The sequence below is a fragment of the Podarcis vaucheri genome (assembly GCF_965113315.1).
Source record: "Podarcis vaucheri genome assembly, chromosome: 4".
In the NCBI taxonomy this organism is placed as follows: domain Eukaryota; kingdom Metazoa; phylum Chordata; class Lepidosauria; order Squamata; family Lacertidae; genus Podarcis; species Podarcis vaucheri.
Genome location: NC_138762.1, coordinates 64,035,938 through 65,189,370, shown reverse-complemented (window position 1 = coordinate 65,189,370; position 1,153,433 = coordinate 64,035,938). Strand labels below are relative to the sequence as shown.

General features: G+C 40.5%; 2 protein-coding genes and 2 long non-coding RNA genes across 10 annotated transcripts in view; 1 reads left to right on the top strand and 3 right to left on the bottom strand.

The window, feature by feature from the left end:
- The first annotated feature begins 319,329 nt into the window (after nt 1–319,329).
- On the top strand, nt 319,330–972,808 carry IL1RAPL1 (interleukin 1 receptor accessory protein like 1). 5 transcript variants are annotated; one of them, XM_082219955.1, is made up of 12 exons: nt 402,347–402,377; nt 417,839–417,911; nt 423,274–423,379; nt 655,573–655,852; nt 698,842–699,028; nt 703,179–703,332; nt 813,225–813,299; nt 935,855–935,987; nt 937,237–937,382; nt 951,828–951,971; nt 966,017–966,187; nt 969,954–972,808. In XM_082219955.1, exons 3-12 carry the CDS (start codon nt 423,298–423,300, stop codon nt 970,670–970,672), a joined length of 2,091 nt encoding a protein of 696 aa, XP_082076081.1. In that variant the 5' UTR covers nt 402,347–402,377; nt 417,839–417,911; nt 423,274–423,297; the 3' UTR covers nt 970,673–972,808. The 5 variants fall into 5 exon arrangements, with proteins under 5 accessions (XP_082076082.1, XP_082076079.1, XP_082076078.1 ...); XM_082219953.1 differs by lacking the exons at nt 402,347–402,377; nt 417,839–417,911 and adding an exon at nt 319,333–320,379; XM_082219952.1 differs by lacking the exons at nt 402,347–402,377; nt 417,839–417,911 and adding an exon at nt 319,333–320,383.
- On the bottom strand, nt 950,887–1,053,804 carry LOC309530827. Of its 3 annotated transcripts, none has more exons than XR_014218911.1 (7): nt 1,053,535–1,053,804; nt 1,043,226–1,043,362; nt 963,446–963,581; nt 963,253–963,342; nt 960,719–960,848; nt 954,244–954,359; nt 950,887–951,344 (listed from the first exon to the last, which is right to left on the bottom strand). It is a non-coding gene; the product is annotated as an uncharacterized lncRNA (long non-coding RNA). The 3 variants fall into 3 exon arrangements; XR_014218912.1 differs by lacking the exon at nt 963,253–963,342 and adding an exon at nt 1,047,429–1,047,486 and having other exon boundaries at nt 1,053,535–1,053,795; XR_014218913.1 differs by lacking the exon at nt 963,253–963,342 and having other exon boundaries at nt 1,053,535–1,053,780.
- A 7,780-nt stretch (nt 1,053,805–1,061,584) lies between these two features.
- On the bottom strand, nt 1,061,585–1,066,414 carry NR0B1 (nuclear receptor subfamily 0 group B member 1). The gene is made up of 2 exons (XM_082219986.1): nt 1,064,959–1,066,414; nt 1,061,585–1,062,783 (listed from the first exon to the last, which is right to left on the bottom strand). Exons 1-2 carry the CDS (start codon nt 1,065,689–1,065,691, stop codon nt 1,062,539–1,062,541), a joined length of 978 nt encoding a protein of 325 aa, XP_082076112.1. The 5' UTR covers nt 1,065,692–1,066,414; the 3' UTR covers nt 1,061,585–1,062,538.
- Nucleotides 1,066,415–1,142,592: 76,178 nt separating this feature from the next.
- LOC309530844 overlaps nt 1,142,593–1,153,433 on the bottom strand; it is a 20,069-nt gene continuing 9,228 nt past the window's right edge. The window contains exons 2-3 of the long non-coding RNA XR_014218943.1: nt 1,143,821–1,143,872; nt 1,142,593–1,142,689 (exon numbers count right to left, since the gene is read on the bottom strand). This is a non-coding gene — a long non-coding RNA (uncharacterized lncRNA). The remainder of the gene's footprint in view (nt 1,142,690–1,143,820; nt 1,143,873–1,153,433) is intronic.

The following is a 1,153,433-nucleotide window of genomic DNA, read 5'->3' as shown; positions in this document are numbered from 1 at the left end:
GCCCCCTTGCACCCCCCACGCTACGCCACTGCCCGCCCCCCAATTCCTATGCAGAACTAATGCCAGTAATCTAAATGTCTAAGTCCAAATTAGGATCTATTTTTCCAACACTATTGTCCACTTTTTCAGATTCCAATCTTTCAATGAAGTGTATATGCCCTGTTATTCAATTAACATTGCATGGTGAGAAAGCAGGAGAGCATGTATGGTGTAATTTGCACTTGTTTAATTGCTCGTTTTGTTCTGTTCACCACTATGATATTTCCCCCTTAATGTTGGCAGAATCTTGCAAACAAATAAACACATTTTGCCGCCGCCACTGTCACATGCTTTTGAGGTCCTGACTCCCAAGCTCCTCACATATTAGGGACATTTTTTGTAGAAGGGAAACCGGCTGAATGTGCTTCAGCCCTTAAATTCAGTAGGTTCGCTCTCTGCAGATATACTCCTGATGTGTTGACAGCATGGGGTAGGGCTAGCAGTGGATACATTAACAGGGGCAAGACCAGCACACCTGGGTGCCATAGTATGTTGACTGCATGGAGTAAATAATGCCTGGACAGACCCACAATGGCTTCAAGAGAACAGCTGGTGTCCCTACCTCTCTTGTTCCCTTTCCAGGCTTGTAACTGGCCAATTGGGATTGCCAGTCCCTCAATGACTCAGGTAGAGTGTTGTGGACTCATAGGGCCGATTTGTCAATGCTCACCTTTTTTTGCTTTCTTGCTAGTACTGCAAGTTCAGCATGACATCCTACATCAGGTCAGCCCTATCACAATCTCATTAGCAGGGTGTTCCTCAAATGTTTTAGTCAAAAATCCACAATCTGCCCCCCTCTCACTCTGTTGCCCTTATTTATTGCATGATAAAAGCAGATGCAGTAGTAAGTAAAATAAAACAGCATATTCCCTGTTAAAACTGTCACTCATGTCAAATAGCAGCAAGAAGCAGTTTATACGAGCAAGCTTGTATGGCTACTTAATTGTACAAATCAACAGTCTAAGGTCCCACCTTCACTGCATAGTTATTTCAAGGTTCTCAGATTAAGGCAGGAAAATCAGGAATCATTTCTGAATTCCGTCATGTATTCCAATGACATATTTTCATTAAAAAATTGTCCAGTAGCACCTTAGAGACCAACTATATTTGTTCTTGGTTTAAGCTTGTGTGTGCATGCACATAAAAGCTTATACAGTGGTGCCTCGCAAGACGAAATTAATCCGTTCCGCGAGTCTCTTCGTCTTGCGGTTTTGTTGTCTTGCGAAGCACGGCTATTAGCGGCTTAGCGGCTATTAACGGCTTAGTGGCTTTAAGAAAGAGGAAACAAACTCGCAAGAACTCGCAAGACATTTCGTCTTGCGAAGCAAGCCCATAGGGAAATTCGTCTTGTGGGACGACTCAAAAAACGGAAAACCCTTTCGTCTAGCGAGTTTTTCGTCTTGCGAGGCATTCATCTTGCGGGGCACCACTGTATCAGGAACAAACGTAGTTGGTCTCTAAGTTGTTGTTGTTTAGTCGTTTAGTCGTGTTGTTTAGTCGTCCGACTCTTCGTGACCCTATGGACCAGAGCACGCCAGGCACTTCCCAACATCAGGGTCTTTTCCAGGGAGTCTTCTCTTCTCATGAGGTGGCCAAAGTATTGGAGTCTCAGCTTCAGGATCTGTCCTTCCAGTGAGCACTCAGGGCTGATTTCCTTAAGAATGGATAGGTTTGATCTTCTTGCAGTCCATGGGACTTTCAAGAGTCTCCTCTCCTCCAGCACCATAATTCAAAAGCATCAGTCTAAGGTCTCTAACCCCTTCATGGATCACTGCCTTGCCGTGGCGAAGGGGCTTGAAGAACTCAGAGAAGCTATGAACTACGCCGAGCAGGGCACCCAAGATGAACAGGTCATAGTGGAGAGTTTTGACCAAACGTGATCCACCTGGAGTAGGAACCGGCAAGCCACTCCAGTATCCCTGCCAAGAAAACTCCATGGACAAAGACAACAGGCATATAAAAGTTATGACACTGGAAGATGAGCCCCTCAGGTCGGAAGGTGTCCAACATGCTACTGGGGAAGAGCGGAGGACAAGTACAAGTAGATCCAGAGCTGATGAAGCGGCTGGGCCAAAGCCGAAAGGACGCTCAGTTGTGGATATGCATGGAAGCGAAAGGAAAGTCCAATGCTGTAAAGAAAAATATTGCATAGGAACCTGGAATGTAAGAACCATGAACCTGGGTAAGTTGGATGTGGTCAAAAATGAGATGGCAAGAATAAATATTGACATCCTGGGCATCAGTGAGCTAAAATGGACGGGAATGGGCGAATTCAGTTCGGATGACTATCATATCTACTACTGTGGGCAAGAAACCCGTAAGAGAAATGGAGTGGCCCTCATAGTCAACAAAAGAGTGGCGAAAGCTGTACTGGGATGCAGTCTCAAAAATGATAGAATGATCTCGATACGAATCCAAGGCAGACCTTTTAACATCACAGTAATCCAAGTTTATGCACCAACTACTAGTGCTGAAGAAACTGAAATTGACCAGTTCTATGAAGACTTACAAGACCTTATCGAAGTGACACCAAAGAAGGATGTTCTGCTCATTATAGGGGATTGGAATGCTAAAGTAGGGAATCAAGAGATAAAAGGAACAACTGGCAAGTTTGGCCTTGGAGATCAAAATGAAGCAGGGCAAAGGCTAATAGAGTTCTGTCAAGAGAACAAGCTGGTCATCACAAACACGCTTTTCCAACAACACAAGAGACGACTCTACACATGGACATCCCCAGATGGGCAACATCGAAATCAGATTGATTATATTCTCTGCAGCCAAAGATGGAGAAGCTCTATACAGTCAGCAAAAACAAGACCTGGAGCTGACTGTGGCTCAGATCATCAGCTTCTTATAGCAAAATTCAAGCTTAAACTGAAGAAAGTAGGAAAAACCACTGGACAGGTAAGATACAATCTAAACCAAATCCCTTATGAATACACAGTGGAAGTGAGGAACAGGTTTAAGGATTTAGATTTGCTGGACAGAGTGCCTGAAGAACTATGGATGGAGGCTCGCAACATTATACAGGAGGCAGCAACTAAAACCATCCCAATGAAAAAGAAATGCAAGAAAGCAAAGTGGCTGTCCAACGAGGCCTTACAAATAGCGGGGGAGAGAAGGCAAGCAAAATGCGAGGGAGATAGTGAAAGACACAGGAAATTGAATGCAGATTTCCAAAGAACAGCAAGGAGAGACAAGAAGGCCTTCTTAAACGAGCAATGCAAAGAAATAGAGGAAAGCAACAGAATGGGAAGAACCAGAGATCTGTTCAAGAAAATCGGAAATATGAAAGGAACATTTCGTACAAAGATTACCATAATAAAGGACAAAAGTGGTAAAGATCTAACTGAAGCAGAAGACATCAAGAAGAGGTGGCAAGAATACACAGAGGAATTATACCAGAAAGATATGGATGTCTCGTACACCCCAGGTAGTGTGGTTGCTGACCTTGAGCCAGACATCCTGGAGAGTGAAGTCAAATGGGCCTTAGAAAGCACTGCAAATAACAAAGCCAGTGGAAGTGATGGTATTCCAGCTGAACTGTTTAAAATTTTAAAAGATGATGCTGTTAAGGTGCTACACTCAATATGCCAGCAAGTTTGGAAAACTCAGCAGTGGCCAGAGGATTGGAGAAGATCAGTCTACATTCCAATCCCAAAGAAAGGCAGTGCCAAAGAATGCTCCAACTACCGCACAATTTCACTCATTTCACATGCTAGCAAGGTTATGCTTAAAATTCTACAAGGAAGGCTCAAGCAGTATGTGGACCGAGAACTCCCAGAAGTGCAAGCTGGATTTAGAAGAGGCAGAGGAACCAGAGACCAAATTGCAAACATGCGCTGGATTATGGAGAAAGCTAGAGAGTTCCAGAAAGACATCTACTTCTGCTTCATTGACTATGCAAAAGCCTTTGACTGTGTTGACCACAGCAAACTATGGCAAGTTCTTAAAGAAATGGGAGTGCCTGATCACCTCATCTGTCTCCTGCGAAATCTCTATGTGGGACAAGAAGCTACAGTTAGAACTGGATATGGAACAACTGGTTGGTTCCAAATTGGGAAAGGAGTACGGCAAGGCTGTATATTGTCTCCCTGCTTATTTAACTTATATGCAGAATTCATCATGCGAAAGGCTGGGCTGGATGAATCCCAAGCCGGATTTAAGATTGCCGGAAGAAATATCAACAACCTCAGATATGCAGATGACACAACCTTGATGGCAGAAAGTGAAGAGGAATTAAAGAACCTTTTAATGAGGGTGAAAGAGGAGAGCGCAAAATATGGTCTGAAGCTCAACATCAAAAAAACGAAGATCATGGCCACTGGGCCCATCACCTCCTGGCAAATAGATGGGGAAGAAATGGAAGCAGTGAGAGATTTTACTTTCTTGGGCTCCATGATCAGTGCAGATGGTGACAGCAGTCACGAAATTAAAAGACGCCTGCTCCTTGGGAGAAAGGCGATGGCAAACCTAGACAACATCTTAAAAAGCAGAGACATCACCTTGCCAACAAAGGTCCGTATAGTAAAAGCCATGGTTTTCCCAGTAGTGATGTATGGAAGTGAGAGCTGGACCATAAAGAAGGCTGATCGCCGAAGAATTGATGCTTTTGAATTATGGTGCTGGAGGAGACTCTTGAGAGTCCCATGGACTGCAAGAAGATCAAACCTCTCCATTCTGAAGGAAATCAGCCCTGAGTGCTCACTGGAAGGACAGATCGTGAAGCTGAGGCTCCAATACTTTGGCCACCTCATGAGAAGAGAAGACTCCCTGGAAAAGACCCTGATGTTGGGAAAGATGGAGGGCACAAGGAGAAGGGGACGACAGAGAATGAGATGGTTGGATGGTGTTCTTGAAGCTACTAGCATGAGCTTGATCAAACTGCGGGAGGCAGTGGAGGACAGAAGTGCCTGGCGTGCTCTGGTCCATGGGGTCACGAAGAGTCGGACACGACTAAACGACTAAACAACAACAAGGTCTCTAAGGTGCTACTGGACAATTTTTATTTTTATTTTATTTATTTCGACTGTGTCCAACCAACACGGCTACGTACCTGAATTTATTTTCATATTAAATGCTAGATTAGGCCTGACCCTAACAGAAAGTAGTTAACTGAATCACAGCTAAATTTACATCAGATAATTCTCCTATTTCCAAGTTTCTAATGCTCCTCAGATAATAGTTGCTCATTATCAAACTTTCTCTAGTTACCGTTATTAAGTCATTTTCCTCCTCAAACAATAACCCCTTCCCTCAACTCATCACTGTTGCTCTTGCAGGAATTCCTTTTACAGTAGTGTATTATAGGAACAAAATTATTTGCCTTATACCAAGTCAGACCATTAGTTCAGTACTTTCTGCACAGATTGGCAGGGGCTGTTCAGAATTTTGTATACTGGTCTTTCCTAGCTCTATCTAGAGGTGCCAGCTGACTTTTTCCAAACTGACAACATTCTGATGCTAGCATCAAAGCTATAGACAGTTTATTATCTACCCAATTTGCTGTCTGTGCGCAAAAAAATGAAATTAAAAATTAGAAGAACTGTTTGCTAAAAAGGGGGCAGAGAGCAAGAGAGCATAATATTTAGGTCTTGTTTACACACCCTGGCTTTACAGGTGCAAATAACCTTGAGCATCCAAAGTGAAAGGAATTAAGCTTATTATAATTAATCAGTCCTAGAAAAGTGTCATGGGGATACGCAGCATTAAAATATGAATCAATTAACAAAATTGCTGATTGTTTAGTCACACAATTGCTTTCTCTCTTTTTTCAGCCACTTAGACGGGGTACTATTGACTCTCTCTCTGCACCACAATAGTTGCTGAATAAGCACCGTAATTTATGAGTGTTGCATCTGCCTGCACAGTTTGTACACAGGGTGTACATTAAGGATGCAGTAAATAATTGTGATCTGCAGATTCCGATATTTTGTTCTCAGCAAAAGAGCAGGGAGAGAGAGAGTGCACACAAAAAGAAAGCAAATGAGTGCACAAGATAATATGGAAGTTCAGAAACTTGGTCCCTAACCTCCTTCAAAGCACAACACACATGCTTTCCATTGGGAAATAGTATGCAAAATAATCAGATCCATCTATAACCCAGAATGGAAGCTTTTGCTGATTAGTGAGAATTTCAGATAGGGACCATTATTCAACTTTAAGCCAAATTGTAAAACCTATTCATTTTATTTACAGTGGTACCTCGGGTTAAGTACTTAATTCATTCTGGAGGTCCGTTCTTAACCTGAAACTGTTCTTAACCTGAAGCACCACTTTAGCTAATGGGGCCTCCTGCTGCCGCTGCACCGCCGGAGCCCGATTTCTGTTCTTATCCTGAAGCAAAGTTCTTAACCCGAGGTACTATTTCTGGGTTAGTGGAGTCTGTAACCTGAAGCGTATGTAACCTGAAGTGTCTGTAACCCAAGGTACCACTGTATTATTTTTTTTTTACTGCTTAGGGATGCCCTTTGAATGGATATGCCAAGCTACTAGAGACTACTTGCATAAGTTAAGAATCTTGCTAGATCAGACCATCATCCTCTTCTCAGTGGGGTCACCCAGGTGCCTATGGAAAGCCCCCAGAACAGGACCTAAACACAAGAGTGTTCTTCTCCACTTGTGACTCCCAGTACTTGAGAAGCATTCAGAGGCAGGCTGCCTCCAGGGTAGTAAAATATACCCATTGCGGCTAGTAGCCATTTGCCACGAACCCCTGGCCTGCCTGGCAGCAAGTCAGTATGCTAAGTCCTAAGTCCAAGGGTCAATCCACACAGGCAAAGTCCGAAGTCCAAGGTCAGAAAATGCATTCCAGGGTTAATCCAAGTAGCTGTCTGAAGTCCAGCCATCAGAATATAATCCAGAATCAAGCCTGAAGCCCCATAGAGGTCCAGGAACATTCAAGTCAAGATCCATTAACATAGGCAAGTGAGCAGACACAGCACCTCGCCTCTGCTTCCCTTTTGTACTTTGCCTGCTGATTGCAGCTTCTGGGCTTGATGTGACATGTGACCTTCACCTGTTCCAAGCCTACTCCAGGTAAAGAATCACACCCTTCCTCCCAGAGCTAGTGAGCCCCACCTGGCCAGCTAGGGAGCTGGGCTGTGGACCCTTGCCTGCCTCAGCCTCCTGGAGCGCCCTGCATGCAGCTCCCTATACCTCAGAGCCCTCTATGATTGTGGAGACAAGGGGCCCTTCTAACTATGGTGATGGGCCCTGCTGCTCTGTTTCCTGTGCACTGACCCCCATCCCTTCACCAGCCCCTGTCACCCTGTGAGTACTTCCTTTCCCCTCCCCTGCGTGCTCCGGTGTGTCCCAGTCCCCACTACATCCCTCGCCCAGGCCCTCTTCTTCCTCTTCCTCCTCCCCATCGTCCTGCCAGTTCATGACATCATTTATAGCAATATCCTCCATGAATTTATTTAATCCTCTTTTAAAGCCAACCAAGCTGGTGGCCATCACTGCGTCCGGTGGAGGTAAATGCCACAGTTTAACTATGTACTACTGTGTGGAAAAGTACTCGTTTTTGTCTGTTGTGAACCTTCCAAACTCCTGCTTCAATTTATGACTTTGAGTTCTTGCTCATCCAGTTGACTTTTAAAAAGGAAAAAGAAATGTCAACATGAAGTGGATCCATGTGATGATACAGTGCTGGGCTGATGAATGCGTCTCCTTTGCTGAAAGTGGTAGTGAAGCACATACAGTGGTACCTCAGGTTACATATGCTTCAGGTTACAGACTCCGCTAACCCAGAAATAATGCTTCAGGTTAAGAACTTTGCTTCAAGATAACAACAGTTCCGGTGGCGTGGCGGCAGCAGGAGGCCCCATTAGCTAAAGTGGTGCTTCAGGTTAAGAACAGTTTCAGGTTAAGAACAGACCTCCGGAACAAATTAAGTACTAAACCCGATGTACCACTGTAGTTGAAATTTCCATAGGAAACTGCTGTATACCAGTTCAGATCATGAGTGCATCTATCTCAGTGTTGTCTACGTTGACTGGAAGTGGGTTCATCAAATTGCAGGGTGGAATTTCTCCAAGAGATGCCAAGGATATCTGCATGGAAATCACATGCTCTACCATTCAGCTATGGTCTTTCCGTCCTTAGAAATCGCTTTGTGGATGGGGACAGGGAACGCCATGGAGTTTAGTGAGTCTTACTACATCTCCTTTTACATTTACAAAAGAAATACATTTTTCTGCAGATTTTTCTAGTTACAATTGCTCAGGATTTATAAGGAGATGCAGTCTTTTATTGGCTATATAATCTTATTTATGTGCATTTTAGCATTGCACCTTTATAAACCCTAACTGTCCAATTAAAAGAGAAGCTTAGTATAAAAAGTTAGATTATTATGGCTATGGGACAATAAGAACAGAAAAAGAAATAAGGTGATGGAAATATTCATTCATCTTTTCACGATCCAAGGAGGGGTCTTCAGTAGCTGGGACATTATGCTTCAAAACCAAAAGCTCTGCTAACTTAGAACTCATTGAATAGCTATTAGACCTGAGGCTCTGTGGTTAAATGTCATGAAGGACATAAGAAAGATCAAAGGGGGGGGATTATGCTCTCCTCTCCTCACTGAGCAGTGAGTGTCTGGATCATCACATTGCTTAATGCGTACCATGTTGAGCACTGGATGGTTGGCAAAACAGCATCCATTATGGACTTATTTTGCAGCCTAAGTTGCTGCAGCTGAAACAAGGATGTGGTGTGGGCCTTCCCCCCAAGAGGGTAATACTTTGGTGTTGAGCCAGCAGGGGCAGTACACACAATGATGTATCCACCATCAGTCTTAAGTTGCTAAGGGTTTTGCCTTTCAGGCCAAGTTTTGAAACCCATATGCAATAATGCCTGTTTGCTGTTGTTAACCACCTTGAATGGCTCGATGGATGAGAGCCTCAAAGTATTAAAACATCCAATGAGGTTAAGCACCATGTGGATACAGAAATTTTAACCACTAAGCTGCTAAAAAATATGGCACAATACATTGGATCCATTTGGTCAACACAGTAGCTGCACAACTACCCAAGTCAATGCACACTGGCAAAAGGTGGGTTCTCTAAATCCATTCTGCCTTGCACTCGGTTACCACCAAACCCTTTCCATCTGAACTACTCGATGCCCTTTTATTGCCCTTAATATCTGCAGTCCTAGCATTCTGTAGAGCTTATTGCTGTACAGAAAAAGCAGTAGTTATATTATGAATTTCATTTCATTTTGCAGACTTACATCTGTTTTTAAGATTTGCCTTACCTATATAAAAGACCATGCACTATTGCTTAGAATATAATTGCTGATGAATGAATAAATAACAGCATTTTTATTGCAGAGTCATTTTCACCTGCTTGCATTTGGATTCTAAACCCATTTCTACAAAAGGCAATCTCTCTAGTTGAAATTTCCTCTACAGCTCTGTGCAATGTATAGTGTAGAAATGAAAGCCCTGAGAAAGGGAACTTCCATGGTTCATGGGCTTGTTTATATGGGGTCTATTAATGTTCAACCAGGACATTTTGAGTAAACATACCCTTAATTTTCTTTAGGTTACATCTCACACATAAACCCTATGCAGGCATTTTGCTTGCATGTGAAAGCTACTACTTGAACAAGGAAAGATGCCACAATCCTATAATGTGGGTCTTAAATGCTGCAAACAGCCCCCCCTACAATACACTGTGCACTTCTGACTTTTGCCCTCCAAGAGTTGAAGGTGATGGGGGTAGCAAGGCTGGGTGCACTTATCTCACTCTTTTTGCTCACATTTAGTTTCTGTACACCAGCAGAACACCTGTATAGGGCTATAGATTCCAAGTGCAAGTGTGTAGGCCATTGCATAAGCAGGGAGCAATTATCAGGAGGTTTGTGGCGGGCTGTCATCAGTAGACTCAGGCCTACTACAGTGGTACCTCAGGTTACATACGCTTCAGGTTACAGACTCCGCTAACCCAGAAAGAATACCTTGGGTTAAGGACTTTGCTTCAGGATGAGAAGAGAAATCATGCTCCGGTGGTGCAGCAGCAGTAGGAGGCCCCATTAGCTAAAGTGGTGCTTCAGGTTAAGAACAGTTTCAGGTTAAGAACGGACCTCCGGAACGAATTAAGTATGTAACCCGAGGTACCACTGTATTTCATTAAATCTGAGTCATACCCATGACCATTTTGGTTGCCCTTTTCTGAACCTTTTCCAGCTTTTCACTCTGGTTTCACTAAGCTATCCTGAATATTTCTTTCTTGGCCAATCACAGCATAAATGTGAATTTCAGATTTTTGCTGCATCACTTCGTCCTTCCTTACATTGAACTGCATTTGCCATTTTACCCAGACATCCTTTTGGGGCTTCTCACAATCTCTTTTTATTCTTACTTACCTGAATTGTTGGGTGTCATCGCCAAGCTTTGCTATCTCACTGCTCATCCCGAACTCCAAATCAATTACAAACAAGTTAAAATGTACCAGCGAGAGTACTGATCATTAGGATACTGTAACTACAATCCAGACACAGGAAGAGTTAAGAAACCAACACTGGGAGATTGTTGTTTGTATTGCTGTCAAAACAATCAGTGATCATTGTAATCTTGGCTAAATTGCGCATGGCATATAAGAATTTTGTTTTTGTGCTGGACTTGATTGTTTATATGCTGCTAATTAGAAGGTGAGTGATCTCAGTCAGCTACAGCCTCCAATTTGTTCTTCTCAAACAAATCTGGAATAAAGAGCTAATGCTTTACTGCAGTGAAGTAATAACCAGATAACATTACACTCTCCTTATCATGTAGTTTCTGTGAGATAGTGGCTCGCTGTGCAACCTAGGAATTGCATAAATGGGCTGATTCATCAGTGCATGATATGCGGATAACACAGTGTCTGATAGAACTTCATAAATTCCAATTTGCTTATCGTTTGGATTATAAAGAGGTACAATGTAGACTGAGTTTCATGTATATTGGACTTTTAGCAGAAATTCTTAAGAATATTAACACAGGTGGGGTTTTTTGCTCATAAATTCAAATTAACAAAGGGTGACTACAAACAGCCATTTGCCAAGTGATGCATATAACAACTTGGTAAACTGGTCTTCTGGATAATCCTGTCAAATGGTGGGCAGCGGGGGGGGGGGGGAGAGACCACAATCCTGAGTTTGATCTGAAATCCAGCGATGCTGTGAAAAACTAATACTTTCCTCACCACTGAGCAGGGCAATACAAATGGTCAGCTTATTAAAAAAAATATACAGACTTGGCAATGGTAATCTTTATTCATCCCAAATTTCAAGTATATGGCCTCATTCAAGTTCCAGATATAGAGTGATTATCAATTATTCTGGATTGCAATTATCTAAACTAATTATAAAAATCATTTTGTTTCCTTTATATAGCCTCATAAAATAAGTCTAAAACTCAACACCCACACATAAACAAACAAATGTTCTCCAGTTGTTTTTGCTTTTTCAATATCACAGATGTGACTATAATTTTTAAAACAGATTATATCGTCCACTGTGTATGTATCACCCAGCTGCAAAGAGAGGCCGTTACAGGTAATGGGAAGTTTCTGTACCTCCATTTAACTACCCTGTATGCTCTATCAAGGGATACAAGTTGTAAGATAATGCTCAGGGCTCCCATTATCTCTAACAAGCTGGTGCAAAGTCTGCACATTAAAACCTCATCTGGTCTCATCCACATGTGCCAAGAGGGAAAACAGGACTGGAATGGCCCACACAGATCCCTCTGCAGATGAGTACATTGGTGGACTGGCTTAATTCATTTTAATTAAATTAATGCGTATTATCCAACTACAACAATATTTTTATATTGATTCTGCCTGACATTTTGGTCAAAGTTTCAATGATAGGGTAAAAATAGCAGCAGATTTCCCCCTTTTATTCCTAAAAATGCTAACAAATAAGTTTGGATAAGTGGGCAGAATTAAGTGACAACAAAGCACCCTCAAACCTCATTGGGCTTATATTAGTAGTAGCAGCAGCAGCAACAACAGTGTTTAATCACTATCTACATGTATTCTGTTAAAGACAGCACAAAAAATAAAAGCAAATGAATTGAAAAACAATAAAAAGAGACATTATCATCCGGCAAGGAAAGCTTGTCAGAACAAAAATGTCTCCACTTCTCTCTCTCACTTCCTCCCCTTGTGCTTTATCATATGCTAAAATAATATGCATAACATTAGCATGTTAAATGATCCAGAGCAATGACTACTAACCTAATATAAAAACTCTATTTCACCTGAAAACATGCAGTGAAAAAAGAGCAAATCCATCCTTTTACCTGTTCAGTAGTCACATGATTGTGCTATCCTATGACTACAACAAGGATGCAGAATACTGAAATCTACAGAAAGCTATAGCTATGAGTACAATGTGATAGCAATACTCCAATAGAGGTAATTTTTCATGTATAGTTGGGGGATTCTGAGAACTTATGCTTGTCATGATTTTGGATGCATTTGCTTACAAGTGCTTATTAATTGCTTATTTTGCTACAGCTAGTTTCCTCACCCCTTTTCCACTTTGCTATTGTTGATATACTGAGATATATTGATTTATTCCATTTAAGTAATGGAATAGTATGAGGGGCTCTGTATACGATTGAACCTACAAATTTAGATCAGGGTGATGATGAATGTTTCTCATTTTCTGCACACCCAAGTAACCAACCACAATGTGCTGTTTATCCTTTAGCAAATAAACACTCCTCAAATGAGATTTTTTTCTAAAAGTACATTATCTTCTTTTTCCCCCCCAGAGGAACATACCCGGAATTTACCGCATGATGAAACATTTGGTCAGTTATTTATTCAGTTTGTGTGCTTTGGATGGTGTATGTTGTACTCTAAAATATTCCATTAAACAGTCGGTTATATTATTGAGCTGATATTCTGATATCACAGCATTCTGTTGCCTGTACTGGTTCCAGTAGTGAATGACTCAATGCAAGCAAGTAAACAAAACCAACTAGAAGATGAGATGGAAGCTACATTTCTGCACCACTTTATGATTTATTTTTATTTTGTAAAAGTCCTCCTGAAAAATTGCCAGCATGTTAGTATCCATTTCTCTTAATGTACACATTTTTGCAACCAGTTTTCCCCAACAGAATGTATTTTCGTTTGTTACTTTTATTCATGGGTAGGCAAACTAAGGCCCATGGGCTTCTGGAAGGCCCAATTGCCTTCTGGATCTGGCCCACTGACAGTCCAGGAATCTCTGCGTGGATCGCCAGTGTGCACGTTCTTTCCCTCTTCCTCACACGGCAGCAGTGGCGGCGGCGCCTCCTCCCTGGAGAAGCTCCTCCTGGCTTCTCCACACCCTGGGGAGGAAGGGGGCTGGGCTTTGTTGGTGCCAGCAGCAGCAGTGCTCAAGCAGCCACCATTTTAGGCAGCCCCTCTCTGGAGCCCTTTCGCGCTCCACTCATTGTCCCTCCACCACCACTAGCCCCTGCCACTCAGGAGACACAGGTAAGCAGCCACTGGGGCTCTTGGTACTATTGCATCATCCCCTCCCCCCAAAAAATATAGTCCGGCCCCCTGCTGAAAACATTTGTTGACCCCTGCTTTTATTCAGGTAAAGGTAAAGGGACCCCTGACCATTAGGTCCAGTCGTGACCAACTCTGGGATTGCGACGCTCATCTCGCTTTATTGGCCGTGGGAGCCGGCGTACAGCTTCCGGGTCATGTGGCCAGCATGACTAAGCTGCTTCTGGCAAACCAGAGCAGCACACGGAAACGCCATTTACCTTCCCACAGGAGCAGTACCTATTTATCTACTTGCACTTTGAGGTGCTTTCAAACTGCTAGGTTGGCAGGAGCAAGGACTGAGCAACGGGAGCTCACCCCGTCGCGGGGATTCGAACCGCCAACCTTCTGATCAGCAAGTCCTAGGCTCAGTGGTTTAACCCACAGTGCCACCTGCATCCCTACAACCTCTGAGTAGCATGGCATAAAATTGCATTTTAAGACCCCTCTCTCTCATTCTTCATCAGCAGCTTGTCAGAGTTCATATTGTTTCCATAATTTTTGTTTGAAACCTCACTTGCTCACTAACTTTGGAGCCAGCAGTAGTTTGGTAAGCCTATTTTAAAAAAATCTTTAACATCTGTATTTTAGAGGAAGCTGCCGAATATTTGATGAAACACACTGTACATTCATTATTCCCCTCCTTGCAGTACAACAATTCTCTCAGGTTTTAATGGCTTTTGGTAATAAGGTACAAAATTTAACAGTTAGCCAAATTGCTTTTTCTGTTTTATAGAAAAAAACAAATGAAATATACCAGACTTTGCTGGAGAGAATAAATGCTGCCTGAATGTTGCCAAAAGAAAGGTGTTTTCAATTAGTTACTGCAGTGAAAAATAAAATTACTATATTTTACTTATTCTTGTCTTTGTTTGAAAAGCTACATTTCTAAGAAAAAATGGATGTGAAAATATGTGCATCTCCATAGTTTGCTAGAAATCCAGTACACATGGAAAAGGTAAAGATGGATATCAATCCATTGTAGACCAAACAGTTGCATGAGCACTATGATAACTGAGCTTTCTTCCCTTTTTGGCAAAATAGGCATGGCAAGTATGCACACATCTGTAGCCAATATGATGTTATTATCTGCTATCAGGCCCAGTTACCATAGTTGGTGGTCAGGGAAGATGGAGCAATAGAGGGAGACATACCTCAAAGTGCTAAGATAGAGCTTATTTGGAAAAAAATGACTCTAATAATTGTTTAAATGTCTGGTGTATTTTGAACAATTGTTTTTCAGAAACAACTGCACAATTAAATATAATTCTGAAAACTGTATTCCATGACTCCTGTTCATCCACAAACACCCATTGCTGTCTCCTCCCCCATCTTAACTTTTAGCAGCTCCTGTAGTGGAGGAAAGCAAATAGTGGATAGTACCAAAGCAAATGGTAAATCAAACCTGACAAAAGCATAATTATTACAACATATATTGATTTTTTTCCCAATTAAAATTGATCCATTAGCTTAATTTGACTGTAATTGACATCATTAACCAAAAAACACAAGGACATGTCCAGACTTAAGAAGAAATTAATGGATCTTCATTATTTACTGGCAATTTACTGGGGTTTTCATTGTGTATTCTCTTTATATCACTGCAAAAAATTGCTAGTTATCAACTCAAGGTTTTCTGTTTGAAAAATTAATCATAATGATTTTTATAAAGTTTTTTTTTTAAAAAAACACAAAAAACCCACACACAACCAAACCGTATGAGCAAGCCAGATTTTCTCACCAGTGATTGAAGAAAAGATTCTATTTATATGAAGTAGTACTTTGTATAAGCATAAACATCAATTTTATTAAATTTGACATACCTAATAAATACGAAAACCTGGCTGAGTTTACTTTTTTAACAAGAAATGATGAAATGTTAATAAAATAAGTGTTTCATTGCTGTTCTCATGTTCTCTATTTTTGTTTCTCAACAGAACACTTAAACCTATGAAAATTCACTAGAAAGAGCTGCATATTTCATTGTTAAATATACACCTTGAAAAATGAGAGTGTTCTGATGAAATGTATACAGAATTCTTTTCTACACATTACAAATGACTTCTATTGACAGTGATTACTTTAAAATCGACTTTCTTCCTTTTACAATGTGAACTCCTGAAGTATAGCTCAGAGATCGTGTCTTTCACATGGGGAAACGTTCCTGCAGGCTCTGAAGGATATAGAATCAATTAATCCATTGCAGCACGGTGCAAGGCAATTTGAGATCCTGGCATATGAATTGCTGGAACCCAGAATATGAAGAGGAGCAGGGAAACCAAAGCAGTTGGGAACAAAGGAAACTATCTTACACCAGGTCAGACAATGTGCCCATCTAACCCTGTACTGCATGGGCAGATGTTTTCACTGAGGGCCTCTTTCTCATCACATGCTACCATAACTAGAGATGATGGGAGATTAGATGTGGGACCTTCTGCAATGGAATGTACATATCACATCAATGTGCTATTGTCCCTCTGCATAGACATAGATTATGTAGATAAGTAAGTATGGACTTCATGGCAGCTAAAATAGTAAGTGCCAGGTGGCATCTTCGTAAGTTCACAGTCTGGCATCAACTATTGAGCTTCTACCACCAGTATTTGGGGGGGCTGGGGGCTGGTGTGCCTCTCTTAGGGAGGGAGTGCAACAGTTTTCTGGCAGATCTACAACATGCCATATGTCAGGGACAGCCAACACGGTGCCTCCCAGATGTTGTTGAACTACAACTCCCAACGAGGGGAGTTGTAGTTCAACAATACCATCCGCCTGAAAAGTAAGGTAACCACAACAGAAACCCTAGGCCTCACCCAAAAGAATTCCACAAAAGAGTTGTCTCCCCTTTAGTAATTTTTGAATGAAATTTCTTTTCTCATTAATTTCTGGGGAATTGTCGGGGGAAAATGCAGAGTAATTTTGAGCAGAGCACTAATACTTATGTTGGCTCATGATGAGCTACAGTTTGATGCAATGTGCTTCATATCCTCTGTGGGGGTGAGGGCGGAGGGGTCTATATTCTCTTAAAGTCAGAATTCCACAACTTCTCAAAAGATGCTACAGTAGAAGCAGCACAATATCTGCAAGTAATTTATTTATCTCTGTTATCGTGTCAACTTTTAGTTATTTAATAGGTAGGCATATGATTAACCTCACTGCCAATCCTTTAAACCCAGAGCCCAGTCCACAAGAACATAAAATTGTCCCTTTAGCTTTCTTTATCAAGTTTGTGAGACCTGACATTATTTCAAAAGGATTACTAAGGCACAAATCCCAGGATATGTGTTGCTGCCCATTCTTTATCAATTTTGCAAAACACTCCTGGGTAATTGTTTAAAGGGAATTCTGAGTTTAATGGAGCTTTGCATACCCAAGATAATGGCCATGCCTTTGTTTATATTGTTCACATATCCCAAGATGGTACAGAATTGAGTCAAGAGCCCCTAATTATCTTAAGGGCCTTCCTTCTTTACTTTCAATTCATTTCGACCTCTAATTAGCCAATTTACTATGTAAACAAGTCAAAGAAGAGAAGTTTGGGTAGTGGGCTTAGGATAAGCGATTAATCAAAACCTCTTGCAGCAATCTAAAACTCATACAGAATTATGCTTGCTCGAGTTGTTTGGCCTTTTTCAGTTTCATGTCATGCTCTACTGAGGAATTGTTCTTTTATGTACACTATTCTGCTCAAATATTCTGACCCACCACATCGCCTTTTTAGCAGTGGTTTGCCCTCTTCAGGTATTCAAATGAACAAATGAAAGAGTAAGTCTGGCCCTTATCAGGCGGGTGGCTGTGCGGGTGGGCCCCAGACCTTCCTGGTAAACCAGCCTATCACAGGCCAGATCGTCTTCCTATCCCCAAATGGCCCAATGGCAGCAGGAGTTAGGGGCCTTTCCCTGAGCACAGGACCAACCGACCAATTACAGCCCTTGGCACCATATCCAGGGGAAGTTTAAATACCAGGCCTACAGGGCCTTTTGGCGTCTCTCACTGCGCCGCTTCATCCACCCTCTGATTAGGGTTTTTTCACAGGTGCTATGGACAATGTGAATTGCCTAATTTTCAGGGGCTGGGCAGGAATCTTTGCCACTTGGCTAATTGGCACCACCATTTGGGTTTTTGCCTTCCTCATAGCAATCGTCACAACTTTATAAGGCAGATACGCACGAAATTAAAAGACGCCTGCTTCTTGGAAGAAAAGCAATGACAAACCTAGACAGCATATTAAAAAGCAGAGACATCACCTTGCCAACAAAGGTCCGTATAGTTAAAGCTATGCTTTTCCATACAGTATGTATGGAAGTGAGAGCTGGGCCATAAAGAAGGCTGATCGCCGAAGAATTGATGCTTTTGAATTATGGTGCTGGAGGAGACTCTTGAGAGTCCCATGGACTGCAAGAAGATCAAACCTATCCATTCTGAAGGAAATCAGCCCTGAGTGCTCACTGGAAGGACAGATCCTGAAGCTGAGACTCCAATACTTTGACCACCTCATGAGAAGAGAAGACTCCCTGGAAAAGACCCTGATTTTGGGAAAGATGGAGGGCACAAGGAGAAGGGGACGACAGAGGACGAGATGGTTGGATAGTGTTCTTGAAGCTACCAGCATATGTTTGACCAAACTGCAGGAGGCAGTGGAAGACAGGAGTGCCTGGCGTGCTCTGGTCCATGAGGTCATGAAGAGTCGAACACAACTAAACGACTAAACAACAAGTCTTGGTTGGAGGGGAGGTTGTAGTCTCTGCCTGCCCCTCCATGGGTAAGGGTATCCTGTTAAAGGGATCTGGGAGGAGTGGCTCTTGTCCAATGCCCAGATGGGGGCTAGGATCATACCACTCCTCCATTGGGGACCGCTGGGGGGCAGAACGCATCTGTAACCAATAAAGCTGTGGCCTTATTTGATCTCCAAATCAATATGCTCCACTTCTGACCTTCATGCATTCATTGTGGAAGTCTTGGGAAGGGGGATTCTAGCCAGGTTCAGATGAAGACCATTAGAATCCTCTCTGCATTCAGAGTGAAAGGAGGATTCTAAACACATTCAGCTGAACAACTGGAATCTCCTTGCAGACATCGGGAGCTGAGGGGACAGGGCAGTGCACACAGATACATTGGGGTGGGGAAATTGTGCATGCCCCAGGTTCAACCCTCATGCTTTCTTCTGAATGTCTGAAGATAGCTAAAGTTAGAGGGGAAAATAGAACCTCACAGAGTCAGGACCTGCCAAGGCTAAAACAATGAAGAAACCCGGGACACTGGTTACCTTGCTGAGATCCTCTCTTCAATGAGACGATTATCCTCATAGAGAGAAGACTAACTAAGAGATGTTGTGGGCACATTTTAAGAAACAACTAACCTTGAGCCAGGAGCAACAGCTTAAAAAAATCACTGAAATAGTGAGAAATCCCAGGACTCTTGACAGTAGTCTGGGAGAGAGGGAACAGTTCCACTACTGGAGGAAGTGATTCACAAGAGTTAGTGGAGAACTCACTGTACAGATCTTAATCAAAACATGAAGGAGAGGAAAGGAGAATGAGGTATAAAACAGAAAGACATAGATAAGATAAATGTTTGGGTTATTTAAGGCATTTGTGATTCCTCTGGCATTTTGAAGGGAACAGAACTTAGAATTCTAAAACCTCTCCAGTGAAAATTTATAATACTCTGTGTGGCCATATGGCATGTGTAAATATTTCCAGAATGCTGTGGGCTTTGAGATGGGATGAAGAGAGCAAACAGTTTTATTACCATTTTAATGAACACTGATGCTAAAGCTTTAGCTGAAGTTCAGCTATACTTGTGTGTAGACTGTGGGGTCATCCATAAAACATGTCACACTAAAAACCACAGTAGCAGCTCTTTTTACTCCTCCCTTGACCTTCTTGTCACAATTGGTCTCAAACAGATTCTTTTCCAAAAGTATTACTTATTGGGACAACCTTGGTATTTTATTGCCTCTGAACTATCATTCAATTTTTGAGTTGTAAGGAAGCTTCATTAATAGGGAATAATGAACTTGCTCACTAGAAGCCTCAACACTGCATGGAGAACAGTACTGCATGGGGAACATAAATTTCCAGCTTACCTTTGGGTGCCGGGAGACAGTAGAAGAAGTGGGGGTGCTGGTAGCTAGGGGTGTGCAGGGCCCCCTAGATTTACTTTGTCTGCATTTATGCCTTTAAAAAATTGTTTCTGAGTTGCCCTGTACTTTTTCCACTTCAGTCTGTAATTATGGGTCCAAACGGCTCTGTATAAAGTTAGGATTTGTTTTCTCCATTCACTATATAATGGGGAATCCAAAAATGTCTATAGAATTTCCCCACTTCAGCCCAAAATTTACAGGCACAAGTGCAGCTCCATGTGGATTAAGCCTACTGAATAGGTCCAGGGGCTTTATGTGGGAGAAATTGAAAGGGGTTTCTTTCCTCCATAAGAGATTTGCTTCTTGTTCTTTCTTAAAAAGGTAAAGGACCCCTGACAGTTAAGTCCAGTCGCAGACGACTCTGGGGGTGTGATGCTCATCTTGCTTTACAGGCCGAGGGAGCCTTTCTTATCTTGTAACAATTAAGAGGTTGGGCAAATGGTGTAAATTATCGCTTGCATATTTTTAAAAAGACATTTCAAGCTTCACACCAGTTCTCTTTGCGTCCGCCACAAAGTTACCAGTAGGTTGTCCAGAATGCTTTCTGTAGAGCTCTTGGTGTTTTTATTCTCTGTTCTTTTTAATGCAGATCAATATAGGGTTTCTGATTTTTTAAATGAAACTTTTGAGTTAAAAAAACCCACGACAACTCTCGGCTGGTGTGCTTTATCAATCCTTCTATCAAGCACTCTTCAGTGCTCCGCAGGTAATATTTTGGACAACCTCAGATATATATATTTGACAATACTGCACAAGAATGTGTATTTAGCAGAAATGCACATTAAAATGTATATGTGGGGAGGGGGACTGTAATTTAAGATAGGAAAAATGAGAAACTGAGAGAAACCTATATTGACAGATCCCTCTGTTCCTAAACAAAATATCCCTCAGGCTCACATGAACCACTGAATGGAAGAAGGTGCCTATCCCAGGGGCAAAGAACCTCAGGCCAGTTTAACATCTTTTAATATTATTTAAATATTAGTCACTGCCACATAATGCTGGTTGGGTGGTTTTAGCTCGAGTGAGGTGGTTTTAGTTCCGAGTGCCTCTGTGTGTATTAGGTCTCTTGTTTACTGTGTCCAACATTTACTTTTTATTATTCTTTTGTCTTGGTGTTGGATTAAATGTTGAATCAACTGTAATTTATTGCATTTTTAGCCTTGATTTAAATGTGGTTTTCTGTACATCACCTGTAGAAATTATTTTATGAGGTGACTTACACTTTCCTCATGACATTGTATTCAGCCCCATCCTGCGCCTGCTCCTTCCTTGTCATGAAGCTTCACCGTCATATGAAGGCTTTGGCAACATCAGCATTTCTCCTCAGTCTCTCACAGTGATGTAAGAGCTTTCTTATTTGGGCTGCATTGGGGTTTAGCAATTTGGTTATGTATCTGATTCTAATAGGATTGTAATGGTAACTTTGGCACCGGTTTTACATATTTACACCCCCAAAACCGGGGACACAGATAATCTTCTATGGACCTGCTACAGGTCTTCTCTATTCAGAAAGCGACATTTACCACCTGTAAGGGATATGGACTTATCGGTGGTTGCCTTCATCTTTACGAGGCAACTACACAAGAGCTGGATTCACATTCTCCCTCCTGAACATACAGGGACCTATCTCAAGCCCATTTTTTTTAGGTTGATTGCATTCTTGCACTTGTATGTGTTATTACTTTATACTTGTTTTGTATATATGCTTTCAAATAATATGAGCAATCATGGGAAGGTGGAATAAAACACTTTTCTAAAAAAGAAGCAGATAAAAATAGGTGAGTGGATGATTCAATGAAAACAGATGGAACATACCGTATATCCTATAACAAGGGGCTGTGGAACAACAAAAAAATGTAGATGTTAAGAAGTGGATAGAAGTTCAAAGAACTGGAAGAGAGCACAACCTCTTTCTTGCTAATTACAAACTATGCAGGACTTGCATAGTTACTGCAGAAGGCTTGAGGTCGTGTGCTTTTATATTGACAAATTGAATTCATTGCTTTAATATATTGTACAGATGTGAAATATTGTTCAAAAGAGCCATGCCAGAATACAATTTTGCAATCACTTAATCTGCATGTCAATATTTTATAGGCAATTTTATTTAACATCTTGTACATTTATTTATGTACATTTTCAACAGTGAAACTGGAGGTCCTCAGAAGTAAGTGTTCTAAAACAATAAGTGGGTTCCCTCCCCATTTTTGTCTGATGGAGAAACAGCCATCATTTATATTTTTGAAAAGCAGTGCTTTAAAACGTTTCATTGTATCAATCAAGGTCAACTTAATCCAAGGCAATCTTAGGGCAGTCAAGTGCACAGAAGATGCAGGTAAAGTTGCAAGAAGAATTCCACTAAAATATGATTAGATAAAATGACTAGGTGAAGTGTGCATCTCTCACTCTGAGGTTGCATAGTGTGAATTATCATGCCTACCATGTGGCACTGCAAGCAGTGAAGAAAGTGCATGTTGCAGCCTGCATTGCATCTTCAAACAACTATCTGGTGGAGTTTCTACAAGTTCTCCAGACGCTGCTGATTCCCACTATGGGGTGGGACTGTTGGAGCCCTTGAAGATTGACTGTGACCAGTTGACTGCACATTTTGGGTGGCCACTTATGTCTCTGAGATTCAGTCAACCTTCACGAGCGACCAAGCCATTAGGGCAGGCATAGGCAAACTCAGCCCTCCAGATGTTTTGGGACTACAGTTCCCATCACCCCTGACTATTGGTCCTGCTAGCTAGGGATCATGGGAGTCATAGGCCAAAAACATCTGGAAGGCCAAGTTTGCCTATGCCTGATTTAGGGAACGCTTTGCCAACTGAAGTTCAGCAGGAGTCATGTCTTTTAAAAACTGTACATTGGAACCCAGTTTTTCTTTTTTTACTATTTTATTGATGTTTTTACTCTATTTTGATGTTTCTCTGTTCTGCACCTTCGTTATATTTTCTACCAAAGGGTGGTTTATAAATATTCACATAACAACCAAATTAAAGTTGCTCGACTTTGGAGTGGTCTTGATTCTGCAGTTGCAGTCCTGACTGAAGTGTCCAATGTCATAGCATGTGAAATGCTGTGGGCTCATGCTTGAGTTTATACAGTCTGATAAAATGCTTGCCATTTTGTGGCCAACCATGTGCTCTCTGGACTTCTGTCCCTCTTGGCTTATTAAATCAAGCAGAGAAAGTTTGACTGGTTAGGTCAAGAAATCTGTTTAAGATTTCATTGCATGAGGCGGTGATCCCTGCCACCTTGAAAATGGCAGTGGTACAACCATTCCTATAAAAGCTGGACTTGGATCAATTACCTTGGACTAACTAGTTACAAACACTGGTAGTGGAAAGGATCATTGCAGGGTGGGGATGCAGGCATTCTTAGATGATACTGATTATTTAGCCCCAATTCAAACTGAATTTAGGCCTGGTCATGGAACAAGTTCAAATGCAGTGACTTTTTATGGAACCTGTAATTCATGAATTTCCACACTGTCAACCCCAGTGTCTTTAAAACAATAAAAAATAAAAACTTAATAGAATGGTTGTGATGCCACCAACCATCAATAATAGAGTTGGGGTTCCTCAAGCTATGTGCCTGTGTGTGTTAGCTCAGTGGGACAAACTTTTCAGGACTGCATCCCTTCTGACAATTATTGGCTGCATCCTTATTGAATTATTATTATTGTTTATTTTATTATTTTATCACTTGCTGCAAACATTTAAGTACTTATGCAATTATGGCTGTAACCTTTTTTTTCTGAAAAAAGGGGCTATTTGATATTCTTCTTCTAAGAGCATGGTGAAAACATCTACATATTTTCTCACCATTAAGGAGGTCTGGAAAAATAGTAGGATTTCTCCTTTTTATCGCAATGGATATACTATTCATAAATAAATGAATTTATGAAGGACCTGTTGCGTGCAGAAGAACATTATCACCATTGTAGGCAAGACCATCTAGCTATGTTCCACTGACTCATTCAAGTTTATTTTAATATAAACTTTTAAATGTATTTTTTTTCCAGAATGTGCCATCAAAAATCCGTAGGTAAGTGGTGATTGAAGACTGTCTTTGTATTGCATTGATAAAGGTGACAATTTGTTTAACTTCACTAAAATACTCACTAATTTCATTGCCCAATTCTCCATGTATAAAAAGTATTGTATTGTTTGAATGACAAAGTGATACTTTAAACAAAGGATGAATTGTGTAGATGAACAGAAATCACTTAAGTGCTTTTTAGGATCCAGATCCCAGCTTTGGGGCGGCGGAAATTCCCTTCATTTATTATCAGCAAGGTATTTGCTTTCTTGAAGTTCAGATGCTGAAAGTTGCACTGTGGAAGTTATCCTACACCTCCTTCTCTTTGTCTGCTTCAGTGTGTTACTTACTTAATGAGCCACATTGGGATTCATAAAAGCCTCACAGGTGCACTTACTTGCTCGGGGTGCCTATGTCTTCTTCTTGCCTTGTCCTTTCCAGATTCCCCTGCCTGCATTTTGACTGATCTTTAGAGCAGCTTTTGAATGCCTTGCCTTCAGAGGTTTTGACCTCCTGTAGCAGTAAACATCAGCCCCATTGAGCTTTTCTACCTTTGTTTCTTCTTCACCTTTGCTTTGCCCTAAGTCATCTATATAAATCCTGATCCTGCATTTTTGTAGTGTTCGTGCAAGCCTGTTCTGCAAAGATAGACCTACACCAAATTGTTTTTCTTTCACTGCTGTTTTTTTTATTTATCATTTCTTGATAAACTGCAACCCCAGTGAAACCAAACAAAGGTACATTTAGCATTACATATGATAGCAATTCTTATGACTATTCATTATGGCTTATTTAAGGCTTACTCAAACCATTGTTCAACCTATTTCACCACTGTCTATACTAGTCCTCCAATTTCTCAAAAGTCGTATTCTCCCACCCAATTGCCTCCTGTTTTTCTGTTTTATTTGCAGGGAACTTCAGAATTTGTTTAGAATTTTGGTGGGTGCAAGGTGAAGTTCATCTTATCACTGTGAGATGTGTGGTTTGTGTTTTCCTTTCTATAAAAAAAAATAATTCACCAACACCTGCCTGCCCAGGTGCAAAAAGGCCCATGGAAGGAGTTACCTCATAATGTCTTCCACTGAGCTTTAATTGAAACAGCTTTCCATGTTTCAATTAAAGCTCAGTGGAAGACATTATGAAGTAGCTCTTCCATAGCACGTTTTGCAGACCAGGAAGTTCCAGTGGTTCAGGAGGCTCATCCAGCATTGTATCCTGCCCAGAAGTGAGCTGTAAATGCTCCAATGCCAAAATTATCTTGTGAAATCCTTCTATTTAAACCAGACTTTGAGGCACAGCAAAACTGAAGAACGATAAACAAATGGAAGTGGGAAATTGTCTCATTCCTCAGAAGGCCCCTATGTAGGTGGGATTTTTTTAAAGGACAAAGTTGTATAATAAACTTTCACTAGCAGGTTTCGACGGACATTTGGACAATAGATTTAATAATGTGGGAACATGACAAATTATAGTTCTCATTCAGCACAAGACAATAGTTTATTGATTTCCTACACCATTTGCATAGATTTATCTTGTAATAGAAAATGTTCACATTCTTTCTAAATACTTATTGATTATGTGAATTCCCAAATAATTGCCTCATCAGTAGATTAATCTTTCTGGTACTCTAGCTTAATGTACAGTTAATTTCTTTACCATTATCAATTACACAGCTGATTTTGTTTTGCCCAATTAACAAAAAATACTCCAGGAACCACATGTGCAGATATTTACCAAGGTCATTTTAACTGAAACAAGATCAAGCGGACATTTGTAGAAGCACTTAATAGTAAAAAAACTGACAAATATTGACACATATAAGCATACTAGTAAGGGATGAATTCATTCTTAATGCATGCTTGTAAATGTCACTGCAGGCAGATAACATTGTATCATGAAATCAATTATGATATTTTATAGAAGATTGATTTATACCAGCAGATGAGGCATCAGATCTCTTTTAATGTTGCTTAAATCTTAAATGCTTAGTTTCTTAGTTTCTAATTACAGTGCTACAGCATATTTTCTGCACTGTTTTCTAAAGTAAATTATGGCTTGGATGATTATTCAGTTTACAACCACATAGGAAGAGCTCAGCTACTATGCATATTAATTAAGATCACAAATATATGGAATTCTGCCATTAAACCTTCTCCAGGGGTATAGATTTCTGCAGAATATCTGCAAGCGCCATTAGATTTCAGCTGCTTCCATTTATGCTGCCACAGTTGCTATTTTTGATGTTATGAAGACCCTGAATATTTCCATGTAGATATACTTTGATCACCGTAACACTAAATCATGGATTTTGTAGTCCACAGTAGTCTTAAAATGCATAATGAATACTGTGCAGAGACTGAAGCATGAATGTGAATAAAAATATTGGAGGTTTGCATAGTATAGCTAGCATTTGTTTAATGCATTAAACAAATCATGAAACTTGATTATTATTATTATTATTAATAATAATGTCAATCAAAGTCTGTACTGGTCTGGTCACAACAGATGCCTACAAATCAAGCCACTCTTTTGAAATAAGTCTGCAAAAGTCTGTGTTCACAAAATATAGCACTTTGAGAGGATTTTAGGGAACAGTTTTATGGTCCTTGGGAAAGGGTACCAGAAGCCATTGGACATGTAAGCAACCTCCATCAATGAATATGGGAGATACATCATCCAAGAGGTAGCTTTGACACCAGAGCCTCAATCTTTAACTGCACCAAAGCCCAGGGTGAGCTGGGCTAAAAAGAGTACATTGCAGAAGTATAGGAAGTGGCTGTGATTTAAATGATCCTAAGGTCTCCTTTCCTCTGTCCTGCCCCACACTAGGACAGAATTTAGAAATATATTTCTGAGGATGGAAAATATCACAGTAAATCTAAAATTATCAACCTGCTTCTGTCCCTCTTACCAGTTCCGAATCTCTCTCTTTGGCGATCACTCATAGCTGAGTAAGATTGTCTTCCATGAACGTGGTCTTAGCAGTGAGTCTGTAAGTGACTGTGGAAGCCATTTTTTGATCCACATGTCCTTTCACAGTAGGGACATAGGTTTCTGGGCAGGAGTTGATCATGGTGAGGGTTTGCTAAGTGTGCCTTCCTCTTAAGTTTTAAAAGTATGTCAGATCTGAATTTCATGGTTTCTTCATAACTTGATTTGACTGCAAACTGTGGTATATGCTTCCTATATATTTGAACTAAGGTGTTTGTCTCTTTTAGTTAGTGGATTGTAAAAATAAAATAAAGCTGGGTGGTATTCAGCTACTCAGAGAACACCCACTGAAATGAACAGACCTAACTTAGAAATGTTGATTAATTTAAATGTGTCTACTCTGCGTAAAATTTAATTGATACAATCCATTTAATTTGCAATGAACTGATTGCAAAAGATAGAAAGAAAAAGGAAATGAAAAACTACTTTTATGAAACACCAGCACCACTGATCTGCACTTTAGCCGTCAAGTAAATGGCTCTATACATAGTGCTTTCAGCTGTATGGCCATGCAAAATGCAGATATGTTCCAATCCTTATTTTCAAGAAAACAGAAATAATCATTCCAAGATAGCTGCAGAAACAATATTCTATGGCCATGTTTCCATATCATATCAAAACAAAACTTTTAGGAAAATTAAAACAAAATGTGAGGTCCAAATCACCATAACCAGTGGATTTCTTACATGCTAATAAGACATCAAGATTACCCTCTCATTAATACCAATCTTTGTCACAATGGCCTGATGGAACCCCAATACAGATTTGGATCAGCTCTAGTATCTCAGTCACAGACTAGTTGTTGTGATATGGTCTCCATCAGACTGCCATAAGGCACTTGGCAATCAATGCAATCCAGCCCTGATCCCTTAGCTGCAGAGTTCTATACAGCAGATGGGGGGACCACTGTGAACTCTGTGCAGGAAGGAAGGCCAGTTCAGCTGGAGACATTGATATTATAAGTACCTATTTTCAGGAAAGAGGGATTTCTCCTAGACTCCTGATTTGGCGGTAGAATGTCAAACCTGGAGCATGAGAAATGAAGCAGACCTTAATAAAGTAATGCAACATACTGAATTAAGCCAATAAATATTGACTTTCCATCAGATTTGCTTAATACAGGGAATGCCTACCAAATGTCTAGCGCCATGTTGTACCACAAATAGCCCTTGACACACCATTTAGAGGAAACATCAGCTGTCTCTTCCAAAGCCCCATGAGTGATATTTCTCCATTGACTTTTTTCCAAAAAGACAATTTGGTCTATAGCCCCATCACTTTTATGACAGAATATGCCGTGCTATGGCATGAACGATGGAACCAACCTTCCTCTCCTGTGTTATTACTCTAGCATTATTATTTAGCTGGCTTTGAGCCTGTCTGTTTTTAAGCTACTACATCGTCGATCATGTGGGTCAAGCTGTTACAGAAATGGCAGGAGAGATCTGCAGTAAATGATCATCCTAGAGGTTATACACAGACTTTTACATGACTGCAGGGGATGCTGAGAATTATTAAAAGGCTACAGCTGTCACATTAGCCCACCAAATGCACTCCTATCCTAGAAGCCACAGCCAACCCAAGGACTAATGACTGGTTGTACGACTTGACTGAGGCCTTTTCTATTATATTGACATCATACGTCCTGTATCATAAAAGCCAATCTCATGGACTTTATCATATTTTAGTGTCACATTCTAGAATGTACAAGAAATGAGAATTATGCAGCTAGAAAAAGGCTGGACTGAAAATGAAAGAAAATATGGGATGGGTGAATGACATCCAGCAAGGTTGTTAAAGGATGGCTAAAGTCTGCTTCGTCAAAGAAACTAGAGTCATGAAGGACGGTGGGCAAGTTTATCCTCTACTCAAGCATAACTCTGAAAACATCCCTTTATTTTTACATATTAGATGTAAAATGCTATCATTCATTGCTATTGGGAAAGCTAAAGAATTACACTTCCTGGCACTACCACAATATTGGGTAAACTTTCCCCTGAAATTGGATGGACAAGCCTATCCCTTACTTCAGACAATGTTTCATCCAAATCAGTCATAGTGCCTGAGGTATGGCACCACCACTGAAGTGCCCTCCCAACTCCTGTACATACTCTGTGCCTATTGCCACTGCCAATTCCAATGCTTCCCTTGCCCTCGTTGCTGCCCTGCCCCATTCCAGTCCCAGAAAGAAGCAGTGTTGCCGTAGCCGGGAAAGTGACAATTCAGTAGTGGTGTCCCACTTTGGGCAGCACTGTTGATTCAACTGATTCAAATACCTTTTAATTTTTCTGTGGTTTTATTTAAGAACCACTATCCCACTTAAAGAGGTAGGTTTCATAATCCGATCTCTCCTCAATCCTCTCCACAATGAAATCTCCATCTCCTTGCAAAGCCCAATCAGGTCTGGGTGGTGTTCAACACCAACACAAGCAGCCAGGTTTATTATTATTATTATTATTATTATTATTATTATTATTATTATTATTATTATTATTATTGGTGCTGCTGCTACTCTTACTACTTATTACTAAAATGGTTTACAGATTTAACACCTGTTACAAAAATACGACCACACCTAATTAAAATACAGTATAAGGCCACTTCGACAAAACATTAAAACAAAAACCAATAATTCAAACGTACAATCAACAAGCCCATTAAAACAACATAACAAATAAAACAGTTAAAACAGGAAGCTAATAGAAGGCAGACACAGGTACCGATTCACATGCATAGCTGTACCAATGCTATGGGATTCGAATGTTTACCATATTCTATTTATGGCCCATTCCATAAACACTTACTACACCAAAATCAGGTCAGGGCCCATGGATTCTATTAATTTATCTATTTTGCGATATTTTTCAGAGTCCAGAAATTCTAGGTGTTTGCATTTTTCCTTAGAATTTATTTATAGTGTTTACCATCCATACTAATAATCATGTCTATAATTTGTTTTCTTTGAATCTGATTGTAGGCATCAATCTGAGGAGCTCATAAATACGAGACATAGTAACACACACACACACACACACTTTAAAATCTCCTGAAATAATCTTCCTGCTTTCAGCACTGACCCATTTTTTTTTACGACACACACATCAAACCTCAAGTTGACTATTTGCTAATCAACAGGTTCCACTACATTGCACAACTGTATTGTTAAAAGTTCATTATTATTAGACTTTGTTTTCACAGTCTCCTTACTATGTTCCTAAAAGACCTATAGTTTGGACATGGTTTAATGGTTTATAAAATGGTACATCAAACAGATGACTCAACCTTTTGAAGATAATATTTTTCAGGACAGGTTTGCCTCATAGAGTTTGTTTCATCCATAAGAACAGAACAGTGTGGTCAGATCAAGGTGGTAATAAAGAGAAAGCAAAGATAGGTGCCCTTATGAAGTTTGCTTGCATGAAACAAAATAAAAAGTTACAACAGCTTTAAAAGAAAAATTCTCTGCTCAAATAAAAAAGTCCCACTAAGTTTTCAACAAGTTTCACACTACAGCTGCATATGCTTTAACTGTCTCAATTGTTTAAGCTTAGAATTAAAACAAAAAACAAAACCCTAATATAGTTATATAAAGTTAGATATAATTCGTGTCTGGAGTTGTTTTCTACTTTTCACATCATGCCCATTCCTCATAAATAGGTTTGGGCTTGAAAACGGGGGAAAGACAGAAGCAGTGGTTGATATTGCTCACACGATGGAGCCCTGCTTACCCTGTTCATGAGCATTTAATCAGGTGATTAACTTTTGCTTGTCAGAATATCCCTAGCTTGGGGTGGGGTGGGGGGCTCATTTCTGACTTAGTATGGGTTGACACCGTTTAATAAATTTCGTCTATCAATTTATGCACATTTTTGGCCTTTCACCGTTCGGTCCCAGTGTGGGTTTCATATAGTTAGAGATATTGGAGAATTCCAATGAAAACAGGAAACAAAACCTGGACTGAAAAAGCTTGAGTATGCCTGCCACCGCCACCTTGAGCATCTTCCCTAAGAAGGGAGAGCAACTAGCTAATATATGGTTTAAAACTACAGAGTTCAGGGAGGTGCACAGCCACCTCTTTAAGGGCCAATGGTACCAGTTCCCTCCCACAACAATCCATTTACAACTCACTAGACTCAACCAGTTGACCCCTTCCGGCTCACTCTTGTGAACCACTGTGAGCAAGGTTCAAGAGGACAAGTGATTAGCTGGATCCCATCAAGTGGTTTGTCCACATCAATAGGCCTTATCCATTAGAATCCCCATTATATATTTTAATTTGTCTTGTTTCCCACACGTTATGTTTAGACACTAAAACCACTGGCCAAAGCACAGGGCCCACAAAGCCCTTTAGTTGCATGTGCTGAATCCCTCACACATGGAAAAATCTCTTTTCCTTATATGAGAGAGGTAAACATTTTGTACATGCACAGGCATTTCCCAGTGGATATATTATGTGTTTCCCTGTGTAGAAGATAATTGGAAATTCTTTTGTGTATAAGACTCATTGGCTGTGATCCAGGGGCTTTAATGCATGCAATGATTCTGGTGCCCACAATAATTTCCTATTATCTTCTACACAAGGGAAACACATAGTGTATACAAAGGGAAATGACTGTGCAAGTGTACAATATTCCCCATTGGTGCTCACCTTGCCCTTCCTAAATGGTGCCTCTGGGTGTTTTTGGAAAAGGTTGCTAAGACTCCTATTATCAACAGGCATGCACAATTGAATTGATTAGCTAAAGATGGAATAAATTATTGAAGGGCTCTGTGATCCAGTGGCCCCTATGAACAGAAAGTCCTTAACTAAATTATTCTACATTTACTATATTAATTCAATTTCCTGTGTCTGTTAGTGGTTGATAATAGGAATCTGATCACTCTCCTTCAAAGATGCCCAGAGGCACCATTTAGGGAGGGCAAGGTGGGTAACAATGTTATTATTCCTAAATAGCACTTACATTTCTTTCCAAATTACTGGTATTCTACACTTGGTAAATATAAAACAATACAGTGGTATTTGTACTGGCTTTGTTCAGAAACAAGGCACAATTCCATTTACTTCAAAGAGGGGTGACGGATTATCTCATATAGTTATAATTAGACATTAAAAAATACCCAGCTAATGATTTAAAAATGAATCACACTTTCAAAACTAAATATCGAATATATTCAGGACTGCATTTCTAAACCTTTCTATAAATCTTCTCACAAATTTCCATTATTGGTATGCTAGAATTGGGAGGGAAGTCGTTTTTGCTCAAATTTTAATGAGAAACCACCTAATTTGCATGCTGTGACCAATATGTGTACCTATATACAGCTATTCTTCAAAATCTGTACTTATTTGAATTTTGCGATGCTGTCCTTTAGTCAATGTGTACAAAAATGTGCCATGTGCACTCATATGCGCACATGTGAAAATAACACAAGAAAATGCATATGAATGCTGGCAAATATATGTAATTATGCATCTATTTCAAATTTCTGTAGAAATGTGAAGAACTGATTTTAAGATTGGAAAGATGAGAAAGAGAGAAACTGTAATCAGAGGTGGTGCTGAGCTTGGGGGCACTGCAAGGCACCGCAACTATGACATAGTATAGTGACTTGAGCAGAACAGAAGACGAGGTGGAGCGAGGCACCGAATTTGGGCCTCTCACAAGGTGCTGCTAAAATTAGAAAATCTAAAGTCTGCCCTTGCTGCAACTGGGAGTTGTGTCCTTAGTTATAGTAACCTAAATATGTGATAACTGTATCTATCCTGCCAGGTAAGTATGTCTGTGCAAGTATCACATGAAAAAAAAATTGGATGCAAGACGTGGGTGGCACTGTGGGTTAAACCACAGAGCCTAAGACTTGCTGATCAGAAGGTTGGTGGTTCGAATCCCCGCAACAGGGTGAGCTCCCATTGCTCGGTCCCTGCTCCTGCCAACCTAGCATTTCAAAAGCATGTCAAAGTGCAAGTAGATAAATAGGTACCGCTCTGGCGGGAAGGTAAACAGTGTTTCCGTGTGCTGCTGTGGTTCGCCAGAAGTGGCTTAGTCATGCTGGCCACATGACCTGGAAGCTGTACGCCGGCTCCCTCGGCCAATAAAGCGAGATGAGCGCCGCAACCCCAGAGTCGGTCACGACTGGACCTAATGGTCAGGGGTCCCTTTACCTTTACTCTGGAGTTTGATCACAAAACTACATGTAAGAATATTCAAGATTGGTGTGAAAAAATAAAAGTGATTGTAAAAAAGTCTCAAAAACACTTGCCTTGAAAAGGGATAACACTTTCAAGCATCTAAAAAAAGAAGTACAAGGTGGTCTCCTAACATCTGTTTCTATATAGTTAATTGGGGGGGGGGACAGAGATCAACTCAATACTGGTTTTAAAACTTCATTCTCAAGGACACAGGTGCCAGATTTCACTGAGCTAGATACTTCTCATACATAATATAAATCCACATGCACAGTTCCCCGATACACCAAAAAAAGCAACAACCAAACATGCTGATACTAAATTTTGAGTTCTGGTATTATATAGTACTACAGTTACCAATATTTCTTCTAACCCTGGATGAGTCAGTTGTACATCACTAATATAGTAACAGAGCAGCATATATCCCAAACCACTTTTATGGGTCTTATATTCAAACAAAAACCTTTAAGACTGAAATGCATCAGTGCTGCCAGAATATCACAATATGTGAAACCATTTCTTTGCTTATACACAATGCTAGGTTTTCTGCTAACACTTATTAGATATTGGGTATTGTGGGCAGAAATGCATCAAGGTAATTCCATCTGGCTGCATGCCTAAGTCTTGCAAATTTAGTGAAAATACCACTGGCAAAAGTTTCCTCTCACCTTACACCACTTCAAGTGCATGAACATATGAAACTGTTTTATAACAAGCTGGACTGTTGGACTGTGTAGCCTGTCTGAAAGGAACTCTCCAAGGATCAAACATGGGACTTTCTAACCCCACAAGCTGAGATCCTTTCATGGGGAGCAACAGAAAACTGAGGGTTGGGACCTCTTACATGCAAAGTATGTACTGAGCTATGGTCCTTCCCCCAAAGGCAATGGTTTTTGGTAGTCATATTCAGATGCAGGTATTAATTTGGGTTGTGATCTAGCTAGTTAGTTGTAACTGAGTCCTAATGAAATCGGAGGATGTCTATCTTGTCCAACAGCTTCAGTACATCACCTGACTTTAGCTGGGTTAGGCCAAGATCATAATTCCTCCCAGTAGCTTTGTACCATCTGCTGTTGGTAGCAGTATTATGGCTGACTCAACCTGTTTCAGTAGAATGGCTTCCAAGGTCATAATCCCAGCATAATGCTACAGGTCATAGCTTTTGATTAGCATTCAGTACACCCCACTGCACATGTCTTAGGGTAGATATTTAACTTTATAATTGTGTGTCCTCAGCATTGTTTAATGCTAATGTGACATTTTGCCATGAAATATTGAACAACTATATAGATCTATTAAAGAGGATACTTGGAGAACATATATTGACATTCACAAAATCTACATTTTGGGAGAAATAGTAAGAATTGCAAAGTATATAGGAGCAGAAAGACTAAGAAATCATTCAAGCTAAACAAAATATATTAGGAGCAAATATGTTCTGTCCATATGTTCCAACAATTTGTCTGCTGTGAATTTTGCCATCAAATGATGGTGCAGTGTATTCTATATGGCATGTGTCTGCATTAAGGAAATCTTATTCCTTTTTGAGTTAGGAACCTCATGTGCCTTCTTTCCTGGAGTCCCAGTCCCCAAATCATTTTGTTGCCAGTCAGTTAAGGGACGTTCTATTTCTACTGGATGGACGTGAATCATGTTTAGGGTCTCCAGTTTGCTCACCTCCTATGAAGGCAGAGGCAAACAGATGGACTCAGTTATGTGACTGGCAAAGGTACATCTTCTTCAGAGTACAAGAAGGTCAGATAATAAATAATCATTGAACTAGATTGTTGACATTCGATTTGTGTAGATCAGATTGGAACTGGATTTTTGAAAAATGATACAGAAGCAATATTGTGTGTACTGCATACATTTTAAAATCTTGTTGTCAAGCGGTATCTTACCAGGCAATTAGACAGGTTGTTAAATCCAACTGCTTCAAGGTTTGTTTTGTATGTGCAGCTTTGCTTTCCATTAGAGGCTGAAGGAGGAGAAAAGGAAGAGAAAAGTGAGCTGTTAATAACGGTAATGGCAATAACACCAGCCATTTTATATTGCTTCACACCAGGCTTATGAGGTACATTAAGAGCAGCTGTACCAGAAAAATACTTACAAACCACAAATGTGGAGAGAACATGCTGTTACCATATTCATTAGACATAATTCTATTCTACAAGAGTACACACAGGCAACAGGGCAACAGAAGCTGCGGAAAGCTTTGAATGCATTGTTTCAACTGAGAAGCCAATATGGCCCCACATTACTTATGAACCAGGAGAACCAGCGCAACGTAAAATATTTCAGACTATCCAAAATGCTGAAGTAAATCATGGTTTGTTCTGAAAAATAGAACGTAAATATAAATTGAACATTAGAATAACCTGAGACAGGCAAGGCTGGAGAAGAAGCCTAGCATCATCAGTGAAACCTTGTCAGTAAAACAGGGGGGAAATTGGCAGATTGTGTGATGCGCTCTGTTTCCACAACTTGCTGCCCTGCTTTGCTGGAGGAGGGCTTTTAAACCAGTCCAAACCCTCAGGTTGGTTAAGGTTGTTGGGTTTCTTCCGGCTCATTGTCTTTAATTGTTTTAATTGGCGAGGGAGGGGGGAGGGTGAAGAGCGCTAACACACAAATTGGGTCCAGGTTTTTCAGTGAGGCGGGAATGCTCACCCCATCCTTGGGGCAAGTAAATAAAAGCTGTTTTCCCAAGCCATTCAAAACAACCTCCTCATTAGCCTCTCAGTCACCAAACAAACTCCCCCCTTTACTTACTGATCCAGTAGTAGGGGGGCTAGAAGCAGTGTGGAATTAGAGAAGAAAGGGGTGCCTCTTGTTCCTAAACAGCAAACCAGGAGAAAAGAACTAATGCTTCTTAGGACTTGTAGCCCTTGGTAAGTCTACCAGTCCCAAGGGCCACAACATCCCCCCCCCTTCAGAATGTACAAACAAATGAGAGATGGACATTATTTTCCCCTTCCCTGCCCCATCCTGGTAAGTAAACAGAAGAAGGCAAGGCATTTTAGGGGAAATGGTGGGAAGGATAAAGTAGTAGTTTTAATTTACAGAAGATAGGCACAAGTAGCTCTGTTGTGGTTTACGTGCAGCATTGGTGGAACTTTGGCAGCAATGTTATTTTGTACCTACAGGTGTAGGCGCAAGCCAAGAAGTGAGCCTAGGGACTGATCTACATGTAACAGCCACCACGTGATGGCTTTAAGGGTAGGTTTTTATGCAGAGGTTGGATGGCCATCTGTTATGGATGCTTTAGTTGAGTTCCTGCATTTGGACTAGAATCATAGAATCATAGAATAGAATCATAGAATCATAGAGTTGGAAGAGACCACAAGGGCCATCGAGTCCAACCCCCTGCCAAGCAGGAAACACCATCAGAGCACTCCTGACATATGGTTGTCAAGCCTCTGCTTAAAGACCTCCAAAGTAGGAGACACCACCACACTCCTTGGCAGCAAATTCCACTGTCGAACAGCTCTTACTGTCAGGAAGTTCTTCCTAATGTTTAGGTGGAATCTTCTTTCTTGTAGTTTGGATCCATTGCTCCGTGTCCGCTTCTCTGGAGCAGCAGAAAACAACCTTTCTCCCTCCTCTATATGACATCCTTTTATATATTTGAACATGGCTATCATATCACCCCTTAACCTCCTCTTCTCCAGGCTAAACATGCCCAGCTCCCTTAGCCATTCCTCATAAGGCATCGTTTCCAGGCCTTTGACAATTTTGGTTGCCCTCCTCTGGACACGTTCCAGTTTGTCAGTGTCCTTCTTGAACTGTGGTGCCCAGAACTGGACACAGTACTCCAGGTGATGTCTGACCAGAGCAGAATACAATGGCACTATTACTTCCCTTGATCTAGATGCTATACTCCTATTGATGCAGCCCAGAACTGCATTGGCTTTTTTAGCTGCCGTGTCACACTGTTGGCTCATGTCAAGTTTGTGGTCAACCAAGACTCCTATATCCTTTTCACATGTACTGCTCTCAAGCCAGGTGTCACCCATCTTGTATTTGTGCCTCTCATTTTTTTTGCCCAAGTGCAATACTTTATATTTCTCCCTGTTAAAGTTCATCTTGTTTGTTTTGGCCCAGTTCTCTAATCTGTCAAGGTCGTTTTGAAGTGTGATCCTGTCCTCTGGGGTGTTAGCCACCCCTCCCAGTTTGGTGTCATCTGCAAATTTGATCAGGATGCCCTTGAGTCCATCATCCAAGTCGTTGATAAAGATGTTGAATAAGACCGGGCCCAAGACAGAACCCTGTGGCACCCCACTAGTCACCCTCTCCAGGATGAAGAGGAACCATTGATGAGCACCCTTAGGGTTCGGTCAGTCAGCCAGTTACAAATCCACTGAGTGGTAGCATAGTCAAGACCACATTTTACCAGCTTCTTTACAAGAATATCATAGGGCACCTTGTCGAATGCCTTGTTGAAATCAAGGTAGGGTACATCCACTGTGTTTCCTTCATCTACCAGGCTTGTAATTCTGTCAAAAAACGAGATCAGGTTAGTCTGACATGACTTATTTTTCAGAAATCCATGCTGACTATTGGTGATCACAGCATTCCTTTCTAGGCGCTCACAGACTGTTTGCTTAATGATCTGCTCCAGAATCTTCCCTGGTATTGATGTCAGACTGGCTGGGCGGTAATTATTTGGGTCCTCTCTTTTCCCCTTTTTGAAAATAGGGACAACATTTGCCCTCCTCCAGTCTGCCGGGACTTCGCCTGTTCTCCAGGAATTCTCAAAGATGACTGCCAGTGGTTCTGAGATCACATCTGCCAGTTCTTTTAATACTCTTGGATGAAGTTCATCTGGCCCTGGAGACTTGAAAACATCTAAACTAGCCAAGTATTCTTGTACTATCTCCTTAGTTATTCTGGGCTGTGTTTCCTCTGCTGAATCATTTGCTCCAAATTCTTCAGGTCGGGCATTGTTTTCTTTATCGGAGAAGACTGAGGCAAAGAAGGCATTGAGGAGTTCAGCCCTTTCTGTGTCCCCTGTTTGCATTTCACCATCTTCTCCTCTGAGTGACCCCACAGTTTCTTTGTTCTTCCTTTTGCTACGAACATACCCATAAAAGCCTTTTTTGTTGCTTTTAACCTCTCTAGCAAGCCTGAGTTCATTCTGTGCTTTAGCTTTTCTGACTTTGTGTCTACATGTGCTGGCTATTTGTTTGAATTCCTCTTTGGTGGTTTCCCCCCTTTTCCATTTTTTGTACACATCCTTTTTTAATCTTAACTCAGTTAAAAGTTCTTTAGGCACCTTCCATGTTTCCGTCTCATTGGTATTGCCTGAAGTTGTGCTTTTACTATCTCCCTCTTAACAAACTCCCAGCCATCATGAACTCCCTTTGCTTTTAGCATTACTGTCCATGGGATCTCAGCCAGCACTTCCCTAAGTTTTATGAAGTCGGCTTTCTTAAAGTCAAGAAACTGAGTCCTAGTATGCTTGGCTGCTCCTTTCCGCTGTATAGTAAACTTCAGAAGAGCATGATCACTTGCGCCTAATGATCCTTCCACTTCTACCCCACTAACCAGGTCATCAACATTGGTTAGAACCAGATCTAAAATGGCTGCTCCTCTTGTTGCTTCTCCCACTTTCTGGACAATGAAGTTGTCTGCAAGGCCAGTGAGGAATCTGTTTGACCTTATGCTCTTGGCTGAGTTTGACATCCAACAAATATCTGGGTAATTGAAGTCCCTCATTACTACTATCTCCCTTCCTTTTGCATGCTTGGCCATCTGTTCCAGGAAGGCATCATCTATGTCCTCCGTTTGGCTTGGGGATCTATAGTAAACTCCCACAATGAGGTCTCTGTTATTCTTCTCTCCCTTAATTTTGACTAGATGACTCTTGGGTCCCTTTCAACTCTACAATTCTGCGATTCTATGATTCTACTTCATAGGATTGCTGTGACTATATAGTTAGAAGTCACCGCAGGCAATATCTTATTGTGTGGATAGAAGAAATTCCACAACCACATTTCTTTCAAGTGGGGAAAATTGTCAAACGAGGCTCCGAGAAATCTGAATGAGCTTTTTGTCCATGCTCATTTGTGCCTTACCAGTCCCAGATTAAAATGCGCATCTGTAGACATTTAATTTTGGCTGTATTTCTTACATGTGCGCATATACTAATTGTGTTTCAACACTCTCCAGGTGGCATACCTTTTCATGCATACTGAAGAGATGGGGTTTACAAAATTCAGATAAAGGGAAGTGGATTATACTCTAACAGATGAATAAATAATGAGCTTAATGCATAGGAGCCATTTGCTTCAAAGTTTTCCATCTTCTTTCATTAAGTGGAAACATAGTTTTAGTTCATGCATACTAAAGTAGCAGCAGAAACATTTCTCTGCAGGACAAAGGCACATAACAATCAAAGCTAACCAAAGGGCTAAACACTAATTATGCCACAGAGCTAGCAGCTGAGTGTTAGGAATTATTTAAACAAATAGTATTTTAAATAACAAATGGAAGCAATTTTTTAAAAGTTTTTTTTTTTGGGGGGGGGGTGGAATGCAGAAGTGATTGCTTTGCTAGGAAGTAAGTGTCAGATAATCAGGAGCTTATCATCTCCAGGGAACAGAATATACTGTGAAGAATCTGACTTGAATTTACCCTTTATTGGTTGTTTGATAGGAATTGAAAATTGGAAATAAATAAACTCAGCCCATCCCTAGTTAAAGTTAATTATATTTAGTACAAATCACAGCAGAAATGAAAGAAATGCTCATTGCCCCAGAAAACAGCCAGTCAGGCTACACCACATTTTATACTTACTGTTTTGATAGTTTACTAGTGGATATCCTTCAAAGGCTGGTACACCTTGAAAGATAGTGCTTTTTTAAAATAAATAAAAATCCCACAAAAATAAATCAAATCCCAGGATAAAAGAATAGAATTGTAGAAAGGGACCCCAAGGATCATCTAGTCCAAATCCCTGCAATAGAGGGATGGCACTGCTTCAGTGCTGAACAGCTCTTACTGTCAGAAAGTTCTTCCTAATGTTTAACCAGAATCGCCTTTCTTGTAAATTGAATCCATTCTGGGTAGCACAGTTGGTGAGAGCATGGTGCTGATAAGGCCAAGGTTGCAGGTTTGATCCCCATATGGAACAGCTGCATATTCCTGCATTGCGGGGGTTGGACTGAGGATGACCCTTGGGGTCCCTTCCAACTCTGCAATTCTATGATTCTACGAGTCCGACCCTCAGAGAACTCATAGAATGAATAACAGAATGATGCAATGCCAGTGTTCCTAGAGATAGCATCTTTTTTTACCTAAACAGGTTTAACAATGCCAGGACTGATGCCAGGTTTTAGGGAGGCCTGGCAAAGTACCGTCTGAGAGGCCCCCAAGTTGCTGTGACCTTGGTGGATTTACTGGGAGATGGATGACAGGAAAAACAGGAGCTGGATAGAGCACACAGAAAGGAGCACTGTATCACTGCAGTGAGGTAGGTGCTTTTGCTATCCCATTGATATCCCAGATTCAACCAGGGCAGGCTTTCTTCCAGATGCTGTTGAACTACAACAGGCATAGGTAAACTTGACCCTCCAGATGTTTTGAGACTACAATTCCCATCATCCCTGACCACTGGTCCTGTTAGCTAGGGGTGATGGGAGTTGTAGTCCCAAAACATATGGAGAGCCCAGTTTGCCTATGCCTGAACAATAACATTCATAATCTCTTACCACTGACCATACTGGCAGGGGCTGATGAAAACTGCCGATCATCATCTGGAGGGTACCACATTGGTTATCCCTGGATTAAACAAACAGATTCTTTGCTTTGTAGTCATTTGGCACTTTCTCCAGCACTGGGGAAAAAGCAATCTTAAAAGGATCTATCTAGCTGAGTATAATTGCCTTTTTTGGGTTAGACGGGCTCCTTTAAATAGGTTCAGGTGGGTAGAGTTGATGGACTTCCATTTCATGTGGCTCAATGTGGTGCCTTCCATGGTTCTAGATTCAGGTATGCTAATCATATGCATACTATCCCTTGCTTTTTCCTGTAGGACTAATTGCGGTCATTAACAGTCGTCAACAGGTTGACCATACCCATTGAGTCAATCATGCATTTCCTACTACCCTACTGAGAAAAACCTCACCCCACCCTCCCACTTTATATAAGGGTTTGGTGACTTCTGTTTCAGTGTATCTGAAGAAGTGTGCATGCACACGAAAGCTTATACCAAGAACAAACTTAGTTGGTCTCTAAGGTGCTAGTGGACAATTTTTTTGTTCCCTTTAAATAAGATTTCCCTTTCTACATCAGCCTTATGAAGACCTCTGAAAGGACACAGCAAACAGGAGAGCCATCTTCTTATTCCCTCTTTTGCTACAGAGCAAAAGACTGCATTAAACAGTGAGCTTGGTTTCCATATCATTGCCAGGGTAAGGAAATACAAAAGCTAGAAGAGAAAGTGATGTCACAAGACCAAGTCAAGGCCAAGTGCTAGCAGAGGCTGAGATGGGCTGAGATGGGTCAATATGAGGTTACAAAAATGCTTGGCCAGGACCCAGGTGAGAGGTCACTTGCCACTTGTCTGTGGAAAGATACTAAGCTGTTATCATAGTCTTATTTTGATAACAGAATGAAGTAGCACCTACTGTGAAGCACGGGACTTGCAAGTTTCAGCAATAAATTTGCTTATGCTCAGAGTTGATGTGAAACATTTCAAAGAGTGGTTTTGAACAGGGCATTGGGGGAACTATTTTAGATACGTAGAATGGAAGTGGATGTCTCAGCAGACATTTGGGCTGGCATGCCAGGATATGAATATTGGGAAAGTTAACTCAATTTCATACCCTCTGCAGAAGCTGGGCTATGTAATCTGAGATGAGTTTGTGAGAGAGTTTCTAAATGATATCATAGATATGGATTATTCAGTTGAAACCCCCACAAGTTTGGGATAATAGATAGCACTTTGAGAGTAGGTCTAAGTCAATTTTTCAAGTATAAAAGCAGGTGTTTGATACCTCACATTTTCAAAATAATTGCTGAATATCCCTTGATCATCCAATGACTAAAATACATTGAATTAACTTTATAAAGATGCTTAAACTGTTTTTCCAGAATGTCTCAATTGAGGAAAATTAGCATATATTTCAATATTTCATGAAGACTGCTGTTACATTCCAATGGAATAATAATGTAAGATATGAAGCAGCCTTCAAATTTTGGTCTCTTTTTAATGAAACACATTTTTGTTTGTATTTCTTATATAAACAACCCCAGACAGCATCATCATCATCATCATTATCATCATATCTTCCAGGTTAAGAATAACAATGGCTCTCAAAGTGAACCATTCACAGTGCGACCAGGCGTTAAACAGGGATGTGTTATCGACCCAACTCTATTATCTTCATCGTCACGGTCCTATACATTGTCAAAGGGAAACTCCCCACCGGTGTAGAAATCATATATTGAACAGACGGAATGCTCTTTAATCTAAGTAGGCTGAAAGCAAAGAGTAAGGTCATCATAACTTCCGTCATAGAGCTTCAGTATGCTGATTACAATGTAGTGTGCGCACACTCAGAGGATGACCGCCAAACATCCTAAATATCTTCGCAGAAGCTTACAAAAAGCTTGGCTTATCGCTCAATATCCAAAAAATCATGGAAGACAATCTTACTTGGCTACAAGTGACTGCCAAACAACCCCCAGACATCATCATCATCATCATCATCGTATCTTCCAGGTTATGAAATAGTTTCAGTACTTATGCAGAAATGCTGTACAGCGGACCCTCCGGATACGAACTTAAATCATCCAGGGGGTCTGTACTTACCCCAAAAAGTCCATATCCAGAGGTGCCGCTTCTGTGCACGCACACGCCAAAACCCAGAAGTATATACTTCTGGGTTTGCCATGTTCGCAACCCGAAATTTCGTTACCCAAAGGTAACGTAATCCGAGGTACCACTGTATAATGTTTCTGAATATAATATATTATTAATATTTTTAAATAGCAATGCAACTTTGACAAAATGAATAAATAGGTAACCCAAATCTTTGGCATGATATGAAAGACTTGATACTTTCAAGAAATCAATACAGAAAATCTTTCATGAAATTTAAAGTTTTTGTTTCCTCTGTGAAGTTGTGAAGCAGCATTAATACCCATGGAGAAAAGAGGCTCTGTAAAAGCCACGTGAAGATTTAAGATATTGGAGATTAGTTTACCCAATTCAATTCAGTTAATATGGGACCTTTTACTCTAACATCTTTTCAAGCTTGGGATAAGCTGAGGGCGACTGATAGGTTTTATAAATATTTCTTTTCAGAGGTACAGCTGAAAGGCATATTAAACATTTGTCTGTGGTGCCTGAATGAAAAAAAGTCAAACAGAATGATTTGATTTCTATATTACTAATGCTTTTTGAACCAATCAATTGGAATTGTAGCATGAACATGAACAAAATGTACTAGAAAGCTTGAAATATGATGCAAGGGTTTGCTTTATATCTTGCATATTTTCATGTAGGAGTAGCAACTGAAAGCTTATATGAGGTCCAAGATTTATATAAAATTTTGGCTTTGAAATAAACCATTTGCTTCCAATCTTTGTACCTTAAAACATGAATATATCAGAATTTGCTAAATTGGGCCTACACAAGATGGAAAGAAAATGCTAAACTCTCCCCCTGTCTTCTTTGGGGTATAGGGGCTAGCATGGCAAAAATTATGCTCCTAAACAGAATAATTTGGGGGCTTATGGAATCAAGCTTTTTACATGCCTCTGCAGTTAAGAGCCTAAGGTCTGATTCTGTGTCTAAGGAAGAGATGTCTTTGATAGAATCATAGAATTGTAGAGTTGGAAAGGACCATAAGGACCATCTCTGCAACTCCTTGCAAGACTGGAGTCTTTTGCCCAGTGTGGGGCTCAAACTAATGGCCCACAGATAAGAGTCTCATGCTCTACTGACTGAGCAATCTCATATGACTTTGCTTCTATTCCTGCTGAAACAGTATGGGAAATGTAAACATTTTTCTCTCCACCCAACTTACTAAAAATACTTCAGACTGAGTTACAGTTTCTTAATAGAGTACCAATATAGCTTTTTTATATATAAAAAGAAAGAAAGGAATGAGTATGGATATTGGGGACTGTCATTTTCAACCATCTCTGTCTTTCCATTGCAATTCAACAGATGTACTCTGGAGGCAAGGAGGGAACGGGAGAAGGAAGTCTTCTGTTTAATTACTGCTCTCAAACACAGATGGTGCCTGGAGCTTTCTATATGAATCCAGACAAGAGTATATATCAATTGTACTGTCCGCTCAGCTTCCACCGAAGCAAGCCCTCAGAGGATCCTGTTTGTAAACTGTGGCTGAATGCACGAAACAGAGACAAGAGGTTCAACTCTTAAAAACCGAGTTCCTCATTTCTCTTTAATCCCCTTGGGAAGCCCAGTTAATTAAAGCTGTTTATTACAACTTGATCAAAAAGTCTGAATTCTATGTGTCCTACATCTAGCTACTACAATATTCTCTGTCATTGAGCCTCATGAGGCCCCGAAGACTCTGACTTGGTAATGCAGCCATCAAAGAGAGAGGCTAACTAACTCTTTAGTTGAAGCTGTTTGTTCCAAGGTGCAGTGCAAAATATGCTCCAGGCTTTCCAAAGCTGCAGTCTGTGTGTGTCTCTCTCCCCCCCCCCGCCACCCCTCGCCTCCTGTCTTTACTTTAATCTAAAACCTCCTTGCCATACTTAATTTAACATTGGAATCAAATTAATTATTTTGTAACTAAATTGGTGTGAAGGATGTAAATTTCATATTTATCATGGCACATTAATTGATGCAGCGGAGTGTCCTCTGTGAGCAGCTGCAGTTAGTTTTCATATGAATAACGAACACATCTTACACACAAGGCATACTTGGAGGGAGGGGGGCTGTCCATAAGAAGGGCCTTTTGAAACTCACCCATTTACCATTTCCTTCATTTTATAACATTTCCCCACAATTTAAACAATAATCTGTCCTTCACTTGTTCTTGCTGTTATGACCTTAATATACAAAAATGTGACTTTTTACAGGAAAAAACTGCACCACTAGTGTACACTGCTCCCAACACCTATTCCAACACTTACCCCAACACCTAAATATTCTCTAACATTTCTCCAATGAATTTAGGTAAAAAGGTAAAGGACCCCTAACAGTTAAGTCCAGTTGTGAACAGCTCTGGGGTTGCGGCACTCATCTTGCTTTACTGGCCGAGAGAGCCTATGTTTGTCTGCAGACAGTTTTTCTGGGCAGCATGACTAAGCCGCTTCTGGTGAAACTAGAACAGCACATGGAAATGATGTTTACCTTCCCGCCAGAGTGGTACCTATTTATTTACTTGCATTTTGACGTGCTTTCTAACTGCTAGGTTGGCAGGAGCTGGGACTGAGCAATGGGAGCTCACCCCGTCGCAGGGATTTGAACCGCCAACCTTCTGATCGGCAAGCCCTAGGCTGAGTGGTTTAGACCACAGTGCCACCCACTTCCCCTGATGAATTTAGGGATGTCCTATTCCATAACAACAACAACTATAATAATTTTACTATTTATATCCCACCCATCTGACTGGGCTGCTTCCAACAAATTTAAAAACAAAATAAAACATTACACATTTATGCCAATAAACTTTTATTTTTTTATTTTAAAAAACCCTTATACAGGGCTGCCTTCAGACAGTTCAGGGTTCGGATAACTCCATACCCTCCAATATTTCTCAGAAGAAAATAGGGATGTCCTAAGGAAAAGTGGGACATTCCAGGATCAAATCAGAAACTGGGACAGCTTCTGTAAATCCGGGATAGTCCCTGGAGAATAGGGACAGTTGGAGGGTCTGCAACTACCTAGAAGGTAAGATCAGGTGGGCCATCTATTTTGTAAACAAGAACTAATTGTTGGATGGTGACAGATGAAAGATGTCGACTATTCATTCAGCATTAGCACTTCCTGGATTTCGCCTGTATAATGCAAGGCATTCTACCAGACAATTCTTAAATGTCAATTGCTGCCATTTTACATTAAAGATAAAGCTTGCAAATGAAGTCTTAATGTCTTTGTTGTTGACAGCCACTGAAAAAAGCTGAATGATTTAAGCTACCTTAAATATCTCTCATAACCATTTTCCCTCTGCAAAGGTAAATGGATTTAATTTCCCCATCATCAGAATAGCCTGACACTGCCTCGCTTACATGGGCCACTTCTTGATCATTATGCTTAATTATTTTTCAGAAACACAGGCAACAGTGTATTTGAATGCAGGTGAGCTGGGCCACATATCCTTAATATGGGGAAGGGCCATTGGTCAGCAGCAGAACATCTGTGTTGCACACAGAAGATTCAATCTCTGGCATTTCTAGGTAGGGCTTGGAATGTTCCCTGAGCTGGAGAAGAACTGGACCATATTCTTGCCTCCTCTACTAAATCACTTACAAGTTGGTATAGCCATACACCATCACTGGACAAAGTATACAGTAACTGCAAATGAGCTGCCACATGGAAAGGAAGCATCAGACCAGGGTGGAGGTGGCAAAGCACATATTAATGAGGAAGCAAAACATTATGGTCAAAAGAAGAGACGTAAATGAAGGACTAGGCCCAGAACAAGGGGCCATGAACAGAAGAAGAGAGGCTTCGGCGTGCAAAAAATGACAAGCCATTAGGGGGCTTAACCTTGAAGACAACAAGGGGGCAGGATAGAGACCTGATATGTAGTGGAGGTTTCAATATAAGGTGCCTTTAATGTTAATATATACTTAAATAAAGAGGGATGTGGGTGACGCTGTGGGTTAAACCACAGAGCCTAGGACTTGCCGATCAGAAGGTCGGTGGTTCGAATCCCCATGACAGGGTGAGCTCCCATTTCCCGGTCCCTGCTCCTGCCCACCTAGCAGTTCAAAAGCACATCAAAGTGCAAGTAGATAAATAGGTACCGCTCCGGCGAGAAGGTAAACGGCGTTTCCGTGCGCTGCTCTGATTTGCCAGAAGGGGCTTAGTCATGCTGGCCACATGACCCGGAAGCTGAACGCCGGCTCCCTCGGCGAATAAAGCGAGATGAGCGCCGCAACCCCAGAGTCGGTCACGACTGGACCTAATGGTCAGGGGTCCCTTTATACTTGAATAAAAAGGATTTGTCTGCATTTAACTGGAGACTCCTAATTTATCAAGCTTTTGGAGTCCTTTGTTTTACTTTCTCAGTCTGCACAAATGAATATAACATCCTTATCCTGAAGCTGTGCAATACAGTGGCACCTCGGGTTACAAATGCTTCGGGTTACGTGTTTTCAGGTTGTGGACTGCGGGAAACCTGGAAGTACCGGAAAGGGTTACTTCTGGGTTTTGCCGCTCGCGCATGCGCAGAAGCACCAAATCGCGACAGACACGGCACTGCAGGTTACAAACGCTGCAGGTTGCGGATGTCCCTCCGTCTGCAACCCGAGGTTCTACTGTACAAGCCCAAGCCTAGAAGTTACAAACGTCAGTGGTTTAGGGCTGTGCTTGCAGAGGTAGATTTAGGACAGCATGACCGATTCCCCCACACTGTGCCCTGAGCCAAGGCACACAAGGGACACTGCAGAATATCACAACTATGAAGTAGTGCATGTACAAAATAGAAGACAAGAGGTGGGGTGCCGAATTTTGGGCTCATGCAGGGACTGCTAAAATTGGAAATACCAAAGTCCACCCCTGGTGCAATAACTCCTTCATTCAATTTGAGCCCCAGTCCCACTAGAGATAATCCAGGGATGACCTAACCTGGATCTGGGCTCTTAAATCAATTGGGGATACACAGTTTAATTAGGAGTTAAAAACCTAATTGAGCATATGGTCAGTGGGGAAAGGAGACTGCAGGCATCTCCTTCTCCCCACCCCACCCCACCCCACCCCGCCCATGCTCAGTCAGAGTTAACACATGTGACTAGAGGTGGGCAAGAAGCAGTTGTGGTCAGCATGGTGGCACTGATGAGGAAGCATGGAGAACTGAATTTAAGATTGGAGGTGGAGAGGAAAACAGAGAGAAACCAGAACTGACAAATTTGCTCATCCCTAGCTGTGAGTGGAAAATATAGACACAGTACCCGGGCTTACATATTTTTGCCTCTGTGGTTAATAGTGAGGTAAATTATATCAGGAAATCAGCCTGGGAAAAGAGCTAAACCTCTCTCCCTTACCATCAAAATTTCAATCCAAATTATAATGACTCACTGGATGATGTCGGCAAAAGAAATTAGCCTCATCCACACATTAATTACATGAAAGGGGCTCAGCCCAAAGACTGGGGAGAAGTTTCATATCACTGGCCCTGTGTTTGGGTTTTTACATATTGATCTATGCATGTGAGAAGTTGCTTGCGTGCAAGTTCCATTCCTGTGGACATCTGTGCCAATGCATGAAGAGTTTCCTTTCTGCAATCAACACAAGAGGGCTAAAGACACTGGGCAATTCAATTACTAATCTCCCATGTCACATGCAATTGGGCCCTTATCATCATCATTCGAAAGATTTGCTGGCAAAGCTAAAACAATAGGCAGGAGGCTGTTAGGATGATTTTGAAAAGACAACATCACTCGATTAGTCTCAGTGGCATGCAAAGCTAATAGAAAGTCAAACCTCTGGAGTAAATTATTTTGCTTGGTTTTGTCATTAATTGCAAGACGCTTTGCACTTCAAATGACGGTACAAGTCAGCTTCTAAAACTCAAACCATCCAACCCAATGGACCACACTAAGTTATGCATAGGAGGATATAGGACAACAATTTGATGGTGAAGAATATATCTTTAGTCAGGCAGGCAACCCATTTTCTCCATCCTGTTTTCTTGTATAAGTATTGGAGGCTGGGCATAGAAACAAATCTGCTACCTCAGCATTTGGCTCTGAGCTCCATAATTCGGCTGTCTAGAATTATGGACTTCACTTGCTAAGGCACACTAAGTTTCCCACAGATCTCTTTCCTCAAGACAGCTACTGTGATTTGTGTCCAATGTGACTTTCCCACCACTTTCTCAATTTATTATGTTTCCCAACAGGGCCCTCCTGGCATGTTTCACCTGAGTTGATGTGGCATCATTCTGTACAAGTGCATAAAAATAACCCTTCAGACCTATGAGAGAGATTGGAAGGGGGGAGCAGTGGCTGGAGTGAATGATAACAAAGGCACTTTAATTTATGGAGGTCCCTAGATGAGCTCAAACCTATGCTGGGAAAGTCTAGCATTTGTGTCAGGTAAAGCATAGTATTTATTCTCAAATAATATAAGAATACACTTATTACATAAGTAGCTAAATGTTTTAATTACGGTACTTCTTTTGTTTATTTTTTAGGAATGGTACCAGTCTGATGCCTCGAAATCTCTAAATATCCAGCACAAAAAGCCTAAAGCAAAATTACAGAAATGAAGGGATGCTTTTTCTCCGGCAAAGTTCAGGCTGTTCTGACATTTGACACCTGTCTGGCTACATCTCCAAGTTAGAGCTATGCCTTCCAGCATTTTACTGGACATGTTGTATCCAGTCTGGGGTCTGTTCCCTTAGACCTTGCTCTAGCATTCTCCACATAAGTGATGCGCTGTTACTCCCTAAAGCTTTTCTTTTCTTTTTTGATGAAAGAAATGAGGATTTCCCTACCCAATTCTAGCTTTGTAGACTTTATTGAAAGAAAAAAATATTTTCTATTATTCTTCATGCCATGCAATATGACTACCTAGCAGCAAAGAGGAAAGTACAAAACTCTCTCATCCTCTGCAAATATAAACAAACAAACACAGTGTTTACCTCTGGCATTTGTGGACAATGCGTAGAAGGCAAGGAGTAAATATGAATGCAAATTACAAATGAATGTAAATATCCATGCAAATTACAAGGTGAGGGACTAAGAGAGAATGCAGTGTTACGACTTGGATGTCAAAAATTGGGGTGGCTAGCCCTTTTCAGTCTGAAGGCCACATTAACTCAAAGTCAACTGTCCAGAGGCCACATTTCAAAATAGCTATGGCTGAAATGCTAAAGTCAGTTTGGGACCCAGATGTGATAAAAAGCAGGGTATAATTTTGTCTAACAAGCAAGTAAGCAAGCAAGCAAGCAAGCAAAGTGTAAAACATCACACCAGAGGACCCAGTTTTTATTTTAAAAAACTGATGCCTTTTGAGAGGCTTTACACAAAGAAAGCTTTTGGGGCATTACAGTACAATAGCTGGGTACCTATGGGTGTAAGTAGCATTTTAAATAGATAGATGGTGATAGATAGATAGATAGATAGATAGATAGATAGATAGATAGATGATAGATGATAGATTGATAGAGGTTTTAATCTGACATCATTTGAGAGACCTATGAAAACAGTCAATAAACAAACAAGCAAACAAGGGAACATTTTTAAAATAAAATAAAATGGAAAAATTGATGGAGCCAGCTATCAACTCCAGCTCAGCCATCGGAGCAGCTACATAGGCAAAACTTCCTGTTCACATACCGAGGGTCTTATAATGACATAAGCATTGTTCTGCCAGCATATGTTGATTTCCATTGGCAGAGCAGCTCTTGCACTGCCAATGCCTTTCAGCCAACTTTACTTTAATGTAGGACTGCACCCTTAATCATTTAAAGATATAATTATATGGGTGCTTTTTTTTTTGGAGAAATTTAATTAAATGTGAGATGACATTAGTTAATAAATGAACATTATTGCTGGTTCAGTTTTGTTTATCAATTCAAATATCACATGACTCATGACTTTTATAGGCCAAACCATGATTTAGAGCTACTAGTACCCTTGCTGGGACACGGGTGGCGCTGTGGGTAAAACCTCAGTGCCTAGGACTTGCTGATCACATGGTCGGCGGTTCGAATCCCCGTGGCGGGGTGAATTCCCGTCTTTCGGTCCCAGCTCCTGCCCACCTAGCAGTTTGAAAGCACCCTTAAGTGCAAGTAGATAAATAGGTACTGCTTTATAGCGGGAAGGTAACCACCGTTTCTGTGTGCTGTGCTGGTGCTGGCTCACCAGAGCAGCTTCGTCACGCTGGCCACGTGACCCAGAGGTGTCTCTGGACAGCGCTGGCCTCTTAAGTGAGATGGGTGCACAACCCTAGAGTCGGACACGACTGGCCCGTACGGGCAGGGGTACCTTTACCTTTTAGTACCCTTGTGTTCAGTCTGCCCGGCACTTCTTCTGACTGCATCAAGGAGACATTGCACCAAACCATCTATTTGCATGATATCTGAATTAAGTCATAAGAAATAAGAGTCTGGTGGATCAGAACAATGAGCCATCTAGTCCAGCACCCAGTTCTCATAGCGGCCAACCAGATGCCTGTGAAAACCCCACAAGCAGGACCTTGCATGTTTCTCTCCTGCAGTTTCCAGCAACTGGTATTCAGAAACATTACTGCCTCCATTTATGGGGGCAGAGTATAGCCGTCAGGGCTAGCAGCCTCTTCAAAAGTCTCTTGCAGCAGCATCCACAGGTAAAGGCTTTATCCTTTCAGCAGCAGCAGGGGAAAACAAATCTTTATTTTAAACCATCCATCTATTTTACCAATTAAAGACAAGGTACCCTTAAATAAATGTCTTCTTTTAACTCTCTGTCTCACCAATTGATCAAGTGGAGCTACCAGCTAAACTGCGGCCTTAGAAGGAATGAGCTATCTTGGAAATTCATCAAAAAAGAAACTGATCTCTCACCTCCAGCCACCTACCAACTGATAGCGCTACATCAAGAACTAAGCCTTTTTGGAAACTATGACATTTGCAATATTTAAACATTCCCCACCCTATCATGCTCTCTTTTTAAGGGAGAAAAAGCAATGTATTTTTCAGCACCCCTGCTCTGAAGACTCATAGTGCCTTATTGGAATCACAACAGGTAGTAACGCTAGTTTTGAAGGAACCCTATTTGTTGCTAGGTATACCTTGACCCATCTCTGGATTATAAAGGAACAGTTATTTTAGTTAAAATTCAGAAACTTATTTCTTTCTGGCTCAGTATGTTTGAAGAATAAAACATGAGATGATGTTGCTGGCTAAAAAAACTGCTATCTGTGGTAAATAATTGACAGGATACAAGGAGGACACCGTTCGGATGCCTTCTGCACCCTCCACTCCTTTGCAAGTGTTTCCTGCTGCTGACCCCATTTTCCTGTCAATGGTCCTCCTTCAAGAAGAGAACTACCGTATTTTTTGCTCTATAAGACTCACTTTTTCCCTCCTAAAAAGTAAGGGGGAATGTGTGTGCGTCTTATGGAGCGAATGTAGGCTGTGCAGCTATCCCAGAAGCCAGAACAGCGAGGGATCGCTTCTTTCGCTGCGCAGTGATCCCTCTTGTTGTTCTGGCTTCTGAGATTCAGAATATTTTTTTTCTTGTTTTCCTCCTCCAAAAACTAGGTGCGTCTTATGGTCTGGTGTGTCTTATAGAGCGAAAAATACTGTAATTGGCTCCTTCTGTGACATTTTGATTTCACAATGGCTTTAGGCTAAGGAGTGTCCTGCAGCCAATTGGAAGTCACGGAAGCCACGCTGGACGTTCAGCTTCCAAAGATAGTTTGAAAACTGGAACACTCACTTCCGGGTTTCGATCATTTGGGAGCCAATTTGTTCGGGAGCCAAGGTGTTTGAGATCCAAGGTACGACTGTATAAGAGGATGCTTTATACTGGGCCAGATCATTGGTCCATCTAGCTCAGGACTGTCTACCCTGACTGGGAGCAGCTCTCTGAGATTTCAGGCAATGATTTATTTTGCAGCACTACCTGCAGATGCCAGGGATTGAACCCAAGACCTTCTAAATACAAAGCAGATGTTCCTCCACTGAGCTATGGTCCTTTCCTGTAGCTTTCCATTTTTACGTTGTGGTGTTTTGATAGGATATTTTTAATGTTATATCAATGTAATGGCTGCTACCTCTCTTGGAGCCTAATTTTGGCCTAAATGTGGGTACATAAATAAACTGAGTTTGCATGGGGCTAAGGCCCAAAGGAATCGGGCCCATAGTGTTACGTTTATCAATAAGGAAAATGAAAGCAAAGCAAAGCATAAAATGACATTCAGGACACAATAATGTAGTGCAATTGTGTTTAGGTAGCAGTGCTATGCTGGGTGCTTCAAAATATGTCAAAAAATAATTAGACATGCATATGTTGGTTCATAAAATAAATAATAATAATAAACTCCTTTCATTTCCTTTAGGCTTTGTATTTTGGAAATACTGATAGCCAAAGCCTATTTAAATAGCCGCGTGAAAATGAGATGTGCATCCTTTCAATACTGTACACAACTCTCTCCAGCCTCTTTGTATTTGGAAATCTCACTATACATATCAATTCATTTGCTGTGGGGAAAGCTATCAGCCATACCATCTCTCAGTGCAATAAATCTGCAAGTGAAATAAGGGAAGCTCTCATCTGGAAAGACATATCACATTTTGGGCTGCCTTCCTCTTTGTTATTGCTTTTCATGACAGGAAAAAATTGCTTTTCCTGATACAAATGCTTGTCTGCGGCTGTAGGTGGCATAGCTGCACAATTCACACTACACAGCCTCATGCTGTATAACACTCTAACGCTCATTGACTTCAGTTTGCTTTTTTTAAAAAACCAAACCCAAAAAACCCACAGATACCCAAGATTGAAGCATTTAAACATGCAATCGCTGAATCTGTCTCCACAAGCCTTGGACTCTGCTAACACAGGGTTCAGCTAAACACATCATTCTGGGAGCAGCCACTATACTTTATTTAGAATATGAGTCCCTGGAGAATCTGCACAATCTTAGCAGCAGCATGAAAAGAGAAGATGCTTTCTTTCCTTCCACAATACCTCCATATACGTTTGTGAAAAGCTTGAGATAAAATTGAAACGCTTGGATTAAACCTGGATCTGAAAGCAGCCTGGCATTCCAGTTCAGAATGTGCTTGGCAAATAAGTCCAGTTGGCTTCAACAGATCCCTCTGGGTGTCTGGTATCACAGGTTTAGTTCACATTGGCATAATATAAACTGCAGAACTGTGGGACAAAAGCACAAACTATTGGTTGGTCCTGTGAGGTGTCATAATATTGCCTATCAACTCCATTATGCAGGTGTCATGAGCAAAGAGCCTGCAGGTGTGCATATGTCGAGAGAGGTCACCTCTGTTGTTTACGGGGTCCCCTCTCCACCTCCCACTGAAATTGGCCTTGAAACAAGCATGCCCTTGTAGCCAACAGAATAGGTTGCAGGGTGTGCTTGTTTGTTTCCTCATGTGTCTATGGGCCCCAAAAGTCTCACAAGTCTGGCTTTAATTAAATTGTTAGTTCTGATATGCCCTTCATGTGTCAGATTCTGAACTGTTCAGTTATGTTCCTTCCACTGCTGTATTTAGTAATTATACAAGGGAAGTTTCCCATGAGATATAGCATATTCAAATTCTTAGACAATGATAAAGTTGGATGAAAAAAGGAGTGGAATCTCAGATTACAGTGATATGAGACTAGAGCCTATATCCCAACAAGCTGGACAATACTAAGATGCCAGTAACAGTCTTCAAAGACTAGAAAGCAGTGCAGTGATATACATGCTTTGAAGTAAGTCCCATAAAGTTGAATAAGACATATTCCCAGGTAAGCCTTGCAATGGTTGTCAAAGGGTGTGGTAGCAGAGGATGGCAAGTATGTTGGGAAGATTCAAGGACAATCAAAGAAACATTTAAACATTTCAGTGTAGAATAGCATAGTATGTATAAAAATATAGATTTTTTTTTTCCAAAATAAGAGCAAGAGCATCAAGTGATATTGAGGACAATCCTAGCTGTGATCTACAAGACTCATTTATAATTATATTTTTGGAATGATTCATGTTCTGATGTAGCTACTTTGCTTTATACTTTCTGATCATATTTATAAAGTAGTTATGTTCTGTGTTATAATCAAGTGTATTTCTTATCAATTATCAGTGCAGCATGAGCAAATTTTTATAAGAGGTTTATACAGTACTGTAGTCTAGTTTCCTTTAAAAAACAACAACCATGAAGATACTTTGCAAGAAAAGTAGGACAGGGTAAAATCTGAAAGGGCTGCTGCCAAGCCAGACTTTGAGTTTCTGCAAGATCCTTTACATTAGGAGAAAGCCGGCTAATCTGGGACTCCACAGGAAACTTGGAGCTTCTTCCCTTCTGAGAAATACTTTACTCCTGCCCTGGTATGGAGGCTTGGAGGGGGGGAGGATAGCAGTTTGACAGCTATCTGTTCCTTCCTTCTTATCTATCTATCTACCTAGGTCTGTGAGGCAGGTTAGTACATTTTTGGTAATTAAACACGTTAGACAACCACCATAGATGAGAACTGAGCTTGGCTTCCATTTAAAAGTGGCAGTGCCTCCCAGCCACTGCTGAAATGCCTGAGAGAGAGAGGGTGGTGAGCAACAGCCCATGGAAGTTGTCTTGTTGTGGGGAGAGGGTGGGGTGTTGGTGTAGCCAAGAGGGATGGGGCATAGGCACCTCTACAAGGGGCAGAGCATAGATGGCACTGTGATGAGGTCCCTTGAAGCCTCTTCTGCCTCAAAATTTATCAGATATATAACATTCTCACTTACAAGTGATCTGAGAAAACACGGGTTGTATTCATGAAAGTCATGCTCAGAGTAGACCATTTGAAATCAGAGAATATAGCGGTCCTTGGTTTAAGAAAGATTTAGTTTATGAACAACTTGGATTAAGAACGCTGCAAACCCGGAAGTAGGTGTTTTGGTTTGTGAACTTTGCCTTGGAAGCAGAACATGTTCTGTTTCCTGTTGAGTGTGTTCCATTTGTAAATTGAGTTTCCCGCTGATATGGGAAAGCATGCCTTAGTTTAAGAACGCTTTGGTTTAAGAACGGACTTCAGGAACAGATTAAGTTTGTAAACCAAGGTACCACTGTAAAGCAAAAATCATTCTGCATGTTTTAGGACAATCAGTGTCACAAAGCAATCTGGAAACTTAGGGAGTCCCGGTTCCGACTTGAGTTGACTCATTTATTAATGGTTCCATTCAACTCAGAAGCATACAAATCTTCCCTGAATCACCCTGATTCATTGCATAATTCAGGGCTCACATAGAGCCAAGAACACCTTAATAAATACCATGTACATTGATGACACTGCCTAACAAGTGTTTATGTTGCTTTTATTAATTCCTGTAAACTGCCAAAGAATTAAATAATTTAGATAAAACCCACCAGAAACACTGAACCACTCACTTTCTCGGAAAGCCTGAGATTATTCAGTTTGATTGAAACGTGACATTCAGGAAGTGTGCTTTCAGTATCAACTAGAAAACTGAGAAGGCATGTAGGAATCCTTCAGCAGCAATTTCCTCCTTGTAAGGCTAGAGTGACATGATCTTTGTTTGCTTTTAGATGCAAATGTGTGTTTAACAAGGCAGATCTAAGGAAATGCAAAGAACAAAAGCATCACTGCCTATGTGTTATATTAAGATAATTGCCCACATTCTTTAGCTCTGTCATTCATGCTTTGACTTGCATTGGCTCTAAGTTGTGCATTTTCCAAAACGGAATGCATCCTGTGAGGCAGGGATAGCCCTTCAAATGTTGAACTGCAACTTCCACTAACCCTGACCATTGGCCATGTTGGATGGGGCAGATGGGAGCCACAGGTTAGCCATCCTTGCTGTAAAGAATATTTGAAGCTGGATTATGTAATTCTTCATTTATTTTACCAAACAAAGCAACATATGCAGATTTGTCACATGAATGACAGAGGTGTACCTAGAGGTTCCAGAGCTTCCCAGATCTAAATTCCTAAGCAAATTTCTAAATTCTGAGACATTCTGCTCCAGCAAACAGAAACATCTGTAGTAAGTCATTTGAATGTTTTATAAATGCATTGCAATGAATTAAATATGATCATGAATAATGAATGAGTGCAGAGGCTCATGTTATTTATTTGGATAAAATAAAAGTTCAAAGTATTCGTCAATGTCCATTCATTCGTGGTTTTATATACAAATACATTTTAAAATTTACCAACTCATTATGACCGCTATCAAGTGCAATCCATGCATCAGTTATGAGAGAATGCTTGAATTAGTCCTGATTTAGTTGACTTCAATGCAACTAAGCCAAATTAAATTTCAAGTCCTCTCTTTAAGCTAGTGTTCTGCTGAAAAAAGATTCCAGCATTTACCCCCGCACAACCGTTTTCCATCAATTTATGGGAAAAGATACCGCATTCAAAAATGCTGAAAAGGAAACGTTTAGTGAAATTCTCATGGGTAGGTGCAAGGATTTTGTTGTGCTTATTTTACTTTCAAGGTACTGTCGCTAAGGAGCATTTTGTGAGTGCCCTTTGTCTCATTCTGCAAATGATCTCTTCAGTAGTCTGCACTTTGCAATATCCTTGAGTGCTCACATTTCCAGAAAAAACTCTGATATGCTTAACTGGTCTTTCCTGTAAGCTTGGGAATGTAGGGGGGCTCCCTGTTCTTTGTTTGGCCACTGTTCTTTGTCATCTTTTATGAAGTCTTTTTACTTTCAAAGAAATCAGTGAGGATTATTTTTTTAAAAAATAATAATAATAAGAGGAACAACTTCCTTAAAAATAAGATTTGCGATCAAAAAGATAAGAATAACTTCCTTAAAAATAAAATTTGTGGTCACACTGATATCAGGCGCTCAGTAGCCAACCGACCTCCTGGGTTTTCCATGCTTCAAAGAAAGCTCAGAGGAAGAGGTCAATCCATAAGACTTTTTCTTTTTCTTTTAATAGATATTTTTATTGATCAATTTTAGCAAACAAATTATCAATCAGTATAACCATATACATTTGCCCCCTCTTTCTTTCTCTCCCTCCACTCCCTCCCTCTCCCCCCCCCACCCCAAGGACTTCCCTCAGCTCACCTCTCTGGTTTCTTTGCACATATTGTTCTCTGCACCATGAGACTTTTCCAAACCATGAAGCATAAACAGATTATTGTAGAAATGTTTAATGGAAAAATATACACACATGCAACTCACCCCCACCATCACACAATAATAAAGTAAGCTCAACCTTGATGACCCATAGCTTAAGGCTTGTGGGTGCAATTAGGGTCTGGTCCGAGTGAATGCTAGACAGCAGGGCCCAGATGCACGGGTTGAGCTTCATTTACCCCAGGGGTCAGCAGCCTGCGGCCCACGGGGGTTGTTTAAATGGCCCCCGAGCTGAGGCGCCCGCTTGGCAAGTCCCTGCCCACTGCGCTAAACTGGCACAGTGCGGAGTGGGGACTTGCTTCCACAGCACCGGAAATCGCATCTACACATGCGCAGACACTGAAAATCGCATCTGCGCAAACGTGATCCGGCCCATGGAGCGATCTCCACAGGAGTGAACCGGCCCAGGCAAGGTAAACCTTGCCAACCCCTGATTTTACCCAATGCTCATTTAGCTAGGAGGGAGAATTTTCTTCCAGTCCTTGGCTAAGCCCATGCCTGTGAGGGGGATGCTTCTCCCTTTCATAACAATTGATTCTCCCTGCAGATAATTATAAGTTGTCCTGAGTCTTCTTTCGGGTGCGGAGGCAAAAGATTCAGCATAGTACTGCCATTGTACAGGGTTCCATAGGAAAGAATGTAAGAGGAGGTTCAAATTTGTTGCTGTCTGATAAGATTTGTTTTTTGCTGGCTGTTTCAGATAAATATATGACTTCTGTAAGTGCAATGTTTGCAGTAGCTGCTGGGGGAAATCTGCAAGAGCTAAGTACTGCCTATTGCTGCACTGCATTGGATTAATCAGCTTATAGAAGTATATGATGCTTGACACTTCTGCTGATGTGGTAGATGTCTTGTACCAGTAATTGGACCCTTTATGTTGTAAATTTTATATGTGCTGACCTTTGGTTTTAAGGAAATAAATGACAGAGAAATGCACACATGCTGCATGCAGTCTAGCATCCTTTGGTAGGAAATGTTACGGCATTTCAGATAGTGCAGCTTCTAGATATATCTCAATATTTCTAGGTAAACTAACGTAACTCCTCCGGCCACAGCAGATTGCTGTACAGCTAAGTTGCTTTTATAACTCCAACTGCCAGTAATTTATAATTTATTTATTTTTTAATTTTTTTTGAAACTATCAACAAATAAGTAGGCAGCTGTTAGATGTTTGGACTAATAAATTGTATTGATGAAGTCTCATCAAAGACTATGGAATAAACTGAAAGTTTACTTCAATAAGGTGGAGACATACAAAATAAATAATGATATCCCACCCAACCCCCACAAGAATAACTGAATTCATATATAATGCTAAGCCAAACTATGACTTAATGTTACAGGTTACAGGTTATGGGTAAAGAGGAGAGAGATTAACTATTATGGTTATGAAAACTTGGGTTTGGATGGCACACTAAACTAAAACTTGACTTAGCTGCTGCACCATCCTGAGAGAAATGTGCATCTGAGAAAAACATACAAGAATGCCAACAATGCTAGCAAATTTTGTTAGGGATGACATTACTGTGGAAATCATGAGTAATGGTGACTACCCAGCTGCCAATCCAAGGTTGAAAAGAATACCTTCCACAAACTGGATAAAGTTCATAGAACCGAATACAAGAGTTGCCAGAAGTTTTCACCTTGAGCAAAATATGAAATTTATTTGGAAGAGGTAGCTGTGGAAGTTTTGTAGGAAATAAAGAATATTTTATGTAGGATTTTATGTAGGATTGTCAACATTTGTGAAGATGATTCTGCACCTCTCTAAGGCTACGGTCCTACGTGTACATACGTAAGTAAGCCTTATTCAATACAGTGGGTCATTGGAACATGCATGGGATTGCATTCAATAAACTTTATTGAAGCAGAGAGTTTCAACAAGTGTTTCTCTTGTTTACAGAATATTCACAATGTAGACAATTCAAATGATAACCTTGTGATATGATAGCATGGATCTGTAAACACTCCAGTAGGGAAGCACCATGTGGGCACCAGGCCTAGCCTGACTACATCCTGCACTACCTGTTTGAATCAATGCTTATCTGCCAGTTGGTCACCAATGAAAGAAGAAGAAGAAGAAGAAGAAGAAGAAGAAGAAGAAGAAGAGATGGTGATGGTGGTGGTGGTGGAGGAGGAGTAGTTTGGACTTGATATCGTGCCTTTCACTCTCCTTAAGGAGTCTCAAAGCAGCTAATAATCGCCTTTCCCTTCCTCCCCCACAACAAACACTCTGTGAGGTGAGTGGGGCTGAGAGACTTCAAAGAAGTGTGGCTGGACCAAGGTCACCCAGCAGCTGCATGTGGAAGAGTGGGGAAGTGAACCCGGTTCTTAACCACTCTTAACCACTACACCACACTGGCTCTCACTCTCTGATAAAAGAGATTCAGGATTTTCATGACTGTGTCCATTTTATTTTCGTTTCAGGCCGTGCTCAGGTCACACTGTTCTGTTGCTACAATTTATATACCTGTATATCATTACTATTTCCATTTAATTTGTAGGTATATAATGCCTCAAATTAATGAGAATCAACAACAACTTTTTATGTTGTTGAAATGCTGTGGAACGCCCCCCTCCCCCAAAGTTGACCAAGCCCCAATCTGACTACTTTTCATATGCCAAACACAGACACAGACACACACACACACACGTTTCCTCCTGTTTCATTTGGGGTATTTCTTCCCCAGTTTGCATATATTGAATGTTGCTTTCAGGATTAAAACAGCTGTTTTATTATGCTGCTGTTAAAAATAATCTGGTTTACTATTGTTTTGTGGTAGGTGTGATTAGTTGTTTCCATCTGGTTTCTATTAAAGAAGAGCATGGTGTAACCTTTTTCAAATAAATAATTTTCAGCATTAATAAAGAGAATTGCACAGGGAAACTCAAAATCCCCATTTTAAATTCCAAAGGCTTTCTTAGTTATTGAATATATGCAAAATTGTTTTTAGCCTTCCTCCCCACATGCAAACTGTGAACAGCAGCGTCTGCATACAGCTCTTTCCCCTTCACTCGTCTTTTTTTCACAGGAAATAATAGATGATATGTCTCCTAGAAATGATGCCCCCTCCCTCCCCCCTCCCTCTCCCTTTCTAAGACTTAAAAAAAAATATATCTTCTTATATCCTTGCTCTCTGAAATGAACAAATCTTCCTACGATTGCCCCCTGGGGATCAACACAATATGCAGTAATTGAACTACACAGTAAAATCAGTAAAAGAACACAACAATTCAATTAAAGAAACTTCTAAAAAGTGGTTACATGCTGTAACTAAAGAGTTCAAATGGGTACAGGGGAAAATTGTCCATTTCCTCCGTTACACATAGACATCAATAATTTATGCAGCCTGCTTCCTTTGTAATGCAATATAAATGGTGCTCGCTGAATTGAGCAGCTCTTCATAAACTAAGCCTAACCATTTCATCAGTACAAATCTGTGGTAAGGATCAGGATTAATACTGGGAAACAGCATGCCAATTTAGAGTTATCATTTTATGTTCACCTTGATCAGTGAGGCATGTTTTTATCCTTTATCCAGTGCAGGGTGGTACATTAGAGTGAATGGGCAGGCTCAAGTTGCCACAGCCAGACTCCCCTTCCTATCTTACTTACAACCAGTGACAATGACCCTCAGTTATTCTCTCCCTACAGAGACTGGCAGGCACAGGAATAGGTACTTGGAAGGGCACTTCATGGGCAGTAGTTACCCTAGTTCATGAAGAAGCAATGAGGGAGGAGCAACATGGGGAGGAAGGAAAGAGTGACAGGCCTAGATGAGGGATTCTGGTCTAATTCATTGACCAATCAAGAACTCTCCAGGGTGGCAGGGTGTTTGCATTGGCCAGTGATAGCCCATGCCAATCAGAGCACATGATAGCTAGCATGGCGGTGTCTCTGCTGGGTTGGTTGGTGTGGGTTAGCTTTGTTGAAAGCAGAACAACAATGTTTGCAATAAGTTACCTGCACCAGTGACAGGTTGGTGACAGACAAAGGCCAGAGCCGCCACGGACACAGCAACTATGATTTAGAATGGAGTGCAAGAGGTGGAGGGGCACTGAATTTTGGCATCGCAAAGGAAACTGCTGGAATTTGAGATGCCCATCTGTTCTCTGTCCCCTCCCCCCACCCCGGCATAAGGTAGACAGGTAAAGGTCTGCAGAAGCAGTTTAGTCATGCTGGCCACATGACCCAGAAAGCTGTCTGTGGACAAAGTTTTTGGGGGGAGGGGATGGCCATTTTAAACTTTGATTCAGATCTCCATCGGCCTTCCATATGCCCATGTCACCTTTTTATCAATGATTAGCAGTGTTCCATAGAAACATTCACACTGGATAGATAAGTAGCATCTTCTGGCTTATAACATATGTTCAACGTATTTTCAGCTCCTTTTTTTTTTAGTTTCCCTAAAGAGCTGTACTTTCTTTTGACTTTTCATTTGTTACTGATTTTTTTAAAACAGTTCTGGTAGCTTATATCTAGACACCCTCCTATTAGCTGCACATCAAAAGAAGATGGTACATTAGACATTATTAAGTAAAGGAAATTTGTACTTATCTTCTAATAATAAGTAGGAAATCTGATTTGTTTCATCACTGTACAATTTTCTACATTTCTAGTTCTACAGTGGTACCTCGATTTAAGAACAGTCCAGTTAAAGAACGATTTGGTTTACAAACTCCGCACAACTAGAAATAGTGTATTGGTTTGAGAACTTTATCTTGGTCCGAGAACGGAATATGAACGGTGGAAGAGGGGTGAACACCAGTCAATATACAGTCATACCTTGGGTTACAAACACTTTGGGTTGTGCGAATTCAGGTTGTGCACTGCGCCAAACCCGGAAGTACCAGAACACGCCTCAGTTTAAGAACAGTTTTGTTTTAAGAACGGACTTCCAGAACGGATTAAGTTTGTAAACCGAGGTACAACTGTATTTGAAATTTGTGGTATCAGTAGAAACCTAGTTCTGGGTGTTGTAGGATACTGTAAGAAAAACTACTGACACTTACATTTGTATATCAGTATTGTTCAGAATATAAAACACCGGCTCTCTTGGACTGAAAAGCAAGATGAGCACCGCACCCCATAGTTGCCTTTGACTTAACCATCCAGGGGTCCTTTACCTTTTAGAAAGTATGCTTTGAGGAGGAGAGTGCTGTGTGATCTGAACAAACAGATGCCCATGCCACTATGTCCCAAACAAAACCTAATATTTCTCAACCTGTTGTGGGCGGTATGAATGGAAGATAGGAGTTGCTGTTTTCCCAGCAGAGAGTAGCCAGCAATGGCACAGAAAGGTCATGAAACAAGGTAAGAGGCTATTTTAAAATTCAATTAGACATTGAGAATTTGTATTGAAGTAGTTAAGTGTTCTTCATATTTCTGCAATTGAAAATAAAGGGACAAAATCAGAATTGTTTTTTTCCACCTGCCAGTAGATCTCACTCTGCCTACCACTGGCTTTTGCTAGATCACCATTGGCTGTTGTGGCCTAACCCATTGCAATGGGCACCAGTTACCACTGTGTTTTTCTCTTCCATCCACAACTTCACTCCCTTATGTTATCCCCCCCACTCTGTCATTATGTCTTTCCCTAGACCCTTTCTCTCCTTTCTCTTTCTTTCCTTTCTTTCTTGCTTGCATTTCTTCTTTTTAAATTTTATATCTTTTCCCTCTTAGTGTATACTCGCAACTTAATCCCATTCTTTAACTCTTATCTCCTGCTCTTATCGCCTTTATCCATCCAGCTTTGTATAAATAAACATCCCCTCTCACACCATACCTGTTGAATTGTTTTACTCCATAATGAGATGGAATTTCCCTTCTGGCTACAAAAAATAATGGTGAATAATAATTAATGTAATTTTACATTAAAAATTTTAAGATGGGTTCTAATATGAGATTATGTCCTTTTAATAGGCCAATCCAGATGTGTTATTAGCAAATACAGCTGATGTGAAACATTTGCACTTCTGTATCTTTACTAATCAACTTACATCAAAATGATTTTATCAATAATATTGTTATACTATGAATAACACAGATCAAGAGCACAATCTAAGGGAGGCTAAGTGTAATTAAAAATTAATTAAAAATTATGGGCTAGATTCAACTACATGGTTGCATTAGTGGAAACCAGCGAAACAACTCTTGCTAGTGCAAAAATGACTCCCCAGCCTCTTTCCGCTATGCCTCTCCCCAAATCTGCTCTGGAGGGGTGGGAGATCCTCCAGAGGGCCAGCAGAAATGCTTGCACTGATGGAACAATCTCCTAAATGCTACGTTGAATTCCACTGAATGAGTTCTAAGGGGTTTTTTTTGGGGTGGGGTCCACTTTGAACTTTGATTCAAACCTCTATATACCTCCCATATGCCCATGGAGATTACCGGTATGTCACCTTTTTTATCAATGATTAGTAGTGCTCCATAGAAACATCCACACTGGATTGATAAGTAGCATCTTCTGGCGTCATGAATGGAGTGCAGGAAGCTGTGTATGCGTACTAAAGTGGATGTGCTGGGCAGAATGTCTGTTGTTTTAGCACCACAAATTTGAACACATATCTGGATTTGTAGGGTACTAGAAGAAAAACTACTGAAACTTGCATTTGTATATCAGTATTTGTCAGAATATAAAACACTTTAGTATTTGTTTTAGTATTTGTTTTGTGGCCAATAGTGAGAATTTTCATAAGCTGCTATTGCACTTGTGATGTAGCTTATTGAAAATTATTTGTAGGACAATGTTGAAATCAAAATATGGTATCAGACAACTTATTTATGACAATCATTTCCAGTGGCTGGATAGTTTTGCATTGCAGGATACCATAATGGAGAGATTTGTCTATTTTGGGAGGTGATGAGAAGTTGAGGAGTGACATTTATCACTGTTAACTACCTTGAGAATTGCTCTTTTCAATTTACTCAAAGAATTGCTCTCAAAAGAATTGCCTGGTAAATGCATGGAGCCAAACTGAAAAGGAACAACCAGAGTAACAGCAGTGGTGGTTTACCTGACCTCCCTCCAGACAAGCCACTGATGCATAATGTAAGGTTACCAGACGTCCCTGTTTCCTGGGGATAGTCCCCAGATTTAAAATCTGGTAACTTTAGCATAATGGAACAGAGAGGGAGCGGGGAGGTTGAATCACCTGAAATCATTTGACGTCTGATGACTATTGGGTGGCCTTGCCTACTTATTAAAGTGGCCCATGGTGGAGTTCTGAGTCTGATCCCTGGCTGGATCCAGAGCTGGATTTAGGGGAGTGCTACCAGTTTGCCTACAATGGGTGCCAAGCTGAGAGGGCCCTGAAGGAACCTCTGCAACAATGATGGGCAATGGAGAGGTGTGGTGCTCCTGAACTCTGAGTGCAGCTTTCTCCCAATTGAAGCACAGAGTGTTTGAGGACTGGGACATTCTCAGGGAAACCAAAATGCTTGTTTACAAAGCTATTGTACTACCAACTTTACTGTACGCTTGTGAAACATGGACCACTTATTTACAAAGACTGTCTCCAACTCCTTGAAAGATTCCATCAACGGTGTTTCCAAAAAGAATTACAAATCACTTGGGAAGACAGGCAAACTAATGTCAGTGTACTAGAAGTAGCAAAGGTCACCAGTGTTGAAGCAATGATTTTTTGTTGGACTGGTCATGTTGTTCAGATGCCAGATTACCATCTTCCAAAGCAACTATATTACCAATTTAAGAATGGAAAGTGAAATGTCGGGGGACAACAAAAGAGGTTTAAAGACACTCTTAAGACAAATCTATAAAAATGCAGTTTAAGTATGGATTATTGGGAAACACTGGGCTGCGAGCAGTCCAGTTGGAGAACTAGACTTTACCAAGGGTGTCATGGACTTTGAAGAAGCATGAACTCAGGACAAAAGGGAGAAATGAGCTAAGAGGCACATTTGGCAAATCCTCACTGTGATCAACTCCTGCCCAGAAACCCATTTTCCCACTGTGGGAAGGACATGTCAATCCAGAATTGGTCTCCACAGTGACTTATGGACACACCATTATGACCATATTGATGGAAGACAATCTTACTCTACTACAAGTGATAAGAAGAAGAAGAAGAAGAAGAAGAAGAAGAAGAAGAAGAAGAAGAAGAAGAGTGTTGTATAGATAAAGTGTGTGATAGATGCCTATTGCTGTATCTGTAATACTGAATGGGTGTATATGCTGCCTAAAATTTAGAAATGCACCTAGAAGTGTGCCTGCAATTCCCAGAATCACATAATCTGCACTCAAATTTGATTGACTTCAAATGGTGGGGAAATCCCTAATATGAATTGTGGAAACATCCCTAAGTGGAGCCATTTTCACAGCAAAGGATCGAAGTGGGTTTCTCTTCAAACTCTCTACATCCATTCTCCACAAGAAGTAATCACTCAAAAGTGTTCATACTCTTTCACTAAGAGTATATACAGAAAAAAAACACCTCTCTATGCTAACAAATTGAAGTGAGAGAATTATTGTTGAATTGTTACATAAGTTGCTAACACCTTTCCTACGAGTATAAAGACATTCATCTCCAAAGGGGGATCTATTCTAACTATTCATAATTTAAACATCATCAGCACTATTGGCTATGAAAACAGACAAAATTATTAAAGGTGCTGATCAATAACTTGTTTTTTTCCTACTTAGATGCTGACACGGTAATCTTTTTAAAAAATCATACCAACAAGAATTGCATTGTAATTACTTTTTCTGGAAATCAAATGCTATTTTTGTCACCATTACAGCTTCTGCAATCACCAGCACCAGTCTTTCTTACTGCAATATCATACATCTTGGTTTATTGCTAATATTAATAACCTATTAGAATTCATACACTGAACCATAATAAAATCATGTTCATAGATGCAAGACAAGAAGAAATGTACTTCTGCCCTATTTGTGATTGATTATGTAGCACACAGTGTTACCATTCTTTTATTTGCACAATGCATTTCCAATCCATAACAACAGTGTCAATTTCAACCAGTGACATTTGCTTGGTGGTTCTCAGCGCATATGAGATGATTCTGCTCTATTATAAACCATTGAGGAGAGGGAAACATTCTTATTGTTTGATGATTCAATAAAATGATATGAAAATTTACAGGATCCATGGTACAAGGTTATCCTTTAAATGGCCCTTTAAAGAGGAAATGATCCAATCTTAATTTTTCAAGAGGGTGCTAGGACTTACACCTCCTTAGAAGTGTAGAGTGGAAAAATCACAGTAGCAAGTACCAAGACAAACAACTGGAGAATGCACATTGCTCATCCGTTGCAGAAAAGGCCACCCTGTTTGTATTTGTCATTGCAATGTGGTGTGCCTGCAGAGTTTCTTCAAAGCAAACTTCCAGCTTGAAGCAATTAACTTCTGTTTGGATGGAAGTGAGAACATGAACTTAAACTGAACACATTCAGGCATCAGATAGGTGCTGTGCCAAAAAATTCTCCCCTGTTTTTTCACCATTCTTCATCAATCAATGTGAAAAGAAATTGCAATAAAAAATTATCAATGGGGAGGTGAAATCCCCATGGGAGCTTGGGGCATCTGTTGTGATTTTGAGGAGCACTATTAAATGCCATTACATTGTACAAGTCATTTTTCAGTGGTCTGGACTTTGCAATTTTCCTGAGAGCCCACACTTCCTGAAAACCTCATGGCACCTTTGTCTAGCCTTTCCTGTATGCACAGGAAAATTGGAGATGCTTCCTACTATATAACTTGGCAGCTGTTCATTGTAAAGTGAAGTTGGGTTGTTTTTTAATGTAGAAACGCAGTAATATTTTGGCTTTTAAAAGATGAAATAATGACTTTTCTTGAAAACAAAACCAGTGAGGACACTTAGTTGCCAGCCTTCTTAGCTTCCCAGGCTTCAACAAATACCCTGGGGAAGATGTCAAGAGGCAATGCCTCCATGGGACTTTTTCATATCAGGAAGTGTGGGCAGCCAAAGCAACGGATAAGGTTTAATGAATGGGAAAACACACACACCTTGAAATGATAAGGTAAGCTCAACTCTACACCCACTGAAATTCTAATGCACCCTACAAATGAGACAGAAAAATCAAAGACTTATTTTCAGGGGGTTGTGAGCCATCCATCTCCAACAGAGATTACTTCTTTTGGAGCAGGTGGTTCACATCTTAGTGTTTGTTTTATCTACTTTAGACTAAAACTTTTTACTTAGTTATCTAAGCATTTTACTGCTTGCCACCAAATATCTAAATGCAAAGTCACTTATGTACCTCGTTTTTTTCCACCAGTAGGTAGGGATAGAGATGTGACGTTTCTGGAAATTTTAAAGCCATCTTGGAGTGGGGGGGGGGGGCAGAAAAAGAACAAAAAATTGTAGGATAATTGAAATTTTTCAAAATTACTCTTCTCATATTAAAAATCACTTTGTTGCCATAGGAACATAAAATGGATTATCTATAAATTGGTTTACCATATAGTTTATTCAGACCATAATAAAAAAATGAATTTATTTTTATTTATTTGCTACAAATGGAGCTGAACTGGAAGGAACCTTGCATCTCTTTGGTTTGCCAAGTTTATGATGAGAAGGCAAAAAACGGTTAATAAAGAAATCATTGTATTAAAATAACTTAGTATTTATTCTGCAAAAAAATATTATGCCTTCTGTAGTCTGGCACAGTTTCAAGCATACATAAAAAGAGCAGAGAGAGAAAAGGGGGGACAAAGCTCAGTGAACTAATGAAATGTAATGAGTCTCTTTCTAAGCTATCACTATCAATTTCTTTTTCTCCATATTTGTTGGCATATTTATCATAAACTTCTAAAAATGTTGCCCAGATTGAAACAAGCTTCTACCCTTCAAAATGCCAGTTTATTTCTTGATTTGGTGTACTTCCAAACATAAACCAGGTTCTTTCACATACTGAAGATGGAGGAATCTGAAGCAGGTAAGAAGGAAGAGAAGGAGCAATTGGATGCCTTGCCAGTATGTTGCAGGAGGGATATGCTTCGCAAAATCTCAGGCTGCATACCTTTGCCAAGTATCTGAAAGATGTACTTGTACTCAGCACCATTTGAAAGTATATTTCCAACATCAAGCCGTCAGAGTACTGCTTATTCTGTAATCCAGTCAGATGCAGAAGTTCTAGCATCACTTACATTGCTGCCTTTGTATCTTAGATCCAACAGATTTGCAACAGTATGAATTGGATAGTAACAAAATTATGTTGCTCTATAGTTTCTCCCACTCCCAGTCCTTTGAGGCCTAGTCATGAAGACATCCAACAAAAGTAAAGCTGCAAGAAAAAGAAATCTCAGACAAGGATGCTACGATCCTGTGTATGTCTACTCAATTGTAAGCCCCATTAAGTTCAACAAGACTCATTGTGTGTGAATAAGATAGGATGCCAGCTATGAAATTACATACATTGGTCACATTTTGCATACAAAAACGGCACAAGTATAAGAATAGACTTTTAAAGACCTTTAAATGCATTATTGAAAATATAGCCACCATTAACATAATGATTTAAATGCATTTTACAACTGTTTGGATAGTAAGAAAAGATCAAATCACAAAACACCAACCATCTGAAGGGCACGGGGGAATTTTAGTTTTAGCAAGGAATGAGAATTACAGGCTTACTTCCACACCCCTAAATTTTAATCTTGATACACATAGTCCAATATATCCATAGATTAATGCCTGTGTGTAAGGCTCCCTAGTGAATTTTACTCCTAAATTTTAAATTCATATAAATAAGCAATTCACTTACCTTTAAATAACATACTTAAGCAAATCTGTTTTCTTCAAGTTGACTGTATAGTTAATCAATGTTGTACTTAATGAAACTGTTTAATTTGAAAACCCAACAAAGAAATAGATTTACTGTTCACCAGGGCTATGCAATTTAAGAGGTCTCGGCTGTATTCACCAACCCTTCAGCATAATTCTAATACAAACTGCATTTCTCTGCTCCCTTCCAAGTATTTACTAATTAACTCGGAACATAGTGACTGACACAAACTTCAGAAGAGAATATTAAGAAGCACCTACTTTTATGAAATGGTGCAAAGTTTTAAGATTGTTGTTGCCATCCATCTCAATAGATAATGGAGTGTGTCTCGAGGGGAGAAGTCAAACCACTGCATAAGCTGCACTAAAGTGAACTCTATGGGGCAAAAGTCTGGGATGTTTGCATGGAGGTCCTGGACTTCCCAGATGACAAGACCCCGCCGCCCGGCCTTGCTTATGTGGTCCAAAGGAAAACAGAGCAATACATTTTGGGACCAGCTTGACTGCTAGAATTGCTAGGAGGCGGCATATAAGACGCCATCCAACTGCTTTAGGGACTCCACTCTGGATTTGTGTAGGGTTTCCTCCTTAGTCTTTTATTCTCCCAAAGATATTCTGCAAGAAAGATGAGGTTTAAGGTCAGAGTTTCCCTTCTCCTACCTTCCCGGGTAGAGGAGCCCATCTGCCCTTCACTTCCCTCTGTAGTATGTGCAGAAACCGCCTTCTTGACTGTTGGACCCACTATTGGTCCCATGCGCTCACAGCCTGTCTTCTCCCATTGGCTACCTGCACCTGGTTTAGCCAATCAGTCAAAACTGTTCCCAGAGTGTGGTCGCTGTCACATGCTGACAGCTTCTAGGAGCCACAGGTGAGAAATGAGTGAAGGGTGAAGACCAAAGGTGGACAGGCTATCCCAGAAGGAGCATGATATGTCCCCACCCCCACCAGAAGTACTACCCTTTTCCTAACACCCCATACACTCAAAGTTTTAAGATATATCACCAAGATCATTACAGACCACATCAACACCAGCAGAATTCCTCATTGCAGTTAATGCAGAAAAGGTAAGTTTTGCACTTCAAAATTTCTGAAAACTTTGCTTTTAAAGCAGAAACTGAGGGCAATTACTTTTCATACATATAACATTTCAGGAGCAGATTGAAATACATGTGACCCAGTATTGAAACGTTAGGAACCCCTGCATCAGATGCAACATATTTCAGGAGCTCATCTACATCCTCAGGCATGAATGCATGAAGGGGCATACAAATGACCTACCACCAACCTCTCTTTTTGTCAAAATCTTCTGCAGTGCCTATCTGGAAACTCCTCATAATTAAATCACAGCAAGGATCTCAGTTGGGCTGCAGCCCTGCAGAGTGTTATAGGATAATGACTGATCTTGTCTTGGAGGATGTGATTGTAAACCTGTGTGATAAGGTACCTACAATTATCTGAAAGTCTGCATAGCTTTTTCCCCCTTAAGCACTTTATTCCTGGTTGTTCAAATAATTCAAAGTAGAAGTTGTAAATTTGTTAATGTATTTGCTTATAGCTTTACAAAGTAATAACTAGACTGTTTAATGCATTTTTGGGGACCATTACTATGCAGGCATTCAGGTTTCTAGTTCTAGTGTTTGCCAGTTTGTTTGTTTTTACTAGATATAGGAAGCAATACTATGCCCAAAAAGTTGGTGTTAAGCAAGTTGGGTTTAAGTTCAGCCAGTGTAAAATACACCAAATCCCAATTCCAATCAGGAGAAGGGCTACTGGTGGCTGAGCTTACTTGTGAGTAGACATGTATACAATTTTTCTGTAAATATAATAGGATACAGTGTATTTTGTCAATATTCCTATCATATAGGGTTGCCATTTTTCAAAAAGTGAAAATTCAGATACAAAAGTTGAGCTCCCCCCCTCCAAAATGTAAATTAAAAAAATTAACTTTTCCAGCTAATTTTAAGGAAATTCACCAAAAATCTACACTTCTGACGTGGGTTGCCATATGTCCAGATTTTCCTGGACATTTCAGTGATTTCTGCTCAGACGCTTTTCCCGATGGCTGAATCCCAGTTATGTCCTGGAAATTCCGAACATATGGCAACCCTATTCCTATCTGACTCATTTGTTAGAATTGTGAAGTATTTGTTCTAGGAGCAGGCAATGGAGCTCAAGATATTTGACTTCATTCATAAACACAAAGACATGAGAATACATGAATGAGTCACTACTCTGAGTAACGGATGTTGTTGAAACAGAAGTAGTCCCCTGTGCCTCACTCCATAGTGTCTAAGTATTTAAAAGTGTTGTGTGGGGGGAGGGAGAGGAATAGAACTGTGATAGATAAATGTTGAAAGTCAGAATATTCTGTGAAAAAAGGCACAGAACCACTCATTGAGGCTTAATGAGTGGGTGAGGATGGTATTATTTCCTTCCGTCCTTGATCTTAGGTTTTTTTTTTAGTGTTCTGTATACATTAACAATACTTTAGCCTTCACAATTATTTATTTTGGAGTGGTGTATCTTGATGCTTAGTTTGAGAGAGCATTGGTGGTCACTATAAAGTTGGAGTTAACTATTAGCAAAAATTTCCATAGACTTGGCTGAGTGTCAGGCCTATTGAGCACAGCAGCTCATTCCCAGTGGATCTTACTCCATGAAATCAGTTGTTGAGACTAAAGGTCCTTACCTCCCTACAGCGAGCAAAGTCCCCTTCTCTCTAGTGCTTTTTTCAAGAAATCTGAGACTGCGACGGCATGCATCTAATTTCTCCTCCACCCTCTTCATGCCTCTCCTGGTTCTAGGGGACGGGGGAGGGGAGAGAGCTTGTCACAGATTGGCATTTGCTCTGATTCAGCACTAAAGAGTGGGTTTTCCTGGAAAAAGCAAAATGGCAAATAGAAAACCACCCAGACCCAGGGCAAGTGTGCTTAGAAAGCACAGGACAAGCCCTTAGTTCCATTGCAGATAATTTGTCTTAATAAAGTTGTGGTCCTGCTTTATTTAAAATACTGCCTCTTGTCTTAATTTGAGAACCAGCATGACTGGCTCTCTGGGATTTGTCTCCACAGAGATGCTGTACCTCTAGCTTGGAAATGTGACTTAATTAAAGAAATGCAAATCTTTATATAAGCACACATTAGTCTGGATTTGACATGCACCAGTTTGATTTACAGGCAATTTTACAGGTGAAAGCAGCATTTATATAAATTATGTTTACACCAATAAAAGACAACGTACTCACACAGTCACAAACTTTGGTAAACGAATGTCAGCTTAAAATCAAAGCTTTTGTTAAAACAGAGCACGTTTCTATATGCAGACCAAGCCAAAGCTCTCAAAAAAACCCCCAAAAAACATGACAAGATTTGACATTGGATAATAACACAGGGAGAAGTTTGTGGGTGGATCACACTATTTGATGAGACACGATAGAGTGGAGGGGAGAAAGGGAGGGGGAGAGAGAAAAGGCAGAAGCAAACAGTAAGGCCGAAAATCTGAGCTAGCATACTAATTTCTTCATAAGAGATCTTGATTTGAATGATAATCACAACTGCCTGCTTTGCTAACGTCTGAAAAGTGCTTTCTGAAATTAATTCTTTTGTTAAGCATAAGATGCAGCTTATAAATAAGAAGAAGAAGAAGAAAAACACATATTTGAGACAAAAGAACTGATTTCTTATTTGAAGTGCTTGTGTGTGGGGGAGAGTAACAGGAGCTAGGAGGGAAACATTCTCAATATGCTCATTCTGTGATATGGGTAACAGAATTGCAAAGGGGCTTTAGAAAGCCATACATATGAAACATTATCAGTTCAGTCAATTTCTAATCATTACATTTTCCAATCTGAGGGTGTTGTTGTTTTTAACTCACACACATTGTTTTCCAGTACCAATCTGCTGTTGGGATCCGGCGGACTTAAAGTCCTAGCTGGAATAGTTAAAGGTTGGTTTCAAAATGACATTTAAAAATATATGTTAATAGCAAGGTAAAGGACGACTGGACAGTTAAGTCCAGTCAAAGGAGACTATGGGGTTGTGGCGCTCATCTTGCTTTCAGGCTGAGGGAGCTGGCGTTTGTCCACATACAGCTTTCCAGGTCATGTGGCCAGCATGACTAAACCACTTCTGAGGCAATGGAACACCGTGACAGAAACCAGAGCACACGGAAATGCTGTTTACCTTCCTGCCGCAGCGGTATCTATTTATCTACTTGCACTGGCGTGCTTTTGAACTGCTAGGTTGTCAGGAGCTGTGACCGAACAACGGGAGCTCACTCCCTCGCAGGGATTCGAACTGCCAACCTTCTGATCGGCAAGCCCAAGAGGCTCAGTGGTTTAGACCACAGCGCCACCCGCATCCCTGTGTTATTGGTATCCCATTCCATAACCATAATCTAACACAATCTATTGCAGTAACAATCTATTGCAGTACACTGGACCTCACAATGTTGACTTAAATCCCTCATTAGGCTACCAGGAAGAAAGAAGTGAGGGGAATACTGAGCTCATAGCAGAAAACAAACCAAAACAGATTCCCCACCCCCTCACAGAAGCTAACTAAAATACTGGACTCGTATTAAACAACAGAAGGGGGTCCAATGTATCCAAATATCCTAATGAGTGCATCCCCCCTCCAAAAGAACATTACAAGTAAGAAATCAGTATTGCTAATTTTCACTATGAGAATGTCAAATCCTGTGTAAAGGGTAAAGACAGCTTGGAGCAAGATTAAGCCACTAGGGTAAAATTTACTCCTGAGGTCCAGTAGACACATGTAGTGCTTTATAATGCTGTTGGTAGTGGTGCATATTTTATACAGAGAGACATGTACAGGGATATAACAGAAACAGAAGAGGTTTGCTCCAGTGCTCTTAAATGATCCATTTCCTTCACTTCTTTTTCTTTTCATTTGACAATCCCTTCCCTGAATGCAATTAAGCAAATGTGGAAATCGAAATACACCCTTCAGTTTGCATGATACAGGTGGACCTAAAGCTGCATTGTTTATCAATATCTGCTAGTTAGGCTAAACTTTACCCATGAAGAATAATAATTTGCTACAAATAGCCAACAGGAAACCAATAGATCACAACAAATTGATAGCTCAGAAGAATAAAATAACTAATAGGAACTGGGTGTGTGAAAAGTTCATCCTGTCTAGAAAATGTAGCCCATCAAAGTTATTTTGCTCAAAGTATAGATTGCTCTGAAATTAGGGGTAGCTGTATGTGATGACCCACATGATGCTCTTGTTCCCATTATTTTTAATGCCAACCTCCATCCTAAAAAGCCAGCAAAACTTTAAGATATGTGGATTGTTTGCCTGATGAAATAATAGAAGCTTACCTCACCTCCCTTTTTATCTACTACTCAGTTAGGCTTGTGAACTACTTTGAACTGCTCTAAAGTAATGCCAGAACACCTGGCCAGGCTACCTGATCCAGAGGTGCTTATTAATTCATCCTCCATTAGTGCGAAGATGTAGGAGTGGGCAAGTCAGTCAATTTTTGGTTTATCTCAGATTCTTATTTTTCAAGTTCTGTTTGCCACATTCTTGCAATTTTGTTCTGCAAATTTGTCAACATCTTAGCACACATTCCTCTTAATATACACCTTTATGCACGCAATTCTGCTTCATATGCATTTTAAAATATTACTTTCCCTAATATGTGCATTTTCATGCACACTTTTATACTGATGAGAGTCTCATTCAACAAGGCTATAATTCTTCCTAGTTAATTTGGCTTTACCAAAAGGGCTGCATAGAGTGTGGGTGGGATGGGGGTAGTGTCATAGTCTCATTGCTGAACAACAACATGCAGAGCTCATTGGAGTGGGAGGCCAGTCAGCCAGAAGAGTCTTTGAGGTGTACTTGCCTGGGCACAGAGTCAGCAGCTGAAGTCAGGTCCAGTCCTAGGGTCAGGCAAACAGTAATCTGCATGTTCAGACTGTCCAGCAAATCCAATGATAATGGAGTCCAGAAGATCAGGAAGCACCAAGGTAGGGCCTGGAACTACAAATGTTGTTACCAGCATCTGACTTCTGCTGGAAGCTCTGCTTAACAAGACTGGAGCCAGGTGGTTCTCATCAGTGCCTTCTCCTCTGTGTCCTTAAAGGCTGATTAACTGCAGGTGGAGTCACTTTGCCTTCTCCCTCTTCATGCTGCTGTTCAGGAGATGAAGCTAATTCCTGCCCCATGGCAGATAGGAAGAATCCTTACATACCCTTCTTTGGATCAAAGTATCAGGGTGCCCCAGCAAAGGAGTCCAAGGGGGCAGATTCTGTTGGTTTGCCCAGACAACTGCGAACAAGCCATAACTGGACTTCCTAATTGGGCTCCTGGTGGGGTCACCCATATTTGATGTGCATTAAATGGGCGTCCTTAACCCAGGACTGATCCTGGTGAAGTTATCAGCCAACAACCAGATTAGCTGATCCAGGATACATACTCAGTTCCTAAGCCTAAGCCTTCTTGCATCTGTAATCAATAAAGTGGTAGCCATTTCCATCCCAAAAAGGATATCACATCAATTATTGCTTCCTATGCCCCTACCCCAGTGACCTTAGGCCAGGCATTGCCAAACTTGGTCCTCCAGAGGTTTTGGGACTACAATTCCCATCATCCCTGACCACTGGTTCTGTTAGCTAGGGATGATGGGAGTTGTAGTCCCAAAACATCTGGAGGACCAAGTTTGGCCATGCCTGCCTTAGGCTTACTGTGGCTGTGACTCTACATAAATGCAACAGAGACATAAAAGTAGAAAACTCTGGAGATAACTTAAACACATTGATGTGCTGGAAATATCTGTGCAGAAATTTAATGTGGCACAGTAGTCATAGATTATTTGCAGTTTGACCTGCTCAACCAGCATTTGTCATGAAAACAGTTACGTGATGGGAGTGGGCTGAATGATGGCATGATAAATAGAATCTGCAATTTTAGCCTGAGAAGCCAATGAGATTTAACAGTGTGATCCTCTATGTCTAATCAGAAGTTGTTTTCAGTGGGAAATTGAGTTTAGTTCAACAGGTAAATGTAGGGTTGCCATATTTCCAACAGTGAAAATCCAGACAGAAAAGTTTTTTGGTTTTTTTTGGCCAAAGTTGCTGAACTTTTTTTAGTTTTACCCAAGGTTGTTGAGGGTTTTTTTTTTTGGGGGGGGGAATATATGCACTACCACGCATCTGGATTTTCCTGGATATTTGCCTGATTTGTTCCTAGACACTGCTGCCAACTTTTGGCAACCGTGGGTAAATGTGTATGAAAGTTCCATGGAATTTATTATCAATTGCATTACAGATTTAGGATGCAATCCTAAACCCATTTAGCTGAGAGGAAGTCCTTTTGAATTCAATAGGATTTGCATTATATTGTTAGTCACTGATACGCTGTTCAGAGCTGTGCTGAGCTTCAAACTGGGCATAGGTTTGGGGGTTTGAACCCAGAATTTAAGATACCTTCATTCCTAAGGTCCATTTAAGATCAGACTTCTGAGGTGAATGTATCTTTGAAGTTTCATGAAGCAGTGACTCAGCAGAATATCACTCTAATCAGTTCCTACTTAAGAGCAATAGTTTCCGCATCTACTCCTAACAAGTAGTTGAACTGTAAAGAGAATATGATGCACAGAAATGAGCCAGAAATAGCTTAATAAATTGTGACTCTACAGAAATTAAAAACATCCTTTTTTTTTTAAACAAACTACATAAAGTAAAGGTAGCATGGAATAGGTTGTGGCACATATAATAGAAAACCACAATTCCTATGTGGCCTTTTAAAAAAACAAAAAACACCCAGAGTGTTGGCAGTTATTGCTGCAGGAATAAGTGCCTCTGCTGTGCTAACTCCTGAGCAGTTTCCCTGTGGTGTATGAAAATGGAAATGATGCAGTGCAGGTCTATGGGGAATGATTCAGCTCTGGATAAGATCTGCAGAATGTGTCATTTTATTCCTCCTCTACACATCTGTTTTTTCCTCCTGGATTAGAATTGTTGTACACTGCCAGTGAAAAGGGAAGGGTACTCCTTAATCCTTAATCAGAGTATGATTTCCATTTCCCTAAATGATATATAGTTAAAGAGAGCATACAGGGATCAGTTAGCTACCCTCCAATAAACTGGATTTTAGCATATTGGCAATTTTGGGACACAAAACTGGTGGCATTGTATAAAATTCTATTAGCTGGCTACCCCCCTGCCCCTCTTTAAAGCAGAGAGAACTTTGCTATAACCATGAAAGACCCTTTTTGATAATATCAATGGCTGTAAACTTCGAAAATAAAATAAACAGGGATGGGGTCGAGACAGCCTTCAAATTTGCCTTCAAATGTGTGCTCAAGTGTCCAGAAAGCCTTTTCACATTTTGAATTTACACCAGAGGCAGACACTTTTGAGTTTTATTTTAGTACCTAGTCAGTCCCACCCCCTCCTCAGCAAATAAACATTATCTTGATGAAGAAGGAAACCCTAATGGGCAGGAGTGGTTCACTAGACAGAGGAAAGGCCTGGCTAGCATGACCAATCTCAGCATGTTCATGAGCATGCTCTGGCAGCACAGAATTGTAGTTTTCTTCCTATCTGGATTCTGAGCATTAAAAGCTGCATGATTGCTAGCAGGAAGTAAGTACCATTTCCAGCGAATGAGAGTCTCTTTTAGGTCTCCTCATTTGTCTACTAAGCCCTCTCCACTGCTGTTTACCTGTAGTGTCTATTTCACGACACAGAGGAGCTATTTGGAAGGGTGGGAGGCAGCAGAGGAAATGGCAGAGAAAAATACATTTTATTCTTAGATACAGATGCTCTGTGCTGTCACATGTAGTTGTGCCATTTAAAAGATTATGTTAACATGTAGCTCCATTCTGTACGTACTGCTTTCTAAAGCATGGTGAACCAAATCTCAGCAGACAACTCCATTCCTGACAAGCTGGCACTCTGCCCACGTTTATACATGCAGAACAAGTGTAAATGAGAGACTGGGCTGTCATGCTTTGGTCTAAAGGTGGGTGATACTCATCCACATATAATTTCACCTAAAGCAATACATTTGTCCATGAATCTACTTCCCCTTGTCCTGTCCTCTTCCAACAAAGGGATGGCCACTCAGAGGTCTTCTTTTATCAAGATATGAGTACCAGTACCTCGCTTTTCACAAAAAGCACTGCATGTTCATTTTAACTTTTATAAGAGAACTATCCTCCTTCATAGAACGCTGCCTTGTCATGCAAAGGGGCTTGAATAGCTCAGAGAAGCTATGAGCTATGTCGTGTAGGGCCACCCAAGATGGACAGGTCATAGTGGAGAGTTTTGACTAAACATGATCCACCTGAAGCAGGAACCAGCAAGCCACTCCAATATCCTTGCCAAGAAAACTCCGTGGACAAAGACAACAGGCATATAAAAGTGATGACGCTGGAAGATGAGCCCCTCAGGTCGGAAGGCATCCAACATGCTACTGAGGAAGAGCGGAGGACAAGTACAAGTAGATTCAGAATTGATGAAGCGGCTGGGCCAAAGCCGAAAGGTTGCTCAGTTGCGGATATGCCTGGAAGCGAAAGGAAAGTCCAATGCTATAAAAAAAAATATTGCATGGGAACCTCAAATGTAAGAACCATGAACCTTGGGTAGCTGGATGTGGTCAAAAATGAGATGGCAAGAATAAATCGTACACCCCAGGTAGTGTGGTTGCTGACCTTGAGCCAGACATCCTGGAGAGTGAAGTCAAATGGGCCTTAGAAAGCACTGCTAATAACAAGGCCAGTGGAAGAGATGAGAGCACAAAATATGGTCTGAAGCTCAACATCAAAAAAACGAAGATCATGGCCACTGGTCCCATCACCTCCTGGCAAATAGAAGGGGAAGAAATGGAGGCAGTGAGAGATTTTACTTTCTTGGGTTCCATGATCACTGCAGATGGTGACAGCAGCCACGAAATTAAAAAACGCCTGCTTCTTGGGAGAAAAGCAATGTCAAACCTAGACAGCATCTTAAAAAGCAGAGACATCACCTTGCCGACAAAGGTCTGTATAGTTAAAGCTATGGTTTTCCCAGTAGTGATATAAGTGAGAGCTGGACCATAAAGAAGGTTGATCACCAAAGAATTGATGCTTTTGAATTATGGTGCTGGAGGAGACACTTGAGAGTCCCATGGACTGCAAGAAGATCAAACCTATCCCATTATTAAGGAAATCAGCCCTGAGTGCTCACTGGAAGGACAGATCCTGAAGCTGAAGCTCCAATACTTTGTCCACCTAATGAGAAGAGAAGACTCCCTGGAAAAGACCCTGATGTTGGGAAAGATTTAGGGCACAAGGAGAAGGGGACGGCAGAGGACAAGATGGTTGGACAGTGTTCTCGAAGCTACCAACATGAGTTTGACCAAACTGCGGGAGGCAGTTGAAGACAGGAGTGCCTGGTGTGCTCTGATTCATGGGGTCACAAAGAGTCGGACACGACTAAATGACTAAACAACAACAAGCGAACTATCAGTGGCTTCTCCCAACTATTCGAAGTATTGTTCCAAATTCTTCAGTCCTTCTCCCAATGAATATGATCTTGAGAAGAAATTAGTTGGTGTGTGTGCGTGTGTGTGTAACACACACTACTACTTTGGGTGGTCTGTTTAGAAACATTTGTATCACAACCAAGCAGCTATAAATTTTGTAAGATTATAAACTTTTTCTATTTTATTTTATCAACATATGTTGGCAGAAGCCAGAATACTCTATGTGAGGACGTGGAGATTGCCTGTTGTACCATCTATTCGACAATGGGTTGACAAATCATAGGAGTTGACTCTGATGGTTAAGCTAGTGTGCTTTTTTAGATCCGGGCAACAAAAATATGACAATTTTATGATAATGGATTACTTTTATTGAATATAGCAAAGTATACAGGTTAGTCTCAAATGCAAGCTATGAGTTCACAATGTTTTGATAGAAATTATGTATAAAGCTGGGCTAATTGATATCACATTTATAACTAATAATAAGTTATCTTCTTGAGTAATGTTTGGATAGGGTAGTCAGGGTACTTTGTATAGAACAGAAAGAACCCTAATTTTATTTCCTTTTTTTTTATCGCTTTGTTACATCAGATGTAAACTTTATTATGACAGATAAGTGGTAACACACACACATGCTCACACACTTCATTTTATTTAGCTCACATGTTTACTGCTTTACATTTTTCAAATATATATTTATCTATAACTAAGTGGCTTATAGCACATCTTAAATTGTGAAATACAACATTCCAAAATATCAGAATAGAACAAATGAAAATGAAAAATGAAAAAATGAAAAATGAAAATGAAAATCAAATACAAAAATGCAATATAAAGTTCCCCATTGCAAATATATGTTTCCTTCAGTTTATAAAACAATCAAAATATGTTGGGCTGCTGAAAAATGAAAGGGGAGGCAATGTTGTTTTATTATATAGCAGGATACTAACAAGGTTGAAAATTTTCAGTAGATTCCCACTGTAAACACTTGAGACTAGTATTTTGTTCTAACATTTGATTGCCCCTTATTTATTTGCCCACCCCCTTTTTTATGAATCATGGGGATAGGCTTGGATAAAATAACCATTAACTTACTGAGACAATTTCCTGGTACATGAACTTCTCTCTTCCCATTTGAAATAGGTCAGCAAAATAAACCTCTACTGGCAGCTGGCTACATGCACTCTCTCTTTCCAAATTGCTTTTTGTGACAACACAGGTAATTTGGAGAGCTGGGAGTTTTCCTCTAAGTCTATACATCTAATTGTGTCATAATTTCATTTCAATAACGTTGCTAAATGGGGGTTCCATTATACTGAAGCACACCGGGACTTACTTCCGAGTCAAATCCTTTGCTGCCTTACATTGGGACAAATCACTGGATGTTAAATGAACAGCACTTGCATTAAAAAGGAGCAGAATGCATTCCTTTTTCACCAACTCACAGATTAGGGATACAATAAACCTATGAAGAATTCTGCTTCCCAGCATCAATAAGAAAATTACAGTGTCTGAACTGCTCTAAAAAGAGATTCATTGCTCTTTGCAGAGCTGGAGCCGCGGTGCTTGTGTTTTCAAGCAATCTCTACGAGGGGGAAGGAAAAGAAACCTTAATGTGACAAAATAAGTTTTCCTTCCCATAAAGCAAACTGCACCCCAAGGGGATTATATTAGTCATTTAATTACCCCAATGAGGAAATTATTTTATGATAATAGTCTCTGCCATTTTTTCCTTTGGAACTAAAAATAAAAATGTTGCTTACAACAGCTTCTGTTCTCCAAACCAATTGCCGGGATCAGAGTACTGTGGCTGGTGTGTTTGAAGTATCTTGAGAGGATTTTTTTTATTTCTCCCCACCCCACCCCAAAGAATAGCAAGACTTGGACACTGAGGATTATTAATATTGGCCTTCTTAAGCATGGTGCACCATGAGACTCCCTAATTCTGGCTTAAAAGAAAACAGAGAGGATAGAACAGTAGATGGTGATGATGATTTTATTTCAATCCTGTCTCTTTTCCCAAATAAGCCCAGCATGGCAAACAGATCCATGACAAAATTAAAAAAAAATTAAGCATTCTAAAAATGGTTAAAAACATTCTCCCAGCCAGCGATCTAAGAGCTGGCAAGAACAGTAAGTATCCTTCAGCTATCAAATGCCCGAGTAAACAGGAATGTTTTCAAATTCCACTGAAAGTCAATAATGATGGGAACGGGCACCTCTCTGTCTGTCTATCTGTCTGTCTGTCTGATTTGGACATAGAAAAGGTGACTTCAGAAGATGTTCATTTTGTCAAGGAGCTATTTATGGAGAACTCAAAGGGCACTTTTGTCTATTTAGCAGAAACTTATTCAGTGGCTATGGAAAGGGATTGAATATGAATACATCTGTGAAAAACTTACAAATCTTAATTAGTGTGAATAACTCCAGTCATGAGAGAGACAATTTGATTTACCAACAAGAAGTAGGTATTAGTAACCGGTTTACCCATACTAGGACCAAGTTTTGTGGCCATTTCAGACAAACACAGCTACACATCACAATAATTATAAAAATCTCCAGACAATAAACTTCTCTGTAGCTCTGTATTGTTACCAGTGCTAATCCATCAGCAACAGTGTGATATTCGCCCACAAGGCATATTTGTCAGTATTTGGCATCTTTGAGCAGCTGTTGGGACTCCAGCATTTTGGCAGGACCCACGCTGATGTCCTGAGGTAATCCTTTTTTTGTAAAATATCCAGCTTGACATTGCAAGCAGCTGGGTCTAGTTGCCACTGAAATGTTCCACAGTGGCCCAGAGAGAGACCATTTAAGGGAATTGTGGGGCTTAAAATGGCAGCTAAACCTAAAAGTGTGGTGCTGCTTGGGACACTGCTATTGCTGTTCTGCTTCACTGCTTTGAGGTTACACAACCAGGGCAGGAAAGGAATGAACCCCACAGAAGGCACCTTCCACAAAGCCATTGGTGGACCTACATTTTGGGGGACCTGAAGCTTGAACTGTTATAGAGGCCCCTTCTCAACCAGCAATGAGCTCTGGGTAACCACTGTTGTCTTCTTCAATGGGTTTGTTCCACAACAGATCACCACACCTTTACAGCATCTGTGCTACTGACTGTCAAACTTTGGGACTGCTGAAATGTTGTTGTTGTTATTGTTGATTAGTCGTGTCCGACTCTTTGTGACCCCATGGACCAGAGCACGCCAGGCATGCTGAAATACGTACAACAAATAATTAATCAATTATTATTTTATTATTTGAGTCATGTGGGTCTACTAGACCCAAATTTTTAAAGCAATGTGGACTAAAGTCACTTTTGGAGCTCCTCCAGGATTAGGGGCTTGAAGTTTAAGCTTTATTAATTTCATAAACGATCCACCACTACTCAAGGCTCACTCAAACCTGGATCTCCCCCCATCCACCACTACTTAGCTCCAGAGTATAACAGCATGTCAAGATGCAGACTCTTCTGTCATCGCTTTAAAAACAACCATGAAACAAAAGCAAATTGTCAATCTAAATTAATTGAAAAGACTATTTCCCCCCATTCACTAGGCATCTAAAAACAAAGACCAAGAAGAGCTGAAGTCGTGACAAAGATGCTACTTTTCCTACTTTTCCTGAATACATACAGAATGTTTGCGTGTCGAGGTCCCCAGGGCCACCCCAATAACTCACACATCACACAGAATTTTTTGTTTAAGATTTTTAGCATACTTTTGGCCACAACTTTATTGAAATACAAATTTGTGAGTGGTTGATTAGGCATTGGTTGCGATTATCTGCCCCCACCATGGGGGACAGACTGACATTCCACACGATGCGAAAGTCAGAATAGGGGAATACACTTGGGGGTTACGCGGAGCAGGGAACCTGCCCTCACCCCAAATGCAACCAGGAGCTCATTGCTATGGCCCGAGCCCCCTTGACAGAGCGGACAAGCAATAGTTAGCCCCCAATTCCTTTAACGGAATCCCTTGCAGCAGCAGCATTAGAGGGGCAGGCACTCAACCTACCAAGGGCAGGCACTCAACCACTTCCCCTCAACCAACCAAACCATAAACCAATGCCTAACCGCAACCTTACAAGTTGTGACGATTTGCTACGCAGTAGGCAAAAACCAAATGGCTCCAGCCAATCAGCCAGATGGACAAAATTCCTACCAGGCCCCTGCCCCAAGAGCAGACGACCCCATGACAGGCATAGCAAGATCAAAGCGAAGAACCCTAATTCTAGGGAGGGGGGGCAGGCAATCCGATGCACGGTCGAAAAGAGGAAGCCCTAGCCTCGTGCAATGAGTTTTAGCATTTCTGGCTGTCAATCAACAAATGGCAACATTAACTTCTTCCCAACAACAAGGGAAGCCCCAATCGCATCAGTGGCCAACGAACAATTAGCCCGCCCCCAACTTTGGAGTGTCCTGGCGGCCCCCACCGCAACACGTGCTCTCCATGAAGGAGAACACGCTTTATCGTCATGTGAGAAGTGAAAGGTTCTGAGAAAAAGGGATTGGAATTTTGAAAGAAGAAATAGGCAAAGTAGTATGAGGCAATCTGAAAAGCTCCTCTAGTGGATTATAATTAAGACTTTTGGAGAGTTATATTTAATGCCAATCTTATGTCAAATGTTAGTTGCTGAATCCTGATTTTTCCCTCCATCTAAGGTTCTGGCCAATTAGAAAAAGAGAGACGTTAACCAGTAGGGGAGTAAAGAATTCTTTTTTATTATTCTACACTGATCGGCATTTGCAAAAAATTCACATGTCAGATTGAAAAGCGACTTAGCTCCCTGGCTAGAAAAAGGGGAGGCCTAGATTCTCACTATACTATTGAACAAAATTCTGCCTGCACATCCTATTTATAAGAGCTAACAAGAGTGCCTCCTCTTTGGAGCATGGAGTTGCATCTGTCCTTCCTGAGTAGGGCTAACATTGTTGAGTCAGTCTCATGACATACTGGTAGTGATATGTCATGTTTTTCCATGGCTGCTGCCAGCAGACTTTTTTTTTTATTAATGCATAGCCTGAGATCTAAATTAAAATAATTAAATTAAACCAATGCATCCAAAATCAAGATGTAATGTCCCAGAATTAGTAGGTGCCAGTTTTAAACTGTCTCAGCCATATTATAAATTATACCATTCATTATTATAACTATGCCATTCATTATAATTACTTGACTCTAGTATAGGCATATAAAATAGCCTAGAACTCCACTTGTCAAGGCATAATTCTTTATCAATGGCCTCTGGCCTCTTAATAAACACACTTTATCTGACAACACTAAACGTATTCTAAAGAAAAGGTTTTAGAAACTAGCAAATTTTTTTTTGAAGTTGCCGTATTTGTCTGGCAGATAATTTGACAGCACTTATTATGGCCCTAATAAAAAGAGGAGGACAGGTTGATCATGAACCAAATTTCAGTCATATCACGGGACGTTTCGTTAGGTTATTCATGTCTGAATAAGGTGAGCATGGGCTTTGTCTGTGTACCTTACTCCTGCTTCGTGATCTCTCTTTGGCTTTTGATACCATGGGGCATAGTATCAGCCTGGATCACTCTATAAGATGGGAATGGAGGGCACTATGTTATAGTGGTTCCATTCCTATCCATTTGGCCAAGTTCAGAGACAGAGCATACGGAGAGTGTGTCTTGGCCTCTTGGCTGTGGGGTGCTGCAGGGCATTCTTTTATTCCCAATACTATTTAATATCTACACAAAGCCATTGGAAGTACAATAGTCTTTAGGAGATTTGGGGGAAAGTCTCAACAGGATACTGAAGACGCAGATCTACAGTGGTACCTCGGGTTAAGTACTTAATTCATTCCGGAGGTCCGTTCTTAACCTGAAACTGTTCTTAACCTGAAGCACCACTTTAGCTAATGGGGCCTCCTGCTGCTGCCGCGCTGCCGGAGCACGATTTCTGTTCTCATCCTGAAGCAAAGTTCTTAACCTGAAGCACTATTTCTGGGTTAGCGGAGTCTGTAACCTGAAGCGTATGTAACCTGAAGCATATGTAACCCGAGGTACCACTGTATTTCTGTGTGGACCCTGGATACAGTGGTGGATACAGTACAGTGGTACCTCTGGTTATGGATTTGATTCATTTTGGGGTGCTGTGCCCACCCCGAAAAATCTGTAACTAGAGGCTCCTCTTCTGCACATGGCACAATAGAGTGCTTCTGCGCATGCGCAAGTGGCAAAACCCAGAAGTATACACTTCTGTGTTGGCCGTGGCCGTAACCCAATGATTCCATAACCTGGAGGTTATGCAACATGAGGTACAACTGTAATGGAATGGATGAATTTTGGCAAGATGGAGACACTGTGGATAAGTGGCTCCCATGTCCAATACATTGGTGAATTCCCTGCCCTGGATGGAGATAAACCCTCTTGATCCTTCACATAAGTGCTCTGGGGATGCTTCTAGATCCAGCTTTGTCATTGGAAGACCAGGTAGGCTAGTAACTAGGAGTGTCCTTTACCAGCCTTGGTTGCTACAACAGCTGTGGCTCTTCCTGGGCTGGGGGAGCTTGAGCTCAGTCATCCAGGCACTGGTGACTTCAAAGTTGGTTTACTGCTGCTAGTGTTGAATGCTGCAGCAAAACTGCTGATAGCAGTGAGACCCTGCCGGCATATTGCACTTCTGCTTAGAGATCTGAAATGGCTGCCAATTTTGCTACCGGCCCATGTTCAAGGTGTTACTATTGATATAGAGAGCCCTTAGAAGGATGGGATCAGTTTACTTGAGGGAGGGCTTCCTTAAAGTTACCAATGCCAGGATATCTGTTTTATCAACAGCACTGCCTTGTCAATTGGCAAATTTGTAGCCATTTTGCTTTCATGTAATTAACTGTCTTTTTAAATTATTTTTTTGAAGCCCATTCCCCTCTTAACTTGCTATTCTCTATTCCATTACCCGGTCGTGTGTATATACATCTGCAAACTTGGGATGACACTTCATTGATTTGATTAAGCAGATTTTGGTCCATGAAAAGTTGCACCAAAATAAGGCACAACTTTTCAATCTGTACACATTTATGTGGAGGTAAGCCATCTTGCACTGTATATGCTGTAAATTTGTTAGTCTTAAAGTTGCCTCAAGACCTTTTGTTGTTTCTGCTGCAATGAGCACATGTACCCCAGTGGAAGTTGGTGAGTAGGTGGTTCTTTAAAACACCCTAGCCAAAGAAGATGAGAAACATCAGTACTGTGACATAGTGATGTAGCCAAATACAAATAAAATCCAAGGAAATAATACATATTTTACTCTGTTATGAAAATTATTAATTTGTCACTTTAAAAAAGCCCCTATAAAACAGATTAATCTGTGCTTGTTTACCTATTCCTCCAAACATGCAAGACAAACCGCAGACATAAAAAAGCTTCTTCTATTTTGCATATTCATAATATCTCTGATTTACTAAGAATGGCAGTACTGCTGCCTGAATGTTAATGTAGATCATGCAGCCAAGCTGAAGGGCAAACCTATACTAAAAATAAGCTATATTTTCCCACCAGACTTCATCACTTAGCTTAATTGTGAACTTTCCTGTCACAGACAAATAGATTTTATACTACTGCCTGTCCATTTGTTTCCTCTTTTGAAGACAACAACAACAACAACAATTTTATTACATACACCCTACCCATCTGGTTGGGTTTCCCCAGCCACTCTGGGCAGCTTATAGCACATATAAAAAAAATGGTAAAACATCAAACATTAAAAACTTCCCAATACAGGGCTGCCTTTAGATGTCTTCTAAAAGTCAGAGATAGTTGTTTGTTTCCTTGGTGGCTACTCCCAGTCACCAGTCTAGCTGCCACATTCTAGATAAGTTGTAGTTTTCGAGTCACCTTCAAAGGTAGTCCCACATAGAGTGCATTGCAGTAGTCCAATCGGGAGATAACCAGAGCATTCACCACTCTGGCAAGACAGTCTGCGGACAGGTAGGGTCTCAGCCTGCATACCAGATGGAGCTGGTAGACAGCTGTCCTGGACACAGAATTGACCTGCACCTCCATGGACAGCTGTGAGTCCAAAATGACTCCCAGGCTGTGCACCTGGTCCTTCAGAGGCACAGTTACCCCATTCAGGACCAGGGAGTCCTCCACACCAGCCTGCCCCCACTCCCCAAACAGTACTTCTGCCTTGTCAGGATTCAACCTCAATCCGTTAACCGCCTCCAGACACTCACATAGTACATTCACTGCCTTCACTAGTTCTTATTTAAAAGAGAAGTAAAGTTGGGCATCATCCGCATACTGATGAATGCCCAGCCCAAACCCCGGGATGACCTCTCCCAGCGGCTTCATATAGATGTTAAAAAGCATGGGGGAGAGGATGGAGCCCTGAGGCACCCCACAAGAGAGAACAAGACTCATCCCCTAACACCACTTTCTGGACATGGCCCAGAAGGAAGGAGTGGAACCACTGTATAACAACTCCTCTAGATGGTCCAGAAGGATGTCATAACTATGGTATCAAAGGTCATTGTGATACCTAGATTGTTTTGTGTGCTTTTTTTTTAAAAAAAGTCTAATACACATCTCTCAATGGTAGATCCATTGCAGGGACTTATGTACAGTATATGAAGGTCAGCTTATTCTTATTTTTATAATTAATGGTAAATGTGCCACCCACTTTCACCTGCTAACAGAGACCCTCAAAGCAGCTAATAAAATGACACTGATACAATAATGTGTGTGGTGGGGTTAATCTTTATATAAATGTATGTTTATGTGTGTGTATTTGGTCTTGCTCATATGTTTTTCTCAATTTCAGACTAAAATTTCATGATGCAAAGTCAAACAGACAAGTAAATATAAACAACAACAACCAATAAAATCAAACAACACTAAAGACAGACAGACAGAAAACTACTATATCAAATTACATAAATCAGTAAAAACGAAGATTTGCTGAAAATGAAAAATCTTGAAACGTCAGCAGAACCCAAGCAAAGAGAGACAGGATCTAACCATGACGATGGGGAGGGGGACCTATTCTGGTGATGCTCCTGTGGGCAAACTGCCAGCAATATGTTCTCCACCTTGTTACTTCTGCCCCCACTTAGGCAGCCTAAGGCAGGGCAAGTGAGCTTCCCACAGTTTATGGCCTACTTAAACAGGAATTGGGGACAACCAGTTCAGCTCTCTGTCTTTTGCTAGTCAAGCAATCAGCCCAATTTCCTCTCTTTATGTCTCATCAATGTAAACTCTGAAGCATAACTCAACTTGTTTAGACAGTGTGCAGTCTGTCCATGGGTGGTATAGGAATCTCATCAAGCCCAAATTCTGAATCAATCAGGTTTTATAAAGGGAAAATTGGAGAAAAGCAGTGAGTATGCATGATAAGTAAAGACAACAGCTTCGTTATCTTCTTGAACAGTTCAGCTTAGTAAGCAGACTTACATAGAGAGCCAGAGTCATTTTGATGGTCTTGGAGCCCTTTAGATCAAGGGTGGTCAACTTGGTAATCTCCGTATGTTGGACTGTAACTCCTATCATCCATGACCTGCCTGGGACTGATGGAAGCTGGAGTCCAGTAATAACTAGAGGGCACCACGTTGGCTACTTCTGCCTTAGGTGATCAGAAAGTGACAGAAGCATAGGAGACCATATTCCATATGGTTTAGATGGTGTTATCTTAAACAGTAAAGGTATGAGAGAATCATGAGAATGAGGTGGACTTCCTGGAGAGAGGTGGTGTGTGTGTGTGTGTGTGTGTGTGTGTGTGTGTGTAGGCAAGTGCATCTGAGGAAAGGAGCTATTAATGTCGGAATTGCTCTGAGAATGTGAGATGTCAATATGGTTAAGCATGTAGACAAGCATGTAAATCTAAAAGAGGCTTGTTAATATGTGCTATGGAGGGTTTCATAACATACCTTCAAGTTATTCTGGGCAGCATATATGGGATTCCTCAAAAGACAAACCTTCTGGGCATATCACATTAACCTCTTTGTGCAGAGAGTTGCACAAATAAGCTGCTGCCACCTAGAAGGCCCTCCTGTGTTGAATCCATGGGTACATCAGAAGGCAATGGCCACATTTATCAGCTGATCTTGAAGGAAACAGTCCTTCAAGTAGCTTGGCCCTAGGCTGCTCAGGGCTTTAAAAGGTAATAAACAGGATCTTTGGGAACATAAGCTATTGTGGCCACATGGGTGAGACAAAAGCTTGGATCAGCTCAGCCACATTTATTAATTTAACAACAACAGATCTGCAGTTTGAAACAATGGAGTGGAATACAAACTGCTCACAGCAAACTGTGGGTGAGCCATCCCTGCTAATGGTAATGGCTAGCATTTCATCTGCAATTTCCCTTAGACGGCATACTTTCAATGTTTCGCTGTTATGTTGATTGATGACTCATCCTTGGGAGTCTGGGTCTCTCTCAAAAGCTGTCAGTATATTAAGGATGCAACTTGCATATCTGAATCTCTCTGGGACCAAAGAGAGACTATACTATGTTAACAAGTAATAGCAAAGACTGGGCTGCATTGCTAGCTGTTTAAGAGCAATGTGTTGATTTGTTTTCGCAATATTTTGTAAGAGGTTTGAAGACAGTTTGCAGTAAAACAATGGAATTCTCTTCTTGGTGTGGAAAGCGTATTGATTCATACTCTGCACAAGGTATCAGGTATCAGGGAATTCCACTCACATAACTCTGACAGGCCATTCTTCTTCACCTCCTCCTCGGCCCCACAATTCTGAGTGGGTGTTAAGGTTGGTCTCTGAAGTCCCCTTTAGCATGACAGTGAGTCTCACAGCCCTGAAGGCGACTCTTCACCCTTAAAGATACCTAAAAGTACTCACCATATGTTTCCTAACAGAACTACCCACAACTACCGGCAAACATAGACAAACAACCTATTTAACAGCTGCGACTCACTAAGTATACCCACCATGAAATCAATATGGAGGAGGGGTGTTTGTGTATGAACAGCCTGCAAGGCCAATCCTACTCAACATTCAATGGCGACCAGCCATGTCTGTACTGAATGAAGGATAGGAGTGTAGGTGCCAGAAAACGGAAATGGATGAAGGAGAGGAGAGGCATAAATAGCCCAGAGTGAGCCCTGTTATACCGACGTTGGTGCAGGCTGTTTGCCACCACAATCCCTTTGGGCAAGGTGGCAATAGGAAAGTTGTGCAAAATTGTTTTTGCCTTAGGTGTGATCTCAAGGTCAGAGTGATATTTGGGGATTTCTTTGCAAAGGCAAGGATAGGATACATCACAACCAAGAGAGAAGTGTGATAAATGTTGGCAAATACATAGAACAGCATGACAGAGCATTCTCTTTTCAAACTGAACAACAGCGTGACACGTTTCCGATTGGAAATCTCTTAGGTCTCCCAGACAGCACTATAGAAATTTCCCTGCATTTCCTGGCATTTCTCCTTGTCAGAATTATTTGCTGGACAAAGCATTCCCACCAGGCAGCTACTCCTTAAATCAATCACTTCTCTGCAATAGAAATAGCCTGCTCTTAATTCTCTTCAGCAAAAACATTCAGTTTAATCATAATATAAAGCAAACAGATACTCAGGGGAATTTGTTACGAAGAAAGCACAATATACTTAACTGATAAATGTGAACCTTGAAACCATGCTTGCTTTCTTTGTGGTCAGTTATAGACCACATAACCTTTTATCTCTGTCTAAACACTCGTGAAAGCATCTTAACAGTATAGATAAAAATAAATTATTTTTAAAAATTCAAAACTCTGGTATTTTAAATTTTGCAATGGGCACTTTTGGATGTTAATGTTTTTATTATAGTAAGTATCTCTGGGTGCGATCCAATGTTAGATGCAGAATAGAAACATGGAAATAACAGACTTAAGTAATGATTTATTAAGTATGATGCTAAGTCAGATACCTTCCTATATATCCTTGTTTAAAATGAAAACTGAATATGCTATCTTAAAACTGAATCATTACCACATATCAAACCCATCAGCCTTGTTTAGTCCTTAACCAGATCTAAGCGGCATGTCCAGATTTGTATTTAAAGCTAAGCTACGCTTAACTAGGTTTTATAAGCCATCAGCAAACCTTGGTTAATTAGTGTGCTTTAACTTGAGATTATATACCAGCTACAGTGGCAGTTTCAAGTGATCAACTTTAACTATGGTTTAGTGTTATACACTAACCAGGGCATCAGTTTAAATGCTAGTTTTCTATGTAAATCTAATAGCTAATCTAATTTATAAGCATAAACATTCTAAATTATGATAACATCACACTCCTCCCCCCCCCCCATCTCTAGAAAAGTAAGTCCCATTGAGTTCAGTGGGGCTTACTCACAGGAAAATATTTATGGGATGGCAACCCATAATGACATTATTTAATGGATTGTATTCCACTAAATTATACGCAGAATAGATCCACTGAAATCAACAGATTGAAGTTGGTCCATTGATTTCAAAGCTTTGAGTCTGACTTGTTTGGATACAAACCAATATATTTTAGCATGATTTTGATGGCAGAATATTATCTTGAAAGACTGTTTTAATACTACTTGTAACGGTTGGTCATGGTTTCCTCCCCCCAAAGACCTTATAAGGTTGTTTAGCTTTCTTTTTATTTTATTATGTTTGTTCTATTTTATTCTTGCGGTGCCATTTGGAGTTTTTATACTGGATCTCTTTATACTATTTGTTACATTTTACTTATAATTGTTGTATGTCACTTATAGAACATATGTAGTGACTGAAAACTGCTACCTCTACCATCACCACTAATGATAATAATAATATCGGAGGGATAAATAACCAATCTCTGCAGGAAGATGTATTTTTAATCAGATTGTTAATCTTTTTATGCTGAAAAAACGTTTCCTGGGAAGATGAAAATTTCACATTTGGGAGCTGATCAGCAAAAGGTTAATCACATTAATCTACAGTTTACTTTATTGAATTTGACAAGTCTTAAATGCTGTATCAGCAAGTATATGTGATTGACCACGGTGACTGGCAGGATATTCAAATTGGAGGTATTGCAGCAAAAAGGTCACTGCCCCTGGCAATTAGTTTTGCCTCTGAGTCACGAACTTTCCATTGTCTGTCCCCATACAGTTGGCCAAGATATTGTAGACTGGAAAGAAATCTGCTTCTACCTTTTCAAAGAATCAGAAATTTGAGGATTGTAGAGCGGATCATTTTTCTTTTTGATTGCATGATAGAGAGCATTCTTCCATCACTTCCACCAAAGCTAAATGCCAGTTTACAGGGTTGTGTTTCTGCTGAGACCCACATCCCAGGACTTCTCCTCCTCCTCCTTCCCACCTCTGCTTGCAATGACCTATAATAAGGTTACCAGATGTCCCTGTTTCCTAGGGACAGTCCCCGGATTTACACATCAGTCCCCATACAAAATCCATTGAAGTTGAAACGTGTCCCTGGATTCAATGAAAAAAATCTGGTAACCTTAACCTATAACTATCACTGAAACTATCAAAAGTAATAGTAGCATAACTGCCATTTTGAATAACAGAACCTATCCCTCTACTGACCCACCTAGAATACATTAGATATCCTATCTGTTTGTATCTCTGGTCCTATTAAGACATAGAAAGGATAATAGCAGAATACAGATGGCATACATAATCTTCCAGCTACTAAACTAGTCCACCCAAGGACAAAATAGATGAAAATTAAAAGGCTGTTGGCTACCAGGATCAGCAGGAAGACAGAGTAAGGAAGAAGAAAAGGCAGTGTGAAATATGAACATGAAATATCCCACGCTGACATTTAATGAAGACAAGTGGTTATACATCATACAAGCGAAGTGAAACACAGGTCTGATAAAATAGCAAGATTCTAGACACAGATTCATTGTCATGTTCTTCTAAATAGTGTAGTGTTTTGGTTAGTTTCCCATAGTACTAAGGGGGGGAAATCATCTACATATTTGGAAAAATAAGCACAAGCCAATAAAATAATGTATTAGATCAGCTTCTGCAATTAGTCAGCTGTGCTTGTTAACTTATTGCTCCACATAGCTAGATACTGAGATGTTGCAAATCACACAGATTTTTAAAAAATAATATTTTCCTGTTAAACTGCAGTAGCTCAGTTCAGAGTGAGTAGCAAACAGACCTGGGAAAGTGATTATGAGCTAGTTTTCAATCAGCAGGTGAGAATAATAATTTTAAGATGCAAGTTTCAATATTGACTTCACTGTTTCTAAGGTTCACAGACAGATTTTTCAGGAAATGAAGTTGTGTGTTTTTCTTTTCATATGGCATAAGAGACACACAGCTGTAGTTTTCACAGAGTAGACCTTCTATGGAGTAGACCTCCTATGGTGAATCAAGCTATGCTGAACCAAATGGTTCAATGCTCATGACTGAAACATTACCAGAATTTCAAAGGTAGAGGTGGAATTGACATCCGGGTGGAATGTTTGAAAGGCTGACATTTTCATGAGGCCAGCTGAGACAACTGGCATATCACCCAGAATGCTTTGCTCTGAGGAAAGATCCCGTTTCTAATTTCCTCTGAGTGAGGCAGGGAAGCAGAGGGGCTAACATAGCAGCAAATATTTTTTTTAAAAAAGTGGAAGACATTAATGACAGGCATCACTTGTCTCAGATGACACTATCTCTTACAATGGCCCTGCATGCATTGACTAATCTATGGCTTCCTAATGATAACTTCATAATTTTAAAAAAGGATGGTGATTAAAGAAAATATTCCTTGTGCTTGAATAAACACAAATAGCCACCCAACCAAATTCTTTGGTTATTTCCTAATAGTAATAACACGCAACACCAGCATTTTAACAATATAGGATTGTCACAAAAATCTCTCTTTAAGAAGGAGGGCATTCACACTGCATTTTGTGGCACTGTCACCCTGAATAAAACTGAGATTTCTGAGGTGCACTGTAAAACAGATGTGGGGAACCTTTGTCCCTCCAGATGTTGTTGATCAGCTTCAGGCAGCATGGCCAATGCCTAGGGATTTGGGGAGTTGTAGTACAGCAAGGTCTGAAAAAACAAACATTCTTCATACTTGCTCCAAAATGTACTGCGTTTTTTACAAATCTGCTTATGAATAAAACTTACACGAAAGGGCCTAATGTATTTTTATAACTGGGAGTTTTGATTCTTCCTCATGGCAAGGTTCTGATGATAGGACCAGTTAAATCTCTTTGAAAGCCATAGATTCCTTGGTTTATTTTAACATTTTCTATCTGAGTTTGAATCAAATCTGAGAAAGATCATTGGAGCCCAATCTTATACAGTGTTTTTTTTATTTCAAAAGCAAGAATATACACAGGATTACTAAATTTAGCAGAATGAACAGAGAGCTGTGACTTTATTCCAGAAAAGTATTTAGTTCACTATAACCCCCTTCTGTCTGACATTAAGAAAGAAAGAAATTTCTTTTCTGGCTGAAACCCCAACATTTGAGGAGATTAAGCATCCTTAAATTGATAACATTGATTAATGAAGAAATGGACAGTGTGCAATACGGTATACTGACTTCAGCAGAAAGTAAAATGCAGCCACTTTCTATTGAAATCATGATGAAGGTTGAAGGCCTGGTCAACGAAACCTGAAGGACATCAAGATGAAAATCTGTAATGATAATGTAAGACCACAGGCTATAATTATATTAAAGAAAATTATTGCAAAGCAACCTTCCACTTACTGAGCTATTAGGGAGCTTGGATGTATCTGAATACCTCTTTGACATTGGTGATGATACTAGATAAACAAGACATAAGGCAGAATATGCACTTATAACAGCTGAGGCAAACAGATTCATAGCTCACTTTTTTCACCACAGTTTCACAGAGTCTTATCACAGCTGGAAGATGCAGTGACAAGAGAAAAATGTTTTATATTCCCACAATTAAAATTAAACTATAATGCTTTTGGGAAACAGGTATACCACATACCAAGCTGTTGATACTGAAATTGAGGGAAAGTCCTTTTGGTGGTACCCCAATCAGTTTGTCATCTGCTCTGCATTGAGATAGGAAAGGTAATAGGGCCAGCAAGGAAACAAAGGGTGTGAAATCTATGCCAGACAGCATGTAGGTGGGGCCCCCTCCTTCAACTCACTGGTAGTTAAAATAAAAAAAATCCTTCCAGTAGCACCTTAAAGACCAACTAAGTTAGTTCTTGGTATGAGCTTTCGTGTGCATGCACACTTCTTCAGATACACTGGTAGTTAGAAAGACAAAGGCCAGAGTTGGGAGTGGAGTTATGTGAGCTAGAAGCTAGAAGACTGAAGCAGCAGGCTGGGAAGTCAGAGACAAAGTGATGCTTATCCAAGGCTGTGGCTATGAGAGAAGCAAGACTCTCTTGGGGTGTTAATGCTGTGAACCCATCCATCATAGACTCAGGCTGCATATATGTGTAAATTATCCATATACCAGAAAGACACTACAGTCTGCACTGTACTTCATTCCAAAAGGAAAGACAAACCCTGGGTAAGCACCTGGAACCCCTGGAAGGTTAAACCACTCAGAGTGTGTGCAACAGTGCTATAACCAAAGAGTCTCGTTTTGGTATTGTACTGCAGGTGGATTTTTTCTTTTCTTTAACTGAATTATATTTGAAACTTTCAGCCCAAACACTATCACTCTCTAACCTTCATTTTCCTGCTTACACTTCAATTTTTATTTTTTTTTTAGAGCAGGTCATAAACAAGCTTCACTGAAATACTCCTTTAAGCTGTTTAATTGTGATTTTGTATGGGTCATTGTGTTTCTAAATCAGCCATGAGTAGAGGTGGGTTAAAAAAAAACACCACTATTGAAAAGAATCTAGTTTTCTCCTCTAATTTAATCAGTGAAAGATCTCAACAGAGAAAGTGGAGGTGTATGTCTCTGAGGAGAAATGACAGACATAAAAATACTTTACTTGGCACAAACATCTCCTACAACTGAGAACACAAGGGACTTGACTTTTGGATCCATTCCCAGCTCATGAAGAAAGGTGACTCTCATTCTAACAGAAATAAGACCTTGAGGTAGACCGATCTAGAATTCAAATAGAACTCTGATGCAGAGTGTGTTCTTATACAAAAAACCAAACAGTCCCTTGGTACTCTTTAACACATCAAATCTATCAGCAACAATAGATATATTTTAAAGTCTTTAGGTGGAGTAAGTGAAGCTTACTCTTTAGAAATAATTGAGTGACAAATGCTTTCAGAACAGGGTTTACTTGTAACTTTGAATCTCCCTATCCACACCTCATTGAACTAAACCAATCTTCCTGTCACACAGAGCAATTCTAAGGTGGGGTTGATGGAAGATACTGTGGCAGACAACCTGAACTTGCTAAATCCTGGCAGTAAACAATGTCCATGGTTAAAGGGTGTGGGGAGTAGATTTCCTATTTTTCACCTTTATTTTTAAGCATCTGTCCCACTGGAACTAATAAGTGGGGAAAATACAGTTGGTAGCCCCACCCTCTTTGCCTTTATGAAGGCATGTTGCAGCAATGAGGGGGAATTGGACATGGTATATTCAAAGCCTACCCAACATCCTATGGAACACCCTGTCTCACCAAGACATGGTGCCACCCAAGGCAAGGTGTGCTACTGCTGGTCTTTCTCTCTCCCCCCCCCCCTCTTACTTTTCAGGTTAGAATAATAGAATCATAGAATCATAGAGTTGGAAGAGACCACAAGGGCCATCAAGTCCAACCCCCTGCCAAGCAGGTTCTGCCAGTGCTAATGCATTGAAGGGATCCCACCTCCTCCTACATGCCTTGCACTGAGGAAGGCATGTGGATCCTTCCTAAGAGTGATATAGTCTGGAAGAGGTGACCCAAAAGAATGCCTACACCACCATTACTTTAAACTGTTCTAAAAAGAATACCCAGCTACCCTGGAAAAGTGGTGGCAATGTAGGCATTCTTCTGGGCCACTTGCCTCAGAATGCACCACTCTAGGTAAGGACTCTGTCCCCTTCCTCAGAGGGAGACAGAGGAGGGGGCAGAGGGGGAGATGTGCTGCCACAAAGTTAGTGGTTTCAAAATATTAAAAGAACAAGGGGAAAGAGCAGTGGCAGTGAGTAAGGGAAGTGAATGGGAGCCTGGGGCAATAAAATTGCAACACTTGCCCCTGTTGCTCAAAGCAAATGTCTCATTTGCCTAATGGACGGGTCAGCACTGCATGGTGTACCTTCAGCTGTACAGTGAAGGCAACAGAATTCCCCACTAATAATAAAGAAGATCCTCAATACTGGGCCTTCCTCTCCACCATGATCCTCCCTTTCTGCTAGCAGAGGAGAAAATCTAAATCATACAACAGTCCCTCAGCTGACCTTACCAGCAAATGAGGATTGTTCCCATGGAACCAACTGTGTAGGTAATGCAGATATGTTTTAAAAAGGTAAAGGATCCCTGGGTGGTTAAGTTCAGTCAAAGGCAATTATGGGGTGTAGTGCCCGTCTTGCTTCAGGCTAATGGAGCCGGTGTTTGTCCGCAAACAGCTTTCCAGGTCATGCGGCCAGCACGACTAAGCTGCTTCTGGCGCAATGGGACACCATGACGAATGTCAGAGCGCACAGAAACACTGTTTACCTTCCACCACAGCGGTACCTATTTATCTACTCACACTGGTATGCTTTCGAACTGCTAGGTTGGCAGAAGCTGGGACAGGAGCTCACCCCATTGCAGGGATTTGAGCTGCTGACCTTCCAATCAGCAAGCCCAAGAGGCTGAGTGGTTTAGACCACAGTGCCACCCACTCCTCCCTGCAGATGTGTATATACATCTGAAACATAAATCACCAAGCACTGGTCAATTATGGACACATTAGCTGGTGTGGGTGGGTTGCAGTATATTGGGGCCCCATCTTTTTAATTTCCAATTTTTCCTCATAGGGATGTCACTGCATCCCCTTGATCATTTTGGTTTCCCTTTTATGAACCTTTTTCCAACTCTACAATCTCCTGTTTGAAGTGAGGTAACCAGAACTGTACAGTTTTTCAAATGTGGTCATGCCATAGATTTGCATAATGTCATTATGATATTGGCAGTTTTATTTTAAATTTGTTCCTAATGATCCCTAGCATTGAATTGGCTTTTTGAATTGGCTTTTTTTGTGCTGCCACACAATTGTAGCTGCTGATACTTTTTTATTGCTAGTGTGGAGTGAAATGTTACGCTATTATTGTAATATGTACTTTTACATTTTGAATTGCTTTATTTCTGAATGTTTATTTTATTTGTGAATCACTGTGGAGCTTTGCCTATATAAAAGCACTTGCGCAAATAGAAAATGTAGATATATTGATGCTCATTGTCATTATTAAGACATGTATTTGATTTTGCAAAACTATTGCTCCTAGTTATATTCCCCAACATCTTTCACATCCTGACCACTGTGGTAATACCGCCTGAGGTATAAAACTGAAAAGGGTGTGTGAGGTACACTAAACACCTGCTTTTAAAATTATCAGTGCAGATTAATATTGTGATTTCTGCTTTACACTCATTCTTTTTTGTTTGTTTGGTTCTAGTTACATATAGGCACAAACTGGCTTTCAAAGGGCTGAATCCAATTCTATAATGTATAAATATATTAGTCAAATTAAACTTCCTTTTGTTCAGTAAATTCTTAGAAATGTGCCCAGTTATTCACATGATACTTTGGAATGCTGGCAGTTAAAAGGGTGGCACCACTTAAAAAACAATATTCCATGAGTGGTGCTTAATGAGGAATATCCCGTGTAGCTGTATCCATCCTGTTCTATTTCTTCCTCCTCTTCTCACTGTGTCGATCTGTCTTGGAAATAGGGATTTGAAGAAAAGAAAAAGAAGTAAAGAGCCACAGATTCTTTTTGTTTTGTTTTATCATCAGCTCCAAAGAGCAGGTGTTTGGCAGGCATCCTGATTTTTGCATATCTGTTGATTTCCATGTTTTGTAATTTTAAAAACAACACAATCCATTACTGTGTGGACTCCTCCAAAAGATTTTTGAGGGTGTACTTCTCACCCAAAAAAGTAAAATGAAAATAAAAATGCAAGCACAACCTACTGAAGGGCTCATCATGTCGCATGATTGAGCTATATTCTGTTACATTTTGTTTTGAGTCCATTAGTGCAGTATGATATGACAGATACGGCAATAAATAACTCCATTTTAAGACAAATATGTTCCAGTGTTCCAAATTATCAGTGGCTAAGGATCAGGAAAAAACAGTTTGCATCATGTAGCTAGAAAAACCTGGCTTTGGCATTTTTTAACGTTGACCGCCAGCTGGATCCTGGATAGATATGAACAGTTGATTGGGTTCATGGGCTTCTTGGCTTATTCTGCTACCACCCACTCCTACGCAATACACTGACTAAACATTTGAATATTCATTCAGCGCCTTATTATGCAGCCTAGTTTTCATCTTAGGGAAGTTAACTTTTACCACTTACTTAAAGATATAGTACTGAGCTTATACCCACAAATAACTCCAAATGCTGGTGTGTGTGTGTGTGTGTGTGTGTGTGTGTGTGTGTGTGTGTGTTTTATATTGTAAATAGTTCTGGGATCTTCAGATTAAGATTTCTGGCTCACACTCATTTATTAAATAGTAAATAATAAGATAAATGTTGCTATGCAATACCTGCTGGAGTGCATGGTCTGGGCAATCAGCCTTATTCTTGCTTTGCTTGGTTAGAGGTCTTTCGCAATGGCACTCTGTATGATGTGTTGGGAGAAGTCAACTAGGTGAGACAAACAGACAGCTCAGGTTAATAATAATCATTAACTATTGCTTCCTCTGGCGAACCAGTCAAGAGAACAGAAAGATATGGCAGGTGGGAAGGGCTTGGGATGAATGGCAAAGGGGCAGTGGCTCAGGGCATGGGAATGGCTGGGTAGAACTTAGGCAAACTGGTCCTTGCCCTCCCTCTTCCCCCACGAGAGGTCACTCAGCCTAATAGTACAGCCACGAATCTCAGTGAAATTCTACACCAAACTTGCCTAATCTCAGCTTGTTCGATCAGTACATTTTCAAAATAATTGAACAGCATGCCTTTTAACTGCTGCCTTGTTAGAGCAGGGCCTGTGTCAAAGGGCCATTTCATTCACTTCCATGAGTTAGTTATGCATTGTATGGATGAAAAAGTGTGCCATTTTATGTAAGGGGCAGATTTAAGGCTAGATCTGAGAGGCAATTAGGCAAAAACTCAAGTTTGTGTGTGTGATTCTCTAACACAACCACACCTTTTGATTTGGAGAGTGGAGGGGAAATTTTTGGAAAATGTACTCATTATTTCCCAAATTATTATATTCTGGCAAAAGTCTGCTGGGAAAATGTCGCTGCATAACCATTCTGAATTGTGACATTGTTTAATTTTCTGCTAGGAAGATCAGGAAAAGACACTTCTGTTTGCTTCAGCAGTAATCACAGTATAAATGCACTGGGGAACTTGTCTGCAAGAGCTTTAAAAATATTTCAGACTCATCAGCAAACAAAAAAGGAAAGTAATAAGAATGCATCTCACTAGGTCAACACTCCTACAGTGAATAGCAGACAAACACCTAGGTTACCTATTGCCCAGACAATAGGTAATAGCAGACAAACACCTAGGTTACCTATTGCCCAGATGCCTCTCCAAAAGCAGTTCAAACAATAAAGAATTATAATATTGATTTAAATAAAAAGGGAAGAATTCAACGTCAGACTCTTGCTCCATCAGTCCAAGCATTTCTGCTTCATTGGTCATAGGCTCCCAATGCAGGGTGACAATTTGAAATTGGTTTCATTCATACTGAAGACATTCTTAAACACAGTGTGCATACATTTGTCATTAGCAGTGGGGTTCAAAAAGTACATATGAATCCAATCTCCTTGATATTTACAAACTGTCAAACTACCATAGTTTAGAAGTACATAATGCATTTTTAAACCAGCTCCAAACTAAATAATGGTGTTGGGGCTACACTAGACTCTTCTCAACGATGATTTTAACTTGCTGCTGTTTTATTGCTGGTGCAGATTGGAATGTTTTTATTGTTGTGATTTGTATATTTTATCTTTTGAATTCTTTATGATTTTAATTTGCAAACCATCTTGAAAGTATGTTTTGCATTGACAGGCAATAAAAATGTTTTGAGAGATAAGCACCATATTCATGTTCAAAAAATTTGTGAATTAATGTACTTGATTTTGCAGCTATTTATCCCAGCTATGTTGCATCACAAACTTTGGTGGCAGCAATTCTTTTATTGGGCTTTTATTGTCAATTCTTTTATTGTGCTTTTATTGACAGATGGGAAGGCATCAGAGAAGAAGAAGAAGAGGAGGAGGAGGAGGAGGAGGAGTTTGGATTTGATATCCCGCTTTATCACTACCCAAAGGAGTCTCAAAGCAGCTAGCATTCTCCTTTCCCTTTGTCCAGAGTGCTGGAGAAAGGCACATAAATTGTTAACAAGAAAACACACAGATCCCAGCCATTTCATACCAATAGGAAGTTCCAAAGCCCCTTTCCCCAAAATTCAGAGGATTTTTTTGCCCCTCCCTCAGTAGATCTCTCTTTCTCTCTCTCTCTCTCTCTCTCTCTCTCTCTCTCTCTCTCTCTGTGTGTGTGTAAGTAGCACTGGTATTTAATTACCTGGTTTACTACACAAATCTTTTCCCAGCCTTTGATGTTCACTTGGCTATGTTACGAATTGACTCCTGCTTTCCCCAGAAGTTCTTCCCTGGCTTGGATCTTAAGTGAGATTCATGTGTCTGAAGAATCAGAGTTCAGCAAACTTCTTTCAGTTCTTTGGTCATGTCTTCAATGAACATTCTCTCCACTCCATCTCTGTCCAATCTGTGCATTCTGTGCTGAAAATAAAAATAAAAATGGTGGCACTTAGCATGCCTCATTGTGCTAGGAAGAGAGCTGCTAGCAGTCAGTCATGAAAGGGTGGCTTCCATAGAATCATAGAATCATAGAGTTGGAAGAGACCACAAGGGCCATCGAGTCCAACCCCCTGTCTGCTGGAACTTTAATCTAATCAGACTACAATTGCCAGGGGCTAAAGTGATTATGCATATGGCACTACCAGCTTACATGTGCCACCATTACAAGCCAGGAGACAGCTCTCTGAGAGCAGAAAGCTTTCTTTGAATGATTGCTGAGAGTGCTCGTAAATACCAAGCTGATTCGGAAGCATGTCAAAGGGAGCTCATTCATCATTCAAACAAGGCAAACAATTGAGATCGAAATGGATTCCTGTGACGGTACTATGCTGAAGGTACAGGGTAGAAAGGTCATGTTATCTGTAATGCCACTCAGGAATTTAATTGTGAGGTACTGAGAAAGGCAGAAAGTAATCTCACAGTCCCAGTTTTCAAAAGGAAAGGAACATTCCAGACTGTGAAAATGACAGAGACACTGAGCTTGTAAACCAAGTTATGACGTTGAAAGAAACTCTCTCACAACAGTGACTCAGAGAGGAAATGGGATTTAGTCAGCTATTTGTTTTTGATCCAGAAAGAAATCAAACTGATGTCAATTTTTGTAAAGAGGAAATGTCATAAAATAGAAGGCTGCCATTGGTGTTATTTATTTATTTGAATTATTTATAACCCACTCTTCATTGTTCGCACACTCCAGCAGTTCAATAAAGCAACATTTCATTTAAATACAACTTAATATAAAATCAAATATTTCAACAACAATACTACATCAGTCAAGCAAGAGGTACCACTTTCGCCAAATGCTTGGGCCACGTTTTACCTGGCATTGAAACTCCATTAGTGTTGGTGCTGATCACACCTGAGAAGGTAGCAGGGGTGCCTATTTGAATAAAATATTGGAGGGGGGCAGACAAGCCCCACCCCACAGAATTGATTACAGGATGTGGTATGCACAGAGTATTTGAATGGCAATTCCCACCATCTTTAGGGGTGGGGACGACCCCCTCTAATATTTTATTAGGGGCAGCAAAGGGACCTCAGCCCCTAGAAGTTGGCTTCTATGGAAGGAAAGGCATTCTGTTATTGACCTTGACAAACCATTAACTATGAAACCAAGAAATATTTTTACAATGCTTTGGTTTTTTCTTCTTTAAAAAATTCAAATTAAAACAAATGTTACTGAACTTTTAAAGGGATATATAGAACCAATGGATACAAATAGCTCAAGAAATACCTGCACTTACCAGCTAAGACAGGGATTTGAAGCTCTACTTTAAGACTTTGAGTCCCAATGTATACTTTGAAGACACACGAGGCCATTGTCTGGCTGAAGCTAAGGAGGTCTGGGTCTGGTGAGTACCTGGATATAGATTGCATGATGGAAGAAATGTGGGATGTAAATGTAAGAATATAATTTAATAAATAAAGTCCTGCCCTTGTGTGAGACTAGTAGTGCTACTACCTGAGACAGAGCCTTTTTAAGTGATAGTACTGATATTGTGGAATATCCTCTCTGCGCATATATCCCCTCCACTTACTATATTTAAATGTCATTAAGAATATATATAACAACAAGAAAGACATAGAAAAGCGCTATGGGTACTTATCTGTTTAGTATGTAATATGGCCACATGATCAGGCATAAATGAATGGTCAATGCTTGTCTTTTCTTTCTCTCTTAAAAATACAAAGTAGAAATAAATGATACATGGAACACACCAAAAGGATAAATCTTTGTGCATGAAATTGGGAATATGAGATAGAGAGAGAGGCTTAGAAATCAAGAATGACAGAGAAGAGTCTACTTGCAAAGCTGCTGGTGCGTGATCATTATAGTGCATTATATATAATGTCACTTCTGATTCTGTGAAAGGGTTTTTAACATGCTATGCTTGACAAAAACTCAAACTCTATCTTTGCCAAACTTCTGAATAGATAAAGATTAAAGTAGTTTCCTACAAAAGACACCTTGAGACAAAGTATAGGGTATTTTACATATGTATTCCTTTAAAGGCACACATTTAAAAATATTTCTCAAAGATGTATAGTTTTGAATGAAAATGTGAAAATGTAAAGAATGTTTTGTATCAACCCAAAGGTATGGATTGATGTCATGACTCAATCAAGCAGGACTCAGGATGCTGACAGAAAGAGGCAGTGCTAGTAATAGTGACACTGGACTCCAGCCCTGATAGTGTGCTGTAACCTGGCAGTCAGACTCTCTTAGAACACAATATCTCTGACTCAGGATTTCCAGGAACAGCTGGACTCCACAGAGAACCAGAAGCTTCCCTGCTAGAACCTCAGGTTCCACAGTTTCTGCTCACCAGAATGGGAGCAGATGGAAAAGTTATCTGTGTAAGGCAATCCACTTTTTTGTCTCTGTCTCTCCCACTTGTCAAGTCAGGAACTATCAGATGCAGTTTGTGCTGAACCTCCATTAGAACAACTGATCACATTCCAATGATCTGTCCAGGGTGCTGAAAACTCAGCTTCTGATATTCTTGCTTAAGGGCTAGATCCCACACCTTTTTCTGCATTTGTACTCTGGTAGGTTTTTGGATTCTGGCAGTTTGTTCTCAGTCTGTTTAGGAGTTCTTACTGTACCATCTTGAAGGGACGCAGGTGGCGCTGTAGGTTAAACCACAGAGCCTAGGACTTGCCGATCAGAAGGTCGGCGGTTCGAATCCCCGCGATGGGGTGGGCTCCTGTTGCTCGGTTCCTGCTCCTGCCAACCTAGCAGTTTGAAAGCACGTCAAAGTGCAAGTAGTTAAATAGGTACTGCTCCAGTGGGAAGGTAAATGGTGTTTCTGTGCGCTGCTCTGGTTTGCCAGAAGTGGCTTAGTCATGCTGGCCACATGACCCGGAAGCTGTACGCCGGCTCCCTTGGCCAGTAAAGTGAGATGAGCACCACAACCCCAGAGTCTGCCACAACTGGACCTAACGGTCAGGGGTCCCTTTACCTTTACTGTACCATCTGCCTAACATGGTTTTGCTTCTGCATGATACAATTTGAATTAGCGACAGATGATGCTAAGAACACATTAAGATCCTGCTGGATCAAGCCAGTGGCCCATCTAGTCCAACATCCTAGACTCTCAGTGACCATCCTAATGTCTGTGGGAAAACTGGAAACAAGAGCACTCTTCCCCTCCTGTGATTTCCAGCAACTGGTAGTCAGAAGCTTTATTGCCTCCAACTGTGGAGGTAGAACATAGCCTTATACTCCATGGATTTCTCTAATCCTCTTTGAAAGCCATCCTAGTTGGTGAGCATCATTGCCTTCTTTGGGAGTGAGTTCCATGGTTTATGTACTGTGTGAAGAAGTGCTTTTATTTTCTCAGTCCCAAATCTTCCAATGTGAAGGCAGATGCAAAGAATTTATTCAGCTTCTCTGCAATCTCCTTATAGGCTAATCAACTGAATCAGGCCATCTCAAATATCTGATGCTCTAAGTCATTTAGAATAAGCTTATGCGAACACTCAGAAAAGGCCAGTGGTTCAGTGAAGGTGAGATTAGTCATAGCTACTCGCTGTGGCTGAAGTGATCAAATCCAGTAATATGATTAAAGTTTTTTTTTGGGGGGGGGGGTCCTAGTCTTTTTCCTATGTCATTCTCAAGAGGACAAAAACAGGTAAGCTTATATTTTTACATTGCACTGTGGTTGATGTGTACACTTAGGATGTGTATATTTAGTACCTAGTGTGTATGCCTGGCGCACGAAACAGACTCTAGCAAAGGTTCATCATCCTAATATCAACAGGACTTATATAAATTATGATTAAATTCCATTTCATGCCTTACAATGGGAATTAGTTATAACCATAATGCTTCAGTCAGAACATAACCAGACATTGACAGGCTTCACATGGTGGATGTCTTCTCCACTACATACTGAAACAAATTTGTTCTATCAGCACTTCATGAAGAGACCCACATGCACATAAGTCTGATTTGCATGAGCATTCTTCATCTTTACAAAAGTAAAAGTAAACATGTTCATGGACCTCCACATTAGGCATTTACACTGTGGGTGGTGATGCAGCAATTAGTTCACCCTCATGCAAAGGCTATTGCCAGCTGGCTGGTCTAAACTGGGCTTATTTTTGCTGGGTTGTGCCCCAGATTTCTGTAAATGTCACAATGTATTTCTACTGCTGCAGATTTCTACCAATGTTGCTGTGATCTCGGAGTAAAATTGCAAAAATTCTGCATATTTTAAAAATAAAATTCACACATTTGAAATTATGCTGAGGCTACAGTGCTATACGGAGTCATAGGCTGCAAATGACGTCTGTTTCTATTTTCCAAATATGATCTCCATTTCAAATGGAAGCTGACATATTGTTGAGAAATGGAAATTTACATAACAATTGCTTTTGGAAATTACTGGCACTGTTTTTAGGTTCAAGGATAGCTTAACAGACCGCCTTTTTATACTCAAGCTATTGTAAGAAAAATCTGAAGGGATTCAGTCCTTCTGTTTCCCTCTTAAATAAAAATCCATCTGGCTGTCTAATATTTTACTGCATCTTTCAGTACCCTGTCATTACCTTTTAAAATAAAATTTACATTCTGCCCAGCAAACTCTTAATTGCTGTCCTATCCCAAAAGCAGCTTTAAAGTGGAAGTTGGAAATCTGCAGGGAGAGTAAACAATAGCTACTTCATCATCATTATTCTATTTCTTCATCATTAATCTATTGAGAAGAATGTGACATGCTCTGAAGTGGGAAGTGGAAGCATCTGTGTAAAGAAAATAGAAGGGGATGAAAATTCCATCATCTGCTTTTCATTTTTTAAATTGACTTCATTAGGCCCACCCACCTGTTTTTCTTAATGCCTCCATTGACATTTTCTATCTAGCCTGTCCGGTAGCGCCACACAACAATATGGACTGGTTTTCATTGGAAGGAATATTTTAAATGTTCCTCTTCCTCGCTTTCTTTCTAAAGGGAGGTGTCATCATTCTAATTCCAAATTCAGGTGGTCGTGTGCATGTTCTCACTTATGCCATCTAATACAGTCAATCCCAAGTTGGTCAATTTGAATGCAAACCTGAAGGACCCCTAAATAAGGTAGGGGATTATGCAAGCTTGAAGGACTTTCAAGATATGTAGGAGTACATTCCTATATGAATTAAAGGAAGAAGAAATTGGGTCTGGTTTTTAGCACGAAACCTGAGCTTTTTAGTACAATATAGCACAAGAGGAAAAAGATTTCAAGAGGACGGAAAAGAAAAATATGTGTTTCTTTCCCTTATCCTCTCCTGAAACTTCTCACCTCCTTTAAGCGCCAGTAATATAATGGTCTTTTTTAAGGCTAGTAGAACCCTCAACAGAAGTACTGCTCTTTGAGGCTAGGGTATATCATAACATTTTATTACAGGCTCTCAACTTGTTTCTACTATTGTTGAGCTAAATGTTCCTATTGTCCTCCAAATGTGTGTGTGTGTGTGTGAGAGAGAGAGAGAGAGAGAGAACGTGTGTTTTATATTGAAAGTGGTTTTGACCCCGAAAAGGCCCTCTAACTACTAGACGAAGAACATAAAATTATAAGGTGCTATTAAACGTATTAGGTAAGAAATGGGCAATATAACTTAAATAACATTTAAAGAATGTTGAAAAGGACTGCTATTCACCATATATATCAAAATGTCAATAAGGAGCCCGACTGGCCTCCCAAGGAATGAATTCTTCAGTCTGCTAAGGAGGCCCTGATTTACATTCCCATCACATACTCCAGGCAGGTCCTTTCAAAAAAGTTCAACAAGTCTGGCTCCCCTAAAAAAAAAAAAAAAAAGCTCAACATATTTGCCCTGCACGCCTAAAAAACGAGGCTTTCCTCATCCCCTAAAAGAAGCTCAACAACTGATTCTTCCCTCTAATAATTTTTTATTGTTTATCTTTTGCTGAACCTGAGAATATTATAATAGAAAAACCTCACATTTTGGAAGTTCCAAACCTGACCTAGTATTCACTATTACACAACTATGTAAGATCCTGAAAAGTGATCAGAATAGAAAAGGTCAAAGAGAACTAACTTAATCATCACCTTTTGTTAGCCCTTGGCCTACATAAATACATAAATTCAGCCTAATTACTTTGCAGAATCCAAGAAAATGTATACAGTTAATATAAAGTGGTGGAAACAAGACCAAAATCCACACCAACATACTCCATCCAATGTACTTGGAAGACTTTTAAAGAGGCAAATTCATAGAGGAAATGGCCATCGAGAAGTTCTAGCCACGATGGCTATGTACAGCTGGTGGCAACAATGCTTGCTGGTTTCCCACAGGCATCTGCTTAGCAACTGTGAGAATAGGATGATGGACTAGATGGGCCATTGGCCTGATCCAGCAGGCTCTTCCTATGTTTTTCAATACATTGTGATTGCATCCACAGATTCTCATTTACACTCAAGTCACATTTCCCCATTCTGGCAGTGTTAAAGTGGCATTAAAGCAGGTGTTGTGTAATTAATTGTATGATCATAATTCTGGCTCTGAGCAATGTAGTGCAGTTACTGCAGTTTGAATGCTATAACAACTTTTATGTCCTCTGTTGCAATAACAGGTTGAAGATGTTTATATATGGGGTACTGTGGCACTGGGGGAAAAGACCTAGTTGCAGCAGTCTGAAAATATGACTTCTTTTGCACTAAAGCATGGAAGTGTAACCCATAGAGGCTGGCAATTAAATCTTAGACATGTTCTTCCTGGTTCAACTGTACTGAATTCAAAATAGGATAAATTAGTGATAGTGGAGAAAGGAATAGTGCAAGGATACCCTCCTCCTTTCTAGTCCTTTACGAATGAAGCGCAAACTCCACTGGAGGTCACACTCTGTAATAATCTTCCTTTAGTGGCAATCTTCCCATTTCCATTTTAGCTTCCTCCTTCCCTTTCCTTCCTAAGCATGATCACAGTCTCCAGTGTGATGGGGAACCTTTGTGGAACCTTTACTAGTCCCTCCAGAACACCCTCTATGTAAGCAACCTAAGATAAAGGGGACACAATGAGACAAAACTATGGAGTGTGCTTTAATGGACAATGAAGGAAGAGGGAGAGGAAGAGGCAGCAACATTCAAAATACCGACAGGCACACAACAGACTACATCAGTAAACAAAGCAGAGGGTGTTGCCACAGGCTTGAGCTTGCCTTGAGGGCAGCAGGTGACAATGAGCCAACAAAGCTTCCTTATAATAGCATGTAGAAAAGTTAGCAGATTGGTGTTGCTTTCTCAGTATATATGCAAGTTTCTGCTTATGATGATGATGATGATGACCAGTACTTTTTTCCTAGGAAAAATAGGTTCTGGTAGTCACCATGAAGTTGTTACAGTAAGTGCTACACTTTTACCAACAAAAAAGAGGTGCCGGTACTGTGTACCCTTGAGTACCCCCTGAAAAGAAAGCACTGACAACAACAAAAACAACAACAGCCCTACTATAATTCTGTTTCATTGAGGGGTGGATGATTGAAACTTGCTCTGAAAAGTTTTTGGGCACAAACTGACAGATAAACACTGACCTGAGCAATTTGAGGTCTCTTGTCAAAATCCCCGGACCAAGAAAGAAAAATTGGGAAGCCAGTAAAAGAGTGAGACGCAGGAAAGGCCAATTCCTAGAACCATGGGAGTTCCAGAGATGGTTATGAAATTCTCCATCACCAAATTTGTCTCCTGATTTTGAGGATGCTATAGTAGAACTCATAATGTTTGAATCTGGATTCTTCCAGAGTTGTATTTCTAGACTACCCCAAAATGACATGAAAATGTATAGTTGAATAGAGCACTGCTTTTTTCTCCCAAGAAGGGGAATAAGAGGGTTTTGTTTTCTTCCCTTTTTCTTTTTTGTGTGCATATTTGTCCATTTGCAAGCATTTTCTGTTTCCAGCAAAAGTTTGGTGTATAAGGAAAGCTGATTTCAGTTCTTTCCCCCCTCCTTGCTTTCAGTTCTTAATCAAACCCAAGATTTCCTTAGTCAGCTCCTGCAAACCTTTATAGGACTAGATGGTCAATTGGCCTGATCCAGTAGTCTCTTATAATGTCCTTATGTTCACTTCAGTATCAGATCACACTTCAGCATACAATAAAGATGGAAGCTGAGAGCTTTTAAAATTAAAACATGGCTCCAAGTGCATATCAGAGTTTCTGGCCATGCAGTCGCTTCTGGCATTTCTAGTCGCTTAATTTGGAAAAGTGAGTTGCCCTTAAATGTACAAGCAACAAATGCCTACATTTTAAATGAAGTTTCTTTGAAGCTGTAATTCATCAGCCCTTATATTGAATTATCACATGCTTGTTGCATTTATTTGTAATGCGTATATTTTATTGAACAAATGACAATGAGTTCTATAGATGAACTACACATCACTTGGGGGGGAACACTGGTTGTTTCTTTAATTGGCAGCTTTTGGAGATTTATTGGTTAAAAGGGAGGGGTACAGATATTTTATTTGATTCCATTTATGATTCACTTCCCAGAAAATTTATAGAAAATGATTCACAAAAGGAATCAAATAAACAAATCTTTACTCCCTTTCAAATGTCTATGAAACCTGTAGCTAATCTAATAAAATGTGCAGGTACTTCCTAAAATACCCATTTTTAAAAAAGAGTATGGTTGTTCTACACTAGACCCCATTAGTTCTGCTCATTGCTTTTCCATAATCAGCTGAAAATGAAATTAAAACCGAGACTTCACAAAGCAAGCAATAAAAGGGTAAAACCTGCAAGAAGGAAGCTTTGAATTAAGCCAGGAATACTAATCTGTGGTCTCCCATCTCCTTTCAGTCCAAGCCAGCATGGCCAGTGGTCAGGGATGATGGAAGGCCAAGGTTATGCGTCCCTGAATTAAATGCCCAGGAGCACTGAAAAGCCTCAATAATGCTTCCTCTGTGCACACTACACAGGATTTCACACATACCATGTTTTAAATTAGAGCAAGGTCTTGTGGAAAATTGGGGGGGGGGGGAGAAAATATTGGTGTTCAATGGAATGTATCCAACGTTTTCTGTCCACTTGTGCAAGAGTCCTTGTGCTAGCAGATGGCAGGTTGCACAAAATGGCAGGTTGTAGAAAATGGAAATTCAATGCAACAGCAGAAGCTTATTGCATAACAGCTTATTCTTGTTGTCTGCTGCACAAAAATATGTGATAAGGTAGCTGTGTCTTCCCTTATGCAACTAAGTTCTGCCAGCACAAGTATCCCATGAAATGTTTTTTAGATGCTTTAGATGGAACCCAATGATTTGTTAATGGCATTGGATTTTCCATGAAGCTTTTGGATTTAACTGTTAATGTGGATTTAACTGTTAAAGCTAAGAAGACATAGAACAGGTTTTTTTGCCTATACAGCTAGAAAACCCGGGAGACCAGATATTCAGTACAACTTGAGAATTTCTATCCAACTTAAAGTGCAGGCAGGTTTACAATGTGCAGACATGAGGAAAGACATCGTGCCTACCAACCGAGGCAAAGCTAATGTCATAATACAAGTCAAAGTTTTCCCATCTCCTTTCAATGGCAGCCCTGGCTGTTTGTAGCCTGACTGGTGCATTCCACACTTGCTGTTAATGCTTCCAAGCAATGGAAGTAGGCAGAAGAAATGCCCACGCTTGTAAGGCTATGGGATGCTTACCAATGATCAAATCTATTTACCTGTCCATACTAAATGCCAATAATAATAACGCATCTGAGCTGCATTCCTCCTTGGCTGCCCACAGCCCTTCCTCAGCCTCTGCTGAGTCTCTCCTGTCTGCTGGGAGTCAGTGGGAGGAGAAAATATCCCTGCCCCCCTTTCCAAAGTGACTGAAGTCTAACTTAAGGTTACCAGATGTCCCCATTTCCTGGGGACAGTCCCCAGATTTACAAATCAGTCCCCTGACAAAATCCATCTATTTAGTAGGAAGTTGAAATGGGTCCATTGAGGCACTGGAAAACATTCTTACCCCACCCTTCAGGAGGAAGCCTCTTGAGACTTTTTCACAAAGGGAAGGGGTGGGGGAAATTTACCACTACCCAAGGAATGGGAATAACCTTATGTTCTCACATGTACATAATTCTACAACACACACACGTACACACAAATAGCCTGTTAAATTACAGTATTTTAGCCATTTCCCTTTTGTGAGGTATCTCCTCGTACACAAGTGTGTTTTTAAATGGGAGTGAAAGATCAAACAGGCGATGCCATTAACTATTATTTGTATGCTATTCCTTCACATTTGAATTTACCCGTACAAACTATTCCTGGGTTAAGACTGAAGCGCTACAACATTAGTTTTGTAGCCTAGTCACATGGTCGCATTTACCACAGATAACTTCAATCTGTCAGCTGGATTGCTTAAATGTCTATGATCACATAATTATGATAAATTTGTCACACATTAAATCAATGTGTGTACGTTCAGCCTAGTTTAGTTAGTTACTTGGGATTTTTAGGCTTCTTCATAGGTTTAAATATTTTATGAACTTTGCATTGTATTTTTATCGTATGACGGTTTGACAGAAAATGCAGATTGTAAATAAAATATTGTATTGAGAACAACTACCTTTCTCTTAAGAGGAATGTCCTCTCACCCTGCTCTGAATTATAAAGTATGGCGAGTTGGAGTGGCTTCTTATTATCTTATTTTTCCTTAGCAAGTAGCCTCATAGATAGCTCCTGACTGCAAATGCACAAAGAGAGTCTGGAAGACTGCCATTAAAAACATCTTTTTCAAAAAAATAAAATAGGCAGAGGGGAACCCTGAAAATACAGCAAATATCCTTGGGCACAATGGTGGGAGAAGATCATCATTCACATTTGCTAATGATATCCTGGAGTGTCCCCCCCCCCTCCACCAGCTGCAAGTAATCTGTTAGACAGATCAAGTGCACACTTCCTCCTCGTATCTCCTCTTTTCGTATTTAAAGGGGTTTTCAATTATTTTTCCTTGTGCTGTAGAGTACTCAGAAGCATATCACTCTCATGGCATCTCCTCTTTCATATCCCCATACATGTTGCTTGCTGAGATTTGGCCTGCAGGGATTAACATCTGCACCTGGTGCCACGCAAAGATACCTGCAGAGGGTGTTTTGGTCTGTTATCAGGCCAGCAAATCTGTCATTTAATAACATGTTCAGTGGAAGGTCATTAAGAAGGCCAGTGAGCTCTGTTTGAACAGAGCTGTCTAAAACAGGAAAGCAGTAAGGCACTGCAGAAGCAGTTTTATCAAATGGCTCCTGAAAAAATGGACAAAGATATTTGCATGGTGAAACCAGCAAATGGCAGGTATTATTATTGACATTGCTAAGATATGAAGCTTGGGGTCGGTGTGTTTTGTATTTCATCTTGCTTGGCAAGTGAAGTGATAGTTGCTTTGTTCACCACCAATCTTCCTACATGTTCTAAACTGGGAAAGAGCAACTATTTGCACAACTGAATTTGCTGGGCAAGTGGATTCCCCTGTGAACAGAGGTTCAAAACCAGTAAGGCTATCTGTGTGCAAATCATCATTACTTGATAATTTCTCATTAAAAGCAGGGACAAATATTAGAATGTAACTTAACTGTAAGAGAAAAAGATCAGATACTTGCATATCTTTTTTTGTAGCCTGCTGATACAGTATGTTCATCAAATGAAAAAAAAATATTGACCACTCTTACACAATTTCAGCTGCCTGGCAGCTTCTATTTCTTGTCAAAATTCATTCACACATAGTTGTATGATTGCAGACCTTTTACAGAATATGTTGATGGGATAAATAAGTTATGAGAATTTAAACTTGTCACCTATTACTTTCATTGCCTTCTTTTGAACCTATTAATTCAAGGCATTTTACCCCTCTAATCCATTCTCAAACCCTGAGGAGCCACAATCAGGTTGTTAAATAATTCCACTTCTGCTCATTTCAGCTGCCCTTTTAATATATATAATGACTTAAGGTTATATTGAATGATAGTTGAAATGAGAGTCATCAGCAGAACCAGAATTCTGTGAGCAGGGATAAGGGATAAGGGGGGGGGGGTCTTCCATACTTCTCAAAAACAGTTCCTTCAGAAATTGTTTGTTGCTTCTATAAATGTGTTGGAGCTTCTCACATCTCAGACTGATGAACAGCACCAGTGGCTTCCAAGCAAATACAGTATCCCAAGTTGTCCATCAGGCAACCATAGTTCAGAGAGTCACCTTTCATCCCCCATCACCTTTCCTTAGCTCCATCTGCTTTCCTGCTCTATTTGAAAGGGAAAGCAAATACTGCAAGGAGATGATGTACCATTATTGTAATGACTCAATTATAATGTGCATTATTAGCCTAATGCTATTCCATAACATTTTGTTCATTTCTTAATTTGATTTACTCACTCAAATGAATATTAGCATGTTTCTCACCTTATATTGATTTTTGAATTTGTCTATACACAGTAGTGTTGAAATTATTATTTCAGTCCTGAAGTCATATGAACTAATTATGATTGCATCTAGTGTTTATTAGTTAATGTTATCAGCAGGTAATGTTTAGGAAAGGTTTTTCAAATGAAAATGTGTCAGTATTTCTCTGCTTAATCTACTTGTTTCTCTACTGTCTGGCTACTGACAGGATCTCTGGTTAAAAATAAGAGAATATAATGATCTCAGGGGCCAAATATAACTTTCAAAGAAACAGGGATGATTGAGGAATTCAGACTTTGCATATTTGGGCATGAATTGTTCTGATCAGCACCTTCTGCGTCCCAGACTAGTATGTGCAGATTGAAATGTAGCTGTCAATCAGATTTCACGTTTCTCCAGTTTATGCAGCTGCAGTTCTCTGCTCAAAAATATATCTTGAAGACATTTTTTAAAGATGTGTCAGAGACAATAAGTTAAAAATGTGTATTTAATTATTTTTTAAAATGTGGTTAAATGTGAGCTTTTGTGCATTTCCCCTAAATGTGGAAGAGAGACTAGAGAGTGAATACATGCCAATATAAGTGTCAGGAGTCCAGGTTCCCAGCTTGATCATACAGTAAGTGTAGATAATTAAAAAGGAGGATTTATTGCAAAAACAAACAGATAACTCCGGACGGCTCTAACAAAGCCTCCAGCATCATTACTCAAGATAACCCTTCTGAACTCTCCTTCCAGGATCCACAGAAGATATTGAACTTATGACTCTTATGTCTTTTGTTTTGCTTCCGGTCTAACAGCCCTCCCATTCACCGACTCTTCGGAGAGAGTGGATCAGCCCCACCCTCTCCCTGGTCTGAGAGGCTGCCTCTGAGACTGTTCGGGGCTTTTTGTGCTTCCCGTGAGCTTTGGCTGTGTTCTAGCCTGCTCTCAGCTACTGCCTTATCAGATTGCCTGTCAAGGCCAGGAAGAGCCGGAGCCCACAGCTGCTGGCTCTCCCCTGCCTGACTAACATCTAAGTCTCCCTGTTCCTGGCTGCTTTCTGCAGTTGGCTGTAAACATTTGCTTGGAACTGGCTCATTCCTGACAATAAGCAACAGATTTGTCCATCTCTGTCTAGAAACAGAGAAACATGCTTGTCTTTGTTAGGAAATGAAATTCCTTCTGATCTGTTGTCTAAGGTTGTTAACAGAGAACAACTTAAGGTTTATGTACAGAGGTTGCAATTGGGTTGAACCACAGGTACTACAGGTTACATGGAAAGGGGAAGGATGTTAGGATAGTTCCGTTCCACCTTAAAAGGGTCAGGCATGATTGTTGTGTATCACATGCCTGTTTACTCCCAGCACTGTTCTCGCTGGGAACTTCCGTTTTGTATATAGCTTTTGCTCCGGCTGTTTTCCTGGACACGGAGGCAAGCAGTCATGTTTTTCCTTTGTTCTGAACTACTTTGAATAAAGCTGTAAATATGCTCTCCTGTCTGAATCTTTCGTTGTGGAGACTCTGTTGAAAGGGTGTGCACGGGTCTTGGAATGTCTTTGAGGCTTGTGTCGCTAATTGACTGATGCTGTTCCACGGGAGACCAGTGATCGTCCGGAGACGACTGGGGCCTGCCTGATGCCTCCGTCTCCCTGGAAGTGTCCCAACAGTCTTCACTGCTCTATTTCTTCTGGAATTTCTTATTGAGTGTTCTTTTTCTAGTTTTCTAAAAGGGTATAGTTCTTATTCCTGTACTTTCAAAATATATTCTAATGTATTCAGCTTATTCTTCAAAAAGGTGATGATCACATGCCCTCCAATATTCAACAGCATTGAAAATACCATCACTTGTATGGATAACAGCAAAAATGAGCCCACCTCCCCACACACTTAACATGAAGGTTGTTTGTGAGCAGGATTTGCAGCAGTGCCACATAGGGAGGCAGCTTCCTTTTCTTCAGTTCTTAAAAAAAGAAAAAGAAAACAGAACAACTCCCAAGTCTGTTATTTCAATGTTTTGACAAATTGTGCGTGGCAAAAGGCTGAAGCACTGTCTTTTCAGTTATCACTTCCCTTGCCAAACCATTCCTGCCTTCTCTACAGCTTCAACCTTCTACTGCAGCTCTAGGAGAAGTGGTGTGAACTAGCAAATAAGAAGAGCATGAATGACCACTTCAGACTTTTAGGAGTAAAGTTCAGACAAGAGGGGGTGGAATACCATGTGCATTTGCAACAACACATTTTGTGTGAATTTATTTGACTGCCTCAGTTGTCTCAGTTACAGCTATGGCATCAGCATAACATGGTGTTATAAATAAATAAATAAATAAATAAAACAGCATTGTTTGTGATGCTTTCATGGGCTTTGGCTGCTCCTGGCATGCATAGTTAAGGCTTACTGTTGTTTCAATGGAAGCACAAAATAAAAGGAAACATTGCTGCAAGAGCAGAGAGCAGAGATGGGCAGAAGCAGAAGAACTGATGTGGTTCTTGATGTATTCCAGACGTTATCAACAAACAGTTCAGAATGAATGCATAGAGGGAGAAACGATGCTCCACAGCATAAAGACGTTATATGAGGCCACAAGATAAGGCAGCATCAAATACTCATATCAGGATCGTGCCATTCAGAAGGTGGGCAGCAGGAGGCTGGGATATACTGGCAGATTTCTGGGTGATTTGCAGTAGATCACAAGGGGCTTCTGAATCCCAAATTGTCAAAATGGTTTGCTCCCTTCTAAATTAGGGTGCTCAGATGGTGGTGGTTAGAAGTGTACTTTTGTATGACAAGATTGGTTGCTCGGTCCTGGTCCTAAGAACATATCACTGGGCTGTTCCCTATTTTTGCCCTTTGTGCCAATCCACTATTTTGCACCAGCTCCAGACTTCAGGGTGCTCCAAGAGAACAAACTAGATCCCCTATGCCTGAAGTCTACCCACCCCTGCTGTAATTTAGAGAGTGGTTCTGCCTGCCCAGCATAGAATAATGAAAAACATGCTTTCCTTAGCTAAAATAGACAGTAGTTGCAGGGAGTGTTAAACAAGGTACAAAACTTAATATGATTTTTACTACAGATTATCTACAATTTACATATAGAGCAATTGTATGATATACCATTCAAAAGAAGTGAGAGAGATGAAAACATTATAGAAGAGCTCAGAGGAACACCTGAGACCTTCCTACCAAAAAGAATACACATTTCTAAGAGTCAAAAAAACAATAAATTTGTTTGAGTGAAACTTCTGCATCTTTCCTATTTTCTGTGTTTGGGGCCATCTGAAAGCATCACAGAGCTGTGTAGACAGATGTTTCCTTAGCATGAAAGTACACTTTGGAAACAATATTTGGCTTTCGGAGAGCTATTAAGGCACTTGCTTCTTCTGCTCTTGAAAGAGGTAATGAAACTGCAGTTTCCTGGCAGGGAGTGCCATTGAGATCTACAGGCTTCACTCCCAAGGACTGAGATGCAAGGCTTCTTTGCATGGACTCATTGTAAAAGAAGATGGCATCAGGTGATATGAAATCCACCAAATGGTCCTTCCTATTTGACTGCTGCCTCAATAAAGAGTTAAGCCAAGGAAACTAAAATAAAAATACCATACCTTTTCACTTTATGCTTGAACTTATTTTCATCTCTTTTGGCTACTGCTAATATGGAAATTTGGAGTCCATTCATTGAGTAAAAATTACTGGGAAGTCAAAGGGACTGAAAAATTTAGTTAGGAAAAACAAATTAGCGTATTATTCCATGTATAACCCCCGCTTATTTTTGGGGACTCCAATTTCAGAATAAGGGGTAGATGGCCCAGAGTTGTTGAGCTTTTTTTTGGGAGGGGCTGCAAAAAATCACTGACCCAATTGACAAACGCTGCCAATAGCACACAAAACCAAAAGCCTCCTCAAGTCACTGCCAGCTTGCAGCTTGCAACTAGCAACTGGCCATCGCACACCCAATTGCCACAGCGGCAGCCAATTCATTGCAGCCCTTGCTGCAGCCAACAATCACCAACCCAATTGCCGCAGCAGCAGCCAATCCAAAGCAACCCTTGCCGCAGCCAACAATCACCCAGCCAATCGTTGCTGACAAGCTCCTGCTCATGGGTGCAACCAATTGCCCAGCCCCACTCTGCACTATCCATGTATAAGATGACCCCCAATTTCGGACATTATTTTAGAGTAAAAAAACACCGTCTTATACATGGAAAAGTACGGTACATTGCACATGTGGGAATTGTGTGCATTCCCACCATTGCTTATAATCTTGTTTATTTAGGCATTCACATCCCACTAGTGAAGACAAAGGACTCTAGAAAGTAGCTGACAATATAGCTATGCTAGTATAAAAACAATTTTGAAACAATATTGTTTTAAATCTTAAAAAAACCATCTATTTAAGAAAAAGCCCCTGAGGCTCTCTTATGTTTCAGTGTCCAATATATGGAGAAATAGGTTAGGGTATGGAAGGTCCCAATACAGAGCAAACATGTTGACTGGATCATTTCTGGGATTGCCTGATGAAGCTGGCCATGGGGTGGTTTGATAATGCCATAGCAGGAAATCAGTGGTATTAGTGGTGACTGGACCCAGGAATTAAGTTGTGAGACACAAGTGATGTGCTAGGCTAGGGCCACATCTTAATTTAACTATCTCTGCAGGGTGGTAGGCGTATTGTGTCTGTTGAACTTATACCTATAATACTGCTAGCAAAATGTACAAGAAATCAGTCAGGGATAAATGGTAGTGATTCTGTGGGTCAAGCCGAGTTTGAATAGACCAGGCTTATTGTGGAGTCTATTGTGTTGGTTTTACTGGTTAAAATGCTAATACTTCTGTAACAATTTCTAACACTCTTTTTACACTTGTATTAAGGAACTGTAGCTTAAAAATAATAATCAATATACCAATATGCCATGCTAAATTTTAAATGGCATGAAGGAACTGTATGCTGGTATATCTCTCCAAATTGCATCAACTCCTGCAATTTTCTGAGTTAATGGGCTTTCAAGTGGATCCCCCCCCCCGGAAACAATTAACATGGAAATGTGTGCTGGATGTGTGCTAGATTCCATAAGATTTCTAGGAGTGGCTTTTATGTTGTAGGAAAGATCACACAAAATGCAACCACGAACAGGTAAGGAAATGGAATGAAGATTAAATGAAGTGCCATTTGAATGTAGCCCTGGCAAGCAGCTCTAGGAAAATAAACATTCATTTCTACCTGTGATGGTGGGTGGGCAGGTTCCCACATCTATCCACCTGTTATACCAACCTGTGTTGAAACTAGCAAATGTGCAGAACTGAACAGAAAATAATCCTCAGCAACTCCTAAACAAATGCTGAAATGGTATTTTAAAATGATATTTATGTACTTTCACTGATCCCAGAAGCTTGGCAGTGTAGGCAATGGAAGAGGATAAGCTGTTTTAGAAAATAAATGATAACACACTTGCCATTACATCTTACACTTCAATTAAATTCATATAGCCTTCTCCCACTGGCTGAGGCGGATGAAATTTGTAGTTCAAAACTTCTGAGGGGCTTCAGGTTGGGGGAAGTCTGAGTTAAAGGTCCACAAGCATGCTGGGGTTTTAACACCTCACTTTTCAGAAGAAGGTGCTAATTCCATCACTGGCATCATTTGTCATTGTTATAAAACTGTTTTTACAAAAAGAACCCATTTTGAGCCATATGGTTTGAAGTGTTGTGGGATGTGAACTATCTAATTTCACCGTCATTCATTCACACTTGAAGCCTAGTATTCTGTTGTTGAACTGCAACATATTTTTAGAGAGACTCCCATAATGTTTTAACATGTCAAGCACTGGCATCACACCACTAAAATAAATTGCTTTGTTTTATATATAATTTCAGTGCCTTGGGCTTGGTGTGCCAGCACAAAAGTACTTGGGATACGATGCTCCTATAGCTTTGGGACTGGGAAGTGTAACATCATGAATATGTTGCTATTTTGGAAAAGCATAATTTATTTATCTCACCGCCTTCTCCCCATTTCAGCCAATAAAGACTTCCAAGGTACCTTACTAAGATCTATAAGACATTTCATACCCCCCAGGCTTACAATCTAAAAGACATGACACAAAAGGGAAATGGTGGGGGAGAAGAAGGAAAAAGCAAACTCTGGCCATAGTTACTGGTTAAAAGCTCTGTATAATGGCCAGGTGGAACAGAAAATCATTAAAGGAAAGGAAGAGCAAGTGCTGATCTCTCAGCTGAGTGACCCTTCTTTGCTTTTTCTGCTGTACAGTGACAACTGTTTCTATACTGATGTCTATGTTGAACAGTTTACAATGGTACCTCGGGTTACAGATGCTTCAGGTTACAGACTCCGCTAACCCATAAATAGCACCTTGGGTTAAGAACTTTGCTTCAGGATGAGAACAGAAATCACGCGGCGGCAGCACAGTGGTAGCGGGAGGCCCCATTAGCTAAAGTGGTACCTCAGGTTAAGAACAGTTTCAGGTTGAGAACGGACCTCCAGAACAAATTAAGTTCTTAACCCGAGGTACCACTGTATACTTGTTGTATATCATCCTGAGCTCCTTTGGGTGGAAGGGTAATTCAAATGAATAGCCATATATATTCTAGGAAATGTTGTACTGTCCATTTAAATTGCTCTAAGGAACTCTCAATTTAAGAGTTTTGCAGGCTGATTTTATGCAGCTTATTTGTGGGGGGCTGAGTCAATTGAGCTTGATAGGACTTACTCCAAATAGTTTTACACACGTCCCTACATTAGGCACTTTTTCTTTCGCTTTTATCTCTTAAGATAACCAGGGCACAGGCCAGTCCCTTTCACTCAATAAGCTTCATACTCAGCTGTTACGTCACAGTCATTTCATAGAACCATTACAATGTACAGCAATACTGTAATGCCTTTTGATATTTCCTTTTTTTTAAATGATATTTATTAGAAGTTTAAAAATTGCAGAAAAAAGGAAAAAGGAAAACAATAAAAAATTAACAGAACATACATTACAATACATAAAAAGAAAAACATAAAAAATACAACAATACAGCAAAAAGAAACAAAAACACTAAAACACACATCCAATATTCCATATCTTTACTTTTCATTTACTTGTTTCATCAACCTCCTCACACCTCCATTTTTTGTATTCTAGTTCAATTAACTATTTCAGCAAATTCTTTCCATCTTTCTCAATTTTTGTTCTATAATTTATCTTAACAGTCTTACCTTAATTTTGTTCATTTTGGCCCATTATCAATCAGCTTTTACTTAATTCTTTATTACATTTCTACTAAAACCATATAACTTCATTCCAGCATCCTTCTAACATTCATTAATTTTGCAATGTTTTTGTAAATATACTTTGAATTTTTTCCAATCTTCTTCCACCGACTCTTCTCCCTGGTCTCGGATTCTGCCAGCCATTTCCGCCAGTTCCATGTAGTCCATCAGCTTCATCTGCCATTCTTCCCTGGTAGGTAGATCTTGTGTCTTCCAATACTTTGTGATAAGTATTCTTGCTGCTGTTGTGGCATACATAAAAAAAATCCTATCTTTCCTTGGCACCAATTGGCTGACCATGCCCAGGAGAAAGGCCTCTGGTTTCTTCAGGAAGGTATATTTAAATACCTTTTTCATTTCATTATAGATCATCTCCCAGAATGCCTTAATCTTTGGGCATGTCCACCAAAGGTGAAAGAATGTACCTTCAGTTTCATTACATTTCCAACATTTGTTATCGGGCAGATGATAGATTTTTGCAAGCTTGACTGGTGTTATGTACCACCTGTAGATCATTTTCATTAAATTCTCTTTTAAGGCATTACATGCCGTAAACTTCATACCAGTGGTCCATAACTGTTCCCAGTCAGCCATCATAATATTATGTCCAACATCTTGTGCCCATTTAATCATAGCAGATTTCACCGTTTCATCTTGAGTATTCCATTTCAACAGCAAGTTATACATTCTTGACAAATTCTTAACTTTAGGGTCTAACAATTCTGTTTCCAATTTTGATTTTTCTACCTGGAAGCCTAATTTTTTGTCCAAGTTATATGCCTCCATTATTTGATAATAATGGAGCCAATCTCGTACTCTATTTTTTAATTTTTCAAAGCTCTGCAGTTTTAATCTGTCACCCTCTTGTTCCAAAATTTCCCAATACTTCGGCCATTTGGCCTCCATATTGAGTTTTTTCTGAGCCTTTGCTTCCATTGGTGACAACCATCTTGGGGTTTTATTTTCTAACAAATCCTTATATCTTATCCAAACATTAAACAGTGCTTTTCTGACAATATGGTTTTTGAACGCTTTGTGTGCTTTAACCTTATCATACCACAAATATGCATGCCAACCAAATACATTATTGAAACCTTCCAAATCCAACACATCCGTGTTTTCAAGAAGCATCCATTCTCTCAGCCAATAAAATGCGGCTGATTCATAATAAAGTTTAAGGTCTGGCAGGGCAAATCCACCTCTTTCTTTAGCATCTGTTAATATCTTAAATTTTATACGAGGCTTCTTGCCATGCCAGACAAATCTAGAGATATCTCTCTGCCACTTCTTGAAACAGTCCATTTTGTCCAAAATTTGCAGTGTTTGAAACAAAAACAGCATTCTTGGCAATACGTTCATTTTTATCACAGCAATTCGGCCTAACAATGATAGCTTCAAATTTGACCATATTTCTAAATCCTTTTTCACTTCAGTCCAACATTTTTCATAGTTATCCTTAAATAAATTCACATTCTTAGCAGTCATGTTAACCCCTAAATATTTCACTTTCTTAGCCAGTGTCAATCCTGTCTCCTTCTGAAACTTATCTCTCTCAATCTCAGTTAGATTCTTCTCTAAGACCTTAGTTTTCGTCTTATTCAACTTAAAACCTGCTACCTGACCAAATTCTTGAATTAGTTCTAATACCCTTTTAGTGCTAGATTCTGGCTCCTGTAAAGTCAATACCAAATCGTCAGCAAATGCTTTCAATTTGTGCTGTTTGGCTCCCACTTGTATACCTTTTACCAATTGGTCCCTTCTAATTATATTTAACAAAACCTCTAGGACCGATATAAAAAGCAATGGAGAGATTGGGCAACCTTGTCATGTTCCTTTCTCAGTCTTAAATTCTTCCGTCACTACATTGTTCACAATTAATTTGGCCTTCTGTTCTGAATAAACTGCACCTATACCGTTTCCAAAACCTTGACCAACCCCCATGCCTTTTGATATTTCCAAGAATAAGCCTCACATCTTGCTTACCTGATGCCATTGCAGAAGTTGTTCAGAATTGCAACCTCGCTTACATCTGCAGAGGAATGCCAAGGTGTTCCATTTACACAGACTAGGCTCTAGCTCATTGCTCTGGGTCACTGCCAGATCCCTGCGTGATCATACTAAATTCTGAATCCCAGACATCTCTATACACCCACAAGTATTGATTATGTGCTGCTTTCATATCAGGTCCTGTTAGTACTGCTATGGTATTTCTATTCCTCAGTCAGCTAGAAGCTGAATTAAAATGATGGTTCTGCAGGCAATTAATATATATCCAGCAATTCCTTTTCCCATGGCCACAATCCTTATGATGTTTATGCAGAAATCAGTCCTGTTCAGAAATTATCCTCTGAGATTTTAAGTATAAGCTCTTTCTGTGAAAACTCTGCCCCATTCACAGTTCACAGTGACAGGGAAAGTAATTAATACATCACTAGTCACCTTATTAATAAGTCAGTTTCTATTTTCTACTATAATTGCTGATCTTTCTAAGAGGGTTTTCTGCATTTTATTTTGTGGTAAAATAAAGCCAACTTTGCTGTAAAATAAAGAAAGCGAAAAGGGAGGGAAATATAAATTAAGGGCTCTCCCACTTTCTTTTTAATCATTTTTTAAAAAAAGGTTTTCAACCTAATATACCATAAAACTCAAACTAAACTAAAGTGAATAATAAAAAACAATATATCAAACAGAAAAACTAAAGATAAAAAGTAGGAAGGTGCATTAATAATAATCCTCATATGATCCTCAAAACACAAAATTATAAATATATCTATGAAGTCCTCAAGCACCATTTTATCTTAATCTTCACACATACAGAGAGTTGAATCCTCCCACCTGGGAGAATGGCTCTCCCTCTTTCTGTTTCATGAGAGAATAGAACAATAGAATCATATAACTGTAGAGTTGGAAGGGACCCCAAGGGTCATCTAGTCCAACCATCTGGAATGCAGGAATCTCAACTGGATCTGACATAAAAGATGGTCACCCAAACTCTGCCTAAAAAAACTCCAAGGAAGGAGAGTTCAGGTCAGGTCAGCCACATGGGTGCTACAACTCTCTCTCACTCTCTCTCTCTCTCTCTCTCTCACACACACACACACACACCCCTTCCCAGTCTCTCTGTGTGTATCCAGTGCACCTTAGGAGCTGCTGTAAGTGTGTGTGTTTGTCAATAATGAATTAACCATCAGCCAGTTGCCTTCCTTGGCTGGGTGGGCGCAGGCAGGTCCTATAGTTTAGTTGTCAGCAAATGCTCTCAACAAAATATCGCAGGCACAGATTTAGAAAAACAAGAACTGCAGCTGACAACCTTATCACACTCTGTGAATTTATGAAACTTGCTAGGACTCGCGATGCAAAATTATTTCTCATTTCATCTACCAACGTGCCAAGCCAACACAGATGTTATGCTCAGGCGACTGAGCATGAATGTACTTTCCAAAGAAAAGCTCTAATGTTATTTTTGTCTTAGACGGTGGGAAAGAAACATCTGTCATATCAAATGTTTGTTTCAAGAATATAGGTTGTATTCATTAAGCAGTTGAGAACAGAACGCTGGACTCGATGGGCCTGCGGTCTGATCCAGCAGGGCACTCTGAAGTTGTTGTGCCAATTTGAGATGCAAAACTGTTCCTGGCTGAAGGAAGTACATTGAATATTAACTAAAATAGGAGTCAATAGGAGTATAGCATCTAGATCAAGGAGTATAGCATCTAGATCAATAGGAGTATAGCATCTAGATCAAGGGAAGTAATAGTGCCACTGTATTCTGCTCTGGTCAGACCTCACCTGGAGTACTGTGTCCAGTTCTGGGCACCACAGTTCAAGAAGGACACTGACAAACTGGAACGTGTCCAGAGGAGGGCAACCAAAATGGTCAAAGGCCTGGAAACGATGCCTTATGAGGAACTGCTAAGGGAGCTGGGCATGTTTAGCCTGGAGAAGAGGAGGTTAAGGAGTGATATGATAGCCATGTTCAAATATATAAAAGGATGTCACATAGAGGAGGGAGAAAGGTTGTTTTCTGCTGCTCCAGAGAAGCGGACATGGAGCAATGGATCCAAACTACAAGAAAGAAGATTCCATCTAAACATTAGGAAGAACTTCCTGACAGTAAGAGCTGTTCGACAGTGGAATTTGCTGCCAAGGAGTATGGTGGAGTCTCCTTCTTTGGAGGTCTTTAAGCAGAGGCTTGACAACCATATGTCAGGAGTGCTCTGATGGTGTTTCCTGCTTGGCCCGGGGTTGGACTTGATGTCCCTTGTGGTCTCTTCCAACTCTATGATTCTATGATTCTATGATTCTATGAAAATGTTAAAGAATACTCCTAGACACCCAGCTATTGTAGATGTAGTTTCTGCCTTATTACAAGTCTTGGTGACCTTATTTAATGCTCTGTGATCCCTCTGCATTCCACAGCACTATTCCACCACCATAGTCCACACAAATTATTCATGCTATTCATACAACAGCAACAGCTTCAGTAAAACAAAGGAACTAACCTACCAATTGCTACTATTGTATGCCTCATCTTAACAGGCCTGTAACCGCATGATAAAATTTGATTGATTGATTTGATTGTACGCCTCATCTACTTCTCAATTCCATTTAAATTAGCTGCACAGGTGTCAAAGTTTGGGGAGAATGTCGTATTTGGAGCCAAGAGGAAAGTTGGTAGACTGGGCAAAGAAGGCCTTTGGTCACTGGAGAAGGACAGCTGAACAATAAAAGAAGAAGCTTGTACTGGGAGGACAGCAAAGAGCTGTTTTGGCATGTGAGAGGCTTTGGCAGTGAAATGTGGAAAAGTGGGAAGTTGCCAGCTGTAGGGGTGAAAGGAATTTGGAAAGCAAGACATGGAAGGATGGTTAACTGGGTTTGTTGATGAGGCATATTTTTAGAAGCTAGGATTTGTTGTTGGGCTGAAAAGGTGTCTCATCTATCCCAAATATTGTGTGCAACTTTTCATTTGTTGCAGTTTTAAATTAGCTCTGGTTAACAAGGACTGAATTTAAAATAAACTAAATACGTTTCTTTTTTTTAAAACAACAACAACAAGACCCCCAAGGGTGGACTTTAACCCTTGGCTGCACTATGATGAATTTTCTGACTGCACAAGCATTTAAGCTTGCCAGACAGAATGCAAACCCTCTCTTGCCCTCCACCCAAATTTTGGGAATTCTCCTGGGCTGTGTGTGGGAGGAGACCCTGTTCCAAAAGTAGGAGTCCTTGCACAGTGCTTGCTAATTACATGAAACCCGCCCTAAGAGTCAGAAAATGTGCATGCTTTTTTTTTTTAATGTGGAAAATCTGAAAGTAAGTCAGTTTGATTATTCTGACTCAGAACATGTTGAAAAGCAAATCATCCAGTTTCATCAAGTATATTCTGACTGTGTATCCAAGGTGTCCCATCAACATTTTATTCATGGTGGCAGAGTTTCTGACTTTCCAAAAGCATAGTGGCTCCTCTGCTCTTAATCCTATATCTCCTCAGGCAGTACCTTGAAAATAAATAAATATTTTCTGCTTGAATTATGAAAGTCTTTATTTTATCTTCCTATAACTAGTTGTTGTTGTTGTTCCAGTACAGTGGTACCTCGGTTTAAGAACAGCCCTGTTTACAAATGATTCGGTTTACGAACTCCACAAAACTGGAAGTAGTGTCCCGGTTTGCAAACTTTACCTCGGTCTAAGAACGGAATCCAAACGGTCGACGGGCACTGGTGGCGGGAGGCCTCATTTGGGAAAGAGCACCTCGGTTTAAGAACGGTTTGGGTTTAGGGACGGACTTCCAGAATGGATTAAGTTCGTAAACCGAGATACCACTGTAGTTTATTAATGCTTGGGCCATAGGTCACTCACATACAGTGGTACCTTGGGTTACATATACTTCAGGTTACAGACTCTGCTAACCCAGAAATAGTACCTCGAGTTAAGAACTTTGCTTCAGGATGAGAACACAAATTGTGCTCTGGCGGCGCGGCGGCAGTGGGAGGCCCCATTAGCTAAAGTGGTGCTTCAGGTTAAGAACAGTTTCAGGTTAAGAACAGACCTCCGGAACGAATTAAGTACTTAACCCGAGGTACCACTGTATAAGAAAAATAAGCACAGTACAAAATCCAGCAGTATAAAATGCTGCCTAATATCATGTCGCTGCCTAGAATCATGCAGTCTTAATCAGGTCTACTCAGAAGTCCTATTTAATTCAGTGAGGCTATCTTCCAAGGAAACGAGGCTAGTGTTTCCGCCCGAGGATGCTGAACTTCCATACAGAATAATGGCTGATCTCCACATACAGCTGACAATCATTTAAGCGTGGTTTGCACGAACACCTCCTAATAGCATGAAACCTTTCTTTGTGCCATGTTCAAACCATCTGCTGATAGGTTACAGGCCATATGTGCAAATGTTCTTGTTCATGAAACTAAATTTGACTTTGAGGAAAGCTCAGCATAATGGTGAGTTGCTCAAAATTGCTAAACACAAATAAGTGAAAGAAAATTGTATCCTTGTCAATTGCATACTTATCTTAAGATGTAATTAGCTTTAACTGCCACTTTCTATTTTGTGTATTATGCCCCTTCTAAAGCTGCTCTTATTCATCCAATGAAGCATAATTGTTTTTGCTTCTGAAAACTGTTTAATTTCTGCTTTATTTTAATTTTTTAACTAAGCGGATATAGAGATTATAAGTACTGGAGGATATACAATTCCCAATTGGACAATGCAATTTATTTTTCCAAACTAAATCTCTAAGATGGTTCGACTTCCTAGCACTTTGTACTGTATTAATGGACTCCAACGTCCCATATTAGCAGTAGCCACGAGAGACAGAAATAAATTTACTGGCTAAGAAAGCCCTGTTAATAAGATTCAGTTATTCTAACATCACCTGCCAATAGACCCATGCATGATCCTCCACCCAAATGAGAATTGTCTACAGTAGGGTAACTCCCTTACCTGGGTTTATTTGTTTTGTTTTTGGTAACTAAGGAATTTATTTTCAATTAGAGTTGACAAAAGCATGACAATAATCAGATGTACAGGGAACTGATGCATAGTTTCTTATGCGTAAAAAAAAGAGAGCTTCCAATAATCCTATTATAATGAGCCCAAAGACAACATGATCGTGTTGTAGAGCAATGATATTCAAATATGTTAGGGGAGAGAGGTGATTTTAGAAATTTAATAGAAAAATAAATGGTCCCCTTCCATGTTCTGGGAAACTAAAGAGTAGGTCTATTAGTATGGAATTTTAAGATATGGAAGCATGCACATGTATGCATGTAAAAAATGACACATTGTAAGAGACATAAGGAGTTGCCTCGTATCAAAATAGACTGTCAGCGGATCGCCAGGGTTTCACCTTCCCCACTCTGCCTAGAGATGCTAGGAATTGAACATGGCACCTTCTGCATGCAAAGCATACCTTGTATCACTGACCCATGGCTGTATCTCTCTTCCAGCATCAATACTGGTGCTCCTGACAGCAGTGGAGGAAGCCACTCAAGTGCCTGGGGCACAGCACCCAGGGGCAGAGCAAGCCGCCCATGGGGTGGAGCGGGGCGCACTGCGGGGCCTTCAGAGTCTGCCTGCCTCCTTCCACTCAGCCACCCTATAGCTGAGGGGGGGAGGCAGCGGACGGACCGTTTGGGCAGCATGGAGCCTGCGTGAGTCCAAGCCACCGCGTCTCTCCCAGGAGAGATGCATGGCCTGGGCGTGCTACAGGCCCTGTAGTGAGTGCCGCCCATCATTTTGTCACCCCCCCAGTAGTGACACCCTGGGCGAACCGCACCCACCACACGCTCCTTTCTCTGCCCCTGACTCCTACATCTTGTGCATACCACGCAACAGATTATATGCCTCATCTTTGCTCCCAACAAATATTTGGAATAGGGAACACTGAAGATACCAACCATTCATTTTCAGACCATATCCTAAAGTGCAGTGCACTGCCCATTGCTCCACTGAAGTATTTCTGGATGGGCATCGTTGCAGTTTTTGTTTGAATGCAGAAGCACAAATAGTGATGTGAAGTAGTCTTTATATTTGACAAGTTACGTGATACTGAAGCTGCAGGCTTATGCACACTAACTTGGGGTAAGAACAAAGGGGGGATTACTTCTGAGTAAATATGCACGAGGCTGTGCTGCCAGATTTCTAAAATACCTATACAGTGGTACCTCAGGTTATATACGCTTCAGGTTACATACGCTTCAGATTACAGACTCCACTAACCCAGAAATATTACCTCAGGTTAAGAACTTTACTTCAGGATGAGAACAGAAATCGTGCTTCAGCAGTGCGGTGGCAGCAGGAGGCCCCATTAGCTAAAGTGGTGCTTCAGGTTAAGAACAGTTTCAGGTTAAGAACGGACCTCCGAAACGAATTAAGTACTTAACCTGAGGTACAACTGTATCTGTTGCGTTGCAATAGGGCAGGCAGAAAAATGCTCCACATCTGGTTCCTTTTAGGGAAGGGGAAATGATTTTAATTACCCTTGGATATATAAACCTTGATATGAGGGGGAAAGTGTATCAGCATCATCAAACAACACTAAGTTTCATTGTTTGATATTATAGGATACTGCACACAAATACAAGTGTTCAAGACTATGGGCCAATCTAGATCTGATATACTTGCCCTACGTAGTTGACTTTTCTTTAACAAATAGCCTGTGAGAGAGAGGGATTGAGCTGATTAGGGTTGTGACAATGGGGTGAGCAAACCTCAACCCTTTGCTCCCACCATGGTCTCAGGTGGACCTTTCCCATTAATTGTGAATAGCAGGTAAAGGTAAAGGGACCCCTGACCATTAGGTCCAGTCGTGGCCGACTCTGGGGTTGCGGCGCTCATCTCGCTTTATTGGCCGAGGGAGCCGGCATACAGCTTCTGGGTCATGGGGCCAGCAAGACTAAGCTGCTTCTGGCGAACCAGAGCAGCGCACAGAAACGCCGTTTACCTTCCCGCTGGTGCGGTACCTATTTATCTACTTGCACTTTGACGTGTTTTCGAACTGCTAGGTTGGCAGGAGCAGGGACCGAGCAACAGGAGCTCACCCCGTCGCGGGGATTTGAACCACCGACCTTCTGATCAGCAAGTCCTCGGCTCTGTGGTTTAACCCACAGCGCCACCCATGTCCCAGGTGAATAGCAGGTAGAGGGGGCAAAGGGTTAAACCCTGCACCCCAATTCCAAGGTCCCTTGCAATTGGTCCCACCAGCCATTTTGTTAATGTAAAATCAGCGACACAGAGGCAGTTTAGTTCCTCCAGCCAGTAATTTATATACCACTTATTTACTGATGTTTAAAAATTACAGATAGCACACAGTGGATAAAATCAATTAAAATTAATTATAAAAACATAGCATCACTATGTAATAAACACAACAGCACCTCTGGGAAGCCATCAGCCAGAAACCTCCATTTGGCTTGTATTAAATTCTGGAATATCCAAGTCACACAAACTACCTTAATCTTCTTCAACCATTTCTTCCCCACTGTGGTCTCAGCTGGAACTCTTTCCGCACACCAGTTAAAGTTTGAGATAATTCCTGATATTTTTTTTTTACGGGACCTTCCAAATACCTTATTGCATGATTGCAAAAAAAAAAAGATCAGCATTCTTACAGGGAAATTTCTATTTGACAGTGAAGATCTTTATCAGCGTGTTACCATGTACTGGCAAGTTTACAATGAAATCCAAGTCAGTGTCTTTCCCCAGAGTGTAGTGCTCAATGGAAATAGTTCTGTTTGAAGCAATGTTTAGAAACAGATGAAAATGAACCACAACATGATACCTGCCACAAAATAGTTTTTGTTTTGTTTTGTTTTTTAAAAAAATGAGTTTCTTTTATTTGCTTTTCTTGATTTTCCTGCTGTGATTTTCTCTACAACTTGACAGTTCACTTGCCAACAGTGCAAACTTATGTATGTCCTCTCAGAAGTAAATCTCACTGAATTCAAAGGCACTTAGTCCAAAGTAGAAATAGGTAAATCTATTTATTTCCAATCTATATCAGTTTTGAATGTATACCTTCACAGAGCTGGTTCAAGACTTTTTGCTGCCCGAGGCGAAGGACAATATGGCATCTTCCTCCAGGGCACATACAGAAGCTGGTTAGATTGGCAGTTGAATCTTACTCCAATGCTGGTGAAAGGAAAGTATCTTCCAGTGCACTTGAAGGCAGCCAGCTAGCATAGGGGATACAGGGCAGGCCACGTGGCACTCACAGCTCTGTCTCCTCCCTGCCCCTTAGGACCTACCACCTGAGGCAGCTGCCTCACTCTGCCTCACCATAGGGTCCTGTACCTTCATAAATTTACTCTGTTTCCACATTTATTTGCACACATGAAAAAGTGTATTCAAATATGCATCCAAATTTGAATCTTGATTTTGTGTTGTATTGTATTTTAGCACACACAATATATATTTAAATATATAAAAAGCATGCATTTCTAAATATTTTTAAGTCTTAAAATTCACATATTGATACATTTTTAAAGAAGTTTAGAATTATGTTGAATAATTCAGAAAGGTGAGAAACCTGAAGGATAATTATGTTCTGTAGATTAGTCCCGAAGGTTTGGGTCGAGTCAGTTTACATGAGATTGTTTACAAGGATTGTTTTCCTACAGCTTTCCTGTTCTAAATTAAATGTGTGAATTCTAAATGATTTCATCCAGGGAACAAACTCTGGTCTTGCAAACATTTTCAATATAAGTAATGACATCTGCCATGTCATTTTAAGCCACCATTTTGATCATTCTAACCATGCTAAACTATGTTGCATTTGGTGCTGAAAGAAATATTTGGACATGGTTGAAATTTAATTATTTTCCCCAAAGTTATTATTCACATTTTAAAATTAGGAATATCTAATCAAGATAATGAATGTCTACACAAAATTGTAGTGCAATATTTTTTTGGGGGGTGGGGGTGAGGGTGACACTTCAAATGCCTTGGACTAGGTTGGCATTGTTTTAATTTTGGCATGCTTGAAATATCTTATTTCAATTTCCAATCCTGGTTGTTAGCCAAAATAGTGTTAGATAATAATAACTATGAATGTTATCAAACAAAAGCAATTAAATAATAAAAACATTACATGTGAACTATTAAATAACTGCCTAATACTGTTGTCAAATTGTGCCAAATAGTGCCGAATATAATATACCAGTAGCTTTCAATCTCTTTCCAGGGAATCTTTGGTTCATCAAGCATTTCTCAACAAAATTAACAGCTGGAAGGCAACTTCCTCATCAAAACTGATCTTCTTAAAGTCAATTTTTCAATAAATAAATAAATTGGGGGGGGGGCACACACAAAAATTGAAATGAAGCCCAACAGTGCATCAACTGAATATTGAGTCTAGAACTTACCTCAGCGTCCCGTGATTTGTTTAGGAATTTTTTTGACAGACAGACTGAAGTTCCATGGCAGACATTAATGTGAAAAATCCCCAAATATGCATTCCCCTTTCCCCGTTGTTATATATATTAACCTTTTTTCAACTGTTTTTCAGACTACTTCCAATGGTGAGCATTCAATAGTTGTTTAAAACTTATAATGCTGTCCTAATAATTCTCAGCTGTAAATTGGTTATACTAAAATATTTGCTTCTGTACCAGCATATATAAGATGGAAATGTTAGTACCATTTAGCAGAGATGCTAATCCTCACCACAATCTCCCTTTACATAAGTGATGCCAAGGAGGAAGGGAAAGGATAAGATTTTGCCCCTAGTGATTCAACTCACCAGCCAACTCAACGTATGCCAAGTAGAAGCCTGAGTTACATCTACTCTTCAAATAAATAGCAAGAGTGAAACCAGAAATGTTCTGCCTAGGGTGAACAGATGAAGTAGGCAATGGGAGCCATGAATCTCCTTTAATAGCTGTATACATAAGGAATTTCAGGAGGGTCACTTTGTGCTATATCCAAGGGCAGAAAGAATGAGAAATACAGTCTCTGCCAAAACTGTCATGGACAAGCCTCTTCCTTTGCTTCTGCTACCCCCCCTTTCCGAGTTCTGTTCTTTGCTTACAATTCATGACAAATCCTTGATTTAGCCCACAATCATTAGCTGTTGTTGCATCTACAGAAGGCGCGTGTATGTGTGTGTGTGTGGTATCCCCGCAAAGAGGCTAGCAGATGTTCTATTACTCTGAAATCACATAATTAATGCAGTTTTTCCCCTTTCTTAAAAATCATTTAATTAGGCACTGTTTTGGATTTGTGCAGTATATTAAATATTTTGTCACTCCACAAAAATTAATTCTTCATCAGAATGACTTATTAACTCATTTTCCCAACTACAAGCTGTTAAGAAATGTAAGCATTTAGAGGATAAAAGGAGAGATTAACTATTAATGTAATGTGCCTCCAACATTTGACACCCTACTTAGCATGACCATTATCTACCACAGCCTACACAATTTATTCCTCATGCTCCCACTGTATTGCTGGAACACCATATGGCCATGCTTGTTTTTCTTCAAATAATTTTCACATAAACAGCTGGTGAACTGTTTTCATTGTAACACAGCACATATTTTCTCAGACAGTTAGGAAGGATTGATGCAGCTCTGGATGCTGTCATGCGTCTCATATCAATATTGTAAGGAAATGCAAATATACAATTTCAGAGCTTCCAGATCATTTCTGCTTTGCCTTTTTGCAAAAGGAAAAAAAAATCATCCTTCTAAACTCTCTCTCTCACACACAGCTTTAAATGTGTACAGGAGAACCCTCCAACATGGGAGCCAATAGCCACAATGCTTGCTGAAGCAGGAGGTATTTTAGTTAGTTAGATTGATTAATTTCTATACCACTTAATATATTACAAATATCTCTAAGCAGTGTACAAAAAATTGAAGTAACAACAGACAACTTAAACAGAATATTACAAAAATACAGTTACATATAAAAATATTACATTAATACAAAGTTGCACACACACACACACACACACACACACACACGTCAGTGAATTTACCTTCTGACACACTCTCCCTCTCATCCTCCAGGTTTTCACCCAGGGTCCAAACAAACTCTCAGCTCAACCACAACTAGATTTCCTGAAAACAGCGGACGTCACTCTATTTTCTCACGCTAAACTTGCTTTTTATGGGCAGGCCCATGTTAGATGGTACTTCCTCAGGCTGCCCACAGCTTTGTCCCATTCAGCTGCACTCTCCGTACCTGGTTCCAGAGGCAGCAGGTTTGCCGAGTTCCCCAGGGAGTCCGGAGAATGGGGAAATGGCCGCTTCACTCACAACTCTTTCTTCACCCCCTGTCCTCTCCTGCTCCTCTTCCTCCAGTAGAGTTTAAGATGCCAGTATCCCATTCCTGTAGTTATCTGTGAAAAGCAAAAAAGTGGTTACATCATAGGATCCATGACACATTGATTAATTAAGGTCACATTTCTCCCAACCTTTCCATATTGGCAATCATCGTTTTTCCATGTTGCCATGTGGGCTTCAATAGGAAGTAGCTATGCCAACAGAAACTCTTCCAAGGACTATGAGGAATCTGTAAGAAAAACACTGGGGCCTCATTATGTTATTTTGTTAGTTTTCTTTATTATTGAAGTTTCGTTTACATTTATGTGAGCCACTTATTTTTCTCAAAGAAAAGGAGACTCTGCTGAGGAAAGGTGTGAAATGTCCTAAACTGTGTGAGTGAGGGGATATTCCCAGTTTGCCAGGAAGATTGATTTTGTTAATCACCCTTCAGCTCCACAACAGAATCTACCAGATACCATAAGCCCAAGAAGATGGAAACCATTGCTGTGGACAGGGTAAGCTCATTCCAAATATGGTGGCATTTGGATTGATTCAGAAAGAGCTTGAACAGGGATGAAATAAGTAGACTCCATTTCAAAGTCTTTCAAAGCACCATTACTATTTATAAACTGGTTATGCTGTTACTAACTGCATAGTATCACTGATACTGGATTGCCTTGCAAAATAGCCACAAGCTTATTTCTTGGGTCTTTTCCACAAGATTGTTGGTCTTCCTCCTGGCTGGGTGGGAAAGACTCATGTGATTGTCTCTACCCACTTGGTGGCCCGTTGTATCTAAGTGGTGCATATACTTTGTATTCAAAAGGTCCAAATTCAATTTCTGACATCTCTAAGTAGGGCTGGGAAACCTTTGGCAATGTCAGTTGGCATAGTCTGAGCCAGGTGGATCAATGGTCTGATTTGGGATAAGTTCCTACTATTCACACACACACACACCTAAGCCACACGGGAGAGCAACATGAAGAAATCCTAATATTCCTAATATTCACCAAATTATTTTTTCTACCTGTTAGGTCATCATTAATTCAGGTGGAACATAATCTCATGCTATTCAGCATACAGCTGGAATATCCAGTGAAGCTCTTCAGGCAGGCAATGGTGAAGAGGAGGAACAAAAACATGGTATTTTCTTTGAAGTTTATCAGCAGCTCCTACTGCAGAAGAGCCAAGTCACTTTTTAAACTGGCATGTAACTTCAAAAGTGGTAGCTGCTGCAAAAAATGGGGGCGAAATATGTAAACTCATATTTCAAGGTCCCCTTTTGATATTCAGCATCTTCACTGGTTATCAGCTTGCTATGGCATTACTAACTGGATCTTGCATTGTTCCGTTTGCATATGCAGTCCCCACCTCTGCTCCTGATTAGCTGCCTAAGAAAGGACTCACAGTTGGATAAAATTTAGATGAAATAAAGATGGCATAGGATCAACATGGAAGTTTAGCAGCCACTATATTTGCAGAATGACAAATACCACATCTGGGGGCAGCTGCTATCTCCAGCTATTCTAATGGCTCTTTTGATGTTCTGTGCCCTTCAAGTGTTGCCATATTGAAGGAAAATTTATACGACTGTATGGTGGATAAGAGCTTACTCAAATAAAAACATGAGGAAGAAATAAAAAGAACAGCTATGTGAATTATAGAACAGACGTGCTTACATAAGCCCTTCAGTTCTGAGCGGAGTGATATGTACAGAAAGAATTATTTGTGAAAGTTTACTTTTAGTATTTTCCTCTTACTCACTGACACAAGACCATTCTTGGTTGCTGTTGTTTTAATGAAACTTAAATTAGCCGGCATGCATACTTATTCAGAAAATGGATTAATGGGTGTTGTGCCAAATATTTAGCATCTCAACAGCCTACCAGGGAGAGGCTGACACAATAATTGTCAAAATGTATCTTGCTCCCTTTTAATTTCAGAACCATGAAGGAAAATCTCTCTTTAAGTTGTGATCTTAAGCACACTTACCAGGAAGTCCCATTAATTACAGTAGGACTCATGTAAATATATTTAATTAGGACCGGAAAGTCACTGTGAATGTTGAGTAACAACCTCTTAAGACAGGTTATTTTCATTTTAGCTCAGTACAATTACTGGAGATGAATCTTGGCAGAAGACCAGCAGATCTGGCCAACTATAAAAAGGTGGGACCGTTTTCCTCTTCATAGTATAACAAACCCAGATCACGGTGTGCCATGTAACTAGTATGCCAGAATTCCAGACAATCCAAATACCCAGAGTTAGTACCCAGTTGCAGTTTTTGCAGAAAATTGGTTCTTGAGCCCCCATTCCTAGGCATAACAACTCAAATACAGTGGTGCCCCGCAAGACGAATGCCTCGCAAGACGGAAAACTCGCTAGACAAAAGGGTTTTGCGGTTTTTGAGCTGCTTCGCAAGACGAATTTCCCTATGGGCTTGCTTCGCAAGACGAAAACGTCTTGCGTTTTTTGCAGGTTTGTTTCCTTTTTCTTAACACCGTTAATACAGTTGCGACTTGACTTCGAGGAGCAACTCATAGAACGCGGTGTGGTAGCCTTTTTTGAGGTTTTTGGTGATTTTTGAAGCTTTTCCAAAACTTTTCCGACACCGTGCTTCGCAAGACGAAAAATTCGCTAGACGAAAAAACTCGCAGAACGAATTAATTTCGTCTTGCGAGGCACCACTGTATATGCTCATTCCACAGTGTTAGAAATGAGAAGTCAACATGGTTTTAAGAAATAAAACCTTGTCCTATTACAGGGAAGCATGTATTTAAAAAGGGAGCATATCTGCTTTTACACTTGAAACAACTAATCGGTGAATGCATATCATGGCATAAGATGACATTTCTTTCAGAAACGATTGTAAGCTTATGCATTTGTTATCTGCAAGGCTGGTGGTTCTTCTAAAGCAAAACAAAACAATCAAGAAACTCATATTAAAATAAGAAAAAGTAATTATATCATGTCTTTTCTAAAATAACATCATATTCAATTATTTTGATTCATCTTTAAGCCTAATCAATACATTTGTTTGTGTTTTTCCAAGTTAGATAGGCTAACAAAGTGTGCCTTTCTTTCCTTTCAATTTGTGTTTGTTTTACTTTCAACAAATGCCTTGTATGTGTAAGATACTCAAATCTCAACCAAAGTTGCTATAGGGGATTAAATTCGAGTGTTTTATTTGTCAGCACAAATCTGGGTTTTACAAACTGTTTTAAAAGCTAAATTTCAAAGGTGCATTACCCACTTTATAAATTCAAATAGGCATTTCAATATAATAAACTAACAATGATGGTCAATGCTTAGTTTCTCTTTGATATTGGCCTAACTCTCTGTACCACAGCATTATTATATGCCTCATGGCACTAATTGTAACACACCACCCAATCTATTTTTAAAAAATCTTTTTTTTAATTGAGTTTATTTATAACACATACACACACACTTGTCAAACTGAACATGGAAACAGAAATTCAGAATCAAAAGAGAAACAAACAACAAGACAAAAAACAAAAAAGTACAAATAAAACATGATAACGTACAAAAACTTCTACAAAACAAATAGTCAATAATATATATTTATTTCAGTTCTTCTCTTCCAATTGACTTCCTTCATCCTCAACACGGTTCTTTTATCGTTTTTGGTAAACTGTCTCCTTTTTAATTATTCCCCCTTTTTCTTTCTGTTTTTAACTTAAGTACCATAAATTCTTTTGCAGAAATTAATCAAAACAAGTCCAAGTATTAATTTGAGGGCACTGCTTTTTAAGATGTTTTCTGTATTTTTCCCATTCTTTTTAGAATTTTTGCTTGGTTTGACCCAGCACCACCCAATCTAAGTAGTGTAGTGTTGGTGAAAAAAGCTTTTCTCTTGTTGCCAGTTGGATAAAACCAATCCTTCTCAATAGATGTGTGACCCATTGGCTGCTATCCAAATTGGGCGGCTACTGAAACAACTGGACAAAGAGGATCAGACGCAGGTGACATTGGCTTTTTAAGGCTCCTTTCTCTGCCCCTATTCCGCATTAGTAGATGTTGTATCCAGATGCAAGCACATGTATATGTCCTGTCTCAGAGTGAGGCTAACTAAGACAGTGCTTCCTCCCTTGAACCTGTCTGGGTCAGCAAGTCCAATTGGGATTCTTGGTTATGGTTCCTGTGGTTGTTGAACACCCACCCCAAAGACATGTGCCTTTGACTGCTCTGATCACTTAGAACCCAGGTAAAATGAATTTTATTTTCCCTCGTCTTTCCGTTTGCTGCTGCTTACTTTGGCCTGGTTTCTCTGCTGTTGATAGTCTTTTGTTTTACTTTATGGTGTCTGAGGTTGCCTTAACATTTTTTGAAGGTAAGTACTTTTTAATATAGGACACCTTGGACAATTAATATGAAAGGCATGATCTAAATATGGTACATAAATAAATACAATGCATTGGGGAATGAAATTACATTTCTTCCATTATAATCTGTGTACCAAAAATTATTTGGGAGAAACATATAGTTTACAAACTAAAGAAGCCTCTTCAAGTTTCTAGCCTGAAATTTCCATAATAAATTTTGGAACCTAGGGTAACTCCACAGTCCCCTAGACTCCTCTACTACAGAAGCTAAAGTTCAAGAGATTACATACTTGGGTCTTTATGAGAGACTATAGAATTTAGAAGGCAGCCAGTTTCTGCAGGTATCTTCCCAGCACCGTTGTTTGAGAAAAGACATGCAAAAAAGTCCTACAGTTCTCCGGAAATAGCTGCTTTCCTTTTATCTTTATATTGTCCACTGTGCCTAATTTATGCCACATAAAGCCAACTGAAATGTATGAGATTTAAGTGGGTGGCTGAGCATTGAGCTGACTGGTTTCAATAGGAAACAAATTTTAGGTACACTGGTTTTCTTTATATTGTTCCTGTTGTGGATCTTTATATTTTAAAGGCTGTTTAGAAGAGGATTTTCCAGCCATTTTGTAATCCCAAAATATATTGAAGGAAACAATTATAGGAGTAAGCAATGAAAATATACTGCAAGATTGGGGAATCAACTTAAGGTAGACTTTGAGTTAGGGTTGCCGTGGGTGGTTGGAGAAGATTGCTTCAAACTACACAATATGCAGAAGAGATGCCTGCAATATAAGATTACATGAAATGACAGGAAAGAAACCAAAGATGGATTAGAAAATGCAGGTGGGAGGGATGCCCAAAAGGAGAGAGTAATTTGCTGTATATATGAGTCAGGCTGAAAAATGTCCACGAGCAGTTTATAAAGAGGGAGAGTTACTGCTTGATGGCATTTGAAACAATACTTCAGGAGCAAACCTATAAATGATTTTGCATTGTCTTTCTCTTGCTGAATGGGGAATGAAGTTTAGTGCCTATAATTACAGTGGGCGGTAAAGACTTAAACAATTCTTGTAATTATAATATGAAAAAGGGAGCATGCAGAAATGATCCATCTTTCCTTGTCCCTGGCAATATTCTCCAAGGATCCATTGACTAAGTTGCTTTCTAGCGTTGATTCATGTGATGCCATGTGCAGATTGGGCATTCTGGAGTTTACAGATAGGACTGACTTGAGCACAAAGCATGTGCAAAAAAGAGCACAATTTCAACTTTAAAAAGAAGAAGTTTACCATCTAGAATGTTAATGATACCATTTTTTAAATTTATGTATTCAGGGTGTAATTTATGTAGTGATGCATAGTTCATGAACACAGGCTGTCAGTCAATAAACACTTCACCTGTCACCCATTGTTTCTGGAACAATAAGCAAGTTGAATAATGGCATTTATATACACACAACCAACTTTAGTCATCCTACAAAGCAATCTGTGTTGCATATGAATGATCTATATGTCTGGTGATCATATCAATCCCTGACCCTATGGATTCATTTAAACCACAATGCCAAAAAGGGGTTATTTGTGACATTACAGATGAAACACGTAATGCTTAACTATCCAGTATATTAGAAATGGCCAACAGATATTTGATTTGGCTGCATTCCTTCAACAGTATGAAAACCACTACATAGTTAAAGGTATTTCCTGCTCTAGTCTCAAGAAAGGTCCCACTGCCTGTTATTTCAGTGGGACCTCTCTCCTGTAGATTGTTTTGCTACACTCTGGTGGTTACTACTAGTGCTTTTCTTTTCTTAAAAAAAATGTTTAGGGCTACTCTCATTTTCCTACTCATATTGAAATACTGCCCCTCAATGAGGCCAAACTTAGATTCACATAATATTTATGTTATGCGTACCCCCAGAGAAAAAGCACTGGTTGCTACACATTATACCTCTTGCACAAATGCCCACTGGAATCTCTCTCCACGTGGTAATTGCTACATGCAGTAGTTACAACTTAGAGCAGTAGTGGTGAGTTCAGACCACACTGGCGTGCTGCATATGTTGGAGCCACCGTATAGAGCAGGGCTAGCCAAAATGCTACCATCCAGAAGTTTCAACTATGACTCCCATTAGCACCTGCCCACCTGCCCAATGGTTAGGAACAATGGGAGTTGTAGTCCAAAACATCTGGAGAGCACCACACTGAGGTGGACTGATGGGAAGATCTCAACTCTTCCTTCTCCTGAGCCAGCTGCCAGCTGCATGCTGTGACCATGCAAGCAAGGCCAAAGGAAATTCCCCCTCCCCCTCACTGTGTGCTCCGTGGGTGAGGGGGGGGGGTTCCTTGTATTTATTTACAAAGCCCTGAACAACTTAGGTCCAGGGTACCTCAGGGATCACCTGAACCCTTCTATCCCAGCTTGATCACAGATATCAACTTCAGGAGTCTCTCTGGTCATTGCCAAGCTCATTTGACAATAATGAAAAAATGAGCATTTGGTGCCATCAGCCCAATCCTGTGGAATATTCTGCCAATAGACATTCAGTGGGCGCCATCTGTGTCAGTTTCTAAATGCCTGCTGAAAACTTTTCTATTCTATTCTTCTAGGCCTATGCAGGCAACTAAGAGTAACCCCCCCCCACCCACACACAATTGGTTACTGATCTTTATTCTTAAGTTTTTTTGGTGGGGGGTGCTTTCATTGTATGATTTTTTTTCTTGTATTGTTACTGTGGTAAACCACTTTAATATGTTATATATACATTCCAGCCTAAAATCCTGGATACTCACGGGGGTAGATGGAGCGATGATCGGACTGGATATAAGGAAGTTTCCTATGCTGGTAAAACCTGTCCCTTACTAGATCAGGGTGATTGTGTTGCCTTTGCAAACAATTTCACCAGCTGTTTACAAGAATATTGCTGGTCTTTCTCTATTCCCCTCTTTGAAACCTGCCCCTCTTCATTCTGCAGTAATAATTCCCTTTATACTTCCCAGTTGTGATATGGGACACTGGTTTGTAAAGAAATAGATTTAAAAAGACCACCCCTCTCACCCCCCCCACCACACAACTGAGATTGCCAAATGATCCTTTTTAGCCATTTACAAAAACAAAATCACCATTGCACAAGACGTCAGCACTCTGGTGAATTTTAAATTGAAGTATTTGTTCCTCAATAGAACATTATGCCCTTAACTTGACAATTCAGCTGAGGAGGCCTCTTTGCAGTTCATCCATGTAATCACAGCATAGCAGGTGAGCATTAGCAGATCAAAGTTGAAATGCTCAGGAATGTACAAGCAATCTTTGGAGAAAAATAAGAGGGGAAATGCCTAGCTGAACACCAAATAAGTAATCTACTTTTTCATGATCCTGCTTGGTAAATAGAATAAACTTGAAATACCTAGTAATCTAATCTCTATTGGTGATGGTTTAATTTCAAGTTATGGAAATACAGGCAAATATAAATAGGTCAGTGTCATAGCATATGTTCTGTCTGCAGAAAGCCACAAGCCCTAGAGTTTTCAGATAGGAGTGGAAATTCTGCAGAACTGCTTCCAATCAGTATTGATAGTACTGAACCAAAGAGACCAATGATCTGACATGATAAAAGGGAACTTCCTGTGTGTACATAAGATGATCTACGCATAATATTCAGCATGTGATGGTAGATTTGCAGACATAAAACAAGAAACAGCAGCAGCAGCTGTCCCAATACAATGGAGATTGGTGTGTATGTGTGTAAAGTTATGATGGAGAAATTATTACTTCCTAAGCATTCCAGGACACGGACACGGGTCGCGCTGTAGTCTAAACCACTGAGCCTAGGGCTTGCCTATCAGAAAGTCAGTGGTTCGAATCCCCTCAACGGGGTGAGCTCCCATTGCTCGGTCCCTGCTCCTGCCAACTTAGTAGTTCAAAAGCACATCAAAGTGCAAGTAGATAAATGGGTCTACTTGCTCCGGCGGGAAGGTAAACGGCGTTTCCGTGCGCTGCTCTGGTTTTGCCAGAAGCAGCTTAGTCATGCTGGCCACATGACCAGGAAAAACTGTCTGTGGACAAATCTTGGCTCCCTTGGCCAGTAAAGCAAGATGAGCACCGCAACCCCAGAGTCATTCATGACTGGACTAAACTGTCAGGGGTCCTTTACCTTTTAAGCACTCCAGGACTCATATATAAAACAGGGCAGAAGGTGGGTGTGATTATTTCTCCGTCTCTTTGTTGGGCTTCTTTTTATTTTTAATCACCTCTCATTGGTTTCAATCAGATTTAACATAATGATGCAAGTTGCTAGGCTGGCATATTTTGTCTCCTTTGCTGGTGTTGGGAAAATGGCTCCAAAGGTCTCCCAAAACACAATCCTGTTCAGCCCCTACCACTGCCAGAGTGATAGCAGCAGAGTTTTCCTTCCCTGTGAAAGGCAGGCTGTGAAAGACTGGGAAAAATTATGGAAAGTTGATTCAAAATGTACCACTTTGAAAGAGAATTATATGAAAATGATGTACCAATGGTATTTAACTCCTGTCAAACTGGCAAAAATGTACAGAACAAGTGCTATTAAGTGCAGGAAGTGTAAAGAGAAAGAAGGTATGTTTTGTGTGTCGAGGTCCCCAAGCCACCCCAAATAACACACACTTCACACAGCAATTTTGTTTAAGGTTTTTGGCATAATTTTGGCCACAACTTTATTAAAATATAAAAAAATGTGAGTGGTTGCTTAGGCATTTGTTGTGACTATCTGCCCCACCATGGGGGACAGACTGACAATTTGCATGCCTGCGAATGTCAGAAAGGGGATTACATTTTGGGGATAGTGACGGAGAAGAGAACCTGTCCCCAAATGCAGCCAGTGGCTCTTGAGTGGCCCTAGCCCCTTGACAGGTTTCAGACAAAAACCATGGTGAGCCCCTGTATTCCTTTAACAGAATACCCTTGCAGCAGCAGCATTAGAGGGGCAGACATGGCCAATCCATGCCCCTCGACCAACCAAACCAAGAACCAACGCCTAACCGCAACCTTACAAGCTGTGACGATTTTCTACGCAGTAGGCAAAAACCAAATGGCATCAGCCAATCAGCCAAATGGACAAAATTCCTACCAGGCCCCTGCCCCAAGAGCAGATGACCCCATGACAGGCATAGCAAGGTCAACACAAACAGCCCTAAATATAGGGAGGGAGGGCGGGCAATCCAATGCACGGAGCAAAAAGAGGAAGCTCTACTCTGCGTGCAAGGAGTTTTAATGATTCTGGCTGTCATCACAAAATGGCAGCATTAACTTCTCCCCAACAACAAGGGAAGCCCAATCGCAACAGTGGCCCACAATTAATTAGCCTGCCCCACAAGTATGGGGTGTCTTGCCAGCTCCCACCGCAACACGTGCTCTCCATGAAGGAGAACACGCTTTACCACATGTGGTGGAATTGTAAAGTAATTAAAAGTTATTGGGAAATGATATATAATGAAATGAAGAAGATGTTTAAAATAACATTTGTTAAAAGCCAGAAGCTGTTCTGTTGGGTAAAATAGGACAGGAACTACCAAAAGAGCAGAAGAAATTGTTTATGTATGCTACAATGGCAGCTCGGATTCTACTAGCCCAAAAATGGAAGGATGACAAAATACTAACGAAAGAAGAATGACAAGTCAAGCTTATGGAATATGCAGAAATGGCGAAACTGATGGAAAGAACCAGAGACAATGATAAAGAAGAAATTAAAAAAGACTGGGAACCTTTTATGCTGTTTTTACAGAAATACTGTAAAGATATGAACTCATTAGCAGGGCTTGATTAAACACTTACAAGTAAGAAACAAATAAGGACAACATGGAATTAAATTAACTGTAAGATGTAATCATGAAGGAAAATTTTGTATAAAACTGATAAGAAAACAAAAGCATTAAGGTATAAGATTATAAAAATAATATAATAATTAAGCAGTAGTAGTAAATATTTAAAGAACCAAAAGGGGAAGTTGAGGGAAGTCACAGGAGGAGGGGGGTCATTTTTCTTTTATATGACACATGTTATATTGTGTTGTTTCATTGACTATAAAACTGTAAAAATCCAATAAAATATTTTAAAAACAAACAAAACAAAAACAAGGAATAGAGTGTATGTACATGCCTTGCAAGAGAATTCCACAGTATTGGAGCTGCTACAGCAAAGGTCTTGCTCCTAGTGCTATTCTCGCCTTTTCACAAGCTGGAATATGAAGCAGAGCCTTCTCATTAGAGGAGAGAATGTTGCTTGCGACAATCATGTTCTAAGCTATTTAGAGAATTAAAGGCAAAAGCCAGTGATTTGAGTTGGAGTCGGACACAAACTGGCAGCCAGCAAAGATGATTCAAAACAAATGATACATGTGCATATTAGGTGAAGGGTCAGATTCTCCACTGCCTGAATAGCCTGGAGGTCACCAATGCCTGACTTCATCATATTGTTTCTAGCTAGTAATGGACCCACAATCTTTCTGCCACAGCAGAAAACAAACCTCACTTAGCACTACAGGTTTGTGGAATAAGAGAGAGAAGATGTCAACATACAGTTCCTTCCAATCTTTTCTATGACAGCTAGGGGATAATCTATTGTAATGATGCTTCCAATTGCCTTTAGGATTGACAACTCATACTGTAGGTGTTTATTCTTGACCAGGTTTTGCTGTGTAATGTAATGGGTAGTTGCAGAAACTTGCATATCTTAGAAGTAAGGTTGACTTCTTAAAGGAGAAGTGTGGCCAGGTCTGGCAACTTAATTGCAAGACTGTCCTTGACCAATAAATAAAAATTAACGCAAAAGATAGTTCCTTCCCAATACTGTAAAATGATATGTGGTTTTTTTTTTTTGGGGGGGGGGGATTTCCATCTTCAGAACAGCTCCAGTAAGCTACATCAATAACAAACAGGGACTTAATGTCTTTCATGGCTGAAATCAATTTTTCTTGCTTCCACTGTAATCAGCCTATTGGAATTATAATTAAAGCAGCTCTACTAGTACTGCTGTAGTTAAGGCTCTGTCAGTGCTTCCATTATATGCACCTATTTCATGAGTTTACAGCTAAGCCATCAAAATTTACTTGAGCAAGAAACAGCTTGAACTTTTGTGGTGCATTTAAATGATTTTTAATTTTACGATACTATACAAAGCTTAGCACCTTGGAATCTGGCTATATTTTGAGCCAACTTGTTTGATATTAGTTTTTGTGTAATCATGCAATACTCGATGGCCAAATATGCAACTAAATTACAAAAAAACAAAAAATGGGAGAGAAAGAAAGGAGGAGGCATTACTTGGTTGTAGAAATATAAATATTCATGTTGATGTCGACATTTTGAGATATCAGAGAGGATCTGGAGAAAAACGGAACAATGGTCACTCCATAATTATAACACTAAAGACAGTAATGCCCCAGTAGCCCTACTGAAGGAGAGGCAGAAAAATTGTTTTGTGCTTACCATCCTCCCAGTTTCCCACAGGTCATAGGAACAAGGGCAGTCCCACAACACCACACATGCGAAACTACAGAGGGTTCCTGTTCCTTTGGGTATTGTTCCATTGTCTGAATGAATTGCCAGAGCAGATTGATGTGAATTGTTGACCATCAGACAAAGGCACAATAGCAATTTGGCAAGGATAGCCATATTATTCTAGACTGGCTACAGGGGTTAAAACATATTCACATCTTCATTGCAAATATAAATGAAAGGTGGGGAGCCAGGGTGGCTGGCTCTCAGTCCTATACCCTATTCTGTAGGGTACAGGACTGCATGTTTGTGGATTTTATTACTTTTAGGCTGAGTCACAAAAGCATGACCTAAAAAAACCACAAGAATCAACTTTTCAAACCATTTTCCAGTAGCATCTACTGAAATTAATTGCTTTATCTCTGGCATGAGATCCTCCAGAGAGGACTCTTCATACACTTTTCAAAGTTTAGCTCTCCAAGTTTCCTCCATACTGCATGCTATCACCCAATCCTCCAGTAATATAGAAAGAGGTATGGAAATGTCAGTAGGGGAAAGTTGGCTGAAGAGCTTATGCATGTGTTTTCTACGTGTGTACTTATACAGTGGTACCTTGGGTTAAGAACTTAATTCATTCTGGAGGTCCATTCTTAACCTGAAACTGTTCTTAACCTGAGGTACCACTTTAGTTAATGGGGCCTCCCGCTGCTGCCGTGTGATTTCTGTTCTCATCCTGAAACAAAGTTCTTAGCCCAAGGTACTATTTCTGGGTTAGCAGAGTCTGTAACCTGAAGTGTCTGTAACCCGAGGTACCACTGTAAACTGTTCAGCACAGACATCAGCATAGAAACAGTTGTCACTAAAATAATAAAAAAGCAGATCATTAAGAAATCTTCAAAACAGTAATTCATATATTTCTGCTGAGGATGGAAACCGCCACAATTAAATTTATAAATCCATAATTAAACTCCAACATAGTTCTAGTAGCTGATACACCCTGTACTACTTTTCCACATCCTTCCGCTGTCACCTGGCAGCATCCATTACCCTAAACTACAGTGGTACCTCGGGTTAAGAACTTAATTCGTTCTGGAGGTCCGTTCTTAACCTGAAACTGTTCTTAACCTGAAGTACCACTTTAGCTAATGGGGCCTCCTGCTGCCACCGTGCCGCTGCTGTGTGATTTCTGTTCTCATCCTGAAGCAAAGTTCTTAACCCAAGATACTATTTCTGGGTTAGTGGAGTCTGTAACCTGAAGTGTCTGTAACCGGAAGTGTCTGTAACCCGAGGTATCACTGTATCTCCCTAATAATAATAATAATAATAATAATAATAATAATAATATTTTTTTGTTATTTATACCCCACCCAAAATACAGAGACTTGCATTTTCCTGAAATGTGTGAGGAGAAAGACATAAGTTCTCAGCCATAACCAGTAATGTCTATTGTCCCCTCTAATAAATGCAGTACAAAGAATGCATTTTCAGAAAGCACTAACAAATATTTATGAACTCCTATAAAATGCAGGAAAGTTGCATAAAATACCTCAATTTCCTTCTTACATTCCATAACTGTATTGTTATTAATGGCTTTTTAAAGGGAAAAAAAGGAGAGTTCCTGCATTTGTTCTGAATACCAAATGTTTGGTATACTTAGTAAATTTGTCAGGTTTACAAATCAGGACACAACTCCAAGTATTTTGCACTTAGTATGTTCTTGTGCTTTATTATACTATACAACAAGCTTACCTTCAGGATTGTCATTTTTTGCAGTATTTGATTCTAACTCTGTAGCAGCAAGTTTGTGTTTGCAGTTTCTATAAACAACCTTTAACACATAAATGGTATTTCTTATCCCACAGGATCTTTTATGCTATTGATAAACTATATGCTGTGAGCATGGATTTTCTTAAAACGACCAGGTGGCTTACTAAAATGGTTTCACCCAGTAGATCTAGATCATTGTGTTTATAAAAACTTTGGGAACTAGTGATGAAACATGATTTGTTTTCTATGGGCAACCTTCAGATGTACACCAGTTCTCTCCTTATGGCACGTAATTATATAGAATCATGAGTTGAACTCCTTAGAGCCAGTGGGTTGATGATCAGAAGACTAGACATTATTTTCATCTGTCCCCTCGCAAATCTACAACTGTGATATTCTACACTGACAAAGATGTTAGTTCCATAGTCTAGCTATGAACTATGGAAAGAATTCTTATAATTTTATCCAAACAGAATGAAATGCCAAAGTAGTTATTCTGAATCCTTTGCCTGTAACAGGTAGAGAGATGCCAGCAAAATTTGTAGTTACCTGATTCAAAACACACAGTAGTGTAGCAGGTACTGGTCTGGCAAAAGTCATTTATTTCAGACACTCTTTTGCAATTCACAATTCTGCTTACTTTTACACACACAATCACTATCTAGGTGGGCCAAACTGGTTTGTGGTGTTAACGGAAAAATCCGAGGGCTCTCTTGGACAAAACAAAGACACCAACCAGGATAGCTTGGAGCAAAACAGCAGCCTGTAGGCTTGGCCTTTATTGAACTGTTGCAACAGGGTATTCCCTTCACTTGCAAGAGAGAGGAAAGACCCAGAACAATGGGCTGCAAGACCTTATAAAAACTTTTGAAATTCCCCTCCTCTAGGTCAAGCCCACCCCCAGAAACATCATGCATACATTACAGAAAGGAGGGGTTGACATCATGCATACATTACAGAAGGGGTTGACATCATGCATACATTACAGAAGGGGTTGACATCATGCATACATTACAGAAAGGAGGGGTTGAGGGAGGAGTTGTGGTGGTAACCTGAGTGTCCTGTCACCTGGCTTTCCCCCTGCCCATGAGTCACTTCCAGGAGACAAAGGAGAGTTTGCAGTTTCCTGCCCCCAGAGGGAAGATCTGATCATTGTCCTTTGTTTCAGTCTGTTCTGAATCCACTACCATATGCAAGTTCTTTGTCATTTTGATTGTCTTCTGTCTGGGATTATCAAGGCTGACATAGCAACTGGGCAGGGCTCCTGTGGATGTGCTGGTATGCTGAAGAGATTATGGCTGACCAGAAACCAAGCCACCCTCCTTTGATAGTAAAATAAAAATGGAACAGTGCAAATCCGATGTATGGTTGATTTTCTATGAATTCGTAAGAGAAATGTGGCGTATGTAGTGTGTGAGTGTGTGTGAAGTTTGTACAAACAGAATGATTGGGGTGGGGGGGTTCCTGCTACAGTTCCCCCCTTCGGAGATAAGATTGCAAGGGTGGCTACTTTGCAATCCTTTTCTCCGCACAATTTAAGGTGGTAAATAATAACCTGGTATTCTCCGTCCCAGATGTGTGTGTCCATGTGAACCTGAAAGGGACTTGGATATCATGCTACTTTAAGGATATTTGCATAGAAATATAATGGTGTAACAGTGCACATAGTTAGACATAGGATATCACGTAAATTAATATTTTGTTGTTCAGTTACTTGTGGTATTCTAGCACCTTGGAAGAAATATTTTCTCAATAGTGATCTATGCTTTACATTTAGGCAGGAAGGTCCACTAATGACTGAAAAGTGCAGTTTGCTTCCCCCCCCCGCCATTTTTGTGTTCTCAGGTGCCAAGCTAGCTCTTCTGTGGTCTCACACCGACATAGTGCTACAGCAACACATCCTGTCTGTTGAATCCCCTCAGGGCTTTCAATTAACCATGTTGCCTGGCATTCACCATAGCTGGCACAGGTTTGGGCATCTCGTGAGGGAGAGGTCTTCGCCTTGGCCTTTAGCTATGGGATTTTATTATAGGCTGTGGTCTCGCACTCATGGAAGTTGCTCACTTGCACTTAAAGGACCAAAAAGCTAATTGCAGCCTGGATACACTTGCCCAATTCAAACTCAGTCCAATTTGAATTTATGTGTCCATGGTTCTCAACCTTTCAAACCAGTCTGTTAAAGGAAAACTGTTCTTAAAAGGGCACTTTGTCCAAATAAGACAATTTAACTCTATAAGGGATCATTCCTGCTAAACCAAAGCATTTGCACCTTCATGTATCTTATCAGCTTCTCTTTGGTAAAGCGAGTTTTAGCACATTTTAAAATGGGTAGGGAAGTTTGCAGAGTGCCAGGTGGAACAACGAAATGTGGTTATAAATTTATCTAATTCTAAACATTGGACTACATAATAGCCTGACCTATTAAAAGGCATAAAATGTATGAGAATCCTCCACTGGGGTGTAAGGAATAAGACATTAAACATAAAAACAATTACACACAAAATAGCCCCCCCCAATAACACACTGTCAGACACATTTCAACATTCCTACGTAATAACACGTAATACAAAACAAACTAATTAAATATCAGTTGCATATCTTGACACAATTGTGATCTTTTACGCATGTATCTTTTGAATCCTGGAGCACAGAGGCTTGAGGTTCAAGTGAAAAGATGTTCTTGCAAGTCAACTCCACCCCCCTTTGTCAGGCCCACTCCCCCGGCAGTCTATATTTCTTGAAAGAGAAAGCTGTGGCCACTTTGAAACTTTGGTGTCTGTTGTTGCTGGCAAAGAACTGAGTTGAGGGGTTGTTGCTGCTTTTCATCATTGCACATCTGTATAGGTGATATCCTGTAAGGGGCAGGGTTTTGGGGGCTTAAAGACAGTTAGAAAAAGGAGGGGGCAAAAGGCAAAAAGGATGTCCTTCGGTTTCTGTTGGAAGCTGCAAATAATAAAAATCTTAGCGAATTAAGCGTTTCATTCATTCCAATATTATTATCACATTTTCATATAACTACTGTTATTATCTGCCAAGTTCGTTTGCTTTCCTTCACTTTGGAGAGAAAGAGAACTGTAAAAAAAATACAAGGTTAAAATAATAATGAAACACGCACACTGACTTATGAGGAACGAAAAATAAATAAATGCTAAGACACACAATTTTAAGAAATCTGAAGTAACAATGAAAATAAAAGAGTGTTTCTTGATGTGACAACATCGGCTAGAATGTTAATAGGAAAATACTGGAAAATGACTTAATACCAAGGAAAAAAATGAATGGCAATTTAAAGTTGTGCAAGTACCTTGCACTAGCCAAAATGACAGAATTAATAAGAGATGCTCAGGCGAAGGTAAACAAATACCATTCCACAAACAATGTTTGGTTGTGCTTCGATTAACTTCATAGACATCATGGAGAAACGGATTAAATAAATGAAAACAGATTATTTGTAACTTTAAAAAAGTGTCAAAGCCACAAAGAGATGGAAGTCACTAATATAGCAGGGATTCAGACTTGTTTCACAGAACAGAAAGAAAGTTGCTGTGGGAGGAAAAAGGGACAAACACTTTGTTATCGGAGTTCACATATCCTGTTAAAAGGGAAAATTATTTCATGTGAGAAGCTTGTCAGGAAATGCTGTTCCTAAAATTCCCATTGAGGGGGGGAATGCTTTGATATTTACCTGTGAAAAGAATTTGGCATGTTAAGATTTGAAACCTGGAAAGCTCTTGACTTTTGATGGGCTAGTTTTTTTTTTTGTTTGTTTGTTTTTAAAGCCTTTTGTCTTACGTAGCCTACGTAGCCCCTGGAGCAAAGAAACATTTAGGGTGATTTCCCTCAATGGTTCCAAGTTTTTGCATTTGGATAAATTTCTCTCTGCAGTTCTCGAAGAAACCTCCTCTCCCTCCTTACAGTTCCCCCCTTTCTCTCTCTCTCTTCTTTAGCTGATCTAGCCTCTGTGCATGTGCAGAGTTCATGTCTCAGCAAACGTTTTATACTATTGAAAATGTTGCATCCTTTGGCTAAATTACCATTTGAATAAGGGAAGGGAAAGGAGTAGATTTTGAAAACAGGGTTTGATTTTAAACAAAAAAGAGAAACTCAGCAATTTAAGTATTCACCAAAGCTAGCAATTTCAGCCCAAGCAAACGAGACTGCTTCCTTTATGTACAGGAAAGGGCTAATATCCCTCTGGCTATTCGCGGAACAATGCCACGCCCTTATATATGGGGAAATGGCCAGAGGGTCAGAATTCATAGGATATTTTTTTTAACATTTTCAGTCATTTCAGCCTTACCATTTGCAGACAAAAAATTATTATTATTATTAATATTATTATTTCCTGCCCTTTATTTACAGGAATGGTCAAGGCTAATTCTGCTTGATTATTCATTTGTATGTGCTTAAACTTTGAGTAGACTTTTAAGTCTGATTTTTTTAAAATAGTAGACAAAAATGATAAACACTGTAATCACTCAAATGCTTGATATTACCAGTTGGGCTTCACCTCTCACCTTTTAAAACTAAAGAGCAAAGCTAGGCTGAATTTCAACTCCATTACCACACCAGAATTTAAGAATCACCCTCCAATGCTTGCAGACACATGGTCTTCCACACAGCCACAAATTGGGAGAGTTGAAAGGGACCCTGCGGTCATCTAGTCCAACCCTCCAAAATATAGGGTTCACAGCAAGATTTCGCAGCAAGATTTGTACTACCAAAGAGGCATACACATTTAAGTACAGATTTTACAACTGGGAAAGGAAACATCTATACTCCTGAGAGGATCTCTTATAAAGCACAGTTAAAGCAGCCCTAGATTTGATTATTTTTTTTTAAAGGGAATACACAAGTGTTGCCCCCCTTCCCTCTTTGCAGTTTCCTTTAAAGGAAGCTTACTCGGGAGTAAATTTACCTGGCACAGAAGTAAGAAGGGAGAAAACAACTGAAAGAGGCAGAGTGAAACAAGGGGGAGGGGGGCATTTTCTAACAAAAGAGGCCATGAAGTCTTATAGAGACTGATATCAGGAGCCTTACAATAACTCTTCTGTCCAACCAAATCAAAGTTAAAACTGGACTCAAATATTTTTTCTTAGAATGAACACCATACTTTTATAGGCATACGCTTAATGAAATACATACACTGCATTTTAGCTTGAGAGAGCAGTTGTGCTCAACTAGGCTTTTGCAGCAGAAACATTTGGTTAACTTCTCCTTCCAGAATAGACTGGAGCAGAGGTGTACTCACGAACTCAAAAGTTACCACAAAACATCATTTACCATTAGACTTAAAATCACCCTCCTCACTTAAAACTAGAAGAAAGAGGTGGGGTAATCCCCCTTTCAGAACACAAGTAGCACGTATACAGGATTTCACCACTTGGGAGGGAAACTCTCTTTTAGAGCCTCTCTCAAATAACAAACATTTGCACACTCCATTCTCCATTTTGTTTTGTTTTAAGATTGATAAGGCGCAACATGGCTTCCTTAGATTTAAGATTTTTGAAGCAAGCTTGCAATTTAAAACTATGTGCATTTTAGAACATGGGCTGTTATTATATCTACTGCCTTCTGTGCACCATTAAGTTTACAGTTCCATGTTCCAGCTCTAGGCTACAGTTTAACAACACAAACTTGACCAATTTTTTTCCCCCGTTAACGAAGTACGCTAAAGACAGAAAGAGTGGAAACACACACACAAGGGAGGAAAGGCAATGGGAAAGAAAGGGGGGACAGAAAAAAATATCCTTTCAGTACTCAAAGTACCCTTGACTAACACAATTCCTACATATCTACAAGCTACAAACTCGTTTCAAGAAATCTTATACATGAACTCAAACTCCAGCCACGGGACTCCTTGCCCGAGAAAACTCCAGCCACGGGACTCCTTGCCCGAGAAAACTCCAGCCACGGGACTCCTTGCCCGAGAAAACTCCAGTCACGGGACTCCTTGCCCGAGAAAACTCCAGCCACGGGACTCCTTGCCCGAGAAAACTCCAGCCACGGGACTCCTTGCCCAAGAAAACTTCAGCCACAAAACTAAAATTCCTTTTCCTCAGCGCTGCTTCACAAGACTAATCCTAGTGTGGGGCCCCACTTCGTGAACCGCCCCTTCTACCCTCCACAACAGCCTCCTGCCTAGCCTTTGAGACTAAGTTTGGGCTCCCTACTGGACGCCTGCGCTGTGCAGTGCCAGATTGGGGCCCGAGAAAACAAAGTTTTGAAAGGAAGCAAATGACCTTGCGTTCTCACGTACCCGGGTCATCCCTAACAAAGGTCGCCGGGCAGGAGGGGCAGCTTCATTTGCAGAGTTAGGGTAGGTGGAGAGTAAGAGAATACTTGAAAGACTCCTCTGGACGACTCCGAGAGAGGGATGTCAGAGAAAAACAGTAAAAGAGCCACGCTTTCCCGGACTCAATTCCAAGACGGAAAACGGGGGAGAAAAGGGATAGAGAGATCAAGACGTTCTTGGACGACTCCGAAAAGTAACGTCGGAAAACAGCGAAAGGTACCACAATTTCCCCGGCCCAGCACCGCGTAAGAATTTGTGGGGAGAGAAAGGGAAACGTCAGAAATAAAAGAAGGAAAGTCTGGCTGTCGTGGGGACATTACTTTTCCACCCCCCTCCCAATGTATTTACTTCAAACCATACTCACGTTCGAAGATGTCCCCCCGCAGATCCCGGGATCCTTTTCCCTTAGCCGGCTTTGACCTCGCCTTTCCTCCCCTGGTTGAGCTTTTGGTGACGATTGATTACCGCCCGCAAAGAGGAGGCAGGGAGAGGAAGAAGGATCCCTGGGCTAAGGTTGCCCAGTGGCGCCTGATCCCCTCTATCTCCCCTCTCACCTTTACAGGAGAACCAAGTGTCCCATCTGGGGTGCCAACTGTTAACGGAAAAATCCGAGGGCTCTCTTGGACAAAACAAAGACACCAACCAGGATAGCTTGGAGCAAAACAGCAGCCTGTAGGCTTGGCCTTTATTGAACTGTTGCAACAGGGTATTCCCTTCACTTGCAAGAGAGAGGAAAGACCCAGAACAATGGGCTGCAAGACCTTATAAAAACTTTTGAAATTCCCCTCCTCTAGGTCAAGCCCACCCCCAGAAACATCATGCATACATTACAGAAAGGAGGGGTTGACATCATGCATACATTACAGAAGGGGTTGACATCATGCATACATTACAGAAAGGAGGGGTTGAGGGAGGAGTTGTGGTGGTAACCTGAGTGTCCTGTCACCTGGCTTTCCCCCTGCCCATGAGTCACTTCCAGGAGACAAAGGAGAGTTTGCAGTTTCCTGCCCCCAGAGGGAAGATCTGATCATTGTCCTTTGTTTCAGTCTGTTCTGAATCCACTACCATATGCAAGTTCTTTGTCATTTTGATTGTCTTCTGTCTGGGATTATCAAGGCTGACATAGCAACTGGGCAGGGCTCCTGTGGATGTGCTGGTATGCTGAAGAGATTATGGCTGACCAGAAACCAAGCCACCCTCCTTTGATAGTAAAATAAAAATGGAACAGTGCAAATCCGATGTATGGTTGATTTTCTATGAATTCATAAGAGAAATGTGGCGTATGTAGTGTGTGAGTGTGAGTGTGTGTGAAGTTTGTACAAACAGAATGATTGGGGTGGGGGGGTTCCTGCTACAGTGGCTATATGCACAAAATGTTAGTGCTTTATCTTAACAAAAGTTGCGTTAAAGTTGTGAAACTGTATGTTGTACAAAAACTGGGACGCGGGTGGCGCTGTGGGCTAAAGCCTCAACGCCTAGGGCTTGCCGATCGAAAGGTCGGCGGTTCGAATCCCCGCGGCGGGGTGCGCTCCCGCTGTTCGGTCCCAGCGCCTGCCCACCTAGCAGTTCGAAAGCACCTCCGGGTGCAAGTAGATAAATAGGTACCGCTTACCAGCGGGAAGGTAAACGGCGTTCCGTGTGCGGCTCTGGCTCGCCAGAGCAGCGTTGTCACGCTGGCCACGTGACCCGGAAGTGTCCCCGGACAGCGCTGGCCCCCGGCCAATAAATGTGAGATGGGCGCACAAACCCCACAGTCTGGCAAGACTGGCCCGTTCGGGCAGGGGTACCTTTACCTTTACCTTTATGTTGTACAAAGCCAGCTGCTTTTCTTTGCAGGTACAGAAGAGAATATTTTTTTAAGCTATCCTTTTTCTCTTTAAAACTTCCATTAAAGCTTTTGTTGATGTCTGTAGCACTACACGAGCTACAAAGCTAGTTGTTCTGTAAACACAGATGCAGGAGTCCTTTAATGTTAACTCTTAGATGGCACTTTTGTTGATTGCTGTAAATTACCAGTATCTGACCAAGCAGCCTTTAGTCTGACAAGTGTCTTCTCTACTTAGGTACATTCACTTAATTATTTCTTGCAAATGTCTTGTTTGCTTGCTGTTCCTCATCCAGACTTTTTCTGTGTGTGTTTTTAGTTTCAAAAGGAAGGGGCTCAAATTCCTATGAACCTTTCAGCCATGGTTCTAGTCAGAACTGCAGTTCCTAAGGGGCAATATGAGAAGCCAATTTAATGCTGCATGGAAGGTAAACAGCGTTTCCGTGCGCTTCTCTGGTTCGCCAGAAGCGGCTTAGTCATGCTGGCCACATGACCCGGAAGCTGTACGCCGGCTCCCTCGGCCAGTAAAGCGAGATGAGTGCTGCAACTCCAGAGTCGGCCACAACTGAACCTAATGGTCATGGGTTCCTTTACCTTTTACTCTCAATTTAACATGATACCCCAGGGGTAGACCAACATAGTGTCCTCAAAATGTTATGGACTACAACTCTCAACATCGCTAACTGTAGCACAGACTGGTTGGGGCTGAGGTCAGTTGTAGCCCAACAACATCTAGGGGGTACTATATTGTCTGTGATATGCCAATTTGCCTTAACTGTAAAATTGGGCATCAGCCACCCCCTCCAATAATTGTGTTTTTAAAAAATTATGATGGTTTTCCTTTCCCCACAATCCCCTATTCCAATATGTGGTTGTCTTTCCCATCAGGCTTCCTGTTTTTCTATATTCAGATAAATTCATATTTAATTACATTTTCTTGCTAGCATTATGCATACAGATTACAAATACACAGACTATTGCCTCAGGGAGCTCAAATCAAGCCAAGACAGACAAACATCATTGTACATGTGTGGCACTGAGACACCACAAGAGAGTCATTTCATCATACAGTCTGGAAAGGAAACTGATGTTGAAGTACTCCATTGTGGCAAGTTCCATTGAAGTGAATGGGGCTCCAGCCAGAAATTCTGGGCTTAAAGTTGGATTTACAAACTTAATTTGATGGCATGTGCTCTTTAGGGAATAGGTGCAGACAGCTCAACAATTAGGATGCCGTAAAAGAGAAATTGATCAACAACTAAGATGGTATGGAAGAGGCTACAAAAATTGCTTAGCATTTCATCCTAAATAGTGCAAGTGTTTGCATTTGAGAGATTAATGTGAAGACATTTTATGATCTTAAAATCTATTATGACTATAAGCCTACAGAATGAAATATGTTCTGTTCCTTGCCATTGATGGGGAAATGGATTAATGCCAGCTTCTGAAATAAACCAGTGAAAATGAATTCATGCCATATTAAATTACAGATGTGTTCACGGAGAACACCTCCTGCATTAAATGAATGCATGGGGGCAGGCATACTGTCATGCTGCAGAGCCCACACCCATTGCTGACAGACTACCAACTACAACTACATTCCCTGCTAGCCACCCGTTTAGCTACAAGAAGCATACGTGCAAAGATCTGTACATTGAGCGGGAATCCTGGACCAACCAGGAGAACCCCTCCACAAACATGGTGGAGCCCTAATTGTTTACTCTGGTACATATGTACAGTTGTCCATGTGCATTGGTATGGATAATTAGTTATCTAGGTATGAGCATAGATCAGTACGCTGAAGTTGAGACTGGAGGAGTAGGGCTGGCAGATCTATTTGCACAGGTGTACAAAATGTGGTATGGTGCCCCTGTAGTCCAACTGCATCACTTGGAGAAGTACAGTGGTACCTCTACTTACGTTCACCTCTGGTTACATACTCTTCGGGATACGTACGCAGCAAACCCGGAAGTATTTTCCCGGGTTTCGCCACGCACACATGCACAGAAGCACTGTACCGCACCATGCACATGTGCAGAAGCAGTCCCTACAGTTGCGGAAACCTTGGGATCCAACCGGAGCTTTGGAACGGATCCCATCTGCAACCGGAGGTACCACTGTACACAGCCTTTAGAGTGTTTAGAGAGTGCAAAATTAGTTTAAAACACCAAGATTTTTCAGTATTTGCAGTAAAGCAGATAATTAGGCAATTGGAAGAGTTAAAAATGGACAAATGCATCAATTGTGAGAACAGGATTCTGGACTAGATGGGCAATTGGCCTAATCTAGCAGGTTATTCTTATGTATTACATTACTTTTCAGGTATGCTATTTTATTTTATTTTATTTTATGCTACTTTATTTTAATATGTTTCTGAGCTGCCCGGAGATCAATATTTTGTGACATCCTACAATATTATGCAGTATATTTTATGAAAGATCTGTATTTTATAAAGATGTGTAAAGGAATGCCAACTGCCTGTATTTCTTTGGTTTTGTGAAACTGTCAAAAGCTTAAATATCAGGGCAACTTGGATTTCTGAAAACTTTGAAAGGTTCTCAACATACGGTACTTAATTCCCTTTAGGAACTATAGTGAATAACTTAATAGCTGTTCAGGGACCTGAACAGTCTATCTACTTGGAGCACACCACATTTATCTTGTTTAATTGAATATTGACTCATTGAGGTCCTATTATAATTCATTGCATCATGTGCCAGTCCAAAAGTCTTAACCATGCAGTCAGTCTACGTAATGAGAAGGTGCTGCTAAAAGGTATTTATTGCATGCAGAACAGCTAATCTCTGAAGTTAAATTTGATCAACTAAAAACAAAAAACACACAAAAATATGTATGTGTGTGTGTGTGTGTATAATGCTTGTATGCATCTATAGAAAAGAAAAAATCATACAAAAGTATGTATATATGTTTGTACGTATATAACGATTATATACATCTATACCAAAAAAATTGTTAGACACCAGAAAGTTCTATAATTTGAAAACAATATGAACACTATTAATCCATAAGCAATTATCACCAATCCATTTGCACCAACTGAACTTGGAGCAAAATATTATCTCCACCTAAAAAGGTAAAAGTAAAGGACCCCTGGAGGGTTAAAGTCCAGTCAAAGGTGACTATGGAGTGCAGTGCTCATCTTGCTTTCAGACCGAAGGAGCCAGCGTTTGTCCACAGACAACTTTCCGGATCATGCAGCCGCATGACTAAACCGCTTCTGGCACAACGGGACACCATGATGGAAGCCAGAGTGTACAGAAATGCTGTTTACCATCCCGTCACAGCGGTACCTATTTAACTACTCACACTGGCAAGCTTTCAAACATCTAGGTTGGCAGAACCTGGGACAGAGCAATGGGAGCTCACCCCATTTTGCGGATTCAGACCACTGACCTTCTGATTGACAAGCCCAAGAGGCTCAGTGGTTTGGACCACAGCACTACCCGTGCAACCTAGATCACCATTGATTCTATTCCAGTTTCACTCCCTCTTCTGTAATAGAGACAGCTAATAAAATTTTATTAGTTGGGGTGAAATGGGTTTAATTAAGCTGTGGGATCTGTGGGATAGCCAACAATCATTAACAGGTAAAAAATTGGCAGTCAAACTGGACAATAGGTGTATGAACTGGCTTCAACTCCATCAAGTGGAACTTTTTATAAATAGCTCACTGGGACCAAGCAACACCCAAAATCTGACATCTTTTGACAGCCACCTCTACAAATACATTTTCAATAATGTATAGAATACTTTCTGATTCTGGGACTTGGAGCAATGAGGACTAAAAATCCACTTCAATCTGTATCTGATTGAGTTAGGGGGGAAACACATTGAAAATGGTGCGCAGGTGGTATTTGACACCCCCCCCCAATAATGTATTCAGATCATTGCTCAAGCATCTTCACTGTGCTGGAGGGGTTATGAATGTATTGGGACGATGTACCATATATGGTGGATATATACCACTGTTAATACATTTTGGACTGCAGTCTTACAGGAAACAAGCTTGATCACAAAACACTGTTCAATGTATACCACAATTGGCTTTATTTTAAAAAATTAATGGTAGACAGAAGGACCTTCCACACGTAGAACTGATCACATTATCTGTGGTTGGTTGTGCTCATCTACCAGTTGCTCAGAATTGGATAATTTGCAGTTGTCTGCTTGGAAACAAAAGGTTTGGACTCTGGCTCTCATGGGGGGAAAAAAAACCCACTAAAAAGTTAAGAGCATTGAGGGAAAGGGGGTTGTTTTTATTGCATGGGGGAGTTGTGTTGTTATATTGGAAAAATATAGAAAAATATTTTTTAAATGGATTGATTCTATTTCTGTCTGAAGCATGAAGCTAAATTTCAAGCATCAGCAAGAGATGAATAATGAACACAATCTCATTTATAGGAGCAGTTACATGACTTTTACAAGACCAACAAGACTCTGAGAGTGTAATAATATCTGCAGACATATTGTATTAGTGAACACAGTTTGAGATATCATCACAATTAAGTTGAAAATATGATATTCACTCAATGAATTCCAGGGAGAACTAATCAGAGTATATCACTGAGCATAGTTTAAGCTCAGTATGATTCACAGAAATAAAAACAAAACCTGGTCCCAAATTATAAGTAGTTTTGGACAACACTGTCCATCCAGGCTTTCTTATATGTGTTGAAACTGAAAGGTATTATTTTAAATATCTGTACTGGTATTTAAGATATGGAGTTATAGATCTATAGTTAAGTATTTAACCTATATTTGTTACAGTGGTACCTCAGGTTAAGTATTTAATTTGTTCCGGAGGTCTGTTCTTAACCTGAAACTGTTCTTAGCCTGAAGCACCACTTTAGCTAATGGGGCCTCCTGCTGCTGCTGCGCCACTGGAGCACGATTTCTGTTCTCATCCTGAAGCAAAGTTCTTAACCTGAAGCACTATTTCTGGGTTAGCAGAGTATGTAACCTGAAGCGTATGTAACCCGAGGTACCACTGTATTTCACAGCAGTAATACTGATACAGGGTTGCCATACGTGTGGAATTTCCTGGACATATCCAGAATGTGGCAGTTGGAAATTGGCAAAACATCTGGGAAATTCCCATGTCAGCAGTGTCAACACATTTGTGTCCGGATTTTCACTTTTTGAAATATGGCAAACCTATACTAATATATAGTATATTTATGTTTACATCTTTTAACTGAATATGTCTTTAAAGCAATTGAGTTCGGAAAAGTAAAGTGATTTTTTCAAATCTAGTAGAAAGCAAACAGTATATGGAGGATCAATGGTCCATTGCAAAGAAATGGTTACTTCTTCAGGAAAGCATAAGTCTCCATTGTGCACCTGATCCTACTATTCTAAAACTTCCTTATTCATCCCTTTTAAACTCTTTAATTATTGGAAGGTGGGTGTTGAAAGAGGATATTCCTCACTACTTTTGAAAGAAGGATGGGGGAAAGGATAGGAAATAAGGCTCCCCCTTATTTTGCCCCAAAGGATAGTCTATCGGCTGCCCCCTGATGCAGCAGTATCAATGTACCTAAAAGTTGGGCCTTGACCTAATGCCCTAATTTGATTCCATGTGCATCTCAACTTTCTTTATGGCCTAAAATAAATGATTTATTTCTCTTTTTTAGAGTAAGTGAATGGTTTCTTGAGCAATAATAATGCCTCTTTTGTCCTAAAGGTGAGCAAAATGAGACCCAAGACCAACCATTACAAGGCCTTTCTTTTGTCAGTTATCTAAAATTATATTTTAGTATACCTTGAGCTGTCTAGCAGTGAAAAGTCTCCCAGCCAGAAAAAGTGTTCAAATCATTCTGTTGCAGTTCGGAAGAAGGGAAAAAGCCAAAATCTATGAAATGACAAAGTGCAACTGTTTCATATTGCAAAATGAAAAGAGAGGGCAGCTATTGAGTTTTTATTTTTCATAAATATAGCCTCCAAATAAAAGAAAACTGTCTATATCCATCAATGAAAGTGCTTTTAACATTTGCCCAATAAATAACCTTCATTGTAGGCATCACTGTTAAGGATTTCTGAGATCATTGCACTACTCCATAAATCCCCTAACTTGCTTAGCTGAGACAGTACATCAGAAATCAGTACAGGCGTATTATGTTTCTCTACTTACAATGGTTTTTTTCTCTTAGATTACATTTTTAGATTTTCTCAAGTCAGGAACAAAATAGTATGGCCAGAAAAAATAGTGCTTTCCTATGTAGTATATGTGAAAAAGAACATTTATCAAGCCTATAAACAGATGCGTAGATTCTCCTGAAGTCCTTGGCATCATTTAAGACCTTATGCACCTGTTTATAGCTTGCTAAGATAGCAGTAACTTCAGAGTATTGTTAGAGCTTTATATAAATCATCTCAGTAAATAACACAATAATCCAGTAAGACCAAGGAAGGGTACAGACGAAACTACATTGAGAATTCAAATATTGCAACAATTGCAACAACACTGAATATTTTATTATGTTAACTGCTTTGAACCTACTGAAAAGCTGCGTGCGTGTATTAGGTTTGGAGGTGCTTCAATAGTCAGCTTTTCCACTTGCTCAAGTGTATTATCCTATTTGTGAAACATTCCTCACAAATAGCTAATGATTTTCATCACCATTCAAACATTATATTTCTAAAATTCCCTAAGCTGCTTTTTCAATTTCTGAACTAGTGCCATAGTCTATAAAGTTTAACTAATGAGTACTCAGTTTGCACTCATTTGTAAGCTGAACCAGGTCACTGCAAACACCAGCACCATAATTAATGTGAGCATCTTTCCACATAGTTCTGATGATTTTCACCACTTGATCAGAAAATGAAAGAAGTTACTCGGTAAATGTCTGCTTAACTTTATGGACACAGACAACTATTCTCCATTTGGCTATTAAAGTCTAGGTAGACAGCTAACTGACTAGCTGTGGTGAACAAACATTTTCTCCAGGTGAATAGTTATGTTTTCAAAATCCTGGTTTATTTTTATTTGCTTCAAATGACTGGTATAGGTATGTATAGGAAGACAGGCCTATTGCAATCAGGTGAACACCAGCTATGAAATGTTTTTCTCATCATTAGAAGCCACAAATATTTATCCTGGCTTTCCAAAATCTTCCTCCTTGCAAACTTACTTTGTTGTTGTTGTTGTTTAGTCGTTTAGTCTTGTTCAACTCTTCGTGACCCCATGGACCAGAGCACGCCAGGCACTCCTGTCTTCCACTGTCTCCCGCAGTTTGGTCAAACTCATGTGCAAACTTACTTAGCGGGATGTTTTTACTGATGCCTGCAAGTTTTTCTTCTTGAGTTTTTATCATGTGAACTGCTAAGTTTTTCCTATGTAAATGAAATTATAGAACATCCCCCCCCCCAATACATACATACATACAATTGTGTTCTAGTGACTTCTTTGCATGGCTGGGCTATAAAGCATCCTGCATTTTAATTGGCTTCTATGTGCTTCATGCCTATATGAATCTCTCCAAAGAATGGGGTTAGGAAGGAATATTTTCCATTACATCAATGCTAAGAAAAAGTTTTGCCCCCTTTGTTTTTTATTCTGCTAGGATCAATAAGTAATGGGGGAAAATGTTTTAATGAATATTTAACTGCAACTCTGTAAAGATAAGAAATAGCATGAGAACTAATACTGATAGTTGTCTCCAGATTACTATGTGGATATAAATATGCGGATCTATATATATCATATGGATAAAAATATAGAAAGGGTAAGGCTTATAGTAATGTAAGTAATATAAATCTATAAAAAAGGACCACTCTTGTAGTAAGCCTCAACACAAATCCCAACTAAAAAATCTCCAGTAAATCTAAAGAGGTCACTGGAGATCTTAATGAGCTCTAGATGAGCATCTCCTTTTCTCTAGACCAAACTGAATTGCACAGATTAATTCAGGTGGGACTTACCTTGTGCCTGCATATTTCATTACGTACAAAAGAATAGCTAAGAGAGCAAACCTACATTCCTGGTTACCCTAATTGACCTTTACATTAGTAGAAAGATGACAGGCTCAAACAATGCGCTGAATTACTAAAGCAGCAGCTGAGGTTCACCGGCTCGCTTCTGTGGTTGTCTGATTTGAGCAAGCTTTCAACTATCAACCTTTCCCTCTTAATGATAAATTAACAATGATTCAGACTGTTTTATATGCATTCGTGTGCTATAATCAAATCTAACATAATAATGGTGATGAACTTTGATTAGTTTATAAATTAGTTTCCCTCCTTAACCTCACATATTAGAATGGACTCCTTAAGAAACTAATTTTAATTCTTATAATAGTCATAATAGATGCTTCTCCCCCCCCCTAAATAACCTACCATTCCTGGGTCTCTGCTGCATTATGTCTTTAGCTGTCCTGATACTGCAACACCATCTATTCTGATATTTGCAGGAAGTGTAATTAATATGTTTGTCCTTCATTTTCTTTATTGTTAAGAATGTTAAACTTGACGTTTCTAAACAAAGGTCTGTACAGTGACAGCCTGATGCACACCTCCCAATTACTTAAAGTATGCTGTATATCATTACACTTTTCTCAGCCCATCAATCAATTCTATTCATTTCAACAGGCCTTATATTCTTTGAAATTGTAAGAAACTGGGGGGAACTACAAAGAAATATGGAAGAATCTGCTTTATTAAGAGTTTGATGTTGTCTGGGAGACATATCCTCTGCTTATTTTAAAAATAACAATGATTACGCATCTTAAATTATTTCCCACATTTTGAGCTCTTTTCATTCATGCGTGTCTATTGCGGGCCAGATTGCTACGTGCTTGATTAGAAAGCAGCACAAAATCATATACAGCTCTCCCTCAATTCAAGTGAGTGCTTTTTGAAGATTCAAGGATCAAGCCCTTTATGAGAACACAGCTCTCATCCAAATGGGGTCCAGTTCCCTCAGGAATATTCCAGGGTCCATGTTTTACTGTTCAGCTTTTCCTTTCTTTTTTTTAGTAGTATCTACCTCTATGTAAAGGTGAAAAAATATGCTCTTTTCTTTTTCCTTTTCCTTTTCTAAAGAACAAACTCCAATCATTAATGAGAAAAGAAATGGCATTCAAAATGTACGAAGAGTAGTGCAGGGTTTTGTCATGCATACCTTAGTTTTGAGGTACTTTCTTTCCTTCCACAAATCATCTCACCTGTGATCTACACTTTGCAGTACTCCTGGGCACCAGTATTTCAATTAAAAACAGGAGAAAATATCATGAGTTGACTTCTGCCTTGGGGCATTTTCAGATCCAAGAGCTCCAGGGACTATGCAGAACATTAGATGAATATTTGCTGGAAACTAAACAAACAAACCCCTCACCCTAGGCCACCTCAAAATAACAAGCTCCCACACATATAGAACTTTTAAAGAAACACTGAAGTGCCCTGAGAATAAAACAGAAAACTGGAATCCTCTAGAGGAATCTGTCAATTTTAGTTTCTCTTAGTTAATCATTTTTCCATTCTTAAATTCAGTGCACATTTCCAAAGAAATCTGTGATTTTTAAATAAAAAACAACATCCTCATGAAAATTCAACAGCAGTGTGAATTTCTCCCTTTTTGGAGTTTTGTAAGCCATTTCCTATAAGATAATGTATTTGTACACATTATTTTCAGTAATGCATTTTGCTATGCATTTGTTGCTTGGAGAACTGCCTCACAAAATTCAGAGAAGTGTGAATTTTGAATGATAACTATTCAGTTAACACATTGCTTCAAGAATTGCAGTTGGAAGTTGTTCATTAAAATACAAAAAAAAAAACAACAAGCAAATTTCTCTCCTATCCCAAAGGAAAATAGCCTTTTAAGAAATTAATGAACGAATACTGCAGTTTAGACATTTTGGACTACTAGTGCTTAGATTGTGTTGCTTCTGATTGAATTTTGATCCCCCCCCACACACTCACAATAAAATGTGTGGCTATGGGTTTTCTTGTCACAAATGTTTTTTGATTCCTTGTATCATGAACTATTGTCATCATTTTCAGATGCCTTCTATTTTTTGCCTCCATCTCCATCAATAAATAATATAATAATCTGCAATTGGACATGTGAGCATTCCCCCTGAAATTTGGTAGGAATTAGACAGAATTTCCATCACACCTTTGTAAAAATAAAATAAAATAGCACAGTATATGGTTTTGTGAATTGAAATATCCAAGGAACTCAATACTTGTACCAACCTACTCAGATAAATGGGGTTTTTACTCAGTTTTTTTTTTAAAAAATGATAATGTCACAGTGTATTATTATGTAAATCATTTATTTTATTATTATTCAATTAAAAGTGAAATAAATGCACTGAACAACTAAATCCATTGTAAAATGTCTGATGCAAAGATCCGTTTTTGTAATGGCACTGTTACTGAATCTTCAAGGACAGTATTTTACTTTTCTCAGTTCTTTTCCTGATAATACTAGTAACAGTAGCCAGTCACAATAATCTGGAAATACATTTTTAAAAAAGATTTTTAAAATCCCAGTCCCATAAGCACATAGCTACATATGTTTTTATTAGTTGTAACCTTGAGCAATAACAGCTCACAAGCTTTTTGTTAACAGGAGCCTGAGAGGCCCAGTGAACAAAGATTTATTTGTTGGGATTTATTTATAACCAGCCTTTCACCAAACAGTCTCTGGGGTGGGACTATTTAGAAATATTTATGAACAGTATCAATAAGGCTAAATCATCCACAGAATATGTATTGCAGCAGATTAAAAAAGAAGATGACATTTCAGGACATCAAAAGGCCTAAGTGAAAAGATATTCATTCACCTGTTGGCAAAATGCCAACAGGGTTGCTGCATAATTCAGCTCAGAAGGAAGGCAATTCCACAGGCACAGGGCCATCACAGAAAAGACCCTCTCATAGATTCTCATTCCATGGACTTCACTCTGTGGCAGGACCACATGCAGGTCTTGCTAACCTTAAGAAGAAGAGTTTGGATTTGATATCCCGCCTTTCACTCCCTTTAAGGAGTCTCAAAGCGGCTAACATTCTCCTTTCCCTTCCTCCCCCACAACAAACACTCTGTGAGGTGAGTGGGGCTGAGAGACTTCAGAGAAGTGTGACTGCCCAAGGTCACCCAGCAGCTGCATGTGGAGGAGCGGAGACATGAACCCGGTTCCCCAGATTACGAGACTACCGCTCTTAACCACTACACCACACTGGCTCCCATGAGCCCTAAATTATTCATAGTTTTATATGTTATCATAAGCTAAGCAGGCTAACCTATAGCTTTCCAGATGTTGTTAGACTCCAACTAACAGTTCCAGTTAGCATGGCCAATGGTGGGGGGTGTTGGGAATTGAACAATCTGGAGGGCCACAGATTAGCCATCACTTGCAAATTTACTTTCTCAGGGCAATATTCTAAATCAGTGGTTCCCAATTAGGTGTCCAGGGACCCCTGGGGGTCTGTGGAACACACCCAGGGGGATCTGCGGCCCCATCCCTTTCCTCCCCCCTCAGCTATTGGCAGCTTGTAGCTGATATGGGCTAACACAAGTCACTTTACTCCTTGTGAGCTTTTAAACCACCCAACACAGATGTCTTCCTTGGCAAATGAGCTTTTCTATTAGATCTTGTTTTTACACATACACAGGTTTTCCCACTAAAAATTAATGACTTGGTTGTGTAGCACATATGAGATGAAGCAGAACACACACATCATTATACAATAGGAATCTTATGTCGACTTCTGTTTATGATGAAACAGTGCAATTGAAACAAAATGGATTCTTTGCTTCTTCTGCAGCTCCTGTTTATTATTCCCCCAAAGTAACATCATGGCTGCTCTTTATCGCAGAACCTACTCACATGTAGACAATATCTCTATGGTGTTAGGACTTGGAAGGAAGGAACCTGTTTTCCTGGCTTCTCCAACATCATTCCTTCTCCAGGAATGCAATGGAATGGAAAAGAATGCCAGGACTAGCTGCTGTGTTGAGGTTTAAAGCACAGTTTATGCATGCCTCCAGGAACTGGAAGATGTATCTATGAACAAGAATGAGCCAAAAAGCTTCTTCCCAGAGGCTCTTGTATAGATGAGTGTTTTGCCACAGCAATGTGCAGCACATATTGTGTTCAAAAGACTATGTCAAAGATTCATTTTCCTTATCTTTAAAAGAAAAAGGTAATGTGCAGTAAATCTTTCCTAAATGATACCAGAAATCCTGAAAATATCCCTTACTACTCTGTATAAAAATAGAACAATCTCCTACAGCATATAAAAGGAAGCCAAGGAATCTAAAGTCAAGTAATGGAACCTTTGGGGTTTCATTCCGCTCTGTAAGTACAATTCTGTTTTAACAATGAGCGACCCTTTCTACTCAACAGGAGTAGAAAAACATGATTTGGCTGACTGTTTCTTTCTATAACTTTATCTGAAGCAGCCAATACTGACCACCATCGAAGTCAGGACACTGCGCTAGATGGACTAATGGCCTGACCAAATGTGACAGTTTGATCTATTCTTATAAGCAGGAAGATTAGTATGTAATTCATGTGCAAAATAATTTGTCAGACTGTCATAGGGGGTTTACATTGCCCCAAAGACGCATGTTGCATGAGTGACTGATATGAATTTTCTACTTGCATATGAAGGTTAATGCTTAGGGCAGTCAGTATTTTCAGACACATACAAACACACAATTCCTTCCTGAAATATCAGGATATTGTGTCTTTCCATACTACAATGCACAGACTACCAGTGTCATTTTTTTCCCCAGTGTGGGAAGAAGCATTGGAAAAAAATGGGTTTGTACAGAAGACTTCCACCATGCATATTGAAGGAATAAATGCTAAGTACCAATAACTTATGCAATCTGTCCATTCTTTAGAAAGTGATGTTTTATTAGAGTAAAAAATAAACTCTATAGTGTCTTTTCAGGATGCCTTAATTGTTTCCCAGTTTATGTGTTGCATTCATATTTTCAAATCTGCTGTTGAATATTCAGGTTCTGACACAATCCTGTAATTTAATGTTCCATAGTAAATGTACCATCCTTTGAATGACATGAAATTCCATTCAAGTATTTTGCTGTGAGACAAGGTCACTATGTATTTCACTTGATCCATGTGGCTACATTTAGAAATTAGGCAAAAACATGGACTAGGGAGAGTCTCAAGGGCCAGATAGAGAAGACTGGAAGACCCCATTCAGTCTTCAGTCCTGAGATTCCCATGCCAGTACCAGTGCCTTAAACTTAGCCTGGTAACTAACTGGTAGCCAATGCTGTTATTTCAGCACGGACGTAACATGGTGCTGATATTTTGCCCGAGTGAGCAGTCAAGGTGCTGCATTGGGCAGTAGCTCCAGCTTCTGAGCCAACTTCAGGGGCAGCCCTGTATGGAGTGCATTGCAGAATGTGGGAAACAACCATGTGTCCTTAGGAGGAGACTTACAAAATGGGGCACCATCACAGAGAAGGCCCAGCACATATCCCCACACAATGAGCCACACCCGTTAGCAGCACCCTGGAAAGGGCCTCCTCTACTGATCTCAAAGTTTGACTCAGTAGATCTCAAGAGAGACTTATTCAGGTATTTAGGTTCTAAGTTGTTACGGCTTCATAAACCAAAGTTTACACCTTAAATTGGGCCCAATAACAAACCAACAGTCAGCACAGACTCCACAGAACTAGTGCTATAACACTCATTCTTGCAATATAGCCCAGAATGCTTACAGTTGCATTCTGCACCAGTTGTAGTCCCAAACAGAACACATTTCAGTTGTCTAAATAGAACTTTACCAGACATGAATTATCACTATCAAGTAAAAAAAGAAAAGAAAAAAAGGTAGCGGACCCCTGGAAGTCCAGTCAAAGGTGACTGTGGGGTTTTGGCGCTCATCTTGCTTTCAGGCTGAGGGACCCTGTGTTTGTCCACAGAAAGCTTTCCGGGTCATGTGGCCAGCATGATTAAACCGCTTCTGGCACAAAAGAACACTGTAACGGAAACAAGAGCACACAGAAACACTGTTTACCTTCCCACCACAGTGGGACCTATTTATCTACTCACACTGGCATGCTTTTGAACTGCTAGGTTGGCAGGAGGAGGGACAGAGCAATGGGAGCTCACCCCTTCATGGGGATTCGAAACAGCGACCTTCTGATCAGCAAGCCCAAGAGGTTCAGTGGTTTAGACCACAGTGCCACCTGCGTCAAGTATCACTGTTCAGAAAAGACTAACTGGTAAACCAGCTGGAACTGGGCATAAACACTCCTAGTCACTGGAGCTACCAAGGCCTCTGGTAACAATGTTGGATCAAGGTGCCCTTCATCAAAAAATTACATTCCGATGAATCACCCCAATTTCTGAGAGGTGCAAGATTCCAGTGATTCCAGGTACTTACCCAGGGTTCATGTTTCATTTGGAATGAGGCACAGTAGAGACTGTGGTGTCTTTATAATACATGGTTTATTTACACATATATACAACCTGACCCAGCATTAGCACCCAGCATTAGCATTAGCTCATGCTTCTCTCAAAGCCACAGTCTTGGAATGAAGCAGAAATCAGGAATGGCTCTCTCTGGCTACTGCTGTAGCTTTGCTTTTACCTTCTCACTCCCGTAACTCAACTCCCAACTCTGGACTTTGTCTTTCTAACTACCAGTGAGTTGAGGGAGGGGCCACCCATCTGTTCCTTACCCGAATGACCCATATTAAGGGCATTACATCCTCAGGAAGCTAGCCTGGCTTTTCCAGGAATCTGAATCCTGGCTTAGATTTAAACATTTTCTGGATCCAGGAGTTGGAAGGAAATTGCCATATAGCTTACCCACACACCCTTCAGGTAAATGCAGTTCCATCTAGAACAGTCTACCCAATTCCCATCCTGGGCATCAGAAGCATCCACAAACAGTAGTTCTCTCTTAACAGAATATAATTATTATGAGTTCTTACACTAAGAAAAAATCTGGTACATCACTGGACATTTATAGTTTTTTCCACCCTTACCATGGGAAGAGAAAGCACTTCTATCCATAACAATCCTTCCCAATTCCTCTCAGCTGCCTCTTTTGAAATAGTGTCATATTTACCATCTTTTCAAATGTGCTTCTCACATCAAAAGAGTCTCTTGCAATGTTGCGACTGAAGTCTTTACCCATGAAGCAGATTGTAAGTCAGTTTCTCTCAGTTTCTTCCCACCCCCAAATCCTAATTTCTATCCTTCATATTTCCACAACGGTTTGTGATTTTTTAAAAGGTACTCGTGAAAATTCACCAGCAGTTTAGTTTAGTTTAAACTTCTCCTAATATGCAAATCTTTGTATGCAGTTTTGCCATATATATATATATATATATATATATATATATATATATATATTGAAATAGATCTTCTCTAATGGTATACACATTATTGCCACTAATATTACCACAGTAAATGCATTTTTGCACATGTTACTTTGCTAGATAATAGCACTGAAAAATTCAGAGAAGCATAAATTTCTACGCATGACTGTGTTTAACTTCAAGTACTTTGGAAAAGTGGAGATTTACATTGAATTTGAAATTGCCTTTATATAGAAAAGTGTTCTAATTGTTTTTATATGTGAAATTGTTTTTAATTGTTTTTATAGATGTATTTGTGCCATTGTTTTTATTGCTGATGTATTTATTATGGAATTACTTTGATATATTTTATGGGAAGCAATTCATAAATGGGGAAAAATAAGCTACAGAGTGTATAAAAAAATGTAAATGCACCTTTTGCAGACCAAATATGCACTACACCAATTATTTTAAAGGCGGTATTATTTTGGGGAAACATAAATGTAGCTACTACCAGTGCAGAGCTATACAGAGGTGAATGTAGCTGGTACCTATATGGAATGAGCATATGTGAGAGAATTAATCCGTCCTATGTCCAAGTGTCCTTCTGATCAACATTGCTTTGGGCAAATTGTAAAGCCATCTAACTGCTTTACTGACCCTATTCAGTCAGACAAATTATGAGTCTCATGGTCAAACTGCCAGTTACGTTAATAGTAAGACTAGAAACCACATTAAGATTTTTAAACACTGTAATCCTAGGCACGAGAGAATTTTCATCAGGACCAGAAGTCATTGTGGGATGGCGATATTTAAGCCTTCCATTTCCAGCTGTGCTCTCAGTAAAAAAAAAAACCTACACAGCAAGGAGAGTAAGGGCAGAGGGGACATTTCACTGGCATCAATGAGAGGTCCCCCCCCCCCGCTCAACTAATGCTAATTGCCACATGGGGGAAATTTTAGAGATTGCAGCTGGAGAGGGAAAGTTTGAACATGCCCCCCCATGTGCTGTTTTGCTGATCACAATTACCCTATTAGCATAATGTGTAGTTAGGCCCTCTGATGCCCTAAGGGTCAGAGTGTGAGAGCTTATGAAGAGGCTGTGCTAATTCCTCTATTCCATCGCTGCATAATGTATTTAAGCTGGAGGTCTGCCAATGCCACAACCCAAATCTTTCCAGGATGTAAAATACATCTCTTTCACACCACCATATAGAGTAGAGCTCGTTTAAAAAGGAATGTGGTCATTTTTAAAATGTAGATTTATTTAACATGTTAAGTGATCTGAGTATTAGAAGTGAGATGCGCTATAGATGTAAATTCAAAATGTACAGAATAAAAGGTCAAAGATGCATACACAATGTTCTTTTCTCATGTCTGTTCAAAGGTAGCACATAGCAGCTAGAATTAAAGACCCCTGGGATTGTTATCTCAGATGTAATACTGTAGTTTCAAATTATTAAATTAGAGTGACAAGCTAATAAAACGCTGTTTTAAAAATATTTTACATTTGATAACATTCCACCTCAATTCACTTTGGAAGAAGAATTTGATCAACTATATAGTAGCCTACTTTAAAAAAAAATTCCCAAGAACTGCCTTGTATTATAATTTGTACACTTTTAGATATTATTTTAACTGGGAGTAAGAGTAATTAGAACTTATTTAGGAATTATACTTCAAGTGGGAGTTATAATGAGTATTAATTTAAAAGGAACTTTGCAAGATGAAACTGACCACCGAGTTAAGTGGTAATTTCCCACAGAGTCCATTTTACCATGTTTTCCTTTATCAGCCAAGAATCTCTGCTTCATTGTGCCTCCTTATAACAAACGGGTCGGGAAGGTGCCCTTATCTCAGACCTCCTGCTTGTCCCATCCCCTGTAAGCCATAGGATGTTGGAGAACCTGCCACTGCCAGAAATGCAACCTTGCAAACATTTAGGCCTGAGCTTCCTGTTCTTCCTCCTTAGCCGTCCTCTCCCCAGTGATCTGTTCACACTCCAGCATTGGCGGCAGCCTTTGCCAGATCATAGTCTCAGTCATCATCTTCAACTCAGTCCTATGCTGTATATGCAAGTTAGCCATACACATAAAAATAGGAGTGTATGGGATGTTAGGGGAGGGGGTAATATCTCTGGTGGGGGACATGTGCTGTTTCTGGAGTTGTTTGTCTACCTTTGGTCCCCACCCTGCATCTAGCTCCCACTTGTGGCTCCTAGAAGCTGTCAACATTCAACAGTGGCCACACTCCAGGAAACTGCTATGACTAGCCAGCATAAGCAGGTAAGGTAGCTGATGGGTCTCAAATCCTTGGTGAGCTAGGGACTTCCCCTGCATGTAAAGTTAGGCACCAGCAAATTGAGCGAACAAGACCAATAGTGGGTCCAGAGATCAAGAAGGCAATTACTGAAAGTGCTGTGGAGGGGAAAATCCATGCTCACTGTCTTGCAGGACATCTTCAGAAGAAAAGGCTAAGGAGTCAACCCTACACAAATCTGAAGTGGAGTCCCTAAGACAGTTGGATGGCATCTTGTACGCCTCCTTCCAGCAACTCCTGCAGCCAAGATGGTGCCAAATGTATTCTTCTGCTTTCCTTTGGACCTTACCAGCGATGATGGGCATCTGGGCAGCCCAGGACCGCCATACACACTGCCCAGGCTTGCACCCTGGAGAGGTCACTTTGGTGCTGCTAACACTGCAAAAGCAATACAGGAGGCAGCATTTACGAGTTACCAGCCTCTTCAGCCACAGGAGGTGCTGTGATTCTCCAGCAGTTTGACTTCACCCCAGAGGCACAGTCCATTGTCTGTCAGGACAGATGCCAACAACATAACAATAGCCATCTCTTGCAGTCTAGTGACCAGTACACTGAATATTTTGGTTCAATATGATGACTATTGACAAAACATTGCTCTTCTATCTTTATCATCCATTTATAAAATGCCCATTGCATGTCAGTACTCATCTGGATACTTCTGGATATCAGATTTTAGAGAAAGGCAAAGTGAACACAGGCATAACCTTTTCCTCCTAATAAAGTAAGCAGGGCATGCAATGTGTTATCTGGGCCAATATATTAGCCTTTATTCATTGTATGCCTCATTTTAATCAGAGCTTCCATCAAAAATGAATGGATGACTTGGGTGATCTCCTGTGCACCAAATACTATGGGACACACAAAAAAAGCTCACACAATTTCACATTCATTATCCTGAATGACTGCATCTGTTCAAAAGAGACTTATGAAATGAATAGCGAGTTAATCACTGTGGTTATGTCGCTTGCTAGCCAAACATTATAAGCCAGTTCCACAGCTGGTATACATCAACATAGTTTTACTGAAATCAATAAAGCTGTTCTTTTCTACACCTGTGCAGGATCCGCTCTCATGCAGGGAAGTGCTTTCTCATTGTTAAATGTCTGAATAGTTAATGTTAATAAGAAGAGTCACAAACAGCTGTGGTAGGTAGTTCTGAAAATAGCTGTCAGATGATTAACAGGCCAACATAGCATAAAATGCTGGCACTGCTTTAATGGGGAAGTGCAGACAGAAATGTGACGATACAGAGCTATTCTCTGTGATTATACAGAGAAATCAATTATATGAGGTCAGAGCTAACTGCCTGTTAAACTGTCATGTGCCAGATACATTTGTCCAAATGTCACACTGTTTGATCCCACAACACCATCTGAATTTCCTACAAACTAGAAAGTTTTCTTTCTTTGTCTTTCATGACACACACATGAAACAAAAAAGTCTTGCTTGCAACCAGAGAAGTTGAGTTAGTTTGCAACTAAGAACTCAACTTAAGAAGCAAGGAGTCTACAGCAACTGCAAAGAAGTCTCTTCAAGCCCAGATGTTCTGTAACTTCAATATTTGTGGCAGATCACCATTAAAGCAGCAGGGTAGGGGACCGTGTCGTGGACAAAAAATAAAATGCTAGCTAGGCAGTTAAGTCTTGTCAGTTCAGGATACTTTTAGTATTACCGTATTTTTTGCTCTATAAGATGCACCAAACCACAAGACGCACCTAGTTTTTGGAGGAGGAAAACAAGAAAAAACAAATTCTGAATCTCAGAAGCCAGAACAGCAAGAGGGATCGCTGGGCAGTGAAAGCAGCAATCCCTCTTGCTGTTCTGGCTTCTGGGATAGCTGCGCAGCCTGCATTCGGTCCATAAGACGCACACACATTTCCCCTTACTTTTTAGGAGGGAAAAAGTGAGTCTTATAGAGAAAAAAATACGGTATATCTTATAGGCTCCAGATAATTTTTTGTGCAATCTCCAAAACCCACCATAGTAGAATACAGTCATACCTCATGTTACGTTTGCTTCATGTTACATTTTTTCAGGTTGTGTCCTGCAGCGACCCAGAAGTACCAGAAAGGGTTACTTCCGGGTTTCGCCACATGTGCAGTAGCGCTAAATCGTGCTTTGCACATGCACACATGCGCCAAATCGCACCACACAGCTGCACAGATACGACGCTTCAGGTTGCAGGCTTTTCACATTGCGAACAGGCCTCCAGAACGAATCCTTTTCGCAGCCAGAGGTACCACTGTATAGGTAGTAAAGGATAAAGCATATAACACAGAACCAGAAATATTTACTGCCAGTTTTGGAACTAATAAATAACAATTCTTAAAGGAAGGATTTTTCATGAGACCACCGGATCAGGCCAATGGCCCATCTAGTCCAGCTTCCTCTTCTCACAGTGGTCTACCGGATGCCAGTGGGAAACCTACAAACAGGATCCTAGTACAAGAGCACTCACCTCTCCTGCAGTTTCAAACAACTGGCCTTAAGATGGCCTCCATCCACATAAAACAACCATATGAAACTAACAACTGAGGTAATCTCTCATGCATTTTTTTTTAAAAAAAACACCACCAGTTAACTGTTAGTTTCACTCCATTTGCTACAGTGAAGATAATATTCCATCAGGTGGATTTCTCTCACATAAAGTACCAATGGATTTTTCCCCCAAATCAAAAATAGGCTTTAAAGGAGGGTTTTTCCTCAGGGATGGGAAGAGATGGGTGGGTTAAACGCCTGCTGTAAATCTTATAATTATCAACTCTCTTGCTGATATCTGCTTTTTAAAAAAAAAAACTGCACCATAACTGCAAAGAAACACAAACTAATTTTTGTTTGACCTTGAACTACCTCACAAATTTAAGTTTAATTAGAACTTCAGGTGTTCTACAGCATTTCCTCAATTTTTTTATATACACAAGTAAGCTGAATGAAGAAGCAAATAGTATTAAATTGTTTGAAACCAGTGTTGTATTTTTCATTTGTTATATTGATGTTTCTATGGTTTTTCGAGTGAAGAGATAAACAAATTCATTCTGTGACCTGCAGGGTCATATCTACCATTTATATTTGCCTGTGGGCTTCCAAAGTTTACCTAAAGAAATTGGTGATTATTTGGGCTTACTCAGCAAGATGACAGGGCTTTAAAATAGAAATAAAGTGGTCTATGTTCATAATTAAATATTGGGGTTAGATTTGTATTGACAATATGTCAGTTATAAGCCTTCTGGAACCATCTGTTTTAGTTTGTATACACTGTCTAATGATTTAGGTGCAAACAATCATCTACCCAGGCCATGAATTGTAAGAAACAACCAAAACAAGGTTTTGCAATTTCATGAAAATTCATGCTTTGGAGTAGGCATATTATAGCTGGGATACCTCAGTTGTCAGAATCTGAGATTTTTAATCACAGGGTCCTGAGTTTGAGCCCCACATTGGGGGGGGGGTCCCTGCAATCCAGGGGGTTGGACTAGATGACCCTCATGGTCCCTTCCAACTCCACAGTTCTATGATTTTATGATTCTATATGCCACCTGACTCATTTCCTCATGCAGGGAAGTTTCACAGTTCATTATACTGGGTCAGCTGTTTGATCTGATTGTAGTGATAGCTAGGCTTGCCATATAGCAGAGGATAGTAGACACCTCAAGCCCTGGAGCCTTATAAGCCAGCATAAGCCAGCCTGCTGCTTACAGATGCAATGGAAGATGCTCAACAACTTTTGTGTCTGGATTTTCACTTTTTGAAATATGGCAGCCCTATCATAGTGCTTTACATGTATAGTGTGAATGTGGCCCTTATGAAGCTGTCAAGGTATCAGCAATTGTCTTGCAAGGTTCTCCTGAACTCTGACTGCCTACAAATGCTTCACACTGCTACTAATCCAGGCTGACTCAGTTAAAATCTCTGGGGAGGAACAAAATCTCCACAATATAGGTAAAGGTAAAGGTACCTCTGCCCGTACGGGCCAGTCTTGCCAGACTCTAGGGTTGTGCGCCCATCTCACTCAAGAGGCCGGGGGCCAGCGCTGTCCGAAGACACTTCCGGGTCACGTGGCCAGCGTGACACCGCTGCTCTGGCGAACCAGGGCCGCACACGGAAACGCCGTTTACCTTCCCGCTTGTAAGCGGTCCCTATTTATCTACTTGCACCCGGGGGTGCTTTCGAACTGCTAGGTTGGCAGGCGCTGGGACCGAACGACGGGAGCGCACCCCGCCGCAGGGATTCGAACCGCCAACCTTTCGATCGGCAAGCCCTAGGCGCTGAGGCTTTTACCCACAGTGCCACCTGCGTCCCATACGTATTTCATAGAATCATAGAATCGTAGAGTTGGAAGAGACCACAAGGGCCATCGAGTCCAACCCCCTGCCAAGCAGGAAACTCCCATCTCTTCCCACTGCCCACCCCTGACTGTTCTGTTCCTGCATTGATTTGTGACTTTTTCTTTTTTGTTCTTAAAACAATCATTACAAAAGACACATTTATAAAACATATTTAAAGTATGTGTACACACACACACACACATATTTGTGTTTCCACTCAAATATATAAGTACATCTTTTGCTATATTTAAACTGCAAAGAGCTTACAACATTTGGAGAAGTGTGAGATCTGGTGGATAGCTAAATTCTAAGCTAAATTCTAACTATTCCTTAATTTGAAAAGATAAAAACCATGCCATTCTGAACAGGAATGAACAAAGAGTTAGGCTACAATCCTAACCTCTCCCCCAGTTGGGCTGTATGGAGTGGCAGGTTCGCCAGGTCTGAAAGTGGTTAGGCAGGCCAATGGCTATGCCTGCCTCAACCTCGCACAGCAATCAGGCCTGATCCAATGAAACAAGCTCAAGATCTAACAGATCTTGGGGCAGTTCAGCCTTACTCCTTCCCTGATTCAGGAATTCCTTGTTTCCGGGCTTTCTACAGTTGGTGGGCCTCCTGCCTGCTGACACAGTTGGTGGGGAGTGGGGAAAGGTTAATGATGATGGGAGACCAGCTTAGGCCAGGCAACTAAGCACAACCTCACTCATTCCAGCCCCACCCTCTGCCCAGCATAAGATGTGCTTTGCTCTTTAAATTGCTCAGGCAGACCTACCACAAAGGATCATCTTACAAAAACATCATTAGCTGCCAGTTCTCCCCTATGCAAATTTACCTTAGATATTTCCACAATTGGGAGTCATTGTGGCTGGCACTGGAAAGCTATCATTTGACATCCTAGGATCTGGGAGGCTTGCAAGTAGGGGGGGGGAGTGTAAATAAATCAGATAATTTAAAAGTAGCTATAAACCAGTGATTTTCTCAATAATAATATTCATCTGTATCGAATGTTCTTTTCCTTTGTGACAGATTCACCATAAATTGAACAATGTACCTGTTCCTTTCTAACATTTCAAACACTTTGGGCCATAATTATTATTCATCTAATATAATTTGTTGGGTGTCACATACCATCTAGTCATCATCAGTTTCTCTATCAGATTTTACATAAAGAGAGAAAATTATTAGCATGTTTCAAAATGTATTCCCAAGTGCCAAAAGTAATTACTTCTCCAATATCTTGTGCCCATTATATCATGTAGAATTTAACCTATTCAGAATCACATTCAACTGATGGAGTGACTCCCCTATGAGGAAAGGTTATAGCATTTGAGGCTTTTTAGTTTTGAAAAAAAGTTGAGTGTGAAGACATAATAGAAATATATAGAATTATACATAGTGTGGAGGAAGTTGAAAAAGAAAGTTTTTCTCTTCTAAAAATGCTAGAAAATGGGGTCATCCAATGAAGCTGAATGGTGAGAGATTCAGGACAGGCGAAAAGAATGACTATTAGCTAAAATATGGCATTCCTGAGGACAAAGGCTATCGATGGCCATTAAGATTGATAGGGCAGAAGGTAGGGAGGAGGCCAACAGTAGGTGGTGCCAGAGCCCAAAGAGAGGCAGATCCAACTAATTCAGGCTTTGCTCCCATTCTCCTCCTTACTGAATTCTATAGTAGAACACCGGAATGGAGGAGGAGGAGCAATCTGGCAGCCAGTGCCACCCCTTGGACTGGATGTAAGTAAGAAGGCAGGCAGCTGGCTAAGGGCAGGCTGCAGTTGGTGGGCCAATGGCCCATTCACCCTAACAGAGCAGCCTCCACTGCTCATTCCCCCTCTCTCTTTGGTCTCCATCAGCCCCATTCAACGGGGACCAAGGAGTCACCTTGTCCTGCGCAGACTGAGGAAGGCCCATTCTTTCTCCACCAGTACTGAGCAGCATTCAGCCAGTTGTTCCCTGTGGAGTTGACAGCCCATTTGTACCAATCATACTCTTGTACCCTAGTAAGCTTCATGACACTTTGTTTTTCCATTTTCCCTCCTACTGAAATGGGTGGCATGAGAGTGGCAGGCCTGAAGCTACTGTAAGTGTGCTTCTCTCTGTCCTGGCCCTTGTCCTGTGCACAACTCCATCCCTTGTTCACTAATTGTTGTCATAACTTCTGGTGGTGGCGCTGCTGGCCTATTTTTTTGTGGTGTTATTTTAGCCAGCATGTCAAAAGCATAGCAGGGCTCCCCCCAAATCCTGTTGCTCCTCAGCTGTACATCATTGGTACAGGATTTTATCCTAAATGTACAGGATTTTGTTATTTGAATGTGACACTAAACAAGTTGAATTCTAAATTAAAAAATGAGCACAAGGCATATATAAAATCATATGTCTTTTTTTCCTCTAGCAAGCAATCCTCTTTTTGATTTTTTGCAAAAACGACTGCAGTTAAAATTGTTTAAGGCTGCAATCCTAACTCCACCGCTGAAATCAATAGTGTTTCCTTCTAAACGAACACGGTTTGGATTGTGCTATAAGTCTCGGATAATTCAATTATGTATTTGCTTTAATTAATACTATGGAGGAATTAAGTGGCCATTCTAACACTAAATTCATTGCACATGAATTCAGGATGGTTGTTTAACAGTTTCATGTATTTAGCTTGTATGAATTTCAGCCAAAGCTTACAAGATTGAAAATTCTCCTGTGGGTTGAAATTGCTGTCATAAATGAGTACTGTGGGGGGAAATATACAGATATGCCCATTTAGCTGTGTATCAGGTGGTCTTTATCATCATGCGATTAATGGGACTTCAGCTGCTTTTATACACACACACACTATATACACACACGCTACATTTTATACACACACACACACACACACCACACATACACACTGTGGCTTTCACTATCCTTAGGAGCTATTCAGGTATCTTCTCTTGTCTGTCACAGTATTCAGCTGAGAATATTCTCCAAAATAAAACACTTTCTTATTGCTATCCTATATTAATTCCAAACCCTTCTAGTAGTTTCAGAAGATTTGTGTTTTTAGGTTAAACAAACCCTGAAGGCATGGTAGTTGTTTGATGTAGTTTCCTTGTTTATAAGTAAGTTTAATTTTTTAATGTCACTTTAAATATAGTAGTGATTCACAGTGCAGGGACACAACGATATCTAAGGTATTCTATAAGCACATGATTTACTGCTTGCAAGTCTAATAAACATCTCTACATGTCGGGGCTTAGGTAGGCCTTGAAAGAGAGAGCCAATAAATTTGAAGTCCGTTTGGCAGAGGAGAAAACAAAGGTCAACACAATTATGGTGATCTTAGACATTGATTCAAGGAGCAAGTCAAATCTCCCACATGGCTCTTATAGAGTCATTGGCCAGGTAACCGCAGCAAAGAAGATTCATTTGTCTGTGCATTATTATAAAGGCCATTCCTGTTGTTTAATTGGTCCCTTAGAACACTGGTTCTCACAGGACACTCTCAGCTTGTTATCATAGTTATCACTGAGCACTTACGTCAGTGTTTCCCAAACTTGGGTCTCTAGCTGTTGTTTTTTTTACTACAACTTCCATCATCCCCAGATAGCAGTTTTAAAAGAACTAGAGAAGACCATGTGGTGGATAAGTGGCCAGTAAAGGAGAGAAAAATGAAAAACAGAACATCCCACCCATCACTTTTACTCTGGGAGATATGGTCTCTAATTGTGCCACTTTTAGAGCAAGAAGGGGAGATTCAGCTCGGTTCTTAAGAGCTGAGCTGCCCAACTGTGGCTGCAGAGCTCATGTCCCACTTGTGGGCTTCCTACAGGCATCTGGTTGACCATTATGAGAACAAGATGATGGGAGACGGACCTTTGGCCTGAACCAGCTGTAGGGCTGCTCTTCTTATGAGCTGTTTGCAAATTAAGTCCTTTCAGGAAGCACCATCAGTTTCTGGACATGTGAATAAGCATTTCCATAACTGGGCAGGGGAAATTATTCCTATCATGTGAGAGGAAAGACTCTGCTCAGATGTTTTTCCTCTTGACATATGGTGCCTCTGTTTATATAATCTTGCCACACACACACACCTAAGATGAGGCTATGACTTGATTTTTCAGAAATGGATTGCTAGTAAGAGCATTAGTTGTTAAGTGCAATTGGTCTATTTCCAAAGTAAACAGACAACAGTATTGATCAACTAATGTGTTTCTTTATAGAAGATTTCCTTCAACCGTCAAGAATAACCACACTGGAACAGTTGCGATTTCTAGATTTATGGAGGCTTGTCAAAAAGTATTTCAAAGTGCAGTGAAATAGGGGAACACCAAAAAGCTGTTAAGAAGTGTTAAAAGTCTTCCTGTGGCACCACATGTACCGCACAGTTCACTATCAGATCTGTTTATCAAAATGTCATCAATCTGCTAGAAAATGAAGTAGGGGGAAATAAAGTAATACTGTATACAGATAGATTACTTCCCGGTCATGAAAGGCATGACTTGGAAATGAACTACCAGGTGTATGCAGTGCGTCTGTTAAACGTAGTCTAACACCCACCTTTACAAAATATAATTGAGGTAGACCAGGCATGTCGAAAGTCTGTTTCGGGGGCCTAATCTAGCCTGCCGGTCAATTTAATCTGGTCCTGGAGTAAAATCCTTAAAAAAGCTCAACTTCAATCCCCCCAAAAAAGCTCAACAACTTTGGTCGGCCCTCACACATGTTCACTTCATCAAATCTGGCCCTCTTTGAAAAAAGGCACCCCTGAACTAGACGAACTCTTGTTGATGACAGATGCCTGCCAATGCATTATACAAGCCACCTCTTCCAGAGAGCTTAGGTGACATGTAGATTCTACAGCTAAACACAGAATTCTGATTCAGAATGTGATTGCGCCTCCAGTTCTTATTGGAGTGAGTTGGAATCTGATTGTGGTTGACAATTATACTCAGGAATATCCGAATGGAATATTAGTTTAGCATGAAGTGATTCCTCCATTGCAGGGGGTTGGACTAGATGGCCCTTCCGGCTATACCATTCTATAACTCTGATTTATATTTCTCTGAAACTGCTTATGTATCATAACAGAAATCATTTTCATAGATAGAGATCAAACCATCATTATATAGCATCCACAGTGTGCTGTTCATTTCTTCGCAAATAAACATGGTTTCAAAACAGCCCAATAGCTTCATATTTCTCCTCTATGGTTTTTCATTCAATCACACACTACTAAAAAAAAAAGGAACTGTGTTGTGTCAAAAAGTTCTCCATCTTTTCCAACCACTATGCATCAAAAAATGAAAAAAACTGGATTCAAAAATTATCAAAGGGGATAGAGAATGTTGGTGAAATCTTCATGCGTGAGTGCAGGGGTTATGTTTTGCTTACATTTCTTTTGATATGGCTGAGGCATGTTTGAGAGTGCCCTTTATTTAACTCAACAAATCATCTCACCAGTGGTCTGCATTCTGCAGCCTTCCTGGGTGCCTGCAGGTTAGTTAAAGCTCATGGGAAGACATTGTGAGGTAATTCCACCCATGAGGCTTTTTTCAGATCAGGAACCATAGGCAGCCAGAGGGACTGCAGAGTGGTGAACAAGCGTCAAATTGAAAGGGGGAAAATATGTCATTCTTGCCCACGTTAAAAACACAGAATAATCTCAAAACCCCACACCCACACAAAGATCTAAAAAAGAAAAAGATCTCAAATGCCCTGAGAATGAAGCAGAAAAATGGAAGCTTCTTTCACAGAGGAAGAAAACGTTCAAGAAAATAGGGGTCAGATTTTGGCACAGTAGCAGAGGAAACCTTATGGCTTTGAATCAGGCAACCTGATTCTTAGCTTATGAGAATCTGAATGTATTTCTTTTCAAGTACCAGGAAGTTGTAAACAAATAGAGGCTATTCTAGTTGTTCTCTGAAGTTAATTTTCTTTGCATTTTCCCCTGGTCTGTATCTGGTAGAATCTATTTCAGAAGGCTACCCCAGAGACGAAAGGAACAAACAAACATGATTTCTAAAAATACAACTTTCGAACAGAGCACTGTGGTGACTATCTATCACCTGGATAACTAGAGAACAGACTTCCCTCTCCTCCCCTTATTCTCCTCCCACTTCAGCATTGTGTGAGGTCAGAAGTTTTGCCAGGCCCCGGAGCATTTCTCATTTCAAAGAGCATCACATCTGTCTCAGTCAAACTGGGTTTGTTCAGCTGCTTTTCATCCACATAATTATCTCATCCAGGTTTTGAGACATAAGAATAATCACAGTGCCTGCCTCTGTTTGGTGAGAGCAAGATGTATAGCTGAGTATTGCCAAAGCACTGTTGTCACTGAACCAGATAGCATCTTCCTATTTCCATATCGTCTTATAGCATATGTAGAAGATGAGCCCAGGCTGTGATCATCTAGGGAAAGGAAGCAGCTGTACCCTTGACTGAGAGAAATGAGATGAAGCAGTTTATTTTGACACTCCCCTGACTGTTGCAGGAATCACATGTGTAACAGCATCCCAATATGATCACAAAGCTTTTCTATTTGAAAGAAGCAGTTTTGTTTCCAAGCAACAGTAGATATAGGTGGTTTGAATTCACCTTTGCCAGACCTTTACTGTGCTAATGTCTGGTAACTTTCCCATATGAATCCTGAACTCCTATTTATGATTTTTAGTAAATTATTAGTACCACCCACATGTAAATTTGTAACAAATTCTTACCTAATATGGTTTTATTTACCTAATTCAATCTCATCCCATTTGTGGTTTCTGAAGTGTGAGGGGGAAATACATGTTTTCTTTCTCTGTCTTCCTTGTGTTTGATGGTGGATGGAATATTGATTTTGACTTATAACAGGAGAAAATACACTGTCCCAACTACAAATCTCACTATCTCCAACCATTGTCTAGAGTAGCAGCGGTTCCTGGGGCTAGAGAACAAAATGTATGAAGGGCACCAGGTTTGGGAGGGTTGCAATATTTTAGTTACGCGTGCACTAACAAGATGTTTTAAACTTTTTTATAAAAAAAATCAGCATAAGCAGTAGTTTGGGGAGCCTGAGTTCATTTTTAGTTCAGATGTTGAAAGCAGTTCTAAAGGTCTTCAAATTTTATATTGTGGGCACCAAACTAGGGCAAGCAATCTTCATCTCACTCTCTGCTGACGATATTAGTGAGAGAGTTAGATGGTTGAAAGTATACATTGTTTAATAATGAGGCAAAGATCAAGGAGACAAACTAGGCATTTTGGACAACATATCAACATACATTGTGTTTATTTAAGGCAGGCATGGCCAAACTTGGCCCTCCAGCTGTTTTGGGACTACAACTCCCATCATCCCTAGCTAAGAGGACCAATGGTCAGGGATGATGGGAATTGTAGTCCCCAAAAGAGCTGGAGAGCCAAGTTTGGCCATGCCTGGTTTAAGCTGATGTTGTGAACACAAAAATGCTATATTACTACATCTCCTGTGGGCTGTAGAAAGATTTTCCTCAAATGGGTTACTGTTACTTGCATTGTCAAGGTATTGATAATTCCAGTGTTCAACTGCATGAATTTAATAGCTCTGCAATTGTTTATTTCCATGTTATAAGGTGCTTATCACAATCACCAATGCTAATTTAGTCAAGTATAGAACTGCAAAGTAGTCATCCAATAATATATTAACACTTCTGTTGCATCTACGTGAATAGATGCAAATCATAAATGGCAGTAATCAGTTTTCTCTTTAATAGTACTTTAATATTGGCACTCTTAACAGGACACTGTCGTGGAGAACACTGCTATAAGGTTAATTATTTACAGCAGATAATAACTTCTTTGTATGTATAATTGCCTTGATGCTTTTAAAGTGGTCTTAAGCAGAGAAGCATGTTGAGCAAAAAAAGAGTACCGGGGGTGGGTGTGGGGGCGGGTAAAGGTTTGCTGCTTATTTTAAAATGAGAATTGGATAACTGGTTTGCATCCAAATAAGCAAATTAAGAGGCAGACACATAAGCTGGGGTTGAACTGGGTGACTTTTATATAAACCACATATTATAATCAGCAGAGGAATGACTATGGGCTGGGAGCTAACTTCACTGTATAACTATAGTCATAGGGCGTGCTGCCCTTGCTTAAAGAATTAGGGCATGGCTTCTTAGCCTGCCCTGATTCCCGGGCCACCCCCGGAAGGTGACTAGGGAGGCCTTCCTTGTCACCACCCCCTGGGACAGCAGAACCCCAGGTGGATGAGGAAGTTTGGCCTCAAAGGAGGCCCTTATCTCACTCTCTGAACCGCGGAGCCTGAGAAGTAAGCCTCAGGGCTGACCCATCACCCAAAAGGTACCTGAAGGGCATCACCAGACAAAACCAAACTATTTCTTTTCCCACACCTAACTGCCAAAAGTGACCAAATCCAGAAGATTAACCTATTTAAACAACACAGCTGTCCATCTAGCACTCTGTCCCGCTATTCAGTATGAAGTAGGCAAAAAACCAATCTGCGGATACAAAATGAGGATTGGAAAAATTCCTACATGGCTCCCTAGTGGCGACCACTAAGCACACTGGGAGACAGGGAGGGCGGGCGCTGCTGCAAACGGAGAGGCTGGAGGGAAGTCAGCTTGTCTCTTAAATAGGGATCAAGCCCTGCCCCACTCCTCAGACCACCAATCAGTGTAAAGGATTTTCCCGCTCTGCCTCTCTCGCAAATGCACCCAGCCTTCCCGGCACCATCTAAGCCTTTTGGCTGAACGTTCTTAGGTTGCCTTCTCAACAACATGCTGCACACAAAAATCAAAGCCATTTAGGCTGCAATGCTCTATGCACCTCGGACTAAGTAATTTACCGTATTGGCCTGAATATAAGCCACAACCCCCCCCCCCAAAAAAAAATTCTGACCGTGAAAAGTTACAGTGCGGCTTAAATTTGCGACCTTATAAAAAATGGCTTTTGCGAAATCATTGCTGAAACAGACATACAGTAGAAGAGAACAAAAAAAAAAATGTTTTTTTGCCAATTTGTGAGCTTAAGACTGTTGTGCATTTAATTCTGTCATTCATTGCTTTCACTTGTGGGTCCTCTCTAGTACCCATATGATTTTCTTCTACATTTCCCATTTACAGGTGTGGATGCCTGCAGAATTTTAAGGGAGAGGCTTATATTCAGGTATTTCCTTGTTCCCCTCCCCTTGAATTTTAAAGGTGTGGCTTATTTGCGGGTGCAGCTTATATTCGGGCCAATACGGTAATTATTTACCTAACACATTTATAACCTGTTCAGAGGCATGAACTACACGTTTCATTAGGGTGTGCACCTATGGATTTAAAAATATAAATAAAAGAAGAAAGGAGAGTTGGGAGAAGGACAAGATAGAGAGACCACAACAAGAGTGGTCAAGAAGCCATAAGAGGAGATTTTTCCTGCAGAGAAAAAGACCCAAGCCAAACTGAACAAAGAGACAGGGCAGATATGGAGGGCTGAGGGCACAAAACAGATTTCCCACAGATCTCTCTCCACAAAAGGTAGTGAGCAAAGTTCACAGAGCCATGGAACAGAGACAGACAGAGGCAGAAGAAAAAGGCTGCAATGGATCTGCAGCTTCTGCCTGTATCTGTTCCTGGAAGTAACCTCCTCCCTTGTTATTTAGTTTTATTATTTATTGAATTTCTATACTGCCCTTCATCAGAAGATCACAGGGTGGTTTAGAATATAAAACAAATACGTAAATATTTTCAATTGCAGAAATATGAAGAACACTTACGGTAGACATTGAGAATTTGTATTGAAGTGGTTAATTGAATTTTAAAATAGCCTCTTACCTTGCTTCAAGACCTTACTAATGCTGAAAACAGCTTTACCTCAGAAGGCTTCCAATTTAACTGCATATCTATAAAAGATTGCACAAATTCCTTTTGCCAAAACAATGTTAATATTTATGAGGATTTGTACTTCATACAGCGTTGTGTGTAGTTGTGAGCATGAAAGCCAGAGGAAAAATAAAATAGGTCATATGCCAAGAATTATGTCCATTTAGTAATGTTACAGGCAAATAATACAGTGCTAGAGATGTATGTACACAGACCAAAATGGTCTAAACCACTGAGCCTCTTGCAATGGCGGAGCTGAGAGCATGCGGGGTCGGGGCTGGCACGTGTTCTGGGGGCAGGGCATGCCACTTGCAGGGGCGTGACACCCAGTGTGGGTGGGGGGCAGCTGCAATGGCACCCTACTGGGATTGTGCTGCTGGGGGTGGTGCGCTCCCCCTGCACACCTCTTCCTCTTGGGCTTGTTGATCAGAAGGTTGGTGGTTTGAATTCCCGCGACAGGGTGAGCTCCTGTTGCTCTGTCCCAGCTCCTGCCAACCTAGCAGTCTGAAAGCACACCATTGCAAGTAGATCATTGCAAGTAGATCCCACCACCGCTGTGGTGGGAAGGTAAACGGCATTTCCGTGCGCTCTGGTTTCCATCACAGTGTTGTGTTGTGCCAAAAGCCGTTTAGTCCTGCTGGCCACATGACCCGGAAAGCTGTCTGTGGACAAACACCGCTCCCTCGGCCTGAAAGTGAGATGAGCATCGCAACCCCATAGTCGCCTTTGACTGGATTTATCCATTCAGGGGTCTTTTACTTTAAAAAAATTGACCTTAGAACATCCCTCCTTACATACAGTGGTACCTCGGTTTACAGACGCTTCAGGTTACAGTCGCTTCAAGTTACAGACTCTGCTAACCCGAAAGTAGTACCTTGGTTTAAGAACTTTGCTTCAGGATGAGAACAGAAATCGCATGGCGGCAGTATGGCGGCAGCAGGAGGCCCCATTAGCTAAAGTGGTACCTCAGGTTAAGAACAGTTTCAGGTTAAGAACGGACCTCCAGAATGAATTAAGTCCTTAACCCAAGGTACTACTGTAGTGGAAGTTGACTCAGCTTGATCTTGCATTTGACGCAGTGTGTCACCTTGTCTCATTTCCCAAAGCACTGGATATCTTCCTCAATTGAATATGAAAGTAAAATCAACAAATTCCTGTAACTTTTGTTTTCCCCCACAAATTGATTAGATTTGCAGGCACAACATTTCTTGGGGGGTGAAGCCTGTCGAATTTGAGGTGAATAGGTGCAGGGATTTTAAGTTTGAGGTTTCTTTAAAAGATGTTTGAGAACATTCACTGTGGTTTGCTGTGAAATTACACGAACATGACATATGTCTTATAGATGTCCTTAGATAGGTTCCCTGCAACATTTCAGAAGGATAAATGCAGTGGCTAGGTAATGATTAATAAAACCCAGTGTTTCAATTATTTTATTCTCTGCTGAATTGGCACCAAAGTCATGGGAAGTGCAAAGCAAACCTTTCTACATCCATCTCAATAGAACTGGTTGGATGTAAAGTAAAAGTCCACAACTAGTAGCTAGTGTTGTCAGACAGTCAACTACATGCCCCTCCTCCCTGCCTGGTGTTTTCCATTTTAGGAGGACTTGGGGAAAAGGATAACAAAATGTATTGAACTAGGGAAAAGAAGGATCTTAGAAGTCCTCTAAAACAGTTCTAAAGCCATGGACACAGACTACTTCACCTCAAATCCTAGCCATCTCAGATCTGAACTCAGTCAGATTCTGAAATAGTCCAAATATCTCCATGGTGGGGATCCTCACCTCTGACTCATGTCTCATCAGAGGCGAATGCACAGCCCTAAAACAAAACAAAACAAAACAAAACAAAACCATACTAGTTAGCATTTGGAGTTCAGTGCTGTCAGAGGCTGCACTGAAACTGAATCTCTGTTGGAGCAGACTTTCCCCGCATACAATCACTCTGAGAAAATGGGTTTAAGGAAACTGAAAAGATATTAATTACTGGAGATGTAGGGTGATAGGAAGGAGCCCTAGTTCAATCTGGCTAAGGTGCAGATGCAATGAGCCATGCTTGCTCTTGCACCTCAAGGGAAGAGCCATACTAAATGTGTCTTCTCTTAAATGGGAGGCACGAAGAATAAGAGAACAAAGGGAAGTAGGAAGTGAGATTAGCAACCTTCAAAGTATCAGTCTCAACACTGCAGGAAGATCAACACAGGTCAGCGCAAGAAGGACAGTCTAGGAAGTTTGGAGGTTTCTCTCTTTCTCTACCCCTTCTCATCTGATACATCAGCCCACAGTACAAATTGAATTACACCCTCACACTTCAGAGCTCATCTGTGTCTACTCAGAAGGGACGCGGGTGGCACTGAGGGTCTAAACTACTGAGCCTCTTGGGCTTACCAGTCAGAAGGTTGGCGGTTCTAATCCACAGGGTGGGGTGAACTCTCATTGCTCTGTCTCAGCTTCTGCCAACCTAGCAGTTTGAAAGCATTCCAGTGCAGGTAGATTAATAGGTACCGCTGTGGTGGGAAGGTAAACAGCATTTCCGGGCGCTCTGGCTTCCACCATGGTGTTCCATTGCTCCAGTAGCAGTTTAGTCCTGCTGGCCACATGACAGGAAAAGCTGTCTGTGGACAAACGCAAGCTCCCTCGACCTGAAGTGAGGTGAGCGCCGCACCCCATAGTCACCTTTGGCTGGACTTAAGCATCCAGGGGTCCTTTACCTTTTACCTTTCCTCAGAAGTAAATTTTATTGAGTTGTGTGGGACATACTCCTAGATAATACCATATAGGGTTGCAATCTAAGCATGCTACTCTTTTCACACATACATAGAAATAACCCTCATGGGACACACAATGGAAATTAGTTCTGTGCTGTAAGAGTGGAACCAGGTAACTCTCACATCTGTACATTTCCCCCCTTCATTGACCTCAAAGTTTGGAAGTTTCTTCACGCAAAGGTTTGCCTAATACTTTACTTTCTTAGTTTGTAAACATCAGTAAGTTAGAAAACTGCTTGTACAGAAAGGTGTCCAGATTCATTGCAGAAACAGGACACATCCCAAAATAAAATATGTAAATAGTAGAAAGTGAAAATGTTATATTGGTGTTTTCCATTTCATGGCTGCTTTGGTAGCTGCATGTTAGACATTATCATATACGCACACATAAAGACAGACTAGGACTGTAACTCAAATAAGACATTATAATTGGTTAATCATATGAGTATTATTCAATTAGTCTGTTGAATTAAATTTGAATACATTTGCATATACAATTAGTCAATTCGGTTAAATTTTAATACATTTGCATAGGGCAAGGAGGAAGTTTTCTTTGTTTTTAGATGATACACAATGGAGAAGGCAGGAACCCACTGCCTTACCCTCCTTTCTTCCTGAGACCCATCCTTCAAGAAGCACCACACAAGATCAATGGCTCTTTTAGCAGAGGCATCTATTCTGCATGGTGCAGGGTGATGCTTTGCAAGTGGCTTCTCTACAAAGAAGCTGCTTGCAAAGGAGCACTGTGCTGGATTGGCACCTGCATGGAACAGCTGGGCAGGCACTGATCCTGTGTAGTCAGGGTTCTCATTTGCAATTGACTTCCCTGCAGAGAGGCTGATTTCAAAGGACCACCAAGCAAGATCAACCCACCCCCGCTCTCAGTCAGAGAGACACAATTTCTGCTGCACCATTTAGAGGAATAAGAATCGGCAATTGATATTTATTGTGGACATGCATGTTTACCTATATTTATAATTTTATCTGGATACCAATGGTCTTCAGTTATACTGTCGGCATTCCAAGTAAGTTGAATTCCTCCGAGGTAATCTGAAATGGTATTCAGTGATGATGAAGTGGCATCTTTGCTATTAAAGGTTTAATGGCATTTACCTAGCAACCTCTTAGCAGCAGATATCTGTGATTATGTTCGCTGTATTCTAGTTTATACAATTAAAGGAAAGCCATTTTCTCATTCCCACCTTTTTTCAGTTTCAGCGCATGATTATGAAAAGAATGGCATCTGCGCAAATATTACAAATGAGCAGCGCATACCATTAACATATTAACAAACAGGCAGCTGAAGCAGCCCTGTACCAACTGCCGGAGACGTGAGCTGCTCGCTTGAGACAGAAACCTTTTGAATCTAATCATTTAGGGCCAAACTGAAGGCTGTATGAAGCATGCCTGTGTTGCTGCCCTGGATCCCTTTGTGAGGAAGGGTGGGATAGAAATTTAATAAATAAATGGTGGAATGTATGTAATATAGAATGCAGTGTATGTGCTGAAAAAAGCAGGCCATATCAGGCTTCTCCCTAATTTCCTTATGCTATGCATCCCCCCAAGCCATCGTTTCCACACGATGGGCTGCTTTTGACAAAACAACCCTTGTCAGAGAAAGAGGGAAGTTGTGTTGTACACTATGGAGAGCTTAACATGGGGCTAGTTCTGAAGGACAGAAACCCCAAACCAAATAAATAAATTCACTGCCTTTTCAGAGGTATGTCCCCCTCCCCACCATTAATATTAGGGTCCCACCTGCACTGCTGTTGGGGTCCATATACATTCTTAGTCTCATTATAATGCATCAAGTGTCTGATGATTCAGTTATAACATTCTGAAATTTAAATCCTGGATGTCACTTGAAATCTGTTTCATAAAAACAAGTATTTCATTCCCAGTTCTTTCAAATTTTCCCACAGGTAAATGTGTCTCTGATAATTATTTTTCCATGTGGTCTCATAGGCAAATCACTTCATTTCCCTTCAGCTGAAACACAAAATAAATTAAATGTAATGATTTTGTGCTTCGTGCTGCAGCATTGCAACTAAATAGAAACTGTTGTTATAAATTATTGGGGCAGAGGGGTAGAGGTTGTGCGTAAATCTATATTTGAGAGCATTAAAGGGGGGAATATGACTGTGCCCTCTTACCAAAATTGAGAATAAATATGCAGCAATGTTGCGTTCAGCATCTGTGTTTGCATTCTTTTGTATTAGCAAGCTGGAGACAGATGGCAATGGATTCATCTGTCAGTTCCTTGCTCCATTGAAGACTGCACCATATGTATTACTCAGGGTTTATTCTCCTTCCAGAGTTTTTTACCCTCAGAATATCATTCATTATATGCTGCTGTATTGTGCTGTAGTACTTTGTGTATCTAATATGCAAAGCTAGAACACACTGGAATAAATGTGGATCAAGTTAGCCTATTATACTGCTCTACTGACAATGGTCATCCTGGTTTCTACAGAGTATCAAGGTTTAGTGCTCTGATGGGTCTAGGCCAGGCATAGGCAAACTCAGACCTCCAGATGTTTTGGAACTACAACTCCCATCATCCCTGACCACTGGTCCTGTCAGCTAGGGACGTTGGGAGCTGTAGTCCAAAAACATCTGGAGGGCTGAGTTTGCCTATGCCTGTTATAGGCTCTTTTTAAGACATGTCTCTTCTTTGGCTATGTTATTGCTATAACTCTAGCCAGAAATGTTTGACAATTCAGTACAGGTAAAAAAGGTAAAGGTAAAGGACCCCGGGACGGTTAAGCCCAGTCAAAGGCAACTATGGGATTGGGGCACTCATCTCGCTTTCAGACTGAGGGAACTGGCCTTTGCCCACAGACAGCTTTCAGGGTCATGTGGCCAGCATGACTAAACCACTTCTAGTGCAATGGAACACCGGACAGAAACCAGAGCACACACAAACACTGTTTACCTTCCTGCTACAGCGGTACCTATTTATCTACTTGCACTTGCTAACTGGTTTCGCTTCATATAGTGTATAGAATTTAAGGAGCATTATAAAGTGGCACTTTTATGTAGAATAGCTTCTTTATCTGGCATGAATCTGATGTCCAAAATAAGTGTGTACACAGTATTTTTGGAGAGCACTGAATGTGAGAAAGAAAATGCCTTCTGGTATCTAAAAACTAACTTTCTGAGTAGGTTGTGTGGTGAAATGCCTTTGTTATAGCAAAAGGATTTAAAATGCCAGAAGAGCAGAACATTGGTTCATATGGACTTTTCTTCTTCCATATGAATTGCCAAAGTGGAAGCAAACCGTTGTAATTCTTTGCACAGCTCCCACACATACACCTACACAGATGATCACTTGACTTTCAAACTAACAATAGATGTGTTTGTAAAGCTATCACCATCTGCAGAATGAAACTGCATTTTTGATGCAGAAGCATTCTTTGGCAAGGAAGGAAGCATTGAAAAATAATAATTATCCTCCACCTGAAACAAAACCTCAGTAAGTGAAGAGTATGCCTTAATGGTGGTTGATTCCCCCTGGGGGCAAGAGCTGTACACTACTATGATGGTTGATGCTTACGTTGTCATAAAAGATTCATTCTAAAAAGATATTCTTATGAAAAAGGTTTCAAAAGCAGGCTTTGAGGCACATTGTGAATCAAAGATATGAAAATATTAATTGAACAGATTAATTATATTGCCGTGGAGTATTCTACAATTCATTTAATAACCAATTAATGGCTTCATAATCAATAAATTATAGAAATGAAATTAAGTGAAGATGTTTATCGTTCACTGCTCTTCATGGGATCTGACAGCCTTCTGGGTGCTGATTCCACAATCTCCTGCCCTTCCATTTGTTTGTTGGACTTCTCAAAAGAATGCTAAATTTATTTATTGCATAGGATAGACACTGTCCTTATGCAATGTGTTCAACAAATTGGCTACCAGGAATGTGATTGCTGGCATATGATGATTCTTGAAACAATCATATTTAGATGAAAGCATCTATTGGACAGTGGCCATAGAATCAAGATCATCAAGTGAAACCAATAAATGGTTGTATATCACCTAGAGAACAAGACTAATAATTAATAGATGCAAATGAAGAACAACAACAACATATCTCATCCTACCCCACCCTCTTCCATGCAATACATGCATGCATAAATACAACCACCATTTAACTTTAAATGGCTGTTTCAAAGGTGAGTCTTCCCTCATAGCTGTTCACATGCATTTGTAACCCATTCAGAATTCCTATTTTCAAACAGAGGTGAGGTAAAAAATAAAGTAAATGACAACACAATCCTACTTGCATTTACTCCCAAGCAGGTAAAAGGTAAAGATAAAGGACCCCTGGACAGTTAAGTCCAGTCAAAGGAGACTATGGGGTTGCAGCTCTCATCTCGCTTTCAGATTGAGGGAGCCTGTGTTTGTCTACAGGCAGCTTTCCGGGTCATGTGGCCAGCAGGACTAAACCACTTCTGGTGCAATGGAACACTGTGATGGAAACCAGAGTGCACGGAAACGCCGTTTACCTTCCCACCACAGCGGTACCTATTTATCTACTTGCACTGGTGTGCTTTTGAACTGCTTGGTTGGCAGAAGCTGGGACAGAGCAACAGGAGCTCATCCCATCGTGCAGATTCGAACTGCCGACCTTCTGATCGGCAAGCCCAAGAGGCTCAGTAGTTTAGACCACAGCGCCACCCGTGTCCCAAGTAAGTCCTGGGCAAAGGACCAAGTAAGTCCTGTCACCTTTCCAGTTTCTCTTCCTTGACTCCATCCTCTAAATGCAGAGAGAGAGAAGGCAAAGTTGGTAGCTTATTCTATTATTCTATTACCACTGCTTGATCCTGTCAGGGTAGGCTGGCAGGCAGGCAGGTTGGCCAGTATCAGGTGATGCTCCTAGTGCCTCCAAAAGATGTAGGGATGGAGTTACAATGTGATATCCTGGCAGCCAAACAAGTTTATTGAATAGCGCCAACTGGCAGTAGCAGGGTGAGAAATGAGAACAGTGGTACTGATGCTACCAGCTTCTCCTCTTAGCTCTTGGCCTTTACTTACTTACTTACTTAAATGGAGTCGCACTGGTATTAGTCATGGTGGGCCATCTCAAACTCTATCACTTGCCTGCCCATGCCATGTGCTTGTTTTGGGCCTGAAAAGATGTATATGATACCCGTGTCTGCATTTTATACCCATCTACTTTCTGTGAAACAGCTATTTTTTTGCTTAATAACATAACAGGTGCATATAATGATTTGAAATAGAATAAAAAATCTTATTACCAAGCTTCTTTGATTTGACATTTGGACAATCCTTTTGCATTTCATGTAAAAGTTTCTTGGGTGAAAATCAATGTTCATAAATAATATCTTAATAATGCCAGTAGACAGTATCCCTCTTGTGGTATATTAAAAATAAATTTGCTAAATTGCAAAATATGTCTTTGGTTCTCAACTAGCCAATTCAGTTTCCAATTATGTGTCCAAGCACCGACATCAAGGACAAATTTTCCAGAAGAGCAGGGACTTTTCATAACATCAAAACTATATTTCTCTCCCTCCCCTTGTATTGTTATCCATTAGATATAATCAGTGCAATTTAATAAAGATGATGCCAGTTTACTGAAAGCTCTGTGTTATTGAAGTAGTGAGCAGAAAGCAAATGCCTAAATCGAGTGAGGAAATAAAAGAATTTATATTTTTGGCTCCCACCGTTTGCTCAAAAAATGCTTAATACAGAAGATGAAGGCATTATGTATATATTACAGAAGGAACGTTGTATCCCTTTTGTGGTAGTCTTTTATTCACCATCACCTTTCTATTAGGAAAGTTGTCCTTTTGGTAGCCAATTCACAATGATTTGAGAAAACCATCACCATCCTCTATTCATTCTTTTCTGCCAGGCTCCAAAGCTACACAAATTACCTGTAAAAGCTACCTGAAAACCACCTATCATGGTTCCTGGAACACATTGTTGTGAATTCAATTGCTGAATCACCTGTACTTATCTTAGGGAAACTGTTGCCTTTAAACGCACAATGACTGGTGAGACCTATTACTTGGAATAGAATGTCACCTGTCTATCAATGCAAAATATGCTATAGAATACAACTGCCCTGGGTGTCGCATGAAATATGGGAGAACAATTACAGAATGCCCCATACTCATTTCACGAGGCCATGTTATTGACCATAAAACACAGAAGTATACAGCACAACCAAGAGTTTCTCTCCAGAAGATCTAAGCGGTCAGGCAAGGTAAGGCATTCCTGAAGGTAATCTAGTCCCCAAGTTGCCAATAGCATTCTTTAATCTTTCCCTCAGTTTAACTCTGTTCTGTAAATCCCTCACAAACATGTACACACAAACATATTCCTAGACTAACCCCCTAGAAATCTAAGGTGGAAGTTCTATATACAAAAATAAAGGTAAAGGTAAAGGTACCCCTGCCCGAACGGGCCAGTCTTGACAGACTGTGGGGTTTGTGCGCCCATCTCACATTTATTGGCCGGGGGCCAGCGCTGTCCGGGGACACTTCCGGGTCACGTGGCCAGCGTGACATCGCTGCTCTGGCGAGCCAGAGCCGCACACGGAACGCCGTTTACCTTCCCGCTGGTAAGCGGTACCTATTTATCTACTTGCACCCGGGGGTGCTTTCGAACTGCTAGGTGGGCAGGCGCTGGGACCAACAGCGGGAGCGCACCCCGCCGCGGGGATTCGAACCGCCGACCTTTCGATCGGCAAGCCCTAGGCATTGAGGCTTTAGCCCACAGCGCCACCGCGTCCTCATATACAAAAATAAATACCGGTAAATGCTTATACTGCGTATAATCACAATATAGCTGATATGTTAAAGCCTCAACTCAAATTCCACTGTTGAATTAACCTCAGATGCCAAAAACCAGTGTAAATAAAAATATACTGCAGTGATTTTGAAAGCCAAATTGACCTTTAAAATGAAACTATTTCCAAATGTATTTTTAAACAAGGTCAAAAGCCAATTCCCAAAGGGTTTGTGTCCTCTTGGTCCTTCTTAGAATCATAGAGTTGGAATAGACCACAAGGGCCATCGAGTCCAACCCCCTGCCAAGCAGGAAACACCATCAGAGCACTCCTGACAGTTCACCAGTCATCTTCAAGCATACAGAGTAACCAGAGTTAGGATAAAGTGTTTCTGAGGATTGGGATAGGAGGGGAGGCAAGCAAAATGGCAGTAGTGGGTCAACCAGAAAAGAAGACCCAATGAGAACATCTTGCCCAAGGGCCCCTGAAACACTGAAGGGGTGGGAAGAAAGAACTATGAAAGCAATGAGCTTTAAAAATTTTAGGCATTTTATGGGAGGGTCATTGAAAAGTAACAAAGTATAGGCTGGATACTTACTGACAGCATTTTTAAAGGTGTAGGATGGGAATCTGTGGACCTTCAGATATTGTTGAGCTCCCATCAGTCCCAAGCCAGTATGGCCCACAATTAGGAATGACACCATCTGGTGGGCCACAATATCCCTGTCCTATATTGTACTTACTGATCCAGGATCCCTGCATTGTACTTACTGCAATCATGAAGCAGAGGTTATAGTTGCAGCACTGTGTAACCCTCTTTAATAGCATCAGGTTCCTGCACTCTGCAAGATGAATAGCTGGTTAAAATATCTAGGCTGCAGCTTCCGCCGTTTAAACCCAAATACAAACCCCCTTCTGTGAACTCTGTGCAATAGGTTTTGCTTTATTATTAAAATATGTGATGAATCAACTAATAATAAAATGGCCTCATAGCTCTATTGCTGCAAAACAATTCATAAAATAGAATCCAGAGTCATTATTATACAGATGGGCTATGTGACATCATGCCAATGCAATTTAAAATTGCAATGAGCCATCCTCTTGGGTGCATGACAATCGCCTACAAGCATTAAAGTATGTATCAAAACATCCTCCTTCATTGCTACCACAGCATTCTCCAAGTGCCCATATTTTGTTGTTGTTGTTGTTGTTTTGTAGATTTTCTGTTTATTTATTTATATATTTATAGACTGCACTTTCATAGCTGAAGGCAATGTGCAAGATAAAAAACATAAAGCTACAATGAGATCAATAAACACTGATGGTGCATATCTATTGGGGCGGTTTATAAAAAAAAATATTGTTTTTAAAAAATGCCCACTCCAAAGATCTTACCAGGGGTTATATAGCTATAACTGAAATTTCATGCATATCAGTTAATATCTTGACCCTGCTCCACTGAATTGAAATTTCAGCCTTCACGACATAGGAAAACGGCCAAGTAAACAGCTATTTTTGTGGAGGACGCTCAAGATATTAACTGATATGCATGAAAGTTTTTTTTTATGAACCACCCTACTGAACACCCAATGCTTTTCAGTGGAGCAGGGTCAAGATGCTCCAATGATAATCAATTCCAGTTAAGATCCAAAAGCCAGGACAATCCCCTGCCTCTTTAACCTGCAGGATTCAACCTCCTCTTTAACCTGCACCTATACTATGGTACAAACTGAATGCCACCTGGGAAGGGGCTACATAAGTGGGTGCCATCACTGAGAATGCCCCGTCCCACATCACTACTCTGCTAACCGTCCCAGCAGATGTGACTGAGAGCAGGACTGTCATAATGCACAGGTTGGATGGTACTGGAGTAAGAACTCCTTTAAGTGCATGGGTCCCAAGTTGTTCAAACATGACATTGCATACTCCTGTACAAAAGACAGATCCCTACCATCTAAACAGGCAGTAACACAAACCAATCTATATACAAAGATGAATTGTGACATTTGCTGAAAAGAATTTGTGGTTAGCAATCATAGCGTGCAATGTCTGTTACCCCTCACCCAGAAAACCTATTGCAATTAGATTTATTTAGATAAGTGAAAGGATTTCACTTTCAGTGGCAAAAGATTAGAATCATGGGCAATCCTTTTTACAGCAGATTTGTCATAAATGAGGGTGGCAGGGAGTCATATGTACTTGAGATCCCAAAATCAGTCTAGCGGCAGCAAGCTATTTCAATAAAATCCATAAGGTGCTTCTAGGAAAATTTGTCTTCTCATAATACTTTTCTTTCTTTCAGTAAAAATCTCTCTCTTGTTGTACTTCGTGAAACATAGAGATTATGTAGCATGCCTCAAATGTCAAATGCCTGTCTATTGTCATTGTAAAGCACCTCTCTAATCACATAGATCAGATCTCTGACAGTTCTCTACCTCTAGTTCTCTGAGTGCCCTGTAGCTCCTCCTTTTAATGGCTGTGCTTCTCTAGCTAAGATTCACCTGCCATTTCAGATAGAAATAAACCCATTTTGTAAGGTCTTACAGCTTGGCTACTTGTAATCATATTGCTCTGAACCTTGATGTACTACATGCACTTAAAAAACTAAGATAATGTCTGGTATCTGTTAAGCTCTTTGGAGACGTGGAATTAGAAAACTGTAATAACAGTTTTCCAAGATTTAGCTGATTCTTTTCCAATAATGCTATAATTTTTAAAAGGAACTCGTTTTACAGCAACACTAAGCCCCATTTTTGTTTCTAAGAGTTGGGAAGAAGAAATATGCCAAGTTATTTATACATTCAAGTGAATAGGTCACAGTGTACCATCAGCATCGTTATAAAACCAACCTTTCTCATGCTGTGTTATGTGACTATGCATAGGAATTTACAGTGCTTCCTGCCTTAATTATAGAAATACCACAAATAGTCTGAACAACTGAAATGTGGTGCAGTAAATGATGTCTTTAATTAAGCAATATATGTACAGTAGTTAAGTTTCACCAGTATTGATTTTAGCTGCGGTGGCACTGTAAACATTTCCGTGTACTGGGGAGCCGCAGTCCTTGGTTGGGAGCTTTCCTTAAGCTCATATGAAAGCTGACTTTTAAATTAGGCATGTGCAAATAAGTAACTTAAATGAAATTGCAGAGGTGGGAGTCACTTCAAGACATTTTGCCATCTGAAGTGGAGCCTGAATGCTTCCCTCTGCTCCACCACTTTTGAGACAGTACAGTGGTACCTCGGGTTAAGAACTTAATTCGTTCTGGAGGTCCATACTTAACCTGAAACTGTTCTTAACCTGAGGTACCACTTTAGCTAATGGGGCCTCCCGCTGCTGTTCTCATCCTGAAGTAAAGTTCTTAACCCGAGGTACTATTTCTGGGTTAGCGGAGTCTGTAACCTGAAGCGTCTGTAACCTGAGGTACCACTTTACTTTAGAAAGTCCTGCTGCACCATTAAAAAACCCACAATTTCTGCTTTCACCCATCCCTTCTGCATGGCAGAGCTGATTCAGAGTGGGAAACTGAGCCAGAACTTCGGCTCAAAACAGTAAAATACACCACCCTTCTCTGCACTTGTCTGGTTACAATGGCTTCCTGCTGGCCTCCTGCTACTTCTTTCCCACATTGGGTGGGGCAGATCCTCCCCCATCCACAAGCCACAGGTAGGGGAGCAATAATCTGTGCAATCATGGAAACTGATTTAAAATCTCATCCAGACTTTGGCAGACTTTATTATGACACTGAAGGAGACCTATTATAAATTGAAGTGGAATGTAGAACAGGAAGGAAGCAACAGATCCAAGATCATTCTCCACAGAAATTGCTAGCAAAGTGCTTGCCACTGCTAGACTTCTTGACTCAGGATCTCCCCAGGCTGGATTACCTTGTATCAGTGGATATTTTTCAAGAACCATGCCCATATTTACCCATTTGAATGTGTTTGCTTTGTTAGGGTCAGTTGCTGTTATCTTCTGCATGGGGATTTTATTTATGCTGCGAATTTACAGGCAAGTTCTTTGCAGGCATTGCATAAACACTTTGCAGCGCAAGCCTCTATGTATCTACTCAGAAGCAAGCCCCATTGAATTCAATGATACTTACTTCCCAGTAAGTGCTACAGTCTTGCAGTCTATCATTTAGCATAAACCTGTACCCCAAGGGATTGACTTCAGACAACTCTTCACTTATTTTCTTCAGCAGTGTTGCTTTAGGTACTTCAAATGTGCCCTAATCCTGTGCCAGGCTATATAAATATCTATCCAGTGGCTTCCTAGTGGCACAGTTTAATTTGACTTTTCCATTTGTCATATTATTCTTGTACAGTTTCAGTTAGAATTGGAATTGCCTTGAGGAATGTTCAGGTCCTTAAAGCCCTGTCCCCCCTATCCCCCCCAAAAAAGTATGGATTCATATAATAAAGGACATGTTGTTCACCAATTTAAAAAATGCATTATATGTGTTTTGTGCTCTTATTGTTCAATTTTGAAACATTCTGATCTCTTTTTATATGCCTATTTCTGTTATATGTCTCCTCTGCACCTTACAAGTGCATTACATAGTTTAGCTATTCTGTGAGCAAGTGAGCTACTCTCATTTACATGTTAATTAAGTTCTTTAAAAATGGAAGCTGTCCGTTTTGCATATGAATGTGCTAATGAACCATCTATCCTGGAAGGTGTAGTATGTTCCTTACTAACAATAGGAACAGCATGGCACAACAATTGAAATACAGGCCAAAATTGTTTTCAGCTGTCCAGAAAACCCTCACAGAAAGAATCTATAAGCCATCAGCCAGAAAATGCGCATTAATTAAAATGTTCATTACAACAAAAGCAAAGCAAAGTCTTAATGCAAACATAATGTCAAGAATTCAGCAAATTGGAATTTCTGTTTTCTTTTTAATGAGTGATTAAATTGCAAATCCATCAGTACCTGTGCTCCCCTTTAGGTATGACTTTTAATTAATAATGTTAGATTACATGCCTGCTTTGGGTTTAAGGTAAAGGTAAAGGTAAAGGTACCCCTGCCCGAACGGGCCAGTCTTGACAGACTCTGGGGTTTGTGCGCCCATCTCACATCTATTGGCCGGGGGCCAGCGCTGTCCAAAGACACTTCCGGGTCACGTGGCCAGCGTGACAACGCTGCTCTGGCGAGCCAGAGCCGCACACGGAACGCCGTTTACCTTCCCGCTGGTAAGCGGTACCTATTTATCTACTTGCCCCCGGGGGTGCTTTCGAACTGCTAGGTGGGCAGGCGCTGGGACCGAGCAGCGGGAGCGCACCCCGCCGCGGGGATTCGAACCGCCGACCTTTCGATCGGCAAGCCCTAGGCGCTGAGGCTTTAGCCCACAGCGCCACCCGCGTCCCCATGGGTTTAAGGTATGTGTCCCCAAAAGCTCCTGTTCTGCTTACAAGCTTGTATCCCAGTAAGTAATATACAGCGTAGGTACACAGACTCATGCAGGTCTCTGGTACTGCCCAACTGACTAACGGCTTATGTCAACAAATTGGGGAGGTGCAATGTTCAGTGATTCCTCCTTGTTGTTGTTGTTTAGTCATTTAGTTGTGTCCGACTCTTCGTGACCCCATGGACCAGAGCACGCCAGGCACTCCTGTCTTCCACTGCCTCCCCCAGTTTGGTCTAACTCATGTTGGTAGCTTCGAGAACACTGTCCAACCATCTCTTCCTCTGTCATCCCCTTCTCCTTGTGCCCTCAATCTTTCCCAACATCAGGGTCTTTTCTATGGAGTCGTCTCTTCTCATGAGGTGGCCAAAGTATTGGAGCCTCTGCTTCAGGATCTGTCCTTCCAGTGAGCACTCAGGGCTGATTTCCTTAAGAACGGATAGGTTTGATCTTCTTGCAGTCCATGGGACTCTCAAGAGTCTTCTCCAGCACCATAACTCCTTATACTTGTCCCCTAAGTCTGCTCTGGAGGATTTCGAGGTATTTCTGAGAATTGTTTAACTCCCTAAGTCACCATTCCATTGAGCATAACCCATTGGACATACCCCATTGATTCCAAGGGGTCTACTCGGAGCATTACTTAGTTCAAAAGAATTCAGATCCAGATTCAACTAACTTGGCAAGCCAGCAGTAGCCAGTGCAAGGGTTCCTGTTAGCATGAAAATGGGGATTTCCCCACCCTCCTCTTCCCATAGCTCTCCCAAATCCACTCTGGAGAGTCAGAAGAAGTCCCAGAACATACAGGAAAGGGGGGGGGGGGTATTTCATCTGGCAAGCTCAGAAGAGCACGGTTGAATTCCTCCTATGCAGTTCATTTAACGTTGATAACTCCAACTTGTATCATTTCTTCAAAAAATAATAAATGTTTTTATTTGCACTGCTACTTTACAAAAATTTGGAAAAGTATTACACTGGAGCTTCCATTGCAGATGCCATACAGTCACACACCTACAGAATTACTGCTTGCGTCTAACATTTGCAGGGCTGTCTCTCCCCAGTTCCACCTGGTCCAAAGGCTACCCTTCTTCCTATCTGTTGAGGGCATGGTCATTGTCGTTATGTCCGTTGCTTCAAGGTAAGACAGGTAGATAAATAAAGAAATGGCATCACAAAAAGGTCTTACCTGATAATTCATGTTGGTTATTTTAGACATGCACTGAACAACCAAGAGGAAAATATTTGCAAATGTAGTCATCACATCCACTTTTAGGTTGCCATAATGCATGTCGCTAACAAATTCCCACAACAGTTCTGAGATAAAGACAATGCAATCAGTTAAATCAATACTGGTTGGGTACCAGGCATTATGGCCAGATGCATTATTTATAAGCATTCGAATCTCATCATCTTGGTGCTCCTGGGTTGTGTGTGTAGTCACCTTGACATTCCTGCCTAAAAAGAGGTTATGACAAAAGAGCAAGTTGGCATCAGTTGTGCCATTCAGTCAGATAACTTGTGTATTAGATGTGGCGAGTGGAATGCCAAGATAAATCTCAATAGAATTTGCTTTGTGGGGGGATTTTGACTTTAGCCCATCTGCTTCAGAATGTATGCTAGTGAGGAAATGTTATTAGATAATCCGAGAGAAGTTGCCTTGTATGTGGTGTTCTCTTGTTTTGATGAAGTGGCAGATTGCTTCTAGAGAAACAGGGAAAGCTTTTGAATAGTAATGGCTTCAATCATGGAAAACTGATAGTGAGGACATTTGGCAAATCTCAAGAATACAAACAAAGCAGTCTTTAAGGAGAAGCAATAAAGAGACATTCTGTTTCGATTAAATGGAAATGATGGATGTTAGTACAGTCTTGGGTTTTATCCATTTACGTGCTTAAGTTCAGCATACTGAAGTTCAGTAAAGGTAAAGGTTTATTTTAGAAGTCGAGAGTAGTTCTGTGACAAACATTTCTTCCACTTCCTTTACCATTCTTGATCAATTAATGAAAAACATGGCATTCAAAATTATCAAAGGGATGAGAAAATTGAATTGACATTCTCATGATTTTTCTTTTTCAATAATTGGGAGGTTTTGTTTTTTCTCTCACTATGCATATTTCTGGTGGTCTATAGCTTCCATTTTTGCAACATGTTATATATGGGGCTGCTTCTGAAGATGCCTAGGAAACTGCAGCTGGTGCAGATGTCACGGGTGAAATCCCGGAGAGTTCACTACTTTCTGGGTGAGACAATCATTTGAGAGAGGATTCTACATTTTCTTCTCTCTTTTTCTCCCTGTTTTTGTTTTTATTTAGATTAGTTTCCTTTATCTTATTGTATTATGAAAAAGCTTTAATAGTGTGTTGATCGAGGGAAGGAATAGTCCCTCTCTGTTCTGCCTTGGTCAGACCACACCTGGAGTACCGTGTTCAGTTCTGGGCATCACAATTTAAGAAGGATATTGACAAGCTGAAATGTGTTCAGAGCAGGGTAACCAAAACGATAAACAGTCTGGAAACCAAGCTTTATAAGGAACAGTTGAGGGAATTTGGTATGTTTAGCCTGGTAAAGAGGAGACTAAGATGATAGTCACCTTCAAATATCTAAGGGAAGATGGAGCAAGCTTGTTTTCTTCCGCTCCGGAGGCTACGACCTGAACCAATGGCTTCAAGCTACGTGAAAGGAGATTCTGACTAAACATCATGAAGACCTGTCTGAAAGCAAGAGCTGTTTGACAGTGGAACAGACTCCCATGAAAGGTGGTGGACTCTCATTCCTTCTGTGGAGGTTTTTAAGCAAAGGCTGAATGGTCATCCGTAATGTATGATATAACTGAGATTCTGGTATTGCAGGGGTAGGATCCCTTCCTACTCTACAGTTCTCTGATTCCTGGGTGCTGGCAGTTCCTGAACTCCATTGTGCCTTTGCCTAGGCTTTCCTGCCAATGCAAGAATCTGGGAAGGCTGTCTGCTGTGCTCATGACAGTCCCCCTCCCCAAGCGAAGTCTTTTTGCTTTAAAAAAATCACTCTGGACACACACACACACTAGTGAACCGGTTTCCATGGCTTCCTGTGCTTCAATTAAATATGTACTGAGCCAACTTCTCCCATGGGGCTTTTTTGGCTCAGAAAGTGTGGGCAGCCAGGGAGGCTGCAAAGCTTTGGAAAGAAGAAACATACAAATGATTTCAGCCTTCTAGCAACAATAAGGTAAGCTCAGTTCCAAGCCCACTGAAATTCTAAAAGAAGAAGTAGAAGTAAAGTTTCCTGCAAAGGTGGCAGAAAAACTAATGCCTTTTAACAGCAAAGGAAACTTTCAAGACATTTGAGGACAGGTTTCAATTTGAGAGACCTTTCAGCTGATGTGCCTGAATTCCATATTCAGAACCAAAAGTTCTGGACATGGAAGAAACAGCACTCAAGCCAATATTATGGTGACAGGGGCATTTAACTGAATACTTTGGAATATTCGCCTACATTTTATGGTCATACTTCTTACTTCTTGTATAACACTGGGAGGATTAGGACTGAGTACCCAGGGATACTTGCCTATATCTTATAGCCACATATCTTACTTTCTGAGGAAGTCTTGAAATTTGTAGTGTACTTCTCTTTAAACAGAATCACACCCCACACCCTCCAGCAATATATGAAGTCACCTCTGCAACCAAGAGCTGCTCATGCAAAAGTTTTTTTCATCTGTATGAAGCACCCACAACCTTGCTGGTAGCTCCACATGCTACTGAAGGAGTTTGCACAAGGTAGCTAGATGTATGAATGCAAACCTCTTCTTGATGTATTTCCCTTCTCTCCTTTTCTTATGGGGCAGGTGGATGTGTAAATAAAGGAGCGATCACATGCTGACTTCTTTTGAGTAGCATGAGGAATAAATAGTAGGCTAACTACACTGCTTCCATGCCCCAAACCTACCATTTCATCTGATTAGTGTGAGCATTTGTTGCATATGTATTAATTCCTTTCAGAATTTCAGGTGGGTTGATAATGCAGACTAATTAAAGGATAACACAAGAGAGCTGATTGAAAGATGTCTCTTCTTCCTTTTGTTCTAAATGATATTCCATTTAAGAGGCAATGCTGCTGAGCAGTTTTCTAAAGAAGATCATCTCCTTAAAGCATTGTCTTCTCTGATATGAGGTTGTGGGAAGCGACCTTTTCTCTCTCTGGAAAGCATTTAAATGCTTATTTAATGCAGCAACATACCCCAAATCTACTGAAAAACAGTTTACAGTGCATTTTTCCAAATTTCACCTTCTCTTTGTTTTTTGGGTAGATGTGGAGGAGTATACATTTTAAATGCATTTCAACTGTTTCTCATCAGGATTTCCCCCCTTCCTTTATTTGCTTCTCTTTGATTTCCTCTTCCTATCTTTTGACTGCTTATGTGTTCAGCAGAAGAATGGGGAATATCTGAGACTTTGCAAAATCACCATATGAGCATATATGATTAATGGCCAATCCAAAGACTGCCAAGCTAGAAAGCATTTGTGTAGCCCATTGCAGCAGAACTTTGCAAACCTTGAGGTTGATGTTCATATTTGAGGCAGGTAATAATGTGTGCACTTACACTGCACTCTTTATTACTTATTACATTTCATATCGCACTCCTAAGCATGTTCATTCAGAAGTTCAATGGGAGTGATTGCCTCCTGAATTGGTTTAGGGCAGTGATGGCCAAAGCTGGCCCTCCAGCTGTTTTGGGACTACAAGTCCCATCATCCCTGACCACTGGTCCTGTTAGCTGGGGATGATGGGAGCTGTAGTCCAAAAACAGCTGAAGGGCTGAGTTTGGCCATCACTGGTTTAGGGTTTTAGCCACAGGATTCAGTCTGTTTAGGATGCAATGCACAATGTGCTCCTATCCTGTTGCCTGTCTCCATTGCCCTTGGTCACTGTCTCTGTTGCCCTTGGTACCCTGCAGTACAATACCTAAGGATGAAATATTCAAATTATTTGGGTTAAAGGATTGTCATAGCAGTCAATAAGCTGCACTGGCTGCACAGGGAAACTGCACTGGCTGTCTTGTGTGTTGTTGTTTTTAATTTGCCTCAGATTTGTGATCCTCGTATTGCTTTGCTCATTGAAAGCCCATTCACCCTTCTGAGAGTTGTTCTTCCAGGTGTTAGATTCCAACTCCCACCAACCCCAGGCTGCATGACCAATGAACAGGGATGTCAGGAGTTGTAGTCCCAACAACATGGGGGAGGGGCACAGGTTAGCACCACCGTCCTAAGGAATAGCTAGCACAAAAATTAAGCCATAAGAGAAACATCAGTGACTGGATGTACAAGCATATGTGCATATATCTTACAGTAAACAGAATAAAATACAAAGGATCTTAATTTCAGTTGTAATCCTGTACATACCTACCTACCTACCTGGTAGCAAATTCCATTGCTGTCACAGAGGTTTACTTCAGAATTAGCAAGTATAAAAGTGCACCATCTCCGTGCAACCATATACACCAAATAGTTCTCCAATACAGTGTTTTCCAGTCCCTTTCTTTTCTTTTTCAATTTACAAAGAAAATAAGATTTTTTTAAAAATCATGTCCTCTCTAAGGCTGTATATATATGAAATCTTTAAAACCCATCCAAATAACTTTTTCTTCCCTCATAGAATTCTGAGCCCTGTAGTTTACCCTTCACAGAGTTAAAATTCCCAGCAGCCCCCCGCAAATTATAGTGCCCAGAATTCTTTGAGGAAATAACTTCTTGAACCTGGTCCGTTATTATCTGAATTTGCTAGTTAGAATAGAAACTGTTGTTTTTCACATTTAGCTTCTTGGTGAATGGGAGAATCTCAAAGAATTTCTGAAAATGTAACTGAGATTTAAAGAGGATATATTTCTTGCCAGAGAGTAAGTCCCATTGGATGAAATTCGACTTACTAATGAGTAGACTTGCAGAGGGTAGCACCTTGAGAAACTGGCTTGGATATTTTCCCCAATGTGTCTCCAAATTACCCACGCTGATGCATTTCCACTTGCTGTCTTGCTTGTATTTTTCTTCTTCTTTTTTTGGCAAAGGATACTTTCAAACATTTCAGCATATCAGTGACAATTATCTCCGGAAGAGGACATGTGATTTATATTCGGGGGGTGGATATTTGACCCATCACTGTCAATTACTTTGTGGCTGCTGCATCTACCACGTTCTCATAAGACTCCAGAAGTCTCGTTGTGGAAATGTGTATGACTGGCAGCTAATACATAGGAATGTGGGAAGTTACCTCACATCAATCAGGGCAGATTATTTTTCTTCCTTGCTGAGCAGCAGAGTCTGCAGCAGTGAGCTTTCTTGTCAACTGCTATCTGATCTTTTTAACTGCAGAGACCACGACTGAACTTGGTACCTTCTACATGCAAAGTGTGTGTGTCCTGTCACTGGACTATGATGCCTTGCAAAGCTTGATTTAGTAAACTCCCTCCCCCTTTTCTCTTTGCTGTCTGTCATGGGTGAGATTTGCTTTTTCCAAGACCAATCCTGGATTTAGAATCCCATCATACTGATGGCCAGTGCTGGATTTATGTATAAGCTAAACAAACTATAGCTTAGGGCCCCACTCTCTTGCCCTCCCCCCAAATAATTAAAGGGGGGAAACTGGATCTACATTTCCAAAATATACGATAAAAAAAAATAAAATAAAACCTACATACAGCAATAATGTTTTGTGTTGTGTAGGCTCCTATGATGTAAGTAATGTCCCCCCAATCTTTTAAGTTAGAGCATCATAATTATTTCACAGTTAATATACTTCTTAACTGTTTTTCACTATTAATATACTTCTTAATTGTATTTCAGTTCAACAATTACTTTGATAAAATACATATTTTGTTATGTGCAAATGACTTTAGATACCTATTAGGTCCATAAATTACCATATGGCATATATTCAACACAAAAAACCAGCAACAATTTGTTGTTGACAAAGGACAGCTGGACATATAAAGGGCCCCATTACCTTCTGTAGCTTAGGGCCTGATCAAACCCAAATCCGGCCTTGCTGATGGCACTTCTGAATGCCCCTGTGACCCCGAACGTATTCCTGGCCACCTCTTCACCTTTCACTTATCTAACCTGTCCTGGCTGCTGCAAAAAGTGAGTAGCAGCATAGTGCAAGATTTATAGAACTGAGAGACAGAACATTTCAAGTCTGGAAAGGCTGAGTTCAGATATATTGTTGGGAAGTGTGGGAAGGTGAGTTGACAAGGGGAAATTCATACATGTGAATGTACAGCATGGAGATCCATACATTATTTCTAGTATAGGAATCAGTATCTACTTTCTAATGCCCAAATCACAAGGCAACACCCAACTAATTTTGCATCAGTGGCTGGAAACCTGTGGCTCTCCAGATGTTGGGGTATAAATCCCTTCACCCCTGACCATTGGACATGTTGGCTGGGATTCATGGAAGTTAGAATCCAAGGGCCACAGGTTTTTCCACCACTGATGCACATGCACAACGTAACTGGAAGACATAATTATCCACAGCACTTTACCCATTACCACTGTCTATATTTTACTTTCTTGGGCTCCATGATCACTGCAGATGGTGACAGCAGTCACGAAATTAAAAGACGCCTGCTTCTTGGGAGAAAAGCAATGATAAACCTAGACAGCATCTTAAAAAGCAGAGACATCACCTTGCCAACAGAGGTCCGTATAGTTAAAGCCATGGTTTTCCCAGTAGATTTGATGCTTTTGAATTATGGTGCTGGAGGAGACACTTGAGAGTCCCATGGACTGCAAGAAGATCAAACCTATCCTATTCCTATCTTAAGGAAATCAGCCTGGAGTGCTCACTGGAAGGTCAGATCCTGAAGCTGAGGCTCCAATACTTTGACCACCTCACGAGAAGAGAAGTCTCCCTGGAAAAGACCCTGATGTTGGGAAAGATTGAGGGCACAAGGAGAAGGGGACGACAGAGGATGAGATGGTTGGACAGTGTTCTTGAAGCTATGAACATGAGTTTGACCAAACTGCGGGAGGCAGTGGAAGACAGGAGTGCCTGGCATGCTCTGGTCCATGGGGTCACGAAGACTCGGACATGACTAAACGACTAAACAAAAACAACATTTCCACTATGGCTTTCAGTTTTCCAGAGGCTTTGTGAGTTAGTGGATATTTGGTTCCTCTGAGAAAAGTTTTGAGTAATTAGTTTATATCTAGATAGCTCAGTAGGTAGCCACATGAGACTAGAGCATGAGACTCTTGATCTCAGGGTTGTGGGTTTGAGCTCCACATTGGGCAAAAGATTCCTGCATTGCAGGGGTTGGTCTAGATGACCCTCATGGTTCCTTCCAAGTCTACAAGTCTATGATTCTATTAACTGCCTTTGAAAATGAAGGAGTAACACAACACAATAATCTTTGTGATAACCATTGAATCTGTCATCTCTCTTTCTCCTGGGATGTGCATCAGGCAAATACCGAGGCAAATAGGAGATATTTGGGTTAACAAGTAAGATAAGTCTATTCACAAGTCCTCCCGATAAACTTAATTCTCCCACTATTATGAATATTTTCTGTTTCATTTTGTTTAACAGCAAGGAAGAGAAGTAGGTAAAAAACAGTCATAATACTAAAAAAACAAACTCCTGCAAACAACAGATGTTTAAACAAAATCCAGAGTGACTTTCTATCTTCTGCTAATTTGTAACATTTCAAGTACTCTTTTTCTCTCAAATACATAAGAAAATAAAAGAAGGCTATCTTAATGTAAGAAAAATGGGTCAGGGAAACTTCCATATCCTCCTATGAACTGGAAATACAAGAAAATTCCAGGAATCTGCAATTTTATGCACACTTGTCTGGGGATAAGGTTCATTGAACTCAATGGGACTTACTTATGAGTAATGTATCATTAATAACTGGCTTGACTTAAATATCCTGTTCAATATTACTCAATAGACTTTGTCCACATGAGCAGACCCGTATATATTTTACACCAAAAATGTTAAATTTTTTATCTTAAGCCACACAAGGATGTTCTTTCAGACACTGTAATTAGAAAACTAAAATGGTCTCAGAAGCAAAGGAAAGGTCAGTGGAAAACAATACTGCAGCTGCTTTCAAGATTTGAGGTTTGTCACATTGACTGTCTGGAAAAAAAGGTGTTGGTGTTTTCCTTTTAAAGCAAAATGCCAGATTTTGACTATTTAAGGTTGCAAAAACTATGTGAGAGTAAACCCTATTAAACTCAAAGGGGCTTGCTTCTGATGAGATGTGGAAAGGACTGTGCTGTTAGTCAGCTAAAGGAAGAAGTGGTGCAATGGAACTCGGTGAACCACAAGACAGATGGCAACCACAAAGGAAATTATTACCATATACTGAAGCCTCGTCTGGATAGTACAAATTGATCAAATATATGCTGCAAAAGCACTCTCAGGGACAGCAATGCTACAGGCGAAATGGCATAACTCAAAGAAATCTGCTTTCCAACAGATGACATTATTAGCAAAAGATGGGAGAGGTCGCTATCAGGATAATTCATCTGAAAGTAGCCCTGATGTTGAAATGAATAGATCAAATCTCAATTGTTGTAAAAGCCCTTTTGAAAAGCTTTATAGACTGCCTCACAGTAACAAATTATCTTGGCAATCTGTAGAAACACACCCTTTCCAATCAGAGATATGCATGAGGTAGACCTGTGGAGCGAGAGCCTCCATTCTTAGTACTTGGAATCAAATTGTCAAGTTAATTAACCTGAATTTGGAAAGATTATTTCCTTAAAAGGATTGGAGGGGGGCGTTACTGATAAAACTTAATTAACTTGTATGAACTAATTTGGCTCAGACTTGACTGACATTTCTTTGACCTTGGTGTGCAAATACTTTTAAGGTTATAAACTCTCAGTTTGTATCATTCAGGTACTCAGATTCATTTCATATTAACAGTGGCATATCTGGAGGGCTGGGGAGACAAACAGAGCTATGAACTATGCATTGAACAAATAAACAAAAAACTTTGTCTTAATTCTTCTTCGCATTTTGCCAATGAAGAACTCTTTGTCTTCATATATTGTATATGTACAAAAATATTGTAAACAAGTAGAAACATTGGCCGGCTTTGCCTAAACACTTGCAAGTAGTTAAAATGATAAAGTTTATGGAAGGAAATTTGAACTGAAACAATAAAAACTGATGGTATGTAATTAGGATAAAATAATAAGGATAAGAAAAAAGAGGTTCAAGTATAATCATGCAGAATATATATATATTTAATGAACCAGGAAAAGAAATGGAGGGAAGTCAGGAGGTTAAAGAGAACCTCTGAAAAGACTTTGTTTTTTAAATTTTAGTTCTTATACTTCATGTTGGATATTATGTATTTCTCATTCTTCTTTTTTGATGGAAAATAATTGTTGAAGTTGAAATTGTAAAACCAATAAAATTTAATTACAAAAGAAGAACTCTTTGTCTTACTCCAAATGAGAGTGAAGAGTTTGACATTCATCAATATGGAACCCATGTTCTTCTGATGATAGAGGTGGGCTGTGGGTAGCAAAACCGTAAACACTTGGGAACATTTTAGTCTTTAGGTTACTCATATTCTATTTTGTAAGCATGCAAGTACTATTAGTTCCAGAACCTCCATCATAGCTGGCCATATTATGCATACATTATTGGTCCATCGCTAAACTACTGAAAGTGAATATATATGACTATATGTCTATATCAGGGGTCAGCAAACTTTTGCAGCAGGGGGCCGGTCCACAGTTCCTCAGACCTTGTGGGGGGGCAGACTTTTTTTGGGGGGGGATTAACGAATTCCTATGGCCGACAAATAACCCAGAGATGCATTTTAAATCGCACATTCTACTCATGTGAAAACACACTGATTCCCAGACCGTCCGCAGACTGGATTTAGAAGGCAATTGGGCCAGATCCGGCCCCCAGTTTGCCTACCCATGGTCTATATCCATCTCCTTATCTATAATTTTTATTTTTTTTTTAAACCACAGCATCTGTCACAAAATAAACAAGTAAAGTGAATATAGGAAGATTAAGTCTGAGACGTTCTGTAAGCAAGGCAGTAAGCATTTTCACTCATCCACCAAGTCTTTGCTACAACCTGCCTTATGCCTCTGCCCAAACAGCTATGTCAGCTGAACTGTTTCCTGTACCTTCCTTATTCTGATTGGACATCTTTGCGACTACATCAAATAGATGCCTCTCCAACTTTGTACCTACATTCAGTGGCGTAGCGTGGGGGGTGCAGGGGGGGCCGGCCGCACCGGGCGCAACATCTGGGGGTTAGGGGCGCAAATCCACGGGTTAGGGGGCGCAAATCCACGGGTTAGGGGGCGCAAATCCATGGGTTAGGGGGCACAAATTACTTGCCTTGCCCCGGGTGCTGACAACCCACGCTACACCACTGCCTACATTGTTTCCCTTCCATCTGCCAGAGTCCTAAATGATGTGGGAAACTTACAGATAGACAAGACTCAGGTTCCAAAGTTATCCTTTGGCGTGTGAGAGTCTGGGAGGATCCATATGCCATTGGCTAAATGCATGGTTCGTAACCTCTTTGTGTGAGTAGTGCATGGAAGGGCTTGTGCCAGGCCTTATCAAGGCACCTAGAGGACAGCTGACCACCACACACATTGGCACTCTGAGGAGAGATCTATGCATACTACAAGAAATCTGAGCTGAAGAGCATCATATATAATTAAAACAACAAAAAGCAACAAGAATAACAACAGAAAACATTTCTTCTAACGCAGTCAGAACAAAACAATTAGCAGCTAAATTAAAAGCCTGCTGAAAGAGAAAAAACATAAGTTTTATTTAAAAGCACAGTAAAGCAGCAAAGGCCCTATTAGGTGTTTTCAGTTGTTAGCCATATGGAGTATCTTGAGATACAAAGACAGGTTACAAATGTCTGAAAATAAATACAAATAAAATTGGGAATGTCCAGTCAAAAAAGATAGCCCCAAAATAAATCCACACAGTCAGCATAATCTGTAATCTTCCGCAACCTTCTATAACTGGAAATTTGAAAGGGCTGGCTTTTTTGGAGCAAACAAGAAATATGAAATACACACACACACACACACACACGTCAGTTTTCTTTTGATTGACAAGTGAGACAGATTCTTGTCAAACTGAAATATGTCTGCTTCTCCAGATGGATGTGGGAAAAAGAAAGAAGGAAGAAGGGGGAGTGGAAGAAGGCGTTCCAAGGACAAATGTAGGAAGCAGTGTGGGAAGCTGCTTTTATTTTTATCCAGCACACAAAAGTACATGAACGTGCACTGTGCCGGGGGGAGATTAAATTATGTTCGGAAATGTATGAATCTGGAGGGCCACACCAAATAATAATAATAATAATAATAATAATTTATTATTTATACCCCGCCCATCTGGCTGGGCCTCCCCAGCCACTCTGGGCGGCTTCCATAAAAACCAAAAATACAATAAAATATCACACGTTAAAAACTTCCCTGAACAGGGCTGCCTTAAGATGTCTTCTGAATGTCAGGTAGTTGTTTATCGCTTTGACATCTGCGGGAAGGGTGTTCCACAGGGCGGGCGCCACTACCGAGAAGGCCCTCTGCCTGGTTCCCTGTAGCTTTGCTTCTCGCAGTGAGGGAACCGCCAGAAGGCCCTCGGCGCTGGACCTCAGCGTCCGGGCAGAATGATGGGGGTGGAGACGCTCCTTCAGGTATACTGGACCGAGGCCGTTTAGGGCTTTAAAGGTCAGCACCAACACTTTGAATTGTGCTCGGAAACGTACTGGGAGCCAATGCAGGTCTTTCAAGACCGGTGTTATATGGTCTCGGCGGCCGCTCCCAGTCACCAGTCTAGCTGCCGCATTCTGGATTAGTTGTAGTTTCCGAGTCACCTTCAAAGGTAGCCCCACGTAGAGCGCATTGCAGTAGTCCAAGCGGGAGATAACCAGAGCATGCACCACTCTGGCGAGACAGTCCGCAGGCAGATAGGGTCTCAGCCTACGTACCAGATGGAGCTGGTAAACAGCTGCCCTGGACACAGATTTGACCTGTGCCTCCATGGACAGCTGTGAGTCCAAAATGACTCCCAGGCTGCGCACCTGGTCCTTCAGGGGCACAGTTACCCCATTCAGGACCAGGGAATCCTCCACACCTGCCCGCCTCCTGTCCCCCAAAAACAGTACTTCTGTCTTGTCAGGATTCAACCTCAATCTGTTAGCCGCCATCCATCCTCCAACCGCCTCCAGACACTCACACATGACCTTCACCGCCTTCACTGGTTCTGATTTAAACAAGAGGTAGAGCTGGGTATCATCCACATACTGATGAACACCCAGCCCAAACCTCCTGATGATCTCTCCCAGCGGCCGCATGTAGATGTTGAAAAGCATGGGGGAGAGGACAGAACCCTGAGGCACCCCACAAGTGAGAGCCCAGGGGTCTGAACACTCATCCCCCACCACCACTTTCTGAACACGGCCCAGGAGGAAGGAGCGGAACCACTGTATAACAGTGCCCCCAGCTCCCAGCCCCTCAAGATGGTCCAGAAGGATGCTATGGTCGATGGTATCGAACGCCGCTGAGAGATCCAGCAGAACTAGGAAACAGCTCTCACCTTTGTCCCTAGCCCGCCGGAGATCATCAACCAGTGCGACCAAGGCAGTTTCAGTCCCATGATGAGGCCTGAATCCCGACTGGAAGGGATCCAAATGGTCCGCTTCTTCCAGGCGTGCCTGGAGTTGTTCGGCAACCGCTCGCTCAATCACCTTGCCCAGGAATGGAAGATTTGAGACTGGGCGATAGTTGGCCATCGTGGCCGCATCTAAAGATGGTTTTTTAAGAAGCGGTTTAATAACCGCCTCTTTCAGCGGGTCTGGGAAGGCTCCCTCACGGAGGGAAGCGTTCACCACCCCACGAAGCCCATCGCCCAGCCCTTCCCGGCTTGCTTTTATTAGCCAGGATGGGCAAGGATCCAGGAGACAGGTGGTTGGTTTCACTCGTCCAAGCAGCCTGTCCACATCCTCGGAGGTAACAGATTGGAATTGATCCCACTCAACTTGACCAGACAGAACTCTTGCACTCTCCCGCCCCGGCCCTGCTCCCACGGTGGAGTCTACTTCTTCCCGAATCTGAGCGATTTTATCTGCAAAAAACTTTGCAAAATCATTGCAGGAGAACATGTGGCCCGTACTGGGCCCCGATGTTGCAGGTGGTTCCGCTAAATTGTGAACCACCTGAAAAAGTCTCCTGCTGCTGTTTTCTGCAGATGCAATAGAGGCGGTGAAGAAATTCTTCTTCGCCGTCGCTATCGCCACTTGGTAGGCTCGACGTTGAGCTCTAACCTGTGTCCGGTCAGATTCGGAATGAGTTATCCGCCACCGGCGCTCTAGCCGTCTCAACGATTGTTTCATTGCCCTCAGATCCGTGGAAAACCACGGGGCTGTCCGGGCTCCATGCAATCGGAGAGGGCGCTTCGGAGCCAAACAGTCAATAGCCCTGGTTAACTCCACATTCCAGCGGGCCACCAGGGAATCAGCTGAAAGGCCATCAACATGGGATAAAGCATCCCCTACCACTCTCTGGAAACCATTTGGATCCATTAAGTGGCGGGGGCGGACCATCCGAATTGGTCCCACCTCCCTGCAGAGGGGATGGGTCGCAGAGAAGTCCAGTTGCACCAGGAAGTGATCTGACCATGGCACTTCTTTCATTTCGCTTTTACTTAGTGTCAGATCACCAACATCCATAGAGGTAAACACCAGGTCCAAGGCATGTCCACGGCTATGGGTTGGGCCAGACTTATTCAGGGACAGCCCCATGGAGGCCATGCTTTCCACGAAGTCCCGAGCGGCCCCTTGTAAGGTCGTGTCGGCATGGATGTTAAAATCCCCTAGTACGACCAAGCTAGGTGTCTCCATGAGAACATCCGCCACGACCTGAAGCAGCTCGGGCAGGGAATCCTTGGCGCAGCGGGGAGGTCGGTACACCAAAAGGAATCCTGTACTGCCCCTATTGCCCAACTTCCAGAACATGCACTCAGAAAACTGGGTCTTCCCAATAGGACGCCTGGTGCAAACTAATGACTTCCTAAAAATCACTGCAACCCCCCCTCCCCGCCCACATGACCTGGGTTGCTGTGCGTAAGAGAAACCTGGTGGACAAGCAGCGGCAAGAACAGGCCCATCTGCTTCACCCAACCAAGTCTCTGTTACACAAGCCAGGTCAAATCCTCCATCCATGATCAAGTCATGGATGGCAGTGGTCTTATGAATCATTGGCCTGGCATTGCACAGCAGGACCTTCAGGCTATGTGGGTATCCCTTGCTGATTCTAGTATCCGTCTGGACAGGACCAGACCCGGAGGCAGGGATAGTCCTCAGACAACGACTAAACCTGCCTCCTCTGTAATGACATGATCTGGTCTTAGCGTAACTCCTCCTCCTACCCGTGATCACTGAGATCGGTTGTCCCAGTGCATCCCCCCCTGTGGAACATGCCCCAGCCATTTTGTGGGCTGGGGCCCACTCCCCGGCAGCCCTGACCCCTCCCCCTAAAAACAAAATAATACCTTAAACAAACAAACAAAACCAATAAAACAATACAAACAAAAAATATAAGACCAAAGGGTCTCTCCCCCCCCCCCAATATATTCAGCTGCCTTTCTGAACACATACATTCACCATGACTTGCCAGACATCACAACTAAATTTATATATGGTTATGTTGGCTGATGGGTGACATCTTTTGGATAGGAAAAGGCTTTTACAGAGTATGCTAATTAGATATGGGAGGATGTCTTTCCATCAGCAATACAATTTGTATGCTAAGGCAAACAGGCATGTTGAACTTCAGGCACTTGGTGAAGGCTTTAATTCAGCAGGCATTTTAAATAAGCTTTACTGATTTTATAGTTAATTTTAACTGATTTTATCTTCTGTATCTCTTTTGCAACCTCATTGTACAACACTAAGTGGTATAGAAAGGGTTGATATGAACAAAATGAACAATAATGAAATAATATTTAAGGTAGAAATGCTTTAGATACTGTATACCACCATTCAGATGGAAATTCTGTAAAAGAAACCACAAAGAGTTTAGTTTTTGTTATTGCTTTATTATATTGGAAAGCAAATGTTCTTGGAATATGATCCAATTTGGTTACATGTCTTATGAGCAAAGGCCCTTAGACGCTCTTGTTACAGGCAGTGAAACAAAGCATGTCGGTGTCAGAACGAATATAGAATTATAATATTTACAGCTGGAGTCAATTGGTTCATTGTTTTATATGAAGGAAGAATGGAACCGATGAAGAGAAAAATATCCCCGTAGTTGACAAAATTGCTCGTGAGATAGATTATTTTAACAATTCTTCTGAGCTCAATGGTGCTATAGAGCATTAAACATTTTTAAAGTGTTTCAAGGTCCAGTGTGGTATAAAATATTCAACATCCTTCCAATTCGCCAAAAATATTCCACTAAAATTAGAGTTCTATATATCTCTAAAATAATTGGCAAGATCAGCTTTTTAGTGGAAAGCAAAAGGGCTAGGAGATTTAATAATGCCATCATTGATCTTTGCATATGTGAGTAATCCTCCTTGGAAATGAGGCTGTTAATGCAGAAATGAGTTCCTTTTCCTGGGTATATGTAGATTAATGACAAAATGCTTTCTCACAAAGAATTTCCTGTAACACAGAAACTAATCCATTTAATATAAAAGGATTAATAATAAGTTGAGAACTGGTTCGAGATTAATTTGGCTACATTTGACTGTTAAGTAATCACCAACCTGCCAATGATGCTTTTATTTTTTCTATACAGTATGTGTAGGTACAAAGTTATCTTTTTGTCACTGTGTCAAAACTGCTTGCACGGGAATTTTTAATTGTGTAGTGTAGTCATTTCTATCATTATTTACTCCCTCTTTAAGTTATTTTGACGGTAATTATTTTTACTTATTTCATGCTTGCGTGACCATTTTGGGTCTTATTTTATATCCTACTCTGCTGTCGAATTGAACTCCTAATGTATTTTAATAAACAATAAATGACTGCTAAGATTATGAGAGTTCTCCCACTATTAAGCATTTTTGTCAGGTGATCTGTATTGCATTACATTTTTTTTTATGCAATCTAGAACTATTTTTTTAAACATCAGTTTTTATGTTACCATGGAGGAATAAAACAAAAAATAACCCTTTGTCCTAACAAAATTATTTCCATGTAGGTCAGGGATGAGAAACCTGAAGCTCTCCAGATGTTCCAGGATCCAAGTCCCAAGAGTCCCAGCCAGGATGGCCAATGGTCAGGTATGGTGGGAGTTGTAGTTCAGCAGCATCTGGAGGACCCAAATATTTCCACCTCTTATGCAGGTGGACTCCACAGTGTTGCACCGACACGCAGGCCTGTTTCCACCTATGGTAAGCTGCCCTTTAGTGTATTAGTGGGTCCTGTGGCAGGCTTGGCAGGCACCAGTGCCAATGAAGGACAGCAACAGTTCTTCAGTGGCTGGGCCTAGGAGTCGCTGTTTTAATTCCTCAAAATGCCCCTATAGCATTATTCCAGGGTATTCTGGAACATTAAAATAGTAGCACCCAGACCCCTTATGTGTCCTTGAGTGAGGCTACATTGGATGCATTTTGGTGAATTAACATGGCATGTTCCAGACTCAGAGCCTGATCACAGGACAACATTGTTTAAATGGTGGTGGCTCAGAGGTGGGCGCTGTCAGGAGCTCATCCTACACTCGAGTAGGACCCTGGCAGAGACACATGCCCGATTGGCATGTTCTCTCCCTCCTGGTTGATCGTTTGGGAGCTTCAAAAGCTTTCTTCAGTCCGAACATCACAGCAACCGATGCCAACAGACATCGGCACACTTAGGGATCCGCAGAGTCTTTGCAGTTTGCATAACAGACCTCAGCAACTCAGCATTTTGGCTAATCTACTTTATTTACATATAAACACACATGGAGCACTGCAACATGGCTCCCTCTCTTTCTAGCATCAGACAGCAAAGAGAAAAAAACCAAAGGACAACAGTCCCATTTCACGGAACACAGTAACACAAACATCCTGTCTCCGTCACTTCCCACTTTGTGGAGTCAAAACATACACCATCATGTGATAGACAAAAATCCCATGACTGCAATCACGGAGCAGGAATTCTAACAGGCCCTGCCAGGACTGCATGGTTCAGGTAGATGTCTAAAATTGTCAAATATTGGTACTAGGTCTGCTGGCTAGCAGCTCTACCAGGATTTTATCCCCTGTCTTTATTCCCAACTTCTGCCACACCGCCCTGGTTGCCTTCCTCTATTTACTAGGCATTTGTTACCTCTTCCCTTCCTTCCCTCAACCCGAAAGAAAGAAAGAAAGAGAAATAAAGAGAAAGAAAGAAAGAAAGAAAGAAAGAAAGAAAGAAAGAAAGAAAGCCCCGTTTGTTTCTTCCTCTTCCTTCCTGGTTACCAGATAGAAAGAGAATAAAGTCATCCCATGTGAGCACAGAGGCACTCTGTAAATGAATATGTGTGTGCAACTGTCCAGAGTTTCACACAGCAACATACACACTCTGTTAAAAAAAAGACTTTAAAAAGGAAAATAGACAAAATGAAATGCTGTTCACCTACTATTATCATTTAGGGGCCTCCTGGGGTGTGGGGTTTCAGGCCTGGGCCCCATAGCCCAACCCTAGTGGCACCACTGCCGCTGGCACTTGTGGGGAAAATATCATTTGGGCCAGGACAATTACATTGTTCTACTGTGTGACTGTAGACATCCAATGCAAATGTTGAATGAGAAATGTCAGATTCAAAATTTGATTGTGAAAGGTTTACATTATAGCTTTGTATGTAAAAGCTTTAAATGGTCTTAAGGAGGAAAGATGGCTTAAAAATAAACTATTCCACAAAAAAAGTTGTTGACATCTCTCATGAGTTTTGATCTTGGTAAGCTTCAAATATGAAATTTCATGAGCTATCAGTTATCAAATTGGAATTGTCATTACAGTGGTACCTCGCAAGACGAATGCCTCGTAAGACAAAAAACTCGCTAGACGAAAGGTTTTTCCGTTTTCGATTTGCCTCGCAAGACGAATTTCACCTATGGGCTTGCTTCGCAAGACGAAAACGTCTCGCGACTTTGTTTCCTTTGTCTAAAAACAAAGACATGTTTTGTTTATAAAGTTAATTTATTTTCCCTTCAATTTTTGAACTGCTCTTTACAGTATGTGAGACTTTAAAGAGCAGTTAATAAACTGTTGTTGTACCAAATTTGGCTTTGTTTGGACTTTTTTTGACCATAGGAACACATTAATTTATTTTCAATGCATTCCTATGGGATTTCGTGATTCGCAAGACGAAAAATTCGCTAGACGACAAAACTTGCGGAACGAATTAATTTCGTCTTGCGGGGCACCACTGTACATGTCATCTGTCAGAATACCAACAGATCCTAGAAATGCCATCATGTAAGTGAAAATTCAGTGATTGTGTGTGCACCCAGAGAATGTTCAGACAAAAAATACCCCAAATCAAAATTTGGAGATAACTTTTAGAGGAGAACTTGAGGGAAATGGTTTTGAGGGGAACTGTCCTTCCCACATGGGAAAATTAGTTTCAGCTCCTGTTGAGTTGAAATGAATGCACTTCTCATGGTATTGATCCAGAGATGTCCTTCTGCTCACCATTAACCTTCTAGTGCTTTAAAAATCATGACCACTAAGTCCTTCTCCCCATGCTGTTCTGGAAGGACCTTCTCATTTTTAGGCATAGAGAAGTTTACAGGTAAGAGAGAAGATGTGCAAAAAAAAAAAAATCCTCCCCTTCTTGTGAGGCCCTTTCCATGAGCCAAACACTACTTATGTGATCTCTGGATCCAACCCACTGATTGTGCTTAAATTCAAAACCTCAAAGCTGAACATTGCTTTGTTTATCCATTGAAGTGAATGTGGAGTCCTCTGTGTACCAGCAGATCAAAGTATATGCAAGAGGCAATTTCCCCCTAGCATCAAGCTGATCTTTCTGTAGATATTATTTAATTTTATTATTCTGGTGGCATTAGGCAATCTGAGATGATATATGCATCTCACCACTGCATTCTGAAGGACTGCTTTGTTAGTTTCTTTGTTCAATTTTTATGGAGGCCGTAGATTAGTTCCTGCTGAAGTAAAATATGAAATATGAAAAGAAGCATGAGAAGCATTTCTAAACATTACAAATTTGATGAAATTATATACATGATTCTTCCGCCAAGGTCTTTGTGGCATTTGTTCTAATATTTCCTCAAAAACATTTAATTGCAGTCTTTTATGTATTTGTGTGCGTGTAAAAATAATAGGATGTGTTGTTGCCAACATTTCTTTTTTGAAGCTCACCTCTAAACTATATACCCGCTTTGCTTTCCAATTTGGTAAGTGGCCTGTTTTGTAAATGAAAGATGCACAGTTCATGACGTATTTTCATTCTGCAGTATAAATATCTAAGTGGGAAATGCTCTTTTTAAAAACAAAACAAAACAAAAAAACACCTAAATTAATAATCTATCTTTATCATGGAAATAGGTAGCTTATTAGAAGCACATACTCAATAGAAAATACAATTTCTGTGCTTGAGTTATATGTGTAAACCTGTCTCTCTATTTTTAAAGGAAGACCAAAACAAGACCAAGGGAGACTGACAAAATAAAGTGTCTTACCATAGAGATGGAAACCAAATAGTCTCTCTCATAGCATCAAACGACCTGCGGCATCTGTCTAACAAACATCATGGGCTGCGAAGTCCAGAGCTACAGCAGGAAGAGGAATCACCTGAAATTGGGCGCTGGATTCTTTTGCCAACCAAGAACAAGATTTCTCCGCCAAAGATTTAGTTTTTCTTCTTTTGCTATTGTTTCCCAGAAAGATGATTTATGAAAGCCATGAACAAAGTTTGAAGATGTATTACAAGAAGCAAAAATCCAAATGAGAAAAGACCAAATAGCGATATAGCCTGGGGTTGCTTAGTAGAACTGAGCTGAATTTGAGGTTTAATATTCCGAAATAGTTGTGAAGCAGAAGCAAAGGTGAGATAAACTAAGCCCCACTGGATAATAAAGTAGTTTAGGAGATAGAAGAGTTAGGAAACATTAAGGTTATAATCATAAATAATGAAGGAGATTAAGGAAAAATATAATTATAGCATACGATTCCCCTACAGAGTGTACTGGATCAGAAAAGAGTCCGCATATTGCATTTAAATGCAACAGGTTCGAAAGTACACGATGTGATAACATGAATGGAGGTTTAGGAAGGCATCATGCCCTGGAGAGACACATTATTTCAGACTGGAGGCCTTTTCCCAGTCTCAGATGCTTAAATTAATTGAATTATGCCAGATTAAATGATTTAATGGGCTATACTGCAGTGGTAGAGAACCTTCTTTGTATGCAGAAGGTATCGTGTTCTATCCCTGATATCAGCAGCTATTGCTGGCAAAGATTCCTGCCTAAAACCCTGTAGAGTTATTGCTAGTTAGCATAGACAATGCTTAGCTTGATGGACCTAAGCATCTGACTCCATATAAGACACTTTTCTGTGGGCCTTTATCTTGTCAAAGGATGGATGCATGAACTAATTTTCAAAGAAGTGGTTCAGGTAATGTTTAAGAACCAGATATGAGTTGGAAACACTGGCGGATGAATGGGAGTGTGGAGAGGGCGGATCACCTCCCGGAACCACTATTCCGGTAGGGTGCCATCACGGTGGCCCCCCTGGATATGCACTGCACACACTCCTACGCGCCGGGTGCCATGTCCCCACAGGCAATGTGTCATGCCCCCAGAATGCATGCCACGCCTTCGCAGGCAGTGTACCATGCCCCCAGGATGCACGCCACGCCCCTGAGGTGCCAGTCACACCCCTGCCTGCTCTCCGCCCCCATTAGCGGAGCATGCAGCTTCGCCACTGGTTAGAAATATACAGTTATGTATTCATTGGAGTCAGTAGCAGTTGGCAATGATCCTGACACCCTGGCCACAACATGCTGAGTTCCCTGCTCCCTCATCCCTTCCCTTTCCCCTCTCAGTAGCTGGCAGAGAAATGCAGTGTTGGGAAACCAGGAGAGTAACACAGGCTCACCTCTGTTGCCCCATCAGTCACCACTGACTGGGCCTGCTTTGAAGAATATTTTTCCACCCCGGCTACAGTGTGGAAGGACGTGTGGATCCAGAATTGGCCTCTACAGTCACTTACGGACTCATTGTTAAAACCATGTTTATGGAAGACAATCTTACTCGGCAATGAGTGATTGCCAAAGAAGAAGACAGTGGTAATAATACTGCTATTGTTAGGATATTTGTTAACCAATATCATTAATAAGCCATAAACAAATAATCTATCGGTATCACAAATCATCATGATCACAAATGTATATAAAAATCCTTTGACTAACAAAGAAAGGTTTTAAAATGGAGTCCAATGCATGTTTACATGGAAATAAATGCCTGAGTTCAATGCACTTTGCTCTCTATTAAATGTGTTTTAGGCTACAGCCTTACAGTTAAAAAAAAAACACCCAGCCACAAAATGTCAGCATGATCAATGATAACTAATTTGTATGAAGTCAGATAATTATATCTAGTTACCTTGGGCAATCAAAATTTCCTTTAATAGTTGTGTTGGAACCTGTTTTTAAGCAATTAGAACTCAATTTGCCTGAAAACATCTTAGATTAAAAGAAGCAGGATTTTAAAATTACATAAAAATTATATTAAAATTAGAAATGAGGTTGTCTAAGAGGCAGAAGGAACAAGCACTTCCAGATTTTCAGGACACGATTAACCAATTGCTTGATCACCAGTTGGCTTTGAATCACTGAGAAACCTATAGATAAATAGCAATGGCCTAATCATATCAGGATCAATTTATTTTCAAAATGATATTGTTGAAAATTACTGCATGTGTCCCTGGACCTTGATAATTTAAAGAGGGGTTTCACAGGTGAAGGAATACCTGCAGTGAGCACTGCTGCCTCTACTACAGAGCTTCCATAACTTGGCCTAATAATAATAATAATAATAATAATAATAATAATAATAATAATAATAATTTTATTATTTATACCCCACCCATCTGGCTGGGTTTCCCCAGTCACTCTAGGTGGCTCCCAACAAAACACTAAAAACAGAATAAAACTTTAAAGATTAAAAACTTCCCTAAACAGGGCTGCCTTTAGATGTCTTCTAAAAGTCAGATAGTTGTTTATTTCCTTGACATCTGATGGGAGGGCGTTCCACAGGGAAGGGGAAGTGGGAAGTGGGAATACCCCTAAACATTTTGTGAATCTAAATTTGACCTCATTGAGGGGCAGTATTTCAGTATGAGTAGGGAAATGAGAGTAACCCTAAACATTTTTTTTTCTTAGAAAAAAGCACTGCATGAACCCCTAGGTGTGTGATGGGAGGAACCAGGAGAAAGTCAGACTTAAATGAAACCCCATTTGGGTACAGTGCTGCATCTACACTCAAAGCCGGATTAAAGCAAGGGCAAACTGAGTGGCACCCTAAGATCCATTGCCTATGGGGGAGGGGGGCTAGCGTTCTAGCCCCCCCCCCAAATCTTCCATATGAATAACCCCTAATGTTTTATGGGCAATTTGTATGAAAAGAATATATATGAGAGAGGTACCATAGGTAAGAATTCTGCCAAATTAGTTGAACAGAACAAGAGCTTTTAGTTTAGTTACCTTTAAGATTGATTTTGGTTTGTAGGGGGCTAAAAATGATTTCCTTCTGTCCCTGTGGTTTTGTGGGTGATTATTTTATTATGAAAATGTCACACACTGTGGATGTGCTCCAAGGAAAGCAGCCTGCATAATTTCAGAAAGTCAGGTATGGAGGCTAGAGAGTTATGATAAATGGGGCAAAAAAAGAGAGCTTCAGGCTTATATACTGCTCAGTTGGCACCAAGAGTCACAGAAACTAAACTCTACTCAGAGTAGACTCTAAAATTAATGGGCCTAACTTAGTCATGCCCATTAATTTCATTGGGTCTACTATGAGCATGACTAATGTAGAATACAACCCGATGTTCTAGCTGATTTGACAGGAGTGGATGTGTGGAAAATTGGCACAGAACCACAAGGACTTGAATGCCCAGTGTTTTCCAAGCAAGCCCTGCTAGCAGAACTAGCAATGAGTACAGAAGAGACAATAACAGGGTGATAGCATTACGTCAACATCCCTTTCCCAAAGCACTGCGATTGAAACGCCTGGCGAAATAACTTCTTCTTATTAAAAGTTATACCTGTCTGTCACAAAAGATCTTTCCCTGCCTCTCCTCGCCATCCTGGCATTTTCCTCATATGGCAAGCTTGTGGACAAATGTTTCCATTTTTGCAGACTCACTATCTGCAGCACTATTTTTTTAAAAAAAGCATGCAAATCACCAAAGAGCCCCAAACCACTTCAGAGGTCCTCATTCAGTGTGCTTGTTTTGTTTTGGGGAAATTTAGAATCTACCCAAAGTAGCCCAACTTCAGTTCCTTATTCGGAATTTATCTGAATCTTTTGTTGTTTAAATAAAAAAAATCCTTCCAATAGCACCTTAAAGACCAACTAAGTTAGTTCTTGGTATGAGCTTTCGTGTGCATGCACACTTCTTCAGATACACTGTTTAGTCGTTTAGTCATGTCCGAGTCTTCGTGACCCCATGGACCAGAGCATGCCAGGCACTCCTGTCTTCCACTGCCTCCCGCAGTTTGGTCAAACTCATGTTCATAGCTTCAAGAACACTGTCCAACCATCTCGTCCTCTGTCGTCCCCTTCTCCTTGTGCTCTCCATCTTTCCCAACATCAGGGTCTTTTCCAGGGAGTCTTCTCTTCTCATGAGGTGGCCAAAGTATAGGAGCCTCAGCTTCATGATCTGTCCTTCCAGTGAGCACTCAGGGCTGATTTCCTTAAGAATGGATAGGTTTGATCTTCTTGCAGTCCATGGGACTCTCAAGTGTCTCCTCCAGCACCATAATTCAAAAACATCAATTCTTTGGCAATCAGCCTTCTTTATGGTCCAGCTCTCACTTCCATACATCACTACTGGGAAAACCATGGCTTTAACTATACAGACCTTTGTTGGTAAGGTGATGTCTCTACTTTTTAAGATGCTGTCTAGATTTGCCATCGCCTTTCTCCCAAGGAGCAGGCATCTTTTAATTTCGTGACTGCTGTCACCATCTGCATTGATCATGGAGCCCAAGAAAGTGAAATCTCTCACTGCCTCCATTTCTTCCCCTTCTATTTGCCAGGAGGTGATGGGACCAGTGGCTGACCCCAAATTGAACTTGTATGAGCTGCTGTGTATGCTGATGTATATCTTTGGGCACATGACAAATGGCAAGGTTCCTGAATTGCAGACGGTTGGACTAGATGAGCTTCAGGATCCTTTCCAACTCTAAAATTCAGCCTCATAAAACTTTTCTTATCTTTCTTATTTCTGATATTTCTTATTAAAAACCTGCATGGGTTGTTAGCTGTAAACTAGGCTTATGGGTGTTGATATTAAATCTGACAGCTGATACTTGAAGCCTCAGGTAGTATGTTAACTGCTCTGTTCCACTGTGTGCTTTGAGTATTTCCCTTAGTATTTCAGTACTACAGGTGAGGAGTGATTAAAAACAATCAAAATTTGATAGTTTTTTAAAAATCCCATTGGGCACTTGAAAAAATAATAATGGTGGTGTTGTCTGAGAGATGCTGGATGCCTTGTGGGTTGTGTGAAGGGATAGAATGATGGATGTACATAAATTCCTTGCCTGCTTCAGTGATGGTAGAGCCTGATGCTGTACTAGCAGCATAACATAATCTGGACTTCCGTGGCCAATAATGTTCAAGAAAATGATGGAAAGCAATTCATGGCTCAGTGAATGTTCAGACTAAGGCCTACAGCTTTTTCCTGCAATCCAATATGCATTTTCCTATGAATAGTCCCCATACAATTCAATGGAACTCCCTTCTGCATTGACACTTATAGATTCACACCATAAGTAATATTATTTTTGAGCTTTTTTAAAAAAAAAGCCTAGTTAATCAATATTTTATCCTATGAAAATTATTGAATAAGGTCACCTGCAGTTTTTAATTGTTGTATGCTATCCAAGTTATGCAAGTTATACAAGTTTTTGAAATAAATAAAATATGGATGATCATGTGCTTAATGATGATGTACTATATGATGAGTAAAATATGAAAGAAAAATATACCTTATGTCCAATTGTACAGATGTCTATGATCAAATAATTTCTGATAATTTTGATGAAAGCTAAAATGTGTATTTGCAAATAGACATTTTTTAAATAATAACTTTTTAGACAGCATAATTTGAAATCCAGATGCTTTAAACTTGTTGGAGTCTCATGATAGTTTTGATTTTGGCAAGCTTCAAATATGAAATATAAAATGCCATATGCTGTCAATTGTCAAATTACCATTGTATGTTGTCTTCCAACTGCTTTCAGATACTAGTAACTTTATAAGTTTTCAAAATGTGATAAGATAAAATACTATTTAATGCCAAGTCTCAAATAAATTGTATTATTATTGCATGCCAACAATCAGATATAGTATGCCAAGGGCTTTCAATCTATATTCTGAGGATCCCTGGGTTTTTTCAGAAGCTCACCAGGGGACTCTTAATGAGAATAACAGCTGAACTAGAGCTTAGTTCCCATTACTGATTTACCTCTACAATGCACAACTGAAGAATATGGGGTGTTTTCCAGGTCATAGTCTCAGTGCATAATGAGAAACACTGAATGCATAGCCTATCCAACCCAGTTGTCAGTAAGTGATGTCTCCATTTGAACGTGGACATGATTTCTGACTTTGGCTTCTATTCCTTGCTCATCTGTTTTCCATTTCTTTTTTTGCGCTTCACTAATTGCTGTTCAGCAAGTCAACATCGCCCAGGCAGTTCTGTGGCCCCACAAGAGTGAGATAACTGTGACAGGGCATTGGTGTTCAGTGAAATCAGGCCATATCTTTATCGACTACAGCAGGTAATTCCACTCAGCCCATGCTGAGGGAATGCCATTTCACTGGAGTCCGGAAGTGCCCCAAACCCACTACATGGCAGTCATCTAGTGCTGAATTCTGGTGTGGTGCAAGTCAGGCATCCAGGGTCTCACTGGGCAACTGAGGTGAAAGATTCCAGCCAGGCAGAGGCCCTAACCTGAGCCTGGAGATTGCCTCAGACAATCTGCCCCTCAGGCCCTTTACGGGGCCTCCTTTTACTATGCCATTTCTGCCCACAATTCTCTCAACTTCTAACATATCCAAGTCTTATTTCACTGAGGGGGGGAACCAAATCGATGTCCAATTGAGGTTGGCAGGAAAGTAGTGCTTTCTGACCTGTCAACCAGCGGTCTAAGCTCAGTACCAAGGGGAAGAAGGTGGGAAGCGTGCAGGACAAATGCCCCCCAACCTTTGGCCTCTGTCCCTTCTCCCACACTTGAGTTCCCATTTATCCTGTTTAAAACCAGGAAAACTCCAATATGCACAGGAGACACAAAGCATATGCAAAATGCACAAGTACTGCTATCCTCACTGTCTCACGCCTCTTCCTTCAGGTAAGCCACAGTGATACCAGTGCCAGGAGATGTGGCAAGCTCTTTCTCCAGTCACTGACTTGTGTTTTCTTTCTGCTGCTTCGAAGGCAATTTTGTATTTTGCTTTTCTTATCTTCATTGGATTTTAACCCTATTTGGCCAGGGCCTGTTTTCTCATTTATTAGTAGGCCGCTCACAAATTGTACCTATGGTTGTTATGTTATGATACGGCCAACACTCCTTGAGAGAACATTCAAAGAATCATTGACATCAGGAAGGCATCAGTATCCACCAACACTATCTGTAAAGCAGAATTTTAAGGGGAATTATTGAGAGTACTTTTACTTCATCCCTACTTTGGACAATGGCTTCCTTTTGCTCAAATGTTATTGATAACTTATTGGCTGTGAATGCTAACAAACCAGCTCCTCGCATTCCCTCTGTGCACAGCTTGGTATCAGCATATGAAAGGAGCTTTTCCATCACAGTCATGTTTGTTGTTTCCTTTCTGCACCTAAAAGATAACATTTCATATTAAGAACTCCAGGCTTTGATTGCTAGATATGCACAGGGAGCTCTGGGAAGGAAGGGACAGATTTTTCTGAATGAGTCATGTTAATTAATGAGATGGTGATGGTTCTATAAACAAGAAGGAGGGAAAGTGATTACTAATGCACAATGTAGTATACGGCAAGGGATCACGACTAGTATCATACACATGATACAAAAGGTTAAACAGGATGAACCGAAACAAAACGCTGGACTGCATCTTAATTTAGAATAAAATATATCAGATGCATTGTTTCATCAAAAATTGTTATGCTTGAATAAATGACTATGAAATACCGGATGCAAATAGTATTTATCAATGATATAATTCCCACAATATGATTCATACAATAGTATCTGACTTTCAACAGCATCTAGCCAAAAATCTGCGTTCATCACTAAAGTGTGAATTTCAGAGCATTGCTCCACAAATGAAGCAACAATATTTGTACCCCATAACAATACTGAAATCATGACAAAAAGAATATTGATAATCAGTATCTATGCAAAATTTCCACAGTCCTCGATATGCTAGTCTTAAATAATGGCCTGGGTGAGGGTAAATAAACTGAAGCTAAATCCTGACAGAATGGAGGCACTGTGGGGCTGTCCTTGTATCTGAGATTTTGTCTCTTTGCCACTTCTGAGGGAGAAGGTGTGCAGCTACATGGTCCAGCCTTGAACCAATACCTTCCCCCCAATTTCAGTTGAATTCTCAGCTGTGGCCTTTTCTGAATAGGGAAAGCTGAGCCACAGTAGTCCAAGTTCTGGCAATTTCCAGACTGGAATAATGTTATTACTTATTCATGGGGCTGCCCCCAAAGTTGGTTCAGGAAACATGCTGGTGAAGCAGCTGAAAAAGATTTGAACTTTCTGCTTATGGGTGGTGAGGTTTTGATCCTGCTCTCTGCAGGGATCTGTTTCACCAGTGTGTTCACCACAGGGAATGCTCTGCCAAGCAGCATCCAGTGATGTCACCTGATTGGCAGGTGGTTTTAGGGAATGGCGGATGCAGTGCTGAGGCCCGAAAACCTGGCTTCTCCCCAAGGCTTAATGGCTTCAGACTGTCATGCTTAAAAGGCTCCCTTGACACAAAAAGAGATGTATTGGCAGTGAAAAAGAGTCAAGACCATTTGATACTCAACACAATAATTGTAAGGGTTGGGATCACCAATTCAAGCGAAGAGGTGTGGAAATGATTGCTCCTGATATCTTCAACTTGGAAAATGGCATACGCATACTGGAGCTGATAGTTGTGTTAAACAAAGTTCCTGCTGGTTATAGTTTTATTTTGGAGTTTGGGGACAAATACATTTCAGATAATGGAATGATTGCTTGTGCTTAATTGAGACGCAGGGTAACTTGCAACTTACATATTTCACTTCAGCTTTACGCACTTGGACAAACAAACAAACAAACAAACAAGGAGCAACTGTCCAGGGGAGAAAAGGCTTTGACAATCCCACCCACCATTGAACCCAACGTGTCTTGACTATACACAATTTTGGTTTTATGCCCTATCCCCAGTGTAAGTCGAATATTGCCTCTATAAGAAATTAATTATATTGCTATGCGTCTTAGTTTAAATCATTATTCTTCAAATAACACCAAAAAACAATGTTTAGAGTGGTCTCTCTCACATGCAGCATACCTGGTTGATTATGTCTTAAAAGAGGGTATTTCTTTGAGTGTGGCATGGAAAGGAAAGAGATAAACATGAGTATGTCTATATGAATCATAAACATTTTGTGAAATGCCAAGAAAGGTATATTTGTAAGAACTCTGACATATTTATGTAGTCCTTTACTTGGTTAAGAAGGGATTACAGAACAGAGAGAGATGGAAAAAACACATCCTTTTATAGATAAGCACTGTGTGCATATGCTGTAATCTAGTTTCATGGTGTTTTACCCATTACTAAAAAAATATATTTAAGCTCACTTTTAGACACACTTGGTAATGTTAATGTTAATATCAAAGTATAATATAATATAATATCAAAGTATGCAACAACTTATAAAACACATCTGACAATTGCTTTTAATCACAACCCTTTGGAACATATGAAGATATTAATTTTTCAAACAAAGGTGACAAAATGGAATTCAAGATTGTTGATTGTTCAAACACAGAAACACATTGCAGACAAAGACAAAAGAGGTTTTGGACAGTCATATTTGTAACACTGATGCATATTCTTTGTTACAGATGTCTAGTTTATTTCAAAGAGGCAGAATGTATCTTTTCCTTATTAAAATAGTAGAATATATATTGTGCTTTAACATGTCTCATAAAATATATTGAATGAAATAGGCTTGCTTTAGATATATAATGTAAAAAATTGATAGTGTACAGCAGGGGTGGGCATCAGAGGCAATTATGGGGGCCAAATTCCCGCAACCTGGGACCAGGCTGACTGGCCTTTATCTTCTCTGAGGCCAGGGGCGGCCCCGGCCCCCAGGAGACCCGCCTCTCCTGGCCTTAAGGCGAGCACTCCTCCTGGGAGAAACCAGTTCCCTCCACCTCTCTGCCCTGAGCCTCAGGAGAGGCTGAAGGGTTACTGGACCCAGGGGGAGACTCACCTGTAGGCACTGAGTCCTCAACCATCTCCGGAGCCAGAGTGGATTCACCTGGTGCCTGCTCCTGAGGATCCAGCACAGGTGTAGGTGTTTCAGAATCAAGGCCCTGCCCCAGTTCAGCCGGCTCTGTGGAGGCAGGGACTCCTGTGCAGACTGGGATTCCTCTGGTTCAGCCTCTGAATCAGATTCCCAGGCCATCACAATACCTCAAGGTAGCCCATCTTACGATCTTGTGCCCACATCAGCCACCAGGTGTGACCAAGGAAAGCTCCTGAACAATATGGAGTAGGTGAAAAAAGGCAGCTCTTCTTGCCAGTTGCGGAATCTCCCCCAAACAAAGACCACACACAGCTCCCAAACAAGTTACTGGTGAATCCCATAAGATGGGCACGCTGCTCCTGAAAAGTCTGGATTTGGGGGTGGTGTCACCTTAAATAAGCATGCTCTGTCCCTCCCCCTTTGTAGACACATGCTGGATGTTCATGACTTGGGGATGATCTTGCCTTCATTTCACAGTAGGGCGGGGAGGGACAAAATGTCCTCCTTCCTTGTCAATGAGTCAGGGCATTCTTTCTCAAGGTAGCTCCCATCTTGTGCTCAAATGACTTTTGCAAAGTTTTTTGCAGATAAAGTCGCTCAGATTCAGAAGGAGGTAGACGCCACCGTGGGAGCAGGGCAGGGGCGGGAGAGTGCTAGAGTCCTGTCTAGTCAAGTTGCGTGAGATCAATTTCAATCTGTTACCTCTGAGGATGTGGACAGGCTGCTTGGACGAATGAAACCAACCACCTGTCTCCTTGATCCTTGCCCATCCTCGTTTATAAAAGCTAGTTGGGAAGGGCTGGGCAATGAGCTTCATGGGGTGGTGAATGCTTCTCTCTGTGAGGGAGCCTTCCCAGACCCGCTGAAAGAGGTGGTTATTAAACCGCTTCTTAAAAAAACATCTTTAGATGCTGCCAATATGGCCAACTATCTCCCAATCTCAAATCTTCCATTCTTGGGCAAGGTGATTAAGCAAGTGGTTGCTGAACAACTCCAGGCACGCCTGGAAGAAGCGGACTATTTGGATCCCTTCCAGTCGGGATTCAGGCCTTATCATGGGATTGAAACTGCCTTGGTCGCACTGGTCGATGATCTCCGGCGATGATCTCCTCACAAAGGTGAGAGCTGTTTCCTAGTTCTGCTGGATCTCTCAGCGGCATTTGATACTAAGAGCTGGGGGCACTGTCATACAATGGTTCCACTCCTTCCACTCCTTCCTCCTGGGCCATGTACAGAAAGTGGTTGTGGAGGATGAGTGTTCAGACCCCTGGGGTCTCACTTGTGGGATGCCTCAGGGTTCGGTTCTCTCCCCCATGCTTTTCAACATCTACATGCAGCTGCTGGGAGAGATCATCAGGGGGTTTGGGCTGGGTATTCATCAGTATGCGGATGATACCCAGTTCTACCTCTCTTTCAAATCAGAACCAGTGAAGGCGGTGACAGTCCTGTGTGAGTGTCTGGAGGCAGTTGGAGGATGGATGGCGGCAAACAGATTGAGATTGAATCCTGACAAGACAGAAGTACTGTTTCTGGGAGACAGGGTGCAGGTAAGTGTGGAGGACTCTGAGTCCAAAATGACTGCCAGGCCGCACACCTGCTCCTTCAGGGGCACAGTTACCCCATTCAGGACCAGGGAGTCCTCCACAAGACAGTCCGTGGGCAGATGGAGTACCAGATGGAGCTGATACAGCTGTCTATGGAGGCGCAGGTCAATTCTGGGTCCAGGGCAGCTGTTTATCAGCTCCATCTGGTACTCCATCTGCCCACGGACTGTCTTGCCAGAGTGGTGCATGCTCTACTTATTTCTCGCTTGGACTACTGCAATGCGCTCTATGTGGGGCTAACTTTGAAGGTGACCCGGAAACTACAACTAATCCAGAATGCGGCAGTTAGACTGGTGACTGGGATTAGCCACCGAGACCACATAACACCGGTCTTGAAAGACCTACATTGGCTCCCAGTATGTTTCTGAGCACAATTCAAAATGCTGGTGCTGACCTTTAAAGCCCTAAACATCCTCGGCCCAGTATACCTGAAGGAGCATATCCACCCCCATCGTTCTGCCCGGACACTGAGGTTAAAGGTTAAAGGGAACCAGCCAGAGGGCCTTCTCAGTAGTGGCACCCACCCTGTGGAACGCCCTCCCACCAGATGTTAAAGAGAAAAACAACCACCAGACTTTTAGAAGACATCTGAAGGCAGCCCTGTTTAGGGAAGCTTTTAATGTTTAACAGACTACTGTATTTTAATATTTTGTTGGAAGCCGCCCAAAGTGGCTGGGGAAACCCAGCCAGATAGGCGGGGTATAAATAATAAATTATTATTATTATTTATTTTTTCAAAACTTAGATTGGGTGAGAATTGTGATCCTATCGAGCCAGACCTTCAAAAGCATGTTTTTAAATGTTATGGGATTGTTTCCTTTTTCCAATTTTTTAAATTTCATTTTAACAAATAGAACATATAAAACAACCAAAAGAAAATGCCCTACAGGGATTGTTTCCAAAGACATTCCTCCTTAGCTTTCTCCTGCTGCTGCCCCCCCCCCTTCTCAGGGCTCCTCCACCCACTACAGGTTTGAAAAGAACAGATGAACCTGTATAGGAAAGTGGATGTGCAATGTGTGAAGTACTGTGCAAGTGTGATTCATTCAATCACACTTACACAGTCCAGCCAACAGTTGTACGCAGTGATTCAGCTGCCATCATTCTTGTTACAGTGGTAATTGGTCTCCATAAGGAAAGGGAGCCAGGCTAATCAAAGTGTGCACTGGAACTTTGCAGATTTGCTTTGTTTTCTTGTTCTTCCTCTTCCATTCTCCCTTTTGTATCCTGTCCTTTCAGATCAGCTACTGAGTCAGGGACTTGCCTATTTTATTCTTTGTAAAGCATTAGTACAATTTCCAGCCCTTAATAAATACTAACAATAACTTCCACATGAAGGTTATCTCCATGAAGGAAAATTGTAATGTATGGCAGAGCTTTTATTTCTTATTTTCTTCTCAGATCTTGTCCCTATTTCCCCCTGCTTTTATGTCTGTCAGCCTTATGCCTTTATTTTCCTTTTATTGGTTGGAACTGTCTGTAAGCCGCTCTTGAATACTGTAACACACACAGGAGATTTTCTCGCATTCAAGCTCTCTCTCTCCAAAACAACAACAACCAACTACAAAAAACACCTCCAAAACACCTTGTCTCATATTTCACTGTACAATTCCAGAAATCTTAAAATGTCACTTATTTATAAGATGCTAGTACTTGAGTATTGATTGCTTATCCAAAGACTATGTAACCGTATTTTCAATATGTTTGAAGTTTTATTCTGTTTTTAGTGTTCTGTTGGAAGCCACCCAGAGTGGCTGGGGAAATCCACCCAGATGGGCTGGGTACAAATAATAATTGTTATTATTAATATGATAAACACACTGTACAGCATATTTGCCTTCCACTGAATGCATATTTAAGGTGCATTTTCATTCACATTTCTTTTCCAATAAGCATTCTCCAAATCCCAGATTTACCATTCCAAGGCAGGCACCTCAGTGCCCTGCTCATCTTGTGTTTGTTTTGCATATTGTGCCTCCAGTCCAGTCAGCAGGCTATATGCTCTCCTTACTTTGCCTTGGCTGCCCTTGTGCCCTGCCTGGCGCCATGGAGAGACAGGCACCGCTTGCATCTTTTGCTTTTCACCACTGGTGATATTTTGATAAAGGCTACTGTATGATATCCAGCTCAGCAGTGGCTTTGATGATATGCTATCCGTCTCCTCTCCTCTTTGCCACTGCTGCTTTTCTTGGTGAAGTTCACTTTCTCTCCCACTGAGTGCCTTTTTTGGTTTTAGGCTATCAGAAGGTTCTCTGCCACTGACCATCCTTTCCCTTCTTTTCCGTTCTGCTCATTATTAATGTGAAGGATGCCCTCGGAGCAACTAAGACCTTAGATGCTTGACCTTTAGTCCTGCAGTCCTCCCAGCTACTTGTAGCAGTGTTTGACTGCAGGAGAACCTTTGGTTCTTCGCACATGCAGCAAATTAGGATCACTCCACCTGCCGCACCTGTTTTAAAATTCAGCTGTCTAGAAACGTGAAGTACCCAAGGAAAGATTCTTTTTTCATGAAGATAAAGCTAATAACAAAGAAGATGCACCTTTCTTCCGCTTCAGTCCTTTATCAGGCACCTCACAGCTGACCGTAAGGCGGTGGTGGGGAGGCTTCCCAGCCAAAGTAATGCACATGGCAGATAGTTAAGCATCCACTTCTACAGCACTGGATACCTGTGCACACCAGTCTAATGGCTAGGCAGCTATTCCCAGGTCCACGCTCTATAGATCAGTTGCAGCATCAGGGAACAACCCCCTCTCCACCAGCTTATCCACCTTTTTCCAACAGGCTGCATGCACATAGCCAGAGACTGCCCCTGTGCGGAAATTCTTTTTTTACTCATCCTGGCCCTGGGAGACAGTGGTGCAGGAGAGGGTGGGGAAGCACCTGGCCCTTCACTTGCCTGACCTGCCTCTTCCTCCTCGTCTTCTGATCCCTCCTCTGCTCCACCCTCCAGCTCCGGAGCTCCCCCTGATTCTTGCCTCCTGGCTTGTACATGTATCCACAAACCCCTGCCCCCCTCTCCCAAGTCAGACTCCAGCCCCCCTCCCACTCCCCAGATGCACATTCTTCAGTGCCCTGCCATTCCCTGACACATGCAGGGTAAAGTAGGCCCGGGCAGGCCACCGTCCCACTGTGACCACAAACTACCGCTCCCCAAGATTTCTAGGTAAGCAGCCATAGCAGATGGTCATTCGGCCCAGAAACCCTTCCTGGTATAATCAGATAGTCAAATGATTGTACCAGAAAGAGCCCTGCACCACTGCAAGCAAATGTGGAGATTTCCCCCTTTTTTCCTTTTTCTTTTCTTCATTGTTAAAAGATGGACCAGACCCCCCCCCCGTCCACCTCATTAACATGATAAGGGAAATGCACTACTCCCACCCCCACCCTTTGATTATTATTTATTTACACAATTATCTTGTTCCCTGTGAAAGAGGCAGACATACCTCTTTTGCAAGAAGCACATATTTTAAAGGTCCAGGGGGTAGAGGAGGACTGGGATTGGCACAACACTGGTTTATTTATTGGACAATATTTAGCCTGTACTTTTCTGCTAACAAATCATAGCACAGGGCCATAGTTTTTTCATGGTGCCATGCGTGTGCACGTACATATTCATAATACGTGTGTAAGTAAGATGAATGAAGTAAAGAAACTGAAAGCTGACAGTGCATGCAAAATTCCGTGCTGGTGGTGGAGAAGGAGTCGCATAACCAATGTGTGATTCCTAATACTGTATATCAGTTCCACTTTAAAAACAAGGCAAGGTCATTTTTAAAAATCTGATGATATATTCAGATAAGGACAACTTGGAAACATTCCCTACCCAATTGGAAATCTGTCCAGTGTATGTTTAACTCTTCGGTATTGTAGGATTCTACTCACAGGGCAGCCTGATTAATTCAAATTGCAATACTATGCACACATAGCTGGCAATACACTGGATTTGCCATGCTGACTTGGCCTGATGGGAGTTGTAGTTCAAAGCACCTAGAGGCACCAAGTTGGGAAAGGCTCAGTTAGCCTATTGTATTTCACAGGATTATTGTGAAGGTGAAATATGCCAACTATAATGTGGTGGGAAGAGGATATAAAAATGAGAAATCAATAAAGGTGTGTTCTGGAATTCTGCTTTCTATCTGAATACCAAGAATACTTTAAAAAAATGTTTTTGTAAAGCAACCTCCTGCAATTTGTAGTCAATAGAGATTACAGCAGTCACAGTTCAATCAATAGCATGTTATTTTGTCTTTCCAGATGATATCCCAATTTAAGATGCTGTGCCTGTACTTTAAAAATATATTTCTGACAATATGAAATAATATGCCTTTGTCAAATAAATCTCTACAGGCTTTTTGAACTTTTCATTTTTGCCTAATATTGATTGCGCCATATAATGATGCCACAAGATAACTAAGGAGTCCCTGTGCCAACATGAGAATCTAAACATGGCCATGGAATGTGAAACCAGCATCAAGTTCATTCGTTCCAATTTGACCACAATACATATTTGGTAGCTATGTTGGTAGCTTGGAACCTTTCCTGTACCTGAGATTGTGTTGTGTGTAATAAGCGTTCACATACCATGAAGAAGCCTTTGCGCAGATTATTCTGTGAAAATAAACTGCAGCATTTCCAGTGCTCCCAATTCCAGCACGAGGCTGGAGAGGGCTGAAACCACCATCTTATATTATGTACAGTAGAATCTGTGCAAAATAATGGAGACTGCTTCAGCCCCACCCCCCTTGGGTGCTGAGGTGGCTTAAAATGCTGTGTTTTGCTCCCAAAGAGCTGTGCTGCTGCTTAGTGTTATGGCTGAAAATAAAATATTCCTCTGCCCTGCTCTCTAGAGAGGATGTCTAGAGAGCTGGCAGAGTGCTTTAGTTCCCAGATAGATGTGGAGCCTGGTGGGCCACTTTGTGTGGCTCAACAGGACAGATTCTGCTGTTCAGTGACTCAACTGTGCCTAGGGGCTACCTTCCCCCTTCCCCCAAAGATGCCTCTCAAACTGCACTAGGCACTATCCCAGCTGTTATTGAAAAATATCTGGTCACTGAATGTCACAACTCTTTGCCACTTGAAGTATGGATGGGGCCACTTAATACAGTGGTACCTCAGGTTACATACGCTTCAGGTTACATACGCTTCAGGTTACAGACTCTGCTAACCCAGAAATAGTGCTTCAGGTTAAGAACTTTGCTTCAGGATGAGAACAGAAAATGTGCTCCAGCAGCGCAGCAGCAGCAGGAGGCCCCATTAGCTAAAGTGGTGCTTCAGGTTAAGAACAGTTTCAGGTTAAGAATGGACCTCTGGAACGAATTAAGTACTTAACCTGAGGTACCACTGTAATAGGATCCCTATGCTTAAAACATCTCACTTTTCTTCTCCACTTTTGCTCATTCTCAGCATCTCAGAATTGGCTGGGAAAGTCTCCAAAGAGACCTTCAAGTCAACATCAACATCATCAACAACAACAACAACAATTCTTCCATATAGTACAACTTTGAGGAATGTGGTTTATAATAGCTCAGGAGTAAAGAATAAATTAAACAATCCCACCCCACATACCATACCTGAAAAAATAAGCTGAATTTAGTTTTTTGTGGTTTTGGAAAATGGAGATCAGTCACGTTTTTCCTGCTGCAATTTTTCCGTTGGAAACCGCAGCTCCTGCTTGTGGGCTTTACCAGAGACATCTGGTTGGCCACTGTGAGAGCAGAATGCTGGTCTAGGCTGACCTTTTGCCTGATGCAGTAGGCTCTTCTCATAGTCCTAACATGTCACTTGATGCAAGGAGACAGCATATCTGCATTGCATCGGAACAACAGAGAGAAGCAGGAGAAGCACCAGAGAACTTGCAAATGTCTGAGAAATTGTGTCTTTTATATAGCTCTCCCCGCCAAGTCTATTATGAAATATTGTTGAGATATTCTGTAGCACATTTCTTGGATTTTTCAGAGGTTATAAAGAGACGCAGAGCTAATTACTGTAACATAAAATCTATCACCTCTGTCACATATAAGAATCTAGCACCTGCCACCCTGCTTTCCTTGCTTCGTTTGAATGAGATAGACAAAGAGTAAAGTGGCAAACAGCTTAAGCAATAGTAGCGCCTCCAAAAGGTTATTGTAAAGCTAAAAAAAGGTCAGAAAGCAAGTACCAAAATGATCAAAGATTGGAGCCGCTCCATCATGAGAAAAGGTTGCAACGTTTGTGGCTTTTAGTTTACACAAAAAGACAAATAAGTGGGGAACATGATAAGGTGTAATAGATCATGCATGGTTTAAATACATGCATGAGGATAAGTTTTCCTCGCATAAGACAACCCGACAGCTTCTATGAAGCTGAATGTTGGAATATTCAAGCAAAACCAAGTACTTCTCCACACATCTCATTACAACAATGGGATTTGCTTCCACAAGATGAAGTAACTGCCACCCATTTAGGATCGCTTCAGAGAGGATTGGACAAATTCATGGAGGATAGGACTATCAATGGCTACTAGCCCTGTGTTTTACCTCCATGGCTGGAAGCAGTTTCCTGGAATCATAAATGGGAACAGAATGGGCCTTTAGTGAGATCCAACAGGACTTTTCTAACATTCTTATGACGTATGGTGTGTATTATAATAGTCAAACCTAAAACAAGCCTAAAGTTTTTTGCTGGTCTAATGTGGAAATATGAATGGAGTTGAGAAGTCTAGGTTCAGCCTTAGCTCGGTGGTGGCGGCAGCTGCCTAATGGCTGGTGGCAGCTGCCTAGGCTACACTTATATGTGGGAAAAGTGAACTATCATAAGTTGGCAAGTGCAAGTTCAAGGAGAATGAAGCTATAGCAAGTTGGGGGAGGAATCTTTTAATAATTCTTTTCCAACAGCATGAGGCTAGAGGGGATAGGGACATGAGTGCCACTTAGAAGTTACCTGTCTCACCCACACAAAGCTACAGATAGGTAGCCGTGTTGGTCTGCCATAGTCAAAATAAAAAAATTCCTTCCAGTAGCACCTTAAAGACCAACTAAGTTAGTTCTTGGTATGAGCTTTCGTGTGCATTGTGTGTATCTGAAGAAGTGTGCATGCACACGAAAGCTCATACCAAGAACTAACTTAGTTGGTCTTTAAGGTGCTACTGGAAGGAATTTTTTTATTTTCACACAAAGCTGTGAAGACTGGAGGACAGCAATACTTGCAGACACTTCTCATTACAGCAGTGTGAAGAGCCATGATGTCAGAGGAAGTTTAGCCACAGGCCTCAAGATAGAGATACTTGCCTATAAAATGTTGAGGAAGAGGAGAGGGCTGTTGGTCAATGTGAGAACAGGATGTTAGACTAGATGAGCAACTAGCCAGATCTAACAGGGCTTTTCATCTGTTGTTAAGGAAAAGTCTTCTAACATCGGCTGATAGAACACCTTTAATGGATGAAGAGTATTTATTAGGTTGATACATCAACCTGTCGTTAATCCTTTTGTAAACTTCATAAATATATGAATCTGATCTCTTTATTTCAGGGGTGTGGGTGCAATGACTGATGATGACTAGGCAAGCTGTTATCTTCCAAGCGCGGTGTTCTCTCTCCATGACTATGGCAATAATTATGCCAGCCTATGTGACAGGGTTCTTGCAACAATTATGGAGATAATATATGCGAAAGAGGAAAGCAACAAGCAACCATAGTTTTTTGTTTTTATTTTCCCGAAGTGAAAATTGCATGTTTGGAGAAGTGGTTAAGTGCCTTGAATATTGACTCAGGGCTTCTGTATGTTGTAGATCCATGAAAAAAGGACGGAGAAATGGTGAGTCCTTGGTCAAGACATTTCATAGTTCATGCATGAATGGTGAAGTCTACACTGTTAGCTAGCTTCCTTAAGAAATCATTTACTATGCATGATAACAAGCTGGTCTGCAACTTAAATGGAAGAAGATGATGAGAAATGGCCCTGCACCTGTACAAAAGTTATTAAGCAGAAGGTCCATATGTGACCCTTTGTAAAGAAAACATTTTTAAAAATAATAATAACACAAGGCTATTCACTACTATCTCCAATTGAATTAATAAACAATTAAGACCAGAATCTTTGTGTTTCAGCTGGAAGCCAGTTCTGTCTTTATACCACTAAATAGGAAACTATATGTAATAGTGTGAAGTGAAACAAATTTGGAAAATATATAATGAAAAACTGCATATCTGCCTTTTGCAGATTAGGGATACCAAAGTAAAATGGCCGTGAAAAATATGACACTGTCTGCTAACTTTATCCTAATAGACAAACTCGACATTCATGTGTTAGATCCAGAAATGCCTTTATGCAAACCTACTTCTTGGCCATACCATTTGTGAACATGATAAAATTATGCAGTTGAAAGAGAATACATGAGATCCATCCATTATTGGTGATACCTAGGTGGTCACACAGTACAATACAATTCCAATAACATCAACAATAAACACTGAAATACAATAACATGCCCAGGTTTAGTAGTGACAACACAAAAATGCCTAGATGAATAGGCAAGTCTTTAGCAATTGCGAAAAGCACACCAAAGTCAATGCTCGCCTGGTTTCAGAGAGGCACTCCCATCATCCAGTGCCATAATAGAAGTCGTTGTTGTCCATGTTGAACCTCAGGCAAGGACTTTTAAATTCCATTGCTTAAAATGGGTGAGTTTGGTATAAACAAATAAATATATTTTATTAGTATCCTTGTACTGAAGCGGGGTGTATGGGGTTTTAGGAGGGGTAGTACCTCTGGTGGGGGACACGCCATGCTCCTTCTGCGGCAGTTTTTTCACCTTTGCTCCCTACCCTGCACTCAGCTCTCACCTGTGGTTCCCGGAAGCTGTCATCATGTGACAGCAGCCACACCCCAGGAATGGCTTCAACTGATTGGCTAAAACAGGTGGGGTTAGCCGATGTGTCTCAAACCCTTTGTGAGTTAGGGACATCTGATGGATGCCAACAGCAACTCTACAGGAGTGAATGGTATTTTAAAAGGTTAACTTTGATTTGATCATGCTATAATAGACCCTTGTTGAGTACACTTAAATGTTCATTCTTTATGTAAAAGAATGGTCACTCACTGCTTCCATGGGGGGCAACAGTTGTGGCCCCTCATACTCTGCCTTTTTCGCAGACAGTCAGAGCACACATTTGTACCATTACACCTCACATAGTATTAGGCCGGGGAGGGGAGGCACTGCGACGGGGACTGCAAGCTCTTTCCTGTATTTTCTTTCCTGCAATTCATTGGTTCCTGTATGTTCTGCTATATTTCAACCATTTCTCTGTAGGCTGTTTTTACTTCTCTTGTTAACATGTTTTTCCTCTTTCAATATTGACACTTTAAAAACTAATCTTTGATGTTACTACTGTATCTTTCAGTGTACTATTATTTACCCGCTGTACGTCAAAGTCAATTTCTTCCTTGATCACAGCTTTACTTCCCATCAATATTATTTTATTACAAACTACAATTTCATTATGTTTCCCCATGGTTTCTGCATCTTTCTCTTTAGAACATACAACCGTACCCATTTCCTTTCATTTTATTTTGCGATATTTCTGCCTTTGCTTGTATCGAACCCCTTTTCTTTGTTTAGTCCCATTCACTTGATAGTTGATCTTTTTTAAAAAATAAATAAATAGAACTACTCTCTACTTTAAACACATCTATTGGCCAATTTCCATGCCTCCTCTTCTTAATTTGTGATCCCAGAAAAGCACAGGGAAATTCCCTCTCCATTACACACACACACACACCCCGCCCCATGTGGTGATCAATGGGGGATAGGAGAAGTTCAATTGAAACAGTGGATGTTTGCTGCATGAGAACAGCACTGGAGCCAGTGTGGTGTAGCAGTTAGAGCTCTAGTCCAGGGCTCTAGTCCCTCTCGGCCATGAAATTCACTAGGTGACCTTGGGCTGGTCACACTCTCTCAACCTCACCTACTTCACAGAGCTGTAGAGAATTTAAAATGGGGAGGAAGAGAACCATGTGAGAACCACTTTGAGTTCCTCAGAGGAAAAATGAGATTAAAATGTTAACAAATAAATAAATGCATATTCTTATGAATCCTGATCTATTCTTCGCAATTGAATTTGAATACAACTGGGTCCTCCCCCTCAAAAAACAACAACAGCCAAATGAAATTGAATCATTGCCAAGGGCTGAAAATCCATTCATTCTGCCTAGTCAGAGCCCGAAGCCACAACTTTAGCTGGATCCTCCTCAGCCAATTCAATGGATAGCCTTTTTGTTGCTATAGAATATAGGAATTCTCTATAATGTCCCTGGCTACTCACTATCACATTTTGGAATAGTTTGGAAATGCTTCACCCCTATCTTCCTGCCATCTATGTGATAGACACATATGATATGGTTACGAGATTCTTTTCAATGAATCTGGGGAATCTTTTTTTTTCTCTTTCTTTCTTTCTTTCTTTCTTTCTTTCTTTTTGAAGCTGATTAGCAACATGTAGTCAGTAGTGGGGATGGTGACGCAAAAGACCCTAGGCCTCAGCACACATGCATATTGTATAAAGGTGCAAAGCCCTTCTTTCACACCCTGTGAAACATAAATGTGCAGAGTTTTTTTAAAACTGGGCAACGCCCCCCCCCACCCGCAACTCCCGAGCCTCCCCTGATCAGTCAAAACAAAGGGGGAAGGGGGCAGGAGATCTGTACCGCCGGACGTCCCCGGTTCCCCTTTGGCAGTGGTAGCGGCAGCAGCAGTCCACACCCTGGAGCCTGCCTGGTAGTGCGGTTGGCTCTAGCTGGCTTCAGGAGCTGCTCGCTGCCGTGGCGCCCACCATTTTTCCTCACTGGAAGTCCCCATATGATGTGTTGTGCACGAGACACATCATATGGGGACTTCCATCGAGGAAAAATGGCAGGCGCCACAGCGGGGACAGATTTGAAAATCCGGGGACATCTGGTAACCCTAGCATATGAGAGATGGGGAAAAGTTTTCAGCCCAAGGGCCATATTCTCTTCTGGACAACCTTCTGGAAGCCACTTGCCAGCGGAGGGCAGGCCCAGAGGCCAAACAGGCAGAGCAGCAAATACAGTAGACTGATTTCTACACACTCACCCATGGGTCTCCATCTTCCATCCAGGCAAGAAAGAAGTTTATCAGCGTTCAAGGGCAAAAACACTCAAGAGGGTGCAATGTAGAGCTGGTGAGGGGTGCAACACAGGAAGCTGTATGGTCAGGGTAGAATCTTAAGGGACTTAGAGACTTAGAGGGTCGTATTTGCACCCCAGACTTGAGGAATCCTCACCCCTGCTCTCTATAGTGAAATGCACACCTATTAAAGGAGGGCATTTTGCTGTTGCGTTCTTGCCAAGCTACAAGCAAGACGAGCTTCCGTTTCTTCTTAAAAGTGTTCATGATGGAGAAGCATTTATTTTGTTTACAGTCAATACACTGAATGAACTGATCTGACCCTTCATCCTTTGCAGGTTTGTATGTGACCCCTGTAGCAATGCTTTCCTTCTTTCCTTTGATTCTATTTGATTCTATTATCACTGCAATTTAAGAAATGGGGCTGCTATTGAAAAGAATAAGCAGGTAGTTTCTCCATACATATGTAGCCCTGTGCACATCCACAAAATATACTTTTATCCATTAGATATATTTATTGACTTGCATTTTGCACTCAACAGTATTCTATAGCCCCATTTTTAAGTCCACAAAGGCATGCAGGTAGATATGGAAAATCATACCTACCAATGATTTTCATGAAGAGGCTATTCTAAGAAGTACATGAGCACTTCATGAACATTCTTATGGATTCAAATCCCCCCCCCCCGTCATTTTCCTTTTCTTAAGAAGAAAGTGATAAGCATCAGAACACTATCCTTAGCTAATGTCTCTCTTCACACTGATTTTAGGTTCATTTTCTTTGCAGCATTACCAGGATGTGACTCTATGAAATCATTTCAATTTCATAATGGGAAATACGTTCTGAATTGTTTGAAAAGCTGACAACTTGCCATATCCCTTTCATGTGTATTTGGTCCAGGCAACCACATTGCTATGGGCCAAAACGATGTGGGAGTCTGGAAACAATAACAAGCTTGTCACATTTTGTAAAAGTGAGCCTGGAACACACCCCCAGTTATACATCTGCCTATCTCTCTCACCGATACACTAAAGGATTCAACTGCCTACATATTTTCATTAAGAGAGAATTGACTGATCTCCATTGTTCCGTTTTGCCTTCTCTCGGAAACATCTGTGGGTGATTTCTTCAAAAATCTCTCTACTGTTTGGGAAAGAGCTACAATACCTTTGTGGCACATAAGCACAGCTGTATACTTTGTGTGCTGCTGCAGATACATTTGCCAAGCATGCCACATGACAGCTGCCTCATGCTAAGGGCTAATTCTTTCAGTGTTCACTTAACTTCTGGCACCACTGATGTTCCTCAGACTATTAGGGAAGCAGCACTCTAGCAGGAAAAAGACTGGGTTAATCCTCAAACTCTGGTCCACTAGAAATCAATAGGGTCTGTTTCTGGCATGTGGAATTCATTTAAGTCCACGTGCCAGAAAAGAGGAGCACAATTCTGTTTTGTTTTCTTAAAGCAAAATACCTTGATTTTAGGGCTTGATTTTAGTCTCCTTTTGCATGCCTTGTATTCTATGGGAGTGAAAAATAACAAAAGTGGAGACACTTGTCTGCATCCAGCGAACCCTTACAGCAGGAATTGGGGGAAAACGTCAGGTGTTGTGGGAATCCAACTCTCATCAATCCCAGCCAGGCTAGCCAATGGATAATGAGAGTTATGGTCCTAACTAGAGGGCTATAGATTCCCCATCCTTGCCTGATAGGTATAGATGTTCTAGTGCACAGCTTTGTTAGGGGCAGCTCTCTAGAAACAATCTACGTGCTTTGTTAATGGGAGCATCAATACCTAATTATCAAAGTTATTTAATAATAATAATAATAATAAATTTTATTTATATCCCGCCCTCCCCAGCTGAGCCGGGCTCAGGGCGGCTAACAACAATCAAATAAACAATCAAATAATCATACATTCTAAAAATATTTCATTATAAAAATTAGTTAAAATCAAATTGATGGGATGGCAACCGATTAAGCAAAATTCTGTGCAGGTTGCCAGAGGAGGGAGTCAGGCTGCGCCCTGACCAAAGGCCTGGCGGAACAACTCTGTCTTGCAGGCCCTGTGGAAAGATGTCAGGTCCCGCAGGGCCCTAGTCTCTTGTGACAGAGCATTCCACCAGGTTGGAGCCGCAGCCAAGAAGGCCCTGGCTCTAGTTGAGGCCAGCCTAACCTCTCTGAGGCCTGGGACCTTGAGGATGTTATTATTTGCAGACCGTAGGTTTCTCTGTGGGGCATACCAGGAGAGGCGGTCCCGTAGGTACGAGGGTCCTAGGCCGTATAGGGCTTTAAAGGTTAAAACCAGCACCTTAAACCTGATCCTGTACTCCACCGGGAGCCAGTGCAGCTGGTACAGCACCGGATGAATGTGATCTCGCAGCGAAGACCCCATAAGGAGTCTCGCTGCGGCATTCTGCACCCGCTGGAGTTTCTGGGTCAGTCTCAAGGGCAGCCCCACGTAGAGCGAGTTACAATAATCCAGTCTGGAGGTGACCGTCGCATGGATCACAGTGGCTAGGTCAGGGCGAGAGAGATAAGGGGCCAACTGCTTAGCTTGGCGGAGATGGAAAAATGCCGCCTTTGTTATAGCTGTAATCTGCGCCTCCATAGAGAGGGAGGTATCGAAGATTACACCCAAACTCTTAACGGACGGTGCTGGCACTAATTGCACCCCCGCAAGAGATGGGAGTTGCCCCCTCGATCCCATATCGTCCCGCCCCAGCCAGAGGACCTCTGTCTTCGAAGGATTTAACTTCAACCGGCTCCCACGTAACCATCCAGCCACAGCTTCCAGACATCTGGTCAGTGTGTCTGGGGCCAAGTTAGGATGGCCATCCATCAACAGATAGAGTTGGGTGTCATCAGCATACTGATGGCAACCCAGCCCAAAACTCCGGACAAGCTGGGCGAGGGGGCGCATAAAGATGTTAAAAAGCATCGGGGAGAGAATCGCACCCTGAGGCACTCCACACACCAAGGAGTGACGCGATGACAATTCCCCCCCAAGCGCCACCCTCTGTCCCCGATCAGAGAGAAACGAGCGCAGCCATTGAAGAACTGTGCCCTGGATCCCCACGTCGGCAAGGCGGTGGTCCAGGAGTTCGTGATCGACCATGTCAAAGGCTGCTGACAGATCTAGAAGAATCAGCAGCCCCGACCCGCCTCGATCCAGCTGCCTGCGGAGATCATCTGTTAGGGCGACCAGAGCCGTCTCGGTCCCATGACCAGCACGGAAGCCGGACTGGAATGGATCCAAAGCAGATGTTTCATCCAGAAACCTACCAAGCTGTTCAGCAACCGCTCTCTCAATCACCTTACCCATGAATGGAAGATTCGAGACCGGGCGGTAATTGGATAGATCTAAGGGATCTAGTGATGTTTTCTTTAAGAGCGGACGCACCACCGCCTCCTTCAGTTCCCCTGGGAATATCCCGGTGCCAAGGGACAAATTGATGATATCCCCCAGGGGGCCCCGCACCTCGTCTGGACACGCTCTAATCAGCCATGATGGGCACGGGTCAAGAGGACAGGTGGTGGGCTTTCCAGCTTGGAGGAATCTGTCCACATCGGCTGGAGATATCCGGTCAAAGTGGTCCAATACTGGACCCGAGGACAGTCGAGGGGCCTCCAGTTCCTTTATTGTATCCAAATTGGCAGGGAGGTCATGGCGGAGCAACAGGACCTTCTCCGCAAAAAAGCTCGCAAATGCCTCACAGCTGTGTGTCAGATTGTTATTTAAATTTGGCTGTCCTTCAAGGGACGTTAAAGACCAAATTATACTAAATAATTGCGCCGGGCGAGAGCTAGCGGATGCAATGGTGGCCGAGAAGTAAGACTTCTTAGCGGCCTTCACTGCCATCTCATAGGTTTTCATAAAAACCCTATAAGATGTTCTTGAAGCTCCGTCACGGGCACCCCGCCATACTCGCTCTAGCCGTCTGAGGTCCCGCTTCATTTTCCGAAGGTCCTCGGTAAACCAGGGAGCCCGGTTTCTGCGGGGTCGCAGAGGGCGCTTAGGTGCGATCTCATCGATGGCTGCCAGGAGCTGGGTATTCCAGCCCTCAACAAGCTCAGTCAATGAGTCGCCAGGGGGAGCAAGGCTTGACAGAATCTATCAGGGTCCATCAGCCTCCGCGGGCGAGCCCAAATCGACTCGCCACCTAAGCAGGGTGGGGGTGGAAAGTCAATCCTGGCTTTCAGAGCGTAGTGATCAGACCATGGCACCTTCATCGAAGGAAACATGATCACATCTATACCGGCGCCAAAGATCAAATCCAGCGTGTGGCCTGCTTGATATGTGCATTGCAGCACATATGCAGCTGATACATTTTTAGAAGTGAAGACTAGAGCAGCATTCTGTATTCTGGAGCATTGTTCAATCTTGTTTGTAGTAGATTTTGTTTTCACATTCAACAGCACGTTTATTGATGAGCAAGAGATCACAATGCTCCCTAGAGATTGCATTCATATGGTGTCACAAGTAAGATGTCATGTGACTGCAATAATATTCTTCCATTAAAAATAAAACAACATATTAAAGATTCTGTCTCTGGAGTTTATACCACTGATGTGATAAATAAGATAATTTTTCCATTTTTAAAACCCCCTAACTGCAATATATATGACATGATTTATTCACCGTAGCTTTCAGAGTTCTGATTTATATACGGTAACTTTCAGATTCAGGTACATTGGCCTGATTTATATATGCTGCATAGAAAAGTTCTTATTAATGAACCTAACATTTTTAAAGTTCAGATTTAGTGTGTTAGTTTATAAATCTTTGTTAAACTTCCAATTTAGTTTTCTGATTAATGTATCCAGGTTTCATGCTATTTATGAATCATAATATTAAGTATCTGATTTAATAAAACTGTTACTGTAAGAAGCATTAGCACAATAAAATATTCAATACCTAAGAGACTGACATAACACTGATCAATGATTTTTACATACCTAATGGACACTTTAGGCTGGATTCCTAAATTGGCATCTATAGGTGAAGCTATATCTCATATACATATAATAAGCTAAAAATAGGCTGTCAAGTGAGAGCCACCATGATGTCATGGAATGTTCAGCCCCATTTAACTGCTGAAGTGAAAGCTGTCAATAAACAGTGCAGTCTCTGTGGGAGAACTGAACTATCAATTTCCTCAAGTCCATAGACCAGCAGGGAAAATGGTGTTGTGCTGTTGTAGAATGGTCCAGAGCAGGGGTCAGCAACCTTTTTCAGCTGTGGGCCAGTCCACCGTCCCTCAGACTATGTGGTGGGCCAGACTATATTTTTTTTTTTGGGGGGGGGAATGAACGAATTCCTATGCCCCACAAATAACCCAGAGATGCATTTGAAATAAAAGCACACATTCTACTCATGTAATTTGAGAAGGCGATTGGGCCACATCCAGCCCACGGGCCTTAGGCTGCCTACCCCTGGTCCAGAGATAGGGGAATGGTGTGGCAGATTGTGAGGCTAAGAAGATTTGTTTCAAAGACAGTCCAGAGAGGCAAACTGGCAAAGGAAAGCTGCATGAAGCAGCATCAAAGATGTAAAGGAAGGGTGGGAGGGAAGCGAAGGATTGAAGGAAAAGAGAAGCAGAAAAAGAGACCTGATGAAAGGAAAGACAAACAAGAAAGAAAGACAAGAGAAAGCCATACACTGTAACTGTGTGCTAATGCCAGAAGTAGGGGAGGATGCTTTAGGCAACACAACAGTTCGACCTGGTGTAAAGGGAGAAGGAGGTGAACAGAGCAAGGCGAGACTCATGTAAGATTCAATTCAGTGGTAACAGCCCCTTAACTTTGGAACAAGCAGTAGGGTGGGGTGGGGAAAGCTTTTGGGCCCATGCTTAGAAAACAGTCAAAAATAAGAATAATTAGAGAACCCCTTTTGGATTTTTTTGTGTAAAAAGGAAAATGAATTACGTAATTTTTTGGGTCAGAAGAATTGGAAAATATTGCCTAACAGAAAGTAGATAAGTTAGGAAACCCCAAAACAGATTTTTGGGGAAAGTCCTGTTGTGCAAGCAGAGATCCTTGTGCTGACAGCACAGCTACTTAGCATTACATTGGATACAAGTCACAGTATGCAACTGCACATCAGTAGATAGTGGGAATACAGGCAACATGATCACACACACTGCATCTTGGGCCTCTTTTCCAACATGGCATCCACTTGCTCCACCCTAGGCTGCAATATAGGCTTCGATTAGTCGCTTTAGGGATGAGTAGGAATTTTTTGCTTCTCCATAAAAAATTGACCTGATAGACAGGGTTTGGTTTTGGGTTTGTTTGTTTTTTGCCTACTCTGCCCTGTATGCTTTGGAGGATGTTCATAGAATAAGAGAATTGTAGAGTTGCTAAGGGCCATGAGGGTCTTCCAGTCCATCCCTCTGCAGTGCAGGAATCTTTTGCCCAACATGGGACTTGAACCCACAATCTTGGGATTAAGAGTCTCATGTTCTGCCGACTGAGCCATCAAAAAGACTGGAGTTAGGAAATGGGTATGGTCTAAAAGGTTAATCTGGTCACACTGGCAGGTAGGTGCTGGGATGGAATGAAGGTGAGATGATTCAGTGAGAATGCACAAGCAGCTTTCTGGGTGATGGGCATTTTGAGAGGCCAGCTCTTCCGGACTGTGTGACATGCAGACTGACTACAAAGAGCATCTCTGAGGCAGCTTAGTCTCACCCATTCAGAATTGTGTGGGGAAGTTTCCTTATATACCTTAAGGGTGCAGCTCAGGTAGAGTGTATGATGACAGGTCTCCTATCCTGGACAAGGTGGGTTGCCCAAGGCAGTTATCATTTAGATATGCCCCACACTAGTATTGCCCTCTGCTGAGATCTGTAACAATCCTTGTTCAATCCCTATTTCTGTGTCTCACCACCTTGGGTTCATGTGCACTATACATTTAATGGCTTCCCCTTACAGTAGCAGAGTTCCCAGAGCTGTTAAGCAATCAATTCCACATCCTAGGGAACTCTGGGGATTGTAGCTCTGTGAAGTGAATAGGGGGTCTCCCAACAACTCTCAGCACCTTTACAAACTGCAATTTCCAGGATTCTTTGAGGGGAGCCATTTAAAAAGGTTTTAAAATGGTATGATGCTGCTTTAAATGTATAGTGCAGATGGATCCTTTATTACTGACTCTAGCTGCAAATTAATCGGCATGTGGTAACATGAATTGATAAGAATTGGTAAGTTGCTTTTAATATTATGTTTTAATGTGTTGACCTGACTCTGGGACTTTGGGTGGGTAATAAATAAATAATAAAAAGTATAAGGACTAAAACATAACTGGTACATTCCTAGTCATACAGTTTAGGGAAAAAATGCACTAAATGCATAATTGTGAGGAGAAAACTAGCAGGTCCTTCTGCTTCATCTCTCCCTCCCATCTTGGTCATCATGAATACAGCAGGCAATGAAAGAGCCACCACAGCAGAGGTGAGCCCAGTTGCTTTGACAATGGTTGTGCATTACTTCTCTTGCTGGAAGGATTTCAGTTGGCCTCGATGATTTCATCATTTGGCCATATCAGATAGGTAGCACTGTAGCATAATCATGTTCACTGCAACTACCCTGAGATCATGAGTGAAAAAGTTTTGCAAAGTCAACAGAAACTGGTGCTGGAGAAACAGCAGATCATGGAAACAATGGCTGAAACAAAGGGCATAAAAATCCACAAGAAAGTGAATGAAGGATGGTTTCCTTATTTTTATTTTTTTAAGGGATGGGTTATTTATTTGGTAGCTTTTATTATCATAAAAATAAAACTCAATTCTCCTTACAGCAGATATGGAATATCAATGCTGTGTACATCACATTTTAAATGAGAAGTTAGAGGATTATATCTCTCTCCTCTTTCCCCCCTGAAATGATAGCAGTTTGCTTTGAATATTAAATTTCAGAAAAGCGTGGAAGCAACATAAGGAAGGAGGAGGAGGGAAAACACTGAAGGATTATTCTGTATAGTGCTACTAAAAGAAAAGCAGAGAACCTGCAACAAGTCATTTGAATGGCATAAATTATACACAGGCTTACATTTATATATTGTTGGAAAGGTTTTCCTATACTGTATTAAAATATGTGGCTTTTATACACAGTTTAGTGCATTCCACACTGAACTCTGAATTCTATATAATTAATGAAACACCAAACCCACTGTCATGTGCAGTATGATAATAGCGCTTAGCCCAGTAACTTGGCTAACAGTAGTACACAACACATGTTTTAAACAGTCTTTTCAGGACTTGTCAGAGAAGATTCCAAGGCCAATAATTTGCCTGTCATCTAAAGCTTTAATTAATGTAAGAAAAAAGCAACAAACATATATGGTTGAAACCTTTGCTTTGTAACCAGGCACTGCTAAGTGCCACCTACTAATATGAGTAGTGACTCAAGTGTAAAGTGTGACCTTTCCACAATGCTCATACTCTAAGTTCTACAGTTCAACACAGATGGGGGAATATTCAATGCCTCTAGAACAGTACAAGGAGGGACCCCAAAGACTTAAAAACTCATTTGCCCCAAATAAGGCAGAAGCACCTTGAGTACATTCCAGGAGGAAGTGCCAGGTGGTGCCTCCAAAATGAGTGAGTCCAAGCTGTAAGAGCAGAAATCATTATCGTGAGCCTTTGCAATAGTCTAACACATGTGACCAACAAGAACTGAACATATTGCACTTTTTAAACTCAATAAGTTAATTGAAATCTGAAGCCCAAATTCCACAGCCTGTGTAAACACCCACCACCGTATATACGATGTAAATATATTTGTTTATCTCATTTCAAATAGTCCAATATTTAATTTTCAACAATGGGGCATGATTGCACTGCACCCCAACTAAATTCCATGGATAGATGCAATCTACATAAGTTCAGTGGGAATTTTAAAATTGACTTCAAACGTGTAGGTAGGTAGGTAGATATGAGAGATGCATGCCTAACCTTTTCCACTTTCCTTTAGCCAATTCTTCAAAATGTATTTGAATATTAATTTAAGGTAGCATTTTTTCCCTTTTTTTAATAATAAAAAAGTAGTGGTAAGAGAACCAACACAGCCAAATAGTATTTTGCCATTCCTCACTTTGCTCTAAACTAAGATCATTGCCATTTCACCCCATGCTCACTTACCTGTAGTGGGACACATTTCCAAGAAAACTTGGTTAGGATCAAGCTTTGTTAAACTCAAGCTGCATCTATGCTACCTTTTCAGCAGACTAGGGCTGCTCCCAATGTGCTCTGCAGCGGATTCATTAATCCACAAGTAGGCTTTGCATTGTGCCATGCACCCACTCAGCATCTGTCAGCAATTCCGGAATGGCTTTTTGAGGTCAGCATGGTGTCAGCACAATTAGGAACTATATCAGCACAACACTGTTATGCTCCTCATTGTTACTATTTAAATAAGAACACTTTGCTTGCTCCCCACCCCCCATCCCGCTTGTGTTGGCGCAAGAGTGAGCGGCAGGCCCAGTGGCAACATAACATAGCTTATATTTATGACACTCATGTCATTATTTAAATCTAAGTCCCCCTCCTCTACATTAAAAAAGAAGCACACACTTGCAGAAGACGTGTATTATTAACAGCATATTTATGAACACTGAACACAATAACAACTGTGCTTTGTAATGCAAATTGGTTCCTCTAGCCCTTTAGAAGGCTCACTGGATAATCGGAATGCTTCCTCCATAGAAGCAATTTTATGATGATGTTTGGTAAACACACAAATGCATCAAGCCCGAGAGAACAAAGCAGTACAATGTTGCTCGGTAATTAGAGATGAACTGGAATATGGTGTCATCTAAATCTGCATATATTTCGATAGTGTTGATTCATCATTTGGACGTCGGACCAATGTTGTCAGCTATGGACAGCTGAGATCTCATACAGTTGCACAGGACAAAACTCTCAGAAGTTGTAAATGTTTGGTTCAATCCTAGGAAATATTTTAAGAGGCACCCAGATAGGCCAGCACTCATTTTTGGTCCCTGTCAGTCAGCTATACTGTTATAGGTCAGTCCTAGATAACAGAGAGAAATACCTGTATATGCATCAATGAAGTGCTTGCCTCAAAGTTCCCACTTTCCTCAAGCCTGCTTGAGGATCAATTGAAAGAATAATCAGAAGGCTGTCTTGAGAGAGGGATGCCAGCAGGGGGAATTATTTTTGAGTCAGTCCTCAAGGCCAGTTTCTTCGACTTCTCAAAGAAGACGCTTGGGAATCTTCTTTTGTGTGCAGGGGAATGAGGAAGTGTGACCACAGTTCTTGAATTAAACCAAAATAATATTAAAGGATTTGCAATGAATAGCAGCTTGAACTTAATTATATATTTTACCCAACTCCTTTTGCATCTATTGATTGATCAGGGTTATATATTGTATAGATTTGGTTTTAAACATTGGTTTTAAACATTTCCGATCTATGTACCCAAAACCCCAACACAGGCATTGTACTCAGCTAATTAAAAAAGGCTTTCACCTTGCAGATTTACTATTCTGGGGCAATGTAGTGTCTCAGGGCTAAATAAAGGTCAGGCTGAGCCATCTCTGCTTAGCTCAAAGTTTCTACAAAGGCTTAAAAGAACCTGTTTCTGTGACAAACACGTACACACAATTTTTACAGCCTTTGCTTGATGCAGAAGTCATGCACTTCATGAATCTAGTAAACTACCATTTACTGAGCAAAGTAAATAAGAGAAAATCAGCAAAATGAATCATATCAGAAATCCAGTACAGAAAAATTGTTTCTGTATATTGCATTTGCAAAAGCGTCAATCATACGATATCTTATTCACTGCTAGAACAAAGCATAAATCAACACTTGTAAGATTGCATTGAGATACACAACTGGATACTGGTATGTGTTAATACAACTAAACAAGAAACTGGATTTAATATTATATTATCTTACAAACTTATATCATACAATCACTTCCAATAATTAAACATCCATAGTGAGTTTAATAACATTTATTCTCGGGTGTAAGAATCTCTAGTTGAACTGAATTATACAGTGTTTGAAAAATGCATTTACATTTAATGTGTGGCATAGCACTGCCTGGTTTTTCCTAATCAGATCTGTAATTTATTCTAGAGTTTACACCATATAGATTGCTAGGCACTGTAAATACATTCATCACCATTAATTTTGATAGAGCTTTACTGACATCAGCAGAGTACTTTGGACCTCTGCTTGGAAATCTCTTATAAAACACAAGCCAGAGAAAAACAGGACCAGTTCACCAATCATATATAGCACAAATTCAAGATGAGTTGCAACTGCCAAATTCCTCAGTGCAACTGTTTATCTATGCAAGTGTGTGGAGAAATATGCTGTACAAATGCTGGTATAGGAAGCTGACAATGGAAGTCTCCTCCCCACCCAAGAGTACTTACATTTTGTCACATAGCTATATATCTGCACACTTCAATATAGTTTTATAATTTTATTTTCCATAAAAATTCCATGCATTGATTTTAGAGGTTTCTTGACCTGTATAATACCTGCCTAGCAGGGTGTGTAATGAACACACTGAAGCAGGAGCTTAGCTTAGGTCAGCCACCTACCTACCCCACATTATACCCTTCAGATATTTTGGACTACAACTCCCATCAGCCTCAGTCAACATGGCCATGCTTTTGCAAGTTGATGGGACTTGTTTTTGTTGTTTAGTCATCTAGTCGTGTCTGAGTCTTCTTGTCCCCATGGACCAGGGCATGCCAGGCACTCCTGTCTTCCACTGCCTCCCGCAGTTTGGTAAAACTCATGCTGGTAGCTTCGAGAACACCGTCCAACCATCTCGTCCTCTGTCATCCCCTTCTCCTTGTGCCCTCCATCTTTCCCAACATCAGGGTCTTTTCCAGGGAGTCTTCTCTTCTCATGAGGTGGCCAAAGTATTGGAGCCTCATCTTCAGGATCTGTCCTTTCAGTGAGCACTCAGGGCTGATTTCCTTCAGAATGGATAGGTTTGATCTTGCAGTCCATGGGACTCTCAAGAGTCTCCTCCAGCACCATAATTCAAAAGCACCAATTCTTCGGCAATCAGCCTTCTTTATGGTCCAGCTCTCACTTCCATACATCACTACTGGGAAAAACACAACCTGGAAGATTTGGAACCATCAGGCTGAAGAAGGCTGGCTTAGGTTATACTACTTGTGTGTTTCATTAAAAAAGCCTTTCTAAGGCATTTTAATTAAAATTCAGGATGCTGTAGTACTTTGTATCAAGTTGGGGAAGCATTAAAATGCTTTCCCTTATTTATTGCCCTCAAAATAACCCCACATGCTGGTGTTTTCAAGGGAGGTAACATCTCTGAATCCTTCCTCAACCAAGCTTGACTCTACAGTCACTTGGGCACCTGGCCAGAATGTCATTTGACAGAATCCCCATGGCCATCCTTTATGGGGAGTTAAAAGCAGGTCACTGCTCAAGGGGAAGGCAGTTCAAGTGTTATAAGAACAACTTGGAATCAAACTTAAAAGCTTGCATTTTAGATCTTGCAACCTGAGCTGTCAGACGAAAACTTTCTGGTAAATATGCTATTTTCCGAGAACAAAGTTTGAGGCAAAGCTCATCAAAATGCCTAATGAAAGCAATCAGAAGGAAAATTAAGGACTGTTGGCATCTGGCTTCAGATTCTTCTCTGTTTGTAGCAAAACATGTTTGTTTCTTATTAGCAGAACTAAAATCACAGAACTTCACATCACAGTATATACCCATGACATGCACATTGCATGCCCAGGCAGAGACCCCCTGACCCCAGGCAACACCCAGGTGGAATAATGACTCGTGACAATGTGTTATGGAATTAAAATTGGCCACAACTTTATTAAACTTTCAGATGTAGGAAGACCTTGGCTTAAGCATTGGCCGTTTATCCCTCCCAGTCCCCGGCCAGGGATCTGGGGCACATCAGGGTTAACCAATCTGTCTGGGGATTCGGCTGGCTCTGGAAGACATATGTTTAAGCAGAGAGCCCGCCCCCCCCCCATTTCACCGCAACACAGGGGAGTGCACTGGCAACCTTTCAGTATATTGCCAGTGACTCCCCTCAACACAACCCCTTTAACGGGGAACCTGGGATCATCGCAGCGGGGGGGGGGGGAGCGTGTGTCACCGCTTAACAACAACCACCACCCCCATTTAGGGAAGATAGACTAAAGGATTCCACCCAAGGCCTAAAACAGCCAAAGTTGTGACGTTTTGCTACAGGGGAGGCAAAACCTGCCAAGGGAAAATTGCTTCCCGGGCCTTTAACAGCAACCATCATGATGATATATCGTTTTTGAGATTTTGAGCAATATTACCTACATTTGAGTTTAAGGAATTGAGGAGGAAATTCACAGTGAGAGGGGCTGACCCATGCAACAGAGAAATTATGTTGCTACTAGAATATTAAAATATTACTATTTTTATTGTATTGCAGGTATTCAGAACAGCTAGCTATGACAAAACCAATACTGTTTCTAGTGTAGCAACAAAGTCTTAGCCTCCAAGCTGCAGATCTGAGAGATTTGTGGTTGCATATCTTTTTCAATTTGCATATTGAATATCTTTATCAGAGCCCCCCTAAGCATGCTTTAGTTTCCTTTCCATTCATTTTTTAAAAAATAAATCAGTTTTCACTGGTTGATTCCCCCCCCCATTTCTCCATCTCACAGAGCTCTGTTTTTTCCACTTTCAGCATAACCTTTACACCTCACTTAGTTAATTAAGCTGTTTTCCAAGCAATCTAGCAACCCACCCTTGCAAATTAATATCAATGCCCAATATATTTACAGCCAGCTGCACAGTGGAAGTTGTTTTATCATGGGTGACATTTTTTTCCTCATGAATGTGGATTTAATGCATTTTTATTCCATGGTGGTGGTCAGCATGAGGTGTGTCCAGGCCATTTCTCACATTTTGAAGACGAACAAGATGATTTAATAGCTGTTGCCAGCTGTTCCTTTTCCCCTTGAATTATGTACCATGCAGTGTACAGCGAGCTGACAGAAGCCTTTACTGAAGAGAAAATGATTGCATCAAGAAAATACTTCAGAGAAGGGCAAATTGTCCCTCTAGAAGAACTGAGAAAACCAATACAAATGAAGAGTGCCGTGTTGGTTTCATACTTCAGGGTGAACTGAGAAAAAATCATCTAGAGCTTGCCTTTCATAGCTTGTTTCTTCCATCTATGGAATGATTTTGATCCAGTCAAGAGTTCCTACTGGAGAAATGAGAAGTGACTCAATGGTTGCTCTTCCTTAAGCATTCTAAAAGGTTGCAACTGTCTGGAACAGTGGGGAGGTGGTCCTAGGGGCTGCAGAGGGAGGGAGAATTGGAAAATATCATTCCCACCACCACCACCACTAGTGGGAGTACGCCCTGAATGGAACTTAGAGGATGCTTCTGCTGGTGGGAGCAAAGTCTGGATCCAACCCAATATATTCTGCATATAAAACAGTAGTTATTCCTCAACGGAAATAAGCTCATATAAACATTAACAAACATTAACTACTTAAACACAGCGTTGAAGAGGGCTTGTTCTTTCCTAGTCCTCTTAAAAATGGGTACAGGAGCAGTTCTTGAGCTTGAAATGTATAATAGATAGTGCACACCTATGTACAACAGGCACCCTGATAGTCTTCAATGACTTGTTGCTTTGAATTACACTAAAAATAGGTGTGGGATCTCAGCCTGGGTTTTCCTGCAGAATACATAAAGTTGTCCTAAATGTGCACAAGGTACTGTAAAAGTTTTAGGTGAGGGATAATCTTCCCTTTTTCAGGACTTCCTGAACTCACCTTGGTGTACAGGCAACTCCAATTTATGTGGAAATTACATTCCGAGGCACCACAAATTTACGTACTTTTTTTTTACATTTGAAACACAATTTGCAAAGCCTGCAAACACCCTATAAACCTCTGGAAACCCTTGGGAAAAATCCTTTTAAAAACCAGAAGTACTTACCAGACACCAAACTCTGCTAAACTCCACCACTATCACACCCTCCAAACCTTCTTCCTCAAGCTCCAATTGTCCGCAGGCCACAATGATCGGTACAAGGGCTCCTGGGGCTACACTTGCAAAGAGAGCCAGTGTGGTGTAGTGGTTAAGAGCGGTAGTCACGTAATCTGGGTAACCGGGTTCGTGTCTCCGCTCCTCCACATGCAGCTGCTGGGTGACCTTGGGCCAGTCACACTTCTTTGAAGTCTCTCAGCCCCACTCACCTCACAGAGTGTTTGTTGTAGCTTTGACTACATTGTCTAAGATGGGTTACTTGGGATTGGCTTCATACCACTCTGCAGTGTTGCCTTACTCCAAATGACAACTTCATGTCCACAAAAAGTTTATGCTGTGATAAATCTGCTAGTCCTTAAAGTGCCACAAGACCTTTTGCTCTAAAAGACTCGCTACTGTAATTCTATTATCCTGGTGTCTCTCTTGGTATATTTCCTCTTCAGCAGTTACATGCAAATGTAGCAAGTTTGGGTTTCAGTCTTGATATTAAAGTGTTACAATTGAAATAGCAAAAGTGCAATGAGAAGACTTAAAATAAGATCAGGGGCCTCCTAGTTCAGGGGACAGCAGAGTATTTCTTCAAAGAGCCTGCCTCATCAGAGGAGAGATCACCCAGGTTCTGGACCAAGGGAAGTGACAAATATGTAAAATCATCAATTTTGATAAAATATGGCAGAGCATAATTTGAAAGGCAAGATTGGGAGTGATGTGAAATATTAGAAAAATGATAAATGACTCACCTAAGGCAGAAATTGGCCAAAATAAGGTGGAAAATAACATGCTAGAATAGCAGGGAAAGATAGTATACAGATAGAGATAAGGAACCTAGAGTATGACGATCTTAATTATCCACTGGATATCCACTGCAGTCATTATAGCAGATAATGTTTGAATTATATCTTTTTGATTTGCTCTGTGGAGCGATCAATATGCAGATAACAACCTGCTCACATTTGATCCCAAGGAGTGTGGATATCCTAGATGGCTGTTAGCTGTGAAAGACTGAATGGGAGAGAACAAGTTGAAGCTTAATCTTGTGTGGATGGAAGCACTGTTGATAGGTGGACAATCTGTACATTGGATTGGGTGTCCAGCCTATCTTGAATGAGATAGTACTTCTCATAAACCTTCAAGTTTGTACCTTAGGAGTGCTCCTTGACCTGATACTATTGTTAGATGCAAAGGTAGCACCAGTAGCATGAGGTGACTTTTTCAGCTTTGGCTGATATACCTTCCTAACAAAAATCTTGTCACAGTCATTGATGCGTAATGGCTACCAGATTAGGCAGGTGTAATGTGCTCTACACAGAAAAGCATTCAAAAGCTAAATTGCTAGGAATACTGAGATTAACAACAACAACAACAAAAACATTCCTACCAGGCTGTTATCAGGGCCTGGGTATTGAGAACATATTTCATCAATTCTGTTTGATTTACATTGGTTATCAGCTTGTTTCTGGGTTCAGTTAAAGCTATTGGTTTTAACCTTTAAACTCCTAAATAACCTGGGACTTGGGACACCTTCTTCCTTATATTCTTTTCTGTATGCTTTGTTCGACACCTGAGGCCTTGTGAAAGTGCTCTGTATTTCTCTTAGCTCACTTCCTCAATAAGCAGGGTCAGGGCACTCAAAATAATTGCCAGAAGCCCTTTGAATTTCAAAGCACACTGTATTTGTGTGTGTGTGTGAGAGAGAGAGAGAGAGAGAGAGAGAAAGAGAGAGAGAGAGAGGGAGCGCACATGTGATAATAATCTTGATTACTTGGCATATTTAGAAGGTAAAATCAAATGCAAAGAACACAAGAAAAAAATACTGCAGACATCATGCTGCAAAAATATGTGAAGAAATCAGCATGTGCTAATATAAATGTTATAAAATAAAACATTTTTAAAAAGAATTTTCTGGCATTTTTTTGAGATTTTTCTTTGAAGCTGCTCCTGCCTTGTTGGACCATTTCAGTCTCCCCCTAGAGAATATCCATCAGCCTTTCTAATTTATGTTATTCCTAGTTACATTATCCATGAATTTAGGAGCAACTATGGATGCAACCTTAATACTGTTTAATGTTATTTGAATATCATTTTTTAAAGCAATGATCTTGACCCTTATTCTTTCCAGTGCTCTGCTCTTAATGTTTTGTTTCCTTTATGCATGAATATGATTTAAATAACAAGAGGGTTTCATTCCATGTCAAGGAAACCAAAATTTCTCAGAAGAGAGTTTTCTGGGGAAAGCTGCTGGCGAAGTTCATCTCATTTATCCACAACTGGAATAGTTGGCAAAATGCCTCCTCACCACCAACAAAAACATGGATAATTTGGGGAGGCCACTTTTATCAGTCCTGGAACACAGGCAGGAGCCATTTGTAAATTTCCTTTCCTAGCTAATGTTCTTAACCTACCACATTCTACCATCAAACTTGTACCAGTGGCAGGAAATCCAACGTATTTCTCCAGTTACTGCCTGCTTGATGAGGCTTAATGAAATACACGTATGTCTGCTTATCAAGCATGAAACATTGATCAGGACAGTTCAGATGCAAAGAGAGAGGCAAGCATTTCTTGTTGCAAACATTTAAATTTGTTATATCACTATGTTTTGTGAAGAGAAGGCCAATCTAATTTGTTGAGAAATATTTTTGCATCCCAGTATATTCACCTGAGTAAGATGGAAGGGGGAGGGATGAATCAGACCGAACCTGTTTGCAATGTAATTCATGGAATTATACTGATTGCAGTGTACTTTGTAATCGTTGCACTTTGCAACCTGTAATTGTTTATTCAATTTAGACACATATTTCTATATGCAGTTGGGAATATGCATCCACAGTTGATGAGTCATGCAGGATGAATATTTAGCAAACATCAGTATAACCTGCGATGTCTTGGATGTTTCTAATCATGATTGAAGAGAATGTCTTCAGCAACAACCCAGAGAAGAAGGGAAGGAATCTTAAATTGCTATGGATTCATCAGACCACTTTTCACAGAACACTGCAAAATAAACTGTGGCTGATACCAACACTCCAGGACCCACACCATGCTATGAATACACAGAGACTTCTAATTTTTCACATGAAACTCATTGCCTTATATTGAGCTCCAGAGTGAATATTGTTCAGTCCAGTTCAGTATTACTCCAGTGATCTGGAGCTGTCCAAGGTCTCAAGAAATACTTTTTAATGACCACACTACAGAGCAACCATTTTCTTTATAATCTCTGTCTACAAAAGTCCCCATGTTCACTCTGTGGTATCTCCATTATTATAAGGCATGTGCTCTGCCATTGAGCCACAGGGTTGAGTACATCGAAGGCATTCCTTTTGACAACTGAGGGAAATTCAGCTGTACTTTGGGATGCAACATGAAGTCAAATGCTTCTTTGCACAACCTAAGGTGATTCTCTGAATCATGGCCTAGATCTTTGAATAGCATGTAGGGTTTGCCAAACATCCATTCTGACTATCCCAGCAGGCTTCAGGACAACTATCTAGCTGTCAGGTGAAGGAGAAATCAAACAGCGTCAGGTTCTTTCTACATTCAATATATATTTTGCATGAAGGTATTGTGCATACAGCTACCTTATCCTGCCCAGATCTTGTGAGCTGCAGTGACAAGGAGTCTTGATGGTTAGTTCAGCTACTTGCTTGCTCTTTTGCTGTGATTTGATAGCTACTAGAAGAGATTGAGTGGCGTGGGGAGAGGCATGCAAAACAACATGGCAAATGTGGGACACACTCTATAGTGGTGACACTAAATTCAGAAGCATTAACAGCAGGGTTGGTTAGCAGTAACCTCAGACACTTGGCAGCCAGGCAAGTGATGGCCAGCCAGTCCTTGGAGCTTCCTCTCTCTCTTTCAGCTAGTTTCCAACAATGTCTAGTCTTTTTGTTGGTATTGACTGCTTTAAGACAGTGGTGGCTAACTTTTTTTGGGGAGTGGGAATGACTACTACTTTGACCCAGTCAAGCATCCAAGAACCACTTTGGGCATGGCCCAAGTTTATAATTGCTCTAGATGGCTACACAGTTGGACTCCCATGAGTCAGGCTGCTCTGGAAAGTTGCTCCAATATAGGAATATGGTGGGAATGTGTATAGATGTCAGCTGGATGAGTTCACTGACATTTTTTCCCCTTTCCCGGGACCAAAGCCTGAAGGCTAAAAGGGTCCCTGGTGCCAGCTAAGAGGCCCATAGGCAGGATGGAGGCAGTACCACTAAGTGGTTAGCATGGTGAGAAGAGTTGTATTACCTCCTAGAGTGGGTGTGATCAGAGAGCGCTTGTGACAGAGGTAAATCTTTTTCAGCTCAGGGAGCTTAGGCAGCCAGGGAAATTTTTTGAGTGCTGGAGAAATGTTTACTGGAAAGAGAAACATACTCCTGATGTGGCCACTTCACAACAGTAATGTCAGCTCAAAACCCACAGAAATTATAAAGAAATTATAAAATGCCCTAAGAATGAGGAAAGGAAATTGGAATCGCTTCAGCAGTGGATGACAACTTGAGAAACGAGAGGACAGATGTCAGTACAGCACTGATATATTCAGGTGGAATAAAAATATATTATGTTGAAACCATCATTTAACCTATCAGGCAAATGCCTTATGCTGTGTTCTCTGAAACTTTGACATAAATGCATAAAGGGAATGTTTAAATTGCAATAATGAAATATATGAGAAAACCATACAGCAAACTAAATGTTCAACCAGTGAATTGATAATTTAATACATCATACAATACCAATTACCATGTAAATAGATGTGAAGTGAAGTAATGTATTATTTACGTGTTCAGCATTTTGCAAAGCAAACAAGACAAAAGAAGGAGAGAAAGATGGACGGATAGACAGACAGAGACTTGTCCTAGACTTTGTTCTGGAGAAAATTTGGCCACTATTTCTTTAACTATAATCTTTATAGTAACTTCTATTTTTTTACTTCTCTGTTTGTGATTTTCAAGTTATTTAGCCAGAGCACATCATGTCTTAGCCATTATGATCCATAGCTCACTCGAAATTGTTGGGAACATTCCCATTGATTTAAAAATGGATTTGGATGAAGCCATAAAATAAAAGTTTATAGATCTGTGGTGTTTCCTCAAGAGGGATCTCCATTCACGCTACCAGTTGATTTCCAGTGAACAATATCAGTTATCCTTCCATTTTGATTGCTAATTGATTGCATTGTTGACCCATTACCAATGAGCCCTCAACAAAACTCTGGAAAGCTCACACAAGAGGTCTAGTAGTTGGATTGATAAACAGACATAAAGTTTTAGGAGGTTGTAAATAAAATAAAATGATTTGTTTTCTTGGTTCACATAACTGAAGAATTCAAACACTTCAAAAGAATCCTCAGCATTCAGCTGAATATTTTACAATTTAAGTATCTCCTCTCACAGTCTAAAAGATGTCCCATTCTATCATCTTGATTCATTGTTTCAATCTTGTCTGCCTACCCTTTTGTCTTCCTGGAAACCCAACTTTTAGGTACCACCCTGACTTTTCTTTTACCAAGACTTAGACTTCTGAGCTCTTTGATAATCTTTGTTTGGAATAGCTCCTGCTGGCCCACGTATTCCTATGACTTCCTGCTCAGCCAAGCCATCCCCTGCCTTTCAAACTTTTGCACATTTTTGAAGAGCGCCTCCCACCCAATCTAATCCTAGGCGCCCTGGTTTAGGTATTTACTATCTGCTCTCTTCACTGTGCAGCGGAAGTGCTTGTCACAAGACAATGTTTACATTCCACAGTCAGAGCACTGTTGGGTTTTCCCACGGGAATGGGAATGGGAAGCTGGATGTGACGTACACTGGTTTCCTGTTTCTCTCTGTTCTCTCGGTGTTCGAGGAGAAGGACGTGTTGCTTCTCTGCTCCAGCAGAGGCAAGATGCATGTTTGTAAATTCTCTACAATGAACTGAAAAATAAAGCAACAAAAAGCATGTGGCACGTACTATTCATCATTCCGTTGTGCAAACGGACTCTGCTATATCAACATTTTGGTTCCGGGCCCAGAAAGACGTAAATCAAACTGAGGATCAAAGACTCCAGCAATCGAGTCGGAATGCCGGCAGAGGTACAGAGGAACGGATCGCGTTATCTGCTCTGCGCGTCAAGTTTGATTGATGAAGGTATGTGCTCATGCTGCCCGGAGCAGCCTGGCAGCCTGCCAGCTCCTAGTTTATGGTTTTATTGCTGGACTTTGAACTTTTAAAGCCGTTTTGCCGTGTTACAGGCAAGGCTCCAAAAGGCACAAGCTAACAGGCTTGGATGGCTGGGGAAATCGAAAGTACTTTTACAAGTGCTTTTGGCTGAAGCTGCAGGACTGTGACGCAGCTTGTTTTAAGCAGCAGAAAATGGCAAACGCAAAGCTGGTTGATGCTTTTGGGATTCCTAAGCTCAAAAAGAATAATTACACAGAGTGGGTGTTATATGCAGAGGCAATTCTGCGGAAAGAAGGTCTGTTTAATGTTATTACAGACAACCCCCCAGCTCCAATTACAGCTGATTGGAATGCTAAGGATTCCAAAGCACGGGGAACGCTTACGTTGATAGTATCCCCAGAAGAGCTCTGTCTGTTGCGTGGAAAGACCACAGCCAGAGAAATTTGGAACACTTTAAGACAGGCTCACTTGAGGACAGAAGCTGGTTCCTCAATGTACTACTATGCCAAGCTGCATGATATGGCTCTTGCTGAAGGTGGAGATGTGCGTAAACACCTGATGGAGATGCAAAATCTGAGACATGAGTTGCAACAGAGAGGACTCAACTTTCCAGAGGCTGTGTATTCCTTCATGATACTACATTCTTTGGGTCCAAGTTGGGAGTCCGTTGCCACTCAGATTGCTGTTCAACCAACTGCTCAGCTCACAGTAAACTATGTAACTGCCGTGATCCAGAATGAAGCAGATCGCCGGGGTGCTAGCTGCATGGATAAGGGGGAGTCTTCACAGACGTCATCCCAGAGTGCAGTGGAACCACCAGAGGGCGCCAAAGCTTTGAAGGCAGTGAAATGCTACTCGTGTGGACGTCTAGGCCATATGAAGAGGGAATGCAGATATCCCAGGGCCAAGACAGAGCAGCGCAGCGGAAGTTCATCGCGTGGAAAAGGCCAAAGCAAAGGCAAAGGTCCGGTGTCCAGGACAACGCAGCACAAGGCAATGGTCTCACGCTTCACTCCAAAGGTTGCAAAGGTCCAGAAGGCGTCTAGATCTTTCTTCGTTGTTGATTCAGCAGCTACCCACCACATGTGCAACGATAAGAGACTGTTCGTGTCTTTTACACCGCAGGAAGGTGCGATTCACCAGGCGGATGACCACACGATTCCCAGTCAAGGCTACGGAACTGTTGTTCTTCACAGTTTGGACTTAGAGATACATGATGTACTTTATGTTCCAGATGCCACACACAATCTTCTCAGTGTGATGCAGCTGAATGAACGGAACATTGACGTTTCATTCAAGAACAAGAAATGCACCATCACAAAGAAAGACGATTATGTGTTGCATGCTGAATGTGTTGATCGTTTGTTTGTTTTGTATTATGATGATGTTGTGCAGAATGAGACTTGTTGCATTGCAGGTTCTAACAAAAGTTTGCATGCAGAATGTATTCATGATTTTCATCGAAAATTTGGTCATTTACATTTTGAGGCGGTTTCTAAAATGCCTACCTTGGTTGAAGGTATGACTATAAAACCCTGCAGGTACCACATGAAGTGCAAAGCATGCGCAGCAAACAAGGTGAAAATGGCAGCGAAAGGTAAGGTGTCTAGTAGGCAAGCTACAGAACCATACCAGGTTGTTCATGCTGATTTAGTTGGTCCACTATCGCCCTCTTTGGGTGGCAATAGGTTCTTCATGGTTCTCATTGATGCATTTTCTAGGTATATTTATGTGTACAATCTCAAGCAGAAATCAGAGGCTTTTCCAAGGTTCAAGGAATTCTGTGCTTGGTTGGAAAATGTGCATGGTAAGAAGATAAAAATTCTTTTCACAGATCGCGGGGGAGAATTCACTTCTCAGCAGTTTGAAGCTTTTCTGACTGAGAAAGGAATTCAACACGATTTGTCCAGTCCTCGCTCGCCATGGCAGAATGGGCTTTGCGAAAGGGCAAATCAAACATTGCTTCAAGGGTTAAAGACCTTGCTGCATGATGCAAATCTTCCAGAGAGTTATTGGGCCGAAGCTCTCTCATGTTTTCTTTACAGTTACAATCGCAGGTTATCTTCAGCGATTGGTTGTACCCCCTATGAGAAGATGTTTGGCAAGAAACCATACATCAAACACATGAGAATATTTGGTTCGGACATGTGGATTCATTCACCACAAAGCTCCAAATTAGGCAAACGTGGATTACATGGTATCTTTCTAGGTTATCAGAAAGGTTCTTACAGAATAATGATGACTGACTCTAAGACAATTAGGCTCACAAGAAGTGTTGAGTACAATGCCAAGTGGGGGGAGAACGTGGGAATTTTCCAATGTTATCCTGATGACAGTGATGAGACTGAGGATAAGCAACAACAACCCACACCCACTGATGAAGGTTCTGATTCTGAGTCTGAAACTGAATCGGATACTTCAGAGGATTTCAAGAGTGCGAAAGCCTCTATGCGACCCTCTGAAAGCTCTGATCAGGAATTGGAAGAACCATTGTTCACAATAGGTCACTTTTCTCCTAAGAAGGAAGAGGAGAGTGTTGAAGACCAAAGGCTGATTCGCAGGTCACAAAGAGCCACAAAAGGCAGACCTCCAAAGAGATTTGCTGATGAATTTGCTAAGACAGCAGTAGCAGCTGTTAAAAGCTCCAAGAAGGTATTTGAACCTTCAAGTTTCCAAGAAATCCAGGATTTGGATTCTAAGGAAGCTGAGCCTTGGTTAAATGCCATGAAGGCTGAGCTTGATTCCTTAGAGAGGAACAAAACTTGGGAGCTAGTTCCAGTAGTTCCAGGAATGAAACTGCTTGGAAGCAAATGGGTCTTCAAAGCGAAGACTGATCAAAATGGCAAGATAGTCAGACACAAAGCCAGATTGGTAGCCAGAGGTTTTGCACAGGTACCAGGTGAAGACTATCACGAGACCTACTCACCCACGGTGAGATATGAGAGCATAAGGCTTATGCTCAAGCTAGCTGCAGAGGAGAATCTACACATTAGTCACCACGATGTGAATACAGCGTTTTTGTACGGATCTCTAGGTGAATCACTTTATATGCTTCCACCTGATGGCGTACAGGTAAAACAGGGATTTGTTTGTGCTCTAAAGAAGTCCCTTTATGGTCTCAAACAAAGTGCACGGTGTTGGCACACTAAACTCACTGAAGCATTGTTTTCTCTAGGTTTTAAGCAAGGGAAAGCTGATCCATGTGTGTTTGTCAAAGAGGAGGGGCAAAAGAAGCTGTATTGTTTGTTTTATGTTGATGATATTTTATTCTTTTGGAAAGATGTCACAATGTACAATAATGCCCTAGCTCAACTGAAAGAGCACTTTGACATGAAAGATCTTGGTGAGGTGAACAACTACCTATCTCTGGAAATAGAGAAAGATCAAAGTGGTAACATTCTAGTACACCAGTCACGGAAAATTGCTGATGTGTTAAGCAAACTAAACCTGATGGATGCTAACCCTGTAGACACACCGATGACAACAGGTTATCAGGTAGAAGACACTGAAGAAGCATTTTCTGACACTACACTGTACAGAAGTGTGCTAGGCAAGTTAAACTTCATTGCCAGATGTTCAAGACCTGACATTGCTGTTAGCTGTAATTTGCTAAGCAGACAAGTTAACAATCCTACTGTTAAGGATTGGAAAGCTCTGAAACGCATAGCACGCTATTTGAAAGGCACTATGCATTACAGACTGAGATTTAACAATCAGAAGTCTGGTGGTCTTGAGATTTTTGCAGATGCAAGTTTTGGAAGTGACACTACAGACAGGAAAAGTACGTCTGGAGTTTGCTACATGTACAATCAGGGTCTATTTGATTGGTCATGCAAGAAGCAAACAACAATTAGCTTAAGTACTTGTGAAGCTGAACTGAATGCACTGTCTTATTCACTTAAGGATTGTGAATGGTTGTTACAATTGTGCAAAGACATGAAAATTCCTGTCAAATGTCCAATCCAGGTTTACCAGGACAACAAAGCATGTTTGGTTTTGCTGAATTCAGAAGGTTGTAAGCAAAGCACGAAGCACTTGCAATTAAAGTTGCAACATGCTAGGGAACATATTCAGAAGGGACTCGTAACGGTGTCCTATATGCCAGGTAATGAAATTCCTGCTGATGTATTGTCCAAGATTGTATCAAAGGATCAACACTGTACCTATGTACAGAAGTTGGGTTTGTACTGATATTGTACGAACACGCTGCCCAGTGATGTTCACAGAAAGGGGGAGGATGTTGGTTTCTGCTCTCTTCACTGTGCAGCGGAAGTGCTTGTCACAAGACAATGTTTACATTCCACAGTCAGAGCACTGTTGGGTTTTCCCACGGGAATGGGAAGCTGGATGTGACGTACACTGGTTTCCTGTTTCTCTCTGTTCTCTCGGTGTTCGAGGAGAAGGACGTGTTGCTTCTCTGCTCCAGCAGAGGCAAGATGCATGTTTGTAAATTCTCTACAATGAACTGAAAAATAAAGCAACAAAAAGCATGTGGCACGTACTATTCATCATTCCGTTGTGCAAACGGACTCTGCTATATCAACACGCCTCCCACCCAATCTAATCCTAGGCGCCCTGGTTTAGGTATTTACTATCTGCATCCTTACAACAAATGGCCTTGCCATTCAATTAGAGGCATGGGAAAAATTATGGAAGGAAGACCTAAAATTTACAGCTTGCTGTTCGCTAAAAGAAAATTATATGAAAATGATGTATAGGTGGTATTTAACACCAGTGAAGTTGGCAAAAATGTACAGAACCGCTTCCAATGTTTGCTGGAAATATAAGGTGGGAAGTCAAAGGATTCAGAGAATCCTATATGTAAAGCTGAATGATGTGATTTGATGGAAATTTTACTTGTAAAACTTAATAAAAAATATTTACAAAAACAAGAACAATTCATGAAATACCAGATCACTTTGAATTTACCCTCATGCTAAGGATTTCTGCTCCCTACCCTCTGATGTGTTTCAGGTAGATCATAAAGGAAGGCTAAGTATAACATTGCAATCTCCCCCCCCCCCATTCCTCTGGTTTCTTCTCTTATGTGCTTTTCCAGCTTCTTCTACCACTTTCCTATTTAACAGAAGTTTTATCAGGGTTTTATCAGGATCAGTTCCTCTCTTTACACCATGCTCATGCCTTTTAATCCTAATAATATCCAAAGTCAACATGCAATTATATTTTGAAGGGCTCTGCAAACTTCACCTGCAGATTACATGCTACCTCAACATTATTTGGATTTGCTAATTTTGAAGAAGACAGCTGTCTTCTTCATCACAAGAGCCTTTGGGTCACATTGCATGAACTGCAATGCTATTAGTTGCAATCCCTAAACAATTAATGTATATATTTTATTCAGCAATTTTGCTAACCCTAATGAGCATAAGGCATATAGTGTAACATAAAGCCTACTGTTCCTTACTGTGTCTCAGAATAAGCAATTTGTTATAGACACATCTGTAAGGGTCAGAGACATCAACAGTCAACAAACAACCTTCTTTGTTTGCCTCCACCATGAGAGTTCTGGAGGGTGGACACATGAGAATGGGTCTTTTCTGCAGTAGCTGCCCATGTCCTCTTTCTTGCTCTTCAAAATATGGCAACCCTAGCATCATTTTGAAAAGTAATCAGGAAATATTTTGCAGACATAAAATTCTTGAGACTATTTTCAGTCTTTGAATGTGTTTTCAATGCCTGGTCTCATTCTTTGAACCAGAAGTAAGAAAATCCGTCTTAACACAATCCAAAGTGATCTAAAAAAAACCCATAAGGGGCCTGTGTGGAAGTCCATGGCCTTCCCTCCAAAATGTGCAGGAAGCCATCACAGGAGGAAGCTCTGTGGAGGCTTCCTCCTTCACACAGTTTGCTTTCAATGCCTTGAGAGCAGTGGAGTTAGCACTAGAGGGCTAAAGTTCTAACCAACTGCAGACTGTGCTACTGAGTATGTACCATGAGCCACTTCCTTCTGGGACAACCAATGATTTCAATAAAACAAGAGGACACAGATTATTATTATTTTTACAGCCCTTTCCAGCGTGGTGTAGTGGTTAAGAGCAGTGGACTCGTAATCTGGTGAACCTGGTTGGCATCCCTGCTCTTCCACATGCAGCCACTGGGTGACCTTGGGCTAGTCACACTTTTCTGAAGTCTCTCAGCCTCACAGAGTGTTTCTTGTGGGGGAGGAAGGGAGAGGAGATTGTTAGCTGCTTTGAGACTCCTTAGGGTAGTGAAAGGCAGGGTATCAAGTCCAAACTCCTCCTCCATCTTCTTCTTCTTCTTTCCAATGTTCCTCATCATTTGGCACAGCTCAGGTTAAGTGCATGGCACTTTCCATGCACAACACTTTGTTTTAGTGATACAAGTAAGGGCAGCCTCTTGTTTTAGGCATGAAGTGTGTAAAATGATGCATAGAAATGGCAGCAAATTTGGAGAGCTGCTGGTTATTCAAATGTTCACTGCTGTGACGAATGACACTTTCAAAATGGCTTTGAATTTGACAGATTTGAATAGGTATATTAACACTGTCTTGTATGCATCACTAACCTCCATCAAAAGCTTTTTGGTGTCCATAAGTCTTGAGTGCAGCTATGTCTATGCAGTTATTGTACCACACATACAATGGCACCACCCCCTCCCACCCACTGCCTTTCTCCCAGAAAAGCAATAGATGTAGTTCATATTGCATGTGGATAGGTAAGCAAGCAGTTGTACACAGTTGTGTGGAGTTAGGGCAGGAAAGGTATGTAGATGGCCTTGGTATAAGAAAACCACCACTCCACCAATAATTATAAATATTTTTTGCTTCCTTAAACCCTTTTCAAAAATGTTTATAGAAACAATTCCCACAAAATAGAGGATTTCAACCTCTGACACATAAAGGGTGGCAAGCTAATTATTACAATATCAAGGTTTTCATGTATCACAGGTGTTCCAAAGCAATGAAGTGCCTACTTTGCTAAAATAAGCAGAAAGGTCATGTTATGTATAAAAGGTTTCCCAAGACATTTGTGCATGATTATTATTATTATGAAGCGACAAGTTAATGAGGATCTTCTATTAAGATAGATAGATGGGTAGATGAGAATAAAGCAAAAGAAACCAAAGAAAGCCAGTTCCCAGAACAGAAGAAAACGTTAATCACATTCAAAGACTCAGAAGTATCACTCAGTCTAGGGACAACTATAAGTGTGTTTCCATGTAATGATAGAGAAGGGTCCAGAGTTTGGGGTGGGGGGTTGGAATCCAGTTTGGAAGCCCAGATTTTTCCAAATTCAGTCATAGCTTGTCGTGAGATTCATGCTCATTTGTTCCCCGCTTCCCAAGAAAACTTCCCTTTTGGAATGCAGAGGAGGGAGACTTCCGGGTCAGCGCCATCGGTGAATGGCAGAGTTCCTCCATTCAGAGGAACGGGCTCCGTGGAAACTGGGTCTTCCCACCGCGGCGAAGGTGGGGACCCGCTAGAAATCCCAGGTGGAGGAAGCCTGGGAACATGGGGTTTGGCAGGGCACCAGGAGCGCCCCCCTACTCGCAGGGAATCCCATTTAGGGGCTCCGGAGCGAAGTGGGGTGAGAAGCACGGTGCTGCGAACTGACTGCTACTTTCACGGAGTGAAGCCGCACAGCCATTGCCAGAGAGCGCTGACTTTTTCCTGTGGACAATTGGATTTAAAACAAGTACCCGTGAGTAGAAACGGAAAATTGGATCAAGAAATTTTTCTTAATTTGGTAACGAAGCGGGAAGGTTCAAAACAGGAAGTCTGCCTTCCACTTTTTGTATATAGACTAAAGCAAAAATTTTGTAAGCTAAAGCCTGGAAAGCTGTCAAAAAAGTCTAAATTTCCTTCATTTAGAATTACTGAAACCCCCTTGGAAGCAGGAGAAAAGGGGGGGGGGACTTTGTTCAACCCTAGCAGGAGAGGGAGTGAAGAAGGATAAGTTTCCACCGTCTCTAACCAGGGAACAGGGTGTCAGAGACAGAAATTGTTGGAGAGGTTCATTGACTGTCAATGGAATATTTTGACAGATAGCTAAAGAAGAGAAACAAGCTGATTTCAATGTTGCCTTTTGCATCTTAAAGAAACAAAATATCTGAAAAATATCTGAAAAACGAAAGTAATTTTCCTTTGTTGGACTTGCCTAAAAAAATGGATACAAATAGAAATTGCCTCCTCTAGAGGGAGCTTGTCAAATTGTTGCTGCAGTACATTTGAGGGCTCAACAGATGTGAGATTAAGACCGTGGGAACAGGCTTTTCTGACCTTGACTAAAGATGAGTTGGAAAGAAGAATGGGTGCTTGCCTTATGCAAGACAAGTGCCCTGCTGGAACAGATGCATGAGAAGATGGACTTGATGAATGAGAAAATGGATTTGACTGTTGCAGTTAATAACAAATAGGGAATATTGATACAGATATTATCCAGGGACCAACTCATGAATCTGTACTGACTGGGCAAGTGCAGAAGATAATGGAGGAGGATGCGGTTGCACCCCAAATAATACAAATGGAGAGTCCCGAGGCTCTACAGGAGTATGAGCCGTTGTCATTGAAGATTGAAGTTGGAGTGGGCCGGGGGCGTCTGGAGTTGAGGAGGTTCCCAACGTTGGAGAGACCTTGGAATATGCTTTTAAATACTTTTTGGACTATATTGAGGATTGTGGGGAGTGGGAATGTGGGGAATGGGCGGGTTTGATGAAGGGAGATGGAGACAATTTTGGCTTGAAATCCCCCAGAGGCCTATCCCTCAATGAGAAAGGAAAGAAACTAAGAAAGAGACCAACAAAAGACAAGGAAAGGGGCAAGTATAAACCAGAAGAAGAATTGCAGAAGGGACATGGAAGAGACTTAAGGGCCTCGGACATAAGGCTTCCAGGTTGATGGACTAGATGGAATGGACAGTAAGGACTGACACGATCCGAAACCAGGAAGAAGGGACGTTGGATGAAGATTGGAAGAAAATCTATAAAGAAAATTTTCTATTTGGGGAATTGGCTAAAAATTAATGAATATTAGGGAAAATGTTGGAATGAACTATATGACTTTAGCAGAAATGATATCAGGAGTAATGTATATTTGATAACTAAGATTCAAGCTTTAAGGTGTTTTAGGGTAAGATACGGTTAAATTAATTAAGGTAATGTGAATAACAGAATATGGGGAAAGACGGAAAGGATTGGTTAAGTTAATTATTAGATTAAATTAGGTTAGGATAATTTTTTTTAAAAAAATTGAGAAAGATGGAAAGAATTTGCTGAAATAACTAATTAAACTAGAATACAAAAAGGGAGGTATGAGGAAGTCAATGAAACAAGCAAATGGAAGTTTTAGATATGTAATCTGGGATTTGTGTTGTTTTCTTTTTTTCTTTTTGTTGTATTGTTGTATTGGTTTTTGTGTTGTTGTTTTTTTGCCTATTATAGTGCTGTTTTTTAATGTTTTTTCTTCTTCTTATAATTCTGAAAACTATTAATAAATATTATTTTTTTTAAAAAAAAAGAATGCAGAGGAGGTACTGATGACAGACCCTATAAATTCTTGCCTTACTTTAGATTTTCAGCTATGACTCAGATAAAAAGCTTGGCACATGAGGCTTGTGGGACAGAAAAGAAAATGAAACAGAAAAAAAGTGAGGGTAGTCGACTAATTTCCCCACACCCTGCCTTCCTCTGCCCCTGCAAATATTCTCTAATCCAGTTTTTCATTTCTCTTCTGCTCTAGTGTGTTGTGTGTGTTTTTATATTTTAAATCAATATATTTGAGACGACTGTTGGTTGCAAGCATTTCACTAACCAAATCTTTCTTCACACACATTCATCATGCTGTCTACACCATTGTACATGCTATTCGTGGTGCTGAATTCTTCAATTTGAGATATATATATATATATATATATATATATATATATATATATATATATATAATGAAGTATGCTAACAATGTGTCAATCAGAGAAAGAGTTTCAGTATAGAAATTATGTTCTTCCTTAGCTTACTTATTAATAATATAAATCGGATCCTCCTAATTGAGGGTCCGCATTGCGCGCGGACCGAAGCACCCCCCCCCACTATCCTGGGTGGGTGGGTGGGAGGTTGAGCCTGGCCCACAAGATGGCCCCACAATCACACCAAGGCCTATTGGCCAATCAGAGATCGGTGGTGTGATCGTGGAGGCATATAAAACAGTGAGAGAGATTGCTGCAATTCTGTTAAAACAGCTCCTTGAGCACCAGGAACCCATGGTTACAATATCTTAGGAAGTGTACAAGTGCATAAGTGAACAGACAAATTATATAGTAGAGAGAAGAAAATTTTAATTCTTGTACTCTAGAATAAGGAAGAGCAGGTAACAAATGTTTTTATTAAATAAAAAATGAAATAAAGCTTACTTTTCTCCACCAATGTGCCTCTTTTGATGTCATAATTGGACCTCACTTTCACATCCATCACTTTCCATCTTGTTCACAGATCTGAATTTGCCATCACACATAGTTTGAGCCTGAAAGGGGAAAAATAAATCCAAGATTTTGGGAAGCCCAGTATCAATGGCTTTGGGATCTTAAAGGCAGCTTTTAAATCTTCGGTCTGGAGGTTTGGTTTGCTTGCTTTTACTGAGTTGGCTCTGCACTGGTTAATGAGCTCAGACCTCTCAGTCCTGGACAACTACCATCCCAGCTGTAGGTGAATCATTAATCTTGGGAATTAAGTATAAATGGTCTGGGAAGTATATATCTCCCTAAGTATAGGCTAGAGGAAAAAGCTGCTGATTGGAGTCAGCTGGAGCTGGAGGGCAGGCAACTGACGTAAGTTAGCACAAAAGAATGCATAGGCTCATTTGAACAGAGTGTTTTTTCTCTTACGAAACCAATGAATTTCAACTGCTGGCGACATACATATTATCATATTAAAAGCAATATCTTCTTTAAAGCCACAAGAAGGTATTAATTAGCCTATTTTGTGTGGCTGATCTTCTGGGATGCAATGTGAGAGCAGATATTATTATTATTAATAATAATAATAATAATAATAATAATACCCTGCCCACTCTGAGCTACTCCCAACAGAATATCAAATAAGGACAGAAGATAACTCATGCTGGAGAAGAGTGTGCCATGCCCTCTGGTATGAGACCTCCAGGTATAGGGCAGTATATAAATTCAGTTAATAATAACGGTGATGATGATAGTTACAGATGGGTAGCCGTGTTGGTCTGCCATAGTCAAAATAAAAAAATCTGAAGAAGTGTGCATGCACACGAAAGCTCATACCAAGAACTAACTTAGTTGGTCTTTAAGGTGCCACTGGAAGGATTTTTTTTATTTTGATGATGATGATGATGATGGAAGCGGTGCTAGCATGATCACACTGTTGCACAGAATGTAAGTTTTGCATTGTAGAGTGTTCAAAAACATTCAAGGCCGTTCACATTTCTTCTGTCACAAAGAAGAGGAAAAGGAAGCCTGTGCATGAGCATCTAAAATTTTCACAAGGCACAAGCAGAAGCTGGGCTGAAAGATGTGGTAGAAAAGGTACAAGAGGGCAGAGCCCTGATGAAGAACAGGGTTATTCAAAATTCTGCCAAAACTTAGGAGAAAGAGAGCTATGTTGCCCATGGCCAAACCACACATTGTGTTTCCTTCTGTGTTTCTTTTCTCCACCTAGTGTGGGGTCATGACACCCAATCCATGTTAGGAGTGACTTCCCAGCCCAGGGTTGACCCCAAGAGGTTCCCATCACACAGCAGGACGGCCCAATGCCTTAGCCAAACCTACTCTTACCGGTAATCAATAAAAGTTGTGGCCTAATTCAACCCAATACCAGTCTCCTGTGTTCATTCTCTTGGTCTTCCCTGCACTGGCCATGGACAATATGTGCCTGTGGCGGAAGTCCAAAAGAGGAGGAAACTACTCACCTATGTCCCACAGCATATTAGTGCTGGCATCAGAAAAGCAACCTCCTAATCTATAAGATGTTAGAAGGATTCCATATGAGCTGGGTTCGCCACAACACATTTAAATGATGCCCAAAGCTCTACTATGGTTGTAATTATTTACATTGTCCAGAGTTTATTGCCTGTGCCTGATATCCCTAAGATCTACCCTTCCTTCCCAGAACCTTCTGTCTACTCATTCTCAATAACTTATGTCTCCTTAGCTGGCTACATTCTCACTGCCAAACAGTATTTTCCTGCTCATACATATGCATATTCAGCAGCTAGTAGCCACCAGTTATTTTTTAAAAAATAAAACCCATCAATACTAGCTTAAACAAGCACACAAACTTGTAGCCACCAGTCATCAAAATCCACTTCACATCTTCTAGGCATGAGTGTAAACTTAAGAATGGTCTTTATATCTTAAAAAGAGACTAGAGGAAAGATAATCTCCCCACCAGATGGCCTGAATATTACGAATTACTGGGGAATGGTTTCTGTTCAAGTAACTTTAAGTCCACACCGTAATCTCCCAGATCTCCAAGAATCTAGGCTTTGCTAAAAATTCAGAACTCAGGCCAACATTTACCCAGAAAAACTAGTTATCTGATATATTGAACATATATTGACTGGGGAAACTGATTTCCTAATGGCCACTAGCATCATCTAGTTTTATGTTGACTAGGAATATAGGAATCCCTCTTGTACCAAGTCTGGTCTTGCTCAATATTGTCTGCACTTACTGGAGAGAGATCTACCTGGAAATGCTAGGGACTCAGCCTAGGACCTATGTTCAAAGCAGATACACTATCACTGAGCTATAGCCCTTCCCTGCCATTTTGTCATTACTCCTTATTTTTTCTAATGTTTGGTGGTACAGAAATACTTGGAAATAATGAAATAGTGCAAATGAAATTTGTACCCTTTCAATGGTGTCTTCCAGAAGAAATCTGCTAAAGAACAAGGTAATTATACCTAACTTTAAGATGCTGAACTCTTGGCATTGGACAAATACCCCTGCTGCTTCCAATCATTTGAATAAATTAATTGAAAATTATGCCCTCTAAATGCTTTATGTTATGAGACTTTAATAAATCTTTTTTTGTTGTTCAGGTTCCTCACCTTCAAATGACTTTCCTTTTTTTTTAGTATTCAGTATGTATCCCTATATTAAGATGAGTTTCAAGCTGTTCCAGCTTGTAAAGCATTAATTTTTATGTGAAGTATTTAGAAGATCTTACAGAAGGAAGGGTAAAACCTACTGCATAATAAACTGCACTGACATAGATCTGCTCAAACTGTTGTCATTTGCAATTATCTCATATGGGACTGATTCCTTTCTTTAAATGTTTACTTTTTACCATGCATGTTAATGACTCAGTAAATGCCATCTTCTTTCAAGTGTCCCTGATTATTAAGGACATCCCTCTTTGATCATGAATTTCAAAGCAGTTCAGAGTTAACATTCTGTTACCTAACTTCTGTTCACTGAAGCAACTATAGGATCCAAATATTGGATACCAAGTCAATATTAAAGCACCTACTTGACTCATCTACACTGAAACTTCTGGTAATGTTTTTTTTTTCCTTTGAAGCAGCAGGCCACAAACAGCTTTCAACAAAATCCTTTCAGCTTCAAAAACAGCTTGCCATGTGGCATAGGAAACTGCTATTTGAGAAAGTCCAAAAGCACCTTCGGCACATGCAATTCTTGACATGGTTGTTTGGATCCTGGCCTATAGCACTAAGCACACCATCTGTTGCCATGGGATTACTTGGAGAGAGAAAAGTGTCAAGTCTGCATGTGTGAACCAGTCCTTAGTATACCATATGGACTAGTGGCATCACATTATTATGAATCACAAACTGTCTTTGCCAAATGGAGGTTTCATTCCTCTGCCCTCTTTGCCTTGAGCACACAAATAGTTGGTTTCCCATTTGTGGTGTTTAAGTGTCCCTGAGATGTGTAGTAGAGCTATCTCTGGCTGCCAGCTTACCTATCAGGGCATATTATGCTCCTGTTTTTTGGTGGGAGAGGGGTTACTGTGTGTTTTAAGCATCATAACATGATTATCCTAGAAAGTTATGTCAGTTCTTATTTAAACATTACAGAAGCCGTTATATTATTTCCTTTTATATAGGGCTAAAAAAGTCCCTAGAGAACGCGACAAAGGCTATGCACCTTGGTTGAGGAAACCCTTTAAGCCTTAAGAGGACCACATCCTTTCATGGACAACCAAGGGCCACATAGCAATGGTGGGTGTGGCAAAGGTGAGTGTGGCATTGAGGCAAGCAGCAGGCACTATTGCAGTCCAAGGGCACATTCCAAACGGGGAAAATCACTTGAGGGAGGTGCAGTGGAGAGTGTGACCTGGTCAGAGTCACAAGGGCCAGATAGAAAAGGATGGAGGCCAATATTTGGCCCCCAGGACTGAGGTTTTTCCACCTGAGGTGATACACACAAAGGCACAGATAGCAGTACATTGGGTTTCAAGTCTTCTGTTCACCCAAATCCATGGGCCCTATACCTCAAACCTGGATGCATGTACACAGCCCTATTATGGTAAAATTAAGATAGCCAAGGTTGCATCTTCCAGCTGCTATTGGACTACAACTCTGTTGTTGGACTGCCAACTCCCATCAACCGCAACCAGCATGGCTAATTGTCAGAGATGATGGGATTTATAGTCCAACACCAACTGGAGACTGCCATATTGGCTACTTCTACTAATAGGGACTTCTAAACATTAGGTGGAGCACAGATGAGGGACCTGTGGTCTTCCTGGTGTTGCTGGACTCAAGTTTCCATCAGGTCTAACCTACATGGCAATGGTTAGGAATGATGGAAGTTGCAGTCCAGCAACATCTGAAAGACTGCAAGTTTCCCACTTCTCTTAAGTTCCATGAATTCACATGGAGTGAACAACTAACAAGACTATATTTCCTAACATAAGCATTTGATATGCAACAGAATCACAGCACAGCTGGCGCTGCACTTATAACACACGTAAGTTATGTTTTGCATCTTCTCCCTTTTAGGTGCAGACAAACACACGTTTGAAGAGCCTATTCATACTCTTGAAGTAAGATTTGAATGAAAAGCAGACATTCCTTGAGTGGTAGACAAAATAATAAATAATAGAGACCAAATAACAGCCACTCTGTGAATGATTGGGAGCAGGATCCAACCATACTCAAAATTCCAGACTTTGAGATAATAAATGTGTCTGAAGTTGCCCTTGATACATTGATTTCGTGTGGAGAGGTATGAATAAAATATCTCTCTCTCTCTCTCTCTCTCTCTCTCTCTCTCTCTCTCTCTCTCTCAAGTGTGTGTACATTAAATCCATATTGGTGCATCAATGTAACTAAGCTGTATCAACTAAATTAATTTTAACAAATTAAAACACCAATTCAATGAGTAAGTATATTAGAATGAATTCATTAACTTAAAGAACAATCCTTTGTAAGTATATTCAGAATTAAGTTACGTAAAACTTGTGTGCATCATTTACTCATTCATTCATTTATTCATTAGCTTTATTAGTCACTTGTTACCAAATTAAACTTTCTGTCTCTGCAGCAGGGATGGCCAATCTGTTGTAGCTGTTGTTGCTGCTGCTTCTGGCCGCATTTCCTTTGGAGAAATTTATTGGGGGCACATACTGGTGGCTAGTGAGTCAGTGTCAAAAGTGACAGGGCTATCCCCTTTCTTTGTCTTTCTGCCATCCCAGTTTCCTGTCCTTGCCACCAACATGAAATTAAGCCAAGGGTCATAGGTGTAAGTCAACTTGCTTTGCAGGATGCAGATATAATATGGTTAAACAGTGGTGTAATATGAAAAAAATGGCAAACACTATTGCTATATTCCTTTCACCGGGCAGAACATCTCTGCTATGACACAGGAGATATGAGCATCACAAGCAATATAACAACAATATAAAGCATCAGGAGTGCTTTACATGAACAGGTCCCAAGCATGGTAAATTTAATTAGCTGAGGTGTTAATTACCTCAAGTGTTAAGAGACTTGAAGGAGTCGGAGAAAATGAGTGAGCGGAAATTTGTCAGGCTAACAGGGAAAGGTATGACACCTTTAACAGCAGAAAGCCAAGGTTGAATATTCCTCACAATGGGGAAAAGCTGTGATACAAAGTTTTATTTGTATTCGTCAGAGGAAGTGCATAAAGTTTACCTTACATACTTGATATTATCTCAGAAAAAACATTTTGAGAGTTAGCAAAAGAGCTTTATAGTATGAGTGCTGGGGCTTGAAAGGATATATCTTGATCTTTAGATCCCAGCCTATCTGCTATAGTAATGATGTTCAGCAACAGCCATCTCATACAAGCACTAGCTATGGACAGCAAGATTCACTGATTTGACTTAAAGGTCATTTAACGTACCAGACACCTTTACAACATCATTTAATTTATGGAACACATAGTTTTCTTGGGAAACTTGACATACACTCATGGTTGGTGTTAAAAGTGTTAATTTTGTGCTGGCTGTGGCTGCATTCACACAACACTGCATTCCATTGCCGAAATGTTTCCTTACCAGATAATTTTCACGTTTTATATTATCTTTCACACAATATAAGAACCAATTCTGGTAATCCAGGAGAAAGTACAGTGGTACCTCGGGTTAAGGACTTAATTCATTCTGGAAGTCCGTTCTTAACCTGAAACTGTTCTTAACCTGAGGTACCACTTTAGCTAATGGGGCCTCCTGCTGCCACCGCTGCCATGAGATTTCTGTTCTCATCCTGAAGCAAAGTTCTTAACCTGAGGTACTATTTCTGGGTTAGCGGAGTCTGTAACCTGAAGTGTCTTTGACCTGATGCGTCTGTAACCTGAAGTACCACTGTAGTGGAAGTTTAGCATACATTTCTGGGTTAATTGCTTCCAGAAAAAAATCCATTTGCAACCCTGTTAACCTTGAAAGTCGCAGGACGAAAAGTGGGGTGGTTTCCCTACACCCAGTTATTTCCCACTATTTCCATGGGGGAGCAGAAGTACACATGTGGCCACATGTCTGATAATGTCTGCTGTTGCACCATGCCCACTGGTGTGAATGAAATTTAGCATGACATGGCAGTATATCATTCGAAAACCACAGTTCCATAACACAACAGGTAATACAGTGGTACCTTGGTTCTTGAACAGCTTCGCTCCTGAACGGCTTGGCTCCCGAATGCTGCAGACCCAGAAGTAAATGTTTCGGTTTGTGAATGTTTTTCAGAAGCTGAATGTCTGCCGTGGCTTCCGCTTGAGTGCAGGAAGCTCATGCAGCCAATCAGAAGCCATGCCTTGGTTTTTTGAGTTGAACAGACTCCCAGAATGAACCTCTTCCAACATAAAAGTTGTTTGACACCCAGTCTCCTCCTCTTCTCACTGCGCGGGAGTCTTCTGCGCAGGGAAGGCGTGGGTAGCGGAGGACCTGAGCTCTCCTCACTGATGTCCAGTGAAGAGTCCTGGAGCCCTCTCTCCAATTCCCCCGTCTGCCCGCCTTTATCCCTGGTGTTGCGCTGATTGGCTTCCCCCTCTACTGAGCTGTTTCTCCCCCTGCTGCTGGGTCCTTCGCCAGCATCATCTGGGAGCCTCCCCTTCGCCTTTCCCTCCAATGTCAGTTCCCTGACACCACTGTACCGTGTAAAACGAACACTAGAAACTAGGACAGAAGAACTGGTATTATTATGCAGTAATCCCCATGTCAGGATGTGCTTTGTGTTAAAAGCTGGTTCCTGATGCTTAAGAGAGACAGCCTGGCTTTCTGTGTTTGGAATTCTACACAGAATTGGAGCTACTTTGTAATTTTTGTGTTCATATGTGTCATTATTGAGGAAAAGCCATGGCTCCATAATACAGCACATGTTTTTGCATGCAAAAGGTTGCAAGGTCTCCAGGTCAGACTGAGAGAGATCTTTGGCTGAAACCCTGGACAGTCATTGCCAGTCAGACAAGACTGAGTTACACGATGGACCCATAGCCTGGCTCAGCATAAAACAGATTCTGTGTATTATTATTTCTCAATCTGTGCTTCTGTAAATGCACCGCTATTGAAGAAAGACCATGACTCAGCGATCAAGCATCTGCTTTGCATACAAAAGGTCCCAGGTTCAGTCGCTGGCATCTCCAGCAAGGTTTGGAAGAGACTGCTGTCGGAAACCATGGAGAGCCACTGGCAATCATTGTAAACAATTCTGAGCCAGATGGATTGATGGTGTGACTCAATACAAGGCTGCTTCCTGTGTTTCTATGTATTATTCCTTGTCTATATCTGTTTCTGTAAATAGGCTTTACCAAACATTTCTCCAAAAAAGAATCACCAAAAATATTCTATGTCTTACAAAGGAGATCTAAGCTTTTCCATCCACAAGAAAGCCACATGCATCCTCTTGAAATGAACAGGACCTTCAAATCATGCTCAGACACATTGCATTTTTTGAATCACATCTCTCTCCCTCAAGTTTCTCGTTCCTTTCTGCTCATATCATTCACCCTTTTGCCTGGTATGCACGGTAACGTTTAACAGCACTGGCAGCGCAGCGTCTCTGTTCCAGGCTTGCTGTAACAGTGCTCCACTCTTGTCAACTATTATTCCTGTTGCTCTCATCAGCTCTGTAATGTTTGAGGCCTGAAATCCTCCGTCCTCCAGGCAATTGCTTGAAAGAGCACCTTCTTGCCGCACACATTCAAACTCAAAAGATCACTGAAACTGGTTATGACTCTTGACTGGACTGATAATGCTGGGAATTAATCTACTGCCTTCCAAGGGCACTAGGCCCAATGTGCTAACTTTGACTGAGGTAATCTTCTCTGATTTCTGTTGGTTCATTTAAGATTCTCAGCAGAGTGTAGCAGCAGACAGTAAAACCTCCTTTCAGCAGCTTTTTATTTTGGGAGATGCATTAACTCTTAAGAGTGAACTTGGCAACTGCATCTAATGTAAAATGATTAAATTTAACTATTATACAGAGAGCTGCTGATGTCTTTGAAGCTTTTGAGTTCATTTTGGATCAGGGATGATTCCAAGCATGAAAAGCAGAGACAGAGTAGTCTGGAAAGAGGAAAAGGAGACCCGTTAAGCCTGTGTTTCTAGCACAGGCAGAGTGCTGCTGAAGAATGGGTGGAGGTCAATGGTAGGAGGAAAGCCCACATGCCCAAACAGAGGATAGATAATATCACTGACTTCCAGTAACTCAGGCTGTAATCCTTACCGTGTCTACTCTGACATAAATTGCACTGAATTCAGTGTGTCTTATCCCAGGTAAGTGGGATTAGGATTGCAGCCTAAGTCAATTATTACTATTATTAATGAGTGTTTGGTTAGAATGAGGCTCAACTGAGCAAACAAGACAGCTCATTAGGGCACATAGTTATCAGTAGTTGGCATCTGTCTGTCTCATGAATGCTTTATATCTTAATTCTTAAATTTATTTTCTTGGGGAAATTTTAGAACTCACAGGAGCCTATTTTAAAGATCTAACACAATATATTTCCATGCTTTACTTTGCTGCACATTTTGTGATTTTAAATCTCGGCTGGCGTTCTCTCACCAAAAAGTACTTGTCCCAAACCTGGATCTTGGCATCCAGAAAATTCTTCTTTTATACCTATTTTCCCCCCTGCCACCAACAGGGGGGAGGTTGGGCTGGGGCCAGCACACCAGCAGGACACCAGAATGACTCTGCCAGAAATATATTTAAGACTTATTGGTGTTCGTTATGGTATAATTGATGGTTTATGTGCTATACAACCTGCACATTTCCTATCTTGAGACTGCATAGTGAAGGCGAGAGGGCTACAAATGCGTATAAATAAAGAAATGAATAAAGCATTAGACAGGATTTTAACATTTAAAGTGTACGGACCCAGATCATCACAAGTTCCAGTATGGTAAAAAGACTGAGGGTCAGTGAAGTGAGTGACAATTCTCCTTTCTCTTTGTCACTTAATGACACTATAACTCTTTGGCCCTTCCTCAAGCTGCCAAAGAATCCTAATTTGTTTAATGACTTTCTGTTACATTACGGAGGTGCATCTAAATAAGAGAATGATGTTCAATAGGAGCCACCAAAGCAATACAGAATATTATTAGCCCTTTTGTCTATGACCTTCGGAGTATGTTTTCAAAGTGCTTGAAGTAGGCCTTCTTTGTGAATTCCATATATGCTGCTATGGGCCAGGATCCAGCTTTGCCTGTTGAACAGCAGCTTGAAGGGGGAGAAGGCAAAGTGACTCCACCCACAGCTGATCTGCCTTCAAGGACACAGAGGAGAAGGCACTGTTGAGAACCAGCTGGTTTCAGCCTACTTAAGCAGAGCTTCCAGCAGCAGTCAGGTGCTAGAAACAACATTTGTAGTTCCTGGTCCTACCTTGCTGCTTCTGGCTCATCTTGAACCTTACTCATCAGATTCCCTGATCCCTGGACCATCTGACCAGGTGGATTGCTGTTTGTCCGACTCTAGGACTGGACCTGACTTTGGACACTGACTCTGCCTCCAGGCAAATCCACCTCAGAGACTCTTCTGGTTGGCTGGTCTCCCACTCCACTGAGCTCTGCACGTTGTGGCTCAGCAATGATATATTCGGCATACAATCAGTTGTTATTCACATACAGCTATATTTGTTATTCACATACAGCTATATTCTTGGGAGGGAGTGATATATTCAGTCAGAAAGCAAGCAATGAAGAACATTAAAAACATGTTTCTCTGTAAGGAAAAAGAATGCATTGTGAATTTGTTAAATAAGTTTAAATAGCTCTTGGATTTGTATGTCCCTCACTAAATTTTGCAACATTTGTTGTTTGGCAGCTGTTATGACTCCAGAGTCCAGCAGTGACCAGGATACTGATTCAGTGACTATAGCATTACCAGCTAAGGAGCCAGACCAGGTTAATGTTTCTGAGCCTGATGCTAGTGATTGGCAGATTGTTAATCTGAGGCTTACTAGACCTGAATACTAGGCAGTTATGGATACGTTTAATTTACACGGTAGAGAAGCCATGATCTATTAAGCACTATGTCATGTCTGTGTTATTTCTGTGCAAGGACACAGAGGACACAGCAACTATAAGCAGCATCTATGGGAAATTATGTTCTTGCATCTCCCACATCAATCATTTTGTGCTCTATTTTATATGAATGTTCCTGTGGTATATGTATGCATGTGTTTATCATGTGTCTGTGTGTGAATGACTTTGGATGGACGGATTCTTTTAACAAATCAGCTATGGAGGGGAATAAGGCAGTCACTACATTCACCCACAGTATTCTCCAGTTCTGAAGCAAGTAATTTTCCCTGCCCTTTCTTTTAAACAACCAATAACTGGATAATAAAATATTTGTTACCCATACATCTCACTTTGGACTCTGAGGGCTCATCCATATTTCCACTTTTCCTGTGCTTTCTTAGCATGAGTCTGAACAGTTTTGCCTTTGACTCACTGCTTTCCCCAGGAAAACCTACTCTTTAGTGCTAAATTGGAACAAATGGCAATCCACAGAAAACCCGACTACTGTTTGTTCCAATTCAGCACTAAACCTCAGGTTTTCCCAGGGGAAAGCAGCAGGGCAAAAGGAGGTATGGATGAGCCCTGAATTCATTAGCCCCCAGACAGAGGATATCAGGTTTTCTATAAATGGCTATATGGAGGTCTGTGAATTTTGTTCGGTTTTCAGGAGCACTACTGGTAAGAATAAGGGTGTTTCACATGATAGAAAAGAGTAGCACATACTTCCAAGTTTCCTGCTCCTAGCAGATGGGACTCATAAATCTAACTCCCCACTGACAAAGATATGTGCAAATACCAAATCTGGGCACTCTCTTAGCATGCTAAGTCCAAACTAACTGATTGGATCTAACCTAAAAAGCAACATCTGCAGCCCCAAATCGAATCAGTGGCAACTCTAGCGACTTTGCAAATTTCCCTTGAAGAATGTTGCAGTCTTCCATTAATTCCTTTATCTTCCCTCAGAATTCCTACTGAGTCATTGCCTAGTACATGGCTCCAGATTTGCCTCCAGATTTCCTATTAAGTGATTTTCCCTTTCTCCTTTGGAATTTTTGACTGTGTGTGTATGTATCTGGTGTTACTGTTCTGTTTATAGTTTTTTAGGTTGATTGCTTTTAAATTTTTGATGTGTGGTCACTTAAGTGTCTTCTGTAATGCAATGGAAAGGCAAGATTGAATTTTTAATACCATTAATACTAATACTAATAATGATGTTGTATTAAAAATCAATAAGCAGACAGCAAACCATAACAGGACATGGGATTTGAAAATGTGATTGTTTTTCAAGGGGCTGTTTTCATTTTCTCTTTAATTCAGACCCAATAAATCATGCAAATAAGCACATCTCTGCATTTTCTGCTTTATTGTACATTGTTATGGTAGATAAAAGCACTTGAGATGCTTTCATGATTTACTTTAAGTCTACACTTTATACTGCAGCTTTGTACTAATAGTAGTTAAGAAACACTAATTAAGAAAATAGATCAGAAAGGGCAAGTCTTCATTAGCTTTCTGTTGTGAACAATTTCCTTTACCATGGATGCTACTGAAGACATTCAGCTCTGTGTCTATGGGGATACACAAGAGTTTCCTAACATATACACCACAATAATATTTGACATGTGAATAGACAGTCAGAGAGCTAAGCTGTTTGTTAAGTGAATGAAACTCAGATAAAATACTTCATTTCTTTAAGGTTTTTCCTCCTGGGAAATTAAAGTGACAAAAAAGACACAAGGCAGATGGTCATTTGATATCTTGCCTCATCACCAGCTGAACTGCTTATTCCTTCTATATATAATACATATATGAAAAGCACTTTAGGTGATCTATGCTGTTTTTTGAATCCTTAGGCTTTATTTGTACACTCAAGGTGGCTAACAATAATTTCTCTCAAGATTTCTCACAAATACCAAATCTTCCTCTGTGGAATAATTCATTCCAGTTCATGGAAACAAAGCTGAATACCTAGTCATTTAGAGACTATAGGAATTGCGGTTCATCTGTCCTTTGGAAGTCATCTGCTACAGAGAGTAGGTAGGGGTTGTGAATACACTGACATCTCAAGGACCACACAATGCTCAATGTATAATGATCAGACCCATTTACAGAAGTCAAGCTGATACATTTTTGGAGGCATGGTTTGGGAGGCCTTGTAATTTATACCTCCATTCCCCACAAAATTGATTCCGCCTGATCCAGCTGTTTATTCATCATTAGTAATAGAAGCTGTGCACAACCAGCGAGAAGCACCAACACAGCAAGCCAAAGGATGTCCCATTTAATCCAAGTTTATTTGAAGCAATGTACATCTGTTTCAAAATCAGTAGAAAATGCAGCCGCTATTCTGTGGAAATCCACAGTAGATAGATGTCTTATGGATTTTTGTATGGGGAATTCATCAAACCTCTGTGATGTACTTCTGTGGAATATGCTTTGAACATGCAGAAAAGAAACCTACTGCAATCATCACTAATGGAACCCTCACGTATCCTTGAAATATTATAGGAATTGTGTTCCCACCTGCCTTTACAGAGCCTACTGGGTCCTGTAACCCACCCACCCACTTCCCAAGACTATCATTGTATAGGCGTAACTGGCAGCTAGTAATATGAACAAATGCATAGTTGGTGAACTATCTGTATTCAGATTTCATGTGCCTTAAAAAGCACATTAAGCCAAAGTAGTCAAAGATATCTTGGGATCTTACTAAACAGAAGCTGAGAATGGAAGTCTGTTTCTGAATTTAAGCAAGTGGATGACTTTCCAGAGGAAAGAGGAAAGCTCCTGCTGGCTCAGCTGAAAGAACTGGAGAGGAAGATTGTTAAGCATCAGAAGGAGCCCGGCACAATTTTTTATGATGAGATTGTCTCTCTCAGTGCTTTAATCAGTGAGGTAGAAGAAAAGCACTTTCTGCAGGTCTGAGGAGCCATTTCAGCCACCTGAGGAGATGCCACTCACAATGGGAAACAGAATAGGTGAATTATTTTAGAAGGGGTTTTTGTTTGTTTGCTTTTGGGGTGTTTTTTTTTGGGGGGGGGTTGGTTAAACATTAGGCAAAATTTCCTGACAGTGGAGCTGTCTACCAAAGAAGATATCAGTCTCTCCCTTTGTTAGAGATTTATAAGCCAAGACTAGAATCGATGGTGACTTATCAGGGAAAATGTAGTCGTAGATTTCCTGAACCAACAGAAGGCTGACTGAGCTTTGAGGTCCCTTCCAACACTGTGATTGCCGGATTCAATGGTTATCAGCAGCTCTCCAAAATTTCAGACAGCCATTTTCCCCACACTACCTAGAGATGCCATTCTGGATCTAAAGCTTATGTTCCGTTACTAACCTACAGCCCATCCTGCCCCTGAATTCCTGACAAGGAGATCATCTACATGCCTCTTCACTGGAATCAGTAGAGACATGCTGCTAGTGAATCGGATTATAGTGCTGGCCAAAAGAAGACTAAAATCCAGGTGGTGGTGGTGGTTGTCATTTCAGTTGGGTTAGTTGTTATGATAACAGGGATGACAAAAACATTTCAGCCTGAGACTGCCTTCCTTCTGGACAACCTTCCTGGAGTCACATGCCAGTGACTGACTGTGGCAGAAGCAAAAGTGGACAGAGCAACAAATAGTTTCTACACACACACACCCCTACCTCTCTATGCAAGAAGCATCATCACAGTTCAGGAACATATTCCAGCTAGGCAAAAACACTCAAGGAGGGTGCAAAGCAGGGCTGGTAAAGAAAGTGGCTAGGGAGACAGTGTGGTGTGGGCAGAGATGGAGACTTGGAGAACTATATTGCAGCTCCAGGCCTTGTTTAACAGTTTAACCATAGACTGTAGAATCTTCAGTTCTGCCATTTATTGTGCAGATGCCTTTATAAGCAGTATTTAATCAATTGCTCCAGTGCTTCTTTAAAAGGAGTACAAATGATCACTGAAAGGGTGTACCATACTGTTTCTTTCTTGGCCTTTGAAATTATTTTATTTATTTATTTTGCTGCTTATTAATTTTAGATTTCTAGAGTTGTCCTGGGTGAGGACTTGTTAAATTCAGCTTTGACTTGGAAGCATGCAAAGTAGTACACTCAAAACACATCAATGGGATTTTTTAGTGTGTAGTGTGTGTGTGTGTGTGTGTGTGTATAAAATGAAGCTATTAACATGTAGCATACATAAGGAAAATTGATTTCCTTCTATAAATTCACTTTAGGTTAAAAAAAACCCTTATGGTATCCCATCATGTTTTATACCATATAATAACTATTTTATTTGCAACATATGGCACACGCTAATGAGCATTTCCCCCCCAACAGGAATTACTGCCTCCACTAGTTCAACTATAGGCCCAGATTCCACAGGAACTGATCATTTTATGGTGCCATCCTAGGAGCTCAACATGTGCTCGGGGATTTCCCCACACAGAAGCTGTTTCAGAACTGGTGCCATCAGATCTGGCCTTACTAAAAAGGCTGAGCCACTCTGATTCCCTCAGCACATTCAGATACGATCTGAAATGCCAATTACATATTTAAATAGAGACATTCATTCACCTAAACCAATTAAGAGGAAACAAGGTTGCTACTCACTACATCATCTTGTCGCTAGATAGCATAAAAAGTGAGTAGAAAAGCAGCACAATGATTAAGTAAAGGCAGAACCTAAAAACAAACAAAAACACGTATAAGGGATTTCATGGCATGGACACTTGCATCCAAAACAGCATTTGCAAAACAGTAACCAGACAGCCTTCAGATTCATCATGTAAAAGTGGTCTGGCGAATGAAGAGTTGGCCTAAGATATGGAAGCCCTACGTACAAATACTTCCATATGCATAAACCCATTAGGTGAGCCTTAGGCCCCCCTATCTCCCTAGTGTTTCCTCTGCAAATGGAAATGAAAAAAATTACCTATCTGAAATATCCCTAATAGAAAACACAATAAAAATCTATAGAAAATATTGATATCTATGCTAAAAATAATGATAAAATCATTTATTTGTGCAATGATCTAGAATAAGTAAAGTAAGTTTTTGATCTCCCATTTCCCCTACTAATATTTTGCTATAGATGTGCTGTAGGATATTTCTGGCCCTTATTTATCCTCTTTGATTAATTATTGGAAACCTTATCTAAGGGCAAAACCTTCTAGAAATCAGTATATATAGACTAGAATGGGGACTAAGATCCAGAAAGCAGGCTGGATTCTGGCAACCTCCGACCTTCCATGGACCACTTTAGTAGGTAGGCAGGATTGCCTGCCTGTCACCTGTCAGTCACCTGATATCATCACAACAATAGGTAGCTGAATGTCAAAGGAAAACGAAGAGAAAGGTGCTTGCAATTCTTTCCTATCTTTCCCTGATTTTCAAGCTGGACTGTGAAGGGAAAATGTTCTCTTTCAGGAGTGGCTTGAATCTGGGCCATGCCTGCAAAGGAAGCTTTACCAGTGGGCAAGTATTCAGCACAGAATATGAACTGAGCACTACTTGCAACAGGTATTAGCTCTATTCAGGAGCTCCCATCTGCAAACTCCAGAGTGGAACCCAATGCTTGTTGGACACACATAGGAGCACACTCTTATGCTCCCAGTTGTTCCTTTGCAGCCATGGCTTTACCTGCCCCACACGGTAATGTCAGGTGTGTCACCAGGGTGAAGCAGGTACCATAGATTGCCCAAGCTAGCCTTACTGTCCACATTTGGACTGCTAGTGGGCCTAATTTGACCTCTGGCTTGGAATTCTCCATACCTGATATCAACATTTACCTGGATATCTGATTTGCAATGAATCAACCTTAACATGATTCTTTAGTTATGTCAGGAAACAAAAGTCTGCTTTTCTATTTAAAAAGAGGGGGGGGGGACGATTTAAAAATAGTTATTTTCAAAATAGTTGATTGACACTGCATTACTCCTAGCGTACACATGAATAGGGATTAGGTGGTAAAAGTTGCATGGGACATGAGTGCCACAATTCTTCTTCAGAACAGTTTCTGCCTTTCCATTCCCAATGATGCTGGGGAACACAGTGGAATACTGGGAGCTGCAGAAAAATAGGAAATCTCTTTATTTGTCACCCCACACTTTTAGAGCACAGCCAACTTGAAAATTACAGATCCTGAAAAGTTCAGTCTTATATATTGTTCCCCAGATGTCCATCCTTGCAGTTCAATGCCACCTTCCATTATGGTGAGAAACCAATTCAGAGTGAAGAGTGCCACCTACTGATCCAATGGCAGATCAATATTCGAGGTTGTCACATTTCGCCTGAAGTCTTCCTTCTTCCCACAGGTCCAAGACTTAAGGAGGATTCTAAGATGGTTGGGTGATTTCACAGTTACTTATATTTACAATTTACCATGTGCAAAATGCCTGCATTTTAAAAAGCAAAATGAAGACTTGAGACCAGCTTCCAATTTAGACTTTTAACTACAAACAAGCTTGAAGGAGGCTCTGGCTGCCTTTGAAGGGCTGCAGCAGCCAGACATGTATCAAGGGGGAAATGGCAATTCGAAAAGAACCTTGTTTGCTTTACTAAATTTATGGACAGCAAGAGAGGGATAGTCAAAGAACTAACTGAAGTAGTGGTGGGAGTTGCAAAGAATTCATTTTAAAGAGTGAGTTGAAAAAGCACATTGGAAAATAAAAGGAACAGGTGCTTTATTTCCCCACTATCACAGCACTGGGAATTTCCCGCAAGAGAAGAAAGATTATTTAATGGATATCTGCTTTGCTTAAAATATGAGCTCAGAGAATTTATTTTAACAGTGGTTCCATGCTTAGAGATATGCTAGTCTGTATCTGATTCAAATGATCTTGAGTGTCTTAATACTGCTTCGGGTGTTTGAAAGTACGGTAAATTTGATTTTTATCTTCCTCACTGACCAAAGAATCTTGTTATTCAGCCTGTAAAACACAACACTTCCATAGCCAAATCATTAAGGAATCTTCAAGTCTAATCCTGGCACTAGAGTGTTTCCTGTGTCAGAGCCAAATGAAGATCTGCAGGGCAAATAGATTTTGTTGGCCTAGTCCAATTATTTTGATGGAAAATAACCTCTCGGAGGAAATCACCCTGCTCTTTGTTCATCACTAAAGCGTAGTGATGGTATCTCCTACTCAAGGTGGTCAAATAATAAGTTCCCTTTTGCTTTTTTTTTTTTTTTGAAGTTCATTATCTCATCTGGATTTGAGTAATTTATACAATCAGTGATACATCAACATATCTAAATAAAATGTTGAACATTTCTGCCTACTCTTAGCAGCAGCAGATTTAAGAGAAAGGGAAAAGTCCCATGTAAAAAGCACAGTAAATACAGTGACAAAAACTACCTTCGTCACAAGAAATAAGTGCCATCAGAAAACGCCACACACAAAATATGCTTAAGCTCACAAACATATAATAGGGAATAAGTCACACATTTAATTAACTATACCTAATGAGGAAGGTGAAATAGATTCTGCTTATAATTTGTTGTTGTGAATGGACTGTTTTGATTTCCTAGGTGATACATTTTTGACCAGACTTCTTGCTGAAAACGTTGGTTCTGCTAAAGCCTTTCTGGTAGGTTTCAGGTTGGGGACATGTAAAAGCTAATGCTGTCCTAACAGTACTAAGTGCTTTTGAAAAGTTGTTTTGTGATAGCTCCATTAGACACAGCTATTCCCCAAACTGTTTATCTGCCCACTGGCATTTTCCAAGTTTCAAGGACAGCAGAACTTACCCAGTGTACTGTAGAAGCCTGATATAGTGAACAAACTCAGCATCACCAGTTTGACTCTGTGTGACATACACAAGAAACCTAAAAGTGAAAAAGCAGGGTGGACCACCAGCTGATTTTTCTTTTTTTCTTTTTACTGAATATTAATCAGCCTTTCGATCTATTAATTACTTAAGTAAATTTGCATATTACCAAAACCTCAATATTGTTGTGCGTATGCCTGATGATTGTCCTCCAAAGCAACTACTCTATTCTGAACCTAAAAATGAAAAGTGTAATGCTGGTGGTCAACAAAAGAGGTTTAAAGACTGTCTCAAGGCAAATCTAAAAAAATGTAGTATAAACACTGACAACTGGGAAACACTGGCCTCCAGTTGAGGAACAGCCTTTACCAAAGGTGTCATAGGCTTTGAAGACACTCGAACTCAGGATGCAGGGGAGAAACACGCTAGGAGGAAGGCATGCTTGGCAAATCCACACCGTGATCAACTCCCGCCAGGAAACCAATGTCCCCACTGTGGAAGGACGTGTGGATCCAGAATAGGCCTCCACAGTCACTTATGGACTCATTGTTAAAACCGTGTTTATGGAAGACAATCTTACGTGGCTACAAGTGATCTCCAAAGAAGAAGATGGCTGACAGTTTGAAGAAAGGGTGAGGAGCTATGGACAAAGCTGCCAGTCAATCCTATAACTAAAGGTTATCTATAGCATTTCTTTTTTAAGTATAGTAGTATACTGTAGTCTTAAATAATAACTTCAATGATCAGCTTTACTAATTAAAATTTGCCCAACAAATTAATCAGCCTAGAGTCAAATGACATGTTACGCAAAATACCTGCAATTTTGTGTGGTTAAAAAAACAACAAATGAAATAAAATGCAGCCACTAAAAAAAGTAGCAATTGTACGGAACAGTTGTTCTATATGGGACAATGACAATAAAGATTATCCTATCATATCATATTGTATTGTATCTTAAAGGCTGTTTAAATATTTCTGCTGTGTCATTTCCTAAATCACAATCAGTCCCAAGCAGCTAGGTGGGGGATTTTGATCAGGAAAATGTTCGCCTTCCCCAGTTCTATGATACTCTACCTATGACTGCATAGGAGCTTACTTTAAAATAAATACTGTACATAAAATCAATTTATCAGCCATTGATTTCCAGTATAAACTGATTAAAGTTCCAGTCCAAAAATAGATAGTGTGGCAGCAGAGCTTGCACAAGATACTTTTGTGCCTCAGGCAAACCCCTAAATGCCCCCCCCCACTGCCAGGGAAAAAGAGCTGAGTGAAGATCTACATCAGGAACAAGGGGTGGGGATGGAGATGGGCATTGAGATCTACTGCCTCTGTGGATCCTGCAGCCTGAAATGGTTACCTCACCTTGCTTCATAGCCCTGTGTGACAGTTTCTGATGTTGTGGAGTTCCCTTCTAGTGGAAATATGGCTGTCCACCATGCTATTATCTATCAAACAACAACTTAAAAGAGACTTGATTGTTCAAAGCTTTTGGTAGATTGCTAGAGTGAAGTTCTAAACTCCAAGCATCACTCTCTCCTGTAATGTATTTAAGGATGGGGATAACTTTGGTTCAGTTTACAGTTTCATGGGAAGCCACCTATTCTTACTTCCCAAAACTATACATGAAACAAAATGCAGAAGCCTTTGGAATTCATGCTTTTCCAAATCATGTGATGCAGTTCTTCAGCCAAATGATGTGCTCAGAAATGTCCATAGTAGCAGAAAGTGTGCATAAAAATGCATATAGCCGTTGAAATAACACAGAGTAACTGCATTATATGGTGGGAAATGGCTTGCAAAAATGTCTGTATTAGGTAGAATTGCACACAAGCACGAATATATTAAGAGGAATGAGCACCTAACATGCTGATGATTTTCCGTGACAACTTCAAAATAGTAGTAATAAATAAAATGAATTAGATAAACTAATGTGAAAAAGTTGATTAGAAAAAATGAAAAACTTGGAGAAACTCAAAGGAACAAATATATCTATCACTATTTATATTTCATTGTTAATATTGGTCCTAAATGTTTTCTGGGGGCTTTATTTTGACGGTTATTGCTAGCCACCCCAGGCTCCTACAACAAGGGAAGGTTACACGAATAACAACTCATAGTAATAGTAACAAGATAATAACCTTTCCTATGGCAGAATGAATCCAAAATGGGTAGAACAAGGTCACACAGCAGCCTTGGCACTTCAAATTCTTTCAGCTTAATGTTGTATTTATTCAGAAGACTACAATGGATTTGATTACCATCAATCATATTTATCTGTCTGCGGCTCACATGCTCCACGTCCCTATGCTCGGGATCTAGAGAGAAATTTTAATTAACAAGAGTTGTTAATCATATGCACAAAACTTCATTTGCAAACTGTCCCTGAATGGATGGCCTCTATAATTCAATAATTTTAAATAGGCCTAACAGTTGCAGGGTGTCTGCATTCTGGTTGTCTGCAGTACAGTAGGCAGGCTGCGGAATCTGGTATTTAGAACATCATTTGAGGAGGACACACTTTTTGAAAAGATCATTTTCTGATTATCTCTTTACACTCGACAAAAGCCCAAGTCCACAGCAGATCTTGAACCAGGACTATTGAGGTTCATAGTCAGACACTCCCCCCTCAAAAAAGAAAATGATATTTGTTCTCACACATTCCTCCTTGGCAGGCATGGGAAAGAGAGACTTCCCATTTCCACCTTGTATTCAATACATCTAATAAGGATTGTTGGATGTGCTGCCCCAAGATCACCCAGCAAGCTCTAAAAGAAGTTTTGAATAAAGATTAGGAAGTGTCTACCAGCATGCCTGGAACACTTTATTGTCCTCCAGCTTACCAGCCAATTGATAGCAGCAGCAATATATTTTCATTTTGAGTTTCTTTCTTTGTTTCTTTCATATATATATATGGAGTGTAGTTCCTACAGAATTAATGAGCATGTCTGGTATGAGAAGAAAAGTGCCATGGGAACTGCTGTTGTGACATCATTTGGGGGCCCTCCAGGAACTATAGGCCCTTGGGCCTGTGAGTGACAGTCTAGCCCTACAAAACCTGGGCTAGAGAAATTGCACTCAACCCTGAGTTTGGAAGAAGGTAGGGCAAAACTCGATGCAACAACTCATATTGATCCAGAGCAGAACTCCAACGTATAGTTAGCAGAGTAAAAAATTTAAACACATTGCAGGAATCCCCCAAAATAGACCAGAGGCCATTAATATTTCATCCAGCAGAGCTGAAGGCAAATAAGCATAATGGTCACAAATCCAATACATTCAGGATTGGCACTGTCCATAAGACATCCAGTTGCAGCAGACTTAACTTAAACTTAAAATAACTTATAATGAGTCTAAACCTTAACACTAAGCATATTATGTACAGAACACCACACCAGAAGGAAGAGAGGTAGAAAGAGAAAGAGAAACCATGGCTCCTTCTGGCCTTACTTTTATAGTCAGCATGACCTTGACAGAAAAAGATAACAGAACCAGTTTAAGCCAAACATCATGACCTTTCTGCTTGCTTCTTTCACACAGAGAAGCTTCCAGAACCCTCTTGAATTAATTAGAATAGAAAAGATATCTATACATCAGATCAATACTTTCTGTACCAAGAAATGCAAACTGACACCTTCAAGGCGTCTAATGCCCCCTAAGCTGCTCATGGTCAGTGGCTGAGGAGGAGTAGATCAGGATGTTGGCAAGGTAAACAATGACAAAGCAGTCGAGGAGGTCATGGAACACATCATTCATGAAATGTTGGAAGACAGTGGACATGTTGGTCAAGCCAAAGGGCATTACGATGTACTCACAGTGCCCATATTGTGTCTGAAACACTGTCTTCCATTCATCACCCTCACACATGCGCACCAGGTTATAGGCCCTCCACAAGTCCAGTTTGGGGAATAGTGTGGCCCCCTGCAGCCTCTCCAGAATCTTGGCAATGAGGGGCAGTGGGTAACGATTCCAGACGGTGACCTGGTTTAACCACAGGTAATCATTGCAAAGCTACAACTTTTCTGACTTCTTTTTCACAAATAGTACAGGAGTAGTGGCTGGTGAGGAAGAGGGTCATACAAAATCCCTCTGCAGGTTCTTGGTGATGAACGCGCGTAACATGGTCAATTCAGTTTCCGAATTTGAGTCCCGGAATTTGAGTCCTGGGAAACAGGTTAATAGGGCAGTCATATGATGAGGTGGCAAGAGGTCTGTTTCACTGAACACATCAGCAAACTTGGCAGGCAGATTGGCAAGTCCGTCCGTTCTCCGTTCCTGCTGCCAGGACTGCTGGTGCCAGACAGACATGGCCCATGCAGTCCAGGGCACTGAAGCTGATTGTGCTCTGGGATCAACTGCTGTGAGGATCATGGGCCTCCAACTACTCCAGGCCCAACACAATGGGGATATGGGGTGTAGAAGCCAAATAGAACTCTGCCTCTTCTATATGAGTCCCCACCTGCAACCACAGCTTGTCCGTAGCCCAAGTCACTGGTCCTGAGGCCAAAAGCCTGTCATCAGTGGTTTCCACCACAAGAGGTGGTTGGATGGGATGTCTGGGGATTCCCTGCCATGTCCATGAAGTTGGCTGTAGCCCCTGAAGCTATCAAGGCCCAGGTCTGCAAGGCTGGTCTCCCTGGAAGTGTCAGGGCAACGGATACCACCAGTCGCTTGGAGGGTATGAGGCAAGGCATCTTGGCACTAGCAGTACACGCCAGACCCCGACTTAGTAGCCCATCTAAACCAGGGGGTTTCCATTTCCTGGACAGGGAGCAGACCCCCTCTTTGACATGCATGTGGCTGCCATAAGTCCCCAGCCACAGTAGAGACACAGTCCCTCTCTGCATCTTCATTCATTCTCAGCCGCTGTCAAATAAGGGTGGATTCCCCCTATCTTCATTGGCTTCTCCTCAGATTGAGGCATGGAACCCCATGGAGAAGGTGCCACCAGGCAAGTCCTACCCTGGGCTTTGCATTGTTGTAGGTGTCCCTCAATTCTGAAGCACGGGTGAATCAGCCTTTAAAGGTCCGCTGGGCACTCTGTGTGGGCCAGTTCATCTAGAACTGGGTCTGAAAGCCCTTCTTGAAACTGGTTCACTAGAGCTGCCTGATTCCAGGCTAAGTCCTGTGCCAGCAGCTGAAATTCACAAGCATATTCCCCCACTGACCGATTTCTCTGTTTCAGCTCCTGGATCAGGCTGTCAGCGGTCTGGGTCCTGATGGGGCCCATGTACATGGCCTGGAACTGTTGGCTAAAGGTGTCAAAATCGGCCAGAAGGGGGCTCTGTTGTTGCAGCAAGGGTGTTGAGTTCTCGAAATTGTAAGGACAGAGTCTTGCAAGATCAATCAATCATCCCATGAAATGCATCTTAAACATTTTTATGCACCATCCTTGAATATATTTCTCAACCTGGAGCGGGAAGTAAAATCCATCTGCAGTACTTAAGGCCATGACCTTGGACTTTCTGTTCCTCATCAAGGTGAGATTCCCATTGTCTTCAAAAAAAAGTCTCGCCTTTGTGAAAGGAGGAGGATCAGATGCTGTGTGGGGTTTTTAAAGCTATTCATCTTGAAGACTCACTTCTTTTTATAAGTATCTGACTTATCAGTTCTAATTTCTAATGTTGTGTTTGGCCTGGAACACTTTCTTTCATTCCTGCTAAATCTGAACGGTTTCTTACCTCGAGGCACTTCAGAGGTGAGTCTGCACTTTAAAACTTCATGAAGCTGAGGTCAAACAAAAGTCAGTGCAACTGCTTTTCAGAGGTCCCTTTGTCACTGTTTATTTGCCCTCCTTTTACTTGACACAAAACAGAAGATGTGTTAAGCAACCCACAGTGTGACCCTATACATTTCTGCTCAAAAATAAGTCCCATTAACGAGGCTTAGGGTCAGTTAAGTATGTATAAGATTGCAGCCCTAAATACATTCCTAAAATAGACAAACTTTCTCACACTGAAGAAAACCAGTTCATTGCTTCCAACCTGAAGAGCATTGAATGATTCATACCATAAGTGCACAGGAACTGTTCATATAACCCAGCATGCCATCTCCAGCTAGGCACCTCTGGAATCTCCCTATCAGGGCATGAAGTTCATCAGATGCTTAGAAGTATGCTGTCTCTGAACATAGGAATCTAATTTAATTTCCGTGACTAATCAGCCTTCAGAGATCTATCCCATGTGAGTTGTGTGATCCTTTGTTTTTAAAATCCATCAATATGTGGTCATGAAAGTTTATCATAGGGTGCGTAGAGAACTGTGCACTTGGCACTTTCCACAGTGTCAAAGAGATTCAAGGACAGCACTTCAGCTACCTTTGGAAGGATCTAGAATCACAAAATTGTAGAGTTGGAAGGGATCCTGAGGATCATCTAGTTCAATCCTCTGCAGTGTAGGAATTTGCAGCTGTCCTGTATGGGGATCGAACCTGCAACCTTGGCATTGTCAGCACCACACTCTAACCAACTGAGCTATCCAGTGGCCTTTTCTGTAATACTAGATGTATTTGTAAATAGATAAATAGAGCATGAGGGGGAAATCCTGCCCATCTAGATGTTACAGGAGTACAACTATCATCAACCCTAAGCATGGGCTGTGCTGAATACATTTGATGAAGTCCAGTATCTAGAGAGTCACAGTTTACTCAACCCTTGAATCAGAACATTGGCTGATATGGAAACAGCTATAATAATAATAATAATAATAATAATAATAATAATAATAATAATAATATAATAATAATAATAATAATAATAATAATAATATAATAATAATAATAATAATAATAATAATAATAATAATAATAATAATAATAATAATAATAATTTATTATTTATACCCCGCCCATCTGGCTGGGTTTCCCCAGCCACTCTGGGTGACTATTAGCATTCCTATAAACCAGGGGTCAGCAAACTTTTTCACCTGTGGGCTGGTCCACTGTCCCTTAGACCTTGTGGGGGACCGGATTATATTTTGTGGGGGGAAATGAACGAATTCCTAGGCCCCACAAATAACCCAGAGATGCATTTTAAATAAAAACACACATTCTACTCATGTAAAAACACACTGATTCTAGGACATCCGCGGGCCGGATTGAGAAGGCGATTGGGCTGCATCCAGCCCCCAGGCCTTAGGTTGCCTACCCCTGCTATAAACTGCAAATCTACTGCTCCTCATCAGATCCTCAGAGGGGCATTATAACATCTCAAAATGCCTTCCAGATTTTAGCTAGCTCTCTGCCAATCCCTCTATCTCTCAGTACTGCAGTTCTTTCTCATTGACCCAAAACTTGTTAATGTTATAAATTTCTCTCATACTCACAGACCTTCATCAGCTCCTCCCCTCAGTTAGTGGGGGTCAAAGAATGCATGTCACGTTCCCCAAACTGCTGGTGCCCTTTCCCCCCATTTGGAACATTCCAGAGAAATCACCAACTGTTTTATGCCCCTATTAATATTGTATTCTTTTGCCCAATCATCTGTTAATATTATATTCCTTTGCCTGACAAAGGATATGACCAGGCATGCAGTCGTGACAGTATAACAATACTTTATTTAGTCTGCTTATTTTTGCTTATTACCACTCCATTTCACTGGACAACTTCAAATTCAAGGATTGTGCATGACCAGGGGATGGGGGTGGGGAACTCTCTTTATTAAGGTAAAGGTAAAGGGACCCCAGACCATTAGGTCCAGTCGTGACCGACTCTGGGGTTGGGCGCTCATCTCGCTTTATTGGCCGAGGGAGCCGGTGTACAGCTTCCGGGTCATGTGGCCAGCATGACTAAGCTGCTTCTGGCAAACCAGAGCAGTGCATGGAAACGTCATTTACCTTCCCGCCGGAGTGGGACCTATTTATCTACTCGCCCTTTGATGTGCTTTTGAACTACTAGGTTGGCAGGAGCAGGGACCGAGCAATGGGAGCTCACCCCGTTGCGGGGATTTGAACCGCTGACCTTCTGATCAGCAAGTCCTAGGCTCTGTGGTTTAACCCACAGCGCCACCCACGTTCCTCCTTTACATGGTTTGCAATTTGCATTGGCATAACCAATGGGGGCAGGAACCTTAAATTTGTAGTAATGATATTTAGGTTAAAGACACCTGCTTTAATTGTTTTAGGCTGTCTCTGTGTGTGTATCTATCTATCATCTATCTATCTATCTATCTATTATCTATCTATCTATCTATCTATCTATCTATCTATCTATCTATCTATCATCTATCATCTATCTATCTATCATCTATCTCTATCTATCTATCATCTATCTATCTATCATCTATCTATCTATCTATCTATCTATCTATCTATCTGTCAGGGGATGATTAGCTGCTTGTGCTTAAAATTGTGCCCCCTCAGAGTTTGTGCGGCTCCACAAACCTCTGTGTGTGACAGAGCTCCTCAGACATGTCTGCTCTAGTCACTAGTAGAGTCTGACAGTGGCTGCCTGCGGAAGCGTTTCCAGCAAAGAAGCTCCTTAACGGAAACGCGTCTCCTGGACTCACGACGTGGCAGCTTCCGGCGAAGTATGGGTCTCCCTACAGTTGCTTCTGACACCTCCCCGCTATTTTCGCTGGACGTGTCTCTCACCCCTTTCTCTCCCCTGCTGTTTCCTGCCTGGGCTGCTGCGTCTCTCTCAGCATTACTGAGATCCTCCTCCAGAGACCCCTCGCTCCCCCTGCTGGTCCCTGCTTTGGCTGCTGACTCTCTCCCAGTCTCTGGGAGCCCTACCAACTCCCTTTCCTCTGATGTCAGTTCCCTGACACTATCTATCATCTATCTATCTATCTATCTATCTATCTATCTATCTATCTATCTATCTATCTATCTATCATCTATCTATCATCTATCTATATTTATCTATCTCTCTTATCTATCTGTCTGTATGTCTGTCTATCTATCTATCTATCTATCTATCTATCTATCATCTATCTATCTATCTATCATCTATCTATCATCTGTCTATCAACTATACAGGATGAAAAAGAAAATATGAAAGGCTTTCTATAATAATGAATGTAAGTTATCTTGCACTTTTCACAAACAGCCCTACATTGAAGTTCTGGTAAAACATGCAAGTTTATTTTAAAATATTCAATTAATTAATTGATAAATAGATTAAAATACAGGTGATAAATCAGCTCCTATCAATATATATATCCATTCTTAAGTAACTTTGGTGCATTTCTAATAGGTCTTAATATGCATGTGCTATAATATTAGAGGCTCTGATTCTAGCTCCATGTGCCCAAGTGCAGTATATAAAATGGCATGGAGACCTGATATTCAGGCAGTTTCTTGTAATTCAACTGGACAGGGCAAAGCATTTGGTATACTTGAAATAGATTCCTGTTAGAATCCATAAGATGTGGCCTTCCTGACTGTTTGCTCAGAGTTCATTCTCTGTTTTAGAGTTCTGTGATAACCATAATTTGTTCTTCCGTTAGTTTTTGTTTTTAACTGGCAGACAGCTTAGTAGGGAAAAGAGGCAAGGTTGGTCTTAGAAATATGGAGCTGGTCATGTTAAGTCTATTCCCATCGCAAATGCCTTAAGAACCCCTTGAACCAGGTGCCTTATTTCCACTGCATGATAAGGATGTATCTGCACATTCAGTGGTCCAGGTAATGTCACTAGAGCAAGAGGCCTTTACTTTGCTAGCAGATGGATGACATCCCTTGGGTTTTATATACAATCTACTCACTGGCGGAGGAAAGGGGGTGCAGTGGGTGTGGTCTGCTCCGGGTGTCATCCCTGAGGGGGTGGCATCGCTGTGCCTCCCCCCTGGGTCGCTCGTGCTTGCCGCAGGCGGCACCCCCCCCCAAGGATGCTCACCACTCAGTTCAGGCAGCACACCTCCCCGGGATGCTCACTGCGGGCAGCCCCCCCCCCGGGATGCTTGCTGCGGGCAGCTACACCCCCCCCCGGGTGCACAGCTAGCTCCACCTCTGAATCTACTTACTCCTCGAACGCAGTCACCTTTAGCTAAGAACTTGTTGCTTCAAAGTATGCAATATGGTGAGGCTAGGTTTCACAACAGCATGGAAGAAAACTTGAAAAAAAATCCAAACCAAAGTAGAACTCTTCAAAAACAGTCATCACTCCCCATGCCCCCTTTTGGGACTTTATTATGCTTTATGGTCATGGCAATGTGACTCCAACTAGGCTGAGATCAGGGAACCTGAGGCCCTGTAGGAGATGTTCAAGGCTGATGTGGATTGTAATCCAACATTGGCCATTCTGATTGACACTGATCAAAGTTGGAGTTTGGGTGGGGGGAGGTTGTTAGTTTACCCATCCCTGAAGTAGGCCTTGAAGTTATTTAATATTTGATTTTACGTTGATGAAATGTATGCACTGCCCCCATCACAGAGTAAGTCAGGGTGAAAAATAGCATGCAGATGCCTGCAAATCTTATCTCCCTGTGAAGAGAAAATAGTAGTAGAAGCAGGGAGCAGCTGCTTAGCCTTTCTCCCAGGCCTGGATCTGTCAGTAGCGCCATGCTGTCAATGCTGATCATGAGTCCCATTTGTCCAGTGTTGTGTTGTAAAAGAAGAACAAGTGTGTCTCAACAGGGCAGATTTTACCCACTGAAAATGAGAGGGAGGGAGGGGGAGAAAGAGAGAGAGAGATCTTTCATCTTGTCTGTGCCTCTTCATCAAAATTCTAATCACATTACCTTCATTTCAGACTCTTCCATTCTTCTCTGCTTTTATTATCCCTTTTCCCTTCCTCCCCTTGTCCCGATTCATCTATCTCTACCGCTCTCAAAACAAAACCTTCTCCTTTGCATTGCCAACCAGCTCTCTTCATTCAAGAAGCGCTTGTGCTTTCCCAGTTGTCTCCCCTCCCCCCACCCTTGCTGGAAGAAAGAAATCTGACATTTGGGGGGAAACAACATTTTAGGATGAAGTGAGGCAAAAGCTCTACACTCCAAATTGGAGCTACTTTTCTTCCAGGTCTGTAGACCAAAGTTACAGGAGTGTTCTGTCAGCTCTCCAGAGCCGCTGACCTTCATTCTTCATTGTTTAAAGCTTGTTCTCTCTGTGTGGTGTGTGGATTATGTTTGCTGCTACTGGATATGCTAAAACGGCAGTGTTTCTTCATAGAGACATTTCTTCTAAGAGAATAATTAACGTGAAGCATACAAGGTGGGGGGCAGGAAATGTATTTGGGATAATTTGAATTTCTACATGAAACTGACAAAAGTTTGTTTCAAAATGTTTATAGATTCCTGACAGGGAATGGCTGGAATCCTTATTAAGCTGCATGAGGCCTCATAATTGGTTTATTCTGTTAAACTGTATGTTGCTCAAAAGCTATGTGGCTGTAGGACAATACCCTCCCACTAAGTCTCTCATGTTTCTTTAAAGGCCTGGGGAAGCATTCAGAACCCCACACAACAGTACTTAAGAACTGTTTTTGTGCAAACCCTATTGATGTCTATGTCGGACCAGTTCTTTTGTTCCACAGGCATCTGGGCACATTTCATCGCAAATGAGGGAATAATCAGTCTACCTGGTACTGCCACAGAATGTTTAATGTGCCCAGTTCAGTTGGCAGTTGTATTAGAGGTGGTTTAAACATCATGGCAGGTAAGTGTGGGGTGGAAGAAGCAGACACCCATGGGAGAAATGTACATCTGCTTGCAGTTGGAAGTTAAGAGCTGATTCCTACAAGTATGTTTAATGCTTTAACTGCAACTGCCGTGTGCAACAAATTCCACAGAAAGATGACACTTTTCACAAAAGCACTATGCTACCCACATTAACTTGTACAAGCTAGGCACTGCTTTTGAAGTAAACTGATAGGCTCCTTTTAGAGCAATGGTGGGGAATTTGCGAGCCAATTTCATGCAGCCCCCTCAGATACTATGGAGCACCCTCTTCTTATTCTGTGGGAGGGGCAATCCTACAAACTCTGCCCAATTTTGTCTGTTGCACCACCCACTTTTGTCTCTGATGCCATCCAACACCAACTGACTGATATGACGCCCCCCCCCAAAGAAAAGCCAGCTTCTCTCATTTAGAAGCTGATACTACAGGAAGGCATGGCTGGAGAGATCGGAAGTGTGGGCTTTGTCCCAGTCCTTCCTGCATTTTGCACCAGTATCAGGTTCACCCCTGACTGGGCAGCTGCTGTTAAGCGGAAGGGGAAAGGTGCTCACTGAGTTTCTCATTCCTTCCATTATATCTTCAGTGGCAGAATATTATTTCATATTATGGGTACGGCCTACAAAGACTCTCCTCTTCAGAGTTTCTGGAAACTCTGTGTATTGGCAGGGACACAGTGCAGACATGATGGGTCAGTAATCAGTGGCGGAGCTTCATGCTCCAGCACTGGGGGGCGGAGAGCAGGTGGGGGTGGGTTCTGGGGGCATGGCATGCCGCCCACAGGGATGTGGTGCACGTCCTAGGGTATGGCTTGTATCCTGAGGGCATGGCACACCGGCTACAGGGGTGTGAGACCCAGCGTGGGTGGGGGGACAGCCCCCCCACTCCTCTTCCTCCGCCAGTGTCAGTAATAAATCTCCATGTGATTAACCTTGTTTAAGCTGGACATTTCAACAGGGCTTAAACCTGCTCTGCAACGGAATAACCAAGTACCCTGAAATCTTGGGAGCAGGGTAGACAGGGTTACTCTTGTATCAGAAATTTATGTGGTCATATTGGGAGCCAAATGCTTAGAATAGGGGCTACTGCAGAAGAAAGCAAGGCTATAAAGCCTTAAACAGCTCAGGACTGCAATATCTCAAGGATCGCCTCTTTCCATATGAACCTACATGGATCCTGAGATTTTCATATGAACCTACATGGATCCTGAGAATCAAGGCCCTCCTTCATGTACCTCCTCCTTAAGAGGTCCAGAGGGTGGCAACGCGAGAACAGACCTTCTCTGCAGTGGCTCCCTGTCTATGGAATGCTCTCCCCAGGGAAGTTCATGTGGCGCCTTCATTATACACCTTTAGGCACCAGGCAAAAACATTCCTTTTTAACCAGGCCGTTGATCTTATTGACATCCAACACCCTTTTAGAATGTGGCTTTGGGGGGGCGGTATTGCTTTTGGTTTGATTTTATATGTTGTGGTCTTGTTGTGAAGTGTCCTGAGTCCTCTGGGTATAGGGTAGTGTATAAGTTGAATAAATAATAAATAAATGATAATAATATGTACATATGGGAATTATGATTGTTTCTTCACACAATAGTCAAAGAGGCCTTTAACTTGTCTCTAGGGATGAAATTGTTGAAGTACTGGTTGATTATGTTTATCAGGACTCTGCCATTTCTACTTGGCTGCTGAAAAAAGCAGTGAGACTACGGTCGTGTCCACACTGTACATTTAAAATGCTTTCATACCACTTGAACAACCATGACTTTTGTTGTATTTACTCTTTTTAATGATATTGTTAGTTGTCATCTGCCCTGAAGATCCCATTTCAGGATAAATTGTATGGGATAGAAATCCTTTTGTAAATAAACAAACTTTCATTAATAACAATTTTATTTTTTCAAATATACATTTATTTCCATCAGAAAATTTTATTCATGCCATTATTCACACTCCATTGAATTCCCCTGGTTATCCTACATTGAAAGACCTACATTGGCTCCCAGTACCTTTCTGAGGACAATTCAAAGTGTTGGTGCTGACCTTTAAAGCCCTAAACGGCCTCAGTCCAGTATATCTGAAGGAGCGTCTCCACCCCCATCGTTCTACCCAGACACTGAGGTCCCGCACCGAGGGCCTTCTGGCGGTTCCCTCACTGCGAAAAGCCAAGTTACAGGGAACCTGGCAGAGGGCCTTCTCGGTAGTGGCACCCTCCCTGTGGAACGCCCTCCCACCAGATATCAAAGAGAACAAAAACTACCAGACTTTTAGAAGACATCTGAAGGCAGCCCTGTTTAGGGAAGCTTTTAATGTTTGATGTATTACAGTATTTTAATATTTTTTTGGAAGCTGTCCAGAGTGGCTGGGGAAGCCCAGCCAGATGGGCGGGGTATAAATAATAAATTATTATTATTATTATTATTATTATTATTATTATTATTATTATTATTATCCTTTTCAGGATAGATTTGGTGGTAATTTATAGCCTGACATGTGCATGTTTGCTCAAAAGGATTCCTACTTAGCTCAGTAGACATTATTCCCAAGTAAGAATGTATAGTACTGTGACCTCAAGCACACACCTCCCCCACCAAAAATTAGGTCAAATGATCAGTTTATTAAAAGCACAGCAAATATACAAATTCAATTGTCTTTCCTTTATGTGTTGGCACCCAGACAAAATCTAGAAATGTAGAGCAAAGGCAAAGTGAAGAATCAAGACATGCTTGTTGAAAAGACAATGTGGGCTTGTTATAACACTCAACTGGGCAACTTGAGTTCAAACTGTGAAAACTCATGTAGAATTAGTTTTTAATTGCTGATATTGACCAAAGGGGAATTATTCTTACTAGCTTACCATTATGTTCTTGATGTAATCAAGCATCCAAATAGATTCTGAAATGGGAATCGAAAACTAAAGTAAAACGAGTCTGACAGATACCAAATGAAGGAAATTAGGATTCACTGGGTGAAATAGTTTGGGGGTTACTGCTTTAAAATGTCAGCAGGCATCTTCTATTAAAAGAATCTGCTTTGAAGCTAATGCGTCTGTGGGCAGAAGTCTAACTTGTGAGGGAGAAATGGAGTTCCCTAGTCAGGTTCTTAACACTTTCCACACCTCACACATCCACTTCTGGATCTAAATTATTTTCACCAGGCCAGACTTCAAGGCCAGAAGCCCAGCTATGGGAAAGGGAATGGTAGCGACCTGCATTTGAAAAGAGATTTGGTGGGTATAAATTCTGTCCTCTAGTCCTTTTGAAACAAACATATTATTTCTGCTCTACCTCTGTTAAACTGCAGAGCTCCAGTAAGAACATACCCTCCTTGCCCACCCTCATCTGTACCAGCTCCTTCCAAAAACATTTCACTGGAGTGAGGGGCAGAGTATGAGGCTGCAATCCTATGCTCCCTTACAGGGGAGCAAGTCCCATTGGATTGAGTAGAAATTTTATTTTGATTAGATATGTATAGGATTGCACTTTGTGAGAAGAAAAGCAGGACTCAATAAGAACAGGAGGTGGAAAAGGCACTATTACAATGCTAAACTATTTGCTTATTTATTTATTTATTTATTTATTTATTTAATGGCTAGCCCACAGCATCCTTTAAGATCAGGAACAGGAAAAAGGTGGCTCTTGTATCTCTTCAATATTTCTTGTTCAGTCTCAACAGAATATGAAGTGGATGAACTAGAGAGGGCCTTCTCAGTACTGGTGCCTGCTCTGTGGAATGCCTTCCTATCAAAGACATAAACAATTATATAACCTTCAGTAGACATCTGGAGGCAGCTCTCTATCTGGAAGTTTTTAATGTCTGATGTATCATGTATTTTTTTTGTACTCTGTTGGAAGCTGCCCACAGTGGCTGGGGCAACCTAGTCAGAAGGGCAGGGCACAAGTAATAAATTGTCGTTGTTGTTTCACAACTACCCATGCAGGTGTTAGAGTCTACCATATCTTTTCTTCATTGAGGGGGACATAAGCTCTGCCTCCTAGCTCTTAGCTTGGTAGTTTTTATACTAAACTGTTCTGGTTATACAAACACTCATAATTTCTTTTAGCCTGGCACTCCAAAGAGGCACGGCCACTTTGGAGTGAGATTCTGTTCCAGAGTTTGAAATTAGCTGTTTCAAATTGCTTTCCTATTAGCAGTTCTGCTGGACCACATCCAAAACCTATCTGTGGTGTTGACCTGTAGATTAAAATGCTGGCTGACAATGGTCAAAGGTTCCTTCCATTGTGTTGATCTACTTGTTCTGCAGTAGTCGCAAGATAAGATTTTGTTCCTGATGTTATTTCCAGCACCAGGACTCCATATTGTCCATTTGGCTCTCTTTCATTTCCTGTGCTGCTTCCACAAAGGAGCCCAAGAGCCCAAGACAGCTGCCTCAGCACCAAGGACAGCTCTGGAACTGAAATGGAGCCTTTTGACCCTCTGCCTCCAGTTCACATCCTCTACTTTTGCTTTCTTTGGAGAACCTGCTAAAGGGCAAATCCTCTAACTTGGAGATGGGCAGTTTTGCACTCCCATAGACTCCCATATCACCTTTTGCTTGTGTTTTAGATATCCTTGCTGATTCAGATAATTATTATTTAATTAGGGTTTCTCAACAATGCATCAACATGTTAGATTTGCAATGCTAGCTTGCATTTAATAATGTTTCCAACCCTGCTTATCTCTTCTTCTGCAATGCTTAATTAAGTTCTACTAAGTGAAAGAAATATATTTGCTCAACTTATGTGCTTAAGACCCGTCTTTAAATCCTAAATTTCCTGTGTGCTGACATGGAGGGGGACTAATGCCCCCTTAGCCTGGCAGCTGTTGCAGAGGGAACTGAGGTGAAAAGCCTAACTGAGACTCAGTGTTTGCTACATAGAGATCAGGCTTAGATCTCCCCTATGAACAAAACAAATTTGTCACACCTCCATGAATTTGTCTAATCATCTTTTAAAGGCAACCACGTTGGTGGCTATCCCTGCCTCTTGTGGGAGCAAATGCCATAGTTTTGTCATGCAGTGTGTTTTATTGTTTCTGTGCTGAATCTTCCAACACAGCCCTTCATTAGGTGGCCTTGAGTTCCAGTATTATGAAAAACGGAGGAAAACATATTGCTTTGCATTTTCTCTATGCCATTTACAGTTTTATGCACCTTTATCATGCCTTTTCTCTAAACTAAAAAGCCTTAAATGTTGATATACAAGATCCAACATATTACAAAATGGGGAATCCAGTGGATCCAGTAGGGTGCATTCATCATGTATCACTTAAATTTCTTTTTTATTATACGATCATTATCATTTTTGGTGGTTTTTTAAAATGTAGATTTATGAAAAACAAGTTCTTACTAAATTGTCTCCTGCCAAATGCATTTTTTATTCCAAATTATTTGATTTTCTTTTACCAGAGCAACACTGACAATGCTGGACTCTGTAGTTCTATTGGGATTTTCCTTTAGTCATTTGTATGCATTCAAAGGAATAGCATTTTTTTTCTTTCCTGGGAAAACCCTGGTGTGTGGGGGGTGGGGAGTTGGTCAGTTTGTAGGATGTAGGGAGTTTATGGGAAGGAGTGGGTTTTTGACACATAATATTATATCAAGAAAATGTCATTACTTTAGGGTAAAATGGAGAAAGAGGAAGAATATTGGAGGACATTTTGCATTTGTTTTTCTGTAAATGCCTAATATCCTTTCTAATATGTTAACAACAACAAATACTTGATGGGACACTGATCTCTGTACAGGATTTTTCTACTTCTTCTGGAAAAGTAGAGTAACACAGACACACATTTCATCAACATTTTATTTTATTTTGCCAGAAGATAATCAGAGCAGAGCCCAAAGCATAACAGAATGGTGGAACGATAACTAAGTGGATCTGGGGGGATCCCACTCATCCTTAATTGAAAGCCCAATCAAAAAAGATAGAACAGGCTTGAACAGAAGGCCTAAGATCAAGCGTTTTGTTGCCATATAACTTACACACACATCAAAGAAAATGACATTACATTACATATTATTTTAGTATCAAACACAGCAACATTTTTAAAGGGGATAGAACAAACTGCTTCTTCTGTAAAGACTTCAGAGCAATGAATCTTCAAAGGGGGCTGAAATATAGGACCATAATTTTGGGGTGATTTGATTGACATTCATCAGCTGCAATATGGAATAGATGGTAAAGGGACCCCTGACCATTAGGTCCAATCACAGATGACTCTGGGGTTGTGGCGCTCATCTCACTTAACTGGCTGAGGGAGCTGGCATACAGCTTCCAGGTCATGTGGCCAGCATGACTAAGCCGCTTCTGGTGAACCAGAGCAGCACACAGAAACACCATTTACCTTCCCACTGGAGCGGTACCTATTTATCTACTTGCACTTTGACGTGCTTTCGAACTGCTAGGTTAGCAGGAGCTGGGACCGAGCAATGGGAGCCCACCCCGTCGCGGGGATTCAAATCCCCAACCTTTTGATCAGCAAGCCCTATGCTCTGTGGTTTTACCCACAGTGCCACCCACATCCCGGGAATAGATGGTAATAACAGGAAATTTTGCTGCCTGAAGACCTCCCCCTCCTCTCCTGCCCCTTAGGTCAACGTGCATAGTATTTAAGTTTTGAGTTATTCCATCTGTGGTGGCCAATTGTAATATAGCTAGCTAGCTAGCTAGCTAGCTAGATAGATAGATAGATAGATATAACTGTTATACATGCATGCATTTTGGTCCCATACAGTGGCAGAGTCTGTTGGAATGAAATGAACACTGTCCCACCGTGCTCAGTTTGCCCTCATCCAGCCCCCAAATGCCTGTCTTCACATTTACAACCAGTCCAGGGAAAGGCACTGCCTGCCAGCTTACCCCTTGTCAGCACCAGTGTTGTCCTTGTGAAACGCATAATAGAAAAGGATGGGAGCAAGACTAGAATTAGTTGGCCCCACATGTTATTGGTTGTGGCTCCACCTACTGTTGGCCTCCCTGCCCAACAACTCCCATAGTTGCTTAAGTGAAAATTCCTCTCAGATTCTGCAGTAGATGGGGAACCAAGTTTATTAGAAAGTTAAGCATGATAATTAATAATTATGGGATAATAGCCATCATTATTCTTCCTCAGAGTAGACCCATTAGAGCCAGTTAACTGAAGCCCATAGATTTCATGGTTTCACCATGGTTCTAATTCTATAACTAATATCCAGGGAGAAGGTGGTTCTGTTACAGATACTGGCAATTCTTTTATCTCCTACTCTGTTCTCTTACATTTCTATTTGGGGCTTCCAGTTATGGAGAGCCCCACAAAGGACAGTGCTGGCTGCTCTTTGAAATAAGTGGAGCTGCTTTTTGAAAGAAGTGAAGCAATATTATTTATTGCATTTATACCCCACTTTTTCTTCAAGCAGCTTTAAGATGGCATAAGTGGGTTCTCCTTCTCCTCCATTGGTTGATGTTAATCCCCCACAACAGCCCTGGGAGGCAGGCTGAGAGGCCTGAGGTCACCAGTGAGCTTCATGGTTGGCTAGGGATTTTAACCCTGGTCTGACATTCTAACCACTATGCCATAGTGCACACAAACATCTAAAGGAAGGGGCCATAAGATCATGATGTTCAGAGTCTAAAAGTTCCTAACTATAGCTCTGCTTCTTTGTGCAAGGCATATATGCTATGCCACTGAGTTACAGCCCGTCAATAAAATTTTGCTCTGCCCTGGGAGCTCATAGTGTAGTAGCAGTAGTGCAATCTGGATTTTTTGTCAGAACGTTCTCAGAGGGTTAGAGTAGGGTCACATGTGTCCACAGCCCTTAGCCTTAACACCGGCTCACCACAGGGTTGCGTGTTGAGTCCCCTGCTCTATGCTCTCTATACATATGACTGTACAGCCATCTACTCCAGCAACAAAATCATCAAGTTTGCTGATGATACTACGGTGGTGGGGCTCATTTCAGGAGGGGATGAGTCTGCCTATCGGGATGAGGTGGAGCAGCTCTGTGTTTGGTGTGGAGAGAACAGTCTGGCTCTCAATACGGCTAAGACCAAGGAACTGGTGGTGGATTACAGGGAAAAAAAGGCGGACATTCAGCCCTTGTATATCAACGGGGAACGGGTGGAGAGGGTGGCGGAATTCAGGTTTTTGGGAGTGACTATGGATCAGGGCATGACTTGGAGCGCAAATACCACTGCTCTGGTGAAGAAGGCCCAGCAGAGAATTTATTTCCTCAGACTTTTAAAAAAGAACAATCTGAGTGAGAGACTGCTGGTGTCCTTCTACCGAGGCTCCATAGAGAGCATACTTACATACTGTATTTGTGCTTGGTTCTCCAGTTGTACAGCTAGGGAGAGGAAGGTGCTCCAGAAGGTCATAACCACAGCCCAAAGGATTATTGGTCACCCTCTCCCACCTTTGGAAGAACTGTACGGTTCCCGTTGCCTTAGGAAAGCAAACAACATCCTGCAGGATCCATCTCACCCGGGATACAGTCTGTTTGCACTACTGCCTTCTGGCAGGAGGTATAGAAACATCAAGTCTAGGACAAATAGACTGAAAAACAGTTTCTATCCAAGAGCTGTGGCCTTTTTGAATGCTGTAACTCGATAGTGAGACCTGGGAGTTTGATGGGTGTGGGTGTGGGTGTGGTTGGAAGGTGGTTTGTTTGGTTGTTGCTGTTGTTTTGCTTTTGTTGTTTTTAAGGGTTGGCATCCAATTTCGTTGCACTTGTGCAATGTTGCACTAGTGTAATGACAATAAAGAATCTATCTATCTATCTATCTGTGTATCCTCATTGGTCTGTTGCGCATTTACATGCTCGCACAAGGCAGGGCTGGTACATCAAATGCTGCATGCCAGCTGAACAGTCAATTGGTAGAGCTTTTCTTACCATAGCAATGATGAAAAAAGCTTGCCTTATTGCAGCTGCTACATACTGTATCATGGCAGCCATTTCACAGCTGCTTTCTTCATTGGAGCCTCCATATATCAAGAAGAGCTTCACCTGTTGAATTTCTGCCTGTTAGATACAGGAGCCCTGCTACCAAAATGGAGGCAAGCCTAGCCCTTTTACAGAATATTACCAATGTAGCGTAATATGAATCACTTAGGCATTCTTATAGCTTGTGCCTATGTTTACTCAGAAGTCCCATTGATTTTTATGATCCCTCCCACCCCCAGGCTTGCAAGAGTTCGCCTTCCGGCTTCCCTCTCTTCCCCACCTCCCACACACATTTACTCATGTAGAAGGCCTCACTGCCTTCTCTATCTATATCTAGATTTAGGGGGGTGAGGAATAAAGGAGGTGGATGAAAAAAATGAAGTGTAAAATTTAGCAGAGCAGTTGTTTGATGCTCCAGACATCTGCAACTGAACCTTTCTGTTTTTGGTGAAGTAATTAAAATTCCTAATTAGATACACCTTGCAGCTCCTGTTAGTCTTAATTGGCAACAATGCAGCAAGATTCTTTTTACCTATTTTCAGAATTTTTAAAGGGGTGGTAGAGAGAAAGAGAGTTTATAAAAAGAGTTTTTTAAAAAAAAAAAATTACATCAGCCCCCCCCCCCAACCAGCACTATTCCCACACAGTTCGGAGAGTTTGTACAAAGAAGATCCCATGGCAACAGCAAGACCCACAGTTTGCTTTATAGACACACACACACACACAAATCCAACCAAGAATAGATAATGCATCATCGCTTTTAAAACAACCCTTCACTTGGGAAATTTCATGGAGGGAGGGAGAGAAGAGAACACAGCCACCGATCAGTGTAGGACTTGGTATACAAGCTTTTTGGCTTAGCTTGTGCTGGGTCTCCAGCCTCCCAAGCCCCATGGAAAAGTGGGCAGAGGAGCTGTGGGTGATAATGTGTGTCCTTGGCACCGGTAGTAGGCAGAAATGACTTCTTTCTCTCCTGTCCCTCACCCGCCCGCCGCCCCCCTTCAAATCAGTCTCCTCTCTAATGCTTTGCAGAGAGGCAGTTGACTGTGGATTGGCTAGTACTAAAGTATCCATTGGGTGGCAGTAACAGTACCTTCTTTATGACTTGCAGCAAAGCAGAGAATGCATTCAATCAAATGAGCCGATCTTGTAGAAACACTGGAATCGTTTATGCATTGCAGTTTCTATCTCTCTCTCTCTCTCTCTCTCTCTCTCTCTCTCTCTCGCTCACACACAAACACACACGCTCCCTCTCTGCCTTCGTCCCTCCCTCCCTCCCTTTCTCTTCCTTAGGATATTTGGGCTGGATTGCCTTTAATTCATCACGACCTGCTCCTTGGGGTTGGTGCACTTGTCATTTGCACAGAAGATTAGCATCATTCAGGGCAAACCGACAATTGTGGGATTTCCCTCCCCCCACCCTCTCCCTCTTTTCCTTCCAATACATTTTTTAAGGGGGGAAAAATCCCCTCTGTGCCGATTTGAGAGTTTTAGGACCCAGGAGACTACCTCTCCAACAGCAGGAGCCGTGTGTGCTTTCCACATAGCGGTACAGTACCAGGAAAACCCCGTCGGATCGGTGATTGTAGGATACTTGTGAAATCTCCCTCGGATTCCTGCTTCCCGGGGACTGCATGGTGGCGTTGGGATTTCTTCAGGTGCATCGAGGGGCTTTGAGAAGGCTCCATGCTCACAAGCCAGGACTCCTTTCCTTGTCCAAGAGCTCGCGGACTTCTGGGGTTATCCGTCTCTCCCTCTGGCTTTCCCCCCTTCTGAGCCAGCTCCTTCTCCTTCTCCCTCTCGCTCTTCTTCCCGTCTTCTAATTTTAATTTCTGCTTCCCACCTGGATTGTACCATCCGCGCGAGCAACCTGGCCACTTTGAGAACTCGCAGGAGGCGAATCTGGCCACGGATCTTGAGCTCTATATGGAATTATCTGCTTGGATGGTGAACTTGGCACTCGTGAATGGGCATCTTCTCCCTCGTCTTAATTGCTAGCAGCGAAAAGGGAAAAGAACCCGGAGGAGTTTTGGGTTTTTCTGGGTTTTTTCCTGTTGTTGTTGTTTTTTTAATCCTGGATTCCTTGACTACGCATTGTGATGACCAGCAATTACCTTACTGACTGATACAAGGAGACGACTATTTTGCAAGACTGTGGTGGGTAAGCTCATTTTTCTTCCTCTTCGTATATATGCATAGAAAGCTATATTAAAATAAAAGCCCCTCGGAGGCGTTGCTAAACTTGGTAGCTTGCAACTGAAAAGACTACTTTTCCCGATTGCTGCATTACACTGATGAGGGGGGTGGGGGATTTTTATATATATCTATAGGGGGAGGGGGGAAATATCTCCTCGTTATTGGCAGTTCAGAGGAACAACTGCAGTAGGTATTTCTGAGAGTGCATTTTGCGATAAATCAAAGCCCGAGCAAGGTCTCTCTCTCTCCCCCACCAACCATGCCGCCTTGATGTGGGAGATCGGCCTGAATGCAGTCTGAGCAAACAGGCTTCCTCCTTGCTCCCACCCCACCACCACCCCGGTTTCCCCCTATTTCTGGCTCAAAGGGATCTACAGCAGTCACAGGACCCCGGGTGATGGAACCTATTCAACATGAAATGGGTTCCCATCTCTCGGTTCAAAGATGAGGCCATTTATGTATATATATATATTCCCCAAACTCTGTGCAGCATTCGGTTGGAGCTGCAACGGAGACAGAGAGCCCTCATTTATTTTATTTATTTTATTATTTTGGTTCAAGTTGCTGAACTTTAAAGCGCCAATGTGGATTTATTTTGGCACGGTGGGGCTTTAGTTCTGGAGGGTTCATGTGTTTGCTCGTGGATTTGGCATCGGGGGCGTCAGGAGCTAACCAGGATGCTCAAATTGTTTCAGGTTGTCCTCGGTGGCTTTTCTCCCCCCGCCCCCCCCACCTGCTTTTGGGAGAGGCGTTTTCCTTTTTCGCCCGGTAACTTGATGTCTTCTTGACACCTTAAGACCCAGCCACGTGCAAAGGCGCTGGCGATCTGGGAAAGGAGAGATCGGATCTCGCCACAGCCTTACCTGCAGCTGGCTGGGGGCAAGATGGGCACAGGGCACTTAACTGTGGAGCGGAGATGAAATAAACTGGAATTCCCTCCACACCGAGCGATGCCCACTGTTAAACCTTTCCCTGCAAAATGCATTTGGATCAGAGGGAGGGGGGAGTGACTGTGGGAATCAATAGTGATGACGTGGTACAATGCAAGGCACTGCAATGCTAAAGTTCTATAGTGTGTGCTGGAATATAGACTCCCATGTGCAGCTGATGATGGTTCATGCATTATGGATGGGAGGGGAGGTTGCAGCTGGATTTGGAGGAAGATAGATGTAGCTGTGCATAATCGATGATTATGTAACTTGATTGCATCTAATAACATAATCATACAGTGTATCAATCACTTGAGTTAACTTTGGATGGCTACCGTCGACGGAATGGAGAAAGAGAGTCATTTTTTGCTATTGTGGAAGAGCTGAGACACCCCCCCCCCCAGCCTTCCTCAGCACAGTTCTCTCCGGGACAGTAGCATCAGAGAATCACCGTGATTAACTCAGCCACACCTGTTCCGAGGGACGCATTATTTTTATTTATTTTTTAAAATCCCATCTCTGTTGCAGAAGTTCTCCTTGAAAAGGTTAAAGAGGAATGAGTTCTAAATTAAATGGGGGGGGAGTTGAATGGAAGGGCAGCCACACCCAGGTGAAAGCTCCTTTAGAGAATGGGAACACAGCAACAGAAGCTTCCCTTTCGATTTCCAAAACGTGTCTAATGTTAGACTCCCTCTGATTGTTGAAGGTGTTAGGTCACCACTTGTCTTGGTGGCAGGAAATGTGCCATGAAGCTTTAGCTGGTTATTAACTTTGAAAACTGTAAGCAGCAGCTTGGAGAATTAAGGGAAGGTATCTGCTGGTCCAGCATCCTCCTAGCCTCCCTTTTCAGTTTCAAAATAGAACCAAGAGTATTGCCTAGGCATGACTGACAGCTGTCTCCTTTGAAAGGCAGGATGGTAGCGAGGTAATTGTGAGCACAGAGAAGTGTGATTACATAAAACTCAAGGCAAGATCAAAGGTGGATGATTCCATAGGTTTAAATGAGGGCAGCATGGCATTGTTCTGATATATCCTTTACAAAAGGGGCTACCTTTCAATGAGGAAAAGTTACCAGCACAACTACTACTGTCATCCAAATAGAACTGACATTGGGCAAACCCTGCATAGAATCTATCCCCAGAAGAAAGCACACACACAACTGTATAGAGCCTTATTCCTCCATTTAGGAATCTGTGAAATAAATTATCTAACCAAGACATAAGCCATGTTCTTGCACCATGTAGGTTCAATGTGTCAAAAAAAGTGGGGGGTACGGTGTAGAATAGATAGGTTAGAGAGAAGTGAGAAAACGGGATCTGCAGTGTTTGAGATGCATCAACCACCTCTTCTTAGTCAAGCAGAAGGCATAGCCAGTTCTCAAGAACTTTGCAAAAGGTACACACAGCTTATTAACAGATGGGGACCTTGGTCTTCCAGCAACCCACTTTACACATCTCTATTTTAAACTGGTTCATCATTTTGTGTCTTCTCTCTCGGGAGAGGGGGGGCAGTGAGAGGCAGACACTAATAGATTGCACTAATGCAGGGTAGGGCTTGGCATTCATGGAATATATTAAGTGATTGGAAAATACAGATAGGAAATTAACTCCTGTTTCCATCCTTCAGGGGTCAGAATAGCACTATGGCAACTCCCTTGCATTAGGATCTCTCTTGTAATTTTCAGAAATGTTCCTAATGCTGGAAATTCTCTCTGACACTTCTCTCTTTTCCCCTTCCGATTCACTGTGTACACTCTCATTCTTTAATTACTTATAGGGTTTCCTGTGCTGCTTACATCAGAGCAACAATTCTCAAGAGGACCTGTAACAAACCAAGTATTTTGTGAGAGCAATTATTCAAGGAAGCAGTATTGGAGGGTGTGAGACAAGGAAGGCTTTATAATTAAGAATATATTCATAAATCATAAGAATATTTGCAAGGATATTAACTCATTGATTTCCATTGGCCTATTAACTCATTGATTTCCATAATTTAGGTGCACCAGCTGTGCACTGAATTGAACTGACATTCAATTTGACCCTTGCTTTCATGATCTTTAATGTATATTTGGCATAATGTAATTCTTCTGATATGCAGGAAACTGCTTCTCAACTTTACAAAAAGAAATATTATTTAACCTTGCCTACCCAGGATACAATTCAAGGGCCGGTAAAGTCAATACTAATTTTGTCATCAATGTCAGCCTGAAAAAGAATTAGGCCTTCAGGTTTCTGCAGTGATAGATAGAAACTCTGATTCTAAAAACAAGGGCATAAAGAAAATTGCAGTGACTCCTTTTTGATAAGAAAGATTTAAGAATTTGTTTCCCTGTTGTTTAGCAGACTTGATCTATGGGTGATAGTAAATCACAGCCAATTGATTTGAATAAAATTCCTCAGGCAAATTTCTGATTAAACTTGCATGGAATAATCTGTTGGTAGATACTGGGGTAATGTGCATCTCGAGTATAACGTGAAATTACTTAACTCTGTGTTCTGCTGTTGAAACAAAACATAGCTAATTACCAAAGTACTTTTCTGTATTTTGATCTGCTTTGTTTGCAGTAAAGTGTATTCATCTATTTTTATATTTTATAACCGATATAATTTTTAGTGCTTGGCCAACCTCCCGTTTCTACAGAGTAGACTCCTCTCTTTTATAATTTATGGCAATTGAAACATCCAAGTCCTGATTAATATGATTAAAAAGTAGCAACTTATCAAGTGTTGCTTAAGTTATAAAGTGTAATTATAGCACCACCACCATTTGCACAGCTCTAGATAAGATTGTGTCAGCATTTTCATTTGTAAGCCTCTATCTTGTGACCATCCATCATGCATAGGGGATATGGAACGAAACATTTACACTGAAGACCCTGAAACAAAAATTGCAGTTTGTTGGGTTAGTTATATTTGTATGTGTATACTCTCTCTCTCTCTCTCTCTCTCTCTCTCTCTGTGTATGTATGTCTTTCAATGGGAGTCTGAAGCAAGGGAGAGAGGAGGAGGAAGGAGGAGGCACTCTAATTCACCAATTCAATTATGTGTGCATTTGACTTCTGCAGTGTAAATAAATATAGATTAGAGAGAGGCCACAGGAGGTATGAAGTTATAATGAATGCTTTTATTGATTTGATATGCTTTTTATAAACAGTGTTTAGGGAAAAGATGAATATTGCTTCCACATATGACATTTCAGTCGTAGCAGCTAATAAATGAATAGTCTTTGTGCCTGGACAGTCTAGGAATGCAACTTTTTCTCTTCCATGAAAGATATCTACTCATACTGTTGCATACAGTTTTAGACACTGGATGCTTTTGTTCTGCTTCATTGTCCTATTGCCAGTTGACTACAATGCAACTACAAAACAAGGCTGGTCAGTGTTGTGGAACATGCTGCCATTTGTAGCACGTGCATATTGTTGCATGAGCTGAACACATGCACTATTAGCCTATGATCTACAGCTGGTGGGAAAGGTCTAGTACCCCACCCATAACAGTTTTACTACCCAGTTGACTAGGCAGGGGTGATCTGCAGATGCCTTCTGTTGTGTTTACTGACTATCTCCTTCCACCAAAATAAAAGTGAGTGATCCAAAAGGCATATGTATTCCTTAGACTGTTTTGTGTACTCAGACAATCCTTATCAATGGGAAGCTAGCAATACTGTGACTGTCGTATTGTGAAAAACATTGTTTCCATTGAGTTATGTATGTGTTTTTGCACACACACATGCATTTGTACAATCCATACATGTGCCAACTGTTTGAATAGTTAAGACTTAAACTATCCCCTACTATTCCTTCAGTTAAATGGTAGCTTCACAGTTCTTAGTGTGGCACAACTGTGTTAAATTGGAAGCATGGCAAAACCTGCCAAAAAAAAAAAAAAGGCTTTCCTTTTATTCATTCATTTTGAACTATTATACTATTGTATAGGCCAAACATACTTGCAAAACTTCTGTGCTTTGGGGAGCAACAATAGTTGAGTGAAATACCACATGCAAAATATCCAGGGTTCAAACCCTGGTATAGCTAGTTTAGCAAACAAAGAAGGATCAAAGTGTTGGTGTTGACCTTTAAAGCCCTAAACGGCCTCGGCCCAATATACCTGAAGGAGCGTCTCCATCCCCATCATTCAGCCCGGACACTGAGGTCCAGCTCTGACGGCCTTCTGGCAGTTCCCTCATTGCGAGAAGCAAAGCTACAGGGAACCAGGCAGAGGGCCTTCTCGGTAATGGCGCCCGCCCTGTGGAACGCTCTCCCATCAGATGTCAAAGCGATAAACAACTACCTGACATTCAGAAGACATCTTAAGGGAGCCCTGTTCAGGGAAGTTTTTAATGTGTGGCATTTTAGTGTATTTTTGGTCTCTGTGGAAGCCGCCCAGAGTGGCTGGGGAAACCCAGCCAGATGAGTGGGGTTCAAATAATAAATTATTATTATTATTATTATTATTATTATTATTATTATTATTAAGAACCAGTGGCTGTGGAAGATCTTTGCTTAAGACCAGAAGACTTGCTGCTTACTTAGTACAGTCTGCTATGGTCTGACCTGGTATGGCTCAGTTTCCTTTGTTACCTGCCGAAGTCTGTATAATGGTTGAGGCAGGCAGGTTGAGACAGTGCATCTGCCCAATCTCTGAGGGACAGGTACGGACTGAAATATTTGCTCAAGGTTACTATAAGGACATACCCTCAGTGAGCACTAGGAAGCAACCATCTCTCATGACAACTTGGATCACAGTCTCTCATGAGGACACAATTTGTTTTCCATGTTTTATGGCTTCTTAAAAAATAGAAAATCGTCCTTACTTTGGATAGCTGACACCTCCTATCATTTGAACCAATAAGTACATGGTCTATTAAAATCTAATGTGTGTAGCTCAGTCTAATTTGCTATGGGAAAATATGTAATTAGAAATTTCAAAGTTTTCAGCCTACAGACTACAGAAACTTCTAGGAATGACTCATCCACTCTGGTAATGTATTGAGATGGATTGTAATAGGTCCCTAAGATAAAAGCTCTTTCCAAAGAAGATGTGGGGGAGGGAATCAGTAACAAACTAACCAACTTTTTTTTCTAGATAGAAAAATAGTAATAAATGAGTCAGTAAATGGGAGTATTGCAAAAGTTAACACACAAGAGAACAGGGGTTGTAGATGAAGATATAACAATCGATTTATTGTAAATGTGGCATATTTAAAATGAGCCTTAAAAATATAGATGATGACACTGCAATACATTTGTATAAATCAAGGCCCAAAACAGTTACTTGTGGTAATGTTAGTCTGCATGTGAAAAAAGCAAAACTATTCAATGCCATTTGGGTTATTGAGAGTGCAATTCTAGCTCTGACCCATGCAATGCTGATGGCTATAAAGATTAACATGGTATGCACTGGTTCTCCACCATGGTAGGGGAACCCTGGTGGTGGCAGGCTGTGCTGAGGCCCCCGATGTCCCCAGATGGAAAGCTACCACTGGCCATTCTTCTGCTTGTAGTAGTAAGCAGAAACAGGGCATTTCTGGGGTGGGGCACTGCATCCCAAACCCTGCAGATCATCAAGGGGTCCAATCTTACTTCCAGTCAGCTACATCAGCCTGCAGCTGGCATTGTGAAAATGAAGAAAGAACCAGCTTACATCTTCATCTGATTGTCACAAGTCAGCAAGACTAGATTCCCCACTTAGCTGTTCCACGACCCCACTTAGGATTACACTGTGAGTTGTTTGGATACTTTCTGTTTGTACTTCCTAGTTTTTAATATGTCTTCCTATTACTTTCATTTTCTACTCTCATTACTAAGTTGGGAACAAGCCTGGTTTATTCATGTACATTTTCCTTCCCTCTTCTTTTTCCCAGAGACCCAGTTCAGTTCCTTTATATATTCTTTATATTGTAAAAATTACTATGTGGAATTTCAAGTAAATTGCTATTTTCATTGCTCTTCTTTGAACCTTACTCAGTCTGTAGAGCCAAAAGTGTGAATGCAGAAGACTAGATAATGCCAGTACTGTTTTACTGTTATGAAGTCCAGTACTCTTTTGCATTTCTTGGCAGAGAATCATCTGCGAGTTAAACTGAAAATGGCTTATTTTATACACACACTGTAGCATTGCATTGTAGTTCACAGTTGGAGTAGTAGTGGGGTAGGAGAGCTGAAAATAATGCCAATATAGTTCACATCTGGAAACCAATGTGACACTTGAGAGTCAGATAGCCCATGGGTGAACATTACTTCTGGTAAAGGAGCCACCATCACTTTTTAGACTCATCTACCTGGGACGCGGGTGGCACTGTGGGTTAAACCACTGAGCTTGCCGATCAGAAGGTTGGCAGTTCGAATCCCCGTGACGGGGTGAGCTCCCGTTGCTCGGTCCCTGCTCCTGCCCACCTAGCAGTTCAAAAGCATGTCAAAGTGCAAGTAGATCAATAGGTGCCGCTCCAGTGGGAAGGTAAACAGCGTTTCCGTGCGCTGCTCTGGTTCACCAGAAGCGTCTTAGTCATGCTGGCCACATGACCTGGAAGCTGTACGCCGGCTCCCTCGGCCAATAAAGCGAGATGAGCGCCACAACCCCAGAGTCGGTCACAACTGGACCTAATGGTCTGGGGTCCCTTTACCTTTACTTTACCTGTGTACTTACCCTCCAACTTCTCAAAGGTTTTCTTCCACTGTAAAAGAGGTTTCCATTTTTCTGTCTCTTTTTGGAAGCACTTTAAAGTTTTGGTGGGTGTGGGATTGAGTTTATGCTATACTTGCTAGGTGGCTGTGGATGGCATGGACATTTTCTTTCTTTCTATTAAACATGACTCTATCACTTTGCAGCCTCCCCAACTGCCTGTGCTTCAGAATCTGAAAATGTCACATATGATAAGTTACATCCCCTGAGTTGTAAATGAAGGTTGGATCCTGGGCAACTAGGATTAGTGGGGTTGCTGGTTTGTTTTTAAGGAAAGTCCTTTTGTTTACTGAAACAAAACAAAACCAAAATGAGTTTTGTACTGATTTCTTTAGAAGTATAAGTCATCAAGTGTTTGTTTGTTTGTTTGTTTGTTTTTAAGGGCAGCTGTTAGGTATACTGTAGGTAGCCTTCCCATGGTTATAGGAAAATCCAGCTGAGGACATTATAGGGATTTCAGGAAAGATGGGCATAATGGAAAACTGCAGAAGGCAGACCACTGGTTTGTAGAATGAGAGGACAATCACAAACTAAAAGTAGCAGTACAATGGAATTTCACTGAAATTTTCTCTCCCCACTGATAGTTTTAGAATGCACATTCTTTTTTCATAAATTGATGGGGAACAGTTCGCAGAGAAATCGTAGAGTTATAGAGTTGGAAGGGACCACAAAGGTCATCTAGTCCAACTCACGCAACGTGGGGCTGAAACCCACAACCCTGAGATTAAGTGTCTCATGCTCTACCGACTGAGCTAGGTGAAATTTTGGGCACAATATTATTATTCTTTTCTTCTTTCTTATCTTGTATAACCTGAATGTCCTGGTTCTTACATAATTTAAAATTGCAGCAGATACTTTGAATGTTACTACATTGTACGGAATATGCAACACTACCCAGCTTGATGTCTTCTGCAAATTTGATCAATTTACTATCCATAGCTTTAATTGTTGACTATGCAAGTCTGTAAGAAAAACCTAGTTACTATTTCTTATTTCTATGTGTGACAGCGCTAGCTGTGTGATTCTGAATAGTTATTAACTGTGCAGTTTTGCAGTGGATTTCAGTAGCACGTATTCCTTTTCTTAAATCCAAAGGCATTTGCTGGAATTTTTGAAGACAGTGAAAGCTTTCCATGCATATATTCCAAATGAGCTAGGATAGGGCTTGGCAACAACAGGCTATTGGCCACATATCTATGCCAGCAATGTTTTCCCTGCTTTTTCAGTTTCTCAACCATGCGTCTTTGGATAATTGATGGTCCAGAGTAAGTAAAGAGAGTTATCAGCTAATGATGCCATTTTGGAAAAGGTCAAAAATAAGATGTGCTTCAAAAACATCAGCTTGAATATATGACATATATAGTTGTAATGTGCAAGCAAGTCTAAAAGATTATATTATTTATGCTTTTGTGTTTTTAGTTTGTGAAAGCCACTTTATTGTCTATGAGCCTAGAAGCTCATTGGCATCAACCAGTGATATGGCAAACTCTGTTGGGGCATGTGCAGAGTGCCCATCCTAAGACCAGTGGAGTGTACAAAAAGATGAGTGAAACACCAAACAGTTCTAGGAAAAGTCAGTTGCTTTTGTTGTTGTTGTTTAGTCGATTAGTTGTGTCCGACTCTTCGTGACCCCATGGACCAGAGCACGCCAGGCACTCCTGTCTTCCACTGCCTCCCAGAGTTTTGTCAAATTCATGTTGGTTGCTTCTATAACATTGTCCAACCATCTTGTCCTCTGTCATCCTTTTCTCCTTGTGCCCTCAATCTTACCCAACACCAGAGGGTTTTTTCCCAGAGAGTCTTCTCTTCTCATGAGGTAGCCAAAGTATTTGAGCCTCAGCTTCAGAATCTGTCCTTCCAGTGAGCACTCAGGGTTGATTTCCTTCAGAATGGATAGGTTTGATCTTTTTGCAGTCCATGGGACTCTGAAGAGTTGCTTTATTGACAATATAATTCAGTTTCAGTTACATAAAGTTGTAGATACAGTCTCCTTACAGCATACAGACTATGCTCTGGCCAAGAGCAGGGGCCTGGGTGCTGGCAACCCTTGCTATGCCACTGCCTGCCACTACTGTGTTGATCATGTTTTTGCTCCAACTCGCATGGCATGATGTACTGCTGGCTGGCTCCTGACAGGAGGGTACATAAGCCCAGGGCGGGCATGGTCCCACTGTTGCTTCAGCTGCTTCGCCAGGCATGAACCTGGGAAAGTCAATGCCAGCAACATAGGTGCCAGAAGTGGGTGGGTAATGCACCTTAAGAGCTACTTTAAGTGCATGTTTTTGTCAATAATTACCAGCTGTTTGTCCTTCTAGGACAACAAGTGTGTACATTGCCACCTTCCAGAAGGAAAAAAACTTGAAAAATAGCCAAATGAGGGCTGAACATGCTCACTGGGCATGGAATGCTGACTGCTGGGTGGAGGAAAGGAATATTGAAGGGAGGAGCTATGTGTCTAAAAAGGTGTGATGCTCAAAAGTTCTGGTGGAATGTGTGCTTTTCTTTATGTGTTAATATTCATCATACAACTCTACCTTTGAGGAACGGAGACAGAGAGCATTGTATATTGTATCAGTCAGGCTCCCACAGCAGGTGGTAGGTGAAGTGTTGCTGGCACCAGAGGTGAAATTGTAGCTTTAGGCTTCCATTTTAATTGTAATCAAAGTTTATTTAACAAGGTTTGCACTGGGCTTTGTAATTTCCTTTCATATTAATGTTGCTTAGGTTTTTAATATGATAATATCTGATTAGAAAGGAACACATCATCTTGTATGAATTTTTCTAAGCCAAACCTTTAAGAATGCTGTTGAGGCTTGAATAGTCTTCAGGTATTTGTCCTCATACAGTCTTATAACACAGAGAGAAAGGAATGGGGACGGGAACCCACATACTAGACCCTACCTGGCAGTGTCCCTGCGGGCTCCAACTCAGGAAGGGATTGAAGTGGTGTTCTTGGCATGTTCAGCTGAATGAGCTTAAATTTCCATACCCTCCAACACTTTTCCAATGACAATAGGGGCATCTTAAGGAAAAACGGGACATTCTGGGATCAAATTGGAAACCAGTTGCAGAGTTCTAAGCACACACAATTTTATTTGCTTCTACCTTCTTCAAATTGTCATGCTAATTTCACAAAGGTTTAAAAAGCATCCAGTATGCCCAGGAATGTTAGGGTCAGGGTTTGTGTGCACCCTCTGTGCCCTCTTCCCAGTTTTATCACTCTCATGTTAAGTCCAACACCTGAGCATGGTTAAGAGCAGGAAGCATAACAGAAATGCAAAGATTGGATTCTTGATAGTTGTGATGCGAGACACGAATGCAAAATTGTCTACTTTTGTGGAACGCCAAATGATGCCTGTCATACAGTATTCGTAATACCAAAGGGAGGTCTGGCAATTATTTTTGGGGTGTGGTGTGCTAAGCAAAATCATGGGGAAATGTTGTTCATGACTTCCAGTTCTGCAACATATTGTTACAATAGTCCTTGGCATTTTTAAACTTAATGTTAATTCAGTCAAAATGAGGTCATATATGCTAGTGAAACATGCAAACACCCTGGCTCCTAGTTCCTCATTTTCATCTTTCACATGCTTCACAAACCAGCACAGTTAAGCATGTTTAAGCAACATTGATTTCTGTGGGACGTAAAGGCAATGAAATATGACTATAATGTCTATTTCCAATACAGTCTAATGGTCTCATATACATTCAAGTATCCTACGGACTTGATCATTTCCTTTCTTTTACTTAAGGATAAAGACCTCAAGGTCAGGTGAAATGTCTATAGGGGATGAAATGTCAGCTCAGCAGTTTCTGTATCTTCCTTTTTTCTTTTTCTTCCAGTCCATTCATTCTTGTTCATAGGGAATACCCTGTGTGGCTAATGTAAATAGCCGAAAGGCACTGTTGATAGAAGATGGTGTACATGACACTGGGGGATATACATGAGCACTTTGATTCTACTTAGCATTCAGTCTAAACTCTATGGCACACTAATCTTGTTATAGTTAAGACGAGCAATGGGCATTTGGCAGGATAAAAGAAGTTGCTTGAATATGCATGGTAGCAGCTTCAGCAATATGCCTAATTACATGTTGAATTGATTTTTAAAAATTGTTGCAGCAACAAAACACATAGGCTGGTAGTTAATGTACCAACATAGTGTTATAAGCCAAGACCTTCCCTCCTGTGTTACTGAATCTGCTTGGGCCTTCTTCAGGCCTTAATGTAGAGGGAGGCATTGGAGACAAGTGCATTAGCACAACCCTGTGTTGCCATTTCTATTGCCTTCCAGCCAGGGCCAGATTTAGGTTTGATGAGGCCCTAAGCTACTGAAGGTAATGGGGCCCTTTATATGTCCAGCTGTCCTTTGTCAACAACAAATTGTCGCTGTTTTTTTGTGTTGAATATATGCTATATGGTAATTTATGGACCTAATAGGTATCTAAAGCCATTTGCACGTAACAAAATATGTATTTTATCAAAGCAATTGTTGAACTGAAATACAATTAAGAAGAAGTATAATAATAGTGAAATACAATTAAGAAGAAGTATATTGGAGGGGAGCAAGAGAGTGGGGCCCTAAGCCATAGCTCATACATGAATCCAGCACTGCTTCCAACTCATGGAAGGTGACAATTTTTTACTGGGGGGATCCTTCTATATCTGTGGGAGCTCTCCATGCTTTTGAGAATCCTTGGGATGGAGCAGAATTTCAGCAATAGAGTTATTGACTATAAAGAGTACTTGTATTGAAGTAAGCCACAAGGCAGGCTAGTTTGCTCCCCTTTACTCCCAGAGACTATCTGTAGTGTTGCACAGTCTCATTTCTGTTCTGTTTCTACATCCTTAGCTACTTGTAATTATCATTCCCATCCCAACTTTAGGGTCACAGACTCTGTGGTGATGTTCATGTTTTGCCTTCTTTTACAAGGCTCTGCGTGTCTGATAAGGGATCTATCAAATTGGAAGAGATCAAAAAGCCATCCCTTCCCCCCTCTCACTCCCCAAGCCAAATGGAAAATGCTTCCCTTATGCAATCCCAAACCCAATGTGCGGTAGCAGGCTGCGATATTGTTCTATAGTGCTTTCTTTTCTCAGATAAGAAAGTTCCTATTTTCATATATTATTTCATATACTTAGGTATATGAATGCTAAATGCACCACAATATATGAGTTAAACTGAGGCTTCGGTCACATTTGTCTTGACCTTTACAATACTGACATACATAGCTAAGATTATAAACACACTACTGCAGTAAGCACATTCATTCAGCAACAACCTCCTCAGGCTACTGGTCTTGTATTTCACATATGGAAACTGTTTGATATCTTTCACGCACAGTCAACGCCTCCAAAGAAAAAATTAATAGTAATGCTGACAATTTCTCTTGAGGGTTTCTGCCAGACTGACTGCCACATAGTTGGGCTAATTTCAGAAGACTGCTTCAGTGCAAGGGCAGTCAAAAAGCTTTGTGACAATGCCAGAAGCAGTCCTTTCTGTTGGACAGAAATGCAGAAGTCTGATAAATTCAGACGCTGCATGCATGTCGGCGTATGTGTGCAAATGCTCACCCATGGATAGACGTATCCCTGGAGGATAAGTCAAAGCATCTAGCAGGCTTGGAGGGGCTCATTTACCAGAGATTTTGTGAAATTCTAAAAAAAACCCAAAAAAACACCCAAGCTCTGCAGCTGTCTGTAGTACTGGACCCTTGCTCCAGATTTATTAACCTTATTGGAAGGGAAATGGTATCAGCTGACCCATTGCTAACCAATTTTCATCTAAAACTTCCTGATAAAGTTCTTAGCTCCAGCAGGGATGAGTCTAGTGACTGAGCCATAGTGAATTTTGTTCATTTTGCCTACCAAGCAGAGGCACAGAGTCCTCAGTGCTGTTTCTGGTGAGATGTTAATACAATAGGTTTAATGAATAAAGATCACAGACATATCTGATTGAATTAATGCACCAAATATCATTGACAGCAAATGGGGAAAGACAGTGGCACAGACATGGCATAGTACAATAGGAAGGTTTTTGATTCTCATGCCTAGCAGTATTTACTGGTTTTTATTTAATTTATTTGCATATTGTCCTTCATGAACAATATTCTAGAGTAGTTTACAATACAATTTAATATCTAAAAGCATTAAATTTAATTTTTAATAAGGCTTGCAAAATGTAAGACTGTCCCTGTTCTCCCGTTTCAGCCTGTAATGGGAGCATTTTGCAAAAGCACTCTTTGAAGCATCTTGCCCCCTCTTCTCTTTAAATGAAAGGAGTTGGATCCTTCAAATAACACCTCTGAGGAGTGATTTAATTCCTGCTCATCATCAGTGATGTTAGCTGATGGGCAAGTCGGTGTGGTTTAGGGAAAATGGCTTCCTGGTGTATAGGGTGAAAAACCCAATATTTTGCCCATTTTCATAAAAGACGAATTACTCACTTCCCTCAACATCACTATAAATAGCATCAAGAGTTAATTGTATCTGACAGTTTTAAAAATTCAGGTTTATAAAGGACTTTTTAAAAACTTGGGTATTTTCATAAAAAAAGAGCCATCCTTGCAACCCACTGTAATTTTCTCTTCTTAGTTATCATTTTGCACAAAACACAGACACAAAAATCTGATCCCAACTGGATCTGCAAATGTTAAAGCAACCAACAATCTCACTTCAGGTGGTGGTGAGACTTAACGGCAACTCTGACCAAGCGACCTTGAAAGGACACAGTTTCTCTTTTCTTGGAAAGATCTTTGCAGAATGTTTTGCTGAGGGATGCCCTCAGCCCAGTTGAGGGCACAGTGCCTCTAGCCTCCTTTAAAGGAAGCAACAAAGTCCTCAGATTTGATGACCAGCTTCAGTCCTGACTGCCAGCATTAGAGGCTTGCCCTGTGAGAAACCTGTGGAGTATGTTTACCAACACTCTTGCATGATGCTTCTTGCCGTATGAGAACATAATAATTGACAAACAATTAGTGCCATTCAAAGGAAGTTGTTCAGTGAGGCAGGATGCCATTCAAGCCAGCTAAATATGACATAAAATTCTGGCTGTGATGTGATTCCAAAGTACCATTTATTTATGATGCAGAAACGTTGTATGGGAAGCATGAAAGGAGCAAGGCCACAGGGGTTGAGAAACTAAAAACACATTTACAAGGTTCTGGGCAGAATATAATGACTGATAACTTATTCACCATGGTGGCACTTTGCAGTGTAATGCTGTTGTTGTTTTTTTAAAAGTTTGGTTCCGGTTGGAACATTTAAATAACAAAGCAGGAAACCTGCCCCCTCCAGTTCCTTGTCCACAAATGTCGAAGTATCACAGTATTTCTGATTTTCAAGGAGATTTGACAGTTGTAAGTTATGTTTCACAGAAAGGAAGAAAAGTCATTCTCCATTCTTCCATGGATAATGAGCCAACAATCTCTGACCTTCATTCCAAACCAGAAATAATCTTTAACATAATAAAAATTAAGGTGGCGTGGACAGACCCAGTCAGTGTAGACAGTACAAAGCAAGATGGATCAATGGTCTGACTCAATATGAAGCAATTTCCGATGTTCCTGTAATGTCTTAGGTGCAACCATATTGCTTTCCCGGAAAAGGCCTCAGTAATGGCATGTTTTATTTTACTTGTACATGATATTGTGCGTGGGGAATTCTAAAGGATATTTTATTTGTATAACTTTGTTTGGGGTACATTTGATACTGGATTGGCATAGTCATTTTAATTGATTTCTAATTCTATTTTTTTCCTGTAACGAAGGCTCCCAAAGGTCAGTAACAAATGAGATGGTTTCTGCTCTCAACCTTACACTCTAAAAGTCAAGACACAAAAGGATAAGGGGACAGGGAGGGAAGAAGCAGGGGGTGCCTATATAATTTAGGGGTTCCAGGAAATCCATTGTCAGTCTAGGAGCTCTGAAATGATGCATGCCCATAAAATATTGACCAGGTGACAACCTAGCCCTTTGAGATCTCAGTGGCCTTTAAACTACAGGCAGATGCAAATACACAAAGCATCATGGTATTAGAAGTGAAAAGTACTCAGTGCCTCATTCAACATTGCTGTTCCTTGTTTTGAGCTCAATGCCTGTCTACATTTATTGTTACACCAGGGAAACAGCAAAACAATCATTAGTTAATATGAAATACCCTGGCATCTAGTGATGAAGTAAGTTGTTCAAACAGAATGGGGTACATTTATTCAATGGCCCATAAAAATGTAAATAGTTTTAAACTCTTTAAAGCCATGTTTAGTGCAAACCTATAGCAGTTAATACAGATGTAAACCTCACTTGGTCCAGTGGATCTCCTCGCAAATAAATTTGTATAGGATTACAGCCTCAGTGAGTTTTACACTTAAGGCTGCAATCATACCTTATTAAAATAGGGAAATGTTAAAGCTGTTTTGAATGGTAACCCTTGACAAATTTCCTCTGAAGCAATGTTAAAGTGCAATGTGAGATCTCCTGTTTTGCTCAAAAGGGATTTTTTAATTGAAAACATTTCCATACTTCTCTCCCCCAAAACTAAAATTTCTAGAGTACTCTCTGAACTATTATAAAATGGCCCAAGTCTTAACCAAAAGAGCAAGAAGTGATGCAGGAAAGTGGTTTATTTTTTGAGAAATAAAGTTTATTTATTCATTGTTGGAATAGCAAACTTTATGATGCAGTTCAACCCCATATTATTCTGGGAACAATTTGGATGACAGATAAGATATAGTGCCCAAATAGTTTGACTTACATTAATTTAATTTAATAGCTTACCATTTAATAGCTTACCAATGCTATTAAATCTAGTTAGTATTTTGCTTGATGCCATTTTAAAAATTGTTATGGTTTAAGATGTACTATGGAGTGTTTAATGTAGAAAATACTACATTTTGTATGTGTGGAAAATGACTAGGCTACATTTTGTATGTGTGGAACATGACATATTTTACCCACCACTCCCGCAAAGTCATTCCATTATACAGTAGACATTTTAAGGTTTTGTTTTGCAGCATTTGTATTATTATTATTATTTATTATTTGTTGAATTTATATACCACCCTATACCTGCAGGTCTCAGGGTGGTTCACTGGAAAAAATTGGAACATAAAACCACAAAGAACATAATCAAAATAAAAACAAGAACAATCCAATACCCCCCAACACATTTTAAAAGGGCATAGGAGGTAGGTTGAAAACAGTTAAAACACTAAAATGCAATTTTAAAAATATTTTTGAAAAACAAATTAAAAGCAATTTAACAGAAGAAGTAGTACTCTTTGCTGGGCAGCAGCAGCAGCCCTTATCAGCCTGTCAGGCCTCACTCTGGACCAGTTGGAGAGAGGCAAAAGCAGGCCTTCAGGCTCTCCACAGGGTGGTAAGCTTTTAGAATATCTATGTGAATAGATATTTGGACATTAGAAGAGTCCCACTGGATCATCTAGTCCAGCATCATGTCCTCACAGTAGCCAGCAGTAGCACTCTTCCCACCAGCAAATGGTATTCAGAAGGCAACTGCCTCTGACACTGGAGGCAGAGCAATAGCCATCAAGGGAGAGTAGCCAGAAGGTCAAGCATGTTTAACTTCTGTTTATGTGATAGATTTCAGATTACTCCTGGTGACTGAAAAAGCTGAAGTTATTTGTTATATATAGATGTTATATTTATCCTCAAACAAGGCATGCTAAGTTCAACCCAACATTGGGAGGAGGGGGACTGCCACGCATGTGTGATGAGGCTGCAAGGCCCACTGAGACCTGCTGCCATTGTGGCAAGGCCCGACAAGGCCCAGTGAGGTGTAGTGAAGCCCACAACTGCCATAGGGAGGCCCAACGATGCCTCCCAATGCTGCAGCAAGGCCCAGCAACACCCCGTGCCACAGCAGGGAGGCCCGGCGTGGTCCACCACTGTTGCAGGGAGGCTTGGAGAGGCCTGGCCCCTCAAGACTGAGGCGCTCAGCCCTGTCCCAACTTACTTGGGAGGGGGCTGAGGTGTCCTCAGCTCTGTGAGTTGGTGCCTATGTTGCAAACTATATATGCAACATTATAATTTTGCAGGGCCATCCTGTGAGCTAGGGTAGAAATCCTAGAAATCCAGGGGCTGAATGTGAATCTGCAAGCCTCTTCCTCAAACATATCGCTGGCCTTGTTCCACACTCTGTTGCTTGGCTGGAATGTGCCTTTGAACTGTGATGATGTCTCTTGGTTGCTTGGATGGAGAGAGATTTACTTGGGTGCATATGCAGACTTGCAGAGCTGGCAAGAGTCATTCCCTTTGTGCCACACATTTTGCCTTGGCTGTACCAACCACTGGCATGTAACTTCTCACAGGTTACCCACAAGCGGCTGCAGTCCTTGAGCTGGAAAAGGATCCCTACTCTTGCTATTAATTTAAACACAAGCAATTTGGGTTGTGAGTTAACTAAATTGGGGGGGGGACCCAACAAAAGTAGAGATCCCATCCATCCACAGCACTGGTGCAGAACTAGCTATTAAGCACTAACACACTTGCATTATTTCTTGCCTTTGTGTGGCACAGCATGAGACTTATTAGGCTCATGGCAGAATTGCATGACCTCTTTCCGCATAGTGGCTATTTTTAGTAGCATCTCTAATTGTGTGGGAGGCTGTTCATTTGTAGCTTTCTGACATATGTGCATGAATCTTTGCTACACTCCCACAACTGCTAGGAAATGGAGGGAAGAGAGTAACCTTTGCAGCTACAAATGGTACGGTTGTATCTCTACAGAGATAATTACAAAGAAGTTGTTACCATTGGGTAAGCGGTTCTACCCTAGGAGTTACAGTGGTACCTCGGGTTAAGTACTTAATTCGTTCCGGAGGTTCATTCTTAACCTGAAACTGTTCTTAACCTGAAGTACCACTTTAGCTAATGGGGCCCTCCTGCTGCTACCGCGCCATCGGAGCATGATTTCTGTTCTCATCCTGAAGCAAAGTTCTTAACCTGAAGCACTATTTCTGGGTTAGCGGAGTCTGTAACCTGAAGCGTATGTAACCCGAGGTACCACTGTACTAATGTAATACTCTCCTCCCTGACCCACGATCAGCAATGAACAAGTTGTAGACCAAATTATCTGGAGCGCACCTTATTGGAACCTCTTAGTCTAATCTGACTATGGCAACAGGTGAAAAGTGGGTGGGGAGATGGGAATTTGCAGAATCCTGAAATGTTTTTCATAGTCCTAGATTTGTTTCATAGATCCATATTTCTATTTCAAGTGCAGATCTGTAGTTTCTTTCAAGACTTATGGTGAAATGTTAAACATGTCTACTCACCCGTAAGTCTTGCTCAGTTCAGCGGGGCTTACTTCTAGGAAGTTAATATAGTGTTGTACCAACAGAGAGTCTTTTAGTGTCAGAGCAAATGAGTTGGATGGAGCCAGTGCTTTTTTTCAGGCAGTACTCAATAGTATGTAGTACTGGCACCTCCTTTTTGTTGTTGTTAAAAAGTGTGGCACTTACTTTAACAACTTTATGGTGAGTACTAGCACCTGTTTTTCTAGGGGGCGGGGAACACTGGACAGAGCTGTGCAGTTTTCCACCACCACCACCACCTTTTGCTATGTTTAGGGCCAAGGTAGCCAACTTGTTGCCATCCAGCGGGTTGTCTACTACAACTCCCATCAGGCGTGAGCTGGAGCAGAGCCTGAAAGTGGAGATGGACTGGGCCCAGCCTTCGGCTCAGATCAAAAAGCTTGGCAGCAGGGTGAAAAAGAAGTCACATTTAAAAACTATGAAAGATGTTATTGCCTGGGGGGGGGTGCTCCCTGCTGTATTGAGCAAATAAGCCCCTTCCCAGAGAGAGAATGTCACCTGGCGCACAGCTGGTGCTCAACAGCTCTTTCTGACATTTTGAGTTATTGTGATTTTACTGAATTGCATTAATTGCTTTGATGAATTTATTGTTATTTGCTTTATTTATATGTTACTGTGTTTGATATCATGGTTGTTTACATTGGTCCCCCATTCTAATGCTACTGTGATAACTGTGAGCCAGTTTTAGCTCAACATTTGTTGTCAGAAAAGTGGAATACAAATATCAAATCAAACTTTTGATCATTGGACATGCTGGCTGGGGCTGATGGGAGTTGTAGTTCAACAACAGCTGGAGGGCATCAAGTTGGCTAAGATATCACATTACCTACTGCTGTGTTATAAATGCGCCCTTATGCCTGGGCTAGCCAGTTCAAGAAAACTATTAAAATAATACTGAGATTATATATTTTTAAGTAACAGTTTAAGGAATTTGTTGTTGGGGTTGTCATCCAGTACTGCTACCATATTGTTGAGATACCAAGCACTCAGTGCTTAAGCCACTATGAGCATAAATCTTGTATGCTCTGGAAAAGAACTTCCTGAAAGAGAGGAGGGATGGGGAGGACAGAAGCTCTCTTGCCTCTGTCCACCCATAGCGTATTGTTGGTGTTTTAGAAGCTGGAAACAACAAATTCTACAATAAGCAGGAGACAGGGCCATGACTCAGTGTGAGAGCATCTGCTTTGCCTACACTTCGTTCCCTGATGGCATTTCTAGGTAGGGCTAGGAAAGACTTGTTGTCGGACAGCCTGACAATTCACAACCAGTCATAGATAATACTGAGGTAGATCGACCACTGGCCTGAGTCAGCATAAGGCAGCTTACTGCGTAATTGCCTCTGGAAACTAAAAGAAAGCCAGTGCATCATTTGCTAAATATGTTCTTATCTGAAAGTGCCGGTGAGGAGGTAAATTTTGGGCTGGCACAATCCTCTGGCTCTTTGAGAGTATTCCCACAAAGTGTATACAACATTAGCTGAATCATTGAGTTGGTGGTTTAAGATTGTAAGTCATTTAAAACTAAATACAGATCCTTCCGAAGTGTGTGATTTGATCTTCCTGCTCCTATGGCAATATCCAAACTCTCAGCCAGCCATCTCATTGTTCATACATTTGGCTGTTGTGGTATCTCCTATTGTTTCATATTGACTGCTATATTGTAATACTTTTTACTGTTCTTATTGTATACCACTCTGACCTCCTTGGGAAAGAACAGCAGGATATAAATAATTTCAAGTAAATAAGGGGTGAGAAAGTGAGGACTGACCTCCAGTCTTGTGAGGTTTCAGCAGGATTAGAACTTAGCTGTCATAACACTAATGGTAGACATGTTAATTCAGAACCACATTTAATTCAGCGGGGCTTACTCCCAGCTAAGTGGGTACAAAACTGAAATTAGATTTATCTGGCAATGACTTGTTTTGGAAAAACCCATGCTGGGTCTTAGTAAACACAGCATCCTTTTTCTAAGTGTTCACAGACCAACTGTTTAATTATCTGTTGTGGGACCTTTTCTGGTATCAACATCAAGCTTACTGGTCAATAGTTACCAGGGTATTCTCTCTCTCCCCCCCCCCGTCTTTTGAAGATGAGGACAACATTTGCTCACCTCCAGTCTGCAGGGGCCTCACCTGTTCTCCAAGAATTCTCAGAGATTATAGACAGAAGCTCTGAGATGACATCTGGAAGCTATTTAGTAGCCTTGAGTGCAGCACACCAGGCCCTGGAGATTTAATTTAAAGTAGCTAGATGTTGCCTTATCACCTCTTTTCCTATCTTGGGCTGTAACTCTCTTCTTGCATCATTTATTCATTATAAACCAGATTGGGCACTGTTTTCCTTTTAGAAATGTAGGCGTTGAACACTTCTGCCTTTTCTCTGTCACCCAATGGTATTCCTCTGTCTTCGTGTGGAGTCGGAGCCTTGGATAACCCCCAGTGGCTTACAATGTATGACTAATGTTGAATATCAACCTACTTCCAAAGAAGTGGAATGATTTGGTTAGTAAAGCAGTGAGAGTTTTTCCAAAGTGTTCTGTCAGCTGGGGAGAGGGGATGGAAAATGACACTTAAAGTGCTAAAACAACTGTGAAGGATTAAGTTATCCCATTGTTTGTTTATTAAATTATGTCTACTGTGTAGAACTAGCAAGCTGTGGTATTGAACTTACTGGTTTCTGTGTAATTTTTTTTGCAAGCCGTTGGGAAAACACAATGAAATTTCCAACTCTCTCAATGCTAATTTGGAAACATGAGAAGGATTTCAGTCTAAGTCTTGAGACTTTTGCACAAGTACTTGCAAGTAAAGATGGATGGATCAGCATTTTTCAGTTCCATGTCAGTTTCAGATGTATTAAATCTTGATGTCTTCTGCCCCATTTTATTCAGACTTTAAAACATACACATAAAGTTTGTATGGATTTTTGCATGCACTTTCACCTAAGATACAGGTTCTGTACCTAAAATATGCATTTATTCATGATTTCAATGCATTACCTCCCTCCAGACACACACTGCTCTATACATTTCTCCATAAAATGCACTTTTTTGTATTGTGGTTGCATAGTGTTGAACCAAATGTGCATTGCAACATTTGGGGAAAGTGCACAATCCACTTGACAACTATCATGTGATCTGCATATAACATTGGAAACTGCAAATTAGGCGAATGCCTTAAAAATGCCATTGGCTAGGTTCTGTTGTGCAATAATGCAGCACAAGGGATTCTCCATTGTGACACCTCCATTGTGGAAATCCTTTCCTTCGGAGATATGCTTGTCTAACTTGGTGTTAACATTTAGCAGTCAGCTGTTTTGTTATAACATCACCCTGAGCTCCTTTGGGAAGAAAAGCAATATATAAATATGATAAATATATAAATCTGCTTGAAGTATTTCCCATATCACGGATAACCAAGCAGTAGCATTAGAAGCACGCTAAAAGCATTAGTAAAATGATCAGTGAAAAGTACGTAAATCATATTTGGGGTATGTGGTGGAATTCTAAATGTGCAAGGCACTATTGTGGAAGATGCCAAGCATTATCTAAGCAAAATATCTTTTTGAATGTAATCTTTGGTATATGTTACTAACAACTGTTTGTGATATTACTTGGGAAATGTGTACAACCTTATAAAATTTACAAATATATAAAAATATATTTAAAAAATTGTCCAGTAGCACCTTAGAGACCAACTAAGTTTGTTCTTGGTATGAGCTTTCGTGTGCATGCACACTTCTTCAGATACAAAAGCTCATACGAAGAACAAACTTAGTTGGTCTCTAAGGTGCTACTGGACATTTTTAAATATTATATATATATATATTTCTACTGTGTCAGACCAACACGGCTACCTACCTGAATCTTATAAAATTTGTTATACTCTCAATAATATATTAAGATGATTAATGGTCAACCTTTTGTATATCCCTTGTATAAAAATGTGTGAAGGGATTCTACAAGAAAAAATAGCAGTACGCGTCTTATATTATTAACTAAGCAACTCCCACCCTCAAGTGACTCATGACATAGCATGCACCATTAATCCATAAAAACAGGATTTTGAAAATAATGATTTCCCCATCTAGTTCTTTTTTTTCTGACACTGCTTCAGAATAACCCATTGTTTGTTCAGTCTTGCATTATTTAGCAAAATCCTCAGATATTGAACAGCTGTTTTCTGTTTTCTGACCTGCAACATTAGAATAACAGCAGCACAAAGACTACAGATTTAGGCAGCTTTAGACTATGTACAGCTGAACTATGATGTTTGCAATTAATTATGTAGGTAGCAAAATTGCATCTGCTTGTTTTCATTTCCCATTATCTCTCCACTAGTGCAACTTAGTATAATCTATAAATGCTTCAAGAAAGGTGGGAAAGGTGGCAAATAATTAAAAAATAAGCTTTTCTATATAAAAAGAAAGAAAATGTTGACACTGCTTATCCTGCAGGATACTATAAGCAAAGTCAAATGAACAAAGTCAGCTTCATCTTGTATATAAATATAAGCAACAGGGAATATTATTAAGCGGTAATTCCATTAATGCAGGATTTTCCCCCTCTGTATCTAATTAAAGAAACTTGAATTACATTGCATTTAATGGGATGTAAATATGCAAAACTGAGCAGTAGTTTAGGTGATGGTGGCCAATTGGTGACACCTATGAAGCACCTTTATCTGTTCCATGGCAGCCCTACAGAGGTATGGTAAAAAGATTTGCCCACAAAGTGCTCAGATGGGAGAAATGAGCTCATATTGTAAGTAATACTTTATTATATACATTTTTTATTATATACTGTTCATGGAATATTAGAGAAACTTCATTCCTGCCTATTTCTTTCTCCAAAGGGTTTACAATCTAACTATTGTTTGGATACTTTAGGGGAATTAAGGCAGATAAATAAGAAATAGCAAATTCTTTTAACTAACTGTAGGTTGTGCACAATTGTTCCTTTCCTCCATTTTCTTACCTCTGTGACTACCCTATGCCAAAATACAGCTCTTACAGCAAAAGCTGTCTTACATCTCCCTTCCTCCCATCCACAAACAAACAACTAAGAGGAAATAAAGTAACTATTAACAACAACAACAACCAGTCTCTGAATTTTCTACCATGCATTTTGAAATATGTGGTCTTGATATAGCCAGAGTTCAGAGAAGGTAGCAAGCATGGTGCTAGCTTGTCTTACTGGTACCATGTTCACAGAGCACTTGGTTCTAACAGCCTCTGTAAGTGGAGGAGAGCCCATGCCCCAGCTGGTAAAATAGCAGCAGCTGAAGATGGCAATGATGACAGGGCATTTCAGTCACCCCTTCTGCTGCTAGCTCAGTTGGTTCTTTGATTAATAGATATTTCACACTGTAATCTGTATTTACAACAAGACTAGTGTGTGGAACAATATGGCCTAGCTGTTGCTGGGTCAGGAATCTAAAAGGACACAACACAAAAGGAAAATGGATTGGGAGGGAGAATGAAATAAGCAAACCCATGTACAATACAGTATCTTAGATACAAGTTCTTTTAATGACCAGCTAGGGTGGGAAAGGAACCAGAGGGGAAGCACCCAGAGTTGCTATACCAGCAGAGTAGGCTTCATTCCCTTCTCTTCCCTTTTCTGCTGCAGTCTGGTGTAATATTGGCTACTCCCAGGTGACAAGATCCAAAATATACATGTAAACAGACCAGGAATGGGCTGATCTTCTGGTGTTGGTCCAAATTTTGTCAAAACAAAAGGGAATGACATTTCCTTACATCTTTTGCATTTCCGTGGTGGTGTGAATTTCAAGGGCAGGGGACAAACCTCATTCTCACATGCATACCTAGCAACCCCACTGAAACTGCCTAATGCTTTCATGACATAGCATCAATTCTAGGCGATGCAGAAAAACACATCTACGAGGAAAGGTTACAGCATTTGGGGCTTTTAGTTTAGAGAAAAGGCAAGAGATGAGTATATAAAATTATGCATGGCATGGAGAAAGTGGGTAGAGAAAAGTTTTGTTTTTGTTATCCCTCTCTCATAACATTATAGCGTCTCCACCCCCATCGTTCTACCCGGACACTGAGGTCCAGCATCGAGGGCCTTCTGGTGGTTCCCTCACTGCGAGAAGCCAAGTTACAGGGAACCAGGCAGAGGGCCTTCTCGGTAGTGGCGCCTTCCCTGTGGAACACCCTCCCACCAGATGTCAAAGAGAACAACTACCAGGCTTTTAGAAGACATCTGAAGGCAGCCCTGTTTCGGGAAGCTTTTAATGTTTGATGTATTATAGTATTTTAATATTCTTTTGGAAGCCGCCCAGAGTGGCTGGGGAAGCCACTCTGGGCAGGGTATAAATAAATTATTATTATTATTATTATTATTATTATTATTATTATTATTATTATTAGAACTTGTAGAGATCCACTGAAGTTGAATGTTGGAAGATTTGGGACAGACAAATAAATGCAGTGCAGAGTTAAACTATGGAATTAGCTCTCACAAGAGGCAGCGATGGCCACCTGATTGGCTTTCAACGGAGGATAATATTTTTTATTTATACCCCGCCCTCCCCAGCCAAGACCTGGCTCAGGGTGGCTAACAACCAATAATAAAAACAAGTTGAATGAATACAACTTAAAAACAAGATTAAAATACAACATTAAAATATTGAAACATATATTAAAATGCAGCTTCATCACAGGAGCAGAAAGGAAAAAGAAAGAGGGGGAGGGGGAAAGGAATCAAATTGGTTCCAGACCAAAGGCCAGGTGGAACAACTCTGTCTTACAGGCGCTGCGGAAAGAAATCAGATCCTGCATAGCCCTGGTCTCATGAGGCAGAGCGTTCCACCAAGCCGGAGCCAGAGTTGAAAAGGCCCTGGCTCTGGTTGAAGCTAATCTAACTTCCTTAGGGCCCGGGACCACTAGGGTGCTGTTATTTATGGAAGGCTGTCAGTGGCTACTAACCATGATGGCTGGGCTCCACAATTGGAGGCTTTATGCCTCTGAATACCAGCTGCTGGAAACGGCAGAAGGAGAGAGTGCTCTTTCAGTCAGGTCCTGCTTGTTGGCATCCCATGGGCAACTGGTTGACCACTTTGAAAACAGGATGCTGATTCTAGACGGGCCACTGGCCTGATCCATTAGAGCTGTTTTTATGTTCTTAAGAGACATTATGGGGAAAATAGCAACCCTTCCCATTTCTTTTGAAACAACAATATCAACAGTGATATCTACCGCTTGGTGATGGATAATGTCCATTATCATCCCCTAAAAGTGTGTGCAATTTTCCACTGCCTCTAAAAAAGAATCTTATTATGTGCTGTGCTGTTATATATTCAATCTTCCATAGTTTCAACTGCTTTGGAGGCCTCCTGCCAGGCAGAAAGGCAGATATAAATATTTTAAATAACTAAAATGAGTCAGAAAGTAAGTGGCATATTTGCCTGTGCAGATTCCAGTCATATGAACTGTACATTTATATGTTGGGCAGAGAGTTCAAAATGTTTAGAATAAGCCACTGAAATCAGTAAGATTTGGTTAGACATTACTAACTTAAGTTCAATTGATTTTGATGGGTTTGCTCTAAGCTTAACTAGATCTGGATCTAACTCTGTAAAAACAAATACTTATATATGCACACACCAAAATTATTATCTTTTAAGATTTGGAATATGGGCTATAATAAATCCCCTTCTTTCCTATCCACATGCAAGATTGCAAATTACAGCACAATGAAAAATATTTCTTATCATGGTAATTTATAAATAGCTGCAACCAATTTGATTTCATATTCAGTTTGACCTTTAATATGCAGTCCTGTTGCTCATAGCAGGGTTATTTCCAGGTCATCTCAAATACTAAAGGGAAGTGGTGGAGAGAGAATTTTGGAGGATGGCAACTTGAAGAGATTTCACCAGCTGCAGTGTCAAAACAAGGCTTACTTTATTATTGCCTTAATAAAGGCTATTGAGTCCTGAGGACATAGTATTTGCCTGGAGCCTCAGACTGTGTGCATGGAACATCCGATTTCCTCTTTGAAAGATCTGTTTGGCTACACTTGCCAAATCACTGGCCCATTTTTCTTGTTTCTTGTTTTTGTTGCCGGGACTTTCTGATCACTGCATATTCAACAAAATTGCTAATTCCCTTAAGTAACAGAAAACAGCACCAGGACACTACAAGAGTCTATAAGGGACCAAAAGGGCTTGATTATTACTATGCCTGTGAAGATGAGCCTATAAAGCGAGCCCAGCACCGTTCTGTACCACTGGAATAATGGGCATGGGAGCTCTTTACCAATATAAAATTGTATTTTGGTCTTTCTCAAAACAGAAGTACTCTTTCCCTGAAAATATTTTCTCAGGTGGACAGACACCTATAGACTTTTTGTTTCTGCTGCTTTCTCTCTCTCTCTCTCTCTTTTACTATTTATGTTGTCCTTCTTAAATACATTTTACAAACCATCATATGTGTGAACATAGCTGCTGCTTTCCTGGCATGTGAAGCAGCCGCTGACCGGAGTCCAAAGGTTTTGATCTAAGACAGCCAGAAAGGCTTGGATTTGTTCTCATTTTTATCACTAGATTTCATAATGTTCTGCAGCTTATGCTGGCAGACTAATCTATTCTGTTTTAGCATTATCTCTCCTTGAAAGCCAGGAGGCCAAGACCATACCTTTGTCAGAAAATAGGCATGTGAGTAACTTGAAGCCTATAAGCATGTAAATACATGTGTCTTCAGGTGTCAAAAGAATATATAAAAGTCAGCTTTAAAAATGCAATCCCTACCAATCAGCATCTGGAAAGTTTCAAATGTAATAGAGGTAGGCTATGGATTAAAATTCAGAGACAGGCTAATAGCAAATCTTGAAGTATTAACCCTGGGCGAAACTATTAAATTACCCTGGAATTATAACAAATGTGTGTTTGTTAATTCACTGTAATGCCTGTGTGTGTTATAATTTCAGACTTATTGTCTGCTTTATCTCTCAGCAGTAACATGATTATCGGAAAATTAAAAATTGTATTTGAAAAGTTGCAAGGACTGCTGCTTTGCAGCAAAGAAATATTAACTGGCAAAAGACCAAAAGCTGGTCCGTCAAGCACATGTCTTTGCAGTAAAACAGATGCTTGTAGCCATTCTTAAGATAGATTTCCTTGCATTTATCAAGGTCTTAAGGATGCATGCATAAATAATGTAATACCAGAATTAGTCTGCATTGTGTCAGCGAAGAAAAGTGAATAATCTCTTTTTCCATAGACCTGGTTGAAGTATGTGCATTTCAACCTGAACTAGTGAATGGGCCAGCTTGTTTGCTCTTTTCCAGCAGTAGGCTTATTTGCTTGTTGCTTTGGAAGACTTCCTGATTCATAATTGATACTGTTTTTTTAAAAAAAATGGTAATGGAGAACATAAAATTGTCCAGATCTACAATACTCACCTGATAAGAAAAGCAACTTACTTAATTAGCTGTTGCCTTTTCATTTAGATCCATCTGCTGTTGTTGGATATTTGTGCTAGAATAGAAAATGTCTCTTGGCAGAAATGTTGCAATGCATATTATCTCAGAGGTTTTGCTCTTCTTTTGTGTAGGTAATAGACAATGAAATTTATTGCCCTTGAAAATCTGTTGGCGGATTAGTGGTAGCTTACATTGTGCAGCACTATGGCAGTCTATTTTAAACTTTTGTTTCCAGCATGGAAGGTGATAAGTTTGACTTTCTAGACTTCTAGATATTGATTTTTTCTCTCCATGCTTTAAAACTGAATGAGGTATCTGTGATGAAAAGGGACATTATAAAAAAGAAGCAGCAGCTAATTTTAGAGCTTGAGAATGAACTGAGCTGGAAGAGAGATCAATTCAGAATGGAAGTTCTCTCTCAAGATAGATCACGAGGGAAATTTCAACCCGAGAGAACCGACAAAAGCTCACCTAGTTTGAGGTCACTATGAAAGTTCACAATTAAGGGGTGGATTTGTAACAATAAAGCCACGTTGTTGTTGTTTCAAACATTTCTTGATCAGAAAAGCTTGTACCTGACCTGAGTTGTTGCTTGAATAAGTATGACTCTGTTGGGACTGTTGCCAAATGACAAAGAGTAAGATGGATTTCCAGATAGAGAGAACAATGTTCAGCTAATGCATGAGCACTCTGGACATGATTCAGCAATACAGAAAACACAACTCTCCCATTGTCTGCAATGACAGGGCAAGTACCTTATTTGATGCTGAAGCTGGGTCTTCTATAAAGATAGTGTCATATACGAACAGGGGTAGTCAACCTTTTTATACCTACCACCCACTAATGCATCTTTCTTGATGGTAAGATTTCCTTACCGCCCACCAGTGCTCAATGGAGGGAGGATTCAGCTTGTGCCATAGAACCCCCTACCGCCCACCTAGAATCCTGAAATGCCCATTAGTGGGCAGTAGGGACCAGGTTGACAACCCCTGGTCTAAACACAAGTCCTTGTATACATTAAGGGAAATGTAAGTCAAGTGGCTAATGTGTATAACAACCAACCACAGTGCACATTCACTAAGTCTCATGAATAATGCACACGTCATCCTTCCATGAAGAAGGATTATGACTTTGGGGGATATTTCTTGGCTGAATTTTGTCCATTTTCTTGCCAATGTGGGAAATCCCCAAGAGGCATTTGGGCATATAAATATCTCAACTGCATTTTGTACATGCTCCAGGTCATATGCACATTCTGAGGTCAGTATGTGTAGACTCCAATAAAGATGCCTTTTTTGGTTTGTTGTTCAGAAGTCTCCAGTCTGGACCCTCTGGGCTACTTCTGGTCTGCTGCCTAATCTTACATGGCTCACAGCATATCCTCCCACCAGTCAGCCAAGCAGGGGGAAGGAGGAGGAGCTCCAGATAAAGATGAACTTTTCACTGCAATCTAGGTTTCTTTTCATATGTTCCCCAGTCAACTGATCAGCGCAAGAGAGATTTCAGGGAGATGAGAGTTTTATTCCCTCCCATTAGCACAATCCTGATTGATATTCAGTCATTATATGCAGATTTCCCAAGTCTTCTTGAAGGTTATATATATTGACCAGGAAATGTGTCCAGTTTCCTCTTTAAGGCCTGGTGAATGTGCACAATGGCCAGTGTTAAGCACATTAACCACTCATCCACCCTTAATATATACGTTCAGTGGATTCAGTCACTTTTAACTGTACTTGGTGAAAAAAAATCCACTGCTCTTTCACCACATATAACCCAGGCAGACAACAGTCTAGGTGGTGTGCTGGTATCTCCTTTCAAATAATGAATGTAATATGTATTTGTGTGAAGGGCAAAATAAAATTTTAAAAAGTCTACGCACAGCTGGTGAGATGAAATAGTTGAAGGGGTGGCATATTTATAGACTGGGAATAGATGTGTGCAGAATTGCAAAGAAATACATAAGAACAAAAGGTTTTCTTCATGCCACAGTGGTTCTGTAAATGTTTTTTATATCCTTTCACCATTAGGCAATAAGGTAGAAATGATATCTTTCTGTATACACAAAGGACACCTTCAGTGGCTAAGACTGACAGAGAAGAAGACTGAACTAGCAAGAGATCCCTTTTGAAGAGTAATTGCTATGAATTGTACATTCTGGTCCACTTTTAAGGGCCATTGAAGTCATAGAGCATCCTTCAATTGACCTCAGTAGACATAGGATCAATTGCTGTGTGTTCCAGCTTCACTTCTCCTTTAGAAATAAGTTTAAATCTAGAACTGATATCCTGTGTAGGACATAACTACCTTCTGTCCTCTGTCTTGTGTGACCTCTGGCCAGTCTTGTGCTCAGGCTGGAGGTGATCCAAGGAGCAGATACTGCCCCTACTGTTGTTGTTGTTGCTTTGGAAATGTTCAGGCAAAAAGAAGAAGTGGTGCTCTGTGGCCTGGCAGGACACTGGCCAGACAGCTACTGATGATAGGATCTAGGCACTGTGGTAGTGCTGTGCTGAAATTTGTTCCCTAATTTCTTGAAGGTTGTCCTTCACTGAAAAAGAGGGTCCTGTGTTTCTTCCTCTTTCAGTGGGTGTCAGTTTGAGCTTAATTTATTGTTGCAAATTGTCTAAGGGTGGTGTCTGTGATTTTTTCCCTTTATATTGAACAGCCTCTCCAGCTGCTTGCAGCTACTGATCTGTGGGGGGAAATGCAATAATTTACCTCATGTCATGACACCTTCCCCTGAGCTTTAATTGAGGCATGGGAAACCAGAGAGTCAGCACTTCATATTTTGTTTAAAGGAATTCTTACCTCTTACCATTTTACACATTTTGCCTTTAAGAAACACATCTTTAAAAGTAAAAAAAAAAGGAAAAACCTTCACTTTAAAAATCAAACAAACCACGAAGAGCTGTGAAGCATGTGGTAAGCAACCTCTTTTCCTTCCTGTGCTCATAGCGCAGCCCAGCTCAAGATGACATGGGCTTTTTCAGAAATTGTGGGCAGCCAGGAAGACTGCAGACCACTGGAGAAATGATTTGAAGAATGAAAGGGAAGATCCTCATGTATACACTTTGGCACCTTATAAGCAGGGCCAGCACACACACACACACACACACACACACACACGCTCCAAATTTTTTAAAATGCAATTTCTTATCTAAGACTGATTGAAGAATGCTTGAAAAGTGCAGGAGACGTTTTCAGCACAGCCATAGATTCAGGAGGTGTGCCATTGTGTGGGTTTGGGGCGGATAGGCAGAAGAGGTTCCAGGCCAGGCTGTGGCTACTCGTTGTACAGTGCGATGGAGATGCGTAGTACAGGGGGGTGCCACAGTTTTTGAGGTGTAACTTGATGCCAAATCTCAGGGCACATGCAGGCATTCTGCTGCCCTTCCCATGTCTGCTTACCACTGGCCACTGTGAGAATAGGCTGGGTCATTGGTTTGATCCAGCAGGCTCATTTTATGTTCCCAATTTGCCACCTGAGACAATGAGTCTTTATAGTAGTGAGTAGATTATGATTTATTGTTTTGCCCCATCTTTGTTTAATTCTGTGTCTTCTCAGGGCTTTGTATAATCCTTAAAAAGACATATCTGGTGATAATGGCAATTTCTATTCATCTAGTTTGTGCTAAAATGATCTTGTCACAGAAATTCAGACTCTGATATTATCTAAGTATGGTGGTCTCTGTGGCTTATCCTGACCAGTTATTTCATTCTTGTCACAATGAGCCATAAGAACAGACATTTAAGAAACAAATTGTGTGTTTACAGGCTGTAACAGTAACAGCACTCACCTATGGAATAATTTATTCGACAACCAAAAGACGTGCAAGGAACTGGTACTGAATTTTCATACAACAGTTTTTTGCCTACAGCACAGGTTTACAATTGTTATCAATAGGGATTTACAGCGGAACTGCTGAAAGGGTCAAGGGAGCTATGTTATAGCTCATGAATTATAGCAGTGTGAGGTGTACTGCTATAGTGATGAATCATGATACTCTATTGGCTTCATCTTTATTATTATTCTGCTTAGTGAAGTATTTCCTTTCCAGGAATAAAGGAGAAATCCTGGCTCTGTTCAGGTCATTAAAGTTTCTGCTCTATTTTCTTAGCTATCTGCACATTCTTAGCTATCATATACAGTGGTACCTCTGGTTACAAACTTAATTCGTTCCAGAGGTCCGTTCTTAACCTGTAAGTGTTCTTAGCCTGAGGTACCACTTTAGCTAATGGGGCCTCCTGCTGCTGCTGTGCCACCACCACACAATTTCTGTTCTCATCCTGAGTTAAAGTTCTTAACTCGAGGTACTACTTCCGGGTTAGCAGAGTCTGTAACCCGAAGGTGTTTGTAACCCGAGGTACCACTGTAATTTCTTATTAAAATATTTGTTGATTTTTGCATTTGTCTATGGATGCTTTGTGGGCAAATATTTTACATATTTTTACATAATTTCCTAAAAGGTTTTTTCTTCTAAGGTTTACAGACAGGACACATTATGGGGATAAAAAATATAGGTGTTAGGAGTCATCAACTCTTTGGAGAAGCAGCATGTTCCATAGAGAAGGGTTCTTCCAGTACATGATCTATAGTAATAATAATAAGTTAAATTTATTGATGACTTACTTTGGTAAAAAAGTAACTCACAATATCATCTATCAGCTATTTATCTACTGTGGATTCACCTTTCCTTATCTGTATAGCACCACATATGAAAATTGAGGTAAGATTTGGCATTACAGTGTACTTAAGAGAAGTAAAGCTACATATTGTGTTTGGGAGAGGCAACTCTACTAGGAAAGCTGGAAGCTGAAATTTCCAGGGCATGTTTTAATTACTGCCCGACTTGGCCCATTCTCTTCTATTATGTGATAGCCTCACCTCATTTGATTTAGTGTGATTTCCTCAGAGATAAAAATTTCAAAGGCATTGAATGAAAATGCAATTTTCATCTAGCTGCCGGGAACAAAGGCCCCACACCCCATGCAATGTTTACCTTCCTTGTTTCCACACCACAGATTTAGTGGAAGTGCTTTTTTTCTTCTCAATCAAATTTTGCCCACTTTATTTTTTATATTTGGAAAGCTTGGGCTGGTTGAGACAGAACAAAAAACAGTTTTCACCCATGATTCCCTGGTGTTGTCAAAATCACTGTTTGAAGAGGCCTGCTTAGCTTCAGCTGTGATTTACTGTGATTAGTGTCCAGCATTTAGACAGAAAATACTTAAGCTGAAAGCACACTCTACACTTTACATTCCAGGCTATAAAATAACTTCTCAGGGAAATGATGATCAATTTTGCAAGGCACTCAAGCATCATGGGCTGGGAAATTTTCTATTTTGAATCTGGACCAGGCGATTACAAACTTCAGCAACATCATTTCTTTCAATCACATCTGCTGTTGTAAATGCAGTAGTGAATCTAGTGGACTGTTTTAGGCTTACCAAGAGCTAAGGCATATCCAGTAGATGTTTTGTAGTTTCATAGTTGACAACTCCCCAGTTGTTTGACAGAATGCTTTTGAAATTGCTGTTAATCACCTTCAGAAATAGCTTTCCATAGATTATGGGTGATTTGCTCATAGAAACAACCAAGTCTAAAATCTCTTTTGGCACTCTAGCCATCTAGTCCTTTGAATATAGACTATTGGTTGGCTCAATTGCAGAGGTGACTCTGATTTAGCAAAGGCTGCTCATGGAAGAAGAGGGAGCCACCCATGCCCACCTCCTATACTGTCCTGCAGGGGTTCCCCAATCCTCCAATACATCTTTTTGAGTAAACATAGGCAGTTGTGTGGTTAAGGAGGAACTGTGAAACATCAATTGGACCATCTGAGAAGCAAAAATCTGATCATGGGAATTCTCTTTCCAATCCACTGTGTTTCATTTGGATGCTATTTGGTTTTCAAGGGTGGAATAATTGTTCTATTGTGCACACTGAAATACCATGCAAATCTCGCATACACATCTCTTCTCTGCACTATTCATGCCCATTTGTTTAGAACGGAGAAGTAAATGGATCTTGACTCTAATAATAACAAATACAAGAACTGACAGCTGACAAGATTGCAACCAAAATGGGGAGCTGAGAACAGGTGAACCACAACCCCACAAGAAAAGGACTAAACACTAAGTGCCTGTTGTGGAGAAAACCATAAAAATAGGTGTGTATGGAACAGAAATGACTGCCCTGGAGGTAGGCATCTCTGGCTGGCTGGCTGGCTGGCTGGCTGGCTAGCTGAAATCCTAAACAGTAGCATTCTGCTCTGTGTTAATATTAGCCCAAATTTAACTAAGTAGGTGTGCTAGCAGGAGCCAGTGTGAGGGTTCCTTCTAGCACAATGGGACTTGCCCCTGCATGTCCCTCATGCCCCCAGATCTGCTCTGGGCAGTCTGGAGACTCCCCAGAGCACTGTGGAAGGGGACGAGATCATTCCATTGAGCAAGCTAAGGTTATTGGAAATACATTATGTTGAATTCCATTTTGCTGTAGGTTCCACTTGTATCTATCAATTAAAAAATGTCAATATCCAATGAAATGTCATTCAGAAGTATCCCTTACTTATTGCACTAATGGAAAAAAGTAAAATCTGTAGAGAAATTTATGTTCAAGCAAAATAACAACCAATGTGTTCCTATGCCTCAAAACGCACCAGCAGTTGGGATTCAAGTGTGTGTGTTTAAAACGATTGAGTAAACAGACATTCATGAAAGGCATGGCTGGTAAAACAGTATTATGGACATCCTTGGATGAAAAGTGGTTTTGCTCATAATGCATCAAGATTTGTAGTCTTTGGTTAATTTTTTTGATTCCTGCTATTTGGATCTCTGTTGTCATTCAGCATAAGTGGGATCACTCTCTTTGGCTTTGCTGTAATGAGTAACAACTTGAGAACTCTGGTGAAACAGAAAAGGTGAAAATATCTATGATTATTGGATATTGACAGTAGAGTATCATCACTCCTAGGACATTAATTTAGCAGCAAGCATGTTCTTGGCACCGTGCAGTAACAATCCATGCCCAGATTACTTATAATGTGATATATCATTCTGGTCTGTGATTTTGACAGGTTGATTTGGTAACATACAAACCAACTTTTATCAGATCATTTATGCACACTACAATTCATAGAAGTGTTTCTTGTAGACAAATAATCTATCTCCTCTAAAAAATAGTATTGCAACTGATTTTGCATGTAGAAGTATGACAGAGAACAAACTGATCACATGTTTTAAAATTTAAGTCAATACAGCACTCAGTAGGATATTTTATTTTCACTTGTCAGCGGGTCAGTCTCCCAAACAAATTGGTAGCTCCCCCTATCCCTGTTTATTTATTCAATTTATAAGCCATCCTATAACAATAGTCAGCATACAAAGTAAAATAGTGATATATATTTTTTTTAAAAAAAATCACAACTACATAACATTCAGAGCAAGAAAACATAACCATAAAATCAAGACAAACACTTTAAATCCCTATGTTAGTCATTTGTGGCACATCAGCAGCCTTAATTAAGTTTAATTAAGCCTTTCTGCTCATTCATTTGGTGATGATTCTTACTGCAGGTGACCAGGCAAATAGCTATTTGCAAGCTACAATAGGAGTTTTATAGGCTTTTATGCTTTCTACCCAGAAGTGGATACCAATTTCACTATAATTTGGAAAATAAATGCTCTTACAGTTTCAAACTACTTCTTGATAAAAGACCTTGATAAAAGTAGTTAATTTTAATTTTATTTTATTGCAAACTATAGGGAAAAGATATGAAAAAAATTAAATACAAAAATTTGCATCACTGAAAATCTCAGTCAGCTTTAATAACAATTCACTTGCCTATAACATAGCCAATATTTGTTCTGTGACATTATGATTCCTGGACCACTTTCATTCAATAATAGAGAAAAGGGGCTTTAAAAAAAATAATAGATAAATCACTTGATATTTGTACGTGTGCTCAATTTACAGGGTATACTCTCAATTCTTGAGAAACAAGCAATGAATGGTAATAATGATTTAAACTCAGCATATGGACACAAAAGCATGAACAACACACACTATGCCACAAAAGAGAATACACTGAATCCTTAGAAGACCATGGAACTCTGAATTATATGAGTAAATACCATCTAGTCTAGTTCTCCGCAATATTGGGGTTTCAAAAGCCCATAGGAAATATACCGGTCTGTATGGAGGCCATTCTGTTCTGACACCATTGTCAATACATTTCACAGTTTAATCAAGGCGCATCACTATATTAACTATAGTGCTTGATGCTATTCCTGCTTGCCCTCTGAACCAAGAACATCTTTAAAAATCATGTGTTGCATGAAGCATGAATTCAATAATAAAAGTTCAGCAGAGACATATGGTGTCAGTGTGCAACAAATGTGTTTCCTGTGGATTTTTGAAACTAGAAATATCATAGAGAATTGCAGTAGATGGGAGTAGAAATGGATTAATCAGCTTTGGGTTGGATCAGACCTGAAAAAAGAGGTCTACAGTGCACCCTAAAGGCTGATCATTTTGTAATATCCATTAATCCAAATGATAGGGATATCTTTAGACCTATCTTGGTAGAAAGATTGCTGGATCAGACAAGAAAATTATTATAATATAAAGTTTATATTATATTAGGCCTCCTGTAGTCAAAGAGAAATGTCTCATACACAGAAAGCTTTCATAGAAATTAAGTGTAAGAAATTACCTACATTGTGCAAAGCTGCCTGAATTCAATAATTTAGGTTCAGCAGAATAGATAATGTATTATTTTAAACAGGGTCTTATATAACACTCTTGTAGGGCTCTGTATGCGCTGTGGGTTAAACCATAGAGCCTAGGACTTGCCAATCAGAAGGTCAGCGGTTCAAATCCCTGCGACGGGGTGAGCTACCATTGCTCGGTCCCTGCTCCTGCCAACCTAGCAGTTTGAAAGCACGTCAAAGTGCAAGTAGATAAATAGGTACCACTCCGGGGGGAAGGTAAACGGTGTTTCCGTGTGCTGCTCTGGTTTGGCAGAAGCGGCTTAGTCATGCTGGCTACATGACCCGGAAGCTGTATGCCAGCTCCCTTGGCCAATAAAGCGAGTTGAGAGCCGCAACCCCAGAGTTGGCCACGACTGGACCTAATGGTCAGGGGTCCCTTTACCTTTACCATGCCACACTAGACCAAGGAATAGGAAGGAGAGCTCCGGAGACTGGGTTGTACTTAAGGTGAACAGTTAATACACCTACTTTTGAAGCCAGTTTTTTAGGTACTTCAAAATACATAAAACAAGAATGTCTTTATTAAAACACTCCAATTTAGTTTTTCTTTAAAAAATGCCTACCCAATAATAGAATGCAATGGGCAACACTGTCAACTTTAAAGGCATAGAATAATGCTTTGATTCAAATTGTGTTTGGTTCTCCCTGTCAGGATCTAAGGGGGCTTTCTCCAGTGTATCGGTTGAACATGGCATATACTTTGCTTCAGGGTTTTCCATTGTTTGTCTTATGAATCCACACTGAAATCAATCAAATGTTAATTAAGTTCTTTTTACCTTCCATCCAAGTTCCTACAGGTGTTTTCACTTGAGCAGAAATCTCCATTGCATGGATTTGCACCAGGAAAAATCTGGGAGAGGGCTGTTGTTTTTTCTACCTTTCTTTTTAATCACCAGCATTTTGACATATAAGATTGTCTTTTCAAAGACACCGTTCTGTTCTTGCGTTCCTCTTTATGATCTGAACTTCCTTTAAAAGGCAGATTTGGCGTCTGGCTGCTAGATGTCCCTTTCAAAGTTTAACAACAAGGATATTATTTTCGTTTTTATTTGGCATCATTTATATGCTCTGCGAAGATACCTGTGGGTGATGCAGCTTCTGTGGTTTTTCACATTTCCATGAGAATTAGATTTTCTGAAATACAATATCTACAGAGCCTTAAGTGACCAAGGGAGGAAAAAAGAGAGCCTTTTATAAAATATCTGGACAAATGTATATTGAGCTAAATTAAGGCTCTGTGAAACCATGGGGAGCTGCAGGCTGCTGCACCTGCAGAATCCAGGAAGTAGAGAGAAGCATTATGCCTGGAAAGAATATAATCATGCCTCCAGGGTTGCTGGAGGAGCCAGCCACTGAGCGGTAGCTATTGCATGCTTCCCAGCGTAACCCTGTCAGCCTCTAGCCTGTCCTTAACACACCTCAATGTCTCTATTGAGAATGATGAGCACTGGAAGACCTTCCTATGCCAATTACCTAGGCTGCTCAATTTCTTGCTAGCAGCTATGTTTTGACTGTGACTACTGCCAGAGGGAGAAGGGCCTCATTATTCCCTCTCCCCATTCTCCCACTATAGGGTTAGCCTAACAGAATTAGCCTATTAAAATGCATTCATGGTCTGTAAAGGTTTGTCCAAAACTCTTCCATGCATTTATTTTCAGTCTTATCTTCTCAGACATTGGAGTCAGCATTATTTTTGCATTTAGCTCCCTCAAATCCTGCCGAGCCAACACAATGAAATGAGTGTGAGCCAGCTTCTTGTGCATAATGAACATTAAGGTTACTGTGTTTCAAGTGAAAGATTTAATTTCTACTCCCAACTTTTAATTTGCAGGGTGCTTTAGCATCCTCATTGGTTTGCCGACACTACAGCCTTGTAAGATGTAGGTTATTATTCTAATCATACATATAGGGAAATGACGGTGGGAAGTAATGATTTGCCCAAGGCCTTGCCACGATAACCAATTCTTACTCTCTGCCTACTGGATCGTTTTTGCTCTCATCTTATCTCTTTATACAGTGTGATCCATTGGATCTGGAATAGCGGTAATAAGAGCAAAATCAGTAGTGGTGACCATGATCCATGGAGCTGCTCTGAAGTTCCCTTTTCAGATTGTTCAGTTCTAATGAAACTAAATAGCAGATGGGATTGGTTTAGAAATGGGAGTAACTGTTGGTGTTCACTCTGCTAAATGCTGGTGGAGGTAGAAATTATTTTGTTTTAATAAGAGCAAAGGAAGAGCCCTGCTGAATCCACAGTCCTGTCCTCACAGTCCTAGTCCACAATCCTGTCCTCACAGTGGCCAACCAGATGCCATGGGGAAGCCTGCAAGCTTCCCAAATGCAACACTCTCTGCACTTGTGATTCCTACCAATTGGCACTCAGAGGCATACGTGCTTGACACTGGAGGTGGTATATAGCCATCATAACAAATAGGCATTGATAACCTGAAATGCTCTGCCATTGTGGAATAGGATGACTCAAATCCAATCTAGGGGAGGGGATGATTATTAAGTGTCCATCTCCACTTCAATGACTTTTGGGATATGAAGTCAAGAGCCAAAATCAGTTGCAACTATCTGAGCCACTGAGAAAACAAATATTTGCCATGTCAGATTAGATGTCTTCTTTTCTTCATAGAAATCAGTAGGTCCTGTCTGAGAAAGCTTTGTTTCTGACTTGGATTACAGTGGATCCAGAACTACAGTCCATTCTTTTAATGGCTGCGGTAACATGGCATGTGTGATTTTCACAATTTTAGCCATAGAATAGAATATGTAACATGGAAACAGGGAACCTTCATCAGAACCATGGCTGCAAGCAACTGTTCAATTTATCCTGGCCCTTCCTGTTTCACCATCCTATTTAGAGTAGTGAAATTATGAGGCATTTTAGCTTGATGAGAAATCAAATAATATTTTTTGGGAGAGGCAGTGTTTAGGGGTACTCTCATTTTCCTACTCATATTGAAATACTGCCCCTCAATGAGGCCAAACTTAGATTCACAAAATGTTTACGGGTATGTGTACCCCTGCGTCCCCCCAGAAGAAAGCACTGAAGAGAGGGATAGATGGAGAAGGCAATGGGAGTAGTACTATACACCACTACCAGTGCCTTTTTGGGAAATTGTGGATGGCAAGCAGCTCTTGCACTCCCTCTCAGGGAGGAAATAAGCAACATAGTTTCCAACCCACCTACTTGCCCCCTCATTATTCACAAATTCCACCTCCTGAGAGCTTTCTCCCAATTTTGGTGGCCAAGACTGAAATCAAACTGGGTTTGAACTAGGCCCTATTCCAATTGTAGATATCATTTCAGGAGTAGTGGCATGTTGATGAAATTGTTGAGGAATCACTGTGCCAATGAGGAAAGAGCAGAGGGAAAGTGGGGAAAGAAAAACCTCAATGCCAAAGCCAAGAATACAATCTAGAATTGGGAGGGAGTTTCAGGAGAGAAGTTAACACCACTTAGGTTGAGAAGAAACTGAAAGAGAGACTATAAGAAGACAATGCAAGTTTGTACAAAGGAGCTAGCCTCAAGTTAGTGCTGAAAATGGGAATGGCAACAGTGTTAGAAGTACAGTGGTACCTTGGGTTAAGTACTTAATTCATTTCGGAGATCCGTTCTTAAACTGAAACTGTTCTTAACCTGAAGCACCACTTTAGCTAATGGGGCCTCCTGCTGCTGCCACACCGCTGGAGCATGATTTCTGTTCTTATCCTGAAGCAAAGTTCTTAACCTGAAGCACTATTTCTGGGTTAGTGGAGTCTGTAACCTGAAGCGTATGTAACCTGAGGTACCACTGTACAGCCTCCCTGATCAAGCCCAGGCAAAATGCCTGGCTCCTGGCATAGATCCCTGGCTTGACCAGTAAATCCTATACACTCCCTCCTAAGGTAGATTCCACCTACCATTTATTCATAGTGGGTTTCTTTTTTTAAGGAAAAAAAAATAGGACAAGCAAGACATTCATTTTGAATTTCTGTCCTAAATTGGACAACCCCCTTTCCTTCATGCTACTCAAGAACATAGTTTTGCCAGCTCATGAGACATTCTACAGGAGCATTCAGGGACTGAGGTGGCAGAAGGTATTTGGTTTGGCCTATAGCACCATTAATGGATTGCTCCTAATTTCCATCTGTTTATTTCAGAAGGTAATTCACACAGGGAATTCCTGCCTTACTTTGTGTAAGGGCTGGATGTTTGAAGCAGAATTTATTAAGTGGAATGTATTACTTCAGTAAGAAAATGCTGAATGCATTGCTCAGTTTGTCTTTGAAGAATATAGTTTGTCTGGAGTAATACGTAGCATCCTTAATTGTACACCATTGTCAAATCAATGCAACCCCTAATATTTCCATGGTACTCACCAACTGTTTTGTTAAATGGCTGTAATTTTAGTCATATGGAAGGGTGTCTTAAATGGTTGTGAGAGTTTTATAAGCTGCCTGCTCAAACTGGCTAACAATTCAGTGGTCCTATCTTTCTTTATTGCAGACCTTATTTGAAATGTATGCATCCTAGTATCATTCAGTGTTCCCTCTGCATATCTTTTTATGTGATGATGTTGAGGAATGTAAAATGGGAACACTTTGTGTTCCCATAAAATGAGCAGATAAAATTAAACACTGAAAATGAGATGTCCCAAGATAAGTTACTAAGATATCTGTAAAAGATAATGGCTACAAAGCATATTCGTTTCATTAAGCTCATGCTAACAATGGAAGAAAGCACAGTCATAAGGGCTGCCTCCAATGCATATTTTCCATTCCATTCCTCAAATGCTTGTAGATAGATTGCTAGAAGATGGTTGAAGAAGCTCATCACTGAGTCATATGAGATCCAATTTTCACACTATGATTTGTAAAAGAAATGGGAGGTACTCCCCACCCCGGAATAATTCATGTTCCCCATTTCACAAGCAGTGTGAGATTCACACTAGCTTTACCCTGATTTACATTAGGAGGAGTACTATGTATTTACAAATGTACCGGTTTAGAAGGTACCATGGGGATGTGTAAATAAGTTTATTGCTATGCAGTACTAGTCTAATTCCTGAATCTTTAAACCAGTTCCCCAACCAAATGCAGAAAGACTTCATTGCAGCTTTCCTTGAGCACCTGTGGCTTGGGTAGCCCAGTTTTAGCCCACTTATCAAGGCAGGTTTTGAATTACTTGGTGTACTAGGTGGCTAGACACAATTTTAAAACCTTGTTTACCCAGGTCATTGCTGGTTGAAGGATACTGTGATTTGGCAATTGTGAAACTAGTAGCTGTGAGAATCTTATGCTTTGTATTTCAATTATTATTCCATTTTTTATTTTTTTTAAAAATCTGTATTTTTATTGTTTTGTTATATGCTGAGGATTATGCTGCCTGGGGCTGATGGGAGTTAAGAGTCCAACAACATCTGGAGGACCATAACACACACACCCATCCCTGTTGTAAATGCACGCATTGGAGGCAGGGCATGTAATTCAACCCACTGAGCACTTTGTATGTTATATGGAGGCAGTCCACAAACCTTGCCTTGCTCTTTTACATCAGTGTGTTCTGGATATTGTATTAGTACATCAGTTTGTGTGTCTGTGACATCAGTCTGCATATTACATTTTGCTAGATCAGCAAATGTAAATGTGATCCCAAAATTTGGAAAGCATATACAAAGAATAATGTGTGAATTGGCTCTTGGAAGTTTGAGGAATCATGGGTTTTAATCTTTTGCATATTATAAAGCTGCCACTTCTCGACTGCATCTCCTCATTTCCCCCTTTATCAGCAGTAGCATTTGAAGTGCTCTGGAGACCTGGTATTTCATTAAAATAAGTGCTTAGTATGGGAAAGTCAACTGTAGTGCTGCAGTAGCATTACACACCATAATTTTAAACCAGTGTGACAGGCAAGATACGCTTGGACAAATATTGAGGATCAGGTATAAGTTAGGGAAAGAAATAATAATTCTGAACATGCAAGCAAAAATTGAAAAACGTATCTATTGAAGAGTTACTTCATAGCTGCTGCTTATTTTTTTAATGATATTTATTGAAAAAAGATTTTTTTAAAAAATTACAAGAAAAACCCCCGAAAAAACCCATCATTTTCAAATTCTCCACTTTCATTACCTTCTTTCCATGACCTCCTCCTCCTCCCATCTCTTGTATCTTAATTAATAATTATCACAGCAAATCTTTTCCATAATTCATAATATTCTGTCATTACATTACCTTACTCTATTTTCATCTTATCTTATAAAAAACCTTAAAATTTAAAACTTAAATCTTATTTTTGCCAACTTCTCATAACCATTACCTTTTTACCTAATTCTTTAAACATTTTTACAAGAGCCAAGTAATTTCATTTCAACATTTTTCCAACGTTCATCAATTTTATAAAAAAAATCCTAATGATAGAAAAAGGAAATAAAAACAATCCAATCTTCTTCCAGCGTCCCCTCCCCCCGGTCCCGGGATTGTCAGTCCTTTTTATCCCATTAGTCTGGCACATTATCCTTGTGATCTTATATCCGAGACCTTCAAATCTCTTCCATGTCTCTTCCGCAGCTCTTCTTCATATTTTCCTTTCACTCATGGGAACTCCAGCTTGGTAGTGTTTTTGACCCTTTTCAACAAAGCCCCTTTCCCATAGTCCAGACTAGACTCCATGTGGTATTTTTTCAAATTCCCTCCAAAATTGGAAGCCCCAACAACTCCAAACCTCTGACGGCCCAGTGCCAGACTCGGAAAGTCCAAACATACCTGCATAGGGGGGTCAGTCCAACCCCCCATTTCCAAATCAATCCAAACTTTGTCTTTCCAAATCTGGTTTTTTCCAAGTTCATTTGTCAAAGCTCATTTTCATCCAAAAGCTCATTTTCCTGCTGGGCCAAAAGTCCCTCCATCTCTGGCGCCCAAGATTCTGCAACATCCTCTTCTCTCATCTGCTCTGTCAGGACACACTCCTGTTTAAGTTCCTGGGTGGGCTCCAAATAGTTTCCCACTACCTGTTCAAATGTTCTGGCCGCATTAGTCATCAAATCCGTCTTCTGACTTAACTGATCCAATAGGGCATTTATTTTACAGAAAGCACCCAACAGTGCTTCTGAAAACATTGTCCTGCAAGGTCACAAGTCCTTTCCCATGGTTGTAATCTGTGGCAGCTGTAAGCTCCCTAGAACTTGTTACAGTTTCACAGTCCCCCTCTAGAGAGAAAACTTCTGGTTGTTCTTTCTTTTAAGGACAATAGCAACACAGTTTCTTTTTAGATATTTTGTCAATATTTGTTCCTTTAAAATGCGAAAGGAAACAGTGGAATCACAATGTTACTCTTCTTTTAACTATCTGTCAAAAACATTTGTCTCTGGTCAATGAGCTTCAAAACGTCAATTCTGACACCCCGTTCCAGGGTCAGGACGGTGGAAAGTTACTTTACTTTAAACTCACTTCTGCAGGTTTAAACAGTCCAAAAAAGATCCCCCTTCTTCTCCTGCTACCGAAGGGGGGGTTCAACGATTTTAAATGGTGAAAACTGATCCTTTAAAAGTGATTTTCTAAGCTCTAGTGTACGTTATCTTTGCTTTCTTCTGACTACAAGGAAACGGAAGGCTGACTTCCTGTTTAGACCTTCCCGTTTCAGTACCAAATTAAGGTGAATTTCTAAGTCCAATTCCTTTCTAATCGCCAGTTCTTATTTGAAGTCCAATTGTTCAATGTTTAAGTACTCACGGGTGATTATTTTAGATGCCAAGTTGTCCCAGGAAAAAGGCAGTGCTATCCGGCAACGGTTATGCGGCTTCACTCCATGGAAAAAGCAGTTGACTCAAAGCACCGCGCCACTTCCCCCTCTTCGCTTCGGAGCCCGTTAGTGGGTTCCTTTGCGGGTTGGGGGGGGCGCTAAGGTTGCCCGCCAAATCCCACGGTCACAGGCTTCATCCGCCTGTGATTTCTAAAAGGGTCCCCACTTCGCCGCAGCGGAAAGGACCTGTTTCACGCGGAGCTGGTCCCTCCGGTTCAGAGGGAGTCCGCCATTGCCGATTGCGCCACCCCGGAAGTCCCATGGCGCCACCCCGGAAGTCCCATAGCTGCTGCTTAAAGCACATAAGAGCAAAATATACATACAATTCTAACACAAAACATTATTATAATCAGATAGCAAGAAAAACTTTAATCACTGAGCAAAATACGCTAAAAATGCTTACACATCAAACTGCCAATTTTTCAGAGATATGTGATAAAGGGCTGCCATATGACCTCTTTTTCCAGAATGTGTCTTCTTTTTTATGTGTATGTAAAATGAGAGTAGCCATAGCAATCCATAGTTAAAAGAAGTCAGCAAATGTGTCCTCTTTTTTGCTCTTCAAAATATGGCAACCCTAAATAGCAGCCTCTTCGGATTCTAACTCTAATTTAAATTGTTTGAAAAGATGCACGTTGAATAGTGTATATGACCTGGATGCTCTGTGTGTCCTTCATGTTTCACCCCTGCTTTAAAAATCAAGTTATTGAAGTCCAATAGCCAAAGCATTTTTACGGCATTCAACATGTTTTCCTACAATGAAAGAAATGGAGAAACACGTGAAATACAAATACCAAGTTGTATTTACCCTGACTAACCGAAGCACAACTGACATTATATTGCCTACAAAAATCTGCATATGCATCTCTACCCCCATCCCTCAATCGAATCAAACTTCTGTAGAGGAAATATCTTCACAGTAAAAGCATAATGAGTTAGAACTTTTTAAGATGCTCCCTCAGGCTCTGAAAGAATGTGCAACGGGTTTTGATGAGACATTTTCAATCTCAGACTCTTTAAAATGCACTAACTCTGATAGCATTTTATGCAGCCAAACCCAACCTAACAATTTTCAGGGATTTTTCTTTTACTTGATCTCATCAAAATTCTCTCTTTCCAGCCTTAAAGGCAAGAAGGGGTTTTTTAAAATAAGTCTCACACATTCAAAATATAAACCATAAATGTAATGCTATTGCAAACTATCGAAACCATCAGAGAGTGTCCTGCTCAAGAGCTCTCTGTTTATGTGTTGTTGTCTGTAGCACACACACTCCTGCAAAAGAGACCCACTTATTTTGCCTCATTCTCAGAGTATTTTAGAATTTCAGTGGCTATGGGCATTTGAGCCTATTTATTGTTGGGATGGAGCTGAGGGTGGTGTTAATGTTTTTCCTTCCAGTAAATCAGGTGCGGAGAACTTTTGGCTTTTGAGATGTTCCTGAACTACAACTCTCATTCTGTTTTCAATATCACTGTGTGATTAGACATTCACGCTGTTTTTATTTATGCAGAAGCATTTTATATCTTGTGACCCTCAAGGCAGTTTTAATGTAGTCAGCAAAATGGGTTTACTTCAAGTATCCATATATTCTAAGTAATTGTTCTACATTCTGCGTCCATCTTGGTAATAGGTGTTCTGTGAAGAATTGCAGAGGAAGTCTGTATCTGAGACACAAATAAAGATTGAGTAGGTGACAGTTCTTAAAGCTTTCTTTAAAGAGTTGTTGTAAACCACAATCTATCAAACTCAGCCCTTGTCTAAAATATGAAAAGTGTAATACAGGGGGAGGGTGGTGTTATATCTCTTATCCCAGTTTAAAATATTTGGATATTAACATTGGAGAGTATTCTGTCATAGGGTTGTCACAAGTCTCTCAGCTCCTGCTTTCCCAACCTGCAACATAAGGTAATTACATCAGGGTTATACTACAGGGTAGGGACGCGGGTGGTACTGTGGGTTAAACCACAGAGCCTAGAACTTGCCGAACAGAAGGTCAGCGGTTCGAATCCCCGCGACGGGGTGAGTTTCTGTTGCTTGGTCCCCGGTCCTGCCAACCTAGCAGTTTGAAAGCACGTCAAAGTGCAAGTAGATAAATAGGTACCGCTCTAGTGGGAAGGCAAATGGCGTTTCCGTGCACTGCTCTGGTTTGCCAGAAGCGGCTTAGTCATGCTGGCCACATGACCCGGAAGCTGTACGCCGGCTCCCTCGGCCAATAAAGTGAGATGAGTGCCGCAACCCCAGTCACGACTGGACCTAATGGTCAGGGGTCCTTTTACCTTTATACTATAGGGTCGTTACAAATAGGGATAAAAAAATCTCAACATCTCTAGTACCTGAACAAAGGGGGTGGGGGTTGTGTGTGCTTTTTGCTGGGTGGAAGGAGAAAGAAGAGCTGGAGGCAGTGGGGGCATTTTAAGGATGCCAGCAGAATTGACAGCAAAAACTGCATCCACTTCTCTTTCATCATCAGCCTTCAAGCCCCAGCATTATAAGAATGTGCTTTAGCCTCACCCTTTTTTCTATCCTCAGGATGGAACATTTTGTTTATTTCTTTGTATTGCAGAATGCTTTTACTGGCATTAAGAAAATTAAACATGTTCTAAATCATTTCTTCCCCCACTTTCATATGCCCGAGTTTGAAAAACATGAATTTCTTCTGGCTTTGCTTCTATTATTCTATGGGGAAGAGGGGACATTTTGCTACCCAATTAGTGTAATTGTCCAGAATGGGGAAAGGTGATGGAAGGTGAGAGAGGAATGACTGGTAGCCCAGAGACATTTGGATTATTCTACCCGCTGGTGTGGATGACAAGTAGTAATTAAAAGCCATGAGGGTGAATGTGAGAAGCTGATGCCCCCAGAAAAATCTGATATTTTTGTCCCGTTTCAATGCAAGGCCCCTATCTGGAAGAACCCAAACAGTGTTGCAAGTGCCCAGTTCCTTTTAAACTCATGTTAAATGCATACATGGGAATGTGGTCAGTGAGCACAAAATACGAAGAGGGGGGCTGGGTGTTAAATGTATACACATTTCCTGTTACCACTCTAATGGGAGAAAGCTGTGTCATTTTATTTATTATTTATTTTCAGTATGTAAAAGCTTCCTTTCAGGGTTACCAGCTCACTATGGTCCTCAACATGTTGAAAGCCATCTATAACTTACAACAAAAATATATAGTAAAAATACAGCAGAAGCTGGCATTGAAATAGCAATTACCAAAAAATAACCAGTAAAACTGGTCTACATTCAAAGGAACTGTCTGTCTAGAATTTAAATATGTCTACAGTTACTGCACTTGTTCAAGTTCTAGGTAAGACAGCTTTAGGCTTCCCAAAGCACGCCTGAGGTGGTTTAATGATGTTCCTGTATTGCAGGGATCCATGCATTACATGGGGTTGGACTACAATTCCCTGATTCTATGTGGTGCACAGGGAGTAGAGTTTGGGTTTGGGGGCTCACTGCTTGATGTCTATAGCCATAATTGCTTTTTGCCTAGGGATGGATGAATCAGTGCATTTCTGGTCTGTGCCACTTTTGTGTATGTTCACTTACAAGACAATTCTGTCCCATATATACATTAATCTATTATTTAATCTATTATAAAAAGTTGTATTTAAATATGTGTTTAAACACATTTTGTTATGTGTCTTGAGCAGAGAACTGCACCACAATATTTGAGAAAGTGTGAAATCCAATGTACAGCTATGTTCCAATTCTCTCATTGGTCTAGGATGCATGGATCAGGTCAGCTGCACTGAGATTTACAAAAGGGGGGAGGGGGGAGAATCTCTCAAGCAAATACAGTGGTACCTCGGGTTAAGTACTTAATTCGTTCCGGAGGTCCGTTCTTAACCTGAAACTGTTCTTAACCTGAAGCACCACTTTAGCTAATGGGGCCTCCTGCTACTGCGGTGCCACCGGAGCACGATTTCTGTTCTCATCCTGAAGCAAAGTTCTTAACCCTATTTGTGGGTTAGCAGAGTCTGTAACCTGAAGCGTATGTAACCTGAAGCGTATGTAACCCGAAGTACCACTGTACCTACTCCGGCTCTTATCTTGAAGCACCAGTTTTTGAGGAAAGCATTATGTATACTTGTGTATGCACAGTCCACTTCAGTGGGCAAATTATTTCTTTTCCACTTAGCGATCACTTGGAATGCCATTGATTCAGAAGCAGTGGTGACAACAAAACTACAAAGCATATGAAGAGAAGTCTTAGGGGAAGCAAGCTACTGATGGCAATAGTAAACGTGTATAGATTGGGCTGCATCTAAAAACCTTCCTAGAGCAGGTTCCGATAAGACAGACTGAAGACTATGTGCACAGTACTATTGCAATTTCAACATTCAATTATTCGGTTGATCATTGTCATTATTTATGAAGTTGCCATGGTTACAGAGAAAAGCACAAAAGCATGATTTCCACTGGTTGTAAACCAATGAGATGTTATATTTTGGGAAGGGGGATAAAACAAACACAACTAATATCATAATGTCCAAAGAATATATATTGGGAATTTGACTCTTTGATTTGGGCATTTACAGATTATACTCTAGTGAGACTATAACAGCAGGTAGAAAGTTTACACCTGTATATATACAACTACACTTAAGTTCATGTAACCTTACCAAATAAAGTGGCCCCTGCATAAACTAAACTATATACTATACTGAATAACAGCTTTGTGATTCCTGAAATGAGTAAACATTTCATCACATTATAAACACTGTCCTTTTTTAAAACTATGATGTTCAGCTTCTCATTAACAAATGCCATAGTTTAAGATTCAGGTAGGTAGCTGTGTTGGTCTGATGCAGTCAAAATAAAAAATAAAATAAAATAATGTCCAGTAGCACCTTAGAGACCACCTAAGTTTGTTCTGGGTATAAGCTTTCATGTGCATGGTATCTGAAGAAGTGTGCATGCACACAAAAGCTTAGGCCTGGAACAAACTTTCTAAAGTTGCTTTCTAAAGTGCTTTTGGACAATTTTTTATTTTATTTTTTATTTTGCCATAGTTTAAAACAGGGATGGGGAACTTCTTGTCTGTGGGCCAGTTTTGGCCTGCCAGAGAGTTGGATTTAACCCACAAGGCCATATCCATTTGGCAGTTTCACAATTGGGCTTTTCCTCCTCTCCTTCCTCCATGTATCCCTTGTGCTTCTGAAATTGGCTTGAGGGGGGTTGAGAGAACCCTCAAAGCAGCCCATGAGGGAGTAGAGGGAGGGTTGTTCCATCTGGCAAGCTACAATACTTCCACAGATGGAACGCTCAAAAAAGCACAAATTTGAATTACACCCAGTATGTTTTGAATAGTTTGTGGATTTGAGGAGAAGAAGTTTTCACTGGTTGTAAGTCACATTGGGTTGCCTTGGGTAAAGATAAAGTGACTAGCAAAATCAATAATGAGTATGATTTATAATACCATGAATGATAGGCATATTTTTAAATAACATGTCTGGGTCTGGCCTGACAATTTGCTCATCAGTTAGAATAAAGGCACATAGGTAATACAGGTTGAAAATACACCTCACATCTGGACTGTGGGAATGAAAATGGCTGAACAAGCACTTTTCATTCCTAAAATTAAAATCATCTATATATACGGTACATCAAACAGCAAAATATTACAATTCTAGTATACTTCCAGGCTGATCAATCAAGTTAACTGTGGAGCTCTGTGCATTTGTTTCTTTTGGAGGCCTCATTGCCTCTTTCAGTCAAGAGCTTATTTAAAGCAACTTCTAAATGCTCCCCAAGCTTCTTTCTAACCTAACATTTGCTCTAACATACAGCATGCAATCAATAAATTTGTGTTTGGGTAGCACTGATATTTCTGCTTTGAAACAATTACAAGCTTGTCTGTCAATGTGTTTAAGATGGTGTGTTAATTATGGACATTGATAGAGTTAGAGACTGGAACACAATGTCCTTCTGTTGCCACCAGAGCACCCCAATGAGAAAATTCTAATATATTTGGTGTTGTCAATTAATGGATAAATACATTGCAACAAAAGAAACTAGTGAATGCAGGCTACTTCAATGTAGCTTGTGCCCTAAAGAACAGCCAAATAATTGCAGTATAAAAGCACAGAGATCATGTACAGCAATTAGACTGAATGAAAATAAACTGTTCTGAAATGCAAAACATATAATCAAAGTGGAAGACAGCATGGAAAACTGAAAGCAAATAAGTTTAATATGAGACATCCATTATGTTAGGGGGAGGGAGGGTAATAGTTCATGTGGTCATAAAGTTAGCCTGCTGGTATTTCCATCTTCTCACAAGGCACTCTACTGGGGGGGGGATATCGGAAACTCAAAAGTTGGCTGATACTAGGTTATTAATAAGGTAGATGGGAGCAATACAGGATAGTAGAGCAAATTTTTTTTCATCCTTAACAGCCAAAGTTTGGGACCCAAAGTTTCTGTATAAGCTGGGCTTTAAATTTTGAAGTTGCACAACCCTAAATTCCATTGGGTTTCTATGTTCAGATATCTCACTGCTGAGTAGATGTTATAAGGAGAGCTTAAACATACATTTGATTCATCCTGTTGTGATGTCTGCAATGTTCTGTGTGCATTCACAGACTCCAGGAAACTTGTAGACTAAACCACCTTTCCAAAATTGAGGAAGATGAAGGCCTTGTTGCTGCACGTTTTGTGTATGGGGGAAAATTGTGCTCAGTTGGAAAAAGTAGGTTGCCAGATTTATTTATTTATTTTCTCATGAGTTTGTCCTGATCTTAGTCAACATTTTGCAAATGGTAAAATGGGGCAGAATGGCGGGTGGAGCACAATTCTGGTACTTTTTTCACATCAGGAACAATGGGATCATATTCAAAATAAAAAAAAATTCCTTCCAGTAGCACCTTAAAGACCAACTAAGTTAGTTCTTGGTATGAGCTTTCGTGTGCATGCACACTTCTTCAGATACAATGGGATCATATGATAGAGTTGTGCTTGCCAGTGGACTAAGCTTGGGAGGTTGGAGGACAAGTCTTCACTTGCACATTTGCTTCATGGCTGATCAGTGATATAAACCAGTCTAACATAATGACCACTACACTATCCTTTGCCAGCTCACTATTCAGTGACAGCTAATACAAATGATATTATAGTATATACTGTTGCTGTTCGGGATATATAATAGATGAACACAGCTTTTTTTGGACTCATCTTGCCTAAAGACGTTCTTGGGGGTGGGGTGCAACCATAGAGACCATCAAGTTGAGCGCCTGTGTCTCAGAATTTACTTCTACAGTACTGTTCATTTGCCAGCCACAGAGAAATGCATCATGCAAACTTCAGTCTTCTAGTCTAGACAAATATCAATTATGAAAGGTCATTTATGGAGCTCAGCAAAAATGCCATAGTGTATGTGATCAATGTCTCCCTTTGTGCACTTATAAACTAGATAAATTGTAAATGTGTGCTTTCAGACAGTTTGAGAAACATTGTATTGTTCTTCTTACAGCAGCATAATATTGGATTGCCTGATTCGTTACAATTTGTTTAAAAAAATGTTTGTGTGTAGCACTTGAGAAGTGTTAAACAATTTTATCAGTAACATGACTGAATAGTTGAAATCATGATACAGAGGCTGTTGGTTGGATGGATAGGTAACTGGATAATAATTTAGGGTAACTGATTTGATGCAACCGTGCCCATTTGCCTTCTACTCTGTGGGAACAGAAGTCAAAATCTGTGTTCCAAAATGGGGATAATATTGCAACAGATGGTTGTTGTGAAGGCATACAAAATGAATGTTATGTGCACTTTGCACATAAAAGTACTGTGTACACAATAAATGACAGCAATATCTGCTTATGATGCTGCTATCAGTTCCCTGAAGGGCCTTTGTGACATCTTGTTTTGTGATCATATCCCAGTGCTTTGTGTGCTTCATTGTAATACGAGCGAGTTTTGTGGGTTTGATTAATAAAGGCTTGAGACATTATTATTTTTACGAGAATGGATACAAATACCATATTGTTTATCAAAGTCTCCCTGCAAACACTAGAACTTATGTGTGGAATATACATCAGGGTTTGGTTTTTCTGTGTTTTTTCCCCCCCTTACTTACCTAACTATTTCTATAAATCTAAAGGTCCTTCCATGAATGCCCTCTGAAAAGTAGTAAGAGAATGTCATAAATATTGAATGTAACCAGCTAGGTCTAGTGATTTTATTGTGCTAGTTAAAAGACAATTTAAAGGACTATTGGTGGACAAGCTAGGGTCTCTGTGAACCAGAAAAGATATTTTCCGTGTGTAGAATGTTAGAGCTAACGCTGCTGTGTGAAAAGATTGTCATTGTGCAACAAGCCATTTTAAGTAGGGCTTGTCCCATCCATCCATCCAGCTGGTTCTTCCATCTGGAGCATATTGCAAGCAAATAAATTTAACTGACGTTCTGTTTCCATGTACTCTGTGAGCTAGAGTTTGGGTGCCAAAGATATGTTGTAAGTAGGTAGGTACAGTAGGTAGGTAGATGATAGATGATAGATGATAGATGATAGATAGATAGATAGATAGATAGATAGAAGATAGATAGACAGACAGACAGACAGACAGACATATAGATGTTTTGAGCATTGCTCAGGTCAGTAAATTCCCATGAAAAAATGACAGACAATGTCTATTTTTTGTTAATTTATCCACCATGCTTGATCCTCTCAGCACCAAACCCCTCACAAACTTCCAAGAATCCCCATTGTTTTCAATAACATCATTGAAAAAATGCTACTGTACCTTGTAAAGCAGGGGTTAGCAAACCTTTTCAGCTGGGGGCCGGTCCACTGTCCCTCAGACCTTGTGGGGGGCCGGACTATATTTTGAAGGGAAAAAGTGAACGAATTCCTATGCCCCACAAATAACTCAGAGATGCATTTTAAATAAAAGCACACATTCTACTCATGTAAAAACACGCTGATTCCCAGACCATCCACAGGCCGGATTTAGAAGGTGATTGGGCCGCATCCACAGGCCTTAGTTTGCCTACCCATGTTGTAAAGGGTACAGTGTTGGGAATTGCTCTTGAGAGTCAACTACAGCCTTTTAATGAGTTTTTGCAAGAAAAGGATGGGCGTTCTTGATAACAAACCAGTCTCCCTGCTGTATTTGTGAGAACGAAAGGTAATGAATGATGCAGTTATAGAGCAATGAAAGCACACAAGTGGGGGTGTCTGCATTGTATATCGTGTAGTAGTATAGTTAGAAGGGGAGAAAGAAGACTGTTTCATACTGTGACTGTCAGAAGTTGCTTCGTGGTTCTTTTGCTAGATAATATAGCAGAAAGTATTGCTCTCAAAACCTTTCATTATCATTTTTTGGGGAATAATGAGGTGAAAGGGTTAAACCTTCTTTCCCCAGATTTGCCGCTGTGATCACGGTAAGAGCCTTCTATAGCTGCTTTAAAAGGTTGGGGGGAACCAGATCTCCTGTGTCTCATTTGATTTGGCCCTATTACTCTACATGAGGGAAAAACCAAAGCACTGTCATCTTTGAAGGAGGACAGAGAAATCAAATGTAAATACATCTTGTTCCAATCCTTCTGTAAAACTAGTGATGATACCCACGTTCTTTAGCTATAGCATAAGTGATGTGCATAAAAGACTATGCAGGAATGCATTTTGCTAACTAGCTCCATTTCTTAGAAAAGACAACCGTATTTCAAGATTAGATTGTCCTAGGCATAGTTTCATGCTCCCACATCATGCATATGGGAGAAGAGATCCAACAAATCATTTCCAGTATAGGTTGAATATTCAAATATGCAAATATGACATTGGTGGTTTAAAAAAAACACATGCATTTTTAAAAGTCCTTGACAAATAGCTCAAAAAATGCTTCATGTCAAAATAGTCATTCTAATCCAGGGTATGAGAAAATCCTACCCAAAGAAAGCGAGAGGGAGAAGGGTTTGACTGTCATCTTATTACTGATATTTTCATCAATAATTGCTCCAATTTTGTTTATGAAAGGCTAAAAAATACTTCAGAAAGACAAGGAAAGTTTGAAGTCAAACCAATGCTAACAGGAATTCTTGGCCATGCCACCTGATTGACTTTAAAATATGACACAGATTTGCATAAAATTCGGATTTGCTTTGTGCCGTGGGCAAATTTGTGTCCTGTTTGTATAGGTGCAGTAGAGTATAAATATGTGGATAAATTTGTAATATGTAATAAAATGTGAGAGACAGGGTGTGAAAAGTGGAGCTTCCCTAGTATTTTCATGCTAGAAAAGGCTTAACCTGTTGAATTTCTGCCTTGACCCACCTGTTGAAGGCAGAAGAACCCTGCCCCTGCATGCTAACCCTAAACTGAAGCCTAGGCTGCAATCCTATACCCACTTACCTGGGAGAAAGCCCCAATGAACAGAAAAAGACTTGCTTCTTAATTGGTATGCATAACATGGTACTGTAGGTTCACATCCACATGATACATTTAAAGCATATGGCTTGCCCCAGAGAATGCTGGGAACTGTAGGGCATCCCTCAAAAAACTATGATTCCCAGCACCTTTAAACTACAGTTCCCATTTTTTTTATTGGTCGCCATGCATTTTAAATGTGATTTGCATGTACTTCATCTCCTGCATAGCAGGAGACATGCGTAAGCCTCTTTGCAAAGTTTTTACATTTTCTATTTGCCATGGGTCGATGTTAAACAAACCCTCCCACAACTATTGCGTAGTAGTATTAACCTAAAAGAACTTCTGCAAAGTACCTGATCATAGATGAACCCATCATGAGAAAGATACATTCTAGTTGCTGGGGGGGGGGAGAGAGAAAGACAAACTATGGAAATTCCAAGAACTAGAAAATGAAACAGAAGCAGGGAAAGAGCAGTAAAACAGAGAGGGAAACGACCGCTCTTTAAGATCCCAGGGATTCCTAACGCCTGGCAACCAAACAGTGAACTTGTCAATCACAACTCTAACTTCATTCATTGACTAAAACCCCTGAAAGGTGGGCAGGGCAGGCTAATCTCACATAAATCACATAGAAGGTACCTGCACGTTTAGCTTCATAATGTTCCTTCTAGAAGGGCTTATAAGCATTCTTTCAAAAATGAAAGCTCAGAGTTCCAGGCCTCTGATGGCTGTGAGCCCAGTACATCATTGCACCCTGCACTGGTGGTACTGAGTCAAACCAGGTAAGCAGACCATTATAATGAACAAGAGTTTCAAATCAAGGTTTATCCTGTTGATAAAGTACTAAATCACTTGCTTCAGTGTTCAGAAAGTTGGGTGACAAGTGACAGCTGCTAAAAACTGAAATCTATGACTCAAAGAGAATATGAAGAAATAATTATGATAATAGTGCTTGCAGGAAAAAAAACAGGTGATCAGGAATGTGTCTTATGACTGACAAAGACAGATGGGATATTATTTAGAATTCTAAAGTTAATCTAAGGAAAAGAAATTTGTGCTTCTAGAATAGTTACAGGGATTTGACAGGGTGACTTTAGGTCAGGCTTCCTCAACTTCGGCCTTCCAGATGTTTTTGGCCTACAACTCCCATGACCCCTAGCTAGCAGGACCAGTGGTGAGGGATGGTGGGAACTGTGATCTCAAAACACCTGGAGGGCCGAGGTTGAGGAAGCCTGCTTTAGGTTAATGTCAGGCCAAGGGCAGAAAATAAGAAGCAAATAAATGATGCTAGGATATAATGAAAGTGAATCATTAGAAACCTCTCTCTCTCTCTCTCTCTCTCTCTCTCTCTCTCACACACACACACACACACACACACACACTTCTAGAGGAATCTGCTGATAGATTCCAAGTATTACAGGGAGATTCAAAGCAAGTTTTCATCTAGAAGGGCAACACTGTACTTGCATTTTCCAAGAACTGCAATTGAGGCATGTCGTCTCTGATACTGGAATACACAATCATCCTGACTACTAGCCATTGGTAGCAATAGGCTCCACATCCCTTTTAAAGCCCCTATTACATTTTGCAGTAATCATGTTGGAAAGTCCTTGGTCCAGACCCATCCTCCCTGAATTGTGGTTCCCCTGAGCAGTGGCAGAGCTTCAAGCTCTGGCGGTGGGGGGAGCAGGCAGGGGCATGGCTGGCATGCATCCCGGGGGCGTGACGCATGCGCTGGGGGCATGGCACATTTCCCAGGGGCCTGGTGCATCATCCGCAGGGGTGTGGTGGGCATCCTGGGGGCGTGGGTACAGCCATGATGGCACCTCACAGGGATCGCGCTGCCTGGGGTGGTGTGTTCCCCCAGCACCCCTGTTCCTCCACCAGTGCCCCTGAGAATGTGCAAATGAGACCTCCCCCTCCATAGACCCTGGGGGAGTTGGGACAACCCCAGAACAACACATAGGGGAGTAGAATCATTCCTGTTGACAGGCTGCTATGCTTGTGTAGATGGAAGATTTATAATAGTGTGACATTGAATTTCACCCTAAGTATTTATGTCCCAAAAAGCACTTTGCCATCTAGGGAGAACTATAATAGTGTTTAAGTGAGTGGGTTTGGGGGAATTATGTTTTGTGTATATTGTATTGCCTGAGAAGGGGTATGTGGGATGTAAACACAGGAGCAGTCAATGACAACATTCCTAGGGTGTACATGTTAGAACATGAGGAGGGATGTCTGTCCAGCAAGCAGGTAAACTTCCTGGGGACAGACTTCCTCCGCATGTGACCAGAGGTGGGTGTGGCCTCACCTGTGCAGGTAAATGATAAAAGCACAGGGCAGGCAGCCATCTCGCTCTCTCTGCCATCTTCCTTCCATGAGGAAACATCTAAGGATGCTCTCTTGGCTCCCAGCCAAGAGAGGAGATAAGGACTATCTTGCTACAAGATAGATTCTGAATGTATGTAACCTTTTTTAAGCTGTCTGCCTTCTGGGATCATATTGTGAACAGAACTTGAGTAAACTCTTTTATACTTTTATAAAGACTGTGTCGTGTCTTGTATTTTAAGAGGGAACAAAAGGGGAAATTACCAGAGTAATTATTATAGAGGTTCTAGCGAACCTGTGCAGACGTTACCGTTGCAAACTAAAAGGGGAATGTCATAAACTCTGCTGATACTTTGGGAACTTGTTAGCACAAGTTGGATAAGGATATAATTAGTCAATATATCCTCTCCTGCACCCCAGAACATTCCCACAAAGGGTTAGTGGCCCCAGTATTGCATATTTCTGCGTATTTTTGAAGGATTGCATTGGATTGTGATTTTAAGTTGAGTAGTATTTTTCTGAGTTAACTTCCTGGTAAGCACATGGTCCTTTGTTCCATTGTGCAGTGGGGATTAAGCAACCCCCCCCTTCCCTCAGAGTTCACAGTGACCAAAGGCAGTGAAGAATTGTTTTGTATTTTGAGATTTTTGAGATTTTGATTTTAAAATTTTGAGAAATTTTGAAATTTTGAAGAATTTTCAAATTCTGGATTTTAAGATGGCTAGAGCTTTTGATAGTGATGCAAAGCTAGGAATGCCTGTGCTGAATGAACACAATTTCATACACTGGAAGCAGCGCTTGATAGCATGTTTAGATTATAAGCACATTTTGGAAGCTTTAGACCCTCAACCTACGGGATCGTCTGAGGGAGATTTAGCCAAGATAAGTGCTTGGAAACGCATGAACAGCGAAGCTAGACACATAATTTTGAGTGGACTTCGTGATGAGCAGCTATCATTAATAATGACCACTCCATGCTTAAAATGGGGGGCGCCCTTTGCATGGACGCGCGCAGCCCCTAGATCTGGAGCAGCTCCAACAGCATAGGCTTGGTTTGCCTTCCCTCAGGTGGGATACCTGGAGGTCCTCACCTACCTCAGTCAGTTGTCCAATCCCACCTGGGGGAAGCGTTGCCAAGGAGACCACGCCAGGTAGGGGAGGGATTACCTGCCCACACAATAGGGGGAGGATCTTACCTGGGAATCCTCACTTGGCTCCAGAGCTTCTCCCACCCTACCCACCCTCAGTTAATGTCTTATTTGCAGGTTAACTTTTCTTCACAGGTTTTGCAGGTTAACTTTTCTTCACAGGTATGCGGGTGCTGCTACGTTAAGGTCGCTGTTAAAGGGCCGGAAAGAAATTTCCCTGCATTGGCAGGTTTTGCCTTTCCCGTAGCAAAACGTCACAACTTTGGCGGTATCAGGCCTTGGGCAGAATCCGTTAGTCCATCTTCCTCTTTGCGGCGGCGATACCAGGGTTCCCCGTTAAAGGGGTTTCTGAAGGGAGGCTTTGACCGTACGCCGAAAGGTCGTCATTGCTCTCCAGAGCCGGCCCATCCCCCCCACACACATTGGATAACCCTGATGCTCCCTAGGTCCCTGGCTGGGGACTGGGGAGGGAGAACGCCCAATGCCTGAGCCAAGGTCTACCCACATTTGAAAGTTAATAAAGTTGTGGCCAATTTAATCCCATAGCACGTTGTCATGAGTCGTTATTTCACATGACGGGGGGGGCGTGCGGGATCTGGGGACTCCGCCTGCCCACGCAAATAGTACAGATGATGCATCTCAAATCTTAAGAGATATTGAGCGTGTGTATGGAGAATCTAGCATAAACTGCTTCAGAAACTTGGTGTGTAAATTAACCAGATTGAGGATGAATTCAAAAGAGGAATTCACAGAGCACATCAACAAGTTTACTGAGATTATTCAAAGAATTGATCTGACTCCCAAAGCTTTTGATGAGGATACAAAGATAGCTTTTTTGTTATCATCACTTGGACCACGCTTTAGCGCATTTGTAAGTTTGATGGATCATAGACAAGGTCTGACTTTTAAAGACTTGATTGGTTATTTAAAAGAAGAATGCAGAGATAGAGCTGAATCTCCAGTGAGAAAGGAATTTAACTGTCCAGAATCGTGTAAATAAACATAATAAATGGATTTTGGATTCAGGTGCGTCCTCCCACTTTTGTCATAAAAAGGACTATTTTAATGAAATAAATGATGAAGAAGGATCTGAAATTGAGATTGCAGATGGCAACATTGTTAAAGCAAAAGGTGCAGGTTCCATGAGTCTGAAATGCAATATAAACAATGAATGCATTGAGAACACAATCTCTAGAGTTTTGTACGTTCCAGAGCTGAGCTGCAATTTAATCAGCGTGTCCACTTTGGACAAGAAAGGTTTCCAGATCACATTTGGAAATGGAGAATGTAAAGTGACTAGAAATGGCAAAGTGTTTGCTCAAGCAAAGCTAATAAATGCTGTATATGAGCTTGATCTTTCAGAGAACCAGTCTGCAAAAGTGGCACATTCCAGCCAGAACGATGAAGCAAATCTGGACCTATGGCACAGAAGGCTTGGACATAGGGATACCAGCGTCATTCTGGATCTACAGAAAAGAGATCTTGTAAGAGGTTTGCAGGTAAAGCAGAGCAACAAAGCTCCAGCAAAGTGCATAAGCTGTATTACTGAGAAGGCTGTAAAACCTTCATTTCCACGTTGTGCAGAACAAAGAAGCAACAAAGTGCTTGACATAGTGCACACTGACATATGTGGACCCATGAATGTTCCCTCACTAGGAAAGAATAGATATATTTTAACATTTCTGGATGACTTTTCAAGATTTTGTGTTGTATATTTCCTCAAAGAGAAGAGTGAGACAGTGGACAAGCTCCAGGAGTACATTGCCATGGTCAAGAATAAATTCCAAAGAGCTCCAGCTGTGTTAATGAGCGACAATGGAGGTGAGTACTGCTCAAATGAAATGCAGGCTCTCCTGGCCAAGGAAGGAATTGCACACGTAACCACAATTCCTTACACACCACCACAGAATGCCATAGCTGAGAGAAAGTTTAGGTCCATTATGGACATGACAAGGTGCATGCTAAAGGATGCATGTTTGCCACAGAAGCTGTGGGCCGAAGGAGTGTACACGTCGGTCTATTTGCAGAATAGACTGCCAACCAAAGGGGCAGAACACACACCATTTGAACTTTGGCATGGGAAAGCTCCCAATCTGTCGCACATACGTGTGTTTGGAAGTCCGTGTTACTTCCACGTGCCCAAGGAACACAGACACAAGCTTGACTCCAGGGCAAAAGCAGGTATCCTTGTGGGATATGCTTCTGGAGGCAAAGGATACAGAATTATGGACTTACAAACTGGTAAGACAAATGCATACCATGCGGTTTATTTTGATGAATATGGAAAAGTAGACACTAAGAACACTGTTGTGGACTCTTCCGATGAGTCAGAAAGGACTCAAGAGTTTGTATATTTCCCTTTTGAGACCCCACAAAGTAATAATCTGCCTTCGAGTGTTACAGCGTCCTCTACAGGCGACGCACCAGAAGACGCAGAAGACCAGAACCCTGGCGGCACCAGAGATGAAGATGAGGACTCAGATGGGGACATGCCTGCGTTGGAGGAGGATGAGGAAGCTGATGCGGTCGCACAACCAGAGGTCGGGATCTCATCCAGAACCAACAAAGGTGTCCCACCATTATGGTTGTCCTACTTTGCAGGGTCGGCGTTTCCACAGGAACCTTCGACTTGGGAAGAGATACAGGAGATGCCAGCTGCAGAAGCCAGTCTCTGGAGGAAGGCCGCGCAGGAGGAGATGGATGCACTGCATCAGAACAAGACCTGGACACTCACTGAGCTGCCTCCCGGTAAGAAGGCCATTGGCAGTAAATGGGTTTTCAAGGTTAAGAAGGGGTCAGAAGGAGAAGTGCAGCGCTACAAAGCTAGACTTGTAGCACAGGGATTTTCACAGCATTTTGGTGAAGACTATGATGAAGTTTTTGCACCAACGGTGAGGTACAGCAGCGTAAGAATGCTTTTGAGCATTGCAGCCTCCAAGAAAATGAGAGTGAAACACATAGACATTGCTACCGCTTTTCTACATGGGCAGATTTAAGAAGAAATTTACATGAAACAGCCCAAGGGTTTTGTGAAACCACATGAGGCACATTTAGTGTGCAAACTCCAGAAAGGACTTTATGGACTTAAACAGGCTGCTAGAGCCTGGAACCAGAAGTTGCATAAAATGCTGACGCAACTTGGGTACAAGCAAGGCGATGCTGACAAGTGCTTGTACAGTAAGTCAAATAATGGACAATTCTCATATATCTTAGCTTTTGTTGATGACCTGATTATTGCCACAGCAAGTGAGAAAGACTATACACAGATAGTAAAACACCTTAGCAAAGAGGTGGAGGTCAAGGAGCTAGGAGATGCCCAGTACTACCTCGGGATCCAGGTGGAAAGAGAAGAGGACGGATAATTTCTTCACAGCCAAAGACAGAAGATCCACGAGCTAATTGAGCACATGCAGATGCAAGACGCACATCCAGTTGCTACACCGATGGCTACTGACTTCCTGAAGAATCAGCAGGATTCGAAGCAGTTGCCAGACAACAATGACTACAGGTCGGCAATCGGTAAACTTTTGTATTTAGTTACCACATGCAGACCTGACTTAGCTAATGCTGTGGGGATTCTTAGCAGAAAAGTGAATTCTCCCACTGAGCATGATTGGGCAGGTGTAAAGAGGGTGGTGCGATATTTGAAGGGTACCATGAATTGTAAATTAAGGTTACCAGCTGTCAGAGACCCTAAGTTGGTTGGGTATACTGATGCGGATTGGGCTGGGGATAATGCTGACTATAAATCAACAAGTGGTCATGTTTTTATGTTTGGGAATGGACCTGTCACATGGGGCAGTTATAAACAGAGCTGTGTAGCATTATCTTCCACAGAATCAGAATACGTTGCAGCAACAGAAGCCTGCAGAGAGATCGCCTGGCTTGATCAACTCATAAAGGACTTTGAGTTGGTGAGAAAGGGGCCTGTCAGCTTGCTAGAGGACAATCAAAGTTGCCTGAAGCTGACGCAGAGTGAGAAGTTCCTGGCCAGAACAAAACACATTGGGGTTAAATACCACTACATACACCAGATGATCCAGGATGGACTTGTGGAACTATCCTACTGCAGCACCCAAGAGATGACTGCTGACATCCTGACGAAACCCCTACCAAGAGAGAGTTTCCAGAATCTACATGTCAAGCTGGGACTCTGGGTGGTTGAATAAAGTTGTTTATGTTTTGTGTATGTTGTATTGCCTGAGAAGGGGTATGTGGGATGTAAACACAGGAGCAGTCAATGACAACATTACTAGAGTGTACATGTTAGAACATGGGGAGGGATGTCTGTCCAGCAAGCAGGTAAACTTCCTGCTTGCTGGACAGAGTTTTTTTATGTGAATGTCTTCATAGCAGAATGACACAGAAACAAAATCCTAAGAAGCATAAGTAGTTGCTAAATATAAATCAGGAGAAGAATTCATGGAATATATATATGGAATACCTGGCTGCTCTAGTTAAATCATTATGAAACAGCATTAGTGCTGTCATGGAGGCAAGCACAATATTCGTATTCTAAGAATTTTTGTTATTCAGGGCAGGAATCTCAGCTGTAATTTTTGTAATGAGAAAATGCATAACAGATCCTTATAACTAGGGTTGCACAAAAGATATTTATTTATTTTCATCAAGTTTTTGACCTTTTTTCTTGGGCACTTGACTTTTAGTATTCCGTATATCTTTTCTTATAGGAAGAAAAAAAGTAACTGCCCATCCATATACTGAGAATGTCCAGATGCTCCTTTGCTTTCAGTGAAAAGGATATCTGAATGCATATTCCATAATTATTCAAATGTCCCTCAATTAATTTTCTCAAGAAGCTGCCTGAACTCTTGGATTTCTCAGAATTATTCCAGGTTGCAATCTGGCATCAACATAAAAGCAATGGAGGAATCATCCTCAAGAGCCTACAATAAATGTACTGTCAATGAGCAGTAATGTTTCACAGTTTTGGAGCATAGGCAAAATCCAAAAAAAATACAATGCTAGATTTTGAGCTATATGTTATACCTTGAAAATATTGTTTGCCCCATTGCATTTGTCAGCCAACATTTTACCATTCATGATAAGAATTTGGAAGGATCAGGAGCCAGACTGAATTACTTTAAGGACCAGGTTTGCTTAAATCACTCCTGATTTAGCACTGTCAAATTTATAAATGTCTGTCTAAATTAAAAAAAAAAAGTTTGCAAGGAAATCTGAACATGCATTGCAGCTGGAACAGCTCAACCAATTAGCAAGCCATTCCATTTAGGCAACATATTAACAGGTTCATTATTTTTTCCTCTCAAAAAGGCTGTGACTATTAGTCTCTTAATTACTTCATTTTCACTTTCTCTGTGTTAACAGGAACACTTTAACACAACAACTGCAAAAATGATTAACGAACCTGAGAATTAAACTGCATAATGGTTAAAAATACTAATGTATAAGATCATGGGGGAAAAGTCTGCTCTCCCTCTCCCCACATATTCCAACAAGTATTACACTTTCCTGGGAAACATTTTCTAGTATATTAAGTACCTGATCATTTGTGAATTAATTATGAATTAATTTAGCCTCCTTTACCATTTTATTTTTTTGTATCAGTTGAACAAAGTAGATGTGCAGCTCTAAACTGCAGAAAACCATTCAAAAAAGAATTCCAGGAGATTATTCTGGCACACATGCTTTGCTCATTGGCTAGGTCATATATGGCTGCAGCAAGACTTTCATGGTTCACACTACATTGGTGCTTTGTGGACCATGTTAGGAATGCTTAATCTTTGTAAATATCTGTACAAAATCTCCCAATTCATACCACTTGAATGAATGTGTGGATCAGAACTTAATTATCTTAATGCTGCTCTCCAGGAGTGTGGCATGTGGGATTGCGGAGGGGGGCTGTAGCCCCTGGTGCACAATTTTGAGGGAGCGATAGCCAGGTGCCCCCATGCAGGGATACCTTTCCCACCCTGCCTGCTACTTGGATTTTGTGGGCTGGGCTGGTGCGACAGGTTCAGTTCACCCTACATGCCCTGCCTGGTGCACACCCCAGCTGCCGGCAAACACTGCAATACCGCTGCTATTCTCCAGATGTTGTGATGCAGTTCTTGGTAGGTTAAACGTAGGTCAGATCTAATAATGCTTCCATAAACTCCTCCTTTGGACCTCTAAATGACATGAACAGAGGACCCTAGGTTCTCTCACATTAGCCCAGTAGCCTAGTGATGAGTGAAGCTCTGTTCCAGGTGCCCAGGAGCCTATAAAGGTCAGGTTAAGAGAAATACTGGCCTGGGCATACCAGGACTACTAGCTGAAGTTGACAGAAGGCACTCTGTGCTACTGAGGCCAGCTGGGCTTCAAGCGGCAACAAAGGAACCAGGAGCACCCCCAAGCTATGTATCTGCTCCTTTTGAGGTACTATAATCCCCTCAAGAACAGTCAGTCTCTCATCAACCCATCCTAACAGTGAAAGCAAGTTCAAAAGTCGGAACAAATGTTATTATTTTATTTTAACTGACTGCAATTCCATATCCTTTAAACTTTATTAACAAATTCAGTTGTTTGAGTACAACTGCTGTGTTTTGAGCCAAAGGAATTCTGAATAACATGCTGTATCACACCCTACAGTTTCGGGCCCCTTAAGCAAGCTGCAGTATAGTCCTACTTCTGAATTTAGTTGATGTTGACAGCTAACAATCATATAATTCCAATAGCCTTTTAAAAAATAAAATATAATCCTTTCAAAAATAAAACTTAGAGTAGGGTAGCATTTAGCCATTTCTTCCATTTTTGAACCATGACTATATAATATTCCTTGGGGAATCTATAGAAATGCAGATATCTATTGTGTGGACATGTACAAGTCTCCAAATAGATGTCTAACAGATCACTCACTAATGTGTTATAATCATCTGGAGTCTTTCAATTAGTGTAACACATTCCCTCTATAAATCAATTGGGGAATCTTACAGTGAGCTTGCTTTCCAGTTTCATTTCCCAAACTCACAAATTAAGTAATACAGCTGGGCAGATGTTTCAAAAGCTTTTAAATGTGGACTGTGGAGGGTAGAAAAGAGTGGATGGGATGGAAGAGTGGGGGGGAGAGATTTATCATCATCATCATTTATTAAATTTCTATATCGCCCTTCATCCATAGGTCTCAGGGCAGTTCACAACATAAAAATACAAGATAAAAAACACAAGATTAAAAAAAAAACAATTTGCGGGAGGGGAATTTAAAACAAAAACAAAGTGTGTGTGCGCAGCTGTCTTCATGCATGCCCTACGCTAATCGAAGTAATAGAATCAACAAATTAGACATTAGGAGAGGCACCAAAGGGAATGTCTGTTGGCATGAATGGGAAAGACCAAAGTTGCTCCTCATATACAAATTCAAATATGTGTCGTTGTGGACTACACTGGTCTCATTTGAAAGGGGGGAGGGTAGATTGCCAGCAAAATAATTCTCAGATGTGGACAACCCTGCAATTTCTCACTGGATTTATTTCCATATACTGAACCAGTCTCTTGAAGCCATTAATCTTGAAGCTTTATCTTTTAACACTTTTAAAGTAACATTTTGATTAAAATCAGGATAGCCAGCTACTAGGAAACTTTTTTGGTGTCATTTTATGGTGTTCACACTATGTCCTTCCCACATCTCAAAGCTGGAAAAGGTTTTGCTCATCTAGCAGTGATCTACAAACATCCAGCTGAAGATCTGTCATCTTCACATGGCTCTTTCCTATGGGTATCTGTGTCATGTTTCTGTTCCAATACTTCAAATGAGTGAAGTGGACATGCACAGGTGCTTCAGACTATGCTAGTCTGGGTTGTTCTCACATATCTAATGGAAACCTGGCACAGCTGGTTTTCCATAATGAGCATAACTGTGTCTACAATGTGAATTACAAGCAATATCCAAAAGAGTAAAGTCCCACCCTCTTGGTTGTGCAAAGAAATAGTGTGAGACGACAAGCGGAAGGAGAGGAAATATGTTATTTGTTCCTAGGCCTACTTTGATCCTGTCAAGCCTCATCTGGTTTTAGCAGCTGTGCAACAGGCAGCAGTTCAATGAAACATTATCAAACCATGCTCATGCTGGGCAAAACTTTTTCTTGTGGAATTTTGATACATCATGCAGCTTATAAAGACTAGAGGTGGCAGTTCTGTCTTCCCCATCTGCCAATGTCATACAACACTGAACAACCACAAGCAACACGTGGCTAATAATGTGCTAACAAAGTATTTACACACAATTCATAAACAGAAAATATGTAAGAGTCACAAATAATAGGAGTTCAAAGAAACGTTCCATGAACAAAAATAGAAGGCATAGTCAGTCAGTATCAAAGACCACTGAGATGGAGGCAAAATGCCTTTGAACATTCAAAATGCTGTAGATATGTGGTGATAGGTGCTCCGAACGTAGAACAATTTTTCTGGATAACAATCTGTTTCAATAATGAATCTTCATCAGCAAATAAATTGTCCCTAGGGGTACATCAAGTAGCAATGGATCAGCAATCACTTGATAGTGTAGTTATTGAAACAGTTCGTTATCCTGTTGAAAGGCATTTTGCCTCCCTCTCAGTGGTCTTTGATACTGACTGACTACGCCTTCTATTTTTGTCCATGAAACATTTATTTGGCACCCATTATTTGTGACTCTTACATATTTTCTGTTTATGAATTGTGTGTAAATACTTTGTGTTAAGTTGTGGGTGAACATATCTGATGACACAGCGATTCTTCAAACAGCTCTTGTTTATTCACAGGCCAGAACAGAACTGAACTGAGGAGCTCAGTCAGCCTGCTTATATAGAGCTCCAGTACAACGTAACTGTAACAATTTTCTAAAACTATCCAATCACTGAACGTCACTTTCAATTCCTTATTTGCATAACTATCTACAGTATCCCCCTGCTGGCCCAGGGTGAGAACTTCAATACATAACACCTTGTTAGCATATTATTAGCCACGTGCTGCTTGTGGTTGTTCAGAGTTTTCTGCTTTGCAACACGGGATTTCCTTTGTTTTATAATGCCATACAACAGCCTTTCCTAGCCTGCTGCCCTCCACGTCTTTGGACTACAATTCTCATCATTCCTGACTATAGGCCAAGCTGGTTGGGGCTGATGAGAGTTGGGATCCTATAACAGCTCGAGGACACTAGGTTGGGGAAGGCTAGTATGTATATTTATTCTTAATCGATTTCAAGGTTTGAATCAAAATGTAACTTAAGATCATGCCCTGACCATTTTCAGTTATCTCATTTCTTGGTTCACAACATTTTTTGAGAGATTCCTGTCTGCAAGCAATCTTTTCAAGCATGTCTTCCTGGAATAGTTATTATGCCGCATTGTAGCGCTGCTTGAATAAATTGAATATATGCCCTTACTACCTACTGGTTGGGAATGGCGAAATTGTGTAGAGCTGTTGATTTGTGCTGCATACCTGGGGATAAAAGGGGAACTTGTAACTGTTGGCAAAGCACTTGACAAGATAAATCAAAGAGTATGACTGAATTAGTTACTGTTTGCCATGACCTTGGATAGCTTGTATATATATTCGAGAAACCAGCAAGTAGGAAGCTCTGCTTGAGCTACTGAAGAATATGGCTGAATTTCTACTTCTGTATATTTGGTTTCTTCATGTTGGAAATAGGTTGCACAAATATATGGAGTAAAAAGACTCTAGAAATAGCTTGCATCAGTGTATTCCTATAAAATAAAATACATTGAAATAAGAGTTATTCAGACTGAAGATCTTGGCTATCTGTTTTGTTGATGGACTGCAGCGTCCTTACTTGTTCATAAACACTCCATATAGAGGTATAGTTTTTAGTGAGGGACACTTAACTTCTTCATTTTTCTGTCTCGTTACACCTCAGAATTTCTTTCTGGTCAGTGGAGAATACATACATTTGTCATATGTCTCTCAATCTTATGCACTGTTGAGATCAGAAGATGACCTTATTTGTAAAAAGTGGGAAATAACCATTTTATCCAGAGGATCTATGAGCAATGTGGATCTAGTTGGCATGCAGATACCTTTGCAGTTCCTCCCCACCACCTGAGCAGAAGCATCAAAATTCACATCAAAATTTGCTTTAGGAGGAATTCAGGGTCAGATCTATAAAAGAGGGCTCTCAGTCTCTGAAAGCCATTTATCATTACATTTGGCACCTATCATTTTTCTATAAACTTTGGAGATTACTCCAGCACCGAGTTCCTTTTTCAGCTTAAATTGCAAAGAATTTAGATGGGTAGCATATAATTACCCAATTATAATTAATTGGTTGGATTGCTAAAATTAATCGCTGCTATTATTGCAAAAAAGAAAAAGAACTATGAAATACTAGATGGTGGTGGTAGGTACTATGGGTCTTTTAAGTTCTGTATGCCAGTTGCAAGATTTTCCCTGGGCTACTTTGGAAATAGAGATATATAGAAGTTTATAAAATAGTCCAAGAAATATATATATATATAATAAACTCTGAAGTTCTAGTCACCTAGAGAAAAATAGGTTTCTAGCACACGAGCATTGCCAATTTTTGTATTTTAAAGTGTGTGTGTGTGTGTGTTTAATTGTCTTTTTTGCTCTGAGAAACCAGAGACACTTATGGAGCACCAGCACTGTAAAGGTCATTGCTTTGACCTGCATCTGTTTCACCCATCTCCTAATCACGCAGCAGTAAATTAATCAACACAGAGTCTTCTTCGTAAACAGAATAAAATTTTTACTTGAGAAAATAAAGTTGTTCATAAACAGCATAGTTAAAGAGCATACACAGAGCGCTCATAGCAGCTATCTGAATCTTCACAGAGGCACAGTCTTAGTGAGGCCCATAGAGAGGCTGGCTACTTTTATAGGGGAGAATGAGTCATCACCCAAGATAAATCATGAGTCATAGTGACTTTGCAGTTTGCTGTTAACAGTTACAGGCAGCAGACTTGAATGATTGTATAGGCCTTGTAGGCCTTTGCCTTCCTTCTTCTGCTCTGCTTCTGCTCTCAAGAAACTTTGTCTCACAACACTCTTGTGGTGGGCAGTGGCGGAGCTTCATGCTCCAGCACCAGGGGCAGAGAGCAGACGGGGCGGGGCTGGCACACATCCGGGGCATGGGGCGTGCCATCTGTGGGGGCGGGGTGCCCAGTGCAGGCGGGGGGCAGCCGTGATGGCATCCTGGGGATCGCGCTGCTGGGGGCAGTGCGCTCCCCCCCCCCGCACTCCTCTTCCTCCGCCAGTGGTTCTGGGCACACCAAAAAGAGTCCCTGCTCACATGAAAATCTCACTTTCCAGGCAAGTTCTTGTGGGGGCAAATAGTCTGAAGTTTGCCTGTCACAAATGGACAAGAAACTACAGTGGTACCTCTTGTTACATACGTAATTGTCAGGGGCTCAGGAACAGAGGCACAGGGGGGAGAGGAGATGGAGAGCGAAGGGGAAGGATCTGAGGGCAGCGTAGGGGAGTATGGCAGTGACCCGAGAGATTCCATGAGCGTCTCCAGCGAATCAGAAGATTCCCAGAAGGAGGCGCCGATGGTCAGGGCAAGGGGGGCCAGCGGGGACTCCCAAAGCAGCAGCTGGAGATCAGGGCCAGCTTCCCCACCAGAGCGTAGTGGGGGGGAGGAGTCCCAGGTGTCAGGGCCAGCGTCTCCTCCAGCAGGGAGAGAAGATGAGTCGAGACTGACCACACCTCCAGCGGAGAGTGGGGGAACGGAGGGGAGGTCAAGTACAGCTAGCCTCCCCGAAGGGGGAAGCAGTGACAGGAGCAGTGTAACGGTCAGGAGGAAGGTTACCGGCTGGGCGCGCACGCCAAGTTCAAATGTACAGGCGCGCGGGACAGCAGAAAGCCCGGATCGGGAACCAGGTCCTAAAGCCCGCCGGAGGCAGGGGGAAGACTCAGGGGACTCAGCGTCAGAAGAGTCTAGGAAGGGCGAGACCCCAGCTGACAGGCGGACCCAGAGGAGGAAAGAGCAGAGGAAGAGGTGGAGCAAGGCTAGAGTCTTAAACTGGTGTCTGGGGGGAGGAGACTCAGACGGAGCTTCAGCGGTCTAGAGTTTAAGACATAGAGCTGCGCGCTGCGGCTGTGAAAGCAAAACTGAACTTCAATAAAGACTTTTGTATATAACAACGAACCAGCGTTGGTCCTTTGTGAGCTGGGACCTCGGGCAGCTCTGACAGTAATTCATTCCAGAGGTCCGTTCTTAACCTGAAACTGTTCTTAACCTGAGATAACACTTTAGCTAATGGGGCCTCCTGCTACGGCTGCACCACTGCTGCACGATTTCTGTTCTCATCCTGAAGCAAAGTTCTTAACCTGAGGTAATATTTCTGGGTTAGTGGAGTCTGTAACCTGAAGCATCTGTAACCTGAGGTACCACTGTATACTGTCACCTGATGCGTGTATCTCTGACAATTTTGTTGAAGTGTCACTCCAGAATCTGAATGGCACAAAACCTCTCCTCATGTTACTCAAGTGTAGAGAGGAAGCATGATGAAAAGGGGCTCAGAGATGTCCCCAGATTTTCCCTGCTCCTCCTGACCTCCCAGTTCCTGTCACCATGTTGTGGATAATAGCAGCAGCAGGAAACCTTCTGAATGTGTAGAGGTTCGCATCACAATTTAGAACTCTGGGCCACTAGAGTTTTAAAACATGGAGAGGGTCTCCATGCTTAAAGATAGTACCTACTGCCAATATCACCCTCGACTCATTGATGTGAATGGTGGAGGCAGGAGCATCAGCATGATTTAGGAATGAGGCTTCAAGCCCCTTTCAACTTACTTGCCCTGTACATAGGCAAAACACATGAATTGGGACTGTTTTCATATAAGGAAGTTGCCTGTAAAACTAGAGCTGCAGTGTTATGCATACTTTCCTGGGAGTGAACCCTATTAGACTGTGACTTACTTCTGGGTATAAGATTGCATTGTAAATGTGTAATTGGATTAGTATATCAAAATTTGTAAATGATATACAGCAGGGCACAGACCCCTCATTGTCCAGAGTGTCTTGTATGTCTCCAGTTTACTGTATTTGTTACATGTAACTTCTAATGTTCTGCTGACTGTCATAAGCAAGAGTTGGAGAATGGTTACACATGTTTCCTGCCAAGCCTCTAGAGGGCTTGTGTGTGTGTGTGTGTGTGTGTGTGTGTGTGTGTGTGGTGGGTGAGAGAGAGAGAAATAAGCAGAAAATGCAGACAAACAAACAATATCTGTATAATAAACTGACAGGTACCTCAGAACTCTGTGTTCAGAATCCATAAGATAGAACTGTCACTTAGCACTATTGAAATAAAACATTTCATCTTGCACCTGATTTTCAGCACATTTGTTTCCAGTGTCCTAGGCATTATTCCTCCTGCACTGTGACCTAAGCAAATCAGACAGCCACTTTAATTTCAAGGGGATTCCAAAGGTGTGAGCTTAGCCTTGCTACTTTAATTAAGGACTCAGGACAGGGGTTTTTGTTTTTGTTTGTTTCATTTTCAGCATCTTGAGTGGTCAATCCCAGTTAAGATGAATAGCAAACATTGAACAATGGCCTGTGGGGACATCTTCATATTTGCCTATGGTACCCTCATGGGCCTATACCGTTAGGGCCTATACACACACTGTTTATACCTGCTTCTTTCTGGACAGGAAATGCAGTAGAATCATGCAGTTTCTGAATCTGTGAAATAAATTCAGATGTTGGTATGTAACAAATAGAACTGGTCTGGGAACCGGCATATGCATTTGCACATATTTATGCTTACACGAGTAATATCAAAGTCTTATAACTGGTCTACATTAAAGCACAACTTGTAGTTTTAATGAGACACTACTGTATTAAAATGTTTTCCTCACATAAAGATTGCATATGAATGTAAAACCACAGTTCAAACTATTTATGAAAGAGTTCACCCTTCCATTTTAATGGGAGTTTCTAAAAGACAGTGAAACTATTTTAATACTTTCAGATTTATGGGACTTTATCCAATTGCATTATTGGAAGGAAACTCGCTGTCTGTACTTTGTACTATGAAAATTCACTTTAGAAGTTTCAGCTTTGTGAATATATTAGCCAACAAATTTAAGCATATGACAAAGAGAGTCCATTTGAAATTGGTAAATTATTTGTAAAGGATTGTTAGCTAACGATACTTTGGGGTTTTGTTTTCATTTTTTTATACTGCATTTACTTTTTGTGTTATGATTTGGAACTTCTCTGTTAACTTCTGTTTACAGTTTCTGTTCTCATGAAAGAGCTGGCTAATTAACTGAAATTATACGATTTCTTGCTGGTATGAGAAGAAAGAAGTGAGAAAATCTGAGCATCGTTACCAGTAGTCCTGACAATGTCTGTCTTTGTTGAGGATGGAATTGATGTCATGTTTGGCAGCCAACCAAGATTGTACTGCAAGTAACACAACGATATTTTGGACAAGCTTTGCAGGAATTTCCTTTCCAAAATCTTTTTGCAAAGCTTCAGAGTCAGGACCATTTTTCCTCTCTTCACAAAGAATTAATATCAAGACACGGCTTGTGCTTTTCACTTTTTAAGCAGAGATAATGGAATAATCACTAACAGTCATGAAGAAGAACTCAAGCCAAACCCACCTAGCTTTGATAAATGTATTGGCTTAAATCAACTGCAGTCCTCTTGTCTAACATCTAACCTTCAGTAACATAAGTCACACATGGTATTTTTGTAGCAAAACATGAGCTGGGGTCTAGCAGGAATTGGTGTGCAATCAATATACATATGCTTGCACGGCCACGAACGTAGCAAACAAATCAACAACTTGGGCAATTCTACCCAGCTGTATTCTGAGATGTCTGAGTTGATTCTATGGCTGTCACCAAGAGTGCCAATTTGGCCCCATGACCATGGGTACCATGCAGTGTGCATGACACTGGCACTGAAATTTGTGGGTGCCCAGCCCCTCATGTGGAATTTTGTGGGTACTTGGGCACCCAGGGTCCCAGGGAGTTGGCATTTATGGCTGTAACAACTCTTTACTAAGGACCTGACTTCAGCTTTGTAATATGCTTGTCTCTACAAGAATCAACTCCTTGACTGTAGTAACAAATAAGTAACATATTCAACTTTCCTACACTAGCATTTTCAGCCCCTGTGTGGACTGTCACTCCAATTTAAATGTGGACAACCAGCTTCTATTGATCACTGCAGATTCACCAAGTTCCTGTTTTACTCCCACTTGTACCATTGTCCTTATTTTTTCAAAATCTTCTAAATACTGTCACCACACAGTTATATTATGCTGTTTAAACAAAACTTTAATCTATAATCCAGTAGCTGTGGTACTTTAGACGTGATGTAAAACCAGCCAGGCACACTTTATAAATAAAGAAAATAACATTTAAAAACTTCCCTGTTTTGTTTTTTTAATATAATATTTTATTAGGTTTTGACAGTAGAAAAGTTTAGAAAACACAAAAGGCAAATGCAAAACAAATACAAAAACACAAAAATACAAAATACAAAAATACAAACATTAAACACAAAAAGAAAAAAAACACATATAGAAGAAAAACAAAATTTCTCTCTTTCTTAATCTCTCCACTTTAAATTGACTTATTTTCCTGACTTCCTCGTGTCTCCCATTATTGTATCCCTTTTAAATTTATTTAAAAAGCTTCCCTGTACAGGGCTGCCTTCAGATGTCTTCTAAAGGTTGTATAGTTACTTATCTCTGACATCTGATGGGAGAGCATTCCACAGGGTGGGCACCACCACTGAGAAGGCCCTCTGCCTGATTCCCTGAAACACTTCTCACAGTGAGGGAACTGCCAGAAGAGCCATGGAGCTAGATCTTAGTGCCGGGGTTGAATGACGGGGAGGATGGTCCTTAAGGTATACTGGGCTGAGGCTATTTAGGACTTCAAATGCCAGCACCAACACTTTGAATTCTGCTTGGAAATGTACTAGTAGCCAATGTAGGTATTTCAGAACCGGTGTTATATGTTCCCGGCAGCTGCTCCAGGTCAACCGTCTAGCTGCCACCACCCTGAACACAGAATTAACCTGCATGTCCATAACTTCTGGTCCTGCGCACCTGGTCCTTCAGGGGCATTGTTACTTCATTCAGGCCCAGAGGGTCCCCCACACCTGCCTGCCCCCTGTCCCCCAGAAACAGTACTTCTGTCTTGTAGGAATTCAGCCTCAATGCTCAAAGGTAAATACTTAAATTGGTTACTGTTTCTTTAAATGGCAGTTGTGCATAATACAGAAGCATATACGGGACTGACTTGTAAAAGCATAGCTCCTAACCCTTTATATGTTAGTTACTCTTGTCCTTCTGCTTCAGCTGGTCAGTCTCACCACTACCAGGTACTTCTGCTGGTTTGCTATGCACCAGGCTTGCAGGCAGTTCTCTCTCTCTGGCCAGCTGCAGAAGCTGCTTGCTGAACTTCCCCATGTTGCTCACTGCACTTTAATAGCCTTTTTGCCAGTCTTCGCCTTTAGGTGCAGTATTCATGGAGTTCATGCTAGTAGGAAAGACCAGATTTCATCATGTGTAGACAAAGTCTAGCTCTACTGAAGTTGATGAAGCAATGCCACTTTCCCTCAATTGAGATAAGTTTCCAAACTTTTGATTAAGCTATTATTTATTGCTTTTAGCTAGATATGTTGCATTCCAACTACCTGACAGCAGTCACTCTTTTTATTTTTATTATTATGTTTAGAAATTTAACAGGGTGATTTTCGAAGTAGGATGTGGTATTTTGGGTCTGCCAATGTGGCATTTTGCTTGCTTTTCATTTAAAAGGCCTACCTCAGCTGTGTGATCATTGTCATCTTTGACTTGTGTTACCCAGGAAACAAGGGAACCTTTTTTATATTGCTGTGGTTCATTTTTTTTCTCATTCCCTATTTATTCATTCTTTGCTAGCCTGTTTTGTTTAAGGGTGTATGCTGTAGTGTTTTGTTCTGTTAAATCACCACCAGTAAGCTTTCATTCTCTCTTTCATAAATACTTCACATTACAGTCCTTTAACATATGGTGATTGTGACTCAGGGCTTATATTTACTTCGGTAAAACAGGGCTCTAGCTAATGTATGTGCCATAATCATGCTGTATAAAAAAACAACCCTGTGCTTTTAAGTACTGTAAAAATTCACATGCATGCTAAGTACATGAGAACCGACATCTCTAAAGGAACAAAAAATTGCAGTTTTGTAATTTATATTAAAATGACTAATGTTTTTGGAGCCGTGGTTCTGAAATAATGCTGTGCCAAATTTTTGCTTTTTTATTGCTAAATAGCTGTTTCAGGGAGTGAAGGTGAGGTTTTGGGTCCCCCCCCCCCGTGGGGAGCTTACCTTTAATCAATCAATTGCCATCTACTACTGCCTTCTCTTTTTTTAATGATTGTGTGCTCTACCATCCTAGCGCTTCTTTGATGTCATTTTTCACCATAGGATTACGGGAATCACATCCTGAATATGTTTATTTCACAGTACATAGGAACATAAATTGTTGCCTTACACAGTCATACTGCTGGGTCCCTCTAGCTCAGTGCTGTCTACATTCACTAGTAGAGACTCTGTAATCCCAGCCTTACTTGAAAATGCTTGTCTTTACTTGAGATAGTTTTGTATGCTAAGCATCTGCTGTACCATTAGGCAAAGGGGAAACCACACCACCGATCAGGTTTGCCAACATGACAATATCATCAAGGCCAATCAGAGTCTTCGTATTTGCCTTGGTCTGAATGCAATGGCGAGAAAGTATGATGCTATTGTTCAGAAAGCCAGACTGATGTTCTCTGTCTTACAACACAGCACTAGTCATTTCATTGTCTGCAACTGCTCTGTTCATCAGCCAGTTTCAGTCTGCCAGCAGAAACTTGAACCTCAGGTCTTAGCCAAGATCAAGAGAAGGAAACAAAAAAGCAGTTTCATGAAAGAAAATCATTTTTCTCCCTCCAAGGTAGAGCGGCCTTTATTGGGTGTCAATTGCATAAAATAATGAGATGAAATAACCAATTGAATAAAATTAAGAAAATACAGGTCAAGGTAACAGAGGGGAACTGTTACCAGAGAATTCTAGAAACTTCTTGTTTACAACTCATCCCCCAAAAGGTAGAGAGTTGATCAACCCTTTCTTCTAAATATGATTGTTTAAATTGGTTAGTTTTTCTGTACCCTGTTTCAGTAAATCCAGCTTTATAGTTTAAAGCTGCATAACCGTGCTTTTATGCTTTAATTACTGCTCCAAAAAAAGCAAGCTGCATGGCTGGGATTTTGCTTGGCATGTAATGTGGGACTAGTTACAGAATATGGATGGTTTTGCATACAAATGTGTATGTCGGTACAATGCATTAATTGTTTCCAGGAGGAAATACATTTGGATGTACATCTGAATGTATAACCACATGGTAGGTATACAAATACATGCAACAGGATCTGAGTGAGGAGGTGGAAACATGGTTGTCATAGCAACCAGGATGCTCATTTCTTCCACCTGGCTCCCATCCTCTTGTGAAGAGTTCCATGTTCTTTCAAAAATAGATGAAACCTAGCATTGAAAAGTGAGAGGGCACATCTATTTAGATCTGTGATGAGTGTTCATGAAAATTATGCCACTGTTTCAGTTCAGAACAATTTAAAACTTGGTTCTACCATTAACCATGTGGTTTGTAAGAGACATGTTTCCAGGAACTTGCTTTCTTCGTTGAAAATATATCATAAATCACAACAATTTATGAAATAGTGAATGGTTTGTGCTTATTCAGGGACCATGTTTTAAGGAGTCTCAATTCCTTTGCCTCTTGTTTTCTGGGGACTGAAAGTGCCAGCGTGGTGTAGTGGTTAAGAGCGGTGGACTTGTAATCTGGTGAACTGGGTTCACTTCCCCACTTTTCCACATGCACCTGCTGGGTGACCTTGAGCTAGTCACACTTCTCTGAAGTCTCTCAGCCCCACTCACCTCACAGAGTGTTTGTTGTGGGGGAGGAAGGGAAGGGCGATTGTTAGCCGCTTTGAGACTCCTTAAGGGGAGTGAAAGGCACACTATCAAGTCCAAACCCCTCCCCCTTCTCCTCCTCCTCCTCCTCCTCCTCCTCTTCTTCTTCTTCTTCTGGCTCAGATGTGAGTCAGCTGAATAGGAAATCCTTGGCCACCCCTAAGGCATTTTCTTGAAAAACACTGTAGTTTCCCTCTAAGATCACACAGGAAACAACCTCAGACAGAGATGGTGTTAGGCAGTAGGGGTGGGCTTCAACTCAACAGTATCCCTAATCAAGATAGAATCAAAGAGCTGGAAGGTCCACAAGCGTCATCTAGTTCAGCCTCCTGCAATTCAGGGAACTTTTGCCCAACGTGTAACTCAAACCCACAACCATGAGAGAGTAAGCATCTCATGCTCTACTGACTCAACTATTCAGGCATTCATGACCGTATGCTAGAAGGCCCCATGCAAGCCCTCAAATCAAGCTCCTAAATGGAGGTTTCCTGGTGAAGGAGTCCTATGGACTATGACAGCCCCTCCCTTATTAATAACAGCGCCACCAGACTATCAAGCATGATGGATTAATCTCCAGTGATACGTCTGAGGGGAGGGATATCATAGTAGTTAAGAGATGGCAAGCATTTGGAAACCCCTCTCTGACCCACCCCTCCAGCCACACCTACTTCCCCCCACCAACCACCAGACTGGCTGATATCGGTAGATGATCCTCACAATGTCACCCTGCTAAACACATCTTTCAAGAACTCCCACCCTGCCAGGCACTCACTGAAACCAGAGCTGGTATATTATGGAAAACTTTCCACTGACATTACTGGTAAGGGAGATCCCCTGCTATGTGTGTGGATTACCGCCATTTGTCGACTCACAGTTGTCATTGTGTCTGACACTGTGCCACTGCCTGCTGATAGAAGATTCATTCTACATTTCTTTGGTTCCATAACCAAGAAATCTTACTCCACTTTCCTCAGACCAGCGTTACATATGTGTGTGTGTGTACCAATAGTTACAGACATCTAAGCCTCTTTTTGGAACAAAAGGGAATGAGCACAACAAGGTTGCTTTAGAAGCTGTATTGTTTGAAATGAGCACCCATTGTTGGTGCTGCCATGGAAATTATAATTTGAAAGCTCAAATTTTCCCCAGAGTATTGTATGTTGTTATAAGCCTGTGCAAGCCTGAACATTCTGAATGTCCATGGATTCCCCCCCCCCCATTCAGACCACTCTCCCTTGTTCAGCCTGTTAGATTGGATTTCTCAATTCCCATATCCCACTGCTAGAGCCTTCACAACAGAGAAGCCTGTATACATAAGCTGATGAATCTTTGCTTTTGCTTATCCTTTCTTTTATGTGAAAAGGAAAAAAAAAAATTTCCAAACACCATCAAACAACTCTGCATCCTTGCCAAACACACGTCAGAGCAGGTACACAAAGGTTGGCAGTCGAGTGGTTCCATAATAATATAAAGCATTCAACAAAGTGCAAAAGAGGGGAGGGAGGGACTCAAGCTATCTGTATGTTAAAAAACAAAGGAATGGCTTTTAAGGGCTTTTAAAGGGGCAAATCTAAATGTTTGGACTGCTTTGGAAGAACATAAGAAACTGCCAGGCTAGAGAATTTGCCAGTCTAGCTTGGTATCGTCTACCTAACTGACAGTGGCTTTCCAGGATCTAAGGCAATATCCTTAGGATCTTTCCTATCACCACCTAGCTGATCCTTTTCAACTCAAAATGCTAGGGATTAAAATTGGGGCTTCTCAATAGGAAACACACACACTGTCACTGAGTTACAATTTCAGTTGGAGAGAGGCAGTTATAACCTTTTTGCTCCTGTTCTATAGTCTTCATCCAGATTGCCTCCAAAATTGCTAAGGAGAAGACTTATGGGCATAATTTGTACTCTTACCTCTCCCCTCCCCTTCTTAACTAATATCATTTTAGGAATAGAGAGGATTTTTATCTTGACCCATGGCTGCTTCTTACAAAGAAAAAATATATGAGGCGCTCAAGGCAGAGAGTACATAATGATTAAAAACTACTATCCTTTCCATCCCTATAACTCTGGGATTCCTTGAAAGCTTATCAGGGATCTTCACTGAGGAGATACATCTGTATTCCTGAAAGACATCTTACTTTCTTCCTGAACACAGACACAATTGAATATGACTTGGATTGAATGGATAGTATAGGAAAGATTGGCATGCTATTTTTTGCAGAATAGAAAGAATACTACTTCACGTAGAATAGTTAGTGGTACAGCAAATTCAATTCAGCACTGTTGCTCAATTAGTTCTTGTAGTTCACATGTTCTCCGGTGCTATACCAGCTGCACTGGCTCCCGGTGGAGTACAGGATCAGGTTTAAGGTGCTGGTTTTAACCTTCAAAGCCCTACATGGCCTAGGACCCTCGTATCTACGGGACCGCCTCTCCTGGTATGCCCCACAGAGGAACTTACGGTCCTCAAATAAAAACATCTTGAAGGTCCCAGGCCACAGAGAGGTTAGGCTGGCCTCAACTAGAGCCAGGGCTTTTTCGGCTGCGGCCCCAACCTGGTGGAACGCTCTGTCACAAGAGACAAGGGCCCTGCAGGACTTGACATCTTTCCGCAGGGCCTGCAAGACAGAGCTGTTCCACCAGGCCTATGGTTAGGGCACAGCCTGACTCCCTCCTTTGGCAATCTTTACAATACTTTAGTTTATGGTTGCCATCAATTTTGATTTTAATTAATTCTTATGATGTTTTTATAATGTTGCACTATTTTAGTGTTGTTTCCAGGATCGGCTTCGGCTGGGGAGGGCGGGATATAAATAAAATTTATTATTATTATTATTATTATTATTATTATTATTATTATTATTATTAACCTATACATATTATCATGACTCAGTGCAGTTCAGGATGCCTCCCCTCACACCTGGAATTTAAAAGGGTGGAATGTGTTGTATTTTACTACTAATAGTATGATTATTGAAAAATGCCATTAATCTTAAAGATGCATATATAATGGTGAAGTTGTAACTGGTGTATATGTCCTACCTAAGAATGAACTTGGTTGCCCAGATGCCTCTTACTTTGCAGGTGTAACAGGGCCACCTAAAAATAAGCTCCAGAGAATTGCGCACATACACAAAAGTATATATAGGCTTGCTTGTTTTTGTAATCCTCTAGAACTCCCAAATAGACTGGCAATGAAATTCCCAAAAGTACAGAATGCTGAGATGTCGGCTAGAAAAAGTGAAAAATTGGAGGTGAGGAGATAATTGAGGAAATGAGTGTGCACAAACCCCGTAAACCTGAACCTCAGGATTCTCCCCTGGAACTGCTGTTTCTTCAGACCACACCACTTCTCCATAGGCCATAGCCATTAATAGGCCTGCTCCATGCCTTCCTTGAGTCATTTGCCTGACTGCATTATATCCTTGAACTTGGTTGCCTTAATAGTAAGAGGTATGTGTGAAAAATTGTGATTTTGGCATGGTTTGAACATAGCCTACTGTAAGGGATGTATGAACATATGTACCTCAGTCTGTTCTGATATTGATTGGCACTTCCAACTGGTATTTTCCACGCCACTTCTTGTTGTTTAGTCGTTTAGTCGTGTCCGACTCTTCGTGACCCCATGGACCAGAGAACGCCAGGCACTCCTGTCTTCCACTGCCTCCCCCAGTTTGGTCAAACTCATGTTGGTAGCTTCGAGAACACTGTCCAACCATCTCTTCCTCTGTCGTCCATTCTTGTGCCCTCAATCTTTCCCAACATCACAGTTAGTTTATTTTGCAGAAGTCAATGTTCTGTTTTGTCAGTTGCTGATGAAGAAATGTACATATTATTAACCCCCCCCACATAGCACACAATAGACATGCATACATCAGCCATCAACAGATATTTACAAATCAGTTACCTTCCTTGCATGTTCCTTTCAGAGTTAATGAATTTCCACAGGTGTTGCCCTGTTAGTCTTCTGAAGCAAAAACAACAAAGAATGTTGTGACACCTTAAAAGCAAAGTTAATGAAGTAGCTAATGACCCATCACAAAGCTATCTACACCCACAATCTCTCCACCCACCCAACTGTCTAAGCAAGAGGCATTATGACAGTGCAATGACACATTTCTGCCAAGCCAAAGCAGATGAGGATGTGCAGCAGGTCCAGAGAGAGGTGTGGCTTGAGGAAGGGCATGGCCTAGGGTAAGTCACTATAACTAGAGATTATGCCCATCAGCTGGAAATTCTTCACCTCTGGTTTATTTGATAGTGCCATTTAAAACATCTGAGTAGGTAGCATCGCTTTATACATGACATAAGGCTTTTGTTATGATCAGCATAAGTGTGAGTACTCTCTTTCCCCCTCATTTTAATTCTGTGAACATAGATATGCTTAGAAAGAGTACCTGCTTATGCACCGAGACATGATTGAAGATGCAAGGAACAGGCAAGTAAATAGACATATTAAAAGAATCAACAAATCCAATGAGTTCACACAGTGTTTCATTAAAACACATCTGAGGTAACAAGAAAATTAACCTAGCAATTAAGTTCCTCCTGTGTTCATAATCATAACATCAAGTCAAAATTTCTTTCATACTCCTTGATTAAAGTAACATTCCATTTTTCATGCTTATTTAACTAATTTTGGAAAACAAGGAGTCACTATACCCTTTAAGAAACCTCTGATACCTTTTCCTTTAAACCTTCATTTAAGATATGATTATGCCTTAGTGTTCATAATATTATCTGTTTGAAAGTATAGTAATAGAAGGTAAGGAAGAGGAGATGATAAGTTTTTACAGGCGTGAATTTGCTGGGCAAAGAGGATCCAAAGGCATTTATATTCTGAGCCACCTTTGTTTGAGGTTTGAGGACAACTCCCCCCCCCCCCCAGTACTCCTGGACTAGAAAGCCCCTGTACAAATCTGTAGACATTCCTTCAGTCAGATGTTTTTGGTGGTGAATCAACAGTTTGCCATCACTCTTAGTGTTCTGTGAAATGATCTTGTGCAGGGATATTTTTTAATGAAAGGGGGCACTTTGGTGTAGAGTGAAATCTTTCCCCAAACTTCCCCTTTTCCATATCATTTGAATGCCTATTCATGATGCTAGTTTCCCAAAACTCTCCTTTAGTTCAGTTGAGGAGTCCCTAGATGAGGCAGCATGCTATTCGCTCTGCTTTGGTGGCTTGCTGAAGGGAGACAAAGTTTCTGTTGCCTGACTTGGAACCCCCATTTGATCATGGCACTTGATAGCCACCTCTAGGACCATTGAAAGCCTCTGTAGGGTGTGTCTGGCTGGACTTGGCTGGTGGTCCGATGATCTTTTGCTGAGGCTGGATTGGTATGTCCTCTGGATGCCTTCTTTCCAAGCAATGCTGGCTGCATCATGACTTTGCCTTGCTGCTGACAGGAGCTCTGAGTCTTTCTATTGGTGTTGGGAGGAGAAAGGAGGTGAGATGGTATGAGCACCCTCATTCGCTTTTTTTTTTTTAGCAGAAACTCTTGAATTTCCTAATTGGAACTTACCAATGTAAATTGTAAGCAGAGTGCTCAGCTTATAGGATCCTACTCCTTGCTGATCACCCTTTTCAGAAGCTGATCATATTTATAGCCGTATAAGTAGTAGTAAAAGGGACATGAGTGGCGCTGTGGTCTAAACCACTGAGCCTTGGGCTTGCCAATCAAAAGGTCAGCGGTTTGAATCCCCGTGATGGGGTGAGCTCCCGTTGCTCAGTCCCAGCTCCTGCCCACCTAGTAGTTCGAAAGCACGCCAAAAAGTGCAAGTAGATTAATAGGTACCGCTCCGGCGGGAAAGTAAACGGTGTTTCCGTGCGCTGCTCTGGTTTCCCCAGAAGCGGCTTAGTCATGCTGGCCACATGACCCAGAAAAACTATCTGTGGACAAACGCCTGCTCTCTCGGCCTGTAAAGCAAGATGAGTGCCGCAACCCCAGAGTCATTTGCGACTGGACTTAACTGTCATGGGTTCCTTTACCTTTAAGTAGTAGTAAAGAGCTAATGTGTTGTACCAGCAACACTGGTGCCAACTGTGAAGGAAGGCACACAAAGTTAGGCCTTGCTACAGTTTCCTGAGGCACTCAAGCCTCACTGCCTTCAGCCAGGCCACCAATGGGTTGTTAGGCCAGGTATAATGTCCGCATTGCACAGAGCGTTGCTGGTGAACAGCTTCACTGTTGGGTAAGTGGGGCAATTCCTGGTCAGCACCACTCAAACTGGAGTGAATGAGTGCCCTCTGGGGCTGCTTTCTGCTTTGTATAGAGAGTGACCAGCTGCTAATATCTCTTCACCATGCAGCTTCCCCCTCAGTACTTTCAGCCCTTGTATTCTTTCAACTTTTTTGCTGCTCTTCACACACCCTACTTGCCATTCAGGTGGCCAGTCGGTCAGCTCCTCACTCGCCAATTCTTCTTCCATTGGTTGTTTTGCCTCACTCTGTCATATCTTCAGCTTATTCCTCAAGCTTGCCAATGCTACCTCTCCGAGATCTCCTGAGGGTTGTGCTGCTTGCAAGCTCTGGGAGTCCATATGTGCTTCCAGAGTAGACCTGGAAGGTGAAGTCTTTAAGCAGGTACACTCTGGAGCCCAGTGCATCCAGTGACTAGCTCTGAGGCTATCATGGGATTTCCCAGAACATGAACTCCCCACCCCCACCCCTCCACAATATAAAGTGCTGGAAACACTGGTTGCTCCTCTTCTTGCCACCACATTGGGTTGCAAAGGCCAATCCTGGTGAATCAGGGAATGGGGAATATCACACTGGATGTAAGATATGTTACCTTTCAATGTAGCTTGAAGAAAAGATTGAAAAACAACTGTGTAATTGATGTATTTTTTATAACAACTTTCAAAGTTGATATCATAATTTTTGAATAGCAAATAATTTCTTCCCAGTAGCAAAGTCACCTTACTCTTGATATTCCTGAAGGTTATCCATGTCGATTGATGGAATTCATATTGACTGTGCATCATTACTTCAGATAATGCTACCTGGTTTATTGTCAAGTGTCACTAAGATAGTGGGGGAGAAGGAGAAGGAGGAGAAGGAGAAGGACTGGAAGAGGAAGCAGATAGATTTGGACAAATGCTATGACCCTTCCTCTTGATTCTAAAATACCTCAGAACAGTTGTTAGGCAGTATTGCTCTATTCCCGTCACCCATATGTGCTGCTTATTTTAAGAAGACATTGCTCTCTGTGATCTGTCATCTTGAGAAGTATAAAATGTCAGCTAGACAAGCACAGAAGAATTAGTATATGATCTGATGGGAATCAAGGACAGTAATATAATTCAAAATGCTATTCCTTACTAAATCCATCTGATTAGCGTTCATGAATTTTAGGAATCCCTAGCTTTGTTGAAAGAAAGAAATCAATACTAATACTCATTGCATCATGCCAGTACATTTTCTTTATGCAAAGCACTTTAATGATCTTCCCATTTATTGCTTTAGCAATCTGTGGGATAAAGCAATTCTTGAAGGTTTGGCGACAGAATCCGAAACTGGATCTCAGTAGAGTTTGGTGACACTGATCCTGAGCTTTTGAAAGAAAATAACAATTTAGTATACCAGAGTAACACTTCCAGCTCTTGAACCACTAAATGTGTGGTGTCAATGGTGCATACACCCTGGAATGCCCATATTAAAGTTCAGTTTTACCCATCACTTGGTCAGAGGATTAAGGGCTTCTGAGATGTATGTGCATCTATATTGAAAGGTTTGTAACTAATAATAATTTATTTGTTATACCTTGCCAATTTGACTAGGTTGCCCCAGCCATTCTGGGCAGCTTCTAACATGGAAGCTTGCCTCTCTAGGTCAGGTTATTGGGGTTTTCTTTTCTTTTCTTGCTGTTGCTTTGCTTTGCTTTGGGTTTTTTGGCTTCCACCATCAAAATAAGTGGAATCTTAGGGGGCAAAAAGTTTTCCTTAGGTAGCTGCATCAGGTCCCAAACAGGGGATAAACCACTACTTTCAACGCAGTGCAATTACAACACTGTAGATTCTGTCCCTCATTGGAGTTTGTTGAATCAAAGCCAGCTTCATCTGGATATAGAATTGGAGAAACCGTGGAACAGCAAGTTCCTTTTCACAAAGTCCTGCTTGCTAAGGATTATTCTTCACAGTGTATTCTCCAGTGCTTTGTCTACTTTAGTAATACAAGCCTACTTTGTTTTTACATGTCAGGAGAAGATGTAAGCAGAGTGTAAATGTTTAATGAATTTTCTCTGTAAAGTTCAGGTGCTAAGCAAATATTTTTTGGCGGGGAAAACACAGCAGAACAAGTCAAGAGGAAGATTAAAAGGAATAAATAATGCTGCAAAAAAATGAAGGCATTGGATAGAAAACTAGATCTAGTGGTCTGAGGACAGAACTTGTAAAATTTCTTACCACTTTCACTTTGGCCATGATTTTTTGTTCTTTAGATTGTATCTTTTCCATAAAGTAACCCATAAGAAACCCTAATGGAAGTGAGATGGATATGACGAGGATAGGGTTAATATATCTACAGGAATATATATACAGGAAGGGGTTATGGGGTGTATTCCTCCTTCAGGCAACTCCTGAAGCCAAGCTAGCACCAAATGTATTGCTCTGCTTTCCTTTGGACCATATTTAAATGATTATGTAGACTAGCACCTCTAAGTGGGGACATGTGATCTAGTTGGTATAACGGCTAAGTGGCTGAAGTGCTTAAAATTCTGTTTCAGCCATGGACTTTCTGGGATACCATAAGTAAGCCACAATCTTTGAAGCTCAGCTGCACACACACACCCCACACACACTGTGGCAATAGTAATCTGCTTTACAAGATTGATGTAAAGCAGGGATTAGGGGTGCTGTGCTACACCCATGAACCCTAACACTTGGCCATGTTAGGAGCTGGAGTTCAGTAACATCTGAATGCCCGAAGGTTCCCCATCCCTGATGTAAGAATTTCTGTTGCAGAGCAGAGAGAAACACACTGAACATTGTAATGATGTACGAACACTAAGTTTCATCATTTGCATAATCATGGCAGCTTTTCTTTCTTTTCTTTTTTACCGCAAATGGATGATCAGCAGTGACCCCTGTAACTATGTCGTGGAGCTGATGGTTCTGAATGTTTGGGGTCATGAGGCAATTAGATGGTGAATGCTTGCTATATTAACCAGCACTCAGTTGTGAAACGTGGAATGGACTGTGTTTGATGAACAAGGCCTTGTCTTTTCCATAGAAAGCTCCTTTCCCATCTTTTTCCACTGCCTTTTGCATGTTATGTTTCTGAAACCATAGAAAGAAGTTTAGTTACATTGGTTTAAGTGATGCTTTGTAGTTACTGATGAATTCTGATTACTATTAGCCAAAGTTCATTGTGTGATTATATATAGTCAAAGAATCATAGTCACAAATGAGTCTGATTTGAAGTGTTATGTATATTTTCCATAATTTCTGGGATGATTACTATAGCAGTGGTAGAATGGTCCTAAGGTATTCATATGTGACAAGTCTGTAAATGTGTAACAGGCACCTGTGAACTCATGTTGTTTAAGTTTCATCATCATAATTAAAAGGCTACTATTTCACAGGAAGTAGTATCGTTTAAAATATTCAGTTTCCATTTAGAAGGACATATGCTTCTGCCATTACTTCCCTGGCTTCGACATTATGAAGTTGTTAAATGTACTTCCAGGTAAATGTAGATGTTGTTAGACTCTAGGACCTCAAGAATTTGATTTCGGTATGGGTTGCTCTTGTGACCTTGATTAACCCTTTCCTGCAGATTGCTGCACAATAATTTTCAGCTTATCCTAGGAGGTCTTTCATTGACTTTTGGTAGACTTGATTGTAATCAATGTGCTGTTTACGTTTTGGTTGTATTGGGGGGAACAAGATTTACAGCAAAGTTGAAAATGGTCTGTCTTGCATTTATTAAAGATTGTATTGAATGTATTGTGATTACCGTACTTTTCTAAATCAAAAGATAAAGGTGCTCCTGGGGTATAATGGTCTTAAGTGGGCGGAGGGAGAGGACTTGTCCCTGCCTTCCTAAGTCAATCCCTGATTGTAATGAGTTTGTGACACCTTGTAACACCTGGCAGGTATTCAATGCATTCCTGACTTAACACTTTCAGACAGTGGTAGTAGTGAACTGCCTGGCCGCCAACCTGGGTAGCCTCTATAATATACATTTTAGGCCAGAAACAAGTGTAATCAGTTGTGAGTGCTCAAAAATACTACCTTGAAGACTGATTACAAATTGAAGTCTGAAAAATAAACATCTCATTTCAATTGTCCAACACTAGCTCTTTCAATAGATTCATAGATAAAATCAGACATTTTTATATCAAATGTTGTATTTGCTAAGAACAACTTGCCTTGGGCTCAAAAACCTTTGCAGCGCAATAACATAGAGTAGCAAGGGCCTTCCCTTGTGTTTGCATTTTCTGCCTCCGAAAGTAGCAGATTGTTAACAAAATAGCAATGCATAATTGTATTATATATGTGGTGATTGAATTTCAGTTTACCAACTGATGTATAAAAGAGAAACAAAATCTTCAGTAGTAATTGTTTATGCATTTAATATATATGACACCTGAGGGTTACTTGTATCTATGCATTACTTGACTCATTGTATCTGCACTCACTAACAGGTCTGCTTAAGGATTCTCTTATTACAGTTAATATAGTTTCTCTGAAAATGCTTACAAAATATGCACATTACACATAAAATAAACTTACAAAGCAAGTGAAAAGGGGAGCCCTGCAGCTCCTTAACTCAATTCCATTGTGTTTAATGATTGCCGCTATTAAGGCAAGGCAAAGTAGAGAGTATAAGATTGCCCAGAGACTAGTAGATCATGTTCTTCATGCGGCAGTGGGCAAAAGCATCCTGCATTAAGTCTGCTGAGAAGTATATTTTTGAAATTATCTACCTTTAGGGACATACAGCTCCTACCCCCCTCCCCTTCTAAATCTAAAATGTGCATTGAGGTCTATTCATGTTACTTATTCTAGAATTCTGCAGGACGTTGTATGCAGCGGAACGAAACAGTAATTATATGTAAATGATTCATAAAGGTTAAGCCAAAGAGGCTTGGATCTTATGATTTGATAGTCTTAAAGTGTCACAAGATTCTTTGGTGTGTTTTTTTATAGAATTTAATTTGGAATTAAGCTGTTTAATTAGAAGACAACTGAGAGATCACACCCAAACTGCCTGGTATCTTATGGAGCTGGGGAGGGGCTAGTGAGATTCTAGAAGAAAAATGCCAGTGTTGACCTGTTCTGTGGACTTTTGTGTGGACTCTGCTCAGAAATAATGCAAGATGGTCTTAGTCCCATCTCCATGCAAAACTAGGACAGTTCAGACTTTAATGAGTCCATCCATCCCTAGTTTTAGGTCTGGCTTCTGGTTTAATGACTTTCTTTCTTTCTTTCTTTCTTTCTTTCTTTCTTTCTTTCTTTCTTGTTATTTATTATGTTTATATTCCACCCTTCCACCAAAAGGAGTCAAGGCTAAATTTGGGTTTGTATTCTTAGTATTCATTATGGTGTGGATTTTCAGTGCAAAGACTTGAATATTGTTCCATTGAGCTCACAACTGCATATTAGATAGACAGTTAGAGAAATAGTGATGTATTCAAAGCCAGCTAATGAATGTCCAACATTATTTTTTTTGACATTGTCAAACATGATGCTTTGTCCATTGCATCATTGCAGCTGTGCAATTTGCGTGACTCATCAAACAGACCATGACTCATTAGGCATGCATTGTGATTTTGTCAGGTTCTCAACAGCCCCCATCCTGGTGTTGGAGCTCCAAATAAGAAGTAGGAACAGGCGGGTTAGCAAGTCTCTTAGTGTAGTGCTTGATGAGTTGAAGCTGTGCAGGCCTGATATACAGTGGTATCTTGGGTTACAAACACTTCAGGTTACAGACTCCGCTAACCCAGAAATAGTACCTCGGGTTAAGAACTTTGCTTCATGATGAGAACAGAAATTGGGCGGCAGCAGGAGGCCCCATTAGCTAAAGTGGTACCTCAGGTGAAGAACAGTTTCAAGTTAAGAATGGACCTCCAGAACAAATTAAGTTCTTAACCTGAGGCACCACTGTACAACAATACCAAGGAAAAAATGGATACCTAACTAGTTAGTATACTATAGAACTTATATGTGAAAATAACATGTGTTTCTAGATTCCCCATTCAAGTAGATAAACATATCTGCCGAAGCTTCATATATAGTTTCCATGAACATAAAAATTATCTCGGTTATGACATTTTATAGAAAGAGAAAGTGACTTGAAGTTGATAGCAACTTCCCTGAGTTCTGTTTGATTCTTTGGTGTAATTCTTTGAAATGATAAAGAATTAGAGAAATAATAAATGCCAATAAGCAAAATTATGGAATTTGAGACATTCCTTGACCTGCATCAAATGTTTGTGTCTGGTTTTTCCCCTCATCTGTCAATGCAATAATCAGATGCCATTTAAGTGAAGGGTTAGAACCTATCTAGCTTCTTTTCCACTTGTTGCCTTCACATATTTTGAGGCCGGGGGAATATTGTATTAAAAGTTGAAGTGGCTGAAGCTTAAAGACATGAAATAAATATGTAATAAATAGGGGAGAAACTCCCACCTTCAAAACACTATTCCACAGCACCAAAAAGTGACCTCTCAGCACTTAGCAATATTGATTTTCAAAATCACATCTAATTTTCCAGCCATTTCTCTACACAATTTCAGTGAACTTCACAGGATGATTATTAGGCATTGTAAATCACCGATGCTTGAAACATTTACAAATTAATTAAATGATGGCAATCCGTGTAGAAATTGTTCTGCTCTGAATTATTACACAGAAGCTCCTATGTGTAAATGGTATGGTTGATTTGCCCTTCTACCAACTAATTCTTTGGGGGGTCTATAGATGCTTAGCTAGTGCTCTTGTATGATGTCTTTCTGAAAATGAATTCTGCAATCAATATCTCCCACAGACTGTTAGTCTTCTAAAACATAGATAGCCAACAAGGGATACCCCAGATGTTGCCGAACTACAACTGTATAGTACATTTCTTTGGCACATTTTAGAGGCCCCAAAGCAGTTTAAGTCATTAAATATATTAGTATGGTAAAAAAACAGGAGCACTTCAAAATGCCAAAATAAAAAACAGATAGAAAACAATAAAAGTGAGGCAAATTAGAAACATCTTGACTGCCCACCTGAAAAAAATAAAAGGGGCTAGGTTATTCTCTCTTTAGAGATGTGGTCATAATGTGCCACCAAAAAGTCCTATCTTGAGAAGATCAATAAATGCTGAGAGTGTGCTGTTAAGAGTATTGTGTAAAAATTCATTTTTAATTATTATTTTTTCTGTATTTCTTATTGAGTTAAGTGGCATGGTAGGTTATGAAAAGCTGGAAGCTTTAAACTGTGATTTGCAGTATTCTGTTTGAGGTGTTTTATTAAAGCACACTTTGTTGTTAATTTAGCACTAATTAGAGGTGGACATTTCTTTATAAATTACTCTTGAAGCATTGGACTCTTTCCCCTTAGCATCAGCCATAAACTATGATGATCTACATTAGGCCTTCTTCAGTTTCCTCAGTTTCCTCACTGCCAAGTTTGCAAAGGACTTGCTGAATAAGAGCGAAAGTGTTTAGGATCAAAGCACTAAGGAAAGGGAAAAGATGGATGAAATGCATTAACACAGCGATAAGTGTCAAGTCCACTGAGAGCATTACAGTTTTCACTAAGATCCAGCATAAACTGTCACCACTGAAACATAAATTAACCAGGGCATGTCTAAATTACTTCACCATGACAGAGAACGGCAGAGTGGTTTGGTTTGAAGAGCACATTGACACTAATTAGTTTAGCTGTTGTGAACGACAGCTGACTAAGACTAATGACAGTATATTTTTCTCAGTCATTCCCATGACACTCTGTTTAAAAAAAAAAGCATTAAAAACTGATCCATTGAAAAATGGTGGGATTTGTGAGGAGAAGACCTGGCAAATCTAGACTAACAATTCAGAAATCAGCAGCATCAGTAATTTTGTATTATGAAATATTTTTTTTCTAACAATGTATAGAATTTAATCAAAAATTTAGCATACTTAACAGTGAGAAAAACTACACGCCTAGCTAAATGAATTATAACATTACTCATATAGAAAATCACTTGAAGAACTTTTCTCGTGAAAGTATTCTGTCAAATGTCCCCTCATATATTTCTGAAGTAGGCCTGAAACCCAGCAAATATTAAAAAGTACTTGCTTGGTCAGCACTGCTTATGCCTATTTTCCCTTTGGAAGTCAATGGAAGCCATCGTTATACACTTTAAGGTGCTAGGCGAAAAAGCTCCTCTTCAACCAGGCCTTTGGCTCATTAACATCCTATATCCTTTTAAATGTGTTTGTGGGAGGGAATGGGGTTATTGGTCCTTGTGTGTGAGGGGATGTTCTTGTTTTAATATGCATTTTGTGTTTTTATCTTGTATTTTTATGTTGTTAACCACCCTGAGATCTATAGATGAATGGCGGTATACAAATTTAATAAATAATACTAATAATAAAGTACTTAAGGGGATTTAAGAGCCCTGCTGGAACAGACCAAAGGCTATCTAGTCCAGCATTCTGCTCTCACGGTGGCCAGCCAGATGCCAGCAGCACATGAAAACAATAGCACTCTCTTGTTCCTGATCCCGAGCAACTGGTATTCAGAGGCATTGTTCCTCCAATTCTTGAGGTAATACCGTCATCTTCAGTAGTAGTCATTGATAGCCTTTGTTGTTGTTTTTAGTCTTGTCCTACTCTTCGTGACCCCATGGACCAGAGCATGCCAGGCACTTCTGTCTTCCACTGCCTCCCGCAGTTTGGTCAAACTCATGCTGGTAGCTTCGAGAACACTGTCCAACCATCTCGCCCTCTGTCGTCCCCTTCTCCTTGCGCCCTCCATCTTTCCCAACATCAGGGTCTTTTCCAGGGAGTCTTCTCTTCTCATGAGGTGGCCAAAGTATTGGAGCCTCAGCTTCACGATCTGTCCTTCCAGTGAGAACTCAGGGCTGGTTTCCTTCCATTAATTTATTTAATTCCTTTTTAAAGTTATCCAAGTTGGTAGCCATCAATATATCTTGTGGCGGCAAATTCCATATTTTACCTATGCACTATTTGAAGATGTGGTTCCTTTTGTCTGTCCTGAATCTCTTCAACATCCAGCTTAATTGGATGGCTCCTGATTCTATTGTTATTAGAGAGGAAGAAAAAATCTGTCTAACCACTGTCGCTAAACCATGACATACTTTTATGCATGTCTGTCATGTCACCCATTTCTCCACACCCCCGTCTTCTCCACCCCAAACTTAAAAGCCTCAAACGTTATAACCCTTAATCATTTCGGTTGCTTCTTCCTGCACCATTTCCAGCTCTACAATATCACTTTTGAGATGTGAAGAGAAGAGCTGTACACGGCATTCCAATCTGGGGAATGTTAAGAGAATTCTGATTTCACTTCACTTTCATGGCAACTCTGGATATGAACCACTGTATCCCAAGTTCACTTGTTTTCCATGTCATAGGGCAGATAATTGCACATCAAGACGTCGGTGCACCCTTAAGGATGAATAAAGACACACGGACACAGAATTTTTAGTTTAAGGTTAATGGGCAAAAATGTAGGCCACAACTTTATTGATTACAGCAATGTGAATGGTATTGGCTTGGGCGTTGGCAATAACTATATCTGACTCCTGCCTGCCTTGCAGGAAGTCTGGAAGGGTAAAAAACCAAACGGGGGAGCTCCATCGATAGTAACCAACTGAAGCTCACTCCGGAGTTCCTGCTGGGTCCTAGCCCCTCAAGCGGACTTTGGACGAGATCCAGACCCGCAGGTTCCTTTACTGGAATACCCTTGTACCTGGAGGGGCAGATGATGGCCACACCTCCCCTCCCCCACATCACAATAATCCAGTGCCTAACCGCCAAACCTTACAAAAGTTGTGACAACCAAATGGCCTGTGCCAATTTGCTGAATGGAAAAAAATCCTCTCCAGCCCCTGTTCCAAAACAGGCAACCAACCAAAGTCCAGAGGAAGGCCAAAGCAGACACCTAAAATACAGGGCAGACGGCTGAGTGTTCGGCGCTGCGAAGCCAAGTGAATTCCCAGAAATGCATCGCCACCTTTTATATGCCCCCACAATCACACCACCGATCTTTGATTGGCCAATAGGCCATGGTGTGATCATGGGACCATCGCAGGGACCGGGTTCAATCCCCCATCCTCTGAAGTATGGGGGGGGCTTGGGCCCGCGCACAACATGGACCCTCAATTAGGAGGATCTGATTTGCTAGCAGAATAGTCTAGGTTTCAGATAGCACTGTTAAATCCAGCATTCAACATTTTCCAGCAACTAAGTGTTTATCAAAGAGCAGAGTAAGTAGTGGTAATCTAAACTTGCCGTGTGCACAACATATCACTGTTTTAATGCAAAAGTGAAATTGACATAATTGTCTAGTATATTGAATGTAAAACTGAGAAAAGAAGTGCTGAGGAAGCACCATAATCTTCTGACTCAATGGGCTGTCTGAAATTGTACGATGATGAGCTATTTGAAATTATAAAAATGCTGAACGTTTTCTTTCAATGCAGCAGTTTAGAATGGAAGGTGACACCCTGCTGTAGACAAATCATTTGTTCCACATAATAGAAACAGGTCTTGTTGTCACATATGTGTGTGGCAAGGAGAACATGCAATACCTCAACTGGAGCACAGATAAATACATACTGAACTGTTCTCCTTTTGCAGTTGTGAAGATGTAATTTGAAATGACTAATTCACACTGAAGGTTTTTACCACTTTTGCCATTTTATTGTGAGTCCCAAAATCTCTCCTTCTACTCTACACATGCAAGATGAGACTTGCTTTGGTACTGGCCTGTGCTAGGGCAATAATCAAATGCACTTACTTGGAAGTAAGACCCATTTTATTCTCTTTGACTGGCCTTTGAATAAACAGGCATGGAATACATGAAATCAACAACATTTAGAAGGTCATGGGTTCTCCAACCTTGCTTTAAATCATGAGTGGGTAACCTTTGGTACCCCAATTCATCTCAATAGACCTCCTAATTTGGCCAGTAATTCTAACTTGTCCAGATCATGCCCACCTGTCACTCACCTGGTCTCATGTGATATCAAGTGTAGGAGAGATATAATCTGGAATCTTAAAGTTCAGTGCTGGTTGCTTCACAGTGTGTGTGGCTTGTGCATGACACTGTTTAAATTTTGCACCAAATGTGGGTGGGGTCCAGTGTCTGCTGAAAGCAAGTTGGCTTGCACACATCACCAAATACAAGTCAGTGGCAAAGGAACAATTGATGTTTAATCTTTGTTGCTTTTACTATCTTCAGATAGAAAAGCATGGTACAAATGTTTACAAATAAAAGTAAATGAATTAATTATTGTGATATTATCAATGGACATTTATAGATGTGTAATTTTAAAACTAGTGGTAGTTTAAAGGAAATTTCTTGTATTTTGTTTATTCTTATTGGGTGTTTTTATTTTGCTATCTTTTTCATAGATAGATAGTTCATTACAGGCTACATTTAAGAACTGAGATTCTGATGTATTCTTTGGGGAAGCATCTGATAAAATCAACAAACTAAAAGCAAAAACCTCATAAAATTTAAAAAAGAGAGAGATAAAATGAACCAAATTTTAAAAACAAGGTTACTAATAGATTTTCATTTCTTTATAGGCTGCTTGGGGAAGAACATTTTTAGCAGGCATCAAAAGCAGTACAAAAAAGGTGCTTGCCTGATGTCATTAGACATGAAGATTTGCATCTGGGTCCTTAGGATTTAAAAATATGGAAATTGAAATTTTCAAGCAGACAGATTTAATGCAGATCAAACTTACTGGAAAAGGGATTCTTGCTATCTTTTCCACAAATGGTAGTCTTCTAGGGGACTACCAAAAAGCTGTCATATCCAAACTGTCTCTTGCTGAAACAGCATTGTACTGGCCCTTTTATGATTGCATTATGCTGTAGTAAATTCACCAAAGCAAATTCGAGTATGAAATCCGCAAGCTATCAGCAGTCAGAAAAAATATATATACTGTATATAGCTGCCATTAGCCCATGTTTCCCAAGGGCAGAAAATTGAACTTTTAGGATTTTCCTCATCTCTGCTTCTCTAAATCATGTTGCATTATAATAAAGTCCAATGGAATTTGTACTCGGTTATTGTAGTCTGTGTCTCCTTTGTAACCTTAATTCAATATGTAAACATAAACTCAATTCATACAAATATTTGATTGCCCAAATGAAATAAGTTGCTAGTTGCTTTGTTTGTATGTTTGTCTGTTTATTGTGTGTTTAGAATTTAATGATTTCTATATAGGAACTTAATAATAATAACAATAATAATAATAATAAAGCAGTGGTACCTTGGTTTACAAACTTAATCTGTTCCGGATGTCCATTTTTAAACCAAAACTGTTCTTAAACCAAGGTGTGCTTTCCCTAATGAGGCCTACCACTGCAGGTGCCCTTTCAACATTTAGGTTCCATTCTTAGACCGAGGTAAAGTTCTCAAACCGGGACACTATTTCCAGTTTTGTGGAGTTTGTAAACCAAATAGTTCTTAAACCGAGGTACCAATGTAATAATAATAATAAAATTTATATACTATCCTTCATCTGAAGATCACAGGGCAGTTTACAGTATAAAGTTGTTGGATGTCCAAATCCCATCAGCCCCAGCCAGAATGGCAAGTGGTCTAGAATAATGGGAGTTGTAGTCCAGAAACAGAAACTAGCCTGAAGCTCATCTGCTATGAAATGATTTGACATAATTTGGGTTTAGTCTTAGATTTACAAATGGCCAGAAGTCTCTAAGTAATCTATATTGTGTCTTTGTAATGCTCTCAAATGAGGACATTTGTGGCATATCAGTTGCGACGGTTTCTGGTTCCTATTGGCTATACCAATTGGGAACTGTGTGAGATTGGAAAGCTCAGTGGGAAGAGCTCCCAGGAGCAAATAAAGTTAAAGCGAAACTCATTTATCCCTTCTGTGCAGCTTTTAAGAATACAGAGGTTCTCTCAGGGCCTGGCTCTAGAAATCTCAAGGAGCCAGAGAGTTAGGGTCAAACTGAACTCCATAAATGAAGCTATGTAATCAGCCATGGCAGAAGACGAATGGAGAGGGAAGACAAAAGTAGACTGGATTGTTCTATTTGGGCCCTTTAACACTGCAAGATGAATTAAAATGGAAGCCGTTGGGCAGATAGCCAAGAGACAGCAAAATTAGAGAACTGGATCTGCTTCACTGCCTATAAAAGTAACCTGACATACTGAAATTGATTACTTGAGATGCTTTTTTCCCCTCTACCATTTTCATATTGCTTTGTATTCAGGTACTGTGAATCAAATGCACAGCACAGCTTCAACATTCCCCATTTCGTCTCCTCCCTTAGCCCAGGCCGAATCCTGCTGTAGGTGTGCATTAGGGATCCTGCCAATGAATTACCAGTATATAGAGACTTGTTACATAAGCCAGTTACTAATACGTGTGTGGAGGCTCAATTTAGCCACCCAGGTTTAATAGAAAAGAATATGTCAGGAAAAGCTTCGTTTTCTCTTGAAAATTTCAGATTGCTGAGCAGGGCCGATAAAAAAAAGGGACTGGTGGGAATGAAAGACAAACCAAGATATTAAGTGAAAAGGGTAAGTGCAAGAGATAAAGAATAGAAAAGAAGAGGGTCATTGGTGATGAGGATTTAAGAACAGGATGGAGAAGGGGATGCAAAGGAGAAGCTGTTGAAAGCATGCACAGGGGGGGAAAGCATGTGAGGGGAAGTGTGTGTATGCTGGTGTCAGGAAAGTGTGTGATGAAATGGGAATGCTGACCCTGAGGGTGATTGCCTGAGAGTACATCCAGCTAAAGGAGATGAGATAGGAGAAGGACACTTTACTCTTGAACTGCTGGGACGTAAGGAAACACTGTGTAGTGCTACCTCAGAGTTGAAAAAAGTGAGTGACTGAGGGAGGAGAGCAATATGAAAGCCCAAGATGCAGTGTTGGTGGTTAGGAAGCAGAGAGACAAAGACAAGACAGAACCCCCATCCAAAAGGTTCCTGCACCTTTAAGAGTTTTATGAAAGAGCATTGCCTCCCTGGCCTGACAGCCCTATGACGGGAAAATCTACACATGGTTGAATTTTATATTCTCTTCAGTAACTAGAGGTGCAGAGGCTCTTGACCTAGAAATCCTAAGAGAACAGGGGGAATGATTTTTTACAAGCTGAGTCATGGGAATAGCAGAAACTAGTGATGCTTCTCTCATGGAAACATGCAAGGAAAAAATTGGTCCCAGTTGTGGAACTGGCTTCATTTCTTTCCCACAGGCCACTGTGCATTATCCCCCCCCCCCAGGAAAGACCATACTAAGCTTCAGCGCTGACTTTCAGAGCTAAGTATGAACTGCAGTTTGGTTGCTGTGTTACTATGTTTCAGTCTAAGTTCAGTCTGACTAAATTTCAAAAGGTTTTTTAAAAAAATCTTTCTAAACTAGAATGATGTGGCTTAGTGACTTAGTTCCCATGTCCAGCAAAACTGACTAACGCATTGGTTTCCAAGCCTCCACCCCCGCCCCCAGACTACAGTGGTACCTCAGGTTACATATGCTTCAGGTTACAGACTCCGCTAACCCAGAAATATTACCTCAGGTTAAGAACTTTGCTTCAGAATGAGAACAGAAATCGTGCCTGAGGTACCACTGTATTTAAAAATTGCTGCGAGCCATGGCAGACCACTTAGTGAATTATCTGCCTGTTGTAAAAATTGCAGTTCTATATAATTCAAACTGTAATAAGTGGTACCTCGGGTTAAGTACTTAATTCGTTCCAGAGCTCGGGTTAAGTACTTAATTCGTTCCAGAGCTCCGTTCTTAACCTGAAATAGTTCTTAACCTGAAGCACCACTTTAGCTAATGGGGCCTGCTGCTGCTGCTGCTGCTGCTGCGCCGCTGGAGCACGATTTCTGTTCTCATCCTGAAGCAAAGTTCTTAATCCGAAGTAATATTTCTGGGTTAGCGGAGTCTTTAACCTGAAGTGTATGTAACCTGAAGTACCACTGTGTGTGTGTGTGTGTGTGTGTGTGTGTATAAATATATATATAATGCAATGGATGTGCCATCTCCCATCTTCAACCACAAATCCATACACCAACTGAATGAAGCTTGGAGACAACTAGGGGTCCACACACAACTGTTTGGGAATTCATGGACTAACTGTTGCAACTTTTAGGCAGTTTATATGGCAGTGTTTTACTGTCAACAACTGCATGTCCGAATTAAGTTATTGCATTAGACAGTTTATCATTAGCTTCAGTGTGCCTTACGTTTTCCTTTTCAAAGGAACTGTCCTATTGAAAGGTATCCAACATGAGGCAGAAGTCTGGTCTGGCTGTTCATTACCTTGTGTGTAAACAGTCACAAGAAAGTAGGGCAGGGGTACACAGCCAAGCCCTCCTCCCTTTGGTATGTCATCCTTATCTTTTGTAGAGTTTGAGGGTGAAGGTTTGAAGTAGGAGTCTCCTCTGCTCCTGCTTCCCATCTCACCGTATTATGATCTGTAAAGTGCTCATGATATTGTACTACTTTTTAATATTCAAAGTGTTTGTAGGGTGGCCACGTGTACCACTTTACAGGCAGTTTTCCATTTGAAGGAATCTTCCTTTAGAAGGGCATACCTTCCGGGTTCCCCAGAAAAAAAAGAGACATCCTGTTTTTTCTACAAGATCTTGACAGCCATTTTGGGTGCCATGCTCTCAAATGCTCTCACCCCCCCCCCGCAAAAAATTGTGCTTTTGGGGGGCAAGAGCCAAGCACGGGTCATGTGATTCATCTGGAAGCACATCCCAGAATATGTGTGTCCTGAGTTTGCACTGGGAAAAGTTGGAAGGTATAAAAGGGCTGTTTCTGTCCAAGTCTGATTTAAAGACAAAAAAGGGAGAGCAGAGGCCTTGAAAATGCCTGCCAGCTGCTCCTGGACTGGGAGATGGAATAGGGACACAGAACACCTATTCACAGTCTCCCTTATTATGTAAATGTATGAATTTATATTTAAAGAATAGAAATCAGCTCTAAATTTGTATCTATGCATAAACATCAACACTTGCAGAGTTTATACAAATTGGTGCCCTCCCCCTAGTTTTGTGAAGTTCTTTTTTTCTTCTCACATGCGTAAGTGGCCCTCATAAATGTTAGTGGCTACAGAGATGATGAATAGGAATTTTATCTGCCAAAGGCCTTTCTTGTGTGCTCTTTGTTGCCTTCTCTGACACCAGGCTTTGTCTTCAGTTTTTATTATGGCAAGGCTTTATAGTTTTATATTTCCTTTTTCAATAGGAGATGTTCTCTTCAGCAGGCTGACCGTAATGAGCATGCTCGGCTCTGTTTTGCAATCGCACTATATCCGTTGATCTTAAAGTGCTATGTAAAAGTCACTCATTCTTTTGGACGGTATTTGTTAGGCTCATGCTGAGCAAGGAGCTGACTCTCTCTAGTATCATGAAGACTGAAGATATCAGCATCAGGATTTCCTGCAGCATCACTTAGTGCACTGACTGAAAAATGGAATTTTGGTTACAGAAGCGTACAATTCAGGCCTGCAGTATCACACAGCAATATAGTTTGACATAGCTTAAGTTGCATCTGTTCTGCTTCACCTCTGCATAAGTAGCTTTTATTTATACTCTTAAAATTGTATAGAAATGCTTAATAATAATAATAATAATAATTTATTATTTATACCCCGCCCATCTGCCTGGGCTTCCCCAGCCACTCTGGGCAGCTTCCAACAAAATATTAAAATACAGTAATGCATCAAACATTAAAAGCTTCCCTAAACAGGGCTGCCTTCAGATGTCTTCCAAAAGTCTGGTAATTGTTGTTCTCTTTGACATCTGGTGGGAGGGCGTTCCACAGGGCAGGTGCCACTACTGAGAAGGCCCTCTGCCTGGTTCCCTGTAATACCAATATCTGGGGCTGAGTATTGACATGGAACAGATTTTTTCTTTCTTTAATCACCTTGCATTTCCCTCCTACCATCTAGGTCTGTAACACTGACATTTTTGGTTTAAAAGGGGGGAGTAGAATTTTATTACCCCAAGGATTCTGTCTCCTTTTGCCCCCTACAGGGGGGTCTAGTGGTATTGCCTCTAATCTTGTATCAATCAATCAATCAATCAATCAATCAATCAAATACCTTTATTGGCATCACAGTATAAAACACTTCAAGTAACTGGAATAATTAAAAAGACAAGGGTGAAGCTATCAAGGGTTATAAGGTCACACTATGCCATGTCTATATCCTGAAAGGATAGTTCGTTGAGAACCCTTTCGGGTAAAATTGCGGCTAAAAAGGAAGCTACTAAAGCAGTAATACCTTTCTCCTGATCTGCCAGGAGAAACCTTATTTGGCTTCTTCTCGGAATTGTGGTCCGGATGTCCAACATTTTGCTCAGCATCAGTTGGCGAGGTCTGGTGTGTAAAGGGCAATCTAAGAGAATGTGGTCCATTGAATCAGGTACTTCTTGATGGCAGGCACCCAAACAGGCTTGAAATTGAATGTGTGAGCATCTGCCTTTGGTCACGGAGGAAGGGGAAGCATTTAGTCTTGCAAGTATAAAGGCTCTTTGATGGGAAGGGAGGAGTAGATCTTTTAGATAGTTGGCACAGGTTCCGTAGGATGTTGTGATACCTAACAAGATATTGGAGTATGAGGTAACAAGCGCTGTCTTTCGTGGTCATAGAGCCACTGCTTGATTAATTGGAATGTGTTACTTTTACATACTTTGAGGTTCTCGAGGGCAGTGCCCAAACTACTCATCTTGTAGACGTGAAAGTATTATGTTTCTAAACTGGTAGAAAAAGTGACTGTCAAGCCACATTTTCCAGCTTTCTCATCTTCTTTAAGGCTATAATAATGTTTTTTAGAAGTTTGATGTTCTTAGTTCTTAAAAAAATAAAATAAATGAAAGCTGCATTAGAAAAACTGACAGTTCTCCCCCATCCCTCTGTTTGTTATCTTTTTCTTTCAAAATAGGCATAATAGTGTATGTGGACTTTTCATCTTTCTCTGTAGCATGACTCTCCAATTCTTTCTCACTGTGTTTGTTACACTTCAATCTGAATAATGTAAGATTTGTTGTATGAATTAATTTAAAGCCCTATGCAGGTGTAGAAACTGGCATCATGCCCACTAGCCCACACCCCACTTCTAAGTGTTCAATGTCTCACTTGTACAGGGACCTATACAATCTATGATTGCAAGTAGGGAGCCTATAGACATAGGTTTGGGACCTTGAATACCCAGTTATCAAGTGAAGCCCACAGGTGTGATCCCACTCCCCCTTATTTGTTTGCAGGTGTTAATTTCTGCAGTTCATGAATGCTCCATACGCTGTCTAAGTGTGTTCCAGTCTCAGTGCAAGAGAGCAGCCTTGGCTTCAGGAGGGCAATATTAGCCTTCAGGCTCTCAATAGCTCTATAATTCTAATAGCTAATTGCATAGGAGCACATTTTTCTTCCAATATAGGGAACTATCTAAAAAATAAACCAATATTTTGCCTCTAGGAGGCTACAGATGGATGATGTATTGAAGGCTTAAGGAATCAGATTTGCAGACTGATTTTGGAATAGAGTTTAATTTCCACATTGCAGAAGATTGCTCAATAAAATATTCATGCTAAGCATAAAGTTGTAAGCCGTAATCCAGCACAGAGCTAAAGGCACTAAAGCCCATTGATTTCAATGTGCTAAAGCACATGTGACTGTATATTGTAATGTGGTTGCAATTTTTCTTCCTTTTAACAAGAGCAGTTATCACTGAAATAGGAATTTTGTATTTCTGAACAATAATAAATTTCATTCTGATTTCCGGAACTTTCCTCAATAGTAGGTAGAAAATTACCACATGAGATGAACTGATACAATCTATTGAAGTTTCCTTTGTTTAATGTCAAAAATTATATTTCAGCGAAAACGAAGCAAACATAACAAAATGTATCTTTTCCTTCTGCTTCAGGGAACAGCCTTGGAGAGCTGGAAGATGAAAGCTCCTATTCCTCACTTAATTCTCTTGTATGCTACTCTTGTTCAGAGTTTGAAGGTTGTGACCAAAAGGGGCTCAGGTAAGAAGACATTCTCTTTTCCATTAATTTGGGCAATGCATTTGTAGAGACATTTGTAAAGTGCTGTTTGGATTTGGAAATGTATGAATTGGTCATATAATGTTCTGTGCAGAGATCAGGCCATATGATAGCATCTAGAAACATATGCTATATCTATACACAGACTATATCGAGCTCTGTAGTTTATATAGGCACTTGCAACCATTCTTCCCCTTTCTATGGTTATGTATAGCTTCTACATGAATGTTTTTGACTCAGTTTCTAAAACAACTTCATAGTTAGCACTCTGCTACTTTGGCAAATTAATGAAATTGATTTGGAGTTGGGAATGGTCTGAAAGGAATAGGTTTGTGGTCAATCAGTGCTGCACTGAATTGTTGCATTTGAACTATTTCAAGGTGGCTTCTAGGTGTCAGAAAGCCCTTAAAAATTGTATCCAGTCTTTCACATTGGTTTTTCCATCTTCATCTTTTCCCAGGCTTGATCTGAAGTTGCTTTGGTGCCATTTTTAGGGCTGCATCTTAAGTTCATTATACCAACTGTGCTACCACCTTCCAGCATCATCCATTGAGCTAGATCCACCACTCATTTCTGCACATCAGGCACAAGTGTCTGAAGAGCAGAGCCCTTACACATAACAGCTGCTCATGTGCAGAGGGATCCTCTTCAGGCATTCATGCTGAAAAGATGGAAGATGTGAGGGAGCAGGCTTAGTGCTGCTGCACAGTCCTGCCACTGATGTCCTTCATATTTATAACAGATGAAGGGGAGTTACTTGTGAATGTGATTTCTTGGTGTCAAATTCGACTACCTGAAGACATTGCTGAAGACATAGCCTTTAAATAGTTTTGTAGTCAAAAGGGTATGTTACTGAGGTCATTCCTACTGCATTAGAAGTTCCATGGCTACCAGCATTGCTTCGCAGGACTTTCATTCCTATCTGGTGCTGATTGTGTGTTGTTGTACATGGCTAGTTGTGGTGCAAAAGCTAGTTTCTATGCATTTCTGTTTTACCTAGTAAGCTACACACAACTACATGCTCAGAAGCATTAGAAAAGTTATGTTGGCCATGGGAATGCCTTGCCCTTCTCTGTACACCCATCCTTTATTAATGTGTTTGCTACTTTCCCAAAGGGTTGTGGGGCAAAACGATCTCAAGAGGGGAGTTCTTTTCACAGGTAAAAGGGATTCCTACAAAGTTGCAGCCATTTATAATCAATATGCTGACTCTGTTAAAAAAACAAAAACAAACCTGAAGTTAGAATGCTTAAAAGAATATTATGTGGGTATCTCTTTGTGGTCAATTCAATATGTTTGACTATATTTTCTGAATCTGTGTGCTTGAATCTTCCTTGAGCTCCCCTAGGACAGCTTTGTGGTCCATTGGACACTAAGTATTGATCATTTTATTTAAGGATACCATATATGTGACAACAATGTTTTTTGTAAGCTATATTGAATGTTGTGTCTTAACCACATCCTTTTAATGATGGCTTGGCATGAATTCAGACTTATTTCTGAAGGTATAACAGTTTTCAGCATTGTCTTTGATTGAACTTACAGGTGTTGAACTTTATACAATAAAATGATATGTTTTCCTTGTTTCATATGAGAATAAGTTTATGATGTTGAATGCCATTTCATACCATGCCTCAGTATCTTTGAAACACTAGAATGCATTTAATAAAAATCTCCAGAATCTATGCCCCTGAATCAAATCAAATAAACTTTGGATAAAATAGTGTATCTTTTAAGCAAAGATCTCTCTAAACAGCTGGTTAAGATGGTGGTACTGATTTGCTACAAACACGACTGATATTTTAATTCAGTTATTCACATTCTCCATGGTTTCTTAAATTTTTTATTTGCTTTTTGCTACCCAATTTATGGGAGATGGTTCAACAGACCTGTCTTGTCAGGCACACCCCTGTTTCTCCCAGTAGTTCACCAGTGTTGATGCTCAGTTCTTTGCCTAAACAACAGTCCATCTGCACCTGCAATTAAATGCCTCCCAGACTATGTTCCCAACCTGTCTGGAAAGATGATTACTATGTTATAAATTATATTTTATCTGCATTAATGAGTGTGATTCTGAAACTCACTTCCCACAAACTCTTGAAGAGGAAAAGAAGTTCTAACAAACCATTTCTTATATACATGTTAATTGTTATAATGCTTAGAATTCTGCTTTTATTTTGTTAATGAAATACCGGTTTGATATTAAAATGGTTTCCAACTTGTTCCTGAAATCTGTATCTGTGGTGAACTCATAAGACAAAACAAAAGTTGTTTACTCAGTTCTTGATTCCTGCACCTAGTGATTAATGCTGATTTCTTCAGAAGATCAGACAACAAGTTGTGAAAAATGTAGGGCGATGAGATGTTTCGATGTGTGTTTTTCACCTCTTTAATAAAAAGTGATAGTCTTTTAAGCAATTCAAAGCACACACTTTGTTTATGCAAAGACACAAGCTTTGTTTTTTGCTTCTCTGTTGGCATAAGGAACTCTTTCTAAAAAAAGATAGACAAAGAGATAGACAAATTTCTGTAGATTATTCAATACTCAGCTTGATGGCATTTTTACAAAACAGATTATTGAGCCTGCTTTCTCCCCTATTCTGTGAAATCATTAAGCAAAATAGATAAATAGATAAGGGTATGTGTGCAACATATACATGGCTTCATCGTAACTTCTTCTTTTTTAAAATATATATTTAACATTTTACATAGTGCAGTTATAAACCCAGTAATAGATTTGAGGCTTTTAAAAATTAAAATTGAATGTGTTTCCTGAGAAAACAACTTGGATTCCCTTTGAGGTGCACACACAACTCCTGCTCCCAAGCTATCCCATTCATTTTAATGGAAACAACTATTCAACACACTGAAAGAAATACTGTGCCTTTGAGCTTTTACCTCCTTTCAGATAAGTGTTGCAGCCTCCATGTTCTGCTGTTATGTATGTGTCTCAGACACTCCAAATTTAATAAAATCCACCAGATTAAGGTAACAAAGGTTGTGTAACTTTTCATATTGGGTTCTTCCCCATTGCTTAATTGAAGAAACAGCTTAAAATAGAAAGCCCAGTTGTGACTTTGTTCATGAGAAATTCAACATTCTCTTTCAAAGGCAAAGTTTTACAGCTGTGCTGAGTAAATTTGTCTTTATGAAGAGTGGTTCTTAGCACTGAAATTGAAAGCATGAAACTTGTGTTGGGAGTATCTATTTCATTTTTTTTTTAAGGCAAACCTTTAAAGTCATATGAAGATGTATCTTTTGAAAAATATTTCTTGATACCAGAATTGAGCAGATTTCCTCACCCCCAGGACATTTCACTTCTTTCTCAGAAGTTTTTTTTAAAAAAAAACTGCAAAAGAAGGATCCAATGTAATAGTAACATCATGAATATCTTCAAGGAAGAGCTCTAACCTCAGCACAGAAACTTCTGCATGGTTATTTTAATTGCTAAAGTTTGTGAGGACTCTGTTCTAATCCACAGCCTTCTGAGTCAATGTGTATCAAAGTTATAGGTTGGGAAGAAACACTGTTTGGGATTGAACTCCCTATATTACAGTATACTGGAAAGAAACAACCTGTATTTGCATCTCTTACATCAGTGATGGCCAAACTTGGCCCTCCAGCTGTTTTGGGACTACAACTCCCATCATCCCTAGCTAACAGTACCAGTAATCAGGGATGATTGGAACTGTAGTCCCAAAACAGCTGGAGGGCCAAGTTTGGCCATCACTGTCTTACATACAAACCCTATGCATATTTACTCAAAATCATGCCCAGTAGAACTTATTCTTAAGCATAAACAGTGGGATTCTGTACATGTCTATTGAAATGTAAAACCTCTGATACTAAGTGCAGCATGCTGCCTACTAAGTGTGTATAGGATTGTAAACGTCACCTTCTGTTAGGTATGAAGCAGGGTCTGCTAAACCCCCGCCTAAAAGTACTTTTTCAAAATGAAATGTAACTTCCTCTTGTTGTCTATATAACACAGGTGCATCCCAAACTACTCAAAATGTTTCACATTTTTTGAAAGAAACAGCACTGGTCAGCAAAAAGATAGTAGCACTGGGGAGTCTTGAAGCACAGGGAGCCATCATTCCAGAGGACAAATATTTCAGGTTGAAAATGCTTAGAGACAGGTAGTCAGGTAAAGACTGAATCCTTTTATGCAAGCAATGAATAGGCATATCAAGATAGATTGGTGCTCTTGGAATTTTCCATCTCCATGACCTGCATCTCCTACATTTTTTCTTTCGTTCTCAGTTCTTCTGCCTTTACTATTTGTGGGATTGATGAAATGATTTTTGGAGTCTCATTTCAGGTTGTGGTTGATTGGCTGCTTATAGGACTTGGAAGCTTTCTTATCATTGGGCAGCAATGAATTGTGGGCACTAGTACATTGTCTTCCTTATCTGTGGTTATGCTTGTATTAGGATATAGTGCTAGAAATTCATAATAAAGCAAAAACAAAAAACTCTAGTTGAACCAGTACATTTGTAGTCACCATTAGTGGTGCTTGTTTTTGTTTGTTTGTTGCTTCCAGGTTGGTCACTGGAGACAATGTAGGAGTATAAGCTTCTAGGTCAGAGCCAAGTATTTTCTTGACCAACACTCTACTCAAGCCCATTGTCTCCTGTTCTTTGGTTTCCATTGACAACCCAGTTGTCAATGGGTCCGCTCTGAGCATAATGCTGTTCAATGCCTGTAGAACCAGATGTGTCATGGTCCTTGTAGATCAAGGATGATGTACCTGTGACCCTCGAGACTGTTGGAGTCCAACTCCCATAATCCCTGACCACTGGACGTGCTTGCTGGGGCTGATGGCAGTTGGCAGTACAACAACATCTGGTTGATGCTGAGGCTGTGGGTGATTATTCCTGAACCTGTGCCTGAAATATACCTCAGAACAGATACTAAAGCTTGGATTCTTTTGTGCCGTACTCATAAAGTACTTTTCTTGTTCTCAAAGCAAGGGGTGAATGCTAGATTTCTAGTATCCATTATAGGTCTAGTCAATCCAGACATTTCACAATATCCACTAAGTACTGAGACTGATATTGCACACTCCTCTTCTCTCTGTGAAGAGGCTCTGAAGCCCTTTCTTGTGGGCATGGTTCCAGGTTCCAAATTCTGTCCATGAGTTCCCAGTTCAAGGCCTGGTGTCATGTCCATTCTTAGTGACCTTTTTGTGCTTTGCACCACTGTTATTAGGCACATATTGCTAAATTGCTCTCTCTGAGGGGGTCTGAAAGGAAAGGGCCAATTGGGTATTTTTGTGGAACATCACATTGACACATGATTGGCTCTGGCTCTGATTTGCCAGGCACTCTAGCTGTCCAAGGGTTTTGTTGGGCAGGTAGAGTTAGGATATATATACAGTGCAATCTACTGCTTCAGTGCAGCATGATTATTTTTTGTGCTCCCCACCACTCCTTCCCTCAGACATGACCTGTTGGGCTTTAGCTAGTTCCTGCTTTTATCTTTTCTTTTCTTTTCTTTTCTTTTCTTTTCTTTTTGCAGGGATAGAAATGTGTTGGTTTTCCCCCCTGTCAGTCACAATGGATGATGTGATTATTTTCTAATTTGTAAATAGATAATATTGCATAGCTGTCTTCAGAGGTCATGCTTAATTCTGAATTTTACCTGCACATTTTTTTTTTTAGCTTTGACAAGGCATCCTAGTGATATTATAGTGGATAACATATTTGATAGCTTCCATTTGTTTCCTTAATATACAGTGTATGTGACACAAAAAGTGTGAAATGAATTCATTTAAATGTGTTTCCCAGTGTGACATATGAGAATGTTTTGTTTTGTATTTTGTACATTTTGGGTGGATGCTGGAACTCCATATCAGATACATATTGTGATATGCCAAATCTATATATACCAAATTTCCTAAATAACAACATAAAAAGACAGCATACTGATGTGTGTTCCTGTTTTGAAGCTGAATAAGGTCTTTCAAGTTCAAAGTATGTACCCTGCCCCACAGACAACTTTGCCAGTTTGTTGGGTGGTTTTTAAAGAGAGCTTGGAAGTGAAAGAACCTATTTCTAAAACAGAAAAGAAACCTGTGGTGGTTCCATTAGCAACTAGCTATGCCTCTTATTTATGTTTAGCCAACTTTATTGAAGTGTGTTCTAAATAGCTTGGCTCCCATGGTTTCTCTGAAGGTATCTTATTGTGCAACTCAAATTAAAGTCTAAGCCAAAATAAAAACAATTGTGCTTCTTGGTAGGCACATGTTTTACATCCCTGGTAATTTGCAAGAATTTTGTTTAACTCCAGCATGGTTGCTATAATTTCCTCTGCATACATTCCAGAAAGAAGTGATGTTTATTAAATTTTATTATATTCCTCCTCCTGATTGAGCCACTAGGCACCTATTAAAGAGAATTGAGATTTGTTGCTAATGGAGAGTTGAAATACTAATCAAATGGGAAGTAGACCAGAAAAGGAAGATTCAAATGGTTTCTATCAATTCTTTGTATAAGGAATGCCTAATAAAATAATTGAGCACTGCAATGCCATCTGGTGGTTTTGCAAAGATATTAAATAAACAAAACTAAAAACAAGGGATGTAATACAGATGGGGAAATAAAACAATATGGGGGATTAATAAAAACAAATCTTAGATATGGTTTAAGCTGATATGCACTCCTCAGAAGCTCTTTTAAGACGCAACTGGAGCTCCATGCTTTCAAATGAATTTAAAGTATACACGATGCTTGTCTTGTGAATAATTCTTAGTCTTCTGTGTTTCTCATTACTTAATTGGCAATGGTGTTATGGACAGTCTGCTATGGACAATTCATAAATTGGCACTAGCCTAGCAGTCTTAACTCTAGCTAAATAAGGACTGCTTTACACTCCTCCCTCCTCCCATTGTATCTGATGACAATTTCTATATAGGAAACTCCACATATACTGTGTTTGAGGGCTGTCTAGTCCAGTCTAGTTTAAAGATAAGGAACCATAAAATTGGAGACCAGGAGCCTTGAAAACCCCCACCCAGTGTTAGCAGCACCTGGTTAGCAGATTGGGCAGGGATACAGGTCACACGGCTTCTTCCCAGCTATGATGAAATGTATTTCTATTTAAATTACAGTAATCATTCCCAAATGTGTATTCCACATGCACATTTTATGCAGATTGGTGCTCTTTTTGGTGACACAATTCCTTATTTTTGATAATTCATACCTGACTACTCTAGGTGAGTTGCAAGTAGCAAGCAGAAACTTTGAGAAAGTTTTTCTTATTGCTATGCTATCACAGAGCATTGCCCCTCATGTCTAAACTCAGGGCAAATGTTTCCATAGCAACTGGGAAGCACACTTGCACTGGTTCTTTGCATAATGGGTTTTCCTTCTCTCAATATTTGGAATACAACATTATTTTATTTTACTTTATTTTTTATTATTTTATTATTTTATTATATTTTATTATTTTATTTTATTTTTTATTTTATTTTATTTTATTTTTTATTTTATTTTATTTTATTTTATTTATTCAAGGTGCTACTTATTGGTGTGCACAGTGTATGTGCTGCTTTCTTTTCTGTGTGGTGGAAGGATGATGTTGTCAAAGGTGTTCATATCATATTGTCAGCATTTATCAAAGGGGCAAGGTAAGACAAATATGAATAAAACTCTCTGGGTTCTAGCCAGCTAAGGCATATTCAGAAGAGACCCACTGAAATAAGTAGACGAGTAAGTACATGGACACCAATCAGAAGGTCGGCAGTTCGAATCCCCATGACGGGGTGAGCTCCTGTTTTTCAGTCCCAGCTCCTGCCAACCTAGCAGTTCGAAAGCACGTCAAAGTGCAAGTAGATAAATAAGTACTGCTCTGGCGGGTAGGTAAACGGCGTTTCCGTGCGCTGCTTTGGTTTGCCAGAAGAAGCTTTGTCATGCTGGCCACATGACCCGAAAGCTGTCTGTGGACAAACGCTGGCTCCCTCGGCCTATAGAGCGAGATGAGCGCGCAACCCCAGAGTCGTCCGCGACTGGACCTAACAGTCAGGGGTACCTTTACCTTTACTTTTAATCTGATTTTTTTTTTCAATTTCATTGTTCTGCATGGGACAGTGACAATAAAGACATCGTATATCGTATTGTATATTGTATTTAGACAGATACAATCCCATTTTCACATGGTTTACTGCTATAAGGCTGTTTTGTCAACAAAAACAAAATATCCTGCCTGTTATATCCTTTCCTATTCTTTTTTCTGCCATGCTAATTCATGTAATATAATGTACCTTTCTTTAACTATTTTTGTAGCATTGTTGCTTCTCCCACATCCTTACCTTCTTTAGCCTTAGCCCTACTCTCATTTCCCTAACTTTATTCTGACTTGTTTTCTTTTAAAAAATAACCAGTTCCTCTTGTTCATTCTTCTTCACTATGTCCACCACTGCCTTCTTTTAGGCAATTCATAGACAATAGTTCCATGACAGGTAACTGGAGACAAAGAGGCATATGAATTAAGAAGGACACATCTACATGCACACAGAGTCACTGTTCCAAGTGATTCCATTTTCTCACAGTCTCACAGTAGTATGATCTATATCTTACTGTTCTGGTTTCATATATACTTTTGCGAACAAGAAAAGAAACAAACTGAAAGCAGCAGATATACCTCTGCCACGTAGAGTTTTCTGCCATGATTGCAACTTTTGAAAATCGTTCCCAGATTAAATATGAAACACTTGAGGGCTCTCCCGCTCTCAAATATAATGGAGGGGGAAAAGCAGCATTGTGTTCACAAAGCCATGTAAGAAGCAGCTTAGCATATAAGGAAAAGGTCATGCTTTAAATTGCAATACTGGAATTGCTGACACTTCTGCTTACGGTTCTTTTTGCTGCTATCACCTTTATGTAAAACGCACATCTTCTGTAGTTGTTTTGCAAAAGTATTTTTATCTCCTTATTGAAAAGCCCACTTTTACCTATAGCTACTAAGACAATCATTGGGGGAATTCCTCCTCAGGAAGTTTAGCAGTCATGGAATAAGAAGAGAGGTCCTTTTGTAGATTTGGAATTGGTTAAGTAGCAGGTAGTAGAGAGTAAGAATAAATGGACAGTTCCGTGATAGTTTGGAACTGAAATTATTGCTATTTTTTCTAGAAAAAGAGGTTCCGGAACTTACTATGAACATGTCCCTTGTTCTCTTAGAATAGCAATGGTACCCACGTGAGAGGTGCCAGAACTGACTTCTGGCAAGTTGCAGCAGAAAAATAACCCCGAATAGAACTGCTAATATCATAATGCCACTATACAAATCTATGGTGCAAGTGCATTTGGAATACTGTGTACTGCTGTGGTCTTCTTGCCTCTAAAGGGCTTGAACAGGTTCAGATAAGCATGAACAGGTTCAGAAAAGGGCAACCAAAATGATCACGAAAATGGAGCAACTCTTCTATGAGGAAAAGTTGCAGCACTTGGGACTTTGTGGTTTCGAAAAAAGGCAAGTGATCATATGACAGAACTGTGTAAAATTATGCATGACATGGAGTAGCTGGAGAAAAGTTTTTTTTCTCTCCCTTTCCCATGACACTAGAACCTGAAAGAATCAGGATAGATCAAATAAAGCACTTCTTCACACAGCTCATACCGTAGTTAAACTCTAGAACTCATTCCCACAGGAAGCAGTGATGGCCACTCACTTGGGTGGCTTTAAAATACGATTAAGCAAATTCATAGAGGATAAAGCTATGGCTATTAGCCATGGTGCCTATGATTTTCTGCCTCCCTGGCTGGAGACAGTTTGTTTCTGAATACCAGTTGCTGAAAATTATAGGAAGGGGGAATATTCTTCTGCTCTGGTCCTGCTTGCAGTTTTCCCATCGGTATCTGTTTGGCCACTGTGAGAACTGGATGTTGGACTAGGTGGGCCACTGGCATGATCCAGCAGGACTGCTCTTATGTTCAAAGTTGACTTTACTGTATGCAGACCCCTTGGACGAGGCAACACAAATTCTCAAAAAGAAAATACAGACATACACAGGTCATAGAATGCTTTGTAGACTGGGGAGGGCAGTTGTAGCCCCCAATGAGGGGAGCCATGGGGTTAGTCTAGTAGAAAATAAATGAATTGTTAATGTATTGGCTCAAAGGAATGAGATACCCAGAAAGCCCCAATTTCTTCATGGCCGGTTGAAATTTTAGATAGGAGATGTGATCTTCCTTAATATCTTATTCATCTTAATTAAGATTAGCTACTTCTGTTATGCAGCTTCCCTCAGATACAAGGACAGCTAGGGTTGTTTGTCTGTTCATTATGATTTAGAGTGTGATGTAATCTGCATATTGATTGCATTGTAACCTTGTAGACTGCAGTTTGTCCCATCTCAATCTCTCCTAGCAGACTTTCACAAGCAATGAATCACTGAGATGAGATAACAGTTTTAGTACTAATCCACAGGTGAGAATCCTTATATGAAGAAATATTTCTGAAAATTCTATAGTAATAAATGAATCAGCTTTATTGTTACTTTTCTATCTAACTATAGCTCAGCCTAATAACCTTCATAGCATAAAATAATTAGTGTGAGGAAAGAGTCACAAAATCACATTTGCTTTTGCTATTATTCCACAAAGCCTGGGACACAGTTTTACTTAAAGTCAGAACATATGCTAAATCATTCAGAAAAGCACCATAAAAGGCAATTGTTCAGTCTGTGAAGAAGTGGAAAGAAAAATCAAAAGAAATAGTTGAGAATAGATACTTAGTATAAATAATAAAAAAGCTATTGCCAAATTCTAGGGGAGTATGGGATGTGAATGTGTTATTCTTCCATAAGTGTGTTGTGTTGCTGTATGGGAAATTTTAGTATTTGCTTTTAAGTGCCACTTTAAAAAAAAAAAAACAACTCCACGTGTGGTTTTTAACCTCAAATCATCCAGAGAAAGAGAATGTAGCATTCCTTCTCCCTTGTCTAAGAGACTGGAGATAAAAGGAAATGGTAAGTTTTTTTTTGCAGCAACACAATTATTTTAAACAACTGAAAGAAGAAATGCATTGCAACATTTATTACATTTTTAATGTTGTAGCACATACAATAATAATTTATCTGAAGAATTTTGTGCATATTTGGGCAGCACAACTTGACTGGCATGCCAAGTGGCATCAGAATTGTGGGAAGTGACACAGAACTGCTATGTGGTTTTAAAATCCTTGGTAAAGATTTAAATGGAATGTATTAAATGGCCAAATTTTCAATCAAAATTGGGTTGCATATGTACTGTTAATCTGAACAATCCTGTATGATTGGCATCTTGTTACTTTAGATTGTGCATAGAATATTAATGCATCTATTGTCTTGGAGACACAACATCTTACCAAAGTTGACTTTTGCTAACTGTTGTTGACACTGGTACTTGTGCTGTCAGTGACAATTCATTGCCTGTAATACAGTTCAGCTTATCCTTTTTGAAATGATGTCTGTCATATTCAGTTTTATATTTTGTATTTAGATGCTATAGGGTGAAAAGTAAAGTTGTTGTGTGTGTATACTAAAGAAAGTCAGAGTCATCAGTCTTATGGTGCTGTAATCTGAGCTGATAGATAAGATAGGACTTATTTCTGAGAAGACGTGGTTAGGATTGTGCCATCAATGTCTTTGATCTTTGAACTGCTCTGTAATGCAACACCAGTTTATACAAACTGTTATTTTTGGTACAATAAGAAGATGTGGTAAAAGTCATAACAAAACCCACTACTCTCATTTTCCAAAATTCCAGTACTGTAATGGGAATGATTTTGCTTCTCTTATTGCCCTATGCAGAATGGGAACTGAAGTTTTGTGAGAGTGTTGCTTTCATATTACAAATGCCAACCCATCTTATGGAACTGAGCATAGGTTTCCACAGTTTACTGTGCTTAGGCCACATTACTTATCTAGAAGAGGACTGTGTCCACAATTAAGAGATGCTAGGGGAGAAAGGCAAGTGGCAATTATTTCCATCCAAAGTGATAGAGAAGTCTGTCTTGTTTCACCTCTCCCTCTGCTGCAGCAAGATAAAATTACTAATAATAGATGACAGTTGTGGGATAAGAGAATCCAAATGGCACTTGTGCCCTGTCGATCTTATGGAGTGGGATATACTATCTCACCTCTTCTTTCTCTCTTTCTGTGCTGTGTTTCCCCCTCCATTTCCACTTCAGTGAAAAGGTACAGAGAGATGCAAAGCTATAAACTTCCACCATCAGCCACTTGAACTCATCTCCATCTTTTTCAACAGTGCATATTCATGTAATTGAAATCTGTTTTCCGTTACCATTCTGTCAGATATTTTAAGCAGAAATTGGTTATGTTAAATGTCTATTTTTGCAAAGTTTTCTGTTCTGTGGTTTCAAACACCAGTGGAAATATCATGATATCCTTGCTTTTTAGTAATTACTGGAATAAGTTAGAATAACTTTAAGAATGTAGATTGGAATGCATATCCTTAAAGCAGTTCTTCATAGCTACACCATTTCACATTACAAAATGATTCCCAACTAGCACAAGAGTTTCTGTACCCAGCCACTGGTTTTTTCCTCCTTCCTACTCCTCCTGCCTACTACTACTACTACTAATATTATTCATAATAATAGCCTTTAAGGGTATTAGTATTAGTATTAGTATTAGTATTAGTATATCTGAAGGAGCGTCTCCACCCCCATCGTTCTGCCTGGACACTGAGGTCCAGCGCCAAGGGCCTTCTGGTGGTTCCCTCACTGCGAGAAGCCAAGTTACAGGGAACCAGGCAGAGGGCCTTCTCGGTAGTAGCGCCTTCCCTGTGGAATGCCCTCCCACCAGATGTCAAAGAGAACAACAACTACCAGACTTTTAGAAGACATCTGAAGGCAGCCCTGTTTAGGGAAGCTTTTAATGTTTGATGTATTACTGTATTTTAATATTTTTTTGGAAGCTGCCCATCTGGCTGGGGAGGCCCAGCCAGATGGGCGGGGTATAAATATTAAATTATTATTACTATTATTACTACTACTACTATTATTATTATTTATTTATTTATTTATTTATTTATTTATTATATATCCTGGAGAGCGGTAACAAAGAGGCTTCCCAGCTCTGGTGGACATCATTATGGGGAGAAGGGTTCAGAGTGCAGTTTGGCAAATCCGTCTCTGTAAAACACCTCTACCCTCTTGGTCAAACCTCATTGGAGCCGCATTGAATGAGGAAACAAACCACTCTCTGAAGCTCCTCTCCCTCTATGTGGCACACAACTTCAGTGGTCTTTTACAGCGGGCGACACTACAGAGAACAGTTCTGCAATCTGCTTTCTGAAGCCCCTACCACCCTCATATAAAAGGGGGTGCAGATGGGGCAAGCTGTGACGGAAGGAGAAGAGCTGGGTTGTGAGGGGCAGGAATGGGGTGAGGCATGAGGGGATAGGCAAATGGTTGGCTGAGGTATAAATGTAGGCGAGTTTAGTCAAGTGTAAAAGGAGGAGGGATTGGTCAAGTTTGGAGGAAGGGGGCTGTCAAGGTAGTTAGCAGGTAGGCAGGGTTGGTGAATGGGGTGAATTGGAAGTGGTGAGTGGAATATGTTAGAAGATGCATATCAAATATGTATTTTATGGATGACTACACTCAAAAATCTGTGCTTAATTTTTTTTTAAGTGTGTACAAAGCGTGTACAATATGAATGCAAACTTTCGGTGGTCTTTCAAAAAACCTGTGCAAAATAAGAAAGAACAGATTGATGATTTCGTGTCATCAAGACTGAAATAGGATGGAATTAGCCCATCCCTATACATGATATTTGTGAACAGGAACCCTCACGTGTGCATTGTGTGTGTGTGTTAAACAGCTTAGTGATGGGGGATTTGGATTCAAATCACAGCTCTGCAAGGCAGAGTGGTATACCCTTTCCCCAATATCCTTTTCTTATGTGGAAAAAATGGAGGCAAAACCTGTTTTAACTCTGCTAAGCATCTGGTGATTGTGAATGCATGTGTATTTTATTTGATTTCTAATTTGACCTGTCAGTTGTTATGTTGTTTTCTTTATTCTTTCTCAAATTAGTTTTAATTTTGTATTTATATTTATGCTGTAATACACTTTCAAAAATCTAAAAGGGCTGAAATGCAGCATATAATTACTGTTAGCAGGATTAAGACATCCAAAGCACATAGCACCTTTCAGGATGATGTGGACGAGTTACTGTTCCAGTAAATCTGGTAAACGAACAAATAAACAAAATATTTTTTTAAGTGTATTTATTTTTGTAAGTCACTTCTAAAGTGGCCTATACCTCTGTGAATATAGAACAGATTCGTAAAAACACCTTTACATGATGTTCATTTTTGTCCATGGCTAATTAAAATTTACAACATAACAGTTAGGAATACAACACTTAAGGCATAAGAATGCTCTGAGCATTTTATCATTTAATTTGTTTTCCTTCATGTTTTTATTTTGTTGGTACATTCATGGAAGTCTGAAGAGACTATTTTCATGGAACTTTGTTTTCAAGAAAAAAAAGAGGCTCTTGATATAGGATTTCAGCATTTAACTCACATCCATTATGCAGAAGCTGTTTCTTAGTTTTTGCAAGTTTCTACTAGGCAAAGTAATACCTGTATTTGATATTTAGCAGAATTGGCGCTATTCTACTAGAGAAAAAGAGTTCTGTCCTCTATACGTTTCTTTAAGTCTGTCCTTACAGATCAGGAGCATTGTAATAAATAACTATTTAAATGAGTGCATTTTCTTTGCCTTTCCTTCTACACATATGAGGGGGAATGAGGTAGAAAACAAGAATGTCTAGACGATAAAATGATTAGTTTCTATATTTTATTTATATTATAAGCTCATATTTATTCCATAGAAGAATAGAAAATAGTGCTGTCTATTAATCCAGGAACTTTGGGTAGGAAAAAAAATGTCATCCATATTGGTTGGAATCATAGGAGCCAACTCGTAGGGGTCGAAGTCCTTTGATTCCCCCAGGCCCTCCCAAAACTGATGGGCATTGGCATTCAAATGGTGTGTGTGTGTGTGTGTGAGAGAGAGAGAGAGAGAGAGAGAGAGACATCTTGTGATCGATTATGAGGAGCAGAGCTTACGTGCCCCCCCCCATTATTTTATTCAAGTTGGCATGCCTGATCGGAATCATATACATTGTTAAAAAGAGCCAGTGTGGTGTAGTGGTTAAGAGCGGTAGTCACGTAATCTGGGAAACCAGGTTCGCGTCTCCGCTCCTCCACATGCAGCTGCTGGGTGACCTTGGGCCAGTCACACTTCTGTGAAGTCTCTCAGCCCCACTCACCTCACAGAGTGTTTGTTGTGGGGGAGGAAGGGAAAGGAGAATGTTAGCCGCTTTGAGACTCCTGAAGGGGAGTGAAAGGCGGGATATCAAATCCAAACTCTTCTTCTTCTTCTTCTTAAAAATGCATCAATATTTTGTACTGCCAGTAGAGAAGACATCGGATATTTGTTGAAGGCACTTCAAAGTTCCCAAAATTTGAAAGTAAATAGGAGAACTGATTAGCGAGTAACAGGTCTATAGTAAGGTGCAATCCATTAACCATTGTGTAGTTAAACATTCAAAAAGCATTTGATACAGTTTCCACCCAAGACTCCTGAGTAAGTTTAGCAGTTAAGGGGAAGTAAACAGGTTGTCTTGTGGATCAGTAACTGGTAAAGAAAGAGAGAGAAAACAGATAGTGAGGATAAATGGGCAGTTGTCACAATGGTGGAATACAAAAAGTAGATTTTCCCAGAGAAATGTCTATTAATAGGGCATTAGGCCTGGGGAAGCTATGCCTCCCATTCTTATGGGGCTTTTAGGACCAGATGTTTCAGATGTCACTTGGAGGAGAGTGGTAGGGCACACCACTTACCCCGAACATTGGTAAAAGAATGCAGGCAGTTTTTGCCAACGCTGAGTATAACATTGTTACATGTCTGTGCATATGTGTGTTCTTATACGCATCTGAATTGCTGATACTTTGAGCCTATTAATATATGGCCTGGTCAGATAGATTATGTTTAATACACATTTAAATCACTCCGTAAGACATTTATGGTGGTTTACATACCTCATTATAAAGAGACTGCTGTTTGCTGTGGAAATGTTTGTAATATATAACTGCTTTTTGACATTTGTTGTATGTGTCTGTGGTTGTTTCTGATTTGGTAGCAACCATGTAATCAATATACTTCCCTGACCATCTCACTGGTATGGGCTAGTGGTATTAAACTGTATCTGCTGTAGGCAATTCTGTTTAATTTGGGAAGCAGGAGTCACTTAATCTCCATAACTGTAAACACTATATAGCAAGAACCCTATACTGCTGTGTGACTAGCATTAATCTTAAGAGATCCCATTAGCCGGAGCAAGTATAAATGCTGGCACCATCCTAGAGAAGCAGAGAGTTCCTTACATAATTTAAAAGGAACTGGTGATAACATGTTCATGCAGTACTGCTCCAAATCCTGTGTGGGTCAATTTTTTATTTGTTTTTAAATGTTGCAGCTGCTGAACCTGCTATCATTTCATTAGGGTCTCATCTTCTTCACACTTTCTCCCTTTCCCCCACTGTTTTCTGATATTATAGATGGATCTATGAAGTTGTTGGGGGGAGCGTTTCTGCTACATAAATACACATTTCAGCCCCTGGCTAAAACAGGGAACATCACTGTTTTAAAGGGGAAATGATATCCAATTCTGTCCTGCAGAGCCTCAAACACAACCAATAACAACTTCCTTTTATCCTATTTACATAATAGCTAAGCACATTTGGAACAAGAAAAACAAATATTTTAGAGTATTTTAAAGGATTGAGTTCTGCCTATAAACAATGAACAAACCTTATAACTTCTGCTTCATGTTGTTGTTCTTATTGTTGTTAATGATAATAATAACAATAATCTTGCTTAAGATCTGAACTCAGTTAAGTCTATATCCTACTGTCTAGATAAAGTGAGTATACTTCCTTGTACTTGACTTTTATTTCAGTTCTGAGTGTGCCTGAATACATAACTAATACTGCCAAACTTTCAGCACTGTACGTTCTATGTAAGTACCTGCGAACAGCTCATACATGTTTTGATAATATGCTAAATGGTATGATCAGATAGTAATGACTTTCAGAACCCGATCCAAAGAGTTGGAGTCTTCCCATTGATTAGAGCAGTCTTTAGTTTTATCACATTCATCTTCAGTGTTGTAGAAAGAGGGGAGTTGTATCCAATGTGTCCACTTCAGTAGAACTTATTTGAATATTACCTAAAAATTCGCTGGCGATAGCCCTTCAATGGAATTCTCAAAAAAAGTGTTCCCTCCTTGAACAGTTTTAAGCCACGTAAGTTTCCAGTTTGTATTAATTTGTTTTCACTGAAATTTTAATTCTTTGTAAAGCCAAATATATCAAAACAACATAATTTCAAATAGTAGCATCAATGCAGTCAACAGAAATGCATGTAAAACTATATTTAAATAATCTTCATGCTGATAACACCTCACCCCAAACTCTTAGATGATCTCCAGGTCATCACTTCTTACATAATATACATTGACTCAAATGATCAGATACAAGACCAAACATTTATTTCAGTGTGTAATTAGTTATTACATTTGGGTTAAACACAGAATCATCTCAAAACGTAATCATGTAGCCAGATTCATTTATTTGTCTCTTATCTTCAAAAGCCAAAGAGACACTAGAAATGTCTGAGCTTGCTTCCCAATATTTAGCAATTGAATGTATTTTTCTGTTGCTAATAAAAAGAACATGATATCTCTATTTTCTTTTTCAATTTGATTTAACACACAATGGAATTACCATTGGGAAAATACTTGCCAGTTTACTAATACATCTACATATTTGCTGCCAAAGGTGCAATATACCAGGGCATGTTCACTAAACATTATGCCTCTGTTCATTTGCATTTAGAAGAATTACACTACTGGATTGTGATTTTAACATGATTTTAAAATAATAATTGCATCTCAACTAGTTTTTGCTACTCTTTTACATATCCCTTTTCACTGATTATGTGATAACTTTGTCATATTCATTACCCTTTACCTTTTCACACATGCAGTGCTGATTTTTGTAATCCCTATTTTCAAAAAGAACAGTTCAAAACATATGGATGGAAAGCAAACCAGCTGGTGAATAGAAATTTTAGACTGTATGGCAAATTTGCTTCAACATTTTGCTTTAGGAGGAACTTAGCAACCCTGTCAATGAACAATCCTTTTCATTTTAATAAAATCCATGTTTCCACAGAACAAACCAAAGAAACAACTTCGGCTTTCAATAGGGCAATGGAGAGAATTGCTTTTTCCTTAGTGTGTGGTGATTGCTAACTCAGTATAATAGCACTCAAGATGTTCCCCACTCTGTTCAGTAATATAATACCACACAGTCTGCCCTAAAGCATTATTAATTTGGCTGCTCAATCTGTGTCAGAATCTACCTCCTTCACTCTCTGTCAAATACCCAGCAGTATTTAATAGTATTTTATATTCGTGCACAATGGTAGGCTTCCAATATTCAGCATGCAAACCCAAATTGGTGTGTATTCTACACTACATATTTAGTATCTGATTGTTTTATTATATATCCAGTATCTGATTCTATAATAAATTGTCATGGAAACCACTGAATAACAAAACTCAGAAATTTTATCCCTATCACAATTAAAAGGAAACATAGTCTACGTGAATCTGGGATCTGATCACCTTATGGATGGGATGACACATTCTTAGTGATTTCTTGTGACAGTAGTCAGTGGTACAGACTCACCACACCTTCCTGCCTCCCAACGCCCATGACTGTCGCTTTGCGCTGCTCCCATGGTACTTCTATTGTTCTATGAGTACCAGCACAATTCCCATCATCCCTGACCACGGGTCCTGCTAGCTAGGAATGATGGGAGTTGTAGTCCAAAAACAGCTGGAGATCCAGGTTTGTGAAACCCTGATGTGGATCTTTCAGTTCTTTCAGTTACCCCTTCTTCTCTGGGGGTGGAAAGCCATCATTTTGTGGTTCACCTCAGAAGCCAAACTCTGACTCTAGGGATCTTGTTTTTACTTGAAATTTGGCAATATATGTATATCTTGTAATACCATTAACTTAACACTCATAAAAGGGAGACAGAGGGACTTATGGATATGCCAAACAATTTGTATCTGGAGAATGGACTTGTTCAGGATCAAGAAGAGAATAGGTTTAGGGCAAGGTGGGGAGCACGACATATGTGAGCACCCTTACTTGATTTTTTTTCATTCATTTTCATTTTAGTTATCCATTACTACTGCATATTCGAATTACTCCATTTCCCCCCTATACTGCTGAATTTACTCTAACACTCTTCCTTACTTGATTTCTTGATTATTTGTAAATGAAATGGCAGAAGTCATAAGAGCAGCATTTGTTATGTTTGCAGTCCTACTCAAATTCCTTGCCCCACCCTGCCCCTTCTCTTTCCAGAGGATGCTGGTGCAGTGTGGCATGGATCACCTGACCTCCCAGTGGCTGAATTTCTGCTGCTTTCTAGGAGAGGGGGAGAGAAAGGGTAAAGTCAGTGTGGCAGAAACACGTCTGCAGAAGCACTAGATGGTTTGATATAAGGATTTGTATATCATACATCAATTATATTCCCAGGTGGTTTGAGAAAGAATAGAATGTGAAAGCAGCAGCTGTGAAGTCCTCATATGTCCTAGGAATCACTTTTTTGAATTGATAGAGCAGTCAGGCCAGAGCACAGTTGATGCAGCATAACATTGAATCCCAGGAAAGCTCACACTGTCAAATTCTAATTTTTGTGACTTCAAAGGCATTTATTTAATGCTGCTCCTGAAATAGGTGACAAGAATCATCCTATCAAGTGAGTGATCCCTTCCAAATTAGAAACACTCATAGAATCATAGAATCATAGAACTGTAGAGTATTTCACTATATTCTGTATTCCGTGTTCATTTATGCTGTTCAAACCCTAGGGTTTGACATTTCAACAGAGTTCATTTCATCTCTCTTTTTGAAGGTCTACTTTTAAGACAAGTGTTATGAGAATTGTGGCTCTTTGCTTATGCCTGACTGTGAAAACAGGCATTGAAAGACAACAGTTTTATCTGAATGCATGTTTGATTATATGAAAGTAGCTATGAATTTTAAAACACGGTGTGATTTGTACAAAGCTAAGATGTTGAAAATGAAACAGATGCTGACCCTTTCCTTTTTATCGGACTCTTCCTTTTTCAATATACTTTTATCCCATCCTTGCATGCTGTGATTTTCCACTAACCTATGATACATCTTTCTCCGAGGTTCTCAGGCAGCCAGTGTTCACAGTGAGAGTTCTCACTGTTGTTAGCTTCTCTGTAATCCACAGGGTACATGACATGCTGTGTTTCTAAAAGCAGAAGGTAGCCTTCACTTTGAAGGAAGTCAAGTAAGGTGTAGTTATGATCACTGTTTCCTTTCATTGGTTTCTATAATTGGTCTGGCTAGCCATGCATTTGTTTTAATCTGAATGATTTAATATATTGTGCAGTGCAACATCACTTAAAGGTAATTTAAGTTATTCTTCCTTTAACAATGGTAATCATTATGGTATGATTATTATAGTAATTGAAGAAAATAGTAATGCACATATTCATTCATTTAAGGGACACAGTAACATAATCCAAATATAATAAAAATGATTTCATATTAATCTATGAGAAAAGCATCTGTTAGAATTGTGAAGTAGTCTCCATGCAATCAAAAAAGATTTATTACTATTTCTGCTTGCAACTGGAAAACCAGGCAAATGAAAGGACAGGCCACACACAGAGATAGCTGGGTGCAAACTAGCCACAATGTTATTGATAAATCTTATGCTATATATTTGGTAGAACGCAGTCATTATACTGCTCTAGCACCCCAGTTGCTGACAAATCAGCTGTCCTGCTAACTGTACAGGGGGAAATTATCCCATCAACCTGGCTTGAAATAGCTCCATCAAATAAATTCTATGTAGGGCTGCCCTTGGACCTATCCTAGGGTTGCCATATTTCAAGAAGTAAAACTCCAGACAAAAAAAAATTGGGCTTTTTGGGAAAATTGTCCAGAAAAAGTTGTTTTGGGAGGGGAATTAGGAAAATCTGGACGTATGGCAACAGAATGTAGTAGAGCAAAAGACTGATAGCATATTACAGTCAGTTAACAGTCAGTCAGTTTGGTTTATTGTATTTAGCAAGTGGCAATTACACACATAAAAAATAACAGGAATACTGCCGCTTGACCCCATATATCACTGAGATCAACTGGAGAAGCACTTTTAAGTCGCTGTCCATGGTACAAAGGCCTGACAGGCCTCAACTAGAAGTCAAGCATTTAGTGTTGCCAGTCTCATGTTGTGGAACACTTTTCCAGCAGAGATTTATGGATATCCAATGAACCTGAATATTGAAAGATTTAAAAGAAAAAAGTAAAAGAAAGTGCTTCTTCATGCATAGTTTAACTATGGAACTCACTACCACAGAAGGCAGTGATGACCCTCAACTTGAAAGGGGGAAAAAAAGATTAGACCACTACATTGAGTAGAGGGCTATCAGAGGCTAATAGCCATGACTGCTATGTTCTACCTGCAGAGTTGGAGGCAGCAAAGTTTTCAAATGCCAGTTGCTAGAAAACGCAGGAGGGGATAGTGCTCTTGTGCTCATGGTTCTGTTTGCTGGTTTCCCACTGGCAACTGTTTGGCCACAGTGAGAACAAGATGCTGGGTTAAATAGGTAATTGCTCTGATCCAGCAGGCTCCTCTTATATGTTCTTATTCAGCAGCCACCCTCACTTCCAGGTGTTTCTTGAATACTTTTTTATGGCAACAGGCTTTTGCAGTTGTTTAAAGTTTTTTTGATGATTGTTCTGGGTGGCATTCTAAGTTTTACTCACAGTAAACCTGATGAAATTAATGGACCTAAGTCATGTTCAATAATTTCAGTGGGTCTACTCTGAGTAAAACCTAGTTGAATACCACCCTCTGTACTGCTTTTAATCATTTTTTTATGATTTTATATTGCTCTGCAGCTCCGTGATATTTTGTGGATGTATATAATATCAGTATATAATAAACTTTGTATGTTTATTTATTTGTTTGTTTTAGAAATCTCCACATTTCTCATTTCCTCCATTGTTTCACTTTTTGTATGCAGTTTTTCTTCTGTGCCTTTGCTCAAATTAAGAGGGAAATGGATTCATATATTTTCTATTCTGCTACTCTTTTCTACTCTGCTACAGTTGTTTGAAGATGTAGCAGTTTCAGGGATGTTACAGATCCTCTCTTGAAATAGACTTCAGTGACTTTCTCTGTGTTTTGCCCTGTCCTCAGACCTTTTCTAAACAGGAAGGCAGTGAAGTGAAAACTGTAAACTCAAATGGATTAATCTAAAACTGGCAAGATAACTGGCTGTTCATTTAGATTTTCATTACCACTGGAGAATCTCCATGTGCCATTTGGATATATTCTTTTTTGTATCTAGCTTTCTAAATCACACCAGATTAAGAACCAATTCTTCACATGTTCAACTTTGGCACCAGACCATGTTCATTGGCTTGGTGCCATCATCAGGGTATCTTAGAAAAATACATAATCTGTTGCCAATAGGAATTTTCAATGCAAATACACCATGTTATTTCTTTCATTTCTATAACAATAGCCATGGGATTAATATTGTCCATTTCCCACTAACCTGCTTTGTCCCATTCTGTCTTTAAATTATTCTGCTTAGTTGGTAAAAAGGAGAATGTTGATTATTGCTCATGCAGCCCAAGTGAAATGACTTCCTATTTTCCTCAGCTTAGGCTGTTAATTATATTTGCCATTTGTTATTTATATTGCCTTCTTGGAAAGCTTGTGGAGATCATTTATCTCTTTCACAATATTATCCTTTCACATACTGCAAACACTGAGCTTTTTCCTCTTGCCTTTCAGAGAAAGACTTGAATCAACAATTGCATTGGACTGCTTTCCCCCTTGTTTATGCATTAATAGTGTTGTTGTCATCTTCCTACTTCAAGCAGAGATGAATATCTGAGAAGAACTGGTATCTTTTTGGTTACCAAACCAGTTGTGGGGAGTGGAGTTGCCTTTGAGCTCTCCTAAAAGCCTGCAAACATCCCTTCCCACAAATCACTATGAATAGAGTGTCCTGGGAAAATAATTCACTGCAATTAAAACCTGGACCTGTCCACCTGGACCTCTCCCATCTCTCCCTTTCTCTCTCCCAATGAGTTCAGAATATTGCCATAGTCAGCTTAGCTACTGTTTTAAAAAATGGAGTGGTAATTTTTCATTGTTTGTGGGCACCAGTATCCTCTGAGTGATTTGGGAGTGATTTAAAACAAGATGCCTTCTCTATGACACAATCCAACTCTGGCAGGTGAATTCACCTCACCTGAATTACCCTTGTTTTCCTCATAATTCTGGCTGCACAGAGCTGGTGTGCACCTTTGTTACATACCTATTTACTATCATTACTCACCTTTTTACTAGCCTTACTCAAGGCTATCCATATACTGCAGTTAACGGAATATAAACATTAGTAATGCAACAAAATTTTAGAGGGAGAGAGCTTGAAAAACAAACCTTTCATTCAGAAAAAGGAGGAAACCCAGACCATTCAAAATTTGGGCTTACTGTAAATGAAGTTAATCTACTACCCCTGATGTTACTAGCCATCATCTCCAAGAACAGTAACCATCAACAGGTAGGACACAACCTGGGCCTGCTTGGCTCTGCCTTGGCCTTGAAATAATGGTCCTCAGCATGGGAGAATCGCTGGAATATTTGCAAACATTGAATTCTTGAAAAATTCACCTTTGGTTCTTTGATGTTTGGCAGAAATGCTTACAAAGCCCAGATGATTTTTCCCCCAGTAGGCAAGAGGGATGGGCTTTTCCTGTAGTGGGCAGTATGTGTGGGCAGTAGTACACACTTGACCTCTGGTCAGGTGTATGGCTGCTACGTGCTGAGAGATGGAGGAATACACAAGTTTAGCACAGTGCATATTCACTGGCAAGAACCTCAGAATGGCTCTGCCAGTGTGTTTGCACCACACCAGCCCCACTGCCAACTTATGCCACCCCAGCCAAAATTCTGGTAAGCAGCAGTGATATGACCAAAAACAGATGAGGTGAGCCCCACTGCTTTGTACATTACTAATCGGCACAAAAATATATTGGGTACAGAATTCAGCAGTGTGAAAAACTGAAGTATTCACTTTAAAGCAAACTTCTGGTGCTAAATATTGTGAATATAATCTTGAAAGGTATGTGAGCATTGCCTGGTGAAGCATCAGAAGTGATGTGGTGGGGGTAGGCTGAACATATTTTGAATAGACAGGTCATAGTATGGACACTGAGTGACCTTCATGTGTCATTGCCCCAGCTTGTGACAAGTAAAAGCAGGATTTATCATACAAATAACTGCTACATTCACATACTGTCCATTGATTGCAGAATTTTGCTTTTCTTGCTATGTTATGCATTTTTAATCTATTTATTTTTTGTTTATCATATATGAAAAGCCATGGCTGAGCATTAACAGATTAATCAGGAGGGGCGTTGTTGTTTGAAAAAACTTGATCTAATGCTAGTTTCCTAATTAAGAGTTGTGTATTGATTAATTTCTCATTTATTTATTTTTTGTATCAGTGTACTTCTGCATAGAACTTACACTGACACATCCCCATCTTCTGCCAAAACCTTTTGTTGTTAAATCAATTATAACTACTGATCAGCTTGTCAGCTTTTTAAACCGAGCTCTTTAGAACAATCAATCAATTTCCTGAGAAATAGAATTTAATCACTGAAAACATAAATGCTTCTATAGCTAAACATATGATTACTGCTAAGTCTAATTTAATTGTTTCTTTAAGGAAACAGGCGTGGTGCTTCTAGTTCTGAACTGGCTCTTTGTACTTGCTATTTAAGATAGGTATAAAGTTACCCATTGGGCCCATTCCACCTCTGATTCTTCTTTCTCATAATACTAAAATTTATCAATGCCCAAAGGTTGCTTCCTTAGAATATATACAATATATATTCCACATTATTAGCCTTTTTCTTGGCCTCTCACCTTGGATTTCCATAGATAAGACTTATGTGCAGAAGTGTGTAGATACCATAATTTGATTTTTCAGCATAAAAACATCCTAAAATAGAGCTAACTACAGCCTAATTACAAATGCCCTGCCTGAAGGAAAGGAGGATAGGAAAAGGGAGTAGCAGGCCTTGACTCAGGCCTTACCTTTTTCGGACCCAGGACCCACTTTTATCCCAAACATGAATTTGGGAAACCATTTCTTAATCTTTTGCTGTATATTTTCATGGTGGTAGTGCTCCTGTTGCAACCAACCTTGAATCAGGCCGTGACCCTCTATTGGCTCTTCACTCACCAGTTGAAGACCAGTGGCTTAGAGTAAGCTGTGCAAGTATTGTAAGTGGTGGTAATAGAATTGGAGCTCAAAAGAACTTTGTGCACCACAATACTATGTACCCAATTGGTTTTGGATAGCTGTCAATGATGTGAAGAACAAATAGAATCCATTTAGAGCACGGCAGCACATTCTATACAGATCAAATTGTTAATACTAGCCAATCAGAGAAGATTAAATGAACACTTCTATAGTCCCTTCACGAGGATCTTCCCAAAAAATTGCCAGGGATGTTTTCCAAATCGGAGAACAATTTTCTTGAAAGAAGTTCCTGCTCCCTTTCAGCTCTGCCTATAAATAAAATATTAAAGCCATTATAACGGCTTTCAACTCTAATCCTTATCAGTTGAATTATGTCTGTAGAAAAATTAGCAAAGTGTCCACCTAATGAAGAATATGACAAATTCTGTACAATTAAAAATAAATTCTACATACACCCAAGCATGCACTTTGACATACTGCCATGTTGCCATAGATTTGCAAGGAAACATGTTTGAGCACCAATTATGAAACACTGCTATGGTTGAGCTTGCTGCCAAATATATTTATTTATTTTTAATTTGCCAGTTTTCATTCCACTATATGGTATTTGAGGTGAAGATAAATGTTTCTTTGCTGTTATATTTTCATACTGTAGCAGCACGCATAAACCCCTTTCATTTGGGGATCTGTGAAAAGTGCTAATAGCCTCTTCAGCACGTGGGTTCTATTTTAATGATGACAATAGGGAGCATAGACCAGCCCCTTTCTGAGTTTAATGAATGCAGGGTTGCATCACTGTGCACATGCTTTCCACACACTTGCATGTGAGAAAGGGTCCTAGATGAATACCAGTATCCACACATTTGATTCCCATTAGAAGGGGTTTACATGCCTATTGATGCACATGCATAAAGCTTATCCACACAAGAGCGGACCTGATTGGCTTGAACAGGGCTCTTCTGATGTGTGCTGAATGTGTAGTCAGCTGTGATAGGCTGACATCAATTGTAGGGGGCCACTAGACACAAACTATTATCTGTCACTTTATGGGCTGTGTGCTTCTGAACATCCCAAAACTGACCCCAGAATCCAGTCTGACAGAAGTGGCAATTTTGCCAAGTACAGTTTGACATGCAGAAATGAGAACAAAAGCCAAAAACCTACACCACTGAAATCCCCTCTTCTAAAGTGGGGAAGGACTGTCGGCTCAAGGAAAACTCCAAAGTCTGCATGCAAAAATTCCAAATTCAGTCCCAGGCATCGTCAGGTACAGCTGCAATGAATCTTTTCTGAAATGAGGACATTATGTTGCCTGCCAGTCATTACAGATAAGTACTTTGGCTTGACCCAGAATAAGGCAATTTCCCAAAGTATATAAACAACCATTAAAGATCCCAGATCCCTGAATTTATCTTATGTATTACATTTCTTACCTCTTTCTGTTGATCTTTTTGTTGTAGCTCAACACTGGAATTCTTGATGGTTTTAGAGCAAAGTTTCTGGGTGAAGGGTTTACTCTGAGGCTTACTCTCTGGGCCCTGGGGCAGGATAGGGGTCACCTTTCAGGCTAAACTGCTTCATCAGCAGAAGCGATAAAAGCCTCAGGCAGGGAAGTGCAGCAGCACAAGCCTTCCTACTCACCTTCATGGGAATGGGAGGCAGGCTAGAAAGACATGTCTCCAGTTCCTCTAGGCAGGGGTTTTAGTCTCCTTAGAAACTACATCGGTTCAGGTTTGCTCCCACACCAATGGTGCTTTCCCTCCACAGGGATTTTACTCTTAAATAACATGACCTTAGTTTAATCCAGCCTCACTGTCCATCTCTTTATCTGACCATCAGATCACAAAACGTCCCGGGGCCCTAAGTTCACCATATACGTTACATTTCCTACCTCCTTGCTTCAGTCTTGTTCCTCAACCCTGGAATTCTTTTAGAACAGAGTAAAAATTTGTGTACATAATTAAAGCATACATTTGGATACAGGGATGCTGAAATTATCCATAATTTCCTGGTTCCGAAGTGAAAATTGCATATTCATAGCTGGAAATACATAAGTGTCCTGAACAGGCAGCAGGTTTATGAGTATTATTATTGGATACCCCCCCACACACACAGAGAGAGCGAGCAAGAAACCTTAATTGTACAAGCTGTTGCATATGTCATTCACAAAAAATATTCAGATCTGTGTTTGTTTATATTGCCATCTTTCATTCTGAATAGTGAACAAGATGTACATTTAAGCCAACTGCACATACCTATGGTGGATCACAATGATTCGGATCTGTACTGTTGTCTGTGCTTTTGAAATGGGAGCATGATATGTAGTTGCCATATACGTATTTAATGTATAGCAGTGTCTTATTTCCCATGTGCAAGAAGGCAAAAACAACTCATCCATAATTGTAATCATCTCTTGCATGTAACACCCCTGATCCAGACACAAAAAGCAAAACTTTCCATCCATTTCAGTGCCAAGGAAGACTCCACATCTGACCCAGCACTTGAGTGGATGACAGCATTCCTGTCACACTTTTACTCTTTGTGATTCTCTACTCCATGCATGCCATAGCTGATAATTAGAGCTTAATGTGTGTATTTATAATAGTCCTCTAAAAACATTGCACAACATATGTTACAAAACCATGTTCATTCAAAAGATTAATTAGCTTCATACAGTTCTGAAGCTGAACTAGAACTGACTATTTGAGGAGACGGTAACATGCTTAACTGAAAATAGCTTGCATCAGAATCACAAGTGCCAGGATGACAACAGCGGGGCTGTATGTACATATGTTTCAGAGAGATTTCCCTTCCACAAGGCATTTAGCTGTCTTGCAACTATTAATCAGCTCAGGTCCTAAAGCATCTGCTTTCAGATTAATTAGAGAGAATCCAGGAAATAATTCAACTAAATGTAACTCTTGTGTAAGTGTGTTGAAGGCAATTAAGAGTAAGTATAGTCATTACTGAGAATGCCAGGAAGTGTGCCAAAGGACTGGAAAGTTATAAAACTCTCTGCTGATTCTCTGGTTAGAACAATATATCCATAATTGTGATCAGGAACATGCAGAGTTCAAATTCTCAAAACATGGCAGAAACGAGGATTTAGAATGAAGAGAAGAATGGGAAAATAGGAACTGTCTCCTCTTTGAAGGATCTTTTTATCCTGTGGTTACTGTTGACTAAGGTTACCAGAATTTTTTCAGTTACAGATAGGTAGCCGTGTTGGTCTGCCATAGTCAAAATAAAAAAATTCCTTCCAGTAGCACCTTAAAGACCAACTAAGTTAGTTCTTGGTATGAGCTTTCGTGTGCATGCACACTTCTTCAGATACACTGAAACAGAAGTTGCCAGATCCTTCTATATAGTGAGAAGTTGGGGAGGGGTATTACTCAGAAGGGTGGTGGGAATGGGAGATTGGCAGATAGCTGAGATGAGCCTGTTGACGACTCTTAACGACTGCAAGAGGTCTTACAGGAAAAGGCAGGGGGTGAGAAGGTGAAAAATGGCTTAGTCATGTATAATGAGATAAGAATCCAATGTCTTTGTTCAAACCAGGTCTCTCCATGGTTTTAAGTTTGGTAATGAGTTGCAATTCAGCAGCTTCTCTTTTTTTTCAGTGAATCTGGGGACACTTTGCAACTTCAGTAGGAATGAATGGATTTTGTCAGGGAACTGATTTGTAAATCCGAGGACTGACCCCAGGAAACGGGGACGCCTGGTAATCTTACTGTTGACAGCTCTCCAGCTCTCAAGTGAAGGGGTATCCTTGGCCTATATTAGTATCCTTCTTCATTTTGAGGCATTGGTGGTAAGTATGGAAGGGAAGTGTTTCTTACCAAGCCACTAGATAGCCTGGTTGAGACACATTGCTAAAGCTCTCAATTCCAGCCTAGAGCACTGGTCTGAATAGGGAAGCTCTTCAAATCCTTAAATGAAAAGTCTTGCTTGTTCTTTTTCTTTTCAATAGTGAAACCTATTAAAGCTCCTTGCAAAAACTTATTGAAAAGATGACACAGGAAGAGTATCAGCCTGTATTTTATTTCAGTACACTAGGACATTTGGCAAGGAGGAAAGAGTCCAAACTGCATTTTTTTTTCAACTCCCCACCACCACCAACTAATAATCTGCCATTATCTTGGACTTGCTATGCAGAAGTTATTCTGACTGCCCCCCCCCTCAGTGTCCTTACACACATTTTAAGAACACAAGACCAGGGAAGAAACAGAAATGTTGTTTGTTAGTTTGTTTCATTAAAACAGTAAGATATAGCAAGATGATACACAACGTACTTAATAAAATCAGCGAATGTATCCATAAAACAAAACTTAAAACATCACTATAAAATGAATACAGTCATACCTTGAGTTAAAATCGCTTCAGGTTGAACATTTTCAGGTTGCGTTCCACAGTGACCCAGAAGTAACAGAACGGGTTACTTCTGGGTTTCGCCACTCGCGCATGCACAGACGCTCAAAACAAAGTCATGTGCATGCGCAGAAGCAGCGAATCATGACCCGTGAACATGTGCAGATGCGCAGATGCGGGTTGCGTTCAGCTCAGGATCCCGGAACGGATCCCGTTCGCATCCAGAGGTACCACTGTATATTGGTTGGTGAACAAAAGAAATGCATATTGTGAAGGCTTGTCTAAACAAGACAGTTTTCAGAGGACATCTTAAAGAAGATGGGGATGGTTTCTGCTGAACCTCTACAGGTAGGGAGTTCCACAGAGCAGATCCTGCCACACTAATGACTTGGTCCTAGTGAAGGCCAACTGAACCTCAGGGGTATGAGGTACCACTAGAAGTGCCCCATTATAGGTCATCCATCAGGGCAGCCAAGGCTGATTTGGTCCCAAACTGAGGCCTGATCCCGATAATCAGTCTCTCTCAGGAATGTCTCCTGTTGTTTTGCCATGACCCTCTTGATCATCTTTCCCAGAAAATATTTGTGACCAGGTGATAGTTGTTACATTCCACTGGGTCCAGGGCTGGCCTTTTCAATAGTGTCCACACTATCATCTCATTTAAGGCAGTAGGTACCACTCTCACAAAAGGAAGCATTCACTCCTTGGACCCACCTCGATTCTCCCTGGATTGATTTCACCAACCGCGATGGGCAGGAATCAAGAGGGAGTTTAGTTAGATGTACTTGTGATGGCCTGGGAATCCGATTCAGAGGCTGAACCAGAGGAATCCCAGCCTGCACAGGAGTCCCCGCCTCCAGGGCCGGCTGAACTGGGGCAGGGCCTTGATTCTGAAGCGCCTGCACCTGTGCCGGATCCTCAGGGGCAGGCACCAGGTGAATCCACTCTGGCTCCGGAGGTGGTTGAGGACTCAGTGCCTACAAGTGAGATTCACCCTGGGTCCAGTAACCCTTCAGCCTCTCCTGAACTGCAGAAGCTCAGGGCAGAGAGGCGGAGGGAACTGGTTTCTCCCAGGAGGAGTGCTCGCCTTAAGGCCAGGAGAGGCGGGTCTCCTGGGGGCTGGGGCCGCCCCTGGCCTCAGAGAAGATAAAGGCCACTCAGCCCGGTCCCAGGTTGCGGGAGCAACGTCGTTAAAGAGCTGTTTCAGCCAGCACCCAGTCTGGTTCCCCCAGAGTTCCTGTCTTTGCCCGGCTCCTCGCTGTGGACCCCGCTTCGCCCGTGGAGGACTGTCTGCCGACCCTCGACTCAGGTCCTGGACCTCGCCCCACGGTAACCTCCCCCCTGGACCAGCACAGTACTCCTGCAAATTACCTTGGTTCTTCTTATCCTTACTGAAGTCTAGATATCACTGAGGAACTAAAATTGTCTGGCCTATATCATTTCAAGCAACAGGGGAAAGGCCACATACAAAACTACATGTCAAGGAGCACATGAGAAGTATCTTTATGGTTCACCAAAGACCTATGTATTCCAGAATCATCTAGATGCCTCTGGGAAACTCGCAAGCTAAACATAAGAACAACACTTTCCCACCTACTCCCACACTTTGTACATATAGCAACCATGACTTGTCGATACTGACAGACTTAACCTGCTTGGGTTGGATGACTTCTAGCCTGGCACTCCCTCAGACTTGATGATTTTCTATAGCTCTTTACAGGTGTTCAGAGTCTCCATTGCATGTTCAGTGAATATGGGAAGGGGGACCATTGCATCAGCACACCATTGGGACTGGTAGTGTGGAAGGCAGAGAAGCCAACAAAAAGCGGAGCCAGAGTCAGTGACAGGCAGAGCCAACTAATTCTGTCCCCATTGGTGAAGCAGTATTGAGCCTCTACATCAAATTCCCTGCTCTTTTAGGGTTTCCAATTTCAAATCATTTCAAAGGCATCCCTACATGAGATGGATTTTTTAAATATTACTATGCCATGTATGATAATGGTTGGAGCTGCCTTTTCCAGGAAGAAACTCCTAGAAACAGACAGGCTTAATTAAGCAAACTTAAGTGGCCATATGTCACCCATACACACAAATCACCTCATGATTTGGCAGTGGTCAAGTGATAAACTGTCCTCAGTTGCTCCAAAACCGTTGTGTCCTACTACGTTCTTGACATGAGCAGCACAGATGTAGATGAGACCTCAGAACGTCAACAAGCAACAAATGGTCCTTTGCGCAGTCTGCTTAGAACCATTATATTGGCATGATATTTTTTGTGTGGGCATAATCTCTGTACTCAGCTGAATGACAATAAGGAAGTTTTAACAGCTAAGGAGAAGAACTGCATTGCTTAAATATCTGAGTGTACCACTGTATTAAAGTAATCCCTTAAGATGTAATCACTTTTTCTAAAAAAAAGTGTTTTCTCCAGTCTGGTCCCATTTTATTAAACTTGAAACATTGACATCAGATTTTTTCAAAGCATGTATGTAGTTTAAAATTCTTTCTTTGCTTTATTTATATTATGTTCAGCAGGGGAAGTTCACTTTATTTCTTAATCAAGTGTTTCTAATTCTTCCATAATAATGATGGAATTCATTTAAATATATTAAAATCTGCAATAGATTTCAGTAGTACTTAAGAACTGACTTTCATCTTTGACATAAATCTATCTGATTTTCTGGATCCCATTAGGCACCTCATGATCATATGAGAGCCCCTTATTCAAAAGTCGATCCCACATGGGTAGGGCTACATCTGAATCACACAGCTATGGGGATGGTGCTTGCACCACAGATTTTCAATGGAGCTGGCACCCAGGCATTCAGATTTATATAATGTGTTGGTAAAACAAGCAGAATAGTGGAACAGGCATGATCTCACAATACATATATTAATTCTGTGGTGATACTTGTTGCATATTCAGTTGAATGGCCATCTGTTTGGATACTTTAGTCGAGATTCCTGCATTGCAGGGGGTTGGTCTAGATTTCCCTTGGGATTGATTCCAATTCTATGATTCAGTGCTTGACATCTTGAAACCTGCATAACAATCTTTTATCTTTGAGCCTAATCTGGACTAACTGCTTGAGGTTTTCACCTTCTTCATATGCAAAACACCACTAACAACTGAGGCATATTTACGTATGAAATGACTATACATTAATTGGTGCAATTATTCAAGTAACTTATCAACCAAGTATTAAAACCTTCCTCGTTATTAATCACTGGGAATGGCAACAATTTGGAACACCTCAATGCCCTCTTCCAGTTTTGCAGCCTCACGTTACCAAATCCTTAGCAGGGCTGTAGTTTAGCATAAAGTAGTTTTTTATACCTTTCATGGATGTGCTTTATGCATGGAGAGATATAAGTATATTCACAGTTGCTACATTTTTAAAAACATCTGTTCGTAGGCATGCTCAGAAAAATTGAAAAGAGCAAGTATAAGAAATGGCCTGCTGTATCAGACTAATGATTCATCTAGTCCAGGATCCGGTTTTCCACAGTGGTCAACCGGAATCTTTAACAAGTTTATCTGGAAGTCAAATGATACAAAATGGGGAAAGTCCAGTAACTCACCTTTGGGGTTGTGTGCAGTGGGATTTATCCTAGGTAAATGTGCATTTATAGCTTCCTTTTTTACCTTAAATCTGGCTAGTGCACCACTTAGCATTGCAGCTGTTGAAAAAGTCTGTTGTGAAAGAAATGAACAGACTAATTTAAAATGAAGAAGGCTTAAGGTCATTTCATAAACAGAAAACTCAAAGTGGAAAGTGGCTGTCCTTTATATATGAATATATTTCTGAAGTGAAATGCATACTAGGATGCTAAAGGAGCACTTCATAAATGGTACATTCACATCAAGCACTTATCTAGGGGAAAATGCTATTATTAAAAGGAATATTGATGAGCTAGATAAAAGTTTGAGTGCATATGCAAACAAATGTGATTTTCTTTCCCTTTTATTTTTGATTACACATTATATTAATACAGTTTATATGAGATGCTGGTATATTTCAGATCTCTTGCCTTGACAGATCCCCTCCCATGATCACATTTTAATTTATTTTCTCCTTGTGTGATAAGTCGTACACTGCATATGGGATACCAGAAAATTACCAGAGGTATATAGAGGAGGAACATATTCTAAATATGATGGAATGGTGCAGTTGCAGTTTTAGTCAGTGCGTCTATCTGAATATCTTTAATGCCTTAAGCTTCTGAGCAGATGCACTATAAATCTTTTTCAAAATGTCTTTCCTGATATCTATTGTATCAGTCAGCTGAGTTATTTAATATTCTACTAGTCTACACAGCAGACACATTTACAATTATTGTATTCGCCCTAGAGCATTTTATGAAGTTGGAGATCATGAAAGATTATATAACTACTTTATTATACTGTAGGACTTAAATACTAAGTATATTTTACCTTTAAAGCAAATATATACCACTTGTCGGGATGCTGTCAAATTGCTTTGTTTTAAACGATGTCTGTGTAACAGAGAACATTGCTTCCTGTAGTCTGGGAGGGAAAATGGCTAAGCCAGTGGTGACCAAACTTGGCCCTCCAGCTGTTTTGGGACTACAACTCCCATCACTCCTAGATAACAGGACCAGTGGTCAGGGATGATGGGAATTGTAGTCCCAAAACAGCGGGAGGGTCAAGTTTGGCCACCACTGGGCTAGGCCATTGGCAAAGTGACAGGTTGTCATTTTGACTCCTGTGTACACATGAGATACTGTGGAAGCCTCCTCTTGAAAGCTTCCAACTATTTGCTTGCTATTTCTTTGCCTCGCCATAATTCCATTGTGTTCTTCTGCAAGGGATCTGTTACTTGCACTGGCTTATGGTCTGTCTCTTTAAGAAACATTAAATTTTGAAGTAACATTCAGCTTCGCCTGTTTTTAATAACATGCTACAATGATGAAATCATTGTGACTTTTGTTCTATTATTGTCTCAAAATTAATGCTGTGCATGCATATGCAACTAAAGATTCAAACTTCTATATGCATATTTATATTGGATGTGCTAAATTTCATTGTCAACCAATGGCTTGCTAGCTGAGTTTCTCATGGGAAGAAACTGGTGGCTTTGCACAGGTGGCTTCTTCATATGCACATTTGTGGAGCAACATACAGTTTCCATCATGGGGAAATGGGTCCTGCTAAGGATACATCTGGAAGACAGTAGGGATTGTTGGAACAATAATATCCCCAGAGTGTAGATTGCACCACAGAGCAGGAATTCCGTATTTACGCAAATATAATGCGCCATTGAATCTAATGCACACCTTGAAACCAAAAAAAGTATTTGCTATGTTAGCGGTGTTTTTCAAGCTTGCAATCGAATCTTATGCACCATCAAATCTAATGCACGCTCTAATTTTGTGACATAATTTGACCAAAAAAGTTGTGCCTTGCATTTGAGTAGATCTGGTAGTATCTTGACAAGGAAGCATTAATTCACCAAATTCAGAATAAAATACATAGTGAGTAAGTAGGCTTCAAAATCAAGTAGATAAGTATACCTAAATTATAGCCCAATCTGGTTAACTTCTATCATAAAAAATGTATTTGGCACTTTTCATATATTTACAAGAAATACAGTAGGAAAATGGTGATATTTTATTCCATGTATATTTCAAATAAAAGATGAAATTTTATGAATTTCAAATACATACATTTTCAATACTCTGTTAGTAATGTAACACCAGACTGAATATGCATGGTGATATATTCAGCCCCTTGGCACGTTTAATGTTGACTATATTTTATTTTAGTATATGAATTCTTCCATAAATGTGCTGACTAAAATAATTTTAAAATGAATGAAGTGCAAAGATCAAGTAAATTATCTTTGCTGCACATAGTGATAAGCTGCATTGGCAATGTAAACCAAATTGATTAATGCAAAATATAGATTTCTGTGGCCTTGAAATATCTCTGATTCAGGAATGCTTCTAAGAGTTTTTCCATACAGATTTACAGCCTATGATTTGCCCACCAGAGTTGATTCATCTTTTATTATGCTTGCAAACCAGAAGAAGAATTTTAAAGAGTCAGCTATCTTAAAAGTTTTATCCCTTTTTTGGTATCACCATCTTACTACTCATTTATTCATTGTTTTAAATGAGAACTATATGAATCAGACTTATCCCCATGTAATGACTGCCCAAACGCTCTCCCATGATGTGCTGACATTATACAGTTCAATTTATTATGGATATTATTTCCTTGCCAGCGCCACAGCATGCAACCATATCTCCCAACTCATAGCTGAATAGGGCAGTTACTTGTGCATTGCCAAAAATGGAAATTCAACACCCCAAAAGAGGACAAAATAAGAATCAATTTGCACAAAATGTGTATACGCTAATTTGTAGGTGTAAGCGCAATTTAGATTTATTTTAAAAAAATCATATATTTTAAATTGAAATACATTGCATCTCACCATAATGAGGAAGCCTAAATAAGTGAACACTATTCCAGTTCAGTCCGCTGTGCAGGAACTAAGTGTTGATAGGAAAATTCAAGACACTTGACCTACCATAGGGTTCTTTATCTTTAAACTCCTTGTGGACTGAGCACCCCTTCAAATAGAGGACTGCCCTATAACTGGAACAGTGTGATATTTAAATTGTGTTCTAGGTAACCACAAAATTCCTAGGAAGCTTTACAGTATTATCAAGGTCAGTAATGATGGACATATTTTGCTAGAAAGTAGGGCTGGGATCTAACTAAACAAGATGCTAAATGTATTGCCAATCACTTGTTTTTTTGCTACTGTGTAATATTAAGCATGGAGGTGATCTTTATAAGAACCACAGTGTGTGGAAGGGTGAAAGCTTTGAATTAATTAATATATCAATTAAGGCTAGAGTATACTGCTAAGTTGCTTATAAAAAATTCAAAATCAAGGTGCGCAATCCAACTTAAATATAAATATCCATAGTTAAAATACACAATAAAACAGTGTCATTAAAACAATGTAAGTCAAAAGACCAAAGCAATAAAAATAATGCCTGTATAAAGAGGTGTGGGCTTATACCTATATATAAGTTGGCAGGGCTGTCTTATATTTCAACAGGGAGAGCTTTCCATGACACTGGCACACCAGTGAAACAGTCTGCCTCCATTACCAAAAGCCCATAATCATCAGGCCATAGCATGATTTATTAGTTTTCATTTCTTTATCTCCATACCCTCCACAGGCAGTGGAGGGGAAGTCAATCTTTCAAGTAACCTGCTCCAGAGTTGTTTAGGCCTTTGTATGTAACAAGACCTTCAAACGGGCTTGGTAGCTAATAGGTAGACTGTGATAATTCCTTGATACTGATGTGCTAAGTGCTTGGTAAAGGCCACTACTCCTCACATGGGATGTGGCATTCTATACCAGCTACAGCCTCTGGAGCAGCCATAAGGGAAGCCATAAACAGAGCTCAATAGAGTGGTCTAAATGTCAGCTTACCAGTGCACAAGTCATAGGGCCCAAGCTCAGAAATGCACCAGCTGAAGCTGGTGATAGGTGGTCTTGTCCACAAAGCCCACTGACTCTGGGCATCCATGGAGAAATATAAAAGCACCTCTACACTGTACACCTGTTTGGGGAGTACAACTCCATATGTGTAGAACAGGCAAATCCCCCATTTCCCAGACCTGGAGCCATTCACCCAAAGTGAGTCTCATAGCATTATTCAGTGTATTGGTCCTCATCCAGCCCACCACTGTGTACATATCTGCCCTTCCCTCCCTAGCCAAGATCTCCATTACAATTCTAAACACCCACACCCACACTGCAGATAGCAATAAGAGAACGGCTTTTGTCACTGTGATTTAGCTTCATTCTTTTGCCACTAAGAATTGGGAAAGGTGCCTCTTTGAGGCCCATCTCATTTTTTGTGTATTTTCAGCTATATTTCTGTTTCCACATTAGTATCACAAATTCCACGTTAAAATTTTACATCTCCCAAAATACATCTATATTTACATGTATACTATTATATGTCAATTTACAGACTGAATTGGGCATTTTGATATTGGTTAAGCTGCAGAAAACTGGTTCACAACATTCAAAAAAGTGCAAAATGTGGTGGGTTGTTATGGTCCAATCCATATTAGTTCTGAGAGTTGTGGGTCAGGTAGTTTCATACAAGGATTCACGCAGATCAAATTAAATCAGGCATTCCTATTTTCCACAGTGCAAAACTGAGACCTGAAAGCATAAGTATGGTGTCACCACTGCTAAAAAGACACTAGCATACACATTTACTGAGATATTGGTAGAAAACCTTTCCTATATTTTGATTCAAGCTGACAGTTTAAAACTATTAGAACTGTCAGTGGAAGGTACCAAGGGATCCTTCTAGCAACACTATGTCCTAGAATAGTTCTCCCTAAGCCATCCTCCCTCCTACAAACGCCTTTAAGTTCCTGTGTAGGTGTCTCTTCTCTCTCCCCACCCCACTTTTGACTTCTTTTAAAGCTGGCAACCAGATATATTGTAACTCAATAAGGGTGTTGTTGTTGTTGTTTCCAAAATAAGCATTGCTTATGGAATGCTAGTGCTGGTAAAATAATAAAAATAAAAATATATTCAGGTGTTAGATTTTCCTTGTTAGGTATAGAAAAGGCAGTACATAATTTGAAGCTTGCATCTTTGGTTGTTGTGATGCATGGTTCCTTGCAGGTGATATTTTTGTTTCTGTCTTTTTTTCTTGAGGAAGAATATGATTTTTTAAAAATAATAATAATAACATATTCAAGTAACTCAGCCTGAAGAAACAGCCATAACACTTCAGTGTCAGCAACAAAAAATGTAGCTGGAATGTTGGTTTAACTAGAGGTAGCTTCACTGTGTTCTTGATTCCTTATGCTATCTTCTGCTATGACTGCCTTGGGGTGTTAAAAATATCCAAAGCCATCTTCACAAGTGTGAGAGGGTAGAGAGATTATAGATTCCAGTTTGTACAGAAACTGTGATGACATTATTGAGTTCACAGCTTGACTCAAGGCCCTAAATGCAGCATGAAGGAGACTTGCTTAAAATCAGAATCTTAGTGAACATGCCCTTCAAAGTCACCTTTCTCTTGTAGGCCACATAAGACGATTGAAAGGTTTGGTTGTGTGAATAAAATGGAATCACTAAAGTATATTTTATCTAGATTCTATTCTTGATCATCTTGTACAAAATACTCCAAAATAAAAATAAAAAAAATCAGACCACAGCAGGTATGTGGTTGGGAGGAAGTTAATAAAGTAGTTATTTAGACTGCTTCCAAGATATAAATGAACTGGTAACCAGCTAAGGCTGTGGCAAGAATCAATCTAGAGTAAGTCGGTAAACTGAGCAGAAGAAAACAAACAACCACCTTCCTCGCCCATTCACCCCATTCAAGAAGCAGAAATCCCAGTTTGCCCACCCTCATTTTTTGGCTTTGTTTTATTTTGCATGTGCTAGACAGGGGCAGCTGAAATCATTTAGCATGTATGACACTGGATTTTACGTACCTGGTCTCCCCATTGGAGCAGCACCACAAAGAAGTTAGCTATAGATGGCAGCTTCAGTCATTGGATCGGGGGCTTCAGCACAGCACAGGTGAAAGAAAAGATAACATGAGGAATCCTGCTGGTTGGTCAACTGGCTTGGTTCTCTATTTAGAGCCTAGGTAAAGGTAAAGGTACCTCTGACTGTTAGGTCCAGTCGTGGACAACTCTGGGGTTGCACGCTCATGTAGCTCTGTAGTTCGAGGGAGCCAGCGTTTGTTCACAGACAGCTTCCGGGTCATGTGGCCAGCATGACTATGCCACTTCTAGCAAACCAGAGCAGCACACGGAAACACCATTTACCTTCCCACTGGACCTATTTATCTACTTGCACTTTGACATGCTTTCGAACTGCTAGGTGGGCAGGAGCTGGGACCAAGCAACGGGAGCTCACCCCGTCACGGGGATTCGAATCGCCAACCTTCTGACCAGCAAGCCCTAGGCTCTGTGGTTTAGACCATAGCGCCACCCGCGTCCCGGTACATTTAGCACCTCTATTTAGAGTCTCCCTCATCGGTATGCCCACACTGCCCTTGCATGAGAACGTATACCTTCTAGTCACATTACTTATGCATACAGTTTGTAAGCTGGTAGATGACTGTACCACACATATTGGCCAGTTGCCAACAGACAGGGGACCAGGGAGTGGTTGCTTGGCTCCACTCTCTCTGTCTGTGTGTGCATTGAGTTCTCTGCAATAAATTCACTCCTTTGGTCAGCTTTTGAAGACTAGTCAGCTTCAATGCTATCCATCTTTCAATGGGCACATGTTTTCTAGATGTTTAATTCCATTATATAAACTCACCTGTTACCTGCTTGTCATCTCAGCATGTTCACACATGGAACACTCACTTTACTAACAGGGGGAAAATGGTATGAAGCACCTTTCAGGGAAGTCTTCTAGACACTCAAGAATCCCAGCTCTCAAAGGGAAAAAGCCCTTACAATGGCAGAGAGGTTTTCGAGAATATGATAGGAAAGTTTTCTGAAGCACCAGACATAAGAAAACAAAGGAAGGCATGTAATTATTACACTTTTCAACTTTACCGATTTGTAAGTATATGTTTTGGAGACTAGCTGTATTTATCGGTCTGTCTGTCTGTCTGTCTGTCTGTCTGTCTATCTATCATCATCATCATCATCATCTTTTTATTTTTTTATTTATTTTAGCACAAGTTCAAAATATTGCAGAGTATGTACAACACAGTCATCAACACTTTATCTTATGTCCCACTTGTGAAAATAGCTTGTAGATTATAGTACAGTAATGCCAGAAGTACTTAAGGTGGAGGGACGGATCTTTAAAAAGTAGAATACTTCTTAATTAACATCAGTGGAAGCATCAGATTTCAACACGCACTTCTCTGCAAAATATTCCACATTATTGTCATACTATTTAATACAATTTAACAAAATGTCATACAATTTAACAAAAAACTGGATTTCTGTAGTGAAATTGCTGATATAACATTCTCTATTTCCTGCTCTGGGAACTTCCATTCCCATATATGTGAGTTCAATGAGTTGGGAACCATAGCATAATTAGAGCATTCAAACCTTTGTTGCCCCTTCCAGCCATTTTGTGACAACCCCTGTAGTTCTGTAGTTGGAAATAGAGGAGGGTGAAAGGGTCTGATGACTATTCTGCATGCTGTCTTCTTCCATATAGGTCATGGCATGCTGTGATGTGGGACCTTTGCTCAAAGTAAATTATCTAAATTAGTGACTAGTTGGTGTTATTCTCTAAGGAAAATTAGAGAAATCCAAGCAGAATGTAAGTTGGCTATTTCTAAATTATCTTATTGTCGTAAAGCATGCTGTGTTTTTAATAATGTTATAATTTCATATTAGAAAACTCAGATTAAGTTTTTAAAAAATAAATAAATGTTTTATTTAGCTTTGATACTAAAAATGTCAAACTAAATAAAAAATAAATTGGCAGAATAATTTGGTGAGGTGACACAGCCACACTGGCTTGACTCTGTACATTAAGTTTACAAATTAGCTGCTTGTAAACTTTTTATACGTGTCTGACATTGAATATAGCCAGTGGCATCTATTTAACACTTAATGTAGAAATTAACATTAAACTTCAACTTTTCCTTTGGATATTAGCTGAAAATATTATAAGAAACTCTAATTATATTCTTATGGACAGACTAATTGGTACATCTTTGGATGTTGCCATTCTGAGATAGAAAGGAAGCATGAGTCACTTGGGGAAATGAAGTGAAGGAGGAGAGGAGACATGTGTTTAATGTCATACTTTGCAGAATTACCTGCTTATACCACACACGTTGGACCAATCTTGGTAAGGTTGGTTGCACCTAAGTCCCATTGAAAGCAATGAGCAATAAGCAATCAGTTTCTGCTAATTTTAAGCCTCATTAATTTCAATTGGATTTAAGCATGACTAATTTTCCTTGGATCAAGTCCCATGTCTTCCCACCTGAATAGTAAATCCTTAATTTCTCCCTCACCCTCGTTTTGTATCTGTTGCAATTTATAAGGCTGATTCAAAACACTATCCTTGTTTTGGGGCTATATAAGTATATTTTATCCATGTTTTGGGGATATCATTGAAAATGGAAGAGCAAAATGACTGCTTCCCCTTCCTGCCAACACAATCTGGTGATATTCTCTCTCTTTGAATGCCACAAAGCCCTAGCAGAAATGAATTAAATGTTTTTCATGCTCTACCCAACTGATTTCACTCCAAACTAGTTGTTGATAGTTCAACATAGCATTTGACTGTAAATACATTGAGCCCTTCTGAATTCTCCTGACCACTATGAACTAAGCTAGCACTTTATAGCTGTTAAATACCAGTTACAACAAAATCAAAGGCATGTTTTACTGGGGATGTTTGGAAAGAGTTTGAAAGGTGGCAGTGAGATCAGGTTCCTAGAAACTGCATCCATCAACAGATGCAAGGCAAAATGCAGGCCTCTTTTCTCTCCTCTATTGCACTCAACCTCCTTTATTCCAAAATACAGATATCATGATGGCAGTCAATGTTATTGAAAAATCATTGTCATGCACTGCTCAGGGATACAGCCGGAGTAAATAAATGATCAACTAATATCCACAGAAAATGTAATTCCAGGTTGAGGTTTCTGAGCAGTTAAGAAATTAAAGATGACTTCTACGACAATGGAAATCAATGCAACACTCATGCATGCTGCATAAATTTATACTCTTGCTTGTAGAACAGGGAGGGTGTTGCATTTTAAACTCTTCCTGCATTTAAAGCACAGCTTGTAATGCAACACGCAAAGACTATGCACTGGCAGAGGAAGAGGAGTGGAGGGGAGCGCACCGCCCCCGGCAGCTCGATCCCCAGGGTGCCATTGCGGCTGCTCCCCCGCTCACGCTGGACAGTGCGCCCACGCAGGGGGCGCGCCACTCTATGCAGGTGGCCCGCCCCGCCCCTGGGACGCGTGCCCCACCCCTGGGCATGGGGTGCGCATCATCCCCGCCCCCGCCTGCTCTCCACCCCCCGGTGCCAGAGCATGAAGCTCTGCCACTGAGACTATGCACACCCATTTATGTACATACGGCTCTATGAACTGTGGCTATTGGGATGAAGTCATATGGCAATTTTATCACACTGAAATAAATTTTCACAGTCATTTCTGATGTAGAGAAGGATCAGACCCCAGTAGCAGTGACTGGCTTTGGGCTTTCAAATTTCTGTGCGAGGCCAAAACCCCCACCCTCGCCTTCCATTCTAAGTCATTGTTGTAGGGGGCCCTGTGGTGACTCTTGGCACCCAGTGTGGGCACACTGGTTGTGCTACCCAAAATCTGCCTCTGCCAGTTGTGGGGCACTCCAGGGTTTAATGGGGATTATTATTTAAGAATTTATTATGTGAAAAACCTCTGCCTAAGATCCTGGTGAGCCACAATCATTCAGAATAGACAACATAAAATTAAACAAATACACTGTCCTTGTATGATGCAGCTCCCTTTGTTCCTAGAAGTCAAAACTCAAAGGAGTGGATCGGGTGCTTGGGACAATTAAAAAACAAGTCACTATGAAGTCTCTACTGAAAAATTATTTCAAGCCTGTAGAATCTTCAAGATTACCTTTTGGAATTGGAATTTTTTGAAAGACATTAGGCAATATGACTGGCTAAGGAAATAAGCAGCAGCAAGTGACAGAAATAACATTGGCAGAGGCAAAGAAAAAGGCAGCACAGTATCTCTAGAACAATGTGTCGGTTTCAGTTCTGTTACTGTTTTCTTCCAGTCAGTAATGTAGTTCTCCACGTTTCTGCAGCAGTTAAAGCTGGTTAGCATTCAAGCCTGAAATTTTCTTAATAAATTCATTTTTGTATGCTGTTCTGACAAATGTACAATTTTTTTTGCAAATTACTTTCTCTGATATAATGCATTTTATAAGTTCTCCTTAAAAATAAATATATTAATGAAAACATTTCCTCCTAATAAACATATTTTTGTAAACGTTGCTTGGAGAACTGCACCACAAAATTCAAAGAAGCATGGATTTTGAAGGATAGCTGTGTTTTCTTAGAATTGCAGAGTTTGAAGGGACGACAAGAGTCATCTAGTCGTCATCCTGCAGTGCAAGAATCTTGTGCCCAACATGGGGCTCAACCCCATGGTCCTAAGGTTAAGGGTCTAATGCTTTACCAACTGAGTTTTGTTTCTTGTGTTGTTTTGGAGAGTGTGAATTAAATAGTTTCACTTTTTAATGAGAACTAGATTGAATTCCTTCTCCAGAGGGAGCAGGGATAATAATTCCTCCCCCCCTCCCCTTTAATATGTCGTTCTCTCATGTACAGAGAAACTGATACAGATGAGAGATTCCTCCACATTCCTGGTCTTATTCTGCTTCTCTCCTTTCACAGCAAGGATTGGTAGCCAAGAATGGGGCATTGGATTAGTCATGAATTTAATATGCTTCCATTTAATATGCATAGTACATGTGTCGGAGCTGGAGATCAGCTGAGAGTTCAGCTCGGCTGCTCCCTGTACCCCTAGGCATTAGGGCTGGACTGTAGGGAAGGAATTCAGGTGCAGTCCCTCTACCTAGTCCGAGGGAGACCTGTTTACCTTGATGGAGAGGACAACATTGCAGGCATTTTATGCCGCTATCACCCAAGCCAGCACTGGGTAAAGCACATGTGGGCCTTTGATTTAGGGAGTGTTGGTTCAACTGCAGAGCTCTTCCTCTCTTAACAACCCCCTCAGTTTCCATTCATTATTGACTGCCTCTGTATATGCCGAGTTAAACCTAGGAGGTAGGTATTAGACACAGATACACAATGACAGTATAAAAGGAGCAGTTATGCACAAAATGCTATTCTATGAAGGTTTGTACTCTAAAATAAAAATCCTTAGGAACACTGAGTTACAAGAAACAACAAAAGCATTTTTGCGACTCAGATCTCCAGCCTCCTTAAAGACAATGTATCTGTTAACTTTCATTTGGCAATTTATTCCATCTCCCAGCACCATACCTTCAGGCATTATGCAGCAGAGCCCTCTGCATGCCTTAAATCTGTAAGTCTCCTACGTTTTTTCACCAACAGTTTGGAGGCAGTCATGCTTCTGTCTGAGATATTACACTGGATTGGCACCCCTCCCCCCGGCAACATATCTCTAACTGCATAGTCAAAAGAGGTAAAATCTTGGGCCATGATGAAAAGCATGGCAGCTTGCTGCTATGATGATTGAATTGAGTACTGTTCTGGCAGCTGAGCAATCCAACAGTGGTCATTATAACTTTAATATAGAGAATTGCTGCCTTGGTCCCAGAAAATGAGATGGAATATCCCTAAGGAAGTCCATTTTATTAGGCTCCTCCTGTTGTTGAAATTGTGCAGCATTTTGAGTTTGGACTCAACTCTTTGTCAAACATAAAAGCTCTATAATGCAATTTTTGAGACTACGGTGCTTTCATTTGGTCTAATAGTTTAGTTATCCATTGTATTCTGATGTGGCACACTGCCACATGGAGTTCTGAAGGCATTAATGTCCTAAGCAGCATTTAAGAATGAGCACGGGGAGTGTTGTTCTTTCCTTTAAAGGTTACTTTTTTATTCTTGTGTGAATTTTGAGATGATTTTAGGCATTTACAGCTGCACAACACATTGGAATTTCTGCTTCTGAATACGAATTGAATATGATCATGCTCCGCTTTGAACATGATCACAGATAAGGATAATTAACAGAGGTCCTCTTGTATGTCCCAAACTTGCATTTGGCAGCTGCACCCAAATTCTGGAATTCCCAGCCTTGCACCCTCCTTGATGGCATGAAGCTCTTCCTGTTTCTCTTCCCTGAAGCTTACATCCTTTTCTCTATTTAACACTCCAGAGCATGGGTAGGCAACCTAAGGCCCGGAGTCTGGATCTGGCCCAATCGCCTTCTAAATCCGGCCCATGGACGGTCTGGGAATCAGCATGTTTTTACATGAGTGGAATGTGTCCTTTTATTTAAAATGTATCTCTGGGTTATTTGTGGGGTATAGGAGTTCGTTCATCCCCCCCCCATATAGTCCCCCCCACAAGGTCTGAGGAACAGTGGACTGACCGCCTGCTGAAAAAGTTTGCTGACCCCTGCTCCAGAGGGTTGTCTGAAGGGTTAGTTGTGAATGAGGAAACTGAATTAATTTCTTTGGATAATGTTTATAGCTGCTGTTCTTAATTGTTTTGTTCCCCAATGGTGTTTTGCTCTTTGTCAAAAAAAATTATTGTACCTTTTAACAAATTTGAACTTTTAGGAAAACCAGGATTTCCATTTCTCTTACCCAGATAATAGTTTTTGTTCCATGGCTACTGAGTCATCATTTGGCTGCTACTGTTCTTTTGTGTAGTTTGGTTCTCTAAAAGAAATTGTATGCCCCACACAAACTTCTTACTTCTTCCATGTCCTCCGTCATTCAGCAACGTCATACATTCAAAGCACTATTATACCACTGTTAATAGTCATGTTAAATCCTGGGATCAAAACTGTAGTTTGTTAAGGGAGGTTGACCTATGAAGTCAGCACCCTTAACAAAGCACAGTTCCCAGGATTATTGCAGGGAAGAAATTACTATTACAGTGGGATAAGAATCCTTTAAATGTATGGTGTGGAAGGGACCTTGCATACATGGAAGCAGCAAAGCAGTTGCATATTGAATTATTGTGGTGGGTTTTACAATTAAACAAAGCAAGACTGAAGAATGTTGAACAGATTTCAAAATATACCATATACTCTTGGGTCAACTTTTGTTTTTACCCCAAGGCTGGGACATTTGAAGAAACAATGACTAATGGAAGAGGGACTGTATAAATAGCTTCTGCCTTTTTCTGTACTTTAGTTTTATGTCATGCTCCATTCCATTCCATTGACTCATGTGGTAAAAGCAGATTCTTTTGTGCAGGCTTGTGTGAGGAGTGATCTATAGCGTGCAGGGGTGGTATTAACAGGCAGACAGAATCATATGCCATCTAGTTCTGTTATAATAAGAATGCAAAGTCTGAGTACAGTCCAAGTACTAAGTAACATATATTTTAAAAATTAATAGGATCTACATTTCTGAGGGAGAGATACTAAAGTTCAAAAACTTCCATTGGGGTAGCTGTGTTAGTTGGCTTAAACAAAAGTATTACTGGAATAAGATGGAAGTGGCAGAGGAATATGAAAAGGCCAAAGCTTAAGCAGGGAATATGAGAGAACTGTGCTCTATCAGGCATGAAAGCACAACAAAATTGATTTCTAAAATGTGTTTAAAATGAATTTAGAACAAGCATCCTTTTCAAAATACAAAATTATAAACAAACTTTAAAAAGAGAGCAAAGATCATGTTTAAAATTACTCAGCATGCTCAGTAAATAATTGTAAAACACATTTGTACAAATGGAAGACTTCTCAGTGTATTACCAATAGGATTGTGACAGGATTTGTGACAAACTCTTACCTTTGTCTCTGATTTTGATGTTAATTTGTTAGTACATAAAATTTTAAAAGCATGCAAAATTTTTAAAATACTTAACAAATATGATAAATAAAGTAGTGGCAGTATGTACTAGCATAGTAGCATAGCACAGCAGCAAAAACAAAGCACCTTTATCAAGCCCTCTCTAAAACCAGCTATCCAGACCAGTAGAATAATATTCTACTCACACACACATTTTTATGTATCATGTGTTTGTATCTAATCTATATTCTTTATGTTTCTGTAATACTTGTTTTGGCTTTTGCATCATCTGCATTCTTTTGCATGACCCCCTAAAACATAGGTAGCTTCTCACATTTTGAAAAGCTTGCAACACAGTTGTTTCCTGCCCTCTTATGCCAGACTATCCTTCAGCTCCTGTTTTTCTTTACTTTATGGACATGGATTTTGGTCTCCTTTTTTTGCTTTGCTCTGCTCTGCTCTGCACCTTTAGCTTATTATCAGTAATCAGCTTCTGGAGCTAACATACTGTGCCTTTGCCTTGGCTGCTATAGCCACACCAGTGCAGTTTTTGATAGCTGAGAGACTACAATACGTTTCTCCTAGAGAGTGAAGCTTTTATTGGGGCACTGTCACTCAGTAGTTGCATCCTTGAGCCCACTTATGTCCTCAACCCTTCACACCTTTTTACCACAAAAGCAGACTCAAGTAATATATCTCAACAGAAATCTTCCTCCTGTCTACAGCCGTCAGATCCTGGCATGCCTTTTATCGCCAAAGTGCAGTTATATTCACAACTAGCCCAGTGCTAAAATAACACTATTACTAGTTTTAGCCAACTGAACAATCCTCAAACCTCATTAGTATGTAAAAGCACCGGAGAGCAGAGGTGGATTAAAAAACAATTAAAAAGATGACACAGGGAGACTGGGGAGAGAAGTTAATCTCTTAATTGTGCTTCCTCTGGGCACCCCCTGCAGACTCACCATGCCTTCCGGGGGCACTGCAGTCACTAGAATTTGAATTATATTGTCAGTGAGACAGGAGAACGACTCAGTAGCAGTACAAGCAGCATGGAAGAAAAGGAGTATCAGCTTTAGATAACAGATAAAAACAAAATCCCAATAGTTTTGCCTGCTAAAATATCAGATAAGATCATCCACAGTGAGAGTTTTTAGTCACACTGAGAGTTAGGAGACCCATTTATCTTTGTGCAGCACATGCTATTCTGTACTGTTAGGCAAATGACATTTTCTGTATTCAAAAATACTTCAGACAATATCATTTGTTAGATTGGAGACAGTATCAGTTTTCTACTCTCTTTTTTTCCTACTCTAGCCTTACGGCTTCTTAAAAGGAATAATTTTTATTATCCAGTGAAATGGTGTTCATACTAATTCTGATCTGTGTATCATTTAATTCTGCGGTAAGGGTTTTCAAAATTAATTGACTAAAATATGGAACCTCAGCTTCTCCAGAAACTATTGGTCTACAACACCCATCCATGCTGACTAGGGCTGATTGGAGTATTGAGCCACAGGTTCCACACATCATTCACCATAGCTCAAAACATGCTTTTCACTGGAGACTAGTTTGACCAGTGAATTAGTTTGTATGAGAACCAAGGAAGGTAGCGAACAAGCTTCTCATGCCAAGTATCCTAGGTGAAAGGTAAATGACCCCTGGATGGTTAAGTCCAGTCAGATTTGACCATGGTGTGGCACTCATCTCTGCTTTCATGCCAAGGGAGCTAGCATTTGTCTGCAGACATCTTTTCTGGGTCATGTGGCCAGCTTCTGATGCAACAAGAAATGATGGCAGAAGCCAGAGTGCATGGAAACACCGTTCACCTTCCCACCGCAGTGGTACCTATTTATCTACTTACACTGGTATACTTTTGAACTGCTAGATTGGCAGGAGCTGGGACAAAGCAACAGGAACTCACCCCATCACACTGATTCAGACTGCTGACCTTATGATCGGCAAGCCCAAGGGGCTTGGTGGTTTAGACCACAGCACCACCTACAGTCCCAAGTGGCCTAGCAGTAACTCTGCTTACCATTTCCTCCCTTTTGCAGTGTGTGAAATGGCTGAGCCAGTGAAAGTGTCCACCAGTGAGCAGAAGGAGGGACCTTCTTCTTGGTTATTCATACATGCTACCAATTTCTAGCTGTTTCCTACTGGAGAAAAGAGGGTATCGTAACTCAGTGACAAACACATGCTTTGCATACAGAGCATGCCATGTTTGCCTATTGAATGCCTGGCATCTCCAGTTGTTTTATTTACTCATTTCATTCTATGTAAAATATTTCTAATCCACTTATCACTGCTAGAAGCAATCAGACTACCCCAAAGCCTACTACTTAGTAAAACAATCAAATAACACCAACAGTAACAATAATGTCTAATGACAATAGACTTTTAAGAACATAAGAAGAGCCCTGCTGGAACAGGCTATGCGCTCACCTAGTCCATGATTCTGCTCTTAGAGTGCCCAACCAGATGCCTTTGAAAATCCTGCCAGGAGCCAACAATTCACCCCAATGCCTGAACTAATGGATAGGCATTTAGCTGGTGCTAAAAACTCATCATAATTGATGCCAGGCTTATTTGGGAAGGGGTAGAATTCCACAGGTGGAGTACTGGTACCAAGAATGCCCTGCCACACATCACCACATATTGAATTTCAAGTTAAAGAATTCCAGCTTGATGGAATGGAAACACTCCTATGAGTCAGAAAGACAAGACGGAAGTGAAACAGAGGGGCACACATGGAGGAAGAATCAACTTCCTCTTGCCTCTATCTGTCTCCTTTCCCTTCTTATCTTGGCAGGATGATTGTGCACTTGGTTTCTATAACCCTTCAGTTTGTCCCATTTGGCTGTCACAGTCCAAAGCTAAAATTAAGTGTAAACAGTAAAAGTCTTAGAGGCAGCATTTCTATTTTCATCTGGGCCTCTGGACCAGTTTATATATGATGCAGGGAAGGAAGCAATAGTGACTCATGCTTTTTCGCTCCCTCCTGCAAATTGCAGGTCTCATTTCATATATTAGAGCATGCATGAAAAGAGAAACCTCAATCCTTCTGTTCTTTCTTCCCCTCCCACTGACCTATTTGTAAGTAACATATTAAGGTTGTAATTCTAAACTCACTTTCCTGGGAGTAAGCCCCATTGAATTGAGTTGAACAGAGATGATCAGGAATGCAACATCTAGCCTGTCGTGACTACAGAAATTCATGAGAAATACGTTTCCTGAGACCACAAAATTCTAATACTTAGGATTGAGCAGCCATAAAAATTATCTAAAGCAAATTGTAATCTAAAGCAGTTTAGCGGAGTGTGATCTTGCACAGCGCCCCAAATGGCCACCAGGATCTCGCATGAAGAAATGGGATGTTCCTCCCCCCCCCCCCCGAATTGTTGGTGGTATGAAATTTGAATAGACATTTGCAGTACTTCTGTCACTGCTAAAGATATTTGGCCATCTCAGTGTTGCCAAAAGCTTGATGATATTCACCAACATTAAACAAATCCAAGGAGACACAAAGGGGTGGGAGCAAGGATGTATTTCAGTTTCTATCATTCCCAATTCTTCATTTCATTATACTGTAATGGTGCTTGTAAATTATTCATTCTAATCATGTGCTATCGTTTTCCTGGCTGCATCAGAGATTAACACATCATCCAGTCAGAGTTGATTTGCTTATGCTGTTGATTATTCATGGGTTACTCAAATGAACTGAAGGCATCATTATTGATTATTTATTTATTTATTTTCGGCAGAAGCTTTCAGACTCAAACAATGCATTTCTGATTGAGAGTGAGGCTTCTGTCATCTGTAATGAAATGTTTGAGTCTGTGGCTATTCAAGAGTGAAAAATGTGACATAGCATCTTAATTTGTGTGCCCCTATTGTAAAAAGAGAACAATAATAGGGAATATAATCCTAAAACCAAGAAAAAGCAATTGCTCCAAGTGACCTTTACACTCTGTGCTTACGAATATAAATGACCATGAATATTCTCCCTAATTTTTATTTTTACATTAGTCAATTTTCACTTTTGGCTCTGTTAACCTAGTCTTAGGCATTGAGGTAAAGTTAATTAATAGTAAAGCTGGACCTATTTTAGGAGGGGACATCACCCATTTTATGAAACTGAGAAGTGTGAATTGAGTAATTTTTTGGTCTTTCTTCTGTAGATATAAATTTGGCACCAGCCAATAGATCTATCATTACAGAAGACTCTAAAATTTCTATTTCCATGTTTCATCAAACACTCAATAATACAAGAGAGCTTTAATCAATACATAATGAAATACATACTGCACCATTACTAGCTCAGATTTTGCATCATTTCCCCCTAAACAGCAGGTTAGAATTGTCCATGGCAATATTGCTCTGATTTTGTTTAACTATGAATAGTCCAGCATAGTTACATTTCCCCTTTAAAATGTAGACATTTGTATGTTTTGGTTTCCAATATAGATTGTATGCAAAGCAGAAGCAGCTGCATCAAGGCACCACTAATGTTGATCAATTTTATTACAACTGATGTAGATGTATATGACATTTACTGTTCTAATAGCCTATGGCTTCACATGGTATATGTTAAAATATGTGATGCAGCAATTTTATATTAGAATTTAATTGTTTTACTGATTTGCCTGCAGCAACTTTAAAAGAGGTTTGCACTTGCATCAGAGTTATTACAATTCACTAATATTCTTCTCTCTGTGAGATGCATCTATATGCAAATGAGCATTCCACTTAAGCATATTCACAGTCTATAAAAATGCAGCCATTATCTTGGAATAAAAAGGGAACTGTAATATAACTTGACATTCTGTTTGTTTTCATATATATATATATATATATATATATATATATATATATAGAAAGAGAGAGAGAGAGAGAATGCATTTATTTTTCTGTTAAGATATACTTTTTCACTTAATAACCCCAAATCTTAAGACTTTTGGGATCCATGGCATAAAACATTGAGAATAGTACCTTTTCAATCCATTGCTGGTGTTTACCTGTTGTGGTTGATGATATAATAATAATAATAATAATAATAATAATAATAATAATAATAATAAATTATTTTTGACCACTGACCATACTGCAGGAGGCAGTGGAAGACAGGAGTGCCTGGCGTGCTCTGGTCCATGGGGTCACGAAGAGTCGGGCATGACTAAACAACTAAACAACAACAACAATAAATTATTTGTACCCCTCCTTTCTGGCTGGGTTTCCCCAGCCACTCTGGGCGGCTTCCACAAAGACCAAAAATACACTTATATGTCATACATTAAAAACTTCCCTGAACAGGGCTGCCTTAAGATGTCTTCTGAATGTCAGGTAGTTGTTTATCTCTTTGACATCTGATGGGAGGGCGTTCCACAGGGCGGGTGCCACTACCGAGAAGGCCCTCTGCCTGGTTCCCTGTAGCTTTGCTTCTCGCAATGAGGGAACCGCCAGAAGGCCCTCGGCACTGGACCTCAGTGTCCGGGCAGAATGATAGGGGTGGAGACGCTCCTTCAGGTGTACTGATATGTCTTCTGCCTAAGTTTTTAGAGGACATTAGTTGGGTCGATCCCTCAAGACACCTTCTTTGGTATCTCTTCCCTCTCCCTTCCTATTGAGTGTACTACCATTATTTTGCTGCCAAAGGTAAAAATCTATTATCATAGTAAGACATTTCAGGAGACAGCACAAGCCCTACACTGCTGTTGTCTAGCCATCATTTTAACTGCTTCAGTCTGGTTGTTGTGGGAAATATTCACAAGCAGAAATGTAAGTCATGCCCTTTCCTTGAAGCAAGAGAAGGGGCCTATGGAAATGAGCTCATGTCACAGTCTGCTTTTAACTTCATTTTTGTGGTCTTTTTCATGGCGCACCATGAATGGTAACTGTAGATGCCTTTACATCACTGGAAGCCAATACAATGGCATTGTTTTCATCTAAACAGCCTATAAATAATCACTTTAACAACATGTAGACAGGTAATTCGGCTGGATCAAGCAAGTCATTCTTTTGGACATAACCACAACACGTCAAATATATATAGAACTCTGAGAACAGCAGGATATGTACCCCAAGGCGAGCTTGCTGTGTCTCAAAATGAGAGAAAATAGGAAAAGATTAGTTCTTTATATGTTCTTAACAAAATGTCTTTTCTGTTGCAAAATGCAATGCAATTTTAATAAGAAAATTAATATGATCAGAATATATCTGCTGTAGTCCATTTCAAACAATACTTCAAGTGTAATATAGAGAACTGCCTTACGTTTATAAAAAAGTCATGTAAACTCTGAAAAAGAGAAGTATGGAGAATGTATAAATAGCTCAGCATTGAAAGCTCCTCTCCTTTAACTTTATACTGAAAAACTAGGTCAAATCATTGTTTTTCAGTGAAAGTAGGCAGATGCAGTAGGCTTACAGAGCGTGGAATCTTCCCATAGCCATAAATTTATTATTGCTCAATACTGTGCATAATTCAAATTCATCTGTCCTTTATATCTCACTGGTATAGGCATTTTGATTAGATAATGGAAGCTCTAATCACAAGCAATTTTTAAAGGTGTGTGGGCAATACTAAGTACAAAACTATAATATTTCTCAGAAAGAGGAACAAAGTAATGCCATGGAAGTTAATCTTCAGTCTTTGGGAACATCAAAGCTATAGATCCTGGGAAGTTATTCAGATAAAAGATTTAGAAAGATGTCAATTATTGCTAATTTGAATGTCTTATGGTCATGTTGCTTAAGCTGTAGTTAACATTTCAGTAACTTATACCATTAGGAATTAAACATTGGAGCTTTTTCAGCTAAGCCATGGCATTGCTGAGCATTATGTATGAACCTGAGCTCATAGGGTTTATCTTTTTGTTTTTGTTTTTTAACCAAATAAACCATGATCTGTAACCAAGATTTAGTCTTGGCTTACTGTATGTGGTCTGGTAGGGTGAGATAGTCCAAGTTCACACATAATGCTAAACCAAACCATGCTTCAGCTTTATGTAGAGCGGCAGCAACAGGAGGAGAGGAGAAGTGAATTTCACCTTGTACCTGCACACGTACCATGATATTGCTCAGTGTACCGTGCTTGCTTGTTCCTGCAAACCTGGACGTGAGGAAGGACTGCTTGGTGTCCCAAGTGTCCTCAGATATCCAGCATGCAAAGAGCAGCTGGGGAAGTTCTTCATGCTTGTATGCCCCTAGCTCTTATCATCACAGAACACACACTGCCTAATTCATTCAGTCCTTTCTCTGGCCCACTACTGAGATGTCTAAACTCATAAATTCTCAGAAAACCTTCCTGACCCACTTCTTTTTCTTATGCTGAGGGAGAACTGGCCAGTTAACTCCAAGCAAGGTTAAATTATCCACAGGCCACTATCTCCCATTTACCCTCTTTCAGGGGCTCCTTGCTCCTCTAATGCCCTCTTGTCTCTTTCCCTTCCCCCGAGATATTTATCAGTCCCTGTCTTTGCTCTGCCTTCTTCTCATGTAGCCTGATCTCACTACCCTCAGTCAGACTTTCAATTCTACCTCCTTCCAGCTAGCTTTCCTTCCCTTACTTTCAAAGTCACAGCTATCTTCACTCTCAGCTCCCTATCTGCCTCTTTCTCAGTGTGTAACAGGACCAACATTTTCTTCTTCTGCAGTCCTTTTTTTCTGCTCTTGATTCAGGAATTTCTCTGGCATTGCTGTTTCCTGCCTCCTCCCACCTTGTGGTGTGCCTTGCTCCTAGCCACGTCCAAGTGCTGCTACTGCTGTTTCATCTCCCACTCCTCACACTGAGTCATAGTTTAGCTTAGCATTATGTGAAATCAGACCACTGATGGGGAAATATCTGCACTCATTGCTTGCTTACATATGAGCAGGACCAGGAGAGTGATTTTCGTTTTGTGTATGTGGACACGTGCTACTAATTCATGCTTGGCCATGGTTTGGCTTAGCATTACATGCAAACTAGAGCAGTGTAATATGATTCCATCTGGCTGAATTAGTCAGTGTTCCACTATATATAAAACAAATTCATGCAAGTCAAGCTTTTATTTTGTGACACTGAATTGTTTATTTTTCTTTCATGATAACGGTGAACAAAGTATGGTTTATTTTTCTAGTTCCATGGCTACATTTATGTTTCAGTTCACTTTATTTTTAGGACTTGAGGACAAAAGTGCTAATTATGTTTCAGTTCATTTCACCATTATTTGATTGAAATAGTGCAACTGAAAGTTTCCTGGACTACAGTGGCAGAAGCTAATTACTTTGAAAGCCAGATATCTTTTTTTTCTGGGGGAAATGACACAAGCAATGTGTTCTAAATTGTTTTTGCAGATGAATCAGAGGCTAAAATTGTAGCATGTGTATAGTAACTGACATTGTGGTTACCACAGTGGGTGGCAATTTCTACCCTTGGAATAGTTTTCCCCACTGTAGGTTATTTTAAAATCAGAGTTGTTGTTTAGTCGTTTAGTCGTGTCCGACTCTTCGTGACCCTATGGACCAGAGCACACCAGGCACTCCAGTCTTCCACTGCCTCCCACAGTTTGGTCAAACTCATGCTGGTAGCTTCGAGAACACTGTCCAACCATCTCATCCTCTGTCGTCCCCTTCTCCTTGTGCCCTCCAACTTTCCCAACATCAGGGTCTTTTCCAGGGAGTCTTCTCTTCTCATGAGGTGGCCAAAGTATTGGAGCCTCAGCTTCATGATCTGTCCTTCCAGTAAGCACTCAGGGTTGATTTCCTTCAGAATGGATAGGCTTGATCTTCTTGCAGTCCATGGGACTCTCAAGAGTCTCCTCCAGCACCATAATTCAAACGCATCAATTCTTTGGTGATCAGCCTTCTTTATGGTCCAGCTCTCAGTTCCATACATCACTACTGGGAAAACCATAGCTTTAACAATACGGACCTTTGTTGGCAAGGTGATGTCTCTGCTTTTTAAGATGCTGTCCAGGTTTGTCACTGCTTTTCTCCCAAGAAGCAGACATCTTTTAATTTTGTGACTGCTGTCACCATCTGCAGTGATCATGGAACCCAAGAAAGTAATATATCTCACTGCCTCCATTTCTTCCCCTTCTATTTGCCAGGAGGTAATGGGCCCAGTGGCCATGATCTTCGTTTTTTTGATGTTGCGCTTCAGACCATATTTTGCGCTCTCCTCTTTCACCCTCATTAAAAGGTTATTGACTTCCTCCTCACTTTCTGCCATCAAGGTTGTGTCATCTGCATATCTGAGGTTGTTGATATTTCTTCCGGCGATCTTAATTCCGGCTTGGGATTCATTCAGCCCAGCCTTTTGCATGATGAATTCTGCATATAAGTTAAATAAACGGGGAGACAAAATACAGCCTTGCCGTACTCCTTTCCCAATTTTGAACCAATCAGTTGTTCCATATCCAGTTCTAACTGTAGCTTCTTGTCCCACATAGAGATTTCTCAGGAGACAGATGAGGTGATCAGGCACTCCCATTTCTTTAAGGACTTGCCATAGTCAATGAAGCAGAAGTAGATGTCTTTCTGGAACTCTCTAGCTTTCTCCATAATCCAGTGCATGTTTGCAATTTGGTCTCTGGTTCCTCTACCCCTTCGAAATCCAGCTTGCACTTCTGGGAGTTCTCGGTCCACATACTGCTTAAGCCTGCCTTGTAGAATTTTAAGCATAACCTTGCTAGCGTGTGAAATGAGTGCAATTGTGCGGTAGTTGGAGCATTCTTTGGCACTGCCCTTCTTTGGGATTGGGATGTAGACTGATCTTCTCCAATCCTCTGGCCACTGCTGAGTTTTCCAAATTTGCTGGCATATTGAATGTAGCACCTTAACAGCATCATCTTTTAAAATTTTAAATAGTTCAGCTGGAATACCATCACTTCTACTGGCCTTGTTATTAGCAGTGCTTTCTAAGGCCCATTTGACTTCACTCTCCAGGCTGTCTGGCTCAAGATCAGCAACCACACTACTTGGGGTGTATGAGACATCCATATCTTTCTGGTATAATTCCTCTGTATATTCTTGCTACCTCTTCTTGATGTCTTCTGCTTCTGTTAGGTCCTTACCACTTTTGTCCTTTATTATGGTAATATTTGTATGAAATGTTCCTTTCATATCTCCAATTTTCTTGAACAGATCTCTAGTTCTTCCCATTCTGTTGTTTTCCTCTATTTCTTTGCATTGCTTGTTTAAGAAGGCCCTCTTGTCTCTCCTTGATATTTTTTGGAAATCTGCATTCATTTTCCTGTATCTTTCACTATCTCCCTCGCATTTTGCTTGCCTTCTCTCCCCCGCTTTTTTAAGGCCTCATTGGACAGCCACTTTGCTTTCTTGCATTTCCTTTTCATTGGGATGGTTTTCATTGCTGCCTCCGGTATAATGTTACGAGCCTCCATCCATAGTTCTTCAGGCACTCTGTCCACCAAATCTAAATCCTTAAACCTGTTCCTCACTTCCACTGTGTATTCATAAGGGATTTGATTTAGATTGTATCTTACCGGCCCAGTGGTTTTTCCTACTTTCTTCAGTTTAAGCTTTAATTTTGCTATAAGAAGCTGATTATCTGAGCCACAGTCAGCTCCAGGTCTTGTTTTTGCTGACTGTATAGGCTTCTCCATCTTTGGCTGCAGAGAATATAATCAATCTGATTTCAATGCTTCCCATCTGGTGATGTCCATGTGTAGAGTCGTCTCTTGTGTTGTTGGAAAAGAGTGTTTGTGATGACCAGCTTGTTCTCTTGGCAGAACTCTATTAGCCTTTGCCCTGCTTTGTTTTGAACTCTAAGACCAAACTTGCCAGTTGTTCCTTTTATCTCTTGTTTCCTTACTTTAGCATTCCAATCCCCTATAATGAGAACATCCTTCTTTGGTGTCATTTCTAGAAGGTGTTGTAAGTCTTCATAGAATTGGTCAATTTCAATTTCTTCAGCACCAGTAGTTGGTGCATAAACTTGGATTACTGTGATGTTAAAAGGTCTGCCTTGGATTTGTATCAAGATCATTCTATCATTTTTGAGATTGCATCCCAGTACCGCTTTCGCCACTCTTTTGTTGACTATGAGGACCACTCCATTTCCTTTACGGGATTCTTGCCCACAGGGGTAGATATGATGGTCATCCGAACTGAATTCGCCCATTCCCGTCCATTTTAGTTCACTGATGCCCAGGATGTCAATATGTATTCTTGCCATCTCATTTTTGACCACATCCAACTTACCAAGGTTCATGGTTCTTATATTCCAGGTTCCTGTGCAATATTTTTCTTTACAGCATTGGACTTTCCTTTCGCTTCCAGGCATATCCGCAACTGAGCGACCTTTCAGCTTTGCCCCAGCCGCTTCATCAGCTCTGAATCTACTTGTACTTGTCCTCTGCTCTTTCTCAGTAGCATGTTGGATGCCGTCCGACCTGAGGGGCTCATCTTCCAGCGTCATCACTTTTCTATGCCTGTTGTCTTTGTCCATGGAGTTTTCTTGGCAGGGATAGTGGAGTGGCTTGCCGGTTCCTGCTCCAGGTGGATCACGTTTGGTCAAAACTCTCCACTCTGACCTGTCCATCTTGGGCGGCCCGACATGGCATAGCTCATAGCTTCTATGAGTTATTCAAGCCCCTTCGCCACGGCAAGGCAGTGATCCATGAAGGGGGTACAGAGTACAACTTTCAAAAAAAGCTTTTAAAAATGCAAGTCAATATCTAAAATCTACTTAAGTCAGCCTAGATTTCTTCAAACTTTTATGGGGTTGGATCTAGACATGTCTATCAGCCTAGTTTTATGGGATCCTCACTTTCCTCTGCCATCCTGCACCACAGTTGACCCCATTCAGCATTGCCTCAAGATACATTTTATTACTAAAAGCCTGCCAGTGGAAGCCAGCCCCCTTTGACATGCTTAGCTCTAAATCTAACACATGGTACTTAGATAATTTTAGAGTTGTGGTCATTAATCCATTTTTTCCAGAATAGCTCTATTTATTTATATACGCCCAGGTCTAGAGAAATCTTGTTTAGGAGGGGCTTCACTCTCAACTTTTTCAGTACATCTGGCACCACCTTGGCACAAGGAGGCATTCCTGGACCTCTCTTGTCAATCTCTTCCAATCAGCCATGATGAGCAATGAGTGAGGTTACATGTGCTCAGAGAGACTGATTCAAGTGTCTCATTCACTTTCTTGGGTCATCAAAACTGAAAAATCTGACTAAGCAGGTGCTCTGGATGCCTCCCCTGGGACTGCATCAGTTTTCAAGTTGCTTAATATCTTCAATTATTTCAAAGCCTTGTTTCAAACAGACTGGAAACCTTGCTTAATTAGAGGTTTGCTGGTTGGCTCAAACTGTGATTGAATGAGTGAAGATGCTGCATGTATGAGCAAAGGGTTTGTTCATTTCTCAGCCTGCTAAGCCTGAATACAGTGGATGCTCGGGTTGTGGACATGATCCGTGTGGGAAGCTTGTTTGCAAACTGCAGCATTTGCAACCTGCAGTGCCGCGTCTGTGCACGCACGGGTTGTGATTCGGTGCTTCTGCGCATGTGCAAATTGCGATTTAGCACTTCTGCGCACGCACAAGCAATGGAACCCAGAAGTAACCCGTTCCGGTACTTCTGGGTTCGGCGCGGTGCGTAACCCGAATTCGCGCAACCCGAAGCGTCTGTAACCCGAGGTAACTGTACCTGCTTTGTCTCTACCATGTCCTTACCTGAGATTTCATGATACACTCCCACTAGTCTCTCTCTGTGTTTCTTTCAACACAGTGAGACAGCAAAGGTTTTATCCATTTTCTTTCAACATTGTGAAATAATTAGTTGCCATTTCTGGGGCTTGGAGCTTGAGGGAATGTAGGTATGCAGAAGTGATATAAATCACTTCTCTGATGAAAAGCTAATCATATTAATAAGCAAAGTCATAAAAATCTGGACATGTTCGTATATCAGCTAAAACATATTATGACCATTCTGCATTAATAAATTCCTTGAAGATATCAACTAACTCTCTCCTCATCGTTCAGAAATGTGGATTTTAAAAACCACATTTGTTTCGGCAATGAAGAAGAAGAAGAAGAGTTTGGATTTGATATCCCGCCTTTCACTCCCCTTCAGGAGTCTCAAAGCGGCTAACATTCTCCTTTCCCTTCCTCCCCCACAACAAACACTCTGTGAGGTGAGTGGGGCTGAGAGACTTCACAGAAGTGTGACTAGCCCAAGGTCACCCAGCAGCTGCGTGTGGAGGAGCGGAGACACGAACCCGGTTTCCCAGATTACGTGACTACCGCTCTTAACCACTACACCACACTGGCTCTCAATGCTATTCGGTTTTCCTCTCAGTTCTTCTTGATACTTTATTCTTTCTTCCCGTTTTCTTAGAGTGAACATTTTGAAAGTTATTGTGTTATGAATTTGCAGGGTGGGGAATCACCCCAAATAATCTCTAGAGTCAGTGAAGGGTTAGACTTTCAGCAAACTCATAAATTCATTAATTTAGCAAGGGCTGGAAATAATACCATCTAGCTTCCTCATGATAGTGGTAAGTCATTGGCAGAGCATAAGACTTTCTGACCAGTAGCTTTTGGGGTAGGATTACATTTACGTGATGTAAGCAAGTGGAAAAAAGTGTCTTTTGCAATGAACTTGAGAAACAGAGGTTGATAGGACGTCTCAGTTGGGGGGGCGGAGACTGGAAGTGGAAGGGTAGGAGCTGTTTTCTGCAAACTCTGCTGGGAAGGAAAGGGAGGAAGTGGGCAGAACTCCATGTGGGGACTTAAGGGCTGCATCACAACCTATTACAGAGAGACACAGGCACTTAGGATGGCTCTGCGCTGCTGGGAAGGCAAGCCTCTCTTGAGTTGTAAATGCTGCGAACTCTCCATAAATACTCAGGTGTAAATATGTGCAAATAAACCATATTTCATAAAAATACTAATCTCTGCCATGCCTTATTCCAAAGGAACACAAACCCTGGTTAAGTGCCAAGACACCTGGAATCTTGCATTGCTCGGTAGAGATTGGGGTGATGTGTAACAATACTTTCCCACTTGTGTCTTAGATCAATTTCTGTACGTCATTCCTTTGCTTTCTTTTTATTTTTCAATCCTTTTATTATAGATTTTCCCATATATTTGATATTATACTGCAATGGGTCCAGTAGGATATGTTCAACAGAAAAAGGATCTGTGTGCACAACTGATGCTACAAACTAGATATCCCAAAAATGAAATACTGAATCCTATTGTATCATGTGATATATGACTGAACCGAGTGTTCAGGTTAAAGAATGAGTATAGGCACATCAAAAATAAATCCATTCATGATTTTTACATTATTTCACATTATTAAAAAAATGTGTATGCTATTTTCTAAATCAAAGAGGGAGGGTGGTATTAAAATCAGTGGTGTAGCGTGGGGGGTGCAGGGGGGCGGCCACACTGGGCGCAACATCTGGGGGTTAGGGAGCACAAATCCACGGGTTAGGGGGCGCAAATCCACGGGTTAGGGGGCGCAAATTACTTGCCTTGCCCCGGGTGCTGACAACCCACGCTACGCCACTGATTAAAATTAAAACAAATTTACAGAAAGTACATAAAAAACAAAATGGATCAGCAAAAGATGCTCCCATATGATCAGTACAGAGGACTCTGCTAAGAGTGACACATCCACACATGGTTCAACCTGTGAATACCTGAAACAGTCTTCTCTGTCCCTGTAGCACAGTCACATATGCATCATTCAGTAGTTCCTATCATTCTCCATCCTATAAGGAATTTGAGGGACTCTATACTTTCCTTTATACATGATTTGCTATTCTCTTAGGTTACTGCCAGCTAATAATTGATATCCAGTAAAGTGTGCAAAGCTAAAGTAATTTCATTTTTGAGAGGGAATAAACTTGTGTTACCATTCATAGCTATGCTGTTCATTCTGCATTGCTAACATCAGCCTTTCCATAAATGCTAGAGATATATGAGGAACTTCAATGCTGACAGCAGTACTTAAGAAGCATGCTTGGTGAAATAATTGTGCAGAAGGAGCATCATAATAATTTTGTTCCCTTTGATTAAAATGCCATTTTATTTCAGATAGCTTAGGGCAATTAAGACGTCTGCTTGTATATTTTTGGAACCACAATTAACTTTCCATATCCATGATAACACTCCCCATCTCTCATCTCTTCATTGCAATAATAGTTCAAATTTACAATGAGAATCAAAATTGTAATGCATCAATGCATCTCTCTATTTATTTTTCACATACATTTAGAAAATATAATAAGCCAACAACTTGAAAATAAGGTTTATAAGACTTTCATAACAAGGGATCTAATTTCACACAATACTTTGTGTTTTCTATTTTCTTAATCACTAGGCTTAATGTAGACAGTATATTGCCTTAAGACAGGGGATTCTTTTATTTAGAGTTTATTCTTTGTTGGACATGTAATACCTGTAGCTGACCTATATAAAGCAAATATACCTCTTTGGTGATCTTCTACATGGTGGCCATTATTTCCCTTCCCTACTCTGAGGTCTCCTCCTCTTCCTCCAGGAATTTCCAGAACAGTGTCCTGTAAATTATATGGGGATTCTGTTTTTGAAGATGTTTGACTCCTCCCTTGCTGTGTTAGAAAATGAGCTTCTGCCTCACACATGGTGTAGCTTGACTTCATCCCTCTGTTCTTTTGAAACATGATAATAGGTAATACACATCAGTTCAAATAGGGCTTCAAGCAAGTCCATATGAATGTACTTTTCATTTGCCCTGGTTTACCCTGGTATTATGGACAAGATTGCTGTTATCATGTTCAATAGCAAAATGAACAAAATTATTAGGTAGTTACACAGGTTGAATATGAATACGGAACATTTAGAAGCCAATGGGCCTTTACATGGAGTCAGTCATTGTTCAGTGTGAAGAAAGGTGGCAAAATTGGGCTTTAATGAGAATGGTTGTAACTGTATAAACTAAATTAAAGCACATTGAAAATTGCATATATTAAAAAATGAGCTCTGCCCTACATAGTGTAATGGAAAATGCATCATTTAACTCTAATTTTCTTATCCTTTTTTCCCTTGGAATTGTTTCTTGAACTTTGTTCATTTTTCAGAAGATATTGCTCTAAATCAGTGTAATTGCTTGAGCAATGCTTCTTGATTGAGAGAGTACTTACTTTGGAAATAGTTTTATAAAGCATGCCCTAGATAATGAAATTATAGAAATTTATAAATCCAGAAAATACTAATAATAGTAGTCCAACAAATTAGAATAGTAAGATATTTTTCAGTGAAATGTTCTCAAGTTCTTAAGTAGCTGACACATCCATTTCTTCTTAAAGATGAAAAGTGAATATGATTTCATAGGGATAAAAATCACTTATTTTGGAAACCACGGTACACAGCTCTCAGGAAGTTATCACTATAATACATCTAAACTATAGTTTGTTAGACGGTGTGTTGATAGTTTATTTAATACACATTTAATGGGAATGTAGGAGTTTTGGAAGAACATAGTTGTTGATAGTGCCAATAATTTCTCCACCTTAGAGATCTTAGGTAACTCCTAAGCTTGGGTGGGAAAACCTCAGCCTGTGGGCCTGATCTTACCCAGCTAGCAATTATCCTGGCCTCCCAAAACCCCATTAATTTTGATGCTAACACAGGAAAAAAATATAAGTAGACGTAGTGCTAGGCTGGGCAGAGGCTGAAATCTATCCATCCAGCCCATGACAGTGCCTAAAATGGAGATTAAAATTGCTCCCCTACCCATTAGATGATCAGTAAGGTGAAGGGGAAAAATCTGAACCTCCAGCACTTTCTAGACTGGACAGAGAGGTTCAAACCTCTCCATTCAGCCCAGTCCCATGTCTACTTTATTTTATTTTATTAGTTGTTTCCTTGCTAGTACCAACACAAAAATTGTCCCTAACTGCAGTTAGTTTTTCAGTGTACAGCCTTTTGCTCCGTCATCTTCACTCTGCACTCTATATAAAATTCAGAAATTAAAAATGGATCAATTGAGAATTCTGAATGGTTTGGTTCCACTTCTGAAATATATGGAACTTCAATTATCATAGGGGAATTTCAGAAACCTCCATCGTCTGTTTGGCTCATTCTGGTATGGCTTTTGAAGTAAGACTTGAGCAATTTCCCCCTTGATAATACTTTCTGTGCAAAAGATTCCACGTTGATATCCAGATGGGGAAAGACTCCTCCATGAAACCCTTGAGAGCTGGTGATAATTCAGAAAGTTAAAAATGCCAAACCATGTAGACCCAACAGGCTTTTTCAGTATAAAGCAGCTTTTTTGTCCCCCACTGCTCCAAAAGTCATTTGCATAGCTTAGCTTACTTAAACACCATCTTATGCAGGAATTCAAGAAAAACTGTGACACTGTCTGTGTTAGATGATAGTACCAGTGCATGGGGTGAATTGTCCTTTTATCCCTAGTCCAGAGTTTATTCTTAGTCTTGTGGGTTGCTGCTCTACCATTAGTCTTCAGTGATACATAGCTTGTGAATGAACAATAGCTCAAAAAGGTTAAAGTTGCCATGTTCTAATCAAGAATTATTTTAGAGTCCATTTTGTTGCTAAATGAAGCCCAGTGAAAGAATAAGAAAAGTTGAGAACTGCAGAATGGAAAAAATTGGAGTATTAGGATCAAAGTATATGAACTATTTAAAAAAAAAGAACTGCTGAATGATTCAGGAAGACAGAGATTTTATGAGTTATTGTTTATAGTTTAAGTTCAAGATGTTCCATTGTCAGAAAAACTTAGTAAATTGGTACTGGGAATTTCTGAGTAAATCATTTTGATAGAATTGTACAGATACAGCAAAGCCTACCTAAATAAGTGATGACTAAAAGGATGAATGTGTAAATCATACACATAAATCCTTCTACATTCCATTTTTATAGATCCTGTGTGCAGACTAACTCTATATATCAGAATTATCTGCAACTGCCAAAAAGAAAAAAGAAAAGCAAAGAGAATTTGGCTTGCATGGAAGGCAATCTATTAGTTTATGGGCCCAAAATAAGCAAAACTACTTTACACAATTGTTTCAGTATTTTTGGCATTCTTCACAAATGATTTACATTTTGATGATGTCACAAAGTCCAAGTCAATGGTAAACAAATGTTGGTATTAAGTTGTTTGAGAGACAGCATTTTTGTAAATTCTGTTAGGAACAGACGTGATCCACATATCCCAGATTAATGGGTTGAATGGAATGGAACTACTCACTGGATTTTCCATGATCTTCTAATGCTGAGGCACAGTTCCTGGCTAAACAAAACTAAAACATACCAAATACCTTTTAAAATGTATGCTTTGAGAGAAGCAACATTTAGAAATGTGTAATTTAAGAGAAAGTATGTTTAGCAGTGCATAATTTGTAAACTGCTTTGAGGGTCCCCCCCCCAACAATCAAGTGTATATAAATTTTATAAATTAAAATAAATAAATATTTTGAGAGAAAAGTCATTTAAAAATCAATATTTAAATTCTAAATGGAAATTTTCAATGTATTTTTTAAAGTACATTAATGTGGAAATGGGATACATGTTCTGGTCTGTAACTCAAGTAATTTGTCCCTGCCTAGCTAACATGGGAACTGGGTTTGTTCACTTCCTCTCCTTTAACAACTTGATCTATTCACACCCCATTGCAGTTTGTAGATACAGAGAGCTGTGACCTGCCTAGACAGTTTAGTAAGCAGCAGAGCCACTGTATTCTGTTAAAATGAAAATGTTGCAGCTTGGCTAGAACCTCTTCTTTTACCAACTCAAAATAATGAAGGTTATTTCCTTGGGGCCCTTATTCGCAGAAAGGTAATTTATAAATACTATAAATAAATGAATAATATTATGTGAACTGAAAATGCATATATATAATAAATCTGGTATCCCTTTTAAAAAAAGCTGAATTATTCTCTGTTGGAGATATGGGAATGTTTTATATGATCCGTGGCCTCAAACAAAATAACCTTTAGTACCTAAGTTATAGCTCCATGTATAGTTCCTGGTACATGCAATCATAATTTAACTTAAACAGCATACCCAGAGTAACTGAAGCCTAAGCCTAATCTGCAAGCCATTTGGCTAATGGGCAAAACTGCATTGCGTGCTGAGGTCCCCCCAAACACCCTTCCCAAATAACTCACACATTACACATTATTTTTGTTTAAGGTTTTTGGCATGATTTTGGCCACAACTTTATTGTATACAAATTGTGAATGGTTGCTTAGGCATTGGTTATGACTATCTATCCCCCCCCGCCTTGGGGGATAGCACTGACTCCCGGATTCCAGCGGAAGTCAGTGTGGAGGAACAAGATCAGGGCAACTGGGGCTGCGTCACAGACCCTTCAGTTCCTCCCCGCATGCTCCTTGGGGTCTTACACGGCCCGCACCCGATTCCAGGGGTTTGGACAAGGGGATGGTAAGCCCCAGAATTCCTTTAACGGAATTCCCATGCAGCATCATCATTGGAGGGGCAGGCCCAGCCTATCCATACCCCTCCACCAACCAATTTAACCAATGCCTAACCGCCAACCTTACAAGTTGTGACGATTTGCTACGCAGTAGGCAAAACCCAATTGGCACGCACTAATCAGCCAAAAGGAAAAATTCCTACCAGGCCCCCGCACCAATGCGAACGACCCCATGACAGGCATAGCAAGGTCAAAGCGAAAGCCCAATCAAGGGAGGGCGGGCGGGTGATCCGGTGTCCACAGCAAAAGAGAAAGGAACATTCTACGGGCTTAGCTTAAATAACCTCTGGTCCCACCCCTAAATTGGCAACATCGCTTTTACCCCAGCAACACCAGCCACCAATCTGAACCAAGTCCCTTTGGATCAAGTGGCTGGCAACTAAAGGGTGCTTAGGCTGGCCCCATCCGCAACACGTGCTCTCTTTTAGTGAGAACACGCTTTGCGTGCTGAGGTCCCCCCAAACACCCTTCCCAAATAACTCACACATTACACATTATTTTTGTTTAAGGTTTTTGGCATGATTTTGGCCACAACTTTATTGTATACAAATTGTGAATGGTTGCTTAGGCATTGGTTATGACTATCTATCCCCCCCCCGCCTTGGGGGATAGCACTGACTCCCGGATTCCAGCGGAAGTCAGTGTGGAGGAACAAGATCAGGGCAACTGGGGCTGCGTCACAGACCCTTCAGTTCCTCCCCGCATGCTCCTTGGGGTCTTACACGGCCCGCACCCGATTCCAGGGGTTTGGACAAGGGGATGGTAAGCCCCAGAATTCCTTTAACGGAATTCCCATGCAGCATCATCATTGGAGGGGCAGGCCCAGCCTATCCATACCCCTCCACCAACCAATTTAACCAATGCCTAACCGCCACCCGAGCCCTTATGCTCGCCGCCAACCATTCACAAATCAAACCACACCCTCAACTTGGCTACTACTGAATCCAGCCACACATCATTCCCAACTGAGGAAAGATGGACCCCATCGGCCCTATAGAATTCTGCAGCCCTGAATGAAATTAGAGGATGAGGAATGACGAATCCGCCCAAGCCCACCACTAGCTTGCCTGCCGCGGAATTAATCCGCTTCCTTGAGCGTTCGGCAGTCTGAGGGCTGGGACTACCACGCCAAATGCGGCGTTGCAGCAACTGTGACCAAATCAATGTGGAATTGGGAACCATAGCCGCCAGATCCTTAAGATCTTGTACAATAGCAGTACGCAGCCCATAGCAAGAAGAGGAAACCAGATCATTTTCCCCAAGCTGCACCATGATCGCCGCAGGTGGACCAACCAAGAGGACACGCCTTTGCATGAGTGGTAAGAATTCCTTCCACAGCATCCCCCTTCTGGAGATCCAAGACACCTGTACGTGCTGCGGTAGGCCCAGGCCATCTCCCAATCCAGACTGGCGAGCTCTGACAGCAGCCCAGTGCACAATACTGTGCCCCACTATCCAGATATGGATAGTGCCCGGACCTAGGGTTAAAACAGAAATGTAAGTACACAAACCACATCACTTCCGCACATACGCTTTGAACGCATCCGACCTCCACCTGCCCATGTCCTTTATCTGTTTTGCAGATAAACCCCAATGCGCAGCTGTCGTTGCGGCACCAATCCGGAAGGAATGAGGAGCAAACTCCGCTGCCACAAGGCCACATGCTGCCACAGATTTACGCAACACTTTAGCGAATTGGTGCCGCACCAGTGGGTGCCCATTTTCATGTATGAACAGGGCCCCCTCACCCACAGGCCGCACGGCCAGGTACTTCCTGAGGTCCCTTACCGGACAAGGCCCGGCTTCCCCAGTTGCTGATAACCTAATGACTGCTCCCCTGCCCAGCTGATCCGTCTTTGAATTCCTAACATGAATCTGCAGGTCGGTCGAAGACACGCTCACGTCCTGCAACAGCAAGCCCCTGGAACCTCCATCCCGCATGGGCTCAAGGACCAGCTCACCCACTCTCAGGGCCCCAAAGAAAGCTAATGAGAAGGCTGCGGAAAATAGTCGAGCCTCAAACCTGGACCAACAGATGCCACGTAATTTTTTATGCATCTGACCCAGCAACTCAAATGTGATGGGCCGTCTGGGCACAGCCCGCGAAGGGGTGAGTCGCCCCCACCCCTCCAAAGCTCTGCGCACTACAAACTTTCCACATGGATCCTTGTTAAAATAGGCCCTGCTAAAAAAGGAGATCGCTGCCGAATGGAGCCGCAGCGTCCTAACGGCCCGTCGCATTTGGAATAGATGCGCCAAGTACTTGAGCACCTGAGAAGTGGAAGGGGGGGCAGTAACCTCCCCAACCAACTGACCATTAAATAACAAAAAGTCAGTCCAGGCCTTCTTGTAGGACCTAAGAGTAGAGGGGGCAACAGATGCAGCTACTCCCTGTAAAACTAAGTGCTGCCAAGGTTCCAGAGATGATCCGGGAAAATTTCCGGACGTTCTCGAGCCACTGGCGCCAGGGATCTGAATCGCTCCATCTGAAAACGGGACAGAGCATCGGCAATCTCGTTAGATACACCCGGCACAAAGCGAGCAGAAAAAACAATGTTAAAACGCAAGCAATGTAGAACGAAAGCCCGAAGCAGGGCTGATACCCTAGGCGATCGTGAAGACTGCTTGGCTAGTATATTCACCACTGCCTGGTTATCAGACCAGAAACAAACTCGATGGTCTTTGAAATGCTCAACCCACAAGTGCACGGCCACTACAATAGGAAAAAACTCAAGAAAAGTTAGGTCCCGAGTTATGGCCTCCCCACGCCAAGCAGGAGGCCACCGTTCAGCGCACCATCTCCCGTCCCAAAACAAGCCGAACCCGAGGGAACCCGCTGCATCAGAGTGTACCTGGAAATCATTGTGGAGGTTCAAGGTATCCTGCCACAAGGACACTCCGTTAAAATCCTCAAGAAATTCCAACCAGACACGAAGGTCAGTTTGCACCTGAGAGGAAAGGCGCACCCTGTGCTGCGGAGCCCTCAATCCTGAGGTGAGCCTAGCCAAGCGGGAGCAGAACGGCCTCCCGGGGGCAACAACTCTGCACGCAAAATTCAAATGACCTAACAACGACTGCAGCTGCCGCAATGTGACCTTCTTCAAGGGGAGGAGTTCCCCAATGACCCTCTTCAAGGCGGTAATCTTGTCTGCCGGCAGGCTGGAGGTTTGAGCCACGGTATCCAACCAGATACCCAAATAAGTCAGCTGAGTGGAGGGGCCTTCCGTCTTCTCAGCTGCCAGTGGCACGCCCAGCTCTTCCGTCAAGGAGGCAAAGGACTGCAGCAATGCTACGCAGTCCCCTGTATCATTCGCGGAAGCCAATAAAAAATCATCAAGATAATGAGTGACCCCGCCCATTCCAGTCCTATAACGCAAGGCCCATTCCAAGAATGAGCTAAAACGCTCAAATGCTGCACAGGCCACAGAGCAGCCCATGGGCATGGCCTTATCAACATAGAAACCACCTTCAAACTGAAAACCAAGCAGCCAGAAATCATCGGGATGGATCGGAAGCAGCCGAAATGCCGACTCAATGTCGCACTTGGCCAAAAGGGCACCAGTCCCAAACTTCCGAATCATCTTGATCGCGTGATCAAGAGAAGCGTATTTCACCGAACAAAGCTCCGGGGGAATCACGTCATTTACTGACGTGCCTCTAGGATGAGAGAGATTATGAATGAGGCGAAATTCCCCCGGGGCTTTTTTAGGAACTATACCCAAAGGTGAAACATGCAAGTTGGGGAAAGGGGGAACAGAAAAGGGGCCGGCCATACGATGTAAAGCCAGTTCCTTTTTTATCTTCTTACGCGCCACTTCCGGCATATCCTTAATGGATTTCTGGTTAACAGGAATGCCCGCTACAGGGTTCGATGCTACTGGGATCCTAAAACCTAAAGAAAAACCATCCCGCAAATAAGACGCTGATTCCTTGTCCGGGTACAATTCTAATAAAGACAGCAACGGCTGAAGCCGCACCGGGGTATATGCCAATGTAGATAGGGCACTATTTCCCGGCTCCCGGAGCTGGAACCTGGGGAGCAACTTTTGGGGGCTGCTGGGAGCCCCCTCCTTTACGAAAGGGACGCCGCCCCGAAGAACACCCTGACGCTGAATGATTCCCAGAGCACTTGTCGCACAAATGCAAGTACCTACAGGGTTGGCGCTGACACGCACCCTTATTGAAGTCCCAACAGAACGACTTGCGACCCGCCCTTTGGGGGAGGATCTTAAACTTCTGCGGCTCAGGGACTTTTTTCTCAATACGTGGGGCCACATAAGTGGTCCAAACATCCAAGTCTTTCCGATCCCAGCGAGCCGTGGGAATCTTGGCCGCTCTACGTCTAAAATTCTGATCATAGGACAGCGCAGCCGATTCTCCGGCCATCGTGAAGGCCGAACGGACTATAGAGAGATACACCCATAAGTGCAAAGACCTTCTAGGGTAGGCAGCTGAAACGACGCCGGCAAAGACTTGAAAACTATCTAGCCAACGCTCAAAAGTCCTATCAGCCTTAGCAACCACCACCCGCTTTTTTGAGGCAGCAAAGCCTTTATCCAAAGGCTCCTGACCATCGATTGGAGGAGCTAGGCTGAATATATCTACGTATCTACCGTTTAAAATTCTGGAGCGCAATTTGGTCGACAAGTGGGCACCGGGAATAAGGTCCCTAGCTGAGTTGGTGGAGACTTTTACGTCAGGCACCAAGACCCCTTCGCGACACTCCTGCACCGCCCCATATTTTGCCCTGTGGGAATTTGCCCTCCGCTCCCAAACCCACTTAGGGAGCCCCGAGGTCTCGCCAAAGCCCCAATAAAGCTTCAAGGAAGCTTCCTCATCACTGCTGGAACTCTGCGAGGTAGTACCTGAAGAGGAAGACGAAGTATCCTTCCGTCTCCTTTTAACGCGTTTCTTGGAGCTCTTTTTGCGGCGGCGGTGCCCGCCTGAAGAGGACCTCGGCGGTGGCAGAAGGCTGTCCTCCACTGAAGATTCCGATAAATCATCTTGCTGAACAGTGCCTGCAACAGACTGGAAAGAAACAACCTGTGAGGGACCCGGAATCGGACTGCCAGCTAGGAGGGGCCGAGCGGGTGAACCCCGCACCGCCCGACCTCGCACCGGTGCCCTCCTCCTGGCCCCTCCCCTGGCAAGGCCCCGACCCCTTGGCGCAGCAACCTGCGACACTGGTAAGACCGGGGACTGCGCCGGTTGCGAGGCAGGTAAGAAGGACCCAGACGCTAAAGGTTCTCCCTCTGCCTCACTAGCCGAAGACACTGAAGAAGAATCGACCCCTGGAGGCGTTGGTTGCGCAGAGGAGGTTGAAGGCGACGCGTAGCGTTGCACCAAGCCTTCCATCTCAGCTTCGACCCGCGCCATTGCGACTGGGTCACCCACCAAACCAGTGACCATGGATTGTAAACGGCTCAGTGTCTGGCTGGGTTCAGGTGAACGTAAAGCCTGAGATGGGCCTTTAATAGGGCGCTTTGAAGTACGTGCGAGTCCAGGTCTCGCCGTCGCTTTCTTTGGAGCCATTCCTGATATTGGCAAAACAAAGAAATATCCAATCAACAGGCAATATATATATAGCCGCAATTAAAGCTAAATAACAATAAATAAATAAATAAAATTAGATAAAGTAAGATAAAATTAAATTAGAATAAATATATACGGCTGCAAGTACTGTGAATTCAAACGCTAATTATTATATTAAAGTAAAACCAAACAAGTGGCTAAATAAACAGCCACACCATCAACAATAAACAGGTAGTTAAAGAACCCTGCGATTACCAGAACGGCCACTAGAGGCCACCACCTGAGTTTAAATTGAGCCTACACTAGGCCAGCTCAGCCCCAGAGGCTCCCACTCAAGCAGGCCAGGCCTGCTCTTGCACGTCCTGGCCACCAGAGGCCGCCACGTGGCCCGAGAAGGGAAGGCAAAATGGCGCTCCCGCCAATTTTGCCACCAAATGGGAGGCCACCGGCCGACCAAAGCACCAGCACCCCAGGCCCAGCAGCGGACGGGGCTGGAATTATCACTCCAGGCGCTGAAAGCGCCACAGGCCCGCTGAGGAGGCGGGCGCGCCGAGCCTCCGGCCCGCCAAAGGGGATCGCGGCGGCAGCGCACCCCAGGGGAGTGAAAGGCGCCACCAACCACCGCGCCGGCAAAAGGAGCCCGGGAGGCCCACCCCGTTGAAGGTAGGCCACCCGCCCTCGGTCCCCCGACCCAAGCGCGCCCGGTAGGGCGGGAATCGGCACCCGATGGCGGCTCCGCCGCCGCGCCGCGATCCGAGGCCGGTACCCCGGCCGGGAGCCTGCAGGCGGGCGAGCGGGCGGGCGGGAACGGAACCCCCGCTCCCCAGGCGGAGAGGGCCCGGAGGAGCCCGCTTCCCCCGAGGATCCCCGGCGGCACCCGAAGAGGGGCGGGAGAATAGGGGGGAATGCAAAAAATTTACGGGCCCCCACCAGGCCCGGCGAGGCCGCCAAACCACTGGGCCCTAGGGCCTATGCAGAGGGCGGGCCGGGAGGGAGGCCTAGCCCCTGGCCCGTGAAAGGCTCGGCCGAGAATCGGGCCGTACGCTGCCTGGGACCAGGAGACCACCCCCCCCCAAGTCAAACAAAGACACAGGGAAGAAAATAAATTAAAATTAAATAATAACAGTAATGATAGATTTATAGAAAGCAATGAGCTGAGGCAGAATAAGAACAGTAACTGATAAGGGAAGGAAGAGGAAAAAAGGAGAAATTACGAGGAAAAGGGGGGAGAGTATACAACCAATCTCCTGCTGCAATCACTCCGGTACTGATCCGGTGTCCACAGCAAAAGAGAAAGGAACATTCTACGGGCTTAGCTTAAATAACCTCTGGTCCCACCCCTAAATTGGCAACATCGCTTTTACCCCAGCAACACCAGCCACCAATCTGAACCAAGTCCCTTTGGATCAAGTGGCTGGCAACTAAAGGGTGCTTAGGCTGGCCCCATCCGCAACACGTGCTCTCTTTTAGTGAGAACACGCTTTCTCTAAATTTCTTTCTGGCTTTTCCAGAAAGGAGAAAGGAGAAGGCATGGCTGACCTGATTATACTCAGTAAATTTAAACATTTGAAGGGATGTGTGGAAATAAGTGAATATTATAGATGTGGCATCTAAGCAATCATGCAAGCATGTTCTATGTTAAACAGGATCTATTTGCAGGTTGCCCAGCCACTACACTCACTAGTTCCTGCCAATTTCCCGTCATGAATCTGATTATCCAGCACACCAGGGAGAAAAGTCAAAACAATCAAAAGTGGATAAAATGATTGTATTTATTAAATACAACATTTTAAGGATCCGCAAAACCAATTAATTAGTCAGCAAGATTCAACCATTGTAACCAAATCAACTAAAGTCCGGGCAGGTGTTCATTAATAGATGGGGGTAATTTCTACCCCCATCACCTGGGCAAGTTAACTGCTGCACTCTGTGTGATGCAGCAAGGTTTCCTAAGATCCTCCCTCCCCGATGTGTCTACCAGGTCAAAAGGAATCCTCTAGCACCCGAAGGCCATGCCTGACAACAGTGACTAAGGGATGCCCACAACCCAACACTGCCTCAGGTAAGAGTTCCGTTATTTGTGAAATCTCCTCACCTTCCCAGACCACATGCCACAGGAAGCGATCAGCTTCTGCTTGTTCGCTTCCACCCACAAGCACAAGGCCTTTGGGCCAAGTTGACAGGTTACCCTTAAGGGTAGGGACAACTGGCCAATTCAACAGCAGCCCCCAAACCCTTTTAGTTATTATTAGACTGTTGCATACATATCTGCACCTCCCACGGGGTGATCATAATGTCTCTATATAGCACCACTCTGGCAGAGACACATACTGTCTGGACACCATTAATTAAAGATAATTTAGAATCTGACATACTGCTGAATATGTGAAAAAACATAGCAAAGGTTTCTAGATGCTATTCAAATATCATTATTTAGTAAGCAAAGTAGTTCACAGACTACTTCTAATAAAACATTTCATGAAATAGATCCCTCCATCTGTCAGTGAGGCTACTATTACCCAATATATCCATGTCTAAGTCAATAAAGTTTGTAAATGCATATAACTTTACCAGAAAATCTGTAGTTCCCACATACATATTGTCAGTTGTGTGCTGTTGTCATGTTTCCATATATCAGCTTAATCAGTAGTGGCCAGTGGGGCAGTGCAGGTGGAAAACAGTTGCTCTGCTAGGTTCCCAACACAGCTGGTGGCTGTTGCTTACAGGGAGGGAGCAGGGAGGGGAGGGGTGAGGCACAGGGAGATTGGTGCTGTGTGGCATATGGCAGTGGACCCAATCCACTGCTACTTCTGTGAGGTGCTACACAGTGTCAAGCTCCCCGTGCTTCACACACACCCTATCCCTATTGGTAAACTCTAGCAACTTGCTATGTGGGGAAGCTTGGAGAACAATGATGACCCACACTTGGCACCTCAGCAGCTGCTGCTGAGCTTAATGATCTGGGCTTTAATAAGTGAATTTCTAAACTTCTATATCAGCAGTCATGTTACTGATTTGGTGTCATCTAATGTCATCTCAATGTTTTTAAACAATCAAATAGTATTGTGGCACCTTAAAGACTAACACGTTTCTTATGGCAAAAGCTTTCATGGGCTCAAGCCCACTCTGTCAGATGAGTGGAATGAAATCTTAGTTGGCATAAGGAGAAATTTGTTGAAAGATAATGAGATGCAAATTTTAAAGTCTGTGATAATTAGAGCTTAAGCATATGCTAATTAAGCACACCTTTAACCTTTTAAAACAGTAGCAGATTGATGGCAATTGCTGATATATTACCACCTGTAATGGGGGAAAGAACCATTTATAGGAAACAGTCATAGATAGCACAGATATTTAGAGACTGGTAAACTAATTAACACATATAGTGTGATAAAAAAAATCATTCTCTTGATTTAACCCACATGTGATGACGTTGAATTTATTTTAGAATTCTAATTCAGCTGTTTCACTCCATATTGTTCCTTTGAAGTTCCAGAATGATGACTTTAAAGTTAGTTACAGAATATACTGGGAGGTTGAAATGTGGTGCCACTGGTTTATGGATAATGACATTTCTGGTGTCAGGTTTGTATCCATTTGTTCATTTGCATAAAGACTGATTTAGATACCTTTCTGTCTTAGGTAGAATGAAAAGGCTTATTGCTGGTACATGATCACATAATGGCCATTCACTGAGTCTCCAGGGGTGGGTGAGGTTTGCAGTCTGGCACACGGCTCCTCCATCCTCCCAAAGCCACCTTGGACCGATGGCCGTTGCTCAGCCCCTAGGGTTGCTGTGGAGGCCTCTGGGTTCCTGCCAAATCCCCATTTTTGAATTGGCCAATCTGTGCAGTTGCAGGCTTCACTCTGGCCCAGTTTCCTGTTTTTTTAAAAGAAAACAGCAACAAAAAAATCAGTGTTTTAGCTTCCCTGCACCAATGAAGAAGAAGAAGAAGAAGAAGAAGAAGAAGAAGAAGAAGAAGAAGAAAGTACAATTTTTCTTCTTCTTCTGATAAACTGTTAACACACAGTTGTAGTCAGGAAATCTAAGCCTATGCCTGGTGTAAGTCAACTGCCTAGGTTTCTTTCAGGGCGAAGTGGAAAATGGCCTCTCAGAAATTCTCCATCCTATTTGCGCGTGGTGAAATGTGGACGGGAGAGGAGTGGAATTCTTCAACAGTTTTGAGGTGCCCCCCCCCCCCCAAAGAGAGTTCTCAACTGATAAAATTTTGACTCTGCTAACATGGAATTAAGCTCAGTTGTTGGTTCATACTCATGCAGTGTTGACTGGGGCCTCTTGAGAATGGTAGGCTGGACAGCAGGGAGACCAACAGTAGGTGGCGCCAGAGTCAATAATAGGGCAGAGCTGACTAATTCTAGTCTTCTTCCCATCGTCCTCCCTGCTCAGTTCTACAAGGGTTCGCTTCCACAATATTAAAACTAAATATAATTAAGGCAGGATGAACAACTGTGCTACTGGTAGATGAAGGGAACGCAGTGGATGTAGCCTACCTTGATTTCAGCAAGGCATTTGACAAGGTGCCCCATGATATTCTTGTAAAGAAGCTGGTAAAATGCCGTCTTGACTATGCTACCACTCAGTGGATTTGTAACTGGCTGACTGACCGAACCCAAAGGGTGCTCATCAATGGTTCCTCTTCATCCTGGAGAAGAGTGACTAGTGGGGTGCCACAGGGTTCTGTCTTGGGCCCGGTCTTATTCAACATCTTTATCAACGACTTGGATGATGGACTCAAGGGCATCCTGATCAAATTTGCAGATGACACCAAACTGGGAGGGGTGGCTAACACCCCAGAGGACAGGATCACACTTCAAAACGACCTTGACACAGATTAGAGAACTGGGCAAAAATAAACAAGATGAATTTTAACAGGGAGAAATGTAAAGTATTGCACTTGGGCAAAAAAAATGAGAGGCACAAATACAAGATGGGTGACACCTGGCTTGAGAGCAGTACATGTGAAAAGGATCTAGGAGTCTTGGTTGACCACAAACTTGACATGAGCCAACAGTGTGACGCGGCAGCTAAAAAAGCCAATGCAATTCTGGGCTGCATCAATAGGAGTATAGCATCTAGATCAAGGGAAGTAATAGTGCCACTGTATTCTGCTCTGGTCAGACCACACCTGGAGTACTGTGTCCAGTTCTGGGCACCACAATTCAAGAAGGACACTGACAAACTGGAACGTGTCCAGAGGAGGGCAACCAAAATGGTCAAAGGCCTGGAAACAATGCCTTATGAGGAACGGCTAAGGGAGCTGGGCATGTTTAGCCTGGAGAAGAGGAGGTTAAGGGGTGATATGATAGCCATGTTCAAATATATAAAAGGATGTCACATAGAGGAGGGAGAAAGGTTGTTTTCTGCTGCTCCAGAGAAGTGGACACGGAGCAATGGATCCAAACTACAAGAAAGAAGATTCCACCTAAACATTAGGAAGAACTTCCTGACAGTAAGAGCTGTTCGACAGTGGAATTTGCTGCCAAGGAGTGTGGTGGAGTCTCCTACTTTGGAGGTCTTTAAGCAGAGGCTTGACAACCATATGTCAGGAGTGCTCTGATGGTGTTTCCTGCTTGGCAGGGGGTTGGACTCGATGGCCCTTGTGGTCTCTTCCAACTCTATGATTCTATGATTCTATATGTGAGGAATAGCGGGGGTGAGAAAACTCAGTATAATCCAATGATATATCATTGTATGAGGAGTTTGTTTTAATCTAATTAGTGGGCATTCAACTGTGATTACTAAACAATAATTAATTACACACTTGAGACCTGCTGTAGGAAAAAAGTGATGAATCTAGATTTTAAGTGCTGTATAATTAAAGTTCACATAGTCTTTAGAATTGTTTAAAGGTAAATACTTAGTAATGTGAGACATGTACGAAATCTGATATTATAGTTCATAATATGCTGACATCTTATTCATTATGGATTGTTAAACAAGCTGTTAACTGGAAAAAAATCTTTTAAATCCTCCTCTGTGAATTCAAATTGCTTACTGATTTTATTACTAGAATTAGTAGACTTTATTGACAGAGTGATGAATTTCCATGAGGATATTTTTTTTCTAAATGTACAAACTGATGTGGAAATGTGGAGAACTAAACTTAAAGTTGGAGAGATGAGAAACCGAGAAAAACTGAAAGTGACAGATGTGCCCATCACTACTCTATACAGAATATTTTTATTGGGAGTGTGTGTGCATAGGGACTAATGATAGAGCAGAGGAAAGTGAAGCCCTACTGTTTGAGCATAACTCCGCTCATGTAATGTTGGATTTCACCATACAGTTGAAATGCATAAACAGTAGAGGAATCATTTTGTTGGAACAAATGCATTTATATGTGCAACAATCTTGAGGCATATGACTCAGTTTCCTCTTGACAGCAGCAACCTTATGTGTGAATGACTGATGCAGGAATCCTATGTGCAGCAAATATTTCCACCAGTATTCTCATTTTGCTGTGTTGAAATTCTTTTATAAATGAAACTTGTATAAGGTTTCATTTGTATGAAATTTCATTCATCTGTGGTGTACAATCAGTTCTTCAAACCTCTGTTTGCTGGAGACCTGTATATGAACATGAAGTGAGGCATGTTTTTACTCCATTTTTAACCACCAAGCTTAGAATGACATGCTGGGATATACTTTTAACTATAAACATGATTAAGTTTGCACTGTTAAACATGTAAGAGAATTAATATGCTGCGAATCACTGTAGGAAGGGGATAGGAGACCTAAAACCCTCTGGATATTTTAGAGTCCAAAACCTATGAGCCAGAGCCAACATAGCCTGATGATCATAGATGTATTTCAGCAACATCTGGAGGGCCAAAGGTACCCTTAGCCCTTCTTTAAAATAATAAATAAGTAAGAAAATAAATAAAATAAATAAATTTCCCTACACTTAGTAGGGCAACTAAAATAATACATGGCAATATATTTAGAGGTGGGCATTTTGCAAGTTATTCATCTTTATTGCATTTTTACTCTACCTGTTTTTGTCTTCAAATGGACTATTTTGTTAATATTTCATGCTTACCAAAAAAGAAAAAGTGTAATAGTGTTGCTATATGTCTTTTCTTGTTTGTATTTACTAGTCTATGGAGATGAGTAAAGGCCATACATTATAACCATATCCATTTATTACCAGTGTAATTCACTTTATGTGTCTCCGGTGATCTCTCAGTAAGGAAATGTATGTGTTCAGTAAATGCTTCACAGAGATAAACACGTCAACATTATCATTTTGTAGGATTATTTTTCAAAATAAATATTACATAATCCATATGATAATTTTTTTAAGAAAAGCTAATATGGTTCTGATTTATTCCCTTGCTAGGCAGTTTTAATGTGCTAGGTAATAATCATTTTTAATGCTGTTGTACTCCTGTCATTCAGTGGGGAAAGTATGTCATTAACTCAACATTTCTTGTGATTATTTAAATTGTTTACATTACCATAATTGAAGCTATAGTGCTCTTCATCCCTGTGCTAAAATTAAGTAGAATGGAGTGATCACCTTTTAAATAACACAAAATTAACTGCCATTAATGAGAGCTAAATTACGATGTTTCACATTAGATAGAATTAGTTAGCTAATGATCTATAAATTTATATCAAACACAACTTAACTATATTACTTGCATAATAAAAAATCTAATCCGAAAGTCTAAAAACTCATTAAGATGTCACTTTGTAAGCTGTATTTCATTGTCCATTATAACAGTAATTGATAGTAAAACAACAGGTATAAAGAACATACTCTCTAGCAGAAAGCCCATTTTACTGTTCTTTGTACTAGCCAAAGCCATCTTGATCTGGTGAATGTGCTAAAAGTCCAAAAGAGACTTCTCCCCAGTAACCTTAATTCAGTATGTGGCCAATTAGGTAATGGGTAACTTTTGGCTCAGAGTAGACCCATTGAAATTAATGGATCTATGTTAGTCATATCCATTAATTTCAGTGTATATGGCAGCTGAATATAATTCAATGTAGGGATCTTTTGGTATCTATTCAGGCATTTTGGGTAAAGCCAGGATAAAGCTTTGTTACAATAGCTACAACTCAAATCATACACATAAAAGCATCAAGTATGAATGTGACAAATATATGTTTTAAAACACATGTATCATATAGATACACTCAGCAAAAATCCAGAATTGGCTTGGTTGGTTGGTTGGTTGGTTGGTTGGTTGTATACTTGGGGATCACCCGCAGATTTGTAGTTCTTGTTAAGGTTATAATGTTATATAACAAAAAGATGTAACCAAAATACAGCAATAGGCACACACACACCCATAGCCATATAATTAAAACAGAAATATATGGATGGTGACTCATGGAGGAGAGGGCTATCAAAGATTACTAGCCATGATGACTTTGGTCTGCTGCCGCAGCTGGAGACAGTAATGCTTCTGAACACCAGTTGCTGGAAGCCACAGAAAGGGGCATTTATTTTGCACAAATCCTGTTTATGGGTTTCCTACAGCATCTGGTTGACCACTGTGAGAACAAGATGCTGGACTAGGCGGGCCCTGGGCCTGTTCCAGCAAACTTTCCTTGCATTCTTAATCTAAACACCAGCAAATTGTTTGCTATGATTTCTTTTTGTGTGTGAATAAATGCATTGCCAGCTACATAATGTAATACAAATCCATTTGTAAACAATGGCCAAAAACAATTGCTTTGCATCTTTCTTTGATGACATACTGTGCAGTTTTTCTCACAGCCATCCCTGATACCTCTTATGGATTTTATGGATTTGCCAAGCATAAAACTTGCTATGGTTAGTAGGTTTTCAAATCCTTAAAAATGACTTTCTGATGAACTTAGAAACTTGTGTGGGTTTCAAATGACAGTGAGTTCATTTTTTGTGTGTCATATGCATGGCAGCTGGATTGAATGCAATAATGAAATTGCTTTAGTGAATTCCCCAAAGGGAAAACCTCACTTGCTTTAATTGTGCCAGAGAGCAAAATGTGTTATATTAAGATGAAAATTACGCAGTGATTGCAAAACAATAAAGCTTCAGTTAAACAATGAGGAGCTGAAATTTATTCTGACTTACTATGCTGTCATGTTTAGAAATAACTATGCTGTAGCATAAGCAGAATGGCTTTTGTGTGTGTTTTTAAAGGACTCTATGGGAAAGTATTTAACTTTTGAGTTTATACATTGGCCCAGTTCAGACATAAGGGTAAACCATAGTTTTCTCCTATGCACACTAACTTACACAAACCTCTGAGCATGTGCACTCCCTCCAGAGGAGAAGATTGGAACTATCTAACTCCAGTTTGAAGCAAACCAGTTTGCTGTGATGCCCAAATTGTGTGTGTTCTTTATGTCTCACTTGCAACCTCACCTGCAAACTGACATTTTTCCTTTGCCAAGAAAATCCAAATTGCCTGTATATGGACTTCAAAGGGGCTCACCTATCAGTTGTTCAGTAGTTATAGTGGGCCCCTTTAAAGGTGTGCTCTTCATGTCAATCAGGTGAAATTGTCCCTCCTATTGAAGTTGGCATGTTTGGGTGGAGGAGGTAAAGTCTGACCTGCTAGACACTAGTTCCCCACTCCTGGTTTAAGGTTTCAGAACAAGCCAAATCTGAAGGCATAGTGTGATCTCACTTAACCATGGCTGAAACAAGCAGTTCTTTGAGTTCAAACATCATAGGAAGCTGTTACTAGTTTAACGCTAGAAATTGGCATTTCTGATTTCCAAATCTGGCATGCAACAGAAGAAGAGAAAGGAGTGAAAGTTTGCAAGCCTGAGGCTTTCTGTGACTCAGTCACATGGCAAGAAATCATGGTTTCACATTAATTTAAATGTAGTTTGTCACCGACTGCACACTGAGCAGGAAAAGATGATTAAGTCCTTCTGGAAGACCAATATAATACATGTGCACATTTCTACAATATATGTGCAAGTAGATGTGGGGTTTAAGATGGGAAAGACAAGCCACTCTGATTCTAACACTACCAATCTAAATGTTAATTAAAAGTTTTTCCAGATTCAACTCGTTATGTACTATAGCAGGTATTACATAGCATTTAAAGTTAGTGTGGCACTACTGAATGTTGGGAAATAATTTTTTCTAAAGGATTAGAAGTAGAGTTTTAAATTTAGATGTGCAGTTCCCAGAAACAGTGCTCCCCCCAACAATAGGATGCAAATCATTCCTTTGATTCTGACGATGTGTTTCTCCATTAAAGTGAAGAAAAAGATAAATATCTTCACCAAATGCAAAGAAAATTACATTCAGATAAACACCTCTTATTAAACCCTTTTCTTCAGGAAAAAAAATGAAAGCAGTAAGAACATTCATTTTATGTGGCTCTCAAGGAACAGTTTTCATAAAAGTAAAATGAGAAACAGTAAATTATGGGGAAGTCTAGCAATAAGAACAAAGAAAGCATATATTTAGCAAAGGGAAAAACAATGAAGAGTAGGATTTTGTCCTTTAATCTCAAAGCTCATTTAACTGGATTTGCTATTCTCTCTTAAAATGTAAGAATGAAAGGACTTCACAGCAAACGAAAACAAAACTTCAAGAAGATCCTTAGTACAAATTTATTAATAATTTTTACAAGGTGGCCTTGATTGTGAAATGCTTTCTATCTTATTAAAGGCGTATATCTCCCTGTAGTTGAATTCTCAAACACTGGTGTTTTAGTGTTCATACCAGTGGCCTAAAGTGTAGTACAATGGTTCTCTGCGAGCAAAGGCCACCCACTAGGGATACCTGCTATGTATCAACCTCACTGGGTGTCTTGACCCATGTCTCCAACTCCACATCATAGAAGAGACCATAGACACAGAAGATGTTTTTGACTGGGAAGCGTATTTGCCCTCAGAACAAGCCTTCAGCATCCATGGCTTATTGGATGTTCCAGCACTGGAGGAGGCTGTGATACCTTTCCAACCTAAAGAGATTGTATAATAGAATCTTTCCAGTGCCTGTGAAGTCAATGGTGGAATCTACACACATATTTTTAAAGTCCTGAAAATGCTTTTTTAAAAAGCGTTTCAGAAATTACATTGAATTTTCCTTAAGGCTCCACCACCACCACCTAGTGTCACATTGTATATTGCACTTAAAACACACTTAAAATGTTTTATTTGCAGTTGTATAGCTGAGTCCTTTGACTCCGAAAACAGGATGTGCCCCTTTAAGCGTAGAGGCTCTATACATCAGGGTTCTTGATTGATTTGGTATATTGTATTTCTATACCACTTTTCATTTGAATGAATCCCCAGGTGGCTTACAAACAATAAATAGCAATAAAATGATAGAACGTAACAGAACATCATAAATATAGAATAAATCATATAAAATAATTAACAAATCATCAGTGAAACAATTGCAATCTATAAAACACTTTTAACAAAGCAGCAGCTTAAAAATAAGCTAAACATCCAAATTAAAGCAAAAGTCATATTACATGACTTATATAGGCATGGAGCTATCTGCTCAGAGGAAGCTGCAGTCCTATTTAAATCTCTGTCTGGGCTGTCTTTTCAGCATAGGCTGTATCCAGACCTTTTCCATGGTGCTACCTGCCTTTTCATCCTAACTTTGTTTACAGGATCCTGACATGGAAACAGCAGAATGTGATATGGGGTCTCTAGAATCTGTGCCTAACACACCTATTTGGGCTTGAATCTTGTCCCCTAGCTGGGACCACTTGTCTGAGACAGAACACTGTGCCCAGCATAATGATGGACATTCTGTTATTGTTTGAAGCAGATTTTTCCTATAGATGTGGTTTATGTTTAACATACAGTGTTATGCCCCTGTTTGGAGACCAAAGCCGGATTGGGTGGGTGAAAATGTATACAGTGGATATCTAGAGACACTACTGAATATTTTAGCTGACAAAAATAAATAAGTTCTTGACAGTGAACATTAAAATGAAATACCCTTGCCATCTTTGAGAAGAAGAAATAATAAGGTATTTAAATAAAAGCATTTTTTAAAATAAACTGCTGGGTTGAAGATGCTCCCTGTCCTGTTGGTAATGAGAATATTATTTCTAGCTCTAGCAGCCGATACCTGCTGGTAAACACCCTTTCTTTGAACTTGAGATGGAAAGTACACAGGCGGTATTATTATGCTAGGTAATGTCTGTTTTCATGTATATTTTGCAAAATGGTTTTTTTTTAAAAAAAAAATCTGCTTAGGCATTTTTCATTATCATATTTAATTAAAGAACTGCAACTTCTCCCACAGACAATTACAAACAGATATTTCATGACTAAAAGCAATGACAACACAGAGCAACTGGAAATACGGCAGATTTAACTTGTTGCTACATACCACCCCAATCTCTAAGTAGGCACTTACTCAGGGTTTGGTTTCTTTGGAGTGAAGGACTGTGGTGTCTTTATGATATATAGTTTATTTACAGATGCAACCTGATCCTAAGATGGAGGGACTCATAGCATTAACACACCAGTACTTATTGCTTCACCAATAGTGGCAGCCTTTACATCAAGCAGAAATCATGCATGGGCCTATCTAACAGTTTCTGCCTGCAACCTGCTTCCATCTTGCACACCAGTCTGATTCAGCAATAAACCATCTTGCACACCATCTTGCACACCAGTCCTGGCTAACTTTCAATCTAACTACCAGTCTGGTGACGGTGGAAAGGCCCATCCATTTGCCCTCTGGCACAGAGTAAGTTATTTTGTTATACAGTGGTACCTCGGGTTAAGAACTTAATTCGTTCTGGAGGTCCGTTCTTAACCTGAAACTGTTCTTAACCTGAGGTACCACTTTAGCTAATGGGCCCTTCCGCTGCTGCCATGCCACTACGGTGCGATTTCTATTCTCATCCTGAAGCAAACTTCTTAACCCGAGATACTATTTCTGGGTTAGCGGAGTCTGTAACCTGAAGCGTCTGTAACCTGAAGCATCTGTAACCCGAGGTATCACTGTACTAATGACGGTACTTAGGTGACAATTATGGCCATTATCTTGCAATTGCTCAGTTAGCAACAGAATCTTCCATCAGCTTTAAACCCTTACTGAGCCCAGGACTCCAAGAATTAGAAGGGCTCAGAACATCATGCAGACTGACCCCCAAACTCACAACAATATACAGTGGTACCTCGGGTTACATACGCTTCAGGTTACATACGCTTCAGGTTACAGACTCTGCTAACCCAGAAATAGTACCTCGGATTAAGAACTTTGCTTCAGGATGAGAACAGAAATCATGCTCCGGCGGTGCGGTGGCAGTAGGAGACCCCATTAGCTAAAATGATGCTTCAGGTTAAGAACAGACCTCCAGAACGAATTAAGTTCTTAACCTGAGGTACCACTGTAGTCTATAATTTGGACACATCAATTGAACTGTCACAAACCTATAGTGTCTGATTTTTAGTCATCCCTTCTCTGGTGGGGAGTGTGACAGCATTTTGTTGGATTCAGGTACCAAAATGTCTTGGCCTAGTCCTGGCCTCAGGTGTGTCAACCTTTTCTGGTGACCTTGGACATGTAAATGTAGTTTGATCACATTAGGGCAAACATAAGCAAACTTGGCCCTTTAGATGTTTTGAGACTACAATTCCCATCATACCTGACCACTGGTCCTGTTAGCTAGGGATGATGGGAGTTGTAGTCCCAAAACATCTGGAGGGCCAAGTTTGCCTATGCCTGCATTAGGGGCTCATCCACACTTCCCATGAGTTCTAGACATGGGCTCAAGAGGATTTTCTTGCCGCTTTCCCTGATAAAACCCACTGTTTATTGCTGAATCAGAAAATGTCAGTTGGGTTTTCTGTGGACTGACGTTTATTACGGTTCAGCAGTAAACAGCGGATTTTCCTGATGAAAGCAGCAGGACAAAAGAAAAACTTCTCAGACCCACAAATGGAAGTGTGGATGACCCCTAGGACTAGGAGCAGATCCTGTGCTCCTAGCATGAACGGATTAGTCAGGAGACAAATATCCTATGATTCTTGCTCTCTGCTCCTGTGTCTGAGTGGCTAGTTAACCGCAACATGGTTCAAAGACTATGAGTTTTCTGTCTTGACTCTGACACCTATTAGAACATGAAAGGTGAGTTGGTGGGCATTCCTCCTTCCCCCTGTTCATAAGGTTTTTCTGCACATCCTCTAGCTCTTCGGTAACCTGCCTCAAAAATCTGAGCCAAGCAGTATTGTGTCAATACTGAAGGGTAAAGAGGAAGTGAGACTAAATGCCCATTTCATCAACATCTGCCCTCTTGCTGGTTACTCGGAAGGCTCCGGTTTCAGTATCTTCTCTGCACCTCTAACACCCACCTTCCCCCTTCTCTGCTCACTTTACTTAGAATAGACTCACTCTTTTATTTACCTCATTGGCTACTGGATTTAGTTACACATGATGCAGAGTTGTATGCATTTTCCTGAGGTGGTGGTTTGCTGCTACTTTAGTTGATTCGTAAAAACAAATAAAATATTGGAAGAGAAATTACCTGTAACTCTGTATCATGTGCTGCTTCTGCTTCATTAAATGATGTCTCTTGATTCCAATTACAACATGTGATCTGTCTGTATGTTGGTGAGCTGTGCTAGGCTGCTTCTTCTGTACTACAGAACAAACTGATGGGTTCTTTTCTTTTATACATGCAACATGGAAATGTATTGCCTAAGATATTTCAGCTTAGCATTATAAACTAGTTATGTAAATATTTATGCACATTGTGACCTTTTCCTCCTTTTGTCCCTAATGCCCAACTGTGATTTAAGCCCTTCAGTGATAGTATCAATCTTTAATTATGTATAGTGATGACAATGGGGTGCTGCGTCTCTGTTGGTGGCATATGAATTTTAGAAAGAGGATCAACTTATTCTTCCCCTAAACTAATGTTAATAGCTATCTGAATATGGCAGATTAAGCAGATGGGTATTCCTTCACATCTTGTTTTATGCCACTTTATCTTCAACAAGAGGTCCTACTCATCTCCATTCTATCTGCCCTTGAGATTGTGTGATTTGACAAATGTCCTATCATTTCCCCTGTTGCATTAGTAGACATTTGCTTAGACTCTTCAATCGTGAAGATAACACACAAGAGTTAATAATCAGCCATGGAATAAGATGGTCTTTTTAGACTTCTTATTGTTACCTTGTGTTTGGATAATAAAATTCCCACCACTAGTGGGGAAAACATTTGTTGCAGTTCCCAACTCAAGTTGATCTCTTCTAGAGGGAGGGATGACCTTGTTTATGAGGGATGAGGGACAAATGAGGAACAGCTCTCCATCCTTCTCTCCCTCCTATTGCATCACAGCATTGGAGAGTGAAATTTGCACTGTCTGTGCTGCTGTGGCCCACTTTGCAAACTGCTCAATGTGCAGGAGGTTGATTGACAGGAAGCGGATGGAATCCTTCCATGTGGCAGCAGAGATTGAAAGCCATACTGCAGAGATCCATGATTGCTGGCCTGATATTCAGCCAGCTTCCAAGACATGGTGGGCAGATTGAGAGGCAGCAATTTGAGCTCTTTGGAGTAGGGGCAGCTTGGAACAGCAACTCCGAGGCCCATGATCCCACCAGAGTGGTGGTGGCAAATACAATTGTGGGTTGTATTCCCTGCCTTCAGTGGGAGATGGGATTGGGGGTTATTGGGGAAGGCCATCAAAGGGGCCATCAAAGGCATGGCTTTTCTGGCAGCATGATCTTTGCCTATTAAGAACCATGGGCTTAAACTCATAGCTAGTAGACTTTTAATCTGACTCTTAGGCCTTGTGCTCTTTTATCTGCCTATTTAGGTCCCATGGTTTAAACACTTTGGGCACCTGAGGCGTAATATGCTACCAGTGCTACTCTCCCCAGGTATAGACCCATGTCCCAGTAGGGTAAGAAGAACATGCAGTCCGAGGCAGGTTGCTTCATGTCACTTCACTGGTGCACTAGACATGCTAGGGCAGGAAGCTAACTTAGAACTGCAGGGCAGACCACATGGTGCACCTTTCAAGCCACTTTCCACTTCTCAGAATTTGCCACCCAAGGCAGCTGCCTCAATCTACTTCATAGTAGGACTGGCTCTGAGTAGGCCATTTCCAGACCTGATCCTTGGCTGTGCAGGCCGTCCCACAAGGCCCATTTCAGGGGATGAAGGCTTCATTGTCCAACCTACCTGATCAAAAGGGTTTGGACCAGGTGCTATGCAAGCTTGCTTGGGTTAGATAGTTCCATCCCAAGTATCTCTGGAGGACCCCTGGTGGACTTGCTGCTTGGCTAGGTGAACCCCAACTCTTTAAAAATTTTGTACTAGGAGTAGAGCTTTTCACAATTTCTACTGCAGCATCAACCCCTCTACTCCCCCTCCCCCTGGCTTGCATGGGGGGTGGGTCTATAGGAATAGAATCGGGAATCATCCTTTCTTTGGGCAGCGGCAATACTGCTACCTGTAATTTATTGCTTTCTCTGTTGCCCGGGCAGCCTCTCTGGTGGTTTTTGAGTGTTGCTCTGATTTTGGTGTTGATTTCTTTTTTAGGTTTTGTCCTACCTTCCTCTTTTCATTGTGACTCTGAGATATGTCGTAAGAAGGCACCACACAAATGTGGGGCAAAGTTTATGTGCCAAAACAGCTAAGCAGGAAATAATAGATCATCTAATAAGGGAGAGAACATGGTCCAGGCATTAGCTGCCCAGGTTGAGGCTTTGGAACAGGAGTAAGTCATGCATGCTAATATCACCCCTGCATTGAGATATACAGTACTATATTAAAACCATAACTACACCATTCTGCAGGTCAGTGGTTTTTTTCTGGGGGGATGCAGGGGTACGCATACCCCTAAACCAGGCATGGCCAAACTTGGCCTCCAGCTGTTTGGGGACTACAATTCCCATCATCCCTGACCTCTGGTCCTGTTAGCTAGGGATGATGGGAGTTGTAGTCCCAAAACAGCTGGAGGGCCAAGTTTGGCCATGCCTGCCCTAAACAATTTGTGAATCTAAGTTTGGCTTAATTGAGGGGCAGAATTTCAGTATGTGTAGGAAAATGAGAGTACCCCTAAACATTTTTTTTAAGAAAAAAAAGCGCTGCTGCGTGTTAACAATGAAATGCACACTGCATATGTATTGGGTGCATATTGGGATTAACAGTTTTCTGGTAAAAAAAACTGTTAACCTGTTAACCTGAAATGTCAATGGACGTTAGGTTGTGGATATCACCAAATTGTCACAATTCAGATTTTTAAGTTTCATTAATTTCAGCAGTAGAGATTTCAGCATGTTTTAAACTAAATGGGACTTAACAGTGGTTACATTAGCAGGATCATATCACATGGATATATTTAAATATATTGTTTGTGTTCTCTTTTGCATATTGTGGTACTTCTGTTCCCTTTTAATAGAAAGTAACAGTACATTGTTAAGCAGTAGCAGGGTTTTGCCACATTGTTATCATGTAATAACTTTCTGAATGAAATGCTCTAGTAGTTGCTGGTAAACCATTTTCCTGCTATCAGTTTTTTCTTTTTTCTTTTAAAAAAGAAAGAAATTCCAAGTAAAGGGATTTTAAGGATTTGTTTGTGAATGTCTACCTAAGACTTTGGCCTACGTTTTTTGCCTTTTTAGCTCTGCTAATAATAGCTGCAGAGGAACTTGGATCAGCCCACTTGATGAAGAAGCTTGTTTAAAACCACATTCTCCAATTATTCAGGCTTTTGATCTTGTATGAGATAGAGTGAATATAATGGATTTTGAAAAGCTCTTATGAGCACTACAACATTTTGGGAGGAGATCCTAAACCTTAAATAAGCCTCACTATGGAATATTAAGTTCTTACTGAGCCTTCTTCACAAAACTGATTCACAAACCGGACTCCATAGGCAGCTGCTTTCCCTCCCCCTCCCCTCCATTATCAATATGCTCTTACTGAAGGTGGAAAATGTGGGTACTGCATTTCACTCTTACCACATTTTGACCACTCAGATTCTGTAGATTCCCTGATACTTCATGTAAATATTATAAATGTGGCACTTGGTTGAGATAAGACTAATTCATCCCTTGCGAAAAGGTGACATATTAATTAAAGTCTACTCTTAAGTATTGTCCTCACCAGCCAAATTGTATTCTAATCAGAAATGAAGTCTAGTTGGTTATTTGGGATCCCTACCACTGTTTGAAATCCAATCTGTTTGGTTGGGTATTTCAAGTCTTTGGGGTACTGTCCTAGCTGCACAGTTCATCTTGCTGTTAATCCACTAGCTGTTTCAGGTTCCTTGGCAGCTAGATGGGCAGGAAGCATCACTGTATGTCTGTCTGTCTTTCACTCACCTTTCATCTTTTCTTCCAATCTTGACAGCCTACCTTTAGAGTTGGAGACACCTCTCCTTTTGGTGTACCTCCAGTGGGAAGGCAGCACTAGTCATGCTAAACTGGGCCTGCCATTCCTCAATAGTTTACCATGCACAGAGTTTATACCTGGCCAGCTTCTGGTTTCTAAGACGACAAAGCAAAAAACCCCACTATTTTCAAATAGCCAGCTAAGTAGAAGGGGATAACTAGGGCCCATGTGATCAGGGTCTGAAAGTGCCAGAACTAAAAATTTATATAATAATGGATACCTGCCCATTCGACATCCAGCTACCTTCCAGTGCCACCATGGCAGGCTCTTTTACTACTTACTCTTCCTCCTCGCTACTTAAAATAACACATGTTCATGTATCTCTCAAGTATGTATTTTTAGTAGTGTTTTTATGTAACTTTCCTGTGACAAGTACTCTTAAGGCAGCTTAAAATCAAAACTAGAATTATAAAAACGCAATCATAATCATAACACACAAACATGACATTAGCAATATAAGACATCTCAGTCCATGGGAACATGGGAGGTGTAGTTCCCCACTGCTGTAATTTCAGTTCCTGTGATCCCCATGGCTTTTCATTTTTATACTGTTTGCCAGCAGAGAGGGAAGGAGGGTAGAAGAACTTACTTTCGGTCTTCTTGCATGCTTCTTCTGCTACTGATCCTGCTACCTTTGGTGTTTGTAACATAGGGAAAGGGGAATATGATTCTAGAGCTAACTGGTTGACTGGGAGGGGTTTGTGGGACTTCAGAGTTGGTAAAGATGAGTAAGTATTTCCCCAAGTCCTATGACACCATTCAAGTTCTTTCATTTTATATTTTTGGGGTAATGATTTGAGTTAAAATACCAGGTGAGGTCATATCTATCTGTTTCATTCACTTGTTCTGAATATTGTTTTTTTATAAGTCCCTTGTGTATATTTCGGGATGCAGGTGGCATTGTGGGTTAAACCACTGTGCTGCTTGGGCTTGCCGATTGAAAGGTCGGTGGTTCGAATCCCTGCAACGGGGTGAGCTCCCTTTGCTCGGTCCCAGCTCCTGCCAACCTAGCAGTTCAAAAGCATGTCAAAGTGCGAGTAGATAAATAGGTATCATTCTGGAGGGGAGGTAAACAGCATTTCCGTGTGCTGCTCTGGCTTTGCCAGAAGCAGCTTAGTCATGCTGGCCACATGACCCAGAAACATTGTCTGCAGAAGCGGACAAACGCCAGCTCCATCGGCCTGTAAAGCGAGATGAGCACCGCAACCCCAGAGTCGTTCACAGCTGAACTTAATTGTCAGGGGTCCCTTTACCTTTACCTTTTTGTGTGGGTTTCAGAATTTGAGCTATTCACAAACAGGCTTGCTGGGCAATAGAGGTAGCACCATTGCTGAGGCAGATGTTGAAGCTTTGTTTGACTGATGAGTTAATATTTTTGATTTCCCTCTATGAAATTAGGTTAGGTTCTGACTTGTTTTTAGAAGTCAAACACCAAGTGAATAATATACTGTAAGGTAACCAACAGTCCCTCAGTGGTCATGGTAGGTGTTCGGTTCCTTTTTAAAAAGCTATTAAAAAGGAATTAACATGAGTCTTCTCAAGGGGGTGATATGCATTAAACTGATGCAAGCCTTCCTGAAGAAATTGTTATGTGCTGATTGTTTAGCCTGAAATGAGTTACCATTCAGTGTTATTAACTTTGCAGAGCAGTGCATCTAGATCTTTCTATACACAAAACATGAAGATCATGAGAAAAGTATGCAGTTATACAGTTGTAAATATGTATAGGGCCCACACTGAGTTAGCAATGAATACCAAAGCAAATTAAGTATTTACTCAAACAGTTTTCTTGCTAGCATTGAGGCATGAGTCTTTTGTACAAACAGTGTGGTTTTAGATGTTCAGGAACAAATGAAAATGATATATATTTATTTGGTAATGTAGTTATATGATGCATAAAATATATGTTGTCTTAGTTATTAAATAGGTGATGTACTCCCCCCCCTTTTTTTTTAGAGGAAGCCAACTGTTCTAAAAAGTTTCCTTGAACTTGATTAAAATTCATCAATGTATTTGAGCAATCTGCAGTGGTTTGGCAGACCTTCAAAAGAACTATAATGCAGCACAATAAGGGTGATAAAGGACACAATGCTCCCATTACTCAGGAATCAAGAAGAAAGTTATTTCTTGAGGCAGTTCACCTAGTTCAGGTTTCCTCACAGACCTACCACTCACCTAGCAGACCTTCCTGTGGTGAGAAGGTGCCCAAGCAGTTTTCAAAGAAATGCGGAAAGAAGCCCTTGGATACTCAAAAGTGTCAAGAAAACAACGACTTGTGCCCTGCCCTTTTGTATTTGGGCTTTTTCTGCAGCTTCTTTTGATCCTCCTTTGTTTACTGTTCAATAGGTAAGCAGTAAGCATGCCTGAGTAATTAGAAAGCCTAGTTTGTTTTTTGTGGGACTGCACAGGACATGGAGGGGGGCAATTAAAAGGCAAACAATTCTGCTTTCCCTCCAGGAAAACTAATGCAAGACTTTGCTTTGTGGACTAGTATAGAACAATCCACTCATTTTTTCCTGTGATCTGCTTGTCTCTGTATCTAGGAAGAGTGTCACCCATCAAATTGTTGTCCTTGATGAAAAATATCCACAATATAATATATTTCAAATTCTAAAGAAGGATTTGTTCTTGTCATCTAAAAAACTGACACTGTAATGGAGCAGAAAGGGAAGGGAAATCTCCACTCCAGTGCTGCATTGTGCATGGTATTCTCATTAGGAATTCTCATTAGCTTTGTACTGCAATATGTAGCACTTGTCTCCTGGTATTCTGTTTGCTTTCTTAGCAAACTCTATAGTGACAATCAATCTAACCTAAAGATTTTTCCTCTTTGAAACTGAAGCTGTTGGAACCGCTATGCCATTCCTTATATTAGAAGACAGAGTAATTTGACAAACACAGCAACAGCTCTTTACATTACTTCTAAGAAACCAAACTTCAGCAAACAAACACATTTTTCAAAAGAGACAAAAAGAGGACGGAATAACAATAACAAAAATGAAAGAAAACAAAACTGGTATGTTGTCACTTACAATCAATACTACTGGGCAGATCATATGTAATAAGCATCTTTAAAATTATTATCTTTAAAATTCTGTGTTCAGATGCAGACACATTTGTAAAATGTATATTGTTAAGTCATCTCCTCTGGGCTACTTCCACCTATAAGAGTTGGTTTTTTTTTCCCTCAAGCCTACCACAAAACCCTGTAACCAATTCCAGAAATTCAAGGGCTGAGTATTAATATTTGCAAATGGGTTCAGGCATTTCTGCTGCAGCTCAAATTAAGACATGCCTTCAGTATGTGATCCTTCACAACTTAAGCAGGGCCTGCGCATTGGGTATAGTTAAGTAATGCCCAATATTAAATTGTTTAGGAGAGCAGAAAAAAATAGGCAAGACACAAGTGTGGGGCAAACTAGGGATACTTTATTAACTAAGTTTAAGAATCTAAGAACAATACAGTCGTACCTTGGATCCCGAATGCCCTGGAACTCGGACATTTTGGCTCCCGAGTTTTGCGAACGTTCTTTTGGAACCTGAACATCCGACGGGGCTTCCGCGGCTTCTGATTGATTGCAGGAGCTTCCTGCAGCCAATCAGAAGCCGCCATTTGGTTTTTGAATGTTTTGGAAGCCAAAGAGACTTCCGGAATGGATTCCGTTCGACTTCCAAGGTACAACTGTACAACCCAGTAACTTAAAAATTTCTAAGCTGCATAAGGGAAATAAGACCACATGCTGGGAACCAGCCCAATGTTCCATTAGGCTACTAAGCCTGTTGGAACTGGTGAGTCCACCCTGCAAGGAGTCAAACTAGTACTACTCCCAACCCTTATTCCCCACTGCCACACCTTTAATTTGAGGAGGCAGGTACTGCTGATTCATGCTCCTTCCAGCCACTAGACTCTGAAGTAACACAGATTAACCTGCCCACTGGTCACTTGAAAAGCTCCTCAGGGTACTCACCAATTTTCTGTCCCCAATTAAACCTGTCAACCTAATTACAGAGCACCACCACTAACTGTCATACAGTATGAAATATGCAAAAACAAAAAACAAAACCCTACCCCAGGAACAAACCAAACACTGTTGGAGCCAAAAATAATAATTCATAGGCCCCAAATATGGTGATCAGCTAATCTCATATTGTAAGCAGGGTGGTCAAGTTGGGTGCCTCAAAGACTTCAGAGGAAGTAGGGGGAGAGGGTGCATTATCCCTTTTATCTTCCACCTTCCTCCTCCTCCCCACTGCTAACAAATGACAGAAATCCACCATGGGACATGGCTTCTTGCCTCACTTCTGCTGCCTTTGTAAATTTACTCCTGCCCAGACTCCTTCTGCAGCCAGGGTGTGATATTATATTCTTTCTTGTGACCTGATCCTGTTTCATTACCAGACAAGTAGTGTAAAGTGATCTGAAGTGAAGAGACTCATATCCCGCAAGATTGCCAACATCCTGTTTGCTGGAAAAGATGTTGGACTAGTTATGTTTGGATCTCACTCCACTCTTAAAAGCATTTGGAGTAATTACTGAATGGAGTTGTACACAAAGGGCTATGTTACACTTTTCAACAGCAACACAAATAGAGAGCGATACACAACAATGCATGCTTGATCAGACATGACTGTTTTTCAGCACCCACACAGGCAACGAAGCCTTGGCAAGACACCAGCCTCACAAATTCCTTATAACTTGCCCGATGTTGTATGCACCTACCACTAGAGCTGCTGAGATTAGTCACAGCAGCTCCTAACTGTAGTAATATGTGCTCATGCCAAGGCACTTTGTGTTTGCAACTTCCAGCTTGGAACCAACCAACTAGAGGTTACAGAAAAGTTTGAAGATAGGAGTCAAAACATGGGAAGCTGACCAAATGCAACTTCTCCCCTTTTTAGATTGCTATTTTGGATGCTCAGTTGGTTTATGAATTACTGCAGCTGACACTTACATTGGTTGAATGAAGGGGGGGCATTCTCATAACAGGTGCCTCAGTTGTGAAATTCCTTCTTAAATGTGACTAGTGCTGTTTCTGGAGCCAGATGCGGGCTTTATTATTCACGGAGGCCTTTGTACAAGTTTATTATTGGTTAAGGGTCCTGGCTTATAAAACTGGAAGGAAGAAGAATTGTGGCCTTTCTTTCACTTGCTAAAGTCCCGTTCAAAGCCAAAATGCCCTATAGAAGTTGATATAGTTACTTGAATGGCCCTTAGTGTTATCAATCTGCACAGTAAATGATACATTTAATTCTTCAACTTGTAATATTAAATTGTAATAGCAAAAATTGAATTTGACACATCATACACTTATAGAATCTAATACATTTTTACCAGGAAGTTTACAAAGACTGTACAGATTGTGCCTATGAAAATACACAGCAATTCTTGAGACTTCCCCTGTACAGACAAATGTGCAATTAATTTTTCAAATAGAATAAAATCAACCTGGCTTCTGCTGAAGCACAATAGTAACAAGACCTGTGGATAAGAATAAATTCAGGATTCATTTTTAATAGGCCTTTATCCAAAGTCCATTGAAATCCATGTGGAGTTTCCATTGATGGATTTCAATAGACTTTTTATCTTGCCTTTAGATGTTGCTTATATTCAGCAATGCAGGTTGTCTTCATTCAGTGTCATATTGATCCAAGTGTATGCTGCATTAACATTGGAGTCAGCTTATCAAAATAAATGTCACTCCACGAATGTACATAAGCAATTTAAAAATCAATTGTACAAGCTTCTCAAGTGAGACTTATTTGCTATGTGAAAATGTGGGGCCTCCCTCACTATAGCTTGAAGTGTGCAAATATGTATTGTTGCTTAACCTGTTAAAGTATTAGAGCTGAGTACTTGGAATTCACAAACATGGAACATGGCTACAGTGGCTCCCAATTCACTTCTAGACAAGACTGAAAATGTGTTTAACCTCTAAAGACATGTGCAGTTGAAACCTGTGTGCTTTAAGGACGGCCTTCTCTATCCAGAACTGACTTGGATATTACTATTTCCTTGGTTTGGTAGCTCCACTTCTGATCTCCCTTCCTTCGGAGGATAAGTGTTTGGTACCCTTGGAAACTAGGATGGCACCCCTTAGGGAGTGGAGCACAGCTTTGGAATGCCCTCCCCCGGGATGCAGGGCTGGTGCTGATTCTGATGTTTTTTCCACAATCAGATGAAAACACTTTTATCATCCATACCTTTTAGTCTTCCTAGCAAGTGTTTTTAATCTATTAAGAGGCCAACTTAAAAAAGAAGAAGAAGATTGTGTAGCGCTGTATTATTTTGTTGTGAGATGTTTTATATGTTGCTGTATTGTTTGGGCTATTCTGACAGCCCCTGAGATGAAGAATGGAGTGCAAATGTTCTAAATAAATAAATATGACAGCCTCAAGAATAAACACAGCAGGCATAAACTAATATAATCATTTCTTATGTTTAGAAATAGAAAAGTACTGTTTAAGTCTTTTGGAAGCTTGGTCTTCTAGTAATGTTAATCCAAATCCTAATATAAATTGATATCATACTTAACCAAAGACAGGACTACAGAATATATTCTTCTGCTTTGAAAGGGTGTGTACTGAAGGTCCCAGAACATGGTCTGAGAGCACATGTATTAGCCACCTTATTGAAAGTAAGCAGGTCTGCCTGGGTCTGATTAGATATATTAAATAAATAAAATAAGGATTGCCTGTCTGCAATCACCCTACACATCTGTATATCTGTTAATGTACGAAAGCAATACAAGCACAATGTTGGAACTGGGCCTTAAGTTTGGCAGCACGTAACCTTAGAAACCCTTTCCTGTTGCCTAACAGACAAGAGCTATTGTAGGGTTGCCATATTTCGAAGAGCAAAAAATATAATTGCCATTCAAAACAAATAAATGCAATTTGTCCGAAATTTTAACCCTGGAAAGGAGGACATGTCCTGGAAAAAGAGGACACATGGCAACCCTAAATTTTGCTATTGCCTTCTTGGCATCTGTTGAAGACTTTTCTCTTTCAACAACCCTTCCGAGTGATGCTGTTTATCCCAGTTGGTTATATTGGACTTGGAACAGTTTATATTGTTAGGATTCTTGCTCCGTGCTTGCAGTCATGGGATTGTTTTCTATCACATGACGGTGTATGTTTTCATTCCACATTGTGGGAAGTGATGGAGACAGGATGTTTTGTATTGCTGTGTTCTGTTGTGTGTGACTATTGTCCTCTGTTCTTTCTCTTTCCTGTCTGATGAGAAAGAGGAAAGAGCTGAGGCAGAATGCTCTGAGTGTACTATATGTAAATAAAGTACTTTAGCCCAAATGCTGTGCTACTGAGTTTGTTACGCAAACAGCCAACACTCTGCTGTTCCTAAGCACTGACGTCTCTTGATATCAGTCACTGTGATGTTCGGGCTGGCGAAAGCTTTTGAAGCTCCCGAACAATCGACCAGGAGGGAGAGAAGATGCCAGTCGGGCAATTGTTTTAGCTTTTTTCATACATGTAATATCTTTAAATTGTGTTTATATATCCAGTTGTTGTACATGTGTGTTTATGGCATTTTGAAATCACTTTGAGATTTTTCCTAAGAAGCATTTCATAAATGAAATAAATAAATAGACAGGTAAAACACTGCATAAAATGTAGAAATGGATTAAATGTGATCCACTTCTACATTTCAAAGTGATCCCCCACTTTCACTTGAGAGAGAGAGAGAGAGATTTTGTTCAGGTTGTTTGGTATTCTGATCTTTCCCTATTTTAATTACTCTCTTTATAGTTTCTAAGCTGTGCAGTTGTAAAATGCCCAGATTTATTGCGACAAGAGAAATATTTATCTGAACAGGTGCATTACTATTACTGTAAAGAATGGTCCTATTTTACTTTATCAGCAACGAAGGGGGAAGGTTAATGGCTATGATGTATCTTTTATGTTGCTGTGAAACATGGAGTGTTCTGCACTGTTAAGATTTACTATGGGAGAAGCAAAACATATGTTATCCCAGGCATTTCTTTAACAATGGACTTTAAGTTTAAGGAGGAACTTCAGTTTACTAGATATATGCTATATTAGTAAGGTGCACAGAAATCTATCCTCTTCTTCCTTTAGCATGCTCATTATTTTTATATTTATTATTTATTAAATCTCTTTACCACCCTTTTCTGAGGATCACAGGACAGTTTACAATCTAAATACACAATAATACGTAACAAAACAACAACAAAAACCCATAGTTTAAAAGGCCATAGATTGTTTAATTAGAGGGAGAGGAGAAATGTTTTTGTGAAGGCGCCAGGCGAACCTCCCTGGCAAGAGCATTTAACAAACAGGGAGTCACTGCAGAAAAGGCCCATTTTCGTGTTGCTACCCTCTGGACCTCTGTTGGAGGAGGCACATGAAGAAAAGCATCAGATGATGATAGCAGGGTCCGGGTAGCTTCATATGGAGAGAGGCAGTCCTTGAGGTATTGCAATCCTGAGCTGTTTAAGGTTTTATAGGTCAAAACCAGCACTTTGAAGTGGGCCCAGAAACTAACTGTCAGCCGGTTCAGTATCAGTGAAATATGCTCAAACTGTCTTGCTCCAGTGAGCAAATTGGCTGCTGAATTCTACACCAGCTGAAGTTTCTGCATCATCTTCAGAGGCAGCCCTACATATATCGCATTGCAGTAGTCTAACCTAGAGGTTACCAGAGCACAGACAACAGAGACTGAGATATCCCCATCTAGACAGGGGTGTAGCTGGGTCATCAGCTGATGGAAGGCACTCTGCACCACTGCAGCCACTTCAGCCTCAAGCGATAGCAAAGGATGCAGAAGGACCCCAAGCTACATACAGTGGTGCCCCGCAAGACAAATGCCCCGCAAGACGGAAAACCCGCTAGACGAAAGGTTTTTCCGTTTTTGAGCTGCTTCGCAAGACGAATTTCCCTATGGGCTTGCTTCGCAAGACGAAAACCGCTAGACGAAGAGACTCGCAGAACGGATTCTTTTCGTCTTGCGAGGCACCACTGTGTACCTGCTCCTTCAGAGGGAGTATAACTCTATCAATAGCAAATAATAAAGAAACAGTTGCTATGTCAGTGGTGAAATGTAGTCTTTTTTATTATTATTCTAGTCTTGTGGGATAAGATGTGCAAGTATCTTTTAGGAAGGACAATTTCTTACATCACTTCTTTTTCATAGTAGTTGTCTCCATGTGGTTGTACGACCTCTAGGATATGTAGCTGTGGGGCAGAGGATTACTTGCCTGAAAGAACATCAAACACAAATCTAAATTTTTTCTCATTTGCTAGACATGTTAGTTGTTCTCTGTGTGCTGCCTTGACATGTATAGGGAGATATAGATTTAAATGGTGCTTTCAAACAGGTTCTTTCATGTGCATTCTAGAAATGGTACATAAAGTCTTATGAATAATGTACTATGAATCCGCTTTAATGCTTGAATTGGCTCTTAAAGCTGTTACCATGCAGTTAGGTTACTTGGTCCAGCATCATATTTCCCACAAATATTGAAAAAGTTTTATCATTTTAAACTAATGTCATCTAATTCCTATTGAATTACCATCTTTATTATACTGGGAACTTTATAGAAGAAGCTCATATAGGCCATATACTTAATAGCTAGGAAGGTATTTAAACACCCCTCCAGTGAATTCCAAGCAGAGCACTCCAAAAGGAAGGGGGGTCACTATTGTTCTCCCTTTTCCTTTTTAAGATCTGTAGCCTTGCAAGCTAAGGGAAAGTTTAATTAAAATCAATAGAAAAATCTCTGAGAAAACAAATTAAGGACTATAAAAGGCTGCTCTTTTTGTGAGGTAATAACAAAGCTCCTTATTTTGATTTTGCTCTCAGGTTAACACCAAGCAACACAAACACAAATCTGTGTCCCCCTACTATAAAAAGAAATACTGGCAGCATTTGGGTTGCTTTGACTTTTCTAAAGCTGATGATAAATGGAGCTAAGCAGTGTGAGATTTTGAAAGTGCATCTAACTAAGGAAGCCTTGTTCACCAGAATGTGATTTTTTTGGGGGGGGAAATAGTTAACAACTAGGACTGAAGAACTACAAGACATCCGATGTTCATTCTAATGCCCTTTGTCCAAAATCTGTATTATGTTCACAAGCAATACTACATCCCAAAAAATGGCTTTTTCATGGGTACTACTTGTTAAATTCAGATTTCTTAGCAAATTTGTGCAATGAAACCACCACAGAAAAATTACCATGTTGGCACCATGCTTTCTACTACCTTTCTCTAAAGTTCATAGCACTAGGGTCACATCTAGGGCTGCCATGCGTCTAGATTTTCCCAGACATTACTGGGATTTCAAGGGTGAATTGATGTCTGGGGGGATTTCCAAAAGGCGGTGCTTTGTCCTGGATCTTAGGCAAGTCAATCGAAAAATTGCATTTTCTTGGCATTTTCCTTAAAAAACAACTTTCAAAGTGTCCTGGTTTTTACTTTTTGAAATATGGCAACCAGACAATTTTCTTTCAGTTATATAATTGTATAAAACTATATATGGATAAATTTAATTGTGATAATATTCCTCTTTTTAAATCCTTTTGCTAGTGCTGTGCAAATGTTTTTATCATCCTCTATCAATTAATGAGAAAAGAAACTGCATTTGGAAATGATAAAAGGGGAGCAACAATGTTGCTGAAATTCTTTTGGGTGGGATGCAGGCTTTTTGTTGTACTTACCGTACTTTTTAGGTACTAAGGCATGCATTGCTAATATGTTCTGCTGTTCTGTAATGTGCCCTGGCTCAAATGAAACAATCAGTTTTCCTCTATTGGCTGGAATAACTTGTTATTCTAATTTAGAGGGGGGAAGTGTTTTTGGAGAATGAATAGTTAAATAAATTTTCTGGAAGAAGAAGACTGCATACAACTAGTAGTAAGTTTTCTTCACATTTAAAAAGTTTTTGTATTTTTAACTTTTTGGCAATGGATCTGGAGGTGTAAACAATACATGAAGTCAAAAACTTATCATCATTAACATCATCATTTTATTTGTATGCTGCCTTTCCACAGTCAAAACAATGCTCAAGGCGACTTACAATATGAAAATATTTACATCCTTACAAACATAGCAAAGTAGTCATAAAAATAAATAAAACACATCAAAAATGACATAACCAAACTGAACAATTTCCACATAAAAATAAAGATACAAAAATTAATACCAATAACAGCAAAGACTCCCAACAAAACTTTCCCCAAAGTACCCCCGTCCTTGCTGGGCAGCAGCAGTTCTCATGAAGACTGTCAGGCCAGGTGGAGAGAGGCAGGAACAGGGCCCTCAGGCTCCCAGCCGGTCAGACTTATCTTGTGTGGTATGGCTTCATTTCAGAATAAGTGGTATAGAATAAAACTTGTCTAAAAATCATACTATTTCCAGGTTGATAGATGTGGAGATTATGATGGTAGCGATGATTTAGAGTAGAGGAGACCATAGCACTCCACACAGGCATACTGGAACATTTCCCTAAAGAAGTACAAGCCCTATTGCAATGAAAGCAGCAAGGTCAAAATCTGCAGCTTCATCAGATCCAAATGTTACCAGTGACCACTGAGCAAAATGGAACCCTATGTATTCAGATAGCATAGGCGTCATGGGGTTGAGCATAAATCCCCCAGAACCCATCTTTTGGACTGTGACCCAATTCAGCCACGTGGGAGGATATCATGGTGAATGGTGCTGAAAGACAAATATATATATATATATGAGAAAAAAACAGATTGCCACCTCCAATCCACACTCGTCTACCTCCAAGTCCATGCCATTTATGCAGGGGTAGGCAACCTAAGACCCAGGGGCCGGATGCGGCCCAATCACCTTCTCTTTTTTTTTTTTAATTTTTATTGGTTTTACAAGAGTTTTTATAACAAACAAACATAAAAGAAAAACAGACAAACAAACAAATATAATTTCAAAATGTCCTTTCATAAACTTCTTTCCTCGGACTTCCCCATACCTCCCCTTTCTGCATCCTCATGTCCAAGTTTTATAGCAACATATAAATGTTTTTTCCCATCCTAATTCATCATAGTCTTTTCTTAATCTAATCTTATATTACTGCAACCCTTTCTCTCTGTAAAATCTCGACATTCTAAACTTCATCAAGTTTATAATAGTTCTTAAGATAAATCTTAAATTTCTTCCAGTCTTCTTCCGCAGTCTCCTTTCCCTGGTCACGAATTCTGCTCGTCATTTCCGCCAATGTCATATAGTCAATCACTTTCATCTGCCATTCTTCCAAGGTGGGTAAATCTTGTGTCTTCCAATACTTTGCGATCAGTATTCTTGCTGCTGTTGTTGCATACATGAAAAAAGTTCTATCCTTTTTTGGCACCAGTTGGCCGACAATGCCCAAGAGAAAGGCCTCTGGTTTCTTAAGGAAGGTATATTTAAATACCTTTTTCATTTCATTATATATCATCTCCCAGAAAACCTTAATCTTCGGGCATGTCCACCAAAGATGATAAAAAGTACCCTCAGTTTCCTTACATTTCCAACATTTGTTATCAGGCAAATGGTAAATTTTTGCTAGCTTAACTGGGGTCATGTACCACCTATAGACCATTTTCATCACATTTTCCTTTAAAGCACTACATGCCGTAAATTTAATACCAGTGTTCCACAACCTTTCCCAGTCAGCAGACATAATATTATGACCAATGTCCTGTGCCCACTTAATCATAACTGATTTAACTGTTTCGTCTTGTGTATTCCATTTCAACAGCAAGTTATACATTCTTGACAAATTCTTAATATTGGGTTCTAACAATTCTGTCTCAAGTTTTGATTTTTCCACCTGGAAGCCAATTTTCCTGTCTTGTTTAAAAACCTCCATTATTTGATAGTAGTGGAGCCAATCTTGTACTTTGGGTTTTAATTTTTCATGGCTCTTTAATTTCAGTTTCTCTCCATCCTGTTCTAAGATCTCACAATACTTTGGCCATCCGACCTCCATATTAACTTTCTTGTGGGCCTTAGCCTCTAAGGGTGACAACCATCTAGGGGTTTTGTTTTCCAACAGATCTTTGTATCTCATCCAAACATTAAACAACGCTTTCCTTACAATATGATTTTTAAAGGCACTATGCACTTTGATTTTGTCATACCATAGATATGCATGCCAGCCAAATGCATTATTGAAACCTTCTAAGTCCAAGATATCTGTATTCTCGAGGAGCATCCACTCTTTCAGCCAGCAGAATGCTGCTGCTTCATAATACAATTTTAAGTCCGGCAGGGCAAATCCCCCTCTTTCTTTTGCATCTGTTAAAATTTTATATTTTATTCTGGGCTTTTTGCCCTGCCAGACAAATTTCGCAATGTCTTTCTGCCACCTCTTGAAACAGTCCATCTTGTCAATAATCTGCAAAGTTTGAAATAAAAATAACATTCTAGGCAGTACATTCATCTTAATCACTGCAATTCGGCCTAACATTGACAATCTCAAATTTGACCATATTTCTAAATCTTTTTTAATTTCTAACCAACATTTTTCATAATTGTCCTTATACAGATTCAAGTTTTTAGATGTTAAATTAACCCCTAGATATTTCACCTTCTTAACCACCGTCAGACCTGTCTCTTCTTGAAACTTATTCTTTTCCATATCTGTTAGGTTTTTCCCTAAGACTTTAGTTTTTTGTTTATTCAATTTAAATCCAGCTACCTGTCCAAATTGTTGGATTATTTCCAACACTCTTTTTGTACTAGTGTTTGGCTCCTGCAAGGTCAAAACCAGGTCATCTGCGAACGCTCTTAACTTATAGTGTTTGGTTCCGACCTTTACACCTTTAACCTGCTGGTCGTCTCTAATCATGTTCAGCAACACCTCCAGGACCGAAATAAAAAGCAATGGGGAAATTGGGCACCCCTGTCGTGTTCCTTTTTCTATCTTAAGTTCCTCAGTTATTACATTGTTTACAATCAACTTAGCTTTTTGTTCGGAATATATTGCACCCATACCATTCTCAAATCCTTGTCCTACCCCCATCCCATGAAGATTCTTTTTCATAAAACTCCACGAAATATTGTCAAAGGCTTTCTCCGCATCCACAAATATCAAAACTGCTTTAGTATTTATGTTCACCTCTAACTTTTCCAAAATGTCTATTATATTCCTAACATTGTCTGAGAGGTGTCTTTTTGGGAGAAAGCCTGCTTGGTCTCTGTGAATCTTCTCCATCAGTACTCTTTTAAATTTTTTTGCTAAAATGTCTGCAAAAATTTTGTAATCCACATTCAGTAACGAAATTGGGCGGTAGTTCTTCAGTTGAGTCTTTTCAGTCTCTGTCTTTGGTATGAGTGAGATATATGCTTCTTTCCACGATTCGGGTGCCTTTTTTCCCTCTAAGATCTCGTTACAAACTTCCTTTAACGGTTGTATCAGCCATTCCTTTAAAGATTTATAATATCTGGAAGTCAGTCCGTCTGGCCCTGGAGATTTGCCCAATTGCATGTCCTGAATGGCACCCTCTATCTCTTGTTCTGTTATTCTCTGGTTTAGATCCACCTTGCTATGATGAGAGATTTTTTGTAATCCATATTTATTAAGGAATTTATCTATGTCCTCTTCATTTTGTAATCCTTGGGAATAAAGTTTTTTAAAGTAACTCACAAAACAATTTCTTATCTCGTTGGGTTTAAATATATTTTTTCCATCCACTTCTAGACTTGTGACTGTATTTAATTTCTGTCTTTTCTTAAGTTGCCATGCCAGAAGTTTACCACATTTGTCTGCCGACTCAAATGTCTTTTGTTTCATTTGCTTTATTTTCCATTCTATCTCTTGGTTCATCAATTCCATATATTGTGTTTGATACAACTTAATCTCCCTCAAAATCTCCTGGGACTTTGGTTTTGATCTTAATTTTTTCTCTCCTTCTTTTATCTTTTCCAAATTTTTTTCCTTTTTCTCATTCTGTTTTCTCTTCTTTATTGAATTTTGTTGAATCAAAAATCCTCGCATCACAGCTTTACTTGCGTCCCAGATCACTCTTTTTTCCACCTCGCCCTTTAGATTGATTTCAAAATAGTCCTTTAGAGTTTTTTGGGCCTTCATGTGGATCTCTCTATCTCGAAATAGGGTGTCATTCATTCTCCATCTAAACTGACCAGTTGTTGTAAATTTCATTTCCATCTTCACGGCGTTATGGTCGGAACAGGTTTTTGGGCAGATTTCTACCTTCTTAATCTTCGGAGCCATTCCACTAGTAACCCATATTTGGTCGATTCTGGTCCAGGTCATCTTTGCATGGGAGAAAAAGGTTCCCTCTCTTTCAAGAGGGTTCCTTGTTCTCCAAATGTCTATTAAGTCCATATTTTCAGTCATTTCGAAGAAAGTCTTCGGGAGTCTCCCTTCTTTAGTAAGTGTCAGTCTTTGTGTCTTGTCCATGTTTGTAGAGACTACACCATTCATATCTCCCATGATTATCATATTGTATTCCAAATAATCCGTCAAAGTTTCATGGAGTTTTTTGAAGAATTCTGCTTTACCTTCATTTGGTGCATAGATCCCAATTATCAAAAATTTTTCTCCTTGTACCTGAATCTCCACCGCTAAATATCTTCCTTGTTCATCTTTGAACATCATTTTTGGAGCCCACTTCTCTTTTACATAAATCACAACTCCTCTTTTTTTCACTTTGTCCGACGAAATAAATTCTTGTCCCAATTTTTTATTCATAAGCAGTCTCCTGTGTGCTCTAGTTATATGGGTTTCCTGTAAGCAAATCAAGTCCAGTTGTTCTCTGTACAAAATATGGAATACTTGTCGTCTCTTCAAAGGACTGTTCATCCCATTACAATTCCAGCTAAGGAATTGCAGGGCCATCTTGTTATTTTTCTGGTATTCCTCCAACAGCTCCCAATTGTTGTTCCTCCTCTGTTGGTGGTGGAAGATTCTGTCCAAACGAAAGGTTCAGGATGTCTATTACACTCTTTTGCTCAGCAATTGGGTCTACAGTTCCTTTCTGTAAATCTTCTTGATTTCTTTGCAGGAACCTGTCTTTATCCTGTATCGTCTTTATTTTCACCTTCTTCCCCCTATAGTCAAAAGACAGTCCCTGTGGAAATTCCCACCTGAAGAGAATGGTGTTCTTCTTCAACAGGTAGACCAAATCCTTATAAGAAGCTCTCAAGTCCAAAATATGTTTAGGAATGTCTTTAAAGATCTGTATCGGTGAGTTCCCAATTTGTAAGGCCTTTTCAAAGTGCAGTCTTAGAATTTTGTCTCTTTCCTCCTTCGATCTCAAGGTAATCAGACAGTCTCTCGGCGCCTTTCTGTTCTGTCTTCTGCCCAGTCTAAATGCTGTTGTAATTTTAAATTCGTCTTCCTCTAGATCTTCCCAGGAATCAGCAAACTCTTTCGTTAAAAAGTCCGTAAGATTGTCTCCTTCGTCCTCTGGAATTGATCGTAGTTTCAAATTCCTTTCTTTTCTTTGTAGTTCCCACAATGCCAGAGTTGCGTCGTGGTCATAGACCTTCCTGGCAATCGGTTCTAATTTTTCCTGGGTCTCTCCAGCAATAGTTCTGGCTTCCTCCGCAATTTGACGTGTGGCAGAATTTTCTTGCGTAAGCCTGTTTATAGATTCTGTATTCAGGTCAAGTCTTGTTGTTAAATCTGTCAATTTCTGTGAATTCTCTGTCAATTTCTTGGTATTTTCTGCCGTCTGCTTTGTTAGATTCTCCAGAGACTGGTTTATCTTAAGAAGGGCTTGCGACACTGCATCCATGGAGACTGCTGTACCTTTTTCTTGTCCTGTTGTCACTCGGCCCAATCACCTTCTCAATCCAGCCCACAGACTGTTTTCACATGGGTAGAATGTGTCTTTTATTTAAAATGCATCTGGGTTATTTGTGGGGCCTGCCTGGTGTTTTTACATAAATAGAATGTGTTCTTTTATTTAAAATGTATCTCTGGGTTATTTGTGGGGCATAGGAATTCGTTCATTTTTTTTTTAAAAAAAAGTATAGTCCAGCCCACCACATGGTCTGAGGGATGGTGGATGGGCCCATGGCTGAAAAAGGTAGCTGACACCTGGACAAAGGCATGGTTTCCACAGGGTTAAGCAGAAGTCCCTTAGCACCACCTTCTAGAATTGGCATACCATACCTACTGTAACATAGTGCATGTGAAGAGAAGAAAACACAACCAGCTATATGAAACAGGGCACACACTGAAATGTATTGTCCATCACTGGTTTGGAAGAGAACAATAACACAGCTGATAATATTTCTTTAAAAAAAGAAAGAAAGAAATGGGGAGAGATAGCTGGACACAGTAGAAATGGTGGTTGAAATGGATAATCATCATTATTTTTATATTAAAGCCAAAGGGTAGAAGCCTAACATTTCAATTACTACAAAGAATGAAAAGTGTAGGGGATAAAATCCTATGAATTTAAACAAAACTAATAATGCTATACTTTCAGGATGGGGTGTGTGTAATGCAAGCCCCCCCCCAAAAAAAAAACAGATTTGGAGATAGAGCTTATCGCTGAATGGGGCAAAAACCTATCAAGTTTACACAAAAGAAAAGAAACTTTATCTTCAAATAGATATTCATTCACCCTTCAAAAGTACAGCCAAGATTATTCGATGGCTACTGTTACCTCTGAGAGAATTTCTTTCGTGTTTAGAAAGCCACAGCACTCATTTTAGTCTTTCATTGTTGGGAAAAGAAATAAAAGCTGCTTTCTTATAAGGGAAAAAAATAACTTGAAATACAAATGTATTATTCTTACCTTTCGAAGTCTGCCAGATAATAGGAAAGAATATAATGGCTATTTCTTCTTTTTAATAAAGAATCACATAGCTTTCTTTTTTAAAAAAAGCCATTCCATCTTTTAATGTTTGATTAAATATGAACAGAAATAGTGCTCATGGTAATATTTATAGCATAGACAATTTGAATATATAATGGACACATTTCATCCAACCCTTTTAGACACACTGAAGTGTTTCTGTGTCCCCTGCTGTACTGTACTTCTCTCATCTCCCACCCCAGTCACTGCATTGCAGATTCCCATAGCCTTGACACTGAAAAGAAGCTTTAATTGTTATTGTAGAAAGAAGAAGAAATAACAGTGGCACTGGTAAAGCACAGCAAATTTATTGGGTTAATGATGTTGGCAAGGATACAATTTGTATAAAGAGCTGATATACATTGCACAGTTTCCCAAGTGTAATACAACATGGTTTGGAACAGATTTAATTTCTGAAGGTTTTCTGTAAACGGGGCTCTGTATTCAGTTCATTGACGTTTTGAGTTCAGGATCCCTCTCCTTTGTCCCACTTCTACAACTTTGTGTTGAAATAATGGCCTGGTTTGGATGTAATTCTAAAGTATGGTTCGGCATTAAATGATAACCAGGTTTATGCATTTCTTCCCCCTTTTTCTTGGGTATGGCCATAAATAAGATATCAGAAGCTTTTGTTTTCAGTTAATCACATGTTAGAGTTGCACCTGAACACTCAACTGTGGTGAATCTTAACTAATATTTATTGGACCATAACCCATGGATTCTGTTAGCTTGTTCAATAAATGATAATTAATACTAACCACAATTTACCTGCTTTCAACCATAACACTAAACCACATTTAGTTCAAAATGCAAGCAAAAGCTGCTGATCTCATCCTTGTTGTCTAACTAGAGGAGAATAAAGAGGGGGAAGCCCATAAGTGAGTTTCATTTGGGTAGCACTAAACTACATAATGCTAAACCATGGACTGAACTCAGATGATGTCTTGGTTTTGTAATTTTGGCCTGTTTATGATATCTAGCATATCTAGCATACAACAAGGCATCTTAAACTAACACATCCCCCCCCCGCCCCCCAGCATGAGTTTTCATAAGAAAAAACATTATACAGTGGTACCTCGGGTTAAGTACTTAATTCGTTCTGGAGGCCCGTTCTTAACCTGAAACTGTTCTTAACCTGAAGCACCACTTTAGCTAATAGGGCCTCCTGCTGCCGCCGCACCGCCGGAGCGCAAATTCTGTTATCACCCTGAAGCAAAGTTCTTAACCCGAGGTACTATTTCTGGGTTAGCGGAGTATGTAACCTGAAGCGTATGTAACCCAAAGTACCACTGTAATGTGATAGCATCTGAAAGATTTGCAGGGTATATCATGTCTTGCTTTGATCTAGCATAGTAGTCCATGAGGTAAGGCAGGTTGGTTGTTTCAGCATCAAGAAGAGGTCCTAGTGAGCACCTTGCTCTGACAAGAGGACTTTTGAGCCTCATGTTCTAGCTCAGGCATAGGCAAACTTGGCCCTCCAGCTGTTTTGGGACTGAAACTCCCATCATCCCTAGCTAACAGGACCAGTGGTCTGGGATGATGGGAGTTGTAGTCCCAAAACATCTGGAGCGCTGAGTTTGCATATGCCTGTTCTAGCCTATTTCTATGCTTTGTCCCCTTTTGGAGAACTAGAAGGCCTGCAGAAGGGCACTTCTTTGCTGCACAGCCTCTCACCTGCTGTGCTCCCTGTGCTGGTTCCTTGGGCCCAGGGAATGGAAGTAATAAAAGTCCTGGCTCTGGTTCTGCAGGTCTTTGGGCTTGGGAGCTGGTTTATCAGGCTCCTGTCTGCCAGCTATATCTTCAGTGGTCCACTGATCACTCAGAGTTAAGAGCCCGGTCAAGCTCATTAGCTTGCAAATTGGTGCCTTGGTCAATGGTGGACTCTGGGGTCCTGACATAATATAGCTGACAGCATAACTGATCGATATATGTGACTTATAAACCATGTTAGTACACTGGAATACAGCATAACCTAATTATTGGAGCAATAAATATTGGGAGTCTGAATTAGGTTTATTTTTAATAAATAACAAACAATGTAAAGTGTTTAATTAGCCTCATGAATTTATCAAGATAATTTCATAAATGTTATAGCAACAATTCTATGAAAAGGAACTTTCACAGTCAGAGAAGAAGGCTTATGTAAGCTTTTTAAAAGCATGTCTTATGCTAGGAAAGAATTGACAGCACTGTCTGACTCCTTAATCATTTTGTCAACATACATTACGACCCTGCCAATATTAAGAGGTAAACATTATCTCAAAGTTGTGACTGATCAAAGAAGGGTGCATTCAAGTACCCTGTGCTTAATTGAAATGATATTTCCTTCCTTCCTTCCTTTATTTTTTTATGCTTGTTTGTGAAATGTGCAATTATAATAACATAATGGTCCCAAGAATGAAATATGTTCCAAGGGGGGCTTTGTGTTCTTTCCCTTTTGTCAGCCAATGCAGAATTTGCTGAGAAGTAGGTGCAGCATTCACAGCATAGTTATGCTGAGCCAGCACAGATTAGACTAAATGAGAACACAAGAGCTATAAATTTAACAAAGTGTTCATTTTCTAAAGTGACTGCTTTATGCAGCTGCAAATAGAAGGAAACAGCATCTAACTCCGCACCCCCAACCTACACAAATAAAAACTTTAGTGGTGAAAGGCTTCATTTAGTGCCTTTGAGCTCTTAGTCTAATAGGAGCTCTTAGCCCAAATACATTATGCAAAAATGGGTAGAGGTTTATTTTGGAATATAGCACTTTAAGTACAAATACCTGTTAATTTTTTAAAGACCCAAATTTGAAAGTGGTTTTATTACCCTATCTTGTATTTCTACACTAATGATTTAAGGGTGCTCAAAATAGCATTAAATTTTAGTACAGCAGGAGATTTTGTTTGTTTTAACACTTTAATTGTGTCCACGAGTTGTTTCCAGATCATGCAATTTATACTGAATTTGGAGCAAAAAGATTCTAAAAAACATCTTTATTCTCCTTCCCTAGTATATTTGTGTACCATAATAACCATGTATTGCTATGAACCTTGAATTATTACTTCTTTATAGAAACATAGAAGCTTATTTGAATGAATTTCATTGCATAGAGGATAATTTGCACAACACTGCTTTTTAGCTTTTGTATTTTCACTTTGGAAAAAATTAAGAAATTTTACTAGTTTCTTTTACATGATATAGAGAACACATGGCTTCTAACAGCTCATCCTCATTTCTTCCTTCTTCCTATCGTAGTAAGGTAAAGGTAAAGGTACCCCTGCCCGAATGGGCCAGTCTTGACAGACTGTGGGGTTTGTGCGCCCATCTCACATTTATTGGCCGGGGGCCAGCGCTGTCCGGGGACACTTCCGGGTCACGTGGCCAGCGTGACATCGCTGCTCTGGCGAGCCAGAGCCGCACACGGAACGCCGTTTACCTTCCCGCTGGTAAGCGGTACCTATTTATCTACTTGCACCCAGGGGTGCTTTCGAACTGCTAGGTGGGCAGGCGCTGGGACCGAACAACGGGAGCGCACCCCGCCGCGGGGATTCGAACCGCCGACCTTTCGATCGGCAAGCCCTAGGCGTTGAGGCTTTAGCCCACAGCGCCACCCGCGTCCCCTTCCTATCGTAGTAACATCTAGTAAATATCAATGAGTAATGCAATGTCATGACATCGAGAGTTTCTCCACTCCACTTCTGTAGCAAGATGCATTTTTTCCATAACTGGGGATATTTTATTTTCTTGCTAATTGTGCTGTTTTAAATGTGCATTTTATATTTGACTTCCTTTAGAAATGTTTTTTTTAATGTTAAGATAATTTTTTGTTAACTTTGCTGTGTTAAATGTGCATTCTGTACTTGATCACCTTAATGTTTTATTTGCAAATCTTTAAGATAATATTTAGCTTCCTGTTAATTACGTTGCTTTGAATGTATATTTGGCTTTCTTCTGTAACGTTTTACTCTGGGTTGTTTCATCTGACATTTTAATGTAGGTTGTAAACCACTTTGAGATTTTTATCTTAAAAATACAAAGTGGTATGGAAATGAATAATAATAATAATAATAATAATAATAATAATAATAATAATGTATTTGTGAAGCAGACTTGTGAAGGCAGTAAGCTGGCAGGCCTCCAGCATCACAGGTGCTTTCTGTGTAGATCTTAATTCATACTCAACTTTCTTCAAATGAGTTAATTCCTATATATGTGCTTTGCATGAATAAATCTATCACTGATTCTTGGTGGTGTTAGGCACTGGCTGGGGTACTGGTATTTATTTGTTTATTTAACTAATGTATTATTTATATTCTACTTTTCTATTAAAACAATAACAAAAGCAACATAAAGTAAATATAACCTAGTAAAATAGAACAATAAAACAACATTTCTAATAAAATGAACAAGTAAGACATCAAAAAGCAGAAGTTCTCAAATTTCAGCAAAAACATCAAAACAGCATGTCACTAATTAAAAGCTAGCTGTAATATTGTGAACCATGGTATTTTCCTGGAGCAGTTCTAAAGGGGGTTGGAAGTTGGAAGCACTCTACTGCTTCTTTTCCTACCTGCAGGGTCATTTCCAGAGAGTATTAGGAGCAGAGGTGGCAACAATATTTTCTGGGCCCAGGTCACAGTATATGCATTGGGCACTCACAAAAGAAGGCAAATTTGCATAAATATTCCCATCCTTTAGCCCCATTGTGCTTTCCCTTTACTATTTCCCATCCCTTCTCCTATTTCAGTATTGATTTGTGCTCATTTCCCCCATTAATGCATTTAATAGCTTCTATTCCATTCTCCCCTATTCCTCATTAATTTCCACATCATTCCACTGGAAATTATTATTTTTTTAAGCCACTTGCTTTCTTCCTATACTGTATATTATTCAGGAACCTCTCACTTCTCTTATCTAGATCATGTGATCAGAGGCCAAATACACAAAAACATTTTAGGAGCTTCGTTAAGATTTAAGTTTAAAGTTTAAGGTAATTCAAACAGAAAACACTCATGAATTTATTATGAAAATGAACAATCAGTAATCAAGATCTAGGGCCACGAAAGAAGTATAAAGCTATTCAAAATATTTCAAGATTGCAAGCTAGTCACAGAGATGATGTAAGTGTTGACCAGTTAATTTATTTAAATTCATTGAAAGGCCATAATCAAAAGGAAGATTTTACGTAATTGCCATGACAGTATTTAGCAGCAGTGGTAACAGAATATCTCAGTAAGTAAATTCTTACATTACACAGAACTGTGACATGATACAGCCAGCTGTCATACATATGCAAATTGCACAGTTATAACCAATCCCTTTGAAATAGCTGAATCATTGACATGTTTATTATTGTGGGAGGAATTCAACACTTTACTAAAACAAGCATTCCATCAGTACAAGCATTTTTGCTTGCCTAGCAGGAAGACATGTCCTCTCCTTCTCCTGTACAGTGTTCTGGGGGTCTTTCTGACCCTCCAGAGCTGACTTGGAGGGCACAGGAGGTGTGCAGGGAGAGGAGAAGGGGGATGCTGTTGCACTAGCAGGAGTTATTGTGCTGGCTTCCACTAGTGGAACAAAGTGGAATCCAGTCCACTGTTTCCGGGGGGGGGGGGGGAATGAGTTACATTGGTAGTTGGTGTTACTGCCAGAACACTATAGTTCTCTGCACAAATATGTCCCTGGGGACAGTTGGTACACCATTTTTAATCCAGTCATATGCAAATAGGTTGTCAAACTACAAAGATTCTGGAAGCTTTTGCACAGATTCTGAAACTTTAGTTGGGCTGTTTTGTATTACAAGGATGCGCATCTTTCTGCTTCTCTACATACATTTTCATAATGGAAGCAAGAAAAACAGCTTAGGAAAATTTACGAGGAATATATTCACCACAGACATAGATTGGCTTAGTAGTCATGAAGCTACCTCTGTAGGAAATCCATGGCACTGTTGTTCTGTGAGGAGGGTTCCTCAACAAGCAGTGATTACCGTGATACTAGTGTGTGCACAAATGCACATCTGTGTGTAGACCCATGGCATTTAAACTGGTATAAAGCCAGTTTAGGTGTATGGCATGGCTATGCCTTTATAAAGTGTCTTTATTGAAATCAGTATGGATTAGTGTGCCTTCTGATGCTGATTTTCCACAATGAAAGTATGTATCCAGAAGTAGATTGCCAATAGCCATGGTTGGCCCTGTCATGAGGCAGAGTGAGGCAGCTGGCTCAGGTGATAGGTGCTGAGGGACAGGGAAAAGACAGAGCTATGAGTACTGCGTGGCCCGCCCTGTACCTCCGATGCCAGTTGACTGCTTTCAAGTGCAGTGGATGATACTTTCCTTTCATTAGTATTCTGGGAAAATGAAGCCTTATTGGAATAGTATGTGGTTCTATACACCTAGGGGTGGGAGTTGACTCTAGTGGTAGGCAAAATTCACAAAGCATAATATGAAACAGTAAGAAATTATAACTGAGATTTAGGTACAAGAAACACTGTGAAAGGCCCTGAAATGACAAAAAGACTTTAAACACTGTAAGGAATTAGACAGGAAGCTTCTGGGTTGAGTCAAGACAGGGTGTGATCAGAGTGGCACAGGTAAGGAAGATAGCTTCCGATACAGCTCATTAAATAGGCAGGGATCAGAGGGATATAGTAATCCATGGAAATGCTAATAGACCTATTTTTGCAGACAGGAACAGAGAGGAAAGAACACCTTTGAAAGGGGATGGAGAGGAGAAAGTGACAGGGTTTTCGTGAGAACATAGATAAGTTTAAAATAATCCTATAGTTAGAATTTTGAGGGCCTGTGGGACACTATACAGATGTCATTTGAAAAAAGAAAAATGGAATAAATATTCTAAATTTAGGCTGCATCCATCTTGCTAAAGGGTATGACACAATGGCCTGAGGGCATATAGCAGGATGTTGCCGGGTGAAGCAGATATTTTCAGGTCAGTTGTAACTGGCTGTGAACTGCGTCAGGCCTGCCATTCTCTAATTAGGTTATTTGGCACACAGAGTAAATTGCATATTATTGGCTGTGGCTAAGGATAAACATTGAGGTCACCAACCTTTTTGAATTCACAGGCAAATCTGGAGATCTGCAAAACCGTGTTGGGCACCACAACAAAATGGCTGCCATTGGGGCTTGGAGTACAAGGCAGAGTTTGGGGTCTGAGGCCTTGAACACAAAACCACACCTTTGAGTTTATAGTTTTCTCTTGCAAACTAAAAACCACTTCAAAAATGGCAAAACCTGCCAAACAATCTGAATCACTAGAGTCTTAAGTCCCAGAACACAAAATCACACATTTTAATACTGAGATAGAATGAAGCTTTTAAATGCCTCCAGGGCCATATCATCCCTCCTTATGGTCATCCTTTCCTCGAAGAGTGGAAGGCCTTAGAAGGAGAAGCCTTTGGCTTCAACCTTAGTCCTTCTCCCCTTGGATCAGACCTCCAAGGTTCATTGCCTATCTTGTCAGACTGCTGTGGGGGTGTTGCCCCTAACATGGAAGGGGCTGGTTCCTCAGGGTGCAGGTTCCAAAAGTACATATTCTGAAGTTGGTGCATCAGGGTCCATCGTGCAGACCCAGTTATGACCCAGAACCCCTGCCTCTGGTCAAATGTATCAAACTGGCATTTATCTGAGTTGGAGCTCTACTGGGGGTGAGGAGCCTTGCATTTTCAGTTATAACATTTTAAAGTTAGAATTATGTGTTTTATTGCATCACGGTTAGCTTTCACATAACTGCCAGTGTCACTAATTAATGCAATTGATAGGTTTTGAGATAAGCCCCAGTATGACTTGCACCTGAGGCAAAAATTAATGTTAATTATCCTTGTAGCACTAGAGTAAAGATCACACACTGTCAAGAACTGTTCAAAAGGGGAAATCTTGTTAGCGGGGAAAAATCTGAGCTCTGCTGATTCAGAAGGGGTGGGGATATCCACCAAATTATGCATCCTGTTTCTCACAGTAGGTAACCAAATACTTCCAAGAAGACCAGGAAGGGTTTAAACACAATTGGCCTTCCCACTATTGTCTCATTCCTCCCCAGGTACATTTCTTAGTTGTAGTTGTTGGAATAAACACCAAATTTAAGAGAGTAGAATGCCATCTAAGATTACATGTTGAGCAGGCAGGGGAAGAATGTAGAGGGAGGGGAAAGAGAAAATGAAATAGTCTCAACCTGTTCAGTGAACCTAACTCATTTCAGTATGTCTTGAACATATGCAGGAGAGCTTCTGATACATAACATGGCAATTACCAGTATGCATTTCAAAAATTTAATAAAATACCAGTTAACTGTTTTGAGCACCTTCAGGAGCTACACAGAGATGGAATCACACAGCCATTTACTGTGTGGTAGCTGCTTAAAACAGCATGGGTGGTGCAATTGTGTAGCGTGAATGTTAGCAGGCTTAAAATGCCCAAAGAGTAAAAACACATTGTACGCTACAGAAACAGGAAATTTGAAAACAGGAAATTTAAAAACAATAGATTTAAAAGCAATAGGTTTAATGTTATTTTAGCAGGAACAGGATGGAATATTTGCGTGTGGAGACCCCCAAACCCCCTCCAAAATATATCACACAGGAAACAGAATATTTGTTTAAGATTTTTGGTATTAATTTGGCCACAACTTTATTGATTGCAGCATGTGAGTGGTTGCTTAGTCATTGGTTCGGACTACCTGAACCTTCACCGGCAGGAACAGGACTGACAACTGGAAGGACTTCCGGGTTAGCGCCTCTGGCAATGGCGGATTTCCTCTGATCGGGAGGAATCCGCTCCGTGGAAATTAGGGTCTGGACCGCCACGGCGAGGCAGAGACCCATTAAAAACCACAGGCGGGAGAAGCCTGTGGACGTGGGATTCGGCTAGCACCTTTTGGGCCTCCCCTACTCGTGGGGAAACCCGGTTTTGGGGATCCGGAGCGACGTGGGGTGAGTGGCGCGGTGCTTCGAATCGACTGCTTCTTTCACGGAGTGAAGCCGCATTGCTGTTGCCAGAGAGCGCTGACTTTTTCCTGTGGACAATTGGACTCTAAACAACTACCCGTGAGTAGAACGGAAAATTGGATCTCTAAACATCTTAATTTGGCATCGAAACGGGAAGGTTTCAAACAGGAAGTCCGCCTTCCTCTTTTGTAAATAGATTGAAGCAAAGACGTTGCAAGCTAAAGCCTGGAAAGTCTTTTGTAAAGGATTAATTCTCCATCGGTTAAAATTATTAAACCCCCCTTGGAAGCAGGAGAAGAGGGGGGAGATTTTAGATCGTTTAAGCCTGCAGGAGAGAGAGTGAAGAAAGATAAATTACCACCGTTTTGAACTTGGGAACGGGCTGCCAGTAAGATTGACGTTTTGGGAAAGTTCATTGACTGTGAATAAAACGTATGTTGACAGATAGTTAAATAAGAGAAATATATTGTTTCCATTGTTTCCTTTTGCACTTAAAAAGGAGCAAAAAAGTAACTGAAAATCAAAACTAACTCTGTCGCCGGATCTGTGTTTGAAAGGATGGATACAAATAGAAATTGTTTCCCCTAGAGGGAGCTTTTGAAACTGCTGCAGGAGTGGAGCTGGGGAATTTTTCAGCTGCAGAGATTAAAGACCGTGAGAATCAGAGATTGACCTTGGACAAGAATGTTGACAGAAGAAGCCTTAGTGATTGGATTTTGCAAGACAAGTGCTTTATTGGAACAGCTTCATGAGAAGACGGATGTGATGATTATTAAAATTGACAATTTGGGACAAAAAAATGACTGATTTGGGACAAAAAGTGAATACCTATAAAGAAACTACTCAGGAATTGATTCAGGAATCTGTTTTGACATGGCAAGCTGTGGAGAAGACGAAGGAGAAAGTTGTTGTTGAACCTCAAGTAATTCAAGTGGAGAGAGCCCCGGCCTTACAGAGGCAATTTGATGAACATAAGCTGTTGCCTTTTATGATTGAATCTAGAGAAAGCCAGATTTGGTGGGATGGAGGCCCGCTTGGATTGGAGAAGGAAAGTTGGATAGATCCCCTTATGCAGGGATGCTCTGGCCTTTGGGATCTGGATTTGGGTCAGGGGGAGATTGGAGTTGTGGGGGCCTTTAGCCTCGGAGGGACTCTGAAACACACTCTGAAATATCTTTGGACTTTAGTTCTGACTATGGAGAATGGGCTGACCTGTCGAGAAGGAATAAAGACAATATTAGGTTGGAGTTTCCCCGAGATCTACTCCTCAGTGCCAAAGGAAGGAAATTAAGAACAAGATCAGCAGAAGATAAAGTAAAGTGCATGTATAAATATGAAGAAGATCTGCAGAAGGGACATGGAAAAGAGTTAAGAGCCTCGGACAGAAGGTCACCAGGTTGATGGACCATATGGAATTGATAGAAAGGACTGACAGAACCCGAGACCAGGGAGAAGAGATGGTGGAAGAAGATTGGAAAAATAGTTTAATTTTAAAAAAAATAATTAGAGAAATGTTGCAAAATTAATGAGTGTTAGAAAAATGTTGGAATGAAATTATATGGCTTTAGTAGAAATGTTATAAGGAGTTAAGTATAAATAAGTTTTAGGGTTTTAATGGTAAGATAAGGTTAAAATAAATTAAGATAATTAAATGACAGAAAACAGTGAAAGATGGAAAGGATTTGCTGAAATAATTAATAACTAGAACACAAAAAGGGAGGTGTGAGGAGGTCGATGAAACAAGTTAATGAAAGATAAAGATATGGAAATATTGGATGTGTTTTTAATTGTTTTTGCTTTTGTTTTTGTTTTGATGTATTGTGTCTTTTGATTTTTTTATATGTACTGTACTGTAATGTATTGATTTGTATTGTTTATTTTTTCTTTTTCTCTTTTACTTCTTTCTTTAATTCTTAAACTTTTAATAAATATTTTTTTTTTTTTAAAAAAGGACTGACAACTGGAACCTCCAGAGGTCAGTAAGGGAAAACATACTGGGGGAGCACACAGGCGGATTTCCACCTCTTAGTTCACCCCAGATGCTCCCAGGAACTCTGGCATGGCCCTACGCCTGAGAGGGGATCAGACAGAGCAAATCAAACCCCTCGATTCCTTTAACGGAATTCCCAACAGCAGCAACAAAAATGAGGGGCAGGCACAGCCAATCCATAATCCCCTCCACCAAAGAATGAACCAATGCCTAACTGCCAACCTTACAATTTGCTACACAGTAGGCAAAAACCAAATGGCACCAGCCAATCAGCCAAGTGGCAAAATTCCTACCGGGCCCCTGCTCCAAAAACAGATGACCCCTAGACAGGCATAGCAAACACAACATTAAATTATAGGGAGGGAGGGCGTGAGATCCGCTGCACAATGTGAAAGAGAAAGTACTTCACCTTGTGCAGCCCCTTAAATAGCCCCTTAGTTGCCAGTCAAACCCCGACCGACAGAAAATTTTCCCAGTAACAAAGAGGTTGCCAGTAACAAAGAGGTGCGGAGGTCATCCAAACGGGCCCGCCCCAGCAACAGGAAGGCAGTTTGGTGATTGCACCGCAACACGTGGCTCTCCATGATTTGGAGGACACGATTTATAAAAATTATTTCTAAAAGCCTGGCTCCTGTCAATCATATATGATGTATGTTAGTGAAGGGGGGTTTGTCCTCTGCCAAAGTCAAAGATAAAGGGATGCTAAGCCTTTATGCTATGTAAGTTGGTTCCTCGTGAGTGAATCTATGCTGTTGCTTGCTGTTAAAATATTCTATTCATCACTGGCTCTGCCCCTCCACCCAGCCAATCAAGCAATAGAACTCCAATAGTCAGCTCCAATAGAACAAGAGTCCTGGCTTAGATGACTTTGTGAATCTGAGTAACAGATCTGTGGAGATATACTATATCGTAGCAAGTGATAATTTATTGTGTGTTTAGTATAGCATCAACATTTTACTTTGCATGAAAACAATACGGGCACTCTACATTGAAAATAATTGCTACTACTCTGGGAACCAGGTGGATAAATAAGCTTATTGATGTCTAAGAAATATATTAATAAGCAGGTGCTTCTATCAACTAGAAGCATTAAATCTCACTCTGTTAGATTTAGATCTACAGCTTGGGTAAATGAGAAATAAATCTTCCATACAGTTGTACTGGGCATCTGCTTTAGTCATCAGTTTACCAAGTCACCAGACAACATTAGTCATGTGTGTCAGCATCTTTAGAGGTTGTCTGAAATAGTCAATTTATAGAAATCTTTTCTTAGACCTATTCAAAGGATTAGCTTGCATGCAACTATTAGAAGTGGTGATGGCAGGTTATTATGTGGGCACCAAATTCAATTTCATTGCTAGGTTGTGTATTTCAGTCCACTTCTTATGTGCCTTGACCCCAAAGTGAAGCATATGGGTGCTTTAAGAATGAATCTGACATTGGAATATGCTTTATTATAGGCACATTCCTGCCAAATTTCAAGTGTTTTCAGTCAGAGACAATTTGCAGATTTCAGTAAGAAACAAGTATGTGCTTAACTTTCTCAGTGAAATCAGTGGGACTTAAAACTACTCAAATTTGGTTCGATTTTACTGACTTGAATCTATAGTAGATATTGCTTGAGGTACTGCATATTTATAATTACCCTTAACTAATTATGCTAGTATATGCAGTTAAATTACTTATAGGCTATACTCACCTATTTGTTTCTGCGTGTATGCTTATTCTTATTTATCTTAATGAATGAATTAGATTAGATTCATTATCCACCCTTCACCATTTTAAAAATACAAGATTCTATTTAAAATATGGCTTTCTGTCCACACATAGCTGGGAGTAAGTCCCGTTGAACTTCTGCATTGCACTGTAAAAAGTAGAAATATAGCCCTTATTCCTTTTACACTTTTTTGTCTCTTGTAAATCAAGCAGCTGATAATGAACTCTCTCCTCTTTCATGATCTTCTGTTCTTGCTGTGCATGAGAAACTTGTGTCACAGAGCAGCAGAAATACCTTTTTCTTCAAAAGCCAATGCAAAGAGTAATTTAGAAAACCTGATTGTGATCCAGCTATTATGACCATTGTGGTCAATGCCTATACTAATAATGGAAATATTTGTGCACAGATAGTTGTAGGATTGCAGTGTGTGTAGGCTGCACATTAGTAAATGGAGTAGAAGTAGTTTACTTTTTAGTGTACAGTAGATAAACTTAAGAAGAATATTTCAATGAGGACTTCTAAATAAAAGTGTGGTCATCTGTAGATTATCTTATTTATTGCCACAACTAAACTACAGGACAAATCTTCAAGTTCAGGTTTTACCATATATATATATATATATATATATATGCAGGTTTTGGTGTCTTCGGGTGTCTTCCCGTGTAAGAGTCGGGGTGTCTGTGCGACGTTTCGACGAGGTCTCACTCGTCATCTTCAGGCTGGTGCTTTCGGCTTCTTGTTACTGGAACAGAGCAGAGTCTGGTGTTTGAGTTCCTATAAATACTGTTGAGGGGTGTGGTGTATAGCCTCCAACGTTCTGGGCAGAGAGGAAGTTCCTAGATCCCTACACAGATCTGGCTGGCACAAGGCACAAAACCATAGCTCGCCCCTATACACGAAGCCAAGCCAGAGCACAACTAAATGCAGCACAGCCATCTTCTCAGAAAAACTCTTCACAAGCTCAAGAGATCAAGACACGAAAGCTTTAGCAACTAATCTACACTTAATGACCCACCCAGTGATATTCAGAATATCACTCATGAAATCACCCAAGATATCCCTCAAGTAATTAAGGAACAAAAGAAGAAAAGGCACACTAATCTAGGAACTTCCTCTCTGCCCAGAACGTTGGAGGCTATACACCACACCCCTCAACAGTATTTATAGGAACTCAAACACCAGACTCTGCTCTGTTCCAGTAACAAGAAGCCGAAAGCACCAGCCTGAAGATGACGAGTGAGACCTCGTCGAAACGTCGCACAGACACCCCGACTCTTACACGGGAAGACACCCGAAGACACCAAAACCTGCATTCCTGTACCCGTGAAAATCTACGAAAGCATATATATATATATATATATATATTTAAAAAGATGTTTATTGAGAATTTTAAATACAAAGAAGGAAGAAAGAAAAGACAAGAGAAGGAGAAAAAGAGAGAAAGAAGTAGATAAACATAACAATTAAACAATACAGATCAATAAAAACCAAAGTCAAAAAAAGTAACAAAACACACAATACATCTAAATCAAAAAACAAAAATAAACAAACACTTAAAAAACAAGTCTAATATTCCCAAATCCTTAACTTTCATTAACTTATTTCAACGACCTCCTCACACCTCCCTTTTTTGTATTCTAGTTGTTAATTATCTCAGCAAATCCTTTCCATCTTTCACAATATTCTGTCATTTAAATTACCTTAATCTATTTTAACCTTATCTTACCTAAAAAACTCTAAAACTTAAAACTTATATATACCAAATTCTTTTAACCATAACACATTCTTTCATAATTCTTTTTGACATTTCTGCGAAGGCCAAATAATTTCATTCCAACATTTTTCTAATACTCATTAATTTTACAATACTTTTCTAAATAAATTTTGAAACTTTCTTCCAATCTTCATCCATCGTCTCTTCTTCCTGGTCTCGGGTTTTGTCAGTCCTTTCTCGTCTATCTAGTCCATCAACCTGGTGCTCTTATGTCCGAGGCTCTTAAATCTTTTCCATGTCCCTTCTGCAGGTCTTCTTCTTGTTTATACCTGCCCTTTACTTTATCTTTTGTTGATCTTTTTCCTGTTCTCTTTCCTTTCCCATTGGGGGGTAGGTCTCGGGAGGACTCCAATCCAAAAGTGTCTCCATCTCTCCTCAGCAGATCAGCCCATTCCCCACAGTCCCATTCCCCACAGTCAACACTGTAATCCAAAAAATATTTAAAAGCATGTTTCAAAGTCTTTCCAAAATTAAGGGCCCTCACAGCTCCAGACCCACCCTGGTCCACTCCAGATTCGAACTTCAAGAACAGCGGCCTACACTCCTGCAAGGCCTCGGATCTCTCCATTTGTGTTATTTGAGGTTCAACAACAACCTCCTCCATTTTCTTCTGCCCTTGCGCTTGCCCTATCAAAACAAATTCCTGAGCTGGTTCCTGAATGGTTTCTATATGGGTATTTGCCGTTTGTCCAAGGTTTTTAACTGCTACAGTCATCAAATCCATCTTCTCATGCATCTGCTCCAGCAAAGCACTTGTCTTCCAAAAAGCAAGCACCAAGACTTCTTGTAAACACATTTTGCCCCCCAAGGTTAGAGTCTGGTCTCACGATCCTAATCATACAGCTGTGAGGTCCCCAGATCAGTTCTGGCAACAAATTAACAAGCTCCCTCTAGAGGAGACAATTTCTATTTGTATCCATCTTTTAAAAGCAGGACCAACAAGCAGGACCAATCACTTTTCAAATACTTTGTTTCTTTTGATTGCAAGAAGCAACATTGGAATCAGTATATTTCTCTCTTTTTTTACTATCTGTCAAAAGACGTTCCGTTCACAGTCGATGAACTTTCCCCATAAATTTCTGTCTCTGACACCCCGTTCCCAGGTTTGAGACGGTGGAAAATTTATCTTTCTTTACTCTCTCTCCTGCAGGCTTAAACAGTCAAAAATCCCCCTCTTTTCTCCTGCTTCCAAGAGGGGTTTTGGTGGTGATGAATGAAGGAAATTTAGAACTTTATATATGACTTTCCACACTTTAGCTTACAAAGTTTTTGCTTCAATCTGTTTACAAAAAACGGGAGGCCGACTTCCTGTTTAGAACCTTCCCGTTTCGGTGCCAAATTGAAATATTTCTTAATACTTAATCCAATTTTCCGTTCTACTCACGGGTACTTGTTTAGAGTCCAATTGTCCACAGGAAAAAGTCAGCGCTCTCCGGCAACGGCTGTGCGGCTTCACTCCGTAAAAGTAGCGGTTGATTCAAAACACCGTGCCACTCACCCCACGTCACTTCGGACCCCACAAAAAAGGGGTTCCCTGCGAGTAGGGGAGGCGCTCCTAGTGTCAGTCGAATCCCATGTTCCCAGGCTTCCTCCGCCTGGGATTTTTAAAGGGTCTCCGCCTTCGCCGCGGCAGCAAGACCCGATTTTCACGGAGCGGGTTCCTCTCTGTCAGAGGAACTCCGCCATTGCCGATGGCGCTGTCCCGGAAGTCTTCTACCTTTAAAAAATATTAACTTAGCATATGTTTGAATTTTGATTATTAACATCTTCAGCATAATTCCTGAACTCCAAATTCATTATTTTTCCAGTCTTTTGAAATCGGAAAGATTTTTTTAAAACAGCTCTTTGCAGGATGTGGACTTTCTGATGAAATATGGGCATCTAGCTGGGAGCTTGAAGAGAGAGTGTGCAGTGTGGATGCTGGTAAGGCCATGCAGCCTAGTGGTCCAAAAGCCACTTTTAGAAAATGAGATATACCTCTTTTAGATAAGGCACGAACAGCAAGGGTGCCTACTAATGGATTTTGGTTTTTGGGGGTTGGGAAAACAACAGGACTGCAGATACCAAGGCTACACTTTGCACAGTGGGTAATAGTCATTTGGTGTGTGCTTTGTGTGCCAAGTCAGTCAGAAAAGCAGTTGAGGTTCTCATTATTGCAGTGTTTCTTTGTGTGAGGATGCAGCAAATTGGCTTAACACATTCAGGAGTCCCTTTAACCATGTTTAGGCATGCAGGAGTTAAACTGGGGAATAGGGGCAGGGGCATGCACACAACTGCTGCCCAACACCCCCAGGTACACCAGCCACTCTTTAGGTTTTTTTAGTCACACAAATGTCTGAAAGGGTTCTTAAACTGTTCACATGAGTGGGAACCTTTGACTTATTAGGGTTTCAGTTGAACACACTTAAAAACAACAACAACAACTTCTGACCTTTATGTCAATTGCACAAAGATCTAAAAAGCAGCCATCTTGTCTTGGAATGTTTCGGCCAGCATTCCCATGTTGGGTTCTACACTTTGTACGTTTAGGCAAATGCTTGAACACTGCTGTACCACAGATGGCATTCAGATGTTGGGGCTCTTTCCACTTAATTTCAATGGAAGCTGGTCCTGATAGCCTGCCCCTTTTGCCTTTGCCAGCTGGAAGCAGACAAAATGGAGGTATGAGGACAAAACTGAAGTGGCCTGGCATCACTTCAGTTATCCCCACAAATCTAATTTGTATCAGTGAGGGTCTTCTGCCAGAGTGCATTAAACTCATCCAGCTCCTGGATCATTGTATGGAAATCACTACCACTTTTAAGATCCTATCTCCTCCTGAACACAAATGAAGAACTCCTGCCCTACTGTGACTTACTCTGAAAATAAGATTCCCATTTTTCCCTTACACTTTCAGTACTAGAATAAATATGTGATCAAGCCACACAGTATGAGGTCAGTGTGTGTTGGAATTAAGCTTACTGTCACGTTCACTGTGCCTCTGGGTCAATCCACCACTGGCCCATGGCAGGTTGCCTATGAGAGAGTACAACCCTATACACACACACACGTGTGTGTGTGTGTTTTCCAGCTTTGATACATATCATTGGGTGAAGGGGACAGAAGAACATGATTAGTAGCAATAGCTTTGTCAGAACACTAATTTGTAGTTATATTCAGAGTGCCACGGTGGCACATGCCTGTAATCCAGCCACTCTTGGAGGCTGAAGCTGGAAGATTGCTTGAGCTCAGAAGTTCGGGGCTGCTGTGGGCTATGCTGATTAGGTGTCTGCACTAAGTTCAACATCACATATATATACCAGCTACTCTAGACCTGAGTGGTATAACTTGTGACCTACCAAGTTGAATGCAAATCTTAAAACACATTTACCAGTCCACTGTGACACAACTTGAGTCACTCAGGAGACCTGGAACTTCAGAAGCAGGTGAGCTCTGGCCCATAACCATATATATTTCCTAAGTTATGTTCATCTTGTTGGGCCACAAATTACGTAGGTCTGCTTAAAATGTTACTATTAGGACCTATAGCAATGTATTTACTTTGAATAATGCATTAATGTGGTGTGTTTTTATTGAAAAGGAGATCACTAACGGTTTTCTAATTAGCATTATGAATTCGTATTTATATGCTTGTTACATTTTACAGCTCACTTCATTTGCATGAAGTAATGAATATCATTAAAATATTTTTGAGATAGAATTACACTGCACTTCAAGTACGAGAGAGCAGGAATGTGAAGAAAGATAACAGAACACTTAGTGAATTTAAAGGCATATTGTGTTGCAGTGACTAGTTTTTTGTTTGTTTTTTATTATCAGTCTTCAATATATTTTCTCAATTAAGCTGAAAAATAGCACACACTCCTTAATGTTAAATTTTATATGAAGAGTTGAAGGATGTCAGTACCATCATTCTACCAGGCATAGTATTCAGTACAAATGTCTGTACAATTTTTTCTTTATATTGTATTTTATTTAAATATTTCTAGGCCACACTTTGAATGACAAGAAACCAAGGGATACCCACTGGATAGTTACACAGGAAGTTTTGTTCAGTTGGAACCTGCAAGTGTGTCCTCAATTTACCCCAGTAACTAGAATTTAAGCACCATAGGTTTATACAATTATCCAAGGACGTGCTTTCTTTCCTCTGTATTTTTAGGATTAATACATTGTGGATTTTTTTGCATGAGCAGGAGGAGATCTGTCCATATACATAAGGAAATTTGGTGGGAAGGTACCAGAGAGATTCATTGTCTCAGCTTTCAGGTGTACAGTCATACCTCGGGTTGAATATGCTTTGGGTTGAGCGCATTCGAGTTGCACTCCACAGCAACCTGGAAGTAACGGAGCACGTTACTTCCGGGTTTCACCACTTGCGCGTGAGCAGACGCTCAAAATGATGTCACGCGCATGTGCGGAAATGGCAAAACGCAACCCACGCACACGCAGACGTGCTTGCGTTCAGGATGCGAATGGGGCTTTGGAATGGATCCCGTTAGCATCCCGAGGTACCACTGTACTTTATATGCACTGCATATACCAGGCAGAGCACCTTCTCAGTAGTGGTGCCCGCCCTGTGGAACGCCTGCCCATCAAATGTCAAGGAAATAAACAACTATTTGACTTTTAGAAGACATGTGAAGGCAGCCCTTTTTAGGGGAGTTTTTAATGTTTGATGTTTTATCGTGTTTTTAAAAAACTGTTGGGAGCTGCCCTGAGTGGCTAGGACAATCCAGTCAGATGGGTGGCATACAAATAATAAATATTTTATTATGATGATGTTTACAAACCTAAACATCACCTGCACATTTCTAAATTTAGCAAGCACTAGTATAAGAAAGTTATACAGATTTTTCAAAATAATAGTATAGAGAGTTAGTGTGGTTTAGTGGTTAAGGTGTTGAACTATGACCTGGGAGAACAGAGTTCAAATACTCACTCAGCCATGAAGCTCACTGGGTGACCTTGGTCCAATCACCATCTCTTGGCGTAACCTACCTTGATGGGTTTTTATGAGGGTAATATGGAGAAGGGGAACAATGAATGTCACTTTGACCTCCTTCAAGGAAAGATGGGATATAATAAATATTGTCTCAAAATACCAGAAAATAAATATTGTCTCAAAATACCAGCATCTAATTTATCTTGGCTGAATTTGTCAATTTTAGTTCTCTCAGTTTTTCATTTTTCTAGTCTTAAATTCAGTTCTCCACATTCTACATGAGTCTATAATATAATATTTCTCCTAATATAGACATGCTTGCATCCAATTTGCATATTGCTTCAGAAAGTGCAAATTAGGTAGATGCCCCTTTTGATTCAAACTGATTTGAATTTCTCCCCTATCTTTTCATAAGCAGACACAAGTTACAATTTTCATCATGGGAATGTCTTTTTCGTGAGCAAACATATTAATCTGAGGAGTGGGCGTGAGGCTCCTTATTAAGGAGCGAAGGCAAAATCTCCTCCTTTGACCTCCCTCTTATAAACCCTGGAAGCAAGGCTGGTCCAGCATACACAAAATAAGGAGTAATACTCCAAAGCTTTGATTCTGTCTCAAAGTAGAAAAGAGCCATTATTTTGTGTTACTCTAAGCCCTAGCATTGCCCTTACCTGCAAAACCACCAGGTGCATTGGTGTTTGCCACCAATCTCCATTTTGATCTTCCCTTTCTGCAGGTGTGTTGACGTTAGGCCAAGGCTAGTTCAAGATGCACCTGATCTTTCAGCAAAAGCAAATTTAGCAGGAGAGCTGAATTTGCCTGGGATTCAGATTGCATCATACCTGAAAGTAATTTTTGTGAACTCTTCTTCAAGGCAAGTACCAAATATAAACATTCTTTTTATTGGGAAACTATAAAATCTTGACTGAATAGCAGGTGAACAGCTGGATCCATGTTAAGTTTTGCTTAACGATTATGTACCAGCTCTGCCAACAGGACATTCTTGGTATAATCGCCGAGCCAATGGCCACTTTACCATTGCACTTTCTATGTTTAAATATTTAGTGTTGGAGGAAAATGATTCATAGCAAACATAACTCAGAAGACTATTAACATTTATCCTTGAGGTATTGCAGGTGTTGCAGGCTGTCCCATTTATTTGAGCATTTTGTATTTATCTCCGGAGTGTCTTCATTCAAAAGGGATTTCTGCTGAATTGGTGCATCATATCCAGCATCAATCACTTTGATTAGGGTCTCACTCGACAAACCCAGGCGCTTTTCTTCCGTGGCAGCTCCATATGTTTAGTACAGCTGTTCCCATTTTTAGATGGAAAGTGATTGCAGTCTGCTCATAGTTTGTGTCCCTGTCAGAATCCAGCAGATTAGTCCTTTATGCTTAGATTTGCCTAGGAAGCGAATGGCCTGAAATACTGCTTCATTCTAGCTGTAAAGTAGCCTACAGGAAATGGTGTCTGTGTAACTTTTGATAGCTAAGAGATTAGGAAGCAAACATTATCACTGCAAAAGAAAAAGGGGGAAAGCAGGAGTTGAAGACTGTAAGGTCTGCAAGAGAGTTGATGTAAAGGATTACTTCAGGAAAATGTCAACATCACAAACACAAAATGAAAAGTTTATCAACTGGTCACTTTTTTTGCTAATGGCAGCCAAATTGAATTGAACATATAGGTTGCATATACATATCTCTATGCTAAGTATATTATATATATAGCTTTCTGGTAAATACATATAGCTTTCTGATAAATCGTGTCCTCCAAAAAAGAGGGCATGTGTTGCGATGAGACCTGGAGACTGACCTCCTGGTTGTGGGTGGGTATATAGGATAGCCACAACACCCAGTTGGTAGGTCCCTCGTTGCTGGGTTTAATCTGGCCGATGGGGTGCAATCTAAACAAATCGAGGGACCTATATAAACCCAATCACATGTCCCAGAGCTTCCTCTTTTGGCTCGTGCATTGGAACACCTGCCCACCTCTCCCTAATTTTAGGGCATTTTGCGAATGACCTTGCTATGCCGTCGTGTGTCGTCTGTCGTTGGGACAGGCACACAGCAGGAATTTTCCCCACTTGGCTGTAGCCATTTTCGCCTGCTGCGTAGCAATTTGTCACAACTTGTAAGGTTGCAGATAGGCACTGGTTCATGTGATCGGGATGGGAAAATAGTCTCGCCATCCCTATGTGAAAGGTATTCCGTTAAATAGTAAATTCCTGTGACTTTCAGTTATAAAAGAAATAGTCTTTATGACCGAAAAAGATTAAGAATTAATGTTCCATATAATAAAGTTATGTGAACTCAAACACTAATCCAAAAATGTCATTTAAACAAAAATTATTCGGTATTAACATAGCTAATACTGGAGAATTCTCTACAAAAAATTTTTACAGTACATTGTTTTGAATACTATTAAATATGTGCAATGCCAATATTTGCATGTTCAGACCCAGAGACCCCCCCCTAAATTAAGACACATTTGACTCAAATTTTAGTTTTGGTTTTTGGCAGAATTTAGGCCACAACTTTATTGATTACAGAAAAGTGAGTGGTTGCATAGGCTCGGGTTCGACTAGCTCCTTACACCCTTGCAGATAGCGCTGACCCAGAGCTCTACCATAGGTCAGCCAAGGGTGAACATTTGAGGCAGATAAAAAGCCTGGGAACAGACTCTGTTCACTCCCCAGGTGCTCCCCTGGACTCAGGCATGGGCACAACCCCCTCTCGGGGGTTGACCAAACCAAGCTGAGTCCCTGGATTCCTTTTCAGAGGAATCTGACTAGCTGGTACTGGAGACTGAACGCTGAACTGGGTGGACTTTGGCAACATACTTTTTATATTCTTCTTATGCATATTTTGTAAACTGCTTTGAATGTGTGGGGTATTTTTTATTATTTATTTATTTATTTATTTATAGTATCAAGCAGCCTATATAAAATCAGAAAGGTTACTGACTGAAAGGAGACCTAAGAAAGTATATACAAATATTGTGTGTGTGTATGTGCGCGCGCACCATGCTGCTTTGACAGAAATACTTTCTTCGCTTTCCTTTCTGTCAGTAACCTTTTTGATTTTGCCTGCTTCACTGGACTATTGGACCAGAGCATAATAAAACACCCTAATAGAAAACCTGTGCTTAGATTAAAGCAAACCGTAAATAGATTTACAGAGCAACTCTACGTATGTTTACCCAGAAATAACAAGTGCAAGTTACTCCCAAAGTCATAGGATTGCTACCAAAATCAGTATACGCACCAGAATTTTCATACAAGTCGAAATTGCAAGCTGCCTGCCCTGCACTAGTATATATCCATCTCATCACCATATTTTAAGATAGAATATGTGTTTATTTATCCAGGGAGACTGGTATCTGGACAGGTATGTCACAATATAGTAAGGCTAAAAGTAAATCAAGCAGCTCAGAACAAAAAGAAAAGAAGAAGAATAGTGAATACTGATGGGATATGATATGGTCCTCAAGCTCCAAATGGCTTGAATTTTAGGCAGAGCCTTTTCCATTTACTACAGCTTAGCCATCTGTTGGACATAATGTGAAGAGCTAATATAATTTTCTGATCCCAGAGGAAGATAAACGCTTGGAGAAATGTTTATCTATAGGCCTGTTCAGTGTTCCAGTGCCAGCATCCAAATTCCACTGTAGCTGAAATGCGCTTCATGATGTAACTGGAATCCCAGTGCCACCAGAAGATCACATTTCAAGGTTCAACATATGCATATGAACATCAGGTGCTAACTCAATATTACATTATTGCAGAGCCAATCATTTGCCCAAAATATTGATAGCAAATAAATAAATATGGAAGCAAATAAAGAACTGTGACTAGCATGTTTGTGATGACCTATGTGTAGGTTGTCATTCGTTTTTTATTTTTAGGTACATTTGTATTGCTGTGTTTCACTGTAATTTTAATTTATACATATTGTTCTGCCCGTTACTTTGAAGCAGTAGCAGTATGAAATCATGAATATAGGATTAGATGGATATGCTCCTTATAGAGTCAAGTGAAATTTCCCTGTTGCAATGCTCGGCTGGGATGAGAAGTTTAAACCACATCATATTGTAGCATTAGACTTTGTAGATTTAAACCTATCCGACAAGTCCAATGCTGTGATGGGAATGTGAGTGTGTATACGGCCTTCGTGGTCAGGCCATGTCTGCACTGTTTGAGTGGCATGTATGAGTGCATGTGTATGTGCACACAGGAAAGAGCCAGTGGTGCAGCTATGACAACTTTGACTATGTCGACATTTAATTTGCCCATACTCTCCACTAATGTGGCTATCAGAGGACTGACCAACACCTAGGGTTCCCATTTGTCCCCTTTTCCATGGGTATGTAAAATGAGAGTTGTCACGGCAATCCATAGTTAAAAAGTAGAAGCCATCATAGATGTCCTCTTTTTCGCTCTTCAAGCTATGGCAACCCTCAGGCAGAATAGGGTTGGCTAAAGGGAAAGGGACCCCTGACCATTAGGTCCAGTTGTGGCCGACTCTGGGGTTGCAGTGCTCATCTCGCTTTATTGGCCAAGGGAGCCGGAATACATGTGGCCAGCATGACTAAGCCGCTTCTGGCAAACCAGAGCAGCACACGGAAACGCTGTTTACCTTCCCACCGGAGCGGTACCTATTTATCTACTTGCACTTTGATGTGCTTTCGAACTGCTAGGTTGGCAGGAGCAGGGACCGAGCAACGGGAGCTCACCCCGTCACGGGGATTCAAACCACCGACCTTCTGATCGGCAAGTCCTAGGCTCTGTGGTTTAACCCACAGAAGCCAGCATAGGTGTCCTCTTTTTCGCTCTTCAAGCTATGGCAACCCTCAGGCAGAAAAGGGATGGCTAGCCCTTACCTAATGAATTGATTTCTTAGCATATCTACATCCAGAACCATAAACATACAGGCATTGTTCTCTGGATACATTTTGCTGTCTGAAGCGGAACCCAAAAGACAAATCTCCCCCCACCTCCAATTCTGCCAGAGTCAATGCATTTTAAAAGTCTTGCTGCACCAATTTCCGCCTTCATCTGTATCCTTTTATTGTGTTGCCTGACGTAGATTGTTTTACCCCGCTGCGTGGCAGAACTAGCCTGAGGTTTAGGCTCAATATTCAGACTACTAAAGTGACTTTCTGAGTTCAGCCTGTTATAATGCTGTAATGAATCTTATTTCAAGGCAGAAAAAAATATGATTGATCTTGAATATAAAAATCAATTCTTTAGGTGGTAGAGTACCTTGCAAAAAGACAGGAAATATAGTTAATGGGAAAAATTGCCCTATGCTAAGAGGGCAGGTAGTAGCGAAATTGTATTTGCAGGGGAATGGTCGATCTATATGAATGAAAAGGCCAGAAAGTTTTGGCAATGATGAAAATTCAGCTTCCTTAATCCCCACCACCACCATGTACCTTGCCTTAATGATTGCATTTTTGTTTCAGGGTTTCCCCCCATTATTATTACGGGGTTTGATATTTCATTAGAGCTTTTTATTTAAACTTGACATGTAAAAGCTCACAGAGAACAACAATGTCTGATAAAATATTCAGAAAGCATTAATAGTTCCCATAAGTAACAAGTTTTCCCTGTTTCCCGGAATCTGGTTGCATGCATCACATTTCATTGGTATACTGAACTGCACTAAAAGGGAGTGTGTCCATGCCCACTGCGCCTCTATTGGCTGTGTATTCAATGAGTCACCAGCACAGTGACCATGGGCACATATGAGCCTGCAAAGGTTTTCCTGGGCACACACAGCTATGACCCTCCCTGCCAAAAACACCTCCACCTGCACTGCAACTGAGCTTCAACTATAAACCTTCTACAATAATAAAATAATAATAAAATAATAAAAGGCTTCTTTTACCCTTTCCTGCCCAGCTATGAACCACCTGTCCTCGATAGTAACCCTGTGCTAAAGTTAGGCTTGAAATAAGCCAAGAAAAGACATGTTTTACTCTCAAATCTAATTGAGAGGGGGCCATTGTTGTTTTTTTTTTGTTGTTGTTGTTCTTATTTTTATCCTGCATTTTGTTCTACTATATTGTATTTTTATGTTGTAAACAGTGTTATACAAATGTAAAAAAAAATGAATAAATAAAAATAAATAAATTGCGGGAGGCTGAACCTCCTGGAAATAGACGGTAGGGAGGTTAGAATCCCTCCCCAGCTCATGCTCCAAGAAGAGAACCCAGCTTTAAGTAGAAAGGAAAGGAAAGTGTCAGGAAACTGACATCAGAGCAACAGGAGAAGGAGAGGCTCTCCGATTCTGCAGGAGAAGGTACTAGCACCAGGGGGAGACGCAGCTTGATGGAGGGGGAAGGAAATCAGCATAACACCAAGGATCCAGGAGAGCAAATGGGGGAAGAGGGGCAAGGGCTCCGGGATTCTTCCCTGGACATCAGTGAGGAGAGCACTGGTCTTCCACTACCCACGCCCTCCCTGCGCAGAAGACTCCCGCACAATGAGAGGTGGAGACGACTGGGTGTCAAACAGCTTTTATGCTGGAAAAGGTTTAAGAAACGCCCACTGATGGATTCTGCTAGCGACTGAGGCAGCCACGCTGAGATGGGTGTGCAGTCAAGACGGTTTAACCCAGGCAGTTAAGCTCCCAAACGGGGACAGTTTACGCACGAGTAACTCCAATCCACTACAGAAAGGAAAAACACTTCTTTCAAATCTAATTACTACCAGGAGAAGAGTGCTTGTGGGGCATGTGGCCATGCCCACAATAGTTTCTCTAATATCTTCTCACCTGTACTATAGTAAAGATGGATCAGTGTGGCTCCCCCCCCCAGCAGCTGCAGTAGCATCCTAAATAGAGATGTGACTTTCCCTTAATGCATCCTTATCTTCAAGGTAAATCCCCATTCCAGTTTTCTTTAGCTATTGTAGAACTAGCTTGCATCTGTTCTGTCAAGTACTTAGCATACTGAAATGTCAGTCTCGCTGGTCTATCCAACTATATACAATATCAGTCTTTATTGTATAGCAAGAAATTGCCTTCATACATATTACTTTGGGGGCCTACGTTATTTTTGTGATTGTAAGTTTAAACTGTTTTTATTATTTTCATTTTATGTTGTAACTTGCTTTGGGACCTTAAGATTAAGGGTGGGTAGTGAATAATAATAAAATACATCAAGCTGATGCATTCCATACTGTTTCCTTCTAGAATTCATGGACTCATAGAATGGTCTGCGTTTACAGGGGTTTACTATCATATTCTGTGGTCAGAATTATGTTTGTCTCCCCTAACATTCTCTTTCACTGCCTCCTGAGTATCCTGAAGTGCAAACACATTGCTCATTATACTGAAATCCTCCTCTCCCTTTCTGTTCCTTGCGTTGTTTGCTTAATATAACTTTTCTGGCTACCAGCTGTCTCACATATATATTTTGTGCAGCAACTGATGTGCGTTCAATGTAGTCATTCTTTGTAACAGCAGTATTCAACATGCTACTGATTTGTCAAACAATGTTTTATTACAATTAGACACAGTGAATAAACATTTTAAAGGAGTTCATTTAATCTGAACTCCTAAGACTGCATTTATTTGATACATTCTTAGTCTGGTTAATTCAGAGGGGGGGAGGAGACACAAAACAAAATAAGGGAAATTCGTTGACCCAGATTTTGAAGCAAATTGTTAACAAATATTGATTTTGTAAAAAATAAATAATGCTCATTAAATTGCCTGTGTTCTAGGATATGTCTAGCTGTCTTGCTCAGAGCAGGTTTTCTTGAATAGCTCTTGTGACACTGTCCATCGATTTTAAACAATAGCAACAAGAAGTTCACTGATATTGGTGGTATTGATAGTGGATAATACCAATGCTGATGTTTTTTTTCTGAAAAGCAATGGTGTGGGAAAGCATTCCTTTTAAAAACATTAACAGACAACTGCTGTTTTTATAATTGCCATACCTCTAAATATTTATTAAATATGGTAGGAACATACTTTGTTATTATTATTGTTTTTTAGATCTCTGGAAATATTTTTAGATCATTGGCCCTAAACATTTCCCCTCATCTATGACAATTATTAATGTCATTGCTGCAAATTAGAGACAGCAAAGAGTAGTGATAGCTTTGTTTGTGTGAATGCTGTTTATAGCTACAATATATCTTGATTCCAGTTTCTGTAGAAATATGCAAATCCTGAAGTTTATTTCCTTGGAGCTATACTTTGTAGCTTGTGTGTGGTTCATTGCAGTGCTGGGGGAGGGGAAATTGTGTGTGTGTGTGTGTGTGTGCATTTTTAATCCAGCATTTCCAGTATGAGAACATTGCCTCTGGCCTTGTATGTGTTGTCATGCTTCTCAGCCCGTCAGAACCTAAACAGACAGTGACCCAAAAAATGAGGGCAAATCTAACAGCTCTGAAACACTTGGCCAACAGGTGGTACTTTGCAAAATTAATTAGTGAAAGCCTGACAGCTTTAACGTAATGGACCAAAACTGAGCAATCCACCCTTTGTTTTCTGTTGAGGAAGGAAAAGATCAAACTCTATGCAGGTATATAAAGCAGTTAACTCAAATCAGACATTGGAATCACACAGTCATTATACATGTTGCAAATATCTACCCAATACAGTGGAGTGTGGAACTATATTCAGCTGCTTTTTTAAAGCTTATGAATGCTAACTTGACAGTTTTGTGCAGAGATACTACTACACAAAGGGACGCGGGTGGTGCTGTGGGTTAAACCACATAGCCTAGGACTTGCCGATCAGAAGGTCGGCAGTTTGAATCCGCACGACTGGGTGAGCTCCCGTTTTTCGGTCCCTGCTCCTGCCAACCTAGCAGTTTGAAAGCATGTCAAAGTGCAAGTAGATAAATAGGTACCACTCCGGCAGGAAGGTAAACGGCGTTTCCGTGTGCTGCTCTGGTTCACCAGAAGCGGCTTAGTCATGCTGGCCACATGACCCGGAAGCTGTCTGCGGACAAACGCCAGCTCCCTCGGCCTATAGAGCGAGATGAGCGTGCAACCCAAGTCAGTCACGACTGGACCTAATGGTCAGGGGTCCCTTTACTTTACTACTACACAACAAAGTATGTCTCTCAGATTATTTTCGAGAAAATAGTCAAAACTGTTGGGAGAAATTTATTGTTGTTTAATTCATAGTTATGCTGTTAATGTTTATGTATATTTTATGCTGCCTCCAACTCTGTGGTCATGAACTAATGAAAAGCAGGATATTAAATGGAAAAAAATAAAGACATTTAATTGTTGAAGGTAAAGCAGTAGTAACATGCCATTTTAATGCTACTTTGTCCTCACAATTTAATGCTACTTTGGCCTCACAGTTCTCAAAACAGCTGTGTTCTTATTTGATTTAAATCTAGACAGATTTAGGCAAGCGGCCACTTAAAGCAGTGCTCTCCAGAAGGACAGCATCCTCATGCGGCAAACTATGATTCCCTTCCTTTCCAAATTCCAGCAGTCTGCCAGGGTGCAGTGATGTTGCTATAAAGGCCAATACCCAGCTTGCTACTCCCCAGTGGTCCAGCAGCAACCAGCACAAATGCTGGGGGTGTTGAGATAGTGCTAGTTCAGCCTCTCAGAATTAGATTCTGACAAAAGCCACTTATCTTTAGTATGTTGCACATTGTACACATTCAACATGTTCTTCTAGTGCAGTGTTGCAAATTCCTTGGTGGATCTGTAGAGGATGAGGATAGAAATTGTCTGGTCTGATGATAATAGAACAGCAGTAAAAGATCCTTATGAATGAAACTTTTCAACACAGCAAAGAGGCACTGGTTCCCTCCGTCTTCTAAAACTCTCCATCTTACTGAATTTACTGAATTTACTGTTCAGGACAACATATAGGCAGTGAGAAGTACTTAAATGCCACAGTGCTGTGTGTTAACTATGAAAAGATTTGTGACCAAAGCTAACCTACAAAGAGTTATCAGGAATGTACAGCATTTCTTTCATTAGTGCATCAGGCAGAGATCGGTTTCCTAGCAATGGAACTACTGTGCTGTGACACATCCATGCCTTTATGGAAAAGGATTAGTTTTTAAGCCTGTTGAGAGACAGAGACTTCTAACAACATTCATGTGCAGTTGTTTTGCAAATGATAAGTTTAGTGCCAATATACCCTTTCCCGATATCAATATAACTGGAGAGTTTGCTCTAATTACAATCTTAAAGTTTAGAGAGTAGAGCATCTTGAGCTTGTTTTCATCCTGTTAAAAGCTACCATTGCAAAATGTGAAAACATTCCTTTTCATTTATTTCACCACATATTGTAAGGTGCTATATTGATTTGTTTGAGGTGAAATGCTAACAAATGACCTGCCATCACCATTCTGTTTGGAATGATCAAAGCTGTCTTCAGGTGTTTTCCTGGAACCAACAAAGCTACTCTCAGGAATGCATGGAGTTAACTTCACTCCTTGGGTGATGTGCATGCCTGCAATGCTCCTAAGTTAACATGTGATTGACTGAGTCTAAAAGGGGTTGCGTTCATCACACAAGGTATTTCTAACATGGAGTGGAAACCCCACTAATCAGAGTTCCCATCCTCACATCCTCATGTTGGAAACCCTTTGAAATATTAACCATCCCCCTTTACACTCAGTTAAATATGCATCAGTTCAGAAGTGTTGCTGGTGCACATGACATCCAGATGTGGCCTCAAATGTTCCCACAGGCACCTTAACATGTTCTGATAGGGCTAAAGGAAATATTCTGTACAAGCCTGTGATATATTAAGAAAGTAAATTGTTTCTCTCAATTCTTACATTGTTAATTCACATTTTCAGCTGGCACATTGGGGGTTACTATTCTGTCTGTGGTTTGACACTAAGACAACTTTAAGGGTTAGAATTGCAGCAGATGGTAACCTTTAGTTTTATTTGAATTTCTCCCTTTCCTCCATCCTGTTGACTCCTCTTTAAAGCCACTAATTTTGGTGGTGCAGCACCATCAAAGTTCCAGCTGTCTGTCTTGCTCAGCTCAGAGCATGTATTCTCTTCTGAATTCAGGCTAACTCCTAAATTAAACTTAAAGACAACAAAACATCCTTAATCTCTAGGCATTAAGATGAGGGCCATCCATACTGGACCTAATGACACCTGCAGAAGCTTTCTGCAAAACTTCCAAAGCAAGCACTCTATATGGTGTCCACCTTCCACAATGAGAATCATTTTTATTCCCATTTTACAGATGGGTGTCAGACACTGAAACAAAATTATTGCCTTAAAACCAAATTAGGAACAACAGTACAATGAGTCTAATCGGAAGTCAAATTTATTTTTCTCTTGATTTTTTCTTCTCTTTTTTGTTTCTTTTCATTTTCTTTTTCTTTTCTTTCTCCCCTCCCCCCTTTCTCTTTTCCTTTTTTGTCTTTTTTGTGGTGTAAAGCAGATGGATAAAGGACTATGGAATGCAGATTTAGTTGTTGCGATGTTTTGTAATGTTATGTATTGCTGAAGATGGTTGACGGTAGTGAATGGTGAATGGTTGTGTTAGTTATTTTTGATTGTTATTGTTGATTGCTAATAAAAAAATAAAAAGGAAAGGGGGAAAAACCAAATTAAGGAGGTTTCTAGGCAAATAGGTCATTGTGTGGGAAAGCAGTTCCTGGGCTACACCGCTGTAGGCAAGGGCTACATGTATATCAGGAATATTTATATTTGTTATGTGCAGGAACATTATATTTCCCATATAATAGATCACCATAGCTGCCCTTCACCCTAAGGTCCCAGGGCAGGCTACAGCATTAACATACAATCCTAAAAACTGTATAAATCAATTACAAATACTCTAATCTTTGAGAATTCTTGGAAAACAGGTTGAGGTCCCTGTGCATTGTAGGCAGGTAAATGTCCCATCTTCAAAGAGGGGAAATAAAGAAATTCCAGGTAACTTCCAACCGGTCATCAATACAAGAGAAGATCCTAGTATAGCAGGCATAGGCAAACTCGGCCCTCCAGATGTTTTGGAACTACAACTCCCATCATCCCTGACCACTGGTCCTGTTAGCTAGGGATGATGGGAGTTGTAGTCCCAAAAAATCTGGAGGGCCCAGTTTGCCTATGCCTGTAGTATAGATAAAAAGTTGGTTTGTGAGCACCTAGAAAAGGATACAGTCATACCTCAGGTTACAGACGCTTCGGGTTGCACGTTTTCCAGTTGCACACCACACCGAACCCGGAAGTACCGGAACAGGTTTCAGCTCTCGCGCATGCGCAGAAGTGCCGAATCAAATGTGGGTTGTGAACGCTGCGGGTTGCGAACGTACCTCCCGCACAGATCACGTTCACAACCTGAGGTTCCACTGTACTGTGATTACTAAGACCCATAATGGGTTTCTCAAAAACAAGTCATGCCAGGTGAATCTCATTCATTTTTTTTATAGAGGTACAAGCTCGGTTGATCAGGGGAATGTTGTAGACATAGTGTACATTGATTCCAGTAAGGCTATTGATAAAGTCCCCCATGCTGTTATTGCAGACAAGCTGGTAAAATGTGGGTTGGATGACATTTCTTTTAGGTGGATTCGTGGTTGGTTGGTTGACTGACTGAAGCCAAAGAGTGCTCACTAATGGTTCCTCATCATCCTGAAAAAAAGTGACAAGTGGGCTGCTGCAGGGTTCTGTCCTGGACCTGTTGCTGTTCAGTGTCTTTATGACATTTGGATGAAGGAATTGAGGGTGTGCTCATTCAACTTGCAGGTGACACAAAGCTGGGAGAGGTAGCTAATCTGGCAAAAGACAGAATCAGAATTCAAAATGAGCTTAACAGATTGGAGAACTGGGTCCAAACTAACAAAATGAATTTCAATAGGGGCAAATGCAAGGTTCTGCACTCAAGTTGCAATAAAGGAAATTCTGACTAAACATCAGAAAGAACTTTCTGACCGTAAGAGCTGTTTGACAAGGGAACAGGCTCCCTCAGAAGGTGGTGGAGGTTTTTAAGCAAAGGTTGGATGGCCATCTATAATTTTATTTGATATTTCTGCATTGCATGGGGATGGACTCGTGTCAAATGCCAAGCTAAAGAGTAATGATTTCAGGTAATGAACTCAGGTAGATTTCTGGGTAGGATTTAAAAACAACAAAATACTTTAAATAACTATTAAATTAGGAGGCATGTTTTCTTATATGTCTTTACTGATTCCCTCAACCCCAAAAAATGAACATATAGAAATGAAACTAAAACCATTGCCTACCCTCCTTTGCAAAATCTCTTTAAAGAAGGCAACTTCAGAAATGCAAATAACAGCTTTAAAAACCCTGTGATAATGTGAGAGGTCTTGTAGTCAGAAGTGTGAAAACTAGAAAAGGTTAGAGTTTTAATTACTGAGCTTTTCATTGCCTATAAATAAATGGTGTAAAAGTGGCATTATTAACTGTTATCATTTTGCTAATCTGTCTGTGACCAATTCTCCACTCAGTTGTAAGACACTGCTCCCCTATTGATCTCAATCATACTGCTTAATTTACATACCTCTTGGAACCATGATGAAAAAGTCAATTGGGAAAAGAGAAGAATTTAAGACTAATGGAAGCAGACATTCAAAAGGTTCATTTTTGTATGCTATAAGCAGCAATGAAGACCAATTTACACTGGTCACACATGGACCTATTGGGAAATCCATCTCCCCTGCCCCCCATCCAAACACACTAGAAATAGTGCTAAATAGTTACATAGCATCATTTCTAGACACATCAGTCCAGCTGCAGTTATAACCATACAGCAGGAGCTGTCCTTTCCAACCAACTGGTTTATTTAATTTCATTTTTAGCATTTTATTTCATTCTGCCCCAGCCACTCTGGGTGACTTCCAACATAATAAAAGCACAGCAAACATCAAATGTCCCAATACAGGGCTGCCTTCAGATGTCTTTGGAGAGTTGTGTAGCTGTTTATCTGTTAGGCTCCTGGTGGGAGGGTGTTCCACAGGGCAGGTGCCACTACTGAGAAGATCCTGAAACTTCAATTCTCACAGTGAGGGAACCACCAGAAGGTCCTGCAGATCTTCTTTCAGGTATGCAGGGCTGAGGGGTTTTACAGCTTTAAAGGTCAGCATCAATAGTTTGAATTGTGCTCAGAATCATACTGGGAACCAAAGTACAGTGGTACCTCGGGTTACAGATGCTTCAGGTTACAGAAGCTTCAGGTTACAGACTCCACTAACCCAGAAACAGTACCTCGGGTTAAGAACTTTGCTTCAGGATGAGAACAGAAATTGTGTGGCAGCGGCGGCACGGCAGTAGTGGGAGGCCCCATTAGCTAAAGTGGTACCTCAGGTTAAGAACAGTTTCAGGTTAAGAATTGACCTCCAGAACAAATTAAGTTCTTAACCTGAGGCACCACTGTAGATCTTTTAGGACTGGTGAGAGCCAGTGTGGTGTAGTGGTTAAGAGCGGTAGTCCCGTAATCTAGGGAACCGGGTTCGTGTCTCCGCTCCTCCACATGCAGCTGCTGGGTGACCTTGGGCCAGTCACACTTCTTTTAAGTCTCTCAGCCCCACTCACCTCACAGAGTGTTTGTTGTGGGGGAGGAAGCGAAAGGAGAATGTTAGCCGCTTTGAGACTCCTGAAGGGGAGTGAAAGGCGGGATATCAAATCCAAACTCTTCTTCTTCTTTTTCTTGGTGTTATATGGTCCCGGCAGCCACTCCCAGATACTAGTCTAAGCAACCACATTTTGGATCAGTTGTCTGGTAAGCAATAATAAAGGCATGGTTTTCCTCGTGCTTGAATTCATTGCACCATAGCTTGGATCATATGCTGTAGTCCTATAACATGGATTATGTTGTTGTTTGGTTCATAGGTGAAAGTGCCAGCCAGATTTTCCTCTCCTTGGCTGATCCTTTCCCGTGACGTATATATAACTTTCCAGGTCTTTTGCCATCTTTCTACCACAATGATGGAACACATGCTTTAGATGCAGAAGATCCCAAGTTCAATCCCTGGTATCTCTTATTAAAATAATGGGGTATCAGGTGACAAGAAAAGCCCTCTGCCTGAGACTCTGTAGTCACCAGTCAGAGTAGAAAATACTGGGCTAGATGGACAGTCTAATCTAAGGCAGTTTCCTATGTTCCTATTATCCCTGATATACAGTAATGCAGCTTCCTATATCATTCCCATTATTCTGGTATCTACAAAGTGTATAGTCAGTACATCAAAGATTCTTAAACTATGTTCTAGTGAACTATATTAAGTCTTGGATAAAAAGTGATGTAGACTATCATCCAAGAACAAACACAAAGTTACCCCTTTTCTACTTTTTGGGGACCAATTTCTAAACCAGTAGACTAATGGCCAGGATCCATTTTCCATCTATACCATCCCTGAGCTATAAGTAGAATAGGCCATACAGAGCCAACTTTTAATGGCTTATAAGAAGAAAAACTTGCCAGATGAAGAGCTGCTTTCTGACAAGTTGTCTGTCAAATCCATTTCTAATGCTATATATATTTTTAAAAACTTCAGTACTATTCAAACCAGGAGAACTAGTTAACCTCTGCTACATTATCTCTCAAATTTATTTATGCATTTAAATAGCACTATTTTTATATTTTAATGCTCAATTTCTTATCATATATGCAATTTTTGAAATGGTTTAAAATCTTGTTACTTGAAATCATGTTAAGGGTATTCTTATCTTTGTTTTGGTGACCTTTATGATTTGTTCCCTATGCTGTTTTTGTGTGAGAGCACGAGACCAAAAAAAATGCTAGTAAGAAAATTCATGAGAACTGAAGGCTTTAATGTGCACGGATTTCTTCCCTGCTCACAATAAGTAAATATAATTTATCTAGATAGATCACTTTTAGTGTGCAGGTTAGAAATGGCCACAATGTTACTGATTTCAGATGTAGGTAGACTTTGGTTCAGGCATTGAGTGTATATTTATTCTAGCCTTCTTCTGGAGGGCTGAAACTTCGATAGGGTCGTGCCAAGGTTTATGGTCTCCCCAGACTGCTGCTGAAAACTCTAATGCCCATCTACCCTGTACTTGGTTTCTGGACAGAGACTTCCACCTAAACCCCTATAATGTGGTTCCCTCAGTATGTATTTGGTTACAGTGAAACACCAATTCAACTGTGACCTTGATGAGTAGGATTCCACCCAATGCCCTGCCTGCTGAAAGTTGCGACATTTTGCTATAGGGAAGGCAAAACCTCCAAACAGGCCCAATCTGTTTGCAGGCAAATTCCTTCCCAGCTCTGAATATGGCAACGTTGGTAACCATAGCAAGGTCAGGTAGTACAGGGAGGCAAACATTGTTAAAACAAGCAACCTAAAATGAAATTATGGTTAAACAAGACATGATTAAACAAGCAAGCTAGAATGCAAAATAAGGTTAAACAAGACACATTACAGTAGCATGACACGAGGGGAGGGAGGGTTTTGTTCTTCTGCTGACTGCTCTGAAGGTGCCAGGCACAATAGGCTTTTAAGCATCTACTTCCTGGTCCACCAGTGAGGCTCTGCCTTTTCAGATGCCCAGGATTGGGCAGTTTGAAATGGAGGATTTAGCAGACAATCCCAGACATGCCTGCGAAACCTGGCTGCTGAGAATGGTGGTCAGCTTGCAAGGAGCTGCAACCACTGCCCACCTGAAATAGGGTAAGTGGCCATTGTAATGCAGCACTGATCATAATACATGGGATACTGTGATGGAACTTTGCTTGTTTGAATGGGGTGGAAGAAGCTCTTTCTGTTTATCAAGGGAAAAGCTACACATCCAAACAGTTATTTGTATACTGTTACGTCTGATTTACTAGGGAAGGGGAAGAAATGGTTACTGTGTGGGTTATTTCTATTACCCAAACAGAACACCCAAGTGGTCTGTCTGAGTGATTAGCACAGATAGTTTGCTTACCAATAACGTCAGTTCTCCAAGGTTCATTTTTAGTTTCTAGGACTGTTCAGGGATCCATTCACATGCAACATTTACAGGTATTTTCAGTGATGAAATTGCCAGTAGAATTTACTGCATACCTGGGGAATGTCCTACAGCAATTTGATGATCTTTGGTAGTAAATAGTAATATTTATTAAAACCAGTATGATCCTGGTCACAATTCTCTTCTCAGTCTATTTCTTTTTGTCTTGTTTCTGTCATGACTTAATGCAGAAGTCCAATAAATTTCTTTCAGCAGATGCTCCTAGTGATACATAAAACACTTATTTTAAAAAATGTGGAATTTTGCTACATGTTTTTGATGTAGATGTCCAAACAGATTTTCCTTTCCAGTTTGATTAAGATCAAAAGTATGGAACCATTTATTTTCAAAACAAGACAATTCTTTCCTTTGTTTGCAGCAGCTTTATTAGTTTGGGCACATGTCACTGAATAATTTAATGAAAGTTTATACTTAATTAACAAGAAGTTCAACATTCTAAGTGAGGGAAAGAAAGGGCACACCGCAAAAGTCCAAAGCAATAATTAAACATGACTATAACTAAAGATTATATTATACAGTTGTTGTTGGCATTATACCGTAAATACCATGCGCTGTTGAAACTGCAGGAGCAATGCTGAGCTCCAGCGGCCACAAGGGCACAAAAGGCCAGTCTACCACCATTAATTTCAAAGTATTGCTCTTCTCTTGTCAGCAAACTGATCAGCAGAGACTTGTACTTTGGCAGAAAAGGCTTCAGAAAGGAGTTAGGCTTTGTCTCCTCACTCAGCTCTAATAATGATACACTTGTGAAAAGTTAGGAACAAAATTGTTGTAATACATTTCAATATGTCATGGATTCCACTCATAAGAAGGCATGCAGATCCGGCTGGAATTCTTAAAGTTTTATCTGCAAAACTTGCTTGCTTTTTCTGTTGCTTTCTAGTAGATTATTCATTATACTGGATAATACATGCAGTTATACAATTCAGTGCAGTTTTCTTCCACTTTGTTGTTGTGAGATCATAAGAGAAACAGTTTTGTTAAATCAGACCCGCCCAGCATCCTGTTCCCACTTTGGAAACCCTCATACTGAGTTTGAAATCAGAACAGTTTGGACCTTTCATGCTAAAGTTTGGGTGAAGTGTCAAAATAATATTTCAGACTGCCATCTTGATTCAAAAATGGCAGCCATCCCAGTATTGATTAAAACTGCTACCCTCCCTTTGGGAATCTCATGCTGACTTCAAAGTCTACATAGTTTGGTTTGGCCTTTCACACAAAAAATAATATAAAGCCACATCATACCAAAATCACATTTTGGACTGCCTTCTCTATTCAAAATGGCAGCCGATTGCCCATCATTGACTAAAACCACTGCCTCTCCCTTGGAAATCCTCGTGCCAAGGATGACAGTATCTCAGGAGGCAGCCCAACCTATTGAGAAGAAACAGACAAACTATTTTCAAAATCTATAGTAGATACAGAAAGACAACTGATTTCTTTTTCTGTATATTTCCTCCTTTTTCCCCTGTTGTAATAATTGGATTTGCAATTGTACTGTACATGATGTGAGCTTCTCATCTGGCTTCCAAAATAAGTATGCTATTGTGCAAGTGTTAAGCATTTGCATTGCTACCTATTTTATGGAAATATTGGTCTTCATCACAGACTTCCCCACAGTTCCAGTCATTTTCTGAAATATTCAGTAATCGTGCCCGCCCTGTGGAATGCCACCCCAACAGATGTCAAACAGATAAACAGCTATGTGACTTTTAAAAGACATCTGAAGGCAGCCTTGTTTAGGGAAGTTTTTAGTGTGTGATGTCGTATTGTGCTTTTACTGTTTTTTGTTGGGAGCCACTCAGAGTCGCTGGGGCAACCCAGACATATGGGTGGCATCATCATCATTTGCACAGTCATAGATTTTTTAAAAAAATTATTTCAGTTTACTGTGTAATCTTTTTGTATTTTACCTTATAGTACACTGCTTTAATATCCTTAGTGGCTGGGGAAACTCAGCCAGATGGGCGGGGTATAAATAATAAATTGTTATTGTTATTGTTATCTTTTAGTTGTGAAGTGGTTTATAAATCTGCAAACAAATAAACAGGAAACTAGAGATAATTATTTTAGTACATTATCTTGGTAAAATATTGCTCTTGTCCCTTAATGCCAAAAACATTACTGAAAGAAGTAGTTTTTGTGTACAGAAAGATTAATATTAAAATTCAAATCCCTTAGTTTTATAAAGAAATAAACTGGACTTTTGTTGTTAGCATAGTGCATATGCACATACACAAAGAAAATCCAGTTGTATATCATAGTATTTAATTTTACAGAAACTATGAAGATGTTTTGAAGAGTCATATAGAACAGACTGCTCTGTTTTTCTTCATTCATTACAAGAGAACTGAAGACTATGAGAAATCCACAGTTCCATTCACTATAATTTCTTTGTGGGAGGATAATGAATCTTGATTTATGATCCACTAGTGAAGCACTTATTGATAGGGGCTGCTTATTAGCAAGAGATACTGGAAAAGGATACTGGAAAAAGAATAGTTTGGGAATTGACACAATTAACTATAACAGCTCCTTGGAGCTATTGTGGTGTGTGTCAGTCTATAATTAGAGGATTTAAAAAATACATTATTCATTCCAGTCTCTAATGATTCTGTCATGAGCCAGGGCCCTGCAAAAGTGCTCTTAAATGTAAAAGTGTTTCCTTCTGACAAAATATATGAACAGAATATTATTAGTACATAGTTTAAGCCTATCTTTTCTCTGGTTTCAGTAATCCTATGGGTATTGAGATAAAAATACATTGTAATGGGCATATTTATTATTATTTATTACATTTCTATACATGGATCACAGGGAGGTTTACAATATAAAAACACAAAAATGCACTACATACAAAACAATAACCCCCTGCAGATGGTCTAATTAGCCAAAGGCCTGGGATAAGAGGAATGTTTTTGTTTGGTACCTAAAGATAGGTGCCAGGTGAGCTGGGCCTAAGACCAACTCTGTCCTGCTGCTCACCCACCCAAGTCCCAGTGTAAACAGACCTGATCAGCCTCCTCATCCACAATCAGATCATAGATGAGAGACAGTCTTACTCAGAGCTGACTTGGTATTCAACAGCAGCGGCTGTAGGCCCAAAAGCTGGACAACCACAGATCACCAGGTTGGATGAAGTGTTGGCATATGTTACAGTCGCTAACTGCCTGTGCTGTGTGTACCTTACTTGGCCTGCCCCACTAGGGTGCATCATTAACAACAACAACAATTTATTATTTGTACCCAACTGGCTGGATTTCCCAAACCACTCTGGGTGGCTCCCAACAGAATATCAAAAACATGATAAAACATCAAACATTAAACACTTCCCTAAAGGGGTGCAACTGCAACAGATGAAAACAGCTTAAAACTTCATTTCAGCTCCCTGCTATCAGGCCCTACCAATAAACCTTTTCCACACCTCACTGTCAGCCCTATTAGTATATCAACCTAAAAGAAACTGTGTTTTGCTCATTTTGCATGTTGTAAACTGTAGCATGTGTACAAACATGATTTTCCCTGTCTCTAGTCTGCTGTGTGGACTGTCAGAAATCAAGGCAGCTGCTTGTTAGTTGATGCTGCTTGATGCAAGCACATCCTCACATAAGATGCTCTTAATATTTACTAGTGAAGGTTTCAGGAACTACAGTGGTACCTCAGGTTACATACGCTTCAGGTTACATATGCTTCAGGTTACAGACTCCGCTAACCCAGAAATAGTGCTTCAGGTTAAGAACTTTGCTTCAGGATAAGAATAGAAATTGTGCTCTGGCAGCAGCAGGAGGCCCCATTAGCTAAAGTGCTGCTTCAGGATAAGAACAGCTTCAGGTTAAGAACAGACCTCCGGAACAAATTAAGTACTTAACCCGAGGTACCACTGTACCTGTCTTTAGTATGATTTGTATGCAAACTATTTGTTCAAGGACAAGTATATTAAGATGATCAACATGAAATAGTCATTGATCTTAGTGTTATAACGTTCTACTAAGTCCTTCCTTTTGCCGTAGCACTAGTCACATTAGTCTGCTGCACCAACAAAAACATCATGAAGAGGACTGCGGACACCGTAATAGAAATGTTTTAGGACTCAGTGGTTCGAGTCCTTACAAGATTCATACATAGAAGTCTGAGAGCAGAAGTGCTCAGGGAATATTCAGGATAAATGATGTCTTATAATAGTCATTTTTCACCAGACATTTTAGTTGGGGTGTTTGTAAAATTGACTCTTTTCCCATCTGCTGCATGTTTTTGAGGGATAAGATATGTACCACTCAGTCCCTAATGCACTTGAGTGAAGTCTTCAGCTATTAAAGGCACTCAGATTCTGGGCTTCACTGAAAATTCATTGTGGTTCATTTAAAATAAATGTCATGATTCCTGTGATGACATTTTGATACAAATGCCTTGGCTAGACCTGTGTAAGTTAGAAAAATCCACATATTTCATGAGAAAAGTATCCTTGATAATAATGTTGCAGCTTTGGAGGAGCTTTCCACTTTGTCTGGGCCAGCTGGGTTGTAAATTATTTTTGTTCTTTCTATGCTCTTTCCTGATTTTCTGGAAGGGATCAAATGTGATTTCCCCCTCCTCTCTTCTTGATCAGATTGCTCCTCCAGTTTTATAGGGCCAGGTCTTCAGTCTCCATTTGTAGCATTTGAATGTCTGCCTGGTTGTTTAGGGCTGAGGTTTTTTGCTTCTTCATTACTTTTATTAGTCAAATCTGCAATTTGCTCAGATAGAATCTCTAACTTCTGTTCAAAAGGGTCCAAGGCTGCTGCCCAATCAGAAACTAGAGCTTTGCTTATCTTGTTACTTAGCCGTTTGATTATCTGTCTTGCTCCATTTCAATAACATTTTGGCATCTTTTTCTCCTCTTGTTCCTCCCTTGGCCATCTCTTAATCTGAGGCCTTCTCTGAGTCCTAAACGAAGGCTCCATCAATTTCTTCTTGAATATCAAGTTTTGCTAGCTAGTTCTTTGAACCCTGATGTCCATGCCAGAGCACAGATAGAACTTTAAAATCTTATGTGCTTAGAGTCTACTATGTATCAAAGTAGTCTTGTGGCGATTAGAGACACTAAACTACACTGTCACTTAGCTCCTTGGCTACCCACACACCCCTACAATCCGAATGTTGACAGCAGGTAGATAGCCATCAATGGAAGAAAAAAGGAAAGCATAATGAAGAAGAATATATACAAACGTTGTTATGCATACTTAGGATTGGTTTCATCTAGGTAGGCTATTGGGGATAAACCAAAGGAAGAGAGCTTTAGAGAAAGATTTGAAAGAAAAGAGAGGTTTCACTACATAAACATGAATTCATAAAGATGAAGAAGATTGATCAGAATGCAAAATCCATCTCAGTTTTGTTTTCTAACGTGGCATTTTTCACATCCATATTTTTTTTTTACATTCATTCATCCATAGAATAAATACATTATGATATAAATGATTATAAATAAAAGGTTGTATTCACCCATTCTCAGAGGGGAGAAAGGACAGTATTCATTGCATTAAGAAGTGTGAATACAAAATGACAGATGACTTTGGTTGTAATAGGCGGTATTTTACTTTGCATAGGAGCCAACTCCTAGGGGATGAGGTCCCTTTAGCCTTCCCAATAAAATATTTGAGGGAGCTGCCCCCCAAGTTGATGGGCACTGCCATTCAAATGGTGTGTGCACACTGCGTCTTGTGATCAGTTATGTGGGGCAGGGATTACCTAGGTCTCTGCAATATATTGGTTAAAGTTGGCACTCCTGTTTGCATGGTATATATACAGTTTTCTGTATGAGCAAAAGAACAAACCATTTTTTATTATGTATGTAGCATTATTTCATTGTAATGTGTGAAGTGTCCTGGTAACAACTCTGACAGAGGATCCATACCAAGGACTTAAGTATTCCATAATTACAGCTAAATCTCTAAATCAAGAGAGATATAACTATTACTTTTTATTAAGGATCATTTGTGACAGCAATTGCGTGTGTGCGTGTGTAACGTGCATTGCACTTGTCATGTTAGGAATAACTGAGATTTGTTTTTTTTTAAGCCAAGCAAAGACAGAGAAACCACAATCCTCACTTATTATACAACCATTTGGCAGTTCCTGATGTCTTTAGCGAGACTGACAGACATGACAATATGCAGCAAAGCAGCAACTTGGCAAGCCACCAAAGGGAATCTTGTTCAAAGGAATAGAAGCATCACAAAGATAATCCCTGATTTAGGTTTTGACAGGTTGGCATCTCAGCATTCTCCACTGTAGGAGCTTTTATTTGCTGACTTCAGCATAGGAGCACTGGAAATTGGGGCATGACTACATATTGCAACAGTGTCATTTCCAGGCTCTAAGAACAATAACTCTAAGTATGATTTCTGTCTCTCCCTCTCATTCTCATTCTTTCTTTCCTAAATCTTCATGCCACAAAAGGCAACATAATGATGATGATGATACATCTTGCATTATCAGGTTGGCATTGTAGCATTTAATAAACAGAGATTGGTGGAATTATTTTGTGCAACTGAAGCACAGGGAGGAAGACATCTAGGATTACTTTGCTTGTTCCAGTCTCTCCTTTTAAGAGGTCAGGCCATTTCTTATTACCTTTATTTTATCTGAAATTTTGGAGGGTTTTTTTCCTCCTCCATATACATATATGTAAAGGGAAACCAGTGACCTTCCAAATATTGCTGGAGTACAATTCCCAACATCTCTGACAGCTGGCCAAACTAACTGATGGAGATTGCAGCCCAACAATATATGGAGGACTACGGGTTCCCTATCTCTAACGTATAGTCAGCTATAAAAAAACAACACAACAATGATATATTTATTAAATATATTAAATTAATTGATGCATTTGATACAAATGTTTCCTCTCCCTCCCCCCCTGCAAGTTCCTATAACATGCATGATGTACAATAGCCATGTATTAAGGTCCTTCAGTTACTTGATAATCTGCTTTTTGACAACACATCTGGATCAGTTTTGAGGCCCTTGGCAGGCATTATTTAATGTATTGTTTGCTGAATAGGGTCCAAAACATGTATTTTCATACAAGTGTTACTACAATATAGGCTACAAATACAGTTATGTGTTGATATTTGTAACAGAAGAACACTGATCTTCAAGTGTATTGTAAAATCAATCACCTTCGTAATCCAGGGATAGGTCTCTAGTTAGGATTATGTATTCTATATATTAAAGGTTCCTGAATTACATTTGGATCTAAATTAGGGTTATAAATCTTTGGTTTCCCTCAAGTCATTTTCCATAAGTGCATAGTTAAAGTGATTATCTCTTATTTATTGCATTTTGGAGCATCTTTGAATAAGTAAGCATTCCAGCTGTTTAAAAAATGTGCCATCACCTGCAGTTTCCTCCTTGTTAGCCCTAAACCATTTGCCTCTTTGCACAGATCCCTGCAGCTAACATTATTAACAATAAAAAGTTTAGCAAGTATTGAGGCTTGAAAGGCTGTGTTATAACATGGCAGGCTAGCAATTTCTTTCAAACAGATAGCAAATACAAATGTATTTACCACAGCCCTCATTCAGAATTGTAGGTTTAACTTTAAAGGCAACCATTGTAATCTAAATGTTGATGTCATGTCGGGAGAGAGGAATTGGAGAAGAGGTGTTTAATCTTCTCCTGAATGATGCATTTATCAGTGGCTTTTCTGAGGCAGTTCAAACTGGTAGCAGCAGCTATTTTTGTGTGGTATAAATATTAAGCACCAGAAATTCTTGTTTTACACTGTGCTATGATAGCGACAGTAAGGAGATTTCAAACCTTCAAGGCTCAAGTTGACATTTCATCTGTACAGTTATTTTATATACAAGCTTTTCTTCCTTTCCCCTCTTGCTGTGATGTTGCCTTGTGATGATGAGATCTATGTCTTGTTTCACTGAAAAGTCCCAGAGGAGCAGCAGTAAAATAAATCCTATATGGTGATACTTCAACAAAAACAATCAATATGCAATATGCATTATGGTGAAACTGCACAAAGCTACATTGGATGCTTACAGATGTGGGTAATTTGAGGATGTTTTGCATAAAAGGAACTACCTAACTGGAATTGTACATCCCTTGGTGTAATAAGGGAATTATGGGAATCCCCATTCTTCAACATTGCCCTCCAGGCTTTTCTATTATTATTATTATATAAATATTTTTGTCCCATTTATTCCTCTGTGTAGCTCTCAATAATCTATTGTAAATCATTGTGGCTAAGGTTTTATTTTAAAGAATCAAACAATTGAAAGGGAAATAAGACTGCATAGGAGCAGCAATATAACAGCTTCCTCTAGTATTTGCCTTTCTAAAAGTACGCAGTGAATGATTCAGGCATGGTTCCTTATGCTGTGTTATAGATATAGTTAGTTTGCATGGCATGTTGTGCCAAACATTGGCTTCGCAAGGGTGTGTGAACATGTGGGCTTCTGGAGAGGAGCTCAAAGACACTTTGCTCCTTTCTGATCCTTTTGCTTTCCTACTGCACAGCTCGTGGTGAACAAGGTGAGAGTCTAATCAGTCTCCATTCAAACAACATGCTAAGCAAGGCTCAGCTTAGCGTGGCAGTGAAAAGGACTGGGGAAGAGCAAAGCAGCTCATGAGCTCCTCTCTGGGACCCCATGTTCACACACTCAAGGTTTGGCTTAGCTTGTTGTACAAACCAGGCCAGAGTCTGTTGAGCATTTCTTCTCTGTATACTAGTGTTTCCCTCAAATGAGTTCATAGTATGTGGTATCCAAGTGAAAGAGGCAGCCATCAAGACTCAGGTGAGCACTGACATCACTAACATTAAATTCACCACTGACCTCACCTCCTTTCACCCTAATCAAAGCATTAAATGTCACCCATAACTTTGCATCATGCAAAGAAAGTGGCCAAAATGAGAGAGGCATTTCAGGTCAGCTGTAATTCAGACATTATAGGTGTCAAAGCCTACTCACAGTGCTTTAGTGACTCAGTGTCACAGAAAGAAACACATGTGTGAAACAGATGCCTCATGAAAAGAAGGCTGCTATCATCATTGTCATCTTACAAACCACACAGAATTCATTTCAAATTAAAATGCAGTGGCAAGATTACCATATTAAGGATTCTATTTACCACTGCAAAAATAAACTGACCCTAAATTATGGTTAGTAAATGCATTAATTTATCCTGATAATAAGTTGCTTGCATGTGTTAACACTGCTCATCTGTCATAATGGCCAGCCATGAATATCCATACTGTTCAGAGTGTAGAGGGAATTTTCTTTTCTTTTCTTTTCTTTTAAAAAAAGATATTGTACTTATCTGCCTGGATTCTTTCAATTCCCAACACTTCTTTTCGTTGATGCGAAGCAAGGAGGTCTCTCTCTTTTTTAACCAATTCTACCAAAAATACAAATAATTCTTTCTTAGTATGGACATTATTCATATTATTATAGTATGCTCATATTGTGTCCATATACACTTCGGGTTTCCTGAAGTAACCAGAATATAAACAGAAATATACAACAATGCATGTAACTGTAACAAAATACTTATATGTTAATACTTTTATGCTGCAAAAATATAGTACCACATGGAGTTTGGATTCCTCTATACATTTTACACATACACTTTGCATATTTTGTGGTTATGAGTTTGCATATAATTAGTCAGGCTTCTTTTCTTGATGATTATGCATGAGCTGCTCAGACATAAGTCAGCGCTTAAGGCAAGAAATGGTCTGATGCAGGCAAAACTCTTATCAAGTTGAACTGCCAAATTCCATATACAAATCCATTTTTAAAAGATTCTTCCTCTGTCCCTAGTTTAGAGGCATTGTGTATCTTGATTACTAGTTGCTGGGACTCACCAGTGGGAAGAGTGCTGTTGCATTTATATCCTGCTTCCGTAGGCATCTGCTTGGTCACCAGAAGTGCCAGCTTGGCCCTGCAACCATGGGTGTCATGCAGTTTGCTTGGCCCTGGCACCAAAACTTGTGCGTGCCCAGTCCCTCCATGGGGAATTTTGTGGGTTCTAGGGCACCCCAGGCCCCAGGGAGCTTGCGCCTGTGCTGGTCACTGTGAAAGCAGGCTATGCCTTTGGCCTGATTCAGCAGAGCTCTTCTTATAGTCAGGACCTTCACATGAGGCAGATTTCCTTGTCATCTGCTGCCAGTATGGAAGCTTTTTACCCAGTGTACTAGATGTTATGAATGAGTTGAGGAATATTCCCACATGGAAGCAGATTGCTACTGGGCTATGTGTGAGAAGGCAAAATAATGAGAATAAGGGTTTGCTTGGTAGTCGCTATGTGCATGACTCTTTTCTATGGAAATGCATCAAACTCCCAACTGAGCATTTAGAGGAAACACTGTAAGATTGCCATGGTTAGTTTAACATTTAGCAGCTGTGATAAAGCTAGTGATATTTAATTTGATATAGCTTTTTATACTTTTATTGTTTCTTTTATAATGTTAGTTCTGAAAGTTGTCCTAAGCACACATGGGCATGTTGCACCAAATAGCGTTGCACTTGACATCTTATTTGTTTGTTTTTGCCCAGTGTAATTTTATTATAACTGCAGTTATTTCAAAAGTAGTTACGTTGGAGCCACATTTTTAGCAGAAGGGCCTTGTGTCCTAGAATGGAGTGGGGGCGGGGGAGGACCACCATTAGATGAAATCATCATTATCTAAAAGGCTGGCTCTTTATCATTTACCTCTAAGCCCAGGTTGTATAAAAGAAGCAGGTACAAAATAATAGTAAAATCATTCCAAGATTGGTTCTCAGCAAGTGTCTGACCTGTGATCAATAACTAACTGGAAAAAGGTTTCAGGAAAATAGTGTTTAAATTTAAAAGAAAAGAAAAGAATGATAGCTGTAATCCGCAGACTGCTTTGTGACAGGAGTTGCAATGGTTGCTGGTTTCTGTGACAATTTGCCCTTGTATTGTATGCCTTTGGGATTTCTGCAGGGCACTGCATGATTAGCCAGTGCCCTTACCTTGTTGGAAGGGCAATTGACTTTCTTCATAGGAGCAATGGGGAGGAATTGCTTGCTCTGGCTCCAAATTGGCTTTGGACATTGTTTGGTTTTGGATTTTTAATTTGCATGCATTTACCGGTAATTCCCTTGCAAAGGTTCTTCTAATATTAACCATACCAGTCTGTTCCTGATAAGGAACTATGACACTGTAAATGTGTCATGAAATCTCCATGACCACTGATTGAATATCTTTTGTGTGAATAGCACCAAATGCCAGGATGTGGTGTGCATCTTTTGCATGTTCAGACCCAGAGACCTCCCCTCTAAATAAACACACAATTGACTCAAAATTTAGTTTTGGTTATTGGCAGAATTTAGGCCACAACTTTATTGATCACAGAAAAGTGAGTGGTTGCATAGGCTCTGGTTCGAGTAGCTCCCTGCACCCTTGCAGGCAGTGCTGACCCAGGGCACGAGTATAGGTCAGCCAAGGGTGAACACCTGAGGCAGGTGAAAAGCCCAGGAACAGACTATGTTCACTCCCCCAGGTGCTCACCTGGACTCAGGCATGGACACAACCCCCTCTTGGGGGTTGACCAAACCAAGCTGAGTCCCTGGATTCCTTTAACGGAATACCCTTCACACAGGGATGGCGAGACCGTTCTCCCTATCATATGAACCAGTGCCTATCTGCAACCTTACAAGTTGTGACGAATTGCTACGTGGCAGGCAAAACCGAAATGGCAACAGCCAATCAGCCAAGTGGGGAAAATTCCTGCCATGCCCCTGTCGCGACAACAGACGACACACAATGGCATAGCAAGGTCAATCACAGAATTCCTCAGAAGTAGGGAGAGGTGGGCGGGTGTTCTGATGCACGAGCCGAAAGAGGAAGCTCTGGGTCATGTGCATAGGTATATAGAGGTCCCTTGATCCGTTTAGACTGCACCCCATTGGCCAGATTAAACCCAGCAACGAAGGACCTACCAATCGGTATTGTGGCTGTCCAATATCCCCACCCACAACCAGGAGGTCAGTCTCCAAGTCTCACCGTAACACGAGCCCTCTTTTAGGGAGGACACAATTTAATACCCTTCCCACTTCTTTGAAGAAGCTGTATGTTAAAGATATATATGGCAGGGCCAGTGTTTAATGGGCAGAACACATCCTCATTTGATCACTGGAATCTCCAACAACACTAAAAATGTAGTCTATTATTAAATAATTCAGAAAAATATTAAAATATACCCCTTTCAGGTGTTCCAATCTAAAGATGCACAGAAGCTAACTGTATATTAGAGAACAAACAAAACATTTGAAGGAAAACAAATCCAAGGGTAAAGAGCACCATCTATTGGACTGTAAAGAATGGCACCAAAAGTAGCCAATCCTAGCCAAAGCTGAACATCTGGAAAATGGAAAGGTGAGCAAGTTGGAAAGGGAAGGGAATATAAAGCATGGTTTGATATAAAATGTTAATTGTATACTATCAGGTTATGTTTCTGACATATTCATGCTGGAAATACAAATGTGGTCACTTACATAATCTATTAGAAAGAATTCCAGACCCATGCATCCAAAAATACAAAGTAAAAGTTATTTTCTAACAGTGCAATTCTGTGCATATGTACTTGGCAGTAAATCCTATTGAGTTTAATTGGACTTATTCCCTGGTAAGTGTTTAGGAGTGCAGCCCATGTCATTGGTTGTTAATCAAACAATTGGAAAATGAAAATGAAAGAAAACAAGTTTCTTTTAGTTTATGTTATTCACCCTTAGAGGTTTAGGGTGGTGGAATGCTTGGTTTTATATCAACGATTATAGCAGACTTAAACTGTATGACTTTATTCAGGCATATGGATATGGCCTACTATCCATTCTGATGAATTAGAGGAATGCAAAAGCCAGCTAAAAGCTAGAATAAATGTTGGAGAGGGGCTCCACTTATGAATTGGAAATCATGCCTCCAGAAAATTCCCCAATACGGCAGTGAAAAGCTCTGCTGCAGTAGGTGTACTGTCAGTGTATGTTTAAAGTGGGCTGAGAGTGGGATCGGTGAGCCTTGGATCCACATCCGCGGATCCTCTGACATCCACAGATCAGACCCAGCCCTGGAACTGATAAAGTCAAACTTTCTCTCATTGCAGGGAAAAGGAGAGGGGGAAATAATAAAGAGCCACCCCCAATATCCTGCCCTCAGTGCAATGAGCCATCAAAGCCCTGGGTGTGGTAGAGCATTTTTACTTTCTGTACTGTTATTTCACACAAGCAACGTTACTGCAGGATAAAGAAGGAACTTGGTAAACTACCCCAATAAAATTATTTGAGTCTCCATTCAGTGGCAGAGGAATTGTTTTCTTACAGGGAGATTTGTTTCTTACTAAAAGAATTCCAAAATCATAGAATTAGAGAGTTGGAAAGGGCCCCGAGGGTCATCCAGTCCAACCCCTGCAATGCAGAAATCCCAACTAAAGCATCCATGAGAGATGACCATCCAAACTTTGCTTTAAAAATTCAAAGGGAGGAAAGCCCACCACCACCACAATAATAATAATAATAATAATAATAATAATAATAATAATAATAATAATAATAATTTATTATTTATACCCCACCCATCTGGCTGGGTTTCCCCAGCCACTCTGGGTGGCTTCCAAAAGAATATTAAAATACTGTGATACATCAAACATTAAAAGCTTCCCTAAACAGGGCTGCCTTCAGATGTCTTCTAAAAGTCTTGTTGTTGTTGTTCTCTTTGACATCTGGTGGGAGGGCGTTCCACAGGGAGGGCACCACTACCGAGAAGGCCCTCTGCCTGGTTCCCTGTAACTTGGCTTCTCGCAGTGAGGGAACCGCCAGAAGGCCCTCGGTACTGGACCTCAGTGTCCGGGTAGAACGATGGAGGTGGAGACGCTCCTTCAGATATACTGGACCGAGGCCGTTTAGGGCTTTAAAGGTCAGCACCAACACTTTGAATTGTGCTCGGAAACGTACTGGGAGCCAATGTAGGTCTTTCAAGACTGGTGTTATATGGTCTCGGCGGCCGCTCCCAGTCACCAGTCTGGCTGCAGCATTCTGGATTAGTTGTAGTTTCCAGGTCACCTTCAAAGGTAGCCCCACGTAGAGCGCATTGCAGTAGTCCAAGCGGGAGATAACCAGAGCATGCACCACTCTGGCGAGGCAGTCCGCGGGCAGATAGGGTCTCAGCCTACGTACCAGATGGAGCTGGTACACAGCTGCCCTGGAGACGGATTTAACCTGTGCCTCCATGGACAGCTGTGAGTCCAAAATGACTCCCAGGCTGCGCACCTGGTCCTTCAGGGGCACAGTTACCCCATTCAGGACCAGGGAATCCTCCACACCTGCCCGCCTCCTGTCCCCCAGAAACAGTACTTCTGTCTTGTCAGGATTCAATCTCAATCTGTTTGCCGCCATCCATCCTCCAGCCGCCTCCAAACACTCACACAGGACCGTCACCGCCTTCATTGGTTCTGATTTGAAAGAGAGGTAGAGCTGGGTATCATCCGCATACTGATGAACACCCAGCCCAAACCCCCTGATGATCTCTCCCAGCGGCTGCATGTAGATGTTGAAAAGCATGGGGGAGAGGGCAGAACCCTGAGGCACCCCACAAGTGAGAGCCCAGGGGTCTGAACACTCATCCCCCACCACTTTCTGAACACGGCCCAGGAGGAAGGAGCGGAACCACTGTATGACAGTACCCCCAGCTCCCAGCCCCTCAAGACGGTCCATCTCTCATGGGGTCTGTTCCACTCTTGAACAGCTCTTACTGTCAAAAAGTTTTTCCTGATGTTTAGTCAGAAACTCCTTTCTTATAACTTGAAGCCATTGGTTCAGGCCCTAGTCTCTGGAGCAGGAGAAAACAAGCTTGCTCCATGCTTCATGTGACAGCCCTTTAGATATTTAAAGACGGCTATCATGCCTCCTCTCAGCTTCCTCTTATCCAAGTTAATCAAACCCAATTCCTTTAACAATTCCTCATAAGGCTTGGTTTCCAGACCCTTTATCATCTTGGTCACCCTCTTCTGCACACATTTCAGCTTGTCAGTATCCTTGTGGTGCCCAGAACAGGACACAGTACAATAGGTGTTGCCTGACCAAGGCATAACAACGTGGTATGAGACACTAAACTTCTGTTGATGCAGCCTAGAATAGCATTAGCCTTTTTTTGCTACTGCATCACACTGTTGACTCCTGTTAAGCTTGTGGTCTACTAGGACCCTTAGATCCTTTTCACGTGTACTACTGGCAAGCCAAGTGTCCCCATCTTATATTTGTGCAGTTCATGCTTCCTAAGTGGAGAACCTTACATTTTTCACAATTGAAATCCATTCTGTCTGTTTTGGCCCAATCTGTTAAGGTAATCTTGAATCCTGATTCTGTCTTCAGTGGCATTAGCTACCCCTCCAGATGGTGTCATCTGCAAACTGGAATACCATACCTTCAATACTTCCATCCAAGTCATTTATATATATGTTGAGGGGAGAGCCATGCAGCATCCCACTTGTCGCTTTTTTACAGGATGATGAGGAACCATTAGTGAGCACTCTTTGGGTTCAGTCAGTCAACCAGCTACTAATTCACATTTTACCAGCTTCTCTGCAAGAATACCATGGGCGACCTTGTCAAAAGACTTACTGAAATAAAGATACACATGTCCACAACATTCCCCTGATCCACTAAGCTTGTAAATCAAGAGAGAGAGAGAGAGAGAGAGAGAGAGAGAGAGAGAAGAGATTCATCTGGCATGATTTGTTTTTGAGAAATTCATTAAGGGTCTTGGTAATCACAGCATTCCTTTTCCAAGTGTTCACAGAGGTAGTTACCTGGGGGTCTTCTTCTTTTTATTATTTTTAACCTCACTGACATTTTAGTAATTTTCATAAAATCATAGACTTGTAGGGACCCTTGGAAGGAACCCAAGGGTCATCTAGTCCAACAACCTGCAATGCAGGAATCCTGGCCACAGCTGTCCCTGGGTGGGCTTGAACCACCAACCTTCTAGTTAACACCCATTGTGCCACTGGGACATTTATGTTTACCTAAGTTAATCAAATATTTTCATTTTAAGTCTTGACTTTTGAACAATGTAGTTATTTTTTTCCTGCTATGTTTAGTTATTTTTACTGCATCAATTTTGTTTTCAATAGAATAGTTCTTACATTACTTTTTGCTAAATTAGGAGGTCGCTTAGTTTATATCATTGGCAAGAAAAACTCGCCCACAAAATGTATCAACACTGAATGCTTATTTTATTCAGGTGTATGACATTATTCATAATCAGGGCACTTGAGGCATGTTTAGTCCCATTATTACTAATTTGCAGCGCTTGATGTGTGTGCTACTGCCAGTGATCAAATCTATTTAAAAGAAAAGAACTGTATGGAAAAGGTTGGTAATAATTTGGCTTTAGCAGCTGTTACATATTTTGTTAATTTAGATTTTTGTGTTGTAGTTTGTATTTTATTCTTAAGGTTGAACAGAAATGCACATATGTCTTCTTAGTTCATTGTTTTGTGACCCTAGAGAAATATTCAAAGTACTGTAAGATTAATTGATTTATCCATGAGACACCCCACAAGCTAAATTACAACACAAGTGCAATTATGTTGCAATCATCCAGTTTCAATTCTGTTTTGGTGATCATCTGCTAAACCTGTCCTACTTTTTACATTTGGATACTACTTCAATATTATTATATTGAAAATGGTTCTCAGGGAGTGGGCTATCAACCAACCCCAATAAATTGGCCCTGTCGGGGGCAAAGTAGCAGCTCTTCAACTTTATGGACTGCTAGGGCGAAACGGGGATAGAACACTCACACTCTGTCTTCAGTCTGCACTTCACAGCTACCGGGAACATCATAGAACTTAGCTACCTTCTTCTTGAACTTACCTAAAAAACAAAAATTGAGTCAAGAAGTTGTAAGAAATTAGTAAAATCTGACACTGCAAGTTCACTTTATTTTAGATAGCTTATATGTTTGCATGGCACTTTGTAAGTAGTTGTCTCATTCTCACGAATCTAATAAATGGTGAAAAATTGTTTTTGAACAAGAATATTAATTGTGTGAATAATTGTCGCCTATGTGCTATATGACTTAGATTGAGCATGCTTCTCTTAACCTTGGTTGTTCTTTATTCATTTTCTAAAAGTTACATGCCTTGCAGTATCTGTTCTACAGATTTTCCTCTGTAAAGTGAAGCTCATTACATTTCTACTGATGTTCTGTCAGCAGGTGGTCTGTGTCGATTATTTTTTGCTTCCGTGTAATGGCTGCTGTTACATATTCAGTTGACTTCTGTTATTGAACCATTTTACCTCTGGTATTCTTTTGTGCATACTAGCAAAAATCAACTCTGCCTAGCCTGGCCTTTCTAAATCCCTATCCTGGAGTTTTTCCACATGTTCACAATATGACAGATTTTCAGACAAATGTAACCATTAATTTAATGTGGTACCCAATGCCGTGCTAAGTTACCATCACTTTGCTGTACACTTGTTACAGTGGTGAAATGTTTTGCACCAGCAGAATGTTTTGCACCAGCAGAATCCACAGGCAGGTTGCTTGTAACTTTGTTGCACAATAGATTGTGAAATCTCTCGCACAAAAAGTTTCCATTAGCACAACTTCTGTTGGATTTCCCTCTTGAAATACATTAAGACCCCTTGATACAGCCTATTGGAATTAAGTGTTGATTTTTGGTTATTTACACTTTAAGAAGTGTCACACTGATCGAACTTGTTTTCTTTGTGTGTCATGTGGCTTCAATAGGTTTTAAACTCTCTTTTTTTAAGTCCAACTTGCTTTGGATCCCTAAAGGCCATCTGATTCTTTATGTTCCACATTGATCACTGAGATTCTGTGATGGGTACTTCTGGACATTTCCCATGGTCAGCCTTCACTAGGAACCAAGCCTTTAATTTTGCAGCTCCTGTCCTGTGGAACATGCTGTCGGCAGGGCAGAGGTGAAGAAGATTTTTTGCTCCTGTTAGTCACATGTCATTATAATGTGACATGATTTGCAGGCTGGTGTTCCAACCACTTGGTTTTGTTAAATTTTTATTTAAAATTATTATTAGCCCATCCGTGCAAAAAGGGTAATTTCATGTTACTGGAAATGAAAAATTCAGATGTAGATGTGGATGTATGGATGTTGTGGAACACCAAATGTATGGAAAACCTTGATTGTGAAATATACATTCAGTTTCACCCTAAGGTTTTGGTCATATTTGATCGAAACCTTTGTTAACGTCAGGAAAAGTGTCAAAGCAGGCCAGGCACAGTCATAATCCCTGAACAGGATAAGTGTCCTCAGGTGTATCTAACATAAGTCTTGGTGCGTATGTAATTCTGGGGTTAATTACTGCTGGTCTGGTCTGGTTAACAATATAACTGGTTTGTGGAAACCTAGACTTTCAAGCACTGTCAGTCTTGCATGTTTCACAAAAGATAAAATCTATTGGAATGAAGGCATTGATTTTTAACTAAACCAGTGTTTTATGTTGTGCTTTCGGGACTAGCCATATTAATCTTGCATTAAATACTTTTACAATATAACACTGTGAAATGGAAGTGGATATAAAAGAGTTCAAAATGAAAATGCCCAAAGCCCCTTTTAAGCTCTCGCCCTAGAGTCATGGTCTTACTTTCAAAAGACATCGATACACTATAGCATGAATAACATCAAAATAATGACAGGCACTCTTGAACTATTCAGTGTCATGGCTATGACAAACGTGAAAACAAGGAAATACCTTAAGAATATTCCAGTGAATGTTTTCTACTTCTAGATGAACTAGTAAAATTAATCAGTCACGACACTTTTTGCAGCCATTTATATAAATATATTTCAGAGTGTGACTGCAAGGCAGTCTTGTTGCAGCAAACTGAGAGGTCCTTGTCAGGAGCATTGTATTGTTCTTACATTCTGAAATATATGTATATTTTAAGATTTGTGAAGACTTCAGCTAATCACAAACTAAGACTTTGGACATCTATATTAAGAAGAGAAGAAGAAGAGTTTGGATTTGATACCCCGCCTTTCACTCCCCTTCAGGAGTCTCAAAGCGGCTAACATTCTCCTTTCCCTTCCTCCCCCACAACAAACACTCTGTGAGGTGAGTGGGGCTGAGGGACTTCAAGGAAGTGTGACTGGCCCAAGGTCACCCAGCAGCTGCATGTGGAGGAGCGGAGACGCGAACCCGGTTCCCCAGATTACGAGTCTACCACTCTTAACCACTACACCACACTGGCTCTCAGAAAAGCTATTAGTGCTTTTTTCTTAAAAATGTTTAGGAGTACTCTCATTTTGACTCATGAAATCGGGGGAAATAAATACAGTAAATGGACAAAAGTTCAAAGATTCACGAAATGTTTAGGGGTATGCATACCAGAAAAAAGCACTGTGCTTAATTGCCTACCCGTCCTGGTTTCTGTAAGAGACCTGCCACTCAGCAGAAGATGTGGAAAGCAAGTCTCTTAGAATCAAATAATTTCAGAGTTGGAGAAGAGTCATCTAGTCCATCTGACCAAACAATCTCCCAGCTATCGGAACACTCTCCCAGAAATTACTCCTTTTATTTAGCTCCCAAAGTGCTGTCTCCACCCCACTCTGGCTAGCCGTCTTGGTAGCCAATCAGAGAGATGTTCCAGCAATGTGGCGGAATTCTGCGGCACTACATCACTAAACTGTGGTCTAGCTCAGTTGTCTGTCTCACCTACAAAACTCCTTTCATTCAAAAATGCAGCACTTTCTAAGCAAATCCAACTGTTTCTGATCATTTTCACTTGCATTCATCAGTCTGTCCCTTTTCCACATTAATTTGCATTTTAAAAGCACAAAATTGAGCACAGAAATTTGTATTTAAGCATTTCTCCTGAAAATATGCATTTGAAAAAAACATACTTTGATGTGAACAGTGTTGGAATATTCAGAAACTGCAAATGTCAGTGGACAAATGAAATTGAAGTCCACACACTAGACCAGGTGGGGCAAATTTCCAATTCCTTGAGCATTCCTGACCCTTTTCTCCCAGGTGTGTTGATGCAGGTTATTGGCAAGGTGCTGGAAGAAAGCTTTGGAAGGCTGGATTGTGCACAGGTATTGTGCTGTTTTGCTTTACCTAAATAAACAGGAAATGCCATAGAAAAGAATGTGGTAGTACTGAGGTACGATTTCCCAATCAATTTTCATATTAGCTTCCTGAATTTGAGTTTTGCTTGCATTTATGAGCTGATTCATTAGAACTGTGTCCTATCTCATTTATCTGTTTTCTCTGCCTTGTTCCATCCAAGGCAAATGTAATGTTGAAGGGGAATATTAATGTGTTTGCATAGGCTTGTCCTGCTTACAAAGAATGCCTGTTAGCATGTTCTTTACACTCATTCTACTGGGACACACAGGAGTAAAGAACAGAATGAATTTTCCTATAGATCAGCAGCAGGTAAACATAGGCTATCAGCTGCTGTGGTTTATGTGGCCAGGTGAATTTGGAAGCTAGATAAGCAATTTTTTCTTTGAGGTTATTAAATAAATTATTCATGAAGATCTATTTCATGAGATGTGCAAGCAAATAATCTGTTCTTCTATTCAGTGTAGACTACTGGATAGTAAGATAATTAGCAGAGAGAGGCAGCCCCATGATATTTATAGAGTTTGTAAGATGGTTGCAGTTACACTAAAATAATGATAATAGTAATAGTAATAGTAATAGTAATAATCACAAAACACTTTCAAAGAATCAATTTCTGCTTGTTTTGAGTTATCCTGGCATCAATTTTCACACATTTCCTGGTGAGTGTGCTTTCTACCATATCACAATCCCAATTGTTAATGTTGCTGTTAGATGCCGTGCTCTTGAAGGAGCCACTATCCCTAACTAATTGAGCTTCTTCCCCTGCCCCCAGTCCTGATCTGCCGCTCCTAGCAACAGAAATATCAACACCATATCTCTCAGTGTCAAATGCTTTATCAACTCTCATGAGACAGAGAAGATCCTGAAATGGAAAGGCATCTGAATGGGGTGGTCAACCAGTCACCCAAGTAGATATGCTGTGCTTCAGACAGTGGCTTGGCAGACAGCATAGCAGCACATGTCGTGCCACTTCACAAAGAGTGTTAGAACAATATACTTCAGACAAGACACAGTATTTGCAAAGTGGGTTGGGGAGACAGTGGCAGCAGTTGTATATTCCCTTACTTACCTGTGTGGAGTGGTCCACTGGCTTCCCCAGTTGAATGAGATTTGTTGTTGGGTATTTGTGTATAAAGTCCCCAGGTGAGGTAGCTGTTGGGGTTCTAGGTAGAGAAGTGTTAGCAATGTGTCCAAGTTCCCATGTGTGTTATGCTATTTTGTGCCATGACGCTTTCCCTGAGCTTCCCACTAGGTCAGAGAAAGCACCCTGCCCTCTGAGCCTTGATGTTACCCTGGTGTTGCTGTGTTTTGTTTGGATATCCTATGCTCTGCCATGGTGTCTTGGATGAGGCTGTCACTGACAATGGATGCATTCAGACAGCACTTTATTCCATTTTCCTAATATCTCTCCCCCCCCCCCCGATCATTTCCACCTTTTATGTGATATTTCACATGACATAAAAGCCACTTCTGTAAATCACGGGGAAGTTTAGTATTCACTTCCATGCTGATTACCTCCAGGAAAAACAGTCTATTTTCAACTCTGTTAACCAGGAATGGCATGGGAATTATTTGCTGTAATTTTCCTGCCATGTGATTAAGTTTGTGGTGGTATTCTGGCATACAGTTATTTCCTGCCATTTTCATGGGTGAATTATGGGGGAACAGAAGCATACATGCACACGAAAGGTGGTGTCATGTCCAATGACATCTGCTGTTGTGTCACACCATGTTCATGGTTGTGAATGAAACTTAGTGCAACGGGGTCGTTTATTGTTCAAAAAGCCACAGTTCCGTAAAGTGAAAGGTACTGCAGAGTAAAAGGAACACTAGAACTCAGGATAGAAGTGCTAAAGGTAAAGGGGACCCCTGACCATTAGGTCCAGTCGTGACCGACTCTGGGGTTGCGGCGCTCATCTCGCTTTATTGGCCGAGGGAGCCGGCGTACAGCTTCTGGGTCATGTGGCCAGCATGACCAAGCCGCTTATGGCGAACCAGAGCAGCGCACAGAAATGCCATTTACCTTCCCGCCGGAGCAGTTCCTATTTATCTACTTGCACTTTGATGTGCTTTCGAACTGCTAGGTTGGCAGGAGCAGGGATCGAGCAATGGGAGCTCACCCCATCGCAGGGATTTGCACCGCCGACCTTCTGATTGGCAAGTCCTAGGCTCTGTGGTTTAACCCACAGCGCCACCCATGTCCCTTAGGATAGAAGTGCTAGCAACCAGCAAAACTAAAGCAAGAATCTCCATGCTGAAAGAAAGGACAAGGAAAGCTATGTTTTTCCAATGAAGTCAATTGAGTGAAAATTTGATGCAGTTGGTGCAGATATAAGGCTTCCCTATAATTGGGGGCATAGCTGTAAAGTGAAGGTACAAGTGTGCTTCCTATGTCCTACTCATGTCCTCTTTTAGTCATTCTGTAAGCAATGATCTTTTCAAAATATGTAAGTTACTCCTCCAGCATATCTGTCATAGAAGGGTTTTTCGGACTCCTAGAGACCTTCAGCTGGATGATCTTCTGTATAGAATTGTCCCTAAATTATTTTCTAAATGCTTTAAGTACTTTTTTTTAATAAAGAGAAGAAACAATAATAATAATCTAATGAAGAGGGAAGGTCTCTGGTACAGAAATCAGGCACATTTTGCTGTTGATGACTAACAATCCTGATCTATGATGTGTAATTCTGTTGGCCTATAAGTCTATATCCAACATTGTGCTGAGGTCTGTTAAACATTGATAAGATGTTATTTCTGTGGTAGGCCCTCTGAGACCATTGTGCCTAAATGCCATAAAGACCTGGATTAGGTTTATGCATTGTCAGGATACATCTTAATATTGTCATTATATTTTGTAAAGGTACTGGGCCAGCTTTGGAGGGTGGGTATTAGCATCAGTATGATTGTAATGCTTAGCTTGCTGGAATCTCAATTCTTAACATGCAATTTAAATAGCAGTATTACACTTTTTCTTTTGACCTTTCAAGCGGATTTGCCAGCATCAGAAACTGCAACAGTGCTGAAGCTCCCTGTGATATTCTTATGTTTACCTTCCTATGAAAGGCCAAATCTTTATTTAGCACAGGAGTAACTTACACTTCATCTGAAATATGAATGAGCTTTATTCTGTATTAGATTCTCCATGAATTTGCAGTATTGCAGCAACACTCATCTAAACTAAGTCAAGGCATGAGCATATCTTTACCCTGGGAAAACTATCCTCAAGCCATACTTAAAATATAGATTAGTCCTGTTTTACCGCTTCCACATCCACAGATTACCTTCCTTCTTAACTTCGACCGTGGGCATGAAAACTGCGATAAATGATTGCCTTATACATTACCTTATACATTAGTTTCAAGGCTATTTACAAACGTACCTTAAAAACGTTGAAATGTAGTTTTTGAGGCAGTACCAAAACCAACAACTATTAAATGTAGATTTTAAAACAATACAAAATGAATACCTAAGGCAGAACCTTTTCATCCAGCTGGAAAAACTTGAAACAAAAATGAATTGGGACCCTATCACATCTTGACAAGGATGGTATTCCACAGAATAGGAGCACCCACATGCTACTGATATTTTTGGAATTTGCAGGAGACGTTCTGACACAGACCACAATGGTCTATTGGGTATATAAGGGCTAAGACCATCTCTGATCTGTCTAGGTCCTAATATACATTAGTACCAAAATCCTTGAACTTTGTTAGTAGCAGATTGGCAGCCAGCACAACTCTTGTAAGCATTGTGTTATATGCTGGCAGTAATCTGCCCCCAGAAGCAGCCTAGCCACTATGTTTTGCACTAGGAATAGCTTCCAGAGCAACCTCAGCGGTAACCCCACATAGACCGCATTGCAGTAATCAAGCCTTGAGATTACTGATGCATGGGGAACTATAGTAAAGCTTTGCCAATCCAGGTTTAGTCATGCTGGCCACATGACCCAGAAAGATGTCTGTGGACTAACACTGGCTTCCTCAGCCTGAAATGAGATGAACTCCACACCCCATAGTTACCTTTGACTGGACTTAACTGTCCAGGGGTCATTTACCTTTACCTTTACCTTATTATGAGAACAAGCATTATCTAAGGTGATCTAGTACTAAGCTATTTGGGGCTTTACTAGTACTTTGAATTGAGTCAGGAAGCCAAAAGGGGAAAAGCCGATAGGTCTGACACAGAATCAGCATTATATTCTTTGAGCTACAAGCACCAGACAAAACACGGCTACAGTATTTTGGACCCCATGAAGCTTTCAGACTCTCTTCAAAGGTGCCATCTTTTACCTGAGATCCCTATACCAGAGATACAACAATTTGAAACTGTCTATGTGCAAGACACGTTCTACCTGAATTGTATTAGCAGCTGTTAGGACATTGTTTGCTTTGCACAGCAGGATGTATATTGTACCTATACAGTATGATCATTAGCAAATTAATGAAGTAATTGGCATATAAATTTTTATACAGATAACACTAATATAAATTAGTAACACCTGGGAAATTTTTGGTCATGTACATTTGATTAGTAATATTAGTGTGTCTTGATATCCAAATGGGAAACTAAATATAATAAGTCCATCTTCAAATAATTATAGACAATCAGAAATTGCCAAGATCAATAAAATACATAATGGAAAACAGCATATTTTATGTTATATCTCATTTTACAAAGGCTAATTTCCTAACCTTTCAAGACTTTTGACCAATTGCAACACATTTTGTCATGGGTCTAAAGATCTACAGATGTAGATTGAGTGCCGGTAAGTCTAGAATGCTTCTTTTGAAGTTTGCCATCCTGTTAGATGCAAACTGGGGTATCATCCCCATTAGGAAACCTTGATAATCCAGTTCTCTAGCTTTCCCCATATCCCTTCTTTTCCATCCCACTGTGATCCCTGCCACAGGCAAAATCGTCTTAATTTCTATTATCTAATATCAACAAGCTTTAAATTGATTAGTCATATGTCAACCTGTTTTGGGAAGTCCTAGATTTGCAATCAATCTTGATAATCTTCTTACTTTTTCCAACCAAGTATGAAATGGCCACCACACAAAAATGTTCCCAAGGAGAAAAGAATGATCTTGAATCTCTATATTACATTTCTCAGACTTGTATTCTACCTTCAGCCAAAAATGGTTTCAGCACACTCTTAAATTTGGATTTTGCATTGCGAGCGCAGAGCGCTGGTGGGTACTGAGGGAGGGGCTTGACAATGTGTATTCAGTAAGAAAGACATGATATCAGTTTGGGATTGAGGTGGCCACAACATGAATAATTACAGTTGTAAGTCAAATTTTGGCATAGGCATTAGGTATGTATCATGAATCAGCCAACCTGATTGTTGGCTGATATCTCCATCAGGGTCAATCCTGGTGAAGGGATACTACCTACTGACACAAATCTAATGGGGAAATCCCACCAGCACGCCATTCAGAGATGCTCTGTGGCCAGTCAGCTCCCGTGTGGGCTTTCAGAAAGAACCCTACCCTTTGACACCTTTATATTGGTACCATGAGCTTTATTCCACTTTTGGGAGTGGGACACTCACCCCTAGCTTTAGACTAAAGGTTCAACCCAATGCTTTTTTCTGCCAAAAGTTGTGACAATTGCTATGAGGAAGGAAAACCCTCAGACCAGCCCAATACATCTGCAGGCAAATTCCTTCTAGGCCCCAAATACAGCAACTGAATAGTTCCATAGCAAGTTCATGCATGTGCACTGCCCGCTTATCACTGTGCAGAGGCACAATATACAAGGTGGGTGGGTAGCATGACCAATTCTGACTGTGCTGCCAGGTGCCAATGCAGCTGGCTTTTATGATCACAAGCAGACCTCACCAAAGATTGGTTCAGGCAGGTCTGCCAGAAGGGCACCATCCACCCCTCTGGGTCTCTGATTGGTCCATTTAAATGTAAAATTATTCAGAGAGCACGCCCCCACAGTTAGCCAAGGCCAATCCTGACATCAGCCAACTGTGCAGGCTAAATGCCTCTTCCCCTCAGCTCCTCACTGGGCCTCAGCAACCACCACCATGGGAATTATGGTAAGCGGTCTTTGTCATTCTGTGTATACCAAAATAATTTTTATTACTTATGCAGCTATAGCAGAATTCAGCAAGTCCAGATACATTTCTGCAAGCTATTACACATCACTCAATCCAAATATTTTACTCATTCTTCCTATAGATTCATAGACGAATCGTCTACCTAAGAACCTTTATTTTTGTTTGCTTGTTTTGTCACTCTACAACTTTGTGATCAGAACAAACATGTAGCTGTTCATTCCTTTGAACAACATCTATCAGCCTCCAGAGGCTTTTCCCTTTCTTGTTAGAACTACTAAATGGGCCAGGCTCTTGAAGCAAACAATAGGAAAACAATTCAGTTTATCAGCTGGTAGCATTGTAAAACATACAGCCAAACACACTGGATGTAGTGAGATAAACTCAGTCCTCTTCTTACCACTTGGTATTGTCTATTTGTACTCGTTTTGTCTGACTGGCTATTCTCTCCTATGTATAGTCCCAAGAGTATGCCTTAAATGTATTAGTTGCCATATTTCACTGTCACGGCAGGTATCGGGAGCGGGTGTCTCCCATCACTCTTCTGCATCAAGCCAGCCCATGACATTGGCTTAAAGTAAACTTTTGAATCAAATTTTGAAATTTCTGTTTGAAGTTTTGATAGAATTTTAAGCTAAACCAAAATTTTGAGGTGAATGTTGGGATTTGCTTGGGGAAAGCATCTGACAGAAAGAAAACCTTCATAACATCAGAGTCCAAGATCATCCATTAGGACAGACAGAAGTCCATCCTCACACAGTACATACTGCAACTATGAATTGGCTACCATAAGATGTCATGTGTAATCTAGTGAGAAGCTTGTTCTGGGAGTACTCCATAAGTATCCCTAGCAATAAATTAATATATTCTGTTTAAGCTAGCTTCAAAACATTTTAGGCATACATATTCACAGTGAACATTAGTTTTCCTGTGCTGTGTCAGTCATAGCCATCATGACCTGGTATCCATGACTTCCATGTTGCCACTCCTATGGCAAATTATAATAGAAGTTCCAACTGGTAAAATGTTGATAAGAACAAGAGTTTATTGTGTTACATTCTCATGGAGGAATGAGAAATGCAAATCATAGTTCCAACTGATTATATTTAGAGCCTGCTAACATGCATTCACTTGATTAGAGTCACAACAGCATGTGTCCAATAGGGACTTCATATGCATTTCTTGCTGCTTATACAGATAAACAAACTCTAACATATTTATTTTAGGAAATCATGCCAAGGTTACCTCCAGACTGTCACTATCTTGTGAGAGGGATTCAGGCACATAGCGTAAATTTAGATCTACACAGCTAAAGCACATTAAAGTGCTATGACTCTGGTACATCCAAACAATTATTATTATTATTTTTAAAAAGTTGATTTCATGCACCAGGCAAGTGATAGTGAAATGCACTAAAAAGTGTGCATTTTGATTGATGGATGGAAAGGCATATAACTTTCCTGCAAACAAATCAGGATGAGTGCTTAATAAATAGGGGAAATGTACAAGCTTTGTGCAAGGGGATCAGGATGATTGCTCAGTAAACGTTTTCTCTGGAGGAGTTCCAAGTGTCATATTTTACTATGCCTGAGGTGAAACTTCCCAGATAATAAACTTTTGAATTCAGGGATGGGGGGATGAGGAATGTGCAACTGGGGGATGGCATGGCAAGGGCAGCAAAAACAACTGAGGGTCAGATAGCTAGGCAGAAAAAAAGTGCCCCATCCATAACCTAGTGGTAAACACCTTGAGCTTTTTATGATATCATCACTGGTTTTTATAAATCCTCAAACCTGCCCCCCTTGTAAATAGACCTGCAAAATTCAGGGTTTCGACAAGCCACACATTTTACACTTATACCCAATTTGGGCATTCATTTGGGCATAGTAGGGAATTGGTGCAGCAACTGACCATGCCCCCACAATTGCATCAGGACCATCCCTCCCCCTGGCCCAGCCCATGCATTAGAGAAACACTTGTAGATGGAAGCCTGCTTTCTGCATTGCTTCCCCTGTGAGATGGAAACTTCACTGCCCAGGATTCTACCCCCTCCCTCCAAAAAAATAGGCATATAACATTTAGCAAGCCATTTAAAGTCCTGGCAGCAGTTGTTTCTCCATAACCATGAATGTATCTTACTGAGCCACACTGCATAAATTTAGCAAGATTTTCCTACAATCTTGTGTTCTGTGTTCTCTTAAAAAATGTCTGTGTTTGGATGACTCTTTGATTGCCCAAAGCAGCTCTGTCCACAGTGATTGTTTTCTGTATCTCAAGATGACATTTGTTTGGGCAATCTCTCTTCCTAAATAAATATATTTGTTGACATTTTTAAGTGGCTTACAGGAAACCAGGGGGCTGGATTGGGAGGTTTTTTGGAAAAAAAATCTTCCTCAACTGTTTGGCTAAATCACTTGGCATGGCTTTATTGGAGCCACAGACCAGAATATAGAGGCATCATACAAGAGATGGGCTAAACTAGGGCTACAACTTTATTTAACTTAATAAAGAGATCAGCCGCAAAACTAGATGTGTGTGAATCATTTGAGGTAGAATAAGCCTTGCTACCAACTCTTTATCTATGAATTGTAGGTATGGCTTTGCTTCCACTTAGCCAGGCACTTCTTGGTTGAGGGAGGTGCTTATTATTCAGTATCCAATCCAAAACTTTGATTATTTGTTCTGTATGAGATTGAAAGGGGATATTGTTGGTATTTCAGCACCCACAGTTCTTAGAGGGAGTCTAGAGTATCCCCCTTCACCATAATGACATCTCCAAGAGTGTCCACATAAGATTGACTAATCTAATTTGCTGCACTGCCACACAGTTCTGTCCCAAGTCCTTGATCAGGCTGACATGTTAAACACATGGTCGGCTTGTGAGTTTTTCGTAAGTGTTCCCATAAGCATCCCATAAGCCACTGTGAGAACAGGATACTAGACTAGATGGGCCTTTGATCTAATCCAACTCTTATATTCTTCTTGTTCTCACATACATTTTGCAAAAATCAAAACAAAAACAAATGGTACCCTGGCTGTGCATATTTGATCATCGCATTTCCCAACTTCCTGTAACTAAACCCTCAACCAGGGACAGAGAACACTATAGCTCTAATTTATCAGGAACCTAAGGCACAGTCTGAGAGGGACTTGCAATCTTTAAGCAGGATCTTGTAACTATGGCTACCATAGTCACAGAAGTCAGATTTCTTCTCCAACCTGAGTTGTAAGGGTGTCAGAGGACATTGCTAGCAGTATGCTCACATCATGGTGAAATGCTGCAGCATTAATATTTTTACATGCATGCAAATGTAGATTCAGCAAGGGCACAGTGAGCTCTGAATTGCCATTGACAAAACGCACTTGGAGATTCAACCCAAGTCCGTATAGACTAGCTACATAAACATCCTTTATCTTTATCTGCTTTTAATGTGACATTGGTCACAAGTGACAAAAGAATCAAACTGATAAATTTGTATATGCTTCTCTATCATTGGTTCTTGGATGTTTGCAATAAGAAGTGGTGACACTCGCCCTGTAAATGCTAGAAAGCCATTTTGCTTGTGAGAGGAGTCACTGAATGCCAGTAAATAATCACAGAGGGATGCTATTAAGTTGTCATGTTTATGCTGTGACACTGCAGCTTCATAACTCATTGTCATCCCATATTGATGCTGTGTGGCCTGTCTACAAGCATTGAAACACAGTGTCATGAGTGGCAGAACTCTGCAGTTATTCTGTGGCACACTCTGACTTGATTCAAGGCAAAGTACTTTTTTCTTACACTTTTCTAAGCTGCTGAATGGGAGGAGGAGAGAGAAAGGTTGTATCTCATCTGTCTTTGTCTCTTTCCTCCTCCCTGGACACTTCCCGTCTGTCTGGAGGGCTAGGAAGCAGTTTAGAGGAAAGAGCTTCAACAAAGCAAGGCAACCATGGGTGTCAATCTGTTCATATACTTTAAGATCAGCATACAGTAGCATAGCATCTTTAGTATCACATAATCTTTAGGGGGCGTTTAGAAGTCTGGGTAAAGATCAAGGACTTTTGTGTTTAGAATTGTGTTTGTTTCGTAGAAAACAGCTTTAAACAGCTGTCAGAGAAATTCAGAAAAATAAAAACTGACTTGAAATCCAGCAGCACTTGGGAATTCATGAAAGTAAGCTTGGCCAACCCATGTGTCTGTTATATGTTACCATTTATACACGTTGAACAGTAAGAAGAGATGCTGTGATTAGTAAGTCTGTAAAATATGTGTCTTAAGTCATTTAACTAATTATACTTAAAAGTATTATAAGCGCTGGCCTCTATAATACTGTTCACTGATCTATCTGGACTCCAACTCTTGCTGGGGCAGGGGGGGTTATTCAGTGGGACAGGCTCTGGAATGGTGTTCAGATTGAGTTGGTACTTCCCTGTAATTGACCCTGAGTGTTGCTCACTCCATCATCATCTCAGTCCATGGCAATCTGTCTGCTCTCCATGTATATAGGTAGCTCACATATATACCAAGCACGTACTTTGAAAAGAAAAAAAGCATTATTGTCACTTTTTCCATGCAAGCAAGAGTGTACTATTTTTAAAATGTTAAGCCTCTTTATACTAAGTGCCTTCAACAGGTTTTCTTTTGAAAATTGCCTTGCGTTGTTGTTGTTGTTTTACACACACGAACCCCAGGAAATATATTTGCTATGCCTATAAATTAAAATTATTTTGATATGCTTCTATAATTCAAATAATAAACAGCAAGTCTCATTTCCTCATGCCTTGCAGTTCCTAAATAAATAGAGCAACTTGTGAGGTAGGTGAAGTGAGAAAAGCAGAGATGGAAAGTGGAGAGAGAAATAAAAAGAAGATGAACATGTGTCAATTGTTATTATTTTACAAAATATTTTGATATTTGTTTCCATGTTTAAATAACTGCTCAGTTTGTTTCCTTTTGGTTTAAAGCTTCCAGATAACCTCAGGTAACATGGCACAGGTTAAATGATTGATTTTTTTATTGGGATGGCTGAACAACTTTGAGATAAATGCTCTTTGCAGGTCACCTTGTTCTGTCTCCAAACTAACAAAAAGGATCGGGAAGCACACTCCTGCATAAAGAATCTGTAACCTTTATTGATAAATGAATATCAACAAAAAGCCTGTTCATTCCCTTGTAGTTGTGTAGACCATGACAGTGTAGGATTCATTTGCAAGTGTTTCACTTTGTTCCTTAACCAAGCAAAAATTGTGAGCTAACTATAATGTGTAGTTAGTTCGATTGTGGATTCCCCCCACTCCCACACACACTGAATCAGCTAAATAAATAAATAACCAGAACATTTGTTTGGAAACTCATTACTATGATATTTTCTCTAATGCTTGCTACTTGGTTCTCATCACAATGGGAACAGAGAGAAAGCAATGGTGACTACAGTATGTCATAACTGTGATGCTCTCAATAGAATTATTAGAGATAATAGCATATGTGACCCACTCAGTTTACATAGTTGCAGGATGTAGGCGTTGCACAGCAGCATCCAGGCAGAAAGCAAGGGAGTGATGGTGATATCTCTGTTACTATAGCAACAAAATTTTTGTTGCTGTCCCCCTTGTGCTTGATGGAGCATGCACCTATATGGAAATACAAGATTCTACTATGCCGGTAACCCAAAATTTACCTTGACAAGATTTAGAGAATGTCTTATTTGATCAGTTCCTGATGGGGTGAATAACGTGCCTCCCACTTCCACCTCCTCAGTACTTGCACACTGTAGCCTGTCCTGTGCATCACAAGCTGAATTATATTTCCAGTTGTTACCTCATTTGAGTCTTGGTTCCACTGTCCTATCGTCCATTGTATTTCAAGGAATACATGCTGTAGGTTATTCCCTCCCAGGTAACCAGTGATATAAAAGTAGGCAAGGAAATACTGCTCTAGTAATAATTCACAGCTTTATAGCACATTCCTGTACCCACTAAGAAAACTTGATTTAGTGTGCTGTGTTTATTCCTTCGGGATAGATTATAATTTTATTTTATTTTGCCAAGGTTAGGATGATATCTCCAGGTTGACCAGAGATATGATGAAATTCTATTGACAATAATAAATAATAATAATAATAATAATAATAATAATAATAATAAAACAAGAAAAATGGTTGTACTTTGCCTACCAGAGAAAATGTTTTGACTGATGCTTCACTCTCAGCAATATTTGCCATAGTTTATTCTTCTGTTTCGTATATAAATTATTCAGTCTTGTTCATACAATAAATCATAAGGTAAGTTATTGTTTTAGAATTTTGTGGCAATCAACTATTGACACATTCAAAAAGCAATCTTAGAATACACATACAATTGTAGATCTCTACAAGAGTCTCTTAATTAGACATAGAAATATAATGTTCAGGATACATTACAGACAATGACATAAGATATGCCAAGTGGTTTGTTTGTTTGTTTGTTTGTTTGTTTGTTTTAAATGAAATAACATGTCCTTTGATCCCCTGCCCTCAATGAAGTTGGCTGGGATAAACTAATATTTCAAGAATTGCAGTTGCATTTCATACACACCCACCCACACCAAACTTTATTGTACTCTAGTGACAGATGGAATTATATATCAGTTGAAAAATGAAAAGAGAGTTCAGTTTTCAGAGGCAAGGAAGCCTTGCTAGTAGCAAAAGATAAGGGAAATGAGGCCAAAAGGAAATAGAACAGCCACAGGATATGCAGAGCTGCCCAATGATAGAGGTGATACAATGTATCCGGATGGATCATTGATCACACAAGACAAGGAATGGAATTAGGATGGAGTGACTGAGGGTTTTTGTTTTTGTTTTAGAATGTCAGCAGGTCTTTTTAAAGTAGTCAGCATATGGCTTGATTTAGCAAAACCGAAGAACTAGAATGGCTTCTAAGCAACAGATTAGATTATTGTATTTACATATATTATTTTATTTCTCTTTTGAGGTAGACATTTCTGAACTGGTTTAAAGCCCAATGGATACGTTACCCAATCATCATAGGTGCCACTTCACTGTGGTGTATAAACACAAGGCCCTGCTTGGTTCCCTGTAACTTCATTACTCACATTCATGGAATTGCCAGAAGGCCTTCAGAACTGGACCTCGGTGTCCTATTACCATGGCCTGTAATCTTACTGGTACCATGTTAGAGAAGCCTCTTCTGCACTCTCTTAGTGGATGGTGACAAATTATGTTAGACCAGTGTTTTTCAACCACTGTTCCGCGGCACACTAGTGTGCCGCGAGATGTTGCCTGGTGTGCCGTGGGAAAAATTGAAAAATTCGAAAGTTTTTTTTTAAAAAAAAAAAAAAGTCAAATTTTCGCCCACTAGGCAGGCGCCGGACTATGTGCACCCTATTTTCCATCCATCCTGGGTGGGGATCAGATTGGATGGGATCGGATGAGAGCGGACAGGCAGTCCGCTCTCATCCGATTCCCCATAGAGAGCAGCGGGGCTCTGACATCTCCCTCTCCGCACACAGTGGTGGTGTGCCTCGTAATTTTTTTCATGAAACAAGTGTGCCTTTGCCCAAAAAAGGTTGAAAAACACTGTGTTAGACCACCAGCTCCAATGGGTATTGAGTAGATCCTGGAATGGTTCGTGCCAGCGGGGGTTTCCTAGGTTGCACCTCACTCCTCTTTAATGTGATAAAGAACAATAGCAGATCGTTGTTATGTTTTTTTAAAAAAAAGATTTCTTAATTTTCTGTGAAGCTGCTGAACTGTGGCAACATATAAGGCAGTGAGTGTGAATTTCAAATAATGAACCCTTCTCAAAAACTAACAAGTATGTAATGAAAAAAATAAGTTTTAACACAGTGTTCTGAATCCTAACACTTAAGGTAGCCTCAGCAATGTTATGATTCATTTGTATTTCACCCCTTTTCTGTAAAGCTAAGAGAATAATTTGAGCCTTGCCTTGGACCAGTGAGATAAACCTGATTTCAGCCAAAGAAGACTTTGCTACAACTATCAAAGCTACATGGTTGGGTGGGAATTTGGACCTAGTCCTCATAGAAAAACACTGACTTCACCAGTATTACACACCTGCTAGTACATCTCAAAATAAGTGATGAAGAGAGAAAATTAATAAACAAAAATATGGACATGCAAAACCTTCTTGTAATTTTTGCAAGTGTTTCCATCTTACCCGGGAAAGACATCACATGTTCAAGGAATTCATCTGCAAAAGCAGATAAGTAATTTTCAGAAAGGCTAGGATTTTCCACACAGTTTGGAACCCAGCACTGAGGACGTATTTTCCCTCATTTAATATGTCTGTAGTGACTCATGAGTGGCACCTTCTCCCATGAATTAAAACTGTATTGCAGGAAGCAATCTTATGAATGAAGATGATTCAAGCAAGTACACAGAATCAGATTGAGTCATATGTACTGGGACTTATCTGCATCCCACAGAAAGAGCAAATCACTGGAAACTGTCAGCTTCTGAAAGCTTCCAAAAGCTGCAATTGCACCCAAAAAGAAAGCATTTTACTGAACTATCAGTTTTATCTGTTTTACAAATCACATTTGTATGCATTTCATTCCCAAATTACTCATTTCATGAGCATCCAGGTTTCAACACAGGAAACATGATAAACCCAGTATAGTATCATTCACTGGATTCCTTGCAATACTTGTTCATCATTGGGTTTCTTCATTTCAGAGAACTCCAAAGTTGCTACTATAAAAGTCTTAATGACTGAGGATATCTATGCTGCGTCATGAAGGCTCCCTGTGTTTATTGCTCCCAGGCTGTGTCAGACAAACCAAATTTTATTAAGCTGGGTCCTTCACCTGTGCTCTTGGAAATATTAAGAGTTTATACTTCTCACAAACAAAAATGATCTTAAATATAATACGCTTCACTCTTATATGGATTCTTTTAGAGTTTGAAGGAGACATACAGGATGTGAACTTTTAAAATAAAAAAGTTTAATTAGTCCTTTTATAGCAAAGCGTGTTCTCCAATAAATGAGAGCACGTGTTGCGGTGTGGGCCACCGGGCCAGGCCTCTTGTTGCCAGGCAGGTTAATAGTTGTTGCCTGGCATTGTGATTGGATAACCGGGTTGCTGAGGCAAATTGTATGTTGTAAATTGGGTGGGTGGGACCATAGTCTTTAAATATTGGTGCACTCTGGTTTCTCTTTCTTTTTGCAGAGTGCATCGGATCACCTGCCCGCCCGCCCTCTTTTCTGGTTGACCTTGCTTTGCCTGTCATGGGGTCGTCTGCCTTGGCGCAGGGGCCTAATAGGAATTTTGCCATTTGGTGATTGGCTGTGCCATTTGGTTTTTGCCTACTACTCAGCAATTTGTCACAACTTGTAAGGTTGCGGTTAGGCATTGGTTATAATATGCTGGTGGTGAAGGGGTCAGGATAGGCCGTGCCTGCCCCTCCCATTGCGCTGAAGGGAATTCCGTTAAAGGAATCCTGGGGCTTGCCATGATTTCGTCCAATCCCTGTCATGGGACCAGGGCCGCCCAATCCTTGTCATGGGAATCCTTGTCATAGGATCTGGGCCGGCAAGCTTTCGGGGAGTTGCTGGGGTGAGCAGCGTGGGTCCGACGCTTAGCTCAAATGACCCCCAAGTTTGACTTTCCCTTCTACTGGCTACCGATCGGACCTCGGGATGTCAGTTCTGTCCCAGGTGGGGGGACAGATAGTCCTAACCAATGTCTAAACAACCACTCACTGATTTTGTATTTTAATAAAGTTGTGGCCAAAATAGTGCCCAAAAACCAAAACTAAATTATGTGTTATATGTGAAGTTATTTGAGGGGTGGCCTGGGGACCTACACACGCAAATTTCCCCTATATATAGCAGCTTTCTTTATTCTGGAAGAGGACAATATTTTTCAGTGTTCAGAAATGTGTGGGACCATTCAGATTTCAATGATAAATGGGACAACATGATTGGGAAGGAAATGTCATCACCTTATAACTTCCTTTTGTTATATATCGACACATTATACTTTCTTTCACTTTCCCCTGTCTGCTCCATGATGTCAAAAAGAGGATGTTCTCTTATCTGTCTCATTAATCATCTTTGACATTGTTAAAGGCTTTATCCATGGCAATCTTTCTTTAGTGTTCTATAGTTGCCTCTAGCTCACTTTGGGAAAGGGACGCAGTGTGGTTGAACTGAACAGGTTGGTTAAGGCTGAACTCCTTTTGATTCTTCAGTGTACTTTATGTGCAACCCCCCTCCCCTTATATTGTACCTTGCCAATCTTCTCTGTTCAAGCATGACAAGTTTACAACAAAACAACCTTCAGTGTGATAGACAGAAAAGGCCTTCACCTTGCAGTGACATAGGAATGACTGATGTTATGATCACCACCACCACTACTGTCATCAGTTTAATTGCAAAGACTGCAGCCACTCTTCAGAGTGATTGTGCTAGAGTTGTACTTGATGATTTAAAGGTTAACTATTCATGGTTTCAGTTTAACCTTGTTTCCAGCCTTCTGAGATAAGTATGATGCTTGGGCCCTTTTCATGTGCTACTCTCGAGTGGAGTATAACCATGTTGACAGCAAAGTGGGACTGTGGTATTAGCACTGCAGCAAACACCACCACTTCTTCCTGCAGCAGCCATGTGCTGCATGCAATTGTCTGCAAAGAAAATGCAACACTCAAGCACCTGCTTGCACATAGAGGATTGGTGTCATGTGGAGCCCTTGCACATGAGAAAATGCTTGTGCATTGGAATTTCTCTGCAAACAACTGTGCGCCAGACACAGCTTTGTTGCAGAAAAGACTCATGCTCATGGGGACAGGGCTAAATGTGAAGCTCTGCTCTGCTGTCAACACAGATATGCCCTACATGTGAATAACACATGACTACAGGTCTTGTAGTTCAGTAATTAGAGTGAGGCATAAAGACCAGAATCCAGAGAACTATTTATACATGTCCAATAATGCTTTAGACTAACCTTTATATCTGGTATTTTTATGTTGTGAACTGCTCTGAGATAAAGGGCAATATACAAATCTAATAAACAAATAAACTAAACCTAATACCCTAGCCTGGCCCAATGTACAAAATATTTAGAGTGTATCAAGTTAAGGGAGGCTGGTTTAGGCTTAAGTCTATTGAATGGTAGTTACCGTAACTCACACAATACCAAAAGGCTATTGAAACTGAAGGAAATCACTTGAGTTTTTTTGCCTAGCGAAAGGTATCTCTTCAAATCCCAGATTTGGGGGGGGGCAGGGGGGGAGTTGCTTAGACAGGGCTTTAACAGTCATATTTGTATTTTTAAATCACTGTAATCTCCCCTGATGCCTCATAGTAAAAGAAAGAAACAACAACAGCAGCAACATGGTATCTGAAGAAGTGTGCATGCACACGAAAGCTTATACCAAGAATAAACTTAGTTGGTCTCTAAGGTGCTTCTGGACATTTTTTTAATTTTTAAATTTATTTTGACTGTGTCAGACCAACACGGTTACCTACCTGAATCTAACAACATAGCTTGCAGTTTTGCCAAAGTTTCAGCTCAGGTCAGGGAGCTTCCCCACACTTGGCCAGGAATAGACAGCACTAGTAATTCACTTCTTCCAAGGCATAGACTAATCACAGTTCTATAAAGTAAACTCCTGGGACTTGCTGCAGTGGAAAGGGGAGGCAGTAGTAGAAGTGCCATTGAGCTTTTGTGTGTGTGTGTGTGTGTGTGTGTGTGTGTGTGTGTGTGTGTGAGCTCACTTAGAATGCTGCCAAAGGCTTGAGCTTTTGCAAATGTTTGGTTGGAACACTTGCAAAGACTTGTCTTACCGTTTGATGGGCAGCAGGATACTTGTACATATGACACAGGACTTGGCTGGTTGTTCCAAGAGATTCTATTATTTTATCCATCTTGTAATTTGATATATTAGTTGTATTAATGGACCATTATAGCTGGTTAAAAATCCCTCCCACGTATCTGGCTGACAGTGTACAATTTGCATATTATGAAATAACTGACTTGTTATTTAAAAATAGGACAAATCTTTTCATATTTGAAAACACTTACTGGCCCTAATTCAGCACAGAGCTAAGCGCACTTAGGCCTGTGGAAACAAATAGCTAGAAACATGCTTTACTCTGTGTTGGGTTGGAACCATTAAATCTAGGTGTAGACAAATTACCTCACCATAGCAAGATTAGGTTGCTTGATGATCTGTTGTAAATTGCAAAAAGATGATAATGAAACATGTACATTTTAGGAGATTGTTATTATTTTAATACTAGAGTGTTTTAGGACTAATAAAAGAGAAATAATTTATATTGCAATCAGCTTTATATACACAGTTACATTTTATAAGCTCAGGAGTGCATTTGTGGACATGGAGTTGTAGCCAAAACATATCAACAGCAGATCTAAACATGTTAATATTTAAGGAAATACCTTTAAATCCTGCATCACAGTACCTTATTGACAGTTTTCATAATGGCATTGGCTTCTCATCAATCCTTTTCTCAGGTTCAGCTTTCCTAGAAATCAATTGTGCTTCCATAAAACACACTTCTCACCTTTGGCATAGGGATGAAAAGGCAAGGTGCTTTAAAATTGCAGAGAACATAGGGAAAATTTTATTTTTAACAGTGCACTCCATTGTTTTCTTTATTTTCTCAAACCACGCACATGAAGTATTTGGATAACACAAAATTATAAAACTTAGTTATAAAAGATGAACATAGGACAAAACACAACTTATCAGATATTGCTATATACTTTTGAATGTGTACATTTTAAGCCAATACTAGTCATACGCTAGGCATGCTGTATCTTGAAACATGAAAAACCTGTGTGGTTTTAGGAAAATAAGATTTTTCTTTCTTTCTAGAATCAACCCACTGACTTTATTTTTATTGAATGCAAGGTTGAAGGTTACAGGACAGGAATCCCACAAACCATCCTGAAATGCCCAAGTCAAAGAATGCTAAGTAAATCATTCCACAATAAAGTAAGCCATAACCTTTAAAAATGTAAAGAGGCAAATCCAGTTCTAAACAAATGGCTCAATTTTTCTTGTCAAATTGCCATAGTGACAAAGCATTTCATAGAACCTTTATGGTTCTGCACATCTACAACATTACAATGCAGACTTACAATAAAATACTGGTACTTATGAGAGATTTCCCAGTGAAACTGGCAGCACAAACCTCCAATACAAAACCATATTGTATTGGAATATTTCTAAGATAGCACACAACAGACAGGACAGGAGAAGAAGGCAAGACATAAAACCATAACTAAGTACTAAGGATATGGTACAGCGCCAGCTAATGGTTGGTGATGTTGCTTATATATTCATTACAATATATCTGTTACACAACATAGTCTGTTTTTAAAAATTCAGCAGTTCTTCAACAGCATTGGCAATATAAGGAAAAAAAAGAACCACTGCTTCTCATAAAATTCCATCTAATTATGGGGCCTATCAAAAAGTCATTAAAGTGCTACAAGGAGAGGCAATGTAAATAGAAGATACTTCAGCCCAGAGGCATTACAGCAGGAATCCTCATGGAAATGAATTATTAAATAAGAGAAACATCTGAATACTGATATGGCATCTAAAATCCATCTTGCACTACAGTTTTACATAAGGCATTGAACAGCAGATACATTCTTCATAAGTCAGCAACTACATCATCACTTCAGAAATATGCAGACAGTTCAAGAAGTGATGACCCCCAGCATATTAAACCATGAACATTTTGATCTTTGGCTCCTTAAATAATGCCACTTTTGTTCAGTACATTTAGGCATAAATAGTACACTTTGACATCAGGGTACAAAGTCCAGATTTTGAGGGGAGAAAGAGACCCTTTTACATGTGAACTGTCAGATGAAGTGCAGAGCGCAAGAGAAGGTCAGAGTGTACATTGAAAAACAATGAAAGCACTGATAAAAAATTCATTAGCCCAAAATAAATTTCTGGATTAAAAATATTAACAAAATGTTTATCGCATCTAAACATATTGTGGTCACGATGGCATTCAATACTTCAGGCATCTATGGGACTGATTTGTTACATGCAAAATGAATCCAACTACTATATGATCCTACAGTGGCATAGTACAACCTCTGTCTGCCTTCACTTGCATTCATCTCTGCTCCAAGAAGTGACTAAAAGCAAATAATGTACAAATTATTGAAGAAGCGGCCAACTTAGGTCAAAGAATTTGAGACGTACGCATTGAGAAGTATACATTGCCTAGACAGTTTGGTTCTGATTGAAAGGGCATAGCTAAAATTGTACACTTGGCAACATTCAGTGAGTCTTGGAAATGGAGCTCATATATTTGTGCAAAATGCTGAATCTCTGTAACATCAAATAGCATCATTTATATGTAGCACCTTGAATACTGGTGAAGTGTGAGAGCCCAAGATTAAAGTCTTATCACGACTTACTAGGGAGTAAGTCCCTTTTAATTTAGTGGACTTCTAAATAAAAATGTTGCATGCCTTTAGTACAAAATAACTTCTCAAATGTGCTTACATTCTAGAAGAACCGAGAGTAATACTTTTAAGCATACTATTGTAAGTATATGCTATACCAACTTTGTATTTTTAAAAAGACCTATCTATGAGTCAGTGTTCTGAATCCATTTTGCAAACTCTTTAAAATGTACAGATGATTTTGAGTCTTTTATGTGCTCTTTAATGATTAAATGAGATATTATATCTCTCTTGGGGTAAGTATATCTCTCTGCTGTAATAGGTGCTGTCTTATAAAGTACATTTTGTGTAATCTCACCATTTGCAATTTGGAATATATTGTTATCATTCAAACTTGCATATTTGAAAAGTGAACATGATTGCACTCATTTTCCTTACTTGCAGGTGCTAGTTGTCTAAATCAGTAAAATTAGCGTTCCCTGCAGTTAAATATGACTACAAAAAATGCTATTTGTCTCCAACCTGGTATCTCATCCCATTTTGGACCCTGTCTGGATCCATTTGAATAAAGAGCTAAAGAATTCTGTATAGGAATGTTGATCCTCTTTGAGAAACAGTTAGAAACTATATTAAAAGGAACAAATTTTAATGGATCCCCACACTCTTCATACCTTATTACTTTCTCTTTCTTCTTTGGGGGGGTGGAATTCTTAAAAGTCAGAGGGGAGATCCTATGTGGTAATTCTTGGATATACTGTAGTTAATAGAGATTTTTGACAATTGAACCACTGGGGGTAGAATCTTATCATGTGCTATTTTCTCTTTATACCAACATAAACCAAGTGTAACCACAATTTTTGTTAATGGATATTGTCAAAGTGATGCAGTATAGATCAACATCCGGAGGTGTTCTAGTTCCCAATAATAAGCACATCAATTTTAGTTATTTGAGGAACACACAAGACTGAAAGCCAAGGACAATGTTAAATTTTTCACTTTCAGTAGGCCCATGTGGACCAATCTGAAGGTCAGCAGTATTGTTCCTTGGCAGCTGTACAACCTAATGAACTGATTCAAGCCTGTGATAAAAACGGGGCCTGTTTTGACAAATAGCTGTTGGATCACATAATACAATTTTGGAAGTCCTCTTATTTTCCCTTCACCAGAGGTGCAAACACTTTCTGCAGCTGTAATTTTTATGTGAGCAGATTGGTGTAATTGATAAGCAGAGTGGTTCTGGGCAGTGATTCAAAATGAGTTTGATGAAGGGCCAGGAGCCTTTCCATTTCAGGTTTCTGAGGATGACTCGGCATTTTGTTCTTAGGGGTTGGCTTTAATGATCTTGATAGTTACTGACATGTTAGTCTTCTCAGCATCCTTTCTTCTTTTTATAATTAAATTGAAAGCTGGCACACACACAAAACTAATGCTCTGTCAGGTGCCATAGATTTGCCTTGCCTAGAATAGGAAGACTTCACAGTCAGGCATTATTCTGCTTCAATTGATCCTAGGAGAGAGTGAGAGTGGCAGATTCTGACCAGCAGATCCAGTTATTCATTCACTGGAAAACAGTCTTTCTTCATGAATGATGGTTTTGCTTTATCTGAGCAATAATGTATTTAAATGCATTTGTTTTTAATCACATCATGGATCCAAGTCTTTCTTTTCAGTTCAGAGGGGGATATATTGAGATATTGACAATGCATCATTGGCCCTATATGAAAGAACTCCCTTTCCTTTTCTTCTTTTGTAGATGTTGACAGGCCTAATTTAGTCTTAATGTTTCCAGGTGTCTTTTTCTTTTGAATTCATGGGGCTGCGTAAATGTATATCCTGTCTAGTATATAAAGAAAGGTGCATTCACTTTTGACATACAATTGTGGGAAACCAGTTCTTTCCCTCCTCTAATCTCTCTCTCTCTCTCTCCCCACCCCTCTTTTGTCTTTAGTCATTTGCTGTAGTTGTTGAATGCTGAATATTTACAGGTGGGAGAACGTAACAACCAGGAGACAATAGGCCTTTTCAGGCAATCAGTATGAGTATGTGATGTAGCTCATCTGTGTAAGTGAGGAAGTCCCACTCTTAGATGCCAACATACACCATTAGCCCACAGTCCCAAGCAAAGTACAATAGGCATCAGTATGAAGGAAGTCTTATAGGCATATGGATGGATGCACATTTTACTCCCTCCATGAGGACCCTGACCAGACAGGGTTAGTTCACATTCCCATGGAGGAAGATATACACCTATTTATCTATATGTACTCAGGCTTTCAGATCCCAGTGTAAAATTAAAATTAAATTATTACATCTTGCCTTCAAATGTTCTGAATCAGTGCTGGTTTGGAGCAACATGTTTCTCAGTCAAGATAGCAGATTACTACCACTTCTCCCCATTCTATTCTTTTCTTCAGAATTACTCAGGAATCCTCTGGAGAGAAGTACTTGTTAGTGTCTTTCTTAAAGGGGAAGATTATATAGGTTATTGGGAACCCTAGGAACCTGTGGTGAACAATGAGAAGGAGCTACCCTGGTTAAAACCAGGAACCCATCACTATTTTGTCACTGGATTAACAAACAAGCAAGCAAGCAAACAAACAAACAAAACCTACCAAGACTAGCTGTGAATCCCTACACTCTAGTGATACTGCTAAACCAAATGTCCCAATCCAAAGGGTTAATCATGCCCCTTTTATGTTAAGAAAAGTAACTATAGTGTTTCAACTCTCTATTTTCTTTCTCTGTTTCTAATTTTTTATCTAATCTAATCTTTCTAATTTTCCTAATCTCACCCACTTCTGACTCTCATGAGATGTGAAAAACTGTTGTGCATGTAATATTTTCTTCTTCTTGGTTCTTTCTCTTTTTGCATTGTGAAGTTGAATCTCTAAGGTTCCTGTTCATTTCCTGTCCCATTAGGCAAACTCTGTGTCTCTAATCTCTCCCCTCTATATCTACAATAGTAACTAAGCATATGGTCCAGGAAGAGTGTGGGTGAGTTAGCCTGTGTAATATCCTATTAATATATTTTTTTAATTCTGTATCCTTCTGTAACTGCATGTTACTTATAAATCATTTATAGCGGTATGTTCTTGGCTTTAAAGCATTATTCTTTCACATATGAAAAAAATACAGTTGTATTCCTAGTGTGACTCTTGCTAGTTCTCTGGAAAAAGCACGTTCATATTGGTTCTTTATTGGTTGGTGTTAAATCCCACAAAAAAGCAAGGTATTGATATTCAGTGCAATCCTGCCTGAAATGTACAATTGTCTTTAGCAGAAATCCCAAGAACAGCTAATTCCCCAAATCAGAGCTAGTGTGCTCTTCCCTGCTGCCCTCACTCACTTGTTAACTCTGTTCAGTAACACCTAAATAGGGCTACTGTTGTGCTCTCATCTGGGAAGAAACAAGCAAGTTAGAAAAAATTAATGCAAAAAAATTCAAATGCAGACATGGGTAGTCTTAGTTTCTTCTCTCATTGAAGCCACACTGTAGTTTTTATCATCAACCTTTGTGCGTCATGTTTTCCTCCTTAGATTTAAGTAATAAAAGCACACAGAAATCTCTCATGGCAAGCAAATAATTGTTTTTGTTTTCCAAGAATTGACTTGGTCTAGGCTATATTTCAACAAGCAGCGTCGCTGCAGGTCTTGTGCAGCTATTCCCTGCTCTTGAGTGTGTGTTTTTCTTCTTGTTTTTGCAACCATTCTAAATCTCATTTTGGCTTACATTAAACAAGCACTTATAAAATAGGACAAAAGCAGGACAGTGTCTCTTTCTTAGAATTTACGAAATAACCACATCATGTGTACCAAGAATTCAGGCACTCAAGGAACCTATCTCAAATCTTTTGTATTTATGTTTTCTTAAAACAACAGCAGTCACCGCTACCTTTTTAGTTTGAGAAATTTAATCATTTCCATAAAAAGGAAATTCTTTGAAGAAATGTATTTTTTTTAAAAACCACTTAGGCACCATTTATTTGAGAAAGAAAACTCAAATTGAGAGCAAACATGACAAAAACACACACACTAAGTATGAGTTATGCAAATAGCACAATAGTTTCTTGTTTGGAGAGCACAGTCAGAACTTCAGGTTGCATGTTTTCGGGTTGTGCACCGCGCTGAACCCGGAAGTACCAGAACGGGTCACTTCCGGGTTTTGGTACTCACGCATACACAGAAGCGCTAAATTGCGCCTTGCGCATGCACAGAAGCACCGAATTGCAACCCGTGTGTGTGCAGACATGTTGCTGCGGGTTGCGAACGTGCCGCCCGCACGGGTCATGTTCGCAACCCGAGCGTCCACTGTACCATATGTGAAATAACATTCCCTGCTCCATATATGCTCTTAAAATAAAACATAAATGTTTCTGCAGCAGCCTTTCCCAACCTCATGCTTTCCAAATGCATCAGAGTAACATACCCATCAACTCTATCCAGCATGATGCCCATTCTTGAAACCCTGCACCTTGTGTATTTGCCTAAGAAGAGCTCTTGCAACACCAGTCCTTCCCACTGAACACACCTGCTCTATTGCCTTTAGCTTGATGCAATTTTCCCTTTCTGCCTGCTCTGTATGGCAGAATCTGTAGAAATTTGACTGTGATCTTGTCTATTACTGTATTTTAATGTAAACTCATTCCTGGGTCAATTCTCAAAGTTTCAGCTCAGTCTGTCTCCCAGAAACATTTCAAGGATGCTTTTCTACCCGACCAAATCCTTCAAAGTTAGCCACACTCCTGTTAAATTGAAAATTGCACTTATTTCTGGGCCAGCTTAGCCAGACGGACAACAATATGTCCTTTAGCAGGAGCCGGGGACCTCAGAGGATAATGTTTCCCTGAGTGTCTGATTAAATTCCCCAATTACCTATTGTTCCTGAGGATCTTACTCCCTCAACACAGAAAATAGGTTTACCTGTATACCAAAATAAATACATTAAGAAAGTGTGGTAACAAGTTTCATGTCTTACTCCTCATCATTCTCCCTCCTCATTTCTTCCTTTGGACTGTACAGTCCAGTTAAAATTCTAGAGGAAGTAAAACTGTTGAAAATGAAGTGAAGAAAGAAATACTTGTCAATTAGGGCCAGAAGGGTAATGAAGAACTGCAATTATATTTGTCTGCTAGACAGAGTCATTCCATTTCAAGAGGCATTCAATGCCCTAAATAAACTTTATTTTTCACCTTTGTAATTAAAAAGGATTAAATTCATTAAAAGCAGTAAAGCTGATGGACAATATGCTTGCCAAATGAAAGTTGAGTGAGAGAACTGTTTAAATTTCACATACTTTTTTATATAAGAATTGCATGTGTTTATCAAATTACCTAGCAGGCAAAGATGAAAGTAAGAAAACTTTCATCAAAAGGAAAGGCTAATAGTCAGACATCACAATTGTCAACACATCAAATGGAAAATAACTTCCACAGAATCCTACAATACTTTCATAGATTGTTTTGAGATTTATTGTATTTCATTTTATATATTAATTTATTACTTTTTAAACTGCATTGTATTGGTTTGGCTATAAAAGTGGAATAAAAACAATGAGTTTCATCCACTTAAATTCTATCCTATGTTAGTAATGTTCATTAATTTTGTTTCTCTATGCTGAGTGTGACTAATATTGCTACAACCAATAATTAGTAACACTGAACATCAAAATATATTCTCCCCCCCCCAAAAAAAACCCCAACATATAAATACCCTAATATAACTGGGGCATCTTCTTAGCCAACATACAATTAGTTAGCATAGAAACACAGTAGACATAGGTTCTGCTCAGTGCCAGATTTATGTATAGGCTAAGTAGGCTAAAGCCTAGGGCCTCTAAATCTAGGGGGCCTTGCCAGCCTGCCCACTCCCCAGTGGGCAGTCTCCCATCTCCTAAAATTGCAAACCCAAGACTTCATGTGAGGGCAGGTAAACTCGGGCCTCTAAATCTAGGGGGCCTCACCAGCCTGCCCTCTCCCCAGTGCCGCAGTCTCCCCTCTCCCAAAATTGCAAACCCAAGACTTCATGCAAGGGCAGGGCAACTAAGGCCCAGCAACTAAAGCAGTAGGGTGCAACTTGAATATATATATATATATATATATATGCAGGTTTTGGTGTCTTCGGGTGTCTTCCCGTGTAAGAGTCGGGGTGTCTGGGCGACGTTTCGACGAGGTCTCACTCGTCATCTTCAGGCTGGTGCTTTCGGCTTCTTGTTACTGGAACAGAGCAAGAAGCCGAAAGCACCAGCCTGAAGATGACGAGTGAGACCTCGTCGAAACGTCGCCCAGACACCCCGACTCTTACACGGGAAGACACCCGAAGACACCAAAACCTGCATTCCTGTACCCGTGAAAATCTACGAAAGCAAATATATATATATATATATATATTTGGTAGGGCCCCAGTTCACAGCCAAAGTCTTCAAAATGTCAGAGATATAAATAAAATCCATCTCGATTGCCCCGGTGCAGAGGCCCCCTTAGGACAGGCACACGGGGCCCAATTTGGCCCAGTTGCTCCAATTGCCTTAAGGTCAGCCGTGATGAGACTGTGCAGGGGTTGGACTGACAAGCCCTGTACCTTCTAGGTCCCTGGTGTTACTATTCAGAGTACAGACTCAAGGACTTGTTATGGAAATAAAGGGGGGCACTTATTGGAAATCAGTTTTGTCACTTCCCTCCTCCCAAACCCCAAGACAATGAGCCCAGCCACTATTTATTCACAGCCACATAAGCACTACACTACAGCATGGCCATAAATCTGTACAACCGCTGAAATATACACCCAATATGTAGCAATGTGGATTTATGTTACTGCTTTATGAATGAACACCGTGTTTTATGACTGGACTCTGTATTTTGTGAATCACCTAAGAGCCACCATAGGGAGCTCTAGAATCTAACAGCTAACCAATCGGGTACTACCAAACAGCCACCCCTATTGCTGAAAGCAGATAAGCAGCAGGGAATTCTTCAGCTCAGCCTTTGCACTGTTGACTGAATATTCCCTGCTGTGCAGATAATGGAGAAAGCTCGTAAATTGTAACCCTTCTGGCATCCTGGCCAATTCTATTACACTAGTGTAAACCCTGGTGCACCAGAAGCCCAGAATAAAATCCGCTCATACGTCAGCGACTGATAAGACTTGTCAAACACTTCTTCCAAAGTCTTCCAAAATTATAATGCTCCAAAATACAAGCCATAATAGAACAGGTCTGGGAAGTTTGAGGCATACAATGGGCACCACCAGTGAAAAGGCCCTGCTCTGTGTAGCTCCTGCCCTGTCATTTGATAGAATGCCCATTTACCCTCCTTTCTTGACATGGAATGCTCTCTATTGGAGTCCCCAGGTCCAGTACAAAGACCACAAGAAGGGAGAGCAGGGACCTTGAAGTTCCCAACAGCTGTTAAGCAAGCAAGCAAGCACACAGGTCACCTTTGTCACAGTCAGGACGCCTATGTCCTGGCCAGGCCTGCACCCAATCTTGTTTTTGTACACTCTTGTTTGTTCTCAGTAACCAAAATTATATTATCAACATATGCAAGCAGAAAAGTTGTTTTCTTTAATTTGCAAGGAATTGTACAAAACAAAGTGGCACTAATAAAGAAAAGTTCCAGGGTAGCAGCAGAAAGCAAACTAAAAATGCTTTTGCAGTTTTTCAAAACTATCCAGCAATATCAAGTTATAGGAAAACTGGTGCTATTAACAGTAATCCTTCTAGTTGGTTAATTGGTTTGGCAACTTCCATGCGCATGATGTGTGATGCAAATTATTTCCCCAAAGAGTTAAATGATAACTAAACAGAAGCAGCTCAGTTGTAAATGGCAACAAAATATCTGTGAAAGGAAGAGGAGCAGGTTTGCTCAAGTGTGTTGCAGTTAGAAATACTATTTGTAATGAAGTGAGAGCAGTAGTTTACTTGCTTGAATTAACAAATAAGAAAGTTTTGAGAATTTAAATTCTAGATTAAAATTGATTACTTAATTGAGAAGGGGCCTAATTTGAATAGTAGAGTGCCTGGTATCTGGTGGGCAATCTCATCCTTTATTTCCACACTGTGGCTGCAGACCAAATCACCTGTCAAGAGAGTTATAAGATTCAGGTGTGGGTCAGATGCCTTCTCAATCCCAGCAGGTATATAAGAAGACTTCGCCCTAGCCAGATCTAGAAATACAGATGGTGCTTGGAATATTGCCACTATAAAGGTTTAGATCTGGCTATCATCTAGCTGTGGTGGAGCTGGAACCAGTGGTTGATAGGGCCAAAATCAGCAGTGCTTGGGACTGGAGCCAAAAGTGGCCAGAGCTACACCTGCCTTTCAGCCACCCCCAGCCTTTTCTCCCTCCCCTCACTGCCACCCCTTTTCTCTCACACACTTACTTTCTCTTTCCAGCAACTTGCAAGGAGGACAGAGGTCTGGACTGATCTCTTGCAGATGACTTTTCCCGTTACTTCCTGCTGCTACATCCATGTCAGCATATGCTCTTGCTTTTCCTCCATCCTCTCCCCCACCTGCATGAAATTAAGCCAAAGGCTGCATCGCTGTTTAAAATGGCTAACTTTCATTCTAAGAGTTTAATGGATTAGGCTGAAGTTTGACTTTAAGTTTCTTCATGTGTATTGTCTGTTTTATTAAGTTTTCTATCTAAAAAAACCCCAAATTGACTCTGAGTAAACTTGATGTGTCTGCATTCATAATACAATCTACAACAGAGTATGGAATAGTCTTATCCTACAATTTGCACTCTACATGAACCAATCTATATACACTACATATGTAAGCAGAATCACTTCATATTTTTGTTTCTATTAAACCTGCCCTTCATTATTGATATTCTGAAATCTCAGAAGCCTTTTTTTAAATGATGGTCTGTACATTTCCACTAATACATACTTTAAAGTAATGAATCAATTGGATTCTGTAAAAGAAGGCTGCCTTGCAAGAAAAAGAGAGTTTTTATGTAACTTTGTGCTTGAACACCTGAACAATAAGAGGCTACAAACCCGCTTCCTATATGAATGGAAAGTCAGATTCGCAACAGCTCCTCATAAGGCCCCCCCCCCCGTGACTTTTTCACCCATAGTTACTGCTTCTGCATACCATATGCAGCTGCCATCTTGGAGTGATTTTCTTTGGGACCCTATTGAGGACGGTATGGATGTTGCAGAATTCCATCAGAAATGGGAACAGAAGCAGTAATTGCTGCAATTCAGGAATGGAAATCACACAGTGTTAAATACTCTCTCTCTTCCTCACTGCACTCCCAATCCTCATGAACTTCTCATGGCAGTTGAGGATGGGGGCTGATGTGGGAATGAGAGAGAGAGAATGTTTTTTGGAAAAGAAAGATGTAAATTAACAGTGCTGATTCTCAGAATGGAGACTGGGTGGTCGAAGACCAGATCCAGGTGTTTGTAGCACTCTAGGTGTACTCCATCATAGAGCTTAGGAATACTGCTCAATATATTGCCAAAGTAGAAAGACATCCCTTTGAAACACATTTTCGTGACAGGCATTCTTGGTTTTTACAAAGCTCTAAGATGTCTTAAGTAATCATTATGTTAAGGGAAGCTCTGGAGTTATATTGATCACTTGAACTAATTCTTCGCAGCTTGGATGCAAAATGCCTGGATTGGATTTATACTGCAAATGCAGGTTCTATTAGTCACAGTTAAGCTTGTGAGTTCTGCTAAGTGTCCAAAGGGGTTTTCAAAGTTTACACAGTAGCTAAGAAAACTGAATGATTGATGATAAGTTGAGAGGGATAAAGCATTTGACTCAGGTGACTGTTTAAATCGAGGTCACAGATTGAGGTAAAGGTATGAATTATGGAAAACTGCCCAAATCAATCTTGCAGGTTTGTCTAAACGGAAGAGACAGGGCTTCATGAAATACCTCAAATGTATTTTCATATGGTTAAGGTTTTTATCAGATATTTATGCTCATTTGTACATTTACACCCCATCTTTCTAAAAAATCAAACACATTCTAAATCACAAAAAATATTTATAGTAATTCTAACAATAAGATGAAATAAACAGCAAGTAAAACATGTTCCGTTCCGTGATGTAAAAAACAAAACAAAGCATAGTGCTGGGTCAATCTTTTCTGACATTCGGTTGTCATTGTGAAACTTGGCATTTCTCAACTTATGAAAATGTTCCCAAAATAACTCTATCTTCTTTTCTTTTTTCTTGCTTTCTGCATCTGTTCACAACTGCTGTTCCAGTAGTTCAGAACTGTGTTTGAAGTATGATCAGATACAGAAATCTTGGAATACTGTGTTCTCGTTGCTGCATCACAAAAATGACAGACCTGTAAAAGTTGCAGAAAAGAACAGCCTAGATTATCAGAGGCAGAGAGCAACTGCCCTATAAGGAAAGGCTATATTTAGAAAACTTCTCCATGCACTACAAAACAACTTGGTGAAAGAGTAGGAAACTGTTCACAAGGGGCAGATTTTTGGAGCAATTGGGAAATCCTTATTTTAAAAAATGCCAAATTGGGATAAGTAAGCATAACTAATACATGCTTTCAATTCATATTTTAATTGAAATGCTGAATTTATTATAAACAACTTCTTCAACAATTGATTTTGTCCTACTAGATAGTTTTAAAGAATGTGCTGAACACGTTATAACTTTTCAACTTATGATGTATTCTTTTAGCTTCTGAAATCTCTTGAAATTTGGAGTTATATCTTTTATATTTGTTTATGACAAGTTGCATAGTGGTTTTTCTCTTTTCTCTTTTTATACTTTGAAATTAGTTTCTACAGGTGACATTCTGATCTGGCTTATGGTTTCTGCTTGGGCAGAAAGTTTTATAGGAAGAGAGTAGCAATACAGAGCAACTTGTGCTCTGGGTAGAGATATGTATCTGGCAATGCCACATTATTACATATCCTTTTGTGGAAAGATTTAATAAAACATAAAGGGAAACTTTATTTCTTATGGAAGACTATGTATACTTTATGAGAAATGATGTTTGTGTATATTATGAAGGAATTCAATTCTGTTGTGATCTCATTAGAAGCTTTTAAAGAGGTGGAAGTTGATTTTGAAAATGCTGCTTTTTATGGTTTGGCCTTATGCAGCATATATGTTCATTATATATTCAGACACAAATGTATGTTAAATGTTGAAGATATTCTGTGGTCATTAAGTCTTATAATGAGTAATGTATATGCAAATTACATGCAATTGCCAAGATTGCACTTTTAATTCTCATCCTTTATCAGTAAGATTTATTGTCAGTTCAATTTGCATTAAAGTATTTTAATCTGCTGACTTTGACTGTAGTTAGATTCTATTATAGATTATGCTTCCATGATGTTTTAGTAGTAAGCATGGTAATTTAGATTCCCTCTACCATAAAGAGTTGGGAACAATTATTCTTATAAGACCCTGATGTATATACGGCAAGCCAAATATCATTTCAGTGAACATTAATAATAATAACAATAATCTGAGGACATTCTGGGAGCCTGTGACTTAAAAGCATTTGGTCACATAAAATTAATACATTATTTTACTACTAAACGTACTCATTTCTACAAGAATCCATCCGCTTTCCTAGAGCATATTTTATGATATGGAGGGACAGGAAGTTTTATTTTAATGGTTCACATTTCCTGGTTCCCATCAATAGTTGAGATGAGTGTCCAGGACCTGGCCCAAAAATGTGATTTATATTAGTTTATTTGTCTCACTTGTATATCTACCCTTGATGTATTGTTGTGAGCAGTTAACATAAGAAGAGGTGACTCACTGTTATAGTAGTTCAGATTTTATGAATGGTGAAGTGACATCTGATGTTGAAAATGTTTCTTCAAGGAACTGATCTGTCATCTTCTGTCAATCATTACATTACTTGCATGAGTTGGCCATTTGTATGAACAGTTTGTATCCAAGAGGGAGAGTTCAGCTGAAGTGTGGAACACTTCTGTTAATCTCCAAGAAAAAAAACCCCACTGTGGATATTCATATATGTTCCTCCAAAGAGAAACTTGCAGTAACATTTACCTTGGCTTTTCCTGCTATGTTTAATTTACCTTCATAATATATATAGGAAAGAAATCATAAATTTATAATCAGAATTTTTATGCTGCTTTTGTAAACCTGTCCTTTTGCTTCATAGGGTTTGACAACAGGAACTTGTAGAAATCAGGATACTAGTTTTAGAGAAACTATCAGTTAGGGATGGTTCTGCAAGTACTACAGCAATAAAGCCTTACAGCATTATCCTATGTATCTGAAAGTGCCATTGAGCTTAATGAGACTTGCCTGCCTTTAAGTATTCACAGGATTGGCAGTCTTAGGAAATTAACACAACTTTGTCTTAGTAGTTTTCAAAATTGCCTTTTTAAGGCTGTTTAGGATGGAAACTATCTTGCCATCTTTGAAAAGGTATACCATGGGACAACTTATGTTCAGAAGTGAATAAAATTGATTAAATGTTGTTGAACAATATGCACTGTTGGATTTTTATTCTGTATTTGTTTGCATGATATAGCAAAACTGTTTTATGAGATCTGTTATGAGTCACTAGATAATTTCTAAAAGTGAACACATTTGCCTGTGTTACGGTTAATTCACAGGCTTCATTTTCATGGTTTGGAGCATTGGTAATGAATGAACCCTCTCTCCTCCTTCCTCCCCTTTCTCTGACCTCCTTATACCCGTTACAAATTACTTCCATAGTTTGTCGTTGAATGCATTTGGTAATCCTATATAGGTGTAATAAGCCAAGATAAGAATGAGGCTTTTGCCTACCTACACATCCTCTTCTGTTCTCATTTTGTGGTATTCCTGAGTGAAATGTGGAAGCCTTCAATTAACCATAAATTCCAGCTTTGTCTGCAATTTATTGTGAAACTATGACTGCCTGCTTTAGAAAAAGAAAGGATCTTAAACAATGGTTCACATGGATTTAAGGATCCTCATTTGTTGTGAAACTGGTAACCATTGCTTCCTGGTTCAAATTAACATTCAAACAAGCTGCTGTGTACAAACTATAATCTGATAAAACTCAAAAACCAGAGTGAAGCCTTTGCCATGCCAGCAAATCTCAAAAGCATAGTACAGGTATGGATGCTAGTGGCAATTTTATAAATAGACATTCTTTGTATAATGTCCTGTACATTGCCGATCACAAGGTCGGTGGTTCGAATCCCCGCGACGGGGTGAGCTCCCATTGCTTGATCCAAGCTGCTGCCAACCTAGCAGTTCGAAAGCACGTCAAAGTGCAAGTAGATAAATAGGTACCGCTCCAGCAGGAAGAGAAACGGCCTTTCCGTGTGCTGCTGTGGAGTGCTGCTGGCCACATGACCCGGAAGCTGTACGCCGGCTCTCTCAGCCAATAAAGTGAGATGAGCGCCGCAACCCCAGAGGCGGCCACGACTGCACCTAATGGTCAGGGTCCCTTTACCTTTAAATACTGTAACTCCTATATTTCTGACCTGAAAAAGAGCCTTCACATGCTGCCATGCTGTGAAACGTATTTTGTTGTTCAGATACTGAGGTTGCATAAATGTGGCTCTATTCATAATTCTCCATTAACAATGTTGTCAAAATGGGTTTTGTTGATCTGATAATGGCCTAATACTGCAAGGATATCCCTTGAGCTGCTTGTTTTCCTGGAGATGACTGCAAGTTTCTCTGCTGCTTGGAAACTTCAAGGTCTATAAGACATGAGCTAAGCAATGCACAAGCAAAGACATCACTAATGCTTGTAGCTATCTTCATTATCAAGTCCTCAGGGCCCTGTGTTCCTTAGGGGACTAAGGAACAGGAATGCACTGTTCTTTATGAGAACATTGTCCTGGTACAAATGCTTCTATGTTTTTTTATAGGATTGTTTCTATTCCCGCTTTTTAAATCTAGACCATGGGTAGGCAAACTAAGGCCAGGAGGCCAGATCCGGCCCAATCGCCTTCTCAGTCCAGGAATCATTGTGTTTTTACATGAGTAGAATGTGTCCTTTTATTTAAAATGTATCTCCGGGTTATTTGTGGGGCCTTCCTGGTGCTTTTACAGGAGTAGATGGTGTCATTTTGACTGCATAATCACCAGTATTCTTAAATGAATAGGTATTGGAATTAGAGGATATTGAAGACTTTAAAAAACCAACCCCCCCCCAAAGAAAACCCACAGTACTTTTCTGTGTATAAGGCGCCCCCATGTATAAGAACCCATTTTTGGAGACTCCATTTTAGGAAAATGAGGGGAGATGGCCCAAATTTGTTGAGCCTCTCCCCCCATGCAGCTGCGGGCAGGAAGCACTCCCTAGATCATTTCCCACACGCAGCAGCATTGGGGGAGAGGCTCATCGGGGGAGAGGCCGTGCACGGGAAACGCCCCCGGGAGCACCCAGCTCCTGCCAACAAGGTGGCTGGTGGCACACAACTTCTCCCCCCCCACACACACACACAGCTGCGGGCAGGAAACACCCCCCAGATCACTCTCTGCAGCATTGGGGGAAGCCAATGAGTGCCACTTCTTCCCCCCCCCCCGGTCACTATCCATGTATTGGACGACCCCAGGTTTTTTGAGTCAAAACACCTCGTCCAATACACGGAAAAATACGGTAATTCTGTAATCCAGGTTTCAGGGAAGCAACATAAACAGACAAATACCTATAGCTTGGACTGAGCAGACCACATATCTATACAGGCTAATAATCAGTTTGTTATATATGGTTACAACCCCATTTATTGACATGACCAGGCTAGATATGCTGACATGGATAGCCAGCTAGCCCTTAGCGAAATTCAGCTCATACAAAACTGTACCCAAATAGTGCCCATTCCTTTACAGTGATTTTTAATTTATTTAATTTTAATTTATTAAGAATAAACAGTTTATTAATCTGACAGTTATAAATACCTGTTTATGTTAGGGAGATAAAATGAGAGAAACATTTTGTGTGTGCATAAGTATCTACTATGACAACTTGTGAAAAAAATATAATTTTAGGAATAATACATTCATTTAGTTGAAATGTTACTTCTTTTAATATAATTTTAAAGCATCATGTTTCAAAGAATGACATTTTGAAATGTTTTGTTTCAAGGCATGAATTGAGTCTGAAAACACACAACGCAAATTTATTTCTCTTTCCTCAGAGAGAGATCAAGATCCAAAACATTGTATGGGAAACTCTCCTGGAGATCATAGAACTGAACTGATTTATATAAAGATGAATAGAGCTAAATGTGTTTTAGCTTCATAAATATTAGCACTTAGGAAAAAAGTTCAGCCTTAGTAGGAGTGATGCCAGACTGCCATGTCTCACTATCAATCGAAATCAGGCAAAAAAAGAATAACTAGGAACTGGGCTTTTAGTGTTGGAGCTCCAGTCCTCTGGAATGAGTTAGCAACCGAAATTAGACAAATGCCTAGTGTCTTAATATTTAGGCAGCTGTTAAATATGTGTTTGTTTATGAAGGCTTTTCTTGAAGTGTCATTTTATAGAGTATTAATTGCACAGTTGTAAAAATGCTTTAGGTAAAGGTAAAGGGACCCCTGACTGTTAAGTCCAGTCATGGATGACTCTGGGGTTGCGGCACTCATCTCGCTTTTATTGGCCAAGGGAGCCTGCAGTTTTCTGCAGACAGCTTCCGGGTCATGTGGCCAGCATGACAAAGCCACTTCTGGCAAACTAGAGCAGCGCACATAAACGCCATTAACTTTCCCGCCGGAGCTGTACCTATTTATCTACTTGCACTTTGATGTGCTTTCGAACTGCTAGGTGGGCAGGAGCTGGGACTGATCAACGGGAGCTCACCCTGTTGCGGGGATTCGAACTGCTGACCTTCTGATCGGCAAGCCCTAGGCTCTGTGGTTTAACCCACAGCACCACCTGTGTCCCCAAAAAATGCTTTAGCTGTATTTAAATTCCTTTCATTTGATCCGAAATGGTCAAGTGCATGAGGGCATTAATATGGCAGCTAGACCCAACCACTCAGCACTGGTCAGAGCCATCATTCTCAGAATGGAGAATCTGGCAGGTGTGAGCACTGGCATGTCTGGGGAGCCTGGAACTGCTCAAGGATACCATACGCTGATGCTGGTCCTGGGAGAGTCAGTGAGCAAGAAAATAAAGTTTATAAAGCAACTCCCCAAAACTGCTGTGAGAAGTAATCTAATTCATGTCCCTGTATGTATAGGAGAACCAAAAGAGCAGCAAGTAAATCTGTCTATCACCAAAAAAAGTATTTCTTTTGGAACACTAGTCAAGAGTAGAGACAACTTATGGAACAAAATGTATTGTCATAAAAATAAGGAGGAAGGGTCTATAAAGCTACCAACTTTAATGTAACAGCAGCACATTTATATCTTTAAATAAAACAAAGTTGAAAGTTATTTTAAAGTTTTCAGGATGACTGTTTTCAAATTTAATTTTCACTTACTTTTTTATTTATGACACCTTCATTGAACTAGGTGAAATGCACTGTCAGGAAGATTAGTTTTATTTGGCATCAGTAGATATTTCAAGATGAATGTGAATGATTAAGAGGCTGAATAAAATGTCAATCCCACACTCCCTTGATTTTCCCTGCTTCAGTATGCTTTTTATGGCCACAACCTACTTTTTCCTCCACACACTTACAGTATAAGTCTCCTTCTAGCCTTCGATTCACAAATCAAAATGGGCAAATTTGCAGTACTACAAATGTGAGGTTGCAATTTTTGTTGCTACAACACACGTTGTGTGTAAACATTGGTATCTAGCTTCCCCTGTATTTATGTTCCTGGAATCAGCAAATTCCAAACATGTGCATGTGGAAAACTAAATGTAGAATTATTATATGTTGAATTATACCCCCCCCCCAAATAAATGTAGAGAAAATGGCATAAGTGGCAAGGCTCACTGTTGTGTAATGTGATACAATACAAATAATACAAGTAGGATTTTTATCTTATATATATGTCAAGACAGGCTTAGAAAATAATAATTTCAGGCCCCAAATCATTTACAAATATTCATGGGCTGGATAGGGATCTTGAATTCATTTCTTCTCATCCAGAATATAAATCAAGGCATCCTGCCTGCATGAAACATTAGCAGGTTAGAATTTCCAGTCTCAAAATATTTGTACAGCTGTATAATACTCTGAGCAAGCTACTGCATATTTCATCTACAATTAAACCAAGATCTGACATTTAGAATATTCGTGTTTCCTCAGTGAATTCCCAGATCCCTCTACGTTAGACACCAGGCATCTATAGTTGCTAATAAGATGCATATTTTGCCCCTTGTGGATGAAAGATCCTTGGGATTTTTTTGAATGCGCGGGATGGGGGGAGGTGGTTTGCAAGAATCCTAGTAGTATTGCTTTAAGAGCAACAATGTCTCTTATTGACGGAGTATTCTATTGCTGGTCCTGATTTCTGGAAGGAGATGTGTTACAAAGTGGAACCTCAAAAGGCAAATATGAATATTCATCTCACTGAATACATTTACATTTATACGTATAGCATAACATCGATTGATTCAGAGAGAGTGAGTGTGTTTGTGTGTAAATGAAGCTGTAATTTCTATAGTGTTTAAGGGAGTTCTCATGTTTTGCTATGCCAAAAATGGTCTGCCTGACATTCAGTGTTCCCAGTTTAATTCTATGCACTTTGGAAACAGGCGTTTAAATAAGCTATCTCATGCATAGTAGCTCTACAGTGATTTATTGTTTGTCCCTTGTGACTGACTTCTTACATGCCCTCTGTGCCCTTAAATATTTGGCAAGCAGCGTACATGACCTAAATGTTTCACGCTTGGGCCTGATGTGAATGGGGAGCCCTCTAATAATTGCATCCCCCATTGCAAGATATCTCCTCAAGTTCTTCCAGTATTGTTCTGTAGTGCTTCACGTCAGGGAATTCAATTAACAAGGACAATGTGATGCTGCAGTGTGTGTGTGTTTCATCTTGCTAAATGGAAGCTGTATAGCAGTCAAAAAAAGGCTTTTTTAAAAAAAGAAAAAGGTTAAATTGGGAAGGAATAAAATTTAAAAGTAGAATCACCTGTCAACATGTCACTTTAACCTTGAAGAAAAAAGTCTGTCAACAGTTACTTTATTTGACAGTGTCTATTTTAAACTTTTGTTCCACATTGCAAAGAAGTTTAAAATGAATTACATTGAACCTGGCTTATGTGAATTCTTGTCACCACGTTTGCTTGTCTGAGACATTGTGATAATTGCCTAAAAGGGGGAACTGAGGGAAGCTGCAGCCTTGAACCAAACAAACAAACAAACAAAAAAGCCCTCTTTCTCCCAATACATAACCAAGTGATTTTATTGCCTAAAGTTAGAGAAGCTTCATATATTAAAAATATAATGAGTAGAACATGTGTAGCTATGCCCCCCACACCATTACATCAAGGTGGCAACATGCCTGTTTTTCGTTTTTCTTTCTTGACTGTGACAGACTGTATGTATATGTAGTAGAGAGCTGTAATTGGCCTGGTTCCCACCTGTATGCAGAGATGGGGGAAGAGGAATACACATAGCCACCTTACAGTATACAGTGCCAGGTATGTCTGCTGCACTACTGTCTAGGTATTGTTATTATTTTTAAATATTTCTACCCAACACTTCATTGTTACTGATCCTAATAAAATATAGCATAGCAATACAGTACAAGAAGATTGTTAAAATTCATATTAAAGATCAGAGGACACTGCAAAAACTCCATAGGCTGATATCACATAAGTACTTAGGAAAAGGTTTTAAGTTTGTGCTGAAAGCAGAGTTGACACCAACCATATCTCCAAAGGGAGGTTGTTGCACAACCAGGGTACCATGACCCCAAAGACCTCACCCTGTGTTAATGCCAAAACATTTCTGGAATCCCTTCAAATGGAATTAAAAGAACTTCTTCTAAAGGGCACTTGAAATTTCAGAGCTCTCCATAACCAATCAATAAGTGTTACAGTGCTTTGAATAGATTAGGGATGTAGATTTGAACATTTATTATTTAAGGAAGCCCTGCAGCAGTGTGTAAAGGGTGGAGGCACTCCCATGTCAATGGCAATAGATGGTTTTGATGAGAAAGTTTCAGGTTAATTTTGTCCTAGCTTGTTAAATGAGGAGAACTACTAAATGGATCAGAATAGTGTTCTTTGGTAGCATTAAGACTCAATCCTGAAGACAGTTGAATTGCATAGAAAGCAAAATTCACACTAATTTTGGTTTCATTTGTCACCAACTGCCATGCAAATTCAATGCATAGTATACAGTGGACATGTCTTGGGAGATCATGTGCACAGAACATAATTACATTGTGTTTTTACCCTGTGAGAGTTTCCTGTGTTTCTAGGTAGTTGGACATAGAGTAGACATAAGCAAGAAGTCATTTGCTTGTTCATGTGTGCTGTTTCTTCATACTTTGATTTTCCTCCTTCTGTTTCTTTATGTTCTCAGATGGCACTCACTGAAATATACATGTTGTGATATTCTTGCAGTACCAAATACCTGGGCAATGCGAGGCATGTCATTGTCAGATAGTTTGCTATCTCTAGTGCTGAAGTGGGTGGAGACAAAGCGTGGTGTTGCTTTATCACTGTTGTTTTTCTGCAAAAATCTAGTGCATATCAACAGAAAAGATCCTGTATCAGACATCTACATTTAAATGTAAGCAAACGGCTTACTGGCTATGAGAAATGAGGTGCTGGAGGTGAGCTGAGGCAAAGTAGAATAAATGATAAAGCCACTGACTTGCATGTTCCTATTTATTTAAAAACTAACCTTTAAAAGTAAATAATAGTTTATGACTAGGCTACATGCCAAATACTTCCCCGTCAAAGGGCTTTGCAAGTACTATATTATTCTTACATAGGGAGAAAAATGATCAAAGAAACTGGTGAGCCCATTACAGGGTACACACAAAATTTATTACAACATTAGGCTTTATCCTTGAGTTGCAAGAAATAGAGGAAATGCAGGGAATTGCATTCTATCAGGCTATTGCAACTCAGCTATTTACTGAGGTGTGTTGGTCAAAAACCTTACTGCCTTCATGATTTAGGATTTCCCTAGAAATGCAGTGAACATGAAAGGAGTTTCAGCCATCAGTGAAGTGGGTATTTTAGGCTAGTATATTTTGCACCACCGTGAGATCTTAGTAATACAGACAAGGCAAAAATGAGATTTTGTAATGGAAGGTTCATGAGCAGTGCAGCCTTCAGATATCTGAATGTAGCTCATATGTTACGCACAGAAGAACAAGAAAGGCCCCAAACAGAAGTCTGTATGGGCATTTGGCAGATCAGCAACTTGGAGATAAATCTCATGGATCTGAATTGCACGTTGCACATGTACAAATCTCAGTAGTTCCTGTCCCTAGACCAGGAATAAGAAACCTGAGGACCTCCAGATATTGCTAAACTACAATTCCCACTATCCTGTGGCAAACAGCTGAAGGGCACATGTAATATTGCTATGAGTTTGAGAGTGCCAGACACCCCTAATCCCAGGATCCAGCAAATGCCAAAATCTAATCACAGCTAATTAAGCCAGTTTCTTGTTTTGAGGTGATAATGGGCCATAAGACAACAAAGGATCAAGTGGACTTCGCTAATGGGTGGAGCTCCCTCTCAACAGATAAAGTAGGAGTTTAGAGTAGAGAGGTTAGTGATGTGGCAGAGAAGCAAACAGCAAGCTGGAAAGCCAGAGAGGCAGAGCAATGGTTGATTTCTGTTGGAATCTAAGGCTGCAGCTATGGGAGAAACAAAATGCTCTTGAGGTGTTAATGTTGTGAACCCTTCCATTGTAGGCTCAGGTTGTATATATGTGTATACAAACCATATATCCTAAAGACACTACAATATCCACTGTGCCGCATTTCCAAAAGAAAACACAAAACCTGGGTAAGTACCTGGAGCCTGGAATCTCTCACTGCTCAGAGATTGGGGTGGTGTGCATCAGTACAAAAGACTACAGTGAATAGATCGTTGTCCCTCTAAAAAAAGTAATGTTATGAACTTGGTAATGCTGATGTAATTGTAACAAAAATTAAAGTAAATGCATTTAATGGATGGTGATTCCTAGCCTCTTTTCACCTTTCACTCAGATTGGCACATCAGCGATTTAATCAGACTTCTCCTTAGAACTCCAAAATTAGTGGTAGTGTGATTGAATGAAGGTCACTGAGATAGAACCATAACACAGTATGTAATGGTTGTTTTGACTTCCTTGTATTTCATTATGACCAGCTCTGCTTGCTCCCTCCCTCCCTCCCCTTTGCAACAAATCAGCTGGAGGAAAGTAATTTTCAACTTCAATAAAAATAAAAATAAAAAAGCTTAACATGGTAAATTTAAGGTCATAATTTGAATGTTATTTTCATAATTTAAATATTATATTCTTCAGCATTCAGATGCGTGCTTAGCAGCAGTAATTTTTTTGTTTTTTGTTTTTTTAAAGCAATAACAGCTGTCCTGTATAGTATAGTTTTGCTCCTGCACTGATAAATAATCTGTTAGTTAATAGTGATAGAGAGAGGAATAGGGAATTACAAATACGGTTGTTTAGTGTGCCAGTGATTCATGTCGCAGGATACACCTTGCTATACATTGTAACTTGCATTGATATGGAGCAGGTTTGAGAGACCTTTATGCATTATTTAAATAGGATTTTTCTGTAGGAAATGTAACCAAAGTCAATACATTCAAGAGCAGCAAAGATCCACTCACAGTCAAGAAATATCTAGGGTAGTCACTTCCCCGATATCTTTTCCCAGTGGCCCAATTAACATCATAGTATGGCACTAGGCTTTCCTTTCCCCATGAAAACAGACACTGATATATTCTGAAATATGCAGTGACCTTGTTTATATCAAGATCTCCAAAACAGGATAATAATTCTCTGTCATCCAGTCACCATTAGTGGTTCAAATAGAAAGCCATCACTGAGCAAATATGACAAAAAAGTAACCCATTTGGATATGCACGCTATAAAAATATAACTCAGTGCATTTTTATGTTGAACAACCTGTGTGTATCCAGTGCTCACATTTACAGAGCAGGCCACAGCGTGTCTATGTATGGGGAAAATTTCCGCTTTCTGGATCTTAGGCAAGTCAATTGAAAAATTGCAGTTTGGCTCAACACCTAAAAAAAACTCAACATTTTTGAGTAAAAAGCATGGCAACTCTAAGTGTGTCAATATAAGATCCATTAGCTCTGCATACATTTATTTCAAGAAAGCAAGAATTCCTTTCACAAGAAATTAGTTGTTTTGTTATTTGCAGATCATGACCTATATGTGCAATGGGGGTGGGGAAACACAGAACTGAATAGACCATATTATCTTCAGCTAAGCGCAGGGTTAGTTTTCCACTGGTACAACCTTTTGCTGCTATATGTGCAGACTCATACATGGTCAGATTATCTTGGGAGAATGCTTTTGCAGGAAGAAATCATTGGTAGAAAATAAAATGAGGAACAAACAAGAAAAATGAGACCTGGAGCTGAGGAATGCGATCCAGGCAGGGTTTGGAAATAATGGCCCTGCTTCTTCACAAATGTTCAGGACTGTTATTTATTTATTCAACAAATATATATCCATGCTGTCTTTTAATTTCATAAGGCATCTTCCATTCATATATGACGACAATAGGATGATGATTATGGTGATACGATCTGGTATAATGTGATCACTAGTCATCACAAAATACTTGAGGAACAAAAAATGTGATGGTAAATCATGAAACAATGGTAAAATAGTAATATGGTAGCATAACTTTATAATAGCTGTAAAGCAATAGATATCACTATTTATTAAAAGTAGCGGTGAATACATCAGTCTTGACCTGAAACTATATACTATAGTCTCTAAAGTCACTATACACTCACTGCATTTCCAGTGCTGGGTTTTAAATCTAAGTTCACATGATGCTATCCAAAATGCCTATGTATCCTGTGCTTTATAATAAAATACTGCTGTTTGTTGAGTTGCCCTCCAAATAGCTGCACACCAGTTGGAGTCCTTTAGCCATTCCTAATTTGTCTGTAACCAAGGTGTGAACACCTTTGCAGGGGCTAAAGACATCCCCATCTGTCAACCTCTCCTGGTGTGTACACAAACAGAAATGAATCTGACACTAATGAAACCTTGCTGGTGTGAACAGCTAAAGGGGGAAGAGCCATGAAATGCATTGCAGGGGGGAATGGTATGAGATGGTAATGTGAACACACTCAGAGTCAAAATGAAGTTCAAACTATAGTCAAGGCCTAAGTCTCATTGGTTAAGAGTGTGTGTGTGTGTGTGTGTGTGTGTGTGTGTGTGTGAGAGAGAGAGAGAGAGAGAGAGAGAGAGAGAGAGATGCACACAGGCAGATGTATGTGTATACTTCTGCTAGAAAAGAATCAGTTGGGAGAAGTTAATAGGTGGAAAGAAATAATTTCATCTGCTTCAGTGACTTAATTTATGTTGATTGAAAAGAAAAACAACAGCTCACCTTTTAATGTATCAGTGACCTCCTAATGTCCTCCTAAAATGGGCAAATATAATGTTTTCTAAAATTATTAGGCAACAGCAACATAGTGATGGATGGATATATCTATCTATATCAATATACATACCTATATATGTATTGCAGTGAAACTTTCTGAATGACCTATTAATAATTGCAATGTATAAATTCAAATAACACAAAGCTTTGACATGAATAGTGATTTGCTTTTAAGAGATTCCCCTAAATATTCTGTTTAGTGATGTTGAATAATTTAATACTAGTAAGGTAGTGGTTTTTGCAGATAAATCAAAGGAAAGAAGCAGGTTTGACAGCTTGTCTGAGGACATTATGAAAATTGAGCTAATCATTTCTGGGTAGAATGTGAGCTTGAACACATATAAAAGCTTGTGTAATTGCATTGTTAATTAACTTGTTTCTCATTTGAAAACATTGCAAATATTTCCAATTTTAAATTTTAATACCCTTTTGAATAAAAGTGTAATGGATTCTCAGCCCTGTCTCAAGGCTTTTAAACTGAAAGATTACATTAAGATACAAACACAAAGCCGATTTCTCTGTGTATCAACATACCTAGTTTCAGAAAAAGAAACGATGCTCAAGAACAATTAAACTACGGTAGTGGTACTTTTTTAAAATGCTGTAAATGTATATAGTCTCATAAAGATTATCAGTGTTGTCCTCTGCCCAGAGAGTCTGGGCAATGTGGTTGCTCTTAAAAGCAATCAAATGTGTTGTTTTAGAATGAGTTTTAGTTGCCTGAAGTTGACACTAAATCTATCATGTTATATTTTGGTGCCTTTTGTCATTAACATTGTATAGTTAAAACATTTTAAAGCTATATGCAAATAAGCATACTTGAAAGTCCCTATGAAATTTCACTTGTCATCTATGCTGCACCATAATTCTGATCTAAATTTATTCGAAGCTATTAAAGCTCATCAATGGCATGCAAAAAGGTCTAGATTCAAGTCCCTGGCATCTCCATTTAAGGCGATCCTTCAAGTAAACTGGTTCAAAGCTTTTAAGAGCTTTGAATACTACAAGTAAAACATTGAACTTGGCCCAATAACATTAGCAGTCAGTGCATACAGTAACTCTGAGAGGCATTGTAATATGTTGGAAGTCCTCAGTCCTGTCAGCAATCATGTTGTAGCATCATGTACTAACTATAGTGTCTAGACTAAGAGCAAGGGAAAGCCCACGAAGAGGGCATTGCAGTAATCCAGTTCTGAATTCAGTCAGTACAACGAATCTTCATATATTCATTATATATTTGTTTTCCTACTAAACATTGTGCCTAGAATCATTGATCAAAATATTTATCAATGCAACAGTGTCAACAAAGCACAAGACACGAGTGCTACAAGGAGCATAAAAATCTAACTACATCTGGGAGGAGCTAGGGTTATGGTGACAGACCTTTTACCCAAAAATAATTTAAATATATACACGCAGCGTATGTACACAGAGCTATTTAGGGCTCTGTCAAGTCCACTCATTTCGGAACCCTGAAAAAAAGCAGGTTTCATGTTTGTATGGTATGGTCTCAGACATAGCCTTATAGAATCCAGGCCACTGAATGAAGACATTCATTTGGCATGGTGACAGTGCTTTCTTCCCAATCCCCACAGCACTCTTCACTGAACATCTCAAAGCTGCTGTTGAAATGATGTGATGTCAAAGCAAATAACTAGCCTCTCAGTGTATGAGTGGCTGGGGAAACTCAGTCAGATGGGCGGGGTATAAATAATAAATTATTATTATTATTATATGGCAAAAATACCTAAATACAGTAATTTTGCTAGCCGGGTGTTTTGATAAAATGTTGAAAATTGATATTCCAAGTCTCTACTTTCTATTTCATAATTGGCCAATTAACAGGCCTTCTTGCCCTGCATTCTCTTCTCTTTTGGTGTGTCAAGTGTAAGCATTCCTCAAGGGGCCAGATTTGATGCCTACAAGAGATTATTTGATCCTTATGACAGAGTATAAATGGTTTCTGCTATCATGCTTATTATTTTTTCTCTTTTATTGTCATATTTTGTACTTTTATCTGTTCTACTTTATTAGCTGCTTTGAAGGCCCTATGAGAAGAGAGGCAACCAAACTAAAATGCTAATGTGTGTGTGTGTGTGTCCCACCAGTTCATTGTAAATTCTTTATGCATGGTGAAAACATCTGCTATGAACACAAACTATGAAATAGTAACAGTTAAAATTTCCATTATGTCCCTGTAGCAAAACAAAATAGATTTTATAGGGTCAAATAATTTTCAAAATATACAGTAACCTTGCAGGTATTTTACTTTTTCTGTGTAAAGGTTAGAAAGCACTGATGAACTTTTTCTTACTTTCTTTTTTAATTTTAATTCACACATCTCACCCATTGCCTTGCCATTATTATACTCCAGGATACGTAGAGAAGGCATTACTACCTAGCAGCATAATAATGTATTATTTTATCTCATTTTTATCTCATTACTGCTGACAGCTCTACATATTATTTTATTTTTACCCTTTTCTCTTCCTTACAGCAAAACACCAGTTATGGTGCAATTTTCTAATTATTAAGAATTTTATGAAGCTTTTTCACCTTCAGTTAAGATTAAACCATTTATTTCCTCACGACAATTATAAGGTGCAGCAGACAAGGCAAGGGATAAAAGGAGCAATGTATAAAAAGTGAAAGGAGGATTGTAATTTGCTCTTGGCTCTTACTTTTACACAGCATGGAATGAAAACTTATGGAAAAGTTAGCATAAATATGTAAAAGAAACTATAGCCAATCCTCTGAGTCTGAATTTTTCGTCTTCGGGCCGTTAATCAAATGTTGAAAAGTCAGGTTGCAGAGTTTAAATTGTTATAATTAAATTATCACTTAACTTTGGGCTGCAGTGTAACTAGTATGCTGATAAAATGCCTTCCTTTTACATCTTCTGATCAAAGCAGTACCATATGTTACCAAGAAGGGGGGATAGGGCATTGGGAAATCAGCTGAATTGGCTCTGCCACTGTGCATCCACTGCACCAACCCATCACTGCCACTGCTACCACCTAGAATCATAGAATCATAGAATCATAGAGTTGGAAGAGACCACAAGGGCCATCGAGTCCAACCCCCTGCCAAGCAGGAAACACCATCAGAGCACTCCTGACATATGGTTGTCAAGCCTCTGCTTAAAGACCTCCAAAGTAGGAGACTCCACCACACTCCTTGGCAGCAAATTCCACTGTCGAACAGCTCTTACTGTCAGGAAGTTCTTCCTAATGTTTAGGTGGAATCTTCTTTCTTGTAGTTTGGATCCATTGCTCCGTGTCCGCTTCTCTGGAGCAGCAGAAAACAACCTTTCTCCCTCCTCCATGTGACATCCTTTTATATATTTGAACATGGCTATCATATCACCCCTTAACCTCCTCTTCTCCAGGCTAAACATGCCCAGCTCCCTTAGCCGTTCCTCATAAGGCATCGTTTCCAGGCCTTTGACCATTTTGGTTGCCCTCCTCTGGACACGTTCCAGTTTGTCAGTGTCCTTCTTGAACTGTGGTGCCCAGAACTGGACACAGTACTCCAGGTGAGGTCTGACCAGAGCAGAATACAGTGGCACTATTACTTCCCTTGATCTAGATGCTATACTCCTATTGATGCAGCCCAGAATTGCATTGGCTTTTTTAGCTGCCGCGTCACACTGTTGGCTCATGTCAAGTTTGTGGTCAACCAAGACTCCTAGATCCTTTTCACATGTATTGCTCATGTATACCTCACCTCTTCCCCTCTTGGCACTGTAAAGCCAGGGGAGCTGTGCAGCCCCATCCTGCCCTCGTACCACTCCTGGGTTGCAGGGATGTTGCTGAAACCCTTAACCAAATGCCAGGAGGCCATCCTGGGGAGAACAAATAAACCAAGGTTAAAGCAGAGTGAAATGGAAGTGCTGTGGGCAGGGAGATCCTTGGCTCTCTTTGTTTTGCTCAGCAGCAACACAGTACACTGTGTTATGGTGTCCTCAAACCATGTAGTATAATTGAGGCATTTTGTCAACATAACAGAATAGATGAAGGTGTTAAAAATACTATTGCCGTTGTCTTTCAATAACACCTCAATGTTTCAGTGGCTGTATGTGTCAGCACTGATGGTTTGGCAGCTGCTCAGCAGTTTAATTATCACTTATATGCCTAATCTTTTATAACAGATAATATTACGACTGCATTTGCTGACTTTAAAATACCGTTTAAAACAAAGCATATGTCAAAAAGAGAATCACCTACTCTTGTGTTTGGTCTGTTGGCTCTGACACTGAAAGAACTTCTCTGCAGCATACATTGCCTTCATGTAATACAAAACACAGATCCCATGTTTGGGATAGGAATGTAGAAAGGGGTACAATTTATGTGGGAGTTAAATAAGAAAACACACAGAGGGAATGGCACAATACGACTTTTCTGGACAGATGCCAGTTTATTTCTCAAAATGTATTTGATATGCCATATGTTTGCATGCTAGAATTTGAAACGTCTGTATTTTGTTTGAACAAGCATGATAAATATGTAGGCTCAAGTCAAGTGCTCCTGTCTGGAGCACAATGATCAAGCCACTTATTTGTAAGGTAAATAGAGTTGCACTTGTGGCGCAGAGAAGGAATGGATTGGAAGAGCAAGAATCACACTAAGAGAGAAAAAGGGTAACAAATGGTCACAGCCATAATTGTTACAGCTTATGCAGTTTGCTGTGGCACAGGGCAAAGCAGGAACCGATTTAGGGGAGTGTGACCAATTTGCAAGCATTGCGTGCGCCACAACAATGACTTAGAACGGAAGGTGAGAGGCGTGCATATTGAATTTTGGCATTGCACAGCACGCTGCTACACTTTGAAAGCCCAGATTCTACCACTGAGAAAGATCTAGGCATCTGAAAACCCTACTACTGATGGGTGAATCCACCTGGTTCATATGGTGGCTCATGTTAGTAGGAGGAAAGTAAGATCAGACGCACTATGGTGAGAGCAAAGCTGCAGTGTGGGCAGTTCCCCTGCACAGGGTTCTGGGCCAAGGGGTGCAAAATAACCATCATACATACATTTATATTTATACGGGTACCTCTGGGAAGAATAAGAATAATTAGGGTGGCGTGCCAAATTGTATGACTGTTCACTACATACAGTACCTAAAAGCAGCTAGTTCTGTACCGTAAAAGGTAGACAGGCACCAACCTTCTCAGTTAGCTAGGTCATAGGCTAAAAAAAAAAAAGGAATCATCAGAACAATACAGTTTTATGAAATTATTCTCTTCCCCATCAGTTATGCATCTATGGATATATGCCATGTGTACTTGACTGTGGACAATTCTAGATGATTATGTGTAGCATAATTCATGGGTAACTGTTAGTTTACAGAGAATCCAGATGTTTTCCCTCAAGGAAGGTGAAGTATATATGCACATGAATGTCAGCCTAGATGACCTATATATGATGTCAAGCTTTAACAGAAAACATGTAACTTTAAAATGTTCTGCTATGTGGACCTAGCCCAAAATTTCTTAGAAATAATTTTCTGATACATCTTCTGAGGGTTTTTCTTCTTTTTTTACTCACCTCAAACTGTCAGGATAATTAATTTTACAGTGTTCCTCTCAATTTCCATATCCATAAACAAAGTAGAGAATTTTGTGTGCATCCCTTCCTCTCTGCTCCTGCTGCAAAAACTCAAATTCGTACTCTGCTCACTCTATCCCAACTACTTCAACTTTCTCTTTCCTAGGAATCTGTTGTCACATTCTGGTATTCTAATCTCTATCCAGAATTTAGATTATAAAATTCTCAGAGGAGGGACCTGTTTTCTCCTTGTTACTCTGTATAACACTTATTTAATAATGATGGTGGTAGTGATATTTCAGCATCAGAAAATAAACAGTCAAGGGTGGTGGTGGTGTATATGTGTGTGTGTGTGTGTGAGAGAGAGAGAGAGAGAGAGAGAGAGAGAGAGATTATAAACATAAGGAGCTGAAAGTTTTGAAATGTGGTTAGAGAATTAAAATTCTGAACAGCTGCTTTATTCAACCATATTTGTGTCATATGAGAAGTACCACTGGCAAATGTTTGAACAAGCAGATTTTTCATATCCACAGTGTTGGAGGAATAACATTTGTTCATATAAATATCCCTAATCATGTTTAAACACAGGTACTTTTGCCTGATTTGAAAGTACCATTTTGTGATGGTGCTAATATAGTAATTGAATTTGAAATGTACAGTGGTGCCCCACAAGACGAATGCCTCGCAAGACAGAAAACCTGCTAGACGAAAGGGTTTTCCGTTTTTGAGCTGCTTCGCAAGACGATTTTCCCTATGGGCTTGCTTTGCAAGACGAAAACGTCTTGTGAGTGTTCCGATTTTTTCCGCTTCCCCCCCTTTTTCTAAGCCGCTAAGCTGCTAATAGCCTTTTAGCCGCTAATCCGCTAAGCCTTTAATAGCCGCTAAGCCGTTAATAGCCGCTAAACCGCTAATAGCGCTAATCCGCTAAGCCGCTAATAGGGTTGCTTCGCAAGACGGAAAAACCGCTAGACGAAGAGACTCGTGGAACGGATTAATTTCGTCTTGCGAGGCACCACTGTATTGCTTATCCAGAGCATTACTTAAACTACCAGAAGATACCATATGTTTTCACTAATCAAAGGGAACTGAACATACCTAACAATATAGCTAGAACATGTTTGCATTAACTGGAGAGATTAATGAAATTCATCCACTTTCAAATGATTCTCAAACAGCAAAAGAGCTAAGCCAACAATCATTTTAAGTTCATCACGAAGTATTCATCCACTTATAATATTTGGTTCAAACTGACTGAGTACATAATCCACTGTTCTGAGTACTAGGAGATCTGTTTACAACATGTTCTGCAAATGCATCAATCCTGTATCCTACTGTAAAAAGGATGTGTTTTCCTGGTTCCCGCCCCCCACAAGCTTAACTTCTTGTTAGAATAAAACAAACTACTACAAAATGAACCTGTGGTATTTTAAAAATAATTATTATATTTATGCCTTGTAAGCATTCAGAGATGCTACAGTTTTGCATATAAACCTAAAATACTCATTTTCCAATAGTGTTTCCAATAGTGTTCCAAAACAGTGTTGTAAGTGCATAGAAAGGTGCCCAAGCTTCAAAACTAGAGGCAAATTATAAATGCAATAAATAAAAATAGAATTATTATTTAGAAATCAGTTCACTTTGAATACACAAGGTAGAACAATACTTGCTCTCCCATATTTGTTTGATTTACAAAAAACCTAAGTCTTATCTTCAATGTACCCTAAAATGCTCTAGAAGAAATCCCTCACTTACTGGATTAATATTTAGAATGTTTATGGATGAGCCAGTGTCTTTATTAGTATGAATAACTGCAATATAATTTTAGCATATGCTTTAGTGATTGGCTTTCATAAACTCTGCCTCTTGTATGTGTCTCCCTCTTTAAAGAGATCCAACTTGCTTTTTCAATCATTGATTCTGATTGAGTGGGGCAGACTGTGTTTCTACTCGGGTTTCTGAGCTGGAGTGCTGGATGTTAGAGACCGGCAATGTCACTTCACCAGGCAGAAAAGGTCCTTGGACAATGGACTCCTCTTGCAAGTGCTCTAGGATTTGTATGGACACCTGGGACTGGCCCTATGGGTAATTCCTTCTCTCACTTTCAATCACACTCTGGGGTGATGATAGTCTTTAACTCTTAGCCTGACTAACTTGCGGGGTGGTTGTGAGGTGGTCATGTATGCTGTAGTTAAAAAGGTAAAGGTAAAGGTACCCCTGCCCATTCGGGCCAGTCTTGCCAGACTCTGGGGTTGTGCGCTCATCTCACTCTATAGGCCGGGAGCCAGCGCTGTCTGCAGACACTTCCGGGTCACGTGGCCAGCATGACAAGCTGCATCTGGCGAGCCAGTGCAGCACATGGAACACCGTTTACCTTCCCGCTGGTAAGCAGTCCCTATTTATCTACTTGCACCCGGAGGTGCTTTCGAACTGCTAGGCTGGCAGGCGCTGGGACCGAATGACGGGAGCGCACCCCACCGCGGGGGTTCGAACCGCCGACCATGCGATCGGCAAGTCCTAGGCGCTGAGGTTAGGTTTCACCCACAGCGCCACCCGCGTCCCTATGCTGTAGTTAGTGGACAAATATTGGAACCAAAATGCAATGAAAATAAATAATGATCGTATTTAGGGAATGTAACTATTTATGCACAGAAGAAAATAACCTGGTAATTGTTTAGTGTGTCCTTAATTAACCACAATAAAGGCAAATGCTGATAAACACAATTCAGAAAAGAAATCTGAAGAGCCTCTAGCAATCCTATGGTCCCTTCGGCATTTTTCTTGCATACTGTGGCAAATTGGCATATGATAGGTAAGCTAAATAATTCAGATGCATAAAGGTTATCTTGTCTGAATTGTAGCTGTGCACGTTTCCCTGCTGTTTAGAGTTTGTGGGTCATCTGGATTGAAGAAGAAGAAAAATCTGTGAGACTGATGAAGGGGGGCAAGTGTCATAAAGGTGTCAAACATAAATGCATTTTCTCTGTAGAAGGCAATAAATATTTTACAAAAAAATAACATGGGAAATTCAGTTGTGCTCTGAAAAGTTATTGTGTTAAATTGGGAAAATAGATTCAATCAACGAAGTGTGAAATAGAAGGATTTTAATCCTGTTTGAAGTGCAAATCTCAATGCGACCCTAGCTATAGTTTCCAACTAAGTCTCTGTAATATAAAATGTCATGTCATCCAGGAAACAGATAATCATGTGAAACGCTGCAAAAAAGAATTATTAAGCCTCCAATGAATATTGAACCTTAAATTCTCACATTCACAAAAAAGAAAAACCCATATTTTAGTTCCTACATGGTCACTAATGAACCTAACTCTGTAAAACCAAAAATAGAAAAGTTCTTGGGGGGGGTGACTGTGAGGATCATGTGATTAAACTAATGGGCCTCATCCAATTTATGTTGTCTATTATATGCTTGAAAAATATACTGTACGCCATACAGTGAAGTTTAATCCCATCAGAGTTTTACTGCAGTGTAGCGCATAGGATTTTCTTCTTACTTCTTACCTGTACCTGATGTGCTTTGCAAGAAAATCAGTTGCTTACTTCTGTGTTCCTTGTGAAATATGAACATAGACATATAAGCATTACAACATTAAAAATTGTGTATACATTTTTTTTATTTGTATATAGCAGCTTCTGGGCAATCTAGATTAGCATCTATATTCAACTCTTTTTCTTCTACAGTTACAGATGGGTAGCCGTGTTGGTCTGCCATAGTCAAAATAAAAAAATTCCTTCCTGTAGCACCTTAAAGACCAACTAAGTTAGTTCTTGGTATAAGCTTTCGTGTGCATGCACACTTCTTCAGATACACTTCTTCACACTTCAGATACACTTCAGCACACTTCTTCTGCCTATGTTTGATTCTCCACTGATATTGCAATGTCTCTCTTGCTTGGAAAGAAGCCACTCCTGCCTGCTACCATTCTCACTCGACTTTGCGTCCTTCTCTGTTTCCTTTCTTAGCCTTTCATGGTACCAGCTTAGCCAGGTACTAGGAAAAGGAAAATAAACCCTTATGGTTGCCAAGCAACTGGAAGATGATTCAACATTCATCTTAGCATTTATATAGCACTACTCCTGGGTGCTCAAAGTATTTCACATACTTTATCCAATTATTCATTAGATAACTCTGAAGAACACATTATTATCTCTGTGTTACAATGGGGTAGCAACAAGGCGAGTAAGACTGAGAGTGGCAATTTGAATCGACTCTGTAAATTAATTCCCAACCACACCAAGTTCATCATCCTAGCAGTGACTGATGATTGCATCTTGAATGGTCTAACCTGCTTGTCATAAATGCAAGTTGGAACTTCTGCAGCAGAAGCATAGAGAGTTCTCCGCCCAGAGGTATAAGGTATAAAGCTCTGTAGCTGGTCAGCATCACCGCCTGGGCCTGAAGTCAGGATGCACAAAGCTTCCTTGTAATGCCCAAGGAGAAAGATAGCTTTGGGATTTAGTTCTCACCTTTTAAATACTGAAACCTACTTTTCATTTTTCATGTTTTATTCATGCTAATTTGTGTGCTTCATGTTCAATTTTGAGTATCTCCTTTCTCCCACCTGTTTTTGTAATAAAAAACCCCTGTTTTTATTGACCCCCATGGGAGCAGAGTAGCAAAGCACATATTGATGATCATTTTGTTCCCCAGAATATCTTGACGTGGAATTGTTCTAAGGCAGTTTCATTTGTTTTGTGCAGAGGTACATATGAAGGGGCCCCATTTAGTCAGATTCTCCATTCATCTTTAAATGAATACATGCACCTCTGGAGCTTATGTTTATTATCATAATGTAAAACTAAATATTTAATCATCGTTATTAGCATTCTATCTCTGAGCAACCAACTGGGAGAGGGATGGACAAAGAAAGGGAAGAGCAGTGTTCCTCCACTGTTACAGTATTTTCAACCACAGCAAATCATTCATTCATTCATTATTAAATTACTATTCCATTCTTCCTCCCAGATTGCTGTTGTTTGCTGTTATACTTTTGTACCTCCTCTCAAACAGTGTTCTTTAGATGGTTCACAGCATATAAAAGACAAAAAACATGATTCAGAATCGCCTTGTATAATTAGGCTTATTTATTTTAGTATATAAGAAAATAAATCTACATGTCATTTTTTAGCCACTCCTTTTTTCTTGTACTCAAGACATTTTTTAATAATGTGTCTGAGAAATATAATCAGAAATAAGTATACAAATATATTGCTAGGTGTTGAGATTCCTGGGATGCATGGTAGAAATAGTTTTCCATAAGTCTGGAGCAGATCTTTGTTTCCATGTAGCTTCTTTCCATGCTAAAAGATTATGAATCTTGAGGAGGCAAAAACTTGCCAATGGTAAATTGTTACCCTGTAAAAAGTGCATAGAAAAACAATAGCACATATGTTGCCAGGATATAAGAACAGTGGGGTTAAGAGAGGCTAAGAGAATGTATTAGAAATCTCAGCCCCAAAGGAAATTCTAAATAATCTCAGATCAAAAACTGTTTCAGTCCTGTGGCTTGACATTAAAATATATACTGCACTTTCTTTACCTCAGTGCCTTTGAGGCATTGTAAAGATTGTAAAGGTGCACAGAGATCAAACAGAGTGAAGCATCAGTCTGTAATGTTTCCTCTCATAGGGACACCCAGGTTATAAGGTTGTTCCACCGCAGTTTTAACTTCATTGACATCCTGTTTAAAATGACTGTACCTCAGACAACCATCATAGCTTTATTTTTTTAAAAAAAAAAACCCACAACCTCTAATATAGTGTTAGATTTATTAGTATCCAGCTTCTGTCTACAGTGGACGCTCGGGTTGTGAACGTGATCCGTGTGGGATGCACATTCGCAACCTGCAGCGGCACGTATGTACACGCACGGGTTGCGCTTTTGCGCATGTGCAAAGCACGATTTAGTGCTTCTGCGCATGTGCGACCGCCCAAACCCAGAAGTAACCCGTTCTGGTACTTCTGGATTTCGGCCCATCCATAACCTGAAAAAATGCAACCTGAAGCATCTGTAACCCGAGGTATGACTGTATCTGATTTTGATGGGAAGAAGGAAGTGTGTCTGCCAGTGCTTTGGCAACACTGATAACATAGAAAGAGCCCTGCTGGATGACACAAAAAATCTATCTAGCTCAACCTCCTGTTTCCCAACCAGATGCTACAAGCAGGGCATGAGCACAACAGTATTTGTTTGCTTGCATTCCTAAGCAACTGGCATTGAGAGGCCTGCTACCTCTGATTCTGGATACAGGGTAGTATTCAACTAAGATTTACTCTGAGCAGACCCATTTAAATTAATGGACCTAATTTAGGTATGCTCATTAATTCTATTCTTAGTAGAAGTTAGATGAATATCACCTGCTGTATATAATCATCCTCATTAGTACCCAGCGAGAGCCTTATCGTCCAGAAGGTTAAGATTTTTTTACTACCTTGAACCACATTTTCCATCCCCCCCCTTTAAACAGTTTGGAGATGTTTTTGGAGCTCCTCAGTACCTTTTTAGTTTTTAAGTGTTTAATTGGTACCACCAGAAAACTTTGTCACTTCACTACTCACCCTCAACTCCAGATCATTTATGTACAAGTTAAAAGCAACTGGTTGTGATACAGATCTGAAAGACGCCATCTTTTACATCCTTCAGTTTATTATTGGTCTCTATTAAACTATTAAACCAGTTATTGATATATTAGTCCCCATCCTTTTATTCCATGACTGCTAAATTTACTCAGGAGCCTTTGGTGAAGAAAACAGTCAAAAGCTACTGGAGAGTATGGAGTGTCTATTGCCAGATGAGCAATAAGTGAGAAAATAGAACAGAAATTTGAGTTCAATGATATCCCCTTTTAATGGAACATCCATCAGATGTGTTCCTCCTGCTATCCTGTTTTTAATTTGGAAATAACACATGTGGAGTATTCTCAGGCCGTTCTCACTACTGCCTCCCCTATTCCCCTATGCACTCTGTTTCTACCTGCTCTACTCCAACCTTCCCTTGTTGAATGCGAAGTTCTACAGGCAGCTTGAAGGTCAGGTGAACATGATGAACATGATGTTCTATTCAACATGGGGAGGTGGAAGAAGAAGGGCAGGTATGCACGACCTACATCCTCTACTCGTGTTGTGATTGTGAATCCTATAAGTACTAACATACATGTTTAAATGGCTTTCCATTCACTTGGTGTTCATGCACTGGCAAGCCTTAGCCAATTTTGTATGTGAAATAAGACATCTCAAAGGTGTGTTAAGATAACATAGTGCTGGATTATCCATCTCTGTAGAATTCACAGAATCAAGGAACTGTAGAGTTGGAAGGGATCCCGAGGGTCATCTTGTCCAACCCCCTGCAGAGAAGGAATCACAGCTAAAGACAGGTCATTCTGGATGGGGAAAAGACAGGCACACTTCTGCCAGTGTATATGGGACACACTAGTGTGCTGCATAATAATTTTTGGGAATTGTTGCCTGAATGAAAGCTATCACATATTCAACTTGATTTTAGCTACTATGTACAGTAGATGTAACTATAAATCTAATAAGAATGTCATTGTCATGGGCTGGTTAGGTGCAGATTAATAGTGGGAGGAACCAGAGTTGATTGTTCTATGTGTTGTAGCAAACAAATGAAGGGGAGGGTCAGAATAGGGAAAGGAGGGGAGCTTCTGGCATGATGGCCATTGATGATGCAGCTGACATTCACTTCCTCGTCAAGTCTAAAGAGCCAATGTGTAGTAGCTATCCAAGCATAGATGTGGTACAGCCCTGAAGTACTGTGTTCAAAAATTTGGTTATGGATTTTTAATAGAATAGAAATTGTATTTATATGCCATGTTGAAGCAGCCAACACTTGTACTGTAATATGCAGATAGGATTGGTAGATCACAGTTGTGATGAAATCTGATCGATTCCCAGATTTAGAGCATTTAGATAGAAGCAGGAAAAGACAATATATCATCTCCTAGATAAGTATGAACCAACATTTATTCCTTTAGCTATATTAATGTCAGTAGGAGAGTGGATTTGTACGACAACACAAAGAAGAAAATTATTACAACTGAAGAGAGGAGGTGAGGGAGAGGAATGTGGAGACAGTAACATTTGTCACATTATGTGAATGTGTCATAAAAGCACCTTTTGTGTATGTTTGATTTTTATGGCATGTATAAGGGTTGTTTAAGGGGTTGGTTTTTCCATCTCTTATACTACCAGTTTGTTTTCTTTCAAGGGTGGGGGAGACAGAGAGAGTGAATCAATTACCTGGAATTGCCAGCTATCAAATAAACCAGGTCTGGGAATTTTATAGGAGCCAAGGGAGTTTTGCATCTAATTTCTATAAATCTTGATGAGATTTGAGTACTGAACTCCATTAACCTCTTTTGAAAATCCAAGTCTGGTTTTCACATGCTCGGCTATAGCCAAAGTATATTTTTTTCCTGTGCCTTAAAGTGTGTTTTGATTGAAACAGCCAATCTTATAATGTGTTTCCAGTAAAGATACAGCATTTATCATTAGCTTTGCCTATTGAGGTTACTTTACCAATTCACTGTATTTACCCCCATGGCATATAACTTCCGAGTCAACTATGCAAAATTACCTATAAGCACAAAACTGTTTCATGAGGATACATAGTGCAATGTGAATTGAAAGGGAAGGGAAGAAGCTGCACATATATTTTGAACCATGAGATCCGCAGACTGCTTATTCTGAAACTACATTTCACACCAAAGTCTACTGGAACCATCCCAGAGACTCTTGATTAAGCTGAAGTATATGGATTTCTCTCATTTATTGCATCAACTTTTGCAGAGGAAGTGTTGAGCATTTCAGAGCCCTCACTTGTGGGGAATCCTAGGCCTATAGATGCATGTGACCTACAACTGGTTACCACACAGTCTCTCCCTAGCTGATTCACCCCTTCCCCTCCTTGCTGCTCATATAACAGCTCTGTGTGCTACTTAGCTGTTCCCAGTGCCAGTGTTCTCAGTCCAATAGGGAAAGCCACACTGAAGTCTCAACAAGCCAGGATGGGGAGTCTAAAACTCTCTATCCCCCCCACACTAAGATGGGGTGTGTATGAATGGTGACTTCGAGGAGAGGATGGCATGAGCATGGAGTCCAGCAGCAACCAGGGCACCAAGTTGGAATCTAGTGAACAGGATTATACTAGATCAAATCTAGTAGGTTGCAGCACACTGAACCAAATGCCATGACACGAGGGGCCATAGAATTGGAACCAGGACCTCATAGGCACCTTCTCCTGTGCTTGGATAATTGTGCTTCCCACACTACCTTGCCAGTCCAGTGCAGAATTGCCTTTCTTCTGGCCACAGGATTAGCCCTTTAGAGATTCTAGTTCTTCAAAAGGGAGCAGAGCCTAGCAGAGGCAGGCTGGAGATAGAGACTCCAAAAATCTCAGTTAATGCCCAACTTTTTCTGGGAGAAGTTGCTCTCTAGGAGCTCTCCGTGGTGCTGTGGGAGAAGTTGCTCTATAGGAGCTCTCCGTGGTGCTGTGGGTTCCTCCCCAGAGTGCTCCAATACCAGGACCAGCCCAAGATATTTTGCTACCTGATGCAAACTTAACAAACCTGTTGTTTTTTAAGGGTGTTAGGTGAGAATGTGGCTCGGGAATATTGGGCTCGGGAATCAAATACAGCCCTCCAAGCCTCTCTGTTGGGGCTCAAACCACCCCCTATCCTATCCTGATTTGCACCCTCCTTGAGTGTTTTTGACTGTTTGAAACATGTCTTTGGAATGAGAGAAGGTTCTGTGGTGGTGTGAGGGTGCTCATCTTACCCCCCCCCTTCCTTGCCTCCCCCAAAGCCGCCTCTTTCCATTCTGATGCCCTCCGACACCTTTGCACCATGTCTTACTAGCTGGAGACTGAAGCTGCTCTCTTGCAAAGCTTGAAGCTTGCCCACCAGGAGACAGCCGTACACACAGTACTCCAACCACTAGGCCATTTTAAAATGTAAAACTGGCAAGCAAGGTGTCCATAGCCTTATACTTATGAAGCAGGTTCTTCTTGCCAAAGTTTAGAACCTTACATTTGTCCCTATTGAAATTAAGTTAGTTAGGGCCCAGTTATCCAATCTGTTAAGGCCATATTGAATCCCATTTCTGTCTTCTGTAGCATTAGCTACTCCTCCCAGCTTGGTGTCAGCTGCAAATGACATAAACTAGCTTAGTTTTAGTGGAATTATCACTAGCTAGCCAATTAAATTAAAACCAAACAATGAATTCTGGACTAGGGACAGGAACAAAATTCAATTTGCACTTCTTTGAATTTTGTTATGAAAAATTTGAGCTCAAAAATACTTTTAATATAAGGGAGAGTACAGTGGTACCTTGGGTTAAGAACTTAATTCGCTCTGGAGGTCCGTTCTTAACCTGAAACTGTTCTTAACCTGAAGCACCACTTTAGCTAATGGGGCCTCCCGCTGCCACTGCACCGCCATCACATGATTTCTGTTCTCATCCTGAAGCAAAGTTCTTAACCCGAGGTACTATTTCTCGGTTAGCGGAGTCTGTAACTTGAAACTTCTGTAACCTGAAGCATCTGTAACCCGAGGTACCACTGTACACCTAAAATGCATACGTCAGAAAATATAATATACAAAAATGCATTATATTAGAGATGATTGCAAAAATGTTTATATTTGGCAAAATTGCATGCAAAATTTAGCATTTTAGGACAAATTTACAATTTTCGTAAGGACCTTTTAATTTAAAAACAGAATAAAACCACTGGTGTGGAATGAATTTAAGACTGGAAAAATGAGAAATTGAGAGATGCCAAAATTGACAGGTTCATCCATTCGTAATGCAGCATCTCCACATATTATCTCCTTTGCCCCTCCCAAAATTTCTCTGCACGTCTGAAACAAATTAACAAATATTATTTCCCTCATTTGCTAAATTACAAATCATTGTGCTAAACTTATAAAAAGAAACAATTTGTAAAATATACAAAGATGCTTCTGAACATACTAGTTTTGTTGATAGCTGGCCATGTACAGTAGGAGTGCTAGCTGGCAATTATGATATGAATGAAGGATTTTAAAAATCTTTATCTTAAAAGCCTTCGTGTTTTATGTTATTTGTAAATACAGGCATGTAAAAATTTTCATATCTTCTATGGTTTTTATTACAGTCCTTTTTACATGTTGTTTATACAGTTTCCCTTTCTGGACTTTTGGTTTGTTTTAGTTCTCTACTTAAATTGGTAAGATATAACAGGAATTTAGATTTCTTGAGCTGTATTGGAAACTCTGGGACTTGTATTACCTCACAGAATGTAGAAATTGAATTGAAGCTCTGTTATTAAACCAGGTTGTAGCAACAGACCCAGGAGTTAGTGGCTCAATTTTCTACTTCTCTGAATCAAATTTTCCCTTGAATCAGTGTGTGCAATTTTGAGGATGGCGGCGAGGGCCCCCTCAGAATGGTTAAATATTTGGTTCGCTGGGTCTGATCAGCAGGTATAGTCTGCAGGGAGCTTGTTTATCCAGCAGAACGATCTCATTATGAGGACAGTGATATACTGTGGTTTACTTCATCCGCAAAAGCTATTCAAGGAAACAACTGGGTAAATGATATTCATCTTATTCCCTACATTGTGCTATTATCAGGTGCAATAACTGTTTGCAGCTTAAAACAGAGATTAGGTACTTCAGCCATTTCATTGAAAGGATCTCTGAAGTTTCATTTTTTTGAATAATTCAAGTGTTTCCTCAATTATAAAAGTAAGAAGGAAGTATGATTGGTAGTAGGAAGGTGTGGTAATGGAAATTTAGACAGAGGGAAGTTTGAGCCTAGTGAATCTATCAGTTTATCATCACTGCAACAATTTATTCCACAGATGGGACTGAAGAAGGGGAAATGGTCAGATAAAAAGAAGCTGATAAGTGTAGTGAACAATATAGTAATAGGTCAAATTGTTGTTTTTTACAATTTCTAGCCACCTGACTTGCAAGTTTACTGCTCATGTGTATTATTTGCTTTTTCATCTAAGTCATTAATGAAGATTTCGAACATGACCAGACATAGCAACCACTACAGCAAAATATAAATAGATCATGTTTTTAGTTTTTTGCTAATCCATTCATTATTATCCTTTGAATGTTTTCCCCTGCCCAACCACTGCTGCATCTGCATTTATCTGGAATGGGCTTTTAGAAAACTTTTTCTCAAGTATAGTGCATATGCATGGCTACATGTAACTCATATTAATAATACATTTTAGCCACTCATTTCTATATACAGTTCTCATGGTTAAATATGGTGTTTATAGACTTCATAGGTACCACAGTGACCTTGATTATAATAAGTTTGGCAGGCAATTACAGATTTTTTTCATTCATTCAGTTCTGGGTGGGTAATAGGTTAAAACATAAAAATGGTGAATTTACATAAATGAATGTGGTAATGAGTAGCAAAATGCTGAAATAACCACCACCAATGGCAGCACCTGTCTCTGATCACTAGCCCAAATTAAAAAAATAAAAATAAGAAAGCTCTTTTGAGAAATGTGTGTACTTTGGTGCATGTCTAGGAGATGACAGAAAAGGACTAGAAAGACTGGATACAGGAACATGACCAGTTGGCTGATAATCTATATTGCAGGCAAGCAATGAAGACCTGATAAAACATTACACTTAAAAAGTGATTGTCATTTGGAACCAAGCTTTAGCCTACAAGCTTTAGCTGTTGAAAAGGTTTCATTTCAACCCTGATACAGTGCTTCAGAAAACAGAGCAGTTTGGTTTAGATTAATCTAGAAGCTTCAATTTGGCTCAGGTTCAAATCCAAATCATTATTCAGTATATCCAAAACTTTGTGCCTTTCATTTTGCTATTATTGGGGACATTTAAGCACAGCTATAACTCCCCACCCCCTTTTGACATAATTGGATAGATTTACAAGCACAGTAGTCCTCCAAGAGTGGTTAAGGTCAGCCAATTTTCACATGAAAAGTCTGGGATTTGTGTGCTCCTCACCTTTCAAGTTTGTATTTTATTTTATTTTATTTTATTTTTAAAAGCAGAAGTGGGTGAAATTTGCAAGGTTGGCAGCTCCTTTTGAGGGGATAAATCCTGAAAAATTTTAGATAAATAACAACAGAGTTTTTCCTGCAGTGACAAAAATGATTTGACAAGAGTGGATGTCTAGGCATATGACACAGACGTAGAAAGACTTGAATGTTCAGCATTTTTTCAGCAAGTACCACTTGCAGAATTTACTAGCACCAAAAGCAAGAATAAGGTGATATATTACTGCAAAATCCCTCCCCCTAAATCGCTGTGATTGGAGAGCCCTCTCATATTAAAAATTAGGCAAAAGAGTTATCCCTTTGCCCTCTCTCCATCCTAGAGTATATATCTTATACTGAAAGCTTGGAGAGCCATCTTTCTTTCTTTCTTTCTTTCTTTCTTTTGCAGACATACTATACTGTTACTGCTTTTTAATGTCAGAATCTATGGATTGCCCCAAATTAGTTAGGTGTCCCCAATTTGGTTTTTAGTTCTTTGGAAGGATCTCACTTTAGGTCAGAAGTCCCAAAGAGCCTGATTTTGTTTCAGATATGGAATATGCCCAAATCTGATGCACACCCGTATTGAGAATACTGAAGGATCTCCCAGAGATAAGCAGAGAGAATGGGATTTCAATTAAAAACACAGGAGAACAGACATAACTGGCTGCTGCTTTTTCAGCTTATTTTTGTGCAAGAATAACTTTCCCTGCTCTCTGCTTGCAACTCCAGATGAAAATTACATTGCCCAGGCAAGCGCATTATGTGACCCATGAGAGCAGCAAAATAACCAGACTGTACGATAGTGGTGGGATAAAATCAGGCCAATTCTTTATTGACAGGGCAAGCAAGTTCTCACTGGGTGACCCGGGTGCAGATTCTAGCCAGGCACATACCCCAACCTAAGCTTGAGAGTGCTGTGGTCAATCCTCCCCTCAGACCCTTTATGGGGTCTCCTATGCTATGTTGATCTTGCCCACTGCCATTTCCACCCTCAAGAAACAACTTCTTTGCCTAACAAAGGAAGGTCACAGTTTCACTGATGGAAAGGCAAAATACCCTCAACCAAATGCCAATCAGGTTGAAAGAAAAAAATCATTTCTGGTCCTGTTAACCAGCAACCCAAAATTGTTCAGTGAAGGCTCCAACCTGAGGATGAACGGGAAGCTGTTCCAGGGGAAACTGTCTCATATAGGCTTTCCCCTCCTCTTTGCAAGGACTCATGGGACAACTTTTTCTCCATGAGCCCATTGCACAGACAAGATACTGGGCAAAACCACCAGGGAAAGGCATCCCACACTTTTGGGGCCCGGAATGAGGCTTCTCAGAGCCAGTGTGGTGTAGTGGTTAAGAGCAGTGGACTCGTAATCTGGTGAACCGGGTTCGCGTCTCCGCTCCTCCACATGCAGCTGCTGGGTGACCTTGGGCTAGTCATACTTCTCTGAAGTCTCTTAGCCCCACTCACCTCACAGAGTGTTTGTTGTGGGGGAGGAAGGGAAAGGAGAATGTTAGCCGCTTTGAGACTCCTTCGGGTGGTGATAAAACGGGATATCAAATCCAAACTCTTCTTCTTCTTCTAAGGAGAAACTTAAATATAGACAAATAATGCAATGATAAAAAAAATGTTCAGCAAAATCTCTATCCTGTGTTTCCCCCCTTCAATCTTATCTTTTTGGCAGAGATTCAGAATTTAGAACAGGTAAAAGTTAGCTACATATGTCGACTACATTTGGTGTATGTAATGTATTGCCAGGATCATAGTGGTAGAAAAAGACAGTGGTGCCTCTTGATCAGACAAGGTCTCAGGACTGACCTGGAGTTATCAAGGACTGGCAGCATCCAATCATGGTTTGAAATGTGGGGTAGCTGGGAAGCCTTCTGAGTGACTACATTTCTCTAGAAGCCGCACCTCTATCCCTCACTAGCTCAGCAGGAATGAGTTTCAGTTTGTGTGCCTAAGATTATGGATTCAGTGTTTAACAGTAAGTGTAAGGTACTTTTGATGAGACTTTTGCTATTTCTCCAAACTTGGATTCTTGATACAGTATTGCTATTGTGATGATAATAGTCCCTGTATTTTAGCTTTTGATATTCTGAGTTTGTTGCAGTTGCAACAAGCCAACCATCATAAGATTTAAAAATATTTCGCATTTCCCAGGACTCATTTGAATACTCCCTTATAGTATGTATTTTTTGAAATTTAAAAGCATGGTGAACTCATTGAACAGATTGAAAGCAAAGTGGTTTCCAACATAATAAATATGCAGATGTGGATTTTAAGTGCCACAAATAAATGGATAATCATTGAGTGTTACAGCATGATATAGTATCATCTGAGCTAACTGAAGTCTAACAGTTCTGCATAGCCAAACTTCTGTTAACCACGAATGAAAATGGATAATGGATAACAAATTCTTCCATATTTCTGAACTATGTAATTGAGGACTTAGGGACTACCTGTATAACTAGGGGACAGACAAATGTTCATGCTCCTTGTGCTTATGACACAAAATGTTTTTCCCCCATGTCTATGTATAATTTATGCAAGTGTTTCATCCAAAACACTTGTATGCAGCTACAAAGTGGAATATGGAATGGGCTGGAAAATTGAGTTAATCATGAACTGTTATATGTATTTTGAACCCGCCATCATATACACTTCATGAACAAAAGGCCCATATAGAAAGTTCTTTATGTATACAAGCTTCACTTTCCTAAGAACAGAGCTATCACAGCTGTTGTAGCCATCTAATGACCACTGTTCCCAAGACAAGTGTAGCCTCATGGGCCAATTTTTAGAGGTTGGCAGGGTTACCCACCTGTCAGCCACATGACATCATTATAATGCCACATGATTGACAGGTGGGCAGCCCCACTGACTTCTCCAAATCCCTTGTGAAGGGGCTTCCATGCTCTGGACAGCCAGCTGGCAGTCACACCCTTGGGGACCTGCAACAGCTTCTAAGCCTTCTTGCTGTTAATATAGCCCCTGTACTCCCATGTCAGCCTCCAGAGCCTCAAATAGGAATGGGGAAACATTCTTATAAAACACTTGGCAAAGGTGTTATTTGCAGGCCCACCCCCTCTTCATTTTAACATTGCTGATTAGTTGGTCTTCTTTTTAGCTGACTAACAGCCCTGCCTGCCTTGAATCTCCAGGGGCTAAAAAAAAGTCATGTTCTTTTGTCTCTTAAGCCTTTTGATGCATGGCCTGGGATAACCCATGCTGGTTTCATGTTAATTGAAGATATTTGTACATTACTCAAGATAGTGAATACACCCCCCCCCCTTCTTTTAAAACTCCTCTCCTTTTCTCCCTTTTTCTCATACTGACTTAAATAAAGCTTTTCTTGTAACTTGGACTCTGGAGTTGTTTAAGGTTTTGCCTAGCTGTGGGATCACGTCTATCATACTGTCTAGCATTCAGCAATGCTCTAAGGAGGCGATGGTTAACCCTTTATGGCCTGAAGCCTACGTTCAACTTTGGCCAACCCCCTGGGAGCCACATACAAGTGGTTGGAATGGCCAAAATTGGATGTGGCCATTCCATGCACTCTTAGTCACACAGGTGCACAGTCCATGCAGATCAGCTAAGGCGGAAGTTATTACCCTCTATCCAGTCATCAAATGGTCAAATGTTGGGTTCCACTCACTTCAGGACTGTATCTATTTTTTCCTCTTTGCCACTACCAAAATCAGAAGGATCTTGCAGGGGGCTTGTGGGGGAGGCAGTAGAGATCTGGCCTCCAAATTTAGAGTTAGGCCTGCCCCAAGCTTTCAAGGAGAGAAACTCAGAATTGCATATTCAGCTCTGGCTGACTGTAAGCAAGACAGGAGTCTAGAATATTGTCCTCCCCTTTCATATCATTATAAATAAGTAGATTAAATGGAAAGTGGTGCTCTTCAGAGTAAATATCCTGTTCTATCTCACAGGATCAGATTAGATTAGATAGTTTTAGCAGTTATAATCTTTATAAGTGTGTGTGCGCGTGCGCACACACACATACACACTCACTCACATAACCACTTGGATGATTTTGTTTAACTCCTAGTAATTTTAAATACAGAAAAGTCAGATATTTCCAGTAAATTTGCTGTTGAATACCCAGTCATAATGACCTGAATAATTTATCTTGACATTTTGTTCTGCTGTGCAATTAGGCTTAACATTAATACCTCACCTCCCCCTAACATAGGATCTAACCTAAACTTTCCAGTTTGCAGCCATTAACTTGCCACATTTTTAAAAAGATGGGATAATTCCCTTCTTTCATTTCTGTTATTAACTTGAAGATATTTGATTAATGCTGTTCAGTGATTATGACACCCTCTGGGCTAGATGGACTCTGTTGCACATATTCCAATCAAATATTTTGTGATAATTCAGCCTAAGGATATAGTGAAGAGAAAGGATAATTTCTTACTTTTCACTTAAATTATCCAGTAGGTTGATGAGATTTGCTGATTGTCCCACACTGTGGAAAATATGGCACCAATAGGGAAAGCAATTTTTGTGGTCAGTCTTGGCTGCATATTCAGTGAAACTAATCTAAAGTATTTTGCTTTGAATCAATAACTCTGGCATGACAACTTCAAAGAAGTATGATTACAAGTTAAGTAGGAACTGTGCCGTATATTCAGCAGTATACCACATAATTGTCTTTTCTTCTTCTTTTCTCTTTTAGTGGATGGATGTACTGACTGGTCAGTGGATTACAAGAAGTATCAAGTCTTAGTGGGAGAACCTGTTCGTATAAAGTGTGCACTGTTTTATGGATATATAAGAGCTAATTACACCCTAGCACAAAGTGCTGGTCTCAGTTTAATGTGGTACAAAAGCTCTGGACCTGGAGATTTTGAGGAGCCTATAGCTTTTGATGGAACTAGAATGAGCAAAGAGGAAGATGCCATTTGGTTTCGTCCAACAGTGCCCCAAGACAGTGGGCTTTATGCATGTGTCATAAGGTATGTGGTTTACATTTTTCAACAAGTCGCAAAGGAAAGCTATATAAACATTTCTTTGTCTTTACAGCACCTGATGAATCTTATATTATCATTGAACCATGATCTTTACCTCTTCAGTATATTTACATTTATTTGCTTTATAATAGAAAATAATTTTATTAATATATGTAGACCTTGGATGAGTTTGCTTCAAATATACCATCTTTGACATGTCATCATTTGAAATAGACATAAAAGTCGTATCTATGACTTTGCTGTTCCCTTAGAAAGAAAATATTGCTTATTGGAAGTGTTAAGATTAGCTAGGGATGGAAGAGAAATTCAATTTAGTATGTGTTCAAAGCCAAATCTATCAAATTCACACTTTCTGAAACTATATGCAAACATAAACACACCTATCCATATTTTGCAATGCATTTCTGCAACCATGTATTAGGTGAAAGCTGTGCATAATAATTAAGATATTAGTGAAAATAACATGAAAAAATGCACTACATTGGATAAATTTCAAAAATGTGCGCATTAGTCAAAACTGCATACACCAATGTGTTTATTAGGGAGGGAAATCACACTAAAATGCTGGTGGATTTTTTTATAAAGCAAATTGCTACAAAATGTGAAAAACTGAATGGAGGATTAGAAAAATGAAAGACCGAGGGAACTGAAATTGACAGATCCTTGCATTCCCTAAAACAAGGAAATCCACTCTGCCCTCCTCCCCCGGATTTCTGTTGTTGTTTGAATTCTGCAGAGTTTTCTATAATGATGGAAATATGAATTACTAGAATATATATATATAAATGATTTCTGAAGGAAGAGCTGGTTGAACAAAAACAGTTTCTTTAACTTGCACTGTTTTATAGCCATCTTTCAGTTGCATTCTGCAATGGGACTGAGATTATCTCAGCGCCTTCTTAAATGATGCATACATGGACACAAGCAGCTCCCATACAGTGCATCATTTCTCACAGTTCTTGCTTTTGAAATGCATATTCTGCTTTTCCACTTCTTTCTGCATCGCTAAAGTGATTCATACTGAGATATATTTTCCTGCCCATGGAGAAAACAGAAACCATCTGGGCTCCAACTCAGATTTTGAAAATTACCAGAGAATATAGAATTAAATTTAGAGATAGGTTAAATGATGCACATAAAAAATGCAGGAAAAGCCTTGCAGAGAAAATGCACAGTTTATTGCTAAATGGGTTGTAACATTTTGCTTATTGCCCTTTGCAGAAAGACTGTAAAAGCTCTGATAGCTCTTCATTGACACATATCTGTAGATATGACTCAGTTACCTGCATACTGCAAGATCCATAATAAATTACACTCCTGAAAGGGTGACTGGGAAGAAAGTACACCTGTTATAAAGATTGTCTGACTTCATAACCAGGAGTGAGAAAACCCAGAAGTGGACCGTGCTGTCTTTGTCATCTTTAGTCCTTGATACTTATTGAAATGATTGCAATAGCTTCCTATTTTCTGCAGATTTCCATCTAGTCTTACCTCATTATGCACTCCATTCTCAACAATAAGTATTTTTCCTTATTATTATTATATCCACTTTCAGAAAGGAAGTACAACACATGAAGAGGCTGTAAAGGTCAATAATTGCTTAGACTCAAGGACATGTCTTAATGGTGTCCTACAGTAAAAGAACCATATTTACAGTGAATTTATACAGTTTATCTGTCAATTCACAATTTGTTCCCTCTGCTGAAAGTGCTGTACAATTTTGACCATTTATTTAAACAATCTATAGTCATTATAGATAAATGCTGAGCTTTTTAATTCCCCATTGTGAACCATAAAAAGCATCATGCTTCTTTACCTGGTTGTGAACTGCCATGTTATTGATTGTTGGATTTCAAAACATAATTAAGAATATTAGCATGATAAGTGACCTATATTTATTAGTAATAGAGATGAATATACTGACCTGTGGGCTTCTCGAAAAGCTTAAGCTGTCTGTATTTTCTAAGAGTCTGGACTCTTTAAGTGCTAGGAAATGGTTATTGCCTAAGCTATTGTGGATTGCAATTTATCAAAAGCATTAAAGTGTTGTCCTAAGTTACAGGTATATATCATGGTTGTGGGGGGATTGTAAGGAGTGATGCCAGAGGAAACAAAATACAGAAAAAAATGCAGGACACTGATAATTTCATAATTTTCCATGATAATCCATAAAACAGTTGTTGATGATAAATGCATCCTCACATAGGTAAGGCAACATCACATAGATTGATAGATGATAGACAGATGATAGATAGATAGATAGATAGATAGATAGATAGATAGATAGATAGATGATACTCTGTTTTGGCTCTTCCCTGTGTCTGTATCTCTGCTGTGTGGCCTGCTGTTGCTGGTGAGTAGCTGTTTTAGTTAGGAGAGAAACTGTCTATAAGCAAGTGCTGGCCTACCACCCAAGGCCCATGGAAAGTGTCTTAGTCCAGTATTGGTTATAGAATTGATGATACATTTGAGCGGTTTCAGCTGAGAACTATAAATGACATGTTCTATCATTCTTCTAGGGTTGTTCTAGTAGATTATTCCTGAGTACAGTCAGGGTTTGTTTGTTTTTAATTGTTTTTCCACTCCCACCTCATTGGGTGAATATTGTAGTTTGAAGAATGCCTGTTTGGAATTCTTAAGTTGTGAACAGATCCATTGTATCAATGGATTTTGTGGTGTGTTCTGGCTGGAAGCTCGAAACATTTATAGATGTGTACAGTCCAGAAGCAGTTGGTGGGGCGCTGCTGCTTACTTGATCTCTCGTCATAGTCATCACTCTGGCGTACTGGGAGGGGCGAGTCAGCAACATGATTGGCACAGTGTGAACACACTGGCACAGCCAATTCAGTGCTGCTGATCATATGTTTGCACTGCGCCAACCTCAATGCCCATCATTCTCCTGGTTTCCCATATAAGATGATGCTTATATGTCCAACACAGGATGAGGTAATACAGTAGAATTTAGGTCCCATTTATTTTCTCCTACCTTTTCAGCCATCCTTGTTTACCTGGTATGCTGCATACTTGTGGAATCATTTGGCTCTTGTTGAGGGAAACAAATGAAAGGACCAGAGTCAAAACAAGCAGGGAAAGATTTGGCTTATGAACCTGCCACTTAAGTGAGAAATGTAAAGATACAGGATCAATCTCCAAGTTGTAACCTGGCAATCTGTGTCAAAATGCCTTCAGATAAAGCTGTATTTGTGGTAGCATTAACCCCCATTTTCTTATATGAGTGGAGAAATTAATGCCATGCCAGGTGGGTAATAAAAAGACAGAATTCTAATAAAAGAAGACAGTATTGGTACAATCCCAACCTTCTTTGTTGTAAATGCTGTAAAAAGCATTCTACCGGACAACAGATCTGGGATTTACCATGGGGAATGAATACTAACATTCGGCAGCCAGGAAACAGCATTACCACAGCTGTAACTTTTTCTTATAACCCTAAGAGCATTGACATTGAGGAGATTGCTAGGGGTTCACATTAAATATAAAGCCCATTTACTTTTATGAGCCTTTTCACTGTGTGGGATAAACTGGTTTTCATTTACAGAAATTTGTCTGCATCACTAGATTGGTCACTGAAAAAATTGAAGGAGACCATTACTGAATGTAAAGACTTGCATTAGACACACTGATGCATTTAACTATTGTTTGACTAAGGTATTGTATAATGAATGTATTTTTATAGGAATTCTGCTTAGACAACCTTTATGTTTTTAGAGTGGCTCTAGCATGGTATTAGGTTTCAAATTCAAACTTTTTCCTGATCAGTCTCAATTTAATGACTCATCAGTCTTCAGATTCTAAGGGAGAATATAGTTTACTGTAGCCAGCTACAACTCCCCATAAAATGATTATGCTTAATGGATACCCATGCTTGATGTAGGGCTTCTTTCAATGTATAGGAGCATATAGGAGTTTTATTATAACATGTGTTATAAGAACCATCCAGTTTATATTCAATCCTGCAGCTTTTTCATATGTAACCATGGGACCTAAGCTAATTACAACAGCATTCTATGCCAAGCAGGTAGGACAACCACTTTGCTGACAATCGTCTGGAGCGCTCTTATACCTGGCTAAAAAAAACAGGTATTTAGGATTACATCAATATAGGGATGTAAAAAATGCCTTTGGGTAATGGGTATGGCCAAATCTTGTTTATTTTTATGCTGATTCATGACCTCTCTAAATCATATATAGTAGCCTTAATTGTTGATACAGATGCATCAGCTTGTCTTCCTCCTGTACCGATATGATTTTCTGGGTCAGTATGTAATATTCTTGGTCACACAGCAGTGAGCTAGTTCAAGAGTAACATAAGAGAATATAAAAGGAACCCGGCTGAGACAGATCAAAAGCACTATCAAGTGCAGCATCCTTCTTTCACAGTGACTAATCAGTTGTTTAGGAAACCCACAAACAAAACATAAGTGCCGTAGCACTCTGTCACTCATATTCCCCAGCAACTGAGGCATATCCACTCTGATGCCAGGTGGTAGTACACATCATGAGTAGAAGCCATTGATACCCTTAGCTGTGCTGAATTTTTCTAATTCCTTCTTAAAGCCAAGTTGGTGGCCCTCGCTGCATCTTGTGGGAGTGAATTGCTGTGTGAAGAAGTGCATCCTTTTGGTCTGTCCTAAATTTCCCAACATTTAGCTTCTTCTTTTTTCAAAACTAAAAAACTAGTAGTAAGAGCTGTTCAGCAGTGGAGCAGACTCCCTCAGAGGGTGAAGGACTTTTCTTTCCTTGGTGGTTTTTAAGCAGAGGTTGGATGTCCGTCTGTCATGGATGCTTTAGTTGAGATTCCAGCACTGCAGGTGGTTGGAAGAGATGACCGTTCCAACTGTACAATTCTGTGATCCTATGAATCAGACGTCACAGAAATGTGTTATTGAGTTACTTGTCTGAACTTAATAACTACTAAAAAGTAATGTTCAACAGTTCTTCCTTCAGATGTCTCATTAAAATTTATTGTGAATCATTCTTCCCACTTTGAAAATGAGTGTGAAGTTCAAACCGGAAATGTAAAAGTTGTCCAAAACTTAAAATCAGTTTTTATTCTTATGTCTCATGCTCCAGTGACATATTATATGACATTGTGCTTTATATTTTTCCTGTCATTTTTTAGAATTGTGTGGTGTTTAAACTTAGGTCTAAATATATAACATACAATGGTGTCAGTAATATGCTGACTAATGTTCATTCTACTATCTCAGATATCAAGGAGATGATACAATGCAGAGGTCAGTTCTAGGTAGCTTTTTAAGGGGTGGGAGTGGGCCAGAGTGAAGACATTGCTCTGAGGGGGTCTTGGAGCCTGATGTGATGGGCTGCAACTGCTGCCCACCCCTGACTGGGTAACCAACCATTGTTGCACATCTTTCAGGTCCTCTTTAAAATGGATTCAGCTTTTGATCTGAAACTGAAACTTGAATATGTGTATCAGATTTCATTTTGATATTTCAGTGGTCAGTGGAGCTATCACACTTTAGCAAGATAAGATAACAAATCTACAAGCAAATAAAATGCCAAATTTTTGTTAACCCATAGGTCTTACATTATTCTGCCAAATATACAACAGACATTAAGCTTCTAAGAAAGCATCTTCAAGGCAACTTTAGAGATGTAGCCTAATGAACTGTGACTATTATAATCAACAGTTTCTTGCTTAGATTCAAAATTAGGCCTTCTGTTCTGCATCTCAAAAATGTTCAACTTCAGATTTTGTATGCTGTTTTAAAAAACAAACTATAAACAGGGTGGCAGAGATATGATGGAAGTCATATGTTTCCCAGCCAGTTTTTATCAAACTCATAGGACTTGGATATATTTGAGTCTGTATTCCCCCCCCACGCCCCCACCCCTTATGCTTAACCAAGCATGAATGTGAAATTTTAAAGGATCACTTAACTGAATGCATGCTCCTGGGCAAGAATGCCTCTGGAGTAGAGAAGAACTTTAAAGGGTGAAGAAGACTGTAGCTGTCTAGTTAAACAACACTTGTTTTATGAACATCCTTGTCTCATTGAATATTGCTTTACAGTTGTGATATTTCTACAGAGGAATTTGTAAGTCGGGGTCTTAAGGCAAGCCACTGCCTTCATTTTGATTTATATCAAAATGGTATTTAAGGACCATCAACAAGGTAAGTCCCAAATGAGCAGAAAAGCACTGTTGTCATGACAAACCGGCAGGAACAGCAAGAACACTGGTGGCAAGGAGTGGGAAGGTGGGTCATGTGTAGAAAGGTTTAAAATGAGTGATGGGTTATGTGACTGGCTTTCATCAGTTTTCTGAGCTTTGGTGTCTTTTCCCCTTATAATTATTTTAAAATGCAGGGTCTTTCTGGGGGGTTTTTTCCTTGGGACAGCTTAAAAAAACCCAAGCCCAAGGAAGCTTGCAATAGCCCGCCCTGCATCTGAATTTATCCTTGTGAAGAGGTGGGGTAGTGACAGAAAGAGCTGCCTGCCTTGTAGACATAATCTTTAAGGTCCCAGTGTTCATTCTTCATTGCTTGACATCTGCAAGTGTCCGTGTGTGTATCCTTCCTCCCAAAGGAGCCCAGGGAAGCAACCATCAATGTGTTAAAACAATAGAATAAAAACAAAAAAAAAACATGTTTTCATCATTTAAAAACTATATAAAACCATCCAAAATATTTAAAACATCTAAAAGCATTTTAAAGTGGTCACATATTCTCAGTTATTAATTTCAAGGTTGCAATGGCTGGTGTCTGTCAGCCATCAAAGGCCTGGATAAACAGGAATGTTTTGAACTTTCTCCTGGTGGTCAGTACTGAGGACAACAGACACATCTCACCAGGGAAGGTGTTTCACAGAGGGAGAACCACCACCAAGAGGTTGGTGAAGTTTCTTATGCCTCTTCGCTCAATTAATGTATTTGAACTACTCTCCCTATACACACAGATCTTCCTGACCATGCTTAGAAGTTTCCTTAAAGTGAACATGACTTGAGGCCCCGCTCCCCGCTTTGTGGTGAAATAAGACACATGCACACAAGTAATTTAGGTTAATGGGCTAAAAAAGGCCACAACTTTATTGGTTACAGAATGTGAGTGGTATTGGCTTAGGCATTGGATCCAAACAGACTATACTTGACTCCTGCCTGCTCTGCAGGGAGTTACACAAGGGTTAACAACCTGTAGGGGGAGCTTGTTGATGCAAATCAACTGGAAGCTTTCCTCTAGAGTCACTGGAGCAGACAGACTCAGGCAGTTGCCAGTTGGCACCTCAGGATGGAGCAGGAAGAAAGGTTCCAAGGGTGCTGAAAGAAAAACTCTGAACCAACTAGCACCTCATGCACAGGAGATCTGAGCGAGATCCGTGCATGCAGGAAACAAACAGACTGAGGCACAGTCCCACACTCATTTAAAAGTAGCCAACCACGCATGCCCCCAGACAGCTGTATTGGCTGGCTGTGGGCATGACACAGGTCAGGGACTCTTTGTGACACAGTGGGCCATCCATGCCCACTGTGAAGCACGGGAAGCAAGACCTGCTCACAACCCTCCCCTTGGGGAAGAGGAGAGGCTTTCCAATGCTGTCTAACTGAGGCAGAGTGAAAACTACAAGCCCCATGTAGGCCAGCTGGAAATAATCTTTCTGACGACCTGTGTCTTATGGATAAGCCCTCCAATATACCTTTTTTCTCTGGACTATCCTTCCTGCCCGGCTGCCTGTCACCCCCCACCTCACAAGAGGAAGTCTGCTTGGCAATGATGTAAAACGGCAGGCTGGGAACACTGACCACCTTACTGAACTTTACTGGACTTGGATGAGTCAGCTTGGATATAGCATTGGTTCCTAAATCATTCAGATACAGGGAGGAAATCAGTGTCACACAATGTTGATAATTCCATCAGGGCAAGCATTTCAGCTTGACAGACTGATGAGTGCCCCTCTTCTTCCCCAGCACACTGTTCTGGGGATTGTTCCAAGCCCCCAGAGCCCATTGGGGGGTTTGGAGAACAGGATGAGGAGTGGGTGAAAGCTGATTTGCACAAGTGGACATTTTTGTGTAGGCTTCTGCTGTTGGGACTTATTAGTTGAATCCCACCCATTGTCCTCTTTTATGATGTTTGCCCCCCCCCACCTTTGCCCATAAAATATGTTGTTGTGAGTCTATACATGCTACACACCGGGGGGGGCAAGCGGACAGGCACCCTTTTTCCTGAGGGGAAATCATCATGTGAACCTGGACTATGCCCTTCAGATAGTATGTTCGGTTTCCTTCATGTCACACTACATTATACAGTGTTTTGCAGCTGCTCCTCCATCACTCAATATGTATTTATGAATTGGTGTAGAAAAATAGCTTCAATAAAAGAAAACATAGCATTATAAGCTAGGGAATTCCTGTGATCAGAACACAAACATCTTTGCATGCGTCAAGAAGACTAATACCCATTTAGATATCAAACTCTTGGTGGCAATTTGTTTTAAGCAAAAATACAACAGTGTGAAGTGACTGTGACCATTAACTGAAGATGTCTCTGCATTTTCTTAATTTCCAAACCTCCTTGCTGTCTGACTACATTTTTAATACCTCTGCATTTAGAAAAGTGAGATTAACACCTTTGTTGTTGAAAGAAGAGAAAAGTAAAATAATCCTACAATTTAGAAGTACAAAAGGTTATTGTAGATTCTACTTTGCTAATTGCAGGAATTGATTCTAAGTGAGTCATATGAAACTATTTTAAATAGGCAATTAGCAGCTTCCTTTTAAAACTACCCATCTGTTCCAAGAGGTAGAAAAAAATAAAAGTAAGGGAAAAAAAACACGGTATCTTAAAACAGCATTACTTATTGCCATTGCAGAAACTGCTGTGATTTTAGAAAGTTTTGTTTTTAAATAACATGTACTTTTTTTGTTCAAAAGAAAAGTTGCCTCCTCAGGCCTGGGTGAACACATGTCTTCAAGTGGCAACATAGGTGAAACCGTGAGAGAGCCACTTCTTCCATACTTCAGCCATACTTCTGAGGGGAATTTCACAAACAGGGGACCGTCACAGAGAAGGCCTTATCTCTTATAGCCAGTGCTGGCTTCACCCAGAGGCAAGAAGAGCTTCCCCTGAAGATTTTAATATCTGGGTCAGCTGGACTGCTTTAGTCAATAAAGTTTTTCGATAATAACTATGTTAGTACTTACCTTATGGAATGCTCCCCTACCCATTGAGATCAGGCAGTCACCAACCATGGGCAGCATAGGTAACCTGTTGAAAGTACACCTGTTTACCATCCCTCCCTATACACCTGCCTACCTTCGGACTTCCATCTCACTCCTCCACTGGTCCAGCAGGTCTCAAATGTCTACCATCATATCTAGTTTGCATTGCCACCCCTCATGAGCCAAGCAAACTGCAGCATGACGGTAGCATTTCCTGTTTATTATTTGTGTGGCAAGGTCCCCAAGCCACCCCCTAAATAAATCACAATTCACACAGAATTTTTGTTTAAGGTTTTTGGTATAATTTTGGCCACAACTTCATTTAAATACATAAATGTGAGTGGTTGCTTAGGCATTGGTTCTGACTATCTGTCCCCGTCCAGGGACAGAACTGACTTCCGCATTCCAGTGAAAGCCAGTAAGGGAAAACAATATTGGGGAGAAAATGGCACTGAGCCCCAGGCTCTCACTTCTCCCCACATGCTCCCAAGGCTCACGCGGCCCAAGCCCCAGACCAGGGATTCGGACGAAAGCATGGCGACCCCCTGGAATCCTTTGACGGAATTCCCTTGCAGCAGCAGCATTGGAGAGGCAGGCAATGCCAACCACATCCCCTCCACCAACCAACCATTAACCAATGCCTAACCGCAACCTTACAAGTTGTGACAATTTGCCATGCAGTAGGCAAAAACCAAATGGCACCAGCCAATCTGCCAATGGACAAAATTCCTACCAGGCCCCTGCCCCAAAAGCAGACGACCCCGTGAGAGGCATAGCAAGGTCAAACGCAACAGCCCTAAATTAGGGAGGGTGGACGGGCGATCGGATGAACGCAGCAAAAGAGACTGAAAAAAGCTGTGTGCCAAGGATATATAACCTTCGAGCCAACCCTCTAAATGGTAACATCAAAATCTCCCCAACAACCCAAATTGGCCCAATCACAGTCATGGCCATCCAAATGGTCCCGCCCAGTAACCAAGAGGGGGTGTCCTATTAGACTCCACAACATGTGCTCTCCATGAAGGAGAAGACGCTGTATAAGACTTTAATGTGGACATGGAACAGACTGGACTCAAGAATGAACACAGGTGAAAGGGATGCAGACCAGAAATACTTGTTCATGTCTAGCATGAAATTTTTAAATGTTTCAAGCTGAATTCAGCTAATGAGTCCTCATAGCGGAAGCCAGCACAAGGTATTTTGCTAGAACAATAGATCTTTTCACCCCCTCTTCTCCCCCTGTGTGCCTCCCAGTTGGCTCTGGGTATCAGGGGAAATCCCAGAACAATGCACAGGGGAAGGAGAGGGGAGATCACTCCATCTGGCAAGCTACAATGCTTGAACTGACGAAATGATCTCCTTAGTGCTACACTGAATTCCTAACATATTTTTAAAACGTATTATAGATTTTTATTGGAATATTTTATTGTTGTGCCTTATTTTTTCTGAACACCAGGTAGAGAATTTATTTTATGATGCATCTTATGAATAAGATAAATAAATCCCCCATATTTGCTAATATCTATTTTCTTCCACCATGCACTGACAGCTTCTCTAAAACTTCCCTGGAAAGAAAAAAAGCTTGTAATACAGCACTTTTTATTCTGATTGTCTCAACTGACCTTTAATTCAAAAAAAAAAAAAACATTTTAGAGGCTATTTGCCCTCATCCTCCACTTTTTAGGTTATGGTAGTTACGATGTCATAAGGATCTCTTAAAATATGTACATTTTAGGGCAGGCTTCCTCAAACTCAGCCCTCCAGATATTTTGAGACTACGATTCCCATCATCCCTGACCACTGGTCCTGCTAGCTAGGGATCATGGGAGTTGTAGGCCAGAAACATCTGGAGGGCCGAGTTTGAGGAAGCCTGTTTTAGGGGAAAGGCAGCTTATCCAGGAGTCTAAAAATATCAATATGGCTTCCTAGCCCAAGCCTCTGTTGGTCCTCACAACCAGCTCCCCACCCTCTTGCTACATTTAGAGAACTTCATGAAAGGGCTCTGGGTTTTTTCCAGATTGTGATGTAGTATAGTGGAAACACAAGAAAAAGCTGGAGCTTCTGCTGCTGCTGTTTTAACCTGCCCCAAACTATTATGGAAGTAACAAGACTCTGCCTCTTTCCCAAATCCTCTGGCAAGCACACAGAGCTTCGGAAAGAGGGGAGTTTTGGCTAGTACAGTGTGAATATGTTAAGAACAGTGGGAGAAATGCCTGCTATTTCATTTGTTCTTCAAACAAATTTCTCTTGGTGGAGCAGGGGGGACTCACCTTCTTTCCAAGCCCTCTAGATGCACTCACCAAAAAATATTTTCTGACTTGTGTGAAGCTTTGGAGGAGGACAGAAACAGCAAGAGAAACGGCTGGTTCTTTTTCTGTACCAAAGCTTGCTGTAAGATGCTTCTCCTTCCAGCTGTCCATGTTTCAAGGGGGAAACACAGTGGTTTTTTTTCTGATCTGAAGGAAGCTTTGAAGAAGATAGGGAAAAGGAGCTTTTGTGCTTAAAAGCCCCCTATAGGTAAGGAAAAGATGTTGCCTAGAGGGTTGGCTAGAGAGGCGGGTTCATTTCTCTCTCTGGAAGCTTTGGAGAAGGCAAGAAACAGCTGGAGTTTCTCCCACTCTTTCTGTCCCTTCTCCAAAGCTTCATGCAAATGAGAGAGCAGAAGCAGCAGCAGAAATGGCTGCTGTTTCTTTTCTAGGTGCTGCACAAGCAGCAGCCTCTCATATGCTCCCTTGAGTCCTTCCCACCGGTAAGCACATGGGTGTAACTATTAATGCCTCAGTTTATGGTTACACAAGCGCACGCACACACACAAACAAACACCAAACACAGCGACTTGTACATGTTTGGGAATGTAGAGACAGGGCTTGGTCCTCAGGAAAAAGTCCTCTAAGGCAAATGAGGAAAGTGAAACCAGGCTTAAATGAGTTGAAATAAATTACATGCAGATAATATAATCATCTGAGATTCAGCAAGTTTTTCTCTCAATAACTCTCCTTTTCATTCCCCAGCGATGCATGCAACAATGGGCTTAGATTTTCATAAGCTCTTAGAAATCATTAACTATACATCATGAAGAATGTTAAAACCAGTTATCAATTGAATTTATCATCTTATAATACATAATTTTATTTCATTATGCGCACTAGTTCATACAAACTCCAATCTACCCATAACACGTTTTAGGATTAGCGTTTTGAAGCTAAATTTCTTATCAAAGAAAGCAGCAAATGAGATTTGTCTGTCTGTTGATCTGACTTTGGAAGGTATATTATTTTGTCATTTCATCTACAGACAATGGTCTCAGTACAGAGTCATACGCCTATTGAAGTGGAACTTAACTTTGTTCTAACATTGTCAAATCACTAAACTACATTTTATGTATTGGGATCAATGTTTACTGGTACGTTTGATGTTTCCAGTTGACTCAACTCATAAATTTAGAATATTATTGAGGAAACAGGTTCAGTCTTAATCATATTATTTCAAGGCATCCTGGTTTATTTCTACCAATGTATTAAAGGCTTTGAAAAACTAAAATGTTTTCCCGCTGCATGCTAAATAGGAAATATTGTGTCTGACCCAAATAAAAGTTAAAATGTTTGTAAAATTCCCATGACAACAGTGACAAATATTTTTGAATTAAAGCCCTGCTAGGTTCACTTGGAATTGGGACTTCAGTGTTCATTGTGAGTCACACAAGTATAAATATAAACCATGATTCAATATTATGGGTATTTGTAAATTTTGAACAAAGATTCAAGGTAAGGGATTCGAGCTGTGAACTTCTTCTCTATGTATTTGAATATTCAGTTTTGGCAGAGACCAGACTTCCAGAAAGTAAAAGAGGGTATCCCAGGTACAGTCCAATTGTATGCCATCATCAATGGCCTATGCATCAAGTGCATATCAGAAAGGGAGGCATATTTATGACTCTATGTCTTAGACCCTTAGACCTTTTTACTAGCAAGAAAATCTATGTCTTATAAATGGCTAAAGCCATTTTGTGTAAGTCTTTCTCCAAACATGATGAAACATGGGTGAGGTTTCACTGCTATGCCTACCACATAATGGTGGCGTGGTGGCAGCAAACAAAGCTTACTTGTTTGCCAACATTGTGTCCTCAAGCAGCTTTTGGCAGAATTTTCCTGAGTGGTAAATGGGCTTTTGTCATGTGGCCAAGAGAGCATTGCTCTCTCACACTTGGAAGCCTGCTGAAACATTTTTGCAATGCAGTTCAGGACAAAATCATGCAGATTCATACAAAGTTGGATGTCATGGTTAGAATAAGTGTGATGGAGGTGTCTAGAGCACTGTCTCCTCTATCTAGATCAATTTTGATGATTGTTACCTGAGGAAGTTGACAAGCTTTTTAAGGAAGTGTGGCTGACCACCTGGCTCCTTGGCGCTTGTCCTAATGCTTCAGTGGAGGAGGGGAAAGTACCATCTGCCTTAGAGGGTGGTGGTGCTGTGTGTGACCCTGCTAAAAGGGCCTCTCTGCACCCAAATATGTTAAAGAACTATTGTCCAGTGTCAAATTTCCCCTTATTGAAAGGTGCTTGAGAAAGTGGTGGCAGTTCAGCTTTAGGTATACTTAGAGGAAACTGATTACTTGAATCCATTCCAGTCTGGCTTCAGGCCTGGTCATGGCACTGAAACTGCCTAGGTCACCCTGACCAAGATAGGGAGATAATTGTTTTCTTGGTGGTTTTTGATACTGTTTTCCACAGGGTCCTTCCGCAGCATCTCAGATAGGCGTGAATGTTTGGCACTGTACTTCAGTGGTTCTGCTCCTGCCTTCAGGGCAGCTTCCAGAAGCTAATTACAGGAGGCTACTCTTTGGAGCCATGGGAGTTGTCCTTTGGTGTCCTGCAAGGTTCCACCTCCACCCCAAGTGCTATATAATATCTATATGAAACCACTGGAAGCTGTCATTAGGAGATTTGAAATGAGGTGTCACCAATATGTCGATGACACCTAGCCCTGTTTCTTTGTTCCATCTGGCTCAATAACTTGAAGCTGATTCATGAAACGGCAGAGGTGTTATATACCCCATAGCTTCGGGGTGCTTCTCATGTCAACCTTGTCACTGGAGGCTTAGGTGGCCTTGGTGAGTAGATGTGCTTTTTTCCAGCTCTGGCTGGTTTCCTAGTTGTATCCCCTTTTGTACAGAGATGACACGGCCACAGAACTCTGTGCTCTGATAACTTCCAGATTGGATTATCATGGGCTGCCCTTAAAAATTACTTGAAAACTTCATCTGGTCCAAAATTCAGTGACCAGATTACTGGCTGGGCTTTCCTTCAGAACTCATGTAACTCTTCTTTTAAAACAGCTGCACTAGTGGCCATTTCATTTCTTGGCCCAATTGAAAGTGCTCATGCTGGTGTTTAAAGCCCAAAACAACTCAGGCCCCAAATGTCTGAAAGTCTGCTTCCTTCCCTATAGACCCCCACTTGGGTGGACTGGGAGAGATGCCCTCTTGGTAGGTCTGCCAACCTCAGAAAGTGCTGTTGGCCTGAGAGAGGACATTCTCTGTGGTTGTGGAATTCTCAGCCCACAGAGGTGCATCTGGTATCTTCACTATACAGCTTTTGCCAAGTACTGAAGATATACCTCTTTGCCCTGGCCTTTGAGAGCTGAGGTGTGTATTTTTAGGACCCACCCTATTTTGTGATTGGCAGTTGTTTTTAATTGTTTTTAATATTGTATTTGAAATAGTTGTAATCCTTCCAGTGAAGGGTGTGTAATAAGATACAGCAGCAGCAGCAACAACAACAATGCCAGGTGGGACCAACCCTATGAATGGGTTTGGCTTATTCAATAGATCAGCTAGAAATGAGATGTAAAAGGTGATGAGAAAGATGGGAATGTTCTGAAAAGATTGATATTGGAGTACAGGTGGCTTTGCATAAACGGAGAAGATGATTTTAACAGCAGTTATCTTTGTAAGATGAAGCAGGAGAGTAAGAGGAAGATTCCTGATGTGACGGTATTGAAATAACCTCTTGGCAATTCACAGAAAATGTGACAATGATAAAAATTTGGAGCTGCTCAAGCAATCAATAGTACCTATGAGAGAACAGGAGTCAACTTTCAAAGATTAGAATGCAACAATACACAGCATGCACACACACGCGTGCGCGCACACACACACACCTGTACAGTAGTTTCTTGTATTGTTCATTACTGCAATAGATGTTTTAATGGTGGCAGATGATGATTTGCAGCATATTTTCAACTAATATTAACCAAGTGATACATCTAAAATGGGACGCGGGTGGCACTGTAGGTTAAACCACTGTGGGTTAAACCTAGGGCTTGCCGATCAGAAGGTCGGCGGTTCGAATCCCCGTGAGGGGGTGAGCTCCTGTTGTTCGGTCCCTGCTCCTGCCCACCTAGCAGTTCAAAAGCACATCAAAGTGCAAGTAGATAAATAGGTACCGCTCTGGCGGGAAGGTAAACAGCGTTTTGGTGCGCTGCTCTGGTTCACCAGAAACGGCTTAGTCATGCTGGCCACATGACCCAGAAGCTGTACGCCGGCTCCCTCAGCCAATAAAGCGAGATGAGCGCCGCAGCCCCAGAGTCGGCCACGACTGAACCTAATGGTCAGGGGTCCCTTTACCTTTACATCTATAATAAAACTAGGTATTGGATAATTGAATTAAAGCCTTAAAACCTACTAGAAGGGGGAATCCTTCATGTTTGTTTGTTTGTTTGTTTGTTTGTTTGTTTGTTTATTGTATTTATATTCCACTTTCCCCTCCAATGAACTCAAGGTGGTGTACAGATTTCCCCCCTTCCTTTCTGTGAGGTAGGTTAGGCTGAGAGGCAGTGACTGGCCCAAGGTCACCCAGTGGGGTTTATGGCCAAGTGGGGATTTTAATCCTGGTCTCCCAAGTCCTAGTACTTTCCTTTTCTGTGTGCTATATTAATGCTGTTTCGCTTTTTAATGCGGTTCTATGTATTATTCTTTTTAATTGAATCATGATATCAGTGTGGTTTTATGCTTGGCTAATTTTTGACTTGCCATGCCAAAAACTATTATTGCTGATTTGTGTATTATTATCACTTGGTTTCATAAGTTGCTTGATATTTGATCGTTTTTAACTGTCTTCAGTTCTTTTTTAATGGAATCTAAGATTTTAGCAAAGCACTCCTCTGATGCAACAGAGTGGAGGGATGACACCAGATGTCAAAAACAAAGGCACCTGCTTTATCCTGTTGCTGATGATAGGAGACTTTGTAATCAGACCACATCACCTTATGAATTTCATTTCCCAGCAGTACAGATCCCTCATTGTGTCATTTATTCCAAGGTCTTTGACCTTGTTTTCCCTCCTTTTAACAGTTTTTGCCCCTGGCTTTTGGAGTCCAGGAACTGAGAACTATGGCATTAACGTTTCTCCTCTGCTCCTGGATTAGTAGCATTGGAAATGAATGCTTAATATTTAATACTAGCATTTTGTAATATAGAGAGCTAGTTAATCCTACCCTTTTTGAAGACTCCTCTGTGACTTGAGGTGATTGAATGACCACACAAGATGCTTTTGAGCTTTCTGAATTGTTCCCTCTTTCACTCTGCCAGGCCACCATGTGGGAGCAAATAGACTCTACAGCCCTAGGCAGGAACAAGCTGCTGAAAACACTAGAATATTTTTGAAGATTTGCTTTTCATTTCTGAGGAAATGTATTTGCCAGCGGCGTAGCGTGAGTTGTCAGCACCCGGGGCAACGCAAGTAATTTGCGCCCCCCCAACCCCTAACCTGCGATTTGCCGCTGGCGCTGCCGCCCAAACGACGCCGCTTGCCCGGAGGAGGAGGGGGGCAGAGAGGCGAGGAAAATGCAATGGCCCAGCAGCTGCAGCAGCACTGGCGGAGGCGGGGCTGTGAGGAGGGGCTGCCTGGCGCGTCCTCCGCGGTGAGCGCTGAGAGCCGCTGCCTGCCGGGCGCCTTCAGCCCGGACGCGTGCACAGCTCGTCGGTTCCGCGAGACATGCGGCTCTGCTACAGCCTGCGCCCGAGGCTCTTCGGTGACTCTGGAGGCAGCGAGCGCGCCCCCCGCAGATGTTGCGCCCGGTGCGGCCGGCACCCCTGGCACCCCCCACGCTACGCCACTGCTATTTGCCATTGACATCCCATTTGCTGGTTAAATATTTTTTTAAAAGAAACAAACAGAAGGATCCCTTATCATTTACAAACAATATATCGGCAGTGAACTATCTGGCCTGAAAAAACTTTGCTGTCTTTAGATGACTGCATCCCACAGTACAGTGGTACCTCAGGTTAAGTACTTAATTTGTTCTGGAGGTCTGTACTTAACCTGAAACTGTTCTTAACCTGAAGCACCACTTTAGCTAATGGGGCCTCCTGCTGCCGCTGTGCCACCGGAGCACGATTTCTGTTCTCATCCTGAAGCAAAGTTCTTAACCTGAGGTAATATTTCTGGGTTAGCGGAGTCTGTAACCTGAAGCGTATATAACCTGAAGCGTATGTAACCCGAGGTACCACTGTACAATAGTGTGCCCTATAATTCCTTCCAAGACCACACTATATCTAATTTGTATTGTGGCTGCATATCACTGGTGATTGTTTCCTAGCATTCACTGCAGCATAAACTAATTAGCTAATAGCACAAGCCTATACATGTCAACTCATAAGCTGCAACCCTGTCCCTGCTTTCTGGAACTAAGCAACTTTGAGTTCATTGGAGCTTACTCCCATGTAAGTGAGTACCTTAAAAAAGTAAAATTAAAAAGAGAGCCAAGCACACGTCTTTCAAATCACAAGTTCTCTCTCACACAGAAAAACCTGCTTCTGTTCTGGCTCACTTGGCTGCCATGTCTGGAAGCTAACTCAGGCCTATCTCCACCTGTGTTAGCTAGCCACTTCTGGACCCCCCCCCCCAACTGATAGCCCTGGAGTCTGGCCACTAACAGGCCTAACTAACCTGTGACATGAACATGATATTTTGGTCTCTTGAAGATGTTTCTTGCCTTCTGAAAAAAGGAGATATTTCTGTGTGCCAACTATTTTCTGTTTCAAGTCAGGTTTATGCAGTCAATTATGAGGATCTCATAAATTTCATAATGAGCAAATAAAAGTCTTTTGCCTTGTGTGCAATTTCTAGACACAAGCCAATCCGAAATTGTTCTGCCACAACAAAAAACAAGGATCCAGCCCCAAATTCAGAATTACCATATCCATGGTGATTACAAATGCCATGTCCTCCTCAAGTTGATATATTAGGGGTTTTTGTCAGTGTTAGGAAATCTCCTGCATTTAGATTTCTGTGGTTTCTTTTAAATTATATCAAGTGCCTTTTTCTGCCATACTGAAGGCACTCAATTTTTCCTTATGCCATAAATTATGTAGAGTTTTTAGCGACTTGCAAAGGTACAGAAAACTTTAGACCACTTTAGTATTTACTGGCTCATCTAGTGGTTAAAATATTGTAGAAGTATGCCATTCTTAGCTTAAAATTAACTTTTAACTCTAGAATTCATGACTGTTTCAGGAGTTAAAGGTGGCGTTTTTTTATCTGTGTGTGGCAACCAAATGCATTTGTTTGGGTGACCTGTAGTAATTATGACTATCTTTTGGAGGATATTTTATTTAATTTGTAATTATTTAATTTGTAATTTGGAAGAGACATCTCCAATCAAATAATTTTAAACTATGATTTCCCCATCAACAATAAAACAGTTTGAAACACCGAAAGGGAAGGAAGAAACATATTCTGCCTGTAACTTTGATACTCTTGCAGTTCAGGCATTTTTCATCTGATTTCTCTTCTGCTTCCATTTCTCACCCATGATTGTGATAGATCTGCCTCTACTTTAAGGAGTAGATATTTCATGACCTTAACAAAGAAATCAACATGCCTATGAGTGGCTCCCTAATAAAGGGGCAGAAGGATCTGAATTCTTGGTAAGCTCATTTACCAAGCACAATGCATTCTAATAAAGGCAAATGTGAGATCATGCATCTAAAAACAAAGATTAATTACCAGATAGGAGGCTTTATCTATCCTGGAAAGCCATTACTCTAAAAGGGATTCATAAGTCATGGAAGATAACCAATTAAACATGACCTTCCTGTACATTGTTATAGCTATGGCTGAAGTAATCCCTACATGTAAGATAGAAACATAGCATAGAAATAGGGTAGCATTCCCTTTAATATGGCAATAGCAAACAGAATAGGTTTGTTTTTTTAAGTAGGCAAGTCTTTTAAAATTGTGCTATAAAACAGTGTCTATAGCACAATTTTATAACACAACCTTCTGAAAAGGTTTAGAGAAAGTGTTTACTGAAATAGCTTGAGGTCTGAAAAAAAGTTTATATGTATATTCTAACCAGTTTATTTAAGCTTACTAAGAGATACCTAAAGTTTGGGGGGGTTTAAAAAAAGAAGTTATGACCAATCTCTATTTTTTTAAAAAAAAAGTTACCAAAAGGAAGTGGTTTCCAGGCAGCCGATTATTGTACAACATCACCAAGAGGCAGTGAATAAAAAATAGAAGTGTAAACAAAGTCAGTCTACACATGGAGAGTGGGATTTTGAAACATAAATGTAACATTGGATCAACTTCCTGTTTATATGTTTGTTTTCTAAATTAGCTTCAGAACATAAAAGAACAAAGCACATCTAAAAATTAAGAAAAATGAGTAGTCTTAAAATGTCTTAAAATTTAGTACATAGGGTGATCGAGTGAAATTGATTCAATACTAATACTAAAGATATATAAATCAAACACTGTAGTCATCTGACTATAGTGACAACTCCAGCCATGAGACAAATAATTCAGGAAAATGTCTTTACCATTTGATGCCAGGTGCCATGGATTGCTAATGCACATGACTGACATACCAAATCATGTGAGGGAAGCCTTCCTACTAGATAGGTCTTCTACCATTTAGCACACATTAGATTCTGTGGCAGGGGGAAAAATTGCACCACATTTTCACCAGTAAACGAAGCAAATCCATGGTTTGAAAACCTTATTGGTTTGTAAGTTTGGTGCTTATATTAGACCAGTGTCATAGATGTGTAGTGAATTTTTTATAAAGTTAATTGTTCTATTTGCTAGTGAAATACATATAAGCAAAAGGAGAACGTTGTTTGGGCCACGCAACCATGGACGAGATGGTCAGGGCCTCCTCCTATAGCTACGCTGGCCTTGGCAGCAAGCCCCCTTAAACAGACCAGTTAGGGGCCTCAGAGGGGGCAGAGTTGCAGCACCTGGAGTTCCCCCCTCCCCTTTGGATTTTGTCATGGAATTCGCCCACCCAACCTACTTGCCTACTTACCTCTGTAATCAATAAAAAGTTGTGGCCTATTTCAGCCCAATGCGCCTGGGCATGGAAAGTGTATTGTATTTGGGAATCTGTTCCAGATGGAATAAAGATTCGTATAAATTTGTGAAGATGCTCCGTAAGTTTCCTTTGAAGTCTGTTCCATTGGGGCAGGCAGGAAATCACACAGTTGACAAGCCTTGGCTTGCGGAAGATAATCTTAAAATTAAGCTCTCAGACAGTTTTACAGATTGTGATTGAAAAATGGATAGAATGTGATATCTCAGAAATGCTGGACACAGGATCTTGAAGGCTTTGTATGTCATAATCAGCTTTCAACCTAAAATAATAGGTATTTATATTAGGGTGTGGGATTGTTGGTTCTTGTTTTTTTTTAAAAAAAATGAGGTTCCAGTGCTTATATCTTGATAAAAGTGTTCTGGGTGCCAGCACAAAATAGCTGACATGGGCAGCAAAAAAAGAGGTACCAGTACTCCATATACTGGTGTTTATCAAAACACATAAAAAAAGCATCTGGAGGTATTTAAATGCAATGCAGGCATCTCCCCACTTACATGAGAGGAAATAATTAAATAAATTTATTTAAGCTACAGAAAGGGGGGAGGACAGCCCAAAATGAGTGGGAAAATACCTAGCAATCCCAGGAGCCTTTGCACCTGCCTTTGAGGCCATCAGAGAGCTGGAGTTTGAGAAAGGAGTTATGGAGGGAGAAATTGTGGTAGAATTATTTGGATTTTTTGAAGTTTAGCTTTTTAGATGGTGTTCCTCACCATATATAATTCCATGTATATGCACAGTACCCAGGAAGGTAAGCCCTGTGTAAGTGGAGAGACACCTTTAATAACTAATAGGTAGCCAGTTAAGGTGATAGGATAGTGGCAAAATAGTAGTCTTGTCTATCACACTGTACTAGAAAGTAGCAAGTATATGCTGAACTGCATAAAATTTTTGAATTGTCATCAAGGTTAGCCCCAGTAGGGGCATATTTCTGAAGGTGTAATTGTGTTATCAGTTTAAGTGTGACAGAATGAGTTTCAGCCTTTTCACCAGATGTTGAGAAAAGGTGTTCATGGTAGTGTTATAGGATTCGTTATTATGGCAAATTTTACATCATCATACAATTATATATTATATGATGGTTTTTGTAAATAGTTTGAGATGGTTTTGTGTTTTTAATATTGTTAAGGAAACCACTTTGGGGAATAACTAAGTGGCTGATAAATCTGCTAAATAAATAAACCATCAAGGTTTGGATTTAGCTTTTCCTCATGGCCGCAAACCCATATGACAAAGAGGCACAGAACTCCAGTGATTATGGGAATTCCTAATCTCCCTTGGACAAACTACTATGATTTTAAATTGACGAAGTGTGTAATATGCCTTAATAATTTCATTTGCAAGTATTCTAATTCTGCCTTTATACCAATTGGTCTGTTTCAGTTAATGGTGACAATGTTACTCTGTAGAGGTTTTCCTTGAATCTTATTCTAATGGGGTGATTTCAGTCTCTTGACTGCAACTCAGCTGGGTAAATAGAAGTATTCATTGAAAACCAACTATTGCATCAGAACTGAACTATCCTAAATTACTTTGTTAGCTGCATTGCCTTTGGCTCTCCTAGGACAAGAATTTTAATTGTTTTGCTGTCATAATCTTGCATGGAAACAATTTTATTAAATGCTTAAAGTATAACGATGTCTCCACAGATTTCACTGAAATTGCCTACCACAGATAATGAGGATACTTAGGGCAGCCCCATAAGTAATTACTACACATCCTTGCTACATTTGTTTACAGCTTTGTCAGTTCAGTTTGGTGTTCAAATTGTACACTTGGAAAAAAATGTATTGTGTATATTTTGGCACCAATTTTGACCTGAATCCCAATGCTGTTCAGAAGAAGAGGCCATGAGCCAAAGAAGTTGTATGCAAATATAAAAGAGAACCATACAGGCAGTTAGTGTCTTCACTATTTTTGCAAATCGACAAACCAAAGAAACAACTGACTTTTCAGTTTTAAGAGACTTGTCCCCTTCGTCGTGTATAGTTGTAACTGGGATCTGGTCTCCTTGCCATTTTATCTCCTGATATGCACAGTATCTGATTTTAAAAACTGTGTAGTCTGTGCATATAAATTCTGAAGGACATGCCTGCAATTGATTTATTCCAGAGCTGTGCTGTGAGTCTTTATGCATGTCCTTGAATGTACTTCTGCATGTGCTGATATGTACTACATGTACTTCATGGTGTATCATACTCAGAAATCCCCAGGGGACTAGAGCAGTACCATGAAGTCATCCCCCTGACAGTGCCAGAAAAGAAGGCAATAAGGTTGGGACTGCATGGGCACACTGGCAGAGCTGATTCATCACACAGGCCCAAACTTGCTGCCACCCAAACATCCCTGCATCATCCAGGGAAGTGGCAGTGATACCATTGTTGGTATGCTGGCTCTGCAGCACTACCCCACCATGCCAGCTATTCCTGACCAACACCCATTACAGTATAAATCAAAGGGATGTGGGACTGCATCAATTCCATTCCATTTTGTGTGTGTCTATACCTTATCACTGTAGTCTGGTATATATGCCCTCCAAGGCTACAATAGAAAAAACATACTGTTTTGAAACTGCAATTAATTATGTGTCTAAACCAACAATTATTGCAAGTCACCATGCTAGCATTGTGTCAGCATGGTCCTCTGGCTGCTTAACATTAAGGGCAGTATCACTTCCGTGAGATATCAAAGTTTTTCTAACACTTCACATCTCGGATTACATAGATGGCACTGCAATCTCCAATTTCCAACATGAGTATTGAGAAATTATGTTTTCTTGGGATTGTGTTTAAATCCTCAGGGGGAAAAGCCATAATTCTGACACTACTAAACTTCTCCTGTCTTTGCCCGTTACTTACTTTTTCTGGATCCGTTGCTCAATGTTGACAAGGCGCACGTGCAATTTGCATCCTCCTTGAGTGTCCTTGATCTAGAATGAGGACGAGGAAAGGCTGGCGCCGCAGCAAAAGGCTGCTGTACATGCCCCCTCAGAGGCACCTGGTTGGGTGCCTGCCAAGGGGCGTGGGCGCCAGCCAGGTGAGAGGAGGAGGCAGGGGGCTAATGCCCCCTGCCAGGGGCAGAGCTCGGGCTCCCGCCCACAACCACTCCCCTCTCTTCCAGGGAGGAGAGTCTTTAATAAAAACGTTAAGGCAATTGCAAAAAGTTTTACATTTCCAGCACTACTTCTTTTACCAATTTAAGCTGAAGTCTATGAATGCCCTCTTGTATTTTGCAAATATTGTGAGCAGCAGTGGCTCTGACTTTGAAAATATATAAAGTCTTAGAGTTGTATCCAGTGATGTCACTCAGCTAGTGCTAAGGCTTCCATCAGTGGAACAAGGAAGGAAGCATTTGTGATTCCTCCCTAAGTCTCACCTAAAGTTTTCCAGAGGAATGAAAAGGCCCCCAAAGCAGATTGGGGCAGCTGCAAAGGAAAATGGGAACTGAACAATATAAATTCAATAAAAGACGTGAGTCGCACAAAACAAAATACTTTCACGCCACATTTTTACACTAGACTAGAGAGTGGGTGAATATAACTTACCCTGATGCCCATTGTTTAATTAGTGTTTTTATGGAGCAGTCAAGTAATTTCTTTGTCCCCGAAGGGGGCAATGACAATAAAGATATTATTATTATTATTATTATTATTATTATTATTATTATTATTACTACTACTACTACTACTACTACTTAATAGCACCCCTCCGGAGCATTCCAATTCACTGAAGCTGTCGTCTCCATATGCTCAGCCTGAAATGTACACACCTCAGCTTAACTAGAGCTTCCATGTTCAAATTGGATGGAGGCTGGTTTGAGGGAAAACTATATTAAACTTGTGTATTTCTCAAGAAGCTACAGGACTCCTATGGATTGAGAATAATGTTATCTGTACTTTGCTTCAAACACAGTTTCTGGTGGAAAGGGTCAGTACATGTTATTATAACTTAAATAATGAATTGGTTTTTTAGAAAAACAACAACACAGTGTTAAATATATTAGATTATTAATTTATTGGGTTCAGTGGCTTTCTGTCCTGCATCTAGGGCTATGTAAATTAAAACACAACCCCTTATCAAAGAAAGCTGAAAACTGTAGATTGTTAAGGGTTCTGGGAATTATAGCTCTGTGAGATGTAAATTACAGTTCCCAGGATTCTTAACAGTGGTGATTTACATGTATGCAGACAAAGTCTTGTGGAACAGACCTTAAGAGTGAAGCAAAAGTGATTAAGGACCATACTCAGAAGACATAGCAAGTATGTTGCAAAACTGAAATCCATGTTCATCTTAATATAAATCACATTTCAGGGAAAACCAACAGACTTGTAATGTCAAAGACACTTGAAATAATTTTTATATATGCTCCAAAGTTTTCCATAAAACACTACTTCATGGTACTACACTATGAGTCAAACGCTTAAACTGGATCGCTTTCAACAACACTAATGTCTCACAACAAATGAAACTAATCTGCAGAAAACGCAACTTGAAAAGAGACAATGCACGTATTTTAGCAAACTAAGAAATCTTTAATAAAAATATATTTTAAAAACAACAACAGCAACAACACATGCTTGTAAAGCCATAATTTACCATCAAGGTGCCACAAGCACATCTGTTCTCCCATACTTAGTTATGGGTGTCATTGTGGACTTGTTCTGTAGATGGTGGTGCCTATGCAGTTCTTGGGATCAGGACCATAGTGTTTACTTTTCAATATTTCATGTGCTATACATTAAGTACTTTCAGGACTCAGGTCCACAGGAGCTTCTCAATCAGGATGTCAGGCTCTGTAGTGACACGGAACCTCTGTGTCACCACGGAGCTTTTGCTCAAAGTAAGAAACAGCAAGATTAGGTCAGAACTTCAAGAGCATCTTGAACATGTTATGTGACAGGGTCTGACTCTTAGAAAAACTTTCAGTCAAGCCCGCTGTTTCTGCCGCAGCTTGCTGCCAGAAAAGTGCATAGCTCCTTGGACTTTGCCCCCAGTGGAGTCTTAGGAACTGGTTATCTTGAGTGAAAAACAATTTTATTTTATTATTTGTTTCACCTTTTATATGCTTTTCAACTCCTAAGAACACAGTAGTTGCGGCACTGAACCAGGTAAGGGGAAAATAGTATATAGAGAAGAAAAGGTAGTGGAAAAGGAAGTTCACACTGCTTACAGTTTCCAAAAATGTTGAAACAGAACATGAAAACCTTATCAAGTATTAAATAGTGAACATAGAATTTTGCTTAGAAGGGTGCTCTTATTTTGTTTAAAGTGCTTCACACTGCTAAACATTTTCCAGTTACTACTTTGCAGGCAGTGTATACTGTGTAGTATTTGTATAAATTTTACCCTGTAGCACTAGCTACTCCTTTACTCATGTTGGTTTTAATGGACCATAGGTCACTTTCAGAACGATCGTAAGTCTTCATGAACTTTTAAACATAACAAAATTAAGTATTTTGGTATATGCTCCATAAACCACAGTGGTACTATGTACCATTTAAATGTGGTCTTGTTAAAAAAATGTACATTTTGTTCTCAGAGACATTATGGTATAATATATCATAGCAGTGTCTTTCATTTAATGATTTTGCTTGCATAGTAGTTATTGGTAAGCCCGTCCACTCCATTTGAATCTACTCCAGTGTTGTCATAGCTGCAATGCAAACTAAAGTTAGGCATTCTTCAACTCATTGAAATAAGTGGGATTAAGTACATCTAACTCTGTGATGAATTGTTACCCACATCTTTGGAAAACATATAACAGCTTTCTTATTTTGTTCCAGATTATTAAGACAGTATGGACAAATTGCTTTTTATTAGAGATTTCTTTTCACTTCTCTTCCTGATAACATACCATACTTTTTAATTGTGCCGCTAAATCTACCACTCTTTTATAAGTACTGGTTTCATGTCTTGATAATTACTTTGAATTTTCTGAAGTACCATTTACTGTGGAATGCTCTGCCTGGGGAGGCTTGCCTGACACCACCTTTATCTGTTTTAGGCACCAAACAAAAGCTTTCATTTTTACCTGGGCTTTTGGCCCACAATTTGTAGAGCTTCTATTACTTACAGCCTGTCTTATTGGAACAGGTTCTGTAAGTCTTGTTCTTTTTGTGTTGTTACTGGTTCTGTTTGTTGCAGTTGGTTTTAATATTTATTATATGTGCTGCAAGTTGCTTTGGGATGATGTTGATGATAGAAATTCTATGGAAACTCGGGAGATCTTCACAAGCAATCTGTGGCTACTTTTTGAAAGTCAGAAGCTCCACTGGGAATTCACAAGTCCATAAAGCTGTTTGCGTGCCTGAGGAATTTTCCAACTGCATAGACAAAGTCACCTCTCACATGAAACAAGAATAAAAATAACCACAATCACTGTATTTAACATAATCTTGTCTGAATATTTGAAAATAATATATGGAAGGTTATTTTCTCCCTCTAACATTGGACAATCATTTGAAGCAGTCATTCAGAATTCAGTGTTCACTCTTCTCCTATTAAACCAGTTATGCCTTTCAAATGTTATTGCTTCTTCAGCACTTGTGATGGAATTATAATGGATAATCATTCCATGCACATTTAGCATGCAAACACATGCATATATTCAATGTGTATGCGCTGATGTTGCATAAAATTTATTCACAGTGTAACAGAAGTATATAGATCATTTAACAAATATATCACTTTAATGCAGTTTTATACAAGTCACTGTTATAAAATTGAGGATGATATTTGCATTTTTGTTTAATTGCTATGGAGTGAACATAAAAAGATAAGGGAGCCAAGAGAGCTTATTAAAACTGGAATGAGGGCAAGTGATAAAAGGAATGATATTGTATTCAGATACAACCGAAGGTCTGTCATCCTTTCCACCAAAACTCCTTATTTCACAGTTACATAATTGTTGTAGAAGTGTTTGCTAGACTGCTTCTTGGCATATAGTATCCCTTGATAGTTTTCACATTGTTGCATGAAACAATGACTAAAGATGCTTTATAATATATTTGCATTTGGTCTGGGGTTTTTTATGCTTTTAGTGCTTTTGTTTCTCCATATTTGTTTCACACAATTTTATTCTGACTCCAGTACTGTAGTTCATACATGTATTTCCTCTGTTGTTACAGTTCTCCATCCTTCAGGGTGAGGCTGGTTTGGGATCTAAATAACTAAATCTCATTTAAATGTTTAAATCTTGTCAAGCACTCTAGATGCGAACCATAGCGACAACAATATATTTCCAGTATATGTCCTACTCTGATCTGCCAATAGTGTTTTGTGATCAGAATAGTTAAAGAAGAGGCAAGACACAAATGTGTGGCGCTATATTTTAATCAGTATGGATATCGTCAGAAGGTTAACACAACACAGGAGCAGCTTAACTCCAAAGAACTTGCTCAGAACAAGTGCCTAACCTAATAATAACTTCTTACCTGAACCCTACCCTTAAGGTAAGTTGGGGCATTTCTGACCCACTTCCCAGCCTAGGGCCACGCAATTTCTATTGGGTGGGACAGAGCAACCCCAAAGACTTTCTGCTGCTGCAAGTCACAAATCCCAGAGGGTCCGGCCTCAAAATGTGCCCCAAAATATCTCACCAAAGATGCCTGAGGCTGCTCACCACCTGATCATCCCACTCTTCCAATCTTACACACCTACCTGCCCAAATGTCACCAGATTACCTATTTAGCCACACCTAATACCTATGCCCTCACCCACAACAGCATGCAGAATGGGGGGGAGAGTTTGTTCGCAGGAGTCAATTAGCAGATAAGAAAAATATTCCTACTCAGCCCTGTACTGATTAGCACCAAGACCTGGGATGGACTGCAGCCTAAGATGGGCTCAGTGGGTGTTAGAAAGAAAAAGTGGGTGAAGGGCACAGGTTTAAATAGCCCCTGCTAGCCCCACCCCATGATGTCCTTAGATGCAGGCACATAACACAATGATTACCGTACACTGTCTCCATTACATCCCAACCACAAATATACTCCATGCTGGCAGCTTTGCAGAATGGTTTCAACATGGCATATTAAACAAGCTACTGCCTGTTCACAATTTTACACCAACAGAACCAATAGGCATGCTGCACACAAGAAACATGCATGTTGGAGCAGCATCTATACCTTGGTGCAGATATCTGCACAGGGAAAGACTGCTCATGTATAGGTTTAATACTATCCAGACTTCTGCAGCAACACGTGGATTTCAGGGGTCAGGTCAGTGTCATTGCTCTGTGCCAGCTCCTGGTGGTAGCAGATGGTGCTGTGGTCTAAACCACTGAGCCTCTTCGACTTGCCAATCAGGTCAGCAGTTCGAATCCACACAATGGGGTGAGCTCCCGTTGCTCTGTCTCAGCTCCTGCCAACCTAGCAGTTCAAAAGCATGCCAGTGTCAGTAGATAAATAGGTACCGTGTCGGCGGGAAGGTAAATGGTGTTTCCATGTGCTCTGGCACTAGTCACGGTCTCCCGTTGCACCAGTAGCGGTTTAGTGATGCTGGCCACATGACCTGGAAAGCTGTCTGTGAACAAATACCAGCTCCCTCAGCCTGAAGCAAGGTAAGACCCACTTCAAGTTTGACTGGATTTAACTGTCCAGGGGTCCTTTACCTTTTTTTTACCATGCATGACACGAGGGAGCAGGGTCAACAGTAGAGTCCCAGTGCCCCTTTCCCCATTCATTAGTGGGCATAAGGCCTCTGCTAGTGAGAGCCAGGGTGGGAGTGTCTACACTAGTATGGTAAGAGATAGAGTAGGGTCATTGGACTTTTTAAGATTGAGTCTCATACCCAAACACCTGGAAGCAGTCTGGAACATGGTGATGATTTGCATACTACTATTCTGTCTTACTGTTGGTATTATTCTCCTTCTTTTAAATTAGGTTAGCTTATTTGTAATGTTTTATTCAGTGTTGCTGTTGGCTTCCATTAGAAAAAGGATATGTGCTTATGCCAAAGAATGCAAAAGCAGATAATGTTTCTTCAGTTAAAATTAATGGAAGCTACTGCTGGTGGGGGAATACTCTGTATGGATTCCCATGCTGGCAACCATTTGGTGGATTGGGAGGAAGTACCATAATGGCATATTTCCAGCCTGCCTCCTAGGAAGATGAACACTCAGGAAAAGGAAATACTTTCAAGGTTGGAATCTTTGATATATATTTCAAGTTCTCTGGTAAGGTGCTCGTATATACATAATGTACACATAATATATCACTGTATGCTTGCTTCAGATATCGCTAGCAAGGAGCAATTTCAGACAACGAGAAGTAACAAAAGTATTTGCTTCTCCAGATATGTGTGCAATTGCAACTGCAGAAAAATATGAAATATCATGCTGCTTCTACTTTTTCAACTGTCCCACTCCTTCCAGGAAATATTATTAATTTATTACAAACAAGAGCTCTTTGATTTTAAAATTGTTTTCTTTAAATATAGATAGGCCAGTGTATCTCTGTGGTTGATTCCTGTCATGCTGAATCACCATCAAGATAATATGATTCTTCCCTCAAGATATGTCCCTACAGATATGTCTGTATGAAATGATTCAAGTAGATTTTTGTTTTTGTTTTTTAAATAGCTCACAATATATATGGAAATCTTTCTGACCTCTGTTCCTTGCTCCTAAAGCTATCAATAACGAACTAGTTAAATACGCATATGATTATAGAATGCAGGACATTTTAAATAAGACATGTATTTAAAATAGAGGCATGTTATGTATTCAATTACATACTGTGGGGTGTACCTAGTTAAGGTATCCTGGAATGTTAGGAGACCCACAGAGCAGATTAGTCCCATTAAGGAGACAGAAGTCCTTGGGTTAAAGGGACAGCTTAGTTGGATAAAACCCACTGGTTTTATTTAAGCTTATTTGAAAGACAATATGGAATGGTGTTTGGCTGTTGCACAATATCTGGAAGATACAAAAGTTAATCTACAGCATACATGGGATATACCTGTAAACTCGCCTGGCTCATGTGCATCCATGTTAGAAGTTGGTGATGGGTGGAATCTAATTGGGTGGTAGAGCCATGGGTAAAAACATGACATGTTGCAACATTTTCCTTTCCTCGTGGCTGGATTCTGCAGATTACATGCACTCCATGGTGCTTCCTATGGTGCGTGATGTGATTAGAATAACTGTGAAAAGTACTACTTCATTATCTGAGTATTCCACACCTATAATAATGAAGTGAACGGAACTCCATCCAGTCTCAAAGGAGCATTCATTAGTATGTGTTAATAACCATCACAGTACAAACATTGCAGATTTATTTACTTCTGAATTAAAAAATAGTAGCTCTGTATGCTGCAATCTTGCCCTTGCAAGTTCTCTTGACTTCTGTGGGACTCGTGCGCATGCAAATATCGGACGTATTATAGTAAAATTATATTGTTTTGATTCAGGAGTGAAAATGAGAACTGTGCTTCTACTCTTTTAAAGTTGTTCTGCCTTTCATTGCCCAGAAATTAGGCAATGTATGGAGAACTTAAGGCAACAAAATGGTTATGTAGCTTAGTCACAAAATATTCTGTTGCTGTATGCACAAGAAGTAAAAATAGTTTTGAGGCAAAACTATTTTGCCTCAGGTATTGCAGGTATTTGTTGCAGGTATTTGTGGTTTACTGAGTATGTGGTGGTGGTTGTCTGATGTTGAATCATTTCCAAAGACTGTTCTCCTTTGCATGAATCAGTATGAGAGTGTTTTAAAACAACCTCCACAGAACACCCTTGTATAGAGAGAAAAGCTATTGCAGTGAATCAGCACTTCTTTTTTTTACTACATTCTGAGGAGCATATGTGTTTATTTAATATCTCTACTGGCACAAGCCATTTTCAGACAGTCAGTGTACACCATATGGCAAGTGAACGTTCATGGAGCAGAAGGAGAAGAAACATGGCAGCAGAACACCACACCTGACTTATACTGTGAGGTCTTATCTGCACCATCATGTGGGAAGCTTCCATTCTGAAGGATTCCTGAACACATGGCTACATATGTTTACACATATACGGTCTGTTATGTATACTCTACTGAATGTTTATACAGTGGTACCTCGGGTTAAGAACTTAATTTGTTCTGGAGGTCCGTTCTTAACCTGAAACTGTTCTTCACCTGAGGTACCACTTTAGCTAATGGGGCCTCCGGCCACCGCAGAGCAATTTCTGTTCTCATCCTGAAGCAAAGTTCTTAACCCGAGGTGCTGTTTCTGGGTTAGCGGAGACTGTAACCTGAAGTGTCTGTAACCTGAAGCATCTGTAACCTGAGGTACCACTGTGCTATGAGTATTTGACCACCTTGTTCTATCAATGCAAGGATTTATTTTTATGCTACAGAATTTCTCTTCTCTCCTCTCCCCTTGCACATCCTGTATCCTTTCTAGATATGCTCTGGAGGGGAAGCCCCCAGAACAGATTGACAGGACATGCAGTGTGGGAGGGGGAGGTTTCTGTTCCACAAGCAGAAATCCTTGCCCTGGTTGAATTAGTTAGTTAGGTACTACCCCTAATCTTTATTACCTTAAAAGTGTCCTTGAGAAAAGTATAAAAGCAAAGAATTTCAGGCTGTTATTAAAATGCAATGCATGTTTTCTTTCATTGCCCTCCATGCTGAAATCTTAACAAATTTGCTTACAAAACAAGAACTGAACACTGTGGAACTGTGTGTCATTTGCAATGTGTTTTCTTTTCACTCCTCCAGCAAAGAAAGGGGACCAGGGTGTAAATGAGAACTGGGTCCTGAAAGATAATAAACACATCTGCTCCAAGGCAAAATAAGTTTCTGTTTGATATGAGAGTTGAGTACTGTAAGCAAGCTGAATGTTGACTTAGTCACAAGTACATTAGGGGTTGCTTCTTTACAGAAGGTGCTAATTTGTCCAGGCAGGTGCATGTATGTGGCCTGTGGAAACAACTCAAACTGGACACCAGTATTGGGTAAAATCAGGCCACAGCTTTATTTACTTAAGAGCACGAAAGCAAGGTTGGCAAGGCAGTAGGGCAAGGATCAATTCCTGTCCCACTCATCTGTATGTTCACAACATAAAATCTACTTGCATAATTATTCTTTCTATCACATAGATAGTAATATGCTTCCAATATCTGGGTTATCCAATTTTATCAAATTGCACAGTCTTGTGCAATTAAGTAAAGCTGAATGATGAAGTCATCTACTGAGTTTCATGTGAAAGCAGGGATTTGAACCCATTTTTTGCCTAGTCTAGTCATACAGTTTATTCACAATGCCACAATTATTCAAGTGGCTATTTGACAGAGATTGCCAATGCACTTGTTTGTGGGTGTAAGAAATTTTTAAATTCAAAGTGCTAAAGTAATTAATTTTATCGCAACAAAAGCCTCTGATGCAATGTGCATGTAATAATAATAATAATTTAAAACACACATTTACAATGGGTTGACTAGTTAGTGAATCTCATGGGTCAGATTCCCTTTAGCTGTAAGTGGGTGCCACCATCAGAAATGTGCTTAATGTGAAAATTCTTTGATTAATACTATATTATGTGCAGTAAAAACCAGCTGTGGGCATTTTATTTGAGGCTTTTTTGTATGTTTGTTTGTTTTTGCTCAGATGTTAGTACAATTCCCCAAAGCCACTTGCCACTAAAACATTTTTAATGGCAATCTGCTTTTGGGAATAGTATGTGGAACTTGCATATGTACAGGGTATACACTTGCCTCCGCACAACTCTCATCGCCAAACCCATTTAGATGAATGTACAATGATTGTTATAGGATATTTTAGCTCTAATCCAGTGACACCATAGTAGCTGTACTCACATTTTCCACAAAGATAAGGGTCTCCCTATACACATCAGTATAAGAGACAGCTTGTAGGGTGCATCTGAATGTGTACACAGAGCTTTCCGCCTCACTAAAATGAATAGATCTATGTGCACTCCAAAGCTGCCACACAGCACCTATATTAAAGGTTAGAGAAATTCCCATGTTCTTCATCGGGAGTGGAACATTTGCTTCAGAATTTCAACAATAAACTTTACTTTCTATTTTAATGTTCAGTGAGGATATTATAGAACTCCACTTAATTTTATTCATCTGAGCCATCTTCTTCACTCCTTCTTCACACAGCATGTTGTCATAAATTGCCCTAGCACTTCTTTTATTGAGAAGTTTGAATTGGATTAAGCTGTGGGAGCATGCCAGTGTAATATTGATTTTCATACCTTCAAAATAATGTGTTTGACTCTGACTTTTAATGAGAGATAAAATGAGCCAGAGTTGTGTAATGCTGAAGCAAAATCTCTTTACTGGCTTCTTCACTAGGGGAGTTGGCAAGCCCATAACCAAGTATTTATGATGAGGGGGATCAAAAGCTGTGTGGGAGGAAGGGCTATTGTAAATAAATGTGAGGTAACAAAATTTTATATGTGACTAAAATATATAGTTACTCGAGTTATCTGATTCAAACTTAATTAGATTTTATGTACCAGGAACTTGAGTGCTAATCTAGTCCTTTAATTGAATATTGCCTGATTCCATTCAAAATAGTGAAATTATGTAGCACTACCCAACTAAGCAAATTTTGCTCTCCAAGCACAAACTACAATCTCATTGGTGGTAGTAATCATGTCCCACTATGTAGTAAAGGTAAATGACCCCTGGATGCTTAAGTCCAGTTAAAGGCGACACTGGGGTGCAGTGCTCATCTTCCTTCAGGCCAAGAGAGCCGGCATTTGTCCACAGACAGCTTTCTGGGTAGATAAGTGAGAAGCCTGTAAATAGTGCCAGTTGTTTTGCCATCTGCTATAACTATAATAATATGAGTCCATTAAACTTGTACATTCTTCTCTTAAGTGATGTTGGAGAACATAATAAGCCCTCTTAAAATGAGCAAGTCCTGAGGGCCATCTGCCCAAAAGACAGATGTACTGACCAGTGTTGGCCCTTCATGGCTGCTTTCACACAGAGGTTTCCTTAAAGCATGTGCTCAATATAAGACCTTTATTTAAAGGGCAGTTATGGAATAGACGTCAGGTACCATAGGTATATATGTAGTGTGCGCTGCCTGACTCCTTAATAGACGTGGCTAGTGTGTAAAATAAACTACTCCCCTCTCTGGGTATAAGAACCTTTTGAAACTGAGCCTTGCCTTTGTAGCAAGTCCCAGCTTCTATGCTCAGCTGTTGCTCTTAAATACAGTGGTACCTCAGTTTAGGAACTTACTCTGTTCAGGAAGTCCATTCTTAAACCGAGGCGCACATTCCCTAATGAGGCCTCCCGCCGCTGGTGCCCTTCCACCATTCGGATTCCGTTCTTAGACAGAGGTAAAGTTCACAAACAGGGATACTGCTTCCGGTTCTGCGGAGTTCATAAACCGAATAGTTCGTAAACAGGGCTGTTCTTAAACCAAGGTACCACTGTAAATACATGCTATCATGACTACTGCTACTTCCTGATCAGGGCCAGCCCACCCATGAAGGAAGGTGAGGCAATCACCTCAGGAAGCAGGATCTACAGGGGCAGCAGATCCAGCCTCCAAGGAATGCATTGCCTACTGCTGCCACTGCCACACCCTCCTTGGAGAATGTATCTGCTGCCGCCTTCTACAGTGGCCTATCAACAAATAGGAAGCACTACTGGTCTCCTCCCACCCCAAGGAAGGAAATGGTAGGAACTGCTTTCTGCAGTTTCCTGGCTCTGCACCATAGCTGTCAACGTTTTCCTTTTTTAAAGGGAAATTCCCTTATTCCAAATAGGTCTCCTCACAAGAAAATGGAAAAGTTGACAGCTATGCTCTGCACTTGCCCTGTGTGATTCAAAGCAACCCCCCTTCCCCATTAGTCTTTGATCCCCACTTCAACCACCAACAGTAATGTTGATTTGATCCTCTTGCCCTTTTTCCTGATGTAGACCTTCATTCACCGCCTTGTTCTCAATGTAGGTCTTTATTACCCACCCACCCCAAACCCTTGTTCTTGATTTTCACTTACTTTCTTCCATATTGGAGAGGACACAGTTCTGTCATTCACCTCGGATGCCATTATGTCACCTCAGGTGCCAAAATATCATAACCTGGGATATCATTCCCATGGGAAACTACTGTTACTCTTCTTCTTCTTTGGCGATCACTTGTAGCCAAGTAAGATTGTCTTCCATAAACACGGTTTTAACAATGAGTCCGTAGATGACTGTGGAGGCCAATTCTGGGTCCACATGTCCTCCCACAGTGAAGACATTGGTTTCTGGGCGGGAGTTGATCATGGTGTGGATTTGCCAAGCGTGCCTTCCTCTTAGGACGTTTCTCCCTTGTGTCCAGAGTTTGTGTGTCTTCATAGCCCATGGCACCTTTGGTAAAGGCTGTTCTCCAGCTGGAGTGCTCACAGGCCAGTGTTTCCCAGAAACTACACTACATAAATGACACAGGTGACACTGCATATTTTGAAGAGCAACAAGAGCCTGCTCCGGTTACTTCACGGGAGGAAGACTTAATTGTATCTGACCCAATTGCTTTGAAAGCTGGACTCCTGACTCTGGAGGGTAAGGAGAAACAGTCATGAGTTAACTGATTCAGGGCAGCACTCTCTTGTGGCTTTCTCCTCCAAAACCCTTATGGGGCAATGGGATGGAATCTTGATTGCCCATGTACCCTTGTTGTCTCTGTCAACCTGGGGAAGGCAACCCTGTATGATTTTCTCTCTTTCCCTCTCCATTGATATGTGATCTGTGTTCATTTTTTTAAAGGATTTTTTCCCACCCTCAAATGTATCAATAATCCAAAAGATCAATAGTCTTATAAATCAATTAATGGGCATAACTTGGCAACCAGCAAATTGTACAGCAAGGGACATTTAAACATGACGTCGTCTCCAGATGATGCTGAAAAGCCGCAGCAATTCAGGATCATAAAGTGGGCTTGTTTTATTAGAGTGGGATATGCTTTTACTGCTTCTGAGAATTGAAGCATGCAATAAACTAGATCACCACTTCCTGGTGTGATTAATTTGGCTAAGCTAATTAAAACAAATACATTGTGGTACTTTTATGCGCTGTTGTGAATATGGTGTTAATAGAAGGCTATTTCATTGTGCTGGGCAGCCTACTTCTTTGAAAGTTGATTTACCTTTACAGGAAGGAAGCCACATAAATCCCTTGTATGATACTGTTGAATTTAATTTGTACCATAGTATAAGCCAAAGAGCTTATTTATACAATAGTTAACCTGGGTTAGCAACTATTTTACCTACAGTAACCCTTGATTTATTTACATGAAATAAATCAGAAAGGGACTAAAAACTGGAAGACAAAGAAAGAGTGTAGTAAGGTGTAGTAAGGAGCAGCTATCTTTCTTTTTAGCCCTGAAATAAGTGATCAGATTTCATTAACAGACTTTATTTCTGTATCCAGTTAGTCCTCAGTGTGAGCTGATTTTTGCACAACCAGACAACAAGCATGGGGCATGACTATAATCCCCCAGAATTCTTTGCTCATGTAGATAATGACTGTTCCAGAATCATAAGTCTGAATTTATTCCATCATGTGATGGATTTTTAAAAAAATTATCTCTTGTTCATAAACAACTGGCTTCTGGAAGCAGAATTGTTCTTTTTTAGTCCATTGTTTTAAGAACTTGAGGTTCACACTTGCTCTCAACTCTTCTATTTAATCAGGCCTGTTTGAATATTAATGAGCACCATCCCTCATTAAGCATGTAATTGTGCTATGAAAACATTTTGATTTAGGAGGGTGACATTTTTTGATTAATTTTATGCATAATGATTTTTAGGACTTTGGGGCCATGCTGTTTAATGTTTTGAAATTCATTAATTTATTTTTATTTATTAGAGTTATATACCACCCTTTGCCATAAGATCTTCGGGCAGTTCACACAATAAAATACAGGATAAAAACAAGTAAATATTTTTTTTTAAAAAAAACAGTGGCTGCCAGAACACAAGCAGAGGAAGAAGGGAGGAAAACCTGCCAGCTCATGCCCCTATGCTGACAGTAGTGTACAGACCACATGCCACACACACCACACCTGGACTTCTGTGCCCCACCAGGCCACAAAAGTTGCTCCCAGCCAGCTACTACAGTATGTGCCATCCAAGAGGTTTGTTGCCTGCACTCCGGTTCTCCCTATGCATAGAAACAGTGAGAGAAACAAGGAGGTAGAGCAACAAATTCCAATCCTTTGCCTCCCCCCAAAAAACCCACTTTAATAGCAGTAGTATTTCTGCATTAAATTTATGTTTTCAATCAAGAGTCTTCTCACATCATTTTTCATCCTCTAAGTAATGGAATACTTTGGAACATTGCCTACTATTATAGATAGCATTTTGAGACACTTGCCTTTATTACCCATCCGTATCATTAATGAACTAAAGTTCATCCAGATTAATTGTTCTCTCTTCAATTTATAAACATGGGAAGCTAATAGGCTGGTTGATACTCTGCTACATTAGTAATGGTAAAATATTGAAAAGGGCACTGACTGTGAGGTTTGTACCAATTTTATGATACACAATGAAAACCCCACAGGGAAATTCCATTTGGATTTTAACCACTTGAATCAGAGCCTCCAATTAACACGAAGAAAATTGCTCATAATGATCCATAATTTATTAGACACTACATGTTGTAACCACGTTGTTCACAAAACTGAAGAAAACAGAACAATCCGTGTATCTTTTATTCTTCACTCCAGAAATCATTCATTGCGTTTGGCATCATGTGGACATTATACATCCTGATGGGGTTAAATCGGTGCCAAATCAATATGCTTGGTCCAGAGATACCACTGCACAAATGGAAGGAACTTCCTTTCATATTAGAGTTTGTCATCTACCTACAACTGCCAGCACCTCCCATCCCCAATAGTTGTCCTAGAACACTGGGGACTCCCTACACCTGCTTGAGGGGGGCATTAATGTTGTGTGGTAGATATTTTGATCCAGGCCTATATATCTGGAGAGTGAAGCTTTCCGTCTCTTCTGTGCATCATGTAATCCATCAAGGAGCACATGTGTGAGCTTCTCCCAAACTTACAGTACATGTTTGGAACTACACTTTATACTTAATAGTATTTTGCCTGTATTCTCCTTGCTGCTGCATGAAACAATGCATGGTTGAGACCTTGAATCAGTAAGTAAAGCATTTTAAGCTTATTTAACACTTTGTGATCTGCTCATTGCAACCTATATTCCTCATGCTTTACTGTACTGATTATTTTTGTGAGTTTAATACTCTGCTATCGGGGCTCTTTGTGTGCAAGCCCTGTGATTTGAAGCCAGGGAGCCAGCTGTTTCTTTTTGTTATTCACCCACACACGTGGGTCCAGAGGGATTCATATATCAAAGTTCCTTATGTGAAAAAGTAGATGTTTTCAGGGAGGTGGAATAATATTTAGTAAATATTTAAGTCTGCCTGATAATTCACATATACAGCCAAATGCCATGCACTGTGGATATATTCATTGGTTTCACTTTTGTGCTGTAATATAGAAATAATAGCTTTAAATCTTGGTCATCTGAAAATGAAACTAAGGCTAGAGCTTTGAAATAAAGAAACATGACAGCATGTATGCGTAGAGCTCCAATCAAGTGTCCTCACTACATGTATACATTAGTTACATGCTTCAGGTGTGTTCATACATAAGCTGAACCTGTAGATGGGGGGAGTGACTTCCCTTTGCAGTGGTGGTGCTATACCATCTGCCTCACAACTCCCTTTGTATTTTCTTTCAGTGCATAGGGGACTGTCTATGGATTGTTTATGGTTATGATTGGGGGAGCTTGGTTTTAACATGCTTATTTTGCTGTGAACATAGGAGCAACAGACTGCAACTGGTGCTATCCAGGACTTGTCTCCATTAGGCAGTCAACATTCAATAAAACAGGGCTGTATGTGCTGAGGAGCAAAGAATATATATATTTATCAGAAGTTAGTGGGGTGCCATTTATTGTACTTTTGTCAGTTATGGTATATGATGAAGTAGCATTAGATATCATTTTAGCAATTGAATAAAACTAAGCATTTAATGCTTTTGCTAGCATAAGTTACATTATATGATAAAAGTGTGTTTGTTGCTGCTGATTTAGTTGTTGAAAAAAGCATTTACCTCTCCCACCTTCCCCAAGTTATGCCTAAAAGGTAAAGGGACCCCTGACCATTAAGTCCAGTTGCAGACGACTCTGGGATTGCGGCACTCATCTTGCTTTACTGGCCGAGTTAGCAGGCGTACAGCTTCTGGGTCATGTGGCGAACCAGAACAGCACACAGAAACACCATTTACCTTCCCGCTGGAGCGGTGCCTATTTATCTACTTGCACTTTGACCTGTTTTCGAACTGCTAGGTTGGCAGGAGCTGGGACCGAGCAACAGGAGCTCACCCCGTCGTGGGGATTCGAACTGCCGACCTTCCGATCAGCAATCCCAAGAGGCTCAGTGGTTTAGACCACAGCGCCACCCACGTCCCTCAGGTTATGCCTACAGATGTGAAATTGCCTCAGGTAGTCTCTGCCATTGTGTGATGGTTCATGCTCCACTTTAGAATATGTCTTCAGCATTGATTTGCTTTTAATATGAAGAAGTACTAATTGCTTATGCCAGAAAGACTGCTATGAAACTGTTACCAAAATATGGAGAAATGGCATTGTCCAGAAAATGTCATAGCCTGTCCCTTAATTCTACACAGTAGTTTCATGGTAAACAAAATGCTGAAAACTAAAATATGTATCTCAGCATCTGTTTCAGATGTATTAAGAACTGTGTGACCTGAATAATATTTCCTAGATTTGGCTTTGTAGTTTGCTTAATTAGGGCTGCCATACGTCTGGACTTTTCCAGACCTTACCAGGATTTCAAAGGCAGAATTGACATCTGGGGGTGTCCTGGTTTTTACTTTTTGAAATATGGCAACCTAGCTTAATATATTAGCATGTGAAGCATGTACAACAGCATTTAAGACATTTGAGCATAGATAATTCTCTTCGGCAGAATTCTTTTGTGTACTTCTCTTCCGTTATTTGCAAAACTAAAAACGGGGGGAAAGAATGCAGTTTCCTTCTCATTTATATGAAAACTGAATGCTAAATATTTCATATGGGATTTAAAGTTATGTTTTTAAAATACATCTTGGCAATAAATAAATAAAATACTGGGCTCCATGAATCACTCATACAATGTTGTTTATTATGCATTTTCATCTTAAGAAAGAGAAGATGGAAGAGAGAAATATGCAAAAGATTCATTTGCACAAATATTACATGTTGTTAAACATTTCAAATGAACTAGTCTTAGAAATTGAATATAGCAAGTTTACTGATAATTCATATTTCTGGATGATAAATCCATCTACCTCAGTACTTGTCTACTATGACAGGCTGCTGCTCTTCAAGGTCACAGTGAGACATCTTTCCTGGTTTCTGTTCAGAGATTCTTATAACTGAATATGATGGGGATAAATCCAGAGCTCTGATCAGTGCAAGGCTCTGCCACTGTGTTACATCCCTCCTCAAACCTTTGCTTCAGTAGCACATAATGAACTTAACAACTGATGGCTCCAAACAAAATGGATTGTACATTACAGAGACATGAATGTTCCTTCATATTCCCTGCTGTTAAATCACTTCTCACCAGACATAATAATAGAGTGTCTCTAAGTAACAGGACAACTGACAGCCATGCATCTGGGATTAGGTAGCTAAACTTTCAGGAGAAGGGAGATGGGCTCTAGGCAAGTATTGTCTACAACAGCTCTTTGGTCCATCATGTATTCATAGAGATCAGATGCACATATTTTAGTAGGAATTCCAGAGAGCATCTCCAGCTGGCAAACAAGGCATGTGTGAAGGTTCATAGAGGAAGAAGGGCCTGGAAACATGCCTGCATTTGTTGTATTGCCTGTCCTTGCTTGCCCTCAAGGAAAAGGTGGAGGGGCACTACATATCCAGGGAAATTACAATGGTGCAGATGTTTTCCAGTATGCTACTGCTTTCATTTTCAAGTTAGATATTTGCCATTTATGTAAATAAAGTTCTGTGGCTTTCTCTGCTTCCTTCATATTTTCTATTTGAAAAATGGACAAACTATAGAACAGTAATGTGTTTTCTGTGGAAGTCTTAGAGCCACTGAGACACATGGTATCTGCAAGGGCAAGCAATGAAATAGTTTATATGTATTCACTGTCAGATACACATCTATCAGATTAGAGGTCAAAAGTTCAAAAGCACACAGTGCAAGCAGATAAATAGGTACCGTTCTGGCGGGAAGGTAAACGGCATTTCTGTGCACTGCTCTGGTTTGCCAGAAGTGGCTTAGTCATGCTAGCCACATGACCCGCAAGCTGTATGTTGGCTCCCTTGGCCGGTAAAGTCAGATGAGTGCTGCAACCCCAGAGTCATCCGTGACTGGACCTAATGGTCAGGGGTCCCTTTACCTTTACCTTTAGGGGAAATAGTCTTTGGCTATGCTAGTACACTTTGAAGAGGGTGACCAACCTTAACATGCTGTGATGTCACCCACAGAGAAAACCAAAATTAGAACAAAATACTTTCCAAAATATTTCCCCCCTTTTTGACTTCAGCACCATAGGAATGAGAGAAGTGCAAGATAAACTCCCCTAGTTTCGCAGTACATTTGCCACGAACACGTGGCAATGAAAAGCTTGTGAGAGAGTGCTTAATCATAATAATTGAACAGGATTTTGATTTTGTAACGCAAGGATACAGAGCCTAAGGCTGCAATCCTATGCACATTTACTTAGGAGTAAGTCCTGTTGAACGCTGGATTTTATTCAAAGTAAATGTGCATAGATTATGCTGTAAGGTAAACAAGCTGGTAGTTCTTGTTCTTTAAAAGCAATTGCAAGTAATTGATATTCTAAGAACTGAAAGGTTCGAGACCTTTTTTAATTAAACACTATAGAAATATATATTTTATTTACTTGAAAAACTTTTTTCTGATCTGATGAATAGCTGGGTTAACAATCTAGCTCATGGTGCGATGGTTGAGGTTCCTGTCTGGATCTGAAATTATTTGCTGTAAACTGATTTGTACAGCCCTGGGAGCTGCTATAATAGTGTTTGCCAGCAGGGCAGTTATCTGTTTTGCTGGTTAATGCATCTTAACACTGCCACTGTCTTTGAAGGAAGATTTTTTTTCCTGTAGGAAATACAGAAATAAAGGAATTTGAAGACGGAATATCTCTAGCATATAATAAGGAATTAAAAATATTCTTTACATTCTTTATATTCTTAGTGACTAAATAAAAATTGCAAGCAAATTAATGCAAGTATTAATATACCATTTTCTTTATTGTACATAAGATTCTTGTAACTTTATAAAAAGCACATTATTACAATGTTTGGTGCTTTTTTGTTTTATTATTCACAAGACCATTATTTTTATTTGCTGTATTGCAGAAACTCTACTTACTGTATGAAAGTATCCATTTCGCTGACAGTGGGTGAAAATGACACTGGCCTCTGCTACAATTCAAAGATGAAATACTTTGAAAAAGCTGAACTTAGCAAAAGCAAGGAAATCTCATGCCCTGACATACAGGATTTCTTAATACCATATAGAGAGCCTGAAATCCTGTGGTATAAGGTAAGAAATATGAAAAGCTTTGGCTGCTTCCAACAAAATATTAAATGTTCTGATGCATTTCCAGTAATCTGAAGAATTTACTTGAACAGTAAATACAGCTTGGTGTGATTTAGAAAACTAATAAGGACACAGAGAAAGAGAGAGGCTGCGGAATACTTGCTGGCAAAGTAAAATGCCCATTTCTGTATTCAGCAATGACTGAATTCGAAATTCTCTCTCATATTTCTGTTCTGCTTGTTTTATTTGCCTCTCCACATACATCCTCAAGGCTATATATGCATATATCAATATGTAAAGTAATAATAAATCTAGCTAGCTTTCTACTTCTGAAATGTGAGATTTTTGAATCTAGCTCATCATGTGAAGGTGTGTTTTATCCAACAAACATCAGACATAGCTAAGCTGCCATTGCAGAATTATCTAAGGATAGTGGGCTCAACAAAGAAGACCTCATCTGGGCTTGGCTGGCCTCAACATGTACAGTAGCCTAGATGCTTACAAGCAGGCATAGTGAATATTGTATTCCAGTAGTTCACACATATGCAACCACAGGCCGTTTTGATTGATCCCAGGCAATTTTAGGTCAGGGTTAGATTCAAAATGGGTTCAGGTTTTGCCTAGTTTATGCCAACCTTCCTGCCACCCTGTTTTGTAGCCTTACACACTCTTAGTTATGTCATTATTTGCATCTGCTTACCCTTACCCATTTAAGAAGTGGTAGGAGGGAGAGCATTAGAGCTTAGTTTTTTCTTGCTTCCCAGTGCCTTAAACCTGAGTCCTATGCTGAACATGGTAAATAAATATGGTACATCATGCTAGTGTTGGCAGTCCTAGGTCAACTGCATAATATGTAAAACTTGAGAATCATAGAATTGTAGGGAAGCAAAGGATCATCTAGTCCAACCGTCTGCTATTCAAGAATCTCAACTACAGCATCCATGATAGATGACCATCCAACCTCTGCTTAAAAACCTCCAAGGAAGGAGAGTCCACAACCTCCTAAGGAGAACGTTCCACCGTTGAACAGCTTTTACCATCAGAACGTTATTCCTGATGTTTAGTAGGAAACTCCTTCCCTGTAACTTAAAGCCTTTAGTTTGGGTCCTACCCTCCGGAGAAGGAGAAAACAAGCTGGTTCCATACTGCATGTGAGCAGCCCTTTAGATATTTGAAGATGGCTATCATAACTCCTCTCAGCCTCCTCTCTACCAGGTTTAAAATACTTAATTCCTTCAACTATTCCTCGTAAGGCTTACTTTCCAGACCTTTGATCATCTTGGTTGCCTTCCTCTGCGCACATTCCAGCACAATGACAAAGAGTGGGTGGCTCCATGCTGTCATAGGTTGGCAGAAGCTAATTTTAAGGATTATAGTGTTCAAAATCTCCTGTAGTCCTGAAAAATAAATGCATTCAAATTAATGTACTTCCAAAAAGCAAAACAGTGCAAAATTTAAAACTGTACTGTTTGTTAAAAGGGTTTTCCATCTATATAGTATATTTAACTTTAAAGAGTGAAGTTAATTTATATTCATATAATAGTTCCAAAACAAATGCTGGTCCTTACTTCAGTGTGAATAGTTGTGTAATTTCATAAATGGAATTACATTAGTGACACCTTATATTTTGCTTTTCCTGATATAATTAAGGCATTAATCATTCTACTTATGAATGACAATTAGGTGAAGATAATTAGGCTGGCAGGCACTTGTAACAGGGCCATCTTGGCAATGGTCCTGCAATAATGGAATTCATTTCCTTTTATGGTTATGCATGCCCCCTTCCTTATAGCAGTTAAGTGGGCCTTGAAGACCTACCTTTTCACTAAGGCCTCTTATGTGTAATATAAGCTGGGTCATAAACTGGGGATGCTGTGCCAACATCTCCTGAATTTGCATTTCTCGTGTTTGATTGTATATTTTGTGCTGGCTTCTAGGCTAGCGTATTATTAGTGAATATGTTGAATGGTTTTATATTACATATGGCTTATATTACATCTTACATATAATGCATGCTCAAAAAGTGGATTATAAATCCTTTAAAGAAATAAATGAGATAATTTTTAAAGTAGAGACTATTCCACTAGATATTTCTGCTCTTCCCCAACATTAGCTATATTTTCCCTTTGTTGCTTTTAATAAGTGTGTACTTAACAACTGCCTATCTAGCAGTAACTCATCAGATGGAATAGAGAAGCAGTCATGGGAACATCTTTACCATTAGTATTTCTGCATGTCACACAGCCCAGGAGCCCCGTCGGAAAAAAGATGTCAATGCTAACTGCTGTCTGCTTGACTGTAAAGCATATTCCTTTCACTCTTATTACAGAAGTCCCAACTGTAATGTTAATGTACAAGGAACTTTCTAACCTTTTCAGGGATGTAAAATCTCTGACTGGTATCCAAACGGTTGTCATGGTGATGAGTTATTTGAGCTTTTTCTATCTAATGGAAAATAAGTTAGCATTATGGTTGCTCAGCATGTTTGAAAAATCATAAAGTACCTCAAGATGTTTCCTAAGGCACTTTCAGATATTACATAATCAGCCCAAATTAGCATCACTTCACCAAAGAGAAAGCTGATATAAACCTGATATAAGTTCTGTGTTGCTTAAAAAAACACTTTTTTTTCTTAGAACAAGTGACCCATAGATTGTAAAATCCATGGATGGATGAATGAATTGATGGGTGGGTGGATTATTGTATAATCCATGGTTATCAGATTACTTGGTCCTGCATCAAATCAGCATGATATTGATCTAAAACTAGCCTTCTCCCATTAATATAATCCAAAGGAGGCTATGTGATACTTTTGTGGATAATACAGATTGACACAAAAAAGTTCTGCCCACATTTTGAAGCAAGCTGATTTACTTCATCTGTCCCAGATTTATGTCAGGCAGATTACGTACTTTTCTGAATTCTTCAACACAGTTTCACAAAATAGATACAAGTTCATGGGGAAAATGAATACAAATGTGAATTTTAAGGTGAAATGGATTAGAACACAATAAAAATTGCATATTTTGGAGAAATAGCAGCTGGCGGGGCAGCACAGGATAGGGCAGCATTGTTTGCCTGGGTTCCCAATGTGAAGGTTTAGTTTATGGGGTGTAATTTATTGTTGTTGTTTGACTATCATGGTCATATCAAACACACTAGTACAATATTAAAGAACAACATCAAGCAAAATATATCTTTATGTTAAAATATGCCCAAAATAATAGTATACAGAAGTTTTAAAATGTTAAAATACAAAAGGCCAAAGGAACTAATATGTTTTTAAAAATCAAATTAAATCCTTGCAGTTCACCATATTAACCTCAATAAAATTTCTCTTCAGCTTTCTGGCCACAGCAAATCTCACAACTCTGTCACAGATTTGTCATAATTAGATAGCAAACGTGTGATTTTTGCTTAATTATCACCATCGGGTATCTTACTTGACAAATAAAGAATAAAGTCACCCTCAGTTCAGAATACAAGGAGAAGTATAATAAATAATTATGAATATCTCCCACCACTTGAGCACCTCATATCCATGTGGAGGTTGCTGGGAGGGAGAGGCAGTGAGGAGACTGGAGCACTGCAGGTGCAACAGCAGGAATGTTGAATTGCTCTGAGCTCCTCTTCTCCCTCTTGGTTACCAGCACCGTCCGCCATGTTGGGAAGCCAGGTAACATCACTCCACCCTATTACACTTCACCGGCTGCTACTGTTTTGCAGGACAAATGTATATAAAATGCATTCAACTTAAGTCTAACTTTTTCATGCTTTAAAAATAAATCACAAAAACTGAAATGCAAAGGACTGTCCATCCACAGAGGTGAAGCCTTGCTCCTTAACAGTCCACATTGCAATTTCCCCCAGTACCTACAACCCATTAGCCACCTCAGCTTGGCTGTTGGGCAAATACAAAGCATGCACAATAAGCCCTTCTTGGCCAAATTAGGCACATAGGTTTATGCGAAAAATCAAGCGCTTTCAAAAGCTCTGAACGTGATCCAAAATAGTTTCTAGTTTACAGAACTAATGAACTTTTTTTGGTTGTATGCCACCTTTTTAAAAGCTTGCTAGTTTGGAAATGAATCAGTCTTTCAGATTTAAGTACAAGGACTGTAGTCACTGAGGCACTGTAATTATCTTTGCACAGGAATGCCAAGTCACAACCTGGAGGCCAAGTATTGTATTCAAGAAGGACGTTCTTGTTATCCAGGAGGTCAGAGAAGATGACATTGGAAATTACACGTGTGAATTAAAATATGGAATGTTTTTTGTCAGAAGAACTACAGAATTAACAGTTACAGGTAATCAGAGATTCTTAGTACACATTTTTGACAATGAGGAAAGGTCTTATTTTGGATCTCTTGCTAGTTTTCCATTTTTGCTGATATGGTTGCTTTTTTCCAGTTGTTAGGTTTCTTCGTGTGGTTGTGCAGCATTCTAAAAGTCTGAAATGGGCTTGAATCTGTTTATAAGAGTTGCAGGTAGATCACTCATTTTAAGGTGAAGTAAAGGGAGTTCTAGAAGGTCTTTGTGAGTTTGTGTCCTGAAATTAATGCCGTTGAGGTATGAAAGCTGTTGTAGAACTATAATCGGAAACACTGCAGAATGGAGAAGCATATCTCTGGTGACTAAAAACAATATTCTAAGTAAAGGTATTAACCAATGTATGCATAATCACAAACATAACAACTCACTTTCAGGAATATAGTTGGGGTGGAAGAAATAATTCAGGTGCACTTTATACTGGCCATATTTCTATTAAGTATGAGTATTCAAATGTTGGTGTTGCATACAGCTTGATGGAATAATTTTGTGTATGTTAAATACTTGACTTCCATCAAGAAAACCCATTGTGGGACTATGGAGGAGGACTTTAAAACTTTCTGTTAAATTTTTCATCCTATGAAGATCTGCTGTTTGTTCTGACATACATATATCAGGAGTATTTTCATCTTTTAAAAATGTTCTAGTACTATTTAAACCTTTCCTTCTTCAGCTCTCTCTTTCAAGATAGTAGTCAATTAAAATAGTAATTACAATCTTATTTCTAGAATTATTTTATTATTTGAGAAGATTGCTAACTGTTTATTTATGTTGGTACTGAGCAATTAACAAAATAAGGAACTTATGGCAGGAAATGGCGAAGTACTGCAAGTTTGCTATCTGATAAAGACTGGAACAATGGAGACACAAAAGGAGGGAGTAGGCAAGTACAGTGGTGCCCCGCAAGACGAATGCCTCGCAAGACGAAAAACACGCAAGACAAAAGAGTTTTCCGTTTTTTGAGTTGTTCCGCAAGACGAATTTCCCTATGGGCTTGCTTCGCAAGATGAAACGTCTTGCGGGTTCTTGCGAGTTTGTTTCCTTTTTCTTAAAGCCGCTAAGCCGTTAATAGCCGTGCTTCGCAAGACAAAAAAACCGCAAGATGAAGAGACTCGCGGAACGGATTAATTTCGTCTTGCGAGGCACCACTGTAAAATAAATATGCATAAACTCCTTTCTCTGAACCTTTCTGCTCTCTGTTATTTTGGATTGTTCTGCGCAAAATGAGAGGAAGGGCTGTGGCAAATTGTTTTGGCACTGCTTCAAACCCTGTGCTGACTATGCTGCTGCAGTTTCACCAATTTTACTTTTCCTTCGGTGTCCTAAATCTTGTTTGCTCAGGTGTTTGTACAACAGTAACATCCAATAAGATAAACTACTGATATAGCGGTGAAGTGATCTGTGTGTTGTTGTTGTTTTTTTAAAAAAATGAGGAAAATGAGTTCTCCCAATATATTCAATCTTTCTTTCTTTTTAAAGGAATTAATAGTTGTGATTTATTCCTGGTCGAGATGTATGTGAAAAGTTTATTGTGATGTTATATCATATCAAATTTATGATTATGTTTAAATCACTTATGTAACTTAAGAAATATAGATCCATGCCGTTTTTTTATCATCACAACTTAAGCCTGGGGAGAATGTGTTTTGTCGAGGGCATGCATGAGTTAGAATTTGATTCTCTGCTTATTCAGTCTATTTGGCCCGGTTCTGTTGTTATTCACCCCTGTCTTGAATAGCCGAGCAGCCCCACTCATGACCCTGGGTGTGCCTGGTATAGCATATGTGTACATGGCATGGTTGTCTGAAGCAAAGGAGCCTTTGCACATATATAGGAAGCTGTATACAGGAAGTCTTCATGCATGCAAGAGATGTTCAAAGGCCCCCTTGCTACAGACACCTGTGGTGTATGGGCAGATGTTGAAAGAGAAGCATGCAACCTTAGGGTCTTGGTCCTTGCTTATGTGCTGTTCAACATGGAGATGAAGAACATCCAGTGATGGTGGTTTTTGTTGTTCTGAATCCCAGATTGTATGCATTGAACTATGTGGCTGGGGAAACTCAGCCAGATGGGTGGGGTATAAATAATAAATTATTATTATTATATTATATCTTCAAGTAGATATTCATTATATACCGTATTTTTCCGTGTACAAGACTAGGCTTTTTTCCTTAAAAACAATGTCAAAAATTAGGGGGCGTATTATGCACTGGGCCATCTCCCCTATTTTCTTAAATCTGAGTCCCCAAAAATAGGGGGCATCTTATACATGGGGGCGTCTTATAGATGAAAAAATATGGTATGTTTATTTGGGTGGTAGATACAAGTATGATCACTCCTCCCTTCCCCCCAAAATACAAATACACACGTTTTCAGAAAGATCAAAGAACTGGTCATTTAACCTTGGGTCTTTTAGACATAGTCATAAATCCTTTGCAAGCAGTCACCCACAACATCCAAGTACAGGTTTATCTGACTCCTTTGAACTCTTTCTTGCCGAGTCTGGAAGAGAAACATTCATTGGCCTCTATCAATTTGTGCTGGTTAGCATTTGTGAATACTGAAATGCTACTTGTTTAACAAGCTACTTCACTTTGGTACTTAAGCCTACTATTGTTGTTGGATTTCTAAATGTATGTACAATTTAGGTACCCTTTAGATGTTCTCCAGCTGCATGGATTCTATATATTCACAAACAGCTCCTGCAGGGACTAATTACATAGTTCTTTTCTCATAGAACTGGAAGTGCCGATTCCATGAGAAAAACTGGTGGAATGGGACCTTGCCTGTGTGCCTGAGTTATTTAAACATTCTTGCAGTCCTTTCCCAAGCAGCTGGGAGAAGATATAAAAGTCGCTTTAGATAAACTTTAAACATTTGTTTTTCTATTAACATTTTTTAAACTATCAATTATGTATTTTTAATTCCACCCTTTATCCAAGGAATTCTGGGTGGCATACCTGAGTGATCTCCCACCCATTTTATCCTTGTGAGGTTTGCTAGACTACCAGATAGTAACTGCCTCAAGTTCACCCATTCAGGTTCTCTCTGAGTATAGATACGAACCCATATCCCACTGATTCTTTAACTGTTGTAGCAGCCTCAACCTGCAACAATAACCTCTACAGCAAACAGAATTCTTCATATTTAGAGCTGGCATGCTTCTGAATGTCAGAAGCTGTGGGGAATGGTTTCCACATTCCATTCTTCTGATGTTTCTAGAGGAGGATTACTGTCAGAAAATAGGCTACTTGGCTGGAAGGATCTGGTGTGTGATTCAGCATGGCCATCTTATATTTCTATGAAGGAGTGCAACAATAAATCAAGTGCACATCTGGTAGTCTTTAGGAGAGAAATGTTTCATATAATTACAGGGCACACAGCCTGAGTAAAATGATCAAGGAAGTCCTAGTTGTATTAAATTCATTTTCATGCATCTCTATGACAGCCAGATTAAAAGGAGAAGAAGGGATTGCTATAAATGTCCTTTTATATTAATGGGTCAGCAATGATCCTTCAGCATTTACATTTATTTTCAATTTATCTAGCTGAAATGTTGAATTTTGTGCACCTTCACTTTCTTCTAAGACACCTTTAGATAGAATGGTTTTGACATAATGTTCTTAGGTATATAGCTAAATTCAGTATTATGTATGGAACACTAACATATCTTTGCTGAAGGGAAATTATACCCCCTCCCCCTGATGATAATACGTTGCTACTTGTCTGCAGCAATATACTATCAAGGCATCTTTAATGTAAATATATTGAAAGCGTAATAAAATTCAGATTGCCTTGAAATCTTCTTGGCTGATAATAAATTACACTATTAGGGCAGAGGAATATTGCTTTCTCACTAAAGAAACAGTAGTCATAACTGTAAATGGGAAAGATAAAGTGTGATGACTTGTAACAATATGACTCCAGCTAGATACAGTTGTATTTAACTTGTAAGAGCTTTAAAAGATCACTTTCCATTTATTACATATTATGTTGCCTAAATGTGCTGCATTAAATGTCACAGAAGTTTACACAGTTTTGTAAAGGAAACAGAAAAGCTGTAGATCAAGAATTAAATTTCCCCTTTTTCTATGGCAGGAGCATTTTCTGAACTGCTATTAAATGATGTGTCTTAATTGAGAGATATTTCAGTGGCTATTATAATTAAAGGTTGTTGGCAGCTAATAAATGTTAGCATGTTAAGCATCACAAGTACTGCAGAACTACACAGAGGCTATTAAACACAACATTCACCCACAGTTTCAAAGTCTGACAGATAAACGACAAGATGAATCAGAGTTGTGTGTTTGTGACTGACCTGAAATTTGTTACCTGGAATACATGCAGTAGCCTCAGTCACCTTGTAGTGTTAAGGTAAGTGCAGTCCTGCAGCCATCAAAATTCGAAAACACCAAGAGAATCGCCAGAGCACTGCCATTTAAATTTGCCATTTGAAATGCAAATATTTTCAATCCTTGTCTAGTTCAAATCTGTCCAGTTTTGGTCATGGCTTTACCCTACACTTTGCTTCATAATCAGAGTGATGACAGTAAGAGTGCGATGAATGTCTCTTTGGAGCTTGTTATAGAATGCCCCTTCCGATCGTCAGGAGGAGGGGGGTTGCGGGATCACGACCCCCGCCCACACTCGCTCTTGCGAGGCTGGCGCCAGCCTCGCGGGAGGCAGGGATTCCCCCTATTAGCATCCCCTGTGGCGCCAGCCAATCGGCTGGCGGCAGGGGCGGGCCTTAGAAAGGCCACTTAAGGTCGGGGCAGCCCTCGGCTGGCCCCTTTTCACCCCGGAGAAAGTCTAGCTTCTAAATGGGCATACAGGAAACCTAGTACAGTGGTAAGGTAAAGGTAAAGGTATCCCTGCCCGTACGGGCCAGTCGTGTCCGACTCTAGGGTTGCGTGCTCATCTTGCTCTATAGGCCATGAGCCGGCGCCGTCCAAAGACACTTCCGGGTCACGTGGCCAGCGTGACGAAGCTGCAGCTGGCGAGCCAGCACCAGCACAGCACACGGAAACACCGTTTACCTTCCCGCTATAAAGGGGTACCTATTTTTCTACTTGCACTTAAGAGTGCTTTCGAACTGCTAGGTGGGCAGGAGCTGGGACTGAACGACGGGAGCTCACCCCGCCGCGGGGATTTGAACCGCCGACCATGCGATCGGCAAGTCCTAGGCACTGAGGTTTTACCCACAGCGCCACCCGTGTGGTACCTCGGGTTAAGTACTTAATTCATTCTGGAGGTCCGTTCTTAACCTGAAACTGTTCTTAACCTGAAGCACCACTTTAGCAAATGGGGCCTCCCGCTGCTGCTGCGCCGCTGGAGCACGATTTCTGTTCTCATTCTGAAGCAAAGTTCTTAACCTGAAGCACTGTTTCTGGGTAAGCGGAGTCTGTAACCCGAAGCATATGTAACCTGAGGTACCACTGTATAACATTCATACTCTGTATCTTTTACCTTAAAATAAGAAATCAAAACTCACTTTTTTGTCCCTTGCACCTTTCATAATCTAGCCATTTAGCATTGCCCTTTATATTCTGCTTCCTAGCCTTTAAATCTTCCTATTTGTGTCTAGATTCCTGGATTAGCAAGATGGAGAACAGCTAAATTTTCCCCTTCCACCCCCATGAGCGGCAGCACAATGAATGCTTCCAAAGCTTCCTTTTGATCAAGACATTCTGTGCTCTAGATATTCCAATGGGCTTTTAATAGCTACAAAAATAGATTTGTACCATCTTTATCTGCCGTGCTTAATCTCATCTCAGGGACCTGGGAAACATGGTGCAATAGAAGTGGTAATAAAAGTCTCCCTGACAATGTATCAAACAAATATGTGATATGATAGTTAGGCAAAACTGAAAAGTCCAGTGATGGAATCATAGAATTGTAGAGTTGGAAGGGGACCCACAGAACATCTAGTCCAACCCGCTGCCCTGCAGGAATCTCAATTAAAGCATACGGCCAGCCATCCTCTAAATTGATTTTCCGCTAAATAAACTCTATCTTTCATAATGTGAGTGTCTTATTCACCCTAGTAGTATCGACAGTATGAAGTCAATATAAGCTAATAATTTTTAATAAGTACATTCAAGCTGCTAACATACTTTCAACGTATATAGATGTCCTTCCCCTTTGATTAACCAAGGAAACTGATTGTGCAAATTTTGCATATTATCCTTCATATTAACAATGTTTGTATTGATAAAACGTGCAAAAAAAGTGATCTTGATAGAACTGTATGCACAATTAAATGGATTCCTTTTGTTCAATGCTTTACTAACAGCATATGTGTGCATTGACAAACCACCACCCAAAGACCAACCTGGTGTTCTGGAATACAAAGTTGCCATTTTGGGTAGTGTAACCAATCTGCCTATCAGTAAATGCCAAACAAAACTAATTTTGATGCAGTTATGTTTATGATTACATCAAGATTGCATCTTCCATACTCCAGGTGTTTTATGGGGACGTTATCAATGTGCACATACGTCTCTGGGAGAGGGGAGAAAGCTGAAGAACTCTGTGCAGAATTAATTTTACAAACTCTCCTGGTTTAATTGCCATTCAGGAAGAATGGAATGTAGCAAAGAATGAACAAGGGGATCAGAAAAGTAATGGATAAAGAGAAATCTTTTCATCCCTCTTTGTGGAGCGAAGCTGATTCATTGTTGCAGAGACCAGATCTATATGGGCTTGAAATGGGTGTAAGATATCATTGTAGTTGGAAGAAGTGTCTATTTTAGATATCATGGAAGCATTACATGTAATTTTGTTTGTTTGTTTCCAGTGCATAACTCAAAGCTGAGGCAAGCTGTGTACGTACAGTCTGAATTTACAAAATTGTGAAGGTGGGGGGTGAATGGAGGATTTCTAATTAATGGGTTCCAGTTCTCAAACAAGAGCAGGTGCTTCAGAACTCCAAACAGCAGGAAGAAATTTGGATGAGGATATTTTAGAAGCATCCTATGTATAAAGAAAAATGTATCTTGTGCTAATAATCCTCTGGTTGAATAAGATTCCACAAAAATTAAATAAATTCAGTCTTAAGGTACCCACGATGCTTATTAACTAACCTTCATAAATGCAGTTAAGTGACATTTGATGTTAATGTTTCCTATTATAGTGGCAGAATTAGGAGATTTAATTTTTATATTACATTCCCCTAGAGTATGGTAAACTCAACAGCAATGTCCTTACAGTATCATTTATTATTTACTCTCCTTTCCCTTGAAACTTCGGATAATTGGTGTACACAGAGTACAGAATACTCCTAAGGGAGTAATATGAGATGGTGTTCTAATAAACAAGGTATCTGGGCTGCTCATATCCAAAGCTGATATTTTACTTGTAAGCATGGTTGCTCAGTTTATACTTCTTCTTTCCTATCTTGCAAATGTCAATAAATATGCAAATATAGGGATTACACAAACACTTGTAAAATTTAGGAGATAAAATTATCCAATGTGAAAACATGATTAAGTGAATTACTTAGGTTTTTCAATGACACTTTGTCACAATACACACACACACACACACACACACACACACACACAATATGCTTAACGCAAAAAACCGTAGTAAGACGATAATAGTGGTTTCTCTGAACTGATGAATATTAGTACAATGATTTTGAAAAAGAAAAAGAAAATTATAATGCAAAGTCAGAGTAACAAACCATCACTGAAGACATGGAGCTTTTTCACTAGATTGTAACCAGAATATCTCTGCAGGTACTCTGTTTCTGTGTTAAGTAATCATGTGTGAGGGAGTGCTTTATGGATGAACGTGTTAGATCTACTTCCAATCCTTATTGTTGTTCTTGTTACTCTACACAAACCGGACGATGACCATCTGAAGTAGGTAATAGAGGACTGCACATATTTTAGAAACTTCATTTTCTTAAAGTGCTGAAGGCTTCCCATTTCAGAAGATTGTATTCCAACTCATTAAATGTGATCAGAACAGTGATTGAGGGGAACTATTATGCTCATCCTTCTGCCCATATACCACAACACACAAATTTACTTAACCCAGAACCAAGAACAGCTGAAGAGGATTTATTTATACGTTCCTCTTTTTAATAAATATTGGAGTTAATTGTGAATAAACTAGTATTTTATTAAGTTAGTCTGAATGCTAAAATTGACCTGTGAAATCAATTGGCACAAGACATAATGATGGTCGTAAGATATTTTTTTAAAAAAGATTGTGAAAGATCTGTCTGCTGACATTGGCTTCGGCTCTCTGAAAGCTGAGAAAGACACTGCTGTGATTATGAGATTCTTGGAGTAAACCATAAGATATTCTCATTCTCTCTCTCTCTCTCTCTCTGTGTGTGTGTGTGTGTGTATTTCTCTCTCTCTCTCTCTCTCTCTGTCTCTCTCTCTCTCGTGTTATGCTTGTGAACTTATCTTGACTGACCTTAGGGATACTTGAGGAATTTCATCTTTGTGAATTCCACCATAAACTTATCCACAGGTCCCAGACTAACATGCACAAGAGCACTTGCTTTTGCACTGCCTGAATATGCCACCATATATCTCAGCTTTTAAAAAGTTATCCACTTGCTTTTGCACTGCCTGAATATGCCACCATATATCTCAGCTTTTAAAAAGTGCCAAAATACATTAGAACATTTTAAAGAAAAATACATTGAGAAAGTCTTAGTTTGAAAGAAAATGCATTTAAACCTAGTTATTTAAATATGTTTGTTTGTTTTTTTTGTTTAGTCGTTTAATCGTGTCCGACTCTTTGTGACCCCATGGACCAGACCACGCCAGGCACTCCTGTCTTCCACTGCCTTCCACAGTTTGGTCAGACTCATGTTTGTAGCTTTGAGAACACTGTCCAACCATCTCGTCCTCTGTCATCTCCTTCTCCTTCTGCCCTCCATCTTTCCCAGCATCAGGGTCTTTTCCAGGGAGTCTTCTCTTCTCATGAGGTGGCCAAAGTATTGGAGCCTCAGCTTCACAATCTGCCCTTCCAGTGAGCACTCAGGGCTGATTTCCTTCAGAATGGATCCGTTTGATCTTCTTGCAGTCCATGGGACTCTCAAGAGTCTCCTCCAGCACCATAATTCAAAAGCATCAATTCTTCTGCGATCAGCCTTCTTTATGGTCCAGCTCTCGCTTCCATACATCACTACTGGGAAAACTATGGCTTTAACTATACGGGCCTTTGTTGGTAAGGTGATGTCTCTGCTTTTTAAGATGCTGTCTAGGTTTGCCATCGCCTTTCTCCCAAGGAGCAGGCGTCTTTTAATTTTGTGACTGCTGTCACCATCTGCAGTGATCATGGAGCCCAAGAAAGTAAAATCTCTCACTGCCTCCATTTCTTCCCCTTCTATTTGCCAGGAGGTGATGGGACCAGTGGCCATGATCTTCGTTTTTTTGATGTTGAGCTTCAGACCATATTTTGCGCTCTCCTCTTTCACCCTCATTAAAAGGTTCTTTAATTCCTCCTCACTTTCTGCCATCAAGGTTGTGTCATCTGCATATCTGAGGTTGTTGATATTTCTTCTGGCGATCTTAATTCCGGCTTGGGATTCATCCAGCCCAGCCTTTTGCATGATGAATTCTGCATATAAGTTAAATAAGCAGGGGGACAATATACAGCCTTGCCGTACTGCTGTCCCAATTTTGAACCAATCAGTTGTTCCATATCCAGTTATATACAATTTTTAATTTTATTTATATGCCGTTTTTATTTTATTTTGATAAATTAATGCAGAAACAGGGTGGAACGCCTGGTCTGTAGATAGAACATAGTGTAAACTTCACTGCCCTTTGCTCTGATATGGCCTGGTAGTTTTTATTTTCTGAAACAGTAGAATACTGTAAACTTTTAAATTCTACCTACAGTGCTAATAAAGGAGGGATATAATGCATATCCTGTACATTCCTTCATTTAGTAGCATTTAAAATCATAATAAACAAAAATCATTTAATTGATTTACTCTCAGCAAACTTTATGTATTTAATCCCCTTTCTTTAGTTCTAATTCCCCAAAATATTGGGAAATTTCCCCCACAGGCTTTCTTATTAAAGAGAGAAGATATCTAAAATGTATTATAATATTTAAAATAATACCTTTTATGTGTTTCTCCCAGTATTCACTTTTACTTCTCCTGGGTATAGGATAGCAAAACAATATCACATATTAGTTTGCTCTTCTGTTGGGAGGTTGATAATACATGGTAATTGTTTGAATACAGAAAAGAGATTGGAACCAGCAGTGACATTTTTCATTCCTTTTGTATAGTTTTTCTCTATTTGGTGCATTTAATTCATATCAAGAACTGGATTAATTTTAAAATGAGAGATATGAATTCATGAAAATAAGACTGAGGACTGATAGAAATCAATGGATTTCCTTCATATTCTGCCTTTTTTATATGAGTAAAAATGGAAATCTGAAATATAAAAATGTCTATCAATTTTCTTTTTGTCAGCACCTTCCTCCTTCCTTCCCTGATACTGCTCACTGCTTACCTCTTTTAAGCATGGAATTTCTAAATTGGTTCTGGAGGAAAATGAATACCAAAAAAAAAAAAAACCAACCTGTTTTAAGACACAGAAACAGTGGCTTTTTCTTTTTAAAGTAAGCTCCTGCATAGCAATACAAAGATTGTGGTGCAAGTTTTGCAATGTTTTGCATTTACAATTATCAGGCTTTTGACTATATCAGTCAACCAGTACATGTAATTCAATGCTATGCTGTCAATAGAACATTTAGCTTGGACCAGGAAGCCTGGCTGTGCACAGAACACAATGCTGCAGAGACTGGACACTACAAGGCCTCCCACTGTACAGGGGTCATAGTGAGCGTTTTCAAGTACATAATATTCATATACGTATTTTTATGTCACAACACCAGTACAGAAGTTAAGCTCTTGTGTTTGAAATTTCACCTCAGTCAAGCAGTTTGTTGAAGACATATGTGACAAAATTCCAAAATAATAAACAAATAATAATTTCTAGCCCAACACTGGTACTGCAAAAGCCCTGCACAGTACACACTGAATTTGGTTAAAATCTTTCAGCTCATGCTTCAGTTATCATGACTGCATTACACATGCATATACAGGAAACAACAATTGGACTACTGTAAAGCGCTCTATGTGGAGCTACCTTTGAAGGTGACTTGGAAACTGCAATTAATCCTGAATGCGGCAGCTAAACTGGTGACTGGGAGTGGCCGCCGAGACCATATAACACCGGTCCTGAAAGATCTTCACTGGCTCCCAGATGTTTCCGAGTACAATTCAAAGTGTTGGTGCTGACCTTTAAGGCCCTAAACGGCCTCGGTCCTGTGTACCTGAAGGAGCGTCTCCACCCCCATCATCCAGCCCGGACGCTGAGGTCCAGTGCCGAGGGCCTTCTGGCAGTTCCCTAGCTGCGAGAAGCCAAGTTACAGGGAACCAGGCAGAGGGCCTTCTCGGTAGTGGCGCCTGCCCTGTGGAACGTCCTCCCAGCAGATGTCAAGGCAATAAACAACTATTTTACTTTTAAAAGACAACTGAAGGTGCCCTGTTTAGGGAAGTTTTTAATGTCTAACGCTGTATTGTTTTTAAGATTCGGTTGGAAGCCGCCCAGAGAGGCTGGGGAAACCCAGCCAGATGGGCGGGGTATAAATAAATGATGATGACTAATTGTATGTGCATTCAGTATGTGTGTGACTGTGCACATGCGGATTGCCACAACCCAGAAGTGGCCAGAATTGGGGGTGGGGTGGGGATGGGGTGGGCTGACGCACACAGGGGTCAGGAATGTAACCCCTATGCAACATGATAATTACGTATACACTATATCAGTGATTTCGCTAAAATGAAATAAAAGATAGAAATACCAAACCTATTTATCCTCTCCGGCATAATCTACTATTCAAGATGAAACAAATAGTTTACATTTAAGATTTCTTATGCATAGAATTATATAGGGTGAGTCCTTTTAAAGAGCCCTGTGGATACAGAGTACACATGTTCCACAGGGTCTCTTTTAAAAGACTCACCCTGTACAACATCCTTCACAGAATCCTGATATGCTCAACCTCTCAGAATTGTTAGATTTGTGACATGTGAAGATGGCCTGAAATACTAAGGATGGCAGTAATTGGTGACGGCCATGAAGGTTTGTTTTCATGGATCTTTGTTTTCTTTTTACATATATTTATGGATTATTCAGTGGAGACAGAAAAATAACGTTTGTTGAATTCTAAACATCCTGTGTATGCTTTTAGCTCAGACAAGAGATATTATACAGCTACTAGACGATCATAATAATACCTTGGCCTTGCTAACATGAGCAGAAAAAATGAAATTGTTCATTCTGTGTAAACAAGAGGGAAAGAAAGATTATTGTTTGCTTTAATGTGCTTGCTAAATTGCATTTTTCTAAAAAAAAAACAAAACCCAAAAGCAATGTAAATTAAGGCTGGGCCACCCCCACTCCCGAAAGTCTTCAAAATACCCCCCCCCCAATATTCTGCTGCTTTCTTGCGGAGGGGGTAGAAATTTATCTGAAATTATGAAAGGAGTCACTGCTTACTTTATTGAGTCTCACTGAGAAGTATAGCTGATGGGAATATGTAAAGAGAGCCTTATGCCACTTGCTAATTTCTATTTATAGAAATAAGAATCTACATTCCAAGCATTATATTAAACTGGATGTTAAATGACTAATGACCACCAGGGACATTTCATGGGGGCAAAGATGGCTGCCCGCATATGCAGACTGTAGGAATAGACTCACTGATCTACTTGTGTGTGAGGCACAAGTACCAGATTATGTTTGTTTTGTCCATCTCTAACAACAACTATGCATGAAAATGGATAACACCCAAAGGTGTTCTTGTAGTGAAGCAAAATAAGTCTATCGCTTTAAGTCATATATAGCTTATCATTAACTTATCATTGATAGGGAAGCAAAGGATTCAAAAAATGTAATCTTCACTATCATATTATTTAATAAAAAATACCAAAACAATAAAAATAATACTCTATTCCATTTGCAGTGCAAGAAAAATATAAGATTGTGAATTATTATTGATTATAATGTTTTATTGTCATTGCATAAAAATATTGGAGAGTAATACCTTATTTTCTTTTATTAGTGGAATGTATGACAGAGACTGGGTACTAGTACAACTATGGGGAGCTGTAATAGGTGGATAATTATGGGAATTTTTCATTATTATAGAATTACAATGCATTGTGTCCAGGATTATACATACGTCTCATAAATGGTATTTGCTCAAATCTCCATTTTGTTTTTAACCTTTAGTTTGATAGATTGTTGTACATCCTGCAGGCTAGCCAGCTCCGAAACAGAATCAGAGAAAACTCTTTGATTAATAATAATAATAATAATAATAATAATAATAATAAATTTTATTTATATCCCGCCCTCCCCAGCCGAAGCCGGGCTCAGGGCGGCTAACAACAATCAAATGGTTCAACATTGTAAAACATTTCATTATAAAATTAATTAAATCAAATTAAAATCAAATTGGCAACCATCAAGCAAATTTTTGTGCAGAATAGGAAAAATAGCTTTTCAACATTAGGTAAAACTAATCCTTGTTGATAGTGACCAAACGATACTGATCTCAAAAGGCAGTTTGCTCTTTAAAAATCCACTTTGCTGCTCTTTTCTAATTCCAGGATGACAAATGTCCAGACTATTTAAAAAAAAAGAGCACTGTTACAGTTAGCACTAACTGGTGACCTGGTTGTTAATCTCCATAGGGAAAATGAATGTGGAATAGGTAACAGAGGGCAAGCTACCAGTTTGGCGCTTACAAATGATCCCTGAAGTGCATTGGTAGAAATATCCAAGGAACTTTGCTTTATTGCTATCTGTGCTCCATAGATAAATAAATCTATCACTTCTTTATAAAAAATATACTGAATACAGTCATACCTTGGAAGTTGAATGGAATCCGTTCTGGAAGTCCATTCGACTTCCAAAACGTTCGGAAACCAAAGCTTGGCTTCTGATTGGCTGCAGGAAGGTCCTGTAGCCAGTCGGAAGCCAATGAAGCCCTGTCAGATGTTTGACTTCCAAAAGAATGTTCGAAAACTGGAACATTCATCTCTGGGTTTTGATCGTTCGGGAGTCGATTTGTTTGGAAGCCAAGGCATTTGAGATCCAAGTTATGACTGTACTGTTATTTGTGAAAAGTTGTCTTACTTCACACCTGTTGATGAGTGGAAGGATGGAAGAGTCAGGTGGGGAAATGATGCTTGTTAAACGGTGGCCCTGTTAAGTCACTCTGTGACATAGAAATGATGAAGGCAACAACACTCATGTTAGTTCCAAGAGTCATACCTTGAATCACTTTACTGAGATGATAGAAAGATTCATACAATTGTATTCCATTGTGCAAGATTGCATATCATTTCTTGTATGTATTTAAACATCCAGCGGATGGCCTGATGAGGATGCTTATGATGCTTGATGATCAGACACTAATTTTCTTATACATAGGTGTGAAAAAGTAAGTGATTTCTGCATAGGTGGGAAAGCAGTTAAAGATGTTTTTGGAATAGCAAGTGATTGTGTCTTCTTTACTATTTCCTTTGAATTTAAATCATACTGTAATAAGCTGAAAAAATTAGATTCGCTGTAACAATAACTTATCTAGTTCTTAAGGTACAGCTCTGTAACAGTTATTATTAGTTTAAATCAACAATCCTATGAAGTACCCTTGATAGGTTGTGTCTGCCAACTCTTTAGCTTAATTTACTTCAATAAAGACTCCGCATCTTGCTTAAACTGAAAGCCAGATATTATCAGGCTTGTTGCCTTCAGGTTAAGAACAGTTTCAGGTTAAGAACGGACCTCCGGAACGAATTAAGTACTTAACCCGAGGTACCACTGTATTCAAATGGCTCTGCTAACAATTTCTGCACTTGCTCTTGGTAACAAAAATGCTGCTGCATCCTCTCCATATTGAGTTCCAATTCACATGCATGCACCCAGCAGCATGTCAAATAGTGTATATTAATACTGGAACTATGGAGGTAGGCCATTTATGTGAGTCTTTCTTACCCAATTAGTTCTGCCTACATTATTGAAAAATTCATATTAATCAGCATTTAAATGAATTGGCATGTTAAAACAAATTATGTTTGAGGCAACTTTACCCTCCCTCTGCATGGCATCAGAAAATGATCTGGTCAATGAATATGTCTAAATCTTTCCAAAATGAATTATGTGTATAAATATTGATTTGATGGTGGAGATATATGTGCAAGATATTAAGGCTTTTTTAAATTATACAGCGCTGTTCATAACAATCAAACAAAGCTTGACAATGAAGAACTACTTTCTAAGTAGGCTGCTATGCCAGGCTTTTCCATGAGTAATTGGCACCAATTTTAATTTAAACTGTGTGTGGGTATGTGGGTGGGTGGGTGCACGCATGTTTTAGTGAAGGATACATGCAAAATATCATATTTAATTACTCTGGTCAGCAGTTTTAGAATGACAGAAATGTATTACCACTATTGAGTGGGAAATTGCTTTGCAGCACAATCCTATGCTTGTCTACTCATAATTCCCACTGAGTTCAACGGTACTTACTCTCAAGCAAGAAAGAATATGTACTAGGTTGCAGACTTAGTTGTCTATGATTCTTATTATTGATCATCCTTTTACCATCAGTGTAAGCATATTTAAAATTAAGACACAATGGCTAATTGTTAAAATAATATAGAAAGGACATTGGAGTAATCTGTAAAAAGTCAAAACTGATTTTGAGATATCAAAAAGTAGTGCAATGATCACATAACGAGCACAGACTGATGCGGTCCCAAGAACAGCTGTAGCTCAGTGGGGTTTTTTCACATGGAAGGCCTCAGGTTCAGTCATCTCCAGGTAGGGCAGGGAATATCCCCTGCCTAGAAACCTACCAGTCAGTGTTGACAGTACTAAGCTAGTTATACCAATAGCCTGATTCATTATATGGCAGCTTCCTATGCCTCTATATTCTACAGACTGGCTGAGTTTAGGATCTCCTGAGGCTGATTTTGTCTGAAATGCTAAAGCAGCAAATATGATAACAGCACAGTTGGATGGTAGGCGGGTGGCTGTATCTGTTCCTGAATTTTCAGGAGAGAAGGAGGGTTTCTACCCACCATCCTGGCCATGTTGTTGCCTTCTGTTTCAGCAATATTGCTAATGTTTGTTTTATCACAATCTTTGTGCTCCTTTTTAAAGCACGTAGCTGAAAAGGATTGGTGTGTGGTACAGCTCATGTTGTCTCCCCACCCGCGTCGGCAAAACAAAGTACAATATGTTAGACTGGACAACTCTCTATGGCATGGTTGATATTAAATGATTCTACACTTCGTTGTGCTGTTAAGAACAATATAAAGATAGAAGCCACATAGAAAATGACTGAAGGTGTGTGCATGAGAAACAATTCAAAATAGATCCTGTAACACAAGAAAGAACAAACAGTTGACATTTGGGAAAAGTCCCTAAATATGGAGTTTGCCTAGATCAGACTGAACTAACTTGATTTTTGAAAGAACTTTGAGTTCACAGTCTGCGGTTATTTTTAGTACTAGTCAGGAAAAGGTTTAGAATTTCATTTTTCACTTTTTTCACTAGACTTCACATTGCATGAGAGTGGTTCAGATTCAGTGAAAACTTAAACATATATGTACATATTGTTGCATGCCACCCCAGTCTCTGAGCGGTGCAAGATTCCAGGGGCTCCAGGTTGCTTACACAGAGTTAATAAGGCATAGTAGAGACTGAAGTGTCTTTATGACATGTGGTTTATTTACACATATATACAACCTGAGCCTACAATGGAGGGGTTCACAACCTTAACATACCCAAAGGACCTTGCTTCTTCCATAGCCACAGCCTTGCATTCAAACAGAAATCAAACATCGCACTCACTGTCTCTCCAGCTTACTGCTCTTGCTTGTAGCTCACATCATTGAAAACTCTCTGCCGGCAGCTCTGGTATTGTCCTTCTGTCTAACCACAACTTGCCATTTCACCACCCAGTTGCCATCTCACACAGACCCCTTTCCTACCCCCCCCCCCTTAATGGTCCATCACCCAGGCAATCGCCTCCTCAAGAAGTCAGCCTAACTTATATTTCAACACCTGCTGGATCCAGGGGTTCGAAGGGTCTCAACATACAGCCTATTTCCCCCATATCATGTCTACCTACTTTCCTACCTATCTTCCTTCTTATTTTAAAATGAGAGTATTTCTCCACACTCCAAAATCTGTAATGCTAAAAAAAAATATTTCCCAGTCTTTGAAGTTGTGCTTGTCATACGAATGATGTTAAATTTGCAGGACTTAACACATGTATAAATGGTTCTTCTAGGTTTTCTAATAAACACCGATGTCATTTAAGTTCATTTCCTTATTGGTACACAGATCCCAACCTCCAATAAGGGTCGTAACAACAACGCAGGGCTTTGTGTAAATCACTCAGAGCCTAACCTGCAGTATTCATTATGAACAACACTGCAAGGTTGTCATAATTCACTCTCCCCACCGCAACCCCTTACAACTTGCAATATAAGAACATTGAACTGCATTTGCTTTGAAATTCGCCTTAGCAGGGCATTTTTTAAAAAAGAAAACTCTCATGCTAAATCAGAACTGAATTAGTAAGTTCAGAAACTCTTTACTATTATGCTTTTGCACTTTTTTTTATAAAAAGGCTAGTGTCTGAAAATCAAAGATAATTCAATTTATTGTTTATCAAGCGTGCTGAGCATGGTTAGGAGACCCCTATTTCCCCTGCCAGAGCTTTAAATGTATGGTGTGAATGTGCTCATAGTCACCATTTTAGCAATAGTAGCAGTTTAACTACCAGAAACCTACATGCAACTCTTTGGTTCCCCGCTTCCTTCATACAGTTAACTATTTTCATACCAGATATTGTTCACATCATAATATTCTCACATTTGCCTCATAAAAATTCAAAAGTTGCATACCTGGAAAAAATACATGCTTTAGATTAGGCTGCACCTAAGGGGCAGCTTACCATGCTGCTAGAGCAATGATTTATTGTTTAGCTTGAAGTGCAGGACACAAAAACAGTGAAGAGTTTCTTATTCATATGTTGGCACTGTAATAACTCCCCATGCTGCCAGTTGGACAAGCAGGAATGAGCATAGGGCTTGGCACAATCTTCCTGTAGCTTGTGAGTTTCGGGCACACTGTGTCAGTATGCCTGATGCTCAATAAATAATCTGTCAGGAAATATCTGCTAGAAATCTTAGCAAATACCCATAGTGACAAATATCACCATATCTTTTTTTACTGTGTCTAGATTGGCATAGTTCTGTTGACATGGGTAGGTGTATATAAATGCCATTGGTGACACTGCCAACTGTGTGTGTGTGTGTGTGTTAAGGTCTAGGAAATGGATTTCACGTTTGTGCTTTGTGTCCACTTTTCTACTTGTCAACCTCAAGTGATTTCTTGTGGGATTCCTAAACCTCAAGAGATCTCCTGTAGGGTTTCTTCCCCCCGCCCTTTTCATTTTACCTGTTGAAACAACTGTTCCACACGATGAATTTGAAATCTTTTTGTGGCCTAGCCTATCTGTCTGCTCTTATCACAGCCCTTGATGAAAATAGCCAAAGCAGAAGGAAGAACAAATGCACACACTGATCCTGTTCTGCACCACTGCATCTTTTGTTTCCATGTGTGCAGGACAGGCTGACATGTTTTACTGAAAAAGAGCACCAGATGTTTTCTCCAAAGTATTCTTTGTCTCAGCCTATCAAGACTTTCACTTTTCCACATTACCTACAAACTAAGCCGCAGATGGTAATTATTTGCACACAAATAAAGTACACAAAGTACACAGCTATTGGTGTTACAGTAAATTTCTTGCTGGACATGAAGGAAAGCTGCTCCAACAGAGTGGTAGTGCCAGTGAAGAGCAAAACACACACACACACACACACACACACACACCAGTTCACACCCCCTCCACACCAAAAGCAGGATGATGCTTGTACACACACTGCACAACTGAAAATATTTAGGATCCATTCTGTATTGTTCACGAAAGTCAGTTTTTTCGTGGTATAAGTAAATGCAGGTTTTTAAGTGCATTATTCCGGAATATTAGCTGAATGATGCTGATGCCATGTGGCAACATGCCACCCCTGCAAAACAAAAAACTATTCCACCATAAAGGATAAGTATGGAAAGGTCATGGGAGAGGTTGCACTATCTCTAAAGCAGAGATATGCAACTTGGGAGATCTCCTCGATCCAATGCTTATGGGTGCCTAGGTGGCAGCAGTTACTAGGAGTGCCTTTTATACGCTCCAATTTATAAAATAGCTTTTCTTAGAGAAGACCGAATCAGTATAAATTATCTATGCAACACTGGACTACTGCAGTTCTATCTACACGATTTTATAAACTTTCATTGGTCTAAAATGCAGCAGTCAGACTTTATCTGGGACCAAAACATCAGAGCATATAATTCCAAACCTGTTTCATCTGCATTGTATATTTTAACAGCAAGAATACAGCCAGCTGCATGCCCTGAAAGTTGCTGGTAGGGAGCAAATATAAACTCAACTGTATAAAGAATGCCTACAGGTTCCCTAGTGGCTTTCAAGGCAAACAAATGAGTGTTCAGCCATACCATGCACATGTGTGGGTGAGGGAAAGGGAGGGAGAGAAGGAGGAAGATATGAATAGACTTTAAGTAGATACGAAATATAAGTCAAATTTTAGGTGTTTTACTTGCATTGAAAGGTATCATAAGGATACTGAATGTTTAATGATGCATCTTTTACATAATTTATTGTGCTGTAGATTCAACTAAAATTGAAGATTGACAGCTATTTCAGAACAGTATTCTAATGGAAATTCCAATTTCAAAGCTAATTCACCTTTTAACTAAATTCAGCAGCAAATAAACCTTAAAACCAGACCTATGATCAACCCCGTAATGGGCTACTCTGAATATGTCCATGGAGACTAGAGTGCAATTGTGAAATCCATGAATCAGCTCCAGATTTAAATTATATCAGACACTCATGGCTAAAAGAGGTGCTTTACCCTGTTACTAAGTTAAGGAAGTTTAAAGTACAAAATGAAATGCATGCAGTCTCCCCAGAACATTTCTGCTCTGAAATTTATCAACCGAGAAGATCCATTTATTTTCTGCTGAGTTACAGACAAACCCATTTCAACCAAAACCATCAACCATCTATGGTATCAGAAGGTGAATAAATGCCCTTTAACTGCTGTATATAAAAGAATACGATTTATGCCATATAAATATGTAAGAACCCTAAGAAAATGTGCAAGCCTGTAAGTGACCGTAAAAATATTTTTATTCTCTTGAATGGGTTTTTTGTTACTGAGAGAATTAATAACTTGTAAAGGGGGAGCTTTCTTTAAAAATCTGTCCTTGTTTATAACAGAAATGCCAGTAAAAACTCCTTGAAGGCTAATACTTTTTATTGTAACAAAAACCCACTTCATCGTAGATATTTTGTAGATATAACCTTTCACTATATATCTCTCTCTATCTGTCTATATGCCAAAGAGAGTTGGGGCAAGAACACAGTCCTGTTTCACACAGCTCATTATAGAGAAAGCGTCTAAGGATGAGCCATCATTTTGGATAGTGCCTGGCATGTTCTTGTGGAAGGACACAATCATATTGTGAAGCTTAGGTGGACATCCTATCTTGTTGAATAGTGTGAAGAGTAATTTTCAGCTGATAAGGTCTTTGTCAGGTTTATGAAGGCGGTGTACAAGGGGTGGCTCTGCTCTGGGCTGACAGTGTGATCATCTGTAAAAAAAAGTGTGTGAACAAAAGATGGCAGTTCTGGGATTTTGAACCAAAATGTGCAATTGGACCTATTCACAATAACAGTTTCCATGTTGTCTCTTTCATGAAATGTTTTGAACATTACACAGGCCTGGGAGAAGAAACAATTGCAAGTGGTTAACACTCTTCATCTTGTAGTATATGAAATGTGGCTACCTGATCTCTGGAGCTCATAATGGTAAAATCTATGACTCCACCCAGACCATTATAAGTTACAGAAGAGGTGGAGAAAGAATACCAAGTCACTCCAATTATTTCCTTCAGTTAAGTCCAGTCAAATTTGACTACAGTGGTACCTCTGGTTATGAACTTAATTTGTTCCACAGGTCCGTTCTTAACCTGAAACTGTTCTTAACCTGAGGTACCACTTTAGCTAATGGTGCCTCTCCTGCTGCCGCCGCCGCGCTGCCATCACACAATTTCTGTTCTCATCCTGAGGTAAAGTTCTTAACCCAACGTACTACTTCTGGGTTAGCGGAGTTTGTAGCCCAAAGTGTTTGTAACCCGAGGTACCACTGTATAGGGTGGGCACTCCTCTCCACTTTCAGGCTGAGAGAGCCAGTGTTTGTCTACAGACAGCTTTCCGGGTCATGTGGCCAGCATGACTAAGCTGCTTCTGGCACAACGGAACACCGTGACCGAAGTCAGAGCACATGGAAACACTGTTCGCCTTCCCGCCGCAGGGGCACCTATTTACTTGTGCTGGTGTGCTTTCGAACTGCTAGGTTGGCAGCAGCTGGGACAGAGCAACAGGAGTTCCCCCCATTATGTGGATTCAAACTGCTGACCTTACGAGTGGTTTAGACCACAGTGCCACCTGCATCCCTTTCTTTCTAAGTCCCATATAGTCTGGTTCTGAAAGTCATATTCAGGTAGAAGAATCCCTATATAAGAAGGAGAAGTGCCATCATTAAGAATGCTAAGGACATTTTTCTCCTTAATGGGCTGAGCGCATTGTGGTCACTCAACCCATCCCTTGCCTCAGAGGAACTGCGTTGAGGGCCTCTCAGGGCTATATAGTAGGACACAATATAAGCTTTCTAACCAAACAAACAAACAACTCAGCCAAGCCCAAATAAAAAGATAGTGCCCTGTTATTATGTCACAATTCTATTCTTGACAAAACATAAAACTGAGTCCCTTGCCAGTGATTGTAGCAGGTACAATGAAAGCAGATTGTTAAGTAGACCATCAGACAATGTGCTCTGTTCCTGATCTACCAGCATTAGTCTGAATGTCAGGAGAGAGCCAGGGAGTGGAGGTAGGCTCTCTTTAGACTTATGCGCATAGGTTGGGGTGGAGCCTGGTGCTGTGATGCAACTCCTTATTAATTGTAATCACTTTGAACATATGCAATGGGTTATTGTTTAAAAGTGCCCAAGTAATTCATTTCCCCCTGGAGTGTAGATTTTCTGTCACTGCCTTTTAACTGAAAGAAACAAAACTTTTTAATGTCTATAAATAAAGTTTATACAATCAATATATTTCTTATATTCCTTTAGCAAGTGTCATTTATAAGAAAAATATCCAGTAAATTATTGGAATAGTTTAAAACATTTTTTTTTAAAAAGCCTGAAGCAGATTTTTACATCAACCAGCCTAAAAAGAAGATTATTAGATTGGAAGAGAGAAGTTGAAGTGTGTTGTGTGCTATTCATGTCAATGGAAAGATAAATACTAGAGCTTAACTTCAAATGTGATAAAAATTGATAGACTGCTTTAGAATATGATCCTCCACCAAAATATTATGTCTACTGTGTCATTGTTGTTGTAAGTTTGAACGGAGGGAGTACATCATGCTTAGCAATGAAGTTCTGGCAGGTTGCAGTTTCAGCCCAGGCAAAGAGCTGAATGTCTGATGTTGGTGTTAGGTGACCAGACACAAGGAAGTGGCATGGATTGTATGTTTTATGATGTAAATAGATCCCTTGCCATTGTGTACCAGTCCCCGAGCAAATAAAGAAGAAGTAAATCACAAGTATATGGTGTTGAACTAGGACCATCTTCAGGTGCCTTCCACATGAGAGGTCCACAGGGTGGCAACACGGGAATGGGCTCTCGCCAAGTGCCTTCATTACATATCTTTAGGCGCCAGGTGAAAATGTTTCTCTTCAACCTGGCATTTGAATGATTACCATGTTTGTGGGAGAGGGGTTCTTTGTTTGTTTTGTTTCTGTTTTATTATGCATTTTGCATTTTCATTTTGTTTTTTAATGTTGTGAAACACCCTGCGATCTTCAGATGAAGGGCAGTACACAAATGTAACAAAAAATAAATGTATTTCTGAATCATGGTGCTGCAAAATTGCAGTGAAGCTAGGGTTGCCATTCATCCGGAATTTCCTGGACGCATCTGGAATACTGCAGTCGGAAGCAGTGTCTGGGCAGAAATTGTATAAATGGCAACCCATATCGGTAGTGTCGCTTTGGGCAATTTTTCTTTTAAAAAGCTCAAAAATTTCTTCTTTTTGCAAATTTGTCAGAAAAGCCCTACAACTTTTCACTGTTTGAAATATGGCAACCCTAAGTGAAGCTGCTTGAAGTGCAGGTGTGTTTGTCCAAAACACAACTGTGCTCACTGGAACCCTTGAAGGAGTAGTTCCCCTATGAGACTGTACAATCTAAATAAAACACCAGTTCATGCACATAGAAAACGTCTGTCTTAAGAGTCTTCAACAAGGATACATATAACTTTTGACTGTAAACTTATGTGTTTGTTATCTAATGGAGTATTAATGCTGAACACTAACAAGGTAATGACATAGACTTATGACATATATTCAGCCCAGTGTGCTCTTAAATTTTACTCATGTATTCATGGAAAATTGTAGAGTTGGAAGGAACCACAAGGGCCCTTAGTGCCACCCCTGCAATGCAATTGGGAATCTTTTGCCCAATGTGGAGCTTGAATCCACAACCCTGATATTAAGAGTCACATGCTAAGATGAATGTTACACCCTCAGATTAATTTGGAGGCTGAATCCATTCTTCTTCTTTCAATTTGTTTCTCTTCTCCCTGAAAAGGCTCTGAGTACACACCTTCTCATGCCAAGCGTGGAGAATGTTCATTGCTGCTGAAATGTAGTTGATACAGTTTTAAAACTCCCCACTCTGCAGTTTAGGATCTGTTTATGAATTAGTGTATGAAGATATGAGTAATTGTTTTAATGAAAATTTCACCTCTGCACCACTTTTCTGAGAGTTCATTGTGAATGTAATTAGGTCTGCCATAGTCATCTCCCTGTGAGCCTGTAGATAAGGCATAAAAATATTTCTTTCACTATAATCCTTCTGCTTAAAGATGATAGGGAAAGCACAAATGAATTTAATACCACTAATGTTCTCTGTGAACTGGAACCATTTATATCAAAAAGTATCATATGTCTGTCTTAGTCAAATGTTGATGCTTTTTCACAATGCATGAACATGTATTTTAAAAGACAAATACCTAATAGAATTCCCTGGAGTAAAGATGTCTGTTTTTCATCCTTCATCCATGAACTTAATTGATCTGTTTCTTTGGCCATGTGCTGGTCCCATGGGTTACCTGAGAGGCGAGGTCCAAGTCCAGTCCGTGTTCAAACATACAACATGGAGGCAGTTTGTAGTAGCTGAAGCTGGGTGCAGGGCAGGGAGTCAGGTTAAGTCAGGAACAGGCATGCAAGCAGGGAGCCAGGGCAGGTCAGGAGCTCTGGCAGAAAAGCAGGACAGGGTTCAGGCAGGAACTAGCAACCAACAATGTTGCAACTGCAACTTGTGACGGGCTGGCCGGCTTTTATCTGCCCCGAGGCAGATAACCGAATATATCTGACTCCTAACTGAATATATCTGACTCCTGCCCGTCTGCAGAGAGTCTGGGAAGGGTTAGCCACCAGTAGGGGGAGTCCTGCTGATGCACAGTTGTTTGGATGTGCATGGATGTGCCCCCAATGGGAGGGACCAGCTTACCACTATATCCCAAAAATGTTTAAAAAGGCAATTTGGGCGTGTGGACAAACGTAATTTGATTTGGTGTTACAGCCCCAACATAAAGGTACACAACACAGTGTGTAATGAAATTTAAATGTTTCCCACAGGTCTGCCCCCTTCCTAATACACAAAACAGAAATTCCCTTGCCTGATAATTGCAACTGGCTTTGCCAGTCATACACCACTGAAAACTGCTTCTTGCACCAAAGTCCAAAAACAAAGAGATGTTCGTAAGGTTGCAACTGGGATCTGTAAGGAATCCTCTTCTTGACATCCTAGTTGCTCTGCTGACATCCTAGCTACCAAGCAAATAGTTTTTTGTTTGAACTCCTTTACGAAAGGATTGGTTGTGTAAATGATGAATGGGTCATGTTCTGTTCTCCACATTAAGATGAATGCCATAGTTTAAAGGTGACATCTTTAAAAATCTCTTAAATAATATTGTGGACTATACAGTCACAGTTCATTCATTTGGAACAGATTTCAAAAGTCAGGAAGATTGAGCTACCTAATATTTTCTTCCAATATTCAACCTTCCTTCATTTCCCAAAATCCCTTTCTAGCACAAATTAAAATGTTCTATTATTTCTTAATCTGTCCTAGTATATATGAATTAACATGTTAGTTTTAATACAATATTTGTTATTAACAAATACTGCAAAATAAAATAAATTGACTGTTGTAGAAGAAACAGGAACATTTGCTTGCCTTCTGTGATATTTTTAATGGTTATTTTTAGCCACACACCATGTTGGATATGTTTATGGACAGACATAAAAGAGAAGCCGTACAGGAACAGGAGAGAATTTGCTTGTTTAAGGGAGAAATAAGCAATGGTTATTGACTTAGAATGGAACTCAGTCTTGCTAAGACCGGAAAGCAGTGTGAGCAGTCAGGCTGGAATTACTATCCAAATAGTAATGGTATTTCTCTTTTCAATAAAAAACATGATTTCCCTTTTGTCAGTTTGGCTTCCTCCAGTTTTGAGAACAGGTAGAAAGCAAAACCACTTTCCTTTCTAGCTAACAATAATGCATCCCGTTATCTGTTTTCTGCTTTTCCCTTACATTTTCCCTGGTAGGTGTTAGCACTGTAATATGCTTTCTAGAATGCATTCATAAACATGAGTGATTGTATTCTATTCCTTTCTAGTAAAAATTCAGGGGTGCTAAAGTGCGTTTTATACTAAAAATGGGGATTCAGTGTTTCTTTTATTATAGGCAAACAACACTGACAACGTATAGTGATGGAAATAGCTAAACAGCAGAATATCTTAGCCTTAAAACACTTTCACACCTGCGGTCCAGGTTACTGGGTGGAAGCTTGCTGTAGCTGATGCTGCATAATTTGGGATAGGCTTTCAGAAAGAACTCCAGCTAATATGTTACATACCGTAGATTCCAGCATATAAGACGACTTTTTAACCCCGGAAAAGAGGTTAAAAAGTCAGGGGTCATCTTATATGCCGGGTATGGCTGCATTGGGTGGCGGGCTCCGCTCCGCGCTGGGAGGAAGCCACCCAGCGAAGCCGACTTAGCATCGCTGGGCAGCTTCGCCGGGCAGCTTCCTCCTAGCCCGGAGCCTGCCGCCCACTGCCGCTGCCCAGTGAAGCTGCCAAAGCGTATAAGACGAGCCTCCAAATTGGCAGCTGCCAATTTGGGGGGCCATCTTATACGCCCAGTCGCCTAATACACCAGAATCTACGGTATATTTAATGGGTGTAGTTAACTCATATCTATTCCTTATCTCAAAGCAAAGTTTAGAAACATATATATGCAAAAGCTGGATCTAGTAGTTCATTAATAATCAAAATAGGACAAATATTGTATCTGTGGATATTATTCCAGATTCTGTCTGAACACTATTATATAGTGGATGAGATTGCATGTATGTTCTCATTTTTGTTAAGAGTCAGCTGCAATATTTTGCCATTCTCTTTGAACCCTATAATAATTTAATAATAATAATTTATTATTTATACCCCAGCCACTCTAGGCAGCTCCCAACAGAATATTAAAAACACGATAAAACATGAAACATTAAAAACTTCCTGAAACAGGGCTGCCTTCAGATGTCGTCTAAATGTCAGATAGTTGTTTGTTTCCTTGACATATGACGGGAGGGCATTCCACAGTGCGGGTGCCACTACTGAGAAGGCCCTCTACCTGGTTCCCTGCAACCTCACTTCTCACAGTGAGGGAACCGCCAGAAGGCCCTCGGCGCTGGACCTCAGTGTCCGGGCTGAATGATGGGGGTGGAGACACTCCTTCAAGTATACAGGGCCGAGGCCGTTTAGGACTTTAAAGGTCAGCACCAACAATTCTGAAGACAGACAACACCATGTGCTTAATATACTATACAGTAGTACCTCGGTTTACAAACTTAATCCATTCCAGAAGTCCGTTCTTAAACCGAAACCGTTCTTAAACCGAGGCGCGCTTTCCCTAATGAGGCCTCCTGCCACTGGTGCCCTCCCACTGTTTGGATTCCATTCTTAGACTGAGGTAAAGTTTGCAAACCGGGACACACTCCAGTTTTGCAAAGTTTGTAAACTGAATAGTTCGTAAACAGGGCTGTTCTTAAACCAAGGTGCCACTGTTTACCAAATATTCTGTATTCTAAACTCAGAAATTGGGCTGGGGGACGCTGGGCAATGGAGAATTGCTATTCACTTGGTTCTATTTTGAAATGAAGGCTCACATGCTTGCTCATTCACTTGCTTGTGGGCTTATCAAGTGGTGGTTCTAGTGGTAGCAGGACTGTGATGGAACAGAAGCAGACCAGCAATTCTGGTCCATTATAACTGGGTAAGGAAGACTGATGGCTGTCCCACTCTTTCCTCCCACTTGGCCATGGGTTTACCCACTGGACTGGAAGCCCCACAGGCACTCAGCTCTCAGTCCACTACAGTGCTTCTACTGTGGGGTAAGTTCAGAAAGGGGAGGTTGGTAACTGCAGGTATACCACTCAGTTGGTAATGCATGAGACTCTTAATCTCAGGGCCGTGTGTTCAAACCCCAAGTCATAGGTTAGCAGTAGGTTTTCAGCAGGGGAAGTCACACTGACTGAGCTTTCCTTTTAAAAACCAACACTGATTGACAAATACCGTTGTGTTGACTGTGAACAAAACTCAGTTGCAGTTAATAAATAATGCTTTCATACCAGGAATTCATAAGGCCTATGTCAGCATTATGGCTATAGTGCAAAGCGCACTTGATATACCAAGCAATAAAAATGCAATGTCAATTATAATATATACCTTTGAGCTTACAATATACAAGCTGTGGGATCAAGTCATCTTTCAAAGTCACTTAATAGTTCACTATTTTTCCCTAGCTCTCTTTCATCAGGGAAAATCGGATGAGCTGTTGGAAGCTTCTCAATCGGTTGAGAAAGTGTTACTGCTCCCCCCCTTCTGCAAGGTTGGTGTGAGTAGCAGAGCAGCAAATGCTCTGTTAAGACATTATGTTCCCTAGCTGGTGTTTGACTGTGCATGTACGCTATGTTTCTGAACCGACAGTACCCAGCCCTAAAGCCTCGAAAAGACTGCAGCAATAAAAGAAATATTTATTTATTCTTCCATGAAGAGCAGGATTTTCTTGAATAAACTTTCAGCAATGGGTGCGCCAGAAATGGCAGTGGGTTAGGATCAAAGGTATTTCATGCACTGTCTCTCCCAGCTGTCTTTTCCCTACCAGGTAACCCTTCTCAGCTGGCTAAATAGCCCCCTCCCCTTCAATTCCCATTTAGGAAAAAGCTTAATAGCAGCATGGGGAGAGGTAATATTCATCAGAATCACGGGAGGGTTAGGGAAGGTTGAAAACCTTCCTCTCCCTGCAGTTCCCATTGGCCTGCTCTGCTGACTGGGGAACAGCTGAGAGTAGTGGACACACAAAACCTAATAAGTGACCTATTTTAAACCTGCTGTGTTCAGGGGAAAATACAAGAGCAGTCAGATGCCTAAAAGGAACACCTGTCAACTTCATTGCCCTCTCAGACCAAAAGTGCTTTCCACTTGCGAAGGCTGGGCATCCAGAGCGCCTGGCTCTGCTCAGTGCAGTTTAAGCAACCTCGCTTGGCAGCCAGAACACACATCTGCTGATCAGATGGGTTGCTACTTTACTGCATAAACAAAAATGTAGGTGCCACATCACCTGTGCCAAGGAACTTAACATCTGAAAGCCTGACAGTGGGCAGAGAATGAAAGATAACAAGGGATTGATATAAATGAATGCATTTGTATTACGGTGGACTTCTGGGGATTTAAAGTCTCAAAGATTCTAATGAGAATGATTTCTAGATGTTCATAAGCACTTCTGTTCAAATCAATAGGATTTAGAATGCTTAACTTTGCTTAATTGTGTTCATTGCAATTAAATATTGCATTTGGAAATAATTTTTAGCATCATATTTTTTCTCCACATTTGGAGAGCCTACTTATCCATATGCTTCTTCAGAACTACAGCTAGCATACAGCTGCTGTTTTTGCAGCTGCTAATTATAAATATTTTAGAGAAACTTGGTATTCAAACAGCTTTTTATACTATGTTTTATCAATTTGAATAAGGTTTATTATTCCCTACATAAAATGATTAATGCATACTGTAATTCCTTTTTTTCCTTTAACAAAAGCTAGATATTTCTGGAGGTTTAACTACATAGATAAATATTGGTATATTAACTGTTGGAATTAATCACAAAGTACTAGAATAGTCCCATTCAATAGACTGCTGATTTATTTTAGTAACATACCTCTGTAACTCCTTCCTGTTAATTGTTTTGTTTTCTGATTTAAGACTAGATGCTGTGGTCTAAGGGGTTCTTTCCCCCTCTACTCAGGTCTGCTGACTCTGACTATATGCATCTTGTGCTGAGAAAGAAAGCACAGGGATTCTATTGGAGTGCTGCCTATCTCATTGCCCAACAGTCTGTGTGCCTGAGATGACCGGAGTGGTTTGGTGGTGGAATTGGAGGCCTTCAGATTACTTGTTCTGGAATGTCATGTTTTGGTTGCTACATTGGCAAGCACTGCTGTTTCGCAAGTGATACTTACTTACCCATGCCTGTGAATGAGTTCCCAGTTGCTTTGTTTGATAATCGTGTAAAAGCCCAGGTTGACCTCTGGAATGATGGTTCCTATTTATCTAAATATTTATTCATAGGATACGTTATCCCCACTTCATCATAAGGTTCCAGGGTGAGGTCCTATAGATCTTCAGCTGCTGCTAAAACAATGGTGTAATATTCAACATAGTGGCAAGTGTTCTCCCCCTGTGCACTGTCTACATCTGCTCTAGGGGGATTCCCCAATTCTCTGGAGCAGGTCTGGGGGTGGTTTAAGGCATGTGCAGGGGAAGGAGAGGGGGAAAATCCCATTGCACAAGCAGATGTCATTCCACTTGTGCAATTATTTAGTTGAATACCACCATGGCGCAAAACTTCCATCCCACAGAGTTATGTAGTTCCCACAGGAGTCCTAATTTGGCATGCAGGGCTGTTGCCTCACCCAAACCACCTTTTGTGGTTAAAGGTACAGTGGCAAAGGAGCAATTGGGAGCTTAAAGTATACTCTCAATTGTTCATTGGCAAGTGAGGCTTGCTGACAGGGCCAACAGCTGATTGGTGCTGACACCAAGCTACTTCAAAGTAGCCTGTTTGCTGGCATGGTTTGGTTTCAAACTGGACCTGGAAACAGACATTTCATCCCATTTACAGGCAGCTTTGCCACTCTGCAGAAGAAATATTTCCATTTGTAGGTGTGGGTTGCAGCAAAATCATGCCTGTTCTCGGTGCCAGTCAGCTGATTGATGCTGACAACAACCTCTTTTGAAGTTGTAACGTGATGTAATAATGATGCCAGGTGATTGACAGGTGGTTGGGTGTCCAGACACGTGGGGTTTGATATCAATATGCAAATGACACCTCTTCTTACCATTAAATCCTAGTAAGGCTGCCGCCCAGTTTCTGAGGGCATTGAAGTGCAGGATGAAGACAAACAAATGGGGGGGGGGAGATACTGTAGGCTGATTTTATGGCTAATTGCTCATTTTATTTACATGTTAATATTTGGCATGGTATGGTATGGTATGGTATGGTATGGTATGGTATGGTATGGTATGGTATTTTATAACAATTCAAGGTGACTGTCTATAAAAGCAATGCTCATGTTCTCCCTACAATGAAGCCCTTTTAAATTATATTCATTTCAATAGGAGTGACTTACATTGCAATTCCATGTGTGTTGACTTCGAAGCAAGCCCCACAGCATCTCAGTGGAGCTTACTCTATAGCAAGCATGTTTAGGACTGCAGCCCTAAGCAAGTGCATAACTCCACAATTACAATAAAAGGGATTTTAAAATGCTTGGTATTAGCTGGATTATCTCATGAAACAAGTAAAAAAATACAAAATAAATGATGAATAGAGAATAAATTAATAGTGCTTGGTTTTATTTCTACGTTACTTTGCTTTAGGTGTGATATATGCTATTTCTTGTACTATATTTTCTGGACTGTTTTTCTGCTGTAAAATCCATTCTGCCTGCCGTATCATTAACAATTCCATTGCTTATCTTAAAACAAGTGAAAATGGAAATTGATTGCTGGTGATAATTGCATTGCACCAGCAACATCCAGCTTGAGTGTTAGTCCTGGTGGTTTACATTAATGGGCCTTGTACATTGGATGGGCTAATATTTAGTTCATTGAAACCTGTTATGGGAATTAATGTTATCTCAGATGAAGAAGCTAACAATGTTCTACAGCAGTGTTTGCAGAGAATTTTCTTCTTTATGGGAGTAAAATACACAGAAGCCAGTGTCTTATTAGTATCCTTTAAATTACTGCAATGTACTTAGTACCTGAAAACTAAATAAGTTAGTTCGTAAGAAATGCAGATTCTCTTCGGGTCAGTTAATTGGATGTACTACCTAGCCAATGCCCTCCACTGTCATGGGTAAATAATTGCACATTTCATAGGCAAGAAAAACATCTGGCATTTGATTGTTCATTTATTGATAAGATCTTTGATTTAAATGGTAATAAAACTGAGCATTAATGGCATGTACTTTCAGATAAATGCTCTTGTAACATTCTATAGTCCCCTGTTTGTATACCGGTAGTTTAATGCAGAGAAGGGCAGCCGTCTGACTCTCAAGTGCTGTATTCCCTCTGGGGTAATTTCTTGGGAGCATGCTGGTGGTATGTGGGGTAAGAGCCAAAAGCAGATGGGACAATCTCTCTCTCTCTCTCTCTCTCTCTCTCTCTCTCTCTCTCTCTCTCTCCCTCTCTCTCTCCCTCCCTCCCTCCCTCCCTCCTTTACCCTCCCTCCCTCCCTCCCTTTCTTTTTCTTCTACCCCACCTTGCAGTTGATCTTCCTCACCACTCCAGCTGCAAGGGGATGAGGGTCAGTCACTCTTGCCCAAGGCCTAAACTGATAGCTTGCAGACAAATTAGTCTGAGGAAAACACAGCTTGAAATAGAAAGATGTGTGATTTATCTTTGGAAAAAAGCAACTCATTGATGTCCATCTCCTGAATGGATGTAGAGCAGCTCCTGGAAGAGAGCTTCTGTTTGATATCTACTAGCCCTTTCATTTCTGTTTGGAAATGAATTCTGCAGTTGATGCATTCAAAACGTATTTGAACACTTTCATATAGTGGAATTAATCAAGACTTTAGTCCCATGTGCAGTTACATGCATTTAAATGTAGTTCACTCTCTGCTCTTTTTTATGACCTAACTCCCAACACTGAATTCTAGATTGACAATCAATGAATGCTGCTCTAACATATGTATTTACTTCTGTTCTTTTATTGCAGTAAACTTTTTTACTGCCATTTGTAAAATGGGCGGGGTATAAATAAATAAATAAATAAATTATTATTATTACTATTATTATTATTATTATGGGGCAGTGCAACTCCTCCTTGGTGAAAGAAAGATACAGGGAATGCAACAAATAACCCATGCATATCTCACATGGACAATGTCTGCAGGCTGCTACATGCAGGGCTGCAGTTTGGAAGCTTTCAATGGCTGTAAGCTGAAGTGGAGTCTATTTTACTTTAAAGTAAATACCACTGACAAAATATATTGTAAGGTCTGTGTCGTGTCTAGGCTTCAGCTCTCTGAGGAATGGATAAAAGCTGTAGTCATTCTTGGACAGACTCTTTCCTATGCATTCTTGAAGATGATGATAATAATAAAAAGCAGTTATATACTAATTCCTGTATGTGGTAGAAATCTTTAATGAAATGCACTTATTAATATCTTCATAATATTTTTGCTCATTAATACATCTCTAAGGCCTCTGCTAGAATTAATCAAAGTTGGATTAACAGATTTACTTTTTTCCAGTGCATTATTCCATATCCATTTCCATACATGGATGAAATCTAGATTGGTTTGTATGGTGTGTGTTTTTCTTTGACTTTGACCTTTCCATTTGACTTCTCCATTGAATTGTAATTCATTCATGATGGTGATTACAATACTGAAACTCTCAGTGCATTTTCATGTGACTGTGATGCGCTAATATGAGAAGTGTGAATCTTGAGCACTTTGCCTTCAAACTGAGATTTAGGTATTCCCCCCTACATTGAGAAAACATGAATCTCTTTACAAGGGCAATGTGTGTGTGTGTGTGAGAGAGAGAGAGAGAGAGAGAGAGAGAGAGATATCTGTAAGTTAATGCTAAGCACGTATACAAGAATTGTGATTTGCCAATACTTGTACTAACACATGCATTAACTTCCCAAACTTGTCTCAACTTGAGTGTATTTTTAAACATATTAAGAGCCATTTTCAAATAAGTTGTCTTATCTCAGATTCACCTGAAAAGCCTCAAATCCATCTGCTCCTAATTCAAATCATTTCAGCTTTCCCATGTGTGGTTACTACAAGAATCTGAAATAAAACTAAACATTACATGTTAATGTGGGTAATAAAATGCCTAGTTGGCCATTTTTTTGCTGGAAAGCTGGGAAAATTGGAGGTAAAATGGTGGGCATTAAGTAAAGCTTAATCTTCTAAGTTTGGCAAACTAATGGATAACATTGTTGCCTTGTTGTTGTTGTTTAGTCGTTTAGTCGTGTCCGACTCTTCGTGACCCCATGGACCAGAGCACGCCAGGCACTTCTGTCCTCCACTGCCTCCCGCAGTTTGATCAAACTCATGCTAGTAGCTTCAAGAACACCATCCAACCATCTCATTCTCTGTCGTCCCCTTCTCCTTGTGCCCTCCATTACAATTAATCAAAAAGGCTTCGTTTGTTTAAATGCATCCGTCAAAGCCAAATTTCCAAAACAAAAATTATCTAGACAGTCTGGCAGATGGTGCTGGGGAGGAGTCAGTAATTGTGGTGCACGTTGGTGCCAAAGAAATGCAGAAATGTAATTGTGAAGTCCTGGAAGTAAAATTTTCTGTCCCCTGAGGTAGCAATGGCCACCAAGTTGGATGACTTTAAAGGGAAACTAGACAAATTCATGGAAGGTAAGGCTGTCAGTGTGGTGTAGTGGTTAAGAGCGGTAGTCTCGTAATCTGGTGAACCGGGTTTGCATCCCCGCTCCTCCACATGCAGCTGCTGGTGACCTTGGGATAGTCACACTTCTCTGAAGTCTCTCAGCTCCACTCACTTCACAGAGTGTTTGTTGTGGGGGAGGAAGGGAAAGGAGAATGTTAGCCGCTTTGAGACTACTTAGGATAGTGATAAAGCAGGATATCAAATCCAAACTACTACTACTACTACTACTACTACTACTACTACTACTACTATTCTTCTTCTTCTTCTTCTTCTTCTTCTTCTTCTTCTTCTTCTTCTTCTTCCTGCCACAATGGCTATGTCCTCTTTCCACTGTTGGAGGCAGCATACCTCTGAGTGCCACTTTCTGGGAATTGCAAGTGGAGAGAAAGCTGTAGCATTCAGCTTCTGCTTGGGCTTCCTACGTGCACCTGGTTCACAAAGTATTGGATTAGATGAGCCTTTGGCCTGATTCAGCAAGGTTCTTCTTAGGTTCTTATATTCTTAAGAACCCAGAGTTCAACTGACATGCTGATGGAGCCTGGATTGATTTCCAGAACCTCACCCTTCAGAGCTACAGGTTCAACAGATCTGGTCAGATCATTCCCATCAAGGTAAGAGTTCAGGCTGCTGCTTTGGGTTCTGATGCCCTGGGGGAGGTACCAACCCGTCACACCCCAAACTTCCCCCCTTCCAGTCTGTTTTCAGTCAGTGTTTGCTGAGGATTTCAATGTTAGCTGCCCCAGCTCAGACTGCCTTTCTGCAGTAAAGTTTACTTAACCCTACTTAACACGATGTAGGCAAAGCTAGTATTTGTGGTGCCTCAGTAACATTGTGCCACTGTTTTCCCTTGTGAGAATAATTGTAGGTATCCCTTCGCACATTCTCCTATCCACTTTCATCCTAAATAAATGCCATGAGAAGGAATGGTTTATACATTCCCTGCAGTACAGTGAAGGAGTACAAATGTCAGATGCGATTTTTTGGACAGATTGCAGACACTCCATATTTCAGTGTCTCAGATAACAGCAGTTTGAGGCCCTCTTGGGGGGGGGGGAGAGAGAAAGATGACAACAGATCCAGAGCTTCAATGTTTCAAGAAGCTTGGCCAGCTTATTGTTATCCTTCTGTCAGTAAATATATTTTATAAGTGGTCTATTCTGTTTTACTCACCTTCTTAAAAGAAAAGAGCTCCTGTGTTGGCAGACCAGGCCATTTTGTACACTCCTCAATGCCCTGAACATAATACCAAGGCAGTAGGCAGTAGAAATGGGTAATGTTACACAAACAAAAATACCATTGTTGCTCAGAAAAATGGTTGGTGAAATGGCCCCATTGGTAGTGGGGTGCGGGCTGTAAAACACAGCTGCATCCCCCCCCCCCAATATTTCTTATGGAAATAATTCTGCGGATAGATATGATTGTGAATGGGGGGGGGACTCTATGACACACAATTCCCTCTCTTTTTGTGTTTGTCTTGGACACTGTTGAGGGTGAAACTGACTTAACAGGTCTCAGGCTCACCTTCCTGTTAACTCAGTTTCACTGTCAACAATGTGAGGATGTCTGGAAGGGCCCTAGCACATAAAAATGTATAAAATTAAAGCAGTGTTAACAATACATGTTATTGCACCAATATGTAACAGCCATTTTAATTCTATATATCTCTTATATTCTAGTACAGTATTGTAATGGTGAACTTTAATAAGCCAAGGGCAAAGGTGTTTGTTTTTTTAAACTATTCAATTTTCCTTGGAGCAGAACTTGATATTTTGTAAAAGTCAGTCTTGCTGGAAAAACTAGGGTGTATAGTATTGGATCATATAGATATATACTGGGAAGACTGTTTTTACATATGTCAACAAATTCACAGTATAATGAAAAGGCAATTGGACATTATTCAACATTCCAATACAAATTATAAATACAAATAATTACAAATAATGGATTTAAAGCTGTGCAAGGTGGACATAAATATTTTAAAATTTATACCCAGTGAGTAAAGTTCAGCAATGATTTGCTGAAGGGGGGCTAAAGTTGTAGAATCAGTATCATTAAAACCATGCCATCATCTATCAGAAATAATAATAAAACCATTCTTGCCACTTGGCAAGAGGAATGAATGAGATGCCCAGTTCCCTTCCATTGTAAGAGACTTTGTCAGTCTTACTTCATTGGCCAATATTGCCTATAGCTGTAAAAAGTGATTTTAAAAATGAAAGCAATAGTCACCTTTCTTGGAGTGGCAAAGAATTTAAAATTCAAAGAAGGGAAAATATACAAAATTAAATACCAAAAACCAATGCCGCTGTGCATGGAACACTTTTCCAAGCTAACATCTGTTGTATCATAGGAAATCCAGTTAATTATTAAGCCAATGTCACAATGAGGATTTGGTTTCCAGTGCTTTGGATTAAAAAAATAATCTGAATTTCCTTCTAACCTTAGGGGGTAAGATCATTCAAAGACAGTCAGAGACCACATTCTGTGTCAGTTGAGTGAAGGAAATGTGTAACCTTGATTTTTTTTCTTGTTTAAATTCTGACTGACAATTGAAGTCTCTGGTTTTTGCTGGCTTCCAAAAATTCACTTCTGTTTCATGAACTTTCTAAGTCTGTCTAGTAGCAGGACGGCTTATGAGTGTTGGCATTTCTTGACATAGCACCTCAGACAAAGGGAAGTACTACTCTTCTAGCTGTTGATTGAAAGTCTGAATGGTTCTAGAATAATAAAACTTCCTGGGTTTGTCGCAGGGAGGAATATAGTAGCAATATTCCTTTGCCATTAGGTTTATTTTTTACAAAAACAAAATGTTATATCTCTTGATTGTAATGAAACAACAAAGCAGTTTACAAAAAGAATAAAACAATGAAATTATCAGCAACCCCCCAAAAGGGTTAAAACAGACAAGAATAATTAAAATAAACAATAAATTGTAAAACAGATTAAAATGCATGTCAACATTCAAAAAGTCTGGATTAGTGTTGGCATATATGGTGTAAGGTGATCTCATTAAGTAAACTGCTCCCAAACTCTTAAGGGTTATTCAGGCTTGCTAGAGAGGTTAAAAGCAACAAAAAAGAGGACTTCCGGGGTGGCGCCCTCTGAACCGGAGGGACCAGCTCCGCGCGAAACGGGGCTATTCCGCTGCGGCGAAGCGGGGACCCTTTCAGAAATCACAGGCGGATGAAGCCTGTGACCGTGGGACTCAGCGGGCACCTTTAACGCCCCCCCAACCCACAAAGGAACCCACTAACGGGCTCCGAAGCGAAGAGGGGGAAGTGGCCCGGTGCTGTGAGTCAACTGCTCTTTCCGTGGAGCGAAGCCGCACAGCCGTTGCCGGAGAGCGCTGCCTTTTTCCTGGGACAATTTGGCATCTGAAGTAATCACCCGTGAGTACTCAAACATTGAACAATTGGACTTTAAATAAGAACTGGCGATTAGAAAGGAATTGGACTTAAAAATTTACCTTAATTTGGTACTGAAACGGGAAGGTCTAAACAGGAAGTCAGCCTTCTGTTTCCTTGTAGTCAGAAGAAAGCAAAGACAACATAAACTAGAGCTTAGAAATTACTTTTCAAGGGTTGGTTTTCACCATTTAAAATCGTTGAACCCCCCTTCGGTAGCAGGAGAAGAAGGGGGATCTTTTTTTGACTGTTTAAACCTGCAGAAGTGAGTTTAAAGTAAAGTAACTTTCCACCGTCCTGACCCTGGAGCGGGATGTCAGAATTGACGTTTTGAAGCTCATTGACCAGAGACAAATGTTTTTGACAGATAGTTAAAAGAAGAGTAACATTGTGATTCCACTGTTTCCTTTTGCATTTTAAAGGAACAAATATTGACAAAATATCTTAAAAAAAGAAACTTTGCTGTTATTGTCCTTAAAAGAAAGAACAACCAGACGTTTCCCCCTAGAGGGGGACTGTGAAACTGTAACCAATTCTAGGGAGCTTGCAGCTGCCACAGATTACAACCGTGGGAAAGGACTTGTGACCTTGTAGGACAATGTTTTCAGAAGCACTGTTGGGTGCTTTCTGCAAAATAAATGCCCTATTGGATCAGTTAAGTCAGAAGACGGATTTGATGACTAATGCGGTCAGAACATTTGAACAGGTAGTGGGAAATTATATGGAGCCCACCCAGGAACTTAAACAGGAGTGTGTCCTGACAGAGCAGATGATAGAAGAGGATGTTGCAGAATCTTGGGCGCCAGAGATGGAGGGACTTTTGGCCCAGCAGGAAAATGAGCCTTTGGATTTGACAAATGAACTTGGAAAAAACCAGATTTGGAAAGACTGTTTGGATTGATTTAGAAATGGGGGGTTGGACTGACCCCCCTATGCAGGAATGTTTGGACTTTCCAAGTCTGGCAATGGGCCGTCAGAGGTTTGGAGCTGTTGGGACTTCCAATTTTGGAGGGAATTTGAAACATGTCTTAAAATACCACATGGAGTCTAGTCTGGACTATGGGAAAGGGGCTGCTTTGTTGAAAAGGGTCAAAAACACTACCAAGCTGGAGTTCCCATGAGTGAAAGGAAAATACGAAGAAGAGCTGCGGAAGGGACATGGAAGAGATTTGAAGGCCTCGGATATAAGATCACCAGGTTAATGTGTCAGACTAATGGGATAAAAAGGACTGACAATCCCGGAACCGGGGGGGGGGGGGAGGAGACGCTGGAAGAAGATTGGATTATTTTTATTCTCTTTTTTATCATTAGAAATGTTTTGTGAACGTTGGATAAATGTTGAAATGAAATTACTTGGCTCTTGTAAAAATGTTTAAAGAATTAGGTAAAAAGGTAATGGTTATGAGAAGCTGATAAAAATAAGATTAAAGTCTTAGGTTTTAAGGTTTTCTATAAGATAAGATGAAAATAGAGTAAGGTAATGTAATGACAGAATATTATGAATTATGGTAAGGATTTGCTGTGATCAATTATTAATCAAGATACAAGAGATGGGAGGAGGAGGAGGTCATGGAAAGAAGGTAATGAAAGTGGAGAATTTGAAAATGATGGTTTTATTTATTTTTTATTTTTCTGCTTTTGTCTTTTTTCTTTGTAATTTTTTAAAAAAATTCTTTTTCCAATAAATATCATTAAAAAATAAAAAAATAAAAGCAACAAAAAAGGCTTTTATGGGTATGTTCGTAGCAAAAGGAAGAACAAAGAAACAGTGGGGTCACTCAGAGGAGAAGATGGTGAAATGCAAACAGGGGACACAGAAAGGGCTGAACTCCTCAATGCCTTCTTTGCCTCAGTCTTCTCCGATAAAGAAAACAATGCCCGACCTGAAGAATTTGGAGCAAATGATTCAGCAAAGGAAACACAGCCCAGAATAACTAAGGAGATAGTACAAGAATACTGGGCTAGTTTAGATGTATTCAAGTCTCCAGGGCCAGATGAACTGCATCCAAGAGTATTAAAAGAACTGGCAGATGTGATCTCAGAACCACTGGCAGTCATCTTTGAGAATTCCTGGAGAACAGGCGAAGTCCCGGCAGACTGGAGGAGGGCAAATGTTGTCCCTATTTTCAAAAAGGGAGAAAAAGAGGACCCAAATAATTACCGCCCAGTCAGTCTGACATCAATACCAGGGAAGATTCTGGAGCAGATCATTAAGTCTGTGAGCACCTAGAAAGGAATGCTGTGATCACCAATAGTCAGCATGGATTTCTGAAAAATAAGTCATGTCAGACTAACCTGATCTCGTTTTTTGACAGAATTACAAGCCTGGTAGATGAAGGGAACGCAGTGGATGTAGTCTACCTTGATTTCAGCAAGGCATTTGACAAGGTGCCCATGATATTCTTGTAAAGAAGCTGGTAAAATGCGGTCTTGACTATGCTACCACTCAGTGGATTTGTAACTGGCTGACTGACCGAACCCAAAGGGTGCTCATCAATGGTTCCTCTTCATCCTGGAGAAGAGTGACTAGTGGGGTGCCACAGGGTTCTGTCTTGGGCCCGGTCTTATTCAACATCTTTATCAACGACTTGGATGATGGAGTCAAGGGCATCCTGATCAAATTTGCAGATGACACCAAACTGGGAGGGGTGGCTAACACCCCAGAGGACAGGGTCACACTTCAAAACGACCTTGACAGATTAGAGAACTGGGCCAAAATAAACAAGATGAATTTTAACAGGGAGAAATGTAAAGTATTGCACTTGGGCAAAAAAAATGAGAGGCACAAATACAAGATGGGTGACACCTGGTTTGAGAGCAGTACATGTGAAAAGGATCTAGGAGTCTTGGTTGACCACAAACTTGACATGAGCCAACAGTGTGACGCGGCAGCTAAAAAAGCCAATGCAATTCTGGGCTGCATCAGTAGGAGTATAGCATCTAGATCCAGTAGCGTAGCGTGGGTTGTCAGCACCCGGGGCAAGGCAAGTAATTTGCGCCCCCTAACCCGTGGATTTGCGCCCTTCCTGACAGTAAGAGCTGTTCGACATTGGAATTTGCTGCCAAGGAGTGTGGTGGAGTCTCCTTCTTTGGAGGTCTTTAAGCAGAGGCTTGACAACCATATGTCAGGAGTGCTCTGATGGTGTTTCCTGCTTGGCAGGGGGTTGGACTCGATGGCCCTTGTGGTCTCTTCCAACTCTATGATTCTATGATTCTATACTATATCAACAGAGGCATAGTGTCCTAATTAAGGGAAGTAAAAGTTCCACTATATTCTGCCTTCTTTGGACCACACCTGGGGCACTGTGTCCAGTTCTGGACACCACAATTTAAGAAGGATATTAACAAGTTATAAAGTGTACAGTGGAGGGCAACCAAGGTGATCAAGGGTCTGGAAACAACTACCGAGTTTGTTTAGCCTGGAAAAGAGGAGACTGAGAGGATATATGAGGTCTGCCACATGGAAGATGGAGCAAACTTGATCCAGAAATTGGAGTTAGTTCAGAATACTGTGGCATGGTAGCTCACAGCAGTCAAAGCTTGTCGGCATACAACCTATGCTCAGAGACCTGCAGTAACTGCTGATTTGCTACCAGACCAAGTGCAAGGTGTTACTATTAGTATATCATAGAATTGTAAAGTTGGAAGGGACCCTGAGGGTCATCTGGTCCAACCCCCTGCAATGCAGAAATCCCAGATAAAGCATCCATGACAGATGGGCATCCAAGCTCTGATTAAAAACCTCCAAGGAAGGAGAGTCAACAACCTACTGAAGGAGTCCATTCCACTGTTGAACAGTGCTTACTGCTAGAAAGTTTTTTCTGGTGGTTAAACCTTTCTTGCACCTTGAATCCATTGGTACGTGTCCAATCCTCCAGAGCAGGAAAAAGCAAGATTGCTCCATGCTAATGTCATGGACTGGATAGATGTAGAAGAGTTGTGGGAGGCACCAGCTGGGGAACCCCCAAAGGAACCCCCCAAGTGAAGAAGGCTCAGAGCCAGGGGGTTGGTAGTGGGATGACGATGTCTTGTCGTAGGGAGAAGAGGGAGCAGAATGGGAGGAGGAAGTGTTGGAAGCTAAGAGGCAAGAGGGTTTAGTGAGTGGGAAGAGTCTGACGCAAAGAGCAGTCCAGGCTCAGAGGAGGAAGAGGAGGCAAAGAGGAGGAGAGGCAAAGAGGCAGCAATGATGCTGGCCGCTGAAGAATCAAGGGAGTCTCCCTCTCCTGCTGCAACCAGCTCCCCTACCCCCATGTCTCCTAGAACATGCAGAGAAATGGAGAGGGCAGAGCAACAAGATACAAGGCAACAGAGCCTTAGGAATTGGGGGAGGAGCCTTAGAGAGTAGTGGGAAGGTAGGGACCCTCAGTCATTGTAACTGCTTCACTGGGGCAAGATTGGGATGAGTTGCTGTGATCACTAGGTCTGTGTGGTTTTAGTTTCTTTGAATAAAGAGTTAACTTCACTGACATCATTGAAGATAATAGAGTGTCCCATGGTGTAACCACCAGGGTGCTGAAAGGCGCTCTCTCTTTCACCATTCCTCATACATGCCTGCTAAAAGGCAGAACTTTTAGTTCAGAAGATGTAATACTCAAGCAGATCACAGTTCCAACACCTTTAATTTTAAAAAAGGTGTGGGCAGAGTGCTGATCTCTCTCATTGATCACAATATTTATGATGTGTCATGTGTGGCTAAATTAGCAAAGGCCTTATAGGTCAGAAAAAATCGAGTAGGCTTTCAGTTCTGAATTTCAAGCAATTCCTCAGCAGTTGAATCCAATGGTTAGAATATGCATGCTCTTCTATTGGAAAACTCAATTAATCAATCCACAGCAGGCCTACTCACTATGGCTCAGAATAGTTCCTTTCAATCTGGTGCTGTGTTCCTGTGCATCAATTATATAAAAAAGGCATTTTTGAAATTCAACAGTTTTAGTTACTTCATTTAAGGAAAACATCAAAAATAGGTCAAATCACTTTATGAATATAATATAATACAGAACTTCTTGCATTTATGAATTGACACCCCCCCCCACCGATTGTGTGTTAATCTGCCAGAAAAATGCTGCACTCAAAGCAAATCTACTGCTCTAACAATATTAACTCTTCGACACAGGGATAACTGTTGTCCTTTCAGAGCTCTATACGCCCATGGAGCATTGTAAAAACAAGCAAGTGTTATATGTTAATCTTTATTGGCCTGTGAATTTAATCATGCATAACCACGAGGAGTTGTTTTTTTAATTAAATAGCTCCCATCCATTACTTACCATTTTCTCAAAGGAACAGCAGTAAAGAGGTCAAAGTGTGCTAGATTGTCTTGCTGTTCATTTAAATTAGTACAGCGGTACCTTGGTTTAAGAACAGCTTAGTTTATGAACAACTTGGATTAAGAACGCTGCAAACCCGGAAGTAGGTGTTTTGGTTTGTGAACTTTGCCTTGGAAGCAGAACATATTCCACTTTCTGTTGAGTGTGTTCCATTTGTAAACTGAGTCCCCCCCCCCTGCTATGGAAAAGTACGCCTTAGTTTAAGAATGATTTGGTTTAACAACGGACTTCCGGAACGGATTAAGTTCGTAAACCAAGGTACCACTGTATATTCACTGACCTTAGCTGGACTTGTGCTAAATGTGCACATTTCTGCATGTTTAAGAAGATGAAGTACGACCTGGGTGCAGTGGCGGAGCTATCTGCTCCGGCACCGGGAGCGGCGAACATCTGGGGGTGTAGCTGGCGAACATCTGGGGGTGTGGCATGCATCCTGGTGGGCGTGGCACGCATGGGAGGTGCGGCAAACAACGAGCATCCTGGGAGCAGCTGCGATGTCGTCTACCAGTGCCTGGGTGATGAAAATGGAGACTTGTGACAGTATGCTGCACTTATGAGTAGTCTCAACATGCCTTAGATGAAGCGAGGCCCAAATGGAGTTGCTACAAATGAGAATCTGAATAGAATTCCATTTGGTAAACATGAGCACAAACGGATTTTATGAGTTAAGAAGCTGACACAAACTAATACCAGGACAGTCTTGCACTAGCCTGGACTCATAGCACACATATTTCCTTGTATATTTAGAGGCAAGTAGGGCAAAGCATTTTAGTTTCATTGATGTCAAAACCACCATGCTTCTGAGCAGCATTATGGTAGGCACTTTGCAGGACTTGAGACATGTATAGCTTTTTTCTGTTCTTAATACCCATTTGTCCAAAGACTGAAATAATTCCCAATAGTGATAGAAGCATATTTAGAAACACTCAGGCAATTATAAGCTCTTACAATACATGTAATATTACTTATTTTTCATATTTTAAAAACGAATTTGTGATTTGAAATGTGCATATAGTACTTTTTATCACTCCAGATAATTTAAATTATGGTGATGCTATTATAAATTGCTGTCATTTTACTACAAAGTTGGCTAAAGTTTCATGGAAGACGGGATGTGACAGGATGTGAGTGTTTCTGTTTCATTTTTGTAATAGATCTTTGGGGATTAAAAATAAAAATAAAAACCCCTTAGAGAGAGCTGGTTTTCCTTTCCTGTGTTTAGCAACAGTGTGCACTGGAAAAGAAGTGCTGTATTCTGAATATGCCTTTATAGCCACAGTAATATATCTATATAAATACTCTGCTGCTTTGAGGACTCCTGAAGGATGGTCTTACAGTTTGATTACTTTAAGCCATTAAAGAGAAGCAGCTGTAGTGCTGAATAGCAATGTGCTAATGAAGCTTTCAAAGTGGTGATCAAAAGTAGATTCTGCTGTTTAAATTGTATCCTTCTCTGAAGATAACTAACTGTGCTGGTTCAGCAAAATGTGCATATTAAAGCAGATGAATTACACGTTCCAGTGGACTCTTTAGAACCTTTTCAAAACATTACGCTAGCTAATCTCCATCACATATGGCTTGTCAATGGTGAAATGTCAGTAAGTAATTAAACTGTATTTTTGGCCCAGATTTATGTAGGTTGGTTAGGATCTGCATGACAGAGATACTGTCTGCTGAGGTGTAGGAAACCTCATATGTACTTATGCACCTCAAAGCACACAGATAATGGAAGGTGGTGGACTTGCTAGACTGATTAGCAAGAGGTTAACTAGGATATTTTATTTAGAACCTAGAATATTGGCATGTAGATAAAAGCAGTTATCCAACATCTCATGGCAGTTCTGTCTGAGAGGCAAGAAACTGGCTAGACAAAATGTTGCTATTTTTGATCTTAGCATTTCTGTAAAGTTTATTCCATTTTATTCTGAAAACCACACAATTATTGTTAACCAAATATTAAAAAGCAAATCACACTATTTGTAGACTTGTAAGAAAATTTTGGTAGTTGGCCTCTGAAAAGATTGTTCCTATGCATGAAAAAAATTGGAGGGATTATAAAAACAAGGGACATCCTTTTTAAGTCTGCAATCTAATTCTTGCAAATTCGAAAAAGTACAGCTTACAGCTACTTTAGTGGTGCCAATCAGAAGTGTATTGATCAGGAACCTGACTCATTCAGTGTTTCCTAGCAGTATACTACTAACTAACTGACAAATATTGCTGTTAGTGATATACCGGGAGCCAAAAAAGTATTGCTTGGCCTTTGAGACACAGATCAGAACAAGCAGAGAACAAACAAAGTGTTGCAGGTTGGATTAACTAAAGCAAGGGTGGCTAAAGCCCAATTTGAGCATCTGATCCAGTCCCCCAAACAATTTAGTTCTTTGTTGTTGTTTAGTCGTGTCCGACTCTTCGTGACCCCATGGACCAGAGCACGCCAGGCACTTCTGTCTTCCACTGCCTCCCGCAGTTTGGTCAAACTCATGCTGGTAGCTTCGCGAACACTATCCAACCATCTCATCCTCTGTCGTCCCCTTCTCCTTGTGCCCTCGATCTTTCCCAACATCAGGGTCTTTTCCAGGGAGTCTTCTCTTCTCATGAGGTGGCCAAAGTATTGGAGCTGCAGCTTCACGATCTGTCCTTCTAGTGAGCACTCAGGGCTGATTTCCTTAAGAATGGATAGGTTTGATCTTCTTGCAGTCCATGGGACTCTCAAGAGTCTCCTCCAGCACCATAATTCAAAAGCATCAATTCTTCGGCGATCAGCCTTCTTTATGGTCCAGCTTTCACTTCCATACATCACTACTGGGAAAACTATAGCTTTTACTATACAGACCTTTGTTGGCAAGGTGATGTCTCTACTTTTTAAGATGCTGTCTAAATTTTGTTCTATCCCACCCCTAACACAACCAGTGACATAAAAAGAAAACAGACACAGCTGTGGATGGATGAAGCCCAGTGCCCTGATGGAGATGCAGATCGCTCCCTTCCCAGTAGCACATTGATCATTTGGGGAGGACAGAGGAGCGAATAACTCCCTCTTCTCAGCTGACCTGCATGGATCAACTGGGGAATGGGGTCTGGGACTTTTGGCCACACACATGCAGCCCCTGAAGATTGGCCAAGGAAGAATGTGACCCTTGGGACCAAAAGTTATCCTTGATTTAAAGAGTTTAGTGGCCAACTCCTCAGCTGCTTGCCTACCACCCACTATCACTCTGTTTGACTCCCTCGTTCTCACTTCCTGCTGTGCCCCTTGTTTTACATGGCTCTTCTTTTTCTGTTATTCCTGCCACTCCCACCTCCATGCCTCTCTCCATGCCTTCTCCACTATTTCTCTTTCAGCTCTTACCATTCTTCATCTTCTGAGCCCTAGTACTCTCTTTCCCCATTCTTCCATATACCCCTATACACAGTCAGAGGCCTTTGGAAAGTCAGTTGTGTGAGTCCTGGTCCAAATAGATTGCTACAGAGAATGGGGGAAGCTTGCATACATCACAGGGACATGCAATTGTGTTCTAAGCCTTATGTGGGAATTCCACCCCACCCACCCCTCTTGGGTTTTCCAGGTTTTCTGAATCTCTGCTTACTTGGGGAGTCATCCAAGTGTGTTATTTCTCGGCAAATCCCTTTTGGGCTTCTGTCCTGTTGAGCAGTGTTACTGAGTTCAATCTTAGAGGGAGTGAGCAGAACCTGTATTGGAATTATCCCTGTGAATATTCAACAAGAAAAGCTGGGCAAGGGATGAGGAACTAGGTATCAAGTAGTTATTTAGGTTCTGAGGGGAAAAACCACCAGAGTGCAGAATTGGGTAGAGCAAGGTGGAGCACAGCATTGAAGCCCTAGATAGCCCTAAGGGGTTGACCCAAGACACAGAGTTTCTTCGTGTCAATTCCTGTTTCTTTCAATTCCCAGCACTTGACATCTTTGTGACTAGAAAAATATAAGCATCTCTGGCTCCCCTTAAGGGATTCATCTCATTGCAGAAAGCAATGCTTCTCCAAGAACACATAGCAGGTAAAATGCCTTGCTCACCCAAATCTCTGAAGATGCAAGGTTTTTCCTTCATCCTTTGAGCAAACTTCTGTCCTCCCTATGCTTTCCTAATGAGATTGCTTTTTGAAATGATGTGTGTGTCTTGCTGCTCGGATTTAACAGCGATTTCTTCTAAGAACCTTCATATAGGTTATGTTCTATAGAGTTCTACTCCTGAGATTGCTGAAGGTCAAATTGTATTTTTTATTATTTTTTGTAATCTTAGTGCTCTGCTGTTTGAAAGTATTTTTACTTTTCTAAATGCTTAACAGAACAGTAATAGGAATTGTTATTATAGGGGGGAAATACAGCTCCTTGTAATTGCCTTGCAGCGGTTAGAAGAAATCATAGAAACGAGGACAGCAGAAGGAGATGTGCTTTGCGCTCTCACACACTCTCTATTACGTTCCTACTACATTTCTCATGTCATATATCTCTTTAATCAACTTAGTTCCAATTCACTGCAATCCTGATGATTAAAAGCCTTGTTGTACAGCAATAATCTTCTTCCCTGAGTTGGTATTGTTTTACCCACAAACAATAACACTGTGAAGCCAAGGCAAACTGAGATCAGGGTAGAATGCTAAACTAAGATAAAGCCTCGAACCCATATGCTACGCTTTTAATTTTGCCTCATTATTTCTCTGCTCTTTGTACCCTGGCGGAGTAGAAAGTCTTTTCTATCGGTCAGTGCAGCTATTTTGCCAAATTCCCTTACAGTATGAACCTCCCTCAACTGTGGCTGTTGCAGCACAAGCTTCTGTTTGTGCAACAACACCATCTTATGGAAGCTGTATAGCAATTCTCCACCTCCCATTCAAATCCCCTCTGCTTCTCCTTTCATTACCCATGTTTATGCTGGAGCTAGGTGTATGGGACTACTTCCATGTAGCTGATGGGCAGTCCTACTCGATCTGGGATGTAAGGGGGATGCCTTTTGTACTGTAGAAAACAAGTATTGTCCTAGCAGGCCAACTACTTCTCAAACCACTATAGTAGCAGCACATTTTAAGGCTGGACACATGCACAAATGTTTATGTATATCTCTCTGTGTCATAATAGTAAACACATTTAACAGTAAGTGGTCTAAACCACTGAGCCTCTTGGGCTTGCCGATCAGAAGGTTTGCAGTTCGAATCCCCGCAACGGGGTGAGCTCCCGTTGCTCAGTCCCAGCTCCTGCCAACCTAGCAGTTCGAAAGCACGCCAAAAAGTGCAAGTAGATAAATAGGTATCTCTGGCGGGAAGGTAAACGGCATTTCCGTGCGCTGCTCTGGTTTTGGTGTTCCGTTGCACCAGAAGCGGCTTAGTCATGCTATGCACATGACCCGGAAAAACTGCGGACAAATGCCGGCTCCCTCGGCCTGTAAAGCGAGATGAGCGCCGCAACCCCAGAGTCATCTGCAACTGTCAGGGGTCCTTTACCTTTTTTTAAAGTACAATGACTAATAATTACCATCAGGATAACTGCAAATGGTGTGCTAAATTCAACTATTCAGGATGCCTTTCTAAGATTTTGTAATGACACCTTCAAGAATACAAATCCCTCTAGAATGATGCTTTGCCTGCTAGCAGTCTGACCACACGCACCCTGCTGTTTACATAGAATGAAATTTCCATGAATTGCACTTACTTACTTATTCCCTAATTAGCGGAATTTGATTTATAACAAGTCACCGTGATAATACCACCTGTCATAGTATGGAGAACCAGCTTTGTTTTACGTAACTTGAGTTTGATTTCCACTCTTTGGCTGTCTCTGTGCAAGGAATTGCCAGCACCGTGCAGCCTAATATAAAATCTGAAACTTGCAAAGCTAAAGAACTATATCCATGAAAGCTATTTTTGATGGGAATGAAATGAAAGCTCTCAAGAATTCACAGCTGGAAAAGGAAGGAATCTCCACCCAACCTGAAATGGTACTTTGGGGAGGCAGGCTTCATAAAAATGTTCAAGGAATTACTATTTTTGCAGCAGCAATGCTTTTTTTCTGGGATATTCATTCTCAGTCCTGGAACATGTGGGCTGTTTCCCCTCACGAATGTAATGTCAGGTACTGCTGTGCTGAAACCCACTCCTCCATTTTGCAAAATTGTTTGCTTCTTGCAAAAGCAGGCTATTGTTTTTCTTTTGTTTTCACATGGGCAGTGGCTCCTTTTTCACGCCCTCCCTCATGAATCAGTTAGAGAAGGGGAACTGCTGAAAAATCTGAAAACAAAAGCATGAGTATGGGATCTTCTTACCGCTGAGTAAGCACCACCCACATGCACACATTTGCAAATATAGCTAGAGGGGTTGCAGGTCAAAGGATGCGACTCAGTTTAGAAATAAAGTATACTCCAAGACCTGTCCCTTCTTTTAAATCATGTTGTCTTTGCAGTTGTAATTGCAATGTAAATCAACAGTGCACTTGCGCAACCAAAATTAAAAGGAAAGTGCCGAAAGCATGTCTGCATTAGGAACTTCTGTCTAAGCCCTGGTGAGTTCCAGCCAATCATACTGACGTGTAGGCAACAAACAACGGGCCGTTTAATCACATAGATAAACAGGGATATTTAAAGGAACCTTGGGGAAAGAATATAATATGTAGTTTCAAAGTGTAATAATTCATATCTTTAACTAGGCTTCTGTGGCTGCCAATTTAGCAGTAGACTCACACAGGTTTGGCAGTATATTGGACCTTACTGTTGCAGGGATTTCCTAATATAGTTTATCTAACAATCCCAGAAGTGCCTTTGTGTTCAATGTGCTAATAGTGATCATTCATTCCAGCTCTTGGAGTCTTCTGCTGCTTCAACAGCCCTCACAAGAATTGCATCCAGCCTGCAGCATCTTCTATATCTCTGTCTGCTTTTCTGCCCACTGCCACCAGCTACACTTTCCTTTCCTGAGAAGATCAGCTATTTTTCTAGGCCACAGTCAAGATGCAGTGTGTCAAGATAGCTTCTACACTCAGCAGAGCTCTGCCAGATGACTACTTGAGGGAATGTAAGCTTTCTTCACTGCCAGTACCACTCTGTGGTAGGCATGGTGGTGCAGCCTCACCCATGTTTGGTGAGGCTGGACTGAGTTTTACACCACCTGAACTCTAGCTACTGGCCATCCTGCTTTATCACATGAAGGTCACTGAAATACCAAAGTGACGTAAATGCTCCACTGCAATGGCGAGTGCACTCAGGAGCAATCCTGCCAATCACTCTATGCACCTCTCCATTCTGCAGTGAGACAAGGATCTCAATAGGAGCACCAGGCATGTCAACCAGAAAATCCCCCAAAGCATTCAGGAATCCATCCAATTCCATTAGTCTCCAAGGGCAGACCAACTCAGTGAGCCTTGCATTGTGGAGTAGCTACATTCAGCCCAAACTTCACCAGGCCTTCATTCTAAATTTGTAGTGGGGGAATGCAAAGATGCACTTGAGGATAGAGAACCAGGGCTGCCAGCAGAGGTTAGAACAGAAGGGAAGCTACCATGGCCTAGGTAGGGAGCCTCTAGTGTAGCCAGCACTGAGAGCAATGCCACCTTTTATTGGCTTTGCACACCTGTTGTACATGACGAGGAAGGCTTGCACCTCTTTTGTTGTCCCCTTTTAGCCAACACTGTGGGATAAGGGGGATCATGCAGTTGAGATGGTCTTTTTAACTCCAGGTGAACCCAAACTGCTGCTCTGAGTTCACGCTAGCAGTGCTGCTAAGCAATAGCCTTCCAATTTCTGGTAGTTAATGATGCCAAAGCAGCACAGCACAGTCATCCTATTTCACATCCAGCCACTGCTGTTGCCAAAAGAAGGTGGCACTACAAATGCAGCAGTAACAGCAGCTCTGAGATACTTTACTGGGTCAGAGAGCGTAGCAGCTGCCGCCCAGGCCACAGAGCTCTCTAACCCACCAAAGCAACCAAGAGTCAGAGTATGTTTTCTCTCTTGGTTTCTAGCTTTCAAGAGTCCCAGTGACATTTTAGGGCTGTGAAATGAAAGGCTGTTCACTGCAGCAATCACAATACATGATTGTTATGCTGGGACCTGGGCACACAGATGTGAGTGCAGACTTCTCAGGTAGGGGTGCACAGGGGCAGTTGAGTCCACAAGCTTTTCTTTACCTCTCTGCATCACTCCAACCTCTGCCCAGCATTGTGAAGCTGGAGTACTCTACATGTGCAGGTGGCGCTGTGGTCTAAACCACTGAGCCTCCTGGGCTTGCCAGTCAGAAGGTTGGCAGTTTGAATCCATGTGATGGGGTGAGCTCCCATTGCTCTGTCCCAGCTCCTGCCAACCTAGCAATTCAAAAGCATACCAGTGTGAGTAGATAAATAGGTAGACAGGAAGGTAGATCGCATTTCCGTGCACTCTGGTTTCTGTCACAATGTTCCATTGCACCAGAAGCGGTTTAGTCATGCTGGTCACAGGACCCAGAAAGCTGTCTGTGGACAAATGCCACTCCCTCGGCCTGAAAGCGAGATGAGCACTGCAACCCCATAGTCGCCTTTGACTGGACTTAACCCTTCAGGGTCCTTTACCCTTTACCTTACTTTTTTTACTCCACATGCAACACACAGAAGGGGAATAGTGGCTAAACAGTAAACCATTCCTCAATCATGGCTCACTTACTAAATGTGTTTTAAAGCAACCCCAGCATTCTGGTATAGCTCTGGAATGCTTATGAAAAATACTGGGAATTTATCCAAATTATTGGTTTCCTCAAACGCTAAAAAGAAGAGATGGGCTTCACAAATTTTTGACTGCCTGTAGCAAAATATCCAATTTATTAGGGCATTCGCAATCTAACGAAGTAGCTTTTGAGTTTCGTATAACTTCTTCTCAGGTTAGATGTTGAACAAAAAAATGGAGGAGGGGAGAGAAGAAAGGGGAATGTTTCTGGTGAAAGCGCAGGCATGGTGAAAAGAGCTTCCACCAAGATCCATTGTGTCAGGTTTATAGTGTTGGACTAAAGTTACATTCCATGCCCTTTTATCAGCAGTAATTTTCTTTCTGCTTCTCTCCCACATTTTAAAAATTCAATATCCAAGCTGAGGAATAGTTTTAAGAAATTAAAATCTCTCTCCCTTTCAGTTGGTCCTACTAAATTGGATGTATTGCAGCTCTGTGTGCGTTTTTTGTCAAGTGAATGGGCATGTCCGCATGCACTGTGCCTTCCCTGAATGCTTCAAACAGTCATCTTTACCTTCCATGGTGTAGGAGCTGCATCAACGCAGACTTAACTCTAATGAAGTGTAGACAGGATTTCAGCTTGAATTCCTCAAGCAATCATGTTCAAGGGCGTTCCAATACATTTTGCTGCCTGAGGTGAAGGACAAAATTGTGTCTGCCTGGCCACATTCCGTGTAGAAAAGCAAACCAGACTGGTTGTTAAATCTTACTTGGACACAACAAGCAGTGCATCCTCCTGAGGGCAGCAGGCTAGCTTAGGGAGAGCAGGGTAGGCAATGTTGTACACTCAGCTGTTTCCGCTGTCCCCCCTTGCTGCCTGAAGCAGCTGCCTCAGTCTGCCTAATGGTAGGACAAGTCCTCAACATGGTTAGGTACACTAAAGGTTTGTGAGCCTCATACTATACACTACTGATTCCAAATATCTTATGCTGCAGTTTAATACAAAATATGAAGCCAATATTGCCTGAATTCATGTATAGAAGAGGTGGAAGTCTGCAGAGACTAATGACTAAAAATAAAAATTGTATTTCCATTACAACCCTGCCTTTCCCCCCATTTTTGCATTTTGTGCCATAATAGAGACATCAGATTATTATATATTAGGCTTCAGGGCAGCACCTTTTCAAAATCTCCATATTTAAATAAAACATTTTAATTGCACTCTGTGGGCTTATACGCATAATATAACAAGGAAAGAAGGGAGGTGGTAAAATAAATATAGCATTCCTATTGCTCTAAGAAATAGCTTAGCATTAAAACTGGAATTCACCTAATCATGTATCCTTCATATACAATACAGCCATGTGACATGGGTATATGAATGTGCATATATGCACAATTCACCTAATTTTTCTCCTCCCTCCACTTTTGAGAAGGAAGGACATTGGAAGTCAGGTTTATCATTTATATGTGCAGCTGCACCATACATCATGTCAAATTTGTCATGTGCACTCTGAAGCACATCTAAGAAGTACCCAGATCAACCAGTGTGTGGCAGATAATCATAGGAATGAAGCAGTGCTCTGAATGGACAGGAGGAGACTCTGAAAAAATCTAGTTGCTTCTATGTGCATCATTTTCTTCAGGTTTAAGTGAGGTCCTACCCAACTCATAGAAGAGAATATGGGCAACACCTTCATGCAAAAAGCTCTTGTGCAGAAACAGAAGCACCCAGCAAAGAATATGAATTATAGTGGTTGGATATTTAAGTAGTAAAGTTATTAAGTTGGGAGAGCTTGTTGTTGCTTTTCACTGCCCCCTTCTGCCCCGAAATCAGAAAACTAAAATAGCAGGGAAAGAGCTAGGCTAGAACCAGACTGAATCACCTGCTAGTTTTCCAGTGGCAGAGAGGTTTTTCATGGGGTAAGTTTTCTCTTTTCTTTTAATGTTATCTCCCAGGTAGGTAGTAATTTGATTCTGCTACACAGATATGGCCTAGGATTGTCAGGTGAGTGTAGAGAATTGTAATTTAAATTTCTGAGGTCAGTGGGGGAAACAAATGAAACTGAATTGTAGAATGTCTTATGGAAAGACATCCCAGACAATGTGTTCATTGTGATGTGAAAAGACAATCTCCCCCCCCCCATTATAGTTCCTTCTTAAATTTATGTTGTTTTTATTAAGATCAAAAATATTATTAATATGTAGATATGACTACTGGAAATTGTGAGAATTGTGTTTTATATGTTCTGAATACATAATTGGCTCACTGCAGCTCCTGAAGCGTTTCCTCTTTTTTAAAGTCATTTCAGAGTTTTTATCTCTATTAATTCACTTCATAGAAGAAAACAGCTTTCGGATGAATAGTGTGTTAGCGTCTTGGAAGATATCTTGGAAGGAGTCTGAGTTGGTAAATGCAGAGGGCTAAGTTGTTTATCAAAGGATTGCTGTATTCAAAATCCCTATGTGGAAGTAGAAGTATTCCATTCTTTTATCATGGATGGGTTAACAAAAGAAAGAGAATGAATTGTTCTCTTTTTGTTCAGAACTTATGGTTTCTAATAAGTTTGTCTTCCTAGATCAATTGAATATGGTGGTTTGCACTTTTAAACTTCCTATGTGCAATAAAATTATCATGCTTTCTGAACAATAAATATAAATTAAGATATGTATGTATGTTCAACTTGGCTGAGCTGCTTAGAAAGAGATGGCTGTGTAAAGTATTATATTCCACTGTATTTATTTCTCTCTCTCTCTTGTTATAACTGGTTGGGCCTTTTCAAAGCCTCTGCTTTACATTTCCACATTTTCAAAGCATGTTTTTCCCCCAAGCTGTTACGAATAAAATAAAAATCATAACCCATGGTAGTGTGGGAATCAAGCATTTGAAATGGTGTTTGCACTCAGGGCTACAGAAACATGTCTGAATTATCCCTTTTCCAGTTAAAAGAAGAACAAGAAAAGAAAAAGAACAGTACTTTAGAAGCGAAAGTGTTTTACAGCCTTACCCCATTAGTGTTTTGCGTGTCGAGGTCCCCAAGCCACCCCCCAAATAACTCACAACGCACACTTAATTTTTATTTAAGGTTTTTGGCATAGAATCATAGAGTTGGAATAGACCGCAAGAGCCATCGAGTCCAACCCCCTGCCAAGCAGGAAACACCATCAGAGCACTCCTGACATATGGTTGTCAAGCCTCTGCTTAAAGACCTCCAAAGTACGAGACTCCACCACACTCCTTGGCAGCAAATTCCACTGTTGAACAGCTCTTACTGTCAGGAAGTTCTTCCTAATGTTTAGATGGAATCTTCTTTCTTGTAGTTTGGATCCATTGCTCCGTATCCGCTTCTCTGGAGCAGCAGAAAACAACCTTTCTCCCTCCTCTATGTGACATCCTTTTATATATTTGAACATGGCTATCATATCACCCCTTAACCTCCTCTTCTCCAGGCTAAACATGCCCAGCTCCCTTAGCCGTTCCTCATAAGGCATCGTTTCCAGGCCTTTGACCATTTTGGTTGCCCTCCTCTGGACACGTTCCAGTTTGTCAGTGTCCTTCTTGAACTGTGGTGCCCAGAACTGGACACAGTACTCCAGGTGTGGTCTGACCAGAGCAGAATACAGTGGCACTATTACTTCCCTTGATCTAGATGCTATACTCCTATTGATGCAGCCCAGAATTGCATTGGCTTTTTTAGCTGCCGTGTCACACTGTTGGCTCATGACAAGTTTGTGGTCAACCAAGCCAAGTATTCTTGTACTGTCTCCTTAATTATTCTGGGCTGTGTTTCCTCTGCTGAATCATTTGCTCCAAATTCTTCAGGTCGGGCATTGTTTTCTTTATCGGAGAAGACTGAGGCAAAGAAGGCATTGAGGACTGAGGCAAAGAAGGCATTGTGGCATAATTTTGGCCACAACTTTATTTAAATACAAAACCGTGAGTGGTTGTTTAGGCATTGGTTAAGACTACCTGTCCCCCCGCCTGGGGACAGAACTGACTTCCGGGCACCACCGAAAGCCAGTGCGGGAAAACAAGTCAGGGAGAAATGGAGCTGAGTCGCAGACCCTCAATTCTCACCCGCCTGCTCCCCGAAGGCTTGCCGGCCCTAGTCCCATTCCAGGGATTGGACGAAAAGATGGCAAGCCCCAGGATTCCTTTAACGGAATTCCCAGATGGACAAAATTACTACCAGGCCCCTGCCCCAACGGCAGACGACCCCATGACAGGCATAGCAAGGTCAATGCAACAACCCCTTACTCAAGGGTGGGTGGGCGGGTGATCCGTTGCACGCAGCAAAGAGAAAGCTCCAGGCTGCGTGCAGAGTATTAAACATTTTAAACCCTCCCACCAAAACTGTAACATAACTTTTACCCCAGCAACCCAGTGAACCAATTGCTGCCCCAGGCCATCTTTAGAGACCCTGCCTGGTAACAGAGGAGTGGCTCAGCCCCTCCCTGCCCCCAAACATCTTGTTTCAGGATTTTGCATGAGCTACCACCAGAGGATAGGCTGTCCAAAAGCAGAGAGCAGCAGAGCTGTTCTGGACTGGGCAGAGGGAGACCTCCATCCAAACCTCTCAGTGTGATGGGTCAGGGGTTTTGATTGTGCCCTTTGGCTCTAAACTAGATTGTAGATGCTTCTGGCACCACAACAGCTATAATATATTTCAGGCTGCATGTGCCCTAAGAAACTTGGTTTTATATTTTACTGTCCCTCTGTTGCCACTTCCCCCGACTGTTTAGATCATCTGCACAAATACCATATTTTTTGCCCTATAGGACGCACTTTTCCCCCTCCAAAAATGAAGGGGAAATGTGTGTGTGTCCTATGGGGTGAATGCAGGCTTTCGCTGAAGCCTGGAGAGCAAGAGGGGTCGGTGCGCACCGACCCCTCTCGCTCTCCAGGCTTCAGGAAGCTCTGTGCAACCCTTGGGAGACCGGCGCCACTTCGCGGCCGCCTCCCGAGGGTTGCGCAGAGCTGCCTGCAGTCCCGGGGGGAGCTCAGCTCTGCGCAGCCATCGGAAGCGGGGCGCGAAGTCGCGCACGCCTCCCGATGGCTGCACAGAGCTGCCTGCATTCCGAATCCTGGGGAGACCGGCGCGACTTACCGCTAGCCTCCCTAGGCTTGCGGATAGCAGGCTGTTCTCGGGGCTGGGATTGGGGGAAGCTCGGGCTTCCCCCGCGCCAGCGCCACGCCTGAGGGGGAGAATATTTTTTTCCCCTTTATCCCCCCCCCAAAAAAACCTAGGTGCGTCCTATGGGGTGGTGCGCCCTATGGGGCGAAAAATACGGTACTTTCCTCACCTTTCTGTGCATACTTTGATGCCATGTTCATATCAAAATAGCTATTGTTTTTCCCAAGCATTTGCCCCACAGGGCTGAGTGAATGTGGCCGTCCCAACATGTCCATGATATTTGGGGAGCAAAAATTAAGAGGGGCAATTTGTCAATTTTGGGTGTGTGTGGAATTTTCTGGCTGGGTTGGAAGAGAATGCTCTCTTCCAATAAATGTTGGGCCACACCATATTTAATTAATCCCTATTGTTAGTTAATACTGGTGGCTAAGAGAGGAGAGCGACAAGCAGAAGCAGATGAGCTCATTGATTCCTTCAACAATATTAGAATACTATCAAACAATATCACAGATGCACCCAAAATTCATGTATTTGGGAGGCCATTTCACCAAATAATCTCTAGGATAGAACTTCTAAAACAAGGATAGAAAATTATTTTCTGAGGAAATTTTGGCTCTGCCCTGTAGCTGTTTAATTTACATTGGATTTAACATTAAGACACCTGCCCTATCGTTTTGTTCCGATTCCACTTTCCTTTTCATATTCTCAGCTCACCTTCTCTTTACAATAGTTCCATACACTCACTGCTCAGGCATAAAGTAATGAGCAGATCTGACCTTGTAGCGCAGGAAAGGTGAACAGTTTTCACTGTAGCTAGCTTCTGGGGTGGGGAGAGGGGGGGGGGAAAGAATGTAAAGAACAGCACTTTACTTTGGGGGGGGGGTTTAAATTTGCCTTTTGAAACTTTCCTCTTAGTTTCCAGCAGCCTTTCCCTCTTATTTAGATGCTTATCTTTTCCCATTTTTTGCTTTAGCGCATGTGTCTTCTGGATGCCTGAATTGTATTTTGACATTTGAGTTTTAAAAGAGATTTTCCGTCAACTATTTCATTTAAAGTGTGTTGTCAGAACATACTTTGTTACTAAAAATTTCTACTGACACATGATCAATAAAGTCAGAGAAGTACAAACTAATCACACTGCGGTGGGTATGTAAGATCTCTCTCTCTCTCTTAATGATCAATAGCAAACACAGAGTGCAAAGACTTAAGGCTGTGCTTTGTGCTACATTTCACTCGCTGAGGCCTATGAATAAAAGGGTATATGAATGGTTTCTTGATTCATTTGAGAGAAGGGAGGAGAAACAGAAATGCCTATATGGCCTCTGCAAAATTGATACAAAAGCATAGTTTAAACAGACTGAATATTCAGCTGGTTTAACATCTTTGTACTTCCTTTAATCTTCTGTCAGTCCTGCTGTGCTGTCTTCAATCTCAGTGTTGTGTTCCAAGAGTAAGCAGCATACATGGAATATTCAGCATCAAGCAGCCCGATTGTCTTTAGTTTAATGCTACATAAGGGATTCAGGTTGTTGTACAAATCTGTCTAACAGCAGGAGCACACAGTGACTTTGGGGGGGGGTCAGGAACAAAACTCTGGTTCAAGGTGCGTACTAGTTGTGGGGAACCTCTGGTCCTCCAGATGTTGCTGGACTATAGTTCTGATGTAACAGAAAACTTCATTTTTACATGGTGGGCACTTGCTGTCCCATGTAAAATTGTGCCTTTGTAAGATACTAACCTGGGCAGAGAGAATGCAAGTTTTCATTTACTTACTTGCAGTATCACACAAATGAAGTCCTGTGTAAAAGCTGAAATGATTTAGGTCCAGCATGAAGAGAATGCCTCCACCTCCATGTCACACATTTGTGTTGAATAGCAAGAGATGTGTGCCTTTGGCATCCATACTTAGACCACTCAGCAATTGAAATGGTTTCAATGATAATGTGTTATAAGGAGCTGTCTGGAAATGCAAGTGGTCTTGAGGAAAGAAACGCACTATCCCCCCCTTCCCTCATTTTATTTTATGTTACACTGCCTCAGTAGAAGATAATCACTTCTGCCCAATAACATTAACCTAATATCTGTCTCCTTGTGTCTAATTCATCAACGAGGGGGTGGTTTTGGAATCTCGACACGCAATTCTAATTTTGAATCTGCTTGCTTGATAAACGTTACCATTGTTACCATAGATATGTATGGGCACTGGACTAACTTCTCAGCAAGATCCATCAAATCTACATGCTTGAAGGTATTATATGGATTTGCACTGAGGACATAGCAATGTCATTATATTATAGAACAATTTAATGGTTGTTATTTACTCTACCAGAGGGATGTATAATTAGCACAAGATAAATTAGACAGAAACTTGAAAAATTGCAGCTGATGTCAATATATGAGATTTATGCCTTAGAAAGGCATTCTTCATACACATAAAAAGAAAATCCTTTGGTGACATTTCTGTTCACCTGAATAATCTGGGAGGAGGGGTGACATCTGAACTATTTCATTGTTAGTATCTTTTTCTTACATCCAAATATTTGTCTTGTGCCAAGAAGCTTTCAGATAATTCAGTTTTATGAGTGCGGTAACACTATTCACTGTAGGGAAAAATCAACAGTAGAAGATAGTAAAATGGGGAATGCCTCAAATTTAACATAGAATCTTATAGTCCATGCATGCATGGTTGCTGCTATGGCAGGAGTAATGCTGGTGTAAAATATTTGCAACCCCCTGCTCAGCTAGTTGCAGAATGAATAGCACAACATTGTCCCAGGGGCAGCAGCACCAAGAGATATTTCCATATCATCTGTGCCACAACACTGTGCATTACAAATACCCCCAACTTATGTGTGCATGGAAGGCTCCAATCAATACATGACAATAGGTGAATGACTCTATAACATCACCATACCAAATACACATGCGCAGAGCAACAAGGTTTTTCTTCATCACTGCATGGTGTCTGTTACATTACTATCTGTTATATACTTTGCAAAGGATCAAAAACCATAGCAGGCCAAAGACAGAAACATCACAGGAGCACAGAAGTAAGATTCCATTTGGTCACAGCTAACTTGCTTGTGGACAGTGGAGTGGAGAACATCTTTCCTACTGGGTATGTTGAATGGCATCCTGCTTACCTGTGGACAGACAGAAAAACATCGGAATGAAAGTGAATAATGGGTGCTGGACCTGCAACAAATAAGTCTAATAGGGACGGATTCTGGACTTTGGGATGAATAAAAGTGTTATATTACCTAGGTGCTTTTGCATACTACAAGACTCACTGTAACTACTGAAATCAGGGAACTACAGTAACTCTGGTATCTATATTTGGGGGTTCACCTGTTGAGGAAGATAATGTAGTAATTGACACAATGCTCACAATTCTTTGTAGGGAGTTGCAATGGAGTTCTGTCTGCACTTTCTGTTTTGCTGAATGATTGTTGCTATGGCTAATTCTTTTTTACTTGTGCTTCACCCTAAGGTCCCAGGGTGGGTTACAACAATTAAAAATGCAGTTAATTAAAAACGGAGACAGAGCTTTACAAACTTTTCATGTTGATGACACTCTTTTTTGTACATGCATCATTTCACAGCACAGTAATTCAGTTTTACTAGCAAACTGGAGGTTAAACTAACCTCTTTTCAGTCCCAGGAGGAACACAAGGAACATCTGTGTGACACACCTGGACACTGCAGCAGACACACTAACGTGCCATGTCACACCGACTGGAAAGCTCTGAGCTAAAGGTTCCCCATGCATATTAGAGAATGCAGATGAAAGGCACCTTGTACAACACAGACAAGCCAGGAGCCCAACTGAGCCAAGGGTTAAGAGAAGAGGCATCAAACAACAATAGCTCTTTCCTCATGGGTTCTTCTGGGCAGTAGAATGCCTGCCTCCTTCTCAGATGCACATAGAATCTAGACCTTTTCTGGTCTGGACTAGTGGAAGGCTCAATTGATGGAACAGATAGACTAAACGATTGCACCCTTGAACAACTGGTCTCTGCTGGGTGCCTTAGTGTCACCTTAATGTCAGATTTTCTTCATCAACACATTAGCAGTTTTATTGTGCTGAATAGTTTATGCTCAGAGCCCCCCGTTCCCATCCCCTTCTACTAGCTGTTTCTCCCTTATAGTATTTTCAACAAAGCCAGGATACATAGATGCAATCCACTCTCTGCAGTATCCTTTAAGAGTAAGGTCATGTAGCAAAGTCATACTCTACAGTAAATTCCGCATAATTCCTCATAAGCCTGAATCATTCTGAGCAAATGTTCAGCAACATGTCTTGTGTTTACGATGGTATTTAAGTCTCAAGCAACATGTTAAGCCACCTTTAGCCTATGGGTAATGTCTTATTTCACATTCTCTTTTCTGGGTTGTGTTCTTCAAGAACTCTCATCATGCTCATGTCTATGGCCATGTCATCAGCAATGACCGCTCCCCGCTTAAAACGGGGGGCGCCCTTTGCGTGGACGCGTGCAGTCCTAGATCTGGAGTGGCCCCATCAGCATAGGCTTGGCTTTGCCTTCCCTCAGGTGGGATACCTGGAGGTCTCCGCCTACCTCAGTCAGTTGTCCAATCCCACCTGGGGGAAGCGTTGCCAAGGAGACCAGGCCAGGTAGGGGAGGGATTACCTGCCCACACAATAGAGGGAGGATCTTACCTGGGAATCCTCAGTTCCTGCCATCTACTTCATCAGGTGTCCATCCCAATTTAAGCCCTGACTTGCTGACAAAGACTTTTTGCGAAGCTTTGCACACAGCTAACTTTCAGGCAGTATGCTCCCTTACAGTCAGACCTTTCTGTGGAAACCTAGGCCTTTCCATTGCTGGCAAGTCTAGCACTGATCCTATCACACCCATAAACTTACCACAAGCATGGGATTGCTGTGTAAGCTACTGTGCTTGGGGCACATCTTCTCTATGAGCAACGTTATCCTTCCAGGATTCTGAACATTTGCTATTCATTTTCATGAATGGAAATGGAAAATAACAATGGAACTACAGCTGCTTCACTGCCATCAAGATTTCTGTGCTGCATTATTTTTGTTGCAGAAGGTTAGGTATTCCGTAGGCAAAAAATAATGTCCTGTTTTATAGTTTACTTAAGTTTGGTTAAGGGCCTGCATCTTTGAGCTTTCCTCTTGTGATCAGTGTCTCCGACAAAAGGCACACATATGTTGCACTCATTGCAGAGAAGCAATTGTATTTGCATGCCTCTTCAGCCTTACATCTCTCTAGAGAAGATAGGCTGAGAAATGTATTGTACTGAAGAACATGCATAATTGTGGTGATTTCTGCAGTTGCCTACAAAGAGGAAAAATTAGCCTCCAGGGTATATTTTAATTCAATGGCTTTAGTCAGAACAACAAAACATATGGCTAAAATGGGAAGAAAGAATTAATATCTGTAGCATATGCTTGCTGTAGACTAGAGCTGGAACCAATTATCTCAGATAACTTCTCCTAATTCAACTTGGTTAGAGGGTGTTTTTTTGGTGGGGGGGGGAGCAGAGACTTATTTTTACATAAATCAGATCCAAATACTATTGGATTGTGAAGGTAGGTGGAGGGAGGGAGGGTGTAGAACTCCAGTTTCAAGTGATTTTTTAAAAAGAATGAGCACTTTGGGGGATCTCGTGTGATGCATCGGACCCCGGGGAACTTACCAGTTTGTATGGGCTGGCTTGCCTCTTAGTGTTATTCTTTGGAGGCTCATGCCTAGCATCAGTAGCCAAGTTACACTGCTGGGAGGTAGAGCCAGCCCCATTTATAAATAGGAGGTGGAGCCGACAATAGCCAGGCAGTCGGCTCAGGAGCTTCACCTACCCACCCAACCCTCCCTTGGTTGAATGTTTCATGTTTACAGGTTAAGCTTTTTATTCCTGTTTAGCGGGCGCTGCTATGGTCTTTGACTGGTTGCTGTTGAAGAGCCGGGAAGAAATTTTCCTGCATTGGCAGGTTTTGTCTTCCCTGTAGCAATTCATCACAGCTTTGGTGGTTTAAGGCCTTGGGCATAATCCTGTAGTCTTTTCTTTCCTAAAATGGGGGGGGGGGTGAAGTGGTAACTCACCCCCCCGGCAGGGATTCCAGGATCCCCTCTTAAAGGGGTTGTAATATGGGTGTCACTGGACATACACTGAAAGGTCGTCAGTGAACTACCCTGCATGCGGGGATATGGGGTGGGCTGCCTGCGTACACATACGTCTTGCAGAGAACCCCTATATCCCATTTACCCTGAGGTAAATGGGGGGACTGGGATGGATATACGCCCAATGCTTAAGCCAAGGTCTTCTACATTTGAAAGTTTAATAAAGTTGTGGCCAAATTTTAATCCATAACACATGGTCATGTGTCATTATTACTTACTGGTGGTCCCTGGGGGCTGGGGTAGTCACTGCCTGGTCATGCAAATGAAATTATTTTATTTAGAACAACATATATAATAAAGAAAAGAATAATAAGATAAAATTGCACATATACGATAGATACGCCCATGCACAATCCCCATGAAAAACAACTTGTACCAATCAGATCTAAACCTTTTATCTTAGCCTTCTATCCACTAGCAATTTTCTGATTCTGCTTATTAATGTCTTTAATCACTTTAATCACAAACACACCAAAAGCAGAGAGGAAAAAATAATTTATAATAAGATTAAGGCTTGTTTACAAACTTCAGCAAAGGGGAATGAGAGGATCTAGATTCCTAATATCTTGAAAACAGATCCTACTCTTTAATATATGAATAAAGTGCACATAAATTGTCCATACCCAAACAAAACATATCTATAATGCTTTGCATCACCACAACAAAACCAAACTTTATGGTACTGTTCTCCTATAAAAGGAAGTTTTCTTGCCTTGCACTATTCATTTAGTTATTAACATTTTAGTTGCTGAAAGCATATTAGTACACAGCTTACCTCTTTTTTATGCAACCCCCAAACATCATTCAATAGATGTTTCGGTGTCAAAACATTTGTTCAACAGTCATCAAAAAGCACTGAATCTTTTTACACTAGCATCAAACATCCCTGCTTCATTTGATTTACTTTTATACCTCCAACACTTGATATCAACATTTACCTTAATTTTTACATAGGTAAATTCCATTGATACTGTGTAACAATTTAAATGAAATTGGTGATCATCTGCTTATTTAAATGACACCGTTCTTGATCATCTACTCCTCATTTTAACATATTTTCCCCTATACTAATCCAAATTTATTAGAATTACAGTTTTGGAAGGCCATTGGTTTTCTGACCCTTATACAAAAGGGCTTGTCCACATTTGAGCATCTGAGAAATGAAGAGAAATACTTTGTGAGCTGGATTTCATGCACAGGAGCATATAGACTATACTAAAAATGTTCAGTATTGATTGTACCAAGCACCTTCAGGGCGCAATCAAGTCAAAGTTCAGCATGTTTTAAGTCTTACTGATTTTAATGCGAAAGTTAAACACATGCTTAAATTTCCAATATTGTGATTGTGTGCCTTAAAAGTGTTTGCTTTTGACTAGATCATGTCTGTAATGTTTAATGTTTATTTAAAGGCAGCAGACAATCTTGCCCTCTCATACTGTGGTTTTTCATTTAGATAAACTGTTGTGTGTAATTGCTTCAAATCACTGCCCTCATGGATAGAAGCGAAAACAAATGCGGTGTGAATACTTGATTTTTCAGCCACATTTTTTGGCAGAAAGAGTTGTGCTAGGGAGTAAAATATTGTTTGTTTAAATGCACAGATCACACTTCTTTGTTTATAAATTGTTTTAGATACAGGTTTTCAATTGATTCGGATTGTTGTTGTTTAAAAAAATATTGCTCTTTTTAATTCCTTTGTTCCAAATGAGAACATCTAAGTAATAGAGTTCAGATTAGAAGAAACAATGTCAACTTAGTTTAATAGATTTGGAAAGAATTTGCCTTTAAAATTAGGTTACTTCTAACTGCCTCCAGCTTAGCTGATACGGGAATCTCTGCATGGACAAACAGCAAAAGTAACTATATTTTGCCTTTGCATATATGTGTAGTTAAATATTGCCATACTCAATAAGCATTCTATGGGTGGCCTCATTCATAAGATGCATAAACCATTGTATGAAACAAATTATGGATTATCATGAACAAGCAGTGTGTAAGTGCATGCTGCTCTAATAGCACCTCCTCAGCTCTTCCCTTTGCCCAGCCAGGAGGAAACAAGCCCCAGTGCTATGTGCTAAGCCTTAGCGCTATGCGTGAACCAGCAATTGTAGTTTGTTTCTCCCGAACAAACCATGAGAAATAAGCAAAGATCAAGGCAACTCCTTGCTTACTGCAAGCCATATAGCTTGTTCTTGACTATGAGTGTGACGATAACTTGTGGACCAGGTCAGTATTATTAATGTCAGTGGCATTAATACAAAGTAAATAGTTTTAAAATAGTTGTGTTTCACTGTTTTTGCTGATAATTTTATTGTATTAATCTTTTTGCAAATCATTCTGAGGCAATCAAGCAGTGTATAAATTTTGTGGAATAATATAAATGACTTTCATATCTTAGTGAGGTGTTCATCCCTTGCATAACAGATATGTGCAACATGTCTTCTCATATTTTGATTCAAAAAACACAAATGTTTAGGTTTACTATCAAGTATCTACAACTGATCAAAAAATAATCTGCATTAATACCTTTCTCAGAAGCACATAGTCTTCTGAGTGGTCCATAAAGCAGGCAAGCCCAAACACTTTTAATTAAGTTGATTAAATTTCATCCAAACCTATGACCATACAATGGATCAAGTGCAACCATGCCTGAGCACTACATGTTAATGATGTAATGCCACTGTCTTAACATATGATATATTGTGGGATGTGCACACTATCATTATTCATGATAATATCACTTTCTCTTGCTGACATTATAAGGTTTATCAGAGGACAACTTTGCTTTGAAAAATTAGTTGACTATGCTGGTGATAAATATACTAAGAAAATTGAACGCAATTTTTATTCAAGTGTGCCACTGGTCTTATTCTTTATGACCACATATGGAGCACCCATAATTTCTTGTTACGGTTTTTCAAAGATTCTTTGCCTTTCTCTGTTGCTTCTTTGTATATATGGCAGTGACTGTGATGTATGAATTAGATATTATGTACATGAGGAGGAAACAGGCAGCTGGGTGTAGATGCGCTTTGCATTTTTGTGTTTTTATGTTGTAAACCACTCTATGATCTTCGGGTGTTGTATAGAAATTTAATAAATAGCCATAATAACAGTTCATAATGAACACATGAAATTCTATATCCTCACTTTACTTATCGAGTGTGCACCATGTATAAACCACCAGAGATGAAAGAAAAGTTTCTGTTTTTGTTTCTTCTGCTGCCACCACTCTCTGTTAAGTTTGAATTTCATTTAGATGCCTTATATTGTTTCACCTTCTTTAGCTGGTTTTTAGAATACATTCGTGAGGTCTTTTATTTCCATGTTTTACACTTCAATTAATCTTGAGGGGCATGTCTGAGCATGTTGACTTCAATATGCCTGTACTGTAGTGAGTTGGAAGCTGATATAAATAGGGAAGTGTTGAATTGGGAAATTTGGAACCCATTGGATTTTTCAAAGCAGTTTAATGAGTTCACACCAGTGATATTAAGACAAGATGCTATCTTGATGTTTGATAGCTTCTCCCCACTCAGAATCACAAGCATTTCATATTTTCGTAGACAAACCCATGCTCCATATTGTGCATCAGTCTTCAAAATACAAGAGACTTCCAGCATCCTTTCTAGTGACTTGGATTTATTGTAATTCTCTTTCTTCTAAAAGCTGAATCCTATACTGGCAGGACCTGCCACTAGTGTCACACCTGTAAACATGTGGAAATACCATGGTTTTGTTCTTTTTTTGCAGGCAAAAGCACGGATACAAGCAGCACTCTAGAGAATGACAGCCATGTCTGCCTGTTAGTAAAGTTGTCTTGAAAGGGGGCGGGAGATGAAAGCTGTGCAGCTATGAAACAAAACTAAGTTTCCTTGAGTTGTAGAAGATGGTGGCTGCTCTGGACTCACCTGCCACCTGAGAGATTATCCCTGAAGAAATGTGGCCCTTAAAACAGCAAAATGCTACCCAACCTTTGTTCTATAGAAATATTTCAAGACCCGGTGTATAGTAAGAGTTGCCACCAAAACATTTCTAAAGGTAATTTAAGAGTGGGTCTTTCTGTAGGTGAAATGTTGTACTGAATGATTGTGACAGAAGCCCAAACAGTAGCAATAGCAAAACAACTTGGGGAATGTGCAAGAAGGTTTATCCTCAGGTCCATAATCTAAAGCAGAATTCATAGTGAATTTGGGCAATTCTCATTAAGCCAACCATCTGATTATTTCAGAGAGAAGTCAAAAGAGTTTAAACAATGCAAGAAATGTATCTCAAATGGTTTTGCATATTACTTTGAACAGCCTTTCTTCCTCTTATGCATGTGCTGCCAGACATATCATTCCCAAAGTGACCAGACATTATCCTGGACAATAGCAATCATTACTTGCACATCCCTTTTCAGCGTGTCTACATAATGTGCAGAGCTGCTGCGTTTTGCAGGCAGGAGGTATCGAATTACATTTGCTGCCTTCAGTAATCTTCTGGCCCTACAATGGAGAAAGAAAGAAATGAGGAAGTGAAGAAATAAGCAGTATTAAGAGGGTGGGGATTTATACATAAATTAGTGTTTAGGTTCTGAAGACCAAAAGAAGATACAGAAAGATACGAATTTAAAGACAAGGCTTCATGTTGGGAAGGGGCAGACAGAAATAATGTAGCTGAGCTCAAAGTGGAGAGAACTGGGGGTTAGAGGTTTAGTAGAGAAGATGTGAGATGCGGGATCTGGAGGAAAATAAGGCTAAGAATTTGTGAGCCTGATGTGGCAGCAATAAGGTGGTGGTATGAATTTTTCTGTTTGGATATTCTAGCTGTACAAAATATATACAGTGGTACCTCTGGTTCCGTACTTACCGTAATTCGTTCCAGAGATCCGTTCTTAACCTGAAACTGTTCTTAACCTGAAGCACCACTTTTGCTAATGGGGCCTCCCGCTGCAGGCGTGCTGCTGCCACACGATTTCTGTTCTCATCCTGAAGCAAAGTTCTTAACCTGAGATACTATTTCTGGGTTAGCGGAGTCTGTAACCTGAAGCATATGTAACCCGAGGTACCACTGTAGTTCGGTAAATCACAGCTCAATGTGGGCATGGATGGAGCCAGTATTACCATTGGGCACACCGAGGCAATTGCCTCAAATGGTGGGATCCTGCTGGGATTCAGAGATGGCAGATCTTGCCACTGTGCCTGTCTGCCACCAAGTCCACTTCCTGCCTCTGCCCCTGTTAGAGCGAGTAGAAATTTCAGCAAGCTCTTGCTGCTCATCCTCACTTTGGGGGTGGGGGTGGGAGGCAGCTACACCAGCAATGTATTTCTATGGGCATGTCCCATCCCCTTGCCATGAGAGGAGCAGGCAGCAGCAGCAGCAGTGGGACCCTGACTTCGGCAGGGGCATGGAAGGTGGCAACTTCATGTGTCACTTCAGGTGGCCTAATGGGATGGGCCGCCCTTGCAGATAGATAAAAATATTATATTACTAACGACCCATATTCATAAAAGTTCATTCATTGCTTTATTCACCTAAATGATTACTGAGGAATGAAAAACAATCCAGACCCTGAATCGTATTATTGCACTGCAATCCTATGCAGGCATACCTGTGAGTAAGCACTATTGCACACAGTGGGGCTTATATATGAGAAAAGATTTGTAGGATTCTTATTCTCAGTTAGTGTAAATGGATATCGGTCTTTTGAAACTAGCATTAGTTTCAAATGACTGTATTTTATTTAGAGCCTACTGACCCTGAGTTAAAAGTTACAGAATGCAAAATACGTAAGTTTGTTAAAAGCGCCAATTCCTAAGGTGCAGTTTATATTGAAGTGTGAGATCTCAGAAGCAGTCTTATTTTACATCCCAGGGCAATCATTGTGTCTGTTAGCAGATTTATTCACACATGCCTCAAGGAAATAGTCTACTTGATTACTATGAGGAACTCTGAAAGTGACACTGCAATCATAGGATTTCATTTGCTTTGTCATGGGAGAGGAGGTTATTTAAATATAATATATGCTGCCGTTAAAAGGCGAGGGTGTTTCTTTCTGTGGAAAATCTGAACCTTCACATGTTTACTTTTTCACCTCAGCTTATTCCATGTGGCTCAGGAGAAAGAATCAAGTAGTTTCTTTCAAAATAATTATTTTATTTATAATAATAAAAATTGGGGTTGTTGTTTTTTAAGCCAGAGTACTGAAACCAACCTGACCATTTGTTTAAACTACCATATTATATATGATATTAGTTTTAATTTAATATGGAGGTTTCTGGAAAGCTAAACTGAGCAGTTGCCACCCAGCAGTCAGGTAACATATGGAAAGTTCATCTGCAGTGACATGTAAACCTTGATAGGAATGAAACAAGCAGGTCCCTGGAGATTGGTTCTGTAGTAAGCTTCTGCTATACTATGTGCCTTTGTTGAGTTATTATGCGATCAGTGCACTAGCAAACATAAAACAGACCTTCCCCTCATTTCTGTTATGTTAACAAAATGGCTCTTAATTACAGGGCAGAATCAAAATTACACAGATACACAAGCACCGTTGACATGAAATGCTGCCTGCCATGGCTTCGGTGTGTAATGATGGAGTTGTTGGCTGCCACTATAGCAACAGTCCTAGACAGGCTCATTCATTTTTGTTGTTGGCATGGATACAAGCACAGTGGAAAGGAGGTGGGGGATCAATGAAGAACTTCAAGCTACAAGGGAGCAAGAAGAATGCATAAAGTGATTATCTGTGATTGGAGGCGAAAATAATATGCAGAGTCATGACAAAACCCCAGTGGAAAACAAGGTTAAAAGATTCAGAGGCTGAAATAGGAAGAACGGGATATCTTGTGACCTGTATATAAATGCTCTGATTTTTCAGGGCAGTTTAGGGAATTTTTCATTCTATAATTCACCATTCTATTTGTGATTATGGCTGGCTACTTTTGACAGCTTTCTCCAAAGGGAAGCCATTCTTACTTTGGATTCAAGTGCCCTGTTGATCTGTTATGTTGCTTATGACCCAGCGTTGATGTCGTATTTACCCCATGACACATTTCACTTGCTCCTATAAGCGACAGGCAGCTAAAGCTCCACTTGTACAAAGTATTACACCATTATTAGCAGGCTCAAAACTGACTAACACAGAGACTGGTTCTAATCCCAGACTGATTTAGTCTGTGGGCAAAATGAGGAGGGTTTTAAAATATGGGTTTAAAAATAAAATAAAAACCATGTACCCCAAGGACCACCCTTGTTTCTTCTTTTCAATTGGAGATAGGAGATAAAGGCTATGCAAGGAAAGTCAGGCTGACTGGACAATATAGTGTTTTCCTATCAAGCTCTTATTCCCTGGAATGCCCACTTTGGGTACCATAGGCTGCACTGAAGTTGCTATGATGCATTTACCCATCTGTGGCAAATAATCAAATTCAATCAATGCTCATTTTTTTGGTCGTGTTTAAACTTGTTTGTTCCCAGAATATGTGGATGAAAAGACTTCAGTAATGTGCTGTATTTGCCAAGTGTAAAGAAGGAATTGAAGAATAAATATTGTGATAGTACTATTTATAGAAATCCAATAGGAAGCCTATCGTTGTGGGTTGCTCTGATAAGGCAATGCCTGACCAGAATCTTGAAGTTGACAAAGGAGTATTAACAGCCCTGGATATTCAGGTGATGTGCCTCCATGGAAGCTTATAGTTGGATTATTGCTTCTCGGCACAGGACTTCTTTGGGATGTTCTGAACAGGAAAAGATTATCACAGAGGTGGCTAGGGAGCATGCTTCCCATCACTCAAGCTAAGTGTAGTATAATCCTGGTCTTCGTGTGTCTGAAAAGGGAAACAAAGGGGGCAAACTGCACTTTTTGACTGAGATGCAGAGACCTGAGTCTTTTGGCTCCACAATCTGAGAGAAAGAATCTTACTGGCTGCAGGCACTACCACTGTGTGTGCTGTTCTATCAAAGAAAAGGCTTGTATCTAAGGCAGCACCACACCTACATAGCCCTGGTGTGAAAATCCCCAATCTGACAGGTAAGATGCATGTTGTGAAGAACCTTAAAAGGTGTGCATATAAACCTGCTGCCATTTCGAAGCATTTCATGGTGGATCTACATGTGATGGCCATGACATTTGAAGTATCCCTTTGCTATAAAAGAGTAGCTGCCGTCACTGTGGTTTTTGTTATTTTGCTGTTGGCTCCACTGTCCCTCTTGCCTCACAAATTCTGATTAATTTTTGCACACCTGCTACCATAGTGACACATCTTGCCTGCTAGTCTGTCACTGGTGATGGCTCCCTGCCTTTGCCAGCTAATTGCTTATAAAATGGCATGATGGGAGCATCTCGGCTAAATGAGCAAGATGTATCTTATTTAATAATAGCTTGACTGATAGAATTGTCTCGCATCAACAATGAAACAATTCTTGCAGGTTTTTAAATAGCAAAGGCTGTAAGGTTGTTTTCAAAGCACTGAAGTATCAAAAGGGTCTAACAACAAGATTGCATGACTTTTAGGAAATGGGGGGAGGGGAATCAATATTGTAACTGGAGACTGAAGTAAAATCTCTTCATTTTCCAGATCAGCAGTTTCAAGAACTTAAACCCAGACTCCCCCCACATTCTTATCTTTGAAACATGATTTTCAACTTCCACACAACAACAATATTCAATTGTATTTAGTGTATACACCAAATATTATTAGGTAATATTAGCACCATAATTATTAACTCTTCGAGTTAACATGGAAAGTTAGCTTCAGTTGCGTAGACTCCATGTGTCTATTCCAGTGAACAGGCAGATCTGGGACACTGGTCCAGCACTTTGCCACCAACAGCCACCCATCTCCAAAGAACTGGTGTAGCTGTAAGTAGCAAAAGGATAGGATACCATACAGTATCAATATTGCCTAAATAACGCTGCTGTTATGGGGATCTCTCTTAAGAGCTGTAATTCCCCAGTATTTTGTAGCTTGTGTGAAAACTGAGATCCTGTAACACAACATGTTAAACCAAACCAAAATGGTTGTTGATAATTGAATCAAGTAAAAAAATAAAATGCAGCTGCAGAACAGCTGTCTCCCCTATAGCAAAGCTATCCTTCACTGCAGCACTAGAAGGGGATAGCACAGAGCTGTGCTAATAATAAAATTTCTGTATTCCTACCCCCATAAACACACACACACCCCAATTAACTGGTAAGGGATTTGTGCCATTATCTTAATTTTTGTATTGGAAGCTTGACATGTTGTTATGTTTCTGCCCCAGTTATAAGTCATTTTGGGGTTTGGCCTTGAACTCATGGGAAATCTTTCCAAATGATTATTCAAAACAAACTGAACACTTACAGATTTGGAACATACATTCTATGTTTCATAAAACTAACATGTTTTATTGTGTCATCTTCTGTTTTGAAATTGCCACAACTGTAAAAAAAAGAAGGTTATTATGGAAATGCTCTGTTTGTCTTTAATAAGTACACTGCAAAGAATACATGCAAGCAGTTCAACATTATAAAAGGACACATATTAAGTGTGGTTGTAGGACTCCAGGTTCTGAGAATTGCAAGAAAGATGTCAATTCCCTACAGTGCTTCATTTGGTTGGACACTCATCTGTGTCATCATTTTCTTCCAAAAATCATAAGAGTCTTTTCAGGTCAATTTCTCTCTCGGGACAGTCTTTTTCTTCTATTCTTTTCATTTATATTACCTATCATTGTCTCAAATTGCTCAGAAGTAAGATATTTAATTACTCTTAATCCCATGCACAGAACATAAATTAGGAACATAGTTGCGTTGCTGGTTCTGGCCAAAGATTCATATAGCGAAGGGATATTGCTAGGACTAGCATTTCTGGGCTCAGCAATATGAGTTTCAGAAAATTTCAACATGCACTTTAAATATGAGACATTGTATTGCAACCTGTAAACTCTTATCTGGCTCACATTTTAATTTATCTGGATAAAAATAATCCACCTACTCATCCCATATCCAGTTACAAGGCTGGTGAAGTGGCAGCAGCAGCAAGCCATGGCACACAGACAGAAGTAAGGGAGGTCTGAGGTTTTCCTTTCTCCTCTCCTCTCCTCTCCTCTCCTCTCTAGTATATGACATGCTGTTTTAACAGGGGTAGTTAACATGGTGTCTTCAAGGTGTTGTTGACACTTACACCCATCAGTCTTAGCCAGCATGTTCAATGCTGAAGGATGATGGGATTTGTAGTCTAACAACATCTGGAGGACACCACCACATTGGCTCAGTGCTGTCAGTATCTCCTGGGGAACTATTCAAGTGATACTGCTCCTTGGGAAACCATAGTTTTCAGGGTCTACTTGTGGCCTCTCATATTGCACACCGAGCACCAGAAAAGGGAAGAATCCTCCCCCTCTCCTATTTGTCCTAGCCTGATGCCAGCACTGAAACACACGGCTTAGAATCATAGAATCATAGAGTTGGAATAGACCACAAGGGCCATCGAGTCCAACCCCCTGCCAAGCAGGAAACACCATCAGAGCACTCCTGACATATGGTTGTCAAGCCTCTGCTTAAAGACCTCCAAAGAAGGAGACTCCACCACACTCCTTGGCAGCAAATTCCACTGTCGAACAGCTCTTACTGTCAGGAAGTTCTTCCTAATGTTTAGGTGGAATAATGTTTAGGTGGAATAATAACAAGCCTAATGTTTAGGCTTGTTCAGGACCATGCATGCTTGAAGCCTTGCTTGCTTTTCTTTATTTATTTTTTGATATCCTTACCTTTACAAAGAAAGTGAGATAAAATATAACATATCAGTAAAGCAATTACATTAAAAACATTTTGATTTCGATTTTCTAACATGGGGTGGCGGAGGTGTTGCTGGAATTTAGTGCATGCTTAATTTGAGAGCTGTGCCCCCTAATGCCTTTTCTGGAACTTTTCTTGTCCCTAAATGTTTTGCTTTGCCACATTTGGAGACGTTGAAGAGAAGGAATGAATCCTAGCAGCCAAAGGAGAAAGACCTTACTATCCCGGGGGGTGAAGCAGGAGGCCTGGAACTTAAATACAAACACTGTCATTCAACCTTATAATACTTCAAAGGGAGATTCACTTGATCTGTGACTTATCTTACAAAGGAAGAAATTGAGGTGGAATGATATACTCTTCTCATGATGTCATTGATATGCGTTCGAGGTGACTCACATTGTATTGTTAGGTGGGTGGGGTTACATCATGTAATGTCAGGATACCTTTGATTGTTTGATGGAAAGAAAGATACAAAAGTAGACATTGCAATAGTGAAGATATGGTTGCTTGGATACATTTTGTTGTATGTTTAATTGGTTTCTGTTAAGAATAACCGCTTGTGTTTCTTAAAAATATCAAAATAAGTTTAAATTAACTAAAATATGTACCAACAGAAAAGCATCAAAAGGAAGACAAACATAAATTTCTTAAAAGCCATTGAAAATGAAAATAAAAAACTTACCAATTTAAGGTAAAATGCATACCAGTTCAACAGAACACCTTTCCCCAATCTGGTGCCTTCCAGATGTTTAGAATTACAGTGGTACCTCGGGTTAAGTACTTAATTCATTCTGGAGGTCCGTTCTTAACCTGAAACTGTTCTTAACCTGAAGCACCACTTTAGCTAATGGGGCCTCCTGCTGCTGCACCACCGGAGCACGATTTCTGTTCTCATCCTGAAGCAAAGTTCTTAACCTGAAGTACTATTTCTGGGTTAGCAGTGTGTGTAACCTGAAGCGTATGTAACCTGAAGCGTATGTAAATCGAGGTACCACTGTACAACTGCCATCAACCCTTGTAAGAAGGATTGGTGATGAGGGATTATGGGGGTTTAGTTGAACATTATTTGAAGGGCACCATATTGGGGAAGGCTGCAATATATGGCCTCAATTTGCACAAGTTCATTTCACAAATAGAAATCAGAATCTTTGAAACAACTGGAAAGTTTCCTTGAAAGAAGGCCTTTCCTAAGGCATTCTAGGGATAGGCCATGGGTAGCCAAAATAGTGCCCTATAGATGGTGTGGCACTTAGCCAACATGGAAAGGAGTCAGGAAGTATATAAGTCATAGTCCAACAACATCTGGAAGATAAGGCATGGGTTACCCATAAACTCACCAATTAAAAGTTCTAAAAGTAATAAGAAGCTTTCTAATTTCAGCCTCAATACTAACAAATAACCAGTACAATTTTATTTAATTCAGACCCATTTTTAATGTATTGCAACAATCCAGTTTCGTGGTCACTGGGATGTGGATCATCATCACTGCACCCTTATAATCAAAGAGGGTTTGCATCCAGTCTAATACAGCTAATAAAATAATACTCATAAGCACCACTGCCAATTGAAAAATAGGCTGAGTAATGTCAGTTTCAGTTTCTCTCATTTTCTCATGTTTATGTTCAGATCTCCATGATTTCGCATCACTTTGCAATTTATTTATTGTTTCAAGTCATATTATTGTCCAGGATTGCCCCTTTTTCCTAATTTTGGTATGCAAGTTTCCCTAATGTATACAATTTTTCAAAGCAAATTTCCCTAGTATCATGTGTTTCTATATGTTCTTTTCACCAATGTATTTGTATGCACACTTTCCTTTAGCATATGCATTTTTGTATGCAGTATTTGGCTATAGAATTGCACTGCAAAATTCAGAGAGGTGCACATTTCAAAGGATGGTTGCATTTTGGTTGACAGTGTTTTTGTGCCAGTTAGGCAAATTCGGATTTTAATGTGAACTGAATTGCATTTCTTCCCTATTCCTAGCAGGTAAAGCCCACTTTCTCAAAATCACAAGAACTGCTTAGCATCATCACTTCTGTCTAGTCTAGATTCAAAATCAGTTTGATTGAAATTGAACATACACATTTCTCTCTCACACACACACACACACACACTCCACTGTTGCATAGATCCAAATAACAAATGTTATCAGTGGCTAAAAATAATGCATTGTTGTGTTGGTATTAGCAGAGTAAGACATATTTTCTTGCAACAATGAATACTTTGCAGAATGAAGAGGAGTGACTTGCGTACTTGCAAATGACCATTTGATTAAGGGTAGCCACTGCTAATGTGTTGTCAGAAGGACTCATTAAAATGTCTACAGGGATACTGAATTCTCCAAGCCCCAGTAATATGTCTCAAAGCTTTATTTTATACATAGTTATCGTCAATCTAAGTTCATTAAAGCAAAAACTGTATTGATGATCTTGGCTTTGACTCCTGGACAACCTATTCCCTGCTTTGCAGGCCTTTTCCACCTGCAAAAGCTAGGGCTGCTGAAAAGACTCTTCAGCTGGGGGGGGGGGGTTGGGAGGAATGTTGTTGCTTTATTGTATATTTATTTTAGATCTTCGTGTGATTTATCTGGAAATTTTTCAGTTTGGTTGTTATTTTTTAATGTTTTATTTATTGTTTATGATTATTTTTGTTATGCTGTAAGCCACCTTGAGCATGGTTTGTACTGTGGAAAGGTGACATACAAAATTACGTATGTATGTAGATTTTTGCACAGAAACATAATTGAGAAATTGTGACATTCCCCCTTCCCATATTTGATACTGGGGGAGCGAGGAACCCACTTACAAGTATTCTGTATCTGTCTTAAGATTCAAGGCAAATCATATTGAAGTTCTGCAAATGAGGAATATGATTAAAACACAAACTGGTGTTTCTGTAAGCAACTGGAACTACAAATGGTAATTGGTTGTTGTGGGAGGTTTGCAGCCCAAAGAATCTACTACCAGAAAGAAAAACAATGAGCTAAATTGGCATATTTCGCATTGCAGACTTGATTTTTGGCATCAGCTTGCTCACAAAAAAAGACACATCAAATAGGCCTTGTTTGAAAGATGCTCTCTAAGCAACCAATGACTAATCATAAACATTTAGACAAATTTAATCCAATTGTTGCCAGCACACAACCTCTGAGTAAGAATAATACGCAGCAATTGTGACGATATTTCTCATCAAATAATGCTTATCACATGGCTTAAGTAATATGCATATCATATCAATAAAATATAACAAGACTGGTGTTGTGGGCTTGAACCACAGCTTGCAAAGGATGGTGGGCACACATGTCTTTGTGCTGGGTTGGAACTCTTTCAAGCTATACTACAAAGTGGCTGGTAGGAAGCGATATCATTTTCAGGCATTATGAAGATGAGAACATATTGGAGGTACGGGACTGTTTCTGTGGGCTATACTCTTAGCTCCTCCTGTGAGATCTGGAGCTTGTATGTATGTTTTGTTTAACCATACATGCAAGTCTTGTTATGGTCAACAGCTGAATACTAATAAGAGGGATTAAGAATAAAATTAAAGTGAAACAGAAATCTCACTAAACTTCCTGTTTGCGGAAAATTCAGTTTTCAGAAAATTCTGTGTTTGATATATTTAAACGCAGATTGATAGTCAACAAACAAATCAGAAATAGTGTCTGTCCAAGTCTGAGATTCTGCAATGTGAACAGCCAATGCTCCTTCCTATTTGACCAATCTGAATCAACACAGGGCGTACATGCTAGTGAGACTGAATGTGCTACCTTCAACAGTGCTACAGGGGAGATACCAAAAATACCACTCACTGCATGACTATGCCCCTGTGTACAGAGACACAGAGAATCAGTCATGAATGTTCTTTAGCACAGCCCCTTGCATCAGGCAATTTGATCTAAGTTCATTAATCAGTTGGTGGTTAGCAGGGAATGGCATTTAGATAAATGTAGGATTTACTTACCTTAGGTTTACTCAGGATGGGGCTAAGATGGAGATAGCAGCCAGGTTTCTGCAACACGAAATGAGACTTCGCGAATATTATACAACATTAACTTAAGTGTTAGATGCAGATTTTGCTGAGTGATTTTATTATACTGCTCTTAATTGGAATCTTGTACAGTGGTACCTCGGGTTACATATGCTTCAGGTTACAGACTCCACTAACCCAGAAATAGTACCTCGGGTTAAGAACTTTGCTTCAGGATGAGAGCAGAAATCATGCTCCGGCGGCGCGGCAGCAGCGGGAAGCCCCGTTAGCTAAAGTGGTGCTTCAGGTTAAGAACAGACCTCCGGAACGAATTAAGTACATAACCAGAGGTACCACTGTATATATGCCAATAAGGGTTTGAGAATCAAATTCGTTGAGGATCCAATAGTCTATGTCCCATCCTAGAAGCAGAATAGGGCCTCTGATTTAATAAGGTCCATGAATTACCCACCATTGTGGTAGCATGATCAGAACTGTCAACTGTGGTCACGTACTTAGGAGCTGACTATTACAATCTCATTCTTTGTGCCACATATAGCATTCCTGTCTTAATATAACAGATAAAATATCACACACAAATGGCAAAAGTGGCATATGTAGACATTTTCTTGCATTCTGATTTGTGGAATAAAAAAAAAAATACACGTTGCAATTATTATCACTTCTGTCAAGTATTGAAGCTGTGCTCTTTTCAAACTACAAAAAAAAAATGCTTCCTACAAGTAGGAAGGTTGGAAATTAACTTGTTTGCATACATATTTATGGAGACTCACCACCGCCACACCACCCTCCACTTTCTAGTAAGGCTGGTATTCAGTAGTTCAAGTTGTTTTTGAGTATGTAGTTAAATCCAGACTCTTGTTAAAATACTTTATAAGTTCTTAACTTACTTCATTGCTTCTAAACAAATCAATTGTTAGAATCTCATTGTTTAAGTTTGTTTTTATAATATATTACTACATTACTCAACACAATTCATCAGCTGAGTGCAACCATCTTCTCGGGAGGTAAAATCAACCCACTGGAACATAACAACTTTTCCTTAATAATTGCTTAAGTCCCAAAGAGCCAGGTTAATTACTGCCTGATTCTCTTGAACAGTTCTGTTTAAGAAACTGCGAACATGCTTTAATTCTCTTTTTTTCTCGGGAAAAGATGTTAAATGGCTAAGGTGCATGAGCTGTATCATACAGACAGACGTAGACTCCATCCTCTTTGTTTATCACCAGACTATGGTCCTCTTCAGATTTTCCCATCACTATGCGTCCCCAACCCTGGAAGATCTTATCTTAATTGGAATTGATTAACCTACAAGGGAAAAGTAAGGAATGCTCTCCTGTAAATGTAATGTTTGCCAACTAGGCTGGCTAAAGCACATATTTTATAACAATGCCTTCAAAACTGCTTGCTTTACCTGCAAATATATTCCACAGAAAAGCAGAGGTTTACTTCTAAATAATCTATTTTGGCCTATGATGTTTCTTGGCATTTTGGAATATTTTATCTTTATTGTGGGGTTTTTAGACACTTGATGGGCATGCCAATATGAACACAATAACTTTAGTTACCATGGAAACAAATACCCACTGACTATTATATAATATGTTAGTATCATACCTGAAGAGACAGATCTTCTAGGGGGAAATGTGATAAAGATTGTGAGCTCATATTTCAACTGAGTGCTTTATTTTGTAAAACGGGCTGGCTTCAACATAGTATTCTGATAATTTATTGCCTGTCACAAAGACCATATAGGGTTCCTGACATTTAATTATGCTGCAAAATAAATGTGATCTGTACATAGTCTGTTAAAGAAAATCTGAATCCAATCAAGCAAATTGTATTTAAAATAAGTGCTGTTGTATTCCTTTCCAACCTGTTGATGAATGAATGGCAGTATAATGCTCCCTTGCTTTCTGATGAGGGCATAATGATCTGAAGTATGTCTCATCTAGTTAAAACTATTCAGCTCATCTGCTTAACCTTTTAAAAGCTTAATATACTGTGACTGGTGATAAGAAATCAATCTTCTAACCCAAGACACGATCTGACAGTATAAAACATTCAACAAGATGCCTTAGGCCTCTTTATTCAGATGGCTCTTTGCGCTTCTTCAGGCAACATTCCACCAAGGTATGAATAGCATTTTCAGATGAATTTATATATTCAAAGGTGTGCAATGCCTTCCCCTATGCACATACATAGGAATACATTAGTGACATTCATGGTTGGTTAACATGCAAGCTTGAAATTCACTTGGAAAATTGAAGCTAGTATTCTACTAATTGCAAAAGAGCCAGCAACAGAAGTCAGCATATTCTGTTCCAAGTAGCAACTCCAACTGCTGTAAGCTCGTTTCTAGTTTACCTGCATATACAACAGAGGAAATATTTTCAGTGCAAAGACTTTCAGTTCCAAATATCAATGCTACATATTTTATTGCAAAAAGTTACCAGCTGTCCTTGGTAAGCAAATATGTGCTGCATTTTACATTAATGAACAGGGATCCACAAAAATTGCAAGTGAGGTCTCTTTATGTATGTGTACACACATATATGCACATACCAGAGAATAGCTCAGAAAAGAAGTTAACTGTGTTTCTATACGTGGTCGATGAAGTATATTAATTTAAGGGATATCTGTCCTGGCACAGAAAGCATTGCTTTCAGTTTCAGGCCATATCAAGATGAATCTATGCTAACTAAAATAATTATCTGTATAAGCATTGCCCTGCATTGTAGCGCTGTTAGAATTCTGTGCCGTCTTTTGTCAGTACCAAATGCTTTTTGACAACTTTAGCTTGCTGGCAGTCAATGGAAAACTGACTAATAATGTTACATCTGGTGCAGCTGAAATGTGTTACAGTGAAAACTGGAGGACTAGTTTCTGGCAAGGAGTCTTGGCTTCCCGAGCCAGGTCATTAGAAGTCAGTGGGTAGATGGAGAAGGAAGGACAACAGTATTTGATTGATTTAACTTGAGCTTTATTGAAATATATTTCCTAAGCCTTTCATCTGGTGGGAAGATGCCAGGGTTGTAGTTTACAGCAAATTTGTCTTGGTTAATAAAGAAGCTGAAGGAAAGAGTAAAATATATATATATACAATACACTCTCATACATGCACCATTACCCACATTCTTTTTGTTGTTAAGCCTTATATTCAAGCACTAAAGCAAAGAACAGTTCTTACGTATGAATTCCGTGGCCGTACATCCATAGCTATAGACAATAAGAAAATCATACACTGAATTATATACACACTAGCACAAGGGAGTGGGCAGAAGGTGACTACTACTGCCTCCTTTCCCCCTGACAGACTTCAAAAAAAGCTTTGAGGGCTGAGGACTCTGCTGAATATGGCAGGCTGTGGCAAGACCACAGAAAGGAAAGGCATGATTGCAAAAAATGGGATGAAGCACTTTCCATGAGTGGGAGCTCCACTGACAGAAGGTGCCTCCATCCAACATACAGTGATATTCCTTTACACATGTTATGAATATACAGTTAGGGTTACCATATTTCAAAAAGTGAAATTCCTGACACTGGCAAAATTGAGCTTCTTTTCTTGAGCTTTTTTTGGCCATACATCCAGGTTTTCCCTGACATTTGGCGATTCGGCAAAATCCCCCAAAGTTTCTGGGGAAGGGCTTGTCACAGATATATACATAGGAGATGCATACATAGGAGCTGGATTATTTACCAATAAGCTACTGAGCCAGGTTCAAAGTTTTGCTTTTAACCTATAAAGCCTTGAACAACCTGAGAGCAGGATACCTGCAGGAGTGCCTGTCGCCCAACGTCCCTGTTGAAATATTGCCTCTTAACTGTGCTGGAAATCTCGGTTAGCGGCAACCAGGAGGAGGGCTTTCAGACCCTCCAAGTGTCCCTATTTTCCAGGGACATCACTGATTTAGAGAAACCATCCCAGTTTATGATTTGATGCTGGAATGTCTCCTATTTTCATTGGAGAAATGTTGAGAGGTATGGAGTTATCCAACCCCTGAGCCATCTGAAGGCAATCCTGTATATGGAAGGTTTTTTTTGTTTAATGTTTTATAATGTTTTTATATATTTTAGAAGCTGCCCAGAGTGGTGGGGCAACCCAATTAGATGTGTGGGGTATAAATAGTAAAATTATCATTGTGGAATGGGACATCCCTATTTTCATCAGAGAAATGTTGTAGGGTATGAGTTTTCTCTTTGTCAGTCGTCTTCCTATGGCTTCACCTCCACTTGAAGCTCCACTGCTTGTTAAAAAATCTGGGTGCACTCAATTGGTTTAAGATCAGGAATTAATTAATGGTACCCTTTGAGTTATTGAATAATTTTAAAAAAATATTACTCTGGTTTATTATTTTATCATTTTAGCTTTTACTCTGTCTTGAGATGGGTTATAATGGGTAGTATCTAAACACTTTTATGCAATAATTGACATATGTTCCTATGTAAGGCATATTTAAATATTCTGCAATTAGAAAAATAGACATGGGAACAATGTTAACAATATGCATGTGTAATACTTAAACCTTTGTTTTTAGTTTATTATTACTGTTACATAAAATTTACATAGTGTAACAAAAATGCCCAAAGGAAAATGTATCATAACAATATACTTAGATTGAAAATGGGTGTTAAAATAACCATTCTCGTTTATCTTAGTGGAGCCTCCTGAAAAGTACAAAGAAAAGGGGGAAGCACATGGGATTTATCCATCTGTTTTAAGCTTGGCTCTTAAGTTATACTGTTAAATCATGGTTGTTAAAAACTGTGCCTTAATTGTTTGAACTTGTACAGTGACAAGAGTATTACAGGGAAAAGCAAGGCATCAGATTGTGACCTTTAACTAAACAAGCATTTCTTGTAATTGTAATTGCCTTGGGCTAGTGGATTCTACTATTACATTCATTTCCACAATAATTGTACACCTCCTTGAAAGGACATGTCATGCATCATGGGTATCCACTTTAAATAGATCAGTATGATTATAGCTAATTAAATCACATGGAAAAGTGCATTCAAATAATGTTAGGCATTTAAATACAAGCCACAAAACCCATGAAATGTATAGTTGTAGTCTATTTAGATAGCCATAAGTTCTCAATATAGCTCCAATTTAAACTTTTTGCAAATTGTATACCTAAATTCTAATTTTTTACCTAATTACTCTTTGCAAAACAAAACAAAACAAAACCCACAAATCATTCACAGGTCCTCAGAGCACATCTATATATGGAGTATATCATGTACACATGTGGAGTATATTATGTTCCCTAGGCAGTGCATTTGTGTGGAAGTGTGTTCATAAGTTCATATTGCAATATAAGACATACGTTTACATTCATGGTAATGAAGAGATTGAAGTAGACAGTTGTATCCTGCTAAATCACTGCATATGTGCAGTGACTCGGCGAGTGCAGCAGAGCTTTCCCTTTTCTCCTTCCATTGAACAGTCCCCAAATCTGGTCTGGGGGTTCCCTCAACCTTTTGGAGCAAATTTGATGGCAGTGTGGGGTACACATAGGCAGAGGAGATAAAGGGAAGTTTAGTTGCATTCATGGAAGCCATTCTGCTCACATAATGACTTAGCTGGATTCAACCCAGTGTTTTAAAAACTCCACTTAGCACATCTTAAAGGACTGTAACTCTGCAGCCAAATAATTGATTCATTAATTCAAGCCAATATGTGAAATTCTTAAATTGCTTTTTGGCCCTTATTGCATTCTTATGCTTATCGGGTCATAGTTACAGTACTAGAAACCAAAACTGGTGGAAGTTCAATATAAAGGAGTAGTCGCTAGACCTAGCAACCGGTTCCTTTAGCCCAGGCATCTCCAAACTCGGCCCTTCAGCTGTTTTGGGACTACAATTCCCATCATCCCTGACCACTGGTCCTGTTAGCTAGGGATGATGGGAGCTGTAGTCCCAAAACAGCTGGAGGGCCAAGTGGGGGGGGTAACTGCTTTAGCCCATCCTTCTCCAGCCAAGTTCCCTCCAGATGTTTTGGGCACCAAGTTGGGGAAGACTGTTTTAACCACTCTCTTGAACCTCCCTAGCCCTCTTGTCTTACTCCCTTAATCTTCATAGCATACAACATTTCTAACTCCCTAAGGATTGTGATGTTTCTTCACAGTATCCCCTATCTCATTAGCCCCTACTAACCTTGATTCCCTGCCTTCTGAGCCCCTTTTCTGAACTGACCTACCTTCCTTTCAGGCTCAAACTTTGCAGTCTTTCCCCATTTTTATGGTCTGTGTTCAACCTTCTTGCCTCCAAACCCCATTTTCACTAGATTTTGTACTTGCTGAGACCTTTTCTGAGTCCTTAGCTTGCCCCAGTACTGCATATTAAGCCTAATCACATTGACAAACTTCCTTCTCTCACAGAAGATGAACAACAAACTGTTTAGTTCCCTGAGGAACTGAACATTCTGTGCTAGCCACCATCAGAGACTTTTTCTGCCTTATACACAGTATTGTACTAATAACAAATTTTATCAATGTTATTACTTAGCTTTATCATTTGGTTGTATTTATCTCCTTAACATACAGGGTTGCAGCCTAATTTTTTGTAGACCTAGGCTTATTAATGTTGGTGGACTTAGGCATTGCTAACACTGCATAGGACTGTTAAATTATTTTATAGGCTCATGAATACAGAACTCTTATTCTTATACCATATTTTATAGGTTATATTTTAGGTCTCTGCACATATTAAGATTAACACTTGTAGAGAGAAGAACAGGATTGAGTCCTGCCTCTCTTTGTTTGCAAATAGACTTTTGCAACATTTGGACTTTCTTATCTTGGTTCCCAAGATATGAAATAGCCTGAATGCAACTGCTTTGCTCCTCTCTGCAAAGGAAGTAGTGGAATGATTGTGTGTGGGTCCAAAAAGCTCATTCATATCTTAGCTTACTAAGCCAATATATGATGGTCCAAACTAGGTGTCTATGTGATCAGTAATCCTGACAAAGGTAATGTCTCTGACTTGATATACAGAACCTTCATTCTTGTAGTTTATATGCACATACTTTTCAAAAGTTATTCTGCATGTCTACTTGTATAGAAGTCTAAGTGTGGAGATAGGCAGAGAAGTATTGGGTTTAGCTTCCTTTTAATACATAGTTTGGAATACCCAGAGAGAATGAGAAGATCATAAATGTTGCAATGGGTGTTCTTCTCAACTTTTTTTCCATCTAGCACAAATCTTCTTTCCACCCTTATTTTCTCAAGTTTTGTTATCTGTATTTTTTTTCCACCATTTTCATGAGAGTGAAAGATTTTTGAAAACTGATGTGCGTACATATGTTTGTCAGTTCAGAAAAACAAAACTATATACATCTAAAAATATACAGTTTTTCAATTTTTATGACTGATTCTCTACTGTCTATTATTCAGAGTGTTCTCTACTTTTTAATATTAAAAAACCACCATCTTCAAACTAGAAAAATGTAACTTTATAAAAATAACTCCAAAACTGATCGCAAATGTGCCAATAAATCTTGCATACATGCATACATACATAAATTTTAAAATGCTCACATTTTTCCATGACAGCCTGCAGTTGATCTCAATTTAATGTTAGGGTTCTCAAGCTAATTCAAATTATTAAAATGGTTATTATGGAGATAAGTATATTCTGAAAGATGGGTCTTGCACACATTAGCCAGATTTAAAATACAGTTATCCTGTCAAATGAGTATCCTTCTAGGTATAGTTCTACAGACATTGGTTTTTGACCAGCTGTTTTAAAAGTGCTGAGAACCTATCATTAAAATGCAAGCTTCCGCAGTTTGGTGTTTTCCATGCCAACACATTTCCATTACTGGGGGGGGGGATTCTACAACTTTAATAATTGCTATGATGTGGGTTTTAACTTCAGCCGAAGGAGACATGACTATATGATAATAATTTTTGCTTCCTGAAACATACACACTGTGTTTTAAGAAATACAGATGTTACTAAGATAGTAACATGCAGGCATAGTTCACATTTGACATGCCACTCATCTACCCCCAACTACAACAAGTCTTTTAAACTTTATGGGTTTGGGGGTGTGAGAGTTTGTGGGTGCCTGGATTTAGTAAGTACTTGAGTTTATTGAACGTTTGGGGTATTTTCTTCTACTTCTGGATTGTTTATTTATTTTCCCCCTTGTTACCCATTTTCATATTGTCTCTCAATCTGAGTTTTATATGTATTGATTATACAGTATTTAGAGTTTTTCAGGTTCTTAATACAATAAAGCAGCTGTTGATAACGCACTTTTATCTTAATCCATACAGATACGACCCCAATTTCAATTCATCTGTATCTTATAGCCAACTGTGTATCTCCTGCTATATCTTTGACCTTCAGACTTGATAGATAGTAAAATATAGTAAGACACTGTCAGAAATCTACAGGGCCATATAATTAAGTTTCACAAGTTAAAACCTGAACGTTTTGTTTCGTTAAGTAAGCATATATGTATTTAACAAAATGCTAAAATAATTAGTGCATCCTGGTACTGTACTTCAATTCTGATAATGTTTTGGAATGTCTAAAGAGTAATCCATGCAAAAACTAGAAATCAAAATTAAATAATGCAGAATAACTTGTTTTCTGAGATATATTTCCTTTTCTAATTCATTGACCCTTAAATTTTTTTTGTCCATTCACAATTTTTAATTACATATTTATTAATTTTGCTACATGACTCCAGAGTGTGAACTGAACAATTATACTGCCTTCTAACACAGTTGTTGTTGTTTTTGTTTTGTTTCTTGGATGCTATCATAAATGAACCACATTCTTTTCAAAGTTAGCAACAGAAGAATCTGGATAGTTAAATGGCACCATGTTGATGAATATATATAGAAATACTCATGGACTTCTGGCTCCCACATGAATTTCATAAATTCCCTGTGTATTGCTACCATGAATATCAAAAGGAATGATGATGGGGAAAAGTTCAAATATGCTATTAGCATTTGAAACATGCACTTTATCCAATGAATTTGGATAATAATTCAGTGAAAACAAGTTATTGAAATGTTCTTTCTTCTACTACTTTTCCAAAGTAAACTAAAACATGGCTTTTATTCGCTTCTCAGACATATGAGGCCTTTGAAAATAGTGCTATTATTAGCACCCGGAATATTCTCTAACTTGATTTTCTGAAGTGCTCTTTTCTTCTCCTTCCTTTATTTTGTTTGCTTCCTACTACTGCTTCCACTACTGGAAGTATGTCAGACAATGGCTGGTCTGCTCAGTTATTATTTAAAGTTACTTTAATGTACTATGCTGTATTAAGCTTCCTTGCTGTGCTAGATGAGGCGCTATTGTTTGTTACACTGCAGATTATTCTGTGTCACTTGACAGTAATTCAGCACTCTTATATTAGCATTAGGTTTCTAAGTAAAACACACAGAAATGTGCTGGAAGCATGGCTGAATTTAATGCTCCTGTGGTCTGTCCTGCTGTGTAGGGCAAAGCAGAGGTGAAGGAAGGCGGGAGACGCATAAAGGTGTAGTTCCTACTGTGGTGGTGGCCCAAAGGGCCACAATAAATATGATAATGTGAACCCCTATAAGTCTTTGAGTGTGCTTCTGATAGAGGTGTTATGGTAACCTGTTGCTTTATGAAACTGATGATTTTTGCAAGTTGCCACCCCACCCACCATTGGGGCAGAAGTACAGCTAATATGTGAATCACAAAGATACAGTTCATACGCTAGAACATAAGTTGATGCATGGAGCAAATGGCTACGCGTAACACAGGTTCCCAAAATGCACACTAACATAATGTAACAGAAATTAGTATTTTAACAGAAAGCGCTGGGAATCAGAGCTGAATCAGCAGAAATTGCTAACGCTTATTGCACACGTGTATTAAACATGAAATGAGGTAATGATGTACATGATTGGTGAAAATTGAAATCCTTTGTTTGAAATGTTATAAATACCACCGCCCAGACCCTTAGGCGGGGTTGCAGTTTTGCGAAACAATTCGACTGTAACCTATTGCCTAGCTATAAACAACACTGAACTACTAACTCCTCTTGTCTCTGAGTTTTATTGCCATAAACTCAGAAGATAAGCCATTTTTTTGCTCACAACACTACCTCCTCTCCAGTGGCAACATCATCATCATCAATTTATTATTTATACCCCGCCCATCTGGCTGGGTTTCCTTTAATATTTCCCTTACCTTTTGCTGTTCAAATCATTGCTGCTAGGTATCCTTCCATTCCCCATAGATTTGTGTCCCCTTCAACCATGTCTCTTCTAACAGAAAAATCAGTAAAATGAAGAAATAATTTCTTTTCCCATCTTTCTAAAATACTCAGGGACTCTACAACTGCCTGTAAGTTCATTGTGGCGAATCCATATGAAATGCCTTTTTTGGTGACTCCTCCCTACATTTTATATCCTACTAGTTTATTTCTCTGTTAGGAATGATTCTGTCTCTTGTTTGGTTTTACACTGCTTATTTCTACTGCTTTATACCAGGCTTCCTCAAGCTCGGCCCTCCAGATGTTTCGAGACTACAATTCCCATCATCCCTGACCACTGATCCTGCTAGCTAGGGATCACAGGAGTTGTAGGCCAAAAACATTTGGAGGACTGAGCTTGAGGAAACCTGCTTTATACAATGCTGTATGCATTGGGGTGTTACACTCCTATTACACTCACTGTTGTTCGCTTGATATGTTGTGACCCACTCTTTTATGAAATGTGTAAACCATTTTCAGGTGTTCAGTTCATGACAACATCCAAGCAAATATGTTTGATTCATAGCACTATATTATTCCTTGTGAGACAAGTACAAGAAAACCATTATCTAGTCCAGATGAACATAGCAGAAAAAATGGAAAACTATTTAAGTGGATAGCATTACAGTAGAGTGGAATATGTGTTAGCCAATTCTCCAGGCTGGAATATTATATTTTGTTGAGATCTAAACTGATCCACCATTTCCACCCCTGCTCCATCTCATTCCCAAATATGCCTTGAGGCAAAGTGCCTACTCTTACTTCCCAATTCACAAAACTCAAGGAAGCAGGAGGGTCTTAATCCCAGCTGCATACAATTGCCCATTTGCAATCAACACATTCCTCAGTTATTTTACCGGCCTTCCAGTTTGATCCCTGGACTGGCAAGTTTTAACAAGTTAACCTCATAATCACCAAATAAATCACATCGATACTGTATTTTTTTTACTGCATTTTAAGAGTCCATTTTCCTTCACGTGGACAGTTCATAGGAAAGGGAGCATAGGAGGAAGCTTACCAGTGACAGTGGAGGTGGGCTTCCTGGCAGATCTCCCGCAGTGTTGTTTTGTATTGTTTTTAGGTGCTGTTTCTTTTTACAGAGTGCGTCTTTGGAAAGATGATGCACAATGATTTTGTATAATTCCTGTGGGCCTTTGAGAGGGAGCCAGTGTCCATCAGAAATGCCACTGTGAAACTGGCAGTAGCAATGAAAAGAGTAAGCCGGCAGAAATGCTTAGATGTTTCACTCACCTCTAAAAGAAAACTCCACCCCTAAAATTCAAACACAAAATTGTCCCTTAATTTAGTACTAGTCTGCCCAAGCTGATTTGTCATTTGGGGGGGGGCTCAAACCCACTGAGCTCTATTATTCCCTGAAAAATACATTTCTGGCAAAACGTTAGATAAAATTGAGATTTATTTTAATTCAGGCAATTGAATAAAAAAGGGTCTCAAGTGCCAAGATTTTTTAGACAGATACCCAGAAGAAGATATCTTCTACCTGCACATGCCCTCATATTCAGAATATTTATTTATATTCTCCTACAAAAAGGGTTTTCAGACTTAATGGTTCTGAAAGCTGCCTTCTGACTCACAATTTACTGTTTCTCTCAATGCTGGTCCTAGAAGCTACCAAACAAATATCTCCAGGGAACAGCTTTTATAGCAGCCATGATATGACAGGTTTCTGTGATAACAGAACCTTTCAAATTCTCACAGCAACAAGGTGATTTCAGTAGTTATGCAGCAGCAAGTGTAGAGCATCTATTTCTTCATGGCTAAAGCCTTTTTAAAGCATTAACAATAATATTGTTTTATTAGACAAATCTAACCCTATACTATACTGGTAAAATTGTAGACCATATCTTTTTTTATTACAGACATGACTCACACTAATAGCAAACTCAGACAATGAGTGCCAGTGACCACACCATACAGTGGTACCTCGGGTTACATACGCTTCAGGTTACATACGCTTCAGGTTACACAGAAATTGTGTGGCCTCGGCACGGCGGCAGCAGGAGGCCCCATTAGCTAAAGTGGTGCTTCAGGTTAAGAACAGTTTCAGGTTAAGAACGGACCTCCGGAATGAATTAAGTACTTAACCCGAGGTACCACTGTAATTCTAAACGTCTGGAAGGCACCAGATTGGGGAAGGGTGTTCTGTTGAACTGGTATGCATTTTACCTTAAATTGGTAAGTTTTTTATTTTCATTTTCAATGGCTTTTAAGAAATTTATGTTTGTCTTCCTTTTGCTGCTTTTCTGTTGGTACATATTTTAGTTAATTTAAACTTATTTTGATTTTTTTAAGAAACACAAGCGGTTATTCTTAACAGAAACCAATTAAACATACAACAAAATGTATCCAAGCAACCATACCTTCACTATTGCAATGTCTACTTTTATATCTTTCTTTCCAGCAAACAATCAAAGGTATCCTGACATTACATGATGTAACCCCACCCACCTAACAATACAATGTGAGTCACCTCGAACACATATCAATGACATCATGAGAACAGTATATCATTCCACCTCAATTTCTTCCTTTGTAAGATAAGTCACAGATCAAGTGAATCTTCCTTTGAAGTCTTATAAGGTTGAATCACTGTGTTTGTATTTAAGTTCCAGGCCTCCCGCTCCACCCCCCGGGATAGTAAGGACTTTCTCCTTTGGCCCCTAGGATTCATTCCTTCTCTTCAACGTCTCCAAATGTGGCAAAGCAAAACATTTAGGGACAAGAAAAGTTCCAGAAAGGCATTAGGGGGCACAGCTCTCAAATTAAGCATGCACTAAATTCCAGCAACACCTCCACCACCCCATGTTAGAAAATCGAAATCAAATTGTTTTTAATGTAATTGCTTTACTGATATGTTATATTTTATCTCACTCTCTTTGTAAAGGTAAGGATATATAAAAAAACCTGGTACCTCAGGTTAAGAATAGTTTCAGGTTAAGTACGGACCTCCAGAACGAATTAAGTACTTAACCCGAGGTATTACTGTACTTTTAAAGCACATTTAAAGCACATGATTCCCCCCCCCCCCAATATTCCTGAGAACTGTAGTTTGTCAAGCATCGGTACACTGTGAGAGGAAGACTACAGGTTCTGGGAGACTTTGGATGAAGCTGTGGGCTTTCAATGTGCAAGAGTACAATTTAAAACAAAAATTGTAAGGGTGCAATTTTAAAAATCTAGCCCAGGGAGAACTAAGCACAGCAAGTAGCTGCTCAGCGTTGAGTGTCTGTTGAGTGGAGTGGGGAGGAAAAGGAGGGATTGAGACCACAGCTGGAATATTGACTGTTTAGAAGGGACCCTGAGCTAGAATGCTCTTCCTAGAAAGTCCCACTTGTAATAAAAGACAATGCAATCAGTACTTGAATGTGGCTATTTCAGCATTTATTATGTTCATGTCCCACATTGCCAGCTTTCAAATTTCACACACGCCCAACTGATAAAGGGATTTAAAAAACAACAACATTCCACTGCAAATAAGGGCAACCTGTGGGTCTTGAGTGTAAAATGGCTGGCAATTACTGACTGAGAGCACTTTAGACACTGCTCAAAATCAGGCCCCAAAGCTAAAAAAAAGACTTGAACTTCCCTGTTGCCTCTTATCCTATGGGCCACAATATGTAGTGACTGATTTGTATTTGTACTATATTTGTAACCAAGCATGAATTACCTTGACGTTACATAACACTGCCAATATCTTCCATTAAATAGCTAAACAGATCCAATATAATAAACACTTTGGTCGTTCACAATTCACAGGGTTTCCGCTTAAAAATACATAGTGTTCATAGTTTGCAGAATATAGGTGCTTCACAATTACAGATTCATCCTAGAATATCGGAACAGTAGCTGTCAGGCTGAATATATTCTTACATTCCTGCAACCTCCACAACTTATCTAAATAATACAATTGCAATTATTACTCATCTTTCTAAACTAAGACTGCTAGCATGCTATGACTGACCATGCCTACATTTGACACTGGCGGGAAATTAGACATTTAGATTCAACTTGCAGTAGCAGTGGAGAAGAGAATTCAGTAATAACCACTTTATTGAGAATTCCCCAAGATATGCAAATGTCTGGCTGCCAGAATGGTGGGTTTTCTATTAGAAGTTTGGATGAATATCCCAATTAATCGAGATCTCTGAACATTTTCAGGCTTATCAACAGGATTGTCAAAGTTTCCAAGTAATTAACTTCATTACACCCACATACAGAAGAGTTCATTTAGGGACAATACACACACTATAAGCAAGTCCTTGATAGCAGCACTGGCAGTCGGAAAAAAGAATGGATAAAATGAGACATAATTTAAAGAAATCTAAATCAGTTCAATTGTATCTGTTTAATTTGGTTTTCTTTTTAAGGGTCTTTGTTCCTTAAGTTCCTTAAGAAAATAATTTTTCTCAAGACATTTAGAGCTCCCATTGCGTTTATAACACATGCTGGAATTTTATGAATAATCATTGTGGTCTTTGGCAAAACTGATTTGCTGTATTTCTTTTTAAATAACTTCAAGCAGTGTCATGGAAAAGCCAGCACAATCTCCCAGAACTATGACTGGTGATGTTTAGCAGATGCATGCTTATATTTATGGTATTAGGTAGTGCACTTGATAAATAACAACGCCATGAATGTGAATTTATGGAACTGTCTTAAAATAATATTTTTTATATATATATATATATATATATATATATATATATATATATATATATATATATATAATTTCACTTGACTATAGTAAAATATATAAGCAGTATATATAAGAATATAAGAAATATCAACATTCTCAACATCCTCAATGGCAACACTTATTAATAAAGTCCTGTAAACAACATACATTGCAATTATATACACTTTTATAGCAAAAATGTGAACATTATGTAAACTTCCAAACATTATGTAAACTTCCAAACATTCCAAATTACATAATTTATCGGTCCAATAATTAGAGCTGTTGTCCTTGTATAAGTATGGGAATAATAGTTGTCCAATATGAAATCCAGCACAACAGTTGTGTCAGTAGAAGCTTGTTGTGCAACAGGAGATATTGAGGCTGAAGAAGACTGTTGCGCAACCAGCTATGAGAACCATACTAACTTTCTGTTGCTTGTCTCGCACAGGCCATTCTGCTAGTACATCTATTACACTGTTATGACACTTCAGTTTAGCACTGTGTTGAATTCTTCCCTCCATATATTAAGTGGTATATAAATATTATTAAAAAGGTAAAGGGACCCCTGACCATTAGGTCCAGTTGTGGCCGACTCTGGGGTTGCGGCGCTCATCTCGCTTTATTGGCCGAGGGAGCCGGCGTACAGCTTCCAGGTCATGTGGCCAGCATGACTAAGCCGCTTCTGGCGAACCAGAGCAGCGCACGGAAACACCGTTTACCTTCCCGCTGGAGCAGTACCTGTTTATCTACTTGCACTTTGACATGCTTTCGAACTGCTAGGTTGACAGGAGCAGGGACTGAGCAACGGGAGCTCACCCCGTCGCGGGGATTCAAACCGCCAACCTTCTGATCGGCAAGTCCTAGGCTCTGTGGTTTAACCCACAGCGCCATCCGTGCCCCTATAAATACTACTGAGCAACAAATAATAAACCAAAGACAAAGGAAATCATTTCACAGTTTTATGTAAGAGTTATAACTCAAACTAAAAATAAAATACATGGGATGAACAATATCCCAAAACCACACCATCTAGAAGAGAGAGGTTGCGCTTCTGAATACCAGTTGCTGAAAACCACAGGAGAGGACAATGTTCTTTTGCTTGAATCTCATTTGCTGATTTCCCACAGGCTACTGTTTGGCCACTGTGAGAACAGGGTGCCGGACTAGGTGGGCGATTGGCCTGATTCAGCTGGTTCTTCTTATCAAAGATTGCAAATGCTCAAAAAATCTTTTGGGAAATCCTTAAGGGGGAAACATGCCCATCCAAAAGCAGCCCCATAAAAACTCGGTGGCATGTGCTGGAATGGGGTGTGGGAATGATAGGTCGGAGGGCAGTGAATTGGAGTAGTTGGAACAGGGTGACACAGGCACATAGATAAAAAGAATAGAAAAGTATAGAAAATACCTTCGCATAGTCTGGAGGGGCCACAGTTATAACACAGAAAACTGCCCACAGAGAAATGGAGAAATCAAAGTTTTTAATTGTACCATAGTTGAAATTGGCACCAGTTTAACCATGCCCCAAAACACACACACCCTTCAGAAAAGCTCACAAAACATGCAAATAAGCAACATGCATCTTCAATAGACACTGAATGCAAACTGACTTGCTGAGGAACGAAAATCTGGGTTGGAAAGAAAAGGAAATGGAGTAGCTGGAACTATTAACTGAAGTATTCCACCCTCCAACATTTTGTGGTACTTATAACCTGATCTATTATTCTTCCTTCAATAATGGGGAATTAATCTTATCTGCATTTCCATTATATTTCATTCTACCTTTCCTATATTCACCTACCACTATCTTAAAGTAAAGGTAAAGGTACCCCTGACCATTAGGTCCAGTCGTGACCGACTCTGGGGTTGCGGTGCTCATCTCGCTCTATGGGCCGAGGGAGCCGGCGTTTGTCCGCAGACAGCTTCCGGGTCATGTGGCCAACATGACTAAGCCACTTCTGGTGAACCAGAGCAGCGCACGGAAACACTGTTTACCTTCCCACCGGAGCGGTACCTATTTATCTACTTGCACTTTGATGTGCTTTCGAACTGCTAGGTTGACAGGAGCTGGGACCAAGCAATAAGAGCTCACCCCATCGCAGGGATTCGAACTGCCGACCTTCTGATCGGCAAGTCCTAGGCTCTGTGGTTTAACCCACAGCGCCACCCACGTCCCCTACCACTATCTTACTGGTGTACTATTTTTGAAATTGTTTTAAACTATATGAGATAATAGGTACTTATCCACAGCAGTACTGGTAACCTTAATTTTTTAAAAAAAAAAAACACATCACACATTTTAGTTCTATAAATATATTTTTCTTTGAACAGTACCTTACCCTCCTTCAGCATCACTTCAGATTTTATCCCCCCCCCCTCTTTTTAAAAAGATGTTCCAATAGGTCCTGCCCCACCCCACCCCCACCATTGCCTTTGGAATGAAATTGATTCACCCAACACTCTGGGTGATCCAGTGTAGTTAATTTCATTACTTTGCTGATTTATATGGGACCAGGGGAAGCTGCTGCAATTAGGAATTAGATTAGAAAAACAGAGTGCAGGATTTGCAGTTGCAGCAAGGCTCCTCTCCTCATTCATACAATTATCAAGATATTGATGTGCTGGACTAGGACTAAGCCTGCAGTTATGCTAAAGGATATATTGCTTCTGTTTTTCTAAATAATTTCTGTGCACACAACCCAATTTTTACTAGTAATGGGCCCCTTAGCTCAATTTAAAATCAGCTCATAATTTAACAACATTATTAGTGGATGCTCTCTATTTTCAAAGGGTTACGGTATCTCCTAGTTCACTTTGTTGGCCCAAATATTTGTTCTGCCAAATATTATGCAGACAAACCTTTTTTGCTAGGCCTTCTTAAGTTCAGATTTAGGTAGTTATTGTGGCAGATGGAAGAAGGTTGGGTTGCTTTGCATTTGATTCTTACGTATCTGGATGTGTTGGATTGATTTTATAGAAAACTTTGTTGCAATATAAATCCCACAAAAGAATAATTTTAAAAGACAGTTTCACCTGTGCCCTGATCCAGGCTTTCTAGCTACAGTCTTATGGATCAGACTGTCCGGAACCTGAATGAAAGCAAGCTATTTTGAAACACAGTTGAAAACTCACTAGTACAAGAATGTGCAGAGTCATGTGCTGCTTTCAAAGTTTGGGAAGAACTTCTTGGGGAAATGAGTGGCACAACTTCATAATACATAATAATGTTGATGCATTACAAGCAAATGAACCAGGTAATACCATACTTTTCTGTCTATAAGATGCCCCCATGTATAAGATGCCCCCTATTTTGGGGGGGCCTATTATTTAAGGAAATGGGGGGGATGGCTATATTACAAGAGTTGCTGAGCTTTTTTGGGGGGGAGGATTTCCTACAGTTGCTGAGCTTTTGGGGGGGGATTGCTTTGGGGAAAGATTGCACAGAATTGTTGGGCTTTTGGGGGGATTGCCCAAGATTCTTGAGCTTTTGGAGGGTGCAGAAAATCACTAACCCTAAAGACAAGAGCTCAGCATCGCTTGCGTCACAGAAGCCGACAAGCACCTGCCCATTGTGGAGTCTCCTTCTTTGGAGGTCTTTAAGCAGAGGCTTGACAACCATATGTCAGGAGTGCTCTGATAGTGTTTCCTGCTTGACAGGGGTTTGGACTCGATGGCCCTTGTGGTCTCTTCCAACTCTATGATTCTATGATTCATTGGCAAACACAAGCCGGAAACCAAACACCAAATTGCCGCACCAGCAGCCAATCCAAGGCAGCCCTTGACACAGCAACCAATCTCCTGCCCAATTAATGCAGGAGCAGCCAATCCAAGGCAGCCTTTGACGCAGCGACCAATCACCCGCCCAGTTAATGCAGGAGCAGCCAATCCAAGGCAACAATCACTCACCAAATCACCGCTGACAAGCTGCAGCTTGCGGCTGCAACCAATCATCTGGTCCCCCAATGTACTTCCCGTGTATTAGACGAGCCCTGTTTTGAAACACTATTTTGGAGTCTAATACACGGAAAAAGTATGGTAATTACAAACATCACTAATAGGTAAAGGTAAGGGACACAGACAGCTTTCCGGGTCATGTGACTAAACCGCTTTTGGTGCAACGGAACACCATGACGGAAACCAGGTTTACCTTCCTGCCACAGTGGTACCTATTTATCTGCTTGCACTGGTGTGCTTTCAAATTGCTAAGTTGACAGGAGCTGGGACAGAGCAACAGGAGCTCACCACGTCATGGGGATTCAAACCGCCAACCTTCTGATTGGCAAGCCCATGAGACTCAGTGGTTTAGACCACAGCGCTAGCTGCATCCCCAACATCACTAATGGAGAAGGAGTTTGTTTGGTCTGCTTTTCATAGCAGACTGATCCAGTCTGACTCTTCCAAGCTTGCTTGTGTGGCAGCACACAATTCCCAGTTTTATTTCCCTGTTAAATTTTGTGATACAGTTTTGGTGTGCAAAACATGCACACACAAAAAATGGTTTTAAGCATACATCTAAGTACAAGAATGGCTTTCAGGAGAGTGAATAGTATCAACTTTGATTGAGCAGAAGGATAACTGGAAAGATGTGGTGCAAATCAGCTTTGATAATGGGATTATTCAAGACTCTGCAGTTAATGTGCTATAGTCGTGGGATCTGTGGAAAGAATTCAAAGAAAGTTGGCTGTCTCTTAAAAAGACCCAGATCTCGGGGTATGAATGTATCTGACTGCTTCCAGTTGTCATGCGATGTTTACAAAATGTTTTTGGACATGGGGAAACCAAGTTCAAATCCCTGCAGAGCCAAAAAGCTCATATCACTGCCCTTAGGCAAGTCACAGTCTCTCAGCATAGTCACTTACTTCTCAAGCTTATTGTGAGGATAAACAAGATATGAATGCTAAAGCAATTCCAAAGCAATTTGTACACTGAAAAATGTCATTGAAATGATAAATAGTAGTAATACATTATGCAGCAGGGTTGCAGTGATAGAACTTTTGCTGTTGGGGGGGCATGTAAGTGGAGAGTTTTGGAGAAGAAGCTTAGTTTACAGGTTTTGATAGATTAATTAGATTAAGATGCATTTCACTGTATGATAAGATAATGGTAAGCAGCGCAAAAAATACTAAGAATAGTAATTTCTGAAGCAGTGTGCATGCACACGAAAGCTCATACCAATAACAAAGTTAGTTGGTCTCTAAGGTGCTACTGGAAGGATTTTTTTTAGTAATTTCTGATCACTGATATGTGTTCAGCAGTAGCACATAGACAGTTCTAGTCTTCTATATATTTAGTATTCAAGTGTTTACCTTTCACAAATTCCAAAGCACCACTGACACTCAAGGTGCCATAATACGGCAGTGTGGTATAGCTGTTAGAATGTTGGACTAGGATCTGGAATATCAGAGTTTGAATCCCCTCAAGCCATGAAGCTCATTGCGTGACCCTGGACTAGTCACTGCCTCTTAGCATAGTCTACCTCACAGGATTATTGTGAGGGTAAAATGAGGAGTGAGAGAACTATGTATACTATACTGAGCTTCTTAGAGAAAATGTGAGGTATCAATGTCATAAATGCATATTATAGATGCTGCTGTATTCCTTAAAATACTACTTTTAGAATGAAATCAGAAAGGTATTATTAGGAATACCTAATACACACTGGCAAAGCTCTCACAGAGGCTGTTTCTGCCGTTCCTGTAATAAGGGTAATAGTGTGGGTAAACACTTGAATTCTCACTTACTGAGAGGGGGCACTGTGCCGTGGCAAGTGATAATATTTCACCTCTTTTCTCACACAAATGATTGCATTCTTGTGGGCCCTCAGACCTGTCCAGCTCAAGGAGGCCGAGCTGTTTTGGACCCCCCAATATCTTTTGCATAGTTCATGGTCACAGACCCCCATCCCATTCCACGGTGCTAACACAATCACAGTCCTATCATGCATGGTGACTTTAGAGAGAATTCTATATGGAATTAAATACCTGTATACACACAAACCTTTCTTCCCATTCTGAATGTGACTTTACAATCTGTCCTATGCATGTTTACTTATTCCCACTGTGAGCAACAATGTACTCCAAATTCAATGTGTGTGTGACATCAGCTGTTCAGCATAATCCTAATCATGTGCACTCAGAAATAGGTCTGAATCCTATACATGTTTACTTCAATCCTGCTGTGTTCAGTGGGGTTTACTTGTAGGAAAGTGTGGAGCACTAGAAGAAAGCTGTCAAGCCTTGAAAAACTGTGCTGTTGTTTTTGGAATGCAGAAACAAAAACTTCATTTAGTATACTATGTTTTGTTTGGGTGTTGTTGTTTTTTACTAGCGTATTAGTGTCTTTTTTACTAAACCATTTTGTCTACTGTGAAATTTTGGTTTGGTTTCTTCCACAGCAAAAAAAATCAATTTCATTGTGTAGGGCTTGACCTTCTGTGAATTCCTTTTATCATATAAATCTTGTTTTCTTCAGAACCACAAGGTCCTTTCGGTGCAACTGGGAATAAATTGGTGATTGTGTAACCACCAGTTTCTGTAGCATTTTTGTAGAGCAAGTGCTTACGATTTCTAATCTCAGTCTGTTGCCAAGTAACTGCAGAAAGAGATGCACGCACATTGAAAATAGTATAAGAGCACTCTCCATATTGATTTGATTTCTATAGTAGGTAGTTTTTAAAAGGAGCCCAACTATATTGCTGTATGCCACATTCCCCACTCTTTGGAGAATTACCATTTTGTAGTAACAGTTCTTTTAAAAAAACACCACACAGACACTATAACAGATGTTTCTTCCCACTGCCCTGTAAACAATAGAGAACTGCCGAGAGACCCAAAAAGCAAGTATTCCTGAGGGTCTCAGACTTCAAAAAGTGTTTAGATAAGGATTATGCAGGGTTAAAGCCATCTTTGACTGGATGACTGCCTTGATAAGCCATGTGTATATGCTTTTGTGTGTATAGCATAGCATATACGGAAGGAGAACCTTATGATAAATTGTGGGGGCATGTGCTGCTATTTATCATTTACCTTTGCCTGCCTCATCTGCACTTGAGAAGCTGATCTGTTTCTCCTGGGATTTATGCTAACCTTCCAGGACTGAGCACAAAAAAACAGCTGCCTTGTTTTTGCTTGGTTGCTTAAAGCAAAACAAAAACAAAACAAAAAACCCCCATACAAGCCAAAAATGTGAATTTTTCCCTCATTGTCTACTCTATAAGAGGAAAGCATCAACAGTCAGGTGTTGTTTTTCCCCCGCCCACCACCCTAGCTGTGCTAATGATTGTATATTACAAAGCTTCACAACTCCTCAGTTGGTTTGCAGAGTTATGTGTCATAAATGGATGTACAGTCATTGACAGTTAATTAAGAATATGTGAGCGCTTTGATCTTTGCAAATTGGTATATCAAATGCCCTGATCCTCATCTCTTGAACAAGTGTGTGGATCAGAACTAGTTTTCAACAGATTTCATACTCTTCCAAACGCTGGAGGATGAGGCTATCAGTGGACTCTAAGAATGAGGTCTATGTTCTTCGTCCCCAGTTGGAGTCAGTGTGCCTCTGAAAACCATTTGTGGGTAGTCACAAGTGGTAAGAGTGCTGTCACAATCAGGCACTTCTTGTTGGCTCCCATGTCATGGACTGGCTAGATGCAGAGGAGTGGTTGAGACACCAGCTGAAGAAGCCATGGAATTGGTGGTGGGATGACATTGAGTGGTCATAGAGAGAAGAGGGGGCAGACTAGGAGGAATAAGTGTCAGAAGCTCAAAAAGCAACAGAGTTTAGTGAGCAGTAAGAAGCTGGGGCAGAAAACAGTCCTGATTCATAGGTAGAGATAGGTAGCAGCAACTGTATTAATTCTCATAACCTTCACTCACTGTCAAAGCTCTTAGAACACCTGGTGCCCTCAGATTCAGCCAGCATAGCTAATGGATGGTGATGATGGGAGTTGTAGTCCAAAAGAGGTGAAGGCCACCAGGCAGAGGGATGCTGCTTCATGTAAGCCATGGAACATCTGAAGGATGGGGTGGAAACCTTTGTGAAAACCTTTACTCCTCCCGTGCCTCTTGTATCAGGAACCCAAGTTCTTTGAGGCAGCAGCAGTAGCCCTGGTAAATAAACCTAACTCTGTGAGATACTAAGTTCTGGCTGCACCAGCATGCATTTCAGGGCAAGCTCATCTCCCAGGCTTTCATAAGCAGCAGCAGTTGGAACTGGGATGTCTGAAAACTTTAGGGGAGGTAAATTTGTATGTACATACAATCCTTCCTGGTAGCTCATGTGTTTTATTGTATTTAAAATAAATTGTTAAATTCATTTAGAAGGTGGGGTATAAATATGCAAATCAATTAGTAGTGGTGATAAATAAATGAATATGGACCAACACTTATAAAAGGCTGGAATATTTTTACTTGCTTATATTCATCAGCCTTCTGCTTTTGATATGCACAGAACCACATCTGTTCACAGATTCATCAGAATGATGATGGCACCTTGACACAATTTGATTGTGAAAGATGGGGCAGAAATGATACAAAATACTAGATGGAAGTTGGGAAATAATGTGTGAAGTCAAGGGAAGGGTCATAGGCTGCTTATCTGCTTCCACATGTTAATTGGACATAAACTTGTTTGAACAGGGAAATTTAAGGGCCTTACAGAAACAAACAAACAAACACCTTAGTTGTGATAACGGTACGTATGTATAAAAATACGTAGTTAGGCACTTGTGGGTTCCACACAGTCCTATAACCCTCCTTTAAGTAGGCTGTCAGAATTACACAGCACAAGAGAAGTGTCCATTTGTTTCCCTCTGCGCACGAGTCATGCTTTAGTGAAGCAATTTGACATGCAGCTCTGCTACTTCCATTTAATCCTGTTGTTCCTACTCAGTGATAGAAAACAAGATACACAATAAATCCAGAGAAAACAGAAATAGCCCAGTGTTTCACTCCCAAACATTTCACGGATAAGAAGTTACAACAGGAAGATAAGCAAAAAGGCAACTCAAAGCTCCAGCTAAGAATGGGGTGTGTGGAAAGGCCTTTGCTTTCAGCAATGATTGATGTGAGCATTTTGTGACCACTTTAGACTTTTCTTTTTTTCTTTTTCACATTAAATTCAAGGCAGTGGAGAGGTAAAATCTTAGTACACATTTCCAATAGAGAAATAAAGCCTACAATAGCCTCCTTCTAACAGGTATGGCAGCAAAGAACTATATTACTTGCAAAAGAGTGACTGGGTAGCTTTATGAAGAACATCTTCGCACAGTTGAGTATCTCCTTTGGACCTAGTAATGTGGATTTCCATAGTGTTTTATTAATGGGGGGGTGGGATACAAATGAACTGAAGGAATTAAAAGCTGAAACAAACTGCATGGCCAACAATTCTGGAATTTAAAATTAAGATTTTTATTCATTTCCCCCCAAAAAAATGTTTCATATAAATCACTGTATAAGGGGGGGACACAACTAAGTAAAAGGTGGAACAGGGAGCAGGGAAGGAGATGAGGGGGGTGAGTACTCAATAGAATTAAGTCCTGTTAGCACACTAGTTCTATTCTAACCAGTCCAAGAACGCATTGAATTACATGGTATGGTTTCACAAATAGGTTTAGAAATTCCAGTGAAAGCAAAGATCAGGAGAAGTAGAATTCAGGACAGAGGGGGGAAAGGGATAAGTGAAGGAACATAAGAGGGGCATTTCTCGTATCTCTGGCTTTCAAATATTTCTGATATTCTAGTAGACATGGGCATCACCTCCTGTTAACAAGGCAGTGAAACGTCTATACAATGAAAAGGATATGGTCCCCTCACCCTTTTTGTCAATTTATGACATTGATAACATGCACAGACATTTGTGGTCAGCTGGCTCTACCAGGGAACCTATCACACTCCAGGTCTTGACAGTCCACATAAGACTTCATTTGGCTCTAGCTTTCTGCAGAGGCAACATCTTTATCTATGGAGGAAAACAGGTCAGACTGCAGGCTGCCCTTTGAACTGTCCAAGGTCCTGTTCTTTTCTGTCTCAATGTCCCACAGAACTTGACAGATCAGGAGCAGACAGAATGCCAGTGTAGGGATTTAAGATGCAAAACTATTTGATCAAAGCAAGAAAGGATGGAATCGTTTGGCTGCAGAATGCTAGATACTTGTAAGCAGACCAAGATGGCACCACAGAAGACCAGAGAGAAAAGGACTGCAGTGGTCTAGGTGAGAGGTTGCCAGTGTATGGGCTGAAATTTTTGCTCAGCAGACAGATTCTCCTTTACTCTCAGAATTCTTTAAGCTGCATGGTGGTCTGCCTACAGGATGAGTTGGAATTGCGCCTATTCATCCTGCCTTTGGCCTTGTTGCCTGCCTGATCCACATCCCATGAGCACGTGGAGCTACAGGAAGGGCAAGCAGTTATATCAACCTAAGCCACCCAACCTTATTTGCCCAGGATTACAGTTCCACCTTTGAAAAGTAACTGTTCTATGTTGCAGGCTACTAAATACAAGCAAGTTTGTGGATAGTTCACTTCCTGCTCTCAAGAAAAAAAGAGGGGGGGGAAGGAATGCTGAGCAGATATAATTTACAGAAAGTTACCAGCTTAATGATGTAATGCTGAGTGTCAGTTAGAGCTAGTTCAGTATAATAGTATCTGCTCTATTATATTTAAGAGAATTGGAAGGACTTAGAAAACAATTAGGTAGTGCAACATTAGCAGTATTACAGTTGGAACAACCATTTTAAGAATGAAGAAAGGGCTTGAATAGACAGATATTCAATTGGCACTGGCATGACAAGCAGTACATTGCATTAAATAAGACGACTGAATCATGGCATTCCCTTTTTTCATTTTAGTAGATTTACATCACAACCCTTTTCAGGGTTTTGCACTACTTTATTTGTAACAGTTTTAAGCGTTTTAAGAAATCAGAAGACCTTTGAAGAGCCAGTGTAGTGTAGTGGTTAAGAGCGGTAGATTAGTAATCTGGGGAAACGGGTTCGCGTCTCCGCTCCTCCACCTGCAGCTGCTGGGTGACCTTGGGCCAGTCACACTTCTCTGAAGTCTCTCAGCCCCACTCACCTCACAGAGTGTTTGTTGTGGGGGAGGAAGGGAAAGGAGAATGTTAGCCGCTTTGAGACTCCTTAAAGGGAGTGAAAGGCGGGGTATCAAATCCAAACTCTTCTATCAAATCCAAACTCTTCTTTTGAATCTTAGGAAAGACTTGCAATACCTTAAATTTTGCTGTACAGTTCAAAAGTTTCATATTTTATTTCAGAGAAGTGGGTTGCATGTTGAAGACAGGGGTTTAAATTATAAGTCAGCTAGAGCCTGTATGACCCTTATGAAAGCCACTTAGTTGACAACATTGTCTTCTGAAAAATGGGATAATACAAGGCCCTGCCTTATAAATCATTGTAGAAATGTACATTCACCAAAGTGAGAATGGATATAATTCAGATCAGAAGCTTATATAGATGCATTGTGCAAAATCCATAATAAAGTGTTAATCTTGCACTGCAACATTTGAAGCTAATATATTTCTTCCCATCAGTCTTTGTTGTTTTTGCTGGGTAGCATTTGTTTTTTTTAAAAGACAGCATATCCATCTGCGAGGGCACCATTTTGGTTATTGTAGATTTTTAGAGCATTTATCTTTTCCCTGGCCGAGCACTGGGAATTGCTGTGAATGTTCAAGAAGACTAATATAGAAAAGAAGCAATATGTGCAGCCTCCCTTAGTTACTAGACTAGCTCAAATGTCATGTCAGCTTCAATTAGAGATGAGCAGATAATGAGGAATCTCAACATCTGTTTGCACATGTGTTCTCCACCCCAAATACTCCCAACCTGTCCCTGGTCATTAGGGGCCACATTACTTTAAAACTTTGTGAACAGTCATTTGGAAACAGTTTTGCCTACACAGTTCCTACATTTTGTTATGCATTTCTGTCCCCAGTTTTACTGCCAAATACATTTGCATAACAACAGGACCCTTGTTTCTTAATGGTTCATCTGTTTCCATGGTGGATTCACTACACGAACTCTTCAGTTTTTAGCATCCCAGTACCTATTGTCTAAATGAGGTAAAGAGAATGTTATGACTATGTGGGTTAGAAATCTAGTATTTATTCAAATTCTCACTGTAACAAAAAGGAAAATGATTATCTGATATATGAACAAGCTAGTAGTAGATGGGAACTTTGTAATAGATTATTTGTTAAAGGTATTTTTGTGGCAGGTGTAAGACACCTGCTACAATCCTAAACCCACTAATTTGGGAGTAAGTCCTGTTTAATTCAACAGGACTTATGAGTAGACATGGTTAGGATTGTGTTGTCAGCCATTCTTAGCCTGTAGGACATAGGTGGTAAATCACCTTGAAGGGAGTTGGTCTGTTTCAGAAATGCTTTGTTTAGCAATTGACTCCCCACTGTTCACTATTCTTATTCAAATGCATGCTCTAGAACTGCTGTTAATTTTTTTAGGGGTGCTAAACTGAAAGAAGAGCAAATTGCATTGTGCTCTACTTTACAGTGCTCTCTTGACACATTAATTATGCACATGATTGCTACTGTTAAGAGTTATGTGCTTTCAACTGTGCACGACTCCCTCTATTCAAATGAATTCATTTATTTTAAATGAATATGTATATACTGTATATATAGGTGATATTTCTGTCATAGCAAGCATTTAGGCTTGCCAGATAGAGCAATCCCCCACTCCACTGCGCACTGTTATAGGGTTCTCCTGAGCCCCATATCCAACTTGGGGAGGGTACATGGAGAGAGAGGGGAGAAGCCCACTTGCACAAGGGGTTTTCCTGACAGGACTTACTATATTAATCCTACCCATAATTTATACGAATCCTAACTGTTCTCACCACCCATTCCTTTTCCTTCCAGACTTGGAGAAAGGTAGATGGGAGGCTGAATATAACATTTAGTGAGGCTAAATATCTTTAATCTATGGCAGGGCTGGCCAACCTGTGGCCTCTCAAATAGTGTTTTACTCCAGTTCCCATGAGCCCCAGGCAGCATTGACAATGGTTGGGATGATGAGAGTTGCAGTCTAACCTCTGGAAGGACACAAGTTGGCCTGCCCTGATCTATGGGATAAATATTTTGCGCTACTGGTTGCAATGTCTGTGAAAAGGTATCACTGAGCTCAATTAAGTTGAGGGCTTTCTTAGATGCGTCTGTGATTCTAAAAAAAATTGAATGGGTGAAATAATGTAGAGGCATCATATTAACAAATGAATTCTGAGTGCAGATGTATAATTAGTTATTTAGATACAGAACTTAACCCAAGGTACTATTTCTGAGTTGGGGGAACTTAACCCAAGGTACTATTTCTGGGTTAGGGGAGTCTGTAACCTGAAGCATCTGTAACCTGAAGCGTCTGTAACTCAAGGTACCACTGTACATGGATTCCTCTGAAAGTAGGTAATAGACTGGACTGGTCTGTTTGAAGCGATGAGGTGTTTTGTGTGTTAAATATTGAATCAATTAAAAATAAAATGCCAATAGAAAATATAGTGGCATTTTTATCAAGCCAATCTATATCTGTATACTTATGTCAGTTTCACAAGGCCTTTCATGGAATGGAGTAGCTACAGCAAGCCAGAAGGCAAGTATTCTGCTGTATATATGCTAGCACTCAGTAAGATCTTGAGCATCAAGGTCTGGGACCATAGAAACAGAACCTCAAGCAACTACTTCATAGCCTGGTTTCCCTTACAATGACAGGGCTGCTGTAAGGCAGGCTGATGCTACAGATATGTTGTACCTCACACACCAAAAGAATATTGTGAGGCTAACATCCCTAATCCCTGTGCAGTTTAAAAAGTCTATTATTTTTCACACGGAAAGCTGCCACCTGAGGTCCAAGGCCTCAGGTAAGTAATGTATCAGTTTGTTAAATAAATGGAATTTGTTGTTCCCTATCCTACATGTCCTTTGTACTAGGATTATTCCAGCAGTTGCTTTACCTTTGACAGAAGGTCTGCTTTGAAGCGACTTAAGAGATTTAGAACAGTGGCTGTAGAAATGCTATCTGATAAGGAATAATTGAGCTGAGCTTGACCAAAAAAAGGCAAATCTACATTTAAATGGCATAGTGGACATTCTCTGAAAGATGTCTCTGTGTTGATAACTTAGAGTCTTTTAACAGAAGATATGACGAACTACTGATAAGGTTGCAGTCAAATTAGTGTGTGTGTGTGTGTGTGTGTGTGTGTGTGTGTGTGTCTATGTGTGTGTTTAAGAAAAAGAATCATATCAAGTGATTTAATATTTTCTCCAATCAACCAACCCTTCCAAACAAATAACGTAGTTCGAAATAGTGAAGAAGAAGGAGATGAGGAAATGTGTACATGGAAGGATACATGTCTTTGTAAGTAAGACAAAAACCCTCTCTATGAGTTTTTTTATATGTATAGGGTCCTCACATGACTACAGGGGAGCATCTGAATTTACCACTGTGTACAATTACACAGGATGTGATTGTTAATGGATAGGGGCTTCTGCATGCAGAGAAAAAGGACAAGAACAGGTTAAATTAGGTATGCTGGTTAATTGGGTGTGTTTATCATGCACCTGCGACTAGTTAATCATGTGAGAGTGAGTCAGCAAGCCTGTGAGAGTGATTCTTGTGTTTGAAGCAAATTTGCTCTTGGTTCCTGCCCTTGGCCAGAGCCTAGTCTGTGTTGGAACACTGCAAGGAGGCTGGATGCTGATGGAAAGACTGTATGCTGTATATTACCACTGTGTGTAACCTGTAAGTTATGGAACTGCATTATACTGTCAGTAAAGGGACTGAGCCTAACTAGAACTGTCTGGTGTTTTTCTGTTCCATTGGCACACTCCGTTGGTGTGTTGAATGGGCACTCTGCACATGCCCCAACAGGCATATGCAACCACTTCCGCACTCTTTCTGAAAGCATTTTTACGCAGCACAGTGGAGGTGCTTTGCTCTGAAGCTGCTTCAAGCAGCTTTTAGAGGATTTTTAAGAAATGGGAAGCAGCCCTGGTTGCACCTCAAAAGTAGAATGATTGATCCAGTGTTTGGAAAGGACTAAACCATAGATCTATGTTCTGTTTCAACTGCTGGTTCGGCTAAATAAAAAAAACTTCATGCCAGATTATGGAGTAGACTAAAATCCTCAACCATCCATGATTTTAATTTTAAATGGGTGCTTTGTTAAAAGTAGTTGGAGCAAAGGTAATTAAAGCAAGGCATGTCTATTTCAAATTAAAGACAGCCCATTATCTAGCGCTATTAAATGATTTCTCATATGTATTGTTACACATAGATAAAAGAAAACATTTTTGCATATCTTTAGATGCTCGTCTACTGTCCTCTGAATATTTCCCCTTCATTCTATTTTGTCCATTCCAGCTACCCACTGGTGACAGCCATCTCTCAACAGGACCATCACCAATTAAGCCCCTGGCAACAAAACCGTATCATGACATAGCATCCTTCATTTGTAGGCATTTTGAAAGGAGAAATAAATGCTGCCAGGGAGCTCAACCACTGCTAAAATTGGTGGCAATGGTTTTGTGTGTGTGTCTTAAGGGGGAAGGAGAGAAACATAAGCCAGCTCCTTGGGAATGGAGACACATCCCCACCACACATTATAACAGGCTTCCTCAAACTCGGCCCTCCAGATGTTTTGAAACTACAATTCCCACCATCCCTGACCACTGGTCCTGCTAGCTAGGGATCATGGGAGTTGTAGGCCAAAAACATCTGGAAGGCCAAATTTGAGGAAGTCTGCATTATAAGAATATGCCACCATTGCTAAAGATTGTAACAATCTTTAGGAGCCACTCTTCCCACCAACAAAAACCTGGGGGTGGGGGAACCCTCTGGCTGAATACTTTGGCCTTATACTATTCTGTACTACAACATTTTATGGCAGATCCCACTTTATTATTGCATGCACAGTGAAGATTCATGCAGTTTATCCCTGATAAATGTCAGTTTGCATAGAAGGTGTAACTTTCAGAAAGACTTAAGCTTCAGCAGCTCCCAACTTAGAAATTAAGTTCTGGAAAAAGATAAGGAAATGATGAGTCTTTCATGCTTGGATTTCTTTTAGAGCTTCTCTGCAATGTCTGGCACAGCAGAGGCAGTTTTAGGGTGGTGCAACCACAGCAGTGGCACTGCAGGGGGCGCCACAACAATGCTGCAGAATGGAGCGTGAGAGGCAGGGGCTGCCGAATTTTAGCATCACACACGGCACCATGAGAATTTGAGGACCTGAAGTCCACTACTGGGCCCATCTACATGCTGGTCTAGGCTCTTCAGGGAGGAAGGGTGGGGTATAAACTCAATACATTTATATGGGTAACTGTAAAGCTATCATTAAAAAGTATGTTTTTAGAGAAGCTGCTCATCTCACATTGAAGGGTAGTTTATTTTCCTTTGTAAATAAATAAAAAATATAAGCAGAGGTAACATTAAAGTGCCCCCATTTGTGTCAAATTGCCTTGTACACAGATATTTTGGTTTTGAGTATTAAATTAATTGAACAAGGAGATAAAAAAGGTTGTCGAATGACACATTTCTGCAACAAACATTGTGCTGTATACATTTCTTTCTCAAACTACTGCAGCTCTTCCTCACTCCTGTTTATTATTCATCTTAATCTATTTGGAATGCCTTGACTAAAATCACTCCTTTTTTCCCTTTCTCACAAATGCATACCCCCATACTTTAATTCCATATAGTAATTTCCTTCCACCTTCTATATCAATTCTGAGTCTTCACCACAATTTTCTTCCTTCTTAATTCCACTCTGTATAAATCCATTTGTTTTTGTCCCGACCTGCTTTCTCTGCCCCCCCCCCCCGGCTTTTTCTGTCATTCCTTCTCTGCATGTAAGATTCATAGTGTATGAAACACTGCAAAACCCTACCAAACTTGTTTGTTCAAAGTGGGACAGTAACGGTGTAAGTGCACAAGACATGCGCCAATGAAAATGTTGTTAAAATCAAAGCAATTGTTAATACTGTTTCAGAAAACACGGGGGGGGGGGAGCTAGGGGACTCCTGTTCTGTTTATTTAAAGTATACCCTGATTTCAGGTGTCAAGATATTCTTATTCAGGAATATTCAGAATGACCATGCTTCTTTTTTTCTCCCTGCAGCACCACTAACAGAAAAACCACCAAAGCTTTTATATCCTTCAGAGAGTAAACTGACAGTTCAGGAGACACAGCTGGGTAAGTTGCATTCAGGAAGTGCTGATGTCTGCTGTGTCTTAATGTTTGATGAAGGCATTAACAATTAAAATTAAAACTAGAGATGACATTGCACTGTGCTTTTGTGCAGATATGTTTGAGGTTAGGGTATAATAATGACACATTTGCATTGATTCTATTATAACTAATCTTCGTTAAAAAGCAAGGTGTCATTTTCTTTCCGTAGTTTGCAGTTATTCTGTTTACAACTAATAGTTAAGGGAAGTTAACTAAAAGTAGAGGAGAAGTCAAACTGAAGAGTTCAGTTGATGTTTTGGGGCTATAACTGCCAATGGTCAGTGTTGATAAGATTTATAGTCTGAAATATTTGGGAAGGCTATGAGTATTACAAGTACAGAAGCCAATTTTCCTGATGATTCTGAGTGCTACATGGTTTGTTGACTTTGAACCAAATGTACTGAATTTTTGTTTTACCCATACATGGACTTTTAAGCTATATTAAGTCATACTTTCATACCTCCAAAAGAGCATTTACTTTGTTCATTTTGTCAGATTATAACTGAATTTCAGTGGCTTATAATTCACTGTGAAATTCCCTGCGTTATGTTTGTGATTCTTTGGTAACTACAGAATAGAGTGTTGTCACCACTGCTATCTAATTTTTAATGCTATCTTCCCTGCCATGGCAGATCTAGGCTATGTTAGTGGCATTTAATGAATGTTGTTTTTGGGTCTTTGTCATATGTTCACTTGGAAACTACAGGTTATTACTTGTCTTAAGACTAATTCTCAACCTTTTTCATAGTAAAGGCCTTACATGGTGGACTTTAGCACCATTTTAAAGCATATATTTTTACATATAGAGCCATTTGTGAAAGCACCCTCTGCTTAAAAACCTGAAAAGTTACAGTAACTTCCTCAGAAAAAACACTACCCTTATGATATTACCATCTCAATATTGTCAGAATAGGGCTTCAATATACATTAGATTGTTTGAAGAAAATAGTATTTGTTGGTAGTCAGTTGCACTTTCTATAATATTATGTCTTTTTAAAAGAACAAGCAATGATTTATTCTAGCCTTGTATGTGATCATATCAATGGAATTTATGTGTCTGCTTAAACATTTTCTGACTTTGCAGAGTACAAGTTTGGCTTCTAAATATTACCATTTATGTTTTGTTGTATTTCTATGATGACTCTTGTGTTTAACTGCATACCATCTGTCTTACTTAATTATGATCAAGGAATGTGAAATATTAGACATCTTCTTAGGCATCTTTGAAGCATTGCTAGATTGGCAAATTATAATTAATCTGGTACTAATTTCTGACTCAAAACAGTTAATTGGCATACTGCAAGTTCCTGTTTGGCTTCTGAGTTCTGCAGTTCTAGGTGTGTTAAAGATAAATTATTACGGTCATATTCTCATATGTGTGGACAGCGCCAGAAGTTCTGAACCTGACCTGAGAAGCAGTATTCTATTTACGATGGGAAGGCACATTTTTATAAACTTACCACAGAACATAAGAAAGCATTGGGTTTGCAATGGCTAGTCCTATGAGAGATAGAAATATGTCTAACCTTTTGCTCAGAAAGCATTTGTTGAAGTAGTAGTTCACTGTGGGTCTGATCAAATGCATACTGCAAATATTAAAATTTCAGATAAAAGGAAAATTCTGGAAATTCTGTTTCCAATGAAGCACATACATCATGTAGAAAAGCAACATGGTAAATAATACATTAATTAAGGCCAGTTTGAAAATAAATCTATCAAAATGTGTAAACAGAATGTATAAACCATATGTACTAACTCTCTTGAACAGGTTTCAATCAAGTTCTGACAGGAAAGCTAATGGAGGTCAAGAATAAAATAATATAAACTCGTCTCCGCTTTTACTAAGTGGTTCCTTTGAATTAATCAATATCTGTGTTTAAATAATGCATTTAGGATTTGAGTTGCAGAGGGGCTTTTAATAATACACATGGTTATTTTCTACTCAAGAGGATCAACCTCTCAATATTTGGTTTGTTTGTTTTTACTGCTACAAGGAATAGGTGAATGCTTAAGACACCAGGCTGTCTGTGAAAATATATGAGAAAATTGTAAGAGAAAATTGTGGAGTAGGGTTTCATAGCAATCTGTCTTGTATCTTTCTTCAACCGCTTCCCTCACTGAGGCAGAATTATAAAGCAGTTAGTTGTGGCAGGCCAAACAAAACTCCCCAATGGCCATGCAGTTTATAGAAACAACAAAATAAGTTTCCCCTGGCAGGAGTTTTGCTCCACTTCACTAGACAAGACAGCACAAAGATGTCATCATCTTTTAGGAAATAGTCTTAGTTTTGCTTCCAAAGGAGGTGCCTAAAAACCTTTTCTGAAACCAAAGAAGACAGAGAAGATTAGATTCACTTTCCCACAAATATTAACAGACAACCTAAAGCACAGCCTGCATTCTTTCACATCTCAGCCTAAATGAAAAAAGAGTTGGAGTTGTGCTCTTTGTCACTTTTCTTTTCTTTTCTAGCTGCTTAGAACCTCCTGCTTAAAGCTGGAGCATAGGTAACAATATTTTCAAAACACCCCACTAGTCCAAGGATTGTGTTAGATAAAGGCTGGAAAACCTGTGGACCCTCCAGATTTTGCTGGGCTAAACAAAAGCAAGGATTTTCAACAATCTTCATGGTGGAAACGCAACATCTAATTATTTGGGGCATGGGCATTCAGTGGGGTTTACCATCAGTACACAAGGTACCTGTGGGTTTATGATTTTTCCCTTTCTCTTAAATGAAAACATTTGCTTTAAGCAACAAAGCTGCAATGAACTGAGTTCTGCTCCATACACGATAGGACGGATGACACTACATCATGAAACATGAGTAAACTTATCTTCAGATAAAAGGGGAGGGGGACTTGAAACCCTTTACTGCCTCGTGCAGTAATAGAAAGGTCCCCAGGGTATTCCAACTACAATGGCAGCAATCTTCATCAATCTACCAGGATGCCATTCTGGTAAGCCTAGTGAAATAGCTGAAAGGTAGCTCAGCTGCACCAGAGTGTAGACAAAGGGAGAGTTAAACAGAGAAGAGTGTCCAAACTAAGCAGGATGAGGAGGAGCAAAGGAACCTGACTGAGAGAAGAAGTGCCCAATAGGAAAAAGCCCCGCACAGAACCAATGTGTGGTTCCTTCTTTACAGAAGGAATTTGAACAAGGAGAAAGTTGGTGGACACGTGCAGACCACCTTGGCTAGTGGGAAAGAGGCATCCACTATAATTTCCTATAATGGGAGAAGGAGCAGGAGGATTTATTGGCAGACAGAATACCATAGTCTCAGCTCAGCTATAGGTGCATATGTTTAGGAAGTCCTTTGGGCAGAATCTTTCTTTACTCAAGCTATGCACACATTCCACCACCACCCCTCAAAGAATTCTGGGCAATGTAGTTCACAGCCACACTTAACAAACTACGGTGCTCAGAATTCTTTGGAGGGGAAAATGTGTGCTTTGAATGTGGGTTTAAAGCACTATGTATTTGCAGCCCCAGTATCAGTGATGTGAATCATACTCACTTCAAAGTAAGAACCGCAACTATGAGTCAGAACTCGGAATTTATTTATTTTAACTATAGAAACGGTTTAACTCGGCAATCTTTCTACAGATAATTAAGGTTCTGCAAATAATTACAATTCATTATAAATCTATTGCTTACATTTATAAGTTCATATGGCATCTCAGCTTTTTGTATGAGCTTTAAATCATGTTAATAAGTTTGTTCCTTCAACAAATTATCATTACATCATTAATTGGAAAATTACAGTTGATTAGTAAATTAGCAACTGAAGACCTTTGAGGAAGATTAATAAATTCTAAGAAGATAAGTAGAAATAAATACTCTTAACAATGTAGGGATATTCAGTTCACCAAGTTGGACTCAGTAAACCTTTTTTCCCCTACTTTTGATATTTGCAGTACAATTTTAACATAGAAGCACCATGAAAATGGGTCGTTTTAAAAGCAATTGCCATTTCACTTTTAGCAGAGGAGCTGAAGGGTAGATTGTAAATAAAAGCAGACTCAGCACTAAACACACTACTTTAAATTAGATACAAATCTTTCATTCTCGAGTGGTGTGAAGGAAAACGAGTCTTAGAAAAAAGGATGGATTCTCTCTGTTCAGCAACTGCTGTGTATGAAATCTATGCTGACCTTGATTCAGTCACCTATGGGAAGTCTCACAGCTTAGTTTACTTGGACAGCAAATTGAAAGGGTACCATCTAACCTTGAGATTTCAGGATCATAGAATCACAGAATCGAAAAATTGTAAGAGTTGGAAGGAACCCCGGGGGTCACCTAGTCCAACCCCCTGCAATGCAGCAGTCTCAGCTGGATCATACATGACAGGTGACCATCCAACCTCTGCTTGAAAACCTCCAAGGAAGGAGAGTCCACCACCTCTTTCGGAAGTCTGTTCCATTGTTGAACAGCTCTTGCCATCAAAAACTTATTCCTGATGTTATGTTCCTATATTCAGTTTTGATCTAAGTTTATGTAATAAAAAAAGAAATACTTTCAAATCAGGCTCTTTCTTTCTTTCTTTCTTTCTTTCTTTCTTTCTTTCTGATTTTGCTAGCCTGGTGACTTTACAATCCTTCATTTCCTTTCTTTACTTTTCAACTGAAACACTACTTTGCCTGCAATAAACTCTTGCCAAGTGTGCCAGTGTCTGCACGCTACCAGATGCACCCATTTTTGCAAGAAGTTTCCTCTTCACACATAGCCACAAATATCTCCTTTCCCCAAGTCCAAATGTAGCTAGAGATGAAATATTTGTCAAACATTGATTAAAGTGCATCGTATAAATCACAGCTTCCTAGGAGAGCACTGATTTCCTTATGCAAGAAGCTCATGATTTATGGTTTGTATCCTTTAATATTGGGAAATAATGTTAGTAGCTGGCCCTTGTCATGAATATAAATCACAGGCCTAGTTCACATGGTCAACTTTGTCTCCTAGTGATGTCCTCTGAGTGTCCCCAGGAACACATTGCACTGAGAATGTATTATCTGAATCAAGATCTGTTGGGATGCAGCAGCTGCCCTTCTGCTTTATTTTCTGCTATTATTGCAGTTACAAAAGCTGTGGCTGCAACTACAAAGTGACCGATTAATATAATGAAATGTATTCCAGTGTCATATGGCAAGTATTTTGAACTAGCTTGTGTTCCTTTGGGGTGCTGCATAGCAGCTAGTTGTTCTGAATCCCTGAAGTTTTCATGAAGTTATCCCTGATTGGAAGTTCTGATAAAATTACAGAACAAGTGGAATAACTAAATCTGATCACTTCCTGATCAGGAGACTTCCTATACAGTGTCAGCAGTTCCTCTGGCACAATGTTGGTTGTATGACCTACAAAGGGAGCTGATTAAGTTTTATTGTATTGATATTGGTCCCTTTGGTGCCTTTTTTAAATAAAAAAAACTTGGCAATGAAATCTTTAGCTCTAATTAAGTATGAGAAACAATGACCCTTCTAAAGCTGTAACACTTAGAATGATATTTGCACTTGTAAAATGTTTGAAATTTTGTCTGCAAACCACTTCTCATTAAGTGTACGAAGATCTTTGTCAGAGGTCTTAGAGAAGCCGCAGCCATCCAGCGTTTTTCTTTCCTTATTGTTACTATTTTTTAAAAGTGTTAATTGGCCTGTCTAAGGTGCAAAAAAAAGAGAGTTGACTCTGGAGTATTATCTCTCAAATGAAAGATTTGCGGCTGTTGTATGAAACTGTGATTCAGATATATTCCGCTCTGTGTACTCCTGTAACAATCCAGCAGTTACAACAAGAAATAAAAGCTATGCATGCCCCTTAGGAATCAACTAAACTGACCATTATGGAATGGAGGTAGTGGACTAAAGGAAGGAGAAATTGTTTGGGATGACTGCTGACAAATGCATGTTCACACAAATGTGTGAAAGTCATGAGATATAATAAGATTTCCAAACTCCTGTAGCTGTTGTCTATCTTGGACAGCTATTAGCAGGAATTCTAGTGAGACGTGACCCTTGGTGAAACTATGATGCAATTAGTAGCATTTGATCATTAGTTGAGTGAATTTCTTTGCCAAGAAACAGCTCTATTCATCCTCAATTAATTACAAAGACCTAACCTCAAAAACAAAACTTGGCAGCCGTAAGGAAATCCCCATATCTGGTGAATTATAGAGTAGCTCTGGTAAGGAAACCATTAACGCAATAAATGTAACCACAACGTGCTTTGCATATTGTAGTGCCTCTTGCCTTGCCCATTCTTAATAGAAAACTATTCTCCTTCTTAAAAAAAAAAAATCATTATATACAGCTCTTAAGTGGTAAATCATTGTGTTGAAAGTCAACACTTTCTCAGTAAATTTGGCTTTGTGGCTTTGGCTATGTTCTGTAAGCCAAATAGTAAAATAGTCCATGGCATAATACCATCTGGTTAGGCAACAGTGAAATACCATATTACTATCCTCGACTTTCCTCGATTCAGAATCACTTGGGAGTTTTTAGTGGACATTTGCCTCACAATCGTACAGCTGCATTCAGGTTAGAAATTGCACAAGGATGATAATAAAACAGTATGTATCATATATGCTGAATATAGTGTGTAAGGCAACCTCTGCCACCCCTCCAGATGTTTTGAACTACAACCCGTTATTCCCAAGCAGCATGAGATATACCAGCATGGCAAAGTTGTGCATGGCTCCAGTATGACTGATCTTTGTACTCCATGTGCTCTGCAAAGCTGCATCCATTCCCTATCCATCTATGATTGTTGGACAAGTGCAATCTAGCTATCCAGTTTGTACCCGCTTTTTCTCCCTTCAGGTAGCACAGAGCACATGCTTCGCTTTTGGAAACTAAATATCTGGCATCTCCAGCTAAAGTATCTCAATAAGACACACCTGCACTCAATATTTTGCAGTGGCTGTCCATCAGAATAGAAAGAGGGACTATTGCTCTGACACTGTATAAAATAGAGCCTTGTACATATGGACATTTTCCTAAGTGCTCTGCATCACCTAACTAGAAATTCTGGCAGCTTTCAGAATTCAGAGATCTCAGTAGCTAACGGCACAAAAATATATACTTCTACTCAGAAGTAATCCTCATTGAATTCAATGGGACTCAGTCCCAGGAAAGTAGAGAAAGGATTGCACTTTAAAACTATTTTATTGCTTGTTTTTGATATCACTAGTACCGAGGGCTTTCTGCCAAGTTTCTAATAATTCTGTTGTTTGGTGCGTGTTTAGAATTAAACAATTGCACTATGTGCATTCTACTGAGGAACATCACATATCAGTTTTTGAAAAAATATAAAGACAATCTTGTTTGATTAATGTTATTCTAAAGAAGAATGTTAATGGATTCTTGTACAGCAAAGCTAATCTAAGTGAATTAGTAAATATAAACGCAAGTCCTAACTCCAGAGAAAAGCAATAGCCAACAGCTGTTTTGTATTTTGATAGGAGGGCTTTCATTTGACCTTATTCCAACTTTGGCATTTCTATATCCTTTCATCTTAACTATCCATTGTCAGATTTAAGCATATTACTGTCATGTAAGATTTGTTAGTATGGCATCTCAAGACTAAAGCATACTATCAAGCATGATGAATATTTTCTTCATGTAAGTCAGCAATATCTACTGCAGAATTGTCATTTGTACTAAGTCCTGATGTATGGCAGTGATCACAAAAAAATATGGTAGCCTTCCAGATAGATCCATATAAATTAGTAGCCAACTGCTCACACCTTTTGTTAGTAATGGGGAAAAACAAAGCGTTACCTACCTGACTACCCAAGGGGGGGTGTAGATTTTTACTTGCCACAGGCAATCAGGCTAGTGTCTGTTTAAATGCCTGTCCACCAGACGTCTATGCTTCCCAGCTTTCAAGTTATATTGGATTTCCCACACACAGAGAGAGTATACAGCCAGGGGCTTCAAGTGGTACAGAGTAAAACCAGTGAGTTTATTCAGAAGATTTGCATTGATGTTTTAAGCCATTTCTTCCTATATACTGTTATGAGTTTGTGAGGCGCCAGCTACCGCTCAATTCCTGTGTCTAATAAAAGTTAGAATTAATCAATGCTTGGAGAGTTAAACTGAAAATTGGTTTAAATAGTCTGACTCTGCTTTCCCTATCCAGGAATCTACCTGGGAGAAGAACCATCAAAGGGAACAAAGCTAATAATGGCAGGGGTGGACTAGATGACACTTGAGGTCCCTCTACAATTCTGAGATTGTATTATTCTGGATCCTTGCAGGATCAGATCAAGTGTCCTTCTAGTCTAGCATTCCACTTCCAAATGACTATCCAGCTGCTCCCATGAAACCCACAAGCATGGTAGGCATCTCCTCCAGGATATTGTATGTGCTTTAGAAGTTTTATATAATTCAAAAAATCAGGCAACAAATACCCTAAATAAACAAGAAAACCTTTACTTTTGGGCTTTTAAAATGGATAAGTAATAGCACTTAGCTTCCCTCTCAGGTCATACTGTTGTGTTACCTTGTCAGTGCACACTGTCATTTTGGTAATTTTCTCAGATCACAATAAAAAACAAATCTTTTGCAGACTTGCATCAGTTCATAGCAAATTTAATAACCCCAATTCAAATCAACTTCATTTTCAGTCACTGGCCTAAGGCTACGTCTGCAGAATGTCAACCTTTATTACAACTATGGGTGCAGATGTGTATCTGACCAAAGAGACTTTTAGAGCTCCCACTCTAGGATTTTGACTAAAGTAAAGCCTGAGCCGAATTTAGCGGTTCATGCTCAAGTAAAAACATCCAAGGGAAGTCGAGGAAGTTTCACTGAGATGAAATAAATTTCTCAGGGGGCTTTTATACATCCCTTGCTGCTCTACATTACAATGACTAAGCTTTACTCGCCCTGACTTTCTGTGTGGACATGTTAGCTTCCCAATAAAGTATAACTGCAATAGACTCAATGTTGGTTAAGACTTTGTATTATGAAGAGCAATATTTTTAAATTAACTTTGGGTGCAAGATAATTTTCTCATCTGATCTTTGGTTTCCCGACTACCTAAAGCAATACTGTTAAATCGCAAAGTGAAATCTTCATGCTAATCCTCACTGCTCCATAGCTTTATGAGCATAAAACCCTGACATTCTCAGGTGCTCTTTTTATTATGAATAGGTTGATTGAGCAGAGCAGAGTGTTGAGGAAACTGTTAGTGTGATATAAGGCTTTTGGTCACTGGTGTGTTTTCAGGGTAGACTGGAAATGATCAGTCGTGTGTGGGTTCAATCCCCACATTGGGCAAAATATTCCTGTATTGTAGGGGGTTGGAACCCTCATGATTCCTTCCGTGATTCTGTGATCCAGTGTTCACATGTATGTTAGCTGTGTGAAAAAGAGCAATTCTCCTAGAAGATTGTAAATTAGAGGTTCCAGACTTCCACTACATGGAGAAGAATAGCTTTGGGGAAAAGAAAAGAAAAAGAAAACATCAAGATTAGTTTTCCATCTTTGAATAATATTGTAAACTCGCAAACAGAGACATAGGATTTCTTGTATAGAATTTAAAACCTTACCATATCTTCCAGGATAGTTTTGAATTATTGATGATAAAATGCTTCCCACACTTTCTAGCACATCAGCAGTATGCAGACCAACTGGGCTCTTACATATTTTAATTACTAGAGAAGTGCACAGAAAGTCATTGTATAAAGGCACTATTTCAAAGGGTTTTGTAGTCAGTGTGGTTGTTACATGTCTCTGTCAAGGTTGTAGTGACATGAAAGCTAAATATTTAACTATCTACTTCTTTTCCATTAATCACTGTGTTGCCAAGAAAAGGGTCTTACAGAGATAAATGACTTAAAATCAGAGATGTGGGGTGCAGATACACAATGGACAAAATCAGCTATTTCAGGGCAGCATGGATCCAGTTAACAGAGAATGTCCTCAATGGCATCTAGGAAAAAGGGTTCAATAAAAATATTCATAGCCACTACTCTAGTCCGCAAATGCCTATGCCATAATAAATTTGATGGCCTTTAAGGTCCTACAAATTGCTGTGCTGTTTCAAAATATTGTCCCATACAGCTATTTCGGTATGTTATATAGAGAATTATCATTATCATTTTGTGCTGTAATTTGTTCAGCTTCACAATTTATAGCCTGGAAATGGAACAGGCATGTTAAAGGCCAAATGCCTATACTGTAGTGGAAAGTTTTTGCCTGGTACTATCAACCACCCCACCCCCGCTTTTAATGTAAGATAAAGCAACTAACATCGACAATAATAATAATAGTAGTAGTTTGGAGTCAAGACCTAGATAATTTATAATTTTGCATAGGAACAAACAAAACCAATACCCACCCCCAGTTTAAAAGGCTATTACAGTGGTACCTCTGGTTACGTACTTAATTTGTTCCAGAGGTCCGTTCTTAACCTGAAACTGTTCTTAACCTGAAGCACCACTTTAGCTAATGCCCCCCCACTGCTGCTGCGCTCCACCGCGCATTTCTGTTCTCATCCTGAAGCAAAGTTCTTAACCCAAGGTACTATTTCTGGGTTAGCGGAGTCTGTAACCTGAAGCGTATGTAACCTGAAGCATATGTAACCCGAGGTACCACTATACTTGTTTAACTAGCCAAAGCCCTGAGAGAGAAGAGGAATGTTTTTGCTTCTCTTCCTGAGAAGAGCATTCCACAGACGGGGAGCCACTGCAGAAAAGGCCTGTTTTCATGTTGCCGCCCTCCAGACCTCTTGTGGAGGCGACTCTTGAAAATGGGCCTCAGATTATGATCACAGACCAATTAATATGGGAAGAGACGGTCCTTGAGGTACTGTGGTCCCGAGCTGTTTAAGGTCAAAATCAGCACTTTGAATTGTGCCCAAATACTAATTGGCAGCCTGTGAAGTTCGGCCAGGATTGGTGAGCCGTGGTGAGCAACTTGGCTGCTGAATTCTGCACCAGCTGAAGTTTCTGAACTATCTTCCCCACATATAATGCATTGCAGTAATCTAAGGTGTTACTTTTGTGCTACTATGTCAAATGTTTCTCTGTTTACCATGGCAATTCTTTGGGAGCAGGTGTTGGAAAACATGACCCATCTGCATACAGTGGTACCTCAGGTTAAGTATTCAATTCGTTCCAGAGGTCTGTTCTTAACCTGAAACTGTTCTTAACCTGAAGCACCACTTTAGCTAATGCCCCCCCCACTGCTGCTGCGCTCCGCCGCGCATTTCTGTTCTCATCCTGAAGCAAAGTTCTTAACCCGAGGTACTATTTCTGGGTTAGCGGAGTCTGTAACCTGAAGCGTATGTAACCTGAAGCATATGTAACCTGAGGTACCACTGTACACTAATTAAATTCTAGTAGGAGGGGCTAGGTTAGTTGTTTTTTTTTAAGGTCATGAAATTAAAACAGAGAGTGAAGTGAGGCAGTTTTACATTACCTAAAAATCTTTAAACACAAACAGTGAACCACCCAGTCACTCAAGAATGCAACACATCTCCCTTTAATCTTGTATACTAATAAATAATGTTAGAAGTGGTGTATAAATAAACCATTAACCTTAATTTCAGTGACGTTTCCAGAGGAAGGAAGGTAATTAGTTTGTCAGGATAAAGGAAGAAAGGCTGTGTGTCAAAGCTGAGGGAAGTGGAGGTGAGAACCAAAACTTGTATTATAGTGATCATTGGCTGCTTCATGTCGTCCTATTCACAAGCATAGATTACAAACCTCTTAACAGAGGAAAAAAATAAGTGCAGAAGCTAGGGCATAGCAGAGGCCAGTCTTCTTTTCTAGCTGTGCATCTAACTCCCTTCTGCAATGCCCCAGTTGCAGCTCTTCAAATTGCTCAAGTGACGCCTTACAATTCACAACCAAACAGGCTAAGTCCCAGGGAGCTGGCTGAATATATTGCTTTTGATTAGCACTGCAGAATCATGCCTTTTTAGCTCAAGAAAGTTCCTGTAAGGTGTCTCTCCTGGGAAACTCCTTTTAGAAATCTCTGCATTTTTCGCAGCCAGAGGGGGGAAATCCAAGGCTTCTTTGTTCGCCGTTCATCGTCAGCCATGATTTCTAGTCGAATGCAAGGGAGAGAATAAGTGACATAGTAATTTTTTATCATAGTTTCTGTCAAAGGAAGTTTTTAAAGGTGAATGTTTTTAAAGGTATATGTTGGGAACTTGTAATATTTTATTAAAACAGTATTTTAGGGTAGCAAATAACAACAGTTAACACCAAAGTTCGTAATTACCTGGTTAAGAGTATGAATAGGTGCAGTTTGCAATGCTTCACTGTATTATACGTATATCCTAATTTGCCCCAAAGTCTTTCTCTTTCAAGCTAGCTAGGCTGCTTTATTGTTTCATGCACAGAAGTTATTTAATGTGGACCCCTTACCTTCGATGAAATTCTTTTTTATTGCTTTGAAGTGACTGTATCACCCGACCAATCAGTCTTCTTCTTGTTGAATTTATTCTATTTGAGCAGTCCTCCTAATTGTTATTATATTGATATATTTAATTTGGGCCATTCACTTGAATATTTGGGGGGGGAGTTTTGTGTGGTTGTGGTACCCCTCATCCAGATCTGCAAACCTCTGTTGGTCCTGAGTTTCTTTATTTTGGTAAAGGGGGATCAGTTGTCTTTCCAGACAACCCTCAGTCATGGCTGCGGCTGGGTAGTTTAAATCCCAGGTAAGCAATATGATAAGGTGCATATGTGGGACAACATCTGAATGCATGGAGAGGCACTACAAGCCAGGGCTAAATTCCACCCCCACCAGATGCTCACTGAAAGTTCATAAAAACCAAGCCAATTTCAAATACAGCCAGTGCAAGTTCTCCTGTCTCAGCAAATAGCTTTCTCTCTGTGTGGGTGAAGGTATATTAAGTTTTCATGTTTTCATACAAATGGGGCAGTGCGAAAATGCTCCAGCCTGCAGCTGCAACTCCATAGCAAACCACCAGTATTGCATACTATACTTCTATTTATGTTGTTGTTAGCTCATAAGCCTGTTTTTTTTAGTGCCACTCTAAAGCGGACAAACACCGGCTCCCTCAGCCTGAAGCGACATGAGTACCGCCCTCCCAATAGTAAAATGTCACTGGACTTAACCGTCCAGGGGTCTTTTTTGCCTTATCCAATTTGTACGTGGCTCCACTACATGTAAATGTGAATGTACCGACAGCTCGTTGTTTTTATATTTCTGAATTATTTCCCTTGTTACATTATTAGTATATTTATTTAGACCCCACCATTTTTCTCAGTGGGACTCAGCAGAGATCTATGTTCAACAACATCCTATGAAATAATAATAAAATAACATTATATAATAATATACCTTACAAACCTAACAAACAAAACAGCACATAAGGAGAGGAGTGTTATATTCCAAATCCTGTAATAAATCGCCCCCACATCACTCCATGTCTTTTGGGAAGGGTGGGTTGCACCTTGCTTCCCTCTGCACTGTGGTTCCGAGTCAGATCATTGCAGGGCCATACTTGGTATCAACGTAAAGCAAAACCAAATAAATAAATGCTTTTTTCAGACGAAAACAGAAGTTCCACACTGGTCTGTCCATTCAGTTATTCAGTTACCTAGGACTTACAAGGAACTTGTCAATATCTGTTAGTGTTTGAATATTTTCATCTGTTGCTATTAACATCTGTTAAATGTTCATTTGTTTAGATAATAAAAAAAGCTAGCCATTATCGTATTATGGCAAGATGACAGATTTCCTAGTGGATAGAAGACATTTTAAATGCCATTTTAGTAGAAATAAACAATATCAGTACAACTATAAATCAAAGCAAACTCAATGTAGCTGTATACGACATTCCTCAATTATGTAATGTTATTGTCCTGAAGCATCTTCATTTTTCTAGGTTCTTCTGTGCTCAGTACATGAAAATAAATGAAAAATTAATTTAGAATCCATGAGGCTGAATGCAATATTAATGACCCTCTCCCTGTTATGAAAAAGAAAACTGGATTGGAAATCTTGATCACCAATCAGTTTCTTCTTTGCAAAGAATTCTGGTGAAACTGAATACACTCACGTAAAAGTAGGTTAGCTCGCTGTATTAATAAAGTTACACAACACTAAGTGCTTGATGCTGAAGCCATGAGCATTCAAATTCAGTACCACAGAAACCCATTGAGTATACTTTTGTGCACAGATCCACACAGATTTGCTGTACATCTCACCTGTCCTGGCAAGACAGCAATGTGGACATGGTGAATAAGCCAAGGAAAAATGTAGATTGGCACTGTGCAGCCTGATTCTACATGGAGCAGCAGTAACAGGGATTTGCAACAACAGGCACCTTCCATGATCAGGTTGCTGCTTAGGGCCCAACTGCCTTGTTGCATTGCATTGTAAGTTGTTGCAAACTCTGTACAGTGGAACCTTGTGTTACAGACGGGATCCGTTCCTGAGGCCTGTCCGAAACACGGAACTGACCCAAGCTGAAGCGCCGCGTCTGTGCACATACATAGCATGATTTAGTGCTTCTGCGCTTGCGCGAGCGGCGAAACCCGGAAGTAACCCATTCCGGTACCTACGGGTTGCCATGGGACGCAACACGAAAACATGTAACCTGAAGCAGATGCAACATGAGGTATGACTGTATCCTATGCCCTTTTCCCCTTTTGCACAAGTAATTCAAATAACTCCATTTGCAATTCTTGGGTGTGAGTTTTTGCATAGCTAGTTCCCATTAACACTGCATATAAAAGGATAGCAATCCGTTGAAAGAAAGAAAGAAAGAAAGAAAGAAAGAAAGAAAGAAAGAAAAGACGAAAAGAAAGACATTCCTTACAATTCCAGAAGTACTTGCATCTGTTTACAGGAAACACATAATACATAATTTCATAATACATAATTTCTTTGAGCCTCAAAACCCATCCCAAATGGAAATAAAGACACAGTGGAGACAGAATTCAGTTTAAATGTTAATGGGCAAATTTTGGCCAAAACTTTATTAAAATACACAAATGTGACTGGTATTGGCTTAGGCATTGGTATCAAACTATATCTGGCTCCTGCCCCACCCTGCAGGAAGCCTGGAAGGGTAAACAACCAGCAGGGGGAGCTCCATCAGTGTATATTGACTGGTGCTCACCCCTGGGGTTCCCGGGGCTCCTGGCATGGCCCTAGCCCCTCTCTGGGCTTCAGACGAGATCTGGACCCCCGGTTTCCTTTAACTGAAGACCCTATTCATTGGAGGGGCAGTGATGGCTGCACCTCCCCTCCCCACATTCTCCTAAACCAATGCCTAACCGCCAAACCTTACAAAGATATGACGATTGCTAATAGGTAGGCAAAAACCAAGTGGCCACAGCCAATCTGTCACATTGGGAAAAATTCCTACCTGGCCCCCATTCCAAAACAGGCAACCAACCAAAGTCCAAAGCAAGGCCAAACACGACCTAATTAACGGGTGGGTGGGCAGGTGTTTGGCAACGTGAAGCAAAAGGAGGTCAAATACATACCCCCAACCTTGCCACGCTGCTGATTGGCTAAAGGCCATTGGCATAACTGTGGCGCCACCAGCTTGGAACAGGACAAGCCCCATCCCCAAGTCGGTTAGGGGAGAGTTTCAGGGCCGACACAACATGGACCCTCTGTTAGGAAGATCCAACATTGCAAGGGTTGGAGGCTTTTGTTTTTGTTTTTCCATCCATGTCTATAAAATTTCTAGTATAGTTCTAGGTGAGAGACAAATAACACTCCCCAAAAAATATGAACACAGGGATTCATTTGAGATATTTTTATTCAGAGCCTAGCATTCTGTAATTAGAATTTTAAAAAACAACAGCTTAAGCAAATTGTATACAAGTAGGTAAATGTTGCTGAACATTTACTGGTATGTTGTGCAGTATTTGAAGTACTAGTATCTCTAAAATCTCCCAGAAGCAAAAAAGCATACATTTTGGTAATAACTCTTTGAAGAACGGTAGTACTAAATACACATTCCAGTTACGTCTCAACTTCCTTCCAACATGGGATTTGAGTAGGCATACATACAGTAGGGTTCTCAGAATGTCTTCTATGATTGGGCAGGGGGCTGAGCTTTAACACTGAGACTTAACAAAGCAACCTGGCTTCAGTGGGTAAAAGCAATAATGTATCTCATTATACTTTAAAACAAAAAACCACATACTTTATATATTTTTTATCAGAGTAGTTTGAAGACCTTCTCTACCCTCAGGTCTAGGAAATCCTTCTCTATCTTGTCTCATTCCCGCAAAGTGATTATTCCACATGCCCTACAAGACTAGCTTCTTACCACCTCACCAACGTGGGGATCCAGGGCACAACCCTTCAATGGCTGCGCTCGTTTCTCTCTGGTCAGGGACAGAGGGTGGCGCTTGGGGGGGAACTGTCGTCGTGCTACTCCTTGGTGTGTGGAGTGCCGCAGGGTACGATACTCTCCCCGATGCTTTTCAACATCTTTATGTGCTTCCTTGCCCAGCTTGTCCAGAGTTTTGGTTTGGGTTGCCGTCAGTATGCTGATGGCACCCAACTCTATCTGTTGATGGGGAGCCAACTCCCATCTCATGCGGGGGCACAATTAGTGCCAGCCCATCCGTTAAGAATTTGGGTATAATCTTCGACACCTCCCTTTCTATGGAGGCGCAGGTTGCAACTATAACAAAGGCGGCATTTTTTCATCTCCGCCAAGCTAAGCAGTTGGCTCCTTACCTCTCTTGCCCTGACCTAGCCACTGTGATCCACGCGACGGTCACCTCCAGGCTTGATTATTGCAACTTACTCTATGTGGGGCTGCCCTTGGACTGACCCAGAAACTCCTGTGGGTGCAGAATGCCGCAGCAACATTCCTTACAGGGTCCTCAGCGTGGAATCACATTCACCCGGTGCAACACCAGCTGCACTGGCTCCCAGTGGAGTACAGGATCAGGTTTAAGGTGCTGGTTTTAACCTTTAAATCTCTATACGGCCTAGGACCCTCATACCAACAGGACTGCCTCTCCTGGTATGTCCCACAGAGGACCTTACGGTCTTCAAATAAAAACATCTTGAAGATCCCAGGACACAGGGAGGTTAGGCTGGCCTCGACCAGAGCCAGGGCTTTTTCAGCTGTGGTCCCCAATATGCTGAAACACTCTGTCACAAGAGACTTGGGCCCTGCAAGACTTGACATCTTTCTGCAGGGCCTGCAAGATGGAGCTGTTCCACCAGACCTTTGACCAAGGCACAGTTTGACCCCCTCTCTCCTCCTGTAATCCTCATAGAACTCTAACCCAATGACTGCCATTAATTTGATTCTGAATTGATTTTAGAATGTATTTTAATGAATTGACTGTGTGATTTTATGTACACTGTGCTATTTTTACTTGTTGTTAGCCGCTCTGAGCCCAGCTTTGGCCGGGGAGGGTGGGATACAAATAATGAATTATTATTATTATTATTATTATTATTATTATTATTATTATTATTGCATAAACTTTCATAGACTATGACTGTCTTTAAGGTAAGTCCGCACATCACATGAAAGTTATCACCTTTCACCCATTCCAAAGACTAGCCCAGTCTTTAAGAGGAGGGGGGCTTTTCAGCCTTCTTTCCAAAAGTTACCAGAAAGTCTGGACCAATACTCTGTGGCACAGTACTACTGTTAACATAATAATTATATGATCAGCATTTTTCTTCAGGGTCAACGCTGACAACAAAAGTTGTATCTCTTGGCCAAGGAGCTTTTAGAGAGCGACTATTTTATACATATGCATTGCCATATGATTCTTTGTGCTGGCAAATGGATGTTAGTTCAAAAGTCATGCCTCTTTAGAAACATGTTTTATTGGTAAAATATAACTGATTAAACATTTTGGTGGGCTAATTAACTCAGGGTTATATTTATGTGCTAATGTGATTGCTTCCTTTATAATTTTCAATGTAAACCTGTACCCAGTTGACTCCTAAGCGCAGTGTTCATGTTATCTAGCCTGCCATTTCGCCTCTTTATAGCAGTATCTCTGATCATAACAGAAAAGGCATTGCAAGAAGCTCTGCAGGTCTTGACTGACTGCATTTGAGGAAAAACACTTCAGTCAAGTTTACCTTTTGTAAGTACAATTCACTAGGCTTGACCTGTTTCACACATACAATCCTCTCTAGCTGTTTCTGTGCTTTCCCATGATTTGGACCTACGTGCAGCGCAGTTGTTGTTCCAGTAGAATTGTCAAAGAATGGCAGTAATTCACACCAAATTGTAATACAGTGGACCCTCTAGTTACATACTGCTCTGGATTCGTACCTTTCGGGTTACAAACACAGCAAACCCGCCTACGGACTTTTTGGTTTGCGGACGGATCTCCAGAATGAATTTAATTCATATCCGGTGGGTCCACTGTCCACCTTTATTGCAAGGTCGAGAAAAGTATAACTCTGGAAACTGAATAGCACATGATTCACTGATTTGGAATGATCACTTCCAATGTGGTGTAAATGAATTAGCAGTTTAGCACATAATGGAGCTGATCATCTTTCCCAGTCAGGAAAGTTTCCATGTTGACAAATTGTTCAGATTTTTCAAACTGTGTGTGGGGGGGAAACATGTAAAGTTTGTTCATCATTCTGTGTTCTGGCTAAGACAGAGTCTGAATGAGAACAATCCACTCATCCTTAGAATTCTGAAAACTGAGGAGCATTGCTGGAGCTTTGAATAAAAATATTGTATAATCATTGAGAGAGGATCCTATCTGTGTAATATGCAGCCTTAGAGAATTTTTCAGCACCATGTACTACTTTACTGTATTTTGTCATAATATGTTAAAACACAGATAGTTGCTAACTGTTATGGACCACGCTTGCATTTTCACAACTGGAAAATATTTCAGTGTATGCATTAAGTTGAAATGAATCTTCCAAATTGGTTCAGACAATTAGCTGGAATGAAGGAGCAACAGCCTATAACTGAGCCATAGTAGTTGCTATATCATATCAGGTTTCTGGCTCAGCAAATAATGAATTCTGTCTACAACATAAAGGCCAGAACCAGATGTTTCAATGAAAGAAGCTGGATCCCTGCAGTTTTTAACAGTGTAGTATGCAAACCATTCCATGTAAGCATAACGCTTCTCTTTTGTATCATGATACCAAACTGGAAAAGCTCCCACTTACTTTTATAGGCTTTGGATCAAGCAGTTAGAAGTTGTGTCTTATGGAACCAGAATCATGCCCATAATTAAATACTGTTTACCTGATGATTGCATGAGCAACAAATTACCATTTTGTTTTTATTTATTTATTTATTTATTTTAAGATTATGGTTTAATGCCAGTGATCAAACAGATTTCCTTGCAGAGAGAGAAAATAATCTCAAAATTGCCTTGATAAATTAAACTTCAGGAAATGAATAACCTTTGTAGCTGTAGCTCATTTATCTCTGTTTCACTTGTGCTTTAGTATGCATGTTCTGCCTTCTGAGTGAAGAGAGCTAGTTATTATAGCAAAAAGCAGCTATACAAATCTGCCATGTTCCTATTTTCTTTTAAGGAATAGTTTTAATGAATGAATAATAAAAGCTTTCTGGACTTCACATTCACTAAGATTTTTCCTCTTGATGCCAAGTCATATGACTTTTTATCCTTTTTTCCCACATGGTCCGTCGTCTAATTAAAAGATAGCCATTGAAGCTTTTCATCGTAGGGTAGTTGGTTCCATTATTAAGTGTACTCTGTGTACACATAAGTCTTTCTTTCTTTCTTTCTTTCTTTCTTTCTTTCTTTCTTTCTTTCTTACCATTTATATATTAAAAAAATATCCAACACTATCTTAAGAGTACTGAAGTTGTAAATCTGTGGCAGCGATGACCCTTGTAGGATTTCTCCTATATTTTCCACAGTATTTCCAATCAGAATGTTTATGCTACAGTTCAGTGCTGTGATCATGTCAGAGGTTTCGATTATTTTGTGTCAAGCTTCAGTGGTGAAAGAAGAGTTATTTGAAAGACAGCTTCTTTTTGTGCTTCTAGTAGTCATGACTCATTATAAAGTCACGTGGTGTGTGGTGAATGAAAACAGAAAAGAAAGAGGTGAAAGTATTTGCTTGTCTAGACTCCAGTTCAGATACCATGTCAAATCATAAATGCAAACAAGCTTCATGTGCTCTTAAGATAGAACCATAGTGAATATATTTTTAAGTCTAGTATCAGATTTGAAATAATTGATAAACTCTAGCCTCCTTTAGACTTTCAAAAAGGATGTGTGAGGGAAGGACAACAGAAAGGAACGTGCCCTGGGCACTCTCCCTGCACTCCGACCTTCTTTTATTGAGTGGATGACGAACTGGAAATTTTGCCAGTCTTAAGCTTGTTTTACAATTTGTTTGATAAAAATACAATTCTTGTGCTATGTGTGTGACATAAGCTGGTGATATCCAGCGTTAGAAATACTCTGAGTAAACCCTTTGAAATCTGGGTATCAGTCAGATAGTGTCTTTGTTATCTGAAAATAAGCAATTGTTTTTAATATCTTTCTCTAAAATAGTAAAAACCTGCAAATATGTAAGAAATTTGTACTCTATCTTTAATCAATCACTATGCTTTTTGGGGGTGTAGCATAATAAACATTATTTAGAAGCCAACTAGATAAGAAATTATTTCAATTTGTAATTATTGACATTCCCACCAAGCCTTCATATGCAGCAAGAATGTTGATCACATGGAGTTCTGCTCATTTGCTGGAGTTGGTCTCTTTGGTTTTCAACATATTTTAAGAAGTGAAATATATTGTTGGCTGTCAGCCTTGCTTCCCCGTGTCTAGAGGTTGAAATGAATGCTTCATTCATTGCCACCTTGAAAGAGGGCTAATTAGGTAATTGTCTCTAATAAAACGATGCCTTCGTTGAGAACAATCTTGAATCTGAAGTGCACAAGTTTCATCCTCATTGATTAGAAAGGTGTGCCAAAATCTTGTGGCTTTTCAGCTGCTGATATTGTTATGCTGATTTACAAAAATGTGTATTTTTCCCCCTGACATCTATGATGCTGTTTTCTTATATCATACATTCTGAAATGCTCCCGTGAGGTGTGTTGGGAATCTGAATACGTGCAGCTTCACACACAGAGTCAATTAGGCTTGGCCGACAGCCAAAGCAATGTGAAGGAGTGTAATCTGCCTGGTGATACAGAGGCATGGAGACAGCTCCATGATTGGTCAAGCTCTCTCATGGGAATAATGATTTATGGTCTACTAACTGGAATGTGTTAGTTCAGGGTTCAGTGAGTATAGGAGTTGGAGGTTGAGAGTTGTGAGTCGTGTAAGAGAGAGCTAGTCAAATATCCGTGTTCTGTTCTGTTCCTGTAAATAGTCCACTGTATATAATAAACACCTTTAACTATAAGTTCCTGGTTCCTGCTTCGTCCAGCCTGTCTGCAGCCAGTTGCCAATTGCTTTTGTGAACTCTGCATATACTCTGCTAGGTCTGGCTAAGGTCCTGCAACTAGTTCATATTCTTACTTTACTAGATTTCATTTTGTGATTTTAAAAAATGTGTATCGTGCTAGGCCGACTTCAGGTGTTTTGTCATATTGTTATTGTCTTACTGATAATAAATGCAAATACTTCTACTCTGAAGTTGGCCTACTGCTGATTCATTGACTGAAACATATGTCTCAATTCTATCTCCTCCTTACCACTCTTCACCATCTACAGTCAATTCCCCACCATCTACAGTCCATTCCCCACCTATTTCCCCTATTACACCTGTTCCTCTTTGCTTTCTTTTTAGGGCACATTCTTCACTTAAAGAACACAGCTTGTTCCTGATATCACTTGGTTCCAGGCATCAGTTGCACCCCAAATACTGGCCTTGCCTTGTCCTGGATTTTGTCTTTGCCTTTCATCCTTCGAACACTCTTCTCAGCTACTGATGATCACACAGACCATCCCTATGTGCTGTCCACATGATATACCAGCTTGATGGGATGTCAAGAAATTTCAAATGCTTCAAACAAAAAATCAATAATCTCCTCTAAAATTCCACTAATTCCCAGTGAAAATCCAGGCCTGCTGATGCACAGCTGGCCTGTTAAACATGCTTAGCCTACTGCTCAGAACTGATTTCTACAGTAATCAAATAACAAAATAATCAATGTACTCTAACTTCATATGCACTTCAGGGTTTTTTGCCATGTGAGTCATTAGCAGAACCTCTCTGTGCATATTCTGCTTTGATCATCCTCAGTGGGCAACTCATAGCATGATTGCCCACTCCCCAAGAGGAATTATTAGGCTAAGACCCTGCATTTTTGCTAACCTTACTGTATAACTTGAAATAAACAGCTAACCGTCTTCTAGGTAATATAAACAGGCTGAAAAAGTGTTAATTTTTGTACATGATTCCTACATATAATGCAGACATTTTTGCTGTAAATATATTATTCGTTAATACTCATAATTTCATGCATCACTTTGTATTATCAGGCACTGATAACATTAAATGCCACAGGAAATTTGCTTTCTTGCTGTCTTCCAAGATCATTACACTTATTGAGAATATGAGAGAGGCATTCAGGTGTGCCTCCTCACTGTACATGGCCCACATAAGAAGAGCCTTTCTACTGGACTAGACAGAGTCCTGCCTAGTTCAGCATCCTGATCTTTTTAAAGAGATTTATAAAGATTGTGTCATTCCTAGCTCTTTTAGAAAAAAAAACGAATATACACAGAACATTTAATATGTACTTGGAAAACTCTAAATTGTGAACATATTAAGGATGTAGACTCAGTAATGGTTGCTGCCAGTTCAACGGCAAACAAATTTGCAATCATGTTGTTGCACAATGTCTGCTGAGCAAGATTCCAAGGGGTTTCAGGTGCTCACCCAGGATCTGTGTTCCTTTGAGAATCAAGACAATGGCGGAGGCTGTCACAGCTTTAAGAAATGTGATTTATTCGCATATTTACACCAGCATGGTCACCTCAAGAGGGACTTGTTCCTCACAGGAGTACAGCATTGGAGTCCAAGGCATCTTTCCCAGCTTCCCTTTAGCCAGCCTGTCTTTTCTGTTCTCCCTTCTTGTTCCCAGCTAAAAACACTTTTTTCCTTCACCACAACACACATCACCTTAGCAACCTGTCTGCCCAGGCCCAAGGATTTCTCTTAGATGGGCCATCAACATATTAAGTCATGTTAATAGCTTTGCTCTGCAGCTGGCATTTCTCCCTTCATAACAAAATCAAATAATCAAAATCCTATTAATTTCTAACATGTGAAGCTCCTTAAAAGAGAGTATGCTATTTGGAAACTATGTGGAATAAAGAAGATGAAAAGGAAAGGCAAAACTGGAGCCTTGTAAAAGGGTTTTAATCCATGCCCTTAGGTTCTGCATTAAGGCTTCTTCTGGGCATCTGTTTGGGACTGTGAGAATATACCGTATTTTTCGCCCTATAGGATGCACTTTTTCCCCTCCAAAAATGAAGGGGAAATGTGTGTGCGTCCTATGGAGCAAATGCAGGCTTTCGCTGAAGCCTGAAGAGCGAGAGGGGTCGGTGCGCACCGACTCCTCTTGTTCTCCAGGCTTCAGGAAGCTCTGCACAGCCTTTGGGAGCCCGGCATGAAGTCGCACCGGGCTCCCGATGGCTGCGCAGAGCTGCCTGCAGCCCTGGGCTTCGCCCAGCTTCGCGCATCCATCCAGAGCGAAGTCACACTGGGCTCCCGACGGCTGCGCGGAGCTGCCTGCATTCCGAAGCCTGGGATGCGCTGAAGAGCGCGCCTGGGCTTCGCGCACCTCTCCGCAAGCCTGGGGAGCGGCGTGACTTCGTCCGGGCTCCCTAGGCTTGCGGATAGCAGGCTGTTCTGGGGGCTGGGGTCGGGGGAAGCTCGGGCTTCCCCCGCGCCAGCCCCGCACCTGGGGGGGAAATAAAAAAATTTTTCTTTATTTCCCCCCCAAAAAACCTAGGTGTGTCCTATGGGGCGGTGCACCCTATGGGACGAAAAATACAGTACTTGTCTCCTTTACAAATACTAGCATCTGAAGTGTTGTTACATGTGTGACCCTTAAAGAAGTCCGAGAAACAGCTCTCTTGTATATGTGAGCAGAAGAAATAGTACCACTATGGAATTCTGATTGGTTCAAAGTCTGTATTTGGTTTGTTAGGCAATTAGCTTGTAATATTAGACCATCAGTTGCTAACTGATTGATTTAATCCAGAAACCCAAGTCACAAAATCAACGAGCTTTATTAAAAACCATAGTAATGAACTGTAGCAATTGACTTGCAAATCAATACCTCATCCTATCAATTGCTTCAGTGTTTTTTGCATTCTTGCTCTATTTTACATTTCTGTTCTTTGAGCCACTGCTATGGTTCACATTTTCTTTTTTTAGTTGTATTCGTTCATGTTGTTCCCATATACTGCAAAAAGAATTCCCAAGGTACTTCTTTAGATCATGCTATTTGCATTTATAAATTCATATACTGTGTTTGTCACCAGCTTCAATAGGGTCAAATTCCTGGGATTAGCTTTCCTGATACTATCTGTTCTAATTCTCAGCTTCATCCATTGCTTTTAAAACAGTTGACTGATGAGATGCTTTAGAACAACTCCTGAGAAATCAAGACATCAGGAGACCAAGCTCCCTCTGGGGCGAGGTTATTGACTTAGGCAAGTGTTCTTCCACCTTTCCATATCCAGTATACCATCTGCAATGTGGGATCAACTTTTCTCCTTTTTCTAGGCCAAACTAGGTACCTCCTTTGAAAATATACCCCAGTGTTTCCTTTCCAGGGCAAATAGCAGCATGAGGTGTGCTTTTCATTGAAACTACGGCAGGGAAGGGGTTAAACATCCACACAAACACAAGTTATGATCATAGACATGTTAAATATAACAATGTGTTTGATCTCATGTCATTCTATCCCCCTTTCTCCTTCTCACTATCAGTGTTGATGTAGTATAAGGAGCAGGGACTTAGTTGAGGGCATTCCCTATTTCCTTAAATAAAAATCAAGGCACTGCCAATGATCTCACTAGGCGTGTGTTCCAATTGGAGCAAGGCCATAATATCTTAGGAGACTTGAGTAAATCAACTAAAAACAAATTAATTAATTTCTTACAATATTGAGATGTGGGGATTATTGTGTGAGTTTTCCTGCTTATAATGCTAGTCTTTATGTCCAAACCTCTTAACATTCCTTTTACACTGCATCTCCTGTTGTGGATCGAGGGCCCGACCCTGCTATGTGAAATAAATACACAAGGACACGTGATATAAGGTTAATGGGCAAGAAAAGGCCACAACTTTATTGATTACAGCAGTGAAAAGGTATTGGCTTAGGCATTGGATGACTATAGGTGGTGGGTTTATTCAACAGTAGGTGGAGCCTGTTGATGCTCATCCAACTATAGGCTCACCCCCTGATGTCACCGAGGGTTGTGCCATGGCCTCCCGCCAAGCAGGCATCGGACAGAATACACGATCGCCAGATTCCTTTAACGGAATAACCCACGGTAGATAGCATAGGCGATGGCCACACCTAGCCCTTGACACAGCACAACACATGAATCCAATGCCTAACCTACCCACCAATACCACAAAAGTTGTGACGATTGCTACGAGGTAGGCGAAAAAACCAAAAGGCCTAATGCCAAATGGAAAAATTCCTACCAGGCCCCCCAGCCAACCAGGGTGACCAACCAAAGGTCCATAGCAAGGCCAAAAACCTAGACCCTGAGCTAAATGGGAGTGGAGGGTGGGTGACTCGCTGAGGGATAACGATGAATGAGGAGGAGGCGGAGCTGGCACCACAGCATTAAGCTGCTACACACGCCCCCCGGAGGCACCTGGTTGGCCACCTCCGGTGGGCGTGTAAAGGGAAGTCCAACCCAACAGGCGTGGGCGCCAGCCAGGTAGGAGGGGAGGGGGCTAATGCCGCCTACCAGGGGCGGAGCTCGGTCTCCCGCCCACAACCACTCCCCTCTCTTCCAGGGAGGAGAGTCTTTGCTGTATGGAACTGTGACTTTTTTTATTGATATACTGCCATGTTGGGCTAAAATTCATCCATACAAGTGGGCATGGTGTGACACAACATCAGACATCATTGGACATGTTTTGGGTCCAGGCACAGTCAAGCCATGGGCGTTGCAGCCAAGGCATGCTAAAGTTGCAGTAACCAAAGCACAACCAACTGTTACAGTGGTACCTCGGGTTACGAACTTAATTCATTCCGGAGGTCTGTTCTTAACCTGAAACCGTTCTTAACCTGAGGTACCACTTTAGCTTATGGGGCCTTCTGTTGCTGCTGCTGCTGCCGCACCGCGGGCGCGCAATTTCTGTTCTTATCCTGGGGCAAAGTTCTTAACCCAAGGTACTACTTCTGAGTTAGCGGAGTTTGTAACCCAAGGTGTTTGTAACCCAAGGTACCGCTGTATTTAAACAGCCCACAACTTTATGAAATACAGATGTTTAGCATGTTTTGGCGTAGGCATTGGGTGTGTATCTTAAGCCCTGCTTGTGGATTTCCCAGGGGCATCTATTTATTGTACTGTGGGAAACAGAAGGCTGGACCAGATGGAAGAAGAAGAAGAAGAGTTTGGATTTGATATCCCGCCTTTCACTCCCTTTAAGGATTCTCAAAGCGGCTAACATTCTCCTTTTCCTTCCTCCCCCACAACAAACACTCTGTGAGGTGAGTGGGGCTGAGACTTCAAAGAAGTGTGACTGGCCCAAGGTCACCCAGCAGCTGCATGTGGAGGAGCGGAGACACGAACCCGGTTCCCCAGATTAGGAGTCTACCACTCTTAACCACTACACCACACCATTAGTCCAATCCAGTAGGGCTCTTTTTATTATCATTTGCCAACAGGTGTAATAGAGAAGTAATCAATAAACCTACCTTTCAATATTTAAATCACATATCTTTACCGTCTTTCCACAATATGCCTTATATCAGCTGGAAATGGTACACAAGACCTCCACTTGGTTGTCTGAAATTAAGCTTGGCAGTAGTGAAATTAAATATGAACTGGAACTAAATAAAACATTGAAGATGCACATTCTGAAACTGGGGATCAATAGGAACCCTCTTCAGAAGTTGTATATATGCATGCATAATTTAACCCTGTCAAACTTGGTGCATGTTAATACTAGTAACTGAAGACTTCTGTGCATCTTCATAAATTCCTTTGCAATTCCCCATAATATATAGTGCCAATACGATCATCATAGCCAATGAATCCAGATAGAAGACTTGTTTGTTTTGTCAGCTAATTACTGTGCTGCTTTGGCAGAATTCCAGCATACTAATTATTAGCGATGAGCGTATCAGTTCGTCGTTGTGGGATCTGTTAAAACCATCAAAATATTCATTCCCTTACAGGTTTTTAAAGTGCAGTGTAATGCACAAAGAAGGGAAGTAAAATGAAGATTCTGCTTATTCTGCTTAATAGGCTTATGGGTGACTTGTATCCTGGGCACTTGATAGCAGGATGTTTTAGTTGTTTAGAGTAAACAAAACACCTAAATAGGTTTAATGGAATTAAAAGTGTGATGTGTAATAAATTGAAAAGCTAGGACCATGCCTCATGCTACAGACAGTGGGGAGGGGATGGCTTCTAAAAGCCTCTCCTCCCCCTTCCTCATCTGAAATGCCATGCAAATGAGTCCTTGGAATCTTCACAGGGAGCCTGATGAGCTGCCATACCTAGTGTGTTGATCTTCTCTTAACAGAAATCATTATCTATCCTCTGACTCAAGTCATCTCTTGTTAACCAAGCTGTCATGTCTTCTGCATGTTTGACCAGAGGGGATAGATGAGCTATTGTCTTTGTTCGTAAGGTAGCATTCTTCTAAAAAAATAAACTTAACTAGAGCCACTATTGATAGTCTACACAAAAACAGATTTAGTGGAAGAAAATATGTGAGCTATCATGTTTAATGAAAAAGATGGCTGTTGGAATGATCCCATCAGATTCTCTCAGAACATTTTCTTTTTAGTTCTCCACCATTAATGCTGATAGAATTAATGTTATTCTCCAGAACTAGAAGAAAACAACCTAGAAACATTTCTAGCTGAATCCTAAGCATTTTTGGTCCATCTGTACATGTGGAAGTTTTCATCTTCAGCTATACATTTTGTAGGTGTAGTGTGTGTGTGTGTAGAAGGGGAACCATGGTTTTCTGGCACTTTTCCAAGCATTAAAACCTAGTTCTAGACTTATATAGTGCAATTCCTTTTAATGAAGCCTTTTCTTCCAAAATAAAAAGTCTCCCAGCCCAATTCTATGCATACAACTTTTTCCATTGGGACTTATTTTTATGTAAGTATGGACAGGACTGCTGCCTGTTTGAACTTATGTTCCAGTTCAGTAAACGTGTTACCGGTGAATTCATTACACAATTCCTGTTTGCTTTTCTATTTTGTCTAACTTTATCAAGGGAAACATGAGCAGTATTCAGAAGTCCTGTAGTAACAACAACAACAACAACAACAGATTGGTTTGTAGATGTGGTCAGCTCAATATATTTTTGCTGCAGGAAGTAGCTATCCAAGGGGTACCGTATGCCCCAGAATCCTTCATAATATTTTAAGGAATTTAGGAGTTTATGTCTCAGATTGTGCACTGTGTCATTGGGTCAGTAAAAATACTTCCCCTTCAAAAATAATAAAAAGAATAATATTTACCTATGAGTTTTATCACAAATACATATTGTATGCATTTCTGAATACATTGTATCCTAAAAGGTGCATTTTTAATTCATTTTCTTCAGCCAAGAACCATATTACAAAATTCAATTAAATACAAAACCTAATAGATAGTTATGCTCCTTTTATTAGGCCAGAAGGTATGAATTTAGTCTGTCAGCATAAAAATGCAGATCACACAAAATTTTCCTAACCACAAGGAGCCAACTGAAAAGGGTTGAGTACATAGGGCACCCCTACAAAAACTTGCTGATGGTGCAAAAGACTTTTGTTGTTCTTGTTCCAAATGTTGGTTTCGCTTCTAACATTATCTTAAAAATGAATTGGTGACCTTTGTTGGTGTATGGTATCTCAAGGCTAGGGAGATATCTTCCAGTGACTAAGCATGATAGCCACATAATCCTTCTCTGCTAGAACATCACCTCTGAATGGATACAAAGGCACAATGAGTTTGGCAGCCATTGCTTCATTATTCTCTATAATATTGGCTATGTCTACTCTGTCAATAGTGTGCATTAGGTATCAAAATTGACATCCAAAGCAAAGGGCTGCCTTGGGGGAAAAATTATGACCTTCAGAAGACTTTTCTAAAAATAGTGTTGGACATTTTCCATGTTGTAAATCACATGGTAGCACAAGGCTGTTATATATATGAACATGGGTTTTCACTTATCATTATGTCAGTTTTTTTGCTGGCATGTGGTGTCTAGTGAAGTACTTCTGTAGGGGCATTTTTGAATACTGATACTCCATTTATGCTGCAAAGTTATTTTCCTGTGTACATGTTTGACTCCCATTTCCTCTATTATTATAATAGATCGACAGTGATGTTGAACTGAAGAGCCTCCTAATGCAGTCATTGTTTTGCCTGCTTCTACAACATTCTCAAATTAATGAAAACTCTTGAGGGGGATAAAGCAGCCAGATTCTCTTTATTAAATTACTGAATGTTCTGCTTCAGTTTTGTCTAAAGGCACAGAACGAGCTTTCTCTCTAAACATATTTTATTGCGATTAATGACTCCAGGCACAATCAGATTGCAAATTATATGATTATTACCTAATAATTCCACAGAGTAGAACCTGAGGTTTTTAACCAATGATAAGCAAATACATATTTTCCACTGAATATTCAACTGTTGTGTCTCTTTCAAAAGTGCAATTTGGTTTTAATTACATGCCATGAATAAAGTGATGGATTTCCTAAAATCTAAGCAGATGTGGCAAGCAAGCAGGTGAGAGGTTTCCATCTCAGGCTGTCTAAGAATGCTTTTGACATCTGCATCTTTGGGGCATGCTGTTGTAAGAAAGCATAGCAGCAAATATGAGCCCTCCTTCTCCTTCTTACCCTCCCACTCCCATCAGTCAACATCTGCTTCACTTCAGCACACCTGCATAACCAAATTACTGAGGGCAAATCAATCTAAACCTTTTTCCAGACAACTTGACTGACTGATATAGTTGTGTACAGCTGTGCCACAATGTACATAGCAGGAGAAGTAAATGAAAAAAATGCTGTTGCCATACACCTTGAAAAAAATATATTGCTGCTAATTTAGTACGAAAGGTCACCCCCTACAGGGCTGCTTTGTGCTAAATTTCATAACAAGATTCCCTGAATGAACGATATCATAAAGTGAATAGAATCTCTTGTATCTAACATGAGCAACAGAGAGCTAGGAAATAAGATTTGAATGCTGTCATAAAATACAAGCATAACATACATGATACTGCACCTTTAATAGCTCTTTAGGAACTCATAATGACAAACCCTTTGTGAAACTGGGTTCCTACCTCGAAACAAGTTAATGTGGATTTTTGTAGCAAATTGAAGAATAAACATGAAAAGTCTGAAAAGTTGTACAAAAGGAATTTATTGACTTAGTTTATCAGTAATGATGACTACTATTTTTGCTGCTATTTAAATGCTTCTCATGTGTGGAAGTTAGGTTTACAGCCAGTTCTAGATGGGCTGCACCGGCAGTTTGGAGTTGCGTGGCAAGACCCTGAACCCTCCCCTTTGTTGGAAGGATGACACTTGACAACAGTATATTAGGTCAATGGGCTAAAAAAGGCCACAACTTTATTGGTTACAGAATGTGAGTGGTATTGGCTTAGGCACTGGAACCGAACCGACTATATCTGACTCCTGCCTGCCTACAGGAAGTTTCAGAACCGTTAACCACCAGTAGGGGGAGCCCTGTTGATGCACATCGACCCGGAACTCCCCCAGGGTCACCGATAGGGGTCATTCCATGGCCCTAGCCCCCGCCTGGGCTTCGGATGGGCCCACACACACCCCGGATTCCTTTAACGGAATACCCTTGAAATAGGAGAGGTATGTGATGGCCACTACCTCTCCTTACCTTCAACCGAATACTCCAATGCCTAACCACCAAACCTTACAAAGTTGTGACGATTTGCTACGAGGTATGCGGAAAACCAAATGGCTGATGCCAATTTGCCAAGTGGGGAAAAATTTCTACCAGGCCCCTTCAACAGGCGACCAACCGAGGACCATAGCAAGGTCAAAGGATTAAGAGCCTAATGGGAGAGAGGGAGGGAGAGAGAACTGCGGGAGCAGGAACCAGAAAATGGGGCAACTTCCCGCCTGTGGGCTGCTTAAATAGAGCACGCCACGCCCCTTGGCTAACCAGATTGGTCAGCCTAGGGCGTGGCGCAGAGAAGACACGCTAAAACAAACCATAGCTTAGCCCAAGCAGCACAACAGCAGACCGACCAATGAGGAGAAAATCAGCTGCAATCTCCTCTCCCAGAGCCTGCACATTCACATATTCATGTGAAGGCACTGACAAAGGTGACACTTAAGGCACTCCTTGCAAAAGTGCTGCTCAGGCTTTCCCTTTCAGCTGTACTGTGGTTCACAGCCCAGGCAGCTATGAATTGGCAGCTGGATCTGCCTGTCATTAAAGTACCTACACTGGATGGCATTTTAAATTGGCTAGCAGTATGGATCAATACATCAATCTGCAGCCTATTTAAGTCTATAATTGTATCCTTACTTTTCTTTCCCGCATTTGCTTTTTGAGAGTTTCTTTAACACGTGGCATTTGGTATGTACCATCATGGTACATTTACTTAGGGGAAAACTCCCATGTCTAAAGCTATCCAACTATTTTTAGTTAACCATACAACTGTCATTAATCTAGTGAGCACAGCTGAATAATAAGTATTATTTTTTCCTACAGGAGAATCCAAAGCATGTTGATAAAGAACTCTCACTGAGTTTAGATGTGTTGAAGTTTCTAGGCCTTGTTTTGAAATATTTGTCACATCCTAAAGCAGTATGTGCACATGTGGGTGTTTGCATCTTTGAGGTCCACCTCACTGTTGTTTAAATTTCTATCCTACTCTTCTTTCTAAAAGAACACAAGGCAGCAAACTGCAGTCTTCAGCATCAGGTCAAACCTTTGAGGTACTTTGAGAACAACTCAAAACTCTTGAAGCTCTTAATAAAACAGAAATGCTGCTTTAATTAGAAAATGGAAGTGCGAGACTTAAAGCAGGTACCCATATGTTCGAAGAAGAAGAACAGCAACAATAAGCATTTTGTGGCAGAAATATACTGTTCCTGGCAACCTTGAAATTATTCAGCTGCAAGGAGATCTGGTTGTTTTAAAATCTTTTTCAAGGATTAAAAAAAAGAACTGTTTTAGTGTTCTCTTAACAGTACGCTGCTCAAGTTTTTATTGGGGTGCTACTCCCTATAAAAACATGACTTATAATGAGACCAGTGGGGCAATTGAGTGATTTAAGACTCTCGACTTAATTATCATATGCCTGCTCCCTTCCCCTTTAGTTTTTAATGTGTGTTACTATGCTTACTTAAGAATGAAGTAATTCAAGCCTGCTGTGTTTGGCGACCCCATTCTGCTTAGTGGGCATCCTGGACTTCTGCCCGGAAGTCCTGCCTTGATAGCACCACTGCACCAAGGGCCTGTGTTTAAAGATTCTCATTCACTGTTGTTGTTTAGTCATTTAGTCGACTCTTTGTGACCCCATGGACCAGAGCACACCAGGCACTCCTGTCTTCCACTGCCTCCCGCAGTTTGGTCAAACTCATGTTAGTAGCTTCGAGAACACTATCCAACCATCTCCTCCTCTGTCGTCCCCTTCTCCTTGTGCCCTCAATCTTCCCCAACATCAGGGTCTTTTCCAGGGAGACCTTCTTCTCATGAGGTGGCTAAAGTATTGGAGCCTAAGCTTCAAAAAGCATTCTACTGTGGCAGGAAGGTCTGTGGAAAGTTAATGAGAAGAGAGGTAAACCGGTGAACACTCTTAGGCAACTCTTAAGGTGAAAAGTCTCTCCAGAGGCTAGCTCCTCTGAGTTGTGGGGCCTTTAGCTTAGATATGAAATTCTCTTGAGGTTAGCCTGTCTCACCTGCCTAGAATTGTGGGACTCAGGCAGAGGGGATGGGGCAGGAACCCAGCTCACAAGAAAGCAAGGCCCATGCAATGGGACTCTGCCTTTTCATGCCCCTTGCCATGGACAGGGTGGGCTGACCCAATGCAGGTAAACATAGTTTACCTTCTCACACTGTTCATTCCCCCTTTGTTAATAAAGGTGGCCCTAGCGCAACCCACTTACTGTGTTTCTTTCATTATTTCCGTATCCACTCACAACACATAACTGCCTCTTGTAGTGAACCCTCAACTTTCCCACAGATAGTTATGATGTATAAATGATTTCTGGAGCAAGCAGATATTCTCCTTTATAGGAGGAGATTGGATACTGTAGTTCACAGTAAGTTATTTTAGGCAGATTTTTTTATAATTGCTTTTCATTTACCCCTTGTTGTTTTTTTATGAATATCATTTTCACACCCCTTCCTTCTTCTTGGTTTGGTGTTTCTCTTAAAGGAAGTAAACATTGCTCACTTAGATGCACAAAGGCTGACTGTAGGAGCCTTTGATATTTTAGATTCAAATTATAGCGAGGCATTACTTAAATGAAGTAATAATTGCGGGCCTTGACCATTTTGACACTGCATGCCTGCTGGGAGCGGAGTCCAATCTGCTACTAAATAGCTGGGTGCCATCTCACTTGCTGACATTTGTACTGCACATGCATTGCTCTTAGGAGGACCTATTTCTTCTGCTTGAATGATGAAGTGTATAGCTAATACTAAATGCCAGAATATTTTGTTCTGCAAGAGGGAGAAAAACATAGAACCCTAGGAGGTACTGTTAATTACACAAAAACCAAATTAACTGGCCATCCATGCCCTACATTTTCTGTAGATCTGAATTAGTTATTTTTCACTGATCAAAATAATTACAGCACAGTTTTGCATATATTTAAATTCAAGTCCTTTGCTGTCTCACTTTAAAAGAGAAAGCGAGAGAGAACCCAAGATCCCATGATATTTTGAATGCTAATCCTCTTCTTTAAAGTAAATGAAACAGTCTTTTTACTGTCAGTTGCAGTCCTTTTAGGACAAATAAGCTAGGTACTTTGTGGAGGAAAAAGTAATCAAAATGCCTGCATGATGAAATGTGTTTCTTTGAAAGATTTAGTCTAGGATCCCGGGTGCAGAAACTCTTCTGAGACAAAATGGGCAAAGCGTTTCTTTTTAACTGAAGCATATCTGGCCTTGGAGTGCTGCTTGCATCCTGATTATGATCAGAAGGGGTATTTGACTGCATCAAGTCCAGATTGAAAACTTATTAAGTGAACTAGCAGGCCTTCTACTCAAAGAACGGCAAAGGATTCAATAGACCTGCAGCCATTCAAGGAAGTCAAACTAACAACATTAAGTGTCTTGGCCTAGCTCCATGGACTGTACCTGGGCAATGTGATACATAGTAAGTGAGGTACGGTGTGTATTACAGTTGAAGCATAAAGTGCTGCATGAGGTACTTGCACAGTTCTACTGGTGCAGAGACAATGGCACATATACCCCTGTACTCCAGTACAGGAAGGCTGTTTAATAGTCCTTGATCTTGTTAGCTGGCCAGTAATAAGGTGATTCTTCAGGTGCATTAGCACAAACTGTAATATAATGATTACAGTGAATAAGGCTGATGCATTGGTTGGGTTGCCAGTCAGATATGTATTGAATCCACTAAGCCAGTTCAATTCCAATTCAGGTTTAGCTGTGATTGAGTTCAGCACAATTGAATCAGCTGGTTCAGCTGTAGTTCATGAGAAGAAAATTAAATATTCACAAGCCCTTACCTCTTTTGCATACTTATATTCCATCTTTCTTCCAAGATAGAATTCAACATTAACATTACATACATTGTGCCCTGTGGGATTCACGTACATCCAGGCCAATTAGGCTAGCTTTTATTAAGCCATGATGGACAAGGGTCAAGAGGTAAATATGTGTCTGGGCTTTGCTGCCCCAGATTATAGATGGGTATGATGGAAAACTCAGCTAGATCAGAGTTTGGTGGTGCAGTGCAATTCCCCCAGAGTGGTGCAGCTTACAGAGTCCTGGGCTGAAGCTTTTCTCTGATTAGCTGTGGGTACAGCTTGCTGGGGGGGGTGCAGACACAGGACTTTGGGAGGGAAAAAGAAAGATAGCTGGGAATTGAGGTTCTTGGGGTTCAGCTACATAAGCATATAGCTCCTGAACTGTGTGTGTAAGATCCATTCTGAGAAAAATATCTGTAGCCAGAGAAGGACGTCTCTGAGCTTAGTTTGGAAGACTAGTGTCTTTTTAGGAATATACAGATGAGAGAAAAACTCGGAAGCTGAATTGGGGACAGGAGGAGTAGAGCTGTTAGGGAACAATCTACGTGGGTCTAAAGATATTCTAGAGAAAGAATCCCAAATCAGTTGGAGGGTGTGATGATTCCCCTGGGCCTGTTATACTGCTAGAGGAGCCTCAGGGGTGTGATTTATAGAAGGTTGGGAAGCTGACAGAAAGTACCACCATGGTTTGCAACCGAAGTATTAAGACCTAAGCTGTAACAACTATACAATTAAGTTTAAGGAACTGAAGTGAAATAACTGAAGAGAAGCTCCCCTAAGTTTCCAAGTGCCAGAGTTCTCTTCATTAAAAAGGTAAAAATAGTCAGTAGTTAAGAGGGGACATGCCTCAGTGGGTGACTAAACGCTTCTCCATCCAAAAATATTCTCAACATATAGAAAACTAGATTCCTGAGAGAAGAGTTGTAGGACATGAGCTTGGCATGGGCAGAAAGATTACATCTAAAGCAGTCCATTTTAGACCTAAGCTTGCCATCTCAGGGAGAATTAGTTGTACACTAGGGAGACGGGGGGGGGTGTACACTGCAGACCCTCCATGTTTCCCTATTTTCCAGGAACATCCTTGATTTAGAGAAGCCATCCCAGTTTCTGATTTGATCCGATCCCGGAATGTCCCACTTTTCCTTTCCATTTTCACTGAAGAAATGTTGGCGGGTATGGTAAAGGTAAAGGGACCCCTGACCATTAGGTCCAGTCGCTGACGACTCTGGGGTTGTGGCGCTCATCTCGCTTTATTGGCCGAGGGAGCCAGCATGACTAAGCCGCTTCTGGTGAACCAGAGCAGCGCACGGAAACGCCGTTTACCTTCCCGCCGGAGCGGTACCTATTTATCTACTTGCACTTTGATGTGCTTTCGAACTACTAGGTTGGCAGGAGCAGGAACCGAGCAACGGAAGCTCACTCCGTCACGGGGTATGGTGGGATGTCCCTATTTCATTGGAGAAATGTTGGAGGGTATGGAGTTATCCGACCCCCGAGCTGCCTGGAGGCAATCCTGTATAGGGAAGTTTTTAAAATGTTGAATGTTTTATTATGTTTTTATATATGTTGGAAACTGCCTAAAGTGACTAGGGCAACCCAGTAAGATGTGTGGGGTATAAATAGTAAAATTATCATTATGCAAAGGGACGTCCCTATTTTCATCGGAAAAATGTTGGAGGGTATGGCACTGTAGTACCCTGACATTTATGCATTCCACAATTTCCTCTTCTAAACTGTACTTGGACTACTTGAAGGGTCTGGAACTGTTGCTTTAATGTTACAATGAAAGGAAGGATGTTTTCAGTTTGAACTTGGTGTGTATGCAGGAGTGGAGAGCGAAATAAAGGTTTGATCCAAATTTGTTTTGAGGTTCTGCTTTACTTTTACTCTGACTGAGTCACAGAGAAAACATGAGGGAACACTTGCCTGAAGCAAACACCATACATTTATCTGTTGCCCAAATACTTATGTAGCATTTTGAGACAGGACTTAGCATCTAGAAGATGAACAATGGCTCTAAGTTTTTTTGATGGGCCTCTTTAGACATTTCTGACCAGGGCTGTTTAATTGGGATCAGGTAATTACTCAAAAGGCTGCCCTCAGTGTCCTCACTGGCTGGCTGTACTCTGTACCTTCTTATCCTAGCATACTTTGTCAGGAAATTGTCACAGGAAACAGCATCCTTCTTTCTTTCTCTCTTTTTTTTTGGGGGGGAGGGAGAGATCTCTGTGCTGTTACTTTCAGTCTTAAAGTCCAATTCCCAAAATAATGAGGAGTGTTTGTTGTTGCGAGTAGCCTTTATTCCCTTGCTCTCCCTAGATCGGGCTGTCATAGATCTATAACAACTAACAGAAAATAGCATCCACTGACTCTTAATAGGCTTTGTGTACTGATCTTCTAGGGCTCTGTAACCATCTCATTGTACTGCAGAATCACAAGTGTATTTTTGCATGATAAGTGAATAAGAAAGTGTATGAATACTACTTCTAAGAACTACACTGCATTTGTCTGTAGCATGGAATCTAAACCTGCAGTTTGGACTTATTTTCTGTTCCATTTCAGGTATAGCTTGATATCGAACAGTATCCTGTAGCTGCAAAAACAATTGCATAAATTACTGCTAAGGAGTATGTCTGTGCCAGAAAGAGGGGTAGAGAAGTGAATGCTGATGAGAAAATTACTAGCATTCTTTATAGTTTAAGATTCCTTGGCTTTTAGTGTTTAGAAGTCAAATGAAAAGCTGCCTTGGATCAGAATGATTATCTATGTGTTTTTGTGCTAAGGAGCAGGAAGTAATTTGTAAGTCCTAATGTGCAAGGGTCATTCTTAATTAGTTTATCCATTGTTTAATTATTTTCCAATATGGGAAGCACAGTTGTGCAAACCCTAGTTCTGTTATCTTTCTGTACTACTTCAAATTTATCTAGAAAATTATGAGCTTAAAATCTTGCGACTCCAGCCATCTACAACAAATATAATATTGAACTCTGGTAAGGGTCTGAGCCTCTCCAGCTTGGAGTTGGGTAAGGGACAGAAAGTGTTCCTGCAGTCGTGCGTGTTTGGGAGTAGTGCCACCAAAGTGGGGAATATAGCATGTACACATGTACCAGGCCCATAACCAATAAGGAGACTGTACTTTTACTTTTAATTTTTTTAAAAAGAATGGTAATTCAATTTGATTCCAAATTGCAAAGCAAAACATCCGGGAACTCTTTAACCTTCTAGCCTTATATTACAAAGGTGCATCATCAAATGAAACAAAATTTGATGCCTATAATACTAGCACTAAATCCCCTTTGCAGTCATTTTAAACTTCTTTCTATATGTCTCAGCCTAACCTACCTCAGAGCCAGGTAAAGAAGGTTAGGCTGAAAGTTGATGACTGGCCCAAGGCAAGAAGTGAGCAAAAACAATGACTAAGTGAGTTTAAAATGTGAAGCCGCACCTGTTCAGAACATTCAGCGAACACAGGTTTGAGCTTGATGACCCATTATTGGCTTGACTGTGCAGTTGTACTCAGAGTTACTTTTTCCCAGTGCTTTTTTCTGGGGGGACGCAGGGGTACGCATACCCCTAAGCATTTTGTGTATCTAAGTTTGGCATCATTGAGGGGCAGTGTTTCAATAAGAGTAGGAAAATGAGGGTACCCCTAAACATTTTATTTTAGAAAAAAAGCACTGCTTTTTCCTGTAGGCATTCTATGGCTTTATACCAATAAATCCTAGTATACAGAATTCCATATATCATTAATTGCAGTATAGTAGACTAATCTCACAATATTTCCTGTACATACCAAAAGTTTAGAATAAGGCGTATCAACAGCTGTGCAAATACTAGATGCTGAAAATATGACAAATTAGTGCATGCATTGTTCCTGACTATAACCTTAGTTGCAGTTAATTTTAGCTGGAATGGAGTTCTTGCATGCTATGTATTCTTTTGGTGGCAGTACCTGATTTTTCCTCACTCCGTACCCTTCCTTTTTATTCAAAAATACCAATAGAGCAGGATTTGCTCTATTGATATGTATATAAAAAGAGATGCAGCTCTAGCAGAATGAGAGGATAAACTGTGGCCATAACACGTTTTGCACCTGTGTCTACAGCTGAAGAGCTGTTGAAAAATGCTGTTCAGGAGACAGGGATGGCAAAAAACCCCACCCTGGTGTCATGGTGTAGACTCTGGTAAAACTCATATAATGTTTAACCTGGCTGGCTTGCAGAAATCCTACTAAGGATAACGGCTCTTAAAATAAATACTAAAGGCAGAGCATTTGAAGTTTCCTGTTCAGCAGAAAGGATCCTATTACTACTAATCCTCAGGTACTTTGAATTTCTTATTCAGTGACTGGTTCACATTCCTGCCTCTTTCAAGTTCTCAGCTCGGGTGCCAACACTTTAAGAACTAACAAATTTTATTATTACTAAGATTGCGTGAATCAGAGCCCCCTTCATCAGAGGCATGGAGTGTTGGATCTTCATTTGTCAGGTGTTTGCTTGTATACAGATATTGTTAGACTGCAGCCCCGGTCAGCTCTAACCACCACCAGTGTCAAGGGCTATAGAATACAGTGGTACCTCGGGTTACATATGCTTCAGGTTACATACGCTTCAGGTTACAGACTCCGCTAACCCAGAAATATTACCTCGGGTTAATAACTTTGCTTCAAGATGAGAACAGAAATCATGTTCCAGCGGTGCGGCAGCAGCAGGAGGCCCCATTAGCTAAAGTGGTGCTTCAGGTTAAGAACAGTTTCAGGTTATGAACGGACTTCCGGAACGAATTAAGTACTTAACCCGAGGTACCACTGTACTGTATATCGTTCAGGAACATCTGATGGGTCACAGGTTGCCGACCCCTGGTGCAAAGGGGGGAAATGTAAAGGTTGGAGTGAAATGACAGTGGAATGTGAAAGTACAGTCAATCAGAGGTCAAAATACATGCAAAATGACCTTCAAAGTAATTGGTGATAACAGATTCCTTTTAGTGTTGCTGAGTAAATTATGGTATCCTGCCCCGCTATAGGTGTTAATTTACTCAGCACTAGGTTACTGGCAGTGACCCTCTGCATTAGGAAGCCAGGCAAGCTATGCTGCCCCACCCTGCTCCATTCTACCATCTGCTGCTGTCCCAGAGTGTATATGAGAGTTTCCACTGTGGACAGACTCACAGGAAAAGTTGGCATTGTTTTATCAAAGTTAAGTCCAACAAGTTCAAGCAGAGAGCAGGCCATAACAGGAATTTTGACCGTACCAAGGGGACCCTGCTGGCAACAGAAGACAGCTACAGAAGATGTTGCCTCTGCAGGGAGCTAGAGCCAACTGAAGCTTATGCAGAGTGACAAGATCCTGGATTGTGGCAGGATTTGCATGCCTGAAGGAACTGGCTGGCTAATTGAAGAGCACTCACCTTATTTTATAGCTGATGATTTCGGCAAGGCTGGCAAGGCAGAGGTACTGCAGGTGACTCATCCTTTGATTCAGAGGATGGTGACCAAACTGTGTCTTCCAGCTGAAAGGACCCCAAATCAGATATGACAGTTTTCACTGCAACGATGCAGCCTCAATTTCTTCCTCATCAGAGTCCTCGATTGAGAACTGCAAGGTCTCCAAGTCATGGGTCTTGGCAGAGGGCAGAATTGGCATCTAGGTTTGATCTTGTTCCTGTGTTTGTTATGTGGCATGTTATTGCCTCTTGATAGCTCTTTTAGGCTAGCAGGTCAGCTTTAACCACCTAACACCTGTGAGAGGGGGATATCATTGTCCAGGATGGGCTGCAGATCACAAGCATCTGATGATACTTCAGAGTGGTTTTAGCTGGGAGCTGTACTATAAGTGGTGTTCTGTCATCTTGTTCTCTAGGACTGTGTTGTTGTTGTCACCTATAGTAAAGGTAAAGGGACCCCTGGCCATTAGGTCCAGTCGTGACTGACTCTGGGGTTACAGCACTCATCTCGCTCTATAGGCCGAGGGAGCCGGCGTACAGCTTCCGGGTCATGTGGCCAGCATGACTAAGCCGCTTCTGGCAAACCAGAGCAGCACACGGAAACAGTGGCGTAGCGTGGGGGGTGCAGGGGGGGCCAGCCGCACCGGGCGCAACATCTGGGGGTTAGGGTTAGGGGGCGCAAATCCATGGGTTAGGGGGTGCAAATCCACGGGTTAGGGGGCGCAAATCCATGGGTTAGGGGCGCAAATTACTTGCCTTGCCCCGGGTGCTGACAACCCACGCTACGCCACTGCACGGAAACACCGTTTACCTTCCCGCTGGAGCGGTACTTATTTATCTGCTTGCACTTTGATGTGCTTTCGAACTGCTAGGTTGGCAGGAGCAGGGACCGAGCAACGGGAGCTCACCCCATCGTGGGGATTCAAACCGCCGACCTTCTGATCGGCAAGTCCTAGGCTCTGTGGTTTAACCCACAGCACTACCCGCGTCCTGTTGTCACCTATAGCTATCTGCTAAAAACCACTCCAGCTCAAGCTGCAAGGATCATTTCTTGGGCCCGGTACAACCTTGCAACACAAGGGCCAAATCCACGCCAAAATGAAACAGGAGGAGACAATTTTGCTTGGTTTTTCACAGGACAAAATCTGGGGTGGTAAAACTCAGATTGGACAATAAAGCTCCTCCAAACAGACTCTATTTTTTATATATATCCAAAAAGCTCCTGTCATCAAATCACATCACTCCCAGGGAATTTTGGAAGGAAAAAAAGTGGTTGGTGGCTGCTGAGAGAAGCTCCAGCCATGATTGGCAACCACTACCCCACACACAAAAATTGCCCTCAACCCACACATTTATCAAGGCCTCATCTGCCCATAAATTTGGGCCAAACATTACCTTTATAAATCTTGATCATGCTTTTCTTCTAAGAAACTCAAGGCAGAATTCAGTGCTCTTTCCCACCCCATTATGTCCTTACAGCAACCTAGTGGCATAGGTTGGAGTATAATCTAACTGTTAGGGTGAGAGATACTGACTTGTCCAAGGCAATCCAGTAAGCTTCCCTTTTTCAGTGTGAATTTGAACTTGGATCTTTCCAGGTTCAAATCCCACCACAATACCACACTGGCTACATGGGAGTAAGTGTTTGAACTTAACCTAGGATGAAGCACAAATGCATTTTCTAGTATACTGGCCTTCATTCTGCATAATTTCTAAAACCACAATATTCTGCTGTGGCCTGCTAGTTGCTAACATTGTTTCTGATGGTACATTTAAATTTGCAGCTTCCAAGTAAGGAAATAAAACAAGTGTGTAAGATGATGCTTTTGTTCCTTAGCTTCAAAGCAGCTTTCCCTTTATGCAGGTATAACACATTCCTCAATTGTTTTAAGGTGTAGTGTTAATAGCAGTAATTACACGATCCTTTATCAACATTTTTAAAATTGTCACGCACCGTTATTTACATGTGAATACAGAAACAGCACTTTACTAGCTGCCAGGCAGCTGGGGCGATGCCACTCGCATAATTTATAAGATAACTAATTAAAATGAATGAGCTTGTGATAATGTCCTCAGCACTATTTGTGGATGAAGGTTATTAAAATATTCAATGCAGCAACAATAAACTCCTTGTGCAAAGTATTAATAACTGTGCATATTTAATAAGGTATTAATCTGCTCTCTGCCAAAGTTGAAGTAGTTTTAAAAACTGCTTAATGTCAGCACAATACCTGGCTCCTTTGTATCACATGTTATAAAACATTAAGAAAGATACCCATGACATTTTATGAACACCTTGGGCTCTTGGTTATGGAAATTGAGTTAGCACTTGCCAGATCTCGATTTCTTCCCCACATGCTGATTTAGTCCCACAGAACCAAAGAGGCTTATCCTGTTTTATTATGGACAATTATTGAAAAAGTGGTGGCTTGGTTTATTCCCTGTGTTTTTTGTTTTGCAGTTAATGTTAAGCTGTAATGCTGTGCTCTGTCACCAAATGTTGTTATAGTACTATTCTTTCTTTATTTCTTTATATATTAAAGGAAACATCCCTACAGCAGCACCTGGTGTCAGAAGAAAACATTACAACGCCAATAGCAAAAGCAGAAGAGCAAAAATGCCTGTTCACAACTTTAGTCAATTACAAAAAGATGATTGCACACTTGGCTGTTTGAGATCTTATATTTAATCTCTCACTTGTTCATGCTTGGAAGCTGAAAAATAACAAAATACTGATAAAAATTTAAGTGGGGTTACTTGGACGTTGTCCAGCACCAATAGGCATTTTGCTTTGTAACCTACGAAGTACGTTCTTCTAGTAATGCAGTCCTGTGCACTCTCCCAAAACATCAAAATAGATTGGTATGCCGATTTCTGTGCCCCACAGTACCCAAGGAAAGGTCTCAGGTAGAGGCTGGTGGTTCAGATGAATCATTCAGGATAAATCCAGACCCATAACTCCCTTTACCTTTACTTGTATTTACATTATGGAGCTGTGTTCAGCTTATTCTATGCTAGAAATAAGCAACTGCCAGGCAGGGGGTGAGGACTCAATTCAGGCCCTGTTCGTATAGTGCACCTCAGCCACTTTCTATCATACAAGAACACTGGGAGAGAGAGAAAGGGCTCTTTAACCCTGTCAGCATAATCATGGGCTTTGGTAAACCCTCCCCGATTATGCACCTCACTCCTGTGCCACGAGTCAAGGCACTAACAACTGGAGTGAGCAGCTAAGGAGCAGGAGGGACAACTGCGACAGACCTCCTTTTCCTATTCAGGTGCAGAGAAAGCTTTTAAGAAGCCTTCCTCCCCCATTTCATAGTATAGGTCAGATATGTATTAAAGTTCTGCAGCCTAGGCTCATCCACGTTCAGGAAGACGAGAGACTAAAGATTCCTTTGCCTATCCGTCAACAAACATAAGAGTGAGCCAGTGGGCAAGCTGTTAGCCCTTCCAACTCTTCCTTAATCCAAAATTGGCCTCTGTTAAAAATTAGTTGCCCACTAGGGTTCTATGCATAATGTTAAATCCATATTCATGCTTTTGTACTGGTATCTCTTGTTGCCTTGGTTACTAGATGGTAACAAGGAAGTTATTAATTTCGGCTGCACAGCTCAGACGACCTTGTAGCTGTCATCATTTACCATGTGTTCCAACATTATTTTTAAATGCCTTTTTCACGAAGAGCTGTGGGTTATTTTGGGTAAGCTACTATAATGATTTCTGTCAGTGTGGTATATGAATCACCACAGAAAATGCATCGCCCTCCTTTGTCACAGTCAATGAAGGGGGCAGAAAGTTCAGAGTGGCTGACAGAAGTCGCCACCACCACCAGGCCTAGAAGGTTACATTTTAATAAATGCCTCTTGTTTCAAATCCTCTAAATATATGCTGCTGCTCTGTGATCATTTTTGGTAGTACAAAGCACCAAACTAATTAGCAACATCACAGATGCAAATGATGCTGTTCGTTTTAAAGAACTTTGCATAATGCCCCTATGATTAGTAAGGCAATTATAATATCAGTTGCATGTCATTATTAATCATTTTAATAACTTCTGTATACTAAATTTAGCGCATTTTAAAGTCCTAAATCAAAATATTCTTTTCCATTATAGCCATCAAGCCCTGCAGTCCCCCTTCTCTTTTTCTGTCTTACGTTTCTTCACTTTTATTAGCCTCCCCCCCTCCCCAGTTGAATAGTTTCAGCCATATCATTGTTTTAAAATTTAGGCTATTTATGAATAGCACTTGGTAGCTGAGCAATTACTTATGCATTGTGCATTTTTTAAAGAATATGCCCCTCTTCATGATTTATTAATTGTGATGTGAGGATTGTTTGAGTCATGAATTCCCCGAGTGCATTTTAAATAGGGAAGGAAGGTACGAAGATTAAAGCAGGGGGGGGGAGCGAGAGGAAACAGCTCCAGCTTCTATTCCCCTCTACCCTCCCATATACACAATACATTCAATCCCAAGTAGTATAAATGGTTCAAAAACCATTGTTTAGCACACCAGAAAGCAATTGGGGCCCAAGATTTCTGAGGGGAAATGCACCTCGCTGCTGTGTCTGCAGGGCTACATAAAGAAAGACAAAATGTATTTTCCCAGAGAGCGTTGAGGAAAGGCATCCAGGGAGACGTACTAGCAACAGGCTTTTCAGCAAACTGTGTGTGCAGTCTCTTCTGTGCTCTGCATATTAATAAGCTTAACTTACTGATTTTCTTTTGACACTTCAGAAATGTAAAATAAATGCCATCTTTCAGGAGACAGAGGCACCAAGGCATTCATCCTTTGCTTTCGACTTGTATCCTTCATCCGCATAGCCCAGGCATGGACCCTATTCAGATGGGGGGAAGGCAATAATCTTCCGTCTGAAGAGACACTGTAGAAACAAGGGACGGAGTCTTTTGTGGGTTGCTTCAGCAGTCCTGTCAAGCATTAGCTTAGTCTGCAAACCAATGAAATTTTTAGTATTTGGTTTTAAGTGATTTAATCTTACTTAAGTCAATGGAGCTGTATATCTGGTTGAGAAGCCTTTTGTAGTGATCTGGGTCCCTATTACTTCCGGATTTCATCACTGCCTCAGAGCTTTGCTTTTGTTCCACATCTACCTTCATCTTGAGTGTTGCAAATGTTACAAGGAAGTCAGACATTTCCTTTAAAATATCATCTGTTGGCAATTGAGATAGCGCTTGCAGGAGCTGAGCTGTGAAGTCAAACTATGGCTAATCTCCAGTACAAAATGCAGAGCATGAGTTCGTCCCCAGCTAAGGAGTAAATGCACCATAACATCAACCACAAAAAATTGCACATCAGCATTTTTAAACAGGCTAGAAACAAATACTTTCATTTGTTGCTTAAGCCTTAAAAATGCGAAAAAGTGATTTGACTTGATTTGATCTCAATGGACCATTAGCACCCAGTTCATTACCAGACTCAGGGTGCTTTCAGGCAGATGCTTACTGTGGGATCGGGGCTGTATTTATGACTTACAAGTTTTTTCTGCAGCGTGCAAACCGTCATCAGCATCCAAACATCAGCATCAAATATGGCCCTTTTCCTACCTTTAATCAGGATTAACCCATTGCCAGTGGCCTGCATATGCTGCAACACTATGCTGATAAAAATTGGGACACGGGCCTCATGCCTCCTTCCCAAAGCCAAGGAAGCTTCTGAAGCTCACTGACAGGATTCTGCCATACTCCTGCCTCCTTCCCAAACCCCTGTAAGTGCTTGCTGGCTTTGGAAAGGAGGCAGGAGGGCTCTGGGATCCTGTCAGAGCCTCACATTTCCTTCCCGAAGGCCAGGAAGCACTGCAGGAGCTACTTCCATTGCTCCCATCTGCAGGTGGCACAAAATTGGGGCACCCTGCACCTTCAAAGAAAGTGTGGCTGTCCTGCTTAAATTTGGGCACTTGGAAGCTATGGACCTGTCTGCAGTATCTAAATGACCCATTTGCACTTTTAAGCTACCATCTGGAAGCACTTTCAGTTTAAAGTACTGGTGATTGACTTTAAAGCCCTATCTAGCATTGGGACACAAGTATTTTTGGGTTCTTCTCCCATAGCAGTCCCATACCTACCCTGGTAGGTAGTCCTCTGGAGCTTTTTGCTTCACCTTCTGTGGTGGGTGGTGACTGGGAAGACAGCCATCTTGGTTGAGAATATCCTATGCCCTACCCAGGGAAAAGAGCCTTGTTCCTCACTGTGTCATTTTGGCACCAGGCGGAGACATTTTATATTTACGTGGGCATTTCAATCTTCTAAGAAATTAGGGATCATTGTTTTGTCTTTACTGTGCTCTTTTGAGTTTTTATTGCTGGGTTTGCTGCTGTTGCATTGTAGCATTGTTGTTTTCTAATTAGATTGTATCATGTTGTACTTTTAGTCTCCTTGTGAGCTGTCCTGGGAAGACTCGCATACTGAATGTGCAGGATATAAATTTAGCAAATACAAAAAGCACATTAGAAAATAGCTGCTCTGGTTATGACAGGAGACAAACTCCAGTGGGTAAAACAAACAAAACCATTCAGGATCCATCTAACTGATTTTTTCATAAAAGAAAAATGCTTTATTTGTCAATGTTTTAACATATGTTTTACAGACGACAGCATTTATATTCTCCTTGAAGAATTTTTCTGAAATATTGTCTTGCTTCCTCTTCCTCTGTACAAACCAGGAAATCAAAACATTGGGGGGAGGGCGATTGATTCAGGTCTAGTTGGGTTCATTAATATCTTTCAACTCTCCTGTTCCGCTAGCTTGAGAGCTTAACTTTGGAAAATGGTTTAGTAGTTTACTAAGGTTTCAAGTCATAAATGCACTTACTAAGTACCACTGAACACAGTAGAACTTACTTCTGAGTCATGCATAGGCTTGTGCTGTCAATCACTCTGAACTGATTCAGTAACATTTAATAAAGATTCATCCAATAAACTCTTATAATTGCAAAGTAATTTCTGTAAAATAAATACAGTGTAAATATTTAACTTGAGAAACTATATAGCTTAATACACTACTTCCATACCCTAATATCAAATCCTCCAGAACTTTCTGAATCACATTTATTTGTAGTGATTTTACATATGAATTCTATCAACTTACATGTTCTTTCTGTATTGACTTACATAGAAGACATAAAAACTCATTTTTAGCTCTTTTCAGGGTTTCCTGTTTATCTTTCACAGCAGTGAAGAACATTCGATTAATCCCTGACATAGTCACCTATTCAATACAATGCACAGTCCTAGGCATGTTTGAGGAATTTGCTCATTGTGAATTCTGATATGAACTGACATAATTTGTGCCATTCAGACTAATAGGCAGATTGGACCTTAGCTTTACAGCAACTTTCGCACTTCCTTAATGTTCTGATACTATCATCATCATTATTAATTGGGTAAAAAAATTCATGGCCAAAAAAGTGTTTTAACATGAATGATTTGAGAGAAAATACTTTGTAACATATGTTAATTGCTCATTACCATATGTATGTTTAAAGCATCCAGATAATGTATGGATGCCTGTGGAAATGACTTGGCTTGGAAATGGACATTCATTCATCCCTATAAAGCAGGGTTCGGCAATTTTTTTCAGCAGGGGGCAGATCCACTGTCCCTCAGACCTTGTGGGGGGGCAGACTATATTGGGGGGGGGGGAATGAACGAATTCCTATGCACACTGTCCACACCAGGGCGGCCCCACAAATGACCCACAGATTCATTTTAAAAGGACACATTCCATGCAAGAGCACCAGGCAGGCCAGACAGCATTGTAGATGATAAAAATTAAAATTAAAAATGTTTATTACCTGCACTTATGATAGTCATTGTCTGGATGAAGGGTCCTCACCTGGGTTTGGTGCTGCGCTGCCACCTGCAGGGCCTCCTGCTGCCGGCACCTCTTCCGCGCTTTGGGGGTGGGATGAGGGCCCTCCCGCCAACAGCGGAGGCCAGATCACCACTGCACCAGCGGCAGAGCGAGCTCCGGACCGCGGGAAGATAATAATAAATAATAATAAACCTTTATTGTCACTTCACCACCTGTGTGCAGTGAAATTTAACAAGCCACCCTCCCCCCAACATATAACACTCAGACTTGTTCGCACTCTGTGTACTTTTTGGAAGTCACCACTATTTTTTTTCCATTCAGCAGCCCAACAGCCCATGGATAAAACTGTTCTTTAACCTGTTGGTGCAGCTGACTATACTTCTGTATCTCCTGCCCAAAGGTAGGAGATTAACGAGGTGCTGGCCGGGGTGTGAGTCGTCCCTAAGAATTTCCCTCGCTCTCCTGAGGCAGCGGTCTCCTGCGATGTCATCTAGCAAACTCAGCCAGCTCAGCCCAGCCTCCTTCCTCTTCTAGGCAGGGCAGGGAGAAGCCAGGAGGAGGGAGGGAGGAGGCGCAGCCGCAGTGTGTGTGAGGGAGAGGGGGGGAAATGGCACAGGGGAAAAAATGGAGATGCAGAAACAAAATGAACAGAATCCCCACGTCGATCCACGGACCGTCCGCAGGCCTGCGGACCATAGTTTGCCGACCCCTGCTATAAAGTTTTGACTCTGTAGGGGTCAATTCCACTCCATTCCCACTCCAGTAGTGACCTGCAACTTATGCTGTATGCAGGAAGTTCCACATTATAAAACGAAATGAATACCGAGTTCTAAGTCAGTTTCTGATTATTGTGGTCTTATGTTGATACTACGGTATTTGAGTTGAATAGGATTCAATGGGGGTGAACAGCATAGAACACTGTCTATTTTTTCCAAGCATTTACGATTGAAAGTGGATTCTAATCAAGTCACATGGAAGCAAGGGGGGGAAACGAGGACAAAATGAGTCTTTGAAATGATGGTATTGATTTTCTATTTATATTTAGCTGTGATAAAAATTTTGCATCTTGAAGCCTTAAGGTGTTTATAAAACATTGGCCATAATCATCTCTTGATGCCATATTGTCAAGGGTGCCACAGCATCCATTTCATCTTCATTTGAAATGCCGCACAAATGATCAGGAAAAACGGCATCTGTTTTTTCTTGGCAGGACTGGGAAGATTTAAAACTGATGCTCACCTTTCAGTGGGGGCAGTGGTTGTGGCACAGTTCAGCTTACCACCAGGCTGGGAAGGCCTTTCGTGGCCTGTGTGATTGACACAGGATGTTACTTCCTCTTCCACTGGCCATGGGGGTTGCTGGGGCCTGCCCTGGAGCCAGCCAATTCTCAATTATTTAGGGCTAGGTCATAATTTTCCCTCCAGTCAATTTGGGGCTGTCTGGGTTTTTTGCCTACCTCATAGCAATAGTCACAACCTGTGGGCAAATAAGGCATTGGGTTGGACCCTTAGTCAAGACAGAGCAGGGGGTTGGGAGCCCCACACACATCTCAAAGGAAGTGGGGTATCCTGTTAAAGGAGTCCAGGGTAAGGTGCTGCTGTCCAGCTGCCCAAACCAGGGTGACTAGGCCATAGCACATCCTTCGATGGTAACCCTCTGGGGGATGCTTCTATGTGTTTCATGGAAAGATTCTTAATCCAGGGTCGACCCTGACAATTTATCAACCAGCAGTAAGGCCAAATGATTCAGGATACACACCCAATACCTACACCAAAACCTACTGACATCTGTAATCAATAAAGTTGTGGTCTGTTTAATCCCAAGACGTGCGCCTTGTGTTTGCTGTATCTCTGCCTGGCCCCACTGCATTTCTGGTTTACAGTGGTGCCTCGCAAGACGAAATTAATTTGTTCCGCGAGTTTTTTCGTCTAGCGAATTTTTCGTCTTGCAAAGCATGGTGTCGGAAAAGTTCTGGAAAAGCTTCAAAAATCGCCAAAAACCTCACAAAAGGCTACCACACCGCGTTCTATGAGTTGCTCCTCGAAGTCAAGTCGCAACTGTATTAACGGTGTTAAGAAAAAGGAAACAAACTTCCAAAAAACGCAAGACGTTTTTGTCTTGCGAAGCAAGCCCATAGGGAAATTCGTCTTGCGAAGCAGCTCAAAAACCGCAAAACCCTTTCGTCTAGCGAGTTTTTCGTCTTGCGAGGCATTCGTCTTGCGGGGCACCACTGTATAAGCGGAAAAGATTTATACAGTCTGAAGAAAACCAGGGTTTGTACACCTCCCAGGAGTATACAAGAAAACACACTACAATTTTATTAAATTTCTTACACCTGAAGATAAAAAGTTGGCATACTCTCTCTTATTCCTCTCCTCTGTGCTGTATCCATATCCTTCAGTATAACAGGGATGTGATAAAACTTATAAAACTATAAAATATAGTGTTTAATGGTAAATGTTTTCAGATATTTTAGATGCTTTTAATGGTTTTTATTTTAGTTTTAGTTTTGTTGTTTTATCATTTCAGTACTTACCACCCCAAGTTCCTTTGGGAAGAAGGTGGGGTACAAATAGTAATACAACTGGGGAAATCTTTTCACTTAATACTCTCCAGAGGAGGATTGAAATTCAACAGTTCAGGAGAAGCTCAGAAAAGAAAAATTCTCCGAAAAGAAAAAAGGGTGGGGGAAATCCTTTTCTGAGAAATTTCAGCTTAGTCCTGTGATGATTGTATTTTAAACTCAGGCCAGCCAGATGGGTCTGAAACCTCACAAGCCTGTGTGACTATTGATAGCCAATTTCTGTGGTGTTTCCCCAGATCTGGTAATGAAAGGCACATTTGCAACTTAAAGATTGTATTTTTTAAGTCAGCTTTTGAACCCACTCAATGTTTCTTGGTATGTCCTGAGCAATGTATTTGGAATTCATATGTAAATAACAGATACAGCATTTTCCCCAACTCACATTTCTTCAATGTGGGGTACTACTGGTGTCGACATGATTGTATGGGTGGGTGAAAGCACCCTAATTCCCAGATCTCTCTCTAATAGCAATGTTTTCTCCGCCTTTTAGTGCAGTCAGACTGAATGGTCTATTAGATGCTACTCTGTAGTAATAGAGGATTAATCTGTAATACCTTAAAGCCCAAAGGCAATTTTTCACGGATCATAAACTTTCACTTTCCTACTACTAATGCTCATGGTGTGTTTTGCTTGGTCCCGCTGGCTAATTCCATATAAGCAAGTGGACCTTCTAGCCTCCAAACTAAAAATAAAACCACTTGGCCTCCCTCATTCTTCAGTGCAGCTGAGTATGGCTTCAGCCACCCATGCATATTTCATTTGCGTCTTACATTCCAATATAGGTTTTCCCATTGTCCCTTTACTCCCTTAATATTCATTTGCTTTTTTATTAGAAATTGTACTATGCCATTTGAGAGGGCTTTCTGTCAAACTCGAGTGGCAGAAGTGTGTAGAAAACTACTCATGCTGCAAATTTCAATCATGTATCATACCTCATTCCCAGAACACATTTACAGTGAAAGAAAATGGAGGCTTTATAAGCTTACATATTTTATTCTGTTTCTGTATGCTTTCCCAAAAGATGATAATTCAAAGAGATCTTGCCACCTGTGTAACCCCTTTCCTAAGTTGTTCCAAAAATCACTGGGATGGTAACATTTGATATGGAATAATGCCATTTTTAGGGACGCGGGCGGCACTGTGGGTAAAAGCCTCAGCGCCTAGGGCTTGCCGATCGAAAGGTCGGCGGTTCGAATCCCTGCGGCGGGGTGCGCTCCCGTCTTTTGGTCCCAGCGCCTACCAACCTAGCAGTTCGAAAGCACCCTTAAGTGCAAGTAGATAAATAGGGACTGCTTACTGGCGGGAAGGTAAACGGCGTTTCCGTGTGCGGCTCTGGCTCGCCAGATGCAGCTTTGTCACGCTGGCCACGTGACCCGGAAGTGTCTTCGGACAGTGCTGGCCCCCGGCCTCTTAAATGAGATGGGCGCACAATCCTAGAGTCTGTCAAGACTGGCCCGTACGGGCAGGGGTACCTTTACCTTTACCTTAATGCCATTTTTAAGTGACCTTCCTGTTTTTGGTGTGCATGGGTGAAAGCGGGAAATCTTGTTTTTCATGCGTATCCAGGTTTTTTAACTGAAGTAATGTGATACATAATCATAATTGAATATTTCTAATATATTTATGGAGAAAAAAGTGGATCAGGCCATGTCTTTCTCTATAGCGCCATGTGAGTATGCTTATGAGTTGTCATTGAGTCATTCCTGGGTCTGAGAAGAGAGACTTAAGTTTCAAGTCAAATATAAAACCCAGATGCTTCCTTAGCTTGTTTGTAAAACATAACCTAGACCAGGCTTCCTCAACCTCTACCCTCCAGATGTTTTTGGCCTACAACTCCCATGATCCCTAGCTAGCAGGACCAGTGGTCTGGGATGATGGGAATTGTAGTCTCAAAACATCTGGAGGGCCGAGGTTGAGGAAGACTGTCCTCGAATGATGCAAAGCTTTGCCCATCTTGTAGAGGAATAAAATGAGATTGAAAAGCAACAACTTCTGTATAGAGCCTGGCTTACCTTTGACAGAACTGGAGAAAAGCTTTTAGAAGTTCTGAGGCTGGGAGGGTTTATCCACTGTCAGACATTGCTCAATAAAGAAAGTAATTCCTGGCTTAATTTGTCTCCCTCTTTCTCATACTCTGGGACTACCAAGTCTGCAATTAAAAGGTCACCGTCATGGATCACTCTTGAGCAGCATCTTTTTAATGGATACCCACCCACCCCCGGAATACGTCATGATTCTCTTCTGTTATTTTTGTTACTTCTCTAAAGTTGTTTGACTTTTTCTTTATTCTTGTTAAAGATTAACCTGTTCCAGAGCTAAGAAATAATTCTTAATGATCAGAATCGATCTAGCTCTATGTGGGCCATGCCACATATCTGTGACAAGTCAGACTTGTTAATCAAGTATTGTATGTTGTCGTCATCTTTATTTTATTTATATATTGTCCTTCTTGATGTAGACAGGCTGATGAACAACATACCATATTGGCCTGAATATAAGCCTCACTTTTTTCCCAAATTCCGACCGTGAAAAATTAAAGTGTGGCTTAAATTCACGCCCTTACAAAAAATGGGTTTTACAATATCGCTACTGAAACAGACATATGGTAAATTGGAACAGGTATTAGTGCCTGCGGAATTTTAAGGGAGCGGCTTATATTCGGGCCAATATGGTAATAACAGGACAGCAGTATGTTCAGTTGAAAACAATAGTGCTAAAATAGTAGCAGTATATAGCAGCATTAATAATAACACAGTTAAGACCCAGAGCAAAAATCAAGACCCAAAAGTGCAAGAAAACTTGACACCTGAAATTAAATAAAACCAAGGCTCATTTGAATTATGGTGCTGGAGGAGACTCTTGAGAGTCCCATGGACTGCAAGAAGATCAAACCTATCCATTCTGAAGGAAATCAGCCCTGAGTGCTCACTGGAAGGACAGATCCTGAAGCTGAGGCAGTTGCAATTCCCAAGGAATGAGTTCCATAGATGTGGTGCAGCTACTGAGAAGTCTCTGTAGTTATTACCTTGTAGGTATTTTTTTTAAGCACTTAACTTTATGAGGGCACAATCTCCTAGCTTATAGTATAATGTTACTGTCAAAATCAATACAATAACTTCCATTAGCTTTCACAATCTTTTAGATTGTGGGCTTAGTGATTCCCTTTATTCCAATCTGTCTAAAATTTAACCTCTTTTGCTCATACCGCCTCTTGTCTGTGTAAGGATCAGAGTCAATGTAACAGAAATAAAATAAAATAAAATGCTGTTTTAAAATGTTCACCCTTCACATTCAAGTCATTATTCCTTTCCAGATTGCTCTTTTGTGCAAACAAACAAAAAAGCAAGAAATATTACAGATTATCCTTTTCAGACTGCAGTAAAATATTACTTGAAAAAATTGAAGAATAAAGGATGGCAGCCATCTGTTGTTTAAACTGCTGAACTGTATTTAATTGTAACGTCTTTTTGAATAACTGTGCCTTTGAAAACAATCAAATGTCTCATTTGTCAATAGAAATTGCTTCCTTTTTTGTGAGAAACGAATAAAATACTTTTGTTGCGCTAGCATTGTTCACCTTATATATATAAGTAAAGTACTTTCAGGTCATACCTAACTTCTTCAGATTCAGTATCTGGGGTAGAGAATAGAAGTATATAGCTGTATTGATACTTCCTTGACAGTCTTTACATTTCTTTCCCGGTGAAATGGCATACTGGCTGTCAGGCTGTGAGTCGTTTTGGTCTAAACACAAGCCAAGTGAGGAGTACCCTTAATGGCTGAAGTATTGATCAACAAATTGATACCTACACTAGTAAGTTATCCAGTGGTTCATGCTATTTCCAAAACATTGCTGCTGAAACTCCTATTGCCTTAAAGGTAAACAGGACATGTGGACCAATAGCTGTTTGCTATGCCATGACTTCATAGTTACTTACACCAACTAGGCTGTGATGATCAGTGGTCATAGCTCTGGGAGTATCCAAATGAGCCTTGTTGTTGTTTAGTCATTTAGTCGTGTCCTACTCTTTGTAACCCCATGGATCAGAACACGCCGGGCACCCCTCTCTTCAACTGCCTCCCGCAGTTTGGTCAAACCCATGTTAATAGCTTCAAGAACACTGTCCAACCATCTCGTCCTCTGTTGTCCCCTTCTCCTTGTGCCTTCCATCTTTCCCAACATCAGGGTCTTTTCCAGGGAGTCTTCTCTTCTCATGAGGTGGCCAAAGTATTGGAGCCTCAGCTTCACAATCTGCACTTCCAGTGAGCACTCAGGGCTGATTTCCTTCAGAATGGATAGGTTTGATCTTCTTGCAGTCCATGGGACTCTCAAGAGTCTCCTCCAGCACCATAATTCAAATGAGCCTTGGTTTTATTTAAAAAAGGGGATGTGGGTAAGCCATCTGATTCCCCATATGCAATGAGCAGGTTCTCTTCATACTGTGTTCCCACTGAAAGTGCTCCTTCTCTCAACCCTGAAGCTGATCAGAATATTGTCTGTTGGAAATCTAATGAACTGGTGGCAATTGATAGGTTAAATTTATAAGTTTTCAAGTTACCCAAAGGTGCTTCATTCCTGCTGTCAAGTTAAACAGCACTCTTCATCACAGTCGAAGTCTGAGGTGGAGAAAGGAACTTGTAGCTGTAATGCCAACTATATAAATCCAAACATGGCTTTGTCGTTGTAATCACACAGAAGCCTCTGGTATTGCAAGTTGTTGGGGAGTGAGGGGGGTTGATTACTTTGCAATGAGCAGCAAAGTAAAGTGTGTAAATATAGGCTGTTAGACCTTTAAAATATATGCCCTTCTGAGTTCTTTCTGAAGTTTCCCTTTTCCCCTAGCATAGAAAAAGATCACACATTTGATAAGTTAAAGATGGTTTGCTTACAAACTCTCCAAAGGTCAGATCCATGTGCTTTTCCATACAACATCCAGAAAATGTTGCACAGGCAGTAAAACTTGGCTTAGTTACGGTGGTGAAAGTTCCTAAATTATTGATATAGGAATACAAGAAAGACATGTAAGAGCTCAGACCTCCTCACAAGCTGAGCTCCTCAGATAGACTCAGACGAAGAAAGGTTTGATTATCTAATCCCTCCCAAGGCGAGCTACACCTGGCAGGGCAGTTTACTTTATGGTCTTAACCCCTTCATGCATTAATTAGACTTGAGCATGTTGGTTATATGAGGTTCGCTCTCCCACAGGTACAGTGTGGAAGGTGGGGAGAGCAACTTGAAAATGGCATATTCGTGCTCAGAGTAGAAGAAGCATTTCACTGTAAGGCTGACTGAAAGAAGTGAGTGGAGTAAATTGGAGGTAGACAAAAGTATGTGATGAATAGATTTAATATAGTAGCTTGTGGGGGAGTTGGTGACTCTTCCCTTAAACATCTATTACATTCTGCTCAGCTTTTTGAGTGCCCTGCTGCACATTGCAAAATGCAAAAAAATAAATTAACATAACAAACCTTTTAGATAATTGTACTTGCCAAGCTTCTGTGTGTAGGCAAAGATTGCTCGTTAATGAAGATTCTCAAAAGATAATTAGATCATATCTCTCTAAATTGTACCATTGGTGGTAATCATCTTTTACTTTCAAAATTGTTCCCAAGTATGCAGATGTTTCCTTTGTGTATTAATCTACCAGTTTTGCTTTTGCCTTTTATATTGTTAGAGGAACTGGATATATCAACCTGCTATGTAAATACAGATTCACTTGAGTATCCAATAATAATAGAAGCTAAAATACAAAAGGAAAAGTATTACCCTATTGATGATCATCTCATCTGCTTCCAACAACGGAACAACCTATAGATATAACCACCATTAAAATACAATGGAAGACATACTTATACAGGCATAGGCAAACTCAGCCCTCCAGATGTTTTGTGACTACAACTCCCATCATCCCTGACCACTGGTCCTGTTAGCTAGGGATGATGAGAGTTGTAGGCCAAAAACATCTGGAGGACCAAGTTTGCCTATGCCTGTATCAACAACATTCCTCAACCTTAGTCCCCAGGTTTTGCTAGTCTACAACACCCAGCATCCCTGGCTCAGAGTTTAGTGTGGTTGTCGTCCAATACATGGGGACCCAAGACTGAAGAGCACTGCGTTAGGATATATTGCATTTAATAATACTGAGTTACAGCACAGTCCTATGCATGTATACTCAGAAATGAGTCTCAATGAGTTCTGTGTGGTTTACTCACAGATAAATATGTATAGTAGAGATGGGGAACCTCTGTCTTTCCAGATGTTATTGGATTACAACTTCCATCAGGCCAGTCAGCACTGCCAATGGCCAGGGTGGATGGGAGTTATAGTTCAACATATGGAAGTTCACAGGTTCCCTTTTCCTGGTGTACAGGTTTGCAGCCTTAGGTAATTTCAATTTTGGCTAGACTTTGCTTATTGTACTAGGGAACAGCCATTTTTTCGAGGTCGTATTTCAGTCTTGGTAGGCTTTGCTTATAATGTACCCTTATAACAAACAGAATTTGTTAAAATATGAATCAGCAAATGATTGCTGAAAAACAAAGCTTCACAATATTGCAGTGTGATGGGCCACACCAACAAAGCTGGAAAGATAAGTTTTGTTTAAGGAAATGACTAGGACCAGTGTAAGGCTCGAAGGTCACATCTCCTGCCAACTTTTAATCCTTTCTCTTATTTGATATTTCACAGCACTGTTTCAGAGATTTTCTCTGCAGGCATGAGAACAAGAAACCTCCTGTTATAATGACAGCTGAGTTTCTCCTGACGCCAAATTCTGCATAGCAGATAATGGCCGGTACAGTTTTAGACATAGGAAGCCAAAGGAACGAGCCTTGAATTTATATGCTCCTCCCACACAGTGACCAGAACTTCTGCTGTGAACCTTGTACTGCATACCGGAACTGATTTCATGCTTACAGAAATCAGCTCTGTCCGTGCAATCTGCCCACCCTTCTCTTCAAGGTGCATCATATAAGCAGAGCCTTCTCATATGTGGCATATGCAAGCTCTGGTTCACAGTTTAGATTCTATAAATGAATGGGGTAGGGTACGTCCAGTGTTTGCTTCTTCATTCCATTACTCATACAAGGGATATTCTGGGGCCTTATGAGGCTATGCCATTATTTTATTACATTTCTCTCCTACCCCTCCTCCCAAAGAAGTCCAGGGCATCAAACAAAAAATCAATAAAATAATGCAATTTAAAATAGAATCAAACACATGTAAAACTCCCCCCCCAAAAAAACCCTAAATTTTTTAAAAATACATTACTAATATGTTGCTATGCTTTGTATGCAGAAGGTCCCTGGTTCCATCCTTGGCATCTCTGTTTAGGGCTGAGAAAGACCCTTGGGTGAAATCCTGGAAGGGCACTGCCAGTCAGTGTAGGTAATATTGAGCTAAATGGACTTTTGGTCTGACTTGGTAGGAGACAGCTCCTTATATTCCTTCCCTGTGTTCCGCTGTGAGAACATTCTTACCCAGAAAAATTTCTTATGTTCTTATTAAGGCAATAAACTTCAGATAGTTGTTAAACACAAAACGTTATTTGGATGAAAATCCAACAAAATGAAGTCAAATTTGAAAGAATGTATTTTTTTAATTAGCCATAGGAACAATGAAAATAACAGCTCCATAATCATACACAGCTGTGATACATGTGTGAGTCCATTTTGTTTCCATAGTAACTCTATAAGTAGTTAATTACGGCAGTTTCATAATATGTTATTTCCTTTCAGGTCTAACAGCAGATGCTGATAGTTACTGCTGTGAACATGTTAAATAATCTGTGGTATATGCGTGCAATTAAAACAATTAGGAGAATATTTAATGTCAATCATGCACAAATATTTATATAAATGTATATTTATACACAATCATACCATCACATATTTAGAAGTATGTGTCTGTAGACCCACAAACTTACTTTACTTTCATGTTAACCATGTCCTATATCCATCTATATGAGTGCATACTGCTAAAATAGTATGTTCCGTTGAATATAATGATAGTAATATTTAACATTAAACATTAGCATTATGACCACTATTATGCTGAACTGAAGCAAAGCATACCTGTGCTACAAAAGGGATTTCTTTTTGTTTGTTCATTTGTTTACCAATCTTCACATCTGTAGCAGTGCCTTAGAAGAGAGAACGGGGGTGCCATTTCCTATTTCAGTACTGGAAGAAGATGGATTTTTTTAAAAAAATATAATTTTTATTAACAGGCCAATCAAATCACATTAATTCCAAATCGCATTAATTCCAAATTATACAGCCAGATTTTTAATTTTTTGTTGGGGGTACCCATACATCAAGCTCTGAAAGGGGACCAAACATCACTCATGTTGCTGCTTTAATTAAACACTTCTATCCAGTTCTGTCCAGATAGTCTCTTTGTTACTTTCCTCATCTTCTTGTTATTATCATATATTCCTTTCTTTGCGATCTCTGATAGTCTTCACAAGCGGGTTGAAAACAAACATCCTCTGTGTGGATTTTACACTCTCCAAAAATCATATCACATAAAGAACAGACGCCATTTCCACACCTCCATAAAGAACATTCTCTCCGTCTGTCCATTGATTTCCCCAGGCTTGCCAAACATATCTCAAGGGGCTCTGCCAGGTCAAGATCACATTCCGATAACCATACATTCACATTCCGATGACCCTGGTCCTCCTCCCCTTCGTCCTTCTATAGGCAAGCCTGTCTTAGCGAAACACCATTAGTAACTGTGTCATAAAACTTTCCATTCCCCGATGTTTTTACCAATCGTCTCTTTGATCATTTCCACACAGTTCTTGATCTCCTACTTGTGATTAATAATTTGCAACGGTTCTTCTTTCTGGAGGGGAGGGTTATTGGTACTCACATAAGATAAAAAAAGAAAAGTTTTTTCCTCCCCCTCTTTCTGTTTCACTCCAACGTACCAGTCTTTTAATGGTGATTCTTCACTTGATTTACTGTTCAGCCCGTCACTCCGCTCCCAGAGATCCATTAATCAGCAGTCTTTACTCCCGATCTTCACTTGATGTATGTGCATGAGCTTCTTTCCAATTATATTATTTCCAATTATATATTCTGAGCTAATGCAAACCAGTGCACGAATTAGAGACAGTGTCCAGGAGAGCCGGCCTCACTCAAGGGCTTCGTGCCAAGTGCCCACACCCCCTTCTTTCGAATCCGGGGGTGAATTATGGACACCGCTGGCAAGGCAGTCCCCCTCCCATTCCCTTGGGAGGGTAAGGGAGGCTGCGTACTCCCATATCAGCCTCTTAATTACCTCGTGTGGGTCGGAGAGATGTTATTGTCGGCCATCTTCCAATGCGCCCCCTGGTGCCCCCCCAGAAGAAGATGGGTTTTTTGGGGAGGAGAGAGAAAGAGATGGGAGATTCTCAGTGAGGTTTAAAAGCTTATTCTTACATGTGTTGAAGATGAGCAGACTCCATAGGCAAGAGCAGCAGATCCACTGTGCATCTGATGCCCTACCAGTGGCCAGGGAAGGAAATGAAGAGGTGGTTTTTCACACATTTCTTGCCCTTCAGCCTCCAGGATGGCACAGCTGAGGTGTTTGAGAATTAAGCCCCTCAGGTGATCACATGAATCCAAGTTCTTTGGTGTTCCACTACCACCTCAAAATGCACTGTTTGTGGGCTTTCCACTCACTACTGCTATACCTAGTTGCTTTTTAAAAAAACAACAACACCTGAATCATAAGATGGGTTTCGCACAAAAACCCTCGTCACTGTTAGCAAGTATGAAACTCTTTCCATTGACCATCTGCTCAGCGTCAGCATGGAATTTGAAAAAGAACAAAAATTATTTGCACCTTGCCAAGAATGCAAGACTGGCATGAGAGGGCAGCATCTCACTTTGCACCCGTTTCTGCTTGGTACCAGTTTCATGGAAGTAGGTAGGACCCCACTTACAACTTCTGAGTGTGCAAAGCCCAGCATGATAGGAGAGCCTTGCCCTCAGAGTCTTCTGTTAATGCCCCAGCACTTTGGAAAAGGCCAGGGATCTGTCTCTGCACAGATGTGCAGCGGTCTCACAGTGGGGTGGTTTGAGGGGGAGCAACCAAAAATAATGGCCAGCTGTGAAAGCTGACCAAAATGTGTAGAAAATAAAACCTGGTCATATTATCTCTCATATATATATATATATATATATATATATATATATATATATAGCATGGCCTTGTCCTCCATGAATTTGTCCATCTCTCATTTAAAGTCATGCAGTTTTGTGGTCTCCTATGGGAGTGAGTTCTATAGTTTAACTATGCATTCCATGCAGAAGTACTTTATCTGTACTGAAACTTCCAACATTGGATGTCTGTGTCATATATAGTGCACATATGCTTCCCTCAAAAAACAGAATTCCCAGGGGGGGGTGCAGTCTCAAAACAGTAATCCTCTGACCATCTACTATGAGGCTGCATGATTTGCAGGCTCTCATAGAGGAGCTCCCTATTACTATCAAGTAGTCATGGGGCTTCCAGCTGTGGATTACTTCTGAAACTATTTCAAAGAGAGAGTTCTGCCCTCCCAAGAGAAAGAAGAAAGATGTGGGTAGTTATTTCTGAGAACAACTGAGTGGCCTATTTACTGACCTGATTCAGCATCCAGAGGAGCTGTGGGGACTTCAACAGAGACGTCAAATAAAGGCTGCCAGTTTTTATTTAACCCACTAACTACCCCAGGCTGTTCGTCTGCATGGGCATCAGTGATGCAGCAAAAGATAGCATTAAAAGGATTAAAGATTATGAAGCTCCGCGAAGCATAACAGCTCCCGAATGGTATTCTCCATAATCCTATCATTAGAATGGAGAGACTTAAACTATGTTAGGGAAACATGCAGATACCCAATGGAAAGCTTCCAGCTCAAAATGTGGGGCCAGATAGAAATGGCCTGTAAATGGGCTCTTGTTTCAGTGATGGGACTATGAAACTGGGCAAATGCTTTTTCCAAGATGGCAGCACAGCGGCAGCAGTTTTTCTTAAAACTTTTCTATCTGTTTTGCCACCTCTTTAGCAGTGGCATCATTCCTCCTGGCAGTGAATAGTAATTGAAATAAAGGTAAACAGGAAGAGCGAGGAACAAGACAGAAGAAGATAAAAGGGAAACGGGTAGGATTTTTGTGTGCCATCTAGTTTTGTCACTTATTTTCATCTTCCAAACTGTTCCATCTATTCTCATCTTCCAAACTGCTCTTTGAACAGGGGATGTTGAGGTGGCCCTGCAGGCGCAGAACCATTCCTCTTTCCACACATTTAATTTAGAAGGTGAGAATAGGGCTCGGTCATTCATACCATTCTGGAGCAGGACTTTCAATTTGTCTTTTGTTTGTAGTTCCCTGGAAGATAATAACAATTTTACGAATATAGTAACTGCAAGACTGAAACTGCCTCAGTAGATACAAAACACAAGCTTGTCATAAAAGGGAATTGCCTTGTTTAAGCCAGATTGGTGATTTCTAATATGTATAAGGGCCAGTTTTTATTTGAGCAGTTGGTGGCCTCTGTTTAGCCCTTGCTAATATAATGGTCAAGAAGAGGCGTCCTCCCCCCGCCAAACCCCCCTCCCCATAGAATTGTAAGTTGGGTTTGTTTTCAGTTTCTCCCAGAAGGGCATGCAAATAAGAGAATTATAGTGTTATTCATATTGCCTAAGGCTGTTCACAGTGCCTCCATCAATTAAATGACTGGGAGGTTGGAAGAGCAGAATGCTTGGTTGCCAGTTCCAGGATATGAAATCTGCCCTTCTCTACAGCCAACTGCATTTTGGAAAGTGATGTTTTGGCTCTTTTACCACTTCACCAAAAAGCTGGCAGTGCAGAGTCATTTTGGCAGAAACAATTAGTTAAAATGGTAAATTTACTACAACAAAGCATTCACTTGTCAATAGTCACTCATCCCAGTATTGCAGATTCAAGGGGTTTCCAATGGTCCAAATCTTAGTTAAGATAAGCCCTATATTTGTATAGTTAGGAATCCATACGAGAAATATTTACTTTTACCTAGTCAATCAAAAGATCAATAACTGCAATTATATTCAATGGGATGTGCATTCAAATATTCATCCTCATCAAGATTCTGCCCCAACTAGTCAAAAAATGTGCAGTTGGATATGGGAAGAAAATAATGCTGTAATATACTTGTAAGTATAGTTTGGCTGATGTCAAAACATTCTTACCTGTGGAGGGAAGTCTACTATGCACATACATTGGAATTCCCCATTGAATTCACAGCTGTGAATTCACCAGTTTTTGCCAGTGGAGAAAAGTTGCCCCACTCACTCACCCACACCTGGCAGGGCTTTTTCTTGCTGGGAAGAAGTGTTTTGGGCTTCTCATGCCCTGCTGAATGCTGGGCAGTAGGAACAGAGTAGAGAAACAGGGTCCCCCTCAGCTCACCTTGTCATGACGGGTGGCAATGAGAACCTCACCCATGTATAATGGCGGTGTAGGGTTTGAGATGGGGTGGTATGGCCCAATCAGGGAAACCAAGCATTTACTGCAGTATTCTTATGTGTTAGTCCTCACTCTGGGGTGTGGGGGCAATTTCTGTTCATGGCTGAGAGAACAGGAAGCCTTTGCATGCATAGGCGTCTAGACTGTACCCAACAATGAATGCAATTTGCTACTGCTGCTACACAATCTTGCACTGCTTTTGGGTTGTTTTTGGTGCTTCCTGATCCTTTCTTCAAATCAAACCCCACCATTCAGGAGCCAATAAAAGTACCTTATGTAATAAAACCTCTAAATGTGCTCTTCACCAGTTGGCTTATACTATTTAATTTGTCCTCAAATGAAAGTTAGGCGGAGGCACTCCCTTCAAATAATTGCAACAAATAAATGAACTATAATGCATTGGTGATTAAAACAATAGTTACCCAAATGTTAAAATTCCATTCAAAAAAGAAAATTGCATTATAATTTAGAGGGTAGTTTTCTAACATTTATGGGACAATTTCCAGAAGCAATAGTTATCTTTAATGTTAGAAAAGGCCATATGGACTGAAATTGCACATGTGCATTCTAAAAAGATTCTCTTGTATGAATTTTATTAACTTGTCTGCATATATTTTTAAAATCTACATTATACCTTTACTAAATCTAAAGCACAGAGCCTTACAAATAGCACATAAATAATGTTAATAAGAAGGAATAAAAATGAAATGTTGGTTTGTTTTTAATTAAAATCATGGTGTTGTTTCTTCTTGATTTCTTTTTTCCTGTGAAATACCTAAGTGTTTGAAAAGTGTAATTGTGCTTAGCCATAATAGGGTGTGCAGCTTGAGAATGCCACCCACTCTTAGTGATTATTTTGCAGCAATTTGCAAAAGTGTGAAATTGCTCACAAGCATGTAGATAATGGTGGAATACAGATTGCATTTCCATTACCAAAAGCAACCAGTGCACCCTTCATTCCTATCCATTGCATGCAGTTGAATATTTACATTTTTATATTTTATTTTACAGATTTAAATATATCCCACACTCCAAAAAACAAGTATTTCCAGAGCAGTATCTGGATGTGGCTAGCAAATGAACGTACCTGCCATAAAAATAATGGAGTATTGATAGAAAGATGATATCCTGGTGCACACCCTAATGTAGATGTCGTCTTGTCACATTTACACACACTGAATGCTTGTCCCCCAACCATCATTTGCTCTGACTAGTTTTATATAACTGTGTGACACTAGAGACTGAGAATACTGAATTAATCTGTGGCTTTTTGGTTTTTTAAAAAATAGGCAAATAAGGGGGACATGGCAGAGGTGTATAAAATTTTGCATGATGTGAATAAAGTTGAGTTCCCTGCATCTTGTTCTACCATATCATAATACTATAACTCAGGGTCATCCACTGAAGCTGAATGTTGAAAGAAGTACAGTCATACCTCAGGTTGAAGTAGCTTCAGGTTGAGCGTTTTGGGGTTGCACTCCGTGGTGACCCGGAAGTAAAGGAACACGTTACTTCCGGGTTTTGCCGCTCGCACGTGCGCAGATGCTCAAAATGACGTCATGCACATGCGCGGAAGCAGCGAATCGTGACCCGCAGATGTGGGTTGCGTTCGCTTCAAGATGCAAACGGGGCTCCGAAATGGATCCCTAACACTAACAGTTTCAGAACACAGTGCAGTGGTGAGGCGGCAGCAGAATGCAGAGGCCAAAGCTGTGGCTATAAAAAGGTTGGGTGTGAATAGGTGGAAGGCAGGTTTTGTTAGTAGACTTATTTTCCCTGAAATGACAACTTTTACACATGTATATACACGTACATATAAATATTATGTGTGTTCTGGTCAGCAGGTAATCCTATTCATAGCATATTTATAGATGCTGCAGACTATTGTAGCAAAATGAGCATTAATCAAGATCTACATTATGCTAAAATATTTGATGGGAGGGATTTTATTCAACAGACATTACCTACTGGGGCTTCCTGGTAAGTTTGCTGCATCATCCTTTTACGTCCAAATTGTGACCTCAGCTGATATTGCTACCACTGTTTTCTCATCAGCATCCTGAATATCATATGTGTGCTATTGTCAGACACCAGCATGTAGCCCATGTCTTACTTCCTGCTTTTTTGCATTGTGCTGTTGGCAACATTTATATTCACTTTCATCTTCAAAGTGTTGCAGCTTTTTGTTTGTTGTAATTCAGATTCCACTGTGGGCGATGGAGCCTTGAAAAATGATCCCTAGCAACAAAACAAAAAGAAACGGATTAGAATTGTAAAAGGATATATTTGAGAATGATGTTGGAAAAAGGACGACTGTTCTACTTCATAATATTCCACATTAAACTGGGATTGAAATGATTAAAGATAGACAGTGCCTTTTTGCAGCTTACAGGCCTTTCTCATTATCTTTGTTTTTTAAGTCTGATAGTGGGGTTTCCAACAGAGAGAAGCAGTTGAGAAAAACATTTTGCTACAGTTAGTTAATTCTTCCCTACATGTGCTATACTCAATGTATCAATTTTAAAAGCAAATGAGGCATCTCTCTCTTCTTGCATTCCCAGCAAACACTAGCTGTGCCAATTTTAGATTATGCTCTTCTCTGTGGGAATATGATTTTCTAATCTTGATTATATATTAAAATTAAAAGAATAAAAAGTTGGAAAATAGGCCAATATTGGGAAGTAAACAGGCTTGAGAGCCAGATTTTTCTGTTACCACTTCAGGATAAAACAGCAAATACAAATGTGTGATGCCAGCATTTATTCTCTATCTCTTTTGTTTTTCTTTTAATGAAGTAGCTAATGACCAAAAAACTTGTGGTGTTTACAAAATGGTCCTGGAAGTGACTTAAGTGAAGGCACATTCAAGTAATCAATTGCTGGGAAGCTTGCTATCACTTGGAGTCAGCACATGGCAAATTGCCGTTCCTATAGCTCATGTGGTCTCCAAATGTTATTAGGTCCCAATGTGTACAGCTGAGATTTAGCACAGCCTTTCAAGTAAAAACACAACTGTGCCCGCTATGAAGTCATCTCCATAATCGCAGCATAAATATTGACACATGGAATGTGTTCTTTCCCATCCTACCCGCGGCGTGCATCAAAAAATGGTACATCATGAAGGTGCATTTGTGGTTCCCATTTCTGTCTTACAAAATGAGTTGAGATCAGCTTGACGCTTAAAATCAGCAGATCAGTATAGTTTCGGAGCTATATGTGATGAGCTCTCTAGCATTACACATTAGCCTAAAAACACAGAGCTATTTGTTTGGTGCAAGAAATGGAACACACGAGAATATCCTGAAGACAAGCTGCTGCTATATGCTACTTACAACTAGAGTAGTTCTGACATTTGTTCTATAATAAATATAGTAAAATGCATAGGCTTAATATGGAACTTGTCCTTTGGTTTATTCCTTTAGTTAAATAATGAGTGCTTAATAATGGATTATCTACCCAATAGCCAGTACTTGAACATAAAATCCATGCCAACGCCATCTTATTCAAATTACAATGGGAAATAAAATAAATAAAATACCTTCTGTTGCCCATGTTTATTTACAGAAATGACTGTTTATGAGATGCAAAATGCAATGTCTTACTTTTGATTTCACAATTAACAACAATGAACAAAACACAGTGGCAGGTGATTTTGACTTGTATAGCAGGAATACATGTATTTAACATTGGTATCCTTGCCTTACATATCTACGTATCTGTTACTCAGGCTGGTGAGGAAGCCTGCTCCAGAGGCTGCTTATGGGTCAGGGAATGTTACCTGATCTCTTTTGGCCTAACAGCACAAGAATATTTTCTAAAGCTGGGAGGTGGTGAGCAGTTTAAGCACTTGCCTAACACGCCACAGATTGCTATTTCTGAACTTGCTTTGTAGTCAGATCTTGCCACATTACTGTTTCAGATGCTACTCTTACATAGTCCTACATTCAGCATGAGTTTAATTCTTCGGCATTTTCCAAACAGGCTTACGAAAAGCCACATTGTGTGTCGAGACCCCGAGACCACCCCCTCGTTGATGAATAAGACACAAGGACACGGATATTAGGTTAATGTTATTGGGCAAATTTAGGCCACAACTTTCTTGGTTACAAAATATGAGCGGTATTGGCTTAGGCATTGGAATTGATCCAGCTGTATCTGACTCCTGCCCGTCATGCAGAAAGTCCAGAAAGGATCAACCACCAGTAGGAGGAGCCCCGTCAATGGAAACCAACTCGAGCTCTCCCCCTGGATTCCCGACGGGGTCATGGCATGGCCCTAGCCCTGCCCTGGGCTTCAGACAAGATCCACACCCCTGGATTCCTTTAAGGAAATACCCTTAAGCTTGGAGGTGCAGGTGATGGTCACACCTCACCTCCCCATATGACCAACCAATGCCTAACCACTAAACCTTACAAAGTTGTGGCAATTGATACGAGGTAGATGAAAACCAAATGGCCCATGCCAATTTGCCAAGTGGAAAAATTCCTACCAGACCCCTCAGTGGTGACCAACCAAGGTCCATAGCAAGGCTAATGTCGAAATCTGAAAAATAGGGAGGGAGGGAGGAAGCGAGCCAAGAGGAAGCTCTCTGGCTCGTGCCTCAGTTTAAATGGGGCCCAGCCACACACACACACCAGCCAGCAGATTGGCCGGCTGGCGAATGACATGGCCAGGAACCTCCGGAGGGGAGGAGGTGGCCACGTGGTCCACCGCAACTGCAAGTGGAGCAGATTTAGCCGTCTAAAAAGGCTTCAGCAAATAAAAGTTCCAGTAGCTCTTAGTAACAGAATCCCTGTTATGCCTCCAAAATTTACACAGCTATAATGGACATGAAGATCTAGCATTGAGGCATACGTAGCACATAGTAGTTATATACACTTCGCTGGCATGGAAATAATGAAAAACAAAGTAAATCCTGATCACTTTCACAATGTGTTTTCTGCTCTATAAATCATTTAATTACAGGTGTACCCCCACTTACATGGGAATTCCATTCTGGGTCACTGCACCTGTCAGCAGGATGTGTGCAAGTCCATTCCAACTTCTTCTACCCCCACCTTACCCCCTTTTGGCACGTGGTTGTGTGCAATGCAAATGTGTGCAAGTGGGGATTTGCCTGTATTTCAGTTTAGTTCACAATTTCACACATGAGCCCTACCATACAAGCAAGATCCTTTTGAGGAGTCAAAGTGTGGACTCTGCCCAGAACCAGTGTCGTTGCTCTGAGGCCTTGAGATTTTCTTTTCTCTTTTGCAATACTAGATTTGAGGAGATAAGCTTAAAATACATAACTTTGGGGGTCACATAGCTTCATATTTATTTCGGTGTAATAGTAAATTGGGGGGCTGATGAGTTGCTTACGGCACCATCTGCACTTTCTATATAAATATCAATCTACACATCTTCAAACAAGGGCAGGAAATGAAAGGCAAATTAAAGTTCACAAGTAGCACATGAATCCTTTACTAATTCTATGGGAGGAAATGCAAACAAACACACCAGTGAGTTCAGAGCATAGAAAGTATAATTTCCCAAGGGTTCTTGGGTTAAATGTATATGTTATTAATCTTGCGTTTTGAGGGGAAAGATCCAAATATAACTTAGAAATTAGAATTATTTGAGATGCAAATCATTTGAATTACAAGACTTATTTCAGCTGTCAAGGATTAATGTGACTTCGTTCTTTAATTGTCTTCACTACATTTAATTCCAGAAGACCCCCTGCCACAGCAGTTTGGCAAATCCTTTTTGCTGTTGATTTTCCAACTGAATCTACTTTGGAAGCTAGATTCGGTTGATGTACCTGCTGCTAAAAGGAATAATAATAATAATGAAGGCAAATTGTTGCAACTTTCTAGTTGATTCCTCAGCATGGTATAATTTGTTCTAGAACTAATATTCCTACTTGCATTTCCCCCTCCTGTTGATCTATATGCTCCTTATTATTGTCTCTCTGGGGCTAAAGAAGAAATCTGAGTGGCAAGATGACAGAAGTTAAGACTTATTTTTCTCTTGTTCAGTACAAAACTCAGGACTAAGATCTCAATCTTCTCCTACCTGTTGTCTTCCCTCAAAACCTGCTTTCCGTCAAAGATGATCAAAAAGTGAAGTTCTCTTCCTTTCGGTAGATTACTTGAAATTCTTGTCAAGGAAACCCTATAGGAGCCTAGGTAATGGAGTGTATTTCAACACAACACAGAAATGGAAAGAGAGAGAATGAAGATAGCTTTGTTTTATAATTATTCCAGAAAGTTATAGGAATACTTGTGTGACTTCCTCCCAAGAATTAGTAAGTAGTAGAGCTCAAACACCTGCAAGTGACTTCTGATTTTATGTTGCTCAATACAGATGCATCCATGTTTTGACATAAGAAGTCAGTTCAGTTTTTCAGAAATGCTGAACATAGATTCTTTTGATTTTCTGACGATTGTAAGGCATTCGGATTCTGTCGAGGGGAAAGGCTGAACTTTCTGAAGTAGTGTTGAAGTTTTCTTATCCAGATTTGGTTGTTCAGCAATTTTTTTATATTCTACAATGGAAAGTGAAATGTGGCATCAGTCAACACAGGCTTGTGGTCTCATTATTATTTTAACCAAGTGCACTTCTGCAGTGAGTATGAGGTGTGAGAGGCTTTGGTACAACAAATTAGGTATGCTATTTCAGCACCCGTTAGCCTCCCAGTTTGTAGAATAAGTAAAATAAGAATTAAAAATAGGAAGTTGTTATATATGTTACCCTGCCATTAAAAAATGTGCATGTAACCTAAACTGAATCGATTGTGAGAACTGCAGGACTGTCATTTCATATAACAAGAAAATGAAAAAAGCCTGAATTATTGGAAGATGTCTAGAAATGTTCTGAGAAAGACTGAAGAATCAATGGCCAAGTAAGAGAGATTTCTTTGCAGATTTAATTTTAATCTACTTTCTCTTCTTTGTTAGTCTCTAAGATGGGGTAGGTAGGTATAGAATGAGGGACATTCATTCATTAATGGGATAGTTTTAACGACTATGTTTTGGAGTTGCACTAAAGAAACTTTTTGGTGCCGAGTTCATATTAAAAACTTGAAGTGAAACAAAACTTATTTTGGTATCTAGAACGCCACATGGTAGCAAGGTCAGGTTTAAACTACACGTGACACTGAGTTGTGATGTTCTTTCCCCTGACATTATGTTGTTGTAAAGAAAAGCACAGCAGTCTCCAAGGCTAAGATCAAGAGTGCAAAGAGCAACAGGGGGGAAGGGGCTTTTCTGTCAGCTCTCTGTTCAAAATCCCTCCACACTACTCTTCCACAAGTGGTTAAAATTGCTTCCTGGACAATTCAGAGCAGAGCAATATTTCCTATTTTTGTTCTCAAATCTGGTTCAACATCAAGCAGATTTTTTTATGTTTGTTCACAAAGATATGTGGAGCAAAAGGGAACTATATGTTTCAAAGCTTTTTCCACCTAACTTATAATCAGTAAAAACCTTCACTCAGAATTGATCCAGTCTACATTAGGGCAGGGCAATACCGGGTTTTCAACATTGTGATTTATCACCAGACGAACATAATGGTTTGGCGATAAACAGCCATGCTGAAACAAGCTGCATTGGCCCCAGCCGGCAGGGTGAGGTGGGGTCTCCTTTAAGCTTCTCCCTTTAGGGGCGCACAAAGGGAAGGGATCCCTTATGTTTTTAAAAAATGATGAGCATGTGGACCCATTCCATGGAGCAAGCTTTTTGCTCTCTCTCTCTTTCTCTCCCCACCCCACCCCCCTCTAATGGCAAAAGCCCTAAGAAACTGTGTCATAGGTTCTTGCCCAATTCCAGTTGCCATCCAGCAACTCTCACAAGTTTCCCCCAGCAGAGGCTGGATGATCCAAGGAAGGCTTTCACTGTGTACTTTAACTTGTCGATGGGTCCCCCAGCAGGGGATGGTGCCACGGACCCCCTGGGCACATTCTGTAGACCCTCAGGGGTCCCTGGACCCCTAGTTGAGAATCACTCTTCTAAGGAAAGAAACTTAATGCTGTCTGGAGGATGAATTTAAAAAATCTAATAGTATCAGTTTACATTTTTAATTTATGAGACTAGGAAACTAAGGAAACAGAAATAACTAACTTTCTAAACCAAGTAACATATTTCATTGATTGTTAATAGCATTATTTCTGTGGTTATGTTAATTACCCTTGTTGAAGCAGGAAGTCCTTTATTCCCCTTGCTTCTTATGTGCCTGTAAAATCCTCTGTCACGGGAAAGTAGGCCACAGTAAGCAGTGATTTCGCCCACTTCAGGGTGCTTAGGGTCAGCTCAGAATTGTCCACAGGTTGCCCAGGTGTGGCAGATATCTGCAGCTGTGTCAAATACTCATCAAAATATTGGAAACACTATATTACAGAAGCACAAATAACTAAGATGTTCATGCCACCACACAGAATATAATTGCTGTAGACAAAATAACAAGAGGTGCAGGCAGGTACGCCATATGTCAGATGAAGAAAATCAATACATAAGAAACAGAGTAAAAGGTCACTAAATAGTGGCACTTTCAGTATGGTTTTGAACTCTTAAGTAGAAATGCTAAGAAAAAGAATAGGTTTCGTGAGAATTCAGATCACCAGATCAATCAGTATATCCTATGATGCAACTGAAAAACAAACTGGGGGGGGGGACCTGTCTGCATTTTCATTCACTGTATATAGATGGAAAGACAAAAATTATTTGTATTTGTGGGACATAGGAATTCATTCACCACCCTCCAAAAAAAATAGTCCGGCCCACCACATGGTCTGAGGGATGGTGGACCGGCTCACGGCTGAAAAAGGTTGCTGACCCCTGCTCTAAATTGTGCAGGCAGACCACACAGCCTGTCCCATCTCCCACACCATACCTCCCCCTACTCTGTAGCACTATGATTGGGCCCCCACATGCTCTCCCAGCTCCTCTCTTCCCAGACACATCTCCCCTCCCACAATAAAAACCAACAACAACACCAAAAACAAGCAGCACACAAATTAAAAACAGTTAAAGCAGCTAAAGCAATTGTTTTGCCCATGCTTCTTTAAAGGTAATCAAAACATACGTCTGTTATCATGCAAACTGTCTGCTTCTTCAAAACATGTGGAATAAAATAAAAGCTCTCATTGCCTTAGACTGTGATTCTAATCACACTAACTTACTCACTTACTTCCATATTTACTTATTTAATCACACTATTTTCATGTAGACACACATATACTATCTATTTATCCATTCATCCATTCAGTCAAAATAAATCCATAGAGCCAGCAGTGCATCTATGAGAGTTTACTTCACAATATAAACTGCTTTTATCAGATTTTATCATGGCATCAGTTATACTCTCTCCTAATTAAATGCAGAAAGCTCCTCTCTAACAAAGATACACTAAACTGTAAAGAAGCACAAATTTCTTTGCTGACAAAGAATGCCAAATATTGCACATAAAAGAAAGCTTGTCTGCTCATTGATGAAATGAGCTCTATAATTCACCCTTAGACTGCACTAATTGTCTCTTACAGAGCAAACTAACATGACAAGAAGAGAAAGTATTCTTTTTAATAAGGTTATTTACTTCTTAATTAAAAAAAACACAAAATAATTAAGAATAGATTTAACTTTCTGTGGCATTGCTTGTTCAATGAAATTGCAGCAACCCCCTAGACTCCCATTATTCTTGCACTGTATACGCCTTTCCTCCCCTCCCATTATTTGACCTGAAATTTGGCACTCATACCTTATTATTTTAAGTTACAAGATATGTACGTCATTGCACACACATGCACACATCTAACCCAGTACCAATTTGATATTCAGAAGGACAATGCATTTGTGTTTAAGCAGGCATTTGAGTGACAGCATCACCTTACATCAGAAAATAAAATGAATCTCTATATAAGCAGCAGCAGCAGGCTAGAGCCTGTGGTTCTGGGCACAGTGACACAACAAGGGCAGAGGTGAAACCTCATTGGCTCAGTACCAAACTAGACATTACGAGTGGGCATGGAGAAAAGCCTATTTGCACTCCTAGCTGATATAGGTATAAGACCAAAAGGCAGTTGGGTTGGGCCATGACTCTTTCCCAACTCTGAAGAAAGGAATATATATAGTGGTTCCTTTACTATTGTCCTTATGTCCTATGGCCCCAAAGTGTCACAAGAATATGTTAAAAGAGTGCAAATCAATGTCAATACCCATTCAAATGTATCTTTTCAAGATGTGCCACAGTGGTGTGGTAGTTGCTTGAGGTGCAACCTTTCAGGGAGTAATCCATATGGGCAAGCTATTCATATGAAGTATCAGTAATGATTTTCATCCTGCCACCATAAATTGTCAAAATGTGGCTGTCCACACAAGTGGCTGGGTCTCCAAACCTGAAAAACCTGAGCTCTAGATTTGCAAATAATAAGGCTTTCTTTCAATATCATATTTTCTGAATGTGCAGAGTCGTACTTTCCAGGTTGGTGCAGTTATAGACAAACCCTGGTCTTGGTTTTAAATTTGTATTTGGTTAAAGGGAGAAACAGATGGTATGGATATAAAAGGGAATTCCCTGAATGCCAGGTTTGCGGCAAGTACTCTTTGGTGAGAAAACCCTAACAGAGTTTTAAAATCACAAAACATGCTGCAAAGTAAAACCTGGAAATATAGTCCATTAGACCTTTAAAATATCCTTTCTAAGTTGCTTCCAAAGTTCTCCACTTTCCTTAGCAGATAAAGAGACAATACGTTTGGTAAGTTAAAAATGGTTTAGTTACAAACTTGTCAAAGGTCATATTCATGTGCTTTTCCATACAGCAGCAAGAAAAGGCAGGCAGTATAACTTAGGTTCCAAAATGGTAAGAGTTTCTGAATTATTTGTGCAGAAACACAAAGATGGCTTGCTTAAACCACACAGTCTAAGCTTGGAGCATCCGGCTTAGAACTCCTTGCTGGTAGGGTTCACATGGTGGAAGAGTGAGAACAAAGAGTTTGGGAGGCCTTCTCCCAAGGTGAGGGTGACATAGCTAAGCCTTGCAGGACAGTTTACGATCTTTATCCATTAATTAGAGTTGAGCATGCTGGTTATAGAAGGCTCATTTATCCCATGCTTTGTGCCTTTTCCACACATAAGGGATTATCCATAGCTTACCTCATACACTGAATGCTGTCTCCATGTGTGTAAAATTGTGCAGGAACCAATTTTCAGACTGGCAAAAAGAGAAAGAATACAGCAACTCTTTGTAAGTTCACTGTGTTTCAAGGACTGCGTAGAAGAACAAAGGTCACTCTAGGTTATTGAACTGAATTTTAGAAGGCTTTTAAAGATATGCTGTACAAATACTATCCCCGAGGATGAGATCTGTTTTCATGAAGTGGGCATAAAATCCTTGACATTTAGAAATGACAGTATGTCAGTATGAGGTTGCTCAGACTAAATCCTGCTAAGAATTATCAGCTTTTTAAAATGTTACAAAGCACTGATATTCAGTTTGGAATGAGTTTTAACCGTTAAGTATTGATATATAAAGGTAAACCACCTCAATCCCTATAACATCTTTAGCTTCAACCCAAATGCTTCTAATATGCATCAACGGTTCTTATATTTAAAAAAGGCATCCATAAAGCCTTCTGAACAAACATTTGAAACTTTATCTTGAAATGGCCATGCTGATGTTAAAAAAAAACACACTAATTAGTTGAGAGTGCTAGGAGAGCATTATCTGCTAGTTTGTATTGCCGGCCCTGCATTTCTATCACGTAGGAAGCCTGCAGTATAGTTTGAATGTCGATCTTCTCAGACTTCCTGGAAAATGAGATGTGTATCCCATGAGCCTAACTAACATTTAAATATTTATCCATTCTGACCCAGGAGCACAATTTGTGGCAACTGGGGGGGGGGGTGCAAGGAGGAGATGCCTGCAACACCAGGATAGGTACACGCATGAGGGCATCAGTAGCATGTCCACAAGGATTAAAAATCTCTGGGCTATTTGGAGGGGTGGGTGTGGGTGGGTGTTTGTGTCTCCTCCTCCTCCTCCTCCTTCTTCTATGCAACTGCCCAGCCCACTCCTAGGTTCCAGTGCAAGATTTCCAGTTGCTCCAAGGCTGAATAGGAATTTTTTGCCTGGTCACACATTGGCCCAGTTGGCCAGCTTTTCCCAGCTACTCGGTACTGTAGGCTTGCAGGGGAGGGTGGTAGCAAGAGTTTGGGGATGAGTAGCATTGTTCAGCAGGCAAGTGTGGCAAAGGATAATGCAACTTTGGAAGGTGAAGGATGTTTCTGGAGGCCAGCTACTCATGGATGTGGGGCCTTTGTGAAATGTTTTTGAGGGTAGCCTACCACATCTGCTCAGAGTTCTGGGGCTCTGGGAGGGGGTGGGCACACAAAGGCACCCTACACAATGAAAGGCGGTGTCTAGCTTTGGGGCTATGTTTTGCCATGCCACTTGGCATGGACAGGGTTGGGCTCACCCAAAGAAGAGGTCTGAGGTTAGCTTCCCACACTTCTCATTTCTCTTGCAGATGTTACTGATATAATGTGGCCCCAGTTCAAGCCAACTTATATGACTCATTTTGTTATTCGTAGATCTGGTAGCAATTAATGTGTCCGGGCGGGATTGATGGTGGAATAGCAGCCATGTTCAAACCAATTTACAGAAAAAGCCAACATTGTAACTCTGGGGATCAGCTGGGCTAATGCCTTAGATGTTTCTGTCATGACAAGAGAGGGGGGATCTGGTTTCAAATCTGCTTCCCCAACAGCAGAGACAGAAGACCAGTGTCAGAGAAGGATATCTGATCTATTTCATGGCCCTAGGACACCCTCGCCGAGGTATAAAATTTTGTAGGATTGTGCAAGCGTGCACAATATACAAATATACACATATACAAATATGCATTAATGCTTTTATTTAGATAGACATAGCACTCTTCACATCTTCTGAATTTCAGTGTCTATCTAAGAGCATTAAAATTGCTGTTGCCTCTGAGACAGCAAGTGTGTTCGACCCCTATCCTGGCTCTAACAAATGCATGCACTTTGGGTATTAGCATCTGTATTAGATTTGAAGTCCAACTTCAACTGCAAAATCCTCAAACAGCATTTATTTTCCCTGTATCTAGTCAACTAGATTCCATAGTTGACTTATGCTGGACAAAGTGTTTGGTTTAGAAATAATACTAAGGTAGTTTGGGAAGGCCAGAGAAAATGAACTGTGATTTCAGCTGTGTGATATCACAATAATAATACATGGTTTAAAAAACAGCAATTGTAGCTTCCTGTTTAGCAATCACTGATATTAGACTTGGTACATGATAACAGAATGTCATGTCTCATATGATCATTTTCAAATTTGAAGGTACTGGGGAATAGGCAAATAAGCAAAAAGTAAACCATGAAAACCTCCCGTCACTGGAACTAAATGTGATGCTACTTTTAAAGGCTGTATTCTAGGGAGTAGCTAATGCAGTAATGAGATTGGAAAGACACTAACTCACAGCTTTTTACATCATGCTATTTTCAGCACCAGGCAAGACTCTGTTCCCAAGCATTTGATTGTTAAATTTCTATTCTGTTCCTGGGTGGTTTTTGCTGGCTTTTGTTCTAATGGTAATTGTATGGATGTGTTTGAGAATGAGCATATGATTGTCTTTTGGTTTTTTTTACTGCATGTAACTTTAATATTTTGCTTCTTTGCATTGTAAGTTGGCTTGAGACCTTGTGTTATAAGGTGATGAAATATTGACAATATATCACATATTGTCTTAAGAGACCATTGTACTATCACTGTTAAGGCCACATGGAGACCAACAGAACAGGAGTTGCAGGAGCAGATGGGCCCAAAAAATACTTTGAGTTGGATCTGTACTAAGTTATTTACATTTCTTTCTCATTGAAATCAGTTGGAGTGAAATCATTTATGATAAAACATTTCCCGCTGATTTCAGTGAGACCAAGCTGTGACTAATTTAATCTTCGGCTGCATGTATACCATACATTGAAAACACATTATTTCCCCCAAAAGTATCCTGGGAAACGTGATTTGTTAAGGGCGCTGAAAATTGTGTTTCTGTGAGGGATAGACTTCAGTTCCTAAGGTTCTTGGGGGGAAGTCATGCATGTTAAATGTGATTTAGATGTATGGTGTGCATGCAGCCTTAGATTCAACTCTTTCTTTTCAGATTATCCTGCTGAAGGCAGAGGCAGAAGATGCCATCTCACTGGTTATTAAGTGGGACTATCATTATCACTGCCCTTGATAAGAGCATCTCCAAGGGTTCCATGTATAGTTGACAAGCACTTTAGTATGTACTAGATCTTTCAGAAAACCACGATTCTGGATAGGGAGATGTTATGGTGGGAACTGCCAGGGAAGGGGATGTTGGGATTGGACAGCTTTTAGCTGGGGACAGGACATTGGGATGAGATTGAAGCAAATTTAGGACAAAGAAGAGCAGTACATATGGTAGCCTGTATGGTGGCATAAACAGAGAGCATGTGAAGCATTGAATAATTGCAGGCTGAGTCATCAGGAAATAGACCAGTCTTAAGACTTCTATTTCTAGTTTGAAAAAGAACTCTGAAAAGTAATAATGATTAGTAATCTGTGCGGCTTTTACCTATGCAAATGATTTAGCTTGAATTAGTTACTGCCAGTTGCTATTTGTATATTAACTTTACAAAAGCAAAAACAGAGAGTCACAGAGCTGTAGGGTTGGAAGAGACCTCAAGAGTCCTTTGGCCCAACCCATGCAATGCAGGAATGTAACATGTATATTAATTAATATCCTTGGTAGCTTTGGGTATAGTCTACTACTTGTAATTTTAAAATATGCATTAAAATGCAGCACAAACGGGTAATAATCCTTCAGATGTCCTAATTTATTATTTCTGTTATGATCATCTCATTGACTTTAGCACTGAAATATATGGCTGACCATAAATCAGCCTCAAACTTTTTTGTCTCCATACTCTGACTTTGGCCAAATTTCAGAGCTGAAAAAATAATAGTCCTTGACACAGCCATCTTCAAACTTCTGTTCTATACTTTATAATCATCTCATGATGATAAATAGTTACTTTTCAGGATTGATTTATTTCACATTCATTCTAGAATTGAACTTTCACAGTCATGTGCCTTCTTGTTGAATAATAGAGCAAGAAGTGAGAGCATCCCTAATGTTTTATTGGATATAACTTTTCCCAAGTCATTTTATGTTATCTTTCAAATAAAAAAATGTTTATTATATGAAGAATTTACATATTAAGAACCCCTTCACTGATTGTTAAGGGCATTAAAAAAAATTTTTTTTGAACTACTCAGTCTTATGTGGAGTATGACAAGGTTACATTCCAATGTTTGACATGTTCATTATTAAAATTTTGTCATTCCCTTCCCTTCTCTGAACCCAGTGAGATGAATTCATTAGAGATGGGTAAATAAAAAAGTGATTTTCTCTCTAAATTAATATAATGACACACTTTCGTGATGAATTTTCTAAATCGTTTCCAGGTTATACTTTCCTCTCCATGGGTTCAATTATCTTTGTCATAAAAAAGAGCTTTTTCATAGACAACCTTTACCCATTTTTCAAAGCCTAATTTAACCATAAAGCTGTTAATATCACATTTTAAAGGAGATGATGGATTGCCTTTTAACCTATTTGAAATTTTTCAGATTAGATACTATAATATTCATAGATATAACCTTACCAATTATGAGAAGGAAAAACTGAAAACACAAATATGGCTTTAACCTTGAAAGCTGACAAGAGTTTGGATGAGACAGAAACTGTCATTTTATGAGTTTCCTTTTTTCCAGTGTTCAGGAAAAACTGTGTGGTTTGTATCAGACACTGTTCATCCACTCGCACAAGGGTCCTTGTTCTAGCAGGAGTTTATTTCCCAGTGTGGTATAACAGAAGAATCCAACTCCACAGGTCTGCTGGTGAAACCATTCAGAAGAATTTGCACTACTGGAAATGTTGCAAAATGAACTTTTTTGCCTATATTCTATGAGTTGTACAGACATATACAAGCTGTCCACTCCACAAGGATACATTTGCACAAGGCAATGCTCCAGTGCAGAGGTGGAAAACCTCAGGCCCAGGGGACAAATGTGGCCCTCAGGAACCCTCTATCTGTCCCCTCAGGAGCCTCCTCAGGACACCACTGGCCCTGGACGAGGGGTAGCAGACATGATGTCTCCAAAAATACATCAAATAACAAACCTGTCATTATAAAAATAATGCTTTTAAGCATGAGGACTAGAAAGCTGACACAGTCCAGAGTCTGGCTAGATCCCACAAACCACATATCACCAACCTATGAATTACACTAGCTCTGCACTTCTGTTAAAATGTTACGCAGCCAGATACAAAGGTTTTATTTTCCAGTATAGGCAGTTCTTTCTCAGTCATGTTTGTGATTCAGACTTAGTGATTGCAGGTTTGCTGTGTCTCAGTAGTTTAGCATTTGGAAAGTGAGGGAATGTGTTAGAGAAAATTATACAAGCTCGGCAGAGTGACATCATTCAGCAGATTTCACTATAATTGACCAACAAAAGTCACCAAATCCCATTGTCTCTGTTTCAAGTGTTGTCACCTCAGACAGAGACTGTATCGGGGGATAAACATACAGCAGCATTTCCTAGCAGAATGATTTAACATACCAGTCAATAATATGTGACAGTGATAGCCAGACACAAAATATCTGTAGAGAAAATAGGCTGTTTATTAATATTTGTAGCTCTGCTTAGCTCTAGTGGAGTCATTCTGACTCTACGCCACAGCCATTCCTTTGTCTTATTTGACTGTTCTCAGCCTAAGGATATGCTGCTGGCCTGGCAGACCCTGTAATCTGTTATCTTCTCTTTGTTCAAGATTCAACAGTCAACATTTTTATTTATTTAGCTAGCCCGCTAGCTATGTACCCAGCAGTTTACTAAGTGCCACCCATGTACAAGTCACATTACAAAGAAATAGAGAACAGGTCCCCCACCCAAGGGACTTCGACTGCAAAAATAGACACGGGAAAGAATAAGGGAATGGGTAGGGGAATGGAGTAACCAGGAAACAAATATGTAAGTGGGTTTGCTACATGTTGTACTAAGGTTTATTGAGACCGAGGCACTGGAATTAGCAGGCTATTCCATTGGCTTCATTGAAAAGATGGGTTTAGAGGAGGGATTTCAAGGCATGTTGGTAGTCTTGGGGAAGCATTCTGAGTAGCATTTCTAGGCATAGGGAATCAGCAAGGGAGGAAGGATAACTCCTTCTGAAAGATCAGAAGGCCCAAACATGGGCTGGATCTAGACACATCAAAAAAGTGATTCAGTTAAATGCATTGTGAAATTCATACAGAGAAATCCCAGCGGTAAAAGACAGGGCTCCATAGCATTATCTGGTGGCACAGTGTTATAACGCATATAAAGTGCTTTATCTTTACAAATGTAGATGGAGTCCATGGTAGAATGTGGAAAGGGTGGATGAGAGAAGGTCACAGGTAGGGGAAAGGGGGAACTTGCAAGAACAAACCTTGGCTACACTTCAGGGTTAATGTAGAGAAAGCTTAAGCACATATTCTGTTTTGGATGACATACTAAGTCAAACCTTGGCTTAACTCTGTGTGGCACAGCCGTAAAAAGGACCCGGAAGGAGCAAAGTGACTGTGAGCTCCTCTCTGGGAGCCCACACATTTGCTCATTCTTGCAAAGGCATGGGTTATCTTACTTTAATATGCACACTCCACATTTCCAACAATAACGTTGAGCTCAAAGCGGCTCACAGTAATAACAATAGCATTTAAACTGTCATGTGAACCAGGTCAGTTCAACAATCAGTTCCACTCTCTTGGTCAGTAAATAAGGGCTTTTTGAAGTGCTAGTAATTTCCTCAGATAAGCTGCAACTCTCATCCTGGCTTCCTTATTCGACCTTTATTAATCACTCCGTAGTGGGCAGCGTGGTGGTGCGGCAGTGCTCACCTCACATCCTGACACTGTAGCTTACTGGGAAGGAAAGAGAGAAAGGTGGCATTGTGGGGAGCTCAGTGTGGTATGAAAGCACTGCAGGAACACTGTAGCAACCTTTCCAATGCCCCGCCCCTTCCTTCTGAGTAAGCAGCAGCAATTCAGCTGTTGGGAGCTTTGGTGAGCATCACTGCACTACCATGCCACTCATTACTGTGGTTATTAAGTTGAATAATGACATATCAGTCTATAAAAGGAGTTGTGACTCCTCTGTTGCTTTTGCTAAACAGCTGGGGTTGGAAAGGTGTGAAACATGTGATAGGAAGGAAGCAAAGAAAGGGGGGAAAGGAAAATTAAAAAAAATCACCACTTCATACAAGCACCAAGAGGAGTTGATTTGATGTCAGAAAATGCAACTGTTTAAAGCAAAAAATAAATAAATGAGGTAATATACATCATTAGATATATTTATCAATTTCTCCCAGCTCTAGATTTTATCATAAAACCATTTACCCACAAATAGTCCAGTTCTGTAGCTGATAGGGCTAGTATTTCAAGTAAAGAGCATATGGTTTATGCATACCCTTCTTAGGCCATATGTAATAGACTGCACATAAGAACCATAGATTTAGGAGCTAACAGGAGCCATAAGGTGATCAAGTTGAATGAATGAATGAATAAGAATCTTTATTTGCGTCAGCCATCGGCCATAGCAATAAAACAACAATACAACACACAAAGAATAAAACTAAAAAGTCAATTATATAAAATACATTTTAGGGGACGAGAAAATAATAGTAGCAAAACATAACGATAATAATAGTAAAATCCTAGGAGAGGAATCTGGGCGACGACGCTAATGTCACTCAGGTAGCAGCTCTCAATCTCATTGCTCTCTCGACAAATTTGGCAACCTTCTCTGTTGTCGAGCCGTTCTGGTCGGCCAGGAGTGAGAACAGCTTGGCTTCGCAAGAGTGGCCCGGGATGGCAGACAGGAGCGGCGCGATGGTCTCGTCCCTGAGATCTTTATATAGGGAGCAAGACAAGAGGACGTGTGACACAGTCTCCACGCAGCCAGCTCCACAGGGGCAGAGCCGGTTCTCGAATGAAGTTCCTTGATATCTACCCTCAAGAACAGCCGAGGGTAACATATTTAGTCTGGCCAGTGTGAAGGCCCGTCTGAGTTTTGGAATGGTTAAGGTAGACAAATAAGGTGCCCGAAAATCAAAGTGGGAGGGGGGCAGATAAGCGTACCAAGCACTAAATTTCTTAATATAGGCCAGATTATTTTGCCGCTCAATATCCTTCATGCGCTGATCAATAATAGTTTTTGCCTTGGGGAGACCCATTTTCAGGAGATGCTGTGCTTGGAGGCCACATATAAGTAGTTTTTGATGCACTACTTTGGACCACTGACTTCTATGTGCATCTTGTGCTACTAGAGGTAGTAGTCCGGATGGGTTTAAATTTAAGCGAAGCCAATAGTTAAATGTTCTTAACCAGGTTCGGGTTTCGACGGAGAGGAGGCCAGTCTCCAGCCGTAAGGCCGCATTTGGTGTGCATGGTGGAACGGCTAGAATCTGTCTTAAGAATTTAGACTGGACCGTTTCAAGTGTGCGGCAATGATTTCCTGTCCAGATTTGGGCCCCGTAGAGTAATTGCGCCAAGGGTTTTGCTTGAAAGACCTCCAGAGCTGCTGGGATATGTCTGCCCCCTTTCGTAAAGTAAAAGCGAGACAGTATTTTGGCGCTTTGAGATGCTTTTTCCCTAGCATATTTATGATGGGCCTCCCAGGCCCCTGTTGACTGGAAAACCACTCCTAGGTATTTGAAAATTTTGACCTGTTCTATTGGCTGATTGTCCATCTCCCATCTATGATGTCTGTGTCTCCTAGCGAAGACCATGACTTTGGTTTTTTTGTGATTAACCACCAATTGATCTCTCCTGCAGTAGGCTGAGAATTCTCTTAGTAGCCTTTTGAGGCCTACTTTAGTTCGTGATAAGAGAACCGCGTCGTCCGCATAGAGGAGTACTGAAATTGGTTTTTCGGCCAGTTTGGGGGCATGAAACTCTGGGGATGTTAGGTATTTGACCATGTCATTTATATATAAGTTGAATAAGGCCGGGGCTAAAATACAACCCTGCTTGACTCCTTTGGTGGTTGGTACAGGGCCAATTAGTTGCCCATTTACTGAGGTTCTTACATATAACTTGGAGTCTTTATATAGGCTTTTTATCAAGAATAGTAATCTTTTATCAATGTTGGTAACATTGAGTTTAGCCCAAAGTTTGACTCGTGAGATCGAGTCAAAGGCCGCCTTCAGGTCAATAAATGCTGCATATAGAGTCCCACGTGTTTTTTTGGCGTATTTATCAATGAGATGTGCTAAAACGAAACAATGGTCTATTGTTGTTCTGCCCTGTCTGAAGCCGGCTTGCTCCTCTGCCAGAACTGCCTCCGTTTCCATCCAGTCAATTAGTTTGATGTGGAGGTGTTTGGCATACAATTTGCTGGGGATAGTAAGGAGGCTAATGGGTCTATAGCTCGCTGGATCTGCCATAGGACCCTTTTTATAGATTGGGATGATTACTGCCTCTGTCCAGCAGCCAGGGATTATGCCTCTTGCATCGATGTATGTGAATATTGACGCCATTAAAGGAGCCCACCAACTGATGTTGTTCTTCATGAGCTCTGCTGGAATGTGGTCTATGCCCGGGGCTTTGTTGTTTTTCAGTTGGGCAATTAGGTTCCCCACCTCCTCTATGGAGACAGGAGGCCAATATGGTAAGTTCTCAGAGTAGGCACTTGGATCATTATTCTGAGCTTTGTCGTCGAGGAAGAGGGTTTGGAAATATTTCATCCACCCCTGGGGTTCTACAGTACATGTGGGACCAATCTGCTCTTGGCCCAGAAGCCCCCTAATGGTACGCCAGAAGGAGGTTGAATCTTTCTCATTTGAGGCCTTCACTAAGTTACACCAGGCCAATCTCTCAGCTTTTTGTTTTTTTGCCTTTAATAGCTGTTTATAGTTTCGTCTTAAATCGATGTAAGCCATAAATAGCAAGGGTGCTCCGGTGTTTCTGTAGTTCCGGTAGGTTGATCTCAGACGTTTCCTTGCTTGTCTACACTCCAAATCAAACCATCTCTCTTGATCCTTTGCCCGCTTTGTAACAGAATTAAGTATCTCAGTTGTTAGAAAGGTCTTTAGTCTTGCTAATAACTCGTTGAACGAGTCCATGGCCTTTTCCCCGGTATTAGCTGATACAATGGCTGTGTAGATGGTCTTCACGTCTTCCGAATGGAGGAGATGAGTTAGCTCTGTATTGAGCATAGGGGTCCATTTAATTCTTCTGGGGGCCAGTGATCCCAGATTAACAATGGGGGTGTAGTAAAGGTTAGCCGTGGGTTTGTTAAACAATGGGCCATTGAGCGCTAGAATTAGTGGGAGATGGTCACTTTCGGTGTTATGTCCCACTTGAAACTTTGACACAGAGTTATAGGCGAATCTTGATATCAGAATATAGTCTATCACACTTCCTCCCATCTTTGAAAAATGGGTATACTCCCCTGGGCGATCCTCTTCCTTACTACCGTTTATTATCATCAGCTCCCTTCTTTTTGTGACCTGGGCTAGACATAGGCCTGAGAAGTTGCATTTATTGTCTTTAGAAAGTCGTGAAACGCCTGCTTCGGTTGGACTTTCCAGGTCCTGAATCTGATTATATTGGCTATAAAGATTGTTGTCATCAATTCCCATACGGGCGTTGAAATCCCCCCCAATTATAATCGGTGTAGAAGGATGGGAAGATTCTATGGACTCTAGAAATGCCTCTAACTCTGCCCAGTTAGCTTTCACTATAGATTTTTTTTGGCAGGGGGGCAGATAGACATTGACCACTACCAGTGCATCTCTCTTAAATTTGGTGATCAAGTTTTTTGTCCCAAGGACAGGCTAGGATCCTCATCACATAAGACCTCCACAGATTAACTCTCATGATCCAGTAGTTTTGCTACTGTTCTCCAGAAGGTGTGCTTGAGATGCTTGTTTTTCTTTGTAATGCTTCTCTGGGCTTTTGTTGCTATAATTCATTTGGCCTCACCACCTGTCACTTTTCTCTCCTCTAATCTGTCTAAAATGTCACTGCTAGAGTTCTGCTCCTTTCTCTCTGCTACCATTATGTCGCTATCCTTTGGAATCCCTTTATTGACAACCTGTCTTATTCATATCATTTTAAAGCTGTTTACTTCGGACCACTGAGATAAATAATATTGAACCATATATAGCTCTTCTCCTTTCTTTCTGTGATTTCTTTAGTTCACCCTATCCTCATTTCTCTTTGCTCTCACTTCCACTCTTTGATTTTGCACACGTTTATCGTTGCCTTAATAGTTTTTAATTTGTCTACTTCATCCATGCATTTCCCAAGTTCACCCTGTTTTATCTTTTAGAAATCTCATAAGGGTAGTCCACCTTTTCCTTAAATGCTTAAAGGAAGGGAATGAAGTGACACCTAAGTCTGCAGAACGGACAAAAATATTGAGAGATCTCATTAGAAGGAGCTGGTTGCCACAAGAAGCTTCAGATCCTTAAGTCACTGAAATTCCACTGAGAATTAATTAATATAGTTCTATTATATACTGTATTTTTCGTCCTATAGGGCGCACCGGCTCATAGGACGCACCTTGGGTTTTTTTGGGGGGGTAATGAATAAAAAAAATTCATTCCCCCCCCAACCGCAGATGCCGCCCCAAGCCTTGCGCACACCTGCCCGAAGCACGAGGCGCCCTTCGGAGGGCTCCCCGTGCTTCGGGCTGCAGGCTGCTGCCCGCAAGCCTTGTGAGCCCGCGGGAACTCCGCGGATAGCTTCCTGAAGCCTGGAGAGCGAGAGGGGTCGGTGCGCACCGATGCCTCTCGCTCTCCAGGCTTCATCGAAGGCCTGCATTTGCCCCATAGGACGCACACACATTTCCCCTTCATTTTTGGAGGGGAAAAAGTGCGTCCTATGGGGCGAAAAATACGGTAAGTGCAGATGTATGAGTTGCATGACAGTTAGTGCAGATGTATAAATTACATGACCAAAGCCCAGGACAGAACCCTATTGTCACTTTTTCCCAGGATGATGAGGGACCATTAGTGAGCACTCTTCAGTCAGTCATATTGCTACAAATCCACCTAATAGTTACCTCACCTAGCCCACATTTCAACAACTTCTTCACAAGAATATCATGGGGGACTTTGTCAAAAGCCTTACTGAACTCATGATACATTTGTTGCTGTTGGCATCCGTCTCGAGAGACAACAGAGTGCTGTATTCAGAGCCGGCCTGGCCCTGAGGCAGGATGAAGCTGCTGCAACCCACAGGCGATGGCACCCCCATTCCACTGCCCAGTTTTCCCCCTGCTCTCCCCAGCCTCTAGGGGCAGAGAGGGACAGGTTCTGTAGAACACCTCCCCTCCTGTTGAGACAGCGAAAGGGGAGAGATTCTGCCACCCAGCTTTGCCGCTGTGTGGTAGTGAGAAGATCCAGAAAAGATCATGGGAGTAGGGGGTGTTTCACTACAAGTGCAAAAACACATTGGCTGTATTGCTTTTTTGCACCAGCTTTTTTTATGTTTATGCAAGCCTACCCAGGCATTTTTTGGACAGGCAATTTTGTCACTTGGTTGAGACCTCTGTGCTCATTGACCTTCTTATGCGTCTCTGGACCTTTGCAAGTACCTGCAATTGCTTTCTGCTAGTGTTGACCATGTTGGCTGGTAGGTAGAAACTTGGGCCCTGTTCTCCTACTTTGTGTTGATCATCAGATTTAGGCCCCAAGCAACCACTCTACCTATCTGAACACAGATAAAAAATATCACCAGTTTCATCGTATAATTAAAAAGTACTTTGCCTTTTTCTTTTCTGTCAGTATGCTACGGAAGCCTTGTTAGGGAAGGAAGAAGCAGCAAGCAGCATTGATGGTAATAGCTCAAGATAGGTTGTCTGCATTTCAGTTCATGTTCAGGTGAACTGGCTTATGCTAAGCAATCACCTGTTATTTGCATTAAACAGTTATTTTCTCATGCTTGCTCAAGTACTGCAAAACACTGCCTAACATCACCACAGATGGCGATTGGACAGGCATATTTTTAAAAGAAAAGAAATACACAACACTTCTTCCAAGTAAAACATTTTTTCTATCAATCTTAAAATATTTATATACCACTAAATCATAAAAAATATATTAAAGTGATTTATAACATTAAAAAGATAAAAACCATACAATAAAAGTATAAAAAAGTTTAAAACAATTTTTACAAAAAACATTGTGGAAGGATGAACTCTTAATTTCTTGCACAGGCTTAGAGGAATAAAGAAGTTTTCAGCATTTAAAAGTTGGCACAGAAGGTCCCACTGAATTTTTATTGTTAGAGGGTTCAATGAAAGTGGGCCAAAGACGTGAAAGGCTCAGTTTTTTGTTGTCGTCAAATGATCCTCACCAACTCGGGGAACATCCATTTCTCTTTTCATATTTGAATCTAATCATGACTTCCTGTTCTTTTTTAACTTCTAATACAAACTTTAAAATAGGCTTTATGGTACAGAGAAAGAGCCAGACTTCTAAGGGTCAGGTCTTCAACTAGAGACCTAACACTAAATTGCTATAATCCGTGGTCATTAAAAGAAGCCACATAACTGTACCACATAACACAACACTGACATATTTCATTTGTTTGACAATCTGAAATTGACTATCCAGTCTTAGAAATGCCCATAAAAGCTATAACACTAATCCAAAATCCTTATGGTTCTCCAGTCCTGGGACTGTGGAAGACATACGTGAAAGAATCAAACCTGCTGCTCACCAAAGGCTTGTGGCTACTCTTAATTCATTCCATAATCATTATATATTCATTTAATCAGGAAAGTGATAGTAAGCCATTGTTAACATTGTGAAATGTAGTAGATACAACTGCATATTATATCATAAGAAGAGACAATTATAGAAAGAGTAGAAGATGAAGTACCTGCTCACAAAGCTGCAATTTTAACTGGTAATTAAACTCAAGTGTTTCATTTTCCCAGTCAGCTCATCAGTGACACTAGAAAATAAATGATCTGAAAGTGAAATCCTTGAGGGAAAACAATAGTAATTAATTACATTTCTCAAGGGAGAAAGTGCTCCTAAATCTTGTTTCTGGGCAACCTCTTGAGCAACAAATATTGTAGTGTACAGATGTGGGTGGACGGAAGTAGAGAGAAAAGCTGTGGGGGAAAAGATAATTTAATCCGCATATTCATGAATCCTTCAGCATAGTTTAGGCTTTAAATCTGCCACAGTTTCTTGTTTTGTAACAAGCTGCAAATTCAATATATAGATTACTTGATACAAAATACCTCCAAAAATAATTTAACATGACTGGCGGCTCTCATAAAGACATGGAGATCAGGGTCCATTGAGATTTGTGGTAGTGTTTTCTTAATACTCATGTTGAGGTTAATTTAGAGGTTAATAAATGAGAAAGGGCCTGAAGAAATAATGGGGCACCACTACAATGCATGATTTGTCCCCAGAGAACATTCAATTATTCTTTTCCCAGAATAGTTTTAAATTAGCTTAGTGATAGGATTTCCTCTAGTGTTTTATTACAATGAATAGATCACAATTTTATTTTATTTTTTCTATAGGCTCCATATCAATTTTCTTCTTTGTTACATCATCCAATTAGTTCTGTTGCAATTTTCTTAATTAAAAAAACTTGCTTAGAACTGGTGCTTTTAGGCTGATTTTGTAGTCTATGCGAATGAATAAATGAAAGAAAATATAATAATGGTGGTGATGGAATGAGTGTGAAATATTATGTTTCCCAAACCGAAGGCGATGGAGTAAGAGTGGATGGCCCAGGCTTCTTGTGTCACCATTTCTGTCACCATGCAAAGTCAACCTCTACATTGGTGCTACATAGCAAAATTCATTTCTAAGTCAGTTACCCGCTTAGTAAGTACGGTATTTTTGTTCCTGTTGCTGTTATGGTACATTTCACTCTTGGCATCAGTATTGGTCAATAATGTCTTAAGACATAGGTTAGATGTACAAAGGTACTACTTCTGAAGCCATGGGAAATGGAAATTGCTCCATGTGGCAAGACATTCATCAAATATAGCCACTCATCATGTAGATCTCTTTATGCCACTGTGGTTTGTGGTGGAATGGTAAAAATCATATGATGTGAAGTGAGCTATATGTGAATAGATTCCCTGTGGGCTCTGTGTGTACTTGCAGCCCCTCCTAAAGAAAGCCCCAGGTGGGAGACACTCTGCAGGGGTATAAGGGGGACATTGGTCAATCACAGTCCTGCTTACAATATGCTGTGAGAAGCGTTGTGAATATTGCTATGATCAGGGCAATATGCTTGGTAATATGCTGCCCTGTGTGAGGCCACTTGACGCCCTCCCCCCCAGCCCTCATGGCTCAAGCTTAAGCTCGGCTTTGAGAAGGAGGCAAGGCTCTGGCAGATTGGTGTTTCAGAGCACTGAAAGATTGGTGTTCGCTAATACAAGTCTTTTCTCAGATGGGATACACACCTCTATTCTCATACCAAGGTTATCTGGCCAAGTGCTGCCTCTCATTGGACATTGCTGAAGACTGGTCTGGGGCCTCACTGGCATCTGAAATGTCCACTGTGTTGCGCCTTAGTGTTCATGCACAGACATTTAGGCACCTTAGAGAAAATGCACCCACCTCTTCACTCTTCTGAAGCATTTAACATTAAGAGAGCTTGGGAATAGAGTTGAGCCCTAAAGGCAACTCTAGAAACTGACACTAATAAATTTCACCCCAAGGCAAAAAAAGGGACAACCAGGGACATAATCCTGTCCATAGTTAATTGGGACGGTTGAAGTAAGGTAGCTGGGTCTATGCTATATTTCACATACCTGGTATTTGTTTTGGGGATGTACAAATGCAGCAGCAGTGCTACAGTGGTCACTTGCTGGTCAAATGCATCATAATAATAATAATAATTTATTTGTACCCCACCCATCTGGCTGGGCTTCCCCAGCCATTCTGGGCGGCTTCCACAAAGATCAGAAATACACTAAGATGTCACACATTAAAAACTTCCCTGAACAGGGCTGCCTTTTGATGTCTTCTGAATGTCAGGTAGTTGTTTATCTCTTTGACATCTGATGGGAGGGCGTTCCACAGGGCGGGCGCCACTACCGAGAAGGCCCTCTGCCTGGTTCCCTGTAGCTTCACTTCTGGCAGTGAGGCAACCGCCAGAAGGCCCTCAACACTGGACCTCAGCTTCCGGGCAGAACGATGGGAGTGGAGACGCTCCTTCAGGTATACTGAAGTTCCTTGAAGTTCCTTGAATTTTGAAGTTCCTAAGTGTTATCCACAGAGAACTTTTGGTTTTTCTCAACAAGCAGATCGTGACATTTTCCATCATGTACAGTTAAAACTTTGTGAAAATCAGACTGCCAGAGAATTGCTTCACTTCTCATCTTCCATCACAGATTCATTTGTAGCAGCAGGCAAAGAGTTCTGGGGTGTTTTTTTCCCAGCACAGAAGAAAATGAAAGATAAAAAGTAACATGACAGGCAACTATCTCAGATTTTTAAGTTTTGATTGTCATTCATATGTAAGAAGGTAATAATTGCATAGCAATCAGACTATTTTAAGTGTTCCTACCCTTTGTTCTGATGTCACAAAAGGTATAATACACGTTTTAAGTAACAATGCTGAACTGTGACTTTTTAGAAGCTTTTGTTATTTTTCATGGAACTGACGGTTTTCAAATTATCTTATTTATCAAAGGAAGCTAGGTCTGTAAAATTTTCAGTGACAAAAGTATCATTTAATACATTTGAAAGCTTCACTTTTTATTGTTTTAAGCAAGAAGTGGATTATGATGCAAATCCTTCTTTCTGTGTGGGGGGGGGGGATAACTTGGATAGTACAATGAACACATGGGGGTCTTAATCAGGATTGTGAACAGGTTTTGCACCCAGTATCACACAATGCTTTATCTTTCTCCTGAAGAATGAATTTCAGCTATTCACTTATACTAACTTGTATTTGGACTCATAAGATTCAGATATCAAATACTGGGCAAGCAAAATGTTGCTAATAATTTCTGTGGAGATTTGTAACAAAAGAGACAAAATGTATTCTGCATAATAATTTTTAAGAAGATGCACAGCCAACCTAATGCACTTAATTTATGTTTTGCCTTTATAGTTCTTTCCACCCTGAAGTTTTCCACTGATACACTGGATAAATTGCAGAAAACCTGGTGCCCTTTAGATGTTGCTGAACTATAACTTCCATTGTCCCTGAACAATGGCTCTTACGGCTGGTGTGATGGGAACTTAGTGCCACCAGTTTGGGGAAAGTTAAATTGATAGTTCTTGTGCCTTGACTAGCATCAGCAAAGCAAAGTTGTTTTGGTCCTTTCCCATCTTCCTTTGAAGGGAAATGATGCAACAGCAGGAAACTGCCTATGTGGCAGTGCCACAACTAACCATTCAACCCAGGGTTTATTTTTTAGACAGAATAAGCCTTGCAGTGATGCCTACTGAAAACATTATTAGCATAGAAGATCCTGGACTGAATAGGCTCATTTCACTAATGGGTTTCATGCTTCTGTGACGGCATGCAGGAAGTATGCAGTACAACAAAACATGTGGAGATAAAATTTCCTCTCTAAACTCCAATCCCTTGTAAATGGTCATAGTTTCCATGGCATTCATTTTCAACTTGAACTTGAACTAATTCTTCTTGAGTAATTCACTATACATGCAGAGTCTTGCTGTCTCAAATAGCTTGACATTTCTAATGCTTGCTGATCTTGGTTGCTGAGAAGGTGTTCAGCTTTAGCTTGTATTTGAAGGACTCTCCATCTCCGTCCCCCCATAAAAAAGCCTTCAACTGTATTTAGATATACTGAAGATAGAAAAAGTATCTCATTGCCACCAAGGAAGGGTCTTGCATACAGAAGGTTCCAAGTTCAATCCTTAGCATCTCAATACAGGACTGGGGGAGACTCCTGCCTGAAACTTGCCTGGGAGAGAATCACTGCCTGTTAGTATAGACAATTCTAAGCAAGATGAACCAATGGTCTGGTTCGGTTTAAGGCAGCTCCCATGTTCCTATTCCCATTGCCTGGCATCCTGTGCAGTGTTCCACTCCTATGAAGTTCGTGTATTATAGTCTCTCTTTCTACTGTATAAGCAGGCAAACACTCTGACCTACATAGAGGTTTGATTCAGATTGAAAACAAAGAATGGATTGCAGTGTGCAGCTTTGTGAATATTTGTAACAAAAGAATTTCCAGTCCACTGGCCAAGCCTATTTGTTTGTTTGTTTCATCAATTCATATCCCAGCCTTCAATGTAAAAATATTCCAAGGGCAGCTTATAGAATTAATCTTAACAAAACAGAAATAATACAGCAACAAGATGAAACTTCAGCAATTAAATAGTATTTTACCACAAGTAAAAACTCTGGAAAAATGGGAAAGCCTATATCTGGGGCTGAACAGGTTGTTGGGAGATGATGCTATATGCCCAAGGAAAAATTTAATAGGACCCACAAATTCTGCTGAAGCCCATACTGATGCTCCAAATAGTGTTAGAGCATATTCTGGAACCGATGGCATAAGAAATGTGGCTTGTGGTCCAGATTCTTTTGCTTCTGCTGCTGGAGAGCTGGGGTTGTTCTTTCCCTTCAGTGGTGGCTGCTGGCCTGCAAACATGGCAGAATATATACACTGTATCTGTTGTGTTAAAAAGTCTCACTCAATTAAATAAGGTCTGACTGGGAAGATAAGAGCAATACTTGATGGAAGGAATTGAAATCTTAGCCTTGCAGATGTTCTATATGGATGTGCAAATGCAGATAAATTCTACTCAATTTACAAGGGTGTCATCACTGAATATTTTGAGATGGTTGTAGAACTTTGCTCAGGACTTTGTGTAGCTCTAGAGATTAGGCAAATGGATCCTGAAAAAGTATTTGGAGACTTTGTGGACCTTCTGATCCTGAAATAGTTCATTTTCTGTATCCTAGCACATTCTGTGCTACCGTAAGAACAAGATCCAAAATGCTGTTCACTGTACAGATCTGCCAGAGGTTTGTATTTTGGAGGGATCCAGGAGATGGCCTTCTTAGTTACTAGTCCCAGACTTCAGAATTTCCTTCCTAGAGAAGCTAGCCTAGCTTCCTCATTGCTGTCCCTCAGCAGGCAGGTGAAGACTTTCGTGTTCCAACCATTCTTTGGAAACTGACTGCTGTTAACGAAAGGGCTGGTGCTGCAGTGTTTTTATTTTATTCTTTGGTTTTAACATATTTTTACAATATGCATATACAGTGGTACCACGGGTTACAGATGCTTCAGGTTACAGACTCCACTAACCCAGAAATAATACCTCGGGTTAAGAACTTTGCTTCAGGATGAGAACAGAAATTGTGTGGCAGCAGTGGGAGGCCCCATTAGCTAAAGTGGTACCTCAGGTTAAGAACAGTTTCAGGTTAAGAACGGACCTCCAGAACCAATTAAGTTCTTAGCCCGAGGTACCACTGTAGTCTTAATTCTATCAATGTTCAGTTTTTAAAAAATGTTTTTGTATGCTTTTCTTATTTTTATCTGTAAGCCACCTTGAGTCAAATCCAGGAAAAATGTGGTGTATATGTAAATTTATAATTATAATAATATAAAAAGAAATCAACCCGCCTCCACACTAAACCCACCACAGGAAATTAAACCTAGAGAAATCTCAGCAGCCCAACAAGATACAATTCCCATGGCCTGCTATCACCAACACATTTCTCCAAAAATCGTCTGTTTGATGGTTATCAGAAGGAGCACTCTAAGCATAAAGGTGTACACCTGACTCACCAGGATCCCTCCACATATGTAGAGCTATTCACACATGGTGATGAATGTGAAATGGTTGTGTGTTAAGGGAGCGTAACTCCAATGCACAGTTTTATGTAAATTGTGTTTACTTTTACTGTTGTTAGCCGCTCTGAGCCCAGCTTTGGCTGGGGAGGGCGGGATATAAATGATGATGATGATGATGATGATGATGATGATGATGATGCAGGGCTAAGCAAGAGTAAAATGGTCATTCAAGAACTCTGTTTTGTCTTTGCAGTTGAACCTTCCAGAGCCATTTTCCAGAGCTCTGCTAATTGCTTTTTAGAGTCCATAAGTCCCTGTGATGATAATAGCTGGTTTCGCATTGGAGAATTGTTTGGCATAAATTAGTGTACAACAGTTGCCAGCATTTCCCTGTACTTGCACCATCGCCACCCCATCCGACCCCTGGATTTAATATTGTTTTTCAGAATCCATAATTCCCTGTGAAAATACCTGGCTTCTCGTTAGAGAACTGTGGTACATAAATTATTGTACAAAAGTTGCCAGCATTTCCCGGTATTTTCACACAAACACACACACACACACACACACACACACACAATTTAATGTGAAAAATTGAAATGGAATAAAATATTAAATGCAGATGAGCCAGTGGCATGTGAAATAAAGTGTTCTGTTTTATAACCAATGGCTAAAATGTTACTAAGCAGTCTTCAGAGCAAAAATAAAAGAACAAGGAAATATTTGGCAGTAAGCTTTTCCTGAAACATTTGCTTAATGCAAAATTCTGTCATTTCACATCTAACAATACATTTCCTGCCAATGTAACATCACTTAATTTGTCACATACTACGGGGTGGGGTTTTTTTAAATCAACAAATCTTCGTGCTTTTTAGTTTGAAACCGTAATTATTCTTGCAGCCATATGTGAGAGAGGTTTCTATTTTGTTGCATGCTGTGACATGATTTTTAAACTAGGGAGTTTCCCCCCGTACTACTCACAACCTTCATTTATCCTGTTTTGTAGGCTACAATGCCTCTTTTGTAGTTGCTCACCTTGAAACCTATTCATGCATCATAGGTTTCTAAAACAAGTTTTTTATCAGAACATGAGGCTGACAATCAAAGCTACTTTGGAGTTGTCTCACCACCAGATTCATTCAGACCAAGGAAAATGGTCTCAATATTACTTGAACAAAAATAAATTGGTGCACTCCTAACATGGGAAATAGCAAATTTGTACAATACTTTGTTATTAAAATAGATAGTGACTAAAGATCTAAGCATGCAAGAACCAATACATAAAGCAATGTTTCAGCCTGATAATACACACTGGCTTCATCTGCACTGGTAAAGGCATATCATGTATCTGTGAATTTTTTGTTAATGTCCCCTTTCCGATTTGTCTTTACTACTTAAACCTCACTAGCACACATTTGTGCCCAATATTATAGCTCTAGAACAGGCATCCCCAAACTCGCCCCTCCAGATGTATTGGCATCCCCAAACTCGGCCCTCCAGATGTTTTGGGACTACAACTCACATCATCCCTGACCACTGGTCCTGTTAGCTAGGGATGATGGGAGTTGTCATCCAAAAACAGCTAGAGGGCCAAGTTTGGGGATGCCTGCTCTAGTAGATCATTCATATGGACATGTTAGGAGCCTGATTGCTCCACCAAAATAATAATAATAATAATAATAATAATAATAATAATAATAATAATAATAATAAAAAATTATTTAGATCCTGCCCTCCCCAGCCGAAGCCGGGCTCAGAGCGGCTAACAACAGTAAAATAATACAACATTCTAAAATCATTTCATTATAAAATCAGTTCAAATCAAATTAATGGCAACCATTGGGCTAGGGTTCTGTGAGGATTGCCAAAGGAGGTGGTCAGACTGTGCCCTGGCCAAAGGCCTGGTGGAACAGCTCTTGTCTTGCAGGCCCTGACGAAAGATGTCAAGTCCCGCAGGGTCCTAGTCTCTTGTGACAGAGTGTTCCACCAGATTGGAGCCACAGCTGAAAAAGGCCTGGCTCTTGTTGAGGCCAACCTAACCTCCCTGTGGCCCGGGACCTCCAAGATGTTTTTGTTTGAAGGCCATAGGGTCCTCCGTGGGACATACCAGGAGAGGTGGTCCCGTAGATATGAGGGTCCTAGGCAGTATAGGGCTTTAAAGGTTTAAACAAGCACCTTAAACCTGATCCTGTACTCCACCGGTAGCCAGTATAGCACTGGGTGAATGTGATCCCGCAGCGAGGACCCCGTAAGGAGTCTCACCGCGCCATTCTGCACCCGCTGGAGTTTCTGGGTCAGTTTCAAGGGCAGCCCCACGTAGAGTGAGTTACAATAATCCAGTCTGGAGGTGACCGCCACATGGATCACAGTGGCTAGGTCAGGGCAAGAGAGGCAAGAGTTCAGCTGTTCTGCTTTCAAAGATTGGAGTAATCATTATGGCACCCATGGTCTCAGTCCTCTCTTCTGAAGGGCTGACAGAGGACAGCCCTCTTCTAGGCGTCTTCTGTTTGAGGGATGCCCAGTCTACATCTGATTGAAACGTAAGGAACCATAACAAGAAAGGGTAGGAGTCTTGATGAGCAGACTGAGAAGGCACACAAGCCATCCTGTGTCTTCCCCAATATGGTGAGATTTATATTCCCCAATATGGTGAGAAGTATTTATATTTAAACGGAATTAAAATATAGTATCTAAACTTGCATCCATACATGTAAGTTACCAAATGCAAATCTGGTCACTCTAGCTTGGGAACATTTATGTCTATTTTGGTATGATGCATAACAGACTGTAGCTGGGCTAAGAACACAACATAACCAGGTTGTGCCCTTTCGCAAGTACAGGCAGCTTAGCACGGGATCCTCTTGGCTGTTGTATATAGCATAATGTCATAGATGGAACAGGAAGAACCGCTATGGTTGCATGAAATAAGGGCATGAGAACAGGGGACAAATATAGCTACATATTAAACTGTTCTGAGCTTTGTTCGTTTGCTGTTTACTCATTAACAAATACAATACATTGTAAAAACCACCACTGCCACCACAGCACCATAGCCTTTTGTTTCCATACCCTCAGCAGACATCCTATTTGTGTTGGGAATCTTCTGCTCTGACCTGCATCCTCCCTCCCTCCCTCCACCCCTACCAACAGTCAGGCTTCAATGTAAGTTACCACCACAAGAGTGATAGTGTAATGTAGAATGGATCTGTTATCTGGAAATCCATGAGACAACTTATAGGGCATTCATCTGCACAGCTCCTTACATAACCTGTTCAGGGGATCTAGCTAGTGAGTAAATAAATATACGAGAAATTTGGATGTTCCTCCCTTAAGATGTATTGTTTACATGAATGCAACAGAAGTCTCACATATCATTCAATCTTGCCTGTGAAGCAAAATTATACAGAACCCTATATAGTACAGTGGTACCTCTGGTTGCGAACGCTTCTGGTTGTGCAAGCTCTGGGTTACAAGCTCCGCTAACCTGGAAGTAGCTGCTCCTGGTTGTGAACTTTGCCCCAGGATACAAGCGGAAATCGCATGCCTCTGCCATTAGCGAAAGCGCGCCTCAGGATAAGAACAGTTTCTTGTTATGAACAGACTTCCAGAACGGATTCAGTTCATAACCAGAGGTACCACTGTAATGCTAATAAACTATATAGAGTTGTGGTATATGTAAGCTGCAAATAAATGAAAGCTAATTATTTTAATTATAGTTATTCTTTCCCCAAATAGAATTCAAGGCAGACAGTTCTGTTATTTTTGGTCCTTATGCATTTTATGTGGGAAAATAATAAGCTGTTCTGTACCAAGTTGGACCAATGGTGTGGAATGCCAAAGGTCTTAATTTGTAGGCTGGTCTAAATAGGAAGGTCTTAGCCTGCTGGCCTAACCCTAAAACCTAATCTCTTTAGGGTAGATATTCCACAATATGGCAGTAGTCCCAAAAGGGCTCTCTTGTTATGACCAGCTGTGCCCAATGTTAGAAACAGATATGAAAACTAGGAGCTAAATGGCATCTTAAACCTAGATTATGGGCGCAACCATGGAATGTTTAGGCACTTTTTAATAACAAGAATTCAAAGCTGAAAATTAATGAACTAAATTAAATCTTCATTTTTCACATGGTCTAGTCCTTCCCCTGCCTACCCCCTAATATTCTTAAGAGGGTCTCTTCTCCAGTCTTCAGATAGTAGCTGGAAGTGGGGAGGCAGGAAAAGGTCCTCCTTTCCTTCCACTCTGAAATCTTAGGTGCAGTACTATGCCCAGAGCTCAGAAACTGCTCACACTAATGAAATTCCCTGTTGCAAAATGCGCCTGGAACAACAGGAGTTTCGAACACTGGCTGTGCCTCTCATGTTAATAGGACTGAGAGAAGGTGCTCAACCAAGGATATTAGCACCCAGGCATGTTCTGAAATCCTGAGCGGCAGACAGTTTTGGAAACAAATAAACCAATTGATTCACAGCTCTTTTTTTTGTCTCATTAATTAAGGCAAAATCATCATTGAATAAATGGGTTTGTGTACACACCGTAGCTGTTGATATCTGCATTGCCATTCTGTCACAGAAAAATCTGTACATAAATGAAATCCCACTTTGTGTTTGTAAAGAACATTTGAAACACAAGAGAAAATAAAGTAACACTGATCGAAAGCTCAAGAATGGCAAGATGAATACAGCGACAGAATGAATACACCCTGTAAACATATACTGATGACTAGATATAGTTGAACCTGGAAGGGATCTCAAGCGCTTTCTGTATATCACTTACTAAGTAGTAATGAAATGCTAGGAAGCAGCAGAGATGGTAGCAGCTTCTTAAACTGTCCTGGTCATGTAAGCATACAAAAGGGAGTGGAAACCTTTAGTAAATGTAGAATTCTTCTCAAATATGCTTGCATATATAAAGAGGCATGTATTTACTAACCTAAGAGTTTAAAAGCAGATAGAGCAATGGATTGTAAATAATAATAATAATCCAGAATTTGTATTATCAAACTTCCTGCAGCTTGATCATTAAGGATGTATCCTTTCCCCCAGTTTACTGTAAAACAAAATCGTGAAAGGCATTGTGCATATGGGAGGGAGAGAAAGTGTTGTGTTATTCAGTGAATGAATAAAGTGTTCAGTCCTGCACTATCTGAAAATGTGCCAGTTCCTTGGTGTATGAAATGGAAAGCTACAGTAGGTTATAAAAATGTGATGGATGATTTAGGTGGCTGTATTCAGCTGTAAGCAATAAATGCTGAGCTCGGCAAAAACGACTAAAGGCAAAACGCAAGTGATTTACTAGCAATTTAAAGCACATGAGATTTGTAATGCATGAGACCCTCAGGCCCATCACTTCTCTTCAGTAATGGGAAACAATATTTTGGTGAAAAATAGCACATTTATTTTCAGCATTGTGCTGTAAACTATAACAGCACCCTAGGTTTAGGGCTTTCCCCTCTTGAAGAAGGAGCTGTATGCAACTTATTCAAATATCCAATCCATTTTAGTTTAAACACTTTCCAGTTTATCTCTAATGCCTTTTTAGATGTTACTGCAGTAGCACCTTGGGTGCCAGTAACATAGGAAAGATCCACATGATCTAGTTGTGGGCTTTTAAATGTTACAGCAGAGCCATGGGATAAATTCACAGTGAAGTGGTTCTCATGGGGCTCCGTTAATGTGTAAAGGGCACTTCTGTCAGCACAGGATGATTTATGCAAGCTAACTTACCTCAGTTATGTTTTGACAGGGCTTGTCCTTTTTGCTCGACTAACTCAGCACAGTATTTAACGCCCACAATATTAGTACAGTATCTGATTGAATCTTGCATGAGAATATTTTATTAACATTTTATAAACACAGATGGTCAAAAATTCATTGCCATCACGGGGGGGGGGGAGGAAATGGTTAAGAAAAGAAATGTACTTAGTGTTTTATTTTTATCACAAGAGGCTATAAAAGATGCAGCTTACCCGAGGGTGCATATTGATAGAAAGGGTTTGATCAGTTTGTAAATAGGACTGCTGTATTTATAGCACTTATGAATGTGTGTTGTATTATTGTTGTTGTAAGATTTCCTCTTTTTGATTCTACTTTTTATATACAAAGTATTTTATATAAATAAGAATATAAGTAAGAATTAGGACACCATTATGATTTGTATGTTCAGTTGCAATGTTCACCTAAAGTTGATATGGAATGTCTCACTTTTAAGTTTCTTGAATCTCTTTAGAGAGTTGTCCTACTTTGAAATGTAATTATTTGGTGTTCTATTATATGTATTTGTAGGGATTTATATTTTGTATGGTAAAGAAGTGTTTGTTTTTAACAAGTGATAATAACCACAGGTGTAAGAGAAGCTAGAGAGGGTTTATAGATCTGGAAATTTGGAAAGAATTTGTTTATTTGTGAGTTTTCAAAACTGGAAGTTAGCAAGGAACAGTCATATAGATCCATGAATCCACCTCATGGGTCTCCTCACACTTTATGAATTTTTTCCTTAGAAAACATTTCCCAAGTAGATGGAAACTAGCAACCTTTATGTGTCTCACATTTATACACATAGATTATTTCATTTTGTGTATATGAGATGTACACACACTGAGAACCCATAGTCTATTGCAGTCTCCACAGACATCTGTGCAGTGAAGCAGGTACATAGACATGTACAATATATGATCATCTAAATATGGGTTCCATTCTTCTTAAAATGCACAATCTATGGTTGTGATCTAAATGATTCTTTTCTAAATTATGACCATGAAAGTACAAGTATCTTTATACAATGTTGTTCCATTTACTAATTTATCACTGTCTACATCCATGAACAAAGAATGAAAATATCAGTTTCTTCCCATAAGTCTTCTTATCCAGAGGCAGCTCAGGTTTTTCTGGAATTGAAGGTAGTGCAGTAAGAGATAATGACTACCTATAACTGACTGCACTGCAGTTAAACAGTTCAGATTCTTGGGCACTTTAAAACTACCCTTAACATTTCACTCCATGGACTGCTCTGCAGTTCTTAAATTTCTTCCTTATACCTATTCCTCAGTTTCTTGGGCATCAGCTCATGATTTAAGGAGTGATTTAGACTGCATCTCTTCTCTGCTTAATAGAAAAGATTCTTGCACAATGGCAGCTGAAATAATTCTATATGAAATAATAATACCATTGACAAAATACAACAAACAGATAAACAGAACATCCATCTCCAAGTGGAAATAAAACTCTAGCTGCAGACAACAAAGAAACCATTTTGTCCATGAGGTTGTTTTTTCATGTTTTAGGTGGGAAAATTTTAATGTGATAGCTTTTCTTTCAATACTGAGATTGTAAAACAGGCAGAGTTCTCCAGCTTTCTTTCTTTATCATGCCAGATATCTACAGGAAAGGTTCTAGATGGAAATCAGAGGTTGCAAATTAACTCAGCAACACTACAAAAAAGGGCAAGATGTTAAAGTTAAGTTTTTTCTTCCTTTTCCTTGGGCTGAACCACTGGAAATGCAAGATTTTCTTACTTTGTCAATATTAATATTGCATGTGAGATTCAGCCTACTCTTTGCTTGTGTGTAAGGCATAAGAACATAAGATCAGGCCAGTGGCTCTCCCCCCCCCCCCTTCTCACAGTGGCCAGCCAGATGTCTATACAGAGTTGCCTGGCTGGACTAACATTCCAGCTGTTAGGTGCAACAGCTCCTACCAGGCTCTAAATGGGGATAGTTCTCGCTCATCCCTACTCAAAAGTCATCCATGACACAGACACAGCTGGCCACAGCAACACTCAGAATATACCTACATTAAATATTATTGAAGGAAGTGCAAGATAACAACTGTTAGCACTTGGGAAAGGGAGGGAAAGGAATGCATGGGCCTTGGAAGTGCTAGTAGGCAGGAATATCAGATTTTGCCAATGGCAATATTATGCCCTTTTAATATCAGAAAAGTTACATTTATCTGTATCACATTTATCTGCATTTCTAGTAACACAAGACAGAGTTGCTTTATCAAATCCCGTGTAACAAGTGAGCAACTGTTCTACATTTTAAGCATTACAGATAAAGGCAGGGCTGTCTTAAGCATATGTGGTGCCGGGGTGCAAAGATCCACCTGGGACACACACACCCCCAGGTTGCCCTGTCCCAGATTCACAGGAGGGCGGAGCTGGCTGGCCGGTTGCCTCAGTCGCCTCCAAACTCGCGGCACAGAGCCACCCGCAACAGAACAGCCCGCTGTGGCACTCCAACCAACGGGCGGGCTCTTCCCCGAACTCAACTCTTGGGCCCCAGACTCTCGGCCTGGTACCCCTGAGAGCCCAGTGCCCTACACCCCTGGCACCTATGGTCAAGACGGCCCTGGATAAAGGCTTTGATCCTAAGTTGCTCCCAGTGGACGAGAGGGCAAAATTTTTTTTGCTGATTACCAATGTTTCCCTAGTCCTTAAAAAAAATCTGCTGTAGGGGTTGAAGATTCCTTTGAGACAATGGTGGTGTTGGGTCTGGGGTCTGCCAAAACCACCTACCTCCTTCCACTGTGGGAGCTTCCGCTGGATTAAATCCCTCCTACAAGGAGCCTTCTATATGGAGAAGGCCAATTTAGGATTGAAGCCTATTATCTGGAAAATGCCTAAGCCAGTAGTTATCTGGCATTTGTAAGCTTATTAAGGATTCCTTGATGATACAATCACTAAGGACTGACACGTTTCCCTGAAAAAGCAACCTGACCACTATCCACCATAAAGTCCTGGGACAGCCTTGAGTGTATCTAATTTCAATTCATGTGGGAGCAGTGGCAAAGCCTAAAAGAATTAGCAAGCATCTCCTAAAATGCTCTTGAGAATCCTCTGCATCACAGACAGGTCCCTTGACAGATGAATCAATTTGGAAAGAGTTCCCTGAAGTTGGGGGATTTTTAAAGCCATTGCCTTAACATAACAATTGTTGCAAGCTTTTCTTTTTTCATTGCTGTGGTATTTTCAGGAATAATCACCCCATTGTGGCTGTATGAAGGGCCTAAAATACAGCAGCATGGATATTACAGCATATAAAATATTGCAACAAGGCTGTGTCAGGAATAGCTGTTTGTCTTTTCAGCTGTGGCTTTTCTCTTTAAATACAGAGTTGGAGATATAACGCTTGCTCCTTTCTAGTTTAGAAACATGCTTCCTGCTGTCTTGCATAGAAGTCCTGGTGAGCCATCTTGGGACTGGACAGCATTCTCTGTGTACTGAAAGTTCACTTTGAGTCTGTGAGTTAGTCATACTGAGCATATTGGGGGGAAATGGCAAGAACACTCCATCTACAGAAAGTCAAGTTAACTCAGCAATTCAATCCACATCCTCTGCAATTGTACAAGAATTGCTTAGCCTAGTATGAGTGACCCTAGGAAGCGTGTGATCCCTATTACAAACAAGAAGGAAAAGTTGGATTGACCTCTTCTATTTCATCAAAGCAACAAGAACTAGAATGGCTCAGGTACAATGGAAGTCTCTATTATGAGTTTTGTACAGAACTCAACACCTTTGGGAAGTTCTGGAGTAATCAGTAGCAGCTGTAGTGCCGGGAGTGGCAGTAACAATATTTAAAGTTACCTCTGTTAACCTCTGAAAGTTGGGGTTCTCATGGTTACATATTTTTTTTTGTATTTAATATTTTGTATGTTGTATACCACAAAAGGATAAAACAGGAAAATGGAAAGGTAAAGAAAAAACATTAACAGAATCCAAAACAGAATTCATGTAACATCAGATTTCGCATTCAACAGGGATGCAGACAAGGCAACAGAAGCAGCAAGCAAAACTGTAAGTGGAAGTTACAGGTTGCATCATGATATTAAAACCAATATTACAATCAGAAGGCAATTGCAAAGAATTGACAACCAGAATAGGGTGGGTTCTATAATTGTACATATCTCAAGTGTCAAAGTCCTTAGTGAATAGGTGTGTTTTTTGTTTCATGTGTAACAAAAGCATGACACTTGAGTTTTAGGAGAGCAGTTTGGGTGTAGTGTAGTGGAGAAGCAATGGAAGGTGGGGTGGCTCCCTCAACCTCCCCACCCCCACTACTTTTCCTAAGTAATCCATATACATATTTTGAGATAAAAACACACCTGAAACTCTAGAGAAAAGAAAGGTATTTGGATAAAAACTGGATTGGAGAAGCAGTGGGCTAGTGAGGTTAAGGTCAACATTTCTCCTCCATGCGTTCCTCCATGCATTCCCCAAAGCTGTTATTCCCTAGGAAGAACATGTATTTAGGCCTTTACAGAGAATATTAAATTGTTCTCTATCTCTAGCTTTGCAGATACCAGTAAAAATGGAGTAATATACTACCAAGACACCTGAGGAATAACTTCTTGCAATGAGAGACTGTAGAATGTGCTACAATATTAAGTTTATTAAATGTTCTGGATACATCATTAACATTAATAATTATAACTCTAGATAAATAGCAATCCCTCTGAAAGTCAAATTACACACTAAGTGAGAATATAATTGCCTTTAGACATTAAAATTCTCAATATGCATTGAACATTTCCCTGCAGCTGACATAACGAGGGGGGAAATCTACTCCTACTATGCCTTTGCATAATATTTTTCTAACACACAATTATATTCCTGCTATTACTCTCCCTACTTAGGATACAAATCTTAAAATATTCTCAGTTAATCTTATGATGATATTTCTTAGACATCCTTGACACTGTTCACCAATGTCTTCTTTCTATTTTGTATATCTGGTCATAGAGGGACTTGAAAATTTTTACATTCTTTTGTGCAAAAGGTCAACTGCATAATTATAAGAGCTGCCAAATTAGATTATTTACCTTATCAGTATAAGACTCAGTAGTCTCTTTACATAACTTTTTATCTATTTATTTGAAAGCTTTATATCCCTTTGTCCTCCATGGACCTCTTTTCTACTCAGCAAGACACAGCATGCTCTTTTTGTCCATGATCCTTAAACCAAACTAATACATAGGCACTGGGTTGTTTTGTTTCCTTCACATTGTGCAAGGAGAAAGAGAATAATTTTCTAGTATGTTTTAAAATTCCTTCCATGAATCCTTTAATACTGGTTGCCTGGCCTTACTGAGGAATTTCCCCTTACAGGTGGTTATATGGAAGCAACTGTAGCACTGCACCACACACGCTTGATGGTTGTTGCTCCATGGTGCAGTCTGACAAGAGCCATCTCTTTTCTCTTCAGAAAAAAGAAAACCAACTTCTAGCTACCTATGTTAAATAGATAACAACACAGATTTACAATAGCATTGCCTTGCAAAGATGAAGCAATTTCCATTAATTGAGAGGAACGAAGAGCTCAGAAAGTGCTGATTAGCTTCAATGAAAAAGGAGCTGGTGGGAGATGTAGTCCAACAGAGGAAACCAGTTGAAGAAAGCTGGTTTATAGTAACAAAACAAAAAACGCTACCCCCAACATCAGACAAGGATGTTCTCCTTTCTTCTAGAGTAGCCACTGGTTGCTTGATAACATTCATACTTCTTATAGCCATTTGCAAGAGATCATCTGTTGAGATGGCTGGAAAGTGTGGCTCTTCCTAGTTAACCAAAACAGTTATGGGTTTTTGTTCTATTTCTATATGAACTTGATGCTTTGGAGGAGGCTTGTACAAGGTCAAAATGTTAGGCAGAATGACAAATACCTCCATTACAACAATTTTTCATGTCTTCCAGTACATTAAAAAAAACCAAAAAACCTGCAGCTGCATATCACTTCCCTCCCGAGATGCTATTGTTATTTTGGTCTCCTGTTGAGTACGAGTTCATATTTCTTCCTCCTACGCTATGTAAGTCCATATATCTTCCTACTACACATCCGTCAATATTCATATCACATACTGTTGCTCACTCACTTCAGTCAGTTAGGTCTCTGTGAGCATAATCCTTTCTTGATTTAGCTAACTTGAAGCAAATTGTGTGTCATATCTGACAACAGCTTTTCCCAGATCATCAAAGTATTTCAGCACCAAAAGCCTGATTTATTTCAGTGGGACCTGAAATAGAAGTAATGTGCTTTGAGGGCAGAACTCCCCCCTCCCACTCTCTCCCCCACCAGGGTCTATTAATAAACCCTGAGAGTTATTCCACGGTTAACCTTTTGCCATGGTGAAAATTGGCCAATTTATTCATATTCTTGGTTTCCTGACCCTGTAGCCAGTTTTTGCTAACATAAGAAATGTTTCGCCACTAAAAGCATACAAATTATTTGTAATCACTTATTGTGATCAACTGTACGACAAACTCTCTGAATGCCTACATAATTGACACCAACTAATAATCCTTTGTATTTGGTGCTTTTCTGCAAAATTCAAGCATTTCATTGGTCTAAATACTGCATTTCCCCCATACAGAGTTGAAATTGCTTGGCTCTTTTCTTATGCTATGTCAAAAATCTCATCTGCATTCTCTGCTGTTATTTCTTCCTCATGTCAGCAAGCTACATCTTCATCTATTATATAGATTTTTTATTTCTCAAGATCCTTGATTATGTATGAAATGCCGTGTCAACCTTTCTCTCTTGCCTTTTTTTGACACTGTTCTTTTCAAATATAAGCTACAGTCTGAATCTGAGATATATATAACATGTGTTGACTATATTAAACATTATTCATCCCATTTAAAGGATGTTAAATTCCTTTTGATAGATTGGGGGAGGGGGTTTCCAAGTAAAAACAGTTCCCGAAGGTCAACGGTTTAACCCTTTTTCAGTAAATCATTTTGGTTCCAGGCAAGTTTAACATACATTGGATCTAGAAAACTATACCACATTCCAAATTCTCATGCCATTTAGAACTATAGGCAGGGTTAATGATAACAACTATACTGCAGGTTAAAAGAATAACTCTACCTGTTGGAATAATAGATAAAGATGTTCAGCTAGCTGTAATGCACATTAAATGAGGACAGGAAAACTGCAGAATGAGATATTAATAACTCTGGAGAAGTTGTAAATGGCTACTTACGTTATGGCATATGCCAGGGGTGTCAAACTCAAATTCATCGGGGGCCGCATCAGCAGTTTGGTCACCCTCAAAGGGCCGGTTGTATCTGTAGTGCCGGTGTAAATTGTATTCCTTCATCACTGCCTCATAGCAAATAAGACATACCTGCTTGTCTCCATTAATCACAAACATGTATTCACTTTCCCATCTCTCCTGAAATTGCCTTCCCTCTGCATCAACTTTTCTTTTCTTGGACATTTTTGGGTTATTTGATTGTAGTTTATGGTCCCTATACCACTGTAAAGTGACACGGAAGTGGTCAGTATATCCAAAGTTTACCGCTCAGACTTTTAAGCAGAATAATAAGCAGAAGGACATAGGAATAAGGTTTTGCTGATCTCCAGTGGTGTCCCAATGACAGAAGTTTATTTGACCTAGTGCAGAACAGCACGGAAGGAATGAGATTTTTGCATATTCAACCTTCAACCTTCCCTGAATCCCCCAGTATTCCCCAAAACAACTCCCAGAGGGTTTGGGGACCCTTCAGAACATTGTAGGAAGTTGTCAGGAGCTGCAGGGGGAAAGGCAAATCAGCTGGAATAGCTTACCTTCCTATTCTACTGATGGGTCCATCTACTGGATCAAAGAGCCTTCCTCGGCTTGTGGACAGCACTGGACCATTTTTTTTTTTGTTTTTCCTTCAGTGTATCTTTGGGCAAACATACTACATTGCATTAACAGACCCTTTCAAATTCCAGGGAACAGAATTTAAACTTTAGATTGAAGTCACAACTGTAACAAAATCAGGGGGAGTTATGCAAGTGCAAAAAGAGGTCTTAGTTGTATAGGAAGAACATTAAAAGTTTATATTATGATATTTATATACTGTCCTTCATCTCAAGATCTCAGGGCAGTTCACAGAATAAAAGGTAAAAACACAAGTAAATAATTAAAACAAACACAACTAAATGACAACAGTCCCAATTATAAGGCTGTAGGATTATTAATTAGCCAAAAAGCTGGTTGAAGAGGATAGTTTTTGCCAGGTGCCTAAAAATATATAATGAAGGAGCCAGGTGAACCTCCCTGGGGAAAGCATTACACATATGGGGAGCCACTACAGAGAAGGTCCGTTCTCGTGTTGGCACTCTCAAGTGTAGGAGGCACATGAGAAGGGCCTCAGACAATGATTAAAGGGTACAGGTTGGTTTATATGGAGAGAGGCGGTCCTTGAGGTATTGTGGTCCTGAGCACTTTGAATTGGGCCTGGAAGCTAATTGGCAGCCATTGCAATTGGGCAGGGATCAGTTTAATATACTCAAACCTGGTTGCCGAATTCTGCACCAGCTGAAGCTTCTGAATCGTCTTCAGAGGCAGCCCTACATATAATGTGTTGAGTAACGCCCTTTCTTTATGATCAGCCTGCCATATAACAATACAGTGGTACCTCAGGTTAAGTACTTAATTCGTTCCTAAGGTCCATTCTTAACCTGAAGCACTATTTCTGGGTTAGCGGAGTCTGTAACCTGAAGCGTATGTAACCTGAAGCATATGTAACCCGAGGTACCACTGTATACAGCTTTCCTGTTTCCAACATTATAACCTGTGAACAGCTTCAAAACACATGAAATTAAGGCAAAAGGAGCATGTAAGAAGGTGTTCTTTGCCTCTGGTGAGAATAGGACAAGCCGCTTAAATTGCAGGGATGTTGAGTTCACATCAAACCTTGAGAGCAGAGAAGGACCTTTCACTATCAGGCCAGTATAGCAATTGAATAGGGTGGTTATGGAATCTGTGCCCTCAGAAGACTAAAAGCTAAGGTTGGCAACATCCCAGGATATGTTCATAGCCTGTTTCATAACTGAGTGATACTATGAAATCATATTATGCTGTGATAATATGAAACTCATATTTGAAACCACATGATGGGTTCATATAATGAAGTAGTAATTTTCATATTATCATTTTATGGCACATAAGTTCCCCTCTTCATAGAAGAGTATTTCTTCCACTGTGAAGTACTCCAATCCTGATTGCTGACACATGATGGAAACTTCAGATTCCTACATGATCATCGTGATGTGGAATGTGGAAATCATGGTTGCGTAAATCCAGTCTTCATGTGATCTAATAAGAAATGTATATAAAGCATAGCGTAGGCTACGCTTTGCAGGTAGCATTAAAAGGCAGCTTTGGAAATGTCTCCTGGCTCTCATTTGATGCTATCATTCTGAGGAGGAAGGGCCTGCTAAAATGTCTAGAAGCTAATTTCTTTTTTCTGTGCTGTAAGAGAATAGCTCTCTTAATGCAACAATAAGGAACCAATTCTTATCTGCCAAGCATTGGAGAGCACGAACTTGACTTCTTTGACACATTCTCTTCGGTAATATATATGTACAAATTGGGTTGGGGTTTAACCACAGGAGTTTATGCTCTCTGATAGCCTCTGTGTGAATTGATGTGTCAAGCTGCTTCTTACAAAAACTTGGCATCCTTGTTTAATTTGGCTGTGTCCAAGTAAATCGTCAGTTGATTCTTCCCCCAGAGAGGGAATTACTTTGGGGGTCAAAATGTGTTATTTTCATCCTTTAGAATCCAAGATAAACTTTGAATTTGTCTTTGTTTTTGGACATGTACTTAGGTGCATCACGATGTGAATCTGTACAAGTGTTGCAGTACTACAGTACCTGTAGTGAAGTGCTATTGTGATTTAGCATGCACCAGAAATGTGAAAGTAGACCAGTTTACAAGGCTGAGAAAGGGGAGGGATTGAGGATTACAGAACAGCTCTCAAAGTGTTCAAGTTGAGTGGTTTATTTATTTATTTGATTTTCTGCTTTTCATTTTTTAAAAAAGAGTGAAACCAATTATGTAAACATAGATGCTATTAGTCTGATGTATTATAAAACTGACATTAGTCTTCTTAAGGCATGAGTAAAGGTAAAGGTAAAGGGACCCCTGACCATTAGGTCCAGTCGTGACCAACTCTGGGGTTGCGGCGCTCATCTCGCTTTATTGGCCAAGGGAGCCGGCGTACAGCTTCCAGGTCATGTGGCCAGCATGACTAAGCCGCTTCTGGCGAACCAGAGCAGCGCATGGAAATGCAGTTTACCTTCCTGCTGAAGCAGTACCTATTTATCTACTTGCACTTTGACGTGCTTTCGTACTGCTAGGTTGGCAGGAGCAGGGACCGAGCAATAGGAGCTCACCCCGTTGCATGGATTCGAACCGCCGACTTTCTGATCAGCAAGTCCTAGGTTCTGTGGTTTAACCCACAGCGCCATCCGCGTCCCTAAGGCATTAATAGTTGCTGTTAAATAAATATATATGGTGAAGCATGGGTACAAGTGCACAAGTTTTAGCTCTTGTTCTCATTGCCCTTCAGGAGTTGGAGGGGGGCTCTCCGAAGCCTGGTGATATCTGATGTCAGTCATATTTATAATAGGTCCACTGAAATCAGTGGGTGTATTTTGAGAATGTTTGAGTTGGATATCACCCATAGAAGGGTCCCACAAATGTTAGAACCCTGTAAAATCAGAAGACAACAGGGAAGAGCGTGCTTGACTCTATGGCTTCAGAGCACCTCTATGTTTCCACTTAACTCTGAATTTGAACATCTGAAGAGGGCTTTTGTAGTAATTACTGGTATACTGGAGATCTGTTTCAGCAGAGCAGTTCTTTAGCACAGCACAGTGATTGTTCCTGAGATGTTCCCATTCCATGCTCTTTAAAATTTTAGCCTGTCTCTTAGTGACGATGGGTCATCACCTGAGAATTTCGTACTAAAGTAGGCTCCTGGCATATGATTGCTACTACTTTAAAACATGCCTGTTCACCCAGGTTTCTGCTAGGGAATGATCTGAAGTGTGAATTGCAAACTGGTTTTTGTGAATCTGCTGTTTTACCACATTGTTGTTGTATTTTTTATTTTATTGTTTTTATATTTAAGTCTGTGTTCTGTAACCTGCCCTGGTTTATGAAAAGTGATGCTGGACAGAATATAGATTCAAGTTATAAATAAAATTAATCGTCACCCCCAAGTTGGATGATGAAAGCATGCTCCTCACCTTGCCTGTGAATTAATGCTTTAGCTGTGGCTTTGTTGCCAGAAACACTGGGTGGGTGGTCAAGACCAAAAGATTACCAGGGTGGGTGGAACTGGATCAGTAATAAGAGGGGCATGGATGTCTGAAGTACATGGGCAGGCTTAGAAAGCTCTTCTGTAGAGACAAAAAAAGAAGGTTATGCTAGGCAAGAGGAAGAGGAGATGAGGCAGCCAATTATCCACCATTTCACAGAGATCTCCCTTGCTATTGAATCAATTCATAGCTGCTGTTAGAGAAGCAAGAAAGAAGACAAATGGTGATATAGGGAAAACACTTGCACAGATGCTGTGTATAACTCCTGGAGACAAAGGACTGAAGATAAATACTCTTTTCTGACAATGCCTGTCACATACAGGTTCAGTCTTCAGGCTGCATTCCTGTGCACACTTACCTGAGAGGAAATATCATTGCACAAGTCTGACTGATTTCTAATTAGGCTATAAATTTAGTTTGAAAACTGATTGACAGAACTGTAGCAACCAAAGATCCCTGTTGCTGAATGGTGGAATCCAGCAACAGGGAACTGGCAGGGAGTCAATCCAGAAGTACTGCAGCTAATGTTCTGTGAAGAGAAGGCAAATCCTGAGTCTGTCTTTGTATGTACAGCTAAAGACATGGCACTATGGACTGGTGATAGATAACAAAGAGGCCTAGGGTATGGGGAAAGAATAAATGGGGGGGATCCAATCTGAATAAACCCCACCCACCCCTATTGCTACCAGTATAGTTGCACCAAAAGGCTGAGTGTGGTCCAGATTCCAGCTGGTGAGAGAACAGATGAGCTTCCACTCCTTATGCAATGTATTCACCATGTAACTGTCTAAAGAAAAAACTAAAGAAAAATTAAAGACGTAGCTGGACATTGTGGGTATAGCTTAACGTTGAGATAGTGGTTTTTAAACATGTCATACTTTATATTATAAAGAAGACTGAAGCTAAAAATGAATGTCTGTGTGGTTCATAAAAATCATATGAACCAGGGATCAGCTGACATTAGTGGGAACACAGAGCTGTCATTGCAACTTAAAATGAACTGTTGGAGGGCAATTTTCAGAGGGGCAGCCAGTGTTAAACTGCTGCAGCAAAAACAACAGGGAGCCTTGTAGCACCTTAAAGACTAAGAAATCTAGTATAGCGTAAGCAGTTGTGGCCCAGACTCCACAAAAGCTTATGTCATCATAAATTTGTCGTTCTAAGGTGTCACAAGACACTTGATTTACCGTATTTTTCGCTCTATAACACGCACCTGACCATAACACGCACGTAGTTTTTAGAGGAGGAAATTCCGTAGGCATGCTACCCATAGGCATTCCCTCCATAACACGCACAGACATTTCCCCTTACTTTTTAGGAGGAAAAAAGTGAGTGTTATGGTGCAAAAAATACGGTATCTTGTTGGGTGACAAGATTTGTACATGAGAATCAAGTTGATGAAACTTTGACATTCAGAAGCTAATTTTTAAAGGTGAGTTCCTAGCACAGAACCACACACATTTGCCTCCTCAAGTATGGTACCTGTGTCTCTTAAGATGGATTTAGATACAGAGGGATGAGTCTAAAGCATCCATTAGTTCAGTGGAAGGAGATTCTGTTGGAGAAAGTCTCCGACTGGAGAAAAGGAACCTTTGGATCCACCTCAGGTTATGTTAAATTTATCTATGGGGTAAGGTGTGTGTGTGTGTGTGTGTGTGTGTGTGTGTGTGTGTGTGAGAGAGAGAGAGAGAGAGAGAGAGAGAGAGAGAGATGAATGAATGAGAGATTTCATTCAGGGTTGTGTGTTTTATCTGATAAGTAGGGCACTGATCGCAAAACTCTTTATCTAGGTCACTGTCAGGGATCATTTAGGAAACCAGTATCAGTATTTTAATGGTCCATTGATTGCTTTGACTAATTTTGCACTTTAATGCATGCAGAGATTGGCACAACAAGCTGCATGCCAGGATAAGAATAGTAGGTCAATGCAAGCTCTCATTAACCAACATGAAACAATCACAGTGAGAAATGGAATATTTCTGATTAGCACAGTGTCAAGTAAATCTGGCTTTCAGTTTTGGGAACCAAAGAAGAATCGCTACTTAAGAAGACAGTATTTTTCAGCATTTATCTCACAATGGCTTTTGACATGCTTATTTTTACTGGGAGGAAAAGTGCAGTAACTTCCGTGTCTGGGTGGAAGCTGTTAGTAAATGTTGACATTTTAATGATATCCACTGAATAGGATGTGGAATGTGTGCCTACCGTGAATAAATTTGCTTGTTGTCTGAGGCAACCATCAGGAAAAGAAGAAAGGTTGTAGGATTTTTGGCAGGTTCCTTGCATGTAGTATTTAAAATAAAATAACTTAGTTTGTGCAGCAGAATATTCAAATTTATGTGACCATGGTCTATATTTCATCTTTAACACCCTGCTTCATCCCTTCATTTCTCCAATCCATAGTTTTTTCAGAAGAAGGAGATGGGAGATCATATCATCTGGAAGCAGAATGTGCTGTCAGAATGATCATAATAGTGTAATGTTGAATTCCTCCCACAATGAACATACGTGGAGAGATATAATTCTGGCCATATAATATCTATACTGGCTTCCAGTTTCTTTCTGTGTTCCATCCAGGGAGCTGGTTCTAACCTTTAATACCCTAATGGTTGAGGACCAGTGTACTTGGAGGACTGTCTTCTCCTCTAGAGACCTGCCCAAGGATTAAGTTTTGCATCAGAGGCCCTTTTATGGGTGTTCCCACCAGGGGAAATCAGGCTGGTTGTCAATGCAGAGCAGGCCTTTTCAGTGGTGGTATCCCATTTGTGAAATGCTCTTCTGCAACAAGGAAGACAGACACCTCAGAAGACAAATTAAATTTGTTTACCTAGATTTTCAATGCTTCTTACTTTTACAACCTTATCTTTTTGCTGCTATCTTCACTTTTAAATGTTAATAATATTCTTTCAACTTTCTTTTGCTTCAGCTTTTAAGGTGTTTTTTAAAAAAAGTATCTTAATTATTTTTCTGCATTTTGCTATTTTTAATTATTTTGCACATCACTCTTGAATATTTTAATGCATTTTGTATATAAAATATAAAATTGTATATAAAGTTACATAAAGTATGTTTTGTATGCTAATAGCACAAACCAGGGGTATGTGTTAGCAGACCTCTCCCTTTTTTTAGTGTCATCTTCTCTGCTGAACTGGCAGATGTTGTTAAGGATGACTAATGAATGTGTCTAGATTCATTTTTGCTCGGATGATGGTAATTTTAACCTCTACTGGTTCAAACCTTTGCTTTATATAAAGCCAGAAGAAATGCTCTGAGCAGATTATCCACAACCTCCTCTTTCCTGGTACCTGTTTTATGATTTATCATTTTGCTGAAGTTGCGGGGCAGTTTTGGCCAGATAGAGGGAGCTATAGCTTATGGGTGTAAAATACTAGCCATTCATAAAAGCAAATTAGAAATTGGGAGTTATCTAAGCAGAATTTTGAAATAGTCTTCACAAGACATAGTCTTCACAGAAAAATGATTTGATTATTTATGATTATTTATTTCAAGACTGTCACAAAAACTCCTTCCCCCTCATTTGATATTTTGGTGCCAAGGGGCATACTACGGTTGAGTCAACATATAAGGCAGGTGTGTATTCAAAACATTCTTCAAGTAGGGAAGTATAGTCCATAATAAGTATGTTAGTCTTCAAGGAGCCACAATAGTCTCTCTTATTACAGTGGTACCTTGGGTTACAGACACTTCAGGTTACAGATGCTTCAGGTTACAGACTCCGCTAACCCAGAAATAGTACCTTGGGTTAAGAACTTTGCTCCGGCAAAGAACTTTGCTCTGGCGGCGCGGCAGCAGTGGGAGGCCCCATTAGCTAAAGTGGTACCTCAGGTTAAGAATGGACCTCCAGAACAAATTAAGTTCTTAACCCGAGGTACCACTGTATTATTTGGCAAAGAATCAGTGGGTAGGTTTTGTTTCATGCTTGGTGTTAGATACCTGGAGTCAGGAACGAATTTTCATGAATCATATTGACCAATTATCCTGGAAGATAGATGCTTTCTCCTCAAGAATGTAAGTTCAGCTGTACTACTGGAACTGTCAATTCTGTAGTCACCTCAGGACCAAAGAAGATGTGACTCTAAATGGGTTGTGCCCAACTAAGTTATTTTCAGAGTAGACCAGTTTAAATTAACTAACCTAGGTTAGCCAAGTTCATTTATTTTAATGGGTCTACTCAGAGCCATCCCAGCCATGAAGCAGGTGAGGTCACTGCTTCAGGTAGCAGAAGCCTCCCAGGTAGTACACTGTGGCTGCCCCACTTGCCCCGCTGCCATTGGCACCAATTTTGGGAAAGATCATACCTGAAATCTTGCAAAATATTGTGGAGCATGCAATATCTCAAGCGATTTGGGATGAGATCTCACCCCAAATTGGAATGACCTTTCCCAAGATCAGCAACAATGTTGTTGCCACTTCTCCTCTTGCAGCAGAGCAGGCAGGAGCTGGTAAGTAGTGGCAGCAGCAGTAGCAGCAGAGCAAAGCGGTACGCCCCATTTTGCCTCAAGCAGCGAAATGGGGCACACTGAGTAGAAATAATACTGGATATAACCCATTGCATCTTTGAATCCCATGCTTGGGATTCCTTGTGTTTTCTCAGTGGAGTTCTTCATTAAAAACCTATTCAGCATGATACAAAGCTATAATACAGGCATAGGCAAACTCGGTCCTCCAGATGTTTTGAGACTACAATTCCCATCATCCCTGACCACTGGTCCTGTTAGCTAGGGATGGTGGGAGTTGTAGTCCCAAAATATCTGGAGGGCTGAGTTTGCCTATGCCTGCTATTATATGATGCAAACAGGAACTCCAGGGGCAAACAAGAGCCTTGGAGAAAGCCAATCTGCAGTGGAAAAAACAGCACAAAGCAAAAGCGTAAACTCCATTCTGCCCTGTTGCTGCCCAATCCTTGCTCCCTTTCCCCTCCTTGTGTTGGTCCTGGCAGTGACACATGGCATTGACAAGATGGGAGAGAACTGCATCTGCCTATGATAATAGCAAGAAATAAACATTAAAAATCACAGTGACCTACAATACAATTACAACACAGCAAAAACAAAATTACCAGATCAAACAAATCACTCAAGAGTAGAATAAGATACTATAGCACAGAATAAAACAAATAATATGAAACAACTAAGGGAAATGTATCACAGAGCTAAACTAATACAAAATACTAAATCACAGCATAATAAAAATGTAAAAAGGCCTGCAAAAATAAAAAAGCTGAAAATACATTAAAGTAGGCACCAGGCAGGGACTCTATAGTTGAGAGGCCACTGCTGAAAAGGCCCTGTGTTTTGTAGCCACCCACCATTTGACAGTAGCCTGTGGAGAATTTTCTCAGCTGATGAAATCTCAGCATCAGTACTTCTATCTTGCCTTAGCTTATTGCCCACAATCCAGTCTTTTATCACAGCGAGGCACTGATCTAACACTTCTATGCCTCATTTGGATTCAGTGAGTGTTGCCCCCGTACTGCTGACACTGCACTCCAAATCCCCAGATGGGGGTCATACAAACCACTGAGTTTCTATGTATGGGGATAAGATAGAACCCTGTGAAACCCCAAAGCATACATTTGGATGTGTGCCCTCTGGTCAGGGGTAGTCTGTGCATTAGGCAATGTGTTTCCATTTGCTTCTGGCAGAGAATCCACCCCCTGTCCTCTCCCTCCCTGCTCCTACTGGTGAGCTGCTGCCAGCCCCACCAAGGCTTCTCCCACGCTGCCCCATTGCCCTCACCGCTGCCACTGCACCCTCACTGCTGCATTGTGGCAGCAGCATGGGCACAGCCAAAAGCGAAGGTACCGTTGCGGTGAAGGGGCTGGCAGCAGTGTAGGGACAGGGAGCGGGGTGAGGACCCAGATCTGTGGGAGTTGTCATCATGGGGGTAGGGTGACCTGGAGGTTAAATGTCTTGAGCCAGCCCTGCCTTTGGTAAACATAAGACCAGAGCACAATCTTGTGCTTCTGTGGTTATGTTATGCCCTTCCAAGGGGGAGCCACCTGGCACCATCTCTAGCCGCTTTTCACTGTAGAACCCAGTTTATGTCTGTGGGCTCTGGACACTATTAGTTGATTTTAACAACAGTGTTTGTTATATTTTGTTTTTCTAGCTTAAGGTTTCCCAAACTTGAGTCTCCAGTTGTTTTTTGACTACAACTCCCATTATTCCTAGCTAGCAGGACCAGTGGTTAGAGATGGTGGGAATTATAGTCCAAAAACAGCTGGAGACCCAAGTTTGGGAAACCCTGCCCTAGCTGTTTGAAAGTGTTGGGTAATTATTATATTTTTTTTATTGTCTATGTGTTTACCACTAGCAGATTTGGTTATTTTCTTTTAAATATAAAAGTGGTACATAAGGATTTTAGGGGGAATAAATACATAAAATGTGTAGTCTCGAAGTAATGAAGTCATTGGGCAGTTTTTGTAGCATGTTCATGTCTCTGGTAGTCCTGAGGAAATGGTATGGCCCCACATTTCCACGGCAAGTAACATCTGCCCCCACAAATTCCATGTTACCAGGCAAACACCAGGTTCCCAACCCCTTGTTTTCCTCACAACACTAATGATGGAGGACAGCAGCATTTGCAGGAGAGAAGTGATGAATGAGATGGAGGGCTTATCTCTTCTCCCACGCGATTTCTTCTCTAAGCTCTCCCTCCTCCTTCACAGAAGATGGTGGGGGAAAGTTAAGTGTTCCCCCACATTATCTGACAAGGACATGTTTAGGAGACACACACCTTTGCTTGTACATGCACAAGGACAGGTAACACTGCCCCTTGCTTAGCTCCTGACACCTTAAGCAGTCCTGCAGCACTTATTTTGGCAGACTGATAATTTAAAAGATAATTCTCTTCCTTTTACACTTCATTTCTTTCTTCTCATACTGAAGAAAAAGAATGTGAGCAAAGGTGTGGGAGGGAAATGTTTTATTCCTGTCAGACTTGGCAGAATCTCTTTATACAATCTAGTATTGCCATTGGATATGAGTTTGCCTTGGTACCTGTGCATTGCGATACATTGATTAGCATTACCAAATGATTTTTCTTTTAATTTTCTTTTAGATTTTCTGTGCTTTTTTTCTGTATTCCAAGTTTATGCATATTATTAGGCCTGGGTAAAACTGGCCAGGATTCCATATCACGAAAAGTCTCTTTGAGGGTTTATTTAAACTGCCTAGCTATTCTGCTAATTACTGCTGCTTCCAAAAGAAATAGATATCCTTCAGTGACGAGCCTTCACAAATAAGAGGCGAACATGGATGTCATTGCAGGATATTCTAACATGTATGACTAATGCTGCAAATGAAATATAAGCTGTCCATACAATATGACATTTTACTGAAGCACAAAACATTCTCTGTTTGCTAATTACAACTAGCAGGTTATTCGAATGCTGGTGTTTTTAATTAAGAGCTTATATACCAGACAATCTCTATGGATTAAAAATAAATGTTTTGGTCATTGGAAAGATGGGCACTGTCCTCTAGTGGAGAAAAGCTGCCACAACAGCAACCTGGATATGCCCAGCATTTTACTAATTAGAGAAATACAGCAGTGAGACCAAATGTTGTCATTGCTGATGCTATTGGCTATCTTCAAGCAAAACCCCTCTGATGCTCTAAGGTCCTCCTCACATTCTGTTCACTTTGAAACCAGGCTACATAACAAAAAAAAGTCCCATTTTAAATCACAGAGAAGCTTTTTGATTAAAGCCTATGCCTGAATCCAATTAGCTGGAATAGAAAGTGCATCTTTATCATTGGAGTCTACATAATCATGTTGTCTAGATTAGCCTGATCCCCCCCCCCCCCGTTTAAATAAATAAACTTGAGCAAGGAAAGAATATGTTTATCTTTGAAATGTGTTTGTTGGTACTGCAAGTTTGTTCAGGTAAAGTGTGATTATACTTTACAACATAAGGAAACCGGTTTTTATTATCCATCGCTTACCCACTTACATCTTCAATATTTTATATTGGCTTCAGCACTGCATGGTCATTTATATATTGCTGAACTTGTTTTAAGATGTTGTTGGGGCATGAATTAGGAAGCAGCCACTTATGGGCTCATGGAGAAAGTTGAGATTTCAGACCATGATGCAGCAAATTACGGGGTAGGAGGGAAGAGGCAGAAAATATATCTTTGTTGCAACTGTAAAGTTAAGCTCCTTACAAGGCTGTAAATGTTGAGGTGCAATGATATTGCATCTGCAAGAAGTGAAAGATGAGGTTGTTCACGGGAGTCATAATGTGCATAGTCATTGTCCAAATTGCATCATTTTTAGACCAGATGTTCAAAGTTTAGCTCAAAAATGCATTTGCAAAAGCAATAATTGCTTAAGGCTCTCTTTGAATTACATGCCATTTTAAAATCTGAAGGAACCTCAAAGATTGGCTAAAGCATGAAGAAGTGAATCTTGCTAGAGTTGTTCTTAGATCTGGGGGGCAGGAATAAACTGAAGTTTATCTCCAGACCATTGGTCTTCAAATGGTGGGTTTGGACCCACAGCTGGATCGTGGGTCATAACAGCAGCACTACCACCATGCAAATATATGGTTAAAGGGGGGGGAGTTCCAAAATGCATTTTTGTATTAAATGTGGGTCTTGGTTCTGAAGAATACTGATCCCATTCCCACCCACACCCCACAATATAGATGATCCTTGATGGTTGCTTCCTATAATCCAGGGTAGATGAGCCCAGGGCAGAGAGCTAGAAACACGAGTGTGAAACAATGGCTGAGGCTGCATTTTTTTATGGAATGCACACTTAACTGGCAGTAAGCTCAATCTGCACTTACTAATACACACATATGGGGAAATAATATGATGAAAGATTGGCACACATTACATCCCATTTTTTTAAATTAAAAACCCTCTGATGTCTGCAATGTTTTTGTATCTCATCAACAAGTGGCATGATGCATGTGTGTGTGAATTCCAGTGAAAGCAACAGATTCACTTTTGGGAGTGCATATAGCCTTGTTAAATAAGAAACTGCTCTTCCCAAAGCAAGAACCAGCACCCCCTATTCCTTGTGCTATTAGCTCAAAGTAACAAACAAGGACATCAGTAACAGCAGTAGTAGCTAGTCACAAAGATCCTGCTTGCATGACCCACCACTGACCTTCTCAATAGTTTATTGTCAAGCTCAGCCAGCCTGGAAAGTATAGATTATACAGCAGCCGCAGCCTCGGTATTAATTTATAGTGGAACACCTGGCATATTAATGGCCCTTGCTCAGCAGTAATCTGTACAATATTGCTGGGAGATGGTGCTTCTTTCCTAATTTATTTCCCAGGCGTAAATATTTCATCTTTAACAGAAACTTCGAATTCCACATTTAAAAATACACTTAAATATTTCATCCAGGAGGGGAAATCCCCATTAATTTAATGAGAAGAGAGTTCTTTTTCTGAGGTTTGTCTTTTTGACACTACCTCCCTCCCCCTTCCTTGTTGATTCAGGAGATCCTTTTAAAAGATCACCATGAACACATTAATATGCACCTGTAAATGGTTGACGGAATCCTCTGAGTATGAAGTTCATCTCAGCAGGTTGCTTCATTCTGGCTGGAAAAGCTCAGCAGGCTTTCATGGCTCAGTACTCCCATGAGCATGAGGTTGGTGATTAAGGGATACCTTGGCCTGCAGTCCAGCTAGCTCAGTCTGTACGCTGATTAGATATCAACAGGTGAGCGATGCTGGGTGGAAAGAACTCAAAGGAAAAGTTGTGAGGCTGGTGTGCATGGGACAACAGAAGGAGGCCTTCTTCCTTCCTTTTGAGGGATACTTGATTCCAAGGTGCACTCCATCAGCTAAAAGTAACACCCATGGTCATAGCAGCCATTGCACAGCAGCAAGTCAAGATTTGACATCAACTGATGAACCTGTAACAAAAGCACATTTATGATGCACATCTATCCCATTCATCACATTCACATTATATTTTTAGATGTTCACCTAAAATATCTAAAGTGAAGAAGTCATTGTAATATAACATCTAATGATGGGTGAGTGTTTTGCAGAGTGGAAATGGCTTCTTTTCCCAAAAGTCAGCATTCAGGGCAACCTATTTAACAAGTTTTTCAGCATTCCATACACCGGCACGTTATTGTTTTAGGTAGTCATGGTTATGCTGGTCTGAACTTTATGTGTGTGTGTGTACTTTGTATCATTTAGTTTACCTTTGGGACATTTTAGATCTAGCGCTTTTCTGATACCAGTAATCTTTTTCTGTTGTATATTGTGATGGTGCTGAAACTTAACACTTATGGATTTAGAAATACAAGTCCTTGGGAGCTCGTAGTGCTTGCCTCAAACAGTATTATCCCTTCAGTGATGTAGAATGAGAAATGGAAAATAAGGTCTCAGTGACTGCTCGTAATACTTTGATGATGGGGTGCAACAACATTTTGAGCGCCAAGGGCCACATTCCCCCACAGCACTGCTGCATAGCTGTCAACTTTTTTAAAGAGAAATTCCCTTATTCCAAATAGGATTCCCCGCAAGAAAAGGGAAAAGTTGACAGCTATGCACTGGTGGAGGAAAAGGATTGCAGGGGAAGCGCACCGCCCCTGGCAGCGCAATCCCAGTGGGATGCCATCGTGGCTGCTCCCCCACCCACGCTGGGCACCACACCCCCTCAGGCAGCATGCCATGCCACCAGGATGCGCGCCAGCCCTGTCCCCACCTGCTCTCCGCCCCCCGGTGCCGGAGCATGAAGCTCCACCAGTGCCCCAGAAGCAAGTGTTTTGGGGGCACATAACTGAAGCCAACCAAAGAGCATGTGCACTTCAAAAACCATAATGACACTTTATGTATCATGCTGTGTGGTTGGATTGTATGATACTAACAAGAGTGTTGGTGGTTGCGCAGAGGTATGGGAGAACAGAAAGAGGTAGGCCACGTTAATTTAATGCAGGCTGCAGGATTCTTATCTGTAGTATGATTAATCACTTTCTAGGGGAAAACATTAATTGTATGATCCTTGGGTTCTGTGTATTGTAGAGGCATAGTGTATGAATTCTGTGGCCATCCCATATTTGGAAAATCAATGCTTTGAAAGAAGACCATATACTTAATCTGTCTGTGGATATCTGTCTGTGGATAATCTTAGTTCAAGGACTAAGATTAGCCTCTATTCTTTTGTAACTAGTAGATCTATATTCCACACTAGATAATGTGTCTGTCAATACTTTGACAATATTTGAGTAAAAATTGCTTCTCAAAAGTTACGAATGCTAAGGTCATCTTTCAAGCTATGCTCTTTCAGGTTTGTATGGGGAAACATTACTTAGCTGCTGATAATAAAATAAATCATTTTCGCCAGTTTTGGAATAACATGTTTTCTTTATTAATTCTTTTCAACAGGCCATTCTGCTAATCTAACCTGCCGAGCGTTCTTTGGATACAGTGGAGAAGTCAGCCCTTTAATGTACTGGATGAAAGGCGAAAAGTTTATTGAAGATTTGGATGAAAGTCGGGTTTGGGAAAGTGATATTAGGTAAAGTGAGGAAATTGTATATATTTTGTGAAGACTAATCTGCAATTCTTTAGTGAATTAAGTGCTAGGTGAAGGGTGCTATAGACATTTATTTTTAAAATGCACTAAAGCATTGCAGGCCTGCCTTTCCACATGGTGCACTCTGGGACGGGCATAAAAGATGTGTTCTTTTACATGTACACAGTTATCTCTGAAAGCTCAAGTTCAACAATTTGCTTTTAAATGAAAAAATGCAGATTTTGAGGCTGTACAAAAGTATCTAGAAGAAGCTTCTATTAGCTCCAGTTAGGCTAAATAATAATATGTTAAGGTCTACCATATTTCAACACAAGCATCCAAAGCTCAGCTCTCATATAGAATATTACATAAAGAGCCGACATGTTGCATTTCTTATCTAAAGCTTTCCCAAAGATGTACACCTACAGACTCTGAGGCCTTAAAAAATAAAATCCGAGTGGTGGATTTTCACTGGTTTGTGGGTTTGGTGATTTTGAGTATGTTCGGAAGGACCCTGAACTGTTTGTATTCTTTTTCTTTGTTGAGCAGGGAGTATGAAATATTTTATTTGCTTTATTGCTTAAAATGGTAAAGGAAAACAAGGGATGGCAGGTTATCTTTACATGTTTTTTAAACCCAAAGTGCTTACATTCATCCTCTGTGGATATAGCTGGATTTATTTGCAATGAAAGAGGGGGCACATTTGGGGTTGTATGTGTGGCATGAGAGCAATGGAGAAATATCTAAAAATAAAATTTATTTTAACATAGCGGTACCTTAGTTTACCAAGATGGGAAGCAAAAGAGAGTAAGTGCCACTGAATTCAATATTTCCATAGAGACATGTGCAGGATTGCACTCCTGGTGTCAGATCAATCAGATAAATCCTTTTTTCAACACCTGCTTTATATACCATAATTTCAAGCAATCTTTCTAAAATATGATTTAAAGAGCATGTAAACCTTTTACGAATAATTTGTGCACAACCCCTTGATATCTTATCAGGGTATGCTTAAAGATGTCAAATTAATTGCAGCTCTTATTAGTATCTGCAGAACCAAATGTCCTCATTAACAGTGAAGAAGAAAAAGGCATTATATAATTTAATTAAGATTGCATCAAACCATAACCAAATTTGAAACCAGGCTGCTTTCATTTCTGAGAAACATCACATCAGGATCATCTTTCAATGCAATGTAGTGTAAACAACATTATATATGGAGGGAAAAACCAAACTGCTTTTTCTTTCACAGAGTTCTTAAGGAACATCTTGGGGAGCAGGAAGTTTCCATCTCATTAATTCTTGATTCAGTGGAAGAAGGAGACCTCGGAAATTACTCGTGCTATGTTGAAAATGGATATGGCCGCAGACTTGCTACCGTTATTCTACTTAAAAGGGGTGAATATTTTATTTTTTTATTCAAAAACAACAGAGATGGTTTACGCTGTAAGAAGTTGATGTTTTGTATAGCTATCTCCCAATTTTTATTCCTTGGCTCCTTATTCCTCTGTACACTGAGGGAGGGAAATGTTAGTCATTTTCCCTCTTCAGTTGGAAAAGGACATTTTAAAGAAAGAAAAAGAAAGCCATCATTAAAAATGGCTATCTGTTGAAGGAATGCAGTTAAATACACTTTTTAATAATGTTTATATAGAAAACACTTTTAACAACCGGTGAGTATGGGAACTAATAAAAATTTACTAGAACTAGCCTGGCAGGAAGCTATTGACACTAGAAGTTTAATCATTTTCTGTAAGAAATAAGTCTAAATAATTCAAAAAGTAATAGGTCTGAAATATATCATGGGGAACAAAAAAAAAAGTTGGGAAACTTGCTCCTGATGAATTCCAACTCATAGAGGGTTTTCTGTTTGTTTGGTGGTTGTCTTAAATGCTGTATTTAAAACTTGCTGCGTTTATGGTGGGGGGGGCAGGGTTAAGGCTCTTCCATTCATGACCTACTAAAATCGTGGTATGGGGGCTGGGCACTCACATAGGACAATCGCCATCTAACACCACAACTTTTGGAGCAGCAGTTATTGGATCTATGACCATATTTTTAAAAAACAGACTGGGCCATTAATTTAATGCAGTCGTGCTTCTACCCAGATACGTTTCCCAGTCTGTACTAGCTAATAGTTGGAAGCATCTGTGTGGAATGAGCTTTCTGTGCCTTTTTGGTCATTGTTCAATGTCCAGTGGCGGTGGAGTTCATAGAGCTCCCCTTCTCATCCACCATTCAGAAATGTTAGTCTTTTAGTGTGTTATGCATTTCTGCAAAATTGCTGTCCTAGGGCACCAAGAGTCCACAGAGCCAATTTCACCCAGTCAGGCACAATTTTCCAGCATTCACAATGTAGCCAATGAAAGCATGAATATAGGCCAATTGCTGGAGGTTTCTGTGTCCACGTCACTCTAAATTTAAGGTCAGAAATTTAAACAACTAACCTGGCCCTAGATTTAATATTTGCATGGTGCTGTTCTAAAAACAAGCTTGCGTTATTCACAACAATAACAGCTACTTCACATTGCAGCCAAAATAATAAAATACAATAGGTGTGTCAAATTCATAAAGAAGATATCACAAAAATTCAATATTACTTGACAGCATTTCAATTATTTATTCTTTATTAAATTTGTGTACTGCCCTATACCCATTGATCTCGGAGCAGTTCACAACAATGACATTGCAATAGCAACAATGGCTACCTAGCAAAGTATCAGTTAAGATTACTATTGCGCATGGACTTTGAGGACATGATTTATCAGTAGTGCTGAGAAATTTTGCAAATAACAAAAAGTTAGAAATAGGAGAAGGGGTTTGGCAAGGAGAAATAGCAGAGGATTTGAATTGTTTGAGAAGTTACTTGATTGCATCTGTAAGATTTGAGACGTACCTGATGCATGCATTCAACTTACTTTGCATTTTGACAACTTTTTCAATAAAATGAGAAATTAGCCGTGACAGATAAAACCAAAATCAAGCAGTGTCTCAGAGTTCCTAGCTGGAAAAACTCTGCATAGTTAGCAGGCTCCTCTTTTTCACCATGGCAACCTTTTAAGTAATATTTCCTTAGACCTACATCTTGGCTATTCAAAAAAAAAAAAAGTATTACAAATTAATGTGGGGTTATCTGGTTCTGCAGCAGGCCAAATAAGTTACAGTTCTCATTTTACCAATTTAGTAATTGTTATTATTTGTTGACATTACAACATTGTAAAGGTATATCTCATATGGACAATTCTATTCATTTACTATTCAGGAAAGGAATAGTGAAAGAGTGCAATATTTCCATTTTAGCAATAGGACTTTCCGTTCTCTCCCCCCTTGCCCAGCACAGCCTGTGCATTCCCTAAATCTGCTCCAGAGGATCAGGGCAACCCCTAGAACAGATTGGAAGAGTGCAGGAGATGAGAAAAGAAGGGTGTTTCATTGCACAAGCAGAAATCCTTGTGTGATGGAACTTTCATGTGACGTTATTTGGATGCAACCCAGCACCTCCATTTCTAATTTATGTATATTTGCAATTTTAAATTTCTAGCCGAGCTTTCAGCCAAAATCATGCCATTAACCTAACTCACAAATATGATAACAAAACATTAATATAATATGCAAACAATTTTTTTAAACAACAGTTTTAATCATAACATGCAGCACAGAGATAAAATGGTGAAGGCTTAAAATCACAAAATGTTGAACGATCAAAAGCCCTATGAAAGAAAAAGAGTTTTTTAATCAGCTTTCTGCATGCTAAAGGTGCCTTAGCTAGACAAAACTCCTAAGGGGTAGAGTTCCAAGTAGAGGACACCACTCCTGGAAAAGGCCTGCTTCTGCTGCCCAGCATTTTGACCTCTGATAGCAGCAAGATCCACAACAAGGCCATCTTCACAGCATGAATGAATGGTTTATGCATAGCACAACTTGTGGCTGTCTGCCAGTGTTCAAAAATGAAACCTAGCAGATGGAGGTGATACAACAACTCAGAATGGAAAAGATCTGCTCAGAAGTTGGAACTTCTTTGAGATCAGGGAGTGTTGTCTGAGAGTTGCTGGCCACAACCTGTTCTTGATGAATGTATATTTTTAGTTGCCTCACAACTGAACATGAGCCTTCCAAAACAGGGAAGTCAGCACAGTAGATTTGAAAGCCACACTACAACAGAAGTTGTATCTACGGAAGGGATTTTCCTCAGTGCGGCTAAAGTGTGGCTGTGAATGTGCTTTTGCATTATCAGAAAGTGATTCCAACAGGAAGCCACAGACGCCTCCTCTTCCTCCGCCATTGCTCCGAAAGCCTGCGGGGGAAGAGCAGTGGGCGTGTGCACATACGCACAGGTGCGTGTGTTCCCGCGCACAGGTTATCCAGCCCACTGGCGGAAAAGTTTACCAACCCCTGGGCTAGACACCCAAGCAAGGGAAATCGCTAATCCCTACTATTTATTGCAAGGGCATAGGCATACTGCTTTATCTTCTATGTATTTCTCTCTCTCTTTTCAACTGTCTAAGCAAGTGGACATCTTACAGCAATTAATCCTGTATAGTAGACATACACTGAATGAAGAACTAATTTCCTTATGTTTGTCCTGAACCGAGTGCCAGCCAGGTTCACTGGAGAGCTTTGCTCCCTTTTCCCAACCAAGTCCACCCAACTTCTCATCCAGCCAGCCGCACACAGGCCAATAAGCACAGTCCCCTTCTTTCTTTCACCTGCTTCCTATTTTTTAACCAGCTGCTGATCCATAATAAGGCCAGCTGTTGTATACAACAATTTCTAGGTTCACTTAGAAGCCTTTTTTAAAAAGGCCTTTGGAAGGACTTTGTGAAAATCCAAATTGCCATTATCCATCAGACTATCTGTGTGTAAATATTTGTTGACACTTGCAAAGAAATCTAAAAGGTTAGCAAGGTAAGATGTCCATTTGAAGAAGTCACAATAATCCTTCTACAAACACACTTGTTTTATGTGTCTGTCAATTCTAGGGGTTTTTCAGTCTCTTTCCTAGTGTTAAGGGTTGCTGAGTTAAAGCAGTGTTGCACATACCAAAGGCTGCAAATATTTTGTGAAATGATTGGACAGGGGAAATGTTGATTCCATTCACTAATTTCATTGTTGTGAACAATTCTTTGTCGTTACAACCTGCACAAATTGTACTGGAGCATTGCACATCAAACACCAGCAGGTACTGAAACTAATAACAAGCTCTCTATAAATGTATTTATGGACGGGGTTGTGCTGTCCTGCAGCTTTATACTTTCATGAGATTTAAATGCAAGCCGGTAGGAAGGCTCATAGTGTTTAAATATAAAAGCTCTTAATAATGCAATCTAACATAATAATAAATGGAGAAGGGACATACTCATTCAGTGGCACACTGCTGAAATATGAGGCTTTCACTCATCATGGAGCCAACCTCCTGCAGTCTTATTTAATTACACTGCAACATTATTACAAAGTAGCCTCTAATTGTCTAATTACGTCTTCCATTTTTTAAAAAACTTGGGTTTTTTATGCATATAAAACTTCCAAGCTGACAAAGATGTAGGGGGCCTTTCACAAAGTTGTTTAGCATCTTATTTTGTTGTTTTGTACAAGGTTTATCTCATGGCTGTTTGTTACTACTCATTAATGCCTTCCTCAACTTGGATTACTCACCCTTAACTTTTTGCATGCCCTGTGCCTCTCCTTTCAATATATGGTGTTAAACACTTCATGGCAATTCCCAACCTTTGACTTCCTTCTTCAACTGAAACTAGCAATGTGGTGCATGCACAAAATTCAAATGTTCTCCCTCAATTCATGTTCTTAACCTGCTTTTTCCATCCAGATCCTTGATAAAAGCTTCTTCTAACACTATCCTGATATTTTACCATGATTATGATGCCAGCTGAACAAATATGCTGCTGTTTTCTGTTTCTTTGTAGCAAATGACAGTTTCTTGGCATCCATCGTCTCCTTCCACCATTTTGTTCTTCCCATCATCAAAGTTGCTCAAGAACAGGACCACTTTTTTATAATAAGGTTTCAGTCTTTAAGTATAGGTCAAAACAAGTTATATGCTCCTAGGCCTCTTTCTAGACACCTGGAAGTTCAGCCTCTGCCCTTATTTCTGGAGTAATTATGCTTATCTATCTATCTATCTATCTAGGGACACGGGTGGCGCTGTGGGTTAAACCACAGAGCCTAGGACTTGCCGATCAGAAGGTTGGCGGTTCGAATCCCCGTGACAGGGTGAGCTCCCGTTGCTCGGTCCCTGCTCCTAGCTGTTGGCCTAGCAGTTCGAAAGCACGTCAAAGTGCAAGTAGATAAATAGGTACCGCTCCGGTGGGAAGGTAAACAGTGTTTCTGTGCTCTGTTCTGGTTTCCCAGAAGCGGCTTAGTCATGCTGGCCACATGACCTGGAAGCTGTATGCCAGCTCCCTCGGCCAATAAAGCGAGATGAGCGCCGCAACCCCAGAGTCGGCCACGACTTGACCAGGGGTCCCTTTACCTTTTATCTATCTATCTAGGCATACTTATCTATTTATATAGATATAATTTGAGGAAAACACCACAGTCATCTGTTAAATAGTATACTTATTGGCAATGGAATAAGTCACACTATACTGAGTGGACCTTCTGAATTTATGTCCATAGGATCCAACAGTAGGCTCCCATGTATCTTCTACTTTTCATAGTACACTGGTTCATTTTAAAATAAAATGCTCTTATAAGAACATCTTAGCTAATACATTAAGCAACCCTCTCATGCTACTAATGAAGTTGTAATATTTTGCAGAGGGCTATCCAGTACCTGAAAGCCGTTTCTTTGTCTAAATCTCTCTATTAAAAAAAAAACCTGTCGCTTTGGTAAAAATCCAGATATGAGGTTGAAGACCAATAGCAAATATATAATGGATGTTCTAAAGCTCACTCTGCCATTTGTAAAACTAGAAACAAACAACTTAGCATCAATTAGTCTTAATGGTCCCATGTGTCCAAACTTTAATGGATCACCAAATTTTTTGTCCCTGTGGATCTGTTTCAGTTTATTATTTTTGGGGTGAAATTTCCTCCTCAGCTTTGGTCCCAACAGTGATTCAGATACAGATGAAGATTCTTACTCCAGAATCTATCAAAACCTCTTAGAGGTTTTGTAATCAAACAGACTATACATTTTGTTAAATAAAATAAAATGGCTTATTCTTATCTTCGAGCTAAGCTTAGAAAATATGACAAAGTTATTAAGTGATGCTATATTCAGTTTGTGTCACATAAAAGAACTTTCTTTCTTTCTTTCTTTGCTGCTTTTGCTTGCAAAAGATAACTTGGTTTCTCCTCTACCAACCACTCAGCTGGTCTCTCTCTCTCTCTCTCTCTCTCTCTCTCTCTGTGTGTGTGTGTGTGTGTGTAAGTGAGACAGACAGACAGATGAGGCTTAGCACCCTTGTGCAAGAGAACTCTCTTGAAGGAACTCTCTGGTGCATTCAGAGGAAGCAGGATTTCTTTCCCTGCCAAGCAGCAAATCCTGCTAAGCAATGGACGCTTGCTTTCTTCCTTCTTTTTGCCTCTTCCTTGCACTTTATGAATCCTTTCTCTGTTGCCATTTGCTTGTCTATCTTTATTTCACAATTCTTTTTATCACAAACTGCTTCCCTGTTGCCTTTTCTGCTCTGCTGACACCTTCCACCTTCTCACACATTTCAAGTTCTTTTTTCCTCACACCTTTTCCCACTTTCTTTTACCTGCTATTATTGCCTTCCCTATAGACATTCACAGCCATTCCATCACGTGTAACTGATCTGATCAGAAACAGCTAAAATTCCTTGTCTTCACGCACTAAAATCTACTTCTGCAAGGATCAGGGAAATGGAAGCAGGGACACTTGAGGCATTAGGAACTAACATTTCAGCATTCTAGGATAGTTCTATTCCTGAAGAAGTCTAGAAAACCATAAAAATAGTCTTCAAAGTGACTAGAATGCTCCTGCTCTATTTACAACTCCCTCAAGAGAGGTGTAGCTACTGTATAGGATCTGGAACATGTAAGAAATATGTACCTTATTGGGAAGAGACTTATACCTTTCACCTGTCACATTATTGCAGCCTTTCCGGAAATTGTTAGAATGGATTTTTCATCAGAATAACACATCCTAGTTCAGGCACCATGTGTAGTGTCCCTTTGGCCTGGGTAGCTTTAGCAAGTGTCCAGCATGGCAGTGACAGCTTTGTAGCAATCCACCTGAAGGTCCTGACACACTGGTTGAAAATTTGTGAGCTATAAAGATCAGGGATAGATGGCTTAATCTTCTGTAATGTTTTCCTAAGTTAGCACTTGTAGGAATTTGCTTCACTCATTCACTCCATTCCTAAGAAAGTGTCCTTAATTCTGTTGTTGCATGACAACACAAACTTATACATGTCTACTCAAAAGTCTGTGTTCAAAAGTCGCTTGTGTATAGGATTGTGCTGTAACTTGCTTTCAAGAGCATAAAAGAATACACCAATATCTCAGGAAGAAAATTTGTCCTTACTATGGTAGAAAAAGAATGATCGCTCATTTACTGTGTGATTGGACAATAGTAAGAGTAATAATTTATTTAAATGTTCTTCACAATAGACTTTCCTAGGCTTGTTAAACTCCTGTTTTATTTTTCAGCTTAATTTACTAGGCTGTAATGCTTCCTTAGATTCCAGATAAGATATTTTCCCCATCATTTTTTTTAAAAAAGGCAATGATTAAGGGCAATAACAACCATCGGGACCATGAAGATAGCTTTGCCCATACTTACTAAGCCTTGGTTCATACATGAAGCCCAGGCACTACTGAAGTATCATGGTGGATGACATGTGCACGTGTATTCCTGTCTCCATTTTGAGAAGTGACCTCCCACTTCTTTGAGGGAAGGGGGGAAATCACATGAAACTACTAAATCTATGAACCAAGGCTATAGTGGGATTCAACTAATGGTTTCCTTTAGCCCTGCACAGGGACTTCCCTTTGCACAATGATGCCCTCCCTCTTTCATGCACAAACACTGCACCACCCAAAACTGGCTTGTGGGGCCAGGACAGCCCACAGTGGGAAATTACTCTGTCATGCCAAAATGTTTGACCTGATAGAATGATCACCTTAGCTTGATGTTCAATTCCTCCCTATGTTTTTTCAGTTTATACTTCAGACCAATAACTGGGGGATTCACATTATTCAGCATACTAGTTTTATAAGAACAGTAATTTTTACCTGCAAAAAATACTGTGGTCTTGATGCCCTGTTCAGATGTTTGAATTCATATGGTGATGATGGACCCTCCTTCTTCAGCTCTTCTCTGTGAACGTGTGAGTGGTGGTTGGCAAGCTTGCTGGGGATAAAGCTAGCAGGTGCCAGCCCTGTGAACTTGCAGTTCAACCAGTGGGTAGGCCTTAATGCTTTTGCTACTGATAAAATCGCTGGCAAAACTATAACTAGAATGAAAATACCAGACTGTTTTGCAAGTGCAGAGCTACAGCCAGCTTAAACTGCTGATCTCATGAGCTTCTTCAGTCATTAGGAATCAATTATGCCTTATATTTCACAAAGTGATTGTGAGGAATAGGACTTGAGTGGACAAAAAGCAGCAACTGTTTTATAGTAGCAGCTGTTTTATAGCAGCAACTGCAGATCTAAGAAATTCCAGATCTAGAGCACAATTCTGCAAAATGTCTGATTTTTCTAAAGGTGCTACAAACACATGATGTAGTGGTAACATACTTTATGTGTCAACACCTATTAATTGTTCCTAATGTTATGGGGACGCGGGTGGCGCTGTGGGCTAAAGCCTCAGCGCCTAGGGCTTGCCGATCGAAAGGTCGGCAGTTCGAATCCCCGCGGCGGGGTGCGCTCCCGCTGCTCGGTCCCAGCGCCTGCCAACCTAGCAGTTCGAAAGCACCCCCGGGGGCAAGTAGATAAATAGGTACCGCTTACCAGCGGGAAGGTAAACGGCGTTCCGTGTGCGGCTCTGGCTCGCCAGAGCAGCGTTGTCACGCTGGCCACGTGACCCGGAAGTGTCTCCGGACAGCGCTGGCCCCCGGCCAATAAATGTGAGATGGGCGCACAAACCCCAGAGTCTGTCAAGACTGGCCCGTTCGGGCAGGGGTACCTTTACCTTTACCTTTAATGTTATGAGCAATTAGAATATCGTAATAGAAACAACAGTCTACTGCCTTGAAACTTTAGACTACAAAGCTTTATTTATTTCACAAAATGTATGTACTACTCGATTGTAGAAAATGACCTCAAAGTGGTTTATACATGATACCATGTGTTTTTAGAAAAACAAATTCCTTTTGCAAATTATTCATAGTTAATGCTGGTTAATAGAAATAATTCTACTCCATTTTCCAGATGAGAATTCAGACAAAACACAATCATAGAACTGTAGAGTTGGAATGGACCCCAAATGTCATCTAGTCCACCCCCTAATAATAATAATAATAATAATAATAATAATAATAATTTATTTATACCCCGCCTATCTGGCTGGGTTTCCACAGCCACTCTGGGTGGCTTCCAACAAAATATTAAAATACAACAGTGCGTCAAACATTAAAAGCTTCCCTACACAGGGCTGCCTTCAGATGTCTTCTAAAAGTCTGGTAGTTTTTCTCTTTGTCATCTGGTGGGAGGGCATTCCACAGGGCGGGTGCCACTACCGAGAAGGCCCTCTGCCTGGTTCCCTGTAACTTGGCTTCTCGAACCGCCAGAGGGCCCTCGGCACTGGACCTCAGTGTCCAGGCAGAACGATGGGGGTGGAGACGCTCCTTCAGATATACTGGACTAAGCCTGTTTAGGGCTTTAAAGGTCAGCACCAACACTTTGAGTTGTGCCTGGAAACGTACTGGGAGCCTGCAATGCAGGAATCCCGACTAAAGCATCCATAACAGACGGCCACTGCTCTGCTTCAAAATCTCCATGGAAGGAGAGTCCACCACCATCCGAGTGAATCCATTCCACCGTCAAACAGCTCCTACTTAGAAAATTTTTCCTGCTGTTTAGTCAGAATCTCCTTTCTTGTCATTTGAAGCTTGGTTGGTGACTGGTGTTTTCAGCAGACCATTTTGAGGTTGGGATTTGAGACTGTCCCTATAGCAGCTCATCAGGACAGCCAACCACCGTTCAGCACTGCAGCTTCTGAAACAGTGAGGCAATCACGGAGCAGCTGCAGTGCAATATAAAGTAGTGCTTGGCTGAAGGCCCTCAGGCTTTGTAGTATTGTTATTTTCTTGAGAACAGCTCCCATGCTTGTTCTTCTCACCATCACTGTGTTCAAAATACTCATGACTGGAACTGAGATGAGTTTCTAGATTGCTAGAACTGGATTTCCACTTTCACGTCAAAATTTGCATGTTTAATGAAGGAAGGCAAAGGCTGAGCAAACTGCATGAAAATTTAAAAAATGTGTTTCTCTGTTTTTAATCCAATCACTATTTAGATAGAGCTATGCAAATGATCCCGATGGCTGCAGGGAACTGTAGTTTAGGGACCAGGGTAACTCTGTAAAATAGATACAATTTTAAGTGGTGTGTGTGTGAGGGAAGACAGATAATTACATACTTGGGAACTTTAGTCATATTTTTGCAGCCTAGTGTTTAATACAAAAACATCTTTGCATGTGATAAGTAGGGGATATAAAGACTCTCAAAAACTCAATCAGTAGTGGGTGGAAGCTTCTGAGAGCACTCTTCCATTTGTTTACTTCTCTGTGCAAGTGCAGTTAATGATAAGTAAATTACCTCTGTGACACTACTGAGAAGTTTATCAAAAATTAAAACCAGGTGCAGATCAAAGATATCCCAGAAGTACATCTGATAATTACGGTAGGATTAGTGTAAAATGAATGCATTTATTACCCATGATATCATTCAATATGTCTAGAGAATAGCGGTACTTTATTTTAATTAGCTGTTTCTTTCACTGGGTTCTGTGGTCAAACTATCTTGATAAGAAAACAAGTGTAGCAATTGGTCAGAAAGCTTGTAGCAAATCTTGTTTCAAATTGAAGCAATTTATTTCTTTAAAAAAATCTACAACTGAAAAGCAATCAATGGACTTTTCCATTAGAGTAGATCCAGGCTTGTGCTACCGCAAGACTATTGTTAATTGCCTGTAACTAATGATTGCTTTGCCCTCAAATGTAACTCTTCAGCACTCATTCATTTGTTGTGTTTAACAGAATGCCATTTCCCCAAGGAAATGCCTGGTAATTTTCCTCTGCAGTTTTCAGAGCTCTCTCAGTCCTTAAACAGGGCAAGGCCTGTAATTTAATGTCATAACGCAAAGTCTAAACAGATATGAAATGGTGTGCACTTCTTGTTTCTTTCTTCCCTCCTTCCCCTTGAAGTGGGAAATTATTATTTTTTAAATATATATATATATATATATATATCTCACTTCCAGGACTTTCAAATAAAGTATAATACTTGCAGCTGCTGCAGCCCTGTAACAATACAGTCGTATCTTGGATCCTGAATGCCCTGGAACTCGGATGTTTTGGCTCCCAAACGCTGCAAACCCAGAAGTGATTGTTCTGGTTTGTGAACGTTCTTTTGGAACCCAAATGTCCAACGGGGCTTCCGCGGCTTCCGATTGGCTACAGGACCTTCCTGCAGCCAATCAGAAGCCGTGGTTTGGTTTTTGAATGTTTTGGAAGTCGAACGGACTTCCAGAATGGCTTCTGTTTGACTTTCAAGGTATTACTGTAATGCAAAATGTAGCAGCCCTGTAACAATAAGGTAAAATGTAGCATAAGGCAAGAGTTCATTGACAATACAGTGGTACCTCAGGTTACATACGCTTCAGGTTACATACGCTTCAGGTTACAGACTCCGCTAACCCAGAAATAGTACCTTGGGTTAAGAATTTTGCTTCATGATGAGAACTTAAATCGTGCTCCGGCGGCGCGGCAGCAGCAGGAGGCCCCATTAGCTAAAGAGGTGCTTCAGGTTAAGAACAGTTTCAGGTTAAGAACGGACCTCCAGAACGAATTAAGTACTTAATCTGAGGTACCAGTGTACTGGATATGTCAAGCTACTCTGGCTTACATTTTGTAAAGTCATGTGACCACAGCCTTCCAACTGTACTGATTTAATCAGGTAAGTTCCAAATATTTTTGGGAGGCGAGTGTCACGGGACCGTTTTGGATTGGATACATGTACCAACAAGTGGATTTTGTGTTGGACACATGCCATGCTAGAAGTAATGTAGGAGCATGGGGTGTTACATTGCTTCTGGAAAGAAAAGCATTTGGTGCAATTAGTAAGGTCAATAGAGGAAACTCTCAGTTTCTCCAGATTGATTCTGGCTTGGCAAGCCATCTGTGAAAAGTGGAGGGATTGAGTGCAATCTAGAGTAAAATTAAGCAAATTTACATCCTGCTGATTTCAGTGGGACCTAAGTGTACTTTCATCAGAACTGAAGCAAATATGTGATGTGGGGTTTTTTATAGTTTTAACTACTAAAAGTTCATGAAAGTGTTCTTCAAGTGAGACATCCTATGGTCCCATATGAGATGTCTTCTGTAGCATAAGCATTCAGTAACATACACAACAATTCTTTTGTTTTTTAAAAAACATGATTTTTTTCTGTTTGATCTTGTAATAATTCTAGTCTAGTTTCTCTATACTAGTATTTTTCCCTTGCCTTAATGCATCATCATTACAGCAGGAATAAAAATGGTGTATTTTGCACCTAGCAACCTGGCACATTAAATCCCCATCTTCTGGTTACCACTGAACAGCTGCATCACATGTGGCAGAAAAAGATAAACAGCAATGTAGTAAGCCAGTGCTGTACAATTTCCATTTCCATTTATTTTCTAAGCCATTTTATTACTATTCTAATGAAACTGTTGTGGGTTTATTTATTTGAGGAAAACAAACATCTTTTCCCTACAGATAAGAAATATTCCAAATACGTGGAACCAACACTCCTGATCTTAAAACTGTAGAACATAAAGTAGGTTACATTACCATTCTTAAGAGAACGGTGTGTTAAATAAATCATTTTTTTAAAAAAGCAAAAATAATATTTAATTACATTTTATTGTCTTCTAGAGAACACTGAGGCTTTTATAGCAGTTGCATGCATCTCAGTAATAAAAGCATAAACATACCTAGGCAGTGGAAAGAACTATTATTGCTTATGTTTCCCCCCCCCCCTAGCTTTTGTATTTCTATAATTGAAATATATGATATTGAATTGTTATAGCAGCAAATACTAAACAAAAACCACGACAATATAGCACACGTGACAATGGGATAAAATTCCCTGTCAAAAATTTCCAGGGGGCAGTTGTGTCAGTTGGTTCTATCACAAACAACAAGGAGTCTTGTGACACCGTAAAGACTACCACATTTATAATATAATACGTTTTCATGGACTAGCGTACTCTTGATGATCCAGGCTCTTGAGTTTTGTTTTGTTTTAAATCTAACTGATAAATTGTGAATAGTCATCATGCCATCACTGGGTGTAATAGTAGGTACACATACCCTCTGATAATGGAACTCAGGCTCACGTCACTTATTCATGGTCACGCCATGAACTTCCAGGTCAGACCCTAGATATGTATAACAGAATGTTGCAGCCCAATATATTGTGGGTAAGTACTTAGCTTCACAGTTGCCTTCCTCACAGGGTTGTGATGATGAAATATGGAGCATACCATGAAGGGCACCTTAAGCTCCTTGAGGGAGAGGCAGGATATAGATAAATATAATAGTTGTTGTTTTCTGCAAAAATCACTAATCTGTAGTGCATGCACAACACAGTCCTTTAATTCTGCATTCTCTTTTCCCTTTTCATCTGTCAAACAGTATTTTAAAGCTTTTTTTATGTTGAGCCACAGCCATTTTTCTAGGCTGAATGATAGAAATATTACAAGCAATAATGTATTTCAATTTTTTATTTTTTATTTTTAGAATGACAGACTATTCTTCATCTCTAATTTCAATACAGCTTGTGAAACAATACAACAGCCTTATGACATTTAGCGATGTTTCTCTTCATTTTACCACCCCTCATTTCCTGTCTTAACAGCAGCAGGAATAATAGTATGGTCACCCGTATGCAACTGCTTGGTAATTGTGAGGGCAATGGGCAATGATGACTTTAACACTTGCAGTTATTATCCGATAAGTGATATTACCAAGGAGATTACTGTTGACAGACAGTATGATTACATTTGTCTTGAGTTGTGTGGATTTTTTTTTTCATCCTTGAAAACTAACCTACATGACAGTGATCTCAATCCATCATGCCATCTCCAGTGGTACAACATAACACAAGAAAGTGGTCACGTTCCAGCTCTGAATGTCAGAAATGACAAATTGGGGTGATTTGCAACATCTAAGAGAGAGAGAGAAAAGGCAAACCTGTTTATGGAGAGTTGAGAAGGGAAGATGAATTACATATCAACAGGGAATGGTGTCAGAGATATTAAAACACAACCGATCCATGAGACACTAGAAGACATGAAATAATTTATCTTCACATATTTAAATTTTTTTGGGGGGAAGTATATATTTAGCTTCATCCTACATGACTGACAAAAACTCCTTGAGCAATGCAACCGCATATGTAAACAGTTGTGCATATCACACAACTGTTGTGTACAACAAAAAGATAACCATGGTTGTTGCCTTCTGTAAAAAAATGGTGTTATACCTGTGACAACAAACTAGTAAAACACATGCTCTTTTTACAGACAGAATATCTAAATATCATGTATTTTTGAACTGTTGACAGCATTTTCTGCCCCCACAACATGATAATAAATGGCTGCCTTTAGTTCAGAATGTGGTGGTTATTAAGTTTTATAATTCTTTGCAGAGCTGATGTATACAGTTGAGCTTGCTGGCGGGCTTGGTGCTATTCTGCTGCTACTTGTTTGTTTAGTGACTATCTACAAGTGCTACAAGATTGAGATTATGCTATTCTACAGGAATCATTTTGGTGCTGAAGAACTAGATGGAGGTAAGCAAGCAAGCCTCTCCATATACCCTTTTATATATATATAAAAAAACCCATGGAATTTTAATTTGAAACAAAGTTAAAATAAAGGCAACAAAAAGGAAGAACGCAGTCAAAGCACAAGATCACCAAAGAACAGCAAAAAGAAGACTTGCTGATTCCAATCCTTTGTATATAATAGGTAAGCCTATAAAACAGTTAGAGTAAAACATGCTAAAGGGAACAACTGAGGGAATCAGGATGTGTAAATGATGCAGACAAGTCATTGGGCCTCTCCAGACTGATGTTTTATTGCAGGTGTATTCTGCAACATCTTATTGGCACACTAACAGTGCATTGGTGGTGCATTTATTATTATTTGTTCTGTAATGTTTCCCCAATGCTACTATCACCTTATTGCTGTCCAGAATGGCTATGATGCAACAAAGGTGGGAGAAGAAGAAATCCCCCAGAAAATTTGCAGTTACAGAATTTCAGCAGAAAATTACAGGATATGCACTGACAAGAAATGAAGCAGTAAGACGATTCTAAAACTTTTGCAGGAACAAGTAGTCTTGAAAGCAAGATCACGTATGACTACCTTGATAGAATCATGAACACAAGTAATCAGGAATTCTCAATAGAAAGGATGTCTAGAGGGGGCCATAGTCAGAAGAAAATATGCCTATGCATATGTAATTCAGCACTGTTGTTTGACCAGGAATCTGACCTTTTCCTGACCAGGAATATTTCTATATATGTCCTCTTGTTCAGTGGGGCTTACATTCAACTATGATTGTTACAAATTACAATATAAGTGCTATATTAAAATACGGGTGGGGTGGAGGGAGTTACTAAAATGTTACTATTCTACAGCAATACCATTGCAGATCAGGTCAAGAAATTTAAGAAACACTTTAAACCACACATGTGTACTTCTGTCAGTGTCTCAGGAGTGTGTCCTAAACAGATCCATCTAAATCTAGATCAGTTTAATTCTACTTTCTGGGGATGACATTGTAACAGATCTTCAACCTAATTGTTGAACCAGCATTTATTTTCAGTGACCTAGAAAAGTCATTTTTTCAACACTTCCTGGTTAACAGAATCTAAAATTTGTAGTATCCAGAGGGCTTGATAGAAGCACCTTGTGTTAAAACATTAGTTAGGAAATAGTGTAAATGTATTTTCTGCGATTGGTGTCTGCAGAAGAAATTTCTCATCGTGCTTTCAAAGTACATACGCTCTGACCAGTCCATTATTTCAACATTACAGTGGTGCCCCGCAAGACGAATGCCTCTCAAGACGAAAAACTCGCTAGACGAAAGGGTTTTTCGGTTTTGCGTTGCTTCGCTAGACGAATTTCCCTATGGGCTTGCTTCGCAAGACGAAAACGTCTTGCGTTTTTTTTTAAAGCCGCTTGAAGAGGCGCAGTTGCGACGGACCGTGCTTCACAAGACGAAAGACATCGCAAGACGAAAAGACTAGCGGAACGAATTCTTTTCGTCTTGCGAGGCACCACTGTATTAAGTACATAGTAATGATTTAGTCAACAAGAGATAACACACATGTAAATGGACAAAACATTGTACAATTATGCACTAGCCAGTAAGAATAAACAGTTCCCCCACTCTATAAACACTTGTGTATTGTTCCCCATAAGATGCTGAAATTTAGCAACGGCATGTAAGGAAACGGGAGCGCTCCCAGTAATTCTGCATGCATGGGGATGGGATGGGGCAAGGAGGATGCAAGGGTTAAGGAAGCTGCAGGTTGGCAGTATTGCTGCCCCACTGGTGCATGTAAACCTATGGGACACTATTGGTACCAGACCAGAGCTTTCCCAACCTTGCCATGCATTGCCCTTACCACTGCTTCTGGAATGCTGCTCATGGACTGCTACTGTTGAGATGTGAATGATATTAGCTGCCCCACACCCAAGATTAATCATATATATATATACTCTGCAGTTTACGATATGCAATTTCCAATTTTCTTGAAATACCCCACAAATATGTGGTATATGTCAAAACTGTAATATTTCAGCTTATTAGAGATATACATCATAAGATGTGAAATAAAAATGGCAATGGTTAATATCTTTATCTGGATCCAAAGTGAAAACTACTACTACTGCTACTAATTATTGTCGTTGTTGTTGTTTGGTTTTGTTATTTGACATTGGCTTAAATATGATTGAATTTCTTTTACCACAGAATTCAATTTAGCAGTGATTATTCCTGACAAACTGACAGTTATGATTAACCTTAGGTACTTAATAAAAATTAATATTCACCTGGAACAGTCAACCTTGTACTACAGGTTCATTCCCCTTATGGTTGTTGGGCTTGATTACTGACTTGTTCCAATTTATTAAGACTCTTGATAGAGGTGAACATTCATTTAATAGATCTAACAGTTTAGAAATTGAGGGAAATGGATTAGGGGGGGGAATCAATAAAGTACAAACAGCATCTAATCACACTTTATATCTCTTTGCTATAATTTTCACTCCAGTAATGTCTAAATTATGCTGGTTTTGAAGGTATTAGCACTAGCAAAAATACACAATATGTCAGGCATTTGCTAAATTTAAGATATATGTAAGTTCTACTGTTCATGATTAACCTTGTACATGGGGGCTTAGTTGAATCTAATTCAAGTATGCAGAAAAAATGTTACTGTTGTAACAATTCTGTCAAACAAATTGTGGGTGGAAACACTCCTTTCATCTAAAGAACACTTTGCGCTCCTAGCAGAGAGCTCTAACCGGCAATGAAGGGGAGAAGGAATTATGCCTATGTCTTCTTTTATTCCAGAACCACCTTACATCACTCAAATTTTACCACCCAATGCCTGCCTCTTTCCTGTCTGATGCTCCAACCCTGAATCACTCTGACAAAGGCAGATTTAGGGCAGCATGACTACTTCCTCTGTACCAGGCATAGGCAAACTCGGCCCTCCAGATGTTTTGAGACCACAGTTCCCATCATCCCTGACCACTGATGGGAGTTGTAGTCCCAAAACATCTGGAGGGCCGAGTTTGCCTATGCCTGCTTTGTACAGAGTGCTCCTTCCCAAAGCATAGTAAATACCTGTTTCACGAAAGAGGTGTGAGGGCTCTGGCTAGGTCCAAGAGACCTCACATAAGCTTCCCAAAGCCTGCAGCCCGAAACCCGGGGAGCGCAGCGGGGCGCACCCCGGGCTTCGGGCAGCTCTCCGCAAACCTTTGGGAGCCTGGCACGACTTCCCACGGGCTCCCAAGGCTTGCGGACAGCAAGCTCCGCAAGCTCCAGGAGCGATGGCGAGGTTGCTCAACCTCGTCTTCACTCCCGGACCCATTCTGGGGGCTAGGGTTGGGGGAAGCTCGGTCTTCCCCCGCCCCCAGCCCCGTAAACTCCGAGAGCGATGGCGAGGTTGCGCGTAACCTTGCCATTGCTCTCGGACCCGTTCTGGGGGCTGGGGTCGGGGGACACTCGGGCTTCCCCCGCCCCCAGCCCCGCAAGCTCCAGGAGCGATGGCGAGGTTGCTCAACATCGCCTTTGCTCCCGGACCCCCAGCCCCAAGGCTAAAAACGAAGCCAGGACAGCGAGCGGGATCCATCCCACTCGCTGTCATGGCTTCTTTGCTCTTTGGGGCTCGGGGAGGAAAATAATTCCCCCCCTTTATTTCACCCCCAAAAAATAAGTGCGCCCTATGGGCCAGTGCGCCCTATAGGGTGAAAAATGCGGTAAATATTCTCATATACCATTCTATCAGAAACCATCTAGTCCTGGGGCTTTTGCTATTAGCATTGATTGAATGACACAAAAGATGTCATGATAATGATATGATAATCACACGATCTGATCTTCATTCGCAACTGGTATGTTAATATTCTGAAAGAGCTTTTGGGGGTTATTATGATTAGAACTAACAAGGAAACTGCAAGAGGGAGCAGGGGCAGGCTGCTTTAAATACCCAAAGAGCGGACCCAAGTGAAGCCTACTGGCCTCAGTTGGTCCCACCTCCCAGGAAGAGGCTGGCCCCGAATCTGCTTGCAATAGGCCAATCCACCAGGCAGGCCTAGACTCCGACCTCCTGGATAGCTCAGGGGACCAGCTGGATCCCCCATTGCCAGAAGACTCCTGCTGGCCAGGAGCCCTGCAGGCCCACAACGACACCTCGACAAGTGGCTAAGCGGAATTGTCTTCCTTACATAGTTCTTCATGGAACTTCTTTCGGCAATGGTTCCTGTTAACTAGACTGTCTGCAAAGCTTCTGTTTCTGTATTGCTTTTAATAGAATGGCAGTAGCTCAATAGCTACCTTCTCTTCAGACACCTAACAGAACTGTGCAGTTTAAGAACTCTAGCAAAAAAATTTACAGCCATTGGGATCTGTGTCATTTAGGGTGATATCCAACTGTGGTGTCCTATTTGTGCAGGCATCTCCTTACACAAATAGGACATGCTTCCTTACCCTCTACAGCTCCCCCACACCCCAAAATCTGCTTCAGAGGGTTGGAGTAGATGGACACTGCAGGGAGAGGATAGGATGAGAAATTCCTCTCTGAAGGTAGTCGTGTTCAGGGAAGATTTTAATATCTGACATTTTATTATTATTTTATATTTTGCTGGAAGAAGCTCAGAGTGGGTAGAGTATAAACAATATAATTATTATTAATAATAATCCATTGCATCTGCTATCGTGACATTGGATCTCACTCTTCGTTTTGAGACCACATGATATCAGTATTAAATGAGGCATTTCTATCATGAAAAGAATCTAATACAAAACTATAACATCACCAATAATTAAAGAAGAAGAATCTATTGACGTCTGTGGGAAAAAACCAATAAAGAAAAAAAATCCATGTTTGGAACAGTAACATTAGCTATAGATAAGATTATCTGGTCTATCCATAAAATCACTGCAATTCAGCTTTTACCTGCGTCAGCTGTTTTCAACACTTCAAAATGAATTTCATATGGACCAAAGTGCTACTCTTCTTGCTCAAGATGAAACCCCATTAGCAAATGCTCTGCCAGCTGGATCTATAACTATCACTATTACATATATAGGTTTCTTTTCTGCTGCTTTTATTATTTGAAATGCATTTAAAAACTGGATTTGCTCATTAACACTTTAACATTTCATGTTAAACCTAATAGGGGAGGGCTAAAAAAAAAAAATCACATAATCATTACCAAAAATGTATTATGCCACCAATATTTATTGCACTCATTTATTTATTTTGTTGATATAAGTTACCGAGTTCTTTTAATATATGCATTTCATCCTTCTGTGCCCATGCTGCAACGTCTCTGTTTTGTAGGTTTTTCAGGAGTAGAAAAACCTCAGCTTCTGACTTATTCCAATGCTTTTCCTTTTAACCTGCGTTAATTTCCCATTAAATGATTTATTATTTTACAACTCCTTTGTTGTGCATAAAGAGATAAGTTTGTAAACACGGAATTTTCACCTCATTCATTTTGATTTCCTATACATCACAAACGACTTGATTCTGTATTTCCATTAACTGACTGTCCTGAAACTTTACCAGAGTGCCCCACAGTTACCCTCTGTAGTTAATCTTATGAGAATTATCAACACAGATTATTACTCCACCAAGTAAAAAAGCAACACGTTCAACTTTCCTGAACTTGAATAATCGTAACACTGTTGTTGTTTTTGGTAAGCCTCATAGGTGCATATTGTTTCATGCTGGATGTGCAGAGTCAGATTGGTAGGTCATCTATCCCTGTATACCCTTTGTTGAGCGGCAGCAAGTCTCTAAGATATATAGCAGGCATAAGCAAACTTGGCCCTCCAGATGTTTTGAGACTACAACTCCCATCATCCCTGACCACTGGTCCTGTTAGCTAGGGATCATGGGAGTTGCAGTCCCAAAACATCTGGAGGGCCGGGTATGCCTATGCCTGATCTATAGCTTATGTCCTTTCCCACCCTGCTATCTGGGATGCTTTGACTGAAGGTTCTTGGACTGAACCTAGGACCTTCTGCCTAGTCTTTTCTTGTCTTAGATTTAAATAATAGTTCCATGTTCATCTATACAAACTCCTCAGTCTATGACACTGTGCTTTTGCTAGATTTTTGCCCACCTGGGCTTCTTAGAGGAAGGTGCAGTGTTTAAATCAAATAAATAAATAAATAAGCAAGCAGGAATTTCTTTTAATGGGATAGTTTGTAATAGATTATCTGTGCAGATATAGAAAGGTAGAAAATAACCAATTTTGCCATTGTTTATTCCCTATGCCTTAGAAAGATTCTGTAGGTAAATTTTGACTTGGACATATAAATATCGGAACAGAAGATGCATTTAATACCTCGTTACTTAAATGGTTGCAGAACACTAAAGCTTACAGAAATGTTTAACTTTTTCCTAACCAGTTGACTTATTCTTTCTTAATGTCTACTTTATTAAAAATGTCAACTCATAACAGAGAAAAACAAAAGTTTGACTCTCAAACTCAGACTGACTTCTAAGAATTTGTGGCAATGCACAGAGAGATTTTTGCTCTAAGTGTTGAAGAGTGTAATTTGTTTTTCATATAAGCTGATCAACTAATAAGTATTTCTGAAGTTTTTAGAGTAAAACTAAGCAAACGTCTATCATTAATAATAGATCATTCAGTTTGGGTCCAACTAATTAAATAGCATTGCATTTGGTGTCTATATCAATTTCAGAGCTGAGCTGACAACTGAAAGTCAGCAAAAGACTAAACAATACAGGTCTTTTGTTATTGTACTTGAAAATGATGGTGTGTTGGGCTTCTTGTGCTTAATTTGTTGCTTATTTTATGTCACCCTATTATATTGCAGGGTCTAATGTAACATCAAACTATTTGTATAATTCATTTTTAATAAGTTTGTATTAAAAACATCACAGAAATGCTGGAATTTAATAATTTATGTGATTGAGGCTTCTAAACATTAAGGCATAATGAATTCATAAGAAGACAGCAAGCGATAAAGTCTGCTCTGTTCCCTAGTGCACTTAATATATGTTTCTGCCACTCCCACATGGCAGCCAATGGAAATCTTCAATTAAAAGTACATTTAGCCTGCAATCTTATACACACTTATTGGGGAATAAGATATAGTGAGGTTAATTACTTCTGAGTAAACATGCATAGATTGTGCTGGTAGAATTGTACTGAGAAGCCTTAGTAGGCAACTAACAGTGCAATCGAATGCATGTCTACTAAAAAGTAAGCCAGGAAGACTTGAAGGGATCTCTTCCCAGTTAAGAGTGTATTGTTGTTGTTGTTGTTGTTGTTTAGTCGTTTAGTCGTGTCCGACTCTTCGTGACCCCATGGACCAGAGCACGCCAGGCACTTCTGTCCTCCACTGCCTCCCGCAGTTTGATCAAACTCATGCTAGTAGCTTCAAGAACACCATCCAACCATCTCATTCTCTGTCGTCCCCTTCTCCTTGTGCCCTCCATCTTTCCCAACATCAGGGTCTTTTCCAGGGAGTCCTCTCTTCTCATGAGGTGGCCAAAGTATTGGAGCCTCAGCTTCACGATCTGTCCTTCCAGTGAGCACTCAGGGCTGATTTCCTTCAGAATGGAGAGGTTTGATCTTCTTGCAGTCCATGGGACTCTCAAGAGTCTCCTCCAGCACCATAATTCAAAAGCATCAATTCTTCGGCGATCAGCCTTCTTTATGGTCCAGCTCTCACTTCCATACATCACTACTGGGAAAACCATGGCTTTTACTATACGGACCTTTGTTGGCAAGGTGATGTCTCTGCTTTTTAAGATGTTGTCTAGGTTTGCCATCGCCTTTCTCCCAAGGAGCAGGCGTCTTTTAATTTCGTGACTGCTGTCACCATCTGCACTGATCATGGAGCCCAAGAAAGTAAAATCTCTCACTGCCTCCATTTCTTCCCCATCTATTTGCCAGGAGGTGATGGGCCCAGTGGCCATGATCTTCGTTTTTTTGATGTTGAGCTTCAGACCATATTTTGCGCTCTCCTCTTTCACCCTCATTAAAAGGTTCTTTAATTCCTCTTCACTTTCTGCCATCAAGGTTGTGTCATCTGCATATCTGAGGTTGTTGATATTTCTTCCGGCAATCTTAATTCCGGCTTGGGATTCATCCAGCCCAGCCTTTCGCATGATGAATTCTGCATATAAGTTAAATAAGCAGGGAGACAATATACAGCCTTGCCGTACTCCTTTCCCAATTTGGAACCAATCAGTTGTTCCATATCCAGTTCTAACTGTAGCTTCTTGTCCCACATAGAGCTTTCGCAGGAGACAGATGAGGTGATCAGGCACTCCCATTTCTTTAAGAACTTGCCATAGTTTGCTGTGGTCAACACAGTCAAAGGCTTTTGCATAGTCAATGAAGCAGAAGTAGATGTCTTTCTGGAACTCTCTAGCTTTCTCCATAATCCAGCGCATGTTTGCAATTTGGTCTCTGGTTCCTCTGCCTCTTCTAAATCCAGCTTGCACTTCTGGGAGTTCTCGGTCCACATACTGCTTGAGCCTTCCTTGTAGAATTTTAAGCATAACCTTGCTAGCATGTGAAATGAGTGAAATTGTGCGGTAGTTGGAGCATTCTTTGGCACTGCCTTTCTTTGGGATTGGAATGTAGACTGATCTTCTCCAATCCTCTGGCCACTGCTGAGTTTTCCAAACTTGCTGGCATATTGAGTGTAGCACCTTAACAGCTACACTCAGCTCCTGGAATTCCTGGAATCTTGCGCCACTTGGAGATTGGAGTGGCACACTACAATACTGACAGCATTTGGAATAAATACCTATTAAAGCAAGACAGAGATTTCAGAAATCAGTTTCTTATCTTTAATCTCCTTGCCAGTTCAGGAGGATTGGTAAATGTTTTCAGCATTCCAGCTTCTATATGCTCAATAGCAGGTGCTGTTTATCTTCCTACGCATAGAAGGAGAGAGGGTAGTATGTTTATCACTAAAGCTTGTTCCTCTGACAAAAAGCAAATCTTTCAAATGGCATAATCTATACTTAGAGCCAAAGTGCAAGCAACAAATCAATCACATCTTCATTTGCAAGATACATTGATAGAAGATTTTAGCTGTGCTTCTTTACATGCTTTTGAAAATTAATTGAAGTTCTATTCAAAGAGGAGGCATAAGCTGACAATGTATCTATGACTTTGCTAGAGCTTAACTCTCTGTCTTTTTGATCTTTAGCCTGCAAAAAGTCAGAAATCAGCCATGTGCTTTCATCAAAATACCTAGAGTCAGAGTAAGGCAAAGCATTCCACTACATTAAAAAAAAAAATATGCTTGGCCTACGAGAAGTCCAGGTTGGAAATATATTTATGGAGTTTCTCATTGTACAGCAGAGCTTCTAAATTGCACATTATGAACTTGGATTGAGTCCACATTTCAGTAAGTAATCTAAAATTCCAGAAAACAGACATAGGTCAATAATTGCAAAACTTTCTTGTGGCTCTACTGCTTTTTGGTACTATTGAAAATTATCCAAAAGACAATTCCTTTTATTTGCCATCCATTGTGATTTGGATTCAGCTATCATTAGCAGGATGTACGTATTTTTCGCCCCATAGGACGCTCCGTCCCATAGGACGCACCTAGTTTTTTTGGGGGGGAAATAAAGGGGAAAAAATTTCCCTTTATTTCCCCCCCAAAAGCAGGTCGGGGAAACAGAAACAGGTCGAGGAACAGCGGGATGGTGGCGCTGCGCCTCCCTGCTGTCCCCCGAGCTTGTGAGGCTGGCCGATGTCTGCCCCGCGCGAGGGGCGCTCTGCTTCAGGCCGCCCCTCGCGCCGGGCAGCAGGCTGCTATCCGCAGCATGGGGAGCCTTGCCGGGAAGTCCGGCAAGGCTCCCCACGCTGCGGATGTCTGCCTGGCGAGGGGGGCGCTCTGCTTCCGGGCGCCCCGCCCACCGGACAGGCTGCTATCCGCAGCGTGGGGAGCCTTGCCGGGAACTCCGGCAAGGCTCCCCACGCTGCGGATGTCTGCCTGGCAAGGGGGGCGCTCTGCTTCCGGGCGCCCCGCCCGCCGGGCGGCAGGCTGCTATCCGCAGCCTAGACATCCCTGCCGGACCTCCCGTAGGGCTGCCTAGGCTGCGGATGTGTTCCTGAAGCCTGGAGAGCGAGAGGGGTCGGTGCGCACCAACCTCTCTCGCTCTCCAAGTTTCAGCAAAAGCCTGCATTCGCCCCATAGGACGCACCCAGATTTCCCCTTCATTTTTGGAGGGGAAAAAGTGCGTCCTATAGGGCGAAAAATACGGTACGTGCAACCATAGTATCTGATTCAGGTTGGTGGTTCACCTATTGTAAAATTGACAAATGACTAGGCAAGCCTTGAAAATATCTATAGCAATTTTTTGTGTTTTGTTATTCATTCTTTTAATTAATTTTTTTATTAATTGACATCCATACACAATCTTAGGTACATGTACAGCCTTAAATAATTATACCATTAAATATTGATTTAAACTTGTATTTGTACATGCTATTTTCTTATAATTTTAACTAAACAAAAATAAACCAAAATAAAAATTCAATAAACTAAATTATATGAAAACAGACTTCCCGTCATTTCCCGATATAAGTTACATTTACGACACTGAATGTACTTATACTTCTTACCTTACTCTTACTATAATTTCTAGTACTTTCTTATAACATATCGTACCGTTTTGCCTTGCTGAGTAGTATTTAATTTACACAAGGGTCATTCAAACGCCATAGATGTTATTTCATTGTTATATTTTTGTAGATATTTCTTAAACATATCCACTTGCCTTTCTCTGTGAATTTTCATTGCACTGGAGCTAATGTGTATATTCCATCTTCTTCTTATAGCAGTGAAATAACAATCAGTAGATATTTGCTAGATTAAGTGCTAGATAACAAGAGCTTTAGTGGCAATTCTAAATGAGAGTCACAGTTTGATAATCCTCAAGCCTGATCGGTATCTATGATAGTGACTGCAGAATTCAACTCATGAATCAGTTTTCCTTCAGCTCAGCTTCGCCTACATTCTCACTTTCAGTAACCTGTATATGAAATAGATGGTTCCAGAATAATGGAACATTTATGTAGCCACTTAATTCACCCATGTTCCCTAGTAGCATGGAATTGCATCACAGAGAAGCAGATTTCAATATGCAAGTGAAGATGGCCCATGTCAACTCAGTGCACCATTGCTCATATTAAACTTGCATTAATGACCACATATTTTCATTGAAATATATTTTTCTTCCTTATCCCATCTAAAGAAAACTAGATAATATCATTCACTAGTAAAAAAAATTCCTACTGTTGTAATATAAAATTATTACGTACGAAACAGTCTCTATACCTTCTGACTTTCTTTTCAGGAGCCCATCAGTGAGTGTGTTTTCACGATATCAGAATTCTCCCAGTCTTGAAGAACTAGTTGATAGCAGACATATTTCAGGAACAGAAAGAGAAGAGGAGGGGACAGTGATAGGGGGCTTTCCATCAGTTTCAATAGGAACATTTTTATTTCTATTACCTTTCACAGCCAGAATATTATCCAGATAGCAGCTCCTGATTGAGCACAGGTTTGTGATTAGGGCCTTGCTATGTTCTCAGCTGTACTCAAAGTTCTTGCCAGTGTTGAATGGGCAGTTGAGCTCTCTTACCAATATCTGTAATTAAACAGGGAGGGAAACTATAAATGGCTACTTCCACTGCAGAAGACAGTATGCCTCTGAATCCGAGTCGCAAAGCTCTGCATAATGACATTGACATGTGGTTTGCTACTGTGAGAACAAAATGGTAGACTAGATGAGCCCCTGGCCTGATCCAGCAGGATTCTTATCTTCTTAGAACTAAACACATGATGGGTAACTGTGATTATAGCTCCTGGCTTCCTCATGTATCCTGCCCACCCTGCCCCCAAAACTCACATATTTGCAATGGGGACATCTACATGTGGGATATTTAATTGTTTGGGAACTTATGCAAGTGCATCCCAAATGAGTAGGTTTCCCCTTTGCAGCTTTCTGCAGTTAAGATGTGAATATTGTGGGGGCAGGGAAGGGCAGCAAGACATGTAATGTCAGAGGCAGGAGACCTTTTCACTTTACTCCACATACAAAGATCATATCTGCAAAGGGTCTGTGCTTTGTCTTGCATATAGCCAGACATCAGCACTGCCTTAAGTTGGCATACTGTTGTTTTTACAGCTGTGTCTGAAAGGTAAAAAGGAGTAAAGTGAAAAAAAATGTTAGCAAATAGCTGAATTCAGCATTGAATCACTAGCATTACATATGGTACAGAGTAGGATATTCAATCAGACCTTTTTACAAGCAATTGATATTCTCTATAGCCTGTGCATAATGCTGTCTAGAGAGTTAGATGGATGTTAACATTTCATTACTCCTGCCATTGATTTCTCCCTACTTTCTTCACAACAAACATCAAAATGTGACCTCTTATTCCACTGAATTAGTTCCAGAGCACTTGGCATTATTGACCCCTTAATGAAAATTAATGGTGGCTTCTTTCATTCAATCTTATAAGTAAGCAAACAGAATGCGGTATATTGAAAAGAGTACATTTATTTCCCATTAGAAAAGAAATAATATTATGTTCAAAACAAAAGCTCACCTTAATGTAATGAACTGGGTTCATTGAAACAGAAATAAAAAGGATGGCTTTCATTGCAGTCTCCATTATCTTTTTACATATACATACTTACATCCACCAGATTTGTTTTCAAATGAATGTTAGAAGTGGGGTGGGGTGGGGAGGGCTGATCTGTTACTTCTCAAACAAATTCTTCTCACTCACATTATTTGCAAAACTTTGCATTTATAATTTCAGTTTTTCCAACAATCCCAATTATGCATGTTTTATTATAGTTCTTAAAATGAGCAAGTTGAGCCATAGAATTTCAGTTTAATTTATTAGCAAAGGGATTATCTAGTCTCCTTCCCCTTCCCCTATTTGCTGTATTACTTGAGTTCCCTGCCACCATCCCTATTCCCATTGACAGTAGTGCCACATGCAGGTATTGGTTCTTGTGGGAGAAAGGCATACACCTATGCTGCATGCAAGAGAGATGTGAAAGCAGGACCATGCTGGCTAAAAAGAGCTCCTTCTGAAAGCAGATTTCGAAACTTTATATTTGAATCCTGAAATCCTAATGAAGATACTAATTTTGAATCCAACAATGATTTGAACAGTAGAGCATATAATACTGAAACATTTTTTTTTTCAAAATGTGTTCTCGAAATCCAGAAATCTGCCTCCTTTTTCTGCTTATAACATGCTAGAGAACAAATCAATACTGTACGTGATTACTTTTGAATTTTCACTATGTGCACATCCGTCCTCCTAAGTTTTCAGTAACTGAAAACATGAGCTGTGATCCAGTGATGGGCCTGTACTTTTTGTCACACAACTGTGTACACACCATACATGTTAGGAATATTGAAAGCACATGACTTCCTACAAAGGAACTCACAGATACAATTCCCAGCACCCTTAACAGACTACAGCTCCAGAAGCCATGTGCTTTAAACCTATGGTGTGTAAACAAGCCGAAAGTTCAGGTGACAGCTTCCAGCTTGAAATGGACAGGGTGATTTCAGGGAGTGGTGACATTTTAAACTAGTGGATTAAACTAGTGGAAATTTAAAAAACAATTGGGAACCCTGAGGGATCAGCTTTTAAACAGAAAATTCTGCTTAAATGCAGATGGTTGTTTCTCATGATCAAAATGAGTGAAGCTCTTCCTTCTATCCCCTAAAATTTCAAAGTTTGTCCAAAAGGGAATTTGTCCCTATTGTTAAAGCCACCCCTCCAATAAGGCGATTCTCTGTCTCACAAGCAAATATTCTGCTTCACAAACAAAAAATTCCTAACACCAAGAAAAAGGAAGAGAATATACTTGGCTAGACACAGTATGAAGCAAAAATAGCCAGACAGTGAAGTACGGAAGCAGGGAGAAAGAGGCAAAATTGGTAACAGGGCAGAAGATTTCAGATCAGACTATGTCTCTTGGTAAAAGGGGAAAATATCAAGTCTGTCTTCTATCTTTCTTCTGTCTCTATTCCCCTTCCCTTTAAAACTGCAGATAACAAAGATTATGATGCATACCTGTCATACACCAAAGTGGATCCTGACCAGTGGAATCAGGAAACGGGAGAAGAAGAAAGATTTGCTCTTGAGATCCTACCAGATATGCTTGAAAAGCATTATGGGTACAAATTGTTCATTCCTGATAGAGATTTGATTCCAACTGGAAGTAAGTTTCAATTCTGTGTGTGAATGCATACATGTTTGTTTGTATACCAGTACCTTTACATATGTGTGCGTGTGTGTTTATTTTTTAAGATATATATTTAATGCAGTATTGTTTCAATGCTGTCTCATAAAAAACTGTAGTAAAGTTTAGCAGTAATGCTACCAGTTGCAAATATTAGATTCAATGTATTCTCTTTAGCTAAAACAAAGAAGAAAATGAATGTCCATTACACACTGATAAATCACGCAAACCCAATATCTGTGATCCAGGAACTTGATATCCAAAAATTGAGGATACAAAATAAAATTATTCAAAGTTACAACATATTGTGAAAAATATCACTTGACAATAAGACCAGGCTGAAAGTTGTCTGTAAACTGTTCAGAAGTGCCCTGAAAATGCCTCTCAGGTAACATTTTTCAATGCACCTGTTTCACAATGCTTCTCCTCCTCACAGCTGTGATCTTCACCATTATCACCACCACCTCAAAGCCCCCCAAAATGAGGGCTGGAAATATCTTCCTCAACCTGGCTTCAGATGATATAGTATTATTCCTAATAAAATCAAGAGTAAGAACAACATTCCTGTTTTGACTCTAAGAGACTTCTTGTCAAACAAAATGGTGCCTATGAGCCACCAGAACATCGCTAGTAATTTCTGGTGGATTTTTACCCTCTACCCTAAATACCACTGAAATGCTTTCAACTTTGCCTTCTGCAAATGGGACAATGGAGGGGGTTCAACTCAACCAAAAATTTTAGAACATCTGGCACTCAGTCCAATCCTGCCATGAATGCAGTGACCATGAACAGAGGAATCCCCATGGTGTATAACAGTGCCCAGTTGTACACACACACACACACAAAAATATAGCAGGCTAACATGACACTTGCCTCATTAGTCCATTATTGGAAATAGGAAGGGCTTTTTTTCTTGTTGACCTTTTTTTAGGGCGGATCACCCACCATTGCCAGGGAGTTCCGGCTGAAGAAAACCCTGGGAATAGGGAATTTATGCATGTCTCTGATATCTTTGTCTAATTCATCTCCTGATTCAAATAAGGTGAATTACAATCCTTGGAAGAGTAATGAGGTGTACATACTCCTTCCATTATACCTTAACTACTTGACACAGTTCTTGCATGGAGAGAAACAGTGGGGCAAAACAAGGCTTCATTATGCCCTGCCTGTACAAGAACAACCTCTGAATTAATATGCAGACAACACATAACTTTGTGGAATTCCTCAATGACACAATATTATGTCTCTAAATAATGGGACATTGAATTGTTTTGAACTGTCAAAAAGTAGGTTCAGTTTGCAAGGAAATTTAAGAACTCAGCTTTTACAAGAAGAACTACTGCAGAAATGTTCTATTGGGTTGAATTTTTGAATCAGCCTTAAACATAGTTTATGTGGGAAAACAGGAATTTTGTCTTACTGTGAATTTCTATTTGCAGATTAGGCTGGAGGACATTCCTCTGATAGGGATGGCACCTGCCACTGGATGTGACAGGCAGGTCTTCTGCCTTCTCTTTAGGGGCAGGAGTCATCCCACTCACCAGACCAACTGAGAGAGAGCAAAGATGACCCCCTCATCCTATGATAGTCACTGATGCCCACAAGAGACCTGAAACAAAACCTTCAACAGGCATACTGACCATCCTCAAACAGGATAACACATTGAAGTAACAAGTTCCTGGTCCCAAGGAAAGAGGGTAATAGAAAGCTCTAACATATCTGGGTGAGCACAGATGCCCTAAGCCTACTACACCCACCAAACAGTGCAGAAGAAGGAGAGGCAGGCAGAATACCCTCCATCCTAATCGGAAGATAGAAATTCATGGCATTTCAAGTTAGGATGTTCTGGCAGATCAGGATGGAGGACATTTCTTGGAAAGGGATATAGTAGAGAAATAAACATACTCAGGGAAGGCTTCCCCTGCGCCACTGTAACACATCACCACTTTCTGCAGGGCCTTCCTATCAAATGCCACATCAGCAGAACAGAACACATCTACCTTTGAGTGTCTAGTGAAGGTGTGAGAAGCCCATATGGCCACCTTAAAAATGTCAACCATTGGAAAACCACAATGACATGCAGCTGAATGGGTGCGTAGGACTTCACAATCATCCACAAGGTCTGGGTAACCACTTCTATCTTCTTCAAGGGGGTTGTTCCACGACAGATCATCACAAATGTAAAGAGGAAGGGGGACGAAAAACAATAAATGATGAAGAAAACTAATGCCTCACAGCAGGAATCAAAAGGAGAACAGGGAGCAGAGGAAACACACTCAGCCAACACAAATAGAGGCAAAGGGTTTAAAAAAGTTGGAAAATGCACACTAGTCAGAAGACTTTATACAGACCACCTCCTTCACATCCTACAGATAGGGTTAGTCTGGTGAGTGGGATGGCTCCTACTGAAGCCTGTGCAGAGATGGGGACAGCCAGATACACTTGCCCAGGGCTTTGGAATGCTAAGCTAGCTGGGGGTCCCTACCAGGGACTGGCTGCTTTTTTATTTGAGTTCATAACTTTATTCTAACAAGGCTCCTGTCCCAGCCCTCAGACAAGCTCTGCATGGGCCTGGGCATGCTCCTACCTCTGAAGAGGAGGCAGAAAATTTGGTTGGACCTTGCGTGTCACATCTAGTGGGAGGTGTCAACCCTATCCATGTCCTCCATGCTGATTTGGCAGATTACCACCCCTTGTCTCCCACCATCCAATGCTCTGTTGGATTGCTACCAAAAATCCATGAGCTCTATTCCTTCTCCAGGGAACAGGAAAGGAGCCACATTATTAAACATAATGGAATACATTATTCCCTTGCAGAAAGCCTCCATGACACTGACCTGCATTGTGGAGGATGGGGCCAAGTCTTTGTCTTTCTCATTTATAAGAACTATCCAAACTTGGACGTCCCAGTTACAGACCGGACTTTATCCTTTTCAGCCTTCCTAGGAACAAGATATCTCCACAAACTTGTTATTAGAACTTATTCCCTTTTTAAAGAAAGGTGTCCGGTTCTAAGTGAAACAAATGAAAGCTATGTTAGTATTTGAGTTGAATGCGCAGCAGAAAATGAACTGAATACAGAAACCCAGTTCGAGGAGCACACTTTACCCTGGACACAATTACACTGAGACTCTAGGTTTAGGAAAGTAAGAAAGCTAGCATTTATTATTGGAAATGCATTTTTAAAGGAAATATTCTAATTCTTTTCTTCCCCTGTAAGTCTTACTAAAAGTAAAATAAATAATAATAATAATAATAGTTTTATCTAGCTAAGGTGGAGATGCACTGAGCCATGCTTGCACTTGCATCTCAACTGAAGGAAGCGCCCTGTATGTCTGCTCTCATGAGGGCGGCACAGAGAAAAGAAAGGTGAGTAGGAGGTGTGGTCAGCAACCCTAATATCATCAGTCTAACATTTAAGGAAGATCAACAGCTCAGCACTAGAACACCCTAGGAAGTATGAAGGTTCCTCTCTCTTTCCACCCTTTCTCATGCCGATACATCAGCCTACCATACAAGCTAAGTTGCACTCTGCAACAGGGGTATTCCTTTATTGGTTCCTAGAATGAAGAATGGGAACTTACTTTGGGGAAATTCTTATTTACCACACATGCCAGACCAAATGGTTATTTGTAAATCTGCACTGAATGTTTGCATAATGCATAAATAAAAAGGACTTTGTTTTTAAGCAATTTGAAGCTCCGGTATAATTTTTGCCTGACCTTGAGCCTCTCTTGCTTTACAGCATACATAGAAGACGTGGCCAGATGTGTAGACCAAAGCAAGCGACTGATCATTGTCATGACTCCAAACTACGTGGTAAGAAGAGGCTGGAGTATCTTTGAACTGGAAACAAGGCTTCGGAACATGCTAGTTACGGGAGAAATTAAAGTGATACTGATTGAGTGCAGTGAACTTCGGGGAATCATGAACTACCAGGAGGTTGAGGCCCTGAAACATACCATCAAACTCCTAACTGTTATTAAATGGCACGGACCAAAATGCAACAAGTTGAATTCCAAATTCTGGAAACGTTTACAGTACGAAATGCCTTTTAAGAGGATAGAACCCATCACACACGAGCAGGTTTTAGATGTCAGTGAGCAGGGCCCCTTTGGGGAACTGCAGACGGTCTCAGCAATTTCCATGGCTGCTGCTACCTCCACGGCTCTTGCCACGGCCCATCCTGATCTGCGCTCCACCTTTCATAACACGTATCATTCCCAGATGCGCCAGAAACACTATTATCGAAGCTATGAATACGACGTACCTCCTACTGGCACCCTGCCTCTTACCTCAATAGGTAACCAGCATACCTACTGCAACATCCCTATGACACTTATTAATGGGCAGAGGCCACAGACAAAAACTAACAGGGAGCAGAATCCCGACGAGGCTCACACAAACAGTGCGATACTGCCACTCCTACCACGGGAAACCAGTATATCAAGTGTCATTTGGTGACATAAATGCAAGGGGGAACTCGCCCCCCTTGTGTAGAAGCTAAGTCTGCAGTCTGGTGCCTGGAACTACATCCTCGACTGCTGCTGTTAAACATGCATTACAATCTATGAAATATGAGGAAAAACAGGGTCTTGTACATATGTTTTTGCAAATTTCTTTGTAGCATCAGTCTTCCTGTTTTACCCATGTCTCCTGCCATTCACATTTTGACTTTGTTTTATATGTCATTGGGATTTGTATATTTGCATTTTTTAAAAAAAGAGAAAAAATGAAGAGACTGCTGTATAGATAGGAAAACCTTTTTGCTTCATTAGTATAGTTTGAGTGTTATTTTTTAAAACATTTATTGGGAATGCTTGGACCGTTATGTTGAATCCAGAAGCACTATCCATTTGTTGGCCCGCCTAGCCTGATTCCCAGCGGCCATGCTTGCAGCAATTCACCAGTGTGCGTGTGTGCGTGTGGGGGGAGGGACATTTGTTCTTAGGAGGACCCCACTAACGACTCATAGCCCCATCTTCATTCATTATCCCACTGCTACACTTTACCCCCTTACCCTTGCCTTTTTTACAGCACCACACAGAGTGAAATTACAGGTGGTCTAAATGTCTTAACATTTCACATAGTTAATAGTTGTGGAACAAAACAAAACAAAATAAAAATACACACCCCAGTCTGTATCACTTGGTTCACAATAACCACTATGGAGTATGTAGAAAGAAAAATAGGGTGTTATGCTTTATTTTATGAGTTGGTTGTATTCCTTTTATATAAAGATAATAACATGCCGACTCTAATTCATTCAGTTCCTGAGAAAGTGTTGGATGTGTTTGTGACTCCCTCCCCCACTCCGTTTTTGGTTGGGACCAGTGGATCTCTTTCTTGCTTTAAATTCTTCAAATGAGATTATTTACATTCATCAGGCAAGTATGGCAATAGGCACTGAAGTGCACTAAACCCCGCAGAGATTTACGGTGATGGCTTCCAAACCAAAGGAAAGCAGAAGGACAATATCTAATATGGTTTGTCACATTGTATTACAAAAAAGTTGTCTTTTAAGAAGTATGAGAAAATTCTTTTGCAGCCGATTTGGAGTCCCCGTGTATATTAAAGTTTGGTCATTGCCTTTTCTTTTTGCTGATACATCCAGAATTTAGAATTCTTTATTATTCATTCTTATCTTTTTTTTTAAGAAGAAGAAGAAGCTTGTAGTAATAATTTAGAAGGTTTTTTTTTAATTCCAAGGTTGTTTAAAGAAGATCTCAGGAGGTTGCAAAAGTAAATACCAACAAACATCAATATTTTATAAAAGAGTAATATTTAAATCAGACCCAGAAATGTTGGAAACAATTAATGTTATTGAATAAAATAAACTAGTTTTATTTTAAATGTATGATTTCATCTTTAAAAAGTTAAAGAAGGATCATGAAACATGGCTCTGGGAAACATTCTCTGCATAAACCTCAGGACTGATTTTTTTGCCCACACAGAATTCAAGGAGAGTTTGTCATAGACATTAACGGAGCCAATTAACTCCTCATTCACTGAATGTTAATGCAGTCAGCATTAATCTCCATATTTACACATACTGATGCAATAGTCACATTTCACATAAGAACCATGAGAGGGAGGAACAGTAGGATTGCTTTTCATATGGCACTAGCCTTTTGGGAGCACACTTCTAATGCTGATTAACTTACATCAGAACAGAATGTGACCTTTTTGTTTGTCTTGCACTCAAAATGCAACAATTTAACTGCTGGAAATGACGATTTGAAACTATTGAATTCACCGCAGATGGAGGGAGTTTCCTAAAGAGCTGACCAGTAACGGCTGCTATAATAGATACTGTGTGTTTTGTTTGACTGCCAAGTTATAGTTTGGTTTGGATAAGATGCAATGTGGTGAAACAATCTGTAACCTGCATTCTAGAGGTGCTTGTGGGCTTCAACCTGTACACTGGAAATATCCAGTCTCATGTTGTAACTGGAAAGGAAGCATCTGCAAGTCATATTCAAGAGCCTTTAGGATGTATATAGACATTTATTTGCCTAACAATATTCATTTCTGTGACAGTTAACTCAGGTCCTTTTCTAATAATGTTTTTTTGTTAGTATGTGCTCCCCACCACCACCACCAAAATTAAAGCCTGGGCATGTGCCAAATAAACCACATCAAGCAAATAAAGCTGCCAGGACCAACAAAGTAGCTTTGCACATTTTGTTCTTTGAAAATGTAAGATGGCTATTATAGACACCTGCCAAGTACTGATGGAATTTAATGGCCTTTAATGAGATTGCAAATCTCAGACCTTTTCCCCTCCACTCTCCAAATTCCCAACAAAAGGTAAATCAGTGCAATGGCCTTTTCTTTTATATTTTTGAAGCTTAGATCTGAGTTGTGAAGTAACTGTAAAGCATTGCAGTATGACCACAGCTACGCTGTAGGTGTTAGCAGGTTTGGTTTCTCTTTTTTTAAGGTGTTGGGTTTTTTTTGTTCAAGTCTCACCAGGAATACTTTTCTTCTTCTATTTTTAATGTAGATTTAAGCACTTTGAATAGCATGATTCAGGGATTAATGGGTACTATTTGATATTCACACTACTTAAAGAAAAGATTTTCTTATAATGCTTTGTCATATTATTAAATAAAATCAAACAAATGAGAAAAGGAAGAGTATGTGAGATAAAGGCTCCAAATGGTTGGAGACCGCCATATTTGGCTTTAGAAACATTCCGCCCAATATTCCTCTTCTATAAACAGCTGTGCGAGAAACAGTAAAGGAACTGTCATATGTTCACGTACTCAATGTTTGACTAAAATTCTGTTAGAACACAAAATAAAAAGGAAAAAAAGTATTTGCCCTAGTTCCTGGGCTCTATCCTTTGTTTTTTACTGGGGAAGGAGGAGGTGGGAGAGAGGCATTCTGTGAAAGTTTGCATGCAAAGCCATGTTAAAGGCTTATCCATAAAAGCACAGCACTTTGTTTGGGGGGAAAAGTCCACAACCCAATGCAGAGCTAAGTGTGCTTACTTCTGTATCCACAAATCTGTTTTTGATTGTGGTCAAATTCAACAGCACAATCACTGGGCAAAGGTTACATCTTTGGCTCAAAATCCACAGCTAATATGGGGTCATATGGATTATGTCAGTAATTGTCTGTTAAACCTCCCTGACCATCCTTAACGTGGAGCTACTATTCTCTGAAGCAAGTGGCCATTCACCATCTGCTTTGATTTTTCTCACCCCAAAGGGTCCAAGGTGAGTAGTAGGTGTACTGCTAAACGGCCTTTTCATACCACCATTTTTAAGAAAATGTCACCATAAGGAGATAATTATGGAAGCACTTATACACAATGAGTTGGATCTACAGTGACTTCCATAAATAAAATATAGCCCTTCCATTCATGGAAGCCATTAACCTCTTGAGGAGGCTCTGCAGAAGAGTAAAGCGTCTTCTTTTTTTTAACTTATTCTCCTATCCTCCCATCCCCTGCAGTACTTTTCATGTTTCTCTAGGTCTCACAATCCCTCAAAACGGATAAGGGACACTGCAAGGGGAGGGAAGAGCTAGTTATGATTGCCTCCTCTCAGCTTCCTCCAGCAAGAGGAGAATTCTGCTGAATGTGAACCTGGATCCAATGTCCGGAAAAGTAAGGAACTCACTAAATTAATGGAAATCCTTCCACCTTAAAGATAGTTATGTGAATAACCATTGTACCACTAATGCTGAAGACCCATAGAATTCTAACAGTACTTTTGCAGATGTATACATCTATTCTTAGTATCCAGCCAACAGAACCAAGCAGAGAACCCTGGATAATAGATAGATAGATAGATAGATAGATAGATAGATAGATAGATAACTGGACCATATACGTTCTTATTCCTGTTACATTCTTTTCTTATTTCTTTAATATTATGCATTAAATTCAATCATGTTTAGACCTAAGATATACATTGGTACCTCAGTTTAAGAACAGTTCGGTTTAAGAACAATTTGGTTTACAAATTCCACAAAAACAGAAATAGTGTCTTGGTTTTAGAACTTTACCTTGGTCTAAGAACGGAATCCGAAGGGTGAAAGGGCACCAGCGGTGGGAGGCCTCATTAGGAAAAAGTGCACCTCAGTTTAAGAACAGTTTTGGTTTAAGAACGGACTTCCAGAACAGATTAAGTTCGTAAACCTAGGTACCACTGTATTGGGAGAATGGACCTGATAAAGTCTTCGTTTCCCTTCTTTCTTTCTTTTATTTTAAGAGAAGCTGTATCCAGGTTTCAAAAGCATGATTGAAAATATGTGATGATATAGGCATTTTGGAATGGAAGAAGCATCTGACTCCTAGAAATATATAGCTAAGTTAAGCCATGGACCTCTACTGGAATGGAAGAGCACATCAACTTGGTAGGAGATGTGGCCTACAAGTGTACCAGCAGTGTTTGTAAATAATACTCTGCATTTTAGCAGAGCTGCCTCTTTGTATACTTGCTGCTGCTGACCAGAGATGCTGTGGGATGAACCACATTTGTTAATTCCGTCAGTCACCATGAAATACAACCCTTTCCTTGCAGATCCAGTACATCATTTAGAGCAACTGCTTCAACTCTCATCCAAATCTCACTTACTGCTTATTGTAACACATTTCTACTCACTTTGGAACTCTTCGAGCAGGAATTAAATGAACATAGACAGTTTTGCAACACACAGTCACTGCCTTCATAACACATTTCAATATCTTTAGCAGTTTGCTTGTAAAAAGCACTTGTTTCGCAGGAGAGCAAAGGAAAATACCCATCACATAACATTTTGGTAGCATGAAGGGATTTGTCTGTCAAAATTTAGAATGTTGTTATTCTTTTGAAGTGCTGAGCCAGGCTATAGCCGCTGGAGATATTTTAGCTGCTTCACCATTCTCTCCCATCTTGCTATTCCAGAAACTTTGGAGAGAAAGACTAATATAAATCATTTGGTCCACTGTGGTTTTTTGTCATTCATTGTTTTAATATGATCCTTAAATTGGTCTCCCTCACAGTTTATATGGGGGATAAAGCAAGAGATGACAGCTGCCCATAGCATTCAGGTTGACAAAATGTACCTTGGAAAAACCATAACGGTAAGGTCATGCAAATGGGCAAGAATCACTAAAAATAATCTTTGTTGTTGATCAGCTGCAATTGTGTAAACAGTTATCATGAAGTAAGTCAAACTCAAATCTTCATTAGGGCCACAGGCCAGCATAAGGTAAAAGCACCTACGTACAAAAGTAGAGCATGTTAAATAGACAATAGAGCAACTATAGAAGTAAGGGGTACGCAAATACTCATTCTCTCAATTACAATAAACCAGGATGAGATCAAAACATATAAGGCACATAAATCAAGCAGAATATAAAATGTTTAGATTTAAACCTTCAGTTTTAGACCTGTTGTCATAAAGTAAGATTTGTATTTCAACAGCAGCAATGAACTTTAAACAATTCATATACCACAACTACTGCATGTTTTAATATATTCATAATATATAGATTCATATATAGCCCTGTTCTGTGCCTGAAAGGAACCTGCTAGTAGTATAATATATTTAATTTAATATATTTTTCAAAGTATTTTGTTTTCTAGGAGCAGTTTAGCCCCATCATACTTTAAGATGTAATACTTTGTTCTCTATGTTAACGACACTTGAAGGTAAGATGATAGGTTAATAAAATTGACTGGAAGTTTACAAAATCATCAGCTTCCATTTTTAAGCTTCGTGCTTATCTGTATGTTAATCTGTTTGCATTAACTCTATGTATAAATATGAAAACAAGCTACAACAGGGGTAGGCAACCTGTGGCCCTCCAACTGTTGCTCTGCTGCGCCTCCCATCTTCCCTGATCATTAGCAACGCTGGCTGGGCCTTATGAGAGTTAAGAGTACATCAGCCTGAAGAAAGACCCAGATTCCCCACCCTGGGCTATGGAATAAATAGTAAGAGGGGTTCAGCCTGAAATATTCCCAGTGATTCGCCCTCAAAGAGAGTATGATGATGCTAAAAAGATAGTGTTTCTCCCTGGAGGTAATAATTAATATACCCTACCACAAGCAAGACAGGAAGAAAGGAGTGCCTGGCGTGCTCTGGTCCATGGGGTCACGAAGAGTCGGACACGACTAAATGACTAAACAACAACAACAACACCACAAGCATAATCTGCGTGAGCAAGATCATGCAGTGTACTTTCTCATCCACACTTTAAATAAAATAGCTCATGATTCTGAAGTTATCGTGGTAGCCGTTCCAGATGATTTGGCTTCTAATCAAAGGAATGTTTATTTTCTCAGCAGTCATGTATGCTGTTTTTGGAGGGGATGCTTTTCATTGTTTGACAGGTAAATTGCAGGGGAATATTTTAGGGACACCCTTCATAACAAGCTTAACAGGTGACCAGCAATGCACTTACAAGGCGGGTGGAGTGTTTGCCAGAGCTTTTGTTCTCTAGTGAACAGTTTGCAGTAGCTGTAATTATGCACTTGGGGACACTTAGAAAGACAATTAAAACAATTAGCATTATACATGTAACTTAAGCATTACATTAGAATGCTTCACATTTATCTTCCTAACACCTAGAAAACATCGAATGGGAACAATTATACACATACTACAAAGTTATGGACATACTACAAAACAATTATTCACACAGCGCCAAAGCAGGATAATCACACAGGTCTCTACTTTAAAGCAACAATCCCACTAAAGTCGAGTTAGCTCAGTTCAATTCTACCTCTATGGTCACTCCCAGATGACCTATTTAATTAGCATTCAGCCTGAATTGTTTGCAGAGACATCAGCTATCTAATGAGCATTCAGCTAGAGTTGTTTGTGGGGAGATCAGATTACCATGGGTCAAGCCAGTGTTATCCCACACTTTCCAATCTATTTCCCTGTCATTTTCCTTATTGCAAAAAGCCCACTCTTTTGGAGAAGTGGGTTTGCTTCTCACCGGGGTTCAGGTCAGATTTAATTACACAGATGGGATATGACCAAATCCCACCCCAAAATAGTGACAGCCTGGAAATGCCCTCAGTGGAATGCAGAACTTTGACAGACTTCTGCCATAGAAACACTGAGGTTTAAACAGAAGGTGCTTAAAGTCATAGCAATAAAGTTGCCTGCTTTCCACAAAGAGATCTATAACAGAGTTTCATTCTCAAAAACCTGAACAATCCTATATCCAAAGAATATTTGTTTGTTTTTTTCAACTTCACGTAAATGCTGTCCAGTCTCTTGAGATTCAGCAGCAGAAACATGCAAAGAGCACTGTGCATGTTTACACTGAATTCTGTAACAACTAGTATCTTTTTGTTTGGCACCTGTGATCATGATGCAGTCATGGATTCACATGCTGAAACAATTGCAACAGGCTTAATTTTTTGAATTTCTATCAACTTTTATTCCTAAGAATGCTGCACACACTAGCAATATTTTTTTTAAAAAAAACCTTAATTTTTCCACACCCAGGAAGGGAAAATGGTTGAGGAAACATACACCATGAAGTAGGTAAAATATAGGGTTTCTTTCCATAAAATAAATAAAAGGTGAGTGCATAATTTCAGAGCAGATAAACAAGGTGTATGTGCAGTTTTCTTTTTGATGTTACTCTTTTACTGGCAAAAATACAAAGTTATCATGACACAGTAAGCTTTCCCCTCTTGCAAACTGAGACAAAAATAAAACAGTGTAAGTAAACTGTGTGTGAAAACTTTTTTTTAAAAGCCAAATGACTGCCAGTATTAATTTTACAGAGTTGTTTTGAAAGCTGTTTGAATTGGCTACATTAGTGGCAGATTGTTCGCCAGCTCAACCCTATGATCCTATAGATCTCAGTGGCACAAGATAAATTCAAAACCTGAGCCCAGTAAGTGTAACAGAAACAGATGTTCAGCCTTGCTTGCCAGGAACATACAAATCTACCTTTGGTATAATATGTGGCCAGCTCAGTTTTGCATGAAAGGTCCAGACCATTTCACACAGAGAAACCGCTCAAACAAACAAACAATCTTCTCTTCCTAGCTTACTACATGCATTAGGCTGACCATGTATCTCATTTTATAGAGGACAGATCTCTGTTTGCAGGACTGTCCAATCAATGTCTGCTCCAAAGGTAAGAAACTAGAAGAAGAGAAAGCAGAGTGTGTGAAATTGCCTATCAAGAATTAGCATCTGGACAGCAGATGGAGCAGGCACACAGGTGACCTGCTCACAGTCTGACCCACCTTGGTGAGATGTACTGTGTTTCTGTGTAAATCATAGTAATCAGTTCTAAATGCACAATGATACATATATACGAGCATATGCAAATTTTATGCAAATCTGTATCCCTCCTCAACCATACCCCATTGGATGATGCATTTCCTTCTTTTTGGCGATGCATAAGTGGCCTAATATGCATGGAGTTGTGGGGGTTTTTTTAAAAAAAGGGGGGAGAGAAATAATTTAAAGTGTAACAAACCCCCATCCATTTCCAAACACATATACATGCACACACAGAGTCTGGTGTCATCCAGAATGGAATATCCCTAACAAACTGCACCAAATGACAAGGAATCTACTACTCATTCCCACACCACTAGCTTATTATCAGAGGGAAAGAGAATAACCAGGACTCAGCTAAATTGGTAAAGAAAAAGTGTTGTATATGCAATATAACATTGTGCCACCAGATGGTGCTGTGGGGTCCTGTTTTTCTCTACCTGTTTTCCCTGTTTAAATTTACAACGTGTTTAACTGAAACGCTTCTTTGATGTGCCTAGATCCAGCCCTATTCACCTTGTTGGTTAGGTAGGTATCATATAAATATTGAGTCCTGGTGCAGGATGGCCACTGGGATTGCCGCTCTATGTTTGTTTGTAATGCCTAAGTAATCCATCTGAAATTTACCTAGCACTATTTCACTTGCTCAAGACCAAAGATTCATTATTATCATTGTAGACTATGCTGTGTCTTGGGTTAACAGCACACACTCTCATAAACATCATTAATAATACTTTTTTAAAAGGTTTCTTCAATAGTACAGGCTACCAAACAGCCCACTGCTATAGCATCATAATAAACAAAAAAATACATGGCGTATGTGTCATAATTATTCTACTGAGAGGATTTCAAGTGCTTATAACTGCAATAATATACCCTCTAACCTGGGAATATGCCTAATTTAGTCCAATGGGACATACTTCTGAGTAGAAGTATAACCTGGCCTTATAACCAGTGAATTTACAAGACCATTTGTGCATGTTAAATTTCTTTAAAATAAAATTGCCATTTACGTGAACATTGATAAAATCCAAAACAAACAAACCATATGCTGTACTCTGTTGCTTCATTACTTTCAGACTCTAGTGGAATGTCCACTATACTCAGGGAACACTGCATTAAAATGTGCTAATGAATAGTCAAGATGATATATATCAATTTGGCCCCTACATAGTATTGTGTGTCTGAAAATACACAAAAGTTAACAAACATCAAGAGATAACTGGGGGGAAACTAAGTTACTCCTTCCAAAAAAAGAGCACCAGAAGCTGTAAAAAAGAATGTCAAGTATGAACTCCTCGTCCCTATTTCACTTAAAACAACCATCTCACATAATTCAAAAGTAATTTTCCATTCATATTTGTAGAGAGATGCCCATCAGCTTCAGGAAGCCTGGAACGAATGTTGACATATCTCTGACTGAATACAAGTTTCTTCCCTGAAAAACAATGACCTCAGTTTCCCCCCAAATAAATAAGTTTATAAACTAGCAATAAAGTTGCAGCAATTGATTTAAGACAAATAAACCAGAAGGGATTTTGCAAGATTAAATGAGACAGATTTCAGATGAATTTTTTAAACGAAAAACTAGACAAAGAAAGAGGCTGACCAAAAGGGGAAAAAGGGGGGGAGAGAACAGCATTTAAAAATTTAATGAACCTCCCACTGATTTTGCTAGAACTAGATTGATACTGTAGGACTGCAGCACTGGAAGAATGCCTAAAATGAACTGCTAAGATACTGTGCTGATAAATAACGAAGCAGGAAAGGCACTCATGGCTGTAGTATGCTTGATCTAAGCTTATCCAAGGTGTTATATATCCAGGGTGTGCAATAACATTCAGCTCAGACCCAAATTCAGAAAACGGCCCAGTTTGGCTTGGAACTCTTTGTATGGTGTTGCCTTAATCTCAGTTCCAGATCAGAACTTTGCTTCAGGAAACCTGAAGTGTGAAGTTTCCCTGTTCACTATTATAGAAAAATTTCAAAACGGCTAAACTCCTTTTGAATTATGGTGCTGGAGGAGACTTTTGAGAGTCCCATGGACTGCAAGAAGATCAAACCTATCCATTCTGAAGGAAATCAGCCCTGAGTGCTCCCTGGAAGGTCATATCCTGAAGCTGAGGCTCCAGTACTTTGGCCACCTCATGAGAAGAGAAGACTCCCTGGAAAAGACCCTGATGTTGGGAAAGATTGAGGGCACAAGGAGAAGAGGACGGCAGAAGACGAGATGGTTGGACAGTGTTCTCAAAGCGACCAACATGAGTTTGACCAAACTCCAGGAGGCAGTGGAAGACAGGAGTGCCTGGCGTGCTCTGGTCCATGGGGTCACGAAGAGTCGGACACGACTAAACGACTAAACAACAACAAACTCATTTTGACAGGAATGGACTGAATGGAATTTTCAGGCATAGTAGCCCCTCTACAGTGGATCAAGTCTGCATAATTTCAGACAAATGGGCACATGGGGGCATCTTTCATGTGTACCTGATTGCATGTGCAATTGCACTTGAACATCTCTGGTGATGTGTATGGTATAAGCGCTCAATCATTCCCTCTAATCCCAAACTAGGGAAAGAATTTGCTAAAAAAAACACCTCAATTTGCATGAATTTCTTTCTACTGCCCATCTCACTATTTAGTGTCAAAAACAGGTAATTTTTTTCTGGTTCCACTAAAAATACTGGCTCTCGCACTATTATACATATTGCTGATAGAAAATGTCTTTTCAACTAATCAATGAGCTAATTAAATACTGAATCTATAGCAAATCAATAGGTAAAAATGGATCAGAAAGTAGATGATGTAAAAACTATGTTTTTAAAAAAGCAAAACTAGCCAAGATAATACAAACATACTAAAGAGATCTGAGCCAATGGGAGCACATGCAAATGTATTATTTTTTAAAAGTATAATTATACATTTACTCAGAAACTATAATAACTCTGTAGGAACTGTTTTGGTAACTGTGGTAAATAACTGGTATTTCTTATAACTAAATACATATTTATATACCATGCTAGATGGGGTTTCAAGGACCTAGAATGGGTTCCCTTGGCTTTAAATATGCTGCAGTGTGGCTGATCTAATCTCCTGGCAAATACTGTGTTTTATCATTTTAATTAAAACTGGAAGAATTTGAAACTATTTAAAACAAGTTCAAGTAATATTCAATTAGTTAGATTAGTTGAATACTGTGAGTTAAAATAATTATTTCCTAGTGAAAATGCAAAATACAGCAATAGCAACAACGAAAAATGAAAAAAAAATCCCCCCTTAGCCCCCAAGTCTCATTGTTCCCTTGACACTCCATTCCCTTCATAGCAATAACTCACATGGGTGGGGGAACCCACTTACTTTTCCCCCATCCATGTGAGGGCTTTCCCTACCTCTACTTTCTTCTTGGTCCTTGCCATCATCTATGATCTCCTAACATTATCAAGTCCTTTGCTTACTGTTTGCACTGTGCTTCTTTATTATTCAATCAATTTCCCTGAATCTCATTTGGACTCATAGATTACCCAGCTTCATAGGCCATGCCTTCCATCAAATATTCCAATAGTGTCTTACCAGACCACACTGATCTAGTTGGTGTTGCAATTGTGTTCCATGTCAGAATGCAATGGTTTGGCAACACTTGAGTCCTTGGTAAAAATTCAGGGAACAAATTAGGTCAATTCTGGAGAAACTGGCTAATACAGAAGCAGCCCATGTATGTATGAGATCAGAGCAGCCAATATTTTGCTCTGCTTTATCTCCCCCCCACTCCCGTTTGCTTTCACCGCGATATTTAAAACTTCATCAATGGTATAATCCAATGCAGAGCTACACAAAAGCCTGTCCAAACTCTCAATTTTACAACATCTGCATTGTTATTCTTTTTATTATTAAATAATTGTTTACTATTGCTAAGTTTATTCAGCGCTTTTTACAAGAGTCTCGAAGTTTGCAAAGGGTTGATTTAAAATACAACAATGGCATAAAAACTAACAGAACAATAGAACATACCTAATACCTGAAATCCACTAACCACATAAATAAAAAATATGCATAATTTATACGTGACCAAAGGTTATTTTGCTACCAACTACCAGTTATGTATAAGGAAGTCCAGATGCTCCATTCTTTCAGGCATATATCTGAGAGATACTGTGAACAGCAAATCATTGGATTATAATTCCAGTGGGATCTATTAAATTCAGTGCAGCTCTTCCAGAATTAGCGATTTCCACAATTTGGAACAATTACATTAACATTAAAGGGAGCTAATGTTCCGTTCCCTTTTCTTCTTGAGAAAATAAAATAGAATGAAAAGGAATAAATATATAAAAGATGAATAAGGTGCCAAGCAGTATTTTAGATTTTCCTGTCTTCTGTCAGATTAAGAGAAGCATTAAAACAAGATTATTTTTCTGAAAGCAACTGAGTAAAATAAGGCTGCTCCTTATTTAGCATGCTTGTGTTTAGATATGTTGGGGTCTGTGTGAGTTGAATGAAGAATATACTGTACATAAAATCTAGCCATTCTGCACATTCACCAGACTTCTTTCAACATGTGCAAGGAATTGTGTTTATACTGCCTATGAAGAATGAACACAGGAGCTGCTTCATATACCATGCAACTCTGACCCAGTAAATTCTGACCATTAGCAGCTGTCCAGAGTCTTAGGCAGAGGCCCTTCCTATCACCTGTTGCCTGATTCATTTAACTGAAGATGCCAGAGATTGAACCAAAACTCTACTGTATGTGCTCTACTGCTGTTGAGGCTTGGCAGAGACCCTGCCCAGGTGTGGGCGGACAAGGATATGCCCACAGATAGGCTGGAGGTTCCGCAGATGAGGCACAAAGGGCTGGGGTGATAGACAGGTTCCCAGATAAACTGAGGATCAGACACCAGATCAAAGGCCAATACAGAGCCAGCACCAGATGGAACATCAAATTACAAAGCAGCAATAGAGAGTTGACTGCAGAAATAGATGCAAGGTCAAAGGCAGAAAAGTGAGTAGAGGTCATGATCGAAGGCAGGGGTAAGCAACCTAAGGTCCGTGGGCTGGGTGCGGCCCAATCGCCTTCTCAATCCTGCCCACGGACGGTCTGGGAATCAGTGTGTTTTTACATGAGTAGAATGTGTGCTTTTATTTAAAATGCATCTCTGGGTTATTTGTGGGGCATAGGAATTCGTTCATTATTATTTTTTAAATATGGTCCAGCCCACCACATGGTCTGAGGGACGGTGGACCGGCCCACAGCTGAAAAAGATTGCTGACTCCTGATCTAAGGTAGAAGGCAGGAAAAAGTGCAGAGCAGACAGAGTCTTCATGCTCAAGACAAGCTACCTGGTCAGATGCATTAGCTTGGCTGAAGGGTTTTTAAAAGACATTGTATGCTACAGTTAAATTGGTGACTCAGTGAAACTATCCTAGCTGGGAGGACTGCTGAATCTTTTTAGGCTGGAACTATAGTCTAAAGGGTGCCTGGTCTGCCTGATTTCCTGGGAGCCCTGAGTGCTGGTGGGAATGGCATCCTCTTGCATGAGACAATTTGGAGCGCTGCAATGGTAGGAAAGTCCTTTCCCCTTGCCACTTCTCCATTCCTAAGTGCCTTCTCCCTAAGCAGCTTTACAAGCACACAGAAGCCTATCAACAATAGTTACACTCTTTTAGTTTGTGTGGGAAAACTGTCTGCGGACAAACGCCGGCTCCCTTGGCCTGTAAAGCGAGATGAGCGCCACAACCCCAGAGTCGTAAGTGACTGGACTTAACTGTCAGGGGTCCTTTACCTTTTTAACAAGTATTTTGGCACTTACTCTCTGGAGCCATTTTTTTCTGCATGTGCATATGTGTTTGATATAAATCTTGTCTAAGATGCTTGAAGGAGAAAGGCTCATTACAGCTCATCATTAAATAGACATTAAAATCAAATAAATAAGCATTAAATAGCCATTATTATTTTTGTTTAGGACTAATACATTTCTAAAATTCCCCACCCTACATCCTTAGGACAGAATGACTCTAAATCTATGCAACAAAGAAAACACATGCCTTTTTTCATAACTACTACCAGTGTAACTGAAAAGCCCCATTTCTGTAGAAAAGCTCAGCATGAATCTTTAGAGGTCTGGGACGATAACACCATGCAAATGCGTGAAGTCTTTGTGACATTTCCTTCTGTACACACCCCTCCAGATGTACAAGGCCTACCTACTTTTCTTCATACATTTAAAAAATGAACAGCAAGTTTCAATGCTACTGACAGGTATTTAAACAAATTAACATCCACACTGTCAAGCGTTGTTTCTCACCCTGCACCTCCTTCCTCTGACATCGTGGCAACTCAGTGGGGTAGTCTTAGGTAGCTGCCACATTTCACTAGCTCCCTTATTATATTCCAAATCAATCGTATTAATGCCATATGTGGTGCCATCAGTGTGCATAGTGCTCTAAAGAGTAAAAAGAGGACACATGGCAAACAAACACATGAAAGGGAGGGAAACAGAGTTAGGGGGAAAACATTTGATAACATGGGATTTCTTCCTTTACATGTGTTTAGGTAGTCTACGCAGGCAATGGTTTGAACATAACAGGAAAAGAGTCTGAAAAATAGCTGCTTAGGTACAGCCTTGAGGAGGAAATATTATACAAAGATTATATTATGTGTTGAGTTTTCCAAGGTCGAGTGCATGTTACTGGCTTAATTATATACTCTGTAAATTATATTTATAGAGAAAAACACCGACAATTTTAATTACAGTGGTTCTTACCATGTCCATCAAATGCTAAACACACCTGTGGTGCCATAGAAATCATAATAAAAAGTTCTAGTTATTTTTACAGCACAATCCTAAGCACCTCTACTCAGAAGACTCACTGAGTTCAATGGGATTTACTTCCAGGTAACTGTATAAAGTTTTGCAGGAGTAAAATGGTAAAGGAAAAGGACTCCTGGACGGTTAAGTCCAGTCAAAGGCAACTATTGGGTATGGCGCTCATCTCACTTTCAGGCTGAGGGAGCTGGTGTTTGTCCACAGCTAGCTTTCCCGGCCATGTGGCCAGCAATGACTGTGACGAGTGCCACAGAGCACAGAAACACAGCTACCTTCCTACCATAGCAGTACCTATTTTTCTACTTGCACTGGTATGCTTTCGAACTGCTAGGTTGGCAGAAGCTGGGACAGAGAAACGGGAACTTACTTGGTTGTGCAGATTCAAATTGTCAACCTTCTGATCTGCAAGTCCAAGAGGCTCAGTGGTTTAGACCACAGCACTACCTGCATCCCTATTGCAGGAGTAAACATTATAATGACTCTGAATTCCGAGTGTTTCATTTCCTGACTTCTTAGCCTATACTCAAATCTAGGAGCAAGTGTTAAACTTCCAGTATGTATGACCAACCCCATTAAAATTATTTACTACTGGGTTGCTTTTGTTCATTTTATGATTATTTTGATTTTTAGGTCATCTGTATGAAAGATTCAGACTAGACAAAGAAATAGGATGAGTTTCTGTCCTGAAGACTCTCAGTGAGATTTTTTTTTAAATGCTCAATACTGCTGTGATGAACTATAAGCATGTCCTGTAAAATTTTGCTGTTCTGGGCTGTAAACACTTCATAACTCCTACACAGATCATGGGGATTCAGATGACTCATTACTGACCTATTTAATTGGTGATAATGTCATGCCATGAGATATTTTCTTTTATGTGACCCACAAAAATGAAAAGGTCACCTTGTGGTGAGTCACCATATGAAGAAAGTTTCAAACAACTAGGTATATTCCAAAAGGAGGAACCAGTCCCATGTTATGGGCATGTTAGCTTAATAAATCTTGTTAAGTTATTCAATAAAGTTGAGAAAGAAAATCCAAATGACACAAAAATTTTCTACTAGTATGGTTGGCATATTTTTTCCCATAGTGAAAATTGGCCATGCCTAATCTACCCACATTTTTTAAATAACAGAGGTTCATTTTTCCAGTTACACACAATCACAATCAAGCGATAGCATAAAAGCTCTGCTTAGCTATCCATTACATTAAGCAGACATAGGAGAATATCGGTTGACAGAGGGGCATGCTGTAAGTAATTTTTTTCCTGAATAACTGTTTCCAAAATAGAGCACCCGAATACTTGTAATAAAATCTTATTTTTCCCAAGCATTTATAACACCTATCAGAAGTATGCTTGTTTATACAATGAGCAAAAGTGCTGCAAAAGTTTCCTATAGCAACTCTCAAGCTATTAAAGTGAGGGGGGTTTTGTTGGGGGCGGGGAATCAATGGAATAAATAGATACTGCCAACCAGCTTTCCAAGCTTTATGGCACAGTAATTGATCTGTTGTAAATATAAAGGAATATGACAGGTTGCATGCATCAGGGCTAAGGTTTGCAGGACACAGGACTTGGAAGCTCAAAGGTACTGGCTCTCCCTCTTGCTGCAACCTTACACAGAACTGAACACTGGGGCTCATTAGTGGGTCTGAAACCACGTGAGAGCTTGCGGCACAGAATCCTTGGCCCGGACACCTATTGCTGACATGAACACACACATGCCCGCAACATCACTCTGTTACACTTGAGCACTGGATGGGTAAACTACTAACCCTCTCCCTGTCGTCTAGTGTTCTGTGTCAAACTGACATGCTCTCATCTCTTTTCCTCTCCACTTTTTAGCATAGTGTTCATGTTCACTCTCACTCTCACTCTCTTTCTCTTCCAATAATTTATTCTCCACTTTAGGGTTGTGAACGCAGTAGGGTAAAAGGTGAGAGTCACTAGTGGGTTTATGCTTTATGTACTGTGCTGCACTGTTTAGTGTGCAACTGAATCTCCTTTCCACCCCAGTTTAATAAATCTGGTGCTTCTACATTTGAGTTCTTGGTGTAGTTGTGAATTGCTGGATCCTGAAATCCCAGACACATGCCGAAGGTGGTGCGGGATTGGCCCACATAAAGATTCCTTTCCTTTTGCAAGCATGTTTAAGGGTCACATGTGAAATGCGGATACATGCAAGTCCCCAGAGATATGTGTAACAAACCACATAGGTAGAAGTGATTCTTAATTCTCTGTTAATTCAACAGTGTGGGAGAATTTCTTCAAAATATCATATAAACAGTATTGCACATCTAGAATGTATTCAGCCACACCAAAACGATGTTAAAGAAGTCGACAGTGGAATTTGCTGCCAAGGAGTGTGGTGGAGTCTCCTACTTTGGAGGTCTTTAAGCAGAGGCTTGACAACCATATGTCAGGAGTGCTCTGATGGTGTTTCCTGCTTGGCAGGGGGTTGGACTCGATGGCCCTTGTGGTCTCTTCCAACTCTATGATTCTATGATTCTATGATTCTAAGTCAGAGAGAGCATGCATGTTTGGTGACAGTATGTAAAGATAGGTTAATACTGGGGAGATGTGAGTCTATATACGAAAAAATATATAACATTTTATATTGTTCCTTTAATTTCATTGCTTTGGCTTTTGAAATACAGTGTTAAACCTGAACACTGAGAACCGGTGTGTAATCTATTGACTGCTGCAAAGATGACAACAGTGGGGAAAATGGAATATTACTCAAACTGTGAAAGAACAGAGAAGGCGGGCTTGGCAAATGATATTGATTGCAAAGCAGTTCATTTTAAATGGCTGTAGGAAAGTAAATCTTGTACAATCATTTCTTGATTGGAAATATGGCAACTTTTTATTACATTTTGGAATAGGATTAAACCATAGCAAATGTTAGGCAGGCAATGCTGCTGGTGATACAGAGTGGTTTTAAAAAGATATTATAGGCTTTATTTTTTTACTGTGAAAATTGCTTTAACATTTCCCCAAATGTGTTCAAAAGCACATTCCAGTCAGCAAAAGCAGGCAAGGAGGGTACATAGCAGGGCTAGTGGGAGGCGTGACCTGCAGGCACAGCTTGGGGAGGGTCCCAAGGGCTGGATGGAGAAGCCTGCAAAGCCACATTCATCTCCTGGGCCTAAGGTTCCCCTTGCCTGCTCTATTTCTAAATCAGTTTCATCCTGGAAGCAAAATGCCATTCTGGCACACTACAGATTTTTCAAGCCTAGAGGCAGGAAAACATCAATATTCAGAAGAAATGCAGAGCAAGTCCTAAAGTTAATCAGCTTTTTAAAGTGTTTGCTTAATTTGGGACCTCACTTAAAGGGTTTATGCACTTGCTCCATAGACTGTGTCTTTCCACATGTCGAAGCATGCAGCCATTGTGGAGGATGATTGAATGTGCAAACAATAGGAGCCCGTAATGGGAATAAAACCTTTTGCATTCAACAAGACCACGTAGCTTGAATACAAATAGGGTTGCTAGTTGTTTCCTCATTTAGAAAGGTGCAAAGAGGCTAATTTCTAGAAAATGGCAGCCTAACATAACATCTTCAGTAGGACACAGGGCTTTCCTTGGAGATATGCTATCAATCAAAACAACGTCTAGGGTGGATCAGTAACTCACTGGACAAAAAGCTCCCATGTCCAACCTTGAAAACAGTCAGCCACAGCACGATGTTGTGGATTATAGTCAGCCACAGCACGATGTTAGTTTAAAGCCTTCTCTATTCTCTCTCTATATATTTTTTAAAAAAGAAAATATGTGCGACTTCCGGTTCGGCGCCAGCGCTAATGGCTGCTCCCTCTCCGAGCTCCGGAGAGAGGACGGCTCTGCGAGTTCGGGTCTGACCCGCTACGGCAAGCGGGGGACCCGTAAAATCACAGGAACGGAGCCTGTGAACAAGGAGATTCGGTGGGCACCTGAAGCGCCCCCCTTTACCGCAGAAAGAGCCTTTTTAAAGGCTCCGGAACGACAACGGGGAGCGCGGTGCTGAGAATCGCTACCCAGCCCGCAGGGTGAAGCCGCGTCGCCATTAGTGGAGAGCGCCGATTCCCTTCCTGAATAATCTGGACAAAAAAGACCCGTGAGTAAGATTGAACCTCTATTCGTGTCAAAACTACTTGAAATTAGGCTGAAAACGGGAAAGGCGAAAATTAAGGAAGTCTGCCTTCCCCCGACTGCATGACAATTAAAGCAACGAAAGTTACTGAGCTGCATCCATATGGGATATTGTCTTTAACTGCTTGAATCCGACATTTGGACTTTGACTATCCCCTCTAGCTTGCAGGGCAGAGGGGAGGAATAAGTGATTTTATAAGCTGCATGACCAACTTAAAGGAAAGGGAACTCTCTGCAGCCTTCAACCTGGCACAAACTGCTATTAAAACAAAGGAACACTGAACTGACTTTAGACTCCTGTGAAAGTAACAAAGTGGAAATCTCATTGCTTATTTGTTACAAAGTTTTGGGACTCTGTGGACACAATATATCAGGGAAGGCTGGGACTCTATCTATTGGGAAAGTGTTGCAAGATACATATAGAAGCCTCCCGATAAATCTGCTTTTTAAATACTCTTTGCCTTTGTTTGCGGACATTTTGATTTGCTCCCTCTAGAGGGTAAATTAAAAGTTGCTACGCTTTGGGACAGTGGAATTTTCCTTTAGGAGAAGGCTCTCGTGGGAAACGACCTTGGGATATGAGTGGCCCAGCAGACGAGATAAGCACGAGAGCCAAGACAAGGCAATATCAACAACAGCTACAGCAACACAAGAAAAGAGGCTCGATCTCAGGCATAACCCCTACAGTGACAACAGGACAAGAAAAAGGTACAGCAGTCTCCATGGATGCAGTGTCGCAAGCCCTTCTTAAGATAAACCAGTCTTTGGAGAATCTAACAAAGCAGACGGCAGAAAATACCAAGAAATTGACAGAGAATTCACAGAAATTGACAGATTTAACAACAAGACTTGACCTGAATACAGAATCTATAAACAGGCTTACGCAAGAAAATTCTGCCACACGTCAAATTGCGGAGGAAGCCAGAACTATTGCTGGAGAGACCCAGGAAAAATTAGAACCGATTGCCAGGAAGGTCTATGACCACGACGCAACTCTGGCATTGTGGGAACTACAAAGAAAAGAAAGGAATTTGAAACTACGATCAATTCCAGAGGACGAAGGAGACAATCTTACGGATTTTTTAACGAAAGAGTTTGCTGATTCCTGGGAAGATCTAGAGGAAGACGAATTTAAAATTACAACAGCATTTAGACTGGGCAGAAGACAGAACAGAAAGGCGCCGAGAGACTGTCTGATTACCTTGAGATCGAAGGAGGAAAGAGACAAAATTCTAAGACTGCACTTTGAAAAGGCCTTACAAATTGGGAACTCACCGATACAGATCTTTAAAGACATTCCTAAACATATTTTGGACTTGAGAGCTTCTTATAAGGATTTGGTCTACCTGTTGAAGAAGAACACCATTCTCTTCAGGTGGGAATTTCCACAGGGACTGTCTTTTGATTATAGGGGGAAGAAGGTGAAAATAAAGACGATACAGGATAAAGACAGGTTCCTGCAAAGAAATCAAGAAGATTTACAGAAAGGAACTGTAGACCCAATTGCTGAGCAAAAGAGTGTAATAGACATCCTGAACCTTTCGTTTGGACAGAATCTTCCACCACCAACAGAGGAGGAACAACAATTGGGAGCTGTTGGAGGAATACCAGAAAAATAACAAGATGGCCCTGCAATTCCTTAGCTGGAATTGTAATGGGATGAACAGTCCTTTGAAGAGACGACAAGTATTCCATATTTTGTACAGAGAACAACTGGACTTGATTTGCTTACAGGAAACCCATATAACTAGAGCACACAGGAGACTGCTTATGAATAAAAAATTGGGACAAGAATTTATTTCGTCGGACAAAGTGAAAAAAAGAGGAGTTGTGATTTATGTAAAAGAGAAGTGGGCTCCAAAAATGATGTTCAAAGATGAACAAGGAAGATATTTAGCGGTGGAGATTCAGGTACAAGGAGAAAAATTTTTGATAATTGGGATCTGTGCACCAAATGAAGGTAAAGCAGAATTCTTCAAAAAACTCCATGAAACTTTGACGGATTATTTGGAATACAATATGATAATCATGGGAGATATGAATGGTGTAGTTTCTACAAACATGGACAAGACACAAAGACTGACACTTACTAAAGAAGGGAGACTCCCGAAGACTTTCTTCGAAATGACTGAAAATATGGACTTAATAGACATTTGGAGAACAAGGAACCCTCTTGAAAGAGAGGGAACCTTTTTCTCCCATGCAAAGATGACCTGGACCAGAATCGACCAAATATGGGTTACTAGTGGAATGGCTCCGAAGATTAAGAAGGTAGAAATCTGCCCAAAAACCTGTTCCGACCATAACGCCGTGAAGATGGAAATGAAATTTACAACAACTGGTCAGTTTAGATGGAGAATGAATGACACCCTATTTCGAGATAGAGAGATCCACATGAAGGCCCAAAAAACTCTAAAGGACTATTTTGAAATCAATCTAAAGGGCGAGGTGGAAAAAAGAGTGATCTGGGACGCAAGTAAAGCTGTGATGCGAGGATTTTTGATTCAACAAAATTCAATAAAGAAGAGGAAACAGAATGAGAAAAAGGAAAAATTTTTGGAAAAGATAAAAGAAGGAGAGAAAAAATTAAGATCAAAACCAAAGTCCCAGGAGATTTTGAGGGAGATTAAGTTGTATCAAACACAATATATGGAATTGATGAACCAAGAGATAGAATGGAAAATAAAGCAAATGAAACAAAAGACATTTGAGTCGGCAGACAAATGTGGTAAACTTCTGGCATGGCAACTTAAGAAAAGACAGAAATTAAATACAGTCACAAGTCTAGAAGTGGATGGAAAAAATATATTTAAACCCAACGAGATAAGAAATTGTTTTGTGAGTTACTTTAAAAAACTTTATTCCCAAGGATTACAAAATGAAGAGGACATAGATAAATTCCTTAATAAATATGGATTACAAAAAATCTCTCATCATAGCAAGGTGGATCTAAACCAGAGAATAACAGAACAAGAGATAGAGGGTGCCATTCAGGACATGCAATTGGGCAAATCTCCAGGGCCAGACGGACTGACTTCCAGATATTATAAATCTTTAAAGGAATGGCTGATACAACCGTTAAAGGAAGTTTGTAACGAGATCTTAGAGGGGAAAAAGGCACCCGAATCGTGGAAAGAAGCATATATCTCACTCATACCAAAGACAGAGACTGAAAAGACTCAACTGAAGAACTACCGCCCAATTTCGTTACTGAATGTGGATTACAAAATTTTTGCAGACATTTTAGCAAAAAGATTTAAAAGAGTACTGATGGAGAAGATTCACAGAGACCAAGCAGGCTTTCTCCCAAAAAGACACCTCTCAGACAATGTTAGGAATATAATAGACATTTTGGAAAAGTTAGAGGTGAACATAAATACTAAAGCAGTTTTGATATTTGTGGATGCGGAGAAAGCCTTTGACAATATTTCATGGAGTTTTATGAAAAAGAATCTTCATGGGATGGGGGTAGGACAAGGATTTGAGAATGGTATGGGTGCAATATATTCCGAACAAAAAGCTAAGTTGATTGTAAACAATGTAATAACTGAGGAACTTAAGATAGAAAAAGGAACACGACAGGGGTGCCCAATTTCCCCATTGCTTTTTATTTCGGTCCTGGAGGTGTTGCTGAACATGATTAGAGACGACCAGCAGGTTAAAGGTGTAAAGGTCGGAACCAAACATTATAAGTTAAGAGCGTTCGCAGATGACCTGGTTTTGACCTTGCAGGAGCCAAACACTAGTACAAAAAGAGTGTTGGAAATAATCCAACAATTTGGACAGGTAGCTGGATTTAAATTGAATAAACAAAAAACTAAAGTCTTAGGGAAAAACCTAACAGATATGGAAAAGAATAAGTTTCAAGAAGAGACAGGTCTGACGGTGGTTAAGAAGGTGAAATACCTAGGGGTTAATTTAACATCTAAAAACTTGAATCTGTATAAGGACAATTATGAAAAATGTTGGTCAGAAATTAAAAAAGATTTAGAAATATGGTCAAATTTGAGATTGTCAATGTTAGGCCGAATTGCAGTGATTAAGATGAATGTATTGCCTAGAATGTTATTTTTATTTCAAACTTTGCAGATTATTGACAAGATGGACTGTTTCAAGAGGTGGCAGAAAGATATTGCGAAATTTGTCTGGCAGGGCAAAAAGCCCAGAATAAAATATAAAATTTTAACAGATGCAAAAGAAAGAGGGGGATTTGCCCTGCCGGACTTAAAATTGTATTATGAAGCAGCAGCATTCTGCTGGCTGAAAGAGTGGATGCTCCTCGAGAATACAGATATCTTGGACTTAGAAGGTTTCAATAATGCATTTGGCTGGCATGCATATCTATGGTATGACAAAATCAAAGTGCATAGTGCCTTTAAAAATCATATTGTAAGGAAAGCGTTGTTTAATGTTTGGATGAGATACAAAGATCTGTTGGAAAACAAAACCCCTAGATGGTTGTCACCCTTAGAGGCTAAGGCCCACAAGAAAGTTAATATGGAGGTCGGATGGCCAAAGTATTGTGAGATCTTAGAACAGGATGGAGAGAAACTGAAATTAAAGAGCCATGAAAAATTAAAACCCAAAGTACAAGATTGGCTCCACTACTATCAAATAATGGAGGTTTTTAAACAAGACAGGAAAATTGGCTTCCAGGTGGAAAAATCAAAACTTGAGACAGAATTGTTAGAACCCAATATTAAGAATTTGTCAAGAATGTATAACTTGCTGTTGAAATGGAATACACAAGACGAAACAGTTAAATCAGTTATGATTAAGTGGGCACAGGACATTGGTCATAATATTATGTCTGCTGACTGGGAAAGGTTGTGGAACACTGGTATTAAATTTACGGCATGTAGTGCTTTAAAGGAAAATGTGATGAAAATGGTCTATAGGTGGTACATGACCCCAGTTAAGCTAGCAAAAATTTACCATTTGCCTGATAACAAATGTTGGAAATGTAAGGAAACTGAGGGTACTTTTTATCATCTTTGGTGGACATGCCCGAAGATTAAGGTTTTCTGGGAGATGATATATAATGAAATGAAAAAGGTATTTAAATATACCTTCCTTAAGAAACCAGAGGCCTTTCTCTTGGGCATTGTCGGCCAACTGGTGCCAAAAAAGGATATAACTTTTTTCATGTATGCAACAACAGCAGCAAGAATACTGATCGCAAAGTATTGGAAGACACAAGATTTACCCACCTTGGAAGAATGGCAGATGAAAGTGATTGACTATATGACATTGGCGGAAATGACGAGCAGAATTCGTGACCAGGGAAAGGAGACTGCGGAAGAAGACTGGAAGAAATTTAAGATTTATCTTAAGAACTATTATAAACTTGATGAAGTTTAGAATGTCGAGATTCTACAGAGAGAAAGGGTTGCAGTAATATAAGATTAGATTAAGAAAGGACTATGATGAATTAGGATGGGAAAAAACATTTATATGTTGCTATAAAACTTGGACATGAGGATGCAGAAAGGGGAGGTATGGGGAAGTCCGAGGAAAGAAGTTTATGAAAGGACATTTTGAAATTATATTTGTTTGTTTGTCTGTTTTTCTTTTATGTTTGTTTGTTATAAAAACTCTTGTAAAACCAATAAAAATTTTATTAAAAAAAAAGAAAAAAAAGAAAATATGTGCTGAAATGCTTTTTAAGATGTCATTTCATCCATTTTTCCATACCATTGAAGGCTTCTTTGCCTGCAGTTAAATAGGATTTCACCTTAAAGCTCAGTCAAGAACTAAACCTAGTTATGGGGTTCATTAGCAAAGAATTTGATTCTTCATTTTACACAAGTCAATAATTCTTCAGATTAGTCACTAACATCTAGTACAATACTATGAATTAAAAATGCATCCTGTGAAGCCACTATTAATTAAAAGAAGTATTTAAATGCAAAACTATAGATATTGCTAGTGAGCCTGAAAGGTGAAGGCAATTTTAAAAATCTTTATAAAAGTTCAGATTTAATTATTTATTGTAGATGCCATCTTGATTAAAAAAAAGTAATGATATGATTTGTACTAAGTTCCTTGCTGCTCACTCCTGCAGTTTTCATGCTGTGAAAATGCTTTCTATTTCATTTTCTTTATATGTCTCTTGGTGACAAAATGATAGCATGCTTGTCATCAATCATTTCTAGGGCATCCAAGAAGTCATAAAAAAGCTTGAAGTTTTCTTTGGCATCCAACTGCTATGCAGTATTTGGAATTGAATAGTATTGCAGTCAAAAATATGGTTCTGCAAAGTGACAGATTTTGGTCTACATGTTTTAGTCTATTTCTGAGCTATCTGTTTCTTAGATTTTGGTCAGCATTTTAAAAAAAGAAATACTGCATAAGCAGTGCCAAGCTTGGCCTGGTGTCATGCATACAAAAAAAGCTATGTCCTGTCTGCTGTTTATGCTATCAGCCATAATTAGAATTCAGCAATAAAGTCAATTATGTACGAGACCAAAAAGACACATTGCTTCTTTCAGGACTAGTTTTGCTGCTTACTGTTCACTGTTTAGTGCATTAAGGGCTACTTGGAAAAGATATACAAGAGATGAAGGCAACATTCATATATATTTAACATTCAAATAAAAAATCAAATGTATATATTTTGGTATTTTATAAAATATGCTGTAGTTTTAGATTTTCTAAGAAAAATAATCCTAATAATGTAATAAACATTTTTTTTTTCTATTTTAGTTATCCAGTATCATTTGTACAATGATACAATATGTCATTTGGTGACCTTCATGTGCCTCAGGGCTTCAGAACTGGAATATATTTATAATATCACAATACCAGTTTATTAAAACTTACTACCATTAAAACTTAACACAATACATTTCTTGTTGTGCTTTGTTACATGGGACAAATGGCTCCAGGTTGCAATGTTCTGCTTTAACCTCATAGTCAATAAGTTCAATAGGAACTCCCTGGTCATCTCAAAACACACAAGCAAGTGTGTAATCAATATAAATATGCATACATCAATTAAGCAATTATGCCTGCTAAGCATATGGACAGGGTTTAATAATATGTACAGCAGGCAGCCAATGCTTTGCCCTTCAGATGCTGTTGGATTCCAGCTCCCATCAGCCCAAGTTGGCATGCTCATTAGTTAGGAATAGGGATGGAAGGATCCATTTCAGTTCTCTCAATTTCTCTCACATATATATATAATTGAAGTGAGAGGAAATTAAAATGGTTTGCATCAAATACCGTTTTTATGAAAGATAAAAAAACCTAATCTAGATAAAAACACAAACCAAAAGGAAGGAAAGGAAAGAAGAAAGAGAAAAAAGAGAAAAGGGAAGAAGAAGAAAGAACAAAAAATAAAAATGTGTGGGGAGAGAGAACTTCTTATTCTTTATCTGTCAGCTATACAGTATATAGAAAATTGTTCAAAACATCAGCACCAAGATAACACCTAACAATTCCACGTTCTATAAACCAGTACTTTCTTAAATCCTCACAACCAGGTATCATAAGTTAATTTTCTTTTTCATGCAAAAAATCCATAAGGAGTTTCCAATCTTTAGTAAATATTAACAATGATTTGTCTCTCTGATTAAACACGTCAACTTTGCCATCTCAGCTAAGTCCAATCATTTTAACAACCATTCCAATGGTAGGTAATGATGAATCTTTCGATATTTGTGTATATAAAAATCTCACCACTGTGATCATGTGTTGAATAATGTTCCATGGTCTTTTTCTAATTGAATATTTATTATTCCCAAAAGGAAAAGTTCTGGCTTTAATTGAATGTTAAACCTTAAAATCTTATGCATCTGTGTATGTATTTGTATCCAATATTTCTTAGCTAGTTTTCTTTCTTTCTCCAATCCTTTATTCAGTTTTCCACATTTCTGAAGCAATGTGTGGGTTTTTTTAAAAAAATCCCGTGCATTTTAGTGTGAATTTCTCCTCACAAACACATTTGTGCATGCCACTATGACTAATGTGCACATTTTTGGAAACAAAATATTGTAATATGCATTTTTGTATGTTATGTTCACAAATACATTCATTCTTATGCAGACTTCCCCTAAATAAGCATTTTTGTAAAGATTGGTTGGTTGGAAAAAAATGCCTTGCAAAATTCAGGTAAGTGTAAATTTCAAAAAGATGGCTGCATTTAAGTTCTAATATTGTTTTGGGAAGTGCAAATTTTATAGATCTGGCTTTCAGTGTGAATTTTTTCCCTACCCATCCCTACTCAGAAATAATGAAAATTGTGTTTCAACAACATCTGGCAGGCTTCATGCCGGCTATCCCTGGTATGCACAATGGGTGAGAAAACGCTAGGCTATTTTCAAGTACAGGAATGTAATCTCTTTACCCTGAATCCTAGTAACAATATTTCTATTGAAAGACCTTTTTCACATTGTCTTCTGACTTCAGTACAACTTATCACATCACTTGTTCTGCTTGAAATGTCCTTTAAGCAGTGTAGGATAGACAATCAGTCCCTACATATACTGTTATAAAAAAAACTTGGTATGGCAGTAATCCAACACAGAATTAAGCTTAGTTCTGTATCGTGGCTTCTGTGTTGGTGCCTTACTTTGAGAAAGAAAGATCTTTAAACAGGTAATTGTTTGGCTTCCCTTTTTTCCCCCAGCTGCCAAATTATAAAAACCACACAGTGATAAATTTGTCCCTCAGTCTACATGGAGACCTTGGAAGTAATATTCATCCTGTCCTTATTAACATTTCTTTGTACATCCCAGTTTTCACTACTGCCATCCTTTTCTCTTAGCAAATCAGACAAGAAACTATGAAATAGACATGACAGTAGTCTTGACAACTGAATCACTGGCAAATATCAACATCAATCATCGTCTGTCTATTCTAACATGATTGCACTGAACTAAAAAAGATGTATACTCATGAAATTAGAGTGATTGGGCATTGTTCTGGGATGCACAGAACTGGTACTTATTAAAAGATTGAGGTTGTAGTTGATAGCCACATAATATTATTTCCCCTGAAAATGTAGTAGATTGCATAGATTACATTGCTGCTGAAGGCAGTAGGCATTAACCACTTCTAAAAACTGCATTTCCCAAATTAGGTTCATTTGGCTTGTGGAAATCATTTGTCTTTTGGGGGGGGGGATTGCACATCATAGAGCAGGGAGCACTGATATTGCAAATTCTAAGAGTGCCACATGTGTACTTATTGAGAATGTGTTGTGATTGTGTCGATCACAGCAAACAGGGGGGAAACTGCTATAGAATATTTTATTCTTTTAACCTTTTCATACTCCACCCCATATACAACAGACTTTTACAGCAAATGAAACAACACATGGATGAGAAATACCTACAACATATATTGCAATACGACATAGATAAGCAGGGACTCATTAGCTCACTGCTATTACTCTGTTTTCCAAGTAAAGAATTCATTTTACTGTAAAATAATAGGTTTGGTATTTTATTCCCCTAGTGATCCATTTTTTTGTCAGTAATGTCATGTTTTATTATTTATGTGTGAACAATTTTGTAACAAGAAAATAAAATAAAAAATTAAAAAAGGAAATGCTTGAAAGGAAATGGTACAAGGCCTCAATGTGCAACCTGATTCATCTTGAACAAAGCACACATAGAAGCAGCCTCCAGAAACATGGGGAAGTGTACCTTCACAGCATCTGTTTACCATTCTTTAATCACACTGTCTATACAAATCAGTGATTAAAATTTGCTAAAGAGTATAGTAATTTGCAGTAAATGACTGTTAGTATGTGTTTTTAGTCAACTTCATACTCTTCTTAGTTGGTTGATTTATGATGTATATAAAGCATTAATTTAACTGTGGGTTTGATTACTGTAAAAAGTAACCTAGAGGCAGAATTTAAAACTTTCAGTGGTACCTTGGGTTACAGACACTTCAAGTTACAGACTCCGCCAACCCAGAAATAGTACCTCGGGTTAAGAACTTTGCTTCAGGATGAGAACAGAAATCATGCTCCGGCGGCGCAACAGCAGCAGAAGGCCCCATTAGCTAAAGTGGTGCTTCAGGTTAAGAACAGACCTCCAGAACGAATTAAGCTCTTAACCAGAGGTACCACTGTATTGCCAAGGCTCATCTTAGGCTACAGAACACTGCTCTGCGAGGAAACATTTGCAAGCTAAATTTATCAAATTTTGGTAGTTTCTGCTTTTGTCTGCTCAGTACAAATGTGGTTTTGAGAAACAAAGTTTAACAAAAGTTTCTCGGAAACACCACTGAAATTTACAAATTAGTAACTTATAAAATTGTGTGGTATTTCACAACAGTAGCTGGTGCCCTTTAGGGCCGGTAAAGTGGATGGCAAGGAAACCAAAAGTCAGAAACAATGGGAAGGCCGAGCCAGAAACAAAGACAGGTGAAGCCAACTAATTCTGGCTCTCTCTCCATCTTCCTCCATGCTGAGTACTACAAGAGCAGCATTCAGACTAAAGAAGAGAAAGCTAGCAGGCAGTGCCACCCTCTGGACCAGCTGCAAGTATGAAGGCAAGCAGGTGAGGGCTGGCTGAAGTTGGGGCAATGCTCCATTTGCCCTGATCAGCCTCCACTAGAATTTGTTTCCAATAAAAATTACAAGTGCTCTACACAGCTCTGTAACTATGGGATGCTGTCCATAATGTAATTGAACGTAAAAACAATTTATTCATTTGTATAACCAAAATGATTATGTGTTTTCGGCATCAAGAGATGAAGAGCATTGTAAAGTTTTGTCAAGGTTAAGATTCAAAGCATTCCAAAATGTCTGTGTAAGCCTGTTTGCATGTATTTCTATCACCTACAACTGTTTTACCACTGAACTGAAATAGCAGCATGCCTTTCTATCCTACCTACAAAGATCAAGACAGTGCAAATATTTCAGATAAATATGATCTCTTGGAAAGCCATTAGGTCCCAAGGGACAGGCAGAGAAGTCCAGGAGGCTGCACTGGGCCCCCATGCCTGAGGAGCCCCATCTCTGCTCTAAGGAATATATTGCTAGGTGATGTAACACACAGTTAAACACAGTTGTAAAGTGTAAGGTAACTGGTTTTTAAATTGTATTTATTTAGATTCAAACTATGAAGATACAATCATATAGTAACTCTCTGGTTATCCCTACACCATACAAGATAAGATATGGCAAGTATCTCTTATTTCAAGTGTAAAAAAGGTAAAACCAAAGAATATATAAAACTAAACATATGAAAATAGAACAGTTGGCTTTACAGTGGCTATTATATTGATGTCATTGCAACTACAGTGCTAATTCACTTAAGTATTTCCTGTTAATAATTAACAACACAGGATTGCAATGTCTTGTGAGTGCTGCAATTCTAAATGTAAAAGGTTCACTTTAATCTCTCTGTTTTTAAATGAACCCATTCATCATTATATCAAAAGCTTAACAGTGTGCAGTAGCAAAATGTAACAGGGTTCCTACAGCATGGAAGAAAAAATCCTGGCAGGTATGTAGCTTCTCACCCCTGTTTCACAAACTCTATCTGCCAAAATTAACTCTTTTTCAGAACTATTATAGGAACAAGAGTCCTACCTGTTAGTGCACCATTACACTCTGCAAAAAAAAAAATTTAAAAAAAATGCAGCTTTAGGTTGCAATCCTAAATGTTTTTTACTTGGAATTGAATTCCATGTGAGGCCAGACTTTCTAAACACAAATCTGATGCTGTTAGGAATGTGATGAAAATTTGCCAGCAGCTGTCTGATTACACAAGAACAGCTCCATTTATTTGTCTCTTCATTTATATTGTTTGCTAACACCTTCCCTAAATAGTACTCACAAAATGACACTCAGAAACCAATAAGGGGAAGACAATAAAAACCCCAAGCCATGTTGTGCTTTGCAGGGATAACTACATCATAGCTTCCCATCTAATCACTACCAAGAAGGGAGGGATAGTGAAATTTGGATGAAGAGAGTGAGTGAAGTTCCATCTTTCTATCACATCCCTATCACTGTGAATCACCCATCTTTTACTTCACCTCTGGTCGTACCTAAACAAGGTATTTACCGTATATGAAACAAGTTCTGCAAGTTTATTTTTGTCCCAATATTGCTCTAGAGATATAGATGTGCCTTTTCAAAAATAGATGACAATGTGTGACAAATTGTGTGAAAATGTAGATGAGGTTATACATGCAAAGAAAGGTATATTAAAATGCTTATCTCATTCGGAACAATACAGATAAACTGCATCCTTGACCTGAAGCAGATTTGGATCTGCATATGATTGCACATCTCATTCACACCAGTGGCTCCCAATCCAGCAAGTGATCTGTATGCATAAATCTGCATCTGTGCATCACCCATTTCCATAGCTGAACTGAGTTATTCTAAATTTTACATGCCTCTTGACTAAATTATATTCAGCACAAACTCATTTATTTTAATGGTCTGGGGAGCATCAGAGGTCCTCATAAAAGGAGGCGAACCCACAGGGAATATTAATTAGGAGATAAATGCCACATACATGACTTTGGTATTCCACATTAATTAAGATGGAATAACGCTTGTTGCATAATGTACTCAAGTTGTTTCAAGTTATGAACATCTATGGTGGGGTGGCTGCTCACACGTATTACATTTCTGCAATAGCTCGGAAAAATGTGGGAAAGTCTAACAGTCCATTTTTACTCAGCTTTGTAGCAAGACATCGCCGCTTCAAGCAGAGTGCAGTTAGAAGATTTACCCTACCCCTGTTTCGCTATCTGATGATGATAGACGCAGAGATGTGTGGTGAGAAAGAACATGGGAAAAAGGAACAAGAAAGGGGGAGAGATGGAGGTGGGTGAAGAGGGGGAGGCATGAGAAGAAAAGAGAATCCCTAGAAACCTATGTAGATGTGGTGTAGTGGTTAAGAGCGGTAGTCTCCTAATCTGGGGAACCGGGTTCGCGTCTCCGCTCCTCCACATGCAGCTGCTGGGTGACCTTGGGCCAGTCACACTTCTGTGAAGTCTCTCAGCCCCACTCACCTCACAGAGTGTTTGTTGTGGGGGAGGAAGGGAAAGGAGAATGTTAGCCGCTTTGAGACTCCTGAAGGGGAGTGAAAGGCGGGATATCAAATCCAAACTCTTCTTCTTCTTTGGGGAGATTTGGAAAGAGAAGGGACTAGAAGCGAATGTGGGGGGAGGGGCAGTGGCGATAGGATTAGGAGTGTGCATAATTAGCTAATTACGACAAACAACTTGTCTGCAGGATTCCAGTAAAAGTTTATCTGATGATCTTGAAGGAAATAGGAGCCCACTGACTAAAATGTAGGTCACATTTTGAAAGATATAGTAGATACAGTATTTCTGTGGAGATACTGCAGTCAGCCCCAACATTCCCCCTTTCTCAACACCCTGTCCAGAAATATGTATGTAATTTTTTTTTTAAAGAGCAAAATTATACATTTGTTCCTAAATTGACCTGACAATGTCTCTTTAACCAGACCAGCTGTAAAATTGCAAAATGTTTGATTTTAGTTGAATAGATGTTTAACTATGTAAAATAATGGTTCATTAAAGAAAAGCCTTCCAGGAGACAAGCTGTCTGGAGCATAATGGTTCAGATTAGCTTTTCAAAGGAATGCAGAATAGATCAGTGTAAACTTTGATCTTGTTTTGTGTACCAAAATGGGGACTCTGTTAAAGGATGATGATTCTGGAGCAAGGAAAATGATTCATGTCGAATCATTTCCTGGGTTAAGGTACCCTGTTAAAACTGCAAACATAATCACCTGGGAAATGCAGCATGAAATCCTGCCACACACCTGTGTCTTTCATTGAGCTTCAACCCCTCAAAAAGTGGGAAGATTAAGGGCCATATCAAATCGACACAACAAGTGTACATTCAACAGCAACCTGCAGTCAGTCATGAGAGTACCTGTGTAGTACATCTGCAACATTTGCTTGTTGCAACGTTTTCTGGTTGTATTCGTATTTCATTTTATTTTTACCATATTGCTATTACTTTTTTACCCAAAACGAGACATCATAACAACACAGCAAAGAAATGCAGATAAACAGAAATTACTTGACGGGTAGCAAAATCTTGTTTCCTTCTAGATCAAGGGAAGTAATAGTGCCACTGTATTCTGCTCTGGTCAGACCACACCTGGAGTACTGTGTCCAGTTCTGGGCACCACAATTCAAGAAGGACACTGACAAACTGGAACGTGTCCAGAGGAGGGCAACCAAAATGGTCAAAGGCCTGGAAACAATGCCTTATGAGGAACGGCTAAGGGAGCTGGGTATGTTTAGCCTGGAGAAGAGGAGGTTCAGGGGTGATATGATAGCCATGTTCAAATATATAAAAGGATGTCACATAGAGGAGGGAGAAAGGTTGTTTTCTGCTGCTCCAGAGAAGCGGACACGGAGCAATGGATGCAAACTACAAGAAAGAAGATTCCACCTAAACATTAGGAAGAACTTCCTGACAGTAAGAGCTGTTCAACAGTGGAATTTGCTGCCAAGGAGTGTGGTGGAGTCTCCTTCTTTGGAGGTCTTTAAGCAGAGGCTTGACAACCATATGTCAGGAGTGCTCTGATAGTGTTTCCTGCTTGGCAGGGGGTTGGACTCGATGGCCCTTGTGGTCCCTTGTGGTCTCTTCCAACTTTATGACCTTGTGGTCTCTTCCAACTCTATGATTCTATGATTCTTCCTGACCGGTATGGAATTGTATTACATGGCCTCAGTTTCTGAAAGTGATACACCATAGCAATACATGTGTCTCATGAGGTGATCAATGATTTCTGTGTCTATTCACATACCTGCAAACGGCCAAAGGACAGTGAGACAGAAGAATCTGATGTGATGCGGGATCCTCCAGATGTTTTGAAATACAACACTGGACTACTACACCCAGCGTGTCCACTGGCCGGGGCTGAAGGTGGCTGTGGTGCAAAACATCTGGAAGCTACCAGCATAGTGGTGCCCCGTGTGAAGACTGCTCCACACTCACTGGCACAGACATTAGGGTTTGTTGGACATGGGATTTCCCCAGTCTGAGCAGACTGATCTTGGAATTATTTGCATGCAAGCCAGGTGCTCTGCTACCACCCTTTCCCTACAAGGTAAATTTCATGGTAAATATAACTGTTATATCTCAGATCTCATCACATTGAGTATATTCAGAAGTACCATATTTTAGCTCCATAAGACGCACCTGACCATAAGACGCACCTAGTTTTTGGAGGAGGAAAACAAGAAAAAAAATATTCTGAACGAAACAGTGGATGTATGATTTTTGTGGTTCATGCTGTGGCCACAGATGTGACATGTGATTTGACGGTGAGTTTGGGGTAGCCCAATGCAAAAATCCTCAGAATCCATGTGGAGCCATGCTTTGTAACCACGTTTTTGCGCCACTGCGGCCCCACAAAAGTGGATGTATGTCTTTTCTTGGTGCAGCCTGTAGCCATGGACATGCTATGTGATCTGATGGAGAATTTGGGGTGACCCAATGGAAAAATCCTGAGGATCCATGTGCTTTTACCTCCCCACAATGTGCTTTTTGCCCCTGGGCAATTCGGCTCCAGGGATCATGCATTCGCTCCATAAGGCGCACAGACATTTACCTTACTTTTTAGGAGGAAAAAAGTGTGTCTTATGGAGCGAAAAACACGGTAGATTTCAGCACATGACAATACGTAACCTTGCCTAAGCAACAAAGTCTAATAATAAAACAGTAGTCAAGTGTAGAGTTAACATTTGCCCTGCATTTTAAGTCTACAATGATGATCTACTGAATTAGAAGGCAACAAAAAATGACGAAGGAAAACTTATACCAACTGACTTTTTCTCAAAGACACACAGAGGAGCTGAATGAATTGAGGAAGCAGAAGCCTCTTTTCTTAACTTGGTGCAGCCACTGATTTTCAGAAGTGACTTTTGCAACTTTCTGGCAACTTAAAGTAAGTGGCTTAATGTGATCCAAAAGTTCATTAAAGCTTAAATCTACAATGTTTGCAATGGCACTTTAGCCCTATAACATGTGAAATAACAAGAAAGACTTGAATGTCTCTGGGCATGTGGAGATTACTATCTCAACCTTGGCCATGTGAACTGATCAGATTCAGAAAGAACATCTGCTGAAATTTATCAGGAGAGGCTGCAGGTTCTCCAGGCCTCCATTCCTTTTTTGAACACATGTGAACTTCCCTAAGAACAAGGATGGGACAAGGAAGAAGGGCCCGTTTTCAAGCCAGTTTTCATTTTAGGCACTTCGCCTGACTTATCTTATATAGTTTATTTTTATTCAGTTTTGTTTATTTGTTCCAGTCCTTGGCCCTAAAAGTAACACAGGGAAAAAAGGAACAGCAACCCATCTCTTAGGAGGAAATGAACAGAACAATCTGCCTCTGCTCTGTGATTGCACAGTCAAGTGCCTTTTGAACAGACAGGACACAGTTACATAATGTACATAATTAACTATGCAAATACAATTTTTACACTTCCATGGCCACTGCCCCCCCCCCCCAGTGTCAAGAGCATTCATTTTGTTTGATGACCCTGATCCTGCTGCCTTTATTTCTGGAGGCGTTCAGGGAAAGGATAGCGAAATGGAGGACATTTATGCTCTACTGCTTGGCAATGCTGAATAAAATTCTTTGGGAGAAACAAAAGACACTTCACTCTTTTGTATAGTTGCAGCATAATCCACCAGCCAACACAGCCACGGTTTCAGTATCTGGCATGGTGGGACAAATGTTGGAGCCAATAGGCTCCATACTAAGGAGTTGTGCAGTTGCGCTGAACTTGCCACTGTGAAGAGAAGGCCAAAGGAAGCTTCAGCCACCATTTTCCCCGGAATGACTCTAGGCTACAGTGAAGATGGCAGCAGTTCATCTACTGCTTCTTCTCACCACTGCTCTGCCGACCCAGCAAAAATGCCTTTACAAGAAAAGAAAAAGAGCTGCTGTTTGCCACCCCCTGGTAAGCGTAATAGAGGGGGCACCAAAGCAGCAATGTGGGTAAGGAGTTGGAAGACACCTTAATAAAGGTAAAAAGATAAATGATCCCTGGACGGTTGAGTCCATTCAAAGGCGACTAAGGGGTGGCGGTGCTCATCTTGCTTTCAGGCCAAAGGAGCCGGCGTTTGCCCACAGACAGCTTTCTGGGTCATGTGGCCAGCATGACTAAACAGCTTCTGATGCAATGGAACACCATTACAGAAACCAGAGCACACAGAAACACTGTTTACCTTACTGCCACAGTGGTACCTATTTATCTACTTGCACTGGCAAGTTTTCCAACTGCTAGGATGGCAGGAGCTGGGACAGAGTAAAGGGAGCTCACCCCGTCACAGGGATTCGAACCACCGACCTTCTGATCGGCAAGCCCAAGAGGCTCAGTGGTTTAGACCACAGCGCCACCCGTGTCCCTTCAAGATACCGTACCCAGGCTTCATCAAACTGATGCTAACTATATTGATCACTGGCAAACCACTGAAGTTTTTGAATATCTTTGGAAACATTAATGAAATACCAGCCTATAAGGAACCAATGAAGTCTTCCAGACTGTCACTGTCCAGCAGGTGAGATTCAATCGCAGACCAGCACATTTCAGTTTCGAGAAGTTCAAGTGGTTTCAATGTTCTTGCACAACATACCCAGTTCCCCCCAAAAGTCGAACTTTTTGCAGTAAGAAAGTTAAAACACGCTAGAAAAGGTGTGATAAAAATTGCCTGACAGAACATCACATAACCTTCCTGAAAAACAAGTGTAGGGAACTTTTGGCCCTCCAGACGCTGCTCAACTACAACTCCCATCATTCCAGGTCGCTGCCCATTTTCCTAAGGCTGACAGGAGGTGTAGTTCAGCAACACCTTGAGAGCCAAAGGTTCCCCACAAATCAAAATGAACACTCAAAAAACAGCTGATATTGTATGCAAACAAATTAGGATGGATACGCAATAAAGAGGTGGCCTGGAAGTGACTTAGATGCACAGCACCTGGGGCAAAGGCTTTCCCCCTCCAATTTTGCTATCCCATCTTTGGAGACAGAGAGCCTCATCTGGCACAGAGACTTCTGATGTTTTTGTTTTCAACATTTATTTGCTCAGGCCTTTAACTCTAGCTGAGTTGCTGTTTTAGAAAGTTCTATTGCTGCTGTTTTACTGTGTTTTTATTGTGTAAAAATGTTGTTTTCTGTTTTGCTTTTAGACTATGTTTCAAACCTCAGTCTATTACATGCCATCCTGAGAGTTCTTTGAAATGCAGAGCAGAATTATTTAAATAAAATAAAACAGTGCCTGGAATAGCATCAGGAACAGAGCACTGGCTGTGGAAACAGTGCCTGAAATATCAGGATCTGAGGAAGAATGGAGTCCAAGGTGGCAAGCAGGAGAAAGAGGGCAGGATTTTACATATTTGTTGGCAATCTGTTTGCTCTGTTTCATACAGAACAAAATTCAATCCATCCATAATGAAAGGCTTCAATATGCTGGGGATTGTGCTTTCTTCTCAGCCTTTTCCACAAGATGCTTATTTTCTTTCTAAGCCCATGCTCTTCAGCACACAGGGCAGATTTGTTATGCCACCTTTATAAAATGATTTCACTTTATGTGCTCAGTATGAATTAGGAGACCTGCTGCTCCATTTTTATCTTGACCAGGGACCATCATTTCAAACTCAGAGGCTTTTTGTTTTTTAAATTATGGTCAATTGTGGCCTTTTGCATCCACTGTAATTTGATTTCTTTCTCAAGACCATTTTCAGACTTTCATCACATCTGATGTCCAGTAATGGTGGCTTTTCCACACTGCAGCAGAATAATTGGGCAGGCCTGAATAGGAATAAATTACCTGTTGGCAGCTTCTGTATTTGTGTTCAGCATTATATGGTAAACACATTTGGGCTGTTTGCTTTCTTCTGTGAATCCAAAAACCCTATCATCCTGGTCCAGCTAGGGACCCTATCTGCAGAGGAGCAGCTTTCTATTCTTATAAGGCAAATTTCAGGTGTATGAGCTGCACATTGCCCAACCTGATTCACCACACAGGGATGTAATCACGTTGCCCCAGTTAGTACCATGAGCTATTGGGGGGGGCAGCAGGACATTCCCTCCTTTCCTGCCAAATAGCTAATCACTGCTATTCAGTCTCTCTTACTGGATCTATGAGCAGGTAGCACCAGACTCGGAGCTGCATTTAGGATTTATTTTTAAATACTGCCTTTTATTTATTTATTTTGAAAGATGCAATCTCAACATATAAATCATGTCTTAAACTATTAATATTGTTGGAGTAACCAAGAATTGCATAACTGTAGACGCTAACCCAAATTTAAATCAATTTTGGAGCATTTCTAGTTTTTTGTGGTGGGGAAGGGGAGCATGCTGACTTCTGCTAGTCACATGTTTTCAAAGAAGAGAAACACTATGGTAGTCCTTAACAGCCATAGGCAAGGCACCCAGCAAATGCATATATTTTAACAAACTATTACTGCTTATCACATAGGAAATGACTGCACTGATATCTTGTGTTCCCAGAATATGAAGGTGTGCAGTCTGGATTTTTCTAGCTTTTAGCAATGCCAAACATTAAAGCTTATAGAATCGCCCAATTTCACTATATATGAGATAGTGAAAGATACAGGAAATTGAATGCAGATTTCCAAAAAATAGCAAGGAGAGACAAGGCCTTCTTAAACGAGCAATGCAAAGAAATAGAGGAAAACAATAGAATGGGGAAAACCAGAGATCTGTTCAAGAAAATTGGAGATATGAAAGGAACATTTCGTACAAAGATTACCATAATAAAGGACAAAAGTGGTAAGGACCTAACAGAAGCAGAAGACATCAAGAAGAGGGGGCAAGAATATACAGAGGAATTATACCAGAAAGATATGGATGTCTCGTACACCCCAGGCAGTGTGGTTGCTGACCTTGAGCTAGACATCCTGGAGAGTGAAGTCAAATGGGCCTTAGAAAGCACTGCTAATAACAAGGCCAGTGGAAGTGATGATATTCCAGCTGAACTTTTTAAAATTTTAAAAGATGATGCTGTTAAGGTGCTACACTCAATATGCCAGCAAGTTTGGAAAACTCAGCAGTGACCAAAGGATTGGAGAAGATCAGTCTACATCCCAATACCAAAGAAGGGCAGTGCCAAAAAATGCTCCAACTACCGCACAACTGCACTCATTTCACACGCTAGCAAGGTTATGCTTAAAATTCTACAAGGCAGGCTTAAGCAGTATGTGGACCGAGAACTCCCAGAAGTGCAAGCTGGATTTCGAAGGGGCAGAGGAACCAGAGACCAAATTGCAAACATGCACTGGATTATGGAGAAAGCTAGAGAGTTCCAGGAAAAACATCTACTTCTGCTTCATTGACTATGCAAAAGCCTTTGACTGTGTCGACCACAGCAAACTATGGCAAGTTCTTAAAGAAATGGGAGTGCCTGATCACCTCATCTGTCTCTTGAGAAATCTCTATGTGGGACAAGAAGCTACAGTTAGAACCGGATATGGAACAACTGATTGGTTCAAAATTGGGAAAGGAGTACTACAAGGCTGTATAGTGTCTCCCTGTTTATTTAACTTATGCAGAATTCATGCTAAAGGCTGGGCTGGATGAATCCCAAGCCAGAATTAAGATTGCCAGAAGAAATATCAACAACCTCAGATATGCAGCTGACACAAATTAAAAGAAGCCTGCTTCTTGGGAGAAAAGCAATGACAAACCTAGACAGCATCTTAAAAAGCAGAGACATCACCTTGCTGACAAAGGCCCGTATAGTTAAAGCTATGGTTTTCCCAGTAGTGATGTATGGAAGTGAGAGCTGGACCATAAAGAAGGCTGATCACCGAAGAATTCATGCTTTTGAATCATGGTGCTGGAGGAGACTCTTGAGAGTCCCATGGACTGCAAGAAGATCAAACCTCTCCATTCTTAAGGAAATTAGCCCTGAATGCTCACTGGAAGGACAGATTTTGACACTGAGGCTCCAATACTTTGGCCACCTCATGAGAAGAGAAGACTCCCTGGGAAAGACCCTGATATTGGGAAAGATGGAGGGCACAAGGAGAAGGGGACGACAGAGGACAAGGTGGTTGGACAGTGTTCTCGAAGCTACCAGCATGAGTTTGACCAAACTGTGGGAGGCAGTGGAAGACAGGAGTACCTGGCGTGCTCTAGTCCATGGGGTCACGAAGAGTCAGGCACGACTAAACAACTAAACAACAACATAGCATAGGAGCTAAAAGATCTGCGTCCTCATTCACCGCCCCTCCCCCTCATATGTATTATAACTGATAATAATACTGATCCACCTTACAGGGATGCCATACGAATTGCAACAAAGTAATATAAGTGCTCTGAATGCTGAAAAGCACCGTATCAACTCATAATTATTACTATAAACCGACAGTAAAGTACATAGCTGAAATACAGCCACATGTGATTAAATGATTGTGTGGCACATGGTGCCAGCAACGTTCATCAAACCAGTTCAACATCCTTTTTTGGGTGCTTAGCTCATTAGCAATGTGAAGTATTACTAGGTCATGCGAAGAGTAACTGGATAAAATTAGCTTGTCATACAAAGCTTCCTGCATGCAGTCTCTTCTTATGCACTAATAGTGCCACGCCACCTTTGTAAGTTAGATAGAATCCCAGGCCATGTATTAATAATTCAGTTGTCTCCAACACATCCCAAATAAAGTCTGTATTGAACCTTTAGGCCTTAACCTTCTCATCTGCACCAGCACTGAAGTGCTGTCTTTCATTCATATGATATGAAGAACAGGGAGCTAGTATTTCCAATTTGATTTTGTAAGCCCCATAGTTGCCAGTAATGCTGGCCTACTCAATATACACTGACTAGATGGTGATCTGTGAAGCTTATTCCAAACCACATGCTGACTCGAGTAGCACCATTACTCAAACCGAGTCACAGAGGTTAGATGAACAAATGGAATTGGCAAGCAGTGACACACAAAAGATAAACTCATTGCTTTTCCTAAAGAAGCTGAAAGCACATCATTTGTGTGATTGGTGGTGGCAGACCCTTATTTTTCAAATTCCACTGACTGCCAATAGAGCTCTATTATATAAGGGGAACTTTTACCTCACAACCATCAAAAGCAGTGATTAATTAGAATAATTTCCTGCCTTTCCTCCACTCAACTGGTTAAAGCTTACATAATAGATATAATAAGGACAGTTACAAGGCAGTGCTTCAGCCTTGAAACTTCGGCCTATATCACAAAGTTGTAAGAATGACACTTGATAGTGTTATTTGTGAAAAGAAGACAAGCCCCGGTTGGAAATGGAATTGGGATAATGAGTATCTCTGATCCTAGTTCATGATCTCATTTACAGTTACGCTAACTTTGTTCTGGTACTGATTTCAGAGGAACTACACTTTGGCTGAAGCAGTGGGCTAGAAATTATGTTTTTCACCTTCATACCCCAGACACAGAGATTCCTGTGGTATTTTGATTTTTAAAAGTATCTGAAACACTCAACAAAACAAATGAAGAATGACCTAGTTCACGTGTCACAGTAAACCTCAGTTATCTTGCCCTCTTTCCTTCTGCTCACTAACATTTGGGAGAAACAAACCATGATCTCTGGCTTATAGTTACATTTGAACTAGGAATTATGGTTTGTTTTGCTATTTAAAAAATGATTGGTAAGCCAAGAACAAACAGCTTGGAGCAAAACAAACCACAATTCCTGATTTGGATGTAACACTAAGACAGAGATCATGATTGGTTTCTCTCCACTAGCAGGAAGCAGCAAAGCAAGCAAATTCAGCATGTTTACAATGAATCATTAATTATGGTTTATCCTGACATGCAAACTGGGTCAAAACAGGCAAGTACAGGGTGAAAAGTACTGTTCTAGACTGAAAATTCTAACTTGAATTCATGCAGTAAATGGTATATGAATATTCATTGCTTTAAAGAAGAAAATAAACACGAATAAAAGTAAACTGATTTGAACATGATGAGCTTTGGAAACATTTGCATACAGATGAGAATATTTCTGCCAATTCATTTTTCCTTCATAATTGTGTAGATTTGAATGTTATCTACTTATTCAATCCTCAGCTAAAACAGCACCTCACAAGCACAAAGATAGGCAGATTCAGGGCCTCATAACAGAATGTCTCAAACAGCTACAGAGAACAGAAAAAATACCATAGTTTTATATACAGTTATAGTTAAATATAGTTAAATAAAAAAATGCAGCCAGCACTGCTAGTTTGTTTTCTTACTGCACTGTACTTTCAAACCTAGATTGGCTATATTCACAAACTTTTCCTATATTTTTGGTTTATCCTCTTTCCAACTAATTTGCCAAAGAAAGCACAAAGAACATTACTAGAAGCAAATAAGCTTTGTTTTATTGCCTGTTTTGTTTTTGTTTTTTAAGGTGAGTCTTTACAAAACCCAGCACCCTTTAAGCAAATTACCAAAATATTTATACTACCCCCAAGCAAGCTACAATATACAATATATACAATACGACTCAGTTAAAGCTTACTTTAAACTATACATCTATGTTCATCTTTGTGTAAGCCTTCATTTTATTGGTCGCCATTGGCAACACCATGTTCTTTTCTCCATATGTTCAGAAATGTCAGCGTTCATTATGAATCTTATCCGAACAGTGAAAACTCTGTTTGCTGCACATTGGAAAATCCTGCAGAATAATAATTCGCAGGCAAAAGGAGATTGTCATGCAAATGCAGGCACATGTTAGATTAGTACTTCCAAGTATTGGTAGTTTCTATTCACAGGTAGGATTATGGGGCAATAGGCAATATCTCCTACAATTACTTTCCTCCACTCCAGTACAGAATTTTGATAAAAACATATGCATGAGAGGGAACTTGCAACCCCAGAAATTATGTGCTTTCATCCACACTCTGGTCCTCCATATTTATTTTTCATAGCTAGCTACCAGTTGGAGGGCAACTGAAATTAATAGCTGACCACATGTAAAAGGCCTTGAGAGCTCTTAGAAGGAATAGTTTGGGTTGAAAAAGCAGATAGACTCACCTGAGCACTTGCTTCAGACATTAGAAGCATAATTATACAAAACATTTTACTCTTGCTGTGAATCAGAGAAACTAGCAGCCTTAGAGAATTACTGTGAATTAAGAGAAACTAACAGTTCATGGGGAAAAATGAATGTGTTAATCAAGAGAATGCATAAACTTAAAAGAAATTATTGTATGTTGATTTGAATAGCCATGGCAAAGAAGTGACTAATAAATAAATTAAATAAATATTATGAAGGGTAAAACAAGATTTGGGTTCTCTGGAAACAATGGAAGGCTGCCCTCCTCAGCCTTGCTTTTTAACAAATAGAGTTCAGTTTTTATGGAGAGGCTGTGGGGAAAGAAGAAAACAAAGCTTAGGGGTGTTTTAGTTTGGTTTGGATTTTCTTGTCTTGCTTAATCTCTATTTTGAGAATGTTATGTTTTGGTTTTAAATATGTTGTAACCTCCCATGAGCAAGCCAGATCAGATGGGATAACAATGGGACAAAACAACAACTACACCACTGTCACTGAGTGGCCATTAGAAATATTGTGCACATAACTGCACCGAGGAACAGACGACTCTCTATGTACCTGGTTACTTTCTCGTGTATCTATATTATTTAAATGCATCCTTGTACCCTTGTTTCTGCTTCCAAAACCACTGAGTGCATTGATGATTGAGCATAGTGCTGTGGGCTTTCACACACACCCTACACCCCCCCCTTTGTTCCAGCATACCTAAACAACGTAAGGTGGCACATTGAAAAAAACACAGAAAGTGACTGAAGCAACATATCTAGCAGGTCATTTCTATGACAGTTGAGTGAAATTAAATTCTTAGCTTGATCATGTATACAAGCCAAAGGCACTTCCAGGACCTAGAATCCTTACTTTTCTCCCCACATCTGTTGCAAGAGCAGCAGATCACCGCACAGCAGATGGCTGCAGAAGCCAGTATGAAATTAGTGCCGTTTATCTTGAAATGACAGGAAGGCATTACTGGAAAGTAGAACACCTACTTTGACACATTTACACTATATTTTCTTGATCCCTTTAACTGCTGGTGTTATGCATGATATATTCTGCATTATGCAAAACTATGGGCCTGCCAGTGAAATTCACTTCTCAGGTGGATCAGAGAGTTGTAGCTGCGATAAGCTCTGGAATAAGAAAGTGAAACTTAGGGCTCACACCCAAATAAAGGAATCTTAGACAATTAATTATATGAATTATCTGCATACATTTGCACATGAATCAAACAATAGTTTCTAAGGGGCGTGGAAAACAAACCACAATCTCTGCCTCGTTGCATGAGAGAAACTACCACAACATTGGCAGTCATACTATGGCTCCAGGCCTGAGAACCCAAGAAAGTCATTTCATGATCTTTCACTCTTGAACAGGAGCCCATAAAGCTGCAGTGATGATCTAAGTACTAGCACCACATGCCTGGGTGCAATCAAACTGATCCTTCCCATCCAACCTGCTTCTCCCCCCAAGTCTGATGCCTCTTGCTTTTCTAGATGGGGGGACAGAGAAAGGTGGGTGTGGGTGTAGAAACTAGCATACTATACAAAGGTAAAAAGTTACCGGTACATTTACATTACAGTGGTACCTCTGGTTATGTACTTAATTCATTCCAGAGGTCTGTTCTTAACCTGAAACTGTTCTTAACCTGAGGTACCACTTTAGCTAATGGGGCCTCCTGCTGCCTCTGCGCCACCACTGCGCAATTTCTGTTCTCATCCTGAGGTAAAGTTTTTAACCCGAGGTACTATTTCTGCGTTAGCAGAGCCTGTAACCTGAAGCGTCTGTAAGCTGAAGCGTATGTAACCCAAGCTACCACTGTACTCACTTTTGTCTCTGGCCTTACCCACCACTGCTATGTGGCCCTTCAGAAAGGAATCTGGCCTTCAGGCTAAAAAAGGTTCCCCACCCTTGTTCTAGGCAAACAATAAGAGTGATTACATTTTTATATGCCCAAATATCATTGTTATTCATCAAAATTCCCTAATAATGGGCAAACGTCTTAGCAAACTTTGAGAGATGAACTTTGTTATATGCAGTCTGGCCTTCAGACATTTTTTAAATAAAGCAGCAAAAGGCAGGGAGTAGTAATTTTTTAGTTATGAGGTATTTTCCCCCTCTCTCCAGTCCTGTTCAGGATGGATTGTGTCTGTCTAAATTTCTGCTCTACTTAACATCTTCCTCCTCAATCCTTATAACATCTTCTGGCATTCCTTTAGATTGCATTTTGTAGTCTGCATTACTCCTGCATATTTCATTTGCCATATGCTTTCCTAATGCCACAACTTAGACTGTGCATAGATTTCTGCCTTTGTAGCCTATGTGAACATCAGTTGTATTTAATAGTTTGAGTGATTTTTGTACTCTTTCTGACCTGTGTCAATTCTTTCTCAGACTTATATCTGAATAAGGATGCACCAGAATTTTCTTAGCTGTTAACTTATTGCTAACACTCCTTGTAAGTATTATGTTTTCCATTATGAGTCAAATCTTTCTCCCCCATCCCCACCTCAACCCTCATTCATTTTCAGAAGCTATGCTATAGCATCTTTTCTGGTACGGTTCCAAAACACTTGCCTGAGCTCTAAATTGCCATATGTGCTATTTTTATCAATACTTCTCATATGACATCTTATGCCTCCCTAAAAGAAGTACAGTTTGGCGGCGGGGAGTGCAATGGGATGCTTCAGTCCCAGCTCACATATTTTCATTTTCCTATTTGCAATTGGCTAATGTACTATGCTATAAATTTGCAAAGGGATGCAATTTCTTCTGCGTGAGCTAAGTACATTTTGAAGTTTCTCCACTTAGATATTTTCCTCCTCTGTTTCAATTTGTGCACAACAAGCAACTCTAACAATGCTATGTCTGCATATTTAATAAGGGGAGGTGAAAGCAAGAGAAGGGAAGGCAACCAAAAAAAGCAGGTCGTCTATGCTAGAGACTCACATCTAGCTCCTCTGAAGCTCAGAAGATTGTTTTAAATTGGAGCTCTGCATCACAGAATCCATTCCCCAGGCCAGATGCCGGGCTGCTTTTTGGCAACTATAGGAGCCGTAATGGTATTCAAGTATTGAGGACACAAGAAATCTTCAAATTGCATTCATTTCCTCCATACTAGGAACAAAAATGCAGCATTTGTTCACACGTAACGTTAAACCAAAACTCTTGGCTTAATAAACCTTAATTGTGCAAGTGGCAAAACAATCCATAATTCAGTACTAGCCACAGCAAAACTCTGGCTAATGGCTTCAAAGAAAGGAAAATAAAGCAACCATGACTTCAATTCTGGTTTGTTTTGAAGCCATTAACTATAGTTTCTGGATTTGCTCTTAACGGCAGGCTGTAATTAAGTGCACAATCCTCGTGTTGCTGCTCACACTAAGAGAGAAAAGTGACAAGGGTTGTGTGCAAGGGGACACTGCTCATGCATATCCAGGATTAGTAAAGTATTTTGGTTTCATCTTACATGTAAATAGCATTAGTAGTAATGGCATCTGATAGGTAACGTTAAGGTGGCAATCCTGTGCACACTTAAGATTATTTCCTACTGAAGTCAATGGGACTCACTTCTGAATAGACCTATATAAGTTTACACAGCTTAAAGGTAAAGGTAAAGGGCCCCTGGCAGTTAAGTCCAGTCGCGAACGACTCTGGGGTTGCGGTGCTCATCTCGCTTTACTGGCCGAGGAAGCCGACATTTGTCTGCAGAGTTTTTCCAGGTCATGTGGCCAGCATGACTAAGCCGCTTCTGGTGAACCAGAGCAGCGCATGGAAATGCCGCTTACCTTCCCGCTGGAGCAATACCTATTTATCTCCTTGCACTTTGACGTGCTTTCGAACTGCTAGGTTGGCAGGAGCTGGGACCGAACAACGGGAGCTCACCCCGTCGTGGGATTGGAACTGCCGACCTTCTGATCGGCAAGCCCACGCTCAGTGGTTTACACCACAGCGCCACCCGTGCGTCCCTACACCTACGTCCCTTATACAACTTACATACATAAATATAAGAGAAGGCACATTTATCCATATGTTTCACATTCTTAGTGGGCTCTATCTCCCAAATGAAGAGGGCAATTATTTGGCAGTTAAGGCAACAGGAATCCTCTTCTGAAACTCTAACGCTATCCAATTCTAATGCAAGCCCCAGCCCAAGATAAGATGTAAATACATAGCGGCATTTGACCATATGTCGCAATGAGCACCTTTAATATGCCACCATGCTGGTTTCACAAGTATGAGTACACAAGCCTGCTAAAATCCAGTAATATCTTCTTAACAGGTAACAACTTCCAAGTTGTTAATCTGTGGCAGAAACAGAGAGTCTTGTGGCAGCTCAAAGATTAACACATTCATTATGGTATAAACTTCCATGGAATAGCTCTGACACAGCAGAGACATTGGCATCGTCTACATCTGAGATTACATTTGCCTGCAGTGCAAATGACATGGAAGACAGCAATCTAACAATAATTTGTTATTGCAATGTATGCCTGACATACTACTTCCGATAAGGTTTAATTTATTCAATACTTTAAATAACTTTAGTGTATAGTTTTATGCTTGCTTATTTATGTTTTAGAATTTAATCTATCTGTACCAGGGGTCTCACTTTGTCGGACATAAAAGTTGGGATGCAAGTGTTTAAATTAATTAAAATGTTTGCACAGGAATGCTTACACTGAGCTTCTGCTCAAGTGCAAATATTCACTTTTTCCCTACAGCCATGTGATTTTTTGGGGTAGATATATATTTTTAGATTTATTAACTAAAACCCAAACTTCTCAAGCTGTTAGCAAAGGTATTTCTTAGGTTTTCAGTAATGCTTGAAGATGGACACCTGCACTGAAACCCTTCTGCAGTCATGCACTTTACTGATTTTTCCATGCTTCCAGCATTTTTCATTTGTGGCTGCTGTTTGCATTGATTCCTACCCGTGGTATAAATGGTTTCATTCCCTTACATTCTTCTGGGTTCCTGAGATACAGCAATAAGAGATACAGCAGTGGTATAGATCTGTTAATGTTGGGTCCCTGCTGTATGTAATATCGCTTTCACACACTCCTAGAAGAAGGAGCTTGCTTTGTCCAACAACTGTTATAACATTTAACAGTTCAGTTGGGAGGAGGGAGGTACCTGTTATATAGTTTCATTTTTATGATTCTGAAATGAAAAGAAGTGCATTCAGAATGGAAAGATGGAATAAACACTTTACTATTACGAAGATTGGTTTCCTGGGTGACTTTAATCATACTCTATTGCATATAGAGTGTTAAGAAAAAAGCAGAAAAGATCGAGTCTTTTGCTGAAAATGGAAGGATTAGGGGTTTTTTGCTTTTAAGGAACAGCAATTTAGCAGACAAAAACTGGGGGATCCTTCAACTGCAGTGGTTAAGAACTAGCAATGAAAATGATAACAGTACGTTGCACAGTTATTTTCCCTCTATAACTTCCCTTGAACATTTTCTCATATTGCAAGATCTGGTTATGAGACAAATTTATCTCTGGTGGAATCTCAGACAATTCCCCAGAATAACTTCGGTACAAACTCATGGCAGTGTGTGTAACATAAGGCTTATAATCAGAAAAATTGCAGTGTTGCATATACTGTTGCTTGTGAATGAGTGGTCAGACGCTTCTATTTATATCAAGCACGAACATACCTATTGAACCAACTGTTCAGTTATCTGTCCTGGCCCACAACTTCCTAGTCCCTTCTCCCACTCTTCCATTCCTGTGTGTGAACATCATTCCCTTAAAAAAAATTAGTATACATACTTTCTAGATCAGGGATGGAAAACAAGTGCCCACACCCTCAAATGTTGTTGGGCTACAGTCCCATCATCCCTTCCAACTATAGTACTTGGCAATATGGCTGAGATAACAGGTTCTGTAGAGCAGATATTAAAATCCTCATGTATTTATGGGGGTAGCCATCTTTATTTATGAACAATTCGCCAGGAAGGGATTGCACATTATGATGCACAATCACTTCCTGGTACATTTTAAAAGATAATTTACTCATGCAGCCTCATGCAGCATCTACAAAGCTGCTTCAAGCAGCTTCAGAATATTTATAGAAGCGGGGGAAAGCTGCCCTTGGACAGCAACGTAAGTTAGGGTTTGTTTGTTTTTTTGGTTCTGCTCAGACTTTGCAGATATGCAGACCATTCACATATCTATGTTTCGGTCCATGCATGGGGGCAGGAGGCATGTCTGCTCCAAAAAGCAGAGGCTACATCCTAATGGAGGGACATAGGGTGAAATTTGCTTTGGGAAGGATCAACATAATGAAAGGTTGGGAACACAAGGGGCATGAGATTGGCCACAGCATCCCCCAAGCTTGGGTTGGTCTCTGCCTGGCCAGATACCTCACCCCGGTGGCCCAGTGAGACATTGCCAGCATGGTTTGCACCATGGCAGGGTTCAACCTGGCCAACTCCCATGGAACAGGCTTGGTGTGGTCCAACCTCAGCAGATCCCATTCCACCAACAGAGGGTGAGTAGAAAGAAATGGATCTGGTCCTACTGCCATGCCAACCTTTATCCTGCCTACCACAGTCAATAAAGATTTGGCCTGATTTCATCCCATCACCTAGTGTCCTATCTGATCATTTGCTACTCTTCTGGGACACAATTGGGCATGACTAGATATTATCAAACTACACAGAGGTCAAAGATGAATTGTAACTTGGTTTTTGATGAAAGAAATCACATGAATGATGGAATAATGCTTGAATATGCAATTGGGGCAGTAGATATTAGTGTTGTGCTGAAAATTCACCCGGCATTTTTCTTCTACCACTCTCAATCAGTTTATGAGAAAAATAAGTTGCATTTGAAACTTTTCAAATGGGGAGAGAGAATTTAAGTGAAGTCCTCATGAATGGGCTACATGTTTTTGATGCACTTAACCGTACTTTTGAGGTGGCTGAGTGGAGTATACGAGTGCCCTCCTTTTATTCTACAAATCATCACACCAGCAGTCTGCAGTCTTCTTGGGTGCCTGCACATCAATGAAAGCCTAGAAGCAGATAGCACAAGAGCCACTTACTTGGTTCCAAACAGTCGGGGGCTGCACAGTGCTGGATAAATGTTTACTGGAGACAAAAATACATGCACTGCCCTTTGTTGCCTTTCAATGCTAACTTAATTCTAAAGAAACAAATATCAGGGAGTATAAACCAGAGTTTAACTGCAGTCCAAATTAGGGACAGCAGTGTTGTGAGCAAACCAGGGATGCATTTCCACAGGCAAAAAGCAGTTAACTACATTGACTACATCACTTTTTATTGTACTGCTGCACTTAACTCCCATCAATTGATCATAGTTATAACTGCTGGTATACAGGTTTCTCTCATCAGTGATGCAGAAGAGTCAAGGTCAGTCATGCTTTCCCCGCTCATTATAAAACCACAAGTACAAAGTCATGATTTCAGCTTATCAAGTAGGCACTGTGATTTTGTTCACAATATTGCACTAGTGCAGCAATCCCTTCAAAGCTGCCATGCCACAAAATGCAGTCTTTACTTTACAAGTAAAACTGTTGGAGAGTTACAGTGCCTGCTGTGGTTGTAGAGACCAAGATGGGAGAGACATGTTTTGTTGCAGCTGTGGCAGTGAAGGCACCCAGTTTGGCTGCTACAGATGCACCATGGTGTTTCTTCTTTCTACACTCCTCCTATTTACTGCTTTGGATACACAACCTGACAGACTGTCTCCAGACGCTGCCATTGTCTAAAGGGACTCCCACACAGCGATGTCAACGTTGCCAGCCAGCCTTCATGTCATGTTTGCAGACATCTTTGTAACACAGAGTTGGTCTGTCAACAGGCCTGGCGCCTGAAGCCGGCTCCCCATAGAGCATGTCCTTGGGAATCCTAGTCTTCCATTCTAAGGACACAGGCAAGCCAGCATAGACATCTCTGAGACAGGAGTGCAAACATGCTGGGAATGTGGGCTTGGGAAAACACGTCTTTCTTTGAGACACTGACCTGTCATGCAATGCCCAAAATCTTCCTGACACAATGCATGTGGGAGATGTTGAGGCATCGCTCCTGTTGGGTGTGCGTTGCCACATATCCCTACCATAAAGCAGTGTGCTCAACATGCAAGCCTGGCAGACCTTCATCTTCGTATTGGTCATTAGCACCACATTATCCCATACCCTTTTAGAGAGGTCAGTTACTGCTGTAGCTGCCTTGCCAATACACTTGTCCAGCTCAGCATCAATGGAGAGATTACTTCTCGCCCTGTAATAAATTACCACTCTACTATAAACTATAAAGCTGTTAAAAATACAATGAACCAGAAGCACATCTCGTCCACTAGCTAAGTTTTTGGATACCTGGCTTGACATCTTTGTCTGAAATAAATGTACATATCTAGTCTAGGATGAGTCAGTTTTAAAAAGACCTGAGGATACAAGTAAAAGGTTTGTGCCCATGGTACTCATATTAGGGGCAACTTAACAGGTAATGGGAGACATCTCCAATCTCACCAGACACACAAATACAGAGAGTCTTTAATGAGTTGGAATGTTATTAAACCTCTTATCCAAGAAAGCAGAGGGCATACACTGGAGACGTAAGCCTATAAATGATATTCTAAATGGAGCAGCAGTAAGGATTATTAAATAATTTTCTAAGCCAAGTGTCGCTTTGTATAATGGGTACCAATAAGAATAAGATGTGCAACTGAATACAAATCCCATCACTTAGAATAGAGGTGAATTCTTTCTTTAAGCCTCTGCTTAATTCTAGTAGAAGAAAAAGTAGGTAGAGCCTCCATACTAATCCCATAAACATATACAGTGGTTCTAACAATATTTACCCAAGATGGATGGGATAAAATTTCCAGCTGTTCTTTAAGCTTTTTTTCTTTGGTATAGGCAAGTACAACATGAGCACAAATTCATGATGAGATTAGTCCAATTTTTGCCTGTAAAGGAGACACGCATGTACCTTAAGGAACAGTTAACAGAGAGCTCGTAAGAGAATTTTGTACTACAAAACATACATTGGTGGGGGCGTACAATTCATCAGTTGAAGAACAACCTTCTTTAAGAACAAAACAAAACCCTCAACGGCAGAGCTGGTGGACAGGTGAAGTGGGTGAAGAGCAGGAAATTAAGTACCTGGGTAACACCAGAGCAGTCTTATAGGCCAGAGATGGGGAATCATTGCATTTGGAAGTACACCCCACTCTGTGCATCCATCAGGGGGCCACTTGTCGGTGGTGAGTAGGGTGAGGTAAAACTGGTCAGAGCAATAATGTTAATTTTAGCTTTGTGCAGTCACTGGGTTTCTCCACACTAAGACATTTCTCTCTATCCTCCATCCAAACAATTACGTACTAGAGTTCAAAATCATATCAGAGCCAGACAAAAATGCTCAAGGACAATGCAAAGCAAAACTGGTGATGAGTGTGTTTCAGGAGAGTATGTGTTCTGGAGAGAGTCCTGTGAACCAAGCAGAGTGGCCTGGAAGGCTGCAGTTGGCCTTCAGGCCAGAGGTTGCTTATAAGCATTTCAAATGCACAGATATATTATTGAAATACCAGATCTACCAATGTATTACGTGGTTGCAGCTGTAGCACAGTACTGCTTGTTCCAGTTCTCTCATACAGGATTCTGCTTGAATTACATCACTACCAGCATTCTCTCAGCCACATATGTTTAACACAGAGTTTCCTTTTTATGATACACTTGATATGTAAGGTATTAGGCTGGCATCGTTTTCAGGAGGTAATAATGTGGTTGTGAACCACAAGGGTTAAATTAACCTCCCTAGCCTAGTTTCTCCCACTACAATGTGTTCTCCTTCAAGCAGAGTTCAGCTACAGTGTGGAGTGGTTTTGAAAGCAGCCCTTAGATGAGGCATCGGCTAGCTGAATGGAAGAAAGGGCAATGTTTCTTGCTGCTATTTCTAAACCATTTTTGTACACAGAGATTCCAGGGGAAAGCATTGCTGTACTTGGGAAGTAGATGAACAAAACTTGCAGTAAACAAGCAAAACCATGGCTTCTATATCCAGGATACAGAGAAGGAAACACAAGGAAATGCCTCACTTGCAATGCAACACAACCTAGAATGGTAAGTCTCACATACATCCTGTGGCTGATGGAGGGAGAAGACAGACAGCTCTTAACTAAGTGTATATTTGAAGTAACTCTGTGGAAGATCAGCATCAGCCCATGTCAAATTGGCAAGTTAGGAAAAATGTTACTTGAGTGTCCATAAAGCATGATATATAAACTTAAATGCTTACATAACAACTTTAGTGTGTGCCCTAGCTAAACTCATAGCCACACATGTTTCCATCTACTACTTTCAGAACATTAGATCCCCTATTTGCTACACCTTCTCCTTTACAGGGACACGGGTGGTGCTGTGGGTTAAACCACAGAGCCTAGGATTGCCAATCAGAAGGTCAACGGTTTGAATCCCCACGACGGGGTGAGCTCCCATTGCTCGGTCCCTGCTCCTGCCAACCTAGCAGTTTGAAAGCACGTCAAAGTGCAAGGAGATAAATACGTACCACTCTGGCGGGAAGGTAAACGGCGTTTCCGTGCACTGCTCTGGTTCACCAGAAGCGGCTTAGTCATGCTGGCCACATGACCCAGAAGCTGTACATCAGCTCCCTCGTCCAATAAAGCGAGATGAGCGCCGCAACCTCAGAGTGGGCCACGACTGGACCTAATGGTCAGGGGTCCCTTTACCTTTACCTTCTCCTTTACATTTTTGTAATGTACAGATCATGTATACCTACCCTATATATGTACAGCATGTTCACACATAGGCTCCGTTCAGAAGAGTCAAAAACACATGGAGTATGGGAAAGTAAGTGAAACCCTGTTTTCTCCTCCAGGTGGTACATTATCCACAAATTACATGTTATCTGCTTAGAGCTGTAATGATAGGTTACTAAATATATACTCTTTAAAGACAAGAGATCATGGCATAGTACTCAGTTCTTGAGCCTCCTGTGGCAACTGGCACATCATCTAAGCACTTCATGATATTTTTGTCCAATTGATGTCAGAAAAAAATAAATACAGTTGCTAATGACAACAACTTACATACAGAATATTATCTGTGAAGAATATAAAGGCGGTATCAGATTGTACTGCTTGGTGTCCTAAGAAAATGGTAGAATGTTGCCTCTATTAACAGATTAGCTTTGTACATCCAGAATTGAAGTAGCACACCAGGGCTCATATCACAGGAGGATCATAGAACTGCTCTGTCTAGGATAGCAATTCTTATATAATAGAAACTAATGTACTAGCAGGACACAATAATTGGATTTGATATCCCGCCTTTCACTCCCCTTCAGGAGTCTCAAAGCGGCTAACATTCTCCTTTCCCTTCCTCCTCCACAACAAACACTCTGTGAGGTGAGTGGGGCTGAGAGACTTCACAGAAGTGTGACTGGCCCAAGGTCACCCAGCAGCTGCATGTGGAGGAGCGGAGACGCGAACCCGGTTCCCCAGATTACGTGACTACCGCTCTTAACCACTACACCACACTGGCTCTGGTGGGTTCAGGCTACTGCTTGAGGAGTAATGAGAGGAATTTTTAAAAAGAGAGGGAGGGAGGGAGGGAAGAATGGCTTTTTTTGGCCAACGTATGACACTGTTGGAGTTCGAATGAAGACAGTGCTCCACCCATTAGCCATATTCACATGTAATAAGCCTTATCTTGATTTACTGCAAATGAGCAGTGTGCTTCCTGCTGCATCCAAAAGAGGCTCGGTGGTTTGTTTCTCCATAAAAAGCCAAGACAGCTAGTCTACTGTAAGTCATAGTTTCTTGTTAGCTAGCTGGTCGTAACCTATTAGGGAGCAACAATTCCTGGTTTGGCCATAAGAGAAGCCAAGACATGCTGGCTTGTTATCATGCTCACACCAGGGGAGAAGCAAACCAGGAGCAGACAACAGGTATCAGCATGCTGTCCATTCACAGTGATCCACAATAAAGCTAGAAAAACCGGGTTATTGTTATGTGAATGCAGGCACCATTTCATATAAGATTTTATATCTTTATCCTTTCTACACCACTCTTCATCAGAGCTTCCGATATAGTTAAGAGAACAAGATAAATAAAACTCAAAATGTTAAAAGAGAAAATACATTACGAATGTGGAGGAAATTACGCTTTTGTCTGGTACTAAAAGGATAACTATGTTTGTGTCTCTGTGGAAGGAATTCTACAAATGGGACATACACCATTACTGAGAAGGTTCTCAGTTTCCTAATCATTGATCTGGAGCCATGTCACTGCTGCAGTTTGTAATACATATGAGAGTTTTGAAGGCTTATGCAGTTATTCACTTCCAAGTATGCACTAGGCTAGGGGAAACAGTCTGATGGTGATTCCTCAACCACTTTCACAGGCTGGGATAGGTCTGTAATCATAGTGTACATGTAGAGGTCTCTTGACACTAAAACGAATGCCTTTGCTCACACAAAAGTTCTATATGTGGATCCACATTTTACAGTAGGCTGTTTATGTTGGAAGAATCACCAATTGTCACTTTACTGTTTTATGCTGCTAGTTTCCACTGTTACACTTCCATTTCTTGCATTCTTCATCTACCTGTCACAAGTAGTTTTATACTTGCATATATCAGCATTCCACTTTTCTTCTTGTTGAATGATGCTCTTCCCTTCTTAATAAAATTGTGCAATTCTCTACATAATCATGCCAACTTCACTCTTTAAAGTCCCTTGCTCAGAGGTATGCATACCATCTGTGCCTCTTCTACAGTGTTCTTAAATGGCCTCCAGGCCGAGTCTGTGCTTTTAAAGTTTTATTACTTTGCCCCTCAGCCTCATGTTAACCACTTCCCTTATTGTTTCTAAATATGCCCTTTAAAAATTGTTACTCCTTTTGCACATGAGAGAACTGGTCTCCCACAGGATGCCCGATTAGCAAAGGTAATTGTGCAGCATTGGCGGTTAACTAATGGAGATGCCATAATGAAAAGGCTGAAGAAATTTTAGTATAGAAGAAGGGGGGGAGAGGAAAAACAAAATTAAGGCTGGAATCAGAATAAGGTTTTGCATGCAAATAAGAATACAAGTAGGGCATTTATTTTTTTCTTAATCATTAAGTTGGAAATAACAGAATAGACTGGTGAGGAGAACAAGCAGTTTTCCAGGTCTTCCAGAAAATTATACACGACTAGCTGCAAAGCAAATACAAACCTGCAATAGTGAGTTCATATTTCAGTAATAAGAGGGGATATGAATACAACTTGCTTCCCAGTTTGCAAAAATGGCCTCTCACATGCTGTTAGACTACAACCAGTGGTTACTGCTGCCTGCTGGACCTGTGATCTTGCTAGGTGGTCACAGGAGGTGTGGCCAATGAGGTCACGGGGCATGGCCAAGTGTTTTTCTCCCATTCTTGTCCCCTGCAGACAGTAAAGTATCTGTGTTTTTAGGAATACTTAGCACCAAATTGAAAAGTGCCTTACTTTCGGTTCAGAAGGGGTCCTTGCTATCACAGTTGATTGTGTGCTGGGAGAAACATTTTGTTTCTTCACCCGTTCTGATTCTTTCCCTATCTTCCTCTTTCATAACTGTGGACACCAATGTTTTATTAAAACTCAGAACCTAAGTGTCCTACCTTGGTTTAAAATTGGTCCATGCAGTCTAACTTAAAATGAAGGATGTACGGGACAGGAAAGTGCAGCTTTGAGATTTTGGTGAAAGCTTTTCTAAAAAAAATTGCTTGACATTTCATTTGGTAGGTCTGGTTGACCAAATGAACCAGCGCCCATTGACTACAACTCCCATCACTTGTGACTAAAGGCTATATTGGCTAGGGCTGATGGAAGTAAAGAGTCCAACAACATCTGCAGGGCCACAAATCCCTCCTTACTTCAAAAGCCATTAAAACATTCCACCCAATCAGCATTAACTCACAATTAAGACAACACTGGCAGAGGAAATGTGTATCAGCCCAGGAACCAACAGTGTCAACATATGATGAAGAACAGTAAATGGGATGAGTTTTATGTGGCATCACTGCCACACACCGGTAAATAATAATGGGAGGGAAAATGTGGAGAAAAACATTAGTTGCTGAATGTCTGCTCAGTGGTGTGCGAAGTTTCTTGGCTGTAAGGCTGAGATAACAGGTTCTGTAGGACAGCTCTTAAAACCTAGGAAAACTATGAGAGAAATGCCTATGCATGAATTGTGACTGCATTGTCAAGCAGCAGAAAATGTGTACTTTCATCATTATGTAACGTTACTCCTATCTGTGCAATAAAAATTGATCTCATTTCCCTCTAACTTTCACTCACACATTTTTATTAACATAACTGCCTTTAATTCCTTAGGAACTGCTGTTGAGAGAGAAAGACTGAAGGGAATGCACAAAAGGAACACCATTATAGTGAGGCAAAAAATTCTCAGAGAAATTGCATCAGCACACATACTTAACATGCTTTCTTAAAGCTTACCACACCATGCAAAAAGTCATCATCTATAAAGACATTCGGGATTATAGATGGCTGTGTAGCCCCACCCACTCTACCCAGCCAGATTGGCTGGAATTCAAATAAGCCAGTGGTCAGCAATTTTTTTTAGCCGTGGGCCAGTCCACTGTCCCTCAGACCTTGTGGCAGGCTGGAGAAACGGCACTGGGGGCGGGGAGCTGGAAGAAGAGGCGAGGGGGTCAAGTAGTCCTCCTCCCCACCCCCCAGCCCCAGCCGCTGTGCTTCCCTTCCCAGGGGCTGCCGCCGCCGCTGCCACTGCTGCCACTTCTCATGGATAGGAGGAGTGAGCTTGTCCGCTCCGCTCTCTGGCCTACAGGAGCACCAGGGCTGTAGCGGCGGAGGGAAGATGAGTGGCGCAAAAGGGCTGTCTCCGGAGAGGGGCTGCTTAAAATGGCGCTCAGCCAGCTCAGCCCAGCCCCCTTCCTCCTCTAGGCAGGGCAGAGATAATACAGGAGGAGGAAGGGAGGAGGAGGAGGCGCAGTGTGTGTGAGGGAGCGGGAAATGGAATGGCACAGGGGGGAAATGGAATGGCGCGGCCCGAATGAACAGAATCCTCAAACCGATCCACGGACAGTCCATGGGCCAGATCCTGAAGGCAACTGGACCTGATCCGTCCCACGGACCTTAGTTTGCCAACCCCTGAAATAAGCATATGACAGGAAAGCCTGCCAATCCCAAGTGGCCGGCCTGCGGATTTCCTGGTGGCTGACCGACTGGCCCCAGCACTGCTCCCTGGAGATAGCAGCCCACCACAATGGACCGCAGTAGCTGCCCCCTCCCCGTGACCTGTTAAGCAGCCATTCTTGTTGTCCTGCTGTTAATCTCCATACAACAAGAATATAATTTAAATGTACATGAAGGATTTTGTCAAAACTGATAGGGACAATAACTTCAGACCGAAAAATGAAATATCACTGGACATGCTCACGTCATATGCTTCAGCAAGGCACCTGAGTTAGATATTGCCTTCCTAGAAAGTTTTTGTGGATTCCAGACTAGGTAGCTTTAAGGTAAGTAAAGTTCCTTATGAACTGAAGCAAGGGGTAGCAATTCTAGTTAATTAAGCAAAGCCATATTGTGGCACAACCCACCACCCAAAAAGCAATAAATATTGACTTAGGAGTTCTGTCTTCTAATATTAAGGGGAGAGGGAATTGCTCAGTTCGGAGCGGGGGAGCACACTGCCCAAGATCAGATGTGCTCCTCTGTAGTGAGCCTATTTACAGTTCAATCCAATACATGGTATCTAATACATGGTATTGGTGGGTTTTCTGCAGATTGATATTTGTTCTGATTCAACAGTAAAATGCAAGTTTTCTCAAGGAAAATGGCAAAGGCATAAAGGGGTCGTATATATATGACCTGCGACGTGAAATCATAGGACAAACAGGGCCTGTTTACACTTCCAAGTTTCTGGGTCCCAGTACTAGATATTGAAACTTAAGTCAAGGGCATGAGCCCTTCTAATTATTGTAGCTGAAAAACAGATCTGCCACCAGCTGGAGGGCATTATCTTCCTGTTCCCCTGAGCAACAGTTGGTGGGGGGCCCTTGCATGAAATGGCAGTTCTATGTTCCAACACATCTCTGCAAAAGTGGTAGAGAAGTATCAAGAAAAGAGGTTTGGAGGTTTTTCTTTAGTACAAATATACCATTGCAAATGCATTAACGTCTCACCATGCAGGTTCCAGGGCTTTCCCTTGCTTCTGGGACTGAGCCTTGGCTCAGATTAAACCCTAGCAACCACAAGCACTGCAGCTGCCTAAATCCAAGTTAAATCCTAAAAGCATTTCAGCAGCTTGCATGTGGTCATTCTTTGTATGCCATGGAAGTCTACTGATGTTAGAACTGGATGAATTTAAGTAATACACTAGCCCTGTTTAATAAGCAGAAAGAATGAAAATCTTGAGGCGCTTCATTGTTTTGTAGTTTATGAGGAGGGAATGCATTGCAACAGGAAATACTAGCTTATTTGGAACACTCAAACCTTTTGATATAATTTTATTCATGCAGCTTATCTCCTGTTCTCATTTTTTCCCCTCCCACCCCCTCTTCAGAGCAGCTGTTGTCAGGGGTTTGCAAGCACAACACCACACTTACATAGCATATGAATGCATGAATTTGTAGAAAGGGTATTGTTTAGAAATGGCTAGTAATACAAGTACTTTCACATGTAAAGCTTAAATTGACTTTTCTTTAAATCAGCCTGTAAGGCTTTCCTTTGAATCAGCTTCTAATGCGAACATAAAATCTCCACTGGCAGGAATTATCTGTAGTCATTGCTAACTGACAAATATTTTTATAACATAATGCTTCCTAATGATTAGTTGCTATTTCTGAATGGTCCAGGCTCTTTTTGCAGGTGCTGTGAGGATGTAACTACTGATTAGGAAAGAAATAGTTTCAATTTGGAGTGTAATCAGCACAGGATACACTGGTGTGATTTAGAAGTGTCACATTTGTTCAGCTCCCAAACCCATTTGCCCATCACCCTGGAAAAATCCAGTACAGTGGTACCTCTGGTTGCGAACAGGATCCATTCCAGAGCCCCATTTGCAACATGAGCAGAACGCAACCTGCGTCTGCGCGTGGTGTCATTTTGAGCGTCTGCACATGTGCAAGCGGTGAAAACCCGGAAGTAACCCTTTCTGGTAGTTCCGGGTCGCCGTGGGGTGCAACCTGAAAAGACATAACCTGAACCGAACATAACAAGAGGTATGACTGTATCTCCATCGCTGTTATAAGTGACGTTGGGGGAGGGGGCTGCAATGTTTATCCACATTAAACCTTACTTGCCATTTTGCATTCACTCCAGATGGAAGCAAATGTTGTAAATGGCTCATTCATATATCACAAACTTGACACTAGCAATATTTAAAACAAATATTCAAGCCATCTGATTTTTGTGGCTGTTTATAGAAACATAACAAATACAAAAGAACTCTGGATTGCTTTAAGGAAAATAATGCTAGGGCTAGTCATATGGCTGCCTATCTGCTCCTTCGTGACCTGGTATACACTTGTAATCAAATGTATTACCAAAAACACCATCAGTTTACATTGATCCCACATCCACAAGGAAACAAAACCCTGTAATATTGCCTCTGAACTTGTCAGGGAAGTGCAAAGTACATAATAGCTCTTTCACTGAACACTATTCTGCAGATATTCAGGTGAAAGCCTCACTGAGTTTGATGTACCTTATTCCCAACTAAGTGGATACAGGAATGCAGACTCAGTTTCACATTCTATCTCAAACGAACATTTAGATGCAGAAGATGAATAGCACGAGAGAGGCCCAAATAGGTTTAATATTATATATGAAAATAACCTTAAAAAAGAGAGAAGAATAAGAATTGGTAAATACCAGTCAAAGACCACACCTTCAACAACCTGGCACAAAAGAAGCATTTTCTTAATTAAATTGCAAAAGCTTAAAAAAAAACAACCCTACAAAGCAAACATCTCACTCTCTGGGCAACAGCAAAAGGCTGTTGAATAAATTCATTATCTTTTTTTAATTGGACCACTTATTTGTACAGACTTCCCCAAGGCATTATAATTCAGAAAATAAATAAATGTTCAATTTTAAAAAATAATAATGAATTTAGTAAGCTCTTTACTATAATTTTAAGCAGCTTACTCCAAGTTGAGGGGCATGGGGCCTGAGACTCTGGTTGCCCACCTCACTCTTCTTCCATGTGGGAATATAAACTCTTATCTTAAAAACATTAATGATCTATGAAGTTCTTGTTCCGGAGTCAGGCACAGGCTACAATCCAAAATTGATGGATCTATGTTTGTGTACTTGATGGCTTGCACTTCAATTTGTACAGCAACAGCTTCCAGAACTGCACAACAGGAGTTTGGCTTTGCAACCAGAGAAAAAAGTGCCAACTATATGCACAGTTTCATTGCTTACGTATACCCCATTTCTTTGGAATAGCAGGAGAGGGGAGCCTAATATTGTGGCCTAGGGACATCATGGGGAGAAAAACACACATAAAGCCATGTTAACAGCTACTTTGAGCAGTTTTTCTTGCTTATGACTTATTCCTGTGGTAACACTTCCTTGCAAGTACTCCCATTTTCGATAGTGCAAAAAAAATATAGCCTGGGAGAAAATGTTTTTAGACTCTTTCAACTGAACAGATAGAACATGCACATCAGGTGTAAGAGTCCCACCCTTCAATCATCCCTTTACAAACACACTATCCATCTATTAGAGGGGGAAATTTTTGCATTTTTATTCATTATTTGCGCTATATTCTTGAGAATCAGCTGAAACTGGTCCATATTCAACAACAACAACAACAACAACAACAACAACAACAACAACAACAACAATTTATACCCCGACCATCTGGATGGGTTACACAATTAATGAAGCATTTACTCCAGAAAAATCAACTTCTTTTTTCACTCATTGTTTAAATGACATCCACATTCGTTTTACATGCCATCATTCATACCCTACCCATCTCCCCTAAGGCTACCGAATAAGCTGCTAGTAGAAGCCATCAGGATTTCCCTATTCATTTTCAGAGCCTCAGGCTGGGCAAGAACAAATAATTATTATTATAAATGGGAAAATCCTGGTGACTCCTGCTGAAAATCCTGGTGACAGTCATGTGCGGAGATTTTGCCTAGCAGCTATTCAGAGAAGCTGAGGGCAGAAGGTAGCGGACAGGCAGCCCTAGGCAAGGTGGAACAGGAGAGATGCAGAAAAAGCAGCCAGCATAGAAGGCAACTATGAGAAGAGGAAGCTCACACTAGCCAAAGGCAAAAGCAGTTCCATGGCTGGTGAGAAGAAGCACTAAGTGCTGAGAGGTCTCTACTCTCCAGCCACATTTCTTGGTCTGGAAGTTAGTGTAGAAGAGTGAGTGAGTGAGTGAGTGAGTGTACAGTGCTTTTTCTGGGCACTAAAGAGTATGTAGTACCAGCACCTTTTTAAAAAAATGTTAAAAGTGTGGCACTTACTGTAACAACTTCACGGTGAATACTGGCAACATCTTTTCTTTTAAAAAACCGCACTGAATATATCTCAGAAGGTTCCCTCCAGCCCACTGCTTTTCAAAAGGAGGCCTTTCTGCTCCCTGCAGCATGAAGAAGCATTGCTGATTTCAACGGGGAAAATAGTGCTCTATTTGGCGTCAGGTGGAATCATCACTTTAATCATGTTTCCAGCTGATAGTAGAACATGAGCGTCTCAGCAGCATTAAAAGACCATAGTATGAAAGGAGCCTTTGTTTTGCAAAACAGGAGCAAGTTAGTCTGCCAACATTTCTCTGCAGTTCCCTTTCCAATTATTATTACTATTTATTCCTGGGAAAGATGAAACTTATGCTTATGGGATAACTCAAGTTCTGAATTTTAAATGCTTTAGCATAAAACATAATAGTTTTGGAAAATGAATTCGTATTACAGGAGTCTCGCCTCCCTTGCAGAATTGCATACACTGCATTTGAATTTGAAATGGAAATCTTTGTATTCAGGCGGGGGGCACATTTTTCCTACACTCACAAAAATACCTTATTATTAATTTTATTTATTTTGCTATTATTTTAGATGCCGCATTCATGGCTGTATAAGAGCTGGTTCTTCAGTAACACAATTGCCTGCGGTTAACATACTTATCATTGAATAAGTCCCCAGATTCCACACAGAAATCGTTAAAAGTAATGTTTATCTAAAATGGTTTGGTTGCCATGAAAATAAATGTGCATCAAAGGAAACATTATGACTTAATTATAGGGAGCTAGTAGGAAAAAGGACATTGGCAAATGCTATTCTTTTGTATCTTCTAGTCATAACTGTCACAACAAAAAGAAAAAGAAAGCTAATAAGACAACAGAAATCTGAACTTCTGAGTGAAAATGAAAACATTTGTTGCAATGTGTGTGTACTGCTATAATTTCTGTGAACCAATAGGAAATTTTGGCCTTTTCTAAATGTAATTAAACACACAATTCTCACAATTGTTCTCATAATTCTTTGAAGGACAACCAGTTTGGTGTAGTAGACAAAGCATTGGATTTAGACCTTCAAAATATCGGATTGGATCCCCATTTGACTTTGAGCCATTCAACCTCTTTTACCCTAACCTACATCATAGGTTTGTTGTGAGGACAAATGAATTAACTTGCATAAGTGAAACCTTCATAGAATGGTAGGACACAATCATGTTAAATAATAAAATAAAATAACTTATGGAAACCTACTCCAACTTTAAGTCATCTATGTAAAAATCCCCGTGTGGCTAAAGTCCACATGTAGTGCTGTCCTTATTGATATGATTATAGAATAGCATAGGTTAAAATTCACCATCTGGCACAGGCTCAACTTGCCATGTGAATAGACCCTGAGAAAACAATGGTTACTTGTGGTTGTTTTGTTTCCTGGCCCAATTAAGAGACTCATCCATGTGTCTGTAAAAGAGTTTGTGTCTGTCCCCACTTCCCTGGGAAGGAAATGAGCCTGTATCTCACCTGGTACTTTTGAGAACCACTGCTGTAATTTCTACACAGTGAAAGGATCAGTTGCTTAACTAGAACATCAGGTCTAGGTTGCTTTCAGTGGCCATAATTTTTGTTTCTATTCTGAAAAGCCCACATTCCTAACCCTATATAGACCAAACTACTAACTATGCTGCCCAGATTGAAAACTGCTTTGCTGGCCACCAAGGGCAGATATTGCTTGATTTTGCATTTCGTTGAGCATTTAAAACTGCTAATGTCTTAACCCTACACTTAACGTTTGCTTCTTTGCCATTAAATCCATATTAATAGTCACTGACCAAAATAGCTCCCTTAATTCTAGTCAGTGTGAAAATGACTGCCAATGAAGAAAAGATGTCATTCAATGACCTTATGGCGTCCTTTTCTCACTGGCAGGCATCTTGGAGACTATTACAGAAATCTCAGCAAAATTAAGGGTAGCTTAATAGGTTGTGTGCAGAGAGCATGGAATCTGTTGTTCAGCTGTCTAATATTGCCTAATAAAATTCAGAGCAGAGTTGCCAGGTTAAAGCTTAATGCCTTCATCATTTGTTTATCTGAAAACGGAGGGGGGTGGAAAGAGAGGTGGACCAAGAATACTACACTCATGTCACTCAAAGGAACAGTTTCTGACAGGGCAAAATTAAATTTCTGGACAGCAAGGACCACAATATGACTTCCTGTGTGAGTTCAGCCTTGCGTAAGGTATGCCATGAGCAAACACACTGATACCAAAGAGCTATGCAAAGGCCGTGGCGGCATAAGGAATAGATTGTCCAGCTGTACCAGAACATCAGAAACGAGCTGGTGACTGCAAAGTTTCAGGTATGACAGCACTTATGTCATGCTTCCTCACATCTTACCATTAGGCAAAGCTTTAAGGCAGATTTAACATTGTTGGCCTGAGATACTTCACATGTGTAGTATGCATGCAGCCCTTTATGCCTTGCTGTGGTGTTGTCCTTGTCAGGGCTGAGCCATAAGCAGCTGGCCAAGATAAGATGTGGAATCAGGAAGTCAATGAGCAAATCGGGTCAGAACCAAGGACAAGGGAAGACCCAACATCAATGAGCAGTTCAGAATTATTGCAAGAATAGGTATGTATCCCATAACAGCAGAACAAATCTGTAACTGGGAGATCTACAGAAAAACACATAAGACAAACCCACCCATGGTGATCTGCACTGGTGAACATAGAAGACATGGGCAAGCTCCACACATTAATCTAGTGAGAAGTTGGTTGTATATATATCCACTCCCTTGGCACTTAGGCAAGGTTTTTGACCCATATGGGAAACCCTAGTATAGTCCTTTTCTGTCCAGGAAGGTCCTCCAATGGCCATCTTAGCCGGGTGGGCTAATTCAGAGCCTGAGGGTACTTAACTACTCCAAACTGCAGCTGCTTCAATCCACCGTTCTGTGGCTCAGCACATCATGCAGAGATCCAAACCTTTATAAGTCTGCACATGGGACACATTCTAGTCTATCGAGCTGGAGAGGAGACAGGAATGTAGCATGGGAGAGATAGGTAAAAGCACAATCTTTCTTAATGCTATAGTCAGGCCTTCAGAACATCCTTCTTCCATCCAGATACATCACAAAATGTTATTGACTGTGCCACTAGTAGCACTAGTAGCACACACACCACAGGCAATCTGCCCGTGATCCGACTGAGCCTTCTACATTGCTTTAATGAATACTCAGATCATCATAAGAACAACACAATTAAGAAAGGTATTTTGAGGGCAAAGCTTATTTATGAAAACAGCCTTAAATTGAAGTACTGCTGTTTAAGGCTGCAATCCTACCTCCACTTACCTAGGAGTAGGCCCCACTGAATTCAATACGACTTACATCTCAGTAGGTATTGTTTGTAGCCTGAGAAGGTTGTGAATCAAAGAGTAGTTATGGTAATTGGGAGACTAATCATCACAAAATAGCAGTTACAAATTTTTAGGTCATTTTCTCCCCTTTTCTCCTGTTTGATTAAGAGTTGTACACTTCTGAGTGTTCAGAATGTAGAAAAGGACATTGATAAGTTTGTTTAAAAATGCAAAGGGAGGAATTTAAAATGATAAAAGGCTTAGTGGCTATGACCTGGGAAGTAAAATTAAAGAACTGCATATGTGCAGCTTAGAGAACAGATCACAAAGAGTAGATAGGAGGACCACATTTAAGTACCAGGGTAATAATGTAAAAGATCAGGAGGAATTATTAAAGGTGGGCCAAGATGATATAATATGAGTAACAGCTTGGAACTTGAGGAAATTAAAAGGTTCATCTGATGCTTAACCCATTTTTAATATGCAAGACTAATTAGATGTTGTTAGAAGAAAGGTTATGAAGGCAATATCAATGGTAAAGCAGACATGTGTATCTAAAACTAAGCAGATCACCTGCCAGATAAGCTACCTGCATTGACTCTGGAGCACAAGCAGAACTGGGGCCATTTTATCAGTTACTCAGAAGATTCAAAGTAATCTTAGTGATTCTATGATTCCATACTTGAGATCTTAAAGCATGATCTATTCCATGTTGTAATTCATCATCCAAGGCCCTGCTTCAAATCCATGCTATCTCAGTCCACACTCCACTTAGTCCATGAATCTTAGACTAGGACCTGGAACATCAAATCACTACTTGGCCATGAAGCTCACTTCAGCCAGTCACCATCTCTCGGCCTAACCGACCTCACAGGATTGTTGTGAGGATAAAATGGGGAGAGGAAGAAGCACATATGCCTGCCTGAGCTCATTGGAGGAAACGTGGGATATTAATGTAAAAACAAATACATAAAAACAAGCAAACAACAACTGAAACATTCTGTCCCTGTCTAACTAGTAAACTGGCCCTGTCAAAAGTAGAATAAAATATTGATTTTTGAAAATAATCGAATCGAAGAAGTTGATGCCTGCATTATACTGTAAATATTTCAGCAATACCTAGAAAAATATTGCACACTGTAGATATTTCAGGTGAAGCAAGTTTGTACATCACTGATGAGTCCACATCAGTTTAAATGCCACGCCCCCAGCATAACCTGAGCTCTAGTACCTTTAGCTAAATACCACAGAAATCAATATGTCATTGCCAGCAGGAGAAAAGATAGGAAAGCTATTCAGAGAAGAGCAAATTCTCAAGGGTCAAGTTAGCATTTCCAGACTGTGTGTGAAGGGAGGTAATAAGTCACGTCTTTCTACGTTAAGCACTTCGATTTTAATTGTTCTGTGATCATTTTCAAATGCCCCACCCCTCAAACTGAAATGCCAGCCACCGATATTAATCTGAATTAATGCGACTCAGGTAATTTAAAATAAAAATAAAAATTGTGTTGTTTAATTTATAGACTTGCGGAAGTAGTTAAGGAATTTAACAGCAGCGTGCATTTTATTTATGTGCAATCCTCCTACTCAACATTTATATTTGTGTGTCCCTTGGAAAGGCGTGGGAGAGAGTTGTGGTATTTTGCTTCATGCTAACGGTCCCTGTTTACTGAACTGTAATTATAGTTTGCTGTCATCTTTCGAGTCTGCTGACCTTGACATTATTTGCTTGCCTAGTACAAGGAAGGTTAAACAAATCTGAAAAATCAAACAGGTAAACGTCTCAGGGGCAGTGGATTCTCATACAGAAACAATACCTATTAAACACTTTATTGCCGCATTTCCAAAGGTGAGCTTGCAGTAGAGACAGGCAAATATACAGGTAAGTCACCCGATAATTCATTGACAAACAGTGAGGCGGTTCACACATAATGCTAAGCCAAACCATGGCTTAACATCAACAAGCAAGCTACTGAAGAGCAGATTGCAGCTGCTTTTATCCTTCCTGATCATTTTGCTGCTGCTCTGTGTCAAGCTACACCGTGGTTTGGCTTACAGCGTCATTTGAACTCAGGCTCATGGTTCAACTCTCTCCAGACAAACAATGATCTGCAACCAATATCGGCCCTATGGTTAACAGCTCATAGTTTATCTGAGGCAGCTGAACCGTGAGCCTGGGTTTGGACATAACAGGGCTGTTTGCCATTTCCAACTATCCCCCAAGGGTTCTTGTTTACTCAACACATTTTAGACAATCAGTCAGGGTTTTCTCTACTGCTGTATTAGCTTTTGGTGGCACAGTTATCACTCTCTACGGTTACCATGTGTAGAAGTTCAGACCTTCAGTCATCTGGGAGAAAATACACATCCTCCTAACAGCAGCAAGTACAACCTTCAGGCCTAGAAATCCATTGAATTTGTGTTAAGTCTTTCTCCAGATACTGAAGGACGTTGTGACCAGAATAGAGGGACAGTCATGGGAACATGAATAATTATGTTAATTATAGATCCCCTTATCTCAAGCAGATGCCAAGCACTGAGACAGCAAAGGTCACTTGGGCCAATGGTGGCTGTTGTCAGCTAGGTGGTTTCTGTCACTTACTAATACATCATGCTGCATATATTTGAGAGACACAGCCTGTTTCAGCAAACGAGAGAGAAAGCAAGCTACTTTATGAACAGGAATAAATCTACAGATGACAAAACTGCTACACTGTATCATTTAGCAGGTAGAGAGTGTTGAGGTATTTTGAACTTGGATATTAAACAATGCATCATCCAGAAAGAGGATTAATTTTATTTTACTTGTTTCCCTCTTTGTCAGGTGAATCTCTGAAGCTGGCTCACTGCAGGGGAACACGTACAATAGAAGGAGGCAGTAGAAAGCACTGCCCAATATATACAGGACAGCTCAGGATAATATCAATTTTACAAACTTCAAAAATCAAGTTTGACCCAAGTACCTTTCAGCAAAGGGACTGAAAAAGTCCTATGGTTTAATCTTTCTAAAATAAAGATTAAACCAGATGAATAAATAAATAGTGTTTTTCTTCTTATGGAAGAATGAAACAATAAGGTCAGGAAAAAGGGGGCATTATTTTATACTGCTATTGTGCTATAGGTAGCCAAATAAAAATCATGATGAGCTCCTGCTGTGGCACTTCATCATAAATCCCCTTCAAGCTGAGGAGGTAGTAAGTAATAAATGGTGCACATACTTTAAGCAGGAAGCATTTAACTAAAGGAACAGTAACTATTAAAGCCCAAACAGCATTTTGCATGATTGCTCTGTACAAGGAGGCATTGTGATTACATTTTACTGCGAAGGAAAACACAATATCGTTATTAAATATGCCTTTTGCTTCTCAAAATACATTTCCACATAACTCCAGACATGGCACCTATACTAAAAAAAAACAAAAACCAACAGTTTTGCCTTTAAAAATATAATGTGACAAGTAGTTCTTATTGTTTCCCCTAGTTCTCTGGAAAGCAATACCAGATGGAGCTCAGATATAGTTAATTACTTTTTCTTTGCTTTTACATGTTACATCAGTGTTTCCAGTAAAGTTTTTTTAATTATCTCATTTTATAATGTATATAAAACAGAGAGAACAGTTATGACAACAGACAAAAAAAATAAAAGCTGAAAAGCAAAACTATAAAATAGGCACGTAGAATGAGTAGTTGCACATGAGTTAAAATAACAAAGTCCAAGTAAAGGCTATCAACTTTATCAGGCTATCAACTATAGTTCATGTTAAATATGCCATGAATTATCAAAGGTTCATTATCAATTCCCTGTCCCTAACTTTACATGGTTAAAAATCCAATTTGATCAGCTGTTCTACTCAATAACATTTGTATCTGGTTGTTCCAACATATTTGTGCTTATTTTTTAAAAAGGAGAAGCAGCAGCAGCAGCTATAGATCTGGGAGCAACATACACCTTTACATTTGGCTTTTAAAGAAGCTGCCAAGTATAAGATGGTGTGCCCCTGGGTAAATGCTATTTAAAGGCTACAGAGTTTGCTGCAGACGAAGCTGTCAGTATTAAAAAGAACAGTGCTCATCTCATCTCCCCAAGCACTAGCTGTGTACAGAGCTACTGAAGGGTTAAAACATTGGGGCAGTGAAATCAAAAGGCTTGAGAAAGGGAAAGTGGTGATAGAGAAATAAACAGATGAGACATTTCATTGCAATTACCTCACTATTCTTTTTTTAAAAGCAACACTTTATTCTTCCTGTGCTGTATTACACAGGATTCCCCATCTGATGTATTGCATTTGTATTTTCATTTCAGAAAATTACTCTTGGGAAATCTTATGCATAGCCAATATTATGCAAGTTCCTTTTCTCCTGTCATTTTGGTTTGTTTTGGCTGAAGTCAGCAGAGGCCACTCTTTCTTTAGAAATAGCCTTTTATTCTTTGATGTGAGTGTACTAAGAAAACGTCCCAGAGAGGTCACTTTGGTGTTTCTAACATTGCAGTTTGACTTCACCCCCAGAGGCACACTCCATTGTCTCTCAAGACAGACAGAGGCCGACAATAACTTTGGATTGAAAAAGAGGATGCCCAGAAAGATGGGGGACCAATAAATGTTCAAAACTAAACCGTGTGGTGGAAACCATGCAAGAAACTTTTGTGCGCAAAAGACACAGGACTAAATTTAAGAGTTAGAACACAACACATTAATCATAGAATCATAGAGTTGGAAGAGACCACAAGGGCCATCGAGTCCAACCCCCTGCCAAGCAGGAAACACCATCAGAGCACTCCTGACATATTAATGGTTCTGTTTTTACAGTTTGTTTTGTAGAGTTTTGTTCTGGGTGGATTTTGAAATACTTTGGGCTCATTCACACATAAATGTTAAGCCAAACCACAGCTAAGCATGAATGAGCAAGAGTGCTGGTGCGCATTGAGAAAACTGTGGCTGCTTTACTCCCCCACCTGCCCCCACTCTCAGATGCCCCCACACTACTAGAAATAGCCCCATGCTTTGAATTCATTGGGTCTGAATTCTGGTTCACGGTATGTTTCTCCCAGATATCACAAGTCATTCTGGAAAAAAAGAATATACTCTAAGACCTCATATGGTTCATAAACAGGATTCTCATTTATTTTCCCCAAACCCCTGCCCCTTTTATAAGGAAAAGAAGTGGACCCTACATGACTGCACCACAAAGTCCTTGCCACTGAACAAAGAAGCACACAGGGCTTCTGCACCTTCGACAGCTGTACAGAAGAAGCAGTTTTGACAAGCATAGTTTGTCTTAAAGAGAAAAGTTGTGCCTCCCAGCATTTCTCTCTTCTGCATAATAGCAAGGTGTAGGAGCACTGTTTCACTTTCCTACTGGCCCCCTTAGAAGTATACCATCACAACAGCATGACTAATGCAATACACATAGCTGTTAAAATCAACACTAGATCTAGGTTCTTGTTGTTGTAGTTATTATTATTAAGAGTTATTTTTTCCCCTTTTCCCTCCTTCATATCGAAGGCACTCTACTTTCCAGTTGTCATTCAGGATGCACAAAGTAAATATATCCCAAGGGAAATAGTAATAATAATAATAATAATAATAATTTTAGCAAAACAACATGCAGATGTCATGTTTGGGTTTAAAGAAAGAGTACAGTTAGTGAACAGTGCCATCTGCAGGCCACTTCTCTGAATCAATAAATAACAGGCAAAAAACTCCACAATTTTCTATGTGCCAGTGTCTTATGTACCACCTTAGCCATTCTTCCTCAAAAGGAACTACCAATTTGACCTTTCCTCACCTCTCAGTGACAATGTAGATAATGCCTTTGATGGGCAGAACAGGCTCTTTCCCACTTTTAGTCATCTTGCATGTGCCCTTCATGTTACCTAAAATGTAATTGTACCGTTCTCCAATATGAATTTCTTGCTTAATTCAAAGAACAGATATTATTTCATTTCTAGATGGATTATGTAAAACAGAGGGGGGGCATATACAGGTGAGAGACTAAAGTAACACCTGAAGAACTGAAAACATTGTTGAATATTCTACCAGTGAGTAAGAGGAATCCTAGACTACTTCACAGAGTTGAGCTACTGAGCACTATTTCCACACCTCATGATGTCTGGCAACCACAATATGGAAGCAAACGACTTGGAACACGGTTTTTGTTTTCGTTTCAATAAGCCCCACAAAGTAGCCATCTTCATACTTCCTGAAATTCTTGTGCAATAAATGCACAGAAATGGGAAATGGAAATGGGGTCAATGATCCTATTCCAGGCCCCCGCACGTTTTTAATCACTCTCCCCTCTCCACACACAGAACCTATACACATACAAAACTGCCCTTCTGCACACAAATTGAAAATAAATAATAATAAATAATCTAAATGCAATGTGCAAGTACAGAGCAAAACGAAAGTTGAAAGACAACAAATAAATGCAGTTCGGGGGGGGGGTCTTCTTACCAGGCTAGATGATTCACAGTTGACTCCCTTGTTTCTCCCCCAGCGAAGGCTGATAGAAGCAAAGGGGAAATGCTGCAGAGGATCAGGCGTTTAGCTTCCGGTGCTGGTCTTACTGGGCTCCAAGCAGCCACAACAGCCTGGGTTAAATATATGTGGGAGGAAAAATATGAATCCCTGTAGCCTTGGTGCCTAGATTAGAAACACAGGGCTAAACTCAACTCTCCAGCTGGAGAGAGCCCCAGTAGTAGACTTTAAACTCACAAAGTCAAGCAGCACAGTGAAGCATTAGGAATGTAGGCTGTTAAACCTTTTGCATGGTTCACTAACCATGTAAACAAGGCTTGTTCTTGGTTTACAACTCGTAATTTGTCTGGGGAAACTAAGCCACAAGTGCAGGTTGAGCCATGGCTTCGCGCAGCAAAGCGACCAGCGAGAAACAAATCAGCCACAATCCCCTCCCCAGAAGCCTGCGTTATCATCAGAGGCGCCAACTTGCGAGAGGAGTTTGGGATGGAGCCGATCATGATATAATGCGCACATCGGGAGGAGCCGGGGCAGAGTCAAATGCAGCAACAGGTGGTTTCAGTGCGGCTGTTGCCACCACTGACCGGGCCCTTGGCCTCCTCCACGTCCTGATTATTTCAGACATTAGGGAGCCCCAGCCCTCTCCCCTCCCAAAATATTGGGTGAGCAAAAGGGCTCAGCCCCTAGGAGTTGGCAGCCAATTCTCACTAAGCTGCTGTCAGGTGACACAAGGAGCCAACAGTGTTTATTCGGGCACAATAACATTTTGCTTAGCTCTGCAGCTTAAACAACTTGTTTCCCTGCCCAGTGTTTGCTGCCCTCCCCTAAATAAAGTAAGAGCAAATCAATAAAAATACTTAACTAACTGAGGTTCTGCCCCACCAACCGGGCTATGCCCATGGGTGTTTGGACCCATACCAGATATTTTAACTGCTTTTATTTTAATGAAACTGTTTGGCTGATGTGTTAATTGTTTTGTATTGTTGTATCATTTCATGTTGCTAGGTGCCCTGTGATCTCTTCTGAGAATAAAGGAGGAATAAAACAATAAATAAATATTGCTGGGTTGAAACATTGTTGTCTGAATCACCCTAGAGACCAGCAAATTAGGAAATATTAAAGAAACATACAAAATCATATGTAGTTACCATTAGTTACTATTTTTAATCCCAATATGTTTACCAACAGTACTTTTCAAGGGTGGTTTTTTTGCAGATAATATACATTCTGTTCACATAGTGTGTATTCATCCATAGTGCTGATGAATTATTCTCAGACACATGAGAGCAATTTAAAGCACAACCTTGGTATATATGATGGTTGTAATCCTCTGCATTTCACTTCTGATTGAAATTTACCCTTTTCTCTTTCTAGTGTCAATTGTAGCTTAATTAAATTATAACAGATTAAAAAACCTAGTAATTTTAAATAGGAGTCAAGAAACATTATCACATCTAACCTTAAATATAACTTTTTTGTATTCATTTCCAAAAGAAAACAAAAACAAACATATTAGGTCATGGCAGATGAAGTGAAATGTTACTTGAGGGCAAGTTTCCAGCATGGTTAATGCTGGCCATAATAGTAGTGGAAGTCCCTTTTCAACTGTGCTCCAGCATCGCTGGCTGAAGGCAATTTCCTTCCTCCTACAGTTACAAAAATGAACTTGTGCAAATACTGGGAACATGAAAGAGAAAAGGGATGTTATAAAGAGTCAAGAATGGACACAGCAGAGATAGAGGTAGAAAATAACCCTGGGATAAGAATAAGATAGTAGAAGCATAAGGAATCCCTATTTCTGTCTGGGAATATGAGGCAATCCAAGGATGGCATGGGGAACACACGAGTCCAAAGAAACTAGATGTGGCACAACATGAATAATAAGTGAACGACTGGGTGAAATACGTTGCTATTGTTTAGTCGTTTCTGACTCTTCGTGACCCCATGGACCAGAGCACGCCAGGCACTTCTGTCTTCCACTGCCCCCCCGCAGTTTGGTCAAACTCATGCTGGTAGCTTCGAGAACACTGTCCAACCATCTCGTCCTCTGTCGTCCCCTTCTCCTTGTGCCCTCCATCTTTCCCAACATCAGGGTCTTTTCCAGGGAGTCTTCTCTTCTCGTGAGGTGGCCAAAGTACTGGAGACTCAGCTTCAGGATCTGTATTTCCAGTGAGAACTCAGTGCTGATTTCCTTAAGAATGGATACGTTTGATCTTCTTGCAGTCCATGGGACTCTCAAGAGTCTCCTCCAGCACCATAATTCAAAAGCATCAATACAAGCCCCCCAAAAATAGAAACTGTGGAAATGACTCATTTGGTCAGAGATATAGGATTTAAATAGCTGGAGTGATATTAGGGAGATGAAGTAGGAAGATGGATGAAACAGTACTCCTCACAGTGGAGTAAAGAGAAAGCAGTTACACATTTCCATGGATGACATGACCCACTAAAAAGACATAAGAACTTAAGAAGAACCCTGCTAGTTCTGACCAAGGCCTCTCTGGCCCACCAATCTGTTCTCACGATGGTCAACTGGATTACAGGAAATCCACAAGCAGGACATGAGCACAATAGTACACTAAGGCTGTGCAATAAATCGCCATATTGATGAATTGAAATAACATCGTGATCGACAAGGCAATATACCAGTGAACCAAAGGTGAAGACTTCGGGGGTAGCTCAGCTGAACAATACTTTGCAGATACTTTTTACTGTGTTGAAAAGTATTTGCTATTCCAAAACCTTCCAACATTCAGCTTATTTTGATGACCCTGAGTTCTAGTATGGTGAGACAATTATTTATCCCTATTCATTTTCAACACACCATGCATTATTTTATACATCTCTATCATGACACTGCCCTCCTGTTTTTTTTATAAACTAAGAAAACTGAAAACATTGTAGCTTTCCACATAGGGGAGTTGCTCTGGCCCCTTGATCATTTTGGCTGTGCTTTTTCTGTACCTTTTCTCAGCTCTACAATATCCTTTTTCAGGTGCAGCAACCAGAACTGTACATAGTATTCCAAATGTGGACACACCATAAATTTGTATAAAGGCATTAGAATATTGGCTTTTTTATGATTCCCAACATGGATTCCACTACAGCTTCCACACACTGGGGTCAACATTTTGTTCAAGCTATCCACTGTGACCCAATTTTTTCTTTCCTTGTCAGTAACCTCCAGTTCCAGTTACTGGTGTTCAGATGACACCTCTGATACATAGTCAGCATGGCTAATAACCATTGATAGCCTTATCCTCCATAAATTTGTTTAATTCCCTTTTAAAGCCATACAAATTGATGGACATTACCATATCTTGTTGTTTAACAGTGTGCTGTGTGACTATTTCCTTTTGTCTGTCCTGACTCTTCCAACATTCAGCTTTATTGGGTGACATGCAGAGTAATACTTCTGGAGCTTCTACCACCCTGAACAATTTGATGTCATCAGCAAATTTGGCCACTTCACTGTTCACCCCTAACTATAGATCATTTTTTAATTAGTTAAAAGGCACAGATCCTAATACAGACCCTACTTCTTAGAACACTGTGAGAATGGCCTATTTGTTCCTACTGTCTGCTGCCAGCTTGTTAACCAAGTGAGAGCTGGACCATAAAGAAGGCTGATCGCCAAAGAATTGATACTTTTGAATTATGGTGCTGGAGGAGACTCTTGAGAGTCTCATGGACTGCTAGAAGATCAAATCTATCCATTCTTAAGGAAATCAGCCCTGAGTGCTCACTGGAAGGACAGATCGTGAAGCTGAGGCTCCAATACTTTGGCCACCTCATGAGAAGAGAAGACTCCCTGGAAAAGACCCTGATGTTGGGAAAGATGGAGGGCACAAGGAGAAGGGGACAACAGAGGACGAGATGGTTGGACAGTGTTCTCGAAGCTACCAGCATGAGTTTGACCAAACTGCGGGAGGCAGTGGAAGACAGGAGTGCCTGGCGTGCTCTGGCCTATGGGGTCACGAAGAGTCGGACACGACTAAACAACTAAACAACAACAACAACATGAAGACCTGTCCTCTTATCCCATGACTGCTACATTTACTCAGTAGCCTTCAGTGAGGAACTTCTATCAAAAACTATTTGAAAGCCCAGTACATAATGTGTCCTGGATCACCTCAAACCATACTCTCAAAGAACTCTGAAAGGTTAGACAGGACTTACCTTTGCAGAAGCGTGTTGCAAACCACAAATAGTTGGAGCCGCCCATAGGAAACTGTATCTGTAAACCACAAAGGCTTTTATTTACAAAGCCTTTTATTGTACTCTTGAGTTTCACAAATCTAGCTTTGTTTCCCCCATCAGATATAAACAAAAGCAAAAGCAAAAGAAGTGAATAAAGTAAGTATTGTTCCTATTAAGATGGTAGAATTTGAGAATCTACTATTTCCTTGTCAGTGTGCCTTCCAATTGGACTTCCTAGCATGCCAAACACTCAGTGGCTAAAGAATCAAACCGCTGCCCTGTCTGCTTAATTGTCCAGCTTTAGCCAGGCAAGAATCTTTATGTAGCTGGTTTTTCACAATGTAAACTGCCCAGCTAATTCAGCAGAAGGCTACCAAGCAACAGCGGGGGCTTCACTGAATAGCACAGTAAGAAACCCATTGAAAGTGCCCTTTGCTATTGACTACATATGCCCTTTCCTGTAGGTGGCTCCAAAGTAGTAGCTTTAGGAGCATATTGAAGAGGCAGTGAGTCTCAAGATAGCACTAAGGGACACTTTGGTAAGAGCCCTTCATTAATGAGTTCACGTGGAGCAGATGGCGTCTACAAAGTCTCGACTAAAATGAAGGCCTTGAACTGCCTGAGGCACTTTCTCTGAAGAGTCAGTGCAGGGAGGATGATCGCTTCAGAGTGTTACTAGTTCTCAAACACTGAGAAATAAGCATAGATCTATCACTTAGTGGGGAATATGCTATAAAAGCATGAATGGGGAGAGGGGGACGTGTTGCATCTTTCTCATAAGTGAAAAACCGATAGGCTTGAACCACAATTAGAAGACAAAGATTTAAAGAGACCCAAAGGAAATTCATCCCCTTCATACCGGCAGCGGATCACATTGAATATTGCTGGTTTTAACACACCCCAAAAGCACCCTGGGCTGTTCTTTCAAAACCTCTAGGATTAACCACTGTTGGGGGTTCTAAATGGACCACTGTCTCTACCATGAGCTTAAAACACATTCAAAGCACAGTTTTACCTTCAAAGAATGGTTTGTTAATGGTTGTGGGGAATTGTAGCTCTGTTAAGGGAACATCACAGAACCCAGAATTCTCTGTGGGAAAGATTGTGCTTCCAATGTACTTTGAAAGGTATAGTGGGTACTCAGCCATAATTCTCAAGCCTGTAGTTACATCAGTGATTTTGGGTGAGATTCTGCTGGATTTCGTATCATGCTGGATAAAGGAAACTAGTAGATGAATGACAAGACGTGAAAATAGGAGGTTCTGTATGGTGGTAATTCACCATGTAGAGTAGTTCCAGTGTGGATGAATTTAAAGCAGTAATTCACCACATGTTAGCTTTGTCATATGACTCAGACATATGTCCTGCAACGTGCAGAGGTATCTTAGAAATGACCAGAGGAAGGGCCTCTTCAGTAGTGGTGTCCTTCCCAAGAAACCACCACTCCTCTAAATTGAGGCAAGCACATAAAGTAACGTAATTTCAGCACTTGCTGAGAAACACTTTTATTCTTGGAGGCCTTTGCTAGCCATTAATACTAGTTAAATTATACTAGTTACCTGCCAATGACAAGGTAGGTGCTATTTTATTCTGAATTTTATTGCATTTTTAGTTTAATTTTGACGTATGAAGGAGGTATATAAATATTGCACTATATAAAATAAATATGTCTGTCTGCAGTTCGTGTGATTAGCATGAAAATAATTTTTCTAAGGAACCGTTACAAGCACACCAATCTATTAAATCTAATCTGTTTAGATTTCTATAGAACAAAAAATGTTCTCATTGGTCTTGTGCTAGAGCAAGAGGAATATATTCATATTTTCCCCCTCAATTGTCCAGCTAGAATCCTGGCCTTCAAAATATTACAAGTATTTCTTACAGGCCATTTTTAAAAATAGTGTAATTTTTTTTAATCCCTCTTCCCTTAAACCTCAGGTGAAAGTGCTTAATAACTGTAAATCTCGGATGGAAGAGAAACACTGTGTATTCAAGTGAGGCTTTGATGAAATGAAATACCACACCAAGAAACAAAATAAAAAGTTAAGCTCCCTTGCGTCTGATTCTGCTCCTAGAGCAGGTGCCACATTCTTACTGGTCTGATACCCGACATCAAAGTGCCATTGAGACTCCCTCCAGAGGGTAATGCTTCTGCTTGAGCCGATATGCTTAATAAGGCGTAACTAATTTCTTTCATGCCTTTTGATAACAGCAAACATGTATTCTCCAATTAAATATGCTTAGCATATTATGGAAGCTTGCATTGCAATCTGGGTGCTGTGCACCTCCATTTGAGTACCCCACCCCCACTGTAATGGAGCCCCATGTTTTGCCCCCATGGTGGCAGCATCAAGCTGGTGGAGTTGCCAGCTGCTACTGTACCTTAGACTCAGCCAGGTGCTTTACTAGTTCTTGGGAAAGAGATGGATGAGAAAACACTTGACATCTGCATCTGGGCTGGAAAACCAAGTCCCAGCCATTCTGTGTGAAACATGACTTACCTCTCAGCTGAATACGAGGAAGAACGAGCGTATGTAGCCAGCTCTGCAGCAACTGCTATTAGGCAATTCTAGTTTGTGAGCCTTACCTTTACATCTCTAGCAGCACTTTAGGAACGATCTTTGCACTACAGGACCAGCCCCAGACATGGTGACTGAGGTGAAGGACAAGATGACAGCCCCTCCCAATTTCACTGCTAGAAGCCAGTTGGAATGCTAATTTTATCTTCCTAAAACACTGGTGATGCAATAGCTTCCTCCATCGCACCTGAAACAGCAGGCCAGATTAGCAGCCCAGGAGAAACCACTCAGCAATAGAAGGGAATAGCTGAGAGGCTCAGGATGAACACCTGAGGCTACTGCTGCTTCTGAGAATCTGATGCCTAAGCTGGTTGCTTCAGCATTCTGGCCCTGCTGCCTTGGATTCCTCTCCCACCATGCCAGCCCAGAATGGGGTGGTTCAGACCACACCTGGAATACTGTGTCCAGTTCTGGGTGCCACAATTTAAGAAGGATATGGACAAGCTGGATTGGATGTGTGCAGAGGAGGACAACCCAGATGATCAAGGGTCTAGAAGCCAAGCCTTATGAGGAATGCTTGAGGGAGCTGAGTACATCTAGCCTGGGAAAGAGGAGACAGATTAGATGGTTGGACAGTGTCCTCAAAGCTACTAACATGAGTTTACCCAAACTGCAGGAGGCAGTGGAAGGCAGGAGTGCCTGGCATGCTCTGGTCCATGGGGTCACGAAGAGTCGGACACGACTAAACGACTAAACAACAACAATCATATCATAAGGGCTGTCACATGGACAAGCTTGTTTTCTCCTGCCCTGGAGGGTAGGACTTGAACCAATGGCTTCAAGTTACAAGAAAGGAAATCCCAACTAAACAGGGAGCAGACACCCTCGGGAGATTATGGACTCTCCTTCATTGGAGGCTTTTAAGCAGAGGTTGGATGGCCATCTGTCATGGATGCTTTGGTTGAGATTCCTGCATTGCAGGGTTGCTTCCAACTCTACAGCTCTATGATTCTATGAGTTGTCAGTAGGCAAATGACTGCAATTTTATCTCTTTTCTCCCTCTCCATTGCAAATATGCTTGAAATAAAAGCTTGAGCTCTTTGTGAAGGAAAAGGTCTGGAATAATTATAGTATTTAACTTCAGATATAAAGTGTCTACTTTGAGAATGCAGCAAACAAAAGAGATTAGCTGTTCTCATTCAGGATTCTTCTCTGAATGCTAATTTCCACTTGAACTGATGCTATAAAGGTGCTGGACTGTGTTTTTTTAAAAAAAAAATTAACAAGAATTAACTTGAAAAGCCTCATTCATATCAACTTTTTGTATTAAAAGAAAATATATCAAGAAGGAATGCCTAAGGATTATCAATCAGACAATCATATATATTGTAAGTGACTGATAAAACAGATCTGTCATTAAGATAAAGCAATTAGAGAATTAACTACCCATCATATCACTTCACCTTTCTGTCTGACAGTTCAGGAATCATTGCATCTTCTTTTTTTACATGTTTTTTTGTAGTTTTTCCTGATGAAGGGCATTGTCTCAATGCATTGGGATTTCAATGCTTTGTGAATAAATGATTAATTATATATGCCCATAACTAGATCCCCCCCCCCGTCTACTGTTTAGTGTTTTCAGATAGCAGTTTTTAAACCTTTTTAATCTACCAAATATAAGTAAAGGAAAGTCATGGGATTCACCTAGCTGAACTAGAGCAAGTTAAAGTTTTCCTAATAGTGAACATTTGCAGAGAATCTAGCAATTAGAAGGCAAATATATATATTTATATATATATCTTCAGAGCTATGCTCTATATCAGGGGTCTGCAACCCGCGGCTCCGGAGCCGCATGTGGCTCTTTTACATCTTTGCTGCGGCTCCGGGGCGGATACTAGCGAGGGGAGGAGGCGCATTGTGCGCCCCGACACTCCTCACTGTGGCGGGCGCTGTACTGGCTGTGACGTCGCATGGGGGCGGCGCGTGCGTTAGTCACGCACCGTCCCGACGTCACCTTCCCGCCCGCTGTCAGATTGTGGCTCCGGAGATATATTTGTTTTAAATGTCGCAATGGTTTTGCGGCTCCCAGTTGTTGTTTTTTCTTCGGAAACGGGTCCAAGTGGCTCTTTTTGTGTTAAAGGTTGCAGACCCCTGCTCTATACATATCCCAGATGTTTCAGATAAGACTAAATAATAGTTTGATTCTAAAGTTGTTTTCTTATAATTTTTCTGTTTAAATCAACTAAAATACTTTGTCTCAGAACAGCCCAAACATAGTGTGCCAAACAGCGCAGTTGGTAGAGCATGGGACTCTTAATCTCGGGGTCATGGGTTTGAGCAAAACGTTCCTGCATTGTAAGGAGTTGGACTAGATGACCCTCATAGTCCCTTCCAACTCCACAATTCTACGAAACTATGAATACAGATATTACACCGTGATAATGAAACTCAGTGCCAGGCACTCCATGATATTCTATAAGTGGAAGGAAATGTGATCGGGATCTACCAGTAGCTCTCTGAGTAATTTGCAGTAGATTGGCAAAGATTTAGCAGCCCCATGCAATTTGCAATGCACACATACACACAGTTCTCACTTTCTCAATTGTAATTAAAGGATTGCCACAGAAGCTTCTACAATTATGCATATAGTTTCAGACACTGCTTTTTTTCTTAAAAAAAATGTTTAGGGGTACTCTCGTTTTCCTACTCATATTGAAATACTACCCCTCCTCAATGAGGCAGAACTTAGATTCACAAAATGTTTAGGGGGATGTGTACCCCTGCGTCCCCCAGAAAAAGCACTGATTCCAGGGTAATCTATGCCTGTAAATATCAAGGACTGGGGAACCATAGTGGGAATGAGTGTAGCCAGGATTTTTTGGGGGGGCAGAACCTATGTGATTGGTCAGTTAGTTATTTCTATTGATTTACTTGATCTGGGGGGCAACTGCCCCCACCCACCCTTGGCTACGCCCATGGAAACACATCCTGCTATAGGGCTTCCCATAGGCTTTTGGTTGGCTCTTATGGGAAACAAAATGCTGGACTAGTGCTGGGCCTCTTCTTCCCTTATGTTAAAATTATTTTTTGAGCAAGCTGAGGTTTTAACTTGGGTGGGTGCTCTTTTATCTGGAGGGTGGGGTTGTTTTAAATTGTTGTAAAATATCATATACTCATCAGGATTTTTGGAATTGTGGGCTGGAGTATTGTTTAGGGGCTTTCATTGAGGAACATATAGTTTGTTAGTGTGTATACACATAAGCATTGTTAATTGTTTTGTTTATTTTTATTATGTATTTTGTGCTTCGTATATTGCAACTTTTGTGTTGTGAACCACCCTGAGACCTACAGGTATGGGTGGTAGACAATTTTTATTTTATTTTTTTACATTTTGAATACATAATAAAAGACAAATTGAATACATAATAATAATAAAAATAATCTTACGTTTTCACTTGATGGTACAAGTAGATTATACACTCCCCTCAGCTGCAAAAAGCTCTTAGTACAGTAAACTCAGCTGCAATATGCCTCCCATTCAATTATAGTTAAAAGTGAATACTCACAATCCCAGCTCCCTCAGAGACGTCTGTACCAAAAATGCAGAACAGGGAGGCAAAAACAAACAAGTTGTTCAGGCTTTGGCAAGGACTTTTCCCATAACCGAACCTGCTCTGCTCGGCTTAGCACAACCTCCGACAGTGAATCAACGTGTGGAACTAAAGGGAGAGAGTCGAGAAATCAGACGGGAGGAGGAAGTGCGTGACACACAAGCAGGAAAGACACAGAAGGGCAAGAGAAAGCTTGTTTATCTGGCAGAAATAAAAGATTTTGCTGACTCTGGGCACTTCAGTAATAGCAAACTGTTTTTGAAAGGAATACCAGCAATGAAAAAAGGGGGTGGGCTTCTTGCTACTGAGTGCTGAACTTGTTTGTAGCAGCCTGCTTGTAGGAGTTGCTTACACATCTTGTGATTCTCCAAGTAGCTCATTGTGGAAATAGAACAACATGAAGGGCTAGTAGCGTCTGAACTACACAACACAGCCACAATTAAGTGTTTGACTGTTGCAGCCTGCTGCAATTTCTGTTGGCCCATGATTCCCCCATCCCAGAACCTAGGGACGAGTTTCACCCTCACCAAGCTACAGTTCCCACAAACTACAGTTCTCATGATTCTTTGATAAAAGTCATGTGCTTTAACAGTTCTTTGGGTGTACGTGTGTGTGTGTGTGTGTGTGTAGTGTGTGGATATTATATATATATATATATATATATATATATATATATATATATATATATATATATATGCAGGTTTTGGTGTCTTCGGGTGTCTTCCCGTGTAAGAGTCGGGGTGTCTGGGCGACGTTTCGACGAGGTCTCACTCGTCATCTTCAGGCTGGTGCTTTCGGCTTCTTGTTACTGGAACAGAGCAGAATCTGGTGTTTGAGTTCCTATAAATACTGTTGAGGGGTGTATATATACACACACACACACACACACACACACACACACACACATATATATATATATATATATATATACACACACTACTATACTCTATATATGTGTGTGTGTGTGTGTGTGTGTGTGTGTGGATGTGCTACATGTGACACTTTTCTAGACATTACTGAAGCACATGAAGGGACATTTTGAGTTAGTGGCAGCTGTGGGTCCCCTTTAACACCTAGTTAGGCCAGCAGTTTGAAGAAATACCTGTGGAGCTTTTTGCAGTCTGTTTAGGATTTATTTGCTGTACTGCAGGAGTTACAGTTTTTTCTTCTAAATAAATCTTTTCTTTTTATTTGTCCCTTGGTTTTTGAAAAGCATTTGTGATCCAGAAGCCTGAAGTCCACTTGACACACATTGCAGAAGAGGATTGAATGTTGTGTCAGAAAACAGCATGAATTAAATAGGAGGTGCATTCATACATCTTTTTTTCTGTTTAAATTCCCTAGGAACGCATACTTATTGGAGAAAGCACACAATACAGTAAAATGCTGTAGACACGAGCAACAATGCAAAGGAAGATCAGTTGCTAATACGTACTAGTGACTAGATGTACTAGTTGCTCATAAATACTTTCCATATCACTGTCATTTAATTACACAAACATAATTCTACCTTGCTGTAATCATCATGCCTCCTATTTAGTAAAGTGTACTGGGCACCAGAATGGAAGAAGGAACCAGAATGGGATGGGGTAGCAGAAAGAATGAACCCTGCAGTATGCTGGAGAATCATTATTATTATTATTAAATATATAATAAACTTGCTTGTGTGTTGCATGTGAGTGCAGATGTTGCTTGTCACTGTCAACACTGCATTGCTTTTGTCAGGAGCTGCTGGGGTCTGTGGACAGCAGTCCTATGTCATAAACCACTAAGTTCTGTGACCTGGTGAAGGACAGATAATAAATGTAATAATAATAGCAACAACAACAACAACTTCAGGTGGGAGCTTCTCAAGTCCTGGACTGACCCTGTCCACACCAGTTGGCCACTGGCTCCTCCTAGACTGGAAGTAGTACAAGAGGATTGCAGTTAATCCTTCCTTGAGCAACAAAGTTGTCCTCTGATGTGTTCCTTGGTTGCTTTTCAGGCCTAACTTCTGGCTTGCTCCTGCTTCCTGGTTTGTCCTTTGGTTCTTAGTTCCTCTTCATTCCTGACTACTGGCTTGTCCCAGGGCTCCCAGTTCCCATCTCATCTCAAACCTGCTACCCATCGCTCAGCTCTGACAGCTGCTACCAAAGTGCTTAGGTTCAGGGGCCCCTCTGTGTTCTTATTTATTATTTAAATAATAAAGACACAGTATTGTAAGGTAGTGGGGGGGGATGTTTATGAGCTCCATTCAGCTTCATGGTGCTTTTGTCTCAGATACACAAACAACAGCCAAATTATGTGTGTACCAGGATATGCCTCTACATATACTTTGTGGCATGAAGATTTATTCTCCAGGAGTTTGGCAGAACTCAAAATCTCACTTGGATGAATTAATGTTAAAAAAAACCATGTAAGAAAGAGTTTGTTTACCTTGCTGTTTATTTTTAAGATTTGTCATGTTCTGTAAGGACAGTACCTGGTAGCTATTCTCATAACTAATCCATTTTATATTTTACTTCCATATGAATTTTTATAATAAGAGAATGTGTAATCTACAGTGTAATTTTTCTGCAGCAAATATATTTCTCCAATTATCACCTAACGCTTTGGGTGGCATGTTAAATGTAAGCATTTTTCACATGAGGTTTCTTGAAAAATGTTAAAACATTAACTGCAATACCAAGAAAATCCACTAGATGAAGTACTCCCATCCTCAGATGCACAGAACAATTGGTGCAGTTGTATTCATGTTTTAGTTACTATGTTTAGCTTCTTAGTTATATAGCTATTGTAAAATCACAGCAACACCTTGGGAATCGTATTTGAAACTACATTCTTCTGCATTTAAGATATGTTAACCGATCTACATCTCATAGGTTTAACAGAAATCTGAAAGCCAATGAAAAAGCTTCCTGAACATATAAGCTACTTTGTTTATTTATTTTTAAGCAGATGGCAAGACACAAAAAGCCTTTTCTATAAAAATTACTCCCCTTTTTAACTATCTCAAATTTATTTACAGAAAATAAATGTCAAGCTTCTACTGTGAATAACTTTGTGATTAGAAAAGGAGGACACTGGCATTATGTTAGTTTCAACCTTGACAGCCACTGTTTGGAAGAATGTACAACAGCTGTTTTCTGACAAAGGCTATAGAGGCTAGGATTGTTAAATAACATGTGAAGATGTTACCTTTAGCTTGAAAGGCCTAAAATGTACTCTGGAAACACTATTTAGAAATCAACATTTTTCAGTATACACCTAATAAAAGGTGTCTGCCAAAGTATAGATACTAAGAGTATGAAGACACAGTACCACAGTTGCCAAAGTATTGCCGCATGCCATCATCCAGTACCACCCTGGTAGACCCCGCCCCCTGCTTACCAGATGTTGTGCAGAGGCTGGCAGCAATGGCAGGGATGGGTGGGGGTGCTGAAAGCAACATAGCACTAGCCACTCTCTATCTCAGTGTTGTGAAAAAAAGTACCAAGTGGGGCGATTACTGCCACTGCCATCATAAGAGCGTTGCTGGATCAGATCAAATGCTGGGCAGCATTCTGCTCTCACAGGCTGCTAGCATGTGAACCCCAGGGGGTTAGCCCAAGGGTTAGCCATCTCTGATGTATAGGAACTTTCCCACATTATTTGGTGGGAAATTAGAGGCCATAGCTTTCAGAATTTGAGCTCATGAGTCAGAAGACAGTGTGGGAGACAGAAACTAGAAAGAATTGAAAAGGAGCCAGAATGAATCAGAAGGAAGCAGGGTTTACTTATCAGATATCCCAGGCATTTCTGTTTTGACATTTCAGAACTGATGTTAGAGAAAAGCAAATTTGTCCTTGGGCTGGGTTATTTTTCCAAATCTATCTATGTCATCCTTTTACACAATTAGTTTTATGGGATGCTTTATATGTAGTTTGGAATTATACATGAAGGCTGCAATCTTAAACATACTTACCTAGAAATAAATTCCATTGAATTCAGTGGACTTGCTTCTGAATATACGTGCCTAGCACTGGGTTGCACTGGTGGTATTTCTGGGTGAGTTAGCTGTTTGTACTATCTGGCATTTTTAATAACACATCATTTGAGGAAGTTCCCTGGACTTTCTTTGATTATTATTTACATGTAGCATCTGGTCTGATTGCAGTGTTTTTAAAAATCAACTGGAGTTTATTTGAAACTGCTAGCAATTTATGAACATGCTTACCTGGTGCATGTCACAGAGAGTGAATGAAGTCAGTCTGTGTGTGGTAAATTGGTCTAAGTCAGTGTTTCCCAACCTTTTTTGGGCAAAGGCACACTTGTTTCATGAAAAAAATCTCGAGGCACACCACCATGCCAGATGGGGAAAGGTCACTTTTTACTTATGTAAAAAGAAATAAAAAAATAGTAACAGCATAGAAGGTAATGGTTAGGCTAGCATCCCTCTTCCAAATATGCTAGGTTTTTATTTGCAGGGACTGTTCTACATGGGAAAGCATTCAGCACTGTCATTCTCCCATCTGCCATCTGAATTGGTACTATTCTGGGTCAACTTACTCTGCTGCATGTGTAGATGAAAATGGCACCAAGTGTGGGGGAGGGGGCAGAACAGGTTTCAGATACAGGATATTAAGCATACATGTACTTCAGATTGAACTGGTTGCTTGCTTTGCAAGTTTTCATTTCCCAAATGACTGCCTTGGCAAGCGCAATACCTACCAGGCTCAACGCCGTTCTCGCGCTACCGCTTCCCGCGCTCTCAAGGACCCGGGAGGAGGAAGGCGTGAAGGCAATCCCAAAGGTGCGAAAACCTCGCGCATGCGCAGGCCTTCCGCCTGCGACAGCCCAGTAGGCCGGCCGAAGCGAGCGGCGATGGGATGTGGGAGGGAGCTCGCTTGCCGCCCCGCGTGTGCCTATGTGGGGCACGTTACAGCCCCGTGACGTCAGCGCCACGCAGGCAGCCAGGCAGGCAGACGGCGAGAGCCCCGCGCTGGGCGGCCTCTCCTCGCCGCTGCCGCCCGCCTCTCGCCGCCCGACTCGCCCGCCTCCCTCCCACGGCACACCAGGCAACGTCTCGCGGCACACTAGTGTGCCGCGGAACACTGGTTGGGAAACACTGGTCTAAGTTATGTCCACTTGGTTTTTATGGGCAGAAGCAGGATCAGTCTGAGGGATGTAGGGATGGCATGGTGGTCTACCAGGATTCTATTGCCCTGACCAGTCCATTCACCTTGTACCATGTTGTGAGTGTGGTTTTCTGAAATTACAGTAGGTGCTTAGAACAGGATAGGGATTCTGTTAGCATAGCATCTGTCCCATTTTTCAACAGTCTCCATGCATGAGGTACGGTAGCTTAGTGGTTTGGGTAGGGGGGTGTTGTGGTTCCCCCAAACTAGTTGTCACATAATTTTCGTAAGTAACAGCCTAACTACATGTGATGCTAAATGCATAGCTGGCAATCACATCAGTGGTTTTTGCTTATTTAATGAAGATGGAGCCAATTTTCATAAGGCTCCCAGCATGCAGGGAAAGGAGTTACAGTGGTACCTCGGGTTAAGTACTTAATTCATTCCAGAGGTCCGTTCTTAACCTGAAACTGTTCTTAACCTGAAGCACCACTTTAGCTAATGGGGCCTCCTGCTGCTGCCGTGCTACCGGAGCATGATTTCTGTTCTCATTCTGAAGCAAAGTTCTTAACCTGAGGTAATATTTCTGGGCTAGCGGAGTCTGTAACCTGAAGCGTATGTAACCTGAGGTACCACTGTACTGTATATTCCTTCCAAGCCAAACAAATTAAATAAGTCAGTGGGTGCTTTCCCCTCACCCAGAACCCATAGCTAATTGCAGCATGGGTCAGGGGAATTTTCATGAGGACTGCAACAAGGGAGGGAAGTGTTACTATTTTAAAAGACAAACTATGTGCTGTATTGCATTAATCTTGCTTTAGTAAGAATTAGATTTTAAAGTGAACTTTTGTTACAAGCTGCATGGATTTCTACTATTTGTTAGATTTGAGCGTATATAGTGTATTTTATATTTAATAATAGCATTACTGTAGTGCATTGTATCTTTTATACCAGAGCTTTATGAGACAATGGACTCAGCCCAGAGATAATTGAATTCATCTAGGGCCAAGATGAAAAGAACCACATGACGAGTGCCCTGTATCCATGGCAAGTTTGGGCTTGAGTTTCTTTAACAAACAGCTTATGCGTGCGCACACCAACTGCAATACCGTTTGTGATATATGGGCTCTGCCATTCAAAAGGGAAAAGGTAATATCCAAGCCCTTGAGCATACCTGTTTGGATTGCAGCCAACCGTACAGTGGCATCTGCACTGCAATATGTTTATAGCACTAATGAGAAAAGTGTATATTGAATATCATGTCAATTTGCAGGGACCATATGCTGCATGTATGGTTCATAGCCCAGCATCAGGAACCATGAACACAACTCTGTTTGCTAGAGGCATAGAGCACTACCCTACTGTGTGCAGATTCCAGTTTCACAGAGTAGCCGACAGTACAAACCCATATATGTCTATTCCAGAGTAAGCTCATTATATTTCAGACTTCCTGATAAGTGTGTGTAGGGTCCCAATCTGTAAGTCAGCTTATACTCATTAGTTTCTGTTATAGGACAGAGGTGAATGTGTCTCCCCATCTCCCCCTTTGTAACCCATCAATGCCAGGGTTATAATTCATAGAATCATAGAATCATAGAATCATAGAATCATAGAGTTGGAAGAGACCACAAGGGCCATCGAGTCCAACCCCCTGCCAAGCAGGAAACACCATCAGAGCACTCCTGACATATGGTTCCTATTTCCTATTTATTGTATTATAAAATGTTGCATGCCACTTTCTTGCTGGAATGGTAAATTGTAAGAGCAAGATATCAGCATATGCATATTAATTACAGTGTTCTATGTGCTAGCTGGGAGGAACTTTGTCCAGGTTTCAGGATGTCTAATTAACAACAACATAATATGGGGCAGATGGGTCTTATCAACCTGGGAAAGTAGCCCATCTAGAAGGAAAACTGTTCCTAAACCTCTGCTGCCTTGAGAGATGTCTTTGGGAAAAGAAAAGGCTAAGAAGTAAACCCTACACAAATCCAGAGTTAGACCCTAACCCTAAATTTAATAAGTAAGAAAACATATGTTCATTACAGGGACGTTTACCAAACCTTTGTGCATTTGTGTGCAATTAAAAAAACTTTCATCAATGCCTGTAAAACTTGTGAGATATTTATCAGTCCTCCTTGTGCTCAATCACGCCAATCTCAAGCTGTCAGCAAACATTTTATTTCCCTAGTTGCATGTTACACACCCATGGCTGATGGAGCGCATTTGGTTTCAGGAGTCACATATTCTGCAGGCCTGCAGTACATATTCTAGTGGTTTTCTATTATTTTCACACCTACACAAATGTACCTAGTTACAAAATATAGTCATTTTGCATTCTCTTTCTTTCTGTTCCAAACAGAAACTTTAGTCCCTTTCTAAAACCACTCAGAAGATTTGGATGCAGCACAGAACAGCAATATGCAGACTGTATCTATGTGGTGTTAACAATATTGAAAATGACACTTGTCCATTAATGTAAGGTTTTAAATTTAATGTTGTGAATATTCTTCACCTTGAGTGAAGAAGATGCACAACTTCTCAGCTCTCTCACTGTTCTATTATTTACAACAATAAATCATGTGACATAACTATAGCAGTATTTTTAATGCATTATTTGTCCCCTATCCATTAATTACTGCATCTAGCTTATAGTGACTTTACTCTGGTGTATTTATAGGAAGTACAAATGTAGTTTGGAAACCTGGAAAAAGCTTCACCAATTACCGATATATGATCAAGTTTTGTGTTGGAAATGTCATGTAAACTGACATAGAATTAAGGAAATTTCTTTGCAAACAGAAACAGCATGTGCTGTTCTTAAGACAAAATGAGAGAAGCGCATAAATATTCTAATCCTTGCAACAATGATTCAACTTTTAGATTAATGCCACTGATTTCAAGGATGTTTTTGTCCACAAGTTTATGATAAATGACTCAGCCTATGTAGACAACATGCAAGGAAAAAAAATAAATTGTTTGCATTAATTTACAATTCTTACAACTTTGTTACAATTTACTGTGTTTACAGGATAGAGTTGGTTCCAGCTTCAAATATACATGGTATTGAATCTCTTGCAGCCAACACTTACATATCAGGCTTTTTTCCAGTCTACATAAATGCAAACAGTATGTCTTTAAAATAACTTGTGTAGTGAAAACAATCTTCTTCACCCCTTGACCTGATCCAAACACTGCTCTAGGGATTCCAACTTCTCCTGATATAATAAAGTCTATCCAAAGTCCCTTAAGTAAAAAAAATATGAAACTTGTCAGGATAAATATGAAAAGGCAGAACATTACACCATATTTGGTCTTGCATGCGTTCCAAGAATATAGGATCATAACAATGAATGACATAACGGAAAAGAGAGACTTCCTATTTTGAACACAATACACAGATCTGTCTAAGTTTCAGTTAAAGATATACCAAAGAATATTCACTCTGCTTTGGGAACTAAACTGAAATCCTATGCACACTTACCTGGGAATAAGTTCCACTGACTATATTGTGGGACTTAGTTCAAGTAAACATGTATAGTTGCACTCTTTGTGGCTTAAATCCTATGCACACTTGCCCAGAGTAGGCTCCACTGAACACAATGGGGCTTACTTAGAAGTAACATGCATTGGATTACACAGTTCTTTTTTTAAGGGCTGCAATATGTTGCTGGAACTTTTCAAGGTATGAGTATTTAATAAAAGCTAAGAGCACTCAAATGATATTTTATTACTGAATACAAAAATACTATCTATGTAAAAACAATAAGTTAGTTTATTTTACAATACTTTACACTACTCTGTTGTGGGACATTTCATGTTGGATTGCTCTATTATGTAGTTATAATTCACACATGGCTTCATAATTTTGCACAAAGCATCTCCAACAGCATGTCATCCATATTCACTGTTCCAATGATAGGCCTAAAGAAAAGTTCGGAAATAACATTAGCATTAATAGATCCGAGCATAGACAGAGCCGCATTCAGTTTGGCAAATCTTGTCTGGTCCCCTCTGTGAATCATTCTGACATGTTCATTTAGGGCTTGCTGTGCTTCTTGCTGCAGTCCCTGGATGTACTGTACACACTGCAGCCCAGGCAGATCTAGAAGGGTAAAAAGAAAACACATGAACATTAAGTCTTCTCTTCATAATACCTTTTTATGTGCAATATACACAACTGGAAGTGACTTACTCTATTGTGCAAAATGGCTGGAAAGTAATCGGAATTAACGGAGAACAAAAAAGTACTTCACTGAACTTTTAGTAGCAAGACAAGTCTGATAGTCATCATACCACTATAAGAATATAAACACAATACATGAAGCATGTGTTGTGAAGTGTACAACTCTATTTCTTTTTACAAAATGGATTTTTTCATGCTCATTTCAGGGAACAGAGGACACGCCCACCCACTACTAAGAACAAATGACACTTTCTACAAAATTTATTAACTTCTCTAACAAATATGTTTAAACCTATCAGTTATAAAACTCACCAATCTACTTTTAGAAATAAAAATGTCCACAAATTGACAAAGGTAGCATGGGAGGGAGAGAGCAAGAGAGAAAAGAAGGCTTGCCCACAACCTGTTGACAGCCAGTATCATTCATATTAAAATGTGCATTGCAGCCATACTTCCAAGGTTCTACAATGCAAATAAAAAAGCTCTGAATTACCTTTCCAGCAACAGCAATACTGCAACAGACTTGTGTCAAGGAGCAATTACTATTTTTATTTTTGTGCCAAAATGTGATAGTATCAAATTAAAAATTCAAGTGCCATTCTAAAAGCTGTGTTTCCTATACAAATGAAATGTATCTAGTTTTGATTGCTTACAACAGTATCTTCTATTTTAAGGTAACATATAATGAATGTAAATATTTTCTAATGCCTTAAGGCAGCATTTCTGGTTCTGACCTCTGACACCATTTTTAAAATGTGCTTAATTCATTTGATTCTTTTATAATTACCAATAATTTCCTTTCTTTCTCCTTTCTTCAACATTACTATTTATTTAGTATAAATTATTACATGTTAATTATTAGTATCCACTAGATGTGTTAGTTTAATGGTCAAAGTAGCAATTTCCCCTGAAAATAACTTTTTAGAACGTTTCAAAATGAGGTAGTTGAACATGTTTCCTTACAATTCAGTACAACCATTCAGCCCCTAAGTGAATCTATATATTTAATACACAATAAAACACCCTCTACCCTTAAACACCACAGTACTTGATCAGAACACAGGGAGTTTCTAGAGCACAAGAAAAACTTTGCTCATGAATCCCTTCTTTCAGAAGGGGTCTTTCAGAATCCCTGTTTTATAAGAAATTCTGAAGGAGAGAAAGAGAGATGACAAAATGAAGATATTCTTAGCTTTGCAGCCCAGCATTAAACAGGTTTATCCAGGAAAAAAGCTCCATGTGCGGTCTGTTTTTCTGAACATAAAACTGGATGCTGTTCTGCCAGGCTAAGCAACGGGAAACTAAAAGAGCACATGGAAACTGTTTTTATTCTCTCTCCCCAAAAAGCCGAGCCTGCTAGTATGCTTTATTGCACTTTTGTTACTCTCTGAGGATATTACATAGCCCATGTTTTAGGGGAAATTTCCCTGAGCAGAACAGGTAGAGCGAGTTCAGACCCTTTCCCCTTTCTTGTCAAGTCTGCCTGTCACTAGCGCAATGAAAACCCTCGAAGACCACGGTTCCCAACGTGGAGCAGGGGGGCAATTTGATTTGTAAGGGAGGCAATTCAAGAACAAGTTATTAAGAGTTAATGGCCTTTTAGTCTTCCTCCACTTGAATAGTTTACTTTTTGAATAATACAAATCATGTGTCACGGGGGGGGGGGTTGTTGGATCATCAGGATTTTAGAGATGCTGAGGTGGAGCATGGCGAGAAAAAGGTTGGGAACCACTGCTCTAAGACTTTCCAGAGTCTCAGCAAAAGAAAACTTGAGTTGCCTTCACGCTAATTCACCTTCTGATGTTATGTTCAGGTAAGGCATTTATTTTTTTAGCTTTAGAAGTAAAGGCACGAAGGCAGGACCAACTACCACGACACCTATTCCCCCCCCCCCAAAAAAATCAGCCTTTTTAAACAGAGCTTCTGTGCTATTCGTAGCTACTTGGCAGGAGGAAACCAGCTGAAGAAATCCAACAGGTGGTGCCTGTGCTAACATGGCAGGGCGGGGGGGGGGGTAGGAAGAGAAGCTAGCCGTGACCCATGCCTCGCCCCCAACTCCCCGCGATTCTTTCCCGCCAAATTCCCCGCGCTTACCCGGATTGAAGAGCACCGTCCCCTTGAGGTAGGCGTACTCCTTGGTGGTAATGTCCAGGCTCCAGCACTTGCCCAGGAAGCTTTGGATGGCTTCGATCTCCTCTGCCGACGGAAGCTTCGGGCTGCTGCTGCTGCTGCTGCTACTGCTGCTGCCACAGGTCGCCGCCGCCAGCTTCTCCTGGGTCTTGTGCAGCAGGAGGAAATGGTGCTGCGGCTGCCGCCGTTGCCGGTGCTGCAGCTGCTGCTGCTGCTGCTGCCTCTGCTCTTCGGCCCGCTTCTCGGTCAAGATCCTTTGCAGCATGCTGGGCTCGGTGGTCTCCACCGTCTCGAAGTGCACGCGGTCCTGGGCCAGCCCCAGCACCAGCAGCGGAGCCCAGGAGCTGCGCACCAGCACCAGCTGCTCGTCCAGGGGCAGCTCCTGGAAGCTGGGCACGTTCTTGACGAAGCGCAGCGTCTTCACCAGCACCGCCGAAGCCGCCTTGCACGCCACCTGCGGGCTCTGCAGAGCCACGCGCTTCTGCGAGCCGCACGAGCAGCCGGGACACGCCGCGTGCCCGCCCGGACTAAGCGGTGGAGGAGGAGGCGGCGGCGGCGGTGGAGGAGGCGGCTGCTCGCTTCCCGCCTGCCGCCGCTGCTGCTGCTGCCGCTGCTCCTCGCTTTTCAGGATATTGTAGAGGATGCTGCTCTGCCGCCGGCTGCCCGTGCAGCAGCGGCATCTTTCCACGCACGCCATGGCTCCAAAGGGAGGCGGCTGGAGAAAGAGGGCTGGAAAGAGCGGGGAAAGCTCGCCGTCTTCCGCCCCTCAGCCGAGCGGAGTGCTCGCCCTCGGCTCGGCCCTTAACTTTATAGCGCGCGGGCAGCTAGAGTTCAACGGCGCAGACGCTCCTGAGTCGCTGAGGGAGGGAAGAGGCGAGGGCGAGGGTTGGGTGGGAGCGGAGCCAAGTCCCGGCGCCAACTCCACCTTCTCCCGCTCTCCTCCTCCCGGCTACACAGCGGAAGCGCGAGGCTCCGAGGCGCTCGCCTTTGTGCTCCCTTGGTCAATGTGGCCCCGCCGTCTCCTGAGGCGCAATATTTACGGGCGGCATTGCGTTGCCTTGCTTTCGTTTCCTTCCTCCTCTTTCTTTAGACTCGGCTTCAAGGGCAGGGCAAAAGTAATGCCCATATTTATATATTGCCATCCCTTCGCCACCCCATTCCCTCTTTCGATGGAGGGCTCGGGGAAAGCGAGGAGGTTCTTTGCAAACAGCCAAATAATTGCAGAGCAAAGTTCAAGGAGTTAAATTGCCTGCGAGTAGAGAGTCTCTGCAATGATCTAATAAAGCGCCCTGGGTTTTATGGAGACTCATCAAAGGAATATTTCCTTCTAAGAAATCCAGGTGTTAGAGAACATTCTCTAAACTATTTTTTTTAAGCTTAATTTCAAACCACTTTTGCTTCCACGTTATTGTTGGTGATTAAAAAGCAGGCACACGCCAGTAATTTGGTTTTCTTTCTTACTATATATTTTGTAAGTTCCTTGCTGGATATATGAATATCGTATACTGCAGTGCAAGCAAATATATATTATAATATTAAGGGAAAGAATATGCCTGTGGCACTGCCTTTTTCTTAATCACAAGATTACAAATCTGCGGGGCTATTAGCTCTGTGTTATTAGTTATCTAGGTTATTAGCTCTGAATTGGCAATGCTGGTATTTTTATTTTATGCTAACTATTCTAACTTTAAAATCCATAATAAGTTTAATTTTAAAGGTGGTGCTAGAGGTCATTCCTGGATATGTGTATCTAAAACAGCAGTGCATTCCACAAACCAGCTAAGCCACAAAGTATTTACACCAATGCCAGTTCTTCATCAAAAACAGGAACAATGTGACTGAAATTCCTGAGGCCTCTTCCTGTCCAACACCACCAAGATATACTTATAGATGCAGCCCTCCCCCAAAAAACCATACACACACACCTACATACCAAATCCAGCTCAGAATCCTGCAGAGCAGAAGTCTTGGCAACTCTAGATCATTACAGTTATAACATCTCTCTCCACAGGCATCTATTACTTCACTTTCTTTTCTCATCTTTTATCTTTTTCTTGATTACTCTTCTCTATGCCTCCTCATCTTCTTTGAAGTTCTTTTTATACTTTCTCTTAATTAAATTAATTGTAAATCAGGTGATAACGAATGAATGTAAAATACAAAAAGGAACTAGGCAAGGGTGCCCGCTATCACCATTATTTATCCTGGTTCTGGAAGTACTTGCAAGAAATATAAGAGCGAATAAAGAGATTAAAGGGATAAAAACTGGAAAAAATGAATTTAAGTTGAAAGCCTTCGCTGATGAGCTAGTAATTACCATAGAAGATCCAAAAAACTCTCTCCCTAGAGTAATAGAGAAAATCCAAGAACTTGGGGAAGTGGCAGGATTCAAATTAAATAGAAATAAAACCAAGTTATTAGTTAAAAATTTAAAAGAAGAATAGAAAAATGATTTGGTGCAAAGTATTGAGATAGAAATCCATAAAATGTAAAATATTTAGGGATATGGTTAACAGCAAGAAATATAAATGTGTATAAAGACAATTATGAAAAAGTATGGTCAGAGATAAAAAGGAATTTAGAAATATGGAGTAGAATGAACCTTTCCCTACTAGAAAGAATTGCAGCGATAAAAATCAATGTGTTGCCTAAAATGCTCTTTCTTTTCCAGACAGTCCCAGTAATGGTTAAGGATGATTGCCTAAAACGATGGCAAAAGGATATTTCCAAGTTTGTCTGGGGGGCAAAAGGCCAAGGATTAAACATAAGATACTTACAGATGCAAAAGAAAGAGGAGGCTTTGCCCTTCCAGATCTCAAATTGTATTACGAGGCTGCATGTTTGGTCTGGATTAGGGACTGGATAAAACTGGAAAAGGAAAAAGCATTAGATTTGGAAGGTCATAACAGATATGGATGGCATGCATACTTATGGTATGGGAAAGGGAAAGTACATAAAGAATTCTACAATCATATAATCAGGAGATCATGTGGGAGAGGTAAAAAGATTTAATAGAACAAAAAACACCTTGGTTGTTATCACCAATTGAAGCTTCGTTACTCAAGCTGCTTGGTAAAAAGGGGAAGTGACCTACATATAGAGATTTATTGAGAGTTCAAGAAGGAACATGGAAATTAAAAGATTATGAGGAAATCAAAGACCATTTTCAGAGTTGGCTGCATTACAGGCAATTATATGAGAGGGATGCGGGTGGTGCTGTGGGTTAAACCACAGAGCCTAGGACTTGCTGATCAGAAGGTCGGCGGTTTGAATCCCCGCAACGGGGTGATCTCCCGTTGCTCGGTCCCTGCTCCTGCCAACCTAGCAGTTCGAAAGCACATCAGGTGCAAGTAGATAAATAGGTACTGCTTCGGCAGGAAGGTAAACAGCGTTTCAGTGCACTGCTCTGGTTCGCCAGAAGCGGCTTAGTCATGCTGGCCCCATGACCTGGAAGCTGTACGCTGGCTCCCTCGGCCAGTAAAGCGAGATGAGCGCAGCAACCCCAGAGTCGGTCACGACTGGACCTAATGGTCAGGGGTCCCTTTACCTTTACAAGGAAGATAACAAAAAAGGGTTTAGCTATACAATCTCTAGATTTCAAAAGGAGATTATAGAAGAAGTGAAGATACTGAAGAAAGCATATAGTATTCTGCTAGAATGGGAAACAAAAGACCTGCCAAGAAAAATGAAGAGCTTATTTATTGTATGCTACAACAGCAGCAAGAGTCTTGTTAGCACAAGGATGGAAGAACGAGGAAATCCCAATGAAAGAACAATGGCAAGAAAAACTGATGAGCTATGCGGAGTTGGCAAAGTTAACATATAAACTGTGTGAGAAGACAACTGTTTTATAAACTATCTAAAGAGACAACAAAAGGATTTGGACTCCTTGACAGGTTTTGAATAAACATCCACAATTTATTAGTAGAATATATGATAGATAAGGCAATGATATGTACAATTTTACAGCATGCAGAGGATAACATGTATAAACAAATCAGAGGGGAGCTGAGGGGAGTCTTTGGAGGGTGGGAGAGGGAGGGAGGGGGAAAGGGGGAAAATGTAATTGGTTATATTGATTTATAATTTGTTAAACTTGTTCAATAAAAAATATTTTTTTTAAAAAAAGTGTTTTATACACTACCATTATCACTTTTTGCTCTCTGTGAAACTATGGTTAAAATTCCAAGCATACTTGGGAGCAAGTCAGAATTCAAATAAGTTCCTGAGTGAACCGGGGGCAGACCAAACAGTAAAACTTCCAACATGACAATTAAGCCGCAAGACTTCCCCGTAAACCTTGTTAAGGCTAAGCTATGAAAGCATGTGTAGGAAAATGAGTGTACACCATATGTACTTAGAACAGAAAAAGCTATAGTTGAAGTCCATAAGGGGAGGACTTTGATAATGTCTCTGTTGCTGTGCACATCATCACCATCATCATCATCATTAATAAATAACAATAATATTGGAGAGGATAGGACTAAAGAGCTCTTTGGCTGTGGCTAATTTCTTGAGGGAGTAAGCGGTTTGAGGCCCTGTAGCTCACCCTGTCAGCTCCCTTAGCTCCCTGTTAAATACAGTTGTACCTCGGGTTACAAACACTTCGGGTTACAGACTCCGCTAACCTGGAAGTAGTACCTCGGGTTAAGAACTTTGTCCCAGGATGAGAACACAAATCACACGGCGGCGGGGCAGCAGCAGCAGGAGGCCCCATTAGCTAAAGTGGTACCTCAGGTTAAGAACATTTTCAGGTTAAGAACAGACCTCTGGAACGAATTACCGTAAGTTCGTAACCCAAGGTACCACTGTAATTAGTTACTGACGAAATACAGAAGACAGTAACAAGGACAAGAGATACAGAGATGCAAGCAATACTGCACTCAACTCACAAAGTAGTCTAACAAGTATTATTGGTATACATCATCCTTTGCCAACCTAGTGCTTTCCAGATGTTTTGGACTACAACTTCCATCAGCCCTAGCCAGCAGACATCTACAGGGCGCCAGGTTAGTAAAGGTGGTTGTACTTTGTGCTTTTGTTATATGCACAGATACCTAGATGTCTGAAAGCTAGACCTAAGTTTATGGTAAAAAAATAAGCCTAACAATTCTTAGTGCAGAACAAAAGTTAGGAACTGCAGGCCCAGAACACAAATATAGTAGTCCAGGCCTTTTTAACCAGACCATACTCCTCACCTGCCTTCTTCTACATCCTTCTCAAGTGCTTATGCCAGACTGGCATCTACCCCTGAACTATGATACCCTCTATCCACTTCCTTGCCTGGATAGAGGAGTGTGTGTATAGAACATTACTACATTAAAGGTAAAGGGACTCCTGACCGTTAGGTCCAGTCGTGGCTGACTCGGGTTGCGGCGCTCATCTCGCTTTACTGGCCAAGGGAGCCGGCGTACAGCTTCCGGATCATGTGGCCAGCATGACTAAGCCGCTTCTGGCGAACCAGAGCAGCACACGGAAACACTGTTTACCTTCCCACCAGAGCGGTACCTATTTATCTACTTGCACTTTGACGTGCTTTCGAACTGCTAGGTTGGCAGGAGCAGAGACCGAGCAATGGGAGCTCACCCCGTCGCGGGGATTTGAACCGCCGACCTTCTGATCGGCAAGTCCTAGGCTCTGTGGTTTAACCCACAGTGCCAACCACGTCCCCTATTACTACATTAGGTGTATTAAATTCAGTGGGTCTCTTCTGAGTATTTAGTATACTCAGATGGTATTTAGTTGAATACCATCCTAAGAGTTACATCTCTTGCTCTACACATTTTTGCCACTGGCCCTGTCTTTTGTTCTGGCTCTAGTGGCATGTGGAAGCTTACTCACAAGTTGAAAAATGTCCCGGCTCCCTGGCTCCCCTTGGAGCCAGCATACACTCTGGTGGGTGGGCTGGATCCGTTTGTGCCAGGACAGGCAGCAATGCATCCTTGGCAAAAAGACCTGGGTCAGTCCTTCCAAGTCCCCTTCTTACTGTAGTGCAGCTGGCCCCACTGATTCACTGCCTACCTCTTTGGCTACCATGGAAGTCTCACTGTCCAAAGCCAGGATAGGCACTGTGTCAAAAAGTTTTTCCTCTCCTGTGATGTCTGAAATGATAGACACCACACACACCCTCAACTTGCTACTTAGGCTTCATTGGACCCATGATAATAATAAAAATGTCCTTTACCCTGGTGCAGGATAAAAGGAGACATGGCACATTTCCAGCAGAATTTGCTCAGAGGCAGAAGGGTAGTGTCAAACAAAAAGATGGGCAAAGAACATAAACAGAACAATAAGGTGTATAATAATTTAGTATTTATACACATATATGCACAAGCTTTTGCTTATTTCATTTATATCCTGCCTTTCTTGAGAGGGAACTCAAGGCAGAACTTACAGTTTGTTCCACAATCTCCCATACTCTGCTTAACTTCACCAATATTGTAATGTGCAGCTTAGATTCCCAGCACCAAGCTGTGCAACCTTCTCTGGCAGCTCTTGATAGAATTGAATACTTGAACTGAAACATTTATAGATGAAGATGCAAGTGTGTCTCATTTCCTTAACAAATATGCCTGAAATAAATGTTGTTCCTTTTTTATTTGAGTTTTTGCTTCTTTATACTCTACAGGAGTCTTTTTTAGACTAAACATGGAAAAAGTTACTACGGACTCTCAATTTCCTTTTATAAATTGCATGCAATATATTTCATTTATAGTCATCAATTGTGTGCTCATAATTCAGCCCCAAATGGGAGTTTCTATAATAAACTGTTTTGTTGGCTTATTCAGTAAACTGGTAGAGGCAAGTTCCAATTTTATGAGATTTATTACCTGTGTTGCTGGATGACCTTAGCATCTTGTTCTCTTTCTCCTGGTGATGAGAATTAAGAGTTATTACCGAGTGCAATGGAGACTTCTGATGCTGTTCCAGCTTTAAATGGTTTAACTCAGGGAACTAGGAGGCTTTAACACTGTCTGTTATGAGGAGAGAAAGTCATTTCTTTGATTTAAATAGGCAATTGAGAAAGGTTAACTCAACATTTTTTTTAGAATATAATAAATATCTTCCCTTGTTTCATTATTATTACTTTTAACTGAGGGCTGGTTTCTGTATTAACAACTGTGCAGTAAATCCACATCATATGGGTGCTTCACAATGTATGCAATAATCTGTTTCCCTCTCATTTTCACATGGCCCCCATTGTGCACATTTAACCTTTCCATTGTAGTTGATGCGATGTTTTGTATAGATAAAATAGGAATACTCAATTGCTGGGAACACATCAGAAGCATAGGCATATTCAAAGCAACATTAAAATCAGTGTGGATGTTCTCTTGACATCTCAGAGTACAATTATAGATATGCCTGAAATAAGTTCAGCAACACATTAATATAAGAAATGAAAATATGAAGTGCAGTACATGCAGATACTTATAAAATGCAACCAAAGTGCGTGCCTAAAGTAAGCAAACTTTACATCCTTAAATTGTTACTTAAGGATAGTTTACCAAATCACTTTACATTAGTTTTTCCTGTGCAGTTCCCTGTGACAAGGAAAATTAGTACCTGAAACTTCAACAAAAGTGATAAGCAGCTTGTACAGAACTGGACTTTCCAGTTGCTGTTATTTTATTCAGTCATAGCTGTCCTGGTATTTACTTCATTCAGTGGTTCTTTGGGCCTAGGAGACCTGGGTTGACATGTTTATTTTCTGTCTTTGTAAGGATGTGTGGAAAATCTGTTCATGTTCCAAAGGTTCAAAGAGCAGTGTGGGGCTGTTTGAAAGCCCTCTGGGAGATGGAAGTAGTTTCCATTGAAACCATTGTTAAAATGGAGGGAGTTTTTCTCCATTTTAGCAGAGGTTTCAATGGAAATCACTTCCCCTTTCCAGAGTAAGGCATGTCCTCACTGCCCACCAGCTGATGGCTTACCTTCCAACATTTATCCGATGAAAATAGGGACTTCCTATTCCATAATTTTTTTAATGTAAAATGTTAACTTAAAGACATACCCATAACTTAAAGACATTGATCTTCCATAAAACATATTTTGCTGCATCTGTGCAAAATATGAGCAAGCCAGGGCTGAACTGATATTACCCTTGCTGGTACCTTTCCCTGGAAAATCAGAGGCTCACTATGTAAGGTTCCTATTGGAAGACCTGACAAACGCTAGAACATTAGCAGTGGCAAAGTTTTTATCAGTGGTTGCAAGAACCAATGATCCCTATCTTTTGAACAAAATACTTGTTTAACCTGGAGGTAGGCTGTATGAATTGTGCATTGCTTTGGAACAATTTGTTGGGTCTCTGGACCATAATAAAGAGTGATTGATTGATTGAAAATATTTTTTTTATTTATACCCTGCCCCTCTGACTGGGTTTCCTCAGCCACTCTGGGCAACTGCCAACATATATAAAAACGTAATAAAACATTAAACACTAAAAAAAGAAATCCCTTCTTCTGAAGGCTGTATAGTTATCACTTATGTCTTTGGATCGGGGGTCACATAACTCTAAACCCTCCAATATTTTTCTGATGAAAGTAGGGACACCCTTCCACACCTTCCAACATTTATCTGATGGAAATAAGAACATCCTAAGAAAAATTGTTAGAACTACAGTTAGAACTGGATATGGAACAACTGATTGGTTCCAAATTGGGAAAGGAGTATGGCAAGGCTGTATATTGTCTCCCTGTTTATTTAACTTATATGCAGAATTCATCATGCAAAAGGCTGGGCTGGATGAATCCCAAGCCGGAATTAAGATTGCCGGAAGAAATATCAACAACCTCAGATATGCAGATGACACAACCTTGATGGCAGAAAGTGAAGAGGAATTAAAGAACCTTTTAATGAGGGTGAAAGAGGAGAGCGCAAAATATGGTCTGAAGCTCAACATCAAAAAAACGAAGATCATGGCCACTGGGCCCATCACCTCCTGGCAAATAGAAGGGGAAGAAATGGAGGCAGTGAGAGATTTTACCTTCTTGGGCTCCATGATCAGTGCAGATGGTGACAGCAGTCACGAAATTAAAAGACGCCTGCTCCTTGGGAGAAAGGCGATGGCAAACCTAGACAACATCTTAAAAAGCAGAGACATCACCTTGCCAACAAAGGTCCGTATAGTAAAAGCCATTGTTTTCCCAGTAGTGATGTATGGAAGTGAGAGCTGGACCATAAAGAAGGCTGATCGCCGAAGAATTGATGCTTTTGAATTATGGTGCTGGAGGAGACTCTTGAGAGTCCCATGGACTGCTAGAAGATCAAACCTCTCCATTCTGAAGGAAATCAACCCTGAGCGCTCACTGGAAGGACAGATCGTGAAGCTGAGGCTGCAATACCTTGGCCACCTCATGAGAAGAGAAGACTCCCTGGAAAAGACCCTGATGTTGGGAAAGATGGAGGGCACAAGGAGAAGGGGACGACAGAGAATGAGATGGTTGGATGGTGTTCTTGAAGCTACCAGCATGAGTCTGATCAAACTGCGGGAGGCAGTGGAGGACAGAAGTGCCTGGCGTGCTCTGGTCCATGGGGTCACGAAGAGTCGGACACGACTAAACGACTAAACAACAACAAGAAAAATTGTGACATCCTGCGATCAATCAGAAACCAGGACGGCTTCTGTAAATCTGGAACTGTCCCTGGAAAAGAGGGACACTTGGAGGGTCTGTGATGTGGGGCGGGGTTAAGAGCACAGCTTGCTCCAGCAAAGGAGCAGTCAGGATCTTAAAGTAAAGTCAGGTCTGGGGCCAATGCGTATGATTTAGGAAAAACAGCTTCATAGCCTGAAATATACTCAGAGTCGCAAAGTGATTTCATGCTCCTTATTCAGCTCATAGTGGTGAGGAGGAATGAATGAAAGTCCCCTCAAAGTATCTGCTTTATATACATTATTTACACAATGGGCTGCACATGATTGGTTTATTCTGGAATTCTACTGTAAGCCAATCAGGTTGTGGATTCACTTATATCTGGAGCATGATTGGGTGGTTCCTGCCAACCAATCATACTGCTGCATTGTTCTTGGACCAATCAGACTGTTGCATTCTGAATCCTATTGTTCTAGGGCCAATCAGACTGCTGCAATTTGGATCCTATTGTTCTAGGACCAATCAGACTGCTGCAGTTTGGATCCTATTCAACTCAGTACATAACATAGCCCAAACAGCTTCACCCCTTTGCATGCCAGGTTTGGTGTGTGGACCAGAGGTTCCCCACACCAGTAGACCATGATCCCACCTCTGCTGTGTAAGAGTCTATATTGACTCCATCTCAACCCACCAGGATATGCCCTGATTCTTCATAATAAAAACAAATTAAAAGGATATTCAAATACACTATCAAGCCTGGTTTTCTGTGGCTGCTCTCCTGGCACTGATACTAAAAATATTTCCTAGTATTTTTCTGAAAAGAACATGGGTTCATCATAGAAGTATACTGCAGAGTACTGGAATGCAATTCCAGGATGTTAATGCCCATAGAAGTGCACATTTTTGTGCTAGTTCTGTGTTATTCCTGAAAGTTTATTCATAATTACATTCTTCATGAAATGATGTGCTCCTACATTCTGCAGAAAGTCACTGTTACACTTTCTAGATGCTCATAAGATTGCCAAACTGTCAGTATTTTACTGTTCCAGTCACAATTGACCAGTCAATGAATCAGTATTGTAGGCTAAAATCCTAGTAAAATGTGGATTTTACTAAACTGCAATGAGGACCTGCCACATTCTGCCAACCATCACCCATATGCCAGCAGTTGGTTTAGTCCTGAGTTTACTTTGATTCACCAGATTCTACTCTGGCTGTGTTCCTTAGCATTAGCATTTTTGAAAATATGCAGCTGGCAACACTAACTTCTGAATGTAAATTACTCTGAGGGTGTTGGCTTTCAGACTTCACAAGAATGCAAAGGAGGGGAGCATAATGCCTGAGCAAGCCTAGAGCAGGATCTTATGCTTGGCTTTAGACAGTTACAGTGCAGATTATATAGGCCTCCACAGAAGTAAGCCAGTGTAGTGTATATTGGATTGCAGTTTTAGAGTCAAGATCTTCTCCTGGGCTGCTAATCTGGCCTGCTGTTTCAGGTGTGATGGAGGAAGCTATTGCATCACCAGTGTTTTAGGAAGATACAATTAGCATTCCAACTGGCTTCTAGCTTCGAGAACACTATCCAACCATCTCGTCCTCTGTCGTCCCCTTCTCCTTGTGCCCTCCATATTTCCCAACATCAGGGTCTTTAGGCCTCCCTTTCTTTAACTAGGGACTGAGAGGGAGGTCACCAGAAGCAAACTCAGTATGATGGTGGAAAGGTATCTTGCCATTGCTGTTTTCTAGTACTGCTCCATTGCAGTGAGACCAGAAATAGACTTCGTAACAGAGACCATTGATTCTTAAGTTCCTAAGCATCCTGGCTACCCTTATCTGCTCCCCAACTATGTAGGTGTCCACCAAGTGAAAGCCAAGCCTAGTTAACTCCCCACCTCAAAATAGTTTTGCTGTATCTTTCCAGTTAAGACAAAGCAAACATGATTTAGTAGATAACATTTTCCCCCACTAAATGTTACACAAACTACGTTCCCTAAATCTTAGGACAATAAAATTCTACACAACATTAGAAAATTTGGTTCAGACGCTGCTAATCTATGCATCAGTTGTGGAAACACACAGAGCCTACTTTTTCTTATTGTGGTATTAGTGGGCTACAGGTCAGGGCTATTACCAATAGAAAGAAGGACCAGAGGGAGTTAGCTGCTCCCCTGGCAATTATCCCACCTCCTTAGGAAGATATCACATCATGAGAACTCTTGTTCTATTTTATTCCCATGAACCATTATTCTTTGAAGATGTTTGTTCCTGAACTTGGCTTTTGGATTTCAAGCACGTTGCATGCCATTTCAGCATATTCATCAGTCTGCAGCATTCTTGATATAAGCAAATCTTTCTTTTGTCCTTCACCTCATATGAAGAAATTCTGTCATCACTCAAATGCAACTGACCAACAATCTAGCAACTTTCTTAAACAGCCCCTGCTTCCATTAAATGTGTGAGAAAGTACTAAAGTGGTCAGTGACAGCAGTTTTATAATAAACAGAAGGGCAGTACATTTTGACATGTAACAGCTGACTAGTGTCTCTGTACTGTCTGTTATCTTCACTATGCACAGCACAATTTATTAGGGATTTCCTTTTCCTTCTCCCAAGAGAACCTTCATTAAAATCACCAAGGCCATTTACAAAGTCTACAGTAGATTAGATATTCTTATCTAATTTAGGTTAAAAATACTTCAGATTTCTTGCCTTTGCTTATAAAACATGCTTTTGTAGTCTCAAGAAACAAGCAAAAGGTAAATTTCAACATAGGGAAGTTCAAATACTAAACTGGATCAAACATGGCCAGGTTGTGATAAAGTAGTGCTCAGATGTCTATTTTTTGGCATTTGAGGGAACCCAACTTTGCATGTATTTTAGTAGAACAAAAGGTTTGACCTGTCTTTTGTATGCTTAAAATTGCATAAAACTCTATTAAGAGAAAGAGAGAACTTATTGGTTTTTCCTTAAATGTTTTGTCATTGCCAAGTATAAATGGTTATTTCCCATAACATTCAAAGCCTTGCTATATGCTGTTCAAAGCCACCCGCAGAACTGAAATCATAATTCCAGGAAATATTTTACCGTGGAAATTTAGGCTGCAATTCTATATACATCTGAGAGTAAGTCCACTTGAGCTGAATGAGGTTTAATTCTGAGTAAATACATATAGAATTGCACTGTTAATTTACAGTAGATATACTGTAACTTAGAGATTATGTCACAGGTTCTTCTATACTAGTTTTAATATATTTAAAAACAGATAATATTTAAAAACATGTCCTTGCTTTTTTATTTGATTTGGACCAAAAAAGAATGAGCAACTAAAGCAGTGGTTCTCAAACTTTTTTCTCTGATCCACACTTTCTGAATAAAAATTAGCTTATGCCACACCAATTTGTTATTGATAAGAAATACACTGGAAAACAAAAAGAAACAACTCCTAGCAGTGCTTGATTTATAACATAGAACACAGCATTTTGAAAAGATATCTACCCATACTTTGCAAATATATTTTTTTTTTTTTGATACTATACTATAATATACTGGGCTGGAAAGGCAGAGAGCCAGGCCTGATTTCTACTGGAATCCAAGGCTATGTCTATGGGAGAAGCAGAACCTTCTTGGGGTGTTAATGCTGTGAACCTCTCCATCATACGCTCAGGTTGTATACATGTGTAAATAAACCGTGTATCATAAAGACACCACAGTCTCTGCTGTGCGTGATTTAACATGAAACACAAACCCTGGAAGAGCCTGGAACTCCTGGAATCTCACACCACTCAGAGCAACAGTGCTTTCTAGGTAAAAAAAAATGAGGTGCCAGTTCTCCTGTTTCCCAGCATAAAGTGCCGTGTGTGCCAGCATAAAATGGCTGCCGTGGGCAGCAAAAACAAGCAGTGCCAGTACTCTACTCTATATTAATACTCTATACCAGTGAGTAGTGTCACACAAAAGAGCCCTAACCGTGTATAGATAATAATACACAGAATACTGATCAGGAGCTGAGGCTAGCAGGTTGGAACTCATCACTGAACCAAGGACACAGAAGATTACAGCTGAGACACATAGCTCAGACACATTTGCTCTTTAATGTTACTCCAGCATTATGAAAGGTTGAACTTCTATTTGTGTGTGTATTTTTTTGAGAGAGTTCTTTTTTAAAAAAAATATCAAATTTATATATGATTACATAAGAACATGCTTTAGCTGCCCAAGTTATTGCACTACCTGTAGTTTTAGAAAATAATAGCTGCTTCTTTAACCTTTATGTGCAGCAGGAGCATCCAAACAATGATCACTCATGGAAGAATCAGCTCTGCAATAATAGGAATGTAATGTACCAAATAAACTCTTATTACACCTAGGTCACTGTTTAGTTTTATTTCCACAGACACTTAGTGGGCCATGCATAATGTCATTTATTTCTGTTCTAATTAGTTTGTGTTGCTCCTTGCTGAGGCTTGTAAACTTCTGCATCACTGCTCCAATTGTTGCTCTAATAAGGATCCGTAAGGGAGCTTTTTAATCTCTCCTTTCCCAAGAGTTCACCCTCTCATGCCAGCTTTTATAATTGTCCTTGGACAATAAAGTATTTATGCTGAGAGGCACACATGTGAGCTATCGGGGCAGGAAAGGTGAATAGAGGTGCATTTATAGCTCTAAATTATGAGAACAAGATACTGTTTCAGCACATTAACCAACAATTTATCTGGAGTATAGTTTTTAATACATAACTGGCACAGAGATATTAAAGAAGCAAAAAGCATAAAAATGTATTTCTAAGAATGGATACATTCTCACATCAATTTAGCAATCCAGTGGAGCCATGAGGCTCCAAAGCACACCCTAATAATTTCTACCCCACATCTCTCAGGCATCACTTGAATTGAGCAGGAAGATTAAAGTGCAGAAAGGGTCCCAGAAGTAGTTCAGAGAAGGGCAATCCTGTGGGGTTCTCTCAACAGGACTGATATTTGTGTGTGTGATTGATAGCAGAGGATGTTATCCAACGATATCTGCCTGCTTGCACATAGGAAATCTGCCTACATTACAGAACTTACAGTTTCTCTGCTCTGCTGTCTAGCCCCCATGCAGCCCCAAAATCTGTTCCAGGTGGTCCCCCAAACCCCCAGAGCAAATTTTGAAGGGCACTCGAAAGGCTGTGAGGGGGAAGAGAGCAAGACGTGCCATATCCTAAGTGGACACCCACTTTTACTACATTGGATCTCACCTAGAATAGGTAAGAAATTAGTAACCACATAAAGTTACAGTGAATTCTCTTGGGGCAGTCTTTTTTTTATTAGACCTGGAAAACTAGTGTTCCCAGAACTATACTTGGCAGACTGAAAGAACTAATTACTTTGGTGCTCTTTATCTGGTTAAAAAAGTAAATAATAAAGCAGCCTATACTTAAAATCTTCAGGAGACAAACATTAAAACTATACTGTTGTCGAACGTATGAGGTGATACTATGATTCAATTCCACTCTGAAGAACTGATGACCAAGATGCTGGCAGCAGCCAGAATATCCAAAGCACAACAATGGACAACATTTTAAAAATCTTACAGTTGTCTCTGTGGAATAAAAAACATGTGGACATTAGTAATTGCTGAACTTACCCTCCCGCCCCCGCAAACCTTGTATATCCGGAGGAAAGGAAACCCTGGAACATTTTTTGCAGTATGGTGGGACTTTATATCTCACATCTTGTAAACACACAAATAGGATTCCCTGACAGCATTGCAAAAGGAGATTTGGATACTATAATATAGAAACTAATGTAAGATTATTTGTAATTATATGTGCACATCGTCTCTTGCAGCTTGTTTGTTCTGGATCCATAGGTGATGTTTGTTTAGTTCAGAAACCTGTGAGAAAATGTTAAATGTTAAGAGAGTGTTAAAACTGAATACAGGTAAAAAGCAAAAAACAAAACCAGACTCTGTTGTCCCCAGCATCTGCTTGCTTTACTGAAATATTTAAGTAATCAAAGACTACATTTCCTAGTGAATTAAAAATGATTTGTTCTGCTGTTATACGAGGAAAAATTCTTGACATTGACCTATTTTGTTCTTGAATTATTAAAAAAAAATTCATTGTGCTGAATTTGGTGTCCTTGTTTAGAAGGTGAAGAATAATGCTAGGTTTTAAAATGACTCAAACATTCTGCTTTTTCACTCCACAAAGGCCATTTTGTATCACAATGCCTTTACTTCAAAGCTGTTGTAAAACTGTTTTTGTGGTTTCTGTGACACTTCATACATACATGTTCATTACCTACAAAATCAAGCAATGATGTGTTTGTGTGCTTGATCAAGCCAACCACAAGGAAGGACGATAGTTCAGATCAAGTAGCATGTGATGAGAAAGACCGCTTTCTGAGACCTTGAAGAGCCTCTACCAATCTGAATATACTTCACTGAGATAGATAATTATGCAAGTTTTCTATTTTGACTTACACCCCTTTGTTTTTTTTTAAATGATATTTATTACTTTTCCAACAATTTAAACACAACAAACAGAAAAAGGAGAAAAAAAAGAACAATACAATACAATACAAAAACACTAAATAACACTGACACATTAAACTAACATAACCAAACAAAAACAATTTAAAACACATTCCGTATCTTATCTTTCATTCACTTATTTCCACGACCTCCTCACACCTTCCTTTTTGTATTCCACTTCTATTCAGCAATTCCTTTCCATCTTCCTCTGTTTTCTATCCTATAATTATCTTAACACATTCTAACCTTATTTTTCCTTTAATACTCTATTAATCTATTTATACTTATTTCCTTATAACATTTCTACTGAAGCCATATCACTTCATTCCAACATTCTTCCAACATTCATTAATTTTACAGTGTTTCTGTAAATAGTCTTTAAACTTTTTCCAGTCTTCTTCCACCGACTCTTCTCCCTGGTCTCGGATTCTGCCAGTCATTTCCGCCAGTTCCATATAGTCCATCAACTTCATCTGCCATTCTTCCCTGGTGGGTAAATCTTGTGTCTTCTAATACTTCGAGATAAGTATTCTTGCTGCTGTTGTTGCATACATAAAAAAAGTTCTATCCTTCTTTAGCACCAATTGGCCGACCATGCCCAGTAGAAAGGCCTCTGGTTTCTGCAGGAAGGTATATTTAAATACCTTTTTCATTTCGTTATAAATCATCTCCCAGAATGTCTTAATCCTTGGGCATGTCCACCAAAGGTGAAAGAATGTACCTTCAGTCTCATTACATTTCCAACATTTATTGTCGGGCAGATGGTAATTTTTTTCTAGCTTGACTGGTGTCATGACCTATAAATCATTTTCATTAAATTTTCTCTTAGGGCATTACATGCCGTAAATTTCATACCTGTGGTCCATAACTGTTCCCAGTCAGCCATCATTATGTTATGTCCAACATCTTGTGCCCACTTAATCATACCTGATTTCACCATTTCATCCTGAGTGTTCCAGTTCAACAGCAAGTTATACATTCTTGACAAATTCTTGATTTTTGGATCTAACAATTCTGTTTCCAATTTTGATTTTTCCACCTGGAAACCAACTTTTTTGTCCAATTTATATGCCTCCATTATTTGGTAATAATGGAGCCAATCTCGCACTTTGTTTTTCAATTTTTCAAAGCTCTGCAATTTTATTCTGTCTCCATCTTGTTTCAGAATTTCCCAATATTTCGGCCATTTGGCCTCCATATTGAGTTTTTTCTGTGCCTTCGCTTCCATTGGTGACAACCATCTTGGGGTTTTCTTTTCTAACAAATCCTTATATCTTATCCAAACATTAAACAATGCTTTTCTAACAATATGATTTTTAAACGCTTTATGTGCTTTTACCTTATTGTACCACAAATATGCATGCCAACCAAATGCATTATTGAAACCTTCTAAATCCAGCACTTCGGTGTTTTCAAGAAGCAACCATTCTCTCAGCCTGACTTACACCCCTTTGGACACCAGTCCACAAAAACTGAGTCATACCCATTCAGCTGCAAGCCATCAAGCATATGATATTCAAGTACTGTACATGCATGTGGAAATAAGGCCTATGAGAGCTTTAGATTTTGTCTCGCTGATAGCCTATTGTCTTCTGGCGCTGCACTTTACTGATGCTGTTGTTGTTACCGTGCTGATAATTGCTGTGCCGAAAGCTGCCCTCTAGGTTCTTGAACCTGTATTCCTCTTTTAGACAAGATTCCATTTTACTGCTCCTTCTCAGGGCACTTGAGAATTACTTCAGAATTTCAATTTGTGTGTGGCTTTGAGCTGATTGAGATGACAAGTAGAATAAAAGAATGGATCCTCGCAAACACTCCTCAGGCGCCTTGGAAATAAGGTATGCACATTAAAAAAAAAAACCCTGCACAGCACCCATCACAATTTATTCTAAATTTTACCTCTCACCTTTGAGCCATTATGAATGCAATTTCTTTTTTCATTAATTAATAGGCAGAAGTTGAAAAAATGCAGATTTTTTTTGGCACAGCACCACTTGTTTTTATTTGGCATGGCTGGCTGGCTGGGTGGAAGCCTGCCAGGCTTGAGAGTCACAGCCACCCATGGCGGGGACAGTGGTGGTTGTGGTGGCTCCTCCTTCCTTCTTCTCTTTCTGCTACTGCTGCTTTTATTCTACCGGCCAGCTGGCCTGGCTCCCTCCTTCGGACCCAGCACAAGACTGCTCTCTCTTTCCCCCCACCCTGCCTTTTCTGATTCCTAGGAGTAGCAGCACAAGAAGCAGAGGAGGATGAGACGTCAGTCTCAGCTGGCAGTTCTCTCTTCCTCCCACTTCTTCCAACATGAAGTCATTTCTGGCTAGCGTACTTCAACAAAGATAAGAATTTGGGACTGCATGAGAAATCGAGAAGCTATCATGGCTTAAGGGTTTTCGTGACGGTGCTGGCATTTTCGGAGTTGGAGACTGCATACACCAAGTAAACATTTGTACATGATTTCAAGTCTTCGGTAGTTTTAAAAAGATTGGTTTTGATTAGTTTAATGCATTACAGACAAACTTCAATTATCCTAATGTAATGGGAATGCAGGCGAAATGAGAATTTAGATTATTGAGGAAGTTTAAAATCCTTGATATATTTGAAGAGGGACATGACCTCATTTGGGACAAATGCAATTTTAGGTAATTGGGTTTTAACAGTATGTCTATAAAGACACAGATCACTCTTGTTATGGGAAAACTCAGGATCATACTGTGCTCACTGGGGCTTTCTAACATCTAATGCCTGTATTGCTACTACGCAATAGGTAACAAAAACAACAAAAACATCTGCTGAAAGATCGGCTGCATCCTCTTTTTTCAGTTCCAGCTGGTTATTACAAGAATCCCATAAACAAGGAACAGTGCAATTTCTGTTCAAACCTAAGTCTTTCTGAATTCAGTGAGGCTTACTCTCAGGTAAGTAGGGTTAGAACAGCAGCCATTCCAGCCCTGTCATCCTTCCCAATCCTTTTTCCTTTTTTTGTTGTGTCTTTTAGATTGTAAACCTGAGGACAGGGACTGTGTTATCACTGACATTTGTTAGCTGCTATGGAAGCATTTCTTTGAGTGAAGAGTAGAATAAAAACATTTTAAATTATTAAATAAATGTTTGAGACCTTTGTTTTCTTCAGTGCTCTGTAGGGATTGTTAGGCTGCTCCTGCTCCTCATTAAAATGGATTTTCTCTCTCTGTTGTTGTTGTTGTTGTTTTGTATGGGTGCTTCTGCTGCTCAAGAAGAGCAGAAAGTGAAGGTTCGAGGTTTCTAATGGCACACTTGCTAATGGTACATCTGTACACAGGTAGATGAATAAACGCAGGGGTTTCAAGTGTGTGTGCGCGCGCACATATATACATGCACACAAGTGAATGGGAAGTACCCAACTATACTGTTTTCAAAAACTTCAGATAAATTCCCTGTTCTGTCCCAACAGCCATTTTGTCTTCTGTATTCTCATTCTTGAACACGTCCACATTTATGCTAGGCATCCTCAAAGGTGTTTAAACTTGAGATACATTTTCTACACAGCCGGATTATAACCTTCACAGAAACAAGGAAATGGTTGGTGCCTATATCATTTCAAGGTCTGTGCCCTTGTTTATTTAGTGTTGTAATAGTTCATGCTGCTGTTATGCCTTGAGGCCAGACTGATTTTGTTAACAGGATTATGCTCTAGCAATTGATTTTCTTTCAATGAGTAAATAATGAACTAATTTTAGCTTGTCTGCTTCCTAATCAAAAATAGCTGTTTTATTCTGCCACACAGTGAACTGCATATTCTTATCGTTCAATGAGTTGCACATAAACTATTAGATAAAATACCTCTGCCAGCAGAAATTTCCTTCAAGAGTCACCTGTCCCCCATTCTGTTACTCACATATATAATGTCAATAAACCCTCTAGGGTGTATTTTTGATGAAGGTCATACAAAGCTGATGCTTCCAGTCTGATAGTAAATTAGTATGGCTGTAACATCAGGTGGTGTCTGCTGTTGGTGACCTTAAATTCAGTATTTCTTTTTTTATTTCCCATGTGTAGAAGGAAATGACAAAAAAATCTTTTCTTTTTTTAAAGCAAACTATCTGGCAGCAACAGTGTAATATTTCCTTCGAACGTGTATAATATAACTGTTTTGCTAGCATGCTAAGAACAAAACTTTGATGACAACATATCATAAATTAGCTTGAGAGAGATTCATTTGCTCTAGTTATTTATTACATTTTATATACCCTTCCTCCACAAAGATTAGGTAGCCGTACATGTTTCTTCTTTTGATCCTCAAAACAAATCTGTGTCAATATCATAGGTTAGGCTGAGAGAGAGGGCGGCTTAAGTCAACAAATAAGCTTTGTGATTGTGTAGGGATTTGAACCCTATTCCTATCCGACACCCTTGGCCTGATGGGAGCTATAGTCCAAAGCATCTGCAAGACACCAGGTTGAGGAATGCTGGTCTAATCACTACACATCTACATAAGTGTTACATGGATTCACTATCTTTTTCTAGTGTATCATACTTGAAAGGCTTATCTATTGAGTCAGGGTGCATGCCATAGTTTATTTATCCAAATAGTAAAGGACCCAGGCGAGAGAAAGGGTTAAACTTGTTTTACTAGTGAAGATGTAGAGAAAAGTCAGCACTCCTTTAGCTTACTTGGCTTCATATATCAAGTTGGTTAAGGATACTGTGATTCATACACTCGGTAGCTCAGTTCTTCAAGTACAGTATTCAACACTATTGGAAAATGATGAGTGCGTGTAACAGCTGCACTAGCAGTGTGGTCGTGGTTTAAACAGCAGAGTTGAAATCCCCATTCAGCCTTTTCAGAAGCCTATTGAAAGAGAAACGCTGCAGTTCTGTTTGAACATCATGCTAATTCGTGGTTTCACAAGACATGCACAGTAGAAAGGAGCTATGATTCCTGGGGTGGACAGCACAAGCCAACTTTAAGGGAAACTGAAAATAAAAGCTGCTGAAGTGCTCAAAGAGGTGCGTTAAAGGGAGAAAGCATGCAAGATTGAGGCTGGGATTCACATAACATACCCTGTTTGCGGAAGCACTGCACAAGAGATGTGGCTTTTGCAGTGTTTTTTTCTCCCCTCTCCCCTTCCTCCTGTGCCCCCCTAAATTGGCTCAGAAGGTTGGGAGAACCCCCAGAACACCATGCAGGGGGACGGAAGGGGAGACCATTTGATCTGGCAAGCTGGCAAGTTTGTAATGTTGCAACATCGAATTCCACCCTGAGACCCATGGTTTATTGTGACATGCAAAAATGGTGAATAACATCTCTTCAAGGACCTAAAGACTAAAGGCCAAACTAGGTGGGGCATTGATTGCATGAATGCATTTTAACACATGTTGACATGAATGCTCTAAACATGCTGTTTTTAAAAAACGAAACGCTACAGAGCAGCCCAAGTAGCAGTAGGACTGTAGGAGATGGGAAAGGGAGAATTTCACCCTTTTGCCTCCTCTGTGGCTCTGTTGAAAATCACTTCCCTGAAGCATCAACTGGGGGATTCCTTCGTGCTATGAATAGCGGCTTCAGAGGACAGCTTTTGCCATCACCTCAGCAGAAGCAGGGAGAATGAGAGTCTCGCATCCCCTGCGGTTCCACTGTTGCTTTAGCACACCTGCAGCTCTTTACATTAAAAATAAATAAATAGATGTGATCCTCGTTGCACATTCAAAACAGGAGTTTGCAATAGTATTTTGCACCACAGGCAGAGCTTGTCTTCCTTCAACCACACCTCTGAAATGAGTTAAGCAGCAGTTCTCTTCTCTGGCTTGCCAGCTCATCTGCCTTTACATTTTTTAAGCATTGTTTTTAGAGTTAAGCAATCAAAAATACTTTGGTCCATTTTATTTTTTTAAAAGTTTTTTTTAAAAAAAGTTATTAAAACTGTTCAATGAAGGAAAGAGGACTATGTGATCAAACTGGCAGTTGCTGCATCAGTGTTGCATGCAAGCAGTTTTTCTAATAAATCTGTAGAACCAGTTTCCCTTGTGATCACCACTGGAGAGGAGTTGCTCCTTCTGACATGAATGCTCCCAAAGCACAGCATTCTTATATTGCAGCCCTGCTCACTAGGAAATAAGCCCCATTAAGCCGGTGGTGCTGTGGTCTAAACTACTGAGCCTAGGACTTGCCAATCAGAAGGTCGGTGGTTCGAATCCCTGCGACGGGGTGAGCTCCCGTTGCTCGGTCCCTGCTCCTGCCAACCTAGCAGTTTGAAAGCACGTCAAAGTGCAAGTAGATAAATAGGTACCGCTCCGGTGGGAAGGTAAACGGCGTTTCCGTGCGCTGCTCTGGTTCGCCAGGAGCGGCTTAGTCATGTTGGCCACATGACCCGGAAGCTGTACGCTGGCTCCCGTGGCCAATAAAGCGAGATGAGCAACCCCAGAGTCGTTCACGACTGGACTTAACTGTCAGGTGTCCTTTACCTTTACCTTTAAGCCCAGTGTAAAAGTGCATAGGATCAGAGTAAAAGTGCATAGGATCAGCCTACACTGGAGCAGTACATCCCTCATAATTATATAATTTGAGAGATCAAAGTGGATCTACTGTTAGGGGAGGGCGACTCTAAGAATCCTGCGGCATCTTCTTTTCATTACAACCAGTGTTTTTCTTGTGGAAAAAGGTGCCAGTACTCACCATGAAGTTGTTACAATAAGTGTCATACTTTTAACCAGTGCTTTTCTTCTAGAAAAAAAGATGTTGGTACTGCATACCCTTGAGTATCCCCAGAAAAAAAGCACTGATTACAACAAGCTGCACAACAATTGTTTCAATTAATTTCTTCCCTTGATTTCAACACAAATTATACATGGCTCGTTTTCCCTGACTAAAGCTTTGCCACAGTTCTTAATTAATTACAGTGCCCTGCTTATCATTGCGGTGGGATTAAGGAAAAGATAAAAATGAGATTTTTGTGTTTACTAATCAGATTGCGAAGAAAAATGAATGCAAAGCACTTATTGCTTCCTATAGTTTCCTTTCTGGCTAGGAGGGAAAACTGAGCAAATATGTTTACACCATCGGTTTTGGGTTTTCTCTGACTTCTATGTGATGTTGACTTGGGAAATGAAAGTATCTTTTCTAATTTTATCAGAGGGTTCAGAGTCATCCAGTCTGTGTGGCTGAATCTGTAATCTCTCAACTACTCCTACACCCCTGCATAGTAGTGTTTTTTAAAAAAAGGAATACTAATTAAAAAGCTTACCACAATTTTCTTATCTCTTCTTGCCTTGGTTTGTATTTTTCTGTCATAGCATAAACCTATTTAAACTGTTAAGCACCTCCAGGCACCAATTGATCTTGCACAAAAATCCAGAATTTGATAGATTAAGTAATCATTCTGCCATCCATGCACATGACCTTGCCCTGCATAAGAAGTTCCTGCTGGATCCTCACCTGAGCTATATTATTTTTATCCACAATACAATCAAGAAAATGTTGTGATCCTCAGAACTGTGCAGTAACTTTGCTATTCAGTTGTCTTAGGCAGTCAGTTGTTTGTATGATAAAAGTTCACCAATCTTTTATTTTGATACTGGAAGTACCACTGTGGAAAATGTGGAAAATGGTCAGAGAATGTGGCTTTCATTATGTATTCTAATGTTCTCATTTCATATATTTTAATTTCTCTAACAGAGAAATAATAGTGCATCCAGAATCATCAGATTGTAGGAAACTGGGCTATTTAATTCAGCAGCTGAAATTCTGCAAAATTCTGTCCTCAGAAATGATATTCCCACAAACTACAGTTGTACCTTGGGTTACAAACATTTCGGGTTATAGACTCTGCTAACCCAGAAGTAGTACCTTGGGTTAAGAACTTTACCTCAGGATGAGAAGAGAAATCGTGCAGCGGCAGCAGGAGGCCCCATTAGTTAAAGTGCTACCTCAGGTTAAGAACAGTTTCAGGTTAAAAACAGACCTCTGTAACGAATTAAGTTCGTAACCCAAGGTACCACTGTATTGTGTTCTATAAGATTATTCATTTAATTGTTTCCATATTTAGGTATCTCTTGCAACTTTAATGGGCACAAGGTGAATTAAAGTAATCATGTTTTCCCCCAGCAAGCATAGCCAATGATCAGGAATGGTAACAGTTGCAGCCCAAAAGGTCTGGATGTGAGCACCAGGTTGGAGAAGACTTCTTCAATTCTCCAACAAAGCAGGTGGAGAATAGGAGAGGTGGTCAGAGCGTGGTGCTGATAATGCCAAGGCTGTGGGTTTGAGCCCCGTATGGGCCAACTGCATATTTGTGCATTGCAGGCATCCTATGGGTCCCTTCCAACTCTCTGTTATTCTATGACAGGAAGCAAACGCACAAAAGGCACAAGGTTCACCAACCCTTGTTAGGAGCTCTCCTTGGTGCTGCAGCAACCAACCCTGAAGGAAACACGCCAAAAACAGGAAGTATCCAATGATGTGAACAACAACAAAAAGCAGTGTATTCCAAAGTTGCTAGAAAGGATTGATTATTATTATTAAATCTGCCCAAACTATTTTGGCCCAAGTGCTTATTTGTCAAGAGCTTAGTTGTTTCTTTCCAAACTGCTAAAATAATTCCATTCCAAAGACCTTGCAGGGACTTTTTGTTTGCAGCAACCAACCTGCCTTGCCCCCTTGCCATACGGGCTGTTCCACAAAAAGACCAGAACATTATAAATATGAGGAAGGTAGCTGCTGGATATTTTTCAGCAAGTCTACATTAGAGAGTTTTGAGCACCTAATCTGTGGCTTTAGGAATATATAAAAGTTCCCGCCCTCCCACATGCAGAATGTTATTGTTAATGCCATGACAACATCTCCCATAGCAGCAGCTCTCAGACCTTTTGGGGTTGGTGGAGACATTTTAAATTGTGGGCACCAAATGGCTGCCAAGGGGGCATAAAGGTAAAGGTAAAGGGACCCCTCACCATTAGGTCCAGTCGTGGCCAACTCTGGGGTTGCAGCGCTCTTCTCGCTTTATTGGCCAAGGGAGCCGGCGTACAGCTTCCGGGTCATGTGGCCAGCATGACTAAGCCACTTCTGGTGAACCAGAGCAGTGCACGGAAACACCGTTTACCTTCCGTTTACCTTTACCAGAGCGGTACCTATTTATCTACTTGCACTTTGACATGCTTTTGAACTGCTAGGTTGGCAGGAGCAGGGACTAAGCAATGGGAGCTCACCCCATCGCGGGGATTCGAACCGCCGACCTTCTGGTCGGCAAGTCCTAGGCTCAGTGGTTTAACCCACAGCGCCGACCCACGTCCCTCCAAGGGGGCATGGCTAGTCACAAAGGACAAGTATCATGCCCAAGAAACTGAGTGCAAGGCACAGCTGGGGTGTGAACCCAACAGTGCAAAACCATCATTTTTTTCCAACAGAATACCGTATTTTTCGCCCCATAGGACGCACCTTTTCCCCTCCAAAAATGAAGGGGAAATGTGTGTGCGTCCTATGGGGCGAATGCAGGCTTTCGCTGAAGCCTGGAGAGCGAGAGGGGTCGGTGTGCACTGACCCCTCTCGCTCTCCAGGATTCGCGCTGATTTCCGCAAGCCATGGGAGCCCATGCCGTGCTCCCGCGGCTTGCGGAGAGTTGCCTGCATGCCGAAAGCTGTGCGCGCTGAGCTCAGCACGCTCATACTTCGCGTGGCTCTCCGCAAGGCGCGGGAGCCCTGCGCTGGGCTCCCACGGCTTGCGGAGAGTTGCCTGCATGCCGAAAGCTGGGTGTGCTGAGCTCAGCATGCTCAGACTTCGCATGGCTCTCCGCAAGGCGTGGGAGCCCTGCACTGGGCTCCCACGGCTTGCGGAGACTTGCCCGTTCTGGGGGCTAGGGTCGGGGGAAGCTCGGGCTTCCCCTGCCCCAGCTCCGTGCCTGGGGGAGGAAATAACATTTTTTCCCTTTATTTCCCCCAAAAAAACTAGGTGCACCTTAAGGGACAGTGCGCCCTATAGGGCGAAAAATACGGTACTGAGAAAGCAAGCCAGTTAATTCCAATGAATCAGATCTAAATTAACTCCCTCACCTTTATTTCAAGATGATTCCCTTAACAACCTCCCTGCCCTCACCCCACCTCTCTCTCTCTCTCTCTCTCTCTCTCTCTCACACACACACACACACACACCTCATGTAGCACCACCTCTTCTCCTCCCCAATGATCTCAATCTCTTTTATTTCAGTCCTCATGGCACTTTTTTTTTTGCTTTTCCTGCCCCAGTTCTGCCCTCTGGCCATGGCCCCATCTGTTCCTCTCTAAGGCACCATCCAGCTCATTTCCTGTCCACCCTGCATGACTCTGGCTCTCCTCTTTTGTGTCCTCTTCCCATCTGCTCTCTAGCAAGTTAACAGCAAGCGGCCAGAAGAACAGCACAGAGAGGGTTTGTGTTGGTTTTTAAAAATATACCATCTGAGGCAGGGGGATAGCTTAGTGGCCACCATGGCAGGCACCTCTGGTGATGATTTGACACCTAGGTACCACATTGCAGATCCCAGGCTTAAGGCAACACATGGCCAGAACCTTGTACTGCACAAATAATGATAACAGCCTAGGATATTCACTGAGATGATGCGTCTTCATGACAGCTAATTGCTGGATTTTTTTTCTATACATGACTACACTGGAATGAAGTGAATTGTAAGAACTGAACAGAGAATTTTGTAGGGTGTCCACAGTTAAGGATGATGCAGTCTAAGTCCCTACATGTACATCTGTGGGAAGGAACCAAAGGAACAGACACACAATCCTTCTGAGTGTATGTCTCTAAAAAGGAACAAAGGGGGACAGACTGCAATTAGGAGTTTTTTGAGTAAGACAAAAAAAAAGTCTTCTAGGAGAGCTGACTACTTTGGAGATCTGACATAGGATTGTGTCTTTGACTGTGTCTTTGTGTGTTTAAGGTTCATTTCTACGTATGTTCAACCTATATATTTGTAAACAAATATTTCAAAATGCCATTAGTCACTAGTGATATCCTCCCAACCTGGGTAAGCATTTTGTCCCTGGAACATTTCACTGCTGGGAGTGAGCTCACAGCAATGCAGAAAGAGACTGACGCTGCTCTCAAGCATCTTATCTTAAGCATTTATTTACTGACGCTGACAGTGTGTCTTATACAATAACGTTGGGAGTAAATTTCAAATGTATGCACGGTGTTGAAAATCAAGATGGGACACAGCTGAAGTTCACCACTTCTGTCTACTTTTCTACAATAGCAATGTTGCAATGCATTCAGAGCACATTTGTTATGAAAATTACTTTCCCCTAAACCAACAATAACATGGATTATTAATACACCCAGAGCTCTGACCTTTATATTCATAAAATAATCATCAAGCAACTAAGCCCCTAGCATTGTTTGGCTTCAGTCCAGAAAAACAGCTCCTTCACTTAATACACTTCTAATTGCTTCTGCAACCTAATCAACTCTGATAGTCACAACAATTAATCTGACTATGTCTCTTCAAGCAAATCTCCTGTCATTGTTTAAATGTACAAATCTTATTATTTGGGGGGCAACCTTTCTGTTGTTGAAGAAGTAGACAGGAAAAAGGTTCAAAAAGGTGCCAGCTGACTATGGACCTAATATATAGAATGGCTTATCCTTTTAAATAAATGTTAATGAAGCCCGAATTACATTACTTCCGTAGTGTGGTAATATAGTGTTGAGACTATCCTTGTCCAGGCTGGCCACATAATTAAGCATCTGATTCATTGTGCCCAACTATCTAGTGAGGCAATGAGGTGAGTATCTTTTAAACTTCTGTCATAGCATGCAGATCACTGAGCTGAACAGGAAACAAAGCAATTAAATAAGCTGGTTCAGTTTCACCATGTAACCAGTTTTGGGGAGGCTCAACATATCCTTCCTACATGAAACAGCAGGAGTCGGTGTGACTGCCAATATTTGTTCTCCTTCCACATGCTAACATCTGCCAATATATTGCTGTTGGGTTTTTTAAAAGTGCTTTTGTATAAAAACATTCTTTTAAAAAAATTACCCCTAACTTGTGAAACATCTTGCAGGATGAAGAATTCTGGATAACTCAAAAGCTTGCCACATATTTGTCTCTCTCTGTGTGTGTGTGTGTTTGTTTGTGTTTGTGTGTGTGTGCGTGTGTATCACATTTCTATCCTACCCTTCCTCCCATTGCAGCGGAAAACACGGAAGTGCTAAAACAATACAATTAAATATAAAATAATAACATATTTAAAACATTTGAATATTGCTGTTGCTACCAAGGAAAAAAGGGCAGCCACATTCCTGCATGCTCATAAATTTGTACTAGATGTCAAGCTACATGGCTGGGCCAACCTGCAGACACGAATGTGTGCAGCACATCCAGATGCACATCATTCTGTGCCATCATCCAATGCTGCATTGACTGATCACCCAGTACTTTATTATTAATTTTAGCACTTATACCCTGCCTTTCTATAACAAAATCAGGGCAGGTATTCAGATGAAAGTTCACATTCTTACTCCTCTCTGGATACAGGCTGATTATTGCATGTAGCTTCTCCATCTGTGTTGGCAATTGTGAAATAAAGGTGTGTCTTGACATGGCCTGTCTATCACATTTACTATCACCCATTCGTGGAACGGACAGGTACATCCACATAAGTTTAACATACAATCCTGAACTTTAGAAACATTGAAAGGCTGCCAGGTCTCTCCCACCTCTGATATAAGAAACAGAATAGTGTACAATGGATCAGGGGACCAATCCAGGTAGTCCAACCCTGGGGACTAATGGGACCTGTTAATGCTGGGTTGGTATATATGTACATTATATATGCATATAGTGTGTTATATATTAAATATAATATAATATATATTAAATATTAAATATAAATATAATATATAATAATATATTAAAGAAGTCTCATTGTATGTATCAGTGATACCAACATACTCCATAAGTGTGTGGCTTGGCTTTTCGATTCATGAATGTGTTATATAGACTTGTTTAATTCAGTGGCTAATTTTAGCCAGCTGATTCTAATCAAATATATTTTCCTCTTTAGACTGCATAATACGAAGTCATTCATGAGATCTCAGCTTGATGGAAGGACAATGTGCAGTATACAGTGCAAGGATGACAGGCCCTTCAATCTTCTCTGTCACATTCCTTGTAAATAATCTGGTCAAGGCTGTAGCCTATGTCTTATCTATAATATGATAAAAATGTGAACTGTGTTCAGCTGCATTTCAACTACACAATGCACTTGCTTAGCCAGCCATAGGTTCTCCCAAAGGTGAAAACTATAACACTTTTCTTACATTTGTAACTATTATGCATTCCTTTGATCTTAGGCTCCTTTTATCTTAAACATAAATTGTTGTTTCTCATGTTAAGATATTGACTGTATTCATATTATACCAAAGTTTTACTATTATATATAAAACACTTGCTTTTTAATGGAAGGTTGTGTGGTGACATTTGGTGAATGCAAATGCAAGTTGGCCTTGATTTTGTCCCTGACCTCCTTGACACTGTGACTTAACAAGTAATATGGAGTGAGGGGGAGAGGGGCAAAGTGAACAATGGGAAGAGTAAATCTTTGAACTAAATGCAATGATAAGGAGTTAAATTGGTCCTGTGTGTTGAACAGTGGACTTGGACATGGATGTCCTGGGTTCAAATTTGAATTGCAGGGCCTGGATGCCACAGCTTCTATAAGCAGTGCTTTGGGGGGGGGCACATGCCCCTAAATATTTTGTGAATCTAAGTTTGGCCTCATTGAGAGGCAGTATTTCAATATGAGTAGGAAAATGAGAGTACCCCTAAACATTGTTAAAGAAAAAAGCACTGTCTATAAGTAACTTTTTACTGGATTGGAGCAAATGCTGGGAACTGTGTGTGTTGCTCCTGCACAATAACACAAGTGTGTCTCTATGTTTTCTTCCAGGCTATATTCCAGTGAAATGCTGTATGCATGCAAAAAGGAAATGCAGGCAAAAATTGGGAGGGTTCCTTAACTTTTTTCCTAGAGCCAGTTGCACCACTGATGTGCACCACATAAGGAAAGGAAGGACCATAAGTAAGTGATACAGGTGTGTTTTGTGTACCAAAGGTATCTGGTTGAATTACAAATGCAGTACCTCTTGTTAAAAGAATGAGGTAGCAGTTTCTTTGAAATACATTTGCCTGAGTTCCCTCCTCTGCCCTCAACTGCAACCAGCCCAAGTAGACAGTACTTTGCTAGATAGTATGGTCTGGCATAAGGCAGTTTTTTCTGCCATCAGAAGTGGATGCAGTTGAAATGGAACCATTGAAGAAACACACATTGACTGACTGAATTGCAGCCTATGGTGGGAAGACCAGGAGATGCTTGCAGTTTCCTAGCAGCCACACACACAATTTCCTCCCTGTTTTACTTCCTTTACCTTCCAGTGTAAGACACTGAAATAGCCAACTAGAAAGTAAACTGCAGCAAAGGCCACAGTTTCCTGGGAAGTTACCTGAAGTTTCAAGGAAAACTCTAAATAAGCAGTCAGCTTGTGGCCTGTAAACTGTTGCCTACTCATACTGTAGTTCATAGTGGGGCAATATTTCTATAGTTATATATTTTCTGTCCTTTGTTTTAAGAAGGCATTCTGGACCTGAATGTGTCAATCTTGTACAAAAACTGGAGACAGATTAAGCGTCCTTTTTCCTTTCCCTTTTTTCTTCTCCTTTTTGAAAGATAAGAAAGAGCACAAGCTTTGAACTGCAGAGCAATGCTGGAAAGATATTAAGTTGGTATCACATGGGAAAACAAGATGAACAAAGAAATATGGGTAAAACCAAGGTGAAGGGCATCCTAAAGATGATATAAAAGCTACAATTACAATAGATTGCCTATAAGGCTCGAAGGTAGAGATAGAAGATGAACTGTACTTAGAACAAAATTAACGCCAATTGCTGGCGGAGCAAGGGCATAAGCAACAATGATGAAGCAGTTGTGTCAGAAGGACTCAAGGGAGTGCGAAGGAGGCAAGCAACCACTTTGCAACCTCCTTTGTATGTTATATGTTCCAGAAGTGGGGTGGTGAAATGAATGGGAGATCTTGACAATTGTTTAATAACGTCTTGCACCCTAAAGCTGGTGGTAGTATTTTGGGAGCAAATGCTGAGAACTACAGAGGGAATTCTCACTACACACACACACACACACACGTGATTCCTACCATGCCTTGTGTGATATCACAGTGAACTACGCATACAGCTTTTTTGTTGTTGCTGGCATCCATCTGTCCCAAGAGTCAATGGGGTGCACCTCTGGGGGAGAAGTCAACCCACTCGAGAATCACTGTGCCTGTTATGGTTGTAGAGACTAGTAACTCATAACTGCTGCTTCCAGCATTGTTTTTGTTGCATTAAGTGACCTCTCCAGGGCACAAGCCTGGGCGGTGTGCATGGAGGTCCTGGGCTGCCCAGATGACAATACACACCCTCCCAGCCCCGCCAATGTGGTCCAAAGGAAAGGAATACATTTGGCACCAGCTTAGCTGTGGGAGTTGCCAGAATGAGACCTACAAGACACCATCCCACTGCCTTAGGCACTCCACTCCAGATTTGTGTAGAGTATGTTCCTTAGCCTTTTATTCTCCTGAAGATGTCCCGCTAGGCAGCAGCTAACAAATACAGCTGATTATACATTATAAATTAAAACGGATAAAAACAAAATACAGCAATTAAAACCAGATTAATATCAAACCAGAACATACAGCAGCAACTGGTCAAAGCATATCAGCCACCCAACAAAACTGCGGGTGAAAACAATGGCACGTGGTGTACCTCTCAGGCTGGCAGAGGGAACTTCTGCCCTGTAGACCTTAGAGAGTGGCCTGCCAGGCTGCTTTGGGCAAATCACAGCCACCTTTTCCTGCAGAGCAATCAAAAGAATACATCAAATTCAAAAGGCGTTAGTATTTTGGTGCAAATGAAGAACCAGGAATGCATTTACATTGCACTCTTCAAATCAAAGCATTCCTTTGATACAAAGGATCTCCCTTTGCAGGCACAGCTTGAGCCGCACCTGAAAAGGAACAATGTTCCTGTGCATCAACAGTTTAAATTCCCCATTGAGATCTCTGTAATGAAACCAATCCCTGCCCAGAGTGGGGGTTGCTGCTTTCGGCAGAAGTCTTCCTTTGCAGCCCAGATGGAGTTCAATCTGGGCTACAAAGGAGGAAAGGAAATATTTGGGAGCGCACTTAGAATGCACTCCCATTTTCCCCCCTCTGAATTTGTGTCAACTGACCATAATGTCAAAATGTCCAAAGCAAATCGGGACGAGCTCCAAAACTGGTCTGACGGAAGGGAATTCCATAGCTGAGATGCCACCCTATTGCAAATCACTGCACAATGAGTCAAAGCTAGCAGTGTCTCCCCTGAGGTAAAACTGGAAGGTGCCGCCTTGCGTAATTGCCGCCGCCACCACCCCACCTTGCCATCCTCACTGAAACTTTGTTTACTAGGGCCGTAAGGCTGTGGCAAGATTGTGCAGGGCCTCTGGAGGCTGTCAGGTGGTTTTGAAGGGATCTTGTGAGATCTTACTGGAATGCAGAATCCACTGCAACCTCTTCTCCACTCTTTACTGGTGGCACAGATGGGGGATGCGAGACTGTGGAGGTGCCCCTTGGATTCAGCTATCAAGAACTGCACTTTGTGCAAGTACACTGGGTATATACTACCAGCAGCATGATCCAAAACATGTAACAAAAACCCAGTTGCAGCTTGCCCTAGGAAAAAGCAAGTTCAGGAGGAGATCTGGAGCAGAGAAGAGGCAGTGAATGAGGAGGGATGCTTAACCTTTTCATGCTTCTCCGTTACAAATAACCCTCCCCATAAGCCATGCTTCACAATATTTTACCAAACACGTGAGAAGCAGTCAGCTTGGAGGGAGGGGCAATTTTGAATGTAGAAGCAGTCAGCTAAGAAAGGGTTAAACATTTCTGATTCCACCCACCCACTTCTCCACTGTAGTTTCCACCTTTGGTTTCTCCTAGAAATAATCTCAATCTGACTTTTGTTACATCCTGTTGTGTGGAGTGTATAGCTGAGTCTTTATTTGGAGCAGTGTGATAGAATCATAGAAATTCAGAATTGTAGAATTGGAATGGACTCCAAGGGTCACCTAGTCCAACCCCCTGCAATGCAGAAATCTCAAGTAAAGCATTCAAGGCCGATGGCCATCCAACTTCTGCTTAAAAACCTCCAAGGAAAAAGAGTCCACCACCTTCTAGGAAAGTCTGTTCCACTGTTGAACAGCTCTTACTGTCAGAAAGTTCTACCTGATGTTTAGTCAGAATCTCATTTCTTTTAACTTGAATCCATTAGTACATGCCCTACCCTCTGGAGCGGGAGAAAACAAGCTTGCTTCATATTTCACGTGACAGCTTTTTAGATATCTGAAGATGGCTATCATATCTCCTTTCAGTCTCCTCTTTCCCAGGCTAAACATACCCAATTCCCTCAACTATTCCTCATAAGACTTGGCTTCCAGACCCTTGATAATCTTGACCAGCCTCCTCTGCACCCGTTCTAGTTTATCAATATCCTTCTTAAATTGTGGTGCCAAAAACTGGACACAGTATTCCAGATGTGGTTGAACCAAAATAAAACAAAGCAGTATTATTACTTCCCTTGACCTGAGCATGAATAGTTGGAGTGTGTGTGTGCAAACATCTTTCCTTCAGATTGTGTCACCAGTGTGAGGAATCCAGTATTCGCAGTGAAAAGGTCCCAGCTAGCACTTCATTGCTTTATAACTGCAATGACTAGGAAAGCTGGTATCTAAATGATTGCAAGGAGGACTAATTTCCATTCTGTCATATTGCCCCTTGTTTGTGGAGCTTTCGCCATTGGAAAGTGCATTTAATTTTTCAGTTGAAATTGAACTCAACTCCGTTAATTAATCCAATTTCATTTCCTGTACCTTATCCATCAGCATTGATAGAATCATGACAGAACCTTTGCATATTACTTTGATTTGCTGGATATGCTGTTTTTATTTTATTTTTTTTAATTCAAAATTAAAACAAAACATATTATCCAGAAACATATCATCCTTATTTTTTCCCCATTTTTCCTCCCTCCCCCCACCCTCCCACACAAAACCCAACCACCCCCACCCCCCTGGCTTCCCTCAGATCCAGTCTTTGATTTCTCTGAGAATGCTGTTTTCTGCTTGTTACAAAGTTGTATAAATCCTCAAAATATTTAGCTGATTATTATCAATAAAAAGTTTGTGAATGTTTATTCAAAGCCAGACAAGGAGTCCAGTTCGCTTTGTTGTGTCTTCAAATACTTTGTAAAGAGTTCCCATTCATCTTTAAAGTCACAGTTATCCTTGTCCCGTAGCTTATATGTCAGTTTTGCCAGTTCTGCATAGTCCATCAATTTTTCTTGCCATGATTCTTTAGTTGGGGTTTCTTCAGTCTTCCATTCTTGTGCTATTAGAACTCTCGCGACCGTTGTCGCATACATGAAGATGTTTTCCAGCTTTTTTGGCAGATCTTTCCCTACAATCCCTAACAAAAATGCTTCAGGTTTTTAAACAAATGTTAAATGGAATATTTTCTTCAATTTGTTGTATATCATTTCCCAATTTTTTAAAATTACATTACAATCCCACCACATATGATAAAATGTCCCTTCCTTTCCCTTACACTTCCAACATATATTTGAACTAGTTTTATACATTTTCCCTAACTGCACTGGTGTCGTGTACCATCTGTACATCATCTTCATGTAATTCTCCTTCAATAGGGAACAATCTGTAAATTTTAAATCAGTTTTCCATAACGTTTCCCATTCTTCTATCATAATATTATGACCTACATCTTGTGCCCATTTAATCATAACTGATTTTATCTCTTCATCTTTCGTCTCCCATTCTAATAGTATGCTGTATGTGGCCTTCAGTAATTTCACAATATGCTGTTTTTAAAGGGAAAGCGAGAGGAGAGAGATAAAATGGTTACAACCTTTGTGTCTAGGCTCTTCTCTGTGGCCTGAGAACCCTGCTCCACCCTCAACAGTGTGAGACCAATTGACCTGCTATAGGTTCAAGAGATGAGTGGATACCCTAACAATGTGTGCTTGGTGCTTGGCTTAATATAAGTCAACATCTCTCCTTCACCTAACAATCAGTACCATTGGAGCTGATAGCATTCATGATCCATTTGATGAATGCAGTGAACATTTAGCCTTCTGCCATGCTCAAACATTTCTGACAGGGTATAAGTAGCATTTTTAGAAACATAAAGGCCTCTAGAAAATTCTTTGGAACTCTAGTATTCTGTAGGAGAGTTAAAACTCTTGAAGAATCTGCAGATAATTCCTTGTGGTATGTAAGACTTATTATACTGCTTTTCAATTGTGACAAACAATAGCAGCTTAGCTTTTACAATTCCCACTTTGCAGAATTTATCCTTCTTTGTTAAATCTGTTTTCACCCAAAGTGTGGCAATTCAGAATGATCACAACAATACTGGGCCACATTACCTAACTCTTCAGATATGCTTAGTCTTTATAATTTATAATTCAGCATTTCAAGGCCAGGTCAATTTTCTTCCTGCTCTAAAATTCTGAGACTGGTTCATGTACAGTCCTTGTTTAATCCAAGGCTGCATGTATACTTACATCTCTTGAACTCAATGGGACATAATTTCTGATTATATCTGTACAGTGGTACCTCTGGTTACAAACGCTTCAGGTTACAAACTCCGCTAACCCAGAAGTAGTTGCTCCTGGTTGTGAACTTTGCCCCAGGATGCAAACAGAAATCACACACCGGAGGCCCCATTAGCGAAAGCGCCCCTCAGGATAAGAACAGTTTCAGTTTAAGAACAGACCTCTGGAACAAATTAAGTTCATAACCAGAGGTACCACTGTATTGGATTACACTGTTAGTTTCTGAGAAAAAAAAATATTTTGTGTATTTAACTAGTGGTAAGTAACAAACATGAAAACGAAGTAGATTTAAGGTAAATATAAGAAAAACCAATATATTTCTAAGAGACTACCTGTTTACTACAAGCACTGAAAGCTTATGAGGTAGCTGGGAAAATATTTGAATTTATTAATCACCAGCATAAATTGTTTAGAAGCTACTGTATGTTCAGAATTTTAAGTACCAGATATCAGAGTTTATTAAATATTTCTAATTTCTAGGCACTCAAGTTTCTAGGGGGCAGACAAGAAGGTATTTGAATTGCTAGTCTCACAAAAAATAGTACAAATGAAGGGGTTTTGCAATGTGTCACAAAGATGTTTCTGTTCAGTGATGGCTGGTATACCCTTCATCCATCTCTTTTCCACCCATCACTACTGCTCTCTATTCATCTCTGGAAGTGTTCCTTATAAATAAATAGAAATAAAAGTATAAATTAACATTTTCTATGTTTAAAAAAATAATAGTCCATCATTCCACCCTTCCCTCAGGTTCCCATTTCTCAATCAATTGCCTATTCTGTACCTTTCTTGTCTATGGGCTTCCTAGTGGTCTTGCTCCCTTTTATAGCTTCCTTGTCCACAGGCTTCCCCATAAACACCCTCCTTCATCTATGACATGTGTAGAGCTTAATTCCCAGTCAAATGGATAAGTTTTCCCTCCCTCATAGATATTGGACTGCAAACATTCTGACAACATGGTCCTAAACAACTGAAACGTTTATGAACATTCCATGTCATCACACAAGCTCAGCCAATCAACATAAGAGATCTTAGTGCAAGAAATGCAATGCAATACAGAGAATTCTTTAGTGAATACATATGGGGGGGGGAGCAGAGCAAAACCCCCAGATTATTTGTAAAGCTTGCAGTCAGGGGTTCAAGTCTCAAATGAATATATATATATGAGTGAAGCATTTTTAAACAATGTGGTGAATGTAAACCACCCATTTGATATAAAGCTTATTCAATCAGTCTGATAAAGTGCCTCTAGTGCCAACCTTCTGGAGCAGATTTGGAGATGGCATGGGGAAGGAGAGGGGATTTCGATTGCACTTGTGGGAATCGTTGTGTTGGCTTCCGCTAGCATAACTGTTTGGTTGAATACAGTCCTCTGCCTTACTAAAACCATGGTATGTTCTTACGTCTGAACCAGCAAGGTGATTCCCTAAAAATGAAGACTGCAAACCAGGAATCAAACCGTTTTTCAGTCCTGGTTTGGAGGGACTGTTTAAACCACAGTTTGGATGTAACTGTACACAATGGTTTGATGAAGATAGAAAGTAATGAGAGGAGTAGGGCCTTTGAAAAGGGGTAGGATTAAAATCTGAAATTTAACCAAATCTAGATCAGACCTTTAGCCAGGAAAACAACATGGATATACAATGAGATAATTTAATTTAACCTCATTTAATACCAACTCTTCATAGAATCATAGAATCATAGAATCATAGAGTTGGAATAGACCACAAGGGCCATCAAGTCCAACCCCCTGCCAAGCAGGAAACACCATCAGAGCACTCCTGACATATGGTTGTCAAGCCTCTGCTTAAAGACCTCCAAAGTAGGAGACTCTACCACACTCCTTGGCAGCAAATTCCACGGTTGAACATCTCTTGCTGTTAGGAAGTTCTTCCTAATGTTTAGGTGGAATCTTCTTTCTTGTAGTTTGGATCCATTGCTCCGTGTCCGCTTCTCTGGAGCAGCAGAAAACAACCTTTCTCCCTACTCTATATGACATCCTTTTATATATTTGAACATGGCTATCATATCACCCCTTAACCTCCTCTTCTCCAGGCTAAACATGCCCAGCTCCCTTAGCCGTTCCTCATAAGGCATCATTTCCAGACCTTTGACCATTTTGGTTGCCCTCCTCTGGACACATTCCAGTTTGTCAGTGTCCTTCTTGAACTGTGGTGCCCAGAACTGGACACAGTACTCCAGGTGAGGTCTGACCAGAGCAGAATACAGTGGCACTATTACTTCCCTTGATCTAGATGCTATACTCCTATTGATGCAGCCCAGAATTGCATTGGCTTTTTTAGCTGCCGCGTCACACTGTTGGCTCATGTCAAGTTTGTGGTCAACCAAGACTCCTAGATCCTTTTCACATGTACTGCTCTCAAGCCAGGTGTCACCCATCTTGTATTTGTGCCTCTCATTATTATTTTTTTGCCCAAGTGCAATACTTTACTTTTCTCCCTGTTAAAGTTCATCTTGTTTGTTTTGGCCCAGTTCTCTAATCTGTCAAGGTCGTTTTGAAGTGTGATCCTGTCCTCTGGGGTGTTAGCCACCCCTCCCAGTTTGGTGCCATCTGCAAATTTGATCAAGATGCCCTTGAGTCCATCATCCAAGTCGTTGATAAAGATGTTGAATAAGACCGGGCCCAAGACAGAACCCTATGGCACCCCACTAGTCACTCTTCTCCAGGATTAAGAGGAACCATTGATGAGCACCCTTTGGTTCTTCTATGATTAATCACATGAACACTCTTTTTTGTCATTGCTAATGAACATTCTGAGCATACTGAGCGGTGAGAAGAATGCGCTGATGGGAAAAGAAATTCAGTTAGCTCATTATTCAGCATTATTGGTGCAGTCCCTTAGACACTCTGCTCTTAAAGGAGCCATATGGTGTTATTATTCAAAACCACTTTTAAAGATGGGCTGGTGGGAAGTTTGTTGATAAAATTATAAGTAATGAAGTAGCCCCAAGGAGGAATGTCAGAGAGAAGAGGTGATCTTGATTCGAAGGCCTACCTTCCTAATTGTTATTATGCTTACAAGGACATTCTGTAAAAAGAAAAATGAGTGCCTCACACAACACCTGCTGTAAAAAGGTACTAGAATGCTCGAGCCAGCTTAAATCATTCTTTTGCCTGAAACAAACTGCCAAACAAGCCTTAGGCCATTTAATTTCCAAATACCAATAATTAAAATGAGTCACATCATCAGAGTTTGGCAGGGCTGCAGCCTTCTTTTCCCCTTTTCATTTCCACATAAATTTCAGTGAAGGTCAGGGTTTGGAGGGACAGAGCAGAACCTGCCTCCTTTGTGCTCAGGGGAGGCTAAAATATGACTTGTTCACAGTGTCCCTCATAGTTCAGGACTTAATGGCCCTTGACGGGGATAACCTAGAAGTTAATTTCACTCTATGTCCCAAAAGCAGTCATTGTCATTGCAATTTGTGTAGACTGAAGGGTACTTTTCCCTCTCATGATCAGGAGTGGCCAATAAGTGATATCTATGAACTATGGAATAATTGCTTATTGATTGTGTCTTTTTGTTAAAGTAGTACGGTAACAAAAAGCCCTCTCCCTCCTGCTATCTCACTATTCACCTTTACACTGGTTTTCAGTTGTATCTTATATCTATTTAAATACCATTCTCTGCTACATGATGCATAGCCCCAGAGGGAACAATTTTGTTACTAACTGCATTGGTGTCACCTCAGTGTAAGTGGTCACTTAAACACTGCCTTCATATGGGGGCAGTTATTCACCCACTGATGTACATATTCATATATACCGATGCAAATTTCCAAATGCAGTTGTGGGCAATGGAGTGCGCCTTCAGGGGTGAAGTCAAACCACTGTGTTAGCAGCACTGAAGTGACCTTCCTGGGACACAAGCCTGGCAGTATATATGGAGGTCCTGGGCTGCCCATATTACAAGACCCATCCCTCTTGGCCTTGCCAATGTGGTCCAAAGGAAAGCAGAGCAATGCATTTGACACAAGCTTGGCTGCAGGAGTTGATGGAAGGAGGCATACAAGACACCATCCAACCGTCTTAGGGACTCCATCCTATATTTGTGTAGGGTTTACTCCTTAGACTTTTCTTCCCCTGAAGATATCCCGCATGGCAGCAGACACATAAGATACTAGTCTATAATATTGTTTTTCATTTCATTTTAATTAACTGTTAGAAAAACAAGACCTAGCATCATGGTAAATGCCAGTTTATTTTCATATTAAGAGTGGTGTTTACGCTGCACCAACTGTTTCTCCCAGGAGTAGCTGATTAGGGCTCCATCTTTGTTTTTGTTGCTGGGAAATGAATGCCATATTAAAGAGATACTCAATTCCCAAATAACATTCCTTAGAAGCTATGAGCAGAATTTGTGTAAGGGACGTTATTCCCAGCAAGTTTCTACAGGAAATAGCAGGCCAATTCTTGCTTCAATAAGTAAGGTGAGTGGGCACTTCTCTGCTATGGATCTACAAGAGTCTACCTACCCCCGCACCCCAGGAATTGTATTGCTAGACTTGGCAGGCTGGGGCATCTATTCCTTAGTAGTATTTCGTGTACACATTTCTTCATAATATTATCCCAGAATGTTTTACAATTCAAATTAAAGCAAAATTCAGTAAGACAGATGCAAATACAAAAGGCACTAAAATGCTTTAAATCAATATGTTAAAATACACAGCAAATCTACCCTTCTTTAAAGTATGAAGGGGGGGAAAGGAGTTAAAGTCTGGGAGAATAGAAAGATTTTCAACTTGCACCAAACGGACAATGGAGTAGGTACCAGGCAGGCATAATTCTTTGGAGAGGACATTCCATAACTGAGCTGCCATAGCTGATCACCATTGGTCACCACGTGACTTATTTCTGATGACACAGATACCCAGTGAATAACTTTTATAAGAGGATTAGAAAATTCAAGGAGGAGAAGGCTTTCAATGGCTACTAGCCACAATGGCTGTGTTCCCTCTCAATTGTTGGATGCAGTATGCCTCTGCAGACTAGTTGCTTGGAAAATAACATATCCTGCTTGTGGGTGTCTCACAGGCATCTGGTTGGCCATTGTGAGATGATGGACTAGATGGGTCCTGGCCAGATCCAGCAGGGCTCTTTTTATTTTCTTATGATGTGGGTGCAGACGTTCCTCAAGGTAAGGCAAGGCATTTTTAAAAATATAGTAAGGGCTCCTTCCTACAGTTGCTCGGTTTGTGGTTGACACTTTTTGATTCAGCTCATGGCAGTTCCCTACTTGCGGTGAATGTGTGGTCATGACAGAAACTGGCAACCTGCCACTGAAACAACCAACATGGCTGGAAAACTGGTAGCTTTTTCTCATCATGGGCACATTAGTCAACCGTGCTCAAGAAAAACTGAAGAACAGATGGTCTGTTGTGAATCTAGCATTTGTGCAAATGGAATCTGACATTTTTGTTTCCATTCACATTACAGAACCTACATTAGACATGATATGCAGAATCTGAGTGATGGGTGATGGATCCTGTTGGAACCAAAGGGAATCTTTATGTAGAAGTAATGATTGATCTAATAAAAAAGAAACATAAAATTTAAAAAGGGGTGAAAAAATATTTCAAATGCTATCCAAGCAATTATTTCCTTTTGTACAGGGACAAGTTTTTGATTGGTAGGACAATGACAGTGAGATAATAGGCAGCCTCTCAACCTTGAAAGGTATTTGAATACTTCGATACATGTTACCCTAGTAACTAATAGAAACTGGCCTTGTGTGTACTAGTGAGATGCTGAAAACAGTTTAGGTTCTCCAAGTGATAGTCAGCTGTTGCTATCCTTGGTTATGTTTAAAATATGCTGTTGTTATGTGGAACATTTTGAGGCATTGTCATATCAGCTTAAATAATCAACATTTCATATACATACAGCATTGTGATGATGCCTTGTTTGGGTGTCAAAGAAGAACATCCAGAGGACAGGATCACACTTCAAAACGACCTTGACAGATTAGAGAACTGGGCAAAAACAAACAAGATGAATTTTAACAGGGAGAAATGTAAAGTATTGCACTTGGGCAAAAAAAATGAGAGGCACAAATACAAGATGGGTGACACCTGGCTTGAGAGCAGTACATGTGAAAAGGATCTAGGAGTCTTGGTTGACCACAAACTTGACATGAGCCAACAGTGTGACGCAGCAGCTAAAAAAGCCAATGCAATTCTGGGCTGCATCAATAGGAGTATAGCATCTAGATCAAGGGAAGTAATAGTGCCACTGTATTCTGCTCTGGTCAGACCTCACCTGGAGTACTGTGTCCAGTTCTGGGCACCACAATTCAAGAAGGACACTGACAAACTGGAACGTGTCCAGAGGAGGGCAACCAGAATGGTCAAAGGCCTGGAAACGATGCCTTATGAGGAATGGCTAAGGGAGCTGGGCATGTTTAGCCTGGAGAAGAGGAGGTTAAGGGGTGATATGATAGCCATGTTCAAATATATAAAAGGATGTCATATAGAGGAGGGAGAAAGGTTGTTTTCTGCTGCTCCAGAGAAGCGGACACGGAGCAATGGATCCAAACTACAAGAAAGAAGATTCCACCTAAACATTAGGAAGAACTTCCTGACAGTAAGAGCTGTTCGACAGTGGAATTTGCTGCCCAGGAGTGTGGTAGAGTCTCCTACTTTGGAGGTCTTTAAGCAGAGGCTTGACAACCATATGTCAGGAGTGCTCTGATGGTGTTTCCTGCTTGGCAGGGGGTTGGACTCGATGGCCCTTGTGGTCTCTTCCAACTCTATGATTCTATGATTCTAACATAGAAAGCTAGTTTATAACAAGTCTGTCAATTATAATCATCATTATCACCATCGCCATCATCAATTTATTATTTCCCCTTCACCCTAAGATCCCAGGGAAAGTAGCAACAGTAAAGCACAAGTATTGTCTACAGTGGTGGTCAGTGTGTTGCCCTCCAGACATTGTTGGACCACAACTCCCACCATCCCAAGACAATATGGTAAAAGGTCAGGGTTCAGTGATGGAGGTTATATTCCACCAGCATCTGGAAGGCTGCTTCTGGTCTACACTGATTGGCAAGAGCTCTCCATTGTGTGCCCTGGGAGTGGCAGGCAGGCTGTATGGCTTTTCCTGCAGTGCTTGTAGCAGCAGTTTAGTTGCCCTAGTGGCTGAAGTTTCATGCAGGCTGAGGTTTGCTCCCACACCAATAGGCTTCCCCCTCTACTGGGGTTTAATGAGTTTAATCTTAAATAAATGTCATGAACTGGCTGTATACAGAGCAATGGTGGGAAGCTCCAGCTGGGAGACCCCCAAGGGAAGAAGGCTCAGTGCTCAGGGATTGGTGATGGGACAGCAATGAGTGGTCAGAGAGAGAAGATTGGAAGAAGGAGATATCGGAAACTGAAGGGGAGAGGGAGCAGGGGGAGTGTGTTGGTCCCATGGGTTACCCGAGAGGCGAGGTCCAAGTCTGGTCCGTGGTCAAAGGTGCAACGTGGAGGCAGTCAGTAGTAGTTGAAGCTGGGTGCAAGGCAGGGAGTCGGGTGAAGTCAGGAACAGGCATGCAAGCAGGGAGCCAGGACGGGTCAGGAGCTCTGGCAGAAAAGCAGGACAGGGTTCAGGCAGGAACTAGCAACCAACAATGTTGCAACTGCAACTTGTGACTGGGGCTGGCCGGCTTTTATCTGCTCTGAGGCATAGGGCAGCCCCAATCCTCTGGTGACTCACCTCTCCTGGCCTGGAGGCGAGCACTCCTCCTGCGGGAACTTAGTTCCCTCCACCTCTCTGCCCTGAGCCTCTGTAGCTCAGGAGAGGCTGGAGGGTTACCGGACCCAGAGGCAACCTCAGCTTCCTCTGACAGGGCTGAGAGTGGAGCACCTGCAGGCAATGGGTCCTCCATCACCTCAGGAGCCAGAGCAGACTCAGCTGATGCCTGCACCTGAGGATCCTGCACAGGTCAGGCTTTTCAGGCTCATGCCCCAGCCCTGGCTCAGCTGGTTCTGGAGGCGGGGAATCCTGTGCAGGCTGGGATCCCTCAGGTTCAGCATCCGAGTCCAAATCCCAGGCCATCACAGGGAGTCTGCAGCAGAGAGAAGTCCAGAATCAGAATCAGAATTGAAAGCAGGACAGTGGGAGGTCAAGAAGCAGACATAAGTCAGACTGATGAAGAAGCCAGGGTGTCTCCCCCTCTGCTGTGACAAGCTCCCCTCCCCCTGATCTCCCAGGACCTGAAGAGGTATGAAGAGGGTGAAGCAGAGACAGATATACTGGCGTAGTCTCAGATTGCTTGGGAAGGAGCCTGGGGAGGAGGAGATTTAGGAAACTTTGGGAAGACAGGGACCTGCAACCTCCATAACTTCCTCATAGGGCTAAGACCTACCAATAAGAGTTGCTGTGCTCGTTAGGCCTGGTGCTCCTGAGCTGACCATGTTTCTTCTAATAAAGCATTAATGCCACTTACTCCATGTGATTTATTCCTGACACCTGCTCTAGTTCAACCCAGTCCTGGTGTCTGTCTTGTTATTCAGCCATCCCATCAGAAATTCTCCTCATAGAAATGAAGAGGAACATCATTAAAGTGAATCAAGAGATCTGCAAAACCATAGCTTTGTGTTATAAAATACAATTTTTCCCCCCTGTGATAGCTGTGGAGCTAACAGGACCATACTAATTAAGTGACCTGCGCATTTCCCATAATCCAGGAATATAATACAGTGACACTGAAATTAAGAGGAAGATTTGCATTTGATTTTAATAGATGTGGATTACATCCAATGTTATCAGCACATTATAATGCACATCTACACAGAGGTAAGCTCCATTGAGTTAAATATGACTTAGTCGCATGTAAATGGGTACTGGATTGTTGTCTGAGAAACCCATCCAGATAACAAAAGTTATAAAATAATGAAAGCTGGAGCCAAGGCTACTGGAGCTCTCACACTATCAAGGACAAGAGAACTCTTGATGAAAATGCAAAGTAACAAATTTAGACTACAAAAAAGATAATACTTGTGACAAATGCTTTAGAAATATTTCTAAATGTTAGGACAAAATTCAATGAGATGGCAGAACCGTGTGGAGGCATCTGCAGCAAGCCTCCTACCCACCCCCACCCCAGCTGTATCTTTCCCCCCTTTTTTAGGCTGTATCTTAACAAAGAACTACAAAGTGAGTAGTGCTAGGTCCAAAATGTTTCAGCCATTGGAGCATTCCACAGACCAGATAATACCATGGAGAAGATGTAGCTCCAAGCCCTTACAGCTCTGATATTTATTAAGGATGGAACATGGCGTACCACCTCTCCCAGCAGTCTGAAAGAGTGGGAAAGGGCATAAGGTAGGAGGGGTTCCTAAAGTTTTAAAGCTTCCAGACCATGGAAGAGCTTTAGGATCATTAGCAATTCAGTGGGAGGGAATGCACTGCACATGGTTTAATCCTGAAATCCTATGCATATGCATATACAGATGCATAACTTGATGATGATGATGACGATGATTTATGTATTACAATTTTATACGCCACTTCATCGGAAGATCACAGAGTGGTTCACAACATAAAAATACAAAATGATAACACAAAATACATAAGCAAACCAAATAATCCCCCAATACACTTTTTTAATGGCATAGAGTGTTAATCAGTCAAAAGCCTGGTTAAAGAGAAACATGTTTGACAGGTGCCTAAAGATATTTAATGAAGGCGCCAGGTGAGCCTCCCTAGGAAGAGTATTCCATAAATGAGGAGCCACCACAGAAAAGGCCTGTACTTGTGTTGCTACCCTCTGGACTTCTCGTGAAGGAAGCACACAAGGGAAGGCCTCAGATGGTGGTTGCAAGGTCCAGGTTAACATAAGGTTACCAGATTTTTTTCAATGAATCTGGGGACACTTTTCAGCTTCAAATGATTTTGTATGGGGACTGATTTGTAAATCCGGGGAATTTCCCCGGGAAACAGGGACGTCTGGTAACCTTAGGTTAACATAAATCTATAGATGCTGAATAAGCATGTGGTATGATTTTATTATTATTATTTAATTTGGGGAGATCGCAAACTGCCTACATTAAGGATGTATTTAATGTGATGGAAAAGCTCACAAATAATGATGTGCAGTGGTTGATTGCAGATGGCTGTTGGATAAATGCAGGTTATCCCTTGTTGTTACAGTCCTTGAATGATGAACATGGATGTGTAAATTCTCCATCAAGAGGTATTCACTTTTGAATGAAGAGATTTAAAACTACTTCAGGCTGAAAAAGTTGCTTTGAATTTCCAGGCCTCTTCAGTCTCTCTAACTTCTCCTTTGTTGCTGAATATGTAAGCAAGCTAGGTTGAATGAACTGTGTCACACATTCGAAAATATAGAGAAATTGCTACATGATTCTGATTGCCCTCTGCAACCCACAATTTATATTTACTCTAGACTTGGAATTGTCTTGTTTCGGGCTTTAAGTCTGACCTTACTCACCTAGATACTATGGAAAACAGCCCCATTAGTTTTGCACGTTGCCAAATATGTCAAGGCCGTGTTTAATCAATTGAAAACACTAACAGCCTCAGAACTAAGTCTTCTTTCAAGAAAGATTACATTTATCCAGGGTGTTGTTATTTATTTGATTACTTCTGCATTTCAGATTTCAGCTCTGTATAATGTCTCTTTCTTTATCATTTTCCTATGAGATTCCAACCTCTGCTTTGAGAAAGACTTGGCTCATTTTCATTTAATACATATGATTCTTTCACCCTAAAGCACTGCTGCCTAACATATTCCATCTTAATGCAAATAGTTTCCCCTCCCCCCCATCCAATTATGCCTCATTTATCCTAAGGTGTTTCAGAAAATCTTGTTTGTATGCATATTATGGTTTTGGTGGTATTTTTAAGGGTGGAAATATATACAAATGTAAAGCCTTAGATTTATTTCAAAATTGTCTCAAATGTGATTTGAAACTATGTTTCCTCCATATTTGACCTCACACCATAATGAAACGCTAAACAGAATAGCATAAACAAAGAAATTAACCCAGCTGTTTGTGAAATTCCCTAGAAATTATTTTCTTGGTTCATGTTTAATTTATTCTCCTCTCATATATTAATAGTTCTGTGGTTAATTGTGGTTAATTAGAATAGAAGTGCACAATATGAATTGGATTGGATTAGCCATGCCACAGCCTTTCAATTTTTGCTTACATTTTAAAATAGAGCTAGAGGGAAGGTGCACTACAGTGAAAGAGCACTGAAAAAACTCCAGTGGCTCACTGAGCGCAAAAGTGGCTAACTTACAGCTTCCAGATATTGTGGTCCCAGTCACAGTGCCTCCCAACCCCCTTGGCCTGATACTATAGTGAGGTGAGAGAGTACAAAGGCAGAAAATGATCTGGATTAAAAATGGCCAGAACTTTATTGGAGCCCTCCAGGGGGGACCACTGATTTGAGCTGCCATTGGTGGGAAGACTGCCCCAGGATCCCGCGGGTCGAGGGGAATTCCCTTCCAACGGCTGGCAAGCATGCGCGGGCAGGCCATCAGGAACAGAGGCAGAAAGTGGAGGGACACAACCATTGTTGTTGTTTAGTCGTGTCCAACTCTTCGATGGACCAGAGAACGCCAGGCACTCCATTCTTCCACTGCCTCCCGCAGTTTGGTCAAACTCATGTTTGTAAATAACCTTTTAATGAGGGTGAAAGAGGAGAGCGCAAAATATGGTCTGAAGCTCAACATCAAAAAAACGAAGATCATGGCCACTGGGCCCATCACCTCCTGGCAAATAGAAGGGGAAGAAATGGAGGCAGTGAGAGATTTTACTTTCTTGGGCTCCATGCAGGGGCGCCGACTTATAAAAAATATTGGGGGGGGGCCATACCGGGGTCCTGCCGCTGGTTCGCTCGGGTAGCCGGGAGAACGCAGTTCGAGGTGGCGGTGTTGGGGAGAGACCCTCGCTCAGGGCGCCACGAGACTTGGCGGCCGGCGGCCTATCTGGGGGGTTTGGGAGCGTATTTCGGCCGAGCGATTGGGGAGGAGGGGGCTTGTTGCCGGATTCTTCAGCTGGGCTGGAGATCCGCTGCTGGGGGGGTCCCTGGGCCGAGTTGTGAGCACGGCCTGCTGAAGGGAGATCCAGCCGATTGCTCTCCGGCTAGGGCGCGCGGCTGGCTGGCTGGCTGGCGAGGGAGCAGGTGGGGAGGAGGCGGGGGTCTCTTGCAATAAAAAGATCCCAAGATCCTGTGGAATGGCATGGAGGGAAAGAGTCGAGGCTTGCACCACAAGAGCCGCGGCCTGGACGCGAGGGGCGAAGGGGAAAGGCATTGGCCTCTGGCTGCTCCAAACTAACTCCCTAGTGGTCTAGGACCTCTTCCTCCCGGGTAACCGGCGGAGGGAGCCAGTTTGGGCGTGGGGTGGGTGCTTCGCTCCGCTTCACGCCCGATCGGACCAACCCCAAGCTTTCGAGGAAGGACGGCTCAGTCGTCAAACTCCAGAGCACCAAAGACTGGGAAGGATTCCTCCAAAAATGGAGTCCTCGAGTGGCAGCGCACTGCTCCCTAAGAGAGTGACCCTGAGCCCCCTACAAAGCAAGTGGGGAATGAAACGGATCTTCTTGCGAGCGAGAGCAGTTTCAGGCCCACCCCACCCCCCGCTCTCCTCAGCAGCATTAGATCAACCGCCCATGTTTCTATGAGTGGTACTGCTTTGCTTTGCTTTGTTTTTAAAGTAACCGCAGTGGCGGCGCTCTGCTGGAGGGGCGCCCGAGATTATTGGGGGGCAGAGCCCCCCCAAACGAATTTTTGAGGGGACTCGGACCCCCTCAGGCCCCATGGAGTCAGCGCCTATGGCTCCATGATCACTGCAGATGGTGACAGCCGTCACAAAATTAAAAGACGCCTGCTTCTTGGGAGAAAAGCAATGACAAACCTAGGCAGCATCTTAAAAAGCCGAGACATCACCTTGCCAACAAAGGTCTGTATAGTTAAAGCCATGGTTTTCCCAGTAGTGATGTATGGAAGTGAGAGCTGGACCATAAAGAAGGCTGATCGCCGAAGAATTTATGCTTTTGAATTATGGTGCTGGAGAAGACTCTTGAGAGTCCCATGGACTGCAAGAAGATCAAACCTATCCATTCTTAAGGAAATCAGCCCTGAGTGCTCACTGGAAGGACAGATCCTGAAGCTGAGACTCCAATACTTTGGCCACCTCATGAGAAGAGAAGACTCCCTGGAATAGACCCTGATGTTGGGAAAGATGGAGGGCACAAGGAGAAGGGGGCAACAGAGGACTAGATGGTTGGATTGTGTTCTCAAAGCTACCAGCATCAGTTTGACTAAACTGCGGGAGGCAGTGGAAGACAGAGGTGGATCACGTTTGGTCAAAACTCTCCACTATGACCTGTCCATCTTGGGTGCCCTGCTCGGTATAGTTCATAGCTGCTCTGAGTTATTCGCCACGGCAAGGCAGTGATCCATGAAGGGGATCACTATTTTATAGTACTTACTGTCAAGTAAGCTATCTGTAAACGAAAGAAAGAGAGGGGAAATTGTGAAATTCAGGTGCTGATGATGATCAAGCTTTTAATTTTGAACCTTTTGAGATTTTGGCAGTGTTGCTGACATGTATTTAGAAGCATTAGAAATTTATTTTTTAAATGTGAGGCACAGTCTTAATTACCAATAGAGGATTAGGCAAAACAGAAAATACATTTCATTATTATCTAACTGTACACTTAGCCTCCCACCTGCCTTTACTTGCTTGCATTTTAATCAGAGTGAACAAGAGATAGAAACATATACTGTCTATCACAAAGAAAAGAACACACGTCTGTGGGACCAAAACAGTGCAGCATGACCCACAGCATGTTATCTCTGAAAAATGCATCTCCCTCATGTAGTGACATCATAGGCGTTTTCAACACCTTTCAGAATGTACACAGATCCACTGGCCTTTGACTTAGTGTGCTTCAAGAAAGAAGATTTCAGAAAACAGAAAATAAAATATATTTAAAAGGCAAGTCTATATCTTCCTCACTCCCAGGCTTCCTTTTGTTTGGTTTAAAAACTCAATTCAGAACATCCATCAGACTTGTTAACATGTTGCAGAACAGACCTTCTGATTACACACGAAAGTACTTGTTAAAGTGCCTCAGGTTCATTTTGTACAGATAAAGAAATTGTTAAGCTTTGACATCACACCCTATTTTTCAAAGAAGCGGGGGTGGGGGGTGGGCCAGTGTCATACAAAAAGGAAAATGCTGTACAGCTGCAGGAAACCCCCTTAAATGGCAAAAAAGGGGGAGGAAATGAAATGTACTTCCAAGTTTCGGGGATGAATGAACATTAAAGATGTAAAGTCAGTGTCAGGGAGAGAGTGTTTTCCATTACAGAAGTGCAGGCAGGAGGAGGTGCCTTTTGCTTGAAATCCTTCCTCTTTTGACATGGCTTATTTCTGGTCTTGACTAGAAGCAAAGCAATGGGGAACAACAGCTTGCAAAGGAAAAGCAGGAAGCAGAGGAAGAATCAAGCAGTAGCTGCACTGTCTGACCATCACGTCTCTATTGGCAATCCATCAGCCTCCCGTTCTGTCACTTTACAGCAGTTCTAATAGCCAGGTTACCTTTAGCTCAGCCATTCACTTAAGGATTTTCTTCTTCCCAAAAATTAAGGAACAGAACATGTGCCTGAAGGTTGTCCAATAGAGGCCAGGGCAACCAGAGCCAAATTAAGGCTTAGACCAAGGTTCATGAGCTCATTTGCAGGGATGTGGGACTGAAGTTCAGCTGCAAAGTACTCCTCTGTTAACTAGACAAATTTAGAGGGACTGGCATTTATACAAAGTATAGCAAATCCAAGTTCTCCAAACTGTATTCTGTACCTGACGGCTTTGAGGCCTAGGGTCAGCATGCACCCTACTCTACTTAGAGCAGTTCTAATTTTAGAAGACTGTTTGAAGTTGCCCTCCATTTAAAGGATCATCCAACCCAAATCTAGTTTAAAGATGAACCATAAGAAGAGAGAGCAGGGACTTTGAGGTTGTCCATCAACAGTTAGCATCTGGTCAACAGACTGAGCAAACATACAGGTTCCCTGGTCACAGTCTTCCTGCTGTGGTGAGATGCCTTGCATTTCTGTTTACATTATAATATTTCCCTCAAAATTTGCATCTAGACATATCTATTATAATATGCAAACTATGTATATCCTTTTCGCTCACTTTTTTGGTGGTGAATTTCCTCTTTTGGTTGATGTGTAAGTGGCCATCCTATTGGGGTCTCAGCATGCACCAACTAATTGCCAGAGGCAGTGCTATAGAAAGTACAGAATAGGGTGCTTAATGCAGAACAGAACTATCACAGAACTAGAAAAAAAATCACAGATAGGAATGCTAAGACAGTGATGTAGCATGGGGGCCACAGGGGTGGTTGCCCAGGACAAAAAATTCTTATTGGCACTTTTTAAAAAACTCTGATCTACTGCAAGATTGCAACTACCCAGAAAATTTGAGGGAGCAGCGACAGACCCCGATTCAAAACTTGGCCACACAGGAAAGCTGGTTCTGACCTTGCAGTGTCAAGGGAAAGTGCTGAAGGAAAGGTAAGGTTTATCACCATCCTGCCTTCCTTCCCTTCCCTTCTCTTCCCTCAACTTCTACCTGTTGCGCCACTGTTCAAATAAAGCCCCATGCCTTGCCATGCTCTCTCCTGAAAGCGAAAGGAGGACCAATGGGCTGCCTAAGCTGTTTATGCTCTCCCGAAAGAGCTCACAGAGCAAGAGTGTGGACGCCAAGACCTTTGGGAAGGTTCCAACCTTGTAGTTGGGAGGCAGCAGCTCTGAGGTGCCCTTTGCTTCTCAGCCTTTGCCTGCTCCCCACCACCCTCCTCCTATGCCTGCTGCATCTGGGGTTCCGGTGTTCAGGGACAGCGCCAAGCCTGCCAAGGAGCAGAAGCTGCTGCTCTGCCAGGAGCTCACAAGAAGGCAAATCAGGCAACCAGCAGGTGGCAGGTAACCGACGTGAGGAGCAGCCACAGAGTCCACCTGTTGTCTCCAGGGGGCGCCCCTGCATGATGCCCGCGAGAAGGTTAAGGGGTGCGATACTTGCCTTGCCTCAGGTGCTAGCAACCCATGCTATGCCACTGTCCTGAGAGGGGGGGAAATAGAGTAATGGCTGGATTTCTGGCATGAATTCTTTCTCCTACCTGAACAAGTACATTTGTATTTTAAAACAATTTGATTTAATTTCAAGCAGCAGGTGATCCAAAGGGAATCTAAACTGAATTAAATGTGGTTTTTAAATATTTAAATCTGGAAACAAAAATTCAAAGCAACTGTGTGTCCTTGATCAACAGACTTCTAGTACTCATGGTCTGAACAAAGTCAAGTTGATGAAAATATTTCATATCTTACACACACAAAAGTAAATGAGAATATTACAATACAAACACCTTTATGCAGCATTGGCATACACATACACTTCAAATAAACAACTCAACAATTTAATAATCTCTGAGGCTGTGAATTTGTCTCCTAGAATGTTTAAAAGTGTACTTGATATGCCTATAGGAGATGATATACATAATTTCAATAATGTGGTGATACTGAAGAGTTCAAATTGGAAAGTAATTCACTCCTGCAAGCTCTCACTCTACAATAAACTACTAATAAGTCAAGCACAAAGGAATTTGTAATTCAAATTAAAAGCTTGCTACAAATAAAAGACACAAATTGTTGCTGCAGAAACCTGAAGGTTAATGGTTTAAACTGTGACATGCCAGCAAGATTTGCCAAATGTGATCTATGAGCAATATATCTCAAATAAATTATGAAAGCATGCCACCTTATTACTGGAGAGAAGGTGCTTGCCTGTTTGTCATTACTGAAACATAAGGGTCTTTAACATCAGGCTAGAGAAGATTTCTACTGTATCTGTTGGGCCTTAAATATTCATAGAGCACAGGTCTATCAACAGCTATTAGCTCTGAAAGTTAAAGGAAGTACAGTATGTTGTTGAATAACATTCACATTGGGGGCAGACACTGATGAAGGGCCATTGCCTCAATGTGAATGGAAGTGGCTGCACTGATTGGAAGAAGTACCTACAACTATTTCTAAATCGCTTTCTTTCCAGCTCAGGTTACAAGAGTTGTATGGAAAGAAGGCCCAAAAGAAGAAGAATCACGGGTAGGAACACATATTATATGAAGGGTTTGGGTGAGCAAAGTTCACCTTCTAGATGGCAAATATGAATTTTCAGCCCTTTGGGACTTTTCCTACAGCTAAGAAGTGTGACCAAGAGTGTGGACTTGATGCAGTCTTCCCTTCCCCATTCTTACATTTCCAACTAAGAATGTTGTGTAAAGAGTTCCCTTTGTCTCTACTGTGACACCAATGGTCAGTTTGCATGGCCAGCTTAGTATATTGTTATCTGGGCAACCCATGATAGTGCTCCAAGAATCAGCCTGAAATGACAAAGTTGGTTTTCAAGTGTTCTTACCAATCCCTGAGGCAAGTTGTATACCTAAGCCTGCTGGATCTCTTCTTTTTACCATCTCTTACCCATGCTGAAGAATTTATGCTTTTGAATTATGGTGCTGGAGGAGACTCTTGAGAGTCCCATGGACTGCAAGAAAATCAAACCTATCCATTCTTAAGGAAATCAGCCCTGAGGGCTCACTGGAAGGACAGATCCTGAAGCTGAGGCTCCAATACTTTGGCCACCTCATGAGAAGAGAAGACTCCCTGGAAAAGACCCTGATGTTGGGAAAGATGGAGGGCACAAGGAGAAGGCGACGACAGAGGACAAGATGGTTGGATAGTGTTCTCAAAGCTACGAACATCAGTTTGACCAAACTGCAGGAGGCAGTGGAAGACAGAAGTGCCTGGCGTGCTCTGGTCCATGGGATCACGAAGAGTCTGACACGACTAAACGGCTAAACAACAACAAACCCATGCAACTCAGCTTTATATAGCCAGTCCTCTTAGATCAAGATGCAGATCAACATAATTCACATTAATAAAACAGATAATGTGGCTTTAAATCAAATCAGGGGCTGAGCAGAATTGATGTGATTATTTCCCTAGTTTATTTCCATTAATGGTTTAGTGTGGCCTCCACATTAGGAAACCATCAAACCAAATCTAATGTTTTACTCATCCTCCTTTTTCCATAGTAAGTATTGTCTTACATGTTTTAATAAACAATCAGTTCAATGCCACAGATAGCAATACAGGTAGTTATAACTTGTGTCATATTCTTTTCTTCAAATAATAATGTTCAACTTGCCATTAGATGTACTGAAGTCCATGTTTCCAGTCAACCCAGAATCTTATGTGAAAGCAACAATATTGGTTATGCTAGAAATATTCTATCTTTAAAGAATATGAAGGTCACACTTACTTTTCTACTAGATACTGAACTGACTGTGACCCAAAAAACCGTAACTGAGTGCTTCAAAGACTACAAAGCTTTTATACAGGAGGGAAATTGAGAGGAGAAAGCCAATAAGTCAAGGTGCTGTTTTTTAAACAAAAATGAAAACAGAAGAAGGGCGGAAAACAGGGCAAAAAGAAGTGAAACTGTTCTAAAAGCTGAAAGGAAATATAGTTGATTTATTCATTCTTCTAACCTTCATTTGTCTTTGACATTCTAAACACTATGGATTTATGTGAAACGCATTTATCTGAGTCTGTTTTATACCTTGAATTCCTCCTTTTCATTCAAAGAATAGCTTCAAGAGGTAATATTGTGTGCTAGAACATGTCTAAAGGACTTGTGGCCCCCCAATATATATATTTTGGACTCCTGCTCCTATCAGCCACAGCCAGCGGAGCAAATGGTCAAGGATTATGAGAGTTGAGGTCCAACAATATCTGATTTTGCCATCGAATGTTGCCTCCACCCTCCTTGCAGTGGCTTGATATCTTTTACATGGAAGACAGAAATAGAACAGGTGAAGCTTTTCCTGACATGGAGATCCAGTGATATACGAAAGCTCAGTAGCTGAACATTCCTATCAAATTGAGAACCCAGGTATATGCAGTCTAAACAAATGAAATTGCAGTCTTGCCATCAAAGATGATATTTCAGGCTGTTGTAGCTGAAATCATGGAGAAAACGTATTTGTAGAGCTGTATGTGAGCCATTTGGTGTAAGGAGTAGCATTAGACCGACTGCTGAGATGGGTCGGCCATGAAGTTCTTTGATTGGGCTTGAACAGCTAGCTCCCTGCACCCCCTTTGCCTAGCTACCTCACAAGGCTGTTGGTGAGGTAAAATGTTATTATGCCACAGGAGGACTGCAGCAAATTGGACTCTAGCACAATCATCACATACAGTCTCCAAGAGTTGCCCTGGCTGCTGTATGAAATCCTTACACTGGCTGATGCTTTTTTCCCTTGGTTGTGTCTTTCCCCTCCCTGTTTAGCACTACGGTGCTTAGATGGGGAGGAGGCTGCCTAAGCTATGGAAATAAGAATAATAATTAAAACAGGAGTGCATTTTTTACTTGGAAGGTCGTTTGATCTGTCCTTTGTGCCCTTTGCCTCACAGTCTCCAGTTTATTCCTTTTCTTTGTTTATGTAAATTCCTGGTATGTTTATTTCTCCCATACACTAGCCCTAGCTTTAGAATTGTCTTTGTGGAGAGCCACAAACAAACAGAGACTCGTTTTCCGAGTGCAGAAGTTTCAGAAAGTTCATTCTGATAAGCTTCCAGACTTCAAGCTTGTACAAACTGAGCAGAACCTCTCAGTTCAAAAGGGTTTATCCATGGGTGCCACTGTCTGTCCCTTGAATTGACTGTTGGTGTTCTTTCCTTGTTCTGCTCACAGACAAGTTTTACAATTATAATCCAAACGTAATTGCTTCTGAGTAATCCCGTAAGCTTATATATATCAGCTCAACAGTCTTTCTTTTGTGCTGTGTTTCTAGACACATGTATGTGCTTTAAAACTGTGTCCAAGTGTGCTGTTTTCTGTCCCGGCGCCTTCCCCACAAAAAGCCAAGTTGCCGTTTGTTCCAATTCAGCTTGGACACGGAGCTTTAAAGCGCAGACCTGTTCTTAGAAAGCGTGGTGCAAAAGGTAAGTGTGGATAAACCCAGTGTGAATGTATTTTAGTCTGAATTCAAGACACAGTTATGCACAAATATAAATCATGCGGCTGCATCCCTTTCCTCTTTACCTTCTTGACCTGACACTTTGTCTTTCATTCCTTTCATTGCCTTCCTCTTAGATTCCTTCTGAAGAGCCTTAAACTCCTATGCTCTGATTCAATGTTTGTCACCCACCAAGAGCCTGTGTTTCAAGGCACTGATTAATATTGACCACAGGTAATGTTTGTAGCCACACCATCACCACCGTGGAGGCCTTGACAGTTTCATGACTCTCATTTCCCCCTCCCCCCTTCCCCATCATTCTCTCTTCCTTCCCTTTTACTCCTTTCTGTTCTGCTCCCTGAGCAAAACATTGATTTGGCAAGTCAAAACAAGACAATAGGCATATAAGTCTGATAACCTTGCTGGCCCTGTAAGATCAGAGATTCTAAGAAGCAGAAGAGTTTAGTGAGGGGGAATAAAAGAGTTACAATATTTGTCAATGGACTTTCAGCTTTGTTCTTTGAAACAGGTTAATTTCTTGGGCTTTTTAGTTAAGCCCAAAGCCAGACTCAAGGACCTTTAAGCAAAACAATGTGCACAAGGTCAGTAACGTAAGCCAATTTCTTTTTACAATGATAAGTAACATAACAAGCAGGTATGTGCACTCCTTTAGTGGACACCATTTCAGATGACGTGAGGTACTTTTCCAGAATTAGTTTGAAAATGATCCAGGTGGAAAGTTAGCTGCTTATCTTTAAATAGCAGCTTTGTTAGAAGCCCTGATCAAAAGGGCAAGGCAGGAGGAGAACAAACACTCCACACACCTCTTGGTGATTTCTGTTGCTATAGCTGACAAATGGTTGTAGCAAAATCTTTTACAGGGACATCTGACATAACTTTCTAGGATAGTTGAAGTTTGTGTCACAGCCAATACCAACCAAAAGAGTTAGCTTAATGATGTTTGATCTAGGAAAATGGATGGAAATCATTATTAGAGATCAATTTACCAAGCATATAGAAAAACAGGCCTTGCTGAAGCAGACCCTGTATGATTTCTAGAAAGCCAAGTCCTGTCTCACTAACCTTTTTTTAAAAAAAATTAGAGTGTTAACAAAAATACAGATGAAGGTGATCCAGTTGACACTGTGCATTTAGACTTTCAAAAAACATTCAATAAAGCCCCTCACCCAAGACTCCTGAATAAGCTTAACAGTCATGGGATAAGAGGATAGCCCTCTCACAAATCAATAATTCAAGGATTGGGATTCAGTGCTTTATAACACAATCATTCTCTATTATTCCATTCCTAGGCAAGGTGATCCAGCTGCAGATATGCCAGTAGAAAGCAGATTATCTAGACCCATTTCAGTTTGGCTTCAAGCCTAGTTTTAGCGCCAAACTGCTTTTATCACCCTGACTGGTTACCTTTATGGGGAGTGATACAGGGCAGTGTGACCCCATAGGCTGAGGCTGAATCCTGATAAGATTGAGGTGTTGTGGGTGGGCAGTTTCCATATTCAGGAATTAGTTGGCAACATCCTTTTGAAAGGGTGTGCACTCCCTCTGAAGGAACAGACTCATAGTCTGGGAGTATGTCCAATCTGGTCCTTTGTGACACAAATGAACTACATAATCTTAAGAGCTAGGGTTGTTTATTTGTCAGAAATGACCATCTGAAATGACCCATTGTGGCACCTGAAAACACACTTTAGCACAGGGGTCAGCAAACTTTTTTCAGCAGGTTGCCGGTCCACTGTCCCTCAGACCTTGTGGGGGGCCAGACTATATTTTGGGGGTGGTGGTGGACGAATTCCTATGCCCCACAAATAACCCAGAGATGCATTTTAAATAAAAGGACACATTCTACTCATGTAAAAACACGCTGATTCCCGGACCGTCCGCGGGCCGGATTGAGAAGGCGATTGGGAGCATCCGGTCCCCGGGCCTTAGTTTGCCTACCCATGCTTTAGCACATCTAGAGTTAGAACATGAGATTATATATAGCTCTTGAATCAAGTGTGGAATCCATTCATTTTAATGTTAACTCCCAATGTATTCACATGTTTACTGTTTGGTAGAGCTTTAAATGTTTTGGTAGCATGAGCTATGGAGTTACTGCAGGTGGGCTATTAAACACAGCATGAGGTATTGTAAATTGTTTGCAATTCTTGTCTTAAAAGTAGCAGTTTTGATATTATTCCATGTTTATAGAGTAATTCCCTTAATAATTTCCATCCTAGGGTGAATTCACACTGAAAGCATTTTTTTAAAAAAGTTTGTGGCTTCTTTGGTTACCTGAAACAAAGAATGTTTTAATAGGGTATATGTGTACTGTTTTTTTGAGGGGGGAAGGGAGTAGAATCCAACAGCCTGCATTTTTTGGTGTTTCAGCGTAAGGAATAGTTAAGAACTTTATTTTTTTAAATCCCAGAGAGTGCCCTTTCAATCTTTCAGCACTTGAGATCTTATTATTTGGGGCATGTGCAGGTTTATAGCCAGATATTTAAGGTGGCACACCAGGGAGGTGCAATCCAGCACAAACCCAAATACAGAGCTTGATATGTTTAAAATAATTTAAGAAAATGTTAATTAAAAAATGATTATAATAACATTGAAAATAAATGTTTGTAAATCATTCCAGTGCTTTTGAATTCATTGACCAGAAAACTGAGAGCTGAGAATACACCATAGTGAGCTATTTGATAGAATACTGCAGGCATACTTTTTCTTATGTTTTTGTAAGTGAAAGTGCTAAAAGCATGTCTTATTTTATGAACGATGAAGATTCAATAAAGGTTCTTCAAATGTCACAGAGGGAGCCTGGCCTGCCTCCTGTAGCTATGTCCTAGGTATATTAGGAATTAACATTTTAAAAGTTGATATTACATTTACTTGCTTATTTTCCAACATTACCCCACCTTTCCATAAAAGTACCCATGTTGCAGACAGTTGGCAGAAGTTTAACATGGTAGATCAAACATTACTGGATTAAACTGAACTGAATTAGCTAAAAATTTAGCCCATACATAAACATGATCAGTCAAAAACTGGTTTGAAAAGGCAGCATCAAAAATGCCTATTGAAAATGCTCATTTCAGTAAAGACTCTCCTCCTACAAAGAGGGGAGGGGTTGTGGGCGGGATCCAATCTCCGCCTCAAGCAGGGGGCATTAGCCCCCTGCCACCCACTCACCTGGCTGGCACACCACGCCCACAGGCAAGTGCCCAACCAGGCGGCTTGAAGAGGGCGTGGACAGCAGCTTAACTTGTTGCTGCGCCAGCCACGTGGTCTCACTTTTCGCCATCGCGTCGCGAGTCACCCACCCTCCACTCCCTCAGAGCTCAGGGTTTCAATTTCTCTTTTGGCCTTGCTATGGACCTTAGGTTGGTCGCCCTGCTTGTCTAGGGGGCCTGGTAGGAGTTTTTCCATTTGGCATTAGGCTTTTTGGTTTTTTCGCCTACCTCGTAGCAACCGTCACAACGTTCGTGGTATTGGTGGGTAGGTTAGGCATTGGAATGTGTTTGTGGTGGTGGAAGGGCTAGGTATGGCCATCGCCTGTGCCTTCAATTTTGGGTATTCCGTTAAAGGAATCCAGCAGTCGTGGATTCTGTCCAATGCCTGTGTGGCGGGGGGCCATGGCAAGACCCTCGGTGACATCAGGGGAGAGCTTATAGTTGGATTAGCATCAACAGGTTCCACCTACTGGTGAATAACCCCCCTCCTTTTCCGACTCACCCCTCTCCGAGTGGGTGGAGTCAAGTCACGTGATCCAATGCCTAAGCCAATACCTTTTCCTGTAATCAATAAAGTTGTGGCCTTTTCTTTACCCATTAACCTTATATTACGTGTCCTTGTGTCTTCATTTCACTAAGCGGGGATCGGGTCCTCGAACCACAACTGCAATAGCCTTTCCACCACTTGGGCAGCTTAAGAAATGCCTTTTCCTATGTCCCTATGATGGCTATTTCAAGCCTCAATCTTCAGGCAAGTGGTCATTTCCTGAAAATATAACTCACCCCTTCATCACTCACTAATAGCTTCTAAATGAACAGCTTGAGACCAGTTTCCTTCCCTCATATATGCCCACTCAATCTCTTCAGCCTGCAAAACTGGCACTGTTACAGGCACCACATGAAACATTTTTCTGCACTCGTAAGAAATCCATCTTTTGGTATGGCAACACCTACACTTTGGGACTCCCAGCCTATTGAAATTAGGGAGGCACCTTTGCTGTATTGTTTTTGGTGCCTGCTTAAAACATTTTTGTTTAGGGAAGCCTATCAGGTCATGTAGAATGTTACATGCATTTTATCTCTTCTTAGTTATTGTTGATTTTAATCTTCTGAATGTTTTTGGATTGATAAATATGGTTTATCAATAATAGTAATATTTTCATATATATATGAAGGTTTTCTTACAATCAAGTGGAACATGAATTTTGTTAAACAAATAAGTGTCCTCCCACCAAGAATAAATTCCAATATACCATGGTTTGGGGGTTCATGGTACCCCTCTAAATCTGGTGTGGCGTGCTATGTAATTAGATACCTAACTTTGGGTTGCAGAGATATTTCAAAGTATTGAACATTTCTTACATGAACAAAATTATAAAGAGTGTCCATGGGCTATACAATCCCATGTCAATTTGTATGTATAACCTTGTTCTTTTTTGCTACACATTGTTTTGCATTAATAGCTTTGCTTTGAAACTCTGTGGAAATACTCTTCTCTGTTAAATTGCCTAGGTTTCAAAAGTAATTTCCACAGGATCCTTCTTTCCTATTTCGAATAACCCACTTTCTAGCTAGAGAAGAGTGAATGTTCTTTAAAATTGCTCGTTAATAATTATACATTTTTCAATACAAGCAAGTACTTTTTATGTGAGAGAGTTCCTTGCTCAAGGTGAAGCCTTGAGTAAAATGTGATCTGCTCTTTGTTTAATGGGCTAAATTAGTTAATTAACATCTTAATGAATGTCAGATGAAACAACAATTTTATTTTTAGCCTTGAGCCCAGAGTTGCTCCAGTATGTCAGTTACAATGTCATACTGGCTGTGTGTGAATCTACATCACTCCTTGGGATAGGAAAGGAAAGTGTAATGACAAATGCCTTCCTTGCTGCTTAGTTTTGATAGAGGGACAGGTTATGGTTGTGTAGGGTTGTGCATGATGCCTAGTAATTGTACAGTATTTACATACCTGAGGACTGGCAAGTAACCAATGTAATGTCCATTTTTAAAAGGGGATCCTGGAAATTACAGGCCAGTTAGTTTAATGTCCAACATTAAATTGTTCAGGGTTGTTAAAATAAAATGAGATTACAAAGAGCACCAAAAGGACTTCTTCACACTGAGTGAATGGGCAATAAAATGGCAAATGCAATTCAATGCAAACAAGTGAAATGTGATGCATGTTGAAGCAAAAAATAATCATTTCACGTACATGCTTGTAGGGTCTGAAGTGAAGGTGACAGGCCAGGAGTGAGACCTTGGGATCATAATAGATAGCTCCATGCTAGAGATCATTAGGAAATGAATTGAAAATAAACTGCCAGTATCATAATGCCATTATACAAATCTATGGTGCAACCATATTTGGAATACTGTGTACAGTTCTGGTTTCCTCACCTGAAAAAGGTTGTTTCAGAGTTGGAAAAGGTTCAAGAAAGGGCCACATAATGATAAAGAGGATGGAGCAACTCCCTTGTGAAGAATTGGTTGCAGGGCTGTCTTAAGCATATGCGGCACCGGGGTGCAAAGATCTCCCCGGTCCCTCCCCCCCCCCAGGTTGCCCAGTTCCAGGCACACAGGAGGGCGGAGCCGGCTGGCTGCCTCAGTGCCTCACTGGCTCGGTCGCCCCAAACTCACAGCGCAGAGCAGCAGAAGAGCCCGCCATGGCGCTCTGACTGACGGGTGAGCTCTTCCCTGGACTCAACTCTCAGGCCCCGGACTCTTGGCCTGGCACCCCTGAGAGCCCGGAGCCCGAGTGCCCCGCACCCCTAGCACATATGGGTAAGACGGCCCTGATTGGTTGCATTGTTTTGGACCTTTGGTTTTTTTGGTTTTTTGGGGTTTTGCATTTTCTCCCATCACCATTTCCTCAATTGTTTTCAAAAATGATTGTGCGTGCTACATTAGCTTTAAATGTGCTGGGGAGTGCAGCAGTTGCTTGGAAGTGAAACGATCGTGATGCCGAAATGTCATTTGGTGACTCAAACCCATATTTAGATTGGGGATCCTGCTCATCATGCAGACAGGCCCTTCATGCGTACAGCCGAACTAACAGCTGCTTTGTTCACATGTTCTAATAAATGTGGGTGGGAAGCACCTGCCACCACAATGTGGTTCCACCTACAGACATTCATAGAAGCCCTGATAACATTAGAAAAAGACTACATCTGAAAGATGCCACAGCACAAAGCTGCAATTATGTCTCTTCAAAAAAAAAATTATAATAGAATTGAGGCGAGTGCTTTGCTTAAAGCTGTCGTTTCCCATTCTCTACACTGAACACAGTGAAACTTCCTTCCAAGTAAACATGAATAGGGTTGCACGGTTGACTTTCTGTTTGTTGCAATTTATTTATTTATTTATTTATTTATTTATTTATTTATTTATTTATTTAAAACAGCCTTTTTACAGGCATTCGCAACACTCTAAAAGGCATTTGGTAGTGCTTTTTTTTTAAAAAAAGGAATAGAATGGAACAGCAGGATATGCAATAATCAGTTTAAAAAGTGTCCATTTCACTGCCCAGTGCCTGGTTGGCCAGGGCTGCTGCTCAGTTGTAGAGCATCTGCTTTTCATCCACAATGTCCCAGGTTCATTCCCTGGTTTCTCAAAGTAGGGCTTCTGCCTGAAACCCTGAAGAGCTGCTGCCAATCAGTTCAGACAGTACTGAGCTAGATTCATCTGACTTGGTATAAGGCAGCTTCCTGTGTTCCTAATTCATCTTACAGTGAAATTCTAGTGATATTGTTGGTAAAATCAACTCACAGATGATGGCATGTTAATTCAATTTTCTTTCAGTTTTTATTCCAAATAAGATCAAACTCCCCCATGATATTCTTGTGGAGAAGCTGATAAAATGTGGGCTAGGTGAGGCTGATGGTTAGGTGAATTTGTAGCTGGTTCACTGACCAAGCCCAGAAAGGACTCATCAATGGTTCCTCACCATCCTGGAGAAAGGTGACAAGCGGGGTGCCACAAGGTTCTGTCCTGGGCCCATTGTTGTTCAATGTCTTTATAAAAGACTTGGACAAAGAAATTGAGGGGGCGCTCATCAAATTTGCAGAAGATACCAAAATGGAAGGGGTAGCTAATGCTGCAGAAGACAGAATCTGGATTCAATGTGACCTTAACAAATCATAAAAATAGGTCCAAACTAACAAAAAGAATTCCAATAGGGGGCAAATGTATGGTTCTACCCTTAGGCAGGAAGAACCCAGCTGCACAAATATAAAATGGGGAACACATAGCTTGCCCGCAGTACATGTGAAAAGGATCTAGGGGTCTTAGTAGACCACAACCTGGCAGTGGTAAGTCCACTGAATTCAGTGGAGCGTATCTCTGCGTAGACTTTGATAGGATTGAACTGTTAGTATACAATATGCTAAGCCAATATTAGAAGCCAGATAAACCTAATCCAATCTCATCCATACAACAAGTGGCTAATATCATTGCCTTTTCTTACTATAAATGTTTGTCCCAGTCTGTTGAAAGGGCCTGTCCATAGAGATTGATTTCTGCATGTAGATCATCTCAGTGGATTACTGGGGGTGTAAAAATCCTCTGTAATCAGGACCTCAAGGCTTGCATGTGGCTCTCTTGCTTTGTACCTGCATAACTGATCTAGCACTCTCAGATTCAACAGTGTCCATTATTGCAGGAGGAGTCCAATTCCCCCTTCTCTGGCACTCAACCACAATGAATGTACTGAACATGTTTTTGGCAAGGGAGGGCAGCTCCACAAGTTCATTATTAGCATGGAATAAGCTACAAACTGAAAATTAGGTCATCAAGATCAATGTTTGTGAAAAATTGTATAGCGAACTAGTTTGCAGTAGAAAGCTACTGGTCACCTAAGACAGCAGATTTGAGGCTCCAATAAAGAGAAACAATTGTTGTGATCAAATATTGTCAAATTTTGATATTTTACCACTGACAGAGAGTAACATGGGAGTTTTCTCCCTCAGGCAACAAAATGTCTTGGCCCATCTTTGAACAACAACTTTGCTTGCTTGGAAAAGTGGAGAGAAAACCCCATAACGTTTTACCTTAACATTTTACTGAAGAAGATTATCTGTTGTCTCCCTGAGTTTTGTGTGTTAAACAATCAGAAGAGATGGAGTGCAATTCTGAAGGTTAAGCATGACTAAGGTGCATTATGAGTCACAAGGTTGAAGGAAGAGAGAACAATGCAGTCATTTGAAAAGGCACTGCCTGGAGTGAGTGGATATTGTATAAATATAGAATAAACTGATTGCTACTCTAATTGAGAGCTTAGATGCAATTGTCTGCTTTTACTTCATAGCGGGCACTCAGCAAAAGCCACCCATTGCTCTAGGTTTCCCAGTGTCCTGCAGCTAATCAACTGACCTTGTTGCAATATCTTGTACCCTCAGCTGCTTGTGGATGCTAAATAAATTATAGAACCCCTTTGACAACAATAAGCACAACATGAATCCATAACCAGTTTTCATCACTGCAGCTACAGGTGGCTTAGGGTGTGCAGTTACCATGCCAAATGAGTGGACCAACTGTGCTACCATTTTACCCCCACAAAATTTTATTAGAACTTTGTCATAATGCAATAAAATAAAAGAAACTAATCCAAACAAAAGGAAAAAGAGAATGGAAAAAGAGAATGCAGAGTCCTCTCTCAAATGGTAACTTAACCCTTGTCTCATACAGAGATGGACCCTCCCAGATCTCACCAGGGAGCTTTCCTTTCTTTTCCCAGTCTCTCAAGATCTTCCCTTCACTGTCTCTCACTCAGGGTCCTTCATCAACCATCCATCACTTTCATGTTAAGATAATCCTTGGACCCCAATAACAGCCCAGAGCCAAGGACACAACAGAAAACGAAAGAAAGGGGAATGTGAAGAAATAATATAAAAGAAGGAAACAATAGAAGGGGGAAAGAAAAAGAAGAGAGAAAAGGACTTCAAATTTTCTGTCAGTTACATAAAAGAAATTATTCAAAGTATTCACTCCAAGATGACATACAGCTGTTCCATTTTCTGTTGAAATTCTGTTTAATGCAGGTTTTTAAAATATTCTTATACCATCAGCACTGTCCAGCTAATTGTCTGCTAGGCCCAGGAGTTTGAAAGATTAAAGTGGATGAAAGGGTTCCATCACCTTAGTGAAGGCGTAGAGAATCTTTTAGCCTGGTAGGCCAAATCCTTATCTGTCCCCACTCTCACAGGCCAGTTTTGACAGGTGGATGGGACATCCCACCTGTCAATCACCTGAAATCATTATGACAGTTGATTGGCAGGTGGGTTATCCTGCCCACCTGTCAAAGTCCCTTTCACAGTTGTTTGTAAGGGTCTGTCAGCCAGCTAGTTGTCAGGTCCTTGGGAACAGCAGCGTTAGGAGCTTGACAAGCCCTGTGCTCAGTGCTTCCCGATGCAGGCTGAGAAGTTGCTTTCTGCAAAGTTTGACTGCATAGTCAAGGTCCCCACTGGGAATTCAGTCATGCAGTTGATCCAGCAAACTTGAAGTCACTACCCATCAGCTGGTGGGTGGCATCTTCAACCCTGCTTTCTGCAGGGATCCATGTCATGATCATGTTCCTCAAGATCCAACCTCATCTCTACTTGCCACACACCTGACATCACATACAGTGACAGGCATGGGGCACATGGTTAGGGTATGGGGGAACAACCTCACAGGCCAAATTGGGACCTGAGCTGGGCCTCATTTGGCCCATGGGCTGGAGGTGCCTCACTCCTGCCCTAGTTCAACAAATCCACCTTAAACAAAACTAGGTTTTTTGAGGTTAGACAGTGAAGGGGAAATGCAAAAGAAATGAATGAACTGGGATGAACTGATGGCTAATGGAAAGACATCATCAAATGCAGTGCGAAGTAACTGTCCTGTCGGTACATGGATATATGCAGCAGGACATCCTCCACACCCTCTCCTAAATTTATTCTGGAGGCTCCCCTAAACCTCTGGAGCAGTTCTGGGGTGGGCTTGTGTGCGTGGGGAAGAGGAAAGCAGGGGAAATCCCGTTGCACATGTAAATCCTAGTGCTGGTGGATCAGGTATTTGGCAGGGGATTGAAGCCCCTGTAAGCAAATGGAAGGATAAATGTGGAACATAGGCGCCGACTCCATGGGGCTTGAGGGGGCCCGAGCCCCCTCAAAAATTCGTTTGGGGGGGCTCCGCCCGCCCAATAATCTCCGGCGCCCCTCCAGCAGAGGGCCATCGCCGCCCCTCCCCCAGCCCAAAATGCACAGGGTCGGGCTGCCTGCATGCCTCCTGCCCTCCCTCCCGAGCAAAAGCTCCACCCAATTTCCTTTGGAGCTCCCCTATTCGCTCATGAGGAGGCGGTACCACTTTATTTGCATATTCATGAGCTTATTTATTATTCATGAGCTTTCCCGGGCCCCCCCAATATTTTTTATAAGTCCGCGTCCCTGATGTGGAACAAATGCTCATTGTTGTATAATGTCCACCCAAACAAATCACAGTAAAGACCAGATGTAATCTAACCACCACATAGGCTTTGTACAAGTAATTCAGGATGGCTGCTGAATAAGGGGAGAGACTCCGTCAGGCAAGGCCTTGCCTCACCCTCTGGCCCTAGGAGTCCTCGTAAGGGAACTGGTCCTGGAGGAAGAACTGTTAGGGGATAGAATCCATCAGACAAGGCCTCCTTCCACCTGCCTTGCTCCAACCTCTAGTCTCTGCTTCTCAATTTGTATTGTATTATTTTATGTACTGTGGCTTGCCGTTGTTTTATTGATTATAGTTTAGAAACTGTTGAGTGGATTTCTGTTTAACTTTTATATGTTGTTATTATTATTATTTAATACTATTCTAATGGTTGTTGAATGTTACTTTTTTGATGTAGGTTGCCTGTTTTAAAGATGTTTTATTATCACATTTTTGTATTGTATTAGATTGTTATAAGATGTACATTTTTTGGTTTTTTAGCTTGTCAACTGCCTTGAGTATCATAAGTATAAGATAGAAAGATGATATACAAATTAAAAATGATGATGATGATAAACAGGTTGCCTGGAGGAGCCCTGGGAGTCTGCCTTGGTGTGCACGTGGGAACTGATCGTGGGAGCAGTAAACAATCGCTTGTTCAAATTTCACATGGCATTATTGGGGTTTTAGAAAGTATGGGTTCTTTCCATTAAGCAGCTTCTGTTTGAAATGGGAACATCTTGTTTTCCTCCCATATGCAAGGTATAGAACAATGCTTCTACAGTTACTTCCTTTGCAAACTATAATTGGAGCATTGAAATTGGCATTGTACAGCAAAGGTCAGCCTGTACCTCAGGAATCTAAAGACTGGTAAAAAAAGAGGGGGGCATTGAAAAAGAGCGAGAGAAATAAAGTGTGTGTGTGTGTGTGTGTGTTTCTGTTGTGCTGCATCTGGTTTCTGTCAGAATGAATCTTGTTCATCTTGGTTTCAAGGTTTCCATTCTGTGTGCTTTTAAACCAAGGTCAAGCAGTAGGCAGCACAGAGACCTTGAAGGTGTCATTGACAAGGAATATATAAGCTTTATAGCTACAGCACTAATTATTTAACATTTATAGAAAGGATATAGGGGAGCCCAGAGATACTTTTTCCTCCTATACCTGAAACCTCCGAGCACAAGCATTTAAACAGACTAATGGCATGAGTACCTGTATACGTGCAAGAGTACATACGGAAGTACATGTTTCTCTGCTTCTGAATACATGTGCATCTGAGATACAGCAGCTGTATATAGAATAAAATATATGGAAGATGTGTGAATGCTTAACCCACTCCCACATCCCCCATATTTATCAACCTCAAATAAATTTTTGCTATTTCCTGGTCAAAATCAAAAACGAACAAAACAAAACAGAATGATTTATGTTTTGTAAGACTCAAAATATGTCTTCAAAATGGCATTGTTCCAAACTGTCTGAAAGTTTAGCATGGTGTACCTCAAGCCCACAATGGGATCCCCAAGCCATTGCCAATTTGTTTTCTGGAGTCAGATGGTTTGGACCAATCAACAACTTAAACCATTCAAGAAACAGCAACATGTTAAAATGCATACTAGTTCAGTTTTTTTTTGGGGGGGTAGTGTCTATAGACCTATTCATAGCAGAAGAATCTGTAGGCTTCTGTCACCATAATAATCTTTTACCAACAGAGCTAGGAACATACATTCACTTTTCCCCCACAGCAGTTTGAGGCTAGTTAAAGGAAAATTCCATCCACATTCATCTGTCCAATGAAATACCTCCATATATGGTCAACCAAGACTTGTAGACTCAGTCTCCTGCTCTCTTCTAAAAGGCTGTAATGCAAATAGCAAAATCCTATGCACTCATCCTCCCTTAAAAAAAAAAAAAAACAACCACACAAATCAGTGTGATGCAAATCAGGTAATGAGCTCCTCAAAATAATGTTTTTCAGAGAGTAGGTGGTGAGCTTGCTTCCTTGACTGAATCTAATTGTTAGCTGGCACACCTGTTTATACCATCTTGTTCAGCGAACGAAGATAAATATTTGTTTCCCAGCATCTTCACAACATTTCTGTTGAATTCTGCTGCTTTGGCTAGGGCTTATTTTAAGCACTGGAAGCTGCCTTACATCATTGCAGACTGTTTAAATGGCAGCAGCTTTGCAGCGTCTAAGGCAAAGGTTTTTCACATTACCTGCTACCTCTACCTCTACTTCACATTACCTGCTACCTCTTCCATTTTCTTCTAGTTGTGAGGGTGGGAGATGGGGAGGGGCCTCACAAGTGGAGTAGCCTAGGACCTTTCTTCATCTAAATCCGACCCTGGCTATGGCTCTCCAGATGTTGCAGAACAGACTGCCCCTGGCTACTGCTTTCCCAGCATAGGCACTGCAGCTGCCTTACAGCACTGTAGAAAGAGGATCAAGTGCCCCCGTGTGCTACATCAGGGGATGCGACAATGTGTGCTACAATGTGGGACCCCACAGATGTTGCTGGACTCTCAAGTCCCATCAGCCTCAGACAGCATAGCCAATGGTAAGGGATAATGGAAGTACAACATTGGCTCCCCCCAAACAAGCTCAACAACTTTGGCTCACCTGAAAAAAAGCTGCATTGACCTGAACCCCCCAAAAGGGGGTAGATCACTGCCAGTTTTTAACGCTGTGTGTAGATCGCAGTCTCTTGGGAGCTGGCCACCCCTGCTTTCTATTTCTTTTGCTATTATATGATAAGATAAATACCCATTCCCGCAGCCAGATATTATGCTGACCTGGGATGTAAAGGTATTTAAAAAGCAACACTTTTAGATAGGAAGAATTGTTCATATCACTTTACTGTGGACTCTGCAATGCTCATGTATGCACGTGCTCACATGACATCATCTTTATTCCACCAGTAAAGGTAAAGGTAAAGGTAAAAGCATGTGAAATGTTTAGAGCTTCCAGGGTGGGGAAGGGGGTGGGTGGGGAATTTAAATGACACCAACACACACAAATGCCCTAATTTAGGAGTACTTTAAAGGGTACCCCCGACCATTAGGTCCTATCATGGCTGACTCTGGGGTTGCGGCGCTCATCTCGCTTTATTGGCCGAGGGAGCCAACGTACAGCTTCCGGGTCATGTGGCCAGCATGACTAATCTACTTCTGGCGAACCAGAGCAGCGCACAGAAACACTGTTTACCTTCCCGCAGGAGCAGTACCTATTTATCTACTTGCACTTTGACGTGCTTTCAAACTGCTAGGTTGGCAGGAGCAGGGACCGAGCAACGGGAGCTCACCCTGTTGCGGGGATTCGAACTGCCAACCTTCTGATCGGCAAGTCCTAGGCTCTGTGGTTTAACCCACAGCACCACCCGCGTCCCCATTCCACCAGTACCACACATTTAATCCAGATTTAGTGTTTCCATGCATGTTTCTTGGTAATTGTGCATTCAGATTAAATGGGAAATAGTGTAAGACAGCATTTTGATTAGGATCACATTGTGTGTGCAGCACAATGCTTGCATCTATGAGCAGCACTAATAATAATAATAATAATAATAATAATAATAATAATAATAATAATAATACCTGTTCTATAGAAGTGCTTGCGTTGTCATAGCTGCATGCATGATAGGGTGTAAAACAGTAAGAAAACCTGTGTCATTTTTAATTGATTTTTTAAAAAATGTAAAACACTTCTATACGGCTCTTCATTAAAAATTACAGGGTGCTTCTCTAGCAAACAAATATATATGCTATAAAATTAGCTGGATCAGACCATTGTTTTGTTTTCTTCTTGCTATGGTATCTAGTAGCTCTCCCATAATCTTAAAGATGCTTTTACTGTCTTGGAATGTACTAAGTAACAGTTTTCTCATGTTCTGTGTAGTCAGATGAATGTGAGGTCAATGTGCCCTTTTGACAAAGTAGTAATGCACTTGAAGACAACTGTTTTTATTTGATTTTTTTCAGGAATGTGTGGTGTTGTTTTTTTAAGGAATGTATATTTTCCCTCTTCTGCTTCTGCCTGTCCTAATGTGGAAATGCTTTCTTTGGAGTATTTCCTTAAAATGCTTTTTCTGTCTTCTATGTGGCAACACAAATACATTCCTTACTTTGTTCGCTTCAATATTATTCCATGGTAGTGAGGATTCAAGGTTTTTCCACTGAATGAATGAATGAGAGAAAAGCATTTCTATTTCTTGTAAAGAGTGTTCCTACTGTTATGGCGTCTTAGGGATCAGAGTGATATTTGATTCAATTCACATTTTAAAGCTGAATTTATCTGATTTGGATTTTTCCAAAACAATATGAGAATAGAAACATATCCATCCTTTGAAAGTCACACACCTGCAAATCTTGCAATGCAGTTCTCCAGCCAAATAATATATACAAAAATGCATTTACTGAGATAAAGTGTGCATAAAATACACATAATTATGAATTATATTATCGGGGAAATTGCTTTGCAAGAATGTATACCAAATTGCATACCAAAATGTGCACATTAGAAGAATTTTGCACTAAAATTCTGATAATTTTTCATAAAGTCTTTTTTTTAATAATAAAAAAGCAAAAATGATATGGAAATTTGGAGAACTAAACTGAAGATAGGGGAAATGAGAGTATCTGAAATTGGCATATTTGCCCATTCCTATGACCTACCCTTTATTCCCTTTCCAAGGTGTTACATTTGCATACACACCCTATTCACCCAAAGACACTTTTCAGTATCTTCTAGCTCCTTTATAACTATTCTCCCTCTCCTATTCCTCTTTGGCTAGATCTGCAGTACCAAAACACCCCTGGGTCAAGTTCTCGCTCATCTTCTCTGCAGAATGTATACCAAAGTTGACTCTGTGACATCACATCATCATGTTAACTCCCTCTTCGTATAAAAGGCAATCAGCTCCAAAGAGTGAGAGAAGCAAAATTCATAACTTGATCAAGTCTTATCAAGTCTTATATGTTATGGAGGAGAGAGGGAAAGGTCTGCACATAGATACCATTTCCAGTGGAAATCCTGATGCACACCTGAAATTTCTCCAGGCACTGCACATACTTTTTCATCCTCCATGTAGGGAGGTGGTTGAGCTACTGGGTGACAAGGGAGTGAAAGGTGTGCTAAAGGAGGATTAGGAGATGGCAGAAAAGCCAACTTGTGTTTGTTTTAATAGAAGATGTAGGACAGGTACAAGTTATGAATCATAGAACTGTGGAGTTGGAAGGGACCCCTGAGGGTCATCTAGTTCAACCCCCTACAACACAGGAATCTCTGCTAAAACATCCATGACAGATGGCCATCCAACCTCTGCTTTAAAAACCTATGGAAGTTCTAGACCTTATAGACAAACTGAGACGAGACAAATCACTGAGTCTGATAGTATTAATCTGAGGTTTCTTAAATGTAAAATTGCTGATCGTCTAACAGAAATATGTAATACAGGTATGTCTCTAAGTTTGGCATCTACACCAGAGGGCTCAGTATAGTGGACAATAGTGGACAATATAACATCAATTTTTAATAGGGATGGGGGAGAATTCAAGCATTTACAGTTGGCTTAACAATTGTTCCAGGTAAACTGGAGGAAAGCACTTTTAAAGATAAAACAAGACAGGTCTTGCAGACAAATAATCACCATAGCTTTTGTAAAGGCAAGTCTTGGCTCAATAACCAATTGGAGCCTAAAGAACAGGAAGCAGAAAGTAGGAATAAATGGGCAGTTCTTTCAGTGGAAAAATGTAAACATTGGGGTCCGCCACTGAATGGGATTGGGATGCCTACATGTCTGCTTCTGTGGCCATGTGGTTAGGAAACTGTGCTTTCTGGTGTCTACAGTGTGGGTTTGAGCTCTCAGAACTACTCTCTTTTGCCCCAGTGGAACTGTTTTCCTCTCATGCATGCAAAAGCTGATGGGGGCATATGGTTCTTTGTGATGTGTGTTCTGCCTCCCACACCATACTCTACCACTTAGCAAAACGGAAGGGTCCTGAAACCTTGTTCCAGAAGAGCTGTGCAGGCCCTCTCCCCAGGAGAGGATAATAATAATAATAATAATAATAATAATAATAATAATAATAATAATAATAATATATTACGTATGCCCCGCCCATCTGGCTGGATTTCCCCAGCCACTCTGGGCAGCTTCCAACAGGAGATTAAAAATACATGAAAACATCAGTCATTAAAAAAAACTTCCCTAAACAGGGCTGCCTTCAGATGTCTTCTAAACATCAGATAGTTGTTTTTTCCTTTGACGTCTGATGGGAGGCCATTCCAAGGGCAGGAGCCACTACCGAGAAGGACCTCTGCCTGGTTCCCTGTAACCTCACTTCTCACAGGGAGGGAACTGCCAGAAGGCCCTCAGTGCTGGACCTCAGTGTCCGGGCCAAATGTTGGGGGTGGAGACGCTCCTTCAGGTATACTGGGCTGAGGCTGTTTAGGGCTTTAAAGGTCAACACCAACACTTTGAATTGTGCTCGGAAACATTGGGAGCCAATGTAGGTCTTTCAAGACCAGTGTTATGTGGTCTTGGCAGCTTCTCCCAGTCACTAGCCTAAGTGCTGCATTCTGGATTAACTGTACTTTCCGGGTCACCTTCAAGTTAGCCCCACATAGAGCGCATTGCAGTAGTCAAAGCGGGAGATAACTAGAGCATGCACCACTCTGGCAAGACAGTCCACGGGCAGATAGGGTCTCAGCCTGCGTACCAGATAGAGTTGGTAGACAGCTGCCCTGGACCTCCATGGACAGCTGACCTGCGCCTCCATGGACAGCTATAAGTCCAAAATGACTCCCAGGCTGCGCACCTGCTCATTCAGTGGTACAGTTGTCCCATTCAGGACCAGGAAGTCCCCCACACCCACCTGGCCCAGTACTTCTGTCTTGTCGGGATTCAACCTCAATCTGTTAGCCACCATCCATCCTCCAGCCGCCTCCAGACACTCACACAGGACCTTCATCGCCTTCGCTGGTTCTGATTTGAAAGAGAGGTAGAGCTGGGTATCATCTGCATACTGATGAACACCCAGCCCAAACCCCCTGATGATCTCTCCCAGCGGCTTCATATAGATGTTAAAAAGCATGGGGGAGAGAACAGAACCCTGAGGCACCCCACAAGTGAGGGCCCAGGGGTCTGAACACTCATCCCCCACCTCCATTTTCTGGACATGGCCCAGGAGGAAGGAGCGGAACCACTGCATAACAGTGCCCCCAGCTCCCAGCCCCTGAAGACGGTCCAGAAGGATGCTATGGTCGATGGTGACAAAGGCCGCGGAGAGATCCAGCAGAACTAGGAAACAGTTTTCACCTTTGTCCCTAGCCCGCCGGAGATCATCGACCAGCACAACCAAGGCAGTTTCAGTCCCATGGTGAGGCCTGAATCCCGACTGGAAGGGATCCAAATGGTCTGCATCCTCCAGGCATGCTTGGAGTTGTTCAGCAACCACTCGCTCAATCACCTTGCCCAAGAATGGAAGTGCTTTGCTATTTGTTGTCTTCGCCCTCCACTTTGTGTGCCGTGCTCATAAACAGTGCTTGTGAGGAGCACAAGTGGATCAGGTGCCCTGCCATCAGGGATGCCTGGAAACTGGCAGTCGAAAGATAATTGCTGGCTGCATTACTGCTGCTGATGGAGTGGGTATTCTCTGCTGTTGCCTTCTATCTTGTGTAAGTGTTAATGTGTTGGAGCCTGTGAGTTCATTATCTACCTCCACGTGTGGGCATCTTGTAGATGCCACTGCCAGGACTGTCCCTCATTGGTGGGCTGTTGCAATGCTTCCTGGGATGCTGTGGGCATGCCTATCATTTAGAGCCCATTTTTGTATTTTCAGCTTAAGTGTTTTCCTCTCCCCTCCCAAGCTGAACATGCATAAATACAGGAGCCAGTCAATTTACCTCCGATCCCAGAGTAATGTGCATATAGAAGTGCTCTGTTCATCTGTGCTCCCTAAAATCTTCAGCTCTGTAGGGCTCCTTCTTGCTTACTTGGCTTATTTCACAATATTACAGCTTTTCTACTTTGCAATTTTTTGTTGGGTTTTTTTTTAAGAACCCAGAACTTTTTCTCTACCACTACCACATCATCATTTCTTGGCAGTGAAATGTGTCCACTTGGCTCTCTGTAGATGCAAATATATATTGTCAAAAAGTGCTTCCCTTATTATTGTTCCATAGATTAATGTGTCTCTGGGACACTGGCATGTGAATTATTGCATGCATTACCCCAAAATAGAAGCAAAACTGCTCTTAAAATGTCCTTTATGGAGTATAATGCAAACAATGAAAATAAATAACTTCTGCTCTTTGCCAAAATCTCATTGTTCTAGACTTTTTAAAAGCACAAATCCTCATTAATGAAGCACTTAACATTACACTCCTGACAGTGGGGCAGAAAAACAATTCCTCACTTATCCAAAGGATAAGAAGAAACATGGCAGTGAATTCTGGAGGAAAGAGATTTATTCTCTTTTAAGATGACTTTATGGGTTTGATTGTTTTCCAGCAAATGAACAGGGAATTATGTCAGGATGTGGGAAAGTTGGGGAAGAATTTTGTAAGAAAAGTGAGTTTTGGTAGAAATAAAGCATTGGATACATTTGCATTGTATATATTAAATAAAAACACTAAAGAAACAGTTAGATCTTTAATGTGAGATCATAGTTTAGTTGAAGAATCATAATAAGAGAGTAGCTCAATGATCAGTCTGCTTTTTTTTAGACAGGAATTATATTAATTCCAAAAGATCTTTACCTGTATTCTGAATGATACTGATTTCAGGTAATACTGATTACTATTTTTGTTCATCACTTGTTAAGTTGAGCCATCAGACCCAACTCCAGGTGTTTGTATTAGTGTACAAGGCCTTAAATGACTTGGGATCCAAGTACCTTAAAGAGTGTCTTCACCAGTATCAACCATCTCAGGCCCTATGTTCAGCAGACAAAGCATGCTGGTGCTTCCACCATTGGCTCTGCCCAATTTGCATTGATCCATGACAGAACTTTTTCGAGGTGGTTCCCCATTTGTGGAATGCCTTCTTTGATGAAGTGCATCTGTCTCCCTCATTAATAACTTTCAGGAGGAATTTCTGTTTACGTGTGCATTTCATTGCTGAAAGATACTGTTGCTGGCAACCTTGAGGCCATTGGCTGTGCAAGTATGTGATTGTTTTACCTGTTTTTAGATTTTTTAAAAATTAAATGTTTGAAATGTGTTCTTATTTTATTTGCATTTGCCTTGTTTGGCACCCTGGTCTCCTTTAGGAGCAACGATGGGATATAATTTTTAAAACAAAACAAAACTATACACTGAGAAATGAGAGGGAATCCATGCAATTAAAGCTAAGCCAAGTCCCTTCAAGAATGTTGTTTGTTTGTTTGTTTGTTTGTTTAAATTTGTATGCCACTTTCTCCTTAAATATACTCAAAGTAGTTCATAAAAGAGCAACAAAAATGCAAATCAATATATCATTACAATAATTGATTAATAGATTGTCACAAAATGTTTTGAAATCATTTAGTACTTGATCAAATACTAAATCATTTCAAAACATATTGTAACAATCCAACAGATAACCCAATTTGATTATATGAACATTATAGCAGACATCATATTTAAAGTTAGAACAGCCTGTGTTCCTTTTCTAATTCCCACCCCCTCAAAGTAATATATAAAGGAAAGCAGGAAATCAATAGCGTCTCCAGTTGCTTATTTTTCCTGTCATCCAATGATCTGGTCAATGGCTACAAAGCCAGTGAGATAACTGAGAAGCATAGACCATAGAAAGCTTCCTTCTAGCAGATTATTTGCCCATCCGGCCCAGTATTGCCTATTCTGTCTAGGAATGCAGGAGTCACCCTTCATACATTAGGTGAAAGGATGTCACATTGTACAAAAGTCGTTGTATCTAGTCACATTTCTTGTCATCTTTGATTCATGAGTTAATTTTTTCTAATACGGCCACATTCAATGCGCAGTTTTTGAAAAATGCTCATTGTACGTTTATTTCAGCGTCCAGGCAAACATTCATTGGATGCAACAAGTAGTTTGGGGAGCCCGTGTGGTGCAGTGGTTAGAGTGTCAGATAAAGACCTGGGAGGCCGAGGTTCAAATCCCCACTCATTTAGGAAGCTTCCTAGTGGACCTTGGGCGAGTCACTGGCTCTCAGCCTAACCTATTTCACAGGGTTGTTCACTGGGGATTAAATGAGGAGGGAGAACCCTTGGGCTCCTTTGAGAAAAGAGTGGGGTATAAATGCAATACATAATGCATGCTAGAGAGTTCAGTGGAGTTTATTCTCTAGTAGTAAGCACACATAAGACTGCTGTAGCTGCTATACTACAACGCGCCAGCCTGCTGATTAACAGGGAGAGCATTAGTCTATTCACCCGTATACAAATGGTGATAGCAAGGCATAAATAAATGGTAGCAGGGAGGGACATGACCCAGTGATCCCAAAGCCCACTGGAATTTTCCCACTGATTTCACAAGGGTGTTGGAAGGCTCCAGATAGGCGAGTGAGGGAGTATCATCTACATCATATGTCAGAAATAGACTGGCTGTTCAGTATCAGCAGAAAAAAAGGAATGTTCAGTCAAGGCTGCTCCCTTCCTTAATGGGAAATGAGTTTTGCCAAGCTCTGGAAAGGGAGTACCGTACTCATCTGGAATGGCACTAATCAGTATTTGTCAGCTTAGGACTAAAGAATGTGGGGAGAGGAAAGAAAGGGTTCAGCAGAAACTAAAGCTGATCACTTCAGCACTTTGTGTTTCCTGTGGGCAAATGTGTCTTTTTGGGGACTTCTGTATGGAAAATGGAGTATGATTCAAAATGTATGCGACAACAGAATAATAGCATGGCTACTTTAAAAAAGGGGGGGGAGAATACACCCTTAAAAATTAATATGAAAACTCAGCTCCCAAAGTGAGATTTCCTTGAGAGAATGTGTCAAGATAAAATGTTCCCAGGAAAAACGAGTATTACAAATAAAATGGGTGAAAAGTGTTATTTTCACAGAAAGAATATGATTCTGCTGTTTGCAGAGAGAGAGAGAGAGAGAGAGAGAGAGAGAGAGAGAGAGGTTCTGAAATACATCTTACCAGGGGAGCCATTTATACTCTTCTCTCAATGGATCTCAAACTGTGTTCTGGAGAGTTCTGGACGCTTCTTTGAAGCTTACCAGGGTTTTCTTCAATGCAAAGAAAAATAATGGTAGTTAAACTTCTCTGAAGGTCAACTTGACCTACCCTATGTCAGAATGCACTGTATTGCCTGTTCTGACCCTCACGCTAATTTGTTTCAGAAATGGATTCTGGAATATGCTACAACATTCACAAACTCTGTGGTAGATATAATCATGGGCTTCTCAGCAGTCTAGCTGATAAGAGAAACATTCCCTTTAGGAGATGTTTGAAAGGCACTGTCTTTAAGTAAGCAAATATTAAATTGTCAGGAATAGATTAGGAAAGATTTATAGGTGCTGGCCTGCCACAAATACTTGGATCTTGACTAGCCCTTGGTGAACAGAAGGCTCCTTCTGTTTGTGGAGAGAACTAAGGTCCAGCAGGGTCTCCAGCTCAACCATGAAAGTGGGGTAATATTTTTTACCAATATGTGCTGCCTGTCATTAGCTAGATTTTTTATTTTATTTTTTGAGAAACAGGGGTGATGCAAGGGGAAGGAGAAACCAGCAAAGAAGCTTAGTTATGATCTAACCCGAATACACTGGTACAGCTAGTTTTGTTTGGAAGTTCTCCATAGTACTAAGGATCTATTGATACTGTGAAAAAGTCACTATTGGGGTTCTGTCTATATTTTCATCATGTCCAAAATAAAAGAAGGATGAGACATTTTGTTCTGTTTTCATTTTTAGGTAAACTAGAGGTAATAATAGAGGCAGATTTAAAAAGTAATGCATTGTTACTTTTCTGCAGAGCCTTCAGTTTCAGACCCTGTCATTCATTACTTCCTAACCCACCATTTATGACTAGGGAAATAAACAAACGTCTTGATCTCTAATCTATGATGTGTGATGGAGGACAAGGCAGCGTGCTTGCCACAGGGCACTGAGAAGACTGGACACATTTTTTAAAAAAATGATGGGAAAGTAAGTATTTTATTAGAGGGATTTCAGAGTTGGAAAGAAATAGGGACAACTCTGAGTATCAGCTATTGTAAGGTGGGGGTGGGGGTAGAGAGAAATAAAATCCTGGCTATCATATGAAGGCTTGTAAAATATCATTGTGATGGGGACCAGAGTCTCTGCCACTTCACATCCCATCCACAATACCCCAAGGCCAAAGAGAACTCGTTTACAAACCTGTCATGGAGGAAGAACCATAAATGGCTATGACACACATCAGGAGGAGAATCTAGAAGTAAGCAAAAGTGGGAACTTTACAAACTCCCTTGAGAAGTTCACCACAAAACATGGGAACAGAAATAGTATGTGTAAAAAAATGAATTTGGTATCTACTGTATTTATAACAGACTGGGGAGATGAGAAGAGAGGTCGAGGAAGATTTAAATATAAAGCTATTCATACTTAACATTTTCAGTATAACTTAAGCCTAGATCCAGACTTAGTTGAACATAGGCCCTAATGAAATAAATTGGACAAGGTCCTAAGCTGATTACAACTCATTACTCATTAGTTTAGTTAAAACTGTAATTTTTCCCTTGTTCAAAAATCACAATGTGACACCTAGGTTTCATTTTTTTTTGACTCAAAGTAGAACATATAATGAAGTTACTCTGAAGTATAACAGCAACAATGCAAACTTTATTACAGGAAAATAGGTCCAGCGACTTTTGTGCCGACTGACTGCTGAGTATTCTAAATTTATTTATTTTTTTAAAAATGAAATGCCTTTTTATGTTAGGGCAGAATTTGGTGATGTTTGCAGGTAAGATCATGTCCCTTTTGAGAGCATGGATCCTGCTGCATTTCAGGAGAATAGCTGCAGTGGTTTTCCTGCAAGGACAGCAATTACAGTTTTAAGGGGATTAAAAATAAACACCTAATAATCTCCCCTAACATTTTGTGAAGAGTTGGTCTGAAAACTGCAGGCATGAAGTTGCTGCCGCTGGGTAAGAAACCTGCCAAAACATTTGAGAGGGACTTCTGTGCATGTACACTTGGGCTCTTCCATGTGAGCATAAAATGATCAAATTTCCTAGTCGCATGGAAGTGCATACAAACAGGCAGTTGTATGTATATGGAAACTTATTTCAGCTCTTTTGATGAATATGTAGAAAGGAGGGGAACAGCCAACAGATGTATCTCAGAGGCTTGCCCTCAAAACGAATTTCAGAGCTAACAGTGACTTTAATTAGCTAAAGATGGGCAAGGGTTTCTGTTTTAGTTAAAACCTTTGAGGCAGTTTAACAACTCAGATGATGGGGAACTGAGATGATGGGCAAGGTTTAATAGACCCTTGAGAACAACCCGAAGATAGATAGTGGGTAGCTCAGTAAAGTGGCTACTGCCATGATGAGTTGTGAGAGAGAGACCAAAGAGAGAGACACCAAGTCAGGGTTACAATATAGGTATAGAGAGTGGAGGATGAAGGAAAGGGAGAGACAAGGGTAACAGGATAAAAGTAAGGACAAATCCTTGCTTCTCATTAATGCAACAGTGACAGGATGTTAGCATTTTTTAAAATATACTTTCCACCTGGATTCCAAGAATAGCAGGTCCTTGACCTTGATCTTTGATGGCTTGTCTATGGTCTAGACTCTAGACACACAAGGTTATTACTAAATAAGGCAATTATCTGTCATACACACTCATTCATCTGCATGTGTATGAATGCACACATACACATACTCAGTGTAGTAAAAACAATGCTGTCTGTGAATCCATTATCTGCTCTTGATAATGCATGGGAAGTCTCCACAGCTTGCTAAACCTCACTCACTGTCTTCAAATGAGTTAACACAATTTTAGAACTGGAAAGCAGTAGGCTTTTAAATGAACTAAAAAGAACTCATTAACAGAGAGATAGTTGGGGAAATCATTAGCAAAGGTGATAGTGACCTTCAGTATCTTTACTGGAAGCTTTTGCAGAGTTCAAAAGGAGATTACATTACCTTCAAGTCTCAAAGGCATGAGTCATGCATTGCCTGCCTGCCAGTGGTAGATTTTAACAAGTGCAACCAAAAACATTGGTCTTGTGAACACTGATTTGCAATTAAATATTTAACAATATTACACTAGTGGTTTAAAGCTAAGGAAAACAGAAATACAAATCCCTGGTTTTATTATTCTGTAGGGGTACAACCATTTAAAAAGCACAGATCGGTGAGAAACACATTGCTCACTTACAACTAGACCAGAAAATGTGAAAGTTAGATCTAATTCGCATAAATTCCACACAGTGGAATTGGAAGGGAAAGAATGAGGAGAGGGCAATACTGACTGTTAATTAGAGATCATGTTACTGAGTACCAGGATCAGTTTTTATCTGAAAGTAATGTTTAACAACCACCACCAAATAATGGATTTTTTTGGGTTTGGTATTAAATGTTGCCATATAAGGCCCACACAGAGAATGAGAAACAGAAGTGAGGTCGGGTGAAGATAAATAAATACACAGTTCTTTTAGCTCAAATGTGGTTGTCTGCAGGCACTAGGAAGAAGCAGAATTAATTCTGAACTAATATAAAAGCAGGATACCATTGCAGTACCAATTTGCTAATTGCAAAATGTTTTGTGCCAAAGATTGCTTTCTTCCTGCACTCTGTCATCATCGCAGAGGTTTGCTAAGAATGCTTTCTGGTCCAACTGTGTGAACAAAGTCCATAGTGAAAGGCTAAGGTGCCAGCTTGCAAGGACGGTGGGGGGGGAGCAACGTTGCATGCATGACGTCACATGTGATGGCAACATCCCAACATCCCAAACAGGATATCAGGACATCGGGAGGAGCCAGGGGTGGAGCTGAACATGGCTATGCACTTTCAATGGTTGGCAGCTCCTCCTCCAACTCCTTCTGGCACTGCCACCCATGGGAGGCTACTGTAACCCTCCTTCCCCTCTGTGGCAGGAGGAGGAGGGGCCAGCCACTGGGGCTGCGCCACACGCCGCTTGACTCCGTGCTTCGCCTCCACACTTTTTGGACATTGGGGGGCCAGTCCCTACCCATGCCCATATATTCAGGGGGCCCAAAACGGCTTGGCCTCCAGAAGCTGCCGCCCCTTGTGAAAGGGGATTCATGGAAGCATTTGCATCAGCTCAGTAGCTATGTGATTTCTGTTCCTGCAGATCCATTTTGCAGGTGTGGAGGAGTTTATTTAGAACTGTTATTTAGAACTTTGTTTTATTTCTTCCTTTAGGGTAAACATCAAAACAGCAAAAATAATATTTCTGCAGTCAGTAATTGTATAGTCAGTCGCTGCACTATTAAAACATATTTAATTAAACTGAAGATTCCATGTTCCACAAGCACAACACACTAGCCAATGGCCAGTAGCTACCTTGATTCCAAGGCAGCAGATAAAGGGAGGCAGGAAGGAGGCTGAGAAAGAGAGAGTGATGCTGCGCTCAGGTTCTCCTTGTGGGCTTCCCATGGGCATCTGGTTGGCCACTGTGAGAACAGAGTGCTGGGATGAATGGGCCTCATTCAGCAGGCTGGTACAGAGTAATAAGGGTCTCCTCAGGTCACCTAATGCCTGCTAGACTGAAAGCTGCAATGGAGGGTGGAGTGCGGTTTCTGCTATTGTTTCACTGCCCCAAGTGTCTTGGAGTCACCTGGTCAACACTCCTGTACTCCCTGGCAGTGAGCAGTCCCCAGGCTTGTCTTAAGCTGCACGCCTGCCTCTCCAGGATCCACCTCTCTCTTTCATCTTCGTTCTGTGGCTGCTTTCTCCACTCTCTCACCTGTGGCTTTCTCTTCGGACCATTTGGGTGTTACTTCCGGGTTATGCCAGGCCATCCCCAGCTGGCTGCAGCTGTTACTCTAGATCAGGGGTGAGCAAACTTTTTCAGCAGGGGGCCGGTCCACTGTCCCTCAGACCTTGTGGGGGGCCGGACTATATTTGGGGGGGTGAACAAATTCCTATGCCCCACAAATAACCCAGAGATGCATTTTAAATAAAAGCACACATTCTTCTCATGTAAATAAGCCAGAGATGTATTTTGAATAAAAGGGCACATTGTACTTATGTAAAAACACGCTGATTCCCAGACCGTCTGCAGGCCGGATTTAGAAGGCGATTGGGCCAGATCTGGACCCCTGGCCTTAGTTTGCCTACCCATGCTCTAGTTGGCTGTCTGGTCAAGTGGGGAGTATATAGTACCTATCATAATTGTAGATCACACATGACAGATGACCATCCAACCTCTGCTTAAAAACCTCCAAGGAAGGACAGTCTTGTGCATAACACCACCAGTGAATTCCAGTACAGTGGTACCTCTGGTTAAGTACTTAATTCGTTCCGGAGGTCTGTTCTTAACCTGAAACTGTACTTAACCTGAAACACCACTTTAGCTAATGGGGCCTCCTGATGCTGCCACGCCACCAGAGCACAAATTCTGTTCTCATCCTGAAGCAAAGTTCTTAACCCGAGGTAATATTTCTGGGTCGGTGGAGTCTGTAACCTGAAGCGTATGTAAACCGAGGTACCACTGTATTTGCAGCCAGTCCAACCCAGTCCCCACCACAACCCGGAGTGAGGAGTGCTGGTGAGTTCCAATACCTTGCTACACCAAAAAAGCTATTAGGTAGGGAAAGAACTGGCTGGGGACAGCATCATGAAACCTCCTAGGGAATAAAAAGAGTCAAGTAAGAGAGGGTGTTCTGGTGGATCAAAGGCAGCAGAGAGGTCAAGGAGGATGAGGATGAGCTGAGAATTTTCAGCTTAACAGTTGAAGACAAACAGTGCTTTTGGCAGAGGCATATTGGGTTAAGTGCTGAGGGCAAAAGCCAACTTAGAGAGGGTCAAGACTGGAGTTAATGGATGGAAAGTTGAGGCAGCTGCAAGAAGCAGAACACAAGAAGTTCAGGGACAAAGGATAGAAAGGAAACATTTGGTTCAGGGTTTGGCTTTTGAGAATAAGGGACACGGAAGCCTATTTGTGGGAAAGGAAGCAGTCATGTAGTGGGAGTCTGATTACACGGCAGAACACAGAGATAATAGTGGTACTCATGGCAAGAAGATTTGGGAGGGAATTGCATCACGGTAGAAGGGATAAATATCATAAATATCATATAGCAGATTATGCTGGCTGTTTAGCCATAATAATAAACATACATTCATATAAACAGATCCATTTTGTATCATCACCTGAAGATGAAAGAAAAATGGTGGAGAAAATGAAGAAAAATAAACAAAAGTAAAAGTATGCCAATATGATGTTTGTTTCAGCCCAGTTCTTTTCACCTGGGTGTGAATACTGATATAGGGTTGCCAGTACTGGGATATAAATTGATGTGGGGGGGTGCAAAGTGGCTGTTTATCCTGGATTTTCGGCAACATAACAAAAAAACCTGGGGACTTTTTGTGTGTGTTTGTCCCCCCCCCCCCCGAAAAAGCTCAACTACTTGGGTTATTTCCCCCAAATGGCTCAACAATCTTGGGAATTTTCTTAGAAAAGGTCAACAATTTGTTTGTGTTTGGATTTTCACTTTATGAAATATGGCAACACTATACTGATACCCAAAGTCATGAGGAAATGTGTGAAAGCTCCCTTAAAATAAACAAAATTGCAGAAGGCTTCGGAGATAGACAGTGTATGTGGCCTGAGCAGCTTAGCTCTTACTGGTGGAACTGCATTATGTGCCTTAAGATCATTCTCTCTGACTGCACCCCACTTATATCCTAGGTACACCCTAGAAATCCCAAACTGACAAGATACATAACCTGAAAAAAGGTTGCTATTCATCATTCTCTGTGTTAACCCAGAGAGATACTCCTTGTGGAATACAATGATTATTGGAGACAAGTTATGTGGAGACATTTGGTCCTTGTATGATTGTGGAAGAGATGGGGTAGGGAAGGGGGTATTTGTCCAGAAGAAGACTAATTTTCATTTGGCTTTCAAAAGCTGTCAAATTTGTACATGCATTTTTCTTTCTCCTGTCCTTTTCTCTTTTTTTCATCCATATCATTTTCTGTTCAAAGCACTCTGAAGGTGCCTACTAGCATCTACTGCGCACACCTCTTGAAGTGCTTCTTGCTTTTCTGTTTGAGTGCTCTGGGAAGATGCAGAATTTGTGTATGGTTATATTGTTGTTTTTCTTGGGATTCTCATTTTTTAATCTGTATCATTTTCTGTTCAAAGCACTCTAAATGAGAGTTTACTACACACTCATTCAGAGATACTTCCCTGCTTTGTTGGTTTGAGCACGCCAGAAAGATGCGGGAAATGTATCATTTTCCAATGCAAAACAGCCTACCCTGCCACTCACTCCTGATGTGAAGCACCTAGTTATTTGTTAGAAGTTGTTTTGAGGTGTTGGCCACTTCTGTGCCAAGAATACAAATGAGAACTCTGTGACCATGGTGCTTTTTCACTCAGTCTCAATTATTCATTTTGTATGTGTGCATGACTGTGTTGGTATACCATCTCAGTCATGGCTCAGCGAAATCTTGGAAGCCCCCTTTGTAGATGATGGCCCAAGGGGAATTTCCTTAAGAGATAGTCCACTAATATTTTGCACATTGTTTAAATAATTATTTTATTTTATTCTACTTCTATCCTGCATTTTGATCTGTACTAGACCCCAAAATGTATTCCAGAATAAAATACAAACAAAAATCAATTAGAAACACAAAAACATTAAGAAAACCCGACTGTCAAAGTTGGCTCACTGGGACGGGTGAGATAAAGATTGGGCCACAAGACCAAAAAGGTTCCCCACCCCTGTTGTAAAGTATTATTTTATTGTGTTGTGCTTTGGTGTTGTAAATCACCTTAAGATTTGTTTATTTGTTATGGAAAGCAGAAAATAAACATATTAATAAATCTGAAATAACAGAGTTGGCAGTGTATAATACAGAATAATATAGTGAATGAAATACAGATTTTAAGAAACAGAGTTTCAAATATTTCTCTTAAGAACTAATGGTACAAAGAATTTTGTGACTTAGAATTTCCTCATTATTCAAAAGTATATTCCTTGCAAGTTCTGCTTTCAACAAGAATGAACTGTCATACAGGATGTGTGTGTGTGTGTGTGTGTGTGTTTGTACTTTGTATACACCCACCCACACAATATTGTGCAAAAGTCTACTTGGGCTGAAGTGACTCACGCACATCTTTACAGAACCAGTACCAGATGTACTCAAAAGTAGCTCTGACCCTGACCAAGGCAAAAGTTAAGTTGGTCTTTACCGGGCCCCCACTTGTAACTTATTAAACAAACAACTGCCTCTGAAGGAAGCCGATATCAAACGTACGGCACAGAGGTTGAAAAGTTTGCTCCGTTTTTATAAAGCCTGTCAGAGGAGTATGGATGTCACCTTCTTTTCAGAAACAGAATAAGCTTGCTCCTTTTCCAGTTAATTCACATTTTCTCTTCAACATAGTTAATTACATTGCCTCCCATTACTTGGAAGCACATATATTAACAGTGTCAATATGTCAATTGCACTCAGAAGAATTTCATTTTAGAAGCAATACAAATAAAAAGATGACTTAGATTGCTGTATAGTGAAGCCCTTCGACTTTTTTCCCTAGGGAAAACTGTGTACAACAATTGTTCCCATCCTTGTATTCTGCGTAGACTTACCCTATAGGCTAGCTTCCATAGGATATCAAAATGTTAACTAATATAGTAGTTACAAATAGTAAAGCCAGTGTGGTGCCCTGACAAAGTTATTGGGTCTGAGTGTGGGATAGCCAGCTTCAAATCCCCACCACCATTCTCTGTCTACCCCATAATGCCCAGTTTCCCACATGCAGCTATGATGTGTGCAGGATGATGGTGTGGAATGTCACTGTATTGGTTAATCATTAGTGGAACTGCACAGGAGTTGCCTATGGCTGTTCTGTTTTGGGGGAGGAAAGCTCTAAATGTCCATACATTGCTTACTGGACAGACTGCCCATTAAGGCTTCCATGACAATGGCCTTGCCAATTCAATGAAGTTGCTGTGTGCCTAAAATACCACTCTGGGCTTCTGAAAGGATATATCATTTAAATGAACCGGTTTGGTTGATAAAATATTAATATAATATTTTTTTCAGATGTGAGAAGGGGTAAATACTAGGGCTGTGCCCCAGATCTGGACAAGACCCAAGTCAAATTGGGCATATTCAAAGGTATTCAGGCATCGGACATGTTAGTCACAGATACACACACATTGCTTAAAGGCTGGGTTGAATGACCAAGAGCCCGTGCTTTTTTTCAGCCAGAACTCACTAGAACTCAATTCCAGCACCTCTCAGGTGGGCGCTATTAGCATTCTAAGAGAACAAGGTAGGCATTCGTGGTGAGTTCCAGCATCCTTTTTTCTAGAAAAATAGCACTGCCAAGAGCTATCTGTGGCTGTCAGGGAAGAGGCAACAGGGAGGAAAGAGAAACATCAGGTAGGAAAACACCTGACCACCAGCTGTGTCTTCCCATAAGGAAAGAGCTGCCTGACTCTCATTCCTACCTGAGGCCCATGCCTGAAGTATCAGTATGCAGGATTGATGGCTCACTCAGAGGAGTCATTGATCCTGTGTGGTACAGACCTGATCTGCCCCTGCTCTTGGTGGGGAGTGAAACCAAAGAGATGTAACATCTCACACACACACACGCCTACCGCCTGTACGGTTAATTAGGGTTCCTAAAAAAAAAACTTAAAAAAACAGCCTATTAAACTGTAGTTCCAACCCCAACAACTTTGGAGTGGGTGGTACCTGGGTTGGCTCAGAGTGGGTCAACCTAATGAGGAAGGGTTTTCAAGGCCACAGGGCAGAGAGGTAAATGACACCTGCTGCTCATCCTGGACCACTTACCTGTAATTTCTCTAACAAAAAAAAGATGGTTGGGCTTGCTCAGTCAGCATTCGTAACATTTTCCCTGCCCTGTCCCGCCCCAAAAATATTGTGTGTGAATAATTATTTAATGGCTCAGGCAGGACACCAGGCCCCATGGAACTATCTTGTTTCTGCTGCTTACTCTCTGCCCTTTATGAGGAATTTGTCTTTCACATAATGTCAAACAAGAATACTATATTTCTCTGACAAATGTGGTACAGTATTGAAGTGATAATGGACATCAAGTCACACTATCCTCCATCTCTCATGAACACCGCCCATTACTACAATGTTTCAGCACTGCCGAAGTTTGAATGTAATTTATCTGCCCAACACTCTTCCCGGCTTCACACCATCCTTCACCACTAAAAGCCACTGTTATGGCTAGAGGGCTAAGTAATAGCTTTTCAAGGACAAACATGGTATTTAAAGACTTCGGATAACAGAGAAGTTTTTATTTGCCCTTTTGAAAATCTGCCGCAATGAAAACTGCTTTGCTCAACGTAACTCCTGGGGTGATCCTTAGGAAGCAGCCACCTCAATACACAGCACGCTGGAATGCCTTAATGGTGGAAGGACACTGCATGCTTCCAATCAGTGCCTAGCTTCCTTGTGGTTCTTCTTCAAAACTCTCTTGAACAGAGGAGCAATATGGATGTGGATGTATGCCTGCATCTCTGTCTTCAAAAGCACTTTCTACCTCTCCAAAGGTGGTTGCTATAGCTGTGTGCTACAGCAACTCCGCATAGCAACTGTCAGTTATTTGTAGTGATATCATGGGTTTCTTTAAATAGGTGATCATGCATGCACACTTAGTCCTCCTGATCTTGTATCCCATAACTTGTTCTAATTCCAGGCTTGATTAATAATTTTATTAATTGATTAATAATTTTTCCTTCCTTCATTTCTTCCTACATACCCCCAAGGGTATGAAGATTCATTTTCACATGTTAAAAACAGTTCTGTCA

Excerpts from the sequence above, each read along its gene's own strand:
- IL1RAPL1 (XM_082219953.1), top strand. The coding sequence starts at position 423,298 with ATGAAAGCTCCTATTCCTCACTTAATTCTCTTGTATGCTACTCTTGTT. Across the intron at positions 813,300-935,854 it reads AGTTCAGGAGACACAGCTGG|GCCATTCTGCTAATCTAACC; the intron begins GTAAGTTGCATT and ends TCTTTTCAACAG. Across the intron at positions 966,188-969,953 it reads AGATTTGATTCCAACTGGAA|CATACATAGAAGACGTGGCC; the intron begins GTAAGTTTCAAT and ends CTTGCTTTACAG.
- NR0B1 (XM_082219986.1), bottom strand. The coding sequence starts at position 1,065,691 with ATGGCGTGCGTGGAAAGATGCCGCTGCTGCACGGGCAGCCGGCGGCAG. Across the intron at positions 1,062,784-1,064,958 it reads GACGGTGCTCTTCAATCCGG|ATCTGCCTGGGCTGCAGTGT; the intron begins GTAAGCGCGGGG and ends TTACCCTTCTAG.